Raw genomic sequence first — 1153433 nt, 5'->3', positions numbered from 1 at the left:
GTGGCTATATAGGCGTATGTTAAAAATCTCCTGGGCCGATAGAGTTACGAATGTGGAAGTACTTAATAGAATGGACAAAAAGTTAGGTTTGATCACGGTAAAAAGAAGGAAAATATCATATTTTGGACACATATACAGAAATGACAAATATAATATACTACAACTAATATTAGAAGGAAAAATTGATGGCAAGAGGGGAAGGGGAAGAAGGAGGGTCACCTGGCTTGACAACATAAAAAAATGGACGAACGTCGATAACGCAGCCATGCTGGCAGAAATGGCTACGAACAGGAGAGAGATGGCAAAGGTGGTCGCCGACGTCCGTTAGGGCATGGCAAACAAAGAAGAAGACCGTGATAATATACGTATAAAATTGCCGTAGGTAGTTCATGGCCAGTTGCAAACCCTGTATTCGAATGTGGTAAGTCTGTCATATTATATTACTTATGTAATCTGTCGCCGAAGCCTGCCAGCCCAGCCTGTAGTATTTTCTGCAACGGACTGCGTAATAAACGCTGACACTATTGTTACACTGTTGCTACGTGCTTTGCGGATTGAACAAAAGCTGATGGCAAAGTGTAACAATTAAATATGTATAATAGGTACCTTTACCTAGCTGAGGCACGGTAGTAACTGAATGACTTAGATGACACGACGATGATCAAAATTACTTAGATGTCATTCTGATATCAGTGTACATTCGAATGGGCCTGTATGTAAACGGTTTATAATAATTATATCGCGTATAATGAATTCAAAATACATTGAAACGTTGGGACGTTTCGTACCCTTTTTCGTGATCAACGGGTGACTGACGAAAAAAATATATATTCATTTCTGTCAAAATTACAATGTGCTATACGTATTATTTCGTATACAATAAAAATTTTAATAAAAAAGCGCTGGTGGCTAGCGGTAAAAGCGTGCGACTTTCAATTCGGAAGTCGCGGGTTCAAACCCCGGCTCGTACAAATGAGTTTTTCGGAACTTATGTACGAAATATCATTCGATATGTACCAGTTGCCTTTCGGTGAAGGAAAACATCGTGAGGAAACAGGACTAATCTCAATAAGGCCTAGTTTCCCCTCTGGGTTGGAAGGTCAGATGGCAGTCACTTTCGTAAAAACTAGTGCCTATGTCAATTCTTGGGATTAGTTGTCAAGCGGACCCCAGGATCCCATGAGCCGTGGCTAAAATGCCGGGATAACGCGAGTAAAAAGAAGAGAGACAATAACAATTTTAAGGCTAGTTATATATTACAACTATTTTAAGTAACACTATAGTAGAGTAAAATGTCCACACCATTCAAAACAGTCTTATTCTCAAAATCGCTTCTTATTTCATGTAAACATTAAAATTCTACTTTATAGCTTCTGTAGTTTCGGCTGCGTTGATCAGGCAGTTAGTCAGGATCAGAAGATATGTATTTATATATATAAATAGATATATGAAGGTTTGAAACGCGATATTCACTGACTGAAAACTACGCAAATCTTGTAATTAAGCTATAATTTTTCAAAATACACTAACTTATCAACACTTGAAATTTAATTACAGGGGAAGTCATTATTGGCATTATTGTCATTTAATTGCAAAGGCTAGGCCAGGATAAGCTAAGCGAATCGACCCCCAGCGAGTTTTGGCTTGTATTTTTTTTTTTTTGATGATGTTACTTTCTATTAAAAAGCATTTCAGCCCCCCAAAGTTTAGTTTTTTGTAAAAAAAAAGAAATGATCTTTTTTTCAATATTTTTTTAGCCAGCCGATTTTGACGTGCGTCACGTATATTGCGCATATAGTAAAGACAATTATATGACTTCAATTATAGGATATATTGCTGTAAAAAAAAAACATTTGTTTTTGTTAAGTACTTTCACGTTTCCGCTACCTAAAGGTCGTCTGTCACACACACACACACACACACATTGTCATTCTTATAAGTAGTAGTAGTAGTAAAACTCTTTATTGTACAAAAATAAACATAAAACAAGATAAAAACGTATCATTTGTACAAAGGCGAACTTATCCCTTCCAGGGATCTCTTCCAGTTAACCTTTGAGCAATTGAGGGAGAGTTGGAGAACGGTAGACATCAAAGCTGTACTAAACGGCATAAAAGAAAAAAAAAGTAAAGAAAGAAAAGTTTAAAAAGCAAAAAGAAAGTTTAGCTACTTACAGTTTTATTATACACGAGTGATATTGTTTTATTGTATTTTTTAACCGACTTCAAGATTACAAAAGGAGAAGGTTCTCAATTCGGTTGTGTTTTGTTTTTTTTTATGTTTGTTACTCCATAACTCCGTCATTTCTCGACCGATTTTGAATTTTATTTTTTTGATTGTAAGTATATACATACAGATTGGTTCCGTTTTTGTCAAAACGCAGTTCTGATAATGGGATCCATGAGGAATCGAAGGAACTCCTCAAATGTCAAAGGCATACATATAGTGATTTTAGTATTTTCAACAACAAATAAAGCATTTACATTTACAAATGTGACATTTGATGAAGTGGAACTGCTGATGATGATCAGAACGGAACTCTTCAATGACGCATAGTTCACGTTTGGCGATTTGTTCTCTTCGTTATGTTTGTTAAGCAAGTTAGGTTTTCAAAACATATTTTTGTCAAGCTCGAGTTCTGATGATGGGATCCATGAGGAATCGAGGGAACTCCTCAAATGTGAAAGGCATACATATAGTGATTTTTGTATTTTCATCAACAAATCCAGCATTTCCATTTAAAAAACTGACATTTGATGAAGTGGAACTGCTGATGATGATCAGAATGGAACTCTTCAATGACGCATAGTTCACGTTTGGCGATTTGTCCTCTTCGTTATGTTTGTTAAGCAACTTAAGTTTTCAAGACACATTTTTGTCAAGCTCGAGTTCTGATGATGGGATCCACGAGGAACTGAGGGAACTCCTCTAATGTGAAAGCCATACATATAGTGATTTTTGTATTTTCATCAACAAATCCAGCATTTACATTTAAAAAAGTGACATTTGATGAAGTGGAACTGCTGATGATGATCAGAATGGAACTCTTCAGTGACACATAGTTCACGTTTGGCGATTTGTTCTCTTCGTTATCGACCCAGACCCAAACTTGGACCCGGACTCGGACCCGGACCCGGGTCTGGACATGGACCCCAACTCGGACCCGGACCGAACTCGGACCCGGACTTGAACCCGGACCCCGACTCGGACCCGGACACAGACCGAACTTGGGCCCAAACTTGGACCCGGACAGCCGGACATGGACATTGAACCGCGATTCTCACAGAACAAAACTATCAGAAAAGTAGGTTAGGTTAGAACTGTGACCCTTACAGAAACGAAATGCTATCAGAAAAGTGGGTTAGGTTAGGTTAGAACTGCGACCCTAGAACCGAAATGCTACTAGGAAAGTGGGTGGTCTCCTTTTCTACATAATGAGGCAAAAGATGCTGTCTTTTTCATTTCATCGTCTGGAATCAGAATGCACCATCAACAATAAGTAATCTTTCAACGGCATCCCCCATTGAAATCTGTTTTTTTTTTCTTAAAAATTATGGAAAGAGTATTTGTATTGTATTATATACGTAATAAATATTTAAAACAAGAGAAAATTTTCAGTTATACTTTACATTTACAACAAAAACTAATTCATAAATATAAATACCTTTAAACAAAAAGTATATTTGAAACATAAATAATTATAATTAGGCACTACACAATATAATACTTAAACTACTGTATCTACTTAACTAGTACAAAAAATCTTAACCTAAATTAAACTAAATCCTAAACTAACCATATTCACGTACGCGGCTCTCCAGATGCAAAGGAGCCCATCACGCTCGCCGCGTTACCACGTTGAGCAGCGATGGACAACTTTTGCATAAGGAACAACCCGGAGCGAGGGTCATGACTACTCTCCCGCAACCATCTCCCCACTTCCCCTTTAAACGACTTGGCCTCGGTGCACCAACCAGCCAGTGGTTTCCACGGCAAGAGGGACAAATAAGTATTATATTGTATTGTATTGTATGTTAGATAAAATGTCCAATTCCATAGAGTAAGCAGACTGATCATATAACAGTTTCAGAACAAGAGATTCAAATCAACATCGGGTTCCGGGATTACTTAATTCAGAGAAAGGCTTTGAATTGTGTTATTGTAATGCACCACGCCTACTTACCTACTGTATATGCGTACGATTTTAAATGGAATTTTGTTTTTGAAAATACCTACGGCAAAATAAAGCACATCATTATGGTCCTTTCAATGGAATATTCTGTTTGTCGGAAATTCTGTACTTATTAAATTTCAAGTGAAATTAATTACATACGCAACGTATGAAATATGAAAATCACTATTCCAACGAACTGTTTCAAATACATATTATTATACATAAATTATTTTAAACCAAACACATGTATTACTTATAAATAAAAGAGATCGGAGTTATTATGGAGATTCCTGTATAAGGTATATAGGTGTAGAACAAATGGATATATTAAAATATTAAAAAGCTGGCCTAAACAATATATTAGAACATTATACTTTGTCAATCTACTTAATATATTGAGCAAAACAGATTCCGGGTTCCAGCGGACATATTATTTAATTGAGAAAATTGTGACATTATTATTAACTCATTATTGAAATAAAACTATGAAAACGGATTATATCGCGTATATTAAATTTATAATACATCCCGACGTTTCGAACTCTTTACAGCATTCGTGGTCAACGGGTGACTGAGGAAAAATTACAAAGTGCAAAAATACCCACATACTAAAATAATGAACAATCATAGACTACAAACTTTAAGGCTGGTTGTACATGCAAAATCGGTTCATAAGGCTAGTTATACACTACAATTATTTCCAAGTAAAGATATATATATATACGCGATAAAAACTACGCCGGCTCCAACCCTACACCACGGACCCGAGAAGATTTAATTCCCTCCTAAATTGTAGGAGGGTATCCCAATATGGGACCGGCAACAAACTCGACGGGACACATATTTTCAAAACATCAGAATGTCCAGCATCATCCAACACTAAGGTCTCACAGTCTATGTCTCGCTTGCTCCTTTATCAGATGGACTACAGGATCCCAAGCTGGTGGTAGAGAAAAGCCATTTTCCCTATTAAAGTTTGGATATTTCTTAATCTCAATGGCCTCGCGCAGCATTCTGCATTTTTTTTTCTCTACCACCAGCTTGGGATCCTGTAGTCCATCTGATAAAGGAGCAAGCGAGACATAGACTGTGAGACCTTAGTGTTGGATGATGCTGGACATTCTGATGTTTTGAAAAGATGTGTCCCGCCGAGTTTGTTGCCGGTCCCATATTGGGATACCCTCCTACAATTTAGGAGGGAATTAAATCTTCTCGGGTCCGTGGTGTAGGGTTGGAGCCGGCGTAGTTTTTATCATGTATATATATATATATATATATATCTTTACTTGGAAATAATTGCAGTGTATAACTAGCCTTATGAACCGATTTTGCATGTACAACCAGCCTTAAAGTTTGTAGTCTATGATTGTTCATTATTTTAGTATGTGGGTATTTTTGCACTTTGTAATTTTTCCTCAGTCACCCGTTGACCACGAACGCTGTAAAGAGTTCGAAACGTCGGGATGTATTGTAAATTCAATATACGCGATATAATCCGTTTTCATAGTTTTATTTCATGAGTAACTATCGCGGTAACCGAAGACAATATTATGTAACTCATTATTCCTAATTCTGTATACGGTTATGTATAATTTATTGATTCAATCTAATTTAATTTAAATTTATTTTATTTAGGGTAATTAACGGCCCTATTTGTCTTGCCAAATATTGTATTTTTTTCCTTCTATTTTAAAGTAATTAATGCATGTTAGATAATAAGTAATATAATACCAAATAGCACGTAAGGTTTATCTGTTAGTGCTGTCTGATTGATATAAGTAATAAACAATATTTTATGATGTTGATCAATATATTTACAAAATGTTCATGTAAAAAATGCGTAAATGGGTTCAGGCGTTACATAATCTCGCCGCGTTTACATTGTGTCACGCCCAATTTTAAACTAGAACTGAAACACAATCCGACAAGTATGCCGACGATCCGTAGCCTTTAATAAAATTTTGCGTCGACGCTGCCGCTGTTATGAACTTGCAAATTAATTTAGGCCGGTTTTGGAAACTCAATTTTCGGTTTATTTTATCCGTCAATATTTACTGAATATCAATTATCCGGTACGGCCGGCCCCGTCGGGGCTGGCCTACAACAGAACTGCTTTGTTGATTAACATTCAGAGCGCATACTCTATCGTTATTCCTAAAAGTCACGGATTTGTATATATACATTCTGCAAAAATATTAATCTTTTCCGCCAAGTCGAGCAAAACAAAGAGGCACGGCCGTACCATCATTTCCTCGAAGCCATTCAGGCCCTGAATTTTCAGTGACATATAGGGCATGATATGGCTTACATATATTCCGAAGAACATTGAATTTGAACTTGTAGTTTAAGAAATATTGCACGTCAAAGTTCCTTACTTTTGACACTGACACACTCACCGATCATCATAATTCTAAGGTACTTCTAGCCAACCCACAAGCTTCAAATTTTAAACATAAGTAATTTTTGCTTAACAAGCCATAAAAAACCTTAAAATATTGCAATATCAGTCACGTTTCAAAGATATAGGATCTGCATAAGTAAGTTTGTAGTCCCATATAAAAATATGCTATTACAAAGTTACTTTTGCGGTTCCAAGAAATACTAGGTAAAGTAAAGGTCTAAGATGTACGATGTGAGTATAAAGATGTGTATATGTAGTATGAGTATGATATGGCTATGAGTATGGTAAGGATATGAATATGGTATAGGTATGGTGTGGGATGGGTAGGTACTTGGGTATGAAAAATAAGCGGTGCCAAATTAAAAGTTTTATACTATTGGACGACCGGTCTGGCCTAGTGGGTAGTGACCCTGCCTGTAAAGCCGATGGTCCTGGGTTCGAATCCCGGTAAAGGGCATTTATTTGTGTGATGAGCACAGATATTTGTTCCTGAGTTAACGATATATATAATTTATAAATACTTGTCTGAGTACCCATAACACAAGCCTCCTTGGGCTTACCGTGGGACTTAGTCAATTTGTGTAAGAATGTCCTATAATATTTATTTATTTATTTATACTATCAGACCGACTAATTTTAAAATCCTTAGGTATCTTGCATAGAATTAGCCTGAAAATATCAAATTTTCTACAAGATTAAGTATCGTCATAAAAATTGACTTTCACACTAAAAGCGTCAATGATTTTTTTTTCCGCCTTGTATTACTTCTGGGTAGTGGTCTTCATTGGGCCCTGATTCAAAAATTGTTCCTGATTGTTTTCTAAAGAATATTTTACCTTTCTTGGTGTTCGCAAGAAATCACACCTCCGCGGATGCTGGCAGTATATTATATATAGATAAAAGTTAATGTAGCTTCTTTTGTGCTTTTGCATGTCAAACGTCACTTATTCAATTTTCAATAAGAAAGATAAAACACATATTTTTACACTTGGAGTTATTTCTAATATAAACCCATCAGACCCGTAAACATGGTCCACACGAACCGGGTGTAAATGAAGGAACCAGCATTTATTGACGGACCAAAGGGAAATACCTATAAAATACCAATTTAACACTGCGAGGATATTATGACTGCCGAGGCTGTGATGACGAAATTCACCAGGACATCGGAATCCGCCAGTGTTGAGTGTGTTAGGATTTATAATTAGGACCAGCACTCGTAAGGTAGTATAAATAGGTAGGGTTTATAGTGAACTCCAGGTTGGTGAACATTTTATTGTAAAGTGTACCTATTTGGTAGTTACATGGGTCAGATTCATTTGTAATTTAGTTCGTTAAAATTATTTAGAATTTGATTTTGTCAACGCAACCTCTGACCCATAATTTGCGATAATTTTGTGTATTGTGGATTAATTATATCTGTATTCATTTTAAACAGGATTTATATTTCTAGGGATTTTAAAATAATAATTGGATTATAAATTGTTTACATTCAAGGTTTACGTACACCAGCTTCCCAAAAATGGTTGAGGAAAAGGATTTAGTTCGCAAGAGAGGCAGTTACAAAGGTCAACTCACCTTATTTACCACATACCTAGGCAAAGTTAATGAAACGTCACTAACTCAAGCGGAAGCCAGTCAATTGCAGTTGCGTACAGGTAAGATTGAAGCATTGTATGCACTTTATGACGATGTACAGACACAGTTGGAGTGCAGCAGTGATAATTTGGATGCACACATTACGGACCGAGATGAGTTTCAAAACAACTACTTCTCTGTACTCTCGCGGGCCCAGAATATGCTCAGTAATTTTAATAAAAAACGTGATGAATTTGAGTCATGTAGCAATCGTGGGTCGCGAAGTGGTTCAAATAATCGTAAACTGGTTAAGCTGCCAACTATTCAGTTACCGAAATTTCAGGGTTCATACGAGAATTGGCTAGGTTTCAGAGATACTTTCACAAGTCTAATTCATTCGAACGATGACATCGATAACATTAATAAATTCCATTATTTAAGAGCATCGTTGGAAGGATCTGCGGCCTTGGTTATTAACTCTATAGAGTTTTCTGGGAGCAATTATGAGGTGGCATGGACACTCTTATGTGAGCGGTATGATAACAAGAGGTTGTTATTGCAGAACCATGTATCTGCGCTATTTAATATCGAGCCAATCACCACGGAGTCGTCCGTGCATTTAAAACGTATTATTGACCACGTAAACAAAAACTTGAGATGCTTAGAATCCCTAGGCGAGCCTGTCAAACATTGGGACACGCTCCTTATTCACATCATTAGCAACAAATTAGACACTACGACATTTCGTGAGTGGGAAGAACATAAAGGAAGCTTTGATAAGAATGTACCTATTTCATTTGATAATTTTATGACTTTTATGCGTAATCGTGCAGATTTGATTGAAACCTTAGAGTTATCGAGCGCCTCAGGCGCCGGTCAGTCTATTCAGCCGGCTAAAATCGCATCTAAACATAGGGTTTTGCTTTCTACTCAACCCACTGAATACTGTGTCACTTCTCAGTCTCAATTATGTCCGAAATGTAATGGTGAGCATAGCTTAAATAACTGCTCTCAGTTTCTCGCGTTAAGCAATATCGAGCGGCTTAATTTGCTGCCGAATTATAAAGTTTGTTTTAATTGCTTCCGACGCAATCACTATGCAAACCATTGCAAGAAGGCAGGCTGTCGAATATGTAAGCGTAGGCATAATTCACTCGTTCATGTCACAGAGCACACGCAAAAAACGGAATCGAGTTCGTGCGAGCGGCCCTCGTCGCCACCGCCGGCTACCGCCTCCGTCCCTGCATTATCGGCTCGCATACGAGTAGCAACTCCACACTTGAATGCATCTGAACCAAATGTCGGACTACTAACTACTGCATTAATTAAAGTATATGGGCATGACAATCGCGAGATCATAGCCAGAGCAGTTTTGGATAATGGTAGTGCGTCTTGTTTTATGACTGAGAAGATGTGTCAACAGTTAAATGTACATACTAATCCAGTAAATAAATCGATTACAGGCATAAACAAATTAAAGTCTCACGTAGGTAAAATGTGTCAGGTGCCAATTAAATCGTTAGATGACACCTACTCGACTTATTTAAGTTGTTCTGTTTTGCCCTCGATATCTGACGAGATGCCTTATCAACGGATGGACATATCACGAATGAATATTCCGTCTAACATCCGTTTAGCTGATCCTAACTTTCATAAACCTTCCGAGGTCGATTTTTTAATAGGGGCTGACCTATTTTGGAACTTGTTAGGGTCGCATAAAATTGAATTAAGCGATGGACAGACGATACTGTTTGAGACTAAACTAGGGTATATAGTCGCAGGCCCAACAAACGGCGGTCAAGTATCGGCCCCTTCGCATATTAATTGTTGTTTTACAAATGTCACTTCTTACGCCAGTAATGAAATGCTTGACGATGAGACTCGAACCCAACTGACGCGGTTCCAGCAGCCTGCAAAGGTCTGCACTAAACAATCTCATTATTCCTCGAACAGCAACGACTTAGATAGAAAGTATTTCACTAAGGTTTTCACTCGGCGTCATTCACGTTAAAATAAAATGTCTTCTGGAGATTTTACTTATTACATACTAATAATCTAACACAGCTATTATTAGTAACATTTTAAATATGTACTCATTAGTGTAGCTACTTTGGCTCTTATAAAAAAGCTTGTGAAAGTGTTATATCTTAGCCAATTTTCGTATGTTTTCGTACTAAGTACATCTACTGCTAGCAGTCGACTTTACTAGTTATATATTTACGAGTACTTGCTAGCATTACTCATTATTTCAGTTGTACTGTACATACAACGGGTGCATACAATGAGTCTTAGACTTATCTATAAGCGCAGCTATAATTCGCAAGCTAATGCTTCAGCTAGTGATTCGATTATTTTCTAATGTTAGTTCTGCGTGTCCTTCACATTGGAGTTTCATGGGAAGCTGGGGTAAAGTCAACCATATTTTATTTAATGAGTGCTGGGTATTGTAATATAATGTTTATCGTCAATGACCTCAACACTGGTTTGGTTGCCACATCCCACTGACTTTAATTTCGTCCCACCCAGAAGAATTGCTGCCATTTATTTCAATGATGCTGCAAGGTGACTGCTACCTACCTCTCCATCGCGCATCGGTGACCGTCCTCTTTCATCGGCATCGATTCACGACCTCGAGGAGTACACTACATTGGCCACTCACAGTCCGTCAGCATTGAGCAGTTGCGGCAGCAGTCAAATCATGCAAGAAGCTTTGGAACCTTCCACCAGAGCCTGAGTGATATACACACGCTCTGCAACTTAACGCCGTTGTGCTCGTAGAAGAGAAGATACCTCTTCACATTCAGTAACTTGGCGGCCCGCTGTTATGATGTACTTACTTCCTGGGTAGAGCAGTTTGGGTTGAAAGGCAAGCTTTCAACGCCCGGGGGCATGTTCGCAAGAAATCACACCTCCGCGGATGCTGGCAGTATATTATATATAGATAAAAGTTAATGTAGCTTCTTTTGTGCTTTTGCATGTCAAACGTCACTTATTCAATTTTCAATAAGAAAGATAAAACACATATTTTTACACTTGGAGTTATTTCTAATATAAACCCATCAGACCCGTAAACACTTGGACACACGAAATAGGACTAAATACCAGGAGGCGTACCTAAATATTCTGATTGTATTAGGTAACAGGTTTTGTAATAGATAATATAATCTCTCAGTCTCAAAAGTGATGTTTCTGGTTGAGAAACTACTGCTTTTATTTGTTGTTTTATCAACAGTATAACATGGTATGTAAAAGCATAACGTATTTTATTTGCACACGAATTTGATTGTTGAAAATTTTTAATCCAGCATTAATTTACTAACGGACGAAAGTTTTTAATTAAAAGCTCCGCCAAAAGCACGCAAGTTCAGTAACGTTACTCATTAACAAAGGTAATTATAACTACATGGAGATGAACTAGCAGCTGCTCGTAACAGGCTCTAATGAACACCAGCTCGCTGATAAAAATGTCTACCTTAACATACACTTTCATGAGTAATCACCGCATATCTAGGTTGGGTACTGGACTTAAGGTCAAGTACCATTCTAACTAACTATAGGTACAAGACTTATATTTTATGTAGTTATGTATTATCCTATTAATGCCACCGTGCTGTTACTGGTAACATGGCATATTTTTATACACGCTTTTGCTTAGTTTCATTTTGTATATTTGTTTGTATCTAAATGTGTAAGTACCTATACAAATTGCCTCAATATAATTCTATCACTTTCCTAATGATAATTCAAATTAAACGATAACACATCAACAGTATGTAATTTCTAATAACTAAGTTATTTACTTGAACGCGTCCTTAATATCAGTGGGATTTGCCCCAAGGCCCAGTAGGCCCGGGCCTAGGCCCTAGGGCGGCAAAACATTAGAGGCGGCAGTCTAGATGATCAGTGCAGTGGCGTAACTAGGGGGGGGGGGGGGGTCAGAGGAGGCAAGTGCCTCGGGCGCCATCCAAGGAGGGGCGCCAAAATGGGCAAAAGGCAGCAGCAGGGAAACTTTTGTCAGTCGTCAGGGGGCGCAAATTTGTAACTGCCCCGGGCGCCATATCCTCTAGCTACGCCCCTGGATAGTGCTGAGAAAGGGGTGGCTAGTAACAGGGCCTGGGGCCTAGGGCGGCCAAAAATGCAAATCCGCCACTGCTTAATGCTGGTCCATATTGTGGACAACAGGAGTGCTGTTGGGCTGAGTTAGTTATTTAAGTAGTAGTTATAGTTTCATTTAAGTTATTGTAATATACCTATACTGATGTTCGAAATAAATATTGTCTACTTACCTACCAGTCAAGCTTTCGGCCAAACAGAGAAATTGGTCAACTGAAATAGACAGAAATGAACAACTTTTACAAGTACTACATTTATTATTACTTTGTTTTGTAGGAAGAGTTTCATTAGTTAAATAAAAAAACCTAAGATCACTAAAAACTATTAGAAAATGAGGTTCTGCGCGTTGTATAAATGTAGACAAATAATACAATAACACATGATGTCTATATACTCAAGGAAAAAGCTGAGTGATTTCTGTAAGTAGTATAAACGAGCTTATAAGAAGTTGGTATGAATGCGTTGATGCGGAAGTGATAGGCAGTCGCTGGAAGAGTTTATTTCGTGATACGCGTATCGCGAAATAACGTAGGAAATGAGACGCGCGCGGTGTACTCGCGAATAAGCCCGCTGCCAATGAATATGCAATATTGTTGTAAAGTAATTTTGTCTGATCTTCATTTGTCACGCTTTCGAGTTATTTTTTATAAGGGTAACAAAAACTTGTTTGATGTGGCCGTGAATTCAAGATAAACATTACCAGACATGAGAAATGGCGCGATCTCTTCTGACGTCGCGTTGCTGCCAACATGAGCTGCTCAACTCCTGTTTTGTGATTTATTAAGATCACTCATTCAGGCAAACGGTTCCATACTTTCACTACGCGGTTAGACAGGAAGTTGCGTCTAGGGTTGCTACTACTCTGCGTCCGTGTCAGTTTCAAAGAGTGTCCTCTCAGTCTGTTATTTATGTTCCGAGTGAAAATATCGTTTAATCCGGGTACGTTGTAGTGTCCTGTAAGTATTTTATACGTTTCTATCATGTCACCTCGTTGCCTTCGCTGCGCCTAGGTTGTGAGACGCAATTCATTAAATCTGTGTTCGTATGGTTGGTTACGAAGAAATTGTACCAATTTCGTGGTTCTTCTTTTGACTTTTTCAATAAGATTCATATCCAATAAGATTAAAATACTTATATTTTCCAGTTAAAGTTACTATGGCAGCATTGTACCTACTGACGTGCCTTTAATGATACTTACAGAATATTATGCTTCTTCATGTGAGTCTTCATACTGCGCGGAGTTGAGAAACTATTTAAGCTGCATATAAGCGTGTATTACTGAGTAGCTCGATCTTGCCGAAATATATCGAGGTCCATTTCTCATCTACCTGTATACCTGTATGCACTTGTATGCAGAATTCAAACTTAAATGCATGTTAACCGACGTCTTCAATTGCATATAGGTACCTTAGGTACCTATACCTAAACAGCCTAGTACGCAAGTATTACTTTGTTTTATATCGGTTTATAGCATATGTCTATATTCTGCTTGGCTCCTCATATCACAGAGATTACAGGGTAAGAGTAAGCATTATGAGTAGGTACGTAGTCTACGTCGTTTACGTGTATCATATTTTGTGTCTTAGCTACCTACTGTAATCCGTAGGTTAGGTACCATTGTGAGTTGTTTTGTTATTATACTACGAGTAATATTTTTTTTCATTCTGCTTTAGTAGTCACTAATAAACTAATGCTAAGCTCATACAGTGTATTTGCGTGTAATCGTGTATCCTGCTAAGTTCCACCTGGAGCCTTAAAATTTTAGTAGTGCTCAAGGCGATTTTAATTTTGTTCACGACAACCATGTCCGATGACATTTTGCAAAAAATAGTGCGATTTGATTCCGCCAAAGGCACGTGGGAGGTACTAGAGCGCATCTATGGAGGTACCGGCTTATACAAGAGATAAGAGCTATGCCTGAAATTCTTCAGCTACAAGATGGGCCCGAATCATGACATAATATGTCATTAAAATTAACACATGAGTGATGATATTATTATACTCATGTGTTAATTTTTAAGAATTTCTGGAGCAAACTGTGTACGGAGCTAAAGAGCGTGGCGTGGCGATATTACCCGAAATTCTCCTAACGTGATATATTTATTTTTATTTATTTATTTATTTGGGAAACATACAGCACATAATAATACAATAAGGTAAAAGATATAGTAAGAACATAGGCCAAAAGAGTTTCCACTTATAGTTAATACAAAATTCCTTTGCTCCGAAAAAAAAGTACAATTACATTTATTAGGTATTTTGAATACCTAATTATACCTAATTATTGCAAAGAAAATGGATATATAGTCAGAAGCTGCAAGCGGTGGATTGCTTGTAGGTTTGTCATTTATTTCCTCATATCAGTTGTAAAATGTGTTGATTGCAAACCTTTTTTCATTATTTATCTTTCCTAGGGGGTAACTGAACAAAAGATCTATATGGGTCGAAGTGTATCCACAAGGGCCCCCGAAAACCATAAGATAAGATAAGATTCTTGGATTTACATTTTAACATCGACTCTACAGCTCACTTGTCTTAACGTGCTATAGAAACTTCGAAGCCTGCTTCTAAGAGTATACAATTGTCTGTTGGCGGAGACTGCGTTTAATCTCGTCGCGAATACGCGAATCCATTACTTCACCGTGTGACTTTTAGTAATCTATACCAATAACAGGAACAAGTGAGGTACATCCAGTGTATAACAAAATACTAACCTTGTTTTTACCTACTTGTGGTGTCGTGTCTGTTACTTTGAATGCCGTAAAACATATTTGTTATTTAATTCTTAAGCGATAAAATTGCCAGTGGTGTTACCAACCTACCTTTTCATTTAATATATGTAATGATTTGTACTGCTACCTTTTATCAAGGTGTGCAATAAAGAGTATTGGTAGAATACCAATACCTTTAAAGGTGCTTAACGAATTATTATAAGTGAACGACATACATCACAAGGAAAAATACGTTTCCTTTTGCAACGTATTGGATATATGTAATCTAGCTATTGTACGGAGTTACAATTTAGTTACTAGTTGTTTGTACAAATAGAGTGTTGATTCAAACTGGTTCACCAGTTTATTTCAACATTTATATTTCATTAAAAGTGAAGCATTTTCGTTCACCTCTTGTATTTTAATAACAGCAAATTATACCTAATTTCCATGAGCTTGCTTCGTATGTCGATTTACAAAGTTTTGCGCCAAAGTAGGTACCAAAACAACTTCAATCGATTACGAAAACTCCTCATGTTTTCCTTTAAGGAATATGGACACAATCAAACAGCCGTTATCCAGAAAATTTAGAGGGGAATATGGTTTTTTATTTATTAAGAAACAAACAGTCTTATAAAACAGATAAGTATATACTTAAAATAACATTTTTCTAGTAATAGACCTATAGTTTCCTATATGTAAACAAATATTAATAAAAACTTATTACTAAGTACAAATGAGTGCATATTGTACATTTAGTCCGACAAGAAATTGTAGAAAATTATTAAGGACGCCACTTCCTACGTAACTGTCACATTTTGACGTAAAATGCAACAATGGCAACAATTTAGTACGGATTTTTGATTTAGTTTAATTTTATATAATTCCTACTATTTCATGCCGCACCACATGTGTGACGAGATATATGATAAAATCTTAAATTTAGGTAGCTAATCGGGTATTTTTATCTCAAAGAAGAATAAGGGTCGGTTGCACCAACTGTTCGTGATCGTTAAAGAATTCGCTAAATTTTATTGTATGGAAAGTTTCATAGTAAACCCCCGCGGCGCGCCGGGTGACGTTGATCAGTCTGTCAATTGCGCATGGTGCAACTGGCACTAAGCTAATTTCTTAAACAATCTCAATGAGCTGCTAAATATGTCCACGTTTTGGCACTTTTCATTAATAACGTTATATCAAAATTTTGCTACCTACACTTTAAAAACCTTGAGTCCTCAAGTTCGGGTCAAGAGAGCTAAACGTTTAATGTTTCCCCCCTTATCGGGTGAGGGCGCGGGAGGGTAGTAGCTACCCGCCGCCTACTTATATATTCATGTTTAGACAAATCGACAAAGTTTGATTTTTATAGCACCGTACGATGAATAATTATAAAGTTGATAGCGAGGTACCAGTTATTAATATTGCTGCGTACATTAATAGTACAGTAGCGAAACAATGGTTGCCATCTTATCGTTTATATATCGTATCGTATTGTATGTGTATCGTTGGCGTCACTCTCGCACTTACATACATAGGTAACATTGAAAATTCTTACAATGGGTTACTTAGAGATCATATAACAAGAAGATCATATAAAAAAGTTATGAAAACATCTCTTTATAAATTTCAAAAAATTGAATTTGATAATTGTATGTTTCTGAGCGTTGTTTTACAAATCCATACACTAAGACCATGTTTGCCATACAAAAAGAGTTTTAGGAGGACTGCGACGATGACATGGTAAAAGCGCGTCCATCATAGTAATTACTATCAACGGGTATTAATTACAACATTTACTTTATCCTGTCTGATCTGTTCAATCAATTAGGAAGTAAAATAAGTTTTTGGTAAAAATTGCTTTTTTTGTTCAAGCTTTCATTGCTGACCTTTTCTTTCCACAAACTACTAATACTCATCTAGACAATTCTAAAAACTCCAAACACAATTAGGTTGCGTTGTCTTATCAAAGAGTTCCTATGGCCACCTTTTGTCTCCATTATCAGATCAGCTCCATGGTATTGCATTGTCATCCGACTTACACACGTATGCAAATTTTCAGCTTCATCGGAAACCGGGAAGTGGGTCAAATTAAACTAGCAAGATTTGACCCGTAACGTAATACATACGTACGTTACATAGGTGCACTGCAAGTTAATAAAAAGCTTGTAGTTATTTATTTAAATGCATAAACTGTCCAGGTATTGTACCCAGAACACACGAAGATTGAATCAAAAGAATAATTCACTAAAAATAAAATCATGTCAAAAGAGTAAAAGTTAGTTATACTAAAGACAACGACACGGCTCACTCGGCAACATATCCCAGGGTTTGGCATAGGCACTAGTCTTACGAAAGCCTTTTTGACCTTCCAACCCAGAAGGTAAACTAGGCCTATTAATGGCCCCATTCCGACATATCCGGTTTCCTCTCGATGTCTTTTTTGACTGAAAAGCGATTGGTAAAAATCAAATGGTGTATTATATTATTACGTACATTGGTTAAAGTCAGAGTTGTAACCTGCAACCTACCACCACCACCATCAACCACTACCACTAGGCCACTAGGCTACCAGCGCTTCCAAACAATACAATAAAATTGTACAATTTTATGAATTATCAAAGACAAATTGATGATATAAACTATAAATAAATAAATACATGAATTTAAATAAATAGCCTAAGAAAATCTTCCTCTGTCATAAATAATTTTAATAATTTACATTTATTTATACTAAATCAGCTGGATTATATCTGTACAATTATAGTCTAGTAACCAATTTCCGTCTGTAGAAAGGGAGACCGATTCTAAGTGGACAATTTGTTATAGTTTTTGACTTTGTTATGATACGACTCATACGACCTTGACACGGCTCGTAGTCCATTTCACGCGCAAAAATGCGAGTGAAGTGCCCAATGAGTCTATGACGCACGCGTGCGGGGCGTTGACCAATCAGCGTGAGTGATTATCAAGGTCATATCAAAACGCAACCAAAACCATAACAAATTGTTCGTATCAGAATTGGCCACAGGAGCGGCAATTTTAAGTAAAATAAAAACGTAGTAAGTATACTAAACGTAGTAGTATTTGTATTTTAGTATTAATACTTACTTGTTTGCTTTTCAACGTTTAAAAGAACAATAAGTAGTGGATCGTAAGTACGTATAATCCCAAATTGCATGTTTTCATAATAGAGTGAACAGGAAGAATATTTTATTACTGTTCAATTTAAAAAGCAATGATTTTCCTTATGATTTTGAGCCGAAATTGAAAAGTGTTTTTCCTTGTTTTCTTTCGAATGTTACTAAAATAGACTTACGTTTGACAGAGAGATACGCGGCGGCAAACAAAAAAGTATTCCAACGTAATTAATTATTTATAAGGTTTTCCTGTAATCCTCCTGTTCAGGCGCTTAGCATGGCATTGACCTGTCACGGCCTTAAGTGACAAATTATTACCAAGGAATTTTCTTTATTTCTAAACCTGGTACCGCATAACGCTTTAGCGTGCTGCAAATTAACTATGTACCTACATACACTATGCATGTTCAACCTAATATATACATAGTTAATTTGCAGCACCTAACAACTATGTATAAAATAAGAACCTATATAAAGTGATCGAATATTACCTCATTAAAAATGTTGCGTGCGTCAAACCAAGTACTAATCGCGGCTGCGTCTTTACTTATCACACAGTACGCTATCACTTATGTCTCTCATATATATAAGTAACCATACTTGATATTGCTTCAAATAAAGAATCACAATTCAAAACCAAATCGGTGTTTACTGTACTGTGTATTATGATCAACATTATTAGATCTACTTATATTGACCGGGATATGGACCGTCAATATAAGTCTAGTGAAACTAACCGTGAATCATTCAAAACTGTTATTATTAGATCTATTAACTTGACTACGGGACTGGACTATTGGATCCCAAGCTGGTGATCCAGAAAAGTCATCTTGCCTGTAAAGGGCATGAAACGTCGTGATGTATTTTAAATTCATTATACGCGATATAATCCCTTTAAAAAATTGTTTGATTCCATGTATAACTAACGCGACAACCGAAGACAATAGGTACTATTGACATATTTTAATATTTTTCCATTCTCAATGACCTACTTCTTCTTTCCGTCTGCAATATTGTATTACGCGCGTATCCATTCTGACAGCTGTTTTAGTCAATGTCAATGCCTAAGACACAGAGTCTTTTTACTTAGCTTTCCCTAACACAAAGGCCCTGATTGTATTGACAGAATAAATCTTATGTATAGGTACGGAATAATATCCGGTATGCTGTCTCAAAGTTATTGATACACGACTGTCTGCCAGGGCAATATCCGCCGGAACTCCATGCTTCCTAAAATAAGTAACAGCAGCCTGAACTTTACTTCCTCTTATTTAGCGTAAATTTAAGCGAGGTAAGCGAAGTATTTAACTAATACAATCGAATAATATATAACCTATATACATATATACTACGAGATATAAAGACATGTTACCCTTTTTTTGTACAATAGTGTGATTTACTACTACTACTACATGTAGATATAAAAATAGTCAATATACTTACGTTATCAATTCACGTACCTACTAATGGCTAAAGTTTCGTATCGAATGTATAACTGTATTATAGCAGATTGGCGAGTGGCGAGTATGTTTAATTTTTAACCTTATCAATTATCGATAATGTTTTGCAACTATTTTTCCCCCGGCCTACTTTCACAATTTTCATGTCCAAACTGCTTCGTCAGTTTCATATCCTTTGTCGGTCCCCGGTTTACCATTCCATTGAAAAGACGTTGTCATGTTTACGCCAAAGTTTCTTGGATCCTTTCCAGGGGCGCTAGGGATAAAAATCAGCTGTTGTGAACCGAGTGGCAGACAAAATCCTCTGTGTAATGTTACACGTGGCGTAAAAAGAATGAATAATGTAAAGTCTCATTTATACATTTGTAGTTTGTACAAACATTTTTATGAAGCTAATAAAGTGCAGAAAAAGGACGACAAATGCCTTAAAAGAAATTTATCAACTTACATTCACAAAAGCAAACAAGGTAAAACCGAGCCATGTTTATCAAGTTAAGATCTCCATTATTAAATATTCCAATGGCAACATTTGTAGAGCATTGTCGTCAACTAAATTTCGTCATTTGCCCGAGCACAAAGCAAAGATGCTGCATTTCGTTCGTATTTCTCAACACAAAAACCTTAAGCTCAGGCCTTTTCAAGCCTTGTAAAGGATAACTTCTGAACGTTTTTGATTGGATGTAAAATGCGAGACAGCTCTGAAACTTTATTTTTTCAATTCACGTTGGAAGGTCGCTTCGGTACAAGCTTTTTCATTGTAGGTATTTCTATTTTATGTGTTTGCAATTTTGCGTAAGGATTGTAAGATTTAGCATAAAGGTATTTTCTTAAAAAATTTACGTTTGACTAAACCTACCTATTAATATTTATAAAAGACAAAGTTAATAATCAGCGCTTTAGAAAGCCGCATGGAAATATTAAAAGAAAACATACTTTAAACGGCCTCTAGGTGGTTCTGGAGTTAAATCGCTAGCGCTTATGGCCGTTTTAATGGAGCAATTTAATAAGATGAATGCGGCCTGCGGGGGCAGGGCAAGCGTCGTCCGCTAAACCAACACCAGGCAGACCTGACATTTCTTAAGCCAGGTCTTTTCATTTATTAAAAAAATGGTGTGAGTCGCTATATACATATCTCTACTTTTTTTAATTGAGTTACAAGTCAATATTTGTGCAAATTTTATGACTTATGGACGTAAAGTATGTCAGATTTGGTGGCTTTTTTTTAAATTGCTACTTGACAAACTTGTAATTTTGCCAAATATTTCGGTTGCTGATTATTTCTTTAAATATGATCGTACAGTCAATATTGTTTAGTACGAGTATGAATTACTGTTGTCTGTTCTACATAGACGATTAAGATTGTTAAGAGAGAGAGAGAGAAATTAATAAGCTAAGATTGTTTTATTTTAATTTTATGTACAATTGAACTGAATTTAAGTATGAAGTTTAGACAATGAAGCAACTCTCGCTTAGACAATGTAACACAGACATCGCTTAAGTTGCCGAACGCTTCCAATCTTCGGACTAGCTGTGCATCCTAATAAGATGGAGACAGCCATTTGCACTAACTAACGTAACTTCGCCAGCTTTTGGCAGTTATTCAATACACAGCTGTGGCTGAAACTAACTACCTCGCTATAACCGCAATAACGTGGCGTACCTATTATCACTAAAATTAATTGCATTTTAATGTGTAACACTTATTTAATGTATAATAGATAACTACACTGCTAAATTATCTGCATTAAGTATCCGTAAATATATTTTTGTCTTTTTTTATACTTGCATATAATATAACTTCGAAAACTCGCATCTGTGTGCTGTGTCCATCTTTATAATCGCGCAATTTATAATGAAGAACAGGGCCCATTATGGCATGGCCGTTCGTGCTGCAAACATTTGTTTTTTTCGGTTTCGGAAAGTAAATCATTTGAAATTATAATGGCGGCTACACTTGATGGATATGATATCATCTTCCGGTCTTTGGCGACGGATAATAAATGGCTCTGCCAAAACCTTCCCGGAATATAAAATCAAGGTCAGCTAAAATGTTTTTAGTCACACGCCGATTTTTTTAAGGTGAGGGTGAGTCGTAATGGAAAGCCGCGCTGTCTATTGTTGTTTGTTTTTCGTTTATGTTTATAACTACCTATCTTGTCGATTTTCCTTGAAATTCAGATAAGGTCATTCTCGAACGATTAGACGTATAATAATAATACGAGTTAGATAGGACTTTTACGATCTAGTAGATCATAAAACTCAAATATATTTTTGAATATTTAAGTGCATACCTATACTTAACGCGCCTTAATCGTCGTTACTTAAATTGTACTTGATGTTTCTTGTTTAACATATAGCTCCTATGAATATGAAAACTTAAGTTAAGAATAAATTAAATCTAACAAAAAATAAACATAATGTAATACTAAGTTATTTTGTTTTTTTTTTTCAGGTAAGTTGGAACACCAAGATAAAAGCCAAAATTCTGGTGCCTGCTGGACATCTCTAAGTATGACTTTCGCATTTCTTTATAATTAATGATTAGTATTTAAAATTACTTAAAAATTACCTACCTATATGAAGTAGATAATTTTATGTAACAACAATGTAACTTATTCTTATTTATTTATTTTTTGCATGGACAAATAAAACTTTATAATTATTAACAAGTTTGGGAACAAATCAAATTATTTTATTAAATATTTTGATTTGTGTTTTTTAAAGTAGTCACACTACTATATATAAATTAAAAACTGTAATAGATGTCATATATTAAAGAAAAAGTGACGAAGCCCTCCAGTGGTGAAGGCCGGATTCGAACCGGCGTCTTTAGCTTATCGCGGCTAACGCCATGAACCCCTAGGCCACCCCGCCACGGCGGTGCCCGTCCGAATTTCTCGACTATATGCCATCTTAGTAAGACTAGGCGTCTTTGACCAGCTCTAAGGGCAAGCAGTGCGCGCTTGCACCTCCTAAACGAACTCCTTACGGATTTACGTTGTAGCGAGAGAGACTGGTGCTGCCATCTATGAACAAGTTTGGGAACAAATCAAATTATTTTATTAAATATTTTGATTTGTGTTTTTTAAAGTAGTCACACTACTATATATAAATTAAAAACTGTAATAGATGTCATATATTAAAGAAAAAGTGACGAAGCCCTCCAGTGGTGAAGGCCGGATTCGAACCGGCGTCTTTAGCTTATCGCGGCTAACGCCATGAACCCCTAGGCCACCCCGCCACGGCGGTGCCCGTCCGAATTTCTCGACTATATGCCATCTTAGTAAGACTAGGCGTCTTTGACCAGCTCTAAGGCTTTTTTTTTTCTTTAATATATGACATCTATTACAGTTTTTAATTTATATATAGTAGTGTGACTACTTTAAAAAACACAAATCAAAATATTTAATAAAATAATTTGATTTGTTCCCAAACTTGTTCATAGATGGCAGCACCAGTCTCTCTCGCTACAACGTAAATCCGTAAGGAGTTCGTTTAGGAGGTGCAAGCGCGCACTGCTTGCCCTTAGAGCTGGTCAAAGACGCCTAGTCTTACTAAGATGGCATATAGTCGAGAAATTCGGACGGGCACCGCCGTGGCGGGGTGGCCTAGGGGTTCATGGCGTTAGCCGCGATAAGCTAAAGACGCCGGTTCGAATCCGGCCTTCACCACTGGAGGGCTTCGTCACTTTTTCTTTAATATATGACATCTATTACAGTTTTTAATTTATAATTATTACCTACCTATAACTTCAAACAATCTTATATGTATATTTAAAGTTATTGGTACTTTGTTAAGTAATTTTAGATTATTTGTCATATTTTTATTGATGCTTTCTGACTAATATTTACTAATACGAGTTGGTGGTACAATACAAATTAATCTAAACCAAAAAAAACGTTTACAGTGTTAATTGCATGGTAACTACCAATTTCATTTGTCTTTACTAAAGTGATTATGCCCATTATTCTCCCTCACGAACCGCACGAACGCTGTAAAAGGTTCGAAAAGTCGGGATGTATTATAAATTAATTATACGCGATATAATCCGTTTTTATAGTTTTTTTAAATATTAATTAATAATAATATTAAATAATAATATTTTTTAATATTAATTTTAATAAAATCCATTTTACAAATATATAATACCTATAGTTGTTCAAAATGTTCAAGTCAATGTTCAAATCCTCAAATGTTAGTAACTAGCCCAAAGCAAAAATGCAACTTTTCAAATTTGGCAAACAGAATTAAATGTGTAGTAATATTTATTGTAGTAATACGCCCTCGAATAGGACATAGATCAACCAAACGAGACTTTACTGCCCTCCCCTAGCCCGTAAATTTAGGCTCACTATTCTTTTCCCGATAGTATTTCGTAAATTTATTCCATTTGAATTCAATGCTATTTTTAGAGCCATGCTAGCGTTAATAACTTATATAAGCGCCTGCTGCAAACAGAACTATAAAATAATAATAATAATAATTTAAAATTAAAATAAAATTATTAATTTATGTGGCAGCAACAGATGTTGAGAAATGGTGCATCTAGATTGCCTAGATTTTATTTATTTTATTTTTTATAATATTATTTTATGTGTGTGTTTTGTAAATTGTAATTGTATGTCACTAACCTTAATTAAATTTATGTTTTGTTGTACTTACTAACACTATATGGATCAAAATGATTCGAAATAAATAATTGAATTGAATTAAATTGAAAAACAGTTATAGTAGGAGGACGCCACTTGCTTTTAGTTAGACAGCCAGTAACAGAACGACCAAAATGCCACTTTTCACTACCTCTTTTCTGATTATGACTGTGAAGAGGTTTCCACCATAAACGTCACAAAGAAAGTCATTCGTAAATTATTTCTGGGCCTGAGAATAATGCTCACGGTTTAAGCTTTGAAATTTAACGTGTCAAAATAAGTGTCATGTTGAAATGCGATAAGTACACCATTTTTATAAAGTGCGTATACCAAACGTTTTGTAGGTGTTTATTTCTAAGCTTTTTCTTATATTTTTATTAAAGATAATTTTAAAATCATAAAAAAATGCAACAGAAACCAAAGTTATTTAACTTAAGTAACTTTAGTACACAACAATAGTTATTTACGATACAAGTGCGGAAAAGAGGAAATTCGAAACGAGTGGCGATAAATTAAAACACGACCGCAGGGAGTGTTTTAAATAGACACGAGTTGCGAATTACCTATTCGCACGTGTATCGTACAACGTTATACAGTACTTATGGCCCTTTAAACTTTCGACATATGCACGAAAAGTGCTATTTGACGCACTAGTGCGAGAAAGTAGCACCATATGTACTGTAATAATTATACTACACATCATCCTTGTGACACCCTCGAACAACCTTAATTTCATCCTTAATTTTTCTTATTTATTTAATCGTATGGCGTATATACTTGTACGTAGGTAACTATTATTTGATATTAAATAGACATTTGATTAGACCAAGACGACACGTTCATTTGCCGAGTTCATTGTCATACCGTTGATATATTTTGAATAAAAGAACAGATACTATAATAACATTAAGTAGTTGCGAGGTACACACGCTTAAACAAAACATACCGATCTCCGATGCCTTAGGCTTTTTCCTGTCAATGTTCAATGATTAATTAATTATTTATAAATCGTATTTCTAATCTCGTTATTTTACTAACGCAAGTAAGTTATACAACCACAAGATAATATATTATTTAATTTTAGAAGTTGTCACTAACAATTCTTATTATTTTAATAATTCCTTTAAGACAATAATGAGACTATTTCTGAGGCACATCGTCGACACTCCATCAAATGAGGCTTGGGTCAATCGAAGGTCAATAGCTGTCAGTTAGATACTGATACTGACCTGGGTAGGTAGTTAGGTATTAAAACTAAGAAATGACAATATCACCGATGCATGTCTTGTAATTTCTGTTTTTTTTCGAGCCATGTATAAAATAATAATTGTCACCGTGTAAAAAGTATACAGTGGACCAACGACTTTGACGTGTACCGAGTTACTAACAATGACGAATGTATGCTGTTCGGGTGCGTCGCACTCCGCACAATTGCCCTGTCTAGACGGCTTCGTCAAATGACTGTATTGTTTTATAGACTGTGGTTAGGTACTGTGCCCGTCAGCAGAATATTATGTCCTAGCTCCAATGTCAGTTTGACTAGTCTTATTACAGATTAGTCTTATTACAGTGGTGATATTGTAATACTACATTAAATTTTTAAACTACGGCGATGCAGGCACAAGAGATGAGATGAGGTTGTGGTCAAATCTTTAGCTTTTTCCAATAAAAAAAAGGAATCAGCGCGTGCACTAACTTATATCTGGTTATCACCACGCCACACGCTGATAATATTCTGCTGACCGGCACAGGTACCTTTTCTGAACTCAAAGCCCATCTCCGTAAAAGCGTAAAGTCGTTGTCAGTCCTTGTCGGCGATGTTAATTAAGACGAAGAATAAATTTAATGAACCCTAAATACATTAAGTAGGCCCTTCATTAACGGAGCGACTCAACTTTGGTCTCGCGGAGTATCAACGTATATTGGTGTTTTTATTTTGAATGCAAAACCTCGGAAAAATATGTCTCCCTTGACAAATATTCGTTAAAACGACGACCTTTTCCCGATGTACAGTCAACCAATTTAAATCCTAGGCGACTATAGAACCATGTCATAATGAATCGATTTATTTATCTTCTACGACAGTTATGGTAATACGTTGCGCGAGAAAGCTGCCAGCTCTTCGGTCGCCAGTGAAGTCGACTACTCTTTTTGATAGTTCTTTAAAAAGCTGTAGAGCATTAGGACCCCACGGGCCAAGGGTCTCAACCCCAAAGGGCATGAAAGTATATTCGGGGCTAAGACCCCTGTTGTTCTATTAAATTAAATATTGTTATAAAATTCAACGTGTCAATAAAATAAAATAAAAGTCAACAACCCTATTATATTAGGTACATAATTTATGTACCTATACCTACATTTTTGTAACATTTCATTCTGTATTTTTTTATAATTCATTGTGTATTTTATATGTCATTAGTATGTTTTTTCTCTTTTGTTGTTGTTGTATGTATAGATTTTTTGTGGTACTTACTTTTTTTTATGTCTGTTTTATGTGTGTCGTTGGCGTATGTGTCGCCACTAACTCATAGTTTTAATTCAGGTACTTACCCACTGAGAACCAGCGCCACGGATTACCGCGGCATTATGCTGAGTATCCTATTTTAGCGTCCAATGCTTTTTATTATTATTATTATTTATTTATTTAATAAATTACAGAGTATTCATACAATAATCATAGCCCCGCAAAACTCAATAATGAGTTTGACTGTGGGGTCATCAGTCTCTAGTTACATTTGTACTTAACTTAATTTTATAGTAGTGCAATTACTACAAAATATTGAGGTAGTGTATTTTTAACATAGATTTAAATTTAGACTTCTTATTTTCACATCTTATGGCTGTCTGTATGTCTCCTTTTCCTTCTATGATATTGTTGTTAAATAAATGAATTTCCTTTCTTTCTTCCTTTCTTTCTTTCTTTCTATTTCTTTCTAAATAAGTATTTTGTTGACAGTTTCTATTAGTATCTTATTTAATTTATCAGTGACAACTACATAAAGCTGGCCATACACGCTAGGGTACGCCTGCGCAGTTAAACTGCACAGGTAAACCCTAACTGGGTGGAGCACACACACGCCAACGGTAAACCTGCACAAACTCTCAGTTGTGTATTAGACATGGCACCTTCGTCAGCTGTGCTTGATATTGACGCAGCACTATCATGCACTATTAACGTCTTTAACAAACATTTTTTTTGAGTAAAGTTAATATTCTCGCGAATAGAAACTGAATATACTAATATGTTACACAGTACACGCTATGATACCATTGCACAGTAAGTGATACAAAATATTACAGTATGGAATATGTCAAAATAACAATGTAAAAAAAACAGAAACAAAAAAAAAAACAAATCATATATGAGCAAAGAGTGAGAACATCTCTGAATGTACAAAACAATTACAAATTTACACTGAAATACAAGTTAAAGTATGTTATTACCAGACAGGCTAAGTCTCCGATTGAAAGTAAGTTCTAAGGAAAAAATCATGGCCAATTAACTACGTCTTTTATTACTTTGCAAATTTGCCTTGTGTTTTTGGTTTCCTTGTATTCGATATGAAAAATACATTGTTTAAGTAGGGTGAAAGGCACCAAGCCAAATTTCAATCCCTTTATTAACAATCTTCTATACTAATAGCTCCAATTTAGCCTATTGTGACGGTAAGGTAACTACGGAACCCTACACTGAGCATGGCCCGACATGCTCTTGGCCAGTTTTTTTATTTATTTATATCGTGGTATTCTGCATTTTTAATATGCCAGAGGCAGGGCTCTGATTTATAAAATTAAATTAGCTCCACTAGCGTTACATTCCGCTTACGAGACATTTTTATGCAATCGCAATCTACTCGCGATCTACAATCTCCGCGATCAACTGAGGCCTGCGCAGGCGAACGCCATACACGCTCAGTTTTACCTGTACTGTTCAAGAGCCCACCAGTAAAAAGTATCTATTTTCATATTTGCGCAGGTCAACTGTGCAGTCGTAGAAAACTGCACAGTCGATTGCCACAGATGCTCCTTTTTAAGTTGAACTGTACAGGTAAAACTGGGCAGGCGTACCCTAGCATGTATGGCCAGCTTAATAGATAATTATATGGGTGTCAAGCCAAATAGTTACAATAGGTACTGATAAATAATACCCCTGATAACGTACCGTACAAGACTGATGCCTATGTCATTTGGCTAGGCCCCCTGATGTGAATGTTGTGACATGGCCGGGTCATTCTCTGAGAATACTTATATCTGCGGTTGCGTATAATTACCACGACTCTTTTCACACATTTTGTATGGGTCGCGGCGATTGGGCCGCAGACATATTTTTTGAGAACTACCCGGCCAAAGTTTACTGTAACTGTAAAACTTACAATTTTGGCATAGTTTACCTAAAAAATATATCTAAATGGGTGATTCTTAAATTGTGGCCAGAATTTTTTATTTATTAAAGTTAATTTTTCACATATTATTACATATATCAAAAGTACATACTAGAAGTAAATTATTGATGCATATGGTTAAGCTTTATACCCTCAGTAAAGGTAAATAAAATGAGTACATAAACACGGTTGTGACAAAGTGTCCCTCAGTCGTGACATTTCGGCATTTTGGCGGTCAATTCCATTATTTTGATTTATATTATAATTTTAACATAGCACAATCGGATTAAGTCTAACCTCGAAATCCTTCCAAAGATATGAAATTTGGTATATATGTTAATTAAAGATCTCTTTTTCATGTCCATACTATTTGACATTTGGGGACCTCGAGGAATCGCAGCCATCTTGGAAAATGTGTACCATCCTAGAGAAATTTGCGTTTTACTCTAAATATACGTTCTCTACGAAAATATGGTGTAGGGCAACATTAAAGCTTATTAAATTCTACACAAAATAGTCCTAGATATCTTTGCGGAAAAAATACATCTTGTTATAGAAAATTCAAAATTCAAAATTCGTTTATTTTTTAACAAGGTTTATCCTGGGTGTCGAATCCTCCTTTTAAGTTTGACACTTGTGTTATGAGGTATTCGCTCTTTCATACAAAGGTGAGAAGAAAATTAAAAAATAAGGTTGACTATATTATAAGTATTATAACTAAAACTAAACATTACAAGAATTGATAGTTCTAATGTTTTTTTCCTGTCGGTGTAGGTGCATTAAGCGTTCACGGTTGTAATTATAATATAATATATATACACATAATATTGTCTTCGGTTACCGCGATAGTTACTCATGAAATAAAACTTTTTCAGGGGGGTCACGGACAGGATCAGCCACATCTTGAAGCGTGCTTCTATAAAAACATATTTCAAGCCAATGAAGAAGATGTCACAATTCCTGAGGCATGTAAAATGCAATACCCCTCTACAGATTGCAGGAGTATACAGGCTGGACTGTGAGTGTGGCCTATCATATGTCGGGCAGACGAAACGGAGCATTTCCACTCGGGTGAAGGAACACATAGCTGATGTCAAGCACCGTCGACCTAGGTCTGCAGTCTGTGAGCATGTCATGGATAAAGCCAATCACTCAATCAAGTTTGATAAGCCTCTGGTTCTTGCCAAGGAGAAGCGTTACATACCCAGAATGCTGCGCGAGGCCATTGAGATTAAGAAATATCCAAACTTTAATAGGGAAGATGGCTTTTCTCTACCACCAGCTTGGGATCCTGTAGTCCATCTGATAAAGGAGCAAGCGAGACATAGACTGTGAGACCTTAGTGTTGGATGATGCTGGACATTCTGATGTTTTGAAAAGATGTGTCCCGCCGAGTTTGTTGCCGGTCCCATATTGGGATACCCTCCTACAATTTAGGAGGGAATTAAATCTTCTCGGGTCCGTGGTGTAGGGTTGGAGCCGGCGTAGTTTTTATCGCGTATATATATATATATATATATATATATATCTTTACTTGAAAATAATTGTAGTGTATAACTAGCCTTATGAACCGATTGTGCATGTACAACCAGCCTTAAAGTTTGTAGTCTATGATCGTCGTACGTAATACGTACGTCGGGATGTATTATAAATTCAATATACGCGATATAATCCGTTTTCATAGTTTTATTTCATATATACATATATACAATACATATATATATATATATATATATATATATATATATATATATATATATATATATATATATATATATATATATATATATATACATATATATATATATATACATATACACATATATACACTATATATGTATATGCATACATACACACATACATACATATATACATTTTGATTTTACATAAGGTGTGTAACCTTACATTTTAAATAAAGAGGGTAAAGATCTTAATTAGGTAGAATAGTAAGTGTGTAAGAGTGTATGTGTATGATTGCATGAGTCGTGCAAATCTCGGATCCGGTGCGATAAAGGTCAAGGTATCATTGTTTCGATTTCTTCGTATGTTTTACTTTTTAACCATATCGTAGTCTTTAATTTACACTCGTTATATGATTTATTGTAAATACTAATATTTCTGTTCGCTTTGTTGTAAAGATGAATAGATGTTGTATTAAATTGCCTTTTAGCAAAATAAGTCCTACCAATACTTAGTTGATTTATAACTGAGTAAGGGTTACGTTTTTTTTAATATGCCAACATCTGGTTTTATACTTTTATGAACTTTTAGAATACAATTTAAGATATATAACTGTCTCACAGTTAGAACATCAGCATCTTTATAGACATCAGTGGTGCTGTAACGTATATTTTTGCCTAGAAGTACTTTGAGGATTAATCGCTAGGCCCGTTCCAGAACTATGAGTTTATTTTTGTGGGTACCGCCCCAAACAGGCAGGCAATAAAGTACAATAGATTGCACAAGTGTTTTATAAATGTAAATTAATAGAACCCTATCGGATACTTGTCTAAGATATTTAAATAACCATATCAGTTTTCTAATTCGATTAGCGGTAATATCAATTTGTTTGTTCCATGAAAGAAGTTGGTCTATATGGATACCCAAGTATTTAGTGGAGTCAACATGAATTAGGCTAGAGCAGGAACACGTATTAGTTTCTTGGCTTATACATGTATGGCCAGTTAAATTAAATTTAGTTTTATCAGGTTGAGAAGAGTTTAAGATTGAGAATGTAATGTAATTCGTTTTGTTAATGTTTAATGTGAGTAAATTAGTTTGTAGCCATGTTATCACTCTAGTCAGTCCAGCCTCAGCACAGGTGTAAACCTCCTCCCAGCTATCTCCATGGAACAAGAGCGCAGTATCATCTGCGTAAGAGACCACTATTAAGTGGCCACCCACTAGCCCATTATTAAGTGGAATATTGGTCAGGTCATTGATGTAAGTCAGAAAAAGGGTTGGTCCTAAGACACCCCCTTGGGGGATGCCGTATTGGTAGGAGGGTTCATCAGCGCTATAAACATCGTTGTTGAGTTTAACTCGTTGCGTCCTGTCATTCAAGTAGCTAGAAATTAGATTTAAGAATTGTCCACGAATACCCATAATTTCTAGTTTTTGTATAAGGATGGGGATAGATATAGCGTCAAATGCTTTTTTTAGATCAAGAAATATGCCTAAAGTATTCTTTTTACTATCTAAGTGTTTCGTAATAGAATTTGTTAACTCTAATACTGCCATTTCAGTACTTTTCCCTTATCGAAAGCCAAATTGCCGGGGTGATAGGAGGTTAAATTTATTTAAATATTTGATTAACCTATTGTTTATTAACTTTTCCATTATTTTAGAAATTAAAGGTAGGACCGAGATCGGCCTAAAATTTCTGACATCCTTTCTATCCCCATCCTTATGTATAGAAAATAATAGCTGAATCCAGATTTAGCGCTTATACCCTTTCAGGGGATATTCTCTTAATATGAAACTTGGAGCAATATGAATTCCACTTTTGTCTATACATTTGTACACGTTCTACCCCAATATCAACATTTTACTCGACTGCGACTTAAACAGAAAGTAGGGTTATGGGTTTAAATACTGAATGTCAGTACATCCTGTAGCTCAGGATACTGGACGGATTTTATAAAATGACATATCGGTAGATTCTTTTTGACCTTCACAACCTGTTTACACTTGTTTTATTAAAGAAAAATCAATACAGCCGCCTTGAGAGGACGCCGAATATTAAATCATATTTTAATAACCTGAAACTGATACTTACTTTTAAAACTCAAACACGGCGGTGACGCGTTAAGGTTGACCATTTTTTAAATGAACACATAGAAACGATTTTCGATAAAACTTCTCCCTTCAGCCATTTGCAAATCTGACAACAACACAGTGTTGCTGTTCTAAAAAAACTTTAAAAAGGCTGCCAGGAGTAAAGATAATTTTCTACCGAGTACCGCATGTTTATATTGCCACGCGCGGCGGTGACACGAAAACTGAGCACAAAATGTATGTTGTTTTAAATTATATAAAGTCGTTATATGTATATCCATACAATTTTTAAACAGTGTTGTAGAACAGGGATTAGTGTTTTATATTTGATATTGCAATTATTGCAAAATCGCTTCATATTTTTTCAAAAAAAAATGAAATAGCACAAAATCCGGGGAAAGCACACTATACGGTCCGTGACATTTCGCAGTTGTAACTTTTTTAAATATCTTTTTAATAATCTTAGGACAATACATTTAGGTTGACCTAGAACTAGAGTGAAATTGCTAAGTTTATTGATATAGAGATTACTTATTTTCTTAAAAATATATGCTATTCTTACGTGTAACACAAAAAAAGCATAAGAATAAGAATTACCCAAATACAAAACCATCTATATTATTATTACAATCTCAGAAGTTGTTTAAAAAACAAACAAAGGCATGGAACTTCGTATTTGGAGCACAAAAATGCACTCCACCCCAAAATAAAAGTTATAACATACTTTGTCGTTATACCAGTAATATGTAGAAACAATTAAATTAAAAATTTACAGGGCATTCGCGACGGCTCGGTCGGATAAGAGAGGGCGATGCATAAATCCGGCGTTATCACCCAAACCCGTCAGGAGGGCAGTTTGATTCAATTCCTAGTTTGGATTTACAGCTGAAGGCCTTAGAAGTACCCGGAGGCTAATTCGAACTTATATGTCATAATTTTTAAGAAAAAAAAAACCTACTTCAATGGGGGATGCCGCTGAAAGCATTCTTAAATTCCAGACAATGAAATGAAAAAGACAGCATCTTTTGCCTAATTATGTAGAAAAGGAGGTAAACCGACCCACTTTTCTAGTAGCATTTCGTTTTTGTAAGGGTCGCAGTTCTAACCTTTGTTTTTTTTTTTTTTTTCGTTGGAAAAATGCTTTATGCATACCCACACCCTCGGGGGAGAAAGTGCGGGTTATGTGGGACTCGGCAAAAGGCGCCACTACCCACTAAAAAACCAACGGTATGCCTGCGCGCCGCCAATGGGGCGTGGCCACGGGTTCTCTTAAGTACGCAACCGTGACCACGCCGGCGCCGCCCGCCACATGCAGCGGGCCCTTCTCTGGGGGGGGGGGCTAGGGAGTAACTTCTAGCCCTGCCTCCTCAGAAGGCGCGTGGGCACACCACGCGCGCCTTCTCTGCGAGGCCTATGTAATGGGCAGCGACGCCCCGCGCCGCTGCCCAGACCTCGCTAGGTGGGGGGGAGGAGATGGGCATACGCCCTCCTCCGAGCCCCTGCGCGCTTGCGGCGGATCGGGTGCGAGGCTGGGTCGGCCTCCTGTTCCCTCTCCGCTGCCTCCTTCTGCGACATTACATCCTCGCAGAAGGAGAGGACCGCTTTCCACGACCTCTCGTCGGCGGCCATAGCCTTAACTACGGCCGGCAAGGAGAGGTCGTCCCCCACCACTGCCATGAGGTCACGGCGCTGCCCCGCCCAGGCTGGGCATTCCTCCACGGTATGCTGGGCCGTGTCCTCGCCCCAGCTGCACTGGTGACACTCGGCCGTCACCTTCCGTCTTGCGAACCGGTGCAGGTAGCTCCCGAAGCAGCCATGACCCGTGAGCACCTGCACCAACCGGAAGGTCAGCGAGCCCCGCTCTCTTTCCAGCCAGTCTTGTAGGACCGGCCGGACCGCCTCGACAGTCCTGTGTCCTCCCTCGCGCCCAGCTAGTTCTTCCTCCCATTGGAGGACGATGGACTGCCGGACGAGGAGCCTCTGCGCCTCTACTTCCCTGGGCGCAGGATGGTACTCCTGGAGCCGGAGGTCCCTGCGCCACTCGTACAGGGCCGCTTGGGCCTCCGCCTCCAGATCCCAAGGAGGCGTTCCCGCTAATAGGCACGCCGCATCATATGAGGTGGTGCGGTACCCGCGTACGAGGCTGATGGCCATCGCCCTCTGAGCCTTCCTCAGCAGGGCGACATTTCGGGCCACCAGAGTCACCGCCCAGATCGGCGCCCCGTACAGGGCCATCGATCGCACCACCCCCATATACAGACGGCGGCTCGCAACCTCCGGCCCCCCGATGTTGGGCATCAGCCTCTTCAGGGCGGCCGATGCTGCCATTAGTCGGGGGGTCAGGCCTGCAAAGTGCTCGCGGAAGCTCCAGCGGGAGTCGAGGACAAGTCCAAGATATTTCATGTTGGACTCTACCTCGATTCGAGTGCCACCAACGACGATGCTGGATCCTGCAGGCGGGGCCTTCCGGGCAGCGTGGAAGCAGAGCGCCTCGGACTTGTGCAGCGCCACCTCCAGACCCAGCATCGTTATGCGTCTCACCACCTGTGCTACCGTCACGGTGGCGAGGCGTGCTGCTTCCCGGTACGAGGTCCCCCGAGAGGTGACTAGCGTGTCGTCTGCGTAGCAAGTCACACTTGACCCCGGGAGGAGCTCCCCCCGCAGCACCCAGTCGTATCCAATGTTCCACAGGAGCAGTTCTAACCTAACCTAACCTACTTTTCTGGTAGCATTTCGTTTCTGTAAGGGTCACAGCTCTAACCTAACCTAACCTACTTTTCTGATAGCAGTTCTGTTCTGTGAGAATCGCAGTTCAAAAAACCCACTTTTCTAGTAGCATTTCCGGGTCCGGGTCTGGGTCCGGATCCGAGTCCGGGTCCGTCTCCGGCTGTCCGGGTCCAAGTTTGGGTCAGAGTTCGGTCCGGGTCCGGGTCCGAGTTGGGGTCCATCTTCAGACCCGGGTCCGGGTCCGAGTCCGGGTCCAAGTTTGGGTTTGGGTCCATAAGGAAGAGAACAAATCGCCAAACGTGAACTATGTGTCATTGAATAGTTCCATTCTGATCATCATCAGCAGTTCCACTTCATCAAATGTCACTTTTTTAAATGTAATGCTTGATTTGTTGATGAAAATACTAAAATCACTATATGTATGCCTTTAACATTTGAGGAGTTCCCTCGATTCCTCATGGATCCCATCATCAGAACTATTTTTTGACAAAAACGGGACCAATCTGTATGTATATGTATACTTACAATCAAAAAAAGAATTTTCAAAATCGGTCCAGAAATGACGGAGTTATGGAGTAACAAACATTAAAAAAAAAACTAAAAAAAAACATACAACCGAATTAAGAACCTCCTCCTTTGAAATCTTGAAGTCGGTTAAAAATGTCGCTCCAATACACGTACGAACAGGTACGAGCGAACTGCAAAATGCCATAATTTTGATATCAATATGTTAGTTCGAAATGGCCTCCCGGAGTATTCGTGTAAGTGCGATGTTATTATGTGTATATCTACGGCTAAATAAAACTATTTTGTCTAAATATCTCAGCATCTCTTATCAACTCATCTCATGGCGGAGAATATGTACAATGCAAGCATCGCACATTTCTCGCGTCAGCATTAAATATAATTGCCTTATAATAACTGCTGTATTTGCGATTACGCCATAGTAGATTTATGACTTAGTTTACGTTTATACGTGCTCCTAGCTAGTACTCATATACCTTGGTTATCAATAAATACATATACTTAAAACAATTTCCATCAAGATTGCAATCAACCATCAAGAATCACTTCAGTTAAGATGTACGACCCGTACATTTTATGGTAACAAACACACTTTGGAACATAAGGACAATAAGTATTTTTTGTATTTGAATATAGGTACCGATACTCTTTGTATCGGTACGTAAATACAATCAGATATATATTTTTTTGATTGTATTGTAGCCTTGTGCTAGAAAAACGAACTAGCTGAAATAGTCAACAAAAACAATATATAGGTACCTACCTATTTCAGATATATTTTAAAATAATCGTTGTCGGTTATAGCTATAGACCATAGTATTTATATTACTTTGGACTTAATAACCCATCGCGTCATAAACTTATGAGCTGCAGGAAAATATCAGCCATTAGAATGGGCACCTCGAGGAAAACATCATTTCGGCGGCGCGTGAATCACGGGAACAATGCCCGCGACAGTTATGGAGGCGTTTCTTTGAGTTATTGTGTTGCGTTCCACACTCAAATAATTTGCATGTACGTAGGTAATGTATGTACACGTGTACATACATACGTAAATAAAATGTAGATCTTGACTCGTTTCCTTAAGAATGCACCGATAACATTGAACAAAAATAAGACCAGAGTAACTAAATATGTTTTTTGTTTGAACTTTTCGTATATAGGGCTTGTTTTATTAATTGCATGTACCAAAAATTTTTTTTTTTTTTTTGTTGTCTTAAGGAAAAATCCTTGATCTAGACTAGGTAATCATTCTGATAGTCAGTGAAATAAACAAATAACACCATAAAAATAGATAATCGAGCAATTTAGCGCGAAATACCGTTCGCATGGGCCATTTAACCCAATTTTGAAACCATTATTGTGTCTAAAGCTCATTTCGTTATTATGGATCTCCTTCATATTAATATTTTCCATTATATATTTTTCGGCAAAGATGTATCTTTATAATACCTACGGCTAAGAAAATTGTCTTTTGGAAGACATTGTTGAAAGTAAACATTTAAGTTGACATGTTATTTTGTACCAGTATTGTTGGTATACAATCAGATCCTGGCCAATTTATTTACATTTATGCCTTAGAAAGGAATAAAGGTTATCTTAACAAAAATAAAATAATATACCTTCCTGTCGTATGAACATTATGGTATTTGAATAAATTAGCAACGCCTGCATCTATTATTGGGAAGCTCTAAAGCTTACTGTAATACAAAATCAATACAGTAAGCTTCAATTAATCGGCACGCAAAGCCACTGCGGGCGAAGCCGGCGGTTGGTCGCGTATGCTATGCTAGCTTAGATACATTTACTCATTGTGCGGTTCTTTGGTAAATGTAATCACTAATCATTGGTAGGTACGTACATTTTATTCGACTTATTTTATTAAGATCTCGCCCATTCAACTAGGTACATATTTCTCCGGGCTCCATCAAAAATACATGCCTGAAAATGAAGTAACGTACAATATTAACATCACACTACCGCAGTAATACAAAATCGATATTGTAGGCTTCCAATTAAACAGAAATACACGTTCAATTTTTTACGTTCTACTACAAGCTTTTACGCAGTAAATAATTCCGGATAGGTATTGTTGATTCAGATAGCTTTATGTATTTTGTGTTTTATGAACGAAATAGGTTTACTCGTCCATCGTTTATATTTAAAATTATATTATTGGAACTAAAGAGATTTGAAATGTAGTTTTATTTTAGTAAACTACGAGTACCTACTTGTTATAATATGAAATGTTAAGTATGTAGGTATGGAAAGAAACAATAAGATGTAACATCCAGTTTTAACGATTCATTGATACATACATACTGGTTTTTCTGCCAATTTTTGTCAATTTCACTTACTTAAACCTACATTTACTGTATCTAGTAGCACTGAGGCATTTCTAACATGGACAATACATAATGTACCTATATAAATATACTTATTGTACTCGTCTATTGTTATCTGTCATTTATACATTCATGAACACTAATATAATAACATACATAATAGGTTTGAAGAAAAGTCTATATTGTCTATTCCTCATAACAGCACTTGTGCTTTAAAATCGCTAAAACGATACTGCAATTAAAGGCAACCAACCTAACCAAATCAAAATTAGTAGTTTAATTCTTTTTTATTTACTCCGGAAAACACCCAATATGAGGGGGAGAGGGGGCGAAGTTTCAAAGTCTTAGGAACTAGTAAAGTGGGGAATAATTATTATTATTATGTATATCGACATTTTATAATCTCTTATGGCTATAGGACATTCTCTTTTATTCAAATTTGCCTATTAATTTTCATGAATTTTATTTATCGATGTAAATCAAATAAGACGTAATATTTGGGTGTACTTAAAAATGAAATTTTTGCGTCATTTTCCAGGTTTTTTTTTTCTTTATATTGTGACAAAAATAACTATGACAAAAGAAATACCTTCGAAATAGAATTTGAATGATACATAGCCTTATGTATCATCCAAATAGGTGCCTACCTATTTTAAGTGAATAGTTTAGAAACAATAATTAATTGAAATTAATTGGACCAGGAATATGACGCCTGTACCAGGAAAATGACGCCAGTATTGCCATTTTTTGGTTGTTTGTAACCACCAGTTATGAAATAAATTTGAGATAGACGTTGAAGGGTATAAAAGGCATCAGCTAAAAGTTAATAATTTATTATCAATGAGAGTGAAATAATATGGCCAGGAAAAGGACTCCTTTATGAAATATATACAGGTTGTCCTTAGCCATTGGACAAACCCTGAAATCCCACGTAGGGTTACTTCTCAGGAATGCTCTTAGGGTTCATCCATTAATTACGTCTCACGAATTGCGAGGTTTTTTGACCCCTCCCCCCTTCTGGTCACACTTGGTCACATTTGGCAAACCCCTCCCCCCCTGGTGTGACGTCACATTTTTTTAATGAAATCGCCAAATCGAATTAAGTATTATTAATATTTTATCAAAATATTTTTGACAAAAGAAATATTAGTAATTTTATAACCCAAAGCAGATTAGGAAAGAAAATTAAACGATTAAAAACGATTATCGTTCCAAAAACTTTTTATTTAACTGTACAGCGAATAAAATAATTTAAATAAGTTAAAATAACGTCACAAAGTTTGTGACTCCCCCTCCCCCTTGTCACAACATGTCACATTTTCTTGACCCCCTCCCCCCCCCCCTAAACATGTGATGTCATTAATGGATGACCCCTAACATGAATATTTTTTTAATTAGAACAAAACATAAAAAAATATTAAACTAAAGCTACTTTTAATAATCGACTATAAAAAGAAGCATACTGTATTAATCATTGGTAGTGCTTTTGACAATTTGTTCGAAAATGTGCGGCAATGATGACATTTGTCACAAGTCAGAATTTTATTAGTGTCATAAATAAAAAAGATAATCAAGAAGGTCGAAGAAGGTTTCATACTATTTATTACCTCAGGAGCTACTAACACATACAGGCTGCTCCAAAGTAAAAAATCGTAATTTGTTAATTTCTTCGTAACCGCTACACCGGTTGTTATGATACTTTGTATACTGGTTCTAAATACCCTAATGCATATGTTCATTTCAGCTGTGTCCAATGGCTAGGGTCACCCTGTATGAAATAGGCTAAAATTTTAATCCAATGTAATATTTGTAATTAAATGCATTAAGGATGCGCTTAAATCCCCAGTTTATACTTGTTTGAACCCTAAAAATATTTATTTTAGCTATATTCGTAATTTTCCTGGATAATAAAGCCAGGAAAATGACGCCAGGAAGGTGACGACAATTAATGTTTTTTAAGACTAGGGTTAAATGATATATATATATTGTACGTGTTATCTATACACGAAAATAAGGATGATAGGAGTTATTAACTGTTAAAAAATAATCTGAAATAAACTCGTTTAAATAACATAATAATAACGGGGTGGCCCGCCGGAAAATACAAAAAAAGGTTTTTTTGAACCACCCTAATTCATACCTAAGAATAATACAACTGACTGCACCACGATATCCACGATATCTAGATATACTCGGAAATGCACCCTGAGAGCTGTAAGCTGCGAGGGATACGCTCACTCGGCTTACAATTTCCAAATACACGTTTTACTGCCCATAAAAAATATCTGCGTGCTTTTTATGCCCAGATGAGGATTTTAACGATTCATTTTTCTCGCAGATCTATCTACGACGCGTAAACCCGGGAAAATAAATATAAGTTCATCCGTAAAAGTTTTCCTCAAATTCAATTTCAATTGGAAATTAACTTGAGACGAATTATTTTCTAAGGCTCCTTTGTAACCCGAACGTTCTTTACAGAAGGGTTTCATCCCACAGAAATTAGTTTTTAAAATTAAAGAAATTGCCTTAAATTAAATGTCAAATCGGTTACAGCTTGAAGACAATAGAAATATTGAAATATTACCCGAAACGAGTAAATATTTACCTAATGTGTTATCAACGTTATTTTATTAAAAAACAATTCACTTTATTCACGCAATGAAAATTCCTGTTACCTATATTTATAAATAGAAACAGAAAATGGACTATCTTACAAATAATTCCGGAGTAGTTTCCACGTCCACGTTCCTAATGGTGTAGAAGTAGCTTTGGGCTCCGCACTGTAATTAGGAAGTGAAGTGATGATTAGTGCACAATTACAGGCCTGTTCAGTCCCGCGGGCCTGATTACAGGCCGATTATCCCCGGCTGACCGTAAATAAACAGATACCGAAACGAATTGTGGCGTCAGAGCCGTAACGTGTCGGCCTTTTTGGACAAAGTCCGATTGCCATACCTATTCAAAATACTAAGGTATAGTTAATAATATTTAGTGCCTAAAAATGTATGTATGCGTCCCCGTTGTTGGTGCAGGATTGGTACTAGGAAGAGTATATGATAAATTTATCGTCAACAATGGTCTAAGTCACAAGATGATTGCTTAATAGATGCCATGATCTTTAAAATGTTATAAGTACTAAACTATTAACATTACTAGACTTATATTGACCGGGATATAGACCGTGACTGCGTCGAAATATCGGGAACTCATAAATAATACAAAAGGTAATCACGGTCTATATCCCGGTCAATATGATTCTAGTGAAACTAACCGTGAATCATTCAAAACTCTATTAACATTACTTTCATTAAAGTACAAGAGCTCATGAAAAAAAGATACCTACTTAATTTTCAGCAATTTATTTATATACTCTCATCTCCCTGTATAATTTTCCTTCAATTTTTTCTTCTTCACGTGCCATCTCCGTCCAGGAGGTCGGCGACCATATGTCTATATGTCTCTTTATGTTCAGCCATGCGAATTAGTCTACCTATGCTCTTCACTTTTAACAAGTCTCTTAAGATTACAAAAAAAAACGTTACCTACATCCTTACCGTACCATGTAGTCAACTCTGATTTCTTAGGTTTACACATTGACATGTGCTGATTAGGTCATTGGGTTTTTGAACTTATTTTTTTACATAAGTAAAGGGATTTACTTAAATAGATTAAGTAGTTTAGCCCTTGGAAAAGCATGAGGTAATCCTAATGATTTTGGTCTCACGAGGGCCGTGCTCTGCTGATTACTTATTGCGATCTCTGTAGTTAATAGAACGCGCTCCGCACTAGTCCCCGCAACTCTTGTTAGCTCCAATTTAACACTTTCACTGTTCACAACTCGCTAAGCGGGAAAGTGCCACGGAACGTAGGTATGTCTAAATGACAGTACAATGTCGACCCGGCATTCGAGTTAACTTTATCCTTTATAGTTTCTACACTATTTTCCGTAATTTCGCCTTAGAGCGATTGTTGAGAGGACTGTTAAATTTGGGTACTTGCCATAATGAAATTCCCATGGAAACTTAATGAAATTGTAATAAAAAGTAAATTTTGGAATTGGCTGTCTGTATATTGAGTACCTATACTTATTATCAGGCATCGTAAACTGCGAGCGAAATCCATTGAAGTACTAGGGTTGTTACTTAGTCAAGTCAAGTCAAAGTACGTCATTTCAATGGATTTCGCTCGCAGTTTACGATGCCTGCTTATTATACAGATACTTACGAGTGCCTTAACTAATTTAATATTGTTCGATTTTTAGCTTATCTTGTGAGATATTCCCACCGTGCACCGCTAATATTTCTGCCCCGTGACAGGTATATTGCCATGACGACACGCTCGCTTGCCTTCTTTAAACCAAAATGAGCCCTTATTGCAGTCCCTGCCGTGAGCGCGGATTGCCACTTGAAAGGGGAATATCATCGCCTACCCGAATGGGGTCAAGAACGCAAACTAATCTCTCTCGAGTCAGGCGATGTGCGGTCGTACGGTGCTCGTTTGTTCAAATCACGTGTTATGGCGGAGTATTCTGGAAGGTATTGCGTGACTGATTGTGATATAAGTCCTTTGTTGTTAGGCTCGCTGCAAACGTAAATTGAGCGTCCGGTGCTCGAAAACAGCTCGCGTAGTGTCAGTTGGCAGAGCGCTGGAGTATCGACCCAGCAGCCGTGAGTTCAAGTCTCACTCAAGGCAGTATTTTTCCTCTTTTAAATTTATTCTAAGCTTAATAACATCATTCGCAGACGTTTCTGCTTGTTAAAAAAATAATTTAGTATTGGTAGCACATCGTAACTGGTGAATTTCCAATTTGACTTGGAACTCCGGTAGCCGTTTATGAAGTGTAACGCTCTTACAGTAGATGTCGCTAGGGTCCCCTAGACCCATATGGTGGAAAGATTCGCTGGCTATGGATGAGGTCTTGGTGGCTCAGTTGGCAGAGCGCTGGAGTATTTATCCAGAGGCCTTGAGTTGAAGTCTCACCCAAGGCAGTAATTTTTCCACTTTTAAATTTATTCTAAGCTTCTGCTTGAATGCTGCAAGACGTTTCTGCTTGTTAAAAAATAATAATTTTGCTAGCGTAAAGTGGCAAACACTATATACCTAAATGCGAACCCCGTCTAAAACGTTTCTACTGATACCGACATAGCTCTCAGTCATCGTTGAATTTCTGGAATATGTGGCATTATTCCAAGGCTTAAAATATATCTACTTTACTATGAAATTCAGTTATTTGCATTTAAACTAGGAAAACGGGAATATTGTTAAACGTGCCACAAATGTATCTTTAAATACCTTTAAATACATTTTAATTGGAACTTAGGTCTATAATAATTACCTTCCTCATATTTCATCAAATGTAAAAATATTTAATAAAGAGCTCCATCCCGTGGGTCTCGGAACCGCGTGAGTGATTACGAGGCTGTATTGTTTAACACATTCAGCGCCAGCGCTTGCTACGCGCTACGAGCGTAGCCAATAACATGCAAAAACTCGTATGAAGCGACTACGGCCCACCTGGCGAGTAGTTGCTGGCAGCGAATGAGTTTAATGGCTGTCTTTCTCGTCACGCATCGCCACAGCCTAACCAGTTTAAATCACGTTTGTTGTATAGGAGCCCCCCTTAAATATTTATTTTATTCTGTTTTTAGTATTTGTTGTTATAGCAGCAACAGAAATACATCATCTTTGTAAATTTCAACTGTCTAAATAGCTATCACGGTTCATGACATACAGCCTGGTGACAGACGGACAGACAGACAGACAGCGGAGCCTTAGTAATAGGGTCCCGTTTTTAGCCTTTAGGTACGGAGCCCTAAAAACGATAGATTATGCAAAAAAGACGCACTTGATGCCATATGGCACTCTCCTGCAGCTGTTTTTCTCATAGGCGCTTTCCGACATCCGATATCGGAAAGGCGCTTCCAATAAATTCAGCCATGTCGGACCCCTCCGTTAGCTGTCGGACCGATAATATTTGTTTGTGTGCGTATGTGTAGTCATAATGTTTATTGTAGTGTGCGTTACCGCTAAAGACGGCACCCCGGAGTGCCCTCGAGTCCAGACTACAGAGATGTAGGATCCTACATCCGATATCTGATCGAACAATGTGAAAACGCTCTAACAATGCGTGCAGCCGTTGTCACGGTGAAGCGAGCAAAAACCCGCAATAGCCGCCTTATAGCGGGTCATCAAAGCGTGGTAACGAGCATTCGTGGCAGTGCGTGACGCGGGCATAACCGAGAGTAATGACTATCATGTTTGGGCTAAAGTGGCTAATGAGGGTAGGTTTTGATAACGCCAAGCCTTCGTTGCCAGATTAATCACTCTAGAAGGTAGTTTGATTTCTGAAAAATTTTCAGGCTTATTATTATCAAAGAATACATTAATTAACTAAGCTTATATGTATGTAGGATTGCGGGAGCAGAAATCAGAAGAACGTCTTCAATTAATTCTCTAGCCAGGACAGGATAAATTCATATATTTCCTTAAAATAAATCAAAAACTAAAATAACAATGTTTCTTACGTGAAGGCATAGATAAAAACAGGCCTAGAGCGAGTCGGACTCGCGCACCGAGGGTTCCGTACTTTTTAGGATTGTTATAGCGGCAACAGAAATACATCATCTGTGAAAATTTCAACTGTCTAGCTATCACGGTTCATGAGATATAGCCTGGTGACAAACAGACAGACGGACAGTAGGAAAGACGGACAGACGGACATCGGAGTCTTAGTAATAGGGTTCCGTTTTTACCCTTTGGGTACGGAACCCTAAAAAGTAAGGATAAAGTGCTAACTCCATATTATTTCGTATTCGACATCTAACGTCAAGTAGTGGATTTATCAGTACAGCTACTGACGAAAATTGTATTGCTAAAACAATTTACTACTAATATTACAAGCAGAAGGAGTAGAGTTTAGGTTAATCCGGTTATTATATTAGCTGAAAATTGTTGTGTATTAGACTTTTCGTTCGTCGCGACATCTATTGTCAAGTAGCAGTACTGATAATTAAATCCGCTACTTGACGTTAGATGTCGACTACGAAAATAACCCGCGTTTTGGTAAGAAAACTGATGTATGGAGTGAGCACTCTCTCTGCCATCTGAGTCCTGGGACTCGACAATACATTTCATTCACAAAAACATGCAATGTTAAAAATTTAAAAAAAGCTTTACAAAATCAGTGTCTTAACAATGTATAATTCAATAAACATATTCCACCGTTGCGTTGGTACAACATGACAGAATAATCCTTCGCTTCCAGTCGCCGGCTCTAATGAATCGGCTTATAACTACGACGTTCCTTGCAGCGCGCAGCGTCGGTTTCAGTTTACCTTTTCACATATCCGTTGTTTTGTTATAATTATACTTTTTAGTGAACAAGCAACAGTGCACGCGAAACACATCATATTTCTTTGCAGGAATTATTTTGTAACATACTTAGAAATCGTATTTTATTGCTTAGCAATATTAATAGTATTTTTAATACAGTTGCTCAAAAAGTGCTACTTTTCGTGGCTGTTTAGCGTGCGGAAAGTTGGTTTTCGCGAACTAGTGCTTTTTACTTTTCCAATTTTTTAAAATTTTTACTTGTTCCAATTCATGACTACTTATTGATGAGTGTTAATATTAGTTTCCTTTAAACGTCGTAATCAACATAAAAACCTACTGTTAATGTAAGAATACGAAAAATATGCATGTTTCATATTTTATTACTTACCTCTTCATCATTATAAGTATTATAACACGTTTATTTTTTAATGTTGAAAAACCGTTCTTAATAAGTTGTCTGAATGGAACGGAACGCCTGTCAAAGAAGAGGCGTATTTTCTTACTGCAAGAATGTTTTAAGTTTCCAAAGGCAACATTCGATATTGTTTGTATAAATATACGATACACAAATAATCGTAAATAACGATATTTAGGTAATAATAGTACAATGTTTTAATATTTACAATTGTTTCTGTCTTATAGAACATGCATTTGAAAAAAAAAAACTCATTGAAGTGGGTTCAATAATAATAACAAAATCTATTTTAGTCGAATAAAAGCTAGAAAAACACCTCTTCACAATGTCAATGCCAATGATGTCAGTGTCACAGAATTAATAATATAAAAGTTTCGAATTCCATTCCTTACTTGTTGCTTTTCTTATTTTTTCGCAACTGTATTAAAAAACGTCGTTCGATACACGTGCGGACTACGGCTCGTGGCAAGATATCTCGGTACTCGTGGAGTAATGACATACTTTTCGCACTAGCATCGAAATGTACTATTCCACTGTGGATTGCAGGCCTTAGATTTATTTCGACGCAGTGATTCACGTTGCATTAAATGTCTACTTCACATACCTTTGTGTGTGAGAATATGCTAATAATAAATTATTCATGCTTTTGTAGAGGTTGGCTACAAGTGCACCGATTCAAAAACTTTCCTAGTACTCATATTAGATGTGTTTAATTTGTACATGGAAATTTTGATTTAGTAATTATGCTGCATGTGCATTTGTAAATGGGTTGACTGCTTTCAACCCAGTTTACAGTGCAAGTTATTGTTGGTAATATTGCAAAGCGTTCTGGAAAGGATTTACAGCGAGCTGCAAAAGTTGCATGGAAACATTAGAAATGAATTCATACATAAAGTGGCCATGCAATTTTCCGATGCGATTTTTCGATGTAGGTACTTACAATAGTATACCGATTGACCGGCATTTAAAGAACATGAGTTTCTACCGACATATGAACATACCTATAGTAAATACATATTCTCTAACGTCACAAGATAATATATTAAAGGGGGCTTATATTTTCGGTTGTGATTACCTGATGACATTCGAAACCGAATGAGTTATTTATATTTAATTGACCTTATACTTCTAGTTCTACTAGTAGAAATGCGAATTTTATTTCTATTGTTATTGTACTAAATTGAAGCCTTAAGTAATGTTGGAACTATGCTTAATAATTTCACATAAAAAAAATTGCACTGCATTTTGTTTGAGATTCCTAAATATTTATGGCGTTATTCATAAACGCGTTACTGGCCTGAATTAGCTATGAATCGTTTGTCTTTATCTGTCATTTTGACTTCTGTATTTGTAAGAAAGGGATAAAACATAATTTAACTAAATCAGGCCCGAAAGGTTTATGAATAAGGGAGTAACACAATAGGGTAGGTAGTGTAAGTACTAATTAACCAATCAAATCAGCTACCTAGTTACTCTTAAGGTAACAAGTTTTTATTGATTTCATAGTAATTAAAAGCCATCATGACTTTGTTTTTCTATGTACATATTTATTTCCGTAAATTTTACAACAGTTGTGAAACAATTAAATAAATCTATAGGAAACAACCCTATTTTATCAGTCCCTATTTTGAGTGTTTTTAATCCCTATTTTGTGTGAATTTATATATAGGTCAAATATTTTAATCCTAATCCCTCAACTAATTAAAATTTTAATCCAATGTTAAGCAAAGTAGCAATTGGGCTGTAAATCTACCTGGCATTAGGGCCCGATCCCACCGGCCGGCAGGTAACGCAGCATTGATCACACAGCGATTATCCCTCGTTGACTGGTAATCACTGCTTGGAGGTCCAAGTCTTCAGTGTTATTAATGTGGTTACTTTGTTACTATGTATGACAATAAATACCTATAAACGAATGTTTTTTTTGTCGGTTGAAATGATACCTACAAATATTGCGTGGAAAAAAGCAAGTAGGCTGTATCATGAACGCAGTCGTAGTGAAGTACGTGAAATACTCATGCAGCTTGACTTTCGGGCCGCCCTCCGCCTAAAGTTCAGCCTTCGGCCTCCTCGGACTTAAAAAAATATAGTAATGTTACAATTTATTTGAAATACAGTGGCGGGTTAAAGATTTTGTTATTTCTACTCCTTAAAAAAAAGAACTTTGCCTGGTGAAATTTACAACATTTAAAAAGTTCTTTCAAATAAGAAGAAAATTGTTATAATGTGCCTACCATATCCTTTATCCAATCTTGTCATTGAACTCTACTGAAACCCTAAAGATGCTGCTGATTAGTCTAATATTTTACGAGTTCTAAAATCACATCTTGATTTTTTATATCAGTTAGAACTATTAAATTTAGTCATTTACTTTTAAAAATGAAATCCTTTTGCTTATTTAAAACCGCATAGACAAAAACATTATATATTTACCTAAGTATTTTAAATAGTACATAGCATGCGAAAAACTTACACACCATATAACACAACCCCAACTAAACAATAAACATTTGACTCAAACAATTTCAGCACAATCCAATCCATTATCGCTGCGCCTAACAATATTCCTTAATTGTAAGTACCATTACCGTGCTAACGTTGTGGCAAATAAATAGTTGCTTGCAAGTAATTATCGAAGGCTTTGTTGAGCGTCGAGCCTTCGACGTAGGTATATTATAACGCGATTAAATCAGCCCAGAGCGCTCCCTAATGGAATATTGTTAACTAGCGAACGATGACAGATTGCATCGTTTTTGTTCTAAGTATATTACATTATTTCTAAGATCTGAACGTAGATGCAGAAGCTAACTCGTTTAGTAAAAGCAATTAGTTTAGTTAAATGCATGATTTTTTATTTTTGCTTGCTTGAAATGAATATGTGTTACATAGTTATTGTTTACTGATTCTGGGTAAAATAATAAAAATAATAAAACATCGATTTTCACATCTAAATCAGTGTAATAATTTACAAGGGTAATCATAATTTATGTAAATAATGTAAATATACAATTGGTAAAAGATATATGAAAAATCATACTACCATTACACTATGTATTTGTAAAGACTGTATCGTTAAGTATAGAGACAGATAAAACCCGGTCTAACTGTTGATATGTATATTATTATGTATTACTATGTTCTAGGGGTTTGATCTGAGGGTATTTTTAAGCCGTATCTGATATAGGTTTTAGGAACAAAGCAAGTGTAGCAAACACTTACTTGTATCATTTTTAGGGTTCCGTACCCAAAGGGTAAAAACGGGACCCTATTAATAAGACTCCGCTGTCCGTCCGTCCGTCCATCTGTCCGGCTGTATCCTGTATCTCATGAACCGTGATAGCTAGACAGTTAAAATTTTCACAGATGATATATTTCTGTTGCCGCTATAACAACAAATACTAAAAACAGAATAGAATAAATATTTAATTGGGGCTCCCATACAACAAACGTGATTTTTTTGCCGTTTTTTGCGTAATGGTACGGAACCCTTCGTGCACGAGTCCGACTCGCACTTTGCCGGTCTAGAAGTCCTAGTGAAGTCAGAGGCGGCCCTCGTAACGAGATGGTACAATTTGTAGCGGTTAGAGATAGTCATGTCATGTTGGTTCACATGTTGGTCGAGATGTAGTTTAGAGTCTAAAGTTACTCCAAGATCCCGCACGAGGTGGACCTGTTGAAGATGTTCATTACATAATTTGTATTTATGCGCTATTATATTTCTGTTTTTTTAGTGAAAGTTATTGTATTGCACTTCATCATCATCATATATTTAAGAGTTAGACTCTTGTCGGTGGAGCGATTTCCATGTCGACACATATGTCCTCTGGCTTCTCCTTGACAGCCTGATGACACGACACGACGTTGAGTTTTTCCTTTGCTTGATCTATGTATGTTCTCCTTGGTATCCCCTTCCGTCTCCTTGCCTCAACTCTCTTTCAATTATGTTTTTGATAAATTCGTCGTGTCGTAGCAAGTATTGCACTTAGAGACACTTAATTCTAATTTGTTTAATGAGCAATATTCGGATAATCGGTCAAGGTCCCTTTGAAATAGTAAGCTATCGACAACTACGAATTTCACTAAAAACTCAGTCATAAGCATATAGTAGTGTGTTGTTGAAACCGGTTTTAAAGTCGTTGATGAATATGTTGAATAATAAAGGACCCAAGATTGACCGCTGCAGGACCCCACATGAAACTAGAACAACTTCGGATTGATATCCATTTATTACAACTCTCTGAGTTATTCTAGTGACATATATTATGACAGAAACAATCGAAGGAGGTAACCACATATAGGTATACCATTAAAAGCAATTTTGTCTAGAAGTAGTCTGGTCAACTCTATCAAATGCCTTTCAAAAATATGTGTATACCGCGTCTACCTGTATGGCCCGATCCATATCAAAGCATTCACAGTTTTAAAACAACTTTAAAAAAGTTTATGCTCTAACATCAATTGAACGAGGAATGTCTCAAACTTGAGACAAGCTACATTTAGATTTATTATAGATTTTTATATTTACATAAGTGTAGTAAGTCTGTACTTACTGCCTTTTTAGTCCCTTCCGCAACCGCCACTCACTGTAATTTTAATTATTTAACATAGTTTTATTATTATTTAACATGTCGTCATGGCGTTCACGATTGTAAATTTATCGCCACCTTTCTTTTAATGTATATATTATTATTTTTTATTTCGTTGCGAACTGTTAATTTTTTATTTTGCATCGTTTGTTATAACTAATCTTGACGTATTTTTTATTATTTGTTTTATATTGTGTTACTATTCTTAGTATTCTTACTGCACAAGTTCATGGCCCCGACGGAAGATCAGCGCTAGCCCAGCCAGGCTAGCACCATGCTGAGTTGGGACCATTTCGTGGCTTATATTATTTATGTTGTGTTACCTATGTACGTGTTTTCCTTTTTTTGCCACGAATAAACGCTATCTATCTATCTATCTATATGTTCAAAAAGAAATCCTGTAAATAACTTAAGATTGGTGATCGTTGATCTCTGTCGGGTAAACCCGTGTTGTTCAGGTATAATCTACTGGTTTAAATATAATGGGGCTAAAGGCTCCATGAACTAATTTCTCACAGACTTTTGTTAGTGCGCAGAGTATGGAAATAGGACGATAATTTTCGACATGTTGTTTTGCTCCGTTTATAAAGGCGGGTATAATATTTGCCCTTTTTCATATAGAAGGGAATGTGCCTTCTTGCATGCATTTCTCTAAAATTGAGTGCAGAGGCCTCGCTATGGACTTCGCGGTTTGTTTTAAAAAGATAGGAGGCAAGACAAATTGATGTTGGTATTTAGATCTCCAGGTTTATAATAAATAATAATATAATAAAAAATATATTTGCACGCCTCGAAGGCCCTGACAATAAGGTCGTGTAAATATATTTTTAGAACGATGGCTTGTAAAGATGTTTGTGAACTCGACCGGACAAGGAACGTGCACGTTGAAAGCTGACGCCCGACCGCGATACATTTGTTTTAACCAATGCATGGCGGTTGGCATCATCGTCAAGGAGAGTCCATGCTTGAAGCGTGCATTCCGTGGCCAAGGCGTAAGCTTTACCCTAAATGATTGTCTGCAGGTGGCAACCACGCGGCTGCCGCTGCCGACGTTCTCGCCGCGCGCGGTGCTGATGTACAGCGCCGCGGTGGGCGGCGAGGGCGCGGTGGCGCTGCAGCTGCGCGAGGCGGCCCCCGGCGAGCTGGAGGGCGCCCGGCTCAGCCTGCACGACGACCGGCTCGCCATAGCCTGCCACGAGCCGGAGCTGCTCGCCGACCTTCTGCATGCGGCTGGTACAGCTGATATAGGTAGGTTTTACAAGCCCATTTATGCGGCCATTTCTAATGGAAGTAATATCTTTTCCATCACACCAGCTGGTAAAGGCTTGTTTAAAAATTGTTTAAAAACTGATGAGAAAGTTGCATTTTATTTTATAAAAAGGATTGTTTAAAAACTGATGAGAAAGTTGCATTTTATCCACATGTGTGGCAAAGTAATCAAATGCAAATGGCTGGTAGAATTTACTTTTAAATGATGATTCTGAATGATAAATATTTAAAAACGTTAATTTTAAATTGCTATGGTTTGATTTTATTTGATATTTTACTGTTAGTATTTTCCTTGCGTTGGTGTGGTGAAAAATCCTTGAAACCCTCGCAACGCTCAAGATTCCTCTTTTCGAACCACTCGCTGCGCTCGTGGTTCAATTTTGGAGTCATCCGCTTCCTCATTGATATTAGCACGAGAGGTTAAACAACAACTTTGCCCCCTTGTATGACAAATAACAATTATAGTACACTTAAGAGAAATGGATCTGTCGATACAAAAGTGACACGTTTTTATTGGTCATAAGTGTAGTTTCAACACATAACCGATATTTCTTCAACCGTCCGATAAGTATGCCTCGTTTCAGTCTATATTTGCACAGCCATTGTAGATACAAAATAGATATTTTTGAAAATAATCTTTGTTATATTCATTTTTCCAATTCTCAAAAAGTACTTCACATTTATAATACAAGGTGTAACAAAAATCCGTTTAAGAGCATATTCGGTATCGCGTTCTGATTAGGAAAAAGTAGAAGAAGGGTTTTTTGATGCGAAAAGTTTTTGGCTTTTGTATGGAGGGTTAGACAACCTGCCCGATAGAAATGTTTTTTTCGCGTCCAAAAAAAAATCTGCTTTTTTTCCTAATCAGATCATGATACCGAATATGCCCTTTAACGGATCCCCACTATTTTTGTAACACATTGTGTAAATCAACCCAATACACAAAATGTCGATTTGAGATTTAAACCAAGATAAGTCTGCAGATATTTTGACAGCACACGCAGTGCAGGTGTTATTTTAAACGTCTAACTTCTATGAAATTAGGACATATAAATAACACTGGCACTGTGTTTGCTGTAAAATCTCTGCAGACTTTTCTTGGTCTAACTCTTGTTATTAATTACATTTCAGAATATTTTAATCCCGATAGGTAGTCGACAGTCATAGTTCACAAAACTACCTACTTAACTAACCTTTCACGTAACCAAAACAGAAACACTAATTTAGACAAGATTGAAAAGGTCTAGCAGACCTTTATAATGTAAACCTGATAATAAAAGTAAACATTGAAAGCCCAACAAAGGCTCCTGAGCCTGCTCCATTATATTTTTATCTTCGGAAGCCTACAACTGTGAAATTGCGCATAGTAGTTTCTTTTATGGCGAAGCGCGAAGGCGCGAGGCAGATAGGCAGTTCCTCCGGGGCCGGGCTAAATGGTGTATGAACGGTTTTAAACTCTTTGTATATTCGATAGAGATGGTATCTCTTGAGTAAGAGTAATTTAGGTAAAATTTGATTGTTCATGTGGGACAACACATTGGTATAAAAATATGCGCAGTAACAATGATTAGCATTCGTTCTAGAAAAAGTTATCATACTAAAGTAAGTAATGTAATAGCGTGGATTGATCAATTAGTGATCAAAATTTCGTATGCACAATAACTACGCTTTTTCTGATGTATTTAGATTTTTCTAAAGTGCATGCATTTAATATCAATGCCTTCTTATATGTACTTTATACATCGATTTCTATGTTACTGGAAATTGGTCATTATCGCTTATAAATATATGCCATACAAGATAAACTTATGGTCAGTCAATGTTTTGCTAACTTTATAATTATAAGTTACACGTGGCTTTTGAAACGTCTGTGTAAGAACTTTGATACCACAGTGAATTATATACGCTGAAAGAATAAGCACACAAAAGTGTTTCAGGCAAGTTTCAATTGCAGTATTCATGAAAAGTATAGCCAATAGTCGCACTCTGGCGATGGCGTCACTTCCGCGCTCTCCTTATTTTATTTGAATACCAGGACGAATCATAAGAGGTATTCTGCGATCTGCGACACGGTTGCCAGACAATAGACAAAATCGCAGTACGCCAGCAACTACGTGATTGCTTCTAATCTCCGGTGGCTCGTTATGGTAAAGAATAGAAATATTTTATTTGCTTTTGTATGATAAATATGGAATCTGTCCTTTATAAAATCATAGTCGACTAAAATGTATAGTTCCGTACTTATCCAAAAAGTGACAATTGGTATTACTAAGTTTATGCTGTCCGCCAGTATCTATAGTGATTAGACATTTTAACCTAAAACATGTTATGATAATAATAATAGGAGATACGTTATAAGGAATATCGACCCTCATCAGTTATTTATTTGTGATAATAATGATAATGATAGATAATAATATTCACAAAAGTTGGTCTAGTCCATGATTGCCTAGATTAAACTAGGCACCCTATTTGCAACGTGTCAATTTTAATATTGATCATCAATATTTAAAGGCTGTAATCGCCACTCGTCTCTTTGCTGGGCCAGTCTTTTAACTCCCTCGTACGACACGACAGAAACTATCTTTGTTACTATTATGTGAGCCTGGGCCTTCCTCTGCGTCTTTTCCCCTTAACCTTGCCCTCCAGGATGTTTAAAAAGAATTTGTCGTGCCGTATCAGGTGGTCAAACATCTTGCCCCTTCAGTTAGCTATTATGTCTAACATTATGGCATCTCTTCTCTCCTGCCACGCTCAGTTCATCTTCGTTTGTCTCCCTTCCTGTCCAGCTAATCCTAAGCATCCTCCGCCAACACTACATTTCAATGTGCTTAGTGATATGTACAGTCCGCAAATTTATTAGCTTAATAGCATCATTCCTTTCCTGTTCAGTAAATTTCAATAATTATTAAATTATTATTATTATTCACAACCCACTGTGTCCCACTGCTGGGCAAAGGCCTCCCCCCTCTTTTTCCACTCGTCTCTGTTTAATGCTATATCCGGCCAGCCTGTCAAGAAGGAGTCCAAGTTATCCCGCCATCGCCGACGAGGTCTGCCGGATCCCCGGTTAGACTCGTGGGGCTCCCACTCCGTGGTTAACTTAGCCCACAAGTCATCCGGCATTCGGCAGACATGACCAGCCCAGTCCCATTTCAACTTGGCCGCTTTTCGAGCTACGTCTATTATTTGAGTCTTAGAGCGCAGCGTGGTGTTTCGGACTCGATCTCTTAATTTTACTCCTAATATGCTGCGCTCCATAGCTCTCTGGCAAAGCCCGAGTTTGGACTTCTGAGCTTCCGTCAAGGACCAGGTCTGAGCACCGTAGGTGAGAACTGGAAGTACGCACATGTCCATAAGCCTACACTTGAGTGACAGAGGTAGGTCTCCCTTCATCAGGTGTTTCATTGACCAATAGCTCTTCCAGGCGTTTTTGGTGCGTCTTTGGACTTCTTTGTCCTGTCGCGCCTGGAAAGAGACTATTTGGCCAAGATAAAGGTATTCTTGGACATATGCGATGTGTTCTCCGTTTATCTCAATCTCAATTATTAAATACTTAATCTAAATTAACAGTGTCACTGAACTGTCACACTATAAGTATATGGCAAAAAAAAGAACACGCATCAGCCGAATAAAAGTTAGTCAATAAATAAAATGACGAGTATCGTAATAGTCCCACTGTAGTTTTTGCCGTAACAGCCCGGACGTTGTCGAGCATTTTGAAATTCAAATATCGAATTTTGCATTCGAAACTGCCTCCAAGCTTCGCTGGGGATGGACATCGCTATCGCAGACATTTAGATCTAGTGATTTCGCTTCTGCAAACTGGGTCTTCCATCAAACTTTATGCTTGGGTTCACAAAGTTGTCAACCCGAAATGTATCTATGCTGCTGTACTATATGTCTAAATTAACATATTACCAGTAACTATACGTTACTGCCTGCAACATAAATATGCGACGCACGGAATTGCATAAATACCATGTAAGCAATAATAGTCTATAAATAACTAATGTTTAGATTTACTTGCTCCCTCTTGATACTTGACTACCGATAATATAACACATCTACTCGTACGTTCACTTGAGTTCGTCGAATGATTGCGGTATCGCGTTAGCCTACTGAGTTGTGGCTGACATGATTACCCATCTAGGCCGTAAGATTTAATTACACCAAGTGAAACAGCGATTATTTTAATTATTTAACAATTATAATCAACCAATTACTTGAATACTTAATATAGGTTGTCACGTTTGAAAAGAATCTAGCGTAGCGACTCCTCACAAATTCAAACCTGTCGAGTTATTTATTTGCTGTCGTTTGTTGCATCGTCCCCACACGCTACGCCGTAGCTGGTATAACAGTTACACCGCGTAGCATACCTACTCCAGCTACGGTAGAAACAAGCAAATAATTGTGGCCCTAACATTGCAGTGTCGGGCTCTCGCGATATGATCGCTCTTGATATGAGAACGACATACTGAGATTGAAATTATATTGATATTATATTTTTGGATATCTACACCTTATTCTTGTGTATTTTGCCCCAACACGTATAACAACCGTAAGTGACATTATAAAACTTGTTTATGTTCTAGCTGTATCCTCGGGCAAGTTTCAAGTTCAAACTGATTTAAATGACACATAAGGTTAGCGTTAAGAAAAACACGTTGATTAGACTTGATCCCCTTTATTAATAATATTATTACTCTTCAGCCAGCTAAGGCCAATTCAGATAGTAATGTCTTTTTATAAAACGGTTATGTATATTATGATCTGCAAACTGTCAACAGACATTTCTTGAACCAGAAATTTCACCTGCTTCCATGTGTATGATCTCTGACTTAATGTTTAGGAATAGACATCTTTTTATAAGTAATTCTACGCCCTACGCCGAATAAAAATTATGAAATATGATCCCAACCCGAATTCTTTTAACAAATTTTTATCAATGAAATTCTGATCATGTTGATAATGTTTTAAAATTAGGCATTGAAATTGCCTTCTCAGAGAAAAAAATAAAATGTTACTAACAGCGCTTGGAGAATAACCCAAATATTTATTAAAAAACTAGTCAAGTGCGAGTCGGACTCCCGCACCGAGGGTTTAGTATTTTTTGTTATAGCGGCAACAGAAATACATCATCTGTGAAAATTTGAACTGTCTAGCTATCACGCATCGTGAGATACAGCCTGGTGACAGACAGACGGACAGACGGACAGACGGACAGACGGACAGCGGAGTCTTAGTAATAGGGTCCCGTTTTTACCCTTTGGGTACGGAACCCTAAAAATGCAGCTAGTATTTGAGTCGCAGTAGCGAGTCCAGTCAAATTGTTCTTCATTACAATTTGCCGCCCTCGGGTGCCGCTTGCACGGCGCGACGTCAACTTGTCAATATTCACTTGAAAAGCTCCTCAATCTCGCTTAAAAATGCAAACTCATGCAAACGAGCTTCGAAGGCTCCTTAATTGAATTATAGGTGCTTAAACAGACGATGTCAATGTCTCTTTTTAAATTTAAACTCATACTTAAATGATTTATACGTAAGTTAGGTAGGTATTAATATTCATTTATCTCAATCAAATGTTGCGTAATAGTTACTGACACGACGTACTAGAAAGCATCATTTCTTCTAAATTGTACATAATCTGTTAATGATTTCATTTAATATTGACATAATAATAATTCGGAGATGGCGGGACGAACTAGACACCTTCCTCAACAACTGGCCGGAAGAGGCACTAGATCGGGAGCCGTGGAGATCAAGGGGAGAGGACCTTTGCCCAGCAGTGAAACACCAGGATAGGCTAGTAGCTACAGTGCCAGTACAAAAAAAGTGCATGTCGTTCGCGCTTGTTTATTAGTAGAGTATATTATTACAGAGCGCGATGCCTAGAGTAATAAATAAGTATAACAGAACTTATAAAACTGAATGTTGTTCCAGTACCTACTTCTAAATATTATGCATAGGTATACCTAGTACTACTCCTAAATTATGCATATACTGACTTACTGTTTACATTGCATTTAATTGTATAAAACTTAAAAACTTACATACCTATCACAATCCGTTTCGGGGATGTAAATAAGCCAGAATTCCATTAGCGGTCCCTAAGTATTTAAATAACATACGGCAAACAAGTTCATTAGTTCGTGTACATTAGCTGGGATCATTTATATAAACTTTTCAGCTGATTTAACCGCACTCTGAGGATAAACATAATTTAACTTTTTTTTTTAAACATAGGAATTAGAGTCGGCCGGACAACATAATTTAACTCCTATTGGTTAGACTATTTGAAGCAATATTTTTCAGCTATAGTTATCTACACAGATTATCAAATTTGACAGAGGTATTGGTACGTAGGTATTAATTTCGAGTTACTAAGTAATTAAATCAAAAACCGTTAAGCCATCAATGCGGTTTTATTATTAAATGGAATAAATATAGTCTGTAGTTGGAATGTACATTTCTATAACGACACGTTTTCATTGTACTTAGGTAAATGAATAAATTCTGCATTCAACATTATTTGTTTTCTTGTTAGCATAAGTTTCATCAAAACGTATTTAAAAAATAACACAATCATTTTTCGGGCTTAAATATTCCATCATCGCGAACGTAATGAGTCCACGTTCCTGCCAGTCATTTCAACGCACGTTATGACTACGTAGATATGTTTAAATTAGTATAGTTATACGCGAGTCACGTAATCCAGGGGATTTTCAATCCGTTGGGAACTTTTGGGATCCACCACTGTCTCGAAAGTAGGGAAGTAACAAAAGCCGACTCAATGTTAATGAATGATTGAGGCATGTATAGAGCGAGCCTCCATTATTAGCCGACGGCGTTTATCTATTATGTAGCATCTAATGAGTTTGTTGCCAAAGGCAGTGCCAAAAATAGATGTAGGTAGGTGAGGTATGGGAGCAATGGGCACTTTTTTACTTGTCGTGATAAAAACGTACTATTTTAACATAATCCACTTTTTATTGCATATACATATAAGTAGCACATCAAACAAACAAATACAAATTTCTATAAGCAGTCCTAAAATTTCAAGAGATTTTTTAAACCATGTCAAAAGTGCCCAAACCGCCTGCCCTGTGATCGGGTAGTTTGGGCACCCTAATGGGAGGTTTGGGCACTGTGTTGAATGCGCCTTTTTATATTAAATTACTTGAATATTAGTACAGTGTGGAAAAAAATTATGGGCCCTGGAGGGAAAGTACCTTAAAACCTTAAGTTAGCTCATTTTACTTAAAGGAAACATTTTTATATATATAAAAAACTGCATTCAAACTTTTTTTAAGTCGCTTGTCTCGCCCGGGAATCGAACCGACTAAAAATTCCAAAAAAATAAACGCTATTTTATTGTACTAGTCGATACAGTTAATGTTAATGATAACATTTCTCCAAGAGACATAGGTCTTACACTCGTCTGTCGTACAAAATATCCATAAAATCGAATATTTAGTACTCAAGAATACTTTTAGACAAGCGAAATTGAAAAAAAAATGAAAAATCTTTTAAAGCAGTTTTGTTCCTTTTTAAAAATAAAAGAATGTTTCCTGTAAGTAAAATGAGCTAACTTAAGGTTTTAAGGCACTTTCCCTCCAGGGCCCATTAATTTTTTCCACCGTGTATAACTATAAAACTTACAATGAAATCGACCAGTAATTAACTGTTTTAAACTATAAGCACGGGAAAAAACCAGATACTAAAGATTTAGTAATAGTACTCAATACTCAGTAATCCTTTTTAAGTAATAAAATGGATCTAAGATTCGATGTTACCCAGATAGGCTTATCTAAAGTAGGTATACTAAGATCTTCCCCGTTTGCTCCATATTTTTGGGTTTGACAATTTGGTTTAAATGTCTGTCAATGGGATACCTTGATATATCTTTAAGCTCTGGAAACGTAATTTTTTTACGTATCTTACTCATACGCATGAATTTAATAGTAGCCATGTTTAATAGTCACGAACTTCTTCAATTTGGCCAACAAAGTGACAAACAGACGATTGCCAAAACAAACAGAATGGGTAGGAGCATTGGGCATGCCCAAACCTCCCTCTATAATTAGTGCTCAATGCTCCCCACACGCTCATTTCACTAATAAACTCAAAAATAAATTCAAGGATGTTTTTTGCAGTCAAATGAATTACCTTAATTTATACGTTAATATAGACTTTCGGAAACACTTAACTAGATATAAATTCAGAAACTTACGTTTTCTCATTCACATCATGTTGTTTTTTTCTTCGAAATCACAACAAAATACTTTATTTTGCAGTCACGAAACCGTCGACACCATGTGACGTTGACTAAACAATATCACGAATGAGATTAGCCTGAGCTTTCATGCCAGTAACTAGTCTTGAATACCACAGTATTCAATTTTAAGTATCTTCTACACGTCCCGCCTTACAAGGTGGTGCCCGAACCTCGCGACTGCCCAATGCTCCCCTACCTCCCCTAGGTGCTTGAACTCGTATAGTTTTACAAGGATTTAATTTGACTGCATTGTTTGTATGTTAGATGTTCGTTGCGTTCTCTCCTTCCTTTTGTAATTAAGTACACTGACTGACAAATCATGTTAATTTGACCTGAGCTTTTTTTTTTCATTTATTTAGTAACACAAAGTATATACATTTTACAAATTATGACAGCGAACAAAGCCCCCTAAGGCTTAACTGCCGCTGTGGACAGTAACCGGTACAAGTTATTTTAAAAATTACCTTGCTGAATAAATAGTCATATAATACGGTTATTTATTTTCTGTGCTTAAGAAGTATTTTTAATATTTTATCTTTACCTATATGAAAGTAGGCATTTTGATGCCTGGCATAGAGAAATAGAAAAATGTGTCAGTGTTATTTTCTATCTGGACTTTACAAAATGTATATGAGTAAAAGGTAGTTTCGCATATTTTATTCAGTATCGGGGAAACAGCACTTAGAAAGATGAATTGTCACTTAGGCGAATTGTTCTTCTCTGGGGCAAGGGTGAGCCTGGCGCCGTGGATTTTGTAGCTATTCTTTTAGATATTCATAATCTTGTTTGTTTTTCCCTATAGATAAATGAAATTGTTTCTCAGTGATCTTTAAATAAATTAATAAATATTACATTCTTACACGGATTGACTAAGTCCCACGGTAAGCCCAAGGAGCCTTGTGTTATGGGTACTCAGACAATAATATATATAATATATAAATACTTAAATACACAGAAAACACCCATGACTCAGGAACAAATATCTGTGCTCATCACACAAATAAATGCCCTTACCGGGATTCGAAGGCATGCAGGACATATGTAGGTATGCCACTTCGTCTACGAAAAGTCAATCCACCTTCTTTTAAGAGGAATGGTTACGCATGTGTATCGCACAGTAGCACGCGCCTTTTTCCTAAAAAAATACGCATACTAAAACAACATGTACCACAACAGCACGTGACTCTTAAATCATAAGTATTTAGCCAATGACATTAGCAAGCAGTCACAATCGGACCCGCATAAATTCGCTTGGGTCTGCTTTCGTGTATTAAATTTAACGACAAACATGAACCCTCATATAACTTTGTAATATGAACCCTAATATAATAAAGGTTGCAATATATTGGAGCCAGAGAGCCGGCCTGTTGTGACAAAGTGTGGAGGGCCGTGACCTCACTTAACCGATGTATACAGCCAAGGGGAGCCCTCCTTAGAACTCTCAATTGTTAAGCACTAGCCCACCTCGGTCTTCCTGGTTGAATTTACGCGTGCATAAAGTTGCGGATTAGCTATCTCGGAGCCCTGGCACGGAATAGGTACTTTATGAATATTGGATTCAAACTCAATTAAATTTGACAAATTTCTAAACAAGCAACGCACTCGTTTCAATGTAATCATAATATGATTTAGCAAAGGTAATAGCAGTTTAGCACAGTGTATCAGCTTGGTAAGGAAGACTTAATATTTTTAGGGTTCCGTACCTCAAAAGGAAAAAACAAAGCCCTTATAGGATCACTCGTGCGTCTCTCTGTCTGTCCGTCTGTCACAGCCTATTTTCTCCGAAACTACTAGACCAATTATTAAGTTGAAATTTGGTATACATACGCAAGTTTGTGACCCAAAGACGGACATGAAACGTAAAGCAATGAATTTTAAACATGGGGGTACACTTTAGGGGGTAAATGAGAAAATTAAAACATTAAGTTTTTCAAACTATCGTATCGTATCAAATTAAAGAGCTTTTTGTTAGAATCTCAAATATATATATTTTTTTATAATTTTAGGATAAACAGTTTAGAAGTTATTCAAGAAAATAGGCAAAAAATTACCATTCCTCCCCCTTTACTTATCTCCGAAACCACTGGGTCTAAAATTCCAAAAAAAATATACACAAAATATATCTTATTTACCTATAGATGACAGGAAAACCTATTAGAAATGTGCAGTCAAGCGTGAGTCGGACTTAATTAGGTACTTAGTTTCGACCCCTACGGATTATTTAAACAATGTAAAATGCCTTTAGCATTTCACTTACGTTTCACATAAAAAAATACATTGTTTAAATTGTGTAATGTACGGAACCCTTGGAACGCGAGTCTGACTCGCACTTGGCTGGTTTTTTTATTAATTTACGCCGCAAGGCCAATGCCGTAAAACTAACCGTATAGTATTACTTTGCCGTAGCCCGTAGCAAGCTTTCTTAGTAGCAGCTATTTAAAGTTGTACTTACCCCCAACTATAAATATATCGTTAAGATAACGTAAATTGGACGAAATTGAGAAACGCATAAAGAAAACATGGAGCGCTTACTAGTCATTAAAACACATATTCAAGTTAAATTTGGACATCAAACTAAAAAAGAAAGCGATGGATTCAGTCGTCACTCCAACTCTTATTTACGGATGTCAGATCTTGGCTATAACTAATGAACTAATAAGTAAAGTACGGGTATTCCAAAGAACCGTAGAACGCAGCATGCTTGGCATCAAATTATTGGATAAAATAAAGAGCGTCGACATCCGTAAGAAGACCAAAATTACTGATGCCGCCGAACTAATTTGCCGACTAAAATGGAGATGGACCGGGCACGTAGCACGAACAAAAGACGGCCGCTGGAGCGAACAAATGCTACATTGGTACCCGCGCGACGGTAAGAGATCACGGGGTCGCCCGTGGCGCCGCTGGCGGGACGACATCGAGGCCGTGGCTGGCGTAGCCTGGACAAGAATTGCCGCAGACAGAAAAATGGAGGAGGCCTATGTCCACAAATGAACATTTCAATAAATATTTATAAAATAAATAAATACAATAATTATTAAATTACTTATAGAATTAAATTATAAAAATGCATGGAACAATAATTTTAAAACGAAATTCAGTACTTATCTTTATAATTGTATAAATTTAAACTGCATAAATTATGAATATATTATAAATACTAAATCTATTTACAAAAACCACTGCATGTTTTGTAAACAAGTGTAATATTTATTGAAATAAATGGCTCTACTACTACTACTTACCCCCAACTTGCATTTTAGATTTTGGAATTAAAAAAATTTTTTCACTAAGAATCACGACCACTTTCGATCCTAATACGAGAAAAAAAGTGTCCCCAAGATTTCATACATTTTTTTTGTCCATTTTGTTAGGGTCATAGAAGGTTGTATTGAAAACCGTAACCAAAAGGACCAAAAATTTCGGGAACTTTTTTCTCAGGAAAAATGGAAAAGGCTCGTGATTCTGAAAGGGAAAGGTACCCAACTGTCCGGCTCCGATTTGAATTTTTATATATGTTGTGGAGTAGCCTAAAGCAACAGACACGTATTTTTTACACGTAAAGTTATCAGCCAACGACAACGGTCGGGTTATCGTTGGCTGATAACTTTGGCCGCTAACTATTGCACCCTAACATTATACCCGTAACATATACATGAAGGAAGGAATGGAAAAATTCACGCACTTCTGGTCGGCTTCTGTAGCTCATTTGGTTAAGAGCGATGCACAGATTGCACAGGTCGCAGAAGCGGTGAATTTTCCCATTTTTTTCTTTAAAATAAAAATTTGTCGGTAGCACGGTCGCATTTTTATAGCCTGCCACCATGGCTGTCACGTTCTAACAAGTATGTAAATGCGAAAGTAACAGGCATAGTGACAGGCGATAAAAATGCAACCACGTTGCCACGTTTTTTTCAGCCATTCTGATGCATTCGTGTTTCCGATCTAGAAAAAGTTTAGCTGAACTAGTAAGTCTTACCCCTCCAAAATACGTGAAATAGATAGGTATCAGTTTGTTTGAGCTGTGATAGTTTGTTCACACAAGTATTTCACTAAGTAAACACTGCCAGTAAGTTTACCCCGAAATTGGAGAAATCATTAGTAAGTGAAATACGAGAAGCCTTTGCGTTAAGCAAAATTGTAATATTCGTCAATCCTTAAAATTCCAATTCCTGTATGGTAGGGTAAACATAAACGCTAATTCCTCCAAAAATTCCAAGGCGTTGCCCCTTCAACCTTATAAAGACTGTATAGATAAGTATAAAGACAGTTAAAACTTGGTCTAACTGTTGATATGTGTATTGTATTATTTTGTATTACTATGTTCTAGGGGTTTGATCTTAGGGTATTTTTAGGCCATATCTGATATGGTTTTTTTTTTAGGTTTTTTTTAGGGACTATGATGCTTTCAATATCGTCTAGCAAATTCATTTCGGACAAGCCTATCGAGCTTAAGTTGAGACGATTTCACTGACTCCTTGGTATGATTTAAAGAAACAAAAGGTTAATAAGCTGCCTAAACATGTTATCTAAGTGTCCTCGACGAGGACTCCTCGTCGTGATTGCTCAATTGAGCAGCTGCGGAATAAATGTGGTGAATTTTTAATTTTTACGAGTCTTCACGTACGTTTTGGATTCCCTTCAATGTCTGATGCAAGCGAAATGAGGGAGACAGCTAAAATAATAAGCTAAAAACCAAAACCTAACGGACATTCATGGCATTGAACCATCACTAGAGTGGGTCGATAGAAACGCTCGTTAGTATTAGTTATATGTATTGGATGCCAAAGTCGGAGTTGTCGTAAGTAACATACCATATTCTCTAAAAGGCCACCATGCACAGATCCAAACCTTTTTTTTAACTAAAAGAAATGATTACACTGTGCCCAAATGTTTCGCTTTACGGAATCATGTGTAATTGCGGCTCGCATAGTATGATTTTTTTTGTGTAATATCTTTTGTTCGCACATCGTAAATTGTCTTGTAGTATTTGTACGAAATCGTTATTGTTACTCGGGACAATTGAGTAAATTTTGTCTAAACCATATGCTTTACGTCGAGCTCCCAGGACGAAATGTGTACCTTATTTAAAGCATTAACTAAACACATTTTTCATTTTTAAATAAAAATGTAATACCAAAAAAACGGCAAAGTAAAGTTGTCTTTATACTTAATTTTTCTACTTAAATTGGGTCGAACGATTGAACTTTAAAGTCAATCATTTTTGTAGTTTACATAACGTATAATAATAAACGGTAAACTTTAAATACCTCAACGTTACTATTAAATTATTTAATAACACTAGCTAGATAAATTATTATACATCGTATATTTAATAATATAAAAGGTTTACTTATAAGTAATTACAATTAATTAGTTATAGGTTAAAGTAATTTTGCCTTTTTTACATGGGATCCTGAAAAGCAAAGTTTAATGAAGGCGATAATTACTAAAGCTATCATTATAACCTCATTAAGATCCATAAAATAATTATCTCGTCTTATCACGTCAACTTACCTGGAGCAATTCTTAAAAAAAGTGTTTGGAGCGGTATCAGATGTCTTAATTGTCTGCCGCAGGTTCAGTAGCTTTAAAACTAAATGAGATGGGGCAACGAGGGTCAGAGAATTTATTTATGCGACACAGTAATTTCGCCGTTACTTTCATTCGCCGTTTAATATATGAAGCAGAAGGCTAGCCGTAGCCAGATAATTACATAAGAAGTTCATCAGCAATGAATACACGAAGTTGTACGACAACATGTGGTGTCTTCGGGATAATTTATAACAAGTGGGTTATACGTAATCATGTAATTATTTTGAGTTATAAGTAGCTGGTTCAATAGTTCAAATTAAACTTGCTAAGATTTCGTCTTAATATTAAACAATAAAGAAACATACTTTATATTTTGATAATAATTTGAGGTATTTGTTGCTACAAGTAACTTAGTATGTTTTATTACTTTTATGGGTCACTAATTTATTATTAATAGAACCATTCCATTTACAGTCGTTAAACAATGTAATCGGATTCTGCAACCCAAGTATTGAGAACCTATACAACAGGCTTTGCTGTAGTTTTGTCTCCATTGTACCTCGCTCTCATATTGAGGGCCAAAATCGCCTCTACATTTACACGCATTAAAACTACATCCCAACTTCTACTTTAGGCTTAAGGGGAATTTAAACTTGCTCCTGTTGTACTGTTTATTTACAAATATTATATTGTATTTGGTTATTGTGTGGTTGAAATTGAAAATTGGTTATGGAAAATTAACAAAGAGTATGGAGTATACATACCTACTGTCCGCGCGCCAATTCCGTGCATTTGGAGGTCGAGGAAGTGGGAGGGTGTGCGCCGCGCCCGTACGTACAAAGTGACACTACTCTGTCATGACGCCCAACACTCCTAACATTCCTCAGCCGTGCACGGAATTCGCGCGCGGACAGTAGTTGCTTAGAATGTAATATTTTACCCGATCAACTTAAAAAAAACCGGCCAAGTGCGAGTCGGACTCGACGTACTTTTTAGTATTTGTTGTTATAGCGGCAACAGAAATACATCATCTGTGAAAATTTCAACTGTCTAGCTATCACGGTTCATGAGATACAGCCTGGTGACAGACAGACGGACAGAAGGACAGCGGGGTCTTAGTATTAGGGTCCTGTTTTTACCCTTTGGGTACGGAACCCTAGAAAGTATTATGTGTGTATTTGTCTAGTAACATGTATCTTAAATGTTACATATTGATAAAATTGAAATATATAGGTATGTCAATTTGCTTATAAATAAAGTAGATAGAAGAGGGGAGATAAATGGGGACTTAAGGTTTGTTATAACAGAAGCCAATATTAGAAACTTCATCAGCCTTGCATTCTAATTGCAGTTTCAACACAAACTTGCATAAGAAGACATCAACCAGCATTTTAGTGCAACGCTTAACTTAAGTTAAAGCAGTGCTAAAACTTATAAAGAACTGCTCATAAAAGAAGTACCATTAATTTGAAATAGCTGACGTTTATATAAAGAGGCAAGTTTCAATGAAGTTGCTCGATGCAGCATGCAACTCCGTTAGACGTAAGACTGCGCCGTACAATTAGCAATTTTATGACCACCTCGCAGTTTTATCACCATTTTATAACTGACACAAAACAAAGATGTGAACGGACTTTATATTAAAGTCATCCGCTGAAAAATATGAACCTTTTAGCTTTTATTACCTACTTTTGTATATAAGTATGCAGTAATTTTATGTCCGCTTTAGAAATGTTATTATCTAGGATTATAGCATTTCATCCTACACTAATAATGAATTTTGCAACCGTATATCTATCTGCAATAGGCAAGCCTCCTCTCATAATATACGGGTCGAACAAACATTACATCCATTTTTTGCCATGTTTGGTGCTCGCGCCCTTCAAAGTTATTGCCAACAGTCTATCTGGAATAAAAATACGAACAAAACAGCATTGCTAATTAAATATATCGTAAACGTTGTATTTGACAAAAAGTATAACAAGAGCCACTTATTTTTGGTCTATTTTTTCTCACTATGTCTGGGACAAAGGACGGCAGCCTTCTTGAGATAATAATTTTAAATAAACTGCCTGAGAGTTTTTTCATAAAATAACCAAAAGAAGAAGCGGGGCATTCGCGCGACCGCCGAAGGGAAATGCGAGGTCATAAAGTTGCAAATGAAGTAATATCGCGCTCGGGCTGACTTACTGCCTAAAACTTGGGCAGCAAGTCGAACAGCTCTCGCAGTCGCCGCTTGCCGTACGCTCGGCGAACACAATACGGCACCACTTCCAATTTGAACCCGCTATTTACTTACTGTCATTTAATTAAGCTGAATAAATTGGCAGAGTGGCTTCACCAGCGCGGTGGGGTTTGTTGGCTCGTGTTGTAATTAATATTGGCCTTGTACAAAGTTGTACAGCCAACAATTGTACTAATCCGTGTCTTAAATAAGTAAATAAACAGATTCTGTAAGACTATTACTAGATAGGTACTCAATTTTTTTCGGTATCTTTTTGTAAATATTTGTACTAATTAACCGAAACTTACTGTTGTATTTAAAAAAGGGGATTCAATTAGAAATCGCCCTAATCGACAACTGAACAACTTCAAAGCTTCACTAATTTCTATCAATAGGTATATTCATTGAAAGGTCGTACGTTATTAACAATAAAAATATCGACTGTGTATAATCTAATTCCAGCAAGCTCCCACAGAGCCGTGAGCTATTCTATTTCTAAATTGAGCTTCCAATTAAGCAAATCCTGTAAAACTGGTATTACGTTAATAGGTAGTCAAGGATCACACCAAAGAGCTACTCGAGTCTTAAATAATTAGGAAGGAGCCACGGCAAGGAACAAGAGAATTGCTCAAATGTCATAAATAATTTATAGAGATTCAAAGTCGCAAGCTCTTTAGCAGTCGAGTAAGAAAGCTTTTTGTAACCACTCGCGGGCGGCGTTTCTCTGTTTTGATTATCCTCATAGATTTATAATTGTCTATGCCATGTACACTAAAGTATGTTCCTGTACACATTGACTATTCCATTCGGATCTAAATATATAAATAGGTAATAAATATTATCAGGTAAAAAAATACCTATTAGTTCTCAGACATGTAAGGCCCGTAAAATATTTATTGTATATTTTGCAGACTATAATAAATATAAATACCTACTATACTTAAAAATAACTAGAAACACTATCTTGGTTGCGGCGACACACCGATACTAGTTTGGCACAATCGCTACATGATTGCGAACATTGCGATTATATGGAACAATCAACAACAAATAGACATTGTAGCTCAATAAGTTTTGTGTTGTGGGAGCTAGACAAGGATATATAACAGTAACGAATATTCGTGATAAACACACAAATAAATGGCCTTACCGGGATTCAAACCCACGACATCCAGCTTCGTAGGCTGGGTCACTACTGATTAGGCTAGGAGGCAGTTATAATTACAATCTAAATTAATATTGTGACTTGTAAAAAGATACTATTCTTAAAACCTCACAATAAATATTTTTTACTACCAAATTTGCTACCAAACCTGAACGGTAAAAGAAATGAAACGAATATTCGTACCCTACTTTACTAAAGTAAAGCTTCCTACCCCTTGAAGCTCATTCATGCGATTAGTTACCACTCAAATAGAGCTGGTTCTTACGCTTGCCTCTATGAATTCACCTACATATACTTATGTATGTATAATCCAATCTCCTTACTATGAAACATGATTCTATGAATGCAATGGAGTATTCCCCATTTGCTTTGACGGAAACCATTTCAGGGGTAGACAAAGAGAATAACATCGTATATGCTGGATATATATGTGCGCAAACATAGATTGCCTGATGTACATAGCATAGATTAATTGTGATTAATTATGCGGATTAAAGGATGAGTTTGGTTTGCGTCGGTGAAATAGTTGTTTATAACAGAGCAATATTTAATGTGTAACCTGCCGGCCTATCCAAGGTGACAATTGCTATCGCTTCGACAACGAAACGCTTTGTGTCTCTCTATCACTCTTCCATATTAGTGCGACAGTGACAGTTGCGTTTCGATCGCTACGGAGCGTAAGCGATTGGCATGTTGGCTACGCGGCCTGCCTGCGGCCTTAGCACGGTCGCATTTTTATTACCTGTCACCATGCCTGTCACGTTCTAACAAGTATGTAAGTGCGAAAGTAACAGGCATAGTGATAGGCGATAAAAATGGAACCATGCTGCCACCGCTGATGGTAACTTTGCATACTTAAAGGAATATACGATATTAGCATAAATGTCAGTTTAACGCAACTCGAGTAGGAATGTGAGTAGCCAACATGCCAATCGCTGACGCTCCGCTGACTACTCGCTGACTTACAAATATCAGACTAGGTACATTCTGACAGAAATCCTCCTACTTCATTATAAAACAGTGTAACAACTGGGCCACACAATCGGTGAAACATCGCAATTCGCAGTATTCCATAGTACTTAAGTTAATAACAGCAGTGAATTATATTTTAATTTGGTCAGATGGGGATCACGACGAGCTAAGTGCCCTATTGGGAGCCGCCTCGCCGGAGCTCGGGCTCGCCTCCGACGCATCTGATAGCCTTCCTCTCCCAGATAATGGTAAGTTGGGTGAGGCTGTTGATACTAACTTCGAGTATCTGCATCTGCATCCAACCTGGCTTGCATTTTTTTCCTTGCTTGTTTGGAGTTCATGTTGTATAAAACTTTCTAATAATGTTTTGGTTGTGTGTATATACTAATTTTATACAGTAAAGTGCCTACCGCATTGAATAGTGTCCTATCTCTATCGCTATCTTCGTAATCAAGATTAACATTTTGTTGAGCGCTTAAGAGGAAAGGGGACGACAGGTTCGCCATACACACGTAGCCCTCATTTTCTTCTCTGGATATTGACATTATGGAAAATGAAACTGGATGTTTAGTAACTATGGCCTACCTTTATTTAGGCATTTGGGCTTAAACTTTCCGAGTTCTTTATCAAAAATTGGAAACTGTAGAGTGGATCTGTATCCAAAACAATCATTGTTAATAAATTGCATAGTATTCAAATGCAACACAAAGTTTGTAAATAAATCGGTTAGCTTATATTGCCGACTAATCCGAGCTTGGATTTCAATTAAAATTTGCGTTTATTAAGCAAGCAATAAATGTATTTATTACGCTTTGTCCAACGTAAATAATCACAGAAACCAAATATTGCCCAATTTGGCTTAATTTGGATGGTAACAAATTAATTAATATAAATATGTACAAAGTTAGTAAACCTTTGTTCCCGGGGCGGAATTATGAGTTGGCAACATTTAGCCCTAAAAGTCCCGCGGCGATGGCATCAGTTTGTTTAAATAGGTGACAGTCCCGCGAGCACTATTTGTCATCTGCATCTGCAATCTCGAGTTATTTAAAGCTTTACGCATGCGCGTGTCGGACGGGACATACAAAACTCGTGTTATGAAGCTTACTACAAAGTTGTTACACGAGTAACATTACGTGAGGTGTAAAGGTCAATCGTATTTAAATAAATTCCAAGCAAAAACCGTAGTCAGTATTAAGCAACTATGAGTGTGTCGTGTTAGGTTAACTGGAAGAAATCCCTTATAAGTTCGTCTTTGTACATTGTTTTTATTGTGTTTGTAATCTGTCTTATGTACAATAAAGTGTTTACATACATGCATACATAATTGCATGGCTACGTTATAACAAGTAATAACAACTCTCATAAACTTATGGCTTCGAACTACGAAACTCATTTTCATATTATTTACGCCAATAATAAAAGGGTACAAATATAATGACAACCAAAAATACTTTGTTACCCTAAATAAAAAATCTCTCTTACCAAAGAAATACTAAACACCAGAAATAATGTCTTAGATTAAAAAGGTACGACTGCACTTCAAATTGTATTCAACACCAAATATAATGAATGATCATATGCGATATTTTCACCTAAATAAACCACTATGATTACCAAAAAACGTATACACACTACCAAATAAAGTAAGATGATGCCAAAATTACTAGCCCCTCCCGGTCACTCCCCCGTACACCGCACCGCACGCGCCGCACTCGCCGCACTCGCCCGACCCAATCCTCAATTCTGTCACGCGCGACCTGTGGGTTCAGTTACGTTAGAACTGCGACCCTTACAGAAAAGAAATGCTACTATAAAACTTGGTTAGGTTAGGTTAAAACTGCGATCCTCACAGAAACGAAATGCTACTAGAAAATTGGATTAGGTTAGAACTGCGATCCTAACAGGAACGAAATGCTACTAGAAAAGTGGATTAGGTTTGGTTAGAACTGCGACCCTTAGAGAAAAAAAATGCTACTTTAAAAGTGAGTTAGGATAGGTTAGAACTGCGACCCTTACAGAAACGAAATGCTACTAGAAAAAGGTGACGAAGTGGATTAATTCACTTAATAGGATAACGAGATGTTAAATGTTTGCATGACATTTTTAATTCAAATGTGGTAAAATTTTGGTGGTTATTGACTATTTTTGGGTTAACTATGATTAGTTTGGAGTCATTTTCTTTCATAGGATAGCAAGATGTAAAAAATTTGGTTATCATTTCACATTAAAATGGAGTTTCAAATTTGGTGATCATTCATTATTTTTAGGTTAACCCTTATCTTGGCATCGTAACACCCGTGATACACGGAACATTAAAAAATCTAGCAGGTTCACTTTATTACTTAATAAAAAAAATGCTATAAATATGTCGATAAACCTTCCTTTATCATTACAAAAAATAATGCACACAACTGTCGTTGTAAATTAATTAATAATAATCAACATGGCGCCGCGGAAACTTCCGTTTCATTTCGTACTGTAAGTTTTGCACTTATTTCTTAGATAAGTATATTTTTTTGCATAATCTGCATTTTAATCCACTTACTATCTGATAGTGTATTAGGATTTACATAGTGGTCGTATTTAAAAAAAATAATAGAATATTTACATGAAACTGTTATGTATCATATTTGATACATTGCCAAGAACTCATATAAGTACATGTATGTGTAATCGTCAAAATAGGGGTTCATGATTTATTTTAATTTTGATATTTTTAAACATGTGGGGGTGTTGCAAAACATGTTTCAAATATGTCATATTAGCTATCATACTATTTAGTTAGTCAACTTTGATTTTTTAAAGTAATAGATATTATTTAAACTGTATATTCGTACGCTGTAGCCTTATTGCTACGCCGTAGATCGTAGCGTAGCATATTTTATTTATTGCAAAAAATGCCCCCTAAGTTAAAAAAAAAGGTTTTTTATACTATTATAGTTATTTGTTTACTTACCCTATTTTACATAACTTTTAGTTAACGTGTTTTTGGAATCTCTACGGGATAAAAAATGTCTACCATGTGATCAGGTTTTCGTAGATATTATTTATTTTTACAGGTGTAATAGTCATTTTCTGTATTATTATCATACAATGTCAATTAGTATCATACATTAAAAAATAATTGCCTAAGTATAACATGTAAACGGTAATGAATAATCCATACTAATCCATAATAATATTATAAATGCGAGTCTGTCTGTCTGTCTGTCTTTCTGTCTGTGTGTTCCCTCTTCACGCTTAAACCGCTGAATCGATTTAGATGAAATTTGGCATAGAGATAGGTTGTCCCTGAGAAGGACATAGGATAGTTTTTATCCCGAAAATCATCCCTTAAGAAAGTAAATAGCGGGGTGGAATTGAGATAATTAATGAAGTGCCTGCTAATTTGTGTGCATAATATGCTCAAATTGAATAATTGCTATGAGAATTTTTCCAGGCGCTATACTTACTTTAGCTGCTGTTACTAAATCCACGCAGACGAAGTCGCGGGCAAAAGCCAGTTTTAAATATTACACGCATGCCTCTCATCATACTGACCTAAATAATATATACTTCTATTCCAAAGTAAAAAATAGGTACATATTACCACAAGTATTCACATTTTTACTAGCTTTTTATTAACTTGCAATGTGCCTATGTAAGTAAGTATGTATGTAATATGTAACTATGTTTATACGGGTCAAATCTTGCAAGTTAAATTTGACCCACTTCCCGGTTTCTGATGAAGCTGAAAATTTACATACGTGTGTAAGTTGGGTGACAATACAATATTATGGTACCATCGAGGTGATCTGGTGATGGAGACAGGAGGCGGCCATAGGAAATCCGTGATAAAACAACGCAACCTCATTGTGTTTAGATTTTTTAGAATTGTCTCGATTGATTGATTGATTCATTGTTGCGTTTACCTTATATGATTTAAAATGCATGAAAATATACAATGCACTGTTACAGTGAAATAGAATACGTTATAACGCGTTTCGAGTCGCATCGCCAAAGGCTATCAATAAAGTACGTGCTTTGTTAAATTCAACCGTCGACCTACATCTGCCAACACCACTTCGCAGATAACCAGACACTCGACGCCCGAGGCCCGAGCCCGAATATCCTCGGCCCGAGGCTGGTATGAAACGCTAGTGTCTGCTGACTAATGTGCGCTGTCACACGCCGTCGGCTTGTTTCCTCCGAAAGGCTCGTGTGTGCCACAATGCTCTTTGTCAAGTCTGACTCCAGCAACATGAGCAAAATAAAACAAGTGGCACTGAGCCTCATTTTCGCGTTCCGTGCAAACGTGAAACCAAATGTCGAAGATCAAAGTTATTATTTTAGTATTTCAACCGCCTGAATTTCTTAGACGCCATTTTGATGCATTTACTGTGTGTAGAATTTGACTCCGGTCTTTTTAATAAAATTGGGAGATTTGAATCTATTTTGTGTATTTTATTTTCATAATTTTAGACCCAGTAGTTTCGAAGATAAAGGGAGGAATGGTAATTTTTTGGCTATTTTCTTAAATACCTTCTAAACTATTTATTTTAAGATTACAAAAAAATATTTTTGAGATTCTCACAATGAGCTCTTTCATTTGATATGTAACAAGATATAGTTTGAAAAACTTTGTGTTTAAATATTCTCATTCTACCCCATAAGTAGCCCCATGTTTAAAATTCATTTGTTTATGTTACAACATTTGTTTATGCCTTTGGGCCACAAACTTACATTATGTGTACCAAATTTCAACTTAATTGGTCCAGTTGTTTTGGAGAAAATAGGCTGTGACTGACGGACAGACAGACGCACGAATGATCCTATAAGGGTTCCGTTTTTTCCTTTTGAGGTACGGAACCCTAAAAATGAGCTGAAACAAATTTTAAGAACATACTGATCCATCCATATCCATCTTTTGTACCATATTTTATGCTAAATAAAGATATTTGATATTTGTAATTGTATTGCAAGTTTTTGTATATTACTTTACTTTTGAGTAAAAACTTGTTCAGTAATTTTAGCCCTGATGAAAAACAGCTTCAAACTTGTATTTTAGTCATAACTACAATATTGTCACTCTTCGAGTAGGTACCTATCACAGTGCCGCTCTCAGTATCAAATGGAAAACGGACGTTAGCAGATTAGACATTAACCAAGCGCAGGCGGGCGTCTGCATCCGGATTTCCAATACAATTAGTGTATCTCTGACTACATTCAATTGTTATGGATCATGAGGTCCTATTTACACTGGTTCATCGTAGGCGTAACTAGGAAGCGATGCAAATGACAACCCTGAAGATGGTAGATAGAAGCAATTCACCTCAGCACACCCGGCATATTTGTCACCTGCATCTCACACGTCCTGAGCAGGAAATATATTTATCCTTATTGGTGCTCAAAATGGCTTTGGAAGGCTGTGTCTGCAGCTTCACTGCTCCGTCATATGACGTCAGACGTCATACGTCGGTTCATATTTAAGTTCATACTTACGAGTCGTTTTCACATTTCAAAACCAAACTTTTTTGATCTGCCAGTTCGATCTCAGCCATTGTTTTAAACATAATCAGTTTCAGCGTTTTTCAGTTACCGCCGAAAGAGAAAGGTCAATTCGAACGTGCACCTGACATCAAAACGATATTTCGCTCGGACTTGTCCGTACATGTATTGACGCGAGCGAGACGCACGATAACTAAATAACATTATTCAGATATCATTCAGATGTCAGTGTTCGTTTGAATTGGCCTGAAAGAGACTTACGGTGTTAGTAACGATCGATCGTACGGTCTACGATGAAAATACGAGTATAGTAAGCATTCGTTGTGCATGGTAATGCTATACGATTTTATTTTTTTCATTCATATATACTACTACTGTTTATTATTATTATTTCTCTTTATTAATCTTTTTTCTTAAGTTAGGATTTTTATAATATGTATATAAAAGTAAAATATAAAACACTAACAAAACAATACAAAATACATATAAACACATTATAAAAAACCTAACCTAGGGTGCCGCCAGCAGCGAGGCAGGGCCCAAGCTGCCGGTGGTCAGGGCCGCAGAGAGAGGAACCGGCGGACTATCCGCGCCGTGTCCAAGATCACCGCCTTCTGCATCTGACCCTTGATCCAACCACCCAGCGAGAGTCTCTCTAGGTGTTGGTCGAGACTCTTCGCAATGAGACCGTTCGCTGACACGACTATAGGAACAATGATCGTCGAGTCAACATTCCACATGGCGGTTATCTCGTGAGCCAAGTCTAGGTACTTGCTGGACTTGTCCTTCTCGGCCTTCACGAGATTCTCATCATGGGGGATGGTGACGTCGACGAGTACTGCCCGGCGCTGCGTTCGATCTATCAGCACGATGTCAGGCTTATTGGCTACAATAGTCCTGTCAGTGATGATAGACCGATCCCAATAGAGCGTGGCACGACCATTCTCGAGAACTGGCACAGGTTATTATTATAATTATTATTTTTTTACATACATTGTAATATGATTGTGTTCCAGCATATGTTGTCTTAAATAAATGGATTTATTATAAATGAAAACTGAATATACATAATAGTAGTTTATGTGACTGCTACATAATGAAAGGCATTAAAACTCGAGTGTGGGTTTATGAAACGAACGTAGTGAGTTTCATAATAGAATCACACGAGTGTTTTAATGCCTAATTATGTACAGTTACATACACTGCTTTATCTACACACATATTGTAAACTTTCTATGATATATTCACTAACCTCATATTACAGCCGACATTGGGGCATAGTTGCTCTCTGGCGGAATTCGCGGATATGAGGTGGCGTCTCCGAAATATCTTAATCGCACATTTTACACGAAACTTTTGCTAGAGTTACTTTAAAAACAACAAAACAAATTATTTTTTACTTACAAACTAATTAAAAGATAAACTGCACGTCAAATGGCGGCAAAAAAAAACTTTTTTCTACTCGTCGAGTATAATCTGTGTATTACGACTTCACATGCAACACTACAACCTTACTCTTTTCAACGTTGGATAGTCTATGGCACTTCCGACTCAAGCATAAGAATTTTATCGATACGTTTTAGTCAATTATAAAAATTTTGAAAATAGAACTTCATACATGTCAGTAAAATATTTCTTGTTTAAGGAGACTCGATTCAATGCAAATTAGTCTACTTAAACACGCTGCTGCGTCGTATCTGCTTTGTGATTGGTTGGCCAACAATTGCTTCATAAGTCATAAACGCGCATGTGACACCCTTCATATAGCAACATCCATATCCTACGAAAACCGCTTAGCGTTGCTTGTTAGTCTCCATAAGCTACGGTGGCCAAAATCGAGAAAAAAACTGTCTTAAAATTGAATTTAGCGCGGAGCAGGTACCAGGGTCTCATGAGTTACGAGGAGGTGTCGTTGACCAACCCGCCGGGGGCGCCAGGCCCGGCGGCCGGTGCGCGTACGAGTATGAAGGTATCGCGGGCCGCGGCAGCTCGCGTATCTTAGCTGTATACTTTTGGTTTATTTACTTAAGTATATGATTCTACTAGTTGAAAGAGTTGAAAGTATTATTTTTTTGTCTCGTAGAAAAAGTATTGTATACAATAGTGATATAATCAAGCTTTTCAATCTCGTACCTTAACTTAAGCAACTCAGCAAGCTTCGTTGCTTAAACACGGTACTCGACTGAAAAGCTCTCTATTATATCACGATTGTATAAAATACTATTTCACGCATGTCACGCATCCGTAGTTTTTTTTTATTCAGAGACAAACTAGAGTGGGGGTCGATTGCCATATCGTTCGATACCAACTAACAAGCGAGATTTGTCAAATTTGTATGCAATTGACATTTCATTTCGAATATAACGTCATCTCGACTGATATTAGAATAGAGGTCAAATCAAATGTCTTTGTTTTTCAGAGATGTTCGAAATTTGAATAAAATAATATTATCGAAATCGATGTTATTATTTAGCAATAATAACATTTTCACAGATAAAAAATTTGCTGTAACAAAACAGTTTATCTTAATGTTGGCCATTATGTACGGATTTTGAAGGCATCATAGAGGGTTTATGATATGTGTGTAGATAAACTATTTTTAAACTACACTCCCCTCCACAGCATCTTAAGTGCCTAAACGTCAGTTCTTTTGCAGCATTCGTACCTATGCGTTGCGTCTTTAAAATTATTTTAAAATATTTGGATGAGGTCGTAGGTGCTTTGGAGATGGGCGCACTCTATCAACAAATGCCTGTTAGTATATTAATTCCAGCCCAGCATTAGGCATGAATTAAGCCACGAGCGACAATGATTAACGGTAGAATACTTACTGTGACAATCCATTACCTCTAATGGAGCTTGTCATTTTATTGAATCCTGCCCACAGAAACACACTCGCGTTATTATATATAGAGACTATTTAAACTTTTAATTAGCCTCTTATGACCTCTAAGCTGTTTAGACTTTCGTAACACCCAAAATTAAACTATGTTTTATTAGGGTTCCGTATCAAGAAGTATATAAAAGGGACCCTTATAGTGCTACTCCGTCCGTCTGTCTGTCCGCCCGTTTGTCACATAGCTAAATATCTCAAGAACTACTTAAGCTATCGATTTAAAATTTGGAATAGTCATGAACAATGCTAACTCACACACCGAATTTTTTTTTTATTAACTATGGAAAATGACCAATATTAAAAGGGGGCAAAATTTTTAAATCTAGATAGTGGAACATTCCAAAACATTTTTAATTTTTTTTTCTTAGTGAAAAAAATTGTTTTATGAAGGAAAATGTGTAAAAAAAATTCACATTTTTTTATATAAATCATTAATATAAATATTACAGGACAAATGTAATCACACCTTTATTATGATAACTTTTTTTTAAATATCAAACACATTTTCCAATTTAACTTGCAATTTAATCCCATTTATGAGTGTTTGTTATACTTGAAAATTTTCTGAAATTACCCTTAAAACACCTTCTTTCAAATAAAACAAAAATTGTTGAAATCGGTTCAGATGATAAAGAATTATCCTTGAAGAACCAACATACATACAGGTTGCGCAAATGCAAATTAGTAAGCCAATTTTCCGATAGATGGCGCTGTACACAATTATGCTTAGTATACTTCTGGTCAAAAGTCTTTTCTGTTTATAGTTAGGTACATGAGATAATTGAAAGTTTGTACGGACCCATCGGTGCGCGAATGAAGAAAGAAATGCTTGATTTTAAATGTAACGAATCGTTAAATTGGACCTACTCAGGCGCACATGTATACGAAGTGAATGTTACGTTAATTGAATGAGAGAACAAACGAAACACACTTGAGAGAGAATATACAAACGTAAATAAAATAATCGAAATACAAGGTGCATTAGCAGATGAGGCCCGAGGCGGAGACGCTCGTTATGTCAATTGCTTATGCACGATGCAGGCGAAGCACGCGTTTGAAGCTAATAATGTGTAGGTATACGTATTTGTGGTCTTAGACAGATAAACAATTTTAATCTTGAATTTTGGAGATATGTTAGAGTTAAATTGTTGAGAGCATTACTTATTAAGTATGAAAATAGTTGCTTCTTGGAGAGAAGTATGTACTTGTTAAGTATATACATACATACAGGTTGGCCGAAAAATACGTTGAATTTTTATTAGCAGGTTCGATGATTAAATAAATATATTTTTTATCGGTTCAGGTTTTGTTTTTGTTTTTCAGAATGGCGGAGTCCTACATTTATTCAATTGTAAGCTATGCTCGCGAGGTCTACAGCTCACAGAGCCACTAGTCTAATATGCGAATCAGTCGCAATTTTTTATTAATGGTATCAATCGATCAGGTTTGTTTTTGGGATCAAATGTCTATATGGGACCCACTGCATTAAATCAATACAAAATTCAGAAATGATAGTCAAAGTCCGTCAGTCGTACATCACTCGACACGCTCCTAACAAAACGATAAGTGAACGTGACGTCACGGTCACTGATAGCCCATCTTGAATATATGGGAAATAAGTAGACTTGCGATTTTGTCGGTGAAATATTGCGTTTATGCACATAGTTGCTGTACAATTTAAAATGTAAGGAATCGAATGGTACCTACCGAATTACGAACCTGAATTATGAAACTTAGATCCTGTAGTTCTTTATCATTTCAGAAGTTACATTATTTCAAGCATTTTAATGAACTTTAGTATGCATGAGAAGGCTTGCGCAAAGCTCAATGTCAAACATCTCGCAAATAAGGTACCCACTGGAAGCTTCGCCTTTCGTGAGCGCAAGTACCTGCTAGCAAGACATGCAGGTATTTACCTCCATAATTATTATATGGATAGTGTAAACGCACGTCTGTAACTTCTTTGAACACAATATTAATACGTCTTGAAAATTAATGCTTGAGAAGTTCCAAACAAAACAGTTTTGATGATCTGGGGGCCTAGCCAATATGACAACGTTGACAGAAAACGTCAATCGAAACTAAAATAATGTATGGAAATAGTCACGTGACTTTTCGTAGCATCTGTCATCCCGATAAATTTTTAATTTTCGTTGTTTGTCGATGGACGATTGTTATCTTGGCTATGCCCCCTGTTGTTTGAGAGTCAGGTCTCTGCCCCGCTATCTGGAATTTATTAAATGGTTAGTTTACGCCCTATAACCATACTCTAGTCGATATCTCCTTCTCCACGAATGTACCCGGAAAGCTGCAGTAAGCGACGAGTGGTGCCGTATTATACTCATCGTGATTCACAATGATGACCACGACCACTCTGGCAAGAGTATACCGAGTAAGAAGTCGATATCGCACAAACACGAATCCCATGCGTCGAAACAAGGATAAAACTTAACTACATATCATAATATAATTGTAGTATGCGCAAACATAGGAAGCTACTGCGATCCATCAGAAGACTGTCGCCAACTACCGAGCTACGGGCTCTTCATTATCTTACGAACACAAGGGATGGAAATATGTTTTTAGGTTTCTTACCTATAAACTACAGTAGAACTAGAGTGTAAAGATATTGAGTGAGATTTCCTCTATTGCCTGGTTACGAGTGCTTATTTTATATTATTTAGTTCCTTTTCGGGTTTTAATAATTATAAAACCGGTCAAGTGCGAGTTCGTTTAACTCGCGTACCGCGGGTTTCGTACAAATTTTAAATTTTCTCATGTAACTATAATGACGAAAGACTTGACCAGAAGCACAATTGTAATGGCTAAGCATAATTGTCTACACCGCCATCTATCGGCAAATTGGCTAACTGATTTGCGCGACCTGTATGTATGTTGGTTTTTCAGGGATAATTCTTTATCACGTGTACCGATTTCAACAATTTTTGATTTAAATTATTTTAAAACGGGTCACACACGTATTATTAAGTGGAATAGCTCACTAACTCACTCACTCACTTACTATGGAGCTATTTGACTTAATAATACGTGAGTGACCCGTTTTAAAATAATTTAATATGTTTGAGTTTTATAGTTAACATTTTTGATTTATTTGAAAGAAGGTGTTTATAGTGTAATCTCATAGAAATTTCAATTATAATAAATTCCCGCAAAGGGGCTTAAATTGTATATTAAATTAGTAAATGTTTTTTGATAAATAAATAAAAAGTCAAAAAAGTAAAGTTTCTCTGATCAGATCGGGGAAATCCTGAAAAAAGGCCAGGTCAAGAGCACCCTAAACCAGCGCGCGTGTATGAGGAATGTAATGAAAGTCAAAGAAGCGAAAGAGGTATGTCAGGATCGTAGCAAGTGGAAATCCGTGGTTTCTGCCTACCCCTCCGGAAAATAGACAAGACAAGACTTCTGAGACAAGGGGGGGAATGGTATTTTTTTTCACATTTTCCGTCATAACTACATTTTTTTTAATTAAAACGATATGGAGATGATACATAGTAATAAGGGATCATTGAACGCAAGGATTAGTAAAGAACGTCCGTATTTTCTGCGTTACAAATTACCTGAAATGACCGTTTTAAAACTGACCACCTGCATGGCTCTTAATCAAGCTACATACCTATATAAGCGACATCTTGCATATCCTTCACGTTACAACGAACTTTCTAAGTGCCGAAAGTGGTGTCTGCAAATTGCAGCCGTAAATTTTCAGGCACAGATGCTAGCGATTTATAAGAACGTAGGTGACGAGACAAAGGACTTAATACTTCTTCAAATGTTTGCTTTATTTATAATAATATGCAAAATTTTGCCAAGTTTCAAAACGAAACAGATATGTTCTTTCATTATCATTAGGCTCGTTCTGGTTTTTAGTTCAAATTACTGTTAGATTTAATACGAATTAATTACCACTATCACTAATTAAATCTGCAAAACGAACATTAACCTACTATTTAAGTGGAAACAATTTGATTTACTTAATAAAAGCGACACAAACTAAACCAATGTTCGTGTCACTCGTACGAGGTTTACCGCTTAGCGGGGTTAGGTTATTTATCAGGATTGTCACGTGTGTTGGTAAATTTATCGCGTTTCGCGAGAACTCTCGAGAACGACACGACAGCGCAGATTCTGTGGAATTAACCAGCCACGTTGCTTGCCCTGCAGATTTCAAAGTCGCACATCGAAAATCCAACGGCTTACGCGGCAATCTGAATTTATTTTATACTGTTTAATTGTTTATTTTGCTGCAATGCAATGTCTTAAACATTATGAGAGAAATAATGAAAATAATTATAAAATTCTAATATAAAATTTCCTATCAAAAAATAATTAATAATTTTTTATTGTTCGTTCGCTACTTCTTTCATTTCTAACTTCTTCATTTTGATGACGTTATTAAGCGCAAAAAAGCCTCATGTAGGCCTGTGTTATTTATTTATTATTATTTATTTATTTATCTTTGATTTTAAATACTTAATACTAAGATTATGCCAAAAATGATAATAGACATTAACAGAACTTTATTTCAGCTTATTCCAAATACTAAACAACAACAATACATACAAAAATAAACATACTTCCTTATTTTTCTATAGATATATGTTGCAATTTTCTAAGTCATTATATGAGTCGTGTTTGTCTTTATCGTCCTGAAACACCGAATCCATAGACAATTCAAGGAAGGCCCTTGAGAATAAACAAGTCTGAATAAATTTAACCAGTAAGATTGAAGCGAATATCAGCCACTAGAGTGTCACTCTTGATTTACTGACGCGGAATTGCCTTTTACTGTGGATAACCTGCAGAGCGCATTGACTTTATATATCACTTCGTAAAGACCACGGGCACCAAGAATGGGGCCAGCTCACTGGTGAGCATACGAATGCGAGCCAATCGTGCAGTCCAACGCAACTAGTTGCGACCAATCGCGCGCTTGATGCGAACTCATCAACGGATCGCGCGCGTGATGCGAACTCATCAACCAGGCTCGTTGGTGCCATTCCACTGGTGCTGACCAAACGAGAATGTTCGTTCGGAATTATATGGACGGGTTTACTTTTGAAATCGCTGGCAGAGCGACGTCACAAAATTTGCACAAAATTAACCTAAAAGAATTTTATTATTATCAAGTCTGGAATTCCTACGTACCTATATAATTATGTATTTGTATATGATGCGTATTTAAAATTTAATAATTCAGTTGCAGTATTCGCAACAGTGCGCCCTTTGCGACAGTAAGCCGTGCGTCAGCAGTGTGTTCGAGGAATAAAGCCTCCTACTCGTACTCGCAAGCATACGCGTGGAGCTAAGCCGACGGCGACGCGCACTGAATTCAATTAACTATTGTTGTTGTCGTGTACGTTGTTTTATGCTAATAACTGCGTGCGACAATTAAAAAATGACATCCGGGAATTCAAATATTTTGTGTTCGTGCTAAAAGGCATAGTCATGCCGGATGACTTTTACAGTCAGAGCAATCTTATTAGAATGAAAACTCCGTAACAATATTTTTGTGCAGATTTTTCATTACTAACTCTGAAGGCAATATAGCTTGTTGCAAAACTTTAACTATTTTAACTGTGCGAACGAAAGCAATAGTCATCGGTACAAATTATCCACCACCATTCCACTTTTCCCTCAGTTGTATTTGAAATAGGTGATTTAAAAGCAACTCGCGTCACATGCCATTCTGAACAACAAAGTCGAGATTAACTTAATTTATTCGGTGAATAAAACAGAACGTGTGCAAAAAATTCGTCTCACCTGAGAGGCGGTAGGCTAATATTGCACGCACACATATTGAGTTTGAATGTGTGCAAATTGCTGTGATATTATGCGCCGTAGACGTAAATACGCGGCAGAGCCTTCGCTTAATTGCGCTATTTTGCCAAGACTGTGGTAAGCTGGTGTTCCGCAGTTGAAGTTTCTCACTAACTTGCTTTTAAACACTAAAGACTCGTAAAAACTCACAATTCTGCGATCATAGTTTAGGTTTAAATCTTCTAGGTACACTTTGGTTTTACTTTGAGGACTTTTAGAAATTCATGTGAATAGCTATTAATGAAATATTTAATAAAGTATACTGGAATTTATATTCGCGTGTGCAACACAAGACGTGCGAGCGCGAAACTAAATGAAGCGAACAATTGTTTTATGCCGGTCCTTATTCCTTTGCCTCGATACACATCGTGTCTGGAGAAACGATTTAAACAACCTTTTCTTGTTTAATTTTTACGTGAAATAATATTAATCTACAAGCAGGTCTATCGTACTGTGGCAATTATATCTCATCGTTGAACTCAAAAGGACATCTCTAGGCTAATGAAAATTTACTTGCAATTTACCCTTAAATTTATTTGCGCAATTTAATATTGCTCTCATTTACAGCTACGTGTCACAGAATTGCCGATGGACGATTCTCACGATTAATTCGCATACATTCTTGAAGTTGCAAAAAAATCTTCTGGCTTAATACTTATAAAAAACCGGCCAAGTGCGAGTCGGACTCGCGCACCGAGGGTTCCGTACTTTTTAGTATTTGTTGTTATAGCGGCAACAGAAATACATCATCTGTGAAAATTTCAACTGTCTAGCTATCACGGTTCATGAGATACAGCCTGGTGACAGACAGACGGACAGACAGACAGATGGACAGACGAATAGACGGACAGCGGAGTCTTAATAATAGGGTCCCGTTTTTACCCTTTGGGTACGGAACCCTAAAAAAGACGCGAAGTAAGGCCTATAGCGAGAAAATAACGCAACCTTGCACTTGGCGGACGTTGTCGCAAAAGTTTGAGTACTCGAGGACATGTAAAACTTCCCGCAGCGCTTTTCTAATAAAACCACTCTTGTATTACGCATCAAAACTCCGTCAAAATATTTCGTGCACACATAAAAAGTTCAATCGTCAATGGTTAATACGAAACGAGTCGTTTAATAAGTTTGATACGTTAGCTGTAGGTATGTCCGTAGTAAGTAGGTACCTCTGCACGCCACGATATTTGCTTCAGTGACTTCAATCCCTTGTTGGTAAAATACACGCAAAAGTGGAAAAAAGTTTCAGATGTTCTGTAGGTTGATAAAACTTCACAAGAATCGTAAGTAGTACAAAATTAATACAATTAATTCTTTAAATAAACAGACATTGTATAAAACCACTTACTATTTAGGTATTTAGTCAAAGTAGGTACGTCACAGCGGGCACAACTTCAGGGTTCTTCACCTACCAAAAGACGCGAAATAAAGTACAAAATAGCACACATTGATGTCCCAGCCCAGTTATACGTTAGTATTAGTAGATGAATCCTGCGACATGTCACGCTCGTCGGAGTTACAATTTCGCACCAACTTACCACGGGCCCGGACCCCTGCCTGAACTTGCTACGACTGCTAATGTAATTAAATTCTACCATTCTGAAAACCGAGTTAACGAAACTCGTTCGTGATACTTATAATCTATATGTTGTTTATGTTATTGCAAATGTTATCATGATTCGGCTAACCATGTATTAAAAAAGTTGTAAAATAGTGTTATGGTAAAGTTGTGACCATTTTAACCTATCCGAAAACAAATTAGTATTAAACCTACGTATAGTGTAACGTAAAGTTGGGTTATTTTTTCAATTACTTACCTGTCTTATTATTAGTGTTACTTGAATGATTTTGTATGATACTTAAACAATATAATTTATTTATGTAAGACGTACCCTAAAAGTTAAAATGCATGCTCAAATAAATAATACAAGCTGTAGGTATATATAGTATAAGTAAAAAGTTACGCGGGAACATTGAATAATTAAATCCGACCGCGTAAGAATGCCTGCTGTTATACCTCTAAGTACTTACATTTATTTTGTTTATTCGTATGCCTATGTAGGTACTTATCTGTATTTAAACTGAGGAAGATGTGCATATAATCGTATTGTAATGTAAGCACAATCTTTGTAAGTTGAATCGATATTTGGGCCTACGAAGTACCTATAGGCGGCTCTCGCTATTAAAGCATATTTATTTAGTACGGGCTACGGTCGTAGCTCTAGAGGTAGAGCGGTATAGAGCGATACAAATCTCAATTGATTTGTTATTGATATGTTACCCCAAGATAAGGTGGAATACAGTTAAACGATTTATATTATACGAGGATCTAGTTGCGAGCGGAGGCTAGTTCAGAATAGAAATTCAAGAATGATGTAATATGATTATTAATGCGTCACGCGTGGTCACGCCATTAGGCTGCGTTTCCACCAGAGATGTTCGAGGATGTGTAGCGAGGGAAAAAATCACTTCATTTACATAACCTCGCTCAGCGCATCTCTAGTGGAATTTTTTTATTTCGCAGCCTTAACATATTTTTGATAATCGAAATGTAAATAATTCCCAAAATTTGACTACCTGAACAAATTTTAAACAGTGTTTATTTATTGGAAGCAACTATCGAGATCGTTTGTATTTCGTCAGTTTCCACTTTAGGTATTGTTTAGTATTCTGCCTTTGCGGCATGCATCAGTTTGCCGGCCGCGCCCGCGGCCCGATCCCGCATGCCGCTTGGGTCACGATTATGAATAATTTTCCAATCTCAACGTTTATTCACTTCTTTGTCGGCCATTTTTTGGGTCACATGCTATTTTATGACAAATTCTAAATGCTTTATTTGATGGAACTTTACAATAGATACCAACTGGACTACAAATCAGATTTAGGAAAGATAAGAAATACTCAATTGTGACAGTTGACAGTGAAAAATTAGATTTTACTACCTAACTAATAATATTTATCGAACGACGAAATCAATAAAATAATTATTATTCAAAAATATACTTTAATTTAATTAAGTTAGTGATTATTCCTTTTGTCTATAAATTTGCATAAAAATCACTAAAGTTGAAACTAAAGTCGTAGTTAAAATTTCAAACAAGACGGATCAAGTTGCTAAATTTCTTTTCTAAAGTCAAGTTTGTAAAACAAGACAATGAATCCAGATCGACCTCGACCTATACATATAAATCAATTACACTTAATAGGGTCAAACAAGATGCAAACACTTACGGTGGGCAGACGAGCCTTTCACCCCTCTAGAGTTAATTGTATAAGTACAAGTAAATGCAACCTCACTTATTAGCTAATTGAATAATACTAAAACGTTCACAAAGTAAAAAAAATGCATTTGCTTTAATGCAAACCTCTATGTTTATGCAACTGAAGTGTATTGCAAGCAATATTTTATAACAAGGGTTTTTATTAAGTTTGACTGCTTCTCTAGGTTAAAAAATCATGTTTTCGGGCATCATAAACAGTCAACCTCAATCAAAAGACCAGAATCGCGTTTAATAAAGCTTGTTGCGATGCTACCTAGATTCCTACTTAGATAGGAAACATGTCAGAACCTACCTAACATGAATGTCGTATTTTCGACAAAATAACATACTCCTGTGCCATGATACCTCGGTAGATTTATTACGTACCTTCTCAACTTTCGATCGATTACTATATTAGGCCTCCCAGCCGTACAATACGCAGCAATCACTAGCTCAAAGCAGCCGCATACTTTTAGCGAAGCTTAACCATACAAATTGTACCAAAACCACTGAACAGAATTTAACGACCCGCACATCAAAATATCCCTTGTGCTCACTGCAGCTGTTTAGATTGGTAACATTTCGAATAATTTAGTATTTTCAAAATTATATATGAGTTATGCTGGGGCACACTAACTGGAAACGGCGGGAAACGCCGTTGATTATCGCGATAATCCCAGTATTAACGCGATAGTTATCGCGTTTGCCGGCGTTTACTGTTAGTGTGGCCCCAGCATTAGGTTAGAGAACACAAATAACAAATTGGCCGGTAGGCCGAACACTGACGTTCAATCTGTCAGATTAAAAACCACCGTTTTGATTATACGCGGAGAGAGATGACATTGCAAATGAAACGAAGTAGAAAGTTGTATTAAAATTGTAATTATTAGTAAATATTTTAATATTAGCCTCTTAAAATACTGTAAATATTAACACAACCATTTTACTTAAACATCATTCGATTTAGAAATGGCTTGAGTTGATTTGACGTTTGTCAAGCTTACGCTCCCACAATCAACGTAAAAGGCTCGATGTTATGGTCGTGTTATATTCATATTTGGTAGAAAAAGACGCAAAAAGTGCACTTGTCACTTGTAGATTTATAAAACGCGACCTACACGGCTACCATGAGTTGACACTTGACGTTTACGCTAGTGACTGCGTAAACACAATCGCAGTTTATCTCGCTCGCACTGATGTAACGGTGCGATCGAGAGGAAATGCGATCGAGTTTACGCAGTCGCTAGCGTAAACGTCAAGTGTCAACTCATGGTAGCCGTACTGGGAATGTAGTAGCTCATTTTCAAATTATAACGCGTTTTCCTTAGTTTAATACAACCTCGAGCAGTTAACAATTTCGATTTATTACGATATAACGCAGACCCTTTGAGATAGGAAGGATACGAAGTAAGCAAATTCCAGAAGCCATGTATATTTATGTTGTGAGTTATCACAACTATGGTCTTTTGATATTTCTGGAGTACGTGTGCAACATTAAAACAAATAATATATCGTCCGATATTTCAAGCTTCCAGTAAAAACACATCGATAATGAACGTCAACGCAACATATCGGCGCCGGCGTCGCAACAAAAGCCCCACGGGAGCAGTCTCGCCGCTTCAGCCTCATAGTCTCCCGTAAAACTACCACGAATAACCCGCCTCACAACCCAGGAGGCGTGATTGTAATAACAGGTTATGAATTTGATCGGAACAACCTATCCGAAAGCGTTCACACTTTTAAACAATTTGTAAAATTATTAATGAAATTACCTATAATACCTACTTATTTAAAATATTTTTCACTAAATCTGTTAGCTAAAAGCAGAAAGATAACAGATTCTACCCTAATGTCTCTTTTAAAATACATATGTAGTTAAGGTAGACTAAGGTGGGTTGTGGCAGAGGGGAGTTGTGACATTGAAGATTTCTTGAAACTATGATAGTTAGCGAGCTGGAACCAGGGCTCTTAAGCCCCTTTAGAAATACACATTTTGATGTAGTACCTGCCAACGGCGCATAGGTATAAGGTGACTGTCCGTTTGTAACTGCCGCTGCACTGCAGTTGCGACGTTACGCGGTGCCGCATTACTGTAGCAGCACGACTGCGGCTGTTGCGGCGTGCAGTCGCGACAGCGTTCGTTGATGGCTTGTCAATGTCAAGTCATATAATGTCAGACGTACAAATAAAATACTAATTTACTTTTGTATTTTTACGTGAAGAAGCGAGTGACGATAATGCTACATGCTACATGAAAAAGAAGACCAGTTTGCCTTTCTACAATAGTCAGAGTCCGACGAAGGCAGCTACGCAATATTAATAAAAAATCTGATATTTAATGGTGATCCTTTATTCAGATAATATTGCCGATTAAATGAAAAGCAATTCAACATTGAATGAGACTTAATAATTGACGAAATACAATCAAATTACTCAAATAAAATTAATGCAGAGGAAAAATTATTCTTAACATTAAGGTAAGTTCACAATGTGAAATTTTCTTCCCCATCCTCTTGCCTAAATGCGTGACCACCGCACACAGCAATCCGACGGAAACGGGACTCATGAAGTTCGTGATATATACGGGGGAAGTGCGCACTTGATCCACCTGCATCACGTATAGGTACTCGGCCGTCAGAAAATTGCGGCTGGATTTAGAAGTCTGTAATAAACGTCCCCTCAAAACCATGCCAAGTAGGCTCTTTTAGCAGGCCTTTTATTGATTTCTGCAAAGTGATTCGTGGGTTCTGGAGATGACGATGCGACACGTAAGAATAAAATTATCCAATGGTGGGCAGGCAGTCGTTCGGTGTTAGCAAAATATTACAGATTTATCTTTCTAAGTACCATATTAAGCCAATTTTACTTTCCTTAGGTACCAAACAGTGAAGTATGATGAATAAAATAATTTATAATTTACACTTCATATTGTCCAGTTGCAGGTGTGAATGGGCGACGGCACTCTATGATATGACCGCACCATCCATATAAAACTTGACGGGCGAGACAAGAAATCCTTTATGATGAAAGATATTTCCCTCGCCTTGGCCGATAGAAAGAACTTTAAATAAATTAATTTGAATAATAAATGGTTTCCTCGTGTTGGTGTGAAGAATTACGTGTTGCACTGTAACACAGTTTGTTTAACCCTCATGCCTTGAGACCTCCGCAACTGTCAATATTCTAAATTTTAAACCATTCGCTTCTCTCGTGGTTCAATTTTGTATCGTTTCGTATGTTTGTATATCAATATGTTACCATGAGGTATTAAATAACATCTTTGCCCCTTGTAATAAAAATAAATGATTGCTTCTTTTATTTAGCTCAGGAATGGCTTTGCAATGACAAAATGAGAAATTGTCACCATAAACGACATTATATAATATGATATATTACAATACAATTACAGTTGCCAGGAATATTCGGCAACTATTCGGTATTTGGCCACTTTGCCGGATATTCGGTATTCTATTTGCCTCTCTATCGCTCGTGCCCTGTCGAGCTTATAGCTATCCTCGCAAAACTACGAAAAAATAAAAGAACAGTTTATTTAATGAATCTATAAATAATATCGTCGTATTATTTGAATCCCTAAATCAATAATCTCAAAATACGCTAAATTTGTGAAAGCTGATTCCACAAATCTGCCTTAAGTTATATACCTTAGTTTTATTGGATGTATATAATGTACAAATTTCTAGAGAAGGCGGAGAATGTAAAGTTATAGCAAGAATAGTGCCTGGGCGTGGGCATAGATTTAATAATAAACTATACAATTATTTTCTGGATCAACAAGAGTAGAACCTAAATCAACTTCAACTGAATGCTACTAAACAAAGCCCTCAATGTCAACCTTACGTGCAGAACATGTTGAACATATAATGTATACACTTTTTTGGGAAACAGGTTTTTCGTAAATTAATAAAAAAGTAAAAAATAAGACATGTTTTATTTTTCACAACTCTTTATTAACTTTAGTTTTGTCCGCCATGATCGTGATATCAGCAGCTTGAGCCTTGAACTGCAACTTGTAGGTACCTGGAAATTAGAAATATCTTTTCAGTTTCATGTTGTATTTTGAATATAACTATGTATTTTTGTATGTATATGATTTATTGCTTGCAAGATGGTTATAAGTTACATATATGTATGTCTGTTTGTTGAATTTAACTTCAAATCAGTAAAACGGAGCTAGTAGCGGACAAGCTGTGTTAAACGGTTTGTCTTTAGATATTCTGGCCACCTCATCACAGAAAATAAATAGGTAATAGTGACCCGACCACCAAAATGGACTTTTAAATATTCGTAGTAAAATAATATTAATTTTATACTTACATCGACGTGATCCTGACAGCAATATTGTGTGTAACACTTGAAGTATTTACTTCACGACAACACTGTCTTTCACGTAGGTCTTCGCGGACTATAATTTTTGTAAATCATTCCCACAAGTGGAAACAAGGTTTTTGATATATTAAGCAATCAAAATCTACTGTTTAGGTATTAAAAATTATAAATCAAATCGTAAGAAACTAGCGGTTTAACTGAATTTTTATATTATGACAATTGATGACAATGACATCTTTGACAATTACGTGAGTGACGGATTTATTTACTATGGTTCGATAACTTTTACTATACGATGACATTATTATATTCAGCCTCGCGAGAAGGTCAAACTAAGGTCATCAGTATATTTGTTGAAATATCTTCAATCCTCGATTATTATATCGCAGCAAATGTCGGAAACTGTTTAAAAACCTAATATCTCGAAATGGTTTTCGAAATAGAACATTAAAAAAAAATGAACAATCCTAATTAGAGATTGGATTTTGCAAGTAGTGAGTGAGAAGTGCGACTGTGTGCACGTTTTCCCCCGCAAAAAATGGCAGAACGATTTGTACGGTAAGATATCGCTTGGGCTCCTCCCTTCCGACGTGTCGGAAGCCGGTGTTGCTCGAAGGGTTTGCCAGACTATAGTTAACTTCCGAATTTGACACTCTCTTTTTCGGACCTATCATTCTAGTTTCCTAACTGGCTCTGTGATACTCGTATGGCTCAATATAGATTAGCAAAAAAGTTTACAGTAGTACTATAGTCGCCATCAGATATGTCGGAGCGACCGAGGTGCTAAATATATCTGAACATGTACTCTAGCGCCTTGACAATAAAGGCGTGTTCAGATATTTGTGAGCTCCTTGGCCGCCCCGATATATCTGCGATATATGGCGACGGTACCATCGGGGTTGTTTATCCGTGGGTGTAATAACTCCTTAGAACGTAGTGGTTATATCCTCTTTGCTTAAAACTACTAATATCTGTGATCAAAGACAATTCAGTGCAGGTGACAGATTCGACGTGCGGTCTGCAGCCGCAGTTGCAATAATACACCAAATACGCAAAAATGGCCATGCTACGTGCAGTCGGTCTTGTCATTCATTTTACTATGCAAATTGACAATAACACTGACGTGTCGGAGCAGTAGTGCAGCTGCGGTCGGGAAAACGTTAAAATCACCATATTACGTGCAGTCGATATCGTCATTCATTTTACTATGGAAATTGACAATAACACCGACGCGTTCAGGCCGCTGCAGTAGTGTCGGAGCAGTAACGCAGCTGCGGTTGAAAATGGACAGTCACCTATAAAGTGGTTTTGGGTCTACAACATTTACGTACAGGAAATCGCGAAACGTAACTTTTCCCCAAAAAATTTGATTGTAAATATCATTAAGTAACGTTTACGTTGTTGTGATATTTTTTCTTATATTCCTTGGTTTTTCAAGTTTCAAGATGTGACTTTGTTTTATAGAGTTTGCACATTGTTTGGCAATAATTAATTATTATTATAACGAGTTAGTGATTTTCTGTACCTAGGTGAGTTGTGACAGCTTGTTTAAGTTCATTTTGCTGATTAGGTGGTTTTTTGGTCTTTTAGTGTACTCTCGAGTTCGTAAACATAATTTCTTGTTTCTAATTATATACAACAAAAGAGACAAAATAACCAACCCAATTAATTACCAACGTGTTGAATTTGGTGTGATAGCCACAGAAAGACCTAACAAGGATAAAATTGCTGCCCTTAAGCCAATAGTTTAGATAGTCAAGAAATTCGTAAAGTTAGTTTTAAGCAAAGAAAAGTGGATAGCGACGAAAACAAAGCAGTTAATATCCGTTTTTGCTTGTGTTGCCTTGAATGGAAAAGAAGTGCGTTCAATTTTATGAACTCCAGGCCTAGTCTTCACTAAACTTGCACCGAAGGCATGATGGAATTGGTCACCCGTTGACCACGAACGCTGTAAAGAGTTCGAAACGTCGGGATGTATTATGGTCTTTAATAATTATTTTTTTGATTAGGATTAGATTTCAGACTATTTTTATTAAGGCTGGTCCTAAGATACCACAATTTCGTATTATTATCCGCTAGAGTACCTACTGTAATAACATATTGATTTTGTTGGTACAAATGATACAAATCTGCTATAAAATGATTGTAAGTAGTACTTTTTAGATTAATAAATATTAACTTGTAAAAAAAATGGTAAAATGGATTTTTTTTAATCAAATAGTCAAAAATAAAGGGTTGTCACAACCCTACCTCGGAAGCTGTCGCAACTTACCTCGGTGTTAGGAGAGTTTTGACACGGGGAGTTGTTCTGGTTTTCGTAGATTTTCTCAAAAACTATAAAACTGTTATTCATATTCGTAACAGATTTTGAAAAAGTATGAATTAAGCTATATATTATGATAAACTTCCCAGCGATGGTATGCTTTGTTGCTGAGATATGTTGGTTAAAGTAAAAATTGTCACAACTCACCTCGGTCCCCCCTACTTACATAGATAGTAAGCATTTGAAATGAAACTCTCTAAGGCCGACATAAATCGTCCGAGTGATGTTATCGTTGAGTGCCTCCGTTCGTGAAATCTTTTTTCTTCAACGACATTACCTATTCATCACGTGGAAGGCTCAAAATCGACTACTTTGTTACTTACTTTCCTCGACGGGCCGCCTCTAAGAGATCGGACATCATTTTTCTACGTTCCATTAGGAGTATCGGCCAGCTGAGACGGATGTGCGGTCTGCACAAAATAAACAAACTAATGGTTGCCGAGGAGTGACAAAGAACATCCCATCACGGCCCAAGGCCTTCGAATCAATGTTCCGATCAATACGGGCCGCTATACCCTTGTTTGATTTGTCGCTCCGAATGCGTCCCGCGTTATTGTACCCGATACATATCTAGGCCCTAAGGCTCCCTGGGCCTGGACTGTCTCGACACAGATCGTCCCTGACATGCTTACAATGATTAAGGCCAGGATATGACTTCCTTTGTGTCTTAGCTGCGGTGCAATCGACTATTGTCTTTAGCGTAGGGATAGGATTCGCAATCTGGACTTCTGATCGCCATTGTCGACAGTGTATTGAATTAACTCATCATTTTACTGATTTATACGTAGACATATTATACCTACCTAAAAGCGAATAATCGTCAAGATATAAGAATTTTTGTTTTGCAGTGTATTCAAGACAGATGACACGTGTTGTGGGTTATGGGAGATATTTATTTCGTAATATGCCATTTATTATTGCTAAAGCATTATTTTTTTAGGTTTCTCCGTCCAAGGAAAATGGAAAGTTTCATCATGTGCGTCTGTCCGTCCATTCAATATGTCACAACCATTTAACTCTGAACATGTTTATTAATAAAAGAAGGTGTATTTTGTGAGCCGCTACTTATTTATAGTATTTGCCAAACAGCTTGGGTACGGTGCTTGAGCACCTGACACCTTCAACATATCAACAGCTAACACAAACACAAAGGAGCCTCGTCTGCCAACAAAACACTGTGTGATTTGGCAGAAGAACATATGTATTTTCCCCTCACTAGCTCGGAAAGCCGTTTTTTATCCTTTAAAACAAGCGGGGAAAAACGCATTTTATCCACTAGTGGGGAAAGTAATTTGACCTTGGATGGAGCGTGTTTAAGTAGCTTTTGACAGATAACAAAACGTAAAACGCTCATAATAATGGTTCGTTCAATATTAATTATCATTAAATAAACGGTTTGAGAATTTAATAAAAATTCCCAAATTTGGCTTTATTTAATGATTTTAAGTCATAAACCTTAAATTCCATAAGAAACATTTGTTTTATTAAATGATGTTGAATGTAATTCTAAACGCACAAGTTGAGTCGATGCAATTTCAAAACGCATCGTCAGAAATCTCAACATTGTCAACAAAAATTTTCTCACCGGCTCCGACACGTAAAAATGCACAACTTCCAGAGTTTTCTGTTATAATATCGTATTATCGTAAAAAAAATAGTGATTCCAGTGATCAAGATGATCTAACGCCTGTGGATGTTGCACTTTCCTCGCTATAGTGAGGGGAAAAGTTTTGTGTTACACACGGGTGCAAATGTATTTTACTTCTCGTGTGTTGAAACACTCGCTACGCTCAGGATTCTATTTTAGAACCACTCGCTACGCTCGTGGTTCAACTATAGAATCCTTTCGCTTGCTCGTGTATCAATTCCACACTCGCGGGTAAAATACAACTTTGCACCCTTGTATAACAAATAACGTACATAGTACGTAAGATTTTTAAATAAACGTTTTTTTAAATACATTTTATTAAAACGCAAACCTTATAACGCAGTCGCAAAATTGTATTGAGATGACATCTGTCACTGTACCCAAGCTGTTTGAAAAATACTATAGTTTAGATGTTAAAATATGAGGAATACTCCGTACAAAACATGTATCTAAGTAATTATGATAAACTTTTCCCAGATAGGTGTTTAAAAATAATATGGCTTTAAAAGATTCTGTTTATTAAGAAATTTAATTAAAAAATGGCACAATACAGCATCTATAAATGGCACCTCGATCTCGCGACGCAGTTAGAAACTGGTAAACTGAATGTACCTACTACAGTACTTCTTTAGTTCCAAGAATAGTCAAAGTCAAAATATTCTTTATTCGAATAGGCCTAGCAACAAGCACTTTTAAATTGTCAAGTTTTACAAATATTACCTTAATCTAAATATCAGAGCAATTTATTGATGCAGTTTTTTTTTTTTTAAACATTGAATTATTATAGATATGTCAAACTTAAGGTATAAGAATTTCACAAAAGGATCGTCAAACACCAAAATTGTATAAAAAAATACTAGTCTAGAAATTCTAAAATAAAAATCTAAATGTCAAAAAATACGGATTTCCTAATATAGGTATTCATTGAATGATCAATTTCATCATTATTAACATAATAATAAATAATTAATTATTTTCAATCACAATCCCACGGTGTTTCATCATTCATGTAGTCTTGTGTGCTATAATAGGCTTTAGAGATAAGTTTACGTTTTACATATTTTTTAAATTTATTAACAGATAATTCAGTGATGATATTTGGAAGTTTATTATAAAATCTTACAAAATTACCCATAGTTGATTTTTTTAATTTTATGGAGCCGAGTGAAGGGCACTGCGAGCTTATGCTTATTTCTAGTATTAATCTATACATAAAACGTCACAGTTTTTCTTTAAACTGGCAATGTTTTTATGTACAAACAGAATATTCTCATAAATATATTGACAGTGCACTGTCATTATGTCAATTTCCTTAAATTTATCTCTAAGTGAGTATCTATGGTTCATTTTATATATTGCTCGAATAGCCCTCTTCTGCAGAACAAAAACGGTATTTATCTCTGAAGCACCACCCCACAGTAAAATACCATATGACATAACGCTATGGAATAACTAAAATATACTAATCGAGCTGTTTTCACATCAGTTAACTGACGGATTTTGCTCACTGCAAAAGCTGCAGAACTCAGTCTATTCGAAAGAGTATCAATATGGGGACCCCACTGGAGTTTAGAATCTAAACTTATACCAAGAAAAACTGTACCATCAACCAATTTCAATTCCTCGTCCTTCATAATGACACTTGTTTGCACATGCCTGACGTTACTACTAGTGACAAACTTAATACATTTAGTCTTTTTCTCATTTATCAATAAGTTATTAACATTGAACCAATTTCCTACTTCTGAAATAGCATCGTTTACATCATTGTAAGCTTGTTGCTGTCGTTTGACTTTGAAAATAAGTGAGTAATCGTCTGCAAACAATACTATATCATGGTGGGTCTTTACGAGGTATGGCAGGTCATTAATGTAGATAAGGAACAAGAACGGCCCCAATATTGATCCCTGCGGTACACCCATAGAGACCAATGACCCCGGTGATTGCTTTCCATTCACATCGACCCTTTGTATTCTACCGTGTAAGTAGGACTTAATTAAATTCAGTGCCGATCCTCTTACTCCATAAAAGTGCAGTTTCCTGATCAATGTTTCATGACAGACGCAATCGAAGGCCTTAGATAAATCACAGAAGATACCCAAAGCACCCTGCGACTCCTCCCAGGCATCGAAGATCTGTTTAATTAGCTCAACACCAGCGTCGGTTGTTGAGCGACCCCGTGTAAAACCAAATTGTTTGTTATGCATTAAATTATTGATGTTAAAATGTTTCAATAACTGAGACAATACTAATTTTTCAAAAAATTTACTGAATGTCGGTAACACTGATATCGGTCTAAAGTTAGTGGGGTCGGATGTGCTACCTGATTTAAATAAAGGAGTGAATAATAATATGACATGATTTGCTAAAGGTAAATTATACACTCGTTATTTTTTAAACCGACACTAAAAAAACTTATATTAAATAACATTTACAACCGGGTCTATCGGGGGTAGTATGGGTCAGGTTAAGAAACATAATTAAGTGTTGCTCTAATCGGTCGCACGCTAACGCAAACTATCTTTAATTTCGCCTTTGTAAGCAATTTTTTCCTTGGCTGTCTAAAACGAGAAGTAATTCTAAAATTTACCTGCGTACGTTTTAATCGCTCTGTTTGTATTTTCTCATCCTTTTGTTTCATGCTTTGTTTACATTCGGTCCTTTCTAAATTAATATCGAACGCCTAAAATTAAGGGCACAGAAATTATGTCTCAATAACGCTGATATCGGAGTAATAACTGTGGGTGCCGGGCTCGCAATATCATTGCCAAAGGGTTTATTTGCATAAGAGCCAATACTAGCGCATGCCACGAAGGCCGTGTATTACTCTTAATTAAGTCTAGTAAAACCATGTTTTTCCTTTTATCTTCCGATTCTCACACGTACGAGTAATCATGTCTACATGGTACGTGAGCGACAAGAGATCAAACGGTTTGATTTGATACATCAAGCTAACTTGAAGTGTATATATTTATCTAGACCGGCCGTAGTAGTTAGAGTTAGTGACAATTTAGATTTTTTAAAGATAAAAATAAGTTTGTTGCGCACAAAACAGATACAAAAAATACAACACAAAACTAGTGTGCCTAAACTTATATTGACCGGGATAGAGACCGTGATTGCCTGTTGTATTGTTTTTGAGCTCCCGATATTTCGACGCAGTTACATGCATCTTGTTCACGGGTAAACTAAAGATACAAAACAAAATACAAAAGGTAATCCCGGTCAATATAAGTCTAGTGAAATTAACCGTGAATAATTCGAAACTGTTAGTGTGCCTAACATCGATTGGATCCCCAACCCGTCAGGATTGGTGCAAATGGCATAGTTAAGTAAACACGCATGTTGCAAGCACTAGGCTAGGCAAGGCATACCAGGGGAGACTAAGACTTAGACTAAGACTTCAAGAAAAGAGCGTATTCCCATCTTAAAGGCCGGCAACGCACTTACAACCCCTCTGGTGTTGCGGGTGTCCATGGGCGGCGGTAATCGCTTACCATCAGGTGATCCGTCTGCTCGTTTGCCTCCTATTTCATAAAAAAAAAGTGTATGTCATGTGTTAAAGTTTAAAAATAGAAAAAATAAAACTTATTACATTAAACCAAAATATGTATACTGAATTAAAAATACATCCTAACATTTTGAACCCTTCACAGCATTCGTGGTCAACAAGAGACTGAGATAAATACGAGTATATATTCACCTAATTGTCAAAATTTATACACTAGAGGTGTACATTGGTTTTGTTATATACTAATTACATTGTTTTCGTTAAGTGTAATAAAATATATTAGGTGCATTGTAAAAAAAAACATTTATTTACATAATTAAATATACAGAGGTACTGAAATATAAATAATACATATACATATATGTAATAAACTACATAGTACATTGTTACATAATAACTACTTTCTTAATGGTGTAATCCAGTGACAATAACCATTTGAAAAGAAACCTTTTAGCCTCCGTTAACCTTCCAACGTATGAAGTATTTTGAAATTTGATAGTTACAAGGTATTTTGAAAGATTAAATTTTGAATTATTATTATTATTATTATTATTATAGCCTCTTTGTTTCCATACTCTTTTCCGTTATTTAGTTTTTTTTTTTTTTTTTAATTTGGTTAAAATATGTTTTTATGCTGTTGTTGTTTCTGTTATTTTTTCTTCTTTCTTGGGGTATGGATCCCGTTTGGGTAAAGGCCTCCTCCCATTTCTTCCGTTCCAAATTTTGAATTACATATACTTAATTCATTGACTTAGGCAAAGGTGAGAAGACCCCCACTCCGAAAGCGATAACGAACGGGTTTGACTAATTACTTCATGTAATTATATAATTATTTGTAAGAAATGTAATCTTAGAATTGTAAAATTTAAATAAAATAATAAGTTAATATACATATTACATATTATGTTGTAAATTAATCATTACCTATTGTAATTCTGTTAAAATTATATATTAAATAACCAATTTGTCTAAAATTCACTATTATAAGTATGTACATATTAAATGTAGCTTTAATAATATGTAGTTACTAGCTGTTGCCCGCGACTTCGTACGGGTGGATTTGTATGTTGGTGGTTATATATTCTACATGAGCATAATATAGAACATTTTGCAGCAAAAGATAGGTATCAGTAGGGACGGTTAATCATTTGTTAATAATTATACAACGCATGAAATTTGTCTTTCACAAACTACGAAGTTTCAAGACCCTAACTGAAAAAAATTGTTCCCGATATAATCCCTCTCGACCCTCTTAGAAGATTTACCAGTCCACTATTAAAAAAAAAGTTCGCTCCCGAAACTATTAATACAAACTTTGTAAGTAATCAGTTTTCGTCTATTTTAATATAATGCCCTTTTTACCAAGTTTCAAGTTCCTAGCTTAAAATAAAATTTGTACCACATATAAACTTACATCCCCTTTTTAACCCCTTTAGGGGTTGAATTTTTAAAAACGCTGAAATTACTTTCTTGTATTCTAATAATATGCTTTTATACAAAGATTCAAGTCCCACACTCACGAAAATATTTGATCTCCATACAAACCTTTAACCCCTTTTTCACCAAAAAAAAACAATTTTGAAAAACCCCTTCTTAGTGGATACTAACGTCATAAAAGCTACCTATTGTGAAAAATTCAGCTCTCTAGGTTCAACGGTTTGGGCTGGGCGTTGATTTAAGTGAGTCAGTCAGTCAGTTAGTCAGGACTTTTACGTTTATATATATAGATTTACATGAGTCACGAGCTGTTCCAGTTTGTATCTGATATTTTTATTTTATTTGTATTGTTTCAGAATGCACGACGTCGTCCTCGCCACCAGGCGTGACGAATAATGTCACAACAGTGTCGGTAGCGGTGGCGGGCCTGGAACGCTCGCCCACCGTCAAGAAAGTGCGCCCCAAGCCGTGCTCACCCAACCGTCAGGGCCCTCAGCAGTGCCAGGTAAAATCAAAGATCACGGCAACGTCAATCTGAAATGATTTGCAAATTTTAAAATGAAAGCAAATATAAAGCTACTGCAGGTTCCCTATTGGAAAAGACATTCTTAATTGTTTATCGTATTCGAGCGTACATTTTAAATTCAACCTGGGTTTTTAAAAACTTGATCTCAGATTGATATTGAACTGACATTACTCGCTAGGCAAATTGTATAACGAGTTGCTGTATGAAATCAAAAATAATAATACGGGTTATACAGGCCGCGTCAACGATACACGCGCCGGTGTTCCGGTTAGTTTCCGCCCATAGCGTCCGATGGACCGAGACGATTGTTCTATTTCTTCTAACATTACAAAGGAGAGCGAACTGCAAGTTCACTGGACGCTTAAGTGGTTTAATTCATTGCGACAACAAACGCCATCTTTACTTTCACTGCCAGTATATATTATATAAATTTATATTAATCCTTAACAAGTTACCGTCAAAAATATTTCCTTGATTCCATTTTATGCACAGTTTTGTGGTTAACTGTACATTCTGTCCTTTGCACGTCTATCAATTACTTCTAGAGACCTTTCTAGTTTTTATCGAGGAATTGAGCTAGTGTTAGCATTGCACTATCTATACCTATACCTATTATCATTAAAATTACTCAAGTACCTGCCTACACCAAATTCAAGTTCATTTTCAACTGTATTTTCCATCGGGAAGTGGTTTAAACTTTAGTTTCAACATTTGAATCAAATAAATATACAAACATACACAGTAAAATTTCGATAAGGCATGTAAAACATTTAGAAGTTTAGGTACAGCATTAAAGATAACAGGCAATAATGTCCAATATAATTGTTAATTCAGCTGTTTAAATGTGTAGAATTACCTGGTTACAATTCTTAAAAGGATAGCCGAATCATTCTCACGTAGTTAAAGGCTGCGTAAATATTTACCGATGTAGGCGGGCTTTTGTAAACTCCCCTAATTGCCACTTACAAACCAAGCAATAATGCGAACTCCCAACTACTCTTGACTTTACTTCAATAGATTAGGCAGTAGCCTATCAGACAACAACAGAAAAACATTTTGTATACTTTTATTACATTTATTCTATTTAGTGACATCATCTTAGTATTATTAATAAAAAGTTTACTTTATTACACCAAAATGATTAGTTAAAACTGAAAAAATATCATTGTGTAAATTTAAAGGTTTCATGATTTTTAATATGTATTATCGTGAACAAGACCTTTGAGTACTCGTAGAATAATTTTCATTTACAGTTACGTTTAATAATGCTGGGTGTATTTTTACCTTAAGCCAAACTCGGCGTAGATACTCGTATGCTTTCTCCATCTAAACCACGATTATTTATGTATAGGTTTTTTTTAACGTTACAGTCTACATGACTTAATTTTTTAGGTTAAACTTTACAACTTAAAAGCAACACAATTGTGTCTGTAAAGCTTGTAGGAACACTATCTAATCATTTGATCTTAACCAAAATAAAGGCCCTATTATCAATAGGGTGTTTTTCTTCCATCGTATGGTATTTAACCGATGCGGAGAAAGCGGTTGAAACGGCCTACCGGCCTACCTAAGAGGTAATACTGACACTAAAAGGCGATGAGTGTCTCATTTCCGATCCTCTCCCTATCGAGTCACGCGAGTAGTATCTATTATATTACCGACATTTGCTAAATAGTTCATATAGAATTTGTACTCACTAGAAAATTGTTTTTAGGGTTCCGTACCTCAAAAGGAAAAAACGGATAACGGAAAAAACTTATAGGATCACTCGTGCGTCTGTCTGTCTGTCTGTCTGTCCGTCTGTCACAGCCTATTTTCTCCGAAACTACTGGACCAATTAAGTTGAAATTTGGTACGCCTATGTAAGTTTGTGACCCAAAGACGGACATGTAACGTAAACAAATTAATTTTAAACATAGGGGCCACTTTTGGGGGGTAAATGAGAAAATTAAAAAAAATTGTTTTTCAAACTATATCGTGTTACATATCAAATGAAAGAGCTCATTGTGAGAATCTCAAATATATATTTTTAATAATTTTAGGATAAATAGCTTAGAAGTTATTCAAGAAAATAGGCAAAAAATGACCGTTCCCCCCTTTATCTCCGAAACTACTTGGTCTAAAATTTTGAAAAAAATACACTAAATAGATCTTTACCTATAGATTACAGGAAAACCTATTAGAAATGTGCAGTCAAGCGTGAGTCGGACTTAATTACCTAGTGTTTGATCCGACCCCTACGGGTTTTTTAAAGACATTTCACTCAAGTTTCGCATAAAAAATACATTGTTTAAATTGTGTAATGTACGGAACCCTTGGAACGCGAGTCCGACTCGCACTTGGCCGGTTTTTTTTTAGTAAACGATATAAGTTATAACAAAATTTGAATGGACCCCATCATCTTCTGAACAACACTTTTGTCGACATTCTTGACGTGTTGTTCCCATGTAGATCGCAACAAATTGATATCCTGGACAATTTGACTAGTCATGTTTAATTTTTAGCCACAAATATTTTTAACCACAACTAATTATGTACCAATTCTATATGAACTATACTTTATGTAATAAATATTATAGAGTTTGGTGAAAATATAAATACATATTAAAAAGTAACAAGTTGTTTTACGTCGATTTTTGTATGTAAATAAAGGTGTAAAATGTAATTGTACTGTGGATTTTACGATTTTATATATCGTTCGACATGTACACGTCAAAAAAAATTAAGTCATAGTGAGAGCACTTTGTTAATTGACTATAATATGAAGTATTTCGTCCATTGGAACGGTTTACTGGCCTGGCCAACGAAGTTGTTCTCCGGGCCAGCTATGATTTATTAAGCGGAATCCACATTTGGTATGGACGAAGTCTTTTTTGGCATACTCCCAATTTACTTGCGTTGCAAAAACTACCTGCCTATAACGATCAAAAATGCGATGTCCACGAACATGCTTGTGATATACGAGCCTAGAATAAAGAAAATAATACACAAAACCAATAATATAATAACTATAACAGAGACACACTGAAATATTCGTTCCACTTATGGACCTATTTGATTTGATTATGAATTAGAGTAACTCAATTGAAATTTATTTCAGCTACAATAAAACTTGTCGATATCAGAAAATATTTACCAATGGTAACGATATTGGCTAAAATTGATTAATTAAACAATATCAATTCGATTGATATTCGTTTATTTACATCCATATCTCTTATTTAAGGGTCCAATGAAGCGAAATCGGAAAGTGTGTTTTTAGGTCAGAGGGATCGACAAGATGGGAACGGCGGCGACGCGCCGGCACCGCGACCCTCCCTTTCCTATCCCTTATTTCTAATTCCTAAAAGCAAAGTGCACCACTGTAAATTTGGAACGTTGGTAAACTTGTACGAATCAACGCTGTTGGGTTTGCCTTAGATTTAAATTGTCAAAATGGAAAATAAAATAGGTAGTTTGTTTGTTGTTTGCTTCTGTTTATAGTGTTTTTCAAACGGGAAGGGTAGGGAGACATTTGTTTTTTTTTTTTTCATTCCATGCCATTGACGTTTCAGACCAATCCTTTTTTAACAAAAATAACTTGAATCCTAATAGGCCAAAAATATATATCTTCGTAGCTTGGAATATCTTATTATAATAGACACAATAAATCACCAAAATATATAATATTATGTGATAAAAATGAAAAGATATATTTTAATATAATTGAGTTTCATTATGTAAAACGGAACTCACTTGCAATAGAGTTTGACTACATATCGACCCAATCGATTCCGCTCGTGTCAAATCTTTACAGTCGCGTCCAATTGTGAAGGTATGTTTAAGTACTTAAAAATATAAATCATCACCAATATGTCACCAATAGAATCGATTATATGGCCTTTGCAGATTTAATCGAGAATCGAAAAAAATATTTTCTAATTTGCATTGTCACAACCCTATAATCACTTTTTGACATGTGTTATTCTACCCTTCCGGTTTGAGAAAGACTATAATTGATGTTAATTGTCTGCTTTAATTGTAGGGTCCCGTAGGTAACAAGGAACCCTTATGGTGACGAGACGATTAGTACTTACTATCTGAAACTTGACAAGGATGTAGATGTTTGTACTCAGCAGAACCATCTATCCGCCAACGACATTAAAAAAAAAACTCGCGACTTTATAATATATAATAATATAGTTTTATACCACGTCGGTGGAAAACAAGCATACGGTCCGCCTGATGGTAAGCAGTCACCGTAGCGCCTCCAGGCCGACCCTAAATAATATGCGTGAAAAATAGGAAAATAATTATCCTAAACAAAAAACCTTGTTGGGTCGACATTACTCGTTTAATATAATTGAATAAAATACCTAAATATATATTTATAATGTAAGCCAAATACCATTTACCTAACAATTATATAGTATTATTTAATTTATACTAGCGACCCGCGCCGGCTTCGCACGGGTGCAATGCTGATGTACATATTATACGTATAAACCTTCGTCTTGAATCACTATCTATTAAAAAAACCGCATAAAAATTCGTTGCGTAGTTTTAAAGATGTAAGCATACATAGGGACAGACATCCATCCAGACAGCAGGAAGCAACTTTGTTTTATACTATGTAGTAAAGAATAGATGTCTATATAACTAGATATTTATAATTCATTCATTGACGCGACTACTCTGGCAGTTTTGGCACTCGATTACAAGACACTTTTTCATTGATTGAGAGTACAATTAGAATTCGGTAGGAGATGGGAGGGAAGATCGAGTGATATGAGTAATTGGGGCGAGCTAATAGCCCTGATGGTTCTTGCCAATTACAGCTTATTGATGTCGTGCGCTGCGGATCTTCGAACGACCCTTGTCTCGTTTAAACCCCATCTCGCAGCCCTACTATGTAATAATTAATCAAGCAATTAAGAAGATCCGCAAAACTGCTACTTCAGATATTTTCATTATAATGCCCCATGTGGAAATTTGCACTGGCTAATGTCCACATTATACGCCTACTGGAGCGGGAAAAGATTAAAATTAATTAGTACCCGACCGAATAAATCCATTACACCGTGAATCTCTTACAGCCGTTAATAAAACTTCGTGCTCACTCTTATCTCGCCATTTTATCGGACAAATTATGACGGATTCTTATTTCATTTAACGATTCGTGACTCGAAAACTCAACGAGCCAAACGCTCTGCGAATGCCTAATGCTATTTTACTTGTTATAACTTTATTGTTTACGATGTACTTGGAACTAACTGTTTTGCTCACTGCTGCGAGGGAGTGATGATGAATTCCAAAAAGAGTTTTGGCTCTGCTCGTATCTCCGACTCCGACGCCGCTTTACATAAGTTAACTACTTATTACTTAATGCTTTGGGAGCACAAAGTAACGTAAATACCTGCTTTCTAACTTTTGTAAATGATAAACCCATTCGCATCAATTTTCACAAAAACGCGACTGTTTGTAACATAGTGACCATACTGGATCAAAGTGTACCTACAAATTACCTGCAAACGGCAAGTTTATGTATTTATAAAGTTAGCTGTGGATACATATGTGTTGTAGCCCGAGGCATTAAGTTAACCGGACTTGAGCCGTGGTCGAACGCAAAGCCAGACCTGAGCCTTGCCGGCGTTTGGGTGGCTGCCAGCCAGCGATAAGCTCCTACGTATACCTACCATTACATATTTCCACCTACTAAGTTTTACGAATAAAACTTATACTTGCTAGTAAAGTTTGCTCTTTCTTGAAGACGCTTTAGTGATAGAGATCTAACTTAGTGGATACATGCATTTCTGAGTGCTTTTAAGCTTTGTTTCTCGGAGTAAGTACATTAGATTATGAGCATAGAAAGCAAACTGAGCACCTCACTTAAGTGTTTTAGCAAAGAATTTCCAAAGCTGTTCTGATATAAATTCTTTATATTTACAATATTTTTAACTCCGGCCAGGAAACAAAACAAGATTAAGTAGTTGTACAAATTAGTGTAGTAAATGTGGAAATATATATTTATATCTGTGCGCGACATGTTATTAAGTAGGTAGTAGGGGAAGGCGGGGTAATGGGGTTGGCCGGTCGAAGTAAGTATTTAGCAGATGGCGCCAGCATAGCTTGTCCTGTCAATCCCTAGAATTGTGTAAATTCTCTGTTTGTTTTAATGGAATGTTATGCCCTGGGTGTAAACCAGTGACCAGTGAGTTACTGCTAAATACTGAAAGTGGCTAATTGCCATATTACACCAGCCCTTTAAGCCAAAACCCATAGAAAAAGGGGCTAGCTATGATGGCGCCATCTATGAAAACCTTTGACAGTTGCCAACCCCATTACGAACACCTAAGGGAGGTTTGGAATAAATCAAAAGAGTATTTGTAGGTTAACTGTAATAGCTTTTTCTAAAAGGTAAATTATCGTACTTTAAACTACTACAATCAACAGCATTAATATCTCTTTATTTAATCAACTTTTATAACAAAAACAAAACCTTTTAAGAGACACACGAACACTAAGTAGTGTTCGTGTTTACCCGACACTGGTTGGGTAATCACGAACACAGGATTGTGTGCACCTGTAACGCTCGCTAGTCGCTTGGCAGTAGTGATAGCGTGATTCTCTAACATAGCTGCGTTCGCGATTACCCAGCGTTCGTGATTACCCGGCCTTCCCCTACGTCTTAATATCATAAAACAAATGATTGAAAATGAGAACGATCAGAGCGTAATGGATAGAGGACCGTCGTCACATTAACAATGCCCGCTCGGCATCGGCGGGCTGACACAGATGAAATCACCTGTTAACTTAACCGAGCTTGTTTACGTGTGTGATTGATGACGGTACCATCGAATAAATCCCTCCAAAAAGGATCCTTTATAAAAAAGAAGGACATTCTAGGTAAAGTTTGTAGAGCAGAGCCGTTTTATTGTTAAGGATCGCGTTTATCCCGCAACAGAACTGGAATACGCACGTGAGCAAGAGGCCTGCGTAATCCCAGCCTCCCTCGGGACCCCCCTTGTTTTCCTAAAAAGGTAAACTTTATCCAATCCTCGAGGTGTTGGATTTTTTCCAACCAGATATATCAATCTCCTGACAAATTCACATTATATTTCGACGATTGTCCGAACGACCGTAAAAGAAAAAAGGTTAGTTTTATGTGCCATCGGAACGAAAACACGTTGAATGGTTAGTTAAACAAAGAAAATTGTTGTCTTTTATACGTAGTATAGGCACTCTACAGACAATAGGTATGGTAACTATCCCTATTTGGATTTTTGTAAGCAGGTAAGATCATCTTAATCATACACAATTGTGGCATTATGTCTTCATCATATTATAGTGCTTTTAAATAGGGGCGCTGACAATATTCTGCTGACCCCGGCATAGTGCTCATACATACCTTGTTAATAAGAATAATTCATAACTTAAACAATTTATAGCCATAAACAACTTAAATACTTTAAAAACAATTACCTTTATTCTGTCTCACTATATTCTGTTTTTTTTATTCCGTAGACTAAAATTACATTTAATGTGGTACTAAGAAATGTCATCTCATACACATGAAACGTCATTTTAGTCTACGGAATAAAAAACAGACCTTAGAGAAATTTTTCTAGAAACGAAAAGACAAAAGCCGAAGCGGCAGTGACAAATGTCAGAGCGCCGGTTTTGAAAAGCGTCTCCGCAAATGCTGGCAAATAGCAAAGACGCAACCCTTGCCGGGGACCGGGGACAGACACTCCAAGGATTCCCATTGTTATTCTTATTTGTAAATTACTCCTCCGTAAATGCCAACGCTATGGCGGTCCTGGAACTGCAATTGTAATGAGGTTCGTAATTCGCCAATGCAAATTCCTCTTTGTTTTGGAATGAACGTTCCACCGTTTGCCGTTAAACGGAATAGGTACCTAACCTAAAGTACATGCTTAACTTATAGTTAGACAGATAATCAATCAAATACTCGATTGTATACCTAATAACACAAGCAATTACCACTCCCGAGCACCTTCTTAAAATATTAACTTTCAGTGTAGTCACACCCGTGGTTATTGATTCAAAACTGAACAAATTTATTGCGTAGTAGTGCCCAAGCAAATCGTTTTGATTCATAATCTTCTGAAGCTTGGTTGACTAATGACTAACAACTTGTTTTTGTAACCATCCGCCAACCAGACAATGGGGACCCACAGAAAAATAACAAGGGAACACCGCGCCGTCGCATCAGAGAGACTACGAGATGGAAACAAAAGGAAATTCCGCCGACACCCAGATTTAGGTCAATGATTGGTCTGGGAGAATCTTTTTGTCCAATTTTCTTGATTAGTCATTGGATTTGACGTCGAACTGGTTCATTAGGGATGTAAATGTGGACAAAGCAGTCGTTACCTGTAACCAGTGTCATTTGAGATGTGTACATAATCTTACAAGTGACATTGTTAACAAAGTTATCATAAGTTTTTTTATTGAATATACCTATATGTATCTAGGTGTATTTAAATTAAATCTGTTAGCCCGGAGTGCTCCATAAAATTAAGTCGGTCGTCATAATTTTTAGTTATTATATTAGCAATTATTTATTTTGGTTTCGTAAATATCGCGCAGTTTCAGGTTCAATTTTATTAGGTAGGCCCTTCCTTGTCATGAACCGGTCAATTCAAACAACGTGATAAGTACTAGATACGAGAACAATACGAGATCTAATAGATACGTTATAGTTTAGTTCTCAATCTTTTGCAGTTCGATTCGAGAAACCAATTGTCATTTCACGCTACAATTATTGTGACGTTTTGAGATATCCATTAGATAATAGATATACATTGGATGTCTAAGTAATATCTTAAGAAAATCGTTCGAGAGGACATTCGGAATCGCGGAAATGTCAAATTTGACATGACTTTCTTAAATATCTTTTCTTTTCTAGTTCATATCTAGTGGATATCTAGATCATTGTTCGAATTGGGCCGTGAGTAATTAAAAAAAACCTACAATCTTCTAAATTAAAAACCAAACTGGATATGAATGGTCAATAGTTTCTGAAAATAAGCCGTCGCTGAAATAAACTAAGAACAAGATTTGAGCGAGAACTTTGAGCGACGTGACTGTGTTTCGTTCGGGGGCAGGCCGCTCCGGCGCTGTTTTCCCAACCATACTCAAAGAATTCTTCTAAAGCGAACCACTATAACTGTAATCTCCGACTCTGCATGCAGATCTCTGCCCTATTTATACTGGTTTTCTTAAAGCGAATACACGTCTGGACTTGATATACGAAGAGAATAACAGCCCTGCCCTGTTCGAATTAATCACATTGAGAGGTCTCATTCGCATTCCTCCAACGACGCGCCGCCAGCGCCGATCGCCCCTACTTATGAAATATTGATAAAATACAATAGCATTCAAATGTGAAGTCCTCTGAAGTAAGTAATAATAATTAGTGCATGCAGTGATTATTAAATGTGTGCTTCTTAGAGATTCTACTGAGAATTATTAAAGATTTGGACACTGGACCATTTTGGGAAAACTGTAGCTATCTTCGGAGCGGTTTCAAACCTATAATATAAGAATTTAATATTATAAACAGCCCGTAGTCGAAATAAAAAAAGAGAGCCGTATGCAGATTGATGACAAGTAAACAATAAATGGCCTTTATACAATAGTTATTTGTTATACAAGGGTGCAAAGTTGTATTTTACCCGCGAGTGTGGAATTGAAACATGAGCAAGCGAAAGGATTCTATAGTTGAACCACGAGCGAAGCGAGTGGTTCTAAAATAGAATCCTGAGCGTAGCGAGTGTTTTAACACACGAGAAGTAAAATACATTTGCACCCGTGTGTAACACAAAACTTTTCCCCTCACTATAGCGAGGAAAGTGCAACATCCACAGGCGTTAGATCATCTTCATCACTGGAATCACTAATTTTTTTACGATATTATAACAGAAAACACTAGAAATTCTGATTTTTACGTGAGTCGATGAGAAGAACAGTAAAAATTTTGTTGACAATGTTGACATTTCTGTTCTGATGTATAAAATGTCAACGATGCGTTTTGAAATTGCATCGACTCAACTTGTGCGTTCAGAATTATATTTAACATCATTATAAAAATCTAACGTTTCTTATGGAATTTTAAGGTTTATGACTTAAAATCATTAAATAAAGCTAAATTTGGTATTTTTTATTAGATTCTCAAACCATTTATTTAATGATAATTAATATCGAACGAACCATTATCATGAGCGTTCTACGTTTTGTTATCTGTCAAGCTACTTAAACACGCTCCATCCAAGGTCAAATTACTTTCCCCACTAGTGGATAAAACGCGTTTTTCCCCGCTTGTATTGAAGGATAAACGACAACTTTCCGAGCTAGTGAGGGGAAAAAACTATTTTTGTGTTTAAACTAATTGTTCACATATATTCCTGACTTGTCGCACTTGTTAGTAGTACAGATATTGTGTACATGATGTATATTTTAAATGTATCTATTACCATGTGTTGATGAATAAACTATTATCTATCTATCTATAACAGACTCGGTTGGTTACAATTATTTACTTGGCAAGAAATATATGCGAATACTAAATGAAACCAAGAACTAAGATGTCGAAACTCATACTGTGTAGGTATACTTATAAACATAATCCAGTACATATGTAGGCAATTTAGTGCTTCGCAAGTATATAGGTAAGGTATCACGTCAGCTTGTGGAGATGGCTCCAATTAGCCCTCGCGGCACTATGGAAACGCGAGCCCGGATTGCCTCGCTCAGACCTCGGATTCAATTCAAGCCTGCGAAAGCTGCCAAGGACACCCTTGCAGAACCAGTAATTAGCTTCATTTGTATTAGAAATATAAACTGAGTTTTATTTACCCCAGCGTTTCTGGCGCCAAATTTTATTTTAGTCCCGTTTCTTTTAAGTCTCAACTTCAATACGATAATAATGTATTGGAACGACTGAAGCGTATTGTTTGAACCTAATTATGAACGATTGTGATAGGTGTAGTGTATAGCAAATGACAGCGCACGCCATAACAATTACAAGCTTTTAACGGCTACTTGCGACGATGTCTTTCAATTAAACGTTTTTAGCGTTTAAAGGGCTAAATGTAAGGGTAGATTCCTTGTTACTTTGGTGGCCAACTTCAAAGAGAAAGAGCACTTCTTAAGTTTCTTTAAATTCACTGAAAATTAAAGGTGTTAAATAAATCAAATTTTAAAGTTACTGCTGTTATACTGCTAAACTTGCTCCAAAGATTAGGTAAAACGTTATTTCAAACGAACACTTAATTTTAAGCAATAATGTGGTTGTGATTGTGTCGGTTGTACATAATGACGACACAGGCTATTAAGGTAATTAATTTGTGGAAACTGAATTGACTGCTAGACCTAAGCCTGGTATACACAATTTCCATTAATATCATTCTAAGTAATTTATTTTCCATTTATTTAAAAATATAAAAACATAAATAATTAAATTAACTAAAAATATCTACATATATTTACAAGTAAAAAATGGGAGCTAGCTCGGCGCCGGATGGTAAGGTGCCCAGAAGGCTGGTAGCATTGCCGCGCTGAATTGCGATGCCAATTATTCTAAGTAATTAAAGCTACTTGATACGATAAACTACCTACCCATATTCCTCTTAATACACTTCACACGGGTTTAAATATTTTATATCTCATACCTGAACCTGGCAAGCTAAACGATCGATCATAAGTGTTACTTCAACATTTAATATATTATGTGTTACTTTTTTTTATGTAGAAGTAGCTCATTTATTCAGGTAAAAGTCAATACAAAAACAAAAACAATTCAATAAACTTAAGCCTAGTCAAAAAGTCCCCCACGAGTTGTCCCCGGCGCAAAAGTGCCCATCACACTAGCCGCGTTACCACGTTGAATTGCGATGGACAACCTTTGCACCAGGTACGAACCCGCGCGGGCGTCAGACCCCCTCTCCCTAATGCGACGTCCCACTTCCCTAATAATGTAAGTTTTTTTTTTATACCACGTCGGTGGCAATTAAGCATACGGCCCGCCTGATGGTAAGCAGTTACCGTAGCCTATGGACGCCTGCAACACCGGAGATATTACACGCGCGTTGCCGACCCTAACACTCCTCTCCCTCGTTGAGCTCTGGCAACCTTACTTACCGGCAGGAACACAACACTATGAGTAGGGTCTAGTGTTATTTGGCTGCGGTTTTCTGTAAGGTGGAGGTACTTCTAACTTATAACATTATGCAAACATATACCTAAGGTAAGCGTCAATTAACATTTATTGTAATGATCTTGTCACCTTAAGACGAAAGTGGAGGACCCGAGCGAAATCGCCTTTTCATACAAACGTAGTCCTCATTTTCGTCTCTGGATATTAACGTTATTGAAAATATTTTGACACAAATTGTTGTATATTAACCGCAGCTATGCCTCTACGTTTAATTTTTGTCGAATTTGTATGAAATCTGATTTTCGCTTCTAATTTTACAATAATCAAAAAATTAAAAAAATCTAAATTTCATATAAATTTAACGTTTAAAATAACACTTGCACTCCGTGTGCTATCAAAATCGTTGCAGCCTTATCTTGGTCTAACTCTAGCAAATATATAGTTGGTTAAGCAAATCTTGTCAGTAGAAAAAGGCACGAATTTCAAATTTTCTATGGGACGATATCCCTTCGCGCCTACATTTTTTAAATTTGCCGCCTTTTTCTACTGACAAGATTTGTTTGACCAACTAGGTACATCAAATTATGTAAAAATATTTTCCATAATGTCAATAGAGAGGAAAATAGGGATTACGTTTGTCTGGAGAAGCGGCCGTATCCTTTCCTCTTAAAGGGCCAAGTAAACATTTGGCAGTTCAAAATTAAATGAGTCGAATAAGTAACTTAATAAAAACTTATTTAGATTATACCTCTCGCGTCGAATGATAGTTCCTATTACTAGTTATAATATACTAGTTAGTTCAAGTGTTTTTTTATCATTGCAGCTTTGATGCTACAAACAGTTGTTTTTCTACCTACTGTACATGCGACTTGCATTATACGAGTAATTTTCGCCATTTTATCCGTGTATATCTGGCTTTGCCCGAAATAAAACAGATAATTAAATGGCAGCGTCAAACACATGTAAATGATGGCATAGTCCGGTCTCGATGTTTATTGTACTCTGTCCATCCATTGAAATAAATTATATTGTATCAGATTCGGCTAATTTATTTCACATTGATAGACAAAACCACAATCCTGAAATATATATGTTTGTAAAGGTTCACCCACCGAACGACCCTGAGTTTTTAATGTATTCTACATTAAAGTAGTTCTACACATTAGGTTGCCGTAAGTAGTCCCACTACAAACCTTGTTAAGTAATTAGAACTTTGTTTAAGGAATATTGGTAAGCAGAGATATTGTTTTTTGTTGTTCAGAAGAAACAGTGCAACAAAGGAACACAATTTTTAATGGAATTCATTAGAGACAGAGTGAAAGTTTTTTTTTTTTCTTTAACAAAAGCATCATAAATAAGTTGAAAGTGGAGTTAATAAATGCAATCAGGAAACTTGTTTCCGCTTTTAAATAGTTTCTGGTTTCTCTACGCTGCCGGAAATTAGCAGTGTTAAAAAGTAAGTGAAGTTCTTGCTTACTACTTACCTACAGCTGCTCCACGCCAATAAAATACCTACTATGTACCTATTTAAAGTAGGTATACACAAATCATCGGAAAATATTAAGAACCAACCAGAATGTGATTAAATAGTCACATTTCAAAAGTTTTGTTAGTTTCATAAACGAGCAACAGGATAAAATTCACACTGAAATCAACTAAAAATATTTAGTCGTTTAAATTCATACATTTGGTGCGTAGCAAAACTTCGATCGGTAGGTGATCATTGAATGTACCAATTACACTGTCCAATTTAATACGCTTGTCTATTTTATGATATACAGCTGTCTGTTTCGTCATGGCATATACATATATAAAAAAATGTGTCATTGAAAATTGGATGCGTGCACAATACTCGAGCGCGGGGCTTAGCTTCCGATCATCCTTGAGGCCCTCGAACCTCTCTGTCGATTCAAGCGAAGCTTAAAATATTGCCCTTTTGTTGGAAGTAAATGCGTTATATAAACAAAATATAACGTCTGTATACAGGGTGGAAAAAAGTTAGGGCCCTGGAGGGAAAGTGACTTAAAACGTTAAGTTAGCTCATTTTACTTAAAGGAAACATTCTTTTTTAGGGCTCCGTGCCCAAAGGATAAAAACGAGACCCTATTAATAAGACTCCGCTGTCTGTCTGTCTGTCTATCTATCTGTCTGTCCGCCTGTCACCAGGCTGTATCTCATCAACCGTGATAGCTAGACAGTTGAAATTTTCACAGATCATGTATTTCTGTTGCCGCTATTACAACAAATACTAAAAACAGAATAAAATACATATTTAAGTGGGGCTCCCATACAACACACGTGATTTTTTGCCGTTTTTTGCGTAATGGTACGGAACCCTTCGTGCGCGAGTCCGACTTGCACTTGGCCGTTTTTTTTTTAAAAGAGATAAAACTGTATTTAATTTTTTTTTTATTCGCTTGCCTCGCCCGGGAATCGTTTCGACTAAAAATACCAAAAAATTAACACTCGCTATTTTATTCTACTATTCGATACAGTTAATGTTAATGATAACATTTCTCCAAGAAACATTATTAGGTCTTACACTCGTCTGTCGTACAAAATATCCATAAAATCGAATATTTAGTACCTCTTCAAAAATATTATTAGACAAGCAAAATTAAAAATGTTTGAATGCAGTAATGTCTCCTTTAAGTAAAATGAGCAACAAGGTTTTAAGGCACTTTCCCTCCAGGGCCTATAATTTTTTCCACCCTGTATGTATTCGCAAGCTCTTTCTTCGGTGACACGTTTGCCTGAGCCAGACATTTTTTCACATACTTAATGTCACATTTAACCCGAAAAGTCAATGAGCGCAATAGAAATATGTTTACTCGTCAAACGCATATAAATGCAGAACGCTATGAGTGATGCCACTCGACCCGATTTTTGCGGCATTCCAGATGTGGGTCACGGCTTAAGAATTCAGGTCGCTGGTACTAAACTTATGAAAATGTGCACGAAAACCTGACGTAGAAAAAGCTTGTCTCTCTCCCTTTGTTCAACTAAGTTTAGAGTAAGCACTTAAGCCCAGTTTACTTGTCATTTTGTTAAAACATTTGATTATGACGTGCAATGAGTAGAGTACATTAAAGTAAAACATACAAGGTTTACATAATATATCATAGATACCATTTTATTTTAGAGTATCTTAACATGTATGTACATTTCATGAGTATTTTGTTCCTCTGTTTGGCAATAATACATTATAAGATAAAAGTAAATACGTATTTTACTATCTAGTACTATATGTATAATGTAGTATTAAATGAAAATGAATTGATCTATGTAGGTATAGAAATCACATTTGTCAAAAATATAAACAACCTTAAGAATGTCAACAAACATGAAAAGTAACCCGAAAAACTACTTTATAAATCGTAACAAGGAATTTGCCAAAATATTGATGTCCAAATCCGCCGATACTCAGGAAACCCATCGTTCTAAGTTTATTCGCTATAAAACCATGCCTTACCGTAAATATTGATCCGCCCGAGAGATAACTCAAGGGCTCCTTGGGAGAAAACCCGCGATATCTTTTTAGATGTCACTTACTTTCGATTGATACTGAACGACCAACCAACAGTTTACTAAATGCCTGTATATTTAGGGAGGCGAGTAAACTAGTAATTTCCAGTTTTATAAAACCTCGTGTAGTCTTATTAAGTACTACTTAGGTAGGCGTATAAGTATGTAGATATTATTTTATGGTTTATCACAGAATAAGACATTTTATCTTTTCATGTTGGTCATTATAATTATGTCCTTATTTCTTCGAATGAGCTTATACTAGGAGGCCAATTCGAAGGTATATTTCGATATCTTAATTATGTCATTTGCGTGCATTTCGTTCGTACTTGTTAGTACATGTATTAGCGTGAGCGAGATGCAGGGGTGAATGATAACAAATTACATAATTTATTATGTAATTATAAAAGATACAAAAGGTATGTATGTTAGAACATTATAATTGGCCTCCAGATTTGTCAATTATTGACGGGTAAAAACAAGTAAAATAATACTACCTATATATACTATTATTTTCATGCCTATTAAACAATGAGAATATTGATTTTAATAAATAAATAGTAAACTTTTTTTACATAAACTTGTTGACTTCATTCTATTACTAGTACTACTACCTACTACTACTAATATACTACGCATATAGAACATACTTACTACTAGAACTTATATAAATATGAGAAATACAATTTTAACATTGGTTCCTTGTAATAGAAAAAAACACTAATAATACCTAATTAGCGCAAGAATTCTGCACAAACATCAAGTAAAAGTAACCTAACGTAAACGAATATTTATTCACAATAGTTAATGTTATGTGACTTAAAAATAACTTTGAACTTATATTTATCCATTTACACGTCCCCTAGTCGTCTTTAACAATTGTCTGATAAATAGAAATAAAAAATTTTTTTTTAGGTACACTGAACATTTAAAATTAGCATATCGTTTCATGACGTTTGAGCGAACCCGTCTCAACCGTCTATGACGGAAAGCTAATTAAATTTCGTTTCGTAGATGTATATGTATTACAGTTATACTAGCAAGTTGTTCGTCTTCGCTCTTTGCTAAAATTTCTCTAGTTCTGTCCTTGTCTTCTTGTATGACTAAGTAATTTAATTCAATAAGACTCGTTATTCTGCATGCAATCTACAGTTTAATACCTATGGCATAGAAAGAGGTTAAACAGGAATCATCTGAAGCAGATTTGTACTTTTATTACTGAACTTAACGAAATGCAATAATAAATAAACATATACACTATACAAAACCAATAAATTTATCTTAATAATAAGTACTTACGTATAACGTGAGGTTATACTTTACTCTTATACCTATAGAGTACTAAGCTTACTTGAACTTTCGTTCCATATTTAAATGGAAGACCAAAAGTGCAAAAGAAATAACCGACAATTCCGACAAAGGACACGTTAGCGAAAAACTCTTGGGTCCCTAGTAAAATATTCAAATGTAGCGAATAATAACATTACGCAGATAATGGTGTCGCGTCGGCCTGACTCGGCCCGGATCAGAGTGCGCGCATAGCTACTTGACGTCCAACCCTTTCCATCAACTATTTTCGTACTCTACATATTTTTTACTTACTGTACATTCCAGATAACATTTACATTTGCCATTGCCTATTGTAAAAAGTATTTGGAAATGTAATTTTACCCACTGTATACTTAACTGAGATTCTAGATAGTGTAATTCAAGCTGAGTACAAACAACACAAAGGGCCTACAAAAACACAAATGGTAGTTTTTACTCTACATCACAGAAAAATGTTGCTATGAGCTACGGCGTAGCTCAAACTTGCGTAGCCGACACAAACTTTAAAGAATAGGCCAATTCATGTTTTAGTTATACTTAATACGGCCGTATTCGAACAATGCTCCTAAGAGATTGAAAAGTGACATTTCTTCAACCAAAAACATCGCTTTTGACACTGACAGATCGTTATCGTACCGCAGTGACCTCTTAGAAACATTGTTCGCACTGGGCCGTAACTCGAATTGGCCTGCAATTCACCTTAAGAGCCCATCAACGTGCTCACTAGCGCCATTGTTAAATAATTGTGATTATTTACGATTGATAGGTATTTAAAAAGGGGGACCGCTACGTATTTTATTTTGTATTTAAGTACCTTTTGAATACATTATAATAGTGTTTACGTTGCTGGATTCGTCAATCTATGCGTCTGAAGTTAAAACGGCCGTTTTTGTTTTGAGTTCATGTTGTTCATGAGCGGCCCCCTTTTTTAAATATCTATTGTTAAATTAAAATAATTACAATTATTTAGCAGTAGCTAAATAATGAACTAATGCTCAACTTGTTTTTTTTTTTAATTCTAATAAAAATCAACTTAATAACAAATTCAGTTTTGGATCATTATTTTCCAAAATTCTGCTGTTTTTTTTTTCACTCATCAATAAGTTAAATTGATACGTATTTTGGAACATTTGGACAGGGGGTGGGGGGAAATAGGGTGTAGGGGGTTAGTGTTACTTAGTTTGTAGTGAATTTACTGTCAATGTTTTTATTTGATAAGTAATAGTAATAATATACATATTTAAATCATAATTTTCTCTCCTTTGTTTGATGCATAAGGCTTTAATTAAAGTCAGCGATGTATTCCCTGGGCTGGGTTGTAATTAAATCAACTACTCATCTGATCATGTCGTGCTCGTAATCAGCTAATTACAGGGCGACACGTGTCGGCGGATATTTTTTACAATAATACATGTTAGTATACAGTGTGGAAAGATAAGTCGGGCCAAAATCATATAAAAATAATTAATGCAATTAAATAATCGTTTATCCATATTTAAATGCATTTTAACGTATTTTTATAAATGTTCATTTTTAGTTTTAAAGTATGTCGATAGATGGCAGTGAATTTACAGTGTTTACAAAATTTACTATGACAGTACCGCTCTATCTTATTATATCCTCTTTGATATAACTAACGTTATTTAGTCTTACTGTTACTAAGAGTACCCAATGAAATCATTGTGTTAAATTGTCTATTTCTTATTAAGTAGTCTCGTATAGCCAAACTTAAAAAACTTGATTTTTCATTAAGAAGTGATATTACTCGCAATGCATTACGCACAATGCTTGTGACATTCGGATTACAACTGCAGCAGGATTAAGGTGACATTCTGATGGAAACTGCTTTAATGACGCGGTGACTTAGCTGCTGCATTACTGACGCGGCATTGACTCGGCCTCTGTCACTGTCAATTTCTTAGTAGAATTAATGGCGGAGAGAACGTTCTAATCGCGGCAGTAATGCGGCAACGAACGTCACTAATTTTATGAAGGAAATCCGAATGTCAACTTTATTGGTACGTTTTGCGTTGCGAATATTGTCAAATCAATATTAAATTGAATTAAAAATTTTAAAGCTCAAATAAGCCTCTAGAGATTAATTACATCATTTTTTAGTTGTTATATTTAAATACATGTCTACTGATTGTTAAAGTGACTTTGACCTTTAAAACAAAAGGATAAGGTAAAACAGTGGTGAAATTGTTGACTTACATTTTATATCTAACCGAAAACAATGACGCCCAATAAAATAGAATGGCCCAGACTGTACGTACATATCAGTTTCACTGTATTATGTATATGAGGGTGGGACATTAAACAATGGGCCGGTCCCGCCATCGATAAGTACGCCCTAGAGAGGCCCCCGAGGTCCGAAATAAAAATAGGATTAGGAGACGAAAAGGCCCTCTAATTAGATGAGAAACAAACATGGGATTAGGGTCAACAACGAGCTCTGCGCACTCATTGTTGTAACGATATTATGAGTTTAGTATGTTTGCATCTATTTTTAGGCTTCATAGTGTGGGTATCGCCACCAGAGATGAGGTCACACACATTACGACATAATATATTGTGTAAAGTCTGTGGCATTTTGAAATTATTTTTTCGTATCGATTCAGGTCAAAAACCTAACTGCAATTAAATACACACAATTCTTCTTCTTCTTTCTCGCGTTATCCTGCCATTTTGCCACGGCTCATGGGAGCCTGGGGTCCACTTGACAACTAATCCAAGAATTGACATACTATACTTAAGAATTGACTACCTACTATACCATACACTAGTTTTTACGAAAGCGACTGCCATCTAACCTTCCAACCCAGAGGGGAAACTAGGCCTTATTAGGATTAGTCCGGTTTCCTCACGATGTTTTCCTTCACCGAAAAGTAACTGGTTAATATCAAATGATATTTCGTACATAAGTTTCGTACGAAAAACTCATTGGTACGAGCCGGGGTTTGAACCCTTGACCTCCGGATTGAAAGTCGCACGCTCTTACCGCTAGGCCACCAGCGCTCTTGACACATTATTATTAGTACACTTAAATCACATTCACTCATTCATTCACACTCCCGCCAACACCTACACCTAATAGTTCCTTTTCTTCGTTTTAGTCTGAAAATATTTGTATAAAAATATCATAACTATCAGTACAAAATACTATCAGTCCAGACAGCCTATTTTCAATTGTGGAACAATGTGAACTTTGTGACTACCTATGCAATGAGAAAGATCTCATACAACTCCACTATGACGGGACTCTATGTAATCTAGGTCCACACCACATAGGTTGATTACCCCAAATTAGTGCAGGACCGGGATAAGTGGCGTACTCGAAGAGAGGCCTATGCTCAGCAGTGGCCGATAAACGGCTGATATGATGATGATGATGATGAGTGCATCAAGACACATTGCGGGCTTCAATTTTTATCTGTCTCAATTTTGCAGGTATGCAACAAGATCTTCGGTAACGCATCGGCGCTCGCCAAGCACAAACTGACGCACAGCGATGAGCGCAAGTATGTGTGCATCACTTGCGCAAAGGCCTTTAAGCGGCAGGACCATCTGTAAGTATCCTCCCTTATTCCATCTCATTATGCTCACTTTTCTATTCTGCCCTTTTTTCTCTTACTTCTTCTGTATTTTTCTCGCTCACTCTATAATTATGGTTAAAAGGACAGTTATTTTTTTCTACATAGGTATATATATTTCTATGATGATCCCAAGATGCATCTGACATTTAGTTGATATTTATACACCCATTGTCAGAATGTACATTATTTGCATATAACAGTTCTACTGGAAACTGCCTAGAAACCACAAACACAAACAAGGGTACAAGGAGTTCCTCCACCAAAATTATTTGCGAGGCGTCTTATAAACACGGTGGTGAGAAATCCTGTTCCTACATACTAAATAGTTAAGAGTACTAACACAATATATATCCCGACGAGTACTTGTAGTTAAATAATAACTGTAACAAACATTAAACCGAATTGAGTAGGAACTTTTACTTTTTACTTTTTCAAACCGGTTAAAAAGGATGCAAGTAAAGACACTTCAAATAATTAAAAATTAATAGTGTAGTTAGTAAGATATTTCAGCGATTTACCGAGTGATTACTTGTTACTAATTAATAAAAATTGGGAAGTAAATCAATATTTCAAATTCATATGTTATTTTAAATAAATGACGCAACTAACTATAACAAGTGACGAATCAAAGAGTTAGGAATCGAGTAGAATTGTAAAGAAGGTTTAACATAAAAATACACTTTACAGTTTACATAGTAAAGTAATAACACTAATAACTGTTATTATAACAGACATAACTTTTCTCAAGAACGATACACAGAATCGATTTACTGATTAAGCTTTCACGATTTTTACACATTATTATTTACGCAAACGGGACTTAATAGCGTAAGTTATACGCGATAAGGCCCGTTTGCAATACAAATTAACTGTTTTAAAAATAAAAACACCATTAACATATCCAGCAGATAAGTACTAAATCAATCTTATGACTAGGCATCAGCGGCTCGTGGCATTTAGGTAGCATTTGACGTTTCTGACAGACTAGTGATGTAACCGTGTTTTTAAAAGTAAGTTCGAGTAAGGTTCAATTGATGAATTTTTTGACTATTTCAAATATGGCTAGATTCTGACAATTGTAATTAGATTAAGTATGACATCTGTTTTTAACGTTGTAATTATAAGAAGTGACATGTATAATATTTAGATTTATTAGCATTATTAATTCCATGTAGCATAGCTCGCGTTTGTGTTTTTTGCATGCCAGTTGCTGGTGAAGTATGCATGTGCTTCTTAGTTACTAAGTCCATCTTTTGTACCATATTTTAAGCAAAATAAAGATATTTGATTTTGAACAAAGGAAACCCATAAGAAAAAATATTTTCAATCATTTAATATATGACATTCGTGATATACAATTAATATTTGTTCTAAATTTTTACAAGTTATTCTACGTCTTCTCTGTGAAAATCCACTTGACGTCAGAAGTAGCGGAGATGTTACATGAAATTTATGTGTAATTTATTCAGTAACATTACTGTCAGAAACGTTTCGTGTCAATTATGTAATTTTCAAAAGTTGAAATATGTCAAAGTTAAGGTAATATGTGAGATGTCCCATCACTAGTGCTACCTAAATGCCACGAGCTGCCGATGTCTACTTGTGACTGTCTGTCGTCAGCATATACATACCTATATGTAAAAAGAAATTACAATCATCATTTACTTCTTATTCGTCATAGACCAGCCCTATAATTAGAGATGATAACATTGATCACTAGGTACATAAAGGAAACTATAATTAGTCGATTCGGCTCACGGTTCTCTTAATAATACTTCTATCACGAAGCTATCAAGTTCCCCTAAAAGTGTCCACGACAAACTTCCATAACATTGTGTTTGCCCCAAACATCTTAAAGCAAATAGGTCGGGAGCACATTATGTCAATAATACGCATGGCAGAGGTGCCCATTAATATTCATGTACGACGCTCGGGCGATTAAGTAGCCCTGTGCTCGGTAGATGTGTAGCATAATCAGTATCGTGATGTCGTGTAAGCAAGCAGCGTAACTGAATAAGCATGGCAAAAGCATTAACCGTTTTATATCGTATCGCAAGTATCGTATCGTATCGTATCGTAGGATTTAAAGACCACAAGGATGACAAAACAAACATTTAAAAAGAAATTAAGTTACTTTTTATTAAATAAAATAAAAGGTCAAATACATTACAATACACAACCCTTATAATACATGACATTTGTAAACTGTACGCTCAGATTAGAAAGTTAACCCCTTACTTCATGTCAAAAATAAAAAAATATTTGGTTAAAAGTAAACTTTAATAGCTAAAAACATAACAGCCATATAAGGCTGCGCATGCAGTAAAGGGTTAAGTAGGTAAGTTTAGGTTTAAGATAAAGTTAAGTTACATATCAACCGCTAACATAAACGCAAAGGAGCCTCGTCTGCCAACAAACCACTGTGTGGTTTGGCAGAAGAAAATATGTATTTAGTTGTAAGATCTTTGAATAAACGTTTTATTTATTTATTTATTTTTTAAGTACTGCTACATTGTCATGGTATACCTGAAACATATACCTAAGTTGAAGGTGTGCATCCATATATACTGTACGTAAGACAACGTAAGGGGAGGTCACTATTTTATATTGTAGCAACGATACTGTACAATACAGACCAAGCATCTACGAAAAGCGGCCCCTAGGTCCCTACCTACCTACTTACATCCTTAAGTGATGAGTTGATGACATTAAAACAAATCCATCGGTACTGTAGCTAGACTAGGAAATGTATTCCTTTTAAGGGGCCCACAGACTATCAGTTCGCCGGACGATATCGGCCTGTCATTTGTTCGGAACTGTCAAATTTTTGTTCTACGTGACAGGCCGATATCACAGAATAACTAATAGTACTACCGTACAGAAAATTCACTCCTTCACAAAAGCCAGATTTAGGTATAAAATTATACCTACACTCGCTGCCTGCAAGCAAAATTGAAACTTATAATCGCGCACGAACCGTGAATCTTCTTTGCGCGCCGCAGTTCTATGACCGAGCTGCGAGTGTCGGCACGGGGTTGTCACTTGACAAGTTTTTGTACCTATACCTACTGATTTATTATTTTTAAGATAAATATGTAGGAATTACAAACGTTGATACTGTAAACATATTTTTTTTATCCGGAGATAGTATGTCTGATTCTCACGGAAGTAGGTATGTCACAGAAGTACTTATTCCTTTGATAATATGTCTGTCAATATAGTCCGGAATTTAAAAAAAAATGTTATTTCTTCTTCCTTGTTCTTCCGTTTATTCAGACATCCGTAAACAGAACAATATCTATAGATTTAGGTTTCGAAGGCATTATGTATTTTCAATTTTGCGCGAGTCGAGCGGCAGCCCATTGCCATACGCCTGCCCGGGAGGCGCGCCGGCCAAATGTACCTTAACTGCGAAGTGACACCCCCCTGCCGATATCGTCCGGCGGACTGATAGTCAGTGGGCCCTTTTACATAGATTGCCCTTGGATGGTTTGAAACGGTCTCAATCCATTTCGAAACTAACATCATCTCTAATTTGTAACTAGTTGAAGATTTTATTAAACAAATAAATATAACAAACAAGTTTAATGGCACCATTAATCCCCAATATACATTGGCGTTGCGCAAGGAAGGACCATAGATAGTTCAAACCCTCTTGTGCATAAAATTTACTTTGTGCTTTTCTCATCGATATCTTATACCTTGACTTGTCTTCTCGTTATATCATTATAATTTAAACTGTTTGAACGAGATTAAACTATATGCCTAGGTAATGAAGAGAGAGAGAGAGTAGAGTCTAGACTCTAAGTTATATTTCATATCAATCAATTATTGTAATGTAAATGAAACTCATATCCGACGCTAAATTGGCAAATCGATAGTTTGGAGTTTTCTATATTTTCCATTGAGGAATCCTCAAAGAACTTTATTTAAAGTTTCGACACATTTAGCTTTCATGGCTTTTTTGTTTGCCGAGAACTCAATCGATAGAGCGCTTTGTCTTTCCCAAATATATACTTTATAAAAACTTTTGCAAAAGATTTATACCGGTGGTTCACGGGAATTTTGTAATCGGATTTATACCCACGACAATGACATGGGTCTATTTTAAATATGTTTGTGTAGGTATTACGAAACGATGGAATCGAACATAGTTTACTTATATCTGCCTTACATCGATACACGTATTTAAATAAAAACTCCAAGCGAATAGCGCGTGTAACTTATAGCACAAACATGGATATGAAAGAAGGGTCTAGCAAAAGTAGTGTGTACACCAAACGTATTGAATCTTATCACATGCCTTCTCATAAGTATTCAAGTTGTTGATTGTGTTTTCTAACTTTGTTTCAGTAACGGGCACATGCTAACACACCGTAACAAGAAGCCGTACGAGTGCAAAGCGGACGGGTGCGGTAAATCGTACTGCGATGCGAGATCCCTGCGCCGGCACACGGAGAACCACCACCAACCATCAGGCCCAAGTACGGTCTTTACTAAGAGACTATTAATTAATTAATTAACTTTTAAACCTACTTCCAATTGTCTTCCGTTAAGAGAGATTTTCATTTTTATTTATATCTAATATCCAACTACCCCGGGACGGTTGGTCTAGTGGTCAGGACGTCAGCCGCGTAAGCTAAAGACGCGGGTTCGATTCCCGCCTCGGCCACCGGTGGACTTGGTCACTTTTTCTTTCGTGTATGTTATATCTATTTCAGTTTATATCTAATATGTTAAGGTTACGAATTTAGCTGGGGTTTTATAAACTACACTAGCCGCCGGCACAGATTTAATCCACGCAGAAGATGTAAAAAACTTTGAACCCTATTATGGTTGAATATTTTAAAAAAACTTTCTTATTGGAGCTTTATAACATTTGAAGAATATATAAACGGGCCTACCTGTAGCTGTTTTTAAGAAGTTATGGTAAATAAATAGGGTCATTGCGCTTCTCGTCCAATTCGACGACCGGTCTGGCTTAGTGGGTAGTGACCCTGCCTGTGAAGCCGATGGTCCTGGGTTCGAATCCCGGAGAGAGCATTTATTTGTGTGTTGAATACAGATATTCGTTACTGATTCATGGGTGTTTTATATGTATTTAAGTATGTATTTATCGATCTAAGTATATATATCGTCGCCTATTAGCACCCATAGTACACAAGCTTACAACACACAAGCTTTTATACAAGCTTTGCTTAGTTTGGGGCTAGGTTGATCTGTGTGAGATGTCCCCTAATATTTATTTATTTTCATTTCATATTTATTTATTCAGTATAACAATAAACATTTAAATATGAGTTTCCAACTTTGTAATGCAAATAAATATTTTAGAGTACCTACCCTTCTTTAAATGTATTGTACTTGTTTTTATTGCTCCATACACTAATAAAAATCTATATTAATTGCGAGCATGATCATAAAATTTCTTATCTATGAACATTAGTATACGAGAATTAAATATTTACTTTTTACTAATAACATCAATTGGTTTTTGACAGAAACCTTACCATCCAGTGAATCATCACAATCAGTAGTAAAAAATCGTAAGTACTAACTATTTTTTTAATAAACATTACCACATAACATAAATAGATTTGTTTTGACACGATTTGTTTTAAAAAAGTTTTCTTATTTTGATAGTTGAGTATAATCTCGATGAGTAAGAAAATGCTTCTAAAGAAGAGACGCTTTCTACATAGATTTTCGTACATTGACCTCTCTGTTGCTATCTCTATTGCCTGCGCATAATTATATTGAACCGGTTAACCCCGGGTAGAGTTGTGCCGTTCCCCATTTTGTATGGGAAAATTTCCCACTCTAGGTTAGTGGGATGATGCAAGTGGGCCTTATAACGATAGTGCATTATTAAATACAATGTATCTCCTTACCCGAATCACAAACCTAGGACCCCAACCAACCAACAGCTTCGTATACCTACTCACTACTACACTCGTAATACATAGGTATGTGGTTTTTCGTACCTCCGACTAACTCGAATATTGATCAACCAACCGTAATTCGTAGCATATCGTAAGGTTAAGGTCAAATTGGACACATGGTTGTACAAGATTAATATTTGGAAGGCATACCTGTATTAATGCATGGATATTGTGTGCACAAGGCGCCAAGCAATCAAGGTGCAATCTCCCGGTGTGACTAACTGGATGTTGTGTAATCTACGCAAGTCTGATGACGTATGAATAATATGCTATTCTGTTCTGAACTGGAATAGCATGATTGCGTTGAAGTACAATTCCTTAGGTCAGCCCTTGCGTTGACTGACTCTTTATACAAATGAAAATTCTAAATATTTAGAACAAGTGAATAACCCAGAAACAAAATCAAGTGTTGTTTCTATAAGTATTTTTCAAACTGGAAGGGTACGATGATAGATGTCAATTCAATACAATTTTGCGACATTTGTCATTATTAGGTTAGTAATTGTATGGAGATGACATGTATCATCGTAATCGTACCCTTTCAGTTTGAAAAACACTAGAGGACCTACCGCGAACATAAACAATCGAAATTTTATTCATAAAACTTTACAAGCTTTACAATTAGTTAATTTATGTTTTATCCCTTTCTTACAAATACATAAGTCATAGCTATTTGAGGCTTGTATCGCGTTTATGAATAACGCCATAAATGTGTTACGTACTTTCTTTGTAAGACTGAAAATGGATTGCAGGTTCGAACAACACAGTCGCAAACGCACCGAGCGCCGAGCGCGAGTCTGCCTCCCAGCGGCTGGCGTCACCGGCGTCGCCACCGAGAAACTACCCGCTGCACTCGGATGTAAGTTACCTTAGCTAACAGTTTCACCCAAAGCTTGATTTAGAGTGTGCCAACACGGTTAAAAAATGGCAATGTTTTACGCAAGATGGATTTATAATTATTGAAATATAATTAAGTACTTATTCCAGCCTCAACGGCTTCACTATTTTTAAGGATTTTTTTAAGCCACTAAATTTGCCCCATTGTTACAAAGATGTCGATTCAGTATGCTCCTAGATACCAATTATGTAAATTAAGCGAATCTCACACTTACTGGAAACTTAAGTACCAAGATTAAAACGAAGTTACGATTTAAGTGCCCAAGTTTCGTACGTGAATTGTGTCGCTAAGCTAATCTCTAGCGCAGTATGAAACCATGCATCTGCTGCACCTGTTAAAACGTGAACGTCCGAGAACGTAAGTAGATTACTGCTGGCACACTTCCAGGGGCGATGTGTAAAAACTCTGCCACCCTTATTCATTAACCAATTACCCCAAATCCGTGTCATGAGCTCTTTTCATTTAACGAGGACGTTTTGCCAGGAAAGGTACATCCAATGAGTGGAATTAAAATGCTCATATCACCCTTCGCCGAGCTCAAATAAAGAGGACTCTCACAATGACAATTTTGGCTAAAAGTCGATGCCTTAATCAAAATAAAAGCGAGAAACTTGTATTTCAATAAGACTTAAAAATTAAATAGTTTTATTAGTTAAGAAATGTAGCAAAATGTATTTAAATTATAACTACAATATTTCGGCACTGTTGCAAATACAGAGTGCCTTATCACTTATCACGAGACCATATTAACTTTAAATCGTAAAAATATCTACTTATATTAAATACACTACGTACTGATTTATAAAAGTGATAATTTTTATTTGTGGGTGTGTGCTCAGTAAAAATGGTTGAAGATAAGTAAATAACTGAAATTTAGCATTCAGATAGTTTATAATCAGTAATATGACAAAGGAGACTTTTGAGAGAAATAGGTAAAGAAATATTTTTAAGGGGACCCTTATTATTTACCAATGTATGAGTAAACACTTAAACAGACTATGTCATTTATGTAATGGTGATTTGAATCTGAATCTGAATCTATATAATGGTGCTCCTACAGTGCAGTTACTTATATCACGTTATATGTTTAACATCGTGTGACAGGGACAACGTTTCTGTGTTATATTTTGTTGTCCATGTCACACGACGTTATATGACGGTATATAACTGCACCATAATCTTATTCAAACTCCATTACAATTATTATTACTTACAGACGAGCTAAATTCGAAAACATTAATGCTTTCGGTACTTTTAGAGTCCTTTGTAAATTTATTTTAGGCAAAGCAATGGATTAATTTTTAATTTTCAGAGCTTTAATAACCCGTAACTTTGTTTAGGAAAATTAATTAGAACAATCCAAGCCGGATGGATCAGATATTTTCATGTTTGGTTAGGTTCACGTAAAAATGGTTATGGTAATTGAAAACGTTAAAAATTATACCATGTCAGATAGTCAATTGTCAATTTAGGACAACAAAATTGCCACACAATTGGCATTAACGTGTACTCGTAGAACGTGGGTGCTATTTATTCACCCTTTATATCAGACTAGCTTTTGCCCGCGACTTCGTCTGCGTGGACTTAGTAACCGCAGCTAGAGTAAGAATAGCGCCTGGAAAATTTTTCCTAGCAATCTAAATTTGAGCATATTATGCACACAAATTATCAGGCACTTCGTTAATTATCTCAATTCCACCCCGCTTTTTACTTTCTTAAGGGATGATTTTCGGGATAAAAACTATCCTATGTCCTTCTCAGGGACTCAACCTATCTCTATGCCAAATTTCATCTAAATCGGGTCAGCGGTTTTAGCGTGAAGAGGGAACACACAGACAGACAGACTTTCGCATTTATAATATTAGTATGGATTAGTATGGATAGCTCGTGACAATGCACACATTTATATACTGTATATAGATACATCATGGACACCCGAGGTCAACTTTTAATGACCTTTATTAAGTACATGTCTATTTCAGCACACATTACAACAAACGACAGTGACATTCGGAAACTCAGTCAATTGTTTACCGTATTCTTGCATACCTAAGTACGTTTAAGTAAGTTTTAATAGATTTTCCAATTTAACTTACGGTTGTTATGCGCGTTGGGACAGATATGTTTGCCGCTAGTGTCGCTAACTTTAATTATAGCGGGATTTATGTTACGCCTTCCAGCGCCATCTCCTGCTTATGCCTGTAAACTCGGAACACGATTTATTCTCAGACTTTACACATCTTACATACACCAATGAATGTTTGATGTCAGTTGAAGATATAACTGTCATAGACCGCTTTTGTTCACAGTCAAGCAACTCCGGGTCCGAGAAGTCGACGAGCAGTCGGAGCGGCAGTCGCGGCGGCAGCGACAGCAGCCCGCCGGGCACGCCGCCCGCGCCGCCGACGCCACCCTCTCGGACCAAGCTGACCAAGCCTCCGACCAAACCTAAGACAACTACCGTAAGTTTAACTGTAGAAGACACGGAATTATATCACATTAAATTTAAATTCCACAACTGGCTATGGTATGGTATGTCTTAAAGAAAACTTCTGCGAAATAAGACTGTTTTCTTAAAAAGAACCGATAACGATGCGGTTTTTCCCACTAGGCACGCTCACATGGAGTTCAAAGTCAGCGGGGTGCAATTCCCGAAGTTTAAACAATCATATAAATTAGTATTGGAAGCAATTACTGCACATCGCATCTTAAATGTTACCGTACCCTTACGCTGCCAACACTGTGAATGTTCAATGTTCATAGATACCTACGTACATGTGACAACCATACAATTGCAACAAGTTTATAGCCTACGGTAATCACTTTCCACCAGGCCGTGCGCGCATTTGTCGTCATCTTGATGTAAATTAATTAAGAACTTGCAACCGGAAATGGCAAGATTTGAAGTTCGTCAAATATTCTGGAAGAGATCACTACTTAGCGTTGAGGCCGCCTGTTGTTTACCTCTGCCTTTATGTGTTATGTTTTTTCTTTTGTATATTTATGTTGTCGTTGTGCAAAAAATAACATTTGTATAGTATTGTATTGTATCAGATTTTGATTTGACAACACTGCAAATAAAATGTCAAAAAACCTGCTCCTGGAGCTCGATAAAAATAATTAACAAGCCAATTCGAGCGTACTGACATCAGAATAATATCTGAATGATGTAATTTAGTTACCGTGCGTCTCGCTCGCACCAATACATACAGTCAGCAGCAGAAGTTGCTAAGCGGGTGAGGTGTTCAAAATGATCTTGACGCGACTTTATTGTTAAGAGAATAACAGCGTGTCAAGGTAATTTTGAACACCTCGCCCGCTTAGCAACTTCTGCCGCTGACTGTACATGTACAGACAACAAGACAGTGTGCAAGCGAAATGCACGATAACTGAATGACATCATTTTAATTAGCCTGTTAGTCCGACGCTATTCAGGTATTATGTTGGTACTAGTAAATATCAGGTTGGCTTATTGCATTAGGATATAGAATTACAAAAGCAAACCCCAACGAACGGTTTTTCATCGGTAACACGACACTCACTTTGATCTGCCGAAACATGAAGGGCTTGCATTCAATTCCGCAGTAACCGACGCGGTGTAACGAGGAGGGTTTGATTGCTAAATATCAATGATATTTTAAAGCTTTGCTATCGAACTAACAATTTGCAGCTTCCAAGTTCATTTATTTATTTATAGACTTGTCTTTAACTAATGCGTAGTCACTTACCTACTTAATCACACTACGTACATACCTATCGCAAAAAAAATATTTCACCGATTCATTTCATAATGTAATTTGATTTGCGACAGTGCTGCGGAACACGTTTATTTTTTGAATTCCGCTTAGCTGACTCCGTATTTTCAAGGGCTCGACAATCTGTTTCAGTTATAAGTATTATTTAATACAATTCAAACAGCCTTAAGAAACATCGCCTGACCGATTTTCGATAAAATGAAGACATTATAGATAGGTAGTATAACTAATCTTACAAACGAACAATTCTCTGCAACATTTTCCCTGAATAATGTGAAATAAATTAGACGAAATGAATGTAGGTCAACTTTAGTGATAAGCGAATAACGGAAGAGGAAGTTTTTGGCAAAATTAGTGGCTTGCCCTGCAGCGTTACTCATTATTATATGTTTACAGAGGATTCTGACCTCATTATTCGTTTTCTTAAGAATTATGACTGCCGTAACTAAACCTTGTTTTCCCCGACTCCCAATAAAGAGGAGGCTATCAATTCTTTTGTACAGTCGCCATCAGATATATTACAGCTTTCAAGAAGATCAGAAATATCTGAACATGCACTTTATCACCTTGATAATAGAGGCTTTGTTCAGATATTCGTGAATACCCTGGGCGCTCCGATATATTTGATGGTTACTGTAGTTGTACCTACCTTATTCGTATAATAAGTGATACGCCACGTTTTAATCGTAATAATGAATGATGAATTATATGACAAAACTTCCGTGAGACACAGACATATTAAATATATTAATAACAGGTCACTCACGTGTTTTAAGGCGAAATGAATTATATGAATTAAAATGGAGCCATTTGGTAAAATATCTGAATGCAAATTAATCACTAGAAGCGAATCCTAATCTGAACTCAACTAATCAAGGTGCTAACAAACCAACTACTTAACATGCAGTTGTGTCACGAGTCGTGTCATAAGGCATCCTCGTTCGCACTAACTGGTGGTATCTACTCGTAAACGAGATGCCTCATCACCACAGCCGCTTATCGCAGTGCATTTCATACGCGCGATCGTATCATATACTACTTACTTACTTAGGTACTCCGTTTGCTCGGCGACCCAAAATGAGACTTGGCCTTTGACACAAGACAGCCCCACTTTTCTCGATCCTGTGCGACCTCTCGCCAGTTGGTGACTCGACGAATTGGTGAGATCGTATCATATCAATATCAAAAATGAAACAGATTTTAAAACCTGAATATCGCTTCTAGAAACACTACGGCATGCTAAAATATGCGTAAAATTTTACTTCACTACCTCGACTTAACATCTAAATTTCACTAATGGTCTAACTAATGCTACTATATATAACTACATAACAAAAGTATAGAAGCTGATAAGAGTTTGTAATCTGCGGCGCTCTGTGATTGAACTAACAAACGTAGCTTAGCTACGTAGGCTGAGCTGAAGCGTAGCGGCTGTGTAAACTTACACCCGTAGCGCCGTAGCGCCTGCCTACAAGTTAACTTGACGAAACTCGCGTTTTATCTACGCAACCGTCGTTATTACTCCAACGCAGCTTTTGGTCAGATGTTTCTCTAAACGCTATTTGAAATATCATTGACTTACTTTAATATATTATAACTATGGTGTGCGATAAAGGGCTGATATTATGATGATGATGATGATGATGTGCTTCATTATTATTATTTTTCATTTTGTCATTCAATAGATTCAGATTGAACCCTTATCTAACAACTATTCCATCTCCAACTACTCATTATCTATCAACCTGTAATAAGCCTGTACTTATATCAATGTAAAATAATAACACTGTAATAATAATGTAAATAATATTTCATCACACTTGCGCAGTAAGCGTGCTATTTCACGCATGTGTAGCGGGAGCTAAAGTCCGTCTTACTCCCACGGGAGTTATAGCTTTTTTTATTACATCACTAACTCATACGAATCAAGTAGGTTCTAAGTAAAATACTTGTTAAAAGTCAAGGTATAAAATGAGTTTTACTTTCAAAATACCTACTAACGTTTAATTATTTTGTTTATGTTTAAAAATATTTAATTGTATTAATTTAATACCCGTTTAATGTTTTACACAATTTTCAATCGTGACTGAATGCCGGACGGTTCCGTGCCTTCGATGCCTAACCAGTCAAAAAATGATAATATGGCGGACGAATGTCTGAAATGTCACCGTATTTAAGAAAAAATTGTTTCGCTTATTTAGCTTTCTCTTTGCAAGTGTGACGACAAACATTGTGTGCAATTCCAGTGGTCAAAATGTTGCAAACTCGAGTCTTTAATTCACTCCAATCTGCGGTTGTCGTGAACTTATATCTATAGACCTCGTTAGCAAACTTTTACTAACCCCCCCTCGTTGCACAATGTAGGTACTATTAAACACAGGAAACACGTTCTTTGTGATAATTTTTTTGTGTATGACCTATATGGGAATTTGTCGGACAGAAGATTTTCATTTACTTACGATATAAGTATTTCGCACCGTAAAGATAAATTCTCCTCCCTATTCTAAAACGATTCCCACATTCCGATCTTCAATAAGTTCTCCAGCGATAAACATAATTATCTATTCTAGTTTGATAGCTATTCAGCGACCGAACCAGACTCCCTTCTATTCGCAACACGTCTACGGGCCGGGACAGGTGCACGCACCGGCTCCCACGATGAGGCTCAGTTTCGCGACCCACCCCGTACCACAATCCCTCAGCGATAACATAATAAACCACTTTTATTTACAACCAGTGCTATTTGGGAGATACTCGAAGGGTAATTTGGAACGCGCAGTACGGGGGCCGTGCTCGGTTGAATTATTAAACCCTTACAAAGGCTGATGAATGGGCGATTTAATTCGGTGGACGTTTTGCGCTGCCCGATCCGCGATGTATCGGTATTAACATAAGAATCCGCAGGCCCGTTCCCACGGCCCATTCTATTGTTTTCTCTCAATGCTAGAGTATTAATAATTCTGCTCGCATTTTGCCCCTCGTTTTATAATAATGGACAATTATTTTCTAGTACTTAATGGCAGAACAGTTGCGAGTCTGGAAACATGCCTCGCTAATTGCAACGATGGTAAATATTTAAATATAAAAAGAGCAAGCGTCGCTTTAATTTATTTAGCTAATATTTGTATTTGAACGGTATAACGGTCAAACCCGATAAGTCTAGATATTTTGTCACTTAAATGAGAACTTTACGCACGTCACATACATATAGTTCTAATTTCGAAACCCCATTTGCACGACTTATCGGGTTTTACCGCTCACCCCTAGATATGAGAATGACTTTATTTTTAGTTGATAGGAAAGTCTCTCTAAGACTCATTCAAAGAGAGTGATTTGTCGCCAAGCTACTACCTATGTCCCTTCACTAGTTACTTTATGTGGCTTTGTGCAGTCAACCATGCATAACAAACTAACATTTAAAAAAAACATTTGTAAGAACTTTATTTCTGTTTGTCAATTTCATATAATTCTACCGTAGCCTAGAGTTTTAAATAACAGTGTTGCCTGTGAATGTATATTGTTTGTCTTTGACGCTAACATTTTCATGTCATCCCTATTTAATTAACACGCGCACAATATTAATTTAACATGCACATAACTACCGCCAGTCCATCGGTAGTCTATTTACACGGATTGCCAGCGTTACGAGAGCCCCGTTTTCGTTAACATGAATTAATAGCACTGGTGATTTCATTAGGGAAGAAATTTGCGGGGGATCAGTGGTAAATGGGTAGCGAAGCACGCCGGCTGGCTTTATTAAAAGCACTCAGTTTGATCGGACCCCGATTTGACGTCACCTGCAGGAAGCAATATAGCCCTAACAAACACAGGCTCATAATTACAACCTCCGAACAGGTTTTGTTCGCCATGTATTGACAGCGGAATTCCTTTGAAATCCGTTGTCGCTTTGTGCGACTTTATTATTGAATTCGATAAATATGTGGTGAATTTGTGTATCTCCGTCATTTGTTGTCATACGCCTTGGGGGATTAATACATGTGGCTGTGAACGCTCATTTCGTTTACAATCGCAATATGGCTGGATTTAACTTTGTTTGCTGGATTAAAATGTTAACGGTGTTTCAATTAACTTGCCCGTGAAGCACACATGTGCTTTATGGGCTAAGTATCTACCTTTTTCTTCTACCGGTTTGGAATAGGTTATAAATTTCATACAAAACCAAACATTAATTATAGTTTAACAAATTCAATTTCAAGCAATTTCTATTGTCCGATACGTTACGGGAAACAAATCGTAAATATCCGTAATTAAATATTTAATAATTGTTTGAGCACCACGTCACATTAACACTATACAGAATATAAGTTTCCTTTGCAACAGAAACAGAAATATACACGTGCATAGTTGATTAAAGTACATATCAGGTAAAATTTGTATTACAAATATTGCTTTAAATATGTTTCCGTACTCCATTTAGATTTATTTATTTAGATTACCTCATTGGCTCTATTTAAATAGGTATCGTACCCTACTTGTATTTCGTTAGATCTTACTCGAAAGCACTCAGTCAACTTTCAATACCCAGATATTGGAATATTCTTAATGAGAGCTTCTTGGTCAGTGTATAAGCAGGGATGGCCCCTGCAATTCTCGCCGCGCCCGCAAATTGTATTTGTCCTCCGCGGAGCGACTTTTCACCTCGTCCTGGCAGCGGTTGCTCGGAATGTAAGATTCGGTTCTTTATTATCTAGTGTTTTGCTTGGCCACTTGAGGAAATATAATTAAATTCGCTTTTAATATTGTTCCTTTAAAGAATTTCTACTTATTTAATTAGCGTGCTCATTCCTTTTTTTATGTATTTATTTAAACGGGAGAATGATTTAATGGCCATTATTTATTTAATTTACCTTAATTAATTACTGATTTTATTCTGTTTATCACCATTGCATAAATAAAACTTGACCAGTTATTACTTGAATCAACTCAGTATGCGAGAAACCTCAAACCTTTTTCATGTAAAACCTAACAGTTAGATTTTTTCTATGAACCTGACTAGTACCTACACAATTCGTTTAAAATTGCTAAATACTCGGAATTTTAATAAAGCCTCGAGTCAAAATATGTCCGTACCCACCCGTACCTGTAACAGCAGGCAGTATGACTGCATGCATGCATTTATTAAATACTCACGTCGCGCTTTATCCCTTTAGTCACCCTCTACACCTATCAAATCCATAAAACCTTATGAACATTTTTAGTTCCACAACTCCAGCGGACGATGCCACGCAAATATTTGTTAGTTTCGTGGTTCATAGCTAAAGAGATTCGCGTCTTGTTGTGTGCTGTCGCTCTGCAAAACTCATCTCTGCTTCAAATTCGATTCTTTTCAACTGCCACAGCCGTGAATATTTCGTACTTTTCAACAGACAGAAACAAGTTAAAAGTTCTTTGTGATTTAATATAATTCTGTTTTAATAAGAATAATATTTAGGTACGTATTAGAAACTGTTTGTTTTGTATAACACATTTTTTTATGTTTTGATATGTTACGAGTATTAATTTTGTACCTACATTCGTATTGCTTTTTTGTTGTTGTTTTTAGGGTTCCGTACCCAAAGGGTAAAACGGGACCCTATTACTAAGACTCCGCTGTCCGTCCGTCTGTCTGTCTGTCTGTCTGTCCGTCTGTCCGTCCGTCACCAGGCTGTATCTCATGAACCATGATAGTCAGACAGTTAAAATTTTCACAGATGATGTATTTCTGTTGCCGCTGATTTTTTTGCCGTTTTTATAGATTCTATAGGGGGGGATAGGGTACGGAACCCTTCGTGCGCGAGTCTCGCACTTGACCGGTTTTTTTATTCAATGATATCCATCTAATGGAAGGTGCGAATGTTACACGCACTTTATGGTTTATTTAAAGGTACGAAATTTGAATATAGGACTCGCGTCCTTTTCAGTCCTTATTTTAAAAAGCAAGAAGTAGAGAGAAGAAAAAAAGGACTCTAATTACAACCCAAAACACTGTGGTCAGAGCTCCACTATCCGTCGAACTTACAGTGATAAGTAAATTAACAAGAAAGTACAAACAACAGTTTGACTTTCACTCATAAAAAGTATTCAATTTATAATAATATATATCGATCTATTTCCTTTTTTCATTCTGAATATCAATGTCAATGTAAATATGTATTTTGTCCAAAAAAGAGGTAACGCGAAAATGTCAGGATCAGGTATCAATAGCATAAAAATTTAATGAGTAAATAAGGATTAATGTTTCTTAAACTAGTTCGGATCTTCACGCGAGGGGTGCCTAGGCCCATCCATTAATAATGTAGGGTGACAACGACGCAGGTGGCGCGTGAGCGGGTAAACGTCGCGATGCATAATTGAGGACGTGTTCCTACCGCCGTTACGTGACTCTCACACTCTCCGTCCATCATCTCAACTAAAATCTTCACTTACTAATACCAGACTAGCTATTTTATTAAAGTTATTAACGAACTAGTGAAAACATTAAAACGGAAATAAGCATATTTTAAATAAATGTTTAATTTCAATCTGATGTGATGTTGAATTTTTACCCGACTATGGAGAAGGTTATTTTATCAGTATGTACGTACCCACCGTAGCGTCAAAACTACTAAGCCGATTTTGTTGAATGAAGTGTCCATTGATTCGTTTTATGACTAAGGTAATATATATACATATATGCACTATTATAGCAAAATTTAAAAGAGAAAGAGGACTTTGTACGAAAATAACCGTAGGTTAAAGTTTTTCTAACGTTTCGCTTGTTGATTATTAGTAGATATGTATGTATATATGCAAAACTACTACTAATAATACTGTTTGAATACTATGAATAGCTTGTAAATAAGTTCACATTCTGTATTATTATTTATATTAATTTTTAAACTACAAATACTCGTAAAAACTCGCACTTAAAACAGTATTTTTAACTAAGGGCTCTGGAAAATTGATTATGTATTTGATACGATTAACCCTTCATGTATGTATGGCTTATAAAATAAATAAGATTAAAAAAAAAACCCTTCATGTATTAAGGATGTTCATCATCAATATCGGATGACTTATTTATAAGTCAAATGCTGACTACGTATGCACTGCATGCCAAACGCCCTATTTAAAATTCTAAACAGTTTGACCTTTTCTCTAACGCAGGCGACCTGTGACCTCCATAAGTCGCCACGTGGCTATGCATTATGCTGAAATCAAAAGAGCCTATGTATATTAGGAATATTAAGTTTTTAGCCCGTTTAAATCAACCGTCATTTCCCATCTTCAAATATCTAGCGTACATTTAATTTTATATTTAAAAGTTATCGCGATTCAATTCACACGTCAATAATAAATACTGTGTTCAATTTTAAGTTTAGGTATAAACTGCAACGGAAAATTTACATGATCACTTCCGTACTTCGTCCTAATTTATGAAATGTATTTATCCATTTTTAACTTGACACTATCCAACAGAAATTTATCTCATGGTCACATCCGTGCTTTGTTCCAATTTAAGATATTTCCCTCGGGCTGTAGAGCACTTGAAATTGTATGAGACTTGGTTTGTAAGGCTTGCGTTAATAAACAGTTGTGTCCAATGGGTTTCTTGTTTTATAGTAAATTTAAAGGTTGGTAAAAGTGCCTAGACAATTAATAATATCTGAAATAGTTATACTTGAATTTCTTAACAGATACTGTTGCAGGCAACTGTAACTACTCGCGTAGGTATATAAAGAAAATGGCTAAAAACTCGAAAACGGAGGACCAAAAAATCACTGTTCTTATACAGAATAGAATGAAAATGGATTGTTTATTGTAACAACGGAAAAATATACGGATACGCTCTATAAAACAAATTAAACATTTACCGTCACATTGCGGTTTATGAAATATAATCCACTGACAGACGTAGATACGAACAGCGGAGACTAAGTAATAGGATTTTGCGTTGACACCCTCCGGGTATGCAACTGCAAAAAAAAAACAATTCAATGTGATTTGACTGAAATCAGCGTCTGTTGCCAACCCCAAAGCTTTATTAACTTATGTAAATTTACGAAAATCATAATATTTTGCTGACGTTTTCATATTAGCACTTAATTTAGTTCTACCGAATTGTTAATATTGACATTTGTAATTAATGATTTTAACATTAGTTGCTGTTTGTATGTGCAATTATTTATTTTTATCTACCTAATACCTGTTTATTATATTTTAAGTACCGACCAATTAATAATAACTCGGTCAGCGTCGAATTAAATTATGCAAATGTTATTCTATAGTAGCGCAACGCTTTTGTTCGTCGACTGGTCACTTTATCTTATGATTCGCGAGGTCGCATATACCATTGGGGGGTCATCTCTTCGATATCTTTCCCATACTGGACCATATCATTCCATGGCCGAATACCGTGAGATAAACAACTCTGCCCTATTATGTAACTCCTGGTGTTTTAGTGCTGTTGAACTGAATAAAAGTGATACAATAACGGTGTGGTGTCGAGATGGACAATTGGATAACGCAGTTGTTTCAAACACATACATTTACGAAACCGCCCCCGAAGGTATGTCACTAAATAATATGTCCCATTTGCACACATGTTATAATCACAATCGATGTGTCACATCACAATGTTATTGGTTAGCCATTCCTTTAAAGAAAAAAGTGGGCCTATGCCCAGCAGTGGCACTATAGGCTCCCAATAATTATAATTATAGGTTGGTTTGGTCTCTCGTCTACTAACATATGTATACGTATTTTCCTACGATTCGAAGATACAATTAAACCGCAAATTTTCACCTTATGCTTACGGTATGCTTATTCAATTTAATCACTTTGAAGCATAAATCTCGCTAATTACATTTAATATAATAAATGCTCTTGTGTGCCTGTATTTACCTATAGATAACAATATTTTTATAGATTCAAATGTTTTTATTGCTTACAATAAGCAGATATCTGTTGTGTAATTATTTGTAATATAAAGTATTTTTTTGCTTGTATAGTTGTTACTACTTAATGTAATAGACAAAGGGGAATATAGGATCGACATTATACTATTGTTCATTCACATTAGGTAACGTCAAAATATACATTTAAATAAAAAAGTTAGATATTTAAAAAAAATTTGGAGACAAACTTTTACCTGCGCGCAACCAGAATATATCACTTTAAATTTATAGGCATCATAAATCGATTCATGCAAATCCATGTAGGTAGGTTTAACTGTTACTGGGGCAGGCCGCGGTCTTGCGGCGGACATTGCAAACTTTAAGCATGCAACTGTCGCATTCCGAACACACAGCTTAGATTTACAACTTGCATATGCAAGCAATCGCGCTAGCCACAACCATTTGTTAAAAGTTGCACCGAAACAAACCGGCACGAGTGCGGTACACGGATGATGTATGGGAAAAACGCTCCTGGTAGCGCTACCGAACAGCTGCTCACCTACCGCACATTAACCTAACGAGCAGCCCTAATAGCGCCGTTAGGGTTGGCGCGCTGAAAAAACCTTCAAATCAGATAAATTACGTGCCCGACCCAGTTTTAACATGTGTCCCCGGAAAGCGTATTAGTCAACTGGCAAAAACGCCTATCTAGCAGACAAGCCCTTATCGCGTATGCAGGGACATTATGTTGTTATGCTCGGGCGGCTCAGGGAGTTGTTGAGCATGCGTTTATCTACGTAAAAGTAACTTAACATGTAGCAATCATTATTTAGGATTACGACTGGTGTTACAAATCATAGAAGATACAATTACACCTTTGTTGGTTATTCTGTAACAAGGAGTTTGTTTTGTTAAGTTCGTAGTGTAGTTAAGCAGTACGCTGCAAGTTCCTTAGTAAAACATTATTTTTATAAAATATTGCGGAAATAGAAAGCCTAAAAATGTTAAAGCCTTCTTGTAATATTACAGTCGGTAAGTAAGTGTGCATATAAAGCTGTCCGCAGCACTGGTGCACACTTAAATCTACGAACGCGCGATCAAAGAGAATATTGATATTCCACTAAGCGAGTTACCGACTACTAAAAACATTCAAAGGCAATTTTAAAGTTACATAAAACTTATCCTATCGACTTCTGTTCGTATTTATCACTCGCCTACTTATTTATCTTCCTCTTTTAACTTTTCAAAGCCCTAATGGGTTTTAAGGGAATCAAGTAAAAGTCGTTTGGCAGTCGTTGTTGTTCACCTGCCAAGCTGCTTAAACTGTGCCGGAGGTATCGTTTGGAGGTTATTGTCTTCGTAGGTGTAAACTTTCGGTGCCAGCCCTGCGCTCTGTCCTTAAGCCTGTATTCTTCTGACTGTGAACTGTAATGCGCAGTAATATCGAGGAATATTTTATGAGATACTAACGATGGATTTTTGCCAGCGCCTCCACAATGGCGTTAAAGTTCTCACTGTGCGGCGGACGTGGCGGTGCGGTGCGACGGAAATCCGCAACTAATTAAAATTTTAGCTGAATGAATAACTGCACTGCGTCCGCCGCCGCCGCTTTGGTGAAAATATTACTAATAAATATAACCCTCACTTCATGCAAAAACAGATTTTACGAACAGAAAATTTACTTAACTTCACTCGAAATGCTGGAACCTATAATTACTAATTTTCTTTAAAACCGAAGGAGATTACGGGAGCAAAGTCCATCAAAATCCATTAATTAACTTAGAATATTTACGAGCTAGCTAAGTTTATACCTTGAAATTACAAAAGTACGTAATAAGTTGGGAAGTCTTTTGAACTTTTGTGAAGTCATCGTTAAATTGACAGGCGCAGCAGGGGAGTCAGAAATGTGGCAGCGCGGCGAGTGCAAGCGGGAGCGGCAGCGGGACGATGAGCGGAGCGGGCGCGGGCGCAGGCGGGGGTGCGGTGCGCGGCGAAGTCAAGCCTGTCGAATGCAACTTGTGCCATCGGAAGTTCAAAAATATACCCGCTCTCAATGGCCATATGAGGCTACATGGCGGATATTTTAAGAAGGTATGTCATTTATATCACACCAACTTCTGCCCGCGACTTCGTCTGCCTAGAATTGTGATTTTCGTGATTTTAACTGTTCTATGTCCTCTCCCGGAACTCAAACTATCACCATACAAAATTTCATCTATGTCTGTTTAGCTTAGCGGTTTAAGACGATTGTAGACGACTGCTTCTCTATACAAACGTAGTTCCCATTTTCCTTCCTGGATATTGCATTATAGAAAGTATTTTTAGGTGCACAATTAAATATTTATTGATCATTCATTAGAGTTTAACGATTTTGCAATTATTATTGGTTTAGTTTTTTTCATTTGTATGGAATTTGTTTCCGCTCCTCATTCTTATAATAACCAAAAAAATTGAGAAAAATCAAACATCTAATTTTATAAAAATAGTTTTCATTATGTCAATACCCAGAGAGGAAAATGGAGACTACGTTTGTATGGAGAACCGGACGTCCCCTTTTCTTTCAAAGCATGAAGTGGTAACAGACAGACAGACAGTTACTTTATCACATTTATTTAGTAAGGGATAGTAGGGATTCCTAATTTATTGTCAAAGAAAATATTTATTTATTGTTTAATTGTGGGATTTAACTTGTTTTTAGGACTCTGATAGTAAAAAAATGGATAAAAAGGAATCTACGGGACCTCCATTACAAACGGCGTCTGTATCCGTGCGAGCTCTTATAGAAGAGAAAATTATCAGCCGGCGAGGCGCAATAACAATGTCTCCAGGTAAAAATAAAATATATCGGTCCAATTTCAAAAGTAATCACTGCAAATATTGTTGCGACAACCGCAGCCAATTAAAAGTAACCACAGCTAATTGGCACGTCTGATTGTAGGTGTAGGCAATACGGATACGACGGCAGGGGGCGCGGGGTTCGCAACGCCCGCCCCGCCGCCGCTGGCTCCCGCGCGATCGTCGGCTTCGCCCGCCTCACCCGCCGCCAGCACGGCTCAGTTCGTACCGCCGCGCGCCCCACCCGCTACCACTATTGCCCCCAGCACTACCGCTGCAACCGCCACCGCCGCGCAGAGAGACTCCACCCTCATAGAGCTATTAAAAAGAGGCAACTCAAAGGTCCGTCGAACGTTATTCGATACGAAATTAGTTATTTATTTAGAAACCTTAATTCTGGAATATTAACGATAAATTATTTGCGTTTTAGGTTGTGAAACGTTCGACGTCAGATCCAGGGCAAACATCACCTCAGCAGGAGTTCACTTTTAGACCCGAACTTTTCGGAGTTTCTTTCAACTCTGACGATGGCTACTTCTCGCCCGCCCTAAACGAGGATACTTTCCAATTTACAACGACACCGGAACAGTTAGAAGAACTGGCGTCATTAGAGGACTATGCAACGGTAGCCGCGTCCATTAGAGAAAGATCTCCGGTTACTTTCCCGTCTAGTCGACGCCTTGCAGCCGTTTTGAACTCCCCACTCCCTGAATCATTAGCGGATTTTGGCGCTTGTCACGGCGGCTCGCCAGTACCGTCACCGGGTATTGGCTATACGGCAAACTCCCCGGGCCTATCCTACTCTACCGGAGATTCCCCTGGATTAGCCTACACGGCGACATCTCCTGGCGGGAGCTACTCGACGCAACCAGAACCGTCGCCTGGATTGGCGTATCCGACACCACCTGCTTCTCACGATGCTCATTCACCTGCGCATACAGTGCCTCGTGTATCATCGCCCTTATCTGCTGCCTTCTTTACGGCAACAATGTCAAGTCAAGAAGAGGTAATTTATTTAAAATTTAAAGTAGGTATAATAATAATAATACATACTCATTTAATTAATTATTTAGATTTAGCCCTTATTTTGATTTGTGTCATTCTTTTAGGTGGAAGAAGCTCTAGAGGAAGTATTACCCGAAGAATGTAGATCACTTGATGCGTACTCTTTGGAACCATCGCCTATGCCGCGCCGTATTATGCTCAATTCTGAAGACCCGCTCTTATCGAGCAGTCCGCGGGACTTCTCGAATCAAAGACCTCCGCGTCGATATAGTCGCCTGCCATCAACATCATCTTTAACAAACGCCGTACATCAATGGCAGCATGAAGCAAGTTCTCTTCAGGTACTTAATTAATATGTTTACAACATATCTGTTCACTCTTATCATGGACCTTTTTAAACAAACCTTCCGTCATCATTAACTAATCATTGTTATGGTTTTACAGCCGTGCATTGTTGTAGCATGGTTTTCTCGCTTTGTAACGAAACGATCATGTGTCGTGCTGATCGTTATCCGATGATGCACAGCGGTATTTCCCTTTTGTAGGTATTCTTATTTACAAAAGTAAATTATTATTCAGAACACTTGAGTGATTTCCTGTTTGAGTAATGACTATGTTATGTTGATTAAAAGAGATGCAATTACACAATCAACTTATATCCAGGTTTGCATAGAAGGCCAGACAGTGCCAGCCGTGTTCCTAAGCCCGAGCAGCGTGCCCGCGTCGCCGCAGCGTCGCAAGCGTCGCGCGTCACCCGCGGGCCCGTACCGCACCCGCATGCGGCGACATATCAGCCACTACACCCCGCAGCCACTCCTGCCGCCGGACAGAGAAGGGCCTGGCCTTTTTGTAGAACTTACAGCAGGTAAATTATCCATATTAACACATTAATTTTAGCACCACTGTGCACTAGTCTCAATGGTCACGCTCCAGCTTAACCGTAATTAAATTTGGATCTTGTATGTTCGGGAAGAAGAAGACTCAATTTATATTTATTTATGATTTCATTTTTAATTAGGCCTTTCATTTTTGAACTGCCTAAATGGAATCGAATTTAACATTCATTACTGTGCGTCGCTACGCGACCTACGCCGTAGCACGTAGCAGCCCACTGTCTAGAATTGTAGAGTTAAACTGAAAAATCAACATTGAACTCGCCAATTCAGTCAGTGTCCCTTCTCCGTTAATATTTTTTAGTCAAATATTGATAGTTTCAATCTGATCGGTTGAAATAGGTTTGGATGTTGGTGCATGAATATACAACTAAAGTGTAAGCTGGGTTATTCCGTAATTTCTAAAAATGTCCTACTATCATAAAACTGGCAACTTTAGTATAAACGCCATGTTTATGTTCATGTTTATTTAACCTCCCGCTGCCTTTTGCTACAGTCGCTAGCATTAAGAGTATATGGAGCTACTATCATATTTCCGAACCATCTGCTAGTTTAGTGTTTTACGTCCCATGTGTGATGTGTTTGTCTTTAATTCTTACAGCATAAGAATATGAATGGTCTTTTCCCGCCCTTTATGGTATTTCTACACGAGTATTTTCTAAATCCAGAGATATCTCAGAACTGTACTTTCATAGGTATAACGTTAAGGGTTCGTCATCCATTAATTACACGAATTTCGTGGTTTTGTGACCCCTCCTTGTCACACTTGGTCACATTTGGCAAACCCCTCCCCCCTGGTGTGACGTCACATTTTTTCATTGAAATCGGGAAATCTAATTAAGTATATTATTAATATTTTATCAAAATATTTTTGACAAAAGAAATATTAGTAATTTTATAACCCAAAACAGATTAGGAAAGAAAATTAAACGATTAAAAAGGATAATCGTTACAAAAACTTGTTATTTAACTGTACGGCGAATAATATAATTTAAATAAGTTAATGTGACGTCACAAAGTTTGTGACCCCCCTCCCCCTTGTCACAACATGTCACATTTTTTGACCCCCTCCCCGTGTGATGTAATTAATGGGTGAACCCTAATCAATATATCCAATTAAAAGCAGTAAAGGTATCAGTTGTAAAGATTTGTGACTTTTGAGACCACGAATATTACTTTTAACTCGCCCGAAACCCTGTCGGGATAAACCCAAAAACACCATAAATTTAAAATATCCTTCCACCAAAATAATTAATGGCTACTGCCTCTAGGGTCAGTGGCCAAGGTCAGCTCTGACAGATGAAGGGTACACGGAAAGAACATGCCTAGTCACTTTTTTTTGGAAAATGATATAAATGTAGAGCTCTTAATGAACCATTAGTTATACCTTTTGCTACCACTGTATAATATATGTATAATATATGTATGTACCGCGATTACTCAAAATGTTACTAAAGTGACTAGACATGTTCTTTCCGTGTACCCTTCAGATATTAGTCGCAACACTGTGTCATGAAGTACTGAAACAGCTAAGCATGGCTAAGCAGTAGAGTTTGATATTGTCGCAATAACAACCTGTACAGTCGAAGGCAAAAATATCGATCCAGACAAATGGCTCAAATATATATGTGAACACGGCATTATTGTCTAAGATGTAAGAGCGTACACATATTTTGGAAACTTTGGGAATGTATATATATTTATGCCATGCCCTTGACTGTACCACGCGACTAAAACGTCGTAAACGCTGTAAAATTCATGGCGCTTACGCGTTTAGGTCGCGAGATTCATGCTCCGCTTCTATGGTTTAATCCCAAAACGGCCGCAACTCATGGTACAAAATACTGGTTTTCTGTGCCGGTTCTATACGTTAGTAATAATAGTTGAAGGCATGTCACCCATGTTTTCAGGTCTTCCGAGTATGGAAACCGACATGCTAACGCAGCTAGAGGAGCCCCAACAGCCAATGATCAACATTGGACCGGAGCATCAAGCGGACATACCAGAGATGTGCAACGACAGGATAGACCTCCATCGAGCTTCGGAGCAACTGCTGTGGGATCCCGGCATCAATCACGCTCTTGATGACAATCAAGGTACATTCTCTCGTACTTTTGGTTGCACGGAGTTATTTATATTCTTATTTGTTTTTCTCGTTTAGGGGCTATCTTACAAAGATCGACCTAGCCCCAAACTAAGCAAAGCTTGTATTACGGTGGGTACTAGGCACTAGACGACATCCATAACTCAGAAACAAATATTCGTGATAAATAGACAAATTAATGCACTTACCAGGATTCGAATTAATTCGATAATTAATTACACTGACGTAATAAATGAACGGTATCTTTTCCAAGTCCTTTTGACTTATTTCTCTATAAAAACCAGCCCTTTTGAAAAGGCACTCCTCCAATATGTATAATTTTCATATATCTAACATTACTTCGACAGCGCTCTAAAATCAGGTATTTATATAGGAGCACTATCGTATGGCATAATTATATGCTGCCTAGATTACCTACCTGCTGCTGACAAGCCAATGCGTTTTTGAAATTATTGGTTGTGTATGAAAAGTGTAGTGGAGAAATAGCATCGATGAGCACACGATCAGTGGGATGAACTTGTTGGCTCAATAGGTGTCTACATATATGTTAAATGTCACATAGCTTATGTTGTCCTCAGCCACCAGGCGGTCGTGCAGATACAGCATAATAATTTACGATTACTAAACATTCCAGTCCGCATGTTCATGGAGCTGGCGATGTGCGCGGCCATGCCGGTGGGCGGGCACACGCGCGAGTTCGCGCTGCAAGTACTGGGCGAGTGCGGCGGCGACGTGCGCGCCGCCACGCTGCGTCTCATGTCGCGCCCCGCCGCGCCCGCGCAGCACGAGTCGCGCTGGGCGCCCGACGAGGTCGAGGCCTTCCTTGCCGGCCTGCGTCACTACGATAAAGACTTCTACAGGATTTCCCAGCTGGTGAGTCCGTCTAATGACGAGTCAGTCATGTTTATTCCACAAAGGTAATCACGCCTCACCAAATTCACAATGAAGTTGAAATTTAATTGATAACATAATTTATTACAAGCTTTTGCCTCCAATCCTCTCCGAAGAGACCGTAGCCTACATAACATAAAAATAACGGCTACGGCGTAGCATCTTAACACATTCACCGCTAAGCTACGGTCGTAGCGCTACGTGATAGCCGATAACATGGGTTTCCCGGAGCCCGATTCAGATTTAAAATTTGTTATGGTATTGGACTGGTTTTGATATGCATGCGAAATGAAGCATCGTGATTAGCGCTGAATGGGTTAACTTTTCTTTTATTTGATAAAACTTAAATGTTTTAGAAAGTACCTATTTTTAGTTCGAACTATTTTAGATTTTAGTACGTGTGAGGTATTTTTAGATCACGCATAAAGTCACAAATTTATCACTTTCAGATAAGAACCAAAGACTCGAAGCAGTGCGTACAGTTCTACTATTTCTGGAAGAAAGTTACCAAAGACTACAAGATGCTGTACTTGAGAAGCTGGAACATGGAACAGCAGTTGTCTACACAAGTAAGCAACGCCACAATAGCATCCCAATTAGTGTTCAAAGTCGGTGAGGAGTGAAGTTTGTGCTAACGTGCGAGTTGTCCGCGCAGGGTCAACCGCCGGCCGCGTGCGCCTCCGCCGCCGCCGCCGCCTCGCCCACGCCCTTCGAGGGCGAGGAGTTCCCGTGCAAGATCTGCGGGAAGTAAGTCCATGCCGGAGCCGATACCGCCACTGCTTCCATGCGACGTCGATACTGAATACGCGCAAACGCAATTTACGTGGAACGTAACCTCTACACTTTTCGCCTCGAACGTATTTAAGACGTTTTATAAAGTTTCGTACTCAAACGACTGAACCGACCTGTGCCCTATTCGATCGGTTCGAGACCTTTGTTTAGGTTTCACATAAATTGCCTTTTGTGCATGAGTTAAGAATTTAATCAATAGTTTTTACAACTGTGTAGTTAACTAACTTTGTGAATGAAGATGTTATGTTAGTTAAGTTATAGCCGAGCCCGGCGGACGTTGTTGGGACCCCCGGGCCGGCCTCTTGCGGTGATATCGATGTTGGTTGCATGCATGTCGAATTAATGTTTGCATAACTTCAACATTATACAAACATATAATTGTTTATTATACCTATAGTACTTTGAATTGTTTAGTCATACTTATATTCCGAAAGATATAACATCGATCTTTGTAAATATCAAATAATGAATGTATTTTTATTAAAGAATAAAAAAAATACCTACAGAATGTATGTCCGTCGCGTAGGAAACTATAGCACATAAATACATAATATTTTATTTATCTTAATAATGTTAGGTATATTTGAGAGGCTTTCGTGTATTAACAGTGTATGTATATAAGTTATTTTGTAAAACTAACGCTTCCGGCTTTGCTTTTCCGCACTAACGCTTCACGTTTTTGTTTTAATTTTTTTTCTCCCATTTTCTTTTGCCGTCTCTAATAGTGTACCCTGTTATGTTTCAGAGTTTTTAACAAAGTAAAAAGTCGTAGCGCACACATGAAGTCGCACCGGCCACTCGACGCCGAGCCGAAACGGCCCAAACTCGAAAAGCCTTATGAAAAGGTCGAGCGATCCGACGAGCGGTACGCGACTGCTGATTATCAATGCAAGCCGCCCGCGCACTCTCTGTAACCGACCCCTTGTCACTCCCGGCAACTAACTCGCGCTCGGCCTCGCTCAGTGTCTGTGCTCTACTCCGCCGATACCGATACCGATACCGGTGAGCAGGCCCCGGCCTGCGCGCTAGCGGCGCCGTATGCCGCGAGGCGGCCTCGCGCGCCCCGAGGACAAAATGCTGAATTGTTTAAGCATTTATTATAATTATTACAAATTAAATAGAATTATAGATAAATTAAAAAAGTGATCTAGTTGAGAGCGACGTAGTGGCTAGTAGCTAGAGAAGAAATAGCTTGGGTAAACTGAACGATTAACTTAATAAAACTACTAATTATTCGAAATTCTCGTATTGCTAAGCTTGAAGAGATCGCAGAAAGATATTTTGTATAACGATTGATACATAGATAGATATAGTTCTTCGTAAAGTTTTTTATAAGACACTACGACTTCTAAATGTGACTTTGCAAGTGTGATGTTGTACATAGAGATATAACAGCTCGGCGCGGACGCCGCTAGGACCGGCGCCGCCGAGCTCTATTTGAATGATAATGGAACTATAAAAGTATTACAACTTCGAGTGTGATACTAATAGTGTAGTAACTACACTACCTCGTCTTACTCGACCGTTTCATTTCATTGCGAGCTCAGCTCATTAAATTACGTTTGCTTGTTTGCTCATCTCGTTGTTATTTATTCTTAGTCATTTGTTTAAGTCTTGTTCTAGTCGCGTTAGACATCATTAAGCGCACTTAAGTCTCACGCCACTCAGGTTTAGACGCCGATAAGAGAACAGTATCAAATCAGCATCCGTGCTCCGTGCCGATACCCATCGCCCCAACTTGGACCCATATTTAGATTTGTAATATATTATATCAACTTAATTTGTAAAATAATGTTGATGATATTTTTAAAATGTGAATATGTGTATAGAACCGGGGCGATGCACTTGTAGTGGAGAGATCGCAGGCGCTCGGGCTCGTGGCCGCTCGGCCTCGCCGCGCGCTTCGCATCTCTGTTCATTCCACTTGCTCGTTCACAGAAAAAAACAAAATAGTGGAGGGATACTAGTATTTTTTTACACAAATATTATTAAAATGCTCAAATGTTCTATATTTTATGTTGATAACTTATTGAATAGTTCCTTATTAATTGTTCTAAATATGGTATTATTTAATATTTGAATAGTTAATTTTTGATTGTAGTAATATTTTCTATAAATTAATGTAATGTAATTCTATATTATACGTGTAGATCCGTGTTGTGATATGTATTGTTGTTTCAGAGATCTGTATACTGTATCGTTTGAAGGAATGTACAAATCGGGCAATAATGTCGTTGCTCAAGCCTACTCTATGTATGTACGGACTCGACGTGTGTCCACTCGTAGATCCGCGGCCCGCGACCCGCGACGGCTCCTCTTACTAAACTAATATTTTGCGGTTGTGACCTCCTCGATCGACTTACTGTTGTCTTCCGAAAGTACTTTTAACAACCGACTCAATATTAATTTTGGGGCAATATTCCTTATAAAAGACATGTTAATACCTTCGAATTATTTATTGATATTATTAACACTTCACTGTTTAGATTAACATTTAACATTATGGAGTAAATGAAAGGCGTATAACGCTGACAGTATTATGATTATAACTCGATTCTTGGAAATAATTTATTGTGGGATTAGTCCCGAAACGAACATTGAGATGTGAATTTATTCTTCTGAAAGTTTACTGGATATTCGTTTTCCTTCCATGAGTACCTGAAGTAGCCAGGGGGCGCCCCGAAGAGTTTCTTTATCTGCGCGGTGTGGTGTAGGTGTAACCGCTGCATTAGCTGAAATCGTCGCGAGCGACTCGCGCCCGCGTCTCGATATACTGTATTACATTATATTGCATCACATCTCATAATACTCGTGATCATTTGGTTGTGTAATGTAAACGAACAAGCTCGTAATTGGGCGGTTGTATGCTCTCACTTACGTTCTGTAATGTATGCCAAACATTTGCCATAACTATTTGTGACTAGACTAAATATGTATGCCAAATTTAGATTAATTATATACCTAGGACAGAGTGTTGAATGATCAACGTAGAATTGCATCAGAGAATTGTTGTTTTAGACACAGGCGAGGCTTTAAGTAAAACCCCAGATGTAAATGAATTGATATCGCTATGAATATATATACCTACCGGTTATTTTATAATAGCGAGAGGGTTCAATTATTCACGACTAGTGCTATCGGATAGAACAGAGTACGCTACGAAATATTATTTATTTGTCGGCATTCAGAGTATTATTTTCATAAAACAAATTAACTCATAAAACTTGCTATTATGTAAATAATTAATATTTTTTCAAATTAAATTTATCGTACCGGAGATAGGTCTACTACATAAAATAACAATTTATTGAAGACAAAGTCCCTCCAGAGATAATTTAATAATACTCTTAGCTATTAAGACTGAAAGGTACTCTCTAGTAAGAAGTCTATGCGTTAATTTCACAAAAATATAAGATTATATTTTATGTTCTACGTTTATTAAGTATGATTTGTTACTGTTAGTACATCATCGCCGAGTCACTAGCCCATTCCATGTGCAACTCGTCATACTAGTCAGGGTATAGCTTTACATTACGTATCCCGAGATAGATACGAGTACGCCGTCGCGGCCACGGTAGGAGCCGTGCGCTGTATTCTGTACCTAATGTACTCACTCAAGTATTCAAACAAACTTCGCTAAGTCTACTTTAGAATAAATTATAAGGACGACAATTGAACTATATTATTTCAACTTACATATAGAAGTGCCTTACGATTTTATTTTAGTATAATAATTATTTTTGTTTTCTGTTATTTTTGAACAGACACAAAGAATAAGCACTGGAAAATTGCATTTATTTGAAGTACGATCCACCTCCACCCTGCGCGCGCAGGGTGTCAGGCAGGTGGGTCGGTTTGGTTTCATCTTTACTAACAAATCGTTATCGGTTTATCGAAAATATATTTAATATAAAATTAAATTTAAATATTAATAAACACAGGCCTAGGAAGGAACGTTTGAAAGACATGCCAACGACCGCTTCCCTGTCTAGCGATTTCCACCGAGCCTCTTAGTATTAGCTGCATCAGGCATAGTAGCAATCAAGTAAAACAATAATGATGGCAAGTCAATTTTTGTGAAATATAGCTTAGATGAAGAAATAGGCACCTAATGATACAAGACTACTGCACAGCAACCGAACGGACAGACGAAACAGCGCTCTCGTTCAACTACCAAATGTTATAGTGTCACTAAATGCTTTCTTAGTTTAATGGACTCCTACAATGTATAATCGCTTAGTAATTGTTCTATCTGACTACTTGTTTTCTATGGTCCCGAATGCGGTACCGCATTGTAAATGTATTTCAGTATTTGTCAAAAGCAAAAAAAAGTGGAATGTTACTATAGTAAATACTTTATAAGTCTAAATGAATATATATTCTTCTAATTTTGTATCGAATAAAGAGTGTAAGGCTCGCGGCGGCGCGCATACCGGCACACCGGCGGCACGTCTCGCGATGATGCCTCTTCGTGTCGGCCGCGCCGCCGCGCCGTGCTCCATAATACGTACCCGTGTAACATATAATACCGTAGGGGAACCCACGTGCCAACTGCACGATAATTGATATTACACTCTGTGTTGTGATTTTGAACGTTCTGTAAATTACAAAAGTCTTTGAACTACTATTTAACATTTGTAGACACGTTTTTAGATTAGCACAATTCTTCGCGTAGTCACTTAGGTCGTTAACCTTTATTAAGCATTTAGATTAAATAGGTATTCGAGAAGATGTAAGTGTACTACGTATAACTAGATTCATTGTTATATTCAATCAATGTGATGATCGTAACGTAAAGGACAACGATGAGTAAGCTCCAGCCCTGTCCCTCCCTGCTGAGCGACTTTTCACAATTTCGCATATCCTTGAAACAATAAGTAATAAAATAAAATTCTATTATATATATTGATAAATTTATTAGGGTAACTAATTTTTTAAGACAATGAACTATTAAGTGATCTTTTAGATTGTCTTTATTAATAAATATATGGTGAAGGTTTTGTCAATTTGTTTTTATTCTTTATATCCCAGACATATTACCCATTTATTTGCCCGTAACAACGACGCAACATGCAAAGCTACGATTCATTCAGTTTAGGCTCTCCTTACTGGACAGTAAGGAATCGCTACATCGAGCACTAGGGCGTTTTACCTTACTCCCAACGAGTGTCTAAGAAATTCTGACGACAAAATTGATTGATTTATTAAAAAAGTGTCGTTTATAATAACGGTTTTAGAGAATATTACAGATCAGGGACGTATTGTATAATAAAATACAAACTCATACTTTCATATTATTAGTGATTCTTTTATTGATATAAAATACAGGGTTGGCCAGTGATAAATGCATTTAATTTTTTTTTTTATTAAATAATCAATTTTTATGTTTTTAAAATTATAATTAGAATTTGGGATAAAGAAATAAATTTTACCTTTTAAAAATTAAATCATCAAGATGTCGTCCGTAGCGGTTGCAGGACTCTTCCAGTCTTACTTGTAAATTTTGAAAGACTTTCGTGTTAAGAGATTTCCTGGCTCCGAAACTTCACGAATCGTATGGTTACAACAACAACACATGGTTTCAGCAAGACGGGGCCACCTGCCATACAAGTAACGTGACCCTGGAAGTTTTGCGTGAAATGTTTCCTCAAAAATTGATATCGAGGCGAGGTGAGATTGCTTGGCCTCCCAGGAGCCCTGACTTAATTTCAGCAGACTTCTTTTTGTGGGGTTTCTTGAAGAGTAACGTGTACTCCAATAATCCGACAACCAAAGCAGAATTAAAGAAGGAGAATATTCGTCAAGAAATCCAATCATTATCTCCGCAACTTCTAACGAAAGTCTTTCATAATTTACAAGCAAGACTTTTTAAAAAGTAAAATATATTTCTTTATCCCAAATTCTGAATATAATTTTTTATTTAAAAACATAAAAATTGATTATTTAATTAAAAAAAATTAAATGCATTTATCACTGGCCCACCCTGTACAAACTAATACTATTAGTGATTATTTAAGAATTCTTTCAAAGAACGCCTCCTGACATGACATAAATTTATTAATTTCCGCTACCTAAAGGTTGTCTGGAAGAGATCGCTTTTTAGCGATAAGACCGCCTGTTGTTTAACCTCTTCCTTTCTGTATACTTTGTATTTTCTATTGTATTGTATTGTATTGTGATTTTGTATGTAAAACCACTAATAGTATTTGCTTGTATTTTATTATGCAATAGGCCCCAGATATTAAATCATTTAAGCCAATTATTCAAAATCGGACATAATATAACTAGGAAAAAGAGTGCCAATGGCGGAGCTCTTTACAGGAAAATAAACAGTGAAACAAGAAATCGTCTCCATCAGTTTATTAAAAACATAGTAGACCACTAGATATCTCTCCTACAGATCGATAAAACTCTGTCACAATACGAAAACAATAGTGTCGTGCAACAAACAATACAATCAAAATAACACCTCTCACTTAAGGGCCCGAAAGCAACCGTCAAATAAATGATATAAGTAATACAGAAACCAGATTACAGAAACTTATTGATAACCATATTCATACTTTGGTAGACAACAAATAAGTATTAACAATAGTTTTTGAATTAGAAAGTGTCAAGTTTAGTGGATATAACCGCGACTTGATTAGTGAAGTAGTAAGGAGCAGCCTAGCAAAAAAAAGCATTGCAATTAGGAAACAAGTAGAACACTAATTATAATAAACACTAATTATAATGTAAACTATTTATCGATCAGTGTAAATATTACAAATGGACGTTCTTAGTAATGACAGATAAATACATAATTTATTTTAAACTGCTGACGTTCTCACTATAGATCGTTAAGTTTTCAAAGCGTCCGATGTAACGTCTCGCTCACACAGTATGTTTAAATAAGCGCTCCTAATATGTTTTAAATTTCAACTCAAAATAAAATTAATTCAAAGATTATCAAATAGCCGCGTACGATCAAAGGACGCCTTACGACAACGGTTTTTTTTTCTATTCAACTTGTAAAATGTGCGTAGGTAATACGAGCAATTCGTACCCCACTCGTATTAAACATCAGTGTATGAGCGAGCTCCCGCCCGCCGAGTCGAGTGCCTTCTGTAGTTTATTAGAACTACAGATAATACAACAAATAAGACTGATCTAAGGATATGTTCACACATGCACTCGTCGGTTATTGATAAGTTCGCAGATCGGACGCGACACGATGTGATTTAAAGGATAAAATAAAAACAACACCTCAAACATATTCATACAATACTCACTTAATAAATATACACACCATTGGCTAATTTAACGTGTAAGCTCAAAACATGGCAGTAGGCAAGTCGAGAGGGTCGTAGATAATACTTACAGAGTGAGTATACACATACGCGCTTCGTGGTTTATCTCATTTCTTTAAGATATCTGGATTCCTCTTTTACAAGCCATTGTACAATGAAATTGGAGAGAGGAAAAGAAAAGTTTATGTGAATTACACAAATTATTTTTGGTGTCCCACTCTAGTATGTAAATGCAGCTTTAGCACCAAATGCTTGAACCTCAAACACATTATACCCATTGTTACCACATCGTGCCCTGAAAACGCGACATACGCACCCAGTGCCGAAATATCAACGAAATATTTAAATATTAAGAAATATTTATCTAATGGACTAAGTAAATAGATAATTGGTGTCAGTCAAACATTAGCTACATCAGTGGTAAGGTCTCGTGGCGCACGTCGTAACCTGAATACGCCTTCACACGCGGTATCTTTAAGGCGTTTACTGCGCGAGCTAAACATGTGCAACCGAAAACACGCAGAAGCGCCCATCCAAATCTGTGCATGGTATATATTTTAAATTAGAGAAATGACAGCCTCTAATGCCTTTGCCAGAGTCGGTTAGAGTTAGAGAATGTCAACAAAATTAATTATACATTATTAGCAAGAAAACACTGTGTACTCCCTCTAAGGTGGGGACAGGGTGCCCCCACGGCAGAAGTCCCCCGTGTATGGTACCAGTCTGCACACCAAATGCTACATCAAGTATGACGCGAAATATTAATACATTGTCACTGCCAAGGTGTAAACAGGGGAAATTTCCCAGGAATATTCCTTGTTCCGGGAAAATTCCCACGGCCCATCACGAGGTGTTAACTTAGTCCTTGTTTTTTTTATATTCCATACTAAAATAACAGTCCACAACAATTCGTTCAGCTGATGTGTCATTTTAGTACAAAATTGGTACAAAAACAGGATGATTAGGTACTCGAACTGTCAATTTAGTATAGAAACCGTGCGCGTTGGAGGGTCTACCATCTTGTGGCCTGAATTGGAAACATAAACATGTACATTGCTCCGGAGCATGCATGAACTATAGGGGGCAGCACAGGAGTCGTCAGATTTTTGGCGCGCGGCGTAAATGTGAAGTTTATGCACAAGATGGCAGAACCTACTATGCACAATAAAACGTACGAGAACGGTAGATGGAAGCACTTGCTTTGGCAATGTACATGTTTGTTTCCGATTCGCGCCACAAAATGGCAGACCCTCCAACGCGCATGGTCCCTGATATAAAAATAGTTTAGCGTAGGACGGACTTTAGAAAAACCTCACGATGTAATTGGTAACGGCTTTTACTATAGAACCTACAGCGAAATCGCAAAACATCTGTTTCATACATGTCAGCGAATATATTTTAAAAGGTATGGTATTTTAATATGTTTTTGTGGGTATTAGTAACATATTTAACTCGCGTAGTATGGCCTCAAAAACACCCTAACTCGATTTAATAATGTCGCTCACGCAATCCGCATTACATAAGAAGGAACTATACTAACTAGCCCCGAATGATGAGTTAACATTAGTCTTAAATGTCTTTCCTTCTAATCTCAGTAACAAAATTATTGAATCTACCTATCTACAATACCATTCCTAAAATACAACTAGACCGTCGAACATTATACAATACATTACACGTTACATTATTGGTGAACATACTTATTGTCTTCGAAAACAAGGGAAGGTGGACAAAAATAATTATTACATGCATAATATTCAAACCGCTAAGAGACAAATGCGACGCAATTTAGTTATACCGACATATGATTTGAGATAGACTGATAATCAAACAGATGCTAAATCTATTAAAATATAAAACCGAGCAATTGAGAACTCCGTCATACATTAAGCCCCCTCCACACCCGTGCGCGAATCGCGGCGTGAAGCCGCGAACACGAGTGTGGAGTCTAGTTCCCTAATCAGCGAAATCGACTCCACACTCGCCTTCGCGGCTTCGCGCCACGATTCGCGCACGAGTGTGGGGCGTGCTTTACCTTGGAAATCTTACAATTATGGATTAAGAGGAGGCAACAGCAGTGGTCATTCCTCCATACAAACGTACTCGACTGTTTCCTCCGTGGTTTTTGAAGCTACAGCAATGATTTTTTTCAACAGATTATTATTATTAATCACACAAATAATTTCATGACCATTTAGATCTCAAAACTTCGTTACATTTGGTTAAGTTTTGGAGGAGGAAACAGTCGAGTACGAAACCTCGTTTTTTTAAGATTTTTACGCAGGATTTTTCACCTAAATAGGCGTTTTCCTTATCGCACTTGTTTTAGGAGCCACTTCCGTTAGCGAGACGGATATATTCACCTAAAATATTTTAATCTCAGCTCCCGTATCCTCTTAGAGCGTTAGTGACGTTTTAATAAAGGTGATTTCGGCATAAGGGCATTTCAAAGACCACTCGGTTCGTTCAGATACGTAAATATTGAAGTTAAAGGGATTGCGAGACGATATAGAGGTTGCAAGTTTACCACTGATGCGGAGTCACGGCCTCGTGTGGCAGCGAGCGCCGCGTCACTCCAGTCGGCCCATCTTCTTGCCCTTCACGACCGTGGGCTTATTCTTTAGGAGACCTTTTCTTCTTCGTGAAGTCTGTAAGAAACCAAATGTAAGTCTTAATAACGAATATGAATCAAACCCCTCCTACCCTTTGAATGCAACGTACAGAAAAAAGCTTCCAATGACCCATCATGCAATGCGTTCAAGTTTTTATTATGTACGTAGTAAGGCTTGTACATATGAATGCTTTACTACTTCTATACAATACATGGTATACTCTGAAAGGATTGACTGGATCGTATCTTATTTCATTGGAAAACCAAGGTGCAATTATAATTCTCTCGAAAATATCACATGAATAAACTGAACAACAGTGCATATAACATTGAAAATGAAGCGATGTGCAACGAATAGTGTGAATATCTAATTTAATCGTTCAACAAAAGAATGTCAAGATGATGATAGATGATGGCATTGATGGCACATTCCTAAATCTAACAATTTATACCGGTGTAGAACAGAAACTAAAATCTTTAAGAAAAACAACAACGATTAAAATAATACATGCACAATGGTACAATATCAGTAACAACACAACATGGACATCTAAAAAGTAGTACTATACGGTACCGTGTCAGACTCTCCTACTGATAGCGGTTGCTATAACAATGGAAATCGAGCTCAGAATACAAATTAACACTTGATAACAATTGCGAAAATTATAGCATAGCAAATTACTACAGGAAATATAAAATTATGTGCATTAACCTCGTAAGGCCCACCATATAGTTTCCCTATTTATAATTTGGACCTTGTTGTATAATAGATTAGGGTGACTTTCGTTTGTTTTACAAAACAATGAAACAAAAGAAATACTACTTTATGTAGTTTTTGAAAGGTTCAAATTAGATTGGAACAAAGTGTACATTATAATGCACATTGGGCCTTACGAGGTTAAAACTCAGTGTCACGGACTATAGGAGTCGTGTGTCCAGTCTAAGGTCTACGGACAAATTGTGATACACAGCAGAAACTAGTGCTAGACCGAAGTTTCGGTTTCGGCAGAATTGCCGAACCTTTCAGCCGCGTCGTAACTGTATTTTCGGTACGGTCCGGACAAAGTTTCGGTATACAAATCATGTGTCGGCCGAAGGTCTAGTTTTTGGCCGAAACTAGAGCAAAATCAGTTTCGGCTTCGGCAAAAAATTTCGGTCGGATTCTAGTAGAAACACACTGCTACAGGCTACGGCACACTATCGCTGATAGTCAATCAACGACTAAAGACTTCCACATCAAGTAATGGATAGGGACCTTAACGATTGACTGGCGTAAAATGGAGTTGTTCTAATGTGACAAAATCACGCATAGTTTTGTTACATCGGTTTAGCAATTGGTCCGGTATTCGATAAAATCCGGCTAAGTGCGAGTCGGACTCGCACACAGAGTTCCGTACCATTATCTATTGTTTTTAGTATTTGTTATTATAGCGCCAACAGAAATACGTCGTCTGTGAAAATTTCAACTGTCTGGTGACAGACAGACGGACAGTAGAGTCTTAGTAATAGGGTCCCGTTTTTACCCTTTGGGTACGGAACCCTAAAAACGACTTACCAATGCATGTCTTGCAAGACTGGAGGAATAGCCTCACTTAAAGTAAAAAAATTTGGCAATGTGGTTTGAGGATATCTGTTTGAAATGAGCCTACCTTTTTGGATAAACCACTGGATGTAGAAATTGTTCTCTTCGATAACGGCAGTCGCGGACGATTGAATTCGTCCGGTTTTTTAACCCTGGAGACAAATAGGTACATTTACTTAAAAATAATCATATCATTACCGCCAACATTATGATGAATACAATCAATGAATCTTTGATAATTAAGAAGTAGCGTCAACCGGCGTGACGAACGAGGGCGGGCGGGGGTGGGGCGGGGTGAATAGGGATAAAAACGGGGAATACAATTTACCTGATAATTTCTTAAAAACTAGTTAGATAAATGATATGACGCTATGTATATCTGTATATCCTCACTAGCCAGTGCTCGGTGGTGTAGGCCTCCTCTAGGTAGGTGAGGCGGAAGCCGCGGTGGCCGGGCAGCGCGCCGCGCGTCCTGTCGTAGCTATGTGTGTATATGTATACCTGTATATCCTCACTAGCCAGAGCTCGGTGGTGTAGGCCTCCTCTAGGTAGGTGAGGCGGAAGCCGCGGTGGCCGGGCAGCGCGCCGCGCGTCCTGTCGTAGCTATGTGTGTATATGTATACCTGTATATCCTCACTAGCCAGTGCTCGGTGGTGTAGGCCTCCTCTAGGTAGGTGAGGCGGAAGCCGCGGTGGCCGGGCAGCGCGCCGCGCGTCCTGTCGTAGCTATGTGTGTATATGTATACCTGTATATCCTCACTAGCCAGTGCTCGGTGGTGTAGGCCTCCTCTAGGTAGGTGAGGCGGAAGCCGCGGTGGCCGGGCAGCGCGCCGCGCGTCCTGTCGTAGCTATGTGTGTATATGTATACCTGTATATCCTCACTAGCCAGTGCTCGGTGGTGTAGGCCTCCTCTAGGTAGGTGAGGCGGAAGCCGCGGTGGCCGGGCAGCGCGCCGCGCGTCCTGTCGTAGCTATGTGTGTATATGTATACCTGTATATCCTCACTAGCCAGTGCTCGGTGGTGTAGGCCTCCTCTAGGTAGGTGAGGCGGAAGCCGCGGTGGCCGGGCAGCGCGCCGCGCGTCCTGTCGTAGCTATGTGTGTATATGTATACCTGTATATCCTCACTAGCCAGTGCTCGGTGGTGTAGGCCTCCTCTAGGTAGGTGAGGCGGAAGCCGCGGTGGCCGGGCAGCGCGCCGCGCGTCCTGTCGTAGCTATGTGTGTATATGTATACCTGTATATCCTCACTAGCCAGTGCTCGGTGGTGTAGGCCTCCTCTAGGTAGGTGAGGCGGAAGCCGCGGTGGCCGGGCAGCGCGCCGCGCGTCCTGTCGTAGCTATGTGTGTATATGTATACCTGTATATCCTCACTAGCCAGTGCTCGGTGGTGTAGGCCTCCTCTAGGTAGGTGAGGCGGAAGCCGCGGTGGCCGGGCAGCGCGCCGCGCGTCCTGTCGTAGCTATGTGTGTATATGTATACCTGTATATCCTCACTAGCCAGTGCTCGGTGGTGTAGGCCTCCTCTAGGTAGGTGAGGCGGAAGCCGCGGTGGCCGGGCAGCGCGCCGCGCGTCCTGTCGTAGCTATGTGTGTATATGTATACCTGTATATCCTCACTAGCCAGTGCTCGGTGGTGTAGGCCTCCTCTAGGTAGGTGAGGCGGAAGCCGCGGTGGCCGGGCAGCGCGCCGCGCGTCCTGTCGTAGCTATGTGTGTATATGTATACCTGTATATCCTCACTAGCCAGTGCTCGGTGGTGTAGGCCTCCTCTAGGTAGGTGAGGCGGAAGCCGCGGTGGCCGGGCAGCGCGCCGCGCGTCCTGTCGTAGCTATGTGTGTATATGTATACCTGTATATCCTCACTAGCCAGTGCTCGGTGGTGTAGGCCTCCTCTAGGTAGGTGAGGCGGAAGCCGCGGTGGCCGGGCAGCGCGCCGCGCGTCCTGTCGTAGCTATGTGTGTATATGTATACCTGTATATCCTCACTAGCCAGTGCTCGGTGGTGTAGGCCTCCTCTAGGTAGGTGAGGCGGAAGCCGCGGTGGCCGGGCAGCGCGCCGCGCGTCCTGTCGTAGCTATGTGTGTATATGTATACCTGTATATCCTCACTAGCCAGTGCTCGGTGGTGTAGGCCTCCTCTAGGTAGGTGAGGCGGAAGCCGCGGTGGCCGGGCAGCGCGCCGCGCGTCCTGTCGTAGCTATGTGTGTATATGTATACCTGTATATCCTCACTAGCCAGTGCTCGGTGGTGTAGGCCTCCTCTAGGTAGGTGAGGCGGAAGCCGCGGTGGCCGGGCAGCGCGCCGCGCGTCCTGTCGTAGCTATGTGTGTATATGTATACCTGTATATCCTCACTAGCCAGTGCTCGGTGGTGTAGGCCTCCTCTAGGTAGGTGAGGCGGAAGCCGCGGTGGCCGGGCAGCGCGCCGCGCGTCCTGTCGTAGCTATGTGTGTATATGTATACCTGTATATCCTCACTAGCCAGTGCTCGGTGGTGTAGGCCTCCTCTAGGTAGGTGAGGCGGAAGCCGCGGTGGCCGGGCAGCGCGCCGCGCGTCCTGTCGTAGCTATGTGTGTATATGTATACCTGTATATCCTCACTAGCCAGTGCTCGGTGGTGTAGGCCTCCTCTAGGTAGGTGAGGCGGAAGCCGCGGTGGCCGGGCAGCGCGCCGCGCGTCCTGTCGTAGCCCGGCGGACTTCCGCCGCTGTCGTATCTGACAAAAGACAACGCAAAAGGTTTAATACTTCTCATGCTCGTAAAGTTCGACTTTAAGTCGTGCGTAGACGACATAAAGTTGCTTATTATGTTCTTATGAGGGTCTTTAGTTTTTGACTACCACAATTATTTTATATAAAAATCAATAGTAAACTTTATTAGAATGTTTTAAGGTTCATTTTACGCGGTAACCTTTGTTAGTCTGCTATGGCCGATTGTGACATTCAAAGAGAGATTTTACTTTATGCACTAGAGCAGCATTTCCCAAACTATGGGTCGCGAGCGAAATTTCAGTGGGCCCTGAAACATAAAACGTCATGCCGACCTATCGGGTTAACAGCCGATACTAATAACATTTCATGCTGCTCATTTAAGACGGCCAAGAGGTGGGCCCCGAATTTCGCAGTTTTTGTTAGGTGGGTCGGAGCCCAGGCAACTTTGGGAACCACTGCACTAGAGCAAAAAAAAACATGTTGGCAGCATACACACGACATAAAAACGAAGTTTACGAGTATGAGAAGAAAAAATAAATGTTCTTATTCAGTTCCAAAAATAACGTTCCAAAATCGAAATCTTTCTGAAACTTAAAATCTGCTAAAACAGTTCAAACATCGGGGTCGACTAAAGTTCTCAGTTTAGGCAGATGATTAAAACCATGGAAAATTTTAAGAAAAAAACTCACCTATAATATGATAACTTGTACATCAAACAATTTAACATCGTTTTCGATGCTTCTGAATCTATTCGATATTCTCCTCTCTCTGTAAAATAGTCCGCTTCCTGAAACATTACAATCAAAATAAGAAACATTTTAAATACACCTCATGTATAAACAAATAAGGCTGAAATTTAAGAAAAGCATACATGAATATCCTTAGGATGCTCTCCTTCTGCGATCCTGACCATCCATATGAACTTATTGATGTCATCGCCGGAGTAGCCGATAGCGCCGCCAAATATCACGAGAACGTAGTCTACGTCCAACATAGTCATTATTTCATAAGCGGCGCTTTCATTACTCGCCATGGCCTTGCCGACTAGCGCGATGTGGGAATTATTCCACGTGTTATTATCGACTAAAGTTGTTCTATTTCCCATGCCCGCTATCTAAAAATAGAAAACATTATTATAAACCCTATCCTAAACAAATAAAGTTGTGTTTGAAGTGTAATTAAATCAAGTAACAAATACCTGGTAACCGTAATCCCACCAAGACATGACTCTGGCGTCTTCAGCAGTATTCTGTGATAGCCAACCGTAAGCTTCGCGGAAATCGTCCAGGATTTTGCGTGAACTAAAATAAAATAAAACAACTTAATAACAATGAATCGTTAAAAAAGGAGCAATTAAATATCGGAGACAATCAACGAAGCAACGGACTCTGTTTTAGGCGGGCAAAACGACTAAATGCATTTATTCTCATAATCAATTTTGATGCTCCGCCTATCTTAGTAATCGCTTGACTTCAACATTAGTTTATATATTTTTTTGTATCTTTACCCGTCGTTCCCGTAGCTGGCCAGCACGATGCTAGGGCTGGAGTAGGCGTTTGACGTGGCCCAGGTGCAGTGCACGGAGAACAGCATGAGCAGGATCATGAACGCGATCAGCGTGCCGGAGCGCACATTCATGCCGAGCCCGGTGTCGGCCGGGGGAGTCGGCTCCAGCGTCCGCTTCTTCAGCTTGCCCGCCTGTTCAGAGAATATTCAAATCTTTATTTCAGACAACTAATGGCCCATAAATTAATAACTTAAGACTAGGAAACATATTATTTAAAAAAATTACCATAACACCAAACAACTAATAAAACACGGTCGGGTGTCTTTTTTTAGTTTTTGCGGGACCGCCGGAACTTGACACCCTTCGGCCATAACTCCTTCTTGGTGAAGGTCGCTAACACCAAACTTCGCACAACCGCGCACGAACAGATAGACGGACATGCCAAAGCTATGAGAATTAACTAAGAAGTAAGAACTATATCACGCTAATTAAGAAGCTATAACAACTACCTTGTTAACTAAGAAACCTAAAGACGGTGTTAAATAAGATTCGAATCTGAAGCGTGTTTAACTGTTTATTTCAAGGGCCATCCTCCCTATGAGTTTGTACGAAAAAAAAAGAGTAGAATTCCTTTCTTAAAAGTATGAAAGTTAAAGCAAGCGCGTCATCATGAGCGCGCTTGCAGCACATATTTGCAATCACACACTATCGGAAAAACAAAAACATGATTGATATTGTAATAAAACACCGTAATGTACTGTGATATCAGGAAAACGATCTTTTAATTTGATTTACTCAATGACAATAAGTACTTAAACATGCTGATTCGTTTCTCATAACTAGGCCAGTTGACATGCATTTTCCAACAAACAGACCATGAATATTGAATTACTGCATTGTTGTATGTTAGAAATTTAAACCTTACTTCAATAAGAACATGGTGCACTTTTCAATATTTCATTATTTTTCATGCTCAATCTTTATTTATCGGTTGAGTATTTATTGGCAAATTAACATCATCTACCATGTCAAAAAATAATAAAAGTTATGTTAAATTATGTTATAAATACGAATACATGTGTCGTATATTAGAGTTACCTAGAATTACAAAACTTGCACATTCATTATTTGTGTTTTCACATTCCGTTCAAACCGTAGGGTCGAAATCATGAATTACAGTGTGTAATTATAATTACACCTGCTGCACACTTATGGACGCATTAGCAAAAAAAAATCTTTAATTAACATCAAACAAAAGTGTTTGCAACTTTGCATCCCTATAGCTCCAACTTCGACGTCGATTCGACGACTCACGACTCTTCCAAGCAGTAAGAACGTGCCATACTTTAACCCATTCAGCGCTAAAAACGACACGTAGTCGTTTTGCCTCTATGAAGCATTTTCGCTACATATCGGGAAACCCATGTTATTGCCTTCGAGTGGCTTCGACCGTAGCTCAGCGGTGAATGTGCGGGGGGAAAACATGTTTCACGATTTTCTACTGTCCATGACCTATTCTGCAACGGCGTTGTAAAGAGAAACATACCTTATCGTAGAGGTTCTTCTCATCCGAATCAGAGGGCGCGACGGGCAGCTCATCCTCGCGCAATACAAGGTCCAGTAGAATGGAGAACGCGATGCCGGCCAGCACGCACACGACGGGCGTCAGGGTCAACATCAGTCGCACCATGACACCGGCAAAGTATACAGCGCTAAGGGCGTACAGCGCCACTGGAAATTAAAAACAACTTTAATACATTGTATGATTGTATGTACCTAATGGAAAGGGTATTAAGTAGTTTTGATCACTGGAAAACTTATAAAAGTGATACCGATCTCAAAGTTAAAGAATGATGAGTAGCAAATCAACATTCCGGAGACGTGGAAAGATAAATGGGCCGCTGCAAATGCTGACTCTCGCTCCGGAATCGTGTACCCCACTCGCCAGCTTCCAGGGCTCGATCTTCCCCGAAAACTGTGGTGTCGCCTTAACAGACTTAGAACGGGCTATGGCCGCTGCAATTATTTCCTAAACATGTGGGGATGGAAATGTTCAGCCTTGTGTGAAGGCGGCGAAGAAATCCAAACCATAGAGCACATCATCGAACGCTGCCCTCTACAGTACCGTTTTATTATTTCGCGATAAAACTGTAACAATTTTACCAGCAATTACTTTAATTTTCATTGCTTTACCTTCCTTACGTCTTCTATACTTATTAGATGAATTAAATAACCCCCTTATCACATTAAAATGTATTGGTCATCAATGATATTGAAGTTATGAATATTCAGATTTTCACAACATTCAATTTGATTCCTATATAATGTTTGACATTTATGGTAGCACTTCCACATTCTATCAATTAAGGCTCCAGAATTAGCTTGGTCTGACTATCAACTTTTTACTTACCAAACACTCTTTCATCGTTGACATTCTTAATGCAATACCACAGGCCCACGGGGAAGGTGCACACCAGCACGTGCAGGTCGAAGAAGAATGAGGACCAAGTGGTTGGCTGGTGCTCGGACACGGACGCGATGATCGGGATGTGTATCTTGGCATAGCCCGTGTCCCATAGCGAGTAGAACCTACGTCACACATACATGTTACAAACATTAGGTTCTTATAAAAAATGTTTTAAAATTAATTACTAATTGGTTTAATATGAACACATATTCTGATCTCTACAAATCGCAATTGACGGACTCCCGTATAATAAATTTTTGCAAACGTTTAAACAGTGACTGACGGTACCGACCCTTACAGCGTTTTCACGTTGTCAGATCCGATAAATTCGTTATCGGTGCCCTATCCCTATCAAGTCCTTTGCATTAACGTTATATTTTGACCAATAGATTAGATTAGATTTAGATTTGATTATATTTATTTATTTCATAATATTAAATTACAATATATTGTAATAAATAATTTAATGTATTTAATTTATAAATTAAATTATTAAATTAAATTTCAAAAATAATCATTTAATTCTAAAATATAAAGGCACTTTTCTACATTTTACTTCTTTGAGGTCATATCCGATATCCGATACAGGATCGGATATTGTGAAAACGCTCTCAGACCTAACAACAACAGTTAGTACATAGCAGTAACAACTCAGTTGAGTAATAGGGTGGTACAAATCATGAAAATCTTACCGTCCACTCCACGGAGCGATAACGCCCATGTAGGTCAGCGCCACCACGGCCAAGAACACGAGCGCGGCGGCGACCAGTCCACCGACTATCAGTAGCTGCTTAAATTGTCCCTTGGGACTCAGTATATGCAGGTATTTGAGGGCGCCGACCGCCATCATGAGGGCGAACACGCCTACAAATTAACAGCTATATTGAATGAATGAATGAATAATATTTATTTCAGGACAAGTCCCATATTGTGCCATCAAATTACAAATATTAGACGCCGCTATAACGATTTTGTGAGCACGTTGTGAGGTGGCCTCATTTTGGACTGACATTTTCAATTACCTCCAATTGATCTAACTAAGATATTGATGCTCCCAATTTGTGGCACAGCCAAGAAAAAATAATAATTCTATTAAGGACAGTTTATCGTTCGTTTCGGTTATCTTAATCACTTTCACCAGTTTAACTAAACTGGGACTGGGAAGGCAGTGTTAAGGTCGGCAACGCGCATGTAACTCCTCTGGAGTTTCATGCGCAACTCCAGAGCGCATAAGGGCTTTTTTTATTATAGGCTACGGAAACTGCTTAACACGAGGCGGGCCGTATGCTTGCTTGCCACCGACGTAGTTTAAAAAAAACTATGGTCTCTGAAATAACTTTGTCCTCATAGAAGTGTAATATTCAACTTTTGACTGTGAATTCTTGTACGAAATGAAAATTAACAAGTTTTCGAAATCATTGGGTACCTACCCGGGAATGGCGTTATACAGGTGGTCAGGTAGTAAAAGGCTTAATTTCCCTGGAATTTCCGTCCATCCGTCCGTGATTCTAGACGGGAAAAAACCTATACTCATGTCATCTGATTATACAGATGAGCATATGAATGAACTTTAGCCTTCCTGACCGTTATTCTTTTTTTTATGAATAGTTTACGTAATATAACTTATTAAGAAAATGGGTTTATTTATACTCATACTTGTAATATAAATAATAATACTAAATTACTAATAATCATTTTATCTATTTGAAATCGGACCAATTTAACGCACTCATAGTAATTTCAGTTAGGTATTCAACAAGAATTTTACCGTTAAGATTATTATGTTTAATACTACACTACTCAAGGCCGTAAAACAATAAGCATGTTCAATAGTAAAACAGATGGTTGTGTATGTAACATATGTACATTGTGTACATAACGCACGTACAATTCTGTGATAAGGATAAAATGGTAGTTTGGACAACCATTAAATCTAAGGGACCTTATCATAACCGCAATATGTACATGCATGCTTTTCCTGTTAAAAAGCCATAAGAATAACTTCAAAACTCAGTTAGTTTTTGGTTTCACATGAGTAGAACTTGTAGCATTTGGAGACCTATACAAACCCTAGTTTAATTTATATTAAAAAAAAATCTGACCGTCATAATATTCTTACTTTCCAGGGCTCCTAGTAGCTAACTATTCAGTATGAAACAAGTACTTATGCAATGAGTGATACTTCTCGAAACCTTCATCACCTAGAGAAAACTTGCAGTGTAACACAAATATTGATATTGTTTGTTGCATATGGCAGCATTAGCTATGCTGAGTAACAGTCACTTCAGTGGCTTGAGGACTTCCAACAGTTCACTAACATGCTATTATCAATTTATCAGTACAGACCCTTACTTCAACAACGTCCAAAATACTGGAGATAACCCTTTTTTTGGTATTTTTTCCTAACCAGAACCATTACTACAATGCCCAGGACTGGAGTCAGTGGAGGAATATGATCCGAGCCCCACACCTCAACACAGGGTGAAACACACAGGGGGTAACAGGATGAAAAGAAGAATCAATACTATTATTTATTGATTGCCGATGAGGTTTGAACTCATGGCTTCCATGTATTCTGTTGATTTAAGGGTTAATAGAAGTCTTACCTGAAGCAGCCATATGTTCACTAGTCCGTATAGGCTGGAAACCAACAAATGGAATCTGCATAGACATCAGCAGGCCAACTATGTAGAAGACAGAGTAGCTCACAAACAGCCTCTGTGAGAACCGGCCCATGATTAACAGCACAAACACATGCAGGGGAATCAGGTTGATGATGAACACATAACCACCCCATGCTGATACCTGAAATAAAATGCTTAATGTATACTCATGTGACTTTCTTTTATTAATTAAGGGGGTCCGCTAGCTGGCGCGGGTGCATGGAGCGGTGAGCAGGTTAACGAAAAATAGTATGAGCAACGCTAAATGGCGAGGACGCGTGCGGCGGATGTTACCTACAATAGGGTAGTTGACACATGTTGAATTTTATGACTAGTTAAATAGATAGAAAATGTGCAATTTATCACAATAAATTGGAAACTTTTTTTTTTTTATCTGGTTTTTATGGAGGCTTTGGACACTCTAGGTGAACATGTCAGCCTCATGGGTGCTATCATGGTTCCCTACTCAAGGGAGAGGTCAATAAAGTGGTAAACACTGATTGCTTTGTCCGATATAGGCTCTGCCAACCAACAATTGATCTGTCCATTGTGCATGGAGCCCAGACTACCAAAAATTCTTTTTCTCAAGTCCGAATTCCGGACGCATTCCAACAACACGTGAGACAAGTCATCAGTCTTCTGACAGTTTGCACACAGTGGTGACGATTTAACACCCATCATGCACAGAAATTTGTTTGTAGGGATGTGTCCGGACCGGACTCGGAAAGCTGAGACTAACACTTTTCTAGAGAGGTTGGCAGAATCAAACCAGGGTATCCACAAGGGTCTATCTTGAATTGTTCTGTACCAGATTCCAACACCCCTTGATAAAGCTTGTTCTCCAAAATGGTATTCCCATTTCTGTAAACATCTTTTTTTAATTCTGGGAATTACTTCACTTGAATATGGTATAGATGCGAGTACAGAGCCATCCATTACAGCGGTTTTAGCAAGCTTATCTACTGCCTTGTTTAAAAAATATATGGGAATAATAAAAAAATACAAGACCTCAGTTTAGAAAAAAAAAATATTTTTACAAGCTTTTGGTTTTTATTAACTTGCAATGTACCTATGTAAGTAAGTATGTATGTAATATGTAACGGTTTTTTTATTAGTGTTAGTTGCTCCTTTTGTGAATTGAATGTGTAAAATACATATATTTAAATTATCATTCTAAGTGAATTGTACAAATTCTTATGAGAATAAAGAATCTTCAAACTGATAACATAACATGCAAAAATATCAAGTGTCATAAAAATTAATAGTAAGTACTCAGTTAAAATATAAAGTTATAGTGACATTAATATTTACTTCATAAAGTTCAGTTACCAATAAAATTGCAAGATTTAATCAAGATACCATGTAAACTACATGTGTCATCCCCAAGTTGCTCCAACACAAGTCTGCTCTATCTCAGAATTTGATAGGTTAATTGCTTCCTCTTCCATGTCTTTCAATTAACATGACTTAATTGGAGTATTGAGAATCAAATAGGTCATAACTCCCATTGGACTCTTGTAAGAAAGTCCAATATTATGAATTTAGTGGAAGTAGTATGTTGAGTTGATGCCCTTGTTGGTCTTGTTGATTAGACCAATTAGAAAAATAAATTAAATTAAAGGTTAATTAAGAATTATAATTAATTAATAAGTTAGTTAATAATACTACCATAAATTACATTTTTCATAAATTAATTTGACCCCACTTACCATGTAAAAGTAAGAAATAGCAGTGCAGATAGACCAGAAAATGGAACCACTCTTCACACTCTTCAGCCAAAGATAGTAAGTGAACTGCAGAGCAAAGATTGCAATTCCCTCATTGTCATAACTGCCAGCTACGGACCGGCTGCTGTAGCCGGGGATGATAGCAATGAAGCAGGCAGCAAACAGACCAGCTCCACGAGACCATAGCTCAGATGTTAGCAGATACGTTGCTATGGCTGTCAAACCACTGTTGAAAATAATTTACTGTATATTATTACAGCAATACATGGAATAAATGTTTTTGTTTGCTAAACAGCTATATAACATTACTAATAAGAAAACCATTTGAATTTTGTTTAACAAAAAATACAAGGAAATTAGGAAGGATTTAAGACTTTTTTTGCTAATGTAACAGAATAACATAAGTAAATAAGAAAACATACCTGAATACCGGAGCTAGAAACACACAAATATCTCTGATATGAATGGGGATATTCAATGTGTGCAGGATCCAGTGTATGGTCCCTGAAGTGATCATAAGGCCCGGGTACACGGTACCGCCGACAATACGCCCCAAGGGGTACCATGCTCGTTCGTCAAACCAATTCAAAAAGTTGTAAAACCCGTGCTGTACCATATAAGCGGTAGATCGGTAGTTGAACCTAGAACACGTACATCGTTTAGAACGATGGGAGGGGGCCATACACAGAATAGGTTACAAATCAAATTAACTATCTTACCATGGGTCAAACTCGTGTATAATACTCTCAAACCGTATAACAGCGAAAAGCCGAGAAGCAAACCCGGCCAACCAAGCTAATGTGAGAACCGTAACAGTGATAAGCGTACTGAAGCCGGTCGTGTTATTAAACAACCCCTTGTTGGGGCCGTTGGCCGGCTTCACGGAGCTTACAGCCGGCATCTTCTTATCGTAAAACACCGCAAACTATTATAGGAATGTTTTTTCATACATTAGTTCCAGCAATTCGATTTTGCGAAAAATTGACTTTCAGCCGACTGACACGACACGTCTCTCTTTAAAAGGTTGCCAGAATTAAAAAATCTATGGATGCGTTCAGAAGGCCAAGTTACAGTTGTAATATTATTGTGGCCAAGTTTTGTGGAAAACCGGTATGAAAAACGCCTAATAGAGCTATTAGAATTTATAGAAAGCTTTATTAAAAAAAACTGTGTGTGTCAACGAGGCTTAAATGAAATCGAGCCAAGAACGAAACTATTTTTGATTATGGGTTCTGTGCAAAATAAATCATACTAATTTACTTACATTATTTTAAGTTACAACGACATTTTTGTATGTTTATTTTATAGTATTGTAGTTAAATTATAATGTTAAATAATTTTTTATAATTTTCTTTCAAATATGTAAAATTTTCATTGTATCGTTTATGTATTTGTTACTAACTTCTTTGAACAAAATCTAAATACCTTACCAAACTATCTAATTTCATCTTGAACCTTTTTTTAAAATACAGAACCCTAATCAAGACGTATTTGACATGACGTTGACAGTTCATTTACCTATATTACTTTGATTGGGGTTTGTTTGTTGACGGGAGACCTGAAAATTATGATTCAGTTCATTTAGAAAGTTGGAATATTTATGTTTCCACGTATATAATACAAGACAGTGTGCTAAAATATTATTTAATCGATTTAAATGACAAATTATCAGGAAATAGTCAACTTGAACGTCGGCGGGACAAAGTAAGCTTTAATTTTATTTATTTGCACAGATTGGAATGTAACTATTTAATGTAGATTCGAGTACGTATTATGAATAATCTGTATTAGATGATGTTGTGGATATTATTTACATCTCGTTGAACTAAGGCTGTATCAATGTGAAACGATAAAAATGTCTGTACTGTTTCTAACGTGGATTTCACAAATACATTAGAAACATTTAATTAGTTACCCTTTTGTCGTGCCTCTCAGAGCCGGGTGGTAGAAAGATTGTGATTGTGATGTCAAATGTTTTATTAATTTATATAGTTGATTAAATCTTAATCATATATTTATGGTACTAATACTACTAATCCTTATTGCGCGGATACCAGGTTCCGCAAGGGCAGTGGAAAATAAACAGTCACTGTTCGCATATCAATTTGTTTTATTGTCTTGAATACACAAATATACTTGTAAAATAGGGAGCCACGTCCGATCATCAGCGTAGTCGATACCAAAGAGAATAGTAGATAAATTCATAGTGACATATACAGAAAGGAGGTTAGGTGTGATACACACATGCGTAGGTATTATAAGGGTGCTAATACAATATTTCTAACACTTCCCCTCATACTTATAAGACCAATGCATAAACACAACATGAGCACACAGAACATTATACAAAACAAGAATAAGTTATCAATGTGTATTGGCACATCCCTGATAAAAGGCTTGAACTCAATATAATATCAATTATATTAGTTTACATTTACAATAATGCTTGCCTTAAGTAGAGACTAACTCTATCCATATACACATTCGTATAATAACATGCTTTCACACGACACAAACATGGACAAAGTGAAGAGACAGTGCATGCTATTTTTACGATTGCACATGTACATTTGTAAGCAAAATAAACTATTATATAATGACCTTACTTTCACACATGCAAACATACCCAATTATCTAACTTTATGTTCATGCTCTGAATGAATTTAGAATGTTTACATAGACTCAGCGGTTTGGTAAGTACATCGGCTATCATTTCTTCGGTTGGTAAGTATTTTACTGTTAACACATTATTATGTACCAAGTCCTTTATGTGGTGATACCGTACATCTATGTGCTTAGTACGCTTATGTGAATATTCTTTACAAAGTAAAAGCTTGTGCGCGCTCTGATTGTCATTAAACACAGTGATGTAAGGTTTCACATGTAAAATTTCAAACAAAATATTCTTGATGAAACATAGGTCTTTACATACATCATTAATTGAAATGAATTCACTTTCTGTAGAACTAAGTGCAACACACCGCTGTTTGCGTGATTCCCAATGTATACAGTTCGAGCCTAACTTTATTACAAAACCAGTATAAGAACGTCTATCTACATCATTAGCCCAGTCGGCATCAGCATATGCGGTTAAATTCAATTCTCTACTCTTTATAAAATATAAGGAATAGTTAATTGTTCCCGCTAGATATCTCAAAATCCGTTTCGCTGCAAGCCAATGACTTTTATTAAACTTTGAATTATACTGACTCAAATGGCTACAAGCATATGCTATGTCTGGCCTGGTACAAACAGCTAAGTACATCAAGGAACCAATAAGTTCTCTATAATTATAGGTTTCATCAAATAAGTTTTCTCCATCAGTTTCAAATTTACATCCTACAGACATAGGTGTAGAAACAGGTTTACAATTTTCCATATTAAACCGCTTAAGTACTTTCATAATATAGTCACTTTGATCCAACTTCAATACATCTCCCTCCCTTACGACATTGATGCCTAGACAACTCTTCAAGTTTCCTAAGTTTTTACAATGAAACTTACTTTGTAGTATATTAAAAAGATTATATTTACAAGAGTCGTTATAAGATAAAATGTAAAAGTGGTCTACATAAAGTGCAACTATTACTAAGCTATTTTTATCTTTACTTATATAGATACAAGGTTCATGTCTACTTTGAATAAACCCATTTTCACACAGTATTCTATTTACTTTGTTATTCCAAATTCTACTAGGTTGTTTAAGACCATAGATCCCTTTTTGCAACAAACAAACTTTATTTTTATGGTTATGATTAAAGCCTGGTGGAAGTTCCATATAAATGGTTTCCTCAAGGTCTCCATTGAGAAAAGCTGTGGTCACATCAATGTGATCTATGCTTAAATTATACTCACAAGCTAAAGCAAACAATATTCTCATTGTACTATGTCTTACAACTGGTGAAAATGTGTCTTTATAGTCCACACCAGGGACTTGTGTATAACCCATGGCAACAAGGCGCGCTTTAAATTTATCAAAATTACCCGATGCATCTGTTTTAATTTTATATACCCATTTTGACTTTATTACATTAATGTTATGTGGCCTATCAACTAATCTCCAAACTTTATTAGCTATGAGAGAGTCATACTCACACTTCATTGCGGTAGACCATTCTGCACCAAGGGGACCAGTGACAGCATCCTTATACGATAGGGGTACATCTAGATTGCAGACAGACGCAGCGTTGTGCGCTACCATGGAGTAGTCTGACGTATAATCAGCATACCTTTTGGGTTTTTGTGACCTTGTAGTACGTACGGGACGTGAGGAATGTACAGCCGGCGCATCAGCTGGGGGCAGGGCTTCCCCTGAATGTGACGGTCGCGGCGACAGCACTATAGACTCGCTCAACGAGTCACCTGAGCCTGAAGTAGAGCAGCCTGGCTCCTCATTCTCGCTTCCGGTACAGAATTCCTCTGAATCTGAAAACGCCATGGAAGAATCATCAGTTTTTTGATTATACATATGTTCTTCACTTCTTGAGTTACAGATTGGAATTTGCTCATTTTGAATAGACATTGAATCCTCATCAGTTTGACTAGAAACTAAATTTTCATTACTATCACTAGGGATTTCAATTACATTATCCTGACTAGGAATTAAATTATCATTATTTTCAATATTATTATGAGTAGATTTAGCATTATCATTATAAGTAAATTCAAATTCATAAAATATATTCTCATTGTCAGATTGGTTAAAACTTAGTTTATCTAAGTAGTTGTAAAATGTATCTTCTAAAAACACAACATTTCGAGACAAAATTACTTTCTTAGGGTTCAGTGGGTCCAAAAGCCTAAAACCTTTTGTTGTTTCACTGTAACCAACAAAAATATAAGGTTTGCTTCTAGGATCAAGTTTGCGACGATTTTCTTTAGGTATTAAGGAATAGGCAATACAGCCAAAGACGTGAAGATGCCTGAGGTCTGGTGTAGTGCCTGTCCAGAGCTCTTTAGGAGTACGTCCCGACAATGCACTTGTTGGACTCCTATTCTTTAAGTATGCGGCAGTCATAACTGCTTCACCCCAAAAACGCTTGCTGAGACCAGCTTCATATAGCATACATCTAGCTTTGTCAAGAAGAGTCCTATTCAGTCTCTCAGCAACACCACACTGCTGATGGCAATAAGGTACACTCTTCTGATGAACAATACCCTCTTTTCTAAGAAAATCAGCAAAGCTTTTGTTACAATATTCAGACCCAAAATCTGTCCGAAGTGTTTTAATTGGCAATCCTAATTGTTTTTCTACCAAATTCTTATAAGTAATAAAATGTTCAATTACCTCGGATTTATGACGCATGAGGAAGATGTGTGACTTCCTGGTGTAGTCGTCAGTCATGGTTACCATGAACCTCGCACCGCCAATGCTGTCTTCTTGAAACGGACCTGCTACATCACTATGCACAAGTTGCAAAGGTTTGTTTGCACGTGTAGCCTCGCCCACGGGATACGGCAAGGAAACTTGCTTCCCAAGCAGACAGGTCTCACACTTTACACCAGAAGTTTCCTGAAATTTGATGCCGGTTGCAGGATCATCCCTTAGAGTACACATGCTTTTAAAGCTAAGGTGACCTAAACGGGAATGTAGAAGTTGAACTGGCAGAGAAGAAACAGCTACATTAGCACTCTGTGTATTTTGCCTATTATGCAAGAACATGGAAGAATGCACTTCTTGCGAAGTTCCTTTCCCTTGACTACACCCAACCCATTCATATAAACCATTCCTATTAAATGCCGAGGTAATAGGGTTGCCATGAATTTTACAACTATTATATATATTACATTTATCTTTGGTAAAAACTACAGTATAGCCTATATCACACAATTTACTCTCAGATAACAAATTAGCGGTCAAGTTAGGGACATATAATACCTTATTAAGTTTATCGATGACACCACCCACTAGTAGTTCCCCGACACCTTCAGCTGATATAGAGTCATCATTGGCCAGAGTCACTTTACTTCCTTCGCCCGGCAACTCCTTGTAGTCCTTCAGGATTGTCTTGTCATTGCAAAGATGATTGGAGCAACCAGAGTCCAGGTAAAAGGTTGACTTCTTAGCAAAGAATGCTTTCGATGACTCGGTAGCTAGAAGTGACCGATTCTTCACCTTGTCTTTCCTATATTTGAAGCATTTGCTTTTTACGTGGCCTCCTTTTCCGCAGTAGTGACAAATAACTTGCTTTTGTTGTCTCGGTGTTGCACTGACGGAATGATTTCTTGCCTTGGAAAACATAGCGGCTTCATCCACATAGGAAGATCCTTCCTTTTTCCGCGATTCTTCTTGGAGAAGGCGAGATCTCACCATGTCAGCGGTGAGGTTGTTGTCGGCAATATTCGCAGTCTCGAGGTTGCTTACCAGGGCGTCGTATTCATCTGGCAGTCCGCTAAGAAGTAGTTCCACCACTTCTTTGTCTTCAATATTTTTATCAATGTCCGCTAGTTGATGCACGAGGGACATCACCGCTTCCAGGTAACGGGACATGCAATTAAATTGCTTATATTCTATACGATGCAACTGCCGCAAGAGCAGCACGCGCCTGTACAGACCTTTATTCTCAAATACCGATTTGAGGTTATCCCATGCTTCCTTTGAAGTAGTAGCCTGTCGAATGTGTTGTAGGCACGCGGTCGACACGCTGAGACCGATGCGAGCCAATGCTCGTTTGACGTGCGACGGGTCCACGTCTGTCCCTTCCACAGTCTCCCACAAGCCGTCGAGGGTCAGCAGCATCCTGATCTGGTACTTCCACGTCTGGTAGTTTTCAGAGCCTCGCAGCTTTTCAATTGATTGATTTGATTGGCTGGAGTAGCTTGGAGAATGATTCAACTCGGCGGCCATGATAAATGCGCTTACCGGCGATCCGAAGTAGAACCCACGTGGAGACGGCGTGACAGTGAACAGCGAGTGTAAATCGTGACTGGGCCCATAACCTATTGCGCGGATACCAGGTTCCGCAAGGGCAGTGGAAAATAAACAGTCACTGTTCGCATATCAATTTGTTTTATTGTCTTGAATACACAAATATACTTGTAAAATAGGGAGCCACGTCCGATCATCAGCGTAGTCGATACCAAAGAGAATAGTAGATAAATTCATAGTGACATATACAGAAAGGAGGTTAGGTGTGATACACACATGCGTAGGTATTATAAGGGTGCTAATACAATATTTCTAACAATCCTTTGGTATTGAAGTCCCTTATAGAATAGAATTATTCAATGTTATACCTACTAATCCATCTAACACTATAGACACACCATTGTGATATGCAAACTTTTAGTACTGTGAAACTTAATAGCATGTTATTTACTTATCTACTTTTTAAGAGTTAAGGAGAAATATGTGTGTAATATTTATATTACAGCATAGTATTAACATAATATTATATTAATTTAATAAGGGAGGCACACAGCAACTAAAACCCAATTTTTTAAACCTATATATAAGATTAATTACATAATTTTCATAATATTTCAGATTTGCTACATCCTGGCACACACTGACATGGGTGCCAGACACATTTTTCACAGCTCTACTCAGTGGGCGCATACCTACAGTCAGAGATGAAACTGGTGCTATATTCATAGACCGAGATCCAAACTTGTTTGGGCTCATCTTAAATTTCCTCCGAACCAGAGACATAGACTTGAATAATGTCAACATTAGAGCACTCAGACACGAGTGTGACTACTTTGGCATCACTCCCCTTAGCAGGAGACTGGCTCTATGTGATGAGATGAATCATTCTTCATGTGGAGATGTGCTCTTCTATGGATACCTACCACCACCTTGTAAGTAAAGTAAACATTTTATTAATGTTAATCTATAAAAAAAAATATGCTCGAAAATAGCATAAAACTTTTCAGTTGAGTTAGGATTGATGGTAAAAAATAATATTATTTACAGGATTTTTAAATGGATTCCCAAACTGGTATACATGGGTTAAATTTCACATGAGAATTAGATATTTACCCCCATAACATCATGTAGAGATAATGGGCCTTATGACTTGATCCCCATCATTCATTTCATTCTTCCATTACTTTATTGCTGGGATTGAAAATCAACAATGAAAATGGCAAAATATTTATTTAAAATAAGTCGGTACAATAAACTAAAGACTTATTTACTAATTTATTATGTAAGAAACTTATCTTAACATGCAATGCAAACTCGGTATGAGTGGTCCCCGCACTAGGCAAGCCTGTATTGCACTTACGTATAGTACTTAGTGTGGTACAGATAAGGTAAGGTCGGTGGACACAACAGTCAAGTGAAGCCTGGGTAGCTTCTGCCTTTAGGCTATGCAGGCTTTTTGTGGGTTACGGCTATTATGGTACAGTCGCCATCAGATATATCGGAGTGGCCGAGGTGCTCAAAAATATCTGAACATGCACCTAGCGCCTTGACAATAGAGGCGTGTTCAGATATTTGTGATCACCTTGGCCGCTCCGATATATCTGATGGCGACTGTACTTAGAGTTTTTGGGTGGCCAGCACGGACGCACCTAAAATTTAAAAAAAAGTTTGGAACCCCTTCTCTAAGTACTGCTTGACTATTTTCATTAAATGTGCAGTAAAAGTTTTATCATACATTTATAATATGATATAATCTAAAACCTTGTTTTTTTTTTTATCTAAGCCATTATGGCTTAATGGCATATCTGTGTTATCTCTAATGTCAATTATGAGTGCTTTAGATTACCAAAATATATTTAGCTTGCATATCCATATCAGTTATATTATATGTAAACAAGGCATAATATATAGATAGATAGATAAAATGTTTATTTGTTTGCTGCAAATACACACAATTTAGAAATATCGGCAAACAGAAAAATAGACAATTAACAAAATACACAATCGATTAAAACAAAATACAAAATCTTATAAATATTAGAGACACAGGTATTAAATATAGTTATTTTTTTGGGTTTCTTGTAACTTATGCAGTCATATAAATAAAATATATTTTGAAATTTATCAGTAAATCTTTAGAGTAGTAAAATATGGAAAGAAATGTACACACTTCTGTGAATAAATTTAAAAATATGCGTCTTGTCCCCAATTCGTATTGAACTAAGAGTAGATAAACGGGATCCTAATTGATAGCCTAAACCGTCTTTTACAGTCTAGTTCTTATTGTCTTTGATTTATATAGACTTTTGTAAGGCTATCACCCACATATTCTTACAATCGTATTTTATACAATTGTGATATAATAGAGAGCTTTTCAGTCGAGTATCGTGTTTAAGCAACGAAGCTTGCTGAGTTGCTTAAGTTAAGGTACGAGATTGAAAATCTTGATTATGTCACTATTGTATACAATACTTTTTCTACGAGACAAAAAAATAATGCTTTCAACTAGTAGAATAATATAGGTAAACAAACCAAAAGTATACAGCTAAGTTACGCAAGCTGCCGCAGCCCGCGATACCTTCATACTCGTACGCGCCCCGGCCGCCGGGCCTAGTGCCCCCGGCGGGTTGGTCAACGACACCTCCTCGTCACTCATGAGGCCCTGGTACCTGCTCCTTGCTAAATTCAATTTTAAGACAGTTTTTTTCTCGATTTTGGCCACCGTAGCCTATGGAGACTAACAAGCAACGCTAAGCGGTTTTCGTAGGGTATGAATGTTGCTATATGAAGGGTGTCACATGCGCGTTTCTTACTTATGAAGCAATTGTTTCTACTCCAACATAAAATAAAATGTTTTTGTTGGCCAACCAATCACAAAGCAGATGCGACGCAGCGTGTTTAAGTAGGCTAATTTTCATTGAATCGAGTCTCCTTAAACAAGAAATATTTTATCGAAATGTATGAAGTTTTATTTTCAAAAATTTTATACTTGACTAAACCGTATCGATAAAATTCTTATGCGTGAGTCGGAAGTGCCGTAGACTAGTTAGTTAGTTAGTTTTGCTGGGCATTTTCCGCAACTCGACATCCAATGTGCCTATTTTGCGTGAAACGAGGTAGCGCTACTCTAACCACCCCAGCTCCTCCACGAAGCCTAGCAAGGTCTTCAGGTTGCTAGTTGCTTCCTTTAGTGTGCATGGATTCCCTAGGTATTTGCTCCTATATACTTCTACCTGTTTACAGTCTAGGAGAATATGTTTTGTTGTTTCTTCTTCTGCCATGCACGCTCTGCACATGGGGCTGTCCGTTTTACCCATAATATGTAGGTGTTTGTTTAGTGTGTTATGTCCTGTTATTAATCCTACTATTTTACGTAGTTGGCTTCTTGGTGTTTTCAGTAATATTTTGGTAAGTTTGTGGTTCAGTTCCGGTAGAATTTCTTTGGTTTGCCTGCATGTCTTCATTTCATTCCAGTACTTGTTGTGCAGTTGTCTGTGATGTTGTTCTAGCTGGTTGTGTATGTAGGATATTGGTAGGGGCATGATTGGCTCGGGTCCATATGCCGGTGTTTCTGAACCTTTCCTGGCCAGTTCATCCGCTGCATCGTTTCCTCTTGATCCACTATGCCCCTTTATCCATTGTACTGTTACTTTGTTGCCTTCTTTGCTCACTTCAGTGAGGCTTCGATGACATTCAAGTATAAGCTCTGAAGTAAGTTTGTCGCTGCATAGCGCTTGTAGTACCGATTTACTGTCTGACAGTATTAGTATGGTTTCGTGTTTCACTTGTCGTCTTGTAATAGCATTGCAAGCTTCTATTATTCCTAAACATTCAGCTTGGAATACCGTATTGTGTTCACCAAGGGACTTTGTGATGTGTATGTTCAGGTCCTCTGAGAAGACACCACATCCTGTCCCTTCGTTTGTCTTTGAGCCATCTGTGAATATTCTTAGGCCGTAGACTATCCAACGTTGAAAAGAGTAAGGTTGTAATACACAGATTATACTCGACGAGTAGAAAAAAGCTATTTAGTAAGTCTAGCAGTTTGTTTATTCTGTAGACTATAACACGTCCATACTAACTAATATTATAAATGCGAAGTGTGTCTGTCTGTCTGTTACCTCTTCACGCTTAAACTGCTGAACCGATCTAGTCGAAATTTGGTATAGAGATTGAGTCCCGGGGAAGGACTTTATGCTAGAAATCATCCTTTAAGGGGGTGAAAAGGAGGGTCCACTTTTGTATGAGAAATCGATAAAAAGCAGATTGGATAAAAAATAAGCTACCTACCCAAACTACTAACTACGCAGACGAAGTCGCGGGCAAAAGCTAGTTACAAATAAAGAAATAAAAAATATGAACTCTTTGCCTGGTGCATGACCACAAAAGTTACAATATGATTTCAACCTTAGCACTCCATTTTAAAGTTCAGATTAGATTGCATTCGATAAAAAAAAAGTCGTCTAATTAAATAACCAAAACGTAACAATAACATTTTGAATATACAATTATTATTTTTTGTACAAATATTGTAACTTGGAGCTTCCTGGGCTTTGGGGTTTATATAAAACTTAAACATGTAAGAATTAATGTAGTAGTCCTTAATTCATGAATGTATTTTGTTTGCAGTAAACACTCCATTACCAAGCAACAGCAGCAATAGAAATAGCAATGGATGTTCTAGAAAGAACTCCACCGCGTCAAATGCTGATGCACCATGTAATAGGACACACTCAAGGAACTCTTCCCTGGACCTGAGGACTGTGGGCAGGATACCTTCGCAGGACCAATTGAGGTCAGTTTCAATTTCCATATTTTCTTTCGGAAAATACTGTAAAACAACCCAACTAAAATATAGTCCATTATCTTCCAACTATAGCTATGGTCCAGAACTAACTCAAATATCTTCGTTTTGGGGTGAAACTATCGTCATAATTAAAAATATCACACAACCGATAAGAATATCCGGTATTGGCACAGATTATATAATAGTTCTTACGAAGTATTGGTACTAAATTACGTAATAAACTATTGGACCATTAAATAGTTGTCGTATTGGATTATAGTTAGGTGGTTTTATGGTACAACAAGTATCCTGAAAATTGTATAAAATAAAATTCAAAAGTAATTTAATACCGAAACCTGGATATTTATTTTGTAGAAAATTTTATATAGATTATTAACGAAAAAGACAATGGTTGTAATGTTAGAAATTAAATGTTGATATTGTTTTCAGTCGATGTGGCCGTGGACATTCCAGAGCCGCTTCTTTAGGCAATGCAGACTGTTATAAAGGGATACGCCCGCCGGAATGTAAGTTCCAATACAAATTATATACTTACTCTATTTCCAACCCTATTGCCTTCACAATTAAGTTTTTTTTCCAGTAAACGCGTGGGCAGACAGCATGAAAGTTCAAATTATAAAGGCACACCACAATTGGATCGCGGTTGCATACACACATTTCGTTACTGGATACAGGTATGTCTTAAAAGGCCCTAATAAACCATTTTTAGGGTTCCGTACCCAAAGGGTAAAAACGGGACCCTATTACTAAGACTCCGCTGTCAGTCTGTCCGTCTGTCTGTCACCAGGTTGTATCTCATGAACCGTGATAGCTAGACAGTTGAAATTTTCACAGATGATGTATTTCTGTTGCCGCTATAACAACAAATACTAAAAACAGAATAATATACTTATTTAAATGGGGCTCCCATACAACAAACGTGATTTTTTTCCTGATTTTTTTTCGTAATGGTACGGAACCCTTCGTGCGCGAGTCCGACTCGCACTTGGCCGGTTTTATATTTATTTTATTTGTTTTACTTAATTAAATTAGTCATCAATTAACCCTGCAAAGTATACCGCAGACTTTGATTTCGTATCGACAAATTTTATAAAATCGTAGCATATTTGGAACACTTAAGGAATAATCTAGTACTAACACGAATTTGATGGTGATTTTAGGTATAGGAGTTTCATTTTCTATAGGTAACAATGCGTAATCGATAAAAAATACGATAAATAGTTTCATGGGAAAGGTCCGTGGAACGTTGCATTTATTTTTATTAATCTGAACACCAATTGTCTTTTGTAACACTTGTTTCATCAGATTGACAGATTCATGCGGATGGTATGTCGTGTTCCAATCGCCCGTCCAAGACTCTGTGATAGAGAGGATAGCGTTGAACGCCAAGACGGGCGGCGGGGCAACGGCCAGCGGCACGAACACTACGGGGACTGATGTCATGTTGGGCATAGCGAGCGGGCCGCTGGTACGGTTGTGGGCGTTCTCTACGCATAGCGAGCCTGTCCGGAGGACATTAGTTGGTGAGATTCATTTGACACTATAATTAGACAGTGGTAGAGGGAATAGTTGAGTGACAATACGGGCGGCGGGGCGACGGCCATCGGCACGAACACTACGGGAACCGATGTCGTGTTGGGCATAGCGAGCGGGCCGCTGGTTTGGTTGTGGGCGTTCTCTACGCGTAGCGCCTGTCCGGAGGATATTACTAGGTGAGGTTCATTTGACACTGTATTCAGACAATTGTGGAAACGGCAAAACTGAATGAATAGGTGGATAGAAGAAGTAGCGACGGCCAGCGGCACGAACACTACGGGAACCGATGTCATGTTGGGCATAGCTATCGGGCCGCTGGTTCAGTTGTGGGTGGTCCCTACGCGTAGCGAGCCTGTCCGGAGGACATTCATAGGTGAGGTTCATTTGGCATTTTTTTTCGATCATATGAAACGACAAAATCGAATGAGTATCTACTCACCTCCTCTTCTACCCATCTGGGTAGAAGACGAAGTGACAGCTAGGGTCACGAATGTTACGGGGACCGATGTCATGTACATAGCGAGTGAGCCGCTGGGTCGATTGTGGGCGTTCTCTTCGCATAGCGAGTCCATAAGGAGAACATTAGTTGGTGAGATTCGCTTGTCAGTACATTCAGACTAAGGTAGAAACCGCAACATTTGAAAAAATTGGCAGTAGAGGTACGACGGCGGGGGCGAAATCTATGAATGAGAGGGAGTGATATTTTTTTCGAAATGTATAAATTAGACACATAATAAAATAATAACATACCTACTTCACATACTTATGAGCTAGGAAGCAATTCAAGTCTAGCACTAAAGAGATCTTGTATTTGTATTCTGCTAATGATAGTCTAGACCTTTTATGTTACTACGTGCATTACACATATATTGTAGATTTTCAGCATTATTTGACACATTAAACTTACAGGCACATTCAACTTGGGTGTTCGGGTGGAGCACCTGCTATTCGTCGGGCCACAACTGGTGGCCCTGAGCGGAGCGGGCGCGCGGAGCAAGGCGGGCGTGTGGCACACCAGCACGCAGCACTGGCAGACGCAGGACGTGGCGCATCTCAGCACACACGACACCGCCGGCTCGTTCCTGCTGCTGGGGACCAACACGGGCGCCATCAACTATATAGGTAACACAAACCATCTTATATCTCCTTTATTTTTGTAGCTGACCATAATCATGTTTAAGTCGAAGCGGCCGGTTATTCTTAAAACGTAGCAACCTCTTACAAACCTCTGTAAATTGAGAAACTAACAAAAGAAATGTGTCTTTATGCATAACTTCTTCTCAATGATTTTTCTTGGATAGGTCTTCTATTCTCACATTATATTTATGTAGGATAATTTTGTCCACAGATATGCAAAAATTCCCGCTCCGTATGAAGGACAATGATCTACTAGTCACTCAGTTGTATAAGGACCCCAATCAAGAACCCATCACATCCATATCAGTGTACCTCACCCCTAAGACCAGTAAGTAACAATAAAAGGAAAATAAAAGCCATAAAAATGTTTGTAATATAGCGCTTAATTAATTACCTACCTCATGTTCCTCTTTCCAAGTAAAAAAAAGATCAAGCTCTATTAAGGGTGCACCCCAGTTATCGACGCGGAATCGATTTAATTAAACGAGTCAATAAAGCTCCTATTTCCATGTTAATGGAGCGATAAAACATCGAACGTTGTCGCCTGCCGCTGGCTCTACATCGGCAGATGACTTATGCAGTTAATGCAGTTTGAAGTACCTACGTAACATCATCAGCTCAAACCTATTCGACGTCGATTACAATGGAGTGGGACCCTACTCATTTTCTTAGATGTATAATAATATCAATTAGGCACATCCATTGAAATTTTTAATGTGCCTAGGCGACTCTTTTTTTAATATTTGTTTATCTACCAAATAAACCTGAATTATTTGTGTAGATCTGTGCGGCAACTGGATAGAGATAGCATATGGTACTCGGTACGGCTCAGTACGGGTCATAGTGCAGCATCCAGAAACCGTGGGCCACGGGCCGCAACTCTTCCAGACCTTCACCGTCCACCAGAGCACTGTCACCAAGGTACTTACAATTTTTACTGACAATTACTACAAAAATATAATTCGGTCTTCGTGGTAGCCCAACACGGTGAACTGTTTAGTCGCCAAAGTAAATATTACGGTGCACGTTTGGACTCCTAACGAAATAAAGGAAGAATGAAAAAAATCATCGCCTTCGCCCATTTTTGTCATCGGCGGCTTTGCGATACCGCTATTGCACTAGCTACTGAACCATATCAAATTTTTGGTCCTTTGTCAGGATTGCGGGGGGACTTGGCGAGTGTTATGGTTTTTATAAACGTCAACTAACCACTAGAAGCTAGCTAAAGGTTTGCAGTTGGGCAGAGGAAAGGGAAGGTTATGCTGCAGCCACAGCATATGGTGGCCAGTTAGAGGCTAATGGCCCACTTGCAAATCGTCGGATATCGACAACAGTTGTGAGTTCACCACGTTGGAATACCGAAGGTTAAATTGGGGGTCCCTTTGTTTGACATAATTATTGAAAGTGATAATGTAATGATATTCAGATTATCATTAGAATTCTGAAACCGTTAACCTTTCAGGATTTTCGTAAGGTTATCCTATAGATAGGTTAGGTTTGTTTTATGGCAATCCTAAATTATGACTAACGAAAATGCGGACAAACAATACATTATGAAACTTTATGGGAAACAAAAGAGACCCGTTAAATTGCGTACGACTGCTAATACTACATGACGATGTCTCTTTCAGGTCTCTCTATCAGAAAACTACCTAATATCGGTATGCAGCGAATACAACCACGTCCGCTCCTGGCGAGTGACTCGCTTCCGAGGAATGATCTCCACCCAACCCGGCACCACGCCCAAGGCTGCCTTCAAAGTGCTCGCGCTAGAGGCCCCCACCGCCCAGCCACACAACGACTGCGGTACTTTCAACCTTAAGCATGTTACAATAAGCTTCAATTCGATTATGGAAGCTGTAGTTAGTTTCTTCAACCATGTGATATGGGGAGCGCCGAGTCGAGAACCTAAGCAAAGTGGAATTATGCCAGAAGCAAGCTTCATTGTGCTGGCTCTAGAAGGTCCTACAGTTCAACCGTGTAATGATATTGGTAATATTTTACATGTTATTGACATCATAATGTTTATTTAGAGCGTTAAATTAACCCTAAATTTGAAAGCGTCAGTCTACGGTTACGGACTCTATTGGCGCGATCGTAGCTAGAACGCTTCATTTTAAACAATTTTGGGGTCAAATTAACGACGAAACATGTATAAAAGTGGAAGAGAGTCCCTCTGCGCTCAGTCTGCACTATAGGTAGCTTCTCAGTGACAATGGGATGATTTCGCCTTAAGATTGTAGGGCCATTACCATCTGAGCGTCGGGGCAATAAATCATTTTTATCGGAGTCTGTCGCTCGCACTCGTGGGGCTTATGGCGAGCCCAAGTGATGCTTGTAGTAGCAGCGATATTTTGCTATCGATAGATTTGTGTAAGTAAAATTTGTTGTCAATATTACAAAATAAATATTTTTATACATGAAGGGAAAAAATAACAAATAAATTACGAAATATGCCAAGATATTAAGAGGCCGGTGTCGATTTTAGTCGCAAAAATGTAAAATTGATAGATTTAGTCTGTGAAATTGTACACCTTTTGTTACCTAATTGAAATAACAAGTACTGGTTTCTATTAGCACGTCTTCTTATCTTACCTTTTATCAGATCAATTTTTTGAAAACAGACTCACTAAATTAGTAATGTTTGCTTTTCTGATGGACGTTTAGGTAAACGCGCGTAAAGCACTGATTTTGTCGCTCTTATTTGTAAATTTCGTAAAGTTTGGACTGCTAAACATGGTAATTTTGTATTACACATATCCTATACTCGCGACCTCATTATTAAAAGGCAAGATGAGAAGACGTGCTAATAGAAATCAATACTTGTTATTTAGATATTACGTAACAAAACGTGTATAATTTCAACGACTAAATCTATCAATTTTACATTTTTGCTCCAAAATCGACTACGGCCTCTTAAATAAATATTAAAATGAAATTACCACTCCATTACTAACGCCTGACTGACTGACTTGACAAACAATGAAAAATCGACACTAATCCATTTACTAAAGTTCGTTTTTTTTAGCATTAGAAAAAAGGTAAACAATCTTGACGTGTCTCTTTCTTCTTCTCCTAAGCCTATATCCCATGTCTCTTGGGGTCGGCCCTCCTAGTCCGTAAACGCCACTCTGGGCGTTTTTGTGTCATTTCTGGTTAAAGTGTCTCTTTATTGAATCAAATTTAAAATTTAAAAACGCTTTTAAAAAATTAGTTTATATTTTTTATGAAAGCAAAAGAATGTAAAAGATCGTATATGATTTATAATTGTCACATATTTGCTGTAACTTATTTTACAAAAGTAATTTTTAATAAAATGACACGTCAAGATCGCTTACCATCTTTCTAATGCAAAAAAACTAACCATAATGAGTACTATTTTTATTATTATATATTTATTACGACTATTCAATAACAAGCGAAAATTCCTACGCAGGTAGCAAACTATCGATAAGCACGTGTACTTTTTGCACATCCTTGTTGATAGCGGGTTTTATTGCCCCGAAGCTCAGATGGTAATGGCCCTACAATAATAGTACTTACTTGTTTAATGTAGCTCTACCATGAACTACATACTTGTTTTCAGCAAAAAGGTGTGTATTAATGACTTACAATGTACTGGCCTTGCGCCGTGCTTATACTTCACGAAGCACTTGGCGTGCAGACTTAGTGTAGATGACTTAAGACTCGAGTTAAATTATACCAAAATCGAAACTTCGTTCGGACACTAAATTTACCAATGGTGCATTAAAAATTGGTTTCCTTATACGTTACGAGTACTTAGTTTTATATTTCGTGAGAATAGAAAGTCTTATGAAACATTTTTTTCGCAGGACCATACGGCGAGCAAGATGAGGAACAGATTTTCATTCAGAAAGTAGTGCCGGATACGGACACGTTATATGTGCGCTTAGCGTCGAATGGAAGAAGGTATGCCCTAACAAGAAAACGTTATTTGTGAAACTTTTATGTTATTTCGCTTTAGAATCACGAGTTCTGTTCCGAAACTTTTTCGTACCATCCATTCCGTTACCTTCACATAAACTGTTCGACTAAACTTCGAGTTGACACTTTAAACTCGCGTTTTGTACACATGATTAATATAATTAACGGGTTTAACGCGATTAAATATCATTAGTTTCACTACCACAGCTAAGTGGCGTGGTGTTTTTCCGTGACCACAACTAGTGCAACCTAGCTGAAACGTCGGGAAAAAGGTAAAATAATGAAATTTTATCACGTCAGACCCGTTAATGACATTAATTATGTAAACTTTGAGTTCATATTAAATCACATTAACAACCGAGTCTATCGCGAATTTATTTTGTTACCTTTATTTAATATGTGTTTAAAATGCGAAAGTTTAAAAATGTTATAATAGTACATTTTACAACTAGTGTAAAAAGACATTTCACACGTGTTGTAAACGACGTTTTTTAATACAATTGCGAAAAAATAATAAATTAATATATCATTAGTAGAATCATACCACCAAACCAAACCAAAACCAAAAGTACCTATACAGCTAAGATACGCGAGCTGCCGCAGCCCGCGATACCTTCATACTCGTGCGCGCCCCGGCCGCGGCCGCCGCGGGCCCGGCGCGGGTTGGTCAACGACACCTCCTCATAACTCATGAGGCCCTGGTACCTGCTCCGCGCTAAATTCAATTTTAACTGCGTTTCGAAAGTATAGTTTGGAACTAAAAAGTAAAAAGCACTAGTTCGAGAAATTGAGCTTCTCGCACGCTACGCAGCCACAAAAAGTACCACTTTTTAAGCAACTGTATTAAAAATTAAGTTCGAGCGTATCCTCAGGGTATGCACAATCCGCTCCGTGGACGGGTCGGCCGTGTCGTGCTTCGCGGTCGCGGAGTGCGAGGGCGCGCTGCGGCCGCGCCGCCTGCTGCTGTGCGGGCACCGCTCCGGCGCCGCGCAGATGTGGGACCTCAGCGCCGCCATCGACAAGGCGGCCAAGCCCGCGCTCTCCGTCGGCACCGGCACCAGCACCAGTAGCGGTGAGATTACTTCATTCTATATCCTACTCTTATTAGGCATCCTGTACAACCAGGTTTGTTTAGATTTGTGACCCTTCTGAAAATCCGACGGTTTTTAGGAAAACCTCGATCGATCAAATGAAAATTTGGCAAATGTAACATCGGACTAAAATATTTGGAGGTTGAGATAGGTAACCGCCGCGGGCAGAAGCTATATACGATTTTAAAAGTTAAAACTTTGCAGCGGAAGGCGACGAGTCCCCGATCCCCGACGGCGGGCCGACGGCCGACGAGCTGGTGCGTCTCCTGTCGGCGTGCGACCTGGACGCCACGCCGGCGCCGCCGCCGCTGCTGCCGGCGTCGCCGTCGCCCAACCGACCGATACCGTGAGCTTTCTGCGGAGCACTCGCCAGACTTAGGGACTTCTTGCTACCGAGTTAGGGCCAATATGCACTTGCGGCTTTGTTATTTCGATTTTAGGACCTGTATAATGTTATATATTATTAACCGCCAACGCCAACATTATAGGATGGCGGGGCGCCGCCGAGGTTGCCCGCAAGTGCGTATGGATTTGGTCTCCATTCGACGATAAACGAGAGTTTTCTAGATTAGCTATGGAAGTTATTTTTCGGTGCGATAGAATTAACAAAAAACCGGCCAAGTGCGAGTCTGACTCGCGCACCGAGGGTTCCGTACTTTTTAGTATTTGTTGTTATAGCGGCAACAGAAATACATCATCTGTGAATATTTCAACTGTCTAAACAACTGTAAAAACAGTTCATTTTTATTTTTATTTTTTTATTTTTTATTCATTACATTTCACAGCATAACAGTGATCCAAAGCACTGTGAAACCAATAGACATTTCATACACATAGTACACAAATCTAAACTAACATATAACAGAAGAAGGCCGTTCATTCCTCGTCTCGCAGAACCTCAAGCATTCATAACACACGTCCAACCATCCACTCGCAAACACATCACAGTTTGGTGCTGATTCGAGGAGTGAGTTTAGCAGGTGCAAGGCTTGAACAAGCGGTGATTTACGGCGGGACACAGTTCGTACTGGTGGCAGCGCTAACAAATGGCGACAACGCGGTCGAAACAGAACTCTAGTCGGTGAGGGAACATATAGACGCAGCAACTGAGCTACTAGTTCATGAGATACAGCCTGGTGACAGATAGACAGACGGACAACGGAGTCTCAGTAATAGGGTCCCGTTTTTACCCTTTGGGTACGTAACCCTAAAAATGCTTAGCTAAATGTGTAGTCATCTAAGAACGCAGAAAAAATAATAACCGAATAAATCATACGTTTGTACGCTCAATTGCAAAAGTGCATGACTATTTTATGAATGAATTCATTCTATTGTACAGACATCAAGATAAACTGTGAATAAAAAAGTCCTGTAAGCTTCTGGCTTGTGCTCGCGAACATACCGGTATAATCCGTTCCTTGCGGCTCCGTATTTAGGTAGGACTACTGATAAGCCGTCGGAAAGTTTCCAAAATTGCGAAATTTCCACATAGAAAATTTTCGGAAACTTCTCATATAGGAATCGAAATATTCGATTTCAAAAATGGAAGTTTCCCTTGTTTCCAATGAGATCTTCCGGAAACTTTCTAACTTTTTGAAAACTTTCCGCACCTTGCACATTTGCAGGAGTTTCACCTGCTTAAAGGCTGTTTGCTTACAAAATTTAATTTGCTAGTGTATGAGTGATCTGATCTTACTATAATTTCAAGCAAGTATGATACACGAGTAAATAATATGGGTGAAATATCAATACAACGCTGCGTTTGTTCGAAATAAGTAATTTAGTCTTAGGGCCACCCCTGCACACTGGCGTTTTTCTAGCCTCGGCGTCTAGTCAGCGCTATGGAAAATGGCGTCGCTGCGCAGTTGCGTCAAACGTTGCCATAGAGTTGACAATTTCCTGAAGGCTTGTGGCGCCCCCTAAACTCTTTCTTTCACTAAATATGGCGTTAAATTATTATTTAGAGCTATTACAGGAAAACTTTATATTTTGAAGGATCGCAGCGTTGTAGATATGAAAATGAACTGTCTATAATATTTACTTGTTTTTTGGTATACATATGTAAGGCCCGATTTAATTGATAAGATTGTGTGTGAGTTCATAGATTTGCTACTGAACGCAAGTTGTAAATGTCTCGCACAGCTCTAATTGCTCCTGTACACCGTGGCCCAGTGTAGGCCAGTCCAAGGGACGCATTTATGCGTTAGAGGGAGCAAGTGATATTGCTATTTCATTCCACCGCATAGCTGCGTCCGTTAGACTGGCCTACACTGGACCATGGTGTGCAGGAGCCATAATCAATGGATAAATCGGGCCTATTGGAAAGCTGGCTTGAATAATTTTAACCGATGCCAGATACGTGGTGTCATTGTCATCTAGATGGCATGTAAAGACTGATTTCATTTGTAAGCTCAACCATACAAAATCAAAATGTAAAAGAGAAAAATATATAATTATATAATTTTTGAATATTTATGTTTTAAATATTGTAAATATGTTAAAGTTGGGAGAGTAGTATGACAAAAATATATGATTATTTAAAATAATATGTAATGATTGTTTTAATATATGTTGTTTTATTTATGACTATTTTAGTATACATAGAATCATGTATAACTTTGTTAGGGAACATTTTAAATCAATAGGTTACTTGGGAGGCAGTACCTTATGTTGAGTGTTGCAATAACATACACAAACACACGAATTAAATTGAACTTTTTGGAAGTCAATATTAAAGATCAATTCCCAATTCATACATATAAGTAGGTATCAGGATCAGAATAATAGTGGATTATCCTGAGTAAAATGTATGCAACACTCAGCAGGAGGCGGGGCTACCGTGAACATCGCAAATTCAAAATAGTACATCAATGGGAAAGGCTGGTAAAACCTAAACGTAGATGGCGCTCTTGTCTATGGTACAGTCGCCATCAGATCTGATGGCGATTACATGTACATTGTTTTATTCCGTACCTGAAGGCATAACACTGTAAGTCCATTTTTTGTGATTTTCGGATTTTTACAGTATCATACATAATTACTGTTGCTCCATCGATCCATAAAACTATATTTATTGATAATACCACCAATTCCAAGTTTTTCAAATGCATTTAAAATGCTACTGGTGTTTAATATATTCATTTTAAGGTACTTATGTCCAAAGAATTCAGGGATCTAAGTGCACATACAATATAATGCTAGGCATATAGTAAGGCCTTTTTACTGTATGTCCGGACTAAAACTTAAAATTTCTAAATTATAATTATTTAAAGTTAATTACAATGGTTATTTACATTGAAAATATTGAAATGGACTTGTTAATGTTATAAAAATGATAAAACAGTATTGTTTTTCTACTCCAGCTTATTTGTCGAATAAATCACTCCCAGTGAGATCGAAATCAACTACATAAGAAGCGCGGCACGGTAGGCCCGCGCCCCTATGGGCTAATAAAAAAAACAACAGTTCATACAAATACTATGCAATTCTGTCTTCTTAGACAAAGATCTGCAAACCAATATTTACTTTGATTTTATTCATAATTTAAGTTTTCTGCTGTCTACTACTACCCCACATACAGTGTTCTGCTTCTAAGCAGTATTTTGTGCAACAGGTACATAATAATACTTAAGGGTTCTTAAAATTCTTGGGCCTGTCTTCACAAAACGCAACTTCGCGTCGTTTTGTAACTTCGGCCCTTGAATTTTAAGAACCCAAGGCTTGGCCAAACACAAGGCGCGCGGCGCGACCGCCGCCCATGCCAACAGGTTAGCGACGTCAAACAGACTGCGTCCCGCCGGCCCCTTGCGTCCACGCGGCGCGGACGCGGCGTCATGCCGTGTGTTTGGCCAAGCCTTTATTATGTACCTGTTGCACAAAATACTGTAATATTACTGTAACTCCTCGAGTTAGAAATGAGCTTAGGAGCAGCACACTGTATGTGGGGTAGTTTTTTAAGTTTTTTCGAAAATAATACCGTAGAAGTACAAAATGATATCTTGAAAAGTAACACATATATTAATGTCAAATATATAAACTGTTCATCAATAAATAAAACTGTGACTGAAACCTCTTGTGTATCATTTAATGTTGTTCGAAAATCCTTGTAAGACAAATGTTGACACAAAATCGCTTCTCCTGTAAAATTACTAAAATGGCACTTACAGTGTTTTGCCTCTCAGGTACGGTTATGGAATTGACAGCCAGCCAAAGCCAGCTGGCGCTTTCGACGATGGTACATTTTTGTATGGAATGCGACAATGCCATACGCAATCAAAGTAACACTTGCCTTTTATTCACCTTCGCGGCAGACCCCGAATGCCTTGGTCATGCCATTGAATCGCAGGTGCCAATACGCAGTTTTATCTCTTTAATTATTGTGTCTGACATTCTAATAATTTGTGTCGTTTTCAAGCAAGAGGTACCACATTATCGCTTGCCATAAGGACGCTCTGACAGGTTTTTCGTATAAAGACAAACAAGTTACACAACAATTTGTACAAGCAATTTTCGTCCTTATGTTAAGCGACAGTGTGGTACCTTTTGATTGAAAACGTCACATTTATTTGTATTTTTGTGGTACCGCACCCTGCGTTGGGGTAAGATTGAACGGGTTTTTCGTAAGATGAAAAGTCGGCCGTAATGCTTCACTTTACTCATGTAAAACCCGTTCAATCTTATCCCAACGCACCCTATCTCTATGGTCCAGCCGCATATACACGTAGTGTTTTAGGCGCGGACTGGACGCTCGCGACCAGCGGCGCCGGCGCGGAAAGCGGCAAATCAATCAAATAATTTATTCATTGCGATTTTCATGATTTTTTCCGAGGCTCGTTTTTTCCTTAGACCTTAGACTTTACTTATCTTATACGGATTTACATATATGTGTCGTTTTCAAACAAAAATGTACCACATTGTCGCTTGCCATAACGACGCTCTGACAGGTTATTTGTATAAAGTAAAGCGACAATGTGGTACCTTTTGCTTGAAAAAGTCACTTATCTTTGCTAGAACCCTGTTGGTTGGCAAAAGATTCTTTCAGCATAGGTAGTTACAACCATCATCAAACCAATGTTACGAAATAATACTCGGGGCTATAAAAGAGAAAAATTTATTTATTTTCAAAATGTACAGCGTAGTGTTTATAAATATAACAATAATTTGATCATGTAGCATATTAAAACTTAGTAATAAAACAACAACCATTTTGAGTTTGGGATCGATACCATCGGCTTCATGAGAACCCTGCTCTACAGTCTACAGTAATCTGACAATAGTTATTTATTTTACAACGGGGCAAAGATGTTGTTTAACCGCTCGTGCCAAAATTGATACCCGAGCAAGCGAAAGATTTCAAAATTGAACCTCAAGCGTTGCGAGGGTTTCAAGGCACGAGGGTTAAACAAATTTTGCCCCCAAGTGAAACACAACATTTTTCACCACACACCAACCTGAGGAAATTATTAACTTAACCTCGTAAGGCCCACCATACAAAGTTTCCCTGTTTTTAATTTGAACCTTGTTGCATAGTAGATTAGGGTGACTGTTGTTTGGTTTAGAAAACGATGAAACAAGAAATGCTACCCTCCTAATTTAGTTTTTAAAAGGTTCTAATTAGAAGGAAACAGTGTGTGCATTGTAATGCACATGGGGCCTTACGAGGTTAAGATAACAAACAGAATCAATTAAAATCAAATCCAAATAAACGTCATTAAATATTTATCATCCAAAATCATCATTTAAAAGTCAATTCTACCAACATAAGGAAACAACACAAAATTTGCATCAGTTTACTTTGCCCCCCATGTGGATAAAATGCAACTTTCTCATCAGTTTTTGAACAATCAAGAGAGCCTTTACCAGTTGGTGTGGTGAAAAATAATAACTGTAAAAATAAAACATTAGAAATAAATGAACGTTATTAAATATTTATCATTCAAAATCATCACTTAGAAGTCAGATAGTTCACAAATCTTCCAGTAGTTATAATTCTACCAGCCTACATGAGAAGACAACTTAAAATTTTAATTAGGTAGTTTGCTACTCTTGTGCATAATGGCTCCTCTACACGATGGCCTAGCGTAGGCCAGTCTAAGGGACGCAGCTATGCGGTGGAATGAGATAGCAATATCACTTGCTCCCTCTAACGCATAAATGCGTCCCTTGAACTGGCCTACGCTGGGCCATCGTGTAGAGGAGCCAAAAAATGCAACTTTCTCATCAGTGTTTTAGAAGTGTAAAGAGAGCCTTTACGAGCTGGTGTGGTGAAAATGGTATGAGTCTCATTACTCAATCTGAATTGTGCGATTTCTAGAAGTGTTAGCTAACTATATTTACATTCAGAAACATCAATAATATATTAGAATTGTTAATATCTACGTTTTAAAAATGACTAGTTAAATTACGTTAATTAACTCACTACATTAACACTCTTCTTCATTAGCTTTAGCCAAGATGTAAGTTATTAACTTAGAATTATTTATAATAAAAAAGTAAATTTGAGATAAAATCATGTCCCTGAGGCTGACTGACGAGCTAGATGGCGCTGTGTACCGCGGCCCGCGGCATATGTTTTGTAATAGTAATTACATTAATGGCAGTAGCCAGGCTAGCACATGATTGTCGCTACAGTATCTCGCCCGCGAGATAGACTACTCGCCCCTCTTTAATTAATACAATTAGAAAAAAATATGGGTAGTCCATTTCGCAGGCGAGATACTGTCGCACCAATCACGTGCTAGGCCTACTGGATTGTCAAACGTCAACTTTTGACAACCAAGGTTACCAAGGGCCTAACACTCTTTTATAGAGAAAGATAGTCTTTTTGCGATTCCTATAAGAGGAAAGAGAAAATAGTGCCATGCTTTGTCTTTATCACCGACCGGGCATTTTTTCATGGTCGGGTTATGGCATTATGTGGGCATTATAGCAAGGAGGTTATGGCAAAATACCGAAATTTATAAGAGTGAAAGAGAAAAGACATTGGACATGCAGACCGGATAAATTGCGTAGTATACATTTTATATTATAGTATTATTTCTCTTACCCCCGGTCGCTCAGTGGCGCGTCTATAACTACTTGTATATAATATGTCTATGAAGGTTACCGTCAATTATAAGGGCCCGTACCTACGGCGACATCTAATTCGAAGCACGAATTTTTTTAGACTTTACATCTCTTCTACTATTAATAACTCTTTGGTTATAACAAAACAATCATTCTTAATGGTAAAAGAAAATTAAAATATTTAGGTACCCTGCCAAGAAAAATATAGCTTAAGCTTAGATATGTTTTGGACTCTGTTTAGTCTATGAGGATATATGTATATGACTTTGTTAGTGTATTTTAAATTAATACAAACTCGGAAGCACAAAAAAGTAACGTTCTGTGGTCGGAAGAGTCCAAATTGATAAAAATGTTTGGCTAAGACTTACGAAGAATTGTGGAATTGACATATTTCGGTAACGCGCCTGGCATGTTACTTCTATATGTATTGGATGACATACAAAATAAAACCCTATACTAGTGGCATAAAGTTCAGTATCGAATGTACAACAAAATTCAGTTTCTTTAAGGTAAGTTGACACCATTGCGCTTTCGTGTATCATCTGCATTGCGCTTGTGTATGTGTATATATATCATCTTAACTTTTAATATTGCCATTGCAACTCCTCGCACGCAGTTTCAGGGCATGCGCTATATATGGCAATAAACGCAAGTAGAACAGTAAAGTGCACTGGTGTGGACATACCTTTACATAGAATCACGAGTTAGACTAGAACAAGTTAAATGTACTGGAACAATAACCTAAATAGAAACACTTCAAGTGACCCTGCAAAATTGTGGGCTATTCTATTCTATGGCACAATAAAACATCAAACTAAGTGCAGTGGGAGACTGAGATGAGCTACAGAAGAATGTTTTATTTACTTATTAGTTACCACTAATTTTTCACAGTCCCCCTACTCTAAATGGGGTTGGCCGGTCGAGTATTTAGCACATGGCGCCAGCATAGGGTTTTACCTGTCAATCGTACAAAATAGAATCAAATTTTAGTTTTTTAGGGTTCCGTACTTCAAAAAGGAAAAAACGGAATCCTTATCACAATCACTTCTTCTCACTCGTGCGTCTGCCTGTCTGTCACATCCCATTTTCTCCAATTAAGTTGAAATTTGGTACACATATTGTAAATTTGTGACCCAAAGATGGACATGTAACGTAAACAAATTAATTTCTAAAATTACCCAAAATAATTTCCATTACACCCCCCCCCCCCCTCGCCCTTTATCTCCGAAACAACTGGGTTTAAATTTTGAAAACACACAAAATAGTTCTTTGCCTAAGATAGATGACAAGCGTGAGTCAGACTTAATTACTTCGTTTTTGATCCGACCCCTACGGGTTTCTTAAAGTTGTTTCACTCACGTTTCACATAAAAAAATATATGGTTAAAAATTGTGTAAGTAATGTACGGAACCCTTGGAACGCGAGTGGGACTCGCACTTGGCCGGTTAGAAACCTATGCTGAAGCCATCTATACAAACCTTTGACAGTTGCCAACCCCATTTAAAACCTTTCTTAAAGCTAATGAGCACATAATCTTTTAAATCCCTTTTCATATAGGTCGATACAATTATAGGAAAGTGTTAGTGATGATAGAAGTTATAAAGTCTAAGAAAATTCGTACCTTGAATTTGACCGCCGTACTAGATGCCTCTTCTGTAGTTGGACCAAGAAAAGTCTGCAACGATTATTATAGCATACGCAGTGCAAGTGTTACTTATACGTCATAATTTCATAGAAGTTTGACGTTCAAAATAAAACTTTCACTGCGTGTGCTATCAAAATCGTTGCAGACTTTTCTTAGTCTAACTCTACATCCCGTACATTACGCGATAGTAGCTACTGAGAAAAATATGGGGTCGTATAACGCTATTTAATTCGGCTGTCAAACACCAGGGCACGATTTTCTTAGATTTTACACATCTTATAAAATAAATAAGCCTTTGGCTGTGCTCACGGGTCATTAATTCGTTGATCAAGTGATGTGATGCGAATAAAGGATAAAATGCTTGCTAGCATTACACTAAAGTATAAATAAAATACCCGCAACATCGTTGACAAAAGCTTAAATAACCGTACGGTTCACAAATATGCGATTTTATATGTCTTAAATTTATAATAACATCATGTCATGTGGGGTAACAGAAACATGCTTTATTTTGCTCAGGGCAAGAGAAACAAAATGAGGATTCCCCACAAGTGTTACTCTTGCCCCAATGTTTCTCTTACCCCATCTAACCTTACCGTGAACTTTGTAATGTTGAACTACTATTGGGAGTATTGGGGAATGATAGTGGGGTGATAGTGACAAGTCGCCCATCTTCCAATTATATTGTTTTGGTAGAGAAAAACTGTTTTTACAGTCCAGGAAATGGTTGACATGGTAGACAATGAATGATGAGCAAGTTTGCGGTACTTCTTTTGTATTTTAGGCATGAGTCTCGTACCATCTTAAAACTAAGTTTAACATGAAATTTAGAGCAATCTTTATAATCGTATAATGAACAATATTGTGAATGTATACATCTAGCTTGTTTTAATGCAATAGGTAATTCACATGTGATAGTAATAATTGTTTTTAACTAAATACTATGTATACAAACGGACAAGTTGTTACAAAATAATGTCAGAAGTAACTTTAACAAATAAAACAATACAAGGAAAACACATTTGGGAACATTTCTTCCCATTATAAAATTTAACATTACTTGCGTAGAACGCAATAGTTAAAAGTTAAGTCAAACATAAATAAGCACTAACAATACTTACCCGCCCACTTGCCGTATTGATTAGATTTATAAATCTTTAGTTAAATGTTATGCAACCGGGTTCCGATGCAACCGGGACAATGCTAATACCATGTCTTGTTACTTGTTGTTGCTTTGCTTGGTTATAGGACGTTTTCCTGTAACAACTTTATGTCGTTATCGCCTTATTGACAAAGGGTGAAATGCCCTTATATCAGCCACCTAAGCGTTGTTTTTGACTTCACAGTAAATATAATGTTTTTGTGTTGACAAAGATTATGATGGGACCGTGCACGACAACAGTGCCACACAGCAGTTGCAAGGTTGCAACTATAGGCCCGTATTTTGTCACACCTGTTAAGCGAGAAGTAAGTAAATCGTAATAATTTCAGTGAAAACTACTGAACGGATTTTTATGCGGTTTTTACCTATGAATAGAGTGATTCTTGAGGAAAGTTAGGTCGTATAATTTGTAAAGGTTTTGTGTATATTGGATGAAATATGACGATATTTGCTAATGAAGCCAGAAAAAAATCACGCTGGCTAAGAGCTTTAATAGAAAACGCTGCCCAATCCGTTAGAGATATAACAACACAATGTATGGTGGAATTGTCTTTCTTACATTGGTCTACAAAAAAGTCCGCGATGGTGTATGTCTCTCTTTTAAGGATAACTTACCCATTTTTATCTTCTACAAAAAGATTTCATTATATGGTGTATTTGCAAAGCTATTTACACGGATACGGTATTAATAATAATTATCAAATTAAATACGTTAGTTATATTAAGCATTTCATACAGATTACAATGGTCCCTTACACCATACAATTTAAATGAATATCTCAGGAGTAATCGAAACTTTAACTGGCTATCAAAGCATTTAATGAGAAATGTCGATTTTTTTTGCATTAATGGCTATTTTCTTGTGAGGTTCTTAACAGTTCTACACCTGGAACAACCTGTATAATGTCAAGGAATATTAAATCACATTTGCGTAAATTACTTTATAGTTTACTTTAAATGAATTATTCGGTTCCCTTTCAGTTATGGCAACCGTTCCTTTCACAATTTCTGTAGGTGGCCGATATTAGGAGGGGGGCCACTTATTAGGGCAGTTCACCCTATTATTAAGGTTTAAGCATGCGCACATTGATTGATGTATAACGCGGAACTATTTCAACTTAATTACACTTGTTCCGAAAATTATCCACCTCTTTGTAAACACGTATACTTATCCTACTAATACAGAAATTGAGAATGAACGATGACAACTTACGAATTACAACCTATTCACGTTTCAGAGTACAATCTATTGTCGTAGATATCGGGGCTGGTCATAGGCGTGAGGAGGTAGCACCATAAGCCGAAGCCTAAGAGGAAGTTGAAGATGATCGTGACTCGTTGTAGAGGGGGGAACTGGCCGATCTCGCCGAAGTTGGGGAAGCCCATGTGGTTGCAGAACATATGTGCGACCAGTGGAGCCATGAAATGGCCTGAAAACAATAAAAAAGAATTAAAACCCAGCTGGATAGGTACTTAAAGTCCAGTTAAGTTTATTTTCAAATGAAGGTTGTGAACAATTAAACATTAAATTGATTTGAAAAATCGATTTAAGTCAGTCGTTAAGGATTGACATAGCCTGTTGCGGATTACATCATTTGCTGGTAGGTGACGAAGCCTATAGCTGATTTCTGTTTGTGTCCACTTCACGAAGCCCGTGTCGCTGCTCACAAACTATATAATAATGATAGGTATCCAATAAAATTTATTTTATTAGAAAAAATATTTTTGAAATTTTTTTTTTTTGCCGTTAAACGCAAGTTTGGCGAACCTAGTATAAGTTTAAAATGTATTATACTTTTTCGAAAATAAAAAAAATAAAAAAATAGGTACCTACCTCACAATATATTGAACTATTTTTAAAGGTATTGTAAAACTACGAACTCACCACTTCTGACAAAAAGGTATGCAGAATATGCCCCAAACAAACTTGTATACATGAACTGGAAAGCTGGAAAAAGAAAAATCTAAATAAAATAAAAAATCTAAACAAAATATATTTATTTCAAGGAATCATAGAGAAATATCGAAATGTTGCGGCTCTTATTTTAACAAATCCAAATTATCTTTCAATATTAAGGACTCCCATGACTCGTGCTTACGAGACGCATGCAGGCAGTAGTTTAAACAGATAAAATTCAACCGAAAAAAAGCAGTTTACCAAAAAAAAAACTAACGACATTTCAGAAACTCCTTATAATTTTTGAAACTAATGATTTAAAAGGATTCTGAGCTTTAAGCATGCCTCTCGGCTATTGAAGATTGAAGGCACAAACCATGTAACAGTTTTTTATTAAATGTCATTAACCTCTTGCCCGTGTACGATAAGGATCCTGACCGAATTTTAGTTCTTTTTGCATATTTTCGAGGTATGAACCCACGATTTTTGACCACCATGTACAATATGAAATGTTAAACAGTAACTTGCAGTCTGCGCCGGTCCGTCACCGTCAACGCAAGCTCCTGATGACACTACTCACTACGGAGTGAAACATGTCGAGCGTTTTTCGACTTAAAATACGTGAGTGACCCGTTATTCAATATGTCTGTATCTTTGTGTAATTAAAATTTGCCTGCAATCACAACTAACTGTTGCCAGACACAGGACAATCCCTTGGCATTTGTTCATTGTCATCAGAGATTAGTATTCAATACATTATGAAGAATTAATCATAATTTAACAAATTACTCTTACAAGTCCTTAAGCAAATAAGTATTTATTTAGGGATTACAAATCTTAAACAAGAACGAAAGTTGTGGAATACATAACTAAACAAAGTGTATTTAATAAAAGTTGTTAAGAACTTTTTTCATCATAAATGGTATATAAATAATACTTACTTGAGATCATTAGTGCCGTTTTAAACTCAAACCCGGCCTTAAGCTGCTCAAACATGTGGTGGAAGTGAGCTGAAAATTATTATTCAAATGTAAACAATTCGCTTGGTTGCATCATTAGCATAACAATCTGATAACAATACACTAGTTGTTAATACTATAAAATATAGTAATTATATAGGAAGTATAGTAAAGTTTCAAATACTAATTATGGCAGAATCTACTTGCCGAAAATTTCTTTTTAACTGACTTCCAAATCTCAAAAGAAGGAGGTTATCAATTCGGTTGCTTTGTTATGTTTGTTACTCCATATCTCCGTCATTTCTGGACCGATTTTGAAAATTATTTTTTTGATTGTAAGTATATACATACAGTTTAGCCCGTTATTAGGGTTCCTTACCCAAAGGGTAAAAACGGGGCCCTATTATTTATTAAGACTCCGCTGGCTGTCTGTCTGTCCGTCTGCCGCTGTAACTCATGAACCGTGATAGACGTGAAATTTTCAACTAGACAGTTGAAAATTTCACAGATGATGTATTTCTGTTGCCGCTATAACAACAAATACTAAAAACAAAATAAAATAAATATTTAAGTGGGGCTCCCATATACAACCGTGTTTTTTTTTTGCTGTAAATTTGCGTAATGGTACGGAACCCTTCGTGCGCGATTTCGACTCGCACTTGGCCGGTTTTATTGTCAAAACGCAGTTCTGATGATGGGATCCATGAGGAATCGAGGGGACTCCTCAAACCTTAAAGGCATATGTATAGAGATTTTTGTATTTTCATCAGAAAATGAAGAATTTACATTAAAAACTGTTACATTTAATTAAGTGGAACTGCTGATGATGATCAGAATGGAACTCTTCAACGACACATAGTACACGTTTGGAGATTTCGATTACGACTTGGACTGGGACCTGGACTTGGACCCGGTTCGGACCCGGACACGGAGAGTTATAACTGCGACCCCTACAGAAACAATATGCTTTGTGTGATATGTTTTGTGTGTATTATTTTACTTTATTTTATACATGAAATAGGATTGTAAATACAGCATTGGTGGCATAGCAGTAAGAGCGTGCGACTTGCAATCCGGAGGTCGCGGGTTTAAACCCCGGCTCGTACCAATGAGTTTTTCAGAACTTATGTACGAAATATCATTTGATATTTTAAATAAATGTTTCTAACCAGCACTGCTAAAAGCAATTAGCACAAAGAACTTGTGTGTGTAATTTAGGCAGTTCACAACCCCATTACCGATAATGATGTAGATATAAAGCAACTCACCAACACCAAATAGCAATGGGCCTGTGAAAACTGCTGTCAATGGGTCCAAGCATTGTAGTAATAGTGGCATCATGCAGGCCCGGAAGACCCATTCTTCGCTGAGTGGTGCCATGAAGTGGTTCCTCACCCAAACCCAGTCCTGCCAACTGGATACCCAGTAAACAGGTTCTAAAAGTTGAAGGTCAATTTTATTTTGATGGTTTAAATTGTAGTTTTAACATAATTACTAAATAATATTGCAATACTTTACTAATTCTTTATAAAATTTATAGTGACAGATTATTTTGATGTTACTGCTAACTACATTGACCTCATAATAGCCTATTAGTAACATTACCATCAAGGTATATTTTTAGGAAACAATTGCTTTGTTTTAGAACTGCATAAAACAGAGTAATAAATATCTCAATATTTACCTGCATACAGTTTCCAGATGCCTGATAAAAACTGCATAGTCAGAGGTCCCAAAAATAAAATAGCTGTTAGAAGTAATGGCAAGATAGAGGCACTAATAAGCCCTGAAGTACGAAGCCCTAAGTGGGCGTAAACGTCCCCGCGCCTTGTAGTATCTTCAGTGAAAAAATATTGACTGAAGAAAGGGGCCAGAAGCATCATGCATGATACACTGAAAAACCTTCGTTTTATCGTCGAAGGATGGTCTCTGAAAGAAGAATAAAACCATATAAAGAGCCTTTCAAGAATGCATATGCACATTATACCCAGGTGGCCACTTACCTACTCAATTTGGTCTTCCAAACGTATAAACTAGCGACATATGAGAACGTTAGAAAAATGCAAGCCAGCACCGAAAACGTACATGAATTTTGTTCCAAAAATTCAATTGAAGACATGGTAAAGGTATATAATTTTCTTTTTAGTGTAATATAAAACTGATAAAAATAGCAAGAAAAGAAAAGGAAAACCTGTAAAAGGTGTTCTGTACTGTGTTGATTTTTCAACTTACGTTTTTTTTTTTCATTACTTGACAGTTGGATTGGAAGCACTCGTGAACTTCAAAAATTTAAGTAGGTACATGCATCTCCATCTCTGTCACTTTAATAGAGAGCGACAGAGGTAAAACATGATCTTGCATTCTCGTAGTTTGCGGTAGCCCCCTGGAATAGATCAAGTCAAGTGAATCAGTCATGTTTGTTCATACATTATTTTATGGAAACCTAAGTAATCCAGTACGTTATAGGCATTTCCGCTAGTATTTATCTAAAAATAAAAATTGTTTATTTATTTTGAACGCATAGTAAAAAAAAAAAAAAATTTACTATTGTCATTACAATGAAGATGGCGCTAGTGTAATCGCCGCCATCTTTAAATCCGCCATATTTTGCTCAGAGTCGAGAGGAGTCGAGTCGAGTTGCCCGTAGCTCGGCTAGGGTAGAGCTGATTTTTAGTATAATTCATTTAAATAATGATTTTTATGAGTTAACAGTTATCATTTTAGTATCAGTGATTAGTGTTTTGTTTGTAAATCGTAAATACATTAGTTTAGCAGTCACTGATGTGGTGTAATCTCTATTTCCCGTTTCGTTTTACCAATCTAATCTAAACAGAAAATGGCCGACGGTGTTGGTGCGGGTGTCTCCTTTGTTTAGTGCTGAATTCTAGTGAAAATAAGTATTAAAAGGAATAATGCCTAGTGCCTCGTTTTCCTCTTCGCGTTCTTACGTTCGCAGATCGCGAAGAAAAGGCGGACATCGAATACCCTTGCCTTCTAGGACACAATCGAGTAAGTAATCCGGGTCGGCCGATGTCGCCCCAATCCGTATGAACGGGTCATTATCGACATTTTCACAAATGAGCTAGGTTTAATTTCATTGTTACAACTATTAGTACTCAAGTGTTAATATTGTGCCACGATAGGTACCAAACAATTTCTGCTAGCGCAAGTAAATTTTCTATATTTTGCAATTGTGCGAAAATCTCTCACGGTGTCTCGCTGAAAATATTTAAATCGTTGGTCATTGTTCCCGTCTGTTGATTGGCATGCTAATTCTTAAGTTTTAATGTACGAATGTCTGTTGATAATATTGAATAGCGCATTTCAGTTCCATTTTGCGCAATATGAGTATTGATTTGGTAGACGAAACTTATTTTGCACACATGATGAAACAGCTGTTTTCTAAAACGAGCCTAAGTTGGACAAATTACGGAACTACATTTTTCTATTTGCATACTAAACGAAAACATACAAGGCTGTTTTCTGTCTGTATTCTGTCATCTAGATTGAGGCACATTGTATTTGCATATTGTATTTACTTTGTTGTATTTTCTTTGACCCAAGTAATAAGATACCGCAAATAGCGATAAGTATGTTTATATAGTTTTGTGTCAATGAAACCATTAACAATGTGTATAAAATAAAAAAGTGGTAGAATTGTTAAAACTTACAATTAGTCAAACTGAGATATTCAATTCTATATTGCACATGTGTACACTTACCATTTTAGGTTCCTATTTTGTTACCCCCTTAGAATTTTATTGTTATTTTATTTATAGGGGTAACTGTTATATAGGTATCTCTAGCTTGGAAACCAATGATCTATACTATATTCCAGGGTTTTCATCTGCAACCTCCTTTAACCCCTCCAATCCCTCTGGCCCATTGTTGGTCAGAAGGCTCTTTGGTGACAACCATGAGACAGTCTGTGGGAATTGAGGGATTGATATTGGCCCCCATAGATACTAGCATAAAAAGGTGTCAAATTTTAAGGGGCTACCTGAGGTTTTCATCGATTTTGGACAAGTTTTGAATTGTAATCTCCTACTTTTATACTACATATAGAATTATAAGACAAGTGGCTATCGGTTCTTCAATCTTTTATCACCATTTTTGTCTACCGGATTGTGAAAAAAATGAATACTTATTTATTTATGATTGTTTTAAACATTGTCTAAAAAAACACTTTTTTCGTATCTTGATTGCTGTAAAAGATCTTACTTATACGAAATCTACATATTTGGGTTCGTCTTAGACGTCTCTAAAAATTTGTCTAATGTTTTAATTTTAAACTAATTAACACAAAAGTTATGGCCAGAAAACCAGTTTTTTGGCCTAAAATTGTTCAACTTTGATGCCAAATATTTCGAAAACAATGAACTTTGAAGTAAATATGGGATACTATATTGCTAAAATCCGTTGCTGTTAATATGATAAGCTACAAAAACATTAGAAAACTAAGGGATTCAAATCGAAGGTCATTGGGGCATGGGATCCCCTTAAGAGCCAACAGGAGCCGAGACCAAACTCAATTTTGAGATTTGAAAGAGAATATCGTCGTCGCGCTGACGGGGGCGGTACCGCGTACCGAGGGACTATCCCAGTGTGTGTGGTGCACGCACACCGACGCGCACGTTATTTGCGCTCCTCGCCGGCCTCACGCCGCTCGCGTTTTTAGTAACTAAATTCAATATCCTTCTACAACCTGCAATCTAATTAACATTTCGAGTTACAGAATAGTAAAAAAACATAACATAACATGGACATACAAGAAAACATTGTTGTATAAAAACATACAAGATAACGGCTGTTAAATTAATCCAATTAAATATTTTTAAATATGATAAACAAAAATATTAAATTATAGTCGTGAGTATTTTAAAAGTAAAACTCCCTTATACCTTGATTTTAAACAAAGTATTTTACTTATAACTTACTTGGTTTGTATGAATTAGTGACATACCTAATTAAAAAAGAAAGCTATAACTCCCGCGGGAACAATATAGGCCTTTTCCCTTCAGTACACCTGCATGAAATAAGATCTTTTCGAGCAAGCGTCTTGAAAAACAAATTTGTCGCTCTCCGGCTCCGTTGAATAGAAAAAAAGAAAGCCTCAGGTTAGATAAAATTATCATAATAAAGAAACATGTGATATTTCTTACTTTGATGTAATTATACAGTTTTATTGATGGTCCGTTTTTTTATTTATGTGTCAGATTTTGATAAAAATAGGTATAAATTGAAGAGCTCCTAATTCTGATCGGAATAAATATGAAACCCAATAAATAAATAAATAATAATAAATATTAAATCAATATTATAGGACATTCTTACACAGATTGACTAAGTCCCACGGTAAGCCCAAGGAGGCTTGTGTTATGGGTACTCAGACAACGATATACATAATATATAAATACTTAAATACAAATAGAAAACACCCATGACTCAGGAACAAATATCTGTGCTCATCATATCATATCATCGAACCCAAGACCATCGGCTTCACAGGCAGGGTCACTACCTCCTAGGCCAGACGACCGGTCGTCGCCCAATATTTTGGGACAATAGTCTAGTCTACAAAAGGTTCAAGGTGGTGAAAAAAAATAGTGTAAGCTGTTCGCATAAAAAAACCGCAAATCGATGTACAGGTTAGCCGTTTGGTACACGTATATACTAGTCAAAACAAAAATTTTGACCCGCAGTTCCTAAAAAAAAGGGAGTGCTGAAACCTTTTTTTGTATAAAAAAAAACTTTTTTTTTAAACCTATCATATACTTCTCATCTATCATACGAAAGGGCTTTATGAAGCGATTCTGAAAATATACCACATCATTGCATTTTAGCCATTTTTAGGGTTCCGTAGCCAAATGGCAAAAAACGGAACCCTTATGGATTCGTCATGTCTGTCTGTCTGTCGTCCGTCCGTATGTCACAGCCACTTCTTTCCGAAACTATAAGAACTGTTGAAACTTGGTAAGTAGATGTATTCTGTGAACCGCATTAAGATTTTCACTCAAAAATAGGAAAAAAAAATTTTAGGGGTTCCCCATACTTAGAACTGAAACCCAAAAATTTTTTTTTTTTCATCAAACCCATACGTGTGTGGTATCTATGGATAGGTCTTCAAAAATGACATTGAGGTTTCTCATATATTTTTTTTCTAAACTGAATAGTTTGCGCGAGACCGAGAGACACTTCCAAAGTGGTAAAATGTGTAACCCCCCCTCTAACTTCTAAAATAAGAGAATGATAAAACTGAAAAAAATATATGATGTACATTACCTTGCCAACTTTTACCGAGAACTGGTTTGAACGAGATCTAGTTAGTAATTTTTTTTTAATACGTTATAAATCGTAAACCGCAATTTACCTTTCACTCACGTTTCACATAAAAATACATTGTTTAAATTGTGTAATGTACGGAATCCTCGGCGCCCGATTCCGATTCGCACTTGGCCGGTTTTTTCTTAAATTGAATGAAAAAGAATTTTCAAAACATACCAAGTTTGGGCTCCTCCAGATACGATATGGCTGATTTTTTTTGTACAAATGATACGTGATATCCTCATATGTAACCCCAAAAAAGCAATAAAAAATTTATTTAGTTTTTTTTTTTCAATACAAAGTGACACAGTTCTACTTAACCCTTTAACTTGACCCCAAACTTGGTGTGTTTTGAAAATTCTAATTGTTTTAATTTACAAAAAAATGGCTAAAATGTAATGATGTGGTATAATTTTAGAATCGCCTCAAAAAGCCCTTTCGTATGATACCACACACGATAGGTTTTTGGAAAAAAAATATGTTTTTTTTTTTTCATACAAAAAAAATGTTTCAGCATACCCCTCCTAAGGGATTTTTTTTAGAAACTGCGGGTCAAAAATTTTGTTTTGACCTCTTAGTATGCGTGTGCCAAACGGCTAACCTGTACATCGATTTGCGGTTTTTCTTTGAAATTGGGCTTGTACGGCTGCCACTAATAGAGATACTAACTCCTAAAAATACGTATGATACCTCATTGGATTCAGAATGATGTCTAGAAAAATGTATTCGAAGCGTTTATTCCCACATAAAAAAAGTTCAAAGCTATTAACAAAAAACGGCCAAGTGCGAGTCGGTTCCGTACCATTACGCAAAAAACGGCAAAAAATCCCGTTTATTGTTTGGGAGCCCCACTTAAAAAAATATTTTATTCTATTTTTAGTATTTGTTGTTATAGCGGCAACAGAAATACATCATCCGTAAATATTGCAACTTTTTAGCTATCACGGTTCACGAGATACAGCCTGGTGACAGACGGACAGGCAGATTGACAGACAGACAGACAGATATTATTTTAAAGGTATTAAATATTCTTTTAAAAATTAGGAAATAATATGGTGTGGTTAAAACATATCATGGAATATACTACGGTTATAAATTGATATTATGTAAAGTAATTTTTTCAACAAGTTAGGCAATTATTAAGTAACCACATATTTTTCGAACTTTCGTCTTTGTTGTAAATTAAAAAAAAAAGAAAATAATTGGCGTAAAAAGTATTTCGCCTCGTGGAGGTTTCATGAGATCACGTCACAAAAGTTTTAATAAAATTAATACTTTGTTTAAAATAAATTTTTGAATAATAGTGAAAATTGTAAAATATAAAGCAATATAATAATACGTACTTAGAACTGATACTTTTCTAAATAAAGAATGAATAAACTAAATTGTGTAATTAATTTTTAGTGCAAATCACCACAATTTGCTTCTAAAGAGCAAATCTGTGACCAAAAATTATATATAGTTTTAATTTTTCGTTCGTATATTCAGATTTGTGTATGAAAATGTGAAACTATTATTTCTAAAATAAATTATTCGTCCCTAATTTACACAAAATTTATACCAAATTTGATCTCATATCAAGAGATAGGTAGAAATAGAGGCAAACTGGACCGCAGAAGCCGAGTTTTCCCCTCCCTTTTTGGGGGGTAGCCAGGACTTAATCTCGTAGCTAGTGCGTCAGCTCAGCTTTGTATGAACCAAGGAATAATAAATAGTGTTAAACGATATCCCCTGAGGCCAAAGTGCATACTCACTTTACTTACTTCGCCTACTAAGAGGCAAATCGCGACTTTGTTATGGTTTATCGATAACTTATCACATCACTAGATTATCGACTTTCAATGTCGACTATTGCCCATCACTTTTCTGTCCGTGTACGTATTTAGAAACTTGACCCCGCCCCTAAAATTAGTGCGATAAGGACAACTGCAGCTTAGGCGAAAAATCCTGCGTAAAAAGCTCAAAAATAGAGGTTTCGTACTCGACTGTTTCCTCCTCCAAAACTTAAGCAATCGTAACCAAATTTGAAAATCTAAATGATTATGAAATTGTCTGTGTCGGACTGTTTTGATTTTTTGGCTAATTGATACCAGTTTTGAATACCACGCCTCTCATTGCGGCATAGTCAGTGAGGCCATTTTTGGCCATGTTTGAAGGGCTCTAGCGCCTTAAAAAACAAAAATATCAAAAAAAGCAAAACACACCGACACAGATATTGACAATATTAATCTGTGTTAAAAAAATCATTCCTCTAGCTTCAAAAACCAGGGAGGAAACAGTCGAGTACGTTTGTATGGAGAAATGACCACTCCTGTTGGCTCTTAAGGCAATTTACCAAATGAAATAGAGAAATTAGTGTATTAAGACTAAGTTTTAAATTAATGTAGTAATTACAAAGATAGAAACATTCAAGGTACATTAGATTGAGGTATGTCAGTTTTGTGTGATTTTTTTACAAATGGTTCACAACTGTCTGTTTCCGAAACATTTTAGATTGAACACCCTACCATATCTTACCTTTAGCTTATTTATATTTTATTAAAGGTTTGTCTGGAATGCCCTATTTGGATATATTATGTTTTGCAATGAAAACTTAACATGTATATAGTTAAAAACTAATCTACACAAAACAAGATTTAAAAAAAACTTGTTTAGATTTAAAACCCCTAGGGGCAATCTGGAGAGGGGGATTTTTATCAAGTTAATTTTAAGTTAAAGGGACGGCAACGCGCGTGTAATATCTCCGGTGTTGCAGGCGTCCATAGGCTACGGTAACTGCTTACCATCAGGCGGGCCGTATGCTTGATTGCCACCGACGTGGTATAAAAAAAAGACAAAAAATACATCTGGGTGTTTTATTGTTGTAAGTTCCCAGACACTTTTTTTAATCTCTAGTAGAATCAATAATACTCATGATTCTTAGAAATGTAAAATTTGTGGGAAAACCTAACAATGCACGATTTTTACAACAGCACAAAAAATGCCGATCTCCCACTGTTATTATTAAAAAAATTCCAAAGTAATGTGATTAGCCGGTTCCACAAATAGAGAGCATACGCGCGAGGCAATTTCCTCGCGCACTGAAACGGCTAGTGTAGACGTGCGTCGGACGAGGCGGTGCGCGCGAGGCACGTCTAAAAATGTCGATACTACACGCGCGCCTCGGCGTATGCTCGCACTGTGTGGCCCCGACTATTGGATAAAAATCACCAAGGGGTGAAGGGATTTATAGCTCTGTTGGTTATAATGACGACGAGTATTCTGAAATCTGAAAGGTTGCCGGTTCAAACTTTTCTTGACTATTTTTTTTTATTTTTTTTTTTAAGTAAGTAAATGAAAAAACAGTTTACCTATCAGAAGCTTCTACTTAGTTATTTACGATACAAGTGCGGAAAAGAGGAGATTCGAAACGAGTGGCGATAAATTAAAACACGACCGCAGGGAGTGTTTTAAATCGACACGAGTTGCGAATTACTTTTCGCACGTGTATCGTACAACGTTTTACAGTACATATGGCCCTTTAAACTTTCGACATATGCACGAAAAGTGCTCTTTACGCACTAGTGCGAGAAAGTAGCACCATATGTACTGTAAAATTAATTTAAACTAGATTTATTTTTATAACAATCATAATTTCATAAAAACATAATACAACAGGAACAAAACACTGAAAACATGTTTCCAGCCATTTTGCATTTGGTTTTATTGGTGAACAGGTTTCCAAGAAATAAAGCAAAAGTAAGTTGAATGTGTTCATTGTTTTGAAGTAAAGCAACAACATGTTTTTGCATATAAGTAAATTTTTTTTTTTTTTTACTAGCCTATTATGGTGTCCCACTGCTGGGCAAAGGCCTCTCCCCTTGTCTTCCACGACTCCCGATATAGTGCCTCCTCCGGCCAGTTGTTGAGAAAGGTGTCTAGGTCGTCCCGCCATCTCCGTCTGGGCCTGCCGGGTCCGCGCCCCTCTTCTGGCATCCATTTGGTAGCTATGCTAGCCCATCTGTCTGGATGCATCGGCAATATTAATACCTTTTGAAAAATATTTAAGTGATATATTGCAGCTTTATAGTTGCAGGCCATTTAGGAATATGCCAGCATCTAGCAATTGAAAATTTTCATACATTCATATGCAACCACAACTTTGGTAAATTGACATTTTCATATTACATATTCAATTCTGATTTGTGTTCAAATAAGTCTTGTTAGTCCATACTATGTGATGCATACTAAGTGATTGTTAAAAAAATATTATATTTTTCTGTTGTTTTTGGTTCAGAAATAGGTATTTGCTATTTTAGTAAATCTTAAAATTAGGTAAACACCCCAATAGAAAAAAATAGGATATATTATGATTGATGTGGTGGACTTGGTCACTTTTTCTATAGTGTATGATATCTATTTCAGGTTATATGATTCATATTAACAAGTATTTTCTACTAACTAAATTATAGTAATTGTATCTCATTGTAATTATCAAACATGAGCATCTATCAAAAAATCTAAAAACAATAATTTCCGCAATTTCTTTTGACTTGTATTTTACCTAAAACCATAATTATTAATATGTATTAACAAAAAATACCTAACACATTGCATCTTGATGTTTCCAAATGTCAGCTAATAAGACCATAATTCCCTCACATCTAAAACTGTCAAAGGTATAAACACCAACCTTTTTAATTTCCAGCGGAGCCATGTGAATCAGTCCCGTGCCCGAACAACGTGACTGGCAGTGCCATGGCCGCCACGGCTTGCGCGGGCCCCAGCGGCAGCGGCGGCGGCGGCTCACCGCCCGTGCCCGCAGCCGCGCCCGCTACCACCGCCGGCCACCACAGTCCCTACGACCTGCGCCGCAAGAGCCCGCCTGCCTACCACGAGCCCGGCCCTTCGGGTACTTGCTCACTGCCGGCCAGGAAGAGGCCTAGGACGTAAGTCTCTTTCATTATTACTCCTCCTTACTGTGTCTGGCTACAGCAATTTCAACTATTATAGAAAGTTGGGATTTATATGGCATAATAAAACTTTTTTTATGTTTATATGTAATCCAAGTATTTTTATATATATTTCAAAATAAAATATTTACTTTCTCTTGTAGAATTTAATGTGTGATACATTTTTTCATTAAAAATGTAATCTCAAACCTTTTAATCGATTTCTAGGAACTGTAAACATTGTGTTGTTTATAGGTATTTACAATGTTTGCAAAATGCAGTCTAGTCTAGTATCTTCGTTACTCTATTCTAGAGCAAGCTGTAGTCATCGTCAATACTAAGAAATAATGTAATTCATAGCTAGATCGTTAGTAAAGTAAATGTTCTAATATAATTTACGTCATTGACTTGTCACTGTCAAAATATGTACAAAAAGCATTTTTTGTAGGTCATTGTCACAAGGCGTAGACGTATGCAATGTATCTCAGTACCTCCAGTACGAATTGCCTGATGAGGTGCTTCTGTGTATCCTGTCGCACCTGACCGAGCGCGATCTGTGCCGCGTGGCGCAGGTCTGCAAGCGGTTCAACACCATCGCCAATGATACTGAGCTATGGTAAGTCCATCAACCTTTATAAATGTTTCTACAAGCAGTGGAAGTGACATTCCTTCCTTCCTTTGACCACCAAACACGTTAAATTACGCGCGAAGCCACGGCCCAATATCAACCTTCGTGCATTCTGCCAAGGTTTACGATGTCGCGTGGGGCGTGGTGTTCAAAGGGTTAATATATTGATTCATTTTCAGCACCAAGTCATACATTGATTCTCACGTATACCTCGTATTTAGTGTAGTTAAGGCATACGTGGCCATGTCTATAAAGAAATTTGTGTATCTGAAAAGGTTAATTTACGCCTTGACAAATAAAATTAGAAACATTCAACACAAACTGATATAAAAACTAATCATAAATATTTGACCACAGGAAAAGCTTATACCAATCGGTGTTTGAATACGACATGCCATTAATGCACACTGCACCGTGCCAGTTTGAGTTCATGACGGCGGACGAGTGCGACGCCGACAACCCCTGGAAGGAGAGCTTCAGGCAGCTATACTACGGCATTCACGTGCGACCCAACTTCCGTCCCAAGAAGGACTCGCGGATCAAGCATTTTAATACTATTAGAGTAAGTTTTGCACCTTCAGTGAGACATTAGCCGGGTCCACACATAGCGAGGAGCCTCGCGAGGAAATTTCCTCGCGCGGCAAACGCCCGGCCTCGCGCGGCCGCGTGCTCGTGTAACATTTGCCTCAGCACATTTGCCTCACCTGAGCCAATTTGCTCGGCAAGATGGCGTCATTCAGTCAGCTGTTCAAAATGGCGCTGCACGTACTGACTGCCGTGGCTTGCGTTTCTGTTATTTTACTTTTTAAAGCAATTCAAAAAAAAAGAAAGAATCATTGGAGTTTTTGGGGGTTTTTCCGTGTTTTGACAACTTTTGACGTGAGTAGTGTAGTGTAGAAGTTTGACGAACAAAATAATCACACGCATCAAACAAACACGTCTACACTGGCGCGCGGCAAACGTCTGAGGCGCTTTTGAGCATTCCGAAAAACCGCCGTCGCTCGGGCGAGAAAACCGCGCGCGCCGCCTCGGCCGAGGCACGTCTACACTTTGGAGGCCGTTTTGTACGCGAGGAAATTTCCTCGCGAGGCTGCTCGCTAGGCTATTAACATCAGCTCTGTTTTACTGCGAGGATCGTGACTTCCACGGAACTTATTTAGGTTTTCAGTTTGATGAAGATTGAATGGTTTGCATAATAGGATAATGTATTTAAAATGAATTATAACACACCATTCGCAAAATAAAGTACTAGAAAATTATTAGAAAAACTTAGCAGATATTTTTTGACACAATGTATATTTAGAAAATCTGATAGAAAACTGGCGCATACTGCACCAGCAAGAGCCATGCTCTTAAATTATGATGATGAAATAATTATTAAGAGTGTATCTAGTGCATAATTATTTTCCATAGTATTTTCACGGAAACGCACGAACATGTCTTGCTACTTCAGTCAGTCTCGGTACAAAAAGTACTTAGGTTGACTGATGTAGCATGACAAATACGAACGTTTCCGAGAAATACGATGGAAAACAATTATGCACTACATCTGTAACTTGACCGTGGTGTCATTTATTCTGTTTTTCATATTGATTCCATAGTGGCTAATCTTTATGACAGTTCGAAAAAAGAAACTGATTTGACTAGTCAGTCACATTAGTCACATATCTATTATGTAGTTATTTTGGACGCTTTAGGAGGTTAGATCAACTTTAGTGATTGACTCCAACAGGACAACATTGGTGACCTGCAACAGACATACAGTTTTATCTGATTGAAATAGTACATCATTGCCGAGACCGGGAAATGGCAATTCGTGGATGAGTATCGATTTTGTCAAAAAAGACGAATCCACGAATTGCTATTCCGGCCGAGGCATACATAGTCATTGATGTCCGAAATAAAGTCTTAAAGTGCTTTTCTCCAAACATGCGAGGAAATACCTAAGGTAAAATAATCATTATATAAGCGTCACGCAAATCGAACCTAATCAAAAAGAAAACCTCCTAATTATTTTTTAAAAGTTAAAGGCATAATTCAGTACCATTCAATATTCGTTCATTTGATTAATTTGTGCAATATAAGCTGTATACGCACGCCTGAGATCCTTAAAAAAAGATATGTAGTTTTAAGCAGTATTCGCACGATCATACACGACGGTCTTGTAAGAACGAGACATGTGAGTTGGTTTATCTTCCTATCTCACTCTATCCTATAGCTTGAAAGGACTGCTGACCCGTGTAGACGCGGCTATAATAATAATTGGCTGTTTGCATTGATTGTTCTTAGTGGGTACGCTGAAACAGGACAATAATAATTTGAATATTTTTAATTTGAGTTTGACCATAAAGAAAAACTTCCCGTACTATTTTTGCTACAATAAGATGAACATTTCCGAGCAAATTGGAGAAAAATTGCATTACGTCCAAAATGACGACGCTGATGTAGAATAATTCGTGTAGGCCGCTCTGGAGTACGTGGAGGAGCGCGGCGGGTGCGGCTCCACGGCGACCAGCAGCAGCGGCAGCTCGCCCTGCGCGGCGACGGCGACGGCGAGCGCGGGCGCGGGGGCGGCGTGCGCATGCGCGGGCGCGGGCGCGGGCGCGGGCGCCGGGCCGTGCGCGTGCCGCCGCGCCGCGCAGCCTGCGCCCGCGCTGGTGTTCGTGCACCAGGGGCTCTTCCAGGAGGAGTGCCTCGCCATCGACACCGACGTGCAGCTCATTGGTGAGCCTATACGACATTGGAGCCGGAAGCCGCAGCGGCCGGCTACACTTTTACTTCTCGACTACAGCTATAAAGAAAGATCGTGAATTTAGCGATTTAAGTATTGCTGTTTTACTATGTGGTATTACAATGTTAGGATCAAAACCCCGAAGTATTTTTTTTTGAGTTGTACATCTATTCGTTTTTATATGGTCGATTTTGTGATTGAATTACAATATTTTTGTCTAAACAAGAAGATTCAATTTGAGAACCGCAGGCATTGAAATAGAATGATAGCATTACATGTGTAGTGTACAATTGCACATTCAAGAGCTTACTTTTTTTAAATTCTTTCTTCTAATTGCAATTTTTTTTAATACAGTAGCGGCAAATAATCTATCAAATTTTTTCAGGTACATTTGCATATTTTTTAATAAATTTACAATACAGGGGCTTATGAAAACGATAATTTGATCTAACTAGGGTTCATTTTTAAAATAATTCGTTTGCCCGAGTTTTCGCGCGGTGCCCGGTGGGATTGTAATGATGCGATTTAATTTTCAAACCAGAGGCTCACGAGGGCGAATAATCGATCAATTTAGGTAGGTTTATTGTTCGATTCGCTTTGAGTGTTTTCAAATAAGAAACTCAATATTTATAACATACATTGATTGGGGTGAGTGAAGTCCTCAATCCGCATTGTGCGAACGTGGCTGCCCACTTTGCCACGTGTGGTGGGACTTAAGTATACATGATCGTGATGATTATACAATCATTGTTTACATGATATAAAGTCTAATTTCACGAATTTTCAAATGAAAATGCCTGCAAAAAATAGCAGTATGATAGATTTTTTGCCACTACTGTATCTTATCGAATGTTGGTTCTTATAAACCTAAAACTACTGCCCAGGCATCCTGATAACCCCAGCCACACAGTTACAGTACCTAGTAACAGTACCTGATAGAGTTCAGGTACTACTAGGTAGGTGTAAGTACTGTAACTGTGTGGCTATGTAAGTACAACTACCGTCTCCATCCCAGGTTGTGCCGCTGGCAACGTGGCCGAGTCAGTAGTACTGGAACGCGAGGCAGAGTCGACACTGACGTTCGCAGAGGGCGCCAGCCGCGCCTACGCCGGCCACATGACGTTGAAGTTCTCACCTGATGCCACCAGCACCATGCAGCACCACAAGCACTACTGCCTGGAGGTCTCCGATAACTGCTCTCCCACCGTTGATCATTGCATTATTCGGAGCGCCAGTGTGGGTAAGAATTCGTCCACTCTGGCTTGCATTTTATTTTGTGAGCGACGCTTATGCTAACTTAACACTACGAAAACTACTTCCAGTGGCGTAAATAGAGGGTGGTAAAAAAAAGCGGGTATAATGCCAAGGGCTCCCAACCTCAATTTGACCAAAAGACCGTGAGCACAGGTCCCCATTGCTGCCCCTATTTGATGAATTTGCTATGGGCCTCATTTGATATATAGTTACGCCACTGGCCATGTTGTCTCCAGGAACAGTATAGAATAGAAGAACCTTTGACCGCATGCCGCCGTCACAAGATGAAAGCGCGCGGACTTGCAGAATTGCACTAGTTAGATTTAAGTCCATATTTTCTGTATGTGGCCGATTTCTGGAATGGGCTAAAGTGGAAACCTATATCCCAAATTCTCTTGTATTTTAACGTTAAACTCCTTGAAATATGAATGTAAAAGTGGAATATGATAAGTACATATGTCTATGGGTGAGCACTCTTATATCTGGGGTGTATGATGCATGTCTAATAACGCGATTACCTTAGTGGGTGCGGCGGTGTGCGTGAGCGGAGCGGGAGCCAACCCGGTGATCAAGCACTGCGACATCAGCGACTGCGAGAACGTCGGTCTCTACGTCACGGACTACGCGCAGGGCGCCTACCAGGACAACGAGATCTCGCGCAACGCGCTCGCCGGCATCTGGGTCAAGAACTTCGCCAACCCCATCATGCGCCGCAACCACATACACCACGGCCGCGACGTCGGCATATTCACATTTGAGAATGGATTGGTGAGTGATGCAGCTATACAGAACCAGGGCCGGATTTTCGCCTAGGCTCACAAGTCCCGGGCCTACGGGGCCAGGCAACCTAGAAGTGCCCAGGGGCCCTAGGTCTCTGAATCCTGGCCTGTACCGAATAAACATTTGATTAAGTTACGCAAATTCGTGTCGTATCTAAATATTAAGTTTGTGCACTGCAGATTCAAAGGAGGGAAGCGGTAGGTCATAGCGCCCTTGGATCTCGGACGCGAATTTTTGATAGACGCTTATGAGCCCGGTAACGATTTTGGAGCAAAAATGTTAAATCGATAGATTTTGTCGTTGAAATTATACACGTTTTGTTACGTAATATCTAAATAACAAGTATTGGTTTCTATTAGCACGTCTTCTCATCTTGCCTTTTAATAATGAGGTCGCGAGCGTGCGTCACCGGTAATATATGAGAGCAGGGGCAGTTTTTTAAAATTCATCAAAAAATTATGGTAGTAAATTATACAAATTGATGTATAAGAACAGTTTCAGCAAATGTTGTAGAATGTTTAAGTATCATAATTACGTTGAAATTGAGTCGATTTTCAGAGAAATTGTCACTCGTTTTGAAGTAATTTCTGGAGAAAATTAACTTCGTCTTACTTTCATTTACACTACTTCAAAGTCATAATAATAAAAATGTAGTCTGTAAAAGGTGGAGTACAGGATATGTGTAATACAAAATTACAATTTTTAGCCATCCAAACTTTACGAAATTTACAAATAAGACCGACAAAATCAGTGCTTTACGCGCGTTTACCTAAACGTCCATCAGAAAAAAATCATTACTAATTTAGCGGGTCTGTTTAAAAAAAAAAAATATCTGTAAAATGGCGAGATGAGAAGACGTGCTAATAGAAACCAGTACTTGTTATTTCTATTACGTATCAAAAGGTGTACAATTTCAGCGACTAAATCTATCAATTTAACATTTTTGCAACTAAAATCGATAACGGGATCTTATAAGAATAACTCTTATGTAAGAATGTCCCTATAATATTTATTTATACAGCGGCAAACGCTACAGACAAATCATAATTAGTATTGTACTCCTGCAATAGGATGTTACTCGCATTCGTGCATAGCACCTTGACGCAGTATGTAAATCTGACTCATTATTGTTTTCTCACAAAATGCTAACAAGTATAAATTGTTTTCAGGGCTACTTCGAAGCAAATGATATTCACAACAACAGAATCGCCGGTTTCGAAGTGAAAGCCGGCGCCAACCCCACCGTAGTACACTGCGAGATCCACCACGGCCAGACGGGCGGCATCTACGTGCACGAGTCCGGCCTCGGACAGTTCATAGACAACAAGATACACTCTAACAACTTCGCGGGCGTGTGGATCACGTCCAACAGCAACCCGACCATTCGTCGCAACGAGATTTATAACGGCCATCAGGGCGGCGTGTATATATTCGGCGAGGGCCGCGGGCTGATTGAGCACAATAATATTTATGGAAATGCTTTGGCTGGAATTCAGGTTAGTTGCTTGTTTACTTTATACTTCTGCTTCTGATATTTTACTTGTTCTATAAAGGACTGATAAAGAATTCTATTTTATCCTTATTTTAATTTGAAATTTTCCAAGTTGAAGCGCAGTAACTCTCTACATTATTTTTTTGGTTGACAAAATTTTTCGTAGTGACGATATGCGGGTTGGCATTGGTATTCTGTTTTGTGCCAGCTTTTAATTGGCAATTAGAGATCTTTGAAGGTCGGCAAATTTTCAATGGGACTATACATATTTCCATCTTTTATCATTGTTTCAATTTAGTGACAATTATTGGAAACAATCAAGTATAGTATAGGCTGGAAAATACTATGTAAACTACAGTTACAACAATAAACAATAACTAAATAAATGTATAGATCCGCACAAACAGCGACCCCATAGTCCGGCATAACAAGATCCACCACGGCCAGCACGGCGGCATCTACGTTCACGAGAAGGGCCAGGGGCTCATCGAGGAGAACGAGGTGTACGCCAACACGCTCGCCGGCGTCTGGATCACCACCGGCTCCACGCCCGTGCTGCGCCGCAACCGCATACACTCGGGCAAGCAGGTACGGGGACTATAGCTACATCCACTAGTCCGGCACCACACCTGCACGTGCACGAGAAGGGCCAGGGGCTCATCGAGGAGAACGAGGTGTACGCCAACACGCTCGCCGGCGTCTGGATCACCACCGGCTCCACGCCCGTGCTGCGCCGCAACCGCATACACTCGGGCAAGCAGGTACGGGGACTATAGCTACATCCACTAGTCCGGCACCACACCTGCACGTGCACGAGAAGGGCCAGGGGCTCATCGAGGAGAACGAGGTGTACGCCAACACGCTCGCCGGCGTCTGGATCACCACCGGCTCCACGCCCGTGCTGCGCCGCAACCGCATACACTCGGGCAAGCAGGTACGGGGACTATAGCTACATCCACTAGTCCGGCACCACACCTGCACGTGCACGAGAAGGGCCAGGGGCTCATCGAGGAGAACGAGGTGTACGCCAACACGCTCGCCGGCGTCTGGATCACCACCGGCTCCACGCCCGTGCTGCGCCGCAACCGCATACACTCGGGCAAGCAGGTATTGGAACTGTCAGGATTATCACGCTGGTGCGAAGATGCCGCTTCGGTGTGTGAGCGAGACAGTGCTATTTGTGTGCCGTGCTTATTCACATTCAATATGAAGACAACCACAACTGCTGTCGCAAGCGTACGGTTTGAGGACTCGTACAAACTTGTTTCGATTATTGACTTGAAACCACCCATTGGGGTGGCAGCATGCAGCATGTTGAATATTAGGCGCAAAATACCTTTGCTATTGTTTCAGAGATTTGAAAGCATAATAAATATTTCTGCTAATAAAAAATAATTCGATTCAACCACTAAAAAGTATGTAGTGCCAAATATAGAATTGAACAGCCTGAAACAAACAACCATATAAATATCCATATTTCATAGTGTGATTGTGAATATTGCAATAGCCCTCTTACTTAACATTTGATCAGCTTAAAATACAAGTAAATCACTAACATCGTGTGCATAAGCAACTCTGCCTCAAATTTATATCTAAAGATTCTAAAGCCACTAAATAACAGAATTTGACACGTGAATAGAACATGACCTAATGTCCATATCTTTTCGCAGGTTGGCGTATATTTCTACGACAACGGCCACGGAAAGCTAGAAGATAACGACATCTTCAACCACCTATACTCTGGCGTTCAAATCCGAACCGGCAGCAACCCCGTCATCCGCGGCAACAAGATCTGGGGCGGGCAGAACGGGGGCGTGCTCGTCTACAACGGCGGCCTAGGGCTGCTCGAACAGAACGAGATCTTCGATAACGCCATGGCGGGTGTGTGGATTAAGACTGACTCCAACCCGACGCTCAAGAGAAATAAGATTTTTGATGGGCGCGATGGAGGAATTTGTATTTTTAATGGAGGAAAGGTAAGGCCCGTTTGTGCTTCCTAAATCAAACTAATCTAAGTGTGTCCTGGAAACACCCAAATATTCCGAAATATGTTTTCTCGATTTTTATAACCACGATTTTCATAATCCCTATTTTTTTATACGTCCAAAATATCAAAATTACGATTTTTAGAAACACGATTTAAGAAAATCACGACTGCTATTTCCGAATACTTAAAATCCGATTGTTATTTGAACGAAAGCTTAAAGTTCCCATTTTACACTTTTCCGAAAAAAAAATTCTCCGAATTCTTAATTTCCGAAAAATCATTGACCGATCGGAAATAAAGTAATTCGGTATTCAGAAATTCAGTCTTATGTAAGGTCGGAAAAATGAAATTCGTGATAATCAAATGAAGACTCACGTTTTAGTAATTCGATATTCAAAAATTCGGTCTTTTGTAAAGCTGCGTACGCATTTGAGGTGCTCGGCCCGAGGCATGCTCGCCCCGAGCGGCGAGATGCGCGTGCTGATGTGTTTATGTTTGGGTGAGGCAACGCGCTCGCTGCGAGCCGACTTTGTGCGCCGCACAAATTGGCGTCGGACGCGATACCAGCTGCTGCTGCGTTTATTATAATTCAAAGAAGAAAAACCGGCCAAGTGAGAGTCGGACTCGCGCACCGAGGGTTCCGTACATTACATAATTTAAACAATGTATTTTTTATTTGAAACGTGAGTGAAAGGTAAATTGCGGTTTACGATTTATGGCGTATTAATAAATAACTACTTACTAGATCTCGTTCAAACCAATTTTCGGTGAAAGTTTGCATGGTAAAGTACATCATATATCAGTTTTATCATTCTCTTATTTTAGAAGTTACAGGGGAGGGGGGGGGGGGGGGGGGGGGACACACACAGATTTTATCACTTTGGAAGTGTCTCTCGCGCAAACTATTCAGTTTAGAAAAAAATGATATTAGAAACCTCAATATCATTTTTGAAGACCTATCCATAGATACCCCACACGTATGGGTTTGATGAAAAGTTTTTTCGAGTTTCAGTTCCAAGTATGGGGAACCCCCAAAATTTATTGTTTTTTTTTTCTATTTTTGTATGAAAATCTTAATGCGGTTCACAGAATACATCTACTTACTAAGTTTCAACAGAATAGTTCTTATAGTTTCAGAGAAAAGTGGCTGTGACATACGGACTGACGGACAGACAGACATGACGAATCTATAAGGGTTCCTTTTTTGCCATTTGGCTACGGAACCCTAAAAATGTCATCCGTGGTGGATGAAACAGGTATATAAAGGCTCGGCCAAACACAAGGCGCGACGCAGAGCCGCGTACGCGCCGCGTGATGCCTGTTCAAACAGATCGCGCCGGCCTCGCGCTCTCAACACGCCCTCATCGCGCGCGCGATACAGCAGCATATGCGCGCGGAAGGTTTCTTATTCACGTCCGACTGATGTGTGACCCAGCGTGCCGCCGCGTCCGCGCCGGGACGCAGTCTGTTTGACGTCGCTAACCTGTTAGCATGGGCGGCGGTCGCGTCTTTGAGCACGGTCACAAGACCGACTCCGGCCGGCTCACTGCGAGCCAACAGGAGCCACTCGCTCGTTGGTCGCGCACGGCGCGTGAGGCACGTACGGATTTGAGCAATCCGGCGAACCGTGCGTGCCTCGACCCGAGGCTGTCTCAATGGCGTACCCACCTTAAGATCGGAAAAATGAAATTCGTGATATTCAAATGAAGACTCGTTTTAGTAATTATTACGGGTGTCTGTCGTGCCAATTATTCATGTTAAATTCGGCATTCTAACATACGGCATAATTTTTTTTGCATAAAAATTCGGCAGAACTACGAACCCCAAGATAACGAACTGTTGCCAGAAAAGTGGGTTAGGTTAGAACTGTGACCTCCAAGAAAACGAACTGTTGCAAGAAAAGTGGGTTAGGTTAGAACTGCGACGCCCAAGAAAACGAACTGTTGTCAGAAAGTGGGTTAGGTTAGAACTGCGACCCTCAAGAAAACTAACTGTCGCCAGAAAAGTAGTTAGGTTAGAACTAACTGTGACCGACCCCAAGAAAACGAACTCTTGCCAGAAGTGGAGTTTAGTAGCTACTTCCGAGCCTCGACAATAATGTACTATTTGTTAACAGGGAGTATTGGAGGAGAACGATATATTTCGCAACGCACAAGCGGGCGTGCTGATCTCAACTCAGAGCCACCCGGTGCTGCGGCGCAACCGCATCTTCGACGGGCTCGCGGCCGGCGTCGAGATCACCAACAACGCCACCGCCACGCTGGAGCACAACCAGATCTTTAACAACAGATTTGGAGGTAACATTTATTTACTTTCACATTTTTGTCTTTTACTTCTGACGACGTCTGACAGTAAAGAGCTTATTACAATATCCTAATTTAGTGACTAACAAGAGGGAAGACGCTATACGTGAGAAACGATAGGATGTATCTCTTATCGCGTCTCACGCATAGCGGCTTCCCTCTTGTTAGTCACTAAATTTAGCAAAGTGTAATAAGCCCTTAAAGCGGGATTTACATTACGAAATTAGTGGCGTGAATTTGATTTCGTGACAGTAGTTCCAACAGTTTCACGTGTAATTTAATATTTTCGTAATGCATGCATTCATCGTATAAAAGCAAATCAATTCCGTGCTCTGCACGATTTTTTGGTGAAATTGGTGTCATGCAACTAAATTCGTAGTGTAAATGCGACGTGAAAATATAATTTAATTTATTTATTGGAGAAAAAACAGAAGTATGCGACAGTATAATAGGTTACATTGTTAGGTACATATATGATTGAGATGAACACTTACTTCCTTCAAAGAGAATATAATATGATAGAGTGGTACTGTCATAGTAAATATTGTAACCACAGTAAATTCACTGCCATACTTTTAATTACTTTTAGTATTAAGATATGTATAATAATGTGGACATAATTGTCAATCACTCTCGCAGACTTCCAAGATACAGGATCAGCCTAGTTTGGAGTCTGACGGATATATCGATGCACATGTAAACAACTTTTATGATAATAAACTATTTGTATTTGTATCTATTGGCACACTATAAACTAAAAATGAAGATTTATAAAATAAGATAAAATGTATTTAAATATGGATAAATGATTTTTTTTATTTGCATTAATTTTTTTTATATGATTTTGACTGTATCCATCTATTACGGAGTTATATCTATCTTTGTTTCCTTTAACGCTCTCACTAAAACAATAATGTCGCGAAAGTGCCTGCGCTGTGCGGACGTGTAGCTTCGATGCTGAAGGGGCCGTGGTCACTGCGATACTGTGAATTTCACGAAATCGGCTTGACTCCTTGGCGCTGCGTAGAGATGTGGCTTCGCTCTGCCTTTTCTATCGCGTGTATAACGGGGAGTGCTCCGAGGAATTGTTCGGATTAATCCCTGCCGCTTCTTTTCGCCATCGCCCTACGCGACAACATTACCATCCTCACCACTTAGATGGTTGGCAGTCTTCAACTGTGCTTTCTCTAGAAACTTCCTGCCTCGCACAGCTAAACTGTGGAATGAACTGTCGCCTGCGGTATTTCCGGACCGATATAGAATAGAATAGAATAGAACATCTTTATTCAACATCACATGAAATGGCAGAGTTAACAGATAGCGTAGTACATTTTTTACAGATAAACCTTAAATTTAGACTTACAAAACTAAGAAATTGAGTTGCACATCAGAGAGAAATATTCATGCGTGTTAAATAGGAGCTTGCCTCAGCATAATGTTGCAGTGTATTTACTACAACGCTGGTTTTCAGGCAGACCCTTGATACATTATCCCTTACTCGCTGTTAGTCGAAAACTAAATGGCTTAGAATTATGTTAACATGTATGTATGAGTGTAAACTATGTTTTAGAAATTGGACAGAACAATTGCTGGTATAGTGTGTAAGCAGAATTTAATAGTTACATATGTATTAAAGGAAGTATATAAGCTTATGATAGATAGATATGAGTGCAAAAATACTTAATATAGATAAGAATAAATAAAGACATAAGGTGCATAGATATAATCATTTTAAATATGACGGCGTGGGTCTAGTACCAAGAGGTAGCGAGTTTTGTATTGCTAAAAGATATTGTTTAAACCGCAATTTAAAACTACTTATTGTATTTAAGTTTTTGAGGGGTGGAGGTATATTATTCCAGCATTTCGTTGCTGTATATTTGAAGCTACCTCGAAATGCAGCAGTATGGTGACGTGGTAATACCAACTCGTCACAAACCGATCTGATACCATACAAGCTCGACCTGCTTGCGCGCCAAGTGAACTTATCGAACAGATACTCTGGCTCTGATGTTTTAAAAACTCCAAACAACAAAGATGACAGGTGCAGTTCTCTGCGAAATGCCATTTTGAGAATACCTGCTGAGTTCAAATAAGGTGTCACATGCTCTCGTGGCGGAATTCCGAAGCAATAACGAGCACATGCATTCTGCACTCTCTGCACTATACGATCAGTGCGGGCTAGTAAACGTGGACCGTAGACTATGTCCGCATAATCAAATTTAGAAAGTACTAAAGAATTACAAAGTTTGATTCGCAGATCGACGCTGATAAAATTCCGAATTCGATATAGTATTGTGAGTCTATAAAATGCGTTTCTTGTAATTATATGACCTTCAAACCTTCAAGAAAAGAGCTTACTCCCATCTTAAAGGCCGGCAACACACTTAAACCCCTCTGGTGTTGCGGGTGTCCATGGGCGGCGGTAATCGCTTACCATCAGGTGATCCGTCTGCTCGTTTGCCTCCTATTTCATAAAAAGAAAAATACTTTCGCATATATCGGAACTACTTTCGTGAAACTGATTTCAACATGCGTGACACTAATTTCGTAATGTAAATCCCGCTTAAGGTTTTGTGCAGCCGTTTATTGTAACGATATAACGGGCTGGTTAAAAGTAATGAGATTTTTTTTTAAATAAATTCAAGTAGGAAATTTTAGCACCATTCACGATCTCTCTGATTAGAGTAGAGTAGAGAATGCCTTATGGCATTAAATCCGCCTTTTGTACTGTAAGGTTTTTTCTTTTGTGCAATAAATGCTAAATAAATAAATAGTAGTTTAAGGATATAAGGAAGGTCAAACTACACAGTAGAAAGTTGGGCTGCCCGTAATGCCCTTTGCATACCTTTTGCCATTTCGGACATAAGCAAGACAAACTCAGCAACATGATTTTAATTTTTAATATGATCCTTCCTGCCTTCCTTCATAATTCAATGAAAAAACGCAATTTGTGTTTGTTTTTTTTTTCAGGAGTGTGCTTCCACTTTGGGGTCACAATTTCAAAGTGGGAGCACACTTGGACTTGTGACTTTGTTATATCATTTTGTATAGGGACAGTGAACGTATTAACTTCTTTAATTGTTTCTAATAATGCCCCATTATTTCCAGGCCTTTGTCTAGCATCTGGCGTGTCGCCATTAATACGAGGCAACAAAATATTTAGCAATCAAGACGCTGTGGAGAAGGCGGTCGGCGGCGGCCAGTGCTTGTACAAGATATCGTCGTACACGTCGTTCCCCATGCACGATTTTTACAGGTAACTTTTTATAGCATTGTTTTATGCGTCCGCTAGCTGGCGCGGGTACACGGAGCGGGCACACGCACGCGTGTGTCATTGTAGGTAAAATCCGTCGCTCGCGTCCGCGTCATTTAGCGTTGCTCATACTATTTTTCCATAACCCGGTCACTCGCTCCGTGCAGCCGCGAAAGCTACTGTAGGCCGTTGATACAGTTAGTAATCACTCTTATTAAAAGATAAATTCTACAAATGTGTGTTTCGCTCATACAGGATGTAACCAGTAATGTTATTAATCCGTCAACTTTATTTTAGGTGCCAGACTTGCAACACGACAGACCGCAATGCCATTTGTGTCAATTGCATCAAAACGTGCCATCAGGGACATGACGTCGAATTCATACGCCATGACAGGTCAGTTTATTATGTTAATTTTGTCTTTTATTTAACTGGACAATGATACCCACACAATATACCAATATATAGTCAATAATAGGGACCTGTATGTAACATGGAATGGAATGGAGCACTGAAGCTTGTGTTGTGTTGTGTTGTATATCCAGATTTTTCTGCGACTGCGGCGCGGGCACGCTGTCGAACCAGTGCCAGCTGCAGGGCGAGCCCACGCAGGACACGGACACGCTGTACGACTCGGCCGCGCCCATGGAGTCGCACACGCTCATGGTCAACTGAGCGTTGGTGTCCAGCTGAACCGAGACGCCGTCACGCTGTACTCTATGTCGGACGAATTATTTTTATTACCTAAATCTTCACGTTGTACGTAATGTCATGTTGAGTCGCTAGTATTTGTAGGGCGCCGTTCGCGCCCCCGATTCGCATTCGTGTAATGTAAACCTGTTAAAATAATTAGGTACTAGTTGAACGATTGCTGGTATTTCGACGTTACGCTGTCTGTATATGTAGGGGCATTTTTTTAATCATCTGTACTTAATAATTATGTATTTTGTCGAGTAGTATCATGCATTCCCAAATTGTAATCGTACCATAATCTCAAAAATCACATTGATATATTAGAATAATGTTATTCGTTTTATAAGATGTACTGGTAGCAGTATTTACATTATAATGTCTACTATAGTTTCATAATCATGAGGAATATTATTTTTAGTGCTCCATCACTCTTAATTTTTGATTGCTTAATCAATATTTTATATTATTATTTGTGTTTAGCGCTTTGTTTTGAAGCTACAATTTTTTGTTTCACAACGAGTAATGGACGAGTTCAATAGCAGGGATGACAGTGTTTTTAAAATGCCATGTAAAATATTATACCTTCTGTATAGTCCAAAAGTGCTAGACGATAGGCAGATAAATTATCCTCGTATTATTATTTAGTACCTACTAAAATTTGGTTCTCGATCTGGCGACTGCGGACGTCAGGATAGCGTTTTGTAATATTTGCTGTCCACATTTTATTGAATTGACGACACTTATTATATTTGATTTGGGGGCATTTATACCTCGGCTCTCCTGGCCCGGTGCACGGTGGCGGGAGCTTTAGTTAATAAAGATATGTAAGTATTGTTTGGGGTACAGCCGCGGTCGCGGCCGGACAGTCGCGGACGCCAGGCGCGGCGCCATTTTAATCTCTCCATAAGGAGTCTGCCTCGCCTAACTATTTTGGCGCTCCTAAGGCGCTTTGTAAATATTTATGTCACACAATAATCGAAACGTAGTAATTAATGTATTTGTATCATTATATTTTTATTATTGATCACAACATGTATGTTTAATTATGGTTAGGTCGTCGTATGCTCAGAGCGGAGCCGCCGCGTTGCGGAGCGCGGGCCGGCCGGGCTCGCGCCCGCTAGTGTATAATTAGGATGAAAATTAAAAGAACGAATGTGCGTATTTAAATGGAAAAGATCTTAGGTACAATTGATATTTTATTATATTGTTAATTTAAATTTGGTATTGATATCGATCGAGAAGCAATGTTAGGAACTGGGAAAGGCCGAACGTGAGCGGCTAGAGTGCTGATAGTGATAAGTTAGCCGGTAAGCTATAATGAAAATCTAAATTACTCAGTAATCACTATTGCAAATTTCGAATTGTTAAATTGTCTCTCCATAGCACGGTATGTTCTGAATCTGCTTTTTTATAATCCTCAATCTGTGATCATCGCTAAATATGTAAGTGAAAATAATTTAGTTGGTCCCCACTACAGAACTATGACATTATTATTACCTATAACATCAAAATTATTGTGGCGCTGATGCTTTATATAATTGAATGTGAAAAATTGTTATTTATTGAATTGTCAGTATGATCTTAATTTATTGAATTAAAATCTGGATATTTTGTTTATACATGAAGATACCACTGTAAAAGCCGTGATATACATCATATAATATTATAAATTGGCATTTTATTTACTTTGTTTTTTCCCCTTGATTACAATAAAATTGATCCTACTAGTGCGACTGTACCACTCCATTAGAGATAATACGGCAAGGCTGCTGCTGCTCAAAAATGGTTGAGTATGGTCGTACAAGTGGTTACCACTGGTAACAGCTGGAAATAACCAAATACTGCTAGACTAGTGTGTACTCGTATGTAAGGAACAGTCTGCAGCAGATGCAGGCGAGGTGCTCAAAATAGCTGGGGAGCCGGTGATGCTAAATGGGGAGTTACTCGAGCGTCGCAGTCGACCAAATCGATAACAAGATCGAAGATTAGATAATGGGAGAAAAAAAGGTTGCATAAAGTTTTCTTTTCCAGCGAGCAGGAAAGCGTTCAGTTTTTTTTAAATTTCGTAGGGTTGGTTAAAGAATCGTTAAGTAGATTGTTGTTTTGGTCCAAGTTATAGTCACGTTATAGTACGACATAAATTAGTAGAAATGAAATAAAATGGAACTAAAAAAATTCCATACTAAATGGTTGCCATGTTTAAGCATTTTACGTCAAAAATGTGACAGTTACGTAGGAAGTGGCGCCCTCAATAATTTCCTACAATTTTCTGGCGGATAGTGTAACCCGTTCGCATTAAAAAACCGTAAATCGATGTACAGGTTAGCCGTTTAGCACACGCATACTAGAGGTCAAAACAAAATTTTTGACCCGCAGTTCCTAAAAAAAATCCCCGGGGGCGGGGGTGGTAAAACATTTTTTTTGTATGGAAAAAAAATCAAAACCTATCGTGTGTGGTATCATACGAAAGGGCTTTTTGAGGCGATTCTAAATATATATCCCATCATTACATTTCGGCCATTTTTTTTAAAACAAAAAGAATATTCGAAACATACCAAGTTTGGGCTCCTCCAGATACGATATGGCTGATTTTTTTTTGTACAATATACCACAAATGATACGTGATATCCTCATATCCAACCCCAAGAAAGAAATTTTGAAAATAATATCATTAACAATTTTTTTTAGTTTTTAAATTTTACAAAGTGACACAGTTCTACTTCAATACCTATTTAACGATAGTTATGGAACTGCACTGCAGATTATTTATGGTATATTGTACAAAAAAAATCAGTAAGGTACATGTATCGTATCTGAAGGATACAATCTTGATATTTTGTGTCAAAAACAAAACAAACTATATTAACTGATGAAAAGACGCAGTTAAAGGGTTAAAGAGGTGTTTCCCGTTCGATATATGGATATTACGTATCATTTTATGATTAATATGTACCGTATCTGCAGTACAGTTCCATAAGTTTCGTAAAATAGGTATTGAAGTAGAACTGTGTCAGTTTGTAAAAAAAAATGTAAAATTGAAAAATGAAAATAATATGTTAATGACATTATTTTCAGAATTGCTTTCTTGGGGTTGGATATGAGGATATCACGTATCATTTGTGGTATATTGTCCTGTTTTAGCGTACCTACAAATAATTGTCAGATTTAGTAATAGCACAATTATAGCATTAATTTGGACTGAAAGGACCAAATCCACAATCTGCTTAACGATTTGTTGAACACCCCCCCCCCCCCCCCCCCCCCCAACCAACGGCTAAAAGTGGTAAAGGTAAACTCCACGGGGTAGCAAGATATCACTCGTATATTAATCTGCCGCGCTCGAGTAACTACAGAAATTCCCTCTTGGGCTCCCCAACCAAAATGACTTAAACACAACTTCAATGTTATGTATTTTACAAAATCGATGGGTAGGGTGACAGGTGCCATCATCATATAATTTTAATTATAATCTAAAAACCCGAAATCTCGCAAAATTGTATTGAAATGACACCTGTCAGCGTACCCATCGAGTGGCGGATTAGCCACGTTGCAAAAGTAGCAAATGCCAAGGGCCCCGCGCACCTACGCATTGTGGCCGTAAAAAACTCAAGTTTCACATAGTTCACTTCGTCAAAATTAAAACAATCGATGGGCCCCACGATAGAATTTGCTACAGGCCCCGCGCTGGCTTAATCGGGCACTGCCCATCGAGTTTATTCGTATATTTGTACACCAACTTTGCTGACTGTAGGTACCTACGTATACATGTATAGGAGTCTGATTGAGCAGTCTTGAAATGCACCCTTGACTGTTCTTATATTATTCCGTCGACATAACTTTATGCACCCCTGCCGAAACACAATAAATAGGGTTCTATGAAATTGAGAAGCCTTTTAGCTGCCGTTGCAATGAAGTCAGTTCAAAAATACAGGGGGGGGGGGGGACAATGCAACAAGAACTCATCAAAACAAATTATCTTCATATTTAGACTTTTGTATATTTATTTACACATGGCCACTTGATTCATTTAATCATCATTTATATCCTAAAACTTATGATTATTAAGTACGATTCATTTTGTGGAAAATAAGAAGATTGATCGATTAATACTAAATTGATATAAAAATAAATGTGCAACTTGGATCAGTTAGCTTGTTGATTGTACGCTCGCAACAGTTTTTGACGCGGAGACCGTCTTCTAGGCGATACGTGTATCGCTTTGAGTGGGGTATTCGCTTTTTTGACATCGCTGGAACACGTAAGTGTCCTTAAACTTCGTGGTGTACAGAGAGGCTTCCTCAAGGCAGGGGTCATAAAAGGAGTAGTTTTTACAGAAGGTCGTGGGGATACTTTTCTAATAGGGGGTGAAGTCTTTCTACACAAATGAAAAGTATCAACTGTATCTTTACTTTGGGTCCCATATTGGCGGTGAGATTTCGGAGGCACGGTTGGAGGAACATCTACATTTCGGTGAGTTCGAACAGGTATGCCAGGAGCAGAGTTTTCAGTTACATTCGATTGAACTTTTGGTCTAACATGAGCTATTAACTTCGGCTGCTTATTCAATTGGTTAACATTGACCCGAGGTCTCCTTGCAAAGCCAGAATGCGAGCTTTTATCGCTCCGTCCTGATGACTTGTCAGATCCAGATTCAAAGAGTTTGGCCTTGGCCAAAACTGCACCCACATTCTGTTTCCTCAGTTTATTCACTGAAGGCCTCCCAGAAAGACCTGTGCTGTCCATCTCGCCTGTCTTGTCCATAAAGAAAGCTGCAGCACTTCGCCACTTCTGTTGCGAATTCGAAGGACTAGACTTGGTGATTTTTTTTAAATTTCGCATAGTAACATTTTGGTAAACGCCCGATTGATTCATTGAGGTATTCGATTTTTCAGTTGAATTCAGAGTGTTATTTGTAGAGTTGTCTGACGCTGTTGCGTCCCAGCTATTAATAGTAACGTTCAGAGATCTGCGCGTTGGACCTCTGTTAAATGATTTATCTAAATTATAATCAGAGTTAAGGCTGATTCGTTTACGCAACTGATACTTCTGACTAGAATCAGTGAGCGATTTATCTAATAGTGAGGCATTACTCTCATTAGACTTCGGTGTCTTTGGTGCAGCTAAGTCTGGTTTAGCCGTACTGGAACGATCCCGACGAATCAATCCCACGTAAGGATAAAATCTATCTGCGTTTTGACTAGCTTGTGACGCCACAGAAGCGTTCCACGACTTATGCCTAACAATTTTTGGAATGTTCTCTTTAGATCGGCGTCGTATAGAGCCGATTTTTCGGGCGCTCGGAGATCTTATTACCTTTGCCTGTTCATTGGGCCGTATTTTTAATTCCTTACTTAAACGTCTCGCTAAATGATCTGACGTTGGGCAGTTAAGCATCGCTACTTCCTCCAAAGTTTGCTCGTAGACACTCTGTACTTGTTGCAACGGCTCGACTCTTGGTATGGCATCAGTGAATTCTCTAGACAGTCTATTTTCTATGGCGGATACTCGACTTTTGATTTCTTCATATTCCTGTTTAGATATTCTGACATAGTCTTTGTCAGGTATCTGGTCTGGTGAAAGGTCGATAGTGTCGTGAGTACTGAACAAACGTTCAGAGGAAGTGAGCAGGTCTTCACTGCTGGCACTTGTTTCGGAATTTTTCATATCGGAATTAATTATTGGGGTGCTTCTTGCATCCATTAAACTCAGCCTTATTCTCTTCCTTTCGGTGATGCCCCTGTTAATCAAACAAGTAATTTAATAAAGTAAAGTAGTATCTCACAGACCACAGTAGGAAAAGTGATAATAGATGAATAATGTGTGTAAAGTACGGACGCTAAGGACGAATAATTTGGTACATTGACCCGCCTGTTCCTATCCCTATCGCACGCGTATAATTATATGGCTGTCCCGCTCGCACAGTGGCATTGACCGCCGTAATCATGGGCGGCACAGCAATATAATAATGTATTAGACTACTGGGTCAAATCGGTATCTTTTTTCGAACTGTCAAAACGATTTACCACTATGGAATTTATATGAGTGTGGGACCTGTCCAATTTCTTTGTCCAATGTGTATTTGATTTGCATCTCACATTTTGCTTAGTGAGAGAGTGTGACGCAATGCACATTGGACCAAGAAATTGGACTGGTGGGGAATAGCAACGTGAAACATTACACAATGACGTCACGGTCAAGTTACCTACTCTTTATAATTCTATACGATTTATAAAATAGAAATTGTGTCTAAAAATAACTTCAGTCTACGTTTCTCAATTAATGTTCTGGTGCTTTATTTGTGGTATTTTCTATAAAAAAGGGACCTTATGGCTATAGTTTTCCACTCATCTACTCGAAGGTTAGCTGGAAGAGATCCCTTATAGGGATAAGTTCGCCTTTGTACTTCCATTACTATAATTTATTTTTGTAAACCTGTGTCGTGTACAATAAAGTGATTACTACTACGTTACTACTACTACTTATTGTCGATGGCGCTTACGCCATTATTAACGATGCTCCGATATAAAAACAATGCCGCGCGACGCTGTGCGGCGTAAGCGCCATCGACAATAAGGTCCCTTTTCATAGAAAATGCCCCATTTTATGCATTTGTTTTACAAGGGGGCAAAGTTTTTGTTTAACCTTTCGTGCTAATATTGATACCACAGCAAGCGGATATTTCCAAATTTGAACCACGAGCGTAGCGAGGGGTTCGAAAAGTGGAATTTTGAGCGTTGCGAGGGTTTCAAGGCACGAGGATTAAACAAATTTTGCCACTCAAACACAAAAATGAATGTTATTACTTATATTTATCATTGAAAACCATAATTTAAAAGTAAATTCTACCACAAGGAAACAACACAAAATTTGAATTTGATTACTTTGCCACACATGAGTATGAAAAAAAAAGATTATGAGTATGAGTATGAAAAATGCAACTTTTTCATCAGTTTTTGAATAATCAAGTCTTTACAAAGCTGGTGTGTTGAAAAGTAATTTATAAATACAGTCAAAATCCCTTTCACGCGCTTGCGATAGAGATAGGAGCAGGTGTGAGGCAATGTAGCAAATTATTCGTGGTTGGCGTCCTTACTTTATTCCATTTAAGAATTACTGTTACTTACATTTTTATTGGAGTAAACGTTAGTTCTTTCTGAGGGAGATTCTTCTTTATCTCTTTTCTGTAACAGACATAAAGTTTATAAAAACTGTTGAACACTTTCGGTGAATTTAATATACAATCATAAAGGAAACTCACTTGGTTTTAGCTGAAAGTCCCTCATAGCTATCAAACTTCCGTTTGGACGCCGACTTGCTCAATATAGGAGTCTTTCCACTCTCGCACACAGTAGCTGGTGTATTCACTCCTCCGGACACCATCTTACGCAGTCCACTCAACATGCCTACAACAGAGAACATTTTAGAACATTGTTATAAATTGAGTTAACTTTTTAATTAATGTGCGAACTTACGATTAAGGGACCCACTTCGTCTTTTCTTTCTTCTTGCTAAATGCGCTTCTGTATCGTCATCTAACTGTGACATAAGGTCATCAGTCAAAAGACCAATATGTTGAGAATTTTCTATAAATATCTGAAAAAAAAAAAATTCAAAATATTTAAAAGGGGGCCTAAAGGAGCCCACTGACTATCAGTCCGCCAGACATTATCGGTCTATCAGTTGTTCGGAACTGTCAAATTTTTGTCCTAACTGACAGGCCGATATTGTCTGGCGGACTGATAGTCAGTGGGCCCCTTTAAACCATAAGGGGAGCTTGGGTTAAAAAAACAAAATGGAAAATCCTGGACAACAGGATTTAAGGATTTCATCTCTTCACTTCAAAAACTGTAATTAATAGCCGCATCAGTACAAAACAAGGACAATATCTTAAGACAACAGTATTAAGGTTCCTTTTATTTGTGCGGTAGCCTTGAGTTTGATATTCACCTTGACTAAAGCAACATGGTGCTCCAATCTCTGAGCAGACGAGGCAGCAGGTAACGGCATAATGCTAGGAGCCATCACTATTGCCAGGTTCGAAGAATCCATCAAGTTCTCTTTGTGCCTTGACGCAATATAGTTGAGCAGCTGAAACAATAGTCAACATCTTCAACACATTCACGGACACGAATGTTTTTTGTTTGGCCTATGACACATGACGTCACTAACGCGAACATGTTAACATTAAATCAGTGTTTTCCCACCTGTAGGTTTCATCCCCCTAGGGTGTCATAATGCCTCTATAGGGGGATCGCAGAGCCCGTGAATAAAAAACACAAAATCGGTGAAAGCCAGCTAAGGTCACAAAAAATTCATCATAGTAAAGGTTAAAAATCACTGCAGTGAAGTATAAGGAATATTGTAGGTAGTAAAGAAATTATATGATAAATTTAATAAAAAACCGGCCAAGTGCGAGTCGGACTCGCGTTCCAAGGGTTCCGTACATTACACAATTTTAACAATGTATTTTTTATGTGAAATGTAAGTGAAATGTCTTTAAAAAACCCGTAGGGGTCAGATCAGAAACTAAGTAATTAAGTCAGACTCACGCTTGACTACACATTTCTAATAGGTTTTCCTGTGATCTATAGGTAATGAACTATTTTGTGTATTTTTTTCAAAATTTTAGACCCAGTAGTTTCGGAGATAAGGGGGGGGGGGGGGGGGGGGATGGTCATTTTTTGTATATTTTCTTGAATAACTTCTAAACTGTTTATCCTAAAATTATAAAAAATATATTTAAGTTTCTCACAATGAGCTCTTTCATTTGATATGTAACACGATATAGTTTAAATACTTTATTTTTTAATTTTCTCATTTACCCCCCAAAAGTGGTACCCATGTTTAAATTTTATTTGTTTACGTTACATGTCCATCGTTGGGTAACAAACTTACATATGTATACCAAATTTCAACTTAATTGGTTCAGTAGTTTCAGAGAAAATAAGCTGTGACAGACGGACAGACAGGCAGACGCACAAGTGATCCTATAAGGGTTCCGTTTTTTCCTTTTGAGGTACGGAACCCTAAAAATAACAGCTACAAGAGATTGGTCTTGCTTTGACTGATTAAGTTCAATTTCATATATATTTCACCCTCTACTAAATAACAAGGAAAGGTAATATTTCAAGCAATACTGTAAAAATATACCTCCATAATGTAATGCAGCAGGTGAACATGCAATACAGGTAACAGCAGCAATGTGTGTAGGAGCGGTTTCAAGGCATCATCACCAGCAGTGACCCTACAGCGTAGGAGTAAGTCTTGCACTTCTGCACTAATCAGTGGTTCTGGTAAACATCGCAGGTAGAGCTTCAGTACACTCGCCACATCAACCGGATGATGTCCTTCTGATACACACCCACCAGCATCTAAGAGTCGCTGGAACGTCATAAACAATTTAAACACACACTTTAGGGATATAATATAATTAATTCTGATTGTTATACACTATTTACTCAAGTCAATGCGGTAAAAATTGCGTTAATGGCTACCTTTATATCCTTTTGGCGAGTTTGAGACCCCGCTTTACGAAATAGGCCCTCGATATGGGCGTTAGTACGAAGAACTGCTGACATTTCGTTAACCACTAGCGGTACACACAAATTACTCCCACAGCAAATAACACTGCCCGATGGCACTTTTGCCAAAGGAGCTCCGAATACCGTTTTGTGATCCTGTAAACAAATACATGTAAGTCAATAAAAAAAGACTCATTTCTTGCTATTACTATTGGACAACGACTGTTCATACCTTAACATTTTTCAATATGATTTTCTTTAGCCTATGCTTTAATCCAGCTTTCTTCAGTTCACCAACTATTATTGACTGTAATTTAGTATGATTAATCCCATCTGATATAATCATTTTGTTTATTTAAACAAATTAATCACAAATTTCAATGATTATTTCAAACGTTCATATTCGTTACTAAACGTTCCAATTCACGATGTTACGGAAATAGGTACAGATTGGTACATATGCATTTCAGAATAGATAAATGATTGTTTTTTGTATGTTTTATAAAAAATATGTTGAACTTTAACTGAAAAGTATTTAATTTACATGTTATTTGCTAAATATAATTCAAAATTCATAATTCGTTATTACATTAAACAAAAGATTAAATTTCATGCAGCGTAAAATGGATATTATTCGTTTAGAAATAGTGCATCGTGGACTCAGAATAATGACTAAAGCATAGAAGTCGGGCAAAAATGCTTCGCAAATATGTATATCCGTACTTTACTTCCTTACGAATTAGATAATGTGCCGAAAAGAGATGCATATATGCTTGTTATTTCTCATTTACGTACGGTGTCATAAGTTTGATAATTTGCTAGGGATGTAACTGTGTCGACTTTTTATATCGATAAAATATGCATAAGTTTATGTGCCGTGTAAAAGAATAATCACGAAATTGGCAAATTGATAATAGTCTGGCTAATGAAAGTTGAACCTGAAAAAACGCGGCAATTTCAAGAAATTTGTAGCAGGCGGCTCGTTGAATACAAGGATTGCATAACTTTTATACTTTTTATAATTTTCATATTCTAAAAATCATTAAAAAGTATAAAAATTATGCAATCCTTGGAATCAAAGAGCTGCCTGATATGAGGATTAATGCATGTACCTAATTATTTATTTATTGGAAACAATGTAAGTTTACAGTTTAAAACCAATTCACTTACATGCTAGGAGTACAGATATGAGTAGGAACTAATATAGCTTTTATCTCATTTGCAGTCTACCACTCAGAACCGTCTAACTATATCTCTCGTTTTTTTATCATTAGAAAGAAGGCGAGCGATCTTAACGTGTCGTTTTATCAAAAAACACTTTGAAAATAAGTCACAACAAATATAATATACGATCATTTACATAATTTTGCTTTCATAAGTAAAATATATTAATAATAAAACTTGTCAATAAAAAGACACGTGGAAATGGTTTACCGTTTTTTCTAATGCTAAAAGACTAAGTATAGTTTCTAGTCATGTACCAAATAGGAAATGAAAAAAAAAAAAAACGTTCGTGTAATATTTTTTTTTAATTTAATAATAGGGAACATTACGCGAAACTCGGCGTAGGTGGCGCCACTATCACAATCTGACGGTCTATCGCGAAACAAGAAAATCGAACTTTCGTTATCTAACATCTCTGTAATTCTTGCGTATTCGAGCGATAAAGAGGCAGCTAGATAACGAAATTTCGGATTCGAGTTTTCCGGTAGGTCCCCTGAAAACTTGTCAAAAACCTGTTAAAGGTACAGTATGAATAAGTTACTCTACGGTGCACTAAAAAAGCTAGTGCTGCACTCTGGTGGCAGAACATTGCAGTAATATCCCCTATTCCTCGTCCTTTGGAAATCTGAAATAAAAAGTTGAGTTTTGTGACCAACAATATTAATAAAAGGAACATTCATAAATGATCATTAATGTCTTTTTTATTAGGGTTCCGTACCCAAAGGGTAAAAACGGGACCCTATTACTACCCAGGTAGCAAAATGACGTCAGCGACGTCATAATGACGGCATTATTACATCATAATGACGTCACTGACGTCATAATGACGTATAAATGCTACTGGGGTAATACTTCGCTGTCCGTCTGTCTGTCACCAGGCTGTATCTCATGAACCGTGATAGCTAGACAGTTGAAATTTTCACAGATGATGTATTTCTGTTGCCGCTATAACAACAAATACTAAAAAGTACGGTCCCCTTGGTGCGCGCATCCGACCCGCACTTGACCGGTTTTTAGTATATACTATAGTCTGGCAAACACAATCTGTCAGTAAGTAAGAACAAAGAAAACTATAGGTACAGTCGAAGGCAAAAATATCGATCCAGACAAATGGCTTAAAAATAGGTGAACACGATTTTATTGTCTGAGCGTACATATATTTTTGGGACTTTGGGAATGTATATATATTTATGCCCTTGACTGTACTCATCAATTAAAATGAGACAGTCCTGGGCCAAACTATAAGAAAGCTGTAAACGTCGATAGGTTATTGATCTGAGGTCGATACATCACTATGCCAAAAATATAACCTTTCATACTTAGCAGAAAAGTTCGAAAATATATGCAAAAATCTATATAGACTTGAATGCAAGTAATAATTACACAAACAACATATCGATTTCTATGTTTAGGGTCAGGTCCTATAAATTAATTTCTTCAAAATTGAACAAAACTCACCGATTAAAGGTTATCGGTTAGTGCGTATTTTCTATTCTTCCTGTTTGCGATTTACAGCCCTCGATCACACAAGACATTATCACAAAGGGAACTTCAAACCATTACAAATAAAAACTCAGCACGTTTTCCAACAATCTTTCAGGAGTAGCAACAATATAATTAAAATAAACCAAGATGACCGCTGAAACATCCCGGAATATTTCAACTAAAATAATACGACTATGTCAAGTTGTTACAGTTGTCACCTACCTGTGAAATAACGAACATATATTTTATTTGGCTGGATTATATTATAGAACCACATAGGACCATTTGACATTTCCCTCAGTTTATCTTATGACAATACTGAAAAAAACGAAAGAACTTGCGGATTGTTGTCTCACTCACTCATAGACAAAAAGTAATAACGTGTTGTGAATACGATATCTTTTACCAAGCTTTTATTTTTGCCCGGCTTCTTTGCTTTAGTCATTATTCTGAGATCGTGGATTTGGTCATATTATTATGGATATAAGTTTGTCAAAGGACTGTCTCATTTAAAACATAGACTGAGAGAATCATACTATCTTTGTCTTACACTCGTACTAGCACCCAAAAGAAAAGGATGAGTATAGTTTTTTGTTCTTTTTACTGCCATTTTGGTTTGACCAACTATATTAAAGTAATATTTTTTGTTCATTTTTGAACGAACCGAATGTTACCACTTTTGACCATTTCCCATTAAAGTGGTAAAATATAATTCTTGCATTACATTATCGTATTTCAATTTTGCTCAAGCGCTTAGGCCCCCTTCGCACGAGCGCGATTTTGTTGGATTTTCGACTAAGCATTGGCCGTTAAAACGAATTTAGCGTGCGGTCGTTATATAAATAAAGTGTTTAACACAGAAATAAATATACCATTGAAGACGCAAATGCATCTACTTCGCGTGTCCGAACCCCGACTAAGCGTCGAGGTTGACCGTCGCTCTTTACAGTCCACGCCGCCGGTTGTTGCAGCCGGACGTCCGAGAAATCTTAAAAAATGCTTCGTTGCATGATAATTAACTGCAACAGCCCAAAAATTGCGAGCACCTAAAGGCAATAACATATTTCCTGTCATAGATAAGTAATTTTAAAATTATAGTATGCGTAAATTTTGTATAAAAAAGTCGGCACGTTTGGTTTCAATACAAATCGTGGTATTTGCGTCATCTAGCGTATATATTAAATTTGTGGTTATTAACTATATTTTTACACCTGTTTAATAATCTCTTGAAGAAGGAAAATACATAAACGTTATATGGTAACCCCTTTTTATTCATCCGTCAATGTAGGTTGTCAAAATTGCAATAAGAAACGTCAACGCTCAACGTCGTCTACTCAAAGTCAAACTGCTTCATTTCCTATTGGGGAGTATTGTATTTTGAATACAAACTATAATTATTTTATGAAATTTACGATATTAACAAGTACAAAACTAGTTTAAACGCAGAAAAACCTGAATCTTTTTTATTGGTTGTCATACTTAATAATGAAGATATAGTAATCCATGGAAATAGCTGACTAAACAAAAATGATTGAGCTTACAGCCAAGTTAACAACTGGCACCGTTTACTTAGCTGGTGAGGCCCTAGAGTGTTGTATCACATTTTGTCATACAACACAACCAGAACACAGAAATTCCCAAAGCCACAGGTAAGTTAAAATAAAAACAGTTTTCCATTGAAATCACCTCTCACTTTTGTTTTTTATCTCTAACATGAATTTTACAGTGATATTTTAGAGAACTTAGCATGGGGTTCCGCACAGATCCACTGTTTCTATTCCACATCTGGAAGCATGGCTGAAAAAACACCTACTGTTGAGAAGACTACATCTTTGGAGGTGACTTCATGTGACATTGGTGATGTGATATTTCATACTAAGCCAAAGATATTATTCTGCGATTTGACTATACCTCTTGGAGAGACTAAAACATGTAAGTAAAATATTTTAAAACCAAACACTATGGGGGGGGGGATGTCCTGAGCTAAAGAAACCCAGCATTACTAGATTCACTCACCTATCGAACATATTTATATTGTACTTTGCTTTAGACACCAAGCACCTTAAAATCTTATTGTTTTATGGCATTATTCATGACCGCACTACAAACCTCAATTAGCTATTGATGGTTTGTCTTAGTCTGTCATTTTGACTTATGTATTTGTAAGAAAAGGATGAAACATAAATTGAAAGGTACACGGATGGAACATGTCTAGTCACTTTAGTAACATTTTGAGTAATCGCGGTTTTAAAATTTGGCACCATGTCAGAATTGAATGGTAATTCCGTGACCAGGTCTTTTTTAACTAAAAAAAAAAGTTGTGTTACATATATTATAGTGGTAGCAAAAGATATAACTAATAGTTCATTGGGAACTCTACATTTTGAGATAAAAATCTCATTTTCCGAAAAAAGTGACTAGACATGTTCTTTCCGTGTACCCTTCAATTGTCTAATTGCTGGTTATAAAGTTTTATGAATAAGGGGGTTAATATTTTAAGTCTGATTACTAAAGTCTAATCTATAATAAAAAAATATGTTTCGTCTAGTTTGGTACAGAGAATCCTTACCAATTGAAGCACCACCGTCTTACCGTGGCACATCAGTGAAATACTCCTACAAAGTCACAATAGCCACTCAAAAAGTCGGCTCTCACATCAAAATGGTCCGGATACCTTTCCGAGTGCTGCCTATTAGTCCAATTATGAACATGCAAGACCTTGCCGCGCTGTGTGGGAATGAGACAACTGAGGAGCTGCAGCCAACAAACCCATTCTCTGAAGAGAGGAAGGTGGAAACACCACTGACTATGGCTTTGCAAGTGTTGCAGGTATACTTTATTTTTATAAACTTTTCCCAAACAAAAGACAGTGTTGCTTATGTAAATAAATATAAAGAACAGATTATAAAAGCAATAGGTATGAATCTCAAATCTTATGTAATAATCTATAAATTGTATATACAGATGTCAATCAAAATGAAAAAATCAACGATGATCAACTTTTTTATTGTGGTACGTCCCACAATAAAAAAGGAAAAATATATTAACATTTTTTATTATTATGTGTATCTCCGTTTTAAAACTCTCGGGTCTTTCGAGCCCGGTCATTTATAAGGCGTGCGTGGGGATATAGATCCAACACGTAGAGGCCGTTTGGAGAGATTTGATGTCATGTAGAACGCCTGGTGGAACCCATTCACGGGTACATCAATAGATATCCGTGAACCGGTTTCAGCAGGCATTGGAAACTATTGTAGAGAGTATGGACAGAGTACTGATCTATGGTTTAAGTTTGGGTGGTTAAAAGACTGGGCTATTACAAAGAAGTCCGGACACCTGCCATAACATTGCTTGCACAGGTTATCGAGGCAGGCGGTGACTCGCCACTCGTTAGATGGGCACCTGATGCGCCATCGTAAAGATGGCCAGACGCAACACCGGAGTGAGCGGCTCAGGGGTGTCGAGAGGTGTGCTGCGCTTTCTCCGAAGTTACTTGCGGCGTTATGCCCTTTAACACTTCCACCCCTGGAGCATATAACTCTTACGACTCCCCTCTGGACGGCCAATGAAGGCAAGCCAGAGCTGAGAGTCCTGCGGGTCCCCTTGGGGTCCACTCCGATCGACGAAGACACGCCGGAGACGGAGACCCTGACCGACTCTCTGGAGCACTCGGGTCCGTGGGGTCGTCACTCCCCAACAGCTCGCCACAAGCTGCCCTGCGGGCTATTATTATTATTATTTAGCTTTATCCCACATTAGTGGTCCCCAAGGGTATAAGCCTCCTCCATCTGTCTCCACCTCTCTTTGTCGGTGGCAACATCCATCCATTTTTTTCCCGCAGCCTGTACAATGTCATCTGCCCATCTTTTTCTTTGCCTTCCCGCTCTTCTCTTTCCAGCTGGGCCTGGCCATTTTGTTACAAGATTTGTCCACCTTTGATCCTGATATCTTGCTACATGACCTGCCCACCTCCACTTTTGTTTCAGACTAAACTGCAGGGCATCTGTTATCTTTGTTCTCTTGCGGATGTCTATATTTCTTGTTTTTTGTATTCTTCTTAAATTTAAAATACTTCTTTCCATTGCATGCTGGCAAGATAGAATTTTGTTCTTCGCTCTTTCCGTGTAAACCCATGTTTGGCATGCATATGTCAAGCTAGGAAGAATGCAGGAGTCCATTATGATCTTTTTCATGTTAAGATTGTAATTGCCTTTGAGAATTTCTTTTTGTGCCCAGTATTTCTTCCAGGTTGTGTTTATTCTTCTATCAATTTCATTTTCATTACTGGTTGTTGCGAAAGATACTAATTTTCCCAGATATACATAGTCTTCCACATAATCTATGGGTTTTTCCTCTATTTTGATAGTCTTCTTGTTGTAGTTTGACATGATTTTAGTTTTAGATGCATTCATGTGCAGGCCGATTTTTTTGCTTTCAAAGTCCAGTTCTTGTAGCATTTTTTCCATGTCTTTTGCTGATTCACTAAAGATGGCTATGTCATCAGCAAATCTTAAATGCGTTAGTTTTTTGTTCGATATCCATATTCCTTTTCGATTCCAGTCCATTTTCTTGAAAATATCCTCCAGAACCGCTATAAATAGTTTTGGAGAGAGTGGGTCGCCTTGTCTCACTCCTCTCCCAATTGTGAATGGTTCGCCTTGCCTTTCTAGTTTAACTCTGCTTGTGCTTTTTGAATAAATATTCTTTATTATGTCTATATATGTGTTGTTGATATTATTGTTTTTTTAGGGCAAGCAATATAGATGACTGTGTTATACTATCGAAAGCTTTCGAGTAGTCCACAAAAGCTATATATAGTGGCCTATTAAATTCTTTATATATATTTTTTTTTTTTATATTTTTATTATATTATTAACATTTAACTCTTATGTAATAATTTGTTTTTATTTAGCATTAGAAAAAAGAAGCGCGCTGGTGGCCTAGCGGTAAGAGCGTGTGACTTTCAATCCGGAGGTCGCAGGTTCAAACCCTGGCTCGTACCAATAAGTTTTTGGAACTTATGTACGAAATATTATTTAATATTTACCAGTCGCTTTTCGGTGAAGGAAACATCGTGAGGAAACCGGGCTAATCCTAACAAGGCCTAGTTCCCCTTCTGGGTTGGAAGGTCAGATGGCAGTCGCTTTCGTAAAAACTAGTGCCTCTGCCTACGTCAATTCTTAGGATTAGTTGTCAAGCGGACCCCAGGCTCCCACTCCCATGAGCCGTGGAAAAATGCCGGGATAACGCGAGGAAAATGATTTAGAAAAAAGCAAGATTGACATGTCTTTTTATAGAAAAATGCTTTAAAAAAATAGTTTGCTATATAATTGTTACATAGTTTTCAAGTGTTTTTCAATAAAAATACACCCTCTTTCTAATGTGTGTGTATGGATAATAAGGGTAGGTTTTGACATTTGTGTACAAAGTACAAAGGTAGTTATGAAAAGGCAGTCTGTCAACGCGAACCTGGACCAGTGACCACCCCTAAACAGAACTGCGATTTATATTTTAACACTAAACAAAACGAAGTATAGTACTATCACCCCCAGAAAGGTACCTATTAAGCCAGACTGCTTGGTCCTTTATCCAGAATATCATTTTAATTTATGTCATTATGTTATGTTATTTACTTGTAACTCTAGCTGGATACTACCAACTGTCATGCTCAATATGTATTTATTTTCTCCAGAATCTCACAGCGCGGAGAAGTCCTAATTCATACATGATAACCAACTCTAGAGGTAAAGTGGGAAGATTCTGCCTATTCAAGTCTGCCTACAAACTGGGTGAAGATATTGTTGGGACTTTCGATTTCTCAGTCGGAACTGTTACTTGTATGCAGGTAATTAGATAATTTATTAAGTTTAAGTCATTTCTTGACACTAGTTATTCAGAAAGAAGAAGAAGCCACTATTTTGTAAAGAGAGACAAGTTGCTTCCTTTTTAATTTTTGTTTTGAAACCATTACTATTTTTTTGACTTTATCATACTAAACTAGATGTTTTATGTCTGCTATCATAGTATTATTATGTATATATTAGATAGTAGTTCTGAAAAAAAAAGTTTCATTCAATCATAATTTAATTTATTTATTTTATATAGGGCATAGTGTTTAGTGTGTGATATTTTGTGTTATTCTAGGTATCAGTGTCTCTGCAGCCTGAAGAAATAGTTAAATTGTCACCAGCTAAAGCTAATAATAACAAAGAGACCAGCAGCAGGTCTATGACCGTGGCAAGATATCATGAAGTAACCTTAGGTCTCACCCATTCAGAGTTAATATTACCCATTCCGTTGCACATCACTCCTGCTTTCGAGGTTGATGAAGGTATGTGGTTACATTTTTTTTGAAGCTTAACCATTAACCATTCATATAACCAAATTCAGTATCAAGATCAATACAATCCACAAAAAACAACAATGACTTTGCACCACTAAACACTAAATGTTAGTGAGACGGACATAGAACCACACCAGTCTCACTAATATGTGTACCCTCACTTATTCTTATTATGTACCTAAATTTATAATTGAGTCTGGCTGCTTCTGGCATAACATCAATAACATCCCATAAGGTGCACATTTTAATTGAAAGCATCTCTTTCCTAAAGTATGCTAGATAAAAAATAAAATTAGTTTTACAATGATTTTTCATTTTTCAGTAACACTAAAATGGCGTCTCCACTTCGAGTTTGTAACCACAAATGAAAAGCTACTTCCCAATCCTGAAGACAAAGATTGGAATGCACCCTTGAATGTGCCCATTGAAACTATGGTCTGGAATCTCCCTGTCAAGATATATTCTACTTTGCCCAAGCAGATCACACAGCATGTGGTCGGCAATGATGCTTACACAATGTACATAAAATAATAAAAAAATAATTAATATAAATTAAAAGATAATACAGCTAAACACACAATTCCATTTTTTTATAAATAATTACTATTAGATTTTATCAAAATAAATTGTAATGTACATAATTATATAGAATGGTAATCAAATTAGACAATAAGAAATGATTTTATAAAGATTATTTATTAATTTACAATTAATGTAATAAAATCATTCATCTACTGACTCTTTGTCCCAGTCTTTCATCTTGGCTCCCATCATGAAGTCATCTCTGAAAAAAAGTAATATAGAAACATTGGTTTGGTATGTGATACTTCTCAATAGGGTATTTGACTGTATTAAAAATAAATTATTTTACACCATGCATAAAATAAAGCACCAAAAGATTAGAGAAACATAGACAGCAGGTATTTTAGACACAATGTCTATTTTAAAACCCATATAAAACTTTGTTTTGACAGTTCAAATAAATAAACTGATTTGACTAGTAGTCAAATACCCTATAACAACAAATTGTAAAATGGTCCAGGAGCGACCATTTGGTGGTGGTGAAGGAGGAAAAACGGATTAAAAAAATTGTTTCCTAAAGAAGTACTTTAACATACCTTAATGCATTCCATCTAGGTTTCTCTTCCTCAGGCTTCACTTCATTCTTTGGAGCTTTAGTCTCCTGATCCACAACTACCGATTTAGTCTGTCCCATGAGAGTATCTAAGAATGCTCTTTTGTCAAATTTCTTTAAGATTTTCTCCTTCTTAGCTTCAGATAGATCACTCCTGTCCATTTCCTTCTCCATTGTCTTCTGCTGGTTTCTGACTGCATTGAACAGCTGCACAACACCTTTTGTTGCAATCTTGTTTAATAACCTCTCTCTATCCTTTTCTAATATGTTGGGTTTTACTCTTATTGAGGGCTTTTCATTGTTCTGTAAGAAAACACCTTAATTATAATATTTCTGCTGAATAGTATTTTGCAGATATTGTTAAAATGTTGACAAAAAATAAATATTTAAGTCTGATGTTGACTGGTAAGTAATGCTTTGTGTACAATTCTCACCAAGAATAGGGGATATTACTGCAATGTTCTGCACCAGAGTGCAGAGTTTTTAGTAAACCATAGAGTAACTTATACATACAAGGTTTTTGACAAGTTTTCAGTGATAATAAAATATGACATTGATGCATCAAGGCAGTTTGTTCAGTTTGTTTGCAAACGCGAATCTGAAATTTTGCTATCTGCCTGTTTATCACTCGAATATGCAAGAGTGACAGATGGTAGATAACGAAATTCCGATTTGCTTGTTTCGCGATAGACCCTCAGATTGTGGTAGTGGCGCCCCCTTCGCAGAGTTACACATAATATTCCCTATTGATTTCAATAAATTTGTGAGTGCAATCTTGTTGCACTGTCAACTTGATACAACATGCCCTATGTTGGGGAGTTAATAGTCAACCTTAGAGAATAATTATGTTTTTAAATGAATATAAAATGGAAATAAATAACACTTTCGATATTTACTACATTAGTATTAAACTCAAAATATTTACTGTAAACTGATACATGTTATACCTCTCCTTAAGTTCTATCGAAAATCATGCCTCTTTGGCAATACCCTCAGATAAAATCATATTTCTATTCATACTCACTTTCTTTTTAGGTGCTGGTTCTGAAGTGTCTGGATCCTCTTTCTTTAGCAATGGCTTTTCTTCTTTAGTTTCCCCAATCACTTCAAATGCCGGTTTTTCTTCCTTTTCAACCTTTTCTGTTGCAGAGTACTTCTTAGCCCTCGATAATACCAATGTTTTCTTATTTTTGGGTTTAGTGGAGCTGAGAATCTTTGATATGGAATCGCCCCAGCCTTTGTTGGTTATTACAACATCTTCATCGTCACTGTTGTCTTCCCCTGAAGCAGAGTTCCCACTTTCTTCACCTGATGATTCAATTTCCATCCCCTCTTCATTCTCTGATCCTTCTGATGCTTGATCGTCACTTGAAGATTCATCGTCGGACACTAAAATATTAAGATTATCATAGTTTAATTGTTCCTTCTAAAACGTTTTTTATTATAAAAGGGTGTATTTAACAAGAAAATTACCTGAAACTTTTAGTATTGGCTTAGACATTTCTGGAGCTACCACCATTGTACAATGTACATTAAATGAGTATAAAGAATGGCTTATTTTTTTAGCACTAACTTAATTGTCTCTGCGTAAATGGGCTTTAAAAATGAAGAAATATATAAATATGACCCATTTCACGTGTCCTGCACCCAAGCAAACCAACACGCTGTTTTGACAGTTTTGACGTTTTTTTTTTTTTTTTTTTTTTTTTTTTCTTCTTGTTATGGCTTTTGTTAGGTTAGCCAATGTCAGGTTGTGGAGGAATTAAAAGTTAGGGAAACTAGGAATTAGGAAATACGGATAAGACGAAAATTTGGAAAGGAAAGGATTGGATTTAGTGTAATATATATAATTATATTCTATACTATATTTTTATATCATTCTTTTCTAAAAATACTGATATAATTTTATAAATATCATAGGAGTTACTAAATAACAAGCAAATTATGGATGTAGGAAATGGGATGCGTAATGATTCAAGGCTGGAAAGGAAATCAGACCGATCATAAAGAGGGCATGCAAAGAAAATATGGTTCAGATCCCCATAGTCTCCACAAGAACAATGAGGATCCGGCTTTTTATTTATTACGTGTAAATGCTCCGGGGAACAAACATGCCCCAGGCGCATTCTACACAAAATAGAAGTTACAGTTTTCGAAAAAGATATTTTGCTAAACCATGGTTTCCTTGGAATTGACGGCTGAATATGCCTATAATGTTTACCTTTTGAGGTTTCCTTATTCCAAATCCCATTCCAATCCTCATACAAATAAACTTTTGACAAATTTATTAAGTCAAGACAATAATTCTGGTATGGCACAATGTCTCCCACGTGAATAGCCTCATTCGCCAATTGGTCAGCTCTTTCATTCCCAGGAATGCCCACGTGGCTTGGTACCCAAGCCAGCACGACAGCACAACTCTTCTGTGAACATTTATACAAAAGATTCCTAATATTAAAGATAACTGGAGACTGTTTATGAGACTTAAATGGGAACCTCGTTATGGCTTCTAAAGCACTGCGAGAGTCTGAAAAAACTATGGTTTTAGGTATCTTCAACATAAGTATATATTCTATAGCTTTAAGTAAACCATAACATTCACCAGTGTAGACGGAAGTTTCAGGTGGCAGTTTGATAAGTTGTAATCCCTTGTATTGTGAATGGAAAATACCAACACCAACGCAACTCCTATCGCCATGTTTGGAGGCATCTGTGTATAAACAGTGCCAATTAGCCCATTCAATATTAAGAAGGTTAATAAATTCCAATTTTGGATTAATATCGTTTTTAGATAACCCTATGTTAAATTTAATATCTGGCTCTGTAATGAGACTGTTGTAGTCGTGTTGATATAAAGGAAGAATCGCGCTTCTGTAAGTGGGTGCTTCTAAACTTTGATATTTTTTATAACTTTTAACAAGACAAGGAGAATCCTTATGAGCCCAATAATTACAAGATCCGACCAGTTCAGCCAATTGCTTTACTTTTGAAATCAGTGGATGAGAATCTAGTTGCAGGGTACGGAAAAAGAATTTATCACAGAGAAACTGTCTTCTAAACGCAAGGGGTGGATCACAGCATTCTACTTGTAAGCAACTTATTGGACTCGATTTCATTGCACCTGTAACCAATCTTAAAGCCTTGGACTGAATAGAATCAATTTTTTTGATCGCTTTAACATTTCCAGGGTGTAAAAGGAAAGTGCCATAATCTAAAACACTTCTAATCAAAGCGTTGTATAGCAATCTCATAGTAAAAGGGTGAGCCCCCCACCAGACTCCTGTCAGACATCTTAAAATGTTCAGATTCCGTTCACATCTTAATTCAATATTTTCAAAATGAGGAAGTCCAGTAAGTTTACGGTCCAATATAACTCCCAAAAATTTTACATTATCTTTAATTACTAATGGACTACCATTATAATTTATGTTAACAGGTGGAATATTTTGCTTTCGTGAAAAAACTACAACCGAACTTTTAGACGGCGAAAGATCTAATCCATTATTATTCAACCAATTATTTAAGGCACTCAAAGATGATGATAATACTGTCGCGACGCTCTCATAATGAACACTATAGACAAGCAAATATACTAGACTACCATAATAGTCCAGAACTCCGCGACAATAGGAATAAATGGTATTGTATGTGAGTGTTGAGGAGTGGTTAGTCCTACCTCACAGTCCAGTTGTAGTCTTGATAATCTGCTTCGCTCATCTGCCTTATGCACCATCTGTGGTTAAAAGGGTTTATATGAAATGACGCATCACTAAGTGTCTACCACTAAGTATGAGAGTTTAAACCTCTATCTTTTATGTCTATATGTTTCTAAGGATGATGGCATCTTCCATCAATCATAAATAAGTGTCAAATGATATCTATTAGCTACTATAACATGTATGAGTACCATCTCACTAGACCGGATGAAGGCTACCAAGTGCCATAGCTGCACATTTACAATCATAAGGGGGGCGCCTGGCGGCCGAAGCCGCCACCCTTTCGTGCTGATAAAGGAATACATAGCGACCGTAGTCACCTCTGCACTCCTGCACAAGATAAAGGAGAACCTAGCAGCCAAAACCACAGAACTCCTAGAGCCGGCCACACTGACGAAGGAGACGCCAGCAGCCGAAGCCACCTCTCTCCTACATAATCTATAAATTACCTAGTCCGCCTTACCTAAGATGGGCTCCAAAGAACTTCCACGACCTTCATCGTGAACTCATAGGTACAAACTTACTGGATCCACGGATTACCGCGTGGCAACCAGCAAGATGGCTATTAAGTTATAAATCAAGATAATTGTACAATAGTATAAGACAATAGGTACAAAGCAGTAAACACTTAGCTTTCAGGTAAACCAGCCCATGTGGTCACCGACTCTGCGCGTCGCCTTTCTTGGCTTCTTGATAATAACACTTGATAGCACACATTATATCAGATCACATTATTAGATCTATCTTCTTCTTCTTCTAATGAGAGAATGGCCGGTTATTACCCAAATATGAACTTTTGTCTCATCGAAATGTTAAACCATAGACAATATCTTATTTAAATCTTCGCGACACTGTCGAACCGATCCGACTTGACTCGATCGGATCGACTGTCGCGACACTGCCGACTAGACAGGAAAAATGACGATTTATAGATAGATATTCAATTTTGATTACGTTCTTTCTCTCTATCCATTGTCTTAAGGTCTAGGATCTTTCCTCTTTAACTGACCTTAACTTTATCGTCATCAAGTTTCCATTTACTTGTAGCTTCCTCTAAGTGTAGTAAAGTTGGGATAATAAGTCTCAGTCAGCTTTATTAAGTATGCTTATTTACTTACTTACATATTCCGTAAAAATACTTAAAAATGTGGGTACTCTAATTCAATTAATACTTTCCTAGAACAAATACCCAACTTTGGTATCTGAACTATCTGACATTGTACTACGAACAACTCTGTTTAAAGTCAGTCCTTCATTAACTAACTAATAGTCGTTTCGTCTGTCAATTTAAATCTCTCAGATATTCGCTCAAGGAATTAAATCGCGACCTCTTCTAATATGTATGATTATTATAAACACTCATCATTACCAGGATAACCACCATATCATCCTCTAAGTTTAATGTTGCTAACAACTTAAGCAAACTCAGTTTCCTTTTCTTAGTCTTGAAATTGAATAATTATATGTTATTAATTTATTATGCACATAAAAGTCGTATTCATCTCTATTTATCCAAATAATAACTCTGTATTGTACTTCTAACCAAGTTAGAACGTCACTGTTATCTCATTTGTTAATATTATGAATCTAGACTATATTCTAAATCCACCCTTGGCTTTATACTCTGATACGAACCCACACTGTCACTGTGGGTCTTACTTGATTACAATCGTACTCGGATATCTTACGGGTCTTACACCCATTAATACAAACATCGATGCCACAGCGAGCCTTACACGATACAGAAATTGCATTCACCGCCTCATGCGTGAATAAAACCATCGATGCCATAGCGGGCCTTACACGATAGGTACAGATTTTACTTTCACCGCCTCATGCGTGAGTAAAAACATTGATGCCACAGCGGGCCTTACACGATGTCACAACAAAGTAGCTGCTGCTAAATCTAGCAGTAGCTGCAGGAATCTGTCTTCTGTCTTTCCTGCTGTCTGTCTTGGTCTGTCAACCTCATTCGTTACTATATGGACTTGTCCTGCTTGGCAGCCCTCCCCAATAAAAGGAAGAAGGCAAGTAAGTGCACTTTCAAGTCGTAATCGTTTAACATTAATAACGAAAATATCTGACAGTCTGTATACTAACAAGACTACTCATAAAGTGTTATTTGAACACCTAGATGTAAGTATCATATTTATGAGTTTTATCTCCAAGAGTATATTTTATATTAGACGTAAATACTGCCTTTAGGCATTTCATATAAGTACATGCACATGTACATGACAAACTAGAATTATTTAAATTCTGGCACAGATCGCTTTTGATCGAAAATAACAAGACTTCGTTGTAATTACTCGTATAATACTAAAATATTTAGCCCACATAATGTCCCACTGCTGGGCACAGGCCTCCTCTCCAGCGCGAGAAGGGCGTGGGTCCTCATACTCAAGTAAAAGCACAAATAAGTTAGATTAATAGCCAAAGCGAAACTTAAAATGGCTCAGAACCATACATCTTAATTGTCGATTACCTACGTAATTACTGTTGTTCTTAAATGTGCCATTAATTCAGTGCTTAATATAGCGATTCCAATGTAGTTTTAACATGTAGTCTAAAATAACTGTTTCACATAGTATAAACATCGCTTACTCTTACCCACGAGACTAAAAAACCCGTTATGTTATTCTGTGGCAACATCATTTGCCTGTAAGCATATATATAATAATTCAATTAAATTACTATCTCAAAATCTAATTTGATTACGAGAGTTTCCTTGATAGGTACATCAAACTTTAATTTACTTGTAACGATCTCCAATATTAATTCATTTTTATAATTGTTACTCCCGAAGTTGTATGCAAATTTCATACTTAATTTCAATTACATCATATAATGTCTGCACAAATTCTCTTAATTTGTTTACCGAATATATTATCGTTCTCTACACATAAAGGCAAACTATATCATTGTAATCCATTACTGTTAACCAACGTGTTAACCAACGTGTCTGAAGTTAAGAACTTTAATGACATATATATTATATATTCAATAATATTCATCTACTTTGCAAACTCTATTTTGCTAAAGTTCTTGTTGTAACACATTATATTGTTACATAACAAATATATCATCAAAGCGCGGCGTTTATAACCCAAACGGCCAAAATGTTAACTCTTTATTCGTTTCAATCAATCGATGTGAAACGCTTCCGTATGTCAACGTAGCTATTATAACATAGGTATCTCCTTTTCAAACTATATGACGAGAAAGTTCACGTGCATCTGAGATGTAAATACATAGGATGTAAACGGCAATTCAAGAAAGTTTATAAGCAATAAATATGAATGGGTCAACAAGTTATTGCACCTAATACTAGGTGAATTGCTAATTCCTCAATTTCGCGGCTCGCACTGCTCTTGTTACGGAACCCATTCTAATAGAAATACTATAGGTATCTAAGACCATAACATAACTAATAAGAATCACATCTTCCGTTTCTTTCATCATCATATTGATCCTTCATAAGGCATAAGGATGTCAGAAATTATGCAAAATTGAACTCTATCACTTTGAAACAAAGTTCTCAATCATGGGAGAAATATATTCCCTCTGTCTTACAAAGGCTCAATAATTCAACATATTTTTCTATGAATCGCTAGTAATCTTCAAGAGGACATCTTTCCCTTCTGGAACTTTAAAACCACAATATACTATAGCTTTGTTCTTCGAATACATTCGTTCTGAATCTGAATATACTATAGCTTAATTCTTCGACTTCATTCATTCTGAATCTGTATATACTATAGCTTATTTCTTCGACTACATTCGTTCTGAATAACATCACTTAATCGAATTTAATCTGTCGTGAGACATATTAACATCAAATAAATTTTACGGTAGGTACGCGATACACAGCCGTCGTGAACGCTGCTTGCACTGTTAGTGCTTGAGAAACGAAACTTATGCTCTCCGAAACATGTCGCACGAGTGACTAAAACAAGTGAGTCTAAACAGTATAGTATATTTAACATCATTTAAGTTGTTGCCATTGATTCTATTGCGATTGATTACTAAATATCACTGGCTAGTAAGTAAGTTTCAACCAGATAATGATTTTTCTTTTCATTTCATTTCATCTCTAAGTCAAATTTCTCATTAATTCTCCAAAGACTCTTTTAAATTCAAATTTTTACTCAATACATAGTTACTTAAATTTATCAACTTATTCTCATTATCCAAGTAACTAATAAAACGGATGAACATGATCTCCCTGCCACAGGTTGCTACCTGTGGCAAGGAGCTAAAATCCATCAGGGAGCTAACTTTACTGAAGTAATCAATCTGAATATTTAGGCAGAAGGAACATTTTCCATTCTTATTTTATTTATTTTTTCTACTTTCAAATTTGTGTCTTTTTTACATGCTCAGCAAAACATCTAACTTCTAGATTTTAGGCCAACTCTCTATTCAACAAATTTCATATCAGGATAAAAAAAAATTGTTAGTTGTATGATGATGATGATGATAATGATCTCAAATAATAGAAACATACTGAATGTTTCTACCTCTGCTGACTCGCCTTTACTTATAGCAAAGTACGCTGTGCATGAACTAATTTATCACAATTATACTAATTTGTCATCAGCTCACAGTTTGAGCTATGCAAGAATGAATAATTACCTAATTATTACGGTTAGGTACACTATAGTCATTTCACTTTCAACTTCCTTACTTCTGACTCAAGAATTACTAAGTAGGCATGTATTTATTTATACCTATAAGGTAAAATTTAAATTTATTAGGTATATATATATATATATATATATGCTCTCTATATCATAAAGAAAACATAGTGAAGAACTAATCTTCTGTTATTAATATGATACTAATATATCACTTTCAAACAACCAACTGTAACAAGAAACTAGTTACAATTTAAATTCATTACATTATAAGTTCATGTATAATGCTAAACTTGTCGGTTATTTTACGAAATTTATTACTAATTCTTATTCTTCCCACGGAAGTATTCTTACATACTCTACACAATTAAACTTAACTTGACCAATTACAAATTTTAAGGTTTGTCACAAGCATTTGCGTTTAGTGACTTGTAAAATTAGGAATTATTTTCATATCTTTCATGTCATCATGCTCATAAGAGCTTATTGAGCTTATACGCCCATGCTCCTTTGAGCGCTATACGAAGGCATAATATTCGGTGTCCCGAATAATTTCTTGCATATGTCTAACGACTCAAGAGACTAAAATTTCCAATTATTCAATTAATCGTAGGAATTAGGAAAACATATATCCATACTTATTTGAATTGAAGTCCTTTTGTAACATTTCATGTCACGGGCGCGGGGCGAGACTTCTAAAAACTAATAAAAACAAAATTCGAATCGCTAATGTTCAGGTCCTTTGCCAACAGCAAATTAATAAAAAGTAATAAATTTTTAGAATTTAAATTTTCAACTATACACCGGACTTATTACAACTTGTGTATAATACTTTCCTTTATACAACAACTATTTTGACCGGACTAGAAAATAATACCTTTAATTTTCAAGCAAAGCCCTAACGGCCGACGACGATAACAAAACAATTATTCCCCGTAGTATCCACAAATAAACGAGAGTTTCATTTTATCAACAATCGCAATTTTTATTCAAGCGTCAAAAACGGTTACTCAAACGAACCTCAAGTTGACATATTCGCGGGCGAAAATAGCGCGAAGTAAATTTGACAAATGTCAAGATTGTCAGTCTATGTCCATGTCAAGATGTCATTGACCTCCGGCGGCTCGGTTGATTCCAATCTTTCTTAGCCCTTTAAAACTAAGAATGATATACTAAAGGTGTACGTTACGTACTTATGGGACATGTGTGTATGATGTTCTAGCAGTGACCTTTGTGCTAAATTTCCTTAACTGCATATAAAACCAGTGGATGAATCATACGTGCAATTAGCTGTGTTACTTAGGGAACAACAGAAACTCCTCTCAAATCGACCTCAGATCTAAACGCACTCAAATGATTGATCTGTTGTTCAAACAATACGCGATACAAGCCCCTTTCTCGAACAGGCTACCATCCGTGTGCAAACGTAGTACGTGATACCTTTTGTACCTTGGACAAACGTCAAAACTTTAAAATTTAAAGTGACTATTTAAAGTTTAAATAATCACTTTATCAACAAAATTGTTCTTCCAAATTTAATTGCATATTCTGCTATAGACACTCAAAACAAAATGTTAACAGAACAATTTCTTTTCACAACATTACTGTAATATTGAATATTAAACTATATTTTCATGACTATGTTTTTGTTTCATTTGTACCTTCGAATATCACCTTTCATTCTTTACATCATGCTGAATTAAAGAAATATACTGGAACACCAGACTGGTGTCAAATAAAATTGTCATTCCGTATATAAACATCCGTCAGCCCTTTATTCTTTAAATAGCATTCTATTTATGGTTAAGGTATGTATACCTTCTGATAATAATTGTAGGTATTATTTGTTAATTACTATTAGATAAGAATACACAATGCTTTACAAAATTTCCTGCAAGCATTAAGTGTAGGCAACGACTCTAGAAATTTGAAACTGTATATAAATGGATAATTTGTCCAATAATGCATTTTTTACTCAATACTTTAAAACAAAGTGTAAGAATATGGGTCAACATTCTATTTCAACATAACCCAAGTCGAATTCAGGCTTTACTCAACTTCACAAGTGAAAATTTCTTAAGACACTGTATCGACAAGCACGCTAACAACTGATAGCTTTGTTATTTTTGTATTTAGCTACTCAGTGCAGCATATTGCTTTGTCACATTAGAATATGGTCTTACCCCTTTCTATAAACATTGTGAGAATTTAGAATGCAGTAACAATTTTTAAATGCTTATCTTATTATTCACTACAATCACAGCAAAGTACGACTTAGCTGTCCAAAGAAAAGTACATAGGGAATTCAAGAGTGTTATTCCCTGGGTCACCTTACTTACTTTCTTAAGGTACAATTCCCCTTAGCAACTTTATATTACATTCTAGTTATTATACTCTGACCAACATATACCAACTCTAGAGGCCCACAAGGAAAATTATAAAGGTTGAATATCCTTGCTACATGTAAATATTTTAGAACGAACTGAACAAGCTAGGCGCTACATTTATCTATTACATACTGCGGTAAATCTGTATACCTTTGACTACTTATAGGTAGGTATTTCATTTAATGTACATTTTCCTTCGCTTTATGTGTACAATCAAGAATATTTATTTCTTTACTTAATACTGTAGGTACTATGTACCATAGACCATGTATGGTCAGCAAAATACGTATGTTTAACACTTGAGTGTTTCTTGAAACTCCTGATGCTCAACTCTATAATTTAACTGAATTTATAGTAAATAAATTAACTGAATTTATAGTTTTGCAGGTATATCAAGGTAAGTTATGTATTATATAGTTTATCCGCCTACAGTCAAGCTGAAATCAAAGGACTACTTTGAACTCAAGAATCAGGAAAGAAGATGAGATACTCAAGCGTGTTGTGACACATAGAATAGAATAATCTTGACTTACTTACTGTCAGCATGTAATTTCAACAAGTACTAAAATGTTTTGTCTACTTCGGTAATAAAGTAGTTAGCTCAACTAGTTAGTTAGTAGGTAACCATCCTTATGTACGGACACATTTGTGCCGTCAACGGCTTACAACAATACTAAAGCGCAATAAAAAACAAATCTAGGCCCACTTCTCAGGTAGCATTTTCATTTAAATGTTACTGTCCAATTACTACAATCATGTAGGTATCTTAATGACTTGACATTACTATCTCATATATCATTGAAATTAAATTTATCTAGTGTGCTTCTCTGATACTTTGATTTATCTCTGTCCACTGTAATAAGTCAAGTTTGACTCTCCTTAGAAAGTTAGGTACACCTGGGACAAGAGAAATAAAATCAATTGATTTATTTGACACTAACAATCAGTACATGTAGGTATGCATAGCATAGCATGATGTGAATATCTACTTTCTAATTTATCAAGAAGTATTTTGACTATCATATTATTTTCAACAGAATTTAATAGGGTACATCTGTAGGTATGTAAAATTTCAATCCGTTTTGAGTCATACCTCATTAGTTAATTTGTGAATCTTATGTCGCTCTAGACAATTTCTTCACTATCAGTGTCTGTCGGGGTTCATAACATAGCTTTTTTGTCAGTCACTCAGTAATAAGTGCCATAGCAAGTGAACTTTAAGGCAATTTAGAAACTGATCATTTAGTACTTAAGTTTCATTACTTATTAATTTAGATCAAGCAATTGACTTAACAACAAAAATTCATTTAACTTTTGAATGTCACTACTTGTAATAGCCTCCCCGAAGCTACTCGTGAACTATCTAACCCATGAAGCAATGATAACAACACCAAACAGCCTCGGCCGCAGACTGAAAGATGCAGCGATTAATGCCTCATCCCTAAACTAATATTTCAAACAAATTATATTGAAACAAGCATTCAAATATTAGACTTTACAAATTTACTAGGTATTGACTTTTAGCACTTCCAGCCAAATGAGATTAAATTACATAGTCTATGAGTATCAATAATGAATTAACTCAATGTTACACTATACTACAAGTATCTACACTTGTTTATTAGTATTAACAGACTTGAAACTCAAGCAACTTTGCGACGCACAACTGTAAAGTAGTTAGAAAATCTGTCCGTCATCTCTCATAAAGTTTATAAACCACAAATGGTACTGGAAAGGTCCAAGGATCCAATCAATCCTAAATCTCAGCACACTTCACCATTTTGTCGCGACGCTCTCATAATGAACACTATAGACAAGCAAATATACTAGACTACCATAATAGTCCAGAACTCCGCGACAATAGGAATAAATGGTATTGTATGTGAGTGTTGAGGAGTGGTTAGTCCTACCTCACAGTCCAGTTGTAGTCTTGATAATCTGCTTCGCTCATCTGCCTTATGCACCATCTGTGGTTAAAAGGGTTTATATGAAATGACGCATCACTAAGTGTCTACCACTAAGTATGAGAGTTTAAACCTCTATCTTTTATGTCTATATGTTTCTAAGGATGATGGCATCTTCCATCAATCATAAATAAGTGTCAAATGATATCTATTAGCTACTATAACATGTATGAGTACCATCTCACTAGACCGGATGAAGGCTACCAAGTGCCATAGCTGCACATTTACAATCATAAGGGGGGCGCCTGGCGGCCGAAGCCGCCACCCTTTCGTGCTGATAAAGGAATACATAGCGACCGTAGTCACCTCTGCACTCCTGCACAAGATAAAGGAGAACCTAGCAGCCAAAACCACAGAACTCCTAGAGCCGGCCACACTGACGAAGGAGACGCCAGCAGCCGAAGCCACCTCTCTCCTACATAATCTATAAATTACCTAGTCCGCCTTACCTAAGATGGGCTCCAAAGAACTTCCACGACCTTCATCGTGAACTCATAGGTACAAACTTACTGGATCCACGGATTACCGCGTGGCAACCAGCAAGATGGCTATTAAGTTATAAATCAAGATAATTGTACAATAGTATAAGACAATAGGTACAAAGCAGTAAACACTTAGCTTTCAGGTAAACCAGCCCATGTGGTCACCGACTCTGCGCGTCGCCTTTCTTGGCTTCTTGATAATAACACTTGATAGCACACATTATATCAGATCACATTATTAGATCTATCTTCTTCTTCTTCTAATGAGAGAATGGCCGGTTATTACCCAAATATGAACTTTTGTCTCATCGAAATGTTAAACCATAGACAATATCTTATTTAAATCTTCGCGACACTGTCGAACCGATCCGACTTGACTCGATCGGATCGACTGTCGCGACAAATACATTACTAATGTTTTCTAAAGATCGCCCAGAAACATATAAGAGCAAATCATCGGCATATTGAAGAACATTTACCTGCCCTTTAACAGAAAGTTCCAAATCATAAGTATAAATGTTATATAGTAAAGGACTCAAGACAGATCCTTGTGGCAGGCCCTTCCAAACTGTTCTTTGAATGACTTCATTTCCAGACTGGTCTAGTGGATACTTTATGTACCTTTCATGCAACATATTTATTATAAAATTAATCAAAAAGTTAGGAACATCTAGTTGAATTAATTTATTTTTTAAGATTGAAATGTTGACGTTGTCGTACGCAGCATTTATATCTAGAAAAGCAGCAACTAAGAAGTCATTTCTAGAGAAACTTATTCGGATATCTGTGGTAAAAATGCTTAAACTGTCAAGAGTACATTTACCTTTCCTAAAACCAAATTGATTACAAGATAACAGTTTATTATGTTCTATAAACCATTCCAATCGGATTTTTACTAAGTGTTCGGCAATTTTAGACAGTACAGTTGATAAAGCTATCGGTCTATACGATGTGGGATCTGAATTGGGTTTATTCGGCTTCTGTATTAAAATTAATGTTTGAGTCCTCCATTCTTTAGGAACAGAGCCTGTTATCATAACATTGTTAATCAATGAAAGGAAGTAACAAAGACTGTTATCGTCAAGTTTTGACAAGAAAGAGTAAGGAATCCCGTCTTCACCGGGTGCAGAGTCTTTAGTTGACGAAAGTACTCCTTTTAGTTCAAAAAGTGAAAAGGGGGAATTTAAAACATCTTCAGCATTATTATTAGATAACATGAGTGGTCTGAGAATCATAGGATGCTCTGGGACGTAAGGTGGACCCAAACGATCCATGACTTGTTCTGCTAAAAGTGGAGGTATTTTACTCTGTGTGTCTTTAAATGCCGATCTAAACCGTCTAATGTTTTGCCAAACTATAGATGGTGAAACATTAGGACTTAATGATTTACAAAACCTATGCCACCCTTCAAACTTTTTTTTTCTAAGTAATTCTTTAGTGGATTTAGCAACTTCTAAGTAGTTATCAAAGTTATTATCAGTCATTTCTTGACAATACCTTTTCTCTGCCTCCTTTCTTTGTTTAACTGCAAGAGTGCAATCTGAATCCCACCAAGGTGGAGATGGAATGAATTCTGGACTACTACTTTTCAAAGGAAAGGTTTCATTTGCAGCGTCAAGCAAAGCTGTGGCAAATGCTTGTGAACTGTCTAATAAATTCAAATGGCTTATTTCTGGCAAATTATTAATTTTTTGTTCTACAGCCTCTCTATACTGATGCCATCTATCATCAATCAGCTTGTGTTTTATACGGGGCATTCTGACATGCCTTTGAGGTTTCTTAAACAAAGGAAAGGCAATGAGAATAGGAAAATGGTCGCTACCATAAGTGGAAACTGCAGTTGACCAAGATAGAGATGAAGCAAGATCTGGAGTACAAATGGACAGGTCTATTGCACTTGGATTTCGAGCAAGTCTAGTTGGAGATCCAGTATTTAATATGCATAAATTACGTGAGCTAATTAGTTCCAACAACTTTTCTCCATAATATAAAGTTTGAGCAGAGCCCCAGAACTCATGGTGAGCATTAAAATCCCCTAAGCATACAAATGGTTTAGGCAGGACCTTAAAAAGTTGTTCAATTTCTTTAAAAATATTATTATTAGGTTTATTATAATATAATGATACAAAACAAATACTATTTACAACCACTGCTATAACAGATAATTCATCACTATGTACAGGTAAAGTGATAAAATCATATGTTAATGAGTTTTTGACAAGTATGGCCACTCCACCATACCCATCAGGTCTGTCTTCTCTCAGACAGACATATCCTGGTATTTTAAACACTGAATCCCTTCTCAACCATGTCTCTTGAAGACAGATTAAAAAGGGATCATGTTTATTAATAATATGTATTAAATCTTGTTTTCTATTGATTAGACTGCGAACGTTCCACTGAACCACTAAGGCTCTCTGATCCATTATTGTTGTTATTTAGTTGGTATAAAGCATTAATAACTGCTGCAACGTTGGACGGTGATACTGTGTTAGATTGGGACATTAAATTCATAAGAGCTTTTACTATAGCATCAATACTAGGTGTTTCTTCTTGGTTACTATTAAAAACAGGTTTTTCCCTATGAATAACTGGTTGTCTTACTATTTCTGAATGAGCATTCCTATCATACCCTTTGCCTAACTTTACAGGAGCCCTAGGTTTAAGGAAAACAGTTTTTTTATAAGATTGGTTTTTCAACACTGGTATTATATCCTGATTACTTTGTGAATCATGCTGTGTTTGTGAGGAAGATGACAATGGTGTTGCAAGCAAGGCCTCCGCATATGAGACCCTAGACACAGGCGGGTGAATTTTGGAAGCTTCCATGTAAGAGATGCAACTTTTGCTCATAGTTTCTTTAATAGCTCTTTGTCGGTTAAATTCTAAACATTTTTTGCTAGTGGCTTGATGTGAACCTTTACACAAGCAACACTGATAGTCATCCTCCTCTACATCACAAGATTCACCAGAGTGACCTTGTCCACACTTGAAACACCTTGGTGTTGAGCGGCACTGATTTTTAACATGTCCATAACGGCAACATAGGAAACACTGAACCGTTGGATATATATATAGTTCTACTGGCAAGGCCATGTAGCACATGTACACCCGGGTTGGTAATACTTGCCCATCAAAAGTAAGTATAACGGTACCAGTATTCACAAATTGAGTAGTGTTATTGACAACAATTTTCCTTTTAATTCTTCTTATTTTTATAATTGGCCCACAGCCAATTGGTAAGTTAATAGAAGTCTGTACTTCATCATCAGTCAAGTCAAGTGGTACACCTTTAATCACTCCCATGCGTGTGACATTGAATGTTGGGATGAAAGCATTGTATTTGTTTTTTCCTAAGCTGTCATTACTTAAAAAATTGTTAGCATCAGTGAATGTAGCAAATGCAATGCTGACTCTATTTCTGCCTATTCTCTTTAGACTGCCGTTCACAACACCTTGGATGTTATTTTGTCGCATAAAACGACCAAACGTTATGGGATGTAGAGTTGTGCCATCACTGCTGGCTTCTCTTTGAACATGTACAACAAAAGGTGCAATGTCAGACTGTTGGTAGCGGTCACGACCAACGGGCACATGAGTAGGTGGGGTCGAGATATTATGAGTAATTGTATTTTCAGAATTCGAGTTTACAATGGGATTTGGTTTTTCTGTTAGCTGTGGTTGAATGGAATTCTCTTTTAATTTTGCTTCAGCAAAGCAAACACAATCGGTATTTTTATTCTTGCTTAACCCAGATTTGCGTTTTCTTTTATTACAGTTGGTACACATTCGTGAAAGAATTTTTCTTTTTAAAGTTACGTCCGCAGAATTTGATACTGACGCATCAGTATCCATCGAAGATTCTATCGCAGAAATGAGAATATCCATTGATGTTTTTGACCCTGAGGGAATCGTTCCCCCAGGGTCAGGGGGCTGACCATCCCCCATAAAAATTTACATATAACTAGCACTTACCGATCAATATATACACCTAACTACTAAATAAAATTAAAAACTAAAACTAAATCTACAAATATATACACTAAATACAGACTCCAACCCTTTTGAAATACAATCTCAAAAGTTTAATTACAAAAACCGCGTCCGCCGCGCCCGAAGTTTCCCGCCCTTTTTAGTTTTGACGTTTGAATTGACATTGCCATAACAAAATATACTTTCCGTTTCGAGACTGCGAATCTGTAACCATTTTATCCTTTATCTTGATCAATTTTGATGAAATCTTACATTTTCTTTAAAGTATTTTATTTAATATCTTGTGTTAAAATTATCTAAACTCAACCAAATAAATTTCGTTTAATAAAAGAAAATAATCATTATTGATTTGTTTCACGTGTAAAGAAACGTAAAAGATGTTTTTAAAAATATTCTACAGCTGACTGTCGACGCAGGACAGGACAAAGTTTTGATTTCTCGTGAATAATAAGAAAATGGTTGTTTAAAATCTCAGAATGGCGAATAAAGCTAACCCGTTACCATATATCAAGAAAAGGGAATATGGAATAGTGCACGATCTTAAGGCTACGTTGTTTGAAAACAGGTTGAGCGCAGCGAAGAACCTGTATCGAAAAGATTTAAAGTGCCATTTTGGATGTGTAAATGCTATCGAGTTTTCCAGTAATGGCGAAATACTTGTATCGGGTAAATATTTTTATTATCTTATGCAGTTCTTAATTAGTTTGTTGTAATGAAATTAATTAGTTTGCGGTTTTTATAAGTTTAAGCTTTTTGTACAATGGCGTCGCGACTACAAATAATCAAAAAATAAATAATCAGAACTGCTGGTGTAATGCAGAAATTATCTAATAAGGTGTCTAATGATTTATTTATAAAAACACATTTTTGTTGTATGTTGTTTACAAGTTTTGATTCACTTCTTCTCAAGATACCTACTTGTAAGATTGTTTACAAACACAGTTTGCAGCTAATGGCGCCTACTTCGCTATTTGTTGCGCGTATTTGCCCGAATACGCTTCTTAGTATTTTATTGTGCTTGCATTTCACTACATAGTATAAAACAAAGTCGCTTTCCATTGTCTGTTCGTCCTATGTATGCTTAGATCTTTAAAGCTACAACGGATTTAGATGTGTTTTTTTTAATAGATAGAATTATTCAATAGGAAGGTTTATGTATAATTTGTAATGGTTTTGTGTAAATTTGTTAAACTACCCGTGTGCAAAGCCGGGGCGGATCGCTAGTCATATGATATATTAAGAAGTAGTACTATGGATTTGGTAGACAACATGCTTGTGATATTTGTTGATAACAACTAATGCAATGGTCTACCAAACAAAAAAAAATCTACTACTAGGTATACCATAACAAATATTGTCTTGCCAGGTGGAGATGACAGGAGGGTGATGTTATGGCAATTCGGGCAGGCCATTGTGGATCGAGGCCAACCTGAGGCCATGAAGTCCACCCATCAGTCTAACATCTTTTGTCTTGGGATTACTGATGACTCAAAGAAGATTTACTCTGGAGGCAATGATGATATGGTATTAAAATAATTTTATGGTTTAGACTAACGTTTTAGTCGCTCGCACGACATGTTTCGGAGAGCCTAGGTCTCCTTTCTCAAGCACTAACAGTGCGAGCAGCGGTCACGACGACCGTGTTTTGTGTGGTATTCTCGTAAATTATTTTAATGTTAGTATGTCTCACAACAGTTTAAATTCGATGATATCATAAGATTATAATATATAAGAGAAACATTACGTCCCCTGGCCTTTTTATGCTGTCAACTAGGCCATCATTTAGACTAATTGGACTTAGTGGGACTTAATCACATGCACTTACTTTATTACTTGCCCTGATTTTTCAGTGCATGTGATTAAGTCTAATCCTGTTTCAGTTTAAATTATGAACGAAAATCGTGTTATGTTTAAATTACGTCAGTTATAGGGCCACCATTGTTTTGTTGTACCTATTTAATCTCTAAAGACCTCTATGTGTAGCAAGTGGAGCCTCTATGCATAACATTAAAGCATCATATACAAATGTTACAGGTGTATGCCAGAAACATTAATTAATAAATAAATAATTCTGACTTTTCGGGCAAATAATGCATTTCTCACCCATGCCCTTGTACAAGTCTTGCTTATTAAGTTATATCTGTTATTAAAAGGACAGTGTCCGCGGACGGAGTATCACGTCTTTTACCAGAATTCACATGTTTGCCAAGCAATGCAACATTTAATTGATCTGCTCATTTAATCTTATGATTTTTCAAGGTAATTGTACATGATGTGGCGAGCAAGCGCCCAGTAGAAGTGTTAAGCCATCAGCGCGCTGTGTGCTGCCTCAGCATCGACCCATATAACGACCGTGTGGTCTCCACGGCGGGCAACGATGGCAGACTTCTGCTCTTTGATACTAGGCAGTCTGTTCATGGTAAGGCTTAGAGCATGAACCCCAATTTCAACCAAATTTACTATATCAAGATACATGGAATGACACAGATGGAAATAGAGCCAGGCCACGCTTTTAGCTCGACCAGTTAGCACTTTCTTACTCACTTGGCCTGGTTGGCTTATACAACCCTGGTTGCTACAATAAATTGTACTACCTTCAATAAAGCTTTACTATGTCAAATTATGTTGTCTATTTTATTTCCATCAACTTATTTCATCCATGCGCATAACTTCTAAGTCATAATGATGGCAATAATATGTGTACATGAATATTATTATTGTAGAGTCCTTGGTGATATCGCGCAGCAGGAAAGCCTTCCACGGAGTGATGTTCCACCCCACGCAGAAGGACATACTCGTGTCGGCAAACGCTCGGGATGGAGTCGCACTATGGGATCTCAAGTCGCCAAAACGGTAAGTAGAATTGATGACGTTAACGAAAGTAAGATTTAATCGCGCACCTTACGATAATTTGTACTATAATTTTGTTACAGCCCGTTGATCCGCTACACTGGCACCAATGGCCCTTTCCAAAACAGCATGTCGGTCCGCTTTAACAAAGCCGGTACGCATGTACTCGCGCTGCGGCGGCGGCTCCCGCCAGTGCTGTACGCACTTTATGAGCAAGAGCCGCGTGCAGAGTTCTATCACCAGGTGTGTATAGTTTGGCAATCTCCACCCTTATTAACAGAACGGAGTGGAGCGTCGGTATGCACGTGCTGTACGCGCTCCATGAACAGGAACCCATACAGAGTTCTACCACCAGGTGACGTTTACTTGGTTATGTTACTACAACTACGACCCTTAACAGAACGTAATTTCGGAGAGGTTCAACGGCGCCGGCAAGCTTGTGTCGTACTCACGCGGCTCTCGCCCATGCTGTACGCGCTCTACGACCAAGAGAGGGGTGCAAAGCAAAGTTCTACCACCAGGGGCCTATTGCATAATAAAATACAAGCTAATACTATTAGTGATTTTAAAGATAAAGATAAGGAAGAAAGTGGAGGCAACAAACTCGGCGGGACACATCTTTTCAAAATATTACGTCTAATAATTAACACATTCAGTGCCAGTGACCCGATAGTCGGGTTCTCAATTTGTAAGCGTAATTTTTTATATACGAGATTTTGCACGTTATCGGCTACGCTCGTAGCGCGTAGTAGCACGCGCTGGCACTGAATGTGTTAACATGCATTACGAGTACGAGTAAGTTACTGTACTCGTTCCACGAATTAAAATAAGTTTACCTTTATATACAGGGTGTCCGGTGGCAGAATTAGGATTTCAAATTTAAATAATAAAAAAACTACAGAAGATATAAATTTATTTCAATATTTATTACAAAGAAGAGAAGTGCGGGTTTTCTTAAAAATTATTTCGTCTAAATGTTCGTCACGCTCTTGGAATCTGATCTCAGTATTTCGCGCCACTCGATGGAGAAGTGACGCCGGGATGCCATTAACTTCGCGAACGATATTTTCTTTTAGTGCTGAGATGGTCGCTGGGTTTGTTTCATAGACTACTTTTGAGGTACCCCCACAGAAAAAAGTCCATGGGGGTGAGGTCCGCCGACCTGGGTGGCCAGAGGATGTAACGAAACGGCTAATTAGTTTTTTAGGGAAGAAATCACGGAGAAGCGCCATGGTCTCTCTAGCAGTGTGAGGTGTGTCGCCATCTTGCTGAAACCATGTGTGTGAACTGTAGGCAGGATGTTCTCTTATTGTTGACAGAGAATAATCGTTAAGCATGAGCCGATAAGAAACACCGTTCACAGTAATGGCTTGTCCTCGATCATTTTCAAAAAAATAGGGCCCGATTATTCCTCCACTTGATAATGCACACCTAACTTTGGGACTGTGAAGTGGCTGTTGATGTTTTAAACGTGGATTCTGTCCTTTCGGTGACCAATAACGGCAATTTTGTTTGTTAACACAGCCATTTAAATGAAAATGGGCTTCATCGCTCCAAAAGATTGTGTTACTGTGCGAGACAATGTATGTTTACGCAAATTGTAATCGTTGGGCTTAAGCGGTTGCACAATTTGAATTTTGAAAGGGTGAAATTTAAGGTCCTTTTTCAATATTTCGTGTACAATCGTTTTAGGGAGCCCTAGCGCAGCCGCCCTCTTACGCACGGACTGACGCGGATTATCGCGCAAACTGTTCGCGACCAGTTCGATGTTGTCATCAGTCCTCGAAGATCGGCTGGGTCCCGGCCGCGGATTGTTTACTGCTGAACTTGTTGTCCTGAACCTCCGCACCCACAATCAAATCAAATCTTCGCTTGGCGCATCACGTAAACGTCGAATATTGTAATGCGAACAAAATCTTCGACGAGCAACAGCACAAGAATCGTTAGCTTGCTTTAAAATACGCTTCGATTGCGAACGCACGTTGTTCACCCGTCCACTGCGACATCGTGACTGTGTAACCCGCACGAATAACGAATCGAACGCGACCCCCCGCCCATCCCTCCGCTCAACGGTATTAGAATAATTCGAAATTTAAGTCCTAATTCTGCCACCGGACACCCTGTATATGCACTTAGATTAAGTCGTCATCCTCGACTCTATTGTAATAATATATCTATCTATAAGTATTGCAACTTTGGATTTTTCTACAGGACTACTACAACTCGTGCACCATGAAGAGCTGCAGTTTCGCAGGCGAGAGTGACAAATATGTGCTATCAGGGTCCGATGATTTTAACCTTTACTTGTGGAAAGTTCCTGAACCTGGATGTGAAGGTAAGGTGTTAAAAGAACTACCTAAAATCAGATCAACGGTACATTAATAAACCTCTTAAAAGTAGGCCTTGCAATTTCATTTAAATCAAATTAAATTGCTCATTCGGTCTTAGTTCTACCAGGGTGGCGAAACTGATCCTTTCGGGCATTCTGGGCTCCGTTCGGCTCAGCATTGCTCCGAGCAATCATTAGGGTTGGCACAACTTGACGTCCATTTGCGTGTACGAAACCCTAAATAGCCGAAAGGGACATAAGAGAGGGACAGCATGATTCGTCCCTGTCGCTGTCAAACATTGGTTTTGTAGGAAGTTTCTTTTCTGTACGGTAGTACTATTACTTATTCTGTGGTTCTACCCAAATGTCTCAAATAAATAAACAGTTTCAGTTGTTTTTACTAGAGCTTGCTTTATAACATTTAAAACTTTCGCGGTTTAAACACATATTAAATCACATTTAGAAACACAGAACGGAAAGACATCCAGAGGTCAACAGACAACCAGCGTTCTTACCATATGTGAAAGGGATAACGGACAAAGTAGGAGCAGTACTTAAGAAATTCTCCATCAAGGCTGTATACAAGCCGTTATTCAAAGTAGCAGATCTTTTACGCAGTCCAAAATATGTCATTCCGTACCAAAATCCGGGCGTTTACAAAATAGAGTGTAGTTGCGGAAGTGTGTACATTGGTCAAACCAAACGAAGTGTGCAAGAGAGAGTGAAAGAACACATAGCGGCAGTAAAAAATCGCCAAGTAAACAAGTCCGCGATCGCCGAACATCTACTTACATGCGGCGCAAATCACTGGATTGAGCTTCATAAACCAAAAGTTGTCTCCACTGAACGCCATTATTATCCTCGAGTTGTGCGAGAAGCGATTGAAATCAAGAAGCACCCCAGAAATTTTAATAGGGAAGATGGTTTTAACTTATCGGCAACTTGGGGACCAGTGATCCAGAAGTTAAAGCCAAGGGATCTATCTTCGGATGTGTGCGCGGATGTTGTGAGTGTTGTGTGTCGGACTATTGACAATAATTAACTTTTATGTGTAGTAGGTGGTTTGAAAATGTGATGTCTACCTCGAACTTTAAATGCACTTTTCGTGGGGTAGTCACACAAATCTCTGTTTTGACATTTTGCTGGGACGTCAGTTAGCCGCGACCACGACCAGTGAAACCTGTGTCGAAACGTCGGTAAATAAAGGTAACAAAATAAATTCGCGATAGACCCGTTTCTAAATGTGATTTAATAGAGCTTGCTTTGTTTTAGGTATTTTCAATGTAAGATGATGATCCACTAATTTGAACATTATCTTCTTGGTGAAATATATAAATATTTTGTACAGATGTGGTAGTGGAGAGCCCGCACATAGTGCTGTACGGGCACCGCTCGATCGTGAATCAAGTGCGTTTCAACCCGCAGTACTCTCTCATTGCCTCGTCCGGAGTCGAGAAAATCATCAAGGTATAAAAGTATTAACATTAAATAGGTAAATATTTATGAATTCTTTCACTTTAGCTCTGGAGATTCATAACTCAAAATATGTATTTATGAAAACTTGTAGTTTTTCAGAACTATCAATTCACGAAACTGAAACTTGAGTTTATTTTCTTAAAATGTAACCTTTTTTAAAGAAACAAATAGTTGTCAAAACGTAAAATTTCTCTCAATATCTACTCGGCAATAATTGTGAATACCTACACGGAATGCACATGACGTTTTTAAAATGACATGTTCTGTAGTTATTAGTTTGACTATTTGGTATCTTCTTGTAATAATGTTTCCTTGAACAAAAAGCCTGAATTTTACCCACCACCGTACCGTAATACACATACATATTTTTAACTAGCATACCATAGATTGAGCTATAGTTCGTTTTTTTAACATTAGAAATAAGGTAAACAGTCAAAATTATCTTTTTAATGAAAAATATTAAAAAAGCTTTTCTACAAATTAATTTATATTACTTATGAAAGATCGTATATGAATAATATGATTTATAATTGTAACATATTTGCTCTTATTTTTAAAAAGTGATTTTTAATAAATCGACACGTCAAGATCGCTTACCTTCTTTCTAATGCTAACAAAAACGAGCGAACGAACGAGAATTTCTTCCTAAATATGTTGTCATTCAGCTGTGGTCGACGATGGAGTACCCGGCGATGCGCGGCGACTTGCTAGAGAGCGCCACTGGCTCGGACAATCCGCGGGAGATCTACGGCCAAGACGACTATGTGACGCTCATGCACCACAATGGACAGGTAATGTTCTTATTACATATTAACTATACAACCTTGTAAAGGCAAAGCTCTTTTTTACCCAACTTTAAGGTCGATCTCATGTGAAGAAGAAGCTGAAAACGCTGGTTCGATTTCAGCCCTGGGCAGTGGGGCGACACTCCTCCTTTCGGGCATTCGCGTCTCCGTTCGGCTCAACATTGCTCCGAGTAATTATTAGGGTTGGCACAACTTGACGTCCCTTTGCCTGGTGCCTTTGGTGCACGACCAGAGATAAGATAATGACTTGAATTTTGACAACCCTAAATAGCGGAAAGGGATAGTGCCAAACATTAGAAAGGGACAGAATGATTCGTCCCGAATCGCTGTCAAACTTCGTTTTTGTAGGAGGTGTCCTCTGTACGGTAGTACTATTATTTATTCTGTGCCCTGGGCACAGGCACAGGCCGCGATTATTTTCTCTTTCGTTATATGCGTTGTATGATACATGTTAAGGTTATATTGAAGTTAGGCCAGGTGTCATGGGTCTAACGCCGTAATTTAAGGCGATGTACACAACTGTCGTATAGTCGTCACCATTTTGAAGTAAGAATGATCTTCATAAAACTAGTTTTAAATGTCCTTAGCAGGTATTAGTCTCAACTAGTGATGTGCCGTTACCAGTAAATTTTCTAAGGCAAATAAATTCCCAGTAACGTTCCCAGATATCAGTAAATTACGGTAAACCATATTTTTTCCATTATAAACCATGTTTTTTTATTTCATTAAAACATTAAACATACACTATAAATAAATAAACATATGTTTACTAATTAAAAAGTTTACCAAAATTACTGCGAAATTTCCCAAATTTCCTCTACTTCAAAATCCTCGACAGGTCGCATTTCTCAGAAATCAGAAACATTTATTGTTCAAACTGTGTAGGTACAAGAAGTAAGTTTACATGTACTATGATTATGTCTTGCAATTTTTACTTGAATCTGGATTTATGACTGAGACTACTATATTTGAAATGTTTATTGTATTGTTCCTTTATTTTAATTGTAATTAATTCCTAGCTTTTAAATGTAATTAATTCCTAGCTTTTACTTGAATGAAATTTTATGTTTATGTTTAATTATTTATTTATCTTAGTACCTAATTAGTTTTTAGAATTGTGTTGCTATGCCCTAACAGGGTAACCATGCATGCACTTAATACATGTTAACACCTTAATGTAACCATGGTTCTGCAATAAATGAAATGAAATGAAATAGTATAGCTAGGTACATTTTTTTATGGGTGTCAACAGTTTTACCCTTTTCGGGCATACAATTTAGGTATTTTATCTTAAACTAAATTTGAATATACATTTAGGTTTACAGATTTATAAATTTCAACCGTTTTTCGTGAAATTTTGCGAGATGAGTTGCGCGAGGTTCAGTAGTTAGATATATTTCTCGGTCGTATCGTTTTTTGGAACATGTTCATGTAGATATTAACAGAAAGGATTGTGCTATAAGTGCCAGTAGCGTCAATGGAACTTAAGACCATTGTGAGTTCTCTGTGATAATGACAACAATCAACAAAGCATATTTTTTTATTTTGACATCATTTAAGCTTGTGAAACTTATCGCGAGGTCCACAGCTCACAGAGCCACTAGTTTTATCATATATATTTTTCTCAAAGGTAACAAATATAATTAAATACTTAATAACAATCGAGGTAAAGATAAAATTACGATGTCTATTCGTATCTAACAAAAGTACAAAAATTGTATTTACCGATCTTTGGTAACGTTACTGGGAAAAATGGTAATTTACTGGTAAATTTCCCAAATGATAAATTACTGGTAAGGGTAATTTACTCCCGGCACAACACTGGTTTCAACGTAGATTGATATACCTGTGCATATAAATTCATAAATTTTTTCAACTTCCCAGTACATATCACACAACTACGCGGACCAATCCACGAGCGAAGACCCCCGAATGATGGCATTCTTCGACTCGCTAGTGCAACGCGAGCTTGAGTGCCTCGGTGAGAGTTCCGAGTCTTCAGAAGCGGCGCATCACACTGATTCCTGTGAGGAAGAGGCGCATCTACTAGCGGACTTTCTGCCGCTCGTACTGCCGCCCAAGATACGGAGTGAGTGTTAGCGTGTCGAATATGTGTTAGGCAAAGACGATCGCTGAGGTAGCGAGAGGGTGAGCCCTGCGTTCTTAGGCTTGGGCGTGGAGGGCTGGCAGGGGGTCGGTGGGAGTAGTTCTAATGGACATCTCGCTACTGACGAGAGACTTGTAGCACTGTTTTTTTTTTTTCAGTAAGTAACAGCGCAAACCGCAGTCAAAGGGGTCCAAATAGGCTGGCGCGGTTGGTTGCGTCGCGCTATCCAAAGAATTCACGTGAAGCCCAGAAAAGAGGCACAGTCAGGTAAGTGATTGAAGCGAAAATTCAATGTAACTCTATACAATAAGGTATTTTAACGGATTTAACCCATTGTAACTAACTTGATTTGTACGAAAAGCGGCTTTATACGCCATGTCAAACGCTAAATTAAGACTTTAATGTATATAGGTCGATATAGTAAGGCACGCAAGGAACCTGAAGCGATGATAACTATGCTACAGACGCAGCAAGCACCTGGACCGCCGGGCGTTGCTCAGCAAGTTCAAGATGCTACCGACGCGCGCGAGCGCCAAGGGCAAGCAGAGGTCGAGCGGGTCGTCTCGACGCGCTCCGCGGGGACTTGAGGTGGGTTAGTGAAGGGTGGATTGCAGGTGTCATAAACATATGTTACACACATGTACTGCCGACGCGCGTGAACGCCAAGGGCAAGTAGCGGTTAAGTGGGTTTTCGCCGCGTTCGCATTGAAGATTGATTAGGTAAATGAAACGTCGAGAGGCGCGTCGCCGCGAGCTCGGTGTATACTTCACTTGGACCGGGCTGAACTTCAAATATACAGGTGTTGGGTATATCTGGATACACGGAATACTAACGAGGTAGGATTAAAGTATTTATAGCGATTGAAGGTTTGCAGGACGTTTTTGATAGACGACACATGCTCATACCTCTTTCAGAACGGGCCGCGATCTCGCTTGGTGCGGTGCGCACGCGCGGGGGCGTCGGGGGCGGGGGCGGGGGCGGCGGGGGCGGGGGCGGCGCGGCGCGACCCGCCCTCCAGCGAGCGCGACGAGGACGAGCCGCGCCCGCTCTACCGCGCCACTGGACGGGTGAGACATCACACACTCACTAAGTCAGGGGGCCTACCGCGAACTACGCGTACTCGTACTCGTACGTAAGTGTGACAGGGATGCAACACGTCGAACGTGGTTCGAGGTAGGCCCTCAGGGGTCGGCCAACCGGGGTGAGCAGGCTGCACGCGACTCTTATGGCTCTTTCCCACTGAACATCCCGTTTCTGCGGGTACGGTTTTCTGCAGGATCCCGTTTTAGTAGTTTGCGTGTAGTATACCGCAAACAGAATGCTCGTGTGAATGTTACTATGTAAGCACGGTAGCACGTATACTTACGTAAAACGGAATCCTGCAGAAAACCATACACCATACCCGCAAAAAACGGGATGTTCAGTAGCAAAGAGCCCTTAGGACCTGCAGTTGCGGCTCTTTAGGATTCTCAAACGATTAAGGGCAGGTTACACCGACCCCTATGTCACCGTAAAAAAAATCGCAAATTTGTCCGCCGGATGCCCGTCCGCTGCCTATCTGTGTCTATTTCTCGCCACACATTGACGGATGTGTCCGCCAAACACATCTTTCAGGAAGATCCGACGGGCAAATCCGTGCGTGTATGGCTAGCTATTAGTATTAGAGCGTCGTCTAGTATTTATAACACAAGCCTTATTGAGTTTACTGTGAGACTGAATTGATTTGTGTAATAAGTAATAACATTGTCCCATAATAATAATAAAAATTACGAAATAACAACATAACAAAAAGTAGGCATATAACTTCCGTATTGCCGTTATGAATCAACTTTGTTTCAGAACCTCCGGCCGTTGCGCAGGCGAATGAATCTGTCCAGAGCATCGAAAAGGAAAACTAAAGCTACAAATACTAGTTACAGGAAGTCTGTTATGAATTTAAGAAGCAGTGGTAAGTTTACATGGTTAAGTATGACTGCTTTACCGATGGAGATGTGCTAACGCTTAAACTTTTTCCTGACTTGGTAAAAATAAATACGACAACTGTACTGCTACCTGATTGGCATAGATACGTCGATGTCGCGCCGAAAAGCCAGAGATATTCATACACTTATTCTTTATGTTTAAACTAGCGACCCGCCCCGATTTCACATGGGTTACACAAAACCTTAACAAATTATACACCTAAACCTTTCTCAATAATCACTATTGAAAATCCGTTCAGTTGTTTTTGAGTTTATTGCGAACATACATACAGACAGACGCAGCGGGAGACTTTGTGACACTTTAAATATGTGACACTGTTTTTAGGATTAACCCAGGATAATGCCGTCCCCCTTTCGAGTAGAGCTGACTATCTGGATCGCCTCGATTCGATGGCGTTACCAAGCACAAGCTCAGGTAAGCCGTAATAAAAAACAAATATCTTAGAATAATAACGCCTAGAATGTAAGGCCAGGCATTTTTCTTAGTTTGTTATCGCCCGCTGCTGATCAAAAGCGTCTCATGGAGTATGCTACTCCAGGTTCCGTGCTAATCTCATACAGAAAAACCCGCGATCTTTCGATTGTAGTCACTTCCCTAGTTCCTACACCTGAAAAACCTTAATATCCTCTGGTATTCTTCACAGGTTACAGGGGCGAAAACACGTCGGCGCTGTTCAGAGTAGCGGCCGATTCCGACGACCAGTCGGGCAGCGGGTCGTCGTCCCCCGCCAGCGTCTGCGACGGCCGCCCCGCGCACCGCGCACAAGGCTACCACCTCGCCTTCACCACACCGGGACCCTACAACAACGGATCGTACACGAGAATGGAGGAATACATGGCCCAATACAATGGAGACGAAACGCGCGACTCGCTAATAGTGGAGCCCCCGGAATCCGACTCCACCCCGCCACCTTCCGAAACCAGGCATAGGATCCGAAAAGGGAGGAGGACGGGAAGGAGTTTGAAAAGGATAGATTCCAGCGAATCGCCCCCGCCAAAAGACCAGGCGATCGTTCCCGATAGGTTATCCCCTAAAGAGTATAATAACAGGAGTGTAGCGCGGCTGATGAACGAGACGAACGAGAGTGAAGTAGAGAGCAGCTGCAGCACCGAAGGTAGCATGTGGCCCGGGCCCGGGGCCGGCTCGCTGCGGACGGCGGGGCCGACGACCCCGGACAGCGGCGTGGGCACGGCGGCCGGCAGCAGCGAGCGCCGCGCGCGGCGTGCCGGCGACGTGTCCGACGACCAGGACTGTGGCGTGCAGGCGCTTAAGCTGAGGCAGCGAGTCAAAAAGGCGAGGCGCAACTATAGGAAACATATGGAGTCTGATTCTAATTGATGTGAGAAACTTTACTATAAGATTCTATTGAGCGGCCAGAACGGAAATAGTGATAGCCCATTTAAAAAAAATACCTATTGAAGGTTTCAAAAGAGTCAAGAATTTTTAGGAACGAGTTCAGTTATGATTTTAAGCGCAGTTTTGGGACATTCGTTTGATTAAAAATAAGAATATGAAAGCAAAAATGTTCTTTTAAATCATAATTAAACATGGCCTTTTTATTCTGATTGATGTATGATTATATTAAATCTATGTTTTTATTCTAAATGATAGTTGAAAACTATGCTCTTTTTTCGGGCAGATGGGCAGATGAATATTTAAACTATTGTTTCAGTTCTTCTTGTTCAGTTGATTCAATGTATCCGATGTTAAGAGGTGAACGACTGAACATACCAGGTATACTATGTAACATTAATAAGTTGTGTAATCTCAAACCTAGAGGTTATTAACTTATAAAAAAATATTTGAAATGATCGAAGTCATCGTTGTACGATAAACAAGTGCCCAAGTCTGTTTTTAATTTTATTATGAGAACCAAAAACAATTTGGGAAACAGGGCTTTCACAGTTATCTCCCTGGACCCTTCAAGTGGATTATTGATTAACGTAACATAATTACTTGTTACAATAATAAGACACTACGCGACGACTTTTTTGCTGCTACTCAGTTTGAGTCATGAGTCTGACGCAATTCGGCGTTGATATACCCCATTACCTTTAGAGCACGTACGCTGAGGTTGAGGTTGGGTGCGGAGCACCTCACTTTCATACTATAAGTTGGCAGTTAAGTCACTGTGTGGATGCGGATTGATTCTAAGGCCTTGTTTTCCGGTTGACGCTTTTTTGACTTCCAAACAATATGACGCATGCAAATGCAGCGTGCGGCGTCAACTGGAGACCAAGCCCAAACTCGTAAGAACTTGAGTGCCACAAATGTGTATCTAATCAGTTTCCTTTTTGAATAGTTTGTTATTATTGTAAAGGTATTGTGATCACTATTATTATTATTACTTCAATAGTCGATAAGAGCCATCATGTTCTTTAAAATGGTTATTAGCGTTAGACCAATCTGGTAAATATATTATATTAACAAAAAATATTTTTGTTTATTATTGTTCTATTTGGTTTTCCATATTTTCATATAAAAATATACCGTCTTTCTGGATTCTAGCTTTACCATATTTCTAGTTTTTTTTTTCGATAATTGTTTTTGCCTTTTTCCCTTAACCCTTTGACCGCCAAAGACTTAGGATTTAACAAAACGGAGTAGCCATTAACAGGCGTTCCCGTCTGTCGAAAATAGGCGGCCAATGGTCATACATTGTGTATGACCATTGGCCGATTTGGCCGCCTATTTTATGACGTTTATCTGACATGGCTATTTTTACGCTACGTATACATTTGACGTGCCCCTCCCCGCAAAAGTCGGCAGACTGTTTTGTATAGAAAATTACAGACATGGCGTCTCCGTTTGGTTATATGGCGGTTCACAATAACGCGCCTTCCTTCCCCCCGTACTAGTCTGTTTACACTGGCCTATCCAAGGGCCTGACACTCTTTGATAGAGAAATATAGTCTTATTGCGATTCCTATAAGAGGAGAGAGAAAATAGTGCCATGCTTTGTCCTTATCACCACCGACCAGGTTTTTTTTCATGGTCGGGTTATGGCAGCATAGGTAGGAGGCGATGGCGAAATACCGAAATTTATAAGTGAAAGAGAAAAAGGATCATGCTGCCTTACATTAACCTGCCTTAATACATGAATATGCCTTTCTCTTACCCCTGGTCGCTCGGTTTCATGTCTATAACTATTATTATGCTATGTCTATGGGCCTATCTGAGAAATAGAACCCAAGACATAGTTTTGCTATTCTTACTTTACTCTTTGGTTTTGCTGTAGTCTAAACACATTTTCCGAACGCATCCGTGCCTTTTGACGTTGATTTTGTTTTGACACTGACACTGACACTTGACGTTAGGGGTAGCTGGGGTAGGGTTAGGGGATTGCCGTAAGAAGTAACCTAAAAAAATCAGTGCATTGAATATAATTTTCTCGTTCTTCGCTCGGGAGTAAAAAGTAAAAACTCCCTTCCAAAATGGACGGAGTATCAAAGTATAACACATTTATAGCAATGCACAAACCTCAATTGGTTTTGTCTGGCGTGCCTGAGCACTTTTGGCCCGTTCTTTGCAAGAAGTTATACGATCAGATATTTGACTCCGGGTCCACATTCCAATTAGTACAAATCGATTACGAGGACGCTGAGAAGAAAAGCTATGATCCGCTCTGGGCCGTTGTATCATTATGCGACATTGAACGTTCACATCCGGCTCATATTTACTTGATTGATCATGCCTGGACTTTTAAGGCAAACAATGTTCATAACTGTCTAAGAAACGTACCCGGACTTTTGGAAAGGATGTGTTTTCTTATGCAAATAAAGGGTAACTCAGATGAACAGAAGATTGAAAAAGTTTCAGAAAATGTCTGGAAATACGCTCACACATATGCTATTGGAGGGAATGAGTTCACGGTTGAGGAAAGGGTGCCTCTTTGGTATGTGTTAGACGAACTAGGATCTGGGATCACCCACTCGGACAACCCTAACTTTAGGGCTGTGCCATTTATATTTGTACCTGAGCAAATAACTTTCACTTTGCTCTTCCCTATTGAAAATGTGGAAGAAGGTGATTCTATTACAAGGAACCTTGTGGAGGGAGCATACTCTGATCACTTGCAGAGAGAGGCAATGCTGATTCCTTGGAAACATTATAACCACTTTCATGATGATTTTTCTCAGAAGGAGCCTGGGCAGAATTATTTTCTAGAAGGACATATTGTAGAGACTCTGCCTAATCTTGAATTATTAAAAAATATCCAGCATGGTGATAAATTGAAGGTATTTTCAGAATATACTTTTATAAATCAGTACTTGACAGACTCTGCATTTGAAATAGTTGACAATGAAGATGATGCTGATGTCCTGTGGTATACAACACATTTTAAAAGTTTCAAAGAATTAAGTGAATCATTTCCTTCAAAATTTGTTAATCAGTTTCCATTTGAATATGTTCTGACAGTTAAAGATCTTTTGGCTATTGTTTCAAGAAGAGCAGCCAAGAAAGATTCAGCATCTAAAGACAAGTTTGACACACAGCCTCCATGGTTGCCAACAACATTTAACATGAAGACAGAATTATCAAACTTGGTTGCATGCTATATGCAGAGAAAGATGGCAGAATTGGACAATCACTGGATTTGCAAACCATACAACCTTGCAAGAGGATTAGACACTTACATAACTGATAATTTAGATTTCCTGTGCCGTTTACCTTTGAGTGGACCAAAGATTGCTCAGAAATATTTAGAAAACCCAGTACTGTTTGAAAGACCTGAGATTGGTCAAGTAAAGTTTGATATCAGATATGTTGTACTGTTGAAATCTGTTAATCCTACAAGTGTCTACGTCTATAGCAACTTTTTCCTTAGATTTGCAAACAAGTCATTTGCTCTGAGCAACTTAGAGGATTATGAGCAACACTTTACTGTAATGAACTACAATGAGAATGCAACTTTGCACAGAATGCTCTGTGCAGAATTCAAGACTGCTTGGGCTAGTCAATATTGTGATTATAACTGGGATGAAGTTGAACAATCTATATTTAAGATGTTTGCAGAATTATTTGCTGCAGCAACTAGTAAAGAAGCACCTTGTGGTATTGCTGAGAGTCCCCAGTCTAGGGCTCTGTATGCAGCTGACATAATGCTAAGTTGGGAGACTATTGGCTCAGAAAAAGTCATACAACCCAAATTGTTGGAAATGAATTGGATGCCGGACTGTCGCCGCGCCTGCGAGTACTATCCAGATTTCTACAATGACATTTTCTCTGTTTTGTTCTTGAACAAAGAAGCAAGCACATGCATTAAAATAATGTAACACTTGAGGCCCATTTGCACTATACCACTAACCCGGGGTTAACCGGTTAAACCGTTAACCCAATGTCAAATTGTGTGGCCCTTAGTGCCCCTTGCACCATCCAACTAACCCGGGGTTAAGCGGTTAAACTGTTAACCCAGTGACAAATTGTACTGGTAACCATGGTAACTCCAGGTTTAAGCAGTTATCTCCGGGTTAGTAAATGGTGCAAGTGGCCCTTAGTAACTTAAGTTGTAATGGGCTCAAAGTATTTATTATCTGTATACAATTTGTTTTTATGTTTATAATAAAGTACTCATAAAGAACAAATCCGATTTCATTTCATAACGTTTTTTATTTAGGTAAAAGGTTCTGTAGAGCATCTCCAGATATTAAATTAGTATATGATTTATTTTATTAGTAATTATATATCACTATAAGATTGCTTCACTTTATACATAACATAAATAGTATAGCCAGCATTTTGCTATGTTACTTCAAAATTGTATTGCTTCTCTACTGTGTCAGTTTTTTTGAAGAATCCTGTGGTCCTCATCTTGAATGAACCCGAAGGGGTTTTCCTCGTCAACGTCTCTGTGGCTGAGCACTAGTAATACTATGACTACGGCAATTATTACGAACAGGAGGATCCAGTAGCGGCGATAAATGCCTCCGGCTCTTCGTACCCGCGATGATGGTAGAGTATTTCTGATAACAGAAATAGTAAATAGTATTAGTGTTATCATTTACAGCGCGTTCAAGATAAGTATGTACGTAATTAAGGAGTAGTTGCTACATGCAAAGCATGTGAAAGGTTTCTTCAATGTAATATGCTATGCAATGTAATACAAATTCACTTTGTTGTGTGTGTTTGCTGCGTAGTAGGTTTATGTCTAAACGTAACATTACGGTTGGCGATATATTAGAATCTAATACGTACTTCCACCACCGGCTGATCCAGGCGAAAGTCGATTTCTGTTTGTACTTGTTCTCGTCATGGTCGAACGTCGATGGTTTCGCATTATCCACGGCCTTAAATCCTTTTCTCGAAGCTTGACCACCTGTAATTAAATACGGGGATAGATAAAAAACTATAACAAATATTTTGCATGCATATTTCTTACTGCACTAAATCTCGAATTATTACACCATAGAGGTCTCTTCTAAGATCTTACTTTTGTTTTGATATTCTACATACAATAACAACTATATGGAGTTACAGTTACAATAATTATAGTACGAATTATCTCAAATGATTTTTTCGCCCAGACCCTAAGCTGTTACAAGGCATTGTTTCTTTTGTGCGCCGCGATGGCTACCTCATTTCTCATCAGTGAAAAGGATCACGCGTTTAAAAGGCAATTATAGCGTGTTGAGGGCTGAGGTAGCCACCGCGGTGCACAAACGAAACAATGTTTAACGGTGTAGGGTTTAGGCGAAATAATCATTTGTGATAATTCATACTCTAACCAATAATTATATTTAATCGTCGATAGCGTTGTAGGCTCTATGACTTGCAGACAGTCTTGACACACAGATATACCAACCCTTTGAAAGCCACGTCTATCGTGTGCGGCGCATCGTAGTGAACCTTGTCGTAATGCATTGTCGATATTGGGCTGTAGCCGCGCGGGTGAGGTGACGTCTTTGGTGGTCGAAGGGTTAATAAAACCGGAGAAGTGCGAGTCGGACTCGCTCACCGAGGGTTCCGTTACTTTTTAGTATTTGTTAGAACGGCAACAGAAATACATCATCTGTGAAAATTTCAACTGTCTAGCTATCATGGTTCATGAGATCTAGCCTGGTGACAGACAGACGGACAGTGGAGTTTTAGTAATAGGGTCCCGTTTTTACCCTTTGGGTACGGAACCCGAACAAAAGAAATGCATATGATAGCCTTTGTTCGCTGTCTATTCACACTGCAGGCAGTACTTTTTCAAAGTGAAAATACTTGTCCTTCGTTGCCTATTTACTTCTCGTTGATCGCCGCCGGTCAGACAGTTACCTTAGCAGAAATATTGTTTGCTGCGCTGTTTCAAATGCTCTAATTGTAATATCTCCATATAGTGATATTGTCCTCAAGCGTAATGGGAATACTTTGGCTTTTCACGTAGCAGCACAGAATAATGCCCACACTGACCGGCTAGCATGAGTTGCATTCTCGCGCGCGAGTCCATATTTGATGTCACGCTAGATGTATGGAGTTGCGCGAGAACAACTCATGCAAGCAGGTCTGGTGTAGGTTAGAACTGCCTAAATTGAAAAATAAAGGCTCACTGACCTTGTAAACTGTCGCTCCTCTTGACAGAAGTATGGTCATACATGTGTTCGTCAGGTATCTGTACTATGGAATGTTGGGCGCCATTGTTACGTGCAGACTCATCGTCGCTGGCTCCGACCGGCGTGCCGCGCTGGGAGTCTGCGCTGGCGTAGAACTCGGGCGACTGACTGCGTCGGACTGCGGCTTTTAGGTCTTGGTCCTCTGAAAGCTGTAAATAGTACTGATATACCTAGACTGCCATCTTAACCTCGTAAGACCCACCATATAAAGTTTTCGAATTTTTAGTTTGAACCTTGCTCTATAAGTAAATTGGAACGAATTAAACAATAGAAATGCTACTTTATTTGTTTCATGTTAGGTTAAAATTAGATTGCAACGAATATGTACATTTTAATGTACATTTAGACTCACGAGGATAATGTAATAAAACTTTTTAATAGGCCCACACAGTATTTCGGTCTGTGAAATCGTGCCTCGCCCGTGCCATTACGGCCGCACGTGACCTTGCCTCGGGCTAGGCACATCTTCACTGACAGACTGTTTGACTGAGCTGCTTCACACTGCAAATTTCTTTCTCGCTGGACCTTCAAAGCCTTCTGGTGTACTTACAGAATCCTGGATCTATTTAGACTTAGTAGGAATGAAAGACGGGGTCATTCATAAATTACTTCACATGTGTCAATTAGTGTGGTTGGACAGACCAAGGAGTGTGAACGCGACCAGACCAACGAGTGTGAATGTGAAAGGTGGTAACGTTGAAAGCGAATGCAGCCGACGCGCCCGAATGAGGGTACTACTTTGACACCCACCCGCTATCTTCGTGAACAAGATGCATGTAACTGCGTCAAAATATCTGGAGCTCGAGAACAATACAAAAGGTAATCACGGTCCATATCCCGGTCAATATAAGTCAAGTTACATAGTATCAGCCAATCCTTTCAAAATCCGGCTTACCAATGGTAGACCAAGCCCCGCTCGGGCCCAGTTGACTCCAGCCAGTTTTTCTCTCAGCACATCAGCTACCGGGGACACAAGATTCTGAGGTGGGAACACTGGAGTAGCACATGATGGACATTGGTAACCTGCTGGGGCCGTGGTTCGAGGGAGTGCCCGGTATCGGGCCTCGGTGCAAGCCCAGTGGAATACATCTGCACAAAATCCACTGTCATTAACAGGTATAGAAAGAGTGTTATAAATTAGAATTAGGCAGTGTTTTGGTTGGGGTATAGGAAAGGGGGCCCCGTTCTTGGTACAGAAAATTTCAGTGTCATTTCTTTTTTTAACATAACACCAACTTTTTATTACTTTATCATGTAACAAATATTAAAATAAGTGTCTTTTGTCATGTATAATTTTTCTCCAAGATCAACCATTATGGAGATAGGTGGGGTAGTAATCGACAATTTTTGAAGGCATTAGGAACTTAGTAGGTAAATTTAAGTAACAGAGGCAAGATAGGTGCGATGACGAAGCATTTTCTTTATAAGGAAAGAACTTAGTTTGTTTTTTGTTTTTGTTTCAGTCTAATCAGAAATAAGTAAGTCAAAAACAAGAAAGTCTAATCAAGCCATAAAATCAAACAATAAAATTTGAATTGTATTGTTTTTTTGTATTTCCTGCAAATTCACTTCTAACTATTGTTTACTGTTTAAGTTACTTTCTAATAATAAAAAATACTTACGGTAACAAGTGAGTCGGATACACTCTCCCTCACTTAAGCTATTTGTGCAAATTTCACAGATAGGATTGTAGTCACTGTCCTGTAGCCATTGCAGGTATGATTGAATTATACACTGAAATGGAAATTATTCTATAAATTAGTGAAGAAAACATGAATTTTATGTAAAGTTTCCGTTGGTTCTTTAATAATTTTGCGGTGAATAATAAGATAATGATTTCTAACACTACAGTTACTAAACTGATTTCGTTAAATAAGAAACGCTGCTGAACTGCATAAGTAGCAAATTATAATAACAAAATTACCTTCTATAGTAATCATTAAAAGAATATAGGTAGTAAATTACCTTAGGGTGATTCGTGACCATACAATATTCACAAACATTTACTCTATGTTCGAAACAAAACTGATTTGTAACTCGTCGCTTTGGACATTTGCAGAGACCCATGATTTACTTTGGCCTTTGATAAAGAGTATATTGATAATTTTCATAAGGTACAGCTGGTAATATTAAACACACACAAAAGTTATCTGTAAAATCCTTTTGAAGGGAAACAAAAAGCTGCACCTCAGCTGAAAGTAGCAGCCACGTAAAACAAATGTCAAAATAAGGTGCGTTCTATGTAAAAAAAATATAATAAATTGTATCTTGGCACAGACAACACTAGGACTTGGCTAAGATAGCGTCGTACCACAAATCCAAAACCGAACCCAATGGAAGTTACGGTTAAAAAAACGCCTTTAATACGTCAAAACGAATTGGCTTAAAGGACTCGCATCCAGGCCATAAAAGTTCAAAAACAAAAAAAAACGTCAAAACGAACTGTCAGTAGTGTCAGTTCTGTGTCTGTCAGCCGTCAGCCTGCTGATATGCAGGCTATGGCTTTTATTATATAAAATAAATAATATTGTGAAGTAAAACTGCAATCATGACTACTAGACTACTTAGTTTGGGAAATATTTTAAATAGGCCAATAAGCTTACTGTACAAACCAGCGCCTTTGTTAGTTAATAATGCCGCTGCTAACCTCAAAAGGAATCTTGGCACAACATCAGTTGCTTGTGTAAATTTCTTCAACAAATGTAAGTAAAACGGAGTTTTGTCTTAAATTGCTTTGTTTAGCAACTAGCATGAACGGAACTTACCAGGTTGTGATTTATGCTTACAGTACCTGCAGAGAAATTATGGAAGTCAGTAACTTCAGTAAGTAACCCTGGTGCCAAAAAGGGTCGTGGTAAGGGCACGGGGCGTATCAGGATTCGTGATCTCAACCGCGGTCAGATGATTGGTGTGGGCAAGATCAACATGTTGTGGCCTGGTCTGTCTGCCCCTGTCATTCGCGGCAGAGAGCTTCTGAAACAGCAACGCCTGCCAGATGACCCAGAAAGGTAAAGGAAAGGAAATCTTTAAAGTTAGCCTTGAATTGTCTAACAACTGAATGAATGCTTTGTGTTAAAATCCAATCACCATGTCATGGTTTTTCACATATTTTTTTTCAAAATGTTATTTTACCACATTAAAAATTGTTTCATATTCAGGATGGATAAACTCATTAAGCTTCGGGACTCTATGACTAAGTTCCGCCGCCTAAAGCTTAGCCCTATTGAGAGAGGTTGGTCCGGCACCCGCATGCCAGGCAGAAGTATTGGACCTCCGGACCCAATTGGAGAAGGTATGTTTTAACATCATTTTATCAGTCAATAATCTATACTTCATTCCAGATAAAAGATCATTATATCATATATTCTAAACCTGTAATAAATTGTAGACAGTGACAGAAATGACACCTGGCATCAAGCATTGTTGTCATTGTTGACCTCTGCCTCTTTAGGTGTTTTATGCGGTAACTTTCTCTATATATTGTAAACTACAATCATAGAATAAGTAATAATACCACTGTACAAATAGGAAACTTCCTACAAAACCAAAGTTTGACAGCAATTCAGGGACGAATCATCCTGTCCCTTTTTTATGTATGGTACTATCCTTTTCGGCTATTTAGAGTTGTCAACATTCAGGGTATTATCTTATCTGTTGTCATACACGCAAAAGTTGTGCCAAATGCTGAGCCGAACGAAGCCGAAAAAGCTAGAACGTATTAGTTTCCTACCCCTGCTACAATTAGAATATTGTATTATTTATAAATTATTATGTGTAAGTTGCATAAAATTATTAGTGAATAAATTTGGTGGAAATATTTTCATCTTCAGAAATTTTATAATATCAAAAGTAGTGGTAACTTATTTCCTTCAAAATGAAATCTGAGTAACTATGGACTGAATTATAGTGTCATTTACATATTATTATTGTACCACAATATTAGATATCATAGGAACGCTAGCATTTCGGAAGAAAAAGTTAATTACCACTACTTTTGATGAGGTTAGATAAATTCTAATCTAAAAAAAAAACAGTATAAGTCTGAAGCTAATAATTGAGAAGTGTTTGTTACTTTTGAATTATAAAAAAACATTTTTTGCTTTCTGTCTAATAACTATCTGGAACGGAGTATAAATGTATGTCTTAAGAGTACTATTAATAAACGTAAAACAAAATTTAAGAATTAAACTAACTTAGTCTTCAATTTTCACCTTTAATTTACTGAAAAAGATGAGAAGAGTATAGATGTTACACAATTACATACACATACGATTTATTTAAAAGATTGATTGATTCATTCTTGATATCAAAGCTGTATTTTTTTTAAGATTGCAAATTATTTTGAAATTACGGCTCTAATGTTATAATATTTATTCCAGATGAATTTGTTGGTTTTGACACCAAAGTGCTCCAGCTTCGCTCACTACTTATTATGAAAGGAAGTCTTGGCCGTACTAGGAACTACCAGGCAATGGTCTGTAAAACTTGTTAAATTTAAATCTTCTCGAGGCAGAGGTGTAGGGTTAGAGCAGGCGTAGCTTTATTTGGCGTTCATAAGCGCATTGTTATATGCCTACTTGAATAATAAACTATCTTTATCTTATCTTTATGGTGCCATTAAACTGGGTTAATGACCATTTTAACAATGCTATAATTTTAATTCTAATTTTTTTAATTGTATTTTAATTCTAATTTTCATTTTAATATTTTATATTTGTTATGTAAATTGTGATATATGGATTCCGAATTGTCCGAAATAAATGAATTTTATTTTATTTTTTTATTTCAGTTGCCAAATGCAAAGTATAAGGTTGTCAGGCACTGAACAACATAGTGTGACTGCACCATAATTCTAGTTTTTCTTTTAACTGATTGTATTATTAAAAACTCTTTATCATTTAGGTGGTAACTGGTAACAAACAAGGACTGGCTGGATTTGGTTTTGGACGATCAAAAGAGGCATCTGCCGCCATGAGGAAAGCCAGGAATCGAGCTGGACAGAAATTAATGCATTTTGAAATTTACAATGGACACACAAGTGAGATTTCATTGCAATAATATAACTATTTATTTATTTTTTTACGAACTTAATACATATTTTTTGTTTGATTTTTTAAATATTATTTGGTTCAGTATTTTAATGACAAATTAAATTAAATAACTGAAAAAAAAGCATGAAAAAACTTGTATATATTTTTCTATTTCAGTTTTCCACGATTTCTACACAGCATTTGGTAGGACAAAAATATTTGTACAGAAGAAAAATGAAGGCTACGGACTTAGTTGCCACAGAGCCATCAAGGAGATCTGTGAGGCTATTGGCATCAAAGACATCCGAGCAAAGGTTGAAGGCTCTAAAAACTTACAACACATTGTAAAGGCTTTCTTTATTGGACTACTTCAACAGGTTTGCTTTGGTTTTATTAGTTACCACTATTTTTTTATTAAAAAAAGGCAAGCATTTGACCGCAATCTCACCTGATGGTAAGTGCCGATGCAGTCTAGGGTGGATCATGCTTACCTAAAAAATGTCTATTCACTCTCGATTTAAAAAGATCCAAGTTATAGTGGACTGGGAATAGATTTGCAGGACATTATTAACTATACTTTGGCAATTCAGCTTTGTCATTAGAGAATTTCGCGCCTTTTTCTACTGACAAAGTTGGCTTGCCAGAGTACTAAATAGGAAAAAAGATTCAATTACCTCTCCAATATAGACAATGTTGCTGTCCAGAGTAAATACTCCGAAGGTGGAACCCCAGCCTTCTTTTTAGAGCCAAAATTCAGGGCTGCCAGTACATAAATTTTGATTATACGATCCAGTGCTTTCAACTATACGAAATTCGATTGCATTATACGAGTACACTAATTCTAAAAAAATGGGCTAATTTTAAATCAATATTTTTACAACTGACGCGTATTTAAGTAGGTATAGCCGGTCAAACAACTTTTGATAGAAAAAGGAGCGAAATTCAAATTTTCTATGGGACGATTACAGGGACAGAATATAGTTGCCGTTCCATTAAATTATTACGATTTTTGTTCATTCAATATAGTTGGTCAAACCAAATTGTCAGTAAATAAGAACAAAAAAAACTATACTCAGCCTTTTCTTTTGGGTGCAGCTAGTACTAGTGTAAGACAAAGATAGTATGATTCTCCCTGTCTATGTTTGAAATGAGACAGTCCTTTGACAAACTATAGCTGAGCTTGTCAAGACACTTTTACTATTATTGGGTCGTGTTTAAGCTCCAACTTCCCGCTTACCACCCAAAGCAAAACCAACCCTCCCCAAGTGTTTTATTAAGCGAAGCGGCGGGCCGAAGTCCCGATGCTGAGCTTCGAAACCCAGCGAAGGCCGAAGTCCCGATGCTAAGCTTCGAAACCCAGCGAAGGCCGAAGGCCGAGCTCCGCGTAGGACCGAAGGCCCGAAGCGTGCCTTACGATTTCCTAAGCACGCGAGGCCGAAGGCCGAGCTTCGGGAATGAAGTCCTCGCATGCGGATCTTTCCTTTCTACCAAAAGTACAACTTCATTACTTTTTCCCTTTGGAGCCACGCTACGCCACGATTCCCGTACTATTCCTTTGAAGTTTCAAAAAAACCGACAACTTCCTGATTGCCCGCCACGGCTGACAACTGACGGCCAGTCGTCCGCCATTGTATACCATTGCCCCCTGTATATGGCATGGCCCATCCTTCACCACTATGTACTGGGGCCTTAACAGTATTGGCACCCTGATTGTCAGTAGTTTGACATCCTTGTATTTTTTCGTATCCAATTATACCGATTGACCACCTATACGTGATAGATACGAAAACAATTTGATTATACGGATTTCGTATCCAATTATACGATCTGGCAGCCCTGAGCCAAATATAAATATACAAAAAATGAGTACAGTAAATAATAAGGCCGTAACACACCATCGCACCGCACCGCGACCTTGGAGCAGTTCTAGGAATAGGTAGTACTGGCGTGGGCTTCCGCACTATCGCAGCGATGCGGTGCAGATGCAGAGGTGAGAGACCCTAAGCTGTTACAAGGCATTGTTTCTTTTGTGCGCCGCGATGGCTACCTCATTTCTCATCAGTGAAAAGGATCACGCGTTTAAAAGGCAATTATAGCGTGTTGAGGGCTGAGGTAGCCACCGCGGTGCACAAACGAAACAATGTTTAACGGTGTAGGGTTTAGGCGAAATAATCATTTGTGATAATTCATACTCTAACCAATAATTATATTTAATCGTCGATAGCGTTGTAGGCTCTATGACTTGCAGACAGTCTTGACACACAGATATACCAACCCTTTGAAAGCCACGTCTATCGTGTGCGGCGCATCGTAGTGAACCTTGTCGTAATGCATTGTCGATATTGGGCTGTAGCCGCGCGGGTGAGGTGACGTCTTTGGTGGTCGAAGGGTTAATAAAACCGGAGAAGTGCGAGTCGGACTCGCTCACCGAGGGTTCCGTTACTTTTTAGTATTTGTTAGAACGGCAACAGAAATACATCATCTGTGAAAATTTCAACTGTCTAGCTATCATGGTTCATGAGATCTAGCCTGGTGACAGACAGACGGACAGTGGAGTTTTAGTAATAGGGTCCCGTTTTTACCCTTTGGGTACGGAACCCGAACAAAAGAAATGCATATGATAGCCTTTGTTCGCTGTCTATTCACACTGCAGGCAGTACTTTTTCAAAGTGAAAATACTTGTCCTTCGTTGCCTATTTACTTCTCGTTGATCGCCGCCGGTCAGACAGTTACCTTAGCAGAAATATTGTTTGCTGCGCTGTTTCAAATGCTCTAATTGTAATATCTCCATATAGTGATATTGTCCTCAAGCGTAATGGGAATACTTTGGCTTTTCACGTAGCAGCACAGAATAATGCCCACACTGACCGGCTAGCATGAGTTGCATTCTCGCGCGCGAGTCCATATTTGATGTCACGCTAGATGTATGGAGTTGCGCGAGAACAACTCATGCAAGCAGGTCTGGTGTAGGTTAGAACTGCCTAAATTGAAAAATAAAGGCTCACTGACCTTGTAAACTGTCGCTCCTCTTGACAGAAGTATGGTCATACATGTGTTCGTCAGGTATCTGTACTATGGAATGTTGGGCGCCATTGTTACGTGCAGACTCATCGTCGCTGGCTCCGACCGGCGTGCCGCGCTGGGAGTCTGCGCTGGCGTAGAACTCGGGCGACTGACTGCGTCGGACTGCGGCTTTTAGGTCTTGGTCCTCTGAAAGCTGTAAATAGTACTGATATACCTAGACTGCCATCTTAACCTCGTAAGACCCACCATATAAAGTTTTCGAATTTTTAGTTTGAACCTTGCTCTATAAGTAAATTGGAACGAATTAAACAATAGAAATGCTACTTTATTTGTTTCATGTTAGGTTAAAATTAGATTGCAACGAATATGTACATTTTAATGTACATTTAGACTCACGAGGATAATGTAATAAAACTTTTTAATAGGCCCACACAGTATTTCGGTCTGTGAAATCGTGCCTCGCCCGTGCCATTACGGCCGCACGTGACCTTGCCTCGGGCTAGGCACATCTTCACTGACAGACTGTTTGACTGAGCTGCTTCACACTGCAAATTTCTTTCTCGCTGGACCTTCAAAGCCTTCTGGTGTACTTACAGAATCCTGGATCTATTTAGACTTAGTAGGAATGAAAGACGGGGTCATTCATAAATTACTTCACATGTGTCAATTAGTGTGGTTGGACAGACCAAGGAGTGTGAACGCGACCAGACCAACGAGTGTGAATGTGAAAGGTGGTAACGTTGAAAGCGAATGCAGCCGACGCGCCCGAATGAGGGTACTACTTTGACACCCACCCGCTATCTTCGTGAACAAGATGCATGTAACTGCGTCAAAATATCTGGAGCTCGAGAACAATACAAAAGGTAATCACGGTCCATATCCCGGTCAATATAAGTCAAGTTACATAGTATCAGCCAATCCTTTCAAAATCCGGCTTACCAATGGTAGACCAAGCCCCGCTCGGGCCCAGTTGACTCCAGCCAGTTTTTCTCTCAGCACATCAGCTACCGGGGACACAAGATTCTGAGGTGGGAACACTGGAGTAGCACATGATGGACATTGGTAACCTGCTGGGGCCGTGGTTCGAGGGAGTGCCCGGTATCGGGCCTCGGTGCAAGCCCAGTGGAATACATCTGCACAAAATCCACTGTCATTAACAGGTATAGAAAGAGTGTTATAAATTAGAATTAGGCAGTGTTTTGGTTGGGGTATAGGAAAGGGGGCCCCGTTCTTGGTACAGAAAATTTCAGTGTCATTTCTTTTTTTAACATAACACCAACTTTTTATTACTTTATCATGTAACAAATATTAAAATAAGTGTCTTTTGTCATGTATAATTTTTCTCCAAGATCAACCATTATGGAGATAGGTGGGGTAGTAATCGACAATTTTTGAAGGCATTAGGAACTTAGTAGGTAAATTTAAGTAACAGAGGCAAGATAGGTGCGATGACGAAGCATTTTCTTTATAAGGAAAGAACTTAGTTTGTTTTTTGTTTTTGTTTCAGTCTAATCAGAAATAAGTAAGTCAAAAACAAGAAAGTCTAATCAAGCCATAAAATCAAACAATAAAATTTGAATTGTATTGTTTTTTTGTATTTCCTGCAAATTCACTTCTAACTATTGTTTACTGTTTAAGTTACTTTCTAATAATAAAAAATACTTACGGTAACAAGTGAGTCGGATACACTCTCCCTCACTTAAGCTATTTGTGCAAATTTCACAGATAGGATTGTAGTCACTGTCCTGTAGCCATTGCAGGTATGATTGAATTATACACTGAAATGGAAATTATTCTATAAATTAGTGAAGAAAACATGAATTTTATGTAAAGTTTCCGTTGGTTCTTTAATAATTTTGCGGTGAATAATAAGATAATGATTTCTAACACTACAGTTACTAAACTGATTTCGTTAAATAAGAAACGCTGCTGAACTGCATAAGTAGCAAATTATAATAACAAAATTACCTTCTATAGTAATCATTAAAAGAATATAGGTAGTAAATTACCTTAGGGTGATTCGTGACCATACAATATTCACAAACATTTACTCTATGTTCGAAACAAAACTGATTTGTAACTCGTCGCTTTGGACATTTGCAGAGACCCATGATTTACTTTGGCCTTTGATAAAGAGTATATTGATAATTTTCATAAGGTACAGCTGGTAATATTAAACACACACAAAAGTTATCTGTAAAATCCTTTTGAAGGGAAACAAAAAGCTGCACCTCAGCTGAAAGTAGCAGCCACGTAAAACAAATGTCAAAATAAGGTGCGTTCTATGTAAAAAAAATATAATAAATTGTATCTTGGCACAGACAACACTAGGACTTGGCTAAGATAGCGTCGTACCACAAATCCAAAACCGAACCCAATGGAAGTTACGGTTAAAAAAACGCCTTTAATACGTCAAAACGAATTGGCTTAAAGGACTCGCATCCAGGCCATAAAAGTTCAAAAACAAAAAAAAACGTCAAAACGAACTGTCAGTAGTGTCAGTTCTGTGTCTGTCAGCCGTCAGCCTGCTGATATGCAGGCTATGGCTTTTATTATATAAAATAAATAATATTGTGAAGTAAAACTGCAATCATGACTACTAGACTACTTAGTTTGGGAAATATTTTAAATAGGCCAATAAGCTTACTGTACAAACCAGCGCCTTTGTTAGTTAATAATGCCGCTGCTAACCTCAAAAGGAATCTTGGCACAACATCAGTTGCTTGTGTAAATTTCTTCAACAAATGTAAGTAAAACGGAGTTTTGTCTTAAATTGCTTTGTTTAGCAACTAGCATGAACGGAACTTACCAGGTTGTGATTTATGCTTACAGTACCTGCAGAGAAATTATGGAAGTCAGTAACTTCAGTAAGTAACCCTGGTGCCAAAAAGGGTCGTGGTAAGGGCACGGGGCGTATCAGGATTCGTGATCTCAACCGCGGTCAGATGATTGGTGTGGGCAAGATCAACATGTTGTGGCCTGGTCTGTCTGCCCCTGTCATTCGCGGCAGAGAGCTTCTGAAACAGCAACGCCTGCCAGATGACCCAGAAAGGTAAAGGAAAGGAAATCTTTAAAGTTAGCCTTGAATTGTCTAACAACTGAATGAATGCTTTGTGTTAAAATCCAATCACCATGTCATGGTTTTTCACATATTTTTTTTCAAAATGTTATTTTACCACATTAAAAATTGTTTCATATTCAGGATGGATAAACTCATTAAGCTTCGGGACTCTATGACTAAGTTCCGCCGCCTAAAGCTTAGCCCTATTGAGAGAGGTTGGTCCGGCACCCGCATGCCAGGCAGAAGTATTGGACCTCCGGACCCAATTGGAGAAGGTATGTTTTAACATCATTTTATCAGTCAATAATCTATACTTCATTCCAGATAAAAGATCATTATATCATATATTCTAAACCTGTAATAAATTGTAGACAGTGACAGAAATGACACCTGGCATCAAGCATTGTTGTCATTGTTGACCTCTGCCTCTTTAGGTGTTTTATGCGGTAACTTTCTCTATATATTGTAAACTACAATCATAGAATAAGTAATAATACCACTGTACAAATAGGAAACTTCCTACAAAACCAAAGTTTGACAGCAATTCAGGGACGAATCATCCTGTCCCTTTTTTATGTATGGTACTATCCTTTTCGGCTATTTAGAGTTGTCAACATTCAGGGTATTATCTTATCTGTTGTCATACACGCAAAAGTTGTGCCAAATGCTGAGCCGAACGAAGCCGAAAAAGCTAGAACGTATTAGTTTCCTACCCCTGCTACAATTAGAATATTGTATTATTTATAAATTATTATGTGTAAGTTGCATAAAATTATTAGTGAATAAATTTGGTGGAAATATTTTCATCTTCAGAAATTTTATAATATCAAAAGTAGTGGTAACTTATTTCCTTCAAAATGAAATCTGAGTAACTATGGACTGAATTATAGTGTCATTTACATATTATTATTGTACCACAATATTAGATATCATAGGAACGCTAGCATTTCGGAAGAAAAAGTTAATTACCACTACTTTTGATGAGGTTAGATAAATTCTAATCTAAAAAAAAAACAGTATAAGTCTGAAGCTAATAATTGAGAAGTGTTTGTTACTTTTGAATTATAAAAAAACATTTTTTGCTTTCTGTCTAATAACTATCTGGAACGGAGTATAAATGTATGTCTTAAGAGTACTATTAATAAACGTAAAACAAAATTTAAGAATTAAACTAACTTAGTCTTCAATTTTCACCTTTAATTTACTGAAAAAGATGAGAAGAGTATAGATGTTACACAATTACATACACATACGATTTATTTAAAAGATTGATTGATTCATTCTTGATATCAAAGCTGTATTTTTTTTAAGATTGCAAATTATTTTGAAATTACGGCTCTAATGTTATAATATTTATTCCAGATGAATTTGTTGGTTTTGACACCAAAGTGCTCCAGCTTCGCTCACTACTTATTATGAAAGGAAGTCTTGGCCGTACTAGGAACTACCAGGCAATGGTCTGTAAAACTTGTTAAATTTAAATCTTCTCGAGGCAGAGGTGTAGGGTTAGAGCAGGCGTAGCTTTATTTGGCGTTCATAAGCGCATTGTTATATGCCTACTTGAATAATAAACTATCTTTATCTTATCTTTATGGTGCCATTAAACTGGGTTAATGACCATTTTAACAATGCTATAATTTTAATTCTAATTTTTTTAATTGTATTTTAATTCTAATTTTCATTTTAATATTTTATATTTGTTATGTAAATTGTGATATATGGATTCCGAATTGTCCGAAATAAATGAATTTTATTTTATTTTTTTATTTCAGTTGCCAAATGCAAAGTATAAGGTTGTCAGGCACTGAACAACATAGTGTGACTGCACCATAATTCTAGTTTTTCTTTTAACTGATTGTATTATTAAAAACTCTTTATCATTTAGGTGGTAACTGGTAACAAACAAGGACTGGCTGGATTTGGTTTTGGACGATCAAAAGAGGCATCTGCCGCCATGAGGAAAGCCAGGAATCGAGCTGGACAGAAATTAATGCATTTTGAAATTTACAATGGACACACAAGTGAGATTTCATTGCAATAATATAACTATTTATTTATTTTTTTACGAACTTAATACATATTTTTTGTTTGATTTTTTAAATATTATTTGGTTCAGTATTTTAATGACAAATTAAATTAAATAACTGAAAAAAAAGCATGAAAAAACTTGTATATATTTTTCTATTTCAGTTTTCCACGATTTCTACACAGCATTTGGTAGGACAAAAATATTTGTACAGAAGAAAAATGAAGGCTACGGACTTAGTTGCCACAGAGCCATCAAGGAGATCTGTGAGGCTATTGGCATCAAAGACATCCGAGCAAAGGTTGAAGGCTCTAAAAACTTACAACACATTGTAAAGGCTTTCTTTATTGGACTACTTCAACAGGTTTGCTTTGGTTTTATTAGTTACCACTATTTTTTTATTAAAAAAAGGCAAGCATTTGACCGCAATCTCACCTGATGGTAAGTGCCGATGCAGTCTAGGGTGGATCATGCTTACCTAAAAAATGTCTATTCACTCTCGATTTAAAAAGATCCAAGTTATAGTGGACTGGGAATAGATTTGCAGGACATTATTAACTATACTTTGGCAATTCAGCTTTGTCATTAGAGAATTTCGCGCCTTTTTCTACTGACAAAGTTGGCTTGCCAGAGTACTAAATAGGAAAAAAGATTCAATTACCTCTCCAATATAGACAATGTTGCTGTCCAGAGTAAATACTCCGAAGGTGGAACCCCAGCCTTCTTTTTAGAGCCAAAATTCAGGGCTGCCAGTACATAAATTTTGATTATACGATCCAGTGCTTTCAACTATACGAAATTCGATTGCATTATACGAGTACACTAATTCTAAAAAAATGGGCTAATTTTAAATCAATATTTTTACAACTGACGCGTATTTAAGTAGGTATAGCCGGTCAAACAACTTTTGATAGAAAAAGGAGCGAAATTCAAATTTTCTATGGGACGATTACAGGGACAGAATATAGTTGCCGTTCCATTAAATTATTACGATTTTTGTTCATTCAATATAGTTGGTCAAACCAAATTGTCAGTAAATAAGAACAAAAAAAACTATACTCAGCCTTTTCTTTTGGGTGCAGCTAGTACTAGTGTAAGACAAAGATAGTATGATTCTCCCTGTCTATGTTTGAAATGAGACAGTCCTTTGACAAACTATAGCTGAGCTTGTCAAGACACTTTTACTATTATTGGGTCGTGTTTAAGCTCCAACTTCCCGCTTACCACCCAAAGCAAAACCAACCCTCCCCAAGTGTTTTATTAAGCGAAGCGGCGGGCCGAAGTCCCGATGCTGAGCTTCGAAACCCAGCGAAGGCCGAAGTCCCGATGCTAAGCTTCGAAACCCAGCGAAGGCCGAAGGCCGAGCTCCGCGTAGGACCGAAGGCCCGAAGCGTGCCTTACGATTTCCTAAGCACGCGAGGCCGAAGGCCGAGCTTCGGGAATGAAGTCCTCGCATGCGGATCTTTCCTTTCTACCAAAAGTACAACTTCATTACTTTTTCCCTTTGGAGCCACGCTACGCCACGATTCCCGTACTATTCCTTTGAAGTTTCAAAAAAACCGACAACTTCCTGATTGCCCGCCACGGCTGACAACTGACGGCCAGTCGTCCGCCATTGTATACCATTGCCCCCTGTATATGGCATGGCCCATCCTTCACCACTATGTACTGGGGCCTTAACAGTATTGGCACCCTGATTGTCAGTAGTTTGACATCCTTGTATTTTTTCGTATCCAATTATACCGATTGACCACCTATACGTGATAGATACGAAAACAATTTGATTATACGGATTTCGTATCCAATTATACGATCTGGCAGCCCTGAGCCAAATATAAATATACAAAAAATGAGTACAGTAAATAATAAGGCCGTAACACACCATCGCACCGCACCGCGACCTTGGAGCAGTTCTAGGAATAGGTAGTACTGGCGTGGGCTTCCGCACTATCGCAGCGATGCGGTGCAGATGCAGAGGTGCGATCCTACCTTACAGACTGTCGCACACGTGCGCCAGTGTTGACAAGTGTCCCATATTTCCATGAAAAACATGGAAACATGGTGTGTTACGGCTTATAACAATGTAACCAAAAATTAAATTGATTACTTCAACTGCTAAGTTCAAAACTATCATATCAACAAAATACACTTCATTTTCAGAGGACACATCAACAGCTGGCAGAGGAAAAGAAACTTCACCTAGTTGAGTATCGCCAAGAAAATGAATACTACCCTAGAGTGATAGCAAGTCCTAGTGAAGTGAGGACCAAAGAGGAAATACGTAAAGACGAAACCTTAGACTTCATCCAGTATGTCATGAATGACAAACTTATATTGAGGAAAAAGAAATTCCCTCGGTTTTACCAGACCATGCCTCACTACCAAATTTTCCTCAAGAAATATGAGAAGTTCAGGAATCATGAGAAGATCAGGAAAAACTTGAAGGTAGAATATGGAGAGGTAAAGAGTTTCCTCACTGACAAGTATCCGGAAGAAAAGACTGAGGAAGCAAATTAGTTTTAGGCCGTAATGTAATTTAGTGTTCAATAAATGTTTATAGTTCATTGTTCTCTTATTTATTCACATATATCTTGCTATGATAACAGTAGCGAACGTTGACTGTAAATTCTTATCCAAGTATCGCCTAAAATACGACTAACGCCTAATCTAATTCAATTTCAGGACAATATGTGCCCAAATGGATTAGGTTAGACAGTAAATAAATAATAGTACTACCAAAGATCGATATAACTCCGTAATAGATGGATACAGTCTAAGGAAAAAACGTGCCTCGAAAATCAAGAAAATTTGATTCACGAACAGATGGCGCCACTACCTTTGGCCTACTCTCGAATAGATGGCGTTGACGGTTTCGTTTGTTATTTAACAATTTTAACGCATATCGGAAAGAACATGGGTCAAAATCATATAAAAATAATTAACGCAAACAAAAAATCATTTATCCATGTCCATTTTATGGTATTTTTATAGATCTTCATTTGTAGTTTTAATCGTGTGTCGATAGATGGCAGTGAATTTACTGTGGCTACAAAATTTACTATGACAGTACCGCTCTATCCTGTTATATCCTCTTTGGTACTACCGTACAGGAAGAACACCTCCTACAAAACCGAAGTTTGACAGCGATTCAGGGAAGAATCATGCTGTCCCTTTCTAATGTATGACTTCTTTCGGCTATTTAGGGTTTTCAAAATTCAAGTCTTTAATGTCTTTATCTTATCTGTGGTCTTGCACGCAAAGGGACTTCAAGATGTGTCAACCCCACAGATTTTAGGTCAACCCTAATAATTGCTCGGAGCAATGCTGACCCGAACGGAGCTAAGAATGCCCGAAAGGAGGTGTCTCTCCACTGGTTAGACTGACTCTATCCTCCTAAGGCCCAGCCATACCAATAGCCAAAATTTACTACTGCAATTTGAACTTATTGCGTAGGGTAGGCAACAGAGTTGATTTAGTTTTATTTGAAAAGAAAATAAATGCAACTCTATTATAATTGAATATAATTTAAATTTCATTGAATTGAATAAGTACAAAAAATTGAATAGTTAGGACAAGAGCCTCAGGAGGCTAGTAATGCATACTAATTACCAAAATACTAAGTATCCCCCGTACTCATCCATCGTACACGTATCCATCGTACAGCGTCGGTTGAAGTTTCGAGGTTTGCAACTTAGGTATTATCGGATATAAGTATCGCAAATCCTTATCTCCTTCAAATAGAGTTAAAAGAGGTTTGTGACTAACATGTTACTTAAGTACTTAGGTAATTATTTTTAAATAAAACATCGAATAAAGTGTCAATTTTATTTATTATCTATAAAGACTGACTTTTGATGAATAATCTAACATAAAACTCAATCTGTTGCTACAAGATAAAAACAAAATAAAAAAAATCTATTGGAATAAAATCTTAGTTTACTGCTAGAGGATCACACGTTTATTAATGTCATCACAAGAACTAATGAAATCTATCGGTCCATTATTTATAAAATCTATAGAAACATGTCAAGCAGATCACCCCAAGAGGTACCTACACTCAGCGTTAAATACTTTGTAGCAACCAAAGTAGTCAAATAGTTCGGTACACCATATATTTAGTATGGTGTACCTAGGGTATTATACATATTGCACACAACTGTAGGTAAATGGCACCCGACTGAAAAGTTCAATTTATGCCACTGTGCGAGTGTGCGCTGATGCTGATTCACTCTAACACGCACATAGCCAAATTAGCCAATACTTTCAGTTCTTCCTATCATAGGGCAGTCTGCTCCACACCTTTAGGTAATTAAAATAAAATTACTAAGTTGTGACAATATTGAAAGTTGTTATTAGCTCTATGAACTACAAGTATTTGCAACAGTTTGTTAGAAATGAAACCGTCAGTTAGTGTTATACTATCCCGATAAACTACTTTTTACCCGGCTGCGCGACAGCAAAGACCGAATTATAAAATTGTTGGTGTGCAAAGGATACCGTTTAAAGGGATGTTACAACACAACGCAACGCAAAGTTATTTAAGGTGTGTAATACATTATATAATATAATATAATATTTTAATTATGTTTACTCCTCTTAACATTAAGCCAGTTGCATTTGATTGAGTCAATTGCAATTTTCGATAATTTTAGACGTTTTATATCACATTTCTAAGATACAATAATAAGTAATTTCTAGTTTTTTGTAAAATGCAAGCGCGTTACATTACTACTGCAATAGTGAACCTTATCTCTATGAGTACTAAGTTTAGAATATTGTAATCTTTCTCCTGGGTTGATTTTGAACGTTATTTTCGGCCCATGGGAACACTAAAATTACTGGGTGCCTAGCCAAGATGCCAATCGTTTGCTCCGTAGCGAACTATACGGTAATATCTCTCTATCATTCTTCCTAATATTAGTGCGACAGAGACGGTTGCGTTTCGTTCGCTATGGAGCGTAAACGATTGGCATCTTGGCTACGCACCCTGATGTAACGATACGTCTTAATGTTGGTCGCTACGCATATCAAATGTGCAAGTATATAAAAGTAGTTATAAGCTTCAAATATGGTCTGATCCGATAGAAAGACTAGCACTAGCTATAAAGCTACTACTACAAAAAAGAAATTGCAATGGAAACAAATCGTCAGATTGACATATATTCACCTTTATTTGAGTTAATAAAAACTGATAGATGGGACACAAAAACGGGAGCAAGGAAAAATCCATGTTCAACTTGTGTATCTGCCGGATCGGATCAATTTTAAAGTTTTTGAGCTAAGGAAGTATACTAAAGTGCAATTTATGATTATTATTTCTACGCGCTTGTATTTACAACAATATCATGTCATGGCACCAAACCCTGTCGTCATAAAGAAAATTATATTACCTATTAATGCCACATAATTTTCTTTATGGCGGTTGAAATGCTGTTCCATCAATTTCAAAAAATATTTACATCAACAAATTAAGAGGCCGGTGTCGATTTTAGTCGCATAAATGTAAAATTGATAGATTTAGTCCGTGAAATTGTACACCTTTTATTACCTAATTGAAATAACAAGTACTGGTTTCTATTAGCACGTCTTCTTATCTTACCTTTTATCAGATTTTTTTTTTTTTAAAACAGACACTAAATTAGTAGTGTTTGCTTTTCTGGTGGACGTTTAGGTAAACGCGCGTAAAGCACTGATTTTGTCGCTCTTATTTGTAAAGTTTGGACTGCTAAACATGGTAATTTTGTATTACACATATCCTGTACTTGACGTTTATCAGACTACATTTTTATTATTATGACTTAGAAGTAGTGTAAATGAAAGTTAGACGAAATCAATTTTCTCCAGAAATTACTTTAAAACAAGTGACAATTTCTCTGAAAATCGACTTAATTTCAACGTAATTTTGATACTTAAACAATCTACAACATTTGCTGAAACTATTCTTATACATCAATTTGTATAATTTACCACCATAATTTTTTGATGAATTTTTAAAAACTGCCCCTTCTCTTTATGCATTATCGGTGACAAACGCTCGCGACCTCATTATTAAAATGCAAGATGAGAAGACGTGCTAATAGAAATCAATACTTGTTATTTACGCAACAAAACGTGTATAATTTCAACGACTAAATCTTATCAATTTTACATTTTTGCTCCAAAATCGACTACGGCCTCTTAATATAAAAACGGAAACATAAAAGCAACTAAATGCTCTAAATGCTACTAAAATAAAGCACCATATATTTGAAAAAGTATAAATCTAAAAATTTGAAAACTAATGTATTAGTGCGAAATCCCTATCAATATAAACTTTCGTTTAAAATTAAAATTTTAAACGGGTCCTTGCATGAATATGCCAATTTTAGTCGCGCAAATGGTTGTTCCGCAAATACTAAGCTACGAATTTTAAGCGTTCCGAAAACGCGCGCGTTGCGCGTCGACGGCGCCTTAGCATCGCTGTAGGTGTGCAAAGGTCTACAAACTGCGTCTGACTTGCGTGCGAATCGCGTGTGTATCTATACAAACGCGCGTCGACGGCGCATTAAAAAGTCGCGGTGTGCAAGAGCCCCCCTTAGGCTGTGGTTTTGCTGTCACAGAGCGGAGAAGGGATGAACGAGAAAACAAGCTTTAATTCCTTCGAATCTCCTCTCATTTTGCAGTTCTTTGTGACGGTAGAACCGCAGCCTTAGACAGAACGTCGAAAACGCAAAAAGCAGTTTTCACGCAAGACCTAAGTAGAGGATAATATTTTGAATATAATTTAATATGAGAACGACAATAGCACAATGTATGGCTGTATTCTACACCAATCAGCTAGGCGATGTGCTAGCTGCCAGAATACATGTCTTTTATGGTTCTCTTTTACTTGAACGTGTTATTACGTTGTAATAATTGTATTTCCGTTGATCACAAACGAATGATAATGACTACAAAAATACATCGTATCAAAACTTTGTTTTTGGCGATTTTTTTTACAATAATTAATAATAGTAGTACCTTGAAATATTTAAAATTAATTTATCCACCCTTTTAAGAGTGCTTGAAACGTTACAAATAACATTATGAAAGGGGCGAATGGTAGGAACGTTTAGAATTTTGAACATAAGTGGATGTGATATTCTTTTGATCGTAAATTAAAATTATTAACACGTTTCTGTACTGTATACTCGTAATTGTTTACCAGTGTCAAGTTTTGTTGATTTTTTTTCTTCATTGAAGCTACTCATCGTGTGCGACATACTGGTCCTGTAAAAGAAAATAAAATTGACCATTAAGAGGAAAGGGGACGGCCGCTTCTCCATACAAAGGTAGTCCCCATTTTCCTCTCTGGTTATTGACATTATGGAAAATATTTTAGATAATTTGATGTATATTAATCATAGCTAAAAATTAGGAGCGAAAAACAGATGTCATACAAATTTTTAAGTGCTCCTTATCCTTATAATAATTTAAATTTGGAAAAAAAAACAAACGTAGTAGCTGTGGTTGATATACTCGTACAATAAAATAATTTGTGTCAAAAATTTTCCATGATGTTAATATCCAGAGAGGAAAATGAGGACTACGTTTGTATGAAAAGGCGATTTCGCACGCACTTTCGTCTTAATCTTAAAATAAATAAAGTACATGAAATAAAAATAGGAAAACGGATAAATCGCGTATATTGAATTTATAATACATCCCGACGTTTCGAACCCTTTACAGCGTTCGTGGTCAACGGGTGACTGGGTTTATCGCGCATATATATATATATATATCTTTACTTGAAAATAGTTGTATTGTATAACTAGCTTTATGAACCGATCTTGCATATACAACCAGCCAGAAAGTTCATAGTCTATGATGGTTCATTATTTTTAGTGTGTGGGTATTTTTGCACTTTGTAGTTTTTCCTCAGTCACCCGTTGTCCACGAACGCTGTAAAGGGTTCGAAACGTCGGGATGTATTCTAAATTCAATATACGAGATATAATCCGTTTTCATAGTTTTATTTCATGAGTAACTATCGCGGTAACCGAAGACAATATAAAATAAAGTACAATTTGAGAGTTTTCGATGGCATACGGTGTCTTGTATTTTATGGCGGTGGTTCCACCGCACGCGCCGCCAGTCTACTAGATACTCGGTGGCGGCAGCGGGCCCACTGTCCGCACCGTCGGCCGCGTGCGTCCGGTCCGCGGCTTAAGGATTAGTGGTTTAATGTAATTGTACATCAGTGTAGCGCTGTCCTTGTGGTGGTGCGGCGCGAGCGAGGCGCGCACGCCGCCCAGCACGGTATAATGTACTCACGCAGGGTCAGTGCGCGCGCCACTTGTCGGCGCTGTCCTTGTGGTGGTGCGGCGCGAGCGAGGCTCGCACGCCGCCCAGCACGGTATAATGTACTCACGCAGGGTCAGTGCGCGCGCCACTTGTCGGCGCTGTCCTTGCGGTGGTGCGGCGCGAGCGAGGCTCGCACGCCGCCCAGCACGGTATAATGTACTCACGCAGGGTCAGTGCGCGCGCCACTTGTCGGCGCTGTCCTTGCGGTGGTGCGGCGCGAGCGAGGCTCGCACGCCGCCCAGCACGGTATAATGTACTCACGCAGGGTCAGTGCGCGCGCCACTTGTCGGCGCTGTCCTTGTGGTGGTGCGGCGCGAGCGAGGCGCGCACGCCGCCCAGCACGGTATAATGTACTCACGCAGGGTCAGTGCGCGCGCCACTTGTCGGCGCTGTCCTTGTGGTGGTGCGGCGCGAGCGAGGCGCGCACGCCGCCCAGCACGGTATAATGTACTCACGCAGGGTCAGTGCGCGCGCCACTTGTCGGCGCTGTCCTTGTGGTGGTGCGGCGCGAGCGAGGCGCGCACGCCGCCCAGCACGGTATAATGTACTCACGCAGGGTCAGTGCGCGCGCCACTTGTCGGCGCTGTCCTTGTGGTGGTGCGGCGCGAGCGAGGCGCGCACGCCGCCCAGCACGGTATAATGTACTCACGCAGGGTCAGTGCGCGCGCCACTTGTCGGCGCTGTCCTTGTGGTGGTGCGGCGCGAGCGAGGCGCGCACGCCGCCCAGCACGGTATAATGTACTCACGCAGGGTCAGTGCGCGCGCCACTTGTCGGCGCTGTCCTTGCGGTGGTGCGGCGCGAGCGAGGCTCGCACGCCGCCCAGCACGGTATAATGTACTCACGCAGGGTCAGTGCGCGCGCCACTTGTCGGCGCTGTCCTTGTGGTGGTGCGGCGCGAGCGAGGCGCGCACGCCGCCCAGCACGGTATAATGTACTCACGCAGGGTCAGTGCGCGCGCCACTTGTCGGCGCTGTCCTTGTGGTGGTGCGGCGCGAGCGAGGCGCGCACGCCGCCCAGCACGGTATAATGTACTCACGCAGGGTCAGTGCGCGCGCCACTTGTCGGCGCTGTCCTTGTGGTGGTGCGGCGCGAGCGAGGCGCGCACGCCGCCCAGCACGGTATAATGTACTCACGCAGGGTCAGTGCGCGCGCCACTTGTCGGCGCTGTCCTTGTGGTGGTGCGGCGCGAGCGAGGCGCGCACGCCGCCCAGCACGGTATAATGTACTCACGCAGGGTCAGTGCGCGCGCCACTTGTCGGCGCTGTCCTTGCGGTGGTGCGGCGCGAGCGAGGCTCGCACGCCGCCCAGCACGGTATAATGTACTCACGCAGGGTCAGTGCGCGCGCCACTTGTCGGCGCTGTCCTTGTGGTGGTGCGGCGCGAGCGAGGCGCGCACGCCGCCCAGCACGGTATAATGTACTCACGCAGGGTCAGTGCGCGCGCCACTTGTCGGCGCTGTCCTTGTGGTGGTGCGGCGCGAGCGAGGCGCGCACGCCGCCCAGCACGGTATAATGTACTCACGCAGGGTCAGTGCGCGCGCCACTTGTCGGCGCTGTCCTTGTGGTGGTGCGGCGCGAGCGAGGCGCGCACGCCGCCCAGCACGGTATAATGTACTCACGCAGGGTCAGTGCGCGCGCCACTTGTCGGCGCTGTCCTTGCGGTGGTGCGGCGCGAGCGAGGCTCGCACGCCGCCCAGCACGGTATAATGTACTCACGCAGGGTCAGTGCGCGCGCCACTTGTCGGCGCTGTCCTTGTGGTGGTGCGGCGCGAGCGAGGCGCGCACGCCGCCCAGCACGGTATAATGTACTCACGCAGGGTCAGTGCGCGCGCCACTTGTCGGCGCTGTCCTTGTGGTGGTGCGGCGCGAGCGAGGCGCGCACGCCGCCCAGCACGGTATAATGTACTCACGCAGGGTCAGTGCGCGCGCCACTTGTCGGCGCTGTCCTTGTGGTGGTGCGGCGCGAGCGAGGCGCGCACGCCGCCCAGCACGGTATAATGTACTCACGCAGGGTCAGTGCGCGCGCCACTTGTCGGCGCTGTCCTTGTGGTGGTGCGGCGCGAGCGAGGCGCGCACGCCGCCCAGCACGTCGGCGGCGCCGCCCGCCGCTAGCGCCAGCGGCGCCACGGCGGCACCCGGCAGGTGCCGCAGCACGCCCACTCCGCTAGAGCAGCGCGCAGCTAGTGCCATGGTTGCCGCCGTTTCAGCGAAGCCCTGCATATCGATTACATTTTTGAAGGCATTTCGCTTGCAATGTTTTTTTTAGGTGTTTCCAACACAAAGTGGAACATTAACTTTTTTTCGAATACTGATAACTATTGTATAATTGATAGCTGTTGGTTCAAATAAACTTTTGGATTACTTATTTATATGTATTTAGCATTCCAACAAAAGTTCTATCGAAAACGATACATATCTACAGGTGCTCACCTCGTGCACAGCACGTATTTGTGAATCGCGTCGTGCACTTACCTCCTTGACGGTGTGGTAGGCGGTGGTGACGCCCTGGCGGATGTCCTGCGGCAGACGCGCGGGGTCGCGGCGGCGGCGGCGGCGACGCTCGCGGCGCTCGTACGCCGGCGCGAGTTGTAATGTCGGCGCGGGCGTTAGCATATCGAACGCCGTTTCTGCCGTCGCCTGCCACAACGAAACAATTTTTATGACGCTTTTATGATTAGAAACTTTAGTAGATCATACAGTACTTTTAAGAAAAGTTGTCAGTTGTCAGCAACTTAGCTAATAGCTACAAATTGATTTTTTATAGACCTATAGTTTCCTAATTTACATATCCAGGTACAATTAAAAAGTAATGATAAATAGTGCAAACTTGTAGTACCTAGTAGAGTCCCATTACTACTTGTAGTAGTAATGGGATTAGGTTGCCAAAAGCAAACTCCACGGATACAATCGGAAGATCGATATAGATGAGTACCTAGGAGTAACAGCTATAGTTATTGAATAACGCGAGTCCCAACTCTGAGTCTGGTTATGGAAAATGAATGTAGTTAGACCTGTATGAGCTGCAGCAGGCGCGTGGTGATGTCCAGCGCGGCGACGGCGGTGCGCGCGGTGAAGGAGGCGGCGCCGCGCCGCAGCCCGTGCACCAGGCGCCCGTCGCGCCGCCACTGCTCCACCGGCAGCCAGACCAGGTCGCGTATACCCGTTACTAGACCTGTATGAGCTGCAGCAGGCGCGTGGTGATGTCCAGCGCGGCGACGGCGGTGCGCGCGGTGAAGGAGGCGGCGCCGCGCCGCAGCCCGTGCACCAGGCGCCCGTCGCGCCGCCACTGCTCCACCGGCAGCCAGACCAGGTCGCGTATACCCGTTACTAGACCTGTATGAGCTGCAGCAGGCGCGTGGTGATGTCCAGCGCGGCGACGGCGGTGCGCGCGGTGAAGGAGGCGGCGCCGCGCCGCAGCCCGTGCACCAGGCGCCCGTCGCGCCGCCACTGCTCCACCGGCAGCCAGACCAGGTCGCGTATACCCGTTACTAGACCTGTATGAGCTGCAGCAGGCGCGTGGTGATGTCCAGCGCGGCGACGGCGGTGCGCGCGGTGAAGGAGGCGGCGCCGCGCCGCAGCCCGTGCACCAGGCGCCCGTCGCGCCGCCACTGCTCCACCGGCAGCCAGACCAGGTCGCGTATACCCGTTACTAGACCTGTATGAGCTGCAGCAGGCGCGTGGTGATGTCCAGCGCGGCGACGGCGGTGCGCGCGGTGAAGGAGGCGGCGCCGCGCCGCAGCCCGTGCACCAGGCGCCCGTCGCGCCGCCACTGCTCCACCGGCAGCCACACCAGGTCGCGTATACCCGTTACTAGACCTGTATGAGCTGCAGCAGGCGCGTGGTGATGTCCAGCGCGGCGACGGCGGTGCGCGCGGTGAAGGAGGCGGCGCCGCGCCGCAGCCCGTGCACCAGGCGCCCGTCGCGCCGCCACTGCTCCACCGGCAGCCAGACCAGGTCGCGTATACCCGTTACTAGACCTGTATGAGCTGCAGCAGGCGCGTGGTGATGTCCAGCGCGGCGACGGCGGTGCGCGCGGTGAAGGAGGCGGCGCCGCGCCGCAGCCCGTGCACCAGGCGCCCGTCGCGCCGCCACTGCTCCACCGGCAGCCAGACCAGGTCGCGTATACCCGTTACTAGACCTGTATGAGCTGCAGCAGGCGCGTGGTGATGTCCAGCGCGGCGACGGCGGTGCGCGCGGTGAAGGAGGCGGCGCCGCGCCGCAGCCCGTGCACCAGGCGCCTGTCGCGCCGCCACTGCTCCACCGGCAGCCAGACCAGGTCGCGTATACCCGTTACTAGACCTGTATGAGCTGCAGCAGGCGCGTGGTGATGTCCAGCGCGGCGACGGCGGTGCGCGCGGTGAAGGAGGCGGCGCCGCGCCGCAGCCCGTGCACCAGGCGCCCGTCGCGCCGCCACTGCTCCACCGGCAGCCAGACCAGGTCGCGTATACCCGTTACTAGACCTGTATGAGCTGCAGCAGGCGCGTGGTGATGTCCAGCGCGGCGACGGCGGTGCGCGCGGTGAAGGAGGCGGCGCCGCGCCGCAGCCCGTGCACCAGGCGCCCGTCGCGCCGCCACTGCTCCACCGGCAGCCAGACCAGGTCGCGTATACCCGTTACTAGACCTGTATGAGCTGCAGCAGGCGCGTGGTGATGTCCAGCGCGGCGACGGCGGTGCGCGCGGTGAAGGAGGCGGCGCCGCGCCGCAGCCCGTGCACCAGGCGCCCGTCGCGCCGCCACTGCTCCACCGGCAGCCAGACCAGGTCGCGTATACCCGTTACTAGACCTGTATGAGCTGCAGCAGGCGCGTGGTGATGTCCAGCGCGGCGACGGCGGTGCGCGCGGTGAAGGAGGCGGCGCCGCGCCGCAGCCCGTGCACCAGGCGCCCGTCGCGCCGCCACTGCTCCACCGGCAGCCAGACCAGGTCGCGTATACCCGTTACTAGACCTGTATGAGCTGCAGCAGGCGCGTGGTGATGTCCAGCGCGGCGACGGCGGTGCGCGCGGTGAAGGAGGCGGCGCCGCGCCGCAGCCCGTGCACCAGGCGCCTGTCGCGCCGCCACTGCTCCACCGGCAGCCAGACCAGGTCGCGTATACCCGTTACTAGACCTGTATGAGCTGCAGCAGGCGCGTGGTGATGTCCAGCGCGGCGACGGCGGTGCGCGCGGTGAAGGAGGCGGCGCCGCGCCGCAGCCCGTGCACCAGGCGCCCGTCGCGCCGCCACTGCTCCACCGGCAGCCAGACCAGGTCGCGTATACCCGTTACTAGACCTGTATGAGCTGCAGCAGGCGCGTGGTGATGTCCAGCGCGGCGACGGCGGTGCGCGCGGTGAAGGAGGCGGCGCCGCGCCGCAGCCCGTGCACCAGGCGCCCGTCGCGCCGCCACTGCTCCACCGGCAGCCAGACCAGGTCGCGTATACCCGTTACTAGACCTGTATGAGCTGCAGCAGGCGCGTGGTGATGTCCAGCGCGGCGACGGCGGTGCGCGCGGTGAAGGAGGCGGCGCCGCGCCGCAGCCCGTGCACCAGGCGCCCGTCGCGCCGCCACTGCTCCACCGGCAGCCACACCAGGTCGCGTATACCCGTTACTGACAACAAATACTTTTTCTCAAAAATGGACGGCAAAGTCGACGTTGCCGGTTAAAAAGTAGGTCGCGAAGTGCGTAGTTTATGGTCAGTCAAAAATTAAAAAGATAAAAACATTGCAGTCTCGATTTCGGGACTGCAATGTTGCATACAAATTCCATTATTTGTCGAGTTGCAAACTTTTTAAAAGTTGAAGTGACCATATCAAATGAAGGCATAGGTCCATTAAACAGCCAAACAGATGATCAATACTTATTATTATAATGTTGGTACCGCGACTATTTAGGTGCCTCAAATAGGTTGGCGTATTTTCAGCAGAAAAATACACTTCCATTTTTAATATAAAAAAAAACGGCGGCAAAGCAAATCTTTTTACTTTTTTCTGTGAAAGTATATACATAAGAACGTTGCTTCTGTAAAATATTTCTATTATATTTGCATTTATTGCGCCATTTTTAAGAAAAGCACTATATATGACTTGGCTGGAAGGCTACTTGCTGGCTTCGGATTCAATTAAACGGACTCCCAAGGTCGTCCGTTTAAAACGAATCCTCAGCCAGCAAGCAGCTACTTCCGAGCCTCGACAATAATGTACTATATCACGACAGGGTACGTGATTCGTTCCCCGCAAGGTTTTTTTTAATGTAATTAAGATACGGTCGCAGAACGTTCTCGAACATTGCAAGGAGAATACCAAAAAGTGGCTTCTATGTTCTAAGTGTAAAAGAGATAGAACATAGACGCTAGTTACGACATCTGTTGTGGAATTACCGAACTTCAGTGTGTGTGAATCAAAAATCAAAAGTAAAATGCGTAGTGTAATTTCGACAATATTCTATTTACTCATACTCTATTTCTATTTTGAAATAAGATAATAATGCCAATGATCCCTTGGCTTTGTGCTTGTGGGTAGTATACGTGTTGGCGACAACGGTTCTCATATTAATCCAGGATTATTACACTTCCACTCTATTTTATTTTCTGTGATGGAAAGCGAAGGGGTTAAATAAGAAAATATTATATTCTAGCCCGACTAATCTAAGATAAATTTTAGGATTTTTGCTACTTACTTAACTGCAGCAGCGAGTGCATAGGCCCGATGCCGCCGAGCAGGCCCGGGAGCTGGTGCCGCTTGATGTCCGACAACCATTCATGCAAGGCCCATTGTACCAGCTTCTCTAGGCCAAGTAGCCCAAGTCTGAAACAAAATATACCAAATTATCTCAAAATCAGTTTACAAGATGTCGCCATCATAATATACATGAGTAGATATATTAATTATTTGAACGATCCGCTGTTATAAAATTGATCTACATATATATTTCGGTCATGTTTCAGCAGACAAAATGCCGTAAAAGGACAAAATAAAGTGAAAATAGTATAAATTAGGATTGTAGGTATACTCACTTGTAGTCGAGCCTCTTGAGTGTGAGCTCCGAGCAGTTGAGCTGCCCCAGGCCCATGAGCAGGCCGGCCACCGGGCCCGCGGACAGGTCCACGCGCTTGCCGACGTAGTCTAACCGGATAGGGACCTCGGGTGAAAATACTACCCTCCTGTACGAACACATGTATAAACACAAATCAATTCATTTTTGTTACTCGTTCCTATAGTTACGTTTCCGAAGTCACCCTTTAAAACGATGGTTTCATCGATACTAAACCGAACATGGACTTTTTTTGTAGTTATTAACCCGTTTGGTTATAAGCCATCTAGTAAGCTTATACATAGAATAGAATAGAATAGGATTTTACTCGTAGGCACAAACAAACAAGACATTACATAATATCAAAGAAAACATAAAATAAGATTAAAGTGCCACGAAATGGCCTCATCTCAGCATGTTGCTGACAACATTAACACATAAAACATATTTGCACTGTACGCGCAAACAGGTTGGCGCTGGATTTGGACAAAGTTATAAACGTTCGTATATACCCAATATGGACACTTTTTGCTCCTGCTTTTTCTGAGATAAATATTTTATTACATTTAGCATGCAAAGATGTCATTCACACCATATCTCACACATAATGTTCTAAAACATACCTGAAGTAAATCGGCGAGTCGTCAACCGGCTCCAGATCAACCGCCACTTTAGTGGTGGGCTTCTCTTGACTAATGCCCAGTCGGTTGAAGTCCTCCTCCAGTTGTATGAGGTTCTCGGACACCAGGCGCTCGGCTTCGTAAGGCTCCATGAGAGGTTCGTCGTCTCGGATCACTGGAAATACAACCTTGTTTAGCACAACGTATGGTACGATTTACGTATCTCCTAATATTTTTAGTTTAAGAATTAATCCTAGTTCGAGTAAGACGCGCACCGTATAACGCATAATCGTAACAGTTTTATTTAGTCTCAAAGCAAGTGAAGTGTGTGTTGATGACAGGTTTTTCAAGTGACTAACTACGCTCGTCACCCAAAGTTCGACCTTGTGAGGACTGCCGTGGAAAATGACCTCTATTTTTACAGCCATAAAATATACAATCGTACCAGTTTCGTTGAGGCTCAAAGCATCAGCATCTCCTAGCGAAGTCGGTGTTGGTGGCGGGTCCTTCAAGTGGCTGGCTATGCTCATGACTGGAGGCCGGTGCGTTGGTGTGGTCTGGCGTGAGCTACTTGAGTCTGTTGACAGCCCGCTTATGCTTTTTGTGTCGTCATCTGTAGAGAAAATGATGTTATAAAAATTATTGGGAATCTAAAAACATCATTTGTATAGGCCGAGTTGATTGTTTCAATTTAAATCCGTTATTCATAATCATAACTCGTACCATCGTATCGTATTATATTCAATGTTCATAGTCATTTAAATTAGCTGTATTATTCTGTTATTAATGGAATTCGCAACTGTCAAAGGTTTGCATAGATGGCGCCATAATAGCTTGCCCCTATCTCTAGTTGTGTTATATGAAATATGGCTTACTTAGGGTCGGTTGCACCTTACCGTCTCGTCACCGCGTAAACCGTTCGATAAATTTTAAAGTAGATATGTGAAGTTTCATAGTTTACTGCTAAGTCGGTCAGTGATCAGTCCGCTAAATGTGCAACTGTCCCTGGCCCATAGGCTATCAGGTAACTTTACTATGCACGTTTTTGGAGGTAAAGTAATGCAAGGATCCGTATTTCTCAATTTTCCACATACCATTGTTCTCGTCCGTGCCAAGTTTGGAGAAGAATCCGACGAGGAAAGCCAGGGTGTCCTGGTCCAGGTTGAATCGTAGCGGTAATAGCGATACTTTGAGGCAGCACTCGTGTGCGGAGAGCGCTGGGTCAGGTCTCATGTGCACGGCCTTTATCACCAACTGGGAATAAATCGGGTGGTTAATCATCCTTCAGTTGAGTTGAAGGAGAAACTGGCATAGGGTGTCATTGTCACTGTCATTATAATACTGACTATACAAAGAACATATTAAGGAGTAAATACTAGATTGTACAATTATTTATTTTATTTACGAGCCCATAGTGTCCCCCTCCTGCTGGGCATAAGTCTCCCTCTTTCTCTTATCTCTATCCTGTGAAGTCTCCCAAAAGTATTTGTCAAAGGCGCCAAGTTCATCCCGCTATCTACGACGAGGTCTATCGTGATTCCTTACAATTTGTGATTGTACATTGAGAGCATAAAACAAACCTCGACAATTTACCGATCAGAGCGAGGCCGAGGTGAGGACTAATATCAATATATAAGTCGAGGATAAAATAGGTATTGATGTTATAGCATTTTGAAGTCTGTAGTCTTCAGTTTGCTGCAAATGCTCGGTACTTGGTACATGCCTGTTTTGGTACACTGGCATTGGCCCTGGCAATCGCTGCATTGCAGTTGGAGTTACAACTTCAAGAAGACACTGTGGTAGCTATTTGTAAAAAAATATGCCTCTCAGTACAGACATGTTTGTAAATATGAAGTTATCGAGTGACTCACCATGTGAGCATTGCTTCGTTCGGGCTCGTCCTTCAGCTTGTACTGGCTGAGCAGTTTGTTGATGTCGCTGCACACGAGGCGGTCGAGCACCTCGATCTTGCTCACGGCGAGCGTCTGCCGGGACGCGTGTGTGCCGCTGCTGGGGTATGTTTCGTGTTGAAATTTAACCTAAGACAAAATTTTACGTTGAAAAGTGCCATGTTTGTGATCATGCTCACACGCATAAACCGCAGCATAAAATTAACTATTAAGACTAAATTGTATTTTTAGCATTTGACTGGTGTATATAGCTCCAAATATTAAAGAAGAAAGTAATAACTAAGTCCGGCCAACTATTTTCTTTCGCTGACAAGAGACGGCCATGTTCATGGCCAGACTATGCAACACCTACCTTAGTAAGACACAGTTTGACACAAGTATGGTGGTCCCTATGTCGTCCGCCCCTCGACTTGTTCTTTTCGCCTCGGGTGTGGGTTCATGCTTGGTAAGACCTTTTCCGAACCGGATGACCAGCTGACTCCTTGGCTATGTTATGATTGAATCCCTCACTTCCTATAAATCGGTTCTTTAAAAAGACTATCGTCATAATCTACCTTAGTAAGACACAGCTTGACACAAGTATGATGGTCCCTATGTCGTCCGCCCCTCGACTTGAGTTCTTTCCGCTTGGGGTGTGTGTTCATGCGCGGTAGGACCCGCTCCGACCCGGACGACCAGCTGACTCCTTGGCGATAAGCGGCCGTTATTGCACGCCCGGCCTCGTATGGTTCGTAGTCCTTACTGCGTCTGTTGAGAAATAAACGCTGACTATAATCTGATGCATAATGTTGGTTTTTTTTTTTAACACAAAGCCGGTACATTTTTATATGAAAAATTAAGCTATGACACGTAACAAACCAGCATTCCATATTTGAGGCTACACCAAAATTTCTACTAGTTTGTGACTGACCAATGATATTAAAAAAAAAAAAACTTCATACCCGCGGTAACCTACTTTATTATCACACAATAATAAAATAGTAGCTAACTTGGACGGCGTAGGTGAGCCCTGTTTGGTGTCGTCAATGGTGACCGTCTTTTTGGAGGGCGGCGGATCGCCGGTAGTTTTGAAGTCGCTCCCGCCGAACATGTTCCACGTCACACTCATCTCGCACAACGTATATCTGTTAACAATTGCATTTTTTGTTAATATTTACTGCCGTAGAGTAATCGCCAATCCAGGTGACGATCGGCTCTTCGAGGTCGTTGTCCTCGCAGTAGGGCTGAGAGATTCTGTGCAAAATTCATCTTTAACCATATTGTAATAGGCTCTAGAATTGACAAACCTCAATACTGGTAGAGGGAAGCTCTTCGGAGCCTTGAGAACGTCGCTACGGGCCGCGGGTACAGTGAAGTGGTTCTCGAACATGTACACGGGTCCGGGGCCTATCCAGTTGACGACCGGCTCGTCGAGGTCATTGTCCTCGCAGTACGGCTGAGATTCGATAATGCAGTATTCGTCGTCAGTGTTGCTACCATCGCCACCGGATTTGACCTAAAGAACAAATTATTGCAAATCTATAAGCATTTCTTAATGTTTAGTTTGTTTATTTTCCATAAAGTATTACAGGCACTATCCTTCCTAAATGGCGTTGGGTATAGAATTCATTCCTCAACAAAGGACTAAGCAAAGTCCATAGTAAAATCCCATACCTTTTTCCGTTTAGGTTTCTTCGGCGTAGTCTTAGGGGTGGATGTCGGGTCGCCCAGATCCTTAGCCACCTGCACCATAGTCGGCTTAGCTTCGAGCGCCTCATCCACTGCACGGAAGTCCTCGGAGTCTAGAGACTTGGTCTCGCATTCTTCAAGTAAGTCCAGGGGCCGTTTGGAATTGGACTCGTCGGGGAAGAAGAATATCTCGACACCTTCTTTTTCGGTTGAACTGTGGAGGTCGTCCTCATCGACTGTAAAAACGTATTGGTTAGTTAAAAGCGGTTCGACCTAGTAATCCCAATAATATATAGGTAGACAAATACTTAAATATAGAGAAAACATCCATAACTCAAGAAGAGAATCTGTGACAAATACACCAACAAATCACTTCACAGGAATCGAACCGGCTTCCTGCTTGAACCTGTTTCAAGGCCACTACTTTAGCCACATTTAGCTTAGCATTTAGGTTTTAGCTGTTTGTTGTAGGGTCACTACTTTTGTTTAATTAAATCAGCAGTGTTGTATGTATGTATACAACATATAGTTGGTCAAACCAAATTGTCAGTAAATAAGAACAAATAAAACTTCACTCATCCTTTTCTTTTGGGTGCGAGTACTAGTGTAAGACAAAGATAGTATGATTCTCTCTGTCTATGTTTGAAATGAGACAGTCCTTTGACAAACTATAATTAAAGTTCGATAGAACGTGCCCTACTCGTAGCTGACAGCACGTTTGTCATCGGAACGAGCAATCAAGAGTGTTTCCCGCGCCAACATTAGCGCTGGTCTGAGCATTATCATGAATTCAACTCAAAAATAAAACATTTAATCAAGACCCAGTGCTTTATTAGAATTATTAGTGCAAGTTCAATACTTACGCGTATCGTTGGGACTTTCTTTCATCGCTTCTGCCATCATGTCGTTGACCTGTTGTATTTCGCTGGGCGACAGTTCACGTATTTCTTCTATTGGTCTGTCTTCTAGCCCTAAAACAAAATGGTTACGCGGTGAAACAGTTTGGTAAAATTCATGACAAACCGAAATATAACATGATACTGTTCAGACAGATATTGTGTATTGTAGTTCCAGAAGGTGTATAAAACAATAGTAATGTTTACCGTCAAACCCCTTTAGGTGTTTCGGTTGATCAAATAATTTAACATGCCAAAAACCGATCGGCTACTCGTATTTAATGAGATAGCCGAGTCCCAGCAAGTGTATAGGGTGACCAAGTCGTTTGACGCACAAAAAGTGTGGAAATAAAGGTTGGAAGTTCAGAGCGGAGGTCGAGCAGCAGGCAATGAGACTCACCGACTAGAGGCTCGGGCTGGTCGGAGCATATGCTGGTGTGGCGCGAGGAGCGGTCGAAGGGCGGCTGCGAGTCGCCGTCGGACGCCGCGTACGTCAGCAGCCGACACAGCGCCGAGGCCGAGTCCCAGCAGGTGTATAGGGTGACCATGTTGTTCGATGCGCTAAGGTCTACTTGAGGTTGTTCTTTGGACTGGAAACGAGGAATTTTATTCGAGGACTATCCAAGGAATTTATCAAAACACAATTGTGATATACAATCCACTTAGCACACAATAATCCATATCATATAGTATTATACACAATCAGCAGCAAAAGTTGCTAACCGGTCGAGGTGTTTAACATGATCTGCGCACGCTCTTATACGGCAAACAGTATAAGCAGTAAACAGTTGTGATAAGAACTTTTTGAGCGCCGTTCCCGCTTAAGGAATGGCTTCCGATGCTAATCCTTCAAGTTTCACTTTGACATGTGACGAGATTAAAGTGCTGTCCAAAACCAGCGAGCTTGGACTAAATGTAAATGTGTATGTGTGTGCTTTGGAAATAATTCAACTTGATAGATACCTACTCGTATAGTAGAAAAACGAAACAGTGCTTACGCTATTGACTTTATCCTCCATCCTCAACGACAGCTCAAACAACCCAACATCCACCACACAAACGTAATCCTTATGCACATCAGGCAGCTTGTCGTCATCTTGCGGTATATGAGTATTAGGTTTAACGTTCACGTGAGACAGGAACAGGGTGCATTCTTGAGCGAGGAAGCGTAGACTAGATGTGTTCGTTGCGGGGATTATGTTGCTTGAGATGCTGAAGTTGCCGAGGGTCACAACGGTGCGGATTGGTAGGTAGAGTGGTCTGAAAGATGAAAGTTTTAAGTGTTAATTAAAAGATCATTGATGTATCTTTAATTGGGATAATACATAGTTTTGCCCACGGGTTTTTAATTCAAAATGTTCACCTGTAGTCCACGGCGCAGTCGGATATGTGCACGTGCAGCTCGGACAGCACGGTGGCGGGCGTGTAGCCGGGCACGGGGTAGTCCAACACGTCGAGGACGTCCATCAGTTGGGACAGCCAAGCGATGCCCTTGTCGCCACGGTGTCGCAATGTCGCTTGTTCTAAGCCCAGAGCTATGCAGATCGTCTAAAACAAAACTCAATCAGTTCATTGGGGGCGGAGTGACGCTTTCTATTTCTAAAAATTGAGACCTTGTCCAATAATTTAAAGCATAGTCAAATTTTAAGAAAAAGAAATAACACAATTTTAAGAACTTAATCCTTAAAATTCCGTGTTAAGCGGATTACTATTTTATTAAAATATTTACTTATCTGATTATTGTCCTCTATTTCGTAACATAAAATGATATAGAATTTTGTTTTACCTTTAATCCAGGAGTTTCAGAATCAGGCTCCACCTTCAGAGCCATAGAGAACATGTCCTTATTTTGATGTCGCTCCTTGATGATCACTCCCTTGCCGGACGGATAGATCGTGCTCTTCAAATGTAGAGGCAGTGCCTTGCCGTATAACCTGAGGCCCGGCTTTTCGGACGGAATTGTCAGAAGAGCTAGAAAGGAAAAAATTTAATACTATAGTATTATAAAATACTAATGTGTATTATAAATATTATAATACTATAGTAACCAAATGATATTAAATGACATTTCTCCATAACAGCACTGTTTTAAGCCAACTGTTGAGTTTGTTTACTATGTACAAGACTTTTTTTAAATGTAAATTCGTGCATATCCTCAATCGTCTAATGGTGTGTCCAGATCAGGCGAATACATCACTAACGCACCATTAGCAAACCGCTCGCGCGCAGCAGCGTGTATTTCTGATTACGATGAGCAAGCACATCGTAATCGTAAGTAAACACATTAAGACAGCGCATTCACGGCGCGTTCGCCAAGTGTAGACGAAACCTTTAGCCAGAAAGCCCGTTGTGTTGAATTGTAAACCTTCTCACCTTCGTGATAGAGTGTAACTTTCCCTGCGCGCATACACAGTTGCGCAGTCTTGGGCTGCCCGTTGAGACCGCTCACTTCGCACATGGTCAGGTTGTGAGCTTCGAGTACCAATTCACCCATCTGACCGGGGACTACTCGTTTATTCGCATCCTGATAATACACAAAAATTGGGTAAATTGATTAGCCTCATGCATGAAGTTTATATTTGAACGAAGTATTTTTTATTCGGATGTTTGTTACCGTTGTATCGTGTTACAAATGCATTTCCGTTATTAAATTATCATTTAATAGCTTAAAATAGTACAAAAATTTGCCCGCGACAAGCTAGTGAGCGGAACGCGTTCGACAGATTAGTACACATAAGTGTAATTAGTAGCAAACGTCAGTTGGACCGTCCAACGTGTGACGTCATCACGCTGTCGAATTCGCGCCAAAAATTATGAGCGTTTCAACCGCTCAATTTTTTTTAACATTTTAAATATTTTTTATAAAATAATGTGAAGGCTTGCAAAAGTATTTTTATTTTTTCCGGTGTCCAAACGATATAAATTACGATCACTAAAATAAAATAAAAAAACATGCATGGAGCTAATTAATTTTGTATTAGGCAGAAACGTCTGTTAACGATACCACAAAGCTTAGCAATAAATGAAAAGTGGAAAAGTTCACTTTCACGGGCGATACTCGAACTCGCGACTGGGTCACTAGCGCATCGCTCTGCCAACAGAGGTACCGAAACTTCACTTGATGACAACGATTATTTCCACCATATCACTCATATGCGCCTCAGGGAGGCGCCTAGCGACATCTACCGTGAGAGTATTACACTTCTACCGGAATTTCAAGGCATATTGGAAATTCATCACTTTCATCAGTAACAATACACCACCCTATACTAAATTAACTTTAAAAATCCGGTAAGATGCCGTTTCAGAAGTCTTTGTTTAGATAAATGTATATATATATGAATATGTGGTTTATGAATTATGTATAAGACTAGTTATAAGAAACATGTACCGTTTGTGCCCAAATAAACATTAAAACATATAAAAATATATAGGACTTACCCGCACTGGTGCGTAAATAGTAAGCAATCCTTTTCCGACATTGAAAGTGAGACAAAAGTTGTGCGTCTCCTTCTTTTCGTACAGACTGGGCTTGTTAACGCCGAGTCCCTTTCTGAGTTTGTTATCGTATGTCGAATAGTACAAGTTTTCTTCTTCTTCCGAAGCTGAGCTTCCGGAGTCTGAATCTAAAAGGGAAACAAAATTAAAAAATATTTACTTGTACATTAATTTGCAGTATAATTGAATTGAAATTCTTTATTTCGAACTTGACGTCCATAGGGTTAGGTCATATAAGAGTCAGTAACCTAACCTATAAAGTAAAGATTGTATATTTATGTACATATTACGCATGTTTAAAATATTAACTAACCCAATCATCATAATTCAAACTTTTAAATATTTATTTGAAAAAGTCATTCGACTTTATATGAAATTTGATGAGAAGTTACGACAGAAGGCCGAGTAATCGAAAAATTAAAATTTTAGAAAAGAACTAATTTTAAAACCCAATTTTCTAAGCGTTAAAAATAACAAGAGCCCGTCTGAACCGACTCTGCACAGACATCGCAGTAACAAAGTGTGGAAATATCACTATAAACGTAATATTTTCACAGGAATTTGATTTAGAGTGGCACTTTAACATTCTCTCTCCTGAAATCTTTATTGTTTCTTTTGTGTTTATTTATTTATTATTTCTATTGATAAATGATAATGTGACAGTTACCATATCCAGATGCTTTGCACATCCCGAATGCCGGGTAGATGGTCCCGTACATGAGCGGGCTAATCTCAAACGGATCTATTATCTGAGGTTCCCACAGCAAAAGATCCGAGTTGATTCGGTTATAAATTATTTCGTACAGCTGCTTTGATCTGTGAAAAAGCATGTTATGTTACCATAAACTTATGATTTTGAAAAAAACCTTTAACCTCTCCTCGAGTCCTAGCCATAGACAATGTATAAAACCATTAAGTCTCAGGGTTTTTAGGGTCCGTGCCTCAAAGGAAAAAACGGAACCCTTATAGGATCATTTTGTTGTCCGTCCGTCTGTCTGTCAAGGCTCTTTATCTGGGGAACGCGTGGAGGTATCTAGTTGAAATTAAAACCATATAATCAGGTCTGTCCCTTGAAGATGTGAAAAAATCTAACTTCTAAATTAACGTAAAATAAAGATACGGTCGTTTATGCCGCAAAAAACGTATATTTCGACACTCAAGGGAATCAAAATTTATAGGGTACTTCCCGTTGACCTAGAACTATGAAATTTGGCAAGTATATCCTCTTACACTACAAGTACAGGAAAAAATCTCAAAACTATAAATTTGTAAAAAATAAAAATAAGTTAAATTTGTACGGAACCCTCGGTGGGTGAGTCCGACTCGCACTTGTCCGGTTTTATTTACTTTCCATACATTTTAGACCTAGACTTAGGTAAGGTAAGTTTTCTGCTGACGCGATATCGCATCTGCGGGACTCCAGGGATTAAGCGCCTGCATTATTGTAAGACTTGTAGCCGCTCTGTCTGTCGTTGCGGCTGCAGGAACATAACCATAGAATTGAAATCTTCACAACCGTTGGCTCGCGACAAAGTATTGCAAAATTTAAGGGACTGTTACGATTTAAATGTTGTTACGATGAAGACGATAGTTTTGTTGTTTGTCAATACTTACTCGAGTTGTAGACTAAGTATGGGCAGGTTAAAGTCCAGGTGGATAGAAGAGTGATCTATGGCACTGTTACTGAACTCCTTCATCTCCTCCTCATTTCCAGGAACTATTAATTCTTCATCTTGACCTGTTAAATACATATAATAATATTAAAATTGCATGTCTCTTTAATTAAATAAACAGATTAATTTTTTTTTAAACATAATATAGGTGACCGAAATTTCACTTTAATGATTACGTCGTCAGACTATCGAAATCGGCGAAATATAGATACGGTAGGCGTTTTTAGGCGCAACTCTCCTATTTTTTTATTATACGTTAGTGTTACGGGTTAATTTTTCGAACGCCACAATATGCAAGGAGAGGACAGACTTATTTGACATAGACTAAATAGTGTTTTCACAGGAAAAGAAATAGTAACTATTACTTATAAAGCCAAATTAATGTTAATGATCATATATGCTATATAATTGTTACATAGCTGTGACTTAATTTTCAAAAGTGTTTTTCAATAATCTACGTTAAGATTGTTTACCTTTTTCTAATGCTAAAAAAACGAAGTATAAGACTGGTAAAATTCTGGTTTCCCACTTGGTTGAAAGATACCACAACCATATGCGCTGGGCAACCCAAAGATAATTTGGCAGTACCCGTTTCATTACAATTATAATACAGTCAGAACACCATATGGTGTTCATCCTTAACTAGGCAAGTCAGTAGGAATTGAGTTATCTTTTTCACTAATGTGTAATACTTACCGTGCGGACTGCCCTCGTGTTTCGTAAAGCTTTGGTGTGCTGTTTTCTTGGCACTAAAGGGGCTAGGCTGGGAGCTGTGTAAGTTGTTCATTATGTACATTGAAGTGGTCATAGGGTTGGTGCTAACGGGCTCAAACGCTGCCTCTTCGTGGAGCGAGTCGAATGGGCCTTTGGACGTTTTGCTTGGCTTAAAAGTTAGTGTAATCCTGAAAAAAATATTTTTATTTTTTTACCATAACTTATAAGCGGAAACGCCTATCTTGAAATGTAAGATATAATAAAATTAACTTACATTGGCAACGGTGCTGTAATGTCACCTTTTAGGACATCCCCGGCAAATGCGTCATCCATAGTAGTTTTAGCTATGTGAGTACCTGAAGATGTTTCGTTTTCCTAAAAAAAGAAAATGAACAATGATAAACCAATCACAATTATACGACAAATGAGCCAAGTTGGTATCTAAATGAAGATGCTATTAGTTGACCATAAAACCTGATCTACAAATGATATAAATTCCTACTGTGGTGTAAGTTTTCGCTACGAGAATAGACATTATCGTTTCACGCTAACATTGAGAGCTCATATTTAAAAAAATCCGGATCCCGTCATCGTCATTATTACCTATTCTGTTCTGTTCTTTAGTTATTCACCAGTTAAGTTATGTATATTTGTATATATATATAAATTCGATGTATATATTTATATTAGTAGTACTTAATATTATTATGTCACGTCCACAACGTGTCCCGTCCCGCATTATGCTGTCCCGCACACTCCGCTGGCCCCACAGAAAACCAGCGCCGTTGACCACGCTTGCCGAGTGGAGACCATTTCGGCTTCACATCTCTATTTCTACTGTTTCGTTTATCTTTGTCTTGTATTTGCTATATATGTGTTGTATTGATGTGTTGTCTGAATAAATGATTTCTATTCTATTCTATTCTATTCTCATAGTGTAAGAACGTAACGTCTTCAATGTACCTTATGAAATGAAACTTTATTCACTAGAACATATGGTACAGTCGATATTATAAAGTGTACATTATGTTTATAAATACGATGATATTTTTCCCATACTCACATGATAATACAAATCTAGACTCGTAGCTTTAACAGTGACAGTGGTCGGCTGTGGGCGACAGCTGGGTGTCTGCTGCGAGTTGATGTTCACTTTCTGGAACTTGAATACGAGGAAGTCGGGTCGCACTCGCCGCACCTCACGGCTGATGCCTGGCCGAAGATCCACTATTGGGAACCTGAGGGAACAGCCAAGTGTGTTAAACATAGTGTTTAATATTAGCCATTTCGGTCATATACACGCAAAAAGACAAAAGTTTTCTCGTATGTTTTCAAAAGTTAAGGATAATTAACCTTAATTTATGGTTGTGTTTAATACTTATTCCTTTAAATTGGCAGTATTGGCAACAACAGAAAAATTTGAACCTGAATGTTTGTATTAATTGTGTGGAATCTCACTGCCACAATACGACCCGTACATAAGGTGCGTGCGAAGATTTATATTCGGTTCATTATATAATGTAGAAGTTAGTTCTTACTACGTAGCTTCATACCTTAATGTAGCGTTAAGGTCCGGGCAGTGCAGAGTGCAGTTGAACTGATTCTGTGCGTTGTTCGGCGGTGGCGAGGCTGTGCTGGACGGGCCGTTGAAGAACGTAGCGGACATTCGCTCTATTATTGTCAGTTCAACGTCTATGTAGCATGGAAGACATTTTATCCTGTAATGAAATAAAATTGTGTGTGAAGTCCCAAGTCCGCATTGGGCTCACGTGGAGGTAGCCACAGTCACCTGTATCTGGAAAATTGGCCATCTGTCTCTAAATAATTTATAGTGATTTTCTCAGATATCAAGTAAGAATTTATTTATACAAGCAAGTGTACTGTCCGAAATAAACGCCATTACAAACATAACGTTTGCGAGAGCTTTTCCTCTGAAAACGGTAACTAAATTGTAGTATAAATGAAATGGTGGACTTACACAACATCCGTTGTGGGATAGACGAGTTTCTTCTCTCCAGCAACCCGCATGTATTTGGAAGTTTGTTTGAGGTTGATCCTTATGTCGGGCCTCGGCGGCGCTTTGGACTCCTCATCACCTGCTCTCATCGCCATACACATATAAAGTGTTATTTACAAACATTTAGATTATTTCTCATTTGTTTTGCGACTAAAAGTATGGCTCGATTAGTACTTTTCTTTGTACTATTTATCAAGATTATTTTAAAGAGAAGAAACTTCAGTTCAGTTCAGTACAGAAAGAGAATTTCAGTTTAGTCAATTACAGGGTATGATAATAAACAGACATTGGCTGAATTAAGAACCGTGCTCGTCATCTTCCTCGCGTTATCCCGGCATTTTGCCACGGCTCATGGGAGCCTGGGGTCAGCTTGGCAACTAATCTCAAGAATTGGCGTAGGCACTAATAGTTTTTAGGGTTCCGTACCCAAAGGGTAAAAACGGGACCCTATTACTAAGACTCCGCTGTCCGTCCGTCTGTCTGTCTGTCACCAGGCTGTATCTCATGAACCGTGATAGCTAGACAGTTGAAATTTACACAGATAATGTATTTCTGTTGCCGCTATAACAACAAATACTAAAAACAGAATAATATAAATATTTAAATGGGGCTCCCATACAACAAACGTGATTTTTTTGCTGTTTTTTTCCGTAATGGTACGGAGCCCTTCGTGCGCGAGTCCGACTCGCACTTGGCCGGATTTTTTTTTAAATAAGGAACCTGCTGCTTGATTAGAAAACTTAACCCACCTTTCGCTTCGAACCTCAGCAGGTCAAAGCAGTCAGACTCCATAGTGCCACTATCGGATTGGTAGTACAAGCATTCCTGTATGAGTAGTTGTTGTATGGCTGCTTCGCACACGGTCTGACTGCCGCGCGTCGTGACCTTTTCGCTTCCGTCTAACGTCATCTCTGAGGCCATGAGCCTGGACAGGAAAACATTTAACAAGTAAGCTTTCAAAGTTTTGCGTTATATTGTTTGAAAAATATTTGCATTGGCTGTCTTATGAGAAATAGCCGACATAGATTTAGATACGTATTTACGTATGTTCGAAAATTATTTTACTTTACTCTTATTCCGTGTTATTTCTTTTTGGTTCCTTTATTATTCTCGCTTCTGAACACTAGTCCTTTACTTATATTGAGAATACCTATAACTATTGATCTCAGACTAAAAATTATGTTGCTAGCATTTTCAGAAGCATTAGGTAAAAGAAAAGCCTCCGTTAGTGGCACTTTCGTGAAATTATCCTACATTTGCTTGTTGATAGATCGATAAAAGAACTAATTTTACCTCAAATGGTTTCTACCGGCAGCATCTTGAATGGCCTTATTAGTAACGGGGATGTCTTGTAACGTCTCGAAGAACTTATTTGATATATCTTGCATTTTGCTAGCACTGACTGCTGATATGCAGTCGGAGCTTAGTGGAGCGGGGACTAGGATATCCTGAAAAAAAAAAATACAATTGTTTTATTATTATGTAAGTGTCAAACACTTTCCTCGAAATGTTGTTTGTTTTCATGAGGAGTAATAATAATAACTAAAAATGCGCTACTCTGACGTTCATACACTTTTTTTCCCAAAACGACAGTTTTTTCAAATATCGAAAATCACCATATCGTGATGTCCCTAGTTTATATTTTAGTAATCTGTACGTACCTTATGTAAAAGTACGCAGGACAGCGAGGCAACTCTAAAACTTATGTGAGATACTTCGGCTGTAGGATCGCCATCAATGTGCGGCACTGGAACAAGCAAAAGTAAACCTTAAACATAGCCGTTAAGTCCAATTCCACACGTTCGTCAATTTACTAGTCATAAAAATCGGATCAAATAAGGTGATCTTATTCTAAATGCCTTTAAGTTCAAAATCGATCAATTACCTTTTTTATTCCTTTTCATTCGTGGCTGCACCGTAGGGATGTTAACGCTGGACGTCATACTTGCGCTCATCGAGCTTACTGAAGACGAGAAACTCTCAGCCATTTGGCCGGGTGACGTCATGGGATGGAAGTTATCACCTCCTGGGTCACTTTCTTCTGTAACGGACAAGATAAGCAGATATTAGGTAAAATTTAAAAGTGATTTAGTCATCGAATTTTGATTGTGAAAGTAGCTACGCTTCAGTGGCGGGACGTTCCTCCAGTTAACTTAAATCTCTTCTGCTTGCCTATTTTTAGATGATTAGATTCAGCATCTTAAGGCTCTGTTTCATTGGTCGATGTTCAGCGTGCGGTGACTTCCCGTAGGCGGTAAGGCGGTAAAACGACTAGTGAAACTCAAAATGGCATGCGTTGTAGAAATCTCCCGCACACCGCATTAAGGCCCTATCGGCCAATGAAACTGCGCCTGTACCGTGTACGTTATTGACGAAAAAAAATCTGCCTCATCAATTATTTGACTTAATAATTAAACTGATTTGTTGTTTACAAGTCTTAGTAGTATACATCAGCTTGCCTACATATAATTTAGAATCATTGTATCACCCGCCATTGTTACCTTCAGTTGAAGGTATGGGTAGTTAATGAACTCATAAAGACGGCACTAACCGTAACAGTGATTTGTTTAAATTGCCATTTCATACCACGAACAATATATGTTTAAACTATTTTTTCTTACCGAAGCTAGGTCCGGACCAGCCATACATGGCAGTCCTAGGCTTCGCGTTGTCCTTCTCAAAGTTACCCAGCAGCTGAGCCTCTATCAATTGGAAGTCAGCCGGCCGCATCGGCTTGCACTGCAAGTTACTGCCGCTTGGACGAAGTGGTACATTACTGGAATAATACAAATTATATATTACTGTAATTCGATGGCCAATGAATTACGGCTAATGATTAAAACTTAAAACATACTTCATTGTACTAAATTCCCTTATTACAGATTAAGATATCATTTATATGTCCACATTGAAGCATACGGCATTAAATTCAGCATAGAAGTGTTAATGTTCTTTGCCTCGATAAAAATAGGTAATAGGACTAATAGGTACAAAGGCGACGCATGAACGAAACGCAATGGGCTATATGGTGTAGCGTAGCTGTGCGTGAGGAAGAAAACCAATAGGAAACTATCCTGTGATTTTTTTGTTGCACATGTCGATTTGTGTTAAAATGAATATTACCTTCTATCTTCTAAATCTGGTTGATTCAGTGCATTGACTAGTTCTATCAATGTATGCAACTGCCTAGGAGATATAAATACAATAAATGATCCTAATAACATCTTCAGTTCCACCATGGGCCCTTCAACTTCCTCCGAATGTTTCATTTTGAGAGACAATTCTTGTTGACCGGTCAATTTAGCAAATAGTATGGGCTCTGGTTGGCTGACCCTCTCTTCTGGTGTTGCTTCCCTAGACAGTTCTGGAGGAGATGTCACTTCTTCAATAAGTTCTTTGATAGGATCTGATTCTATGGTTGATATGACACTTCTAGTCTCATAGAAAACATCTGAGATCATGCTTTGGTTCGGGTCTGTAGCTTCTGCTTGGCTATTTTCAGCCTTATCTGCTTGCGATGAGACTGATTTTTCAAGAACAAGACTCCGGGCCATTGTCCGTAGTTTTGACGGAAACTCGTCCGTGTATAGAGTGACACCTTCAAATTTGATCTTTTTGTTCGAGTATGTGGCTACAATGTAGGTTTTAGTTTTTTCTGGGTCAGTGACTTCTGGAGTGGGCTCGTTTCCTGCTTCGTCGTAATAGTCAATCCTGGAATTTCATTTTGTCGTAAAAAAAAATAAGTGGTGTAAAAATCAATGTTATCATAACTAATTATTAGTTTGTATTGGGTAAAACAAGCGGCTTACTTAATGATTAAATATAATTATAATAAGACATGTTAAAAACTTGACATACATAACGCGCCATTGTAAACCTTATTGGGATTAGAGATGGGTCGCGGGTATTTACCCACCGAGGTAAATACCCATCCACCCGGTATTTATCCGTATCTACCCAAATGGACGGATAGATTAGTAGTTAACTTTTCATATTTCTTGGAATCTGTCATTAATATCGAAGTGTTGTATGTACCAACTAAAGTAGAGAAAATTTCCTACAAGACAGGTTATATACATTTTTGTCATAAAACTATTTGACTTATGAGCTTCCCAAGTTCTGATACTACATTTTTTTTTATCATCTTTCATCAGTAGTCTTTTTTTTCATCTTTTTAATGTATATTAAAAGCGTTTTAAAACATTTCCGGAAGCCAGGGAATGATTTTACACGATTTTCATAATTGGACTGATGTGTTGAAATCGAACTTCACCTCATAGCAACCTTTTCGTTATTAATTTGATCATACATTTTATGTAACATTACAAAAAATTACTGAAATTAATCTTTTTTATACTCACATACCATTTAACACATCAAATTAAGAAGAAAAACTAAAATATCCCGTATTTACCCGCGGGTAGGTAAGTATTGGGTATATACAGAGTAAATACCCCAGAGCGGGCCATCTCTAATTGGGATGCATGAAGGTCGATATTACACTGTAACAGTGCGTCTGTGGACGTGTTTGGCGGTCAAAGGATTAAGTGCTTATATTATATATATTTAAAAAATTGCGGATTTCGGCATAATATTATCATTGGAGTGACATAAATTACAAGGTTATCAGTTGATAGTCTAATAGGCACGCATGTTATAAATATATGCGTGAAGGTCACTACCTAAATATATGAGGAAGTTTGCAATAAAGAATATGAATGAATCAATGACAAATCGTAGGAACCAACACATTCAATATACTCACTTGTCTATGTGTATTTCTAAGGCAATTCCTTTATTTCCATTCTTGGGAACATGCTCTAATCTTATCTTCGTGTTGACAAAACGGATTTTTACCCGACTCAAAACTGCAAAAATAAAAATATATAATTAAACTATTTTTCTATGTTGCCAAACAGCCGAACACCCTGTCTAAAAGTACCATGATTAATTGCTTATCCTCTAGCGGCCCACCATACAAGAGAAGTCAAATTTGAAGCAATGGTATTAGAAACTAGAATTAAATTTGTTTCGTTTAAAAACCAAACGAACTGAAAAGCAACTCTGTACTAGTTTAGAACCGTGGGATGCTAGAGGTTATACGGGATTTTGCAAGTCTAGGGATTAAACATACATCATGCAATGCTATTTAAAAAAAAAACGGCTAAGTGCGAGTCGGACTTGCGCACGAAGGGTTCCGTACCATTACGCAAAAAACGGCTAAAATTACCTTTGGTTGTATGGGTGCCCGACTTAAATATTAATTATATTCTGTTTATAGTATTTAGCAACAGAAATACATCATCTGTGAGAATTTAAACTGTCTAGCTATCACGGTTCATGAGAGACAGCCTGGTGACAGACAGAAGGATAGACAGACAGACAGATGGACAGTGGGGTCTTAGTAATAGCAAAGATAGATATAACTCCGTAATAGATGGATACAGTCTAAGGAAAAAACGTGCCTCGAAAATCAAGAAAATTTGATTCTCGTTCAGAGGGCGCTACTAGTTTTGGCCTACAGTCGTATAGATGGCGTTGACGGTTTCGTTTGTTATTTAACAATTTTAACGCATATCAGTGAAAGAACATGGGTCAAAATCATAAAAATAATTAATGCAAATAAAAAAAATCATTTATCTATATTTAAATACATTCTATCGTATTTTTATAAATCTTCATTTTTAGTTTTAAAGTGTGTCGACAAATGGCAGTGAATTTACTGGGGTTACAAAATTTACTATGACAGTACCGCTCTAGTATAAGTCACTCTATGGTAATAGGGTCCCGTTTTTACCCTTTGGTTACGGAACCCTAAAAATTACTGATGTTATGTATCAACATACAAGTATTTTAAATTAGTCTTTGGCAATGTCTACTTTAATCCCTTTTGAGCAACATAGATGAACTTTGGATGGGACCCCCTTTTTCATGTTATTGTTTTGTTTCAGTTGGTAGGTGCTGTGAGTAAAATCACTTAAATAATTAAATTACCATCAACAGTGCACACAGTGTAAACACAAATAATTTACTTGTGATATTTATACATTGCAAAAAATCTGAAGAAAATACTTGATATAACCAACTGTGCAATAAAAAAAATTTTATAATGCATGTGCTCGAAAAGTACGTTTCCTACGGAGCCATATCATGCGGAAAGTACTACTTTTCCGCACTAGTGCTTTTTGTTTTCAATTTTTTTTTTACAGTACATATGGTGCTACTTTCTCGCACTAGTGCGGAAAACAGCACTTTTCGTGCATATGTCGAAAGTTTAAAGGGCCATATGTACTGTAAAACGTTGTACGATACACGTGCGAATAGGTAATTCGCAACTCGTGTCGTTTTAAAACACTCCTTCTAATAATCTATATATATATTACGCGAGGCCGATTTTTGTTTATCCCATCAGATCTACAGTTATGGTCCGATTTTAATAAATTATATGTCATTTGATTCGTCTCATGCTACAGATTTGCAATAAGCTCTTAGTTTTTTTATTTTTTCCCGAAAAAGTACTAAAAAGTTAATTTGAAAAAATGTACCACGTGACCTTTGTTCTGACTTGAGATTGAATTGAACTCAAACCTATATATGTGTATGTAAGGTATCCAATCCATTCAAATATTTGTTTTGAGACTGTAACATGCATACACCACACTAAAAATTATATTAAAACACCATAAAATTTTATTATTGTGTTTGACAACATGTCAGACATGTGTCATCCACATCGTACTCATCAAGATGACACATGTTTATTAACCGACTTCAAGATTTCAAAGGAGGAGGTTCTCAATTCGGTTGTGTTTTTTTTTTAATGTTTGATACTCCATAACTCCGTCATTTCTGGACCGATTTTGAAAATTATTTTTTTAATTGTAAGTATATACATACAGATTGGTCCCGTTTTTGTCAAAAAGCAGTTCTGATGATGGGATTCATGAGGAATCGAGGGAACTCCTCAGATGTTACAGGCATAATACATATAGTGATTTTAGTATTTTCATCAACAAATCAAGCACTTACATTTAAAAAAGTGACATTTGATGAAGTGGAACTGCTGATGATGATCAGAACGGAACTCTTCAATGACGCATAGTTCACGTTTGGCGATTTGTCCTCTTCGTTATGTTTGTTAAGCAAGTTAGGTTTTCAAGAAACATTTTTGTCAAGCTCGAGTTCTGATGATGGGATCCATGAGGAATCGAGGGAACTCCTCAAATGTGAAAGGTATACATATAATGATTTTTGTATTTTTATAAACAAATCCAGCACTTCCATTTAAAAAAGTGACATTTGATGAAATGAAACTGCTGATGATGATCAGAACGGAACTCTTCAATGACGCATAGTTCACGTTTGGCGATTTGTCCTCTTAGTTATGTTTGTTAAGCAAGTTAGGTTTTTAAGACATATTTTTGTCAAGCTCGAGTTCTGATGATGAAACCCACGAGAAACCGAGGGAACTCCTCAAATGTGAATATAGTGATTTTTGTATTTTCATCAACAAATTCAGCATTTACATTTAAAAAAGTGACATTTGATGAAGTGGAACTGCTGATGATGGAACTCTTCAATGACACACAGTTCACGTTTGGCGATTTGTTCTCTTCCTTATGGACCCAAACCCAAACTTGGATCCGGACTCGGACCCGGACCCGGGTCTGAACATGGACCCCAACTTGGACCCGGACCCGGACCGAACTGACCCAAACCTGGACCCGGACAGCCGGACACGGACCCGGACTCGGATCCGGACCCAGACCCGGACCCGGAAATGCTACTAGAAAAGTGGGTTAGGTGGGTGGTGGGTAGCTTTTGAACTGCGATTCTCACAGAACAGAACTGCTATCAGAAAAGTAGGTTAGGTTAGGTTTGAGCTGCGACCCTTACAAAAACGAAATGCTACTAGAAAAGTGGGTCGGTTTACCTCCTTTTCTACATAATTAGGCAAAAGATGCTGTCTTTTTCATTTCATTGTCTGGAATCTAAAAATGCTTTCAGCGGCATCCCCCATTGAAGTCGGTTTTTTTTTTCTTAAAAATTATTTTATTGTTGCTTTGGCACATAGAAGGTAGGATCCTATAGAAGTGGCTTACCGCGTGCGCCCGTGAGGGACAGAATTTATAGCCCACCAGCCCACCATAAACCATACAAAACGGTGGGGAAAAGCATCTATATTTACTTCAAAAAGCACGTATGGCGAGGTTTGTTCTTATGAGGATGTTAAATGATATCGGATCTTTAAGGTAAACGGTCAGCCAATGGGGTTGGCAACTGTCAAAGGTTTGCAGAGATGGCGCCATTATAGCTTGCCCCTTTTTCTATGAGATTTGGCTTAAAGGGCTGGCATCCAGCAAATTAAAAAAACAAAAATTTGACTCAATTGTAGGGATTGACAGGGCAAGCTATGCTGGCGCCCTCTGCTAATTATGTCGACCGGCCAACCCCATTTTCTGCATCGGTCCGCGCCCTTGGTGCGGTGCGGCGTATGTGCGATCGTATGTAAAATCGTAACAGACTACCGCACCGCACCGCGAGAAAGAGAATATCTCGAAAAGCCGTATTGGTGCGGTCAAAATCTCTTACTCGGTCTAACTTATAGCTGCGTCCTTAACGTATGTACAGTGACAACCTTGCACACTATCGATACGTGCGCCGCACCGCACCAAGGCCGCGGTGAGGTGTGGTAGTCTCTAACGGCTTTTACGATAGTCTGTTAAATACGGCTATAATATTCCTTTCTCGCTCTAACTTAAAGCTGCGTCCTTAACGTACGTACGGTGACCACCTTGCGTACTATCGATACGTGTCGCACCAAGGTCGCGGTGAGGTGTGGTAGTCTCTAACGGCTTTTACGATAGTCTATTAAATACGGCTATAAAGCGGCTAACACATTACCGCACCGCACCAAGGTCATTGTGTGACTTACTTTATGGGTAAGTAAGAGCGAGAAAGCAATATCTTTTTCTCGCTCTTACTTATAGGTGCATCGCACAATGACCGGTGCGGTGCGGTAATGTGTTAGGCGCTTAAGGTGGGGGCCGTACGCCGAGAGCGAGAAAGAGATATTTTGACGGTACCAAGGTCGCGGTCCAGTCGTTGTACAGACTTTCAAAAAAGTAAATTTAAAAAAAACTAAATTAGGTTCAAGGGCCTGACACTCTTTGATAGAGAAAGATAGTCTTATTGCGATTCCTGTAAGAGGAAAGAGAAAATAGTGCCATGCTTTATTTTTATCACCGACCGGGCAGTTTTTCATGGTCGGGTTTGCTATGATGGCATAACCCGACCATGAAAAAATGCCGAATGAAATGGAGGCGATGGCGAAATACCGAAATTTATAAGTGAAAGAGAAAAAACCGGCCAATTGCGAGTCGGACTCGCCCACCGAGGGTTCCGTACTTTTTAGTATTTGTTGTTGTAGCGGCAACATAAATACATCATCTGTGAAAATTTCAACTGTCTAGCTATCACGGTTCGTGAGATACAGCCTGGTGACAGACAGACGGACAGCGGAGTCTTAGTAATAGGGTCCCGATTTTACCCTTTGGGTACGGAATCCTAAAAAGGATTATGCTGCCATACATGAAACTGTCAATACATGAATATGTCTTTCTCTTAACCCTGGTTCATGGAGACTATATAAAGGAGCCAAATCTCAATGTACGAAAAGTGTCCATCAAAAAACAGTAATTAGGCGGCGCCACCATACACCGAAATACTACTAAAAACAACCTACGTAATTTGGTCGGGCTATTTGTTGCCTTATATGGTTCATGTTATACACATGTCCCAGAGCCTAACTAGCGCCACCGGAGAGATTAGGAACTATTATTTAAAGCTGAAAGCGGTCACTTTTGCAACAATTCTGCTTCTCCTTTCTATACCATCCATACCCTGGTCGCTCGGTTTCATGTCTATAACTACGTGTATATATACTATGTCTATTATTAGGTCAGAGGGTCTACCGCGAAAACCGAAATTCGCAAATTGCGGGGATCTTTCTCTTTTACTCCAATGAAGGCGTAATTAGAGTGACAGAGAAAGATGCCCGCAATTTTAACTTCGATTTTCGCGGTATAGTCCAGACACGGAATGTCACGGAATGTTTGTAAAATGTTTGTAAACTTCAGTCTCATGAATAATAGGAAAAAGAGAATTAAATATAAATTATACTCTAGCCCTATGAAATTTTAAGCATGAGAGCCAAATGACAAGAAGGAATCCTATCCACGAAATCTTGATTTACCGTATCATATCGCGGTCGCGTATCATGATTTTTAGTTTAGAAAGATGCGAAAAGATAGACAATAATTATGTCTTTTTTGCATCAAAACTAACGATCACAAAACATGCTGGTAGGTGCTACGCGACCGAAATATAATACGCTAAAATTATACAAACGTGTCGCCATTTTATAAGAAATAATTATGTGTAAGATTTCATATTCTGTGGGTATAGTCAGCATCAAATAGATAGTGACAGCCAGTGATTCATCTGAAGACGTCACATTTCCTGATTTCATTAAGCGTTCAGTCTTAGGCTTCCTGTCCACAGAAGCGGAGCGAGGTGGCGGAGCGATGAGCGAGGAAAAAATCCACCGACTGAATGGCATAAAATCTCCGCTCTGAAATTTTAATGAAATTCTATTGCTGGATATTTTCCCCGCTTACCGCTCCGCTTCAGTGGACAGGCAACCGAACTTTTAGAACCATACTCTAGCGGCGTTTTGACGCCGCAACAGGTCTCTAGTTAAACTTATTTGCCATGATATGTTTTTTTATTTACTCGTACAATGCATAGTAAAACATTGTATGATACACGTGCGTAATAGTTATTTACGATACAAGTGCGGAAAAGAGGAAATTCGAAACGAGTGGCGATAAATTAAAACACGACCGCAGGGAGTGTTTTAAATCGGCACGAGTTGCGAATTACCTATTCGCACGTGTATCGTACAACGTTTTACAGTACATATGGCCCTTTAAACTTTCGACATATGCACGAAAATTGATCTTTCACGCACTAGTGCGAGAAAGTAGCACCATATGTACTGTACATATGGCCCTTTAAACTTTCGACATATGCACGAAAATTGATCTTTCACGCACTAGTGCGAGAAAGTAGCACCATATGTACTGTAAAGATGATTTTAGACTCGTATTCCTTTATACACTCGTCGGAAATCATACATTTTATAAGGTTGAAACCGAAAAGTTACCTCCCTATTTGTGTAAAATGTGTGTGTCTAGTGTTATTACATTATTGTAAACAAATGTTAGTTTAAATGTGTCGTTTTCAAGCAAAAGGTACCACATTATCGCTTGTTATTCATATAAAGATGCAAGCAAATTTCGTCCTCATTGTAAGCAACAATGTGGTACCTTTTGCTTGAAAACGACACAAATGTCCTGGCAACATAAATGTATAAGGAGCAAAAAACTCAATCCCCTTTTTCATAATAACGATTTTTTCCTCATTGTTAAGAAACTCCATTAGCAATATGTCACGGTTAAAAAGCTTATTAAACTATCCTAATTTAGTGACTAACAAGAGAGACGACGCTATACGTGAGAAACGATAGGATGTATCTCTTATCGCGTCTCACGTATAGCGGCGTCCCTCTTGTTAGTCACTAAATTTAGCAAAGTGTAATAAGCCCTTAAGCTAGGCCAAACACTTGATTCTCTCTCAACTCTTTATAAGGCATAAGGGTGTCAAAAATTATGCAAAATTGAAAGAAAACCAGCAAGGACTAAAAGCAACTCATGGTAATTAAATATACATCTGATAACTTAAACTATGAAAGTAAAATTAGGTCTAATGTACTTACTTGAATCTATGGCATGAGCGAACATCTCTATTCCCTCAACAGGGTTGGTTTCCGTGGGAGCGGCCTCTTTCCGGAGACATTCTTCAGCCAGCTGCATGGATGAGGACATGGAGGACCACATGGACTCCAGCATTGTCGATGCTATGAGCACCAGGTTCAGTTAATAAAGAAAATGCAGATTAGATCAAATTACAATTAACATTAAGTCTCATGACTCCTTACAATGCCAAAATGAAAATTGTGTCAAATTTTGCATGCTAGTATTATTATACAAGCAACAAATTAATCGAATTTAAACTGTTGTAAGACATACTAACATCAAATAATTTTATGGTTAAGACTCACTTGTTTACTCGCGTGACATGTTTCGGAGAGCCTAGGTCTTCTTTCTCAAGCACTAACAGAAACATGTCTAGCGAGTGATTAAAACAAGTGAGTCTAAACCGTAAAATTATTTAAAGCAATAAATTGTCAGAATTACACATGTGGATACAAAATATGTACTTATTCTATGCAAATAAAGTTTCTAGTAAATTCTTATTCTTCTTAAGTATAAACTCTTGAATATATAAGATTACAGGATAACAATATTGTGTTTAACAAGCAGGAATAAAACCCTGTGTAACTATCATCATTAATAGCCTATTAGCCTATCATAGATAAAATTAACAGATAATTTGAGTATGTAATGTATGTATCATCTTGTATTTTTGACAAACCTAGTAGATGAAATTGGGATAGAATGACACTTACTAAAAACTCAGTAATATAAACTACTACTAGTTTTTAGACTAGTTGAATGATAAATAATTTAAGGGGCTTTAAGATATACATATATGTATGGCTTATAAAATAAATAAGATAAAAAAAAAGATACATATATGTACGGTACTCTATTTATTAAGGTGCTTGAGTCTTTATTTAGGTATCTAAAAATTTTATTAAAATGAATTATACAATACCTGGCTCCGTCGGCACTTTGGGTTGGACTGTGAGCGACAAGCCATTGACCTCAACAATGGAGTCATCGGTGAGTAAAGTGGACCATGGAATTGTCACGGTGATCTTTTGCATCTGTCCATCAACAATTTCAAGTGGCCAATTTTGTGAGTCCCCCAGCTCATTGATTGCCTACATTGTTTAAATAATATATATGAATGTGAGAATAATAGTTACAGCTTGGTTTAAGTTTTTAATACCCCACCTACACCTAAGGTATGACACCCTATATCTCATGACAGTAAATAATTTATGATTTAATTAAACAAAATTGCTCTTTGAATAACTTGAATTAACTGTGAAAGACTGTCAACATCATGTATTAATTTCAATCGTTTGTATTAAATGTGCCACTATCATCATTGAGATACTCCTGTACCAGATAAAATAGCTATCATATATTTTACAAGTACCTAAGATGTGTGATATCAGCATACAGACATAACAATCATAGATTTAATAAATAATCTCAAGGTTTGTGATAACTGGAAAAAAAATCTTATATAAATGTCAATTATGATTATAAAAATGTGTACTATCAACATTTATGGAACAAAGCAATTTTAGAGCATGTTATTTTTTTATTTCCTCAAATCAGTGCTAGTTCTTTGTTGAAATTCGAGCACGTGTTGATTTAGCTTATTGCGCACCAATATATTACGGGCTAGTAATATAAAAATAGATTTGGAGTAGTTTAAAAAACGGGGTTAAAAATAAATTTAGTTTGAGATAAAGGAAATATTTACCTCGCAGTCAAGGCTAACGTCGCACACGGTTCCTGTACCATTGTATAGATCGACACTCAGCTGATCAAGAGTTAGTTTTTCTTCCAGATAATTGCCTAAATACCGCTGGAGCAGATATCTGCAGGCCCTCTTTTTTATGCTCTCAGTCCCCGGCAGATACCACCGCATCTTTAGGGCATCGGTATGTACATCAGACTACAAATTTTCGCTCAATGAACTTCTGTGCGTAATGACTATTGTGATTTTGCGTGTGATTGTCTTGAGAACGTAAATAAACATAACGTTCCGATTCACTCTTGTAATATGCGTTTAACCTCGTTTAACAATGAATAAAATAACTATCTTTTACGCCGTTGCATTCTACTTTTATGATTACTGAATATAAACTAATTAGCGCGTAAAATTATGAACAATAAAACACCACTAAATACGACTAAACTCACTAAACTATAAAATGTATTTTTTTGGGTTTTGACAAATTGACACGACAATTTTTTATTCTACCGTTTGAGGCATTGAATAAAACGTAAGTTTAAACAGGAAAAAAAAAATTGCTTTTTTTATTATTTTGTTATACTATGGATGGTATAGAAAAGATCGCAATCTCTTATGACAGAATTGTTGTAAAAGTGACCGCGTTAAGCTTTAAATAATAGTTCCTAATCTCTCCGGTGGCGCTAGTTAGGCTCTGGGACATGAGTATAACATGAACCATATAAGGCAACAAATAACCCGACCAAATTACGTAGGTTGTTTTTGGTAGTATTTCGGTTTTTTGATGGACACTTTTCATACATAGAGATTTGGCTCCTTTATACAGTCTCCATGTTGAAAGCGGTCACTTTTGCAACAATTCTGATATAAGAGATTGCGATCCTTTCTATACCATCAATAATATGAACCTTGACTCGAACTTAGAACACCGAAATTACTGAAAATCAAGTCCATGCAGAGGGTTTACAACGAAAAGCGAAAATCGAAATTTCGCTATCTGCCTCTCCATTGCACGAATCCAGAAGACCGATAGAGAGGCAGATAACGAAATTCATATTTTCTTTTTTCGCGACAGAGCCTCCGGCTTTTTCTTGACGTAGAACGGCATTTTCGATAAGCTTTCTATATCTTCCAGTGTATCCAGCCCTTCGTCATTAACGTCTTTATATTTTTGTATTGAAGTGCACGTAAAAATTTCCAGATTATAAAACGTTGCACTGCCATGTATTGGAAATAAAATATTAGCGCTAAATTCTTCTGATCCTACATCATTGTAGGCTTCAGCTAAACATTCAGTATTGTTGACTATTAAACGTATTTCTACTCTGGAAACCAGAGAACCTGAAACATAAGAAACCTCGATATTAAGATAGAGATCTTTATTTGTATAGATATAGTTGGTCAAGCAAATCTTGTCAGTAGAAAAAGGCGCGAAATTCAAATTGGCTGTGCGGCTGTCCCAGAGTATAGTGCGACATAATAATTAAAATAGTTGCAATTAAAAAATCATTCATGGGTAATTGTGTAAAATTTTATAATAAACTTCCAAATATTATCATCAAATTATGTAAAACGTAAGCTTATCTCTAAAGCCTATTATAGCACACAAGACTACATGAATGTTGTAACACAGTAGGATTGTGATTGAAAATAATTAATTATTTATTATAATGTTAATAACGATGAAATTGATAATTCAATGAATACCTATATTTGGTAATCCGTATTTTTTTGACATTTAGATTTTTATTCTAGAAAGTTTCTAGACAAGTATTTTTTTATACAATTTTGGTTTGACGATCCTTTTGTGAAATCCTTATTATTAAGTTTGACATATCTATAATAATTCAATGTTTTTAAGAACAATAATAACTGCATCAATAAATTGCTCTGAATTGACAATTTAAAAGTACTTGTTGCTAGGCCTATTTGAATAAAGATTATTTTGACTTGACTCTTGACTCTTATAGTTGGTCAAGCAGATCTTGTCGGTAGGTAAAATTTAGGCGCGAAGGGATATCGTCCCATAGAAAATTTGAATTGCGCGCCTTTTTCTACTGACAAGATTTACTTGACCAACTGTATAGAAATTAAATAAAATGGAACTAAAAAAATTCCATACTAAATTGTTGCCATGTGTAAACATTATACGTCAAAAATATGTCAGTTGTAGTTGGTCAAGCAAATCTTGTCAGTAGAAAAAGGCGCGAAATTCAAGTTTTCTATGGGACGATATCCCTTCGCGCCTACATTTTTATGCCGCCTTTTTCTACTGACAAGATTTTCTTGACCAACTATACGTAGGAAGTGGCGCCCTTAATAATTTTCTACAATTTCTTGTCGGACTATATCGTACCTAAGTATACTCTGGCAAACTCACTATGTCAGTACAAAAAGGCGTGAAATTAAAAAAAAATGGGACGACCACACTACGCGACAGTTTTTTTTAAATTTGCTTTCTTTTATTACAGTTTCTACTTTTTGGATTTTTTGGACAGTACTTTCCCTTGAATAAAAAAATCTTTAGGCGCAAAATAGTGATGAGATGACGTTTGTCACCGTACCCATGCTGTCGGGCTATCAAACTTCTTGTTCGTTCCCCTTGCCGTGGAGACGTCTGGGTGCTGGTAACGCGTAAGCGAAAAAAATTCTCGAGAGCTGGGGCGTCGCTTGCAGGAGAGGGGTCTTGACCCCCGCCCCGGGTCGTTCCTGGCGCAGATGTTGTCCATCGCGGTTCAACGCGGAAACGCGGTTAGCGTGATGGGCACCTTTTCGCCGGGAACGATGCGGGGTGGGTTATTCGATTAGTTTTTAAAGATTAGTTTAGTTTTAGTTTTATTAATAGTACCTACATTTCTTAGTTCTTAGGATTTTTAGTGATTGTATTTTTATGTCTGTATAATTTTAGATACTGTTTACCTGAATAAAGGAATGAATTGTTATTTAAAAATATACCTATAGATCTGGCCGATAGTCTGGCAAGTCATATTAAATAAAATGAAGAATTGTAGAAAACTAGGTATTGACAAAGTGGGTGTCCTCGAGTTATACATATCTACGATATTTCTTTCTTAATGGGGTACTTACCTACAGTCTACTCATTCACTAATAATATTTGTTTATAGTATCATACCTACTTAATTAATAATTAAATTTTACTTACTGTCGTTACTTTTGTAGTATATATCCAAAACTCTGTTCAATTTGACAGTGGCCCAGATTTGTTGTTCCGAATAAAGTACTCGATCTATTTAACAAAAAGAGTAAGTCCATCAACGTGCTCACTAGCGCCACTGATAAATTAATTGTGATTATTAAAATTTAACAATATAAGGGATCCAGTTTTCTGTGGTATATATGCGTGCAGTATCCCGCAAACAGAATGCTCGTGTGAACGTTACTATATTAGCAGGTATACTACTAAAACGGAATCCTGCAGAAAACTGGACGTCAGTGGGCAAGAGGTGGGCAAGAGCCACAAAGCTCTAACGATATAGTTATTTGTGCAACAAGAGAGTAAAGTCGGTTTTTCTTGCGAGTGTTTATTTTGAGTCCCGAGAAAGCGAAAGATTCTATAATTGATTCTAAGTTAGGATCTTGAGCGTAGCGAGGGACTCTAAAAGACGAGATGTAAAATAACTTTACTTTCGTGTTGCACACACAATTTTTCACCTCAGTAGTTAGAACATATTAAAGGTTAAAATGTATTTCGAATTACACAGAATAATACAGAACAAAAAATTGTAATAAAAGTATAAAGTGGCAGTTCATGGACTTCACTACATTAAAAAGCTACTTTGTTTCACTCCCTGGAGTGAGGAAAGTGTAACGTAACGTTCACACGAGCATTCTGTTTGCGGGATACTGCACGCATACTACAGAAAACTGGATTCACATTGGACAGCGGCCTAATACTAGCGCAAGAATAGTTATTTGTTATACAAGGGTGCAAAGTTGTATTTTACCCGCGAGTGTAGAATTGCAACAAGAGCAAGCGAAAGGATTCTATAGTTGAACCACGAGCGAAGCGAGTGGTTCTAAAATAGAATCCTGAGTGTAGCGAGTGTTTCAACACACGAGAAGTAAAATACATTTGCACCCGTGTGTAACACAAAACTTTTCACCTCACTATAGCGAGGAAAGTGCAACATCCACAGGCGTTAGATCATCTTCACCACTGGAATCACTCATTTTTTAGGATATTATAACAGAAAACTGAAAGTTGTGTATTTTTACGCGAGTCGGTGAGAAGTTTTTAAGTAAAAAATTTGTTGACAAATTTGTTGACAAATGTTGACATTTCTGACGTACGAAATGTCAACGATGCGTTTTGAAATTGCATCGACTCAACTTGTGCGTTCAGTTATATTATAAAAAACAAACGTTTCTTATGGAATTTTAAGGTTTATGACTTAAAATCATTAAATAAAGCTAAATTTGGTATTTTTTATTAGATTCTCAAACCATTTATTTAATGATAATTAATATCGAACGAACCATTATCATGAGCGTTTTACGTTTTGTTATCTGTCAAGCTACTTAAACACGCTCCATCCAAGGTCAAATTACTTTCCCCACTAGTGGATAAAACGTGTTTTTCCCCGCTTGTTTTGAAGGATAAAAGACAACTTTCCGAGCTAGTGAGGGGAAAACATAATTATGTACGTAAGTAGTAGTAGTAGTAGTAGTAAATCACTTTATTGTACAAAACAAAAATTGATAACATGAAATTCATATAAATTTAGGTACAAAGGCGAGCTTATCCCTATAAGGGATTTCTTCCAGCTAACCTTAGAGTAAATGAGTGGAAAATTCGAATTAGATAGATAGACAAACTTACAGAACGTACAATAATATTTAAGAAGGAAAACTACAATATTAACGTCTACGAATAACTAAAATACATCAATTGCATTATGCAATAAAATAAATATGTACTAGCATACATAAATATATAGTACTAAATAAATATTAAATAAATATATATATATATATATATATATATATATATATATATATATATATATAATATATAAATAATATATATATATATATTAGCACTCAACCAAATCACAGTTCGTGGGAAAGCCAAAGCTTTTTCAGATTAACTTTGAGTGATGCTACAGACCGGGACCGTTTGAGCGACAGGGGCAACTCGTTCCACAACTTCACCGCGCGCACTGTGAATGAATTTGCGTACGTTCGAGACTTATTCGAAGGGATAGCAAGCGTAAGATTAGCACTAGAACGTAAGCGGTGATCACTTCCTTCAGCCAGATAGTTAAATCTCTCGGTTAGGTAAGATGGGGAACAGGGGTTGAAGAGTATGTTGAAAAGCAACGACAGAACATGCACATCCCTGCGCTGGCGGATCGGTAACCACCCGAGCTGCTTACGAAAATTAGAAATGTGGTCGTATTTACGGAGGCCATACACATACCTGATACAGACATTTTGTAAGCGCTCAAGTTTATTCAGCAATTCCTCATTAAGATCCAAGAACGCAATGTCACCATAGTCTAGTAGAGGGAGCAAGAGAGAGCGGGCAAGAGTCAGTTTGGTACGAAGAGGGAGGAAATTCTGAAGTCGTCGAAGAGAGTGTAGGGAACCAAAAATTTTTTTACTCACCTCAGCCACGTGGGGTTCCCAGGAAAGCGTCTGGTCCATGATGACACCCAAATTTCGGACAGTAGAGGAAAAGGGGATTTTAGTCCCATCAAAAAAAAATGTCAGGTATCACCATGTCTGAGAGCTTAGCTACATAGTAAGGGCCACCAATGACAATTGCCTGCGACTTCTGGGCATTAATCTTCAAACCGAATAGTAATTTAATTGTCTTATTAGCACTTCTCCAGCGACACGATTGGTTGGATTAAGTATTGTACATTATTATTATGTAATGTATTTTATGTATTACCTACTGAGAGTACTGAGTTAGTTTCGTTTACTGATACCTATACAATGTAATACTTACTTTTGCAATCTCCCAAGGACAGCAGAATTTTATAATGAGGAAAATGCACGGCTATGATTGTTTTATCAAAATTAATCTGCCACGTGATAGTAACTAAAACTAATAATACAATGGTTCTATGTACCATTTTAACACGTATAAGTTAGTATAATGCACACCGTCGAATGCATAACGTGATCAAGGAGAGCTAGTATTCGCAAACCCAACGCATCGCTTCGTCGGCCACATACCGCCATAGTTACTCGTTCTATACTTATACTATCGGGGACATTGGCGGTGAACCAGTTCAGTTCAGAAAAAAATTACCTCCATTAGCTAATTAGCTAAACTCCGCCTCCCATAGAGACAACCAATTACGATGCATTTAGGATTCTACATAATAATGAAAAGGGTAAAAGCAGGTAATGAGACAAACAATACATAAATTAATTTTTAACAAGCAGAAACGTCTGCGATCGATGCTATTAAGCTTATAATAAATTTAAAAGTGGAAAAATTACGCTCTTACGGTAGATGTCGCTAGGGTCCCCTAGACCCATATAGTGGGAAGATTTGCTGACTATGGATAAGGTCTTGGTGGCTCAGTTGGCAGAGCGCTGGAGTATCGATCCAGAGGCCGTGAGTTCAAGTCTCACCCAAGGCAGTAATTTTTCCACTTTTAAATTTATTCTAAGCTGAAACAATAGATAGTATAGGACAGTTTATTAGTTGTCTTTGTTTAGGCTAAGGACTGTATACTGTATCGTTTAATATAAATACAGATAAAACCTGGTCTAACTGTTGATATGTGTATTATTTTGTGTTACTATTTTTAAGCCATATCTGATATAAGAAGGTTTGTTTGTTTTTTTAGGGACTTTATGTTGCTTTCAATATCGTCTAGCAAATACATTTCGGACAAGCCTATCAAGCTTAATTTGAGACTATTTTCACTCTCCTTGGTACGATTTAAAGAAACAAAAGGTTAATATGCTGCCAAAACATTCTTCATGATTGCTCGATTGAATAGCTGTGGAATAAATTTGTTTTGGATTTTGGATTCCCTTCAATTTCTGATGCAAGCGAAATAAGGGCGAGGCGAGATAAAAAGAATCAGCTAAAAACCAAAGCCTAACGGACATTCATGGCGTTGAACCATCCAAAGTCGGAGTTATCGTTATCCCAGATGTTTCGCTTTACGAATCATGTGTAATTGTGGTTCGCATAGTACGTTTTTTTGTGTAATATCGTTTTGTTCGCACACCGTAAATTTTCTTGTAGTATTTGTCCGAAATCGTTAGTTAGGTACTCTGGACTACTCTGGAGAATTGAGTAATTTTTGTCTTAACCATATGCTTTACGTCGAGCTCCCAGGACGAAATGTCTACCTTATTAAAGAACTAAGCGGTTTACGGACGATAATTTTGCGTGATACGTGAACTACCTGAGCAAACCTTTTATTTTCCGACACCTACATTTTTTAAGTGTCATCGTATTGGTCATCACTTTTGTCATTTGTCTTATCGCCTGACTGCCCGCAAGACGTTCAAACGATTTTTGCCCTTAAGGTGGTTCACCGCGAATGTCCCCGATTGTTCATATACTTACCTAATTAAATCTCTATGACCCTTTAAAGAAAGGATAATCAGATCAGTAATTTTCAGCCATTTTCATGAAGCGACTTAAGCGATCACTTGGAAACGACAAAAATATTTTCGCAACCTTCGTAACTCCAGCTTTTGTAATCATGTAGGTATTGTTTTTTACTAAGGCTTTGCGAGTCCGAATGACCTTCCTATAGAGACTTCGCGACCCTTGTAACTTTATCTAAATAATCATTATCCTATGAAATAAAACTATGAAAACGGATTATATCGCGTATATTGAATTTATAATACATCCCGAGATCCCGACGTTTCGTGTCACCCGTTGACCACGAACGCTGTAAAGGGTTCGAAACGTCGGGATGTATTATAAATTCAATATACGCGATATAATCAGTTTTCATAGTTTTATTTCATGAGTAACTATCGCGGTACCCGAAGACAATATTATATCATTATCCTATTTAAGAACAATCTTGATCGCGCGATTTAGGAGTTATATACTACTCGGCGCCATCACGCATACAGTTGGGAACTAAAATAAAAACTAAACCTTTTTTTATTTAAAACTCAACTAAACGCTTTTGTTATCCTTTGGGCCTCCTCACTCTTTAATCCAGTAATCGAACCTGCTGATTTAAAAAATATAATTATATTTATGCTCTGACCTCATTAAGATCCTAAAAATAATACCCAAATTATAGCGCAACAAAGCATCGCGCAAAATTATCGCGCTAGGTCAAGTTATACTTTAAAATCGAACTCAGGCAAATGTTTTGTGATTAGGAGTTTGTAACTCAGTTTCTAACTAGGTGTTTCTATGGTCTATTGTTATTTGGATTACCTAGAAGACTGTTGTTACTTAGAACTAGAAGTGTGTTGTTTATGTTAGTTCCTTGTTTTGCAAGTTGCAGTGGCAACATAGGTAGTTCGATATGTGCATGTCGGTTTCAGAACATAATGAAACTGTAAATTAAGACTAGTTACAGCGAAAGTTTACGAGTAATTAAGAAGTTACTTATCTATTTTTATACTTGCGAATATAACTAACTGCATGAGATTTTGGTTTTATTACAAAGTTCTATGGCCAATACCTACGCCCACCATACGTCTCCATCATGATACATGGTCTTTATGGTTTGCTATCTTAAGTAGTACAGTAAAATGGGGTGAGTAGGAGCAAAACTGACATTCAAACCTCGATAACATTTTATTTTTATATATGCAAACTGAATGGTATATATAATAAGTGTTCCGGACGTTTGTATTTTAGTTTTTATTTTATTTTGGGTAGTTCCATTTTATAGCTTTGACAATGGGTTTTCATACAAAGGTGATTTTGGAAGATTGTTGGATCGTTTTTTTTATTATAAGTACTAGCTAACCCGGTGAACTTCGTTTCACCTAGGTACATTTATGCAATTTTTTTTGCATTTTAAATTGGAATACATTATTTTTGTAGCAGTAGCCTTAAAAACCCATCTCACCCCCCTTTCAATCCTTCTGTCCCCATTCATAACCCAACTCTCCCCGCGAACCCTATTCACCCCATTTTACGGTACTTACGCCACCAGAGGTTTTCAAATAAATTAAAAATTGTAAAAGAAAAATCAAACACTAAACTAGTTCATTTAAACGTGGGTGCCATCTACCCACGTTGAAATAGATAGATAGATAGAATCGTGATTAACCAAAGATCGTCCTGACGTAATGCGCTCCTGCCGCTATACTAGCCCAGGCTAAACGTACTGTGCAGGCACTTCAAACAAGTATTCGTAACCAGGCAGTTACAGAGTGTAGGTCAGAGGGACGCCCACCACCCAGGTAGCAGTGACGTTAGCGACGTCATAATGACGTAATTAAGACGTAATAAAGACGTAATTATGGCGTCATAATGACGTCGCTGATGTCATAATGACGTATAAATGCTGTTAGGGCACGGCACGGGTCTAGTCGCGCGATGTACCGGTCGTGAAGTATAGAACTTGGGCGCCGTTTCCTACCACTTGCTACTAGCGGGAAGCTTTGTCTGACGCTAAAGCATCTATGGCCGTTGCCATGGTCACACCGGCAAGATGGAGCGATAGGCCGTTGGAAGGAAGAGTACCTAAAAGTGATAAATATTAAAAAGGTGGATCGATGACCAATTGGAGGATGAGGGCGCGAACGACAGACCGGTCGGTATAGAGATATAACAACCGGGAAGGGGCGAGTGGAGAAATATAACTGTAGGGTACAAATAAAAACCGCCCAAGTGCGAGTCGGACTCGCGCACGAAGGGTTCCGTATCATTACGCAAAAAACGGTAAAAAAATCACGTTTGTCGTATGGGAGCCCCACATAAATATTTATTTTATTCTGTTTTTAGTATTTGTTGTTATAGCGGCAACAAAAATACATACATCATATGTGAAAATGTCAACTGTCTAGCTATCACGGTCCATGAGATACAGCCTCGTGACAGACGGACAGACGGACGGACGGACGGACGGACAGCGAAATCTTAGTAATAGGGTCCCGTTTTTACCCTTTGGGTACGGAACCCTAAAAATACATGTGAAATGTAACACCATCTTTTTGTAAATTTAATGTATTCCAACCTGTTTTTACAACAAAAAACCGAACAACTAAGGCATTTTTTTCTGCTATATAGTACTTTTATTACCCGCGCTAGATCAGTTGTTCTTGTACCTCGGCAGAGGGGAAATAGCGCGAAAGGCGCCTTCATTCCGTGTGTTGCTGGAAGATTATTATACAATATTTAAGATTGGCGTTTTCTATCAACGATTGATATCTTGGCTCAACCCCTAATATGATGGTTTTAAATGTCCTAACCTAAAGGTAAAGGTCCCAGTCCTCGATATGCCTTTTAAAAATGACGTGCTGGGATAGTGACGAGCACTTGGACTTCTAGTTTACCTACTACCTAATAAGACGTCACGTACCTACTTGGTAGTTTCGTCAAAGTTTGTTTTTCAAATGATTAAACATTACGTAAATAAACGATGGCTGGACGTGAGGCAGGTTTTATATGGATAGAAAAAACTTGCAAGGTCATGCTGACATTGTGATCTTACAATTAAAGCTTAGGGCAAAAGGTTAACTTATCAGATCTTACCTCATCATGAGTATACTCATAACGGTCAGGGTTAGCGAGCGGAATTATGACCCAGTCAATATCCTGGGTTAATTGGCTGTCTACGGCATCGACCACTAACTAGTTGATGATGAAGAGGGCCACTGGAGTAGTAACCCATTCCCTGGCATGGATCAGGGCGTCGATAATTAAAAAAAAAATACAAAAAAAATATATCTTTATTTCAGAACATTCAAGATTCCATACAATATTGTAATGATGACCGGTTTTCTCAGGTCCTCAAAGCGTGTGGTCGAGATCCTCACGTATTTTTATCTGTCGTCCTTCGTAACTGAGGGTTGGGTTGATTACGGTTACTAAATTGGGATACTGTGCTTTTAGCTCATCCACGTGCTCGCGCGTTGATCTAGAAACGAGTAAGTACCTACACAAGTAGCATTTAGCATAAACGCACAGATAAACGCAATAGTACATTGTGCAACACACTAAAAATCAACATAATTATATTACAAGTAAGAGTGGGAGATTTCTTAACTATGATTAAGATTCATTACAATGACAAACACGGGAATTACAGTACCCATCGAAACATTAAGGGTCGGTTGCACCAACTGTTTGTAATCGTTAAAGAGTTCGCTAAATTGTATTGTATGGAAAATTTCATAGTAAACCGCCGCGGCGCGCTGGGTGACGCTGATCAGTCTGCCAAGTGCGGATGGTGCAACTGGCACTAAGTCGGCCAATTATTTATTCGTTTTCGAATTTCTTTATTCGTCAGATTTGAATAAAATTTGGGGGATAGATAGAGTTCCCTATGTTGTACAAAATTAAGTGCAATTTCACCGTAGGTCCTGGTATAATCTAAGTAAAAAAATTTTTTAAGACACTGATATTTCGTACCTATTTATTCCTTCCAGAATGAAAAGCTCTTCAAACCTACTAAATTTTATTTAATTAACTAAACGAAAAAAAAAAACGATAAAAATAAAAGAACTGGCCCAAGTACCTAACGGTTTATAAAACCTTTCAAGATCTCTAAAGCAACAGCGGTTTAGTAGGATTCATACATTTCAGCACTTACTCGGCTAGATTATCAATCACTTTCTTATACGTGATCTGTCTTTCATAGTAGTAGTGCAGCCATTGTTGTTTTACTTCGGAGACAGTCGCACTAAAGCTTGAAGCTGGTCCGTTTCCAAGCGCACGGATGGTTTTGCAGAAAAGATAGAATATCCAACTTGGAGTCAAGTGACTCTATTTGCAGGACGGGCCCAGATATTTGGAACAGTTGGTGTCTGAAATCAAGTAGTCCATAGTTAATACAGTGAGAAGACTAAATATAGCAACATATTTTTAAATAAAATATTTCGTACCCTTCGTATTTTTCATGGCGTCCGTATGCCAAGGAAACAGATGACCGATCGCTCCATTCTACCCAAACTGACTACTGTCACACAAGGATTAGTAGTTTATTTTCAAGATATTTATTATGAGATTAAGTAACCCTATAATATTTATGATAACTTCTTTAACCAAAATAATTCCCATGTTAACAACATAACTGACATAATTAAGCCTTATTGTTATTGAACTTACTATGGAACTAGGTCGATCTGTGTAAAGTAAAATTGTCCTAAGAAAATATTTATTTATCTTCTATATATATATAAACGTAAAAGTCCTGACTGATTGACTCACTTAAATCAACGCCCAGCCCAAACCGTTGGACCTAGAGAGCTGATTTTTTTACAATAGGTAGCTTTTATGACGTTAGTATCCACTTAGAAGGGGTTTTTTAAAATTCATCCCCTAAGGTGGTGAAAAAGGGGTTGAAAGTTTGTATGGAGATCATACATCTTTTTGAGTGCGGGACTTGAAACTTCGTATAAAGGCATAATATTATTAAAATACAAGAAAAGTGATTTCAGCGTTTTTAAAAATTCATTCCCTAAATGGGTTAAAAAAGGGTTGAAAGTTTGAATCCATTACTAAATACTTTGAAACTTCCTAGAAAGCCGATTACAAAAATAAGTAATATTGACTTTTTGGAAATTCAACCCCTAAGGGGGTTAAAAAGGGGATGAAAGTTTGTCTTGGGGTACAAATTTTATAATATAAATGTTTATTAATTATAATAAGAAAACAAGAAAACTTATTTCAGCGTTTTTAAATATTCATCCCCTAAAAGGGTTAATCCACGCGTACGAAGTCGCGGGCAACAGCTAGTTTATATATATACATATATATATATATTTATATATATATATATATATATATATATATATATATATATATATATATATATATCATCGTCATCATCATCATGAAAGACTTCTTTTTACAATACAAAAGGAGGGTTACCTTGTAATGTTTTGACTTAATCTGAAGTCCATCGTTACGTTTAGTTGGCCCTTCCTATAACCTCGTCTCCTCAAAATGTGCCGTATCTAATTTTTCACAAGAAATGTTTAAACCATGGCCTACCTATATATATATATATATATTACACTAATTTTTATGCCGACAAACAAGTAAAACAAACATCAGTTTAGTAATAAGTTATTTATTGACCTATTTAAAGCACTCTGTGCATAGAAAGGGGTAGATATGCATAGATGTAGGTACCTAAAGTGCTTGTTACTAAATATTACTACTTACAGAATTAAGGATGACTGACGTTAGACCGGGCCGCTTCCGGCGCTTTGTTTTGTATGGAAAGCATCACGTGATCACCTGTCATGTCATAGAAAAGTAAGCGACGGAAGCTCCGGCCCGGACACGGCCCGGTCTAACGTGAGTCATCCTTTACACACGCTAAACATAGGCCCATTCAAAGATCTATCATCTGAATGTACCTTTATTTAAGACATCTTAATACATATTTCCAATACATATTTCTAAGGGTTTGTTTAAATCCAGAATGTCTCCACGCATAAATTAAAGGGTCTAATAGACAATTGCTAACTCCTAATAAATACAATGGTCCTAATGTTAACATTTCTAGGGGAACGCAGTCGTACCCGTTGGTCATAATATCACATTTAACATAAACAATTATTGATACATAATATGGAGCCCAAGTTCCAACAAAGCATGCTGTAACCAATAGCACAGTCTTGACAGCTTTCAACTTACTCGGATGCGAATCAACAGCTTTCGCTTTTCCGTAGTAACTAGAGATCGATTGAAATTTTTGTTTTAACTTATTTCCGACTCTCTTTTCTTCTACATTTTTCTTGCTTAGTGCATGCATTTCTATAGAGTTTCCAGCCTTTTCTGTTATAATTTCTTTAGATACTGTTATAGTGACCGTCGTTTTCGATATGTCGTCAACATTGCTGGAGCTGCTGTCTTCAGCTTCAATTGTTTCGAATGCTTTGTTGACAAACGCAATATTATAATTGTAGCTTTCTTTGATTTCTCTGATTCTGTCTACAGTTTTTACAGCACGATGTAGAATAAGAAAGTATAAAACGCAAACCATAATGATGACTGATAGTACAACGATAGAAAGTATGATCAGCAGGGCTCTCGGGAATAGTGCAACATACCAGCATCTATAGTTGGTGAAAGTCTGGCCTGTCCAACCCATAGCTGGTAAGCTTGCGACAAATATTCCTGTAAAATTTTGTTACATGTGTATGATAGTCTATACATGGACTTTATTTTAAATATCGTGTGTTAGACAAACAACAAAATAGTGCAATGAAGAAACTACCAGATCTTAGGTACAAAGTACCTAGTATTCGTAAAACTACGTTAACACCCAGGTATAATTAGTGAACACCCGTGAAATATAGTTTATTGTGTCGTGTAGGTAATCCCGATGATATAACTAGTATTCAGTCTACTTAGAGCCATGGTTGCCCTAGTGATAAAGAGAAGGTTTTGAGTTCGAATTCGTCTCGTATCAATGAGTTCCTTGAAACTTATATACCTACATAAGAAAAGACAAATTACGAAACATCACTTGTATTTTCCAGTTGCTCTTTGGTGAAGAAAAACATCGAGAGGTAACCAGATAAATCCCCAATAAGACTTATATTTCCCTTCCGGTTAGATGGCAGTTGCTTTTGTAAAAAACATAACTGCGCCGATTGTTAGGTTTTGGTACAAAAAACCGGGCCGCTGAGCATGACTTGAGTTGACACGCGCGACTCCATATGTTAAAACAAGTACGGAGTCGCTTGCAACAACGCAAGTTATGCTAAAGGGGTCGTCTCGGGCCTTGCAACCAACAAAGCGGTTGATAAGGAGGATACAATAAATCAAATATCAACGCTACGTAGCTTAGAGGAAAACAAAACGGGTTAACCACCGACGCATAAACTATATCTCTAAATAGGTAATCAACTCTACAGAGAGAACTCTCATTAAACAATATATTAAAATTAATACTCTGTAATATTATTCGTCATGGATATATAATATATGAGATTGACTGCCCTAATATGTCCTAACTATCGGCTTAACTCTAGCGGTCTACCGGCTCTTACCGCAGCTAGAAGCAGATAAGTAAGAAGTATTGGTACAATATTTCTTGAACATAGTTCGGACTGTCTTTTGGAAACCTTTATGCCACCATGCGTAAATAAGTGGATTTAATATGCTGTTTAAAAATGCTAAGGTAGGAATGCTACCTCCTAGCGCAATTCTATACTGCATACACCTAGGGTTTGTCAATTTGTCTTCACAGAGTACGAAACAAGTGACAGTAACGAAGAAGGGGAGCCAAGTGAATAGTAAACTGCCAGTAGTGAGCATTACTACTGTTATAGCTCTCCATTTGTTCGCTTCTTTTGGCTTCGGTGGGGGCTTTTCTTTACAAAACTTATTCAATATTGATTTATTTGCAAATCGTTTTGACTTTAAACTTGAGGATGTGATGCTTGCTATAGAATAGTTCGATTCAATAGTGAAAACGCTTAACTTGGAGTCTTCATATTGACTCCGAACGATTTCTTCGCTATTTTCTAAGTTATTATTATAAGAACTATCATCTGTGCCATTAAAACTATCATTATAAAGATCACCAATGCTTTTAGATTTTTCAGTTTTTCTTGCAAATGTCTTTTTCTTTGAGTTATCACATATAGCATTAAAAGACGCACACCGTCTTATTGATGCTTTTTGGGGTTTGGTCGGGAAAGTTTTATTGAAGTTAGTATTTCCTCGATATATTCTTAGTTTTGGTGTCTCATTTGTGTTTGAATTAAAATTAATTGATTTTTGAGCTGCTTTTATCTCCTTGACGTTCTTAAGAGCACGAATTAGTATTATAGAATAGAGTATAGTCACAAGTGTGATAGGTATTAAACTTAAGGAGGAGTTAAAAAGTATAAGTGCACCAGGGAAGAGTGCATGGTAGTAACATCTAGTGTATATGAGCTCGTTATTGACCCATCCGGTGACCGGCATGAATCCGAGGATTAGACCTGCAAAACGTTAGATACTCTGTGTTAAGTTAAGACACAACATTTACACAGCACAAATATGAAAAGCATTGATTACTTATAAATTATAATAGGACATAAGGTACAGTCGATGTACACTCAGTTACAAAAGTGCACGCCCACTTTATGAATGAATTCCATTTATAATGGGTCAATGCAATTGAGCAGCTCGTTGTACACACAGCTAAAAAAGTGTATACTTAGGTACCTACTTTATATTGAAATTCATTCAAAAAGTAGGTATGCAATTTTGCAGTTCGCTGTACCAACAATGAATACAATAACTTTAAGTAATTGACGGGTGCATTCAGTCCAAAAAATAAGTGATTTTAGTTTATATAAGCTTAAGCTTGGCTTTTTATTATTATTATTTTCTCGTAAAATACTTATTATTATTATTGGGGATATTGTGGACCTTGGAGTGCCACGTCGACCAAGCAGTGATCTATTGTGACGGCCCTTTAAAGTTCATTATCTACTAATGCCCGTTGAATACAGGAAATTCAAGATTCTTTGGGCCTTAATGCTCTGTACCTCATAGGGTTGCAATACGTGCCGCCCCAAGTAGGTAAAGTACTTCTTTTTGATATTAGTGTTCCACAGGAACAGAGAATGTGCATTGCAGTCTCCTCTGACTCCTGGCAGAACCTGCATGTCGCATCTTGATTCTTCTCAATTTGAAACATGTAAAATACTTTATAGGATAGGCAATATCTTTGCAAGTAAGGCCAGATACACTTGTAAGTTTTACTCACGTAAGTAGGGACAAAGCTAACATACATGTATTTTCTTACCAATCATCCAAATGATAACAATGGCAATTCTAACTCTTGTAGTGTTAAAGTATCTTTGGTAGTATAAGCCGTGTAGTATGTAGAAATAGCGGTCCACGGCTATCAGTCCCACGCTGAATATGGAGACAATCGCTGGGCACACGATCATACCTGGAGATGTAAATGACGTTGGTAAGTAAATTTTGCCAATACTAATATGTGGTGATGATGATTCTGTCCCTACTTATATATTTTGCGGCATAATATTTTATGCTCATGTAAAATATATAACCACCAACATACAAATCCACGCGTACGAAGTCGCGGGCAACAGCTAGTATATGCATATGTATTCAACTAGAAAATCGTCTTTATTGCCAACCAGTAAATTGACCTTTACCAGTTTCACCTTTGCATTTTTAAAGCGATTTAAACTAAAAGCATCGTCATATTATGCTAGCCTGGATCTTTGGTTAAAAAGGGTAGGTTGCACTGTGTACAGATGTGTAACCTACGCGAGAAATATCTATTCGAAACTACCATAGACTAGATAATATTTAATTACTTGCTCGGCTGGCCGACACTACATGAGGTTGAGTTTAGTTACTATAGTTGGTCAAGCAAATCTTGTCAGTAGAAAAAGGCGCGAAATTCAAATTTTCTATGGGACGATACCCCTTCGCACCTACATTTTTTAAATTTGCCGCCTTTTTCTACTGACAAGATTTGCTTGACCAACTTTAGTAACTAAATTCAACCTCATGTAGTGTCGGCCAGCCGAGCAAGTAATTAAATATTATCTAGTCTATGGTAGTTTCGAATAGATATTTCTCGCGTAGGTTACACAACTGTACACAGTGCAACCTACCCTTTTTAACCAAAGATCCAGGCTAGCATAATATGACCATCTAGGTTGGTATTTAAACAACCTATGCCATTGGGGCGCAAGCCGCGCAAGCGAATGCATACGAAAATCGACCTAGTTGTCTCGATCCAATTATGGATGCGATTGTACAACTGGCAATACAAAAGTGCTTTACTGATTATAAGTGTCTCAACTCAGTTGTTTGACTTACCAATTTGAAATATGCACAGTGGGTTGGAGGCCATGGAGTTGTCTATCACAGCCCCGAAGATGATGGCCGCGCCGATGATCGTGTCCGCCAGTGACACATTTCCTAGGAGGAGGTAGGTGCTCTTGGGCTGCTGGCCTGGAAACGTTTTAAGGTGTTTTTGAAGGTAAGCCACTTTCTATAAAGGAGGTCACTTTTAAGGAAAGTCGCTTTCTCGGAACATATCTGTTTCTTTCTAACGCGGATAAAGCCGCAGTTAAAAGCTAAAAAAAATGTTAAAACATAGTGACTTTTCTCAAAAATAACTATTCAAAAATAAATTAACAACCTAAAAAGTGATCTGTCTACCTAGAAAATTATGTCTTACAAAAGTATCATCGTCGGTCGTAACTTAAAAATAACGGGAAAGGGGAAAGGTTTCCTACATGCATGATAAAGCGAATAGTAGGTAATTAAATCAAGTTGCATCTGTACAATTATATACATACTTCTTAAACTATATCCTTAGCTAGCTTAGGCTAGCTTTCGTCTGTGATAAATGTGGTTTTCGATTATATATAATAAATTTAATTTAATTGTGTATGATTGACAGTGCAGTTAACTGACCAATTGCAGACCTGATTCTAACGACTTAGGGACGTGGGTTGGGTTGGTCACTTAACTGTGCTGTGCCTAGTGACTATAAGGTTACTAAACTATACAGTTGTATGCAAAAATGTAAGCATATATGTGCCATTTTACTGTTCAATAAATATTTTGTATTTGTATACAATACAACATAAATACCCTTTATTGCACACGCACACCACAATACAGAAAACAATATACATAGGTAGTAAAATCTTTAAAATACAAATTAATTAATATTAGTTAATTTAATTTTTTTTTCTTTTAACTTACTCGAAAATTACACCAAACTTAATACAGAAACCTAAACACTAAACAGGTGCTTTCATAAATGTGTGATTGTATGGCACTAATCACCCCCCACCCTTCCATCCAAACCGCACCAAAAATCTAGGTGGCTCCCCTTCCTAAAATGATCTGAGAGTTCTAATGACACTATGCTATAGGGTATCTCATCATCATCAAACGCCGTAATTCACATCGTTGTATGTATATTCTATTCAGTGAAGTTGTGTATACTTTTTATAACGAGGAATAATAGGGCTTTATTATTTTTTTATTTCTTGTGTGTATAAGAAAAAAATAGGCAACAAATTTATATTATTTATATGAAACCGTATAAATTAAATATCAGAAATCAATTTAGCATCCCTGAGTTATACGAAAATGATACCAATTTTTTTACAAATTTCGGGGGGGGGGGGGGGGGGGGGTACCAAAATTTTTCATCAAAAATTCGATAGGCTCCCCTTCCTAAATTCATCTGTGAGTCAAAAGGAGCAACTGTGCAAAAGGAAATTCCATCATCATCATTTGCCGTAAATCGAACTTTTTTAATGTGTGCACCGCGGACTAATTACACAGGTTTGTGACTAATGCTTGTGAAGACATGGTAAAAAAACCGGCCAAGTGCGAGTCGGGCTCGCGCACGAAGGGTTCCGTACCATTACAAAAAAAAAACGGCAAAAAAAATCACGTTTGTTGTATGGGAGCCCCACTTAAATATTTATTTTATTCTGTTTTTAGTATTTATTGTTAGGGTTCACCCATTAATTACGTCACACGAATTTCGAGATTTTTTGACTCCTCCCCCTCCTTGTCACACTTGGTCACATTTGGCAAACCCCTCCCCCCTGGTGTGACGTCAAATTTTTTCAATTAAATCGGCAAATAGAAATATTAGTAATTTTATAACCCAAAATCAATTAGGATAGAAAATTAAACGATTGAAAACGATTATCGTTCCAAAAACTTGTTATTGACCTGAACAGCGTATAAAATAATTTAAATAAGTTAAAGTGACGTCACAAAGTTTGTGACCCCTCCCCCTTGTCACATTTTCTTGACACCCTCCCCCCCTAAACGTGTGATGTAATTACAGTAGGTTGGTACATATGGTGCTACTTTACCGCACTAGTGCGGTAATTAGCACTTTACGTGCCTATGTCCAAAATTTAAAGGGCCACAAACACAACCGAAGGGAGAGTTTAAAATCGACACGAGTTCACCTCTCCTACACGTAAAGTGGGGATGACATTTTTTTCGCTTTAACCCTGTGGTGTGGGCGTGTCGTTGGATAGGTCTTTCAAAACGAATAAGTAGGGAGGACCATTTTTCAACTCATCTTCAAGGACCTAAAATTTGATAAATAAATTTTTTTGATAAAGTGAATATTTTCGGAAATAATCGCTCCAAACGAAAAAAAAAATCCCCCTAACTTTTGAACTTCCCTTTTGCTTGTTATGCACAGTAAGCTGCAGAGTTAAGTGACCCCCACCTGAATAGAAATTTGTTTGCAGGGGGGTCACTTGACTGCAGCTTGCTGTAATAGTACATTATGATACAATGTGCTAAGTTGGGCATTACACACGAGGCCATATTGTGCGCGCGAGCTGTAAGCGAGCGCGCAATAAGAAAGCCGATGTGTGTAATGACCAATGCACACGCGTTTCATACGACGTTTTTCAACACACGTTTGCGAGAAAAAAAAGAAACTTTCATATTAATCAAATTTTAATAGTTAAAACAGTTAGTATTGTGTGTTTCATCTGTCATACTCGTACTGCCGGCCGGCCCTTGCTCGCCCCACTCCGAACTGCAGTCCGACCAATTAAAGAAGGCTCCCTTTCCATGCATATTTTTAGCAATCAGTTAGCTTCTTAACTCAGTCGGATAATATAATGAAAAAGCACGAGTGGAATAATACACTGAAAGAGCACGCGTTCTAGGATTATGAGCCAAAAATCGGTGGAATAAAAACGTCGTTCGAGCAAGTGTGTTGAAAATGATATCGGACGGGTAACTACGGAGCGGAACCCTACACTCTTCTCCGGCCGTTCCATTCCACGGCCACTCTTCAATCTTGGCCGGTTTTTTTCCCAGTGACCACATACCAGAGTAGGTAATCATAGTTTAATTGAACCTTAAATAAATATACAAAGTTTAGCTGGATACCACTGATGTATTCTTTCCAATTACGTCACTTTCATACACATCTATGATTTATACAGCTAAGTATACATATACCTAAAGGATCCTGGTAAATGCGTCACTTCAAAAGAATTTCATTAAGTACAGTTGACCTAAACTATTAGTTCGATTAGCCTGAATGTGTGCTCATGATATAGTAAGCAAGAAAAGTAATATCTACACGTCACCTCGTTCGTACAGTTTATTTAACTAAAATATTAGAAACCGTTACCATGTCAAACTTGATCTTGGATCTAAAATTGTAAGTTGATATGAAATGTGTTGCTGGTTGACCTTGACTATTCTAAGTACTGAAACAGAAAGCATATTGAAGACGTACCTCGTCGTAGTATCAGGCCGCTGGATATAACAACAATTAAATTACTTAGAATTATCAATGTACCGACAACGTATGCCACAATTTTGTACGCTATCAACTGCTCCTTTTCCTTCGTCCTGTAGGCTTCGTACAAATCGAAGAGTGTCTCTTGCTGCACTACACTTTGGTTTGACACATTCGCTACACTAACGTTGAAGAAGTTAGCCACTTGCTTAATAAGAGTCTCATTAGTCACAAATTCCATAATAGGTGATGCTGTGTTGTTCTCCATAACTTGTATCTATGTAAACACTGTTGGCGCTTTACACTTATGAATCAGAATCACAAATACCGCTTCACAATTTATCTTTTTAAATTTTATAATGGCTCGCTGGACGCGCATGTCAATACCGGTAACTGGCTAACGAATGAGTGCATGCCAAATATTCCGCATCTTAAGAAACGAGGATAAAGCTTGCTGTTGGAGTTGTTTATTTTAATGAGATGATTTACATATTTGTGGATCCGTAGGCAGCGCAGGAGATTGTTATGATTTCTTCTGAGTTCGCATTACTTGACCATTAGCTACGAACAGCCATAGGAAAGGTCCTATGGCTGTTCGTAGCTAATGGTGACTCGTGCGTTTGAATAATATCGTCATTAGTATAATGATACGCGATTTCTTGAAATTATGGAAGGCCCTGTTCGCATCTTGGTAAAAACGACTTACGGGACCTTACAAAAAATGATTTTCTTTCTGATGGTAGTTTTTAGTTAGCGGTTTACCCACATAGGTACTAAAATAGTTGATGTTGCTTGTTATTTACCAATTACTGTAATGAGCGCGCTTTAGTGCCCTGCTTTGAATACAAATTTGATGCTATTGTGCAAATAAAATGTTGCCAAAGAATAGATATCTACTTAGGTAGGTACTTACTTCTACTTATTCGTTGTATAAAAATATAAATTAATGATGGAGAATTTGCAACAAAGGTTGGCCACCAAATAATAATATCAACTTGGCCTGAAATGAATCGATCTATATAGATTTATTTAATTTGATTATATTTGTGAGTAGGTTCTTACTGACACACCTACAAAGGTTGAGCTAAGCTTGCATCTTGCTGGAATGCAACGTTTTCAACGCAAAATTAAACTTAATAGGTAATATCATCACATGTATAGATGATTCTATACACTACATTTAGGTTTATAATATAAGTACTTATAACTATGTATAAAGCTGCATACAAAACATAACTAAATATGACTGTAGGAAGGTAAACTATATTATGTTCCGAATTGATATTAATCTTAATCAATTATTACCTACTCGTAAACAGCTTAGAAGTAGTAGGGTATTCCCTTGCTACTCTCTTAAATATTCATTTTAGGGTTCCGTAGTCAGCCAAGAACCCTTAGGCTTCGTTTCCACCAGAGATGTGAGAGGATTTGTAGCGAGGGACGTGTTGGTCATGTCATTAACCAATAGAAACACTTAATTTACCTATCTTCGCTCAGCGCAGCTCTAGTGGGTTTCCTAGTGGGTGGGCTTGGTTTGGCTTAGCGGAGCGAGGTTTTTGTGCATACAAGACAAGGGAAGGATGTGTGGGAGGAATGTTTCGAAAGGGAAGGATGTTGAATGTGTGTTGCGAGGTACGGACGAAAAACTATCACCGCACTTTGCTCGTCTTTTTGAAAAGAGCCCGCTAGACACCCTCGCTACTCATCCTTGCACCGTTCAGCTACCTCGCACATCTCTGGCGGAAACGCAGCCTTATAGTTTCGAGATATTCGTTGTCCTCCTGTCTGTCCGTCCGCGACATAGCTCCGTAATCGTTAGTGCTAGAAATTAACTGCAATTTGCAAGGATACATACACATACCTAAATCAGACACACCTACAGAGTGGTACCCTAAATAAAAACTAGAAAAAAACATACAGTACATATGTTGCTACTTTCTTGCACTAGTGTGTAAAAGAGCACATTTCGTGCATATGTCGAAAGTTTAAAGGGCCATATATACCTATGTACTGTAAAACGTTGTACGATACACGTGCGAATATAGGTAATTCGCCACTCGTTTCGAATTTCCTCTTTTCGGCACTTGTATCGTAAATAACTATTTATAGAGAACTTTCACGCCTTATTCATAATTGTGGTAAATTTTGGCCATCTTTGATTATTCATGTTAAACAATAGATATTGTACCTAGCTCAGACGGACAGACGGACAGCCGGACAGACGGCCAGACGGACAGTGGTCTTAGTAAAAAGTGCCAACTAATAAAATAAAAATGATTTTTTATTTTTTATTTTTTTTATACAAAATTAAACAGTTTGAAAAAATGCCACATTTAGACGTTAAAATACTTTTGTGTATATTGAAACGTATTGATTTTATAAAAATAAGCATAGAAGAATTTTGAGATCTGTTTTTCTGGACTTACATCTACAGTGGCGTCAACTGGTGAGCACAAAAACGGTAGCCCTCATTGCGTCCGCAATTCCTGATTTGATCGGTGACAATCACAATCGAATCAAGTGGGATCGGCAAGCCAATAGGGGGTATTACTGCAATGTTCTGCCGCCAGAGTGCAGCACTAGCACCTATCGTGAACCATGGAGTAGCTTATACAAACTGTGCCTTAAGCCCCCCATTCACACTCCTACATGGTAGTCCGCCTCGCCGTCCGCCTCATTATGTAGGATTGTGAATGTGGTCGCGGACTACATGGAGTCCTACAAAGCCCAGGTAGGATGCCTCTTGGGTCCTACAAGTCCTACAAGCCCCGCCCACCGCTTGCAGTCCGCCGCGCAGGATTGTCCGTGGTATGACGTCCTGCGTAGCAGGACTGTCATGTAGCGAATTGGACCGTGAATGTTAATGAAAAACACGGGCTTAGCAGGTTTTATTAAAATATATAAAGGAACTCGCTGTGTATGTGATCAAAAATCACCAAAATAGCTATATTTTTTTAAGAAATAGCACATAACGGTATCGCAAGAGCACCGACACGAGGGCCTACCGCGAAAAACGAAAAGCGGAAAATTGTTATCTGGCTCTCTCACTAGATATTCTAGTTTATCGCAAGTGCGATAGAGAGGCAGATAGCAAAATTTCGATTTTCGTCTTTCGTGGTATTAGGTCCTCTGGTACGTAGGACTGCAATGTAGGAAGTGTGTAAGCTATATCCTACTCCGCAGTCCTGGAGGCGGACTGCATTGTAGGAGTGTGAATGGGGGGCTTTAAACTAGCTGTTTGTTGAAAAGTTTTCACAGATAATAAAATATGACATTGATGCATCAAGGCGGTTTGTTTACTAAGGGCCTACCGGGAAACGCGATTATCGAAATATTCGAAATTTAGTTAGTTTGTCAAAGGACTACTCATTTCAAATATGGACAGAGAGTATCATGGGTACTATCATGGAGACTGTATAAAGGAGCCAAATCTCTATGTATGAAAAGTGTCCATCAAAAAACAGTAATTAGGCGGCGCCACCATACACCGAAATACTACCAAAAACAACCTACGTAATTTGGTCGGGTCATTTGTTGCCTTATATGGTTCATGTTATACTCATGTCCCAGAGCCTAACTAGCGTCACCGGAGAGATTAGGAACTATTATTTAAAGCTTAACGCGGTCACTTTTACAACAATTCTGCAATAAGAGATTGCGATCCTTTCTATACCATCCACATAGGTACTATCTTTGTCTTACATTAGTACTAGAACCCAAAAGAAAAGGATGAGTATAGTTTTTTTTGTTCTTATTTACTGACAATTTGGTTTGACCAACTATATTTGCCTCTTTATCGCTCGAATACGAAAGAGTGATAGAGAGGTTAGATAACGAAATTCCGATTTTCTTGTTTCGCGGTAAACCCTCAGATTGTGATGGATTGTGGTAGTGGCGCCCCCTACGCAGAGTTTTGCGTAATATTCCCTATTAGATTTTTTTCATCCACAACACACAATTAAATTGATAATTTAATAAGACTGCGATAAATTGTCCCGTCTGGACACTGCTCTACAGTTTGCTCTACATTATTCTGAGCTACAGCGTTTTCGTACTTATCTTGAACAGACTTCGTATCCTGTCAAATTGACATCTCTGACAGATCTAACATAACCTCTATTGCATTTGCAGTGTACTTTATTTAGATTAATTATAATAAAAACCACTAGTTCTTAGACTACCTGGAACTGTTATAAAAAATTAAAAATGTTTAATTTTTCTATTTTAAGACAATTCTCAAGGTGCAAATTTATTCATTGAGTTATAATTTATGATCAAGTGTTGTATACTGTAATATTTTACCCTGAGTTATTTTTCAGATTGTCGATATGCCCTGCGGCTAAGGTACAACTAACTCGAAATATTTACACGACAACAGCCATTCAATTCAAAGTAACTGATTATTTATGGTAAGTTCTCAGTAGTAAGTAAGTCTTGAGTACCTGTGTTGGCTGTATGAGTCCTTTCATATATCTACAATAATACTAAAATTTGTATCATATTTCTCAAGTGCGGAACCAATGAAGAAAAAGAAAAAAATCGATCCAGCCATAGTCAAGGCGCGTGAAGAACGTCGCCGTAAAAAAATTGAAAAGCAGATCCGGAGGCTTGAGAAGAATGCAAGACAGCTCAAACCAATAGACGAGTTGGAAGTGCCATTACATCTCATGGATCAGATAAAGTAAGTGATAAAATTAATGTTTCGTTTTTGGAGTATAATGGAAGTCCACTTTAATACATTTTTGTTTAACCCTTAGGGTCCCCGGCAAGCTCGGTTCTCCATACAAACATAGTTACACTCTCTTTTTTAAAACGAGTAGCTAGTTTGCTCTGAAACTTTGTACTTACAATAGGATAAGGTATATCTATGTCTGTAATTAGTTTATGTAGCTTTCAGATTTTTATTATTTATTTATTTAAGCCTTTATTTTTCCTTAAATTGTTTTACATAGTAAAAGTTTTCTAATATTATTGTTTTTAATTTTACTATATTAAGGACCCCTGTCGGGTATAGGCCTCCTCCATATCTTTCCACCTTTCTCGGTCTTGCCTTGATTAGCCAATTTTCTGCTGCTGTGGCTATAATATCCTTGGACCACCTTGTTATGGGTTTTCCCGCTTTCCTTTTGCCGTGGGGTCCTGGCCACTTTGTGACTTTGTTGGTCCATCTGTCATCTGTCAGTCTTCCTATGTGGCCGGCCCATCTCCATTTATGTTTCAGCACAAACTCGAGGGCATCTATGATGTTTGTTTTGGATTGTATGTACTTGCTGTTAACCTTGTCCTTTAGTTTCATACTGTGAATGCTCCTTTCCATGGCTCTTTGGCAGGTTCTTATCTTTAATTTGTTCTTGTTTGTGTGCACCCAAGTTTGAGAACCGAACAAGCTTTCAGATACCACAGTTAAAAAAAATACAGCGTATTTAAGTTTTTCATACATTACTTGCTTTTGCTCTATTTCGTTTGTTTTATAAACTGGAGCTAAATAAACTAATTACAGACCTAAATATACATACCTCATGTCATTGTATGTGCATCAACCCGTTAAAAAATGAGAATGAGACTGTTGCCGGGGACTCTTAACTTTGTGCTTTTTTACAACTTTGGGAACAAATCAAATTATTTTTTTAAATATTTTTCATTTGTGTTTTTTTTAAGTAGTTACACTACTATACATAAATTATAAACTGAAATAGATGTCATATATGTATTAAAGAAAAAGTGACGAAGCATATGAAGCTAATGGTTCTGTCTGAATCCTGGTAAGTACGTTTATTTGTGTGCTAAACATGGTTATTTGCAGTGATATTTTTGTTTAAAAAAATTGTTAGAAATAATCAATTTGAAAGTAAACAAATGCAACCCTGTTCAAATTGAGAATGACCTAGATTTCACTGATGTCGGGAAGGCCTAGAGCAAGCCTCAAATTGGGACTAAGTTAATTTTGTCTGAGATTGGAGCCTTGATATTTTCATTAATGGTAAGTGGACTTGTTACTTTACCAACTTTCTTGTTTTTTTTCAGAAAGAGAAAGCGCCCAGAGCCAAAATTATCAGCAGAAGAAATAGAAGCTCGAGCTCTGCTTCAAAAGGACTGGGCCAGGTACAAACGTGAGGAGTACATTGCCACAGTTGCTCAAATTGATAGGATCATGGCATCTCAACGGAGGGCCCTGGATAAGCTGTATGAAGTCTCTGAGGACTTGTATGATGAAGCAATTATGGTGAGAACTGCATTTAGGACTAGTAAAATAAAAAAAATATATACTATCAGTGATGTGTTTTTTGGGTGTTGTTGATTAATATAGGCAAAGCAAAGTAAATTATAACATCAATTTAGTGGCATTTTAAATGTAGGAAAAATAGTGCCATGTAAAAAATCATCTTCCAGGGGTTGGTAACCTTTTAGCAGCCAAAGGCCACATAGTAGTTAACAAAGTTGAAGCGAGCTGCATTTTGTTTTATCGAAGTTGAAGCGGGCCGCATTTTGTTAATATTTGTGACTTTATCAGACATTGTCGTTTGTCATTATTACATACAAAATAGCCAGGGGGGCTCGCGGGCCGCAAGTGAGGTTCGCGGGCCGCCTGTTGCTGACCGCTGCTCTATTCTATTATTCTACGAGTATTAAGCCCATTTACTCTGAATGATACCTCTCGCGTCCTATGATTGTCCCTATGACAGTTCCAGTGTCTTTTGCCTGAGCTTAATTTAAAAAATAATTGATGAAATATGTTTGTTCATTGGGTTCTGTTGTGGGCCACTTGCCTCCATTTCAGGCCCGCTGTCAGTTTATGTTAGTTCTCTCATCTGGCTCCTTTGTCATTGTAGTGTAGTGTAGTGTCATAGTATTTTTATTGGAGAAATCTATAGTAATAATAAAGAGCCTATCCAAATTAACATGCTGTGTGTGTTCCTACACACAAAAACAAGAATAATAACCCATTACTGTGGTTATAACAATGATGCGGACCCCTAAGCTGTTCCGGTGTGTAAGCGATACAGCGCTATACACGTAAATAGCGATGTCCCGCTTTCACACTGGATAAACGTGTCTATCTAATATGAAGACCGACTTAAGGCCATATACGCCTGGGGCCCATGTCTCGAACGATATTAGACTAATGTTGTTCCACGAACTTGTCATGACAACCCATACAATTTGACAGTTCGTGGACTAATAATATTAGACTAATATCGTTCGAGAAATTGGCCCCTGGTGCTGTTACACTTGTAGTTCTGTAAAGTGTAAAAGACGCGTACAATTAATTTTCATATTTTTTTTTCCAGCCTGATCTGCAGCTCATACCGTACTCAGTGAAGGGGCCCGTGGCGACCCCGCCTATCAAGGGATACGACTCTCCCGACGGCGAGTACATCGACGTGTCTAAAAAATGGGATAATTAGTGGAAATGTTGTAATTTATTGTTAGATGTTAATAAAAATGTTGTTATAGGCACTTAGTTTTTTTTGCGTAGCCATACACAGAAAAAAAATAGTTCTCCAGCCAAGTAAATCCTCTTGTGTCAAGATATTTTGTGTTTCCTATATAAGGAAACAATAAAATTCTTGCGTCAAGATATAAAAGGTTTCAAATTTTATTATTTAAGGTAAAAAAATCAATACTTTATCCGAGCTATAAAAAGTTTTTTTTTTAAAAAGCTCAATATTCCCACCAAGAGCGTTTGCGTTTTGTTTTATGTATTGTATTTTTTGAAATTGAACCTAAGTGTCTTAGTGCAATACTTAAAGAACTTGTGTCAAGAAACTTTGTTTCTTGGGGTATAGACTCATAATTTCAATCGAGAATTGCATTTCTCCACGAAAACAAGAAAACGCATTGGCTTAAGAGTATGTTACTCAATGTAATTTTTTTATTTTTTCACACGAAGAGCCGAAATTTCTTAGCGTATGAAACCGGTAACTTAAGTCAAATCATAGTATTTTCTGAATTGAATCTTAAGTGTCTCAGGGCAATACTTAAAGAACTTGTGCCAAGAAACTTTGTTTCTTGGGGTTAGATACTCATAATTGAATTGAGAATTATATTTCTCCATGAAAACAAGAAAAAGCATTGGTTCAAGAGTACGTTACTCAATGTAAAATATGATATTATTTATATCTAGAGTAGAAATTTCTTAGCGCAAAGTTTAGTATGTTTTGAATAAAGAATTAATTTTCTTAAACCAAGATGATTTTCGTGATTCGTTGAAGATGTAATGTTTGTAGTTCTAAACTTTTCCATATTTTGAAGCGAGATACTACTGTTGCTTATGACAATTCAAAAGTTACTTGAGGTTAATAATTAGAATGTTTTAAATCAAAAGTTGTCCTCTTCATCAAAGATATTAATATTATTTCATGTAAAAGCTTGAATATTTTAATTAAGATATGTTTAACTGATAAACAAAACAGCTTTGTTCGAAATAGGCCATTGTTTATGATTAGTTTTAATAAATACATCATAAGTACGCTTGTTTGTTATTTAGGCATATAATGTCGGTTTTCCTTCAAGTACGTAATCATATGGCGTATTTCGATACAATACTGTTTTGTTTATCAGTAAAACATCTTGATAAAAAAATTCAAGCTTTTACATAAAATAATTATCCTTGATTAAGACAATATGTGATTTAATTAATTATAAACATTTATTTCAAGTAACTTCTGAATTGACGTAAGCAATATTAGTATCTCGCTCTAAAACATAGAAACAGTAGACTACAAAGAGATGTATCCACTTTTGGACCTTATTACAACGCAAAAAGTGGTTACATCTCTTTGTATTCAAATAAACAACAAACATTACATCTTCAACGAATTACAATAGTCATGTTGGTTTATAAAAAATAATCCTTTACATCAAAAATCTTGTCTACGTTAACATGACTCAAGGGCACACAAGGACAAACAAAAAACCCAGATTATAATGTTAACGTACACAACCTCTACCTACTTTTTTATTATTTTATGTAGGAAAAGTGGGTAACCCTAATAAATAATATCCAAAATAATTAACATGTATTTATTTATTAAAAGTCATAATATTATTTTGCCTCTATCAAGGTTGTACCTATTGCAATTTAAAAATTCACAACATAAAATTAAACTTCTAAAGTAACCCCCTCATTCATAAGTCTCTCAGGTCTCAATTACTTAATTTATGCTTTGTGTCGTTTTAATAAAGACAACTGTCGAAGTGAGAGATAAGGACAAAACATAAATTAACTAATTGAGGCAGGAAAGAAGTTTATAAGGGGGTAAGTATATTCAAGTAGGTACCTATTTAAGGTGAACCGGAATAATTGCGCCAGTTGAGGTAAATGCGTCTTTTTACAATTACAAGAAAATGTTATTTAAGTGTAAAGGAAATTAATTATACTAAAAGCGGTCTTTCATCGGTGCCTGAAATGGCCTAATTGTCGCCTTGGTAAAATTTCGTCGAAACCTATCCATCTTCTTGTAATTCTAAAAAGACTCACTTACCTCAACTGACGCATTTGTCCCAGTCGACCTTAACCATAAACAGCTGACAGAGTGACGCCATTTTAGCGAGCAAACTGCCGCGCGAGGATGGGTCGTTTGCTTCGCGCGGCAATTTCCTCGCGAGGTTGCTCCCTCTGTGCAGAAACCCCTAATTTTATAACTACAAAGTGTCATATTTAATTTAAAGTAATTTACTGTACGTATACTTAAATATGTATAGGGTGTTAGGCACCTGCCATATTAGGTCATATACTTAATCATCTAATACAACTATGTATTTATACAATGAAATGTACAATTTATTTATTTATTAAAAGTCTCATGAATATACATTTATTTTGCCTCATTAAGTTTGTACTTATTACAATTTAAAAATTCACAACATAAAATTAAACTTACAAAGTAACCATAAACGTCTCTCAGGCCTCAAATACTTAATTTAAATACTTAATCAGTAATCACCTAAAGGTTCGACCACACCGCTGCTTAAAAAACGGTGAGGGTACGGAATCGCAGTGACGCGTCGTAAGCGTAACGATTTTATCGCATGCCCTTGCCCTCTCTAAAGTAAACCAAGAGTTTTGACTAATTGGCCATTAATAATATACAAAGCACTACATACCTAATTAAAATTTGTATTTATATACGTGTATATGTGTTTGATGATAATGTCCACCAGTATATTGCGCTTCTTTGCATTGAGTATCTTAAATGACTTATAATAATTAAGCACACTATTGCCATGGGCCGATGTTTGCAACAATGTGTGCATATCAAACTCAGGCAGCGGGGGTAGACATTTATATCTTCGAAAATATTAGTGATGTCATTGAGTAATGAAAGACTTAAATTTGAGTCGTCTAATCCTAAGTTACTCTTGGGAGAATTGGCATCCTTATTCATGTCCATAGTAGTGTCTGTTGTTTCTGTTTCAGCAAAAGAATTCAGCAACTCGTGGTTGTGGGTTTACTCAGTTTACAGCTCAATTTACGGTGCATCTGCGTCACTTAAGAAGCGGCATGGTCGAACCTTGATACAACTATTTATACAATGAAATGTACAATCTTTCGCCAACTGAGCGGAGTGTCATAGGCAATTGGCTATGACAATCGGTCAGGGACACTAACTTACAGTTATAATGATCATAGTCTCGTTCGACCTGATAAGCTTTAAAATGGTTGCTATAACCATAAACTTGTATTTTTTTTGCAAGAAAATAATACCGAGTTCAAATCATTGTTTTTCACAAAAATGTTATTAACCATTAAAAAATCCGGGTTATCGTCTACGCAGTCAAAGAGCAATACACTATTTGTGTTGTAAATAATGCCGTTGATTTCATAAGTTGGAACTGAAAGATAATCATCCTCTAATGCTTTTGGAATGTTAAGACGGCTCGTTTTACCAACATTGATAGCGTCGTTAAAGCCAATTTTCGTTATATATCTTGAGCTGGTTTTCAATTCACACCGCAACGCGATTGAATAACACAAATTTTTGCGACATGTTATAGACTGGGCCACTCGTTTCAAATCTTTATGTTTAGCTTCGAATTTGAATGCAGAGTAAAAAATAGGTGGACCGCATTTTTTGATTACTGAAGGATAATGTAACAAGAAGTGATATTTCGGCTTCAAGTGAGTCTGGAATAATTGACAATACATTTCGTGATGTTCTTTGATAACTTCTTTTAAATTTTGTAAATGTTCTAAGGAAATTACTTGACTTGTTAACACATCAGTTATTTCTAGCAACATCAAATAGTATTTCCATATCTCATCGTTATCAGCGATCAGGTCACCAATTATATACCGAAAATTTCTTACTAAACATAGCATTTCGGAAGCTGACATAATGATTGATCCATTAGTTAAATGTTTGTTATTAATTGGCGGTGGATGATTATCTTCCGAACTGCTGTAATTAAAATACTTAATTCTCGAATTTAGTTGTTCTAGTGAAAAACTTTATGAAATTTTTTCTGGAGAAAAACGAAGGAGTTCTGCTACTAAAATTGACACATTAACTGCGAGTGGAGAAGAATTAATTGAAACTGAATGTTTAGGTTTGTGATAAATTCTTATTCAATATATTCTACTTAGGTATCTCTCGGGAGACTCCAATTTATTATTTTATTACTTACATTAGTTAAGAAAAAAAAAATGCAATGACTACAATATTTTGTATTATTTGTATTGTAAGTATGACAGGTTGATTTATAAAATGTGGTGTTTGTTTTCAGATGACGATGACGTTTTATGGTTGAATAATAATAACGAGCCTTGGGAAGATGTCATTAGCAAATGGAAGAAAACATTCAGACTGAGAAGGAGGCACACCAATTCATCTACAGTCCATGATTTTCTTGAAAATTGGAGCATTTTAAAAAGTGATAGAGGACATGTCCTGGTAAGTCCTTTATGCATTTTGAACTCAAACAAAACTGTTATCAACTGACTTCAAAATTTCAAAAGGAGGAGGAAATGTTTTTTATGTTTGTTACCGATTAAAAAAAAATGGTTCCAGATTAGGCCCATTTTATTGTTGAGCGTACCTTACCTACTGTCATTGACACGCTGGGCTGGGCTGACATGTTGAAGTCGGTTTTTTTTTTCATAAAATTATTTTCTCTTCTTCCTCGGTCCCTCACTGCTGAGGATTGCGACCATGTTATGCTCCATCTCCATAGTGTGTGAATTGGTTCTGAAGTTACTTAATAGTTAATAATTTTTTTTTTTAGATTAATTCCGATTTTGAAGAACTGTTCAAAGAAAAGTCGTTGAATTTCCATAAGAATTGGCATGACTTTTTTCAGAAGCTTCTTATAGCAAAGAAGGGCCAAAAAAAAAATAAAAATGCACTCTCTCTAATCGAAACATTGAGTGCCATAACAGATGAAGGTATGCGGTTCCCTTTACCTTTTCGTGTAATATTATTAGGTACATTATTAATATAACATCAGGTATTATAATTCTGAAAGAGTTTAAAGTTTGTATTGTAAGATGTATGATGTAAAGCTGTATGATGTACGAATGTATTGCCACATATCAGCTCCTTTAATATTAATAGTTTTCTCCAAATTCTAATTCTATATTTTGTTAATAGATAAAAGGATTCCGGTACAAATAAGCTTATTGGCGTACTTAATCCCTCCAAAAGGCAGACTTTCCAGAACTGTCAAATACTCATCGACGGAAGCAACTGAAGGCAGTTACCTATGTGTATTATCAAAGATAGATATAACTCCGTAATAGATAGATACAGTCTAAGGAAAAAACGTGCCTCGAAAATCAAGAAAATTTGATTCTCGTCCAGAGGGCGCTACTAGTTTTGGCCTACAGTCGTATAGATGGCGTTGACGGTTTCGTTTGTTATTTAACAATTTGAATTTCTAGTAATTTATCGTCTGCATTGCTACTGACATTGTAAGTTGACTGTGTTTCTTTTATGTCAGAATTATCTTTGTCGTGTTGAGTCGACGAAGACGCGGCATCTGATTGGCTCTGCGTGCCTTGTGATCTTAAGGTCACTACTTCATTCGTTTCATTACTGTCGAGCTTACGCTCTTTAAATAATTTGTGAAAACCAAACAAATGATCTTTCAGATTATATTTTGTATCATAAGTCCGGTTACAATTTTCTATAGGACAAACAAAATAATTCGTGATGCTATGAATTAATTCCAAGTGTAAAATATACCTTTTGAAGTTTTGGATGTCTAGCTTACATTTAGGACACAACATAATGACAGGTTTGCACGATTCTCAGCAATACAATGTGCTTGCTTATATAATATATCAATTTTAAAGAAGAAATATTTTAAAGCAGACCTGCTATTTCATGTTTAAAATTTCTACAACATGTGGAGGAACCCTATCATACTTGGTTACTATTCCGTAAACTTTCCTTTGTATTGTTAAATATAAATATTCAGAAGCATTTGGGTATCGCACATGAAATACATGATACATTTTAAATAGTAGGTCAAATGCTTTGCTTGCGCAATCGAATACATACTTTATGTCATCAATGACCATGTACAAACAGGTGAAATTATGTAAGCTGCCCTGTAGTAAGACGTACGGCTGCACTGACAGTTTCCGCGCCAAGTTCTTAGATTTCTGTTCTTGTATCTTCTTGTCGATATCTCCGGCGGTCTGAAATCAAATACATTATAAGTGATATGCTAAGCAGACGACGTACAGTAGCGGCGATAGTAAGAATTATTAGTTAAACAATTCGTTTGAATAACAAGTTTGCTATAAAGTTCAAATTACCAGTAATACAACTCCCATGATATGATATAGAAGTAATTTTTTTAACTGATATTTCTATTATTGAGAGGTCTTTCTATAACATACCACATAAAAAAGTACTCAAATTAATACGCATAAATAGAAACAAACGCATTATGAGTGCCACTTGCACCATCCCACTAACCCGGGCTAACCGGTTAAACCGTTAACCCAGTGTCAAATTATACTAGAAACCATGGTAACTCCAGCCACTTCAGGTTTAACCGGCTAATCCCAAGTAAGTTGGCTTAAGAGTCTCCGGCAAGCTCGGCCGAATTTCACCTTCCCATACAAACGAAGTTCCGTTCTCATTTTAAAAATACAATACAATACTACAAATACTCTTTATTGTACACTTCATTACAGGAAACAATACAAAGAATACAGTAGAGAAGAGGTTACGTGTTGGATTGTAATGAAACTTTGCACATACAATGACATGAGGTCTGAAATTAGTTTTTCACCTCAGCAGCTCGAACAAGCCTACTTTCGTCACTCCCTGGAGTGAGGAAAGTGCGACTTTCCTCACTCCAGGGAGTGAAACAATGTAGCTTTTTAATTTAGTGAAGGCCATGAACTTCATACTACGGTACGGTACGGTACGGTTAAAAATTGTTAAATAACAAAACGAAACCGTCAACGCCATCTATACGACTGTAGGCCAAAACTAGTAGCGCCCTCTGAACGAGAATCAAATTTTCTTGATTTTCGAGGCACGTTTTTTCCTTAGACTGTATCTATCTATTACGGAGTTATATCTATCTTTGATAATACACATAGGTAACTTACGTCTGTTTGTACGATGATGCCTTCAGTTGCTTCCGTCGATGAGTATTTGACAGTTCTTGAAAGTCTGCCTTTTGGAGGGATTAAGTACGCCAATAAGCTTATTTGTACCGGAATCCTTTTATCTATTAACAAAATATAGAATTAGAATTTGGAGAAAACTATTAATATTAAAGGAGCTGATATGTGGCAATACATTCGTACATCATACAGCTTTACATCATACATCTTACAATACAAACTTTAAACTCTTTCAGAATTATAATACCTGATGTTATATTAATAATGTACCTAATAATATTACACGAAAAGGTAAAGGGAACCGCTTACCTTCATCTGTTATGGCACTCAATGTTTCGATTAGAGAGAGTGCATTTTTATTATTTATTTGGCCCTTCTTTGCTATAAGAAGCTTCTGAAAAAAGTCATGCCAATTCTTATGGAAATTCAACGACTTTTCTTTGAACAGTTCTTCAAAATCGGAATTAATCTAAAAAAAAATTTATTAACTATTAAGTAACTTCAGAACCAATTCACACACTATGGAGATGGAGCATACATGGTCGCAATCCTCAGCAGTGAGGGACCGAGGAAGAAGAGAAAATAATTTTATGAAAAAAAAAAAAACCGACTTCAACATGTCAGCCCAGCCCAGCGTGTCAATGACAGTAGGTAAGGTACGCTCAACAATAAAATGGGCCTAATCTGGAACCATTTTTTTTTAATCGGTAACAAACATAAAAAACATTTCCTCCTCCTCTTGAAATTTTGAAGTCAGTTGAAAACAGTTTTGTTTGAGTTCAAAATGCATAAAGGACTTACCAGGACATGTCCTCTATCACTTTTTAAAATGCTCCAATTTTCAAGAAAATCATGGACTGTAGATGAATTGGTGTGCCTCCTTCTCAGTCTGAATGTTTTCTTCCATTTGCTAATGACATCTTCCCAAGGCTCGTTATTATTATTCAACCATAAAACGTCATCGTCATCTGAAAACAAACACCACATTTTATAAATCAACCTGTCATACTTACAATACAAATAATACAAAATATTGTAGTCATTGCATTTTTTTTTTTCTTAACTAATGTAAGTAATAAAATAATAAATTGGAGTCTCCCGAGAGATACCTAAGTAGAATATATTGAATAAGAATTTATCACAAACCTAAACATTCAGTTTCAATTAATTCTTCTCCACTCGCAGTTAATGTGTCAATTTTAGTAGCAGAACTCCTTCGTTTTTCTCCAGAAATGAACAAAAGGTTTCGTACTTTATCAACTAGCTTTCCTTTTGCAGGAACGTATTTTCCTGTAAGCGACTTACAAGTGGGGATGGCTTTCACGTAGTAAGTTTCTAGAGTCTCACATGGAAAAAGTGATATTATTTTGGCACCGAGTATATTGTAGTCCTCGGGTTTCAATTTGCTGAAAGCAACATTTTTATATGTTTAAGTAAAACACAGTTAATAATGGCAAAACAAACAAAGGTAACATAATAATATTATTATTAAATAAATATGTATTTTGTACTGATTTAACATGCACAAAGGGGAACTTATCTCTTATACTATTTTAGACTAAGAGCTGGCTACGTCAGAAATGACATAACAATGAGAGCAACCAAACCCGTATAGTTAGATTACTATACTGTCCTTAATACTAGATTCGGAAACCTGGAAGCTTTTAATGGGTGGAGGTCAGAATAACAGACAAAAAAAAATAAGTTTGGAAAAAGTCTTATTTATATAGGACGGCCTATATTTTCCCATTGTAACAAAAAACATTGCATATTATTTCAGAATCCAATACAGGAGGTGAGCCATTTGGCACTACTTCCTCCCAACAGAAACTTCTGGAAATATATTAAAATGCACTGCCTTTTGCCCTTTGTCTCGTCTTGGCATTTTTACTTTTTATAAAATAAAATAAAAAGTAAAAATGACCCGCCCTAGTAGCCAGCTCTCCGGCTATATGCCATCCAGTTAAAGTAAAATGTGTTTTTTTTACAAAGATGGGCCAAAAATCGTAATATGCCAAATAACCCAGGAAAGATTGTTAGAAAGAGGCATCGGTTTGGGCATCAGAGGTTTAAATATTAAAAAGAATTGTTTGCTCTAAACTAAGACTTGACTACTAACTAAGCCTTTAATAATCTACAAAGCACTACATACATTCTAATTAAAATTTATATTTTTACTTGTTGTCAATTTATGTATATAATATACTAGGCATTCTCAAAATGTGCTCCGCGGAGCCCTAGCTTCTGTAGGGGCTCTGTGAGAAATTTACTTTTACTAAACCATTTTAATATACTATAGGTTTAATATACTAAACTATCTCTATAATAAATTTCACTATGATAAAAGATAGACAGACAGACACACTTTCGCATTTATAATATTATAATGAATGAATGAATGTTTATTTATTCTGGCAATAGACCCATTACATAATTTTACAATACAAATACAATAAATTTAAAAGACAAGAAGAAATACAGTAAAAATAAAATAAATAACCACTTAAAACTACTAAAATAATGATGTGTTTGATGATAATATTCACCAGTTTAGGTTGAAATATAAAAATCTTTTGTTTGCTCTAAAGTAAACCAAAAGTTTTGACTACTTGGCGATTAATGATCTACAAAGCACTACATACAAACTAATTAAAATTTGTATTTACTTGTTGACAATATATGTATATATGTGTTTGATGATAATGTCCACCAGTATATTGCGCTTCTTTGCATTGAGTATCTTGAATGACTTATAATAATTAAGCACGCTATTGCCATGGGCCGATGTTTGCAACAATGTGTGCATATCAAACTCAGGCAGCGGGGGTCTATTTGTATCTTCAAAAATATTAGTGATGTCATTGAGTAATGAAAGACTTAAATTTGAGTCGTCTAATCCTAAGTTACTCTTGGGAGAATTAGCATCCTTATTCATGTCCATAGTAGTATCTGTTGTTTCTGTTTCAGCAAAAGAATCCAGCAACTCGTGGATGTGGGTCTTTAATGTTATTCTTTGTCCAATATGAGGACACAGTTCTTTGAGATATGCATCAGTCAAGTCTTTAAATTTTTCGATTGAAAGATCATTATCTAAAATACAAAATAACATTAAGTAACGGCACCAGTGGTAGCACACGGCACACAAAGGGTTCCGTACCATTATCTATGAAAACGGTCACCCATCCAAGTAGTGACCTCGCCCGACGTTGCTAACTTCGGTGATTGGACGAGAACCTCGAGATTGGGAAATATGGGTCAGACTATACCAAAGGGGGGCCGGCTTGTCCAATATTTACAAAATAGGACAACAAGACACACAAGATTAAAGAAAAATATAGGTAATCTATCTTTGCTTAGGCTTTACCACGGAAATATCCACGCCGCCCACGCCATTGATAGTTGATAGGCACAACCTAAAACTTTCGTCCAAACAGATCGGGTGACATTTAGATATAATTATTTATAATAATACTTACTTACTACTACTCGTAAATGAATTTATAATTACTTGAATAACTGACTAGGTACTTACCAAGAAAACTTTTCACCACTTCGGGTGGCATGCCCCACGAATGAAGTAACACGCTCGTTTCTTCCATTATCTCTTGTAATGCACTCGAGTCCCCTGTGGCCACGTACAGCAGCAGATCACACACAAATAATAATAAACTACTATCGTGATAATCGTGATATCCATAAACAGATAAACGGTAAGCGGCGCAAGCGTTGAATATGTTCCGGAAGAGATTGGAGAGAAAAAAATAACGATAGGAAAGGATACTATCAGTTGAGTGTTGCCAATTTACAAATTTTATTTCCCGGTTCCCGGGAAGTCTTTTTATTAAGGGGCCTATTTTTTTGTCAAAATAAGAACTTTAAAGGCTCCTCTACACAATGGTCCAGCGTAGGCCAGTCTAAGTGACGCAGCTATGCGGTGGATTGAGATAGCAATATCACTTGCTCCCTCTAACGCATAAATGCGTCCCTTAGACTGGCCGACGCTGGGCCATTGTGTACTGGGGCCTTAAGGCCAAAGACATTCTATATTAAATAACAAGACAGTGTACTGAAGATTTTTGACTAACCATATTTCAATATAAGGCCTCATTAGCACGATCGCTTTTAAAAAAAAAAGCGTTTAAATGACACAAATGGATACATGTGAAAATGTGTGTGTGTGTGTGTGTGTGTGTGTAATGTGTGTGTAATGTGTGTGGAATGTGTATTTATTCACACCACAGATTATTAACTAGTATTCACACGATGGCGGTGGCGCTTTTTATTAAGCGTTGTTGGATTTTCGACTTTAAGCGCTGGTCGTTAAATCGAATTTAACGTGCGGACGGATTAAAGCGCTTTTTAACGCGCGTTGTCAAACGCAACTTGTCACTGTCAGTATGTAAGAACAATGAAAACTATACTGATCCCCTTCTTTAGGGTGCTAGTACTAGCGTAAGACAAAGACAGTATGATTCTCTCTGTCTATATGCTTGAAATGAGACAGCCTGGCTTGACCAAACTATATATATTATAGTCTGGCAAACACAAATTAGTTGGTCAAACCAAATTGTCAGTAAATAAAAACAAAAAAATCGGCCAAATGCGAGTCGGACTCGCACACGAAGGGTTCCGTACCATTATCTATAAAAACGGTCCAAATACTGACCCCGCTCGACGTTGCTTAACTTCGGTGATTGAACGTGAACCTCGAGATTTTAGTATTTGTAGTTATAGCCGAGCAGCAACAGAAATACATCATCTGTGAAAATTTCAACTGTCTAGCTATCACGGGTCATAAGATACAGCCTGATGACAGACGGACGGACAGACGGGCAGCGAAGTCTTAGTAATAGGTCCCTTTGGGTACGGACCCCTAAAAAGCCGGCCAGTGCGAGTCGGACTCGCACACGAAGGGTTCCGTATCATTATCTATGAAAACGGTCACCCATCTAAGTACAGACCTCGCCCGACGTTGCTTAACTTCGGTGATTGGACGAGAACCTCGAGATTGGAAAGAAATATTTATTTTATTTTGTTTTTAGTATTTGTTGTTATAGCGGCAACAGAAATAGGTACATCATCTGTGAAAATTTCAGCTGTCTAGCTATCACAGATCACGAGATACAGCCTGGTGACAGACGGACGGACGGACGGACAGACGGACGGACAGCGAAGTCTTAGTAATAGGGTCCCGTTTTTACCCTTTCGGTACGGAACCCTAAAATCTATACTCATCCTTTTCTTTTCGGTGCTTGTACTGGTGTAAGACTAAGATAGTATGATTCTCTCTGTCTATGTTTGAAATGAGACAGTCCTTTAACAAACTATACAAACTAAACGGATAATCACAATTACCAATTTAAAGACATTTTTTGTGCAGTGGCAACACCACGAAAAGTGTAAGAAACTCTAATGTTTTTAATATTCCGTTTAAGATATGACTTTTTTATATGGCGTATTATTCTTTTATTTAAATATCTTGAATCTTCAATGTAGTTTCAAGAATATCAAACCAAGAATTAGTAAAATCAAGCCAAGAACGTATTAACTCTTGACGCAAAACTTTGTTATTATTCGATTTTAACTTGTTGATTCTCGAGTGGAGATTGTAGACATTAAATCAAGAATATGGGATATGAAGCCAAGAATGTAATAAATCTTGACGTAAATCCGTGTTAATTTTTGATTTAAGAGCTCTTTGAATTTTAAAAGGAGTTTATAAGCATCAAACCAAAAGTTGTTAAAATCAAGCCAAGAATGTATTAGCTCTGGACGCAAAACTTTGTTATTATTCGATTTAAACGTGTTGATTTTCGAATGGATCTTGTAGACATTAAATCAAGAATTTGGGATATGAAGCCAAGAATCTAATAAATCTTGACGTAAACCTGTGTTAAGTTTTGATTTAAGAGCTACTTGAATTTTGAATAGAGTTTTTAAGCATCAAACCAAGAATTATTAAAATCAAGCCAAGAATTAACTAAATCTTGGCGTAAAACCGTGTATTTTTTTATTTGAACTTCTTATATCTCGACTGTAGAATGTATATGTCAAACCAAGAGTTAATCGCTCTTGCCTAAAAACTTAAAAGTCTCAAAGCAAAACTTTGGTGCTTCTTCTTTGAAATAGCTTTGGCTCTTGACTATAGGTTGAAAACATCAAATCAAGAATTAATCGCTCTTGCCTAAAAACTTAAAAGTCTCAAAGGAAAATTTTGGTGCTTCTTCTTTGGAATTGGGTAATATTTTTGGTTTGATGAAGAGTTACTCAAGCTAAAACCGTTTTTTAAGAGCGTGCAATATCTCTTGCTAAGACGTTTTTTTATTGCGGCGAATAATTAATATCTTAACTCAAATCACTACCTTTAGCTTCAAAAATGTGTAAAGATAAAACTAAATAATTTTTATTCTGCTTTAAAAAATCATGATGTTTTTAACTCGAGACATATTTATTGGACCAAGCAATTTATTATTTTCTTTAAGCAACCGTGCGCAAGAGAGTTTTGCGTTTTGAGTTAAGATATCTTTTTTATCTGTGTATCATGCCTCAGTCTTAATAGAAACATCGGAGAACGATTCCATATTTATTCAAGTGTAACTTTTATTCTATCGCCTCAAATTTTGTGGTCTGTCCTTAGTATGTCGCATTAGATAATTACAGCATTAGTAAAATTGTACTTTATTTCTAGGACCTTCATAGTCTTTAAGGATACTTACTTAATTCACGAAGGCTGATATTTGCTTGTAATTTCATACAAAATTTTAAGGACAGTAGACCTTATTAACCTTATACGGAATACGTCGAACTCTATCTGTTAAATTCTACGGTGAATGCTGAATGGCAAATAGACATATCATAATAGGAAGTTTACAGTCACATACTACTTTTTGTTTTCGAACGTCACGGACGTCCCGATTCCGTCAAATTCCCAACGGTTGGCTACTCGCAAGCGTGTAGACATCTCGAAAACCCCAGTGTAACGTGACCGTGAGATCCTTAATAACCTATGCGTAATCGGAGAGCTTACTTATACTGGTTTCTTTAGTCCTTGACTCGCGTATGATAAGTAAGCGATGATATTAATAATTAATTACAGCACCGTTCCGTGTTGAGTAGATGAAATACATTGGTGTTAGGCGAGCTTTTGCTAAATAAAGAGGATATTTATTAAGTTAAGATTAAAAACGCGTTTTTAATACCCTAAATAGAAAAAAAAAATCAGTTAAATGCCTGCAATTCGAAAAAAGTTTCACTTGCATCGTGGTTTCATAAAACCACTCAATTTTCCCTGTACCTCAAAAAATAGACAGTTATATTTTCAAACAATAAACAAATGCTTTCTCTAAGGGCCACTTGCACCATCCCACTAACCCGGGGTTAAGCGGTTTAACCGTCAACCAAGTGTCAAATTGTACTGGTAACCATGGTAACTCCAGGTTTAACCGTGTAACACCGGGTTAGTGAATGGTGCAAGTGGCTCATTATAGAAACTTGAATTGCCCATGTAATTGAAATAAAAATCACACCTAAACCCAAGATATTAAGAGGTAGTTTTGGCTCATTGTTGGGAGATTTTGGACTATATTTTGGGTGTTTTACTGTACCTATTACAACCTTTGTGTGTGCTAACTTCTCTGTAAGCACAAATTGAGGGATAATATTTTAATTTTGTCGTAAATTGTATATAAACGTACGTGTCGTAATTGTATATGCTACTGTTTCTATTATACTTTTTAAACGATATCAATATTAAATAATATATATTATATCAAACTCGCATTATGTTAAAGTCTCGCCCTCCTCGATACAACGATCAAAATCAAATTGCTCGCTAAAATCCCTTAACTTTTCCTACTTACCAAAGGACAAAAACAATTTCCTAAGATACTGGAACGTGCCATATTTTTATAGATTTGGAAAATGTGCCCCTTATATAACTTGAAAAGTATGGCGCAGGATGTACCCTCATCAGTCCACTGTTGTTTTGTTAATTAATCGTAGTAAAAATATTAATAGAACAGGAAGACAGAGGGAAAGCACATCAGCGCTAAAGCCATTAATTGCGGATGTCAAAGCTTTTTAAATCATAAAAGTCTTTCAAGGATTAAATCGATTTCTCTGCTTCAGTGACCACGAAATGTTTCAATAAATTCATCGGCATTTGACAACACAACGTTATTTATCAGTGTTTTGATTTAAGTTTGTAATGTTTTTCAGAAGCTAATATTCACTTAGGTATAGGTATAAAATGTACTTTTACACAACCATGACTCGTTTTACAAACTGCACTCGTTGTCAATTTATATAGTGATCGTGTGAATGTTCCTTTATAAATAACTTGACAGGAAGTAAGTAAATGCCTAAACTAAACTACAGTTTGTCTTTTGTCGATAGGAAAGTACCTAAAATCTTGAAAAATAATTTACGGAGTCACTTTCATAAAGTCTGGCACCCGAGTCAGCAAGAGAGAAACATTATGGTAATTTCCTTTTCAAGATTCAAATATACCTACTTTATTGATGTAGGCCTAGCAACAAGTTAGTTAGTTAAGTAGTTACCTAATTACCTAACGCAAAACGACAGCAAAATTACCCCGCTTTCGAAGTTAGCCCAATGTTACGGCTTGTCACAACTGTCCTAAATGTTTGAAAATTACATTGGTCGGCTGACGAAGCAATCAAGATAAGTAACCATAGTTATTTAATATTAAGCGAGGTTTACACTAGCAAGAACTTGCATGCAATTTTCATTACATTGCGGTATCTAATAAAAATTTGGAATGCAGTTTACCTTAGTAGTCAGCAATGTAACGTAAATTGCATGCAAGTTCTTGCTAGTCTAAACCTCGCTTTAGGTAAGTAGTAGGTACCTTCGTTGGTTAAATAAATATACGTATGTACGCTTTTCGGAGAAGGAAAACAGCGTAAGGAAACCGAACCAATCCCAATAAGGCTTAGTTTCCCCTTTTGGGTTTGAGTTTGAAGGTTAAATAGTAGTAGCTATCGTAAAAAACTAGTGCCTACGCCAATTCTTGGGATTGGTTACCAAGCGGACCCAGGCTCCCATGAGCTGTGGTAAAAAGCTGGGACAACGCTAGGAAGATGGCAAGTTGATTAAATAAATATGTATAAATATACACATTTTCTTAACACATTTCAGTGAAAATCTACATGACTCTTTTATATGCATGTTCGTTGTCATTGTACATTGAAGGGTCACAGTCAAATGTACTTGATGACTACTCTAATAATTCCATTAAAGAAGATACAGTTAGGAAATGGATTCTTAATACAGCGAAAAAGAAGCAGAAAAATATTGATGAAGCGGACATTACAGATTCAACGGATTCTACTCCGGATACTATGATCTTAACGATAAGAAACAAAATAATTGAAGAAAGACAGCAGACCGACCCTGAAGACGAGCGTGTTATGTATGTAGCTAATCCAGTAGAAGCCCAATTGCCTTGTCGCTGGATTAGACGTAGTTCATTAAGGGAATTAATAAAACAACGTGGAAAGGGAAACTTTATTTTAAAAAACCTAGAAGATCTAACAAAACATTGTATGAAACAAAGCGAAATGATCAACATCCGAGCCAAATTACATGAAACCACAAAAGAACCTATTGTAGTAGTCGAAAATCCTGTAGAAGCTAATATATGATGTCCATTTATTTCACGAAGTAAATTAAGGATGATAATCTTAAATCGTGCAAAGGATAACGTGAAAGGAATAGATAAAACCGAAGAAGATTCAATATTTTTTAGGATACCAATCGAATGTGCTAGACAACAAGAAGAAATTTCACAAATAAAAGGTAAAAGGGCATATTTTTTATACCTTTAGCGTATATACCTGTCGTACAACATGTTGTGTGTATAGTACATACAACAAATATTGTTAAAGAAAATATCCATTATGAATGCTGTTATTAAGCTTTAATAAATATAATACTTCAATAATATTAATTATATTTCTCAAGCTTCATTCTTCAGATATAAAAACCAGGTAGTAGTCCTTTAACCTACTAGGCAACTCATCGCATGTTTAAAGTAGGTAGCAAAAACTTTAACTCAAACAGGTCTATCCCTACTTTTTCAACTAGTCTTGATGGGGCGCGCGGCTTGCCGCCATTGCTCATTCTTTATTCTTGCGAGGCAACGAACGCACGTAAAATCATAATTTTGTTTCAAAGTCGTTTAAAATGCCTATACGTAGTGCACTTAGTGCAGACATTATACGATTTATACGAGAATACGAGATGTAAGCTGTGGGATTATTCGTTTCGTATTCGTTGTGCAATATAAAATATATTTGTTATTGAAATTGTTCATCATCCTGGAGGTTAGTCGAGAACTAACACGAAGGAATAAATCATCCTGGGGGTTGGTCGTGAATCAACACGAAGGAATAAATCATCCTGGGGGTTGGTCGTGAACCAACACGAAGGAAAAAATTATCTTGGGGGTTGGTCGTGAACCAACACGATGGAAAGTCTGTTCGTACTTCGAACACCGATTGCGCCCGGGGGTTGGTCGTGAACCAACCAAAGGTTTAATTAAGATCGGACAGCGCGCAACGAAACAAAGGGCCCTAAATAATCATATTGTGTTGTGTTAAAGAGACGAGGGAGGCTTTCTTTTCATTTGGTTTTAGATGGCCCAACAGAAAAAACTCAAGCAAAATTGCCGAGTGATAATAGATTCTTCAAATCCTGAAGAAAAATCAGATACTTAAGTGTAACTATTTTAACTATTTTTGTAAAAAACTTACACTTTGTGATCAAATACCTTGCATTTACTTAGTACCGCGCGGGCCGTGAGTCCACGACTGGTAATTATAAACCTGGGGGGCGGCCTAGAGTCGTCACGAAGATAGAACTTGCTTGGGGTTGGCCGTGAGTCAACACGATAGCAATGCATAACACAATTTAATAAATCTATAGCGGTTCTCGATCAAAACCACGCACATTTTAAAACACCAAGTTCAAGTTTTTCTATGTGCAATAAAGAATTATCTTTTAAGTTCAAGTTCAAATATACTTTATTCATGTAGGCCTATTTATGTAATCTAAAACCTTACGGGTTTTATTTTGAAAAACATTCGAAGTCTACCCTCGAATTAAAAATATTTCTTTTAAATTTTTTCACCAGCGCTCCGCGGTTCATTTTTGATTTGTGCGTGTCAGAGACACGTCGGTCTAGCTGCCGAAATGTTCGGCACAAGACTACATTGCCTTTTAAAATAAATCCTTACATTTAAAATATATTTGGATTTTTAATATCCAATTATAGGTGACAGAATAAATTTTACTCACACCTAACCCATAGTACGGTACTTTTATCCGCCCAGAGGTTGAATTTGAATAAACACGAGACTACCTCGTAAATTTATAATTGAAACAATATAATAGTACCTATATTGTTTTTATATTACCCACATAAGTATAACTTGTCTCTAAAAGTGGGAATTGCTAAATAGGTGTACCTACATCACGTCACGTGATGTGAATCTGATCGAAATTCCTAAACTTAAGCTGGATAAAATCTCTTTTACCACAAATGAAATGGAATAAACTAAGTGGTAATACCCTGCACAATGCATATATTTTGGTGACGATTTTTGAATGTTTATATATGCATATAACCATACAAATTATCGGGATACGTACGCCAATATTGTTATGGGATACATAAAAATATAAATATATTTATAATACCGTGATCGCTTAAAGGCATAGGCGATGTCAGTATCTAAGTACCTTGTGTCTGTTTAAAAATATGATTTTACTTTTTTAAGTGATATTGAATAATTAAATAATTTGAATCATCCAATTGTAACAAAGACACCTAACTGAATTGAATTACAGGAAAATGGGTTTCTTCATCGTTATCTATCTAATAAACCCAATGAAACAATTTGTAAGTACTGAATATGAAAGAAAGAAAGAAAGAAAGAAAGAAAATAACTTTATTTTGCACGAAATATGGTACAAAAGGTGGTCAGACAATATTATACATGAAATGTACGTAAAGGGCGATATAAAGAAACACTATGTTACTTCAATGGCGGTGTATTCTTAACTAAAAACATGGTCAAGCGCGAGCGGCCTACCCACATACTTATGTTTATAACTCATTGATTATGCTTACCTACATGTAGTATTGTGATATACTACACTACTTCCCCCCTTACCGATAGGTTAGATCTTGTGCGTACCTGATTCCCTATTGTATGTGGTTGCACGGGGGTAGGTACTTAGTTGAGCGTAACTAGGTCAGGCGAGCAACAGCTGTGAGATGACTCATATCGGACGCTATAAGTAAGAAGGAATGTGGTGTTTACATAATTAGGCGTTAATTCTTATTGACTAAAGTTATGACAAACGCAAAATTGTTTAGCGGTTAAATCTCAAAATTGCTAGGAGTAAGTAGTTAAAGTGAGCACTTGTACAGTACCTATTTACTCTCCTCTTAAACCTAAGTTGGTACAATAAAGAAAAAGAAAGTATGGTGACTTAAAACTAGTGCTTATTATTAACAATGGAAAGGTATCATTGTTTAACTCTTATGGGACACTGTTATACTTACATATAGTAGGTACTAACTGCTTTAATAAAATTTAAATTTAATTGTTTTAATTTTGATGATGCGAGTTGTAACACAAAACAAATTGTACTCTATTTGTTAGGCTATAGGTTCTAATTTCTCTGACAATTTTCTTGTAGTTAAGGTCAAGCTAGGATGTCCTTGCGGTATATACATAATATATCTGTTTATAATAAGGAACAACTAAAAAAAAGGTTATTGTTCGCATGTTTACGGATACACGTCTTCAAAACCGTAACGCGTAACAGGCATGTGAGCGCGCATCGGTCTGGGGCTGGTGGCGGGTGCGGGACTGCCAGTCGCCGCCAGGGGGGCTACGTGCACGTCTGGGGTCACGCCGTCGTTGCGTGCCTCGCGCCGGTGGCTAGGCTCGTCCGTCGGCGCCGTGCCATAATCGTGGCGTGCGCGCAATTGATTTGTGTGCCGAGATATCATGCCTTCCTCTGTCTGTGCTTTAAAATTGTTGTTACCTACTGCCTGTACAATTTTAGCCTCAATCCACTTATGGCCCTTACGGAAGTCTCTAGCCCACACTAAATCCCCGACTTCGAATGACCTTCTGTTCTGGGGTCCACGAGCTATTTTTGTTTGCTTATTTTTTTCTATGGTGTCAAACAAACCGGTTTTGAGTAAGTCAAGTCTTGTTTTTAATTGACGCCCTAGCAACAATGCAGCTGGTGAGTCGTCGGTGGTGCAATGTTTAGTGTTTCTGTAATCTAACAAAAAGCGTTGTAAAAATTGATTAGGGTTAGTGTTTTCCTTCGTTGCTTTTTTTAAACATTTTTTTATTGTGCGCACAGCTATTTCTGCCTCCCCATTAGACGGTGGGTGGTAAGGAGCTGACGTGACGTGTGTGATCCCATTTGACATTAAGAATCTTGCGAATTGTTCACTACTAAATGGGGGTCCATTGTCTGAGACTAATTTGGACGGAATCCCAAATCTAGCAAATAGCTCCCTTAACTTATCTGTAGTTGCTTCGGCCGTTGTGGAAGTCATTGGGAACACTTCTATCCATTTTGAATAACTATCTACGACTATTAGGTATGTTTTCGAATTGTATGACAAAAAATCTATGTGTATTCTATCGAATGCCTTTTTTGACGTAGTCCAAGGCACTATGGCTACTCGCGGGGGTGCATCTGCTGTCTCTGCACAGACGCGGCATGAGTTGCACAGCTGCTCGATGTCCAGGTCTATCCTAGGCCACCAGACATAGCTCCGCGCGATACTCTTACACTTGACAATGCCCAGGTGTCCGCCGTGCACCTCGGCTAGCACTGCTGCCTGCAGCGCCGCCGGCACCACAACGCGAGAACCCCATATGAGGCACCCACCTTCTATGTTGAGCTCATCTCGTCTTCTATAATAAGGGAGCAGGTCTGTTACCACTCCTGTCTTCGGCCAACCTGATTTGACGTACTGTAGCACTACATTGAGTGCTTTATCGGCGGCAGTTTCTCTTTTAACGTCGAGCGCGCGAATCGGGAAATTATTTTCTATAAACTGTACAAAGCTGCAATCATCGCTGGCGTCGCTTTGATCAACTAAGGGTAATGGTAAGCGAGATAGTCCATCTGCTATATTGTCTGCTGATTTTACGTACTCAATATCGTACTGGTAGCCCGACAACAGTAGCGCCCACCTGATGAGCCGCCCGGCGGCGGTGGCTGGAATGTCTGCTTTTGACCCAAAAATGCTTACCAGCGGACGATGATCTGTGCGCAGGGTGAACCGCCGACCATATAAGTATGTATGAAATTTTTTTATGCCAAAGACGATACTAAGTGCTTCGCGGTGAATCTGGCTATAATTACGCTCGGCCGCATTAAGCGCGCGCGATGCATATGCGATGGGCCGTTCACCCTCTGCCGTTCGGTGAAGTATGACGGCGCCAACCCCCGCCTGGCTCCCGTCACAACATAGAATCAGTGGCAACCGCTCACTGTAATGAGTTAATACTGGACTATTCGTTAGTGCGACTTTGATTTTGTTGAAGGCTTCTTTTTCCGTTTGGCCCCACTCCCACGTCTGTCCCTTTTTTAACAGTCGGTATAAGGGCGTCAAAATGTCTGTGAATCCTTTAATGAATTTTGCATAAAAATTGACCATGCCCAAGAAGGATTTTAGTGTAGACGTGTTTTCGGGTGCCGGAGCCTCCAATATGGGCTTAATTTTATCATTGTCCATTCTTACCCCATTTTCAGAAATAATGAAGCCCAAATACTTAACTTCTTTGGCGAAAAAGGTGCATTTCTCTTTACGCAATGTTAACCCCGCGGCTTCAAAGCGATTTAGGACACTTTTTAAATTTTTTTTGTGATCGGTTTCACTGTTTCCCGTAATCAAAACGTCATCCTGATAAACTGTCACATTGGGGATTCCGGCAACTACCTGTTCTATGACGCGCTGAAATATTGACGCTGCCGACGCTACCCCATATACTAGTCTGTTATACATGTACAAACCGCGATGTGTGTTTACTACCGTGTATTTTTTTGAATCTTCGCTGAGTTCAATTTGCATATATGCTTCCTTCAAATCCAATTTAGAAAATAGCTTTCCCCCATTAAGATTATTAAATAGCTGTTCGGCCCGCGGAAGTGGATATCTGTCTACTTCCAACACGGGATTGAGGGTGGACTTATAATCCCCGCAAATTCTGAGGCTACCATTGTTTTTGACAACAACAACTAAGCATGAAGCCCAGTCAGAGGAAGGAATCGGCGTAATTATACCTGCTCGCTCCATGCGTTCGAGTTCGGCGTCGACGGGCGCGCGCAGTGCTAGCGGTAGCGGGCGCGCGCGTCGGAACACGGGCTGCGCGTCCGGTCGCACGCGCAGCATCGCGCGCGCGCTCACATGCCTTCCCAGGGACTCGTTGAATACGCGGGGATGTTCGCGCATCAATGCTGACGTATCTAACACTTCACTGCACTTGTTATTACTTTTGTCGATTTTTAACACTGAGTCTGTGACGATGATGTTCATGCCTAACGGTTTGATCCACTCCCGACCTAGTAACGGCACCCCGCCGTTCACGATGATATGTAGGTTTAGTTCTTGTCTCGTATTTAAATACTCCACGTTTACACGTATGAAACCGAGAGACTGGATTAGTACACGATTGTATCCTCGTAATTTTGAATCGTCTTTATGTAATGTGTGGCGTCCGAACAATTTTTTGTACATATTTTCGTTAAGAGCCAACAGGAGCCGAGACCAAACTCAATTTTGAGATTTGAAAGAGAATATCGTCGTCGCGCTGACGGGGGCGGTACCGCGTACCGAGGGACTATCCCAGTGTGTGTGGTGCACGCACACCGACGCGCACGTTATTTGCGCTCCTCGCCGGCCTCACGCCGCTCGCGTTTTTAGTAACTAAATTCAATATCCTTCTACAACCTGCAATCTAATTAACATTTCGAGTTACAGAATAGTAAAAAAACATAACATAACATGGACATACAAGAAAACATTGTTGTATAAAAACATACAAGATAACGGCTGTTAAATTAGTCCAATTAAATATTTTTAAATATGATAAACAAAAATATTAAATTATAGTCGTGAGTATTTTAAAAGTAAAACTTCCTTATACCTTGATTTTAAACAAAGTATTTTACTTATAACTTACTTGGTTCGTATGAATTAGTGACATACCTAATTAAAAAAGAAAGCTATATCTCCCGCGGGAACAATATAGGCCTTTTCCCTTCAGTACACCTGCATGAAATAAGATCTTTTCGAGCAAGCGTCTTGAAAAACAAATTTGCGCTCTCCGGCTCCGTTGAATAGAAAAAAAGAAAGCCTCAGGTTAGATAAAATTATCATAATAAAGAAACATGTGACATGTGATATTTCTTACTTTGATGTAATTATACAGTTTTATTGATGGTCCGTTTTTTATTTATGTGTCAGATTTTGATAAAAATAGGAATAAATTGAAGAGCTCCTAATTCTGATCGGAATAAATATGAAACCCAATAAATAAATAAATAATAATAAATATTAAATCAATATTATAGGACATTCTTACACAGATTGACTAAGTCCCACGGTAAGCCCAAGGAGGCTTGTGTTATGGGTACTCAGACAACGATATACATAATATATAAATACTTAAATACAAATAGAAAACACCCATGACTCAGGAACAAATATCTGTGCTCATCATATCATATCATCGAACCCAGGACCATCGGCTTCACAGGCAGGGTCACTACCTCCTAGGCCAGACGACCGGTCGTCGCCCAATATTTTGGGACAATAGTCTAGTCTACAAAAGGTTCAAGGTGGTGAAAAAAATAGTGTAAGCTGTTCGCATAAAAAAACCGCAAATCGATGTACAGGTTAGCCGTTTGGTACACGTATATACTAGTCAAAACAAAAATTTTGACCCGCAGTTCCTAAAAAAAATTCCCTTAGGAGGGGAGTGCTGAAACCTTTTTTTGTATAAAAAAAAACTTTTTTTTTAAACCTATCGTATACTTCTCATCTATCATACGAAAGGGCTTTTTGAAGCGATTCTGAAAATATACCACATCATTGCATTTTAGCCATTTTTAGGGTTCCGTAGCCAAATGGCAAAAAACGGAACCCTTATGGATTCGTCATGTCTGTCTGTCTGTCGTCCGTCCGTATGTCACAGCCACTTCTTTCCGAAACTATAAGAACTGTTGAAACTTGGTAAGTAGATGTATTCTGTGAACCGCATTAAGATTTTCACTCAAAAATAGGAAAAAAAAATTTTAGGGGTTCCCCATACTTAGAACTGAAACCCAAATTTTTTTTTTTTCATCAAACCCATACGTGTGTGGTATCTATGGATAGGTCTTCAAAAATGATATTCAGGTTTCTCATATTTTTTTTTTCTAAACTGAATAGTTTGCGCGAGACCGAGAGACACTTCCAAAGTGGTAAAATGTGTAACCCCCCCCTCTAACTTCTAAAATAAGAGAATGATAAAACTGAAAAAATATATGATGTACATTACCTTGCCAACTTTTACCGAGAACTGGTTTGAACGAGATCTAGTTAGTAGTTTTTTTTTAATACGCTATAAATCGTAAACCGCAATTTACCTTTCACTCACGTTTCACATAAAAATACATTGTTTAAATTGTGTAATGTACGGAACCCTCGGCGCCCGATTCTGATTCGCACTTGGCCGGTTTTTTCTTAAATTGAAAGAAAAAGAATTTTCAAAACATACCAAGTTTGGGCTCCTCCAGATACGATATGGCTGATTTTTTTTGTACAAATGATACGTGATATCCTCATATGTAACCCCAAAAAAGCAATAAAAAATTTGAAATAAAACTATGAAAACGGATTATATCGCGTATATTGAATTTATAATACATCCCGACGTTTCGAACTCTTTACAGCGTTCGTGGTCAACGGGTCACCCAGTCACCCGTTGACCACGAACGCTGTAAAGAGTTCGAAACGTCGGGATGTATTATAAATTCAATATACGCGATATAATCCGTTTTCATAGTTTTATTTCATGAGTAACTATCGCGGTAACCGAAGTTCAATAAAAAATTTATTTAGTTTTTTTTTAAATACAAAGTGACACAGTTCTACTTAACCCTTTAACTTGACCCCAAACTTGGTGTGTTTTGAAAATTCTATTTGTTTTAATTTACAAAAAAATGGCAAAAATGTAATGATGTGGTATAATTTTAGAATCGCCTCAAAAAGCCCTTTCGTATGATACCACACACGATAGGTTTTTGGAAAAAAATATGTTTTTTTTTTCATACAAAAAAAATGTTTCAGCATACCCCTCCTAAGGGGTTTTTTTTAGAAACTGCGGGTCAAAAATTTTGTTTTGACCTCTTAGTATGCGTGTGCCAAACGGCTAACCTGTACATCGATTTGCGGTTTTTCTTTGAAATTGGGCTTGTACGGCTGCCACTAATAGAAATACTAACTCCTAAAAATACGTATGATACCTCATTGGATTCAGAATGATGTCTAGAAAAATGTATTCGAAGCGTTTATTCCCACATAAAAAAAGTTCAAAGCTATTAACAAAAAACGGCCAAGTGCGAGTCGGTTCCGTACCATTACGCAAAAAACGGCAAAAAATCCCGTTTGTTGTTTGGCAGCCCCACTTAAAAAAATATTTTATTCTGTTTTTAGTATTTGTTGTTATAGCGGCAACAGAAATACATCATCCGTAAATATTGCAACTTTTTAGCTATCACGGTTCACGAGATACAGCCTGGTGACAGACGGACAGGCAGATTGACAGACAGACAGACAGATATTATTTTAAAGGTATTAAATATTCTTTTAAAAATTAGGAAATAATATGCTGTATTTAAAACATATCATGGAATATACTACGGTTATAAATTGATATTATGTAAAGTAATTTTTTCAACAAGTTAGGCAATTATTAAGTAACCACATTTTTTTCGAACTTTCGTCTTTGTTGTAAATTTAAAAAAAAAGAAAATAATTGGCGTAAAAAGTATTTCGCCTCGTGGAGCCCCTTTCATGAGATCACGTCACAAAAGTTTTAATAAAATTAATACTTTGTTTAAAATAAATTTTTGAATAATAGTGAAAATTGTAAAATATAAAGCAATATAATAATACGTACTTAGAACTGATACTTTTCTAAATAAAGAATGAATAAACTAAATTGTGTAATTAATTTTTAGTGCAAATCACCACAATTTGCTTCTAAAGAGCAAATCTGTGACCAAAAATTATATATAGTTTTAATTTTTCGTTCGTATATTCAGATTTGTGTATGAAAATGTGAAACTATTATTTCTAAAATAAATTATTCGTCCCTAATTTACACAAAATTTATACCAAATTTGATCTCATATCAAGAGATATGAGATGGTCGTATCAGGCTGTCAAAGAGAAGGCAGAGGACCGCGAAACATGGAAATTGCTCCACCGACAAGAGACTTACTCTTAAGTATATGATGATGATGATGATCAAGAGATAGGTAGAAATAGAGGCAAACTGGACCGCAGAAGCCGACTTTTCCCCTCCCATTTTGGGGGGTAGCCAGGACTTAATCTCGTAGCTAGTGCGTCAGCTCAGCTTTGTATGAACCAAGGAATAATAAATAGTGTTAAACGATATCCCCTGAGGCCAAAGTGCATACTCACTTTACTTACTTCGCCTACTAAGAGGCAAATCGCGACTTTGTTATGGTTTATCGATAACTTATCACATCACTAGATTATCGACTTTCAATGTCGACTATTGCCCATCACTTTTCTGTCCGTGTACGTATTTAGAAACTTGACCCCGCCCCTAAAATTAGTGCGATAAGGACAACTGCAGCTTAGGCGAAAAATCCTGCGTAAAAATCTCAAAAATCGAGGTTTCGTACTCGACTGTTTCCTCCTCCAAAACTTAAGCAATCGTAACCAAATTTGGAAATCTAAATGATTATGAAATTGTCTGTGTCGGACTGTTTTGATTTTTTGGCTAATTGATACCAGTTTTGAATACCACGCCTCTCATTGCGGCATAGTCAGTGAGGCCATTTTTGGCCATGTTTGAAGGGCTCTAGCGCCTTAAAAAACAAAAATATCAAAAAAAGCAAAACACACCGACACAGATATTGACAATATTAATCTGTGTTGAAAAAATCATTCCTCTAGCTTCAAAAACCAGGGAGGAAACAGTCGAGTACGTTTGTATGGAGAAATGACCACTCCTGTTGGCTCTTAATACAAGCAACCGGCGAACCCGTGTCAACATGCATGTGCAGCTTCTTCCCGTCGACAATGACCTCGGCGATTACCGGCTCCCGTCCTGTCAGTTCCACATGGTACAGGCCCTCGAAGTCGCCAGTCTGGCCAGGCTCCCAGTCCTCATCTGGATTGCTATATGTGCCGTTATCTTGTCCCCAATCATTTGCTGTGTCGGTGTTCGTAGTATAATTCATCTCACGAATGTTGGGACACACTCTTTTTATATGGCCTTTTTTTAAACATATTTTACAAACGTACTCCTTGAACTTGCATATGGTTTGGTCGTGACCTTGGTCACCACAACAGCCACACTGTTGCCGTGGTTGTCGTGGGCCCCACGAGCTCCGGGTCGGCCGCGCCGCAGCGCCCGCAGCGCCCGCGCCGCGCCCCCGGCCGGCCGTGGCGGCCGCCGCGCCGCCCCGCCGAGCGAAGCGCGCGCCGCTGCTGGTGCCGCGCCCGTGTCCCGGCGCCGGCGCCGCATATACCGCATGAAGGTCGTGTTCTTTAAAGCTAGACGGTTTTTTGCCTACAACATTTGCGGCGTTTTTGGCAGCGGCCTCCAACGATACCGCCATTTTGTAGGCCTTTTTAAAGTCTAAGTCGTTTTCTTCACAAAACAAACGTTGACGAGTTGTTTCGTCTTTTAGGCCACATATGAACTGGTCCCTCAGGTTATCATCTAAAGTAGTTTTGAAATCGCACGTTGTTGCTAGGTGCTTTAACGAGGCGGCAAACTGGGCAACCGATTCACCTTCGGTTTGTTTTGTTATGCGAAACTTGTACCGCTCGGCGAGATAAGATGGCTTCGGCTGAATGTGCGACGCGACTACCGCGATCAAGTCGTTGAATTTAAGGTCCTTAGGTTTCTTTGGACTGCAAAGATCTACCATTAGTTCGTAGGTGGCAGTGCCTACACATGCTATCAGTGTAGGGACCTTCTTCGCGTCATCTACACCATTTGCTATAAAGTATTGTTCCACGATCTCACAATATGTTGACCACTTTCCTTCATTAATGTCGAATGCTTTTAATTTTCCCACAGACATAATCTTTCACTTGCACTATATATCCACTTCACAAAATGACTTGTAGGTTCGCGACTGCGCCAAATGAAATGTACGTAAAGGGCGATATAAAGAAACACTATGTTACTTCAATGGCGGTGTATTCTTAACTAAAAACATGGTCAAGCGCGAGCGGCCTACCCACATACTTATGTTTATAACTCATTGATTATGCTTACCTACATGTAGTATTGTGATATACTACAATACACACGAATATATTTGTTCGCATCTCTCACAGATATTTAATATTTATTTTTATGGTCGTAAATAATGAGTAACTAGGTAAATACCTATTAACCTGTAACAAAACGATTACCTTCCGATTATCTTTTAAAGGATTACCCTCAGATTATGCACATAAAAATATAAATACATAATTAAGAAGTTAACAGAAACCGTAAAAAATCAATAAATGACGAATGCACCTATGGTTCAACTCTCATGTGTCGGTCGCGATACACTTTCAGCCATCATCAATACGATGGTACCAAGCAATACGTTTTTGCCAAGTTTAAAATATATGTACCTTGATATTATAAGTTTAGTAACTGTAGTTGGTGGGGACCCACCACTTGCAATACCGCTATGTCATTAATATAGCACATTCATGACATAAGTCATGGATTAAAATATTAAGATGAATCCACTTAATATAATATTTGTTTTCTGAACTCTCAATACAATACAGCAAAGGCAATTTTTTTTTATTATTCCGGCTTTAATGTTTACATTTTAAAAATATACAACATTACGTCGCACAGTCTTTCGTTCCTTGCAGAGCGAATACTTGAATGGAGGGCATAAGTTTTTAGATTTGATGCTTAATATCTGAATTTCTGTGGATTGATATTCATTTCATTTCATTGATTACGTGGTTGATTGCTGTGCTGTCCCGTTCGCGCTGCGAGAATAGAAGCCGCTACACCAATATTTGTGAAAATATATGGTCAATCGCGCCTTGCGGTCAAAAAGGTTCATATCATTCATATATTCTATTTAAAGGGTCTCGTCACATGCAGCCATTTATAAATGTATACTAAATTAATTCCTAATGATGTTTGTTAAACGCTGATTTTACCTACTCAGGTTTAACTGGATATTATTATGAATTTTAATAGCTCGAATATATGTACATTAGGTACGTATATATAATTAAATGATAAATAAATATTCTGTTACCATTAATGGACCTTGGCCCATTCATTATATGTAATATGAGCGCAATAATAAACATTTGAGTTTGAGTAAATTACAATCTTATTTGAAAGATTACTTCGAAAGCTGAGTAGACTGCTAGTCTTATAAATTATTTTTGTTTAGAATACCTTTGGTGATGCCACACATATGACATGCTTTATGCTTAATAACTAAACAGAAAGCATAATTTATGCACGTTCATATATTTTTTAGATTTCAGGAACGTGGTGGATTTTTTAATTTGATAAAAATCAAAATATAATTCTTCTTGGGTAAATCAAAGGACTTTAAAACGACGTTAGACATGTTTCAAGCAAATTCGAGTTTTTTTGTTAAGTTGAAGCTCTCGAAAACGCGCTAGGCCGCGTGAGTCTTTGTCCATTGCACGTCGTGTCACTATTCGTTGATCAGGAGCTGCTGTAAGCCGATTTGCGCGTGCACGCGCCTAATAACTGAATTTTCTCATTGTCGTCGTCTGCTCAGAGATCATCGTAAACAGGATGAGTCGTCGTGAGACAGACATCACACGGCCTACGCATCATAAGCGTCAAGACGCGGGGAAGACATCACAGCCCCAGCGTACCCCACCCTGTCTGGAGGTAACGGCTGGGTTGTATCGTTAGCCTAAATTACGTCTTATCTTCGTAGATAATTACACTTTGACGAGCCTGAATCTTGTCATCAATAGTGTACTGTTCTGAGCCTTCAAAAATTCCGTATCGCGGACAAGCACTGCTAGTGAATTTTAATACATTTCACAAAAGGACATATGTCTTATGAGTTTACTCGTATTAAACTTTTTCAAATCGAATTATACTTAATGCAAAGTTGACCACAAATTGTATGGAATCTTAGTCAATTAGGTTTTATGAAGAACAAATTAGATTTTGTTTAAATATCCTAATACGTAAAAGTATATATTTATATACAACCTGGCTATACCTAATATATGTATACCTTTTTGAACCTGCATTGCTAAACTTTCCCGTGCTTCTTAACAATGCCTTTAACTCAATTGGAACAGTAAACTTGTGTATAACATACACATATGTACATGGTAGATAATTATTCCTACAAATATGTTTTCAGAAATAAATATGCTATGATAATATTGATAATGGGAAAGAATGCAGCAAAACTTTCAACTCTTAACATCTACCTGGTTTTTATATCTGAAGAATGAAGCTTGAGAAATATAATACATGATCAAACGAACTTCAAAGTGAAGTTCGATCAGTATTATATGAGTAAGCTTCATTCGAAGATATAACTACCCTCCCTCCCCTATACCCGGAAAGAAAGTTTTGCTTTAGAAAGTAAAGTCTCTAAAAATAATGAGCAATGGCGGCAAGCCGCGCGCCCCATCAAGACTAGTTGAAAAAGTAGGGATAGACCTGTTTGAGTTAAAGTTTTTGCTACCTACTTTAAACATGCGATGAGTTGCCTAGTAGGTTAAAGGACTACTACCTGGTTTTTATATCTTCGAATGAAGCTTACTCATATAATACTGATCGAACTTCACTTTGAAGTTCGTTTGATCATGTATAATACTCTCTTCTAGTTTAAGTACATAACTGTGTTGCATACGTGAGCATGCCTAACAAATTTTTTTGGTCTATAAAATATTTTTTGATTGGTATTTACTTTTATTAAACTGATGCAGATACTGTAGAGAAATTTTATTTAACGTCCTCTACTGTGTTTGCACTCACTAAACGTATGATTACAGGTACGAATACATACTTTACAAGACCATCAAGATATACTTGTATGCCTCCAACAACGCAAGCTAACTATTGTTACACAAGAACTACAAATACCGCAAGAAAATCTTTCGAATCTACTAAGACGAATGCCGCTGCTTTTATTATGATGATATCAACGATACCAAGAAATACCTTTGTACCTTCTACCACAAGAGCCACCACTTACATTACATCTTCAAGCAACGCAAAAATTATCTTAGGAGCTCCAACAATGGGTGCATCTGTTTCTGCTGTTATGCCTATTGTTATGAATGATAACAAAAAAACCCAAAAAAGTACGATCGAACCTATTACCAGTACCACTTATTTAATTATGTCTTCATTCAGTCCAAGAAATATCACTAAATCTACTACATTAACAGCCTCTGTTGATACTGAAGAGAGAGCCAAAACGACGCAATTTAATACGATTGAACCTACTGTTACGGGTACTACCTCCTATGCTACTAGGTATTCAATCAGTGCAAGAAATATTACGAAACCTACTACAAAAAGAGCCTCTATTGAATCTACTGTTACGAGTACCACCACTTATACTAGTAGGTCTTTAATCACTGCAAGGAATACCATTGAACCTAATACAATGATATCCTCTGTTGGTACTGATATAGCCAAAAGGACTCAAAGAAATACCTTTCAACCTACTGTGACGATTGTTACCGCTTATTCTAGTAGGTCTTCAATTACTCCAAGTGATACTATCGAACCTACTACAATGAAATACTATGTTAATACTGGTAGACCGAAAACAAATCATAAAAATACCTTTGAACCCACTGTAACAAATACCACTACTTTTAAACGTACTGAGACGAGTACTAACGATTCCACTATGACGTCTATTACCGTCCAAAAAAATAGTAATGTACTAATAGTAAATGAAATTATATTAAGTACTATTTGCTACATCGACTCAAAATAGAAGGATAAAACGAACTAGAAGTATGAGTAGAAGAAATAGAAGGTTAAAGACCAGTACAATACCACCGTTTTCATACGGAGATTTTGAATATTAAAATAAACTAGTAGTTCGCCCCGGACTGAGAACTCGCGGTTTACCAAAAAGATAGATCAATTGAATACACCTACTTAATAGTCGGCAAGGGATCAAAAACCGCGTGCGATTTATTGCAAGGTCTGTGGAGTCCTTAACTGGATTTAAGTCACCATAGAGATTCAAATAAACTGTATCTGTGGTAAGCCATTCTAAGGCCATCTTGTCAAATAAATGTCAAATACCTATATTATGTTTATTTTATTTCGTTATCTTGCTAATTGTTTTAAAATCGTCAGTTTAGTTAACAATATTACTAACTACTTATAAAACTAAGCACTTTCTTTTGATACCAAACTCGACCGTACTTTTTTCCATATAAGATGACCAGAATAGCAAGACCTCTAGACCGCACAAATAACTTTTGGGCCTTCCAGGCTCTTCTAGCTCCATTATTCTTTGATCGAGCCTGCTCATAATTTAAACTATTTAAAGTCCTCGGAAAGATGCCGGCAAGCTCGGTTCTCCATACAAAACAAACGTAGTTACGCTGTCATTTTAAAACGACTAGTTAGATTGCTCTGAAACTTATAAAAAAAAACTAATAAAAAAAAAACTAACTTATAAAACTTACAAATAGGATAAGGTGTATATCTATGTCTGTAATTCGTTTATGTAGGTTCAGATACAACAGTTAAAAAATTAACTGTTGTATCTGAAACTTGTTTTTGCTCTATTTCGTTTGTTTTATATACTAGAGCTATATAAACTAATTACAGACCTAGATATACCTCATGTCATTGTATGTGCACAATCCAACACGTAGTTTTAAAATGGGAACGAAACTCCGTTTGTAATGTTTGTATGGGAAGGTGAAATTCAGCCGAGCTTGCCGGAGACTCTTAATGACTAAAATATAACTACACGTTTACCCAATTTCATTTAAGTTAGAACAAATTTACTTAAGATATTGTCCATCAAACTATCCTCTGATAGTTCAGCTTAAAAACGTCGAAATGCCGGGATTTGCCCCTAGCCAGCTGTGTGTTCCAAGTTGAATGTAAGAACTTCACTTCGCTTCGCTCGCTCGTTCGATAAGGAACATATAAAATCAATACATACACCTACAGTAAGTACAGTATTAGCGACATGTTTAAAAGGATGGCTCATCATCGTGTCTAAATCAGAGGGCCTAGCCAAGATGCCAATCGTTTGCGCCGTAGCGAACAAAACGGTAATCTCGCTCAATCACTCTTCCATACAGGGATCGGATACCGGTATTTTTTGTATGGGAACGAAACCGGTATTTTTTCGTTTTTTGTTAATTATTTCATTTCTAATTGGGGAATCTAATAATAAGAAGTCGTTACCTAAAAACACAAAGTCCTACATTTGGAGTATAAAATAAAATATATGGTTATTTTGAAGTTTTTGCAAAAAACCGGTTTCGATCACTGCTTCCATATTAGTGGCATTGGTGCGACAGAGAGACATTAGCATTTCGTTCACTACTACGCAAACGATTGGCATCTTGACTAGGCACCCTGATTAGGTAAGTAGAGTTAGACTAAGATAAGTCTGCAACGATATTGCACGCTGTGCAAGTGTTATTTAATACGTCTTAATTTCATAGAAGTTTGACGTTTAATATAACACTTGCACTGCGTTTGCTATCAAAATCGTTTTCACTTATCTTGGTATAACTCTAGGTACCTATAGTAAAAACTGTTGTGATTTTGATTGACGATCAATTAAAAAAGTAATTCTTCATTGCTCCAAAATTTAAAGATTTATATGACCTGTCTGGGGGGCGATAGGAATAATAGGCTAATTAGTGAAGTGCGTAAGAGAATCTTTGTTAGCGTTAGCTGATACTCCATCGAAAATATAAAAAAATAGTAATTCCTTCCGGATTGAAAAATTTTCAGCTCCCGATCAGATCAGACTCAGACCAAACCCGGAGTTGGATCAGACCTTATAACGTAAGAATACATTTTCGATATAAGTTGATCTGCTACCTACTTTTTAACAAGTAAGTACGTAGATTTAAATCTGATTAAAATCTTTAAAAAAATGTGATAAGGGAAAGTGTGGACTGAACGAAGATGTAGTGACTAAAATTTATAAAGTTATGTATGTTAAGATGGTTAAGACACTTAGAAAGAATGAGTGAAAGAAGGTTAACAAAGAGAGTGTATAAGGGGGAAGTAGAAGCGGGAGTTGGAAGTTGGAAGGGGTAGACCTCGGCGGATTTTCTCTGATCAAATCGGGGAACTCCTGAAGAATGGTTCCCTAAACCGGCGAGCGTGTTGTTATAAAAGTGAAGGATGCGAATATATATATCAGGATCGTGACAAGTGGAAATCCATGGTCTCTGCCTACCCCTCCGGGAAAAAGGGAGTGAGTGGCGTGACTATACGTATGTATGTATGTGTATGTACCTTTAAAAAAGATTGCGCAAACTTATTGAAAAAACTAAGGACGTCCACAGAGTTACTAAGCTCAAAAATTCACTTCTTTTATACCACGTCAGTGGCAAACAAGCGTACGGGCCGCCTGATTTTAAGCAGCCGCCGCAGCTCTACAAAATACAAGGATTCATCCTTGGGAGCACTGGAAATCTTATATACGGTCAGGAACTCAAATCTCAATACTACAAAGTAGGTAGCAGTGCTATTGTGGATGTTGCTTTTTGTAATGTGTTGTGGAGGTATGTATGTATGTATGTAAACACTTTATTGTACATAAGACAGATTACAAACACAATAAAAGAACATAAATATATACAATGTACAAAGGCGGACTTATCCCTATAAGGTACTTCCCCAGTTGGGCTGCTCTTCCTTACTTAACATTGCATTTAAATATAAAGAGACTCATTCAATTAATTCAATGACAAATATTAAATGAAAGTTACATAATCAATCAAATCATTTATAAATCTAATTCCGGCGACCTTAATTTAAAGTATTCAAGGACTATTAAGGAGTGTCTTTTCAGAAGGGCTTATTTCTTTATGAAAACCATACCCAACGGTTGTCTGGAAGAGATCGCGATAAGACCGCCTGTTTGTATTTGCTTTGTAAACTGTGTGAAGTGTGCAATAAAGAGTATTGTATGGTATACAGCATGTATTGTATAAATAAGCCCTTTTTAACCTTTTGGACGCCAATGACGGATATATCGGCAGCGTAGGTCCAACGCTAAAGACCGATTAATCCGTCACAGACCACAGAGCAACAGAGACCTACGTTTTGACACTTCGGTGGCTTGGAGTCCGAGTGACAGCTTTTGTGTTTGATGGCGTCGAGAAGGTTAAAATACACTCCTCCATTGCTCTTTTCCGGGAAAAGTTCGAATGAATTCAGCCAGTGTCTATCCCGCACAAAAAGACCGGACTAAATTCACGTGTGATCAGACTTGCTTCCATTTATACAGGAAGCTTAATTTTATATTATATTCTAGCTGTTGCCCGCGACTTCGTACGCGTGGATTTGTATGTTGGTGGTTATTTTATTCTGCATGAGCATAAAACATTATGCAGCAAAAGATAGCAGTAGGGACGGTTAATCATTTGTTAATCATTATACAACGCATGAGATATGTCTGTAACAACTTACGAAGTTTCAAGGCCCTAAGTACTAACTGAAAAAAATTGTTCTCGATATAATCCCTCTCAACCCCCTTAGAAGATTTTCAAGTCCACTATTTAATAAAAATGTTCGCTCCCCTCCCGATACAAACTTTCAACCCATTTTAACTCCCTAGGGAATACATTTTTAAAAACGCTGAAATCGCTTTTCTTGTTTTCTATTTGTCTTTTTACCATATTTCGAGTTCAGTATTTACAAAAAAAAATCGTTCCCGATGTAAGCTTTCAACCCTTTTTTTTCCAACCTAGGGAATTAATTTAAAAAAACGGTGATTATCAGCTTTCGTTATATTTTAATATAATGCCCTAGTACCAAGTTTCAAGTTCCTAGCTCAAAAAAAATTGGACTACATAAAAACTTCTATCACCTTTTTAACCCCCTTAAGGGTTCAATTATCAAGAATGTTAAAATAACTTTTTTTGTAATCTTATAATATGCCTTTCTAAGTTTCTAAGAAGTTTTAAATCATTTGTAATGGATTCTAACTTTCAACCCCTATTTAACGCTTTTAGAGGATGAATTTTTAAAAACGCTGAAATAACTTTTCTTGTATTCTAATACAAAGATTCAAGTGCCCCACTCAAAAAAAGTTTGACCTCCATATAAACATTCAACCCCTCTTATTGTACCCGAAATAAAGGCATGCGTCTACTTGAAGGTGCAAATTGGCAAAAAATTTCAGGCGCACACGCACATTACAAAAAAGTTAAATGTGTGTAAAGGTGCAAGTAAATTTTTAATACATTTTTATCATATTGGGAGGACTTTGTAATCGTGGCCATAAAATCGTTAGCCTTAAATCGATTTTTCTGCTTCGCTGCCTGCAAATGTTCATATCAACTTATCGTCAGTATTTCACGAAACTTGTTTTACTGTATAATATTTTGGATATGTGAATTCGTCTATGATGGCAATGGAGAAGTGTTCTGCGAATGTCAAATTATTTGGATATCAAAAACAATAGTTGTTATGTTCACCTGCATAACTTGACAGTAAGTAACACAATTTTGGTTAAATACATGCATCATTAATGAATAATGAAAATTAATATTTGTACCTATTTAGTTTGATTTGCCCTTCAGTGTACGAAACTATCGAAACATAAATGTTTTATTAAGCCTACACCTTCTGTCCGTTACTCCGCAAGTATGCTTGTCCGTCCGACAGTGTACACCCATCCACAAAATTGCAATAAAGTGGCCACTTTATGAATGAATTTGTATAACAGTCTGCTAAATATCAGTCTCATAAAAAAGTACCTATATAACTTTTCCAGTGCTAATAACAATCCTGCTGATAACATGGAAATATCCATCAGCGTACGGTGAAGACACCAGACGGCTTAATGCCGCAGAGGATCCTATCATCTTTCTCAAAAATCCTATAGAAGCTGAAGTACCTAGCCATTGGCTTCCACTTGGAATTTTGAGACAAATAATGATTCAACGTGCAGAAGATAATGGCAGCCGTACTTCGAAAATTAGGGCTGCAACTGCTAAATTGTATTATAGTAGCAGTGAGCGGTTAGATATGACGGCACATATTATTCCGAAGACGTTGCCGTCTTACCAGAATAAAAACACCGAAACGACCACCACTCGAAATATTAAAAATGATTTTACTGTGAATACTCTAAGTACAAAAAGGACTAAAAACATTGTTCAAAACAGAGAAATATCTACTGTTAAAAGTAAAAATAATTTGCACCATACAATTACTCACCAGCAGCGTGATTCCATCCGTTCTAAACGTCCACATACAAATTTTACAATTGCGACTCAAGCAACCCCCTTTGCACTATTTACCAATTCTAAGGTAAACACTACCAATCCAATTACTATTCCCATGACCATGTCGATTTTAACAAAAACTAAGTCGAATCGGCTAATTAATAATACTGAATCTTTACCTGTTGTCTCTTTCACTACGACTTCCAATGATCATACTAGAAACTTTACTAATAACATTTTGCATACAACCAAAATAATTACCAAAGCCACTACAAAAAACACTGCTAAAACACTTATCACACACACTACCAAAGGTACTGTAAAACCCGATATCAACCGTTTTAAAAAAACATCTCAGTCATCTGCCACACCATCTATCAAAAAGACTACTCATCCCATTACTAAAGCTAAAGTAACTACGATTGACACTACTAAGGCTACTGTTACATCTGCTACCAAAACAACTGCCAGCACAACCACTACTAAAGTAACTCCTACTCACATTACCACCCCTACAACCAAAGCACGTACCAATCGCGATACCACTCCTATTACTATAACAGCTATAACTAGCACTATCACTTCTACCACTACCAAAGCAACAACTCCCAAACCTACAACTAAGACAATTGCCCCTCCTACCATTACAATGACTAACAAACCTACAACTAAGACAATCACCAATCCTATTACTACAACGACTAATAAACCTACAACTAAGACAATCACCACTCCTGCCACTACAACGACTAACAAACCTACAACTAAGACAATCACCACTCCTACCACTACAACGACTAACAAACCTACAACTAAGACAATCACCACTCCTACCACTACAACGACTACCAAACCTACAACTAAGACAACTGCCACTACTATCAAAACAACGACTAACACACCTACAAACAGGATAACTGCCACTCCTACCACAACAACGACTAACAAACCTACAACTAAGACAATCACCACTCCTACAACTACAGCGACTAACAAACCTACAACTAAGACAATCACCACTCCTACCACTACAACGGCTACCAAACCTACAACTAAGACAATCACCACTCCTACCACTACAACGCCTAACAAACCTACAACTAAGACAACTGCCACTACTACCACAACAACGACTAATAAACCTACAACTAAGACAATCACCACTCCTACCACTACAACGACTAACAAACCTACAACTAAGACAATCACCACTCCTACCACTACAACGACTAACAAACCTACAACTAAGACAATCACCACTCCTGCCACTACAACGACTAACAAACCTACAACTAAGACAATCACCACTCCTACCACTACAACGACTAACAAACCTACAACTAAGACAATCACCACTCCTATCACTACAACGACTAACAAACCTACAACTAAGACAATCACCACTCCTGCCACTACAACGACTAACAAACCTACAACTAAGACAATCACCACTCCTACCACTACAACGACTACCAAACCTACAACTAAGACAATCACCACTCCTACCACTACAACGACTAACAAACCTACAACTAAGACAATCACCACTCCTACCACTATAACGACTAACAAACCTACAACTAAGACAATCACCACTCCTACCACTACAACGACTAACAAACCTACAACTAAGACAATCACCACTCCTGCCACTACAACGACTAACAAACCTACAACTAAGACAATCACCACTCCTACCACTACAACGACTACCAAACCTACAACTAAGACAATCACCACTCCTACCACTACAACGACTACCAAACCTACAACTAAGACAATCATCACTCCTACCACTACAACGCCTAACAAACCTACAACTAAGACAACTGCCACTACTACCACAACAACGACTAATAAACCTACAAATAGGATAACAGCCACTCCTACCACAACAACGACTAACAAACCTACAACTAAGACAATCACCACTCCTACCCCTACAACGACTAACAAACCTACAACTAAGACAATCACCACTCCTACCACTACAACGACTAACAAACCTACAACTAAAACAATCACCACTCCTACCACTACAACGCCTTACAAACCTACAACTAAGACAACTGTCACTCCTACCACTACAACGACTAACAAACCTACAACTAAGTCAACTGCCACTCCTACTACTAAAATGACTGTCAAACCTACAACTAAGACAATCACCTCTCCAACCACTACAACGACTACCAAACCTACAACTAAGACAACTGCCACTAATACTACTACAACGACTACTAAACCTACAACTAAGACAACTCCCACTCCTACAACGACTCCCAAACCTACAACTAAAACAACAAAGAAGAAAAGGTCAAAGAAGCCTCACCGCCGGAGATCTACCACCACTGAAAACATTCCTTATTATTAGTTGTTATTATGAATAGTACTTAGATCTGCTTCTCTGTCCGCGTAGAAGTCGTTATATGAAATGAAATTAAAATTGTATTTTATAGACACTTTTTCAGTCAAGTACCGTAGTAGCACAGTATAAGGAAGGTGTCTTGGTAGTAGGACACGAAGCTTGCTGAGTTTCTATGAGTGAAGTAAAATAATTAACCAAAGTTATGTAAATATCTACTGAAAAAGATGTTGGCTCGTTGATATCTCTTGTAGAACAATTTGGTTTTGTCCTTTTGACCGCGGCGAGACGTGACTGGTCAGTTCATTATAGTTCACTAAAGTGTTTCGTAATAAAGTCATAAAAGCATGCGATTACAGTTTGGTTTACGAAGTCTTAATTCAACCATTAAATTCGACGACTAGAAAAGAATCTTTATTTTAGGCAACTAGTGGCTTTAAACTATCATGCCTACATATTATGAAATATATCTTTATCTAAAGTTCTACACCCATATCATAAAACCTCTATGATGCATTCTAAAGGGGCCCACCCATTACCAGTCCGCCGGACGATATAATAAGCCTGTCAGTTAGAACAAAAAATTTACAGTTCCGAACAACTGACAGGCCGATATCGTCCGGCGGACTGGTAATGGGTGGGCCCCTTATCTAACCCCGCAAATTAGAACCAACATAAAGATTATACTGATTTGTTAAAACATATTTATTATTTGAAATTTCGAACGACCCAAAAACAAAGCCAATTTGATAAAAAAATTAATTCGGCTTTATAGCCCTTAACACAGGAGCCAAATTGGAACAATGACCTAGATAATATATCAACTAGAAAATTTATATGAATTTCATGTTAACAATTTTTGTTTTGTACAATAAAGTGATTTACTACTTACTACTACTACTAGATATCCACTAGATATGAAACGAAAACGATAACGAGATATTTAAGAAAGTCATGTCAAATTTGACATTTCCGCGATTTCGAATGTCCTCTTGAACGATCTCTTTAAGATTTGCTTAAGATATTAATACTTAGATATATACAATGGATATCTAATGGATATCCCAAAACGTCACAATAATTGTAGCGTGAAATGACAATTGGTTTCTTAAATCGAACTGCAATAGATAACTAGTTGAGAACGAAACTATAACGTATCTATCTATTAGATCTCGTATTGTTCTCGTATCTAGAAATTATCACGTTGTTCGAATTGACCGGTAAGACTCTTTACTCCGATTTCAAACACTTCAATATTTAACCAAATTATTTATAATTAATTACCTATAAATGTTTAACTAAATTATACATATCATTATTTAGGTACTACTAATACATGTACATGTATTTTAAAGTAGAAATGCAGGCCCACTGCACTAGAGCCGTGTAACATGGTATTTAAAAAAATAATAGGTAATTATTTTATAATACTTATAGCTATGTAAGTTATTTGTATTTAAATATGAATTTATTTGATGTGATTATTATTTAACCAATTAAAGAAAACTAATGTCATTTATTAAATTATAAATGAGTAGCATAATCAATATAAAATACAATACAAAAGGTAATTTAACATATTATTTTGCTAAAGAAATAACAAAAAAGGCAATGATCCAGGACGACCAGGACATAATAACTACCTACGCTTTTATAAACATCATATTGTAGTGATTATTTATATTATTATCTATCAAATACAATTTAAAATTAAATAAATAACTACCTAAACATAGAGTATAAAAATTAAACTAACCTAAAACATAAAACCCAATCATAAAAAAAATGCCCCGTCCAACAAGTCGGCCTGCGGCATGGACCCCATTACGCCGGCGGCGTTACCTCTCTGTACCGCTAGGGCGATACGCTGAGAGAGGTACGCACCGGCCCTACGGTCCCCTGTGGAATCGACCAGCCGTGCCGACAAAGCTCTCATAAATGTCTTCATGTCGGATGACCAAGGACCCAGAGTCTCTATTGCGAGCGCCGCAAACTCATAGTCGTTAACTAAGGTCGAGTATTTGCGGCGCTTGAGAATCTGGGCCTGGTCAGCCGCAGCGCCAGCCTGGATGCGGGTCGCCCCGATGTGGGACTGTGCAAGGGTGTCAATGCACGTCGCGTCCCACACCAGGGCTCTTCCTAATTTCCACGGCACCAACGTGGCTCCGTCGGGACGCTTGCCGTCGTCTCTAGCCATGCCCACTGGTTCTAAAACTGCAGGCACAGAGACGGTGGCAAGCGCGCGACGGACCAAATCGTTGATAGTGCCATGGCGATACATGCGGCCGGCGCTTTTTGCGCAAGAGAGGCCATGACGGCCCAGCTGGTCCACACCTTTGCCGCAGGCACACGTGTGGGAAACACAAATTCTGGACCCAAGCCTCAAGCCTATTGCTATCCTTAAGCTACTTGGGTCGAGAACCGTGCCTATTGCCTTGGAAGGGAGAGCCTGTAACCAGTGGCCCGACTCGGGGGCCGAAACCGCCAGAATGCGAGCGCGTTCAAAGTCGTCCGGGCTATTTTCTACAACTGAGGCATGGACTACCTCTAGACGAGGGGAGTCCCACGCCCGTTGAATATGCTTGGCGTCTGGGATGTCCGCACTCGGGCACGACTGGCACCATGCTTCTCTGGCCTCCTTGAGGCTCGCTACCTGATCATCGAGTATCTGTGGAAGGTTTAGAATGACACCGATGAGAGACAGCGAGCCGTACACGGAAGACAGAAAAGCAGGTAAGGCCGAGCTGGCCGAAGTGCGAACTCCGAGCCCCCCAAACCTAATTGGGAGAACCGCCTGGGTCCATGATCTAGAATCAAAGTGTATATTTAAAATTTTCGATAGCGTTGTCTGAAGAGAGGAGTCAATGGATGAAAGAATTGAGGGAAATTTCCAAACTGGGCAGCTACGTAGCACATACATGAATTTTGGGGTAAATAGACAGAAACGGATGATGAAGAGAGCCATATGCGGGTTTATTTTGAAAAGTAACTCTGATGTAGTGTGAAATAAATTTAGCTTACAGTTAATAACAGGGGCAATAGCTTCGCCAAAGATTGGTGAGCCTAAAAGAGTGAGATCTGATTTTGATTGGACTGAAATATTTGGTAAAACTTCGTTAAAAATTTTCAAAATGTCAGCTTTCTTGTCAGAAGGAAGGTGTTCAGGGAAAAATATTTCACATTTGGTATAATTTAGTGAGAGTCCGATTTCTGTAAACTTTTCTATAATACATAATATATCTTCTAAAACCGTTACAGCGTCTCCTCCAAGAGATCCGTCGTCTAGATACCATATGTTGAATTTTGAATTTAAACTTGATATGATGGGGTGGATGACTAGACTAAAAATGGCTGGCCCAAGCGGGTCCCCTTGTTGGCAGCCCATGCACGATGAAATGATGTTATCTCCAAATAGCAATTTTGTCGGTGCTCCGTAACATTGCCAAATGTATTTGTAGATGTCTGGCAGTTCTTTTTTTACCGCTGCCAGCAATGCACCGCGATCGACCGAATTAAAAGCGTTTTTTACATCTATTTTTACAAAAATTTCGAAATCCGGACCACTTAAAAACGTGCGTGCAGCGTGAACTGCCGCCTCACATCCCCCTTTTACACCAAATCCCAGCTGCTTGGGCTTGAAGAGATGCGTCAGTTTATCATTAAATTTCTTACAACACAGCTTTGAAGCTAAACGCCTGAACGTGCATCCCACAGCAATCGGGCGAATACCACCATCCTTTTTTGCGAGAGCTACTAGGTTGGCGCCGTACAAAAGTGGGGCTATCTCGGCGTGCACGAGTCCTGAAAGCATTAGATTGATAAGTCCTGTTATTTCCTTTACCAGGGCAGAACTCGTGTCACCTAAAGGTGTAGTGGTTAGGTCCTTAAGGTGCTGGGGAGATAAACCGTCCATCCCGCCGGCAGATCCGTTGGGAAATGACAATATTGCCGACTGTACTACGTCCTCTGACACGACAACTGTGGGATCGTCGGCGGCGGGTGGATCTGGAAGGCTCGAAGAGGCAGCGGGGACTGGGTGTTTTTCCCTCAGGGCGGCGTAAGTCTCGGGAGAGTGCGTAGCTAAGTCGTCGCACGAGAAAAGAAGCCGGGCAGCTCCCCCCACGTCTCCATCCGAAAGTTTATTTTCGACGGACCTAACTTTAAAGGCTAGTGAACTTGCAGGAGTGCGAGTGTTAATATTACGACCTTGCGAGATGATAGGCGAGTCGGAAATAGAAAACGTATTACTTTTTATTTGAGAGGTGAGTGACGATTTCTTGGATCTATCTGCATGCAAAACTTTGTAAGGAAACGTGAGTAGACGCTCCCATGACTGAAATGAATTTTCAGCAACAACCTTAGCTACGCACTCGGTGAGGCTTCGTGCAACAGTAATGCGTGCACCACGAGGTATCCTTTTTATGACTGGGTTGTTGGTCTTCAAAAGCCCTAATTTATTGGCGAGAGATGATGCATCTGTAGGTGACGTTGATACTGTTGCTGTAGGGCCCCTAGCAAAGTCTGATGGTACGGGTTGAGACGCGCTGGGCAGCGGGGTGTCGACAACCATACGGTTGCCATGTCGGCGACCCGTATGGATGGCAAGCCCCCGCTGTCCTTTGTATTGTTTGTTATCAACACAAATGGGGCAATACAGCAAATCCGACGCCTTAATGCATGGTTGTGAAGACATTTAAAATCTCGGGATATAAAATAAAAACTACTTAATTCTAAACTTATAAATTTACATACAAACACAAGCGGTGAATTATAAAATAGGTAGGTCATAAAAACACAACAACATTTCACTAAAAATTCGACACATGGCACATTTCTTTCATATTCATTATTCAGGATAATTTTATTTATTTAGTGTTTATTTTTCCATCAAGTAAGTAGGTACTTGAGCGGTAACTGAGTTTGCTTCGGAGTAGCGAAATCAATGGCAGTGGCAGATAACTAGAGGCTCCAGGTAGCAACGCAGGATCGCGGCCGGCTCTCCGCTGCCACGCTCTTGCCGCCATGGCCGGCGCCGCCCGCGCCCGGTGCACGGAACCTGAACGGACCCATTATCACGCTGCACGGAGCAACGTTTGCTACGCTGCTGCTGCGTCCCGGTCCCGGGCTTGAAGTCGTCCTCGCTTAGATCACCACTCCTAACGCCACTCGTCGCTACTCATACGTGGATACAATTAATCGACGGCTTTTCAGGAGATTTTGAAATCTTTTCGAACACTGAAATCTTAAAATTTACGCAAGAAAATTTTTGTCAACCGCTTGACGTGACAGTTCGTGTCAAACAGGTATTAATAATAAATAACAATAATTAAAACTAATAATAAACTAAACGTCTAATATGCGCCTCCACCCTGCATCGTACCCGGTTCAAAAGTTCCCATGATGCCTGCAGCATTCCCTCGCTGCACTGCAATTGAGATCTGTTGAACCAGGTACGATCCAGAGCGGGGGTCGCAGCCCCTCTCCCGTAGACGTCTCCCTAGTTCACCAATCAGACGCCGAGCCTCAGAGCCCCAGGGCCCCGCGGTTTCTATTGCCACCGGCACGAAGTCATAGCTTGATTACAGGGCGGAGTATTTGGTGTGCTTTAGCTTGGTGGCGGGTTCCGCCGCCGAGCCAGCACACCGTGAGGTCTGCCTCAGGTGGAACGCGGCAAAGGTGCTTACACAAGTCGCGTCCCACAAGAGACAACGTCCCCTCCGCCATGGAATCAAGGTCAGTCCGTCCGGCCTTTTCCCGTCCGTACGGCTCAAGCCAGGGGGCTCCAATATGCAATACGCTAGCCACCATTGCCCTTCGTATTATCTCGTTGATGGATTGGTGCCTAGGAAATCGCCCCGCGCACCTTTGGCAGCTCAAACCATGGTGTCCGTTGGCTTCTACCATTGTTCCGCATCTGCAGCGATGAGCCTCGCACACACTGGCCCCCAATCGGAGTGCCACTGCTATAATGTACTAGCTTTTTCCGTGGGAAAAATTTAAACTCTAGCTAGAAAAAGCGGCACCCCCTTATTTTACTACACTTATTATGTTGATAAAATATGCCAAGTTTTGTAACCTTATCTCAACTACAAGGGGGTGCTCAACTACTAAAAATTTTCAACGTAGGAAACCAAAAAAATTTAATAATTATTTTTTAGATTTTTATTTAAGAATCTGTCTTCACATTATTTGATAATGTGATTTATAAGTTCTTAAGTAAAAAACATTTTTATTTCTATTTTTTATGATTCTTTTAGGTGAAATTAAAAAAAATCCAACTTGAAAAATTATAAAAAATAGAAATAATATTGTTTCTCTACTTCAAAACTTCAACATGTGATATGTTCAAATAGTGTAAAAAACAGATAGGTACTGAAAACAGGTAAATAAAAACTATTTTTTTTGGATTTCATACAACATATATTCAAAAATAAAATAATGGGTAGGAAATAATAATTAAATTAAATATAATAATTTAATATAATTTTAGCTATAATCAGTTTTCATAGTTTTATTTCATGTATAGTTTTAGGTTAAGTTTGATCTCACTGCGATGCTATAAGTCAATGTTATGTACACCATAATTGTCATATATATCAGTATTTATTACCTTTTAAAATGTTGTTAGTGTAAGTTATAATATGTATGATGTGGATGTTCTTTAATAAAAAAACAAACATTTTTAAAGTGGTTGAGCATCCCCTAGTAGTTGAGATAAAGTTACAAAACTTGAAAAAAAAAAAGGTTTTTTGAACCACCCTAATGGGTCGCTTATTTGTTATCCAATCTGTTTTTCAACAATGATAAAAGTCGAAACGTCGGTAAATAAAGGTAACGAAATAAATTCGCAATAGACCCGATTGTAAATGTGATTTAATATGTGTTGAAAACGCAAAAGTTTTAAATGTTTTAATGATAAAAGTCTTATATTTAGTTCTTTTTTAAGAAATTATTATTCCCCTTTACAAACTTCCACTCCCCCTTTTAACACCCTTGAGGGATGATTTCGGGGATAACTATTCTGTATCCTTCCCTTCAACTATCTCCATACCAAATTTCATCTAAGTAAATATGTTCAGCAGTTATTTATTCCTCATACAAACTTCCATCCCCCGTTTTAACCCTTAAAGGATTATTTTTGGGATAAAAACTATACTATTTCGTTTCCCAGGATCTACATCGGTTCAGGGGATTAAGCATGAAGAAGTAACAAACAGTCAGACATACTTTCGCATTTATAATATTTGTATCTGTTTCGCATTGTTTGTATTTGTTCCGCATTTATAATATGGCGAAGTTTATCCGTGTCATTGCTGTCAAAAAGGGACTGGCATCAAATAATAGGTAGTAAATAAAACTGTTTCGGCAGGTATGTACTATCATTATCGGTGCTCTAATACAGTCAATTTTAAACTATAAATACATGATACAGAGTCGAGTTTATATCGTCTATCAGAAGTGTTAGACAAAAGAATTTGTCAATAAATACATTTGTAAGTATAGGTAAATGTTAGTACAACGAGACAGTGATCGTATTATGTTAATGGTGATTACACACATGCCAAAGCGCGAGTGTTGTGTCCACACTACCTTACACTTCGTTTGTAACTAACTGTAGTTTGTGCCCTGCCCCACTATACAAGTTCCACTACCAAATGAAAGAATAACAGATAGGTACAACTAAAAAAACCTAAAACCTTCACTTTTACTGTACGAATAGGTAGATAGAAATATAATATATTATTCGGTCAAGATATACACTAGTTAAGGTTGACTGACGATTCCCTGTGTGCAAGCTTATGCTTAAGTAGTATGCCACGCTAAGGAAAATGGGGTTAGAGACTGCCAATTGGTTCAATGAAGTCTTTGGGGAAAAGGCTCTAAAGGGCGACAGGTGACGACAGATCGTTGTCTGTTTAAATATCTATATCAGCCTGTAGTCCTTAGTTTATCTTCCTCGCTATCTGTATACAGCTCGGTATTTCTTCTTTTTTAGGGTTCCGTACCCAAAGGGTATAAACGGGACCCCATTACTAAGACTACTCTGTCCGTCTGTCTATCTGTCTCTCACCAGGCTGTATCTCATGAACCGTGCTAGCTAACACAGTTGAAATTTTCACAGATGATGTATTTCTGTTGCCGCTATAACAAAAAATACTAAAAAGTACGGAACCCTCGGTGGGCGAGTCCGACTCGCACTTGTCCGGTTTTTTTATTGAAATCTGGCTTACAAATTCATAAAAACCTGCCACTATTGTAGCTACATCTGCGCCTAAGCATAGGAGCGATATCTAATTTTTTAATTTCATAACCCCTGCGTCAAAACAAATAAAAGGTATTTAAGTAGTAGGTCCAGTATATGAAAATGATGCTTATTGTATACATAATGTATAGTACTTCTACGTCATTGGTTTACATACATATCTATACATATTTTAATTGCGCCTTTAGTGCCAGCGCAAACTACGCGCTACTAGCGTAGCCGACAACATGAGAAAAACCGCATGTAGCGAAAAGCGCCTACGAGCAGAGAACCCGCCTATTAGCGGGTCGCTGGCAGTAGTGGCAGTGAATGTGTATCGAACCCGTTTAGCTTAGTTTAGTGTGCCCAGCGCGAAAAGCTAAAAAATATTTAAACGATTTAACAATCGCACAGGAATTGGAAAACATTCGAATTTAAATGAAACTTTAAAAAAGTGGAAAAAACGCGAAACAGAAGCCCGCGCGCAACACGAGAGCAGACCGGCTTTTTAATTTTAAAATACGCGGAAAAATGTCTCCTGGCATGATTCAAAGTACAGTCAGCACTTATTATACCAGAGCGGAGAGACCAGAAATATCTAAAATGAAAAACTACTTTATTTTCTACGGAGTAAGAAGATGTTAACTTGCGTAGTCAAGATATTTACTACTTTGTCAGTTCTGAAATATTGGGTGTCGACTGTACCTAAGAGCGTTATAATTAAAAAAAGTTTCACTGAGTCGCGAGCTCAGCCTACATCCGCAATTATGCCGTTTGAAATGATTTCATCGCGGTTTTTCTTTAAAAGATTCAACGCCAAATGTCCCAGGAAATGGGGTAACTCTTGAATTTAGGACAGGGATCCGTAGCTGCAAAACGGGGTTTACATATTCTTCATAATAAATTAAAAAAATATTTGGCCCTAATTGTCAATAAAATAATTCCACGAAAATGGATTGACAGAAGGGGGAACTCCTCTGAGTAATGGAGTTAGTTAACGTACTTTTACCACGACAATATAAACCATGTCGACTAGTAGTTAATGGTTAATTACTTAATAGTCGTATCATTCAACAAGGCATTGATCTGATTCAAGTTGAAATTCGATAACTACTCGTACTTACATTTAGTCTGTGTTCAGCGCGAACAACTTCAGCTTAAGATGCGTAGGGCCACTTGCATCATTCCACTAACCCGGGGTTAAGCGGTTAAACCGTTAACCCAGTGTCAAATTGTACTGGTAATCATGGTACCTCTAGGTTTAACCGGTTAACCCCGGATTAGTGTAATGGTGCAGGTGGGACTTAGCTTATCAAATTTCATCTCTTTCTGATAATGTTTATTCGTGCGTGTCTCTTGTACTTATATACGGTCGATATACTCGATATGCGCTACCTACCTACATAAAGGCTGCTTCTAATTTGAGGTTGTTTTTTGCATGCACCACTTTTCTATTAACTATATACTACGCTTACGATACAATAATGGTAGAGTCGGATCAAGCTAACTGCATGGTATTTGCAATGACAAATTGGGGCAATGTCATCAATGTAAAATTTCTATAAAAATTTGACGTTTTATGATAACACTCGCTCACTTTGTTCTATTGAAGTCGGTGCAAAGTGAGCTTGGACGGACTCTACCCGTAGTAACGAGTGTAACGACACGTCGACTGCATTCGACAATAAATGCAGAGCAAACTTAATAAAATACTAAAACACCTAATAGTCAGTTAACCATCAAAATAGTCTATAGGGAAATCTATAAAATGCTTCGTGAAGGTCTGCAATTAAACTGGTACTTGATACCTAACCCTACAGGTTAACCTACAGGTTTAACATCTGAAATAAGCAATTTGTATAAGTATTGTTAAGGAGGTACACAACTAAACATTGCATTACTAACTACCCAGTACTGAATTCAAACCACGCAGCGATAATAATTATAAGCTTCGTTTTAAGTGGGTAGGTAAATATTTGTTATTAAGTGAGCTTGTCAAGCGAAGATTATGTAGTATATATGACAAAAGGTGTATCAATACACTTCGTGCTAAACCAAAGGATTCATGTTCATTGGCTTGAGTCTCTTTAGCGTGGAATAGATGTCCCACTGCTTCCGCGGCGAGGAGTGTTTCAGTTTCATGAAACTTTTATGACGCGCCTTTGAGGTTAGGCTCGGGTATAAACGAGAAATGACGTGAATGTCCACGTTTACTGGGTCAAGTGAGTGCCATTGATGTCGCCGACGAGATGACATCAAGAGCTTTTTCATGAAAGGTTTACTGCGATTTGGGAGACCGTTTGGAAAGTAGGCAAGTGTAACTCGAGCCGCAGGCTGTTGGTCATAGACATTTTATCTAAATAGATTACCCAAATATTATAAATATAATATTTTGGTAATATATAATGGTAATATAAATATAATTGACATTCCATTCCTAATAAAACGTCACGTTCACGTCGTCTTATAGGGATAAGTACGCCTTTGTATATTTTATATATTCTGTTTCATTGTATTTTAACCTGTCTCATGTACAATAAAGTGTTTACATACATACATACATACACGTCACGTCACCTCGACTGATATTTATATTAAATTCCTTTCTTTTTCACGAAATCGGATTTGATGTTATTGTAACACAAAAATAACATCCCAGTAAAGAAATTTGTTTTAACAAAGCAGTTTATCTTTATGCTGGCCGTAATTTGCGGTTTTTGAAGCAACGGTTTATGATATGCGTGTAGATAAAGTCGATGTGGCCGATTACAAAAGCAAGAATAACTGCATGTCATCAGAAAATAAATAAATAATATCATTGTAACGTTAAATAAGACTTATAAACAGGCACGGTCTCGGCATCAACTGATCAGTGATCATGTCTGCGCGGCGAGCGCATTACTTCCTTGCTGCCTTGCTACCGTTACGTCATATAATCATATGCGTGTTTTAGTGTTATATCACTTTTTGATACTAGGAAGCAAGCACGGTCAAGTGCTACTATATCAGTGGTTAGTATTTTTTTACGTCTAGGATAAACTGGGACGTCAGTCTGAATGAAAAAGACCCTCTTTTTCATGCAAAAGGTCTCACAGTTCAGAGAGTAGCTACTATACGCATACTCTCTATAATATACCGTGTAATTATAGACACAAACGGAGACCAGTGTCTCAGTGTTAGTGTTAGTGCCTTTGTAAATTTAGGAATTCATTCCCAATGGAGAGTAGAAACATGATGGCCAAGTGTTGGTCTTTGTTCTCTAAATGAGTGAACCCGATAATGATGCCATCTGGATACTTTATCGCGATTGAATCATTGTGGTTTCGTATCCAATGACTATGCATCGCAACTGTATTGAAAAATGGTTCTAAAAACTTTTATTAGGGTAATGAGTACGGCTCTTGGAAGAGTCCACGTAAACTTTGCAAAACTAGTATTTCTAAAGCTAGCCGAGATGCTATACTAGCTGTATGTATATATAAGTAACAAATATCTTCGATTTTTTACGAGTCGGTACGTCGGCTCTGCTAAGCTACTTAATAAAATAGCCCGACGTTTTGCGCCCGATTTGTCCGTGGCCTCACTTATGTCATTTGCTATAAACCATTGTTCAAGGCGGCCCTTATATATAGCCACTCCTGTTCTTCGTGATTGAACACACTCAAAAATCCAACTGACATTTTAGCCATGATTGCGTAACACTGAATGAAACCAACACACGCGTAAAGTCCGTTAAATCGTCGCCACTGTTATTTTGGAGGGAAAAGGGTGCCGAGAAATGAGACACGGTCGTTTATCGTATGGCTATATTCCGACTGACAGGCCTGTTGCCGGGTGCAACCGGCTGAAGAGAAAATCTCATCTACCCCCAATATCTTAAACCTAACAACCTACTTACAGTAGTTGTCGAATAACAATATGTACAAGACATTATGTCGGCTGTACACACTCGTCGAGATACCCCAATACGCATATAATACGCAGCGAGGCAGAGCATGTACATCTTGAGTATCCACACACTCATTGTCAAAGCAGAGATTTGTGGAACTACCCGACAAGTCTATGAAAAAATTGGAGGTAGAGAGTTGAAAAAAAGCAGGATTCACTCATGGCTAGTACAGCAGCCATAAAAGCAAAATAAATTCATCACTGCAATCTGGAGCTAGTACAGAATCCATTTGTAAACCGATATGGTTTGAATTCATTCATTCAGTCATTTGAATTGATTTTAATATTTTTACAATATCGGACATGTAAATTACTATTAAGTGACTGATTATAATAGCAGCAAAAAGGCAAATCGCAGCAACAGTTTCTATGTCCATCGTGGCGGGGATCCGCTGTTTAAATGTTTCAACGAGTGTGTACATGGCAGTGTTGGCCGTAATTGTTAATTTTAATTAACCATTGATCAATTTTATTAACCATTAGTTCCGCCATTAACCAATTGCATTAAAGTTAATTCGGATTAAAGTTAATTCGGATTAAATTTTTGAGACGTTAATGGCCATTGAAGTTAATTCGGATTAACTTTAATTCGGATTAACTTCAATGGCCATTAAAGTTTCAAAAAATTAATTAGAATTACTCTCAATTGCATTAACGTCTAATAAAATTACATTCGTGATATTTTAAAATGAGACAGCAAAATGACCCTGACTGAACCCTGGCAGTAGTAGCAGTACCTACCTACTACCTAGTAGAATTCTGGTTTGGTGCAACACAGACATACGCGGTTTTGGTCATTTAAATCGTCTTGATGAGCACTTCGGAGAGCCGTACCCATGATAGAGCTGATGCTGAACCCTGGCAGTACCTAATGGATCTAAGGTTTGGTGCAACATAGGCACACGCTGTTTTAGTCATCCGACTCGTCTTGATGAGCACTTCGGAGAGCCATACCCATGATAGAGCTGATGCTGAACCCTGGCAGTACCTAATGGATCTAAGGTTTGGTGCAACATAGGCACACGCTGTTTTAGTCATCCGACTCGTCTTGATGAGCACTTAGGAGACCAGTACCCATGATAGAGCTGATGCTGAACCCTGGCAGTACCTAGTGGATCTAAGGTTTGGTGCAACATAGGCACACGCTGTTTTAGTCACCCGACTCGTCTTGATGAGCATTTAGGAGAGCAGTACCCATAATGGAGCTGATGCTGAACCCTGGCAGTACCTAGCGGAACTAAGGTTTGGTGCAACATAGGCACACGCTGTTTTAGTCATCCGACTCGTCTTGATGAGCACTTAGGAGAGCAGTACCCATGATAGAGCTGATGCTGAACCCTGGCACTACCTAGTGGATCTAAGGTTTGGTGCAACATAGGCACACGCTGTTTTAGTCACCCGACTCGTCTTGATGAGCACTTAGGAGAGCAGTACCCATAATGGAGCTGATGCTGAACCCTGGCAGTACCTAGCGGAACTAAGGTTTGGTGCAACATAGGCACACGCTGTTTTAGTCATCCGACTCGTCTTGATGAGCACTTAGGAGAGCAGTACCCATGATAGAGCTGATGCTGAACCCTGGCACTACCTAGTGGATCTAAGGTTTGGTGCAACATAGGCACACGCTGTTTTAGTCACCCGACTCGTCTTAATGAGCACTTAGGAGAGCGGTACCCATGATAGAGCTGATGCTGAACCCTGGCAGTACCTAGTGGATCTAAGGTTTGGTGCAACATAGGCACACGCTGTTTTAGTCACCCGACTCGTCTTGATGAGCACTTAGGAGAGCAGTACCCATAATGGAGCTGATGCTGAACCCTGGCAGTACCTAGCGGAACTAAGGTTTGGTGCAATATAGGCACACGCTGTTTTAGTCATCCGACTCGTCTTGATGAGCACTTAGGAGAGCGGTACCCATGATAGAGCTGATGCTGAACCCTGGCAATACCCAGTGGATCTAAGGTTTGGTGCAATATAGGCACGCGCTGTTTTGGGCATCCGACTCGTCTTGATGAGCACTTAGGAGAGCAGTACCCATGGTAGAGCTGATGCTGAACCCTGGCAGTACCTAGTGGATCTAAGGTTTGGTGCAACATTGGCACGCACTGTTTAGGTCGTCCGACACGTCTTGATGAGCACTTAGGAGAGCAGTACCCATGATAGAGCTGATGCTGAACCCTGGCAGTACCTAGTGGGTCTAAGGTTTGGTGCAACATAGGCACCCGCTGTTTTAGTCACCAGACTCGTAGTGATGAGCACTTAGGAGAGCGGTACCCACGATAGAGCTGATGCTGAACCCTGGCAGTACCTAGTGGATCTAAGGTTTGGTGCAACATAGGCACGCGCTGTTTTGTTCATCTGACTCGTCTTGATGAGCACTTAGGAGAGCAGTACCCATGATAGAGCTGATGCTGGACCCTGGCAGTACATAGTGGAACTAAGGTTTGGTACAACATAGGCACACGCTGTTATGGTCATCTCACTCGTTCTAATGAGCACTTGGGAGCGCAATATTTGAATATTATCTTGAGATACATAACTCATAAGATAGATAACATATACTTATGGCAGTAAGCAGTAGGTCTAGGTACTTACTAGGACTCAGGTATGGTCCAATCTATTCACGCGCTGTTTTGGTTCATCCTTTTTAATTAAGTTGATGGGAATAGTAACAAAAGTGCTGCCGAATCAATGTTTTGTAAATTTTTGTATTATTCAACACTTTCAGCGCCAAGCGCCCCATTTCAATAACAAAATGAACCCGACTATCGGGTTCTTGGCACTGAAAGTGTTAACTGATCATGATTACCAATGTCATGGTCATGAAATATTATGTAAGATATGAAAGAATATGTTTGTATTTATGAACTGAATTGGAATCCTTACAGGGATAAATCAAAATAACATATTTATTTATCATTATTTATTTATTTAAGAAAATATATTACAAATTATATACCACTAATTATTTTATCAATTATAAAAATTAAGTCTTCTTTTATACATAATGATACAGATGTAGTGCATAATTGTTTACCATCGTATTTTCGCGGAAACGCACGAACGTGTCTTGCTATTTCAGTCAGTCTCAGTACAAAAATACTGAGGTTGACAGAAGTAGCATGACAAATACGAACGTTTCCGTGAAAATACGACGACAAACACTTATGCACTACATCTGTATCATTATGTATAAAATAAGACTTAATTTTTATAATTGTTAAAATAATTAGTGGTATATAATTTGTAATACATTTTTTAAATAAATAAATAAATAAATAATGATAAATAAATATGTTATTTTAATTTATCCCTGTAAGGATTCCGATTCAGTTCATAAATACAAACATATTCTTTCATATCTTACATAATATTGCATGACCATGACATTGGTAATCATGATCAGTTAACACTTTCAGTGCCAAGAACCCGATAGTCGGGTTCATTTTGTTATTGAAATGGGGCGCTTGGCGCTGAAAGTGTTGAATAATACAAAAATTTACAAAACATTGATTAGGCAGCACTTTTGTTACTATTCCCATCAACTTAATAAAAAAAGATGAACCAAAACAGCGCGTGAATAGATTGGACCATACCTGAGTCCTAGTAAGTACTCTAGTACTGCTTACTGCCATAAGTATATGTCATCTATCTTATGAGTATCTCAAGATAATATTCAAATATTGCGCTCCCAAGTGCTCATTAGAACGAGTGAGATGACCATAACAGCGTGTGCCTATGTTGTACCAAACCTTAGTTCCACTATGTACTGCCAGGGTTCAGCATCAGCTCTATCATGGGTACTGCTCTCCCAAGTGCTCATTAGAACGAGTGAGATGACCATAACAGCGTGTGCCTATGTTGTACCAAACCTTAGTTCCACTATGTACTGCCAGGGTTCAGCATCAGCTCTATCATGGGTACTGCTCTCCTAAGTGCTCATCTAGACGAGTCGGGTAACTAAAACAGCGGGTGCCTATGTTGCACCAAACCTTAGATCCACTAGGTACTGCCAGGGTTCAGCATCAGCTCTATCATGGGTACTGCTCTCCTAAGTGCTCATCAAGACGAGTCGGACGACCTAAACAGCGCGTGCCTATGTTGCACCAAACCTTAGATCCACTAGGTACTGCCAGGGTTCAGCATCAGCTCTATCATGGGTACTGCTCTCCTAAGTGCTCATCAAGACGAGTCGGACGACCTAAACAGCGCGTGCCTATGTTGCACCAAACCTTAGATCCACTAGATACTGCCAGGGTTCAGCATCAGCTCTATCATGGGTACCGCTCTACTAAGTGCTCATCAAGACGAGTCGGGTGACTAAAACAGCGTGTGCCTATGTTGCACCAAACCTTAGATCCACTAGGTACTGCCAGGGTTCAGCATCAGCTCTATCATGGGTACTGCTCTCCTAAGTGCTCATCAAGACGAGTCGGATGACTAAAACAGCGTGTGCCTATGTTGCACCAAACCTTAGACCCACTAGGTACTGCCAGGGTTCAGCATCAGCTCTATCATGGGTACTGCTCTTCTAAGTGCTCATCAAGACGAGTCGGATGACCTAAACAGCGCGTGCCTATGTTGCACCAAACCTTAGATCCACTAGGTACTGCCAGGGTTCAGCATCAGCTCTATCATGGGTACTGCTCTCCTAAGTGCTCATCAAGACGAGTCGGATGACTAAAACAGCGTGTGCCTATGTTGCACCAAACCTTAGTTCCGCTAGGTACTGCCAGGGTTCAGCATCAGCTCCATTATGGGTACTGCTCTCCTAAGTGCTCATCAAGACGAGTCGGGTGACTAAAACAGCGTGTGCCTATGTTGCACCAAACCTTAGATCCACTAGGTACTGCCAGGGTTCAGCATCAGCTCTATCATGGGTACTGGTCTCCTAAGTGCTCATCAAGACGAGTCGGATGACTAAAACAGCGTGTGCCTATGTTGCACCAAACCTTAGATCCATTAGGTACTGCCAGGGTTCAGCATCAGCTCTATCATGGGTATGGCTCTCCGAAGTGCTCATCAAGACGAGTCGGATGACTAAAACAGCGTGTGCCTATGTTGCACCAAACCTTAGATCCATTAGGTACTGCCAGGGTTCAGCATCAGCTCTATCATGGGTACGGCTTTCCGAAGTGCTCATCAAGACGATTTAAATGACCAAAACCGCGTATGTCTGTGTTGCACCAAACCAGAATTCTACTAGGTAGTAGGTAGGTACTGCTACTACTGCCAGGGTTCAGTCAGGGTCATTTTGCTAATAATATGAGAATTTTAAAATATCACGAATGTAATTTTATTAGACGTTAATGCAATTGAGAGTAATTCTAATTAATTTTTTGAAACTTTAATGGCCATTGAAGTTAATCCGAATTAAAGTTAATCCGAATTAACTTCAATGGCCATTAACGTCTCAAAAATTTAATCCGAATTAACTTTAATCCGAATTAAATGGCTAATGGTTAATGGCCATTAACCTTTTTAATTGTTAATTTTTAATGGTTAATGGCATTAGCGTTCGGCCAACACTGGTACATGGTGTGCTTTCGTCGAGTGTGTACAGCCGGCATAAAACAGGTTCGCTTATAGGCATCGCTTATTTATAGGATCTACCCATTATTAACTGCTCACGTTACATGAAATGGCCGGGCATGTCACAAAAAAGTAAATCCTACGATACTTATTTGTAAACCTGATATTTCAATCACTTACTTACTAAATAAAATGACTGCAAGTAAGTGTCGACTGTCGACATCAAAACTACACTACTCTGGCATGAGTCGAATGCTCTTCTGTGATCAGTGCGCTTGTAATACAGGGCCAAGGCTCAGAGTTTTCTTCAAGTACTCTGGCGAAACTCCTTGCTGTGATTCTGGTTTGTAATCGAGAACGTGTCAGGAATGTTATCAGTGTTTACTTACTTTGCGAAGGATTCCCAATGTTCCTAACTACAAGAGGCATGCACGAGAGGAACTTGGCAATTTATATCAATCACAAGTAGTAAAAGCGATTTAAGGCGGTTCCCTGAGCCAGAAGGCGAAAAATCTCCTTACATGATCATGTTTTTCTAAGAGGCGTTGATATTTATTAATATTATTATAATTAAAAATTTATTATTATTATTTGTATCTCCTTCTGGATTTCACGGGCCTATAAATCCCGGTCTTTTGATAGGCTTGCGTGGGGATATAGATCCAACACGTAGAGGCCCCTTGGAAAGCTTTAATGTCATGTAAAATGCCTGCTGGAACCCGTTCACAGGTGCAACAATAGACACCCATGAACCGGTCGCAGCAGGCATTGGGACTATTGTAGAAAAAGTGAACAGTATACCGGTTTATGGATTGAAGTTTGGCTGGTCAAAAGATTGGGCTATTGCTGAGAGGTCCGGACACCTGCCATAACAATGTCTGTACACGTTATCGAGGCAGGCGGTGACTCGCCGCCGACTAGATGGGCCCCTGAAACTGCCGTCGTAAAGACGACCAGGAGCAACACCGGTGTGAGCGGCTCAGGGGTGTCGAGAGGTGTGCGCCGCTTTCTACCTATTTCTTTCTTTCTACTTTCTTTATTATTATTTGTATCTCCTTCTGGATATCACGGGCCTATAAATCCCGGTCTTTTGATAGGCTTGCGTGGGGATATAGATCCAACACGTAGAGGCCCCTTGGAGAGCTTTAATGTCATGTAGAATGCCTGCTGGAACCCGTTCACAGGTGCAACAATAGACACCCATGAACCGGTCGCAGCAGGCATTGGGACTATTGTAGAAAAAATTAACAGTATACCGGTTTATGGATTGAAGTTTGGCTGGTCAAAAGATTGGGCTATTGCTGAGAGGTCCGGACACCTGCCATTAAATATTTAATAATAATATAATTATATAAAAATAAATAAAAATAAAATAATAATAAATTTTATTAAGTAGTAATTAACATTAAAAATTTAAGAAATTAAGATTTATTAATATAAAAATTAATAACAAATTTTGTGCCAGCAGTTGCGGTTATACAAAAATTTAATTAAATTTAATTGGATATTAATTAATAATTTAAAGTAAATTAATTTAAATATTATATTATTAGGTGAAAATAATATTAATATAATAATATTAATAGGAGGAAATAATATTAATATATGTAGTTCATTATCTTTAATAACATAGCTTCCGATACACGAATTATGACACTTTGCTCGATACAATTAATTCCCAAAGTAACTTCTAACTCGGACTTTTAATACAACTTTACTCGGTTATTTATTGTGTATAAACAAAAAAAGAAGAAAAAACAATCTTAACTTAAATAGTAATTTCATAGCTTTCGAATTTCGATATTGTAAGGTAACGTTTTTAAAATAAATAGAAATCGTTAAAATTCGATCAAAATTGACACTTGGCGTGCATTATCTTTCCCGTTCTTTCTTGCGAAATGTGACAGTGACAGCGGCAAACCGATGGAACGGCCTTAATATGCATTATTATCAAGTAGGAAGAGCATTATTATCAAGATTTTAGTATATAGGAGCCAGAATTAAGACCCAGCTTTCTCTTGTGTTTAGTTTGAAATTCATTAAGCTGTGCTAAAATAGGCTAAAACATCTCCGTAGGTATATTAGAATTCACATTTATGGCGTTATAAGGGTTACCTATTTAATTGCCGCCGATGTCGGTCATTGAAACTGGTTGTTTGATTGTTGGATAGGTATGGGAATGAGAGGGGGAGGAGGTTGATTTATTTTATACCATATTATTATTCAAGCTGATGAAAAAATATTATAGGTTTTTTTCTTTCTGTAGTAAGAGCGTAAAATGAATGTTCATAAAAATCTAAGGTTGGGTTTTTTAACCCACTGGGGTTATCTTATCATCATACCCCGTAACCGAACCCGCAAATCTGTAGCATTTGACAGTTTGATGTCAGGGTTGGCGATTACGATGAATAATTTACCTACTCTACTGCACGTATAAGTACTTATTAATGATAAGTAAAAATAACCTTACTGACCTTCTTTAGATAAAACCTAGTTTGATTTTCTATCAAAGAAAATAGAGTAATAATTATGTCAATGTCATCAATGTTAAATGCGTTTTAATGTGTCTGTCATTTTATTCATAAAAGCACGTGTTTTGAATTAATATGGAATCTTTGTTACTTGAAAATATTGGTGTACTAGAAAAAAACGAACAAAATATTTTTTGTATCGTATGTGCAGCAAATATAAAATCAAAGAAAGACAACGTCGTTAAACATTTAGCTAGTAGAAGCCATCAAGAAAAGAAAGATGGTTACTCTTCACATTTAGATTTTCTTTTACAAGATAAACCAGGATTACAGGTAAAAGATAACAAAATTTACTGTATTTCATGTAATACTTACATTGTCCAAAGAAAACATAACATTGATCTTCATTTGACGACAGATAAACATCGTGATGTTTCAAAAAAATATCAGTTCGAATTCAACAAGGATCTAACAGCTTTTTTAGTCCATTCCAACATTCCGTGGAATCAGCTGCAAAATCCTAAATTCAGAGATTTTCTGACAAATTGTATCAATGGCAAATATTCAAAGGAAACTATTTTGCCTAGTGAATCAAATTTGAGGATTAATTACTTAAATAAAATATACGAAGAGAAAAAAGAATGTATAAGAGAAAAGTTGAAAGATTCTTTAATTTATCTAATGGTTGATGAAACACAATGGTATGGGAAAACACGTTGCTAATGTCCTTGTTGGCGAATTATCACAATCTGAGGAGTCGAAATCACACTTGATTGCATCAAAAGTTTTAAACACGACGAATCACGCTTCTATTGTAAATCTAGTGGAGGATACACTAAAAGACTTATGGGGAACAAATTATCAGAAAAATAAGGATAATTTTTTATGTTTTGTTACGGACGCTGGTTCTTACATGCTCAAAGCTGGAAAAATTCTCGGACAAATGTTTAGTAACTTAACACATGTGACATGTCTTGCACACGGATTAAACCGAGTAGCTGAAAAAGTGAGAAATTTATATCCAAAAATAAATACTTTAATTGATAACGTCAAAAAAATATTTAACAAAGCACCTAAAAGGATTGCAAAATTTAAGGAAACCCTGCCAAATATGCCCCTCCCGCCCAAACCAGTATTGAATAGATGGGGAACTTGGCTAGATGCTGTGGCCTATTATGACACGAACTTTGACCAAATTAAGGAAATAATTAATACATTTAATTCAAATGAAGCAGTGTCCATTCGAAAAGCACAAAAAGTATTCCGAGATCCCATTTTAAGAAATGATTTGGGGTTTGTTAATATTAACATAGGCAGTATTATTCGATCTTCCATAAAAAAATTGCAAAATCCGAAACTTACTGTCAGTGAAGCTTTGAATATTGTAAATGCCACAGAAAAAAAGCTTTCCAGATTGAGGCTTCATTTAACAGGAAAACTAGTTTATTACAAATTTAAAACGGTTTTAAAGAATAATCCAGGGTATGCTGCTGTTACAGCAATAAAGAAGCTTTTAAGAGGAGAAGAAACTGAGTTAACAACAAACATTAATAAAAATACATTACAAAAGTATACATATTTAAATTATTTACCATTGACGTCGGTAGATGTGGAACGCTCGTTTTCGAGTTTAAAATGGATTTACACAAGTAGGCGACGCAGTTTGACTGCAAAAAATTAAGAAAAAATTATGATAATTTATTTTGAAGATCGATAGAACATTGAACACGTCCTTAATTTCTGTCGACATTTTTCATCAGATGTATACAGACTTAGATTGCCTGCAAAAGTCCTGGCCGCAAATACAAAAAGAACAGTGTTCAAAAAATTAATTTGTCAAAGTCATATTTCATGTCACAAAGAAACTGATTTTTAAATAAATCCCAGATATAATAATTATTTAAAAAGATGTGTCGGGATTTAGTTCACCACTTATTTAAGAGAGAAACAGGTCAGCTATCTCATATGTGTAGCGGGCAGGCTAAAGTACCTAGCCATATGAATTGGAAACATCTAGTGACCATATACAATAGAGCAGAAGGTTCAGATGGATCACAACTTGCATATAATTCAAGATGGTGCCTTTCATACATTACATTTATGGATAAGGACGTAATTATACAGGAGCATAGTTTATTTCAAAATAATGTTGAGATAAATAAGATATTTAGTTGATAAAGATATTTTCAATAACATTGTGTTTTTTTATTAGTAGTACATAGGTAGTGACAACCCTGACGTACATTTGCTACGGATTTGCGGGTTCGATTACGGGGTTTGCTTATCATCAATTGATGATTAATTTACGCGCTTCATATTTACGTGTAACTGTAGGTAAATCAAGTTTTCATCGGTAAGTATATCTTTTCGGAGGCTTTTCTTTTTAAGAGGCAAAATGTAACATATTAAACACACACACTAATACTTATGCACTTACTTACTTACTTACTTACTGTAACACTTACATATTTATTTTAAATTGTTTTAGTCGATTTCATCAGTAAAATGTCTATGGTCGGGGAATGTACAGACTTCATTAGAATTTTTATAACCTCAAAAGTAGAGGTAATTAACTTTGTCTTCCGAAATACTAGCGTTCCTATGATATCTAATAATGCGGTCGAATAATATGTAAACAAGAACGACATTATTATTTAGTGCATAGTTACTTAGATTTAATTTTGGAGGAAAAATGTTAGGTACCACTATTTTTGAGGTTATAAAATTTCTAATCTAAAAACAACGGAATATAGTCAGTTAAGGGTGACCGGTTATTGCTGTATTAGGCCGTTTGATGTAAATATCCTGTATCATTCGCCAATAACCTCGCTAACGAGCATCTTTCGATTCGCTTCAGCGATTACTCCCCTCTGGGAATACTAATTGGGGGGAATATCTCTCAAATTGTTTGAGTAAATAAGGGGGCGTGTAAGTAAACACATAAGAAAGACTCGGAATTTACGAGTATTATTTGTTACCTATGCAATGGTTTAGTAGGACGTGTATATGTTGATGTTCATCACTTACTAATCTATTACGCTTAAATTGTTACTAAAATATACATAATTGTATAATTTTAAATTTGAAACCATGCTGTTTAAATTATAATTTTACTTGTCACTGACTGGGGTCCTCCTATGCGTTAAATTAAAATTATTATTGTTTTTCCCAGTTAAGTAAGAAACACACGTATTATAGTTATTTGTTATACAAGGGTGCAAAGTTGTATTTTACCCGCGAGTGTTTCAACACACGAGAAGTAAAAATACATTTGCACCCGTGTGTAACACAAAACTTTTCCCCTCACTATAGCGAGGAAAGTGCTACATCCACAGATGTTAGATCTTCATCACTGGAATCACTTATTTTTTTACGATATTATAACAGAAAACACTGGAAATTCTAATTTTTACGTGAGTCGGTGAGTTGTTTTTAAGTAAAAATTTTGTTGACAATGTTGACATTTCTGTTCTGACGTATGAAATGTCAACGATGCGTTTTGAAATTGCATCGACTCAACTTGTGCGTTCAGAATTATATTTAACATCATTATAAAAAATCTAACGTTTCTTATTGAATTAAGGTTTATGACTTAAAATTATTAAATAAAGCTAAATTTGGTATTTTTTATTAGATTCTCAAACCATTTATTTAATGATAGTTAATATCGAACGAACCATTATTATGAGCGTTTTACATTTTGTTATCTGTCAAGCTACTTAAACACGCTCCATCCAAGGTCAAATTACTTTCCCCACTAGTGGATAAAATGCGTTTTGCCCCGCTTGTTTTAAAGGATAAAAGACGGCTTTCCGAGCTAGTGAGGGGAAAAATATATTAACCAATCCAGTATGCTTACTTATATTAGTGGATATAGTTCCTAAACGCCTATGTTGTTATGTCAATTATGGCCCGAGTTTAAAGAAAACTATTCGAAGCCCGTTTACTCAATTACAAATGAAGTAAAAAAAATATTATTGCGGCTCGCGGTAGTGCTTCAGTTCTGCAATACAGCAAAATACCGTACAGCAAAAAAAAGAAACAAAACACGCTATGCGTAATCTACAGCAGGAATAAATCATTAAAACTCTTCATGCATTCAAAAGGGAAGTGCAAGTGTCACAAAAGTGCATCGCAGCAAGCCAGATACTTCACACAGGTTCGCAATTAGCGGGGGCGCTGGGGTAACTGGATCACGGCTCTATTCATTTTCATAGTAATTAGTATCCATACACAATGCTCCCAATTCGTTCCCGCATCTCACATCTAAACAATTAGGCAATCTACTTCGATTATTCATTATTACCTTTAAAATTCGACGTGATTCGCAGTTTTGCTCATGTTTTTATCGTTAAAGCAATTTACAACAAGCAATTTGCAAATTTCAAAAGAAAATGATACAATTTCCTTTTAACAATACCCTCCCAAATTTGAAGAATATACTCGTTATTAAATATGCATTCAATTTATTCTTACCACTAATAAAAGAAGGGCGATAGTCAATGCATCTTCTGTTGTAAAAAATAAAAGGGTGATCTTCTAGCACCTATAATTAATTTTGTTAACAATCAGACGATGACTAGATATTTTAGCAATTTTAATAAAACTGCCAAGTTATGATTTAATAGAATGCCACAAAAAAAGCTTGGTAACGTTCGTTGGTAGGTATCTACTTTTAGGATCAAGTAGGATGTTTGTTGGGTTATGTATGATGGGTAGCCCATAAGGGGTGAATATTAGATAAACTCGCCTGTATTTCGATCGGCAGCGATGTTCTCAGGTGGTGTTCATCATTTATTTAAGGCTATGATGAAACCGACAGATGTCTGAGATTTTTTATTTAATTAAGATTCATATCAGTGGATGCTGTAGTTATATTCATAGTACTTATCAGTAGGGGGAAACTGGAGCGTTCGGGCGTTCTTGGCTTCGTTCGGCGTAGTGTTGCTACGAGTAATTATTAGGGTGTGCAAAACTTGACGTTCCTTTGCGTGCACATTGCACAACCACAGATAAGATAATGACATGAAATTTGACAACCTATAGCCGAAAGGGATAGTTCCATACATTTAAAAGGATTCAACAAGGACAACATGATTCGTCCCTGAATCGCTGTCAAACTTCGGTTTTGTAGGAAGTTTCCTTTCTGTACGGTAGTACTATTATTTATTCTGTGGTAGTATTTAATAATAGGACTTAGGCAAGCAGTCGATCTTTATCATTTGTAATAGGAAATATAACTTTCCTTTTCCTTAACCTTTAAATAAATTTTCTCGCGTAAAACATGAAATAAATAGTGTTCGCAGATAAATTCGAGCAAACCGTAATACCAAAAATAATTTCCTTTTAAATTGGATCTCACGGAATCGTACTCGCCGGGCGAACAAGACATATCGTAGTAGATGCCAAGTAAATATTTTAATTAAAGTGTACACTGGCTAAAAGGCTCGGATTTATGGTCTAAGTGCAGCTCTTCCCAACTATCTCACAGCCAGAGCTAGAGGCGTGAGCAGTGCACTGAACATAGATTGGACTCGATATCGATACTACTACCCGTTCGCTTTAAGTTGGCCGACGGCGACCGTTATATGATAACGTCACAGGTACAAGTACAAGTACTTTATTTTTTAATAATTTTTGTGATTGTATTAAATGTAAGTAATAAAAGAAGTTGGAAAGCTGTGGTAGCCAAGTGGATAAGGCGTCAGAGGGGGTGGGGCGGGGAAGCGGGCCAGGAGGTAATGGCCAACTTGAAAAGAACGGGTAGTAAATAGTCTTAATGTTTACGCTGCTTGCTGGAAATACTTATAGGTATATTTTTTTAAGTAAGCGAATTTTACACCTTGGGATATGACATATTATCTTACAGTAAGATAGGTACAGGAGGCCGATTCTGATTCAGGAGAACAATTTGTTATAGACTTTCCGGGATGTATCCGTACCGATATCCAACCATCTTCAGCTACTTCATTGGCACGAGTATCTCGTCTAATCTGAGCTTTGGGGCGTATATTGAATCTCTGGCCAAATCTGCAGTTAGACGATTGGGCGTCCTCTCTAAGGTCAAGCGGTACTTCACACCGGGGCAGCTTCTTCAGCTTTACGTAGCTCAAGTCCGGTCGTGTATGGAGTACTGCAGCCACCTTTGGGGTGGATCCGCCAAATATCAGTTAGCCGCCTTAGATTCCATAGACAAACGCGCTAGGAAGCTTATTGGAGATGCGGGATTGGTAGAGGCTAGACTGCAGAGCCTTGAACACCGTAGAAAGGTAGCTTGTTTATCGGTATTCTACAGGATACATTTCGGGGAGTGTGGGATGGGATTACATAATCTAATCCCCCCATCTCCATTCTGCCACCGTGGGACTAGACGCGGAGTTGCGTTTCACCCTTGCGTCGTTACTCTGCCACTGATTCGTACTAAGCGCTATGCATCCAGCTTTATCATGCGAACGGCTGTGCGGCTGTGATCATGCGAAGGAGTGGAATTCACTTCCTGCAAATCTATTCCCAGTCCACTATAACTTGGATCTTTTTAAATCGAGAGTGAATAGACATCTTTTAGGTAAGCATGATCCCCCTAGACTGCATCGGCACTTACCATCAGGTGAGATTGCGGTCAAATACTTGCCTTTTTGTAATAAAAAAAAGTACATTAGGCAACTCACGCGCACCAATAAGAGCGAGCGAGATGCTATGATACTATTGTGATTGCATTAATAAATAAATAAACCTAAAATAAAAATGTTATTTATTTAGGTATCAACCCATTACATTAAAATAATTATTATTATAATTTGTACATGCTAATTTAACTATTCTAAACTAAACTAAAATTATATAATAATATTAAATAATCTATAACACTAATTAAATAGTTACAGCGGAGGCCTTGCATTACGTGTTCGTGTACACTAATCAGCGTGAGCGATTTTCAAGATCGTATCAAAAGGCGCGGTGTATAGTAAAATGCGCTATTTTGAAGCAATATTTACAGACTTTTACAAGGATTTCTAGCATTATTTTCTAGTATGTATAACTTCAGACTCTGAACTAGTTATTTGCTTGTCAGAAACACGATGGCTCATGATTTCCTCGATAGAATTCTCTTTTGAAAATATGCTTAAAATTGACTTTGTTCCCTTATTTTAGAAGTACTACGAGGAAAATTAATATGAGACTTACTTCATTCGATAGCTTTTAAGTAAATCTAAGTTTTTGCTTGACCTCTCATTTATACGTAAATTTTTTCATTCATAATTACAATATAATACTAAACATCACCCTGCTCAGCAACCACGCGGCAACACCGTGCGTCGATTCCTCACGCCAGTACGCCCGTGACCACTGTCAGCGTCGGACCTGTACTAGTTTAGCGGACGTTGGTGGTTGGCGGCAAAATGGGTAATCACAGCATTAAAAAAAACTAAACACAAAAGGGCACGGCTACGTGAACTGCGAGAGCATATTTCGGTCACATTTACGAAGCAAAAACTAAAATTTCAGCGAAATAATTCTTAAATACGCTGACATTTCAGACATTCGTCTGTCATATTATAATTTTTAGACAAGTTGGGCATCGAATATACTGAGGGCCTACCATAGAGTATATTGAATAGTGGGCCTACCGCGAACTACGTTCGACGTGTTGCCTGCCTGTCACACTTACGTACGAATTTACGAGTGCGACAGAGAGGCAACACGTCAAACGTGGTTCGCAGTAGGCCCTCTAAAATGATAATGATATTAGTTGCTTTTATTACGATTTGAATAAAGTTTTGTTCTAGTTTAGAATTCAGAAAGATTGTCATCTTGAAGACAATGGGACATTTTGTAATTATACTCAAACGGGAACAGAATCGAATAATGGCGATAGGTAAAGTATAATTACGAAGTATCGAAACAATGTACAGTCAGCTGCAGAGAAAAGGTACCACCCCTGCATACAAATTTCTATGCAGGGGTGGTACCTCGTCTCTGCAGCTGACCGTACAAGTTAAGTACTTTAATTTAGAAACAGAGGGCCTACCGCGAACCACTTTCGACGTGTTGCCTCCCTGTCACACTGACGTACGTATTCATGAGTGCGACAGAGAGGCAACAAGTTAAACGTAGTTCGTTCGCGGTAGGCCCTCAGATTTTATGATTCACGTGAATAAGTTGGGTATTTATTTTTCCAGTGTTATTCAGAAATCCGGAAATTATTTTCACAATTCCGGATAATATTTTTCGGTTTCCGGATTTTTCATAACAATATCATTGTTGGTGTTTTCAAGTAGGTGTAGCTAGTAGGTTTGTAAAATTTATGGAAATAATAGGGTAGGGTAGGGTAGGGAAATAATAGGTACTGAGGATCAAATGTCCCTAAAGGGACCCTTTGTCTTAAAGCAATACAAAACTCACAAGTCACAAATGATGGTCAAAGTCTGGCATTTTTACAACGCTCTAACACATCGTGACGTCACTGTGTCACTTTGCTTAGAAGCCGTTTCGATGTATGGAAAACAAGGAAATTGCGATTTTGTCGGTGAAATGTTGCGTTTATGTATATTGTTGCTATACAATATATTTTTTAAATAAAATGTAAGTAATCGAATGGTACCGTTATTTTTTTCCTGTGTGAAATTAAAAAAAAAGTTTTGTATTTTTTTTTTATTCCCGTATATTTTTTTATTTTCCAATTTATTGTGATAAATTGCTCATTTTCTATCTATTCAACTAGATTTAGTTGTATAATTCAACATGTGTCAACTACCCTATTTATATTGGAACACCTTCAGCTTTAGCACATGCAGGAGATATACCGGATTAAAATATTATTGATGGATGAGTATCATTTAGGTGCAGCTTGTAGGTATCAACAATTGACCGATCACATATCAATATTTTTTTCATACTTAACGTCGTTTAACTAGAGGAAAACCGAAAAATAAAGTTTTTTTAGGTTGAGACTAGATCTACCTACCTAATTTAATTATTACAATTTTAGAGCATTACAAGGCGATAACCAAGATGAAACAAATATCCACTACTTACAATTATATTTGGATATTTGGAATTATATGTGGATATTTGTTTATTTCTGCTCTTTATTATTCACAAAATTGTGAAAGTTTAAATCAGTGTATTTCTGCTCTTTCGAATAGGCTGTTCTTTGCAGTGAGCAAAATTCGTTAGTGAACTGATTTGAAAACAGCTCGATTAGTATATTTTAGTTATTTCTATAGCATAATGACCAAGCCTCGGATTTTTATCATATGGTAAGACGAAAGAAATATTCGATATTAAAACTAAAATTTAGCTCATATTCATAACCATACTCACTCGTGTTCTTAAGCTCGGCGTGCCCTTCACTTGGCTCCATAAAATTAAAAACCGACCAAGTGCGAGTCGGACTCGCGTTCCAATACACAATTTTTAACAATATTTTTTTTTATGTGAAACCTAAATTACTGTAAAAACCCATAGGCATCGGATCAAAACTAAGTAAATAAGTCCGACTGACGCGTGACTGCACATTTCTAATAGGTTTTCCTGTCATCTACACCTACAGGTAAAGAACTATTTTGTGTATTTTTTTTTATGTAGACCCAGTAGTTTCAGAGATAAAGGGGTGGAGGGGGGGGGAACTTCTTAACTGTTTATCCTAAAATTATAAAAAAAATTTAGATTCTCACAATAAGCTCTTTTTTTTTGATATGTAACACGATATAGTTTGAAAACTTAATTTTTTAATTTTCTCATTTACCAAAAGTGGCCCCTATGTTTAAAATTCATTTGTTCACGTTACATGTGTCTTTGGGTCACAAATTTACATATGTGTACCACACTTTAACTTTGGTCTAGTAGTTTCAAAGAAAATAGATTGTGACAGACGGACATTTTATAATAAAATTCCAAACAATAACTTTGATTAACTGTGATTAGAAATGATTGATTATTTGTTTTACTGCGGCATACTCTAGTATTGTATACATAGGTACAATTTATTTACCTACCATTTTAAATTTCATTAAATAGTCATGAAAATACGAATATGCCTATAATCAATTTAAAGTTCAATTAAATTTTTAACTTCAATTTTATTTATTACGTCAATGTATATAATGTATGTATCTTATTAAATATATTAAATTTCCGGAAAAAAATCCGTAACTAACAAATCAGAATATCCAGAATACGGATGGCGTCAGAATAAGGACGTAGCCGTGTTGCGCGGGAATCGTGCGGCGCGGCGCGCGGGGCGCCCGCCTGCCTATTCTACCACTACGTCTGCTTCACCCCCTCGAAAACCTAAAACTTGACTATAAGAGCGCCTTAACAAATTGTTAAGGCGCGGTGTATAGTAAAATGCGCTATTTTGAAGCAATATTTACAGACTTTTACAAGGATTTCTAGCATTATTTTCTAGTATGTATAACTTCAGACTCTGAACTAGTTATTTGCTTGTCAGAAACACGATGGCTCATGATTTCCTCGATAGAATTCTCTTTTGAAAATATGCTTAAAATTGACTTTGTTCCCTTATTTTAGAAGTACTACGAGGAAAATTAATATGAGACTTACTTCATTCGATAGCTTTTAAGTAAATCTAAGTTTTTGCTTGACCTCTCATTTATACGTAAATTTTTTCATTCATAATTACAATATAATACTAAACATCACCCTGCTCAGCAACCACGCGGCAACACCGTGCGTCGATTCCTCACGCCAGTACGCCCGTGACCACTGTCAGCGTCGGACCTGTACTAGTTTAGCGGACGTTGGTGGTTGGCGGCAAAATGGGTAATCACAGCATTAAAAAAAACTAAACACAAAAGGGCACGGCTACGTGAACTGCGAGAGCATATTTCGGTCACATTTACGAAGCAAAAACTAAAATTTCAGCGAAATAATTCTTAAATACGCTGACATTTCAGACATTCGTCTGTCATATTATAATTTTTAGACAAGTTGGGCATCGAATATACTGAGGGCCTACCATAGAGTATATTGAATAGTGGGCCTACCGCGAACTACGTTCGACGTGTTGCCTGCCTGTCACACTTACGTACGAATTTACGAGTGCGACAGAGAGGCAACACGTCAAACGTGGTTCGCAGTAGGCCCTCTAAAATGATAATGATATTAGTTGCTTTTATTACGATTTGAATAAAGTTTTGTTCTAGTTTAGAATTCAGAAAGATTGTCATCTTGAAGACAATGGGACATTTTGTAATTATACTCAAACGGGAACAGAATCGAATAATGGCGATAGGTAAAGTATAATTACGAAGTATCGAAACAATGTACAGTCAGCTGCAGAGAAAAGGTACCACCCCTGCATACAAATTTCTATGCAGGGGTGGTACCTCGTCTCTGCAGCTGACCGTACAAGTTAAGTACTTTAATTTAGAAACAGAGGGCCTACCGCGAACCACTTTCGACGTGTTGCCTCCCTGTCACACTGACGTACGTATTCATGAGTGCGACAGAGAGGCAACAAGTTAAACGTAGTTCGTTCGCGGTAGGCCCTCAGATTTTATGATTCACGTGAATAAGTTGGGTATTTATTTTTCCAGTGTTATTCAGAAATCCGGAAATTATTTTCACAATTCCGGATAATATTTTTCGGTTTCCGGATTTTTCATAACAATATCATTGTTGGTGTTTTCAAGTAGGTGTAGCTAGTAGGTTTGTAAAATTTATGGAAATAATAGGGTAGGGTAGGGTAGGGAAATAATAGGTACTGAGGATCAAATGTCCCTAAAGGGACCCTTTGTCTTAAAGCAATACAAAACTCACAAGTCACAAATGATGGTCAAAGTCTGGCATTTTTACAACGCTCTAACACATCGTGACGTCACTGTGTCACTTTGCTTAGAAGCCGTTTCGATGTATGGAAAACAAGGAAATTGCGATTTTGTCGGTGAAATGTTGCGTTTATGTATATTGTTGCTATACAATATATTTTTTAAATAAAATGTAAGTAATCGAATGGTACCGTTATTTTTTTCCTGTGTGAAATTAAAAAAAAAGTTTTGTATTTTTTTTTTATTCCCGTATATTTTTTTATTTTCCAATTTATTGTGATAAATTGCTCATTTTCTATCTATTCAACTAGATTTAGTTGTATAATTCAACATGTGTCAACTACCCTATTTATATTGGAACACCTTCAGCTTTAGCACATGCAGGAGATATACCGGATTAAAATATTATTGATGGATGAGTATCATTTAGGTGCAGCTTGTAGGTATCAACAATTGACCGATCACATATCAATATTTTTTTCATACTTAACGTCGTTTAACTAGAGGAAAACCGAAAAATAAAGTTTTTTTAGGTTGAGACTAGATCTACCTACCTAATTTAATTATTACAATTTTAGAGCATTACAAGGCGATAACCAAGATGAAACAAATATCCACTACTTACAATTATATTTGGATATTTGGAATTATATGTGGATATTTGTTTATTTCTGCTCTTTATTATTCACAAAATTGTGAAAGTTTAAATCAGTGTATTTCTGCTCTTTCGAATAGGCTGTTCTTTGCAGTGAGCAAAATTCGTTAGTGAACTGATTTGAAAACAGCTCGATTAGTATATTTTAGTTATTTCTATAGCATAATGACCAAGCCTCGGATTTTTATCATATGGTAAGACGAAAGAAATATTCGATATTAAAACTAAAATTTAGCTCATATTCATAACCATACTCACTCGTGTTCTTAAGCTCGGCGTGCCCTTCACTTGGCTCCATAAAATTAAAAACCGACCAAGTGCGAGTCGGACTCGCGTTCCAATACACAATTTTTAACAATATTTTTTTTTATGTGAAACCTAAATTACTGTAAAAACCCATAGGCATCGGATCAAAACTAAGTAAATAAGTCCGACTGACGCGTGACTGCACATTTCTAATAGGTTTTCCTGTCATCTACACCTACAGGTAAAGAACTATTTTGTGTATTTTTTTTTATGTAGACCCAGTAGTTTCAGAGATAAAGGGGTGGAGGGGGGGGGGAACTTCTTAACTGTTTATCCTAAAATTATAAAAAAAATTTAGATTCTCACAATAAGCTCTTTTTTTTTGATATGTAACACGATATAGTTTGAAAACTTAATTTTTTAATTTTCTCATTTACCAAAAGTGGCCCCTATGTTTAAAATTCATTTGTTCACGTTACATGTGTCTTTGGGTCACAAATTTACATATGTGTACCACACTTTAACTTTGGTCTAGTAGTTTCAAAGAAAATAGATTGTGACAGACGGACATTTTATAATAAAATTCCAAACAATAACTTTGATTAACTGTGATTAGAAATGATTGATTATTTGTTTTACTGCGGCATACTCTAGTATTGTATACATAGGTACAATTTATTTACCTACCATTTTAAATTTCATTAAATAGTCATGAAAATACGAATATGCCTATAATCAATTTAAAGTTCAATTAAATTTTTAACTTCAATTTTATTTATTACGTCAATGTATATAATGTATGTATCTTATTAAATATATTAAATTTCCGGAAAAAAATCCGTAACTAACAAATCAGAATATCCAGAATACGGATGGCGTCAGAATAAGGACGTAGCCGTGTTGCGCGGGAATCGTGCGGCGCGGCGCGCGGGGCGCCCGCCTGCCTATTCTACCACTACGTCTGCTTCACCCCCTCGAAAACCTAAAACTTGACTATAAGAGCGCCTTAAGGTTTTGATCTACATAAACACGTACATCCGAACTTAAAATTATACATATATGTATGTACATATTAAAGCCGTGTGATGGGTCTCGACATAAGCTTTAATCTTCCTAAGTCCCTTTATACCAAATGACAAATTATGAAATTATTATCATATTTAACCCTACAATACACTAAAGTGCCGGGCTCACAACTATTACTGATGTAGGCCGCAATACAGCGCTTGTAATGACTTAACTGTTTATGTATCTGTTAACGATATCGTGGTATATTTCGGCAACACTAGAACTGAGCTTCGTACATCCAACGAGTCAAACGAGCGAGTAATTACATACCAGCATGCATAACGAATGTCGCTGGCATTTATTAATAGTGCTGCGAGTGCTAATGCTTCTAATGCCTGCCCACCGTCGTTAAACTCTTCAAGTGGTTCTATGTTTAGTAGATAAATATGTACATTATAAAATATCTATACTCTAAAAACGTTTCCCATTTAAAGAGTGATGACAGTTTAAATAAAAAAAAGGACAAGTGCGAGTCGGACTCGCCCACATAGGGTTTCGTACAATTGTATGTATAGTTTTCAGATTTTTCCCTGTATTTGTATTGTAAGACGAGATTACTTGCAAAATTGCATAGTTCTAGGTCAACGGGAGTGATTCCCTTGAGAGTGTCGTAATTTACGTTTTTTGCGACATTCAATCAATCAATCAATCAATGTTTTTATTTGTTAAACATTAACACATAACATTAACTTTTTTATGTATCTTTTTTTTTACGTTATCTTAAGTGTTTTTTTTCACACCTTCAAGGGACTGTAGACCTGCCTGAGATTATGGTTCATTTCAACTAGATACCTCCACGCGTTCCCGAGATAAAGGGTCTTGACAGAGAGACGGACGGACGGACAACAAAGTGATCCTATAAGGGTTCCGTTTTTTCCTTTTGAGGTAAAGAACCGTAAAAACGCTTCAAACGAATTATTATGACGCCGACACTGATGATATTATGATCGTTGCTCACTAGCTTCAGCAATGTTTTTGTGGTCGAGACAGGAACACCTTAACTACACCAAAGGCACAACTAGGTAACCATAATAAAAGGTAACCATACCAACTAGGTAACCATAAACCTAATTAGAGACAGCGATAATATCATTATCGCTGTCTCTAGTTAGGTTTTTACGTAAGAAAGACCGGCTAGGCTAAGAATGTATAGTCCTCCACGTCGATTTCGATGACGGCGACCTCAACAATCAAGGTTTTTCCCTCTCATGAGCTCTTATGTGGCTGGCCAGGCCAAACTTGCTCTTAAAAACTCTTTTACACTCACGACAGTAGAGTTGACCGGCCGCATTGTACGTATACACGTAGGAGGGCTTAGGTCTTTCCTTGCGCAATTGCCGTTTTACATCTAAGTAAATGGTAAGTGCTCTTTAAAACTGTTAGATAATAAAAGAAACGATTGATATTGTAAATTTAAAGTACTTAGATTATTTTCCTTACATTAGTATTTTGAAGGCATGTCATACACTGAAAAAAAATTGCGTTTCGTAATATATGACACCCATGTCATTCACACACAAATTATTATTTTATGAATTTTAATTTTGACCATATTACATACATTTAATTTACTCTGTAAACATACATTTTCTATTGATCATGCGAGTAGACACTGACACACTGTTATACTATGGAGTCTAGTGAATGACAGTTACGTATTGATGTGTCATACATTGGGTCATAACTATTAGGTAGTGTCATATATTGGTTACAGGAATTTTTCAAAGAAAACATGCCCTCAAGATTTTCTATAGGTATTATCAAAATGACAAATGAAAGTATCGATGGGAAATAAGTACTTATTTACGTACCTATTTAGAATCTAATGTACAAGCTCATATTCTACACACAAGTACATATTAAAATATAGTTGCGATCGAGTTAGATTTGTTCTCTTGTTCTCTGAACGAATTCACAAGGGCTACGCTTTACGTATTGTGCTACTGTAATCTGTAAGCTAATGTATTGTACCTATTTTTGTGTCAATTTCCATACTGTCGAATTAGGATTTCCTGTAATTGATGGTTGTGTGTATGTAAATAAAATAAAAAAAACTTAGATTCTAAACAACATAAATACCTACTTATTAAAAATACTTGTTTTCTTTAAAGTTTGTCATGTCTAAGTAGGTATATGTAGATAACTGAATGATCATGTAAATTTGATGCAACTCCTTGTCAAACACTGAGACAGTGACTTTTTTTCTCATAGTCATACAATGGGACATTCGAAATTTCGTTACATACAGTTTCAGATGTCGAGGAAAACTGAAATAATTAATAAATGTTGTTACTGTTATACAATGTATTGTTCCGCTGATATTAAGGAAGGACTGCTTCATAAATCTGCATACACCAGTAGTCTGTATGTTAGATCGTTAAGTAGTTTTTTGACTAAATGTCTTAATTTCCTCCTAATAGTGTCATTTACAGGGACATTTACCTTACGCTTGTTGATTGGGAATGACAGAAAATCCTTGTCTTTACCTTCGTTAGGGTAAACATGAGAGGTAATCTGACAAAGGATCAACGAACTGACTGTAAGGTAGTCACGCGATAGCCGCTATCACTTCCATCGGGAAAACTTAGTTTTCGTACAAACCTACCTAATCGATCTTGCTCGAAGTTATTTTACAAACACAGGTACTAGATAAGCGTATAAGACTACGTTGACTATGTTGGGGTTGGACTATAAGGGTTTAATTCTTTTTCTATTTAGGTACGGAACCCTAATTGAGACGAAGAAGTCTGACTTTCATTCGTTTTATGAGGAAAGGGGACGATCGATTCTCCATACAAACGTAGTCCTCATTTTCCTCCCTGGACAATATGGAAAATATTTTTGTTTTATGTAGGTATTTTAGTCATAGCTATGCCCGACCGTTTATTTTTTTTCGTTTTTTAAATTAATTATTATAAAAGTTAGGATTGAAAAACAGGTTTCATACAAAATTTTAAATGCTCCTAACTCTTATAATAATTAAAGAGTCCAAAAAATCTAACGGTCGGGCATAGCTATGATTAAAATACATCAAATTGTGTAATTTTTTTTCAATAATGTTCATATCATATTGAAAATGACTACGTTTGTATGGAAAGGCGGTTTCGGGGCAGTCGTCCCCTTTCGTCTTAATTAAGGGCAAATGCCGCGAAAAGATTCACATGGAGACTAGACTGTATTAAATTTATTTGTAAAGGCATATTCCAAACATAATCTAAAAAAGCCAAAGTTGGCTCGATAGAAAAATCACGAAAACATGTCTCATTTTCATTTCTTTTCCGCTGTATATTGTTACCCTGCATACCGTAGCAATTTAATATTAGTACAAAATAGCTAGTGATATCGCCGAGGGATCTGACGAGCAAAATTTTTGTTTCCTAATTTCCTAGGTATAAGCCCACTCCTATCAATAATCATCATTCTATTTTCCAATAATGAAATAATATTTATATGAAATAGGTCAATGTTCGAGTGTCAAATGCCAAGACATTATTAAAACGTATTTACCGAAGCCTGTAATTATATTAGATTACGCCTGTGGAATCTGGCGTGCGACGCGACGCGTGACCAGCAAGCTGAATTCGTGACAACTACGCGTTAGCTTCCTTATTGATTCGCGTTAAGATGAAGAAGGTTCAGTCAGGTATATTAGGGGTTGAAAACGTTAACTTAAGTTCACTAAACCTACAAAAAATGAGATAGTTTGTTGTATTGTTAATTTGCCTTGATAGAAAATAATTGCGGTTAGTCCTGATCTGGCTTTTCCCCCTAAAAACCTATTTCATTATTACATAATATTTATTTTTGTATCCTAATGTTATATTTAATAATTGTATGGGTTAAGATGTTATCATTACTTACAAAATAATTAGGTAAAATACACACATAAAAAGCGCTCGGTTCAGTCGCAAATAAATCCCCACCGGTTCATAAATTTTTGCCCTTATGGGCATTATTAATGCCCCTGTGGCGCCTCCTCTGTGACTGACAGCGTCGTGCCACAAGATGTCAACAGATCTTGTGGCACGACGCTTCCACAATCGACTTCGACGCGCGACATTCACAATCGATATTTTTAGTTGAGATTAAGTGTCAGTAAACAAAATTCAAACATTGGATACTTTTGGCAATGTGAGACAAAGTATTTTTATAGTTAACAACGGTTAGAGAACGTAGTCGTTCTGTTATTTCGTGAAACGGAAATCTTGGTCGGATCGAAAATCGGAAACCCATGACACCGACCCCGGCCGGCCCGGCGACCAATTACTCAGTTATAATAAGGCCTAAAACGATTCGCTTGTATTCGATTCGTCAGCCTTTACGCTGAAAATTTGGTCTTGAATAGCGACGAGAACTTACCTGAATTATGGGCCGATTGTAATTTACCAATTCTAGATCTTTTCGTGATACGACCTAGCGACCTTGACGATCGCTCACGTTGATTAGTGCGCTCGAAATGCACCGAGACTTGCTCACACTTATAAAATGAAATGAAATGAAATGCGTTTATTTGCCATTATGTACAGATAAGATGGATGGTAGTCAATAGTATTATGTCCAGATAATGTCAATACCTTAATATAGTAGTAGGCATGCAAAATAACCTATTTACATTATATTACATTAATTACATATTTACATAACCAGTTACAATTATTGCAGCGCATGAACTGCACTGTTGGGTCGTCAAGGTCGCATCATAACAACATGAAAACTTAACAAATTTGTCGAGTCAGAATTGGCCTCTGGTAAGAGTACATACAACTTGAAGTCCTATGCAGGAAGCACCCATTGAATGATTGAACCCCTTAATATTTTTTATTTTATTTAATAATTTTAATCAGGCAACAAGGCCCATATTACGGCTACCTTACAGACTATATTATTACAATAACTTAAATAAATAAAACTACTACTTAAATAACTAACTTAGCCCAACAGCACTCCTGTTGTCCATGTGCATGGCATTCCATTTGTTTACTATTGGACAATCTAACCTGTCCAAAACAGTATTCAGAAGGCTGCTGGGGCTGTCCCTAACACGGCGCATCAGGGAGGCCACTCTCTTGCGCATTATGGCTTGGAAGCCGTCCACGCGAGCTTCGGCAAACATCCCCGACGCACTGCAAAATCGAGGCAACCCCAACAACATTCTGAAACCGTTATTATACTGAATGCGTAAAGCATTAAGGGATCTCTGCGTACACTTGACCCACAGGCTGCACGCATAAAAAGACTGACAAAATGCCCTAAAAAGAGTTATTTTGACACTCCCCGTATAACGTGCAAACCTGCGAGCCAACATGTTGCTTCTCACCGCTAATGCCCTACGCTCCCGCTCCACGTCAAGGTCATCAGAGAGGTCCTCAGTGACCCAGTGCCCCAGATACTTGAACTGAGTGACAGTTTTCAACTCAACTCCTCCAAGTTTTAGTGGTGGTATGTACATCGGCTTTTTTGTACCCGCCTTAAACAAGAGTAGCTCACTTTTCTTGGAGTTGTATCTGAGACCGTGGGCCTCCGCGTACCCTTCACAAATTCCGATCAGAATCTCGAGGGCCCCGATCGAAGGGCTCAGCAGAGCCATGTCGTCAGCGTAACTGATATTGTTCATTATTTTACCACCAACTGAGCACCCAATGCCGGCTCTGCTGAGCTCCTCGATCAGGTTGTTGACGTACAGATTGAAAAGCCGCGGAGACGTCAGACCACCCTGTCTCACGCCGCATTCCAACCTGTACTCCTTTGAGTATGATCCGGCCCATCTGACACTGTTGTTCTGGTTCTGGTACCAATATTTCATAAGGTAGACCATCTCTCTGGGTGCAGACGTCTCCCTCAAGAGCTTATCCCATAAGATATTGTACGAAACAAGGTCGAATGCCTTCGACAAGTCTAAAAAACACGCGTATATCGGCGTATTTCGCGTAGTATAGTATTGAACCGTGTGCTTGAGCCGCAAAATTGCCGTTTCCGTAGAGAGCCCTGGCCTAAAACCGAATTGCGCCTCGTTCAAGTGTATATGACGCGCAAATTGTAGATCAAGCAGACGGTCCAAAACCTTCGCCACTATGGTTGCCAACGAAATTGGCCGATAATTATTCTTGTCGGAGGCATCACCCGTCTTGTTTTTTGGTATCGGTACCACTATGGTCTTCATAAGCTCCTGAGGAAGGTAAATATGGCCAACACACAGGTTGAAAAACATCGCCAACACCCTAGGCAGATGCGCACCAGCGAAACGCAGGTGTTCAACACTGAGGCCGTCGTGACCAGGTGACTTTCCTCTACTCATGTCTCCAATCACTGTAGCAACTTGCTTGGCACTCACAAGTGTGTACGACGCACCCCCCACCACAGCCTCAGTGCTGGACGACTCTGATGGCATTACGCCCAATGGAGACTCCACCTTAAAATGCTCTTTAAAGAGCTCCGCTATACATTTAGGCTCACATTGCCCTTCCACACTTGCAGGCACGCAGGCCCCAGTTCCCAGCCTCTTTGTATGATTCCAGAAGCCCTTGAAGTCCTTAGTTGAGTGCCTAGTCGCTAAGATATCCATTTTTATTTGTTCTTCGTTATCCTGGCACCATTTCAACTTAGACTTAAAGAGCTTTCTGGTTTCACACATTTTGTCAAACACATTACCATTTCTAGGTCTTCCGTGTAATACCCATTCCTGAAAACTAAGTCGCGCCCGCCCGTGAGCCTCTTTTACATGTCTATTCCATCCTATTATTTTCCTACGCCCATGACGAGATTTTTTTGCATCATAGCTGATTTCAGCTGACCGGCTTAGGATTTTAATAATAGAATAGTACAGTCTATCAATGACTAATCTGTGCTTAGTATTGGTGCAAATCGCATCTGCACACTGCAAACACTCCGCTGGAAATTCAATACACCTTAGGTTCTCCTCACATTCCCTATGATAGGCGCTAATTTGAAAATCCATAACATAGTTCATCTTCACAGGGAACACTTCCGAGTTTCGACAACAATATAAGTCACTCGTACTCGTACATATGTAGATTGAGTCCGTACACAGTTACCGAATTTGGCACACGATTTAAAAATAATGTGATTATTCTCGTACGGTTTTTAGAGGTTAATACTTTTGTATCTCCATTTTTGATTTCACGGGCCTATAAATCCCGGTCGTTTGATAGGCTTGCGTGGGGATATAGATCCAACACGTAGAGCCCCTTTGGAGAGCTTTAGTGTCATCATGTAGAACGCCTGCTGGAACCCGTTCAACCCGTATTAAGGGGTAAATAATTAATTTTTCACCGCACCAGCTCGTACAACCTTTCTTTATTGTTTAAAAACTGATGAGAAAGTTGCATTTTATCTACAAAAGTGGCAAAGGAATTTGATGAAAAATTTGAGTTGTTTCCTGAAGTTGGATGGCCAAATTTGACTTTTAAGTTTTAAGTGATAATTTTGAATTACTATAAATATTTATTAGCGTTCATTCGAATTTGATTTGTAACGTATTACAGTTAGCATTTTTCTCGCGTTTGTGTGGTGAAAATTTTTGTGTTTCACTCGGTAGCAAAGTGTGTTCAACCCTCGCCTCGCCTTGAAACCCTCGAAACGCTCAAGATTCCACCTTTCTAACCATTCCCTACGATAGTGGTTCAATATTGGAATATTTCACCTGCCCCCCCCCTTGTAAAACACATAACTATTGCTTTTACATCATTCTAGCTTTCGCGCCTCATCACCTATAGTCAAGATACTGCATTACCTATTCAGGGTTGTGAACCTACTCAACTTCCGGTATCGGAGCGGTACAGAAACGATCTCTATGGCCGCATTGTCATGCCTCCTTAGTCTATAGTAATAAAGTAGATTTCTGATTTATGCGTTCAATGCGGTAAGCAGCACAATGCAGTCTACCCTCGTCCCAACGCTGGTTGTATTACTTTATTGATGACGGCATTGTATTGCCAAAAGCTGTATAGGTAATACATATACATACTCGTATGTACATTTAGTGAACTTTCAATTTGATTTCCGAATATCTAATAATTAAAATAGGTAGTTTTTAGGGTTCCGTATCCAAAGGGTAAAAACGGGACCCTATTACTAAGACCGCTGTCTGTCTGTCCGTCTGTCACCAGGTAAAGATACACTCATGAACCGTGATAGCTACAGAGTTGAAATTTTCACAGATGATGTATTTCTGTTGCCGCTATAACCACAAATACTAAAAACAGAATAAAATAAATATTTAAGTGGGGCTCCCATATAACAAACGTGATTTTTTTGCCGTTTTTTTGCGTAATGGTACGGAACAGTTCGTGCGCGAGTCCGACTCGCACTTAGCCGGTTTTTCTAGTCAGCGTAGGTCCCTGCCATTTTATCACTTGAAAAGTATTTATTTTATTTTTGATATCAATAAAGATATTTTAATGCCTATTTGTATGTACTGGACTAAGACATAGTCCATTAAGGCGTACGCGCCTGCCACGCTACGATCTCATTTTCCCGACTCACACATTACTATAATATATTTACCAGCATTGATTTCCGATAGCTCTATTGAATGGCAACCCTAAGCTAAGTGAGATTTCCACAGATAAGGCGACGATAGATTTTGTGATCGATGGGTAAGCAAATGCTTATCCATCATCAAATTAAAGGATTTCAGGTTACCGATGAAACGCCTTGAGATCTCGACCTATCTTAAAAATACGTTGACGAAAACGCTTACTCAGGCAATAAAAGCAGTAATGCGACACAAATTTGCCGCCTGAAAGGTTAAAGGTATTTGATATAGACAGAATTTCTGAATATTTATTTCATCCTTTATTAAATTTTAGTCGCAAACTTTATGAAGACGAAGTAATAAAATAAATATTTCGAGTCGACTTAAGGGAATGTAAATTTATGTGTAAATAAATGAGTACCCAAATGACTACAAGTTAAATAAATTATTCGCGAGAAGACAATAGACAATCAAGGCGTAGATTAAATTTTTTGGTGATTTTGATACAAGATCCTGTGCCGCTAGGTGCTAATAAATTAAAACTAACATAAGAAATATCACTACAAAATTTAATAACACAAAACCTTTATCTAAACTAAATTATGAGAACTATCTTACTACTTGAATAATCCACCCCGCATCATTCCCGACGCAAAGGTGCCCATCACGCTTGCTGCGCGTTGAACCGCGATACTGGGCCAGGAGCGACTGATCGAGGCCCCTATCCTGCAGACGACGACTCAGTTCCCAGACGAGGAACCAGAGAAGCAAGCTCTCCAGAGAAAGGAGGATGTATATACTCGTAAGTAGGTACATAGTTGGACAACCCCGAGTAGTACTTGTCCCTCTTTAGCGATGCCGCCTGTTCAGCGGCCGCGTCTGCCGAGCACACAGTGGGGCTAAGGTGTGTGGCGGCAAACGTACTCGCATGAACAATATACCCATTTACGAATATACCTAAATAAAAATAGCCTAACTAAATATTTAAAAAAATCCCCTCTATCGATTGTTATACAGTGTGGAAAAAAATTATGGGCCCTGGAGTAACCTTAAGTTAGCTAGAATGCAGTTTTGACTCTTTTAAAAAATTAATTAATGTTTCCTTTAAGTAAAATGAGCTAACTTAAGGTTTATAGCCACTTTCCCTCCAGGGCCCATTAATTTTTTCCTCCCTGCATATTGTTGTGTTGTAAATTCACTGTCTAGTACCTTCCTTCCTTTCCTTTTATAGTGAAATAATATAAATATTTGTGCTTACTGAGCACTGCTCAAGAAAGTAGATATTATAATTTTAATAAGCTTTTTGTCAAAAAATTCATTTTTGGACTGTACTTTTCCTTCAACAGGCAACTTATACTCATCGAGACAATTCTAACAAACCTGAACACAATTAGGTGGCGGTATTTTATCACAAGTCTACCTCCTGTGTATCAGATCAGCTCGCAAATACCATAATATTCCATCGTCACTCAATTTATGTAGGTACTCAGAGAACTCGATTTGACCCAAAAAGTACACGACACAAATATCTACGTCCTATATCTGACGATGATCCTAGAATTTTCAGTTTGCACGAAAAACACTAGTTCAGAAAATTGCTAAACTGTTTAGTTCATTATAATTATAAAGGTTCGTTAATAAAGTTATGAGTTAAAATAAACAATAGTACCTAGTTACGTTCTCTAATAAACACTTAGTGGTTATAAAATCAGTAAAATCACTACCTATATAAATATTATGGTGTAAATATATACCTACCTGCTTATAATAGGTAATTATGTTAGCTTATAGATGGCTAACTCGTTAACAAATAGGAAGGACCCTTTTAAATAGTGTCGAATATTGTAAAAGTTTAAATCACTAGACTTACAGTAGTTGTAGTCATTCAGTTTACCTATATAAACACTTTGAAACGATCCTGTTAGCGGATCCTATCATGAAACTGTATAACGCCTTAAATTATTGAATAACAACTCGACGGATAGCGGTATCGTTGATCGTTAAACCACAATCGCATCAAGTTATAAGTAATTTAATTTCGATGAAGGGAGATAATTCGCGCGTCAAGTGCGTCGAGGTGCAAGACCGTTAAGTGGTGGAAAAGGGATGGGATAGGCGATTTCGTTTTTTCCATTTTACGTACTTTGCGAACTGAACACTTCAGTACCCCGGCGTAGGTCGTAGGTGACGGTTGTCTCTGTGCCGGTCTATCTCGCGCTCGCGAGTGTATTCGTAATACGATGAGTGGTGTATTTTATTCGAAGTGTGATTTGTGAGTGTTAAAAGTGGTTCGTGTATCGGCTGGAGGTTAGCTGCTACACTGCGCTAAAATGTGAGTTTTATTTTAAACGAGGTATAAAATTGATTGATTTGCTAATGGTAGTGGTGGTACCTTAGTTATAGTTAGTCAGAAATTACCATTTATTATACAGGCTCATGGCATTAAGATCTAGGTGCCGTAAGTAAGTCTATATACATTTCTGAACGATAGACTATCAAAGATTGCATCTATTATGTCGTAAATTTTATTACTAAAATATAACATAGGTAGGCAATGACGCTTTTTATGTTAGGTTTATTAAACAATATTTTTACCTTAAAAAGCAATAATGAGTTCTTAGTTGTGAGATTATGCGTACAATGTAATATTACCTGCTTACTCGGCCAATAAGATGATTTTCTAGGAAATCTTCCATCTACGTCTTAACATAGCTCGGATGAATAGGTAAGTTTTATTTCTTCTGACTACCTACAGCAAGTGTCTGAACTACATATTCTCTTTGATATCACGTATAAATATGTATAGGTACCTACTCTTAAACTTCAGTAGATAGTTTTCATAACGTTTAACGTGAAGCAACAGACAAGTTTTGAATTGTAACGTGTGTATATAGTACAGGTAAAATAAGACCAAATATAGCCATTTGGCGGCAAAATATATACACCAATAAAAACTTGTTTATGACGTTTATCTTGGCACTAGAAATGAGGATCTGCCGAGTCCTATCAAAACTTAGGGGTCTGACCCCCTTTTCGGGGGATATGGCCAGGGGGTTCATTTTAAAATATGTACATTTTACAAACTAGGCGAGTGAGGTATAATTTTCGTGTAATTTTTTGCGCTGAATCGAATGAGACCATATTCATACTTATAGGGTCAATATTTTGCGAGATACGTATGGTTTTTGTTGCAAAAAAAAAAAGAAAAAAATATATTAATCATGTCAAAATCAGCAAAACCAATTGAAAAACTTATTTATTTATTTAATCTTTATTGTACAAAAGAAAATACAAACTGCTTTGCCCAAAGGTTGACTTGTAGAGAATGCCTTATAGCATTAAGTCCATCTTTTGTATGATTGTATTTTATTTTGTGCAATAAAGATTGAATAAATAAATAAATAAAAGTTTTCCAATTGTTTTTGCTGATTAAAACCTACTTTTGACTTGAAATTTTTTTTTTTTTTTTTTTTAACGAAAACCAGACATATCTCGCAAAATATTGACCCCATAAGTATGAATATGGTCTCATTCCATTCAGCGCAAAATTTTACACGAAAGTGACACCTAACGCCCAGTTTGTAAACTGTGCATTCTTAAAAATGAACCCCCTCGCCATATCCCCCGATAAGGGGATCAGACCCCTAAATTTTGATAGGACTCGGCAGATCCTCATTTCTAGTTCCAAGATAAAGATAAAAAACCAAGTTTCGTGGATGTACATATTTTGCCGCCAAAATATGCCATTTTTCCTGTACTAGTGATATACCAAAACTTTTTGATATTACGTAAAAGGAACCGTCTATTTTCGTTGGGTAATCTTTTGCTTATTACTTAGAAGGATTACTTATGAGTGGATAAATAAATAAATAAATTTAGGATTGTGTAGGGCTTAAAGAATAATATTAGAGATGGTACTTGAAACCCTCGAACTCAATGGTGCAAGCAAAATGTTTTTTAAATATAATATTTAATAATAATAAATTCAAAGCAGGACACATATATATGTAACAGATTTTATTCTACGACTTTGTCAGATTATTGATGTATATTTATATATCCATGCCAAATTGCAACTTTCTAACAATAACGATCAATGCCGCGGACGGACAGACGGACGGACATGGCGAAACTAGGTATTAGGGTTCCTACCCAAGAAGGTGTTTTTACGGTAGGGTAGGTTCCTACATGTAAATTAAAGGATCAATTTGCCGTGGACGGATAGACGGACGGACATGGCGAAACTATAAGGGTTCCTAGTGGACAACGGAACCCTAAAAACACCTCTTGGGTAAGGTACCTGTACATGTAAATTAAGGATCAATTTTTCTTCGCTCCAAAACTATAATGTGGGGTGTAGTTGGAAATAAACAGAATCAACTACTTACTGACGATTAAATCAGTCATTTGCGAATTTTATTATAATTGCTTCACTGGAAATAAAAGAATACTTCAAAACAAGTACCTTTGTACTACTAGGATACAACGTGGAAATTCCCGAGTGTATATAAACCTAAAAAATACTTAGATACTTACTTATTGCCAAACTTACGCTCTATGGAAGGTAATTCGTATGAATTTGCGTGAATGCATTTGTGACGTTTAATTTGTAGTACAAGTAAAAGCCTGATAACGGGGTGCAAGCATTGCTGCAAAACCGGTGTAATTTTATCCGTCGCGTGACTCGCGCAAACCTGCCGGCCGGAATCATCGACTTTATTGTGTCAAAGTTTGTCACACGCGCTATATTCAGAGATAAATACTCGTATTGTATACCTATACCAATACTAGCTTCTGTCCGCAACTTCGTTTGCGTGGGATATGATGATAATTATAAAAATGATTATTAGTAGGGATATGTATTAATAATCCATTTATTACGTTCGCATATACCTAGTCGTGAGTTCGTCATAAGGTACGTGCTTTCGTTTTGATATATTCTTCAAATGAACATTAAATTTACTTAATGAAAACTTTATTTGTAAATCTCAAAGTAAAATATTTTGGGGTAGGTAGTGCTTTTCTTCAACGTCAACTAGTCAAATTAGTTTTTTTTACGAAATGTTAAAAAGATCCGTTAGTATTAAGTTGATGTGAATGCCTTTGACATACATCGGTCTTAATATTGCAGTGAGCAAACTGTGGAGTGTTTCTGTTGTTGAACAATGTTTTTTTAACAATTAAAGTAATTTACTAGACTTAGTCTAGTGAAACTAACCGTGAATCATTCAAAACTCTTAAAGTAATTTACTCTGATCCCCTATTGAGATACGGTGTTGATTTAAATAGGAGTAGGTACAAAATTGGAAAAAAATACGATAATTCGAGATACTTATGTATATTTATTACTACAGATTTATATGCTATTATTTAAGTTAAGGGAATATTTAAGCATTATTATAGTAGGTAAAGGTAGGTCGGCTCCCTAACATAAGTATCCACTTTTCTATGCAATTAGTATGGCAACTTGAGTACTTAAGTTGGGGCACCGACCGTACTACGTTAACTAAGAAATAACATCATAACAGGCTGTGATGATTTATTGCTGAGTTATATGACCGTCTGCGGTCTCCGACATTAGACTAGCTTGAATATTGCAATGTCTATCTAGAAAAGAAGAAACATACGTTTGAGACGTATTCAGTGTCATCTTAAGAAAATTAAATTCGCTAACTAAGTAACGTACACGCATGCAAAGACAAATACTAAAAGAAACGAAGGGATCCCTATAATTAAACTGTGAACAGTGTGAACTAAAGATTGCGAGTGTCCCCGCCAGCAGCAGTGGGCGCGTAATAAGGAGTTATGAAAACCAGTATATGTATATTTTCGGTCAGTTATTCCGTATTCCCAGACACAATAATAAAATAAATAAATATTCGTTTATTTTAGGCCTGGGGCCCATAAAAATGTTGTTAGTAACAATGCCTTAGTCTATATTAGTATATACAACAAGTAATAACAATTAAATCCTTATTGATTAAAAGAAAATTCAAATAAATAATACAAAAATTAATATTTACAAAAAAATAAATAAAAAAAACAGGACTAGGTATACAATATTTTTGCCAAACTGAAGAAAGTTTGTTGGCGAATAGTGCGCTCTCAATATTATATGTACTTTCTTGTTATAACTACATATGTACAGAGTACCTACAGAACAAGTACCTCTAGGTATATACTTAAGTTTAAGACTAAATTTCTTAACAATAAGTAGCAATTAATTGTTTTTAGGGTTCCGTACCTCAAAAGGAAAAAACGGAACTCTTATAGGATCACTCGTGCGTCTGTCTGTCTGTCTGTCCGTCTGTCACAGCCTATTTTCTCCGAAATTACTCGACCAATTAAGTTGAAATTTGGTATACATATGTAAGTTTGTGACCCAAAGACGGAGATATAACGTAAACAAATGAATTTTAAAAATAGGGGCTACTTTTGGGGGGCATAAAGTTTTTCAAACTATATCGTGTTACATATCAAATGAAAGAGCTTATTATGAGAATCTCAAATGTATTTTTTTATAATTTTAGGATAAATAATTTAGAAGTTATTTAAGAAAATAGGCAAAAAATGACAATTCCCCCCCTTTATCTCCGAAACTACTGGGTCTAAAATTTTGAAAAAAATACACAAAATAGATCTTTACCTATAAATTACAGGAAAACCTATTAGAAATGTGCAGTCAAGCGTGAGTCGGACTTAATTACTTAGTTTTTGATCCGATCCCTACGGGTTTTTAAAGACATTTCACACACGTTTCACATAAAAATACATTGTTTAAATTGTGTAATGTACGGAACCCTTGGAACGCGAGTCCGACTCGCACTCGGCCGGTTTTTTAATACTTTATAGCTATCGTGTGTACTTACTTAATCTCACTATGTACACATAATACACATATTCAGTGTCGTTTGGTTATATGTGTAGTTTGGTTATATTCAGTTTGATTTATTATATTATTTTCTTTGCACCACCTATTGTATATTCTAATTTTATTGTCTCCGCTACCTAAAGGTTGTCTGGAAGAGATTGCTCTTGAGCGATAAGACCGCCTGTTGTTACATCTATCCAATTGTCTTGATTTGTTTCTGTACTTTGTAAACTGTGTGAGGTGTACAATAAAGAGTATTGTATTGTATGTTAATATCACAATGTGATACTTGTTTAGTTAGACGTAATTTCGCTTTGTGATGTATTCGAAAACATCTTCTGGGGTCCATAGTATAGTACCCAACTAGCCTTACCCTCTACCACTCTACCACGAGCACCAATTACCCGCCCGACCCGATTGATTGTTACGGTAATGATAACGGTTCATTCAAAATATATTAACGAGATACAATTACCTACACCGGTAACGATTCCTGATTTTAATTTGTAATTTGCACGTGTTATAATAGGTATAAAAACGTACTATGCTTGATGCTTGCGATGCCAACGAGGACCTACTCTATTGTTGGCATTCAATACGTCAAATACAGCATCAACAAGTGACGGTCCTGTTGTTATAGTGATTGGAAAACCAAATTAATTCCCGATAATTCACGATTATCCCCAACCAGGATACCAGACACCAGACCTATAGCAGTTTGCCGAGTTAATTTACATTGGGGCATAACCCATGTAGAACACAAGTTCCCATTTCGGCCGCCATTCATCTTGTTTATCCCTATTGCTGCACAATGAATGGCGAGCATTACACTGCAGTTGTATCAGAAGCGTGCATACGAACCTTGAATGCGCAATATCGTATCACTCAATTTACTTATTTACAGTAATAAAATATTTTCTTGACTTGCCGGTAGTACAATGCTTGTTTTTCATTAGAGTTATAATGTTATATTAGAAGAGTGACGGCAATGTAGGTTGGGTTATTATTTTGAGTCTACTAATCGAGATGGTAGTAGGTATTTTGATGGCGTTCTATTATTATGAGCAAGGTCTTGTTTATGTATGTAACGACGTCTCATTAATTTGCATTCTAAAAGTTAATGCAGTTAAATAAAAAACCGGCCAAGTGCGAGTCGGACTCGCGTTCCAAGGGTTCCGTACATTACACAATTTAAACAACTTATTTTTTATGTGAGATGTCTTTAAAAAACCCGTAGGGGTCGGATCAAAAACTAAGTAATTAAGTCCGACTCACGCTTGACTATACAATTCTAATAGGTTTTCCTGTGATCTATAGGTAAAGAACTATTTTGTGTATTTTTTTCAAAATTTTAGACCCTGTAGTTTCGGAGATAAAGGGAATGGTAATTTTTTGTATATTTTCTTGAATAAATTCTAAACTGTTTATCCTAAAATTATAAAGAAAATATATTAAAGTTTATACTATATGTAATACGATATAGTTTGAAATACTTTATTTTTTAATTATCTCATTTACCCCCAAAAGTAGTCCCCATGTTTAAATTTTATTTGTTTACGTTACATGTCCATCTTTGGGTCACAAACTTACATATGTATACCAAATTTCAACATAATTGGTTCAGTAGTTTCGGAGAAAATAGACTGTGACAGACAGACGGACAGACAGACAGACAGACGCACGAGTGATCCTATAAAGGGTTCCGTTTTTTTTCCTTTTGAGGTACGGAACCCTAAAAAGGACCTTTTTACAACGTTCTTCTCGCGTTTGTCATTCGCGAGTACCTAGCGATACTTTTTATAACGTCAAGTAGTGGATTTATCAGTACCACTACTTGACACTAGATGTTACGAGTGTCGCGACTGACGAAAAGTGTAATGCTCAACAATTTACAACTAATATTACAAGCAGAAGGAGTTGAAAATAGAGTTCCGGTTAATCCGGCTATAATATTAGCGGAAAATTGTTGAGCATTAGACTTTTCGTTCGTCGCGACATCTATTGTCAAGTAGCAGTACTGACAAATCCGCTACTTGACGCTAGATGTCGACTACGCAAATAATTTGCGTTTTGGTAAGAAAACTTATGTATGGAGTGAGCACTATGCTTATTTATTTCTCTATGTTACAATTCAGACGAAGTTTGAAAAGGAAAATTTAACTGAATTTTATGTGCATGACTGTTAACCTGTATGAGTATTTGAATAAGTAGGTAGGCATTAATTATATTATCAAATACTCTTTATTCTGCATTGCCATGGCACATTACTTTAAAAAACACTGTTCTCGCCCTCTTGCGACTGTCTGTAAGCACTTAAGCAGTCAAATTGAGATTGATACAGTATTGCTTTTGTTCTAATCAAAGAGAAGTTCTGATAAAATCGACCTGTCTTAACTGTCATTTTAGTTTAGTTTGCGTATCTGCCGCATGGCGCTAGTTATAATCTTAGGCATATGTACGGCCAAGCTGAGTTCGGCCGGATATAACAGCTACGTGGTGACAGAGTTTATTGTAATATGTATTTTTAACACATCTCTGTCTCTGTCTTTTGTATGTTATATTATATATTAATTTTGTTGTTTTTCTTGTTACCTATCGTGATTGTTTCACCGGATGGTCTCACCGGAAGATCAGTGCTGGAAGTCGCCAGCAACATGCTGAGGTGTGACCATTTCGTGGCACTTTTTCTTTTTATTTATATTTCTCTGTTTTGTATAATTTTCTATTTGTGTGTGCTAACGAATAAATTATTTCTATTATATTCTATTCTATTCTATTTATATTTAAGTTTAACTTACGTATATGCAAATGATATACTAGATCGTTTACATTCGTTGCTGGAATTAAAATATAATATGTTAATGAGTTATATTTATAAATAGGTAGTAGGTATATTTCTAGAAACTATTTAGGTAAGTGTCGCAAGATTAATTTAGTGAAAAGGAATCTTATTTAAAATTAAAATTAATTCATTGCTCTTCACTCCTTACCTGATAAATCATGTATGTATTAAGACACAAACATAAACAAACTAACGGTGGAGCTGTAAGTATATATAGCAGTGGAAGGAGCATTTATAACTAATTTAGCTAATATAATTTATAATACTATGATTCATTAAATTTAAAGCTACTTTGTATATAGGTTTGTTTGAACTTTAATATCTAAGTAAATATCTACTTACCCTATAAATAAGCCGATTTCAGTATCTTTGGGCTATTTGCACGAAATCTTTATCCGGAATCTTCATCTTCGGAAAATTAGGACCTTTTAAGAGACAACCTACCCTATAGCAAAACTTTTTCAATTTGTGCCGCGACATTTTCTGCGGCTCGAGTTGTGAAATGAATGATGGAATAAAGAAGTTTTGGCGTTACTTAATTATTTTTGTGGCAAGTTTAATAACCCACAAACGATTTGTCTAGGTAATTAATCTCCAACGTTGATTATGGTGAGCTCTTCATTCTTCTTCAAAGTATGATTTAATGAATGGTCATTCGCTGCCCTCAACCAACGGTTTCCCGCGACTTTAACCAGATTCTAGTCTGGTACCTTCCCACGCTGCGAATGACCGTTCGTTGTGGAGATCCTTGAGGGAGGCCTTTGTCCAGCAGTTAAGCAGACGTCTTTCGGCTGAGATGATGATGATGATGATGATTTAATGGAAGTGTTGTGGGGCGTTTGTTTTGAAAATAAAAGCGTTATTATGGCGCTACTGTATTGATGCTAAATCCAAATTAAACTAGTTTTGTATTAAGCGAAAACGTCTGCAAACGATCCGAGACTTTTCGATAGCTCAGTTGGCAGAGCAACGGGCTAGTATCCTACAGTCGCGAGTTCATGTATCGCCCGAGATAGTGAGTTTTTCCACTTTTCGCCGTTCATTTTGTCTAAGGTTTAAATCTTTGCATCATGTGGCTCACTAGTAAGTAATCCGACATATTGTTTTAATTATGGCTAATCGAGTGCACTCAGGAGATTACTAATTCCTATCATATTGCCCTTAGCCCCAAGGCCTATGAGACACCCATTACCGAAACTTGCTAACTATAATCTATTAGGCTAATTAAGATAACTTTCTAGAGCTCTTGCTTATTTAAGCAGTGAGGCAATCAATGTATTTGTAAAGTTAAGACAACATGTGTGTGATAATGATAAGTATAATCAGTCTAATAATTAAAGAAGCCTGATGATACAAAGCCGCGTGAATAGTCAATGTTGTAGAGATGACAATGACACTAAATATTATTTTTACATTTTAGTGATTAGCGTATGTAAACTGGCCGTCTACTGCTATTTATTATTCAAAACGTTAAATTGGATTTGTCTGGCCACGGTAAATAGTCACAAAACTAGATTCAAAGCATAAATAAACCATTTTGAGCCCATAGAAAAGGTTTAAATAAATAATTTAGAACTAAAACTATCTAAAAACTAAATTAAATAAGAATGCCTAATTGTTATTTTGCTTTAAAAATACTTTTGTATACATGACAGCGACCAAGAAAGACGAATTTTATGTCTAGGAGTCATTAAAGCAGTAGGTGACACATTTTATACGCATAAAGCTAAAATGGAAAAATGGTAAAAATGGTTACGAAGAACGCGGTGTTGTATAGAGGATGTTCGCCTTGAATATATTATTTACCAGCCTTTGGTATTATTTTATTAAAACAAATTGGCTTTTATTTTCTCTTAGAACTCAATCACATTTACGAAACAAAACACGAACAATATAAAATCGCAAGTTTCACTTTTCGAAAATTTGTCAAAATTTATGTTCGGGAACCCATTAATATGAATTTATATAGTATACATTCCATGAATACATACAATACTTACCACTAATGAGATACCACTAGTAAACAAAGATACCTATTCATAAACGTTACCTATTGATAGCTAATTATTTATATTTAAAACTTAAAATTTAATCTCTCTAGATTCTCACGGATCTAATTTATTTTGTTTATTCTCCCTATCTACTAGATACAAAATTACGTGGCTAGATTGTACAGTCACCATCAAGACTACTAACGGATCAGACTACACGTCATTTGTTTTGAAACATTCAACAAACATCTACCATTTTCTAATAGTTTAGGAAACGATATAATTATGTCTATATGTAAAACCATTAGAGCGTGGGTGCTTTGAACGGGAACTGGACATATTATATTTCTATATGTAAAATCTTTGTATAACTATTACAGGGTGGCAGTTATTTTGGGCATTGTTTTATCCACTACTATTGACCCTAATTGTAAACAAACCACATCGCTATCCGTAATATTTACTTCCGCGTCAAGTCTGGCCAGATGGCAGGCATGATAATAGATATGCAAGTGTGTCTGTGTAGATGCATTCACGCATACGCATCTTGTGTCATCTAATTGCGTCAAGGCAGTCAGCCAACCGGCAAAATACGTGATTCAGGTTAAAATAGTTATTCATACGTCCACGAAATATTTAACCTACTGGATAAAGCAATTCGAATAAAGTGATAAATGGCAATTTATTAATTATGGGACTCATAGAGTAACTTATACTAGAGCGGTACTGTCATAGTAAATTTTGTAACCCCAGTAAATTCACTGCCATCTGTCGACACACTTTAAAACTAAAATTGAAGATTTGTAAAAATACGATAAAATGTATTTAAATATAGATAAATGTTTTTTTTTATTTGCATTAATTATTTTGATGATTTTGACCCATGTTCTTTCACTGATATGCGTTAAAATTGTTAAATAACAAACGAAACCGTCAACGCCATCTATACGACTGTAGGCCAAAACTAGTAGCGCCCTCTGAACGAGAATGAAATTTTCTTGATTTTCGAGGCACGTTTTTTCCCTAGACTGTATCCATCTATTACGGCGTTATATCTATTTTTGTGGGACTTAATCCAAAACTAATAATTTAAATTGTCTTCATTTCACGCCAATTGTTGTACCAAAAATTACGAAAAAGGTGTATATGTTACGCTTATGGTGTTCCCACATTGGCTGTTATAAAATTTTATAAGTGTAACATTGTGTAACAGGGACTACATAATAATTATAAGAAAACACTATCAATACTGTCACACGATGTTATATAACATTTATAACAGCCAATGTGGGAGCACCATTACGCGTCATAAGGTAACAAAAAATCTCCGAACAGTCTCGTCAAATACCAAGAGCAACAGTAAATGAATCTGCCCGTTTACTACATACAGTTTTATGTCGTCTGGACTAAAATTTCGCCTCTATTCAGCCCTTAGCTAATCCGATAAAGAAAATAGGAAGGCAACATTATTCAACGTCACTAATGATAGCCAAACAAATGAAAACACAAATCTCCACTCAGCATAATGCCATGAACGGATATTTTCGGATCAGTATGGACGGGAGGGACTAACATAAAAATTTAATTTGGCTTGCGTTATGGAAAGCGTTCATTCAAGTGGTAATTAGACAAAAGCAGTCGTATTTTAAATAGGTATTTATTCATGAAATAAAACTATGAAAACGGATTATATCGCGTATATTGAATTTATAATACATCCCGACGTTTCGAACTCTTTACAGCGTTCGTGGTCAACGGGTGACTGAGGAAAAATTACAAAATGCAAAAATACCCACATACTAAAATAATGAACAATCATAGACTACAAACTTTAAGGCTGGTTGTACATGCAAAATCGGTTCATAAGGCTAGTTTTACACTATAATTATTTTTCAAGTAAAGATATATATATATACGCGATAAAAAAAAACTATGCCGGCTCCAACCCTACACCACGGACCCGAGAAGATTTAATTCCCTCCTAAATTGTAGGAGGGTATCCCAATATGGGACCGGCAACAAACTCGGCGGGACACATCTTTTCAAAACATCAGAATGTCCAGCATCATCCGACACTACGGTCTCACAGTCTATGTCTCGCTTGCTCCTTTATCAGGTGGACTACAGGATCCCAAGCTGGTGGTAGAGAAAAGCCATCTTCCCTATTAAAGTTTGGATATTTCTTAATCTCAATGGCCTCGCGCAGCATTCTGGGTATGTAACGCTTCTCCTTGGCAAGAACCAGAGGCTTATCAAACTTGATTGAGTGATTGGCTTTATCCATGACATGCTCACAGACAGCAGACCTAGGTCGACGGTGCTTGACATCAGCTATGTGTTCCTTCACCCGAGTGGAAATGCTCCGTTTCGTCTGCCCGACATATGATAGGCCACACTCACAGTCCAGCCTGTACACTCCTGCAGTCTGTAGAGGGGTATTGTATTTTACAGGCCTCAGGAATTGTGACATCTTCTTCATTGGCTTGAAATATGTTTTTATAGAAGCACGCTTCAAGATGTGGCTGATCGTGTCCGTGACCCCCCTGACAAAAGGCAGAATGGCAGGCCTGCGCTCAACTGTGGGGATCTTAATGTGGGACCTCTGGTTGACCCGCGGTATCCTGAGCTCGTTTGCCTGGAGCGCGCGCCTGGCATGCTGGAGCTCCGCGGCCATTTGCCAATCGCATCACCATCCCAGTCAACTTGTTACAGTAGGCAAATCTTTGTTTCAGAGAGCCCAGAGGATATGTGATGACCAGCATCTGGCCGCGGAGCTCCAGCATGCCAGGCGCGCGCTCCAGGCAAACGAGCTCAGGATACCGCGGGTCAACCAGAGGTCCCACATTAAGATCCCCACAGTTGAGCGCAGGCCTGCCATTCTGCCTTTTGTCAGGGGGGTCACGGACAGGATCAGCCACATCTTGAAGCGTGCTTCTATAAAAACATATTTCAAGCCAATGAAGAAGATGTCACAATTCCTGAGGCCTGTAAAATGCAATACCCCTCTACAGACTGCAGGAGTGTACAGGCTGGACTGTGAGTGTGGCCTATCATATGTCGGGCAGACGAAACGGAGCATTTCCACTCGGGTGAAGGAACACATAGCTGATGTCAAGCACCGTCGACCTAGGTCTGCTGTCTGTGAGCATGTCATGGATAAAGCCAATCACTCAATCAAGTTTGATAAGCCTCTGGTTCTTGCCAAGGAGAAGCGTTACATACCCAGAATGCTGCGCGAGGCCATTGAGATTAAGAAATATCCAAACTTTAATAGGGAAGATGGCTTTTCTCTACCACCAGCTTGGGATCCTGTAGTCCACCTGATAAAGGAGCAAGCGAGACATAGACTGTGAGACCGTAGTGTCGGATGATGCTGGACATTCTGATGTTTTGAAAAGATGTGTCCCGCCGAGTTTGTTGCCGGTCCCATATTGGGATACCCTCCTACAATTTAGGAGGGAATTAAATCTTCTCGGGTCCGTGGTGTAGGGTTGGAGCCGGCATAGTTTTTTTTATCGCGTATATATATATATCTTTACTTGAAAAATAATTATAGTGTAAAACTAGCCTTATGAACCGATTTTGCATGTACAACCAGCCTTAAAGTTTGTAGTCTATGATTGTTCATTATTTTAGTATGTGGGTATTTTTGCATTTTGTAATTTTTCCTCAGTCACCCGTTGACCACGAACGCTGTAAAGAGTTCGAAACGTCGGGATGTATTATAAATTCAATATACGCGATATAATCCGTTTTCATAGTTTTATTTCATGAGTAACTATCGCGGTAACCGAAGACAATATTAGGTATTTATTATTTATTTATTTTACTTTTTTGCACATAAAAAAGTACATAGGCCTCTAGGTATATATACATAAGTTATTTAGAATTTCACTACCTCTCGGTTTATACTTTACCTACGGACGGTCGAACATGGTAAGATTATTATGTAAGGTTCCGGTTGTTACTCATCGGGTATGGAATCCTAAAAACTGTGTGTGTTCATATTAATTTGCAAGTTATTATTAAACTTATACATGGTTTGACATTAAGTATTTGTTTGAATATTGGTTTAGTTCAGATCAGCATAAAAAATAAAAATACTTCAGTATAAATAAATAAATATGATTTTATGTAACGATGATAGTCTCAGTGTATTAGAATAATATTGGAATCATATCAGTTATTATTACGCGAATGACAGCTAACTGTTATGATTCCAATACTATTCTAATATCGGTTTGATATCAGGTGCACGTTCGAATTGGCCTGTAAGTTAGTGCATCTCTGTTGCAAATGTAGATTGGTTCTAGCGAGATAATATATCTATCTACCTACTAACACACAAAATTAGCATTTGTTACGTAACTTCGGTGACGATGCAATATACCATCTATAGCTGTCTAATAAAACAAAGCAACCTAATTTAATTATGTGATCGTTAAAATCATCCTATTGAGAACAGAATATTCGGAGATAAAAGCTTCGCTGCTATATTCTTTATATATTTGCTTTTATATTAGCTAGAATAGGTACCAAATTTTTCATAACAATACTTGGTAATAAACAGCACTGGACCTTGTTTTTATTGTTTCCAATTTTTATTGTTTTAAGAGATTAATGTTGTCACAACGAAAACAGGTAAATATATTATAAGTTACGTATAACACAATACCCAGACGGCTAAGGTGGAATATCCTGGACATCTTTTTTAACTACTAGCCGAACAGCGAAAGCACTAAACCGGGAGTCGTAAAAATCAAGAGGAGAGGTTTTTGCCCAGCAGTGGGACGCTTAAATCGGCTATTAAAAAAAGTATACGTCCTCCTCGATTCTTAAATCTTTTCTTGTCAATTGTTACGAGCAATTACCTACATAGCAAAGTATATATTGCCATTTTAACCCAACCGTTTTAATGTAAGTTTCCACTTACCTATATTTAAGGCGAATGGTTATGTTGCAAGTTGCAATACACGATAATCCAGTCGGGTTCCTGTAGAACATAAATCCCGAGGCGGTAAAGGGAACGAACTTTCTGTGCTGTAAAATTTGCTTTACGTTACATTGTGTTCAGCAACAAAACTTGGTAAATTAAATGCGTATTGTCCAGCCCGGCGGTTTCTGTCTCATTATTTTATGTGGTTGCGAGTGAGAGAGCGTATTTTACATGGGTTGAGGTGCAGAAAGTAATAAAGTTTAAAGCTAGTAAGTAATTCCTTGTGCGATGCTCAAAAGTCATAAAATTCCTTTTTCACCTTGGTTTTTTAGTTTAGATACACTGGATAATAAATCAAATCGCTATACAGCCCATGCAGTGGAATCGACTCAGTATCTGGGGGCACGGTAGTGCCCCCGCCAAGTCGAGCAAAACAAAGAGGCACGGCCGTACTATCCCTTTCTCGAAGCCATTCAGGCCATTTTCGACGTCCTGTAATTTTGTTGCTGTTGACTAGATGGGCCCCTTAAACTGCTGCCGTGAAGACGACCAGGAGCAACACCGGTGTGAGCGGCTCAAGGGTGTCGAGAGGTGTGCGCCGCTTTCTATCCAGTGGCCGTTGACAGCCACTGTGCCAACTCGCGTCTTATGCATCTTTCACTTCCACTTCCACCCCTGGAGCATATAGCTCTAACGACTCGTCTCTGGATGGCCAATGAAGGCAAGCCAGAGCCGAGAGTCCTGCGGGTTCCCTTGGGGTCCACTCCGACAGACGAAGACACGCCGGAGACTGAGACGCTGACCGACTCTCGGGAGCACTCGGGTCCGTGGGGTCGTTACTTTCCAACAGCTCGCCACAAGCTGCCCTGCGGACTTACTATTATTATTATTGTGAGCCTATTGTGTCCCACTGCTGGGCAAAGGCCTCCCCCTCTTCTTCCATACGTCCCGTTTTTGAGCTACATCTGGCCAGTCTCTCAAAAAGGAGTCCAAGTTATCCCGCCATCGCCGTCGTGGTCTGCCGGATCCCCGGTTTAACTCGTGGGGCACCCAATCCGTGGTTATCTTGGCCCACAAGTCATTCAGCATGCGGCTGATATGACCAGCCCAATCCCACTTTAAATGCCGCTTTTCGAGTTACATCTAGAATATATACCTATATAGGTACTTAGATATAGAATATGCATATCCATTAAAAAATAAAAATAAAACGAGACTTTTAATGAGCCATATGCATTATCACATTGCATTGCAATAAGGTTGAAATGGTCAGTTAAGCATCGTGTTGTATCGTCGATTGTATATACAATGCATTTGTGTGACGACAGAATCTGTTGACTTATCGAATCGGTTTGTTACTCGATCACGACACAGCCTGAATTTGTCGAGTATCCAGGAAGATGGATTAGCAGACTAACTAAGTTCGCTACGAGTAGGGAATGGTATCACTGCTGCACTTTTTAGGGTTCCGTAGCCAAATGGCAAAAAACGGAACCCTTATAGATTCGTCATGTCTGTCTGTCTGTCTGTCTGTCTGTCCGTCCGTATGTCACAGCCACTTTTCTCTGAAACTATAAGAACTATACTGTTGAAACTTGGTAAGTAAATGTATTCTGTGAACCGCATTAAGATTTTCACACAAAAATAAAATAAAATAAAAAAATTAAGGGCTCCCCATACTTGGAACTGAAACTTTAAAAAAAATTTTCATCAAACCCATACGTTTCGGGTATCTATGGATAGGTCTTCAAAAATGATATTGAGATATTTAGATCAGTACGGTTTTTACTCACTATTATTTTTAGCCGCTTTTGGCGACATGTTAATAATAGTGAGTAAAAACCGTACTGATCTAAATATTTTGAAATATGTCTCACGATAGTTTAAGTGCAATGATATTGAGGTTTCTAACATAATTTTGCGCTGAATAGTTTGCGCGAGAGACACTTTCAAAGTGGTAAAATGTGTGCCCCCCCCCTGTAACTTCTAAAATAAGAGAATGATAAAACTGAAAAAAATATATGATGTACATTACCATGCAAACTTCCACCGAAAATTGGTTTGAACGAGATCTGGTAAGTAGCTTTTTTTTAATACGTCATAAATCGTAAACCGCAATTTACCTTTCACTAACGTTTAGCATAAAAAATAAATTGTTAAAATTATGTAATGTACGGAAACCGTCGGTGCGCGAGTCCGACACGCACTTGGCCGGTTTTTATTATATTATTATATTATACTTTGTGCTGTACTATTGTTGTATAGGTATGTGACATACCTACCTATACGGCTCAGAACTGACTAAAGCTTACTGTCAGATGGTGATAATTTTAACAGGATATATTTTACGTAATTTACGTACAACAAACCCGTCCACGCAAGTTTTTACTACTACACCACTACCATAAAACCTAAGTCTAATAATTCGAACACTAAACCTAAACAATACTCATACTCATGTATATTCAAATGCATACTAAATATTTTTTATTACTCATAGAAATATTGAGTAACTATAATAACTTAAACCTTGTTTTTTTTTTATTTAAATGGCGTATGATGATGTCAAAGCCTCAAGTGCTCAACATTCTCTTTGGCAGATTGCATGGATCTAATCAACTTGTAAGTACTAAGGTTATATAAGTATGCTATGATATCACAAGAAGGTCAGTATCTACATGTAAAACCTGTTGCTATTCATAATAAAGGTACATTTATTGGCATGTCCTTGATATGACGTGAATGTACACGTGATAATTGAATAACTAGGGCCGCGCGCGACGCGACAGCCTGTTGAGACAACGCACGCGATTGATAGCATAATGCAGGGTCGAGGCCAAAATCAATTTTCTCTGTCATTTTTTGTCAGCCTGACAAAGCACTAGCACTTACCACAATGAAAAATGTCGGTGTGCCTATTTTTTGTGCGTGATTTTATTTATCAAAATGAACTATAAGTAATTGAATTGGTTTACAATTTTAAGGGTGAACATTTTATGGCATATTACAATTTTTCCCGTAATTTCATTTTTGCGAATCTTTAAACATGAACTTTCGAATGTATCGTTTCCAATTATTGTTTAGTAACTTTACCATATAACCATGAAATATTCGTGTATAATGAACTTAAAATACATCCCGATATTCTCGACGTTTCGAACCCTTTACAGTGTTCGTGTCACACGCAGATTTCGATTTCAGAAAAAAGACAATATTTTATTTCTTATTTAATCGAATTCTATGAAGCGTGTAAGTTCCGTGCGTAACCCGGAAGCTTCCTGAACACTGCCGAAAGGTCCACTTCATATTTCGCTTGACTTACTCTAGTGCTTCAACGAAATATACAAATAACTACATATAGTGTCTATATATGTATACTAGCTTTTGCCCGCGACTTCGTCTGCGTGGACTTAGTAACCGCAGCAAGAGTAAGAATAGCGCCTGGAAAAATTCTCATAGCAATCTAAATTTGAGCATATTATGCACACAAATTAGCAGGCACTTCGTTAATTATCTCAATTCCACCCCGCTTTTTACTTTCTTAAGGAATGATTTTCGGGATAAAAATTATCCTATGTCCTTCTCAGGGACTCAACCTATCTCTATGCCAAATTTCATCTAAATCGGTTCAGCGGTTTAAGCGTGAAGAGGTTACACACAGACAGAAAGACAGACAGACAGACTTTCGCATTTATAATATTAGTATGGATATGGAAATATGGATATAAATAGTTCCAAGGGTTTCTAAACAAAAGATTTTTCACTTTCTAAATCATGGCAAGTAAGACATAACACTATCAAATTAACTGTGAAACATATAAGATGGACTTTATAACCGACTGGGCTTTATAATCTTGGTGGGTTTATAGTTTGTTGGTGCCATAGGCTACACATACTTTGCATGATGAAAAACGCGAGGTCGAGAAGGCGAAAGTTTATATTTAAAAAGTTTTGAACAAATATTTCACAAAGCATAATTATGCGCTTCTGTATTGTGTAAACATTTGTAAATACTTAGTTAAAATCAATAACTTTATAATAATAAATATAAGTGATATCAGTCTTTATAGTGTTCTTCCGAAGATTTGGTTCAAAGGGGTAAGAGCTAATTTGTTACCAGAAAAATCTACAAAAATAATGTACTTGATTTTCATTGTATCATTATAGGTGTTTGCTAAACATGAAAAGATATTAGGTACATAATGAGCTGTAGGTACTTTTAATTTGTCACTACAGTCACGTCTGAAAATATCGATGCGGACAAAGTGCCAGAAGTATGTACCTATACTAAGGTCGTGTATACCTGTATACATATTTTTGGCACTTTGTCCGTGTCGATCTTTGCTTAAAATAATAATGTTTTGAAACCCAATATATGTACGTAATTTCCTCATAGGTGATCTGAAAAGCAGTATGTGTCACATGGTAGCAAAATTATTTTCACCTTGGGCGTTAACACTTGAATCCCTCACTCCGCTCAGGATTCTGTTAGAATCCCTCGTTCACCCCTCGTTCGTCCCTCGTTCGTTCGTTTAGGATTCAATTGTACGCCCTCGCCGTAAATATGTCATTTTGCTCCCTTGTGACACAATCTATTATTTTTATTTAGGTACATTTAAGTCACAATAATTAGTTTAATCGACATTCGCAATCAGAATGCCTTGCGGTGCGGTGCAGCTCTGCACAGTCTTGGTGTCCAGGCTTCTTAGCAGAAAGACTAAGATCCGAATTTACAAGACCGTAATCCGACCTATTTTAACATACGGATGTGAAGCCTGGACACTAACTTTGAAGGAGGAAAGTAAGCTGCTGGTGGCTGAGAGGAAGATTCTCCGCAAAATCCTCGGTCCAACGCAGAGACCCGATGGCAGTTGGAGAATCTGCAAAAGCGCCGAAATTGAACAATTAGTTGCTGTACCAAACATCATTGATGTGACAAAGGCGCTAAGGAGCGAATGGGACAATGGGAGGCGATCGGGCGGTGAAAAGAGCGTTTGACGGAAAACCGACAGCACGCCGCCCGGTCGGGCGACTCAGGTACCGATAGGCGGATATGGTGGACGATGATCTGCGCGAGCTCCAGGTCCAAGACTGGAGAGAAACGGCACAGGACCGGGATCAGTGGCGAACTGTCGAGTTGGAGGCCAAGACACACTTTGGGTCGCTGCGCCAGAGGAGTAAGTAAGTAAGTACATTTAAGTAGGTATATGTCGTTAACGTGAACGTAACTGTAAATGCGGTGGCGCTCCTATACTTACTAATTTGTACGGGAGCACCTAAGAGTGATTACCGCGAATTGGCTTATATTTATGCTCCATCTAATAGTTTAGGTAATCTCGCGATCTGTGATAGGCGCTGATATGAATACTACAATGTGGCGAAGTAGAAAGTTATCAATGGTCGTTTCAAATAGCAGCAAATACGGTCAGAGATATGAAATTAAAATGATAGTAGTTCTATAAACTCTATTTGCTAGTAACACTTTCCTTATTTTCATTTGAATTCTGTAGACAGCATTACAAAATAATAATTCAACACACAACTTTCATAAAATCTATTAATTTCTATTTGATCAATGATCGGACGATCAGGTATTTGACTCAACTCGAGATGATCTTTACGTCAAACCTACAGAAGATGTATTTAGGTTATATTCTGTAAGGACTAAACTGGTAAAAAACTAGTACGAGGCGTATTATCTATAATATCTATATCCATTGCTCGTTCAACTAGGGTACAAAAAGCCCTTAATTGGTACAATATTTGTATTCCATTTATTGCCAACAAAAAAAAAGTTTCCGCTATGAACCTCACTGAGAAATAATCCAATAAGTATCATTAAAATGAGGAATCAATTCCATTTTCCAGTAAATTACCAAAACACGAGGATAGGGTAGGCGAAACACAATTTTGCTGAAAATACCTCCCCCGGACCCGCGAAAGCAAAACGCTGACGAACGACGTAATTAAAGAGTTATAATATACTTTTTGAGAAAGGACGAGCTTCCGCCAGAACCTTCCGAGCTTTTCCAAATTCATTATAATGGTTGGGGAGCCCAAGAGGGGATTTTTGTAGTTACTCGTGCGCGTCAGATTAAGATATGAGTGATATCTTGCTACCCCGTGGAGTCTACCTTAACCACTTTTAGCCGTCTATGTTGAGCAGTTGGTTGGTGGGAGGTTGGTGGGGGGTTCAACAAATCGTTAAGCAATAATTGTGCTATTGCTAAATTGCATTTCCTTAATCTGACGGTTACAATGTGAAAATCGAACTTGTGGTCGTCAGATTAAGGCAATGCGTACAAATAAGTGTCAGTCATAGAAAAATTATAGCATTAACTTGCACCAAAATGACCAAATCCACAGTCTACTTAACAATTTTGTTAACCCTCCACCAACCCCCCAAAATTACAAAAAATCTGTAGACGCTGTCCTGCTCGCTGGAAAAGAAAACTTCATATAACCTTTTTTTTTCTTATCGTCTAATCTTTCGATTCCAATAGATCTCTACGACGCTCGAGTAACTACACATTTAGCATCGCCGGCTCCCCAGCTATAATGAGTATTTTAGCGATCCAAAGCACTTATTCTGAAAGTAAGACCTTGTATAAAAGCTAGACTAATTTTTACGTGGAATGTTTATTGCTAAACGAGTGTCTTTTGCGTGTTACTTTGTTTTGATATAGGTTGCCAGGACCTCAGATGTATACTTAATACCTATAGGTGGTAAAGTCGATCTTGTACGAACAAGACTTTCTAATAATAGGTTTTAAAAGTTAATAGATGTATGAGGGGAAAGCATACCTAAGATAATAAAGTAAGTAAGTTGATCTCGCACAGTTATCAATGGTTATCATAGTACCTACCTGTTACCGCTATTTAGATAATGCGTGATTTGGTATATTCTAGATAGTTTATTAAATGCATCTATTCATTAGGCTTTTACGTTTTGTTATTTTTTTACTTAAACCGTTTAAAGTCTATAGATAAACATGATATTTTACTGCGCATTACAAGTATAATAAATACAAAAACCGCCAAAAGACCCAACCATTGACATGCAAACTTTTCCGATAAACAAACTAATTACTTCTTCATCAACGAACATGTGCTTGGAACTTCGCTCCCTACAGAAATAAACAAAATACACGTATTGGACATATCACGTCGGTACCAAAGCTCGTTAACTTGGGATTATCTGATAAACTTGGATCAAACGCTTGCGTATAAGTACGGATTAACCTTTTGCGGAAATGACCGCAGTGAGCAAGCAGAGTACCTAAATACTGCTATCCCTTAACATTCATTGATAATAGTTTTCCAATTTCTATTTCTATTTATTTATTACAAAATATATAAGCATTACAGTCAACAGAAACCAAGTCGCTTATATACTAGGACAATTCATAATATATACATTTAGATAGAAATAATCACAAAAAATAATACAACTGTCATAACAACTAAAATAAAAATGCCTAATGGCTAATTTTATATGATATGGATACCAATTAGTTGAGAGAGAGAGAGAGAGTAGAAATAATAAATAATCTTTATGGCGTAATTCATAATCGCTTGTTAAGTCTATCAAACCTTTGATAATATTTTGTCCTTATCCGTCATTTTGACATTTGTGTTTGTTAGAAAGGGACAGAATTTAACAAAGGTTTGCTAAGTTTTATGAATACCTACGGGGACCTACAACCTACAACTACTAATTATTTAACTTTATTAGGTACCAAACAAGGAATTGGAAATATCGTTTTAAACATGCCTTTGAATTTAAAATTTTATGGTTTTAACTACTAAACTGAATAGCGGGTTAAATACACCCAGACCTATGTAGGTATATGAGAACTGTGATAACATCTTGTCATTTCCGACTAAACGGGCTGTTGCATACGAATAGTCTGATATGGCGAAACTATTTTAAATGTTCTGTGTTTGCCATGTTGGCTAATAAGGACCTTTTTTATTCTTAATTTTTATAGAGGCTTCCGTACACTCGTGGTGACGATGCCAGCCTCATAGGGGAGTTCACGTGTGTAACTAACCTTCAGACCTAAGTTCCAGATATTTTTTATAATATGTAAACATTTTCTCAGCACCTTCTTATAGCGGTTGAGAAAGCAAGCTATTCAAGGATAATGCGCTGTCCAAAATATTTCCTAAAATGTTTTTCCGCTCGATAGTTTGTTCGATTATTCTTATTTATCATTTCCCGCTACCCTAAGGTTGTCTGGAAGAGATCGCTTTTTAGCGATAAATCCGTCTGTCGTTACTTAGTTATGTTTTACTATTTTAATTTCTTTCTAATTTTACATGTCAAATTTTATGTATTTCGTGCAATAAAGAATATTTACTTACTTGAAAAACTGATAAAGTAAGATTTGTTTGGGGCGCAAAAAGAAATACTCATGCTATTGTTATGATTCTTTTCTGAAATAAAATTAATCGCACATCTAACATACACCCGCAACACCTGCACATGTACACATTGCACACTAACGCGACTTTGGTGAGTGCATGGGTGTATTTAATAAGCCACTAAAAATTAAATTAATTAATTCATCGAATCGTTCAATGTGAATTTTCATCTGAACAAACGATTGCGCGTGGCCGAATAATTTACGGCCAATATAGGCCGCGAGCCAGGAACAGATTTCCATGACCAATCGCCTCCCGGGCGATAACTCGTATAGTGGTTAACGGCTATGTAGTATGATGAACTCTCGTGGACGTCAGCTGCCGCTCCGTTGGTGGGTTGTGGCATGGCAGCCACCGAAACACGTAAAAAAAATTGTAATCGCCTCCCGTGTGATACTTTGTCAGATGATAGTTTACATGATATTGTGAATAAAAAAATCTTCAGCCGGTTGTACCGCGGTGGAAAGAACGTCAGCTGGTGGCCTGAACATGTAAAAAAAATGTGACAGATAGGCCGTTATTTAGAATTGTAGAGAGTGAAACCACTTGTACACCCCTTTTTTGGAGCACCCCATACTGTTCTGTGGCTCTGTACAATATGCGGGTTTGAGTTAACTATTTCAGTATATGTATGTATTTATGTAAAGCGAACTCGAATTTTAAAATTCTAACCTTAAGTAGTTAATCAAGGTTAGAATTTTGACTACATATTTACTTAGTTATTGCACTTGATTTGTTGATGCACCTATAAATAAATATGAGATTTTGATGACTAACCGCGCGAAACGTAGTGTAGTGGTAGATGGACGGGATATGCAGTATGTCGACTAGTTAGTTAGTTAGTTATGCTGGGCATTTTCCGCAAATCGACATCCAAATGTGCCTATTTTGCGTGAAACGAGGTAGCGCTACTCTAACCACCCCAGCTCCTCCACGAAGCCTAGCAAAGTCTTCAGGTTGCTAGTTGAGTATGTCGACTAATATATCTACTTGGGCCACTTAGTATCCTTCGACAGCAGGCAGTTCAAAGAAATTGATGGCCGTATCGCGAACGCCTGGAAGAGCTTCTAGTCCATGAAGACGCTAATGAAGGGCAACCTTCCACTGTCTTTAAAGCGCAAACTCCTCGACATATTGTGTATCCTGCCTATCCTCACCTACGGCGCCCAATCATGGTCTCAAACTGAAACTGAAAAGTCTTGAGTCTGGATCTCAAGGTTTGCCAGAGAGCAATGGAACGCAGCATACTGGGTGTTCGTAGAACCGACCGTATTAGACACACTTGGCATTGTGGATGTGGGCATGAAGGCCGCTAAGCTGAAATGGGACTGGGCAGGGCACATCTGCCGAATGCACCCAGAACGCTAGGCCAAATTACGAGTAGCCACGGACTGGATCCCACGGGATGGATCACGGGGCAGAGGAAGACCCAAATGGAGATGGCGGTACGACCTCGATACATTCTGTGTGGAGTGGCGGGGTGTGCATTGGACAGTCAAGTGGCGGGAAAGAGGGGAGGCCTTTGCCCAGCAGTGGGACACACTAATAGGCTAATAAAAATATATATATATGAGATTTTACCGTTTTATAAGCTTCCTTGAAGGTAAATTACTTTTTTATCCATTCTATAATGGATAGTTATTTCATGAAATGTAATCGTATACCTAAATAAATTATCGCTATAAATAAATAAATAGATACCTAGTGATATTCTAACAAATTACAGCATTATTCGCAAAACTAGGACCATAACGTACCTCAACGCGACAAGTATACACGTGGTGGCACGATCACAAGGTAAGCCGGTCGATGATTGGAGGCCAAACATACAAGTTGCCGGCTAGCGATGTCAGATTAGTAAAAATAGTCATGTAAACAAAAACTTCATTCATAACATTAATATTTTCTAAATTTAATTTTGAAAAATGCAACATAGTACCTAAGGCTAACATCTCACTTTTCTTTTGTGGAAAAACAAGCTAAGTATGTAATTATTTACCTACACCGTGCCTAATAAGTCCGAATACAGTACAAATCACTACAAAACAAAGTCGCTTCCTGCTGTCTGGATGGATGTCTGTCCCTATGTATGCTTAGATCTTTAAAACGCAACAGATTTGATGCTTTTTTTAGGGTTCCATACCCAAAGGGTAAAAACGGGACCCTATTACTAAGACTCCGCTGTCCGTCTGTCCGTCTGTCCATCCGTCTATCCGTCTGTCTGTCTGTCACCAGGCTGTATCTCATGAACCGTGATAGCTAGACAGTTGAAATTTTCACAGATGATGTATTTCTGTTGCCGCTAAAACAACAAATACTAAAAAGTACGGAACCCTCGGTGCGCGAGTCCGACTCGCACTTGGCCGGTTTTTTAATAAATAGTGATTCAAGAGGAAGGTTTATGTATAATACATTAACATTGCACCCGTGCGAAGCCGAGGCGGGTCGCTTAGTATTGAATAAAATAAATGTACGAATAATTACTACACTTTAAATTATATTTTATGAATGGCACACTTATATAATATATTTACAACAAATGTTTCGAAATAACCTTTCACTTTTTTTACCAGCCTCAAACGCTTCTCGAATGAATCACACGCAGCACGCACCATTTCCATTGGCATTTCATCCCAAATACGCTCGATAATCTTTTTGAAATGATCCAGGTTTATGGTTTTATAATCGTGTAGTTTTGAAAGCATTTACGACCATACAAAATAATCTAATACGTTCAAGTCTAGAGAACTAGGTGGCCATTCATGATTCGGCAAAAAATCTGTCAAATTAGCCTGACACCAAGCTTGAGCAGCATTTGTCGTGTGTGAAGGAGCTCCGTCTTATTGGAACACATAATATTCATTCCCAAACATACATTTAACATTTGGGGCAACAATCTTCTCCAAAACCTCGGTTTTATAGTAAAGTGCGTTAATTTTAACGCCTTTATCTATAAATACTAAAGGCAGTTTACCCCTCTTACATATTGCACCCCTCATCATGACCGATAGTGAGCTCTGGAACCTAGGAACATTTTTCTGGTTGTCCGGAATGTCTCCTATCAGTGGTACCAACAATCGATAATTTGGGGCATTATAAGGCTGTTCTAATACAAACAGATTGTCATCAGAAGTATTATCTTTGCACTCTCTTTTTCTTGGTTACTTTGGAAATGCCACGTACTTTGCGTTTTTTATAAGCATGACATCAAAAATCCACCCTCAAAATATTGTGCACCGATCCTCTTGATAACTACCTGACTGACTACCTACTGGGTAAGAATAATTATAATGTAAACTGCTACACCCTAGTAGGGTCCATGTTTGTACTTAATTAGACTTTTAACATCTTTGTAAAATACGATATGATAAGAATTTGATGGCCTGTAATCTGTATGTCTTTAGAGCTAAGATGTGTATTCGGACTTATTGGACACGGTGTATGTGCATGAATTTGACAGTAGAATACTTTATAGCTCGAATTGCATGTTTGTTTTAGATAATAATATTATTGTTGCAATCATGATATGGGAAAATAATATTACTTTTTCCGGGTTTGCGTAGGATGAATTACTACCTCTGTATAGGTAGGTATCTTTTAACGATAATTTTGGCCGAGGAAATAGAAACAGGAAAATAATTATCAAGTAAGTAATACTCATGAGAACATCTTTTCTAAGTAATTGCGCTTCAGGTGAAAACTAATTAAATATAAGAAAATCTCGTGTATTTTTCTTTACTTTTCCAGGTTTGACGTTACAAAGCGTAGGTATAATGTAATGTTAATACTTAATTCAAAGTGAACATTTATATGTTTTTGTGAAAAAATAAATTTTTAGTGGCGTTTGTCACTATTAATAATTAATATAGTATTTTATTAAACCACATTGCGAAAAAACAACGCGCAATATTTTTTTCTCATTTAGCTGTGTAAAACCAGTGGTGGTTCAGAGTTACGTGACATTGTTTTATTGTTATTTTAAAGGGGCCCACTGACTATCAGTCCGCCGGACGATATCGACCTGTCAGTTGTTCGGAACTGTCAAATTTTTGTTCTAACTGACAGGCCGATATCGTCCGGCGGACTGATAGTCAGTGGGCCCTTTAAGTAAGAGTAAATTTGTAAATATTGCATATAAGTGCTACTTCTTTGCTTACTGATTCGCAAATTTAAGTTTTAATTTACTTTTATCTAATATTTGTTAATCGTTCTCATTAGAACACTGTCTTAATGGCGCATTTGTAATACAATATATTTAATTAACAAGTTTGATGTATCAACAAATAGCATGACACTATTGAAATGTATCCGGGGCCGTCGCCGGTACGTAGGTACTTGATATCAATTATGAACACTGCACTTTGCATGTGGCTATAATGGCTATATAGTATATTCATGACTCAAAGTATGGCCGGCAGTAAATCAGTAATTTGAAGTACTTTGTTTACAGGCTAAATTGAAAATATGTTTCTTTACACGACAGAGCATCAACCTTTAGTGTGACAGACCTACAGTTAGAGGCGGCCTTGTGTATGGTGTCTACAGGAATCCACCGTGTCAGTATAATTTAGTAATGCAACATTGACAGCAATGCAATTTGTCATCATGCCAATTGGCAATGACATAGCCCATCTTCCGCTGCTGCAGCGCTGCACCAGTAACGCTGTTACGTCGCAATTCCCATGCAATCATTCTTACGCACGCCAGCGTTGTGGCGCCTATTTAATCGTATGGCATGCATAATTGGGCAATCAGAGTACAACTTTGAGGTTGTTAAGCCAGGTAACTACGTCGGGTGTCAGGACTGTCAGGGCATTCAGATCCTGGATAGAAGTGAAAAGGGCAGCGCCGAAATATGTGCTCAGAGGTACTTTGTGGCGCTAATATTCAACGAACGAGATGCATGTCATTGCAACTGGGCTCTGACCATTATGATGCAGATGTTCTATTACAAAATATATGAGTTTATATTAGATTAGTCAATTACGAGAATGTAGCAATATTTCCACCTACATCGCAGTCGCTGTAGTAGTTGCTAGAGTGTATTTAAACGAGTATGTAGATGTGAAAAAATTTATACATATCTGAATATTATGAACTCGACTATACCGCAAAATCTGCCGTCATGATTAAAATGGGCTAATATTAATTGATTACGTACCTACAACAAAATTTACGAATGATTTAACATTTAACATTAATGCATAGTTATATTACTTATAATTTAATATTTGCGGTTTGTGGTGACAATTTCGCTTTAAAAGTGTGCAAATCCAGCTTTGGATTGGATTAGCTTACTAGCTTTTGCCCGCGACTTCGTCTGCGTGGAATTAGTTCCAGCAGTTAGAGTAAGTAGTGCCTGGATAAAATATAAGGGCAATAATTTTTAGCATAATATGCTTAATTGCTAACACAGGCAATTCATTAATTTTCTCATTTCCACCCCACTTTTCACCCTCTATATTGATGACTTCCGACAGTTCCGACATAAAAACTATCCTATGTCCTTCCCCGGGACTAAAACTATCTCTATGCCATATTTAAACTAACAGACAGACGGACAGACAGAAAGACACAGACAGACAGACAATTTCGCATTTATAATATGCGTTTATTAGTATGGATGTGTATTAGGTAATTAATAAATTAATTAAATTATTGTTTAATTAGCAATATGATATGAAATGAAAATTAACAGATGAATTTCCAGGGATAACGAGCTCAGTATAACTACCCAAATATTTTTAAGTTCCTACTCTTCTATTCTACTTGTTTTTATATCCTCGTCTATCGTTGTGCAAACAAAACCCTTATATTCAAAGAAGCGATGTGTGTCAATATAGGTAATGTATTGTAAGGAAAACAGCTATTGTTTTATTTATACAAGGACACTCGTTTGTTGAACCAAGGGATAAACTTCGCATCTATGACGAAAGCGTTCCAAGGCTAAGAGGGCGTTTATCTGGAACCGGTCTGTTACGCCGCAGAATATGTAGTTACAGAAGGCGAAAGCGCACTTATACACGGTGTTTTTTTTAAGTTCGTTAATTTGAAGGGTGCATTCCTGAGCTTAAATTTTTTAATTTAAGTATAGCTTTGTCAAAGAAACCGGTATTCTAATTAACTCCATTTTGGGAATAATCATGATTATTTTTTATCTGACAAGGTCGCTACGCTTGCCTTAGGGCCTGTTTACATAATATTGATTAGTGTTTACTATGAGTTTTTAGTGTTTTTACATTTGCTACTAAACGCAAGTACTATCTCGGACAATCGATATTCGAAATGTCATTAATATGTCATAGTTTTCAATTGTTTGGATTGAAATATAATGTCCGTGTTACAGCAACGCTATTAATTACTTTTTACGAAAAACAACAAAAAATAGAATTAAAAAAAATTAACTGCCATTCAGTTTCCTTTAGGTAAATGTACTTAGCCATACCCCGAAGTTAACGGAGTTAAAAAAAAACACCGTGTATAAAAAATAAGAAACTATACTATATGTGTATCTTTAGGCTTAACGAATGAACGGAGATTGACGAAGTGGTTCGCGGTATGTCCTCTGTACTATGAGACAATTTGTCATTGAGTCTATCGTTTTGTACCCTATTCATTGCGGCGTAAACACTTGGCTATGCAATAATGTAACTTGTTCAGCAGCAATGTAATACAATATGTTGAATATTACTTATTGAAGTGAATCAAGTTGAAGTTTAGATATATGGGTGAAAGTCGGAATATTTATTAGGTTGAATTCATTGTTTTATTAGAAATAAATAGTATTTATCGTATTTACATGTGTAAACCCGGCACACGTACTTTCGGCCATTTGGGAGCTGACAGACGAGTATTTTCTGAACCTACATATAGATTGCTATATGCTGCCACCGGTCGCATCTTTGTATCAGATGACGTAAATTTCACCTTATTTTGTAACCGGAAGTGGTACTTTTTTTGTGCTTTCGGCCAATTCTATTTTTTTTAACTATTTTTTCCCAACTTAATTACTTAGCATCACTTTAATGAACGTGTACCATGGGGCTTATCCTTGTATCAGATGACGTATAGTAGAAGATCATACGGTCCCCGCCCGTACTATTTGTGTTTCTTGCCTACTGGGAAATACGTGGTGATTGAGGGCTGCTCAGTTCACCGGCGAGATAGATAGCTGCACTAGAATGAAACATTGTAGACAGAGGCAAGCAGTGTTCAACTTTGCAACAAAGATATGAAGTTTATGTGGACAAATGATAGTTAAAACATTATATTTAATTATACTGTTATATTTATGACACCTAATATTTTAACATTGATATAGTTTTGCTACTCTATATAGGTAAAATTATACCTATAGGTAATATATTTACACGTGGACAATGCATTTAAATTTTATTGCGTGAGAACCGGCTATAACTCCTTGGTAAACCACCATTTGTTGTTTTTCCCCTCACTAGCTCGGAAAGCCGTCTTTTATCCTTTAAAACAAGCGGGGAAAAACGTATTTTATCCACTAGTGGGGAAAGTAATTTGACCTTGGATGGAGCGTGTTTAAGTAGCTTTTGACAGATAACATAACGTAAAACGCTCATAATAATGGTTCGTTCGATATTAATTATCATTAAATAAATGGTTTGAGAATTTAATAAAAAATACCAAATTTAGCTTTATTTAATTATTTTAAGTCATAAACCTTAAATTCCATAAAAAACATTTATTTTTTTAAATGATGTTGAATGTAATTCTGAACGCACAAGTTGAGTCGATGCAATTTCAAAACGCATTGTCAGAAATGTCAACATTGTCAACAAAAATTTTCTCGCCGACTACCACACGTAAAAATACACAACTTCCAGAGTTTTCTGCTATAATCTCGTATTATCGTAAAAAAATTAGTGAGTCCATTGATGAAGATGATCTAACGCGTGTGGATGTTGCACTTTCCTCGCTATAGTGAGGGGAAAAGTTTTGTGTTACTCACGGGTGCAAATGTATTTTACTTCTCGTGTGTTGAAACCACTCGCTACGCTCAGGATTCTATTTAACAAATAACTATTGTTATACAAGGGTGCAAAGTTGTATTTTACCCGCGAGTGTGGAATTGAAACACGAGCAAGCGAAAGGACTCTATAGTTGAACCACGAGCGAAGCGAGTGGTTCTAAAATAGAATCCTGAGCGTAACGAGTGTTTCAACACACGAGAAGTAAAATATATTTGCACCCGTGTGTAACACAAAACTTTTCCCCTCACTATAGCGAGAAAAGTGCAACATCCACAGGCGTTAGATCATCTTCATCACTGGAATCACTAATTTTTTTACGATAATACGAAATTCTCAAACCATTTATTCATGATAATTAAAATCGAACGAACCATTATTATGAGCGTTTTACGTTTTGTTATCTGTCAAAAGCTACTTAAACACGCTCTATCCAAGGTCAAATTACTTTCTCCACTAGTGGATAAAATGCGTTTTTCCCCGCTTGTATTAAAGGATAAAAGACAGCTTTCCGAGCTAGTGAGGGGAAAATAACTATTGTACCGTTAAAGACATTACAGCTTTTATTATACGTAACAGTAGTTATAATAATAGTGTCCGTATTTATATGTATACGTGCCGTTGCAACGCGCCAGATTTACAACCACGTGTATGTTATTATTATTTCAATGTCACACATCAGCATCACACGTGTCAGTAGTGCATTAACATGTAAACAACTGCTGAGAGCAGCAGAGTGGATCAATGAGGACGATTTTCTCAAACATGCCCGGTAACTTATGCATTTTCTTTAAAAATCGAACAGGGATTATGCCCATTTCTCAATTTTTCAAAACAAAATATTCTACCACGTCACATGGTTGTTGACCAATGTTGAATTTTATAACTAAATCTAGATAAATAAATAGAAAATGAGCAATTTATCACAATAAATTGGAAACTTATATATGGAAATAAATAAAAATACGTTATAAAAAAATTACTTCCAAATAGGAAAAAAATAATGTTGGTACCACCAATCGATCCAATACATTTATTAAAAAAAAATTGTATTGCAATAATATACAACTAAAGTAGCGGAGGGTGGTGTTTTTAAACCGCAGGTTACTGATAGCGACTGGCAACTGGTTCATAGAAAGAAACTTAGAAACCAATTTATTGGGCAGCAGGGAAAAGCAATACTGACCTCTGATAATAAGTTTAAGGCGGCGGATATCAAAGTTCCTGTTTATATATAATGTTGCAAAAGAGACGGGCGCGGGTGATATCACCGAGTATATAAGGAGTAAAACTAATATTAGCGTGAGGTTGCATAAAATGACGATGAAAATTTAAAAAGATTATGATGCCTACAAAGTTTTTGTACCCAAACATAAATTACATTTATTTTAAGGGATGACTTCTGGCCAGATTTTTATTATTTTTAACTACAGCTTACGGCTTCTGACTAGTCAACATTATAGCAAAAGTTCAGTATAGTGGCAAGTTCACCGGAGGACTTTCAAGTGTAAATATTCAAAAGAGAGTCTGTTGAAGTTCACTCAAGGCAATATTGTCGTATCACGACCATTAGGTTTACCTTATCTGAACCATGTAGGTAAAATATCAAACTTAAAAACTTTCATCATTATAATTTTTGCCTCTATTGAACGGCATATAGGTACATAAGTAATAGTTTTTTGCTTTGTCTAACATGTTGCTCTTTCAAATTGGTGCTTTGCATGTTGGCCACATTTGTTTTGACTTTGTTTGTTGGTTACATTTTAACAGGACATATGTCATGCCATGCAAACGCGGAAAGACCCGTGCAGTGGCATTCATGTGTACCGCAGCGCTAAACGTTATCGTACCATATTTAATCCCTAATGAGAAATACGTGAATCTAAGTAAATAAAATTTATTGCCATAAGCATTAGCTTTGAAAGCGCTGGTGGCCTAGCAGTTAAGAGCGCGCGACTTTCAATCTGGAGGTCGCGGGTTCAAACCCCGGCTCGTACCAATGAGTTTTTCGGAACTTATGTACGAAATATCATTTCATATTTACCAGTTGCTTTTCGGTGAAGGAAAACATCGTGAGGAAACCGGACTAATCCCAATAAGGCCTAGTTTCCCCTTTGGGTTTGAAGGTTTGATGGCAATCGCTTTCGTAAAAACAAATGCTTAGGTACGTCAATTCTTGGGATTAGTTGTCAAGCGGACCCCAGGCTCCCATGAGCCGTAGCAAAATGCCGGGATAACGCGAGGAAGAAGAAGAAGCATTAGCTTTGAATTGAAAACATTCTGTAAACGCTATTTCCACTGAGCACATATCACTGTTACTATATGTATTATGTGTGGCGTGTATGTATATGTGTGTAAATTGTATGCTGCCTTTTCTTTTTTTGTCTCTTGTTATTGTTTGTGTCACAAAGCATGTAAGTTGTGGTTGAATAAAGTTTTATCATCTATCTATCTATGTGTGAAACTAAGTAGTTCACTGTCTAGCAAAATGTTGTTGCAAATCTATAGGGATAAATATGTGAAATTGAGTAATTTTCTTTTGTCTATATCGTTTCCTCCTTCGTTATGACTTTGACTAAAAATGGCCGACTTAAAGAACAGAACAAAAAGATAACGGCGCCCCTTAGCAAGCGACTGGTAAATATCAAATGATATTTCGTACATAAGTAAGTTCCGAAAAACTGATTGGTACGAGCTGGGGTTTGAACACTTTGAGCCCGCGACCTCCGGATTGCAAGTCGCACGCTCTTACCACTAGGCTACCAGCGCTTCAAGAAAAATCATATTGCGTCTTTGCATTCATTTGACACATTCATTCGTTCGACTTCATAAAATTATCAGTGAAAAGTGGAGAACGACCTTACATGCAGTAGCTTGTTTATAGTTTATGTAGGTATACAGTGATAGGTAAATAACCGATTTTTACAACACTTATTGTGACCAATTACTTACACGTGAAACAGAACGTTCGCTTGCCATGGCATCACGCTGAGTATGAAATGTTGTACCTACTCGTACGGTAAGCCATATCTGGTTTTCAGTGGGTGTATACAGTACAGCAAAAGATATAATAATTACATTCAAGAGAAAAGTTTGGAGTATTTTTTTTATAGTTCGCTCAAACCTGTTAATTTTCTACCGCTTTGCGCGTTAAAAGTTGAATGTCCTATTCATCTTTATATGTATTTTCGATATACTGCAATTAATTTCATCATAATAACAACTGAAAACTACGATTTTTAGGGTTCCGTACCACAAAAGGAAAAGACGGAATCCTTATAGGATCACTCGTGCGTCTGTCTGTCTGACTGACTGCTGGACCATTTAAGTTGAAATTTGTGACCCAAAGACGGACATGTAACGTGAGCAAATGAATTTTAAACATGGAGGCCACTTTTGGGGGTAAATGAGAAAATTAAAAGATTAAGTTTTTTAATCTATATCGTGTTACATATCAAATGAAAGAGTTCATTGTGAGAATTTGAAATATATTTTTTGTATAATTTGAGAACAAACAGTTTAGAAGTGATTCAGGAAAATAGGCAAAAAATTACTATTTATCTCCAAAATTAAAATAAATTAAATAAAAATTTTCAGTCAGTCAAAAAAATACACCAAATAGTTATTTACCTGTAGATCACAGGAAAACCTATTAGAAGTATGCAGTCAAGTTTGAGTCGTACTTAATTACTTAGTTTTTGATCCGACCCCTAGCTACGCGTTTTTAAAGACATTTCACTCATCTTTCGCATACAAAAATACATTGTTAAAAGTTGTGTTATGTACGGAACCCTTGGGACGCGAGTCCGACACGCACTTGACCGGATTTTTCTCTAGTCATGCATAGTATGGGCGCCATTCTTTTAAAACAGGCAAAAAATAATGAAACGTCAAACTTAATAAGTAGCTCTTTGATTCTTGTTCATGGTAAAATGTTTCCTGGGTTTAATAACTGATGTTAAATATTTACTTTAGAGGATTTATGGTTTACGTCTTGTTATTGGTGCCATTACAGGGGTGTTTATGTTTACTATAGGTACACAGGCGATGTATAAACATGGGTCGTTCTCACTTGTATGTACCTCTGATTGGCTAAGATCCTAGAGTTCGACCAAAAAAAGTCTGCAATGATTTTGATAGTATACGCAGTGCGAGTGTTATTTGTACGTCATAATTTCAGAAGTTTCACAAAAAGCGACGTCTAGGATGGCTCAAGGGCAACACCGGTGTGAGCGGCTAGGGCTCAGGGGTATCGAGAGGTGTGCGCTGCTTTCTACCCAGTAGTTGTTAACAGCCACTGTGCCAACTCGCGTCTTATGCATGTTTCACTTCCACCCCTGGAGCGTATAGCTCTAACGAGTCCACTCTGGCCGGCCGGTTAGGGCAAGCCAGAGGCAGCCCCACCCACCCTCCTTGCGGGTAACCAGAACTCCTCAGGAGCACTTGGGTACGTGGGGTCGCTACTCCCCAACAGCTCGCCACAAGCTGCCCTGCTTATTATTATTATTATTATATCTTTTGATTATCTGTTATTTATGTGTTAAAATGATTCGATCGCGGTTGAGGTGTGTCGCAAATACTGTCAGTCGCATGTAGTTTTATCTGATTACTGATGAATGAGATACCAATGCACGACGTGACATTATTTATTAATGGCTTACCGCCAAGCGGTTCAATTACTCTCCATAATAAATAGCATTTAATTATTCTTTTTGTTTGCTTGTAATCAACGTTGGTTTTATCAAGGTTCCGCCACGCGGTAGGTATCCTTAAAGTTGATCAAAATTCAAATATTTCCCCATTAGAGTAAAATAAAAACTGATTAAATTCATTGACACATAAATAAAATTTTAAAATTGAGATACATTTTGCAATAGTTTAAATTTGTGTGCACGCAACTATTTACAACATCAAGGCCCATATTCTATGTTTCTTAATCCAAATATAATGAGAATTTAATCGTGTAAGTGCGTCGCATTCGCACAAAATCAGTTCACGTTCACGAAAGCAGGGTGCCGGCATACCGATAGAATTTCAATGTTGTTTGTATAACCCTTAATTTCCAGTTTAGACTCGATGGCTTATTTATTTATTTTATTGACATATTTTATTTTAAACTTTATTGCACAATTAAAACACGTACAAATGGCGTACTTAATGCCTCAAGGCATTCTCTATCAGTCAACCATAGGGCAAAACAGAAATTCTCGAATGTGGGTGCAGTGTGAAAAATAATTAGGAAAACAATTTTTTAACAACTATACTCGTAACTAAGCTATTTTGCTTATCCTTTAGGGCAATCTCGCTCATTTCTAGTTTGAGCAATTAATTTCCAATTGAGATCTCATTACGCTGTAGTTCAGTTCCTAATTATTGCGATTAGGGAGAAACACGTACGATGCGCACCTACATAACAAGTGACTGGAATAAGTACGATTTCTGTGTTGTAGCCGTTTCTAGCTTGATCAAGTGTTTTACTTTGCCTTGTAACTTAAGTTTTGTTTTAATATACTCAATTACCTACTGACATTATTACAAAAAATAATCCAACTATGCTACGCATAATAAACACTGGCAGTTTCAGGTTCCAATAGACATCAATATTTTTATACTAGCTTTTACCCGTGACTTCGTCTGCGTGGAATAAGTAATTTGGGGTGTTTATTTTTATCTAATATGCTTTTTATTGATTCCCCATGTAAACTTTCACCTCCCTTTTCACCCCTTTATGGGGTGAGTTCTAGGCTAAAAACTATCCTAAGTAAGGACATAGGACGAGGAAGGCCTCGGGACTCAAACTATCTCGGGACTCAAACTATCTCTCTACCAAATTTCAACTAAATAGGTTTAGCGGTTTAAGCGTAAAAAGGTAACAGACAGACATACAGACAGACACACACTTTCGCATTAATAATATTATTAAAAATAGATTTCATGGTTAGGCCAATATTACGTTTAAAAAACCGGCCAAGCGCGAGTCGGACTCGAAACTGCAAAAAAATCACGTTTGTTGTATGGGAGCCGCCCCACTTAAATATTTATTTTATTCTGTTTTTAGTATTTGCGGCAACAAAAATACATCATTTGTGAAAATTTCAACTGTCTAGCTATCACGGACAGACAGACAGACGGACGGACAGCTAAGTCTTAGTAATAGGGTTCCGTTTTTACCCTTTGGGTACGGAACCCTACAGAAGCTATTTCGAAAGTAACACATTGAATGTTTAAGTCTGCCATCTGATTGAAATAAATCGAACTTATTTTCGTAAGACAGAACTAAATTTGGTAGTTAAAACTTCGCTCTGTCGATGTTTTTGTAGGAGACGAAAGCATTGGGAATTTCCAACAAATCGGCATCCGGCTTGAATAAACTTTTTGAAAAAAAGTCAAAATTAAATTGAGTTTCGCTTCAGCGGGCGCTAGGAAAGAAAGTTCCAGGAAAAACTACCCCTAATTGAGGGCGCCAGTAAATAAAGCAAACAACGTTTTGTAAAACTACTCGAAACTTAAGTTTGCATAATACAATGACCTTTCTTTTTATCTTTTTTTTCAAAGACATGGATGCTGATTGAATACTTACTTAAGAAACTTATTAAACCTGCCTCTAGGTACTGATTTTATTAATTTGTTACAAACTTATGACCGTTGTTAAAACTATTAAATAAATGACTATTAGTGTTATGGATCGAAAGAATTTATCAGCTTTATCAATTTGTCAACTTTAAAATAAATTCGTAGTTTACAAAATGCTCATAAGAACTGAAAATGCCAGTCTCCATGGCAGACCCTGATTGGACTTGATCTATTTGACTACCTTTATAGCTACCAACAGCTGCTCCATAAAGAAGACCGATAAGCAGATGTGGCTTCGGGATACGTGACATGAGTCTCAATCTTACGATTTTGTTAGCTGAGTTTGATATAATCCCCTGATAGAGTAGCCCACATTCACATGGAAGACAATGTAGTCGATGAGCGTTTCCTAAAATAAATATTGAAAACCTGATTCATTCAAATCTGGACATTCTTAGGCTCATTCTACTCAGAATCGACAGCATTCTCCATCCTGCCGTTAAAAAAAGATGTCCCAAAATGTCCATTACATTACGTCACGTTTTAGTGTGATTTTTTTTCACTTGTATGTGCGTAACGTAGTGGAATGTACAATTTTCATACAACATTTTGGGCTATTTTTTTATTATCAGGATTGAATATGCTAGTGATTCTGAATTGAAATAACCCAAAAACACCAGGGTTCAATATTTATTTTAGAAAACGCCCAGATGGAGTAACGTAACACACATTATCTTGGTGACAGTATGATTAGGGTTTGAATGATGAAGTAAAACGGTAGCATCTCGGCATAGTGCTGGCGGTACACCCCGAAATTCACTAAAATGCTGCAGATGGTGTTAAAAGCGTGAAAATCGGTATCGGACGGTGGCCATTGAATCAATTTGAAAATATATCACATAATTACATTTCACATTAGGGTTCCGTACCTAAAAAGGAAAAAACAGAACCCTTATAGGATCACTCGTGCGTCTGTCTGTCCGTCTGTCACAACCTATTTTCTCGGAAACTACTGGATCAATTAAGTTGAAGTTTGGTATACATAATATGTAAGTTTGTGACCCAAAGACGGACATGTAACGTAAATAAATGAACTTTAAACATGGGGGCCACTTTTGAAATGAGAAAATAAAAAAATAAAGTTTTTTCAAACTATACTATGTTACATATCAAATGAAAGAGCTAATTGTGAGAATCTCGAATATATTCTTTTTATAATTGTAAGATAAACAGTTTAGAAGTTATTCAAGAAAATAAGCAAAAAATGACCATTCCCCCTTTATCTCCGGAACTACTCTGTCTGGGTCTAAAATTTTGAAAAAAAAAAATACATTCAATATTTCTTTACATATAGATGACAGGAAAACCTATTAGAAGTATGCAGTCAAGCGTGAGTTTGCAGTCAAGAGTGAGCAGACCCCTACGGGTTTTTTACATTTCACTCACGTTTCACATCCATACTAATATTATAAATGCGAAAGTCTGTCTGTCTGTCTGTCTGTCTGTGTGTTCCCTCTTCATGCTTAAACCGCTGAATCGATTTAGATGAAATTTGGCATAGAGATAGGTTGAGTCCCTGAGAAGGACATAGGATAGTTTTTATCCCGAAAATCATCCCTTAAGAAAGTAAAAAACGGGGTGGAATTGAGATAATTAATGAAGTGTCTGCTAATTTGTGTGCATAATATGCTCAAATTGAATAATTGCTATAAGATTTACTCCAGGCGCTATTCTTACTCTAGCTGGGGTTACTAAGTCCACGCAGACGAAGTCGCGGGCAAAAGCTAGTAAAACATAAAAACATACATTGTTTAAATTGTGTAATCTACGGAATCCTTGGAACGCGAGTCCGACTAAAAACATACCAAGTTAATAATACCGTCCTCCAGATAACAATACCGTTCAAAAATGTTTTGTAAAATATACATCAAATAATACCTAATATCCTCATATCTAACCCCAAGAAAGCAATTTTGAAAATATTTACATTGTTTTATTTTTATTTTTCATTATTACAAAGTGTGATAATACCCCTGTCGAATTACTTAATACGAGTATAATGTCATTCGGGCAACGTCGCCGCATTCGGGTAAAACAAGAGTATTGAAACTTGGGGTTTACATGTTCCTTGGGTAATATCTAAGCTTTAAGTAAGAAAAAGTTCTGATGGGTGGGGAGCTGGAGAGTAAGCTCGAGGAAGGGGAAGGGGCGTTAAAGGTGAGTTGTTTCAGTTAATTCTTACATAGACAATTTTTGGGACTCTGGTCGCATAACAACTTTTGTCATAACACTTGTATTTTTCATGTCTCATGCTCTGAAAGTGGGTCGTTGTTGTTCTAAAAAGTGCGCAGAAAGTGATACGTTTCTGCTCTAGTGCAGAAAAGTGTTGTACTCCTCTTCGTCCCCGTCCCACGAGCATCACGAGAAACAAAATTGAAAAATAGTGTCTTTATTTCCCCGCCTGGAACAATTGGAAATTGTTCTAATTTTACTAATCCCGCATTGAATCGTTTTTTATCAAAAATGATGTAAGTAAATTGTTGAAATAAATTATTCTTGATTTCTTTTATTGAATTGTATTTACTCGATATCATAAGGCGGGAACCAAAAGGAATACACCAAAAATATTTTTTTAAACCATACACTTGCGTAAATGAGCAAAGGCAGTATCTTATACAGCCACAGTTAAACGTTTGTACGATATTAAATGGGTTTTTAAAGTCTTTTATCACTATATTCGTGAAAATAAAATTAATTATAAGATAAAATTTGCTTATTTTATTCATTAAATTGTTATTTAATATTGAAATTTCTTTATATACTTTTATTATGTTGGCTAAATGACTGGGATGCCATTAACTATTGGGAGTTTTACAACGAAAAAGTAAAAAATTAAAAAGTAAGAGGCAATCCCGCTGATTTTGATACTAAATTAACCAAATCATTTTAAAATTACTGCAGTTTGTTAAGATATGTGTGTTTCCGTAAATATTGCAATCTAAATATTTTTCGCTAGGGGTTATTTATCTTCACACGTGAAAAGTCTCCGATTGCAAGTTAATCCTTAGGAAAAAAATAATGGCCGCAGGTCTATTAGGTACTTTAGTTACTGATTTTGCAAAATTGCCTTGTCTTGTTTTGTTTCCTCGCATTCGATATGAAAAGTAGAGTGTTTAACTCGAGTGAAAGGCACTATTTCCATCTCGGACTATTGGCGCTTTCACTGCGTTCGAGCGCCAAACAACCTCGACGGAAATGGGTGCCTTTCAACTCTTGGTTAACAATCTACTATTTAATTGTCATAACACTTTATGCATGACATTGTAAGCATAAAAATCTTCAGAATTATTTCTGAGTATAACTGGGTTTTGTCATAAATTACGAGTAAGTTTTCTTTATTTCTCTAGATTCCTATTCCTAATTTACTTATTTAAGTATATTGAAAAAAGTCGAGATACGACGGAATGACGAATGGAATACTGGGTAACATCTAGAGTCTAGAGCTTAACACCGGTGTAGGTAGGTAACTATTGTTTCGTCCAGGCATTATTGTTGCGTGCTATCACATCACACGGACTAAAGCCCGGTTTACATTTGTCTGACGTATCATATGTTGTGTTGTGTCGTGACGCATATCGGTTTCATACATTTAATATGGTTGCGTTCACATTTGTCTGATACTCGCTGCGTGAGACAAAAGTGCACGCAATCATATTAAATGTATGAAACCGATATGCGCCATGACACAACACAACACGACACGACAGACAAATGTGAACCGGGTTTAATACGCCCGCTTAACACAAACGAGAGAACCCCACGTCAGTGCCGTTACATTAATGCTAATTAACCCATTTCTGTCTTCATCTCGATCTGTCCGAATACGATCTTGCAATAATTATTTCGATATATCATTCGAGTAAGCGTAAACGAAATAGTACTCTATACCTTTGGAATAAGGCCACTTTTATTTGTTGGCTACGGAACGTGGGGGTAAGTACACATATTTGCAGATATCTCAATGGCCTGAGTGGAATACGGCGCAGATATGGTAATGACACGGGATCCAAAGGAAACACCTCCACGTGTAGGTAACATGTGACAAATTCAGTAGGTAAATATTATAATAAGCTATTCGCGGGTCCGGTCACTGAGGGTCTTGCCGCATATAAATCGACACAATGAATATACAAGACAGGAATGTGATTCCACTACATCCAAGGGAAAGCTAATGAATGTCTAAGTACATGCAATCGGCGATAAAACAAATGATTATTTTATCGTCGAGAGTATGAGATAGCTCAGCCTCGACGGTGGCAATTCTACTGTACTATTGTAAGCACTATGAAATGTTGGTACATATAACTTGTGATTACAGGGTTATTTGAGTAGGTATGTAATTACTAAGTTACCTTTTGTGATTTGATATTGTAATATAGATTAGCACTTTTTTTGTATTCTTTGCGTTGTATAAAAGATGTAATACCTAACTGTGGTAGGTTCAGAGCATACATCGAATTCAAATTTTGAATACCGAAGTTAAATATGTCCAATCCTCTAGATTTAGTTTAATATAATATATAATATTTAATGTGATTTGTCTATGAACCTAATAAAGTGCTTCCATGTTACTGAAAATGGTAATTTCATGTAGCGTATGTACGTGTACTAAGTCTAACTCGGGGCACGAACACTAAACTAAACTGATGTTTATTACTAAAGTTTATTAATATTTACTCATTGAAAATTCTATATTACTGTAAAGAGGTTCGATATCTTGTCTAATATATATAGGTACATAGTATAAAACAAAGTCGCTTTCCGCTGTCTGTTCGCCTCTCCCTGTGTATGCGTAGATCTTTAAAACTACGCAACGGATTTAGATGCGTTTTTTTTAAATAGAGTGATTCAAGGGGAAGGTTTATATGTATAATTTGTAATGGTTTTGTGTAAATTAGTTAAACTACCCGTGCAAGGCGGGGCGGGTCGCTAGTTAATAATAAACGTCACTTTAGTATTCGTGGCCCGAGTACGCACACACATTACTTATTAAAGCGATTATAATTATAATATACTATAAGGTTTTTATATCATTTTTTTGTTTTTTTGTTCCAGGTAAATACAACTCTCGCAAGAAATCAAATAAATTGGAAAAACCAGCCAAGTGCAAGTCAGACTCGTGCCTCAAGGGTTCCGTACCATAACACCATCAAATTTTGTAGCTTATTTTAATAATATAGTATATTTTTAACACATTTTCCTTTACACCAACTTATGCTTGACCAGTTTATTATTTATTGTTATGCATATGTTAGCCGTTATACGTCTGTACAGTCGAAGGCAAAAATATCGATTCGTCAAATATCTCAAAAATATGTGAACACGACTTTATTGTATATGGTGTAAGAGCGTACACATATTTTTGAAACTTTGAGATTGTATATATATTTATGCCCTTGACTGTACATATCAACCCACATATCTTGATACAATGTATATAAAAAATTAAAATACATCTCTTGTACAGGCCCCATTCAATCTTTAATTTAAATTTAATGTAATAATTATGATTTATTGTTATAGTGGCAATATAAATACATATTCACACGCACATAATTTCCGCTGACCGACGGATAATAAAAACATCTAAATACTTTAGTTTCTCTCCCCTTTTTATAATCTTATGTTATTTATATTATTAGCGGTAGTAGAAAAACACACTGGCGAACTTTCAGCTGCAGTCTACCTATTTATTCCAGTTTTTGAGATAGAGCTCGCCAACAGACAGACGGACTAACCGACGGCCAAACAGCGTAGTACTTAATAGCTAGGGTTAATGGTTAGGGTTAAAGATGACAGAATTAAACATGTTTAAGTTTTTCAACATTCTCTCATACATAATTCGTAATAATTTATAATTTCAGTCTTTCAAGTCAACGCTTTGAAATTTGATTCGACAATGTAAATTTAATCAACCAAACCTACCTACAAATTTGGATTAAATAAAATTCGATTCTGACTTTTATTTTGGAATGCGCAGCCTTTCTGGCTGGACGTAAAATCTCGAGAAGATGGGAATAAATTAAAAATTCCGCCCTTGGAGGGCGGACGGTATAATAAAAGCCCAAAACCCGTACTTTACGAATTAATTGTGCTGTATTCAACATCCTTGCAAAGTTAATTGTCCCGAATATCTTTATGGCCGTGAGGCGTGATAGCGTCAGTAACGTCAGTAAGTGCAGCTTCCAACAACATTATTGTCGGTTCTGCAGTAGTTATCATTGCCAGTGTTACGTATATTTTAAGGGTAGAGGACAGGAGTAGAGTACCTACGAAGAGAGAATACTTAAAACAAAGCAAGAGCAATGTCTCAACTGTTTTACTTTAAGTAGCATAAAAAGCGTTGTCTTATACAAAAATATGATAAATTTAGGTACTAATAAGCAAATGTTTTGTCTAAAAATATGCTACTATAATAAATATAATAAGGATCAAAGAGCCGCGAGAAACAGAAGTCGACATTTCGTTATCTGCCTCTCTATCGCACGAATATGGAGAGGCATAATCAGAATCAGAATCAGAATTGTTTATTGCACTCATATTAGTATACAGTTCTTAAAACTATTAATACAGTTCCACATATACAAGTTGGTTAAAAAATAAGTGCATTCCCGTTGCCAGGGAGGTTTTGGGATTATACAGAGCAAGTTTTACTATGGGACCAACCACGAAATCGCGAAAACAAATTTTACCCTCCCATGGAAAATGGACCAGCCAAAATGTATGAAACAGCCAAATTTTTTTTAGCGATTTCATGGGTTGGTCCCATAGTAAAAGTTGCTCAGTATAATCCTAAAACCTCACTGGCAACGGGAATGCAAAAATTTTTTAGCCGCCGTGTATAACGAAGATTTTATTTTTGTTTTTCTCGGTAGGCCCTCGGTTGGGGTAGGGTAGGTAGTGTAACCGAGCAGAAAACATTGCAAATAATTTTACTATCTCATTTAAGTTAATCTTGTAATGGATAAAATAATCCACGCTTTTAAATTCGATTTAACGGAATTATGCAAATGTCCTACGTAACAGGAAAATTTACCTTTATTATCCAAATTTATGTTAATTTGCGAAATGGAGTATCTTACTATAGAGTAGCAAGTCTTATAGGCAATGTTTAATTCTATCACCGCAAATCCTGGTTTAGGAGTAATCTCTATGATACTACGCAAATTTACATTGTTTAAGGACCGGATTTCTAGGGATGCCACTGGATTATGCTTCTTGAGAACTTGTTATCCCAACAAAAACATTAATGGGAAATGAGAGCCACGTTCAATATTAAGAATATGTGTCGTTGTTGACTCGCCGACAAAAGTGCCAAGTTCTGTGCTGTGTAGAAAATCCTGAAATTATGAAGGATTTGACTTGGCTAGGGTAGTTTAACCACATTTACGCGGACGAAGTAGTAGGTAGTTATCGATAAACGAGTGAAGTAAGTACTCTAATCTAGGAAGTAATTCGTGAATAGATATTGGAAACATAATCATTAGTGTCTATAGTGAAGTATTAATGCCAGGCACTGATTGAACTGATGGATTGATTGTGGCTTCGCAGTCAATGGATGGCGTATCGTTTGTCGTAATTTCAGATGATAACAGGAATTTCTGTTTAAGCATTTCAATGTCTATATCGTTAGAATGAAGTCCGTTTAATGACATTAATGAACTTGGATGTGCAATATCATCATTAAAATATTACAATGAAAACATATGGTAAGTTGTGTCAATTAACCATCCGCTTCTATCCATAAACTCGGGCGATGCATCAAATTTATCGCACAACTTATCGCATTATCACCCCGTAACTAGTTAACGTCGTTAAAACGTTAATTCAAACTAGCATTAGCGTGGGGGTTTAACTCAAAATGTTTTAATGACAACTCACGACATAGAGAACATTTGTTGCGGTCACCGGCGATTTGAAAAGTCATAAATTGAATAATCTATAATATACATATATACACCGTGCAAAAACAGATTTTAACCATGCATTCCTAATGTCATAAGGAGCAAAAATATGTTTTGGTCAAAAAAAAATCTCGTTTTCTGCACACTACACATAAGTAAAAGTTTTTTTATTTACAGATAAACATTACGAATTCCCTTTAAAACTTTATAATGTCTGTTAGTAGGTATGTCTAAACCAAGTTACATAGTGGCAGCGTCGCAGCCAAAAAGGCGTTTATCGTTAAGTTCTTACAGAAACAATTTTTTTTCACAAGAATTGACATTATCTCTAAAACAAGACCGATCTCAGAAAACTTTGTATGACATTTTAATAGTCTCTAAATGCCGTCAATAATACACCTAAAAAATCTGTCGGGTTTTACCAGCCCACGGTGTATAAATGCGTATGACCTGACTGACTGACTACTTAACTCATCAACGTAAAGTTGAAATTTGCTCATATAGTTTTTAATGTGTAAGAGAAATAAGATGAGATTTTGTAAAATTTAACCTTTTATAAGGTCGATAAAACTTAAGTTGGAATCTGGATTTTTATGGATATGATCTGATAGTGTCAAAGTGACATTTCTTCAACCAACCATCATCGACCCCCTCGTCCTGGTATTAAAAAAAGTCATATAGTTATAAAAGGTATATAAAAATGCAACTTAAATTTAATCTCGATATTTGAATTCGTTGCAAATTAACCATATCAAGAACAAGTCGCACAAGAGGACACAACCTTAAACTAATAACAACAAAGCACAAAACAAATATCGGCAAAAACTTTATTGCAAACCGAATAGTAAAGGCTTGGAACAAATTACCCTCTAAAGTTGTGAACTCTGTAAGTGTTAATCAATTTAAAAATAGACTAGACAAACTATGCTAACTGTGCTAAGTGAACTATGATTTAGACGTACCAGCATCAGCTGCCTGTCCAAAATGAAATAATAATACTAATAATATATATATACCTAACGAGTGCCTATATATTCTTCACTTAGCGCAGAGGCCCGCTGTAAGGTAGGTACATTATATAGGTACGTATAAATCTTTGGTCCAACCAAGCTTGTTCTACAAATGGACAGACTGTTTCGTGGGACTGTCGTTAATATTAAAGGGAATGTACTCGATTCCGCGGGCGGGCAGAACGGCCCACAGGGGCGTGTTCGCTCATAAAGTAGAGCCCCTGAATTAAGCACTTGGACGTGTTTTGCATGGGCCTGATTTTAAATTCAGTCTGTGAACTGTTAAGAGCCACGGAGATAATTTATATTAGAGTTATAGGACATACGTTTTCTAGGCTAACTATATTGTACTAAGAGGCCCATTCGAATGTACACTGACATCAGAAAGATGTCATTTAGTTATCGTGCGTCTCGCTCGCGCCAATATATATGTACGGCCAAGTACAAGCGAAATACAAATGAAAACGATAACTAACTGACATCATTCAGATCAGATATCATTCTGATGTCAGTGTAGGTAAGTAGGTACGTCCGAATTGGCCTGTGAGAAGTTTTGTCCAATTGGGCATTTTTTTCTTATTTCATGGTAGAGTAAGACCAAGATAAGCCTGCACCGCAATAAATTGACAGCGAATTAAAAAACTATAGGTATATGGAAATGTTTTTTAGCAGTCACTAAACGTCATTCACATGGTATGTGTTTGTCAGAATCGTTTAAAGCAGACATATATTCCAATAGTCTGTGTGTTTACGAATAAAAAACACTATTATATTCTATTCTATTCTAGACATGTAACCTAGTAAATATTTTTAGAGATTATATCGTACATTTGAATCTAGGACACACTTATATTTCATGCAATTTAACAAAAGCCATTCTGAGTCATTCTGAGCGCCATTTCGAGCAATTTATAAGTTGTAAACAAGCATCGCTGCGGTTTGTTGACTTTATGATACATTCTACCACTCCTACCATTTATCTTCATCTAATCTTTTAGTAAAAAAATAAATAAAATACCTACGACTAAAATGTATCTGTCGACTGGTGGTACAGCTTTAAAGACAGTTAGTGCAATAAGTACAAACACACTTTTACCATACTTCACTGATCCTGATATACGAGGGGCGTTCAATAAATTCTCGGTATTTGAATGAAAACAAACAAATACGATAAGTTTGATATTTTTATTTTTCAATATACTCCCCCCCCTATGTTGATACACTTAAAAGATCGATCTATTATTTTTTAATCCCTCATAAAAATAATTTTTATCTTTGGTGTCAAAATGCTCCTCTACTGCCACCTTCAACGCTTCATCGTCAGAAAATCGATTTTAAGATAAGATTGGGGAACAAAAAGAAGTCACTGGGGGCTAAGTCCGGACTATACGGTGGATGAGTAATAGTTTCAAACCCAGATTCAAGAATAGTCGCCTTGGCAATATGAGCAGTATGCACAGGGGCGTTGTCATGCAGAAGCAGAACACCTTTGGTTAACTTTCCTCGCCTCTTCTCTCTGATTGCACCGCTTAATTGACGTAGAATGCTAGCGTAGTACTGTTGTTATCAAGCTCACTATACTTATTAACCTATCGAATGAGCTGATACCTTTACTGGATGAGCTGTGCCTTTACTGATACTGGAAAAACGATATGTAAACATACTACATACCTATACGAGGCCTAGACGTTAGTGAGATGACGATAATTCATTGCTGGTGTCCTACTTTGTTACCTAACGTATAACATGAGTTACACCTGATTATCCATCTGGTTACTTGGGCTTCATAGTCGCCTCCAACCTCCCCTTATAGCGACCCCTTTCCGCACACTAAGTTTACCTTAAGTTCATATGATGAGTGGTTACACTTTCTCGTAACTATAATGTGTTCTATAATTCTAAATTACTAATATCTTGGGACGAAACCCTTCGTATAATTATGATTGAACTTCACTTACATTAGCCATGAACAATTCCCTCGGATCACTGTTGACACTCTGAATACTGATATCACAATGAATGTTAGTCACAATCTACAAGAGACACCTCATTATTCTAATAACACCATAAGAAAGTTCTTGAATAGATCCTAAAGCAAATATCACTCTTCCCGTAGCTTTGTTCGCACACAACCTCATTTTCTTACTGTCGTTCGCGCGTAATACCCTCTTGTCTCACCCTCAAAAATCACAACAACCTAGAAGCGGTTATTTTACTACTACGAGCGCCATCTACTCCATGACGTTGGCAGCTATTAGCCGATTCGCGATATTCAAGACAACTGTATTGTGATATTTACACCCTTTTGTTTGTAATCGATCAGTAATATTCCTTCACAATCCCAAAATATTGTGGCCATGACCTTGCCAGCTGAAGGGATGACCTTGAACTTCTTGGGATGAGCTGTACCCTTAACGTGCCACTGCATGGACTCCTGTTTACTTTCTGGGTCATAATGATGAACCCAGGTTTCATCTCCAGTAACTATCTTTTGCAGCACCTCATCAGGATTTTTACCGCACAGGTCAATAAAATCGGAACAACAAGCTACTCGCATATCTTTTTGAACCGGTGTCAGCATTCGCGGAACCCATCTCGCACTTACTTTTGACATATTAAGATGGTAATGGATAATATCATGTATGGTACCAACAGAAAGACCGGTTATTTGAGCTATTGATTTTACCTTCACACGGCTGCTTCCAATATAAGTTTTTCCATTTTGATAATATTTTCTTGTGAAGTAGCTACTACAGGCCGGCCAGGTCTAGGATCATTTTCAATACTCTCTCATCCACGTTTAAATTCACTTGACCACTTTTGAATAGTAGATAAAGAAGAAGCAAACTCACGGTAAACACAATCCATTTCTTCTTTTATAGTTTTTTGATTTTTACCCTGTTTGGTCAAGAATTTTATTACGGCTCGATGCTCTAATATTAACATCGTTAAATCGCTCATGGTGCTCACGTTTGTTCGGCAATTGCAGAAAAACAAGAACATATCGGTTTGAATTTTACTTTTTTTTTTTAAAGTCTATCTATGACTCTTAGTGGCCAGTAACAAAAGAAATACTCAAAAAGGATGTAAGATATCAATATCGAGAATTTATTGAACGCCCCTCGTAGTTTAGAATAAGTACATATTTAGTGTTCATGCCAAGCTTTACTTTGCCTCGAATGGACTTACCATACCCCGAGGCGGCAGTTTGACTTAAAAATATCGTTGATAGGAAACGCCAGTCGAAACTATACTGTATGGAAATAATCACGTGACTTTTCGTCGCATCTGTCATCCCGATACATTTTTAATTTTCGTATGGCGTTTGTCGATTTACGATTGTCACCTTGGCTAGGCCCCCTGATTCTCAGTTGTATTTCCATCGCAATGATCCGTCATCACGTAAAATTCCTGGTATTGTGCGATTCTGCTTGGGTGGGTGGGAGCTTAGGGAGCTCAATAAATAACTATCTCTTACTTAAGTTAGTTTGCTTTCCGCGTATACCTACGTTTATCAAAATGTATATTAGGAAATACAAATAAACGAAGCATTAATATTGCGTAGTAGTTTGGGTATGCATATTTTACTTGTACAGTCGCCATTAGATATATCGGTGCGACCGAGGTGCTCAAAAATATCTGAACACTCACTCTAGCGCCCTGACAATAGAGGCGTGTTCAGATATATGTGAGCACCTCGGCCGCTCCGATATATCTGAAGGCGACTGTACAGTGAGGTTCGAAATTGCACCTCACTGTACTTTGTTACTACAACTGTACTGTGTTTGTAGTATTTTTACACAGCGACTGACTACCGTAAGCAACGTACACACACATATTTATTGTATGTGTATGTGCGTTTTTCGCAATAAAAATTTAATTAAATAAATAGATAGATTGGCCTAGAAATTTGCCCTGTCCCGGTATTAAGAAAACCGGCCAAGTGCGAGTCGGACTCGCGCACGTACCATTACGCAAAAACGGCAAAAAATCACGTTTGTAGTATGGGTGCCCCACTTAAATATTTATTTTATTTTGTTTTAGTATTTGTTGTTATAGCGGCAACAGAAATACATCATCTGTGAAAATTTCAACTGTCTAGCTACCACGGTTTATGAGATACAGCCTGGTGACGGACAGACGGACGGACGGACAGCGGAGTCTTAGTAATGGGGTCCGTTTTTTACTCTTAGAGTACGGAACCCTAAAAAGTACCCTTAGTTATAAAAAAATACCTTGTTGCGTATTGCACCTTGCGTATCTAAACACGCAACGTGGTCACTGCGTTTCTTACTGTTCAGCTTTTCAATCAAGTTATTTTATAAGTACGTTGAGGTTGTTACTTTGCTCGCTTCTTAAATATAAAACCTCTGCGTACGGCCAGTGGCGTGCGACTAGCGGCGCGTGCAGTTGCGCCGAGCGTAATGAGAACGAAACTCCGTTTGTATGGGAACGTGAATTTCGGCCGATTTGCCGGGGACTCTTAAATCCCTCCTCCATTGAAGTAGTAAACTGTGGAATGAACTGTCGCCTGCGGTATTTCCGGACCGATATGACCTTCAAACCTTCAAGAAAAGAGCGTATTCCCATCTTAAAGGCCGGCAACGCACTTACAACCCCTCTGGTGTTGCGGGTGTCCATGGGCGGCGGTAATCGCTTACCATCAGGTGATCCGTCTGCTCGTTTGCCTCCTATTTCATAAAAAAAAAAAAAAAGTAGTGTTTCCCAATATGGGACCGGCAAGAAACTCGGCAGGATACATCTTTTCAAAACATTACATCTTACAAAACATTACATGCATTCAATAAAAAAAATACAATTAGAATGACTGTAGAATGTTTAACATGGACGGCGCTGGTTGCCACCGCTTAGCGTCCACGTCCACTCAGTTTGCATCCTAATTGGTGAAGTTTTCATAGCCTAATGCAGTTCTGTTCTGTTCACCCGGAAATTTAAAATAAAATGTATCCAAACCGTGTAAATGTATTTATGCAAGAGGTGCCACGTGGCGCGGTAATTAGTACTAGTACTCCCGTTGGAACACTGAACAGCTGTGCGCTGTACAACTTTATCGCGCAAAGCACTATAAACACAGCCATCAATCATGACGGCTTGTTTGCATAGGAGACTACGCCTTAACTTGTTATAAGAAAAATGCGCCAGATTTCCTTGGATTATGCAAAAATCGTGTATGCCCGACTTTAAATTTTATGACATGAGACGGTAGTATTTTTCCTGTTTTATTTGTTTGTTGTAAGCCCGTTCTTGTATGCGTGGGGGGAATTATGCGATCGAATTTGTGAGATGACAGGTTTATTAGTTTAATACAGAAATAGAGTTTTGCATGATTCGCGGTTAGCTTCACTAGACTTATATTGACCTGGATATAGACCGTGATTACACAACTTTGTCACCCACCCGCTATCTTCAGTCACCCGTGAACATGATGCATGTAACTGCGTCGAAATATCAGGAGCTCATAAATAATACAAAAGGTAATCACGGTCTATATCCCGGTCAATATAAGTCTAGTGAATACAGAAATAGTAGATTGTTAACCAAGGGATGAAATGATGCCTTTCACCCGAGTTAAACACTACTTTACATTTCGAATACGAGGAAAGTAAAATACATGTGTTTTTTTAAAACATGACTAAGTATAATTTTTTATAGCATTTTATGAGGGGACTTTCAGTCGCGAAGTACACCTACCTACTGATATCGAAAATGATTTAATACCATATCTTATGTTTCATTCGTGTCTAAATTTAGAATTTACTGAACGTTAACTCCATATAAATTATTTTACGAACAAAGTATGCCTCTTTTTGACGTAGGTGTGTTTCAAGTAATAAAAAAAAACCGGTCAAGTGCGAGTTCGTTTAACTCGCGCACGGAAGGTTCCGTACAAATTTTCAATTATATCATGTAACTATAAAGGGCTTGTGCACAAATCACGAGTTTTTTTCGACTAGTTTTTGACCTCCCCTCCCCCTTGGTGATATTTGGTGAGGTTCCCTCATCATCTCTTGAATTTTCAAGATACTCGTAGAGGCGTGATTACATTTTTCCTGTAATATTTAGGATAATGTTAATCTCATGTGCAAATTTCATGATTTATTTATTGGTAAACTTCGAAGTTAAGGGGGAATGGCATTTTTTTACATTTTTCTTCAAAAACCAATTTTTTTCACTATAAAAAAAAAAAACAAAAATCGTTTTTAAATGTACAATTTCAGCTCTTTCAAACGATACCCCACTAGTAAATAGATTTTGAAATTTTGCCCCCTCATCGTATAGGGCCTTTTTCATATTTAATAAAAATAAAACAACATTTCAATGCGTTAGCGTTGTGAAGACTATTCCAAATTTCAAATCCATAGCTTAAATAAAAATAAAATAAAATATCTTTATTATCGGAACGTTCAAAATTCCATACAATATTGTTAGTAAATACGATTTTTATAGCTATTTGTTAGTAAATACATTAAAAATAAAAACAAAACTTTCAACAACTTGAGTAGTTCTCGAGATATTAAGCGATGTGACAGACAGACAGACGGACGGACAGAGGCGTATCATAAGGGTTCCTTTTGGACCTTTTTGGTACGGAACCCTAAAAACATGTTCGACACGCGAAACCTACCATTTACGGTTGCTTTTACCCATAAATTGTATAAACATGGCTGCATTTGTTTTGCTAGGCCAGCACTCGTGAATAGAGATGGGAAAAAACGTTTATGAGTTGAGTGAGTTAAAAAAAGTAGTTTCAAGTCGGTCAGTAGAATATGTGTGAGTGTAACGTAATACGGACATTACTAACTCTAAATTAATAATAAAGTAGACAAATGGATGTGTATTAACACGCTATTTACGTAAGCTTTTATTTTTAATGTTCAATAACTGAGACATTGAACACAGAGATTGAGACTAACAGTTAACGCATTAGTGGCTTTAACTACCTATATAGATAACATGGCCATACAAAGTCGCGGTTCCTCATAATCGTTCTTCGGAACGGTTTCCTAAGTACCTATTTAAATATATGGCGTTGTGGTTTTGTTACTGTATTACCGCTTTTATTGGGGCCATTTACAACAATGATGTACGAGTATAAGTAGGCGTCTGGGGGCTTAGCCAAGATGACGATCGTTCCGTGACAGATGCTACGAAAAGTCACGTGATTATTTCCATGTTCTTCCAGTTTCGATTTAGGTATTACTACTGGTAATCATGTGTTAGGTACTGTAATTGTAATACAGTTATGTTTTTTCAACGTTCGGTAAATATGTCGGTAATAGAGAGCAATTGTTCTCTAATACCAACATGCCGTACTATGCGATGTCTTACAATTCGGCAATTCTGATTAGATAAAGTTTTTAAGGAGCAGTATTTTTATTTACAATTTTAAGGTTGATCCCTTATCAAATTAAAGTCGATTAAAACATATTCAACTCGTAGTACTGAAGACGTTGAAAAAACGCTTTGTGTAAGTTGTGTAGGACTTGGCGTGACACTGTAAACTTACATAAAGATAAGGATAAAGATAAAGATAAAAAAGATAAAAAATGACATGGTAAATAGTGCTATGGTGTAATGCTGTAAATTGATGTGTAGTTAAATAAATAGGTACATATAAGATACATATATTTTTTTTAGCATATTTGAGTTTCCCACTGCTGGGAAAAGGCCTCTCCCCTGGTTCTACATAACTCCCGTTTTTGTGTTTCCTCCGGCCTGTTGTAAAGGAAGGTGTCAAAGTCGTCTCGCCATCTTCTCCTGGGCTATAACTGCGAAAATCAAAGTTCGCAAAATGCGGGAATTTTTCCCTGTCACTCTAATTACGCTTGCATTGGAGTAAAAGAGAAAGATCCCCGCAATTTGCGAATTTTTTTCACGGTAGTCCCTCTGGGCCTACCCCGCCCACACTTCTTTACATCCACTTGGTGTCTATGTTAGTCCACCTATCCGTAATCAGATGCATGCGATAGACGTGGCCGAACCAGTTTCGTTTGAGCTTGCCGGTTTTTTGTCAACGTCAGCAATGCGGGTTTTGGAGCGCAGCGTAGTACGTGGTCAGTCCTTTTAACACCTAAAATCCATATAATTAAAGAATATAATTTCGATTGAAAGCTCGAGTTGCTCATCTCTAGCACAGCCGTAGCCAGTAACAGATTCGGCTGATGGGCTGTGAGTTTTGCGTCGCGAATCTGCATATCGCGAAAAATACACGCACCGCTTTTTGTGCGAGGGTTCTCATGGGAGAGATTGTAATGTTTGATGATCCACGACTAAAGCTTTGAACACGCCATTAGCATTTTGATGTTTGTGTTTATATAAAAAGGTATATCTTAATCAGCTGCTTTGTGCTTCTTGTGCGTCACAAGATAACGGTACCGACATATATAAGAACTATGCTTCTGTTTTTAGATGTGAACAAAATGTGAATGATTGCTGAAACTTTTCGTTCATTGTTTAATCTATGAATTGTTCAAGAAAGCTTAAGATTTTACCATTTCTTAATTATCATTAAAGTACTAGTACTAGATGCTGTTTAGTTGATGTACCTATCAAACCTGTCTTTCTGGGTAAGATTGTTAGCTAATACTATTATTATATTATACTATTATTAATACTTAACATTATATGTATATATTGGAATTAATATGACTAATAGCAATATAAAACAAAAAATAATATTAGTTACAGTAATAAACAATTAGTTTTATTTTTTTAAAGTAACAACATAATGCCCAGCAAAACTAAGTAACTAAATTTACCGGAGCAATTTGTCCCTTATCACGTGTGATAAATATTTTCGAGTTACACGATTTGCATTAGATTTCCAATTGTGCACGCAACGGACCTACACACCTTAATGCCTTAATGACCGAAAATGTAAATGAGAAACTACAAATATTTAACTGCTAATGTCCTTAATTTCGACTACATTTTGTTCGGGGAAGCTAACGAGTGCGGACGCATCCTTTTAAATGTAAATTGCCAAACTTTCCACCTCACAGTTTCACTGTTTGCAGCATGTTATTTGACTTGTGTTGCTACAAATTTTAAGCTTTAATACCTTTATATGACATCGAAATAGGTACGCCTAGATCCCAATATCCTCGAATCATGTACACGTAGATTAAGCATTCAGAATTAAAGAATAAGTACGTTAAACTTTCGGTTTTTATTACACCATCCGAAAAAAGTCGAATTCTCAAAATAAGCAGCGCCTAGTCACGAACATATTGGTGTCACTGAAATAGGTTATAATTTCGGGCTGAAATAAATTTTATTCGTATTTTGCTGTATTTGTTCCATTTTGTTCATATTTAATTGGCCCTTCAATTTATTATTTATTTATTTAATAATTTTAATCAGGCAACAAGGCCCATATTACGAATACCTTACAGACTAACATATATTAAACTTATATATAACTTAAATTAAACAAAAACTACTACTTAAATAACTAACTTAGCCCAACAGCACTCCTGTTGTCCATGTGCATGGCATTCCATTTTTTTACTATTGGACAATCTAACCTGTCCATAACAGTATTCAGAAGGCTGCTGGGGCTGTCCCTAACACGGCGCATCAGGGAGGCCACTCTCTTGCGCATTATGGCTTGGAAGTCATCCACGCGAGCTTCGGCAAACATCCCCGACGCACTGCAAAATCGAGGCAACCCCAACAACAACAATTTAGTAGTAAACTAGGTATCTAAGCAATCTAGTTATCAAGATCACAAAACAACAATACTTTGTTACGCTACTGCGTATTATTCTTAATCATATCCCGAAGACGTTTTAATGATGGTTATCATTAGAACCCCGGCCTTTACTTTGATGATACGGCCGAGCCTTACTTTGTATAACTAATAAACACATACATAGTAACAGCACATGAGGGTTTATACCGCTCTGGTGCACAATATACCTTTAACTGCTAAGTACAATTTTTATATCCATAAACGTAATCTTTATTACTATTATGCTATCATTCCCTATTACTATATACTGTTATAATACTCCCTAATAGTCCTAATACTTGATTCTCTATAAGTAGGAAATGCAAAATTACGATGTTTTTTTGTTTGCCTAAAAGTTTTCTTTTCGTGACAATTGTTTGAAACTCTCCAGTACTCTCCACCCTTTTTACATACGTCGTCAAACATCGAACGATAGGTACTCGTAGGAACAGAAGACCTCTGTCGAAAACAGCAAAATCATAATGGAGCATATGGAATAACCCATAGACATACCTGCATTCTGTTTCATTTTCGTGGTTTCATTACGCGGATTACGAGAGAAGGTCGTTCCTTCTGAGGTATTTGGTTGCCAAAGAAAAGCAAACCAAAAATAAAAACCGGACAAGTGCGAGTCGGACTCGCCTAGCGAGGGTTCCGTACTTTTTAGAATTTGTTGTTATAGCGGCAACAGAAATACATCATCTGTGAAAATTTCAACTGTCTAGCTATCACGGTTGATGAGATACAGCCTGGTGACAGACAGACGGACAGACAGACGGACAGACAGACGGACAGACGGACAGGGGAGTCTTAGTAAAAGGGTAAAAACGGCCTTTGGGTACGGAACCTTAAAAAGAAAACACAATTAGACGATTTTGACATATATGTGTGATACGTAAGAAAATACATGAATTTTTTACGGTAAAAAGAAGTACCTACCGACAATAAGAAAATGTGGACACCGAATATTTTTACGCATCTCGTTTTCATTTTTAAGTGCTTCTAATTTTTTTGTATCTGCACTCAGAAATAAATGAATAACAAAGATTTTTCTTGGATCATGTTTAATGTTGATATATTTCCGATACAATTTTACTATGTATTTAACGTGGTGTAATTAATTTAATTTATAGAATTTCTGTTACGGCTCGGCTATTATGTGTGGTGTGACAATGCTTTCATTACAACAATGGGTTCAGGATGCTGTTGGACCTGCCTCGTTTTTGCAGCACGTCAGGTATGTTCGCGGAGGCGCACACTGACTGCTTCCCGAAGCTTCGGTGCGATAATACGCAATAGAACTGCCTCCGTGATGCGTCGCGTGCGTGCCAATTCCAACAGCCCCTTGCGCCTAGTGTTAGAGTCGCCTGCTTGCGCCTTCTGGAAACACTGGGACGATGTAGGTACATATATGGGATCCAGGCTTAGTTTTTAATTTATTATAATATAGTATAGGTTTAACTAACATAGGATTAAGGGAATGTACACTAACACTATGGACATGGTCTGAAAATAATTTTATTGTATTATTGCAATGCTATAGCTGGATCATACCTGCATAAATTTCAAAACAATAGTTGTCATTCCGTGGACACACATATATTAATAGCAAAGCAGGGTATATTGGAGTCTACCTCCAGAAAAGAGGCAAATCATTAAATACGTCTACGAATGAAGTCGGTAATTCCCCAAAGATGAAAAATCTTTATGCCAAGATGGTTTTGATCGATTACATTTGATCGCGTCGCGACATCCCTACAGCTCGCTTTCTCGGCCATGTTTTGTACTGACAATGACAGTTAGGTTTTTACGCGCGACAACGCCACGGGTTACGCTACCACATATCAAATAAAAGAAAATAAACATAGAGACATCTATATACAGGGTATCACGGTCAGTACGGATCAAATGAAAGATGCGAATAGATAACGATAAAGGACCTTAAATGCTAACGATTTGATCCCCTTGTGTGTTCAGCGAATCAAATAACACATGGCGCCCTACAGCGCCGACTACATAAGCTGTAAAATTGGCGGCAAAACAATTTTGCCCTACTCGTCTGAGAATCTATTTATCTAGGTCTTAAGGTAATCTTATGTCATGTATTTATTTGTAATGAAAAGGTTTAAGTTTCCTGGTACGCTCCTTTATTTGCGACACAAGGAATCCTATAAGTAATTTGCGAGGTGCGGCATGCAAATGATCAGTATTTGTAAATCCATTTTACGCCTCAAGGGTATTCCTTCCTTGACAGTCGATAAGATAAATGAAATGTTTTTATCAAATGTATATTCAAGTACTTAACAAATGTAAATAAATATTGTACCAGAGTGAATGTTGCGTCGAAAATATAAAGCTGACCACCAAATTGGGGAATCTATGTCTGAATCTATTTCTCGCAACGTTAAAACTGCATTTAATTTGACTACCTATGTAATATTTAGAATTTTTAAAATTGCATTTATTTTGACTACCTATGTATTATTTTGAATTTTGATTACACAACACTCAACGCGTAACTAACTGTACAAGGGTACCAATAAGTGCGAGTGAGATGACTACTTGACATGATTTAAGGTAGTTTTAAAACGAGATGAAAACCTTAATGAATTGTTAAATCAGAATCGCCTGTTACCATTTGCTTAAAACATTTTTTTAGTGTACAATGTATCAGTTCTCTAAAATATACTATGCCGTAGCTAACACAGTAATTATTAAATAATAAGGAATCCCTAGTATTTTTGGACCCGGGTACGTCCTTAAACTATATCCAAAAGAGAGGTATGGGCACTGTGAATGTCATCTCGCTTTGTGTGGTAGGGCACAGCACAGCGATTGTCATTCCAGATCTAGAGCAGACCTTAACTGGGGAAGGACCTCCACCTTACAGAAAACCGCAGCCAAATAACACTAGACCCTACACATAGTGTTGTGTTCCTGCCGGTGAGTAACGATGCCAGGACTCAACGAGGGTGCGGGGTGATAGGGTCAGCAACGCGTATGTAGCTCCTCCGGAGTTGCAAGCGTATAGGCTACGGAGACGCCTTTTTAGTATTTGTTGTTATAGCGGCAACAGAAATACATCATCTGTGAAAATTTCAACTGTCGCTGTCTAGCTATCACGGTTCGTGACAGACAAACGGACAGTCGGACAGCGGAGTCTTAGTAATAGGGTCCCGTTTTTACCCTTTGGGTACGGAACCCTAAAAAGAGCTCGTATGGATCATTCACGAAGGAGCACATATATTTTAATTCCTAAAGCTCGATGTAAAACGGGGCAGAAATCTTATCTAAATGAAGATCCCGATTAAAGGCAGTAAAGTTTTTTTACTTTGAACATCCTATCAGACTTCTAAATTAATTTGCTCAAAAAGTTCCCCAACAGAAACTGGAAACGTATTCACGTAAATACATTTAAAACCTTTTTTCAGAAAAGGGGCTTTTTAGAAAAGTTTATTGAAAACATTTTCCCGATCAGTTCCGAGTTCGAAACGATTGAATAGAACCGGTAACAATCTGATACCGATTCAGTAGTATTTCGAATTTAAAAACGGAATGCCTCGATTGAGAGATTTCATGAGAAAGATAATCTCAAAGGGAAGTTCGTTGTATTATTCAAGTTCTTATTCTTACTCGGCAATGATTCTTGTTATTGCATAAACAACAAGGACGTTTGGGTATAGATAATGGTTCTGAAATATAAAATTATAATGTACCTACCTACGTATTTGCGTCTACTTGTTGTATACGCTTAGAGTAGAGATAGGCACTGAATAAAAGGAAACTTAATTAATAATAAAAGAGGCTTAAGTTATTTTTTGCATACCACAATTACCAGTAAAGTGGAATCAAATTTTGGTTTTGAGTCTATTTTTTCCCTCGGAAAATAGAATACAGCTTGTTTTGAATTGATAATGCAATATCCAAAGATTTCGATTATAATATGTTCTTTACACTTTACGTGGTAAAAGTGTGATCGATAGTTGAAACTTGGCGCAATAAAACTGAAATATTCCACCGAAATAACAATTTATGGAACAACATCTGTTTTTTTTTAATTTTGTTAATATTCTCCTTGTTCGAATTTGGAGAATGCTTCACTCAATATTTGACAAGGTTCAAATATCATCCTCATGATGTTTCATAATTTGTATATATTTATGTATGTATATTTATTTATTTATGTATAATACATATTATTTATATGCGATGAAGCGATGAAGCGAAGAAAGCGGTGGTGGCCGGAGGTCGCGGATTCAAATACTGGCTCGTACCAATGGGTTTTTCCGAACTTATGTACGAAATATCATTTGATAAATATTTACCACTAGTTTTTCGGTGAAGGAAAACATCGTGAGGAAACCTGCATACAAATTCCTTTATTTTTTTCAAAAACTACGAATATTTACAATGGCTTTAAAACATACATTTGCGAAGAAATTCAAAGGTATAGGCTGAATTATTATTGTTATAATGTATCTTTCCCATCACGGATTAATGGCTTTCCGGACCTTTGGGAGGCGTGCGCGGAGCCGAAGCCAACGCGTCCGCCCTTTTGACACTGCCTTGCCCGTGTTATGGGACGCACGCAGAGGCAGCACCCGCCAGGGTGTAAGGACTATTGAGAGTTGATGGAATTTAAAATGAACTAGGTTATTGGGTGAAAGCGATGAACTTAGTACTGAACTATGGGATAAAAAACTGGACGCTGCCTAATAAAAAGGGTAGGTATGCAATTTTATTTCCGGCAGACGGCGACTCGCCCTCACAAGATGCGACATCTAGGATGGCTCAAGGGCAACACCGGTGTGAGCGGCTCAGGGGTGTCGAGAGGTGTGCGCCGCTTTCTACCCAGTGGCCATTGACACGTTGACAGCCACTGTGCCAACTCGCATTTTATGCATATTTCACTTCCACCCCTGGAGCTTGTTATTATTATTTATGTATGTATAATATTACATAGCTTTTTTTTGTCATTTTATTCTAACAGTATTCTGTCCCTGCACCAACTAGATCTTTCGGTTTAGCCCATGGTTGACTGTTAGAGAATGCCTTCTGGCATTAAGTGCGCCATTTGTACTCTTCATGTTATGTGCAATAAAGTTTAAATAAATAAATATTGGCTGGGAATTGTTTGACAAGCTACTTTCAAGGGCATTACATATTATTATACATGTACCTATATCAGAAAATTATAAAAATTATTTTATTACTCTCCTCTTAATTCTAATCTTGTTCCAGTCAAGGCAAACAAAGATAATCGGCCGATAATCCGCGGGTGGTATGCGGAATGCATTTTTCCCTCCTAAAAAAAATTAGAACTGCGACCCCCAAGAAAACGAACTATTGCCAGAAGTGGGTTAGGTTAGGTTAGAACTGCGACCCTCAAGAAAACGAATTTTAACAATATATTCGGAATATCGTTATTCGGAAATTAAAAAATTGGGATATTTAAAATAGGAATCACGTCAATTCGGAATAAGGGCAATTTAGAATTCGTGATTATGAAAATCGTAAATGTTTAATTCGGCGTTTGTCACTGTCGGAATTGTTATAATCGGAATTATGTGGTTCGGAATTTAAAATTTCGGAATAATGGCAATTCGGAATTCGTGATTTCAAAAATCGTAATTGTTAAATTCGGTGTATGTCACCATCGGAATTGTTATAATCGGAATTATGTGGTTCGGAATTTACAAAATTCGGCTTTTGGGTTTTCGGAAATATAAATCTTCGTAATTTTCATCATTCGTAATTACGACAGTCGGAATTTTGACGGGTTAAGAATTTAAAAATCGGAATGATAAAATTCGACATTCTAAAATTCGGAATAAATTTTTTCGGAATTATGTAGTGTATCCAATTTTCTCTGGTGATTGTATAAACATACGCCATCACATCAGAGGTTCAAGACCGTTTCGAATCATTCAAATTAACACCCAACTGCAGTGCAAGGCACGACGCCTTACACACATTGCTTTCGAACACAAATAATTAAGTACGTGTGTCTATTTAGGGCCGCTCGTATTGGGAACTCAGGGTTATGGGTTAAAAATAGTTGACATCGAAAGGCATGTCGTGGCTAAATGCTAATGTGACCGCATGACCACGGGTGCAGACAACCACATTTAAAGATAATGATGAAAAATGTTTGTTCAGTGTGCCCACACTTTTTGACTTTAGGTAGGTTGTAATCATTTCAATGAGTATCTGTGTGCTATGTACTATACAAGTCCCTACACAGTTTTAACAAATAAAATGATGGCTGCACAAAAAATCCTTTTAACTTTATTGAAGACAATATTATAAGTACAAACTAGGTGTGTATATTTGGCATGCGTGACTATGTACGAAATGTTTGGCTACATTCGCATTTAGAATGACTTTGCGAGAGTATTAATTAGGTATACTTATTTCTCATAATTCGAAAGCTGTATAAGTAATAGTTTACCTTCGAATATATTTTTTTTTTATTTTAACCTTTATTTAACCTTTATTTTAACCTTATTATAAGTAAGTAAATCTGATTATCAAATGGTCTAACGATATTTAGGTATAGGTACACGTTTTGTTTTGCAATTCAACAATTAATTTGAATTGACCTCTTAAAATTTAAATCCGAATTACTTATTTATATATTTTGTTTTTTTTTTATCTTGTTTTACAGTGACCTGATAAGTACATTCTTTTACAAGGATACTTGTGTATGTACAATGTAGCAGCACAATTAAAGAAATCATTACTTAAATTTGTCATTTGAAAACTGCCTGCGTTATGATATTATGAGTAGTTTGTATTTAATTATGTCTTTAACATCATGGTGATTCGCAGCAATATTAGTTACAACAATAGGGAGTGTTGTGCCACCAGAGTGCAGCACTCATTGCAAGTTTGGCGAAAAGTCGACCGTGCTGATCCCGCGACGGCCCCCCTCCGTTATGATTTCTCATTATTGGGCAGGCCAACACGCCTACAGTCAAGGTAAATCAACTGACTCAGCTCTCCACGCTGTAGTAAGCAACATAGAGAATGCGTTGGCGAGGAAAAACTCCTGTCTAGGCACCTTCATCGACATAGAGGGAGCCTTTGACAAGACCAATTTCAGCAGCATTCAACAAGCATTACATAGACATGGAACCAACCCGCTCATAATCGAATGGATAATGAACATGCTAAGACAGAGAATAATAAGACTAACAGAAAATCAAAATCACCAGGCACTAGTCATGAGAGGATGCCCCCAGGGAGGAGTACTCTCACCATTGCTTTGGAACCTGGTTGTAAACGATTTGATAACAAAACTAAACAACAAACATTTTATGACCATAGGGTACGCAGATGACTTAGTAATACTAATCAGCGGCCTAGTAATAAACACACTGTGCGATCTCACACAGACAGCACTGAAGATAGTAGAGAAATGGTGCAAGGAGAATGACCTATCGGTAAACCCAAAAAAGACCGACACAATTCTCTTCACCCATAAACGAAAACTGGGTACATACGAAATGCCAACACTTTTTGGCACAAAACTGACACTTTCAAAGGATGTAAAGTACCTAGGCATAATCCTGGACGATAAACTGAACTGGAACAAACACCTGGACAATAAACTGAACAAAGCAACAGTAGCCTTTTGGCAATGCCGGAGGATGGTAGGCAAAAGATGGGGACTTGCCCCTCACATTATACTATGGCTGTACAAAATGGTAATAATGCCAATGATCAGCTACGGCGCGGTTGTATGGTGGCCCCGCACCCAGCTAACCACAGTAATAGACAAACTAAATAAAACACAAAGACTAGCATGTGTGGCTGCAACGGGCTGCATGAGAACTACTCCGACTGCAGCTCTAGAAATAATGCTAGGACTCCTGCCACTACACATGTACATACAGAAAGAAGCGGCTGCCACAGCTCTTCGTTTGAAGAATCTAAACCTATGGACATCTTTCAGCTCATCGCACAAGAAGATCTATGAAAATACGATCTCAAAAATGCCCATGTTGGAAGCGCCTATCGACAAAATACCAAAAACTATGATCTTCTGGAAAGATTACGCCATATCCTTAACAGAAGATCCGAAAGAAGGACTAAACCAAACAAACCTAAGAATATTCACAGATGGCTCAAAAACAAACGAAGGGACAGGATGTGGTGTCTTCTCAGAGGACCTGAACATTCACATCACAAAACCCCTTGGTGAACACAATACGGTATTCCAAGCTGAATGTGTAGGAATAATAGAAGCTTGCAATGCTATTACAAGACGACAAGTGAAACACGAAACCATACTAATACTGTCAGACAGTAAATCGGTACTACAAGCGCTATGCAGCGACAAACTTACCTCAGAGCTTATACTTGAATGCCATCGGAGCCTCACTGAAGTGAGCAAAAAAGGCAACAAAGTAAGAGTACAATGGATAAAGGGGCATAGTGGATCAAGAGGAAACGATGCAGCGGATGAACTGGCCAGGAAAGGTTCAGAAACACCGGCATATGGACCCGAGCCAATTATGCCTCTACCAATATCCTACATACACAACCAGCTAGAACAACATCACAGACAACTGCACAACAAGTACTGGAATGAAATGAAGACATGCAGGCAAACCAAAGAAATTCTACCGGAACTGAACCACAAACTTACCAAAATATTACTGAAAACACCAAGAAGCCAATTACGTAAAATAGTAGGATTAATAACAGGACATAACACACTAAACAAACACCTACATATCATGGGTAAAACGGACAGCCCCATGTGCAGAGCGTGCATGGCAGAAGAAGAAACAACAAAACATATTCTCCTAGACTGTAAACAGGTAGAAGTATATAGGAGCAAATACCTAGGAAATCCATGCACACTAAAGGAAGCAACTAGCAACCTGAAGACCTTGCTAGGCTTCGTGGAGGAGCTGGGGTGGTTAGAGTAGCGCTACCTCGTTTCACGCAAAATAGGCACATTGGATGTCGAGTTGCGGAAAATGCCCAGCAAAACTAACTAACTAACTAGCACTCATTGCACATGCTAAACCATAGAGTAACATATACATATTATGCCATAAACAGTTTTTTGACAAGTTTTCACTATGACATTGATGCATCAAGGCGTCTTCTTTACAGGACGTGGCCTACCGCGAAACGCGAAAATCGAAATTTTGTCTGTCTCTGTCTCTCTAGGTATCGATCGAATATGCAAGTGATAGAGAGGCAGAAACCGAACTTTAGATATTCGTGTATCGCGGTAGGCCCTGTGATTGTGCTATAGACGTCCTCTACGCAGAGTTTTGCGTAATATTTCCTATTGAATTTACAACATATTTTATTAGTTACCGCAGTCGCCCTACATTAACCGAATTATTTCCGTCGCATTGGGTTAATCGCATGATGCCACCACATTTACAAATTGCATCTATTCAGTCGACTTGCGAATATGAAGCTCGGCCAATGAAATCTATTTATAATGAGCTTCAGGCACAGCACAGGCCGTTCAACCCGCTTTAGCAGTGTATGTTTTAACGGAACAGAAAAATTTGTTACTATTTTTTATCCTCACAAAGCAGTGGTAGGTGTATTTCGTAGGTAAATACAATAATAATAAAATGGTTAAAAACAAAAAGTACACATGTAAGAAGTTCATTATTGTACTAGATACTACATTGCATGAGAAGTTATCTTTAATGAGAATAATGAGAATATTGCATGGTCAAAAGTGAAATAATTGTTTGGAATTAGAAATAAATGCAGAAATATAAGCATATTTCTGAATCAGGTATATAATTAAATACACAATCTTAGGATTTAGCATAAAATCGCTTTTGTCAAATATGCTAATCACTTTGCCGGGAGAATATTTTGTACCTAATTAACGTTTTATAAAATTATGCATATAATTTTAAGCGGCTTCTCAACCAGTGATTACGCTGCAATATTTTAGCGCTGCGGAGTCGCGATTGTCACACGCGTAATATCGCGTAATATGCAAATTGCTGAATAAACTGGCAAACACACATATTGTACTGAATACGCACACCCGGGCCATCAAAATATTAAACGTACTCAATTTACAATAACTACAATAACAGAAGATGTGTGGTGATGAAGATTTAGAATTATGCAGGCTCATGTAGACTAACATAGTCTACATATATTGTAATAAACAAAAACATACCCTACTTAGTGGAGGACCTAGATCTAAGTGTCGTTATAATTCAATGGCAAGTAATTAGCTTATAGTTATAATATCAATAATATAATTTCCCCGTATTTATACGTGAATAAAGACCTATTTATAAATATTGACTGAGAAACGAACTCGCACTTGGCCGTTTTTTTTTAAATTCTCACGTACCTACTTGCAATCTTATGTTATGTTTAGGCATGCGTGCGCATTGCAGAGGCACATGAAATGTCTAGTTTGAAATTAAAGGTAAAACTATAATGTAAAAAGTAACTCAGACGATTGAAGTAGACAGATATTTATAGTATCTCAGGAAAAACACGAACAAGCCGGATTGTTATCGACATCGTCAAACAGATTTGCCGAAGAGGGCGAGAAATAGCCGAAGGCCGAACGAGGTGGCACAATCGTTGAGAGGACAAGGCCTTCGTTAAGTCCGCGATAATAAGAGATTCGGCTTAATGATAAAATCCTTTTCGTCGGTTCTCGATTGTCTACTTATGGCTTTGAAGCTTGAGAAAAACTGGTGCGAAATTGTAATATGTAAGTGAGCAAAATTGCAACGATAGGTAGATCAATTCGGTAAAATGTAAGAATAAATAAATAGATATAGTTTGTCAAAGGACTGTCTCATTTCAAACATAGACAGAGAGAATCATACTATCTTTGTCTTACACTAGTACCCAAAAGAAAGGATGAGTATAGTTTTTTTTGTTCTTATTTATTGACAATTTGGTTTGACGAACTATAGGCTATATAGTACAGTAGTCGAATAGTGTGTGCTACTTAATTAACAACTTGTTAATGTTAATAATATAATTATGTATCAACCTAATATTAAGTTAGATCAAAAAGATAGAATAGGATAGAGCGGTACTGTCATAGTAAATTTTGTAACCACAGTAAATTCACTGCCATCTATCGACACACTTTAAAACTAAAAATGAAGTTTTATAAAAATACGATAAAATGTAAAATATGGATAAATGATTTTTTTTATTTGCATTAATTATTTTTATAAATTTGTCACAGTTGACAGTTTTATAAATTTGCTCAAAAGAGCAAAAACAGCAGTAAAAACTGATATGCGTTAAAACTGTTAAATAATAAACGAAACCGTCAACGCCCTCTATACGAGAGTAGGCCAAAGGTAGTGGCGCCATCTGATCGAGAATCAAATTTTCGTGAATTTCGAGGCACAAACCCTTAGACTGTATCCATCTATTACGGAGTTATATCTATCTTTGGTTAGATTAAGGTACTAAAGGGTCTGCAGGCTAAGCGAACAAGAAGTGCCCCCAACGACGGATTAGGTCATTCTTTCAGGTGGTGTACTGGCAGGGCCTAAGAACACTGTGCTTAATATCAGTCCTCGATCTTCTTTTGTTTTCGAGTTATTCAGGATAATGTAAAATAATCAGCGTATCATTGAAAGTGTCATATTTTGTAAACTATTCAAGTTAGATGAACCAAACAAAATTATATTTGATAATAATAAAATAGACTACAAAATGCATATTTTTAACTTGCATCATGTCCTTATACTTCATTATAAAAAAAACATTATTTTTATCTTTTAATTTTTTTTTACTTTTCGCGGAGGGTACACCTACAAAAAAAATATGCATGAGTAGCCACTAATACCCACTATATACACATATAAAAATATTTGCATAAATCTTCGTGCGTCATGTCAAAAAAAAAAAACATTATCGAACAAGTAGTTACAAGCATATGCCTATAAATAAAGTACCAGTGCAGTGTAAAGATAAGTTAGTATATAGGTATACAATGTCTTCTAGTAAACCTATTTATAATGCATCGACGATGACATGATAAATGTACATCTCATTTACATGTCAAACAAAAATACAAAATATTCAAAGATAATTTTTAACATTAAATTATAAAGTTACATAATATTAAATTGCACATTACATTATTTTTATTTACAGGGTTTGATTGTAGTGTTAGGATCAATGATCTTTTTCCAGAAATTCGTTTACACTGTAGCACGCAAGGTCAATAAGGAGTGCTTTAAGTTTTTTTGTAAATGAGGCATTACTATCCTGTTTTTTTATTTGTTCAGGAACACAGTTATACAAATGGATCCCCGCAACGCTGAGAGCCGCGCGAGCCTTAGCTAGACGTATGCGCGGGGGCATCAACAGTCTCCTATACATTACAATTACTCTTTGATCAACAGGTGCCGACTGCGTGTAGGTCTTTGGGTAGATTACCCGTATGTTTTATAGTTATGTAGGTTGCCTCGAATGTATGTACAAGCAGTCAGTATGTAAGCACTTGATAAGGTAAGGATTTTGTGATGTCTGAATATGTCTTTAGCGGGATGGTCTACCGGTTTTCGATCTATGATGCGCAAAGCTCGCTTTTGAATTTTAAAAAAAGATACATAGTATGATTCTCTCTGTCTATGTTTGAAATGATTAAAAGCCACATTTGCGACAATAATATCGATTAGGTACCTACATAAGGCGAAATAAAATTTGCATTAGATACAAGTATTTAGATTACTAAAAAAAAAAACTACATTCCAATGGGGTTGGCAACTGTCAAAGGTTTGCATAGATGGCGCCATCAGAGCTTGCCCCTTTTTCTATGAGATAAAAAAAAGTTGTTTATTAAAAGAAAGAATTTAAAATTACACAACAGGCTCAGTGGTCCCACACTAGGCTAGGCCTGTATCGTGGTGACCGCTCTACAGATTTACTACATACAAATTTAGGGGTTTTGGCTTAAAGGGCTGGCATCCAGGGCATAAAATTCCTTAAAAAAATAAAAAAATGACACAATTCTAGGGATTGAAAGTATGGATGGTATAGAAAGGATGCCGACCTCTTATGGCAGAATTGTTGCAAAAGTGACCGCTATCAGCTTTAAAATAATAGTTCCTAATCTCTCCGGTGGCGCTAGCTCTGGGACATGAGTATAACATGAACCATATAAGGCAACAAATAACCCAACCAAATTACGTAGGTTGTTTTTGGTAGTATTTCGGTGTATGGTGGCGCCGCCTAATTACTGTTTTTGATGGACACTTTTCATACATACAGATTTGGCTCCTTTATATAGACTCCATGATTGAACAAGCTATGCTAGCACCATCTGCTAAACATTTCGACCGGCCAACCCCATTGTGAATGCCGTTCTAAGCCTGAATACGTTGTTTGCATAAAAACACTACTTGCTATTGTAAAAAGTATTTAATTGTATCAATAATTGTAGAATTGGAAGAGTCTAAAACGAAACTAATTTGAGAGTTCGAACGCGAACCAGCGCAAGCGTTGCGGGACTGTGCGGAATGCAAATGACCAAACTGAATTACTGCCGTATTGTTTTAGGTTTTTTGAGGCTTATATGTACTTGTAAATTAACATTTTAACTTTGCTTTTTTCATTTAATTAATTATTAACATCCGGCGCCGAGCTAGCTCCCGTTTTTAGGGTTCCGTACCCAAAGGGTAAAAACGGGACCCTATTACTATAACATTTTAACTTTGCTTTTTTCATTTAATTAATTATTAACATCCGGCGCCGAGCTAGCTCCCGTTTTTAGGGTTCCGTACCCAAAGGGTAAAAACGGGACCCTATTACTAAGACTCCGCTGTCCGTCTGTCTGTCTGTCACCAGGCTGTATGTCATGAACCGTGATAGACAGTTGAAATTTTCACAGATTATATATTTCTGTTGCCTCTATAACAACAAATACTAAAAAGTACGGAACCCTCGGTGGGCGAGTCCGACTCGCACTTGGCCGGTTTTTTATTTTACTTGTAAATATGTGTATAGGTCTTGGAGGATATTTAACCAACGGAGACGCCTTGTCTGTAATTTGCTGTACAAAAAAGTCTGTCAATTTTTGCGGGGGAGGGGAACGTCAAATGTAAGTATACGTAACGTCAAAATAGCCATGTCAGATAAACGTCAGTCCATACATTGTGCATGACCATTGGTCGACTATTTTCGACTGAGGGAACGCCTGTCAATGGCTACTCCGTTTGCTTTTATCCTCTAAGCTATATGAAGATATTTTTAGTTAATTTAGTTTAGTATTAATTTCTTGTTTGTGTGAAAATAAATAAAACTTCTATTATTAACATTGCCTGTTAGATTTTTTCGATTGCAATGATAATCAAAATGATAATCTATGCAAATACCTACCTACTTATTCCTCTGGCGCAGCGACCCAAAGTGTGTCTTGGTCTCCAACACGACTGCTCGCCACTGATCCCGGTTATGTGCAGTTTCTCGCTAATCATCAACCTGGAGCTTGCGCGGATCCGCGTCCACCACATCTGCCCATCGATATCTAGGCCGACCGGCCGGGCGGCGCCGGCGTGCTCAGCTGTCGCTGTTCCCTCACAGCTCACAGCCTCACAGGCTCTTATCACCTGTATTTTAATAACAAAACTGCCGTGAGACAGTTATAATATATTAAACATATTAATAACGGGTCACTCACGTATTTTAAGTCGAAAACGCTCGACATGTTTCACTTTGTACCGAGGAGCCGCCGCGCCGGTCCGTCACCGTCGACGCAAGCTCCTGATGAAGCTCCTCGGTACGGAGAGAAACATGTCGAGCGTTTTCGATTTAAAATACGTGAGTGACCCGTTATTAATATGTTTAATATGTACAGTGTATATATATATTTAGAAATATTCTTATTGTTTCTTTTCATAACAGCACCTTTAGCACAAGTGAGCTGCAACAGTAGCTCGCGCGCTAAATAGACAACAGGTTTTTCTAATCTAATTACTAGTAATTATATACACGGTGGCTAAAAAATAAGTACATTCCCGTTGCCAGGGAGGTTTAGGACCCCGAAATCGCGAAAAAAAATTTTGCTGTTTCATACTGGCTGGTCTATTTTCTATGGGAGGGTACATTTTTTTTCACGATTTCGTGGTTGGTCCCATATGAAAAGTTGCAGTATAATCCCAAAAACCTTCCTGGCAACGGGAATGCACTTATTTTTTAAGCCATCCTGTATATAGGCGGGTAATAATCAATCTCGCGCTCGAGATATTGCCGCGACGCACTTTTGCCAAGGCCGCAGCTGCTAAAAAAATATGAGAGTATATTACTAAAATACAAGCAATGAATGATTAAATGCTGGGTTATACGAGAATATAATCTTTTATTCCTTACATTGAGTAACAAACACGTAGTTTACTGTATGCGTGGTTTATAGCATAATTGAACTATGAATTCTGTGGGTTACAAAATAGTGTTTAATATTAATTTGTTACAATTATTGGGTAAGTAATAATTGTACCAAACTTGCCTCGAATATCACAACAGAATTACCACTTTCCTTGTTTCGTTTATTTCTGTATTTCTGCCAAGTACAAAATATAAAATGTTAGGTAGGTATTTTAAGTAGGCCGTAGACAAATCCGGAGCACACATTGCGAAAAGTTTTGCGACGCAATGAATGCAAATTCCGGGTAGGGGGTCACTGGGGGTGAGTATTAAGGCGACCCTGTTTTTTATAGGCTTGAGTATCTGGTACGGGTGGGAAATACCTACTTGGAAGTATGTAAATACTTGCTACGCCATGTTTGTGTATCTTAGGTATTATTTACATGATCAGGAAATTTTTTGACAACTGTTTTATATTGAAGAAGTTTTTGTAAAAACTAATACTTTTATATGTATAGAAAATATATAAAAATACCTGCTGAAAAATGTGCTGTAAAATTTTGAATCATCAATTGTGTTTTTTTACGAAGAAACAATCTACTTACATAATTAGGTATATAGATACTCAGTTACTTTTGTAGACCAAACTGTATACATACCTATATATTGCTATAAGCTAAAACTATTCTCAAATAAAATAAGTATCTGCAGTTAAAACTACATGGATTTGGATGGATGGATTTTATTGACATACATTTAAGCTCTAAATTTCAGGAGTGTTAATGGTAAATTATAAACATTCCTACTACAGCTTGCTTACATTTAAGAACAAAGTAGCTTGCGAAATTCAAATTCATATTTAAAGCGTCAAACTGTCAACCCCAGAAAGACTAACATGCGAAACAACTGCTTGCTTTCATGGACCAATCATGCTACAGGGTGGGCAACTTCGACGTATACAACTTTTTTTTGCCGCCATTTTGTTTTGGCGGCAAATTTGATAGTTGTTGCATGAATTTTGTATAAATACGGCAAATTCGTTATGGATCGCTTTTCGCTTGAACAACGTGTTTTAATTATCAAAATATTCTACTCAACCCAATTCTCTACTGCGAAAAAATATTGCGACCAATTCCAAAGATTTAAGAGTCCCCGGCAAGCTCAGCCGAATTGCGCCTTCCCATACAAACGAGTTCCGCTCTCATTTTAAAACTACGTGTTGGATTGTTATGAAACTGCACATACAATGACATGAGGTATATCTAGATCTGAAATTAGTTTATATAGCTCCAGTTTATAAAACAAACTAAATAGAGCAAAACCAAGTTTAGTGTGGAAACTTAAATTCGCTGTATTTTTTTAACTATGTTATCTGAAGCTACATAAACTAATTACATACCTAGATATACCGTATCCTATTGTGAGTACAGCGTTTCAGAGCAATCTAGCTAGTCGTTTTAAAATGAGAGCGGAACTACGTTTGTATGGAGAACCGAGCTTGCCGGAGACCCTTAACAGCTTTAAACTTTTTTCTGTTGGGCTATCTAAAATGAAGTGTCTATGCTAACGGGCCGATAAATCCTCAATAGTTAAAACAAAATATCTGTGACACAGTCACAGAATTAACGCCGAAAATGTGCGAAAATGTAAAGAAAGACGCGATGAAAAGAGTTCACATCTGCCATGCAGCTATCGAGGCGGATTATTTTCCATTTGTATTGCCAACCCTAAATTATATTTTTTACGGAAATACTTAATATTGTTCATATTTTATACAGTTAAAAATGAAAAATAACATTGTTCAAAATTGTGTAATGTACGGAACCCTTGGAACGCGTCCGACTAGCACTTGGACGGTTAAAAAATAAATATATAGGTAATTGAGATTCTCATAATAAGCTTCATTTCATATGTAACACGATATAATTTGAAAAACCATTATTTTTTAATTTTCTCATTTAACCCCCAAAAGTGGCCCAGTGGCCATATTTATAAAGTATGTTCCAGACGGCAGACAACCACAGTTTCTGTAACATGAACTTCGTAGAAGCGAGTGGTTTACACACAAGCGGCTAGACGATTTTAAACCACTGCTTCTGCGATTGGTTGGCAGAGCACGCCTGTCTACCAAGGGCGTTTAAAGGTAATGCAGAATTTGGTTTCAACCACTTGCTACATGGCTTAAAACCACTGTTTTTCTACCAAGGTCATGTTGCAGAAACTGTGGTTGTCTGCCGTCTGGCACATGCTTTACGTTACATGTCCGTCTTTGGGTCACAAACTTACATATGTGTACTAAATTTCAACTTAATTGGTTCAGTAGTTTCGGAGAAAATAGGCTGTGATAGACAGACAGACGCACGAGTGATCCTATAAGGGTTCCGTTTTTTCCTTTTGAGGTACGAAACCCTAAAAATTTCTGATCATTAGTTTCACGAAAACTACATTCATAAAAATTTAAATAAAATATATTTGGAGAAAATACTTGAAAGTACATATAATGAATGATATAAACATTCGACTTATTTTTTCGCTTTTGTTAAAATTGACTTTTCATTGCGATTAGTGTAATTTTAGCAATAAATAAAAGCCCTAGTACAATTAACAAATGTGAATCATCCCTACTGTGGGTTCCAGAAATGAGTGCGGGATTCGGATACCTATTTGACTTTGCGCCGCGGGAGTAGGTGGTGGGAGGGTTATAGGCGCTCGTCTTGGAGAATTTTAATTAACGCAAGATTTTCTTTTAATGCAACAATGCGTCGTACGTCGGTAAGCTTGTTACGAGGGGAGGTATAAACATTCGCGGAATGAAGTATTTGCAAATTAAATAAAACAATAGAAGTATATTTTTTTTCAATTACCCGCGAGTTTAGTGCATTTTTCAGATCGACAAATTAATTTATGTAGACCATTAAAAATATTTTTTTTAATACAGTTGCTCAAAAAGTGCCGCTTTACGTAGCTGTTTAGCGTGCGGAAAGTTGGTTTTCGAAAACTAGTGCTTTTTACTTTTCAAATTTTTTAAAATTTATTCTTGTTCCAGTTCATGACTACTTATTGATGAGTGCTGATATTAGTTTCCTTTAAACGTCGTAATCAACATAAAAACCTACTGTTAATGTAAGAATACACATATACATATATACATATTTCATGATGACATACTTTCCGCACTAGCATCGAAATGTACTATTATCTTTGCCCTCAAAATGAGCCGAAATAGCCTCCTTAACTTCTTCATCGTCACAGATTTTTTTCTTCGTAGTTCTTTTTTTAAATTTGGGAACAAATAATAATAGCTGGGGGCCCGATCCGGGCTGTAGGGTGGGGGGTGGGTGAACCAGCGATTCGAAGCCGCACCTGTTAAGAGCAGCAGTCGTAACATGGCTCTTGTGAACCGGTGCATTGTCGTGCAACAGTAACACACCCTTTGACAGTTTTCCCCGCCTTTTTTTTCTTTAATGGCTTCAAGTAGTCTTTCTAATAGCATTGCATAATATATCCCAGTTATGGTAACACCCTTATTCTTGTAGTCGATCATGCGAATTCCTTTTGAATCCCAAAAAATCGTAGCCCTTTCCGGCCGATTCTGATACCCAGAACTTCTTCGGAGGTGGTGCACCCTGCTTATGCCACTGCATAGACTCTTGTTTCGACTCCTGTTCGAAAGGATGAACCCAAGTCTCATCTCCAGTCACAATTCGTTCCAATATTTGGGTAGGATTGTCACCGGACAGATTCAAAAATTGCTTCGATGCTTCAACTTGTTGTTGCATATGCTGCGGTTTGAGCATTCTCGGTACCCACTTTCGTCATGCTGTGTTGTTGTTGTGCTCAAAATTGTTGATTAAATATACACCAACTAATGCAGCTAATTGTTTCTTTTTAAGTCGAGCATCATCTAGTATGAGTTTTTCAACTTTTTGAACAATATCCGACGATGAGACTTCAATCGGCCGTCCTGGGCCGAGTGTCGTCTTCAATTGCCTCTCTGCCATGTTTGAAGAGGACATGCCACTTGTAAATCATGGTTTTAGCAGGGCACTTGTCCCGTAGACGGCTTTCATTTCATTAATTATAAGTTGCGGAGGTTTTCCTTGCTTCGATATAAATTTTATCACGGCACGATATTCAATTTGCTCCATAGTCGCACGTTTATTCCGAAATAATTTGTTTGAAGGGCGATCTTTAAAACAAATAAAGGTTTTTTAATTGTATTTTTTTTTCTAAAGAGATCTCGTACCAGATAAGCAAAGAGGTTTTGTACCATTTTACCTCCTTCTACCTCATTCCGCGAATATTAAATTTGTACCTCCCCTCATAAGTCTGCTAAAAAGCTAAGGTCGCAGGTTACTTATGCCGCGCCGTTTTCTACAGATGTTTCTATTTTGTAACCAGATTTCGTAATTTTGCTCTTTGTCTTTTTTTTTGTTCTTGTGGATGGAGGTTAAATAATCTCCGGTTAGACGGAAGTTTAAACGATTTCTGAAAGGTGTTTTATTCTGTTCTGATTGTGTCTTAGAATTAATTTTGGCACCAAATACACGGTGTAACATGAGGATAACGAATAATTTTAACAGCGTATTCCTGATCATATTTAAAGACTAACATGTCCTATAAACTTTTCTGTAATTTGCCTAGTTTCAGAGTTAATACCAATTTAAAAAAAAAAACAAGTTTTTATTGTTACATAGTGCAAAACGCATTTTTGATGTCGATGTTGCCACTGTGGGACGTAGTCTAAGTAACCTTATTGATAGATGTCAAAAAGTAACAAGTAAGACTTGGTAAATACTACGTTTTACAAAAAAAAGTAAAAGTCCATTTTAAGTGACAAGTTTACCAATAATATTTACTTTTTATGCACAAATACATCTAAAAATCGAAAAAAAAACAAAAAATTTTTTTTTGTGCTAATTTGACCTAAACTTATTACATTTTTTCCTTCTTTTGGCCTCAGAAAAACGTGGTTAAAATCTTTCGGTTTCCTCGTGAACACCTTGTATAATGACCATCAAAAAATACTTTGGTACCCTAAATAAAGAAATCTTTCACCAAAAAAAAAATACTAAACTAAAAAAATAAGGTCTAAAATTACAAAACTATCACCTGCTTAAATCACGACTGCACTTCAAATTGTATTCAAACACCAAAAATCATGAATGATTACCAAATATAATGAATGACCACCAAATATAATGAATGACCACCAAATCTTGAAGAGCAAATTAATGCGATATTTTTACCTAAATAAACCGCTATGATTACAAAACAATGTATACATATTACCAAATAAAGTAAAATGATGCCAAAATTACTAGCCCCTCCCGCTCAACCCCCCGTACCCCACACCGTACGTTAGAACTGCGACCCTTACAGACACGAAATGGTACTATAAAAGTGGGTTAGGTTAGGTTAGAACTGAGACCCTTATAGAAACGAAATGCTACCAGAAAAGTGGGTTAGGTTAGAACTGCGACCCTTACAGAAACAAAATGCTACTATAAAAGTGGGTTAGGTTATGTTAGAACTGCGACCCTGACACAAACGAAATGCTACTATAAAAGTGGGTTAGCTTAGGTTAGAACTGCGAAAGAGGTCGCTTGGGAGGAGTGGCTCGAGACTCTTGATAGGGATCCTTGGGGCAGGCCGTATCGAGCTGTTAGGAATAAGCTCCGACCTTGGGCGCCTCCACTGACCAGCAGTCTCCAAACGGACCTTCTGAGGCGAGTCGTCAGTACTCTGTTTCCAGAGAGGGGCGAGTTTGTGCCGCCAGCTATGGCGCCCAACATAAGACCGCCGGTAATGGCGAGAGGTTCCGCCAGTAACGGAAGTCGAGCTCGATGCTGCCGCCCGAAAACTCCGGTCGAAAAAGACAGCTCCCGGACCAGACGGCATACCTGGTCGTGCATTGGTAGTAGCACTCGCCGAGCTGGAAGAAGGAGTCAGAGGCCTTTTCACCTCTTGCCTGACTCAAGGGCGGTTCCCCGACAGGTGGAAAACAGGCAAGCTGGTGCTCCTCCGGAAGGATGGGCGCCCACCTGATCAGCCATCGGCCTACCGCCCAATAGTGTTGCTCGACGAAATCAGTAAGCTCTTCGAGCGCATAATCGCAAGTCGTCTCGCCAGGAGCCTGCAGCCGGGTCTGAGTGACTGCCAATATGGCTTCCGCCCACTGCGCTCGACGCTGGACGCGATTGCCCGAGTTAGGGACTTAGCCGAGGAGGAGACCTCTCAGGGTGGGGTTGCGATGTGTGTGTCACTAGACATTTCCAACGCCTTCAACAACCTGCCCTGGGAAACAATTAAGGCGGCTCTAAAATACCATAACGTGCCCGAGTACTTGCAGAAAATAGTGGCGGATTATTTTGCAGGCCGCGTTGTGGTATTTCCCACAAAGGATGGCTGGGGGAGACGGGAGATGTCGTGTGGTGTTCCACAGGGTTCGGTGCTGGGGCCGCTCCTGTGGAACATTGGGTACGACTGGGTCCTACGCGGGGCCACTCTGCAGGGGGTCAGTATTACATGTTACGCTGATGACACTCTCGTGTCGGCCCGTGGCAGGACCCACAGGGAGGCCGCTTACCTAGCCACAGCAGGGGTGGCACTGGTGGTCCACAGGATCCGTGCTGTAGGCTTAGAAGTGGCCCTGCATAAATCAGAGGTTCTGGTTTTCCACGGGCCTCGAAATAAACCACCGGATGGGACACAGATAACTGTGGGAGGAACTTCCATCGCCGCCGGGTCGACGATGAAGTACCTGGGACTCGTTCTCGACGGCAGGTGGAAGTTTGAGGAGCACTTCCAGCGCCTGGCTCCAAAATTGCTGGCTGCAGCTGGAGCCCTTGGACGGATCCTCCCTAATCTAGGCGGACCAGGAGGAGCCTGCAGGAGGCTATACTTGAGTGTGGTGCGCTCAATGGCGCTCTACGGGGCGCCAATATGGGCGGGTACCCTGAGCTCTCGGGGTGCGGCCCTGTTGCGCCGTCCGCAGCGGGCCATAGCTCTCAGGGTGGCTCGAGCGTACCGCGACAACTCGCACGCAGCAGCTGGCCTCCTAGCCGGGAGCCCGCCATGGGACCTTGAAGCTAAGGTTCAGTCAGAGGAGAACTGGCCCGCCCCACGTGAGGTCCGCCAGTGGCGTGAAGAGGCGCGAGACGCCCTCTACCAGCAGTGGTCAGAGCGTCTGGAAATCCCGGGTGCTAGCCGGGACCTAGTGGCCGCTGTGCGGCCTGTTCTTAAGGAATGGGTCGAACGCAAGCACGGCGCACCCTCCTTCCATCTCTCACAGCTCCTAACGGGGCACGGCTGCTTCGGTTGGTACCTATGTGAGAGGTTAGGAAGAGAGCCGACGACGGCGTGCCACCACTGCAACGGAGGAGCCGTAGATACGGCCCAACACACGCGCGAAGAATGCCCTGCGTGGGCGGAGCCCCGCGCTATCCTGTCCGCAGCTGTGGGAGGAGACCTCTCATTGCCGGCGCTAATACGCCGCATGGTCAGCAGTGAGGTGGTATGGGCGGCAGTAGCCACCTTTAGTGTCACCGTCCTGACACAAAAGGAGGCTGCAGAAAGAGTGCGCGAGGACGATGCAAATTCGCTCCCTCAGCGCCGTAGGAGGCCAGGCCGGCGGCGAAGGGCCTACGCAGCCCGAATGATGCCGCCTTAACGGGGACCTGCGGGTGATGGGCCGGGAGTTCCATCACTCGCCTGAAGAGGTTCTGAGCTGGAAGGCCCTCAAGTGTTCCGAGGCGCCTTCAGCGGAGTAGGCTGCTGGAGCAGTCCCAAAAAACGAGCCCGCGAGGGCAACGCCGGCGGGGTATCGGAGGCCTAAAGTCACGTTCCCGAAACCCCGCCCACAAAGCGCGCGGCGGAACACCCCAGGGGGTTTAGTCCGTGGGAGTCGGACATACCCACCTTAGGCTTCTCCCGGGCCGGTGGGATCCATTACGGATTCCCCCTGGGTAAAAAAAAAAAAAAAAGGTTAGAACTGCGACCCTTACAGAAACGAAATGCTACAAGAAAAGTGGGTTAGGTTAGAACTGCGACCGTTACAGAAACGAAATGCTACTAAAAAGTGGGTCAGGTTAGGTTAGAACTGCTACCCTTCGAGAAACGACGTGCTACAAGAAAAGTGGGTTAGGTTGGGTTAGAACTGCGACCCTTACAGAAACGAAATGCTACTAGAAAAAGGTGACGAAGTGGATTAATTAATTTAATGAAATGATAAATATTTGCACATTTTTATTAAAATGTGGTTAAAATTTTGGTGGTATTTATTATTTTTGAGTTTACAATGATTAATTAAGTCATTTGCTTTAATAGGATAGCAAAATTAAAAAAATTGGCTACAATTTCACATTAAAATGAAGTTCTAATTTTGGTAATCATTAAGTATTTTTGGGTTTACAATGATTAGTTTGGAGTCGATTGCTTTAATAGGATAACAAAATTAAAAATGTTGGTTATAATTTCACATTAAAATGGAGTTTTAAGTTTGGTGATGATTTACTATTTTTGGATTAATAATGATTATTTTGGTGTTATTTGTTTTAAAAGGATAAAAAAATGGTACAAATTTGGTAATCATTTCTCATTAAATAGGAGTTCCTATTTTGGTGATCATTCATTATTTTTGGTGGTAAAAACGATTTTTTTGGTGTTAAATTTTACTAAATCTGTTAATCTGTTAAATACATGCCATTAATTTTCAATCAGTAGTTTAGGTACCTACTTATGTGTGCGATTGTTAATTTGAATAAGGTGCGTTGGGTTTTGATTGGACGGGTTTTTCATGCGGGATAAGACGAAGTCGCCCGTAATGCTTCGGCATACGGACGATTTTTAGTTCAATCTTACCCCAACGTACCTTAATTGATTCAGATAGGTAGGTAGGATCTCCAGGTTTTCATTATACCAAATCAGTTAATCGTCCTCACTTTTCACGCATGACACGGTAGTAATTATACAATATTAATAGATAATATATAAGCGATTAAGGTTTATCGCCTTGACCATACCCATTCCACTTCTTATAGGTACTAATAATTTAGGAGATTCCTGGCAGAGCCGCACAGATGTTATATTAACTATGTCTGGTGTTAGTTGAGAAAGCTGATTTTATTCAAATCCTTTCTAACTCGGATAATGAAGACTTTGTAGATTTTCCTTGGTCACAATATTTACTTTCATCTCAATTTATAATGTATTGTTTTTACTTACAAATAAATCTAATCAACCTATTAAAAATATCAAAATATACATAAAGATGTCTATTAATGTTGAATTATTTTATTTGTGCTGATTATTGCTGGTTGAGCAAAGTACTTATGAAAAATTGTTGATATCATAATAAAATATTATTCAATCAAATATAATATCTATTGTTAAATCTTAAAATTAATTCCGCCTTTTGTACGTTTTGCTTGATCATATGCAATAAAGTTTAAAATAAATAAATAATAAATAAATTATCACAATCTCAATCTTGTTTTAATCCTATATCCAATCTCCTCGTTATGGAGGGAAACATGTCGAGTATTCATCAACTTTATAAACGTGAGTGACCCGGTTTCATATATTTAATATATCAGTGTCTCATGAAAGTTTTTTTATTAAAATAACTTAATCTCCTTAGGAAAGGTACAAAAAATGCTAAAATCTTTTGAAGAACATTTTATAAAACTATTTGTCCCTTAAAATTTAGTGGTGGCTTCACGCCTCTGTATTTCATTTTTTATTAGATACCAGGCCACTACGGTGGTTACCTACTGACGACAGAAAATGCCCCTTTAATTAAAATACTTTGAGGGCCCCTACACCTCAAAAGAATGCGAGCCGAAATGAGGTCGGTAACTTAATATACCCACTAAGATATGTTAAGTATGGAAATATAATGGGATGGATATGAAATTCTTTAAGCCGTCCGCTTTAAGTTGTTTAGGTAGGTACATACAATATTAAGATTATTAAGGAACCGTAAAATACAGGAATATAATAGAATTTTTTTATTATATATTATTTAGGAACCAAGATATCAGTAATTTAGGTATTGATCAGTGTTATTTTATAGATAGCATCAATTCAAGCATAGTTTGGTATGCTACTTATACTTGTATTCAGATGAGAGGATGATTAAGAGAAATAAGATTTACTAATAACAGCACTATGTTTTATTTATGTATTTATCCACGACTTTAAGACTCTTATCGAATAATAGTTTTATCAATGTTTTATTTTGTCAAGCACTCTTATTGATGATCAAAAGTATATTTAGACCTATTTCCATCAGATTCACATTTCTTAGTGACATGAAGAGTCTCCGGCAAGCTCGGTTCTCCATACAAAGGTAGTTACGCTCCCATTTTAAAACGACTAGCTAGATTGCTCTGAAACTTTGTACTTACATTGTAAGGCTAGGTCTGTAGTTAGTTTATGTAGCGTCAGTTATAATAGCAAAAAATATACAGCAAATTTGTTTCTCAAACAAAACTTGTTTTTGCTCTATTTCGTTTGTTTTATATACTAGAGCTATATAAACTAATTACAGACCTAGATATACCTCATGCTCATGTCATTGTATGTGCAAAGTTTCATTACAATTTAATACGTAGTTTTAAAATGTTCGTTCTCATTTCCGTTTGTACGTGAAGGTGAAATTCGGCCGAGCTTGCCGGGAATTCTTAATAGTGGGAATTAGGCACAGACGCGTATTTATTGTGTCTGTCGGAGATCTGTCCGCAGACGCACCTGTGCCTATTCTCGCTAAATTGACAGATTTGTCCGCTAGATACATTTGACAGCCAGATCTGGTGAACACATGTGTACTTCACCGCCCACGTGTATCTCACATAGCATTGTACTGTACATACACACATAGGTTGAAAAATGCTGCGTCGTTGTTGCATAATATTAAAAATACTTACTTCGATTCCTCGTACTAATAGGTAAAGTAAAACTGCATGTAGGCACATGTGTTCCTTCAGAGTATTCCTATTTTAAGTTTTTGCATTCAGATTCAGATTCAGATCAATTATGAATCCTTTGCGGATTGAACCTGAACTCGCTAACGACAACGCATTTTATTTCCGTTTTTTGCACATTCCACCCGTTTTCTAGGTTTCGCTTTAGTCTCGTTAGAATTAATAGTAGCAATAAAAAGTTGTATTTTCAGTTGCATTACCCTATAAGGCCAATAGCGAGTTCCTGCTGTGTTTTTATATTTTAATCAATTAAATTCATTAGGTTATCGGTGTGTCGCAATCGCACATGTTTGATTTTGCGTTGTACTTAAGCATAGAGAAAAATAAGTAAGACCCTGAAGTTAAAAAACTGATCAAATCAACTATCAAAATATTTTGGAATAATTATTGAAAAAGTAGTAACTCAAGCGGTTTATCGCGTGTTAGAGAATCAGTTTTTGGAACCCCATCAATACCTTTCACGTGTAGAAGAGGTCGCTATTACTAGGTTAAGAATAGGACACACAAACTTAACCAATTGCTATCTTATCACTAAGACTAAAAAAAATCTGATATATGCGGTTTGGAGTTAACTGTTAGCCATATTTTAATTGAGTGTTTAGCATATAAGAATGAAAAAGAAAACTGTAAGTTGCCTAACACCTTAAATGACTGCTTAAATTGAAAATTGAAATGAAACAGTACACAATAAATGATGGATATTTACATGTACTTAGATTTATAAAACGAATTGATATATTAGGTATATATATATATATCAATTAAAAATAAAAATGTAATTCTCTTGTGGTCGCTAATGACCTCTGTTGTTAAAAAGCGACCTTAAATAAATAACAAAAAAAGAGTATTAAATTTTAACCATATTAATCATTAAGTTTAACCATAGCTCCCATACAACTTATTATTATTAAGTAAGAAAATCCATGTATGGACTGAGCTCTATGAATTAAGCAGGGGGATGCGCGGGATATGTATGATTTTAATAAATTTCAATGTTTTTCATAGAAAAACCGTATATTTATTTCATTCAAACTTCATAACAATCATAATAATGTAAGTAACACCACAATCCAACCTTTTCCTTTTTTATGAAACACTATGCAAGCCTTTTTGTGGGTCTCTTAGCCTCAGACACTCTGTAGTTAATTACTTATCTAGACTACTTACAGCAGGTCACAAAAAATGAGTGTTTATATTGGCTGGAAAGAACAAAGGATTCTTAACTAATGGAGACTAATGAACAGACCGCACGATCCAATGGTTAGGAGAATTTTTATATAGCAATTGGGACGTATTTTTACTTTGTATTTGTAAGGCCGTACTAAAACAATGTTACTAATAGTGGGACTCGCGTACGAAGGGTTCCGTACCATTTCGCAATGAAACGGCAAAAAAAATCACGTTTGATGTATGGGAGCCCCACTTAAATATTTATATTATCTTGTTTTTAGTATTTGTTGTTATAGTGGCAACAGAAATACATCATCTGTGAAAATTCGAACTGTCTAGCTATCACGGTTCATGAGATACAGCCTGGTGACAGACGAACAGACAAACAGACAGCGGAGTCTTAGTAATAGGGTCCCGTTTTTACCCTTTGGGTACGGAACCCTAAAAACGTGATATTATAATACATATATATGTATAATATGTATATATTATGTTACGGGTAATGTTAGAAGGTTAATTAAACTCAAGTTTACCCTGGTATAAATGAACTTGTATTACCCGCGCCTCTTGGGTAAAATTTAAACAACATTAATCTGTATTAAATCACATTTAGAAACGGGTCTATCGCGAATTTATTTTGTTACCTTTATTTACCGACAATAATTAACTTTTATGTGTAGTGGGTGGTTTGAAAATGTGATGTCTACCTCAAACTTTAAATGCACTTTTCGTGGGGTAGTCACACAAATCTCTGTTTTGACATTTTGCTGGGACGTCAGTTAGCCGCGACTACGACCAGTGAAACCTGTGTCGAAACGTCGGTAAATAAAGGTAACAAAATAAATTCGCGATAGACCCGTTTCTAAATGTAATTTAATATGTATTCAAACCGCGAAAGTATTAAATGTAACATTAATCTGTATTCGGCGTTTACCCGTACACATCTAGGTCTACCCAACACTGGCTGGGTAATTTTAGGTGTTGCATCATCACTTCTGTCATTACCGTCCCAGTGTTGGGTAGACGCCGGATGTGTACGGGTAAACGCCGAATACAAATTAAAGTTGATTTAATTTTCGAGCTTTACCCAAAAGGCTTGGGTAATACTAGGTATACCCAAGTATGTAAACTTAAGTAAGGTGCTCTTGTTAAGTATGTAGTAAGTTCATTTAGTTTTAAACAATGTTTAAGGTTTTCTCCATATATTTTTAAATAACAATTGACAAGTCAACAACTAAAAAAAAAACAAAGGCTTTAGGGTGGCTATGACAGGGCAAACGAACGTAACCCTCGAGGCCTCGGTTATTTCAAAGCCGACAAAACAGTAATATTTTTTCTGCAAAATTCTACCTCCCTCTTTAAAATGTAAACTAGTAAGCTTACCAAAGTGATTTATACTATCTAGACTATCTAGAGGTCCTTAGTCTGAGTTATAAATCCAAATGGATTAGTACCTAAATATATACCCTAAAAATATGTACCTGATATTGAATGCAACGCTAAAACTGCAACTATAATTTTTTCTAGCAGTGTTGAACAGTGTCATTACGTCGTCACTAGCGTATCGATCTTCTATCGAATGCATCTTGGAGAATGTGAATCATCATGCAGGAATCGTATAAATGAATTCCATCGTCCCTGTTCCAATTCCAACTCCGAACGTTCATGAGTGGGAAACGAAAACATCCTTACGCTTTCGGCATAACATTTAATCATATGAAACGATTTGCCTCGTCTTTTTGCAAAGGAACGAATTCGTTAGCGTCGTCTGCATTCCGTCACAAAAATAACCTAGGTATTTTCATAGAAAGAATGAGTCACATACCATAAAGTGACTAAGTTTGAATTACTTAAACTCAATATGGTTGAATAAATTATTATTTTGTCGATAATTATATATTGTTTTTATTTCGTTTTATTAGAAATACACGGCGTCGTTTTTAATATGGATCAAACGAAGGCTAATGATAGAGCGATTTGACTACTATGTATGTTCAGCAGAATTAACGGTTTCAGAAAAATCATCGATTTTCTGTTCTTCACTCGACAGAGGTCTTTAGTTTTCCAAATCGAGGGAACTTGGTGCTACCTTTTTACTGATTTTAGAAAAGAACGTCTTCCTTCCTAGATCCCCAAGGTCAAACTGTTAGATGCAGGATGCAAGGGTCTCACGTGTGGACCATTAGCAGTAATCCTTGCTCGTCGAAATCTGCTGTAATTGGAGTACAAGAATCTACTACATATTTACATGTTAACCTAATTTTACTGAAACATGTTTTGGGGGTTGATACATGGGGGTCACATCGGTATCTAGTTCTTAAGGTCCTGACCACTGACCTTCATTTCATACATATTGAAAGTAATATTTGTTATTATTAAACAATAGGTACGTAGATTATGTGACCGGTTTCTGTATTTATCGCTACAAGCAAATGCAATTAAAGCGGTGAGCTGGAGGCTAACAGAGTTAATAGAGAACAAGCAACGCACTTAATTGACCTCCGTTTGTCTTTGCGTCTGAAACGTTTTCGCAAATAGTTTCAGACGGGAAACGTGCGCGTAATGCATAAGTACCTTTGCTTGTTATATATTCGTGCCATTTTAAAGCGTCGTATATATATATATAGGTACCGTCAACTTAAAAAAATCTTAAAAAATACGCACACAAATTGTATCATTCGATTGAATATAATAAAAGATTTTGTATGATACAATTTGTGTGGGTATTTTTTTAAATAAATTGTCAGGTAAATCATATTTTAAGTTTCGTCCCTATTCACCCCAGCCATCTCTATCCACCCCGGGCATAAAAGAGGAACGTGATTAAAACAACAATAATTTTCATATTTCAGAAAAAAACCTAATCGTGGATGGCTATACTATTACTTATTTCTAGTACAGTCGCCATTAGATATATCGGCGCGGCCAAGGTGCTCACAAATATCTGAATACGCCTCTATTGTCAAGGTGTTATAGTCCGTGTTCAGATATTTTTGAGCACCTTGGCCGCTCCGATATATTGCTACGTCGTTACTTAATTTAGAGAAATTTTCTTCAAGTGGATACACAGCGCCTTAAAAACAAGTCTTAAAGTGGTAAAAACTACACTATTCAAAGTGTACTCGACTTGACAGCAAGATAAACGCAAATTCTCGTCTTCATTGAAAATAATGAGGTGTTCCAAGTCGTTCAGGAAATTTGTCGTGCAGCCGAAAGCCTCCTGTCCTTTGCTCGTTATTAATGGCTGAGAGATGTCCCGGATCGCTCAAGATAATAAAGAACTCTCCAAATGACTCTTTTTTGGGGTCCAATGCCGAATTGAAAAACCTCGGCCATTCTTCCAGTCACAGGTTATCAAAGGAAATCGGACCCATACGCACTTATAGACATAGGTATAAAAAAAACGAGAAAAATTCAGTTCATTTGGTAGACTTTTGTATACTTTGTAGAGGATCCTGGGGTGATTGATTAGGGTTTGTTATAACGCGCTTTACTCTTTAAATACCGCTCACGTTTTAACGCAAGTGATTTTTAAAGTTATAAGTAAATGCTTATTGTTTTTGTTTTTATTTTACAAAATAGGGTTGGTTTAAAATACACTGACTACTTTTTCACTTCATTATGTACATATGTATGCTTTGATTTGTTTATACTTGTTATCTTCATACGAGTAATAAAAATAACGAAAGCATGGAAACTACCATTAAAAAGTCGATAAGTATTTACTTACCTACTTATTATTTCGAAGCACAATTTTGTAGGTAGGTGCACATATGTAGTTAAATATATAGTATCTATTTTGAACTCATCATCAATATAAATATCCGCTTCCGTCTGCTAATTCAATTAGGTCATGCATACCAAAGACCAACTTTCCTACAAATCGGGGCCGCGGTATCTGAGATGGTGAGTTTAATTTAACCCTGTGTTAATGGTTAACTCCGAGTTAGTGGCTACCCTTAGAAGGTGCAAGTGGCCATAAAAAATATATTTCGGGACAATCTTACACAGATCAACATAGCCCCAAGCAAAGCCATGCTATGAGTACTAGGCTACGATATACGTAATTATATAAATAAATACATACTTAGATACATAGATGATAACATCCTCTATCTCGGGAACAAATATTTGTGATAATCGAGATGAACTTACAAATAAATTCTCTTACCAGGGTTTTAGTACTTTTAGTTAATTTTAATAATTTGTTAAGTTACACTGTACATTTATTAAATTGTACCTATAAATTAGAATAAACACGTTCAGTTTTCAGTACGTTATCATCATCACACGTAGTTAGAAACCTAATAACAAATTTTAATTGTTACGTAATTTAATTTATCCTGCAGTCAGTCCGACTGATATGTCAAACCCAAATTCTAGGTATATTGAATATAATATTAATTTATGCTGTAACGTCAGCGAAATGTTTTTACCCGTGTGTTATATTTACCCCACCTGACCCTAAAGGTGCCCTCGTATTTGACGCTGCGCTGTGTTATATGAATTGTGGTCACTTTATTGTCAAACGCTAACTTTGGAGAACCATAGGGCCTACCGCGAACCACGTTCGACGTGGTGCCTTTCTATCGCACTTGTAAATTCGTACGTAAGTGTGACAGGGTGGCAACACGTCGAACGTGGTTGGCAGTAGGCCCTCAAAAGTTACCGCACATAATGGCATAATGTATAGCGACATCTACATTAACTTAAGATCGAACCACGAATTTATCTTAGACTACAAAAATCATATAAAATCAATAAGCCTTTGCAGAAACTGATTAAAAAAAACTGTTGCGAATCAAATATCAATATACATATAGGTATTTAATATCAATACTTAAAGTAAGTATTAATTAGGTTTATTTTAATTTTATTTACATAAAAAGATTATACTGATTGGCAGTAATATAAGTCTGAAAAAACTTCTTGACAAGTTACTTCATTATTTCCTTACAAAGCGACTTAAAAGAGTGTGTACCTAGTACTTACTGATATACAAAAATTAGCTACATGTTTATTTTATAAGCACATGGAACGAAAATAATGAAATACTTCCATAAACTTATAGAAAGGGTGAAGTATTTTTATCATGTATCTTTTTGGTTGACCAAGCAGCCGTTGAGAGGGAGCAAGTGGTGCTGGGCGCAGTCTTGCGGGAAATGAAAATATCAAATATGTGGAGATAAAATCACGATTGAGAAAAGTTCGCTAAGTGGAAGGACGACGCGAATACAGAATGAAAAGAAACCGGCTAAGATGTTAGAACAAGATGCTTTTAGTAGCTTATAACACGTACGTGCTATTACTAACGCTCTTTCATTCATTCAATCTTTAAGAGGAAACATTAGTGGTAATTTTTCCATACAAACGTTCTCTAATACTGATACTTGAGGTAACTCCAGCTAGCAGATCCTGCAGCAAGGACTGGGAAGGGGAGACTACACGGGGGAGGCGATGTTAATACAAAATAGCACTGTAAGCTCGCATGACTGCTGATTCAATCTAAGCGGCAGCGAGTCGGTGGAGTATGTCAGCGTCACATCACACCGGCTAAGCCTCAAACGCGAAATCAAACAAAGTACGCAAACCGGCTCATTACGCAACAACCCCTACCACCCCGCCGTAGGCAGTTGCCTGCCCGAGACACCGGAGCACCCAGTAGATAGGACTGGAGTGTATGTTTTGCACAGGATAGTGGGAGAGACGAGAAAGTTTTAGCCGACCCGAATACAAGGCATCGTGAAGTCAGCATGGGGTAAATACAACACTATACTTTTGTGTGTAATAAATACTAGGTGTGTGGATGTGTCATGTGTGACTGCATTTCAGGCCCCCCCCTTCCCCTTTCGTTATTTCGTTATCTCGGGTGTTTAATCATCAAAGCGCTAGCCGTTCTCGCCTTAGTGTATTAGTGTAATTTTGAAGAGCTTTATCTCGGAAACTATTAAATCTGTTTCGTATTGTTATTGTAGCAAATTTAGTCAAAACCGAAATTTTCGAGGTTTTTTAGATTTTTGACTAAGTTGCGTTTGGCGCTCGAGGTCTCAAACGTGGATTATTCATTGGGCCAAGATCATAAACAAAAGTCTGCAAAAAATCAGAACTACCGGATTTGACGCAAAAGCAACTGTATAATGTTATTGTAAAAAAATAAATATATGCAATACGTGAAGAAAAGTACAAACCGAGACGCCTGAATATATAGTATTATTTTGGTCATAAGTGTAGAATGTCTCGACTATACATACAAATTATTGACTAATATTCAATCACAGATCTCCTTGGCAATTCAACGGGGCAACGCTGCCAGTGTCATGGGGACTTTTGGACCGGCTACGGTCCGAAGTGGAGACTTGGCCTAGTTTAATTTAGTGTTTAAGATTGACAAAGCCTGTTGCGGATTATATTATTTGTTAGTAGGTGACGAAGCCTGTAGCTGTAGCTTTATTGTTGTAAGCGCTTGACGAAGCCTGCGTTGCTGATCATGAACTATGTGTTGTATATAATAAATATTAATAAAAATATAAATAAAAAATATATTTATGTAATGTGTAGCATGTGTATATTGCTTAGCTACTTGTTTATCTAAGTTAATTTCTCTCCTGCAGAATCTCGATCCTTTGTAAACAAGTTGCAATCCTATATAAACACTGTACTTAGACGTTTTCGTAACTGAGGGCCTACCGCGAACCACGTTCGACGGGTTGCCACTTACGTACGAACTTACGAGTGCGAAAGAGAGGCAACACGTTGAACGTGGTTCGCTGTAGGCCCTCTGTTACCAGTTACCAGTACATAAGTGTGTTTATAATTCTCAAACATGTATAGTATACCGGTTGATACACGCTTTTTTGTATAATATATACAACAAACGTAAGTTTAATGTTTACTTGAAGTCGCGAGCAAAGTTTTAATTAACTGTGTATCTTGTTTCAGGTGAGAAATCATCATATTTTCCGGCTGACGACTTAAGTATAAGTACTTATTACACATGGTAATACCGGTACCCCAGTACGGTGAGTTGTTTGGATCGTTTACACATCAAGAGCCTCAGCGTACTGAGACTATTGAGTCTTGACTTGACTCTTGAATGTTACTCATAATATTGTAGTTATTAAAAGGTACGTAAGGATTCTTTTTCACAACTATTAGGTACACCGGAATTCGGGAATCAAAAAATTCTAAAATATATTCTGCAAGTAGGCTCTTTTGCAAATCAATATAACATTATCATGCTGGGGGGCGAACCCCTAAAGATAGTGAACCAGTTTAAGTATTTGGGCCACATGTTAACTGCGGAACTAAATGACGATCTGGATTTAGAGAGGGAAAGAAGGGCGATGGCAGTAAGGGGGAATATGCTTGCCCGCAGGTTTGCACGCTGTAACGATCAAGTAAAGTTGACGCTCTTTAAAGCATATTGTCAAACTTTTTACACGTGCAGCCTGTTGGTAAGCTTTACACAGAGATCCTATAACACCTTAAGGGTGCAGTACAACAACATCCTCAGGATGCTGCTGAAGCTGCCGAAGCACTGCAGTGCATCAGCCATGTTTGCCGAGCCGCGGGCGGATGACTTTTTCGCTATCAGGCGGAAAAGAATTGCCTCGATGCTAAGGCGGGTGCGCGGCAGCAGCAACAGTATGCTGAGGGTGTCAGCGGAGCGCCTGGACTGCCCGCTAACCAAGTACTGGGTGGAGGTTGTCATTGGCAGGGCCAGGTAGTGAATAAAAATATCTACTACTTGCCCCTGTCAGTGGAACACTTATTTTTATTTTATTTTTTAAATTATTTGTTGTTTTTTTTTTTTTTTGCTTTTATCTTTATTTATAATTAACATGTAACACTAACATAGCCTTTTAAGTTTGTACTACAAGTAACATTTTTTTATGGACACAATGTCTGAAATAAACAATTTTTAATTTTAATTTAATTTAATTATTTACCGTGACATAGTATGTTGACATTAAAAATACAGATGGAGTAACACATAATACTACACATAATATCAAACTTTATTGGGAGATTGGCGTTTTCATAGTTTTATTTCATGAGTAACTATCGCGATAACTGAAAAAAATACTTACTTTTCCTTTTGTCATAATTTGTGGACTGTAGTGTGACTACTTAAAGAGTTGGAGTCGCGCATCGAGGGTTCCGTACATTACACAATTTAAACAATGTATTTTTTATGTGAAACGCGAGTGAAAGGTAAATTGCGGTTTACGATTTATGACGTATTAAAAAAAACTACTTACTAGATCTCGTTCAAACCAATTTTCGGTGGAAGTTTGCATGGTAATGTACATCATATATTTTTTTTAGTTTTATCTTCTCTTATTTTAGATGTTACAGGAGGGGGGGGGGACACATTTTACCACTTTGGAAGTGTCTCTTGCGCAAACTATTCAGTAAAAAAAAAATGGTATTAGAAACCTTAATATCATTTTTGAAGACCTATCCATAGACCCCACACGTATGGGTTTGATGAAAAAAAAAATTTAGTTTCAGTACTTACCAAGTTTCAGTATAGTTCTTATAATTTCGGAAAAAAGTGGCTGTGACATACGGACGGACAGACAGACAGACAGACATGACGAATCCATAAGGGTTCCGTTTTTTTGCCATTTGGCTACGGAACCCTAAAATACACAAATCGAATACCCATACCAAACAGACCAAATAAAAAAGAAATAATATCTTTGATATTATATCTATTGATCAAATGTTGTAACCAAATTACCAAAGTTTAAGACAAGCCTTCAGGCGTGCTAAATTAACTTTTTTAACTATGACAGGTATGAAATAAAAGTATGAAAACGGATTATATCGCGTATATTGAATTTATAATACATCCCGACGTTTCGAACTCTTTACAGCGTTCGTGGTCAACGGGTGACTACGGGTGTCACCCGTTGACCACGAACGCTGTAAAGAGTTCGAAACGTCGGGATGTATTATAAATTCAATATACGCGATATAATCCGTTTTCATAGTTTTATTTCATGAGTAACTATCGCGGTAACCGAAGACAATATTATGACAGGTATTTTAATAACAAAACTTCCGTGAGACACAGACATATTAAACATATTAATAACGGGTCACTCACGTATTTTAAGTCGAAAACGCTCGACATGTTTCACTCCGTACCGAGGAGCGTCATCAGGAGCTTGCGTCGACGGTGACGGACCGGCGCAGACTGCGGGCCGCAGCCCTCCGCGCGCGCGCGCGCGGACGCCGGTGGCGGCAGGGGGGGGCGAGAAACTACTCTCGTTTACGGCATTATTGTCAAATGATGGGTGGGTGGGACAACACTCACTACATCATTCGCTAATGCTTCGTCCACACTGTCCACCGACGTAGTACCCAAAACAGTTTTCCAGCTCGGAGGCACTGACCAACCACAATCACGGTTAAAATTCGGATGACGACTAATTTCGATAGCCTCCCGTACTTTTCGCTGAATCACAAACTTTTCTTTCGCCAGCACGGTTAACTTATCGAAACGTATATAGTGAGTCGAATCCGAATCCAATACGTGTTCCGTCACCGCAGAACCCCGGCTATCCCTGTTTTTCATACTACGTATGTGCTCGGACAATCTGGTGGAAATGTTTCGGCCCGTCTCTCCTATGTAGTTTTCTCACAGGAGCAAGGAATCATGGATACACCCGTAATGTTTAAAGGCTCCCTATCCTTTGGCGAACGCAGCACCTGTCCTAGCTCATATGAGGACGGAAAATCGTCTTAATGCAGTACCTCCGGCCGTTCAAGGCCCGATTAAACAGTGTTCTGGGCACAGAAGATAAGTGGCACGGATGATGGTGCGAATCTGCCCTCAGATATCGATCTGTATGTGTTGGTTTACGATACACTGTGGTTTGTATCCGCCCACAAGGTTTACGCATAACCAAGACATCCAGAAACGGCAGCTTTCCTTCGTTTTCTTCCTCCACTGTGAACTGGATCTTATGATGCCTGGTATTGAGGTGCTCCGAATAGGCTGTTTTTCGAGACAATAGCGAAGACGTCATCAACATATCGCCACCAATATCTAGGTCTAACAGGCTCGCTATTCAAACCATTTTCTTCAAACCATTCCATAAATATATTGGCAGTCACAGGAGCTATCGGTGAGCCCATGGCCACCATCAACCTGAAGGTAATATTCCCCGTGCCACATTAAATATCCCGACTTCAGACATAACTCAATTGCGTTCATGTACACGGCAGGCAAACTAGTTTGACTTACGAGGTTAGAAATAATCCCAATAGTCTCATCCACCGGCACATTGGTGAACAGAGACGTGACGTCAAAACTTACCATGAGTTCGTCCTCCTTTAGTTTGATATCCTGTAGCAGGTTGACGAAATGCCTCGAATCCTTTACATAACTCGAAGATTTGCCTGTGAATATATGTTTGCTAAATAGTTCTAGCAAAGAGGATATTTGGTTCTAGGCATGCTAAGATTTTTAAGAACCATTTAGAATTGTAGACCTATAAATAGCAAGTTTTACAGCCAACGACAAAGGAAAATACCAAAGAGTCTAGCGTGCTAGACATTCTTAAATTAACTATGATACTGGGTCAGGCTGGTTCTATATTTTCCTAAATACGTGGCTAAGTTACAAAGAGCTTTCTAAGATACGCGCGACCGCACTTTCATAAAACAGATTCCGTGTCATTTTGGGTTGTATTTTAAATTTTGACAACTTTACGAAGGGAACTGCTTGGCAGCCGATATGGGGGTCTACTGGACCCACTCCAAAACTCGTAAACTTAAACACTCCGTTGTTTAGGGTTAAATGTTATTTTAAATAAAATTGGTCGAGTATACTCCTTAATAACCAGATTTTAACTGTTATATGCTTTTTTAAAGGCTAAACCGTCAGCTTAAATGCGGGTTTGTTTCCTGCTATTCATTAAAATAGTCGGATTCGGTTTTGTAAAAAGAAACGATCCTAATAGATTAGAAATAATCGTTGTGATAAAAAGCGTTGCTGTAGCTAATAGTTAATCGAGGAAGCATAAGTGCCCTGATTAACCGCTTCTGGTAATAATAAAATCTTTCATTTATCAGGTATGTTTGATGTTTTTTTTTTCATTTCCTCATTTTTTAACATTACGCAAATTAAGGCAGCAAGCCAAGATAACATTAAAAACTTTCGCGCTTTGAATAGGGATGTTCCCTGTACCTATTTAAAATAAATTATTTCACACCAACAACGCCGACAACAACGACAACAACGAGGGTGCGGAGTGTTAGGGTCGGCAACGCGTATGTCACTCCTCTGGAGTTGCAGGCGTACATAGGCTACGGAGGCTGCTTAACATCAGGCGGCCCGTATGTTTGTTTGTCACCGACATAGTATAAAAAAATTGCACGAAATAAAGCACCAGATAATTACCAGAAAAACATGTAAATTTTGACACAATTTCAATTTAATAATAAATCGGATAGAACTAAAAAAAAGAAGGTAATTTGACCGTGACATCACTATAGCAGTTTTCATATAAATTCCATATTGGCAAATCGTTTTGACAGTTCTAAAAAAGAAACTGATTTGACTATTAGCAGAATACCCTATTGAACGTCAAAGACTTTTTCAAGTGATTAGTTTTATAAGAAGCATGGTAAAATCTTACGACGCACTTAGTGGCTGCCAGTGGCGTCTGGCCTCCATCCAGAATTCAGAGCAGATAGCGACCATCGACTCGAAAAGCCCGCAAACCAATCACTCCCGCACCAGTGCGAAAGACTTTGGCTATAAGTATTGTGGTTCTTTTTAATAGACAGTTTTTATGGAAACAATCGGTGTAACTATTATTTGGTACGAAATTTCGTTGATTTAGATTATTCAGTTCAGTTTTACGAATATAGATGTACCTACAGTTTGTGTCCAAAAGCATTTGCCACAGTCTAGCATAGCATAGTACCTAAAACACTTTTAACGCGTATCCATCATCCGCAATAATAAATGCTAACTGAGTCATTATATTGTAATTATTATATTAGTTATAAAAAAATATCTTTACCTAAGTACTTAGTTCCTAGTTATACCTAAGGTTCATTTATTAGGTTTTGGTTTCTTCGTCTTATAAACTCTAGAATCGGTATCAGAATATGTTTTAATTTATTTTTTAATGCAGTAATTAAGCCGTTGTTATTGTACTACCTACTTGTTAACTATGGCTTCTTAAAAATTACATTAAATAAAGAAGAAAAATAAAACTCTTTCTTGTTTATTACAGTTTTGATTAAAGCCTGCTATGTAATTACATCAATAGGGAATATTACGCGAAACTCTGCGTAGGGGGCGCCACTACCACAATCTTTGGGTCTATCGTGAAACATTTATTTATTTATTTTTTATTTATTTTATTGATAAGAATGTTTACATGACATTACAGTTGAACCAATGCGTCACGAAACTTAAAACTAACAGCAATAATAATATATAAAACAGCAACAATTATAACAACAATAATATCACATAACATTAGTATAGACAGACAGACAAATTATGTTGGAACAGTTGAGCACCTAGCATCCATCGCCTCACAGAATCTTAGGCATTCATTATACACTGCCGTCCATCGCCACGCAAATAGGTCGCACTCAGGCGTCGATGCCAGGAGCGCATAGAGCAGTGAAAGGGCGCGGGGCAGCGGCGAGTTCCTGCGCGATACGGTGCGCACCGGCGGCACGGCCAATAGATCGCGTTGTCGTGGTCTAAGGGCCATTCTCGGGACGTCCGGGATAAACAGACGCACGAGACCAGAGACAATTTCGGGACAGTCCGACTCACCACGCAAGGCTCGGCATGCCGTGACTAGGAGTTGGTAATGCCGCCTGATATCCAAGGAATTGACATGAACATGAAAATTTCTTTATCTAACATCTCTGTCACTCTTGTATATTCGAGCGATAAAGAGGCAGATAGAGAATTTTCGGATTCGCGTTTCCCGATAGGTCCTCTGTAAGCAAACCGCCTTGATGCATCAATGTCATATTTTATTATCACTGAAAACTTGTCAAGAACCTGATAAAGGTACAGTATGTATAAGTTACGCTATGGTTTACTAAAAAGGCTAGTCCTGCACCGGTGGCAGAACATTGCAGTAATATCCCCTATTGTCACGCGATGATTGAAAACGTTTTAAATCAGTACATACGCGTGTCGTCAATTTGACGAGAAACAAATTCTCCTTTGTGACTTACTTCACAAAGAATAAAATGAATCAAATATATTCCTGCGTTATTTATCGTATGGCCTGATTCAGACAATGGAGTTTCTTTAGCATTGTTTTCAGAATTACTTCTTTAGCGACTTAAATTGCAATTTTGGTACATTTTGTGAATTATTATTTCGCTGAATTTTAAAGCAGGTATTTAGAAATTATAGTTAGGTACACCTCTCTCTATGTACAACAGCAATCAAAGTTTTTCGTAATTTGGTATTATTGCCGGAAGTGGACAAACAGGACAATTTTATTATCCATTCATCAATTTTGCCTTGATTTGGTGTTGTTGGAACAATTAGTATTATTAGGTTAAATCATATTTATTTATTTAAGCTTTATGGCACAAAATACAAAAAATATACAAATGGCGGAAGGCATTCCCTACCAGTCAACCATAGGGCTAAACGGAGATGTAATAAAAATGGTGCAAGAAGAAAAGTAAGAGAATTTATAACATTTAAAACTTTCGCGTTTTGAACACATATTAAATCAAATTTTTAATAATTGCAAACAACTGAAAAACATAACAAACTACATATATAATACACAAATAACACTACACTTAAACTAGAACTTTTGTATTGTATTGTTGTATTGCTATTTTTTGTACTATCATGTTTTTGCAATAAAGTGATTTGAATTTTGAATTTGAAATAAAATTAAAATATACAGTGTGGAAAGAATGAATGGGCCCTGGCCCCCCTTTGAATACAGTTTTGTTTCTTTTTAAAAATAAAAGAATATTGACTTTGATCAAAATGAGCTAACTTAAGGTTTTAAGGCACTTTCCCTCCAGGGCCCATTCATTCTTTCCACACTGTATACAATTAATATACTACTACATACTTCACATATACTTACATATTATTAAATTACGATGGATAATACTCCTGTTTCAGCAGATGTTTATGCAGCAACCTCTTGAAAGCAAATTTGCTCGGGGCTTGTCTTATGTTGAGAGGGAGCTAATTCCAGAGGCGACTCGACTGGACAGCGAAGGAATTTAGTCATGAAAGCAGTATGGTGAGAACTGCCTGGACACGATCTGACAAACAGGCGGAAACCCATTTTGAAACCAAACCAAATGTAACTGTTAATACGAGATATAACTTTGCGTGACTATGTAGGTACAGTTCAAATTGATCATTTTACACTGTCGGTGTTTTATTTCGTTATTTTCATATTTATTTAAATGTAATCACTAACTCACATGTAGTTTGTGGGCATGCATCGCGTTTGTATATATGTACATTTTATCAAATTATATACATATATACCCTATTAGTTGAGTCAAAACAACTGTACGCTTCAACAGCTATCCGTGTTTAGTTTTTTATACATAAGGTGAAAGCACCTTTCGGGATGCATTGGTGCGTAAAAATGCTCTAAACGTAATTTTGCTGATATTTGTTCCAAACCATTTCATGCCAGCTTACATCATAATTATGGTTTAAATTACGTTTTTCAAATACAATATGATACAGTTGCTCCATAGATTTTACGTTTCAGTGGACATATTCACTGTAGATATTTGTACCCAATCTGAAACAGATTTTTAAGGTATTTAACGATTGTTAATTGGAAATATTGACCCTTTGAGTAAATACCTTTTTTACCTACACTAAGAGTTTTAAACCTACCTTATGAAGATCAAAGTATAACGGAAAAAAAAGGATATTTTACTTTTATACAAAAATTTAAACTATCCTTCAAACTTGTCTTACTATAAAATATGTGTGACAGATACTGCAAATATTCAATAAACGATGGTATAAATTTAGTTGGGCAACTCTAAATTGTCCCATGTGATATATAGCGGGGAACATTTTTCCAGCTTGCCAGTCGGAGGACCGAATACTTCGTATGAGGGTACTTTAAGTCCTAATGAAATATGGCCAATTGGCCAGGCTTGTTTATGGACGGACATGTTTGGTAACCAGTGCTTAGTGGAATTAGGTTGAATTTGAATCAAATAAACTAGGTACGACTGCTTGTAGCTATGTTAAAGTGGTGTCTAGGTATTTTTCTTTAGAACCTTGCTTCGATACTATAAAAGTAATTAATCCATTCAGTTAATACGTTTCCAAGGATTAATATTTTAACATAATGGTACCAGTAGTCAATAGCTACAGGTGATCAGCAGGTTTCTAGATGGTTGTAAGAAGTTGGGCTGTATAGTGGCACAGTGTCACCTTACTAATAAATCGGGTTTTTACTCTTACGGTTTTTACGGATATATTGCTACGTAATAAATCAGTTGTTTCTACAATTGAATCATACTGGGTGAAATTTTACTAATTGCTTGGAGCCAAAATACTAATTGCTTGGATTATGGAAATGAATAGAGTGTTCTCAAGGCAGTTGTGTTTACGCTTATAGCTCCTAAACGAGGGAGGGGTACGGTTGCTGTTTAAATTAAATTGATGACAAAATTTAGTATTATTATTTTAATTAGGCAAAGATGTTACCTCTAAACGATTAAATTGGTAAATCTATTTTAATTTCATAGTCCAATAACAAAGTCTTGAACTATATGTACATGTTTTATTATTATTTATTTTATTATATTTACATGTTAGGTATTTATAATGTCGAATTCATTAAAACTTTGTTGAAATCCGTTTGTTTAGCTAAATAACTGAGCATTAACTAAAATCATCACTAATCACTGGAATGCAAAAGTGAAGATAAATTTTAATGTAAAATAAACAAAAACTGGCAGTTTTGCGTATTTATTTTCAGATTATAATTTAGCATTTTCTTTATACTATTCGACATTTACAAATTTAACTTTAACATAATAACAATAACAAAAAATAAATATCAAACGATTATCTTTAACACTGTTGTATTGAAACACCTTTCGCTAAACAAATAAGGGCTTTACCAATACTGCCCATACTTTGCTTCAAGTTGTGTCATCTAAAGCCGATCAAATTCAATGTATGTTTATTGCTACACACATCCTATTTACCAACACCAAGCGAATATTTGTGTATCTCAAGATTTGGTAACCCAAAGGCAGAACGTCGGTAATTCAACTCCCGCGGGTCCCATCTGTGCTTGAAGATATTTTTCATCGTTAAACTGAATACAATATGAGTAGGTACGACGAAAATTTTGTATCTAATAATAACATTTTGTAACCCCGTAAAACTTAATTAATTTTTGGAACAGGTATGCTTGAGTTTATTTTCATTCGGGCATAATTTTGCTACTGGTATTAATTCATAAACAATCCATGTGCTCGGCGCGGTCTGTCTAAGATATTAAAATATTATCTGCTGTGTATTGAAGGGAAATATTTACTGTAATTTAATATACGGTAAATTTTATTTATGCGTTACACGATACATCGTACCAAAAATGCATATGTATTTAAATGTATTATAGATTTTTTTCCTCTAAATTAATAATTTTATCTAGTGTCCAACAAACAAATACTTATAAATAGTGTTAATTTAGTACTACTACAAATCTAAGAACTAATTACAATAGTAGTAGGTACCTACTACTACTACTACTCCGTTGGCTCAGCGACCCAAAATGAGACTTGACCTCCGACACAAGACAGTGCCACTTTTCTCGGTCCTGTGCCACCTCTCGCCAATTGGTGAGTCGAAGTTCGCGCAGATCCGCCTCCACCATGTCGCATCAGCGATACCTGGGGCGTCCGATAGGACATCTTCCTGCTGGGCGGCCCGGGTATGCTCTTTTCACGTTCCGATCTTCATCCATTCTCTCAAGATGACCCAACCAACGGGGTCTGTGAGATTTAGTCTCCCCCATGATGTTAGGAAGAACAAATTACAATGGAGCTAATTTACAGTGTAACAAAGCTAAACATGTAAATTAATTAACTGAACGCATTGTTTTCAGAATGCGGTTTTACACAATAACTCAGTTTGGCCTCGTGAGCTTGGTTTACGAGACCATAAACGCAAGTTATATGCTGTTGACATGCTATATGGACTATGAGATTGAGAATCAGCAATTCATATGAGTAATGTTGCTACTAAATAACGGAATTACGAACGGACACTAGTCGTCACTTGCTAAAATATCGACAAATAAATTAATGATTATTTAATCATCAGAGCTGATGATCAATGCACCAAGACATATAGTCATTGTTGAGGGGCAGGTCATTTGTCTACTAGTAAGTTTTCTTTCGGAACAAGCAGTCTATCTTATCTATATTATTAATGATTGTTGTATCAATAACGTCTGGATAAGTCAATGAATGCGCTTCTGAAGGGTACCTAACCCTAATTTCTTTGTGTCTAAAGCGTATATTATAAACTTAATTTTTCTATCCATACTTTTAACCTTAGGAGCTCTTTGATAGTTAACTAAAGCTCAAAATTATAAATTTAAGGTTTTAATAACCTATTAGGTACCTACAATAGAAGTTTTAAAAAAATGTGATAAATTATGTATGCAAACTTAGGTATAGGTTACGTTATGTGATGCTAATTACATTTTAGGTTTGATGCTTGGATAACAAATGTAACGGGCATATTGAATAAACATATTTACTGATTTTTACTATGTATCTCTATCTGTGCGAGCTACATCAAATCCGGCTTATAAATCGATAGTGCTTGCCGATCAGCTTATAACCTCATGGCAATGTTAACAATTATAACCTTGAGTCGTATTATTAAGGTTAGTTTTGGCTCATTTAATAAAGTGGGATACGAGTTTTTGCAAGTAAATAGCCAATTCCGCCGTTCGGCCGCGACTTCCAGCCGTCTGACCCGGTTCCACCGCCACAACCAGCGTCGGCGTTTTTCCACTGCAAACTTTTACCTTTGATGTTTTATTACGTTTCCTTGCTTGTGTAATATCTTCACTCACAGTAAACGAGACACGACATTATGGAAGCGTGCAAATTTCGGAGTAATCGGATTTTTTTATCGCAAAGAAAAATAATTATAATATATACTCGTAGTTGTCAGTATTTAGAATTCAGATCTTAGTGATTTGTTTTGCGTTGGATAAAAATATGACACCACCGTACAAACCTGTACAAATAAAGCTGACAACATTGTCAACCTTTTAAATTTGTTGAAACGTTTTCAGAGGGACTTAGTGGAGCTAACTAATAAATTACCCTATTTTCTTTTCTTTCAAGGACAGTGTTCAGCTGATAAAGACGTTGGCAAAGAATTTATTTCATAATAATTATTAAAAGCACCCTTGCTTCTACGATTGATTGCCATTTGGTAGCCGAAAATGTAAACAGATACTTCTCCTTTACCGTTCCATTGATTTGCTGCGAGTGCGACAGAGATAGAGTTTTATGAAGATATTTATGATTGCATGGAAAATAAGGGCTTAGTAAGAGCTTCTGAGACAATATTTGCTTTAATACCCGGGGTACTCAGAGACTGTCGTTTCGATTGCCTTTTGTTATTATGTTTTAATCATAAAATTAAATAATAATATTTACACAACAATTGAGTTCTGAGTATATTTAACAGATTCCAGGAACCAGGGAATCGTAGGAATAATAACGATATGAGCCAGGCATTATGACAATTGAAGGATCAATTGTAGCTACAAACTATTATTAATAGATATGGAGGAGATATTATTAATAGGTATTCTGATTATGGATATGATCAGTTGATCACGCACAGAGCGCCATGTGCGTAACATGTTATGGATATGATCTGTTAGTGTTAAAAGTGACATTTCTTAAACCACAAACGCCATATATCAGAATACGTTTCCTTGTTTTGGCAGGTATCAACAATCTTAAGTGACTATTGATAGAAAATTAGTTTGATTTTGGAATTTATATTTAGAAAATACTTAATAGAATGATCCATTTAAAAAATAATGTGTGTCATGAATGTCACTTACGGACACATGGTGCGCAGTGAATAATATCAGTCCTTACATAAATCCTATAATTTATTTAATTTACTGTATAATGATATTATAATATTTTATAATTATTTATTTAATCATATATCGTATGGCATAGTATGATAAACAGAAAACAAACAGTTACCTATAAATACAAATAATTCATAATTATTTTAGCTATTTGTGAATCTGTAGGAAGTCACTTTAGTACAATTATTTAATTGTGTATAATATGTCGTATTTAAATTTCAAGGTTAGATGAAAGTGATCCCCTACCTATAGGTATTATTTATATTTATTTATATGAGCCTAGTGTCCCACTGCTGGGCAAGGCCTCCCTCCTCCCTTTTCATGTGTACAATAAAGTATGTTCTACTACTATTAATACTATTACTACAAAGGCCGTGAAATAAATCAGCTCTGTGACAGCAAAGCGTGATTTTGATATTTTTATCTGAAATTTTTACTTAGTAGTTTATACGTAGATATTACTTTGAAGAAGTCTTCCTTCCAATTATCAACTTTCTTCCTATGACGGGAAGAGACCTGATGGCTGCACGCTAGTGCCCTGGAGCCTGGGTCGCCCTTTGGCGTGGGACGCCACCTGCGTGGACACGCTGGCTCCGTCCCGCGTGGAAGGGTCGGCTCGGAAGCCTGGGACTGCCGCGGAACAGGCCCAAACTATCAAGCGCCGCAAATACGCGTTCTTGTCGAATGGGGACGAGTTTGCGGCGCTTGCAATAGAGACATTGGGCCCGTGGTCGACCGACCAAGAATTTTGTAAAGGAAGTGTCGGTCCGGTTGATAGGCGTCTCAGGCGATCATAGGGCGGGCGCTTTCTTTGTCCAGAGGCTAAGTCTGGCGGTGCAGAGGGGTAATGCCGCTAGCTTACTTGCGACCATGCCGGAAGGGGGTGATTTGGGGGAAGTCTTTTATATTTAAGGTTTAGTTTTAGGTTTTGTTAGCATAAGTTTAAATTGTACATGTTAAATGTTAATGTATAAAGTGTCAAATGTTATAATTGTTGAACAATTGTCTTATCTTTAAATTATTATTATGAAATAAAGGAAGGTTTATCCTAATTACAAAAAAAAAACTTTCTTTCTGTAATGTATATACCTGTAAGTATACAGGGTGGTTCCTCCGCCTTACGCAAAATTTGCCTAACTAGCTAATTCGACTTAAGCCTATTTAGGCAGACAAGCGTAGATAATTAGTGAATTACAAACATTAAGTTACCAGTGACAGATGCTCAGAGAGATCATTCATGGATGGCTTCCCCCGTACAAGTTTCTTCAATTATGTACTTAGTCTGAACTCTGAATCCATTACTTTTGTAACAAATGACATTTATCGAAAGCTAAAATAAAGAGAACTTTGATGTGTAATTCATTTGACTTTCGTGTTAAACTCGAGTTTAAATTAAATCAAATTAAACAAACTGTAAAGGAATTGAATTACCTAATGAAATAACTTAATCGTCGTTAGCAGAATTAATGTTGCCATCAAAATGAAATCTGTTATTAAATAAAACTATAAACAAGTTTGTATAATATGCATTGTCTAGCTACTGAATTTCTGTTACATGCATTAAGTTATTATTACTATAGAGAAGCCATACCAAACAATTAAACTGTCGCAATCGCAACCTGTACCACGTGACCAAAACGTCGTAAGCGCCGTAAAATTGATGGCGCTTACGCGTTTAGGTTGCGATTCTATGGTTTGTTGTCAAAACAACAACAACTTATGGCGCAAAATCCTGGTTCTCTGTGCCGGTTCTATACGCAGTAATAATAGTTCAATGGTTACATGTAAAAGTATATCGTCACTTGTAATTTGAATTAACGTAACCGCCAGATGATGATTTGTCAGGAGAAGCCAAAAACCAATTTGCAAATTAGAAAAAGTGCTGTAACTTTTTATTTACAAATCTTATTGAAATCGTGTTTATATCAATTATTTCGAATTTATGAGCTCTTTAAGTTAAATAAGGTATTAATAAGGCAACTGTTATAGTTTAGAAAATAGCATGGCGCTTACGTTATTTTTTTTTTCAAAATTTAGGGATTACATTAAGATTTAGTTAAAAAAATTAAGAACAGTTTAAGGTATGTCACAAAACGTTTAATATTATCTGCGTCACGTAAAAAAACATTCAAGCGTATTATACTGAACATACTAGTAGTTATCGCAGAAATTTCGGATACTTCATTTTGTTTCGCAATCGTAAAACGTCCAGGCAACCGATTTCCGATTCGACGCGAGAATACGAACACGGTATAACGTTACCATCGTCTGCATACCAATGCTCCTTTGCCAGACACCATTCCGGTTAATGTGAAAAATAACACTAAGAAAGCGTATATCCATACTCTCAGTCATACGATCATGTCTTGCTGGTTATTGGAAATAGGTCAATCCTGATTCTTCGTCAATTCTGATTGTGCTATGGGTACAGGGCCTCGGCAGGACGTAAGGTACAATTATGTACAATAGCATTAGCTATTGGGTGCAATGATGTTTGCCTGACTTGTTCTAACTAAAGCGACCACGCGAGAACGCACGGGATTACTCGACCGCAGCCCATACATTTTGACAAACAGATTACGTAACGCTATAGTGTTGACAGCTGTCTTTTCATACGGGTGCTGTCGCGGTCGAGTTGTCGTGTAGTTATATCGCGTCAGTGGTCTAAGCGCAACGCTTTGAGACCATTGAAGCACAATAATGTTATTTATAGTTGGGTAGGAATAAACACTTCACATTTACAACTTAGGGATTGAAATGATTCTAAATAAACTTTACTGACAATATAATTAAGTATAAGTAGCAGGACTGGACTGCCGTGTCAGACGTATCTCTGCTATCTTTAGATAACTCAAGTTAGAATAATTATGCGTAACTCTTCGCAGTTTTTATTACGGCGTCTGGATATCTACTATCTCGAGTTATCATAGTTTCGCGTAACCACACGCAGGTAGTACGGCGATAGGCCCGACTCGCGGTGAGGCGGGGCGCGGAGGCAGTATTGTTTTTTTTTTATACCACGTCGGTGGCAATCAAGTATACGGCCCGCCTAGTGGTAAGCAGTTACCGTAGCCTATGGACGCCTGCAACACCGGAGATATTACACGCGCGTTGCCGACCCTTTAAAAACCTGTTAAAGGATGAAGGTGCGAATGGGTACGACAGGCTACGGTGTCCGCTTACCTTAAGGCGGGCCGAACGCCCGAACGGTCGTTTAATAGTCATAACATTAAAAGTTAAAATGTAATAAAATAAAAAATATAATTTTACGAAGTATCTTCTCAATACCTACCAACAATAAAAAAATTGTAGTAACTGACCTTAATATTTTTACTAGGTATCTTCTAATACCCACAATAAATTTACACCAAACCCGAGTTCCAGCCAGCGTTCAGCATCAGCTCTATCTTGGATACTGCTCTCCAAAGTGCTCATCAAGGCGTGTCGGATGACCAAAACAGCGTTTGCCTATGTTGCACCAAACCTGAGTTCCACTAGGTACAGCCAGGGTTCAGCATCAGCTCTATCTTGGATACTGCTCTCCCAGATGCTCATCAAGGCGTGTCGGATGACCAAAACAGCGTTTGCCTATGTTGTCCAAAACCTGAGTTCCACTAGGTACAGCCAGAGGGTTGAGCATCAGCTCTATCTTGGGTCCTGCTCTCCCAAGTGCTCATCAAGGCGTGTCGGATGACCAAAACAGCATTTGCCTATGTTGCCCAAAACCTAAGTTCCACTAGGTACAGCCAGAGTTCAGTATCAGCTCTATCTTGGGTACTGCTCTCCCAAGTGCTCATCAAGGCGTGTCGGATGACCAAAACAGCGTTTGCCTATGTTGCCCAAAACCTGAATTCCACTAGGTACAGCCAGGGTTCAGCATCAGCTCTATCTTGGGTACTGCTCTCCCAAATGCTCATCAAGGCGTGTCGGATGACCAAAACAGCGTTTGCCTATGTTGTCCAAAATCTGAGTTCTACTAGGTACAGCCAGGGGTCCGCATCAGCTCTATCTTGGATACTGCTCTCCCAAGTGCTCATCAAGGCGTGTCGGATGACCAAAACAGCGTTTGCCTATGTTGCACCAAACCTGAGTTCCACTAGGTACAGCCAGGGTTCAGCATTAGCTTTATCTTGGGTACTGCTCTCCCAAGTGCTCATTAAGAGGCCGGTGTCGATTTTAGTCGCAAAAATGTAAAATTGATAGATTTAGTCGGTGAAATTGTACACCTTTTGTTACGTAATAAAAAAAACAAGTACTGGTTTCTATTAGCACGTCTTCTTATCTTGCCTTTTGTCAGATCAGTTTTTTGAAAACAGACTCACTAAATTAGTAATGATTTTTTTTCTAATGGACGTTTAGGTAAACACGCGTAAAGAACTGATTTTGTCGCTCTCATTTGTAAATTTCGTAAAGTTTGGACAGCTACAAATGGTAAATTTGTATTACACATATTCTGTACTTGACCTTTATCAGATTACATTTTTGTGATATGACTAAGAGTTCGAGGAAATTAAAGTTAAACGAATTCAATTTTCTCCAGAAATTACTTCAAAACAAGTGACAATTTCTCTGAAAATCGACTTAATTTCAACGTAATTTTGATACTTAAACAATCTACAACATTTGCTGAAATTATTCTTATACATCAATTTGTATAATTTACCACCATAATTTTTTAATGAATTTTTAAAAACTGCCCCTTCTCTTCATATATTACCGGTGACGCACGCTCGCGACCTCATTATTAAAAGGCAAAATGAGAAGACGTGCTAATAGAAACCAATACTTGTTATTTAGATATTACGTAACAAAATGTGTATAATTTCAACGACTAAATCTATCAATTTTACATTTTTGCTCCAAAATCGACTACGGCCTCTTAAGACGTGTTGGATGACCAAAACAGCGTGTGCCTAAATTGCACCAAACCTGAGTTCCACTAGGTACAGCCAGGGTTTAGTATCAGCTTAGCTCTATGTACACTAAAACCTTCTCCAGAATGTAACAAAGACTTTTCTTGAAACTGCAGTCCGCATCAAAATAGGTTCAGCCAAACGCGAGATAATCGCAGACCACACGGGTGAAACTAAGAACCTTTTTTTAGGGCGGTCATGTATTTTTAAGCTACTTTTCAGGAGACAAAAAAACTGTTTATTGCCCTGTTTGTAATGTATTTTTTAAACTAGTATTTTTTTTACTACTAGTATTTTTAGATCAATGGTTTTAACATGATACTCATGAAGAAAGTATACAGTTTTTCTCGTAAAATTTTACAATATAAATTAATAACCAGAATTTTGCTACACAGCGACTTTAATTTGGTTGACTTAAAATCGTCATGTGTGAAGTTTACACATAGCGATTTGTTGCCTATGTAGCAAAACACGACAGATAATACATAGCGGAATTTGAAAAGAGTTAAATAAGAGTGTTATTTAGAAAACACCGCATGAATTTATGACCTTCACTGAATAAATCAGACTTATAATATATTATTGGTAATGTAATGTCAACAAAGTTTACCTAATATTAATTGATTAAAATACATATTAAGATTATCGTATAAGTGATGATGATCATTTTTGTGCATTTTTAATGATTGCAGGCTACTATACCTACTCCGCTGGATCAATTTTTACGAGTATTATTATAATGGTACGGGTTCATTAGCTTGATTTTGTTCAGGTCTTCGTAGTGGTCAAGGTTGAACGTGTCAGTGTATAGGTTTCTTAGGCTGAGTCAGTGCTCAACCGTTGGTCTGGTGATGAAACAGTTTCATCAGCAGACCATTTGCCAGGCCTGGCCGCTTAGCCAACACGCCAATCGCTAACGCTTCGTAGCGATCGAGATTCGAGACGCAACTGTCACTGTCGCACTAATATGGAAGAGTGATAGAGAGTGATCATTTTCTAACCCTACTGTGCAAACATCTTAAATATTCTCAGATTTTGTTTGTCGCGGGACTAACGAGACCGCGTTAATGGGTAGGGTGGGCAGCCCATATCGTAAATAACTGAATAACACTTAGTGTGGTGTAATTCACAACATTTTAGGATCTCTCTGCGGCCTATACGAGCAATTAAGGAAGTAATGCCGGTCACGTGGTCGACTAGTTTAGTTTTATAGTTGTCTTGGAGACGTTATTGTTCATGCGAGTGACCGCAACATTATTTAATAATAATTTATTCATAGAGATGATTTGTAAGTCGCTTTTGAGGCTTGACAACATTTGAATATTTTATGGCCTTTATAGGTAAGTCGTTATTTTTTCTCTTGTTTATTTTTGTGAAGCAAAAGAAAGTAAATAACTTATCCAAGACCAGTTTTGTAACTAGCATTACACTATCAATGATGTCGAAAATCTAAATCAAAGATGGCTTTGTTTCAACCGAAATTGCTTCCCAGCAGGCGTCGCCTGCGACTTACCTCGCCGGGACTGAATGATAATGTCTATCTGGATCATACGGTCTTTACTATCGCTGTGGCTTTACATTGTTTGGTAGCAAACTGTACTTTCAACTATAATGATACGTTATCTGAGTCCCTGTACTGTAATCTGGGGTGTAGCCAGAGGCCGTAAAATTCTCAAACGGAATTATAGCGAACAATAATGTTATACATTTGCCACTCGTAAAACAAACTTCCCCGATAAAATTGTTTTGGCGTTGTGACGTCAGCAACGTTCGATTTAGATCGTACGATTTAGATCGTACGATTTACTATTATGTTACTTAATTACAAACATACATTATAATAATTAATGAACGCTAAAATAAGTTTTATCACAGAAAAGTGGACACATGTTTTATTAGAAGCGCACATAAAATCGTACATTAAAATCCAGAAGGAGGTACGTTGCACACAGTTCATAGAACTTAGAATTGAACATGTTTTAGTCCAATTTAGGATGAGCACGTCGTATCGGTATGACTAATAATTGAACAAGGTTCATAAAATCGTACATTAAAATCCAGAAGGAGGTACGTTGCACACAGTTCATAGAACTTAGAATTGAACATGTTTTAGTCCAATTTAGGATGAGCTCGTCGTATCGGTATGACTAATAATTGAACAAGGTTCATGTGTAAGATGTGATAACTGACATATGTCTTACAAACTCCGCCAGGAGATGTAAGCCTGCATTAGACGCAGGCTTACCTCTATTAAATCAAAACACAATTTAAGCTACTATAAAATCAAAAATGCCCGTAGCAAAGTTTATGATGATGAGTCAGAGGAGTGTGATGTGCGAGCGACATCCGGTTCAATTAAGATTAACACTCTGATATGTTTTCATGTCGCCGCAGTATCGACAGCAAAATAATGGAGCGAATGAAATATGAGGTATATGGAGCTAACAGGGTATCTGGATTGCAATCCGGCTGCACAAAATACAGTGGCACTGAAAGTTATCGTCTATTATTTAGTTACTTTGGCTTATAAGAGATTTGATCAGAAACTCGCTTTAGAGCAAAGCATTTCATGTGCGAGTTCGATACACTGATTAAGATGATTAATCTGTATTTATGTAAAACTTAGTCGGGTCAGTTATACCATAATAACTCAAGAACGGCTGGACTAATTTTAATGATGTCTGTATTCGGATTAGCAGAATAGTTAATAATACGAAAAAGTAATGATGAAGAGAATTAGTTTTATAATAAACAAAGAAATGGCTATTGATTTTGCCATTATTGACTCCGCCACCTGAGCCAAGAAAAACATTTTTTTTTTAATGTTAATGTTCCTACTGCCGCTTTGATTTTGTTCACAAAATTATGAAATTTGGCAGTTGCAACAGGTCGCAGATACATAAATAAATAAATTAATAAATAAATATTATAGGACAATTTTACTCAGACCGACCTAGTCCCACAGTAAGCTTAAAGGCTTGTGTTGTGGGTACTAGAAGACGATATATAAAACATCCATAACTCAGGAATAAATATTTGTGATAAACGCACAAATAAATGCCCTGACCAGGATTCGAAACCGGAAACTCCTGCTTCGTAGGCAGGGTCACTACCGACTATTTAGGCTAGGAGGCCGTTAAAACATGATACTCGTAACTTGATAATAATACCAGTTTATATATAATATAATTTCGACTAATCATTTCCGCAATGAGACGACTTCCGGTTTTTTACCAATTTTTGATTCCCGGCCGGATATTAGGGAATCCGGAAATTTTTCATATCTCAACAACAGGCCTCGTGTTCGCTTAGGTACCTACCAAGCTAAATGCAATGTTTTTAGGGTTCCGTACCGAAAGGGTAAAAACGGGACCCTATTACTAAGACTTTTTAAATGGTAAACACATGTATTTACTTTACGACTACCAGCGTTTTATAATATTTACTCAATAATATTATAATTTAAATAATTTTAGAATCATTCAGCGAAATATTTACGCTTGTCAAAATACGTCATATTCATAAATCTTATACGATTAACTAACTAAACGCGCCATACGCAATACTATAAACAGGAAGCAAATAAAAATGATTTACACGCTTTTATATTGGCTGCAAAATCATTCGCTTGCAATTATTTTGTTGACGCTACACTGTATTGGATCGACACTGTTAATGAACTATCACTTCGGGCTTTGTATTCCTATCTTTAAACGAGTATTAGCTTCAGATGAGTTAAATTAGGTTGATCTCGAGAGTCCTGAAAACTAATCATGACCGGAGATCATACTTGTAGTGGTTCACGGGACACTATTGGGACACAAGCAAAGTGAATATAAATCCTGGATGTTCGATAAAGCAAATGATATTCGACGGTTAATTGGAATTCTTTACGTTATTATGAACTATCATACGGTCGGCGACATATTCAGACGAGTGTCAGATCTAGCAAATACCTACATTTTGATGCATAATTTTTACATTTTTGGTCTGATTTTGATTTTTTTGGTAGTGTATGGCTTGAGACATCGTCTTTAATGTTGTAGTACATTGCTTTAACGTCCGACTTTTGGTTTGGTTATAAAACCCAAATAATCGAATATTTTTTACATCATTTTGATTTCTTTGTAAATTGCTAGTGGTGGTCACGGCTTTTATTAGCATACAATTTGATTTCGGGTACAACCATAAAAATGCTTAGAGCCTCTTAGGCCCTAGCACAACAAAACATTTATGTAAGTCGATTTTCGATCTAACTACCTACCTAAAAACTCATGCTCGTACCGTTTTTCCTTCGAACCGCATCTTCTGCCTAGATTTGAACTCTTTCCGACTTTGCCCGGTATTCCTAAACTCAACTACTCCAATGAAAGATTCTGTTTACACAATCTGTAAGAACCTCAAGAAAGACTCGAGAGAATGCGCTAAAACTTACATAGTTGGGAACTTAAGTTCCGAGCCGGTGGGTGTTGGATAACTTACAATGAGCAAAGTTGATTAAAAATGCAGTTTCTCCGTTGCGTTGTTTTAAGTAGCAATTGCTTTAATCGCAAATTTCTTGTACTTAGGCCCACTTGCAACATTCCACTATCCTGGGGTTAACCGGTTAAACCTGGAGTTATCATGGTTCTCATTGCCCACCCAAACTTCAATCCATAAACCGGTATACGGTTCACTTTTTCTGCAATAGTCCCAATGCCTGCTGCGACCGGTTCATGGGTGTTCATTGTTGCGCCTGTGAGCGGGTTCCAGCAGGCGTTTTACATGACATTTAAGCTCTCCAGAGGGACTCTACGTGTTGGATCTATATCCCCACGCAAGCCTATCAAAAACCGGGATTTATAGGCCCGTGAAATCCAAAATGGATATACAATAATCTTTCATAAGATCATTAAATACCACAACTTATTTTATTATTACATTGTTTTCTTTCCCCTATGGAAGCAGATAGATAAACTAGATAAAGACCATTATGTCCATTATCGTTAAGCGGTAAGACATTTCCTGAAGTCAATATAAATCGTTGGACAGAAATACCATTATTTAGAAATTACTCTGCTTTATGTCCATATTGTGTCAACTTTTGTTCTAAAAATCTAGGTACGACATGACCCGAGTATCAGAGATTGTGGTGTTTATTATATTTACCTATTCTAACACAATTATCATTCCGGTGTCGACGAAATTTGTAAAAACTATGCTTATGACATATCTTTTGTATATAATAATATTAATAATGTAAATTACGCATCTATGACAATGTATATTTGATCAATACAAATAAAGAATATGAATATGAATATGGTATTTAGATTAACACCATTGCGGGAGATGTACGATGTACCCATATGATCCATAAGGATATTGATCTGTAAGAACAAATTAAATTTAAATTACTATCTTATGAAAATATTTTAATTTGTGTTTTTACAAGTTGTCACAGCACAATCGCTATCGCTTCGACAGCGAAACGCTTTGTGTCTCTCTATCACTCTTCCATATTTGTGCGACAGTGACAGTTGCGTTTCAATCGCTACGGAGCGTTAGCGATTGGCGGCCAGGGGGCGCCACAAGCCTTCGGAAATTGTCATATGTCATATACTTGGAAACTTCGACCCATGCCACCGAGCTTGGGTGGCCGAGCGGTTCAGGGTATCTGCCGCGTAAACGGAGGACGCTGGTTCGATTCCAGCCCCGGGCACTGGAGGCCTTGGTATTTTTTTCTTTGTATATGATATTTATTTCGGTAATTTGAAAACAAATAGGGTCTTATGAACTGTAATTTAGATGTAATATTTAATTATTAAAAAAAACCGATCTTAAGTGTTATAATATCAGGTTAATTCAATTCTGGTATCCCGCTATATTAAGTAAGTACAACACTCCACGCATTTTAAACGGATAGCAATAGCACAAGTGGACTAACATAAGCTGTGCTCACCTTTTCATGAATTTCATTCAAAACCGCTGATATTTACGATGCAATCGAAAAAAAAGCATCCGGCATGGTGAGCAAAAAGCCAAAGGAAAAAACCAATTTGGCTTTGCATACGGCTCCGTACCGGCGCGGACGTATCGCGAGGGAATTTATAATATCACAGAATTTGGTCGAACGGCACAAACCAATTGCTTAAATCCGGTGCTACCTATAATTTTTTTTGGCTGTGGCTTTATTCAGATTTTTAATAAACGTAGCCTGAAAACCATCAAAGAAAGCAGAAAAAGGGCTTTTTATCAAAGGCCTTGTTAATAAAATTATACAGTCTCGTGTTGAGAAAATGTTACGTAAAAGTAAAGTGTGATTTAGCTTGTTTAATATAATTCATACTCACGTGTATCTTATACCTTATTTCCTATAAATTACTTATTTAATCAACAATGACCCTTATACGCCTACCAGCCTGAACAGTCTATTTATAAAACAAGGGCACATTTCCATTCATAGGCAGCCATTGTATGAGTTTACAATTACATGTATCTTATTGAGTATCGCAAACGCCGGATATCGGTCTCGACCTTTCTGAAAAGGGTTTGCGATCAACGCTCTTGTTCACAATAATTAACTTTAATTCATTTACCCACAGTAAACGCACCGCGGGCGAGTGGACCGCGTTGTTCAATTACCACTCATGTTTACATAATACCTAAATCCTACATCCCTGGATCCCTCAAGCTCTCGTATCCCTCAATTGTCGTGCGAATCCGATCCCGCATTTTACGACTCCGGGAACTTCTCGGCAATTACTGCGCCGGAAATTAAACAAAGGCTTGACCGCGGCAAAGGAAGTTTTATTATACGGAACGTAGCTCGCCGTAAGGCGGGGTTAATTGAATGCAATCGTGTATGGAGATTTATCAATGCTGATAATCTTGACCGCCTGAATTTAGGAAAAAATATTTGGGTTTGAATTTACGCTTCATTTTTAAGTATACAATATAATCGTGGTCTGTAACACAGTTTTTTCATATGTTGTAGGTAAAAACCAATGCACCGGTATATACCTACTCATACTCGTAAGTGGAGCTTCCACGGGCTGTCCCGTACAAACGTATTTTATTTCCTGTTGCGATTTTTTTTCTGCGTTTAAAGTATATGATTATTTTTCTGTGCATATTTTTGACCATTTGTCACAGAAAAGGAAACTCTTATACCTGCAAATCTTGAGAAAATTCGCGTTCGTACGGGACAACGGTAGACAATTTCGTGGAATGCTCCAAGTAGTTTCGCTAACTCAAACCTCTAAGGCCAAGAATAATAACGTGAGTGACACGGAAAATATACTCGTAAGTAAAGGAAAGGGTAACGGAATAAGGAGAGAAGGAGTTGATATTATATGCCATGTATTTTATATCGGCCTTCGATAAGTCAACCTTTAGAATGGACAGGTAAACCCAAAACGTGAAACAAGCAAGTCGGGATTTGACCAGTTAGTTGATGTAAAAGTTGAAAAAGTTCCGCTTGGCAGAGCTTAATCTTAGCTTTAGCAGCCTGTCAGTTAGAATAAAAATTTGACAGTTCTGAACAATATCGTCCGACGAACTGGTAATGGGTGGGCCCCTTAAGAAGCACAACGACACTAGCAAAGCACAGCAGTAACTAAACTACAAATGTAGCGCTAGTTTCATAGTAACTAAAAAGAGGATGTAGGGTTCAAAGAAATTTGAAATCTACTCTTCGCTCGACACCAGCAATACGAGCATCTGCTTTGCCTTAACATCGTGTTATAGTAAAAAAAAAATAAGATCACATATTTTACAGTTATGTGAGTCAGTCAATTTGTAAGGATGGGACCCAGGACAGTAGTAAAACACAGGACTGACGATTAAATACTGAATTTTATTTATTAAAAATTGTATATTTAAATAAACTTAGGAATTTAGGTCACACGTGTTTAGGTGGGGAGGCTTACACGTGGAAGGTGTCAAATGGTTGTTTACCTAAATTCCATTCCTTATATAGAGGAGTCATCTTATATGACTCTCCGTCTCCGTATATGGATTACATTTCTAACCTAATATGGGGGAGAGTCATCTTACATGACTCTCCTTATCCGCTAAGCTATATGATCCTTATGATCTAAAAAAAAATCTAATTACATGTTATCGAATCCTATAAATACCTAATATTCTATCGCTACACTTCAAATTGACCCATACATATGATGCTAAGACCTACGGTTTAACTGATAGCCTTAAGTGCCTTAACGTCATATATTATCCGTACTAATATTATAAATGCGAAAGTATGTGTCTGTCTGTCTGTTACCTCTTCACGCTTAAACCGCTGAACGGATTTAGTTTAAATTTGACATTTGACGGAGTCCCGGGAAGGACATAGGATAGTTTTTATGTCGGAAGTTATCTCTAAACAAGGTGAAAAGGGGGGTGGAAATGAGAAAAATTATGAATTGCCTGTTAATTGGTGTAAGCATATTACGCTTAAACTTATTACTTACTTACTTACTCCTCTGGCGCAGCGACCCAAAGTGTGTCTTGGCCTCCAACACGACAGTTCGCCACTGATCCCGGTCCTGTGCCGTTTCTCGCCAGTCTTGGACCTGGAGCTCGCGCAGATCAGCGTCCACCACATCCTCCCATCGGTACCTAGGTCGCCCGGCCGGGCGGCGTGCTGTCTTTTCTCTCTCAAACGCTCTTTTCACCGCCCGATCGCCTCCCATTCGCTCCAGGAGATGGCCGAGCGACCGAAGCCTCTGCGCCTTTGTCACACCAATGTTATTGATGCGTTAAGAGCTCAAAAAATGAGCGCTCTAGGCATTAAGTACTAATCCATGAGCCTCGTGAAAAATTTACGAATACTCTCTCCGACAAATTGCTTACGCTTATTTCCTGTTGGAAAATCAGAATCAAAATTTATTACTGTACTCTGTGTAATGAATTGTATTTGTCAAGCGGAGATACAATTATTTATTAAGCGACACAAGCGCAGTATAACCACAATCTGCCTATCTTACATAAACATAATATACGCACCTACTAGTTCTTGTTTTTTTTTTTCAATTAACCATTAAACCTAAGATCCTAAGTTGGTCGAAATAAATGAATTTATTTATTTATTTATCTATTTATTACGTTACGTTACGGTTTACGGTTCAATTTGTACTGGTTAATGGTTAATTGAAATTAACGTTCGGCCAACACTGGCTGCAGGGTAGCGGGTCTAAATCAACCTTATATTTAAAAAAAAAAATATTTTTTTGGGCACAAAAAGTGTTCTTGACGCAATCTGTAATTTTTGCAGGTTAAAGTTAAGTATCTAAATATCATTAAGAAATTAGCCAGACGATTAGGTCGGGTTTTTAACCTTGCCAGACGCTTATGTATTTAGCTTCGGACGTGCTTGTGGTTGTCACGAATAAATGTCCTCTCCTACTCTCCTCCTACCCTCCTACCTACCACTATCAAGTAGCCTATTAATCCCACACGAGTAGGTGAACTTAATTTGTATTATATTAGGTACAAAGATTAGGTAGCATTTACCTTAAGTAGCTGTTTGTGCACACCAAGTGACTGCTTATTTCTAAAAGCGAAGAAAATCAATTCTAACACTTTTACTGTCCCTCGCTTTCAACAATGACATGAGTCGATACGTCTGCGCATTATATGTGATGCATAAGTTTACAGAGCTATCCATTTCTATCGTCACGTAGACGTGACAGAGTTAATTGGACGGTGCATTACATTTACAGTAATAACATATACTAATCTCAAATTCAAATTCAAATTCAAAATGTTTATTCTGTAAATAGGCTTAAGCTAGCTCTTTTACATGTCAACTTATAACTATATATACATAATTATTCTATTTTAACATAAATGCATCCTTATCTTCTACGAATTCCTTAACCGTATAATAAGCTTTTTGTAAAAGCTGTCGTTTTACAATTGACTTGAATTTATTCATTGACAATTTCGTTAAATTAGATGGTAACTTATTATAAAAGCGCACACTGTTCCCCATAAATGACATATTATTTACTCTATTTAAACGGAATTTCGGAATCGCCAATTTATTTTTATTTCTAGTGTTAAAATTGTGTATGTCACTATTCAATTTATACATGTCGATATTTTTTCTTACATACATTATATTTTCGTAAATATATTGACAAGCAACAGTGAGAATATTGATTTCTTTAAATTTATCTTTAAGAGACATTCGCGTTCCTAAATTATATATGTTACGAACAGCACGCTTCTGTAAAACAAAAATTGAATTAATGTCAGCGGCTTTGCCCCACAATAAAATGCCGTAAGACATGACGCTGTGTAAATATCCAAAATACACCAGCCGTGCTGTCTCAACATCTGCAAGTTGACGGATTCTTTTAACTGCGTATGCTGCTGAACTTAGTCTACCGGCCAGTGTAGAAATGTGCGTACCCCACTGTAATTTTGAATCTGAAAAACAGCTTTATGATCAAAATCTAAAATTTCGTCTTTTAAAACAACCTGAGCGTCACTCGCATGCTGTACATTAGGCAAAGAGAATTTTACACATTTAGTTTTCTTGGCATTGAGAAGTAAATTATTAGTAGTAAACCAATGAACTACAGAGGACAATACATCATTTATTTCATTTAAATCACTCTGTTTCCTTTTTACTTTAAATATAATAGATGTATCATCAGCAAAGAGAACCAACTTATGCTTTTCATTAACTATATAAGGCAAATCGTTTATATAGACGAGAAACAAGAATGGGCCAAGAATAGATCCTTGGGGGACGCCCATTGAAGTACTAGACCCCGACGATTTAGTTTTATTTATATCCACTTTCTGAATTCTATTTATAAGATAGGACCAGATGAGGTTAAGAGCCTTATACTTCACGCCGTAGTGGTTTAGCTTGCGAATAAGAGTGTCATGATCGACACAGTCAAAGGCCTTCGACAGATCGCAGAACACGCCTATTGCATCTAGTTGTTGTTCCCAAGCTTCAAATATGTGTTTGATTAAGGTCGTGCCTGCATCCATCGTTGACCTTCCCCGTGTAAATCCAAACTGTTCTTTATAGAGTAGTTTATTAACGTTAAAATGTGATAATAACAGATCCAGCATTATTCGTTCAAAGATTTTACTTATTGCCGGTAGAATAGAAACGGGTCTAAAATTTGTAGGCTCTTTTTTGATCCGGATTTAAATAATGGAACGACTCGACTGTGCTTCATAAGATCGGGGAAAACTCCTATATCAACACATTTATTAAAAATCATAGCCAAGTGCGGTGCAATAGCATCCACTATCGATACTAAAACTTTTACCGATAGGCCCCAAATATCTTCGGTCTTTTTTAGATTTAATGTCCTAAACGCTTTTACGACTGTTTGCGGTGTGACGTATTTAAACCAGAACATCGTTGGGCATTCCGGCACATTTGCTTTTAGCATATTTTCGGCCATAGAGGAGGACGAGTTAAGCGGTCTAGTCGTTTCAATAGGGATATTTGTGAAAAAACGTTCAAATTCATTTGCGACATCTATATCTGATTTTACTAATTTATCACCTACTAGTAGGGCAAAATTTGGATCACGCGATTTCGTTTTACCAGTCTCACTACTGATAATTCTCCACACGGTTTTGACCTTGTCGTTTGAGTTTTTTTACTTTACGTGCAAAATATTTGGATTTAGCCATAATACATATATTTTTAAATAATTTACTATATGATTTAACATATTCATTGAAATTGGGGTCACTATTTGATACTCTTAATGCATATAGTTCATACAGTCTATTTCTAGATTTGTGGATTCCAGGAGTAGCCCACTCATCAAAACTTACTCTATCCTTGCGCTTAACTTTTTTAACTTTAAAACATGTATTAAATTCAGTTTCTATACAGTTAAATAATTTAGAATAATACAAATTAGGGTCTTCTTTACATGGTTCTAGAAATTCAAGTAGAGACTTAATGTTACTACCAAAAGTTACCAACCTCTTTTCTGTGACCGGTCTGTACAAAATCTCTAAGGGTAGTTCATCCACCTTACCACTGAAACATGCTAGTTGACCAAAGTGATCAGAGCCTAACTTGTTAAAAACCAGCTTATCAGTCGGGTCCTTTGTACAAAAATACAGGTTGCAGTGGTTTCCGTAACTCTCGTGGGTTTACAAAATCTATGATGCACGGACAGTAAAAGTGTTATTACTACCGGCGAGCGTGATAGGTGCCTTGGCTTCTGTAAGGGCGAAGGACGAGTAGTTTGACAAAGGATTTTATTTGTAACTTTGTTTACTTTTGTTTTATGATTTATTGTAAAGTTATTTATTTAATTACTTAGATTAAGTATAAATTGAATATTTTATTTGGATATATGTATGTATATGTATTTTAGTATGATGAATCTTTATACATATGTAAATAAATTTATTTGACGTTTTAATAGTTTACGATAACGATATCGAAATCGAAGGATTATCATAAGACAATTTGTGAGTAGGTAAATTTGATGATCAACAGCATAATGGTAGTAAACAAATAAAGGATAAGATAATGATTTGAAAAACTACAGCAAGCAGCTGTAAAGTTCTGATGAACACACAAGTTTTCTCTCATGTGGACAATAGTTAACAGCTTGTGGGCATGTAACAGGTAGGTAATTATTTTATTACTATGCTTATCCAAATAAAAGGAGTACCTTTTCATGTGGATAAGGGTTAAATAAGAAAATTTACCTTCATAGCCCCTAACTTTTGGGTATGTCTACAGGAAAGACGTGAACACAGTTTCGGGTTTGACCCAACTCTACGAAATTTGTACATGACAGGATCCAAGCCTTTATTTTGATTCTCCACGGAGGACCCAATACATTTCTTATCAAATTGATTCGCCAAGAATCCACAAAGCCATTTTTAAAACCAGGGCCGCAAGCTCGAGTCTCATTAGCAATAGTGACCCGCCGGGAATTCGGTAATCGTCAGGGGAACGGCTTAGCAATCTTAGCATTCGATCCACCCGTTCTCAGAATAATTGAGCTCAACGTGTCAGTGGCTTTCCGGGTGTTTGGACGGAGCAATGGGGCGTCTCCTCGTGTTTTTTCCTAACTGGCGTAAATATAAATAACCTACAAAATGGCCATTGTGTATTTCATATTTATTTTAAATATTTCGAGGTGTTATAATAAAGCCAGTGTTGATTATAGAAGTTTGAATTTATAAAATATATCTATAATTTTTTTTATAACGTGTACTCGAAGTATTAAATGGATTAGGTTTTGGCGCTACTGAGGACAGAGTACCTATAATACGGAATACAAATCTTTATTGGTCACAAAAAAAATATCCAATATTTCATTTCATTTATTTGCATAATCAAGTACATTACAATACACAGGTGTTATTTGTAAAGTAGGAGGCACATACCCTGTCAGGGCATTGCAAGTTTTTAATGAGTAACAGCAAAGATAGATATAACTCCGTAATAGATGGATACAGTCTAAGGAAAAAACGTGCCTCGAAAATCACGAAAATTTGATTCTCGATCAGATGGCGCCACTAGTTTTGGCCTACACTCGTATAGAGGGCGTTGACTGTTTCGTTTGTTATTTATAATTTTAACGCATACCATTGAAAGAACATGGGTCAAAATCATATAAAAATAATTAATGCAAATAAAAAAATAATTTATCCATATTTAAATACATTTTAACGTATTTTTTAAATCTTCATTTTTAGTTTTAAAGTGTGTCGATAGATGGCAGTGAATTTACAGTGGTTACAAAATTTACTATGACAGTACCGCTCTCTTATTATATCCTCATTGGTAACAGTATTACAATGTCAATAATGTCATACATCATGCATAAGGTATTTTTTTCTTTACTAAAATAATAAAAATAACAATAATAACAATAATTACACTAATAAGTATCTATAATACAAAAGTATAATATCATGCAATGGCAGACATATATTTTTCAATTGAGTAATATGAATGAGGCTTTATGAATAAGAAATGTCTTTAGCTTGTTACTGAACATGCATAGTTTGTTTTACGCCTTTATATATTCTGGTATTTTATTGTAAATTGTTATTGATTGGCCCTTGCTTGTAGATGTTCAGTTTCGATTCTGGGGGAGCTAACTTATACTGGCATCATGCGCTTTTTTGAAATTCAGACATATATATGTGCTTCCTTACAATCATATTAATTCCATATATATATATGCATGGTAGAGTCTAGAAATTCAATTGCATAAAATGGTCTCTACAACTTTCTCGCAGGTGATCATTCATAATAATACGCAGGCATTTTTTTGTTTACCAAACATTTCGTGAGCGTTTACGCTATATCCCCAAAGGATCACTCCATACCGAAGCCAGGCGTAGGCATAGGCGTAATATGCGGTGCCAGCGCATTCGATATTTGTGCTTCTTTTTGTTACGCTTAGTGCGTAGACGAAACGGGAAAATTTTCATTTTAACTTTTGAACATGTCCATTCCAATTTAAGCTTGTGTCAAGTTGTAGTCCTAAAAGGTTTCCTTCTTTTATTTCTTCTATTCCGATTTCTTCTTATCAGGACAATAAATAACATATTTATCAATACAATCGATTTTTCATTAATTCGGTTAAGTAACGACCCCAACTCTAAGTCAAGGTATCGATCGTGACTAAATAGATTTAAATTTTACACCAAATAATTTGTGCTAAGTAAGTATATGTGTCCTCTACGCTATACACGATTGTGATATACTTAGAGAACAAAAAAGTTGCTATTGGAATCACAAAGCGAGCCTTTGAAGTAGCTTAATTAATTTGCTTGCTTTAGGGATTAATGAAGTCCTGTCATTTACAATAAAGCAATTACCTGCTGAAGGTAGTAAATATAGTTGCGTCAACCTTTGTGGTTACCAATTATCATTAATATGTGAGCCTTAAGGGTCCCCGGCAAGCTCGGTTCTCCATACAAACGTAGTTACGCTCTTATTTTAAAACGAGTAGCTAGTTTGCTCTGAACCTTTGTACTTACAATATGATAAGGTATATCTATGTCTGTAATTAGTTTATGTAGCTTCATATAGCATACGTAAGAAAATACAGTGAATTTAAGTTTTTCATACAAAACTTGTTTTTGCTCTATTTCGTTTGTTTTATAAACTGGAGCTATATAAACTAATTACAAGACTAGATGTCACTGTGTGTGCAAAGTATCATTACAATCCAACAGGTAGTTTTAAAATTAGAACGAAACTCCGTTTGTCTGGGAAGGTGAAATTCGGCCGAGCTAGCCGTTAAGAAAAGAAAGACTCTTAAATCAGCATTGTATAATGAATGATATAATTGTTTCGATTACCTAGCACCTGTCATAAAAAAATTATGTGACTTATGTAATTTACTAAATTTTATGAAGTTCTACCTCTTGGATTTAATAACTTTAATGGGTGAACCCTGAGTTTAATAAATTTCTTGACAAAATAATTAGTGTAAGTAATTTTCGAAACATTTAAATGAGTAGGAAACAAAATTCAAAGCTACGTGAGACATTTTTGTAAATTATTATTTCTTTAACAGAATCATAATATGTAATAAATATTTTTCTCCTAAATTTGTATATTTATAATATATAAAATTAATAAATATATTGAAAATATTTCACATAGATCAAGCTAGCCCCAAACTAAGCAAGGCTTTATTAGTGCATTTACTAAACGGGTTAGTGTGGTTATAAGTAATTTCTGTTGTTGGTTTTCCCCTCTATAAAAACACCATCAGCAGCAGCAGGTACGTACTCTTTTTTTAATTTATAAAGCTACAATTACCGTGATAATTGCATAAAATATGCATTTTAATGAAAGATTATTAATGTCTCAAACTGTTTTTGACAAAATTTTAGTACTTCAGTCTAAATTATCCACAAAAAAATCACGGCAGGTTGAATAATTCAAAAGTTTCTTATCGGAAATTGAATTAGTTTTACTCTGCATTTAATAGGAAAGAAATCAGTGTGTTTAGAATCAATTAAAAGCATATTGTCTTCTTTTAATCGAAAAAAAATTATATAGCTTTAGATTTTTAAATAAAAAATATTTTCTACTAAAACTCCGTAATTATTCCATTGGGTCAACTTTGTGATTTTTTTTATTATTATTTTTACTATAAAAACATATAACTATAGTAATACAATAACTATTAAGATATTCGGTTTGTTACCTTTACAAAACCAAAAAAAATATAGCAAATGCTTCAGTAGAAGAAAAGTTATCGATTTTTTTAAATAACATGATACTGTCCCGTCGTATCTGCAAAATGTCCGAGCAATTCAGGACACATTTTTTGAAATCGGAATCATGTGTGGGTAGATAAGTAACTTATTAAGTTTATTATCTAGAGTTATTCCTTAATGGGTAATCTAATTAAATCAACAGATAAAAATTATATTGTAGCCGGCTAACTAGAGCGGTAGTAGTAAAATGAAAACTAGGTTCCTATAGTAAAACAATATAATAGTAAAAATATGTACAATAAATTGAACTAATTACCATTAGTACGCGAGTCAAAACCAATAAAATGTCGTCACTGGCCTACGTTTTCGAGTTCCAATTTTCGTCGAGCCGAACGATGAATTCCGGCAGCGGGTGCTACTGCGGGCTACGCGGGCTCACCAGGCAAGCAGATAAAAACTTCAGAAGCGAATATCCAGAAAATAAGTAGTTTCAATCATGCGTCTTTAGTTTTAAAAAGAAAGGGCGGCAGCAATCGTGCGTTCTTAATTTTCGGGTTGGAACCTGCATTAGACGCAGCCCTCGTATTACTATCGTATTATACTTTTAACACAAATCAGAAGCATGGAGTCACATTAAATAAATATAAGTAATCAGAGTTGTCGGTTATTTGCAACAAAATTCTAAGAGAAAATTTATCAGAAAAAACAAACGACAGGCGAATGGCCTAGTTTTTTTAGGGTTCCGTACCCAAAGGGTAAAAACGGGACCTTATTACTTATTACTTATTACTATGACTCCGCTGTCCGTCTGTCCGTCTGTCTGTCACCAGGCTGTATCTCATGAACCGTAATAGCTAGGCAGTTGAAATTTTCACAGATGATGTATTTCTGTTGCCGCTACAACAATAACTAAAAAAACCGGCCAAGTGCGAGTCGGACTCGCGTTCCAAGGGTTCTGTATATTACACAATTTAAACAATGTATTTTTTATGTGAAACGTGAGTGTGAAATGTCTTTAAAAAACCCGTAGGGGTCGGATCAAAAACTAAGTAATTAAGTCCGACTCACGCTCGAATGCAATTTCTAATAGGTTTTCCTGTAATCTATAGGTAAAGATCTATTTTGTTTATTTTTTTCAAAATTGTATACCCAGTAGTTTCGGAGTTAAAAGGAGGAATGGTAATTTTTTGCCTATTTTCTTGAATAACTTCTAAATTGTTTATCCTAAAATTATAAAAAAAATATATTTGAGATTCTCACAATGAGCTCTTTCATTTGATATATAACACGATATAGTTTGAAAAACTTTATTTTTTAATTTTCTCATTTACCCCCCAAAAGTGGCCCCCATGTTTAAAATTCATTTGTTTGCGTTACATGTCCGTCATGGGTCACAAACTTACATATGTATACCAAATTTCAACTTAATAGTTCCAGTAGTTTCGGAGAAAATAGGCTGTGACAGACGGACAGACAGACAGACAGACGCACGAGTGATCCTATAAGGGTTCCGTTTTTCCTTTTGAAGTACGGAACCCTAAAAGTAACCCTCGGTGCGCGAGTCAGACTCACACTTGTCCGGTTTTTTTACAACCGGCCACACTACGGTGGCTACACTATGCAGGTTTGCCATGTTACAATATTTAAACAATTGCAGTTGAATGGGTATATTAGACGCACAAAAGAATTATCCCAGCTCACACTAGATTCCATATAAAACAATAATAAACTTTCTTTGACGCAAATATTTGCGCTATTAATTTTAAATCAAAACAAGGATGCTCCTAAACGTCCTAGTAATGGAAATTATTCAAATAAGGGTCGGACCTCACTTCTATTAGCAGGGAGGGAGTCAACTAAAATATCGGCAAATTGGTTGCGGTAGTGATCGGATGTGGATGTCCGCACAGAGCGTGTGCGCATAGTAGGGCTTCGAGCGGAAAATTGGACTTAATTATGATTTGAAATTAACTGGCGTGCGTTAAGTAAGGTTATTGCGTTACGTACATTGGTAATTTAGGTGAGTTACGAGTAAAATGTTATTGTTTAGACATGGGTTAGACGACAAAGTAACTTAGCGTTCATAGTTCTGTGAATGTTTTAATATGTTGTTAAGAATGACGAATCTAAAGTACCTAAATAGATATTCGGTGAAATGTAAGCTATTAAGACCATTGCTTGATATTATTTAAATAATATGTAAGTATTTTTTTATTGAACAAATCTACGACTCAAAAATTGAATGATGAGCGTTGCGAGGAATTCAAGGCACAAGGTTAAGTAGACATTTTTTTTCACTTCAACATCGCAAATATTTTTTTTGTATAGTAAATGGTGTGAAAAAGTTTGAATCAATTCCTTTTTAGGGTTTAGCCAAATGGCAAAAAACGGAATCCTTATGGATTCGTCATGTCTGTCTGTTTGTCTGTCCGTCCGTATGTCACAGCCACTTTTTTACGAAACTATAAGAACTATGTATTCTGTGAACAGTATTAAGATTTTTACACAAAAATAGAAAAAAAAATACGTGTGGGGTAAGTAAGTAAGTAAGTAATCGTTTATTGCAAACCATGTGTGACTAGCCATATGCTCTATCCATAAATATAAAGCATTTAAATAGTAAGAAGCCTTAGATTCAAAATAAAATTAGTTTTTTTTATAATATTCATATGATCTTATGTCGATTTATTTGATTTTCTCTCTTTCTAGGGTTTTGACAAAACATTACAATATAAATACAATTGTATTAAATTATAAACAATAAGAAAACTATTAGACAAAAACTTAGAAAATAACAACAACTTTTGAAAACAACGCCATCTGTGGGCCGCGTGAGAAATTCAGTGCATTATGATGTACGTATAAAAGTATTGACTATCGAAACATTATCAACGAGCTGTTTAATGTTCAAGTGGTTGCATGAGAGGGATCATAGATGGCTCTGATTAAGGTATTACATCGTGGTCAATCAAAAACATATCTTATGTATGAGGAATAAGGATTACACGAAAGACATGTTGTTACGACTTTTTGTTCTGAGAAATCGAATGTCCACACAGGTGCGTGTCCGACTTATGTTATCAAATAAAAATGAGACTTAATTTAAGGATGTAAGAGCTATATTATGAAAATTGCAATCTTAAATTTGATAGGTAAGTTTTATTGTAGACATAATGTGGACAGAGATTCTGAGAACCATGTCGACATTGCGCAGGTGCATCGCAGGTGTTATTGTAATGTCGACATAATGTGGACAGAGATTCCGAGAACCATGTCGACATTACGCAGGTGCATCGCAGGTGTTATTGTAATGTCGACAAACGAAATCATATAAAAGGGAGTAGGCAAGGGTCAGAATTCAGTTTTACTTTGTGCTTCGGACCGGCAATTGACTCTGGTTTAATAGTGATTGAAAAAAATTACTGGTGAGTGGAAAATCTCTGTTCATTTTTCTAAGTGTTTGACTTTATATAGGACAAAGACTTAGTCTTTGACCTGATAAAGTTAGCCTTTGGAAATTGTGTCTTTGTTTGGCTTTGCGGAAACTATGTTTGTTTTCGTAATGGATAAACTTTGATACTATCGAGCAGAGTGCCTCCACGTTTGCTATTAATTTTTAACAGGAGTATTGTAACGAAGGTTTAACGTTTAGTGAATACTCTGCCCACAATATCTATTATTTGGTTTTACTGAGGGCAAACGTCTTCGACAAGACTAAGTTTAGAAGATGTGTTATTTTTCGGACGAATGGGGTCTATGAACTCATATCGTTTGGACTTAATGCATCCGGGCTGAGTATTTCATTATCATTTTATGCCTTCATAAAATAATAATCTAATTAAATTGTTTTGATTAAATATTTGCGTTATGATTGTTTGTTTTAAATGTAAAATATAATGTCTATATGACATAATTTATAAAGTAATAAAAATTATTTGTTTAAGAATAATATCAGAAAACTCCTACTTGTTTTTCTTATGATTCAAAGCCAGATCAGTGTCTAGACAAACAGTAGTCTAGCCTTTCACTTGCTATCCAAAACGGTGACAAACGGCAAATGGAAGGAGGTCTTTCTTTTACCAAGATGAGGGTGTACTTGGCGCTTTCTCTTTACCAACATAGAAAGCGAAATATCTCTCCCTCCCTGGTCTCCAATGCCCAACTGTTAGACTAAAGCGAGGGCATCACGTGCGTGCCATTGAGTGTAAACTCTGCTCGTTTGAAACCTACAGTATTTGGAGGTCTTGTATTTTAAATATATTTATATGTGCCATTTATAGACATAATAGGGACCTAATCTATCCAAGTGCTGTCCCTGCCTCTGTGCAACCCGCCTTGGAGGGGATTAAAAACACAGGCCGATTAGCTTTGTTATATCAACTTGGCCGGTTGAACGATTAGCTCTCTAATTAGGGAAATCACTTGCGTGTTTTTCAAAGTACTAGGTCTATGGTAAGTACGATCTGTGCTTTGATTACACTAGAATAGGCCAGTGTATTAGGAGTAGGGTAGATTCACACTCACCATTTGTTAGGAGTTAGGGTCTCTTTTAATGCTTGATCTAAAAATCTGATATATGGTTGATATATATATTTTTCTTCATTATCCTGAAAAGCGTACGTGTAATAGGCAAGGGGTTTAATTGCCTAGATATTCCTATTTTATAATGAATCTGCGTAAAAAGGTATTGTTGTATATAAAATCTTATACTATTTGTTTTATTTTGCTAAAATTTCCAGTGTTTTGATGCGGGAGCGAGGTACTGAATATTTCATTCTGGTTTCCAAGGTATATACAAAATAAATTCCTAAAATATCAAGCTGGGTTTAGGTATACATACCGTTCTGGAATAGAAGAATGGTTTGTTTTAGGGATCCCTTGGCAGGCAAGAGCAGTCCAATGGGAGGAGTCAAGAGTGGAATAATGCTCGACTTGATATTTCTGTTTCATAAAATAGTTAACAAATAAATTTGGTACTTCGTTTGTGCGTCTGAAGACTGGAAATGCAGTCTATTCTTTTAGTTTTGGGGATTGGGGAAAAGGGATCAGTATCCCTAGCTTCTGAACATAAAAAAGAAGTAATTTTGATTGACTGATGATACTTGGCGCTTCTTTCATCAGATCATCTAGGAATGCATAGGATTGCGAAGCGTTGGTCATAGCCCATCTGGCTACAATGTTAGGATAGGTGACCCGATTGATGTTTTGAATCGGGATAAGGCCTTCTGACCCGCATCGAGCATGCGAAACAGTACGTGTGAACTCACACATCGTTTAGAAGGTGATAGTATAATTATAACTTTCCCTAAAAAGCTAGGGTGTAAATGGGCTTATCCTGGGAGTGCTGCTTCGTATGTTATCCCGAAGGCTTAATAGGCGTAGCGGGACTTCACCAAAAACATTTTTAAACTCATTTTACCAACTTCATTTTTTAACCTCATACTAACCATGTATGCTACAATTACCTAAATAACATTATATGTAGTAAGCCTTTAACAGCATTTACATTACACGAATAGATTTAACAAAATTGTAATATTATTTTCATCGCTACGTTCGGGATTCTATTTTGGAATACCTCGGTGCGCTCAGCATTCAATTATGAAGATATTCGCTTAGTTTAAGATTCGATGTACGCCCTCGCCGTAAGTGCGTCGTTTTGCTCCCTTGTGACTCGTTTTACTATTTCTACTCTTGTAACTATTAAAATATTCCTGAAAAATTATTCCTTAGTGTCATAATAAAATATATCTTCAGTACCATAAATATTTATTCCTTAAAATAAGGGTCCAAAATATAGTTGTTACTCATTAAAGAATCTAGGGTTCCGCGGTTCACTTCGAGGGGTTCTAACGCTAGACTAGACGATCACATGGCCAAATTTTAGGGGTAAATTCTTAAGAGGTGTTTAGCATAAGAATAGTTTTAAATAGTAATATTTGGGGGGGGTGACATTTTGGAAGCCGTGACCAGTATTTAAAGTGTACCTTTGGGTACATTTTGGTGTAACATGACGCAGGATTTATTTTACCTGGGTTACTATGGTTTTTCAAATTATATAAAAAAGTAGCCATCGGCTACATTTTGTTGACGTGAAACGGAGTGTGTACACTATATTTTGGACTTTAAAGAGAAAATAACTGACCTTTTGGAGATAAAAAGACAAATATTGACTTCATTATTAAATAACTAAGGCTTTAAATACATTTCTTCGGCTTTCAGTCTTAGTTCAGGGTAATGTTCTTAAAGATACTGCTGCCTGGAAGGTACCCATTTTTCATCTTCCATATTCTTTCATCACAGTCATGTTAGGGACTTTTAGGAGCAATCTTCATTTTTGTAACTGCTAGTGTATCTTGTATCTGAGAAATAAAAATAGACACATTAGTTAAATAACATTACCTTATTAAATAAGAAATTTACTAGTAGGTTAACATTTAAGATGAGACGAGACAGGATAGCTTATAATAATGTCATGTAAGAGTACTTCAGTTTAGATAATGGGGGGGTGAACCTTATTACATTAGCCACAAAACCGTAGTGTATTAGACTGATGATGATGAGCAGTGGGGTATAAAACACTTCAAAATTACAAGTAGTCTAAAGGAATGGGGGTGAAGTCTAACTTTTTTATTAATAACAATGCAAATGTGACACTACATTTGGCAAATAGATAGCTAGTAGTGTGCAGCAGTTAAAATGAAATTAGCTAGGGGTACAGGGGAGACATTCACATTGGGTTCCTTATCGTTAGGCGACTTATAGGTATTTCACTTTCATAGGCATAGGTATTTTATGAATGTACAGTATTTATATATGATCGAGTAGGTTTAGACTTTAAGGTACCTGACGTTAGGCGATGCAACATATAAAGCCATCTTTCTTGTTGTATCCAGTATAAAAAGCAGTCTTCAAATACGGGCATTTTTTCTTGATTTTCTGCTTTATAATCATTTTTAACCTCTTAACACTGCATATTCCAATAATTATTGTTGTATTTCATCCATAATTCGCGGCAAAATCCTTTTGTAGATTCATGTGAGTGATATTTCAATCTGTAAACAAGAATTTTCATTGAAAGATTGACACTACGTACATAATTTTCACAAGATTGTTCATGCGGCATTACTGGAACAAAACAATATTTAAGGGCTAAAGTATAATACTAACTTTTTCTTTGAAATTAGTTACATTCCAAACATTTGTTTTATTTGACTTGGAATCACATATCGCCAGTTCACATTTTATGCGAACTTCCATGTTTTGTTTTGAAAGAAAACGTTTTGCGGATGGTTGGTACCATTGGTACATATCACAGATATACTTTGACACGGCGACTTTTTCAGTAGAGGAAGGCGGCTGATTTGAAAAATATAGGCGCAAGATTGACTAGTTAGGTTCGTTTTACTATAGCAAGGCATCAAAATGACATTTATGCGTTTATCTCGTTACGTTGGTAGTATGAATTTAGTAAAACTAGATATGAGACTTAGAGGGAGAGGGGAGATGACCGAGCGGGGTGGTCTTGCGTCTTTTGATAGGAGTAGCAGGGATAGCGCAATCATTGCGTATATTCTGTAAATGGGTTGAGTTTATCTCGTTAACTTGGTAGTTAGATGATTTTTACAAATGCGATTTTTTAGGGTTCCGTACCAGGGGGGTGCAAAGGGAGCCTTTGTGGTGCGACTCTGTCAGTCTGTCACATTGCTAAATATCTCGAGAACTAATTAAGCTATTGATTTTTTTATTTTATTGCTATTTAAGTAGGGTGGTATGAAGGAATTGGTAAAATATAAGGACGAAATGGAAGAAGGAGGGTTTTGTGGTTTAAAAAATAAAACAAACATCATTTGTGTACCTACATTCATTAACAACTTAAATTTTTTATATGGACAATATTCATTGGAGTACCTGAAACAAAAAGAAAACTTATTAACGGTTACATTTAAATCATCCATTTGAGGGGGTACAGCATCATTTTGAATACTATTTTAATCTAGGAAATTATTAAACAGATCCACAGGAAATATTAAGTTTCATCTAGAACAAAACTATTCTTCAAAACTTTAGAGAAGTTTAAGAACCTTTGCTTTACAGGTTGTATTTACATAAGTTTAGATCATGAATAAGCTAGAGTTTAAGTTAAGTTAGTAAACAAATTTAGAATAGGGAGGATATGTAAGCCTAGACATTTTCATCTTTTCACTCTTCCATCGGGAACTCTCCGTTTAGGCTTTTTGAAATATTTGTGTCAGATGTAAGCCATAAGTTTTTAAGCATAAAATAAGTTTTGTATTTACGTAGTAAGATAAAATACCTGTCTTAAATGGGAATAGTCAGTAGATGTACAGTGAAGGCGGATATGTTGACACTGCGGGGGAATGTCAGTTCTCCAGGAAATGCTGGAAACAGAAAGAAAAAGAGTTAGCTAATAGGGTATATTTAAGAAAACCTATTTATAAGCTTCATCTAAAGTATTTAATATTTACTATAAGTACTTAGGGTCTTCACAGTAAGAGAAAAAGGAAAATTAGGATATTTTTGCTTTACGGGGCAAATTTCTATAAATTAGGACACAAATAGGTTAGATTTCGATTAACAGGATTAAAACTAGGTTAGTTAACATAATTAAAATAATATGTATAACGCTAGGAATGTTCTTACTAGGGAACCTCTTCACTTATTCCTTGGGGTTTTGAAATAAATGTCGGTCTTTGAAAACATTTTTTTTTTGTCAAACCTAAGAGTAACTGTCAACTAGTAGTATGGGGTTGTACTTACTTTATATATTTATTTATTATTCTTTTATTCAAGACAATAAATGGTCCAATGAGTGAATGTTCTTCAAAATACATTTGTCATGGTATCTTCATAATATAGAGCCAATTTATTTTGTTCCGGTAAACAGTTTATGCTTATCGGGTACCCGGGGATCATGGGGGGCTTGCTGTAAAAAAAAAAAAAAAGATCAGGTAAGCTTAATTTTCTTTATTTCTTTTATATTAGATAGACAACTAAAAACAAACAAAAAAATGTTTTAAATACTCATCTTAACTGATTATTTTCTGTTTTGAAACATACAACAGTAGAGGGGAGCATTATATATAGAATTTTAACAACCGGGCACAGTAGGTACTTATTATTTAACAAGAAACCTTAGTGCAAGTCAGTAAGGGACAAGAATCATTAGACAGTAGATTTCATGATAGATAGTTCAATTTGTGATCAATTATTTTGTGCTAAAGTAGGTTTCATCTTTTAAAAAACATTTTTATCTAACAAAGAAATATATTAATAGAACCTTACCTTGCTTGTGCAATAAATTTTCCAAGTTTAAAACTCAGTTCATGCACAATAACGATGTGTAGGCCTGTTAAACATCCTTTATAGACTGATCGTACACTGGATCGTAGTAAAAAAGCACTAGATTCATCCATAAGTTGACGAGAAAAGAGGGAACATTGGCCATATAATATTTCTGAGTTCCACGTCATTTTATTTTCTACCGATTTTACGATAGGCTATATTACGAAAATCACACGAGCGCTCTCAGAGGCAATCTTTGCTTTGCTTTCTGGTTTTCAAATTAGGTCCATCGGACAATTTTGTTGTCGCAAATCACTTATGAAACAATGTCACATCGTAGATAGACACGACTCCCATTACAAGAATGGCGTCTTCAGTTTTGTTCCCAGCGTTTATCGGATGTTTAGGTATTTGAAAAGTATAACGCCGGTAACTGATAACTGGAATAGGTAACTGTCCTGAATAATAAATAAGAAAAAATGAACGTCGTTTCAAGAAGAAAATAAATAGGTATTTAAACAATTGACAGTAGCGAAGGTTGCCATAGACAAATCAAGTTAAGCAGGTGTTAAACATTTCGATGCAGTCTAGAGGTTTGGTTGTGGTTTTGAAGCTATTAAATTGATTAGTTAAATTTTCCCATTGTATAATGCATATTTATCTTTAAATTAATATGACGTGCAATTTTAAGGCCTAAATAATAATTTATTTTGCTACGCCATCTATTAGAAACTTACTTAACTAAGTCCGATACACTACATTCATAGACAAACAAACTATACCCGACCCAATTGCGTGGGTTGTGTTCGGTGTGTTGCAGGGGATGTTAGAGCATGTTTTGATTTCGTCACATTATACTCACGGGCGCTCGCGCACCTCTATAAAAGAATATTGTCTATGCGGAAAAGCGGGCTTACACTGTCGTTTTCATACAGTATTGAAATTAATTAATGAATCGATTGCTAATTATTTCTTCATAAAAAACAGATTAGATTGATCTTTAGAAAAAATATATGACCAATTAAAAATCATTTCGATAAAATTATTTCTTTCTGATATTTTGATCTGTCGTTAATAGTCTTGGGTGGTCTTGGGTTTTGGCAATAACCTGGCGGTAAGTTTATTTGGTTTCAATTTTGACAGTTCAGTTTGATATTTAATTTGCAAAATAAACAAAGTGAATTTACGAATAAATTATTGTTTTAGTGGAAAAGTGAAGAAAGTGTAGTGGTATTTGATTCAAATTATGTTAAAATGAGTATAATTTGTGATTATTGTTGTGCGCGAGTGACAAAAATTAGTGAATTTTACAATTAATTCTACTCGACTTTCAAAATCATGGCAGAGGCTTTATTCATCAACAACATTGAAATCTGTGGAATTGCCGAAAGTGACACAAAGACGTGCTAGTGCTACAGCTGATTAAGGCGTTCACGCAGCTGCTGGACTTGAACCAGGCACCCTTCAGATTAGACTGCGTGTTAGGATCAACGCTTCAATCACGGTTTCCCTGCGCGACAGTAAACACGACGAATGATGTGCAGTTGCTTCATTAAAAGCTCGAGACTTAAATGGAGAAGGAGAGAGCAAGGTGTTCTTTAGATAATCATTGGCACTCACAACATCATAACTACTATGGATGATTAATAAAACAATCAAGGAAACCTCTTTGCAAGTATGTTTAAAGTCAAAATAAACAGGTGATTGCACGGGCCCAGGAGGGAGACTAAAGAATCTTCAAGGTGCACTGGAGGTGATTTGGAAAACTTAGTATGTATTCTTTTCTTCTTTTGCCTCCTTTGTTTTTTTTTTTGAATTATGGAATAAACCATTTATATGTATGAAATTATCTATATACAGTGGATTTCATTTATTACAACCTTGGTTGTAGCGATTATTCGGCTATAGCAACGTAAATTCCAAGTCCCATGAATTAAAAGCATACTTTAGTGCTGGATTTATGTGGATATAGCAACTTCGAGAATAGCAAAAGTATCTTTAATAAACCATATTTGTAACAAGTTCCTACAAATCCCATGCAGATATTGCGACCAGAGTTGATTAACAAAGGACAGAGTTTTACTTTCTTAACTTTCATTTACCCACATCGACAGATGACTAGCAACTGTGGTGACCTTTTGTTTATAGGTGGATAGTTCAGAACATACTCACGTATTTGTATTTATTTCTTTAGATTTGCCTATAATACGTGAATACAAATTTTGACAAGTCCAAAACAATTTCCAGTATATGTTAGTATATAATATATTATCACTTGTCCACATAATATAAAATATAATACTAAGTTGGCGTTTAGATCTCTGAAGCATTCGAATAGTTTTATAATTACATGCTTTCTTGATTTTTCTAATTGATATTCGGTAGGTAACACATTTTCAAGAGATATAATTTGTACATAGGTATATGCATAGGTATTTGCGTTATATTGTGTGGATTACAGAATAATTTTTAAGTAATTATTTTAAAAAGCAATTGAAAAATAAAACAACAGTATGTACAGTTAGCAGTATTATCCGTTTGTAGGAATGCAAGGTGGGTCATTTTCTCTGCAACTAACTGTACAGTTCCAACGTTGATTCGCTGTGTAGTGGGTTGTTAGTGTTGCGTTTTGATAATATAGCGTAGTTGCGTTTTGATAATATAGCATTCATTTTAGAATAAACACAAAGCCTAGTAGATCAAAAAGAAAAAGGGGCTAAATTGGTGCATTTTTCTTTCTTTCGTATGATGAGTCAATTAATTATATTAATTATTTAGTCAAAATATTTGCAGATAATGATGAATAAATAAGAAATAAAATTAAAATGATTAAAGGGTATACTCGGGATGAATGCCAATAGATTTTGTTTCATGTAGGGCTAGAAATAATGGGTTATTTATTGGGATAGGACAAGATAGGTGATTTTTATTTTTTTACTAAATATGTAATTGTGACTTTAATTTCTATTATTTCATTTTGATTACATAACGGAGCCTTGGCTGTCTGTAAAGATCGTGTGAAAGCGTAACTGAGGAGGAATGATTGTGTGTGTGTGATTGAGTGTTTATACTTAGTTATGAGTCTGTGATGATTTATGTGAGGGATGTATGATTATGAGATGATGAATGAAAAGTGGACGAATGAACCTTTATTGGAAAAAATGGATTGATACGGATAGACAAGGGCTTGAGTGTAATCAAACTAGAATTGTCGGTATTTGCAATGGGAACAAAACGGGGGGGAAAATGGGACATCTGGCTGGAAAAATCTTATCAGTAGGTTAAAGTCCATTGGACTAGACCCATTTAAAGGGTAGATTTTTGTAGCCAGAACTACACATGGTAATAAGCCCAATACGAAACTCTACACACCTTGGCTTGGATGGGATATATCCGACATTCGACATATTTTGATGGGCCGTGAGCGTCTAGAAAGCGCGAGGCTCTTTTCAAGAGGTTAAAGAAGTACAATTATGTTTTCATGAAAGTGAGGTATATTATTGAGCAAACAATTTTAATGTTATTTATTTTGGTTAAGCAATGCTTTAGTTTAGACGAAAAGGTTTTTATCATACCATGATGGGGTATTTATTTGTGTCAAACTTAAGTTTGTTTTATATAAAAAAAAAAAACACCCAAACAAACTTAAGTCGGTATATTTTATTCAAGTACAAGACATGCGCCAAGAAAGCGTGACTGAGGGTGATAAGGCAGTGAAAATTGGTTCGAATTTTGGCAATGGAGTTTGAAAGCTTCGTACTTATAAGAATTAAAGGTCTCTTCGTTTCGTGTGGGGAGTTCTTGCTGTTTCATTAGATGCTCTTCTACGGAAGTGTGCGGCTCACAGGGGGAAGGAATACCCGACGATGCCGGAATGAACTGGCAAGGATGAGTTATTAGAACTTATCAGACTCACAACCTGGTATCTCATAGCGGAGCGAGGATTCTGGGGAAAGAGTTATCATGGTTCATTGACAGAATTCTGATGAACTTGTTTCAGAGCTGAGTCATTTACAGTCACTTAGTAATGGAAATCACACTACACGTTTAAACAGGGGGGAAAAGCACCGACAAGTCTAGAAAAATAGATTAAAGTTTCCATAGCACACATTGTGAGCCATTACAAAACTTGAATCCATTTTGGGGGTGAGATGTGACTAGCCATATGCTCTATCCATAAATATAAAGCATTTAAATAGTAAGAAGCCTTAGATTCAAAATAAAATTAGTTTTTTTTATAATATTCATATGATCTTATGTCGATTTATTTGATTTTCTCTCTTTCTAGGGTTTTGACAAAACATTACAATATAAATACAATTGTATTAAATTATAAACAATAAGAAAACTATTAGACAAAAACTTAGAAAATAACAACAACTTTTGAAAACAACGCCATCTGTGGGCCGCGTGAGAAATTCAGTGCATTATGATGTACGTATAAAAGTATTGACTATCGAAACATTATCAACGAGCTGTTTAATGTTCAAGTGGTTGCATGAGAGGGATCATAGATGGCTCTGATTAAGGTATTACATCGTGGTCAATCAAAAACATATCTTATGTATGAGGAATAAGGATTACACGAAAGACATGTTGTTACGACTTTTTGTTCTGAGAAATCGAATGTCCACACAGGTGCGTGTCCGACTTATGTTATCAAATAAAAATGAGACTTAATTTAAGGATGTAAGAGCTATATTATGAAAATTGCAATCTTAAATTTGATAGGTAAGTTTTATTGTAGACATAATGTGGACAGAGATTCTGAGAACCATGTCGACATTGCGCAGGTGCATCGCAGGTGTTATTGTAATGTCGACATAATGTGGACAGAGATTCCGAGAACCATGTCGACATTACGCAGGTGCATCGCAGGTGTTATTGTAATGTCGACAAACGAAATCATATAAAAGGGAGTAGGCAAGGGTCAGAATTCAGTTTTACTTTGTGCTTCGGACCGGCAATTGACTCTGGTTTAATAGTGATTGAAAAAAATTACTGGTGAGTGGAAAATCTCTGTTCATTTTTCTAAGTGTTTGACTTTATATAGGACAAAGACTTAGTCTTTGACCTGATAAAGTTAGCCTTTGGAAATTGTGTCTTTGTTTGGCTTTGCGGAAACTATGTTTGTTTTCGTAATGGATAAACTTTGATACTATCGAGCAGAGTGCCTCCACGTTTGCTATTAATTTTTAACAGGAGTATTGTAACGAAGGTTTAACGTTTAGTGAATACTCTGCCCACAATATCTATTATTTGGTTTTACTGAGGGCAAACGTCTTCGACAAGACTAAGTTTAGAAGATGTGTTATTTTTCGGACGAATGGGGTCTATGAACTCATATCGTTTGGACTTAATGCATCCGGGCTGAGTATTTCATTATCATTTTATGCCTTCATAAAATAATAATCTAATTAAATTGTTTTGATTAAATATTTGCGTTATGATTGTTTGTTTTAAATGTAAAATATAATGTCTATATGACATAATTTATAAAGTAATAAAAATTATTTGTTTAAGAATAATATCAGAAAACTCCTACTTGTTTTTCTTATGATTCAAAGCCAGATCAGTGTCTAGACAAACAGTAGTCTAGCCTTTCACTTGCTATCCAAAACGGTGACAAACGGCAAATGGAAGGAGGTCTTTCTTTTACCAAGATGAGGGTGTACTTGGCGCTTTCTCTTTACCAACATAGAAAGCGAAATATCTCTCCCTCCCTGGTCTCCAATGCCCAACTGTTAGACTAAAGCGAGGGCATCACGTGCGTGCCATTGAGTGTAAACTCTGCTCGTTTGAAACCTACAGTATTTGGAGGTCTTGTATTTTAAATATATTTATATGTGCCATTTATAGACATAATAGGGACCTAATCTATCCAAGTGCTGTCCCTGCCTCTGTGCAACCCGCCTTGGAGGGGATTAAAAACACAGGCCGATTAGCTTTGTTATATCAACTTGGCCGGTTGAACGATTAGCTCTCTAATTAGGGAAATCACTTGCGTGTTTTTCAAAGTACTAGGTCTATGGTAAGTACGATCTGTGCTTTGATTACACTAGAATAGGCCAGTGTATTAGGAGTAGGGTAGATTCACACTCACCATTTGTTAGGAGTTAGGGTCTCTTTTAATGCTTGATCTAAAAATCTGATATATGGTTGATATATATATTTTTCTTCATTATCCTGAAAAGCGTACGTGTAATAGGCAAGGGGTTTAATTGCCTAGATATTCCTATTTTATAATGAATCTGCGTAAAAAGGTATTGTTGTATATAAAATCTTATACTATTTGTTTTATTTTGCTAAAATTTCCAGTGTTTTGATGCGGGAGCGAGGTACTGAATATTTCATTCTGGTTTCCAAGGTATATACAAAATAAATTCCTAAAATATCAAGCTGGGTTTAGGTATACATACCGTTCTGGAATAGAAGAATGGTTTGTTTTAGGGATCCCTTGGCAGGCAAGAGCAGTCCAATGGGAGGAGTCAAGAGTGGAATAATGCTCGACTTGATATTTCTGTTTCATAAAATAGTTAACAAATAAATTTGGTACTTCGTTTGTGCGTCTGAAGACTGGAAATGCAGTCTATTCTTTTAGTTTTGGGGATTGGGGAAAAGGGATCAGTATCCCTAGCTTCTGAACATAAAAAAGAAGTAATTTTGATTGACTGATGATACTTGGCGCTTCTTTCATCAGATCATCTAGGAATGCATAGGATTGCGAAGCGTTGGTCATAGCCCATCTGGCTACAATGTTAGGATAGGTGACCCGATTGATGTTTTGAATCGGGATAAGGCCTTCTGACCCGCATCGAGCATGCGAAACAGTACGTGTGAACTCACACATCGTTTAGAAGGTGATAGTATAATTATAACTTTCCCTAAAAAGCTAGGGTGTAAATGGGCTTATCCTGGGAGTGCTGCTTCGTATGTTATCCCGAAGGCTTAATAGGCGTAGCGGGACTTCACCAAAAACATTTTTAAACTCATTTTACCAACTTCATTTTTTAACCTCATACTAACCATGTATGCTACAATTACCTAAATAACATTATATGTAGTAAGCCTTTAACAGCATTTACATTACACGAATAGATTTAACAAAATTGTAATATTATTTTCATCGCTACGTTCGGGATTCTATTTTGGAATACCTCGGTGCGCTCAGCATTCAATTATGAAGATATTCGCTTAGTTTAAGATTCGATGTACGCCCTCGCCGTAAGTGCGTCGTTTTGCTCCCTTGTGACTCGTTTTACTATTTCTACTCTTGTAACTATTAAAATATTCCTGAAAAATTATTCCTTAGTGTCATAATAAAATATATCTTCAGTACCATAAATATTTATTCCTTAAAATAAGGGTCCAAAATATAGTTGTTACTCATTAAAGAATCTAGGGTTCCGCGGTTCACTTCGAGGGGTTCTAACGCTAGACTAGACGATCACATGGCCAAATTTTAGGGGTAAATTCTTAAGAGGTGTTTAGCATAAGAATAGTTTTAAATAGTAATATTTGGGGGGGGTGACACATGGTACAATACAATAGATGTATCTATGGATAAGTCTTCAAAAATTATATTGAGGTTTCTAATATCATTTTTTTCTAAACTGAATAGTTACTTCCAAAGTGGTAAAATGTGTCCCCCCTGTAATTTCTAACATAAGAGAATAGTAAAACTAAAAAAAATATATGATGTACATTAATTACCATGGAAACTTCCACCGAAAATTGGTTTGAACGAGATCTAGTAAGTAGTTTTTTCTACAACTAACGTGATTTTATGCCGTTTTTTGTGTAATGGTACGGAACCCTTAGTGCGCGAGTCCGACTCGCACTTGGCCTGTTTTTTTGCATTAACTATATAATTTAAATTGCTGTATTCTTTGTATTTTCGTCTTTAAATTGTGTGTGTGCAATAAAGCGTATTTGCATAAAGAGAGCGTTTTCGGTGTGGTAAACATTACTTTATAGTTTGTAATTAGCAAACTCGCCCATAATATGTAACAGTAGGTATTTACTAATAGTTTGATTAAATTTGGTAATCTAATACTCAGTTTCATAATTAGAGGCAGTTTTGCTTGGTTTCAGTCTGTAAAAAGGGATGTAATAGTACATTACGATACAAGTGCGAAAAGTAGAAAATTCTTAACGAGTGGCGATAAATTAAAACACGACCGAATGGAGTGTTTTAAATCGACACGAGTTGCGAACTACCTTTTCGCACGTGTATTTTACAACGTTTTACAGTACATACGGCTCTTTAAATTTTCCACATACGCACGTATAGTGCTCTAGTTACCGCTGCGCACTAGCGCGGTAAATTAGCACCATATGTACTGCAAAAAATATGGGATGGATTAAGGGTATACTATGAATATTTTAACGTAATTATAGTTGGTAAAGCAAATCTTAATTTTTTTTACATGCAGATACGTCTGCGAGCGATACTCCAAATTTTATATTAAAGGAAAAAATGGAAAAAGTTAAACTTCCGGCAGGAATCCAAGTGTAACTTTTTCCATTTTTTTCTTATATATAATTTAAAGCAAATCTTGTCAGTAGAAAAAGGCGGCAAATTTAAAAAATTTAGGCGCGAAGGGTTATCGTCCCATAGAAAATTTGAATTTGGCGCCTTTTTCTACTGACAATATTTACTTGATCAACTATATAATAGTGTATCCTTTATTAAGTCGGCGAGTTGCACATATACGAGCATGTGAGTACCTAACGTAAATAAGTTAGCCATCCCAAAAGCAAGCGGTGTGGTTGTTCCACGCCTTATATTTATTATAAGGGGTAGCACATACACATTTCTCCTGTAACTTGAAACTCGTGACGTGTATTCTCATACGGCTACCATGACATTTGACACTGCGCTAGCGACTACGTGAACTTGATCGCAGTCCATCTCGCTCGGACTGATGGATTGGTGCGATCAAGAGGGACGATGGACGGAGATGCAGGTAAGGACACGCCGATGTTGTCGCAGTGAACTAAACTGAAGCCACTGTGCGAGTGGGACAGCAATATAATTATACGTGTGCGATATAGTAACAGGTGGGTCAATGTACGAATTATTCGAGATTAGCATAGCACTTTAACAACAGTTTCTTTTGAAATACTCGCTGCCGCTTGCTAATAAAATATAGTTCATGCTCAAGCACTCTCAAATACTTGAGTGGAATAGCGTTTCTGATGGGTACTACATACCTATATATGTATGTAAGTGTAAGGCCTGAGTGGACGCTCGAGTTAGGCGTGCAACGGGGTGTGGCGTGCGGCGTGCATGTTAAACAAATGCTCCTTAGTGCACGCTAACGCTACTCAAATCACTTGTTGTGAGCCCTAATACACCACGCTGCACGCTGCACGCCCCGCCGAACGCTCCGCTTCGAGGAAAAGTAATTTAAGAATTATTATTCATAATTACTAATTAGAATAAGTATACATATATAATATTTTAACACTACCTACAATATAAACATACGAATAAATAGTCATTAAAATCTATCATGAAAGATATACATAGTACAGTACTTACATACATAGAACCTTAAATACTAATTAGTTTAAAATTGTTTTGTTATTGACATACCATGTAATGCTTATGTTACTTTATGGCAAATAAACTGAAACTGAAACTATTTTCAATTGTAGGTATGTAAATACCAACATTCATAGCTTGAATAAATAATTCCCTTTTTTAGGGTTTTTTTGGGCCGTAACGGGACCGTTACAATTTCGTTGTCCATCTGTCCATCCGTTCATCTATTTGTATGTCACAGCTATTTTATTTGCAAACTATCAGGTTGTATTGTATAAGCACTTTGGAGTGCTCACCAAGACGAGTTGGATGGCCAAAACAGCGTGTGCCTATATTGCACCAAACCTGAGTTCCACTAGGTACTGCCAAGGTTTAGCATCAGCTCTATCTTAGGTATTGCTGCTCTCCCAGGTGCTCATCAAGCGTGTCGGATGGCCAAAACAGCGTGTGCCTTTGTCGCACCACACCTGAGTTCCACTAGATACTGCCAAGGCTCAGCATCAGCTCTATCTTGGGTACTGCTATTCCAAGTGCTCAAAGCACCGAGAAAAAAATTACAAGTACATTCTTGAGTGTGGAGACGTTACTACATATGTACTTAAATACGCGAAAGTACATTTAAAATTTCAATAATAAACGCTTCTGTGTCCATGTCGCTCGCAAAAAAAACAATATGTTTTGTTTCGCATGGCACCGCTCGATCTGTCTCGCCCGCCCCGCCTAGTAGTGGAAGCCGCTCGACCCCAATTTCAAAGAAAAACCGCTAATCGATGTACAGGTTAGCCGTTTGGCACACGCATACTAAAGGTCAAAACAAAATTTTTGACCCACAGTTCCTAAAAAAATTTTCCTTAGGAGGGGAGTGCTGAAACATTTTTTTGTATGGAAAAAAAAGATTTTTTTCAAAAACCAATCGTATGTGGTATCATACGAAAGGGTTTTTTTAAGCGATTCTAAAAATACACCATAATTATCATTACATTTCAGCCATTTTTTTTTATAAAAGAAAAGAATTTTCAAAACATATCGAGTTTGGGCTCCTCCAGATACGATATGGGTGATTTTTTTTGTACAATATACCACAAATGATACGTGATATCGTCATATCTAACCCCAAGAAAGCAATTTTTTTTTTACAAAGTGACAGTTCTTCTTCAATACCTATTTTACGAGACTTATGGAACTGTACTGCAGATACGGTACATATTAATCATAAAAAGATACGTAATATCCGTATATCCAACGGGAAATACCTCTTTAACCCTTTAACTGCGCCTTTTCATCAGCTGGTATAGTTTGTTTAGTTTTTGACACAAAATATCAAGGTTGTATCCTTCAGATACGATATACCTTACTGATTTTTTTTGTACAATATACCACAAATGATACGTAATACCTTTATTTCTAACCCCAAGAAATAAATTTTAAAAATAATTTAATTTTGTTTTTAATTTTTCAATATTACAAAGTGACGCAGTTCCACTTCAATACAAATTTGTATGAGAATTATTTAACTGTACTGCAGATACGGTACATATTATTTTAATTTATTTTGTATTTTTTAGTATGTAATGTTTGACGATCATGATAAGAAGATAAGCATAATTTTGACATTGATGCAAATTTATAGTGTAATTTTTATCCTGAAATAAATAAATCTAAATCTAAATCTATTAATCATAAAATGATACGTAATAATGTAGCCAACGGGGAATACCTCTTTAACCCCTTAACTGCGTCGTTTTATCAGTTGGTATACTTTGTTTAGTTTTTGTGGATAATACTGACAAATAAAAAAGTGGCCGTTAGTTGAATGAAAGATGTTTATTCCTGTTGTTTTTGTCTAGTAATTATACTGATTTTATATAGCGTGTCGGCCTACGAGGCATCGTCAGGAGATGCTGGAGATGTTGACGGTCTGACTTCTGGTTTGTTATATTTATTTGCGTATTTATTTTTGCGGCGGGAGGGTTAACATTAATTGCACGTAGAAAATACGCAAGTAAGTATAACGGGTTAGCACTAACTGTCTAGCATGTTATCTTTTCGCAGATTAGCAGTCATAATTTTTATTAATTAATATGGATTTCCCCAAAGTAACGCCTGATTCAATTCATTATTTGATTTCAGCGAAATAGCATTACCCTGGAAAACATTCATTGTGACAGATTGAACTCCATTGTTAATTAATTGGATTAATTATGAAGTTCCTACAATTAATCACGAGGCTCTCCTGAGGGGCTTCTGATTCAGGCCGAATCCGAAATTCAGAACAAAAATCCATTTTAATCCATTTTTGCATTTTTATTCCCATGTGACCAAATTGTATTTTAAAGTATATATTAAACCTTGCAGATATGTGTATCTGTTATAATTTATTTGCTAGAATTACTATCTTCTTACCTAGTTATTCAATTTTATCCCTCGCTAAAGACTATTTCCCACGGAAAATTTTCATTAGAAAATTGTTAGCGGCTATCCGGCGCATTGGAGCGTTTAGGCTCCAAGTTAGTGGCTGGAGAGACGCCAACGCGCTATCTGAGGCGCTGGGCGCGGAGACAGACTATTTGGCAACTGCGAGACTGGAATTAACTAATCGTCTGGATACATCGATAAACTTATTTATTGTAGCCGCTGATAAAGATTGCGATGATTTTATTTTTATTCTTGCAACATAAGTACCTAATTATTAAGCGGGATTCACATTACGAAATTAGTGTCATGCATGTTGAAATCAGTTTCATGAAAGTAGCTTCGATATATGCGAAAGTAATTTCGTGTGTGTAATTGGTATCGTGAAATTCACAGTATCGCAGTGACCATGGCCCCATCAGAATCGAAGCTACACTTCCGCACAACGCAGGCACTTTCGCGACACTAGTTTTTCACGTCGCATTTACACGACGAAATTAGTTGCACGACACTAATTTCAACAAAAAATCGCACAGCGCACCAAATTGATTTGCTTTTAGGAAATTAATGCATGCATAACCAAACCAAAACAAACCAAAGAAAACCTTACATTTAAGTATCTTTGTGCTCATCCGGTTGTGTCTGTGTTTGTAACTTAGTTCTGTATTACTTATTAATTACTAACTTAGTCTAACCTAGTCTTGTAAGTTGTGCTTTGTACATGTACCTAATACTAACACTTTTATGGGCTTTGCCTGAAATAAATGGTTTAATAATAATAATAAATAACGAAATTATTTATTATTCCTAGCGAGAAAATGGTAATGTACCAGAGGTTTAATACAAAAATGCAGATATATTCACTCAATGAATTGCCAAATAAAGTAAAAAAAATCGTTATAAACTATTTCTTTCAATTATTCCAGACTGTTACACTCTGACCCGAGGGCTAAATAGTTATCAATAAATCATTAACGTTCGCGCTTATCGAAGGGACGGCCTTGTAACCACGTGAGCAAATTCCTATCTGTTAAGATTAGAATTGACCGCATCCCTGGGGCCGCTTTAGACCATTGGCGGAATTATATTTCATTGTGAACTATTCATACGCCACAGACGAAACAATTGACAGTGGCCCAGTCGAAAATAAAAATATCGATGCGTGCGACTAATCTGCCATAAGATCTATACGTTTGTCAAGTTGGTCACAGGCTCACAGCGCTGTTTTATACAGGACTGAACAGTTATCTTTAAGGGAGCATTGGGCACGTTTTTACCCAAGTCCTGATAAAAACGTAATATTTTAACATAATCCACTTTTTATTGCATAGGTATATTAGTAGCACATCTATTTGGCTTCAATTATTACTAAGAACACTTGTCTTATATGTATTTATAAACAGTCCTAAAATTGCAAGATGTTTTAAACAATGTGTGGTTTGGGCACTGTGTTAAATGCGCCTTTTTATAATAAATTACTTGAATATAAAGTAATATTTATTTAAACTTTATTGCACGAAATATATACAACAATGTACAAATGGCGCGGAGTCGGCAGTCGGAGTCGGAGTCGGAGTCGGAATGGGAGTATCTAGGCAAACTAAATCTTAGTTACAATAATGCGATACGACGAATCATAATATACCTATATATACCTAAGTACATTTACAAATCGTTTAGCAACAAAACGTCAAAGTTTCGTCGCGAATATCATCGAGGTTGGCCATCATCAACACTAGTACAGTCGAGGTCAAAGATATCTTTACAATTGAGTGTTACAAAAATATCTTTACATTTAAATAAGTTTACACACGGCGTGACAAACCACGCTTACAACGCACATGACAGTTTTATCTTTTCAGTTAAGGCTGGAATCAATCAAATTTCCAGTCAATGTGTTATAAAACATGTTTACCTTACTAGTGACAGTTGAAACTTTATGCTCAAGTCTACATTATTTAAATTACATCTATTGCTACATAAATATATTTATAGGTTGATTCATCCGTTCCAAATTTGTTTAAATTCCGCCGCTAACAATTTGGTTTGGCTAGCGCTGGTGGCCTAGCGGTAAGAGCGTGCGACTTTCAATATGGAGGTCGCGGATTCAAACCCTGGCTCTTTCAAAGCGGCGGCTTTAATAAAGAAATGAAAAAATTAAGTTATTTTGGTTTTGTTTTTTAATCTGTAACGTTACATATTTATTATAATTATTCTTTAAATATTTGTAAATGCAACATTTAGTACGTAAAGAAACTAAACTAAAGATTGTCGTGCTAATTGTCTACGTTACGCTAATATTACGCCCGTTAGTACGAGTAGATGTGTATCTATATAGATATATCGCACTTCTATTTATATTGTTAACACTAATTGTAATTAAAGTCTATCTAAATTACAAAACCAAAGTGCATAGGTAAGTACCTCTAAAAGTAGTACAGTCAGGTACAGTAAAGTTTTAATTGTTGAAAACAAATAATGTAAAAATCTCTACTCGTAGTTAGTATTTGTTTTTTTAACTAACTGGGTAAACAAAATCAAGGCACGTGCGAATTTGTAACTTTTTCAAAGGCGAAACCATAAAAGGAAGAAGACAGTTTTCAAGATGAGACGTCTGAAAATTAACTAGAGACATTGCTACTTAAAATTTAAATACCTAGCGCTTGTTTATTACTAGGCACGACAAATATATCTAACATGAACATAAATAATTCTCCGCAATTAAGCGCGTATTGTGTTGTACGTGCCTACATAAGCGAGTCAAATATTTCCTATTCTACCAACATTTCAAAGTGATTTAAATTTATAACGAGCCTCTCGGTTTCAATTCCTAATTGGCCCTCTTTGCTATTCAAACAATTAATCGAATACATTATAACTTATAGTGCTTTGAATGTTATTGCTTACAACCAGTTTTGTAAGGGCAGATTTTCTTTATTAGTTTGCAAAGGGCCCAAATAATATTGTGAATGTTAAATTTTGTATATTGTAAAAGCGTAGAAGGCTTTATGCAATAAATTGTACTTATATTGTTATTTTGATGTGTTTATTTTAATGTGAGCTAAAAAGCAGAATATATTTATCTAAAATATTTATTTCATTTCACTCTTTTCCATTTACCTGCATTTCTTTATAAGGCTGATTTATGATCTCTTATGAAAATCTTAGTCCTTATCGATATCTAAAGCCTGACCAGGAATATATGATCACGCGCCATATTGCGGAATTTCACTGGAACATTTTTTTTCATGCTATACTGGACTGTCACCCTATACATGAGAATAACAGCGCCCTCTTGACAATGATCATATATTACTGGTCAGGCTATCGAATTATCGTGCAATAATAAAATAAAGCAAAATGATTATGATTATGCCGTATATGTAAAGATTAGGTAGTTTAGTTTCGTTAAGGCCTTGTAAAATACTTCTAAAAAGAATAAAAATAACAAAAGGACCGCATCTGAATTGCAGGGCCTTCACATGTCTGACCATTCAGCAATTCGTTTCACATCGTGAAATTCTTCCCGAGTTTTTTCACTCTTTCCTAGACTGATTTATGCTCTTGTGGTGGGCTAAATTCGAATATTGCTCTTGTATTGTTGCGCTTTGTATCACAGGACGGTTTTTCATGTAATGTGTTCGGATTTAGCAGTTGTACATCTTGGGCTGACGTTTTTATTGAAACAAGAAGGCTTTACCTTGAAACATTATAAGTATACCTACCTGAAACTTGAACACGTTTATACAAAATTGAATTTTAAAATAGGAAGCAAAACATTAAAGAATCAATATGTCTATTCCCCTTTAAAGATCATTTCAATGATACTCCACAACTAGGTACGAACATGACGAAAATATTGGTCATGTAACTAAAATTGAAATTGAAAAACTTTATTTCAGACACATTAGGTATCCATAAACATTGGTTAGTACTTAACAAATAACAAAACAAAAACAAAACAAGGATAATGTTAGTATTACTTAAGGCTAAAACAAAAAACCAAAACTAAAAATCCTAACCTATCAGCCGGTAAAAGTACGTACGGTGACTGCTATAGTTATTGGCCAGTACATAGTAATAAAATCGGCCACTCCTAACAAATCAAGAAGAAACAAGCCAAAAGAAGTCTTATTGTTAAGAGTGGCCAATTACTATGTAGTGGCCAATAACTAAAGCAGTCACCCTACGTGACCCTAAAAAAGTGACACGTTGATATTGCTCATAAAGTAGTTAGTTGATAGCACAACATAATTATTTGTACGTGTCCGCATGCAGCTTTCAGGTAGTTTCGGATAGGAAGTTCTCTTTGAAATTAAGAGCTGCAAAGAGATTAACAGACTACGCTCATGTGAACGTCTCGAGTCATTTCTGCAGTTTTGTTTATGTGCCTAAGTGTGTATGTTTATGTTTGCTCCGCTTGCATATACATTAAAACTCGCGTAAGCAGTAAACTGAGAAACTAAAAGCTTCAAATCTTCATCCATCCAGTATAAAACAAAGCATGTTCTGCAGTCAGTGCCTGGTTGAGTACATTATACATGTGACTATTTTAACGATATATTGGGCGTAATGTATAAACAAATAAAATCTAGGGTGCTCTGACTTTTTATAAATGTAACAACGATTGCGTAATGACGTATATTTCTACATACATTAAGGATGCAGAAAACCTAGCTTTTAGTTGGTTTTGTTGCATGAAAAAGCGTTATCGTTAGTAATAATATTTATGTTGAAAACTTACTTAGGTGCTTAAAATTAATATTTAACATTACATTTGTATATTCGAGCTCTCGACACAAGTACCGTCAGCGTTCCCGCAGCGTAAAAACCAACGGCCTAATAAAAACTTTTACGTGCCACTGTAGTATTAACTCAAACGGAATAATTAAAAAGTTTATGCTAAGTATTTCTACCTAAAGTTTTTTTTATTTACATTCAAATGAACCTTGGAATAATATTTTGTTTAAAAGGCAAAATAATAAACAGAAGCGTTGGTAGCCTAGTGGTATGAGCGTGCGACCTTCAACTTGAAGGGCGGGCTTAAACCGCACGCAGCTCGGAACTTATGTGCGATATACATATATTTATATAATTTCGGTGAAGGTAAATATATATATCTTTAGGAGACTGGACAATGAAAGTGCCTACGCGGATTCTTGAAATGAGTTGCCTATTGCCCATTCTGGCCATTCTTAAATCCTGGACCAATAGCGCTCGAGCGCGCGAGCAACTTCCGGCTCGCACTTGTTCGGTTTTTTTTCTCTCAAAATAATACATGCTTTGTGAAAAAGGGAGTGAGAGTGATTTTATTATGATCATAATTATTGAAACAATCATTTTTGTATGAAACACAATTAAGTATGTATTTCTACTAAAATTCCTTATCGTCATATCTTCTTGTTGCACTAAAACACGTTTGATTAATTTTATTATCTATAAGGTAATCACAACAAAGATGTCTATATGTCTTACAATTTTTTTTGTATCCCTTTCTTTGATCTTCAGACGTAGATAAATCGTGAAATGTTTGTAATTTCTTTGCGAATTTTAGTTGATCTCATTGAATACCGTGATAGTAATTTAAAAAAGATTAGAAATAACAAAATTATTATTATTTTGTATTTTGCCGCATATATTGAGGTGTGTTAAATGTCCACACATAGTGTTTAACTTAATATGGGGTCAATGAGGGCTACCGTTTCTGTACTCACCAGTTGGCGCCACTGTAGGTCCAGAAAAACAGATCTCAAAATTCTTCTATGCTTATTTTTATAAAATCAATACGTTCTAATACACAAAGGTATTTTAACGTCTAAATGTGCCATTTTTTCCACCTGTTTAATTATGCGTACCTATATTTTAGTAGGCACTTTTTTTAAACCACTAACATTTATTGAGTTATATGAGATATATCTATTGTTTACAATGATTAATCAAAGATGGACAAAAATATACCACAATTATGAAAACGGAGTGAAAATTCCCGATAAAAAAAGCTTGTAACCCCCAAAACTATGCATTTGAAATTTTGAAAGACCTCCATCTACACTAGCGCCCCTAGCGGCGCAATTAAACGCGGTAGCCCTCATTGAACCACTGTTCCACGTTATCTTTAATTCTCAATCATTACGTAATCACGGACGATCATTACGTAAACACATTTTATTTAAAAACTAAATAAATAACCTTCATTAATACATTCGCATAGCCTTCTAACTGTAAAATTAAAATAGTTACTGGAGGTTAAACATAGAGTGTTTCAAACGTCCCCGTCCTACTCAGTAGATTCCCATTATAAAAATGGCTCTAAACTACCACAAAAATGCACGTTTTGCTTTATTTGAATACCATACAATCACGGCTTTAAGGGTGACCTAGGAAAACAAGTGACAATTTGATTCGCCCATTTTAGAATAGAATAGAATAGAATAATGTTTATTCAGGCAACACATTTTCTATAAAAATCATTGGTTCAAATCGAATACATGCATATTCTTTCAGCAATTAATAAATATTAGATAGGCAAACAATTTAGATCCAACAACAAACCAAATTCGTAAAATTTTCTTTGCTCAAAGATTTTGGTAATCGTTTTTATTAGGGTTCCGTACACAAAGGGTAAAAACGGGACCCTATTACTAAGACTCCGCTGTCCGTCTGTCTGTCTGTCACCAGGCTGTATCTCATCAACCGTGATAGCTAGAGAGTTGAAATTTTCACAGATGATGTATTTCTGTTGCCGCTATAACAACAAATACTAAAAAGTACGGAACCCTCGGTGGGCGAGTCCGACTCGCACTTGGCCGGTTTTTTTAATCAATTAAGTTTGCATTATTAATTTATGCCCCTTAAAATAAGGTTAATTACTCCGTGTTTTCGCATTTCAATAGGTACTTAAAATTTAAATTTCAGAAGAAACATTTATGTGCCTGTACAAGTTAGAAGATTATAAGTCTTATTAAATATAATAAGTCTTAATAAATATTATAATATTGTAATTTAATATTATGAAATAAATAAATCTAAATCTAAATCTATAGTAATTTTTTTTTCAGTACGTTATCATGCCATATAAAAGTGCAAAATCTAACTACATTTTAAAAATAAATTTTATCGAATCATCTAGGTAACTTACAGACTATACTAAACTAAAGGATAGGGCTTGTTTCTCTGCTACACCCTAGTCAGACAATAGTGTAGCAAAAACACAAGCCATGTTCAAAACTAGGAGGATGTAACCAAACGGAGTAGCCATTAACAGGCTTTCCCCTCTGTCTAAAATAGTAGGCCATACACAATGTATGGACTGACGTTTATCTGACATGGCTATTCTGACATATACATTTGACGTTCCTCTCCCCCGCAGGAATTGGCAGACTTTTTTGTACAGCAAATTACAGACGTGGTGGCTCCGTTTGGTTATACCTATCCTCCCAGGTTCAAAACGTTAAGACGGTTGTTTAGCTCCATACAAACTTAGTTCCCACTTTCTCCCTAGATATTGACTTTATGGAAAATATTTTAACACCATTTATTATTGTATGTTAACCATATATGTTAACATGTGTAGGAAACTATAGGTCTACATTGTAATAAATTCTAGCTGTCAGCTTATTCACCTACATGTTTTATAAGACTGTTTGTTTCTAAATAAAAAATAAATAAAAATAAAAAATATGTTGTGTATTGTATGTGTCGGTGTTTGACGACCGGTCTGGCCTAGTGAGTAGTGACCCTGCCTGTAAAGCCGATGGTCCTGGGTTCGAATCCCGGTAAGGGCATTTATTTGTGTATTTGTTCCTGAGTCATGGATGTTTTCTATGTATTTAAGTATTTGTATAAGTATTATATGTATATATCGTTGTCTGAGTACCCACAGCACAAGCCTTCTTGAGCTTACCGTGGGACAGTCAATTTGTGTAAGAATGTCCCTATAATATTTTTTTATTTAACCTTAACAACTATGCCCGATAGTTTGGATTTTATTATTTTTTTATTATTATGAAGGTGCCCACTGATTATCAGTCCGCCGGACGATATCAGCCTGTCAGTTAGAACAAAAATTTTACAGTTCCGAACAACTGACAGGCCGATATTGTCCGGCGGACTGGTAATCAGTGGGCCCCTTTAGAGTTAGGAGCGAAAAAGTAAAAGCTTCTAACTTTTGTAATAATTAAATACCTATTCAAAAAAAAAAACAACAAACAACGAACAGCATAGCTGCGGTTAATATAAATCAAATTAGGTAAAAATATTTTGTATTAATATTTTGTAAAATCCAGAGGACTACGTTTGTACGGAGAAGCGGTCACGGGACAGGGACACCCCTATCTTCTGTTCGGTTAGTTTTTATAAAAATATCCTAGCATAACGTTTTCTTCTTCTTCTTCCTTCGTTTCCTCATGACTAAGGGTTACGACTACATGAGGTCATTGCTTTGTGCACCAAGGCTCTACATTCTGCATGATTTCCCCCCGTCCTAATAATAGGCGCCTGTGTGATCCCGGCAGGCCTGTTATACAATATCTACCCAGCGGATCCGGGGATGTGCATAATATTTTAAACTTAACTAAATTAATCAGCACGGAAGCGTTACATGACGGTGGCTCTGCATATCGTGCAGAGCGCTTGCTTTCTAAGAGACTCATTACTGTCCCGACCTCTGCCCTCGCTAGCTCCCGAGTCTTAGAGCCTTTCCTAAAATCTATTTAGAGGTTAAAGCAAGTTTGTGAAGCGTGGTCATTAATTACGCTCAGAAGGAACTCAAACATAAAGTCAATTAAATAGACGCGGCATCTGGGTCTCAACTTCTTAAATGCGAACCCTTCCCCGAACTTATCAAAGGCCCAACATTATTTACCACTTACATTTTAATTACCATTTCATTTGCATATCGGAGTTATGATATTTATTATTTTCTGTTTTGTTCCAGGTAAATGGGCTAACTCGTGTTCAAGCTACTTTTATCTTGAGCTTTTGTTGATACTATGGCGGCTATGGAAAGGGAAAGAAAGCTAGGCGCAAAGGGATGGTCACCATAGAAAATTTGAATCTCGCTCATTTATCTCTTGACAAAGTGGGTTTGCCAGAGTATAGTACATTTTGCGTTTAGGGCAAATTAAAATATATTTTTCCATTAATATTTACAATCAGTTTACAAAACATCATTAAAATTAAGTAATTTACAAGGTAGACGAATTCAAATCCGCAACGTAGGCTTCGTCAGGTGGGTACAACTTTAAATCAGCAACAGGCGACTTCATTACACAGCAACAGGCTTCGTCATTTTAATTATTATTATTGTAAAGTCATTTTAAAGGACCGCCCCAAATCGCATCCGGCCCAAAAGTTCCTATCACGCTAGCAGTGTTTCCATCCAAGCTGTATAGCCAACGAAATCCCCTGCACCAAATACGACCCGGAGCGTGGATCGCAGCCCCTATCCCTAAGCCGGCGACCAAGTTCCTTAATAAATGCTTTAGCCTCCGATTCCCAGGGACCCGCAGTCTCCACCGCAATCGGCACAAACTCGTACATTGATCCCGGGGCATTATACTTAACATGTTTGAGTTTTGCCGCATATTCAGCGGCTAACCCAACAGACCTAAGCATAAGACTAAGGTGGGACGGTATAAACGTACTGACACACGTGGCGTCCCACAAGAGGCACCGACCCTTCTGCCATGGAATCAATGTGAGACCGTCTGGCCTTTTGCCATCCCGTATGAGACAACCCCGAAAGCTCTAAAACACAAGGTATATTGGCTGTTATCAGAGCCCGGCGGACCGCATCATTGATTGAATGATGCCTCGAAAAACGCTCTGCGCATCTCAGGCAACAAAGTCCATGGTGACCGTCCTCCTCGATCATGGCTCCACAATGGTGCGGCTCGCAGATTAACTTCACTTCGTATTTCACTTTTGCAAAAAAAACATATATTCGGCATTAAGTATACCGATGAATGGCAGCAACATAAATAATATATTAAAAATAGAACTTTGAACAAATCCTTACTTTGTTAAATCATATTTTGAGGTGTAGGTATGTGTTAAAAGTCCAAAGCGGGACATGTAAATAAATAATACAATAGTATATTACTCCAGAGGCCGTAGTAGCTATAATTTTAATGATAGGGATACGAGGCCGGCAATTCTTTATTTACGCCGAGATATGTATATAGTTCTCATCTTAACAAATGCAAGGAAATATTCGCTAATAAGCGAAAATTTATAACCAAAAAGTCTCAGGTATGACTAGAAGGATTTCTAAAGCTAGTGTAGTGTGGATCAGCACTACTGCTCAGCTGGGTGGTTGTCCGCGCGGAAAGCATCAGCCGCGCCTCATGCAAGCCACCGTACTGCGGAATATGTTACGTGTGGCGAGGCTGGTAATGTTATGTGAAAATCCATTGCCAGAGCGTTTTATTAAAGCTCTTACACACATAACGAGCCTATTATCGTCATGTATGCACCCTTCATGTTTGAAAAAGTACAATTGTTTGTCAAACTGACAAACTATAACGTTGCTAAATGGAGCAATAAATTGTAGTTCGTTTAGTGTAACTAACCGGTACTAACCGATAACCGATTTCCACAGACGCTACCGACTGTGTAATTGCCAAGCTTTTATTGCTCTCCGATTCGGACGTTTTGTTTCATTTTATCGTATTGCGGATTAACAATCGCAAAACAAGATAAATTTTTTGTAACTAGTCAAATTTGATTTATTCTCGGCTATTACAAAAGACAGCAAAAGTATGAATATATAACCTTTAACTATTCGTTTAATACTTTAAACTAAATGATGAGTACGCAAAGTAAAATACAATTTTTAATGGGAGTATTAAAAAACAAACAGCATTTATAAATTAACATGAGTTGTCTTAAGTATACCTGTATACATTTTATTAGGATGAACGCATAACAAACAGGTACGCTTAAGGAAAACGGGTTGCAGGATATTTATTTTAATGAGACTGGATTCCTGATGAATTTAGATAATATTTGATTCCATATTTTATGATGAGGCGCTTGGCTTGTTTCAAATATAATATAGAACCCTTTAATTACGCGACCTTTTTCCTTGGCAACCTAAAATTACGGAAATCTGAGACTGTCATTTGATCAAAGCATTTTTTGCTGGAAAATTTAATGGTTCTGTTCGAATTAATCGAGTGTAGTTATCACTCACTCTCACTACTTGGTGGCTCCTAAACTAAATATATAGACAAAAACCCTGCAGTAGACTATTAAGGCTTTGCAAGCAAATTCATTCCGACAGATTGTAACATTTCTTATTCAAAATTATATTTAACTACAATTTTCTTAAAAACCCCTTTGCTTCCACCCCTTAACCCTTATTTATCGCGTTTTTATGGCGCCAAACTCCGTCATATGGATTTAATAATAATGTTAATGTTTCCTACGTCACAAAAAAAGGGCTGGTGGCCTAGCGGTAAGAGCGTGAGATTTTCAATCCGAAGGCCGCGGGTTTAAACTTCGGCTCGTAGCAATGAGTTTTTCGGAACTTATGTACGAAATATTATTTGATATTTACTATCCCAATAAGGCCTAGTTTCCCCTCTGGGTTGGAAGGTCAGATGATAGTCGCTTTCGTTAAAACTAGTGCCAACGCCAATTCTTGGGATTAGTTGTCAAGCGGACCCCAGGCTCCCATGAGCCGTGGTAAAATGCCGGGATAAAGAATAAGTAGGAAAATAATTATAGATTATATACAAATGTCAAGCAATACGAAATTAAAACAAACCGGCCAAGTGCGAGTCGGACTCGCGTTCCAAGGGTTCCGTATATTACACAATTTAAACAATGTATTTTTTATGTGAAACGTGAGTGTGAAATATCTTTAAAAAACCCGTAGGGGTCGGATCAAAAACTAAGTAATTAAGTCCGACTCACGCTTGACTGCAATTTCTAATAGGTTTTACTGTAATCTATAGGTAAAGATCTATTTTGTTCATTTTTTTCAAAATTGTATACCCAGTAGTTTCGGAGATAAAGGGGGGAATGGTCATTTTTTGCCTATTTTCTTGAATAACTTCTAAATTGTTTATCCTAAAACTATAAAAAAAATATATTTGAGATTCTCACAATGAGCTCTTTCATTTGATATATAACACGATATAGTTTGAAAAACTTTATTTTTTAATTTTCTCATTTACCCCCAAAAAGTGGCCCCCATGTTTAAAATTCATTTGTTTGCGTTACATGTCCATCTTTGGGTCACAAACTTACATATGTATACCAAATTTCAACTTAATCGGTCCAGTAGTTTCGGAGAAAATAGGCTGTGACAGACGGACAGACAGACAGACAGACGCACGAGTGATCCTATAAGGGTTCCGTTTTTTCCTTTTGAGGTACGGAACCCTAAAAAGACCATAATTACCAATCTATTAATTAACTAAATTAGGTATTAACAATGTCAAATAATATAAAATGAAAAACAATATAAATTATGGCTAAACTTGTCAATTATCTCATAATGATCGTCAAAGTCAAAAAAACATGGATTACCTACAGTCAATCTATAGGTAATGTAAAATGTTACATACATGTCATTTCCATATAATTTATTTATTCATTTATGTAAAAAAATAAACGATATCGTTTACTTTTTTAATGTGGCCATACTTTGCTTTGACCTGTCACTTTTGTCTGTGTCACACGTCATACGTCAAAATTGTGAAGTGAGGTTATGTACGTAGATTGCAATGCCGCTTTAAATTATCGCCGTTATAATTTTGTAATTTGTTATTGAGAAAGGAGTGACTGAAGCAGGAATAAACTTTAAATGTCGTTTCTTTGTTTACAGGTCGGTATTGTTAGTATTAGTACATACAGTGTGGGTTAAAATTAAACCGTGTATTATAAAATAATAAATCTTTGTTTACAGAGCAACACATGAAGTTATTCTTTGTTCCAATCCATATCAACAAGTGAAATCATCTTATAAAACGACATTTCTAGTTACAAGATTCAAGGAAAGATGACGAAACTTCGTTTTGAATTCACAATACTACCTGGTAGTGACGAAAAAACAAACGTCTGTTGTGTGACGTCAATAACCACCGAAGACAACAAGAGTTATGTATTACCGGACGGACTGCAGTCGGTTGGTCATCACAAAGAATTAACAAAGACAGCGGCATATAGTAAAGTGAAAAATAGTTTATCAAAAAGATACCAGACCAGGAGAATTTGGATCTCGCTAACCGAGGAACTGAAGCAAATTTATATAGATGGGGATGGCAATGTGCAGTTTGCAGACAGATATCTGGAAGAAATAAATCAGGACCATAGTGCTTCTAATGCATCCGCTGCGGCCGGTACAAAAGGGACCAATACTTTAGAAAAATTGTTAGAAAAGTTAATAGAAAGTACACAGGAAAGTAAACAACAGAGCTTGAAGAATATTGCGGAGAAGTTTGTGATCGAGAAGTTTACTAGCAAACATTCCAATGCAGCTCAATGGATGGACATTTTTGAAAAGGAATGTGAGCGTTTCCAGATATCGGATGAAAAGAAAATTGAGGTTCTTAGGCTCTTTATGGATAAAAGTTGTGCTGATTGGTACAGTTCCATGGTTATAAAACTGACTATGAATGCAGAATGGTCTGAGTGGAGGAAAAAATTTTGTGAATCATTTGTCAACAAAGGGTGGAGTCCAGTTACATATGCATTACTGTATAAATATAAGGATGGCTCACTGTTAGATTATGCTATAAAAAAAGAAAAGCTTTTACTCGATATGAGGAAGTCGATAGATTCCGGTACATTGGTGGACCTTATTGCAGTTGGTTTGCCGGAATACATATTAAACAAAATTGACAGAGAAGCGTTGGAGGACACAGTCGAGTTGTTTAATGAAGTAAGCAAGTATGAGCATATGGTTAACAAAAAAAGTTATGTATTTAAGAAGAAATATGGACCCTCAAAAACAAGTTTCAAGAGTGAAGATCTGAAGCCGTGTAAAATTTGTGAAGATTTAAACAAAGGCACCCGTTATCACTCTGAGACGGTATGTTGGTTTCGTCCAAAAGAAAATGACAATGTGAAGAAGAACTTCATTAAACATGTAAATAACGCGGTGATAGAGGCAGTGTTAAATGAATCCGTTCCAAAAAACGAATAATAACACCACTGATAAAGGTCAAATTACTAATTAATGATAAACATCAGATAAATGCAGTTTATGACCCAGGTTCAGTTGTTTCCATTATAAATTCTAAGCTGTTAAGACTAAAAGGGAAAGGAAACGAATTGAATGAAGAAAATTTAGTAACAGTTGGTGGTGTTAAAAAAACGGATGGTTTGACCAACCTAAAAATAAAAATTTTTGATATAGAGGAAAATGTTGATCTATCCATCGTGGATGAACAATATTTCAAGCATGATTTTCTGATTGGCTTGGACCTGATAAAAATATTCCGATTAACTCAAGATGAGAATTTGGAGATACATCAGGTACTGGGTACAAACATAAAAGATAATGAGAAAGTGAAAGTTTCAAATGAAGAAATAATTCATAATCAATCACAAGTTTCTGAGAATGACGTGAACATAACAAAAGAATATTATGTCAATTTTAATGAACATATCAAGGAGGAGGATTTTAAGATAAAGATTGATCATTTGGACAAGGAGCAACAGTCTGAAATAAATACATTGATCAATAAATATAACTCAGTTTTTGCAAGGCATAAATATGATGTTGGGACGGTCAATGGGTATGAAGCCAGAATAGACTTGTTAGTGGACAAATATTGCAGCAAGAGGCCGTACAGATGTACTATACAGGATAAAAAAGAAATAGAAGAGCAAATTGGGAGGTTACTCGATAATAAGTTAATAGAAGAATCCTATAGTCCATTTGCTGCACCGGTCACATTGGCATTTAAAAGAGAGGAGAATAAAAAATCTAGATTATGTATCGACTTTAGGGACTTAAATAAAATAGTCGTACCTCAAGCACAGCCCTTTCCGTTGATTGAAGATCTTATGATGAAGACTAGGAATTGTAAATTTTTTTCGACGCTTGATATCAACTCAGCGTTTTGGTCGATTCCTTTACGGATCGAGGACAGAAAGAAAACAGGATTTGTAACTCAGGATGGACACTTTCAATGGACATGCCTCCCTTTTGGGTTAAAGACTTCGCCGGCAATCTTCCAAAGAATTTTAAGTAATATATTGAGAAAATATAAGCTTACGGACTTTGCAGTTAATTACATCGATGATATCCTTATATTTTCCAGAACGTTCACCGAACACATTGAACATTTAAAAAAGTTGCTGGACGCAATCAAAACGGAGGGTTTCCGATTAAAATTCACAAAATGCACATTTGCATCAGACTTAGTAAAATATTTGGGTCATATAATACAAAACAATTCAGTTAAGCCATTGAAAGATAACTTGACCTCAATAAAGGATTTTCCTATCCCAAGAACACAGAAAAATATAAGACAGTTCCTAGGGAAAATTAACTTTTACCATGAGTATATTCCGAAGAGTGCAATAATACTAGACCCATTGCATAATCTATTAAGAAAGAACCAGAAATTTATATGGACCACTGAATGCCAAAATGCATTTGAAAAGATAAAAGATCTCCTATGTTCACAACCAGTTTTGGAAATATTCGATGAAAATTTGCCAATAAATATCTACACTGATGCCTCGTTAGAAGGGGTCGGAGCAATTTTAAAACAGATACAGCCTGATGGTAAAGAAAAACCCGTAGCCTATTTTTCGAAGAAACTAAATGAAGCTCAAAAGAAAAAAAAAGCAATATATTTAGAATGTTTAGCCATCAGGGAAGCGGTACGATACTGGCAGTACTGGTTAATAGGAAAATCGTTTACAGTATATTCAGACCACAAACCACTAGAAAACATGAATTTGAAATCAAGAACTGACGAGGAATTAGGTGATTTAACTTATTACCTATCACAATATGACTTTAAAATAAAATATTCTCCAGGAAAGGAAAACTTAGAAGCCGACTGCTTAAGCAGAAATCCTGTATTAGAACCTAATGAAAATACAGCGGAACAATTAAAAATAGTTAATTTGATAACTCTCAAAGACATTTTAAGGGATCAGAAGGAAAATCCAGAAATACAAAGTAAAAAAGGAACATTAATTGAAAGACACAATGTATACTTAAAAAAGGGTAGAACAAGAGGAAAAATTATTTTGTCAGAGGAATTTAGTATAAAACTGATGAAATCTATACATGGTGACCTAGGTCATATTGGAATCGGACAAATGCAGAAGACGATTAGCCCATTTTATGCAGCCAAAAACTTGATACAAAATATAAAGTCGGTGTGCACCAACTGTGAAGTTTGCATTAAAAATAAGTCGAGAGGACAGGATAAATATGGATTTATGTCACACCTGGGCCCAGCTACTAAACCATATGAAATCATGTCTCTAGACACTATTGGAGGTTTTGGTGGCTCAAGATCTTCGAAGAAATATCTGCACCTGTTAGTGGACCATTTCTCTAGATACGCATTCATTTCTACTTCAAAGACCCAAAATGCAAATGATTTTATAAAACTAATTAAAACGGTATCAGACACTGAGGGTATTGGTATGATTCTTACAGACCAGTACCCAGGAATCAATTCGAGGGAATTTAAGGATTTCTTAAGAAGCAACAGTATACCTTTGGTATTTACAGCAGTAGACTCACCTTTTTCCAATGGATTGAACGAGAGACTGAACCAGACTTTGGTGAATAAAATAAGGTGTAGAATGAATGAGGAAGGCAATAAAAGAGCTTGGACAACAGTAGCCCACGAATGTGTGAAGAACTATAATGAGATCAACCATTCAGTGACCCGTTACTCTCCTAGTTATCTTCTAAACGGTACAAAATAATAATAACGGTATAAAATAAATAATAACGGTATAAAATAATAAATCTTTGTTTACAGAGCAACACATGAAGTTATTCTTTGTTCCAATCCATATCAACAAGTGAAATCATCTTATATTTATTTAAATTAGGGCGTGCCAAATGATTATACAAACCATATAACAAAGTATGTAGATAAAACAATACAGGGTTATTTATTGAGCGTAAGTTGTGTAAAAAACCAGCATCACACACGTCAAGATATTCGTGAACTTTGACTTGTTAAGCGCAACAATTAGCATTCTTCGCAAATAACCAAACAGAATTCATGCGACGATAATCCGAATTTACAGAGTATCACCTGGCAACACGTGCTATTAATTACCGTATAATTGTGCCTCAGCACGCATAAAAACAGTAAATGACATTCGAAAACTCATTCAATTGTTTACTGTATTCTCATGTAATAAATTCCAAGTTCAAATGAATTTTCTGATGTACATATGTTGCGGTTTGCTTGGTGGGGCAGAATTGCTGACCGCGCCCATAAGCTTTATTAACATCAATTACCGGCAGATTTGCAATACAATTCTTGAATAGGCTCCGAGATTTGTTTGAAGTATCATGTAAAATTTTCAGGCATTTTCAGGCGAAATTGAGCAATCTTGGTAACAAAACTTCCGCTAGACACAGACATGTTAAATATATTAAAACGGGGCACTCATGTCTATTTTAAGTAGAAAATTGCTCAACATGTTTCACTCCGTACAGAGGAGCATAGAAATAGAAAATGAGTTTCGCTAACCTTGATATGAAATGACTCGAATTTGGGTCCATTTTTTTGTTGCCGCTCAGAGAGTGCTGTTTTTGCTGTGGACCCTTGATATCATCAATCACAAGCATAATATATAAGCTTTAGTTTGTTATGTATTATGTGAAGTTATTTTATGATTTGGATCTAGCGTGTATATATATTTATTGTGTAACTAAATTGAGGAAAAGGTTTGATTATCGATATCTGTATAAACTCAATATACTCATGCCACATTATGTAGGTCTTTCGAGTAAGTACTTAAGGGGTTCCCATGCCCCAATGACCTTAGATCTGAATCCCTTAGTTTTCTAATGTTTTTTTGTAGCTTATTATATTAACAGAAACGGCAATAAGCAATATAGTAGGTATTCCATATTTACTTTAAATTTCATTGTTTTCGAGATATTTGGCATCAAAGTTGAACAATTTTAGGCCAAAAAACTGGTGTTAATTAGTTGAAAATTAAAACCTTGGACAAATTTTTAGAGACGTCAAAGACGAACCCAAATATGTAGATTTCGTATATGTAAGATCTTTCACAGCAATCGATATACGAAAAAAGTGTTGTTTTTAGACAATGTTTAAAAAAATCATAAATAAATAAGTATTCATTTCTTTCAAAATCCGGTAGACAAAAATGGAGATAAAAGATTGAAGAACTAAAAGCCGTTTGACTTATAATTCTATATGTAGTGCAAAAGTAGGAGATACGATTTAAAACTTGTCAAAAATCGATGAAAACCTCGGGTAGCCCCTTAACTGATTTAAACCGAAAAAGGACAGACATAGACAGACGGGCATGGTAAAACTTAAAGTGTTCCTTGATAAGTCAAGAGTCAAGAGTGAAAATATTCTTTATTCAAATGGGCCAAGCAAGAAGCACTTTTAAAATAGACTAGAGAATCTTAAAAACGAGTGCTACCATATGTAATGTATTTGTGTAGGGTATTTGAGTGAGGCTGTTACAAATGAAGAGTACACGGAAAGAACATGTCTAGTCACTCTGACAACGGTTTGAAAGGAACGATGTACATAATTATACCGCATTATTTTCGTGTATATAGTTATTAAGTGAAAAAAAAGGAGATATTTATGATGACAGAGGTAACAGAAGCTGTAACTAATAGTTCATGGAAAGCTCTACATTTTGAGATTAAAATCTCATTTCGCTTTTTCTTTTAGTTTGTACTTACCCTTCAAATAGTGGTAATAAGTTTTGAAACTCAAGCAAAACATAATTTAGAGTCATGCGTTTGACTTGGCGCAGTAGGTAGATTTATATGTTAAAATTTTATTAATCAGAAAGTATTTTGTAGGCTCACCTTTATTAGTGCTAGACGACCAAACAAGTACCATTGTGCAACAAACTAACAAATATTTTTTATGTATACTTAGGTACGAGACTTACAATAAGTACAATTATGGAACTTATTATACTTTAGTGTTTCAAGGGCTACCACTATATTAATTTAAACTGAAATAAATGTCATATACTAAGAAAAAGTGACAAAGGCCTCCAGTTCCCCAGGCTGGAATCGAACCAAAGTCCTCTGCTATCTGCTCTGACATTTATTTGAGTTTATAATTTATATAGTAGTGTTTTTACTTGAAATAAAAACAAATTAAAATATTTCCTGAAAATAATTTATTCTAATACTTTAAATACATTAATTAATTAAGGTAGGTAAGTGAAGATTTTAACCTTTTAATGTATTTATAGAAATAAAGACTCGCATTGAAAGAATACGTGTACTATTTAGTAAAAAGAAATATATTAAAATTTACTACAAATTTGAGAATAAGATCACTTGCGTGACATAATTAGGTTGTGCCTGATATCGTATGAACCTCCTTAAACCTTTGCGGTGCAAATGAAAGGATTAATGCCTTGAAAACCAGCTTAAACCAATCCATATTCATATAAAAAGATTACCATTGCAAAGCGCCAGCCGGACAAAACCAAAGAAGCACTGAAAAAACCCGTCACAGCACAGAACAGTTACTGAGGCTCCTTTGATGCGAGCTATGCTACAGAATAATAATGTCAAGCAATTCACTCTTATATTCAAAATTACAATACAGTTGTGTATGGTATATATGTTACTACCCTATTGAATTTTTCTTAACTATAATTCTTTAAGGCTTAATTGCATACTATGCAAATATGATTTTGAGATTGGTATGCGCTCAATTATACTATAACATAATCCAGTTTGTGACACGCCACTTCGATAAACAGGCTAAATAAGTTTAGGGGCCTTTAGCATAATAAAATACAAGCTAATACTATTAGTGATTTTACATACAAAATCACTAATACTATAAGCTTGTATTTTATTATGCAATAGGCCCCTGGTTTAGTTTATTAGTCAATTAATTTTGAAAAACGTGTGCAAGAAATAAAATAGTGAAACTTCTTTGTCTTATTAAGCTAAGCGACTCATTCGCTGTGATTGCGCTCGCAAAGCGTTTGAGGCTCGGCGATTTAAATCACTTAAGACATTAAGTGCTGCCAATTTACTGTCACAGGAATCAGATTTTTGTGTTAAACTGAAATTGGTTGCAAGCACTTGGTTACCCGCAGTGTCATGCCTTACATTAAATCATTACACCTTTATTTTTATTTTCTTACACTTGTGATATTTATATATATTATAATATATATTTAGTATTGTATGTATGTATGCTAGTATGTATTTTAATGTATAGTGTTATTTCTTTTTAAATATTAATTTGTACATCCTGTATGTTTGTCTATCTGACCTGGAGGTTTAGCTAGAAGAGATCCCTTATAGGGATAAGTTCGCCTTTGTACTTCCATTACTGTAATTTATTTTTGTAAACCTGTGTTGTGTACAATAAAGTGATTACTACTACTACTGCTACTACTACATCTATAAATTTTATGTATAATTTTTGAATAATAAATCTGTCTATCTATCTATCTATTTTATTAATTATAATGACTTAGGTTTTTTTAGTTTATATTATAATCGTAATTTTTTATCTACGGTATACGCAACTAACGTAACATACAGACTATAAAACAGCACCTTTTTTATTAATTTTGGACGCAAAGTAATTTGCAACGCCCCATTACTCACAAGCCAGTCATACTAAATAATACATCAATAAAACAGGTTAGTTAGGAATGTCAATCTACACACATTACACACATGTCATAAACCCTCTACTTATAATGCGTTTAAAAACTGCTAATTACGGCCAGAATAAAGATAAACTGTTTTGTTTCAGCAAAATTTATTTTCTGTTGTTATTTCCTATTGTGTAATAATAACGTTAAATTCGATTTTATTATTGTACATTCAAATTTCGAACATATTTGAAAAACAAAGGAGTTTGATTTGACCTCATTTCTAGTATCAGTCGAGATGACATTCACTTGAGTGTGGATCAAATGCAATAATGGCGGTCATGACATGCGGTTCCTGAACACAATATCACAGAGAACTAATAATAATTATGTGTATAGATAAACATGTGTATGTAACTGTTCCTACATAATTAGGTATTCAAACACTCGTATTTTAATACTTTTCATTATGTAGTAATTACATAAACGACTATTCTTTGATCATTCTTAAATGACAAACTATTTTGTGGTTTTTATTTAGTACTGTTATTTCTACCTATTACATCTATGAACTTTATTATCTATCTTAGATTTTTCATCGAAATAGTTATGATATTGTATTCCTATGAAATCGCAAGTCATCACTCATTAGTTATACTGATAATTTTATCACTTATTGAACTAAACTGGATTTTTCAATCAAGTGTATACATTGTGAAGACTTTATTTTTAGGCTTGTAAATGGTAAAGAAGATATAAACTGAAATAGATGTCATACACTAAAGAAAAAGTGACCAATCGAACCAGCGCCAGCGCCTTCAGCTTACGCGGCTATTAACGTACTAATAAAAACACAAATAAAAATAATATTTAATAAAATAATTTGATTTATTCCTTATTTAGCGGTAGTGTTATAAGTAGAGTGCATGTGTGCTTATACTAATTTTAATAAAATCTTTATCATTATGTATAATATATGTCATTTATAGTTTAAATAAAAGGATTTTTTCACATTTTATGGCTTATAACGACGTAAGAGCGATAAACTTGACATTCGATAGAAAATAAAAATACTTAACTCCTCAGGCCAGCAATAACGCATACATGGATCATTTTAATCGTTCCTGGGAAAGACCCCTGTCCCGACCCACATAAATAAAATATCTCACTAATGTAGCTAGATAAAAGACGTAGCAAAGATTAACCTGACGTACTTGTCAATTTTAGGAAATACAAATCTTAAATAAAACCGGCCAAGTGCGAGTCGGACTCGCGCACGAAGGGTTCCGTACCATTACGAAAAAACAGCAAAAAAATCACGTTTGTTGTATGGGAGCCCCATTTAAATATTTATTATATTCTGTTTTTAGTATTTGTTGTTATAGCGGCAACAGAAATACATCATCTGTGAAAATTTCAGCTGTCTAGCTATCACGGTTCATGAGATACAGCCTGGTGACAGACAGACGGACAGACGGACAGACGGACAGACGGACAGCGGAGTCTTAGTAATAGAGTCCCGTTTTTACCCTTTGGGTACGGAACCCTAAAAACCTACATAATATATTATACATATTTCAGCACTTATTTGTAGATATTTTTTTCAAAATTACTAGTGGATTGTATTTAATAATTTTAAAATAGTAACAACAACAACAACAATTTTAAAATAGTGTGCTCACCCACATAGGTATGTATTCAAATTGAATCGATATTTATTGATAAATAGCACATTTTTAGGGAACCCTTATACGATCACTTTGTTGTCCGTCCGTCTGTCTGTCAAACCCTTTATCTCGGGAACGCGTATAGGGTACTTCCCGTTGACCTAGAACTATGAAATTTGGCAAGTAATGTCTTACACTACAAATACAGAGAACAATTTGAAAATTAAAATTTTGGAAAAAAACCTTAAATTTGTACGGAACCCTCGGTGGGCGAGTCCGACTCGCACCTGGCCGGGTTTTCTTTCTAGGCTACCTTGGAATTCAGTTGGAGAAGTATGCGATTTTCATATTATTTGTTGTAAAAATATTTTCTGCGCGTAGGAAAACGTTTGAATAAAATCTGGTAACTGAGTAGGTTGCATTTTATGAGAAGCCTTCCGAGGCTTACAATACAATGATTTCCTTTAGAAAGCGTATTTCTGCAAAGAATTGTGGATGAAAGAGGAACCGCGTGGGGTTGCTTAGGCTTTTTCAACATTAGGATTGGGTAATCTTACCTACCATTATCTCGGCGATGCAGGTAGGACGAGTTTTTTTTCATCAATGAAAACTAAATTGACTCCATTCTTGTTAATTTAAACATTAGAATATCAAGCATGTTTTCTTTTTAAAAATGGACCGTTATTTCCATTGCTGATTACATTTCCTGTATTTGTACGAAAATTTTCAATGAAAGAATCCCTCGAAAGATTAATTTACAATTGCAATATTACATGGTACCTAGGTACATGCGGCTGTATGTTGGTAAATAAGTTATCGGATTTTATTATTTAAAAACGATTCAAGAATCTGTGTTTACTCGATATACTCGTATCGTCTATATTTTCATTTACTGCTTAAAGCATGTAAGTATATAATATAATCATCAAATACGACCGTTTACCGGATTACGTGGCCAAAAGCCAGATTACGTGGCCAATGTTTACGTTTCTAATAGAAGGGTAACTTTGCGGTGGGTTGAAGCATTTACGGTTAAACTTGACCATTGGCATTAGGTATACTGCTAGGTATAAAGCCCGCAAAAGATCGACCCAAAAACACGAATATTAAAAACAAATCATGGGAAATTGACCGGTTTTTTAGTTTCCCTAACGAATATATCCGGATTTTAGAATAGTATATATAGGTAGATTTTTTTAAAATAAATAATTTAAAATTACCTAAATGGCTAGAAAATGATGTGTAGCGCTTTTGTCAGTGGATTATTTAGGAGATAAGTAAGCCGTTAAGTAACATTTGAGTAAACTAAATGAGAGCAACTTATGTAACTTCGGCAAGGTTAAAATCGTTAGATTGTTTGTCCTCGCTACCTAACCCTATTAATTATTTAATCTGTTGTTTTTAACGTTAGCTGCCTTTTAAATTCGACGTACATATATAGATTTCTTTGTTTAGTTTAATTTAGAAATAATTGAGTCATATAAAAGCAAAGTCAGTAACATTAATGTGTTGGGTTATTACCGGGTTGATGATGAAAACTATACTTGTACCAATATTTTAACTTTGTTCATTTGTTACAAATATAATAACAATAAATATTCCAAGATGTCTTCACAATAACTTGTCCGTACTTGAACTGGCCACCTGCCAATTCTATACCCGTCTATAACTATTCAAAATGGCGGGAATCAGTGACAAGTAGGAACCAATTGATACTCTTTTATAAGCTAATCATAAATAAAAGTAAGAATGATCAAAATATAAGCTATTAATAAATAATGATCCTTACAAATGGATACCTACTTACAAAATATTCCATATAAGCAATATATTTTATTGAACAGCGAAGAGTTACTTATTAATTTAAATGATGAGCAAATTGATAATAAATAGAGATCAAATTTATAACCTGTTGTTACAGTTAGAATAAGACTCATTTTCTCAGAAGTCTAAGAACTTTCCAGTTGTAAGTAGTTAAGGCAATGTAATTGGTTCCTGTCTTAATCATACGAGATCTCACTCCAAGACGTATCTACTCTTACGTTCCTTAAGCGTTCAAGGCAGTGCAGCGTGATTTCTCGATGGCTGCACTTCATGGAATGCAATTATTGCTTGAGTACTCCGGAGTACGCCGCAATCGCGTGCGACGTGTTTATCCATACACATGTCATTAGGTACATATATTATGTGCTTTGCTTTTGATAACATTAATTCGACTATTAATATAGCCTATCCTACTAAATATACATCTGTTTATTTATTACTGGCAAGCTCCAATTTAGGCAATCCAAACAAGTAATCTATTCTATTTGTACATAATTGAGAAGCGCTAACAATGGCTCAAAAGGATACACCCAAATCCCATTTGGCCCTTTTTGATCCCTCCTATATGGTCAATATTCTCTTAATTGCCATATCGCATAAGCCTCCATTACCGAAACAATGCAACAGTCTCATATATGATACAGAAACCAGTCGATCCCGGCTTTTCGTGGGCTTTAAATGACGCAAACGTAAAATGATGTTATTGCATTCGAATACTGCGTGATGCACTCAACTCGAGATCTACGTGCAAGTACAGGATGGAACATAAATACGTTTTTTTTAATTTAGGTTCATATCAAACATAAGAAAAATTAAAAATAAAAATAACGCCATGAGCTTCTTTTGCGCAGGTACCTTGTAAGTATGAAAAAGATTATAAACTGAAATAGATATTTAACACAAATCTAAACACAAATCAAAATATTTCATAAAATAATTTGATTTGTTTCCTACTTACTTGGGAAGAAAAAGATTCCTAAAACTTTTTTGTCAATGTATTTTTGGCCACCCTGTAAAATTTAATTTAATCTTGAGGTTACCATTATACCGTTAATACTTATAGTAGGGCGGCGTAACAGGTTTTAGGTTACTTTTAGTTCATGTCATCTAGGATATGGGTGAATATAATAATCCATTCAGTAGTTTTCAATCTAGAGCAGTTCAAAATCAAATGCATTGTGAAATTTTTTGACGTTTTTTTATAATTTATTAGACCAAGTAGTGAAAATGTTATAGTATGTTACATATTTGTAATCTACTCACAAAGCCCTTTCATTTGGTACCCCACATGGTATGTTTAAAAGAAAAAAGTAAAGAACTTTGTACTGCCGACTTTATGACGTCCCAGTAACTACCCCCACCATTTTCGTGCTTGTCATCTCACATATTCGTGTTCATAACATCATACTAAATGCATTGATATTGAATATACCCATATCCGAGATGACACGAGCGAAAATCGATTTCTAGAAGACTTCTAGACAAAATATCGACTCACTATTAGTTAGAAATGGGAATAAGAGAACTAGCCTGTTTGCAACTTACAGACAAGTTCTCGCTACCGAGAATACCGAGATAATGTTGATGAATGACTTTCGACTCCCATTGTGTATCTTCTGCGTCTTGGCGAGAGAATTGTGGCTTAAATAAAAACTTTGAGTCGGCTAAATTTAGTCAAGTAATTAAATTTTCTTTGCTGAAATTGCTGGAAATGGGGTTTCGAAGTAAAAATAATACTGTTTGTGAAGGAACAGTGAAGTTAATTTATTTATTTGAGTAACTTTCTGCACGATACTATAACATAAAAATAATGACTGTAATAGTTGCATAAAATGTTATAAACCAATAATAGCCTTTGCCCGCGACTTTATCCAGCTTAGTAGGTAGCTGTTAAGGTGCAATGGGTTCAGCCAGCAGTTTTTGAAAAATCGTAGCGATTTTTTAGATCATACTTAATCAGTGGCGTAACTGGGCGGGGGGGGGGGTCAGAGGGGGCAAGTGCCCCGGGCGCCATCCAAGGGGGGGCGCCAAAATTGGTAAAAGGCAGCAGAAGGGAAACTTTTGTCAGTCGTCAGGGGGCCCAATTTGGTGACTGCCCCGGGCGCCATATCCTCTAGCTACGCCCCTGTGCTTAATACTGTTGCCAATAATAAATTAGCAATTTTGAGGCCTTTCTCTTGTACCGGTTTAAACAACTTCCGCTCAATAAAAAAATAAACGAACCGGTTTAAAACGCACCATTAAAAATTTGTAACTATGCACACTAGCTTTTAACATGAGAAAATTGTTTCTAAAAATACGAAAATTTAATTTTTCAATTTAGACATTAACATAATGCACCTATTTTGACCGAACTAATTCATTACTTTTTTGTTAAAACTAACTAAATATAACAATTCAAAACAATGATATCCGCGATCCCGGACATGCACGGCCGTCCTCTCAGTGCTCAGCGAGCTGCGGGAGAATGATCCCGAACTCACAGCTTAATCTGCCCAAAAAATCCCCTTCAGTGCTACCTTACTACGTGGGAGAAAAAGTATCCTATATATCTGTCTTATTAAAAGGTATCCGTGTGTTCAATTTCATAGATATCCGTTTATAACAATACGACATGAATAAGTAATTTTGTTTCAACTACATTATTATTATACAAACAAAAAAAATCCTAATAGTCTGACACGACCTTTTTACCCGACTGCGTCAGAGGGAGGGTAATGTTTTTGTTCTCCGATATTGACACTCTGCTATAGTTATTCTGCAAACTAGGAACTTTATAAAACAATTGGTTGGGTTAGGTAGGGTCGGTCCAAAAATCAAAGCCCGTTATTTGTTTATTAATTTCGTTACTAACTCGAACAAACCTTATTTGCAGAAACACATCGTCACTGCTATTTGTAACAGTTGGTGCCAACTGTGCTATGAAACCAATCACATTCTTGACCCTCATTATTATACCCTTATTCGGCGTCAGAATGTTCGGACAAACTACATCTGCCTAGTCCAATACGCACATAATATTGAAACTGCTCACATAATTTTTAACGCTTCTAGTTAGTCCTAATGGCTATTGTTAAATTCATATTGAACCAGCTGTTATATTTTCAATGTACGATTATTAATTAGGTATTATAAATATTTGTTATTTTTAGAGTTCCGTCCCTCAAATGGAAAAAACGGAACTCTTATAGGGTCACTCGTGCGTCTGGCTGTCCGTCTGTCACAGCCTATTTGCTCCGAAACTACTGAACCAATTAAGTTGAAATTTAATCTATATACAGGGTGATCAATCCAGTTGCCATACGATAAAAAAAAAAAGTATGGAGAAGTCAGAAACCATGAGAGATAGCGAAATCTGTTCTTAGGAACCATGGCGTCGTTTTTAGATTTAATACTCGTAATAATGGCATTCAAACTTTTTTTTAAGCTCATACATAACCGGAAATCGAACCTGGTTCGAATTCTTTATGTGTGGAAATCGAATTCTTTATGTAATCGCGTGTAGTATTTGTTCGTATAATTGATCCTGAAATTTAAATAAAAAAATTGAAAATTGAATGCCAATATCATTTTCCTCGCGTTGTCCCGGCATTTGGCTCGGCTCATGGGAGCCTGGGGTCCGCTTGGCAACGAATCCCAAGAATTGACGTGGGCACTAGTTTTTACGAAAGCGATTGCCATCTGACCTTCCAACCCAGAGGGGAAACTAGGCCTTATAGGCGAGTCCGACTCGCAGTTGGCCGGTTTTTTTTGTAAAGTACTATAGAATAAAAAAATTCAAGTTATAGTCTGTGTTGTTATTGTTTAATATGTCATGAATACATAGATATAGGGCTGTACACGACGTCATTTTTCCCGTATACCGAATACGAGATTTTATCGAATGTAGTAGTGATAAACGAATTTGTATGTTCGGTGCGAGAAATTTTACGCTTATTTCTTCAAAATACAAATGATGATTTTATAATGCAACACGTGTACATTTAGTAAAACACAATCCACACAGTCCTGGTTATAATTAACTGCAAAATCACAAGGCACTATGTCTAATAAACACAGCTAAATTTCAAACGGGAAGGGCTGAAATAGAAGGAAAATTAATTAACTTCACATTCATTGCACCTGCTAAGAAATTAGTTCAAGGTATTTTGAGCTAATTGGTTAGTGAAATTGGGTAAATTAGCGCGATCCACCGGGTGTGGCTAGATTGAGTTAGGTATTTAATAATTAAAGCACGGTAACGGAAGCGAAAAAGGAAAATGCCACTGGTCTGTGAATGTTTTTTGTAAAAAATGTTGTTGGAAGTACACATAATGTTAAATTTAATAAATACATTATACATTCTCTTATTCATTTGAATAAATGAACAAAAGGCTGTATAAGTAAGTTTGAAGTTGCAAGTCAGTAGCCTTGCAGTTGTATTCTGAATGTGAAGATAACTGATTGCATTAAAAATACAATACTACGCTCCAAAACTCGATTAACTAACGTAGCTGAAACTGTCGCCAAGCTTAAATTGGTCCCATTGAGGGCATTGGGGGCAGGACACGACCTTCTGTTGATACGACCGCCTATTGTGTATGCTGGATGACCTGCGGGCCTAGACCCGGTCTCACAAAAATCGGGTCACGGATCACGGATATGACGTCCTCGTTGGATATGACGGGTAGAGCTTGACGCCTCTAATAAAGACTGGTGGGAATCTTTAGATCCTTTGCCCAGTAGTAGGACACGTACCTATAAATAAATAAAAAATTAAAGCGTATCGCTAAGGTAAACCGGCAAATTTAATACCTGGTGGTTGAGTATTCATTTTGGCAGGAAAAATCATCACTGCTGAAAATAAGGTTGAAGGTGCCAAACATCGATGAGAATCATCCGTGATGTTCGCTATTGCCATATTTTATAATAGAGCGTTTTTAGTGCGCTGCGTTGTGAGAAATATACAACTCTCATTTTTAGCTTTTGTGTAGCTTCGATGTAGAGACATTTAAACCTTATAAAAAAGACTGCACAGTTGATTGCAATGATTATTAAATTTTAAGCTCTTACGACAATTATTTTCAAGCCTTTTAAATTTTGCTAATTGTGTTTGTATTATGTAGGGATGACGTAGTTTCGGGTTCACGGATGGTGGGGCGACAGTCACATGAGAGCCGTTGGTGAGAGCGGACGTGTCTATCCCAGCTACTGGCGACGTAATGAGCCTTATACTTGTCCCCCTGTGTGTGTGAGTACTACACTTACTATGTACCTAGCGAGAAATGAAAAATGTGACGACAAAGAAGATTTAATTTTCTTTGAAACTAGACCATGAAGCTTGACTCGACGGCTAATTAATTCTGAGTAGAAAAGTTGGTTCTACTTTAGCAGTAATTCGAAGAGGTTTAGTCTATAACACCTGTAAGGAAAACCGACTGGCCGTGGCAGTCCGCGGTCAGGGGGCGGGATCTCGAGTTAAGGAGTTTTGATCCCCTGGGATCGAAAACTTGGTCGTCAGTTGAATTTCGTTCTCAACGGTGTTAAATGTTCCATCTCAACCTAAGTTTACCGATGCCTTAGATTTAACGCTATGTTATTTGATACAGACTCGCTTAAAGACTTATGACTTATTACATATATAATACCCAAAACATATAAGACTCCTGTTTTTAATAGGAAACAGTACTTTGGCATGATCAATAGAATCGCAGATTACAAAATTGAACAAATAGCGAAAAATATCAAAAATATGTAAATGACTTAAAAAGTACAATAATTCTAACAATATTCATTTGTTCATAAGCTGTAAAGCGAGGTTTAGACTAGCAAGAACTTGCATGCAATTTTCATTACATTGCGGTATCTGATAAACATTTTGAATGAACCTTAGTAGTCAGCAATGTAACGTCAATTGCATGCAAGTTCTTGCTAGTCTAAACCTCGCTTAAGAGATATAAATGAGCTTATAGGTAACTATGCACCGGAAATAGTAGGGGCTTCGGGACTTTTATCGTGGGATATATTTAAAAATTACAACTTTCGTAATAATTTTCTGTAACAACATAATATCTTCTTGTTATTTCCTAGAAATAAAGTAAAGTGAATCTTGTTCATTTAAGCCAGCAAACAGGGCACGGCATGGGTCTCCAGTGAATTGTTCAGTGACTCCAATGCACTTCAGTTGCATTGTGGGCCTTGTTTATGTTTGTGTTGCTTTTGTTATGTCGTGATACAGTTTCTGATCTTTGAGTTCTATTTTGTATATTATCCCGACGCTCCACTCCAGCTGTTCGGTGGGAATCGTACTTACATAACCAGAAAAGTGGCCAATACCTAATCAATTTTCTTGTTATTTCATTACATGTAAATAATTTTCACTTATGATTTCCATTACTTGTGGGTAAAATAGTTAAACAACTATTCTTCAAAATAAAAATTCAAAATACTTAATCGATGCAATAATCTATCATATTACTAAAAAACCTCTATGAAAAAACCATTACATGAAACCAATGTTTCTCATGGCCCGTACAAAGGAATACTACTAGACTACCTAAAGCAGTGAGTCACACAAATAAAAATAAAAAGTTATACCGTAAAAACATGGTGATATATTATAGGCCGGTACTCTCTGTAGTACACATTTATCTTCGTCAAAACGCTCTATTTTCTCCTAACTGCTTTAAGTTTAATTTCTCTCAAGTAAAATAATTGGCCTTCATAGAGTTTGTTTGAGCGCCCTACTTAAAGCAAATTTGTGTGAAGTGAAGCAAAAGTAAAAAGTAATTTTCTCTTTGGAATCAAAAGGAGCTTGTTTGAACAAAGGACTCAGTTGGACAATAGCTAAATGGGGCATCGAAGATGTTCCGGGTATGGAGGTAAGAGCCACCGCTAAATAGTGAGACGCCGGGTGAGAATACGTTTGTACCATACGCCACTTACATTGGTTTGCAGGAGAGCGAAAAGAAGCAAAAATAAATAAATAAATAAGTACAACAACAAGTAAAACTATTAAGAAGTTTATGATTTTTCTAAACACGATCCTAGTAAATCCATAATTTTGAACATAGACAAGTTTTGGACAGGGGTGCGAAACTCCTCGCTTCGGGCAAACTCGGCTCCGTTCGGCTCAGCATTGCTCCGAGCAATTATTAGGGTTGGCACAACTTGACGTCCCTTTGCGTGCACGACCACAGATAAGATAATAATGACTTAAATTTTGACAACTCTAAATAGCCGAAAGGGATAGTGCCATACATTAGAAAGGGATAGCATGATTCGACCCTGAACCGCTGTCAAACTTCGGTTTTGTACGAAGTTTCATTTCTGTACGGTAGTACTATTATTTATTCTGTGCTTTGGATCCAACCAAAGATGTATGGGTATAATAATGTAAATAATTATAGTATGAATTGGGCTAAAAGCACCGCCGCCGCCTGAATCTATTGTAGCTTGCTTGCGGGTAACATGACACGTTATTAAAGACCGACAAACATGCTTAACGCTCTTTAGAAAATGGCCGTAGTATAGAAGCGGCGATCAGAAGTGCTACGCCGTAGCACGCTGTAGTACCGTAGTACTTATTCGTGAGGCGATTCCGGAATTGGAAAATATACTCATTTGATTTCAATATTAATGTGTCCCTCTTACACCAACACAATTGAGTGCAAGCGTATATCGAAAAGCTCTTTTTCATAGGTTTCTGGTAAAATTACGTTAAGCCGGATTTTTTATTAGATTTAATACAGATGTGTATGCAGGGGTGTTAAGCTAACAGCTTTACTGACAGTACCTGCAATAGGTAAGTAATATTGTACATTGTTGTTTATGTAAAAAATAGAGTGGTGGAACGATATTGTAAAGCAACTAAAAATTGTACTCGTGGGCCATAAGTAATGGAGTGGGTTTCTTAGATGTTCTTTGCACCTTTACACATACCGGAGAGATCCGTGCGCAAATAAAGGGAAGTGTATATTAAGTCCGCCTGTCGGTACCAATGCTGGAGGTAATGTGTTTATTTAGGTATCCGAATACTTGAATTATGTAAATGTTACGGAGAGCGAGGCCTACTAGATAAACATATTCCAGGTTATTATGTAACTCTCATCCTTGAGAATTATGTTTTAATGCTGCAGACAAATACTTAAAGTGAGATTGATATCGAGCAAGAGTTACAATACTTATAAGTATAACTTAGTCAAATGAAGGTTATCACCTCGGAATGAGATATACGAGTAATAAGCTTGAATGAGATAAAAATAGATATAATTTGTTTCTCTCTCCTGGAAATTAGTTCATATTATATATGGTAGAATCTCCATCTTTCGCTTTCAAGAACGAATACTACAAAGATTCTTTGATTTAAAGAAACAGTGTAACAATTAGTCGAAGAGCGTATTTGAACATTTATGTATGAATCCCGCTAAGCGCGGGGATGTGACGTCGCAAAAGGCGGGTCTGCGAAGAATGGTATCAAGACGTCTAGTTAATGGATCTTTGAGGCGAGCTGTGTTACAGAGAGCTTGGCCAGACGCTTTTTGTGACAATCTAGTACTGTGTAGGTACTTTAAAATAATTTTATCTACACACATAACATAAACCCTCTACGATGCGTTCAACCGCAAAATACGGTCAGCATAAAAATAAACTGATTTTTTAGAACAAATGTGTTATCCTTTGTAATGATAACGTCAAATCCGATTTTATTATTAAGATCCAACTGTCGAACATCTCTGACAAACAAAGGAATTTGATTTGATTTCAATTCTAATATCAGTCGAGATGACGTTTTATTCGAAATGAAATGGGGCATTTTCTATGAAAAGGGGCCTTATTGTCGATGACGCTTAAGCCGTATAGCGCGGCATTATATTTATATCGGAGCATCGTTTATAATGGCGTAAGCGCCATCGACAATAAGGTCCCTTTTTATAGAAAATACCACAAATGCCAATTGCAAACCGTGTGATCAATGCCGCAATGGCGGTCGTAAAATACGGTTCCAGAACACATTATTGAGAGTTTATAATACGTGTGTAGATAAAACAGTGTTAGTGTTATACATAATTAGGCATCGAAATACGATTGTGGGTTTATGAAACAAACCTAGACTCAAATTGTTACGCCACACTGCTTTTTTGACCCCTCTCATAAAACTAAAGGATATAACTAAGGATAAGGTAGGATGTGCTAAATAACCTTATAATACTTACCGTTTTATAAGTAAAACGAGAAGATACTTATTTATTTTAAAATAAAAACAAGAATGTTAATAAAAGTAAGTAATTCATTAACATATTAAAGGTACATCAATATGCAGGTACACAAAAGTACACAAAATAATAAAGTAATACGTTCGTGCATTATATGTGAATTGTGATCCATTTAAGCTTACAGCTATCCATTTCTGACGCCACGTAGACGTGACAGAGTTAATTGGACGGTGCATTACATAAACTGAAATAAATATCATATACGAAGGAAAAAATGACCAAAGCCTCCAGTACGGGGTACGCTGGTTCGATTCCAGCTCTGGACACTGGAGGCTTTGGTCATTTTTTCCTTCGTATATGATATTTATTTCAGTTTATAGTTTAAATAGTAGTGTGTCTACTTGAAAAACCACAAACTAAAATATTTTCATAGAAAATAATTTAATTTGTTCTTAGGGTGCATTACATGTAAGTGTAAGTGTTAAAAACTCGAAATCAAACAAAGGGGCATAGCTCTGTTTAATATCAGACACTTGTCAATAATACAGTTATAATTAAAGGACTAATATTTATCGTTGCATGATTAGAAGCATGTCATTAAAGCAAATAGAGCAAACAGAAGACATAATATTCAATTTTTCAATACATAATTGTAGGAGAATCGGTTCGATAGGAAATAATTACGAAGTTAGTTATTAAAATCATCTTTTAAAAGTTTTGTTTCTTTATTATTTTTTGTCTGTTATTTAGAAAATAATATTCCAACATATGGTATGTACTTACTAAATCCGTGATTGTTTAAAATAACACATTACACAAGAAGACTGCATTTTTAGGGTTCCGTACCCAAAGGGTAAATACGAGACCCTATTACTAAGACTCCGCTGTCTGTCTGACTGTCTGTCTGTCTTTCCGTCTGTCCGTCTGTCACCAGGCTGCATCTCATGAACCGTAATAGCTAGACAGTTACAATTTTCACAGATGATGTATATCTGTTGCCGCTATAACAACAAATATTAAAAACAGAATAAAATAAATATTTAAATGGGGCTTCCATACAACAAACGCGAATTTTCTAGCCGTTTTTCCGTAATGGTACGGAACCCTTTGTGCGCGAGTCCGACTCGCACTTGGCCGGTTTTCATTTCTACCCGGTCGCCCACTAATCCCGTTCAAAAAGACAGTGAGCAAATTGTAAGCCTCTTAATACATACGCCCGTATTTACTTGAATGTTGTGCTTGACGCATCACTTGCCGACGACTGGACCATTAATTTGGACAATTTACGGTGAGAAGTGTAACATGCTAAATAGGTATATTATGTATTACACTTAGCTTTGCTCAAACGGAATAAAAAAAAGAGTTATAAGGCGGCTATTAATAATTAGTGGACGTAATAATTGTTCTTATTACCACGTTTTCGTGGGACTCATCATAACTCATAAATCACTCCGATAAACTAAGAAATTCACTAATGGAAGCCTATTTATAGCGGTTCCAGAAATAAAATTATGCCACCTTAAATATTTCATTTTAAACTTTTTCGCTATAATAGGTAAAATATTATGCGTATAGGGCGATGTTAAAATTTAGAAGATTTTACGCTATAATAATTTCGTGGAAAGCATATGACCTTACCGATACTCCAAGATCGTAATAACTCTGGGTTCGTGCGAACAAGTCTCTAAGGAAATGAAATTCAACGCTCAATCAAAATTGGTATGAGCTGTGTCTTTCTCAAAGCTCGACGTGACGAAAATGGTCAACAAACAAATGATATAACATAACTACTTGTCATCTAAAGGTAAATCTAACACCTATATCTAACAAGTACTAAGAATTATTTCTTTTAAGTAGGTTACTTAATACACAACTTTGGGAACAAATCAAATTATTTTATTAAATATTTTTGATTTATGTTTTTTAAGTATTCATTGGTGAAGGTCGCGGGAATTCGGTGGATGCGAGCGGCACAGGATCGGTCGGAGTGGCGAGCCTTAGGGGAGGCCTATGTCCAGCAGTGGACGTCTTTCGGCTGACATGGTGATGGTGATGAAGTAGTCACTCCACTATATATAAATTATAAACTGAAATAGATGTCATATACATATTAAAGAAATAGTGACGAAGCCCTCCAGTGGTCAGGCCTTCACCACAATATATGACATCTATTACAGTTTCCAGGTTAATTAATATTAATGAATAATATGATTTTTGTTATGGGCCCATCTTGTGAGCGCGAGTCACCGTCTGCCGGAAATAAAATTGCATACCGTTTTATTAGACAGGCGTCCGGTTTTTTTTATACCATAGCTCAGTACTTAGTCCATCGCTTTCACCCAATAACCTAGTTCATTTTAGATTCCATCAACTCTCAATAGTCCTTACATCCGCGCTGCTGCTGGCGGGTGCTGCCTCTGCGTGCGTCCCATGACACGGGCAAGGGCAGCATCCGCTCGGTGTACCCCTTACATTTCATTAATGTCATTGTGTCAAAAGGGAATCTACGTGTTGGATTCGGATCCGCGCCCGCCTCCCAAAGGTCCGGAACACCATTGTTCCGTGATGGGAGACATATGAATAATATTAATATTAGATGTATTATTGCTTTTGTTAAAATGTAGACTAGGCACGTACTTGTATGTTAACTAGAATATAAAAATAAGTAGTTATAACGCTACATTTGAACACACGAATCAAAAATACTTTCCACATACTTTTAGCCTGCTAAAAATATTGATTTTCTTTTGGATTTGCCGTACTTGGTTAAAAATAAGAGATACTCTAACGAGCACGTTCTAAGACGCTGCTCACGCGAAATGCCACAGAGTGAAGAATATTTTAGATATCACAACCAAAGTAATTCATTTTTTATTCATAGTTTGTCCCAGTTTTACAAGCTCGGATGTTAGTACTCGTACTGCGTAATAAACTGAATTCTTTTGGGTAAACTATTTTTTTTTGAGGCAAGACGAGATGCTATGTCACCTATTTACTCGTGCTGTATAGTACAATCGCACCCGCATTGTTCTATTTAAAACTAGTTACAACTTAGTTGCATTAAAGTCAGTTAAATCAACTACTGAATCCAATAAAGTTAGACAAAAGTTGAATCAACTTTTGTCTAAGACGATATTGTAAAGAAGTTTCGCGGTGGATTTCTAGTAGAGGGTAGCTGAGTTTTGGGCCTGCATAAATGTGGTTTATGTATATATTACCTAATACTATGCACTGTACTTTGTAACAATTCAAAACGTTATTTCTAACACTTGCATTCCAAATAGCACAATAATCCCAAGCTAGGTATAAACTGCGATAAAAATCCTATCGATATATAACGCTATTCCACGAATAAGCGACACGACACATCGGCAATTTGTCTCCCAATGGGATCGGGCTGGCTCTTAGCTGATGGATCGTTGCTCGATACATTGCGGGGCTTGCATGCATCGTTAGCACATAGTGTATTACGCACAGCGCAATGTACCGATGCAGATTAATTGCACGGGAAATCAGGGACTGATCTAAATTAGCTAGCTTGTAAGCAATTATGTTAAAGCGGAATATTTGCTAGTTGAGAACAAAGTTAAAAGGGGACCTAGTGCGGTAATAAGAAAGTTTGATTGGAAATGTTCGATTTATCGTCGTTTTGGTTAAGTTATCAAGTACAACTAAATTTTTAAAGGTACCTAAAATTTATTTAAATCCAACATTTGTATATTGTCCTGTCAAAACTAGATTTAACCAATCTAGTTTAAACAAGTGTAATCGCCTTGACAAAGGCATGTGGGAAAATGATTTTTATTGAGTTAAACACATTGTAACCTAAAACAAGTACGATATATTTGATGATATAAATTATAATCAAATCAAATAATAACTGCATATAACGATTTGACCTTAAAATTTACTGTAATTTTGTTGTAACAAATTCACCTACCATCACGAGCTACGCCCTACGAGTGTAGCCGATAATTGCCGACGACTACACTACGCTACGACGCTACGAGCGTAGCCGATAATACGTATTAAATAAGTTGATGCAAAGACGTTCGTCAATGTTCCTAAAGTTGTCAACTTCGTCATTATTACGTGACGTCACATAATTATATAAATAAAAATATACCATTTGATTTTGTATATTTTAAATTATTATAAGAGCTGGAAACTTTTAAAATGTAGTAGGTATTTGTTTTTTTTTTTGCTTTTTGCTTTTGTTTTTTGCTCCTCACTCTCATAGTAATTAAATAGTCTAGGATAACTGTGGTCAATAAATATATAGACATGAAAATGAGGATTATTTTTTTTTGGAGAAGTGGTTTTTACGGTAGCATAATTATGCACAGCTAATAATAATCTAATCAATCAGCTTATAATCTAATCTAATTCATAATCTGATATTTATGTAATGAGATGGCTGCCAATGCCACGCATCTTTGAAATACCATACAACCTATATTTATACGTTCTAGGTACCCATTCAACCAAATACATCGAACTGATAAGCTTTGAGGCTCGGAATAAATCACGTTGTAACTGCATGGTCCCGTTTATATAGGTACCGAACAATTGGTCCAGGCCCGCATCAATCAGTGCCTAGAGATAGTGTAATAACATTCCGTTGTTAGGGACATAATGCGAGTGCTCGCTAATAAACGTTGCTAGGAACCGTCGTGTGGTTAAGAAAAAATATCTGTCCATTATTACATTACCTACCTGTTTATTATGTGTCTGTAGCGTCGCATATTCTTCAAATGATCTAGAACGTCACTAAGAATGGAACTTTTGACTTTTGAACGTATGACAATGGATTTAAAAGTTTTAATGCCTTTTACGCAGACGAAGTCGAAGGCAGAATCAAGTTTTTAACTTATCTAGGTAGGTATACCAGTGGCGGCGCATCAAACATACAACTCACAACACACATCTACAAGGCTAATTTGGCTTGCTTTTTCCTCATACACACGTATGATAAGATAAGATATAATCGAGTTATATAAACGTCTATAATCTATCTATAATATTTAAAGCAGGGCCCAACTGGGGAAGTACCTCCACCTTACAGAAAACCGCAGCCAAGTAACAGTAGTTAAGCATTGAGCTCAGGCAACCTTACTCAACGGCAGGAACACAACACTGAGTATGATCTACCCACTCATAGTGCCGTTCGTGCCGTCTTTCTCTACAAGGCGATAATAAGCAATTTATTTTTCTAAGAACTGAAAAGTATAAAAGAACTTTCACTGCGTCGGCCCGGATATTGCTGAACGGGAACTACGTTCCAAGAAAATTAATGCCGACATTTTAATATTTGAATCAATTAGAATTTTTAGAAAATGTGCAATATTTTTTCCATTTAGTGTAATGGATGAAGTAGTTCCTAAATTATTATTTTATTCAAAATAAATGTGTTCCTTTATTACTTGTGTGGGTACTGGTTCTGATTTTAGGACAGATAGATTAAAACTGTTAAGTAAATTAACACATTCACACACTGGTCGTGGGTTCTCTGTTCGTAGGCGTTTTTCGCTACAAGGCGAAAATACGTATTATCGGCTACGCTCGTAGCGCGTAGCTCGTGATGGCAGTCAATGTGTTACACGGGTCTACCCTACTCATTGTATTGCGTTCCTGCCGTTGAGTAAGGTTGCCAGAGCTCAATGAGGGCGCGGGGAGTTAGGGTCGATAACGCACATGTAACACCTCTGGAGTTGCAGGCGTCCATAGGCTACGAAGACCGCTTACCATCAGGCGGGCGGTGTGCTTGTTTGCCACTGACGTAGTACAAAATAAAACGTACCGTAACTTACCTACTATGATGCCCAAAGTTTGTAAACGTGATATGGATTTACCTAACTAAAAAGGGAATAATTGAAAAAATTCCGCCTTTTTTCTTTTAGGTATTGCAGGGATTGAGATTTTTTTAGCAGACGGGTCTGCCAAAATGAATTTCATACTCGTTGGATTTCAGACGGCAAAACCAAGTATATATAGCATACGTAGGTATTATAAGGTAAAGAAGAACAATAACACCCGTAAAGCGGTACTCAACTGACCACGGGTCACGTACTGTCTGATTGGCGAAACGTGCTCTTCTTACACTCGCTACTTTTCAAGCGAAAAGTTCGACTTTAATATAGTAATTTTATGAAAAAAAAAAAAATTATGCTTAAGGTACCATCAGCCGTAAAAGTGCATGGCGATTTTACCAATGAATTCATTCATAATTTCTCCATGCATTTTCGCAGCTCACTGTACATTAGAAGTCACAGAACTGGTTTCTTAATATTAGTGTAGTTTTTAATATCCAGCAGTGCCATCTACAGTGTTTGTTTAAATATGGAACTGTGATGTTCCAAATATGTTTTTGATATGAATCGCTGTCATGTCATTCTGTCACACAATAAATAGTCTTCGGTTAACATGCACGTATTTCAATTATAGGTTATGGGCTTTTTAAATTGATAAATACGGGGGGTTTAGTCAAGTATTAGATTGCTAGTTTATAGTGTATCGTGTGTGATATATTGTGAGTGCGATCTGTGACAGAAATCCGAAGATGTCGTCACCAAACTATGTGGCGAATGTGCCCAAGTTACGTGGCCGAGAGAACTATTGTGAATGGGTTTTCGCGGCAGAGAATTTTCTTATCCTAGACGGCACGCAGAAGTTCTGGGCAGAAGCATGTAGTTGTGCAGTTTACCTAAGGAACAGGACAATCGCTTCGGGATTGAACAACAAAACTCCTTTTGAAATGTGGACAGGGACCAAGCCAGACCTAAGTCACCTAAGAATCTTCGGCAGTACTGTCATGGTCCACATTCCCAAAGAGAAAAGGTTGAAATGGCAGAAAAAGTCTAAGGAAGCTATCCTAATGGGTTACCCAGAAGGGGTCAAAGGATACAGACTATTCGATCCTGAAAAGAAAACTTTTTTCACAGCAAGAGATGTAAAGATTATTGAAAAATCAGAGAAATATTGTCAAATTGAAGTTCAAGAACAGAATATACAGAAAGCTGATATAGGCTGTCAAAGTTCAGTGGGGGATGAGAGTCCAGATACATGCAGAACTTTGACCGATAGTGAGTATGAGAATCCAGATACCACAACTGAGAATGTTTCAGCTCCTGAGAATGTTCCTGCTCCTGAGAGGATCGGACCAATTCTAAGAACAGCTGAACAAAGAAAACCGCCTGAAAGGTATGGCATTTCAAATCTATGTTCAGATGCTAGTAAGATGGATGATGCCAGTGGTCTTTCACTATCAGAGGCTTTGCGCGGACCAGAGAAAGAGCAATGGAGACAGGCTATGGCAGAAGAGTTAAAAAGTTTTGAAGAAAACCAGGCCTGGGAGCTTGTCAGCGTTCCAAAAGACTCTAGTGTCGTAAAGTGCAAGTGGGTACTTAAGAAGAAGTACGATAGTGAGGGCAATGTGCGGTTCCGAGCCAGGTTAGTAGCCAAGGGCTATACTCAGAAGTACGGAGTGGACTATGAGGAAACCTTCGCGCCAGTGGTAAGGCATACAACTCTCAGACTTTTATTTGCTTTATCTGTGCAATTAAATTTAGATATTTCTCATTTAGATGTGACTACTGCTTTCCTGAACGGCTATCTTGAGGAGGATATTTATATGGAGAAGCCAGAAGGCTTTCCTTCATCTGAAGGTAAAGGGCAGGTGCTTAAGTTGAAGCGAGCCATATATGGTCTTAAACAATCCTCAAGGGCGTGGTACAGGAGGGTAGATGATTGCTTAACCGAGTATGGTTATACTAGGTCTAAACTTGAACCTTGCTTATATGTGAAAAATGATAATGGTTTGACTGTAGTAGCTTTATATGTTGACGATTTCTTTGTGTTTTCTAATAATGAAGAGGAAACCAAAAGTTTGAAACAGGTACTGTCTTCACATTTTAAATTAAAAGATCTTGGTCAGGTCAAACAGTGTTTAGGTATGAATGTGTGTGTTGATAAAGAAAATAATGTAATAACTTTAGATCAGGAGGATTATGTTGACAAGTTGTTGCATAAGTTCAATATGACAGACTGTAACACTGCTCAAACTCCTATGGAGGAAAGATTGAACTTAGATAAAGGTGAGAGCTGTGATACTGAATTACCTTATCAACAACTCATTGGTAGTCTCATGTATCTAGCGGTTTTGACGCGGCCTGACATTGCGTTTAGTGTAGGGTATCTAAGCCAGTTTAATAACTGTCATGGTAGAGAACACTGGGCTCATGCCAAACGTGTTTTGCGTTATCTCAAGAAAACAAAACACTATTGCCTCAGGTATAGTAGTGAGTCTGATTCAAAGCTTACCGGGTTTGTTGATGCTGACTGGGGCAGTAATGTTCTTGATAGGAGGTCCTATTCAGGATTTTGTTTCACTTTGTCTGGTAGTGTAGTTTCATGGTGCAGTAAGAAACAGAATAGCGTGTCCTTGAGCAGTTGTGAATCAGAATATATTAGTATTTCTGAATGTATTAAAGAAGCTATGTACTTAAGGTCATTGTACCATGAAATTACAAATAAGATGTCATTAATTACAATTTATAATGACAACCAAAGTGCCCTGAAGTTATTGGCCAACCCTGTGTTTCACAATAGGTCGAAACACGTTGACATACGTTACCACTTTAGTAGGGATATAATTGCTAAAGGTGTGGTAGAAGCAAAATACTTAGCAACAGCTGAGATGCCAGCTGACTTATTAACAAAGAGTCTAGGATTTGTCAAGCACTTTAGATTTCTTGAGAAGTTAGGACTTGTGCCTAAGTAGTAGGTATGTTTAGTTCTTTTTAAAGCTGTTTTTTTAATGCTGATGGCTATGCTTAGATATAGTGGGGGTGTAGTTTTTAATATCCAGCAGTGCCATCTACAGTGTTTGTTTAAATATGGAACTGTGATGTTCCAAATATGTTTTTGATATGAATCGCTGTCATGTCATTCTGTCACACAATAAATAGTCTTCGGTTAACATGCACGTATTTCAATTATAATTAGTAAAGATGATGACATCACATTTTTATGCCTAGACGTGTGTTTAAATACCAAAAAAATAAATATTTGATAAAAAAAACCCTTATCATAATATATTAGAATATAATTATAAGAACCTCGTAATGCTCATAGCTTAATGACAGTATGAGTCAGGTATTTTCGATTAGCTCTTAAAAAAACAGAGAAAAACCCATATAGGTGCTGCAATATCTTTTTTATTTACCTTCCATATTTCATTCCATTTGGTCAAAATATTCTATAAAAGCCTCAATTTGTCTGTTTCAACGTGATACGGGTCCGTCATGTTTCAGGAAAATGCCGAGCGCATGTTGAGGGCGCCGCGTGAAATTGAAGACATGTTTATGTAAGTAGGCACTTAACGCAACTGACTATTTCAACTTGTGGACATAATAATAAAAACATACAAGAAAACTTTTAATAAAACCCTGTAAAATCTATCTTTTTAGAAGAATTAGTAAGGTGTCGAATAAACCTACAATTATTGTTTCTGTTGGTTAATAAGTATATTTATTTATGAACAACATTTTTTAAAGATTCCAGCTTTAGGGCTGCGGTTTTCATCGACTTTTGACAAATTTTGAGTCGTTATTCCTATATTTGCACTACAGGTAGAATTAATTATAAGGCAAACGGCTATCAGTTCTTCAATCTTTTATATCCATTCTTGGTTAGCCGGATTTTGATAGAAATGAATACTCATTTTTTTTTATAAACATTGCCTAAAAAACACTTTTTTCGATAATCGATTGCTTTGAAGGATCTTACATATATAAAAAAACCACATATTTGGGTTCGTCTGTGACGTCTCTAAAAACTGGTCAGAGATTTTAATTTAAAACTAATTAACACAAAAGTTATGGCCAGAAAACCAGTTTTTGGCCTAAAATTGTTCAACTTTAATGCCCAATAAGTATCTTGAAGACAATGAAATTTAAAGTAAATAATATGTGATAATGGCTTATTGCTTATATTGCTTATAAAACCGTTGCTGTTAATATGATAGCGTACAAAAAAACATTAGAAAACTTGGATGGGATTCAGATCTAAGGCCATTGGCGCCAGGGAGCTGGTTTCGCATTCAAGTCGCCTGCGCTTGGTAAGCGATAGCGATAGGAATGAAACCCTAGCAGCCGAAACAATCGCGGTGGCAGCACCGTCGCGGCACGCGCGGACGCAAACTTCGCATCACGCCACGCCATCACCGGCGCCCAATCAGCGCCGAAGTGATTTTCCGCACTAGACTCGAAGCGTTGCAGCGCAGTGGCTTGTAACGGAACCGTAACGTATGGTCATAGTGACGAACCGCATGTTTAATTTGAAATGCCAATAAAGACGCTGATCTTCATTAATAAACGAAAATACAACCAGCCAGCACTTAATTATTATGACTAACGCAGATCAAAAATATATCAATGTTGGCAACTTACTTACACGAAAGTGGGGAGTAAATAACCCTGAACTAGAGGGATGATGGGAATTAATAAAGTGTCAATTAAAGACATGTAATGGGATTCGGTATTCACGCGGGTAAATCGTTTGAATAGGGAAAGCGCGTTTCATCACCGGCAATGGGACGGAATTTGCTGTGTGGATGACGGATCGCCCAGGGGTACTAATGTCGATCAACATCCTTGAAGCCATTAGGATGGTTATACAAGACGATTTTATCTTATTTTAAAGGCACACTAAGCAGACAACATTCAATATTGTTACAGAAAGTACTTAAGTGCTACATATTACGTAAGAATGCCATCCAAAGCGAGCATGCACAGCGAGAAAATACTAACGAGTAAAAACTATCCTAAAATTATAAAAATATCCTACACTACACTAAATTACAAATTACAAAATGTCATAAATAATTATTAGATGTTAAATTGCTTAATGTTATTGGGAAGTGTGAGAGTGCGTTTGGGGGGGCCGAGAACCCTAACAACCTGCCTCCTAAATACTGCCAGCCGTGAGTCGAGAATGTCAATTTCTCTGAAGGGCGAAAGTCTTAGGAGCACGGGATCTGAATCGAGATGTTTTGGTCGTACCATACCTAACCTAAATATTGACTGCAATTTTAGAGAAGTCACATCACCTATAGGTATTATGCGCTATATAGGATCGCGTAACCGATGCAAAAAAAAGGTCTCTTGACGACAATTTTCTGCCATTAGAGTTGATATATAGCCAATAGAAAAGACTGCATGAACGAGCAAATACTTACCTAACGGAAAAAACATACATACGGTTTAATAAATGGAACCATTGAAATAAACATTTTACTACAAATATCATAATATATTTATCTAGGTAAACTATCATAAATACCGCAAGAAAATCTGAGTTATTCCTAGCCAAAGCAGGTATTCTGTTTTAAAATTCATGGATATAGAGTGGGCGCTTATGTAAATATTATGTTTTCACGATAGCTGAATGATATTTTGCCTTGTCCGATAAATTGATCTGACTGGATAACCGGCTAGTATATCTAAATGTAAAATATTAATAAATAATTATTATAGGACGTTATTACACAAATTGACTCTCCCACAGTAAGCTCAATAATGCTTCTGTTTTCCTCGATTTGTGGTTTTTTAGCCATAAATTTTTTTTTGGTCCCATACAAGCTTTTGATCCTGGATGTAATGGGATCGATTGGCATAAAAAAAAATTAGTCAAAAATGATATTTTTCTCGCACTCTGTATGTTTTTTCCAAAATCTGTAAACGCCAATCTTCTTTCATTTGAAATCGAGGGAAGGTCTTCTCCGTGTTTGCGTAGCAGCACGGGATCTGGTAGCTGCCCTCATTGACCCAATACGAAAATCCACCCTGTATAATGCTTAAGTACACCGGAAAGCATAACACAGTCATGCATGGTAAGTAACAGGAACAAGTAAAATTTCGAATATTAGAAATTTTTCCCGAGAATATATTTAATTCGAAAATATACGATACGACGAGGAAAGAAGACTAATAGGAAAGTTTTATATTGGTAAATCTTATACCTATACCATTATTTGTGTACAAACGAGAATTATCAAAATAAAAACGTTCGTAAATTTTTATACAAGAAAAAAAAATACCGAAAATTTAACAATCCATATTATAGAGAGTTTAGGTAAATTTACCTACTTACAGGCTATCATAGCCTTGAATATCACTATCACATAGAAAAGTACCTACATAAATTTCCTAAATTACGCCCATCACTCATTATCAGTAAGAACAAGACCTGGCCATTTAACTGTGAGGAGACGGTTTACTGTTTTGTCATTTCCTACTAAACTAATTTCACATTAAAATTTAATTTATAGTTGTTTGCTTTCTAAAGGCAATGGTGGAGTTTAATGCAGGGCCATAATAATAACTTTATTGATAGGTATTTTTATGGTTTTATATTACCAACTCGTAAATGTATTTTGTTAGTTTTCTATTTGATGATTTTGTTACCAATAAAAGTGTAGGTAGCTTCGTATCAGTTAAATTGGATAGAGCAAATTTGAAATATTCATTATATTATGTACCAGTTATGTCCTATAAATAAAAGTATAAAACTATGAAAACGGATTATATCACGTATATTGTAATCCTCCTATTGCGTGTATTGTGTGCTCCTGATTGTATTTACTGATGCACCTTATCTATGTACATTTCATATTCATTCATATTCATATTTATTTATTGCATCCATGGTACACAGGTGTTACATATATAATAGTTTCACATGGGCCCTGGTAGGGCAAGGCAATTATCTTAAATCTAAAGATTAATTTATATATGTATTTGACAGTGTCTTATTTAACTTTTAATAATTTCATAGTTGTATTATATAATATATAGTTATTTCTAAAGTCAATAACTGATTTTATTTTACCAAAATTTATAAAATTAAATATACAATAATAATTTACCTCGTCGAGGAGAGGAAATTATGTTTGTCTCCATCTAATTCTAAATAAAATGTTATCATTAGTTTGGCGTACACCTTCATGATATATAGGTACTAGTACGTATAAATAATTTCAATGGTTTTAAAATACATTTAAAGTTAATGTTTACGAAATTATCTTACGTAAATTAGCCAATATCCTAGTGAAATATAGCCAAATATATTGTCTAATATTTGCCTAATTTCAGCTCAGGGTGCAAGTCACGACGGCAATACGACACATCTGTCGGCACCAGACACTTATTTAATCTTACGGTGATTTATAGTATAAATTATACCGTATTATACGACGCGCTGTTGTTCTCTAATAATAGTAGCGCAGATTGCTTATTAGATTATATTTCTTATTGCTGAGGTTGCATATTCATCAATGGAACGAATATGCTCTTTTATCTATGATAATAAAAGGCAGAATTGGTATGTTCTTAATATTATATTATGTTAGCAAATATGGGTTGTTACTTCGTTTTAAAAGTTTTTAACTCTCGATACAATTGACATTTATGACATAGAATCTTTAAAGAGTATAAAATAAATGGAGCCGTGAGTTGTTTATGCTGCGCGATCTAGATCAGGAACCTTCTTATTTTATGCGTTGGTTCGTCTCCTTTATAGTTAAGGACACAAATCGATTTTGCGAAGAAAGCTTTTACGATTACTATTGAAATTCGATTCACAGGTTTGTGTGAGGCTGATATAAGACATTTTTAGACTTTTAGCCTCCTTAAGAAGTAAAAGGAATCGACGCTTTGTTGCGTAAAAGCCACTATTACTGATGCACGTGCCAGCTCTGAGCTTTCAAACCATAGCGTAGCGACCCATTTCATTCTCTAAGGGACGGTTATCCCAAATGTGATCATATTTTTTTTAATGTTTTGACTGCTATGAGATATAACTAAATAAAACTTTTCGGTTGTATAAATACCCTATTTAATGCTGTGCCACATTTTGTGTGATGCTACCTGGCACGACCACGAAAGATTGTGTAATTTCTTTTGCGGTACAAATTCATGAAATTAAATGTACTATTTTGTACTCCTGTTAAAAAACTTGTACTTATACGGTTTGAGCACTGTGACATAGAGGCCGTGGTCGTGGTGGGTAGGTAGTACCTTCCTGGCATGACCACGCTTTCATAGGTGGTTTATTCAACAGTCAAAATACTACTAAGTAAATGTACTTTTTTGTACTGTTATTTAAAAAAATGTACTCGTACGGTTTAGACAAGGTGACAGAGGTCAGCATCATGCTGCGTAAGGTAGGGTCGCCTAAGATCGCGATGGGCACTGCAACGCTCGGCACGTACGTGTGCACCAGGAGCTTCAAAAAAGCCTTGTCTTGTGCCTTTTTTCGAATTTTTATGGTGATTCGATCTTCCCTCCCCGATTTTGTTTCTACGTTATGGTAAATATTTATCATTTAATTGCTTTTTAAGTTAATTATTGCGTAGTTTTAGCAAATTCTCTATAGATTGTGGCAGTGGTATAAAGTCCAAAAAAATATGTACCTATCGAATATGTGTACGGAACTATACATTATACGCCTAGTATGAGTTAGTTCTGGTTTTCAAAACTTGAAGTTTAACAATTCAGTTAACACAAAATATTGACGACCTATAGCGCCATCGAAGGTGGCTTTTTAAAGAGGCACAATTTGGTCTTAGAAGTTACAAATTATATTTTGTAAGTTCTAACACTAGTTAGTAGTAGTAGTTAGTTTAGTTAGTAGTTAGTTAGTTCTAGTTTGTTGATTCTAACTTACAAAATATAATTTACGAAATATGATTAGATGCATAGTGAACGACTTAATGCATGGTACGTAATGTAAGTACGTATTTTAATATATATTACGTATACAAATAACTTCTTACAAGGCGGATATGCTTTGCTCCAAGACTTATTTATTCGAAGCAGTCTGAAAGTCATGTTGACCGATTTCTAGCACATCAACGCTGTAACGAGTTAGGAAATCTAATTCCCGCCAGCGAGTCAGCCATTTGCAATTTATCAAATAATTTATCGACAGCAAATAGCATTTTAACACGATCTCGTTTAGGTAAATCATTTCGATATAGATTTGCATACAAATCGGGCTCAGATCCAGTTAACTTTACTGAAGCGTGCTACTTTTAAGCCATATAATTGAGCTAGATCAATCAAATAGAAGAGAAAATAAGGCCATTTAGTTCATCGAATGTTTTGTTGTTAAGGCAAAAAGATTAACTTACTGATGATTACCTTAACTTACTGGTTTTGGAAACGTATGAGACAAAATGTAAAAATGTATTAACGATTTTATCCTAACATAAATCATATTGTTATACAGGGCTCGGGCTCCTGCCTAAAAGGGAATTGTCACATAATCAGAGACAATCTTTTATGTTTTCTTAGGGTTCCGTACCTCAAAAGGAAAACACGGAACCCTTATAGAATCACTCGTGCGTCTGTCTGTCTGTCTGTCACAGCCTATTTTCTCCGAAACTACTGGACCAATTAAGTTGAAATTTGGTATACATATGTAAGTTTGTGACCCCAAGACGGACAAGTAACTTAAACAAATGAATTTTAAACATGGGGGCCACTGAGATAAAGAGAAAATTAAAAAATAAAGTTTTCCAAACTATATCGTGTTACATATATTATCAAAGGAAAGAGCTTATTGTGGGAATCTCAAATATATACTTTTTATAATTTTAGGATAAACAGTTTAGAAGTTATTCAAGAAAATAGGCAAAAAATGACCATTCCCCCCTCTTTATCTCCAAAACTATCGGGTCTGAAAATTAAAAAAAAAAAAAAATAGTTTTTTACCTATAGATGACAAGAAAACCTATTAGAAATGTGCAGTCAAGCATGAGTCGGACTTAATTACTTAGTTTTTGATCCGACCCCTACGGGTTTTTTAAAGACAATTCACTCGCGTTTCACATAAAATAATGCATTGTTAAAAATAGTGTAATGTACGGAACCCATGGAACTCGAGTCCGACTCGCACTTGGCCGGTTTTTAAATAAATAAATGTTTTCCATAACTATTATGGAAGTAGCTCCGCTAAATGGCTGAAGTACCAATATGATTGATGTATGGGACTTAGGGCCACTTGCACCATTCACCAACCCGGGGTTAACCGGTTAAACCTAGAGTTACCATGGTTACCAGTACAATTTGACACTGGGTTTACAGTTTAACCGCTTAACCCCGGGTTAGTGGGATGGTGCAAGTGGGCCTTAATGTGATGTCATCTGTCCTTCGTAAGTCCATTTTCACGGAAATGTGCTACTAGTATAGGGACTAGAAGCTTCCTATCATCAAATATTTATGAAGTGTATAACATAAATAAAGTCTAAGAAAAAAACGTGCCTCGGAAAATCAAGAAAAATTTATGCTCGAAAAGATGGCGCCATACCTATGGCCTATACTCGTGTAGATGGCGGCACCGTTTGATATTTAACAATTTTAACACATATCAGTGAAAGAACACTAGTCAAAGTCATATGGCGTGCTAAAAGTTTTAATTCTGTGTCGAAAGATGGCAATTTACTGTGACTACAAAATTTGCTTTGACAATAAGCCTCTATACATTAAATTCTCTTTACTGTCATAAACGTATGATAACTTAGATCAGTCTGGCTCTCATGTACAAAACAGACACGACAAAAAAAATACACCCTTATAATAATACTAGCTTTTGCTCGCGACTTCGTCTGCGTGGTTAGTAATTTGGGTAAGTAGCTACTTTTTTACTGACGCCCCCTTTTTCCACTCCCTTAAAGGATGATTTCTGGGATAAAAACTATCAATCAATCAATCAATGTTTTTATTTGTTAAACATAGGTACATAGGTGTTACAATATCCTATGTAGTCTCCCGGTACACAAACTATCTCTATACCAAATTAGGTAACAGACAGCCAGACACACTTTCGCATTTATAATATTAGTATGGGTTCTAAACACAGCTCCAGTGACTTGCAGTCTAGGCGAGATAAGTCATCCAAAATAGCTTAATTATGTTATCGTTGTTTTGTGCAGAACGCAGACTACGCCGAGCCTTATAAATTATCACAAAACCCTGCCCATGCTCCGTGTAGTTCGTCTTGCTATCTGTAGCCATGAGCATTAAAAGGTTTTTGCTAATTAACTCTGTAGCGCCTCACGACGACACCAAATTAATGAAATCGTATATTTCGTTTTCATACGAGTTGAAAATAAACTTAAAATAGCAGCCAGCACGGTCGATTTCGCGAAGTAACTACGTACTGTAATAAGAGGGTATGATAGTAATCGTTAAGGTCAGTGAACTTCAACCAGCTATCATTAATTACCATTGGGATTAATTTCTCATTATGCCGCCATGAGAATGTAAGGCAACAATAAATTTGGACGACGCCTGCTTATTAGCGACTTAAGTAGTAAATAATTTCGATACTGGTTATCCCTTAGATACATAGGTATATAAAGAGTCTTGATAATCATGTAAGCTTAGGCAAGTACATGCCTATCCCATAATTTTAGATCAGCACAATCAGAAGTTTTTATTTTACTGATTATACTTTGCATGCTTCTGGGATAGTTGCCTGGCAATTTCTGTAAATAGCAGTTTTAGCAGGTTGATTTTACTCACCGAATTTAGTTAAAAACTCTCGTAGTCCATAGTTGGGCCATTTTATTCAAAAATGAGTGTACACCCCGAAAAAAGTTGGCTTGAAAATAAATCGCATAGGAAATGAATTTAAGCCAGTTTTATGGATTCATTTATTAATCAGTCGCAAACAATTTAAGAACAAATTAAAGTGGTGTCAGGATAACGAGGATAGGATTAAACTAGACATTTTAGCAACACATAAGAAAAATAAAAATTTTGTAAAATTCTGGGGCGCGGTTAAAAAGCTAAATCCGAAAACTAATTTGCTTAATAATATAGAAAATTGTCATAATTCTTTTGAAATAGCCAATTTATTTGCTCAACATTTTAAAACCGACCCCTTGCCCACGGTATCTGATGTGCACCACACTGCAGACCAACCCCATGGGAGCTCGGAATTGACGTTCACCCCAAAACAGATCCTAAAGACCGTAAGATCAATGAAGCGTGGTAAATCACCGGGTTTTGATGGCCTCAGTGTGGAGCACATTATATATCTACGCGGGGGACGAAATTTTTAATGTACTCTCTGTATTTTTTAATCTTTGCCTTAAGTATAACTACTTGCCCAGTGACTTCATGCGTACTGTTGTGACGCCAGTGCCTAAAAACAAGACTGGTGATTTATCCAGCCTTAAAAACTATAGGCCAATATCTCTTGGTACCGTAGTCGGTAAGATCTTGGAGAGATTGTTGCAGCCCGAACTGATGAGGAATGTTAAAGTAAGTGATGCACAATTTGGTTTTCGGCCCCAACTCTCGACAGATTCCGCCATATTTTCGCTTAAACACTGTGTAAACTATTACACCCAAAGAGGCACATCGGTGTACGCGTGCTTCCTGGACCTAAGCAGGGCTTTCGACCTGGTTAATTATAACCTACTTTGGAAGAAACTGCTTGGGTCTGGGGTAGCGTCGGATGTCGTGAGTCTGTTGAGATTTTGGTACGAGAACCAAACAAACAATGTAAGATGGGGAGACGTACTTTCTAATGATTATAGGTTAGAATGTGGCGTGCGCCAAGGAGGGCTAACCTCTCCGGACCTGTTCAACATCTATGTCAATGGCCTGATCGAGGAGCTGAGAAGTACCAGAATAGGCTGTCACATAGGTAATGTTTGCTTAAATAACCTTAGCTATGCAGACGATATGGTGCTTCTAAGCCCCTCGATCCATGGTATCAGTGACCTACTAGCGATTTGTGAGCGATATGCAGCTAATCACGGATTGGTATATAACGTGAACAAATCTGACCTGCTGGTTTTTAGGTGTGGAAAGGGTCCGGACAGGGTCCCACGAGTGTTCTTGAATGGACAACCAGTTCGGATTGCAACGTCGGTCAAATATCTTGGTCATATTGTGACGGAGACCTTACACGATGACGCAGATATTGAAAGAGAGAGAAGGGCTCTGTCCGTTCGTTGCAATATGCTGGCACGTAAATTCGGTCGTTGCTCAGACGAGGTCAAAATCACGCTATTTAAAGCATATTGCCAAAGCTTTTACACGTGCCAGTTATGGACTAGGTACACGAGGCGGGCGTATAGTAGCATCAGGGTACAAATCAGGGTACATCAGGGTCTAATATCCTTACTAAATTGCGCTGTTGTATCTATTAATAATTTCATTTCTTTATCAGTTTCTGAGTACAATTTTATATCATCCATGTAGATTAAGTGTGATATGTTTGTTTCATTATTGTTATGTTTCAGGATATATCCGGCCTGTTGGTTACGCAGTAGATGAGAAGATCGGGTTGAGTGCAAGACAGAACCACAGGGGACTCAAGGAGTCACCTTGATAAATACCTTTGTTAATGTTGATTTCTCTATTAATAAATTTATATAAAAAGTAAGTGGTTTATTTGATTTTTAAGTAATCAATGACGAAAATAGGTTCTTCTTGAGTAGGGGGTTAGTATTGTGTTCGTGAGTTCGCTCCTCCGTATCGGTAAATGCTACTACTGCGAATTTCTGATCTTCTGATTCAAAATTATAATTTAGCGCAGCATTCCTTGGACCCATAGTATCAAAGATTGGAATTAATCAAGTGGTATATTATTCATCTGCCAGGGTAGGGGTGGCTAGCATGAATTTACTTTGGGAGTCAAAAGTAAATACGAGGGTTCTTCTTAACAGTTGAGATGTTTATGGAAGGACGGAATTCCAATAATTTATGTTATCTAGTTACTTGGCTATTATAACAATTAGGTACTCCTGAGCTTCGAGCTTCACAACCGACTTTTTTAATTTAGGGACCATCTTAATATACCATAGCTTAGGCACATACTAGGTGATTATAATTTAGGCTCATAACTTTTAAGGGGTCTTTTTTTTAAATTAAAGCATTCGTAGTCGCTGTAAAATTGTTTTGTTCTACAATTGTTAGAGCCGCAATTCTTTTGAGCTAGCAATCGTTTGTATTCGTAGCAAGCGATTGTAGTGAATCGTTGGCTTATGTATTCACCAATCAGCTGGGAGGTAGTAACCAGCAATGTCAATTTACTAGTACACAAACACGCTGTAGCCCTGTAATATTGAAGATAATTATATATTGTATGATTGTGTTTGTTTGAAACTTTTGTGTGTCTACTTTGCAGGTACTAAATTAACGTTTAGTTTCAGTAGTACAATCGGTCCTTGAATATGAAGATCACAACGAATATAGATATAGAATGCAAACATCAACAAGGTATTTGTCACAACTAAATAAGTAAAGTGCGAGTATAATGAACGTTGAAAAGTTTATTTACACACATTACTAGTATTAAGCTTAATCAATGTGTTGCTGACATGTATTGCTAAACTTCTAGTTAGGAGTAACTTGGCAATTAATTGCGTTACAACAATGTGTCTAGACTTATTGATCTATTTTAGATTTATCGCCTTAGGGGTTAACTTAAGCTATTAGAAATCAGGGTATCTATCATTAAGTGGAAGTTATACAAACCTAGTCCCCATTTTCCTCTCTGGATATTTTTATACGAGGGTTAAAGTTTAATTTAAGTTATTTATGAAGCATTGATACCATCATCATGTCATTAATATAACGCACATGTTGATACTAAATACTAGCAGTGTAGGTACATCACCGTTTAATCCATGAATAGACCACGCTTGACACGTACATATTACAGGACAACCACCATTGTGGTTGCCACATTGAATGTGTTCAGACACAGAGTACACCAACAAATAATGTAGGTACTAATTAATATTATAAAATAAATTACCATCTAAATCTTTCCACCAAATTGTCTAAAGGTCAGATTAAATCTCAAATAAATTTAAGAAGTGATGCTGATGTCGACTCCTACTCTATAAAATGCAAATCAATTTAAAATGCACGTTATTAAATATACATTATTTTTTTAATAGCCTGTTCGTGTGTCCCACTGCTGGGCATAGGCCTCCCCTCTTTCCCGCCACTTGGCTCTATCTAAAGCACATATATCACAAATACATATATCAATCAAAAATTTTAAAACCAGCCAACATGAGGAAACAACTCAAAATTTGCGTCACATTTGCATCAGTTTTTAAAGTATGAAAATAGCCTTTACGAGCTGGTGTGGCGAAAATAATATTTTAGCCCTAGCTGTTATAAATGCATCGCACAGTTCCCAAATTATATGTAAGCTACGTGGTCTCTCTGTTCACCTACCTGAACAATCAGAGGCCAATGCGGTGAGTAGCTGCAGATCATAATTGCCGTTTGTCTTAAATGATCACACAGTAATAGGTAAGCTGAAACGATTATAAACTGAAAAAGATGTCAATACACTAAAGAAAAAGTGACCAAGTCCACCAGTGGCGGAGGCCGGGTTCCTAGCTTGAAACGATTATACACGAAATCTACGTTTTTAATATTTCAACACATGAATTTTCATTATTCCTGTATTATATATATAACACATTATGTATTAGGTTAGTAAGTCTTTCTCTAATAAGTCCCTTTAAATATTAGATGGGCCTTGTACCGATTTGCTACTTTACGCGCCTACATCTACTGCTAACTATCGTTATTGAAAAAAAAATTTACTACTACCTCTCACGTCGAATGATGGTCCCTATAACTAGTTAATAATCTGTAGTCCCTATGACAATTCCATCGAGTCTCTTTAGGGTGGGCTTAATTAAAAAATAATTGAATAAATGTTTATAAATAACGTATTTTTATTACTGATATATATGTGTGAAACAATCTTAAATAAATTAATATGCTAAACTTCCAAAAATGTCTGTCAAACATTTTCCGTGACAGCTAACCCATATAAAAAGCAGTGACGTTTGACGCAAAAGGCATAGTGCAGGTTCTATAGAACAGAGTCGTATGCGTAACTATTATACCGCAGTTGAGACCCTGCGCTATAGTTCGTTACCAAATTTTTTTTTGCTTAAAATATTTTATTCTCTTACTTTGGTGGATTTTAAAAGTTGTTTTAATTCATGCAACGATGCATTAGTAATGTTTTATCTAGAAATATTGATTAGATACTTTTGCGTTTCGGCTCGTTTTTATAAATGTATGCATCTCATAGAATTTGTGGATTTCTGCAAAATATGTATAATTAGTTTTTGCAATGCGTGAAAATAGTTTTAGCCTCCTAATAAGTCCTGCGGTACCAAATTTTGTACATAATAAAAGTCACCCTTCAGTCACAGCATTAAGTAAATTACTATAGTAATAAACACCGATAGTACATATTTCGGTACAAAATTTTTAGATGCCCCCCGCTTTCAAATTTGAATGTTCGTTTGGAGTATTGTGACAATCCACATGGTCTATTCAGTCTATAGTCTATTCAGGACTGACAGCAAATATTTATTATGTGCAAAAAAATTAACAAGAGGCCTGTAGGACTATGACGTTTAAAAAAAGCTGGGGCTGGGTTAGGTTAGAATAAAACGATAATAAACCGATTTCTTGTTCCTTTTCTTATTTTTTATAATATTAGCTTTCGCATTCGCGGCTTTAGTAGGCCCTTAATAAGTTGACTCGTTTTCAAGAATCTAGGATTCGTCTATATTGATCTTGCCTGTAGATAGATAGATAGATAGATAGATAGCGTTTATTCGTGGCAAAAAAGAGGAAAACACGTACATAGGAAACACAACATAAATAATATAAGCCACGAAATGGTCCCGACTCAGCATGGTGCTAGCCTGGCTGGGCTAGCGCTGATCTTCCGTCGGGGCCATGAACTAGTGCAGTTCTAAGAATACTAACACAATATAAAACAAACAATAAAAGACACGTCAAGATTAATTAAAACAAACAAGATGCAAAAATAAAAATAAACAACAATTCGTTAAATAATAAAAATGAGAGTGAGTGGCGGTTGCGGAAGGGACAAAAAAGGCAGTAAGTACATACTTAATACACTTATGTAAATATAATAATCTATAATGAATCTAAATGTAGCTTGTCTCAAGTTTGAGGCATTCCTCGTTAAATTGATGTTTAGGCATAAACTTTTTTAAAGTTGTTTTAAAACTATGAATGCTATGCAGGTTTCTGATAGGAGGTGGGATGTTGTTCCAACACCTAGTAGCTGCGTAACGAAAACTGCCTCTGAAAGCTGCTGATGTGTGTCTAGGAGTTAGAAGTTGAGTCGCAGTTATTTGTATGGTAGTTTTATACGAATATATTGCTGATTATTTGCCTTCCGCCGTTAGAGTTGCTGTTCGATAAGAGGTGAAGAACGTGTGACTCCAATTTTATAGATACTTAATGTTAAGTAAACATTGTTTACTTTGTAAAACCATATTTGTATATTTACAGTATTTAAGTACTATTAAATTGTATTATAATTATTATAATTTTGGATATTTTTAAATGAAATAAATATTATCTTCTTATAGGTATAATCTTAAGGACTTCTTAAGTCATAATATAAATTAATATTCAGAAACCATAACGCTTGTCAGAATCATTTTGTCAGATTATCAATCTGAGAAACTCACCAGGCTGAAATAATTCGGATGTATGTGGAGAATTGTTAAATTATTTGCGTTTCCGTGCGTCTGGAATTCAGATTATGTATTCAGATTCGTATTCAGACTGTGTAAGGCCAGACTAAGTGACCATAGCCAAAAAGGAATTTTAGTAATTTGACTTTATTTCGATTTAATTTGATTAAAACTCATAAATAAAGGTTACACTAAAATAAACCTTAAAAATTACTAGAAAGTTTGGCCCCCGTGGTACTTATAGTCCCGAAGTATTGCAATCGCTGAAGAATTGCTGCCTTGCTAATTTATTTCTGGTTGTTTCATATCAAAATTAACGCCAATACAAAATAACTATTTATATTATTATATTACCAAGAAAATAATTGCATTCCAACTGTTTTCTACCATTTGAACTTAATATGTAGGTACATAGTTATTGTTATGCTTGGAAAACAACTTATTCTCGGAACATTTTTCGGAATCGATTCAGGTAGAGCCCGGGGCGTCAGCGTCTAATAAGGCTTTGTGAAACTGAATATAAAAGAAGAAACGGAATACTGATCTACTATGAACTATTGCCAGGGATCTCCAAGCTGTCATGGTTACCGCACCGCCCTTCACCATAAGGTCGCGTTTAGAAAATAAATAAAAATGATCCCATTAGTTTATACGAGTAGGTACAAAAAGTCTTAAATAGTAAATAAGCTACTCGTATTTAATTACTTTGTCAAATCTTACAAAAAAATCTCCTAAAAACAAATCAATGCGTGATGTAGTTCTGTATTTTTTGTGTTGTTTGGAGTCCTTGGAGGAATATGAAACTATAAAACATATTATATAATACTGGTAGCTAGCTATAGGACAAACAGATGCCTAGAGTGGGCAACGGAGGATGATTCTGATTTATCAATTTGTTATCGTTTTGATCTTGTCGTAATCTTGTATTGACACGACTCACAGTACACTCAAGGGCACCAAAAAGCGCGAGCTAAGATATTTAATGACACGACTTCTAGTAATTCCAGTGCGGTTCGCCAGCACCGCGCCAATCAGCGTGAACTATCGTGTCTACCATCAAGGTCGTATCAAAACAAGATCAAAACCATAATAAATTGTTAAATCAGAATCGGAATCATGGACTACAATCAATGGCTACGACCAAGAAGTGGGGCCGAAAAACAAGCAAAACTACAGATTGTATCTTGATTTCATTACTGAATGAATGAAGTGCTTAAGAGTGGAGTGCATTTTAAAAATGGTTCATCTCTAACGGCGCTCTGCTGCAGTGCTATCGGGGAAGGCCGGTAAAAGCTAATCGTAGGGTACTGCTTTTGTAGGGATTTTAACAATGCCTTAAACAATACATTAGTTGCCTTCCCCGTTATAGCAATTTCATTTTTTTTACGATAACAAGAGAAATGTAGGACTTACTGACCCTTTCTTGCACTTAAATGAAAGGTAATTAAATTTGCTACAACAACAATCATTCATTGCAATTTATCTTATAGCATGAGCGGGTGAGCCAATATTTGTATTAAAATATAGGCAAACGAAAAATTTCATTAAAAAAGAAAAAAAAAATTTTTTTAACAACTGTTTGACATACGGCGCTGTAAATAGACTTAAATTGTTCGAAATTTATTGTACTTTCAACATTACATAACAAGTTGTGACCAAAAATTCATAGTTTTATAATAAAACTGCAAAAACTGAAAAAAGTCCGAAATTTTCGCAGTTTTTCGCAAATTATGCAGGGAGCACAATTTTTTTTTCTTGCAAAACATAGTTTCACATTTTTCCAAGGACTGCAAACAACAAGCAAAAAATACAGAACTACATCACGCATTGTTTTTTTATTGTAAGATTTGACATTGACGACGTACTTAATCAAAAACGTGGTACCGTGGTAATTTTCGTGGGTGGAGATAAACGAGATAAGATAACTCTATGTACTCTAGTAGGACTACTTATATTTTATACGTATAACTTAGGTATATGTGTTATGTTACTCGTACTATTATTGCCTCAGTCGTTCTTCAGTAACGTAGATTTTATTTCAGGATTCAGGATGATTCAGGAGACGTGAGCAGGACCAACCCGATGCATTCAGTAAATTTTATTTTTTGATCGTTCACTATTTAATTGGGTAGGTAAAGTTTTTTGAAGATAGGCAAATTATATTTTTATCCGATAGTATTCGTCATAGCGATCACGGAAATGCAGCTCTTTTATTTTTATTTCGTATTATTTATTAAATATATATTTTTAAGTGACCGAGATGACGTTTGTGAAATTTAACAGCAGATCGCACTAATGCCTGTGCACGTGATTTAATTGATGAGATAGAAAAAAAAACGATGACAACTGTCAGTGTCAGTGTCATTGCCGAAAAAATAAAAATAACGGCCCAACCTTTCTGTTACCTTGCGTTGTGCGATTTACTGTTATCATTGAGATTTTTGACGACCTCAGCACGACCCAAGGACTTCTGATTCACCACGACATCTGCGAGTATTTGGACAAAGATTGAATCTACTTTCGACAACTTGGCACTGCTTATTGGACGTTTTCTTCCCTTACGACGACCCGACCCCTGCGCTGACCCTTGGACTGATAAATTAGTAAATTAAGATCACAGACACCATGGAACCAGAATCTGAAAACGCACGAATGGATCTACAATATTACAGGGATGAACTTCAGTGTTTTGTGCCGTCGTGTAAGAAGCGCAGACGAGACTTTACCACGTCGGCTTATTTAAGCATACCTAAGTCTTTACAAGCGATTTGGTGCCAAGCATTGGAGATATATTGCCCAAAACGCAACTTATATGTATGTAAGGACCATATCAATGTAAGTATTGTTTATAATAATCTACATATGTGGTTTTTTCTATAAAAAAGGACCTTATTATCGATGGCGCTTACGCCATTATAAACGATGCTCCGATATAAATACAATGCCGCGCGACGCTGTGCGGCGTAAGCGCCATCGACAATAAGGTCCCTTTTCATAGAAAATGTCCCATATTAAGATTGTAGTCTTTAATGTAGGTCCTTTTTGGCTACAAAGTTGCCGTGTTCTTTCGTTAACATCATTATTCTTCATTTGTCAAATATTACATATTTTTTACACATTGCTACTGTAGGTATTACTGTCTAAAATCATAACCCTCTAGCTGCAGTTTAAGGAATGCTGTTTAAAAACTTAAAATCACTAAACAAGTTCTTTAAGGCTTGTGTAATTAATTTACTCACAACCACCTTGGATCATTTTGTGTTAGTGACAGTATTGATCTTAAGGCTAATAAGTAAACATTTTTAAATGTTTTAAATGTTATTGAACAAAAGTTTTATCGTTTCAGGAAACTGCTTGCAACTGTTTCTTCGAAAGAGACACCTTCCAAAGCCGAGGTAATACAAACCAAAGTCATTGCCAGCTTGCGGGTACACATGGAACATGTCATACGGCGGTTGAGGGAATCCGCATTCTTGGAACCTCACTCGACTGTAAACCATAATCATGTCCAGTATGTAGATGAAGCCGTTTTGATAGCATGTGCTCTAGTAAACTTGCAAAGCAGTATAAATAAATAAATAAATAAAGCCTTTATTACTGACTTATTTTTAACAATAAAAAAACATCTTTATATATATATTTCACTTATTCTAATTTGTGTTTCTGACATCCGGGACGTTTTCATTGTCAGTCTGCCCTTTGGCAAAGGCCTCCCCTAGAATTTGCCATAACTCCCTGTTCATGGCTTTCCTTCTCCATAATGGTCCAGCTATTCCTCTAATTTCGTCCTCCCATCTTTTCTTGTCTTCCTTTTCTCCTTTTCCCATCACGGGGGTACCAGACAGTGATATCTTTGGACCATTTGTCTTTCCGGCTACGAATCGTGTGCCCAATCCATTTCCATTTTAATTTCTTTATTGTATATGTGACATCAACTACTCCTGTTAATTTTCTGATATGTGTTAGTTTAACTTTGTCTTTCAGTTTGATGTTCAGCATACTTCTCTCCATTCTATTTTGGCACACTTTCAGAGCTTTCCTTTGTTTTTCCGTTAGGGCCCACGTTTGGCACCCGTACGTAAGGCATGGCAATATACACGTATTAAAAACCTTTTTTTTATCTTCCATAGTGAATTTTGGGTTCTTCATTACTTCTTTAAGCGACCAGTACCTTTTCCACGAGTTACTTATTCTTGTATCTATTTCCTTTTGGATTTGATCTTCTGGTGAAATTATTTGTCCTAAGTATGTGTATTGATCTACATATTCTATTGTGTTGTTGTTAAGTTGTATAGGTTTTTGTAATCCATTAGTCATTAATTTGGTCTTTCCAGAGTTCATTGTGAGGCCCACTTGTTCACTTGCCTCTGCTAACTGCTGAACCATAACTTGTAGGATTTCTGGTGTTTCACTCAATAGGATCAAGTCATCTGCAAATCTCAAGTGGTTTAGTTTTTCACCATTTATGTTTAAACCATAAGCATCCCAGTCCAACTTCCTAAATATGTGCTCCAACACAGCCGAGAACAACTTGGGCGAAAGTGGGTCTCCTTGCCTGACGCCTTTCTTTATGTTGAATTCCTTTCCTACCATTTCTGTTTTTATCTTAGCTGTGGAGTTCTTATAAATTTCTTTAATTATCCTTATGTATTTTGGTGAAACACCTTGACATCTCAGGGCTTCCCAAATGTGCTTATGTTTTAGGGAATCGAAGGCTTTATTATAATCTATGTACGCCAAATAGTATGTCTTGCCATATTCATTGCTTTTCTCTATAGTTTGCCTAATGGTATGAATATGGTCAATGGTAGAGTAGTCGCTTCGAAATCCCGCCTGCTCTTTCGGTTGGTTCTCTTCTAGTGTGTTGCCGATTCTGTTAAGGATAATCTTCGAGAATACTTTATACAGATTAGACGTTAAACATATTGGTCTGTAATTATTTATATCATCTTTGTCACCTTTTTTGTGAAGCAGTACAATTGTTGATGTTGACCACTGTTTAGGTATTATCTCCTTTTCTAGAAATTCATTAAATATGCTCGTTATGATTTTAGCGATGGCCTCTAAACTTCCTTTAATGATTTCATTCAGTATATTATCTTCGCCTGGGGCTTTGCAATTTTTCTGGGACAGGATTGCTTTTTCTACTTCACTTACTAATATAACCGGGATTATTCCTTCTTCTTTTGAGAAGCCTTGTCGCTCATCGTTGCTTTCTGTGTCATTGTATAGGTCTTTATAAAATTGTGTTGCTCGTTCAGTAATGTGACTTCTATTTGTTATTCTTTTCCCTGTTGCCTGGCTTTTAATATTAGGTATCCACGGAGTGGTTTCTCTCAGCTCTTTCAGGGCTTTTTTGATTCCTCCGGTTTTTTCTACATGATGTTGGATTATTCTCCTTCTTAGTTCTTTCCTATGATTTCGAATTTTTCCAGATATTTGTTTGCTAATTTCCTGTATGTGTTTCCTATTTCCTTTCTTGTTTTCTAAGAGTAATTTTCTGTCTTCAATTAGTTTTCTTGCTTCCTTTCCTATTTTATCCTTTTGTGTTTTCGAGCAAATAATTTTTTCCGATATGTTTTTGAGCTCTTCCTCTACTAAATTATATTTTTGCTGGGTATCCATTGAGTTGTTTATTTTTGAAGAGAGGTTTTCTTTTAATGTGGTGAGTAGTTCCTCTGGCAGTGGCATAGGAATTAGGTTTGGTCTCTTGTTCTTCTTAATATGTTTTCGATTGTTTTTAGGTTGCTCTTTATAGATTTTACTTCTTACCATGCGGTGGTTGGTATTAAAATTTAGTTGGTTGATTGTATCAACGTCGGCAACGTGTTGAGGTTTGTTTGTAAGTATGAAATCTATTTCATTTCTAACTTCTCCATTAGGAGATATCCACGTCCATTTTTTATTTTTAGATTTTTTGAAGAAGCTATTCATTATTTTAAGATTATTTGCTTGAGCTAGGTCTACTAGTCGTTGTCCATTGTTGTTTCTCTTTCCTGTGCCGAAGAGCCCAAGCACGTTCCCATCACTTACTCTTCTTTCTCCTATTTGGCTGTTGAAATCTCCCATTAGGAATATTGTTTTGTAAGTTTTTTCTAGTGTTAATTCCAGTTGGTCATAAAATGAATTTTTTGCTTCTTCTGTGTCAACTTCTGTAGGAGCATATATTTGTATAATTGATAGTGGATCCATACCAGGTATGTGTATATTAAGTTGTGCGATTCTGTCTGACACTCCGAATAATAAAAATCAAAGCAGTATAATAAAAATCAAATAATTTTTGTCTCGTTTTATTATATAAATCCACAAATGAATATCCTTTTATCATAAACAAACACTTATCAAATAAATCATATAATAAGTATTAGGGGACATCCTACACGAAGATCGACCTAGCCCCAAACTAAGAAAAGTTTGTAAGTACAGTCGCCATCAGATATATCAGACCGGCTAAAGTTCTCACAAATATCTGAGCACATCTTTATTGTCAAGGCGTGAGGGTATGTGTTCAGATATTTTTGAGCACATCGGCCGCTCCGATATATCTGATGGCGACTGTACTAAGGGTACTAGGAGACGATATACAACATACCAATATAGATAAGTACATACTCATATACATAGAAAACACCCATAAGTCAGGAACAATATCTCTCTTGATTATTCAAAAACTGATGAGAAAGTTGTATTTTATCCACATGTGGGGCAAAGTAATCAGATGCAAATTTTGAGTTGTTTCCTTAGGTTAGCTGGTGGAATTGACTTTTAAATGATGATTTTGAATGATCATTTGGATTTGATCTTGTTTGATAGTTAATATTTTCTTCGGGTTGGTGTGGTGAAAATTTTTGTGTTTCACTCGGGGGCAAAATTTGTTTAATCCTCGTGCTTTGAAACCCTTGCAACGCTCAAAATTCCACTTTAAACAACAACTTTGCCCCCCTGTAAAACAAATAATGATTGCTCAACACACAAATACCAGGGGCCCATTTCTCGAACGGTAAGGTACATACCTGCGTCAAACAAGGGCCATTTTAATACAAATCTAAATATTTTGTAGAAATGAAGAACAAGAATAAAACGTAGGTTATTATAGTACTTAATATTCACTTTATTGACCGTCTGAAAAAGTAATTCACTGTGACCCACTCTCCCCTAATTTGAGATTTAGGTACACTACAATGATTTGAAGTTTGAAAAAAAAAAATACATTCTGAGATTCAGGCATTTAGGCACTATGTATTCCGTTATAAGATCTAGGAATTTTGGTAAATGGGTAAAATTAAATAAACATTTATAGCGCCCCGGCTTCGCACGGGTTACACAAAACCTTAATGTGGGCTGTACACACTCGTTCTCTGCCTGTCTCGGGGTGTCTCGATAACCGATTCTGTGTGCCTTTGGGCACTTATTATAAGACTTTATTTACCAGCTGATGCAGGGCAATCCTCACTATCACATGATGCATCATTGACATTATTATTATTTTTTGTCCAAGTGGTCACAATATATATATTTTTTTTTTATTTGGTCTCCGGTACAACTTCAGCCCGAAGAATACATTCTGTGTTGCTTCTTTTTATTTCGACATAGCCTACATTATTTTCCACATATCCGTTCCTTGATGCCCTAAAACAATAAAAAATGAATGAAGTTAAGGTTTAAGGTCTATATGTAGACTAAACATTGCAGGTAAAATGTAAATAACAAAATGTTTAATGTATGTATTTCACTGATACGTACAGGAGGGCCTTCGCTCCTCTAATTTCGGCGGCATTCCTGTGCTTATCACTGTTATGATAATAATTTAAAATCATAACTAGGTCCATGTGGGGCAAGTTTGTACAATCTGCTCGCATAAACTCGCTCATCCTTCTTGCAAAACTCAGTCCAGGGTCTGCGCAAGGGTCGGGTCGTCGTGAAGGCATGAAAACGTCCAATATGCAGTGCCAAGTTGTCGAAAGTAGATTTAATCTTTGTCCAAATACTCGTAGATGTCGTGGGGAATCAGAAGTCCGTGGCTCGTGCTGAGGTCGTCGAAAATCTCAATTATAACCATATGATAACACTAAATCGCATCAGAATATGCTTTAGTTATTATTCTGAGGTTATTTTTCGGCAATGACAGCTAAGTGACACTGACAGTTGACTTGACATCGTTTTTTTTTTCTATCTCATCAATTAAATCACGTGCACAGGCATTGCAGTGCCTGATCTGCTATTAAATTTCACAAACGTCATCTCGGTCACTTAAAAAAATATATTTAATAAATAATACGAAATAAAAATGAAAGAGCTGCATTTCCGTGATCGTTATGACGAATACTATCGGATAAAAATATAATTTGCCTATCTTCAAAAAACTTTACCTACCCAATTGTATTTAAGGAATACAGTCAAACTTTCGTTTTTCACTTTATCTAATAGGTGGCCTATCCATCTGTATTAACGTAGGCCATGTAAAAATGTAACACCTAGTACCTAACTAAATCAATTACGGAAACCCTATGATTTTTATACATACCTGTATGGAGGAGTAACAATAACGAAGTGTAGTACATATGCGGTGATCAAGTTGTATTTTTATCTGTCTGGGAACAATAAGAAAAATAATAATTCATTTCGGGAATATAAATCCTAGATATGTTTTCATTAAATTTCTTTTATCATATGTTGGTACTTGTGGTTAATACGTCTCGGATTTCAGGTAAATCCACTGAAATGTATCTTTCTTATAACGCACCTTAAGCCATAGATATGATTATTATACTATTCTCAGTCGTCTACATGACTATATGCAGGTTTAAGAGATTTAGAACATTGTGACAAAGGGAATAACAGTGTAGTCTACATTTTGACAGCTGCACGAGCTACTTGCACGTTAGTTAGGTATTGTAGTTTGTATTCACCAAATGTCCAGTTTATTATGCAGCCGAGTGCTAAATTGTTAAAATATTAAATTAAAGCCGTCTAAGCACAGCACTTGCCAGGCAATGTTATGCTAAAGCGTACAGCGAAGTTCAGGCTCCCATTTCTACTAAAGCATTTTCGTGCCATTAATTTTAAGGAGGCAAAGGAATCTAACGGTCCTGGCGAATGGGCGGAGGCAAAGTGAAAAGTTGATACTGTGTTTGCTGCCTCCGGAGAGTGCCCTATACGGAGGAAGAATGGATCACTTTTGACGCCCCAAGGGAAACCTCCTCGGCGACTTTACACAACTAAAGATGGATGGTACAATGCCATCGATTTCTTAGAGTTCTTGTACCAACTGTATAGGCCAAGGGTTCCCTATTTTTTAAAATTGCTTCCGCTGTCTGTTCGAACGTCTGCTTGTAAGCAGGCTTTATCTCTCACATTTTAAAAGGGTCATCACATACATTTTAAATAGTAGATTGTTAACCAAGGGTTGAATGGCACCTTGTTAATGTTAATACCTTTCACCCGAGTTAAACACTCTACTTTTCATATCGAATGCGAGTAAACCAAACAAGGCAAGGCAATTTTGCAAAATCAGTAATTAAAGTACTTAATAGACCTACGGCCATGATTTTTTTTCCTTAGGACTTACTTGCAATCGGAGACTTTTCATGTGTGAAGATAAATAAACCCTAGCGAAAAATATTTAGATTGCAATATTTACGAAAACACACATATTTTAACAAACTGCAGTAATTTTAAAATGATTTGTTCATTATAACATGAAAATCAGCGGGATTGCCTCTTACTTTTTAATTTTTTACTTTTTCGTTCTAAAACTCACAAATAGTCAATGGCATCCCAGTTATTTAGCCAACATAACAAAAGTATATAAATATTAAATTATATATTATGGGAATAAAATAAGCAATTTATCTTATATTTTATTTCATTTTTATAAATATAGTGCTAAATAACTTTAAAACCCATTTAATATCGTACAAACGTTTAACTGTGGCTGTATAAGATTCTGTCTGTGCTCATTTACGCAAGTGTAAGGTATAAAAAAATATTTTTGTTGTATTCCTTTTGGTTCCCTCCTTATAGAATCGAGTAAATACAATTCAACAAAAGAAATAAAGAATAATTTTATTTTAAGAATTTACTTATATCATTTTTGATAAAGAACGATTCAATACAGGATTAGTAAAATAAGAACATTCACCAATTGTTCCAGTCGGGGAAATAAAGACACTATTTTTCAATTTTGTTTCCACCCAGTTGCTCGTGGGACGGGGACGCAGAAGAGTACACCACTTTTCTGCACTAGAGCAGAAACGTATCACTTTCTGCGCAATTTTTAGAACAACAACGACCCACTTTCAGAGCATGAGATATGAAAAGGTATATTAACATTTGTTTTTTTTTAGGGTTCCGTACCCAAAGGGTAAAAACGGGACCCTATTACTAAGACTCCGCTGTCCGTCTGTTCGTCCGTCTGTCCGTCTGTCTGTCTGTCACCAGGCTGTATCTCATGAACCGTGATAGCTAGACAGTTGAAATTTTCACAGATGATGTATTTCTGTTGCCGCTATAACAACAAATACTAAAAACAGAATAATATAAATATTAAAATGGGGCTCCCATACAACAAACGTGATTTTTTTGCTGTTTTTTTTCCGTAACGGTACGGAACCCTTCGTGCGCGAGTCCGACTCGCACTTGGCCGGTTTTTTACAAATTGTGTGTTTATTATGCGCTTACAGCTTGGAGTGCTCACATTACTTAATAAACAGGTAATAAGTTGTATGGAAGGTATGGTAAAACCTATAATTATTAATAGATAAGTTTTAAACTTGCTTAAAACTGAATACTAATGAAGCTTAAATTTTATTATAAATAATGTTTTGCAATGCTCGCTTACATTGCATTATTTTTTCTTGTGTTTTGTTACTTTTTATTAAGTAATCTACAATTCTTTGTAATAGTTTTCTAGTAATGTATGAAACATCAGGCCTATTTTAAGTTCATTTTTGTAACTTATGCCACAATTGTATTTATATTTTCATAAGCTGTTTATGCTCATTAGAATGTCATTTTACTAAAAACATAACAAACATTTTAGAAACTCTTTTCTACTTGAAGAAGGCAGGAAAACTTTCTACTGCAAGCGCTGAAAGTTGTTTTTATATGGGAAGCTTTTTTTTTTAAGTCAAATTCACCAAATTTGAAATACCTCAGAACTATCTCAATCTGAACACAATCAGAAAAATGTTAAGTATTGTAAAAAGAGAATGTAATAAGGTATAATTTGGTTTATATAATTAAAAATAATAAAATATTTTTAAATGGAAAATTTGGTAACGACAATTACCAAAGACACGTACTGTGGAATATAATAACGCTCAAAGTCACAATCTAACTTTATATTATGTTTCTAATTTTATTATGTATTTATTTACTTTTATTTTATTTATTTAGAATTACCAACCGATAATACATCTTACATGCTCTTAAATCTATATAACAATTATGACTGATGCTTATCTAATTATAGGTAACCACAACTTATATAAGTGTCTTGTACCTGTGAACAATGGTGAACATGCAGCAAACTTATGGTTACATGAAATTAGTATGTATGTAGTTTGATAACCACAAATTATTAAGGTAAAAGCAGAGACCGAACAACCCTTTCCGCGATAAAAGCTTTTCAATGGGCGTCCCTTAAACACGCCTAACACATTGAAAGACTTTCCAGTTTGAACTGCAAGCCCATTCATTCCCTTAATAAGGGTTACTCTTATCATTAAGCGCTTTTTATAAAGCTTTCCCTTTAGTAATGTCGTAGCTTAGCCTTGCGTGAAAGAGACAGGATTAGTATATATCTATCAAAGAACGCCGCCGCCGACGATCGCTCGGATTCGAAGTAATGTGTGCTTTATGAATGAGGTACTCGAGGTAGACGATTTACATTAGCACGCTTATAGCACGGACACGGATTAACAAGCTTAAAATGTATTGCTCGATGAAGGCTTATTACACAGTAAACGAGTTCTTTGATGAATGAAAATACCCAAAAAAAACCGGCCAAGTGCGAGTCGGACTCGCGCACCGAGGGTTCCGTACTTTTTTTAGTATTCGTTGTTATAGCGGCATCAGAAATACATCATCTGTGAAAATTTCAACTGTCTAGCTATCACGGTTCATGAGATACAGCCTGGTGACAGACGGATAGACGGACAGACGGACAGCGGAGTCTTAGTAATAGGGTCCCGTTTTTACCCTTTGGGTACGGAACCCTAAAAAACTGACATTGACATAATTGTATAGCTTTTTATTTATTATTATTGTTTTTAACTGTAGTTTCTTGTAATTTTTAATTGCACTGATTAATCATTCCTGACTTGATAATTGTAAATTTATATACCTAATCTATCTATCTATCTATGCTAAAAGGAAGCCATTTATAAGGCTAACCCTTATAAGCGATATGCGAGGTGGGTGAGCGGATGATAAAGGTTTTGTAAGGAATTACTCAAATGGGTTAGCTTTATATAAGGGCTTTAAAAGCAAAATGAAAGGGTTTCGTCTGGCAAAGGGTATGGTGAGTTAAGCCGTATGCAAAACCCTTACAAAACCCTCTGTAAGGGATAGCGGGCCGGTCCCTGGGTAAAAGTGCTGCTAGAAAATGTACCTCCATTTAAAAGATTTACCACATCATGCGTGGCCGGGTTTTATCGTGTACAGTCTTTATCATAAATGTTTTTATCTACATTTATGTATAGAGTGTTGGTTTTTTTCTATGGCTTTGACAATTAACCCCACCAAAAAACATATTTCCCTGCCTTTTAGGTGAAGTATGGTAATGTTATTGGACCCTTTGTGTATGTGCTCGGCTTAATCTGGCTGATTTATCTACTTACTCGTGTCTACCGGCAGCCTGTATAATCCGATATTCTGTTGGTATAATGCATTCCATAGAACAACTAAAACGTTAAGGCAATGAACGAAGCACAATGTATTCCTTACTGTGTCCACGCATTGTTGAGTTTAGCCAGCTGTATTCTTATTTATAAATTGTATAATCGTTCATCGGATCGTGGCATAAGTTTTACAAATCTTAATAAGTACCTACTCGATGTAAATAATTTCAAACATACAAATTCTGGAGAGAAAATATCAACGTGGGCTGTGTATTATTTGGCTACCTTTGACAACATGATACAATCGGTCTGAATGGATGATCAGGTTAGCTGACAGTAATGTATGGAGGAGCGGAGAAATGAATTCCCACTTCCAATATTCAATGGCAAGAAATAAAATACATATGGCAACCGGTATGAATTATCTGTTATTACCTACTACGAGTACACTCAGTTATAAGCTTAGGTACTGGTATTTCTTAAAACTTTAAAACAACGTACTCGTACGCAACTAACTAATGTTCCTCGTCTTCCTAATTGACTCATTAGAACAGATTAGTGATTAGTGGTCGTGGTCGTCACTGAAATATTTTTTTATGAAACAACACTTTTAATATTATTAGGTATTTCATTCTCAGTTTCAGGTAAATTATACGAAAAAGTAGGCATCGAGTAACCTTATCATATTTGTCACCGTGGTTAGGTTATTAGACCCAGTACACACGTTTGGCTAATGTAAGTGTAACATTTCCGGCTTAAGAATACAAGAAAAAACCGGACAAGTGCGAGTAGGACTAACCCACCGAGGGTTCCGTACTTTTTAGTATTTGTTGTTATAGCGGCAACAGAAATAGATCATATGTGAAAATGTCAACTGTCTAGCTATCACGGTTCATGAGATACAGCCTGGTGACAGACAGATGGACAGAGGGACAGAGGGGTCTTAGTAATAGGGTCCCGTTTTTACCCTTTGGGTACGGAACCCTAAAAACGAGATTGTTGCATACCAAAATTGAATTTAGACTATTATGATGTTTTTTGCCGCCGTTTTTTGATGCCGTTGATGGAAAAATGACGTCACGCTACATAGAGTATGAATCCAATTAGTATTAGTATTTTCGTAATAATTAACAATTTGTCAACCTCCTTCATATCAGATTCTTGACAAACAGTACAGAAACGTCTCACTTCCATCTTATTGTCACTCAACTAAATACCTAATAGATTGTTAGTTTATTAAATACATATATTTTTTTTAAAGTGTAAGTATTTTAAGCAACAAGTATTTATTTTTCTACGCATCAACAGACTTATCTAAATTTGTAGTGTTCTTATAAAAACTCCCTGTATGTTAAATTACGTCATTTTAGCGTCAACGGCATGCAAAGTACGGGCCCTGATTATTACACTTTTTTTTATAAATATCTCCAAATGGAATTATTAATTCTCTATTTTTTTCCTCATTATTTATGATTATAGCCGGAAGTGACGCATTTGTTCTTTCACCTTGTATTTTATATAAGAGAACGTTTTCACTTTTGTTTATAAAGCTATACGGGAACGCGCGCCAAAAATAAGTTAATATTTTCCCCAAAAAGTGTATATGGTCTTGGTCACTGATTTATTGTCTTGCAGACGCCGATATTTCAAATGCTTTTTCTTATAGCAGACCTTATTTTCTGGACCGGGGTTTGACATCGCTGACGCCCGCTGCATTTTTTAGCTTTATCCCCGCAATCTTCAGAAAAACACGGTTATGCGAGACAATATGAATGAATGTTTTAGTATAAAGCATAAAAGTATCAATAAAAGTGCATGAAGAGTATTAATGCAATGACTGGCATAAATAAAATATACTAAACAAATGACATCTATTATCTCGTGAGCGGGATTTTGTCACAGGATTTTGTACAAGGACCTTTTATTCAAGCTGGATGTTCCATCTAGAGTATTTCGTTGAGTTGCGATAATGAAATCTTGAGTCACGTCATACTCATTTTGCATTTCTTTCTGCGAGGTCCTGTTGAAAGTAGCTCAACAGCACATCAAGGAAGGAGAAGGAATTTAAGGAAGTACAAAGCAACCACTAATACTTTTCAAAGAATCAACAGAAATAGAAGACAATTCATCCGTGACATCATTCAAGGCCATAGTTTTCGCCTCAACAAAATGACTTACAAGGAATATCCACCTTTGTACAAAATAGAATACAACGCGACAACTTTTGGTGAAGTTACTATCTACTTAACAATTTTGGGAGGTGTCGGATATAACACGTAGGTATGTCTACTACATACATATTGGTTAATTCCAATAAACTTTCGTACAACTTGACGAACGGAACCCCAATAATTGTACGATGTCGTTGATTGATGTCGGAACTTTTTCACGGATCGCATGATGGATGGATCGCTTGTCCAAAACAAATTGACCAATTCCCTGTTAATTGACCATATCAGTGTTATTGGCCTTCGTAAAATAGGATATTTAATCAATTCTTCGCTGCATTGTGTTGGTTTTTCAGTTGTACTTGTTGTACAACTTACAGTAAAAATATTATTAAAGTGTGGCTTGATTATAAAAAAAACTGTGCTATGAATGTATCCTGCTAATACTGTGCGGTTTTCCAGAAACTTCCTGCCTTGCACAGCTAAACTGTGAAATGTCGCCTGCGGTATTCCCGGACCGATACGACCTTCAAAAAAAGAGCATACCTACTCCCATATTAGAGGCCGGCAACGTACTCACAACCCCTCTGGTGTTGCGGGAGTCTATGGGCCATCGCTCGCCATCAGGCGGTTCGCCTATTCGTTTGCCTCGTATATCATAAAACAATCTATATGTAAGCAATTTGACAAAAACTACCACTGTTATGTACTGTACTTTTTATTCAATTTCGTATGGTACACGTAGAAGTTTCTGAAACTTGCAACATTTCTATGTCGTGTTCTACATTATTCTCCGGGTCTGCATATTGTTATCCCAAGAGAGTAATAGAGTTAAGATTTATGCCGGTGTATGTCGACATACATTTTACGTTTTCCACATTTCTGAGATAGCGACAGTGCGCTGAAGTAATATTAAACTACAGTGTAATAGAAAAACTTACATATGCTAAAGATGTTTCCTGCATTTTGATGCATCTTTTTTTTATATACTACGTCGGTGGCAAACAAGCATACGGCCCGCCTGATGTTAAGCAGTCTCCGTAGCCCATGTACGCCTGCAACTCCAGAGGAGTTACATGCGCGTTGCCGACCCTAACACTCCTCTCCCTCGAGCTCTGGCAACCTTACTCACCGGCAGGAACACAACACTATTAGTAGGGTCTAGTGTTATTTGGCTGCGGTTTTCTGTAAGGTGGAGGTACCTCCCCAGTTGGGCTCTGCTCTAGATCTGGAATGACATCCGCTGTCCTGTGCCCTACCACACAAAGCGAGATGTCATTCACAGTGCCCATACCTCTTTTTTGGACGTAGTTTAAGGACATACCCGGGTCCAGAAATCTGGATAGTAAGCACCGGGTCCACTGTGAACAACCTGCTGAATAAACATTGCCTAAATTATTATAACACGTACTATACCTAGTTGTGCGACTACAATGTTTTTTGCGGTTCATGACAATTAAATAAATAGATAGTTTTGTTCCTTGACGTTTTAGCCGTTTTATTTGGTACCATTTGAAAACATTTCGCATTTTGTTTCATAAAGGTTGTTTCGATCCGTCCGTGAAAATTTGTTGAATCTCTGGCTCTAACATAACAGAAACATCCTATGCTTCCCAATAATGTGATATGAATATTCATCGTGTCGGTCTTAAAAAATAAATGGTGATTATTTCTTTGCCTGTAATAACAATGTATCATTTCAATGTGCCCCCACTGGCAAATAACTTGTTTTATTATTGTTGTCTACAATTCCTTGCTGTAACAACATAAAGTTCGGGATGAATGAAATATCCAACGGTAATATAACATTTTGTAAGAATACGAGTAAAAGCTCCGAACATATTTATCGCATTTTGTTTTGCTTCGACTGGAAAACTGCGGTATAACGATTTTTTTTTTCTTGTTATTGCTTAAATTATTTTCACTAAACAGCAAGCTATTGAACAAGCAGTAGACTAGACAAGACACTAAAAGGAATTTACAGAGCTACGCGTAGCTATAAGTACATAGTAATTTATTCACAAAGAAATTCATCATATGTGAAAATTTCAACAGTCTAGCTATCACGGTTCGTTCAGACAGACGGACAGCGGAGTCTTAGTAATAGGGTCTCGTTTTTACCCTTTGGGTACGGAGCCCTATAATGTGTCAGGCCTGTTTAAGGGTTTAAATATTTATCAACCCAACCCCTCCCCTGCTAGGTCCTACTGTGATACATCTTTGATTTTTATAATTGACCAATTCAAGTTAATCTATTTAAATTAAAGGGAATAAGTAATTGTAACGGTGCTTGTAACGGAGCGTTACACTACCAACTTTTGTATTATTTCTGGCACAGACTAATTCTAAATTCTCTATTGGAATTAAAACCTTTCTTGGAATCCCTTTCGTTGGTTTTATTTTTCAGTTCGATCCAAGACTTCGATCTATTAACATCACGTAAACACCTTAATATTCTAAACGTACCCTAAGCCTACGTTTACACCTTCATAAGGCCAAAATGTGCTTATCTGATAGATAGATAGATAGATAGATAGATAGATAAAACGTTTATTTGGATGCTGCAAAACACACAATTTTAGTGTAAAGTATAAGTAGGTACATTGCAGTCAGAACAAAACTTATGTACTAAATTAAATTAACAATTTTTTTTTACTTAAACACGAAAAATTAGTTTTTAGTGGTTAGCTGCACGCTGTGTGCATTGCAGCAACAACAAAAGGGTTCCGACTCAGCTATACGCTCCACTCTATTGAGCGGAGCACTGATATTCTGCCGGAACCCAGATCACGTTACAGTTAGGTAAATATGACGGTGATAAGTATACGGTACTGTAAAAAGTGTGTAGTTGAGTGGTGTTAGAAAGTTCTGAAATAAAATACATAAATAAAACAGAAAATAAGCATAAACATAGAAATAAAAATAGAAGTGGCCATAAAATAAGAGTGAGAAAGCGCGAAAGGTTCGGTACAAGATCTCATAGCAATACCGATTAGATCCTGAAATCAGCAACCAAAAAGCCGTATGGTATCCCTGTTTTTTGTTTTTCAAGCAGTATCTTTTTAAACTGGTGTTTAAAAGTTTGCTTATTTTTGAGCCGTCTTACAGGTGGAGGGATATCATTCCAGCATTTGGTCGCGAGATACCGGAAACAACCGGTAAATGCAATCGTTCTATGAGGGTACATTTCTAAGAGACAACGCCGAGTTGACCTAGTGTCATGACGGTTGTGAAATTTTGAAATGTTAATCTTGGAAAAGAGATATTCCGGAGATTTATTGTTTAAGACGCCAAAGAGGAGACATGCAAGATGTAGGTGTCGCCGAGAAGACATATTCAGCATGGACGATTTGTTCAAATACGGGGTGATATGGCTTCTAGGGGGTATAGAGTAACAAAATCTATAACACGCATTTTGTACTCTTTGTATTAAGCGACGAGTTTTATGTTGCAGGCGTGGTCCATAAAGTATATCACCATAATTCAACTTTGAAAGAATCAGCGATTCACATAAAATCATGCGGAAGTTCTCACTCAAAAGGTTGCGGATCTGGTATAAGACCTTTAAGCGAAAGAAACATGACCTCACCAGTTCACCTACGTGTTTCTCAAACCTCAACTGGCCATCAATCACTATACCTAGGTTTCTTGCTTCTTCTACGCGATCGATTGCAGAGCCTTTGATGTGTACTTGAGGATCACAGTGCAAAATACGAGATATCTGTGTTTTGGTGCCCATAATCATGTACTTCGACTTAAGAGGGTTTAATAACAAACAGTTTCTTTCAGCCCAGGATGAGATGTTTTCAAGATCTTCGTTGATTTTAAAGATTGAATTGGCGAAGTCATTACAGCGATCTGAGTAATACAATTGAACGTCATCTGCATATAAATGATATTTACAGTGCCTAATAACATTAGTTATATCGGCACTATATAGTATATATAATGAACAGTAAAGGACCCAGTATCGAGCCTTGAGGGACACCACGAGTTATCGGTCTAGCATCAGATACCAAAAAAGTGCCGTCATCTTTACATATTTTGACTGACTGGGTACGCTCATCAAGGTAACTTTTGAACCACAAAAGAGACTTTGTATCTACACCATAATACTTTAGTTTTGAAAGCAGTAAGTCAATATGTATGCAGTCAAAAGCACGAGAAAAGTCCAATAGCACTAAACAAGTCCCTTTGCCAGAGTCTTGTTCTGTAATAATATTGTCCACAACATCTATCAGGGCAGTCACAGTCCCCATACCCTTGCGAAAACCTGACTGTAATTGAGGCAGAATATTGTTATCCTCTACATATTTATATAACTGGTCATAGACTGCTTTTTCCAGAATCTTTGAGAGGAAGGGCAATATACTTATAGGTCTAAGGTCTTTTAGTTCTCGCGCGTTATCCACCTTAGGTAAAGGTGTAACCAAGGCAGATTTCCACAGAGCAGGCACCTCGCCAGTCAATATAGACCGATTGATGATTGCCGTAATCACCTGCAGGGTGCGCGCAAGGGTGAGTAGCACCATTTCTCGGCAAACTGCATCTACCCCAACTAAATTGGTAGTAATGGACAGTATATATTTACATACTTCGTTCTCGTCCACTGGCTTCAAGCTGAACAAAGTATGACCATAACGGCGGGTTTCAAAGAATGACTGGGTATAATACGCAACCTTACCATTGCCAGGCACATTCAAAAAATTGTCATTAATCAAATTTGGGTCATTGAAATGACAAGGAAGACTATCTCGACTGTTAAAATCTGTCAAAACAGTTTTTTTAAGGTTTTTCCAGTGTCTTGAAATTTTTGGAATTAGAATTGATATGGTGATTGTAATAAGCTTGTTTTTCATTAAATATACTTTGAGTTACAAGTTTTTTCAATTCACTATAGTATTGCTTATGGATTTCCGATTTAGACTTACGGTATGCAAGATGAGCCTCATTACGCTTTTCTATCATGATTTTTGATAGTGTCAGTGATCCACGGTAAATTGGTGTTGCGCCTGATTGTGATATATTTATTTGGAGCATATATGTCAAATAAAGTCAATAACAACAAATTAAAAGTCTCCACCATGCCTTCTACGGAATCAATTTGTAACACCATTTCCCAATCTATGGTCTGCAGGTCCCTATCAAACTTAACCTGGTCAATATCCTTGATTGGCCTATAAGTAATTGTTTTCGGCACCATTTTGGGTCGTTTTATTGGCAAGGTAATTGTTATCATGGCATGACCGAGAGAACCTGTTATATTTGAGACGCATACATCGGTCACAGGCGCGTTGGTACAAATAACATCGAGGAGTGTCTCGTTGTCCACAGAAAAGTGAGTACCGATACCACCTGCTCCAACCCTAAGTAGTTAAGAAAGCACGTAAACTGACGTGTTACTGTTCGTCGCATCTAGTACATTAATATTAAAATCCCCAAGCAAAACAACAAAGTCGTGCTTAGAGAAGTATGTTACAGATTCGGTGAGGGCATCAAAAAACATGTCAGCGTTAATTCGGTTAGGACGATAAGCTGTACCTATTATATAACTACGGCGATTAAGAGAAACAGATAACCAGAGTTGTTCTATATTTGCAACAGGGTGGGTAGATCGGCGCACGCGCACGGTACTTTTGACATAGAAACCTACCCCGCCACCGCGACCACCGCGCATCGAAGTGGGTCGCGGAGCATTTATAAATTTATATCCAGGGACACGCGGTGCGCGTTGATTTTGTCCCTGCCTGATCCATGTCTCGCAAATCGCAACTATATCGGCATCAAATTTGTTCATCGCGACTAGAAAATCATCTTGTCCTGTTGCCAACGAACCCGGGTTATAAAGGGCTAATTTAAGTAATTTAGTTTTAGAAGTGAATGGAGTGATTAATAAATAGGTGCTTATGTGCACACACAATACATAACAAAATGCTAAGTATTTCTAAGGCATCACGAACCGGTTTCGTTGCATATGTACTACCTATGAATGAAAATAATGCGGTGAAATATTTTCTTTTGAGGTTATAAGACTTATAAGTGTGTTCCGTTGAGTGAAAAGTGTTTGTGAGTGTAACGTACAAATAATTTACATGCAAGTGCAAGGACTATAATATTTGTTGTTGTTGCAACAACAAATATTATGCCAGTGAACAGCAGAGTAAAAGGTTGCAGAACAAAAAATAGTGTACAAGGATTTGTTGAATTTGAAAACAAAATACAGATATTAATACTTGCAAGACAAATTCGATTGACTCGACTGTTATTTTTATAACATTATGAGAACCCAAACTACATTTATACCTGAGAACAAACATCAAGTGAGCCAAAAACACATAGTGAATTGTGATCAAATATTAAGATAATACAAATTAGTGTTGTGCAGTGTATAAGTACACATCTAGTTGCCCAGTGCACCTTCAGACTACACTACATCGTAAAGGCACATATTGTAAGTTTTAGTAATTTTTAAGTAATCTGCGATTTTATAACTGTTACAGAGCTAACTCTCACCTGTAGTTACAGGTGCTTTTATATCTCAATTAATAAATACCTTGATCGTCCTGGATCCTGCCTTTCATACTACACCCTGTTGAGTGAGGCCTACCTACTTTGCCCCCTCACACTGGCGCCCAACGTGGGGCCAGGGAGGTATATAAGATGCTTGTACTGAGAAAGCCGTCTTTGAGAATGATTGCATTAGGTACGAAATATAGATCATCTTAATCATGTTGAATCCGAAATTATGCGAACCTTTACGCGAAATGTTATAGTAGTAATGTTATTAAGACGCTATTCTTGTTTAAGAAATAGAAATTTCATAAGGTTACATCGTAATACTCCCTAAGATTTAAACAAATAAACATTAGACTCATCATTTAAAGTTTCTTCACATGCTAAAAGTAATGATATATCTTCCTAGTTCCAACTGTTACTACATAATATACCTATACTTGTTAGTTTGAACAATAAGACATTTGTAAATCAGTCATGCCTTTATGGAGTGAGAACAGCACAAGGGAGTATTGATTTTCGAACAGATTTCTAGTTCAATTTAACTCGAAACTCTTCGTGGATTGGTAGGAAGATAAATGGGATCCACAAAGTTGCAGCCTGAAACTATTTCAGCTTTTAATAGTTCAAGATTGTACTTTCTGCCGAGTTAGTTTAAACCTTGCTTTAGAAAATATGAGCTGACGTGCATTTTTAACTACTATGTAAGATTTTTTTACAATGCTAATAACTTTGTAATGTAAAATCAATTGGTATGCTATAAAATGAATACATACATATAAGAGATAAAGATTATGAACAGTTAAAATTGTGTAGTTACCTACTTAATAGATCATTGTTAAAATAAAGCCAATGTAGCTTTCACGACTCGAAATTTAAAGTTCGTACGCTCCATCATGAATTCCTACTACAAAACAAATTTAGATGTATTGCTTGAAAGGTCCAACATACCCAAGTAGCACGGTGACGTCAGCGACGTCATAATGACGTAACACTGACGTCATTATGACGCAATAAAGAAGTCCCTGACGTCATAATGACGTATAAATGCTACCTGGGTAGCAGAGTACAAACCAGTCAAATTGCAATTTTTATTATACGGAAGCTAACTGCTGTTTATGCAAACCTGCCAAACCGCATATTCTCGAAAACAATCGCCGTATCAAAACAACGATCCTAAACAGTCAGTCGGATATCAACAGTCGCACGGGTGAACAGGTACGGACTACAGATATCGAAATGAGCGTGCAATTGAGTAATTTTATGCCAGCAACGCAGGAACCGGATTCAGATTTAACAACTTGTTATGGTTACAAAACCTTGGCGCGTATGTCACGCACAACTTTTACTACATTTCGCATGCTCCAATCACCGTGCGCGATCTTCAAGATCGGTTCAAAATAAGATCATGTTGTTAAATCTGAATCGGCTCCAGGTGGCTATTCAGAATTTTGATCTCATTTTAAAATCTCATACTGCATTTCGCTTGTATTAAGTAGGTATACGTTGAAGCGAGACGCGATACGAATGATGCCAAAATGCGAGCAAATTGGGGTGAATTTACAAAATTTGAGTTCCGTTTCTGCGCAACCAATACTTCAATGTATTTTATGTATTTACCCACAACTGGGTTGTATTTAACAAATAAGAATACAACTACATACATCCATTAGGAATAGTGAGTTCTGCTAAATCACATTGCATTTCTTATGTGTGCAAGCGAAGGCATCTATAAAATGAGGTTCTTTGGTGAAAAGACGGAGGGTGATAACTGCGGACAGATGTCTTTTATATACATTTCACGTTCCTGCTTATATAATAAGGTAGGTGAGGTATATAAGGCCCGTCGTGTAATAAGGAGAATTCAAAAATAGCAGTTACACAAGTATTATTTGTTCAACACATCACGCACACAGAAGTAGCAGACATAACGAGCTGGGGCCTATTTCTCGACCGGTATTAGGCTAATATTATCAGTCCACAAACTGACAAATCGTATTGGTTTCTATGACAACACACTAATAACATTAGCCTAATATAGGTCTAGAAATGGGCCCCTGGCAACAACACTTGTCTTCACACGCGTCTCTGTAGCACCCATACAATCAGAAAGGGAGGTTGCGGTTGCGTTGCAGTGGTAGAGAAAAGCCATCTTCCCTATTAAAGTCCTTGCATATTGGGATACCCTTCTACAATTTAGGAGAGAATTAAATCTTCTCCGGCCAGAGGTGTAGGGTTGGAACCGGCGTAGCTTTATCGCGTATATATATAATATATCTTTACTTGAAAATAGTTGTATTGTATAACTAGCCTTATGAACTGATTTTGCATGTACAAATAGCCTTAACGTTTATAGTCTATGATGGTTCATTATTTTTGTATGTGGGTATTTTTGCACTTTGTAGCTTTTCCTCAGTCACCCGTTGACCACGAATGCTATATAGGGTTCGAAACGTCGGAATGTATTATAAATTCAATATACGCGATATAATCCGTCCGTATGCAGTTTTATTTCATTTTTATATTTCTTTTTAAATTAAGGTGGGCCCTTATATGCCTCACTTACCTTAAATAATGAATACATATATTCCCTACCAGTGACCTCTACCAAATTTCACAACTGCTCTCAGTTAGAAAGTTATATGTAATTAATGCAGTTTTACGAAGGCATAAAGAAACCATATACAAACCTGAAACAGACGATAATAAATCTAAAAGAAGAAAACCCGATGTAATATCCGGTCCTGTACCAAAATCTGTATTTGCAAAAAGACAGTACGTAGCTCAGTCGGTAAAATTATATAATTATATAAATAAGTTGTTAAATATTTACCCCGCAAGCTCTAAATAATGTCTAAGTAAACAAAAATATGGATTAACACTAAAAGCTATAATGATGTTGAAAACGTATTAGTTGGAGTCTCATCGTAATCGTTAACTATGTACTCGTAATAGTGAGAACAGTTTCTCCGACGTTTTTATAGCATTCATATACGATACAATTTCACCTAACTAATAGGTTATAGGTTTTAACTATAAAACTCCCGTGAGACTCAAACATGATTTTAAAACGGGTACGGTTTTGGGGTACTGCGTCTGTGGTCAGTGTGGACCGGCCTTTAGCATGTGACTCAGTGAGTGTTGTGTGCGATCCGACATTTGACTTTCAAATATAATAGGTTTATTTAATAAAGGACTTCTGTTACCTGTCGGTAATAGAAATAGAGAAGCAATTATTAGTTAAAACTATTACTAGTATTTACACTATTACCATAACACCGACCTAAAAAATAGTAGCAAATAAAAGCTCGAAAATATTATCTCTCAAAATGAAAATGTACGCAATATACTAACGTGAAATATATTTTATTTTATTCTCCGGCCCGCTATGAAGTGCAATATAGCGGGAACGTGAGATTTCGTTGCAGGCTGCACATTTTTCCGGCCCGCGTATCTGCTTAAATTATCCACATTGTTCTACAGACAAATGGGCCTAGGGCGGGCTTCAGTTTTGTTGTGAAGTTAGGCGCATTTGAGGGTGCAGTGGGTTGAGGAATGAGTAATGACTGACATAATTGTTCATGACATAGTGTAGTGTACTTGAATAAAATAATACAAATAAACTGATGAGGTAGGTGGGTCGTTTTATTTAAAGTTGTACACTAAGCGCCACTTGTACCATTCCACTAACCCGGAGTTAACCGGTTAAACCTGAAGTTACCATGATGGTTACCAGTACAATTTGACACTGGGTTACCGGTTTTACCGCTTAACCCCGGGTTAGTGGTACCCGGGTATCCTATTTTTTTATTTGTGTTAATTCTACCCAGAATCACAAGCTCTTTATTCTGATTACCATTTTTCAGACTTAGTACGCAGAAACAAAAATATAAGAATTTTTTTGTCGAATAGGATTTTAATTAGTGTCGAAAGAGCTCGTGATTCTGAGTAGAAACAACATAAAAATTCCCAAATTGGATGAAAAAGTGTAGGTATTGTACAACTTTTAATAACATAGCTCATATATGGCTGGCCACGGCATTACAGCGTATTCAACCACAATTAAGTTTACATTTGCCGTCCTAGTTAAGCACCGAATACTTATAGATGCCGAATATCGCCGTCATTAACTTACATATTAACAAAACATACTATTTTATAATGATAATGTGTATATTACTTTATTAATAAAATTGTATTAAACACCAGGTAATCCCGCTGACTCGATATAAAGAACTAAAAACACCCCAATAAAAAATGCACCCTTACCGGACTCATTTTGCAAAATCCTGTTACATAGAACAAATAACTTTAGAAAAATATTTCCTTTGAGAAAGACCGCCCAAGCAAAAATGAAACTAAAGCTGTTTACACACGAGGAAGCCAGTAGGTATTATTGCAGGGAATTTGGGTCTGCCACCACGGACAAACATACTAGTAATCTTGGCCTTATTGTCAAATGTGGATTTCATGTATCAAAATAATACTAAAAACTCATTTTTCGCGTGCGGACAATTTCGGTGGGAGGTTGCACGGTTGTGTCAAATTGTTAAAGAATAATAAATACGAATGTGTATTTTCTTATTTGAAAATAAACTGCAGCATAGGATTTTTTATTTATTTATTACGGTTTGCCAACAGGTGTAATACAAATAATACAATACTAGACTTAATAATAGATACAATAATCATAATGGAGTATTCACCCAATTATAGGGAAACACAACTTGCTACTGTTACGCGTTTACATTTTGTACTTAGTGCCATTTGCACCATCCCACTAACGCGGGGTTAACCGGTTAAACCGTTAACTCAGTTTCAAATTATACTGGTAACCATGGGAACTCCAGGTTTAACCGGCTATTTATGTGTGCGAGTGCGAAGCATGGAAAATGGAAAAAAAAATGTAATACTTAGTAATATTATATTTTAATTTCATTTCTGAATATGCCACTGTGAAAAAACAAACGATTTTCTACATGTTGAAATTCCAATCACACGCCATGAGATTGTAAAAAAGGGTCCCAAACAATAAGTTCCAGAATTTGGTTCACTTTACGTGCTTACATAGGCCGAGAAATATTGAAAAGATACTTATTGCAATGAAAATTTGCTACCAGTCGTCACGTCCACCCTCATCACTTATATTGACATACGCATTCTCCTATTTATAATATTTTCTCTTTCTTTGAATGACAGAAGTTACAGGCAAACTTTTTGACCGGTGTTAAAACTTCAACAATAAGTATGTTCTTGCTCACTTAATTAAGTCTTAACTCAACATAGGATGTGGTGCTATGATTAAATAACTGGCCAAGACCATGTCGAGCCATGCTCAGCGTAGTTACCCTTCTGTCACAATATTGAGGACAGCCATTAGTAAATATCATGTACATTTCAAGTGCTTTGTATGTCTTTTTACTAAGGGGAGGATTTCTTGCTATAGATAACTCAAAAACGGCCTAACCCATCATGCTCGAAATCATGTTCATTGAAAATATTTATTAAGCTCTACAATATAAAATACATTCCACCATTATTGGGGTAATCGAGTAATTAGACGCATACCCGACAAAGATAATCGTCGCTATAATATTATATCGAGACAAACATACATTTTAAACACATTGTACTGGTACTCATTTGTCCGCATCCAAGTAAGCTTACTGTGGACAAACAGTTCATAACATGGTATCAACTCTCTACGTCCAATATGAAAACGCCTTCAGGGCGTTGTTAGGGTTTCCCACGATTTTGCAGTAACAAGTTTGTTGAAACGCCGCGCAGCAGGCTAAACTATGTAATGTGATTTCAACTGATTTCTGACGTTGAAGTTGGATAACAACTTTCAGAATTACATCATTAGACCGTGGTTTGAAAGCAGATTCGAACTAGTAAATTGAAGCCAATATTGGTGTGTTTTTGACATCACACGCCGGTGCAACTCGCTTGTACTACTGTGCTATAAATATAGTGCAAACTAGACCAGAGCTATCTTTTACCCCTCCCTTTTTGGATATGAACAGGAGTTAAAATCGTGGCTAGGGAATCAGTCTAGCTTACGAATAGTATGGTCCAATATTACAATCGTGTCAAGCAGCGTCGCTTGAGACGAAAGTGCAGACTCACTGCCACCGGATATTCGCCTGTTTCTTAAAATATCGAGAATAGCAGAAATTGCTAGAGCCCGTTATTCTTTACAGTACGACTAAAAAAAGAACGCTATTTGACAATAAGGCAATGTTATCGCGCTTTTTTCAATTTTATTGTTTTTATTTATTATTGAAGTGCGTATCGTGCTGCATTGTTACTATAGCATACAACTACTAAAGGTGTACTCACAACCATACATTATCGTTGCCACTGCTCTGATGGTGTAGGTACACCTATAGATAGACAACCGCGAGCGCTAATGAAACCACACCACAGCGGTTCACCGCACCAAGGTAATCAGGAAGAGGCTCGAACGAAACTACCAATTTATTTGCTTAGATTACGTAGAACTTCTGGCCGACTGTTATTTGTTTTACACAGGTTTGGAAACCGGTTGTGTGTTTTCAGCTCTTTCCTTGTAAACTGTATTGCTGAAAAGTTTTTGTGTGACAAGTTTTTGTGTGTGTGTGTATGAAGTTGGGACTTGGGAGTTAACTTACCTAACTAACAAAAATTATGCTGCCTAGACGGCACTTGGCTCTTGTTCGTAGAATTGCCGGCTGGAATCAATTTTCAATTATTTTATATAGTCCAGTCATTTTACGGCAAATTAAAGGACGTTCCATATTTACAAAATCAGCTCTGCCCTGCGCTGCGTGGAACTGCGTCGCCTGCGTCTCAGCATACGCGTAGCCTTACTTGACATCTGAGAGATCAAATCCATAACAGTTTCAAAACAAGAAATTAAAATCATAATCGGACTCCAGGGCCAAAATTTAAAATTGTTATTAAGTTAATTGTATTTTTTACATATAGTTAATAGTTTAGTATATATAATTTATGTATATCTATCTTTGTTATATTCAAATTTAGAATATGTTGTATAAGTATGGATGTATGCACCTTTAACAAACAAGTCACATTATAGTCAAACTGTTAGTGCACGTATTCAGTCTAAACATTGATTAAATTTGTAACAATTAGGCAACGGATCGCAGGGCTGTCTAGCGTTTAGTAAAATATGGGTCGTTAGGCTTAAAGTTTCTATCGACTAGTTCTCTTGACGTACAGATATAATACTACTTACGGGAGATTGTCTACACATAATCCGAGGTACTTAGGTACGCAATGTAGGCAATTTGTAAATAGTTATGTGATATTTTGGACTAATCTAGTGCGGTACTTGATCCAATCGGTATGACTAATAAATAAATAATAATAATAAAACACCTACTCGTAAATACCAGTGCTTGATACTGTCTTACTACATAGTTGCCACTTTCAATCTTACTTTTTATAGGGATGGCAAAGGTGACAATTAAATTAAATACTTAGACGTTTATCTCATTTCTAAGTGATTTGATCATCATCATCTTCCTCGCGTTGTCCCGGTATTTTGCCACGGCTCACGGGAGCCTGGGGTCCGCTTGGCAACTAATCCGTAGGCACCTGACCTAACCCAGAGGGTAAACTAGGCCTTATTGGGATTAGTCCGGTTTCCTCACGATGTTTTCCTTCACCGAAAAGCGACTGGTAAATATCTAATGATATTTCGTACATTAGTTCCAAAAAACTCATTGGTACGAGACGGGGTTTGAACCCGCGACCTCCGGATTGCAAATCGCACGCCACGCTTATACCGCTAGGCTACCAGCGCTTCCTATATATGCAGAGAGCCCCTTGGGCGTTTAAATATTAACGTAGAACAGATGTAATCAGGAAATGATTCCGCTGCGGGTTTGAATTAGTAAAAACGAAATAAGCAGAGCAGTTGGCGTTTTTGTAAAACTTTTAATAGTGAACTGTGTAGAGACTATGCTGAACCAGCCAGGAAACTCATATTCGTGTTTTTCTTGTTTCAGGCTAACCATGAACCGACTAATTAGCATCACACTCATCACCTCTATAGCGCCCACCGTCTACTCCGAAAAAGACCGAGAACACCAGGGTCCCCAAACATGTGGGGGCCACTTTAAAGGCTCAATAGGCTCCTTTGGCGTTATTCATACTCCTAATTTCCCTAACGCCTTCACGACGCCAATTAAGTGCAAGTGGGTGATCGAGCGTTTAAACGACACGGGAACTATATCGATATACTTCACGCAGCAGTATACCACTACTGGGTTAACGTTTACGGAGTACCTGTACTACGATGAAACGTACAAGGCGGGGGAGAGGCGCGCGTTTACGGTGACGGAGGAGAACATCACTAGGGTGAAATGGCTTCAGGTACGTTCTGTTTTACCCTTTTTTCTAGATAACATGAAATGAAGTAAGATACTTACTTTACCTATGTCCTTGCGCATGATCAGCATAATATCTCTTGTGAATAACCTGTTTGAAAACTGGTGTATTAAATTACAGTAATAAAATCCAGGACAAATATGGTTTCACGCCAAGTACGAAGACATTGATCTTTATTATGAGGCGGAGAAATAACGGCGTCTTGTGTTTAAAGGCCCGTGAAAAGGGGAGTTAATATAGTACCACATTAGTGTAATTTTTCAACGTAACGAGTTTGTCGTCGACTGTACGGCCGCAATGAGAATATATATCGCGAGATTATTTACTCTGAGACGAGTGTCTAGGTACAGCAGTGTAAGAAAACGAGATAATGTTAATGGTAAATTATATTTGTGTAAGTACAAGTATGTATATTGTAGGCACTCTTATCGCCTGAACATTGCAGTGATAAACATCAAACAAACAGTGCTAAAAATATATAATATAACATGTAGCTTAAAAGCTTAAATCAGTCAAGCCTTAACAATAAGGACACAGGCCTTGAAAGGTACTTGTCAATCTTTGCACAAAAAGGTTTATTGACTCTGTCTACTCTATTGACGAAGGTGCGACAGTAAAGAGTTACTAAAAATCCCCAAAAGAACTCTCGCGTGGGTTGAGTTATAAAACTTAGTAAAAAACTTTTCATCCAGTGAACATGAGAATAAAAATGTAATCGACGTTATAATTACAATAGTTATTTGTTTTGCAAAGGGGCAAAGTTGTTGTTTAACCTGTGTGCTAATATTGATACCCGAGCAAGCGAACGAGCGTAGCGAGTGGTTCGAAAAATGAAATCTTGAGCGTTGCGAGGGTTTCAAGGCACGAGGGTTAAACAAATTTTGCCACCAAGTGAAAAACTAAATTTTTCACCACACCAACACAAGGAAAATACTAACTGTAAAATATCAAACAAAATCAAAGCAAATCGATTTAAAATTAATGTTATTAAATATTTATCATTCAAAATCATCATTTAAAAGTCAATTCTATCAGCAAACATAAGACCACAACTCAAAATTTGCATTTGATTACTTTGCCTCACATGTGAATAAAATGAAACTTTCTTATTAGTTTTTGAACAATCAAGAGAGCCCAGGTGGTGTGGTAAAAAAACTTTACCAACATGTAGGCCATTTTTTTGTAGATTTTATTTTTATGTCTGATTTTGATAAAATTGGTAGGTTTAAAAAGCTCCTTATTCTGGTCGGAATAAACAACGAAATTAATTTGGGACAATAGAATTTTTGAAAATTCCCATTGAGTTTGGGAAAACTCCATACGTATTCCGTAACTCAGTGGAAGATTTTGAATGACATACAGTGAAATTGCGCTTATGTTGTACAGAATAAGGAACTGTATCTTTCCACCAAATTTTATTAAAATCTAAGAAAAATTTAAAAATGACATCAAAATAAAAAATTACCCATGTTTGTACCCTTAAATTTATTTCACGTTCCGTTTTTTTTTGTTATAATACAATTGTTACATTACATAAAGATGTATTCGGGTAAGAGTAAGACTATTTATTTCAAAATGTCGGCTAGTTACGAAAACCACCCATAAATTCCATCATATTTTTACCTAAGATACAAGTATTAAGTTACTTAGTTTAGGTATTGATGTAAAATATGTTAGAGCAGGTAACAATTATTGCTGACAAGATTTTGTAAGCAATGTTAACTACATATTTGTATATTTACAGTATTTACGTACTATTTAAGTGTATTATGATTGTTATAATTTTGGATATTTTTAAATGAAATAAAATATTATCTTATCTTATATTAGTCTAAATATTACCGGACATTCTGAAATTTTTGGAATCCAGGATGTATCTTACCTACTGAAGTCTATAGATGTATTATATACAAGAAAAATAAGTTGATTTGTTATCTAGTTGAAAATAAAATATTAGTTACTTATATTTGTTGATGTAATAATACAAGGAGTCATCTATTCTTGTCCTTTTGTTTTTTTTTTTATTTAGGTAGATAATTTCAATACTTAGTGCAATGAAATATAATGACATAACTTAAGTTAGCTATCCTCGAGGCATGTTTATAACTTATAAATAGGCTACTTAACCATAATGTATTAACTACAGTTGACTTTAACAGGGATTTTGTATAAATCACACCCGCTGTGCTTTATCTTCCGTCACAATTTTCTTTGTATATAAATTCTTCCCTGCACCAACTTTTGTAATATTTTTCCATGCATTTATAATGCAACATCGTGAAATATGATATTGTGGAACTATGCAACAAAAATCCAAGTACAATATTCAGAACTGTGTTTTTTTCACTGAATTGGATAAAATAGTACATTACGATACAAGCGCGAAAAATAGAAAATTCGCAACGAGTGGCGTTAAATCGACAAGAGTTACGAATTACCTATACGCACATGTATCGTACAAAGTTTTACAGTACATATGACCCTTTAAATTTTCAACATAGTTACGTAATGTGTTTATTATCGCACTAGTGCGGTAAAGTAGTACCATTTGTAATATAAATTCTCTTAAAAGATAAAAGTTCTCAATTAAGAATTTTTTGTGATTTTACTGCAGAATCGCTTATAAAAACCACACAGTTTTGTACTAGATTTTTACATGGGGAAAAATTAAAATTGCCTGGGTTGGGTGTTTTAAAGACAGCAAAAACGGAGTCTTAATGAATAACATCAAGGCTTTCATAAACCCGGATGTGAAGGCATAATTAACAGTACGTATACAAGGTCCTAGGAAATGCTTTCAACCCACATTTCAGCTGAAATAATTTTCTTTGCCGAAAGCCAGAACAAAATTTAAAATTTTAATTAAGTTCCTAAATTCATTATTAAATTTTCCTACAACTTGTGACCCCATCTTGTAACCGACTAAACCAACATATCTTATAAACAAATGATATTTTCTGGAAAATTCTATAAACAATGTTACATATAAAAGTGTCTGCACGAGTAAACAAACACTATGGTTTTACACAATCTTAATAGTTCAATTGTAGGCCAAATTCAATACGTAGCTATTTAACTCACGATGCCGTAAAACACTTGTCGATCGATACCTAAACCATCCGCGGCTTACTTTTTTCCTCAAAACCCCTTTTTTATTTGTCTTTTTAGATTTCAACAAATACCTCATGACTTATTTAACCTAGAGCCCTTTTTATTTAACCACAACAGCAAGAGATATACCAAATGCCCAGTACAACAAGAAATACAATGATAAGTGAACATGGTGAAGATGGATTTAAAAGAAAAGCTCTTTTATAAATTGAACTGGGAACAGGCGGGAACACTGAATCCATATCAATATCGCAGGACTTCGGCAGGAAAACAAGGCTATTACAAAAATAATTGAGAAATGCACAGAGCAATGGTAATTTCCCACAACGAGGGCGTTCTGGGAAAAGGGGAGGTAATTCGCCCGGAACCGGGACAGCATCACATCGGTCGAATAGGATATTAATGCCGGAATGTAGGCTCGTAGGAGTTCTACGGCTTGAATGGCTCTTGGATGGTCACCGCTTTCCTTTTGCACTAGCAAATTTTACTGGGACCCAAGTGTATTATTTTAATTTTCAGTGTAGGTACATAGTTTTTTCGCAAGATTTCAGTTGGGGTAAATATTTATTACTTGCTGTTTCTTTAAAATGCTTCGCGTAATACTCAATGCTTAATTTTCCCAAGCAGAAACGCTTAGTGAAGAATTATTTTTGTTACCGACGTATTTCAAATATCATATGAGATTAGATCCGCCCACAAACCTACATTTTCACATTAATCTTGAGAAAAATAAATATACTCGTTACTTGATATATGCTTAGCACCGCCTAGTATTTTTAGGGTTCCGTACCTCAAAAGGAAAACACGGAACCCTTATAGGATCACTCGTGCGTCTGTCTGTCTATCTGTCTGTCTGTCCGTCTGTCACAGCCTATTTTCTCCAAAACTACTGGACCAATTAAGTTGAAATTTGGTACACATATGTAAGTTTGTGACCCAAAGATGGACATATAACGTAAACAAATTAATTTTAAACACGGGGGCCACTTTTGGGGGGTAAATGAGAAAATTAAAAAATAAAGTTTGTCAAACTATATCGTGTTACATATCAAATGAAAGAGCTCATTGTGAGAATCTCAAATATATTTTTATATAATTTTAGAAAAAACTGTTTAGAAGTTATTCAAGAAAATATGCAAAACATGACCATTCCCCCCCCCCCCCTTTATCTCCGAAACTACTGGGCCAAAAAATTTGAAAAAAATACACAAAATAGATCTTTACCTTTAGATCACCGGAAAACCTAGTTAGTTAGTTATGCTGAGCATTTTCCGCAAATCGACATCCAATGTGCCTATTTTGCGTGAAAAGAGGTAGCGCTACTCTAACCACCCCAGCTCCTCCACGAAACCTAGCAAAGTCTTCAGGTTGCTAGTTGCCTCTTTTAGTGTGCATGGATTACCTAGGTATTTGCTCCTATACCGGAAAACCTATTAGAAATGTGCAGTCAAGCGTGAGTCTGACTTAATTACTTAGTTTTTGATCCGACCCCTACGGGTTTTTTAAAGACATTTCGTATAAAAAATACATTGTTTAAATTGTGTAATGTACGGAACCCTTGGAACGCGAGTCCGATTCGCACTTGGCCGGTTTTAGTTAGCGAATTTATAAAGGGTCAGCAACGCGCATGTTTACAGTAGTAATAATTTCAAACCTGCGGGCCGCAACTACATTTATAGGCCAAGCAATAAGAAGGTATGTTTGAATTAGTTGAAAATGATACCAAACATGAACAAAAGCTGAATTCACCTCACACCAAATTTCACACCTTCAAAGTATGATTTTTGAGATAAAAACTATATTATATCCTGTCTCGGGACTTAAAACATCTATTTACCAAATTTCAACTAAATCGGTTCAGCGGTTTAAGCGTAAAGAGGAGTTTAAAAAAAAAGTTATGTTTAAAGTTTATATGTTTTTACTTAAGAATGGTGTCAATGTTGATACCATAAATGAATTCAGCACCCCCGATTTATACGAAAACGATACCAAACCCGGCCTAGCAACTTCACTAATGTAGATATTCAAGATAAAAATGAGAGTCCTTAATAAACCTTCAAGAGCGGATATCTCAAAAACTATACAAGATATCGAAAAATTTGACTTAATAAAACTTGTAACAAATTAAATCTCTTTTCATTTTGAATAAGTGGCCAAGTCGCTCAGACCCATAGTTTTCGAGATATAATCGAAAAACCGAAAAATGGAACCTTCAAACCCCCCTCTCTCCCCCCCCCCCAGCACCAGGGTTACGGCCGGGGACTTTTGATATGTTCACCTCCTAACTAGTCCAAACAAAGCTACGAATACAAAAATTGTGTTCCAAGCATTTCCCTCTGTAACTTTTTTTGGGCATTTTCCTGGCCTATTAGCAAAGAGGATATAATAAGATAGAGCGGTACTGTCATAGTAAATTTTGTAACCCCAGTAAATTCACTGCCATCTATCGACACACCTTAAAACTAAAAATGAAGATTTATAAAAATACGATAAAATGTATTTAAATATGGATAAATGATTTTTTTTTATTGCATTAATTATTTTTATGATTTCGACCCATGTTCTTTCACTGATATGCGTTAAAATTGTTAAATAACAAACGAAACAGTCAACGCCATCTATACGACAGTAGGCCAAAGATAGTAGCGCCCTCTGATCGAGAATCAAGTTTTATTGATTTTCGAGGCACGTTTTTTCCTTAGACTGTATCCATCTATTACAGAGTTATATCTATCTTTGCTATTAGTAACCACGGATCATGATATATTGCATTCCTATTCTCATAGGAACAACTTATCCGCGGCAATTTTAGCCCCGCTCTCCCCAACACCTAAAATATGTTTTATACAAAACATTTTAGATATCACCCAAATAACTAATAAAACAAATACGGAAACTCTATTGATTTTCCAATTGTTATTCAAGCGACAAAACAAAAATACGTCGGAAAAGAACCGATTCAATTATTTCAAATGTCATCCAGTTGAACTGTGTTTTATTCAATTGGGATAGCTAGTGGATATTTCGCATAGGTATGCACCGTCAATATTTGAGTTCTGTGATGTCTAGCGTTTTTTACGCCCGGACGTTTATCAATAGAGTTGTCTGTTGTAGCATGGGTAGGTGGGTACGGCGCGGCGCCAAACGTTCAAAAGGACTGATAGGATTGAGCTCCAACTACGAAAGCCAGCTTTGAACAACGCTGTTAGGCAACAGTGATTGCGAATTGATAGACGAATTTCAATGCTTAACCTTTTAGTCTCACTGACCTGCAACTAAGCTTAAGTTTAAGCTTAAGCTTTTTCACACCGTAAATCTTAAAAGAGAGAATAAATTTATATAACAAAAATAGAAAGGAGACAGCTTGAGAGCTAGCGGAGAGGCCGATAATTATGTTATATAACGAATGTAAATAAAAAATGGAAGCGAATTAATTTAAATTTTATTTAAAATTAAAATACGAAATAATTAAATCATTTATACTAGTTCCAATGGACGTGAAAGAATAATATATGATTACCAATTCAATTAAAATAGTTTCATTCAATTCAGTGTATTAATAGTAATATTAATTATGAAAATTCCAATACTAATCAATTAGCACAAATCCATATTCTAGTACCGCTAATACTTGACGACAGTATCGCGTGCCTATTCGGAAACTTCGCCCCAGTATTATACATTCCTTCGGCATTTTGCGGGGCGGTCTTTTTGCCTCAGTTAGGGCTCGTGGTCCCCGTAAAACGTGCTCAGAATCCCAATCACCTTTCACGATAATAATAAGATGTTTTTTAAAGACATCCGACAAGTTTTATAATAAATATAGATACTCACAGTATTCTGTTCTGAACTTGATAGTATGACTTTTTTTACTTCGATAAATAATATAAATACACAATGTAGATGTTTTAAGTATGTAAACTTACTAATTACTAAAAGATTATAATATTAACTATAAACTTGTTGGCATTTTAAGCGTAGGTAATTGAACCCAAAATAACTGATTATTAACTATATGCAAATTCTCATTGCGAAAACATTTGCATTTTAGTGCTTGAAAATGTTTTCTGAAGTGTCTAAAACAGTTTCACAATGAATCACTTAAGGGAGATTCTGAGCGCAGACTCGTCACTAGAGTAATAAAATATAAAATTGTTATTTGGTAACATCTGAGCCCTGAGACAGCAAACTGGCGTACCTAAATACATACATTTTTATTTTCCTTTTTGTTGATAAACGAGAGCCCATTGAATTACGAAGGTATAGTAAAGATTCAGAACACAAAATTGTGTATTCCGAACTGCTTTTTCTTGTTTACGTAGAGTACCTACGTACTTATTACCATATACTATCAAAGATAGATTAATGCTTTATATACGTGTGTACCTGAAAAAATGTATAGCGGTTGTGTTTTCTATAGCGTGAACAATTATATCATTTTGGGAAAATTACACAACAATTTTAACAATTAACGCAGACTCAGACAGACAAACGCTGTATATTATTTAATACCTATTTTGTTTAATTTCAACTGTCTTCTCGGTTCATTACGGTTCCTGAGGTACAGTCTGCTGTCAGACGGACGACCGAAGTACCGAACAGATAGACGCACAAACGACCCAATTAATGGACAAACGGACAGACAAAATAGGGTTCCGTTTGTTACCCTTCGAGTACAGCATTAAAAAAAGTGTTTAAATAAATATTTTTTAATTATATATTTATTTAAACTTTATTGCACAAACAAAGAGAAATGTACAAATGGCGGACATAATTCCAAAAGGCATTCTCTACCAGTCAACTATTAGGTCAAACAGAGACATAAATGTTGGTGCAGGAGAGATTCATAAATTATAACGAGACATTAAACCAAAAAAGTAAAATAAAGTTGGTATACCTTATTCAATAATAACCACCATATAATCAAAGAAAATACAATACTGTGGTCAGTACTTTTATATTCTTTTTGATTTGTTCATGGAGACATTGAACCACTAACCGCATATTTCGCTTACCCATCACTCCGGTCCGGGCTGACATGTAGGTACGCCATTGAAGTAAACACGCTAAACAGTGTGAATTGAAAGGGGTTCGACCTTTTTGGTGATACGATATAGTAAAAACGTTTACTTCTCGTACATTTTCGATCATCATTTCTTATCCTTTTCAATTTTCGTAAATTTTGAAAGAGGTTATTATTGTGAAAAGCAATTTTGTACTTATATTAATTATATATTTTGTCAGTGAATTACTTAAAACTAACAATTATTATAGAAAATAATTTAAAAATATTTTGCGAAATAATTTTGATTTAAAGGAACAATAACAGATTTGATAATTTTGTTAACTAATTGTATAAAGATGAGTAAAGAAAGACAAGAAAATGACGAGGCTCCAGGGCTTAACACTGAGGGTTTAGGGCCACCCCACACTAGCGTCTTTTGAGCGTCGGCGTCTAGTCAGTGCTATGGAAAATGACGTCGCTGCGCAGTTGTTGACGCAACGTGGAGCGTCGACCAGCAGCCACAAACATCAAACATGTATTCAGCAAAAATAGGCCACAAGGGCACTTTTACATGTCAAATTTTTAAAAATAACCAAAAATTACTAAATAAAATTACAAATAAATATGTGCCTTTCCATGAAGAAGGGTCCTTATGCTCATTTCTAGTTACGGTCAAAATTATATTTTTTTCTTTTCTGCGTAATAATAAAATGTAGGAATGTCTATGTCTTTCTAGCTTAGTTTTACTCGTAAACGTAAAGTATTTCTATGTTAAAACTGGTTTCAAAGTTTAGTTAAAAAGGGTCCTTATGCGAGTGCGCTCAAAAATCATAAATCTATTATTTTGGGACGTTTTTATGTGAGGTATTTTGGGACAAGTGCGGACTATTTTTCGACAAGTTGCTGAGCTCTCACGGTTTATTTTATTAAGCAATGATATAAATAGCTTTTTGACAGCAAGTCGAAATATTAAGTTGTATTCATTGTTTTATTAGAAATAAATAGTACTTATCGTATTTTCATGTGAAAAGTGATTCCATTGAAATGGAAATTAATCAAATCACTACGATGTTTGCAGGTAACTATTTCACAACTCGGCATTTCGGATAAAAACGGTATTTTCTTAGTGTGTTGGCATTCGTGCACACTCGGTAACAACTGACGGACCTAGCGGCAGTGTATGCTCATCATTGAGCTAACAACTGCGACGCGGCCACCGGCGGCTTGCCCCCTCTAGTATTTTATGCTCTGAGATAAAGATAATGAAAAATAATGAAAATGAAAATATATTTAATAGTCTTCGGTTACCGCGATAGTTACTCATGAAATAAAACTATGAAAACGGATTATATCGCGTATATTGAAAATATATTACAAAGCATCGATCCTAATTATTTATGAGATATAAATCCAAAGGAAACAACAACAAAACGCTTTGCAGATAGAATCCGTAATCGTATTCAAGTCTAGTTGTCGATCGCCCCCGAGTAGAAGTGCACAGCGAGGTTCAAGATAACACCCGGCACCCGGCTAAGTGATGCTTTACGGTGGGCTAAGAATAGAAAACAGTGAGCAGAAGTGATTTTTAAAGCGATCGCCCTAACGTTTGTTGCTGTAAGTAGTTTAGATTGGATGCAACAGTATATTTGTGCCTATGTTATAAGTAAGTATAGAATAGAGAGCTGATCTGGAACATTAACTACTCAGATTTAAACGCTGATCCTAATCCCATTTCGCCTAAACATCTGCTTCAACTTTACTTAGCTTGCGCATAATTTAGGGACTGATTACAAAGTGTGGAGCAAGCCTTATCGAGTACTCTGTAAATATGGCTAAAGTTATAAAGTTTATCCGTCTGTCTTTGCTCATGGCATAGCTTAAATCTGAAAGCGGAATGGTATAGCTAGTGTTTAGAAACTTCCACTTTATGAGCACATGATCAACATTTTGTACTCTGTCGTTTTACAAAGCTGGAGTTTACAAGTTTAAAGCACGGTTTTGGAGCGAGAGCTAATTTGTTGTGTAGATGTTAGTTTCTTATCGAAACTGTTCAGGAGTTCGTTGTGGATAGAGGGGATTCGGCTCTAACAGATGAGTTTGCATTTACAAACATACCAAATGTAAGTTCATTCTGAGGAAGCCAGTCAGTGATTTATTTCAGTGCACTTACTCTTAAGGATGTTACTAGATCCAATGCGCCCCGAGTAAGCAAACTTAGTTGCTATACATATACTGTACATATACTTAGGAAGCAGACTACACCAGTATTACTGCTGCAGTATTGCAGCGCGACATTATTGCCGCCTACATAATTGCTGTAAATGTCTAAAATCCGGGCAGCAACATCGATTCAAATTTGAAATGTGTGAAACGGACTCGTGAGTATAAATATTTTTTGCATAAATCAAAACGCAAGCATCTTATTTACTAAACAGGTCACAATGGTACTTTTACACGTCAAAGCCTGTAGGAGCCACGCATCATTTGCGCTGCTTGCGCCGCTCGTCAAATTGTACTGGTAACCAAGGTAACTCCAGGTTTAACTGATTAACTCCAGGTTAGTGGGATGGTGCAAGTGACCCTTAGAGATGTAAATGTATCTAATACTATGTATGTAAGTAATAATAAAATAAAATAATTCAGCCTATATGTGCCTATGTGGAGCACAGGCCTGCTTGCGACTTGCGCGAGAGGGCACGCTGGCCTAATGCGGGTTTTGGATTTCACATACACCTTTGAATTTCTTCGCGGATGTATACAGGTTTCCTAACGATGTTTTCCTTCACCGAAAAGCTAGTGATAGTGACCAAATGATATTCTGCATATATTAAGTTCCGAAAAACTCATTGGTACGAGACAGGATTTGAAACGGCGACCTCCGGATTGAAAGTCGGACGTCACTTCCACTCGGCCACCATCGCTTTTTTATGCGCGCGTCAGAACTAAAAAAAATTGTTTATTAAGAGTTGAAGCTCTATATAATTATAATATTAATTTTCTGTGGCAAGAAACCACGCAATCACGACTCACGATTATGCTTGATGAAAATATTCTATTGCCGGGATTGAGATTCATAAGGTTTATAGTGGAAAAAGCTAGGCATTTTTAAATAAAGCAATATTCTCCATTACTCCACCGCTTTTCCACCTGCACATATTTTCTTTAACATTTTGTTGTATAAGGTTATAATAGTAGAGATTTTATTATAACTATTATAAGTGCTTGTTTTTCTTGCGCTGTTGAAATCTAAACGAGTAGCTGGTTCTAGAGTCGGGCCGCCAAACGCCGCGAGCAAGCCAACATCAAAGACCTCTTTAATACGTACGAGTAGCTACACAATGAGTGCTTCCAAATAAACCCTTTATATGAAAATAAACGAAACTTAATGGTTTCGTTTATGAATCACAAGATTGTTGTTTTCTGCTACATCCGTTTTATATTTGAACGCGAGCAACAGTATAAAACGAGTTGACTAACAGGAGCCCGTTTCATTATTTATAATACAAACGAAAGCCTGCCTGTCTTTGTTAGGGAATTTCTAAATATTCTTCTTAGCTATTAAAAATATCACTGATTTAAACTTTCACGATTTTTACGCATTATTATTTAGCAGAACGGGAATTAATCAGGACGTATAATTAAGTTTTTAAACTTTCATCAAAAATATCGTTGTAATAATTTGGAATTATAAGATAAGATAAAGATAAAAGACATTTATTCGTGACGATCACAACACAAGTACGAACATGTACAGACAACAACAGCAAGAAAAGAAGAGATCATCAAGTGTGCATCACGAAATGGACCCAACTCAGCATAATGCTAGCTATAAAGCCAGCGCTGAAAATGTAAATGAAATGTAATTATGAAATGTAATATGTTTTACCAAAACAAAAATGTGAAAATAGAGCCAGTTTTCATATATGTATCGCCAAAAGTAGTGGCAACTGAATAGATGCCAAGTCTGAAACAAGTTTGTTGACATTCACAAAAATTTATCGTCGCATAACTCGAACTTGAAAAATTACTTAAGGTGCAAACATTATCGTACTCGAATTTAGTATTTAATTTATATGGCAAGGGGCCTTGACACGCGCTCTATGGTCATTCCTGGTGCAAAAGCTGTCCATTACAATTCAACATTACCATGTTACCACGCAGCGAATGTAATGGGCACCTTTGCGCCGGGGATCGCGCGGGGAGGCCCCTTTCAGTAGTTTTATATTATATGTTTAATTTTAGATTTATTTGGGGTTGTACATTTAATTATTGTACAAGTATACAGGCCTTAATATTTCGAGTTCGTTGCATAATAGAGGGGGATTAACCTAAATTTAGTTTTTTCGTATCAAATAACTTAATTAAAACTAAGTGAAGATATTTACTTATTATTATTTTTATTTATTTATTTGTTTATTTAGTGTGAGTGGGCTTTGGCCCGCAGTACACGCCGCGCCCTCGACCAGTGAAGACATGTCGTGTCTCCGTGAAGACGGTCCTCGTAAATTGGACCGAAACATGTCGAGCTATTCGACTTAATAATACGTGTGACCCGGTTTAAAATAATCTAATAAGTGAAGATATATTCAATATATCATGTATAATATATATATACATTTTGTTTATATATGAGTGGCATTTCAATGAGAATTACTTTGTTAAAGTAACTCCTTTCGTTTACATTGAAAGTTTAACGACGCAAATGGTGAATAAAACACCCGTTATTAAAAAGATTTTCATTAAAATAATAGTATGTATGAATAAACACACCTAGCTGTATTGTTATGCTTTCAAGACAAGTGGCATACGTCATTTTTGAGTTGAACGAATTTCGATTTTATTTTAATTAATCAAATTCTTAAATGACGTTAATTTTCCGCGAGGCGGTTCCTGCCACTTCAAGGGTTAATTTACTTACCTACTACTACAGATAAATATTGACAACCAAACCATTCCCAAACACTAAAGGCGTAAAATGGAAGTTAAAGCGAGTAACAGCAAGTCATGCACCCACTTTGTATTCAGTCAGGCCCGACTTCCAGCTACTGGAGTCTAGTGACTGGCAAGTCCATGTGTGCATAATGTATGCGCCGTAATGCCTTGGTCTGCTCGCATTAAAAATGCAAACTCTGGCGACATTTGGTGACTTTTAGGATGCTTTTACACGACAGAGATGCTTTTCTATCAAGGGTAGGGTAACAATAGTTACCTAATGCAAATCAAGGAAATGTAAAGTAATAATGAAGCGTATATTTTAACCAGCTGCCGTTGGTGGGAGAGTAATGTTTAACCTGTACCTGTGTACTTATGTCATGAACTTGTCAATTTTTTAGCGTAGAAACACTACTTTGTCTAACATAAAGTCAATGCTGCGGCCAAATCCATCTGCAAGACTTTCCGCACGTGATCTCGTTTTATTAACTTTGTTAACTTCATCCATAAAGCAACGAATTTTTAGTTACAGCAGTCAAAATCAAATGGTATCTACGCGGTAACCTGCGGTTGAAAAAGAAAAAATAGCTCAACAGATTTGGCCGCAGTTACTTTAGGTAGGTACTATGTTTTTGTGCTTAATATTGGTTATTATTTTTGTATTGGTTATGTAAACTTGTACGGATTTTATAGTGGTCCGAAATAAATGATTTCTATTTTATTGTAATAAACGTCTACATAAACAAAATACAATAAGATTACCAACAATTCGTTATACTGTTACAAATATTAAAGCATATATTTAATATATACTTACACTACTTACCAAATTATTCGACAGTTTTAAAATGAAATTATTTTGTTTCCTCCTAAGTAACTGCAACGAATCCCATTCGGCGTGTTTCGGTAGGTATAGTTACTATTTCAGCGGACCGTTATTACTAACTCACTTAAAACTCTTATTTCTAGATATCCATGATAAAACTGTTTATTAACCCTGAACTACCTACGTCCGATTTCTATAGCATAACCACCTACGAGAGGTCATTCTGACCACTATTTGAAATGGGTCTAAAATATTTATAAGAATTATGTTAGAGGAACAATTAAATAATATTTACTTATCTAATGGTTTAAAGCATTTATTAACAAATATCGATACAAGATTATTCAATAACATATAACTTGAACTTAACATATAACATTTTTCTTACTTTTAACAAAAAAACATTGTAAATCTTTTGGGACAAGGGATCACAAAATATTATTTGCATGATATATTTTTTTATTAATAAATCTTAAAGAACAATAATCAGTCTAGCTACTCAGCTATAATTTTTATATAAAAACGTATTATTATTATTATAAAATTGCAAGCTATTCAAATAGCCATTTTTCGCGGCAGCCAATGCACAGCCAATAAATACAATACTTACACATTTCATTCAATACTTCATGATATCTGTCCTAGAAAGCTGAACTTTCCCATGTAGTCTAGGTTTTAGATACCTACATAGAACAGTAAAACTAATAAATCTGTAACTTTCACCCTCCCACCTCTAAAAAAGGGGGTAGAGTTCTGAATATATTACAAGTAAAACTAGGACACTTCTCGATGTCCTGATGAGCCTAGGGTTTACATAAAACGCTGTACTGTAACCCCCCCCCCCCCGCTTGCTATCCAAAAACTGCACCCCGTTATAAAGGGGGTGCAGTTCTAAATACTTATACAGAACTAGTGTACCCAGGGCACTTCGCGAAGTCCTAGAGAGTTCAAATATTTGGTATGAAGCCTATATGATTTCTATACAAAGATCATAAAAATGAAAAAAATTGTAACTTTTACCCTCCACCCCCTATTAGTGAAGTGCAGGCATAACAATTTTACAATGAAAAAACATAAAATGCGTTAAAATATTAAAAACTACAAGCCCATAAAAAGTAACCTCCTAGGCAAGGTCTCAGAGACCAGCGAGATATAGTATATAACCACCTAGGCAAGGTCGCTGAGACCACCGACGACAGTCTTTTGCTCACCAAATTCACAAAGACACACGTCCGAAGGCGTCGATCACATGGCCGGCACTGAGAGTGAGACGGCTGCAGGGAAAGGTACAAGGTCACAAAGGTCCGTGCAATGAACACGCGTTGAGTTATTCACTGGTCACAAGGTCTGAGACCTTGCGTAGGTGATTAAGGGTTAAAGTCCCTTGAATGAAAATTTCAAAATAACTAGCTTAATACGAGGGAGCAAGAGCAGTGTTTAGAGCATAGTCCTCTAATATTACGCGGATTGCAATTGTTTTTTAAGGCACGTCGACCAACTTATGGTGTAAAATTGTAGTAACAGAATTTTTATTTAACTTTTAGTAATATTTGATACTACGAAGTGATAACATTTTGAAATAGCAGTTGAAATAAATGCTGCCACGTACCTCATTCGTTTATCGTCGACAGTTGTTCATATTGGCATATAAATAGATAATACTTTTTAGGGTTCCGTACCCAAAGGGTAAAAACGGAACCCTATTACTAAGACTCCGCTGTCCGTCTGTCCGTCTGTCCATCTGTCTGTCTGTCACTAAGCTGTATCTCATGAACCGTGATAGCTAGACTGTTGAAATTTTCACAGATGATGTATTTCTGTTGCCGCTATAACAACAAATACTAAAATGTACTCGGTGCGCGAGTCCGAGTCGCACTTGGCCGGTTTTTTAAGGTTACGTACCCAAAGACGACAATCAGAATCCTATTACTGAGCTAACGTTAACAGTCCGTTTGTCTGTGAACCCAACCCACACTCGCTGGCTTTTATCTATAATATTTACCATATATCCTATGTAACTAAAAATAAAACGTTCTGAATATGTATAGGAAATAAAGTAAGTTTGAATTTGGAAAACTCAAGCTCAAGAATATCAAGCTGGAGCAGCATTCGTATTTTAAAAAGCTGTTATTGATTTTACCACACGCAGCGCATCTCGCTCGCACTAATATTAAGTAAATTAGATCAAATCCACATCAATTTGTAAGTTCGAATATGCCTCTGGCGTTTGTCATCGCCACGCGATCGTTTGAAGTCACTGCAAAGGGCGCGCTACGCATTGACATGGAAATTCCTATCACTTCTAGCATTCATACGTCCCAATGATGCTTCCAACAATTATGGAAATATCCTGAGGGCTTTTGAGCTGCGCAGTTATCAATTTATGATAGTGTTCAGATAAGTATGTTGGGGTGCTCTGGATGAAAATAGCGACGCGTTTTTCGGATGTCCGATAAGTAAATTTCGGACGATGAGTGAGTACCTCCGCGTACAAAAAGTGACTTCTTACAAACAAACAAGTCTTTTTTCTTCGATGGTCTCATAAATATTAATAAATACAATACAATTATTTTGATTAAAAAATATATTAAAATTGGCAGTTCGTTTTAGTACGTCGTCCGGTAAGTACGACGTAATAATAATATCAGCGGTCCCTTAAGCGTCGTTATAACCAGACTACAATAAAAAATAAAAAATTGCGGACTACGGGCTGCAGCTCTCCGCGACCGATTGCTTAGCATGGGCGATGGCGGCGTTGGCAGGGAAACCGAATGCGAAACTACCCTTTTTTTCGGCATTATTGTCAAATGACGGGTTGCACACTACACTAACTACTTCATTAGCTAAAGGGTCGTCCACAGTGATCACCGCCGTAGTAATCCATGCAGGAAGCACTGACCAATAACAGTCACGATTAAAGTTCGAATGTTTAGGTTGGTACTAATTACCGGTGATAAAATAGTCAAACATACTGAATACTTATTAATAGCCCCCATTTAGCCTATTCTGACAGAATGGTAACTACGGAACCCTACACTGAGCATGGCCCGACATGCTCTTGGCAGATTTATAAAATTGAGAGAGGAGTCGCATAAACGCCTTAGTTCCGGGTACTCTCCCGTAGTAGAGGTAGAATGCCCCATTTATGTTAATAATTACTTAAGGCAAAGTCTGGCTGCGAGTATTTCTTTTAATTAAAGTAGTAAGTGGGAGTGAAGGTTTCTCACTTTCGGCACTCCTTTAAACTTATTTTACCTTTAAACATCATACAAGAAAACCTTTTCGTCGTTTATGACGTTAGTGTAAAAATAATACTTCCTTCAAATAAAAATACATTTTACCGGCACTCGTGAGAAAGAGTTGAAGAAATTATTTTTGGAGAGTCGTACGAGTCCTCGGACAGTACGAAAGTAAATAAACTGTTAGACAAAGTTACTTAACGCGGAAGCAAAATTTGCAGGCAAGAAACTCGGAAACTGAGGGAGTTTTATGAATTCCGGGAAACAATTTACAGGCCTTTGTTACGTCGTAAGAAAAACAGTAGTTAGTTTAGGCCAAGTAAAACTAGGAACTTTTTTAATAGACTACTATTTGGGTACCAAACGCTAAATAAGGTATCAGCAACGCTCGTCTCATTCATCATCGCTCATCATTCGTCACTCGTTCTTTACTTGTTTTATTCGCTCTTTGTCACTATCTTCTTTGGCAATATTATTTAATCTGTCTTTTTCTTAATATGTCTTATTCGTTTTTCGTCATGGTCTTCTTTAGTCTCTTTCGTCATTGGTCGGTTTCATAAAAATCTTATTGACGCTTTCACCGAAAATAATTGGACAAGTTCGGTTATAGACACATTTGTAATTAGTTTCTTTTGTTTTTGATCGCATTCTGAGTTCGTCACATTAGTTTTTCGCCTCAATCGCTATTTGTGAGTTTTGTGACTATTGTTTCATTTGAAACATAAATTATTATTGCAAATATCGTTTTCAGTACCTATTTATTACATTATAATACCTAGAAAGGTCTCAAAAACGAATAGAATAATGACTTACGTAAAAATGCACGACCGAGACCAGGACGGGTAGAAATGCACCCAAAAAAGACCGAAACGAATTTCCAATGAGAGCAAAAAAGAGAGTGACTAAAAACAAATGTGACTAAATATAACTTGCGAATGATACGAAAAACGAGGAAGGCAAAAAAAAACGAATGAGACCTAGACAGACCGTGACGAAAAACGAATATTAATCAAAGTAAATATTGAACTCAGTGGCTAATAATATTAAGTAGTTATAAGTAGATACCTCATACCTCTAACCTGTACTAGCGTCGTTTTCTTGTCGTTGCTCATTTCTGTTTTTTATTTTATTTTATAAATTTACATTTTTGTTCAATAAATGTAACTAAAAGTTATAAGTAGAACATATGTTATATGTTTATATTACCATCCTCTTAAAATAAAATGCGTACACCTCATGGAATGATAACTAAAATCACAGAAACTACTCAAGAAAAGAAATAACCCTCTAAAACAAGATTACATTTAGATGCCCGTAAAAGTTGTAACGCACAACAGAGTAAGTTAATTTTTCGCCTCGTCCAACTACAGACGAACTAGGGTTCTACAGGCTGCAACGTTACAAACACGCTCTGAGGATGTGGTAAAAGTTCTTAAGCTTATTTGCTCATTAGTGTTGATCCTAAATAAGTAAACATAAAGCGAAATAGACAGCGTGGGAGACACATATAGGTACTCGTATAAGTGGACAGCACACATCGAGCTCAAGAAGATCCCGACAGAGTAAGTACCTACTATAATATTGATAAACATATTTGGTTATGGTAATACCTACTGCAATCTTTATACATATAATTAGTAACCGGTTTTAAAATGACAAACGGCACCTTACTTAGAATAACTTTAGCTACTTATTCCCTGTATGGTTTAATTGAGGATTCTCACAGAAATATTTAGTAATTTTAACGCGGATTCGAACAAAGAATTGTCGTCGTCGCGGCTACGGCTCCTGTGACTCAAACAAAATAAATACCTAATAAATACGTAAATAAAACAAATATTCGTATGGAAAATTATTATTTGGGTCAGCTCCCACGTCTATTGCTATAATTTCATCGTAACATTCCTAAGTTTGGAATTGAACTTTTATTGACTGAACAAGGGCTTATAACTTGATTGTCACGTTCGTGTTGCCAATACAAACAAAACTATTAAATCCTGCGACAGCTATTTGTTATATATCCATTGTTTTTATTTGTGTTGTCGTTTCCGTTGTTATTAACATTAAAATATTTGTTATATTTGTGACATGTTGTGTTCTTGTAATATAGAACGTATGATTGTTTTAGTGTTGAACGGATAAAAAACAAAACGCAATTTTGTTGGACTTTAGTCTTAGGTATTAAACTATTTACCACGTCTTAATTAATAGTTGATATGCGTCAAATAGTATGAAAAAAGATTTAGCAAATTACAATAAGTTTTTAGGTTTTATTTAAGTTATAGTTTTCCAATTGTACGCGCAAGGTTTTCTCTTAATTATGTTGTAAATATTTGTCCGATTAACTTCTTGTTTTATAAGAGCCACATGAAGAAAGTTCCGCCCCTAATGGGTTGCCGTGGAACAAGAAAAACTATGATGATTTATCTTGTTTCCCAAACAAGGAAAAACAATTTTGGTTCCTTTCCGGCGGAATTGTATGCCAATAGGTGCTTGGTTATAAAATAACTTTTTTTTTTTTCAATATTAATGATATAAATTTATTAACAACTTTGGGAACTACCACTGGAGAGCTTTGTTCCTTTTTCTTTAATATATTACATCTATTACAGTTTATGATATAAATTTATATTATATTTTAAGCATGTTTTTAGGTATGAAGGTAATTATTTAATGCAGGTATTAAAAAAACAATCACGAATGACTGGTTGGTAACTGGCTGCATTTTCACAATTTTTTAACTTTGTTTTCTTATATTCTTGTTTACATCATCAGTGAGCGACTGTTGTCATTCGTTTGTGAGGTCATTTTAAATTTACCGATCTCTATGCCTAAGTTTCAACAAAATCAATAGAAAATTTGTTAATGATTCGTATCTTAAAACTATTCTGTGTTATTTACTTACACATAAATTATTCGGCCTAAGTTATCGTTATCTATTCTAATACCCTTTTGGAAACTTCTACCCACTAAGTATATAACTTTCAGCAAAACGGAATCAGAAATACTTTACTTTATAAAGTGAAATCAAGTGAAAACTACATCAGAATCTGTTACGACGTTGAGTTACAAAACTTCTAAGAAGTTCACCTTTCATACGGTTGGTTTTGAAGTAATTTGTATTTCTTACATTTATTTTAATTAATACTCGTAACGAAATGAATAGACATCTTTAAGGTAAGCATGTTCCATCCTAGACTGCACCGGCACTTACCATCAGGTGAGATTGTGGTCAAATGCTTACCTTTCTCCAATAAATAAAAAAGTGCACTGGGTAGTAACCAGCAGTACCAGCGGCTTCTTTATGTAAACAAACGTTTAAAATAATGCTCACACACGTATATTATTTATATACTACTGTGTAATTGTCAAACATTCTCATTTGTTATAAACTGAAATATATACCATATATATATATATTAAAGACATAGTGACGAAGCCCTCCAGTAGTGAAGGCCGGATTCGACCCGGATTTGAAGAATTTCCTACACAGGCAGTGAGGCTTCAAAGGGCCAATCGTTGGATAGAAGAGTAGTTTTAGTGTTAAATAGTAAATTATTGCGACATTTGGTTTTGCTTTAACAGAATTGGAGGCATTTATACCGCATTTGAATTTTATTTTAAAAAGCTTATAACTTAATACTAAAAAACGTTTGGTATATAATTTTTTCCGAATTAAAAATTCGAAACAAATGGCTGTGGTTGATATACGACATTAAATCGTGTCAAAACATTTTCAATTGTATTAATATCCAGAGAGGAAAATGGGGACAACGTTTGTATGGAAAGGCGGTTTCGAAGCGGTCGTCCACTTACGTCTTAACCGCTTAAGTCGCGGGCCGAAGCTCGAAGCAAATGTTAATATAAAATGAAAATATGTATATCCGCTACGCATACAGCCAGAAGTTGCTTGAAACTATGAGAGTATCCATTACTTATTGTTGGAAAGTTTCCGATTGCCGTATTTAAGTTTTCCATTTAAAATTCAACATCCGCGGCCCCAGGGGATCCGGCCAGAACCGACGACGGTTTAAAAGAGTGGCAATAGCGGGAAATGATTTAGTTACTTTAAATTGTTAGTTCAAAGATTTTTCATTGGTTTACTTTTTTTCGAACTGTTGATCACAAATGATCTAATGATAAGTGACAACACGGCCAAAGATTACTAGTTCAGTAATGGCCTATATATAGGTATCTATAATACACTTTGGTTTTCCTAATCTTTAGAGCAAAGAAAAAGGGTGAGCTTTTTATTGTCCATAAACATTACATTGTTCTGCTCTTGACTCTCTTGACTGTAAATCATGTTTGTAAGAGAATATGGGCAGGACATTACCAACTTGAACCCAACATCGTTAATGTTTAAACTTAGGTGCGTTTGTTGTATTTTTAACGTATCGGGAAAAAAGACACAGGCAAACAAACATCTGGGGGCACAGCAGTGCCCCCTCAAGACGAGCAAAGCGAAGCGCAAGGGCACTACCTACCTTTTCTCGAGGCGCTTCGTCGTTGTTTTGAACCCTTATAACTTGGGTTTGGATTAAACCAGATAAACAAAATTCCCGGGATAATGTCAATAGTGGACTTATTACAGGGTACGTATTTCAGGATTTTTAATAGTAAATTAAACCAACTCTTTAAATAAGGAGATGAAAGATTGTCATATGCAACTTACAAAAAGAAGTGAAATCCCACCAAAAACATTTTCATGTAAAATGTTGCCAAGACGAAACCAAGGCTCGCACTGTCAAAAAGTTATCAGATTTTTTGTAGAGCCAAGCTTCTAACTCTACAAGCCCTAACTTCACAAACCCTGCACCTCAGTCAAAATATGTGGCTTGGGCTTTTCGTTACTACAAGAACTATTGTATAATAAAATACAAAAAAATACAAAAAAATACAAAAAAAATACAAAAATCTTTATTTGTTTTAAACACAAATTGCCATGATTTAGGTGATGGAGCCGCCCGGTAAGCAAAAAATTGCCTGTGTCGGGAGGCACCGCTCTTCCCTAGGTTAAAGCAAACTATTTGTACAAATAAAAATTTAAAATCTAAAGATTAATTTCTAAAACTAAAACAACAAAAATGACCATTTAACTTACACTAAATTTTAACAAACTTACGATATTGTATAGGTAAAAAATAATAAATAGTGAATAAATGTTTCACCTTACGACCATGTGACGGTAGCGATGTTATACGAAGGTTCTGTTACGCTTTTTATCACTTTTCCAGTCTCAATCTCATTATATCACATCTAAAGGTTTTCATAATAAAACCCTCCAACTTAATGAGCCATGGTGCGTACCTACATGTCCAAGTGTGGGTAGGCAAATTCTTGAGATACTTTAAAACAATATGCGTAGTATCCGAGCCGCCCTAACTCTTGCCAATTGCACCAACACATAGCAATAGGGGATATGAAAAAGTTATACTTGCCGGGACTTGGACGCAGCTTGGGTGTATTAACATAAATATGACAATGTAATGCCTCGGCCAAGCACGATAAGTATCCCATTATAGCAAAAGTACGACGCTGCACTTATATAAAAATGCCGTAAAAATGCTCTTTATGAGAAACTTAATCAGAAGGCATAATAAATCCTGTAGATTACTACTGTAACCACGATACGACGAACAAAAGTAAATTTAGCGCAATTTTAATAAAACTATTTTATATTTTAGAAGTCCATATGATGATAAAGTCATATCAGATTCAGTATTGGAGATAATCTATCTATAGTTGGTCAAACCAATTTGTCAGTCAGTAACAACCAGGAAAATTATACTTATCCCTTTCTTTTGGGTGCTAGTACTAGTGTAAGACAAAGATAGTATGATTCTCTCTGTTTATGTTTGAAATGAGACAGTCCTTTGACAAACTATATATATACATATAAATGCATGTGTCCTGTCCTGATTGACTAACTGACTGACTGATGAAATTCATCAACGCAGAGCCGAAACTACAAAAGATAAGAAGTTGAAATTTTCCCACAAAGTTGCATTTATGATGTGTAGAAGAGATAAGAAGCTATTTTCAGAAATTCAACCCCTAAGGGGGTTTAAAAGGGGATGAAGGTTTGTACGGGGTTCAAGTTTTATTTTAAGCTAGGAATTTAAAACTTTGTAAAAAGGTATTTTATTAAAACACAAGAAAACATATTTCAGCGTTTTTGAAAATTCATCCCCTAAGGTGGTGAAAAAGGGGTTGAAAGTTTGTATGGAGCTCATACATATTTTTTTAGCGCAGGACTTGAGTCTGTGTATTAAGGCATATTATTAGAATACAAGAAAAGTAATTTCAGAGTTTTTAAAAATTCATCCCCTAAAAAAAAACCCACGTTGCCCCACGCACTTACACTTAACTTTAAAAAGGGGTTGATAGTTTGTATGGGTTTCAAGTTTTATTTTGAGCTAGGAACTTGAAACTTAGTAAAAACGTATGTTATGAAAAGAAAAGAAGATTTATTACAGTGTTCTTGAAAATTCATTTCCTAAGTTGGTGAAAACGGTATAAAAAAATTATATAGAGATCAAACATTTTTTTGAGTGCGGGACTTAAATCATTGGAAAATAATGGCATATTATAAGAACACAAGAAAAAAAATTTCAGCGTTTTTAAAAATTCATTCCCTAAGGGGTTGAAAGTTCTTATAGGGTTCAAATTTTATTTAAAGCTAGGAACTAGAAATGATGTGCATGTAACTGCGTCGAAATATCGGGAGCTCACAAATAATACAAAAGGTAATCACGGTCTATATCCCGGTCAATATAAGTCTAGGAACTAGAAACTTCGAAAACAGGTTTATTATGAGAGGTTAATTTCAATTTTTGAAAATTCATCCCCCAAAATTGAAGGGGTTGAAAGTTTGTATGGAGATGAAAATTTTTTGAGAGCGGGACTTGAATTTATGTATATGTAGGCATATTATTAAAAAGGAATGTTATGAAAAGAGAAGAAAACGCTTTACAGTGTTTTTTAAAATTCATCCCCCAAGGTGATTAAAAAAGGGATTGAAAGTTTGTATTAAGATTAAACATTTTTGTGAGTGCGGGACTTGAATCTTTGTATAAAGGTTAGAATAAAAGAAAAGTAATTCCAAAGATCTTAAAAATTCATCCCCTAAAAGGGTTAAAAAGGGGTTGAAACTGTTGAAAGTTTGTATGGAGGTCAATCATTTTTGTGAATGCGGGACTTAATTTTTTTTATACTTATAGGCAAATTATAAGAATACAAGAAAAATTATTACAGTTTAAAAAATCATCTCCTGAAAGGGTTAAAAAGGGATTAAATGTTTGAATCCATTACAAATGCTTTAAAACTTCTTTCATTTCTTGCATTTTTTTTAAAAAGTGAACTTGAAAATCTTTTAAGGGAGTTAAGAGGGATTATACCGTGAACTATTTTTTTCAGTTACGTGTAGGGGCTTGAATCTTCGTACTTTGTGACAGACAAATCTCATGTTTTGTATTATTATATTAACAAATGATTACCCGTCCCTATTGCTTTCTATTGCTGCATAATGTTCTATTCTCATGTAGAATATATAACCACCAACATACAAATTCAAGTCGGGGGCAACAGCTAGTTAAGTAATAAACCTTATCCCAATCATTTTGGGTCTTTCAATATTTGCAAGCGTTGAACTAAATTAGCTTTAACCTTGTGCCTACGTTTGTCCTACTCAAAGGACATAGACCGCCGTTATATATGTGGTATATAGTTCAAATTAAAATTACGAGTAGGCAGGAGGTTAAAATATCTTTAGGTACTTAATCATTTTAAATAATTTAGGTACTTTATCTAACTTTAGGTACTTACTTACTTAATTTTTAAAATAATTATGTCTGTCAATAATATATTTAATATTGTTATTCAATATATTGTAATAATAACATACTATTCAAACCATCTGTCGACAAACTTGGCATCATTAATTGTCATGTACTTACCCTTAACAATTTTCAATTTACAAACTAGATGAGCTGTGCGACAATGTCTTCTTTATAATAGGGTTAAGAAATATGTAAAGAGAAAGTTTTATTCTTGCTTATTATATAACTAAGAACTGGGCAAGCGCATCAAACAAACTTCACTGTTGATAGAAACTTCAAATTGTCTTAGCAAATAGATGCGAAGATTCCTTTGTTTCCGAGGGAAAATAAAGTAAGCAAAAAATAAAGCCACCGTGACGATAGTCAGGTTAATAATAAACTTGTTAACCGGCCCGCCTTGCTCGGACGGTAATGACATTTTGCCGCAGGCTAAGTAAAATGCCAGTAGGATGGTTAAGGTCTCGAATTATTACAGTAGCTAGCTTAGAAAAAGTTTCATAATACTCGAATACTTATATGGCAACCCGGCAACCAGATTATCAAAAATAGTCCATGAATATGCTGTACTCCTAATATGGCATCGACCAGTTGCTCTTTTCTCGCACAAAAATTTGCGTGTAGGTAATATGTAGTTTCCGTTTTCATACACGCTATAATTTAATCGTGTTTACACTGCCAGCCAATCAGAAAAAAAACCGGTCAAGTGCGAGTCGGACTCGCGCACGAAGGGTTCCGTACCATTACGGAAAAAAACAGCAAAAAAATCACGTTTGTTGTATGGGAGCTGTTGGTTGGTTGGCTCATGGGAGGATGTTGTTATAGCGGCAACAGAAATACATCAATGTGAAAATTTCAACTGTCTAGCTATCACGGTTCATGAGATACAGCCTGGTGACAGACAGACAGACGGACAGATGGACAGACGGACAGCGGAGTCTTAGTAATAGGGTCCCGTTTTTACCCTTTGGGTACGGAACCCTAAAAACTGTCATTACCAGTCCTCTTTTAGCTAATTGTCGGCGATGAAACGGCTACCTTAGGACCTAGGTTAGATTAAGTAGGTGGGTATATCATTTACGTAACGTCACAAATCTATGTTGTAATTGAATAAAGAAAACACTATTAGGATACAGTAACTTATTTTGATTACCTGCTTATAAATCATCTAGAATATTATCCCAAATTTTCGAGAATCAGATCTCCTTAGAGTCTTTATCCCGAATAATGCATCACCGGCATCACCAAAACGGTTTCCACTTTTTACTTCAAATTTATGGTGATGCATATCATTTACTATAACAGCCTCTTTTGGCCATAATATTATATCACAATTTGGAGTAACTCCAAATAGTTGTTCTATGATATTGATTTTAAACTTGCTTCTTTTGTGTTTCAGATGGGTACTATAATCAAATGTTTCGAATTATTTAGCTAGTTTCACCACAATTACGGTAAAGATAATTATAATAGAATTTCTGCTCCTTAACGACAAGATAGTCACAAAGTAGGCAGGTCCCAACGAGCTCTTGACGCATGGGAAAATGCTGTTGGTAGGAGTTTTATGACACGCTCAAGTGGCACCTTCCGTGCATGAAACGACCGTTCTGAAAGAAATCTCAGCGAATACCGCTTTATGAGTATGTTTGACTATTTTATTCACGAATCATTTAACAATTTGCCAGTCGTGTGTAATAAAACACGTTTTATGGGTTCAGAGGCTAGATATTGAAAGAAATTTGTTATAAATATAGTGAAACGATTGAATAATAATAAATTGCAAACTACGTTAATTTATAGCTTCTTAAATTTTATTAAAGTACAGCTTATAGTTGTCGATTAAAATGACTGAGAGACAACGGATGGACATACGGACGAGCGGTCAAACGAAGATGACAAAATTATTAGAGCGTTTTCGCTGTATAAAATATTTATTTAGTATTTATTTATTCATTTAATAAATCATTCTTACTAAAAACGATAGATAACGCAAAAAAAGCGGACTTGATGCCACATGGCACTCTCCTGCAGCTGTTTTTCTCATAAGCGCCTTCCGAAATCCGATATCGATAATTTTAGCCATGTCAGATTCCCCCGTCAGCTGTCGGACCGATAATATTTGCTTATATACGTATGTGTATGCATAATGTTTGTTGTAGTGTGCGTGACCACTAAAGCCGGCGCCCGCGCCCCCGCGGCCTGACTACCTACGCGGATGTAGGATCCTACAATGATATCGGATCGGACAATGTAAAAACGCTTTTAGGGTTCCGTTTTTGCCATTTTGGCTACGGACCCTTAAAAATTGTATTTTTACACAAATATATTAAATTTACGAAAAAACACATTTTGGACCAAACATTTTTGGTAAAATTATACAGTACATAATATTGTCTTCGGTTACCGCGATAGTTACTCATGAAATAAAACTATGAAAACGGATTATATCGCGTATATTGAATTTATAATACATCCCAACGTTTCGAACCCTTTACAGCGTTCGTGGTCAACGGGTGACTACACGGCGTACGGGTTATACAGTACAGTTTAATATAAAAACATGTTGTTTATTGGCCTAATGAAAATAACTTTCTGGTACATACTCGTATCTGGCTGTACCAAATTGTTTACGATATTATTTTACCCAGCGCCCAACAATCAGGTGGAGTAGGTACCTACTCGTAGTTTCATCGTTTAAGTTTTTTCATAAAACAAATTTAAGTGCCCAATTTCTAAATTGTACCTTCTCTGCTGCAGCCACTTGCTCCTTGGTTGCAGCTCATTTAAATAATTATCATTAGGTTGTACCCAAACCTTTAATTGTTTTATTTGAGTATGTTTTTACATATTTAATCTATTCTCTGCTTTATCAACAATATAAGCTGGCCACATCCAATCAAAAAGTGAGCCGGCGGTGTTAAATAGGAAAATAATATTGTATATGAACAAGAATAATCTGACATTACTTAATCTGTGTCGTTTTCAATCAAAAGGTACCACATTGTCGCTTGCCATTAGATTAGAACACTGACGGGTTACTCGTATAAAGATACAATCCAATTTCACCCTTATGGTAAGCGACAATGTGGTATCTTTTGATTGAAAACGTCACATTTAATCTTTTTAGTAACAAGGCCCACTTGCACCATCCCACTAACGCGAGGTTAAGTCGTTAAAGCTGGTTAAAGCGTTAAAGCGGTTAACACAGTGTCAAAATATACTGGTAACCATGGTAACTCCAGGTTTAACCGGTTAATCCCGGGTTAATAGAATGGTGCAAGAGGCCTTAACAGACTTAGTTAGACAAATTAAATGGCTGGCAAGAGGAATGGTAATAGTATTTCAAACTGGAACTTTCATCGAGAAAACTTGACCATGCTCATTAATCTCATTATGAGTGTTCGAATAACTAAGTTTATTCTAGGACTACAAATACGTCCTGGCTTTAAATGGAATAAAGACTCTTTCAAGCTGAAGCAACGTTAAGTTTTTAATACTTGTTATATAGTAAAGTTCTGAAGTTAATTTATTCGCGATTTTGTCCGCGTATTTTTCGTATTAATAAGCAATTTATTTTATTTTATTCGTATAATAAAAATAAAAAAATATAATAAAAATAATAAGCAACTATTATAGCACGACAAGGAATTATAGGAAATAAATGAGGGCGCCACTTCCTACGTAACTGTCACATTTTTGACGTAAAATGCTTACACATAGCAACAATTTAGTGTGTAATTTTTTTTTAGTTCCATTTTATTTAATTTCTACTATATGTCACACTATACATACGTATACTTTATTATGTCAGAGTGCAATACAATATGAAACGATTATTACTATCGGTACTTATATGAGTAGGTATGTCAGGACATGTTGGACTATATTTTAAGACCTGTTATATGGAATTTAATATAAAACATCATTCATCAATATAACGCATAATATAGGGATTGAATCATATAAAATAGCGCAAACCATATTAATTAGTTAGCGTTAGTAAGATACTGAAAGCGTTCAGCATCTTACTAACGCTAACTAATACAACTTGTACAGATTACTACACTTGAGTTACATCTACGAAGTTTACGCCTCAGTAAATGATAGCCAGTGGAGTAAAGCAATGTTATGCAAGCAGAGATAAGGTTCTCACTAACGAACTCGACTAAATGACTTTCGTCTCACTAGTTGCCAGTGTTTTAGCAGCTACTTATTAAGTAGGTAAGGTAAATACAATGTAACATTACATTTTTTACACTATAGATTAGTTAGTAAATCTGAAACAATAGGTACCTATTTTTAATAAGTAGTTAATAACCTAATAAGTATTCTATGGCATAGTGAATTAGACATACCTATAACACATACATACACATAATAGTGGTGGCTATGTTACGAACCCATACGAGTATTAAAAGGTAAAATATCTGTTGATTCTGTTGCCTTGAGCATACCTAATTTTGATATTTTAATAAGACAAATCAAAAACGTAAATAAATAGTAAATGTAAATAAGTACCTAGTTGAAATAAATTCCTACGTATTAATTGATACATCATTGATGAAATTATGAAAATATTAGCAGGTGCCTACAAAGCACAAGGTTGGTGGTATACTCCCCCCGGTGCTTTGGTTTAGGTTCATAAGAGTGTCAGACACATACCTACTATATTGCTTGCTAACTACTAATTTAAACTTACAGGTGCCTTGATAAACCTCTGCAATATATATTTATATCTAGCAAGCGCTCATCCTTACCAGCCGGAAGTTAAAAGCAACAATAAATAAATGATAGAACATGCTTGTACTGAAACTAACTAAAGAAGATAAAAGAAAAGTTTCATAGCTGGCGGCAAACTTGAGCGCGACTTGTTTAGGGTTCTGTGGCTTCAACATACTCGTAATATTAATAGAATTTTGTTTTTTACATCACCTCTAGTATTATAATTGTTGTTACTCATTGAGCCCACGACTTGATTCTTGTATAATAGAGTTGAAGCTTTTGACTTGAGATCTATACCTGCTGCTGTCTATAATCGTATTCATCATTTTCGAATAAAGATATAAACGTGAAAGTGACCAATGGCATGCCAAGCTATGAAAGGTAGTAGTAATTATCCGTACTGGCGTACTTTTCGATTCATTCAGGGAAGCCGCAACTTTAACATACATTACACAAAAGTAGCCATATTTAATTTTCATAAAAATATAACTCAAATGCCAGCACCGCCTTCGAGCTTTGTCATTTAATGTAGCCTCTAAACTTAAGCCAGTAAAACCACTGAAGACATAAGCCAGTTTTATAACAATCCGCTCATCAATTTTGCGGGTCACAGCTTAAATCCCGGAGTAAATTTAAACGGGACAATCGAACTGGATGTCGAAGAGCAGCCCATAAATTACTATTCCGAACTGTCTTACTTTGTAAGTTGGCTCAACGTCCATGTCCGACCTCATATTTAACAACTTCGACTGCTATAAATTTATATAGCCAGCAATAATTTGCATGATCAAACGTCAGCCAAAGTAACCCTGAAAAGTTTCTCGCGGACTAAACCTCGAAAAGCAAATACGGAGCTGAATGTTGAGAAAAAACCTAATAAAGAAAGTAGCAGCATTAGGTAAGCAGCAAAATTATTAAACCAAAGTTAAGGAAGCTAAGCAATAAATAAGTTATCATGGTACTTATCTGGATAAGTTATCAAGTACTTGCGTCAGGTAATGCCAATACCTGCTATACACAAACACAGTACCTAATACGCAACGGCTGTTATACGTATGTTTTTATTTAATCATTAAATTGAAGAGTCGAAGTTTATAATGTAATTGAAGAGATGTTTTGCAACATCACATTAAATTTGTAAACAACATATTGTAAACTTGTCCATAAAGAGAATCATTTCACACGTATGTGCAACATATAAATATCCGAAACACAATTGTGTTTTCAATCTCCTGAGAATGTTTCCCGAAAAAGGGGAATAGGATACGAAAGGCATTTTCACAGAACGTCCGAGTAAAATCGAGACATCCGTCGCATAGGAGGGTTAAGCTCCGGGCCAATACAAACGAAATACCTACTGTTTGCAAAGAAGGATCTAACTGACGTCTATTTTCTACTACAGTGCGTCCTCTTGGATAAAGAAAGTAGAAGTATTAAGGCTGGACCGGCTTTGTATCTGCAAAGAGATTTCACTAATACCGCTCGCCTGATGTATTTTAAACTATATCCTGAAGTTTCACCTCCTGTATTTTAAAAGCTTTATAAGAATGAAACTTATGATTTCAATTGCAACTCATCCTGCAATACGTCTTATTGCGAAATGTGCAACGACTAATTTGTAACACCATCTAGTAACAATAGGTACTAAATAATTAAACCACGCTCCAAATTTTGCACACCACCATTTTGGAAACAAGTCTTTAGACTAGAAAGTTCATAGATCAAGAAATACTAAGGACTCGGAAAAAAAAGTGAGCTGGAGAAGTAGATTATAAAATACAAATAATGCAACGCAAATATGCATTTTTTGTTAAATCTGCTAACAATATAGCTGGCTTTATAATCTACCATGTTTTGTTTAAATTATTTGCTTTTATAATTTAAAAACCTTACAACTAAAATCAAAATAATCCTTAGTTCAAATATGCCAAACACAATACCTATTTGTTTTGGGTTTCTAATAAAAATAGATTAGACATCGAGCTATAACAAAATATGAAACAGAAACGGAGTAAAACCTTCCGTTTGAATTAAAATTAACTTCCGTCAAGTGATTCGATTCTGCTTTTACAGAGTAAAGCCTTCGGAGTCGAAAGGAAACATTTTTTTTCAATTTCTCACTTTGATTGAAAAAAAACCGCAGTTACTCCAATTGTGTGGTCTGATTGAATACAAGCAAATATTAAACGCATTTAGTTTATTGTGGTTTTTATCGTGGTCACCAGTAAATCTTAAATATATTTCCGCCCTTGTACGACTTATAACACATATAACAGTATAGGTATTATAATAACCGAAAACATAATTAATTAATAACAAAATTAGAATAAAATGTGCCTATCCTAAAATTCAAAGTGTCGGTAAAATCTATACTCATGGACAAATTTAGAGGAACAAAAAAAAGGTTTAATTACTGAATTACAGCACCAAAAGTAATTTCAAGATTAGTAATGAAACTTTTTTTTTACATTCCTCTAAATTTGTCCATGAGTGAATTAAAATTCTCGGTAACAGTTAATCCGTCTCATGTCAGGGTTTATATTATTGTCATGATTTTTAACCGACTTCAATTTCATAGAAGGAGGAGGTTCTGTATTCGGTTGTGGCTATTTTTTTTATGCTTGTTAAGCATATATGAAACGGTTATGGATATGGTCTGTCAGCTATCAACAGTGACATTTCTGGTTGAAGAAATGATATGACAGATATCTATAACAGTTTCATGAGAAGATTATATGTAATAATTATTACATAGTTCAAATCGCCCTCCCGTTCAAAACGGGTATTTTGATTTCCATTTTAATATGAACCCTTTCACATAGATGCTATTGCTTCCACTATCATTATCTTTATTTATCCTTTATCTTAGGTAAGGTTTTATAAAATACGTTTATAAAAGTTAAATATAAAAACAGTAAAAAATAATAAACAAAAATAAAAAACAATAAACACATAAAAAAACCTAATCTAGGGTGCCGCCAGCAGCGGGATAGTGGGGCCCAAGCTGCCTGTGGTCATAGTCATAGTTACTCGAGCGCGTCAGATTAATAAAGTTATGAGTGATATAGTGATATCTTGCTACCCCGTGGAGTTTACCTTAATCACTTTTAGCCGTCTATGTTGAGCCGTTGGTTGGTGGGGGATCCAACAAATCATAATCAGACTGTGGATTTGGTCATTTTATTCTAAACTGATGCTATAATTTGTGCTATTACTAAATCTGACAATTATTTGTACGCATTTCCTTAATCTTACGGTTTCTGTGAAAATCGGGCGTCGAACTGAGGAAATGCGTACAAATAATTGTCAGATTAAGTTATAGAAAAATTATAGCATTAACTTAGACCAAACTGACCAATTCCAGAATATACTTAACGATTTTTTTAACCCTCCACCAACACCCCGAAATTTAAAAAATCTGTAGACGCTCTCCTGCTCACTAGAAAAGAAAACTTTATATAACCTTTTTTTTCTTCCAATCATCTAATCTTTCGATTCCAATAGGTCGATGCTCGAGTAACTACACATTTAGCATCGCCGGTTCCCCAGCTATCAGGGCCGCAGAATGAGGAACCGACGTACCTACTATACGCGTCGTGTTCAGGATTACCACTATCATTATTATTAAAACAAAAAAAATACACAGACTTTTGAAATTATAGTTACATTGCGATTTAAAAATAAACTTCATTCGAAAGTTTCAGACCGCGGAAAAGAAAACGTACGAAATCTCTCTGCTTTGCCCTAAGGTTGACTGGTAGAGAATGCTTTTGGCATTAAGTCCACCTTTTGTACGATAAGTATTTTTTTGTGCAATAAAGATTAAATAAATAAATAAAATTCAGTTTTATGGCGCTCCCGTGAGCGTGAAGCCAATTTGACCACTTACATTTTGATGTAAAAATGTTTTAGATATCATTCGCCCATACGAGTACGTCTCAGTGGCCTTAATAATTATATGTACGAACAAGTACGAGCAAAATTCACGCGCAAATAATAATAATGACATTATGTTGGAATTTGAGTTTGAAATAGTGAGCCTCAGCACCGCTAGAATATGTATAATTAGTTTTCCAGTAAATTTCCTTTGAAGTCATGTGACTTGGCAAATATAGTTCATTCCAATTAAACTTGAAGCCGCTCGTGCCACACTCGACGAGCGGAGAAAATAACAGTACATAGTTTTATTTTAGTTATCCTTCAGACCGTGACAAAATTGTTACAGCGTCTACTGGACAAGATATTTTTCTAAACGTATTTATATTGCTTACTTATATACTTACAAAGATACACATTGGAAATAATATGCAGACGTATTCAAAACCTGATAAAATAAAAACTCGTCCGTTATGTCAGATTTGTTTCTTTTCTCATTTGCCGTTCCCTCCATGTTCCACACTGTTATAAAACTTTATAAAAATGGTGGCATAAATATAATTATAGACTGAAATAGATATCACACACTACAGAAAAAGTGACTAAGTCCACCTAAGTGACCAAGTTCCCTAGTTGGATAAATATAATTTCTTTATAACTTTAACTTAGATCAGCGGGCTTAGCACGGTAGCATTTTTATCGCCTGTCACCTTGCCTGTCACGTTCTAATAAGTATGTGACAGGCATAGTGACAGGTGATAAAAATGCAACCATATGCTGACACCGCTGCTTGTAGTAACAGCAGCTCAGAAGGACATTACTTCTTATAACCTCCAGCTTAAAACAAATATACATTTGATACATTTTCTAGGCAGAGTACTATCAATATTAATTACCAAACATTTGAATGTATATGCTGCCTGCATTTACCTTTTTTAAATGCCATTATACGCATGCTACGTTTTCATAGTTTAATATGCTCGCCCACTGGCTTTAGATCATTTATATTGCCCCGTATCAAAGATAGATATAACTCCGTAATAGATGGATACAGTCTAAGGAAAAAACGTGCCTCGAAAATCACGAAAATTTGATTCTCGATCAGATGGCGCCACTAGTTTTGGCCTACTCTCGTATAGAGGGCGTTGACTGTTTCGTTTGTTATTTATAATTTTAACGCATACCAGTGAAAGAACATGGGTCAAAATCATATAAAAATAATTAATGCAAATAAAAAAATCATTTATCTATATTTAAATACATTTTAACGTATTTTTATAAATCTTCATTTTTAGTTTTAAAGTATGTCGATAGATGGCAGTGAATTTACAGTGGTTACAAAATTTACTATGACAGTACCGCTCTATCTTATTATATCCTCATTGCCCGTATTAAGGACTGTATCGTTTATTATAAATACAAATTTACTTATCCGTTTTTTTGTATTACATTTTTATTTAAAAATTACACATGTGTTTAATTAGTGCTTTAATAAGGTACACATTTCGTCCTGGGAGCTCGACGTAAAGCATTTGGTACCCCACATGGTATGTTTAAAAAAAAACCAAAAGATTGTACTGCCGACTTTATGACGTCACAGTAAACCCCTATCATTTTCGTGCTTGTCATCTCATATATATTTATGTTCAGGACATTATACTGAATGCATTGATACCATATTCACCCATATCCGAGATGATATTAACGAAAAGTAACCTAAAGCCTGTTCGGCCACCCTACTAAGTAATTCAGTACACGGAAAAATATCTTGACACCTTGTAGCCTTTTAATAGCACATTATTTATTTAATCTTCCAGAAACATGTACGCACGAAAAGCTTCAAATACAATATTAGAAATTATGTACATACAAAGCTAATTTGCTAGAAGTAATGTTTCAGACAATCTTTTTGAAGTATTTATTCTGAATTTTTTACCTTCACTTATAACACGCAATTTATTTTGAATCTTTTCGTTTACGTATAAATCCCGGTGCGATACCAGGTATTGTGCTTAGTTCCATTGTTCCGTACAAAAGAGAGGAGGTGAGCCTTTGGTCTGCTTTTAAAAAAAGCGTTCTAATATTTTACCAGCGGAGTAAAAAGTTGGCGGCTGATTCGCTAGCAATTGGACCTAGCTGGCACTTGCCCGGCACGTCGTTGATGGAAAGCGTTGGGGCGTGCGGACTGCTCTTTTAATGAACTGACACTATTGTTAACTGTCGCTGCCTTTTGGGGCTGCATGAATAGTCTGTTGTTTGGGCGGGTCACTTTTGGTTATTTTTTGTGACAAAGAATGCTACTAAAACAAACTAAAATAGAAACCTACAAATAAATATGTATTCTTAATGGTATGCTTGTAGTAACTATGGTGAAAATAAACTGGAAGTTTATTTGAGAAGCCAACACAATCTATGTTCAAGAAATTCTTAAATTTTCATTCCTTTACACTGCTTTCTATTGGTAACCCCATAATAATAACCATGTCAATGTTTTCCAAAACTATATGATTGAAATACCGCAACGTACGGAAGAGCTTGAAATTTCCGTAACATATCTTCACTTATCTAGAATATTTTTGAAGATAGCTAGGATAATAAATATAATAATGGAGCATTGGAAGTTCCTACGCAAGGCGTTCCACTAAATATATAACCGCCTTAAATCCTGTTTGATACTTTCAATTATTTTTTAGGGTTCCGTACCTCAAAAGGAAAAAACGGAACCCTTATAGGATCACTCGTGCGTCTGTCTGTCTCTCTGTCCATCTGTCACAGCCTATTTTTTCCGAAACTTCTGGACCAATTAAGTTGAAATTTGGTACACATATGTAAGTTTGTGCCCCAAAGATGGACATGTAACGTAAACAAATGAATTTTAAACATGGGGGCCACTATTGGGTGGTAAATGAGAAAATTAAAAAAACCGGCCAAGTGCGAGTCGGACTCGCGCACCGAGGGTTCCGTACTTTTTAGTATTTGTTGTTATAGCGGCAACAGAAATACATCATCTGTGAAAATTTCAACTATCTAGCTACCGCGGTTCATGAGATACAGCCTGGTGACAGACGGACAGACGGACAGACAGACGGACAGACGGACAGACAGACGGACAGACGGACAGCGGAGTCTTAGTAATAGGGTCCCGTTTTTACCCTTTGGGTACGGAACCCTAAAAATAAAGTTTTTCAAACTATATCGTGTTACATATCACATTAAAGATCTTATTATGATTATCTCCAATATATTTTTTTTTTATAATTTTAGGATAAATAGTTTAGAAGTTATTTAAGGAAATAGGAAAAAAATGACAATTCCCCCCCCCCCTTTATCTCCGAAACTACTAGGTCTACAATTTTGAAAAAAGACACAAAATATTTATTTACCTATAGATGACAGGAAAACCTATTAGAAATGTGCAGTCAAGCGTGAGTTGGACTTAATTACTTAGTTTTTGATCCGACCGCTACGGGTTTTTTAAAGACAATTCAGTAACGTTTCACATAAAAAAATGCATTGTTAAAAATTGTGTAATGTACGGAACCCTTGGAACGCGAGTCCGACTCGCACTTGGCGGGTTTTCTTCGTACCTATAGTTCAGTCATCCTTAGGTTATTAGGGCCTTAGCTTAGGTCTTTGTATTACGAACATTTATATATATATCCTATATTTTAAGTAAATATTCTTTATTGTGCACCATAAAGTTTAAAAAAATACACAAAGAGAGAAGCTTAAGACTAGGTAACAACAGGCGGTCTTATCGCTAAAAAGCGATCTCTTCCAGACAACCTTTGGGTAGCATTTTAGTGTTTCAGGTCAACGTATAATAATAAAATATAGGCATACCTATACGTGTTGTAGTCCATGACCGCAGGGCACGAAACGCCGAACAACTTTTGCCGCGCAAACTCCACAAAACAAGAAAAGTTTGAATTGGTGGCATTTAGGTAGCCCGTACAGCTCATTCGCTACCGGCCTCACTGTCGCACATGGACGTTTAATATGCTAGCTTTTATTGTAGATTATGCAACTTATAAAATATAAACATTAATCTCTATTATTCTTTATTCCACTTAAGGCCGATATACCGTAACAAATAGGCAAAACTAAGGAGTCTTTCTTAGTTTGTTCTATTCCCAGACAAATCCTTACTTGTATGGGAATATAGCGTTGACTGCTCGCTGGCCAAAATCACAGTTTAAATACAAGCTGCATTCGGTATGGAGTTCGTCTGTACCAGCACCGGCCATCGAAACGTATTCTAATTATATAACAGGTTTATGAATTTGACCTGGATTTATTATGTTATGGATAATATGATCTGTCAATGTCAAAAGTTAGATACATTTATCCAACCAGAAGCGTCACTATGCCATTTTTTCATAGGTTTTCTACATTCTCCGGAGGTTTCCCGTAATATGATTTTATATGTATGAATCCACTGGCTAAGTAGCCAGGCAACGGCTTCATAAACTGGAGGGCAATAAAATAAATAAGCAGATCGAGTTCGAAGCTTTTCTACTAGCAGTATTGTTACGTCACATACTATTTTGTTTGTTGAAATTATCAGCTACCCGCTGGGAATGAAGTACAAACCCACCGATTGAGAAGTTATTGCCGATAAAACCGGCACTAACTGCGCTGAGCAAGACTTATTTACTCGTTGAAATAATACCTGTAGAGAAAACAAAAGGTAAAAAGACTGTGTAAATGTAATTCACTCCACCATTGTAGAAAGAGGCAGTCATTTTATTTTTGTGCGCTATTTCATTAGTATTGGTTACGTAAGCATCATCACTACATAGTATAATAAAACAAAGTCGCTTTCCGCTGTCTGTCTGGGCTTATGTATGCTTAGATCTTTAAAACTACGCAACGGATTTTGATGCGGTTTTCACCTATCAATAGAGTAATTCTTGAGGAAGGATTAAGTGTATAACTTGTAAAGGTGTTGTGTAACCCATGCGAATCCGGGGCGGGTCGCTAGTATTGTAATAAGCAGCTCCTTCTTATTCTCTCAGTGAACATACGCAATTAATATAGTATGTAAAGAGACTTAGAAAAATGTAATGCGTGATCTCAACTAAGAATTTAATTCACATAATCTGAATCTAAATATGAAAAGATTGAGTTTTATTTGTAATCATTGTCAGATCGCTGTATAAAATAGTATAAATTTTAATTGTAACATTTTAAAGCGACTATTAAATAGCTCATCTTAGTAAGTTTCTAAACTATGTAGGTACGAAGAGTATCTACTCACAGTGGCATTTAATTTCTCACCATTTAGGCCAACGAAATGAGGAACTTTTAATTGGTGCTAAATGTAATAATAACGAAGCTACGATCAAAAAATATTATTTTTCATTAATGATTAGCATCACTTTGCGGAAATCCATATTAATTAATACCAAAAATATTACTTTGTTATTCCGCGAAAAGATAATAACTATGCTAGTGAATCAGTGCTAACCCGTTAATACTTACTTGCGTATTTTTAACATGCAGTTAATGTTCCCGCCCTCCCACCGCAAAAATAAAAACGCAAATAAATATAACAAACCACCACCAAAAAAATAATACACGTGTTTTGCCTTTCTGAAGTGTGGAACGTCCAGGGGTATAATGACAACACTGGAGTTGAGTATAGAATGAATCTTTATTGCAAATTGTTGGCCTTATATACTAGTCAAATGTACAGATGTTTCTTTGTTCTGGTTAATTGTTGCGTAATACAGTAGATTTCTTTTGTTTGTCAGGAATGCTAACATATGAGAGTGTGACGTATCAAATCAGCTTAGAGATAGGTATTAGTTGTACAGGGTTATATTCGGCTGTGGCCTACATCACAGCGTCCCCGTTTTTTTTGAGACAAAAAAAAATACTTATGGCTATGGTGTACATATGGTTTCTTAGAATTCTATTTTGGAATATGATGAAATGGTAATTAGTAAATAACATTTTTTTTTGTTTTAGTAATCCTATTTTATTTATGTCTATGGGTTACATATGGTTTCTTACAATTCTATGTTGGAATATAATTAGAAGGAAAAATAGTCTGTGTTATCTGAGTATACAATTTGCTTATGCTACATGTTCCTTATATGGCTATGGAATGCATTGTTGCACCAACATGTGTTTATTTATATCTAATCGGTTAATATTATATTTATTTGTTTTGTTTATTCTCTGTGTTATGGAGATAGTAGTTACTTATATGGATGGTAAGACTTAATTGTCATAAATACTACATATTAAGCAAGCATTTAGTATAGTTTAGTATTATAGTTACTAAGTTACATTGTTAAGTTATCCATAATAGGTAAATAAAATAAAATATTTTTTTCTAGAACCTCACGGCATCCTCAGATGGTCGTTTTTTTATATTTATTTGCGTATTTATTTTTGCGGTGGGAGGGCGGGAACATTAACTGCATGTTAAAAATACGCAAGTAAGTATAAACATTAAATGCATGTAAAAAATACGCAAGTAAGTATAGCGAGTTAGCACTGATTGACTAGCACGATCTTTTCGCGGATTAGCAATTATTTTTTAGTATTCATTTATCCTTCTTCACTTGAAAAAAAAAGATAAAACATATAAAATACGGTGTTAAGATGAAAGTGGAAGACCCGCGCGAAATCGCCTTTTCATACAAACGTAGTCCTCATTTACTCTCTGGATATTGAGATTACTGAAAATTTTGATTGAAAACGTTTGATTTTTGGGATTCCGTACCTCAAAAGGAAAAAACGGAACCCTTATAGGATAGGATTAGGAGGATATAATCACTCGCGCGTCTGTCTGTCTATCCGTCTGTCACAGCCTATTTTCTCCAAAACTACTGGACCAATTAAGTTGAAATTTGGTACACATATGTATGTTTGTAACCCAAAGATGGACATGTAACGTAAACAAATTAATTTTAAACACGGGGGCCACTTTTGGGGGGTAAATGAGAAAATTAAAAAATAATGTTTGTCAAACTATATCGTGATACATATCAAATGAAAGAGCTCATTGTGAGAATTTCAAATATATTTTTATAGAACAGACTTCATAGTTGTTAGTAACAAATTAAAACAAAACAAATAAACTTAAAGCTAAAGGTAATTAATGCAAAAAAGTTAAACTAAATTATAACAAATACAATATGGGTAACACTCTGATTATCCCCCGGACCAAATGTGCCAAAAATACTGGCGGCATTACCTCGCTGAATGGCCAGGGATATCTTTTGGACGAGGAAAGAACCAGAGCGAGGGTCGCCGCCCCTTTCTCTTAAGCGTCGCCCTATATCCTTAATAAAGGCTTTGGCCTCGGCACACCAAGGTCCAGCCGTCTCGACGGCAACCGGGACAAAATCATACACCTGTTCAAGGTTCGCGTACTTGCTATGCTTGAACCTAGCAGCACTTTCAGCCGCTGCACCTGCCTTGTTCACCGTGCGCGCGAGATGAGTGGGAGCAAAAGTACTCACACACGTGGCATCCCAAAGTAAGCTGCGGCCCTTCGCCCAAGGAACAAGCGTAAGGCCGTCCGGTCTCTTACCGTCCAAACGACTTAGACCCTGGGGCTCCATGATGCATGGGACGTTCGCCGACACCAAAGCTCGCCTTATTAAATCGTTAATGGCACAGTGCCTGGGTATCCTACCCACACACCGCAAGCAGCTGAGCCCGTGGTGTCCATCCGCCTCCACCATTACCCCACACTTACACTGATGTGGCACACACACCTTGCCCCCAATTCTTAGTACAATCGCCATCCGTAATGTGTCATTATCAAGTAAGGTTCCCAAGTGTGGTGTCGGCAAGGCATATAACCATGCCCCGGACTCAGGTTCCCTAACAGCCTTTAGCCTGGCAACGTCTTTCCCCACGGCACCCTCCAACAGGCCCTTATGCCACTCACGGCACAAAATATCATCCCATAGTCTTTGTGATGAGGGGTTCTCTGGTCGTTCAACTCCTGCAAAGCGGAACGACCACTCGGAAAGAGCCTCCTGAAGAAATGTAATACAGATATTGCCACCATCGAAGGAAAGGATTCTAGTGGCAAGACCTGATGCCGCATGAGATGATGCTAGGAAAGCTACCAAACCGACGTCACGCATGCAACGTACCCCCAAACCCCAATATCGAACAGGAAGTGATGCCTGGCGCCACTGTGGTTCATTAAAGCTGACATTCAAAACACCCTCTAAGCCTTGCCGAAGCACACGATCAAAAACCTGTACCTGTATTTTTATATAATTTTAGGATAAATAGTTTAGAAGTTAGTCAAGAAAATAGGCAAAAAATGACCATCCCCCCCCCCCCTTTATCTCCGAAACTACTGGGTCAAAAAATTTGAAAAAATACACAAAATAGATCTTTGCCTATAGACCCCGGAAAACCTATTAGAAATGTGCAGTCAAGCGTGAGTCGGATTTAATTACTTAGTTTTTGATCCGACCCCTACGGGTTTTTTAAAGAAATTTCGCATAAAAAATACATTGTTTAAATTGTGTAATGTACGGAACCCTTGGAACACGGGTCCGACTCGCACTTGGCCGGTTTTTTTTATCGAAAGATTTAATTACCTATTATAAAAGTAAGGAGCATTTAAAAATTTGTATGAAATCTGTTTTTCGCTCCTAATTTTTACAATTATAAAAAAAATCGAAAAAAGTCAAACGTAGGGGCACAGCTATGCTAAATATACACCAAATTATGTAAAAATATTTTCCCTAGTGTCCAGAGAGAAAAATGGGGACTACGTTTGTATGGAGAAGCGGCCGTCCCCTTTCCTGTTAAATTTTTGCATAAAATGCATTACATATTACATGAAATATTAACTTAAAAGTTGACTTATCTATAGTTGAAATCCTTGTACCTTTGCCAATTATGTTACGAGTATATATATCTACCGATTGTAGTAATATATTTATATTTAAGTAAGTACTCAATTCTTGAACAAGACCGTAACATTAACAAATTAGTCCTCAGAGTCCTCACCATTAAGGTGACGGTATTCATAGTAATACAGAGTAAAATATGGAATAATATTTCAAAATGGTTTGCATACCTACTCGTAGTGGACTTGGCCACGACGATACGAGTATGTAATTGCTTTTGAAACCTCACCTTTTAGTCGACAATGTATCCTATAGAGATTTGCAGCGGCACGATACATTCTGTGTCGTGCGTGTGACGCGGGTCAGCGGTTGTCAGGGGTCCACTCCGTCCCAAACCATAAGAAACATGATTCTAAGCGTAAACTACTTATTTCATTTAAATCTTATTCAAGTTGGATTCTTAAGCCAGTTTAAGTACGTAAATACCTACCAAAATTTTGTAATTATTCATATTAAAGGAAAAATTGAAATTTCTTCGGTTCGGATAACACTCACACTTGCGACCTTTCGTAACACCACCGGTCCGATCGCTGAACTGAGCTACCGAAGCTTACCATAAGCGTGCGAATCTTTCTATAACACATAAGGTTAATAGGTCCAAACTTTGCAGACTAATAGAAGAAAACATAGTAGACTATATCAGTCTGAAAAGAATAAATTCGCCGCATCTCTTGACTTGAGATAAGCGTGCTTAGAACACAGCACATTTTAGGCTATTTCTTATGGCGCACACGTCTTTCGACCATTTTCAATTAGAGTCGGGACTAAAACGTTCTCGTTTAATAGGAAACTGCCATTCCCCTGTAGATAAATCTTACTAAACGTCGTTCAGTTCTTTTGACATATTATAAAGATATCCTTTTCAAATTTTTTGAGAATGTACTTAACATTCTGCTTCGCAGGTATTATTAATATTGTATATTTTTCTATTTGTTAATTGGTTTCAATGGTTGCGATCTTAAACAAATATTATGGATTTCGTCTGATTTCGTCAATTGGTGACTAATGAATAAATTGTTTTTAAGTATTTTTATAAACACTAATCAATATGTAAACAGGCCCTAAGGCAAGTGTACACGCTCGTAGGAGCCTTATCAAGAAAAAAAATTGTTGATTATCTCCGAAATGTATTTATAATACCGATGTCTGAGAAAGTTACTTGATTTAAGCTCAGGAATGCCCGCTCGAAATTAACGGTAAAAAAAACACAGTGTATAGAAAATATTGTCTTCGGTTACCACGATAGTTACTCATGAAATAAAACTATAAAAAAATTGATTATATCCCGTATATATCGCGTATATATCGTGTCACCCGTTGACCACGAACGCTGTAAAGCGTTCGAAACGTCGGGATGTGTTATAAATTCAATATACGCGATATAATCCGTTTTCATAGTTTTATTTCACGGTGTATAGACTTTGAATAACCCAGCTAAGCAATACTGTACTTGTTGAGTTCCCAAATCGATCTGACCCGTATTTTTCTTCGGAAATTTCGACGCAATAAATCCCGTGACCCTAAATCGGATATAAAAATGGGTCGTTTTTTATAAGGCACTACAGCACTATTCCATTGCACTCGCACACCGGGGGCATAAATTCTACATTTTATTCAATAGTCGGATAGCCAGCATTTAGTCGTTGAACGTTAGAGACCAAAATGGGACAATTTGCGATCGCATAAAATTTTACAACCCGACTCGTCGACACTTTCCCAGAATATTCAACCGCACACAAAAAAGATTTTATTCTAGATAAAAAATGGTAGGACTTTTTTTGTGGAACATTGCAATGAACGGCATTAACAAACATGAAAATATTTCCCAAATACACAATATTAGTAATTGGAATTCGAGAAATAAATCTTTACATACAAATTGTATATCACCAGGATACGTATTCTGTTCGTATAAAAGGTTCTTACATTACTTCAATCAGAAACGTCACTTTTGACACTTAATCATATCTGTAAGGCCTCATTTCAACGCGCGTTAAAAAAGCGTTTGAATGAAACAAATGGAAATTTGTGTATTTGTTCACACGATGGCGGTAGCGCTTTTTATCAAGCGTTGTTGGATTTTCAACTTTAAGCCTTGGTCTTTAAATCGAATTTAGTGTGCGGGCATATTCAAGCGCTTTTTAACGCATGTTGAAAAAACGCTCGTGTGTAGGGTCACTAACAAATCCAGATCAAAACCATAACCTGTTTGTACAATCTGTATACGCTTCCTTTTATCTACATGTTTACTGTTACCGGTCAATTCGAACAACGTGATCATTACTAGATACGAGAACAATACGAGATCTAATAGATACGTTATAGTTTAGTTCTCAACTAGTTATCTTTTGCAGTTCGATTCGAGAAACCAATTGTCATTTCACACTACAAGTATTGTAACGTTTTGGTTTATCCATTAGATATCCATTAGATGTCTAAGTAATATCTTAAGCAAATCTTAAGAGATCGTTTAAGAGGACATTCGGAATCGCGGAAATGTAAAATTTGACATGACTTTCTTAAATATTTCGTTATCGTTTCTGTTTCATATCTATTTGATATCTAGATCATTGTTCGAATTGGCCCGTTAGTAAAGTACTACGACGCGCGTAGCGCTTCTACGCGCGTAGAACTGCCACGCAGTCAAACAGCGTAGCGAACATAATAGAGTATTGAATAATTTATTTCAGAACAGTTAACAGTGCGTGGCGTGGGTAGTTGAGTAGGTTGCGTCAATCACAACTTGTACGGATATTAGGCCTGTCTATTTTAGTATTTAGTATTAGTATAGTATAGTAGTATTTACATATGACCGCAGTTTTGAGGTTTGTATTTCACAGACAATTTCAGATAACTCAAACTAGCTAAGTTTTGTTTCATATAATAAAAAGCTAAGTTTCCAAACCTTGCTTCTCTACTGTATACTCATTTTCAAACATTTGGCTATCCGGTACATCCATTAATTACACCCCTCGTTGAAAAGAAGCCTTGCGTGTTTGCGACTTGATCATTGTACTGTTCATGAACCAAGCAACCATAAATAATTAAAACAAATACTCATTCATTCACCACATTCCGTCAAAATCACCGTCTGACACAATCGGTGGCTGAAATAGCAAGCACTCGCGTGAAACCGCGGCGCCATTGTTATCGCAATTGGATGTGCTATAAAAACGTCCGTCAACGCGTCGCTCACAGTCACCCTGATATTAAATTCAGCGACGGTGATAGCACTACACAGATTTCAAACAGTATTAACGAATTTAAAAATGAAATATGTCACAAAATTTTGTTTTATGCAATTGATAGGTAAAGTATTATACTACTGCTACTACTATGTACTATAAAATAAATAAATAAATAAAATTCGTTTATTTTCAGACAACTCATAGGTCCATAGCATTGTTAGTAAGTTCTTAACTAAACATTAAAACTAAAATTATTAATACTAAATACTAAAAAACTAAGATACTACAACTAAAATGAGTTAGTATTACTTAATAACATTTTAATTTGGACAATTCTAAAATTCAAAATTAAAATTAGCATTTCTATATCTCTATATCACTATATCTCCCTCTCTATTCTTATTTTTTGAACTTATGGTGTACCTACATTTGTTTTAAAACTTTAACTAAAAGTTAGTGGAAGAGTACCCTCTCTGCATCTATTTGCCACAGGGGCAAGAGATATGAAATGTAGATCAGCATTTGGGTATTAACAAAATATTTTTGCACAAGTTATTGAAGTGTATGGGTATTAATTATTTTACTTGTTGTTAAAATCCAGCGATATCTTTGTAAAGGTATAAGAAAATACATTTATTTCAGCATACTTCATGCTGTTTAACAGCATCCACTGTGACTCAACCAGAAGTAGCTGTTAGCGGGATTAGCGGACGACGTATTAATTTATGACCTCTCCGAATTACGCTTACCAAGCGGAAACGAAAATTTGCTCTATTATTTAAAAAATCTAAGGACTCTTATAGGCGAACATGAATTACATTGATTAGGTACGTATTGTAAATTGCTTATATACATTTATAAGTTTTTTGTAATGAATGATCTATTCTTCTGAAAATAAGACATCGTGGTCTATCGCACTTGCAAATTTAAAACCTACCGTTTTGTTAATAAATATTTCATTAATAATATTTATAAAACGTATTTTTATCATTATTACTAAGCTAGCTATATGAATAGTTTCGGTATGTACAGTACGCAGAGTAGTTTTAAATCCCACTTTAAGCTTACCGCAATAACATAACGGGACGAATAACCACGATTTTCTATAGGCTTTTAGGAAAACGACCACTCGGCTTATTGCGACCGCTGACATACGCGCCGGGCCGCGTCCGCCATGCACAATCGAATTATAATACTAGGCCGGTCAACAACGCAGGCAAATCGACACTAAAATCAAGATATATTACGATTTATATTATTACAAATTGAAATGAAAAGGAAATATCCAATACTAAAAACAAATTGAATGTACGTAGAGTGAAGTTTGGACTAAGTTCAATAACATATTAAATAAAAACAAAACGTATTCTATCATAATTTTATCGGGTTTGAAAAGATTCAAAGAATCACATTGATTAACAGATCTATAGACATTGAAAAATAGGTATTTGTCCTAAATTTATTTCGCAAACATTAATATAAAACTATTTGTGCTCATCATTGAACCAGTAGGCCGAGCACATGATTGGCGTGACAGTATCTCGCCGCGAGATAGACTACTCGTCTTTTTCTATGTATATGAATTAAAGAGGGACGGGTAGTCTATGTCGCGGCGAAATACTCTCGCGCCAATCGTGTGCTAGCCCGGCTGACGTACAATTTTCGTAGTCCTGTTACACTACAACCGCGAATCTAATTAAAACTGCTAGTTTAAAATTCCTCCATGCACTAAAAGGCATTTTAATGAAACTAATTTATTCATTAGGTAGGTATTTTGTACACTCATACAGTCATATTGCATAGTATTGTTTTGAGTGATTTTACGTAGATGTATATTAACTAATACAAATTTTTTAAACGAATTCTTAGATCGAAAGAGGTCTCATGACCGCCGCCTGTCTAGAAACTACTGTTCAGATTGATTGGTGTACGTGGTACTTGTAGCATATAATGTGAATCTCCAGATAGTCCGGCAACAAGGGCAGAATTGCGCCCGAAATAAGAAAATGCGTTTATTCCGCGGCATGAATGTTTCCCGTCCTAATTCCATTAGACGTTTCATAAGCAGAAATGAAAAAATCTTCCCGTCTATAGTTTCATTGCAGAAATGACAATATATGCGATTAGTGTGGCTTTATTCAATCAGCATTATTGCATTCTAAATGCGACGTAATGCTCTAATTATTATGCAATAGATCATCAATATACAATACAATAACCAGATAATATTATGTTAATGAAACTGGAATATAATATGTTACCTACCTACCCCTACCTGTTTGTAGTTTTCATGTTAATTCGAATGAGATTCACACAACTACCTACCTATACTTATTTTAGTATCTTGTGTGTCGATAAAGGAACATAATTTAAATAATCTTACAGGTAGTATATTAAAATTATTTTAAACGGTTTACTTTACTCACGTATTATTTTTAAGTCGAATAAACGCTCAACATGCTTCGATCCAATTTTCGAGGTCTTCGTCTAGGAGCAATTACTGCACCGCCATTACTGATCGAACTGAGTACACGATGCGATCGAAACATGTCGAGCGTTTATTTAATTATTTCGATTTAATAATATGTAAGTAACCCGTTTAAAATAATTTTGATATGTTCGAGTCTCACGGGAGTTTTATAGTTAGAATATTACAAGGAAAAAAAGAGTGTAGTTGGCTGTTAAAAAATCTGTTCATCCCATCGAATGAAAAATGTCCTAATTTATATCTTCAAGTGACAAATTGATATCAAAATATGAGCTGTCGTCGGTTCAGCTGGTAAGGAATAGTGGATGAGTGGATAAAATATGTGGATTTGTTACTCGCGGTGAAAACTTTTTGTATGGATTCAAATCAAGGTTGTATAATGATCAAATAGGGCTGCAGAGAGTACCTATTTTTAAATAAATAAATATTACAGGATATTATTACATGTATGTGATTTTTATACACCATTAATAGATAAGTGCAGATATAGAATATGTAAGTTGTCGATGGAACAAAAAATAGAGGCCTTCCGAACTCATAAGGGCCGTACCGCCACATATGTACTACTTAATGACATTTTTTACTTTAAGAGGTATCATGTTTTGTTTCTACCTCCAGCACTAACAATGACTATAAATATGTACCTACGTACGTGTATCAAACGTAAATACTTTATCAAAGTAAGTTTTATGTATTTAATGGAAAGTAAGGTATTTTTGGGTTTTTGCCATAACATAATGAATGGTGTTGAAAAATTAAGGATGTTAATTAAATATCAAAATTACGGAACTTAGTGGGTATCAAAAGCTTACGAATGATGCTGGTTATGTGATGGCATCCTATTAGCATCCATTAAATATGGAATCGTGAAAAATTTTAGTATCTAATCGGACCTACCCGTATCAGGCAAATCCTAGCACCTACGTATAATTACCTATATCATGACTTATATTAATCAATGCTTAGAAAGTTTGAGTCCGTTCCGTGTAATAACCAAGTTTGAGTAGCGCTCTTCGTGTACAAGATAAGTTATTTCATATAAAGTTTAATGGCATACCTAACCCCGTAATAAACATGTACTTATGAGCCGAGTACTCGATCAAAAGTTTAACAAGTTAGCTTACAGACTAACTAGTTGGTCTTTCTGCATTGTGAGATAGGTAATTGGTACTAGTAGTTTACATTAATTTTGATAGCATCATATCTGAACCTAGCGTGTTTAGATTATAACTTCCTTATATAATCGAAGGCAGATGTGTAAATATTCATTACACATTTTTCTAATATTTAAGTATAATTTATCAATAAGAAACTCATAGTTTTCGTTTATTTCTTATTTCATATAATTTTGTATTCGTCCTACGTTCTTTATTCGTGTTCTTCGTTTTTGTCATTACCTTCTACGGTCAAATTTTGTAACTTGTCTACCCTTATTGTGTCTTATTCGTTTTTCATCACGGTCTTTCTTGGTCTCATTCGTTATTCATCTTTCTCATTTTTTGTTCGTCCGTTCCTCAGGTTATATTTAGTAGTTAAGAAATAAACGAAAAACCGAAAAACTAATGAGCCGAGCGTTGATGTTACCAAAAAACACAATCAGCTAAAATCATAATGTTAGAAATTATGAGATGAACGATTTTTCAATGATAATTAATTTCTCAATTAATTTGGAACTTTTTGTAATAATGGGAAAGTAACGTTTATGCCACAAAACGGTGCCACAAGCCGCTTAACAGTTTACTCTATAGTAACGCAAGATACGCCGTTAAAAGGCTGTTAATCCCTTACAGGACATGAATAATGAATCTCATGCAGGGAAATTCGTTTGCAGGGTCAGTATTTAATAAAGATTACCTGATACGGCAACCAACGTTACTAACTTAAAACGACTTATGTTCATTACAAGCGAGTTGGACTTACTTCATATTAGCTTTATAAAGCTGCCGAGGTCTGCCCTGGCTTATTTCCGGGTCCGGGCTTCCACAATTTTTAGTGACAAAACCATTTTCGACCCATTTCAGAAATATTTCTTTGTATTAGTATATACATATATGTTAGAGAAAATGACTATTTTTTGTTGGAAAATAAGCACCAAACTTCAACACACACTAACAATCTCGTTTACTATGGGACGGTGAATGTAATTTAGTTATTAATTTTTTTTGTAGATACTAAGCGGAGATGTCTGCAAGCGATTTTACATTTTGTTAGTATTAATAAATACAATGTATACGAGTAGGTACCTATTTTTAATTTACTACATGTATGTTTTTGAAAGTTTCCAATTAAAATTTGTATTTATTGCGCCAAAAGACACAAGTAAAAACATGACAACACTTACACAGATAAAAATGTTATAAAATTAAATCAAGTTTTTGGATATCTTACGAACGTCAGAAGTAAGAAGTAGCAGAAAAGAAACACGTGTTGTATTATAACAAGTAGCAATATGAATATAAGAGAAATATGTCAGTAAAAACATGTTTAACTTATTATGTACGAAACTTTCAATAGCTAAACTATATCACAGTTAAGAAATAGGTACATAATATATATATTTTTCGAAAATTATATGGATAGTTACTACTTACAATATCTATCCTTTAGCATAGGGGGCATTCTAGCACTGATAAAATCTTAAGGTAATTGAATATTGATTAGTCTTGCTTGTCTCCTTATTTTTCCATCAATTTCTAGACTTGCCACTTTACTTACCTATGTTAATGGAAGTCTACCAATTTATTACTTCAACTTTCTGGACATCGTGAATGTTTCCAAACACCAGCCTTACTAATAAGTATTACATAATTATTACATGGATATGTTGGAGTATTAGGGAGAAATCCGGTTGTACTCTCATTTACTTCAACTTCTCTATCAGTCTTTGTTGAATGTATGTCGTGCGACTCATGCGTTACAAAAGTAAATCAAACTTGGTTTACCAAAGTTAATCAAACTTTTAGTAGATTGTGGGGGTATTTCCATTACAATGTTTTATTGTCGAAATGAATCAAATTAAGTCCCAGATTTGTAAAAAAATCTGGAAGTAACATAAAATACAGAAACATATGATATGAAGTAGATATTATATCCCCATTGGTGGACTTTTTACTCCTCTTTAATTTATTATGGATAACTTATTAAAAAAATATTGTAGTAACCGATTTTATCTCCAGGTAAACACAAAACCACGGTTTTAATAATATGCATTGAAATATATGAAACTCGCAAGCAGCAGGCTAAGCCTGTAAAAGCAGTCACTGTGAAGTTTAAGTGCGCACAATTCTGGAGTCCACTACTTCCGGCGGCTGGTGCCAAGACACTCGTGCTCCTGTCACTTGGGTATAAACACTGCTTTATGATTATGCAAACAATTGGATATTCCTTTTTAAAGCAGTTTTATGAAGATTGGAAAAAAAATATGACGGCTGGATAGCAGAATGGCACTTAACAATGTACTCAAGGTAGGTAGGCTTTTAGTACTCGTATTGCATTAGACTAAAGGTAACTTTGGTTAATCTAGTTATGTCGTAGGTACGCTATTTACGAATTAGGAAAAAGTATATATATTAACAACTTTGGGAACAAATCAAAATATTTTATTAAATATTTTTGATTTGTGTTTTTAAGTAATCACACTACTATATATAAATTATAAACTGTAATAGATATTAAAGAAAAAGTGACGAAGCCCTCCAGTGGTGAAAGCCGGATTCGAACCGCCTAGTCTTACTAAGATGGCATATAGTCGAGAAATGGGACGGGTACCGCCGTGGCGAGGTGGCCTAGGGGTTCATGGCGTTAGCCGCGATAGCTAAAGACGCCGGTTCGAATCCGAGTTTCACCACTGGAGGGCTTCGTCACTTTTTCTTTAATATATGACATCTATTACAGTTTATAAGTATATATTATTATATTGTTTTATTTTAAGTACTTAAGTAAAAAAGGCGAAACTTAGGCTTTTAGTAACTGCGCTTTATAATTTTTCATAAAGCATAAGTCTTCTGTGTGTAAAAAAAACCGGCCAAGTGCGAGTCGGACTCGCGTTCCAACATCGCGTTCGTACATTACAAAATTTAAACAATGTATTTTTTATCTTTAAAAAACCCGTAGGGGTCGGATCAAAAACTAAGTAATTAAGTCCGATTCACGCTTGACTGCAATTTCTAATAGGTTTTCCTGTAATCTATAGGTAAAGATCTATTTTGTGTATTTTTTTCAAAATATTAGACCCAGTAGTTTCGGAGATAAAGGGGGGGGGGGGGGATGGTCATTTTTGCCTATTTTCTTGAATAACTTCTGAATTGTTTATCCTAAAATTATGAAAAAATATATTTGAGATTCCCACAATGAGCTCTTTTATTTGATATATAACACGATATAGTTTGAAAAACTTTATTTTTCATTTTCTCATTTACCCCCCAAAAGTGGCCCCCATGTTTAAAATTCCTTTCTTTACGTTACATGTCCGTCTTTGGGTCACAAACTTACATATGTATACCAAATTTCAACTTAATTGGTCCAGTCGTTTCGGAGAAAATAGGCTGTGAGAGACGGACAGACGGACAGACAGACAGACAGACAGAAAGACGCACGAGTGATCCTATAAGGGTTCCGTTTTTTCCTTTTGAGGTACGGAACCCTAAAAATAATATTTAATGCGTATTTACTAAATATTCGTTCAAGTTTCATAACTTAGTTATTATTTGATTATTCATATTAAGCAATTGAATCATGCCTGATACAAATATAATTATGTCAAATATAAAATACACTAAACATAAAATAAATCTTATTAAAACAATTTGTAATATCTTCTGTATTTCTGTTCTATTCTATATAATAAGTCATACAATGCGACCCGGTATAAACTGTCGAATGCTCGCCTCCTACAAAGTGGGCCCCGTAATATTCCACTTGAAAAAATGTAAGGTAAACGTTCGAGTGTTCGACGCGATACTAGTATATGGCATGGGCACTCTATGTCAAAGTGACATGTCTTAAATTCGAACTAAGAGGATTTTTCTTCATTCAAATTTAACCCATGACACTGACATACCTATACTAGTACCGCGTCGAGCACTCGGACGTTTACCTTATTTTCAACTTTCACTTTTCAATTTTCCTCCAAAAACTGACTTTTAAATTAGTTGGAGAGACCAGATGACGCACTTCGTCAGATGTTTAACCAAAAACTTTGTACTACTAAATTCCAATCAAAAATCAGGAAATTGCTTTGGAGTTCAAACTGGAAAGTTACTTAATGCGATCTATCCATTGCAATTTGTAATGTTCAAAGTCAAAATAAGGGTACAAGTACTTAGCGTAAGTTTATAAATATTAAGTACGACCTTAAACCTTATTGTTAGGCACAGAGTAATTTTTAATACACAATGAGGAAAGAAATATGTGTTTATCTAGGAAAACTATACTGATCACCAATAAGACACGGAGGACCTCAATTATATTTACTAAAGAGTACTTTTGAAGCGCACTTACTCCTCTGTAGGTAAACCCGTAAACGGCTGTCCTGGACATTTTATGCGAAAAAAAATTATACTCGAAATAAAAAAATACAGAACAAAAGCAGAACCAACAATATTCCTATTTGAAGCACTTGTTATTAAAAATAAATTATATATATTTTTGAATTCTTAAACTACCTAAAGCAGAATCACATTTAGAAACGGGTCTATCGCGAATTTATTTTGTTACCTTTATTTACCGACGTTTCGACACAGGTTTCACTGGTCGTAGTCGCGGCTAACTGACGTCCCAGCAAAATGTCAAAACAGAGATTTGTGTGACCAGTGAAACCTGTGTCGAAACGTCGGTAAATAAAGGTAACAAAATAAATTCGCGATAGACCCGTTTCTAAATGTGATTTAATATGTGTTCAAACCGCGAAAGTTTTAAATGTTATACCTAAAAAATAAAATAAAATTTTTATATAGATTATTTAAATACAAGACTATGTTTTGCTATGGGCTACCGTTTACGAGTTATTTATGAAAAACTAAAAAACGACAACCTTAGAACAAATTGTAAGATTACTTAATATGTAGAAGAACATTCCCTACTATAGGTACATTTAAAACAGCTCAAAGTCTCTACACACTTAGTACTTAGGTCAAAAGTCCGTTATAAGGTCCGTAGTACGTTATAAGTCATTCAAACGGCACATTCCGTTGAGTGGCCGGAGACAAAAGCGCGGTTCAGAGAGCCATCCGGTCACACGTTATCCGGACCTTCATTCATTACGGAACTCAAATTTAACTATAAACTCAATTTCTGAAGTCACAAAAGTTAAAGGGTGGAACTGATGTTTTGGCAAACTTTTACAGGGAGAGTAAATTTGGCTATTATCGCTTAATCTCTCTTGCTTAGCCTAATTTATCTTCTTAGTCTTCCCCGGATTAATTTAAACGGCCTTTCATTATTTCATTGTAACGCGTTTGAGAATAATTTAATTAAAACATAAGGAAATAGAACTATGGATTTTCCGTTTAGCTGAGACGGTTGGTAAGAAGTTATAATCAGCTAGGGACTGGTTCATGGTTTAGCTGTATGAAGTTGGCTTGTTTTATTTTATGTAAGTAAAATAATTGTAAATTATAGTTTTTGTCTCAAATCTCAGCTACTAGTTGTTATCTCCCAGAAAACCACCGCCCAAATTCTTCATCAAGCGACTAAGAAATAAACCGAGAAAAATACGAGTAACACACCTAAATACGAAGGATCAAACATGGCCTTACATGCCTATTGTAAACACTCACTGCTCTTGCTACTCCCTCCTGTGACGCTAGTAGGTCGCAGTCCGTTGACTACCTTTAAAAAAAATTATAGCTTGTTTATTATCAACTAGTGAGATTGCTGAGTCGTTAAATATATTGAAACAATCCGAAAGGATGCCAAGTTATTGTTGAAGTGAGCTTTCTATGCATTTGAGCAAAGCAAATGCCTAGTTGTAGAAAATATTAAAATCGAGAAAACATACGCAAAGTACATTGGGACTTGCCAAAGTTGTCAAATAGACACCCGGAAGGAAAACTTTTTTATAGTGGCAATATCCCGTCACCACGGGCTCTGACGACAAATTTTATTTCAACTGTCTACGTATTTTTACTTGAAAATAAGATTCCCAAAATATACTATTTTATTAGTTATATGTGTGTTTGTCTTAATGGTTTTCGATTCTAGGCAAATAAAAAATTTAATAGCATGTCATAATTATAATTTTATTTGGGAAAAATACCTTCTAATAATATTTAGTTAGTCCAACGAATTTCATAGTTAAATATTTATTCTAATAGAAACCTGTAATAAAGTAGGTAAGTTGTAATTTGAGTCTTAAATTTTGCTCGTATTTTACATTGTATTTAATCCTAGTTTACATTTCAATAATAACTTAAGTCCCCGGCAAACTTGGTTCTCTATACAAACGTAGTTACGCTCTCATTTTAAAACAACTTGCTAGATTGCCTTGAAACTTAGTACTTACAATAGGATAAGGTCTAGGTCTGAAATTAGTTTATATAGCTTCAGATACCATAGTAAAAAAATACAGTGAATTTAAGTTTTTTATACAAGCCTTGTTTTAGCTTTATTTCGATTGTTTTATATACTTATATAAACTAATATCAGACCCAGATATACCTCATGTCATTGTATGTGCAAAGTTTTATTACAATCCAACACGTAGTTTTAAGATGAGAACGGAACTCCGTTTGTATGGGAAGGTGAAACTCGGCCGAGCTTGCCGGAGACTCATAATACATCTAGATCAAAGTCTGGGCTTTGTATTAAAATTGAAGCAAGAGCTCCTCTGGTTCACATATTTCAATAACGACTGTCGCTCAAGCGGGGATGTGTATGCCTTCTCTTAATAAAACTTTTCCGATACACTGGTAGTACGACGTTTCTATCGTTTTTTCTCTCATCTACATAATCCACAAAATCCGTCCATGGATTTATCCATAGATGGATACATGATTCTGTGCCAATCTCCATATAGACAGATAGTTGGCCCCGGAAAATCGCTCCTCCAGCGATGAACAGCTGCCAACGCCCGGATATAATAATAATAGTATAGAAAACTAACTAGAATTTTGTTACTCCCATTAAGACATACTATTTTCTGGGGCTAACTCTAATATTTTTTATTCATTCATTTCATTTTCATTTATTAATTTCTTTAACAATAATGCATTGAAATAATATAATAATATATTAATATTGCAATATTGCATTTATTGATTGGTTTAAGGCGTATGCTGCCATTAATTAATTATTTTTGGAGTTTGGATCTTTATTAAAATAATAATGAAAACTATCCTCATACTAATTGTACTTAACGTATCGAAGGATATTTCTTTTGTAAATCTTAATTGATTCCATGCCTAAATAATTATTTGGAGGCTATATTGTAGTTAATAGGTATATTGAAATAAGATTCTTGTTTAGATACTTATACAGTGCGCTTCAGAGATAGTTGACCCCTCAAACTCAAACCCAAACAAATCTTTCAGCAATGTGTGAATGTACCAACTTAAAAAAAGTTACATCAGCAATTTAAAGGTTGTCTTTATCTATGTCTATGTCGGTGCATTACAGTTTGATTGAACTTGTCCACCCGTAGGAGTTTGTTAGTTGTTTTTTTGACATCTGTCTCAAAGTTGTAATTAATTTAAAACAACCAGCCTGTTTTCAAAATGCTTAGTCATTATCTGTTGTCCGGTTTTAACCTAACGATCAAATTAACTTACATTGCTTATCCATGCAATTCATATTATTGAATATTCCAGCAAGTTAGATCCGCTCGTTTGTCAGAGTGATCTGCGAGGTTACTCCGACCGCTCAGTAAACGACCAGCATTAATGTAATGATCCAATAACGCATGGTTGTTTAGAATCTCCAGGTGGCTAAACATAATAATATATTGGTTCACTTAAACCGAATGCTTTCCAGCGCTCGGTATACGATGGGAATAACAAGCCGGGCGGATGAGTGACGTCACATGACGAGGGTACATTCGGCTTCATATCGCGGTGTCAACTTGAGCCATCTTTGTCACAGTTGCCACGATTTCTGCGTAATTAGTTTGTGACAAAGAATGGGTTCTGCGTTTGACAGATGTGATGTGATAACAGCTGCATTAATTTACGAGTTTATTGCCGTCGATGACTTAATGTTTTTTATTTCATTTTCATTACACTTGCTCGAAAAAGATCTTATTTCATGCAGGTGTACTGAAGGGTAAAGGCCTATATTGTTCCCGCGGGAATTATGAATTGAGAGAAAAAAAAGCTTATAACTTCCTAGGGAGTTATAGCTTTTAGGCGCGGAGGTTTCGGATTACGAAACCCAGGCTTTGAAACGAACTCTTGACAATAGAAAAAATATGTTCGTGAAAAGTTAGCCGTGCATCGAACTCAACGCCCAGATCCTTGACGGAAAAGACACGATTTATGGGCTTTGACCCCCGTATATAATGCTCACACATAGCGGAACGAGAGCAGCTAATTGTACACACACAACTCATGACTAGGTTAAAATGAAGTTTATTCTGAATATTCCACCGAAACACCGAGTCAATGTCCTCTTGTAACGTCTAGCAATCAACTCTTTGCTCTATCCTGTATACCAGCTTCAGATCATCAGCATACAAAAGACACTGAGCCGCCCGAAGAACCGATTTGACATCGTTAATCATGATATTCATGATGCCGAAAAACAAGGGCCCCAAGATGGATGCCTTGACTGACGCCAGTACTTCTGTCAAGATGCTGAGCAAGGTTGTCAGTTAGTATCAAAAGATTCATGTTGACCGAACGACTAGGCCGAAAGCCATGCTGCGAGTCACACAAAAAGAGCCGAACCTGTGAAGATAGAATCCGGTGAAGTATATGGGCTCTAACAGCTTGCCAAGGGTGGGAAGAACGGCAATGGATCTGTAATTCTTAACGACAGAAGTGTCACTCGCCTTCGGGATCGGCCTCAGTCTAGACACCTTCCAACTTCGGGGATATGACCCAGAAGAGAGCGCCAGGTAAAAAATATATTGTATCGGAATCTTTAGAAACTCCACACAACCCTTTACAATATACGCCGGTAAGTCAACGGAGCTATTGGCGTTTAGGCGTTTTATCCCAGCTACAACCTCCTGCAACGTTAATGATTTGATTTCAATGCAGTTGGCGTTAGGTTTCCGATCGGCATGTTCTATAATCGGCATGTTAACAAGTTCGAATCAAGAAGTGGAATATCAGGTAGAAAAACGTCTGAGAAATAGTTTGCAAACGCGCTCGCCACTTCCTTACCAACAAATTCTTAATTTTTACACTTGACTCGGGAAACAAAACCACCATTTGTCTTGAGACTGCCTATTACGTGCTGCCAGAAAGCGCGAGGATTGACTTTAAAAGTACTTTGATTTGGATATATGATATGATACATATTATAGATTTACATTTAAATTTTGGAGTTTCTTTATTAAGTCATTGATATTCCATTGAAATTGAAAAAAAAAGCATTAGCTGGTGGATGATAGGTACCTGGAAATTGCTCAACCATATAACCACTCACCACTCTAGCTTCTATCACATTGGTTGGTTGCGCTGATAGATTGCTGCGGGTTCACAGACGGTTCGCTTGGCATATCCTGATGCTAAATGCGCCTTAGAAACTGAATGTTAGATTTTTTTATCTCTTCTGAAAGCGATGTGATTCATAAAATTAATGACGTACTCGTAACAAAATATTTGCTATTAATACCTACTGCCACTTAACCTGTCATGCCTTGCTGTTACTTCAGCTAACTTTATTCAGTTTAAGTGTACTCTCGCCGCGCATATCCAACCTAACGTCTATTTAGGCGATGTAACAATTTTAAACTGTTTTTTTTTTTTGTTTCATTTACCACCAACAAATACACCCAATAATGTTTCCAGGTCGAAAATCAACTCTAAATTTAACACAAGAAAGTCGTAAATCACACAACACTCACTGTAAAAGGGTCCACTCCATAAATAACATGGGCCTTTCAGAGGACAATGTAGATTGTAGCTATTGCTCCCCTGGGGTACAGTTTTTAAGAATGCGTCATTGTTGCGTGAAATGACGCTGTTGGGATCTTGGGTCAGTTAATGCAGAGACTGAACGATGTCCAGCGCAGTCCAGGTGCCTTCGATGCTTTTAAAATCTTTGGATACGGTTTTTTAATCCTTTGATTATGTATGACGTGACATCGCAGTTGAATGCTATGGTGAATTATCACGACTATTTACCTACCTATTTGACTTATTAAAGCAGTTAGACAAGTCCTCGTGCTTTAAATAGATAATGAATAGTACTGGGAAAGTTAATTTAGTTAAGAAGGAGCTAACTTAAAATTGTAGCTATTATATTGAATTGTTACCTACATCGTTTTTAAAACGCAAATGCTATAAAAAAATCACACGAAAACTAAATTATTACTTATTTGCAAGGGTCTGCCCTGCGTCCGACCAAAACCTTACTAGGTTAAATTTGACTCGATAGAAAAAAACACGAAAACATGTCGTTTTTGTTAATTTAAATTTTATATCATTACCCGCGAAATGGTCATATCTTCCGTCATCAGTTTCGCACTGCGTGCCATATTTTTTGTTCCCTCCTAATTTATTAGCTTTCCTTCTCCTTCCCTTCTTACTCGTAACCGGGATATCTCAGTCTAAAGTAGTTTTCGCAAAGTGCCTTGGTGAAAACTAGTTTTGACTGATTGTTAAAAATTATAATTTCAGTAGTTTTAACTAGTGAACCAGCGTTTTCCCTACTAAAGAACGCGAGTCCTACTGGCACTTGGCCGGTTTTATAAGTATTATTATTGATGTTAGTCTAGGTTTCGTGACGCATTGGTGTAACTGTAATGTCATGTAAACATTTTTATCAAAAAAAATAAAATAAAAATATCGGTTGATGAATTGTTTTAAATTGATCTAAGTAATTACCGACATCTAGACCCCGCGCTAAAAGGTGCCCCACCTTCGAGTTTTAACTAACTGGGCTCTTTTGAGATAAAGGACGATTCACGAGTGAGCCGTTTTTACGTCCACAAAGACCTTTTTTAGAGAGTCCATTCCTTCGGATGGTACCTATATGTGGTTAACACATTTCCCTCAGATCTCGTTATGGATATGACCGAGAAACGAATTTATGATTTTTTTTCGTACCGGCCCTCTTTACTCGCTTATTTATACAAAGCGATGAACCTTCATGTTTGAATGGTACTACTATAATGACGCATGCCGTTATGGACTCTCTTGGGTACTGTGTAATAACTAGATTTGTATGTGAAAGAAGAGGGCTCGCTGCAGGATGTGGTCATAATAATAAAAATGTAGCTGGATGGGGGTTTGAGCTGGGTCACGGTTCACATCTGCGAGCCATGGCCGTCTGTTTTAATAACTCAAACCAAAGAGATCATTCACATAACATTTAGTAGGAATACTTTCTATAAGGCACCCTAAGGTTCTATCTGCCGTAATTATTAGCGCCAGAGGTACATGAGTGCTTTATTATTGCATTAAATGCTTTATAGAGGCGCGCATATATTTATTTAGCATAATGTAATAAATTACAGCTCAACACTAATTTTACAGGCCAATATCGATACTGTCGATGATTTCGCCAACGTCAAAGTGGGATCCACGTGGGATCGAATTAATATTTCTTGATTAAAACATATCGGCCATCGGCCATAGCCAGTGTACGGTAAACAATAAAATTATGGGCCTCTAGGGCTCTAGCCAGACACGGTTAGAGTTAGAAATACCAAATGCTCTTAGAGCACGACGTTGTTCGGTGGTTGTTGTAGTTGTCTCGTAAAACCGATAACTGGATTTTACGAGAAGCACGTGGACTACCGGCCGTTGACTCCAGAATGGTGGTTAAACACGCTTTGAGATTAATTCTCCATTCACTGCACACTACCACATTAGATTACTGTATAATAAAGCTATCGATATTACACATTAAACAATATTAATGAGCAGAGATGTATGGAAGAAAAAGACATGCTGCGCCGACCCCAAGTGAATGGGACAAGGGCAAGCGAATGATGAATGAGCAAAAAACAAAGAAATTAATCACGAGGCTACTATCAAGATGGCGATCGAACCGGAAGTCCCTAGTTTTAGTTATTAGATCTGATTCCAATATGATACTTTTGACACTGACAGATCAGTATCATATTGGAATGATCTATAATAACTAAGGTACCTGAGGGTAATAAGGCCTAGCTAACTTCAAATCGCTTTAAATAGTTATTTTATTAAATATAGATTTTATTTAAACTCAGAGAATGTAGCTCCTTGTAGATTTAGACCAATATACAAATAAAATACACGTGTTCATGCGTCAGAATTTTTACTACAATTAAAGGAAAAATCGCGTACCAAGGTAGCATAATAAGGCCTGGTGGGTAATTAAGGCCTGGTCCATCTTTATGATTTCAAAAAAGTGTTTAATCATGAAAAATGTTTCAGTAATGGGGAATATTACGCAAAACTCTGCGCCGGGCGCAGGGCCACTCTTGCTTATTCGAGCGATAAAGAGGCAGATAGCAAAATTTCGGATTCGCCCTGTAGGTTCTCTGTAAACAAACCGCCTTGGTGCATCAATGTCATATTTTATTATCTCTGACAACTTGTCATAAAACTTGTTACGCTATGGTTTACTAAACGGGCTAGTGGTGCACTCTGGTGGCAGAACATTGCAGTAATACCCCCTATTACCTTTATTACATATTTTAGGACCGAGGTACAACATTTAGTAGATCACCCAAAAACGACCAGGCAAGTTGAAGTTAATGTATTGCTCTGCATTTTGATAATTTTGTTAAATAAATTGATGATTCAAAATATCTGCCAAGTTAAACCAGTTTGACAGCACTGGCTTCCCTCCAATGCGGCCGAACCTGAGTTACAAATCGCATGCTAAAGAAACCGCAACTTAAAAACTTTTATGGGCGAAGAATATCGGATATATATTACCAGATCTCATAAATAAACTCTCAACTGAATGCAAGGCACAAATCTCTTCTAATAATATATCAAGGTACCTCAAAAGAGAGATGCTGAAACAGTTGCAAGAAAATTTGTGATCATTGTTTTTCCTTGTAGAAGTGGTACTTTCATGTTGCACTCTCATAGTAATGTAACATTGATGCCTACATTGTAATATTATTAAATAATTTTAAAACGTTGCACTAGGTAAACGCCTATTAAGTATAAGACAATTTAATTCTTGTACTAGTAAATACATAGTTGGAGCATCCTGTACTAGGGTGAATAGACCGGTTCGGTCAAGCAAGACGGCCGGCCGGCACAACAATAGCAAAACAAAACGCTGTTTAGGCGCTCGGTGTAATAATGTCGATTTTAATAAATTAGAAACTGCTGATAAATAGTTTAAGTATAGTTATTATGTACAATTTAACAATTTGTTATGTTTTTGTATAAGATGTCATGTTTTGGAATGCGGTATCGAGACAAACCCTACGGGTTTAACGATACTTTGTAAATTACTTAGATATTGTTGTTGTAATTACTTAAATAAATAAATAAATAAAATAAAATAAATATTTAGAAAGCATTCACCGTTGTATACGTATAGGTATATTAGGTGTGATAATTCTGTACGGGACATAATTTTCAGAATATTCGTTACTTTAAATGGTATAGGTTTTATTGCGTGATGCACATATTAGGCCTTACTAACAAAAACTTTTATAAAACTAATTCATAAGAAGTACATAATATCTATTAGCTTTTTTATAATCTATATACAGGTGGCTAAAAAATAAGTGCATTCCCGTTGCCAGGGAGGTTTTAGGATTATATACTGAGCAACTTTTACTATGGGACCAAACACGAAATCGCGAAAAAAAAAATTACCCTCCCATAGAAAATGGATCAGCCAAAGTGTATGAAACAGTCAAATTTTTTTTCGCGATTTCGGCGTTGGTCCCATTGTAAAAGTTGCTCGGTATCCTAAAACCTCCCTGGCAACGGGAATGAACTTATTTTTTAGCCACCGTGTATATTATAAATGCGTGTTTACTGACTGACTGACTCATCAACGCAGAGCCGAAACTACAAAAGCTAGAGAGTTGGAATTTACACACCACGTTACATTTATATACAGGGTTAAAAAGGGATGATACTTTGGATGGGGTTCAAGTTTTATTCTAAGTTAGGAATTTGAAACTTCGTTAAAAGCTATTTTATTAAAATACAAGAAAACTAATTTCAGCGTTTTCGAAAATTCAACCCCTAAAATAGATAAAAGGGGATGAAAGTTTGTATGGGGTAAAAGTTTTATTTTAAGCTAGGAACTTGAAACTACGAAAAAAGGTATTTTATTAAAATATAAGATATTTATTTTCAGTGTTTTTATAAATTCTTTCCCTAAGGGGGTTAAAAGTTAGTAACGGGGACGATTTGAGTAGGGACTTGAAATTCGTAGGAAGGAAAAATATTAGAAAGTACGAAATATAATTTCAGAGCTTTTGAAAATTCATCCCCTAATAGGGTTAAAAGGGGGTTGAAAATTTGCATCAGGAAATAAATCCACGCGAACAAAGTCGTAGACAACAGCTAATTAATAATATTTATTTATTTATAAAAAACTATATTATCATATGTTATATTAAAATAACCAAGACGGTTACACTGTTGTTGTAAGTACATTATTTTTCAGGTAGGCCTCATTATACTATAGGCTTTATTACCTCCAAGTACCTTAAAACTCGCATTGGCCTGTTATAAAGTAATAAAATTAACGGCAATTAATTAATGCTGTGCAATGAAAACCTAATCCATACTCTATAATAACATGATTAGTTAGTTACTTTCGGGACAAATTTTATAAAAAAAAAGTTCCTAATGAAAGTTACTTAAAAAGTGAAAAAGTGACTTCTGGCAACAAACATACCAGGTGACACCTTGCAATGTATAGTATTTTACATGTTTATACGTATATGGGCACAAATTCCCAGGCTAGGCGAACTTTCTCGTCGACTTGAAGGTTTTTTGATATAACATGGACTAATTTATTCATGGAAAACCAATGACCTGAACTATTGCATGTCGCATCTTAGAGTGAACTTTTGTCATTTAGTTTAGATTAGATAATAAGATAATTTTTTCGTACACTACACTTAGTGGCTATAAAAGGAAGTAGAGAAATCGATTAATAATTGACAAAGCATTGAAAAAACGACATTCTGATACAAACCGACAGTAGAATAGGGATGATGACACAATATGTTGAATTTTATAACAAAAACTAGTAAAATAGCAAATGAGCAATTTATCACAATAATGTGGATATTAAAATAGTATATGAAAATAATACAAAAATACAGGATCTGAAAGTTTCAAAATTTGTCTTTTTTTTTACTTCCAAAAAGGAAAAAAGTTAGAGTACCATTCGATTCCTTACATTTTATCCAAAAAAATATTGTACAGTAACTATACACATACAACTATATACATAAACGTAATATTTCACCGACAAAAATGCAATTTTCTTATTTTGTCCATACTCTCAGTCACCTTGACGTCACGTTCACTTGTCGTTTTGTTAGGAGCGTTTCGCGAGTGAAGTACGACTGTCGGACTTTGACTATGGCCAGGATTACACTCGTAAGTTTTACTTACGTAAGTAGGGACACAGCTCTGCTATACTACAGAATGAGATATGAATATCGTTATCTCATTCTAGCAAATAGCTTTGTCCCTACTTACGTAAGTAAAACTTACGAGTGTAATCCTGGTCTATTTGTGACTTTTGTATTGCTTTAATGCAATGGGTCCCATATAGACACTTGATCCTAAAAACAAACCTGATCAATTGATACCATAAATGGATGCTGATAAGCAAATAATATGTTAACCCACATAAGCACCATTTTGAGAAAATGGCGTCTAAAGATTTCTTCGTGGTTTTTAAGTGTTTGTTCTAAAAAATTAAGATTTTGTTCAAACTGTTGTATTTGTCGGTTTAAATTCGACGAATACTAGTGATTTATAATTGTATTATTCGAAATAAATTTAAATTTATCGTAATAATCCGCTTTTTGTTTATTGCTAATTGCATTATGATGTGAAACTTTCTCAAGAACCTGTCATTATACTTAACACAGTTCTGCTAATTGTGTAAATCTGCGTTTGTACTTATAATCCACATGTTAAAGCACATAACTTGTTGTTGTTAAATACTAACTTAATATAAATTTCGTTTTGCAATAATCAATCAAGCCTCATAATGCATTGATATGATATGTTTTTCGAATTGCAAGAATGATTCAAGTCTAGCAAGTAATTTAAATTTATTATAATTATTAAAATAACATTATTTTACGAATGTGCGTATATTCAAATGGTTGAACTTGGCGTTTAAAATGAATTGCTAAGAAAAACTACAGCATTTAGCGGTTTTGTTTAATTTATTTCGGCAAACTTACCTAAAAAATAAAACCCTTAAAATCTAGTGTGATTACGCTTTATAAATACCTTATTTCGATTAGCATTAGTATTTATCTCTTGAAAATTGCAACAATTAATAGATTTGCGCACAAAATTCGTAAAATTACTTATTATAAACACAATTTTTTGCAACACTTATCTTCAGAGCACTTCTGGTAAAACAGAACTAATGGAATGGGATTTCCGCAATAATGAGTTAACCTCTCTTAAGACATTATTGACATTTTAGTATGCGTTCTGCCCATTACTGCAATAAGTTAAGGTACTAGACGCATTAATGCAAAACAGACAACACGTGTTAACGGATTTGTGTTAACCTTTTTTCCTTCTTTTGGAATAGTTATAAATTTCAAATCACTAAGGTCATTTGTGCAAAATAAAGTAGAGCGGACCAGCTACAATATGGCATTAAAATCTCATTTTTGAAGTTTTGTGGGTTGACACATTATTGCTTATCAGCATCCAAATGAAAATTTGTCATCTAGCCTATTAGAACATCGGCCTTTTTTGAGTCGTTTAAAAATTGGTAAAATTTTACAATAGTTTTCTAACTGTTCTTGTTACTGGCTGGCTCTAAAAGCCTAACGGGATAAAACTCTGTCCTATAAAAAAGAATAAAACTAGCTTCTAACTATCCTTCAGGCCAGAAACGAAGCGTGTTACTTCCAAATTCTGAATGAGCCGAAAGTTGGAACAAACTAGTTTCATTCACTGCGATCCCACCATTTCATTGTTAGTGTGAGCTTTTGTATAATGTTCTTTACTTTTGTAATAAAAAGAGACGAATGTGCTATTGACAGCGCCACGAACATATATAAGCTCTTTTTTAGGGTTCCGTATCCAAAGGGTAAAAACGAGACCCCATTACTAAGACTCCGATGTCCGTCTGTCCGTCTGTCTGTCACCAGCCTGTATCTCATGAACCGTGATAGGTATTTCTGTTGCCGCTATAACAACAAATACTAAGAAGTACGGAACCCTCGGTGCGCGAGTCCGACTCACACTTGGCCTGTTTTTTTACTCTATCACGCCAGTAGCTTAAGGCGGTTCCCAGAGCCAGAAGGCGAAAAATCTCCTTATATGATCATGTTTTTCTAAGAGGCGTTGATATTCGTAGACGTGGAAAAAATATATGTAGTTCTTGACTATATTATGTTTATAAAAAGAAGAAAAAACAATCTTAACTTAAATAGTAATTTCATAGCTTTCGAATTTCGATATTGTAGGGTAACGTTTTTAAAATAAATAAAAATCGACAAAATTCGATCAAAATGGACACTTGGCGCGCATGCTCTTTCCCGTTCTTTCTTGCGAAATGTGACAAAGACAGCGGCAAACCGATGGAACGGCCTTAACGTTATTTAGAAAGTAACACGCTTGATGATTTCCACTCAATTTCAGTACCTACATGCTGTCTATTTGAATATTTGTCGAGAAACGTTAATTCTTTTTAGTGATAGACAAAAGACGAGCTACATACGTCTAAACTGATCTTTTTATTTTATGCCGTAAATGTAACATACCTACATATATTATTTACACTACAGATAACAGATAATGTAAGATTTTAAAAACTTATTTTTAGAGTTCCGTACCCAAAGGGTAAAAACGGGACCCTATTACTAAGACTCCGCTGTCCGTCTGTCCGTCTGTCTGTCACCAGGCTGTATCTTATGATCCGTGATAGCTAGACAGTTAATTTTTTTACAGATGATGTATTTCTGTTGCCGCTATAACAACAAATACTAAAAAGTACGGAACCCTCGGTGCGCGAGTCCGACTCGCACTTGGCCGGTTTTTTATAAAGAACGTTTGTTAGAGACTACAGTTTGGATGATCTACTTGGAAATACGTGCATATTTTGCCAGTTGCCCCCGGCTACCCAAAAGGTGACCTATTTCGGCCGCGAGCCGGATATTGGGTCTCCAGGTTATCTCAAAGGTTGCTAACAGAAAATTTCCCCTAACTAAATTTAATTTATCTTTTCAGGTACTTTGATGCAGACTTGACATCGTCATTCAGTACTTTGGTAGCACTCCAACAAACAGTACCTATTTATACTCATACCATACCACTTAAGTGGCGCTACTCATTTAATATTTCGTGGTTGTTAAAGTTTTAAGTGAAGCGATTAAAATCTTCAGACCCAAAAATAGGTTTGTGCCATTTTTAATAGAACTAAATGAAGAGCGTTAAAAAGGGACACTGTAATATTAAATGATAATTCGAACGGATTAAATAATCTTTTAATTACGATATATTAACACGCACATAGCATACATGATGATAACAGTATTGACAATGACAGAATAGATGGAACGCGGGAGACCTCCAGCCGGCGGCGGCGGCGGGGGCCAGTTAAGGATGCATTCCATGTCGTCCTTCCTTTTCAGCGGTATCTAGCAGGCGTGATCACTAGCCGCCCCCACTGCGAGTACTTCGAGATTGAGGAACTGTCAGCAGCGGCTGTGTGACTGTGTTTCTGGACTCGGCACAGTCAGTGTGGGTTTTGCTGGTGATAGTGGTGATATAGGTGACGGCTGCCCTACATGGACTGGTGACCGGTCTATAGGTGACGTATTGGTCTAAAAGGATTTAGACCAGGGCGTTCATGTGCGGCAGGAGCCTGTTCTTTTCTGAGCTGGCTGTCAATCACTTTTGCTATCCTCGAGAGTAAAATCTTGCACAGCACTTTTGAGCAAATGGGTAACAGATTTATACCCCTTCAGTTAGTTAGAGCATTGGGATAGGTCTCCTTTTTTGGGTAGTTTTATAAGCTTCCATGATGTTTGTTTGTTTAGTTAGAACAAATTTATTATCTGTGAAAATGTTATTGCATAGTTATAGATATGACATCATATCGATTTTATGGTTACATTCAAATTTCGTACAACTGAAAAACAAAGCTATTTGATTTGACCTTTATTCTAATATTCAGTTGAGATGACTTATTATTGTTCGAATCGAAATGTAGTGACAATAAGCAGTTTATGTGACTGTCTACATACCTAATGAAAGGCATTAAAATACGTGTGGGTTTATAGTGGAGTTCAATTTTCTATCTAGTAGCATTGATTGCGTGATTTGAATGTCAAAACAGCTGTACCTAATGGTTCGTTTGCACTCCAGTGAGCTAGATTTGCCGACAATAAAACAGCTTTACTGAGTCAACTGGATCCATTCGAATCAGCTTTATCCGTGCCGCAGTGGATTTAGTATTTACTGAATGAAAAGGATTGTGTCATTTGAGCTAAATCTTGCAAGTGATTTTTTTTAATATTTAAGTAAGGGGTGGCAGAAGTCCGAGCACAGCACCTCGAATCACCATGGTCTCTTCCAAAGTCCTCGGTAACATTAACTTAAGGGTCTCCTAGGCTTCTTGGTTAAGTTAAATAGTTAGGTTGGCAAGAGTCGTGCCGGCATCATTTCGCGCATTAAAGGCACAATTTATGAGGTCGAGCTGCGGATATACAGCATGCAAAAACCTGTAAGCTATAATATACAATAAGGCAAATAAGTTAGCTAAACTTATAATGGCTCCTCTACACCATGGGCAATGATGGTCCATTACGGAATGGGCGACGATTTTATCGTGTGGGCAGGGCACGCGCACAATCATGGCCGCCACTTCCTTGATGTTTGCTTGAAAACCGACAAAATGGCGATTACGCTCCATCATCGCCAATCATGAGCCCCTGTAGGCCATTAAGCCCTCCACAGGATCAGGATCACCTACAATTACCCATCATGGCTCAACGGTATAGAGGAGCCATAATACATGCCTCTGTGACATGCCTACATGGTCGATGTATATAAGCAAGAGGCTTTGGCGACCTAAACTAACTTGTGTTAGTTTAGGTCCTCATAATAACACATGTCATTACCATGAACACCTTACTCGCTGTTTACTCTTCAACATGCATATATTGTGCGACGAAGAGATATCAACCTCAAGAGATCATAATGAGAAATGTGGTAGGTGAAACTTGTGGTGTAAAGGTCGCCATTGTCGGCATTGTCGGACACGACATGGAGGACTAAATATATTTCTAGAGAGGCGGAATGCCTCCAGCCAGAATAATGATAAGAGCTACAAGTTGAATAATGTAATGCATTTAATAGAATCCTATATAAGTAACCTAAGTTGCCGCCGCTGATCCGTACGAAATGATTTTCTTCTAGCTTCCTTAAACGAACTGAAAACCTTTCCCCAGAATATTATAAATTGGCATTTCTCAAATCGAGAGTCGACAGACACCTAGGTAAGGACATCCTCGAACTCACCGTCACTAGTCATCAGGTGAGATTGTGGTCAAATGCTTATCATTTTCATAAAATAAAACTAGTATTTGAGAGCAAGTTCAGTAAATAACTCATCCGTAGAATACAAATATACCAAATATTCTTTTTATATGCAGAATTTTAAAGAGTACATCTGACACGCATTTGAATATAAGACGCAAAGCATCACACACTCCGAGTGAAACATATCTTCATTTAGATTGAAATCAACCCATGTTGTTTGAAGTTTACACGAGCGAATAAGTAGTCTCAGAAGAAGAAAATATTCAGAGTTTCATTAATAACAATTTCTGACGAGATATAAAATGGCACTAAACGTACGTTGTTGTGTGTGTGTAGGCTAATTTAAGACATTATTCAAATTTATACGATGGAGGTCGTAGATCGTTAAATATTTAGCTTGAATAGGTAGTCGAAGCCATTTAAAATAATTATTAGTACCTACTATTTCAAAATGCGCAAGTAAGCGGTGGTGGCCGAGTGGATCTGATGTCCGACTTTCAATCCGGAGGTCGCGGGTTCAAATCCTGGCTCATACCAATGAGTTTTTCGGAACTTACGTACGGAATATCATTTGATATTAACCACTAGCTTTTCGGTGAAGGAAAACATCGTGAGGAAACCTGCATACATCCGCGAAGAAATTCAATGGTGTATGTGAAGTCCCCAACCCGCATTGGGCTAGTCTGGGGACTATAACCCAATCCCTCTCGTCCATGAGAGGAGGCCTGTGCCCAGCAGTGGCAGTGTAGGCTGAATATATTGTACAGATTGGATTTATTAAATGCGGCACTTAAGGGCCGAAGTTTTTTTAACTCGATAAGATATATCTAAGATAATATATTTTTTTCTCTCATTTTATCTGCAACCGGCCATTCTAGCCATAATCAGATGTTCTGTCTTTTTAAGGGTTTTGGGAGGTCTTCCATTAAATACTCTCTCTTGACTTTTATAGAATAATGCCTCTGGTCTAGCCGCAGTATTTGCCACCTTTTCAGCCTACTCGGATCGTCATTGGTGTTAACCAAGTCCCTTGCAAGTTCGTTTGTATGTTTTTTTAGTCGTTCTTTGTACTCTAAGATAATATAATACTATAGCAAACTGTCGGCATATGTCATCGCCACATAATCCGTACCTATTTATAACATCATGAAAAGAGTCGGAGTGACTGATGGCGCATCAGTATTCTGTCACCGCAAAGCGTTTCGACCACTATCACTGCATAATGATCAATAGATACATTTATTGAATAGCATTGATAACGATAACTATCCAATACAAATAATTGTATAAAACAGCTGTGTTAGCTGTGTGTATTTAAAATAATAGTGGTTTTAGGATGTCACAATTGTCACAAATATACTATTACGTAATTATTTGATGACCTGTCAGGCCTAGTGGTTAGTGACCCTGCCTGTAAAGCAGATGGTCCTGGGTTCAAATCCTGGTAAGGGCATTAATTGGTGTAATAAGCCCGGATATTTTTTCCTGAGTCTGAGTTTTCTATGTATTTAAGTATTTATAAATATTGATGTATTATACTATATATCTTTTTCTAAGTACCCACAACACAAGCTTTTTTAAGCTTACCGCTGGACTTAGTCAATTTGTGTAATAATGTCCTATAATATTTATTTATTTGTTATAATCATTAAATAATATAATCGCTTTAACAATAAAATTACTTGCCTTAATTTTTATTGGATGTGACATTTATTATTGTCACAATGATTATTTAATAATTCAATGGCCACCATAAAAACTATGTCGATGTATTAACCGCTAGTTCAGACGACTTGATACTAAATAATAAAAGTTCTGTGGCCGACAGCCAACTCAATAGCATAGATCTTGAAAAACCGAATAAGTTGGTAGTCGGTACTATTCAATTATTCATATCCGCCAGACACTGCTATCAGAAGAAGTTTGGGTCAGAGATAATCAGCATTCAGTGTCCTAATGCCTTTGTCTACATTATACTAGGCCTTGTTGAAAACAGTAGACTCAATATCCCTACTGAAACATTTATTAGGTACATATGTTCATCCTAAACAATATCAAAAGGACTAAACGTAAAACCTTATTGTCCTACTTTAGCTAAAGATGAGAATTGGGTCGCTATATAGGTTACAAATACATAAATGTGCCTTTTTCAACCAAAAGGGTACTTATTGTCGCTTGTCAGTAAGGCGCTATTTCCATATAGCTTCAATTAGAAATCAACCTCATCGACAAGCGACAATGTGGTACCTTTTGGTTTGAAAACGTCACAAATATTCTTTATTTCTTACGAAAACTTAAATGGTAAAAGGCATGTTCTTTTTTAAGAAATTATTGATCCCCTCTACATTACCACCCCATTTAAGGGTTTAAGGGATGGTTTTGGGATAAAAACTATTCTATATCCTCCCTATAACTCAGACTATCACCATACTAAATTTCATTTAAATCGGTTCTGCGGTTACTGATTGGCCATACAAATTCCCAACCCCCTTTTCACCCCCTTAAGGGGTGAGCTCTGGGATAAAAAGTATCCTCTGTCCTCGGGACACAAACTACCCTCATACCAAATTTCAACTAAATCAATACAGTGGTTTAAGCGTGAAGAGGTAAGACACAGACAGACAGACACGCTTTCGCATTTATAATATTAGTATGGATGATTATTAGAAACAACTGTACATTAACGTTTTAATATAGGTAAGACGTAAAAAACTAATTCAGTATTTAGTTTTATTTTGTAGGTTCAAAGGGAATTTGAAATTCCACAACTATGTACATTAAAGATTTAATTCGCATAAAACACATACACAGTTATAGTACTTACCTACTTTACAGTATTATCAGCATTAAGTGGCTCATGGCACTCTGTAAGCAGGCCCAATCGCGATAATACACAGTGAAGCTAGACTCGGGATAAACAGAAGGCTTGACGATCTGACGATACGCCAGTCACATCACGTCCGACGCAACTTCTGTATCTATTATGACCGGGCAACTTTGCGCCAAGTCTCCGTAACTTTGCCATTGTGATGGGATGCGATTGCGAGTGGTTGGCAAACTTGGCTCGGAAACGGCGTTTCGTTGCGTAATGTGATCCTGTCACAGGAAGTTGACGAGAGATTTTAATTAAATTGGTGTTTATGTTTACACGGAATAGGAATTTAGATGTTTATTCGCTGATACCAAATTCTGTTGGGGAAGGAAGGTAAATAAACTTTTAATAATTTGTGGTAGGTGCTTAATATTAAGACTATATTAATCTCCAACTAGGCAACTACGTACAGCCTTCTAAAATCACGAGTCAGTGTGAGCTCGAGGTGAAACCACAACATTTCAGCTCGGTAACACACCGGCACACACATATGAACACGATGATTCCAGCTACAATCTAACGGTTTTTGAAAGCCGCCTAATGTGAAGTCAAAACACCTATCCTTAGAGTCATGTCACGTTAAGTGATTACCTGGATCATGACCCAGAACGCTAGTGAGCCATTCAAATTTATCCTTATATCATAGGTACCTATAGCTACTTTATCTAACTTCGATGAGCTTTAGTTTTACATGCCAATATTGATGCAGTAGGTATACTTACAGTTAAAACAAATGTAAGTTACTTACCAAGCCTGATTCTTCAGCACACTAAAACGCATCCTAGAAAAGAAATGTGAAAATCAATAATAAAACCCGGCCAAGAGCATGTCGGGCGATGCTCAGTGTAGGGTTCCTTGGTTACCCTTCCGTGACAATAGGCTAAATTGGAGTTAGTATAGAAGATTGTTAACAAAGGGATTAAATGAAGGTTGGTTGGTTGGAAGGTTGGATTTCCAGTAAAAAAATAGTATAAAATGGTATTTTTACCCGACTGCATCAGAAGGAGGGTAATATATTTCGAGCGTGGGTATGTATATATGTCCATTTCTTTGGCACGCCCTACAGCCCAAACGTCTGGACAGTTTTTGACATATGAGGTGGGGTTGAATTCGTCAGAATTATGGTAATAACAAAGGCTATATACAAAATGGCGCCCGCTAAAAAAAAAGGGAGGGGGGGATTGTTTTTTTTTCTTCCTATAGCAATATGGGTACCAAATGAAAGCTAGCGAAAAGACCATTTGAAAAATATATGTAAACAGTCAGGTTTTTTATTTGTTTTAATAATAGTTGCAGTTCATTGGAACCGAAAATTATACTGTTATTCAACTTGATGATTTTTTTTTGGTTTTTGGTATATCTGGTTAATGGTTTTTAACATTATAAAGAGGATATTCAGTCACTTGGTATGTATTTTGGAACAATTTAGAGCAGTTCAAAGTCAACTCTGGATTGTGAAATTTTTAACGTTTTTCGAATAATGTGTTAGACCAAGTAGTGACAATGTTACAGTATGTTATATATTTGTAATCTACTCACAAAGCCCTTTGATTTGGTACCCCACATGGTATGTTTAAAAGAAAAAAGTAAAAAACTTTGTACTGCCGAATTTATGACGTCACAGCAGCTGTAGCTACCCCCACTACTTTCGCGCTTGTCATCTCATATATTTGTGTTCAGGACATTATACTGAATGCACCGATACCAAATATACCCATATCCGAGACAACATGAACGAAAATCGATTTCTAGAAGACTTGTAGACCAAAAACCAACCCTGTAGAACCCTAAAATTACAACTGGTGTTTTTCTATATGGTCATTTCTGCGTTAAAATGAAAAATATCGTGTTACTAACGAAACAAATAATGTAACCTAACGAAATTAGTTTTTACTTGAACTTTGAATTTCATAATAATCTGGGGGCACGGCAGTGCGCCCGCCAAGACGAGTAAAGCGTAGCGCAAGGGCAACGTACCTTTTCTCGAAGCGCTTCGTCGTTTTTATGACCCCTCATAACTTGGGTTTGGATTATACCAGATAAACAAAATTCTCGGTATATGATGTCATTAGTGGACTTATTAAGCATAACATTTTTCAATTACATAGCTCTAGATTTTATATTTCATACTTTAGATTTTATTCATAAAAAAAACCGATTTTGTCACTCACTCACTGATGATCAAAACCTTTAGGATTCTTCCTGAAATCCTAGGAAGCTGAAGTTTGGTATGTAAGATAGTGTTAAGTACACAAACAACAGAAAAATTCAATTACTCGCTAAACTAAATTAGTTACATTCGAACTAAATTAGTTAAATTCGAAAACGATCCTTATAATCATATAGTTGACAGTTCAAAGTTGCGGTGCAGTATTGTTTGTTGTGCATATTTACGTTATCGCTTTGCCACAGACCTAGCAACGAACAGACAGGATGAGTAATGAAAGACTAACTGGTTCGGCTCCTGATCTTTCTTTAGACAACCCAGCACACGAAGAAAGAATATTCGCCAATCGCCGCAAGCGCGGCCATAACGACGAATTTACGGATTCTTGTAGAGCCAAGCTTCTAACTCTACAAGCCCTTACTTCACAAACTCTACACCTTAGTCAAATTATGTGGCTTGGCCGTTATGTTACTACAAGAACTGTTGTATAATAAAACTAATGATTAGTGAATCACTTTTTCACCTTACGTCCATGTGACGGTAGCGAAACGGCCAAGCCACATATTTTAGCTAAGGTGTAGAGTTTATGAAGTAAGGGCTTGTAGAGTTAGAAGCTTGGCTCTATAAGAGATCTGATAACTTTTTGACAGTTTTTTGACTTTCGTCTTGGCAACATTTTACATGAAAATGTTTTTGGTGGGATTTTCATTTCTAAATTGGTTTTTGGAATTGTTGGCATGAACTATCCGCCTTACCCTATTTAAAACTAAAGTTTGAATACTTGGAACTGTACTTTGTTGAGGTAGCAGCAGGGTGTTCTTAGTGAGATCAAATTAGGAGATGTAATAAATATTTATTTATAGAGTATATCATAATAAAATGCACACATGAAACCAACATATTTAACGCCTACGTCACATGCTTTATCGTAGATTTTTTCATGATGATTTCCTCTGGAAAGACTCTTTGATTTTTCCTTTTCGAAAGTTAGTTCTTTTTGGAGATTTAATTTTGGTAGAGTAGGTTAGGTAGTTTTCGATAAACACCTTGTCCTTCTAATACACGCAAAAAATCTTATTTCAGATATTGTTGCGATAAAATCTCGGTCGTTTTACTAACAATATAACCTATGACAAAAGAAACAATATTCATACGCCACAGGCTATATCGAGGGTTTTTATATAGTTATTCCCCAAAACGACCAACACCGACGAAGGGAACCTTTCGACAAATCATGGAAGGTAATCCGATAGAAAGACGTCATCTTAAAACACGCTGCTATTGCTCGCAGATATTTCCTTCAATAACATTTTACAGAGACTTACGAAGCTTAGCTCTGTTTTAACATAAGCAACCTTAATATAACGGATTTAAGTTGAAATTGCAATCGATGTAAATTCATGGTAAGAACTTCGGTAAGCAATATTATACGGCGGCTTTAGTATTTCTCTGACAAATCATTTTGGGTGCCACGGTATGGCTTAGCAAATTAAATTAGCAAAAAGCTTCCATTATTTTCATATTTATTATTATGTGGGTACCTTAATAAATTATGGACTAATTATATAGATGTATGAAACTGTCTCAAATAGGAGTCTGAAAATATTTTCTGAAATCCCGAAAATAAATGCTGTATGGTATTAAAATGATAAAAAAACTGGCCAAGTGCGAGTCGGACTCGCCCACCGAGGGTTCCGTATTTTTTAGTATTTGTTGTTATAGCGGCAACAGAAATACATCATGTATGAAAATTTCAACTTTCTATCTATCACGGTTCATGAGATACAGCCTTGTGACAGACAGACGGACAGACGGGCAGACGCACAGTGGAGTCTTAGTAATAGGGTCCCGTTTTTACTCTTTGGGTACGGAACCCTAAAAAAACTTTTATTTGTTTATTTTGGTGATTTACAACAAAATTAAAGTATTCAACCAACTAGATATTTATGTACAAGTACCTTTGTGTACAAGCTAGTTAGTTTTCCTAAGAATTTTCTTGTATAAAATGTTCTTTAAAAGATTTAAAGATTTATTCTTTTATTTATTTATTTTATTCTTGGTTGCTTTATAAGTAATTCTAGAGAAATGTTGTATTAAAAATAAAAGGGTAACATTTAAAATTAAAAACGAAGCTGGAGGCGGTGAAAAACAAATTGTACCGCCCAGGTCCATAACTCACAGCGCACTAATTGAAAACGAGAACGTATCCTGCGTGGAAGTGAAAAATTATAAGCTATTCTGAGATGTAAGTATTTGTTGTTCTAGCGAGTGAAAGTCGCATCGCCGTGTACTTTATAATTTTTGATCTGCTTTTAACCAGCAAGTAAATTAATAAAATTAGAGATTCAAACCTAAACCATGATTTAGATTTAGATTTAGATATTTATTCTCATAATATAAAATTACAATATAAATTATCTTAGACTAATCTACACGAATTTATATTATGATCGTCAGTACATACAACTTACATGATTCAAATAAACAAGGTCTACCATTCTATGGTGTGACACAAGCTACGTCACAATCCACTGTCGATAGTGACGTAGCCTGGACGTAGCGTTATATATCGAGTAAATGAAGCAAAGATTTTTAATCTATGTAAAAGATACAATTTAGTGTGTAAGCAAAGAAAACCAACCAAAACCAAAAATATCCTTATTCGAAAAAAATACGTGGATCACCCACCAAGATTTGCTTAAACCTTATTAAGGATAATAGGCTAGGCTTAATTTAAGAGTCTCCGGCAAGCTCGGTTCTCCATACAAACGTAGTTACGCTTTCATTTGATAACGACTAGCTAGATTGCTCTGAAACTTTGTACTTACAATAAGATAAGGTATATTAAGGAGATGTAGTCTGAAATTAGTTTATGTAGCTTCAGATACCATAGTAAAAAAAATACAGCGAATTTAAGTTTTTCATACAAAACCTGTTTTTGCTCTATTTCGATTGTTTTTAGTGTTCCATACCTAAAAAGGAAAAATCGGAACCCTTATAGGATCACTCGTGCGTCTGTCTGTCCGTCTGTCACAGCCCATTTTCTCCAAAACTACTGAACCAATTAAGTTGAAATTTGGTACACATATTATGTAAATTTGTGCCCGTCTTTGACGGACATGTAACGTAAATAAATGAATTTTAAACATGGGGGCCACTTTTGGGGGAAAAAGAGAAAATTAAAAAATAAAGTTCTTCAAACTATATCGTGTTACATATCAAATGAGAGACCTTATTTTATGAATCTCGAATATAATTTTTTTGTAATTTTAAAATAAATAGTTTAGAAATTATTAAAGGAAATAGACAAAAATTACCATTCCCCCTTTATCTCCGAAACTACTGGGTCTAAAGTTTTGCGTGAGTCGGAATTAATTACTTCGTTTTTGATCCTAACCCTACGGATTTTTAAAGACATTTCACTCACGTTTCACATAAAAAATACATTGCTAAAAATTGTGTAATGTACGGAACCCTTGGAACGCGAGTCCGACTCGCACTTGGCCGGTTTTATATACTAGAGCTATAAACTAATTACAGACCTAGATATACCTCATGTCATTGTATGTGCAAAGTTTTTTTTACAATCCAACACGTAGTTTTACAATGAGAACGGAACTCCGTTTGTATGGAAATGTGAAATTCGGCCGAGCTTGCCGCAGACTCTTAATCCCTGAAAGTTCTCACCGATCGAAATAGGCTTACTTGTTCTGAAAAAAAATAGGGTTACCACAACATTTAAAAGAAGGAGAAAGAAAATACATTTATTTAACGCCACAACATATTACATATAGAAAAGTAAACATACAGACATTAAAAAAACATTGGACGCTAAAATAGGACCCCACTCAGCATAATGCCGCGGTAATCCGTGGCGCTGGTTTTCAGTGTCACGACTTTATTGGGGTTGTTACTAGCTGGTTTTACAAATTAGGTGGAAATGCTGTTTGATGCTTCGACCATTGAAGAAGTGAGATAGACCTTAGCAGAGTATGATAGTTAAGCTAAAAACTAATTTTACACTGAGCTGTGTACTGTCTGCATCAATAGTAGCGGATGAGACAACTGTCTATCTATCTATCGCTAGGTATCTGCCAACCTGGAATACTCTTCCAGATAGATATATAATTATTTCTACGGTTTGTGTTCAAAAGTACCTGTCACCGTCTAATAATTCTACATACAATACAGTGACATGCCTTTTTATCAAGTTATAAGATAATGTTATAGATACTTTTGACGCGTAGTTTGATCCGTTAATTTTCATGCTGATTGTATATTCAGCTCAGTGTAAAATCAGTAACGTGAAATACTTCAAAAAGGTCCTTGGATGCTATAAGTCTAAAAAAAACTGTGCTTTTTCTTGCAAAAAAGTGCAATCTAGAAATGGGTCATCATCCTTAACTAAAGTTATTTTCTCGTCGGAGGAGGTGGATCTAGTAATGGGTAGGTGCTCCGAAATGGCTTGGTCATTTAGAAAAAAGCTCGCGAAATATACAATACAGGAACAAAGCCCAAATTCTTACGCAAAGGAGGCCATGCCCATACAAATGTCCATATAACGGGTAGGAGCCCCTTTCGAATAAGAATGGGCGATTTACAGCGATGCTGCATGTGGGAATGGAAACAAATGGTAACGCTTGTGAGAGATGGTGGGCGATGGCGACCGCCCCTTGACGGATAGCGGTTTTTAAATATTCGCAGGAGTTTCGAGTACATTTTGTGCAAGTTTGGAAAACTTCGAGAAGTTTATCTAGTTAAACTTGTACTGCGGGCCAAAGCCCGACTCGCACGGCCGCTCATGACAGGCGGCGTCGTCGGCGGCGGCGGTGTGCCGACGACGTCACTGTTGCGAGGACGGCTCTACCCTCCGTTTTGCATTTGTCAAAATGTACACTCACTGAGTCACTTTTTTTTCGAATTTGTGACATAATATTTATCAGAGGTATTATACACGGTGGCTAAAAAATAAATGCATTCCCGTTGCCAGAGGTTTTGGGATTATACTTTTATTACGGGACCAACCTCGAAATCGCGAAAAAAAATTGTCTGTTTAATATACCAATAAACCATTGTTGTGTTTAATATAAACGTTGTGTTAAATAGAAACCATTAATTTTTGGCGCAAAATTATGCTAACGTAAACTCTGTTTAGCCTTCCGTAACCAAAATGGCACAAACGGAACCCTTTTATAGTTTCGTCATCTCAGTCTGTCCGTCTGTTTGTCCGTCCACCCTTAATAAATTTACTCCCAAAAAACTTCTTTTCTTACGTTACCTACGCCCTTTTGCTATATGATCTCAACTAAGATAATTATTATGAAACTAATCGTAATATTTGTTGTTAACTGTAGTCTGTGACAAAACAAAACAAACAGTTCAAGATAAATTCTAAAAAAAAATCAGGCAAACATCAGATACGTTGGTAAATATGCTAAGTAATGTCTCATTTATAGACTGACAAGAATCGCGATAGGATAGACGCACCCACCTCGTTATACAAGGCTTGTACTGCTGATAATTCAGAAGGGACACTATAATTTACTTTATTTATCGCGTTTCGGGAGTGAGAATTGTTCTCTCCTGTCATTTGAAATAGCCTTTGAAGGACGTTCATGTAGGTATATAGTTAGTTTGAGGGCTTTTAGAATACTGGAATCTATTTTATTTGTTACGCAATAAGCAACCTTTGTGCATAGTTATAACTATGGATAAAATATACGAAGCTTTGCGTCTCTTACGGTAACTACGTTCACAAATAACGTTTAGTATTTTCAGAACATAATGAATACCAGTTTTCACAATAATTTAGTGCACGTACCTAGTCAATGCCCTTTATTTAAAATTTGCCTGTATTAAAATGTTTTTTTGGTCTATTAGTTTATCTTTTCTACTAATTTATCTACGGCTGTCAAAACTTAAACATATTTTACAAATACGATGTAGTAAAAAAACGCTAGAAGCTGACAGTCTTGCTGATACTACCATAATGTGTTAAAATATCAAAATATTTAGTACTCAACCTTACAGTGGTTACCTACGATTAATAATATTAATATAATATGTATAATTATTACTTCTAGTAAGAGATTTATTCACAATTTAATTACAATGTCCATAATGCATTACAATACAATACAATACAATTAAATAAAAAACTAAATACAAACTAACCTAATGAAAATTTAACTAAGCTACGTAAAAAATCCCTTAGCTCGTATTAAATATTCCTAATTAGGAATACCGTGGTTATTTTATTTTATCTTCGGTACTTTAATATAAATTGGGCATTGAATAGGTAATTAAATAATTAAAATTTTGCTAACTGGATAAATAAAGTTAATGCTGATATTGCTGATTTAAGCTTATTATATCTAAATTAAATGTTTTACCGATTACGATTGAATTTATTTTTTTAAATGAGAAGAGACGCGCTGGAATCATAAAGTACTACCTATATGTATATAAATGTGTACATTGAGCTGGTTAACAGACATCAAATAACCGAGCTTGAAGCTTCGAGCGTCGGGCACTGATTAATTGAGTCTATTATTCACCTCAGCAGCTCGAAAGAGTTTACATTGTTGCACGAAAAGTCATAATACGATGATTGAATATTCCGCTTGCTCGGGATTCCAACGCAGCTCTTGAAGCAATAACAAACTTTGCTCTCTAATTGCCTCATGGTACCCATTTAAGATTATTGCGAAGAAGTTGTTTATCAGACTCTACTCATACTTAAATAATAGACAAAGAAAAATTAGAATTTCAGTGATAAATGTCATCTATCTCATTATTTCATTAACTATGTATGTATATTGGTTTAGTAAAAAATATTCTAAAAGCACGACTCCATCATAAAGACTGTAATTTATTCCACAAAAACTCCTTTGCTGTTTACTTATTCCTCAGGAATTACGATTGTCCGAATTTTCTGCAATAAATTTTAACCGTATCCGCATGACGAGGGTGCCGTCACACTGGCAGGCCGAATGTTTAGTGTCACAAGTGTAACAACATAACTACATATATTATTAAACAAGTTACAACTATTATATATATATATATAAAACTACTTGTATTATAAAACAAAAACCTTTACTAGTCGTGTGGAGGTAAATAAATAACTAAAACGATATATACGAAAATAAAAAAATCGTGTATTGTATTTACAGTCAAATTAGTATGTGATGTTTTATGACATTTTTTCGACTTCAGTGTTATATCTGCATATTTTAAGCTTAAGAGAAAGCCAGTTTAAAGAAAATATTAATTATGAGCTATAATTTCGGAGGTAGGTATCTCATCAAATGCAAGTGCTCAATATAGAGCGAATGACACTTAGTTTCTAGTAACTTTACTCTACGATGCTTTTGGCTGAGGTTTTGCATTTGATACGTGGTGATATTTAATTCATATAAATCTGAATATTTTGAGCTAAGTATAAAATTGCTATCTCATTGTATTCATAAGACAAGATACATAATATATACGAGCAATTCAGGTGGGTATATTAATGGTGATAATAGTACATATATAACTGATCGAACAGCATTTTTTAAACATAGTAACGAGTAATCCCATTGAGGCAACCAAATGTATTTTGCGTCACTAACTAAACTACTCCTCCGTAATTTATATTCTATAGGCGCATTCTCATATTCTCATGCATAGTATTCCCGCATCAGATGCGTTTCCGGCTCTGGCGGGTAATTAAGAAGCTTGTAATACAACATGCACGCGGAATAATCCGGCACCGGCACGTTAACCCATCAGTTTCACGCGTGGCTACGGCTGTGAATTATGGCAACACAATGAACACCCTAGCCAACGTGCTCTTTTGTTTAGGTATGTGACAATCATTTCCTTGGTCTTGACACTATTGGTAGGAAGAGTCTGGCCTAATGAAGCTGTCATATCCAAAGCTCATTTCGATCATTAACGCAGCCAATCTATAGCGAATGGGCACAGCTCATATTAACACATTCACTGCCAGGGCGAGGTACGCACTTACGAGAGTAGCTGATAACTTTTCCCGTTTGTAGCGAAAAAAACTGACTTATTGCAAATTTCATCAAAATGATTGAAACCGATTTCTTTTTATTAAGCATAGAACATAAAATATACGATTTTATATTTATAATTGCCTTAATAGTAATTGAATACTACGATTATAATTAGCATAAATTAAGTTGACTTTTGCTAAGACATATAACTTATTTTTAGGGTTCCGTAGCCAAATGGCAAAAAACGGAACCCTTATAGATTCGTCATGTCTGTCTGTCCGTCCGTATTTCCGTATGTCACAGCCACTTTTCTCTGAAACTATAAGAACTATACTGTTGAAACTTGGTAAGTAGATGTATTCTGTGAACCGCATTAAGATTTTTACACAAAAAAAAAACAATAAATTTTGGGGGCTCCCCATACTTGGAACTGAAACTCAAAAATGGTTTTTCATCAAACCCATACATGTGGGGTATCTATGGATAGATCTTCAGAAATGATATTGAGGTTTCTAATATCATTTTTTTCTAAACTGAATTGTTTGCGCGAGAGACACTTCCAAAGTGGTAAAATATGTGTGTGTCCCCCCCCCCCCCCTGTAACTTCTTCCTCCGAAGGTCTCGATCGTAAACAAATGTCTACAAATATTTTAAGTGACAGCTACACCATATAAACTACAAATGAAATGTCATACGATACGGACCATATTTTGACGCGAGAGGTATAGTAAAATTATCTACCACACTTTACATATCAAGCTAAAGTTCTAATCGAATCGATCGCGGTCCACCACAGTCTTTTCAATGGACGGAATGAACGGAAAATAAGAGAATGATAAAACTGAAAAAAAAAAATGATGTACAATTACCATGCAAACTTCTACCGAAAATTGGTTTGAACGAGATCTGGTGAGTAGTAATCATTCATTCTGTAAGTAGTTTTTTTTATACGTCATAAATCGTAAACCGCAATTTACCTATAACTCACGCATCGCATAAAAAATACATTGTTAAAATGATGTAATGTACGGAACCCTCGGTGCGCGAGTCCGACTCGCACTTGGCCGGTTTTTTTGTTAGTTAAAAGTAAGTTAGCTAGAATTGATGCCTTTCAAAGGCACCTTCCATTAGGTAATTAACATAATACAGTGTGTAAAAAAATTATGGGCCCTGGAGGGAAAGGGCCTTAAATCCTTAAGTAATTCATAAATTCGAATATTTAGAATTTTTAGTCGGTTCGATCTCGGACGAAGGAAGCGAATTTAAAAAAATCTTTGAATGCAGTTTTATTTCTTTTTAAAAATAAAAGAATGTTTCCTTTAAGTAAACTGAGCTAACTTTAGGTTTTAAGGTACTTTACCCTCCGGGACCCATTAATTTTTTCCACACTGTATAACAAATCCAACAATTGAATTATGCTTCGAAAATATTATCACGCCCAGATTGTCCTACATATGATGATTACATCAAACAATCTGTTACTGATGACGAATTTAATTTTCACCCAGGTTTACATCCACCCTTTAAAATTAGAGTAGCAAGATACCTAAAAGAATTAAATCTCACTATTCCAGCATTATACCCAATAAAATTACTTACTGTCCCACCTTGGGAACTGCTTCAAATGCCGATTAATCTTGAATTAGCTGAAAATAAAAGGAGTGACACGGCACAGTATATTTACAAAAATTTATTCAATGAACTTAATGATGGCCTTGAACACTGTAAAACTTATTATACCGATGGATCAGTTATAAATGACAAATCTGGATGCGCAGTTGTATCTAATAACAATCACTACAATTATAGACTCCATGATTTTAGCTCTATTTTTACCTGTGAAGCGATAGCAATTCTTAAAACTATAGAATTAATTGAAAAAGATTCTAACCTGGTGAAACATGTAATTTACACTGATGCTAAATCATGTTTAATGGCCCTCCAGAATCCCAAGAACTCCCATCCACTTATTTTACATATTAAACAAAAAACTATCGACCTATTAGAAAATCATTTCAGAATTGAATTAATCTGGATTCCAGGACATCAAGGGATTCTTGGAAATGAAAAAGCTGATATCGAAGCTAAAAATGCTACTAAAAATCAACAGATAGATTATTCAATTAAATCCAGCTACCCTGAAATTAAAAAACTGATCAAATCAACTATCAAAATATTTTGGAATAATTATTGGAAAAGTAGTAACTCAAGCGGCTTATCGCGTGTTAGAGAATCAGTTTTTGGAACCCCTCCAATACCTTTCACGTGTAGAAGAGATCAGATCGCTATTACTAGGTTAAGAATAGGACACACAAACCTAACCCATTGCTATCTTATCACTAAGACTGAAAAAAATAAATGTGATAAATGCGGTTTGGAGTTAACTGTTAGCCATATTTTAATTGAGTGTTTAGCATATAAGAATGAAAAAGAAATCTGTAAGTTGCCTAACACCTTAAATGACTGTTTAAATGATGGATATTTACATGTACTTAGATTTATAAAACTAATTGATATATATAAAAAATTCCCTTGTGGTCGCTAATGACCTTTGTTGTTAAAAGCGACTTTAAATAAACCAAAAAAAAAAAAAAAAATCCAACAATTTAAAGTCATAACAACTTGTTTTGATTTCATAATTGAGTGTTTTCATCACGAATAGATTATAGTAGGAGATACGTTATATATGGTCGACCTTCACCTGCCGTCAGACGTATGGGTGAAGGTCGACGAATTTTATGATAGAAAATATGTTCCTGGACATAAATAAATAGGGTTGCCTAAAGAAATATGGTCAAGGCTATTTTTAATAAATTTTTGATAATAATTTTTTTTCTTCAAATTTCACCGATTTGTCTGACGAACGGAATAAGTTAAAATCGATAATTGCACCCATCTGTCTGACGTTTGAATTATATATCAAAATAATGGTAATTTTATTGCGAATACAATGGTATAGGGTTGCCTGCAAAAATCCGGTCACAAATAAGGGTTGCCAGGGTTTTAAAGAAAATAAGAATGAAAGACTTTTAGCGATAACTCAAAAACGACTTAACTGATCACGATTGTTTTTACTATATTCGAATGTGTTTATTAATCACTATTTTTGTGATTTTTTTCATAATTTTTGTATCAATGGTTCAAAAGTTAGAAGGAAAAACCCTTTTTTTTTTTCTAAATAATTATTTCCGATATGATTCACTTTCTCAAAAAATGTTGTTCAACGACCCCTATTTATTTTGAAAGACCTATCCAACAACACTCAACACCATAGGGTTGAAACGATAAAAAAAAGTCACACACATTTTGTTTCTTTCAAAGCGATTATTTCCGAAAATATTCATTTTATCAAAAAATGTTTTTTATAACCCCTATTTATTTTAAAAGACCTATCCAACGTCATCCCACATCATAGGGTTGAAACGAAACAAAAAATCCTTACATACATTTTGTTTCTTTCGAGGCGAATATTTCCGAAAATATTTACTTAATATTTAGTCAAGTCAAGTCAAAGTCAAAAATTATACGTCATTTTAATGGATTTCGCTCGCAGTTTACGATGACTAGTTATAATATAATAAGTCCGTAAGTCCGTTTTAACTGCACTCCAAACTGTGTAAAGCTACCTACGTTAACTTATACTAATTACCTATATGTATACACTTATCCAGAGTGATGCATTTCGCTGCGTCGGCATGCAGATAGCGCTGCCCCGGGCCCGTGATCGACGACCGGCTAAAAATTGCATTTCACACTGCAGGAACAACGCCACAAATGCCCGCATACTTCACGGACACATTCAAACTTTTTTCAGCATTCTGTAATTGTTAACAAGAATTGTTAAACCTACTTAAGTGAAAAAACGTGGTTTAAAACATACAAATATTTTGTATGGTCCCATGTGGCGATAAAATTATCTACTTACTCATCTGTTTGAATATACAATACGCGATAAGCTCTGGCTATTGGCTAATGCTCTATTTTCTATGTGGCCGACAATAATATTACAAATAAAGCATGCAGATTCATAACAAAACAATAGAAAAGAAATATTATAGGACATTATTACACAAAATTATGTTTTAAAAAGACATCGGGAAAAGGAAATTGTTATTATGTTATTATATTGTAATTGTAGTTATAAATATTAATTCAGATCACCAGATTTAGTTAAATATTAATTGATAATTACAATTAATAATCCTATGCAGTCAAAGATATATTTTCTGTTCTATAGATATCATCATCATATCAGCATTTTATGGCTGAGCATTCGCCTCTCTTCGAGTAAATACTATATACGTACGCCACTTGTCCCTGTTCTGACCCAATCTCATCCAGAAGTTAAAAATAAACATGTTTTATTTACATACGTTATAATTAATATTTTATAACTATAATTCTAACATCAAAGAGATTTTATACAATAAAACCGACCAAGTGCGAGTCCAAAGGTTCCATACCATTCCGTAACGGCAAAAAAATCACGATTGTTGTATGGGAGTCTCACTTAAATATTTATTCTATTCTGTTTTTAGTATTTGTTGTTATGACGGCAACAGAAATACATCATCTTTAAAAATTTCAACTGTCACGGTTCATGAGATACAGCCTAGTGATAGACAGACAGACAAACGGACGGACAGTGGAGTCTTAGTAATAGGGTCCCGTTTTACCCTTTGGGTACGGAACCCTAAAAAGGTATCCTGAGTGACCGTACAAAGAAGCTAAGGATATGTATTCATTCCTGTATATTTATCCCGTCGGCCTTGCGTTCGAAAGGAAAGGCTGGAAGATTCCAACTAACATATACTCCAACTAATAACGAAACAAGTCGAAACATAGACCCTACTCATAGTATTGTGTTCCTGCCGGTGAGTAAGGTTGCCAGAGCTCAAGTTAGGGTCGGCAACGCGCATGTAACTCCTCTGGAGTTGCAGGCATACATAGGCTACGGAGACTGCTTAACATCAGGCGGGCCGTATGCTTGTTTGCCACCGACATAGTATTAAAAAAACGAAAACTTACGCAATAACTCATTCATGATACGAAACGATTGCTTTATATCCCCGGATCATCACGGCCAAGTTGAGGAGATCACGCACACTTGACAGGATTTCCTTTTTGATACTAATCGAAGATGTCAACTACATAAGATATTATAATTATAAATAGCGCCATCATAAATCAAATTTTTTTTTTCGACCTTCATAAATCAGTAAAAGTAATTTTACCCATAGGTATGTGGGAACACGCATAAATAGAATACATATACATCGACTGACGTCGCTTGCAGCATCCCACCGTTCTGGCGAGTACTGAGTACCGGCTGGTCTCGCCAGAACGGTGGGACGTTGTGTATTTCAATTATAATGTATGTAAAAAAAACTTGTTAGGTTTTTATTTTACCAATTCTGTCTACTAATCTATTTCAAATTCCAGATTTTTTTAAGGGATTTTGAAGGGATAAGTTCGCCTTTGTACTAATGACCTAAGCTTTTTTCCCTGTATTGATTTTATTTTTGTACAATAGTGTTTTATTATTACTACTACTAATATGTACTACTTTTAACCCTCTAGGTAATAGGAAGCCATAATTATATGGCAGTTTTATATTATATTGAATATTGAACTCTATTGTCATCTATTAAAGTTCAAATTTAAACATTTTTTATGTCATGCACTAGAGGGTTAATTAGTTTAATTTTTTTTGCATTACCTATTCATTAAAACGCCCTACCATTCAGCTGCTACATAAGTTAATAATTAAAAAAAAATAAACAATAATCTGTTACTCTTACGGCATGTAATACTTATTAATTACACACTTGCAAAAACTAGTTACTTTACGTTTTATAATTCACTCAGTAAAATTAATGATTTAACTTTAAACACAGATTTTCGCTCGTTACCGTCACTCATTACTTAACGTTAAATATATGTAATTTTTTTAACCATACCACGTTTTATGAAGCGCAGACAGGATAACGAGTTTCCTGTGAAAACTTTGCGGCGTCGTCGCTATAAACCCAATTAAAATTTCACGCTATTGTTCGTCCAACCACGTGACAGCAACAAAAGAATCTTCGTCAATGTATTGCAGTAAAATAAAACTTCGCAAAATACCTACATATTAATGAATATCAACGGTTTCATAATGATGAAATGAACGCCACATTTTCACGGAATTATACAGATCTGTTTATCTGTTTACTTAAATCCATTTAATTCGCGGATGATTGATAACGCGGCTTGAGTACATAGATATCTTGATAGGTTACAGAATAATTAGGCCATTTCGTGGCACTTTAATCTTACACTGTTTTTTTTATATTATGTAATGTCGCGTTCGTTTGTGCTTAGGAGTAAAATAATTCTAATTCTACCTATAATTATCAACCATTTTTTTTTAAATTATTCTTCTGAGAAGAAAAAGAACTTTAGCACCCACTGATTGATGTTTCCTGGGAAATGAAAAGGTAACACCGATCACAAGAAACCTATAATTTAAAGAAACCTATTTCTTGTATTCAATAATAATAATTCTCATATTTATTAATTAATAAATTTAATTAAGATATAACCTATCAATAAAAAGAAGATTTAATTTCCACAATAACAATTACATCACATACAAATTACATTTAAAATACAATAACTAATCTTAAATTAAAATAAAACTAAAACCTTATAAAATAAATTACAACTAAATTAGAACTAACTAAAAAAGTCCCCCAGATCTGATCCCTGCGGAAGGGTGCCCATAATGCTGGCTACATTCCCCCGCTGAATGGCAATTCCGATCCTTTGGCCAAGGAATGAGCCAGCTCTAGGATCTCTGGTGGTGTCTAGGAGCATCTTCTTCAAATCTTTAAATAAACTTAATGCTTCCTGACCCCAAGGTCCCAGAGTCTCCAACGCAAACGCCGCAAATAAGTGATTCTGATATTTTATATTTATGCACCATTTTTGAGAAAAGGAAAATTATATTAAAAATCGGTCGGAAACTCATGTGCAGGCTTCGTGCTAAATTAAACGGACTTCAAAGTCGTACGTTTAAACTTAACACTCGCTCTTGCAAATGCGAATATTATTTTCCTCGAAAATGATGTACTTTTAATATTTTATGGATTAAAAATACTGAAATAGGTATTTTATATGCCATTCCATATCCAATGGCCGAGGCCGGATTTAAACTGGCGCGGCTCTCTCTGCCAACGTGATGCATAAACATAACTTATTTGATATGTTTCCTAGTTCAATTGAAAATATGTGGAATTGAAGTGGTAGAAACCCAAATTTTTAAACCTTAAGCGTGTCATTAATTTTTATTTTATGGGTTTTAGATTAAGTACCTACTCAAACTGAGTAACAGTTTTCTAGCTTAAAGTAAATTCTTAGCATAAACAAGGAATTCAAAGCATTCAGAAGAAGAAGAAGAAGGAAGACACTTTCAGTCTAGTCCACCTCGCGATCTACCGCAAAGGCGAATGTAATTTATTCCTCTTAGAGCCTTTTAATTAATCTATTATTATGGAGCAATGTGTAATAACTTTGTATTTTTATATTACTATACCCTTTTTTAGGGTTCCGTACCCAAAGGGTAAAAACGGAAAATAGAAAGTGGATTATCCCTTGTTCTCTAGACGTTTAACATTTAATACAGGTCTAGAAGATCTGCCGATACCACACGTACAATATACTTAATCCATACTAATCCATACTATACTATATACTATATGCTATATATACTATCCATCCATATTCCATACTAATATTATAAATGCGAAAGTCTGTCTGTCTGTCTGTCTGTCTGTGTGTTCCCTCTTCACGCTTAAACCGCTTAATCGATTTAGATGAAATTTGGCATAGAGATAGGTTGAGTCCCTGAGAAGGACATAGGATAGTTTTTATCCCGAGAATCATCCCTTAGGAAAGTAAAAAGCGGGGTGGAATTGAGATAATTAACGAAGTGCCTGCTAATTTGTGTGCATAATATGCTTAAATTTAGATTGCTATGAGAATTTCTCCAGGCGCTGCTATTCTTACTCTAGCTGCGGTTACTAAGTCCACGCAGACGAAGTCGCGGGCAAAAGCTAGTAATATTATAAATGCGAAAGTCTGTCTGTCTGTCTTTCTGGCTGTGTGTTCCCTCTTCACGCTAAAACCGCTGAACCGATTTAGATGAAATTTGGCATAGAGATAGGTTGAGTCCCTGAGAAGGACATAGGATAGTTTTTATCCCGAAAATCATCCCTTAGGAAAGTAAAAAGCGGGGTGGAATTGAGATAATTAACGAAATGCCTGCTAGTTTGTGTGCATAATATGCTGAAATTTAGATTGCTATGAGAATTTTCCAGGCGCTATTCTTACTCTAGCTGCGGTTACTAAGTCCACGCAGACGAAGTCGCGGGCAAAAGCTAGTATTTTATAAATAGGAAACGTACGGCTGCGATCGTGGCCCTGACTTTCGGGTCAGGATTACGCTGAGGCGAGACCATTTAGTGTTTACTCTTACCTATTTTATGAATGTTAGTAGTTTTAGTTATACTTTTGTATGTAATTTTAGTTTTAAGTTTATCACGAATAAAACATTTGATTCTGATTCTGATAACTATGCCGAAGATTCGTTACATTATAAGTGCATAAACATCGATAAAAGATTATTAATATTGCGTTTATAATATGTGCCAGAGTAGGTACCTACTAAGATAAGTAATAAATATTGCTTTTTCAACATAACAAGTTCTCAGAATCGCATGTAGGCTCAGGCTGTTTATACTGACGAAATTTCATCCTTTCTTCCAATATACAAATACACCGGATCATCTATGAAAAATATTTTATAGTGCAATCCGTTTCTAATATGCATGTAATCGAAAAGGAGGCACATTCAGATTTAAAATACACATTATACCAACGCCTTACCAATTTTTCTGCGCCAAATCGCAATAATATATTGAAGCGATAATGGATGGACCGAGTTTGATATCACGTTGGTAAATAATTTTGAAAATCTAACGGTTCTAGGTTCTTGAGTTCAAGATATTGCTTGTTAATCTGAAGCATCCAGCAGATGGCACAAAGAGTTAAAAGTTTTCCTAACAATTTCTGTAACTGAATATGTAGGAAATAGGTGTAGTAAACCTTAGAACTATTTGTTACTAGCTTTTGCCCGCGACTTCGTCTGCGTGGAGTTAGTAATTTGGGTAGCTTATTTTTTATCTATCTGCTTTTTATCGATTTCCCATACAAACTTCCACCCCCCTTTTCACCCCCTTAAATGATGATTTCTGGGATAAAAACTATCCAATGTCCTTCCCCGGGACTCAAACTTTCTTTATATACGAAATTTCAACTAAATCGGTTCAGCGGTTTAAGCGTGAAGAGGTAACAGCCAGACAGACATATTAGTATGGATTTAGTATGTATTAATATGAGAAATTCAGAAAGTGCCGTCACAATAAGTCCATTTTTCTTTGTTTACGAAACTGGGGTATTATTATTATTAAAAGTTCTTTATTTAGATAACCAGGATCCACATATTGTTAGTTACATATTTTGTTTTACTTATAACTAAGGTTAGTAGGTTTATAATACAATAAAATAACAATTAAAATTAAATTGAAAATTAAATTACATTACATTATATTATTATTGTCCGTTCATGGATCACCGCTGAACACCTCCACTTGCGACTGTGCAGCACCGATTCATGTACGGACAGTCCAGTCTGCTCGAGATCATTTTCAGGATACTGTTGGTGCTGGCCCTCACCCTGCGCACCAGGGAGGCACATCTTTTACGCATTGTTGCATAAAAACAATCTACGTGTGCTTCTGCAAACATCCCTGATGCACTACAGTGTCGAGGCAGCCCCAACAGTACCCTAAATGCGTTGTTGTATTGTACTCGGAGGGCATTGTAACCAGTCTTGGTGAATCTAGCCCACAGGCTGCACGTGTAAAAACTTGTACAGTACGCTCTAAAAAGTGTAAGTTTTACGTCACGTGAACATCGTGCAAACCTGCGGGCAATCATGTTTGCTCTTCGTGACAATGCCCTCCTTTCCCTTTCAACGTCCTCATTATCCCTGAGGTCGGCCGTTACCAGATGCCCTAGGTATTTCAACTGATTTACTCTCTGTAGAGGTGTACCATTCAATGTAACTGGGGGCATGTGATCTGGGATCTTACAGCCGGCCCCAAAGACCATGACCTCGCTTTTTTTACTATTGTATAGTAACCCGTGATCCTTCGCATACCTTTCACAAATACTGACGAGTTTCCTCAGGCCACAGTATTACCAAGTATTACTTACTTTTAGGGTTCCGTACCTCAAAAGGAAAAAACGGAACCCTTATAGGATCACTCCTGCGTCTGTCTGTCTGTCTGTCTGTCCGTCTGTCACAGCCTATTTTCTCCGAAACTACTGGATCAATTAAATTTAAATTTGGTACACATATGTAAGTTTGTGACCCAACGATGGACATGTAACGTAAACATATTAATTTTAAACACTGGGGCCACTTTTGGGAGGTAAATGAGAAAATTAAAAATAAAGTTTATCAAACTATATCGTGTTACATATCAAATGAAAGATCTCGTTGTGAGAATCTCAAATATATTTTTTTTATAATTTTAAGATTAGATTAGAAATAGTTTAGAAGTTATTCAAGAAAATAGGCAAAAAATGACCATTCCCCCCTTTATCTCCGAAACTACTAGGTCAAAAATTTTGAAAAAAATACACAAAATAGATCTTTACCTATAGGTCACCAGAAAACCTATTAGAAATATGTAGTCAAGCGTGAGTCGGACTTAATTACTTAGTTTTTGATCCGACCCCTACGGGTTTTTAAGACATTTCACATAAAAAATACATTGTTTAAATTGTGTAATGTACGGAACCCTTGGAACGCGAGTCCGACTCGCACTTGGCCGGTTTTTTTAGAGTTCTGTGGCCAAAATGACAAAACAGAACGTAGTAGTAGGTATAGTTGGTCAAACCAAATTATCAGTAAATAAGAACAAAAAAAAACTATACTCATCCTTTTTCTTTTGGGTGCTAGTACTAGTGTAAGTCAAAGATAGTAGTATGATTCTCTCTGTCTATGTTTGAAATGAAACAGTCCTTTGACAAACTATAGTTTAGTTTGTTTTACAAATTTCTCCGCGAAAAATAAGATGATTAATTAAATAATAATAAGTAGGTAGTCAGACTAACACGATTATACTACAACGGGATGGGAGTGTAAAATGTGTACATAAACAAACAATCATAATGAAAGAAACATTTCTCTTACAAAGTCACGTGGACGGCAATAAATTTGACGGATGCCACAAACATAATAAGGGCAGGAATTCTATTCAGAGGCACGAATCTGACATAAAACAACTGATTTATTTGACTTGTCAAAATTAATTCAGCGCAATTTAGAGTCGTCACAAAACAATGAATTCGTACCCGAATAAGTTTCAACTCACTATGGTATAACCAAGTAACAATTATTTTTCATATTTCATGGTACGTAGTGCAGGAGCCGTTTGACATCACGCTGCATATGAATTTAATTTATCTAAGATAATCATTATTCGTTTATTTACATAATCGCCTTTTTTAATTACGGCGGAGTTGTGAATTCTATCCTAGTGAAATTCACACAATTCGTGGTTTGGATATTTGTATGGATTGATAATATAACTGAATACGAAATTCAAAAAAAAACTATAGTCGGCTCAAATTTGCATAAACATTTTACTTATACTTCAACGGAACGACACGACGACTAAGGACACCCATAAACACCCACGCTGGCACAGACTAATAAGATCACAAAACATTAATTTCTGACTTACTAAGTTTTATCTCATGCCATGGCGCCAAAGTTTCACTTTCAACCGTAGGTAGCAGAACGCGGGCTAAATAAATGCTAAATTTATTCCTCTCCCGGGCTGCGATGCAACTAACTTTACCAATAAAATTTATCACTGTACTGAATACGTGTACGTATTATCTTTGAAAATATTTATGGGGTAAATCTTGTTTAAAGCTGGAGCGTGCTGCGTGACTTCACTTCATTATGAGCATGTCTTCCGGAACAACATCAATGAGGGCTAACGCGTATGAATTCGCCGCTAGGGGCGCTAGTGTAGATGGTGGTCTTTTCCATAGTTCGAAATGTCAAATGTCACTTGTCACTTCAATGACTGACAGCTGTTCTTTAGTCTTTTGGACCACCATCAACAGAGGCGCCAACTGGTGAGCAAAAAAACGATAGCCCTCATTGAAAATAGAATGTATCTACAGATTCATATGCAAGCTGAGAAATATTAACCTACCTTAATTTGTGTGCGTTTTATCACGAGATACAATCTAGGATGGATGCTACGTTATACGCCTGTAATAACAATAACTAAATCAAGTACCTAAAAAGTGTTATGCATACTGCATACGGATGTTGGTTTCCACTTTTATGATAATAATTAGGTTAAATATGAAATGACAACCAATTTACTGAATAGTTATTTATGAATGCAATTTTCTACTGATCCGACCATAATACCCGCATGTTGCAGGCACTTTCTATAGTGCTCGTATACTCGTTTCGATTGTACGTACTGTATTGTACAATCAATGTATACATTTCTAAACTCAGATCGAAACAGAAGTAACACTGTGATGAATGAGTCCTATAATCTGGCTGCATGAATCAAAAGGATAGACATCAACAGAAACCCATTTAATTAGCAGCGTGTATCGCAGCAATGCCCAATTTCCCGGCAGTCTCCATTTAGGAATCACTGTTTATTTTTTACACTGTTATACGTGATTCTATGAAAAGCTTATATTTTGTCAATGTGAATAGCAATATTACATCTGTATTATGCATGTAAATGCATAGAATGGAGTTCAGTAGAAAAGATAAATAGTGTAAACAAATATGTCAGTGATTTTTTAGCATTAAAAAAAAAAAACAGTAGTAGGTACAATAAGCTTAAATTACAGCAGTATACAAGTACGTATTAGGAACTAACTACTCCGGCGCCATCAGGGAGGCTCTGGGACCATACTGAGCAACCTTCACTTCACTATGGGACCAACCACGACTACCATTATTATGGGACCATTTGACGCAGGTATAACCTAAAAGTTTCACGGTGGTTATTTTCATTGAAATATTAATAATTAACATATATTTTAACCAGTAATCACTACATAGTATAAAACAAAGTCGCTTCCTGCTGTCTGTCTGATCCATATGTATGCTTAGATCTTTAAAACTACGCAACGGATTTTGATGCGTTTTTTTTAATAGATAACTATCTATTAAAAATGATGCTTTATATGTATAATACATGAGCATTGCACCCATGTGAAGCCGGGGCGGGTCGCTAGTTGATATAAATAAAACGTTTAAGAATAAAATCATGGTTGTCCACAAAACGTGCGAGATTATGAAGAAATAAATTAAATAAATAAATATTATAGGACATTCTAACACCCACAGTAAGCCAAAGGAGACTTGTGTTATTGGTACTCAGACAACGATATATATAATATATAAATACTTAAATACATAGAAAATACCCATGACTCAGGAACAAATATATATCTGTGCACACAAATAAATGCCCTTACAGGGATTCGAACCCAGGACCATCAGCTTCACAGGCGGAGTCACTACCCACTAGGCCAAACCGGTCGAAAACAAAATGTGATGAAGAAATGAAGGCAAATTGGTTTGTTTACATTATTTGTATTTTCTATTGAACTCCACTTTACTATGAATATGACGTATTCTACACGCAAACAAACTTGCAGCAGTAGATAAAAGCTAATAAATTAATGGCGTTTTAAATGTAACAAGTGTCCGACCGAAGCTACGACTTCGGTTTCAGGTTCGACATAAAAATCATGCTTGGGCTGAAGGTTCGCTCTCGGCCAATAAACTGCCGAATCTTTACGCTACGCCAAAATTGTATTTTCAGTAGTGTTCGATCGAAGTTTCGGTTTCGGTTTAGTCAAAAAATCCGGCACTAATTAAATGCCCACATATCATTATCATTAACATGTCGATAAGGTAAAATAGTACATTTCGATGCTAGTGCGGAAAGTATGTCATTACTTCACGAGTACCGAGATATCTTGCCACGAGCCGTAGGCGACGAAAAGTAGCACTTTTTGAGCAACTGTATTAAAAAAAATATTACCTAAGCTCGAAAATTATACCGGAGGAGGCGAACGTTTTATTTAAACACAATTTTTGTAACTAAATTTACCGGTTCGGCATGTTCGACAAGGAAGGAAATGGAAGGCAGACGGGTAGATTAAATTTGATAAGAGCTTTTCAGTCTATCTCGGATACCTTTCGCAGCAGCAAAGCGGTTTGTGTTTTTAGGGTTCCATACCTAAAGGGTAAAAACGGGACCCTATTACTAAGACTCCTGTCAACAGGCTGTATCTCATCAACACTTGAAATTTTCACAGATGATGTATTTCTGTTGCCGCTATAACAAGAAATACTAAAAAGTACGGTGGGGTACGGAGGGTAAAAACCCTCGGTGGGCGAGTCCGACTCGCACTTTTTTATATATAAAACGCTTAAGTTTTGTAACGAATTCGAATTTGTACGCCAAATACTTGGCAGGGGTTTGAAAATTTAAACGGTATCCGAGATCACTAGCTCCCGAAGCAGTTGATCTGACGTAATTCAACTAACATTGGAATATTATTGAAGCATCATGTCAGTTATTAGATTGACATGATGCTTCAATAAAACTCAGAATTACTGATGTGCCATCGGCAAGTTTCCAAAATTGAGAAATTTCCAGTTGGAAAAATTTCAGACACCTATCATAATTTTGTATAGGAATCGAAATTTTACATTTCTAAAATGAAAGTTTCCTTTGTTTCCTATGAAATTTCCGAGAACTATTCCAACTTTATGAATGATTTCCGCAACTTGCACATCTGTAATCAGAAGAGCTTGTACACATTTAATATTTGCAAGTCAGTTTGTGAAAGGAGTTTCATTTTACTCGCGCACTGATAATAATATGTACTTGAATTTATAAAATAAGCTAGTGCCGACGCTATTTTGCTAAACATATTATTTATGTGGAAATCTCCCAATAAAATACCTACATAACAATGTTCCGACAAATGAAACAACAGGGCCTTAAGGACGTGTTTACCGTTTCCCTTGCGCCGTGTCTTTTAATTCTCTCTTTATATTGTCATCTGACAATCATTTAGTGGGCAGTGACGGGCTGTCCTCTTCGGCAGTAAACTCGTTTTATCATCCTGAATTTAGCAAAAATAAAACTGCTACACATTTATGCCATTCTACACTTTAATCCGACTGAACAAGGCGTAAAAGAAACTGGAGTTTCTTTGTGCGATAGCGTTCACGTCGTTACGTGTGAAATTGCTACCGCGGATATTGGCAATATAGTCCAATGATTTTACTGTGTCACTAAGTTAAAGCTGTCCTGTTTTGGAACTTTATTTGATATACCTTTTGAATAAAATGGGGTTATTCCTATGTAAGAAAATTATTGTTTAGATAAATCGACGACAAATTTAAGATATTGTAAAACACCCATAATGTACCTACATAATGACCTAAAATACTAAAATAAACAATGGTCTGTTAATGAGTTTGTATACGCACAATATAATGGATTTAAAACCGGAACAATTGCCAACAAACCTACAAATTAAAAATAAAAGTATTCTGAAGCATAAAAATTAGTTTTTATGAGATATGTAAATTCTAATTATATATCTCATAGAAATACTCTTATCACTTTATTACATAATAATTTCCAATATTATATCGCGTATATTGAATTTATAATACATCCCGACGATTCGAACCCTTTACAGCCTCCGCCATCAATGGGTGACTGAGGAAAATACGTCGGGATGTACTATAAATTCAATATACGCGATATAATCCGTTTTTATAGTTTTATTTCTTAATCATTTAGTTCAAAATTTAAAACTTACTGATAAGATTAATATAAAATAAATGTATGTATATTTAGAATTAGCATAGCGAAGACCTAATACGGCTTGAATAGCGATACAGCGGCCGTGTCATCCTTGAGTTAGTTATGGCGCCGTAAATTTGCCGCATGTCGCGACACCATGAACGCTGTGCGTACCAATCAAAAAATCAACTAACTAGGCTTTAGTATGCCTATGCCTACAGCCAGAAATGACGTAGAAAGCCCACAACCGTGTATATATTATATAATAAATATGTATTATAGAATATTATTACACAAATTGGCTAAGTTCCACTATAAGCTCAAAAAGGCTTATGTTGTGTGTACTTTAGAAAAGGCAACAATATACCTATATATAATATACATAGAAAACACCCATGACTCAGGAACAAATATCCGTGCTCATAACACAATCAAATAAATGCCCTTACTAGGAATTGAACCCGGGACCATCGGCTTCTTAGGCAGGATCAGTACCTACTAGGCCACACAGGTCGTATATGACGACCTATAGATACGGTCGTATAGATAATGACTGTGTAAACTACTATCAAATATCAATGCATACCCAACGTTCTTCATTCTTTGAGCTAAAGACCTAATTGAAAGCCGTGTCTAGGCAATAAAATGATATAAATATATGTACGAGTAATAAGATTAATTTCTGATTAAAATATTTATCAAACCATTAAATTCGTGTACATGAATCATTTGATAAAACAAATCCATTTTCCCACATGTTGCAATTTCCTAAAACTGGATTTTCCTTTGCTAGACATTATGGATACTTTATTTTAAACCTTTATTTTTTTCTTCTATTGGAAGTTCAAAACTTAGTTTAGTAACATATAAAATGCCTGGATTTTTAACGCTAAACCGGATTTTTACAATACATTCGGTTTCGTAACAGGCAGAAAATTTCTCATGGCATATCGGAATTGATCGCTGGAATTTGAATAAAACAAAAGACCATTGATCAATATAACACCAACGCCTGAAAATATTCTCTATTAATGGAAGAAAAATGGACTATCATCGTTTTTACGTTTATTGTAGTAACCAGGTCGTTTTAAGGCGACCAAGCCGATTAGTAGTTAATACTACAGTACAGTACTAGTACAGTGAGGTTAAAAGGTTTCCGAGTAGCATCATTGCATTGACAAATTTATAACATCAGCAACTACATTTCAATATACTTAATAATCCATGAAAACAGCTAAACTGTGGAATGAACTGTCGCCTGCGGTATTTCCGGACAGATATGACCTTCAAACCTTCAAGAAAAGAGCGTATTCCCATCTTAAAAGCCGGCAACGCACTTACAACCCCTCTGGTGTTGCGGGTGTCCATGGGCGGCGGTAATCGCTTACCATCGGGTGATCCGTGTGCTCGTTTGCCTCCTATTTCAGAAAAAAAAAAACTGATAACCACATATTTATATAGCCGCAGCAAAAAGCTACTACTTACTTAAAAAACTGTCAAAAGAATATAACTTAAACAATCAATGTGAAAGGTCTTAAAAGAGCTTTCTAATTACAAGTCAGAAATTTGCACAGTAAAAGTTAAGTGGTCTAATCGTTAATTTAATACTTTTTCGACAGAGCTAAAACGATTTTATTCGAAAATCTATTTTAAGTTCAATGTCAGAATGAGGGAGGTGTTGAGGGTTAAACGACTATATCTATAATATAATATGTGCGGGGGCGTCTTTTTCACGAATAGGCATGAAGTTGTAACAATTACAACCGCAGACATGTTCTGAACATAACAATGAATCGTTCAATGTACCTATAGTTGGTCAAACCAAATTGTCACTAAATAAGAACAAAAAGCTATACTCATCCTTTTCTTTTAGGTGCTAGTACTAGTGTAAGACAAAGATAGTATGATTCTCTCTGTCTATGTTTGAAATGAGGCAGTCCTTTGACAAACTATATGTGCTTTGTTCTAAAACAAAACTTAAACTATCCCGGGACTTTTGAATATGAGTCACGTTTACATTAACTTTTCAATACTATACGAATTAGCTCTTACCTATCGTCTAAGGAGATACAAGGTTCAATTCTAATCAACGATAATTCTATGGCGTTTAGGGCATGTTGGATATCGACACTATACATCAGTTGGATGGCTTTGCCCCGCTAACTATGTGCCGACGGATACTGAATTGAAATTGAAATTGTTATAGATCTGTGACCCCGTTCATACGATAGAAAGTTGGATTTCAATGCACTTGGCGCGACATTGTTTGAATTTCCCTGTGTAAACTTAATCTGAACACTAGTAAAATGTTAGTCACCTGTGTGATCAATCTTTTTAGGGTACCGTACCCAAAGGGTAAAAACGGGACCCTATTATAAGACTCCGCTGTCCGTCTGTCTGTCCGTCTGTCTGTCACCAGGCTGTATCTCATGAACCGTGACAGCTAGACAGTTGAAATTTTCACAGATGTTGTATTTATGTTGCCGCTATAACAACAAATACTAAAAAGTACGGAACCTTCGGTGGGCGAGTCCGACTCGCACTTGTCCGGTTTTTATATTGTACTTATTATTTTGTTATGGAAACTAGTAAATAAGGTTGTAATAAATATGACGAACGACAAACCATGGTTGAGAGATTATTAGAAGTTAACCGGCCTTTACCAGACTAATAATCGATTTCGGATTAGAGGCCGATGTTTGTGTTCTAGTCAGGAACCAAACTTCGCTTCCTGTGTACAATACGTGTGCAGGAACTTGCCCGAAGGACTCTCACACATTGTCTACGAGGATAGGAAACTATTATGTAATGTATGTACAATGTGTACTTCTACCTACTAAAGTCACATTAATGTATATTTACAGTAGACCAGGCTGCAGGTCTATTCTTCATGCTTTCTGCGGCAATTGACAACATTTATACTGTTACTTTGTTATAAAAAGCGTACTGTAAACTGTAACAAACTAACACAAAGTAACGGTATAAAAAAAAATTGTTTAAAAGAAAACTGTAGTATTAGTAAAACATTTCATCATACAAAAAGAAACATAAAACAGGAAAAAACATAATTTGTACAAAAGCGAACTTATTCCTTTCACTCTTCCAGTTAACATTTGAGCAATTGAGGGAGAATTGGAGAATGGTAGACATCAAACCTGTACTACTATACTAAACGGCATAAAAAGAAAATATTTAATTTCCTAAAAGATAGGTAAACCTACAATATATAGTATGGGATGTAAAATAAAACAAACTGTTACTTTGTTATAAAAAGCGTATTTACTGTAACAAACGTCTAGTATTTATATCAGCGAAATAACGTCACATGATCTGTATGATGCGTACAAAAAAACGCAGAAAACATTTAAAAAAGTTGGTACGTCCGTTAATATACGTAAATAAGCAGGGCATCCAAACACTAACGCAGTTACTGGTTTATTTTAAATTATTCCGTATTTTATCCAAAATAATTTTGAAAAGTAATTTAGTCTGACTCGTAAGATCAAAGTACCTACAGTAAAGAAGAAACTTGGCATGCATGACGCTTATGTAATGTAGGCTTACTGGGTGTTGTCTTATGACTGCTCTAAAATATAATATACAGTACATAAGGCATTAGTAGAAAATAGTTTTCCAATTATCCATTGGAATGAGGGAACCGGCCGCGTAGCCAACATGCCAATCGCTTACGCTCCGTAGCGATCGAAACGCAACTGTCACTGTCGCACTAATATGGAAGAGAGACACAAAGCGTTTCGTTGTCGAAGCGATAGCGATTGTCACCTTGGCTAGGCCGGCATCGGCAGCTCACTAGAATACACGGCAATATGGCACGCGTACACAAGTGCTAACGCTCGCCGCCGGAACTCCCAATATTCACTCGCCCCCATTGTGGTTCCGCACTAAAATACATCGCATATTGTTGAACCTTCCATTCCAAATTTATCCGCGCGAAAATTCCGACCATATCTTTCAAATTTATTGTTGTTTTGTGCAGTCTCCTTGCACTGGAGCGGATATTGGTTTATAATTTATCTGTCTCTATTTGCGTTAACGGCGTCGCTCAATGTTACCTGAACTAGCCGTGAGGCGTATTCTGATTTATAAAACATATTATGAATTTGATCTAGATTTGTTATGTTATCATATGATCAGTGTCAAAAGTGAAATATTTTCAACCAGAAATGTCATATGCATAACCAATCCAGATAAAATTCAAGTTCAAGTCCGTCTGTCCGTCTGTCTGTTACCAGGCTGTATCTCATGAACCGTGATAGCTAGACAGTTGAAATTTTCACAAATGATGTATTTCTGTTGCCCATATAGCTGTTGCCCATTTGACGACCGGTCTGGCCTAGTGGGTAGTGACCCTGCCTGTGAAGCCGATGGTCCTGGGTTCGAATCCCAGTAAGGGCATTTATTTGTGTGATGAACACAGATATTTGTTCCTGAGTCTTGGGTGTTTTATATATATTTATGTATTTGTATATTATATATATCGTTTTCTGAGTACCCATAACACAAGCTTTCTTGAGCTTACTGTGGGACTTAGTCAATATATGTAAGAATGTCCTATAATAATATTTATTTATATTTATTTATATAACCAAATACTAAAAAGTATGGAACCCTCGGTGGGCGAGTCCGACTCGCACTTGGCCGGTTTTTTTTTTAATTCCATATAAGTCAAGAGATAGATAGCCTACTGGTCTAAACCTACCTATAAAAATTCAGTTCGGTGTAATACAAAAATAGAACTAAACAGCCTAGTTAGGTGTAACCTCTATGTTAATGTATTAGGGCAGTAATTCTTATCCTGTTAATAGCAAGGAACTTCTTAACAAAATATTTTTAAATTTTAAAGTTAGCAAAAGTTCAACAACAATTTGTTCTGCTTATAAATTCGAGGACCATTAATTAAGAACCTAAGAATAAAATACGCTGAATCGCATGCTTGAATAAATTTCCACATTGAAGTCGAATTTGAATTTAACAAAAACACATCACAAAACACGCTTCCGAATAACAATAATTGCCATTCATTCAGTCAAACTTTTTCCATTACAAATTTAAAAACGAGTGTTTTTTTTTTATTTCAATGAAAGCAAAATAAAACGAGTGGGACTTTTTGTTATCAGTATAAAAACGGACCATATATCTAATTGTGTAGTCAGTATCAGATAGATTATAGCAAACAAAGTTAATATATAAATACGTGTTAGTCGCTACTATTTGATGCCGATGGTATTAAAAGAGTTTTATAAAATAAATCATAAATAATATGTTTAATTGTATAAGAAACGAGTAACTATTTTGAGTTTGTGCATATTGTGATCATGTTGAATAACATTTCGAAATAAATTATCATTACCGCAGACCGCGGGCCGCTCAACGTCGATTATCATCCTAAACAGAGACCTGTAAGAGCGATAAAAATTCTAATTTCAACAAAAACAAGTACGATATTTCAATATTGCTCAATAGATGTTTGAAAACAACGTCTTTTGTCATGCTACGGTAATAACAATTGACAGCCGACAGCCGAACGGCGTATAACATTTGATTGATTAGATAAGGATGTTACTTGACTTCAGGAATAGGTACATATAGGTGTATAATAATAATTGTCGTATTACATTGCTTTTACTTTTTCTAGGCACCGGAATCTCGGGTACTCTATGGTATGGTCATTCGGGACCACCCTGTATTGTATAGGCTCCTGAATAGTAAACAATTATGTAAAATGCTTTTTAATTATTATTCCCACAGGCGTTGGAATGTATTCCGCATAGTACATTCGCGTTTAAAATAGCTCACATATTTTTAAGTAGATCACAATGTATGCAAAGTGCACCTGAGCAATGTAATAAATCAGCCCTGGCCTTAGAACTATTATTCTCAATGCTTTCCAAGTATTCGTCTCAGGCAAACAATACCGTATTATACAATTATTACTCACACAAAGGGAAACCGCTCAAAAATATCTATGACTAGGAGAACAAAAAATATTAGATTTTTTTACTTATTACCGTTTTACTACGGAAACACTTGGTTTTTTTCTTTTAATATTTTGTGTGTTACGTGCACTGTGAGTAAACTATATAAAAAAAATTAAGTCAAAATATCTCAAGGGCAGATGTTGTTCCCTTATCCAACTACGGACTTTTCATAAAATGTATTTATGTACAATACATGTGCGCCAATACACGTAGTTACGAACTGTCGAACAAGTGCGTAGGTAATGCGAAATGCACGCGCGAATGATAACAATTAATATGACATCATTTTGATATCAGAATGTATCTTTGCTCGAATTCGCCACTGGTACGTCTGGTACGTATACTAAAAGTCGAGTGCTCGGTGTTCAAAGGGAACTCAAAGCCAGGTAGTCGAGTCAGCTGCAGCACACGATACGGAACCTTAAGTCTTATTTATTTAGCCCCTATTCAATTCACATTTGAGTGCAATTTTCGCCGCGTCTCGAGGTCTCGACTGGCAACTGAAATTTTATTACAGCTTAGATGGATTTTGGACTAGATTCGTTAACGTTGTTGCAAATTTCATGCTTATGTAGGTTACAAAGTAAGTTATTAATAGCTGGTGCATAAAGTACTAGAGAAGGTATGTTTCCAATTTACAAAGCAAACAAGCGGTAGCAGTGTTGCGGGAAATGTCCCGCCGCTCTGTAACTTTTCCTATTTAAAATTTTGCCCCTAGTTACTTTTTGCTTTACATAAAGTTTATTATTATATAAAAAACGAACACAATGCCAGCCGAAGCCCTCACGACGCAAAAATACAGGGCTCTCGAAAATAATCTAAGAAAATGCTGCCAGAATCCGAGGCACCATGCCACACTTTAGTTTTATACGATTTTAAATTAAGTTAATTTAATTACAAATAGTTGTTAGTTATTAAGTTTAGTAGTAGTAGTAGTAGTAATCACTTTATTATACACAACACAGGTTTATAAGTGTATTTTACAGTACATCTGGTGCCTACCACCACTCTCCACTCTGGTGGTGGTGGTGGGGTGGGTGGTACGACACCCTGTGCTATAAAAAGCACAATACGTAACTACGTCGAAAATTTAAAGGGCCATGTGTAACCATCTGATAACATAAAAAGTAGAAAGTTTTGGCAAGCCGGAATTCTTGTGAGTTACTTACAACGATTAGAACGATGCATTTTTAAAATAAAAATTGTATGAGACAATTTTTAACTTTTTAAAATTTTAACACCTAGGGCGGTAACTTAGCACCATTTGTACTGTCAATAACTATTAAATGGTCTGTATGTTTATTATATGAATATTAAATAAGTTACTTATCTTTAAAAAATGCTACACTGCAAGCATTTAACTCATCTATCGTATTCTTATGCCTACTCGTTGAAGATTGAAAATTGCGAGCGTGACATTCCCTTCATGTATCATAATCATAACTCATAATAATGATGATGGATTCAGGGTATTGTTTCAAAGGGTAGAATATAATAGGCAGATATATGTCTTCTGAATAAAGTACCGTCTCGCGATATTATGTCCTCGAGCCGTTACATTACCCACTATACCCACGCAAAAGTATTCTTTACTTCGGCAATATAATGACTGATGACTGTAAATGTAGATGTTACCACTTTTAAAATGTATATTTTGATATTTTTATTACAGAAAATATCTTAAAATTTTGTTTGTTTACATGTTTTGCATTATGAAATAAGTAAGTATGCCTCAAGATCGAGGTTCTAGGTGGAGGTGGATCAAACTTTTCAAGCCGAGCATTTTGCATTATTAGGGTTCCGTACCTCAAAAGGAAAATACGGAACCCTTATAGGATCACTCATGCGTCTGTCTGTCTGTCACAGCCTATTTTCTCCGAAACTACTGGACCAATTAAGCTGAAATTTGGTATGCATATGTAAGTTTGTGACCCAAAGACGGACATGTAACGTAAACAAATGAATTTTAAACACGGGGGCCACTTTTAGGGGGTAAATGAGAAAATTAAAAAATAAAGTTTTTCAAACTATATCGTGTTACATATCAAATGAAACACCTCATTATGAAAATCTCAAATATTTTTTTTTGTAATTTTAGGATAAACAGTTTAGAAGTTATTTAAGAAAATAAGCAAAAAATTACCATTCCCCCCCCCCCCCTTTATCTCCAAAAGAACTGGGTCTAAAATTTTGAAAAAAATACACAAAATAGATCTTTACCTATAGATCACAGGAAAATCTATTAGAAATGCGCAGTCAAGCGTGAGTCGGACTTAATTACTTAGTTTTTGATCCGAGGGTATTTTAAAGACATTTCACTCAAGTTTCACATAAAAAATACATTGTTTAAATTGTGTAATATACGGAACCCTTGGAACGCGATTCCGACTCGCACTTGGCCGGTTTTTTATTTTTTATACTGTAACTTAGGGCTCACTTAGACAGTGTGCGAGAACTCCCATGCGAGTTTCATTACGTTGCGATATTTGATCGGTCGGCTGATTTAGATGTATTAACTTCATTGAGTCCGCAATGTACCTAAACAAAATCGAATGCGAGTTCGCGCGTCATCTAAATGAGCCCTTCGTCTAATTCTTATCAGTATCACGTTTATTTAGTAAGTAGTTTGGTCTTGTATAACAAATTGGTACATAACAATAAATGACTGCTTATTACGTGCGTTTGTGTATAAGTAATTGATTCTGACGGCGAACAATGTGCCCTCTCTATTACAAAGAAATTGTATGGGCGTCGGGCCGAATTATTGCCATTATAGTATAGACGTACCCGGGCGGAGAGCTTTTGTTGCCATCAAATTAAGTACTACCTACCCACTCGAATCGAAAAATATATTATAATGTTTATGTATATGTGCTTTCTGATGTGCCATTGGAAAATTTCCAAATTAACGAAATATTAACATGGAAAAAAGGGTCGAATTTTTCCATTTATGAATGTTTCCTTTATTTCCACGGGAAATTGGGGAATAAGTAAGACAACAACATTAAAATACTGATTCATACCTACAGAAATTGATTGGTTTATTAGAAAACACAATTCCCCCTAATGAGGGGCGCCTTTGAAAGGTCGACCCAGTCTTAAGATATTTTCATCCTTGCACGAACATTTTTTTTTAATGTGATATTCAGCAAACGAGCAGACGAGCCGCCTGATGGGAAGCAGTCATCGTCGTCCATGGACGTAAGCAACATCACAGGAGCCACTTAAGCATTGCCGACCCTTGAGAACCCTAAATACCCGCTTCTTGAAGAATCCCATGTCGTAGCACAAAGGAAATACCTCAGGAGGCAACTCATTCCACATTCTGCACGTTCTGGGAAGAAACGAGCGGGATGCCCGCTTATTCATGGTGTGCCATGTGTCTAAGAAGTGAGGATGAGCTTTGCTCTTTTGGCGGGAGGTGCGGTGATAGAAACGAGACGATGGCACCAGATCAAAAAGTTCTTCGGAACATTCCCCATTGTACAGACGGTAGAACATGCAAAGAGAGCCAACGTCTCTCCGAAGACTAAGAGGTTCTAAGCCGTCAGTAAGTTCGGGATTGCCGACAATACGAACTGCCCGACGTTGAATGGAGTCAAGGGGACGGAGCTGGTATTGTGGAGCGCCAGACCAGAGATGAGAACAGTACTCCATATGGGGTCGAACCTGCGCTTTATATAACAAAAGTCGGTGACCCGGTGTGAAGTACTGTTTGGCTCTGTTAAGCACCCCAAGCTTTTTGGAGGCCAGTTTGGCTTTTTGTTCCAGATGACTACGAAACTGGACTTCGTTCGTAATGTCGACACCAAGTATCCCGATACTTTTAGCGGTGGTAAGGGGAATGCCCTGAAACTTTGGCGCCGTGACAAATGGGGTTTTCACTCACGTTCACACTCACATTCACGTTGTGCTCTTACAAACAATAAGAATAGTACCCTTACCATGAATTCAAGCGGCTATAATCACTAGTAGACATAGAGATTTTTCTAGCACGAAGGAAGCAATGCTAGTGACTTCCTTCCGAGATTTATAGTTCATCGATGTCTTATATTATCGATATCTTATACCTAACTGTCATAACAATGTTATTAAACAAATGTGGCATGTTTGGAAATAAATGAACAAGAATAACGAAACTATCAATTTATTAATACTTTACCCACATAGTTCATATAATTAATTTAAAAAAACCATGACACACACACACCAAGATTGTTTACCAAATTGCCATCGCCAATAAAACCATCACACAGGTTTTGTTGCATACTTCTCGAGGTAAAACTACCATTTTTTCCCATATTTTCGGGTGTCAAACTTCTTAGCCTTTTTGAAAAAAAATCCGCATAAATTGAATAAAAGATTTTTCAACTTCCACTGATGTAATGTAATGAGTGCATAGCAGAAATATGGAAAATGATTAACGTTGAAGGGGTACTTATCGATAACAGTTTTGCCGATGTTTTTATTTTGTCAAGCACTAAAAACATGACGTTCGTGCTAGAGAAAATTTCTATGTCTGTGGGCCTACCGCATACTACGTTCGGCTTGTTGCCTCTCTGTCGCACTTGTATATTCGTACGTAAGTGTGACAGGGAGGCAACACGTCGAAAGTGGTTCGCGGTAGGCACCCTGATCACTAGCGACAGCATAAATTCACTCGCAGTGCCACTCACTACCAATATATCAGTACGGGGTTAGTTAGATGTCAAACGTTTTCCATAACGATTCTCTTCAACCATATCAGTCGCGTCGCGACGGTGACAGCTAGAGACAGTCCGAGAGAGTTCACTGGTCAAGGCCACACACTGCACAAATTTTACGGGTACAACGCAAGTGTGCCTCAATATCGAGCGTGGCAAATCCATACTAATACTATTATACTAATCCATACTTAATATTATAAATGCGAAAGTCTGTCTGTCTGTCTGTCTGTGTGTTACCTCTTCACGCTTAAACCGCTGAACCGATTTAGTTTAAATTTGGCGTAGAGATAGTTTGAGTCCCGGGGAAAAACATAGGATAGTTTTTATCCCGAAAATCATCCCTTAAGAGGGTGAAAAGCGGGGTGGAATCATGGTGGAATTGAGATAATGAGTTGCCTAATATTTGTGTGCATATTATGCTCAAATTGAATGATTGCTATAAGCGCTCCAGGCGCTATTCTTACTCTTACTCTTACTGGGGTTACTAAGTCCACGCAGACGAAGTCGCGGGCAAAAGCTAGTAATATTATAAATGCGAAAGTGTGTCTGTCTGTCTGTCTGTCTGTCTGTTACCTCTTTACGCATAAACCGCTGAACCGATTTAGTTGAAATTTGGTATATAGTTTAAGTCCTAGGGAATGACATAGGTAGTTTTTATCCCAGAAGGCATCCTTTAAGGGGGTGAAAAGGGGGGTGGAAGTTTGTATGGGGAATCGATAAAAAGCAGATTGGATTAAGCTACCCAAATCACTAATTCCACGCAGACGAAGTCGCGGGCAAAAGCTAGTATTTAATAACGTGCATTATGATATTTAAGCGTGCATGAGGATAGTTTTCATTATTATTTTTAATTAATAAGATCCAAACTCGTAAAATAATTAATTTTGAGATACTGCCGTACAGCAGGCAGCATACGCCTTAAACCAATCAATATTAGAGTTAGTCCCAGAAAATAGTATGTGTTAATGGGAGCAACAAAATTCTAGTTAGTTTTCTATAGTATTATTACTATATCCGGGCGTTGGCAGCTGTTCATCGCTGGAGGACCGATTTTCCGGGGCCAACTATCTGTCTATATGGAGATTGTCACAGAATCATGTATCCATCTATGGATAAATCCAGGGACGGATTTTGTGGATTATGTAGATGTAGTGCAGAGATAAGGTATAAAAAACGATAGAAACGTAATACCGGTGTATCGGAAAAGTTTTATTAAGAGAAGGCATACACGTTCCCGCTTGAGCGACAGTCGTTATTGAAATATGTGAAACAGAGGAGCACACAAGCTCGTATTTCAATTTTAATACAAAGCCCAGACTTTGATCTAGATGTATTATGAGTCCCCGGCAAGCTCGGCCGAATTTCACCTTCCCATACAAACGACTTTCGTTCTCATTTTAAAACTACGTGTTGGATTTTAATAAAACTTTGCACATACAATGACATGAGGTATATCTAGTCCTGTCAATAGTTTATATATCTGAGTTTATTAAACAAACGAAATAAAGCAAAAACAAGTTTTGTGTGAAAAACTTAAATTCGCTGTATTTTTAACTATGGTATCTGAATAAAAACCAGTATTGTAACTATTTGGCTTTTGGCACCGATTTCAAACGTATCAGTTGCTAGCGCTTATAAAAAGGGTTAATATATTATTTATTCCTTTTTGAAGTCGGTTTTACTTTTTTTTAGATTAATTTTTCGTATTGATAACTCTCTCGTCCTGCACCCCTGGCAGGTCAGCCAGTTGCACTCGCATTTTTTCGAAATTCGGGTCACAGTTTATAGGCATAAGCTTTTAATCACATTCCGCGATCAATGCTCGGATCCGCTTACCGGTACTGACTTTATCGCTTCCTGGATTGCCGGACGAGTAAAAATACTTGCTAATATAAACACTATACTCGCATGAAATACAAGGATAAATCAGGAGTCTATCTCTAATACAGATGTAGTGCATAATCCTTTACCATCGTGTTTTCTCAGACACGTTCGTATTTGTCATGCTACTTCAGTCAACCTTAGTACATTTTTTTGTACTGAGACTGACTAAAATAGCACGACACGTTATTACGTTTCCGTGAAAATACGATGGTAAAGGATTGTGTAACATCTGTACTTTTTACCCGTCTACGGGAAGAGTTATGATATGATCTTATGATTTCAGCAATCTGTGCATGTCTTTATTTTATGGTGTGTTCCGCCATAGTAGCAAAACTATTGAGCCGATTTTGGTGAATAATGTGTCAATCGATTTGTTTCCATGATGCAAAGCACATAGGCTACATTTTTGGAACCAACTTTATAAGAAGTAAATTTTTTTACGAAAAAACCTGTATTAGGGTTAAGGTTTATAAACAGTTTACTTAATTTCATACAGCCCCATTGGTATTTGATTTAAGTACCTCTTTTTCTATGCCAATGCATTTTATTCATTCGATATCCTTACCTAAACATTAACCTATCTCTTTTGAATTTAATAAAAAAAAACAGATATATTGGAACAAGTACAAATACTGGTTTCCGACATCCCAAACTTTGATTGAAAAATTGCCGTTCTGAATTCTGTTGCGTAGCTAATAACAGCTCTGAATGGCTTGGCAAAATAAAGCCGGATTAATTCCGCTGCAAGGAAGATGTGACAGAACTTCGCACAAAAGATCAACGTTCATGAATCTTAAGACTCGATAGTCAAATAAGACGTTATTCTTTAAGCGTATTCTTGCTCGAAATATAGAAGTTTCAAGGGTTTCTAAGGATTATTGTCTGAAATATTTAAATAGGTTAAGATGACAGAAAAAATCTAATTAGATTTGAAATAAACGTTTTTTTACGGTTTAAGTAGATACCCACTTTGTAATTTCTGGTATACCTGTGTGTACGCCACCGTTTTTGTAAAAATATGTTAGGTATACATATTTTACTGTGGAAACACACAGTAAATATATTTTACTCGTACTAATGACGTTTATTTGCTAAAATTATGTGACATTCAATTTGTGTGAATTTAGGTAAGTGTAATACTTAACACAAATGACTTAAATCCACGGGAAATTTGATAAACGACAATGAACTAGGGATTTATCCAAATTCAATTCGTATTACGTAGTTTGGTAAACATTAAACACAAACTAGGGTAATTAATACTCTCATTTGCTTTTGCGTATTGAAATATTTGAAGCATATTCAAGCTTGTGTACACATCGACGAAGCAAACACATTAGGTTTCGGTAACTTGATTTCTAATATTTATTTATCCTATTAAATATTAGAAAGTTGATGGATATGAAATTATAAATAGATAAAAGGTAGATAGAAAATAATTTCATTGCTGAATAAAAGTTTTTTTTAATAAAATATTTTACTTAAAGTACTGCAAATAAGTAGTCTTAGTTCAAATAGATTTGACTTAGCCCAAGAGATGTAATATAGAACATATATAGGGATGAAAGACAACATGATATAGTCTTATTTGCAGTTCTAATATAAACCTTCATTCGAGAAAATCAATTAAATATAAATAAACAAACAATAACTTCAGTTAGCGTGGACAAGTGAAAACGCAATTATAATCAAATCAAAAGCTAAATGTAATCAAATAAATACTTATTTTACGTTTCATGTTGTCAAAACAAAACACGTTAAGATGAACGCTTGAAATGTAATTACTTTAAGGGCATCGGATCCAAGCTTATCTTGTAATGAATTCAAACGCTACCCTTCATTCCCATTAAGACGGCGTCTGTTTATTACTGGGCTTCTTAAGGTGCAGTAGCCTCGGGGAACGATTTTTTGAAAAGTCGTAGCGCTTTTTTAGATCACAATACGGTTGCCAAAAATGTTATTAGCAATCTTGAGGCCTTTATGTAGGGACTTCAGCGAACATGGGTCTAAAATGCACTTTAAAGAATTATAATAAATTTTGTTAAAAAACTAAAAATTTATATGAAAATTATTTCTAAACATGAACATTATTATGCTTGAGGGAACTCAGCGATAACTTTTTTTAAATATTAAAACACCCTGTGGTGTAACCACTATACTTCTATTAAATGCATGTATATAATAATAAATAATATCATAATATTTACTTATATACATAACTAGCATGTAATACTAATACCAAATATTTATAACACTAAACATAAATAATAAAGCTACACATACAATAAATGTAAATAAATAAATACGATACATATAAGTATAAATACATAAATAAATATATAAAAACGTTCACTTTCACTAAAGTAACTTACATGCAATATATACATAAATAAACACCTTAAAATCAACATCAATACAAACAAATTATCCTAGCTACTGTGTCGGTCGATCTCCGGCCGCGATGGACGGGCAGCCGTGACGTCACACCAACAAACCGGCTCGACCAGGCGCGCGCCCGCGCCGGCCGAGCCGCATGCCACGCCAGTCGGACACCTAACTTGACGGCGAATGCTTGCCGCTCCGCGCTGCGCTCGCGCTTGCTAACGCTTACGATTTACGCATTGTTTACCTTATATTCCTTCCGCTTGTGCTTGAGACTGTGTACCGCTTAGCAACAATACAGCTGTGAAAGTGATTTAGTTGTTTCATTTGGAGTCAGATCCCGCTACCACAACTACAACCCCTATCCATCTCGCTCACGCTTACGCTCAGTGAGAGTGAGAGAAGAACACGAACCTAATGGGTCTTAAGACGGATGATCACTGGTCAGGAGGTTGCCTAGATTAACTACCAACGGTCCGCACAGTGTTTATATAAATTGTACTGCATAAGTACATATCTGAATTAAAAAATTAAATTAAATATTTTCTTAATTAATATTATTTTGTGATGTTAATAAATGCTGTGTATGATGTTTACATATTTAATTAAACTGCTTCCCACTTTTATGCTTTATAAAGTTAGAAATATTTTTTACAATTTTCACGGCACGTGTCCCAAAGTGTATGTTCTGGGGATTTGTTTCTGCGACAGAAGGACTCGAGTCTAAGCTAAGTCCTTTGCCGGCGCATATCACGAATGTAATAGAAATATCCGCGTACATTTGTAAAATATATTATAACCACCACCTTTCATTTCGTATTCCTTAGCGAGTGCTACGCCGCAGCTCGTAGCAGGGTCAATTTTCAAATGCTAAATTGCCCAATAATGCCCAAGGCTATAATTCCAAATACATTGAACGAACAGTATCGTTATGAGTATATTTTCATCAAATATGTTATAAACTAATCAAAAAATATATTTATGTTCCTTAAGTATGTATTGTTTTTGATAAAATCGAATTTTAAACCCTAAAAACGGCGAAATCTACAGCTATTTCGCGTGTCTCACGTGCGGTTTGGCTCCGAAAAATAATCATAAGTTTGGATGTAGGCATCGTATTATCAAATACTTGATATTTTTATATAGAGAATCGATTTACTTATTTATAGATAATAATGTGTTATTTATTAAAACCAGGAAAGCCTTTTTGTGGTGCGCGGCACTGTTTTTGTATGACTCAAGGATACCTTCCTAAATCTGGTTTGTCTATAGATCTACCATTACATTTTAATTAACGATACGGTACTACATTACTTGGGCTTCTATCTTCAACGGTACTAGACACAGAAACAGTATTTTTGACCGAAGAAGAGTTAATCTTTTCGAACGACGAATTTTGGTACGACCACTACGACATTTGTATGTGTCCTTATTTATTGATATACAATTGAAATAAAAATATGTTTCATTATAATACAAGTTAGCAATATGTTGTAAGAATGTTGTGTTTAATAAATGCATGAATCGGGTACATAATCTACGTAAAATGCTCAAAAAACATTATTGTCGGCATTTGTATAGCAACATTTGTACGGCTACTTTGACCATACAAATGTCGAATGTGACATACAAATGTCGACACAGTGCCATACAAATATCGGAAAGGTGCCATACAAATGTCGTCAGGGTCTTACAAATGCCACAAAAATAATAAATAGTGCCATACAAATTTTGGTGCTGCCATAAAATTACGAAAAAATGTTACATACATGTCAAACGCGCCTTACAAATAGCTGAATAGTGCCACACAAATGTCGATATTTAAACGTCCATATGTAGCTAACTATAAAAAGTAGTGGTGCCTCCTACAGTATATTTTTGTTGTTAAAAACCCTTCCTAAAACGATGATTATAAATCTGATTTTCCAAAAATATAAAAATGCCATACAAATGTAGAAAAAACACCCTCTTTAAAAATTGACCCAGCATTGTTTCCCGCTTTTATCTTTGCCACGATTTCGTTTCATGTTTAATAAAGTCGTATTTCACGCGTAAGACATTTTATTAGTGCGGCGTATTAAAACGAATATCAATGTTGGCATCATATATGACGAGCGGTCTGGCCTAGTGGGAGTGACCCTGCCTGTGAAGCCGATGGTCCTAGATCCCGGTATGTTGTGATGAACACAAATATTTGTTCCTGAGTCATAGGTATTTTCTATGTATATAAGTATGTATTTATCTATATAAGTATGTATATCGTCGCATTGCACCCATAGTACAAGCTTTGCTTAGTTTGGGGCTAAGTTGATCTGTGTAAGATGTCCTCTAATATTTATTTATTTAATATATCTTAAATTAAATATGCCTTAAGTTTGCTTTGTTTGCCCAGTTCTATTATTTTCTACTGTTCATCGTCTTACATGTGAACTATTCCAACTAGTCTGAGCTTAGACGTAATGAATATTAATGTCCATGCATATCTGGACGGGGCGGGCTGAGTGCTGGAATCAATTCAAACTCGTATCTACCTGCTCGCACTGGGAACTGTGTGGTATCTTCCGAGACCCTTAACCACGTAACTTTCATTATCGTAATGCATACTAGTGTGGCTTAGGAATTACATTATAGTACTTAGTAAAATAAATTAGAACAACATTCACCGCTTCATATCTAGTGGACAGTTTACAAGTATTTTCGTGCTTAACTGAAGCTAATTCGCTTTTCAAATGTTGACAGAAGACATTTCAAATGTTGTCATCGTGACATAGTAATATTATAAGCACCACTTATCATACTTTTCATATAAGCGACAACTTAATAATATATATATTATTAAGGGATCCCTTTTGGGTTTCTTTTATATTCTTATTATTTTGCCTGCAACATCGCGATCGTGGTCGATGAATTTTCTTTATTGACATGCATCACACTTCTTTTTATATATTTGAATACCCGACAAGGAGGTCAGAATTACAGAGTCAGAGTCAGAACAATGAGATTTATTAGTAGGTATGTTGTGTAATAGACCGGGCTCTCAATGAAGTTCCGTTTGCAAAAATAGCGGACCGCAGTTTGACTTCTGATACTAGGTATGTTGTGTAAGGTATTCGGAATTAAATTTTTTCCGTTCCTTGTTAGTATTTGTCGATTTTGATATTATTTTAAATCTTATAATAGTGAGAAAGATACACTTATAGGTTAACTGGAAGAGATCCCTCATAGGGATAAGTTCGCCTTTGTACATCTTATTATTTGTACCATGTAATTTTTAATGTGTATATTTGTACAATAAAGAGTTTACTACTACTACTACTACTTATTTACTGAAATTCACATACCATCTTTCCAAATATCTTAAAGCAGAATCTAAATCAATTTAAGCAGACAAATGTAACATCCATTCATAAGAGTTACGAAGCGCAAGAATAGTTGAAAAATAAGTTACCATGTAAAAAAGAGTAATTCTTTCTCTGGTAAATCGAATTCTCGTTTGTCTAGCGCGTCAACTCGCGTAACCCGCTTTTTAACGGATATCATTTCTGCGAGGATATATCCTACAAATAGGGTTGTATCTAAACAGCAATAATATTGTTGTGTATATATAAAGGTACCAAACTTACTTTAATCCTGGCAAAATGGTAATGGATTATGATTTCAGTTATTCCAAAACGGAACGGACGTCAAAGTGGCGTTCAAGATTTTGAGGACAAAGCCTGATACGTGCCGGTAAACCTACTTTTATGAAATTTAAGAATTCGTAATTTAAAGTATTAAAAAAACGTTGTTATTATGACATATGACGCAACTCCAGAACACTAAAATGATTTTCTTTCTTGAACACCAAATAAACAATTTTCTCCGAAACCATTAAATTACGCTGGACATACACGAGGGTCTATTCGGCAGCTCTTATGATCCTCTATCTCTGGCCTCCCTTTTAACGGTTCTACACGCGACATCATCTGTGTAATATATTCGCCACTATTGCACTTACAAACTTGTTAGAACGTGACAGACAAAATTCGTGGGTAAGCGATAAAAGCATTGTTATTAATGGTATTATATAGGTATGCGTGTCAGCGGCAAACCGATAACGGATCAACAACTGCCGGGCTAGCACATGATTGGCGCGAGAGTATCTCGCCGCGACATAGACTACCCGTCCCCCTTTAATTCATACAGTTAGTAAGAGACGGGTAGTCTATCTCGCGGCGAGATACTGTCGCGTCAATCATGTGCTCGGCCTACTGAATAATGTAGCCGTACAGTTCACGATGTGGTAAAGAGCGCCCACAGCGTTGATATTTACTGCAGTTTATTGATATATGATATACCTATTGAGTTTTTAATTATGTAAAGTTGTAAATTTCACGTACTCTATTAATAAATCAGCCGCGTGGCATCCCTAGCGATGGTGGACGTGGCATTATTTATGTGAGTGCAAGAGCGAGCTGTCAGTGGTTGTATGCAAGTTTAATGCATGTCTCCAGTTGGCCGCTCTCCAAATCCACCGCGACTTATATTTGAAAATAAAAAAGATTTCTGTAACTTCACTGATTTCTTTGTTTTGCCATATAGGCTTTATAAAGTGTATGATTTAGAAGTTATTCTGCCTGTAAGTTACAACATCGCTTGATTGTATAAATAAAGGTTTTTCCACTTACTCGTTGTAGCTCGTATTGTCACATGTAGAGTCTAGAAATGTTCACATTCACTCACTATTTATGTACCATTATGCACACCATGTATACACAAAAAACGGTGTGTGATGTGTCAACTGTTGGTTTTCGTCTATAACTAAACCAGTACGAACATTAATATTTTATGTGGCGCGTATTACAATATAAAAAAACATAACTGATTCCAGTGCACTTTGTGTTCAATCTGCCACCAAAATTATCCGATCATTATAAATTAGTTTATTATGGCTGATAGATCTAACATGCTAGGTTGGTACTACACCAAACTCCTACTTTCGTTATCATCAGCTTTCTGAACTGTCTTTGACTTTCAATATTTAAAAGATGTATTTTTATATATTAAAATATAGTGTCACAAACTAACGAAACGATTACACTATTGTTGACATGACATGACAGTCAACAAATTTAATTTATTTAAGTTTATGCCAAGCATTTCTAATGTTTTCTCTAATACCATAGAGTCTCTTATACGAGCTAGGAGGATATAACCAAGCGGAGACGCCACGTCTGTAATTTTCTGTAGAGTGTAGAAGTAAAAGGAGGAAACTCTCTATATATGAAGTGTCCATCAAAAAACAGCAAATAGGCCGCGCCACCATACACTGAAGTATCTAGGTTATATACCTAGTATTTTATATAGATCTGCGCCCGTGCGACCGTGAGGGCAGAACATACGCAACGCGACAAAATTAAAAACACGTTTTAACATTCCTGACAACCTACCAAAAACAACCTACGTAATTTGGTCGGGTTATTTGTTGCCCCTCCCCCATTTTATCTCTACATTATTATACCTCTATGGTTCATGTCATAGGGTCTCCAACTTATAAAACTTAAAAACTAAAACTAAAAATAAATAAAACTAATCTTAAAATAAATAATAGAGTCTCCTATATATTACAATACTCTTTGGTCCCAGAGCCAACCTAGCGCCACCGGAGAGATTAGGAACTATTATTTACAGCTGAAAGCTGGTCACTTTTGCAACAGTTCTGCCATAAGAGATTGTCGTCTTTTCTATACCGTCCATACAAGAAAGTCTGTCGATTGTTGCGGGGGGGGGGGGAACGTCTAATGTAAACGTAACGTAAAAATAGTCATGTCAGATAAACGTCAATCCATACATTGTGTATGACCATTGGCCGACTATTTTCGACAGAGGGGAACGCCTGTTAATGGCTACTCCGTTTGGTTATATCCTCCTAGTATACGAGCCTTAGGTCTCATACTCACGAGCGCTTTTTCAACGCGCGTTAAAAAAGCGTTTGAATGACACAAATGGAAACATGTGTATTTATTCACATTCACACGATGGCGGTAGCGCTTTTTATCAAGCCTTGTTGAATTTTCAACTTTAAGCCTTGGTCTTTAAATGGAATTTAGCGTGCGGGCAGATTCAAGCGCTTTATTAACGCGCGTTTAAAAAGCGCTCGTGATGAGGCCTTAAAAGTAGTACAATAAAAAGTCTAATGCCAAAAAGTAATCATCTGCATGTAAAAAGAATCAAATGTGGGCATAGACTGCGACCACGCTAAGTTTTCACCGACTTCGCAGTGACAATCTGGTGACAATGCATTCATAACCCATGGGGGCGCCACAATTGACGCCGTAGCATTTTAGAAGGAAAACTTAGCGTGTTCTTTATTTTATTTTTCTTTTGCTCGGCGTTGTAAATACAAACAATAAAGATGGTCAGATAATTTTGATCATCTCACCTGCTTAACTTATTCTGCTAATATGTACTTGGTTGAAAACTCTACTAAAATCACTTTTTTCCTACATATTGCATGTGTGTATAGTTGCAAAATTATCTAATATGTACCTAACGAAATAATTTAATACCAAAGGACTTATAAAAAGAAATCTTATCGTAAAAGAATGATTTATCGTAAATATGAATATTTCCATAAGCCGCTTTGATGTCTTCCGAATATGGCAGTCGAGCCTGAATTTCCCTGTGAAAACAGAGCCTAGATCTATGATGTAAGTAAAGGGAGGCTAGATATTATAACGCAAAGCACGAATAAAACATGACGATGTTATTTTAAAATTATTTTTCAAGCACTAATATTTCAAGCTAAGTACTTATCTTGTTTTAATACAAAACATAAATAGCTACCTAAAATAATATATTTTCATAAGTAAGCTTTGAACTTAAGACTTTATTATTTAAATATATATATAAATAGGCAACAAGCATGAACCATTCGGATATTAAAGAAGAAAAAACGTTTTATGGTGGTCCTACACTGGTTGTTATATAACGTTATATAACACTGTGTGACAGGGAAAACATAATAAAACACTATTAATACGATCGTTTTGTCCCTGTCACACGAAGTAATATAATAGCCAGTGTGGGACCACGATTAGTAAAGCATTTTGTGTAAAACTATGTTCAGCTACCTGTAACTGTAACATATGACATGTAAAATTGCAGTTGTTGAATATATAGAGATATTCAACTGCAATAGGGTTGTTTCCACATGTTGAATTTTATAACTAAATCTAGTTAAATAGATAGAAAATGAGCAATTTATCACAGTAAATTGGAAACTTAAAAAACATATGGAAATAATAAATAATTACAAGACAAAAATTAAATTCAAAAAAATTTACTTCAAAGTAGGAAAAAAATAATGGTACCATTCGATTTCTTACATTTTATTAAGAAATATATTGTACAGCAACAATATGCATAAACACGATATTTCACCGACAAAATCGCAATTTCCTTGTTTTCCACGGCTACTAAGCAATTAGCGACGTTACATGCTGACGTCACGAATGTAATGCCAATTTGTTAGAAGCGTTCCGTCAGTAAGGTGCGGGTGCCAGACTTTGACCATCATTAATCATTTGTGACTTCTGTATTGCTTTAAGACAATGGATCCCATACAGACATTTGATCCTCAAAATAAACCTGATCGACTGATACCATTAATAAAAATTTAGGCAATACCTACCCTATTGCAACTATTGCAAGTTCCTTGTTTATAGGGAAAAATAGGAAATTAACAATGTATACGTACAGTCGCCATCAGATATAGCAGAGCGGTTAAGGTGCTCAAAAATATCTGAACACGGCGTTATTGTCGAGGTTCAGATATTATTGAGCACCTCGACCGCTCCGATATATATGTGATTGGCGGCTGTACATAAAATGAAGCCGGTTTCCTAGATGGACCAGTATTGCAGATTTCCACACAAATATCGTGTTAACGATTATGTTTTTATTAATTAATATTTTACAGTCGCTTACAGTGCTACCTACAATCGATTATGATATATAATTATAATTTATTAAATTGTAAAACGGGACTTAAACGCATATTTAAGTTTTAAGATTTACCTCCGAGACCACGGGGACAACGCCGTCCTCGAAACATCGGAGTAAATCTTAAAACTTAAATACGCGATTAAGTCCGGTTTTACAATGTAATAATGTGTAGAAATCGTAAAAGTTTAAATCAGAAATTATTATAATTTATCTTTTATACTTTTTCATAAAATTCATAAGCCACTCTGATCGTGATATGGTGAGAATTTCTCCCATCACTCCACAAACGTCTAATTCTTGGCAGATGTAAGTTTTTTGTCCTACGTGTTGGTCTTGCATAGGTCGGTAGCATAATGGTTGCGGAAGGGTTGGACTTTTAAGACTTATTCATTTGCGTTTATTAGGCGTATTCTATATGAATATGACCAAGCCGAATGGTTAGCGATTTGCTAATTTAAACAACCCTAAGCTCTAGTACTATACGTAAAGTATTAATCATAGGTAATGTAACAATTACATAGAATTTTTTATGGAGCAGAAACGTCTGAGTGCGTCTGGTAGGCCTCCGTGGCTCAGTTGGCAGAAGCGATTAGACCGGTGTTCCAATGGTCGCAGGTTCGAATCCTGCCGGAGGTGTACATTTTTAAATTTTCCCTTACATTTAAAAATTTTGGAATTACGTAGTAATCTAAATTGATGTTTTTAATGCAATATGTAATATGTCCTTACATGCAGGTATTAATGTTTCAATATAAACATATGAAAAAGAAGGGTCTCTATTGTTTCCCATATAGTTTTAAGTCATTGGTTAGTTATGTTTGTCCACATTTTCGTTAGTCATAATTTGTTTTTTCTCAGAAACCGGTAACTTTTCAGGATTGCCATAAAACAAACCTAACCTAACCTATCTATTAGATAACGTGAGGAAAATCCTGAAAAGTTAACGGTTTCAGAATTATGACTAATGATAATAATAATATGACAATCATTACATTATGACTTTCAATAATGATGTCAAACAAAGGGACCCCGAAAAGGGTACGTAGTTAATTAAATAATTGGTAGAGCTGCGTGTAAGAGCAAATGGAGCGGACTCGATCCGATCTCACGCAAACAGTTTGAAGGTAGTACAGTTACTGTACTTACCTTCAAACTTTTTACATTATCAAATTATGGGGTTCGCGTTGGGTAAATGGTAATGTCCAATTTAAGAGTCATTATTGAGAGCCAAATTGAGTTTAAAAAGTAATTACTGTCGTTCATAAACAGACTAAGAGCGTTTTCACATTGTCCGATCGGATGTCGGATGTAGAATCAAGATTCAAGCATTTATTCATAAAACCAAAGATAGATATAACTCCGTAATAGATGGATACAGTCTAAGGAAAAAACGTGCCTCGAAAATCACGAAAATTTGATTCTCGATTACATGGCGCCACTAGTTTTGGCCTACTCTCGTATAGAGGGCGTTGATGGTTTCGTTTGTTATTTATAATTTTAACGCATATCAGTGAAAGAACATGGGTCAAAATCATTTAAAAATAATTAATGCAAATAAAAAAATCATTTATCCATATTTAAATACATTTTAACGTATTTTTATAAATCTTCATTTTTAGTTTCAAAGTATGTCGATAGATGGCAGTGAATTTACAGTGGTTACAAAATTTACTATGACAGTACCGCTCTATATTATTATATCCTCATTGATAAAACATAGTATTTTACATGTCAAGTTTCATAAGTATATACAATTTGATACAATTCATTCACAAAATTGGGTAGGTACATAATAGGCATAATCCTAAATGCATAAATAAATACAGAGAAACACATACTTATATCTTATACTTTATTTCCTTCCGACATCCGATATCGGATAGGACAATGTGAAAATGCTAAGAGTAGGGTTTTTACAAGAAGTTTAAGAAGAACGTACCCAGCTGCAAAAGTACTTGGACACTTTATGAATAAATTTTATCATAAAGGTTTAAGGGTAATTTCAATTTCATTCATAAATTGTCCATGCATTTTTGCAGCTTACTGTACAATCTGTACTGTGCAACTAATAAAAAAGAATTTATCACACTGTCAAAGAAAAGTTTAAAAAGAGAGAGAGATAAATTGCCTCACTGACAAGTGCTGTACTTATGTGTGATAATAAGTATAAAACATCAGCGATAAGTTTTAACTTTAACACAAATAATTTATTGCATATATCATAACATACAGAAACATGTTACAAAAAAATATAACTTTAACACATAGTCGATTTTTCCCTGCGGCGCTGTCATGCAATCTCAAGAATCTTTTAGATTGGGGAGTAAAGATATCTAGCAGGCCGTCCATAATGGCCTGGCAGGAGGGCAGGATGCGACCTGGCGGCAGGGCGTAGCCGTGGGCCCCCGTGTCGGGGAGCTCAATTGTAAAAACATAACTGAAAAACAATATAAATATTACGAACTGTTTTATACCAGTTCCTATAGTATTTTTCAAACTCGATGGGTACGCTGACAGGTGTTATTTCAATACACTTTTGCTAGATTTGGCGTTATTAGGTTATAAATTATATGCAGATGACACTTGTCACCCTACCCACCGAGTTTGAAAAATACTATAGCCAGGAGTAAAACAAGAGCTGCAATTGGGTCATTTTATATAAAGATGTACACAGGGTACACTTTTTTTTTACAATTGGGAATGTTTATGTTTATTATATAGGGTGGGCCAATGATAAATACATTTAAACGAAAGACGTCGATACGAAAAGAGAATTTATCACTGGCCCACCCTATACTTAAAGTTATAATTTACTAGCTGTCCCGCGACTCCATACTCGTTGATTTGTATGTTGGTGGTTATCATATTCTACATAAGCATCTCCTTCTCCTTGCATCGGTTTCCTTATCACTGAGGGTCGTGGTCACTTCTAGGGAGCAGCTTCTCTTGAACAATTTGCCGCCACCTCTTTCTGTCTGTCGCCGACTATAGGGCACCGTGGAGCGTTACATCAAGGGCTGAGCGGATTAGGTCTGTCCACCGCATTGGGCTCCTGCGTCTCGGCCTATCGCCTTCGATTTTACCAGTGATTACCAGCTTTTCCAGGTTATCACTGTCCTTCGTGGCAATGTGGCCAAAATACACAAGCACTTTGCGTAAGCAGACAGTGGACAGCCTGGTTGTGATGTTCAGTTCATCAAGGATCGATGCATTAGTGCGGCGCGCTGTCCAGTGTATGTTCAGCATCCTCCTCCAACACCACATCTCGAAGGCATCAATTCTGTAAGGGTCAGCTTTCCTAAGGGTCCATGTCTCTGCGCCATATGTGAAAATGGAGAAAACTAGAGTCCGAACTAAAGTACTCTTGGTGTTGGTAGAGATGTTTCTGTCCTTCCATACTTTCTCAAGCTGCGCCATGGCTCCCTTGGCCATTCCGATTCTTCTGCGGATTTCCGTCTCACAGGACCCGTTGTTACTTATGGTAAAGCTAAAGTATATGAAGTTGTCTACATAAGCATCTACAACATTATGCAGCAAAAGATAGCAGTAGGGACGGTTAATCATTATAAGTACAACGCATGAGATTTGTTTGTCACAAACTACGAAGTTTCAAGCCCCGAATTCAATATTTTTTTCGCTTGTCTAATAAATATTCTTGAGTACAAATTATTCGATTTTATGGGTATTTTGTACGACAAACGAGTGAAAGACCTACTTAATGTTTCTTGAAGCTTCAAAATCGCTTATATTTCTTGTACACATTATAAGTGCAAATTATAACTTCAACTTTCTAGCTTTTGTAGTTTCAGCTCTGTGTTGATGAGTCAGTCAGGATACACGTATTTATATTCTATATCTATCTCTTAGGGTCATTGTCCACGTTTCACTTCCATAAAGGGCTGTCTGAAGTCTGGAGTAGAATATTTAAAACCTTCAACTTGCTGAATTGGGATGTTATTGAGAACTATTGGAGGATGATTAGTTTTGCGTTTTGAAGTTGTAAGAGTCTTAGTAAAGTTTTCTTATCACCTTGCAGATCACCTATTTTTATTTCTAAGACCATCATACACTCAAAACAATATCATACCAGTTGTGTATAATATGAACTAGCACACTTACGAAACATTTAAGGCTCTCTTCACCCAGTCACTACTCGTTCCAGACGCCAAGTATCCTGAAAAAAATGAGCTTTAATGTTTACTTTGACAATCTTTTAATTTGAAATAAAACTATGAAAACGGATTATATCGCGTATATTGAATTTATAATACATCCCGACGTTTCGAACCCTTTACAGCGTTCGTGGTCAACGGGTGGCTACGGGTAGTTTTATTTCATGAGTAACTATCGCGGTAACCGAAGACAATACAATCTTTTAATTTGTTCAAAATTTTCTCTGAAAGATAGTCTGTAGGTATTGTTAAATGACAAAACTATTAAGTGACTTTAAAATACCTACAGTCGAGGATTGGTATTTAACCATGACTATAGTTCGTTTTTTTAGCATTATAAAGAAGGTAAGCGATCTTGACGTGTCTTTTTATTAAAGATCACTTTTGAAAAATAAGTCACAGCAAATATGTTACAATTATAAATCGTATACGATCTTTTACATTCCATTGCTTTCATAAGTAATATAAACAATTTTTTTTAAAGCGTTTTTTTAATATTTTTCATAAAAAGACGTCAAGATTCGGGATTCGATCCCATGGCCACCAGTGCTGAGAAGGCAGAATCACTACCAGTTAAAACAAAGTGACTGTTAAAATTTTATTGTATTACTTACCCACTGTTTCGTAAGCAGTGCCTGATTTGTATGTAATCCCGTGATTTACTTTCATTCGTTCAGCCGCCTTATCGGCCATTTTTTTCTGAAATTAGTAACAATGTTGTGTTGAATCAGACTTTTTATGCAAAAACAAAGACTTTAGTTTAAAAAACAAGGGTAGCCTACCACTTTGTCATAGTTATCCTCATGTTCTATCAAATGTGCGTAAGGTATGATTAAAAACTGGCCATAAGAGTGAAACGAAATGTAGTATTCTAATTTGTGTCTATGTTCCCTTGCCATAGTTGCCATTGAATATGTCTCCGGTTCGGAAAAAGCACTGTCACCACAATATTGGATGCTGGTTGGATATGTACTTGCACCGTGACCTAGGTTGGAGGGTTTTTATTAGTATTGTTGTTGGAAAGTTACACAGGAATTAGGTTCTTCAACTAGTTAAGAAGATAATGTAAATGGAGATATTTAGAGCTATGTTGCCTCTTACTTCCAACGTACGTGAATGACACTTACTTCCAAATGCAATACCGTAGTTTCGATTTAAATCTACACCACCGCCAGGACGACGATTTTTTCTCCATAAGCGATCCTAAAATGCAATATGAAATAGTTATTTTCACCACACCAGCTCGTAAAGGCTCTCAATGCTCTCATCAAAAACTAATAGAAAGTTGCATTTTGTTCAAAAGAGTGGCAAAGTAGTTTTATGCAAAATTTTAGTTGTGTTCTCATGTTGGCTGGTAGAATTGACTTTTAAATGATGATTTGAATTCAATGATAAATAGCAAAGTTTGTTTAACCCTCGTGCCTTGAATCCCTCGAAACGCTCAAGCTTTTACTTTACGAACCGCTTCACTACGCTTTAAGTTCTATATTAGAATCTTTCGCTTGCGCGTATCAATATTAGCACGAGGAGTTAAACAATAACTTTGCTCCCATGTAAAACAAATAAAGGAAACAACGTAAAATTTGCATCATAATTTTTTAACACTTGTGGATAAAATGCACCTTTCTCATCCGTTTTTGAAGAATAAAAAGAGCATTTAAGAGCTGGTGTAGTCAAAAAGTGTTTTATGCTTCAAAAAATAGGTCTGCTTTATTTTAGTTTTTTTTTACCCTAGGAGGAAAATCAGAAAATCTTCATAGCGAGTCTGATACCGAGTAAAAAGCCCAGAAAGAAACATGAATTTTAAACAATTCAGTGAGGATTTTTGCCGTTTAAATTTTACTTATATTTTGAATACGCAATGAGGTTGGCCGGCCGAAATATTTAGCAGATGGCATCAGCACCCTGTCAATCCCTAGAATTGTGTCAAATTGTTGTTTTTTTTTAAAGGAATTTTATGCCCTGGATGCCACCCCTTTAAGCCAAATCTCATAGAAAAAGGGGCAAGCTATGGTGGCGCCATCTATGCAAACCTTTGACAGTTGCCAACCCCATTAATCAGGCATTAGAATTTACCGTTGTATGGCTATATTCATATCCGTCTGGGTTCATGACAGGTATAAAAACCCAAGTGTACGTGTACGCGATGCGCTCCAGCTCTTGGTCTTTATACTTATTAGCATTTAATAATGTATATAACATGTAAGTTACAACCGCTGGAGACAACCACTCCCGCGCATGGCAACCTCCTTCCACTATCACTTTGGATCTGTAAAGACAAATATTGAGTAAAGGACTCAACCTTTAAAAATAAATTGTAAAATATACCTTGTATTTTACAATTTATTTTTAAATGAGGACATTAGGCAATGTGATAATATTATTGACTTTTCCAAGAAATTAAAATCATTTCTACTAATAAGACCATTTTATAATCTGAATGAATATTTTGATAACCTGACATTTTAATTGTAATATTTAAGGAATTTTTATTGAAATACAATTTAAAATTAAATAAATAACTACCTAAACATAGAGTATAAAAATTAAACTAACCTAAAACATTGTAATTAGATTATTTAGATTATTATTTTAAGTTAGTCTAAGATTTTGCATGCCATATTGTGGTAGACCATACATGCATGTAACACTTAATAGCTACACTATGTACCTATAACATCCCAATGACATGTAACCATAACAACTGTGTATGTTCAAGCGAAATAAATAAATTGAAATTGAAATTCTTGAATAAGACCTGGTCAAAAAACTTTATCAAAGTCTTACTGACAACTACTACACAAGTCAACAACACAAGTCTTACTGGGAACTAAGTATTGCTGACAGTATGACATATAACTAAAACAATCTTTCTTAGTATGAAATGCAACTATTTCTTCGTCATTTTTATATTTTATAATAAATTTTATATTGCCGTTTATTTTTACCTATTTCATTCATTATGTAACGAAAACAAATTCAAATAAGTTTTTTGTCAAAAATTTCATTTTTATACAAGATTTGTAGCTGACTGTACTTTTCTTTCAACAGGCAACTAGTACTCATCAAGTCATCAAGACAATACTAAATGGGCCGACTGATAATCAGTGGGCCCCTTTAGAATTGTCTTGATGACTGTCTGTCTGTCACCAGGATGTATCTCATGAACCGAGATAGCTAGACAGTTGAAATTTTTACAGATGATGTATTTCTGTTGCCGCTATAACAGCAAATACTAAAAACAGAATAAAATAAATATTTAAGTGGGGCTCCCATACAAGAAACGTGATTTTTTGCTGTTTTTGCGGTAATGGTACGGAACCCTTCGTGCGCGAGTCCGACTCGCACTTGGCCGGTTTTTTTACGTACAAAGCTCCTTATAATTTGCATTCTTTTAACCTGTTTATGGATCCTTTCAATGACAGTCTTGCAGATATAATTGTTCTGTTTTCGTGAGTTTTGCCAACCCTTCGAAGCTGCACCTCCTGTGGGTATTGAGCGCTAACATCTTTGAGCCAGTCATAAATGTCGTCTAAGCGATAGTAGCTGTGCCAGTTGAAGGATTCCATGTTACGCCTGAAGTAGGGACTGGCTTTTTGTTTATCGAAGGCACTGAAAAACACAAATACAAATTTAAACATAATCTGCACGTACTGTTCTATTTATTTGTATTTATTCATTATTAGTACCTCTACTTCTTAGCTACGTTATAAGCAATTCAAATGTATTTGCATTATTGAACTAGGAACTGGAAAGGATCAAAAATCCTTTTTAAATTAATCAGGTAGCTAACTAATACTATCCAGTGACACTATAAGAAGGCCACATTATGCAAAGTTGATAAACCGAAGGAATTATTTAGATATTCATAATATCTGTATCCGTGTACACACTTTCATTAGCGTACCCCTGTAAATTCCTGATCACAATAATGAAGCGAACGCTCATCTTCTCCGTATCCCTATAGAGTTCTGCTAAGTTACGAGGACTAATGCTGAATTCCACTGGTTTTTGAACTAAAGTTGGTTCCTTCCACCACATTACATTGTAGGCCTTGTCCAGTGTTTTGAAGAATATCAACTCCGTTTCATCATACGGAACGCCACGGAGCAACGCATGATTTTTATAAGATGTACTGTCACATCCCGTTATTAATAAGAAAATAAAAAAGCCAGCAGTTATGAAATACATTACTGATTATTATTACACATGAGACATAAAGAAAACAAATATAATTTTAAAACCAACTTTCAAAACTTTAAATAACTTAAGTAACAAGTCACGATGACACCGTCACGGCATCATGAGTAAATTTTTGACATATTTCTTTATTGAAAGAGGTTGAAAGTATAGCCGAGTTTTTTATAACCCATTTCCTATGGTTGAACTAGTTTTCTAAATTAAGTACTAGAAATTGAAACTAGTAATAGTAATATACTGAAACCAAAAACTAGTTTTCGCGCCTGCTAAAATCAAAAGGTAGACAAGTTTTCACAGATAATTTGTTGCGAATAAATATGATATTGATGCATCATGGCGGTTTGTTTACAGGGACCTACCGCGAAACGCAAAAATTTAAATTTCGTTGTCTGCTTCTCTATCATTCTAATATGCAAGAGTGATAGAGAGGCGCAGATAACGAAATTTCGATCTTCATATTTCGTAGTAGACCCTCTGATCTGAATGTGCTAGTGGCTCCCCCTACGCAGAGTTGTGCGTAATACTCCCTATTCCCCTTGAAAGTATGACACCGAGTAGGTACGGCAAAAATGTAGGAGTATTCTAATTGCAAGAACAGGTTATTAATTTAATCTGGACTAGCTATATATATAGAAAAATGCCTTCCAAAAATTACAGATCATATCCATAACAAAAACACCAACGTTTTACTAAAATTTTAATAAAACAAAAGTACCGTGAGATACATACATAGGTATTAGATATATTGAAACGGGTCAGTCACGTATTTTTCGACTTAAAATACGTGAGTAACCCGCTTTAATGTATTAATTACTTTATGATTTAATACATTTTACTTACTATAAATAATTCGTTATTTACATATTCTATGTAATAATTGAATAGCTGTGCATAATTTATTACGTGGTGTGCAAGTAAAATGAATGCACTCTATAAAAAAAAACAAAGAGCCACGTTACAAAGTAGGATAACTGTAGCATGGATACGATTTTCTTGTGTATTTTTATCGCCACTTCTTAAGAATTTAGCTATGTCCGGATCGAAAAAAAGCAGCAGTCCGTCCATTGTTGCCTGGCAAGCGGGCAAAATTCGCTCCGGGGGCAATGCGTATCCGTGGACACCCGTATCGGGAAGCTGAAAGGTCGCCACGTAACTGAAATAAATATTTGTATTTATAAGACTGTTGTACAGCGCATAGCAAAAATGCAAATTATGAATTAAGTCATTCATAAAGTGCCCATGCAAATTGAATTCAAATACATAATAAGAATTCTAGCGACGGTGGTGAAATAAAATAAAACATTTAAAGTAGAAACTCCTTCAGTATATACTTACCTAGTTTTTTTACGACTATAGTTAAGTAAATATATAGCCGTGTTGCTTTAGAAAATCTGTCTGTTTGTTAACTTTACGTGCTGTTCTTATGTAAAATATTGACTTAACACTCACGGTACTTGCAAAGCTTTCTTTACCCAGTCACTGCTTGTTCCTGATGCCAGGTATCCTAGAGAACAGATTTCAATTTAAGGTAATTAATAACTAACGCGTTTAGATATAGCAGTCAATTTAATGTTTATTTATTCCATAGCCCAGTACTTAGTCCATCGCTTTCACCCAATTAGCCCAGTTCATTTTACATTATCATCGACTTCCAATAGTCTTTACACCCTGGCGGGTGCTGTCTCTACGTGCGTCCCATGACACGGGCAAGGACAGCATCCGCTCGATGTTCCCCTCACATTTCATTAATGTGTCAAAAATGACTTGACGTGTTGGCTTCGGCTCCGCGCACTCCTCCCAAAGGTCCGGAACACCATTGTTCCGTGATGGTAAAGACAATTTAATGATATAACAAGAAAACTAATTTATATAAATAATATCAGAAGTTCAGAACTCACATGTGTGTAATAAATAAATAAATATTCGTCACTATTTTATACAGGTACCTATACAGTGCCTGTATACTTTTAAGTATTTCTACGTACCCTCAATATCGTAAGTGTTGCCAACAGTATACTCTATACCATGTTTTTCCAGTATTCGACTTGCAATCTTATCAGCCTTCTTTTTCTAAAAGAATCAAATATTTCTAGTAAAACCATAGTTTCCCTGCATTATATCTATCTCTGCTATCTTCAATTCCCAAATTGAGACGCAGACAGCAGGGGACTTGAATAGTTTTGTTTTGGTTCCCTTATCTAAATTCATATATTTATATTTACATTTGGCTTCAGCGCAGAGTTACATAATATTGTGGGAATTTATTTCAGGTTTGAATTGATACAATTCTTAGTTCAATGTTCAAATATCAAATAAAGATTTAACCTTTTCGACGCCGTGTCAAACACAAACACGCCACGTCACCGAAGTGTCAAAACTGAAATTGAACTTTATACACATCATTGTTGCTCTGTAGTCTTTGACCGATTAATCCGTCTTTGGCGTTGGACCTGCGGTGCCGATATATCCGTCATTGGCGTCCAAAAGGTTAAGTATCCCAGCATATATAGCAATAGCATAGCTTTATTTGACGTTCATAAGCGCATTGTAATATGCCTATTTGAATAATAAACTATCTTTATCTTTATAAAGTTTCTGTTCATCTATAATCTCGTATAATATTCTTAGGAACGAAATACTTGCTATACCTATAACTAAGGGCCACTTGCACCATCCCACTAACCCGTGATTAAGCGGTAAAACCATTAACCCAGTGTCAAATTGTACTGATCATGGTAACTCCATGTTTAACCGGTTAACCCCGGGTTAGTGAATGGTGCAAGTGGCCCTGTGTTCATTTTTTAGGGTTCCGTACCAAAAGGCTAAAAACGGGACCCTATTACTAAGACTCCTCTGTCCGTCTGTCTGTCTGTCAGCAGGCTGTATCTCATGAACCGTGATAGTTAGAGAGTTGAATTGCGATTGCCAAGTCATTATAATTATTAAAATAATAAAGGTATCTAATATTCTTACGAGTGACTAAAACAAGTGAGTCTAAACCGTGAAATTATTTAATATTCTTACGGTTTTAACACCCCCTGGCACTAACTAAACTAACCGACTTGGTTTCACATTACATTTCAAAACTTTTTTTGTAGTAGTAGAACAGCGTTGCGAGACTTGCATCTTTTTACATGTAATGTTTTTGATGGGATACCTTATATATCATGAAAGTTAAGCTCCAATAAGATTTACGTAGGTATATTTTCACGTTATCTCATAAAAACTTACCGCTACATTGTAGTTATCTTTATGCTCCATAGTTAAAGAGTAAGGTAAAATAATGTGCTGTCCGAAGGAATGGAAGGACAGGTAGTACTCCAAGTTATCGCTGTTTTCTTTTGTAAATAGTGACATGGCTTCGGATTCTGGCTCGGAGAACGGTCTATCACCGCAATATTCACGACTTTCGGTCTTAGATTTGTCTGGACAGTGAGCTGTTAGTAAGTAGAAGGAAGACATATATAATAACTTCAAATCATAAAATAATTTAAAATAACAAAACTTCAATATTAAGATAGGGCGGCGGATTTTACCTACAATTTCACCCGCCGTGTGCGCCCGCTCCGTGCACACGCGCGACGTTGCGGAGGCCCTTAAAAAAGTTAGGGTTAGGTCAAGTTAGACTACACTTACCCCCAAAAGCGATTCCATAATTTCGATTTAGATCAACGCCATAACCACCACGGCGATTCTTTCTCCATAACCGATCCTAAAATCAAATAGTCATTGATTATGGAAGACGTGTAAAGTCTTGAAGGTTCTGATAGATTTGAACTCGAGCACAACATCGAGCATTCGCAGTTTTTTAGAAGATTCGGCGAATTGTTCGACGAACGGCTGGTACATTCTTCTGTTCGCGAGTTAGTGAGGTACAAGTGAATGCTCAAGTCTACCAGCACCAAAATAAATATGGTACTGCGTTTGACAGCCATGCAAGATTTGAGTCGCCTAACTTCAAACTCGGGTAAATCCATCTGTCAGATTATGCGATTTTGGTATTAGGAAAAGGTAATAGGGTAGATATTTGCTGAGAGGATCGAATGTATTGGATAGGTGAAGTTAAGCGACACATTTGTGTATTGAATTGTTAAACAAAAAAGTTTGATAACCAGGTGAAAACCTGGTTATCAAACTTTGTTGTTTAACAATTCACCCGTAACCCGGTCCGTATAAAACGGGACTGTGCGACAGCGACATCTACTTCAGCTGTCAAATTCGAGGCACGATATTTTTTCCACTTCTACTATTAATCACTCTTTGTTAAAATACAAACATGTTTGATGTCGGAAATAGTAAACGGTATTACGGTGTATTCAGCGCTGTTATATATTTTACTTGCTTAATCTTAATAAAAGTAATTTCCTTTTTCTTTCGAAAAACGAAAAAGTATGTCATTGTTTTCAAAATATTAAGAGATTTCAGTAGTATAAATATATTGCTACGCTCTAGGTTCCATGATTATACTTACTTACTATTTGCAGAACATTTGTAACATCATAGTTGCAACGAATAAATGATTTGTTAAATATACAGACTCACTGTCATATGAGCGTACTCATATCCGTCTGGGTTCATTACAGGAACGAAAACCCAAGAATACATGAGGGCAATAGTCTCCAATTCTTCGTTTTCATACTTTTTGAAATTTAGTAATGTATGTAACATGTAGGTTACAAACGCTGGAGATATCCATTCATTTCCATGACAACCCCCTTCGACTATAATCTTGGATCTGTAACAAGGTAAATGTTTTCACATAGTAAATAAATGAATAATATCAAGATTAAGTATATTATATTTTTAACATAAAAAAATGTTTACTCAAGATTTGCTAAATTTAACAAGTAACGAATGTTACGCATCACGCGTCGCGAGTCGCGAGACACTCTGTTCCCAAGTTACTTCGAGGTTTTACCGTTGCCGAATACGGTACAGGAAATAACCGCTTATTATAAATATAATAAAGCTATGTAGAGAGTAAATGTAGCTACCTCCTTATAGATCCCTTTAACGTAAGCTTCACTGCCATTATTGTCCGGTTTTCATAACTCTTTCCAATAGTACGCAATCGGACTTCATCCGGGTATGTGTCGCTAAGGTCTTTGAGCCAGTCGTAAATGTCGTCAAGGCGGTAGTAACTGTGCCAATTAAATGACTGCATAGTTCCTCTAGTATACGGCCGAACGTTTTGTTTGTCAAAGGCACTGAAATACCAATTTCAATTATGAGAATCGGATAACATTGTTAAATTAGCGGGTCAACGACGTGTATCATAATATAAAACTGAGTAAAAACTTATAGGTACATTTTTGCGTAAGTAAATACCTTTGTATATTCTTCGTCAAAGTCGTAAGATGAATAGGCTGTCTCCCATTATCCCTATAGAGTTCAGCTAAGTTCTCAGGACTTATACTAAACTCCACTGCATTATGAACCAAAGTAGGTTTTTTCCAAAGTGTGACATTGTACAAACTTTCTAGTTTCTTGAAGAACTCTAAATCTTCGAAATCGTTAGGGACACCACGGATCAAAGCATGGTTTCTGTACGATTTGCCTTTCAGTGAATGAAGATACTTGTGTACATACAGTTCCTGCTTGGCGTCACCGTCACATAACGAAAATATCAGCAATAATACGAGTATAGCAACCGTTCTGGAACACATAATTAATTTGTCAAAAATTACATTACAGCAGTAATATACCCGAACTGCATATTTAAACACATATCACATTTATTGACTAGAATGACAGACTTAAGACATTAATCGCGCTTCGAAATAATCACAGATCTACAATGTACGTACAAGAGTAAATGTCATTCTAGATCTGTAAAAATGATGAAAAAAAATACATTAAATGACACCGGTGACACGATAGCACATCATTGGCATTTACTGGTCTGTTGGTTGCATTTTAAATATTATAAAACCCCAGATCATAATCGTAACGTTCTACAGCGAATAATACCAAAACTTCAAGTAATTGCATTCATTTTTATTGCATACAAACGTCAGGTAGGTAAATACATCAATTGCAAAATTCCCAGCCATTAGCAAGCTGCGGTTCTGTGCTCATCACTGCAGGTGTTTGTTTTCAGAGTGCGGTACCTAAAGGCGGACAGCACTACAGACAATACAAACAAAGCTGCCAGTGCCTCAGTAAGGGACAATGGTCCTTAATGGAAACGGCCAGGTCCATAATGGCTCGATAGTGCTGGAAAACTGGAGACTTCACTTATTATAGTGTTTAGGTACGAGTAAAACAGATACGAGAACGTGCGGTGAGGTTAGACTCAGCAAGTCAATTAACAAAGGCGGCTAGATACCATTAGTATAGTGAGCGCCGAGCTAACTACTTTCAAATGTAGGTTTTTACATAAAAAACCGGCCAAGTGCGAATCGGACTCGCGTTCCAAGGGTTCCGTACATTACACAATTTAAACAATGTATTTTTTATGTGAACCGTGAGCGAAATGTCTTTAAAAAAACCGGCCAAGAGCGAGTCGGACTCGCGTTCCAAGGGTTCCGTACATTACACGATTTAAACAATGTATTTTTTATGTGAACGGTGAGCCAAATGTCTTTAAAAAACCCGTAGGGGTCGGATCAAAAACTAAGTAATTAAGTCCGACTCACGCTTGACTGCACATTTCTAATAGATTTTCCTGTAATCTATAGATAAAGATCTATTTTGTGTATTTTTTTTGAAAATTTTAGACCCAGTACTTTCGGAGATAAAGGGGGGGAATAGTAATTTTTTTGCCTAATTTCTTGAATAACTTTTAAATTGTTTATCCTAAAATATAAAAAAAATATTTGAGATTCTCACAAGGAGCTCTTTCATTTGATATGTAACACAATATAGTTTGAAAAACTTTATTTTTAAATTTTCTCATTTACCCCCCAAAAGTGGCCCCCTTGTTTAAAATTCATTTGTTTTCGTTACATGACCGTCTTTGAGTCACAAGCTTACATATTTATACCAAATTTCAACTTAATTGGTAAAGTAGTTTTGGAGAAAATAGGCTGTGACAGACGGACAGACAGACAGATGCACGAGTGATCCTATAAGGGTTGCGTTTTTTTCTTTTGAGGTACGAAACCCTAAAAAGTATTATTAAAAAAATCTCAAGAAACGTGAAAAATAGAAACAGTTTTTGTAGATTTTTTACTTATTTTATTACATCTCTTACGTGCACTACATGTCTTGCGTTGGTTACTAAATAGATATAGTTTGTCAAAGGAGTGTCTCATTTCAAACATAGACAGAGAGAATCATACTATCTTTGTCTGACACTAGTACTAGCACCCAAAAGAAATGGATGAGTATTGTTTTTTTTTATCTTATTTACTGACAATTTGGTTTGACCAACTATAGCTTGTAATCACACTTGCAGAAAATAAATATTTCGGTGCATATGATTCTCTAGGTCTCTAGCCCAATATCTTGCTTGGAATTTGATTTCTAAAATAGCTATTATTGAAGCACGGAGCATATTATTTGCAACGGATCTCTACGCCATAATCACTGTACTAGTATTTCGTATTTCACAGTCTTATCTTACCATAACCTGCGTATTCCGGTGCCGCACTTACCTACCGTAGTCATTACAATCACTAAAGAAAATTTCACTGTATCAAATCGAGACGCCGTACAAAAATTAAGTCATGACATCTTCGGATCGAATAACATAACCATATCGAATTGAACTGCATCGAATTGCTTATATAAAAAGAAACTAGTAACCTGACTCGGCAAAATAACAGTAACCATGTCTTGTTTAACTCCATTTTATTTCCCACGCCTATACAAATTCACTCATCATCTTCCTCGCGTTATCCCGGCATTTTTCCACAGCTCATGGCGTCCGCTTGGCAACTAATTCCAAGAATTGGCGTAGGCACTAGTTTTCCGAAAGCGATTGCCATCTGACCTACCAACCCAGAGGGTAAACTAGACCTTAATGGGAATGGCTGGTATCCTCACGATCTTTTCCTTCACCGAAAAGCGACTGGTAATGAAACTCGGCCACGCATGATGTGGTAAATTTTTTAAATGATTGTACATTTTCAAGCAGCACTTCCCTTAATAATTTTTGGTTATCAAACTACAAAATAAAATTGGAAACATAATATAAAGTTAGGTTGTCTGTGACTTTGAGCGTTATATATTCCACAGTAGGTACCTATATTTTTTTGTCCACAGTTTTCTGACAGTCTTTACCAAATATTCCATTTAAAAAGATTTTATTATATAAACCAAACTACTACTTACATTCTCTTTTCACAATACCTAACATTTTTCTGATTGTGTGAGTTTGAATCCGCGACCTCCGGATTGAAAGTTGCACGCCCTTACCGCTGGCCACCAGCGCTGCACTATGCAAATTCACTAGCCAAAAATAATGTTATAATCAATAAAACAACAGATAACTAAATTATATATTCAGAAGAAGCTAAATTGAAATAAAGAAAAACTTAAAGCGCGTAAGAATCAACGAGTTTTTGAAAGATACAGAAACTGCGCACTTCTGCGCATTTCTCCGTTGGGTACCAGTCTTGCTGAGTCAACAGATCGCATTACTCACCGGCCAAATCCTTTACCTTTCATCACGCAGTCATCTCGATGACAACTCTATCAAACGCTGTTTGCTTGATCTCAGGGTTATTGATGATCCCTCGTAGAGATGGGACGAACAAGATAGTCGTGCAGTGGGTTTGATTCGAGATTTGACTACCGTTAAAACTCGAGCTGTCCGAGTTGTAAGTGATAACATGAATGAAAGATTGAAACAGCCACACTGTGTCCAAGGTTTCTAGTCCAAGCTTATTCTCGATTTAGGTACAAATAACTAAAGTACTTTTTGCACTTGCTCGTTATAAAACACATCTATAAGTACACGTGTGCTAGCGCCCCGCTGATTTTCAAATTGTTCTGATATTGCATTTTTTTTATTACAGCCCCTAGCGTTTATTAGCTATCGACTTTCTCTTTCTCACTCAAAAAAAAAGTAAATGAAATGCGATGTGAGTATAAAAAACGTACAATTCTTTGTTTGATTTATATTTTCTGAAGGACCTGCCCAGCCTCCCGTGTAACCAGTAAAAAAAACACAAATATATATTATTGTATCACAACAAGAAAGCTCGAGTTTTAAACATGGCTCGAGAAACTCGAACGTAGCTGCTCGCACTTTAAATGTTATCATAACGCGGACCCGCCGGACAATCAATCACCAAACGCCAAAACCGAGATAACCCTGAATTTTATTGCGATTCCGTTTGCTTTGCCAAATAAATTTGCAGATAACATACATATCAGTACAGTGAGCTGCAAAATTGCATGGACACATTATAAAGCGGCCAAGGACTTTCGCAGCTGCAGCAGTAAAGAAAGTAGGCGTTATTGTATTATAAATCCACAAATTATACATAAAGACAATGCATTTCAAAATTGTTTGTGAAAAAAATTTTGTGTTCTCTGAAAAGGACTCAAGTCTCTACAAAAGACTAGTCTGTATGAAGTTAAAAAGAACGGGATATGGGATTCGGCCTAGTGTACGGTCTACATACTGCACATTGCCATCTCAGCGAAATTACTTACAATTGCGCAAAGCAATAAAATACGAGTCACTACACGTTCATCATTAGAACCTATCACGCGTGTCCTCATTAGCATTATCATTCACAATGTCGCGCTTTTATAGTTAAAAGTATTTTAGTAGCAATAAAGTGTTTATTTTCGGCAATATTGTGAGTTATCATTATGTCAAACAACCAGCAGAATACAATTGCATTGGTGTATGTGACACTAGCAGCCGATACACCAACACTAGGCCGAATCCAAGCCGAATCCCATTTACCGGTTTTTAGGGTTCCGTACCCAAAGGGTAAAAACGGGACCCAATTACTAAGACTCCGCTGTCCGTCTGTCCGTCTGTCCGTCTGGCCGTCTGTCCGTCTGTCCATCTGTCTGTCACCAGGCTGTATCTCATGAACCGTGATAGCTAGACAGTTGAAATTTTAACATATGATGTATTTCTGTTGCCGCTATAACAACAAATACTAAAAAGTACGGAACTCTCGGTGCGCGAGTCCGACTCGCACTTGGCCGGTTTTTAACTTTAAGCTCCTATCGCATGTAGCTGCTACAAAATACTACGCTGTAACCTGTAGTAGGTAAATCACGTACCCTGTGCTACGTATGCATTCGCTACGCGTAGCATCGCATGTTATGCACTAATTAAATGATATTAGTTTTGAGTAATTAGAGAAAACTCACTTTTCACCAAGGCACTTTGCGAAAGCTAGTATTAACTAGTGTAAACGCGTTTTTACCAAGGCGACAAGCACGGAAAACGCGTTTTCACTTAAAATGGGTTTCTACGGCAACATATATACTCGTACAAACTTACAACAGTTTAAGAACCTTAATTATTTGATACGAGTATTAGTGCACGAACGTTAGTTTAAGAAAATAGCTTCAGAACCACTACCCTAACTTTTCTGGCTTTGCTTAAGGGGCCCACTGGTTATCAGTCTGTCGGACGATATCGGCCTGTCAGTTAGAACAAAAATTTGACAGTTTCGAACAACTAACAGGCCGATATCGTCCGGCGGAATGGTAATGGGTGGGCCCCTTAACTGACAGGCTGATATCGTCCGGCGGACTGATAATCAGTGGGCCCCTTTAGCCTCGCATTGAAAAAACGAATTTAGAGACAGTAGTGAGGTTTAAAGCAAATAGTTTTTAAACGTTTTTAATTTGTTTATCTTCCCCATACATTGGAAACATAATACAACCGAATAACACCCTCTAGCTGCCATGCGTATTTTCACTTATGTATTTTGGGATAAATATTGTCTAAAATTAGTTATATTTGTAATTCGTATGTTAATTCTAGTCGGGTCATATTTGCATAAGCGTACCGTACCACGTTGAGCCCGGCGGTGCTATTCTAATTAATTAGTGTACGCGTTTATATGTCATTTTAGTACCATTATCTATTTTCCATGTTATTATCCGACCCGATATGGGTGAGTAGAGGAAATGCTCGGAATGAAAATTAATGTACACTTAAAGTTCACTACAATAATTTGAATAAGTCTATTGTATACCCTAAACCGGTTGATTGTGACACTTACTATTATAAGATACTATTGTAACATCTGTATACTGACATGCACAATCTGACAATAAATGATTACTTACTTACTTACTTACATTTTATTATTCAAATATCAGTTTATTATTCAACATGCACATATTATGCTGCATACCATGGTTTCTTAATACTTATACGAGAATTTCCCTTCATTCTAAAGATGAGGTAATAAATTACTTTTAACTCTAGCTTAGCTCAATTTTATTGAACATACAGTCGAAGGCAAAAAAATCGATCCAGACAAATGGGTCGAAAATATGTGAACACGACTTTATTGTCTAAGGTGTAAGAGCGTACCTATTTGTGAAACTTTGGGAATGTATATATATTTATGCCCGTGACCACCCCCAACTGGTTGTCTCCTCGCGCGCCCTCGCTGCGCGGCGAGCGACAGTAGGTACTCGGCATGCGGCTTTCGTGACCGCTGCTCATGCACGGTTAGTACTTGAAAATGGAAACCTATTAGGCTCTCCGAAACCAGTAGCGCGAGTGACTAAAAATACGTGAGTTAAACTATAAAATTAGCTAAAATTATTTATTTATTTACTCGTATATTGCACAAAAGAAAAAACCTTACAGTAAAAAAGGCGTAAATTAATATATTCTTATGTATGAAGCTTAGAATAAATTTCAAAGTGGAAAAATTACTGCCTTGGGTGGGACCTGAACTCACGGCCTCTGGATGGATGCTCCAGCGCTCTGCCAACTGAGCCACCAAGACCTCATCCATAGTCACCTAAATAGTGTTTAGTTTTTAAGTCTATAAAATGCATATATAATTATATACGTTAGTCTGTAATGTATTTGTAATATGGGCCTTGTTGCCTGATTAAATTTTTTAAATAAAATAAATAAATAGCAAATCTTCCCACTATATGGGTCGAGGGGACCCTAGCGACATCTACCGTAAGAGCGTTACACTTCATCATCATCATCATTGCTTATATATCATCAAAGTAGATCAATAAAATAATAATTGCCTTTTCTAATTTGTTCCACAGTCATCTTTTAACTTCTTCCCAGTATAGTGTGGCTACCACCAGTTTGGCACTGCCATAAACGCTATCGAGGACGTAACTTACTTTCTATGCATCTCGATCGTACTCGCATATTAATGCAAGCGAGATGTGTAGAAAGTAAATTACGTAGACGTTAGCGCATGTCAGTTTTGCCACTGTCAGTGACTCATGGCACGGGTAGTATGGATGGTATAGAAAGGATGCCAATCTCTTATGGCAGAATTGTTGCAAAAGTGACCGCTTTCAGCTTTAAATAATAGTTCCTAATCTCTCCGGTGGCGCTAGTTAGGCTCTGGGACATGAGTATAACATGAACCATATAAGGCGACAAATAACCCGACCAAATTACGTAGGTTGTTTTTGGTAGTATTTTGGTGTATGGTGGCGCCGCCTAATTACTGTTTTTTGATGGACACTTTTCATATATAGAGATTTGGCTCCTTTATATAGTCTCCATGACGGGTAGGTACTCTAGATAGTACTATGTATCCATCGATTATTATGTCACATGTCTTAATTCTATCTTTCATTCGGGTTTCGTACAGTGAAATATGAAGCTTTATTCTATTTTATTTTTTATTTTATTTACTTAATTACAATTATAAGCTTACAGTAATACCAAAGCGCCTATAATGCTAACAACAGTATTTAACAATACATAATGAAACAGTAGATTTATATCATATATTATGTAACAGTAAATCTGATGTACATTTAAGTTTAAATGAAACGCGACCATTTATGAAACGCGACTTTCATTGCAAATTTCCGTTGCAGTTGAGTTTTATGAATAAGCCTTTGGATATTGTCGCACAAGCCTGTCTCAGGTAGATACCGTAAATTGAGCGAAAACTTCCACTGCCTCGATATTGCTGAGACAACAACTAACAACTTGGTCTAATGACCTGCATATGTAAAATAAACTAAACATTATAGTCCGACAAGAAATTGTAGAAAATTATTAAAGGGAATGGGACAGTCTGACGGGTCTAAAGCACTCAAAGCTCTTTATACAAGGGGTAGACTCTGGTTGGAGCAAAAAGCTTTGGAAACTTAGCAAACGGCAACTCCAAATAATAACGGGGGTGTTTACTGGCCATTACGGGGTCAAGGGATTCCTGGCCAAGATGAGGCACGCTGACAACACCGATTGTCGTATGTGTGGCGAAGAGGAAGAGACAATAGAACACCTTATGTGTGAATGTCACGCCCTCGCCAGACAAAGAATGAAGGACTTTGGAACAGGCTATCTGGAACCAAAGGAATTCAAAACGCTACCCATAAGGTCCATCATCCGGCATATGGAGATGGTGGGGAAAGCTCTTGAGTAGCGGACGGATCTTTCCTAGGGGGTAACTGCACAAAAGATCCCTATGGGTCGAAGTGTATCCGTAAGGGCCCCCGAAATTATAAGATAAGATAAGAAGATAAGGGCGCCACATCCTACGTAACTGTCACATTTTTGACGTAAAATGCTTATACATGGCAACAATTTAGTATGGAGTTTTTTAGTTCCATTTTATTTAATTTCTACTATTTTATGTCGCACTATACGTGAAAACTCATCATCATCACGTCCTTAGATCAAATCACTCACTTTTAACGCATATTTTGTCGCAGCAAACTCAAAATAAGTGTTTCCGGAAAATAACAGTTATTCTTTCTTGTTGCAAAAATAATAACAAGAAAAATGTTTATAATCTTTAACCGGATTTTGGGTTTTTGTGTAATAACACTTCCCCTTATTTCTATGTTGACCAATCACCTCATTCGATAAAATTTGCTTAGTAGTTTGGCCCTATGGTAGAGCACACGATACAAACATACATACCTACATACACATGTATATCGAATACAAAAATCGAGTTTTATTGAAAAAGAGAATTATACGAGCATTCCCAAACTCTCGTAAACTGACACTTGCCTTTTCCTCTTCCATGGCTAACACGCTGCCTTTGTCAATTTTATACTCGTGTGCTATAAAATCATAGCACACGGGAAGTCCCTGCTTAGGTTCCCTTGTAATTAATATTTTAAAAACAGAGATGTATATTAATTGAAAAGTACCTGAACGTCGCGACCTCGACCAGTAAATGCAAGTCGTTGCTCCGAGAAGAAGATCCTCGAAAATTGGATCGAGCGTTTATTCGACTTAATAATACGTTAGTACTTTAGTTCCCGTCCTAAATGTAAACAAGGAGTGTACAGGTTTTTAAAGGGTCGGCAACGCGCGTGTAATATCTCTGGTGTTGCAGGCGTTCATAGGCTACGGTAACTGCTTACATCAGGCGGGCCGTATGCTTGATTGCCACCGACGTGGTATAAAAAAAAAAAAAAAAAAAAAAAAAAAAAAAAAAAAAAAAAAAAAAAAAACAAAGTTGTTTTTAAAAACCTATCGAATGATGTATTCACACGTTGATTTTACTGAATTCGTTTTTAGAGTGGAGTGCCCACTTTTTTTTTACAGTTTATATCTTTTATCGAAATTTGATTAAAATATAAAATTACTGTGACATACGGACAGACAGACAGATAGGCTAACGGCAGATAAACTATAAGGGTTCCGTTTTTGCCATTTTGGCTAAGGAACTCTAAAAAAACATAATAGTGTAGTATTTAATTAGCCCTGCTCGTATAAATTAATGAGGTACGAGTCATTATTAGTAAAGTTTCATGATTTTAAGCATCGAAGTGGCGCTCGTAATTCTAATTTGTCGCCAACAGAATAGGTACTCCCATTGGTGACATTTTATATGTTCCAAGATTCCGCCGATTTCCCACGTGACCGTTGTAATTGGGCTTCGCGAAAGTTTCTTCTCTAACCAAGCCTTTTCTACTTCGTAACTTTTCAAAACATCACAATGTCAAAATACCTGTATCAAACACAGTTTGTTGAGTTAATATTGACGGAAATATATACTTGATACGGTTAGAACAAGGCCGTATTTCCTTTGGCAGCAAATGGGGTAGAAATTAGGAAATTTTATCAACGTATTGGGCTGTTGCCTGGCGCTTATCGAGCAAGAGATAAGAGGATTTTAATCCTTATTAAATTGAGCTTTATTATGCGAGTGCGCGGATTTTAGTCAACGGATAGGTTCTTAAGCTATTAGCAGATGCACGAAATTGTTATTTGTTACCGCTCCCCTGTTAACTATCAATAAAACAAGACTGTAAAATACATATTGTTTAGTACCTATTCTGTAAATGCAATAATAACTATGTTGTAGTTTCGTTTTTACCACGTATTTAATACATACGTACTTACGTATATCACATCAAAAAAAGTCATAAAGAAGTATTACGTGTGTATTGACGACGTTATTTTTGGTGCTGACTTTTTTTCAGACGTAGTCGTGCTCGTAGAAAATCTAGAAAAGTGAGCTTTTAGCGCCCCATGATGGAAAATGCCCGCCGCGTCGTTGAAGCTTTCATCCTCATGTGGTACTTAGGTATTATTTCAAACACTGGCCGAAAAAAGACAAGGTACAAACATTATTATTTATTACTTTTATTAGTAATTAACGTGGTATAAATTCAGACGATTTCCGAAATGTTAGTTATTAAGTTTACAGTTAATTACCGGCATTCTTCAAACTAGCGCTTTGCTTGAACAGAGGAATTTGAGGCGGGAGACGGGAGATGTACACATACCTACTAACAAATAATACAGAAAACAAGGTACAGAAAATCACGTCATTGACCGAGCGTTAGCGAAGCAAATGCTTTTGTGAGCAGGTTCGATTATTAAATAGATTTTTAACATTGAAAATGTTTATCAGATCATTTTAGTGGGAGAGTGTAATTCGGCTATATTTCCAAAAGTTATAAAGTGGTGTTAAAAGATGCAGGAGCTTGCGGAGCATCGTAGGAGTGAGTATTATATTCTTTGATCGTAGGGTACTAAATTTTTCTAAAATCGGTTAGTAACTTTTTTCGTAAAATTGAAAATGATGGAAAAAGAAGACATTATTTCCTGTTTTGTCGGACAGAGAGTAAAGAAGAGAGAGTGCCCTTATTAGATTAGTTACCCCGAAGAATGAGATTCGGCTATATTTCCAAAAGTTGTTAAGATGGATAAAAGGCATTGATGTCAAAAGATGCAGGAGCATACGGGGTATCGTATCTTAGCAATATTTTGAAAATCGATATGTAATTATTTTTTTTGGATAACAAAAATGGTGGGAAAAAACGACAAAATTTTCCGTATTTTCGGACAAAAAGTTGAGTCGAGTCGGGTCTATATTCTAGGGTCTAGGGTCTAGGATCCAGGATCCAGGATCCAGGGTCAAGGGCTCAGGGTCTAGGGTGCAGGGTCTATAGGGTCCATGGTCTAGGGTCCAGGGTCTAGGGTCTAGGGTCCATGGTCTAGGGTCCATGGTTTAGGGTCCATGATCTAGGGTCCAGGGTCTAGGTCACTCTTCGGGGTAACTAATCTTATATTCATTCAAAGGACACCTGCCCAGTCCACGGTTTACAACTGATTGCAAAATTTCTTTTTCGAAACGATAGACAATCTGCCACGGAAGTTTTTTTTTATTTTTTCAATATCGGCTTTTGTTTTAAGAAGAATCTACTTTCTGCCCGAAAAAACAGGAAATTTTGTCTTTTGTTCCCACCATTTTCAATTTTCCAAAAAACGTAACAAACCGATTTTCAAAATTTTTGTATCTACCCTTGAATGCTCCGTAAGCTCCTGTATCTTTAAATATTTTCCTTTCGTATATATTTGTAACTTGTAGAAATTTAACAACATTATACATTTATTCAGTTTTAAATTATGCTTGCGAGGTCTACAGCTCACAGAGCCACTAGTTTAACATTTTTTTCACCACACCAGCTCGTAAAGTCTCTCTTTAGTCTTCAAAATCTGATGACAAAGCTGCAGTATATCCACAAAAGTGGAAAAGTAAATTGATGCAAATTTTGAGTTGTTTCTTTATGTTGGCTTTCAGAATTGACTTTTAAGTGATGATTTTGAACGATTAATGTTTAGTAGCGTTAATTTGGATTTGATTTGTAATGTTTTACGGTTAGTATTTTCCTTGCGTTTGTATGGTGAAACATTTAGTCTCTTTCGGTAGCAAAGTTTGTTTCCACGCTCAAAATTCCACTTTTCGAACCACTCGCTACGCGCGTGGATCAATTTTGGAATATTTCGCTAGCACGAGAGGTTAAACAACAACTTTGCTTTTCTTTTTAGGTGATTGTAGGAATGATTAAAATGCATAGTTGAAAATATTTTGAAGTTTATAGCTACGAGCAGGCTAAAAAACTTGCAAAAGCACAATTGGACTATAATTGGATACTGTTCAGTTTTCGATTTATTTCCAATGACTTTTGTTCATCAATCGATATACCTACGATACGAGTATCATATAGTGTACATACGATATTCAAGTTTCGAGTTGTTTAATAAGAACAGAATTAGATGACAATATATTTGACAAATATTAAATAAAAGTGTGTTCTGATATGTTTTGTGTCTGTGTATTCTGAAAATGACTGTACGTACTTTTATCTAGGGTTCAAAATGAAACGAAAATCACGAGACGAACACTAAATTTTACCTTCAAGTATACACTTGTTGCGGCTGCCTGCGGGCACAATCCCGAGTCTAATACCGGTCTAACGCGGACTTACTGCCGGCTTCACTTGGCCTTCCAATTTATTTCCTGCAGCCAAATTGACGGAAGAGACTTTGTAGTGGCAGCCTGTCTTTTATTGCAGCAGGTATTGGATTTTAAACTAGTCGCCAGGCCACTCTTGATATTTAGAATAGAATAGAATAGAATTTCTTTATTTGCTAGAGTACGTGCATAAGATGACAACAGAAAAGGTTTACATGTTTCAGTATTCAGTCGAGGACACGACATGCAAATAATTGAAAATTTAATAATTTTAACATAAAATAAAAGTACAATATAGAAAATATTACGACAGAAATGAAAATAGTGGGTAAATTTTCCTGTTAAAAAAACTAATAATAAGTTGGTAACCATTTGAATATTAAATAATAAAATGTCCATGAATAAATAAAACTAATATCGATAAGTTAATTTTTTTATATAAAAAGTCAAATTTCTTAGTTTGGTGTTAATAGAAATACTCGTATCATAATAAACCAGTTATGGCTATGTATCTGGGCACAGTACGAATAGATCTACCTATAGATAAAACATTTGTGACAATGTTAACAATCGGGAATCGATTCAATTCTTCCCATCAGTCAAAAACGTAGGTTCCTCGCAAAATCGTATGTTTATGTTTCCCGGTTAATATCTGGTTTAAGCATCTAATGTACACAACCTAGAATGGTTTTTCATTAAATATATGTATAATAATTATGTACAACGCTATCCTTGTTACAAACATTATCGAAAACAGTCCGTGTTACGTCTTTAAGGTAAATAAAGTACACTAACATCTCACTCTGGCATAATCCGTGCTACCTGGTTCCTGAGAGGCCAGTCCGAGTAAGCTTAGACCCACTTAAGTCTTAAATACTTAAACACTCGCTGTAGTGGCTCAAAGTGGCGCAACAACTAGTCTTGTCCCTTTCACGGTTAAGGAGTGAATAGTCATTGTGAGCGAGACAAAAAAGTTTTCAAAGTTTTAGGCGAGTTAACTGGCTTTTTGAATTTGGTTTGCATTGCTCTAGGATTATTAAAAACGCGAGAACGGTTGGGTAAATATTCATAATGGCTGCCGAGGACGGCCGATTTCTTTGCTAAATATTTGTCAGGTATGAAGTGTTTCACGGCTTTTGTTTGATCCTTCTAAGGCTAGGTTCACACGGCGTTAATTTTTCCCGTATACCGTATACGGGATTTTATCTAATATCGTTAGTGGCAGCAAAATTTGTATGGCAACTTTCAAAATCATTTTCACGGCGTCTATGCGAGAAAGCCGTCTAGCCGTGAAAAATTAGCGCCGTGTGAACCTAGCCGAACTCTTAAAATATTGTGTTTCATATTACTTACTCATGTTTTTATGTGAGATATAATTAAACTTAAAAATAAAGTAAAACCGACTTCAAACGAGAAAAAATAAAATATTATCTCGTTTTATATGCGCTAGCAAACTGATACGTTTGAAGTCGGTGCCAAGCCAAATCTTAAAAGCGCCAAGTTGCCGTCAAACCGAATGCCAACCCTGGTATAGTTTGATAAGAACAAAAGAACCAGTATTTAGTCGTTTGAAATGCCATATAAATTATTGGCTGGTATTTCGTTGATCACCAGATATAGTATAATTAATCCATTTCGTCACCTTTTTCTAGTAGCATTTCGTTTCTATAATAATGGGTCGCGGTTCTTACCTAACCTAACCCACTTCTCTGATAGCAGTTCGGTTCTTTGAAGACCGCAGTTCAAATCTAACCTAACCCACTTAGGTATCCACTTAGGTATAGCATTTCGTTTCTGTAAGGGTCGCAGTTCTAACTCTACGGGTCCGAGTCCAGGTCCGGGTTCGGAACCGGATCCCAGTCCAAGTCGAAATCGAAATCAACAAACGTTTACTATGCGTCGTTGAAGAGTTCCGTTCTGATCATCATCAGTAGTTCCACTTCATCAAATGCGACCGTTTTTAATGTAAATGCTTCATTTTCTGGTAAAAAATCAAAAAAAGCCAGGATGCCGACGTGTTCGCCGATAGCTGGCACACTTTGATTTGTAAAATACGCTCATTATGTAATGAATTCATTTAAACTTAAATGTACATCAGATTTACTGTTATAAATCTACTGATATGAAATAAATCTACTGTTTCATTATGTATTGTTAAATACTGTTGTTAGCATTATAGGCGCTTTGGTATTACTGTAAGCTTATAATTGTAATTAAATAAATACAATAAAAAAAAACTGTATACATATGCCTTTTTTTATGCATTTAAAATTTGAGGAGTTCTGTCGATTCCTCATGGATCGCATCATCAGAACTCGAGCTTGACAAAAATGTGCCTTAAAAACTTAACTTGCTTAACAAACATAACGAAGAGGACACATCGCCAAACGTGAACTATGCGTCGTTGAAGAGTTCCATTCTGATCATCATCAGCAGTTCCACTTCATCAAATCTTAAATAAAAAAAACTGAAATCACTATATGTATGCCTTTAAAGTTTGAGGAGTTCCCTCGATTCCTCATGGATCCCATCATCAGAACTGCGTTTTGACATAAACGGGACCAATCTGTATGTATAATATACAATCGAGCCCATAATAGGCGTAATCCATAATTTCTGAGGTCGCCGTCATCGAAATCGATGAGGAGGACTGTATTGTATATATATATATATATATATATATATATATATATAATCAATCAAAAAAAGAATTTCAAAATCGGTCTAGAATTGGCGGAGATAACTGTAAAAAACATTTTAAAAAACCGAATTGATAACCTCCCCGTTTTGAGATTTGGAAGTCGGTTAAAAATATCCTGGATAAAGTCGAACCTCCTATTTCCTAAAGACGATTTCCTTTGTTTTCTAAAGACGATTGAAACACGCGCACGCAAATAGCGAATTGAGTAAGCATCATAAAATCCACTTGCGCGCCCTGACATGAAAGTCGATTTACTATGGTCACTTAACGAATCGAGTACTTTTGAAGAGATTATTCTTGTACCTGAAGAGGCAGCGAGTTGAGTACAGCTCAAATATTTACTTAGAGGGAAAAGACTTAATTGGTTTACACCGAACCTGTCCTGAAATATAAACACAAATAACCTCTCCATCTCTGAGGGAACATACACGGGTACGTTCAACATTGTTTAAGCAGTAAGCACTTCGCGTTTTACTGTTTTAATTTTAGTTATGTTTTAGTATATTGCATTTGGACAATATATTAGGAACTAGCGACCCGCCCCAGCTTCGCACGGGTTACACAAAACTTTAACAAATTAAATATATACCTAAACCTTCCTCAATAATCAACTCTATTGGATAAGTGAAAACCACATGAAAATACGTTCAGTAGATTTGAGTTTATCGCGAACATACATACACACAAAGAGACAGACGCGGCCGGCGGGGACTTTGTTTTATAAGGTATAGTGATAAAGATAACTAAATGATATCATTCTGTTATCAGTGTAAGTTCGAATTGGCCTGTCAATCTCGTGTGGGTGGGTGTAACTCCGAGCAAAGCTAATAGCAAAAAAATTAACTAAGTAAACTTACTAAGCGCCACTTGCACCATTCGACTAGCCCGGCGTTAACCGGTTAAACCTGGAGTTACCATGGTTGCCAATACAATTTGACACTAGGTTAACGGTTTAACCGCTTAACCCCGGGTTAGTGGGATGGTGCAAGTGGGCCTAAGCGGCCCAAAACGATTCTTGGCCTCCTGACAAACTGAATACCTATACCATGAATTATGAGGATTACCTATCGATATCACACACTACACATTTTTCATAATACCTACAAAATGACAAGCCAGTCAATTCGAATAACGTGATAATTACTAGATACGAGAACAATTCGAGATCTAATAGATACGTTATAGTTTAGTCCTCAACTAGTAATCTTTTGCAGTTCGATTCGAGAAACCAATTGTCATTTTACGCCACAATTATTGTGACGTTTTGGGATATACATTAGATATCCATTGGATAGTAATATCTAAAGTAAATCTTAAAGAGATCGTTCAAGAGGACATTCGGAATCGCGGAAATGTCAAATTTGACATTTGATATCTCGTTATCGTTTCTGTTTCAGATCTAGTGGATACCTAGTTGGGAGTTGCTTGTCGACCGCCATCTTGGCGACATCGAGTCGGGATTAATTTTTTGTTTTTGCTCATTAACGTTGTTTGAAGTGTAATACTGATAGCTTATTATGCAGTAAACTAATGAAGACGTGTGCGGATAATGAAGAATTAATCTAGATACGAGTTTATCCACCGTACAACGCCAAGTAGCTCCACGTGGCCCTTGTATAGTCCTGCTAACGCTAATAATAACACAACTACCGAACAACGTCGTGCTCTAAGAGCATTTGGTATTTCTACCTCTAACCGTATCTGGATAGAGCCCTAGAGGCCATAATTGTATTATTTATACTTTTACCGTACACTGGCTGATTTACATCAAGATTGGAGAAATATAATTCGATCCCACGTGGATCCCACTTTGACGTTGGCGAAATCATCGACAGTATCGATTGAGCCATTCTACATAAAGATTGATTGATTGATATCTAGTTGATATCTAGATCATTGTTCGAATTGGTCCGTAAGTCTATGTAGGACACATATTCATGATTCAGCGTTACCTTGTAATAAAATAATAAATGTTCACACCTCAATGTAAATACAATTGCAAGTTCGAACTAGTACGAACGCATGACCGATTTATAAACAACTCTCTTTGGCAGTACCTTCGTATCGAAGTTCACGTCAAGTTAACTTCGCAGCTCCAATAAAACACCTATGTATTATTGAAAGGTTGCACCGAGAAATGCTTCATTCATTGGCAACTGCCAACTCTCTAGGGTGCCTTGCGGATTGAAAGTGAAATGGTTTGCAGCCATTCGGTTGAGAAATACATTTCTGAGACCTAATTGAATAAATCGTGGTATAAAAAAACAAATATGATTACAGAAATTTAAATTATAATTTTCAGAGGTAACAAGTTAAAACGATGTTTTATCGAGATTTTTAAAAGACTGTCAACGTCGTTCTTTCTATTTCGCATTACTTTGTTATGAAACGGCGACAAAGACAAATACCCTAAGCTTGTTTTTCCTTGACGTGTTGTTTTAGGTGGCTGAGTATGTTAACAGGTCAGAGCCTTGGCGGAGGACAACAGGTAATTGCTTTATTTATTGATTACAAAAAAGCATTTGACACGCTGGACCACGAGCAGCTATTGCAGGCAATGGATGAATGTGGCATCAGAGGACCCACGAATCAATGGTTCCGCGAATACCTAAACAATAGGACCCTGCGCACTGCCATCAATGGTGAGTCGGGATCCGACGCGCACGTCACTCTCGGTGTGCCGACCGGCTCGGTGTATGGGCCGGTTGGGTACATCATGCATGTGAACAGCGTGTCGAATGTAGTCCAAAACTGCACAGTCTACATGTATGCGGATGATATGTGCCTGTTGTTCGCTGGCAAGGACGTCACGGACATGGTGAGCAAGGTGCAGGTGGATTTTGAGAATGTCACTAAATGGGCCCATGACAATGGAATAATTTTGAATTTAAATAAAACTAAATGTCGTGTCTTACAGGGACCTAAAGAACCTGGCCGAGGACCGAGAAAACTGGCGCATACTCCACCGACAAGAGCCATGCTCTTAAATTATGAATGAAAAAATGAAAATGTATGCATATATTTTCTCCGTACAACAAAATAGCAAAAAATGTAATGGCATGTGATATTAATGTCATAGGACATTCATATGAATGTTTACATAAAAATAAAGATAATTGCACCTGTAATAAATTAGAAGTAGTAGAGGAGTTTAAGTATCTGGGATTATTAATAGATAAACATTTCAATTTCAAACTTCACATAAATCAATTATGCAATAGGCTTAGGTCTATTTTGGGACAATTTTACTACCTAAATCGAATTGTTAACAAACGCACCTTGCGCATTGTTTACTATGCACTTGCTGACGCATTATTAAGCTATGGACTAAGCTGTTACGGACTTACCTTTCAAACTTATTTAGATAAAATAAAGTTACTTCAGATTAGATTAATGAAATATTTAGTCGGTTATAATAGTAGGAAAAAACACAAACATAATTATGATACACTTTTCTCAACCTGCAAGATACTTTCTGTGCATTGTAAGGCTGTATATTTAAATGTATTACATAGTTACTACACTGATGATTGTAAAATACCGAGAATAAGTAAGCGTAATACTAGGTCTGCTAAGAAAATAAGATTGACACAAGCGTCAGCAAAAAACTATTATGGACGAAGAACAAAAGAATACTTGATCCCTAAAATATATAATGATTATCCTTTCCTACTCGAAACACCTAAATTAAACATAGGTAGTTTGAAATCAAAATTTAAACAGATTTTACTACACAAATATGAAAACATAACCTAGGTACTTACTTTCTTACCTATTTTCGGTTGCTAAATAAGTAAATAAAGTTTTATATAATTGTTACTGAACGTGGACCTTATCTCAACGAGATAGGATCTACGCATGGACAGTTGATACCGTCTCGCATGATAGATTTAAGATACCTACGTATAAGTATGTTCCTAATGCTATACCTAACTACTTAACTGATTACTTAATTTTAGTGTACCTATTTAGTTTAAGATTATTTTAGAGCGCACCGCCAACAAACTGTTTCACAGTTTGGCGAACATTAGATTAAGGTACTTATAATGTTATAATTTTTGTTAAATTTTCAATAAAAAAAAAGGTATATTAGCTTAATTCCGAATGTCGAAAACTGTCGAATAATTCAGAAAAGAGATTCTTATTATGATGGAATTTGGGGGGTTTTTATCTGATTTTCGAAATTATCCGATACACGAAATTATCCGAATACACCTCACCCAAAAATATCAAGGTCATTAAGATTTGAAATCATTCTAGAAAAAGCTCTTACGTTTAAGCATAAGAAAATGGACATGATATAGGGTAGAAATTATGAAATACAAAAAATATGGTATACTTAATGATATTCAAACTTTGCACGAAATGAAAAGAAATTTACATAAACAGAGAAGAGAGGTTAAAGAAGCTATATCTGATTAATTAATTTGCCAATATTTCTATTGTATAGTTGCTTTATATTTTTCTACTTCTTTCCAATTTTTAGCGTAGTTTCCCCATTCCTTTTTGTGTAATATATGTTTATCCAATTAATTTTGTATGTATTTATATCCTTTGTCTTTCTGGTACCTTGTTGTACATTTCCTACTTTTGTCACACTCTTTTCACTCTCTCCTCTCATCTACCCAAAGGTTAACTGGAAGAGATCCCTCAAAGGGATAAGTTCGCCTTTATACATCTTATTATTTGTATGTTGTTTTTAATATGTATTTTTGTACAATAAAGAGTTTGATACTACTACTACTAATTTCAAATCAGATTTTTTTATGTTCTGCGTTTTCCGAAACAGAGGAGATAATAAAAAAAGAAGCCATAAGACGTTTGTAAACAAGAGGCCTATTCAGATAGTTAATTTCTCATTATCAATTTGTACTTAACAAATAAATAAATAGAGGCAGTGGAGGCCTTGGTAATTTTTTCCTTTGTATATGATATTTATTTCGTTAAAATGAAAAAATATATATACTTGTAAATTAATTACAAATTAATAACATGAAATTACTATCTGAATACACATCCTAATCTCCTACAAAAAGGCAAGTGAAAATATATTTAGCGCAACAAATTTGAGCAGATCACCGAGAAACATTTTAAGCTGGGGATTAAGACCGATGGCCGCAGTTTTAAGATGGCACCCGCAAGCCAGCAGCGGCTTTACGACCAAGTTCCCGATGTCTTGAGTCCCCGTTTGACTTTTTTAAAATTAAATGGGAGCCAGTTTCTAAATTATATGAAAATGATATATAATATAACTTGCCCTAGTTGCTAAGAGTAGGAAGAAATATAGCATAGATTGGACCTGAGGACCCGACCCTTTCCCCTCCCCCCTTTTTGGGGGGTAGGCACGGTACGAACTCGTGTCACCGGGCCAAATCAGCTTTGCATGACCTTAGGAACAATCGTGCCAAGCGGTATCGCCTGTGCAGCATACTCACTGCACTCACTTAGCCTACGAGTTCAAGTTCGAAAAAATTATAAATTTTGAAAGGCTTTATCTCGAAAACTATTAGATCTACAGAGACAATTCTAGTCTGACATTGTAGCAAATTTAGTTTTCTCTAAAAACGCTCTGAGTAGGTGGGTACTATCAAAAACTATAACCTTATAACCGCCCAAATCTAATAAAATCCAAAATTTTCGCTCGAGGTCTCAAACTTGGATTATTCATTGAGCCAACATCATAAACAAGTCTGCAAAAAATCAGAACTACCGGAGTTGACCCAAACGAAGCCCGTTACAAAAGTCGACAAAGTTACTGGATTATAAATCTTGAGATTAACTTCGTAACTTTGAAAGAACAAACTCGAACGCTATGAAATTAATTTTACATTACATATGGTGCTACTTTTCTGCACTAGTGCGTAAATTAGCACATTTCGTAACTATGTCAAAAAATTTAACTGCCATATGTACTGTAAAACGTTGTACGATACACGTGCGAATAGGTAATTCGCAACTCGTGTCCATTTAAAACACTCCCTTCGGTCGTGTTTTAATTTATCGCCACTCGTTTCGAATTTCCTCTTCTTCGCACTTATATCGCAAATAACTATTACAGTACATATGGTGCTACTTTCTCACACTAGTGCGTCAAAGAGCACTTTTCGTGCATATCTCGAAAGTTTAAAGGGCCATATGTAAAACGTTGTACGATACACGTGCAAATAGGTAATTCGCAACTCGTGTCGATTTAAAACACTCCCTGCGGTCGTGTTTTAATTTATCGCCACTCCTTTCGAATTTCCTCTTTTCCGCACTTTTATCGTAAATAACTATTTTAATACAGTTGTTCAAACAGTGCTACTTTATTTTATGTAGTTGTTTAGCGTTCGCAAAGTTGGTTTTTGCGAACTACTTAGTGCTTTTTCCTTTTCCAACTTTCTTAAATTTAATTCCGACTTTCGGTCGCTCAACTAGTCCGTTTGTGGATACAATGCATTGTCCAGAAATGGGTTCAAGTTTACTTGAGTCCCAAGAAATTATTGATTAGACAATATATCATTTCATTTATTTCATTCACAAGCAATATTTACATCGCATTGGAAATTATACATTAAAATAGGCTAACACAAAAAAATACACAATAACATACAAGGAATAAACGTTACCTTGCTCAAATATAACAAAAATAATTTACTAATAAAAAAAACAATTACAATTATATAATTATTATAGTCTACAATAGATTATTTTTGATCCCCCCGCGCAATACGAAAAGTGATACATACATATATTTAAAAGTACTTATGTAACATATAAAATGGGTGAGCTAAACCAAATCCTATTACACAGGTCGTTTTTCATTAGGTATTAGGTATCACATAAACACTGGGTATACTTAGCGGTTAAATTAAACAAACAGACAATTCCATTCACGGATTTTAATCAGTACCTAATGCCACCTCCCTTACTGCTTTTTATCTGTTTTCCTTTATATCGTTATTCACCGAGAAATGAACGAATTGATTGCTTAATTCAATATTGGGGGCTACTTTGGCCGCCTTGATTTTTCCAATTCCATTTGGCCAACTACTTAGGTACTTTGTCGAAAGCCAACGATTATTCCCCGATGTAAATGTAAAGCTGTTTATGTTGAGAGATTGGAAGTGTTTTTTTGAGATATGCACCGTAAGTATTTTCTAGTTGTTGTCGATTCCTCCATGCGTCTTTTTGTCGTATCTTCAATTACTTAAATATCTTAAACCTATGTACAGTCGCCATCAGATATATCTGAGCGGCCGAGGTGCTCAAAATCTAAACACGCACTCTAGCGCCTTGACAATAGAGGCGTGTTTAGATATTTGTGGGCACCTTGGGCACTCCAATATATCTGATGGTGACTGTAACTCAGTGTTAAATATTTTTGTTTTATATATTTTACACAATAACTACAATTTACGAAGCATTAAAATATTATATATTGTTCTTCTAATATAAATACATCAATAGATCTTAAATCTAAGCAACGATAGAAAAGAGGAGCATTTATCGCTCATAAGCAATATCCGCCACACGACCTTCGGACAGTGAAGACTGCCCATAATTTATTCAAAATAAAAACCAACATAATACGTTTCATGACCCTCCATGGAGTTTACCATAAATTATCTAACCGTATTTACCCTATGACATTCGTAAATTGTTTAATTCTTTGCTTACCACGGATTCAATCTACGCAAGTGTCAAAGGGGAAACGCTTCGTCCCGAAACACGTTAAAACGTAATTAGCTAATTTGTTAGCGGCAGCGACATATGTTGGCCACGTCTATACGATGGAAACACACGCAAATACAGTATTTTAGCGCAATTCTACTATATTCGACATTTTTATAGCTCAAAGTAATTAATTAGCTGATCAATTTTCTAATAATAATTTCTGTAACAAATTTGTCAAAGACATTACAGTTTACAATAAATTTGTGACATAAATATACTAAAAACAATAAAAATAACCTTATACTTCAGCAATGTTTGTTATCTCCAAGACCAATTCTCAACATTTAAGCTCTCGAAAGATTGCGTAATCACAAAACTATTGTGAAATAAACCAGTACGATATGCTGTAAATGCTTTAGCCTATTCACGATATTGATATAATGTTTATTAGGTATATTTTATAATATGTCATTGTCTGTTACTTGGGCGTACACAGTACACAATTACATAAATCACTAAGTATTCAATAATACCAAAGCTTTAGACCTACAAAGACGTACTTAGCTAGCTTTTACATTATGATCGGCCGCTCTTCATTAGCAGCCCGTAAAATTGAGATTTAAAACTACTTTAGAGATAGAAAGATAGGAATCCTGTATAGAATTAATGTGCAAATCAATGAAATGAAAATAAAACAGTGTTCGAATTAATTTATGCTAAGTTTGTACCAACTTTGAAGTGATACTGTGAGAGCGCTATACTTGAAGTAGCGCTGGCGTGAAAACTTGCTACGAACTGGTTTTTTTTTTTTTGATAAAGATTCAGTATCAATGTCAAATGTCCGGCGAGCGTGTATGAGGAATGTTATGAAAGTGAAGGAAGCGAAAGAGGTATGTCAGGATCGTAGCAAGTGGAAATCCGTGGTCTCTGCCTACCCCTCCGGGAAACAGGCGTGATTATATATGTATGTATGTATGTATGTATGTATGTATATATCTATGTCAAAGTGATTTCACTAAATGCGTTTTTTTATAAACTGTATACAATGGCCTGCGAGTGAAGCTTTAGCTAAGTTTTTTTTAAATTATATAACTACATACTCAATTTGTTTAGAAACTCATCAATAAATTTGTATCCAATAACAACCAACGAAATCGTTTTTAATCAACTGATTTACTCTAAATCAGATTATCACACTTCGCCTCATCGTGTTCCCGTTTATTCATTCCTTCAGTTAAATAATTTGGGGTCAATTTGCTGAATTATTAAGCGAGAGAAGAGACAATAAAAAGCACCTTTTAAAGCCCGCAGCTCCGAATGATTGTGATGTCGATTGGGACGTAAATTACTGAAATTTTCAGCCGGCTTCAACCTGATGAAATAAAAGATAAGTTCTTTGAAAAAGGAACGTTCTAGGGTGGTATCATTTAAAGTTAATTGAAATACGGGGTGTTTTTATCGCTAGCTATTTCGCCTGAGTTAATAAATAATAATAATAAGGAAAGGTCATTTCAAGCTCTGTTTTTCCCACAAATGTCATGTATGAAAAATTACCCAGAATATCGGCCTGATTCAAACCAGGCCGTATGTTTTTAGGTTATTATTACCACATTTATTTATAGCACCTGAAAGTATATTAAATACTGAGAGTATTTTGGCTAAATGATGCCAAAATATATACCTACAAAAAATGTTTTCATTGAAACAAAAAAGTTTATAAATATGTAGAAAACGTATCTAGGTAAATCATATTTTATTGCTATTTCTAATACTCTTCGACCGAAGTTTCGATTTCGGCAGGTTTCGGCATAAACATCATGTTTCGGCCGAAGGTTCGGTTTCAGCCAAAAAACTGCCGAAGTTTCGGCTACACCGAATCTTATTTTCAGTAATGCCCGATCAAAGTTTCGGTTTCCGCAGACTTCAGCATAAAAATCATGTTTCGTCCAAAGGTTCGGTTTCGGTCAAAACTAGAGCGAAACCAAAACTTCGGTATCGGTTTCGTCATAAAATCCGGTTTGGGCAGACACTAATTCCTAGGCACTAATAGGGTGACTGCTACTGCTATAGTTATTGGCCACTCTTAACAATAAGGCTTCTATTGGCTTGTTTCTTTCTGATTTGTTAGTAGTGGCCAATAACTATAGTAGTCATAGTCACATAACAAAACTTCCGTGAGACACAGATACATGAGTGACCCGTTATTAAGGTGGTTCGATTTTCATACAAAATTCAATCTGCTTTAATTAAGGCACTACACACTATTACTACACAAATATTTGCTCATTTATCTACTTTCGAATATTCGTTTGCGCTAAATTAATAGAAAAACTTTGTTTCATACAGAAATCATACATAAATCAACGTAATTTTTTCATCAATTTTACGTATGTGTGTGTCACAAATGTCGTGTACAAATACGTTGCGTGCGGCGTTGCCACTCTATGACGTTGGCGACGTTGCCTGGCCGACCTGGCAGGATTTGCAGTGCCGTCATGTTTAGTGCATTTTTATTTGACAGTGTTGACACTGACACATAGGGTCATGTTTATTGTGACATCAATTTGTTTGTATAAACTGAAAATGATAGCAACGTCTAAATCAAGTTACAAAAATCATCGGTGTTCTGGTCCGCGAAAATCCAGAAAAATTCAGACTCAATTGAAGCGGAATTCATGATGGTGAAGTTTCGTAAGGTAGGTACAGTTTCATTCCTTCATTGTACATTGTAATTTTCTCGTGCCGATCTTTTTAGAAAATAATTCTCACTTCTTCCGTAATATAAGCAGTGAACAATACCTATATAATGTAATTATTACTGTTTTGGTTGCCGAATAGTCAATGTGTCACTAACTCTAGGTTTTTTTAGGTATTGTGCAAAATGAAGAGGCATTCTTGGAAATAAAATGTTTTCCTTCATTAGCCAGAAAAAATCAGGACATCCTCACTGCAATAAAGTAAAATAAAACATTTCCTGGGGATGACAATTATGGAATTTTGTCTATGAATGAAAAACACAATTATTACTAGGTAAGTAAATGATAACTTTATTAGAATCCATATTGTTGCATCATCTTTCTTCCTATAACATTAGAGATTTTGTGCTATCATGATATTATTTTTCTTTCAGGTACAGGGACAACTACGGATAACAAATATGAAAAAATGTTATTTCATTTGTTGTGTGAATCCATCTACACCAACAAGACATCCACTGCTGGACATAGGCCTCCCCAGGGATCTCCACAACGACTGGTCTTGCAAGACCGGCCAAAATATCGAGAAATAAATAATATAAATAAACATGATAAATATCCCGTTTTCTATAATAGTCATAATTAGAAGGCCATGCAATGTTGTTACTCACTGTACCTACTTGAATCCAAAAAAAAAATATATAAAAAAAGTTTTAATTTTATTTTACAATTACTACTTTATTATTAGTACATTACGATACAAGTGCGAAAAGTAGGAAATTGGCAACGAGTGGCGATAAATTGAAACACGACCGAAGGAAACATTAATAGGTTATAAATTGTATGGAGATGAAATCTATCATCGTACCCTTCTAGTTTGAAAAATACTATAGAGGTTGGGCAGTAAGGGATTGCTTTACTTGTAGAACTATATTTAGCGCTTTAAAAAAAACTGATACCTGACACTTACAAACCTGGACTTCCTTGGGCTAGTGCTACTAAGAATCGTCAGTATTCTCCATCCTTTCTGAGTTGGAAGAACCCAAAAAGGTGAGATTTGTGAAAGTCAGGTTTTCAATATATGTGGCGTTTTCAACCAAACGGGTACCTACTTATTGTTGTCATATTTCCATAAAGCTTCAAAATGAAATCAACCTAATCGACAACCGACAATGTGCTTTTAGTTCAAAACGTCACATATTTTTATAAAACGTTATAAACTAATTTATTAATAATACTGAATATCTGGGAGAAAAAGAAAACATAAGTAAAAACTCAAAAATGCTCGTTTTCCCAGAGATAAGACCTAGCTAGATCGAACCCCTTACAGCAAATTTCATCGAAATCGTTAGAGCCGTTTCCGATATCACTGAAATATATTTCGGTTATATCGGAATCGGACAAGAATTCGAAGAATAAAAGGTATAAGAAACATAAGATAACACGAAAAGGACAAAAAAAGTACTCCTGACGTACCAGTCTCGAACCCGAATCCTCTTGCACGTATTTCCACGAACATACCGCAACGCCATTGCAGCATACTTACACTGCATGAAATTGTCTACTACAAGCATCACGGAAACACTGTTTGCATGTGTGAGTAATAGTAGGAAATAGCATGACAGAAACACTCTGTCGACTTTAAAAGTGTTTTTTGCACTAATGAAGTATTCAATGTTTATTATAATAGTTCAATATTTATGTAAAGAGTGCGCTAAACATACTTTTAAGTATACAGATACCAACACTATTCCACAAAAAAATAAAACCTTAAAATTTGCAAAAGTGACGCCATCTAGCGGGGTTTAAGCTTTGGGTAACCTAGTCGAACCACCTTATACTAGAGCGGTACTGTCATAGTAAATTTTGTAACCCCAGTAAATTTACTGCCATCTGTCGACACACTTTAAAACTAAAAATGAAGATTTATAAAAATACGATAGAATGTATTTAAATATAGATAAATGTTTTTTTTTTATTTGCATTAATAATTTTTATGATTTTGGCCCATGTTCTTTCACTGATATGCGTTAAAATTGTTAAATAACAAACGAAACCGTCAACGCCATCTACACGACTGTAGGCCAAAACTAGTAGCGCCCTCTGAACGAGAATCAAATTTTCTTGTTTTTCGAGGCACGTTTTTTCCTTAGACTGTATCTATCTATTACGGAGTTATATCTATCTTTGTTAATATATTTAATAGTAGTCACATACATAGAAAAACCGGCCAAGTGCGAGTCGGACTCGCGCACCGAGGCTTCGCACTTTTTAGTATTTGTTATTATAGCGGATACAGAAATACATCATCTGTGAAAATTTGAACTGTCTACCTATCACGGTTCATGAGATACAGCCTGGTGACAGACAGACAGACGGACAGACGGAGTCTTAGTAATAGGGTCCCGTTTTTACCCTTTGGGTACGGAACCCTAAAATAGGATGTTTATCGGGTGATATATATTTGCATAAATATCTCGTGTAGATATTAGGTGCCGTAGAGGGGGTCGACCGTGTCTTTTTTTTCTTACAGGGGGGTGAGAAGGATTCTTGAGAGTTCTTACGTGTAAGATCACAAAAATGCGCAAGTAAAGATTATACTTCAAAAAAGCGCGTGCATCCGTGCGAGTGCCGACAAAGAAAAACTATAAAATTAAGCCAAAGTTGATTATTGCCAAAAAAAAATCTTTTTTTGTACTTTTTTGCGTACAAAATAAAAGTTCCTATAAAATTGTGTTTTGTAAATCGAAATAAAAACAAACCCGATGTGTAATCATTTTTCCTTCAGATTATTACGTGATAATTATTAATCGGGTCGTCTATTCTAATTTTTTCTTACATAATAGGGGAGGTAGGGGGTCAAAATCTGGCAAAAATCGTCGTTACGTAATAAAGGAATGGCGCCTTATGTAAAGAACAGGGTTATCCTTAAATCATATAAAATGTCCTTAAACTTACAAAACTTCGTCCGACTATCTATTGCCCATGTTACATATTTCTGTGGCCCTAGTGAAAAAGGGTACAAGTCTCGCGCAGCTTAGGTGTAAAAGGGCATAAGTGTTACGTGGAACTTACACCTGCGCTGCCCGAGACTTCTACCCTTTTTCATTAGGGCCACAGATTTATACTAAATAAAAGAGAACTTCTTTACTATGAGTAAATTACCATTTATAATAAAATTCTCCAAATATGTTTATCATTTCTCAAATCGAAGCGGCTAGTGACTCATAGCATAGTCTAGGATTACATTCGACATACATGCCTCAACACGAGTTTAAATGTGAGGCAGCGACGCATAGATTACTTAACCAGCCTGTTATTCCTTTCAGTGTTTCACGCTAACCAGAATAAATGCGATCTCTGACTATTTACACTTGTAACAGGCGTCGTGGTTACACTTATATTGGTTGTAATCGACGACGCGTTCAGTGAACCATGGAAATAACAACCAGTTTTTGGCGTCGGGCCAGCAACCGTCAGTTTCATAGAATCAGCATTTTGCCAGTGCACTTACATAAAATAGTAGAAATTAAATAAAATGGAACTAAAAAAATTCCATACTAAATTGTTGCCATGTTTAAGCATTTTACGTCAAAAATGTGACAGTTACGTAGGAAGTGGCACTCTCATACTTTATTTTTTACAATTTCTTGTCGGCTATAGTAAGCGGCATTCGAATTTTAAAAATCGGCCATTGAATTGCTAACACTTGCGACTCATCTTACTCGTGCCAATCTATGTGTAATAGTGAGATGCACGAGCTATAATCGAACGAGCGAGCGAAGCGAAGTAAAGTTCTTACATTCAACTTGGAACACAATAATGTTGGCTACACGTTCCGGCATTTCGATGTTTTTAAGACGATAGTCGCTGATGTGTCCTTGAGCGTCTCAGCGTCCCTTACCCGCACCCCGCTCGATCGTACGTGAATTTACCACAACGAGGTTCAATGCTTTTTTTTGTGTACTTTTCGCAGCAAATTAGGATGTTGCCGGACACGGTGTCTAATTTTATCAAATGCTTGAATTATCCGTGCTTGTAATTCTTCGCGAGTTTGTGATTCCCTTTTAAACACTAATTTTAGGAGCCCAATGGTGGACACATCTCCGGTTCCACATTCCGTTTCTAGCAAACGTGCTCTCGTCACTCCAAATAACTTTTTTCTAAATCTTGTCTTATTTTTTGCAAAGCCCAATCTGCATACTCAGTTCGTTTGTCATAATCGTCGGCTTGTAACGCATGAACTTTTTTAATAGAGAAAGGGTGTTGTCGATCCCGTTTTCGACGGAGGAGTGACTCATGCCTAAAATGCGTCCTGCACGTCTCGTACTAGATCCTCTCTCACGTGTAATTGTGGAGCCTCTCCTCAGTTGATCAGCACCGGCGGGTTGTTATTTCGCAGTCGGATAAGCGTATTGACGATCACACGGCCATGGTTGGGTTGCCTTCGTGCGGGAAACCTCTCCGCGTACAGACGAAGAGCGGCATTCCAGTTTCCCCTACACTCTCCGTAAAGAAGGATCATATCCACAAGTTCCTCCGCAGAAAAATTTAAAGGCATTACTAGTAATTTTTAATTTAAATTTCTATTTGTTAGATTTTCTTGGCAGACGAATGTCAAACTCTGACTTGAAGTTTAAATTTAAAGGAAAAAGTCCAATTAATTGATTTAACCTGACCTCTTTCAAAATAAAAATAACAAGATGACAAATCTAATGGAATGTCATAATTAATGTCAAAGTGAACTACAATGATATGCAAAATCCCTGTTGTAAATAATAATGAAATAATAACAAAAAATAGTCCTTAAATGATAATTTCAAGAAGTGTTTAGTGTTTCTTATGTATTAGGCTTATCAATATCTGGTGATAGTTGAAATTGCAGTAATCTGATATGATCTGGATTGGTTTTAATTAGTTTGTTTACGCTTATAAACTGACGTCTTACTGTTTCTACAGGCTGTTACAAGAATTTTTAACCGACTGCAAATAAGAGTACTCAAAGTCATGTTGAGATTGAGCAAAGTTAAAAAAAGCAAATAAAAGTTATTAGTAAGTATTCTATTAGAACATACTCCACTTTACTATCAACCAGGCTTCAGCTTGGCCTTTCGTTCTGATACATACTGTATTACAAGCGCGCCGCAACCAAATCAGCGCTCTGCAGTTATTTATTTTTTGGCCACAATAACTCCGATATAGTGGTTAACGGCTATGTATAATGAACCTCCGTGGACGTCAACTGCCGCTCCGTTGGTGGGTTGAGGAATGGCAGCCAGTAAAACACGTAAAAAAAATGGTCAGCCGGTTGTATCTCGGTGGACCGTCAGCTGGTCACATGAACATGTAAAAAAAATCTTTTTAGTTATCGCATCCCGTTTCATTATAGTTTGTCAGATGGTAGTTGAGAATTTAGATGATATTGTTATTAAAACAAATCGTCGCCCGGTTGTATCGCGGCGGAAAGACCGTCAGCTGTTAAAACATTATTGTTAGTTTAATAACAATATTAATTGATTTAGCCGTTAAGTAGAAAAATAACCAAAGTTAGCCGCAAAATGGCCTGTTGTATTATTTTTATTACGGTGAAACTATAAATTTCAAGAAAAAAATTAAATGTTATAATTGTTGGACAATAAATAGAATCATATTTTTTTCTATAATTTTTTTGTTCACCCATTTACAAGAAATACGCTCTAGACCGTAACAGTAAGTAAGTATATAGTTTCTGAATTAAAGAGGTATTATTTACCATTATAATAATTTACCACCTCCACGAAATGTAAGGTCTATTCGTATCTGAACAAGAAAACATTTGTAAAATACGAACTAAGTATTACGTTATAGCATAGGTACTCGTATTATCGTTGCGGTGGTAAGTAGTACGTTTGATTTTTTCCTTTCGCCTTAATTTATAGTTTCGCCAAAAAAAAATACGATATTATGTGTCTATGTCTATGTCCTGTAGCCTAGTCGGTAGTGACCCCACAGTGACCCTGCCTACGAAGCAGGAGGTCCCGGGTTCGAATCCTGGTAAGGGCATTTACTTGTACGTTTATCACAAATATTTGTTTCTGATTATGGATGTTTTCTATGTATATAAGTATTTATATATACCTATGTATATACATATATCGTCGTCTTGTGCCCACGACACAAGCCTTTTTGAGCTTACTGTGGGACTAGGTCGATCTGTGTAAAATTGTGCTATGATATTATTATATTAATATTATATATACATGATATAGACATGAAACCGAGCGACCTGTAGGCCGTATCTCGCCGCGAGATAGACTACCCGTCTTTTACTAACTGTATGAATTAAAGGGGGACGGGTAGTCTATGTCGCGGCGATATACTCTCGCGCCAATCATGTGCTAGCCCGGCAGGAGTAAGAGAAAGACATATTCATATATTGACAGGTTAATGTATGGCAGCATAATCCTTTTTCTCTTTCACTCTTATAAATTTCGGTATTTCGCCATCGCCTCCTACCTATGCTGCCATGAACCATGAAAAAAACCCGGTCGGTGATAAGGACAAATAATGGCACTATTTTCTCTTTCCTCTTATAGGAATCGCAATAATATCTTTCTCTATTAAAGACAAACACACACACACATGACATGTAAAACTATGTTTTATAAATGAATAAATGAATGAAAGAGTGTCAGGCCCTTGCTACAGGAGGATAGGAGGCGGTTAGACCCGTCTAGGCTAGCTAGGAGGCCATCTATGACGATTGTTTATGGTTAAAATATTGTCAGTGTTAAAAAACTGATGTTACCTAATTACTTATTTTACAGGAATACGGATTTGTGGTTTACATCTCATTATGTAGTGCCACATCCGTTATAGGGGTGTTTACTATAATTTGCTATTTGATTAGGATTTTAGTTCCAGGAGTATGTATAAATAGTAATTTAAGGCCATATTTAAATAAAATTCTATTTTGTGTTTTAATTTTTAATCACAGCTCAGAACTTGGCAGTGAATCAAATTAGATCTAGACTCTTACGCTTATCTCAGAGTAAATAAGTATAAGCATTTTCTAATAACAGAGAAAGCTTGTTTGCTGTTTAATTCAATTTGGGTAATCCCTTAGTGTACTCTGTACAAAGCTTTGTCACAGGCCGAAGTCTGTCTAATCTCGGCTCAGACATTTGTTTACCTCAGGCCTCGTTCGGTTGTACTTTAAATAAGTTTGGTCACCAGTACACACAGTCCGACATAATGGGCGTGATAAACGGCATCTAATGAACAATACGGTAATAGGTGACTTTAGGAAAAATGGAGTTACTTTGATAGTTTTAAAACGGTTACAAAGTTCGCATTATTCTGTTTATAATAAAATTGTTCATGTAACTAAATAGTTACATTATTAAGAGGCCGGTGTCGATTTTAGTCGCAAAAATGTAAAATTAATAGATTTTGTCCGTGAAATTTTACACCTTTTGTTACCTAATTGAAATAACAAGTACTGGTTTCTATTAGCACGTCTTTTTATCTTACCTTTTATCAGATCAGTTTTTTGAAAACAGACTCACTAAATTAGTAATGTTTGCTTTTCTGATGGACGTTTAGGTAAACGCGCGTAAAGCACTGATTTTGTCGCTCTTATTTGTAAATTTTGTAAAGTTTGGACTGCTAAACATGGTAATTTTGTATTACACATATCCTGTACTTGACGTTTATCAGACTACATTTTTATTATTATGACTTTGAAGTAGTGTAAATGAAAGTTAGACGAAATCAATTTTCTCCAGAAATTACTTCAAAACAAGTGACAATTTCTCTGAAAATCGACTTAATTTTAACGTAATTTTGATACTTAAACAATCTACAACATTTGCTGAAACTATTCTTATACATAAATTTGTATAATTTACCGCCATGATTTTTTGATGATTTTTTAAAAACTGCCCCTTCTCTTCATGCATTACCGGTGACGCACGCTCGCGACCTCATTATTAATAGGCAAGATGAGAAATCGTGCTAATATAAACCAATACTTGTTATTTAGATATTACGTAACAAAACGTGTATAATTTCAACGACTAAATCTATCAATTTTACATTTTTGCTCCAAAATCGACTACGGCCTCTTAATAGCGTCATATTAACCTACTACCAAAAATCCTGTGATTATTGTTATCATGGCTCAAAACTGGAATTTCAAAGTCACCCCGTTTTACACATCTAAAAAGGCGACGCTTACGCAGTATTAATAGGAAAAAGCATACTAGCCTATGATTCCTAAGAAAGCAACTAATTTAAAAAGCTAATTATCAACAGTAATAAGGCAATACAATAGAAAAAAGTCTGCAGATATTTTGACAGCACACACGCAGTGCAGGTGTTATTAACCGACTTCAAGATTTCAAAGGAGGAGGTTCTCAATTCGGTTGTATGTTTTTTTTTTTTTTTTTTTAAATGTTTGTTACTCCATAACTCCGTCATTTCTGGACCGATTTTGAAAATTCTTTTTTTGATTGTAAGTATATACATACAGATTGGTCCCGTTTTCGTCAAAAAGCAGTTCTGATGATGGGATCCATGAGGAATCGAGGGAACTCCTCAAATGTTAAAGGCATACATATAGTGATTTTAGTATTTTCATCAACAAATCAAGCACTTACATTTAAAAAAGTGACATTTGATGAAGTGGAACTGCTGATGATGATCAGAACGGAACTCTTCAATGATGCATAGTTCACGTTTGGCGATTTGTCCTCTTCGTTATGTTTGTTAAGCAAGTTAGGTTTTCAAGAAACATTTTTGTCAAGCTCGAGTTCTGATGATGGGATCCATGTGGAATCGAGGGAACTCCTCAAATATGAAAGGCATACATATAGTGATTTTTGCATTTTTATAAACAAATCCACCACTTCCATTTTAAAAAGTGACATTTGATGAAGTGGAACTGCTGATGATGATCAGAACGGAACTCTTCAATGACGCATAGTTCACGTTTGGCGATTTGTCCTCTTCGTTATGTTTGTAAAGCAAGTTAGGTTTCAAGAAACATTTTTGTCAAGCTCGAGTTCTGATGATGGGATCCATGAGGAATCCAGGGAACTCCTTAAATGTGAAAGGCATACATATAGTGATTTTTGTATTTTTATAAACAAATCCAGCACTTCCATTTTAAAAAGTGACATTTGATGAAGTGGAACTGCTGATGATGATCAGAACGGAACTCTTCAATGACGCATAGTTCACGTTTGGCGATTTGTCCTCTTTGTTATGTTTGTTAAGCAAGTTAGGTTTTCAAGAAACATTTTTGTTAAGCTCGAGTTCTGATGATGGTATCCATGAGGAATCGAGGGAACTCCTCAAATGTGAAAGGCATACATATAGTGATTTTTGTATTTTTATAAACAAATCCAGCACTTCCATTTTAAAAAGTGACATTTGATGAAGTGGAACTGCTGATGATGATCAGAACGGAACTCTTCAATGACGCATAGTTCACGTTTGGCGATTTGTCCTCTTTGTTATGTTTGTTAAGCAAGTTAGGTTTTCAAGAAACATTTTTGTCAAGCTCGAGTTCTGATGATGGTATCCATGAGGAATCGAGGGAACTCCTCAAATGTGACAGGCAAACATATAGTGATTTTTGTAATTTTATAAACAAATCCAGCACTTTCATTTTCAAAAGTGACATTTGATGAAGTGGAACTACTGATGATGATCAGAATGGAACTCTTTAATGACGCATAGTTTACGTTTTGCGATTTGTCCTCTTCTTTATGTTTGTTAAGCAACTTAAGTTTTTAAGACATATTTTTGTCAAGCTCGAGTTCTGATGATGAGACCCACGAGGAACCGAGGGAACTCCTCAAATGTGAAAGGCAGACATATAGTGATTTTTGTTTTTTTATCAACAAATCCAGCATTTACATTTAAAAAAGTGGCATTTGATGAAATGGAAACTGCTGATAATGATCAGAATGGAACTCTTCAATGACACATAGTTCACGTTTGGCGATTTGTTCTCTTCCTTATGGACCCAGACCTAAACTTGGACCCGGACTCGGACCCGGACCCGGGTCTGAACATGGACCCCAACTCGGACCCGGACCCGGACCGAACTCTGACCCAATTATGGACCCGGACAGCCGGACACGGACCCGGACTCTGATCCGGACCCGGAAATGCTACTAGAAAAGTGGGTTAAGTGGGTGGTTGGGTTTTGAACTGCGATTCTCACAGAATAGAACTGCTATCAGAAAAGTAGGTTAGGTTAGAGCTGTGACCCTTACAAAAACGAAATGCTATCAGAAAAGTAGGTTAGGTTAGAACTGCGACCCCTACAGAAACGAAATGCTACTAGAAAAGTGGGTGGTTTTACCTCCTTTTCTACATTATTAGGCAAAAGATGCTGTCTTTTTCATTTCATTGTCTGGAATCTAAGAGTGCACCATCAACAATAAGTGAACTTTCAGCGGCATCCCCAATTGAAGTCGGTTTTTTTTTTCTTAAAAATTATTTTAAACGTCAAACTTCTATGAAATTAGGACGTATAAATAACTCCTGCACTGCGTGTGCTGTCAAAATCTCTGCAGACTTTTCTTGGTCTCTGTATCTATCTTCGAAGTTGACGGCCAATTGTTGTCTTAAAAAGCTGCGGGTCCGGTAAAACGTCTTGATTTAGTCTTAGTATAAAGCCTTGCCTTATATAGGGCATGTTTAAAGAAACGTAGTGTAGTTAGCAATAAATCCATTAAAAATGAATTACCTATTTGACAACAAGTAATTTTGCCGATCCGTGTTAGTATTGCTGAACATGCCTTCTTCATTTATTTACTTACATGAGCCCCAAGGTTCTTACCATCTTATTTGTAACAATAATTTGTGAAATATGGTTACGATAAATTCTTTCTACATAAGTTCTTTACTTAACCCGGCCCAACTTAGTAAAATGTTACTTTCTTCGAAGTGAATGCTTTAATTTAGAAGTTGCACGGTTTTAAAGAGTTTTATTGTCAGTAAAATGTCAATAAACTTAATTTCGTGGAGCGCTGGAGTTTAGACACCCTCTAAAATTGTTTGTTACACATAAAAATTTGCAAAACAATTGTTTATTTTTGTCACAATCGTGTTCGATTAAATTTTGGTTTTATTCTGTAGATAAAAAATAAAACAATAAGATAGCAAGTAGTATTAAACGAGAAATATATTTATGTATGTTTTAAAATTGCATAACTTTAACTCAGACCTACTCATCATAATGTGCCGCCCAAAAAAATTTAAAGGCCCGGTACGCCAGCGAGATAGACAACCCGCCTTTTTCGAACTGTATTAATTATAGAGGGACGGGTAGTCTATCTCGCAGCTAGATAGATAGATAAACTGTTTATTTGTTTGCCACAATACACACAAAATATTCAAATACAGAAATGACATAGGTACACAGAACAATCCAGAAAAAAAATAAAAATTACAACAACAAATAAGTCACACCGATTTTTACATAATATGTAGAGAAAAAGGAAAAAATATATAAAAAAAACTGTCGCGCAACTCCTGTGCTAGCCCAGCTGAATAAGATAAAATTAGGTTATTAAACTCCGCCATGGAGGTCGTTAGTACAGCCTGGTTATCGCAGTCTCATCCGAAAACTCAGCTGAAGCATTTTAATTCTCTATGAAAATGAAGCGTTTCGTATTTGTGCACGCTCGTTAACATCCGCAAAGCGAGCGCTGTAAATGAATGGCCATTACAAAGTGCACACAAAAACTGCCGCGATACAATTTCGTGCAATAACCACGTTATGCAAAATAATGTGGCAAAACAAATGTGTAAAGTATACCGTATCAAAATTGGTTCTAGTACCCGTACGATGAGTCACTGACAGTGTCAAAACTGACATATACTCTAACGTCTACGTAATTTACTTTCTATACATCTCGCTCACACTAATATGTCAGTACGAGCGAGATGCATAGAAAGTAAGTTACGTTTACGCTCGCGTTTATGTCAGTGCCGAACTGATGGTAGCCGTAATGATCATGAAACTTGAATTGAAAACTTCGGTGTCCGTCTATCGAATACGCTTATGGATTGATTGGGATAATGTAACAGTCTAACAGAATAGCTATAAATAACTGACATCTAAGATCTTATTAGAATAGATCAGGTAGGATCACGGTGACTACTTCTCTTGTCAATTACCTATAGTGATCATGGTAGAGATCCGTCCTATGCTTTTGCTATCAGCTTGGTCCAATAAGTATGATAATCTTTTTAAAACGGTACTGTCAGGCCTTGTGTTAGAAATGTTACTTAGAATGAATAGCATGAAATTAACAAACTTTTGTAACCCGGGACTCGTAGTTCCAGAAAAGGTTAGTAATGTTTCACCTCTTACATCTACTGGTATTCATTAAGGTTGTATTTAATTAACAAGCGTCCGCTCTCCGGCGACTGCCATGCTAACTTCCTGACCCTTGGCTAAATTCAGAAACAGTATTTCGACTCAAATCCAACAATACCAGTTTCAATGCATTTGGTCCGTTGCTGATGTGTTTTAATTTAAAAAACATGGTTTTTTACAAATTACAAGATGTCACAATCCTGAATAATCTTCCAGGGCGACTGTCTAGTTTCCGCTCCAATTATCCAGCGTCCAAATTGATCACTTCGTGACAGAAATGAATACTCACTACTCACTACCATTGAGGTAATATGTATACACACAGGCGGCTTCTCGAAGAAAATGTATTCGCACCTCAATGAAGTGCATGCACTTCATTGCTACTGGCTAGCTGCGCTTATTCTTTAGCTTAGTAACTGACGTCAAACGCAAAAAATGACGGACACCTGGCGGACACAATTTGTTCTCGACAGCTTGTCTACTTATTGATTTTGAAATTATAATAGGTATAATCTTCAGAATAAATATTGAAATTCCAGTAAACTAAATAGGATGACATTTTATTTTTGAACATACATATATCAATATAAATAACACCTGTTGCCCTAGAAAGGTTATACCAGTACAAATATCTAGGTCATAATAAAATAGTAACTACCGACCTCAAAGACGATAGAACTAACATAGAACGGGAACGTAGGGTCTTATCGATCAGAGCTATTATGATTGCACGCAGATTTACTCGGTGCTCAAAGGTGTTCAGAGCTTTTTGCACAACATTTTACACCTGCAGTCTGTGGCGAAAGTTCACCTTGAAGTCGTATAAGAACCTACAAGTACAGTACTGCCACAGTATTACAATTATTCTTCCCTACAGTAGCGCAACGCCTTTGATGTCGCGCGATGCCGCCGCCAGTGTAGGTACTTACGCTGTCACATGCAAATATGCTAGGGTTGCCACAAAATGGGAAATAAAACAATTGTGATTATTACTATTTTGATGTAATCATTTATTCATAAGTACATTCAAAATACCTCCTGCTACATAATTTTGATAAATAAAATAAATAGTATAGCACATTCTTACATAGATTGACTAAGTCCCACGGTAAGCCTCAGGAGGCTTGTGTTATGGGTACTCAGGCGACGATATATACAATATATAAATACTTAAATACATAGAAAACACCCATGATTCAGGAACAAATATCTGTGCTCATCACAAAAATAAATGCCCTTACCGGGATTCGAACCCAGGACCATCGGCTTCACAGGCAGGGTCACTACCCACTAGGCTAAACCATCATCTTCCTCGCGTTGTCCCGGCATTTTTGCCACGGCTAATGGGAGCCTGGGGTCCGCTTGACAACTAATCCCAAGAATTGGCGTAGGCACTAGTTTTTACGAAAGCGACTGCCATCTGACCTTCCAACCCAAAGGGAGGGGAACACCGAAGATAGATTTGGGATGTTTGCGGAGGCGCATGTGGTGTGTTTTAAAGCTTCCATGCGCCTGCGAGCCGCGTCCCTGGTGCGGCGCGTGCGCGCCAGCTCCAACAGCGTCCTAGAAATGATTGCGGACAAGTTTTGCCCTTAGGCCAGGATTACACTTGTAAGTTTTACTTACGTAACACAGCTATACTACAAAATGAGATATAAATATCGTTATCTCATTCTAGCAAATAGCTTTGTCCCTACTTACGTAAGAAAAACTTACAAGTGTAATTCTGGCCTAATGTCACACTTCGTACGCGTGGATTTGTATGTTGGTGGTTATATATTCTACATTCGCTTAGAACATTATGCAGCAAAAGATAGCAGTAGGTACGGTTAATCATTTAATTTTGTTAATTATTAATATTATTATACAACGCATGAGATTTGTCTGTCACAAGTCACAACCTATGAAGTTTCAAGCCCCTGAACTGAAAAAAAATGTTCTCGAGATAATCCCTCTAAACCCCCTTAGACCACTATTTAGTAAAAGTAAGTTGTTTTAGTTTCAAGTCCACTATTTAATAAAAGTGTTCGCTCCCGATACAAACATTCAACCCATTTTAAATGCCTTAGGGAATAAATTTCTAAAAACGCTGAAAACACTTTTCTTGTTTTCTATTATTGTATCTTTTTACGACATTGCAAGTTCACTATTTACAAAAAAATTCGTTTCCGATGCAAACTTTCAACCCTTTTTCTCACCAACTTAGGGAATGAATTTTTATAAACGGTGATTTTAGTTTTCGTCTATTTTAATATAATGCTCTTTTACCAAGTTTAAAGTTCCTAGCTTAAAAAAAAGTGGACCACATATATATATTTCTATCCCCTTTTTTCCCTTAGGGGTTGAATTGTCAATAATGTTGAAGTTACTTTTTGTGTAATCTTATATTATGCCTTTCTAAGAAGTCAAAGCATTTGTAATGTATTCAAAATTTCAACCCCTGTTTAACACTTTTAGGGGACGAATTTTTAAAAACGCTTAAATTATTTTTCTTGTATTCTTATAACATGCCATTATACAAAGATTCAAGCCCCGCACACAAAAATGTTTAATCTCCATACAAAATTTCAACCCCTTTTTCTCTTTTAATAAAGTACCCATTTACAAAGTTTGAAATTCTTAGCTTAAATAAAATTATAACCTCATTTTATCAACCCTTTTTAACCCTTTTAGGGGATGAATTTTTAAAAACGCTGTAATTACTTTTCTTGTACATATTCTAATAATATGCCTTTATACAACGATTCAACTCCTGCAACCCAATCACGTCGACAAATTGGTAAAATGGTAAAATATTTTTAGGGTACCTCCTCTACACGAAAAGTGGAGATGTTTTTTTTTTCTATTCAACCCTAACCAACAACCATGGGGTGTTGTTGGATAAGTCTTTTAAAACAAAGTTTTGCACAGAACACTAAAAATGTCCTTACAATGTGGATTAAGAATGTCACGTCACTTTGACAGTAAAGTTGCAAGGTTGGTCAGGTTTCCATTTTCAAGTGTTTTTAACGGTATGAATATACAAGACAAAACTGAAAACTTAAACAGAAGTTGTTTTAGAAATGCTGTTCCAATTTAATAACGGCATTGAACCTGAAACCTAATAACTCCAGAAGTCAGACTTCACAAAGCTGACTTCCGGGTATTCCCACCTTTTATTTTTCATTCACGATCTTTCATTTTCGGTGCTATAAATGCAAAGAGGAGCCGCAATTTCGCGTCAGACCGCTTTCGGCCATTATCGTGCCGGCGCTTCATTTGGTTTCGAATATAATTCACATTTGAAGCACCGGAGTTGCTTGTGCGGTGCTAATCTTTTTTTTTTCAGGATAATGTTGATTATTTTTGACCGTGCTTTCTTCGGTTGAAACCACCTGGATTTTTTGAAGTTTAAGTATTAGAATTCCTGTTTTAAACGAAAAAGTGTAGGTAGAACCTATTTCTACAATAACATTAGAAATAGCTAGGAACAAGAAAACTGTTTTTTTTATTTTATTTAATTAGATATACCTACATTATGAGCCATGGTGAAAAGCTGGGACAACGCGAGGAAGATGATTTGATGATACATTATTATTAAGATATGATTTCAGTAGGTACTGAATCCGCTTAATTACTCTGCACTACGTTGGCAATCGTGTGTTTATTTGCGGTTTCACATGTGATTTTTTTTCCATGTCGTAAGACTATCTATGTACATTTTCAGTCACGAACACTGGCCATTCTTCATCAAAGTATCTGTTTTATCAAGTCCATCATGCTAGTAATGCAGCTACAAATGAGTTTATATTAATGTACGTACTACGTACCTAATGAAGCCAAATGCGTGCAGAAAGACAAACGACAGTATACAATTTCAAAGCAACCTACATACTATGTTGTAGAATATGTTTTTTACAAACTTGTTACGAAAATAATCAGAAGCATCTAAGGGCTTTCAGCCTTATCCTCTCTTGCCTCATACAGAATACAGACTCACTGTTAGGAAAAAATAAAAAATAACTCATATTCATACGACTACAACACCACTCAGCTTGCTGCATATGCTGATGACATTGTCGAGGTCGAGAAACAGAATGGCCGATCACTGCCTAAACCTACAGACAGAAGCCGCTACGTTTGGATTACGTGTAAACGTATCCAAGACTGAGTACCTTGCGACATCAAGGCGGACTGGACTGCCAACAAACATCTCTATCGTCAAAGGCATCAAGACATCAAAGGTGTGAGCAGCTTCAAGTATCTAGGGTCGACGATTAACTCTCAGAACAGAACTGACGAAGAGATAAAGGCCCGCATTGCTGCTGGGCACAAATGTTTCTACGCATGTAGCAAACTTTTGAGCTCTAAACTGCTTAGCATACGATCTAAACTTATTATCTATCGTACCATTATCAGACCTGTCGTGACTTACGCCTGCGAAACATGGACCTTAACTCAGAAACACGAACTAAAACTTGCAGTGTTCGAAAGAAAAGTGCTCAGAAAGATCTATGGTCCTGTAAAAGAACATGATATTTACCGTCAACGCATAAATAAACCACGAGTTGGATTTACTCACAGAGCACGAGAACATCGTCAGGTTCTGTAAGTCGCAGCGGCTGAGATGGGCGGGTCACCTTGAAAGGACAAGAGGGCAGCAAAAGTAATGACAAGGTGGACGCCGCAACAAAAAAGACCGCATGGCAGGCCTAAGAAGCGTTGGATGGATTGTGTAGAGGAAGATTTAAGGAAGATGGGAAAGTTTACCAACTGGCAGCGCGACAACTGGAGGAAGATTGTGGAGGAGGCCAAGACCCACAAAGGGTTGTAGCGCCAACGGAAGTAAAGTAAGTAAGTCATACTTATAAATTTCTTCTAGACTAAGGCTATTCTCAACCACCACAACGTCCCTTAAATAGGCTGAACGTACCTATACATATACATAAGGATGTAACCTGATATTTATGATTGATATACAAAAAGAATGACTCCTCGCAGCCAACTGCGGCTAGTAATACTATAAATCACGCTAAGCCCAGCTTACCGGTACATTTCCAGGTGCGGAATGTTAATCGTCGGCAGCTTAAGCCCAACCATTTTTGCACAATATTATCTTAATTCTTACCCTGGACTTAGCTTCAACATGAAGCTTTTGTACCTACAGGTTCAATATCGGTTATCCAATACATCTAAAATTTGTGGTGAGCCTACATGTGATTTTTAGTATAATTTCCTGCTAGAGACTGATAGAGAGGAAACAATGTCCGGTAATATAGAATAGGCAGGTAAGTCAGTTGCACTCAGTATTAAATATGTATAATACTTATTATTATTCACAACGACGGGACTGAATCGCGTAAAATATAATATTTATGATGAAGTTGGTGGTCGATTAATTGTCTACAAAGAAAACGGTCCGTTTTGACAGTCTTTTTTGATTAAATTCTGTAATAAAATGATAGTACGTACAATCGGTGTACAGTTTAGGTTGCAAAAGTTATTTAATAGTACATATCACCTGTGTTCGTAACTTAGTTGAATCACGTTTCTTTACAAAATCAAAAATGAATGAACAAAGGAATATGAATACCACGGTGTAATTATTTCAATACTAATTTGGATTAATACATTTTCTGTCGTTAAGCATAAACTCGTAAGCCTCGAGTTTACCAGCGTGAACCAAATCGGATAATTTCGTGTGGGTACGCAGCAAAGAAAAACCAGACTTACGCAATATGCACACCAGAGGATAATTTGTATAAATTGTTTCGGGTTCTTGCATGAGCGTAACTCATCGCGAGCGACTTGAGGTAACTTTTGTAATTATACCAATTAGGGACTCGACGATATGCGAACACGGCACATGCAGCGTATGTAATTTGTTACTCTTGCTTTACTTTTTTGAGTAATTTAAGAGCTCTCATTATCCCTGTTGCAAAAGTATAGATGCACAGCATTGCAAAATGCTGCATGTTGCGGGAAACAGACGATGTCACTGTCAAATTCCTTGATAAATTAAGCTGCTGTCGTTGCCACTGTGCTGTCGCGATTGGAAACAATATCAAGTACCATATCCTCGGGTAGCATTTATGTAGGGTAGGACGGGGACGTTTGAAACACTTTATGTTTAACCGCCTGTAACTATTTTATTTTTACATTAGAATAGTATGTGCCTGTATTATTAAAGATTACTTATTTAGAAAGCCTATCGCTCATGGTAACGTAATGATAGGGAATTAAAGAGAATGAGGAAGAGCGGTTCAATTGACCCCATAGGTATGTTAATTGAAACACTATGTGGGGACGTTTGAAACAACTGAAACGGCAAAATGAAAGATAATGTGTTATTTCTAATCTTTTTTAAATAACTATCACGGTATTCAATGCGATCAACTAAAGTTCGCAAAGAAATTACAAACATTTCACAATTTATCTGCGTCTGAAAATCTTGATCAAAGAAAAGGATGCAAAAACTAATTGTAAGACATCTAGACTTCTTTGTTGTGATTTCCTTATACGTATAATCAAACATGTTCTAATGCAACAATAAGATATGACGATAAGGAATTTTAGTAGAAATACATAATTGTGTTTCATACAAAAGTCAAAAGTTTCAATTATAACAATGTTTCAATCATGACTATAATAGAATCACTGTCACTTCCTTTTTACAAAGCATGTATTATTTTGAAAAAAAAGAAGACTCCTGAAAAACGCGGGGACATTTGAAATGATTCAATCGTCCCCAATTACGTTGTTTCAACCGTCTCCACGTCACATGTTTTACTTCGAGGACCAATATTCTTTACAAACAACACTCCATCGCTGTTTAATGGCAGTTAAAATATTCCATAATTCCCATCCAAAACACCAAAAGAATTCAAGTAGTCAAAATACATAAGTAAAAAAAAATTAACGAAAAAGTATGTGAGCACAGGCTGCACAGGTCCTTCACTTTATACCGCGAAATTTTTGAACGGCTCCTCAAGACTACTGCGTTGCTCGCGCGCTTGAGCACTTGGTCCAGGATTTAAGAATGACTGACCGCATAGCCTGAGTATTTCGTCACATGCATAGGTATTGTAATTTTCAAAAACCGGCCAAGTGCGAGTCGGACTCGAGTTCCAAAGGTTTCGTACATTACACAATTGAAAAAATGTATTTTTTATGTGAAACGTGAGTGAAATGTCTTTAAAAAACCCGTAGGGTTCGGATCAAAAACTAAGTAATTAAGTCCGACTCACGCTTGACTGCAAATTTCTAATAGGTTTTCCTGTAATCTATAGGTTAAGATCTATTTTATGTATTTTTTTCAACATTTAGACCCAGAAGTTTCGGAGATAAAGGGGGGAATGGTCATTTTTTGCCTATTTTCTTGAATAACTTCTAAATTGTTTATCCTAAAATTATTCAAAAAATATATTTGAGATTCAAACAATGAGCTCTTTCATTTGATATGTAACATGATATAGTTTGAAAAACTTTATTTTTTAATTTTCTTATTTACCCCCCAAAAGTGGCCCCCATGTTTAAAATTCATTTCTTTACGTTACATGTCCGCCTTTGGGTCACAAACTTACATATGTATACCAAATTTCAACTTAATTGGTCCATGAAATAAAACTATGAAAACCCGTGACCCGTTGACCACGAACGCTGTAAAGAGTTCGAAATGTCGGGATGTATTATAAATTCAATATACGCGATATAATCCGTTTTCATAGTTTTATTTCATGAGTAACTATCGCGGTAACCGGAGACAATATTAATTGGTCCAGTAGTTTCGGAGATAATAGGCTGTGACAGACAGACGGACAGACAGAGAGACAGACAGACGCACGAGTGATCCTATAAGGGTTCCGTTTTTTCCTTTTGAGGTACGGAACCCTAAAAAATTGGCTTGTTTCAATCATAACGTGTTTCAATTGTCCCCGTTCTACCATACTTACCCATATCCAGTGGTTATTTATATTAATAAATAATTATTCATAAAGTTTGCAAAAAAGTAATCAAAAAATAATGGAATCAGGGATAGTTCATGAATTAAACAATAAATTCATAAAAAGGGGTTTTACTAGCAGGAAGATAGCTATAATGCCAAAACCATAGATCGAATACAAATGAAATATTGTTCGTATATATGTTGTATACATATCAAAATGAAATTTCTTTGATGGTTATGACTATGACTTACTTATAGAACATAAAATTTCTAAGAGTTTTGAACGATTCACCCCGGTCAATACCCCATCACGGTCACGGTCTATATCCCGGTCAATATAAGTCTAATAAAATTTCTAAACCCAATAGCAATTGTTTTTACATATAACTTCAGGCAATCTGCTTACATATTTGTAGATACTTGTACCTACAAATTAATAATATCTATGTCGAAAGAGTTTCAAACAAGGACTGGGCAAAAATCGAAAGCTCAATATTTTCTAAGCTTTTTATCAAATATTTACTCATAAAAACCTACCTTAACCGAACCCTCGGAAAATTTCATTTAGGTTAGTTAGTTATTAGTTTTAAGGCAACAATCCTAATCACTTAATATTTTTTACGAAGTGTTTCACGCAGTTAGGGAGGGCTAGTAAACGTTTACTTACACGTAGAAAGTTACATATTTACGTATAAATATATATAATGAAAGGTCATGGTAATGTCACTCATGTCAGTAACTCTCTTAATCTTAGTCCAAAGATGTAAAAGTCACCCTTTTTAGGGCTTACTGTACGACCTTTTACACAAGCAACCTGTGGGCTTATTATACACATAAACGGTACAGCGCTCTGCGTTTTCAATATAACAACGCTTTCAGAGTGCTGATTGGGGCTGCCCAAATTCTGTAGTGCATCGGGGATGTTCGCGGAGGCGCGAGTAGACTGTTTCTACACCACCATGCGCAAGCGAGCTACATCCCTTGTGCGCAGAGTGAGGGCCAGCTCCAACAGCATTCTGAGAATGTTAGCAGACAGAATTGATTGCCTGTATCTGAATAACTGCTGCTTCATACACGCACGCAATAATAAATAAATAAATAAATGTATAGTTATAGGATAGTTATAGTTATTAAGCAGTTATGTATATCGTTCTAACACTTAGATAAGATTATTTAAATTTAAGGTAATTACTAACCCAATGATCCCCGATGGTCTCAAATAAAGAATTTTATTATTATTTAATCATTGTAAACAATAAAGTGCAAGTATCGCTTAATTGATTAGCCTAAACTTGGTCTTAACGAGTTACTTATGAGTTATGAGTAAGTAGAGACTCGTACCTGAAGGCCGCCAATAGTTTTGAAAGAAACTAATTTAAAAGGCCTAAATTTTGTACTGTGTTGTAATATTAAATAAATAAAATAGTCTTCATTTTTACAACGAAGATTCTTTTACCTCAATTCCTTCCTAATAAAAAAATAAACGGAAAAATGGGAACATTTCCCATTTTATTTTCCTCGAATGGGATAAAATGACAGTCGCTCTCTTACAATCACAAGAAAAAACCTAAAAGCGAAACAGTGTCGACAGAAGTAACGTAAATGATAACTCGTTACGTCACATTATTCCACTAACGAAGCTACTTATACAGCACGCCGTACAGCTAAAGGAGGGGAAGAAAAAACAATAATTCGTGTTTTTGGAAGACGGCCAAATCCCATTTACTTCGAAGTCCGTAATTCTTAGCTGAGAAGTCGCCAGGAGACAGCTGAAGGAATAACTTCATAAATAATTCGACAGCACATTTCTTCGAGTCCGACGCGGACTTATGTTCCGTTAGATACTTACTTGCCTAGTGCTGAAGCTTACCGAAAAGCTTTAATTTGAATAAGGATAGAAAGGAAAACTTTTATGTCACACGTGTATTTATACGATAGTGTGTTTTGTTAAAGAGATTGACTAAGGCAACTAATTTTTTTTATTAAACAAGTTAAACAGTATGACAGTAAAATACCAAACTATGTTGTTATTAATCTAGTTAGTATTTGATAATCATATTATCTATTCTATAATGTCATAATTTTAAAAGAGATCTGCGGCGGTAGGATGGTCGCATTTTTATCGCTTAATACAATACAATTGTCACCATGCCATGCCTGTTACGTTCTAACAAGTACGTAAGTGCGAAAGTGACGGGCATAGTGACAGGCGATAAAAATGGAACCATTGTGCGCCCGCTGCTAAGTGAAAACAAATATTGTATAAGTTGTTGTACAAGGCAGGTGCAGCGGCTGAAAGTGCTGCTAGGTTCAAGCACAGCAAGTACGCGAACCTTGAACAGGTGTACGATTTGGTCCCGGTTGCCGTCAAGACGGCTGGGCCTTGGTGTGCCGAGGCCAAAGCCTTTATTAAGGATATAGGGCGACGCTTAAGGGAAAGGGGCGGCGACCCTCGCTCTGGTTCTTTCCTCGTCCAAAAGATATCCCTGGCCATTCAGCGAGGTAATGCCGCCAGTATTTTTGGCACATTTGGTCCGGGGGATAGTCAGAGTGGGGGGTAATATTGTATTTGTTGTAATTTAGTTTTACTTTTTTGCATTAATTATTTTTATTAAAGTTTGTTTATGTAAAAAAAAAAAGTTGTTGTATATGTTTTATAAACATACAGTTCAGGCAGGTCTAATTAAAGAAATAAACAAATTTATGCACACATAAAACATCATCCTTTAAATCTTCCACTAGTTTTCGAAAACAATAAGTAGTAGAAGTTTTCAGACCTCTTCTTCACTTATATAGGTAATTACGTAAAAAACCAATGATAATAAAAAGTAATCTTGTTCCAGATCAACAGCCCAGTCCTCGTAGTGGAGCTTAAGTTGAACAGGCTGGAGGGCACGCAGCTGCGGGCTCTGGGGCTGCTCTCGGTGTTCGGGTTCAACATGACGTACTCCGTGCGTGGCCCCGCCGAGCCGCCGGGCCCGCACTCCTGCAGCGCCATCGAGTGCCGGTTGCTGGGGCACTGCTACGCGAGTCACGACTACAGGTGAGCTAGTTACAACTATTTGTCGGTGTTCGGGTTCAACATGACGTACTCCGTGCGCGGCCCCGCCGAGCCGCCTGACTAGAAGCTAGGTCTGACCCCAGTTTCTTAAAATGAGAGATGCCGCTTAATTCCAAGATATCGCCTAACCGCAACATTATTAAGATATAAGGAGCGGTTTAATTCTGCTATCTGGATCATCATTGTAATTATTAGTTAAATAGTTGTTCTTCTTTACGTGGAAAACTTTTGTTCGTGGAAAAGATTAAAAGAAAAGTTTTACTTTAACATTTTAAATCCAGCAAACTAATATATACAAATATTTAACTTATTAAAAAAATTTGGCTGTTTCGTACATTTTGGCTGGTGGAGGGTAATTTTTTTTTACCTCAGCAGCTCGAACAAGCCTACTTTCGTCACTCCCCGTCGTCGCTGCAAGTCGCACTTTCCTCACTCCAGGGAGTGAAACAATGTAGCTTTTTAATTTAGTGAAGGCCATGAACTTCATACTACGGTACGGTACGGTCCGGTCCGGTCCGGTCCGGTCTGGTCCGGTCCGGTCCGATCCGGTCTCGTCTCGTATCGTATCGTATCGTATCTTATCGTATCGTACATATTATAATACTTTGTTTTTCTGTTTATTCTGTGTAATTCGAAATACATTTTAACCTTTAATATGTTCTCACTACTGAGGTGAAAAATTATGTGTGCAACACGAGAGCAAAGTTATTTTACATCTCGTGTTTTTGAGTCCCTCGCCACGCTCAAGATTCTACCTTAGAATCACTCGCTTCACTTGTGATTCAATTATAGAATCTTTCACTTTCTCGGGACTCAAAATAAACACTCGCAAGAAAAACCAACTTTCCTCTCTTGTTGCACAAATAACTATTTCGCGATTTCGTGGTTGATCCCATAGTAAAACTTGCTCAGTATAATCCCAAAACCTCCGTATCAACGGGAATTCACTTATTTTTTAGCCAACCTGTATATTACATTGTTGTACTTATATCTGGGTAAATAAGTTACGATAATTAAATCAATGAAAATAGGTTTTAAATACGATCTACGCCTTCACTACAACTATTGCCTACATACCTAGGTAATTCGAATACCAGAGATAGAAATAGGTCTACATTTTCCGCAGTAAAAAACACTAGGAATTTAAGAGATACAAATATTTCAGCAAAATTCCCACTCGAAAGCCTATTATCGTGATCAATAGAGCGTGAAAATTTAGTGCGAAGCTGAACAAAACGGCCGCGAATCGATGACACGCACCATGATCCAGTGGCGGGAATATAGTGGCATCATTCACTGTTTACAAATTCGTGCACGGTTAAAATGTGCCCTCTCATATCGCGTCACAGCGGGCATTTCAACGCGGGTATTTTACGAAATTTATTGCTCAGCTCGCAATATTTTCCGCTCGGCAGGGAGTTTTTCTGCGCGTGTTTCGAGGGCTACTCCGGTGCGGACTGCGGCGTTGGCCCACTCTGCCCGCGGACAAACATGTGCAAAAACGGCGGGACCTGCAGGTAACTCAGCTATTTAATAACTACTGTCGGGTGGTGCCCTGAATTATATATTTCCGTTTTCTCACTGCATTCATTTAAACGAGAAACGGTCGCTCGTTTCCTTTAATGTTGTGCAATTTCCTCAGTATAACGAATTCCGCGCGGACCGCGGTGCTATTTCGCGGGAACCTCGATATTTGTTGAGAAACTTACGCTCGTTACAAGTTAAATGCATATTATTCTGAAGTGGTTCCGTCCTATTTAGACTACATTTTATGCTGCGTCTCGCGGGCGTCAACGCTGGAGAAGTTCATCGCGATGTCTCCGAGCGTTGCTTGAGTTTTGCCAATTGTTGAACTGACACTGAATTGAGTTGGAATGTTATTAAACGTAGCGAGTCGAGAGCAATCGAACTATAGAACTTGTCAGGCGGATGTCGTTTGTCGTTTGTTTGTCAGGACACGATACCTACACGAGCATCTTCGCAAACTTGATCATATTATATTGTAGGTACCTGATGTAAACTTGGACCACAGTTATTTTTCCCAGTCGAGTAATAGGTACACGACATATTTATTTTAACATCTGTTGCTATTACCGAAATGAGAATGGAATTACAAAACACAACATTACCTACTAATAATTATCACATCGAAAACAGTTTATTAAATCTGGACATACATTTTCAATATTAAACGAAACGTTACGAATGTTACGATACATGCGCATCATAAGGACTGAAGCTCAACACATTATACTTACGCGTTCGCCTTTAAAGTAGTTCTTTGTCGTTATATAAATAATATTTTCCTGTATAAAAATGAATCAAAATTTGTTATAATCATAATTTCGACTCGTAATTATTAATTAAGTGCACACATATCATTAATTTCGATATTTTATGCAAATAATTGTACACATATTGCAATTTGCGGCTTGAGAAATTATCGAATTATCTGGACCTGATTGGTTTTTAATTCAGATTACTACTTTGTGTTTCGATGTAGGTATACTGTCTTTTTACACACTTTTATTTAGTTATTTAGCTTTACCGCGTAGGTAAGTATATTGGTATATATTATATGTTTATGTGCTTCAAATCTTGTAACAAATTTTAACCACTTCCCGGTGTCTGCTTGAACTGAAATTTGGCATACTTCCGTATTTCCGATGACAATAATATGCTAACATGGAGCTGATCTGATGATGCAGAAGGTAACCAAAGGAACACTTCGATGGGAAAACGTAAACACATTGAGTTTAGGCTCATTTGAAAGGTCTCGAGAAGTACTTGATAGGCATACAAAGGAAGGAAAGTACAGTACGCAATAAAACTGTGTATCAAAAAATATTTTTAAGGGTTACCTTTTTTTTCTTCCATATATGTTTCTTCAATATATGTACATTATTATATACGTCCACAGTCAGATGGGCCCCGCGGCAGTGAGCTGCGCGTGCACGCCCGGTTTCACTGGCGATGTTTGCGAATCGCAAAATTCCGCACCAGGTATGTACCATTAGCCGTAAAAGTGCATGGCGACTTTATCCATGAATTCATTCATCATTTCTCCATGCAATTTCGCAGCTCAATGTACCTACAAGTACATGTCGGCAGTATTTCTGGTTTCTCTAACCCGCCTTTTCTGAAGGGTTGTCACAAGTATCTGCGTCTACACTTCTCACTAGGCATTTCAATAAACATGAATGTACTTTTGCGCATTAGTGTAAACATTTATAATTTCACCCCCTCCAATGATTGACTCACTCAGCTTGTTTTTAAAAACAACACCATTTTTTAGAACCATAGTGGCACTACACAAAATTAAATCGAACAACGTCACTATCTTTCAAAAGTTGAATTTTGAAGCACAAATTATTTTGTATTAACGACAACTATGGTTTTCTTTTCAAGGCGCGCGTAATCAAATCACTTTCCTACAAAAGTAGGGGACAATTACTGTACTTTAAAAAAACCATCTAATATACCCTACATGTATTGCCTTAAGAGGCCGGTGTCGATTTTAGTCGCAAAAATGTAAAATTGATAGATTTAGTCGGTGAAATTGTACACCTTTTGTTACCTAATTGAAATAACAAGTACTGGTTTCTATTAGCGCATCTTCTTATCTTACCTTTCATCAGATCAATCTGTTGAAAACAGACTCACTAAATTAGTAATGTTTGCTTTTCTGATGGACGTTTAGGTAAACGCGCGTAAAGCACTGATTTTGTCGCTCTTATTTGTAAATTTCGTAAAGTTTGGACGGCTAAACATGGTAATTTTGTTTTACACATATCCTGTACTTGACGTTTATCAGACTACATTTTTATTATTATGACTTTGAAGTAGTGTAAATGAAAGTTAGACGAAATCAATTTTCTCCATAAATTACTTAAAAACAAGTGACAATTTCTCTGAAAATCGACTTAATTTCAACGTAATTTTGATACTTAAACAATCTACAACATTTGTTGAAACTATTTTTATACATCAATTTGTATAATTTACCACCATACATTTTTGATGAATTTTTAAAAACTGCCCCTTCTTTTTATATATTACCGGTGACGCACGCTTGTGACCTCATTATTAAAAGGCAAGATGAGAAGACGTGCTAATAAAAACCAAAACTTGTTATTTAGATATTACGTAACAAAACGTTTATAATTTCAACGACTAAATCTATCTATTTAAAATTTTTGGTCCAAAATCGACTACGGCCTCTTAATAATCATTGTATGATCTGTAACATCAGTTTAAGGATTTTACGTTTAATATTTTATTAATAATGAAATTAATAAAATCGTTCTACATGACATTAAAGCTCTCCAAGGAGCCTCTACGTGTAAGATCTATATCTTCACGCAAGCCTATCAAACGACCTGGATTTATAGGACCGTGAAATCCAAGGAGATACAAATTAATAAAGCTTGACTTGTTACTGGATTAGGTGGAAACATTATGTTCCTACTTATTATTATACCATACTTGTACTGTAATTCTTTCAGTTTTTTTTTTTGTTTGTACTACCTAATGCATAAGACAAATAAATAAACTACCTATTTATAAAACACATACATTTTTTCTAAATCACGTACAATGTAATAGGATTTTAGAGCTCGTAAAGGTAGAAAGACAATTATTGTACCAACCCTACTATATCCCCTCTTCTCGTTTTATAGGTAAACAAAGCTTACAGGCTTACAGCTATAAAACAATTTGTTCTCGTTAACCGTTACACTTGTGTGGTTTCTAACTCTGTGTACTTTTTGCCCGAGTGCCGCTCAAAAATAACCGCACGACCCTTAATAAATTACTGAGATCGCAGCTGGGGTTGTTTCACATTCGTAAAACAAAACATTGTTAATATAAAGCTGCTATTAAACTATCTTTCTCACTGCTATTTTCATTTGAAGTTGTTTAATGGTCAGTAAATGGTAGGGCATTGGTGACTATAATTTGACCATGGATCGCTGCCACTGTAGTATAGATAGAGTGAATAATTCTATCTTATTTTCTTTTGACGAAGCCAAGATAGGTATAGTTTATTCTATTGTTACTCGTAGGCCTACCAGACTAAAGCCGAAAATGTTCTTGTGTAGGTACGTGTGACTATAGTAGATTTTTTCTAAAAATCACATACTATTAGGCACACTAACCAATATCGTGGGCATCAAATCAACAAACCTTATTATTTATTTTTTAGATATGTATTACAACAAGAAGTTATAATTTTTGTTATAGACAAACCTCCATAAAACTACATTTAGTTTGACTGTGGAGTTAGGTATCAGTCTCACTATTTTATACATAAATTAATATTATAATAAGCTTAAGTTGAAAGTTTAAGTAAGTAGGTATGCCATAATTACTCTTAATTCTGGAATACTGCTTACTCTTTCTTCCTGGTGCTAAGAAACAAAAATCCAGCGTGAACTGCATCCCCAATAAAGCAAGCAGGCATTGTTCGTGCTAAAATAATGAACTTCTGCACGAGTTGAAACTGCGATATCATAAAACTCTTAGCTAGGTGCTCCAGCCAACAGGTGCGCAATGCTGGTATTTAGTTTCTGCAATGACGACAAACCATTTAAACACTTCGTTAATTACTATCTTGTACGTGGCGCTGTGTTTGAAACGGTTTAATAGTGCCTGGATCTCATATAACTGTCATAATTTCAACGAAATAACCATACTAAAGAAGAGACGCTTTGCTATCTCTATATATTGCTCACGCATAATCTCAGGGCGGGTACGAAAATCTATGTGGAAAGCGTCTCTTCTTTAGGCGGATACAGTTTGCTTCAACTTCGTACGTACGTATTTTGTCCGAAGTTCAAGCAATTCTGAGATACATTATTTACAACGTACAGCTAAAATTAGTTAAAAAATAAAAGACGCAATCACAAAATCGTTAAGCGTATTTATATTTAAGCATGTTGTTTCGTTATAAGGGATTAATGTAAGAACCAACTCCCGGCGTGGGTTTTTACAATTATCTCCGTAGTATTCACCTTTCTTCAACCTGAAATTGCTTTTTTACAGTGTGCGGAATAGAAGAATGTTCAGAGAGTTGTAAGGAAGGTCGAAACTGTGATTGCGATCCCAAGGACTCGGATTCCAGTAAGAGACATTTTCTCAGTTTTTTCAGTTTAGGTTGCTTAAGTTATAAGTATTACTGAAATGGGCCTTCATTCCAGATTTGGCGAGATTTGAAACAAAATTGCAAATTGTGGACCAAACGGAAAGCGACATATCTCAAGAAATAGTGAAACAGGTATTATTTTTAATCATTGCGATATTGAAATAAAAAGTCTAGTTTCAACTACAATTCCAACAGACTTAGGTACACTATCTGCACATTTCCTAGTTATTTGTATTGATAGCGTTTCATGGATTATGAGGCGTCGTAAAGCCAGGAAATAAGAAGCTAAAAAAATATATGGCGCTTCACGTGAAACTTGCGACGGATGAAATGGCCATTGAACGGGTTTTCTTACCTTTTATCTCAATTACTCTGAAAATATGTATATTCTTGTTTGACATTTTGCTCGCCCTCGGCTTTATCACTAGCTATTTTACTCTAAGATTGCACTGCTGTGGTATGCAGGGTAACGATATAGGTACAACTGAAAATATATTAAAATTACACGTGATTTTACCTATCGAGCTAACTTAGTATACCTCTAGTCAACAGTCTCCCGTTTTTATAGTTACATGAGATTATTGAAAGTTTGTACGGAACTCTCGGTGCGCGAGTTAAATAAACTCGCACTTGACTGGTTTATCCAAATAAATACGAACGTAAAACCCACATCGACGAGTCTGTTATGAATAACAATATGAACACAAAATGATTCTAGTATTAAAATGAAACGCTTTTAAATGACATATAAATTATCAGTTACTCAGTTATTGACCATTTGCACTCTTTATTCGTATCCAATGCTTTTCAATTAAAGTGGCACTCAACTTTAGATGAGAAAAAATAAATTAATGGGATATTTAAAGCACTCTTTCACACACACATGTCGAGCGTTTTTCGACTTAAAATACGTGAGTGACCCGTTATTAATATGTTTAGTATGTCTGTGTCTCACGGAAGTTTTGTTATTAAAACACTCCTTCACAATTACATTTATATAATACAATACAATACAATACAATGTTTTATAGTGCGATTCGATTTAATGTCACATTACGAGTATTTAGTGTAATCGTATATTCTGGATGTGATTGGCTCAGAACCGGGATAAGTGGCGTACCTGAAGAGAGGCCTATGCTCAGCAGTGGGCGATAAAAGGCTGATATGATGATGAAGATGATAAATCTTATGTTCAGCTATGGCTACTTATTAATAAATCAGTTTGATATTTTAAATTCGAATATGGCTCCTACGAGTATTTTTGTCTGGGATTAAGGCAAACTGTTTTTTTTTTTATAGTTTGGATATTTTATCTAAAACCAATCTTAAGACGAAAGGGGACGACCGCCTCGAAACCGGTTTTCCATACAAACGTATTTCCCTATTTGCCTCTCTGGATATTAACATGAATGCAAATATTTCTACACAGTTTCATGTATTTTATTCGAAGCTATGCCCGAACGTTTGATTTTTTTGATTTTTTAATAATAATTAAGCATAACCATAGCATTTTTTGCAATAACAAGAATTAGGAGCGAAAAACTGGTTTCATACAAAATTTTAAAAGCTCCTAACGCTTATAATAAAGTAAAAATCGAAAAAAAATGAAACGGTCGGGCATAACTAATGATTAAAATACATCAAAATATTTTCGATAATGTCAATATCCAGGGAGGAAAATGAGGACTACGCTTGTATGGAGAATCGATAGTAAGGTGCAGTAATGCTCTACCTACACAATCAAAAATATCTTAGTTGACCGTATTTGATATAAATATAGTGTAGTAGGCCAAGCAATAAGAAGGTATAGAGGGAAATGCTAGGAACACAATTTTTGACTTCATAGCTTTGTTTTGACTAGTTAGGAGATGAACATATCAAAAGTCCCCGACCGTAACCCTGGTGCTGGGGGGGAGAGGGGGGTTTGAAGGTACAATTTTTCGGTTTTTCGATTATATCTCGGAAACTATGCGTCTGAGCGACTTGGCCACTTATTCAAAATGAAAAGAGATTTAATTTGTTACAAGTTTTATTCAGTCAAGTTTTTCGATATCTTGTATAGTTTTTGAGATATCCGCTCTTGAAGGTTTATGTAGGGCTCTCATTTTTATCTTGATTATCTACATCAGTGAAGCTGCTAGGCCGGGTTTGGTAACGTTTTCGTATAAATCGGGGGTGCTGAATTCATTTATGGTATCAACATTGACACCTTTCCAAAGTAAAAACATAAACTTTAAACAAATAACTTTTTTTTAACTCCTCTTCACGCTTAAACCGCTAAACCGATTTAGTTGAAATTTGGTAAATAGATGTTTTAAGTCCCGAGACAGGATATAATATAGTCTTTATCTCAAAAATCATACTTTGAAGGTGTGAAATTTGGTGTGAGGGGAATTCAGCTTCTTCGCCGAAGTTGAATTCCTGAGGTTAATACTGTTTAAATTTAGGTTTGAAGTCATGTATGGTATCATTTTCAACTAATTCAAACATGTAGACCATCCCAAATATTATTTAAATAGGTTCAGCGGTTATCGATTCCCCATACAAATTTCCACCCCACTTTTCACACCCTTAAAATTCGATTTTGGTTATAAAAACTATCCTATGTACTGTTCCGGAACTCAAACCATCTCAGTACCAAATTTCAACGAAATCTACACAATTATGAATAAATAATCCTACCAAAACATTTTCATGTTAAATTTTGACAAGACGTTAAGGCTCGCACTGTCAAAAAGTTATCAGATCTCATGTAGAGCCAAGCGTCTAACTCTACAAGCCCCAACTTCACAAACTCCACACCTTAGTCAAAATATGTGGCTTGGCCGTTTCGTTACTACTTACAAGAACTATAATATTGTATAACAGAAAAGTGATGAATAGTGAATGCATTTTTCACTTTACTACTTACGCCCATGTGACGGTAGCGAAACCGCCAATCACATATTTTGAGTAAGGTATAGAGTGCCGTGTAGAGTGCCCTCATGAAATCGTAAAGTCAGCTTGCAAATCACTCCGCATTGACCGGACGCATTTCGTTCTCGCCCCTGAATTTCACAAGTAATTTGTTCGAAGAATTCCCCTTGCCCTTGAACGGTTTTATGGCCCATGCAAATGAGCCGCATTGTTATTTTGTTTCCCATTTGGCTGTTCTTCAGAAAACTTTTCTGGTTCAGTCAACAATTGGTTCATTCCATGTTCATTTCATTCATTCATTATGCTCTTTGAAAATATGTTGTGTTTATTACGCTCCAATACACATTCGCTCAAGCTATGTATTTTTATAAACCAGTTCCCATTAAATAAAATTGGTTATGTTATGTTTTCGTTATACAATCTACTGTTACATCCTAAAAATAAAGTTCATAACAATTCCTCCTATGAAAAGACATGTGGATAGTATATTTAACTTTCATGTAGGCTAGACCTGCGAATACAGCAAACGCTTCTCAGGAATCCGGATAAAATCCTTATTTTATTAGTCTGTGTTTTGAATCAATTAAGAAAATGACACTACCTCTATTTATTTTCAGATAACGAGCCATTTAAAAATATCAAATATCACGTTAGAAGCTGAAATTGAGATTTTAAATATAAGGTAAGTGCTATTCTGTTACAAAGATTCAATGTTAATGAAATTTCGAGCACAGAGCTGCTTAATTTGAATTACAAATTTTAATTAAATGCAAAGGACATGTTCAAACACAAATACTTGGCAGGATTCCATTCCTGGTTCAATCGAGAATGAAACCATCTTAAGGTCCTTCCATGTTATTGAGAACTTACATTTACGAACAAACGTCTTTTCCTGTCCACTTAACCCATTCAGCGCTAATCACGACACTTTCGGTTGTCGTTTTGTTTCTACGAAGCATTTTCGCTACATACCGGGAAATCTATGTTATCGGCTACGACCGTAGTTCAGCGGTGAATGTGTTAAATGCGGAAGTTTCTACTAGGGGAAATTTTATTCAAGAATATTAAATTGGGTTCTTTATAGGTCCTATTAATCACAGGTATAATGAAAGCTAATTGTGTGGTTTTATGAAATCACGATGCAAGTGTAACGGAAAATTTTCGGAAAATTACTTAATAAATATCTTCTTAATTATTAATTATCTCACAAAAGCTCGCCCAACGCCAATGTAATTCAGCTACTCTACACGGAATGGCGCTGTAATTAATTATTACTATCGCCTACTATCATACGCGAGTCAAAGTCGAATTGAGTATTGTAACCTTAGTCCGTTAATGAAGCTTCTTTTAAACACTATGAACTCTAAGTATTAGAAATAAAGTAGAATTTTACTAATGCTGTTATTCTGTAATGCGACATGCTAAAGACAGACCAAAACATTTGAGTCGATAGAATAAAATTTTCACTTTGAGTGTGTACTCTCTCTTCCGAAAATCGTTTTTTCCAGATCGCGATTTTTGCCATTCGCAATTTTCACCATTTTATTTTTTCTCAATAGCTTCCTTTCCCGAATGCATTTCTAACCATTTGGATATTTTCCCATTAATTTTATTTTCCAGTAGCTTATTTGCCTGTTACGTTTTCTAACTAGTCGCATATTTTCCCATTTTTTTTTATTCTCCAATATCTTATTTTTCTGTTAGGTTTTCTAACCATTCGCATAATTTCCCAGTATATATTTCATTTTTTCACAATCACGGAAGACAGAAAATGGATAGGTGTGGTGTTAGGTGAACTGCGAGCAAAACAGTAGCAGTAGCGGCCGGCGAGTGCCAGAACAGACTTATTTTATTGTACGATACTGATTTACAAACAGAAGTTATATTTTAATTAGTGCCTCGTATATTATAATAAGAATACATATCTAAATTATGCGAATGGTTAGAAAACGTAACTAGAAAATAAAATAAAATGGGATAATATGCGACTGGTTAGAAAACGTAACCGGAAAATAAGCTACTGGAAAATAAAATTAATGGGAAAATATGCGAATGGTTAGAAATGCTTTCGGGAAAGGAAGCTATTGAGAAAAAATAAAATGGTAAAAATTGCGAACGCCAAATATCGCGATCTGGAAAAAAACGATTTTCGGAAGAGAGAGTACAACACTCCAGATCGGTCGTCGCTTTTTCGATAAAAAATATAATTCTAATTTTAAAATTGATTTTGTTTTTACTCAGTGCATCTGTTGCCACTATATAGTCTCATCTTTGTATCAGATGATGTAAATTTCGCTCTTTTTGGTGCCCTTAAAGTCCCCGGCAGACGTATTTTCGGCAAGCTGGGAGCTGGCAAACGAGTGGTTTCTGAACCTACATATAAATTCCTATCTGTTGCCACTAGTCACATCTTTGTATCAGGTGACGTAAATTTCACATTTTTTTGCAACCGGAAGTGGCCCTTTTTCTCGTGCTTTCGGCAAATTCTAATTTTTTTTACTATTTTTTTCAAACTTTGCATCTCGTTTATGACCGTGTGCCTTGGGGCTTATTCTTGTATCAGATGACGTAGTGGATCATACGGTCACCGCCCGTACTATTATGATACTATGATTTCCATATGATTTCAGTTCCGCGGACTCAAATGGCGCACGCACCGTGTGGTTGCGCGTGTGGGGCGCGCGGCGCGAGGCGGGCGCGGTGAAGGCGGCGCTGGCGGGGCTCGCGGGCTCGCGGTCGCGTGCCGCCCGGCTCCGCCTGCTCAACTTCGACATGCAGCCGGCGTTAACGCTACACGTGAGTTCTAATTATGGTTTAACAGTTTGTTATTGGTCATTAGCCATCTTACGCGCACCAATAAAGTGCTATCTGAGCTGTCTAATTACACGGCTCTGATTGAAGCAACCACATGGTGTAAAAAAAATCGTATTTCTTGATTTCGTAGTTTTAAATTCTTATTTATGAAATCGAATAAAATTTACAATGCTAAATTCTTTAAACAGAATTGTAAATTTCGTAATACGGTTTTAGATCAAAAGCATTTGATTCGATTCTTTAAGAGCCCGGTAACGATTTTAGAGCAAAAATGTAAAATTAATAGATTTAGTCGTTGAAATTGTACATACACGTCTTGTTACATAATATCTAAAAATAACAAGTATTTGTTGGTTTATGTTTAACACGTCTTCTTATCTTGCCTTTTAATAATGAGGTCACGAACTTGCGTCACCGAAAATATATGACGAGAAGGGGCAGTTTTTAAAAATTCATCAAAAAATTATGGTGGTAAATTATACAAAACGTAATGTATAAGAACAGTTTCAGCAAATGTTGTTGATTGTTTAAGTATCAAAATTACGTTGAAATTAAGTCGATTTTCAGAGAAATTGTCACTTGTTTTGAAGTCATTTCTGGAGAAATTTGATTTCGTCTAACTTTCATTTACACTACTTCAAAGTCATAATCCATGAGAAAAATGTAGTCTACTAAAGGTAGTACAGGATATATGTAATATAAAATTACCATTTTTGCGGCTAAAATCGATACCGGGCTCTTAATACGTGGTGTATTTGGGTATGCCCGAGGATGATTAAAATTATATCGTTTTACAATAATTGAACAACTCAATTTTATCATCATCTAAAGATTTTATCCGTCAGTTTTCTAATCGAATCCCACTGATTCCAATTCAATCTGTCTATTGCTCGTATCGTAGGTAGGTAGGTAGGTACCTGCATATTTGGTTTTTCATTAGCGGAAGCATGGGAAATGCAATGTCAGGCCGTGATTGCCAATTCGAAATCTGGCCTAAAGTGCTCGCCAGGTGTAACTTTGCATGCATTCAGTATTGCTCTGCTGCATTATTTTTACTTACTTAGTTACTTAATAGATGCGACGACACTAGTTTCACCGGTACCATTAGTAAAATAGAAAAAAAATTGAAATAGAAACAAGAACAGTCAATCCCTAAACCTGTCAACCTAAGTATTAAAACTTTCTTAAGTCAGTCGGATTATCATTGATTACTATCTGTGTATGTATATTACCTAACAAGTTCTATAATGTAAAGTAATTATGAAAAATGAATAATGAAATGATGAAAAAGCACGCGTGTTTAATATCTAGGATTATGAGCCTAAAAGCGGTTTAATAACTTGCATGTTATGAGCAAGTGTGTTGAAAAATGTCGTATGAAACGCGTGTGCATTGGGCATTACACACATCGGCTTTCTTATTGCACAATATCGCCTCGTACCTACGTAGCACACTTGTACTATTATGCTTAAAAGGTCGCGCGGTCGGCAGCGCAGGTGTAAATGTAAATCCACTAGAGTTGCAATCGCCCATTAGGCTGCGGTGACCGCTTAACATCAGTCTGGCCGCATCCTTATTTACCATCGCCGTGGTACCTATGCAAAAAACATATTAGTAAACCAGCGGCCGTAGCACGGTCGCATTTTTATCACCTGTCAACATACCTGTCACGTTCTAACAAGTAATGTAAGTGCGAAAGTGACAGGTATGGTGACAGGCGATAAAAATGTAACCATGCTGCCATCGCAGGTGGATAGAATCTTTTATCTTTATCAATCAATGTGATCACCGATCACCCTTCATAGAAAACGATTGGCTGGACGCCACGCCTCGGACCCGGAACGTTCTAGCGTCATTCATCCTTAAAGTTATTTTCTGGGATTCAGTACAGTAACTGTATAGTGTATTGGTAGGTACACCTAAAAAGCTTTCTAAACTATACCAATCCACTTACCCGAAAATCCCTAGGAGGATATAACCAAACAGAGCCGCCACGTCTGTAATTTGCTGTACAAAAAAGTCTCCCAATTTTTGCGGGGAAGGGGAACATCAAATGTATACGTAACGTCAAAATAGCCATGTCAGATAAACGTCAGTCTATACATTGTGTATGACCATTGGCCGACTATTTTCGACAGAGGGGAATACCTGTTAATGGCTACTCCGTTTGGTTATATCCTCCTAGGAAAATCCATACTATCAAGCAGCCACGTTGCCTCACTAAAGTAAAACCTGTCTTAATTGATGGCCCAAACTTTGCTGCAAATGAAGCTACCAACAGTTCTGTGCTACCAACACAAGAAATGGTCCAACTTTTCGTCGGAAATAGTCTTCCGGGCAACTTTGATCGTTTCAAATGTGATCTTTTACGAGGTGCCATTTTGTAAATGGGTACTTTTGACACTGGGAATGCTACGCAGTGTGACACGTTGCGGCTGTAAAAAACATACTGGACGCAAATCGCTAAATCAAGTCCTTTTAATAACAGCTTCCTATATGGTGACCATAAGCCCCGTTTTGAGAAAAGCGGCAGTCACAGTCAAACTATAGAATTATATAATTTGAAAGTATTACGGTATGAGTACACCTATAATATTTTCCGAAGTGGTGGGGAGACATTACTTTTGCATAATATGTGGGAGAGAAACTGATTTATTACTTTGTGTAAAGTGTAGCCCATGAATAAAATTGTACCTACTACTACTATTACTTTTTTTTTACCCTCCGGCCGTGTACGTAACCGATTCGTAACTGGTAACGAAGGAAGACTTCTATCGCAGAAAAATATTTTGCTTTATAATATATTTTATAGTTAAACTCTCCAAATAGAAGAAAATAAAATGACAGTAGGTACCTGCGAAAACGAACGAGCGATTTATTTTACCTAAGATAGCATACGCTGCCCTCTCTCCAGTCAGTTAAAACTTCCTCAAGTTAATTTTCTCCGAATCCAAATGTTTATTATACCTACTTAAAATTTAATAATACCTACCAAATTACCAATGAATCATAATGAACTAGTTAGTAACTTAGTAAGTACTGATAACTAGTAACTTATTAGTTAGTTAAGTATGTGGGGTTTACAAATCTTTGACTAAATAAACTAATATTTTTTATATTCTGAGACTACTGTTGTAACTAAACACTGTCGGATAACATTGTGTTCATCATCTCCGCCAATGTCCGGGAGGTGTTCACACCAGCCTCAGATTATGGAGAGACATAATTATATACGATAGGTACATTTGGACAGCTCGTATAACAAACTAATCCGAATCAATGACAATCCATTGATAGACCGTTACCTACAGTACATCTATTTAGTGTATACCCTACCTACCTACCTACTAGTGTCCGACCGAAGTTTTGGTTTCGGTTCGGCATAAAAATTATAGTTCGGCCGAAGGTTCCGTTTCGGTCTAAATTAGAGCAAAACCGAACCTTCGGTGTCGGCTTCGGTAAAAAAATCCGGTTTCGGTAGGACACAACTCTTGTGTATACCAGTATCCAGAATTAAAAAGAGTAAACTAAACTGACAGATGCGGGCGTTGGTATATTTGATGAGATTATCTCTTTATCATTTAAATCATAAGGTTTTATGACTTAAAGACAGATTAAAGTGTTCTTTTATTGACATGGTTCCATGCCTATTTTTCCAGTCATATTTTTTACATAAACTTGCTTGAACCAAAATAGTACATTTCGATGCTAGTGCGGAAAGTATGTTGTTAGTGTCCACGAGTACCGAGACTACCGAGATATCGGGACGAGTGAACGGAGTGAAGGATGACATTTCCGCACGTGTATCGAACGACGTTTTTTAATACAGTTGCGAAAAAATAATAACATATTGCCTCTGGAGACTTAGCTTGCAGTAAGAAAAAAAACGCCTCGTCTTTGACAGGCGTTTTGGCAGCTATTCCTACATTTCCTACCTCTACCTTCCATAGCTATTCCGTTCCATTCAGACAACTTATTAAGAATGGTTTTTCAATCTTCAATATTAAAAAATAAACGTGTTATAATGATGGAGAGGTAAGTAATAAAATATAAAACATGTATATTTTTCGTATTCTTACATTAACAGTAGGTTTTTATGTTGAATACGACGTTTAAAGGAAACTAATATTAACACTCATTAATAAGTAGTCATGAATTGGAACAAGTATAAATAAAAAAAATTGGAAAGAGTAAAAAGCACTAGTTCGCGAATACCAACTTTCCTACGTGCGGAAAGTTGGTTTTCGAGAACTAGTGTTTTTTAATAATGGCATACTTTCCGCACTAGCATCGAAATGTACTATTTCTAACTGCCGTCAGTTTACCGTTCCTAATTTTGGATATCAGTAATTAGGTATAGTACATTTGTTAATGTGGATTACTCATGAATTTGCGGTACGAGTAATGAACGGAGAACAAATAAAATAATTTTCAACAAAAAGGAATCTTGACGCAATATTTAGATGGTATCCAAGCCGTAATTAATTATAATTAATCAAACAAATAGTTTAGCGACTTGTGCTTGCTAGCTAGTAGAGAGTCCACAACATCTTGAATTAAAACTATGTAAGCCGGGAGGGCGTATACCGCCAACATCGAAAAAATATGAAAAAATTATCTGCATCTTTATCACTCTTGCATATTCGAGCGACAAAGAGGCAGATAACGTTTTTCGATTTTTCTATGTTGGCGGTAGGCCGTCTGTACGTTTGTGCCCATTGTTATGAACTGAGTAATATCTCCTCTTCGTGTACTTATCAATATAAGTACACAAAGAGGAGATATTACTCGAAGATACAATGTATCGGTGTCACTAATTTTCTGCACACATACTCCTATTAATTTTCAGTACGTGTGTGACATTACATTAGTGATGTAAGGCCCGTTCTCAGTAATATATGTTGCTAGAGTAATTACATTTGTCTTCAACGCGAGGCTGGGCGCATTACCAGAGTAGATTCTGTTAGTCTTCAAACAAAAGTTTAAAATGCGCAAACCGAGCGCAGTACAACTATTTTAGCGATATACGCTACAAGGGCGCCGTTAGCTTGATTAACCTGCATGGGAGAACATCAAAAGTGACGAAGATAAGTTACTTTATTTAGTTCTTTTAACAGTGGCATTACTGGGTCCCCCTATCACCTACTTCCATTCTTCTCTAATGGATAATACAGTTACGAGGAAATACATAGTACATACATTTTATTATTTTAATGAGCTCTTAGTCTCTTTTGTACATAGTAGACCTTTTGATTAAAAGTTAAAACATTAATATGTGCTCTCGAGCTTCATTCAACACTTTTGTAATATAATATAATACGAGGGGAGGTACAAGTATTCGCGGAATGAAGTAGAAGGAGGTAAAATGGTCCAAAACCTCTTTGCTTATCTGGTATGAGAACTCTTTAGAAAAAAAAATATTAATGTCAATTCAAAGCCGTCATTTGTTTTATAGATACGCCCTTAAAACTAATTATTCCGGAATAAACGTGTGACTATGGAGCAAATTGAATATCGTGCCGTGATAAAATTTATATTGAAGCAAGGAAAACCACCGCAACTTATAATTAATGAAATGAAAACCACGGGGACCAGTGCCCTGCTAAAACCATGATTTTCAAGTGGCATGGCCTCTTATGGCAGAGAGTCAATTGAAGACGACCCTGGCCCAGGACGGCCGATTGAAGTCACATCGTCGTATATCGTTCAAAAAGTTGAAAAACTCGTACTTAGAAGATGCTCGACTTAAAAGAAACAATTAGCTGCATTAGCTGGTGTACCATCAACAATTTTGAAGATCCTACATGACCATCTTGGCATGACGAAAGTGAGTGCTATGTGGGTACCGAATCGCAGCAGATGCAACAACGAGTTGAAGCATTCAAATAGATTCAAAAGGAATTCTCATGATCGACTACAAGGACAAAGGTGTTACCATAACTGGGACATATTATGCAATGCTATTAGAAAGACTACTTGAAGCCATTAAAGAAAAAAAGGCGGGGAAAACTGTCAAAGGGTGTTGCTGTTGCACGACAATGCATCGGTTCACAAGAGCCATGTTGCGACTGCTGCCAGGTGCGGCTTCGAATCGCTGGTTCACCCACCCTATACAGCCCGCCCAGCTATTATTATTTGTTCCCAAATTAAAAAAAAGGAACTACGAGGATTTTTTTTGTGACAAAGAAGTGAAGGAGGCTACTACGGCTCATTTTCAGGGCAAAGTTAAAAAAAATTGTTCTGATGGTGTACATAAATTAGTCGATCTGAAAAAAAGCCAGATTATGATAAAATAAGGAATGATAATGAAAACTTTGTTTACCACCTGTTTTGTACCCTTATTTATACAAATAAATATATTTGATTGATTGATTGATTGACTTGCATTTAACTCGACAGTGGGCAGACGGTTGCGGGAGAGTGGTCATGACCCTCGCTCCGGGTCGTTCCTTTTGCAAAGGTTGTCCATCGCTGTTCAACGTGGCAACGCGGCGAGCGTGATGGGCTCCTTTGCATCTGGAGGGGCGCGGGGCGCATTTTGTGAATAGTTTTTGTGTTTGTGAGGTTCTAGTTTAGGTTAAGATTTTTGTAATGTTTTATTTTGTATGACATGTGTGTTATAAATTGTTTTTCCATAATATATTAATTACGTATTAAACTCGATATTGTATAACTCTTAATATTGAAAAAGAAAAATACTTCTATTGTTCTATTTAATTTGCAAATACTTAATTCCGCGAACCTGTCCCCATCCTCTTAAATAGCTTCCAACAAGAAGTAAAGGAATTCGTACATAACAGTGTCCCTGGTTTAGTATTTCAAAGCGAAATCTTTAGAACAAAGCTCATTCGAAATAATAAGATATTACTCTCAGTGTGTACTGTGTACTCAAATCAATATCAAATCTTAAGATTTTAAATGAATGATGCACTTCTTAATGCTTGTCAGAACACGTTGGTAACAATGGGTTGAACAATGTTACCTAAGCATAGCACATCTGTAATCAGCAGGAACTAATCTCGACATTGCGTGCTCATCAATAGAAAATCACTGGGCCGATTAACTAAACCGATATTTCTTTTGATCCCAGCGATAGCGATCCGTATAAACATTAAAAAGTCTGAAGCCTAATTAAAAATCTAGTCGCTGACTTAGGCCATAACGTCGAAGGGCAAAGTTTAATTATTTGAAATGTGCATTTTCTAGCGATAGTTGGCGCGCCGCCAGCCAGCCATTCTTAGCAGCGGCTACTTCTCGTTAACCTGACTTAGCACCTTCTTTATTATACTAATAGTGGAGGAACATCTTCCTGCTCTAACCTTTTAAATGGCACGTAAATTCACGCTTTCTCGGCGAACATTATTATTACGAGCTTGTTTTGTACGAAATGTAAATGAGGAATAATGTAAGCATCTGTGTGGGAGCGCGAGATGCCTTATTATTTAAATTATGATTAAGAAAATAAACTGAGAGTAACATAATATTATTTCGAGGCTCAAGTGTTACGTATCTACAAAATATTTCCATACAGAAACTTTTTTTAGATTTAAACTCACTGTGAGGTAAACATGTAATCATAATCATTTATTCAATGCAACCAATGGTATTTTACAAAGATGTTAAAAGTCTAATCAAGTACAATCATGGACCCTACTAAACTACTAGTGTAGGCTATATTAAACAACTTTTTGTAGTTTTACTATGGGATTCAACCCGAAATCGCGAATAAAGCTTCCATAGACAACATTGACATCCAGCATCCAGGGGCCCACTGATGTGCCGCTGCACTGGAAAGTATCCAAAATTCAGAAATTTCTGTAGAGGCAAATTTCGAAAAGTTCTCATATTTTGTATGAAGATTGAAACTCTCCGTTTCCAAAATAAAAAATATTAGGACATTTTCCAGTAATTTCTGAGAAAATTTTAGGAATTGTTCCGCAATTTTCTTATTTGTACGAGGCCTAACCTAACCAAGGACAATATTTTAAAATAGAAAACTCAAATGAAAACTTAAATAATGTAAATTGTAAGTAAATGACTTGGTAACTTATCGTTTGCATCTGTCATCGTAATAAATTTATACTTTTCGATTTGCGTTTGTCGATAAATGATTGTCATTTTGGCTAATACGGTTGACTATGGCGTCCGATCGAACGTTTATGAAACAGGCAATTGCTTATCCCGATTTTGTACTTAGTCTCAAAGCAAAGTAAAAGTTATATTAAATATTTATCATGTAATTAATATTTTAATGTAATGGGTTAATACCTGAATAAATATATATATATTTAGGGTTCCGTACCGTACCGTACCGTACCGTGGGGTAAAAACGGGACCCTATTACTAAGACTCCGCTGTCCGTCTGCCCGTCTGTCCGTCTTTCTGTCTGTCACCAGGCTGTATCTCATGAACCGTGATAGCTAGACAGTTGAAATTTTCACAGATGATATTTTCTGTTGCCGCTATAACAACAAATACTAAAAAATACGGAACCCTTGGTGCGCGAGTCCGACTCGCACTTGGCCTGTTTTTTATTATTATTATAAGACCACATATTCATCTCAACGAGTACCTAGCATTAAAAATAATATGATACTAATTAATTGTATAAGAAATAACACGACTTTATTAATCAGTGACAAAGTATCTAATATTATTTTTATTGATTCCATATTTGTAATTGTTTTTTTGTAAATTTTGGTTATTTTGGTTTTGTATTGCTTGTAAAAATTGACATGTAAAAGTGCCCCTGTGTCCTATTTGTTTTGATGAGAAAAATTGTCCGATGTTGTTGCAGGCTTTGATAATGAACCAGCGGCCCGAAGTGTGGGAGGGCTCAGAGTTCATCCTCAGCTGTATGGCCTACGGCTCCCCTGACATTGCTTTCACCTGGTACAAAGACGGTGTCAAAGTCAACTTCAATGGAACTACCAGGTAAACTGACATTTACGAAATCCTACAATAAAATGGGTAAGTACGTAGTATTATAAACTACCTCTATAATAAGATTATTCGATAAATAATGTCTTCTTCGACCGAACAAAGTGAAATCTTATGGTTCAACTCGTAAGCTCAAAGTACAATCTACCATAAGAAAGCATGGGTACAACTTGGCATGCATACTGTGGATAGCTTGTGCAGTGAATTTATATAATAAAAATACCACATTATTAGTGAAACTTTTATTCTATCGCCCCAAATTTTTTGGGCTGTCTTTAGCATGTCGCGTGATGCATTACAGCATTAGTAAAATTCTACTTTATTCCTAATACTTACAGTTCATAGTCTTTAAATAAAAAAACAAAAAACCCGACTGCACACTAAAAAGAGGAAAACAAGCCCCACAAGAATATTGTTTATTCAAATGCTAAAACCAAGCTATGGAATACCGTTTAAACAATATAATAATGCACTATGAAATGTGTTCGTAATCGACAGTTAAATAAATAAAAACTTATTCTAAATACTAACTAAATATAATTTATAAATGTTGATGGTAAGTATCGCAGGCGGGGACCAACCGAGGGTTACTTATAGCCATTTTGGTTGTTGGTTGTTAAGTTCACTATTTATCAGAATGTTACTTAGGTAGGTATTTTCGTTGGTGGCGGTCAAGTTGGTCCCCGCCTGCGATACTTACCATCAACATTTATAAATTATATTTAGTTATTTAGAATAAGTTTTTATTTATTTAACTATCCATTACGAACACATTTCATAGTGCATTTTATATTGTTTAAACGGTATTCTATAGCTTGGTTTTAGCATTTGATTAATATTCTTGTGGGGCTTGTTTTCCTCTTTTTAGTGTGCAGTCGGGTTTTTTGTTTTTTTATAATAATTATTTTTTTATTTATAACTTTTTAGCTATTTTTATTTAACGAAATTTTTTATCCGTACCGCATCGCGCGCCACAAGGCAGGCCACGCCCTCTTTGCCCGCTACCAGACCGCTACGCGAGAGGTGCGCGGGAGTTGCAGAACAAGTTATTTGCTCATTGCTTGCTGACGCGTGGGTGGCTTGAGTTTACGAAGAATTAACATGTTTTCGGGGAATTTCGGGGTAAAATGTATCCTATGATACTCCCGTGATCAAGGCGAATCTAATGATACCTCATACATCAATTTTTTTCAAAGTGAAAGTAAAGAAAATATTATCTCTGTATCCCGTAGGACTTACATCAGACAGTACATCAAAATCCATCAAGCCGTTTAGGCTACAGGAGGCCACGAAGAAACAGACATACATACATACTTACATACACTCGAAAAACATTACCCTCCTCCTTTGGCAGTCGGGTAATAAAATAAGCATACTTTTTGTTTTTGAACATCACCGATAAAATATTTAATTCATTATGGCTGAGAGTTGCTTATAATTTCATACCAAATTTTAAGGACAGTAGACTTAATTAACCTTAAATACGGTGGGCTTCTGTCAAATTCAAATAGAATCAGTCAAAATACATGAGGAATAATGGTACGTTAGTAAAATTCTACTAATTCTAGTACTTAGAGTTCATAGTCTTTTCATTATTTTTTATCTAGAATATCCGATATTCTAAATGTGAAAGAACATTCGCTACTTAGATTCTATTGTACATACTATTCTTTTTTATCTTTGTATAACAAATTGAAAGCAATAATAATACTTACTTTACTATATATGTTTTGTTATTTTCATTCCACCCTTTAAATTTCAGTTAAATGCCTACAATCCGAAAAAAAGTTTCACTTACGTCGTGGTTTCCTAAAACCACACAATTAATTTTTATTTATCTCAGAAAATAGCGTGCCCGCAATATTTCTTTTGTTTTGTGATGTGTCTCATAAACAAACCAGTAGGCCGAGCACATGATTGACGCGACAGTATCTCGCCGCGAGTAGGACTACCCGTCTTTTACTAACTAACTGTATGAATTAAAGAGGGACGGGTAGTCTATGTCGCGGCGAGATACTCTTGCGACAATCATGTGCTAGCCCGGCTGGGATAACTCGGGGCACTTATACTAAAGTGACGTAGCAAAATATTTTATCGACAATTAAATATATCGATGTTCCTGTCAACATCTAAATGTTCTACAAAATAAATATAATCGCTTTGTATGCTGCTTCTTAAATTCTAAAAAGGTGTTTTTTCGAAGAATTTATTTTATTTTTAAGCCAGGTCAGTATTTCCACATTGGCACTAAATGTTTTATTCTAATAATTTTATATCGTTATTTATTATTTCTTAAACATTACTCCATCTTTATTTATTGCTAAAATTACATAAAAAGTTAAATTTACCTTAAGTCATAAAAATACCATTAGGTACATAAACCATTTCGAGACAAACCTTATTTATTTTTTAAAATATGCCTGAAAAGAACTCTTTATTAAAATTATTTTGACAATATAATGATTAATGGGCGGCTGATGGATGCAAAATATATATCGACATTTTTTTTATCGATATCAAATCCCAGAATGTGCCCCGAGTTATCACAGGTTTGCTCATAAACTTAGTGTTGTTATCTCTACGACTTATTCACGAAACTTTGTTAGCAAATGTAAAAGTGAGAATTTGAATTACATATGAAAATTGTCTACCTACAGCTATTTCTTATGGTAAGTGCTTACATAGAATAGAATAGACACAGGCAGAATAAGTGTTTTTGTCTAGTAGACATTATAAAATAATTACCAGCTCTTCATTAATGCTTTTATAGAGTGCCATTCAGTTTAAAAATCACTATGTTTTTAATTTGGCGTATATTGTATTGATATTTGCTGCGAACAAAATGCGCTGGCAACAATACATATATTGCTGCGAGAGGTAATAAATCCCGATCAAATTCATAACCTGTTATTACATTCAGAACAAAATACATCAGAATACTTCGTTTGCTACGACGTAGCCCGTAGCATCAAGATTCCGTGTCATAGCAAACATCGTTTGTAATATTTATACTCACGATAAATGCATTTGCGAAACGACGATTAATGAGTAATTAAATAAATTTTACCTTAAGTAGTTTCCTCCTATAGTTTCATCGACTTTTATTTGTGGAACAACAGTAAAATTTTGCGCAATGTAATTTGCCATATCTATAATTTTATATTGCTGTCATTCTTCCTTTTGACGGCAATAAAATTTGTAAAGCCTATAAAATTTCCCAGGGATATTTGGACCAGGACTGTGGCAGAGGACGCGTTAGGGCGTCGAATGTCGGTACTAGGCATAACGGAGGCAAAGACGCCCGACAGCGGGCGCTGGTCGTGCTCGGCGGACGACGCCGACCGCAGGCGGTGCCGCGCGCTGGAACTGCACGTGCTCAAGCCGCCTGACATCAGGCTACTGCCTACTGCGCTCACTGTCAATAAGGTATATTTTAGGTAACATTTAGATTAGAAGGATAGCGATAGGTCGTCAGTTGTCGATGCTAAACATAACGGAGGCGAAGATGACCGACAGCGGGCGCTGGTCGTGCTTGGCTGACGACGCCGACCGCAGGCAGTGCCGCGCGCTGGAACTCTGCACGTGCTCAAGCCACCTGACATCAGGCTACTGCCAGGTACTCACAGTCAATAAGGTAGACTTTGTGATGTTTAGTTAGTACGGTAGCGATTGATCGTCAATCGTCAGTGCTTCCCACTCATATATAATACTCATAATTGGGATTAGTCAGGTTAAGCAGCTCAATAAGTTCCGAAAAACGCATTGGTACTAGACGGGGGTTGAACCCGCGACCTCCTAATTAAAAGTTGCACGCCCTTACCGCTAGGCTACCAACGCTTCTACATGTACGAGGTATAATATAAATGTTTAATTCTCTGTGAAATATACATCCTAACCACGCCGTGCTATTTTATTCATAAACATTAGGTACCTATATTATATGAAACTTGTACTGTAATGTAACTAAGGTCATAAAGTTATGAATACATTCATGTGAATGTTGCCAACGGCTGGGGAATAAATAAATAAATTCTAATCATCTAATGGACTCCAAGTCGCCAAAACAACTCTTTTGTTAGATTTTTGCCTGGACTTCGTCCTTTGACTTTGAACTGACTACTTCTTTTTTTCCAACTTTGTAGAAATGTAATGGTCAAATGGATATCCAATTTTCCTTTTAAGGGTGATAACGTGAGCATAACGTGCCTGGCCGTAGCAGGGCGAATGCACGGTATTCTTGGCTTCAGTTGGGCTCTGGGCAAGAATCTGCTGCCCATGGTGCCCGGCCGCGAAGTCTGGGAAGACCTTTACCCTGCTGGCAGCGTGCTCAAACTTTTCGATGTTCAGGTGAGCTGCTAAACCTTCAGGCTTGTTGGTACTATTAAAACTGATTTTTAGGGTTCCGTAGCCAAATGGCAAAAAACGGAACCCTTATAGATTCGTCATGTCTGTCTGTCTGTCTGTCTGTCCGTCCGTCCGTATGTCACAGCCACTTTTCTCTGAAACTATAAGAACTATACTGTTGAAACTTGGTAAGTAGATGTATTCTGTGAACCGCATTAAGATTTTCACACAAAAATGGAAAAAAAAACCAATAAATTTTGGGGGCTCCCCATACTTGGAACTGAAACTCAAAAATTTTTTTTTTCATCAAACCCATACGTGTGGGGTATATATGGATAGGTCTTCAAAAATGATATTAAGGTTTCTAATATATTTTTTTACTAAACTGAATAGTTTGCGCGAGAGACACTTCCAAAGTGGTAAAATGTGTCCCCCCCCTGTAACTTCTAAAATAAGAGAATGATAAAACTGAAAAAAATATATGATGTACATTATCATGCAAACTTCCACCGAAAATTGGTTTGAACGAGATCTAGTAAGTAGTTTTTTTTTAATACGTCATAAATCGTAAACCGCAATTTACCTTTCACTCACGGTTCACATAAAAAGTACATTGTTAAAATTATGTCATGTACGGAACCCTCGGTGCGCGAGTCCGACTCGCACTTGGCCGGTTTTTTATATTTAGTATGTAATATCTTAGGAACTCGTAAAATGCGATATGGTAAATTGTTAATGCACTGTACTAATATGACATATTACATTGTAATAGAATTTTTTCCGGGAAATTTTCCGATCTCTAATTAATAAACATATACTCGTTAATAATGACACGATTTACACGAATTTCATTTAAGAGATGTTTTCCAATTTGCTTAGAAAGCTATAAATAAAGTAACATTTTTTTAGAGAAGAATTTAAAACATTATCCTGTAAATATTACAAAAACTACTTTTCAGCTTATTCCACGTGGAAAAAACGAGTAAAAATTAATTTTGAACACTTTCAATCTTAGAAATGTGTCTGTCTGCAGTTACTCGTGCGTTATTTGTTCTTACCACAAGTTACTATATACCTTTTCAGAAATCGGGCCTATATAATTGCCAAGTATCATCGGTAGCAGGGACCAATTCCAAAGAAGTCACTATGTGGGTGCTGAGTCCAAATGACGAGGCCTGCGAGGCCGAGGCTTCGCACGGGCTGCGATGGCCGAGGACCGCTCCAGGGGCACATGCCTCAGCTGTATGCCCTCCTGGACACAGCGGAGAAACCACTAGGTAAGCAATGAACCAATAGTAGGTAAATATGAACACTAAAGACTCATATGAACCAGAACGACCAAGGCCGTGAAGTCCCAGAGACTGCGCTGGCCAAAGAACACTTCGATCACGCAAATTTCCCCCGCCCAGACAATGTCTAGAAGACACATGATAACTGCTAGGTAGGCTAAGTACATATCAACACTAAGGGACTCGCTAAGCACTAGTAAAACTAAGAACTAGTCGCTTGTTCGCTTTGAATCTGGAGCTCAACATGTTTTGTAGCAACACACCATTTGGCTACTTTTGTCTGTGTTTTAAGTTTGAATTTTTGTGCGATTTCATATTAACCTGGCTTGTTTCCAACTGAACGAAAACATTGTTGTTTATTAGCTTGTGCTAATTGTCGCGAGAATTTTGTATACAACTTTTTAAAGAAGCTGTTTCAGTTTGCACTTTTGTTTTACTTAAACGTTTTAAGCGACAGGCTCAAAAAAAATTGCCTGATTCTAATGTTATTTTTTAATACCATTTAGTACTGCACTGGATTAACTTTCTTGTAGGTGTACTTCAATTATGTCTTGATTGTTACAGGTTTTGTGAGCCAAAGACGGGTCAGCATGGAGTAAAGTGGCGATTACCCGACTTCTCTGGGTGTATTGCAGATTCATTGAAAAACATTTATGAACAGGTATACAATCTTGATAGATGCTTTCATAATAAAATTTACAAAAACTGTAATAGTTAACATAGTACTTGCAATAGATATTTGTCTTATCACCTGATAAAACTATTATTTTTATTTCCTTGGTTACGGTAAAACGTATGACGCCGCGAGCAGCGCCTTCTTGTGCCACTGTTAAACAGTTCCACGATTTATTCTTCGTCTGCTGCATACTAAAATAAATCTATAATAATGACAATCCGTACATCCATTTCAGTTCAACCGAATATACCACGGCTACTCCTGGGGTAACGTGTCCGACATAGCTCGCCAATACGGGGCGGTGCTGCGCTCCCTTCCCTCGCATCCCGGCGAGGGCACCCTGCCCTTACAGCATTCCCGACAAATGCTGTACTACCTGCTCTCCGCCGCCGGAAAGCCAAGGGACCGGACTGAGAGCGTACCGCATCTGCTTAAGATATACGACACACTTTTAAAGCATCCAGATACCTTCTTAGATGAAGAGGTAGGTTCAACGCATTTCGCCCGGCATGTAACGATAATGAAGGTTTTTTTAAGTACATTTCATTTTCAATTCTAAAATCAAGGTTCCTCGGGTCCCCTGTCAAAGGTACATGTCTTCATCGGACCTACATAAAAAACCGGTAGAGAAAAATAAAAATAATGACAAAAAAAAATTAGTTTGTCTGACAATGTCATTCAACAAACATGCGTCCTAACATTATTAATATGGTTAATATATAGGTAGGCCTAATTAAACCACAGCCTCTTCAGCAAAGTAAGCACTGAAACCAAATGGTCAGGCTTACCTCTGTCCATCTATCTGCCTATGTAAATGTTAACCTCATGATATGTCTGTGTAAATTCCTAGATTTAAACCGTCTTATAGTAGATTGTACACCAAGGGGATAAAGCACTGTTTTATGTCACGGGCGCGACATTGAATCCTGAACGTAACGAAGGACTCCCAGTTATGAGTTAATTCCCGAGCGAAGCGAGGGAATTAAGACTGAGTCCTGAGTGCAGTGAAGGATTCAAGCGCCCAGGACAAAAACAGTTTTATTCCCGAGGTATATACTCTACTTTTCTCACCTTATGCGAGACAATAAAAAACAGGCTTACAGCAACTTGTTTCTGCCGGCGTGGCCTTCTTGATTTAACAAATGAAGATCGTGCGAATCTAGTAGGCCGCGGCTTCGGTTTTCGAAAATCGAGTTGGCCATGACCGCTAATTACCTGGCCGCAGGCGGATGCAACACATTTTGCTTAACGAAATTAGACTTTATCGTCATAACAATAAGGATTATGAAATTCCATACAACATTATAACCCGGCTAAAGCCAAGGGATATAATGTCTTGCTTTCGGTGAGGTTTATATGATATATAATCCGGCTTTGTCGAGCATGTGGTGTGAAAAATATTGTATTCCAGAAAATATACGAGCTACAAAACGCCATCGCAGACGCCGCAGGCATGCGAGACAATCACGACCTCCATCTGCACCATTTTGACCATTTCTCCGTGAAAACCAGCCCCGTCTTGGAAGATAACGCTGCACATTTCAAGATGCATGCGGAGCGCACCGGTACGGAGGAATGGCTACTCGCCTCAGGTACGGTACACTACTATTTTCTCAGTAGGTACACAATGTATTTTTTCTACTCGTCGAGTATAATCTGTGTATTACGACTTCATATGCAACACTAGAGATAGAGGGCGCTAGTGTGCTCGTATACACATCAGCTGATACGTATTTACTTTATTAAAATTATTTAAACACAAATAAAGTGCAAGGAAAGTGAATATACCTAAAGAAGAGGTGTCGAAACAACGGTGTAATTGCTCGTTAATCAAAATTCGGCAGGATAATGAAGTAAATAGCAAAAATGTAATTACGCCAACGGACAAAAAATTCAAGTGAACTAGTGAGAAAAAACCTACACTGAGAACCTATTCGGCAGCATCACAGGTCAGTCAGTGCAAACAAGAAGAAAAACAGTGTTTTAAGTGAGAAGTGAACGACCTAAATATCATTGCGAGGTTATATTAAATGATATAAGCAACAAACACAGGTCACCTTGAAGAAATTTTGACAACAGCGCCATCTAGGGACGAGTAGCGGAGTAGACATACGTAACGACGTAACATTCTGAGCGCAACTACTCCACGCTAGAGGGCACATTCGTCAATTATGGAGAATCACATTATGGATATGTTAAAACAAATACAAAAAGATCTGGCCGAACAAAAGAAAAGTATTGAAAACATGGAAGAAAATATTACAACCTCAATCAACCAAAACATTAACGAAAAATTCAATTTTATGGAATCAAAAACAACGGAATTAAGCAAAAAAATTGAACAACAAGAAAATACGATCGAGCACCTAGAAAAACAAATCAAGAAGAAAAACATCATATTATTCGGCGTCCCAGAAACAGAACACAATTACTGGAGCCTGCAAAAACTTATTTTGGATATCTTCAACAACACTATGAAAAGCGGATGTCTATCGGGAGAGATAGAAGACGCAAGAAGAATGGGAAGAAAGAACGAAAAAATTAGGCCCATCGTGGTCACTTTAACAACAATCGGCCGAAAACTTGAAATTCTTAAGGGAAGAAAATCGCTACAAAATACTGGTATATATATCAAAGAAGACTACACAAAAAAAGTACTGCAAAAACGTAAGGAGCTTCAAGAAGAGCTACAAAAACAGCGAGAACAAGGGCAAAAGGTGATACTGAGACACGACAAAATTATCGCACTTAAACATAACAACTCTACAGCTGCCTACAAGAAGAAACCGGCCAAAAGAATTTTGTCGGAATCCCCGGAAGGTCCCAGAAACAATGCGACAAACGAAAAAACATGTAGAGTCAACAACCGATCTACTAAGAAAAACAAAACATACGATATTACATCTTACATGCAAAAACCTACAATGTCAAATTCTGATACTTCGAGCTCTACTTTGGGGAGAGACAAAATACAATTTGAAACACTACAAAGTAGAGCTGATAGGGACACCGATTCCGAATAGCAATTAAAAGGCCTCTCTCACAAATCCTTTACATTCCAAAACGAACAACACAAAAAAGAAACATTAAAGTTCCCCAAGCCGGCTGGTCACCGTGGGGACAGCGACCACAACCCTCCAATCAAAAATAAAAGTTACGAACAGTATTTAAAAATTGCAACATATAACGTCAGATCACTACTATCTACAGAAAAAATGATCGAACTTACTCATGCCTTACAGAAGATACAATTTGATATTCTAGGCCTAGCAGAGGTGAGAAGAAAGGGCTGCTGTATAGAAGAAATGGATAATTATATATTTTGCTACAAAGGCGAAACACAGGGATCGCATGGCGTCGGTTTCCTAATAAACAAAAAACATAAAAACAGTATCTTCAACTTTACGGGCTTCTCAGACAGAGTAGCACTTCTGCAATTGAACTATCAAAACGAAATACTCTCTATAATACAAGTATATGCCCCCACGGAAAGCTCGACAGACGAAGAAATCAGCAGCTTTTACGAAACGCTAGAACAGGCACACGAGATCGCTAGTGAAAAACTGATCGTCATCGGAGACTTTAACGCAAAGATCGGTCTACCAAAAGAAAATGAAGATACCATTATGGGCAAATATGGCTACGGGAAAAGGAATGCAAGAGGAGAAATATTAATACAATACGCAAACGAATACAAGCTAAAGATCATGAACACATATTTCAAGAAGAAAGACAAAAGAAAATGGACGTGGATTTCCCCTGATTTGAAAACGAAAAACGAAATTGATTATATTTTAACAAACAAACCAAAAAACGTAATAAATATAGAAGTTCTAAACAACGTGGCATTTCCGTCGGATCATCGTCTAGTACGAGCTACCTGGAAAATCAACAACGCTATGAAAAAGAGCAGAACTAACTACAAATCTACAAGTAACAGACCTAAAACGGATAAAGAGATCGAATTATATCTGCAAAACTTAGAAAACAACTTACAAGAACTCTATACCTGTCCAAAAAGCTCACAACTACAAACATTCTACGACGCAATAGAAACTGCCATCAAAAATAGCTTACAAATAAATAATAAAAATAATTTAACAAGAGAAAATCGAATCATAAGTCAAAAAACTAAAGAACTAATTAAAAGAAGATCGGAATTAATTAAAATGCAACAAAAGTCAAAAGAAGCTAAACAAGAACTCAGTCAAATATTTAAAATGACTAGTAAAGCGTTAAGGAAAGATTACCAGCTCTACAGAAAAAATGTTATAACGAAAAACTTAAAATGCTATAGAAGCACAAAAAGAGCTTTTAAAGAGCTGAATACTCAAAAAACTTGGATACAAAGCTTAAAATCTAACGACAAAGAGACAAAAACAAGAAAAGACATAATAAACAACGCAACTCAATTTTATAGAGAGCTATACAGCCAAAAAAATAAAAGCTTTCAAGAAATCGAACCATCTAGAGCGACAAACCAATACGAAACCATTAAGCCCATAGAGTCAATAGAGTTACTATCTCACATTAAAAAACTAAAAATGGACAAGAGCCCGGGGCCGGACGGTATTACAAACGAAGCTCTAAAACTTGGAAAATCCCAACTTACCCCGTTTTTGGCAAAGCTCTTCAATATGGTCCTAGACACAGGCGAAGCGCCAGCACAATGGAAAAGCTCTGAAATAGTTTTATTGTATAAAAAAGGCGACTCCAAAGATATTGCTAACTATCGCCCGATCAGCCTCTTATCCACTATATATAAACTGTTCACATCAATTTTACTAAGTAGAATAAACGCTAAAATAGAAACCATTCAACCTATAGAGCAAGCTGGTTTCCGCTCTGGCTTTTCAACAACGGATCATCTTCATGTGATGCAACAAATAATAGAAAAACATAGAGAATTTAAGCAACCTTTATACGTGGCTTTCATCGACTACGCGAAAGCTTTCGATACCATCTCCCACGACTCTATCTGGGAAGCGCTCTACCAAGCCGAAATAAATATCCAATACATTAATGTCCTAAAACACTTGTATAATAATAGCACTAGTAGAGTAAAACTGGAAGCGAGAGGAGATATTATTTCGATATGCAGAGGCGTGAGACAGGGGGATCCCCTCTCACCGAAGCTTTTTATTGCCGTATTAGAGACCATATTCACAAAGCTAAAATGGCAACAGGAGGGAATAAAAGTAAATGGCAGATACCTAAGCCACCTCAGGTTCGCGGATGATATCGTTCTACTCGCCTCCACCAGCAAAAAATTAGAAATAATGATTAACTCCCTCAGAGAAGAAAGCGAGAAAATAGGATTGAAGATGAATGAGAGCAAAACAAAGATTATGACAAATAGCTTCCAACAACCAATTAATCTGGGACATACGACTCTAGAATACGTGGAGCGCTACATATACCTCGGAAAAGAAGTTTCTTTTAGCAATGACAATACACAAGACGAAATAGAACGACGTATAGCCTTAAGCTGGAAAAAGTACTGGTCTTTAAAAGAGATTCTTAAAGGAGACTACCCATTACACATGAAAAAAATAGTGATGGATACCAATATTTTGCCGGCGTTAACATATGGCTGCCAAACCTGGAGTCACACGGTAAAGACGAAAGCCAGAATAACCACTACCCAACGAGCGATGGAAAGGAGCATGCTAAAGCTAAGGAAAATACATAAAGTCAGAAGTGAACGCATAAGAAACAAAACGAAAATCACAGATGCACTAAAATATGCACTTAAAATAAAATGGCGATGGGCCGGCCATGTAGCAAGATACACAGATGAACGGTGGACAAAAGAAGCGACTCTATGGAAAGGTCCCGACGTAAAAAGAAAGGCAGGACGACCACGAAAGCGATGGAGCGACGACATAGTAGCTACGGCCGGTCTAAGATGGCTAAATAAGGCAAAAAACAGAGACGAGTGGAACAAATTGGAGGAGGCCTTTACCCAATAAAGTGGGGTTTCTATCAACTTTTAGTTTTAAATACATAAACATAAAAATAAGTAAAATAATTATACTAACCGAGTAAAATAAGTTTTAAAAAGTAAACATATATATATTAATTAAAATAAATTAACAATATCAAGTGTTACCAAGTTTGTAAGTAGTTGATAAGAAAATAAAAAGGCTTTTTATTTATATTTATTATTATGCAACACTACAACCTTACTCTTTTCAACGTTGAATAGTCTATGGCACTTCCGACTCAAGCATAAGAATTTTATCGATACGGTTTAGTCAATTATAAAAATTTTGAAAATAGAACTTCATACATTTCAGTAAAATATTTCTTGTTTAAGGAGACTCTATTCAAGTCTATTCAATGCAAATTAGCCTACTTAAACACGCTGCTGCGTCGCATCTGCTTTGTGATTGGGTGGCCAACAATTGCTTCATATTTCATAAACGCGCATGTGACACCCTTCATATAGCAACATCCATATCCTACGAAAACCGCTTAGCGTTGCTTGTTAATCTCCATAGGCTACGGTGGCCAAAATCGAGAAAAAAACTGTTTTAAAATTGAATTTAGCGCGGAGCAGGTACCAGGGCCTCATGAGTTACGAGGAGGTGTCGTTGACCAACCCGCCGGGGGCGCCGGGCCCGCGGCGGCCGCGGCCGGGGCGCGTACGAGTATGAAGGTATCGCGGGCCGCGGCAGCTCGCGTATCTTAATTAGCTGTATACTTTTGGTTTGTTTACCTAAGTATATGATTCTACTAGTTGAAACTATAATTTTTTTGTCTCGTAGAAAAAGTATTGTATACAATAGTGATATAATCAAGCTTTTCAATCTCGTACCTTAACTTAAGCAACTCAGCAAGCTTCGTTGCTTAAACACGGTACTCGACTGAAAAGCTCTCTATTATATCACGATTGTATAAAATACTGGTAAGGCGTGATGACCGGCTCCGACAACCACAGGTTGGACGCAGGGAAGAAGTGTTAGGTTAGAAGGAAGTCTTTTAACTAGTGTTTAAGTGCGCACTTGGTTAATAACTACTGAAAGGCTTAAACTATTTAATCGCTGAAAAATTCGAAGTAATTTTTTTTTCTACTCGTCGACTATTACCCATTGAACGCCAAGAACCCCTAAAGGTGTCGTTACTAGTCGTGCCCACAGCGCCAAGGACAACTATAGGTGTTATGGCGGACGCTGTCAAAGTAACCTTCACACTTTCCAGTAAGGTTTACATTAATTAGCCCCCTTCCACCCGGGAGCTTGGCGTTTGAGTAATGTTTGTGTTTATGACATAAAGCGTTCAAAAGGTTAATGGTTGGATTAAGACTTCGTATACCAAACTATAATCGCATTTTCACTATGACTTCGTTACGAAATGCTTTAGTGCACTATAATAAATTTGACCAATCACGTTTCGCCGCGGTCAAGAGAACAAAGCCAAAGGAAAGAACAAAATCTTCTATTCTTTTATCTATTGAGATACTTACCTAATTTAGGTCTAATTATTTAGGTACATAGTAGAAAAAGTACTTATGTATTATTTTAGTTGACTCATAGAAAAAGTGTGGTATACAATAGTGAAATAATCATATAAAATTGTGTCGTTGTTTTCTCCCAAATTTGTAGCGTGTAGGTGCTAATAACAATTCATTATATTTCAGTGGGCGTAGAGCTGGTGAGAAGGAACGGGAATGCGTCAGTTATAGCCATTCAATATTACAACCTTGGCACTCGGCTGCCTTCGCTGGGCAGGTCTATTGAGTTCAAGTAAGTTGTAGTTATTTCTAACATTATTTACCGATCTAAGTATACGTAAATACGAATGGTTTATTAATTGTAGAAGTTTGTACATTCTAAGAAAAAAAAACCCGGCTCGAGTTTGTCAACTGAAGTAGATGGCGCTGAACACTGGCATATATTTTGTTGTCACTGAATTGTCTAACACAGGGGTTCCTAAACTGTGCGACGCGGCGCCCAGTGCGCCGTAGACAGTAGATAGGGGCGCCGTGAGGCAATCCTCTTCACCATGTACCTTTGTACCTATCTATTTCGAATAGCCTAACAAAATTAGGACGCCGAGGTAAAAAAATTTTTTTGATAACCAGACTTACTGCTAACTCTTTGGTAAATTAACCACATAGATTCCTAAATTTTAAAAGGAGCTAGGTTACGTTTTCTTGATGCCTATCTTAATTATTTTCAAAGTATATGTTATTTTGTCATTCATTTGCATTAAATTAACCACTGCATTAATTTTGTATGATTTATTAGTAATAATGAGGCGATATCCGGGCGCAGTTGTAGCGGATCTACTTGTAGGAGCGGACGCGAGATGGAGTTCCTGGAGGCGTCGCCGCAGACGCAGCTGTGGGGCGCCGGCGCCGGCGTCGACCGCGCGCTGCCGCACACCGTCACGCTGCTCTTCACGCACGTGCATAACTACAGCGCCGTCGGTGAGTCACTCAATATTCATTATCGACATATTCTAATAATTTTCCTAATCTTCATTTATTTAACCATTAATTTGACGTTTCGTAGATCAAACTATAATGGCACAATTTATAATGATGGGACAATATTCGTTATATAACGATTTAGAGGACTATAATATTCATCATGCGACAATTTAGTGAGCTGCAATAATTATTAGATAACACTTACTACATAAGGTCGTCTGAAAGAGATCGCTCTTTAGCGATAAGGCCGCCTGTTGTTTACCTTTGTCTTCATGTATTATTTGTGTTTTCATGTACATTTATTCTGAGGTTGTGCAATAAAGAGGATTTGTATTGTATTGTACATATATTTTAATTATAAATAGGTATTAATTTATTATAACAGCAATTAGGGTTACATATATACAAATACAAATAGGCTTAAAAATAATAATACAAACTAGGTATAAATAAACTTAAAATAAAGGCCCTATAAATAAAACACGGCCTCCAAGTGACTGCCGATGGACAGTGACTTGACTTGTTTGTACATATATTGGCTATGTATGATTCATAGAAAAACTATTGTATGCATAAACATAAACTACTATTGTTCCACAATCTTCAAACCAGAGAAATTACCGACCGTTTTTTTTTCTTTATCAGCATCGAAGCTGGCCTGCGGCGTACGCACGGTGGAGGAGCCGCGCGCGTGGAGCACAAAGGCTTGCGAAGTGCGAGTCACCGAGCCTACGCATGTGACGTGCCGCTGCCGAGGGTTGGGCACTTATGCGTTGTTCACCATAGCTAGGTCCACTCTAGTAAGTTTTGACGTCAACTTTTTAAAAGGTGGATTTTTTTAAATTCTGTAAGAACATGTTCCAATTCGGAATGTACAGCGGCTCACTGCTCAAGAAGGTCTCGGATTATTTGGACTTACTGGGGATGGCCATTGTGTGGCGCTTGTGATAAAAATAAGCCGGCTAATCTTACGAGTAGCTATTCTCTGGAAGACTCTTTAAAAGTTTCTTCTGATAGCACAAGACAAGCAAAGCTTTGCATGTCTTGTGTCCCCCACGGCAAATCTTCTAGACGTAACAGCAGAGTCCAAGTTACTGTCGGGCAAAAAAGAGTAGAAATTAAAACGTGACAACACCAGTGTCGTCCCGTTTTTCTTAGATTTATTTGAAAGGGACGACACTACAGTGTTGCCACTTTTTAATTTCTACTCTTTTTTACTACTATAACTCTTATAACTTTTGGATAGACTACTCAGCTGTAAAGTTTTGAGCTTACTAAGTAAGCTTAATAAGTGTATTATTTCTATCCATTTCAGACTGATGTGGAAAAAGATCTCCGTGGAATAGTGAAGATCACAGTCGGCCTCGGTGGCGCCATGTGCTTGGCGGCAGCAGCGCTACAGGTGCTGGGGCTAGCGTCGGGGAGGAAGGCGCGGCTACCCGTGCTACTGAAGGCGGCCACAGCAGGAACACATTCCGCAGCGCTCTTTGCGTTACTCGAGTGCGATACTGGAGAGGTTTGTATTAAATCCGTGACATTACTTTGTAGCGGTTTTAGCACTGTTGGAAATGATATTGGGCCGGGCAGATTATTGGATATATGGGAAACTAAAAAAATCACAGTCTTAAGATATGGAGTTAGCTTCGAGCGAGATGGCGTTGTTATCCGTTTTGTTGAATGCTATCCGCTCTGCTAAGACCATAGAGAAAAATATTCCGCAGCGTAATTTATGCTACAGAAGCAGTTTTAAGCAGTTTTGGAGTTTTATGTCTAGCTACGCAGCGCCACTATCCTAAGTTCTACACGGACCTAACTTTGGACAGTTATCGCGCTACAATCCTACTTCAAAAACACTACTTATCAACCTGCTTACCGTAAGTAATCAAACACGAGACAGGCTAATTAAGTTTTTTGCAGGATGAAGCATGCCCGGGCGCACTGGGCTGGGTGTGCGCGGCGTGCTGGTGCGCCGGCTGCGCGGCGTTGTGCGCACAGCCGCTGCTGCTGCAAGCCGAGTTGGCCGGCCGTCAGCAACGGGCGCCGTCCGTGGGGCTCCTAGCAGGTATGGACAGGCTTCTTAAACATGCGGGTTGATCGGTGTGGACAATATAATTCAAATAACTAAAACAAATTGTGAAGAATGCTTCCTAAAGGATTATTGCCAAAATTTAAGTTAGTAGTTTTTTTTTTAATTTATTAGCCTACTTTGGTGTCCCACTGCTGGGCAAAGGCCTCCCCTCGTTTTCTCCACTCGACCCTGTCATCGGCATTTTCCCACCATTTGGGGTAGAATGCGTCCAAGTCGTCCCGCCATCTCCTTTTTGGTCTGCCTGCGTGTGTGTAGTTTTTTTACTAAGTAAAAAAGTTACTATCAAAATATTTTAATATACGCTTTTTTTCTGACTACTGTCTGCATTTGTTTGCGTTTTCCTATTATGACCAACAAGTTCCTGTGAACACCATCCGACTGCATCATCAGATCAGCTCACTGTCACCGAAATGACCAAAGTATACCGAATTCTAGCTCAAACGTCTTTGAATAACTTGGCAATAAGTTACCAGCTTTAAATCTAATGGAAACACTATACTTATACCTACTATAAAGTTACCTGACTACCGGTTATTTTTAGGGTTCCGTAAGCAAAGGGTAAAAACGGGACCCTATTACTAAGACTCCGCTGTCCGTCTGTCCGTTTGTCTGTCACTAGGCTGTATCTCATGAATCGGGATAGCTAGACAGTTGAAATTTTCACAGATGATGTATTTCTGTTGCCGCTACAACAACAAATACTAAAAAGTACGGAACCCTCGTTGGGCGAGTCCGACTCGCACTTGTCCGGTTTTTTGTTTTATTCCAGGCGTGTGCACTCTGGCGTGGCTGACGGCGCGGTTATGGGGCGGTGCGCCTCTACAACTCGGCGCAGCGGCGCAAGCTGTGTGCGCGGCCGGCTGCGCGCTGCTAGCTTTGCTGTGCCTCGCGCTTGCTGTGTGCGCTGCGTTGCGATTACGCACTATCACACATAAGGTTCCTGCCGAACGTCGGAGCTACCTCGCTGACCGGTTAGTACATATTTCATCACATAGAAAATATAAACATAGACTACATCAGATAATCTATCGCTTTTACTGATGAATAATTAGGGGCAGTCACTTCAGCTGAAACCAAACGATAAAGCAATTAACAGCTTTCAGTTTCATCCAAACTGTTCTAATAGAAAATCAAGTTTTGAATAGTTATGGCACGTCTACTACCATAAGACTGAGACTATCTTATTTTACCTGTTCCACATGAAATGCTGCCAGCACAGGTTGAGGCATAGGTATCGTAACTCCAAAAACATGCGTATCCTGCTACGCCATACGTCTTCATGTGATTTTTCACGATGCGGTGACATTTTATCGCATCGTATCACGACAACACTATGTCGTGTTATGTAATATAGTGCTTTAAACCATAAAGTAAAACAGAATCCAAATCAGTATCAGGTTAGAAGGACAATTTTTTTAATTAATTAATGTTTATGTATAATTCAGAATGTAATTTATGTAATGCAGGACGCGCGTGGTTCGACACACGCTAGCGTTGCTGCTAACTACTTCAGCAGCGCAAGCGGCGGGCGTGGCGTACGCGCAGCCGGGCGAGCGGCGCATTTCGCACGTCGCTGCGCTTTCCGCCGCGGCTCTTGCCAACGTACGTACCGATTCTCCTCAGTCATTGACCACTTTCATGTCATTACAATAAGATTTATGATTCGGAACAGTTTTTTTTATTATTAGGCTCTGATGCTAAACAAAAACTGCGTAGAGTTCTTGTCAAGAACTAAAGGATCTAAACCACCGTGCACCATAGAATAGTACATTGCCTAAGCGCAACTTTACTCTAATATTGTTAAGATGAAAACCCCTAGACAAAACTTTACTTCACTGCCACATATTATGATGTATAAAGTGGTGTGTAATAACACTAATAACGTAAAAATGACGGTGACGCCGACGACTCCCAGGCCAGTGCTGAAAAATGTAAAACCGGTGTCCTGAGAATAAACTGAAATTGCTTTAAACTCGTACGTTGATGGTTTTATAAATTGTATATGCAGATGCCTATCACAATAAAAAAATCAACGATGATCAACTCTGGCTAACGTGGGACTCGAATCTACATCTTTGGATTGCCGGTCCAACGCATTACCAATTTTGCCAGCGAACCATCCGTCGTTCACCGAGAATTTATTTATTGCAAGTGACACTGCGTCACTAGCGACCTCTGCACTTCAAGGTTTACAACCTTAACCACCTCTGAGGACATGCGTTGGCGCATGACTAACCTCCTGACCACACAACCATAGTTGTGTTAAGCCGGCTCGACTCTGTTTTCATTGTGATTGACATCTGCATATACAGGTTATAAATTGTAATGTGGTACGTTCCACAATAAAAAAGGAAAAATTCAATGTTTGTTAAAAACGTATTGATATATTAACAGTAACTTCAATGTTTTTGTTTAGGGCGTCGCTATGTTAATATGCTACGTAATTCGCGACGAGGAGTGCCTGCGATCAGCCAGGCGCGCACTGTCTATGGGCGAGCCTAGGGAATGGCAAGACTCGCCTGCTGGCGATACGTCGCTTAGTTGTAAGTAATCAAAGACAATCTACTTTTCTAGTTTAGTAATATGAGTTTATGATAATCATTCGTAGACCGCTGGCACCTTTGGATATCGATTCCAAATACAGTTGGCCCATTAATATACAAGTTCAAAACGGCAGCCATTTAAGTGGGTATTAAAGAGCTATTGTTTTTTTTTAAGTTTAAGAAGAAAAATCTTGCCCTCGGACTTACCAGCTTAAGTAGCTGGTAAGTCCGCTGTACCACTGTGTATTTGTGGTCACCATAATTACCAATCTTAATCTTTTCGCCGTCAATGAAAAAAGCTACGTGGCACCCCCACGCCACGCAAGTTTTATGTCGTACTCCTTCAATTTCGTATGCTGGCAGGTGGGGTTCGAGTTGTTGGCGGCGGAAGGGTTCAACTTTTAACAACCAGAGCTAAAGCATAATGTATGAAGTCGTACAGTGCAATCTACATTAGCTGTCAATTTCAAAGACTATTCCTACGGAACTGTTTGCCTTTCCAGTGTACATAAAGCAAGGTGGTGAGGTGGAGAGCCGCGGTGGCGTGGGGACCTTGGAGTCTTCCCCGACGCCCTCGTCGCCCGGCGGCTACTGGCGCGCGCCCGCGCCGGGGCTCGGGACGCCCACTCGACTGCACAGGTACCTACTCTCATCTCTACACGACCTATCAATCATGACTCTAAGAATCTTGTCGGAAAACAATGTCTGTTAAAAGAGTTGCTAAGAGTGACTAAGTGGTATCTTTGTACTAGTCTCGATCATGAATGTCTGTCATCATCCTCCTCATCCCCCTAGCGTTATCCCGGCATTTTTGCCACGGCTCTCCTGGGGAGCCTGGGGTCTATTCGGCAACCTAATTCAAAGAACTGACATAGGCGCTAGTGTTTAAAAAGCGACTGCCATCTTACTTTCCAACCCAGATGTGAACTAAGGTTTACTGGGACCTGTCAGGTTTCTTCACGACGTTTTCCATTACCGAAAAACAATTGGTAGATAGATATCAAATGATACTTATTTCGTATGCAACAATCTCATTGGTACTCTTTGAATGTGAAAAGCGTGTGTGCCTTACCACTAGACCACCAACGCTTCCATGAATTAACTTTGGAACTAGTAACTTGTATTGTAGTTTTAATGTGACCAAGGATGAATTTATTGAAGATAAACTAATCTTATAAGTTACTAGCGACCCGCCCCGGCTTCGCACGGGTGCAATGCTGATGCACACGTATTATAAACCTTCCTCTTGAATCACTATCTATTGAAAAAACCGCATCAAAACCCGTTGCGTAGTTTTAAAAATCTAAGCATACGAGTACATATATCCAGACAGCAGGAAGCGACTTTGTTTTATACTATGTAGTGATATAGTTATTTGTGCAACAAGAGAGAAAAGTTGATTTTTCTTGCGAGGGACTCAAAAACACGAGATGTAAAATAACTTTGCTCTCGTGTTGCACACATAATTTTTCACCTCAGTAGTGAGAACATATTAAAGGTTATGTATTTCGAATTACACAGAATAAACAGAAAAAAAAGTATTATAATATGTACGATACGATACGAGACGAAAGTAGGCTTGTTCGAGCTGCTGAGGTGAAAAAACAATAGTGCTACTGCTAAGTTACTTATTTATGTTTATTTTTTTTAAACTTTTTTGCACATAAAAAAATAAATGATTATGATTATTAAAAGAGTACAACAGGCGGACTTAATGCCATTATAGGCATTATTTATCATTCAAGTTATATTTTTGAACATCATGTTTTATTTTTTTAGTATTGATTTTAACCATAATTACTAGTGGTTTTTGTTGAAATTATTTTATTTTGTTTACTTAGCCTGCGCCATCTTACCGCTGAGCAAAGACCTCCCTCTAAGAGTTCCACATCCCGATATCTCATGCAACCGGCCCGTCGTTAAGAAATGATTTTATCTGCGACTGGGCGTTGCAGCGATCGTCTTGTCTAGTGAGTAGCTTAACCTAATCCACCTTCGAACCAATTATAGTCTGATGGCATTCCATGCTGTATTGTCTCCATGCTTTTGTGTCTTTAAACAATAACAAAGTCCCGCTCTGCTATTAAATAATAATACTGATGTATCAGTATCACCCACGTATATACGCAGATCCTGCAGTTTTCCTAACTCATGCTTACCTCCGCACACTTTTTAGCACCTTCATTATGTTCATTGCGTTCGGTCACCCTTTATTTACGAATAAGTTTGCAGATTTAAATGATTTCGTATATTTTTAGTTGACTTGACTCAAGTGATATGTGCATGTAACAGGCGGCAGTCGACGCCGGACAGCCGTGCGGACATCGTGCGCTGCGTGGAGTACAAGGAGACAGTGCTGAGCCCGCATCGCTACGAGCGCCACTCGCGCGCCGTGTGCGACCTCATCCCGCGCGCCGCTCACCTGGCGCGTGTCGCACACCCCGCACACGCCGCACACCCCGCACACCTCGCACACCCCGCGCAGCCCGAGTACCTGGCGCGCGTGTGCCTCGAGCTCGACGCCACCCCCGTCTCGCCCCAGGACCCGCCCGCTCCTCTCCTCACCTGCTCCGTCGACTTCGAACCCTACACCGAAAAACGATTCGATACCGCCAAAGAAAACTGCACACTCTGTGTTCAGTCCAACCCGGACGTCTCCAAAATACCCTCGCCGCCCATCAAGAGCTGCCTAAAAAAATCTAGCAAAAATCAAGAATTCACGTCCAGTATATCCCTCCCCTCCATGGAAATATTGAATGACGAGTCCAAGTCTAAGTCCGACATCGAGCAGGTGAACAGGGAGTGGAACAAGGCCTACGAATCGCCCGAGACCGACCGGATGTTAAACAAGATATCCAACGATCTGGATTTTCTATTAAATAGAACTCAGGACGCTAGCGTTAATGTAATACTTGACCAAATCGAGGAGGCCCCCACGTAGGATACGGAGTGAAACATTAGAGACGGTAGACTTTAGCCATGTAAGTAAACGAATAACATGGAAACAGGGGTGCAACATGCCACTAGGATAATATGTACATATTAAAAGTGTTTTATAGATAATTAAAAAAAATGTATCATTGTGCATGCGATTTATATGAATTATTCCTTTTTGTAAACTTTAATAATGTTATTTGGAGATATAAATTAAAACAAGTCTAGGTATCTACACATATAAAACCGGGAGCATAGACGCGGCATAATAGGAACGCCCAAAGCTGAGAAAAATATCGTTGGTGTGGGATTGACAGCTGAATTAGATTGCGCTGTACGAGTGAATGTGCAACCTCGAAAAATACGCAATACCTATACATTGTAAAGCGATAAGGTTTGACAATACCCTTAACGTATGGCTCAATGTAGTGCTAGATGGTATTACATGGAGCCATACGTTAATTCAGCCTTCGAACCTATATACTTACTTTACTCTTTGCTTCGAACCCAGCTTAAGATATCTCGGAGCGCTCTGTGTGTCTTATTATCCCCGTGTCGGCTCGGTACGATTAAGCGATCAAGTTTGAAACTAGTCAAATTCTAAAGTGTGCGATAAATAAGGTTGTTAGCATAATTTAAACACATTGTGATCAGTAATCTTAAATGGGTTATTTATACAATTTAGCTTTATAAAAGAACATATTTAATAATTTTCCGTGTCAGTATTTAATTTACGTTAATATACCTATTTATATGAGTAGATATATCATCATAACAAATGTGATAAATTTATGATAATTTAAGATGTACTTACGCGAATTTATCGTTTTGATACGGAATCACACAAGAAGAATGAGGATATATTTTTTTAGGTTGTAGGTACTACGTAGGTATATAACACTAATTGTTTTAATTTATCGAACATTTTACTTATAAAATTTTTCGTTATTCATATCTCCCTGGCGATGTGCTTAAGAAAGGTGTAAAATAAAGGTGTACCTAGTGAACGTCAGCTACGTTGGTAGATCGAATAAAACAGAAAAAAATGTAGTATTTCATTCCCGACTGAATTTTTATAAACGGTCAGAACTTGGACTTTTGGCAGAGAAGAAAGAATATGTAAGGCGTCTCCTGTCAAAATGTTCTAAACTTGACCCATGCTTGAACCTCAGCCTAACTGAAATAATTTCTTTCAATATCCAAATACGCAAACGTGTCGAATTTTAATAAGATTGAACATATGAATTTCGTATCAAAGACATAAAAGTATTAGCTTAATTTACAGACATGTAATTGTATGTGTCTAATGTAGTTAGTATAATTGTAAACCAAATGTCATGCTGTCACTCATTTTATTAATTTACTTTTTACCTTTTTGTAATAAAACTTTTTATAAAGTGGTTTTCACGCACAGCACTAATCATAAATTAGTTATTACATTTAAGTTATTATTGATCACCCACCTTAATTATATGTGATGATATTATAAATTACTTAATTCTTAATAGGTCTTATACAATTTAACAGTGGTACCTTATCTCTTCGTTGTAAATATAGATACGTAAATCAATTACTTATTAAATGTGTTTAAAGTAGAATAGGTAATTTAAGATATCTAAACGAATTATATTTTATGTTAAATCGGGTACATACAATATATTTTTATTTACAATAAATTTTTTACAATTGAATTTTGTTGTTTCATTGGAAGGTCTTTTGTCCAGACTTATTTGCTTGTGGCAATAAAACTCTTATAAAACGTGTAATAAAATATGTTTTATTTAAAGCTCAACTAGCATAAATTAACATAAGCAGATACAATTTACAAAACAATAGCTAAAACCAGGCAAATAAATTTATAACATTGTTCTTCATTAATACATCGATATTATACTTCGGATTGTGCATTAACAAAATTTTGTGAATAAATTACTTGGACACTAATTTTATACAAGTAGGAATATAAACATGACTATTTGTTGTTAAGACCATCTGATTTCATTACATTAGCGTGTTGACCATGCTCGGTACACAAGTAGCCTTAATGTGGGTTAGTAACTTAGTATCTGTTGGATAAGAATTAACGTAACTGTTCCTATTAACCACCAATTCGCGAAATAATCCAAAACCCACAGTGAAAATTTTGACGATTAGATAAACAACTGATACTAAATTAATAAACTCTGAAACGATCGTATTTGTCGTGCTACTTCAGTCAACCTCTGTACTTTTTGTACTGAGACTGACTCAAATAGCATAACACGTCCGTGCGTTTCCGTGAAAATGCGGTCTGTACGGTAAGTAAATCTGTACGGGGCCGCACAGCTACATCTGCATTAGGCGTCAAATTCGAAGCCCGAATTGTCTTAAACTGTACATATCTCATACAATCAATGAAACTTTATGTACGTTAACTGAAATGGTAGTACAGTTTAGTTTACAAACATCTTTACAAGCCAAAAATATATTTACGCCTAAGACACTGACAATAAGGTTGTATAATTAGTTATTTACAATACAAGTGCGGAAAAGAGGAAATTCGAAACGAGTGGCGATAAATTAAAACACGACCGCAGGGAGTTTTACAGTACATATGGCCCTTTAAACTTTCGATATATGCACGAAAAGTGCTCTTTTACGCACTAGTGCGAGAAAGTAGCACCATATGTACTGTAAATATATTTACACATTACGTAACTATGTTGAAAATTTAAAGGGCCATATGTACTGAAAAACGTTGTACGATACACGTGCGAATAGGACGACCGATAATACGACCGAAGGGAGTGTTTTAAATCGACACGAGTTGCGAATTACCTATTTGCATTTGCACATGTATCGCCAACTTGTATTTGCAATTCATCGCCACTCATTGCGAATTTCCTATTTTTCACACTTGTATCGTGTACTATTTTGGAACGTTAGCCTGTAAATATGTTTGTGCACTCGGCCGTACACACAGTACATATATCATGTGTAGCTCCACAGAATATCATTACTTTTCGTAGTTAATTAAGTTTCGGAAAACATATAGGTAGTTTGTATTAGTGTTTGTCTTTCCCGTACACGGCACATTGGTGTCTCGGATATTTAGGAGGCGTGCGCAGAGGAGAAGCTAACACGAGGCCAAATATGAGGAGTAGGTACAACAATCCAGGGGTCATAACCGGTATTTACAGTTTTTTCAATCTTTTTTTTTTTCATTCATAATTTAAGAGCATGGCTCTTGTCGGTGGAGTATGCGCCAGTTTTCTCGGTCCTCGGCCAGGTTCTTTAGGTCCCTGTAAGACACGACATTTGCTTTCGCTTTCAGTTGTTGTGTGTAGCTTGCTCGTGGTTTTCCGCGGCCTCTTCTCGCTTCTATCTTGCCTTCTAATATAGTGTTAAAGAAAGTGTCGTGTCTTATCAAGTGACCTATCAATCTTTTTATTCTTCCTTAAATACATTCTATTTTTATTTTACCATGGGTGTTTATTAGCCTCAATCTATCAAAAATAATCTATTAAATTAAGGATTTAAAGAACAAAAAACGTCACGGTTTACGATTAACCGAAATCATTAACCGGTTAATTTTATAAAGGAAATACAATTATTACGATCCACCTTTAATCATTACGGGTAACTAATCATTACGCTCGGAATTTACAGCTGTATTTACTCGTATAGAAATAATTCCAAATAATTGAGAGCGAATTCGTAGACCATAATGTACTTTAGTAAACTAAATTCCATCGTTTATAGTTTATAATTAGCTGCTACACGCTACAATAAGCTGGAAGTTATTACTACCACAAGGCACTGAAATTTTAAGACTTGCACACATATCGAAACACACAATGCTCAAACAGCGGGAGTGATTACAAAAATAAGAAAAAGAGTATAAGTAGTAAATATTGGCTGTGTGCGTAATTGTGGCGATTTTTATATGACACTTTTTTACAAAAGTTCGGTTATGGTGACAAAGGTTTTCGGATCACGCACGTTACTACGAATATATTTACCTATTCTTCGGACACTCTGTTATCTTGATGCCAAGAGGGATAGGGAAACAACATAATTATAACATTATCTGTCCCATTCTCCCATTCAATAGAGAATGTCCTGAAAAAGGATAAATGCAATAATCCCTTTAACCAATATGTACAAAATAGGGTAGTTAGTACGGATTATATGTATTGAACTCAGTGACAGGTAAAGTGAAAGCTCAATCTCAGTTATAATTCTACTCGCTATAAAAACGCCAAAGGGTGATACCATAACAAATCAAATCCTTGGTACACGTAATATAATACAATACAAAAGACAAGAATTTAAAAGTTTCAAAACATTGCCTTTCGATTATTTTAATACTAGATTTGTAGCTTGTGACAAGGAGTTAAAGGATCAGGTAGTTCTGGTATAACTAGGTACAGTCGCCATCAGATAAGTCGAAGCGGCCGATGTGCTCAAAAATATCTGAACACGCACTCTAGCGCCATGACAATACAAGTGTGTTCAGATATTTGTGAGCACATTGGCCGCTCCGATATATCTGATGGCGACTCTACAAGTTGATTATCTAGTACTAGGTACGATTACGATTATAGATTATTTTGCTGCCACAATTTAGCTAACTAGGGAAATATATATTATCTTTGGCTGGAATAACTTTGTTAACAAATGTTATCCTCGCTGCTTCATATGCGTATTTTTAAGCTTTTGATTAAAATCGGTTTATATTGTCAATTTTTTTAAGTAAGATTCTACTTAGACTTATTTTCTAGATAAGTATTATACTGATTGACGGGTAGAACACGCGAAACGGTCTTGGGATCATGTAAATGTTTTATTTGACAACAAACATATTTCGAAGAATATTCTACCATCTCACGTAGGTACTATGGTGTGGCGAAGTGTCAATATATTTTCATAAAATCTGTGTTATCTCTATGTCTTAGTGCCATTGCAGTACTGTACTCATCAGATATTTGTAAAGGACTAAATATGAAGGCGCTCAAGGCTCGCAAGGTTCAAGGCAAGGGGCTCAACGTAGCTCGTTACACTACATTTATGCACGGATATTTTTGATCGTCTATACAGGTTAACACAAATGGAATGAACGAAGCTTTCATTGTATGAGTGACATCTGTATCGGTATACCGTCAGAGACATCATTTTATTGGTTAATGTGATACACACACATATATATAAATATTTTCATTCACTCATTTATTCATTCGTGCCAGTTCTTGTGAATCGACCTGTACACTTTGCCACTGCCACGTCTGTTATAACAAATTATGCTATTTACAATAAAAAAAATTGTTAGGAACTAGATAATAAATAAATAAATACATTTAGCAATTTAAAGGGTTAATAAATAGTGATATGCAGGAAATATAATTAAATAATATATTACATAGTTAACATAATATTACATATTTTATTAACATATATAGCCACAACATCATATATACAAACATTCATACGTACAATGACTTTGACTAAGACATCTAATTTAAATAACACCAAAATCAGTGCCTTATTGCATACAACATGATACAACATGTATAATATATTTATGTATATATGTAGCTACATTTCTATCTAATATGTAATTGTTACACGGATGAATAAAATAAGCTGCAACTAAATATTGAATTATCATCACTTTATGTATGTCACAAGTTAATTGTATTTTATTGGTAGTTTGTCACAGAACACAGTAGAGACAAGACAGTGCTATTTGTCAATTTTTATGTGTGGAAGATTAATAAGAGTTATACAATTAGTGTTCTAGGCACTCAAAATGACCAGTTTTGTATGTAAATTGAACATAATATAACGAAATATTTTAGGGTAATTTTCTACTGAATCTGATAGTATAACATGACAATATTACCCTTTTGGAAATACCATGCTCTCTAACAAATAAGTTATATGGTTTTGACAATGAGCTGTGAATGCTTTGATATTTGGAGTTTTGTTAATACGTTCAATGGAATTAGAGTGTTAATAAACAGTCAATTAAGAGGTGGTATTACAGTTCAGTTTTATTGTTTTGTCTACGTCGTTGTAGTGGGTCTTAAAATGTTATAATCCGTTTTAATTTTAAGCCGTTTTATCATTTTACCATATTATTAAAAGGTTTTCAAGAACTGTTTGAGCTTCTCGTAGTCTCGTAGTCGTTGTATATGTACAACGTGAAAAACTTGAAAAGAAAAAAGAAAATCGCCTCCTGCGAGTAAACTCTTTTAAGTTTTCTCTAATTTAATTATTTACAGTATATTTAACAGTATTATACAATAATTATTAAATAAAATGTGTTGTGAACTTGTAGTTGAGATACATTAATTGTAGTTGTATAAGACCACACAGTAATTGGTATAATCCTATTAATATTAGCTCGGAGCTCGTAGGCTTATAATATTACGTAGGTATTTTTTTAAATTGTTGTATACCACCTTTGCAAATAAACTGGTATATTATTAGTTTTCTGCCATAAATAAGAGGCGCTCAACATTTTCGTTATATATTTCAAATATAAATAATAAAAACTACGTAAAAAACACTATTTATGCTTCAACCTAGGATAAAATAGGTTATAATATTATCTCATAGTACATATATAATCAACTATTGAAAGTAGCTAAATAGAACATTGACTTGACGTTTTAATCAAGACTGCATCACTATACATTTAATTTTAATTGATAGTGTAATCTATTCTACATTTATAATTTCACACTGCGCGTTGGCCTAGAAATGATAAAGAAAATGGGACCCTGTCGACTTAGGAATAAAATATAATGATGAATTACATTTGAACCCGATAAGATAGACATATTTATATTTTTGTTGGTCGTGGTCGTTAAGTTCATATTTTTTAATGAATCTAAGAGCATAAAATAATATTTGTTAACCTACTCTAGATATTTGTATGATCTTAAGTCATAAGAGCAAACAAACAAACAAACGGGCCTCATAATACGATTTATGCCACTGTTTACTGTAACTAGGTGACACATTTATATGCATAATCTCAACTTTTATTCAGTGCCCATAAAAAATCGTACTGTAGCTAGGTACCATTCTGTATTATGTAACAATACATGAATCACACCTACTTTGAAATAGTTTTAATAGTTCAATACAATAGAAATAATGTTTTGATTTACGACAAGCGTAAACCACGCAACTAGCATTCATTATTGAATAACATAATAAAAAATTTAAAAAGACGTAATCAACTGGGTGCAGAAAGTTTAGTTAATAACCATTTGGTTCCTGCATAGATTTAGAGTTCACATTAAGTTAATGCCTGCTACAGTGCAACATCAGTAAGAAAACTCCAATATCTTTACAATCAACGTATGAGTTACATCGCTGTAGTACCTAATGTGAACGTACCTTTAAAAACTTGAAAAGTACGATCATGTAACGACATTACAATAGTCCATAATTTTACACAATTTGTTTATTATGTAACAGATCATAAATTTGATATTATTAATCGTTATATCTAATATCACTCGACGTTGACACGTGCAACTCACCGAGCTTGTTCGTGACGCTCAACGATGACATCACGTGACGCCACGGGGACGGCGTGACGCGGGCTCATTGGAAACGCGCATATCTGGAAAACACAAAAAGATATACTTTATGGGTGCAACTGTGGATAATCGTGAGAGGTTTCTTTAATGGCGTAGAATAATTGTGATACCGGGTTCGTATAAATTCGAATATCCACAGCAAGTCCTTTCGAAAACAAGAACCTCTTGCACTGCTGAAAGGGAAGGGATGGTACAATTGATTACAAAAGAACAGTAGTGTGTTTACAATTGTCTAATAACAGTTATGAGTATGAGACATGATATACGTCACAAATAAATGACTCATCGCTTAGACACCAGCTTCAACTAAGTTGTTGTGAGGAGAAATGATGACGTCACCAACGTGACCGCGTCTAACAATCGATGGAAAAGTTGAGACCTGTCAGCTAATATTGTTTTAGGTTATTGCGGATATTTTTGAAGTGAAACCAGGAATTTATGAAACAAAGCATTATATCGTGTACAATGAATTTGAAATAATTTAATCCCATAAACTATCTCAACATCGACTACCATGCCCGACATTGTGTGGGTTAAAAATACGGTGATTCTTTAAAAAACAGCTGTCTATATCTAATTACCAATAATGGAAGATTCGCGACCATTATTAGTAATTAGAAAAAAACAACTACATATTCTGACAATCAATGTACTAACAAAACTTTGGAATTTTTTTTTGGCATCACAACTGGAATGAATATCTAATAAAACGTAAAAGTGCAAGCATTACTGCTTGGTAGCAAGCGTGTTTCTAATAACGCGGTATGACGTAAGCTAAAAATAAAAAAATTCACGACACCAGCTCGCAATGGCGCTGTTTATTCTTCAAAAAACTGATGAGAAAGTTACATTTTATCCATAAGAGTGGCAAAGTAAATTTAAGTGATGATTTTGAATGATAAATATTTAATAGAATTCATTGGGATTTAATTTGTACAATTACTATTTTCCTCGCATTGGTGTGCTGAATGTTTCACTCGGTAGCAAAGTTTGTTTAAGCCTCGTGCCTTGAAACCCTCGCAACGCACAAGATTACACTCGGGATCAATATTAACACAAGAACTTTGTCCATTTGTTAAACAAATGACTATTTCTACACGATGTAATCAATGTCAGAACCGCCGACGTGCCCACCTGCGCTGTCTCGACCGCTACAACTGGAACAGGTCGTCGTGCGTCCGCTCCAGCCTCTTGATCGACGTGTCGACCCGGCGGCCCTGCGTCAGCATGGACGGCGGCGGCGGCAGCGGCGGCGGGATGATCTCGTTGTACGAGCTCGACGCGCCGAGCGACGCCGACTGTCGCAGTCGCGCCGTCGGTCGATGCCTCACGAAACCATCTTCAAGCTCCTTCACGAATCTGAAAAGTGATAGGTGTCACATTCAGCAACTATAGTTATATTAGACTGGTGAGCTGATTGAGTGCAGGGCAACGTCACTTTACCGAGGCACTTCTAACTGAAACGTACACAAGAACAGCGGCGGCTGGTGATTCTATATTATGGGTGTTCACTATCACAGTAAAAAACTACACATTGAATTAACCGACACAAAATACGGTCATTGAACTCTCTTATAGAATTTCGCTATTACGAATATCTTGACGACCGATAGACGCTAACTGCAGTTCATTTTACAAATGGATTCTAGGTTGTGAATGTTGTTTTCAAATTTTATGGAAATATGTGCTAAATTGTTAACACATCGGTTTCGGTCCAAGCAAACTCACCGCACAGCCGTCGCCCGGCCCGCCCGCGCCCGCTCCAAACAAGACATATACTTAGGTACATACATGTACTTAGGTAGGTAACACGATAAACTAAAACACCTAGTTACTTTTATCACAGCGACATAACACAACCACGGTGTTTTTTCATATTGATCTTATTTAATGACATATAAGTTTTTGTTTTTGACGAACATTGTTACGAAAGTTCAAGGTTTTCCTTTTATATTGAACTCGAGTCGATTTTGTAAACTTTTTTCACATTCTCCCGTTAAATTCATTCATTTTAAACACCTCACAACAAACAAATTATGTGCACTTACTGCTTAAACTCTTGGTTAATTATTTATAATAAAAAAATTCCAAAATTCCATTCACGCGCGTACTTTAAAATTGACTACTAACTAAGGTCTGTTTACAAACAAGTGACAATAAAATATGGCGCACACAATGCGCGCGCATTCGACGAGAGGGCGCAAGGTCAAACGGGCTACGGAGCGCCGCTCCAATTTTACCTCTTTCTTCATAGAAAATCTTCTGTTTCACGTGCGGAACTGTAGCGAAACTTCTCTTTCGCTCTCATTGAATTTCCTATTGATTTTATGTACTAAATCTTTTTCATAGGAGCGCAATCCAAAGCGCTCCGCTTCGCGCGTTACCTATGATTCCTATGAAATTATAGGAGTAGGCCGAGTAGTATAGGCCGTCTATAAACTTATAATGAATAAAGGTAATTATTTAATTGGTATTGACTTTTGTACGATAGATCTTAAAGAGTAATATATTAATTAGGCACTATAATTTTATGGGAGTGCACTGCACAAGCGCTCCTTAGAGGAAGCCGCGCCTGCACAAGAATATCGGAACATGTCTAAAATGAGTCTAGTGAGTTTTAAAAGTCTTTAACCCAAGAAAATTAAAGAAATCTGCGGAAATAACTCATGTAGTTTTGAAAATTGGTATAGTTGTACCTTGTGGTGTCCAGATGAACATACTAAAAGTCCTCGGGGTGGGGGGTGAGCTGGGGGTGTAGGGAGGGGGGGAGGGGGTTGAAGGTATATTTTTTCAGATTTTTGCTCTTATCTCGAATATCTGTACGAATAGCATTATAATTACTTCGAACAAAAGTTTATACATAAAATTTTCTACAAATTAGGTTATATTTATTTTTACTCTACGATCAATACTTTACTTACGGGGGTGGGGACCCCCGAGGACTTTCAGTATATTCATCTGTACACCACAAGGTATAACTGTACCAATTTTCAAAACTACACGAATTATTTCCGCAGATCGCCCATTTTCGGCTTAATTTGACGTAGCTACTTGTCCTGTGTAAACTGTCTTTGTCTTGCACTGGTGCTGGCGCCCAGAAGAACGGGATGAGTGTAGTTTTTTTTTGTTCTTATTTACTGACAAGATTTGCTTGACCAACTATACCAAAATAGTGCATTCGGTCGGTGAAGGGAACTACCTAATTGTTCCGGCAGACGCTCGACCCCGGGAGTTAATTTACCCTTTAATAAACCCCGCTTACTTGAATTTGCGCGTTCTGATATTAAATGCGATATATATATTTTTTGGAAAACTAATGCGTATATAATATAAATTTTAAATAAACATCCTCAACAGTATTATTAAGTATTAATTTTTACCTAATTTTATAGGTATAGTACATATAGCCAAAGTTACATTCCGTTCTTGTTTTATTTTATATTGCAGAGTAACCGGTCAATTCGAACATCGTGATAATTACTAGATACGAGAACAATACGAGATCGATACGTTATAGTTTAGTTATTAACTAGTTATCTTTTGCAGTTCGATTCGAAAATAGTTATTTGTTATACAAGGGTGCAAAGTTGTATATTTTACCCGCGAGTGTGGAATTGAAACACGAGCAAGCGAAAGGATTCTATAGTTGAACCACGAGCGAAGCGAGTGGTTCTAAAATAGAATCCTGAGCGTAGCAAGTATTTCAACACACGAGAAGTAAAATACATTTGCACCCGTGTGTAACACAAAACTTTTCACCTCACTATAGCGAGGAGAGTGCAACATCCACAGGCGTTAGATCATCTTCATCACTGAAATCACTCATTTTTTTACAATATTATAACAAAAAACTCTGGAAATTCTGTATTTTACGTGAGAAGTTTTTAAGTAAAAATTTTGTTGACAATGTTGACATTTCTGACGTATGAAATGTCAATGATGCGTTTTGAAATTGCATCGACTCAACTTGTGCGTTCAGAATTATATTTAACATCATTATTGAAAAACAAACGTTTCTTATGGAACTTTAAGGTTTATGACATAAAATCATTAAATAAAGCTAAATTTGGTATTTTTTATTAGATTCTCAAACCATTTGTTTAATGCTAATTAATATCAAACGAATCATTATTATAAGCGTTTTACGTTTTGTTATCTGTCAAGCTACTTAAACACGCTCCATCCAAGGTCAAATTATATTCCCCACTAGTGGATAAAATGCGTTTTCCCGCTTGTTTTAAAGGATAAAAGACAACTTTCCGAGCTAGTGAGGGGAAAACCAATTGTCATTTCACGCTACAATTATTGTGACGTTTTGGGATATCCATTAGATATCCATTGGATGTCTAAGTAATATCTTAAGAAAATCTTAAAGAGATCGTTCAAGAGGACATTCGGCATCGCGGAAATGTCAAATTTGACATGAATTTCTTAAATATCTCGTTATCGTTTCTGTTTCATATCTAGTGGATATCTAGTTGATATCTAGATCATTGTTCGAATTGGCCCGTAAGTAACAGCGGCGAGACTAAGCCCATATCATTAACAAATGTATATCCCGCAAGTCACCTAACGCATGAATCATGCTTAATAGCTCACTTAATAGCTTAGTATACGCGTATATAAGCACCAACATCTTCGCTTAGGTACGATGTGTTATAAATGAAATAATTACATATGTATTTCATACATATTCTAATGTTATTGCTTGTGAAGCTGTATCTTTCCAGGTTAAACTTCCTTCGGAAAAGAAAATTTTGTTTCATTCACGAGAAGGGTCTACAGAAGCAATATATTAAAGTGGCGGACAAATAAAGTATTTTTAGCGAACTGAACGAACCCTATACAAATGGCAAATAGTCCATTCACGACGTCCGCTAGACAGATATTATAGACTAATTTCAACTCTACGTAATAAAGAAATAAGGTTGGAGTCTGAACTGCTTAAGGTAAACGATTATTTCCTGTCGATATATATCATCGTCATCATCGATAATACCTTTTCTTTCCTTTATTTAAACTGCGATGGCATATTAACAATTAATGATATACGTCAATATGTCAAATTAAGTTTGTTTGCTCGCGAACGCTTTGTATTTCAGCTGAATTACGATCGTGTGACGTCAAGACCTCGTGATTTCGTTTGCTTACAACTACAGGCGGCTTGTTAGATGTTACATATAAACGGAAGTATTTGTTTATAGCTCGTTATGACGAAGAAGCAAACGAAATATGTGTGTGAAATGTTATTCATACTTAAATGTTTTTGAGTCAGCAGTGCAGTTTATTAAAAGGTATCAGCAATATACCAATAATAAAGACATAACTAATGGTCTGGGTTCGCTATCTTGTTTGATGTTTTACTTCCCCATAAACCAAAAGAAAAGTGTTATAGAATTCATTAGATAAAATGTAGACTACTCGCATACGTATTTTTCGTCCGATTTTTCCCATATAATTTTGAAAAAAAATCCAACCCTAAGGGTGGGAAAATAGGGGTGAGTAGATTATAGCCACAAAAAATCATAAAATAAAAACTTTTTAACAAAAAAATTAAACCGCCGAAAAACCTGAGAAGCAAAAAATAATAAACCTTTTCATTTAACCTTAATAACTAAGTTCTTAAACTAATGTAAGTATACTCAGCCCTTCGCCCAGCTCAGCCCTTCAATCAAGGGAATGAGGAGGCTACTTTCGGTCTGTGAGCATTATGGTAATGCGCATGGACTGAAATATAATGTTTCCAAGACGGAGATGATGGTATTCGCGTCGGATTCTGGGCCGGACAGCGTACCTGCGGTGTATCTAAATGGGTCGAAAATTAATGTTGTTAAGCGGTTCAAGTATTTAGGACATTTGTTGACGGAACGGCTGCAGGACGACGATGATATTGAGCGCGAGCGGAGGGCCCTCGCCGTCAGAGGCAACATGCTCGCTCGACGGTTTTCTAAGTGCAGCAAGGATGTAAAGACCACTCTTCAAGGCGTGCTGCTTAGGCATGTACACCTCCCAGCTGTGGATAACGTTCACGCAGAAGGCAATGAGCAGAACAAGAGTTCAGTACAATGACGCGTTCCGAGCTCTTATGCGGCTGCCGCGGTGCTGCAGCGCGTCGGGCATGTTCGCGGACGCGGCGGTCCCCGACTTTTTCGCGATAATTAGATCCCGCGTTGCCTCGTTCTGGAGGAGACTGTGCTGTTCCGACAACAAAATACTTGTGGCTGTTTCTGACGATATAAGGAGTCCGGTGTTTAAGCGATGAAGCGGTATTTCTGTTCACATGGATCAGAACAGAAAATGACTGAACTAGATTTAGATTTATTTTAAGGGTTCCGTACCTTAAAAGGAAAAAACGGAATCGTCTGTCGGTACGGTGCGTCTGTCTGTCTGTCCGTCTGTCACAGCCTATTTTCTCCGAAACTACTGGACTAATTAAGTTGAAATTTGGTATACATATGTAAGTTTGTGACCCAAAGACGGACATGTAACGTAAACAAATGAATATATATTTTTTTATTTTTATGAATGTATATTTTAAGCAAATAAAGAATATTTATTCACTCAATTTCAGGAATCATCGGAATGTTATTTAAAGTTCCCTAAAGTGAGCTCCAGAAATATTTCATGAGCTTTCCGGCAAGGTTGAGAGCTCTTCGCTGTTTACAATCAAAATCCGAGTGTTTACTTATCAATCAGTGTCGGGGAACATCCTGTTGATATCACACTGAACGCGTATTAAAAACCCGTGAGTCAAATTATTAATAATTGCAGAACTTTACGTCAGATACCTTTTAAAAAAATACATGAAACATCTTTGGTGCATAATGGGCATAATGGCGCACCGATCGGCGCATTGATTTCGATATTTGCCAATCTTTTTTAACCATTTCCAATAGGTGAATTCATTTGAAAATTGGTATATCCAACAAGTAGGTATGTAAATGTAAATCTAAATGTATTTAAGGTGGTTCGATTTTCATACAAAATTCAATCTGCTTTAATTAAGGCACTACACGCTATTACTACACAAATATTTGCTCATTTATCTACTTTCGAATATTCGTTTGCGCTAAATTAATAGAAAAACTTTGTTTCATACAGAAATCATACATAAATCAACGTAATTTTTTCATCAATTTTACGTATGTGTGTGTCACAAATGTCGTGTACAAATACGTTGCGTGCGGCGTTGCCACTCTATGACGTTGGCGACGTTGCCTGGCCGACCTGGCAGGATTTGCAGTGCCGTCATGTTTAGTGCATTTTTATTTGACAGTGTTGACACTGACACATAGGGTCATGTTTATTGTGACATCAATTTGTTTGTATAAATTGAAAATGATAGCAACGTCTAAATCAAGTTACAAAAATCATCGGTGTTCTGGTCCGCGAAAATCCAGAAAAATTCAGACTCAATTGAAGCGGAATTCATGATGGTGAAGTTTCGTAAGGTAGGTACAGTTTCATTCCTTCATTGTACATTGTAATTTTCTCGTGCCGATCTTTTTAGAAAATAATTCTCACTTCTTCCGTAATGGTGGTGGTAGATATAAGCAGTGAACAATACCTATATAATGTAATTATTACTGTTTTGGTTGCCGAATAGTCAATGTGTCACTAACTCTAGGTTTTTTTTAGGTATTGTGCAAAATGAAGAGGCATTCTTGGAAATAAAATGTTTTCCTTCATTAGCCAGAAAAAATCAGGACATCCTCACTGCAATAAAGTAAAATAAAACATTTCCTGGGGATGAAAATTATGGAATTTTGTCTATGAATGAAAAACACAATTATTACTAGGTAAGTAAATGATAACTTTATTAGAATCCATATTGTTGCATCATCTTTCTTCCTATAACATTAGAGATTTTGTGCTATCATGATATTATTTTTCTTTCAGGTACAGGGACAACTACGGATAACAAATATGAAAAAATGTTATTTCATTTGTTGTGTGAATCCATCTACACCAACAAGACATCCACTGCTGGATATAGGCCTCCCCAGGGATCTCCACAACGACTGGTCTTGCAAGACCGGCCAAAATATCGAGAAATAAATAATATAAATAAACATGATAAATATCCCGTTTTCTATAATAGTTATAATTAGAAGGCCATGCAATGTTGTTACTTACTGTACCTACTTGAATAAAAAAAAAAATATAAAAAAAGTTTTAATTTTATTTTACAATTACTACTTTATTATTAGTACATTACGATACAAGTGCGAAAAGTAGGAAATTGGCAACGAGTGGCGATAAATTGAAACACGACCGAAGGAAGTGTTTTAATCGACACGAGTTGCGAATTTTCTCTTTTCCGCACTTGTATCGTAAATAACTATTTCAAACTGCAAGGGTACGATGATAGATCTCAATTCAATATAATTTTGCAACATTTGGCATTATTAGGTTATAAATTGTATGGAGATGAAATCTATCATCGTACCCTTCCAGTTTGAAAAATACTATAGAGGCTGGGCAGTAAGGGATTGCTTTACTTGTAGAACTATATTTAGCCCTTTAAAAAAAAAACTGATACCTAACACTTACAAACCTGGACTTCCTTGGGCTAGTGCTACTAAGAATCGTCAGTATTCTCCATCCTTTCTGAGTTGGAAGAACCCAAAAAGGTGAGATTTGTGAAAGTCAGGTTTTCAATATATGTGGCGTTTTCAACCAAACGGGTACCTACTTATTGTTGTCATATTTCCATAAAGCTTCAAAATGAAATCAACCTAATCGACAACCGACAATGTGGTACCTTTTAGTTCAAAACGTCACATATTTTTATAAAACGTTATAAACTAATTTATTAATAATACTGAATATCTGGGAGAAAAAGAAAACATAAGTAAAAACTCAAAAATGCTCGTTTTCCCAGAGATAGGACCTAGCTAGATCGAACCCCTTACAGCAAATTTCATCGAAATCGTTAGAGCCGTTTCCGATATCACTGAAATATATTTCGGTTATATCGGAATCGGACAAGAATTCGAAGAATAAAAGGTAAGAAACATAAGATAACACAAAAAGGACAAAAAAAAGTACCCCTGTCGTACCAGTCTCGAACCCGAATCCTCTTGCACGTATTTCCACGAACATACCGCAACGCCATTGCAGCATACTTACACTGCATGAAATTGTCTACTACAAGCATCACGGAAACACTGTTTGCATGTGTGAGTAATAGTAGGAAATAGCATGACAGAAACACTCTGTCGACTTTAAAAGTGTTTTTTGCACTAATGAAGTATACAATGTTTATTATAATAGTTCAATATTTATGTAAAGAGTGCGCTAAACATACTTTTAAGTATACAGATACCAACACTATTCCACAAAAAAATAAAACCTGAAAATTTGCGAAAGTGACGCCATCTAGCGGGGTTTAAGCTTTGGGTAACCTAGTCGAACCACCTTAAATAATATCGATATCGCTCGGACAAAAGCATTTGTTTCTTAAAGCTTTTGTTTATTAAATATTTTATAAATAAACGCATTACGTTCAGTTGTTTGCGCGTGAATTTCGTATTTGAGATGCCCTTTAACCTAACTTATCTCTAACAATTATCGTACCTACCTACAATATAACACACGAGCTTGGAGCGATAAAATCCAAATATTAATACGCATTTCCATAATGAAATTAAATTATCACCCCAACTTTTACCCGTGGCAGATTTTGAGGCACGTGTATGTAACTTATTATAGGTAAATACATGGAATATAAGGTGTGCGGAATGTTCGGGTAAAACACCGGGTATCCTAAAACAGTGCGATTTTAAAAATAACTTCTCTACTAAATAGCACTAACATATAAGGTGTTCTTAACAAAGCATAAACTACTTCTTATTGCTATGCGTAAGCATAGGCATAGGCATTTTCATGTTCAATAGTTATTCAGCATATTCAAATTATATTAAAATTATTTAGTTTTTTGGCATTATAAAAAAAAATATCTATGATCTGAATGCACCGAACTCAGTGTTGGCCGAAACGTTAATGCAATTAACCATTAACCAGTCCAAATTGAACCGTAAACTGTAACCGTGCGTTACGGTTTACGGTTCAATTTGGACTGGTTAATGGTTAATTGCAATTAACTTTCGGCCAACACTGACCGAACTGAACTTTTGGTACTTTAATAAACGTCATATGACATTTGAACCTAATCGCATCGGTTGGCACGGACGACAATATGCGACGCCCCCTCGCCTGACCTACATTTACATTAGTAGTGTCTCAGCCATTAATTTGGCTAGATAATACAGCACGCTGCAGTCAAAATGCCTGTCTGAATGCCTAGATGTCAGAATGGCGTGACGAACGTCGCTAGTCAAATTTGTTTTGGAGTAAAAGGAGGCCCACTGGACCTTTTCCCTTAGAACGACACACAATTAGGTAATAGTATATCCCACCCATTACCCATTGGGAGAACATACGTATTTGGAGTAAAAGGAGGCCCACTGGACCTTTTCCCTTAGAACGACACACAATTAGGTCCCACCCATTACCCATTGGGAGAACATATGTATATGTATAAAGCCCAAATATGTTTGACGAGTCTATAGGAAACCGTGTGGTCAAGATAATGAAGTGGATGAAACTTTTCTAGCATGACTGGCAATATTAAAATACTCGTAAATACCTATTTAGGTACTTACCTACCTCCAGTTTCAATTACATAAACGCATGTAAACTGTAAAACACGAACACGCATATTGAGCCTCATTGTGAATTTCATTTGTTTAAAAAAACTTTTCGCTAAAAACTGTAATAGATGTCATATATTAAAGAAAAAGTGACGAAGCCCGAAATATTTAATAAAATAATTTGATTTGTTCCCAAACTTGTTCAACTTTTCGCTAGTCAACAGGTTATTGCCTTTAAAAAAAATTTATACCATGTCGAAGGCAAACAAGCATACGGCCCGCTTTATGGTAAGCGAGCACCGTAGCCTATGGACGCCTGCAACTCCAGGAGTGTTCCATGCGCGGTGCCGGCCCTTAAAAAACCAGTACACTCCTTTTTTGAAGAATCCCATACGGAAAAAAAGAAAGAAAGGAAAAAAGAAACATCCCTATAAAAACCTCAGTTCTTCAAAATCGACAAAAATATGTAAAATACTTTGCCTTACATCATTCCAGTTCATAGACGCCGTGACTTTCTTAATACATAAACATAATTTAAATAATATTACAGACTCATTATCACAAGAAGTAAAAAGATAAACCCTTATCAAAAGTGTATGAGAATTTTCATTTGTGTAATGTGACGAGGTGACGATCTAATGATAAATTAACGTGCACTACATCACGATCGTGATAACAGACAGATAATATAATAGAACCGACTTGATTAACTACTATTACACACCCTTTGTCATAATTTTATGCGAGTTATAAATATGACAATGTGACAATACAACCACAATTAACTACTGGTAATTTGATGAGCTATAAAAATATAAGAGGTAGAGCGTGAAAAGCTTTACTCGTATTTGAATCACGTAAAACAATAGTATTTCGATGACATACCTACTAGTTGTTCGAGCTCTATTTTATGTTAATATCAAGTTCTCGTCGATCTGCCATGTTATTGTGATATTCCTGGGCAAATCTATATTAGGCATATGTAGAATTTTATGGTATGGGGGCGTTTTATGATATGCCTAAGAATTTCATGATCTGGCGGATTTTACGATCGTCCGCCAGCGTCAATAAGTAATGTTCATTTCTACTTTCATGACTTATCACTACATAATATACACACTACAAAGTCACATTCCGCTGTCTGTATGTCTGTCCCTATGTATGCTTAGATCTTTAAAACTACGCATCGGATTTTGATGCGGTTCTTTTTAATAGATAGAGTGATTCAAGAGGAAGGTTTATATGTATAATTTGTAAAGGTTTTGTGTAAATTAGTTGAACTACCCGTGCGAAGCCGAAGCGGGTCGCTATTATATATTATTTGAATGCGATTATCCATGATCCAGAAGTAATATAACAAATAATACCAATAGACCAGCAAACCATATAATCGAAGTGCCTGTCTGTACTTATAAACTATTAAGAAAACCACCCGATAATGGTTGGCTGAATATATGAAACTAAGCCATAATTCATTTAAAAAAACCTTTAGTCACTCACAGGCCACATCATCGAATAATATTTCAGGAACGGAGAGCTTCGGTCTATTTCTCACAAGAGATTTAAAAAGAGCTGGCCAGCATTGAAAGCACGTGAGACGGGTTCAACAAACTTTAACTAAGACCAGTGGCGTTTCGCAAACAGTTTTTATGATAACCGCATCCCGTGGTCGAGTAGAATGTTATTGTGTTTTTATCGCAATCGATTTATGATACGATAGCTATGGAAGTATTTATTATTAAAATAGTTTTGAGACTGCTTGACAGTAAAGCAAACGTCGAAAATACCGTCACCAAAAATGGATTTTTAGCGCGTGGAGCTCTTTAACTAGCTTTAATGGTATGTTTGCAAGCAAAAGATGATCTATTGGAATATTGACTGGCCCGTTCAATGCACTTGATAAGGCGCCAACTGAGTGAAGTAAACTTGGCGCAGTTTATCGGCACCGGTTATCAGTGCTATATTGCAGTCTCGGAAAAGAAATACCTACTTACTCTATCATTAAGAAAAACTGCCAACCATCTAAGTGGTGAAGATGGAAATGTTGTCGCGTACAGCGATGGCGGAAAGAAGCGGCAGAGATGAATCCGAACAATTCTTCGGAGCACTCCCCGTTATAGGTACATGCAATATAATTCATGCGTTATGCATGTTATATGTTAGTATTCAAGATCTAACTACAAGACTTTAGTTAAAAGAATAATAAGAGGGGGAGCGAATCATTATGAATAGTCGGCGAGCCAAGCAGAGAAAGTTTTGTTCCTCTAAAATCGTGTAATAAAACAATTTCGAAGAACAAAGTGTAAGAGCCTATTTATTACACATTGATTACGATTAGTGTTTAGTGCGAGATTATACATACATACATACATACATAAACATATACATATTATACATATATAGTGGAATCCGTTTATTATGACCGCTCGTATATTACCAACCGGTTATTATGGCGTAATTACAGGGCGAAGTTTGGTTTTCAATTAAAACTCTTTATAATAATGTCATGATGTGAGAACAATCTGTGTTAAATCACGTATCCTTTAGATACCAAACCCGCAACCAAATCGTCTAAGCCGTTATGGAGACAAATGCGGAAATTCAATCATGTACCGTAAAATCAGGTAACTTTAGTCCACAACTTACAACTATGGTCCAAATTCAAGTTCCAGTAAAATATGTATCAGTATTTTTCAAATTATGTTGAGTATTTATATACTCTTATCTTATGATAGAAAGAGCATTAGTGTATCTAAGCTCCAAAATAAATGTAACGAGTACAAATCATAAAGGCTCGTTAAAAACTGGACCATAGTTGTACTTAAGGACCATAGTTACCTGATTTTACGGTACACAAACAAACAGTGTCTCACCCTGAATGCATAAAGTCGTAAAAGCCTTATAATCCTTGTTGTTATAAATAAGTATTAAGTCATGTGACCCGTAGAAAGTTACGATACTACGTAACAATGCGGTGCAGGCACGACCTTGGCACTTGGCAGTCACGAGATCGCAAAAACAGTCCTCCTACAGAGCACACTAAGATACAGCCTTCTATATAAGTTACCTACGGCCTTCTAGCAGAAAAAAAGAAAGATTAGTAGTTAGCTGAGAGAAAAACGAACGTAAGCGAGATATCAGCGTGTTCCTTAGGATGGTATTCCATCAGTCTAATATCTTGGTCCAATGTGTATTTACGTCTCAAATTTTGCTTAATGAGAGAGTGAGACGCAATACACATTGAACAAAGAAATTGTACAGGTGGAATAGCATCCTTAGTATTTACAAACTGTTTAAAAATATCTAAACACAAAACTTTAAGTGCTTGCTCTCACTTGGGACTTGGTAACATTGTTACAACATCAAGTGTTTTAAACCATATTTTACTCAAGGAAAAACAAGGCTGCGTAAAGACTATAATAATTATTAACGGGAATTTTCTGATAAATGGTGGCACTTTTTTAACCAGTACTATGCTGATGAAAAAAATTAGACCACTATCAATATTCTTGACAAATTCCACCTTACGATAATGTAAACTGACTGTATCGTAACCACATCGTAACTAATATCTCTTTCCTTAATTGCTGGCAAATTAAATAAATAAAAAAAGATACTAGAGACTGAGGTGCAATATACATACAGGGTGATATAATTTGATGTACGTTTGGATTAAACATACCTAACGATGCAAATAGGTTGTTAATTATAATTAGCCTCGGCATGTCAATTTATATTAACCAAATATTATTTCTGCAAACAAAGGCCAACTCTTAGCTAATAGTTCACAATGCGATTGATAAGATAATAAGCTCAATTATTCTATAACATACATGATATCAAAATAAAATAATGTAATGAACCAATTAACATTTTACTTGATTTTTTTGTGTCCTAACATGTTGTTCTAAGTGTACATTAACATAATTTGTTCTAATAATGTGTTTGGAAATACTCTCTTCTTCCTAGGTTCCTCATGGCTGAGGGTCGCGACCACATGAGGTCGTTGTGCAACAAGGCTCTCCATTCTGCACGATTTTCCGCCTTCCTGATAATACTAGACAGTTAGATAAAATTATCTTGCAATGTAAATAGCCGCCAAAAGTCAAATAAAGCTGTTATCAGCACCTACACACATTGCCGTATCAGAGCGGTTCTGAATTATGTACACAGGCACTACATAATACATTGCAGAGTTAAGCAAGTTCAAGTAGAAACCAGCATGTTTTCTAAAATACGTTTCGCTATTCGGTACTAATTCGGACTAGTCGGCCAATTCTATAAATCATTTTCTCTCTTCATAGTTTGCACTCGGATAGTCACTGCAGCAGCTTTGTCTAAGTTCGGATGCTTTGAAAAACATTTGTTTTGCTCCTTGCGTCGCTTTAGCTTTGCGCGCGTAATTTTTGTACATTTGACTTAAAAAAGGAAATGCACAATATATGTAACATGATATTACGGCAACAAATATTCAAATAAAAAATATTTCGTTAAAATACAGACTTCATGCATGAAGCCTTTTGAGCATTTTGAGCAAAATAGACTTTCCTTAATTGTCCCGCGTTTTGTGAGGTAAATCCTCTTGTAGTAACTTAAATACAGACTGAGACTTCAAAAAATTGAAATAAAAAGAAAACAAGGTGCTGTACATAATAAAACGTTTGCAATTGTAACCAACTACATAATATTATACGGACTGTGACAACATACATATTTTTTAGATACTTCGACAATACCTAGCCTAGGTTTGCCCTAGCTATGTATACATAAATATTGTTTTTTAGTGTGACATTGTTCATTTGTTGTGTATTGTAGTTCAGGCGATTTTCCACAAGCGTTCATTTATTTATTACTATTTTTCTTTTAAAATTTTACTTCATAAATTGCTGTTTCATACAATCTTTTAATAAAAGCATTTTGTTTTATCCTTTTGTGTAAAGTACTATGTCTTTTCCTTTGAAACAAATGAATATTTTCATATATCTATGGAATCTATCTATCTACTCCCTACAGACAAATATAACAATATGAACAAAAATATTCGTATTCACCCTCAATAGGTATAAAGTATAATTTTATTAATTTGAGTAAACTGGGTTTTGATCAATATTTGCTGTTTATTTCGTTTCTTGACCTTACTAACCTTACTTTTCTTGACCTAAGTACGAAACTTGGCAGAGTTGTTCCTTATGCCAAAATAAGCCGATGAAGATTGGAAAGTGCCAGGGGCACAGAGATGCCTCAAATTTAAAAAAGGAGTCACTGTCACAACTAAGAAATGTCCAAAAGTTGGCGTCTTTTATTTTATATTCAAACCATATTTGTTTTTGCAGAAAATTGTCCAAGCAATGATTATTAGCTACTCCACAGGTGGTTTAATAAAAGGCTATGCGTAACAGCACATTAGCATTGCAACAGTAAACAGTGCATTATGAAAGTAACAGTATTTTGAAAAATATTAAGGAATAATCATACTGAACAACTTTATATTAAGACATTTCATTGGAGTGGCCAATTCAGAATTTTTTTAAAAATAATAATAATTTGAATATGAAATAAAATTGTATGACAAAGAAGGCCAGAGGTCACTATTCTTCAATAGCAAGAATATGAAGCATATATTTATTTTTCCAAATGGTGGCTAGTAACTTATGTAAAGTAATCAAAAAGAAATCCAGCTGGATCAACTGCTAAAATTGTACGATGTAAAAATTGATCCACTCAATTTCTAAATTGCATAATTTACCTATTCACTTCTAAATGGAATGTCTAAGATCGCTTGAAGGTTGCATTTTTTCTGCTGTAAGCAATGACATTTTGGTTTTGTAAACAATGTTCAAATAGGTACTTACTCACTATTTTCCTTAGTCTTCTCAACATGTTTCTTGATATCAGCCAGTGATGAATCCACCCTGTTCAGAAACTCGTCGAAACTCTTCTTCTCGTCTGGACTGCCCGGTGAGAAATCTCTCGTTGGCATGCCCGCGATCGAGGCGCGGTGATTCGGCGGCGCGGGCTCGGTGACCCGCTCACCACTCTCGTAGAAAGGCGAATCTTTGGTCACAGGAATCAACAGATATTCCCTCAAAAATAAACTGTCCGACGCGAACAAACGGTTCGCTCTCCTTATCTTCTCCGTCTGAAACCAACCGAGAACACAATCACTTAATTATCCATTCAAGACCTCAAATACAAACTAGATAATAACACTTTATTGAGATCGTTCCGCACTTACAGTTACACCATATTTTAGAGCTATCCCTTGCAACGTATCACCCTTGGCCATAACATGTTTGATATATTCTTCGTGCCTTTTCATGTGGTTGCAGGTGCTACCGTATTTTTTTAGGGGTCGAGCTGATTCCCTTATTGAAACCCTTTCATCGAAAAGACGTTCCTCCTCCATTTTTTGACCTATTCTAAATTGTTATAAGTTATAAATGACAGCTCCTCTGACAAGACATGGACAGACAAGACAACACAACTTTGATGAAGTTAGCAATAATCGGAAGTGTTTTGATCAACAAATAAATTAGACCAATGTGTGTGTCATCCACATTAACCAGCAATGTGATTGGTTAATGTTCATACTAATGAAGTTAGGTAGCCGCATTGCTACCAATATACACAACGTTAATTTTTTTTTCTCAAAAATGGACGGCAAAGTCGACGTTGCCGGTTAAAAAGTAGGTCGCGAAGGGCGTAGTTTATGGTCCGTCAAAAAATTAAAAAGTTAAAAACATTGCAGTCTCGATTTCGGGACTGCAATGTTGCATACAAATTCCATTATTTGTCGAGTTCCAAACTTTTTAAAAGTTGAAGTGGCCATATCAAATGAAGGCATAGGTCCATTTAACTGCCAAACAGATGATCAGTACTTATTATTATAATGTTGGTACCGCGACTATTTAGGTGTCTCAAATAGGTTGGCGTATTTTCAGCAGAAAAATACACTTCCATTTTTAATTAAAAAAAATAAAAAGGCGGCAAAGCAAATCTTTTTACTTTTTTCTGTGAAAATATATACATAAGAGCGTTGCTTCTGTAAAATATTTATATTATATTTGTTATTATTGCGCCATTTTTAAGAAAAGCACTATATATGACTCGGCTGGAAGGCTACTTGCTGGCTTCAGATTCAATTAAACGGACTCCCAAGGTCGTCCGTTTAAAACGAATCCTCAGCCAGCAAGTAGCTACTTCCGAGCCTCGACAATAATGTACTATTGTTGCCAGACTTACTTATTTTTTACCCGTAAATTACATTTTACCTCCATCCATATAGGGACGATGCAGAGGCCCTACAGCGAAAAACGAAACGAAATTTCGTTATTTGCCTATCTATCGCTCTTGCACATTCGAGCGGTAGAGAAGCAGATAAAGAAGTTTCGATTTACGTTTTTTGTTGTAGACCCTTAGATTCTCTCGTTCTTTGTTTCGTGATTTCGTCTATTGTACTGACTATAAAGAAATAGTCAGTACAATAGACGAAATCGCCACAAGCTGCCCTGCATTGACTGATTGCACTGCAAATAAAATTCATCTTTATATTTTAACACATTCTATGCCACACAGCCACACAAGACATCCGCGCCAGGCCACAAAAATTTAGTCATATAAAGTTGTAGTACAACGATCCCGACTATCGGGTCGTCCGGCCTGGGAACGAAACCATAAAGTCGGGTTTCCGGCATTGAATGTGATAAAAATATTAATTTATCTTAATTAAGGAGCTTAGCGTATTCAGAGGTTGCTGTTAAAGATCTGGCGTTTCACTTCTTCCGCGCGGAGGGACTCCACGCACTGTTTTTATTAAGATAAAGAACTGAATACTGAATATTTATTAACTAGCCTTTGCCCGCGACTTCGTCTGCGTGGAGTAAGTATAAATTTGGGTAGCTTATTTTTTATCCCATCTGCTTTTTATCGATTCCCCATACAAACTTCCACACCCCCCCCCCCCCCCTTTTCACCCCCTTAAAGGATGACTTCTGGAATAAAAACTACCCTATGTCCTTCCCCGGGGCTCAAATTATCTATACCAAATATCAACTGTCTGTTACAAGAGGTAACAGACAGACATATACACTTTCGCGTTTATAGTATTAGTATAATATAGATAGCACAGTTCTTTGTGTTGGAGTTATTTAAATACGTTTTTTAATTTCCACTTTAACCACGAACATCACCAAAAAACTGCAATTTTCATTTGACTGGTAGCACTGACGCAGACGACGCAGTTTATCGCTTAAAGAACAAGATGGCAGTTATGATTTTGATTATAGCGCCCTCTATCACTTAACATCGTAACCACGTCGAAATTCATTCTATCGCTACACTTTATAATACTGGCAACTAACAACCATTCATTCACCCCAGTTTTTCATTCGGTCACTGCGATTTGAATTTCGTTTCGATTCGATCTGTCAGTCTTCGGCCGGGCGTTGTTGTGTTGTTTGTGTCAGATCTGTCAGGATTAAAATTAAAAATCTTGACGATCAAATATTTTTTGTGGTTTCTGATAATTGTGTTTAGTGTTTTGGACGCAGTTCTATTTTATAAGAATATTTTAGGTATTGTGTTTAGTTATTATCGATGTATTGGATTTTTTGAAACTATTTGTGTACACATGTGATCAAATCAATACAATAATTTGCGAGTTTATCTGCATTTCTGAGGGTAAGTATGAATGAAAGGTGCTTTAAGTTAGTGTCCTTAGTGATATTTAAGAAAACAGCGATTTATTACGTGCAAGGATCGTGTTTTCCCTGGTGGGTCGTTCCGAGTACACCCGCCCCGCAGCGAAAAATACAATAAAATTGCGAGGGTTGTCGGTCGAACTGCAAGACGATATTTTTATTACCGTGGGGCACTTTTTGTTATTGTTACAACCAAATGAATCAGATTTCTGGCTATTGCAGTGGGACGGTACGAATATTTTTGTAGATTTAGTTGCTATCATGCAAATCGCAAACAGTAAATTGCGCAGAGACTGATCCGTCAAAAACGATTGAGTTACCTTTAAAATTATTAGGAAAAAGTATCAGGAAACATTTCAACACATATAAATGGTATACCTAGGTACCTGTGTTTTATTGTCTACTTATCCTGTTCGCGGTCTCAGCCGGGAGTTTTCCAGTGCTTTATTTTTAAATAAGGGAAAATTAATCGGTTACTAACATTTTAATAACAAAACTTCCGTGAGACACAGACATATTAAATAGGTATATTAAACCAGGGTCATTCACGTATTTTAAGTCGAAATATGTCGAGCGATTTTCGACTTAAAATACATTAGTGACCCAGTTCAATATAGGTACATATTTAATAGGATACCAACATTATGTATAAATAATAATTGGTAACATTGTATTCTTGGTTACCCGTCCGTCAGGTTGTAAAGTCAAAAGATTTAAAAAAATCGAGCATTCCAAGAATTGTTACCTAATTGTCGCTAGACCCAAGGTAATGGGCTAATGGGTCATTGAATTCTAGATGTAACGTGCTCCCTTACCAACTTTTGGCCTATAGATTAGGCATCGTGCAAAATTTTATTAGGGGCGTTGGTATGTGCCTACCTTAATTGCTAGAAATTAAGGTTAAATGCGACTACTGGGGCACTCAAAAAAATATCCTGCAAGCGATCTAGAGGGATTTTCCACTGTTTAGCAAAGGGAAAATTAATAACGTTATCAAAAGGATCAAAAACCTTAATTTACGCAATTACATACATGTATGGAGTTCAACCTACTTACGTAGGTACGCGTAAGCCAGAAAGTGCCTAATTAGGTAGGAAGCTAGTTAAAGCTATAACTAACATTTTCTGTCGATTAAATGCGGCATCGTGATCTATTTTGTCTGATAACCACAATATAAAGCTAGATTCTAATTAAATCGTGACTGATCGACGGTAGATACCATCAACGACCATACAAATTAAATCACAGGTACAATCTGACCGGTGAAACAGTCAAAAACGTATTTTCACTGATGATGAAATTACCTACGACAAGCTTAGTTCGTCATTATCGTTTCGTAAAAAAATAAGCATAACGTCATAATCAAGCCATTCAGCCCTTTAGCCATCAACAAAGGATCCTGTTATGCACGACAACAAAAAGGAAGAAAAATGCCCCTGACCTGACTCACTAAACAAAACAAAAACTAAACCAACGCTCATTGTTGTGATAAATTGCCCAGGGTCATTCTGTCATTCGTAATCCAGATAGAAATTACGCGACGCGACTCATAAGGTCATCAAAATTCTCCGTTTCGCGTCTCGTCCGAAGACTACCTATAAAAAAACTATAGTAGCCTTACTACGGTCATGGCCGTGATAAATGACCAGAGTCATGTCATAATCTAGTTAGAAATTCATAATGACGTGACTCATAAGAATTCTCGGTTTCGTTGACTTCCGAGGAATTTCTCACCTATCTATAATCTGTCGGCTCAAGTGAACATGAATTGTAATGTCCATTATGGTATGGATGGTGTTTGTTTTCAAAATTACTATTGTGAGCACGAATGACAAGAATAGTATAATTTTTTGAAATGTTTAGCAAATCAATCTACCCTATGTAATATCTTCCATTCCTACCGAGGGAACCAAAACACACATTAATATATGTATTTATGTATGTATGTATATGTATACTACTAGTAGAAAATCAATCTGTTGCTACAGAAGGTCTACCGCGAACACCGAAGTTCAAAAATTGTCACTCTATTTACGCCTTAATTGGAGTAAAAGAGAAAGAAAGATGCATGCAATTCGCGAATTACGGTGTTCGCGGTAGGCCCACGGAATCAGTAAAATCATACATAATTTTATGTTTACCTACAATGCTGTTAGCTTACATTAACTATGATTACAGAGTTAAAGACCTCGTTAATGAATAAATAATAATGCTCATTATATACCTTACACCATCTTACATTAAACCAAGCGATAACCGACATCTTAAACTTAAAAGTCTCGAGAAATGCATCCACGGCGCATTAGGCATAGCGAGCCATTTAAAACATTCGATGACGTCATCTCCAACCGGTACAGGAACCAGGCCAATATTACTTAACAAGAAGTGGGACAGGTGATGCATCGTCACACGGATCCGTGGTTCCGAGAACATTGATATGACTTGCTGACTTTTGTCTCTACTGTAACGTCTGTGACCTCGTCCCAGTCATCCCTACGTCCCTTAATAGTGTCACTGGACGCCCAGATCTGTAACTATTGTAATGTATAATGGTTCGTTTGAAGCGATGCACTCAGTTTACTGAATGACATTTCTGGTTTTACACGTTACCACCCATTTAATTAGTAATTACGCATTGGAGACTCGATTCAAAGACGCACCTAACGTGCATCTAACCTAATGGAGCCACATGAGAATTAGATTTCATTCAGGTTTTGCCCCGGCCTCCAAATGAAGAAAAAGGGTTCTGTATTTTACTGTATTTGCATTTGCTTCTCAGACCCGATATTAACCGATTTCCGGAAAATTATATGATGAATCCATCCTATGGATAGCCTCCCTTTGAAATCGACCAAACCACAAATATTTTGGATTGACACACCTCACATTCAAAGATTTTTTGTGGCCCTAAATACTGTATGTATGTATATTTAAAATGTACCCTAAATATTTCAAGCTGAAGTTCCTAACCCTGATAGCTGACAACAGTGACAACTCTTGTGATCTCGCTACGCTACGTCGAGTTTCCTCTGCTTTGCTTTATGTGTTTCCGAGTGCTTTGCTTCTGAGTAAAATATGTTGTGCCGGAAGTCACTCTCTAGACTAGCTACTTTTTGCCTAATTTTGGATATGGAGACGAAACCCAGTCAGTGGTCAATAGAGACTGATTTCGTCTTTCTATTGACCCGCAAAGTGCATAATAATATAACAGGGTTAGCCGCTCGTATAGAAAGCAAATTAACAAAGATAAATAAGAATCTGACCTACATAGCTCATGTTTTCCATAAAGGTTAATTAATGCAAAGGTAACCCCATACGGGTGCAACTGTAAAGGTATGATGGTTATCTATGCAACGCCTCCAGGTATACGCTGTCAAAAGCATGTTTAATAACGCACGTGAAAGCCTCAATACGAGTACCGTGCATTGGGCACAACATTGTTGATAAAATCGCAGCCATAATGGCATGGGACGGCGAGTTGACACGACGTGACCCGCCCTGAGGCGGTTGCCCTTACTATCACGACTTGGAAGTGACTTTGTGACAGTCATGTTATTGTGCTTTAAACAGTTATCTCGCGTGTGAACCCGTTTTGGCTCCATATTTTTCGCGAATTTAGAGGTGTGCTACAGCATTAACCTAGTCGTGATCTGTACGCTGACACGGGATTAATTGTGCTGATTACGGCAATTCGTTGTTATCAAAGCGTAAAAACGAGATCTAGCATATGGAAGTCGGCATTTTCAAAAGTAAAAAACCATCCACTACGAAAAATTAAATACTATACGTTTTATGCGGGTACGAGTGTGAAGACATAACATTTTCACCATTTTTACAATTTACTGCTTAGCTCAACGCTATGCCAGCGTATCCTTTAACTCTTGTTAAAAATGTAAGAAAACATCACTAAATTGGCAATCGCAAGTATCGCAACAGTTCTGGCATCGACACCCAATTAACTAAATATGTACAATGAATCAAAGTTTATACGAACAAGTTATTTTCACGCATATATGACTCGAAGCGATATTTTTATCCATCAGACGTGGAAGCTATCGGCCTATAATTTACTGGTATCAAATTGCCAAATAAAGAGGCAGCTGCTTCGCCTTCGGAACAGGTGTGCACGCGCCGTATTCTTTTAAAATCTTCTCTCTCACTTGCACTTACGATAACAACAATAGATATTAGGGACGTGGGACGTGGGGAACAATGGACGTCAAACGATTTTTTTAAGTGAGAAAAGACGCTTTTTTTTTTGTCGACACGTTTTGGTCGAACCTCTAATGAAAAGTTAGTCACGCGTTATGATAAATCACCGTTTGGAATTTGATTTTGATGGGGATTTCTTGGAGTTTATTTGTTTGTTCAATACTCTCAAGTCTCAAGTCAGAAAAAAGTATAAATTTTTTGAATTAAGTATTTTTTGGGATGTACAGTCGCCATCTGATATATGGGAGCGGCCAAGATGCTCACAAATATCTGAACACGACTCTATTATCAAGGCGTTAGAGTGCGTGTTCAGATAATTGTGAGCACCTTGGCCGCTCCGATATATCTGATGGCGACTGTATCTCATGTACGGTTTGGGATGTACTTAAAACAATACATGATTTTGCCGATACGATACCGATACCGATTTTTTATTTAAATAATCGGCGATACTGATATCGATGGCTTGGTATACCTAGTTAGTTAATAAATTTAATCAAATAAATAAAGAAATAGCTACCTACGTATGTACTTAATATGCATAAAACGTATGTTAAATAGACACTCGATTTCTTGAAGTGTAAAAACTGAAAAACAAAAATAAAGAAAAATGCCTAATCAAAATCAAAGAAAACATTTATTTAGGAACCCATCAAGCAATCAAAGCCAAAGTAAATTAAAATCTTAAATCAGTAATAAAAGTTCACTTTAGGTAAGTTTTGTGAAGAAAACAGTTTATTCAATTTATTAGCAAATATTTAATCTGGTGTGCAAATAATTTTGTATTTGCGCGTTTCAAACTGTGATCCGGTGAATTTAAATCGGCGATGCCGATATATTGGCCTGCCGATTATATCAGCCGATATATCGGTGGCGTTATCGTTACATCGCTATATTTTTTATTGAGTGTTTTTTCATTCGTTTGTGCATTGCCTCTAAGTGTACTTACAGTGTACTTCGAAACAATACCTCAAGGTGCCGGTATCACTAGGGATTGGTATCTTGACATCTGGATAAACGAGTAACGACCTTACCTACAAGTAAATATCAGATGTCGTCCAATAACTTGCAAAAAACCTGCAGAAATATGATGTCAATTGCTACAAGGTGCAAACCGTATCTTTATGTATAAATTTCATCGACGTTCGATAAATGGCTATCGATGTAATTATGCGAAAGGTGCACGTCCCACTCCACTCGTTGGCTCAGCAGCTGTGACAGATTCCTATTTTTTGCACGATCTCCAGACATCGATTTGCAATATATTTTAATCGTAAGACAAGCGACCTTTACTTCGCTTCCTACCTGCTTTGAGGGCATAATAGCCCGCTGTTTTAGACAATCCACTCCATCGACGTCGCGTTTCTAACGCAGACCGCTAATCGATTTTTTAAGAACTTCCAATGTTGCTCTTTTAAGCACTCCAAAAACAGCATCGCATTTCCAAGTCATGCAGCTATTAATTTATGCTGAAATGTTTAATATGGTAGACTGCGGAAAAGGACTTAAATTATCACCATTAACATCTTTTATATTTCTACCTGTGGTCTGACAATAAATGTTTTCATTTCATTTTTAACAGGCGATGAAACAAGAAGCCGAACATGTATAAATGTAGTTTCAACGATTCCACTTGACTTGTAGATTGCGTGAAGCGTAACATCTGGTGGCCATCTTCAATGTCGGCTGAATTCCGAAAACCGTCGCGTCTTAGGGCATCAAAGGACCGAGTACGGGGGCCCGAAATAGCCGGAGCCTCTTAATAGCTTGTGGCTGCCGGCAAACGCGATAAAGATACAAATTGCCGTTTAAAGGAAACTCGAGACGAAGAAAGTCCAGCAATTAAGATTTTTCACAAATTAACGCATTTAAAAAGAACACCACTCTACTACAGCTTTTATTCAGAACGTACAAATACCTAAATGCACATAAAAAATGCAATTCATTTCAAAATTCATTCAAGAATATTAATTATATTATAGAATATAAATTCATTTAAGAATTCATTTCGATGCTAGTGCGGAAAGTATGTCATTATTTCACGAGTACCGAGACCGGAGACTCGGGACGAGTGAAGAATGACATTTCCGCACGTGTATCGAACGACGTTTTTTTTTATACAGTTGCGAAAAAATAAGAAAAACAACAAGTAAGGAATTCGAAACTTATATTATTCATTCTGTGACATCATGGACATTGACATTATGAAGAGGTGTTTTTTAGCTGGGTGTTATTATTATTGAACCCACTTCAATAAAAAAAAAAATGCATGTTCTATAAGACAGAAACAATTGTAAATATAAAGCACTGTACTATTATCACCCAAATATCGTTAATTACGATTATTTGTGTATCGTACATTTATAAAAACAATATTGAATGTTGCCTTTGGAAACTTAAAGCAGAAAGAAAAAAACGCCTCTTCTTTGACAGGCGTTCCGTTCCATTCAGACAACTTATTAAGAACGGTTTTTCAATATTCAATATATAAAAAATAGACGTGTTATAATGATGAAGAGGTAAGTAATAAAATACGAAATATGTATATTTTTCGTATTCTTACATTAACAGTAGGTTTTTATGTTGATTACGACGTTTAAAGGAAACTAATATTAACACTCATCAATAAGTAGTCATAAGTAGTCAATAAGTAGTCATGAATTGGAACAATAAATTTTTTTTAAAAATTGGAAAATTAAAAAGCACTAGTTCGCGAAAACCAACTTTCCGCACGCTAAACAGCTACGTAAAGTAGCACTTTTTGAGCAACTGTATTAAAAATTCACTTTTGGATTAAAAAATAAAGTTTTTTAAACTATATCGTGTTACATATCAAATGAAAGAGCTCATTATGAGAATCTCAAATTTTTTTTTTTATAATTTTAGGATAAACAGTTTAGGAGTTATTCAAGAAAATGACTATTCCCCCCCTTTATCTCCGAAACTACTGGGTCTAAAATTTTGAAAAAAATACACAAAATAGATCTTTACCTATAGATCACAGGAAAACCTATTAGAAATGTGCAGTCAAGCGTGAGTCGGACTTAATTACTTAGTTTTTGATCCGACCCCTACGGGTTTTTTAAAGACATTTCACTCATGTTTCACATAAAATATACATTGTTTAAATTGTGTAATGTATGAAACGCGAGTCCGACTCGCACGTGGCCGGTTTTTTTTATAATAATATACTCCAGACAAGTGCTATCTTCGGACTAGATCTAAATAACATCAAGACCGCAACATGTAGCGTGGGATTTGGTTTTAGACTTAATACAAATTACGACTTACTACAATATTGGTAGCCTAGCTAAAGCAACCCCCAATTTCTAAACCATACTGAATGCCGTCGGAGAATTCGAAACGCCTTGACAACACAAATTGCTCTTTACGCCGAATTTATTAACCTTTATAACCCGAACAGTATTTACCGATACCCATGAAGTCTGAGTAAACAGCCATTGTGATGTCTAATAGAGTGACCGTCCGTCCGTGTCTCCTGACTTTCCCTTTGGTAATTTGCCTCGAGCGTGGCCGGTGACATTGCCCATCAATCATAAACCTCTTTGTTGAAAATGCATGGAAATCAACCGCAACCCGCTCTGCATGCCTATCTAGTGCTTCCTTCCTCAAGCTTATATCTGTATTTTCCTATTTAAAATTTCCAACCTTATTTGGACGTTATAAAGCAACTTTTCCTATTATACAGCGGTGAATATTATGATGTTGCTAATAAGCAGTTTCCATATACAGAATACATATAAACTTATGTTTATGTTTTGTTTTATGGTTATTTTTATAGTTAAGGATATTGCTAACCTGACCCGACTGAACTGTTTAATAATGTCATTATCATTTTAACCAGAGTAGGGACATAATAGGTAGTTGGTTCTCTAGGCTCTAGTCTAGTACACTAGTATGTTTTGCTTTGAACGTTATTCTTAGTAGTCAAATAGAGATATTTACGATTATTTTCTCAGGACTAGGTTTGTCTGTAGAACGGACGGATTAAAGGTTTAATTCCAGTTTCATTATCTGAGCTTAGCTGTCGAGGAAGATAACAAAATACTCGTTAGTAAATCTATAAATAAAATTTAAATTCAGTTTGTAATAAGATCCTTATCCTCCTTAACGAGATTCCTAATAAATTTTAAAAGCGAAAATATATCATTCGTTTTATTTTTCAAACCTTCCTTCTTGTATCAAATACTGCGTAATCTAATGTTTATTAAGCACACGGGGTTTAAGCTAAGAATCTAAATCCAGGATTCCCTTAGAAACGGAAGGCTCAACTGGAAGACGGAAGCATTAAATCTCACAAGAACTGCCAACATGAAACTGTCAGTACCCGGGATGTTTGTGCAGTCACGGCGTTTAAAATATCCTCTGGTCATTAACCGGACACCAACCAGTCTCTTATCAGTGGCACCGCACTGACGACCTTATCAGCCCTGACCAGGGTACCTTTATTATTGCAGTTGTCTTTGTTAAATCAAAGATAGATATAACTCCGTAATAGATGGATACAGTCTAAGGAAAAAACGTGCCTCGAAAATCAAGAAAATTTGATTCTCGAACAGAGGGCGCTACTAGCTTTGGCCTACTGTCGTATAGATGGCGTTGACGGTTTCGTTTTTTATTTAACAATTCGCATATCAGTGAAAGAACATGGGTCAAAATCATAAAAATAATTAATGCAAATAAAAAAAATCATTTATCCATTTTTAAATACATTTTATCGTAATATTGTCTTCGGTTACCGCGATAGTTACATAGTTACTCATGAAATAAAACTATGAAAACGGATTATATCGCGTATATTGAATTTATAATACATCCCGACGTTTCGAACCCTTTACAGCGTTCGTGGTCAACGGGTGACTGAGGAAAAATTACAAAGTGCAAAAATACCCACATACTAAAATAATGAACAATCATAGACTACAAACTTTAAGGCTGGTTGTACATGCAAAATCGGTTCATAAGGCTAGTTATACATGCTACAATTATTTTCAAGTAAAGATATATATATACGCGATAAAAACTACGCCGGCTCCAACCCTACACCACGGACCCGAGAAGATTTAATTCCCTCCTAAATTGTAGGAGGGTATCCCAATATACAATTTACAATTTAGGAGGGAATTAAATCTTCTCGGGTCCGTGGTGTAGGGTTGGAGCCGGCGTAGTTTTTATCGCGTATATATATATATCTTTACTTGAAAATAATTGTAGTGTATAACTAGCCTTATGAACCGATTTTGCATGTACAACCAGCCTTAAAGTTTGTAGTCTATGATTGTTCATTATTTTAGTATGTGGGTATTTTTGCACTTTGTAATTTTTCCTCAGTCACCCGTTGACCACGAACCCTGTAAAGGGTTCGAAACGTCGGGATGTATTATAAATTCAATATACGCGATATAATCCGTTTTCATACTTTTATTTTACATTTTATCGTATTTTTATAAATCTTAATTTTTAGTTTTAAGGTGTGTCGATAGATGGCAGTGAATTTACTGGGGTTACAAAATTTACTATGACAGTACCGCTCTATCTTATTATAGCCTCTTTGGTTAAATCTATTAATAGTAATTGAATGGAGCATAGATTTATATCTGAAGCTTTTTATTTTTAAAAGTATGATACCGAACTGTTGATACCAATTTTGTCATACACAGATAAATTTAATTGACAACATTTAAAATTTATTTACTTTTTATTGTCTTTAATACGCGTAAGGTCCAATTAGAAGTCGTCGTTATCGACAACGGACATGGTGCCTTTACCTGAAAAACTCTCTTTTATTTTTGGCCTTTTCCACACAACATTTACGAGCAGCAAAATTCAAAATATTAATATTTTCCAAATTTTCATTTCAAACCGAGATTGTTTAATTTGTTGTGATCTTGGCACAATTTCCAAACTTTATCCAACTGCATATATTGATTGACTAACACGATTTTCACTCATAATTTTAAACTAACACGGTACTTAATGGCGTAAAAAACTTACGTTTATTTATGGCCTGACGTTTCGAACGTGACGTTACGTTCGTGGTCACAGGCAGACTCCCTGCCTCCCTGTCCTGCCTGCCTCCTGCCTGTGACCACGAACGTAACGTCACGTTTGAAACGTCGGGCCATAAATAAACGTAAGTTTTTTATCCAACTGCGTTTGACTTCAACAAACTGCGACAGTTCCCGTCACTGTGAGGAAGGTATCCCAATTTACTTAACTTTTTATTTCGTTTCTCAAAACGAATTGTAGTAGGTACTAAAGTTCAATAACAAGGAATAAGGCCGCTACGTTTTTGTTTCTTGGTATACCTACCACCGCATTGCGTTAGCCGAAAACAATAAAATTTGACCTGTATCATTGTTGTAACAAGTATTCATACATTAACATTCTTCGTTCACGCCATAAACGTATGTTTACATTTGACGGCATGGTCTGCTGAGGCCACAACGCTCAGTTGGTACCGGCTTTATATCGAACTAGCGACCCGCCCTGGCTTCGCACGGGTTACACAAAACCTTTACAAATTATTAACTAAAACCTTCCTCAAGAATTACTCTGTTGATAGGTAAAAACCGCATCAAAATCCGTTGCGTAGTTACATAGGGACAGACAGACAGCGGAAATCAACTTTGTTTTATACTATGTAGTGAAGATAACTTGTTTTCCACCGTTCCGCCCTAGTCGACAGAAATATATTATCTAATAAAATAAAAGAATCTTCGTGTACCATTTTACGTTTCTGCCTTTAAACGGTAATTTTATTAGTATAGTACATGTCAACACTATATAGTTTCTGCTTTTCCCTGACCCCGCCCCGTTTGAGTTGACACGCGTTATAAATAATTTTAATTTACGCTATACCTACCTATTTATAGTTCTTATAAAACAATCTGCAAATTCTGCAACATTTTTCAACAAAACTAACTCCTACTAAGTACTTTTCATTCATCTGTTTCATTATAATAACAAATTACATTTCTATCGATTTACATGTATTACGGCATAAATATTTACTTTCTCGAAGCGATGACCCAAAAATTGTTCGGCACTTAAGACTAAACAATGAAACCAGAAGGGTAATAAAGAGTAAGCACGTGGTCAGGTCGTTGGCCCCATGGCCAAAACCCCCCCGCTGGCCCGCACGTGCGTTTGTTTAACTGTTTGCTCGAAAAAATTAGATCCCTGGTAATAGGTATGGGAAATATGGGAAAAATAGGTCAGTGCGTTGAGAGATCTTATTTTGAATCTTATGGCCTACACATTACGATACCATCAAGACATTTGTAGCAAAAGTTTATGTGGGTGCTCGTTTTCAAATATGTACTTTTCTAGTCTACACGTGGAAACGACATCGACAATTATTAATAAAGAGATTTAGCTAATTTAAAATTCGTCGCAAGTGAAGCTTAGGAAACTTTTTTTCTTCTAATTTTGATTACACTAAAATTAAATAAAACTATGAAAACGGATTATATCGCGTATATTGAATTTATAATTCATCCCGACGTTTCGAACTCTTTACAGCGTTCGTGGTCAACGGGTGACTGAGGAAAAATTACAAAATGCAAAAAATACCCACATACTAAAATAATGAACAATCATAGACTACAAACTTTAAGGCTGGTTGTACATGCAAAATCGGTTCATATGGCTAGTTATACACTATAATTATTTTTCAAGTAAAGATATATATTATTTACGCGATAATAAAAAAAAAAAAAAAAAAAAAAAAACTATGCCGGCTCCAACCCTACACCACGGACCCGAGAAGATTTAATTCCCTCCTAAATTGTAGGAGGGTATCCCAATATGGGACCGGCAACAAACTCGGCGGGACACATCTTTTCAAAACATCAGAATGTCCAGCATCATCCAACACTACGGTCTCACAGTCTATGTCTCGCTTGCTCCTTTATCAGGTGGACTACAGGATCCCAAGCTGGTGGGTTTTTTTTTTTTTTTTTTTTTTTTTTTTTTTTTTTTTTTTTTTTTTTTTTTTTTTATCGCGTAAATAATATATATCTTTACTTGAAAAATAATTATAGTGTATAACTAGCCATATGAACCGATTTTGCATGTACAACCAGCCTTAAAGTTTGTAGTCTATGATTGTTCATTATTTTAGTATGTGGGTATTTTTTGCATTTTGTAATTTTTCCTCAGTCACCCGTTGACCACGAACGCTGTAAAGAGTTCGAAACGTCGGGATGAATTATAAATTCAATATACGCGATATAATCCGTTTTCATAGTTTTATTTCATGAGTAACTATCGCGGTAACCGAAGACAATATTATACACTAAAATTATTTGACCAAATTGTACTTGGTTGTGCTATTAGCCTATCCACAGCAGGGCCGCATCGCACGCATCGGACGCACGGTGCGGATCAGTGGGCGCACTTGTGTGACATTCTATACAAAGAATACTAAAATCCGTTGCGTGCGATGCGGCCGATGCGGCCCTGTGGAAGTGTGAACGTCTACCTTTAAGCGACATGTTTTTTGTTATGCCTCGTTAATGTCACGGTCCAAAGCTAGCATGGGTGAGGAGAAATAAAAACAAAAGGGATACCCTTTAGTATTTTCACAGAGCAATGACGCTGTCGCAAACGATTCAGATATTTAATTCGATGGCTCGTCAATTCATTTTCAACAGATATGTACTAAGACATGTAAAATCTGAATTTACACATACATTTGGCCAGTTTTCTGTAGTTACAAATTACAACTCCACTACACAATATGAAAAGCCTTCTTTATCAAGTCAACACTTAAATCAGACATTTAGCAGTGACCCTAAAGCCATTTCAATACAACACGAGTCACGTAAACAAAAGCGCTTGAACCATGTTAGCTGAAGGGTCCTCTGATCGAAGCAAACAGGGCTGCCCTTCCGACTGCTATCTACGAAAAGCGTTCAACTTAAACTATTAGTAGATCTACGATTGCGAACAATTTTATCGGCTGCCGGTGTCACAGTTCTACTGGTTCGCTTGCTGGGTAAGCAAAGGAATACAGATCCAGGCCGAATGTCCGACGCAGGGCCTTTTGTCCGCCCGCCTGTTTGCCCCCATCCACTCGCAATCAACTCAGAAAATACCATTTGGCTCATTTATTCAATTTAAGCTTGCTTGTGATACAACAAAGGCATTTTCATTACATCCTTAGCACAATTCTCACCTCCTTAGATTTCCTGATAATAAAAAAGTTAAAGTATAATAAGAGTTATCTTGTCACATCCATATCTACACTCATCATGTAATTAATTATATGAAACGTTTCGTCCTCCCTTTGACTTTCCGTGCCACCCGTTGATTTAATATTTATAAGACATGATATACACTGTCGATATCCGTTTAATAACAGTTTCAACTAAAATTAATCATGCGGGAGTAATTGCGTAAGTAAACTGTTGACTCAATGTAATTAAGCTTGTTTTTGCTCACGGCGATCGGGTATCAAACGAACCGCCTGTACGCTTTTCCATGGTTACAGCAACCGCATGCTACAGATGACTTTCCTCACGTTAGATCGCAATCGTAACCTTAGATTGTTAACTGCAAATTTTAGTTTCGAACAGCCAAACCCCCCCGCCGCCGCGTGCCGCGTGTTCGCCAACTCAAACGTGTGCCTATCTACTATGAATGTGTTATAACTTACTACATAGGCCACTCTTAGGGTGTCCTATACCTCCAGTGTCAGTTTGTTGTGGTATTTTTGCGACAACCTGTATATCTATTTTGTAGGAAATTTTATATAGATTATTAACGTATCAGACTATTTTTTGCTATGGGTTTACGAGTTATTTAGGAAAAACTAAAAAAAACGACCTTAGAACAAATTGTAAGTAACTTTCCGACTAATATATTTTGAAATATTGATCCTAGCGAAAAAGTGTACAGAACCTTTTTTTGTAGTTTTTTTATATCACTTATGTAATAGAACATTTTTGCTACGGGCCACCGTTTAAGAATTATTTACGAAAAACTATAAAAAGGGACCTTTAAACCCCTCTTACCCGTTAGCTTCACCCCCACCCTCGGGTACTTTTAGTATCTTGTTTAATACACCAGTCCCTGTCCCTACAACTATGCCAAAATTGGCTTATACACGAATTATTTCCCCCGATTAGCAATGTTTGGTCTTCGTTTGGTGGCCTAACAGTAATTTTTTTTGAAAGTCTGTGGTCTTTTTTGATTTTTACATATTGATACTACTTTTTCTGGATTGTTAATGCTATCAATCACATGGTCTCCAACAAGCGCATAAATAATCATCACAGCTACAAAAACGCATATGTCTCCTAGCTTTGAAACAGACTAAAGTTAAATCCTAGAACTTAATTTATAATGGACTTGTAAGTCAATGTAAAGAACAGCCAAAATAGCGTGTTATTGCAGTATACGGGTGTTCTACTCACCTGAAGACAAAAAGTCGTATTTCTATACGAGCTTCATAGTTTCGAATGGTTTTTTAGGCTACGGTTTCAACACAACGACGCGACGCGTTTGTACGATCATGAAACAATGGAACCGATTTTAAAGGGGTATCTAACAATAGATATAATAGGTTAACTAATAAGCGAGGTAACACTAAATCGTCAAAAAACGTCATTTTGAAAGTGTTTAAAATAATTAATTAATAGTCATCATGAGTTAATTAATAGTCCTATTCGTATTATCCCAGCGTTCAAGCAGAATTAGCATAGACAAGGAGGACGCTTATGAGTCGTGTAATTGAAGAACTTACTCATAACATAAAAGCAGGTGACACAGGAAGTATGCAATAAGCATTTAACGCTTAAATGAACGGTACACGGAAAGAACATGTGTAGTCACTTTAGTAACATTTTGAGTAATCGCGGTTTTAAAATTTGGAACCATGTCAAAATGTATGGTAATTCCGTGACCAGGTCTTTTTTAACTAAAAAAAAAGTTGTTTTACATATACAGTGGTAGCAAAAGATATAGCTTATGGTTCATTAAGAACTCTACATTTTGAAATTAAAATATCATTTTCCGAAAAAAGTGACTAGACATGTTCTTTCCGTTTTCCGTGTACCCTTCAAATGTGATCACATAACGATTAACAATAAACGGTAAATCTTAAATATCTCACATGAGTTATAGGAATAAAACATTAACAAATTATGTAGTTATAATCTAGCCAAATGTTTAGTGAATGGTCTATATTGAAATGATGTTACGCTTAATTAGCAAAGAGTATATGCAACGCAGTTCGCGTGACGATGTTATATGCAAACGATGTTCACAAGTTCACATAATATGGTCCTAATCATGATAGCATATATCTTGCTGGAGGCAAAAACTTATTTAGACACACAATTATAAGCTCAACAACTTGGTAATAAGAACATTAATTGATAATATTTCTATACAATCGGCACCCACAAAAAGGAGCGGTTTTTCACACTTCCACGCCTATCTGCGATATGTAGATATAACGGTTTTTTGTAGAACGCTTGTTAAGTTTTCTTTGTATGAATTGTTGTAACACTTGTAACCGTCAATTATCTTGCACTAAAAAAGCTCCCAGTGCACGGTAACGAACGGTTTATTATTACTACGTGCCTGCATCAGAATTGTATCTACAGAGGTTTTCAAATTTAAAGTAATTCTGCTCTATAAATTTCAGTCAAAATTAAGAACTTTGTTGTGAAACGACTTCCAATCGCATCAAATGCCAGATGTGCCTTATCAACAGACAACCGACAGTCGGCTTTTCGCTTATGTACCTACGAAGTTTTTTTTAATACAGTATTGTGTTTTTTTTTACTATAGGATTTTCGCGAATATCCTATTTACATTTCGCTGGCATATCGAGTAAATATTTTTGATCTTATTTCATAGGACCAATATTATTTCCTCAGCACAAAGTAAACTGTCGCGTATACTTATCGGAAATATGCCGCCAGCTGTTAGCGATATTAAACGCAAATACACTGCTCATTTGTATACACGATTTATACACTACAAGTAATATATCCTTGTATGATAAAAGTATACCGTATACCGTATACCTATATCGTACGGTGCAACTTGGGAGTGATTCTAATTAAGATTGACATTAATAGGACAAACATTGTCAAGATTTATTAGCTCTACAACTTGGTCGAAGTACACTCGACAACAATGTTTCAAAGTCTTGCCAAAAGTTTTATAATACTAATGTTCGCGCCCCTTTTCTTAATTATCATTAACATTCATCCATTTCGCTCACTCTTTCTTTCATAAATATATTCGACCTCATTTTCATATCACCCGCCTTTTTGCCGACCTACTTAAAACGCAAATAAAAAAAAGCAGAATTTAAATATCTGTCATCAATGACTATATTGGTATAAAAAAATGTCAACTAAATTGAAATATCAATAGAGTTAGACCAAGTAAAGTTTGCAGAGATGTTGACAGCAAACGCAGTGCCAATGTTATTTATACGTCATAATTTCATAGAAGTTTGGCGTTTAAAATAACACACGCAGTGCTTGTGCTGTCAAAATCTCTGCAGACTTTTCTTGGTTTAACTCTACGCATTTCCATATAATAATTATTTATATTTAATTATAAGAGAGTGAGAAAACAGCTAGTGAGTGTGAAGGAGAGAGATGACAGAAAAATCGCACCACCAAATTAAAATACGTAACTCGGCGGCCGCCAGAAACCAACAGAATTATTTATACCCAGGTAAGGTCGGCCACATCAATTCAATTCATAGGTACACAGCCACAGCCCCTTTACCTTCCGGGCTGCGCTTACCGCCTGGTCCTTCAGTCTCGCATCTTCAACTAAATTAGATACGCCACTCTCATACATTAACTGAAAATTCCTTTAACCCTTTATCGGGCACACTTAAATATTATATGGCAAAAATGACCAACTTATAACATCATCTTATTGTATTTTTTCTTGTGTAGAATTATTAGGACTTAAAATGAGGCAATTTGGCTTGAATCGTGTATTTTTTTTTTCTTGACCGTCATACGGCATCTTGCTTTGGGGTAATGCTGCTGATATCAATGCTATTTTTGTACTACAGAAGCGCGCCGTTCGTTCAATTTATAAAATTAAAATTCGTTCAATTTATAAAATTAAAGTTAGAGATTCGCTTAGATATATGTTCTAATAATTTATAAATTGTTACCAATTGTATTAATTGTTTAAAATTCAATGAATGTTGGTAATATTTTATTGTAGACTGATATGTGACTTGCTTGCTTGCTGACTGATGTGCTTATTTTCAAGCCTTCCTACTTGAATAAATGATTTTTGAAGTTTGAAGTTGAAGTTGATAGGGTTATAGTAAATTATATATTTTCTAACAGTTCTATGTCGAAAGTTAGCTTTTGTTCACTTGAAAACACGCGTTTTGGGTCGTAAGCGGCCGCGCGGTATGTAATAAAAATAAATAATAATTCGGGTATGTGTTCTTCCGATATTAGCGTATCTGCTATAGTATAACTCTGTGATGATGCTAGTGACACTGGTAAATTATCCGCCGGTGTCCGGTACATGTTCTTGCCGGCATTATCGTACACAGACCTCCTTCGTATAAAGATCGCCTTGATTGCACTTTTTACGTGTAGATCATAGTCAATTTAGTGTTTTTTACAACAACGTCCATGTTTGATTTTGATAACCATTTACCAGACCGCGATTTTATGGTAGATTGCGATTACGGCGAACACGGCGTATAAATCACTTATTATGTGCTTGAATTTCGACCTACGTCGTAAATCAGAGCTTAATAACGACTTTGGGCTGCGTACAAAACCTAACATCTGCCTGATCCTTTTAAATTCGCATAAACTCCATTTTAAACTGAAAGAGACGAAGCTCAAATATTCGAAATACCTAAACGGGTTCAAGCGAGATGGCTGTGGGTATTTCCATTTGAATTTGTATAAATACGCCTAAGACACTTCACTTTAGTTTAATCCAAATTGGATTAATGGGTCAGTTTTGCGACAAAACGTATGCAAATTACTCTTCAATAATACCATTGAAACAAAAATCTCAAAATAAATGACAAAACGTAAACCATATAAAAGCACGTCGGCAGCCCATATGCTTTCGCCCTTCATACACAAATTACACACTCAACTGTAATTTGCCAATTTAACACTTTTCTGTATAACTCTGGTCTAAAAAAAAATATGGCAGCATTTGCCTAACCGCTAAATGACTCCATCTTTGTTAAGCTAAGAAATTAAAGTTTAAAAGTTTTTAAGTTTAAGTTTAATTTGGTTAATTAAAGTTTAAGTTTGCCTTTTAGTCTTCATTATATTGCTAAGTTAATTTGTATTTTAGTTACTTAGTCCCTTATTAGTTATCATTTGTATACGCTCTGTTCACATATGTGGCTGCGATAGTGCGCAACCTTAGTACAGTACCTATAAGTTTAGTATCATGTCACTACCTGTGAGTTCCTATAATTGGTTTCCTGTATCTACTATAATTAGGGTTCCGTACCCAAAGGGTAAAAACGGGACCCTATTACTAAGACTCCTCTGTCCGTCTGTCCGTCTGTCCGTCTGTCTGTCTGTCTGTCACCAGGCTGTATCTCATGAACCGTGATAGCTAGACAGTTGAAATTTTCACAGATGTCGTATTTCTGTTGCCGCTATAACAACAAATACTAAAAACAGAATAATATAAATATTTAAATGGGGCTCCCATACAACAATAGTAGATTGTGTCACAAGGGAGCAAAATGACATATTTACGGCGAGGGCGTACAATTGAATCCTAAACGAAGCGAAGGATTCTAACATAGAATCCTGAGCGTAGTGAGGGATTCAAGTGTTAACGCCCAAGGTGAAAATAATTTTGCTACTATGTGACACATACTGCTTTTCACATCACCTATGAGGAAATTACATACATATATTAGGTTTCAAAACATTATTATTTTAAGCAAAGATCGATACGGACAAAGTGCCAAAAATATGTATACACGACCTTAGTATAGGTAGGTACATACTTCTGGCACTTTGTCCGTATCGATATTTTCAGACGTGACTGTACTGACAAATTGAAAGTACCTACAGCTCATAATTATGTACCTAATATCTTTTCAAAGACAGCAGCAAACACCTGAAAATGATACAATGAAAATCAAGTGCATTATTTTTGTAGATTTTTCTGGTAACAAATTAGCTCTTAAGCACCCTTTTGAACCAAATCTTCGGAAGAACACTATGAAGACTGATATCACTTATATTTATTATTATAAAGTTATTGATTTAAACTAAGTATTTACAAATTTATACACAATACAGAATTGCATAATTATGCTTCGTGAAATATTTGTACAAAACTTTTTAAATATAAACTTTCTAAATTGCATAGACAAGTATGGTTGCGTTTAAGGAGACCTAAAATGTCAAAATAAAAATTAAATTATTTAACTAATGTTCTTTACGTTTCTTTGTAAATATTACGCTAATTAATTAATTTACTTAATTAAAATATGCTATTAATTAATTTAAAATACGCTAATTACATTTATTGTTTACAATTACAACAAAATATTATCTAAGTTATAAAATTGTATGCACGTAATCGATTATAATGAAATTGTAATCGATTATATGCATACTAATTGCATATGTCTTTGTGTCAATATTTCATACTGGCAACAAAATGTCCTTGAACAGAAAAGTGCCACTTTGATCCCTCCTAGCAGGGAAGAAAAGTTCCCTTTTCGAATAGGTGATGTGAAAACCTGTTTTTTTGCTGTTTTTTTTTTTCGTAATGGTACGGAACCCTTCGTGCGCGAGTCCGACTCGCACTTGGCCGGTTTTTTTTATGTTAATGTCACAGCCGTTGGATCTCCAAATTAATAAAATAAATAAATAATACAATAACCAAATGACTACCACTACAAAATTAAGACGAATTACATCAATCCGATAATCATAACGATTTCATCGTCACTCCGGTAAACCGTCGATAACGCTTTTATTGTAGTAGCTCGTATTATCCACAAACGCTACAACAGCTAAACATGTACAATATCCAGTTACATCATTTGTCTTCCACATTTCCTCACATATTTAGTTTAGATAAACGTTATCCGAAACGGCTGGAAACCTCGTAAATCTGCAGCATGCAGTGTTCCGCTGCAGGCGCCTGATCTATTCACAATATATTGTATATTTAGTCTTCAGCTCCAACCAGCTCCTTATATAACTTGATCCCTAGACACGTAACAACTGTGCACAATTAGATGTCAGACTTATGTTGGTCTGTGCAATGTTGTCGGTGTTTTGAACAACAGTCTGGTCTGTATCGAACCGGGACCAACGGAAATTGCTCATTGCGCACACACTTTTTAATAGTTTTTAATGACCATTTCCTTAATGAAAGCTTAATGGGCGAATATGTTGTGTGAATTGTGTGATAATATGGGGAAGTTTAAATATTTTACGGTGAATAGTGCAGCAGTTATGGTTTCCCTATTATAAATCATACTTTTGTTTGTTTTCCTGCTACTCCAAGAATTCTATGGCTATTTACACTTGATACTGAACTGAACTGGATATTTTTCTTAGCAACCAAACAACTTCGATGTTCAATGTGCGGCGCGGCACATGACGTGCGGTTCAAACTCATTTTGCCATCAGCCTCAGCCAATAGTGACGTATGGGGATCCATTGCCGGCCGCTAAAATGGCCTTCTCGCTAAAAAATGCCAGCAAAGTGAGGTTTGGCAGTCTCAAAATGATTATTCATACCCGGTTTATACCCGGTAACAATATCTGTCGATAAAAACCTGGCCTGCAAGGCATTTTTATTTTTAAAGACATATTTTTCTTAATCCTGCCAAAGAAATAATGGCCGCCATCGTGGGCCCCCTGGAAAGCTCCCGCGATAAATCCTAATTCACTCACTCACGCGACCTGCAGTTCGGCAGTTCCTTGCATTTATCCTTCGTTAATGCTTAATAGGCTGGCGTGCTTTAAACTGAGAAATCAATTGTAGTTGGGTGCAGTTTGTTTCTTGGTTAGTATGGTATTTGATTTTAGTAATATTCTATAGTTGATATTTGTGAAGATCCGGTGGAAATTATTTTTCTATTTATTATATTGCCTTATTTCTTCCTATTTTTGCGTGTTGTGTCACCCCGAACAATCTTAACAAATTTTATTTAGGGAACTACACAATTTCGTCACTTTTAGTAGCCCGGATAGAATCATCCATATAAACGCATGACCGGATTCGCCGGCAGTGATCCAAGCACCGCCGCTTCCGCGCCATCTGTTTTAAATTTAAATCAAACTATTTAGTATGACAATCACGCGCATCGTGAAGTTCATAAACCTCGATCTTTTACTGAAAATATCTGTCACAAACTATTTATACAGAAAGTCTCAGTTTTTTCACTTTCACCTATATACAAATCGTATATTATTATATTCATTAGAATAGAGCTAATACTGTACAAATGCCAAACCTGCATGAACTCCGATACTTCTAAAAGTTTTGATACACCGGTAGTATTTCAACAAATTTTAAGCCATATTATACATATATATACATATGTAATTGTACAGAAATGATAGTCTGAAATTGCCTCGAAGTTTTTAAGTCGCTACATTGCCATCGCATGCTATATATGCAGTGCACTTTCTGCTCGTGCCGATTTCGTGAAAAAGTTATGATGGTATAATGTGTCGATATAAATTCGAACGGTACCCGTCATTTTCCGGTGCACGCTCCAGCTAGGAGACTGATGTAATGTATTTTTAATCGCAATTTCGTGATTTATGATCGCACTATTATATACGTAGAGTACTGAATTAATAGTCATACAAAAAACACGAACGCGCTCAACAATATTTTTAGCGTATTTTGAGTGCAACAAATAGTCAAAAACATATTTTTGAGAGCGTTCATGTCATAATAGTCGTTTTTGACTAGCTCTACATATTTAACTGTTTCCAGGTAAAATAAGTTTAAATTATAAGTTTGTGAAGAATGGGGATGTTGGGGATAAATACATGTACTTCCCTATGTATAATTATATTATAAGTACTAACAGCTAATTTTAGCTTTTCAGTTAGGTACTTACACGGCGTACACGTACATTTCCTACGTGTTACAAAGGAATAATCTGTTTTAATTTGTATTGTTACCTGTCCAATTATTATAGTATCATTGTACACCGACCCGCATAAGCCTTTATCTATCATCATATTATCCGAGTATCTATTGTACCATATTACCATCATCAGATTACATCACACATGCACAGTTAGTAAAAAAAGTTTGCATGTAGTATTATTTACTACAGGGACTTTTGTGAAATTCAGCCTTTTTTAAAGCAGCATTCGAGATATAATTGGTATAATAAATAGCCGATCTGGTCCCGTTTAGTTAAAATAATGTGAATTGATTACAAAACCTTTGAGAACATTTTACAATTTTGTATTTTCTTTTATTTTTGTCTGCTAAGCATTTTAATTATATCAGAATAAAATCTTTCTTGTTCGTTCTTCAAACTACGTACAGCTAAAATGTTATCTAAAATTTGCTTGAAACCCAAATATTATGCCTCAGCTCATATAACATCCAAACTTCCGAATGATCTCGGAAATGGGAAATCCAATATTCTGGTATAAACGGTAAGTATAACACATTGCATTTCGCAAATATTTCCTACCGCTGACCTAGATATGACGGGAGGGGAAAATCGAAATTTCAATTTGCACCTCCAATACCTAACCGCCCTGAAAATCAGGCGTTGGTATAAGGTTTAAAATGTTATGCCATTTGGTGTGCTTTATTTCAAAGAAGTTCAATTATATGTGTAGCTGTAGACAACCAATCATTTAAATATCGTAATCGATAGACTACGTCAACACTTGATATATCTTATGCATTCTATTTTTGTCAAATAATACCTATCCTGTGTAAAAAAATATTGTTTTATTTTATTCTTAAACATTGTTTCAAAAATCACATTAAATACAATTTATTAATAACAATAATAATAAACCATTTTAACTAATACTAAATAACAATTATAAATACCTTAAATTAGCGACCTATCAAATAATTCCTCAATACTATCTAGTCAATAAGAACGACTTCAACTTACGCTTAAATAAAATCCGTAATCCGACTTTTAGGTCAGTAGGGAGCTTATTAAATAGTGACTGTCTGATATCTTGCGAAATGTTTAGCTACCTGAAGTTTTGTAAGGAAGCTGCGCTTTATGTTGTTCGTCCTTGTGGCTAGGCGAGACTCCTGTTCTTCAACTGTACAATCTTTAGCAATATCTTTCACAAACTGGGTAAGGACGTTCAAGCTGGGACTCGTGAGAATATCCAATTTTTCATCATCATCATACTCTCTACATGAACCCAGAGGAGGGAGGAATGTACACATTTGGTACACCATTGCTCGAATTGCTCTTTTCTGGGCAATTAAGGCTCCGTTTATATTATATAAAAAACTATTTCCCCAAAACCTTATGCTATTTTGACTCTACTAGGGCATAATAAACAATTTTGAGTTGATGTAGATCTAAAACATTTTTGAGGCTTCTAAGGGCATAACAAGCAGAATGAATCGAATTTACTATAGCCTCCAGCTCTCGCTTCCAATTTAGATGCGAGTCAATGTAGACTCCCAGAAATTTAACGTGGTCAGCAGTATTCAAACAAACTTGGTCCGCAAAGTAACATCAAGTTTGTCAGTTTTCTTGGCGTTTTGTTAATTTAAATAGCAAAACTTGGGTCTTGTCTGAATTCAGGTGTAAGTTATTACACGAGAACCAATGAGTAAAGGCTGAAATACCACTGTTGGTGATACTATTGAGCTCAGCCTTGCTATTCGCAGATATGACTGCGTTTGTGTCATCAGCAAGAACAATCCAGGAGCAGCTCGGCACTTTCTAAATTATACAGGTGTCCCGAGCCATGTACTAGTACATTTCGGATGTGTCCCATAGCTAGGGACACCCTGTATAAATTGGAAATTGGTGGTGAAACTTGAAAGGAGTTGATATTCCTGTTAAATCAAAGTTAGAGTAAACAGAAATGATATAATACAACATTTTAAAATTAATAACCTTTAGATATATAATTTAGTTAAGTACCTAATTTGACATTGATACATAATATCATAGAGTAACTTATACTAGAGCGTTACTGTCATAGTACATTTTGTAACCCCAGTAAATTCACTGCCATCTGTCGACACACTTTAAAACTAAAAATAAATATTTATAAAAATACGATAAAATGTATTTAAATATGGATAAATGATTTTTTTATTTGCATTAATTATTTTTATATGATTTTGACCCATGTTCTTTCACTGGTATGCGTTAAAATTATAAATAACAAACGAAACAGTCAACGCCCTCTATACGAGTGTAGGCCAAAACTAGTGGCGCCATCTGATCGAGAATCAAATTTTCGTGATTTTCGAGGCACGTTTTTTCCTTAGACTGTATCCATATATTACGGAGTTATATTTATCTTTGATAATATTAACATTTGATTCTTTTTTTTTACATTATTCTGTCATGCTGCTATTACCTGTAATTTTTGTGCTTAATATAACGCTGAAGCCAGACATGTGAAGAACTGTACAGTTTACTGTTGGAAAATTGTTTTATGACATTAATAATTTAATATAACTATTTAAAATTAATAATTTTTAGAAAATTTAGTTTAGTAATTTGACATTGACACACATTGACATTTTTTCAACATTTTTCGGTACTTCTTATTTAATATTTGTAATTATTTTTGTGTTAAATATTTGAATGCTAAAATTCCGGCCAGACATGTAAAGAGCTGAATTTGTATATATTAACATCTTATAAGTAACTCGTGTTTTATCAAATAAACGATTATCTTATCTTATCTTAATCAGGTTTTCGAAGATCTTTGAGACAACTGGCAGAAGTGCTATAGGCCGGTAGTTTTTCGGGTCACTTTTTACACCTTGTGAAGAGGGAGAACTCTAGCCACCTTTTAGTTGGTCAGGGAAAACAGCACGATCGAAGCAATTGTTAAAGAAACATGCAAGTGGATTAGCTAATATATCTATGTAATTTTTAATTACTAAAATTGGCATTTCGTCATGCCCGCAAGATTTTTTATTTTTCATGTGTTGTTCTGCCTTTGTTATCTCTGAGGGCGTAAGTGGTTTCCACGAAATATCTTTATAGTGCCTACTATTAACTATTATTATTATTACTTCGATGCAGACCATGACCACAGAATAAGTAATAGTTCCATGACTTGCGGCATTCAAATCACCAGGACTTCGAGATTTAGTATAACGCTATAACGCGGATGAAAAATGATTGTGATTTGCGGAATGCAAATACTTTTACCCCAATGCAATGTAGTAAGCTCTACCGGATGAACGGGGACATCGCTTGCCTAATTATAATGTTGTGATATTTTGTTAGCCTTGCTTTTTAATTATGTTTATAGCACTAACAGATATTATTTTAATTTTTTCAGATTTTTGAACGATGAATCAGCCGTAACTTGCCGGAGCAGTACCTCCAAACAGGTGAGCGTTTGACAAGGGTTTCACAATAACACTGAGTGACGTTACATGTCTATTCTATCCGCCTTCATTGATAACAATCCTGCAGCCGAGCCTTCAAAGCGAATGTTTATGGTTGGCTATTTTATAAATTTTTGGTCGTATTATAGCTACATATTTAGAATTTAAGGTGTATATAAAGAAACGGGTACCAAAAAGAGTGTTCCTTTCCTTCTTAGTACAGTCAGCAGCAGAAGTTGCTAAGCGGACGAGGTGTTCAGAATTACCTTGACACGCTCTTATTCTCTTAACAATAAAGTCGCGTCAAGATCATTTTGAATGCCTGGCCCGCTTAGCAACTTCTGCTGCTGACTGTATATTCTTTATGAGTGTTATACAGGCTTTAATATCGTGAGTTAGAGTATTTTAAGTGGATTTAAAGCGGTTAATGATATAAAGCTAGGCTTTATTCTTATTTCTAGGGGCTCAAATAATTTATTATTCGAATAGGTAATTCATCTATGTATGTACCATTAATTACCAACACATTACCATCGTCATCATCTATATCCACATCTCGAACCAAAGAAAGTAAGTAAAAACTATTTATCAATAGATGCCTGCGGTATTACGTTGGCTATACAATCATCAGATAATTGTTGCCATATTTTTTTTTTAAATCAAATATAACAAACTGTGCCTTGGGCACGTTGCGCTAGAGTCCATCTTTCTCAAGATACGCTTTTTAGGGTTCAAAAGCATCCCATATTCCACTGACAATAGACAATAGCTGTTTGTCATTCCGGTTGCCCGCCAGTAAAGGAAACACATACGTGTCGAACGGTGCCAAAGGAATACATCAGCCTTAATTATGGTACACCTGACGCATGCTGCTTCTCTTTCCAACTTTAAAATTCTACACAAGGATAACAGAGAAGAAAAAAACTTGACTTATTAGTATACAATACACTTAGCCTAAATACATTATGCGCCGTGGATCTCAATATAAACTTGTGACGTTTTTCTTTTGTACGAATCTAGGTATCTGGTACTAATGACGTGGGTGGGAATTAGGCGCCTTAAGATCAGTTTATAGATGTTAATGTATTCATTCATTACATATTAAACACAGGGGTTAATTGTGCCCATTGAGTAGACAAGTAGCACAAGTACGAAGCGATACGTACAAATTGGACTCATGCATAATTCATACTATATAATCTTTGATATTTGCACCACCTTCTTAGGGTGGAATAGGTAATATTACTAATTAGGTAATATTTATCAAGGGTCAGTTTTCGGCAGTACGAGGGGCGACTGAAAAGTTCAAAGCCTAAGGTACTTCGAGGTTGCATATGCGTTAATAGCACCTGGCCACTAAAAATACCATTTAAGAAGTAAATTATTAAAGAAAACAAATGTCATATTTCTTTTATTATGTCTCGAGATATTCAACGATATAGTTTATCATGTGTGTTTTCAACGCATATTACAAAAATTGAGCACCATGTTGTAAAGTTCCTTGCCGCAAAGTATTTTTGAGAAAATGGCTATTGTGTTGAGTAGTTGCAAATGCGCTTGCTCTGAAGGAAACCGGCTTCGAAAAAATTGACCACCCACCCTACAGTCCAGATCTGGTCCCTAGCGATTATTTTCTATTCAGTAATTTGAAGAAAGACTTAAGAGGGAAACGATTTGGAAGTGATGAAGAAATGAAGACGGCTGTACAAGAACATTTTGACAGCCAAAATAAAAATTATTTTCTGAGCTGTCTAATTTGGTTGGCTGAGGTTAAAAGCATTGTATAAAAAATGTAATAAATGCATGCTATCGTTTTTTTCTATCTTAGGCTTAGAAATTTTTAGTCGCCCCTCGTATAATGAAACATAAAACGCCATCGTTTGCTTCCGTGGTTGTAACTTGGCTTGGCTGTGGCGTGTTTGCTGGCTTGGCTGTACTAGAAATTTATGTACGTGTAGTATAGGTACTTATTATATTTGCTGCCACAGAATCATCTACTAGCAAAACGCCTATTAAAAACCAAACCATGTTTACACTGGCCTAAAGCGATCCCATAAATGAAGCTTAAAACGTAATTCACCCACTGTGCGACACTCGGGTTCGTTAACCCTAAACTGCTGGACGGGCATAATGGGCCGGAGAGCTGTCCTATCATTCACAAAACATTTTCTCTTCACTGAGCTCGTCCCAAGTATACATTGGCCTCGAGATTCTTAATAACTGTGCGTAACAAAGGTATAACCTATACTGGTTCACTTGGAGCAATTTGCTTGTGGTCATAGTGAATAAAGGCCCAGCTCTGGTGCTGAAGTGTGGCCTAGTTTCTTTTACAGACGAAGCCACAGATTCAATCTTGGTTCTAAGCTTGTAGTGTTCAGAACTATTGTCTTGTGCTTAGTTGTCGTGAAGGAGAATGCTACAGACTAACCCCCTTATTCATAAACATTTACAAGTATTAGGCCAGGATTACACTTGTAAGTTTTACTTACGTAAGTAGGGACACAGCTATACTACAGAATGAGATATGAATATCGTTATCTCATTCTAGCAAATAGCTTTGTCCCTCCTTACGTAAGTAAAACTTACGAGTGTAATCCTGGCCTTAATCGTTACGTATTAATACGTTAGTCAAAATGACAGATGAAACAAACGATTTTATAAACAACGTTTTAACTATGTATCTGCGTTTTCTTCGCAATTGTCCATTAGGACTAACCCTATACTAGTCACTATAGTAACGTATGCGGAGTGAAATCTGGAGATCTAAACAAAGTTTTGAACATGTAAAAAGTAAAAAAATAAATTAAACTGAAATTCTGTCAATTAATCCAGTAAGTTTCATGGGCATTGGATTATTTCTCTTGAAATTATGGTCAATCTAAAAGAACACGGTCGCGAAACTGTATGTAATTAATTTCTCCAGTAGGTTCTATTTCCCTATGGCCGAAAGCGAAGTTAGTAGAACATTTTGTGGAAGCGGGTTAGAGCTGAAGGTCTGTTTATAATATTATTGCGTCCTTTTTCTTTACGAAAACCACCGCTAGAAAGTCTGGTTCAGGGAGACATTCCAGCATTAGCCAGTTTTCTGGGAGAGATCGATTAAGGGCCTACACACAATTAGAAATTACGACGACGTGCCGTGGCACGTTGCGGCGTCGTGTAACTTTGCGACGTCGTGACGTGCAAATCTACGGCGTGTAACGTAAAAAATCACGTCACGGCGTCGTGCCGTGGCACGTCGCGATGTCGTGACGTTAAAACTAACGTTATCATTCTGCGCCGCACTATACTTTCTCTTCAAGTGATTTCATGATAGAAAGAAATGGATGGACCCAGTATTTTCTGTGTTTCTGTGTCTTCTTTAGGCGACTTCTTAATAGCAGCAGGATGAAGACAAGTCTGGTGCGGTCCATGGCTCTTGATCAACTGCGGCATATTTTCAAAATTCGACGTCAACGTATCGACGGCCTGCGACACGACGTCGTGACGTCGCACGTTGTGGCAACGTGCCACGGCACGACGCCGTGACGTGATTTTTTACGTTACACGTCGTAGATTTGCACGTCACGACGTCGCAAAGTTACACGACGCCGCAACGTGCCACGGTACGTCGTCGTAACGTCTAATTGTGTGTAGGCCCAGGCTCGCTGAGGGCGCTGAGTCACAAAATCTTACAGAAAGGTCACGAGAACATTCAAATGTGGCAGTAAAACTGTATAAAATATCATGAAGATATGGGCATCGGCAAACGTTCAAAAAAAGTTAAGCCCACCGTCTCCGAAACTGAAAATAATAACTGAAAATGCGGGTACGTAATTTTATCAAAAAAGGACCACGACTGACGACCTGATTATAATTTAACTTCCTTTGTTGGAAGAAAACATTAAATAACAGCTGAATCCGTGTTCCTGTCAGTCCAAATTTTTTTATCCAGCGCGTGCTGATGTCATTCTCGTCCTGCGTGGTGCGTGGGGTGTTAAACGGATCATTACGTATTTGCTTTGTGTTGCGTGACGATTATTTTATAGGGCGGATACTCTACTCACCTTCCCCACATATTAACTAACATCTCCTTTTTTTTTTTTTCAATTTGACCCGTTTTTTTTTTTTAGGGTATAGTTTCATTTTTTTAACACTTAAAAATATGACATAAAGAAGCAAGGAGTTGTGATAGTTTTTTAAACCCCGGGATTTATTTTTATCAATTTAACCACCATAAGAGAATTTAGTCGCAGCTAAGCTTTAAAATACACACACACGACAATATACACGCAGATTTTACGTACGTTAGTCAGTTAGTGTATTGTAATATGTACCACCTATTACTTAGCAAGTGACTGAGTTTACATATATCTCAGATGTACTATTTTGGTTTCGTCATTGACCGTCCAGAATTAAGTTTGTTTCAACATTCGACTATACAAATTAGAATAGTGAAATTAACAAGATGTGTTAACTTAGTTTATCAGTTTGAGACTTCTTTAATAGGCACGGCTAATGGCTTTTATAGAAAAAAATGTTGAATGTTCTTTCTTAAAAATATTTTTTACTTGCTCCAGCTCTTGAACGACTCGACCCAATTCGCTCACAAGTGGCCTGGCCTGACGCAGCACTATTGCGTAAAATAGTTTCTCGATTAACTAATTAAGTCAAACTAATTTAAGTATACACCCCAAGTATCCCAACTTCAATAAAAAGTTTTAAATTAAACAAAATTGTACAATTCGGACAGAAGTGACGTCCCGCTATTCGAAGAACCATTAGGGTAAAAACTAAAACCTTTATGTTTAACCATTGTTTACCTAAACCGTATATGCGGCTTAAGAGGTACTCTCTAACTTTGTAATGTTCTAAACTTGTTAATGGTACTTAAATAATCATTGTCAGCAAATCTTTACAATGTTTATTTAAACAACAAATTTCCAACTCTAATGTTAAGTTATGGTAATACTAAAATCATAAATAATTAGGACTTTACGAACCTGTATGATGTAAAAATACATTGGATACATTTTTATATTAATAAAGAAAAATATTGTCAATGCAACAAATATTGTCGGGTGTAACGCCCTACACCGCCTACATGCGATGCGCTGCACATTTCAGCGCTTTGAGAGCGAAAAATGCACGCAGACTCATCCATTGCGGATACCGCGACACTCTCTTTGTAACGTAACAGCCCTGCAACTATTATGTGGGTATTAGCTTATAAAACTGTTTTGTAAATATTTGTTGTAATGGTTCGATTCACAGCAAGCAAGAAATTAAACATATATAGGCCAGGCAATAGTTGTTGTTTTGTTATTATTTGAATGTATTTGTAATCAGAAATATTTATTTGCTTAGATACAGTAATGGGATGTTACATATTTATAAATGTACCGTGTATCTTGCCTGCATGCAAGCGTGCAAATCAAATCAATCTTAAAAATAATAAAAATAAATAACATATCAATGAAGCTTGTACATTAAAAGTAAATGTTATTGGTAAAACTGTTACTTAAAAATAATTTTTGCTTTTTTTTTCGTAAAACCGATTTTTTGCAAATCGTGAGCACCGTGAATATTATTGAAGGAAATTTAATGCAATATTTATTACAGACTTTCAAGAACAGATATCTATACAATAATATCAAAAAACTTGACTAAGTAATACTTGTAGCAAATTTAATCAACTTTCATTTTGTGTAATGATCATGTCGCTAGGACGTATATTTTCCGAGAATTCCGAGATATAAGCGAAAAATGGGACATTCAAACCCCCCTCTTTCGTTGCCTGACCTAATAAGGGTGTATGTAGAATAAAATGAAAATCCGCAAATAAGTAAGCCATGTGCTGAGAAGAACTACAATAAAAACTATATTAATATATGTAATGTTTGAATCCGAATTATCTTACCGTATGTTCTTCCAATTCTCACACACGACATCAAGAAAACAACAAATAGACAACACTGTTGGGATCATGGGGAGGGTTTTGTGGGTTACGAGTATATCTTAACTTAAACGTTCAATTTAAATACAACTGTTACAATGCAGCATTCGCAAGGGGCCTTTGTCCCAATACCAAATAGATAAAAGGAATAGACTACTAGATAATATATTTATACATAATATATACCGTTGCTTGAGTTAGGTGTTCTGATACTGACACGGAAGGAGGCGACGCGAACACAATGCTGAATCAAGTGGAAGAAGTGAATTTTCAGGCTACAATCAGGCTGTTAAAGTTAAAAGCCTAGAGTCTGTAGAGTATGTACTCTATTACGCCTGATATTTGATAAAATAATTATTTCACACTAATTTCGCCGAGTTAATGGATGATATAGTTTTTATCCGAGATTTATTTTCTAAATAATTGTCTTTTTCTTTCCCAAATTTTTCTTTATCCAACCGGCACCCCCTAACGTTTAACTTTCATCTTTGTGTCTGATTGAAAACATAATGTTCTGTAATAAATTCAAAGCGACACATTCACCATGATCCCTAATGTATTTACGTAATCGCTGACGGCTAAACTTTCGTGCATAAAGAGGGTGTGGTGCATAAGTAATATAGCTCTTTAACTTAATTAATATTTTTCTAACACTTTTTTTGCGCATAATCGTGAACATGCTCAACTACAAATTCGCTGCGCATAAACCTTTATAGGTAAAGAGTTATGACTGTTGTTAGTCAAAACATGTGGTCACAAGGGACATTTCAATTGTACATACATTGTAATGGAATTATATTTTGTAAGCTGCGTAGGTAGCCCAGCAGCCTGTTTGCTTTTAATATGAGGGAATTAGGTATCATACCGCTTCAAGTCTTGCAAATGCTATATGATGTGTGTAACCACACCACGGGCTTTGGCGTACGTAGGTCACCGGGTTACCAGGACATCAAACCCACTTTTAGTTTTGACCCAATTTAACGCTGGAGGACTGCAGTATTCACAGCTGTGAAATAAGCTGCTTTGAATGAGAACTCAATTATTTCTTCGCTTTGTGTACTCTGCGGTTTTTAATGGATTCACATTTTCCTAAAGGCGGCTTATTTTTATGTAGGACATAATGGCTCCTCTACACGATGGGCCATCATACTGGCCCACTAAGATGGGCCAGCCTGTAGAGAGGAGAGGGGGTAGTGGTGTCGGATGGCTTATGGCACAGCGGGATGGCGATGGGATGGCCACGGTGTGGGTTTTTCGTCCGCACATCAAAGGAAGTGGGAAGTTCACTTATCTATATCCAAAAATGATATGGTGCCAATAATTTACCAATCTCTCATAGGTTACAAAGGTTTAATAGCAAAGTAATATATGCGTTGGTTGCAATATTGAAGTTATGAAGTCTGGAGTCGCTATAAGTACGAGTGATTAGGTATATAATAAAATCAATCAAATTCCAGTGCCCCAACATAAACTAGCAACAAGTGCACAGTGGTACGTTTTGCGAGACAAAATAAACTGCATATTTTGCCAAGATTAAGCCGAGGAAAACGGCAACCGTCTCGTAATATTCCAACCAGCATATTCTTTAAAAAGCGGTACTGTCTCAGACTTACATTGTCTCCAGCTCAGACATTCCCAATGAGGTGGCCAGACTATCCGCTAACTATCTCCCTACCCCTACCACCCTCTATTCTGCCTCTAGCTTAAATACTGTTTTTAAGTTAGTATAATGGAGGTTAATATTTGCCGCGGTAAACATCAGAGGCTGGTTAAATGTATTTACATTTTGTTTAAAGAACAAGAACGGCTTTTGAGTAGGCCAGGTTGAATTGCTGACCACAAAATTTTACATTGTCCCTAGACTGTAAGCGTCGTTTTAATGCTTATACTCTTTGAAACAATCTTAAGATCTAAATGGTTAGGTAATGTCAGCAGTACCTACAGTTCTGTATAATAGAAATATTGTGCCTTGACCAATAAATGCAATAAATTATAGGTAATTTAAAACCCAGTACCTATCAGTAATCACCCTCGCAACATTCACAACTCTGTCATAGTCTCGTAGTCGTGGGCCTGTAATGACAGTGCAAGCAATCACGAATATTCACGAATAGCAAAAAAAACTCGGCATGAATAGAGTCGCGATTGGAACACAAAGGTTTTGCAAGCTCCGGCGAATATTACTTAGTGCTGTAGAGTAGCTAACACTATATAGTCATGGTAAAATATGTTTGAAACAAGCTTTTTATAAGACATTGCATAGTTTTGTTTTGATTTATTATTTGATCGCAATATCAATATTATCAATTATTAATAAACAATTGTCTTATTTGACGCAAAAGTAAAATTAAGTAAATTAGTGTTTTAGAAGTAAGTATGTATTTTCCAGTGCGTGTCAATTATAAACAAATGTACGAAGTGTACAGAAACGAATGAAAAGCCAATATTCCCGCGGGATATGTAGGTACAAGGCAGGTTCGTACCAAACCAAATGACGCTGCAAAGCTAATAACAAATTTATGGGCCTTACGAAATATAATACGACAAGAGTTAAATGTTTTATCTAATTTGCGGACGCCGGCGCAATTGTTTCATTTGTTACGCAATATTAACCTTACAGTTACATCGACCCAATCTATGCCGTAGCACAAAGGAAAAAGCAGCAAAATAGACGTAAACCTTACTTTGGGCTACAAGTTGAATCGGGATTTGCATTCGTGCAGTATCTAAAGATTTTATGGAAGCATTGCATTGATATTTTTTACAAATTTCTATATCATCCTTTACAAATAAACTTGTTATTTTGCTGGAGACTAATCTTAAATATACCCTTCATCTATCCATGCGAACCAAACTGGTATACTGATTAGGATATTGATATAATTGCGACTGTTGTTAGATTGCGAGTTCATCTATTTAAATAAAATAGATATAAATAAATAAGTATTGGTACAATAACACTGTAGTTATTACTAATGGTACATATTAAATATTATCTCAACGTATTGGTATATTGATATATTCGAAGAAAATCAAATAACCTCCCCAATTGGACGCGTAGCGGCAAATTAAATACGACTTGGTACCTAAAACAGATAGAAAATGTAATCTTACACGTGGATAAGTTAATAAGAATCCCAAGAACACAACGAGCTTGTTTGTGTGGCCTATTATATTTTTCTAGGTCAAACGGCAATGTTCTAGATTAGGAAAATTAGAATGGATTACATGAGCGTAATGTGAGTGGAATGTGTTAGACACTATGACATGTCTTGCCTTCTACAATAATTTCATATTTGAGTGTCTAGTCCCCTGGAGAACCCCTGTCTAGGTAAAGTAACGTTTTTATTTTACTATGTATCTGGTAAATTATTGTTATTTGTAAGCCCCGTAAGGCCCAACGTGCATTGTACACTCTGTTTCAATCTAATTAGAACCTTTCATAAACCAAAATAAAATAGCATTTCTTTTGTTACATTGTGTTCTCGAACAAACGAAATTCATCCCAATTCATCATTTTGGGGTTCAATGTTCAAATTGAAAATTTTGTATAGTGGGTATTACGGGGAATGGAAAAGATAGAGGTATGCAAATTTTGTATGTTAATGTGACGGATGAATTTCAAAATTTACCTGTTTACTAAGTGTAACGTGAGGTCTCTACATGAAAGAAAATAAATTGTATTTAAATAAATACTCAAAAACAATAATTCTTCAACCAGATCCCTTGCAAATAGACAAATGATGTCAGAATTGAAAATTGACATGACGTAATGTATCGTAATGTATAATAATTTTTCGTTGTCTGAAGACGCCTGGCACAGGACTAAATGTCAGATCGGACAACTTGACGGAAACACCAGAATACATTAATTACATCAAACTGAACCGATTGATTCCAGTCGTCTTATTTTTTAGCAGCTCTGTATAATTCCTTATAAATATCTTCCAGCATTTTGAAAGGTAGGTAATGATTTAAAATGGCCGACTTTTATGTAATCATTCGACTTGTAAAGCAATAGCAGTCGTAAATTGAGTACTATTCATTAATTTAACGAGCAATTTCTTCTAAACATAACATACATAAATCGAAATGTTCGGTTCAGACGTAGACTTTAAAAAGTCAAGAACAGACACAACAATTTAGCACTCAGTTGAGCCAAAGCTAGGAATAGGAACCTAATTCTAAATACGCATTGATTTTTCGAGAATTGTCCTCCTATTATGCTTTAGTTTTCAGGTGATTACAATACGTCAACCATTATATGGACTGAAAGTTCAAAAAATACAATGCGGATTCGGCGCGCATTTCACATTTTTTGTAACGGCCACAAGCCGGTCAGCTCCTCGCGGACGCGACCGGCTCCGGATCCGGACGGACTCCACCTCTTCTGCCATACATAATGTATAGTCACATTGAAAATGCGCTTCGACCCGGCCCGAATCCAGCCAGCCGGTGGGAATCGTACATTACTCAATGAATATAAAACACATGTTTGTAGTGCCCCCCCATGTGGTTGCTCAATGGCCTCTGCCTTGATAAGGGTTAAAAGCGTGGTTAAAACAAAACAAGAATATTAAATTAGTGGTTTAAAATCTTATTACTTGAACCGCAACCCCTAACCATGGAGCGTAGTGTAGTGAGACATAGCTCTATGGTATCTATTTCCGACGGCACGCGCCGCTTTTTGTTCAGCCAATTAGATAACAGGAGATTTACGGCGCACGCGCAGCCGCTTCTACAGCGCCACAGCCACAGCGCAGGGGACAGCGCACTCACTACAACATCTTATACAGGATGGTCCCATAGTACGGTGAAGGAATTTGATTTCTTTGCCAGTTATACCTTGCCACAGTGATAATTATATGAGATCCCTAAAAGTGGCTTGCGAAAAGGAATTGGAAACATGCAATCAGCCAATGATATGTTCCAAAACATTATTGTCTGAAAAATCATTAAATATTATACATATATATTTAGTTTAGTCAGTCAGTATTCTTTAGTCGGCACTTCTCACCACTCATCTGTTGGTACAGGATTTGATGCAAGTATTTATATAGACGAAAATTCTCAACTATATATAGTTGTTCGTAGTAGAATAATAGATAATTCGTCGTCAGAATGCGAAAATGTAGGCTTATTATTTATTATTTTCTACTTGCTGTTACGCAATATTAAAACAGAGGTAAAGAAACCAAAATCACGGTCCCGGCAAAGTTATGACACAAGTCCGTTACGCTATTGTTATTAATTATCTTATAAGCATAATAATATTGATAATACTCGCTGTTCAGTTGCGGTTTTTATAGACCTGCTGGAGTTGCCTTCTTTAATCTGACAAGTTACAGCAATATCTTGGGACTAGCACTGATTAAAAGCTTGTTTTTTTTTATTAGCTGCAAATTACATTACGCTACGTTGATGAAACAACGGCTCGGCCATAATAGAAAATAAACAGTGTAAATTTGATCTTCCGTTATTTTTCATACAATTACCTCTTAACAACTTCGCTGTTTCAAATATAATTCATATTAGGTGTACACTTTAGTTGCATTTTTTAGCTTTTTACTCAAGAAACATGCCAAATATGTTTTGGTTATCATTGCAGTGGCTATGTTTAGTTTTAAAGAAACTATGTCGATTCCTTGGATTATTAAATTAATATACTTGAATGTATGTACTATTAAACTTTATGTGACTTATTATAAAAAAAAATATGTGACTTGCATGTTATATTAATCATTTTAATAAATTTGTTTTTCAATATTAATTTTGAAATTGTAATAAAAATTCTTATTTAGTTTTAAATTTGCATGCCATTTTTTGGCTTAACATGTGACACTAAATCAATTAATTTATAACATCTGTATGTAATTACCATGTTTAAGCAAATAAATATTTCATTTCATTTCATTTCCGAAGTTATACCAATGTACCTTCCTTCGAATTACCTTTCAACATATTTATCGTACAGAATCCGAGACAGCGAAAATGTGAAGATATCCTACTTCATCGAACAGGTGTTCTCAGACATGTTAGGAACAAGGGTTTCAGTAGGTGGCGGTGCGGTAACCCAAAATAACAAAGTTTATTGCATGTACTTACAAACTATCAAAAATATAAATTCTAGAAACTAATATGAAAGTATTTAATAGTTGCCTTCCAACCATGCAGAGTCACAAATACGGTTTCACAACATTTACAAAATCCCAAGTATCCCAACTATAGTGGGCGAACCCAACGGAACCAGCACTGATTTATAGTCACGCCCAAGTATCGAAAACTTCAAAAAACTCAATGGTATTTTTGGTTAGAAAAATGTACTTTAGATTCGTGTTGTAAAGTTCGTTTTTAAACCAAAATTTGAATCTTCTGAAAGAACGGTTAGTAAAGTTATTTCTAGACGGTGTAGTCTTCCGAGGCACGTACCTAGTTATTCGACAGTGAGGCGCAATATAGCAGCCGAGTCGACAAGCGAATGTAATGAGCCGCTATTGTATTGGCCGTCTATAGTAAAATATTGTGGGAAAAGCTTATTCAGGGCTTGCTTGTTATTTTCTGTATTTACGGTATTTGGTTTAATATTCCTAGCCTGACTAGGTTGGATTGTTTACGGCCAACTAGAAAACAATATCTAAGAAACTAAGCAAAAGCGACGTTGAGTAGGCGTTGTAGGTTTTCAGTTAACCTCTTGGTTTCAGGTTAAATTGGTTCTATAAAGTCGAGTACGATTTATTAAATAAGTACTATCCTCTGCCCGCGACATACTCTATGTAGAAGACGTCAAATTGCACCGGTTTTGTACTTCCGTTATAATCTTCAATGATAGGAAAATATATTTTAACTTTTCTTTCATGTAGATAAAAGGCTGGCTAGACAAAAACAAATCTAAAACCAAAACCGTGTTTTCCACTATCAGAAGCCGTAATGAGTGCGCTAAGTGACGTTCTGCAATTCTGCATCCTCTGGGGGTGGGGAACTGGAGCAACGGCCGTGTAGCCTGCACGGAAGCGATGTTTATTTCACGCCACGACCGATGGAGCAGGAGGGATGCATGTGGGGCTGTGCGCTTTTATTTCCACCCTGTGGCCCGAGATGCATATTTTTTGCGTTGCAACTTGTTTTTTGTAAATTTTGGTTTTGTATTGCTTGTAAAAATTGACATGTAAAAGTGCCCCTGTGGCCTATTTGCTGAGTAAATGTTTGATGTATTTGTATAAAATCTAAATTCTATTCATAATGCAGTAGGTAAACGCAGCCGTCGGGTTCGGCTAGTATTCGGAAGCTTTTTCTAAAGCACTCATAGGAGCGCACATATTTTGTATCGCGGCCAATTAGAGGCACTTAAATTTAAACCACCTTTTTGTACTGATCAAATATTGCAAATCACTTTTTCATCAGCCTTCATACAATAACCACCACTTCTGCATTTAAGCGTTTTCGCAAGAACCCTTATAAACCAGTACCTTTTGGAAGATTATTATCAGGTTACTTCAAATCGAAGCTTCTTATTTGAGTCGTCGTGATCCTGACCTGCACGGCGGCGGCTACAGTTTCTGTGGCAATGTTTCGCATGTCCATATCTATTATCTATACATACAGTACTTGATTCAATTTTTGTTTCTTTGTCATATATATGTATATCAAAACATAATAATTATGTATTATAATTTATAAAGTACCACATGATTAGATAATACAAATTAATTCCATTATTCCTCTAACTTTTTGCGTACATTTACATTATAACCTATTACGCTATCGCAAAAAGATTAGTAATGACAGGATGGTGACACATTTATTAAAAACTGAAAATAGCAGGTCTTTGAGTTTTCGAAAACTGGTGATTTCTACTCAGTTGGCTCGGATCTTCTCAAAAGTTTGCGGACCCCTTGTCTAACGCAATGTTTACTTATTTAAAAAACACACATCAATATCTCAAGAACCATCTGAATTTCCCTACTACTACTACTACTACTACTACTACTACGAATGTCCGTGGAAACCTCAGTTTAAAAAAACCGGACTAGTGCGAGTCGGACTCGCCCACCGAGGGTTCCGTACAAATTTAACTTATTTTTTTATGTTTTACAAATTTATAGTTTTGAGATTTTTCCCTGTAGATATTTGTGGTGTAAGGCGATATTACTTGCCAAGTTTGCCCTACTAGTTTGCAATCCGGATCCGAAATGTATGAAATTGTCCGAATCTGAATCCGGATCCGCGGATCTTCCCATACATTTCGGATCCGTCGTGCAAACCCTACCTACTACTACTACTAGTTCAACGAAAAGTACCCTATAAATTTTGATTCCCCTGAGAGTGTCGAATTATACTTTTTTTTTATTTATTTTTTTATTGATAATAGGGAAACAAACAGCGAAAAATGACACATACAGATAATTACACTTAAATACATACATACGCCAAAACAGTTTCCACTACTGAAATTAGATAATTATGGTTGCTCAGACAAGACTTGTTTGTACAATTCAATTAAACTATCTCTAGATCTAGTGCTAAAGAACTAAACAATGCGAATTTGAAACTACAAACGTGACATGCATTAATTTAACTTAATTTTACAATAGTAAACTATCAATTTGCCCTATTAGTAGCAGAGAATATATTATATTATTTGTTCATTTGCTCTTAATTGCAGAAACAATTTTTTTTACTGACGGAATGAAAAACAAGTCAACATGAGAATATTTGTCATTGTCATTTTTACACGCTCTTACGATAAATCTGTTCCTTGCGTAAGTGGTTCGATGGAAAGGGACAGCGAATAATTTAGAGGAGCGCAGCGCAGAGGCATAAGCGGCCGTATTTTTTTTTTGTACGTTGTTTGATTTTTTTCACAGCTGCAAGGGACTGTAGAACTTGATACTTCCACGCGTTCCCGAGATAAAGGGTCTTGACAGACAGACAGACGGATGGACGGACAACAATGTGGTCCTATAAAAAATTACATCGTGAGCCCTCTTACAACGTCGTTTCGTTGAAAAAAAGTCAAACGTCAACACTCAACAGTGTAAACCCTCATAAATTACTTAATCCGTTTCATAGCGGATAATAATGTCTTGAGGTAATCGTTAGGCTCGGGTGGCTATGTCGGTACACCTCATTATCTACAGTCATACTGTTCTAATTGATTATTAAAAAGCGATTTATGTTCTTCTTTAAAATATATGATCTAGCGGTTTTTAGTTAAATTAAAACCACTCGAGCGGTACCAATTTCGATTTTCTACATAAAATTGCAATGATTAATTATCGTCTTTAAAAGCACTTGTCAAGTTATAATGTTGAATCAATTAAAATACTGTCTTATACAAAGTCACAAAGAAACCCGTGGTATCCAGTCCTCCCAAAATAACTTTCACATGGTCCTTGAGGGCCGGCATTGTCTTCCACATTAGGTAAGGAATGAGGACCCCCCCTCCCCCACTGAGCCTCATCTTGCGGACTCACGCTCCGTTCCTGCACTCGGTAAACAACTTATGGACGCTATAAAGAAAATTACGATGCAGACTTAATTTTGTGAAATTGTATGTCGTAAAAAGCGGAATTTGAGCATTATGCCCCCTATTGTGAAGGCAATGCACGTCGCTACCTACACTCGCTACTGACTACCTACATTAACTTGTTTAAACTTTTACGATTTTTACTCATTATTGTTCACAACGACGGGACTTAATCGCGTAAAATAAGTTTTAAATTTACCTCCGACGTTTCGAGGACGGCGTTGTCCCCGTGGTCTCGGAGAAGACTGGCACAAGTTGAAAGTTGAAAAATCGAATATTGTGAGTGTTGTGTGTCGACCCGGTGACATCCCTAGTGCGCAAAACGTTCAAGTTAATAAACAAGACCAAGTGCGGGTAGTTCGAAAAACTCGCGCGCCTAAAAGATGTTGATGTCAACTTGAGCCAGTCTTCTCCGAGACAACGCCGTCCTCGAAACGTCGGAGGTAAATTTAAAACTTATTTTACGCGATTAAGTCCCGTCGTTGTGAATAATAATGCCTACATTTATTTGCTCAAAGGTAACTAAAACAGGTAGCTCATTATCTTTATGCTTACTAACAAGTTTAAAAATATAGCCGGTCAAACAAGTTTGTCAGTAGCAAAAGACGCAAAATTGTAATTTTCTATGGGACGATTGTGTGCAATATAATAGCAGTCAATGGGAAAATCTAATTACAGCTGCGTTTTTATAAATTCTTGAATTTATCAACCTGAAAGTTAAGTTATGAAGGAAAATACATGGTACACTTACTTATTTCCCAGGAGAGTTAAGTCATAAAATTACTAGGGAATTTCTTTGCCAGATTGTTTTGATCATGTTACGTTTCGCGTCGGTAATAGAGCCCACTTCCCAATGAACGGCGCCCGTCAATTTGTCGCGTAACAGGTCGTCTTTGATCGCGATACCATTTTCTTACTTTCTCAACCTATCAACTCCCTTTGGGTTTGTATTTAAATCTGAACGTTGTGACGCACAGAGTAAGGTTGTATTCATAATCTTGCAATAAAGTAAGATACGAGGTTGATAAGGCAAATGTTGAATATCTTTGTTTTGCGTCGGCTTTGATCGAAAGTCATGATTTAAGTAGTCGGTTCTCAAGGGAGCGAGCGTTGTGGGACGCTTAGTTACGCTCAGTGGAGACCGTGTGAATCTTGCCATCTACTTGCACTACCTACATATTTAAATTATTAACTACATCGCAAGCTTAGGGGCTTTGGAATGCAACAGTTGTATTCAAATTCACAACTCGTTTATTGTCTTTAAGAAATGTTAATGGCGCTAAAAGAGATTTGCGTTGTGGTTAGCGCTTGCTGATCGCCTAACCCTGTAAGTATAAGATAACTATATTTCTGTTAACAACGTCACCTACGCTACGTTAGCTACGTACGAATTTGTGTGATATATTATTAATATAAGACCATACATACAATAACCAATAATATAAATATAAGATTTAAAAGTATTATACGAGTAACAGACGGTCTGTAAACAAAGCTTTCTTATTCTATTAGGTCCTCAAATCCCCTTGATTCTCTTCACATAATTTCAATCTGTGTCTGTTTCTGTTTACGAATGCCGGGGTAAAGGAGCCCACTGACTATCAGTCCGCCGGACGATATCGGCCTGTCAGTTGTTCGGAACTGTCAAATTTTTGTTCTAACTGACAGGCCGATATCGTCCGGCGGACTGATAGTCAGTGGGCCCCTTAACATTATTAAATTACTTAACAGATTATATCTCAAAAGTCCTTGTTAATAACTTAAGTCCCTGAGCAGTCAAGCCAGTTTTAACTTTCGTTCATTACGGATTACATCGATGATCTTCAACCGATGAGAAATTCTGAAATGAGTATTGACTTATTGGAATCAGTGTGGCTACCACCAGTTTGGCACTGACATAAACGCTGTCGAAAACGTAACTTACTTTCTATCCATCTCACTCGTACTCGCATATTAGTGCGAGCGAGATATATAGAAAGTAAATTACGTAAACGTTAGCGTATATTTCATTTATTTAATATGTAATATATATATATATGTGTGTGTGTGTGTGTGTGTGTTATATATATATGTCAGTTTTGACACTGTCATGGTACGGGTACAGGTTGGAAAATTAATTCGTGCTTTTCTAATAAACAAGATCCATTGCGACGAACATATTAAACATGAATAATGTAGCCGAAGTAAGGCCGAAATGTAAATAAACGTGAGAGCTTATTAATTCACAAAATTGAAGAGGCCCTATGAAGAAGATCCTGAGATTATTACGTACAATCCTACAAGAACGTTGCCGGGCCCTGCGTGTAAAGTATTCGTTTTTGCAGTGTCATCAATTTGTCGCATACCAGCCATCCTTTATACGATATTACTAATTTCGAATGTAAATGCTGCAAGTACATATTTCCAAATTTTTACAGCAGTGTTTTCCAAACTATTTCATGACATCATGACATAACCCTTTGGATATGAAACAAAAACCATAATATGTTTGTTTTAGCCGAACCCCTGACACAGGGATTCGCTAACACTGCTTTGCAATTTCAGTTTTCGCGAGATATTTTCACACTTCGTTCGCTATAATCCCCCTCCACAAGTAGCAATTAACTTGCCAAAGGCTTCGCGATTAAGCAGGCTTAAATTACATCCACGGATCTAGCCCTTATTAGTTATTTTGCTTGCGACCTTTACATGCTTAGCTTATGTAAACAAGGAAAACTTGCACAACTTTCAGCGTATTGTTGAATAACTTTTAACTTCGGAAACTTAATTACGCACAAGGCATTTGCCCACTGGCTTCTGGTATTAAAGTTTTCCACAGAACTTAATATGTTTTCCTTGAAATGCAGCCTTCAGTTGTGAAGTTCTTGAAGAAGAAAGTTACCATAGATTTTTTTATTAATGTGGGCTGGTTTGGTAATTCCATAATTACATTTTTTTTTGCATCAGCTAGTTTCATTAAAATCGTACCAAATCTAAAAGAAAAGACGCCCCGTGAGCTGGAAGTAAATATCGAAACGAAACGAATTACAAGCAAAGACTTATTTTCCTTGATTCCAGCTCGATGCGTTTATCATACACCCACGCTGAACCTGAGCTCACAGCCATACAGGTTCTAGAAATTTCTTTTTACCCTAGGCAATGTCATCAGTCTAGTCCGCCCACGACGATCCATTTTTTTTTGTACTCAAGTAAAGTTTATGTTATGACACAGTTTATTTTTTATATGATTCAATACTCCACACGCTGCTTCGACCGTTTCACAACTTTATTAATGTTAAATAGTCTATTGACGCCCACAGATTAATTTTATTTTTATCTTTAAAAGGGCTTTTTGTATCGTAAACTAAATATTACTGTCTCGACGGTCTTTTTAAACTGACCAGAAACTGGCGAAAATGCAAAAACCAACCGGCCAGGTACATTCGTGTCGGACTACGCATAATGGAGGTTTCCAATAGTGTACATTGATTCAAAAAAATCTCTTAGCAACCTTAATTTTATTTTTAAAGAACCAAATATCGAATGATTTTTATTCACTTTCATTACATCTGTAAACATACTTATTTTTATAAAATTTAACTTCTTAACTAAGTAGCTGCTCGCAAAATACACGTACGTTCCAAATTTCATTAAAATATATAAATAGTTTTCGTGTAAACTGGCTGTGACATACGGACAGACGGGACGGACATGACGAAACTACAAGGGTTCCGTTCTGTTACCGAGGCCTGACAAACTTGAGTTCCAAACAAATTGAATCCGTCTTGGTTTGACTCTACCTCGCTGCTTCAGAAATTTTACAGATTTTCCCTTCTAAATGAGTTAGTATAATCGGATGATAGTTGTAAGTGTAATCAGATAAGAAACGGGCGGCGTGACGACCCATTTAAATGTAAAGGGAAAGGTGGTCTCGGAGGTTACGAGTACAAAGTTGCTAGGGACCGTGGGCGACGGCGCCCGGCGCCTCCCTCCTACACCTAGCGAAGGGGGTTAAGCTACAGGAAACTTCCTGTTTTATTTATTTGAATAACGTTATTATATCGGATTAATTCAATTAAGTATTAAAATTAATAAATTGTATAGGACATTCTTAAATCAATCCCACAGGAAACTTATTGAGTTTTCTGTGGGATTGAGCTTGTGACGCGGGATCTTAGAAGACGATAATATGTAATGAGAAAACTTGTTGAATTCGCTGGCAGAATCCCTTGAAAATGAATAGTTTGGAAACAAAACTAGACCTTTCAGGGTTTGTGCTTAAGTAGCTTTTGTTAACTATGAGTTATCTAGGGAAAAAAACAAGCAAAATGTGCAAAAGTGAATAATTATCGATGCAATTAGCGATTCTTCGAGGAATTTGTCACGCATTATATCCTAAAAATTGAAACAAAGTTAAACCTAATCTAAATTTTGATTTCGCTTATCGTTTACTCGTATCACTTGAACCACAGTACGAACTCTACGGGACTCTTTTGAACGTCGCGTCAGGACGACAGTATTGTAAACCGTCCAACGCTACTGTGTCCTGATGAATGACATTAACTTGACACGCGCTGCACCCCAAAACTAGCGATTATCGACCGGCTTTTATTTCAATTTGCTCCATAATGACTTAGCGTCAACAACGATGACTGTCATGATGACAATTTACTATGATTGTTATTACTAGGGGTCCGTTCGTTAAAATGGATTAGGTTTCTTCTTTTCGTGTCCCCGTTTTTCTGAGATGAATCATAAACACACTACTCTACTTTCGAAAGTAAAAAACACTGAAAATTAGTTTCTAGTTATGAATATAGCAGGATAAAACAACCCGCCATATTTGGGGCTTGCATCGAGATTGTGGGTAAGTGTTAAAAAAAGCCCCAATATATCTGTTTGAACCTTTGATAAGTTGTAGCAGACGTCTGACTCTCTGCCCTGCATTATCACCCCCAGCAACGTCAAACTGACAAATGACAGAAATTATAAACGGCCCACCAAGAAAGCAGTGCGTATCCAATCCCCTTAGGGCCATAGGAGCTTGAATTGAATAAGCTCCTATTCATTTGTTTACCATAAACATAATCGATAAATACGGCGCCGCTTCAATTGAATGAGGGTACGCATTTGATTTAATTCAATTACTATTATTTGTAAATCGATTTGAGACTGCCAGGTGTGTTTTGTAATAAAGATACACGTTCAAGATCCCTTTGTCATGAAGAACAATTAACTGCATGCCTGCGACAAGATAAGGCGCAATGTTATTTACATATATAACAAATACATACGTATAGTAATCACTAATGGATATGCTCTAGAGGCAACGTGCTACATTTTATGTTGCTTCATTTGTGTAGTGTTGTAATGTTGGTACGAATCCGAGCTTTTAGATTTTAGAAGCGTAATTTAATTATAACACATTAATTGCGGTTTTTGAAGTAGGTAATAAAATAACAGGGCTTAAGTTCGAGGCATTGAGTTCACAGAGGTTTTCTTTAAATGTTGAAACAAGACATGTTAGGTGTCCGATATAGGTTTCTTAAGTCGACTCGTTTTATTACAATATAAGTCATACTTGTATAAATATATAATGTACTTTCTTGGTACTTATAAAGGGGCCCACTGACTATCAGTCCGCCGGACGATATCGGCCTGTCAGTTGTTCGGAACTGTCAAATTTTTGTTCTGACAGGCCGATATCGTCCGGCGGACTGATAGTCAGTGGGCCCCTTAAGATCCTTAAAAAAAGGGCGCACGAAGGGTTTCGTACCATTACGCAAAAAACGATGAAAAAATCACGTTTGTTGTATGGGAGCACCACTTAAATATTTATTTTATTCTGTTTTTAGTATTTTTTGTTATGGCGGCAACATAAATACATCATCTGTGAAAATTTTAACTGTCTAGCTATCACGGTTCATGAGATACAGCCTTGTGACAGACAGACAGACAGACCGACGGACAGCGGAGTCTTAGTAATAGGGTCCCGTTTTTACCCTTTGGGTACGGAAACCGCCAAAGACTTGCATGGTATATATAGAATTCATTATCTTCATGGAATATAAATAATTTTCTTGTCTTGTTTTTCTTTCAAGTATTCATCCTTATTGTGCTCAACGATGCATACTATATTCGTACGTGGAAATAGATCAACGTGTTACAGAAATAAAGTAGCTTTCCTTTTTACGTACGGGAAGTTGTGACAGACGATATTAATTATATCCAGTTTTGCCTTTTTGGGCTTCACCTCGCCGGAGTGCCAATTATAGGCAGTCTAGGTAACATCGGTACAGTTATCGTCGTAAATATCACTTGATTGCTAGAACAAATAGGTACTGTACGTATTGCAGTCTCTTGGCCGGTTAGATATTGTGTGTACTAAGATTACAAAAGGATTCATTTAATTACAGGACCTAAACGTAGTAAACGTTATTGACTGATTACAGGATACTATGACAAATCATTTAAATTTTTATAGCCTTTGTAAAATGAGTTTTACGAATGTTTTCACAAATCCGAAGAACTCACGCTCCTCACACACACGCGCGCGCGCACGCGGGTGATGACGCTCCTCGGTACGGAGTGAAACATGTCGAGCGTTTTCGACTTAAAATACGTGAGTGATCCGTTATTAATATGTTTAATATGTCTGTGTCTCACGAAAGTTTTGTTATTAAAATAGAAGGATCGAAGGAATGAAATCTAGCTTTGTATAAAAATAGTTTAAAAATTCCACTAACCCGAGGTTAACTCGTCAAACCGTTAACCCAGTGGCAAATTGCACGTAACCATGGTAACTCCAGGTTTAACCGGTTAACCCTGGGTTAGTTGGATGGTGCAAGTGGCGCTAAGGGAAATAAGCCCGTTGGTTTTATTCCCAAGAAAGCTTTTCCACTCATAATTAATGGATGGTTTGTTTTTTCTTTAATTAGAAATACGATTTCACAAAGGAGTACTTCTCTCTAAATTTTAATTTATTGTGGTTAAAGCTAAAATAAGTTTCGAATACAAATTATAAAACAACTAGACAATGTTGTTTTGTAAATTTATGTACAGTCGCCATCAGATATATCGGAGCGGCCGAGGCGCTCACAAATATCTAAACACGCCTCTATTGTCAAGGCGTTAGAGTGCGTGTTCAGATATTGTGAACACCTTGGCCGCTCCTATATATTTGATGGCGACTGTACCTAATGTTTAAATGTCACGATTCTTCGACGGTAAATATTCTTCGTCATCAACAAGGGAGTAGTGACATAAGGTGCTATTTCTAAATTGACAATTTCAAATATGGAAAACTTATAATCATCAACATACCTACTAATATAATTTACTATATTAAATTAATTGTGATAAATCATTCCTGATACTGAATCGAACCGCGAGGGCGCGAAGTGACGTAGCTCCACGTCAGCCCAAGTGACATTTCCGCCCGATAACTTGACCGGGAACGTCCTGCCTCAAGGCTGTATTCTCATTGCTTACGAAAGTCGAACGATTAGGTTAACCCGTGTAACTGGAACCTCAAAATCCCTAACATCTAGAGAACGCATTTATACTGGTTTATTTTGCGTAAGCTTTACTAATGTCAGCTGAGTCCGCTCCAAAAGCAAGTGGAATAACATCCAAGGACTATTTTACTCTCATCACTTGCGAATATTATGCCTTTAATAGTACAGTTTATGCAAGGGACAGCGCCTGTGTGAAGCGAATCTGATTGTACTAACGAGTGGGAGTGGGAAACATCCGTCTCGTAGCTCTTAGTACTCGTTAAGACGTTTTATCTATTTGATTATCTCAGGGGCGGTGAACTGTGGAGTAAAGGTGAAATAGTGGGATCAAATGGGAAGATCTAGGATTTACTTCTAAGGATCTAGGGGTTTACCTGGGTTTTACTTGTGTAAGTAACGTGTAAGGTAGCTGCACATATTTTTTTTAAATCAATAAATACATTTTTAACACAGTTTTTGGACTTGTCAAAACAACAAACTAATTAAAAAAGAATGAAGCACATGCAATGATTAGGGTGTTATTCCATAATAAAATTATGGTCCTTATTCTCCTAGGCTCCCTTTTTAAGTTTTGATACATCATTGGTCAAGTCAGAACTTAGTTCATTGTGTTAAGAGGAAAGGGGCCGGCCGCTTCTCCATACAAACGTAGTCCCCGTTTTCTTCCCAACTTTATAATAATTAAAAAATCGAAAAAAATCAAACGTTTGATAATGGCTGTGGTTGATAGAACAAATTGTGTCAAAATATTTTCAATAATGTCAATATCCAGAGAGAAGAATGAGGACTACGTTTGTATGAAAAGGCGATTTCGCGCGCGTCCTCCACTTTCGTCTTAACAGGGAAAATTAGGCAAAAATCGGGCGCTGATTTCTGGTATTACAGGAACCAAAGATAGATATAACTCCGTAATAGATAGATACAGTCTAAGGAAAAAACGTGCCTCGAAAATCAAGAAAATTTGATTCTCGTTCAGAGGGCGCTACTAGTTTTGGCCTACAGTCGAATAGATGGCGTTGACGGTTTCGTTTGTTATTTAACAATTTTAACGCATATCAGTGAAAGAACATGGGTCAAAATCATAAAAATAATTAATGCAAATAAAAAAAAATCATTTATCTATATTTAAATACATTCTATCGTATTTTTATAAATCTTCATTTTTAGTTTTAAAGTGTGTCGACAAATGGCAGTGAATTTACTTGGGTTACAAAATTTACTATGACAGTACCGCTCTAGTATAAGTTACTCTATGCAGGAACTAATCACCATTCAGACACATTTTGAAAGGTCATGTCTGAGATTACCAATCGCCGATTAGCGTTTTGAAATTTTGGGTGCAATGTAATGCCTAATCGTTTTAAAAGACAAATGCGAAATGGACTATTATTAATTAAAGTAAATATAATAGTAATAAAAAAGAAGTGAATTCGTGAACATATCTCAAACTGAAGATAAAATCTCAATTAATTACTAAATGACGTCATAAGGTAACGTCAGTATTGCGTGTCCAAATATTCATAACAGCTGTACGAATATGATTTAAAAACAGGCGTCAGTCGAGCGTGCGTAAATGCGGCAAGAGGGTGCGGTACCGTCCGAATTCACTGGGTTTCCACCCATGCGAAGCTCTATTCTATAGGAATCGCTTAGACGCACAACATACTTTCGGAAAACAGTTTAACTATTTTAGTTAAGATGCTAATTCTAGTCGAGCTCATTCTAATTGAATATCATTGTCTCCCCGAAGTTTAATACTACTCGATTACTAAACACAAAACTAAACGACCTAACTAAATTTCAACCATTGTGGTCAACCGCGACACGGCCTGTTATGGACAATTAGTGCCTATAAGCCCTTGGACCACATTTCATGTTAACCATTTAACGACCACAGTTAAAAACCTGCGTGATTTAATCCGATTAGATGCTTTTTTATAATGTTTATTTTTGTGTTGTCATCTTTGCTTCATAAACAGACCCTAATGGATTTTCACTAAACTTCTAAATGGCGATGGCGTTTTCTTCGTAATATAAATAAAACATTGTCAAACAATATTTAACTGTCCCGCTTGATTTTGCATTTAAAATGATAAATGAACCTGTGAAAGGGAGTGAGAAAAACCACTTCAAATTCGTGTTAGCGAGACTATTTGGGCGATGATGGGCACGCGATATAAATATAATAAAATCGTCGATCAGCGGTATAAAATCATATCTCCCCAGTGCAAGGGCGTCGGAGGGCGAGAAGTCAGCCAAGATCGATGTAAATTGAGCCCTGATACTTGCCCGGGAATTACATTTCGAACATCTTGTTTGTTTATTTCCGTGCTAGGGGTGATCTTGAGTACCTATTTCAATCGTTATTCAATACATCTTCACTGCGACGTTTCTTATTCCAATTCTAAGAAGGAAGTCAATGACATCTCTCAAATTACATTCGCATTCGCTTTGAGCAGAACGCTTTAAAATAAATGCTTAATTAGCGACAATTATCATCAGAGCGAGTATACGTGTTGACAAAAAGAGATTTTGTACGATAATTACATGTTTCACGGTCACGGTTTCTACAATTAATTATTATTAATTATTTATTGTGCATGAAGTCTGTAAAAATAATAATTTGTTTGTGCATGCATGGTTAGACTCGAGTCCCCGGCAAGCTCGGCCGAATTTCACTTTCCCATACAAACGGAGTTTCGTTCTCATTTTAAAACTACGTGTTGGATTGTAATGAAACTTTGCACATACAATGACATGAGCTATATCTAATAATTACTAGTCTGTAATTAGTTTCCATAGCTCCAGTTTATAAAACAAACGAAATAGAGCAAAAACAAGTTTTGTATGAAAAACTTATATTCGCTGTATTTTTTTAACTATGGTATCTGAAGCTACATAAACTTATTACAGACCTAGATATACCTTATCTTATTGTAAGTACAAAGTTTCAGACTAATCTAGCGAGTCGTTTTAAAATGAGAGTGTAAATACGTTTGTATGGAGAACCGAGCTTGCCGGGGACTCTTAAGTCGTATATACATTTACACTCAAGAGCAATGGTAAGCAGTTGCATTGTAGGAAGTTATGAACCGTACATAAGTCACTTTATTCATGCACATCAGTCAATAGCTATAAAAACATTCAACTAATATGTGAATGCTAAACTTTTGAGTGAATCTTTCGGTCTCCCTTGTGTGTAAAATTATTCGTGTGGCCATTTTCTTCCGTCTATATTTGCCTGAGGGTATACTTACCCTTTTTGAAGACTAAACCCATCTGTCATCTTTGCTATGGGGTGCGCGTTACGTGAATTATTTATAATCCATCAATCACACCGTGCCGAATCGATGCTCGATATTTGCTTTTTAGGGTTCCGTACCCAAAGGGTAAAAACGGGACCCTATTACTAAGACTCCGCTGTCCGTCTGTCCGTCCGACCGTCTGTCTGTCTGTCACCAGGCTGTATCTCATGAACCGTGATAGCTAGACAGTTGAAATTTTCACAGATGATGTATTTCTGTTGCCGCTATAACAACAAATACTAAAAACAGAATAATATAAATATTTAAATGGGGCTCCCATAAAACAAACGTGATTTTTTTTTGCTGTTTTTTGCGTAATGGTACGGAACCCTTAGTGCGCGAGTCGGACTCGCACTTGGCCGGTTTTTATTTTTAAACCTGTAGCTAAATATATATATTAAATATTAAACTCAAATGAGTTGCACTAGAGTTGCAGATGTAGGCGTCAAGACCGCTAAGCTTAAGTGGGACTGGGCGGGACATGTCTGTCGCATGCACCCGGAAAGGTGGGCCAAAATGGTTACTGAGTGGGACCCACGGAGCACCATAGACGATGCAGGCCGGGGTTCAGGCAGACCAAAAAGGAGATGGCGGGACGACTTGGACGCATTCTACCCCAAATGGTGGGAAAGTGCCGATGACAGGGTCGAGTGGAGAAAACGAGGGGAGGCCTTTGCCCAGCAGTGGGACACCAAAGTAGGCTAATAAAAAAAATAAAAAAATACTCAAATGATTTATTTTCATACCTCTGAATATTGTTGCACTCGAAATTAATGCGCGAAATATAATTTTATATAGTAAAGATAAAGATAATATGGCTAGATGGGGAGGAAGAGGAACAAGTTTAGTTCAGTAGGAGACATAATCGTCAAATAATATAATATAACACTAAATCAATTTTTCTTCATATAATCTTTTATACCTGTTAAAAATTCACTAAGCTTTATAAAATCCGGCCGGCGTTGAGAGTGAACGTACAGTGCCGCAACCCGTTTGCGTGCTCTGAGCTTTGAGGCATTTATTTATTTTGCTAAAGCTAAAACACGGCTAAAAGTCTGTTTTACATTTGTATGTTTAAGTCCCATAATATTCAAGCTACTCCAAGTTCAAAAATTAAAAATTCTCGTCGTATTTCGACTACCATTGTATGCCAAACGTTTTTAGTGTTCCGTGCAAAACTTTGTTTTGACAAACGGAACACTTATTTATAGTGACATTATTTATATAAATGTGTTTGTTTGTGTTGTTGCAGCCATCATGGAGGAGCGGGAGGCGAAGGGTCCGGGCGTGCCCGACATGACGATGATGCCCCAGATCACCGAAGACGCCATCAACGACAACCTCAAACGCCGCTACAAACACGACCTTGTATATGTATCCTTTAACTTCCTACATTTCTAACGAATAATTTACAGAGATTGAGGTACAAAGGCGATCTTATCCCTATATCAAACCTGTAACATGCTTACGTTTAGACTGTAAGAATTAAGAAATGTACCTAGCCTATATACGTCATCGAAATCGATGTGGAGGACTACGAGCCCCAATGCAAATGAGCTCGTCTAGTAGGAAAAAAAGTATTAACCTAACTTCAACCTAAAATTTCAGGATGACTTTAATGTTTAGTAGAACAGGTTACTTAAAAACAATACAGATTTATAAATCATATTTTATTTATAAAATAAAATAAAAATACAACTTTCCTCAGAGATAAAAAAAAAACATTATTTTACCAAATGTAATATGCGCAGAAAAGTCCGTCTTCAGTGTATCAGATGCAGAATAGAACGTCTACCACTTAGTGGCGTCACCTTTTGCATCTAAAACGGCTTTAAATCTGAGCGGCATTGTATCTACCAACTCTCTACACTCTTCAGGTGTTACTTCATTCCAGACACTGGTAAGTTTCTCTTTAAGATCAGCTTTTGATCTAGAAGGATCTTTTCGCAACTTTTACTTCATTTTCCACCACAATGTTTCTATGGGAGACAAGTCCGGGCTGCTGGACGGCCATGACATGGTAGGAATTTTTTTAGACTTCAGCCACGCCATTGTTGTCTTTGCAGTATGGCATGAGGCACCATCTTGTTGAAAAGTAAATGCATTTCTATGCTTTAACTTCCGTATAGACGGCAGGAAACTCTCCTCCAAGATGCTTTTGTATTTTTTAGCATTGACGGTTCCATCTATAAATTGCAGACAGCCCACACCTTGTGCCGACATACAGCCCCAAATCATTAATGATGCTGGAAACTTCACCTTGCGTTTAAGACAGTCTTTATGAAATGCCTCTCCTTTTTCTCGAATGACTTTACTTCGTTCATCGCCAACTGTGACATCAAATTTAGATTCATCACTCCATATTATTTTTCGCCACTGATCAGCAGTCCAGTTTCTGTACTTTTGTGCGAATTTCAACCTGTTAATTTTATGCTTTTGAGTAAGTAACGGTTTCTCTTTAGCAGTGTAAAAACCATAGCCCATTCTTTTCATTACTCTCTTGCAGGTATCGACTGAAATGTTTTTTTTAATCGGGTCACGCCATAGTACGGTAAGTTCTCCTGCTCTTGCACGACGATTTTTCTTGATGATCCTGCTCAGAATCCTGTTTTCTGCTTTGGTGGTTATTCGTCGACAGCCAGATTTTTTTAAACAGGAGACTGTTCCGTGTTTTCGGTGATGCTCGATGATCGTTTGAATTGTAGATCTTGGCAAAGAAAGGTCCTTGGATATTTGGTACTTTGGTGATATTTTGCCGTTATTGTTACTTGAAATTATAATTTTCCGCTCTGCTTCAGCCACTGGCTTACCTCGTACCATCTCGATAGAAAATTTAGTACGGAGTAATGTAAATTTACTCTGAATTTGCCTTTTTATATTATAGCCATCTGTCATTTTAGATGACATCGCATATTCTATATTCAATCTAAAATATTATTTCATATTACAATCCTTAAAAAATAGTTTTTATTTTAAATAGACGGCCAATTTTGCGTTAAAAACTAGATGTAATTTTTTGCTTGCGGGATGTTATTTTCATGATATAAATATATTAAAACAAATAACATTATTAATCTTTGTTCAAGCGCACGATTAAACTGTTTTTTATGACTTTGTGTATAGCGTATTCCATTAATCATCCAAATCAATCTGGGTTGAAATAAAAGTCCTTAAAATTAATATCGTATGTTGAAGTGGGTCTAGACGAAGTCATGTGCATTGGGGCTCATATATATATACGTAGTTATATTTTTTTCAGAAATAACGTTTGATTTGATAATTTGAACTGGATTTAGTCTCCACGGCTATTTTATAAACAATCCCTAAAATTAGAGTTTTGAATGATTCACGGTTAGTTTCACTAGACCTATATTGACCGGGATATAGACCGTGATTACCTTTTGTATTCCCGTGAACATGATGCATGTAACTGCGTCGAAATATCGGGAGCTCACAAAAAATACAAAAGGTAATCACGGTCTATAACCCGGTCAATATAAGTCTAATCCCTAAAATGATTATTTTAGTTGTGTAAACTAAACCGTAGTGATTATTTTGATGTAATATTAAAAAGTAATGGATATTCATGCCTTTAACCAAATCTATTACACGCCGTATTTTTTTTAATTGTAGCGTAACGTATTTGTTCTTACACTTCATGCGCGAATACCCAAGATGACTTTGTGTTATTTTCGACAGACTGCGAAGTATTTTTATGACTGCCGCTGGAATAACATATACATTTTCAATTTGCAATGGTTCATCCTTGCATGTTTTATGCAATAGTAAACACGAGTTATTTTTAAATAAGATTACATATACTATACTATACTATACTAGCAATATATACACTACAATATATATATTATATTATACTAGCATATTTCCTTAAGTAATATTACAGACATACACAGGTTCAATCCTAGTCGCAGTGAATCCCTACAAGGAGCTGGGATGTTACACAACGGTGAGCACCTATATTACACCTATTTTCGATCAATGGTATCAAAGCAATCTTACCCATAAGTAAAATCCGTTAATCGAAAGGGTGTGTCATCGTCGTGAGTAATACAATTTTTATTTATTTTATTTTATTGAAAACACATTTACATGACATTACAGTATAAAACTAATGCGCCATGAAAGTTAATTACATTTAAATTACAACTAGTACTATGGTATATTTACAACACTAAATTACTACAGTTGAGCACCTATCATCCATCCTCTCACAAAACCTCAGACATTCACTGCACACAGCCGTCCATCGCCACGCAAACATATCGCAGTCAGTAGCTGATGTCAGGAGCGCATTCAAAAGTGTGAGAGCACGAAGAAGTGGCGAGTTCTTACGCGACACAGTGCGAGCCGCCGGCACTGCCAACAAGTCGCGTCGGCGGGGCCTGAGAGCCATCCTGGGAACGTCAGGGACAAAAAGTCGTACCAGGCGGCACACCAGCTCTGGGCAGTCTGACTCGCCACGCAGGACCCGTAAAGCCGTAGTCAATAAAGAAAAGTTTCGCCTGACCTCTAACGAGTTGTAACCGAGGGTCCCTAACAAGAATTTGGTTGGGTACAGAAACGGGTAATACCCGTACATTTTCTTGTACAAGGATCTTAAAAAGGCTTTTTGAACTTTCTCGAGTAACAAGGCATACGTTGACTCGTGTGGGTGCCACACGACCGACGAGGCCTCCAACTTACTTCTAACCAAGGCGTTATAGACCAGTTTCAGTGCGAATGGCTCTTTAAAGTCACGCATGTTGCGAATAAGAAAGCCCAGTCTTCGGTAGCAGTCCTTAGCAAGTGATGACAGGTGCTCGTGAAACGTGAGGCGCGTATCGAAGACAACTCCGAGATCCTTAACAGAGAAGACACGAGTTATGGGCTCGGGTCCCAGCTCGTAATTCGCAATTATTGGATCACGCGCACGGCTAAATGATAACAGGAAGCTTCTGCACATAAACATACGATATTTGTTAGGGAGACTGACATCTTTATTGCAACAAAACCCATTTACAAGTTGCCTATTGCCAAAAGATAAAACGCCGAGCATTTATTTAACTTAGATCATATGGACTAGCTAGCTGTCTTACCGATACACATCTCGCCAATATTTTATCTAGATTCAGTAGTCGGATTTAGTTGAAATCTGATATGCTTCTGTAAATGCCGGTGACTATCGTATCACTTTGTTTACCGCATATATCCAATCCTATTTATTTTGTCATACGTACGAATGATATATGTATATTAAGTATCAGATAGACTTACGAGACTTTTCTGATGTGATAATTATAATTGTTTGCATTCTAAGGCTTAAAACATCCAACAGGGTATAGAATATATACAGAAATAAATGAAAGGAGACTAAATAGATAACCAATATAGGTCCACCATTTTCATACAATCATGTTAAAGATAAAACTTCCTGTTTTCATAGAAACATTTGCAAACAATCGTTCACTTTCTAGGAAGTGACGCGCTGTGGTCGGAAACAATGAAGTTCTTCATAAAAAAGTGATAAATTAGACGTCACACCGTAATCAATCAGAGGAAATCATTCATGAAGACGCTCATTCAATAAGCGAGTTACGCTAAGCCATGTCATTCATTCCTTCCGTTTATGTATATGACATTAAAAAGTACCTTATACGGTCACGCTTTTTCTCCCACATATCACACTTTTTCTGCTTAAGAGTTGACACATTTTAATTTCTTACGTTGACATTCGTGAAAAAGTGAACGTTGTTTTCTCGAAAGATTTTGCACGCTTACCACATTACTGAAAAATATACTCTAACGGTAAAATCATAATCATTAATCATTTATTTAAAATGACTTTTTAAAATGTTTTTTTTTTAAATGACTTGAATATTACAGGAGCACATGCAAGAATTTCGAGGCAAAGCCTTTGGGAACCTGCCGCCGCACGTATTTGCTTTAGCGGAGTCCGCCTATAGCTCGCTACGGGTAAGCAAACTAACTTTATATAAGAAACACTTCCATTCCTAACCCCCTAGTTACATATTTACTCATAAAGTTTCACGAGTAAGCGCAAAATTAAATCGCTGGCATTATCATATGACCTACTTATCAAGTACAAAAAATATAATTATATGTTGGCTCATTTATACTTCCGTAGTGACTCGCTGTTGCCAGTTTCATCATCAACCAGATACAAATATCTCATCCTGCTTAAGACCGATAATCGATCCAGCGGTCTCGGGAAACGGCTGTCAACTGCCAATCAACATTAAACCCTTTTAATCTGCAAGTAATACTTAGAATTAATCTCTCTTTTTAGAATGGTGAGAAAAATCAGTCCGTAGTGATATCGGGGGAAAGCGGTGCTGGCAAGACGGAGACGACGAAATTGATATTACAGTACCTTTGCGCTGCTGGCGGCCAGGCCACATGGGCGGAACAACAGATTCTTGAAGCCAACACGGTTTTGGAAGCGTTTGGTAACTTTATAACTATCATATACGACCAGCTACTTACTTCATGTTTAATGAAATCCTATCGTGTGAACCCGTGTGAACTTGAATGTTTTTGGAACTATTACTATAAAAAAAATGTAGATCTTTCACGTCTTTTAGAGTTAAAAATTGTGGTCCTTCCATCTGCCTATCCAAAATGTAATGGCCGATTCCAAGGAAAACTGGCGCGGTACGAATGTACGAATATCTCGTAACCAGATTTCACGCAGACGATTATAAGTTGTATAAATCTGATGATTATTAGGTAATTATCAGGTCTTATTGCTTGACCGTGTATATGTACGTACAAAATAACTTTACGCTTAGTTTTTCAGGGTTCCGTACCCAAAGGGTAAAACGGGACCCGATTACTAAGACTCCTCTGTCCGTCTGTCTGTACTTCTGTCTGTCTGTCGCCAGGCTGTATATCATGAACCGTGATAGCTAGACAGTTGCAATTTTAACAGATGATGTTTTTCTGTTGGCGTAAGTTGGCGCTATAACAACAAATACTAAAAACTACGAAACCCTCTGTGGGCGAGTCCGACTCGCACTTGTCTGGTTTTCTTGTATTGTACTTAACACTATATTGTTCTTATACTTCAGGCAATGCAAAAACAGTCCGCAATGACAATTCCTCTCGTTTCGGAAAATTCGTGGAGGTGCGGCTTGACAACCGCGGAGGGATCCGCGGCGCTGTGCTCCGTGATTTCCTCTTGGAGCGGGCTAGGATCACGGGCCCTTCGCCAAGGGAGACCAACTACCATGTGTTCTATCAGCTGGTTGAGGGCGCTAAGGTACGTTCCAATGTGAATTAAACAAACAGTGGCAAATAGTCCCTAATCTCAAACTTGTCTGCTTCGGCAAAGTGACGCTATATACTCAATCCCTGCGGTACTTGCCGTAGGATTCAAGACGCTCCCCTCCTTGCTCTTAAAGCGGGCCAGAATTACCCGGCCTTCGCTCAAAAGAGACTACCAATTGTTCTTGAAGCTGGTTGCGGGCATAGTGTCAATAATATTGTCTTCAATTACCGCCCTAGTTACTCATGGAGTAAAACTATCTTAACGGGTTATATATCGCGTATAATCAATTTGAAGTACATCCCGACATTTTGAACTTTTTTACAGCGTTCAATATCAACGGGAGACTGAGGAAAAATATACCTAATTCCACCCTCGTACTTTTATGCCCCTCATTATGTATCAGTTGCATAAACTACTATCATAGTATATTTTCTTTTATTCTAGCATAACGCTGAACTACGCACAGCCCTCCGTCTCCGCGACGGAGTTCAGTTCAAATACCTTCGCCCGGAAGACGAGGACGCTCGCAAAGGGCTAGGCGGCGAGCAGGGCAAGCTGGAGGCCCTGCAACTAGCCTTGACAGTTCTACAAGTGCCGCTGCAGATGTGCGAAGGACTGTTCAAAGTGTTAGCAGCGGTGCTGTGGCTTGGGAATATACAGTTTCAGGTGAAGGCTTGGTTGCCGTGCTACATAATATACCTACTAGGTACTAGTCGGATAAAGAAATTGTTTAGGTCGTTTTAGATTTAAACTGTGACTGTGAGTTTTAAACTGGAAGTGAGCCCCAGATTGTGTTTCAAGTGCATTAGAGCGAAAGCATCGCAACAGTATCTCGCGCGCGAGATAAACCTCCCATCTCTTTGTAATTAATACCGTTAGAAAACGGAAAGACGGGTAGTCTATCCCGCCCGCGAGATAGTGTCGCGGCCCTTTCCTGCTAAGCCAACAGCTACAGATATCTTATAGGGACTGTTCAATATAACTATTCGCTATTGAAAATTATGATAATAACCATTCAGTCGTGTAACTTTTGTATTTTGTAACTTTTAGGATGTGGACGGAGAACGCAGCGCCCTAGCACCGGAAGATGCAGAAGCGGTGAACGCTGTCGCGAACCTATTGGGCCTGGCGCAACCTACCGCCCACAAGGTGCTCCTCGAGCGACAGATCAACGTACGGGGCAACGTCACCGACATTCCGCTCAGGTTACATGAGGTATGGATGGAACCGTTGAGGTTTCTTATATGTAGGTAGTTGTATGGAAACGCCACTATGTAAACGTCATATTTACAAAGAAGTTTGGCATTAATAATGGGTTGACACTACCACAATTTGTCATTGCAAATGAAATGCAGATTAGCTTGGTCAAACTGTAAACCTAATTTTTCCAAAATAGAAAATCAAGTTGATCTAACATTTACTTAGTTTACGTTTTTAAAGCCACATCAATAAGGTTCACTTTACTTTAGCATCGCTCTTTTGTACCCTTTTCACAAGTCATTCCTTAATATTTGTGCGGGAACCGCCGCATCATGACATCTGCTGTCTATACGCGTACACCTTCGTGAAATACTACTTAGATGTTTAGAAATAAGGGTATACTTTTGAATGATATCATCATGCCTACAATTTAAATTTGAAATAGTGAAGGAAATATGGTTGAATTTCTTTCGTTTTGAAATCGAACGAAACAAGAGAAATGCAACTCTGTTCCCATTGAAAATGGTTTAAATTACTTTGAAGTAATTAGTAGCTACTATGAGTAGGACCGTGGGCCTTAGGAGGTTATGAAATAAACGTTGTCCACAGGCCCGAGAAAACCGGCACGCAATGGCGCGAGCGCTGTACTCGCGAACATTCGCGTGGCTGGTCCGACACGTAAACAGCTGCTCGGCGCCTGGCCGCGAGGCGCCGCGCTCGCTCGGCGTGCTCGACATATTCGGCTTCGAGAACTTCGCCTCCAACTCGCTCGAACAGCTCTGCATCAACTACGCCAATGAGAAGCTGCATATGTTCTTTAATAATTACGTGTTCGCGTTGGAGCAAGAAATTGTAAGTTTATTGTTTGCTTAATTCTTAAAACGTTATTGTAAATAAGCTTGAGCACAAAGTACTCATTTCACAGCGGTATCGATGAGCAAAAAGTTATTTACACATGACTTTATTATTAACAGGTTAATGTTGGTGCATAAATTTTGCAGAAACATATCTTCCTGTAGCGTGGTGTTTTAACGAATCTGTTTCTTTCAGTACCGTCAAGAAGGCATAGTGTACAACCAAATCCAGTTCACGGACAACGCGGCGTGCCTCGAGTTGCTGGAGAAGCCGCCGCGAAGCTTGCTCAAACTGCTAAGTGAACAGTGTCATATGCCCAAAGTAAGATCTTGTTCAACTACTAAAAAAATAAAAAAAATAAATAAGCCCATTTATTCCATAACCAAAGATTAAACTAAACTTGAAAAATGTTCAGCTACTACTCTGCCTAAAAGATAAAGCTTAAAGAAAAACAATTGATTTAAAGATAGAGGCAGACAACATGCGGTCTTAAGTTGATTTTGCTTTTGAAAATAACACGAGCAGCTGATGACCTGTCGGATTTCAGTCGCGAATTGTCATTATGGTCAGTTAATCAGTCCATTTGTTCTTGCTTCTACATCTGCTCACAAAATAACTGCTAAGTACATTATATGTACCTAATAATAAACATCTCACTGTTTCGCCACTTGTTGCACTGCAAGCTCGAGAGCGATGAAAATGGGTCTTTTCTTACAAAAACTGTACAAAATTTCGGTCCGTTTACATTACGATGGATAAACAATACAACCGAGTAAACATATCATTGCTACTCTAATTGTTCCAGGGCTCAGATGGCGCGTACCTGACGAATATCCAGGGTGAATTCGGCGAGCATCAGAGCTTTGTAAAGGGTTCTAGACGGAAATGGGAAGAAGAGTTTGGTGTTCAGCATTATGCGGGCACGGTGAGTAGTAGAACAGAGTAAGAGAGACCCTACAATATTGTCTCCCGAGCTTCGCCATCTAGCCAACTCTATTGCTGCTCCTCGACGCAACGTTGCCGCAACTGCGCAGCGACACCATTGTCCACAGCTCGGACTAGACGCCGACGCTCAAAAGACGCTAGTGCGATCTCTAAAGAGTCGTACTAGTACTAAAGCTTTATACATTTATCTTTTCGGAATAAAATGCCTTATAAAAATGTGATTACGTGCTATAATCGTATGTAACTTTGTGCAGGTATGCTACAGCGTGCAAGGTTTCGTGGACAAGAACAGAGACACGCAACAGGACGCGTTTATAGACCACCTGAGCAGATCGGCAAACCCCTTCGTCAGAGAATTGGCCGATTACGTTCAGGATTTGGCGCCTCCTGGACAGGTTTGTTCGATAATTCCATACCTAGTCTAGCTTAGTTTCATGGTTGTAAAGAATAAATAGCTGAAGAGAATATATACTAAATCTGATAACGACATATTTAACTTGAGTACAATATGGTCAATAAACAATAAACGAGCGGCTGACTAAGACGCAAGAGCCTGAGACACACTATTTACCGGAATGTTTATAATAATAGTACCCTGTTAAAATTAAATGTACCTACTTGCGTCACTCTCTGACTCACCTTTAAGACGTTACTATATTCTTATAATATTTGACAGGACCTATCGCTTTCAAGTCCAAGTTCAATGGGCACTACGCAGCGAGGGACATCCAAAGGTCGGCCGACCGTCGTGGACACGTTCAGAGCACAGCTGCAGTCGCTGGTTGATATGCTACAAGCCACCGACGTGTGGTTAGCACTTACAATATCATTACATAGCTGTATACACATAATTTCCGGTAATAACGAGACTAATTCCAGGTTTATGTATATGGACTGCCCGGCTGCCGGGCTAGCACATGATAGTTATCTCGCGGCGAGATAGACCCGTCCTTTTCTAACTAACTATGTTAATTAAAGAGGGACGGATAGTCGTATCTCCACTCACGTGGTAGGCCTATAGAAGCTTTATTTTTGTGATGCCAATAGATTTGGTATAACAAAGTTTTCGAGTTGTCTTAGGCAACTTTCGCTTCACAGTAGCTGTTTGTATCCAATAACAAGGAAATTGATTATTTATTAAACTTTCCATTTCCTCGTAGAACCTCACTTCATTCTTCCGATTGTACAAGATTTTTCACCTTTATAAATAGTGTCACTGCCACACGATCTGTATATTAATCATGACCTTCGCTCGTTTTAGGTACGCCCGCTGCATAAAACCGAACGAGAACAAGGAGGCGGGCACGTACAACGACCAGCTCGTGCTAGAGCAGCTGCGCTACCTGGGCATGAACGAGATCGTGCGCATCCGCCGCGACGGGTACCCGGTGCACCTGCCCACGGCCGCCTTCCAGGCGCGCTACCGCTGCCTGCTGCCGCATCCGCGCCGCCAGCCCGACGTGGCGTGAGTATCCAGAACCCGATTTATTCAGTGAAAGCGGATTTATTAATTAACTATGATCATAGAGTAACTTATACTAGAGCGGTACTGTCATAGTAAATTTTGTAACCCCATTAAATTCATTGCCATCTGTCGACACACTAAAACTAAAAATAAAAATTTATAAAAATACGATAAAATGTATTTAAATATGGATAAATGATTTTTTTATTTGCATTAATTATTTTTATGATTTTGACCCATGTTCTTTCACTGATATGCGTTAAAATTGTTAAATAACAAACGAAACCGTCAACGCCATCTATACGACAGTAAGCCAAAGCTAGTAGCGCCCTCTGAACGAGAATCAAATTTTCTTGATTTTCGAGGCACGTTTTTTCCTTAGACTGTATACATCTATTACGGAGTTATATCTATCTTGGCTATGATACTTCCCGTAGTATAAAATTTATCGAACGTTTTGACTATGACAAACACGGTTTGGTGCAACCAACCTTAACACTCGGTCGTCGAAGTCTACAAGATTCAAGTACAGCAAGTATCTATTATGGGTTAGGAGATACAGCTCGGTTTATAGATACATTATCATCTGTGGTCTGAATCGACGAAATATAGCGCTTTATTATATAAAAATATCATATGGATATTATTTTGCTTTCAGAACTGTAATGTCAATTGTGAACGCGCCGCAAGGCGACTGGCAGATCGGTCACACGAAAATATTCATGAGAAGTTCGGTCCATATGCCTCTCGAAGCCAAACGGACACATTTACTTCAGTCTTCAGCGTTACGGTTACAAAGAGTGAGTGGCAATTTTCATTTTATTTAGAAATACGACTGATGTGATTACTTCTTTAAAGATTGCGCAAAGTGGGACATGATTGCCTTTCATATCGACCACCGAGACCGGGAGAGGCTCGCAGAACAACAGACGGAGTGGCGCAAAGGCGTTGTGGAGGGTCGCAACTGTCGCAAGTTTTGTGATGAGTCCTGGTTCGCAGCACGTCAAGGCGTTTCAGTACCGTTTTCCGCAAACTTCTCTTGTCTGGCCTGCGGTAGACCATGTCGGTCTCGCAACGGTCTTTTTAGCCATCAAAAACGGTCTCTACGGTGTTACACCATAAATCGCCTGCATAAGACGATAAGGTCAATGAGATTACTTCTCATTAAGTCCGGCCGCCGACTCGTACCCCTCGTTCGTTCGCCTCGCTGAAAAGAAATACATTTTCAATAGGCTTTCTGGCTTTTATTATAATTATGATCTTACCGTAACATAATAATTCGCAGTGGTACAAGGGCTCCGTGAAGCGCCGCCAATACGTGCAATGGCGCAACGCCGTGATCGTCCTCCAGGCGGCATGGCGCGGTTGGAAGGAGCGAGCCGCGTTCCTCCGACTACGCCGCGCTACTTTAACACTGCAGCGGCACTTGCGAGGCGCCTTCGCGAGGGAAGTCGCGGCTGCGCTGAGAGAGATGAAGCGAGTGAACCAGGAGATCAAACTGAGAGAGGAGAGGAACAGGTTAGTGAAGCGTAGAATAGCAATAGACAACGGTAAGTGGTGTCATTTAATCCCAATAAATAATCTAAATCTTTGCACTCCTTAACACGGATTTTGTTCCTAATGACTCCGTTATTTTTCAGCCTCGCGGAGAAAGCGAACCAGGAGCGAGTCGAGCTCGAAAACATGGCCGACCAGCTCCGCGGGCTGGCCAACCCGAGCGGACGCGTCGACTCCGTGAACCTGGACAACCTGTTCGACTTCCTGGCCGACGTGCCGGCGCAGCGCGGCGCGCCCGACGGCCAGCCCGCGCACCAGCCCAGCATCGCCGAGATCGGCGACTCCATGGAGCGGCTGGCCGAGGACCTGCACCATGAGGTACGTGACCACTACGCCTGCTTGGACAATAGGGGATTTGACTGTATTTAAAATAATTTATTTCACACCATGCATGAAATAAAAAAGCACTAGAAAATTGTTAGAAAAACACAGATAGCAGTTATTTTTAAACACAAGTTCTATTTAATAAATCGGATAGAACTATAAAAAGTAGGTGAGTTGACCGTGACGTCATTGTGTAATGTTTTATTTATAAATTCCATATAAGCAAATCGTTTTGACAGTTTAAAAAAAGAAACTGATTTGACTAGTAGGAGAATACCCTATTGGGGCGGCACTTCCATCCGAAATCCTCGACAAAACTGACTGCCCTGACAAAAGAGGATTTGCTATATTTATCCGCCTTTGTTTGTCGAACGTATACTGTCTTTGGAAAGTTTAAACAGTAACGGTGACGTTTACTTTTTAGTGAATTGTAGTGTTAATAATTTGGTTTCTATAAAAACCTAAGCAAAATACTGATGACGCTATAATTGGAATCGCTCCTGGTAAATTTTACTTACATTTATTCCTCTAGCTGGAACACGTACTGGCTGCCGAGATGAACGAGCTAAGCAAATCCACGACCGAAGCCCAACGCAAACCAGACGGCGCGCCATCAGACGCTATACCACCCCCACCGCCCTCCTCCCTTCCCCTCACATCCATCCTCCAACCATCCACTCCCGTATCTAGTTCACTATCCACACCTATGAACGGCACCAACTTCATGACTGCCTCTATGAACGGCACATCTAACGCGATGACGTCATCGATGAACGGGCTCATGTCGACGTCGATAAACGGCGTGATGACGTCATCGAGCGGGAGCGACGTGTTGTCGGCGAGCCTGCCGCCGCCGCCGCCGCCGGCCGAGCCGATGCCGGAGTCGCCGGTGTTCCCGCCGCCGCCGCCGCCGCCGCCGCCGCCGGTGTGCACGCTGCCCGAGCCGGCTGGACCGCCGCCGCCGCCGCCGCCGCCACCGCCGCCACCGCCAGGTAAAGGTATGTGGACTTATAGACTTCAAGGCGAGCAAAATCTCCATTCATTACCATTCGCTTTTCCTTTTCTCAGCATTTGGGGTCGGCCGCAGCATGTCTTTTTCCTCCGTACCTCATAGTCATTTATTTATAATATTTTAAATATTACATGTCAATTTAATTAGGCATTACGTATTCAGTTGTTATATAACCTCCTCTGTCGTTCGTCATCTCATCATTCACCTGCCTTCTTGTCATATCATCTCTCGCACAGTCCATCCACTCTCCCACATCCCTCCACATTTATTCCTAATACCTTTCGCGTCACATGACTTTTATCTCTCCGAAAACCTGGAAATAGCAATTGTCTGACATTTTTAACGGTGTGTGTTTGAAAGTATTTTTTATCGTCTATTAATCTTTCAATTTGTTCTAGACACAACTCCGCCGGAACTCACAAACGGCGTAATACCGAACGGAAAACTATCGGTATTGAACGGCAAAGAACCAATATACGAGGCGGTCATACCACGGCCGAACGCAGAGCTCGAGCCAGCGCCGCCGCCACCTATGCTACCACCAGAGAATGGGTAAGTAACTAAGCATTTATTTATTATTATAGCTGTATAATGGTGCTGTAAGCTAATAATCAAAATAGGCTTGAGCAGTCTATTGATACGAAGAAAAACCATCGCAGAGAACACCGGCATCTCTCTTCAGATGTGCGTCACTTACGGCTAGAAGGATTCCAATGTCTTCTACTCGTACTATGCCAAGAGCCTTTGAATACGACAAGTTACATTGTCTCACAGAGCATGGAAGTAAAGATGTTAGGGTCGGCACGAATACCTACTTTTTTTAAGAGCCCTTATTCCCTGGAGCGTTCATCGATTTCACGAAATAACACTCAATAGATGGCGTTGACGCGCGGTACGCGAGCACCGGCAACTATAACGCGTTTTGAACGCAGAGAAGAATAATCTTGATCTTTGTCGATTTCAACAGCAAGTAACATTATTTTTATTGTTATAGCCACTCTTTTATTTTATTTTATATGCATGGTAGTAGTAATTTCAGTTTATTATGTTAAGAACATATACATACTTGTACCCAGAGATGACCAGGATGCCTAGCCAAGATGCCAACCGTTTAGGTACTTATAGTTTACATTAAAACCAAATCTGCAGCTGGCCTCTGAAATGGGTAATAGAAACGCGATCCGTATCTCTTTCATTTTCCAAATGACCAGGGTGCCAAGCCAAGATGCCAACCGTTTATGCTCCGTAGCAAACGAAACGTAACTGTCTCTGCCGCACTAATATTGAAGAGTGATAGAGAGAGATTACGCTATTGTTCGCTTCGGAACGAACGACTGGAATCTTGGCTAGGCACTCGGGTTAGGTACCTACAGTTTACGTTAAAACCACTTAAAACCAAATTTGTAGCTGGCCACTGAAATGGGTAATAGAAACGCGTTCCGCATGTGTTTTGCTTTCCAGATAATCAGAGTACCTAGCCAAGATGCCAGTCGTTCGTTCCGTAGCGAACGATAGGGTAATTTCTCTCTATCCCTCTTCCATATTAGTGCGACAGAGACGGTTGCGATTCGTTCGCTACGGAGCGTAAACGGTTGGCATCTTGGCTAGGCACCCTGGTCATCTGCAAAACGAAACACATACGGAACGCGTTTCTATTACCCATTACAGTGGCCAGCTATAGATTTGGTTTTAACGTAAACTATAATAGGTACCTAAACCTGGGTGCCTAGCCAAGATGCCAGTCGTTCGTTCCGCAGCGAACGATAGGGTAATCTCTCTCTATCACTCTTCCATATTAGTGCGACAGAGACGGTTGCGTTTCGTTCGCTACGGAGCGTAAACAGTTGGCATCTTGGCTAGGCACCCTGGTCATCTGCAAAGCGAAACACATACAGAACGCGTTTCTTTTACCCATTACAGTGGCCAGCTATAGATTTGGTTTTAATGTAAACTATAGGTACCTTAACCTGGGTGCCTAGCCAAGATGCCAGTCGTTCGTTCCGCAGCGAACGATAGGGTAATCGCTCTCTATCACTCTTGCATATTAGTGCGACAGAGACGGTTGCGTTTCGTTCGCTACGGAGCGTAAACAGTTGGCATCTTGGCTAGGCACCCTGGTCATCTGCAAAGCGAAACACATACGGAACGCGTTTCTACTACCCATTCAGAGGCCAGCTACAGATTTGGTTTTAATGTAAACTATAGGTACCTAAACGGTTGGCATCTTGGCTAGGCACCTTGGTCATCTGGAAAGGGAAAGACATACGGAACCCGTTTCTACTACCCATCCAGAGGCCAGCTACAGATTAGGTTTTAATGTAAACTATAGGTACCTAAACGGTTGGCATCTTGGCTAGGCACCTTGGTCATCTGGAAAGGGAAAGACATACGGAACCCGTTTCTACTACCCATCCAGAGGCCAGCTACAGATTTGGTTTTAATGTAAACTATAGGTACCTAAACGGTTGGCATCTTGGCTAGGCACCCTGGTCATCTAGAAAGCGAAAGATACAAGGAACGCGTTTCTACGACCCATTTTAGAGGCCAGCTACAGATTTGGTTTTAATGTAAATTATATTCTAGGTACCTAAACGGTTGGCATCTTGGCTAGGCACCTTGGTCATCTGGAAAGGGAAACACATACGGAACCCGTTTCTACTACCCATTCAGAGGCCAGCTACAGATTTGGTTTTAATGTAAACTATAGGTACCTAAACGGTTGGCATCTTGGCTAGGCACCCTGGTCATCTAGAAAGCGAAAGATACAAGGAACGCGTTTCTACGACCCATTTTAGAGGCCAGCTACAGATTTGGTTTTAATGTAAACTATATTCTAGGTACCTAAACGGTTGGCATCTTGGCTAGGCACCTTGGTCATCTGGAAAGGGAAACACATACGGAACCCGTTTCTACTACCCATTCAGAGGCCAGCTACAGATTTGGTTTTAATGTAAACTATAGGTACCTAAACGGTTGGCATCTTGGCTAGGCACCCTGAACAGACCCGATCACCTAGGCGAAAAAATTTAATATTTGTGCTATAAAATGTACCTATGATTACATTGATCACCTAAGGATCAAGATTTTCTAATCGCAGTATACACCACTTCTCGGAACTAGCTCGTTGATTACGAACGAAACAAACGCCTGACGATCGAGCACAGGTCCGTCCCCTAAGCGCGCCCGGCGGAGACTGAGCGCGCAGTGTCGGTGCAGCGTGATTTATACGTCTTTTAAAAATATTTAAATTTACGGTAAAATAGGTCCTATAGTTATGATTATTTTTTTATGGGTTCACATAAAGTTAGAGTTTGCTATAATATTATTCTGAGGGCAAAATATAAGTACAATTTGCGATAAAAAAATATAATGCGTGCTGTTTTCACCGAAAAAATTAAGAAAACTCGGAAGGTATTTTATCAATTTTTTTAAATGAATCTTTGATTTTCAATCATTTTAGCCCCTCGTCCAAGATATGGTGTATTGAATTGTAATCATTCATGTACCAAATGATTCTTGTTTACTGCAAAATTGGCAACCGAAACGACACCTTTCACTGCAAATTTTGAAAAATACTCCCAGGAAAACTCATTTATTTTAGGTTTAAAAAGAGAAAATGCAAACTTTAATTATTTCAGCCGCTAGTTTAGGTAATGATTATTTAAGAACGTTAACAGTTTTTGAATAAATACTAATAGTTACGTCGTAATGTTGAATGAAAAAGGAAGCATTTTGCAAAATACGCTCGTTTGTAGGAATAAGGCCTCTTAAGACAGGTTGCATGTAAGCAAGCCTTTGACTTCATAAAAGCACGGGAGTTAATTCAGGCGTGCATGTCCTCAGAACCTATTGGGTTGGCTTTGATGACTTCAACACTAAGTAGCGTTTGCGTAAGTACCTTTTTGTGGGTAAAAAAGAAATAAGACGTAGATGTCGTGCCAGGTGGTGCTGCAGGTGTCGCGCTGCCAGCGCTGAGGCACGAAGAAAACTCGAAAAGACTGGCAAATAAAAAATTTTGGTAAATAGTTTGCTGTTCTCTTCTGAGTTGTGAGTCGGCAATTCAGGTTTTAGCAGTAGAGAAAATAATGGATCGCTGAACGCCTCAACTGATTTATCTTGGGAACAAAACATTTTACTAACCGAAAGGTACGAAACCAGTTGGCTCTTAACTCAACAACACATCAGTGAAATTGGTCTAATACACTGAAGTCATGTTAATTTTAATGTTTTACTGAAATCACGCTCTGTACAAAGACACTAATACTTTTCCGTAGTTTCTCAACGCGAGACTCTGAACCTGAACCTGCGGCTCCACTACCGCCGCTACCCGTTCAGAAGACGCCCCAGCCCAAACCGCCGAACATTATGACGAGCAGCGTGACGTCACAGAAGCTCCCGCCCTCGATGACGAGCAGTATGACGTCACGCAAGTCGGCCACGCCGCCGCCCGTGCCCATGGACACCTGCATTAGCCCGCCGAACATGATGAACGGGGACGCTAATGTAAGTTTGTGCGGTCTTAATAAATAATTCAATTATGAGTGGTGTAGGCCAAGCTTAGTAAAAGTAATTACTAATATTAAAAACGTAAATTTCATAGTTGAATTTGTCAGTCAACGTAAATTTTTAATTACTAATTACAAAATATTGTCTTCGGTTACCGCGATAGTTACTCATGAAATAAAACTATGAAAACGGATTATATCGCGTATATTGAATTTATAATACATCCCGACGTTTCGAACTCTTTACAGCGTTCGTGGTCAACGGGTGACTGAGGAAAAATTACAGTGCAAAAATACCCACATACTAAAATAATGAACAATCATAGACTACAAACTTTAAGGCTGGTTGTACATGCAAAATCGGTTCATAAGGCTAGTTATACACTATAATTATTTTTCAAGTAAAGATATATATATATATACGCGATAAAAACATTCGGATGTTTTGAAAAGATGTGTCCCGCCGAGTTTGTTGCCGGTCCCATATTGGGATACCCTCCTACAATTTAGGAGGGAATTAAATTTTCTCGGGTCCGTGGTGTAGGGTTGGAGCCGGCATAGTTTTTATCGCGTATATATATATATCTTTACTTGAAAAATAATTATAGTGTATAACTAGCCTTATGAACCGATTTTGCATGTACAACCAGCCTTAAAGTTTGTAGTCTATGATTGTTCATTATTTTAGTATGTGGGTATTTTTGCACTTTGTAATTTTTCCTCAGTCACCCGTTGACCACGAACGCTGTAAAGAGTTCGAAACGTCGGGATGTATTATAAATTCAATATACGCGATATAATCCGTTTTCATAGTTTTATTTCATACTAATTACAAAGTTAAAAGGAAGTTATTTAGAATATATTTGTATTCTTATGAATTATGTAGGTAGCAACGAAGCCTGAGAATAATGAGCTAATTTTGACGAATGAGGTGTCATCGATTAGCTTTTATTATCTTGGTGCCATATACATTTTTTACCATATTTCAAAAAGGTCTAGAATTTACCAAAAATAGCCGTAGTCAGTTTTTGTACTTCTTATTCCCATGTGTACAGAGCACAGAACGCAACGCGCGTCGCAAAGAGCGCGTCGAGCGCCGCCTCCACCAAATGGAGGCAGCCGCCAGCCCGCCCGCCTCCGCGGTGCCCCCCACCACCCCGCCCGCTGACGCCACCAACGACCTCAGCGAGTTCGCTAAGCTGTACTTCAATGATCACCCCAGGTCGCCTGAAGGTAAGAATAGTTTCATGTTGACGAGTAAGTAGGTTCTTACCCCATTGGTGCATCCTATGCTGGGTCCCTTACGGCTATTCAAACAATAAACAATTAACAGACTCACCCCATAATATTTTTCTAGATTTCCCACTGTTTAAGAACCACTCAAACAACTAGCAGTGAATAAATAGAAACCTAGGGTACCACGAATTTAGTTTTGAGACTAATATGCGTTTCTATTCAGGTACAATAATAGCAACGCTCACACGCAAGAGCAAATCCATGGAGCTGTTAACCAAAGAGGAAATGATAACGTATCATAAAGGAAACAACATTCCCACCTCACACATACAACTGCACGACCCGGACAGCGTCACGGCTGCCGTCAATATATTCCGCGTAAGTATTCCGTGCATTGCAATTTGAATGTTGTTTTTGTGACATACGGTCTAAATATCGTTACTCGAAGGATGTGTTGTACTTACTTCATAAAGTCACTTTCATTGTAAATTAAAACGTATGAGTATAAGGTTGAAAAATCCAATTACTAATAAATTGTTGTCTTTCAGGATTTGTGTCGGTATATGAGAGGAGAGCTGACCGCGGATAAGGAGACACAAGTGATCCAAGCTTTGATCGGCAAGGGGTTAGAACGGGAAGAGTTGAGGGACGAAATATTGGTGCAATGTGTGAGACAGGTAAGATCGTCAAATGGAAACCTTAAATTAAATATTGCGGATATCACTTTGTAACTGTAAATACGATTAAAAGCATACAAGTGACTTTGATTTTCTCAACCAGATCACGGAATGCCCCGTCGAAGAATGGGCCGAGCGAGTATGGCTGATCCTCTGCCTGTGCGCCGTTGCCTGGCAACCATCTCGCGGTCTCTCGCGTTACTACTGCGCGTGGTTGCGACAGCGAGCGCGAGTGTCCCCGTCTGCGCCCGCGGCCCGGGCGGCGCATTGTGCGCAGTGGTGCCTCGATAACTGTCGAGGCGCCGCGCCGAGGTTGCTACCGCCTAGCACTGTCGAAATTGCGGTAAATACTACAACTAACTCTTACTAGCCGGGCCTCTTCGAACATTGCGTAGTAAACCGTTTCTCTTATCATCCGACACCTCACATATTTTTTTAGTACAATATATAATTGACACGCAACAAGACTGATCTGATATTTATCTTGTATCCAGGCGATGCGACGGCTCGGCACGATAGTCTGCCGCTTCTTCTTCCTCGACGGGCGCACTAAAGCCATCGACGTTCACCCGGCCGACACCGCAGCGGCGGCGGCCGCTCGACTCGCCGACAAACTGGGCCTAGCGCCGCATTCGAGGGCTGGCTGGGCCGTGTACCAACAGCGAGGGAATCGGGAGGAGCACGTGCGCGCCACGCACTACCTATACGACGTCATCGCTGCTTGGGAAATGTGAGTACAAGTGCGATTAACCATATAAAATGCATATAGATATAGACTTTTGAGTAGGTAGTTCTGGACACAGACCACGCTATGTTTGCACTATCCCATACTTGACTTAGCACTTGACATAAAAACATATCGTAGCGGTCAGACGCTATCATTGTCCAGTTTGCTATCCAACAAATTCTTTGCTTCGATGGTGGAGTTTACTTGAATTCCTATAATATAATACTACTATTTGTCCTGTACCTTAATGATATCACTGAATGTATCAAGAACTCAAACATGCTCTTATACGCCGACGACACGAAAATTTTTAGAATCATACGAAATCCAGACGATTGTAAGTTACTGCAAAATGATCTACATAATTTCCAGACTTTTTGTAACGCAAATAATCTATTCTTAAATCCAGCAAAATGTTTTGTTATTAGCTTTAGTAGAAAAAGGACAACTATTAATTTCAAGTATGATCTTTGCGATAAAGAGTTAACCCGTGTGAACCAGATCCGTGACCTCGGCGTAATCATGGACTCAAAGCTTACCTTTGTGCCCCACATTGACAATATCTTAAAAAAATCTTTTAAACAGTTGGGATTCATATTGCGCGTAGGTAAGGATTTCAGGAGACCTTCGACGTATAAGATATTATTTAATAGCTATGTCCGTAGTCGATTGGAATTTGCTAGCGCAGTGTGGAACCCGCTATATAAAATTCATAGCGATAGAATAGAAAAAGTGCAAAAAAAGTTTGTAAAAGCAATTGATTACCGCACTGGTAATAAATACATAGATTACACTACCGCTATAAAAAGACATAATATTTCTCCCTTGAGCTTGCGTCGCGAACGCACTGATGTTATTATTCTGTATAAGGTCATTAACAACATTATCGACGCCCCTGAGTTATTAAAATCTAGATCATCTTTAGAGTACCCCGTCGTTGTGAGCGAGAATGTAGAAAGAAGAACCTCTTTTATATTCCCCGTAGTCGAACTTCATACGCGAGAAACGGTTTCATTAGAAGAGCTTGCAGGATGTATGATAATAAATTTCAAAATTTAGATATTTTCAATAACAAGTTTTGTACCTTCAAACGCCTGACCTTGAAGTGTATTAATAGGCTTTAACAGGCTTTAATTAGAAAATTAACTTTAATTGCACTTTTGTTTTGTTTACAATTTATCCATTTTTTATCCATTTTTGTTTTATTTTTCCATTCTTGTTTTATTTTTGTTAAAATGAAAGAGTATTGTTGTAACATTGTTTTGACAACTTGGAATTTATATTTCTAGTTTAATTTAGTATTTATATAAGTCACATGGTTTTCATACTATTTTTTAGGAAACTGTAGGTCTATAAGTCTATTACCCTACATTGTAACAAGTTATTAATATAAGAGACTGTTTGTTTCTAAATAAATTAAATAAAAAAAATATCAATATTGTTTTGTGTCCTAGGCAACAAGGCCCAGGCGGCGGTTCTGCAGATAACCGCTTCGTGTTCAAGCGACGGTTGTTCCGCGGCGGACGCGAGCTGCCGCACGACCCCGTCGAGGTGGCCCTGCTTTACGCTCAGGCCGTGCATAGTGTCGTCAAGGTAAACGTCAATTTCCAGTTTTTTTTGAACTTGCAATCATATATTTTTTGTCTACTGAAGTCAATTGAAATTATAGTGAGTGATCATAGTTGTGCGCACTCAATGCCGACCTTTTTATACATATTTTGTGCGATAGGTAAGTATGTGCGAGAAGTACTTAACTATCAAAGGTAATTCCTAGAAAGGCCTTAAATGCTAACAGTCCTTGAAAACATTTATTTGCAGATGGACGAGTTTCCAGTATCGGAGAAGGTGGCCCTGCAGCTAGCAGGGCTGCAGGCGCAGGTGTCGCTGGGCGAGCCGCCGCCGAGCCCGCCGCCGCCGCACACGCGCGCCTACTACGCGCACCCCGACCAGTTCCTGCCGCAGCGGGTAGCGCGCGCCCGCCCGCAGCACCAGTGGGTGAGTGTCGCAGCGATCGAAGATACTGCCTCCGTCCGCTGGATGCCAAGCTTACAGCTCGTAGCCTGTGAATCTTTATCACACGCTGCGTGACTCTAGAAAAAATATGCACATACATATTGAAGACGTGCCTTGAGCTAAATTATGATCGGAAGTACAATCTAAAGTAAACTGTTATTTAATAATCTTATTATATGACTTATTGCCCAACAGGCCACAATTCTGGCTCAAGCGCACCGACAGTTCGGCGCCGGACGCGCGGAGCTGACAGCCAAGGCTCTGTACTTGTCCTGCGTTATGCAGTATCCACTCTACGGGGTGACTCTCTTCCCTGTAACGTACAAAGGATACTGGGCGCATGGTAAGTCCGATAATAAAATGATCCTGTCATGTATAAAAACCTGTAAAAAGTATTGACAGTATTACATACATTTTTGATCATGTTTTGTCTATATAAATTCACGCTTACGTTCCAGTAGAAATCCCATTGAAACACCCTCAAAGAAATTCCTACAGTATCTAAAATTATCATTTGATAATTAACTTATTTAACATACTAACAAGATCATCTAATTACTCAGGTCCCAACGTACTCCTCGGAGTGGGCGCCGAAGGCGTCGTCCTAGTTCGTCCGTCGGATAAAGTAGCGCTCGCCGAGTACCCGTACAGCAACATCGCGGCCCTCGTCATGGACCCCGTCGACAACGGGCTCACCATCAGCCTCACGCACCACGGCCAGCACGACGGACACCGGTACCCATGCCGCTACATGTTTTGTAACATACGGTGTCTATGAAATGGTTCATGCCGATGTCGATCGTCTTAAAAGTTTACCGTATAAGGGTGGTATTCCATTTTGTCCAATGTCGCGTCTCACATTTTGCTTAAAAAATACTAAGTCGTTCTCAGAAGATAAGTCGAGATTCCTTCTCGCGTCGTTGGTCGTCACACCATTCCACTCGAGATAAAACAATCCTCACGGCTCGCTCTTTTCAACTGAAATCTATATTCATATTCATATCACTTATATTTTCAGGTGCATAGTCCTCGAGTCCGGGCAGAAGAACGAGGCGGCCTGGCTGATGGCGGCGTACAGCCCGGTGCTGGGCAACGGGCTGGCCGCGGAGCCGCCGCGCCGCGCCGCGCCGGCGCCCGAGCGCGCGCGCCTCGCCGCCGCGCTGCGCAGCGCGCGCCGGGCGCTCGTCGACTCCGGCACGCTCCGCCGCCCTACTGACCTCTCCGCCGGGAACTTCCTCAGAAATACGCTTAGAAGGTCACCGACCAAAACTATAACACTCGATTGTTCGTCACATTGCCATAGCCGACGATCGTATCAATTTTATGGTCGTGAAAGACAGTTTTCATAGAGTTTCTCTTCATATCATTTTCTATACATATCAATATTTATTATATTGCTTGCAGGCTGAGCAAGCACCGACTGGAGCGGGTGCGGCTCGACATGGCCGCGGAGACGCAGGGAGAGTCCTACAAGAGTTTCCCGGCCGCTTACTGGTGCTGGTCGCGCACCCTCCCGCACAGCCTCACCAAGCTCAACGAGGCCGAGGAGGTGGCCGCCATGCAGATATTCAAGGTGACTCACTTGAGAGCTCCGATTAAAATACTAAGCGAGCATCGGATGGCTTCTAACGAGAACTTGCCAAACAAACCGTAGTCAGCCCGACCAATGCACGAGTGATGCGAGCGAGACGCAACCGGCTAGACCTCTCGTCGTGCACAAATATTACGTAAAGTTACGATATCGTGTGTCCCATCTAGAAGTACGTAGGAAGTCAAATTAGATTTACACAATGCATTGAATATTTCAGCATTAATGAGCGAGTAATTTGAATTGTTGACAGGATATAATGAGCCACGCAGGCCTGAACACCAACGAGGGTAGCACCACCAACCTAGCCAACAACAACAGCGTGAGCAGCCAAGAGAGCGACAGCGACGACCGCGTAGCGCTAGCTCAGTCGCTTCTGCAGCGCTGCTTGCAGAAGGACACGCTGCTCAGCGAGCTGTATGTGCAGCTCATCAAGCAGGTATGGTTTATGGAAAATTTTGTTTCACATAAAGCAAGGCTTTGGCATCTGTGTGCCACCGATTGATCCCAATTTGACCAGCTTTTTCATTTGATATCACACTGTTGTAAAAGTTACATATCCAGACCTGGCGAATGTGTCGCTAACGCACCATTTGCTAATCCCACTCGCATTACATATGCCATCTCGCTACGAAACGCAACCATATAGCGATCTCTAATGTGTTGTACAGACGACCGACCACCCCGAGCCTATGTCGCGCGTGTCGGCGCGGCACTGGGCGCTGCTGTGCGCGGCAGTGGGCGCCGCGCTGCCGCCCAGCAAGCCGGTGCGGCGCCTGCTGCTCGCGCACCTGCGCTACCGCGGCACCGCGCTGCACGCCGGCGAGGAGGGCAAGTTCGCGCGCCGCGCCGAACAGGTGGGTGTGCCTGTTCCACAGGTCTGCTCGACCTGAGCCCGAGTCACAAGTGACGACTGACGACCCGCCATTAAGCGCACGCATATGCCTAGACACAGAAAGTGCGACTTTACTGGCATGCGTGCGTCTCTACTTCACGCATGCCTCATCGCGTGGTCGAGCGTCATGACGACTCGACAGAGGTGGAACCGGACGTAATATCGCACTGTCGAGGGCTAGGAGGCCGTTTATCACACTTTTATTTATTTATTTATTTACGTTGTAAACCGTGTGAATATACGTTTTTTAGAACACAAACAGTCATAATATACATGTTACATATGTTGTACACAATGTACAAAAATTGAGAAGCGATACAAACAGACCTGGAGGTTCATAAAAACAATATTAGTAAAATAAAAAGGTAGGTAAGAACAACGTAGTACTTTAAGAATACATGTATAACTAAGCATACGATCAAGGAACAATGAAAATGGGCCACGCTGTGTAGTAATTGCCACAATACGTTACACGCGGAAAGAAAATTCGCATTCGCTTGTTTTATCGCCACTCGTTTTGAATTACTTAATCTCCACATTTGTATACCATAACTTTTTTATAGGTGGCGCTAAGCATAGCGCAAGTGCCTCGTCGCGCGGCCGCACCATCCAAAGAAGAGTTACTGTGCGCGGCGGCGCGAAGGCCACTACACGTGCGGGTATTATTGCTGGATGGGAAGCAGCTGGGACTCGTGTTCGGGCCGGCCGCCACCGCCGACCACCTCGTGACCATGCTGCGCGATAAGATCGGCCTCAGTGAAGCAGCTACAGGTCGGTTTTCTTCTTATGAGTAATATGCCCGTTGAGCTTTTATTTCAAAAAAATATTTTCATTTTTCATTTTCATTTCATTTTCATGTTTGTTTACAAAACGATGTTGTATTACACAGGTTACGCGCTATACGAAGTGTGCGCCAACTCGACGCCGGCGGGCGCGGGCGAGCGCGCGCTGGGCGGCAGCGAGCGCGTGGGGGATGTTCTAGCGCGGTGGGAGAAGGCCGGCGCCACCGCCGCCGCCTGCAGGTCCGTTTCTTATTAACTCTTTGATAAAATGTGTCTCCCTTTTCTACAGGAAAATAAGTTTGGCACTTTTGAGAACTCTCACTATTTAAATTGTATTTTAGACTAATTCATCTCAACGGATCATTTTGTTTCGGATTTTAAATACATATAAATGCGTGCCAGTTTATTCTAAATATATAATTTGTTAAACAGGCTAGTGTTCAAGAAACGGCTATTCCTCGGCGAGCGACCGCTTCACACGGCGTGTGCGGCCGAAATGGAGCTGCTCTACTACCAAGTGTTGCACTCTATACGACACGATCGCCTGCCTATAGAGACCGACGAAGCGGTAAGTGGAGATCGAGGTTTTTTTCTTTTTGCGCTCTCTTATTTTTCGATTCTAGTTATATCACAGAATCATGTAAAGTGCAAAATGTTATTCCGCTTAATTTTTACGTTTATCTTCTCAAATTAGTCGTTATGTCATTATTTCTTGCGCTTACAATACGTTTGTCAATTGTACTTAAAATACGATGTAACACGTAAAATGCGGAGATACACCAGTGCATATAGCCCGAAAATCGGGATTTTATTATTTGCATCTCTACCGCCTACCGCTCTTGCATATTCGATTTATACAGACGCAAATAGTTGACCAAACGAAGTGGTTCGCGGTAGGTCTTCCGGTCACAAGTCAAACGGCACTCTAATAACGGCACTCTTGTATCTTGTATCTTGTATGTATAGGTGATGGTAGCGGCTCTCCACGCGCAAGTAGTCGGCGGCGAGTGCGCGGGCGGCGGCGAGGAGTGCGCGGCGGCGGCGGCGGCCGTGCTGCCGGCGAGGCTCGCGCTGCCCGCGCCGGCCGTCCGCCTGCACCACCTGGCGCTGCGCGGCACCCCGCCGCACGCCGCCATGCAGCGCGCGCTCACGCTCGCCAGCTCCTGGCCGCTCACCAGGGCCACCATCTTTGACGTTATGGTGAGTAGTGTGCTGACGAGGCGCTGAATCTTTGTGTACATATCTTGACAAAACAAAAAAATTACCTATTTTCTCGCGGACGGTTTGTTGGTTGGTCCGACGCGGCGCGATACGGTGCCGACTTCGATTATATTTCGACAAAATTCCTTACGATCGAACTGCTTTGTATAAAAGTCCGTCAAACTTAAATTTCCAGTTCCTATCATTCTTCTTCGTCGTCTGTCGTCCTACACAAAGTACTTCCGGGTCGTTAGAACCTGGACATTAATATATAATGTAATATCCAGCAATCGTTCACATCGAACTGGCCCCGCGCGCTGTGGCTGGCGGTGGACGCGCGCGGGCTGACGCTGCTGCGGCGCGGCTCGCGCGCGGCGCTGGTGTCGCACGACCACGACCAGCTGCTGGCCGTGTCGCCCGCGCCGCGCGCGCTGCTGCTCGTCACGCGCGCCGAGCGCAAGCACGCCAAGCTCGTGCTCTCCACCGACCAGGTACCTATTGCACTTTGTTCCATTATTACGCTTCATACAAACATACGTTTCTACTTCACACACACTTACTATAGTAATGATACTTCATTGTTCATTTAGTTTAGATACACACATTTTTGTTTAAATTTATTATCGTTTGCCATTAAAACATGACCTTACAAAGGTATTAATTACGCACAAATGTATGATAGTAATTCCCGTCTCATAGCAGTTACATTGTACGAGTAAGAGGCTGAATTCCAAGCAAAGATTAATTTTCCTTTCATATTCTTTAAGATAAACTTACCTAGTCGATGGATGACATACTGTACGTGTATTTTCCCTCCAGGCGTACCAGATAGCGACGCTAATAAAGGACTACATCGAGGCCGTGCGCGGGCCCGTGTCGCCGGCCGTGGCGCCGCCCGCCGACCCGTGCGGCGCCGCGGCCGCGCGCGCGCCCGCCGCCTCGTGACACCCGGCCACATAGTGCCAGTGCTTCCACGTCCGACAGTGAACGATCAGTTGCCAGTACGGCACTCACTGACCGAAACTAAACCTTACATCGTTGCGATAAGGTTTACTGACGATCAGTTATTGCCGACGGTTGAGAAGCGGCGACTTCGCTGACCGATTGTGGACCTTATCCTGCTGCGATAAAGTTTTCGAACGGTCAGCTAGTGTCGACGTCGGTAGGGGCGGGTTGCGGTTTGGCTGACCGTTGATACAGTATTATCGCTCATATAACTATACAATGATGTTCCTTCGTCTTGTTGATGAACCTTCGGCTAACAATTTAATTGAACGAGGGTCTAGATTGAGACCTAAAATGGCACACACTCCTAACAATTATAGCCCATTTTAATAAAATAAAAAACATTGGCGTGTCACACACGCCGCGTGTGTGATGGATTTCATGTGTATTTTAATAGGGTCCTCGAGAGACTAATAAGACCGAGGAATATCCTCGATGTAATTTATATCTGTGGTTCTACTATGCACGATCATTTAAAAGACATTGAAGCTAATCTTGTTTTCGAAAATTAAATTATGAGCTTCCGATTTGCTTCATAATCATAATGTCTTCCGTTAGTTACCGTGTTATTCGAATATCTATTTTAGATTCGGCAGCCAAACCTTACAAACCCCAACTTAGCACTAGATTTTATGTAAAGTAGCTAAGTTGGTAACTACTCCTCGTTTAATAGTCATTAGTTAGTACGAAAGATTAGACCAAACTAGGAGTAGTTTCGCTCGTCAGTTCCAGAAATGTTAAGCCAAGACGGTGAAGTAAATGTCGAACTCACACCTAATCGATAAAGAAAATTAAACCTTATTGCTGTAATAGAGGGTTTAAATTACGACAAGTATGATGCTGAAAAAAGTTTCATAGGTTGGCATAATGCAAAGGTTTATTTTAATATTTATCTAAAAGCATATCAACGAGACAGTGTAAAATCCGCATTTACTTCAGATTACAGCAGGCAGGTACAGTGGTGTTTGGTTTAGAGTGTCAGGATGGACGATTTCAGTTACCAGAAGACGAGGAAGCAATCAAAATTAATCATAGTATACAGTAATCTAAAACAGTACATAACTGTAAATTTACCCTCATTTACATTTAAGATGACATATTAACTAACGTAGGAGTCTGACAAAGAGTGTGGGTAAATTAACAGTTATCTTAAATAGCTCAGGAAATTCAATCCGCTAAATAAAATAGAAGTAATATTCCACTTTTATCCATTACCTAACATAAAACTGCCAGTGTTAGTGCTGTTAAAATTAAAGGTGTTACTAATTTAATGATGCAGTTTAGACTTATTGAGTGTTAAAAATTATATTCAAAAGTTAATAGATAGCGTAAAGTTAATCTAATCTATCCCTTATCCTGTGGTTAACTGTAAGCAGCTCGTATCGACATTTTACCCTTTAGCTAAGAAACTTATATTGTGCATTTTGTGACCTAGTAAAATATACATTTAAATGAATTAAATTACTCATTGATATAGTTGCTCACGTAACGATAACGGCGCTACGATTTTACTCAATTTTCTAATCGTTTTGCGCCTCTCAATAGTATATAAGATTAGATGTTATGTGGCCACGAAATGTACTCCATAAGTAAATGTATTCACCGACATTGGTTAGCGAAATAACAAGCAAATAGGTGTTATTAACTTAAAATTCCAAATGGAATGAAATGTATAGCTATATAACCATTAGCTTAATTTCTAGCTAATCAATGGTGTTTTAAATAAACGTAACATCGTCTAAGAGAAGATAAGTAAATGTTGATGCTAGCTAGTGTAACCTTCCTAATGTAATCCAGCCCACAGAATCCTCATATATGAAGTATCTAAAGGTATTTTTAAAATATAAAATAAGGTAGTTTCTCACCTTCTCATATCATCACTCGTAATATGATTGCATACTTCTTTAGATCGACCTAGATAGTTATAGTAGATACTAGGTATCCAATCTAACTTGCCACAACAAATGCAATTTTGGTTTGACAAAATGAAGATTAAAATTACAATGGAATGAGAAACCTTTTTATAGGCCTCTGGACGGCTAGAGAATCACATTAATTTCTGAATTTATACGAACGCCTAACATTCTTCTGCACTTGATAATGATAACTGAAATCTTTTCTATTTCTGCATTTAAAAATCTATGTGAATATATCTTATGTATTTGTGCGTCGGTATGATCAAATCCCGCCCACAATTGATTCAGCCCATTGTGTCCACAATGCCCATGTTTGAAATTCAATACGAATTTCCGCCACATAGTAGTGGCTCCAATATCACGCTTTTCATATGGATCTAATGTTTTATTGTATAATTTGCGGCCCAACTATTGATAGCGTTAAAATTTCTTGACTTTGATTTACAATGTAAAAATTGGGTATAATATATATTTGCATAAATGTCTTGATGTCTTGTGTTGTGCCTTGAACTAGCAAGAGTAATGATGCTAATATCAACCTAGATTCTGACATCTGAGGTTTGTCAGTAGCCATTATTCTTAGCCTCTTATATTCAGTGAGCGACTTGTGCAAATTTATTGTGACTGCGAGATAATTACTTATTGTTTACAAATTATATAGCATCATCTATTATATACTATACTAATATGCACAATGTTATAAATCAATATTTTATGGTTATACATAATATAGATCTAATTATGCATTTCATGCTAATGTCCTTAAGGTAACATAAACTAGGCCCTATACTCCCCTTAGTTGAGTCCTACAATGTGACTCAATGCTTGCACCTATGTCGACTGTTTGTCAGTTTTGTGCTGGTTTGCTTACTTGTGTTTCTGATCTCATAATGAGTATTATTTATTTAGAGGCCATATTGCGTTGTAATTAATAGTTTTTTTATTTTATTTATTTATTGAGATTAATGTACATATTTACGAGAAACAAGTAAACCAAAGATTTTGAATCATCCCTTTGGATATTTTTATTTTTGACAAATTTAATTACATTTTATAATTTAATATTAACATTTTGTATATAAAGGTATCATTAGAACGATAATCTTTATGTTATGAGTTATGACGTAAAGTTCTCTTTACATAATAGGAGATATTTAAAGCACTAGGGCTAATGCAACATTTGGCATTCAACAAAATATAGTTAACTTCAGCTTGTAATATTCATTAGAATCGTTTCTGCATGCATCAGTTTCATGCTTTGCATTTATTTGATATATTAAGGTACTACATTGTAATGTTGAGTGCTGTTAGTGATGACAATATTTCGTAACAGACTTGTTTTTTTATAGGTTTAAGATTCTAAGTATAGAACTATCGTGACCCATAGGTTTTGCGTGACTACCGCACTGTACTGCCCAAATAGACTGAAGTGTCCAAATATTTCCTTTTTTGATATTTGATAAATTGTTTTGTTACATTATGTATGGTATTTTACCCCATGATTTGAATGCCAAATAAAGAATAATTGATACTTGTTGAGTTTTATTTTAAAATTCATAATAATTAAAATAGTAAATCTTCACTGTGTTACTAATCCTAAATAGTCATCCATCAATGTTCCAATAGCAAACTGAAACAAAGGAAAGTAATATTTAACAAAACATTATTTCAAGTAAGGCTTATATTAGCAAAGGCTTATTGATTACAGAAAATGTGTCAAAAAAGAAAAAAATCAAGCCCCTGAACTTGCCAATATAGAAAGTGCTATTTTGTGGTAACTAAATTGTATAGCAGTATCAGCATTAAATATCAAACTTGTCTTTGATATTACACAATAATTATCAATGTATCAAATATTGATGCAAATTCTCACGCCATGTAAATGGGGCTCACTCTTAATTCAAGTCAGTCCGTACTTGGACTAGTCTAAAACTATATATATATATATATAAATTATAGACTAAGATCTAAAGGAGGCCAAAATTTCTAATTGCAATAGTTAAAAATCTATTAATAAAATAATTACTTGTTGTCTATTAGATAAATAAGTCTCTTATTTCAATTTGATCAAATTGGGTCTTAAAAACTCAGCTCAATTAATAAGTAAAATTGTGAACTTGAAAGAAACTTACAATACCAGTGGCATCAACCCTGGTGCCCACGATCTTCAGTCTAATGACATCTTCCTCCTGAATCACATTGTCTTCCTGCTTGCTCTTATAACAGGGTGGGTTTACATTTGGGCAGAACTCCATATCTGCTGGAATGGACTGCAAACACCAAAATATAAATACTCAGTTTTCATATGCTACCTAATTTATGGGCATTAAAATGAGCTTTCAAAATACTTACATGATGAGATATAAAACAACTAAGAGGTCCAATTTGAGCAAACATTCCAACCTGGAAACAAAACGACAATTTATATGACAGGGTAATAAATTAGGATATTGTAAGCTGTCTCTAAAGCTCTGGCTTTTTAGCCGTATTATTTTGTATGGAGGCAGCCGCTATATAACTGCACCACTATCCTAGGAAAACAGAGCTTAAGACAACAGTAAGTTAATTACCTTGTTAACTTGTGTGACAATAGCATCAAGCACTTCACCCTTGAATGGTCGGAAAACTATGGCCTTGTATTTGATTGGATATACTACAAAGCCTTGCCCTGGCTGTATGAGGCCTGCGCCTATATTATCTATTGTGGTGACAGCTATCACAAAACCGTACCTGGAACAGATCAGTCAATATAAAGTCAAGATTCAAGAGTAACAAAATATAACCTAAACCTTCCTAACAAAATTTACTTACTTTCCCGTGCATGTTCCCTCGACTTCAGTGTATAGTTTTTGTTTTACCGTATCCAACAATTGTGGTCCAAAATACCGCGGATGAAGCAAAATTTCATGTTCCAAGGATATCTGTATAATAATTTAAGATGTAACAATAACATATAACGATAAAATGTAACCCTTATAACTTACAATAAATAATACATCCAAATATTGACTATACTCACATGATAAAACATTGTGCTTTTAAATATTTTATCTTAGTAAAAAAACATTATTATTATTTCTTGTCGTAAATCTAAATCTCCACTTATAATAGTAAATACCGCGTAGCGTCCGCGTCCGAGCGAACCATTGACATTTGACATTGAGTCATTGACGTTTTCCTCGTGAATGTTGCCATACCTTGCTAAAAACTACAACCAGTTTTACACTAGGCTCGAACATTATAAATTCGGCGTAGTGTTGTTTACCGGTTTTTGTAATGTGAAAGTGAACGACTAACAATGTTATCTTATCTATAGCAAATTGACACATCACTAGCTATTACTCAAAAATGCTAATGAATGGATATGTTGTTCTATACTAACACTAACTTTATAACATTTAAAACTTTCGCGGTTTAAACACATATTAAATCACATTTAGAAACGGTTCTATCGCGAATTTATTTTGTTACCTTTATTTACCGACGTTTCGACACAGGTTTCACTGGTCGTGGTCGCGGCTAACCGCGTGTGTTAGCCGCGACCACGACCAGTGAAACCTGTGTCGAAACGTCGGTAAATAAAGGTAACAAAATAAATTCGCGATAGACCCGTTTCTAAATGTGATTTAATAAACACTAACTTTGTTGTAAAAATGGCAAAAACTTACGATTATTTATTTAAATTGCTTTTGATTGGTGACTCGAACATTATAAATTCGGCGTAGTGTTGTTTACCGGTTTTTGTAATGTGGAAGTGAACGACTAACAATGTTATCTTATCTATAGCAAATTGACACATCACTAGCTATTACTCAAAAATGCTAATGAATGGATATGTTGTTCTATACTAACTTTGTTGTAAAAATGGCAAAAACTTACGATTATTTATTTAAATTGCTTTTGATTGGTGACTCGAACATTATAAATTCGGCGTAGTGTTGTTTACCGGTTTTTGTAATGTGGAAGTGAACGACTAACAATGTTATCTTATCTATAGCAAATTGACACATCACTAGCTATTACTCAAAAATGCTAATGAATGGATATGTCTGTTCTATACTAACTTTGTTGTAAAAATGGCAAAAACTTACGATTATTTATTTAAATTGCTTTTGATTGGTGACTCGGGAGTCGGTAAAACATCTATATTATTCAGATTTTCGGAAGATGCTTTCAATATCTCATTCATATCGACGATTGGTAAGTGCTCAGTGTAGACACCAAAGGTTATTGTCAGATAACTTGTACCTTTTTTTCATATAATTTGTCATTGGAGAGGCCTTTTTGTTTTCCTGGTCTTTGTGATTTTTTGTACCCGTCCGAACAGAGCAGTGCTGCGAAAGGGTGCGGCTCCATGTTTAACTGAACCCTTATCGAATTAATGAAGTAACTGTTCATGACATCATACACACTAACTTTAATTATTAGAAGGTTCTAATTTATCAACTGCTGGCTACTTTCAGGTATCGACTTTAAAATTCGGACAATAGACCTTGATGGAAAGAAAGTAAAGTTACAAATATGGTTGGTATTATACATTTAAATATTTTTAAAATCATGAATGATATCTGTGTTAAAATATTTTTTAATTATAGGGACACAGCAGGCCAAGAGAGATTCCGTACAATTACTACTGCCTACTACCGTGGTTCAATGGGCATAATGCTTGTTTATGATGTTACAAATGAGAAGAGCTTTGAAAATATTAAGAATTGGATAAGAAACATAGAAGAGAATGCCAGTGCGGATGTGGAAAAGATGATCCTGGGCAACAAGTGTGATCTAGATGCAAAGAGACAGGTAAAACTTTTCAATAAAACTACCTACATAATTAGTTATGTTTCCTGCCTCTGCTTCAATGGTGTCCCATGCTCATAATTAATTTTAATTGCTAATTTCCCTGACACAATTCTTAAACTGACCTCTTTTTGTGACATTGGTGCATCACATGAATGTTCTTGTTAATTCACAAATATTGAAAGAGTATTTTGATATATTAGTAACCATTTTTCCAAATTGAGTAAAAAATCTTGTTTCATTATGCTTATTTTAAATATGGATGCTTTCATAAAAAAAAATGTTTTAAATTAATTTTAACAAGCAGAAATGTCTGTGATCGATGCTATTAAGCTTAGAATAAATTTAAAAGTGGAAAAATTACTGCCTTGGGTGAGACTTGAACTCACGGCCTCTGGATCGATACTCCAGCGCTCTGCCAACTGACCCACCAAGACCTCATCCATAGTCAGCAAATCTTCCCACTATATGGGTCTAGGGGACCCTAGCGAAATCTACCGTAAGAGTTTTACACTTCTTAAACGGCCACCGGAGTTCCAAGTCATATTGGAGTTCAAGTCCCACCCAAGGCAGTAATTTTTCCACTTAATTTTTTTTTTATAATATATAATTTTTACTCACTTTCTATTAATGTGACTTCCTCATAACTTGTAATATTAAAACAGGAAACTAAAAATGTATTGTTTGATTGTTTCATTAATGAATGAATCATATACCACATTACTTCCTTTTGTGTTGTATGTTTCTGAATTATTATTATTGCATGCCTTACTAGGCAGTATTTTACTAGTAGTATTTTTATATTTGTTTGTAAACACATTTCTAAAATAGTAACTTTTGTTCAACACAGGTTTCAAAGGAGAGAGGGGAACAGTTAGCTGTAGAATATCAGATAAAATTTGTAGAGACATCAGCAAAAGATTCATTAAATGTGGAATCTGCATTTTACACCTTAGCGAGGGATATTAAAGCAAAGATGGAAAAGAAACAGGTGTGTACCTTTTGTAATATAATAGTTTAAACATACACTTTGTGTATTTTCTTTTTGGGATAATGTTTTTGTACTATGTGGTGGCAGGTTGAAGTATTAATATCTCTACAATGATAATTTTGTCTTATTAATGGGTTCTTATCATTGTTATCAATGATGTATGAATAATGATGATGTACATAAACTTTCTCAACATTAGTCAAAAAAATATCATAGTCTGGTATCTCAAAGTCAAAGTCAATATAATCTTTATTCAAATAGGCCTAGCAACAAACACTTTTAAATTGTCAAGTTTTAAATATTACCTTAATCTAAATATCAGAGCAATTTATTCATGCAGTTATTATTATTCTTAAAATCATTGAATTATTATAGATATGTCAAACTTAAATATCATCTGCAAACCTGTATTTTATAGAAGTTGGGGCAAGGTATCATATGTGTGTTAGTTAATTATAATGGTCCACTGCACATAGTAAAATTAAAGTTTCCAAGAAGCTCAGGAAATTATACATCAGGAAACCTATCCAGGATATCACCAGCTTAACAAGTATCCTACTTCTACTTTCACTGTAGTATGTTTATAGTGATAGTATGTTCTAGGTAAAAACCGGACAAGTGTGAATCAGACTCGCCCACTGAGGGTTCTGTACTTTTCAGTATTTGTTGTTATAGTGGCAACAGAAATACATCATCTGATTCATCTGTGAAAATTTCAGCTGTCTAGCTATCACGGTTCATGAGATACAGCCCGGTGACAGACAGACGTACAGCGGAATCTTGGTAATAGGGTCCCGTTTTTACCCTTTGGGTACAGAACCCTAAGAAAAGACAGAAAAGTAACCTAGCTAATAAAAACTTTTTTGTTTCATGGCTGTCTTTGAAAACAGAAGGTAAAGGTCCCAGAATAGTGTTTGTTTTCATTTTAGAGTATCAGTGTTGCCTTTTATGTTGCTGCCAGTGGGACCAAAGAAGGAGAGCACTGGTTGCTTTATTGTTCTTTGCTCTGCTTTCAGGATGCTCTCCAGCATTGGTCAATCTGTGTTAGTGCTAGCACAAACTGTTTCATAAATATAGTTATTTGTTCAACAAGAGAGGAAAGTTGGTTTTTCTTGCGAGTGTTTATTTTGAGTCCCGAGAAAGCGAATGATTCTATAATTAAATCACGAGCGAAGCGAGTGATTCTAAATTAGAATCTTGAGCGTAGCGAGGGACTCGAAAACACGAGTTGTAAAATAACTTTACTCTCGTGTTGCATACATAATTTTTCACCTCAGTAGTGAGAACATATTAAAGGTTAAAATGTATTTCAAATTACACAGAATAATTCAGAGAAAAAAAAATTGTAATGAAAGTATGAAGTGGCAGTTCATGGCTTTCACTAAATTAAAAAGCTACTTTGTTTCACTCCCTGGAGTGAGGAGTCGCACTTCCTTCACTGCCTGGAGTGAGGAAAGTCGCACTTTCCTCGCCCCAGGGAGTGATGAAAGTAGGCTTGTTCGAGCTGCTGAGATGAAAAGAATATTACTTCATCAGTTAAATAGGTGTAAAACTGGGCAAGGTGTCTCAGGAAATTTGTTGTGAACAGTTGTGCTAGACTTATAACTGTTGTTGCTATTTATGCATGCAATTAAATCAACTGTCACAAATTAAAACCTATCAAGATCAATATTTTGAGTGTCCATGACTTTCATTGTAAATGTAATGTCAAAATTTAGTAGGTCTTGGTTTGAGACAGCCGAAAAGCTTGTCCATCACACGCACACCCGGCACACCCCATCTTTGAGAGTTATCTTACCAATCGTAAGGCTTATTGCAAATAAATAAGGGTGGGTCGACTTTTTTGTTGTTATTCGGTTCCAACAGCCAGGAGACAATAGGACCATAGTTTGTTAGAAGAAATGTTATACTACATTGAACTACTTATAATATATACTAAGTAGATGATCGATTATGGAAAGGGCTTATAATTGCTATAAAAATGTGTGTTTGAATATTTTAAATACCTAGCATAAAACCAGGGGGTTTTTTGTACAATAAAGAGTTTTACTACTACTACTACCAGGGTTTAAGAGTGACCCAGGAGAACGTAACCATGGCAACGAGTGACAATAAAAAGTTGATTCATCCATATGGTCTACTATTGCTCAGTAAAGTATTGCTTTATCAGATGCAAGTAGTGTATGCTTCAATAGTTTGTGCCCAACATTTTCATTGCTATTCATGAATGTTTTTATAGAGTTTTAGTTGTTTCTTGTACTTGACGTTATCTTATCGATCATTAATCATATCGTGACGCTGCACGGTTTGCAGTTCGATAGAATCACAAGATCTTATGGGTTTAGGTTGCGTAATCATATGAACTGGTAGTATGCAGTTTGTACCTCAGCATTCCATAATTAGACATACATCTCCACATACTATTATACCTTTTAAACTAGAAGCTCGTAGGTACTGCAAGGTTTTCATACTATTGATTGAGGATGCTTGCGGCATCTATAGACTGTGCACACATCCTTCCTCATTTTCCTTTTTATAATCCCTATTGCTAGTAGGTACTAATCAATACAAGTAAAAGCAATTCGTTACCAAAGGGGATTATGTATAGTATACATATAAAAGTTCAAGGGAACCTGTATTGAGTTTGAAAGTATATTCAGCTATTGACTTAAACAAACAAAACACACAAATTAAGGCTCTAAATTACTAAGCTTTTTCGGTCAGAAAGAATGAGTAACAGGATATAAATGATTATTACTGCATTGTATTGTAACCCAATGATAACGAGGTGATAAGAATGGGTTGACTTGGCCCATAGCCTCTAAGTCCCCTATAAGTAATTAGTCAGCCAGCTAAAGTTTGTTTTGTGTGGCAGGAGGCGAGCAACCCGCCGGCGCGCGGCGACCAGCGCCAGATCAAGGCCAGCGACCAGCAGCGCAAGCCCGTGTCCTGGCTGTCGCGCTGCTCCATCCTCTGACGACCCCGCGCCGCCGCCGCCCCACCACTCCAGTGTTTTTCAGTTCTCACCGCCAAGGCGATAGCAAACATCCTCGGTCCATACACTGAACCCTCATTTAACTTTGCATGCTAACACATTCCCAAATTAACTCAATTCACGAACGCTCGACGACCTTCGGGGTTTGTTAGCGTGCTCCGTGTTTACTACTCGCTGAGCGTTCTGCAATAATAATGTAGACTGACTGTTTGCTGCTGAAAAACCGAATTTACATCATTGTGACCGTGTACGAAACCCACCTCGGCTATATTTTTCGACCTTCACTTTATTAAAACTGGTGCGATAACTTCACACGGGACAGACTTGCTTTTTGTATTTTTATATCCAGGATTTATTACAATTCTTAGTTGAAAAAAAAACAGTATTTTGGAAATTAGCTGTAAATTTTGTTTACTTCTGATGTGACAAGTTTATTTTTATAGGGCAAAATTTAAGGGTGTTGTTTATATTGAAAGAAAAAAAGTGTTTTAAAGATATTATTTCAATAGTTTTATTTAGTTGTACTTTTCCATTTGCTATTTTAATTAAGATATATATTTTAATGTAATATATACTATTTAATTTGAATAAACAGTGCTTTTTTACACAACATGTTTTAATGTTATTACTTTATATTATAGTAAACACCCCACCAATAATAAGACGTAAGCCGCAAACCCTGTAAAATAAGTATTTAACCTCAGTTTAAAAAAATGAAATTTTTAACGTGCAAAGCCGTAGACTGTAAAATACAAGTATCAGTGAAATATCAAAAATACTCCAATTTTTCTCTTAAATGTCTTATGATTGATGCCATTACCATACTTACCATAAAAATAAAAAAATGATATTTTTACATTAAAATCTTTATTGCCAACAATATATACAAAAGACATAACATTTTTATTTGTTTTTGTCAAACAATTGGAAGAGCTTGTTAACAGTGACCATAAAATCCCAATTGGTTTTCAATGGTTCTACAATTTAAGTAACAAAGTGGTAAATGCTTCATGATGCCTGTATCTGCTTAGGCGATGGTCTCAGTGGTCTTAGTACCAGGTTCTTAACTCTGTTAAAGGCTGCACTAGTGATAAAACCTAAAAACTTTATGGAGTTCTTAGCTGATAGGATAACTAAATCACCAACTAACTGCAATCCATTTCTCCAATATACAGTGTATATTGGGATAGGAGGCAGTTTTTCGGACCACACACCATTGCGGTACTTTTTGGCATGTTTTTCTGCTGACAATATGGCAGGTGCTAGTTGGAACTCAATGGAATTCTTCCCAATACTTTGTGGTACAGAGGCTTTAGCAAAACCAAGTTCAACCAGCTTTTGGCCAAGATCTAGAGTTTCCACTTCCTTTGTCTGAAAGCAAGAAAAATATCAGTTTATTGACATGATACTTGAGGAGTCTTTTTAAAAGGGCTTATTTCTCTATGAACATCATACAAAGATAAGCCCTTTTGAAAAGACACTCCTTACTTATGAAAAAACCAGCCAAGTGTGAGTCTGACTCGCCCACGAAGGGTTCCGTACAATTACGCAAAAAATCACGTTTGTTGTATGGGAGCCCCAGTTAAATTTTTATTTTGTTTTTAGTATTTGTTGTTATAGCGGCAACAGAAATACATCATCTGTGAAAATTTCAACTGTCTAGCTATCACGGTTCATGAGATTCAGCCTGGTGACAGACAGACGGACAGTGGAGTCTTAGTAATGGGGTCCCGTTTTTACCCTTTGGGTATGGAACCCTAATAACGAATTACAAGGAATATATTAATTAATTCTACTTGCTTTTCAATCACTTTCAGTTTGATGGGTGATTGCCATTTATGGTTATTTTGTAGAATGCCTACAGGGAAATTGTCACTAATGTACCCAGGAAAATTGAGTAGAAATATGAATATTAAATTGTACATGAATAAAAGGATACCGGCCCCAGGTTTGTAGAAATAGTTTTTGGTAGTGACAGTCCAAAAGGTCTATAATTTATATTAAATCACATAAAAACATAGATTATAAATGACATAAAGGTAGATGCTAATAGACTTAAGCAGAACATTGAGCATTTGCAGTTTATAAGCAGATTCGGTGAATTGATTAACAAACGCTAGTACATTTTTCTGTTTGTAAGAATGCTCATTACAAGTGTATCAGCATCTTAAGAAGCCTAAGCCATGGTAGTAGTATTGATATTCAGAAGATACAATAACACTAATTAAAATAGATATGGCAAAAAACAATGAAGTGTATTTATAGTTTACATAGGTCAAAGCTGCACACTTTGATCCATCCTGCCTTAAATTAAAACAAAAGATTACCTTGGATTGTTCTAAATGCAACTGAACAGTGGAAACCAGGCTGTCCTTGTCCCTGGCTATGGGCTTCAGAGTGACCTTCTGACCTCGCGCCACACACTCTAACCAGTTGACAGCATTCCCACTCACTATGTCAACACCCCACAACTGCAAAAATGTGAAATTATTCAATTTTTTGTAATCTTGGCAGTTTCTCAAATGTGTCAAGCTCATTCAAAATTCTAGAGCATTGATACACAACCTTGACTGGCAGCGGCGGTTTACTGGAATGCCATAGCGGTAAGTAGATCGGCGCGCGGTGATCCACCAGAACCCTCAGGGGGGAGTGTTGTATACCGGCGTAGCGCCCTCGAAGCAGCTCATGCTGCTTGATGAAGTGGTTCGGGACTTGACTTGCTTTAGAAAACTTGCTAACCTGATTAAAAAACATAATTCCAGTTATGTAACGTCGTTATAAATAAACAATAAAATTAATGTTGAAGATCTATATTTACCGGACGGATCTTATGCAGCGAGACAGCGAGGCCTGCAGTGGCTAGTGCGTAAACCGCTATCTGTAGATAGTACAGGTTTTGAATTAGTAGTTAAAAACAAGTCGTTTATTGTGATGATTTTGTGACCTATTTACATACATTCACCCCGCGGTAATCCTGTTGTAACAAATTATTTAAACTGTGTAAATACCCGCGGTCGGCTGCAGACATTTTGTTACTCAATAGTAGAACGAACTTTCATAGTTTAACAAGAATTAGCTCATTTATATTTTAAGAAAAATCTAAGACAAGATCCGATTCTCTAACTTGAACTTGACAATCAACTGACATTTGGGCCAGTATTGTAGATTGAGAAAAAAGGAATGCCACGTTTACCGATTTATACCCTCGAAAACTTTTTTAATTTTGGCTGTAAAGCTTGGAGGTAAAATAAATAAATAAATAAATATTAGGGGACATCACGGAAATAAATTTATATTTTTGGAACGATAATCGTTTAATTTTCTTTCCTAATCTGTTTTAGGTTATATCATGGTTATATAGTTTGTCAAAGGACTCTCATTTCAAACATAGACAGTGAGAATCATACTATCTTTGTCTTACACTAGTACTAGCACCCAAAAGAACGGTTATACGTTACTCATGAAATAAAACTATGAAAACGGATTATATCGCGTATATTGAATTTATAATAAATCCCGGCGTTTCGAACTCTTTAGGGCGTTCGTGGACAACCAACAACCAATGTGTAATGAAATGAACCATACTGACTACAAAAAAAAAGCTTTTAGGAATAATTAAAGCTTTGTTATCGGTTTTTGTCCGTCTCAATTATTCAGTTTTTGTATAGCAACATTACATTCCACGTCAACTATTTGACAGCTTGCTCGCAGATCTGCTGTTTGTACCTTAAATTCGTATTAATTTTAGAAAGAATAACAATCGAAATGATTACTGTGTTAAATACAATTGATACCGGCCACGAGGATATGATACACGACGCAGAGCTGGACTACTATGGGTTGAGACTAGCCACATGTTCATCGGATAACTCTGTGAAGATTTATGACATCAAAAGCGGCGCCCAAACACTTGCAGCTGACTTGAAAGGACACTTCGGTCCCGTGTGGCAGGTGGCCTGGGCTCACCCGAAGTTCGGAAATCTGTTAGCGTCATGTTCCTATGATAGAAAAGTGATAATATGGAAGGAGACCGGGGAGTGGACAAAGTTGTACGAGTATACAGGTCACGAGAGTTCGGTCAACTCGGTGGCGTGGGCGCCTGCGGAATATGGGCTCGTGCTGGCGTGCTGCAGCTCCGACGGCTCCATCTCCGTGCTGACGTACAACCAGGACGGAAACTGGGATGTGAAGAAGATATCCGGCGCGCATGCCATTGGCGTTAATTCCATAAGTTGGTGTCCTGCTATCTCTGCGGAACTTAACTTGGACCCACTTAATAACAAGGATGCACCCAAGAGAATTGTTTCTGGTGGATGTGATAATTTAATCAAGGTTGGTTCTCTCTCTTTACTCTTACACCGTGTTTTTTTTTATTTACGTTAAATTCGACACGTTGCTTGGTACATTAATAGAAGCTACCTATCGCTTTTTGTAAAATTCGAAAAAAAATTTTTTTTTCCTTTTTCATACAAAATAAATGAATATTGCATCGTAAAAGGTCCTTTAAGAGGCCCACTGACTATCAGTCCGCCGGACGATATCGGCCTGTCAGTTGTTCGGAACTGTCAAATTTTTGTTCCAACTGACAGGCCGATATCGTCCGGCGGACTGATAGTCAGTGGGCCCCTTTAGAGTTACGTAAAAGTTAGTGTGACACATAATGACAGAAAAGTAGGTAATGTCGGAACTGTCAAACTAACTCACCTCAGTAACCTTCTTGTAGTGAATAGCTATCAATGGAAAACTCTTTACTGACGAAAGTTTAAAAATAAATAAAATTTGGAGGCAATGAAGAATTGTTTACACAGGTTAAGCAATTAAATTTATTTATTTAATATCTCAAAAACCGTAAGAGTTAAAACACTAGTTTCTTAGAGAAATTAACTTTATTTAACCTGAAGAATCTCCCCTTAAAATTAACGGAAGTCAAAAATAACACAGTGTATTTATATTTATAATATAATTATTATCATCTCACGATAGAATACTCATAATTTGGAAGCTTTTCTAATGCAACAATAACAATTAAAAATTCTACAATAAAAATTATTGTGACATTATTATTTACACGACAACTAATTTTGAGCATGTGTTACATAGATACTCCTTTGTTGCTAGTATCTTAGAAACATCACTATTAATAAGCTTATTAATTTGTAGATTTGGAGAGAGCAAGGAGACCAATGGGTTGAAGAGAATCGCTTGGAAATGCACATGGACTGGGTGAGAGATGTTGCATGGGCACCTTCACTGGGGCTACAGCGGTCCATGATCGCCAGCTGCTCACAGGATAAGAGAGTTGTCATCTGGACCAGCGACGATAATGTCTCCTGGACACCCACCATTCTGAATACATTTGATGATGTTGTGTGGAGCGTGAGCTGGTCTCTAACAGGCAACATCCTGGCTATCTCGGGAGGTGATAACAAAGTAAGTCTCTGGAGGGAGGGCAGCGATGGCCAGTGGGTGTGCATCAGTGAGGTAGCTAAGGGATTGGGACAAACACCAAATGATGAGAGGAGTACACTTTAATTTTATAAACTAATTGTATTACTAAATCTTGTTAAATATGTAATGATTTGCTAATAGTAATAATGATTGTACTGTATAAAAGTTGTCTTTTTCACTGGAACCTCTTAAAAGTAAGGATAATGTTGCTTGATATTATTGAAACATGTTGTTCCATTCAACATTCCCAAAGCAAAGTTAAATATTGTAAATAATTAAACAAAAATTAAAGTCAGCTATATGAAGTACTTGCAATCTCTTTCTGAGAATCATGAGAAAGTGTTCAATGTATTCAGGAATAATGGTACAGCATTAAAACTCAGTTTAAAAAACTTAAAACAATTTTATTTAACCTTAAAATATTAATTATTTAAATATCACATGTTGTTTAGGTGGAAATCTATCAGTTCTAGCAGCAACGGCATCTTGTAGTACTCTGCTATGGACTTGAAGGTCTCCAGCTGAGAGTGCACCTCCTTGACAGGCACAAGTGGCCCGAACTCGCCCGCACAGTCACACACTGTTGATAGGTTCTCGCGTTTCACCTGAACAAACAATTATATTGCTAGTTGTACTAATTAGGAATGATACAATTAAAAGATTGTTACTTGTTAAAAAGACTTCCTTTGAAGCGTTTCATGGGTTCTACTGTACAAACACATTTTATTTTGTATTACGCTTTATGAGGATGTATACATATTCTGTGTCATGCTTTAATGATATAAATTGTTAAGCATGCCTATTTTTTTAACTTAAGTTGTGCCCTATAAAAAAAATGAGATTCAAATAAATGGAAATACCGTTATAAAATTGCTTGTCTAGGAAAGTGAATTATAAAGTTGCATGTTTAGGAAAGTGAATTATAAAGTTGCATGTTTAGGAAAGTGATTTATTTTTTCATAAACATGTATATAATATATGTATATATGTTTTATAACTGTCAATTGTGGTTAATCAACTCCAATTGAGAATAATTGTATATATGCCAATGGCCTATTTTATAATCAGCTTAAATGCAGCTGGGCACCAAAAGATAATAATATTGAATACACGGTCAGGAAGTATGTAAAATACAACTGATAAAAACCGGCCAAATGCGTGTCGGACCACGTAGAATGGAGGGTTCCGTACCTTAATATAATAGCTTCAAAAAGCTATACAAGAAAAAGGGCGTATTTTAGCAGCACATTGTTATAATAAGAAGATAAGTTTTACAGACACTTTTTGTTATATTTTTTGCACCCTCGGTCCCTTTATTAATATCTTTGTACACAGTTAAACAATAAACGTATCTTATCTTACCGTTGGTCAGTTAAGAATATTGGTGTTTAGTTACCTGGTGGCAGCGGCTGCAGATGAGGTCCTGCAGCGTGTAGGCGAGCGCGCGGCGTTCCATGGCCTCGATGAGGCGCCACTCTAGCTCTTGGTTGTCGTAGGCGGCTCCACACGTCGGGCACAGGCACACGGGGCTGTCAATGAAAAGGCAATTATGTAATGTCAGGGGTAATTTTGAAACAATATATTTTAATCTGGAAATGGCGACAGTGTTGTGTTTTGTTTCTAGGTTAGTCAGATGCACATGGGGTCGCACACTCGGCGGTCGCTGTACACTTACACGTCGTCCACGGTGGCGATGTCGGTCTCGCGGCACAAGTCCAGGTCGCGGCAGTGGTTGCACACCTTGCAGATGAGCTCGGTGAGCACGCAGCTGGCGCAGGGGTCGCGCCACTCGGCAGCGGCGCTGAACTCGCCGACCCCGATTAGCCGAAGCAGGTTGCGACGAACCAGCGTTATCTATAATAAAAGCATGTAAGTTAGGCGGATCCGAGTGAATAATTTTCTCAGTGAAGTCGTTCGTTCAGTCGCAGAGAAAAGAAAACTTGTTCAATAAAGGGCTTCACCTGTTCGTCCAGCTTGGGGTCGAGCGAGATGACCTTGCAGAGCGCGTTGACGAACTGCAGCGCGGCCGAGTGCTGCGCGCCGCGCCGCCCCGGCCGCGCCTCCACGTCGCCCGGCTTCAGGACCGGCATGCGCGTGTGGATCTTTTCAGTCATCCTGAGGAGATTATTGTTCATAATATGACAATTTTCTTCTGTTTACTTTATTTCTGCAGCTGACGCTAGTAGTGTATTTTTAAGGAGTCTGGACCACTGTCGCTTAAGTCGTTTTTAGCGGCGTACCCATACTAATATGGTTATAAACGACCTAAGCGCCAATTTAAATGGGTGTTCATTTTTTTAACAGTAGGTATAAATGTTTTATAAGGGGTTTGGACCATTATAGGTATAAATGTTTTGTAGGCACTTCTGCGGTTGTTCATATCAGTCCTAACCGCAGCGTAGTTCGACATTGTGAAATATTTGTTATCTAATGGGACCGTTTGTTGTTCTATTTGTAACGAATATGTTTTAATAAATTATTAATTGTCTTCACAATTTCATAGACCAGCAACGAGTGTCAACGTTTATATTAAATTCAATATAAAAATGGATTACGCAATTGCGCTTTGCATAAAGTTGTGGTTTAACAATGAGGGAATTACATACAATTTTAAATGTAGCGGAGATAAGAGTGAAGATAATCTTCTATTCATCTCAAGCGTTGAGGCGCTCGCTCCTGACATTGATATTAATAAATGGGGTGCTGCGCGAAAGGAGCTGAAAAAGGTCCTTAAGGAGCAGCTGACGGAACATTCGACGGTGGCGTTACATTCGGATTTCCATGCGGAGGGGATCCTGCAGGAGATTCTAACCAGGCACAAAATTAGAACATTCCTCGCTGTTCCATGCAAACAAAGGATGATAATATGGAAAGATGGCACTAGTTGGTTCATGGAGTTGAAGAATCCCTTGATAGGCAAGAAGTTGTATGTGTTTATAGATTTGTAATGTGCGCGTGTCTATGTAAATAAAATAAAAGAGTAAGAGTTTTTAGCATTTATTTATTTTATAATGCCCCCATGCTAGGGTTTTGACACCATCATCTAAGATAAATCGCTTTTCATCTCTACCGCAGAGAATTTTTTTCCTTTTAATTTGGGTGAACATGTTATGCTTATCACTAATTAAGTTATACAAATTATCATAAAGTGGTTTTTGACTTAAATCTAAGCATTTGTAGTATTTATTAAAATTTAATCTTCTAACAGCAGCTGCGTTGACGCCTTTATTCTTTTTTATACACTTTCTGCTATTGTTCTTGGTGTATTCGTCTAATATATAAGCATACATTTTCGATCTTAATGCTACAAATTCTCTCACAATTATACCTTTGTTTTCATCTTTCATCATGCCTACAACTTTTTTATTCACCTGTGGTAAACCATATACATTATTTTCTGAAAGGTCCGAAGTGTCAAATCTACTATGTAAGTCTGGCTTAATGTCTTCGTAAAAGTTGCATGTTTTTATATCATAAACAAAAGAATCAGTGTCTGTGTATAACAGCCTCACGTTTTCACTATACTTAGGTAGCATATAATCATAGTGAAAATTATACATTAATGTTTTACTTAATTCTAGCACGGTAAAACCAACGTAAATGGGTTTGTTATAGACAATTTTAGGTTTCTTTAACTGCACCGCCACTAACTCTTCAGAGAAAATAGAAGCGCTGTGGAAGTTTGGTTTTGAAATATAACGTTCAAGGCCATATTTACATTTTTTACCTGTTTTTACACTGTTCCAACGGTTACACAACCTAACATCAACCCTTTTCTCAACATTTTCAATTGTCTTTCCAAATATAGAGTTATTCATAAGTTTGAAAAAATCCTTTTCAAAAGTGTTTTTCGCTTCGATTCTCATTTGCGAATTCAAATCAATGTATGACTTTAACCAAGGTGATTGCTTGAAAGTGAGTATTCTGTGAATTTTCTTACATATCAAACCTTTTTCAATACACTGTTTGAGGTTGGCATAGTGTATGACGTAGTTGGTTTTGTTATCTAAAGTAAGTAATAACTTTTTAATTCTGCCCCCAAATGGTATTTTTGTTTCAGCACAAAAAGGGTAATCATTGTGATAATTATGTAGGATGGGTGGATACTCTAAGTCGACTTCTAATATATATCCAATATCAGAATCTATCTGTTGCGATGATATATCAAACCGGTCAATCTCTTCATCACCCATCCACCTGAAGTTATTGATTGGAAGCGGGCGTCGCATGGCATCACCATAAAGATTATTTATATCTAAATAGATGATAAAACTACTATCCTGATTGGTGTCATAGTCTTCCATAAATATATTATTGGCTTTACCGTAACGATTTGAGGCTTGGCTAACGCCACCTCTAATACCTTTCTTTATGAATTGGATCATTTCATAGTCGGTAAGTAATTCAAGACATACATTAGTATGCTTTAACATTGCGTCCCAACTCAAACCTGGAGCTGTGACATACTGGCATGGATCTAGTTCGTAAGTATCTAAGCACACTTGACGAAAATTTTCAAAGACTTCTGCTAACAGCAAAACATCTGTTTTGAGGTATAGATCACCATACTCTCCGAGAGACTTTATGTTGAATTCACGCCATACATTCTGCGCGTGTTGATAGTCTTCAATGGATACGTGTGAGTCGGTAAGCTTATTATAGAATGCGGAACTCTCGGGTAGTGACGTTTCTTCTAACTTACTCCAATCGCTTACATACTCATAAGGGAAAACCCCTTTACGTGTTAGCAGTTTCATATGTTTGTCTCGTTCGCTTTGATCGTGAGACGGTAAGAAATTTGGCAGTATTTTGAACTGTTCACATGAAAGGTTTTTAACTAATTTTTCCAAACTACTAGACATAAATTTGTACGAGTCTATAAATCTTAGAGCGAATTCACCAATTTTCTTATCGAATGAGATGTATTTTTCCTTGTTGATGGGGATGCATTCCAAGTTTCCTTCGGGCTTGGCTAATTCTTTAATGAAAAGATGGCAATCGTAACCACTCAAATTATGAAAGATGACTGGTATAAACTTTGCTGTTTTAAAATTTAAATTACATGAGTTATGTGCTTTTCCCCTAATCTCACCGGTTAAGTGGCAATGATCAATCACATGAATTTCATCTTTTTTAATTGTTTTACTGCAGATGTGACAAATGTTGGAAGCATCCCCATCATCATCATCATCATCACCTTTATAGGTGTCATTCTTTATGGGTATGACTTTTTGCAAAACTTGTATAATCCTCTCTGCATCTTCATAAATGCATTGTATGAATCTCTGTACACAGTCTTCACCGCGATAAATAACAAATTTTGATAGGTTCTTATCAAAATCGCAATGGATGTAATAAGAAAAACTACACGGCACATGTTTGTGGGTGTTATAAGTAGAAGTACTACCACCGTTTCTATCTAAGGGTACTAAAATTGACTCAAAGTCAGCATAAATTACGAATGGTACTTTCATCTTATTTTTAAAGTTTTGAAAGTGTAGGAGTTCATCACCTTCCTTAGGTAACTCTATTAGTGAATGTCCACAACCAATTGTCCGGTGAAGTTCAAGTTTGTTTTCACTCGGGAAGTGTTGTAGACATCCACGGCATAACCAAATTTTACTTTTACATTGAGTTATTTGCGAGCGCACCAAGCGAGGTAAGTTCTTAATCCAACAATAATGAGACAATGTCCCCTTCTCATAATACAATAAATCCACATAACGTTCGTAAGACACATCCGAAATTCGTAAGGGTACAATTATCAAATCTTCATCGTTCTTTTTAGCCTTCTTTTTCTTAGAGTCGATACCGTACACATTCACACTGATTTTATTCAATTTTTCAAACTTTTTAATACCTAAATGGCAAACCGGGAGTTCTATACCGTTAGTTTGAAAAACATCATCATAACACGGGTACGAGGAGGGCCGATCACAATGTTCGTTTACAGGACAGAGGGCGCTAACAACAGCCCAAAAAAAGCACTTATTGTCACTATTTTTCACATTAACACACGCCTTCTTCGATTGCACTGCTTTCGGGAGGGGTATGTATGAAGATCCTTTGAGCGGTTGGTATTTGTTGATGTTGACTTCAATAAACTCAATTTTCTCAAGCGCCCATCCACTATCACGCTCTTGAAAGTCTTCGCACTTTTTTAAAATGCATAAACTGGTATGTTCAAAGAATGATGGGAAATCTACAGCATCTTTATGTAGACATACATTTTTGGTATTAAACGACTTCAAATCGTGTATTATTTCCCCTTCGGGGTCGGTTTTCACAAAAGTACAAAACAATTCGACGTTAACTTTTATATGTTTGTGAATGTTTAATTCGATATCAATCACTTTCTCAATCTTATTTCCAATATGTAACAAGTAAATTTTAGGATCCAATATTTTTGAGCTCCCATTAATTCGATAACTCACAATTCTACATCTGAAGGCACTATTCACAATGTACACGGCGCAATCGTTGGATTTTTCTTGAGTACACAGTAACTTGTGACGTTTAGTTCTCGAATGTGCTACGAGATGGTTTAATAAAACATCTTCATTACAAAAGTCACAACGACGGTGTGGAGATGACATGACGTGTGCAATGTAAGATTCAAACGAAGGTTTGTTTACATCTAAGCATGAGCGTATAAATCACTTCGCTTTTATAACTCGAATTAAAATAATAATAATGTATATTTATATATATATATACCTAACTACACCACTCTAACCGCAGGTTAGAGCTGATAAGGGTTTTTATGCTAAAATAACAAGGTCATTTTTTTCTTGCGCAATAATTTATTTTAAAAAACCACAACCATTTCCTCACTGGAAAAAGTAGGTATTACATAGAACGTTAGCAGCATAACACTTTATTTCTGAGTCAACAATATCATTAATATTGCACAATCCATGTATAATGTTGCGTGCCTCTTGAACGTTGGTGGGATGATGTGCCTTGAAATGCTTCTTAAAGAAGTTGAGGCGGTTCTCATAGGTCGACTTTAGCTTGTTCAAGTATTCAATTCTAGCGTTAATACACTCCATAACGCATTCAATATGACGCCATTCCACATTATTTATTACCAGAGGGTTGTGTGAGTTAAATGCTGTTTCCACATCAACGAGGAAAAGTACTGGTGGAGAGACGCATACTTGAAGACGATGACACTGAAGCAGCTGCGGTGACACACTTAATGGGTTTTGATAAAACTCTCCAATGAGGGCAGCTTTCTTCGCAAACATCGCTTTCCATTCTTCACATGTGAGTTCGTGTTCTCCATTTAAACTCACGTAGGTTTGTAAGCTGATTTTAGCTTCAATAAATTGCAGCTTTAAATACACATGGATGTTTTTAATTAGAGTAGGATAGCTTTTCACCGCTAGATTGTAAACACTCTTACTCAGCTCACACTGACCGCCGCCGCCGTTCTCATTGTCGGTGAAATCAATCGATGGTGTGTAAGAAGGTAAATTAATATTAGAATTATTCATCATTATTATTATTATTTTTTATTTTTCAAATTTCAAACACGTTTACATTTGAGGATGGTTAGCGGTGGAGTGCAATGTATGTATGTGTGTATGTGAGTGTATATGTGTTTTTTTTTTACTGTATAATTTTACGTGTGGTACTTGTGAGAGCGTTGTACTCAAATAGCGCATCGTTTATAATAAGACAGTATGCTGTGGTGTTGGCGGGAATGTTCTCTTTAAACTCCATTTCCAATTTAATATCAATGGCTCCCGAGTTGAAGCTGTCACACTGTCTTGACGTGTCAATGACTATTAATGGAGATTGCGTCTTGTAATGAGGATAATTTACTTGAGGGCTGGTATGATCACGGTTGTAGTATGATCGTTGGAAATTGGTAAATGCATCATATAAGAGTGCATAGTTATTGGTTTTAAATTCAGCTGAAAAGGGATCGTATGGATAATACTGAGCGTTCAAATACGCCCTGCAATTGATAAGATTACAATGGTCGAATATGCTCATATCTTCGGTCTTGTTGTTCCTACGTGCCGTTTGGAAACCGACAATGAGATAGCGAGGCTTCTCCAGCTGAGTGCTAGTCTTGATGCACCAAATATGACGTTCTGAGGCAGGTAGTATGGGATATTCATACAGTTCCCACGTGCGGAACGCTATCTGAACTGGTATGCTCCTCTCGGCGTACGACATTAAGCGCAGTTTCTCTTTATCGGACACTTTTATGACTGGCATCCTCCATACAATACGAGTGATTTCAATGGTGCCATTTGGAACCGGCGGTTTCGGTACCTTATCGGGATCAACGGGTGCTAAATCTAAACAGTTTACATCTGTACTGGCGCGGTTTAATATCAACTCGTGTTTCCCATTCATTATAACCTTCTTATAATCCTCGGCGAAGCCCAAGAAATGAGATAGCGGTATAGTTAAAGTAAACTTATCATGTATCTTTTTGGCACCAACTTCCCATCCCGCTGTCTGAAGACTATGCTCCATTTCCTTGGTGTACGAGACTAGTCCCTTAATAGTGGATGTGATACCGCAGTTTTTCGCTCGATCAATCTCTACACCATTTAATTCATAACGGATGTCTTGAAATAAAAATGCAACACCATTGTTGGTCAGTAGACACCCTTTCTCCACTGTGCCTTCCACCAATATTTGACTCTGACTCGGTAGTAGGATTAGATCTTGACGGTTGATACATATGTGGATGTTATCATTATTTTTGAAAGAGTCATTATACGGAGTGTAGGGGTGAAATTCTATACTTTCTATGGAGTCATCAAATGACACCCGCTCACCAATGTCTAAGATAGATGACGAGGACATACTTTAAAACCGATACTCTGTAAAAATGTGCTGTTTTCTCTAGTCAATTTCTTTGGTTGTTGTTGTATTAGTGACGGCTGCTGCTGTCTTAGAGGAGGAGTAGTAGTAGTAGTACTTTTCACGTCGAGAGCAAGACCTCGACTGATAGTGTAGGGGTTGTAACCTGTGATTTTATTATTATTATTATGAATAATCATTTTACTTTTTACGAATATGCAAACGAAGTGAGATGTTTTCACCTCGGAAATTCACTGTATCACCAGACTCGTTTACTATGCGCACTTCAATGTTTTGCAGGTTGGCGTTACTCTTCTTGACAGGTAAATAGATAATATTAGATGGTTGTTCAATTATTTGATAACCGGGCGGGACGTCAGGTGAAAACTCATGTATTACATGCGAGGGCTTGTTGTTTACGAATGAGCCCTCCACAATATTACACTCTATTCTTATAGTGTTTGTTATGAGTATGTTGATCGATTCGTCTGACCAATGCACTGTTTTAGCTTTCAGCGTTTTTTGTGAATAACCAAAGAGTGATCCGATAGTGTTTGGTTTGTTAAAGTGAATATCCAACTTTGGTGAGTACATCATACACTTGGAGGTGTTGCTGTTTACAGAGATATCAATCAATTTTTCAGCGTCACCATTAGCCAGCTTAATCATTTCACGATTCAAGTGATTTATTATATCATTGAGCTCATACGAACCTTCTGGAATTGTAATAATTTTATCTCCATAATGAAACAGGTTATTAGTCTGATCAACATTTGGAATAGAGTTGAAAGTCTTAAAGTACACTAGCGCGCACTCATAAAAACCATCACTGTCCAATTCTAGAGCCGGTTGAAAGTCTACATTCAAAATGGACTCATTACCGTTTAGACTTATTGTGAATGAGGTTAATGATGTCATAGCGATAAGGGTGATGATGATGATAATAATGATTGTGTGTCGATGGTGGTGGTGGTGGTGGTGGTGGTGGTGGTGGTGGTAATGGTGGTTTACGGGCAACGATCTTAGTAAGAATGAAACCACACGTGTAATGCTTTTGTTATTTATTTAAAACAAACGTTTAGCGTTCTTATATAGGAATTCCAAGCATAAATGTCCACAGTTTACAGTATTAAATTTCTGTAATCGATTGTAATTATACTCTACTTGCATGTTGAGAGCAGCGGTAGAATTGTTAATATAATCAATAAACTCCCTAGGAGGTCTCAAATCACCGAAGCTGTCAAAATACAAGCAATAACCACCCTTCTTGACATAAGCACACCAATGTGTACCCTCTCCCCGTTCTGTGTCTAAATTAATAATACCAGTTTCATAGTAGTGTGGTTTCGTTGGAAGATTATCTCGCATGAAAACACCTCTAAAGTATGGGATTTTCTCTCTATGAACGCATCTTACTATATCCAGGTCGGTGAGGGCTTTACCTATTGGCGGTAAATTTAATTTCTTGTTTTTTTTTTTTTTTTTGCTGCTGCTGTTGCTGCTGCTGGTGGTGGTGGTGTGATGTAGAGTCCCATACCGCGTTTATAAGGTGCTAAATATAAACCTTTGCCAATAATCTTACTGCCGCCACCGCCGCCGCCGCCGTCGCTATTATTATTATTTTTATTCTTCTTCACCATTTCGTAGATATTTTTAGCAGCGGTGGTGACTCCACCGGCTAAAGTTCCCGCGGCTGCTAAAGCGCTCAGTAGCGGTATCAAAGGTAGGAAGCCACCACGCTTTGGTATTGGGATGATTCGCTGTTTACGTTGTTGTTTTACAATTTTCCCTTTAATGCATTGTTTTGCAGCTTTCACGCCCACTTTGAACAGTGTAGTAGTAGTAGGAGTGGTAGTTGGTTTCTTTTTTGCAATTTGTCTTTTAACCGCATCGCGGCTTGCCTTTATAACTTTCGAAATTGGAACCACACCACCACCACCACCCATTCCGCGTTTAACTTTAAATCTCATAATCTTATCTACCGCCAAAGAAGCTATTCGTTCACCTATAGAGCCGTTAGTAGCGCTCAAGCGGTGTCTAGCAGCTTCAGCCAATCGCAGATCTGCTCGATGGCGTCCCTCCAATGTTTTATCACGTGAGTAGGCAATATCATGTAATTTACAAGCTTCGTCGAGCGGGTTCACGCCCGGAACGTTGTGAGCCAATCTCTCCTTCAATCTTGTACCGGGACCACAATAATTGTAACCGGGTATGTGAGCTTCGAATGGTAGATTATTAATTAAACTATTAATAATACCACCACCACTGCTGTTGTTGTTGTGACGAGATATTGTTGCAGCTCGATGGCTCGGCGTCCGTCTTCGCTGTTTGAAATTATGATTAACACTAACCCCACCGGTGTGTGTTATCATATTAAGTATCTATAATCGACTGTGTGTGCATGCGATATGTTCTCACATATATTTTAATTACAGCATTCACAATAAAAAAAATTAAAAAAAAAAACACTCACAGATCACTCTCATTGCATCTATAATACTCGTGTCCATCTCCGTCTCCGTCTCTAGCTCCATCTCTAGCTCCGTCTCCGTCTCCGTCTCCGTCTCTAGATCTATCTCTAGCTCCGGCACCGTCTCCGTCTCCGTCTCTAGATCTATCTCTAGCTCCGGCACCGTCTCCGTCTCCGTCTCTAGCTCTATCTCTAGCTCCGGCACCGTCTCCGTCTCTAGCTCCGGCTCCCGCTTCGACTCCCACTCCGACTGCTGATGCCGCTGCTTATGTCCCTCATTTCTCGATTCTCGATGATGATTGATATCAGCAGGTGGTGGTGGTGGTGGTGGTGGTGGTGGTGGTGGTGGTGGTGGTGGTGGTTCAATCATCACCATCATGTTGAACATCTCATACAAAGATTCTTGTGATGGGGATGATGATGATGATGATGTTGACATATTTGTAAGTATATATATAAATACGCGTCCTAACGATTCAATAGATCACAATAAAATGAAACTTAAAAAACAAAACACGTCGCTTACGGTTAAAGATTGGACTACATCAGACGATTATGTCAAACTATGTAGAAATCAATCTACAACAGCAGCTTTAACTCGCGTCTTCAAACACGGATCATTGTTGGCGAACAATATTAGATGTCTCATCTGTGGACCCTCCAACTGTGGTAAGACTAATGTCCTGTTGTCTCTACTTTTAGATCCGAACGGTATAAAGTTTCATAATGTTTATCTTTATTCGAAATCATTAAACCAACCGAAATACAAGTTTCTGAGTAAAGTTTTAAAGCGAGCTGGTGACATACCGTTTCACACGTACAACGATAAGAGTCAGGTTGTCCCACCGGCGGATGCCTCAGAAGACAGCGTCATTGTGTTTGATGATGTAGCTTTGGAAGATCAAGATGCAATCCGTCAGTACTTCGCCATGGGACGTCATCGTTGGTTAGATTGTTTCTACTTATGCCAAACATATAGTAGGATACCTAAACAATTGGTACGTGATAATGCCAATCTTATATTGCTATTCAAACAGGACGAGTTGAATTTAAAACATGCCTATGATGATCACGTGAACACTGATATGAGTTGGGAAAAGTTTAAGGAAGTTTGCCGTGAGTGTTGGGAGAAAAAGTACACTTTTTTAACAATCGACAAGGAGAGAGACATTAATAAGGGTAGATATCGTAAAGGATTTGACGTTTTCATTATTGTATAAAGTTAAGTACCATCTGCGGTTTATTATCAGTTTTATGTTGTCAGCTACTGAGGAACAACCTCTTTTTTTTATTATTATTACTATTATTTACATACCTATCAACATAGTACAATAACAACAACAACAACAACAACAGCAGCAACAACAGCACATGCACTAAATAGAAAATATGTTTGGTAATAAAAAGTTGAAACGGAAACTCGTAGATTCCATTGAGAGTGTAAAGAAAAAAGTAAAGGCATTGCGAGCAGATAAGTCATCTCTCGACACATCACTGGCACAAACCTTTGAACCAATTACAAAACCGCTCAATGTTTTAATGACTAAAGCGTTAGAATCTAAAGGAGACAATGAGAATGCTAAACCAGCGGTATTCATGAATAACTCTCCTCCCCCTAGTCCTCCCTTGATCAAAATTAAAAAAAATAAAAATAACACCTCTACACCATTACCAACGTCACAATCGCGTAAAAGGAAATATTGGACTAAAACAGAAGAAGAAGAACCCCATAGTAAACAGATTAAGCGGAATGAAAATCTTCAAACAAAAATACAACAGTTGGATTATGATGATGATGACGATGATGATGATGATGATGATAATGACGAGGAAACTATGAAGTCGGCTCTTGGGAGTAATGATGATGATGATGATGATGATGATGATGAGATTAATCATAGCAGTGTATTAAATCAAAGCGATTATCAAAAATATCTCAAACACTTTTCTAAAACATTGAAAATACCATTCGGTGTTTATCTCGAAGGAAACAAAATGTATATTGGAGATAGTCAAATTAAAATAATCAATGATTCGATACATATCAAAGATTCAACCTTTAAACTGACGCCTGGTCTAAGTGAACTCATCTTTCAAAAAATACCAAACAGGGATATCATTTCGAAAGACGATGTAAAGGATTATAATGAGATTTTAGACATCACAAACGCTCACCGTAGAGGATTCACACCAAGCGGTCAACTGAGCGGTGATAAAAGTTTAAAGTATAAACTTTTCATTAAACATTCGCAAGAATCTAAGCGACACAAAGAAGGTGGATGTTTGAACCCTCGTAGAAGAGATACATTGACTACTAAAACGTTTTATCCAAAAACTGATTATGTCTATTGGGATGATCCGAACGAACTGGTTAGCCGTTTACAGCTTTTGATTGCATCACAGAGTGCCGGTAACACCTCCCACGCTAACGAGATAAATGCAATAGTTGAGGAACTGACTGAGGGTGGTATAATATTAAAGTAAGAAACAATATCCGGGGGAAACAGACCCTCTTATTGTCCCGTTAGGAAACCTGTTCATCGGATCGGTTATCTGATTTAAGTACATCAGTTATCTGTTCATATAGATTAGGTACTCTATCTGATCTGTATAAATGCGTTGACGGTTTCCTCCATTATTCACTTACACAATGCCTCTTAACAAGTTTGGACAACACTTGGGCAGCAGCAGCAGCAGCAGCAGCAGTGCAACTCGCGACAAATTTAAAGTGGAAAAGGATTTAGTAATTTTTGAAAACAGACGGTTGGGTGGAGTCCAAAAAGCAATATATAAAACGGATGCTATTAACAAAGCTCAGTTTGATGAACAAATAATACTATTACTTGGAAAGATAAAGGGCCACAGCGCTGATATAAGAGATTTACGAGCAAAGCTTGAAAAGTTATCAGCTAGAATTTCTACACCTGCAAAACCAACGTCATCATCATCATCATCATCATCATCAACCATACCAACAAAACTTATTACGCCTAAAAAGGATGAGTAAAGCTCAAGTTGTGAATGAGATACACAAGTATGCGAGAAAAACATTTCCACGTCGCCGTTTCATTCAGAGAGGGCTCGATGATACATGGCAGATTGACTTGATTGATATGCAAAAGTACTCGAAATCTAATAACAACTACAAATACATTTTAGTGTGTATTGATACCTTCTCAAAATATGCTTGGTTGCAACCGCTTAAATCCAAGAGCGCTGAAGATGTTACAAAGGCAATGCGTAAAATTTTAAGTGGAAATGAGAGAAATCCTAAAAATATTCAATCCGATGATGGAAAAGAATTTTTCAATGTCAAGTTTCAATCGCTTATGACGCATTATAATATTAATCACTACTCTACATTTAGCGTTATGAAAGCTTCCATAGTGGAGAGACTAATTAGAACCTTAAAACATTGGATTTGGAAACAGTTTAGCTTGAATGGTTCGTACAAATGGATACAACTGATAAAGGACGTCGAACATTTTTACAATAATAAACCGCATCGCACTATCAGCATGGCGCCAGCAAGCGTGAATAAAAATAACTCTTATCAGTTGTTACATAACGCGTACAATAACATTAAAATAAAACCAAAGGCCAAGTTTAAGGTCAATGACTCCGTGAGAATTAGTAAATATAAATCAACTTTCGCTAAAGGCTACACCGGTAACTGGACTACGGAAATATTTAAAGTAATCAAAGTGCAAAATACTAACCCAGTGACGTATTTACTTAAAGACGCTCATAGTCAACCTATTTCTGGATGTTTTTATGAGCAAGAATTGCAAAAAACTAAACATAGCGATATTTATCTAGTGGAAAAAGTTTTGAAACGACGTGGGAATAGAGTGTATGTAAAATGGCTTGGATTAAATGAAAAAAGTTGGATAGCTAAAGATAATATTGTTTAACTATTTTTTTTTTTTTTTTTTTTTTAATTAATAAACTCACATGATGGGAATTAATTTGGTTTTATTCATTAAAACATCCCTTTTTTATTCTGTAAATATAAGATTTATTATATAAGAGACAAGAGAGAATACATAAATGATTACAATTACAAAGGTACACTCGCAAAGGCAGCATCAGCAATTATCTAGAATGTTAATCAACATCATCAAGATCATCATCATCATCATCATCACCATCGGGTGATGCTATAATGTGTGGTCCAATCACACAAAATATCACATTGAGTAAACAATTCAACGATTTCATATTATACACCACGCGCGAAAACAGTTCCGCTTCTACGCAACTCAATAACAGAATCCAATCTTTATAATTTATATTCGGATCTCCCACCATCCCTCCCAATGCCTCATTTATATCATCCCACATAACGGATATCAGGTAAACGTGAGTATCATCATGGTATCCATCAATATATAGCCGCTTCAATAATCTCGATACATCTGATGCAAAAGTACTGAACGGCATCCGTAGGCGCCATCTGCATATCACCATATTTTTACGGAATGCATGTAACCATTTTTCTTTATTCTTTTGTTCGTATGATCTCTTCTGTAAGGGGGTATCGCTCTCATAAGCAGGTTCATTACAGTAGAGCGGGTACATTTCGGGCGGGGGAACATTTTCCCGGTTCTCGACATTTTCTTGCGGAGGTGCTGGTGCTGCTGCTGCTGCTGCTGATGTTGATGCTGCCGATTGTGGATGTTGCTGCTGCTGCTGCTGCTCTGGAGAGATGTGACTCTGAGAGCTACGTTCGTTGCCGGTGGCACCCACGTTAACTGTTGGAAGGGGAAAATAAAATATTATTATTTTTATTATATTTTGCTATACCTACTTTCCAAAAAAAACTCTTCATTTAAAACTGAAAATACTCTTAAAATGTTGACATAGAACAAGGTTAAAAAGTAGGTAAACAGACATTTTAATGTTTTCTTTTTTTTCTGTTTAAGGTTCATACTATTAAAAAAAAAAATTATATATAAAGAAACAAAAATCTTACATATAAGATAATAAGATGATGATGATGGCGAGGAATCCATTTTCTATATTAATATGATTATGTTAACTCGAGCAATCTGAAAAAAAATAAAAAAATAAAGGACAAATTACTTACAAATTAATTCTCACTGCAAAACTCGATCAACCATGTCTTATTTTTAGGACCCATGCACACTACTGACATATACCCCTTCTTCAACTCTTGGATGGCATCATCCTGTAAGTCGTTGAACCTACAAGGTAGAGTTAAATGCCCTGATTCTAACACCACTATTGTCTGCATTTTCTTGGCGTCAAAATGCGATGATTTTTTGTAACAATCTAACACACGGTAGGGTTGTTTTACCACCAAATTTTGGGGTTTAATCCAAGTCGTGATATCACTGCCGCGTTCGTTCAAAAGATTTAAATAATTATTAGACATAATTAAAGAAGAAGTTAATTTTTATGTGCTCACCAATGTGTCAGTAGGGGTATAACCAATTGAATGTGTTTTTACTATGAGCGAATGTGCTTTATATAGTAAAAAATGATGGGAACCAGGATATATGCGGTTTAAGACCGGAAACCCTCCTCAAGTGTAAGATAAAGAGCTGTTATCGAAACATATGCGGTCTACAATTCTATCAAAAATATTAATATAACATTTTAAGTAGAAACAAAATATGATTAATGTACCTTGGTGTGAATTTCATTATTCTCTTCGTGCAGCAGGTTTAGATGGTAGGCGATCTTTACAGTAGAGATCTGCATTAGGATCCGATGTTAAAATAGACATTTCTTCATCAGCCCACCTTCGCATGTGCTCTAACATATACTCATACTGCCGACAGTCTTCACTTAATACTATAGGCTTGCTTGTGGTTGCGGCCGTTGTTGTTGTTGTTGTTGTTGTAGGCGATGACTTAGGTCTTGTCGGGGTTTTATTGTTAGTGCTGGCTGTGGTAGCAGCCATTAGTTTAGGCGTGGTAACGCTTAAAAAAGTGCTTGAACCCGTTTTCTTTTTCATTACTCGAACAGTCATCTCTATTCCATCACCATCTTGAATTACTTGATAGTATTCGTTTTCTGTCCATGATTGTTTAACGCTAGTTTCACGTCTTACTCGTCTCTTATGTGCAATAGAAGATGAAGTATTCTCTATCGGCTCTTTTATAACCTCCATTTTAAATATTATCATATTACCATCATTACATAATGGTATGTCTACAATTTGATTATGTCGCACAATTTTTGACTCGGTTTTTGATGTAATTGTTGTTCCCCTTTCTCCCATAAAAAACTTTACATACCATTCAAACGAAGCCGCATTGGAAGATGTATTTTCTTCGAACACAATAGCCCTTTTGATATTCCACGCGCCCGCAGCACATGATGGGAAGTAAAAATCTTCCTTGTACGGTGATAAAGTAACATTTCTATCGTGATTATCATATACTGCATGTAATTGCAGCATAACGGTTACGTGTAAAAAATTGGAAATGAACATTATGTAATCCGTATTGTATTGAAATAGTGCATCTCTTCAGAGCTCCTAATTCAAACTGAGCTTTGGTTATTTTATTAAAACCTAGATCAAATTGCATATAACAGTCATAAACCTTGATCTACCGGATACACCCACATTTAACTGTAATGCAGTAGATGCAGTAAACAATTTAGATGGGTATTGATGGTTTTTACGAATAACATTACCGAGTCTACCATTTCACACATCAAACAGCAACAATGTAGTCCAGGAACTGATAAGAGAATAGGCCAAAAAATCATTCCCACGCTTTATTTCATTAAAACAACTATTTATTTAAGTAACCATTATTTACTACACCGCAAAGATAAAATAATATCGAAACATGAACTGATATGAGCAACCGCAGGAGTGCCTGCAAAACATTTATACCTATAATGGTCCAAACCCCGTATAAAACATTTATACCTACTGTTATAAAAATGAACACCCATTTAAATTGGCGCTTAGGTCGTTTAGAACCATATTAGTATGGGTACGCCGCTAAAAACGACTTAAGCGACAGTGGTCCAGACTCCTTAAAAATACACTACTGACGCTACTATCTCACTAAAGGATTCAGAAAAGGGTGATGGATGGACAGCATGAAACTCGATAATGAAGCTCACGTAGTATTTACAAGTGCGCCAATACATGGAGAAAAGTGTTCGTAAACGCCTCACACATAAGGCAAAGTCTGTGAAAGATAGTCCACGTTTAGAACTCACTGGAAGAGTTTCTGCGCGATCTCGCCGGCCAGCAGGTTGGCGAGGCCGGCGGGCTCGGCGGCGGCGGCGGCGGCGGCGGCGCCCACGAAGCCGCCGACGGCCGCCGCGAACGGCTCGCGCACGCCGCGCGGCAGGAACAGCGCCAGGTTCCACTTCATCACGATCATGCCCTCCTGATGCACAGAATACCACTTTATTATACCTTTGGAACGTAAGCGAAACTTCACATACATATTGTAAGGCCGGAAGTGGAGCGATCGTTCATAAAAGGTCCAGAGAGGTTACTATCCTCAGCTATGAAACAGATGGGTAAGTAGACCCTTTTGGTGATTACAAAAAAGTTATACACATTAATTATAATTAAAGAAATTAATTCAGAGAATGATGTTTAAATTCGTTTGTTATGGTATAAATAGCAAACTTTGTTATAGAATAAAATTTCGCTGACCCCCTTGGGTGATTCTAACTAAAATGTTAAATATGTTCCATAGTCATTACACCTGCAATTAATCAATCGTATCATTGCCTCTCTAGACTACATACCTCATCTTCTGCATTCTCTTCCGCTGGCGGCAGCTGCGATGAACCAACTTCAACGAGACCCTCTGGTAATTTACCCTGGCAAGTAAAAGAAAAAGAAATGATTTATTTATACTTTATCCAATACAACAAGGCATTTAGGGTGCTATTGCGGCTACCACGATACTGCAGCGCGTCGGCCATGTTTGCTGAGGCGCGCACAGATAGCTTCGACGCTAACTGACGCAAGAAATTAGTAAACGGCCTCGCTTCTAAGCAGGGTTCGTGGGAGCTGCAATTTGGCATGGATGCATTAGGCTACGCGCGCACTGCGGATTTCTGCCGTCCGTTTTTTTTCCGCAAAATCTGTGAAGTATGCAACCTCCTTGAGGTGCGCGCACTGCAGAAAATAATCTGTATGCGGATTAAAATCTGTGGTTTGCTGCAGATTGGTTGCGGTGCGGCGCTGCACGAATTTTCTGCATCTTATGGACTATTGAATAAATCCGCGCACTGCGGAATAAAATCCGTGCGGACACCAGCGCGCAGCCATCCAGTGACGGAGTTGTTCTCGCGGCACGGTGCTGCGCGGTCATGTCGTCGCCTAGCGCGTCTCCGAATTTTCAACGTCGGTTCTTAACTTGAGTTGGGACTAGAATGGCAAAACGTGCGGATATGTCACCGCTGTGTGCGTACTGGACACACACGGTTTTTTTCCTTTGCGTTTTTAAAAACGCACCGCAACTCGCCGCACCGCAGTGCGCGCGTAGCCTAAATCATGCATAGCGACACAACGGTAAGCTTGATTGTCCTTTGATGTGAAAACTTAGCCATATGACCAAATCTATATTTATTATTAAGTATTGACGTAGGCTAAGACGAACTGACCCATTGTTGTCTTAAATAAATATGTATAAATTAATTAATAATTTAGTTTTTAGTCTAAAACTAATAACAGAACTAGACTCACAGGAACATACATAATTGGCCTTATCTGGTTGCTATAAGATTTGACGTGAATGGTATTCTAGTAGAGTATTATATGGTGAGATACCTGCACGCCGGCATGGTTGGCGGGGTCCAGCCACAGCAGGTAGCTCCAGCACTGCTTGTAGCGGATGTCCACGCCGTGGAACAGCTCCTTGTTCCGGATGCTCTGCACCACGAATTCTACGTAACCTAGAGGAAAACATCAAAACATCAAACATTTATTCAGCAAATAGGCCACAGGGGACTTTTACATGTCAATTTTTACAAACAACAAAATTAATCCAAAATTCCAAAAAACAATTACATAAATATAAAGAAGGAAGGAAGATTTTAAATTAAACTTTATTGCACACAACAATAAATTCAACTATAGGGCTAAACAGAGACAGGTACAATAGAACGGTAATGTGTTTCCACATACCAAAGGTATTCAAAAGGCCTTGACCTCGAGTTGACGAATCGCGATGACTCTATAGGACATGACGCTGAACATAGCGTAAAGTGTCAACTGAAAGCCAAATTCTAAGAGAAAGTAAAGGGGATCCAACATATGTGTTATGTATAATGCCAGTTGCGGAAAGAAAAACCTAAGCCCTCCTACGTGTACACGTTCAACGCAGCTGGCCAACTTTATTGTCACGCGTGCAATAGAACATTTAAGAACAAGTTCGGCCTGGCCAGCCACATTAGGGCTCACGCTAGACAACGTCCATAATGTTTATTTGGGGTCGCCGTCATCGAAAACGATGAGGAGGACTATATATATATATATATATATATATACTGTATATATATATATATATATATATGTATAATATTGTCTGACGACCTTTTGTACCATAATTCATGCAAAATAAAGTTATTTGTATAGCGTTGTATAGCGATCCTGCCATTAGATGTTATGGAATCTTTAGCAAAGGGATAAAACAACTAGAGATCACGAAATATGTAACTTTCTGGACTTACCTATGCCATCCATAACAGATTTCTTCTTAGTGCATAGCAGTATCTTGTTGAAGTCCGCGTACACTATAACAGACCCTAATCGCTTGAACTCTGCTACCAACATAAGGAACAGTTTCTTCATCAGCCCGTATAGCGTGCGTCGTAATGCTGGGTCGTAGAGAAGCGACGTCGGGGTTTTTAACCATCTGTAATAGTTATTAGTGATATGGTATGTGGTGTGGAAAGTAAGCAACTCCCAAATAAGTATAAATCATATTTTTCAACACTTTATAGTAAGGTCAGCACTTTACAGTCAGCAAAATCATTAGTTTAGCACATCTGCATACATATTTGTATGCAGAGATTATAAGAAAGAGAGAGTTTTATATATCCTTATTTTGTAGTTTCATTGCGGTTGGCTACCTACTCCTAAGAGTCCTAAGTTATTAACGTACACTACGGCTCATAACTATTTAGGCACTCGTAATTTTTCCCTACAATTGTATACAAAATAGACTTTCAGAATTATACCGCTAAGTCGCAGTCGGGTAACAGTTTTTTGTGCAGTTTACATTTTTAATTTACCAGACATATCGAGCTTCAAAATGATGTGCAGAATATTCGTGTACAAAAATCCATACATCGTTTTCCAGTACAAAATCGTTTTATTGTGTATGAACTAGTACATAAGAGTTTTTTAAATCGAATCGAGAAAAACAAACCTGTAGAAGTGTGTAATCTGGTAGTCAGCGAACACGTTTTTATACACCGTGACGTCCCTAAGCCAGGATGCTATCATCGTTCGTAGTACTCGGAAGGCGGCGCTACATTGTGCCGTTTCGTCGTAGGCTACCGAGGCGTTCAGGCCTGTGAATAAAGGCTGTGAGTAAAGGATGGCGAACAAGGGTAGAAGCTCGAAGCAGATGTTTATCGCTAGTGATAGACACAACTTTGCTGACCAACCTTTTGAAGCATTGCAAAGGTATTAAGTGTGAACGAAATGGCACGGCGTAAAATTTTACGTGCAATGAGATAGACCTTGAAAATGTAAAAATTTGTATACAATTTTAAGAATAAGTGAAACAGTATATATTAACTAACTAGTATACATTTAATTAAAATCTCACCCACAGGATCGTTAGGCCGTGGCTACACTGGTGCCCTCCTGCTGTAGAATATGGTGCGCCTGCAGTAACGCGCACACACACAGCGCGTAGCTCTTTCCACGCACACAGTCGTAGACACCTAACGCGTCGTGTTGTGTATACATATATGTATAGGTAATACATTAAATAAACTAACCCATAGGATCGTTAGGCTGTGTCCGACTGAAGGCCGTGGCTACACTGGTGCCCTCCTGCTGTAGAATATGGTGCGCCTGCAGTAACGCACACACACACAGCGCGTCGCTCTCCAGCTCCACGCAAACGGAGTCGTATGCACCCGACGCGTTGTGTGTGCAGCCGGACATCTCTTCCACTTCGCTTACTAGTCTGCAAAAGATAGACAAGAAGTGGGTAAAATTCTCACCAAGAATATTCCTTCTGTCGGTGCTAAAACGTTCCTGTCGGCCTTGACTGAAATATAAACCTCGGGCTCTCATACTCAATGGCGGCTCAAGGTTATTTTCAGGTCGTCTGAGCCCCTCCACTCGCGCCCCTTTTGGAGTAATTTCAGTACCCATTCCACCGCGATGGTGTGACGCATCCGCACCGCTTTAGGGCCGGCCATGCTTTCACTAGTTTTTTAGATAAAAGTTCAAGGGTGGAGAGACGTTACGTTAAGGAGATAATGGAAGGTTCAATTGAACTGTATGTAACCTGTTGTCGTCGGTCTCGCGGCCCCCCAGGTCGGGCCGCTCCAGGTTGGAGGCCCACAGCACGAAGTTGTGCTTGATGAGGTGCCGCGCGTAGAACAGGTCCGCGCCGAACAGCGTCGGGTCCGAGGGCAGGTTGCCTAGTGGCACGTGGAAGTATCTGCGAGACAATTCGGATATCAGAAAGCAGAAATTCTGGGGAACTGAATATTTATTCGAAAAATGTATACGAATGTAAACGAATACTTTGTGACTGGTTACATAAACTAGACTACAGTAGGACTGAAAATTTGATTCATAAATAATATATAAATAAGTAAATGAATAATATTAAAAGTAGGATCTTAATTCATGCAAATTAAGGATAAAACCTCTATCACCTAATAATAGTATTGGAATATTGAATTTTAATAACCCAACTACCTACTAAAATGAGCACACACACACACACACGCACACACACTCTTAACTTGTAATCTTGTTCTTTAGTTCTTATGATACTCAATGTAACATAGTTTAATATTACAATGTTCTAATTAAGTAGTTACCAATTTTATTGGAAGAGCGAGGCTTTCTGATACAGGTGTACACTACACCTACTAGAAGGTCTCAACACCCTGTATTATGTATTACTTTAGATTGATTGAAATAAACAATTTATTATTATTATATTATTATTCTCTTTATTTATTCTTTTTCTTATGTTAGGTTTTTTATAATATGCATATAAAAGTAAAATATAAAAACACTTACAAAACAATACAAAATACATATAAACAAATTATAAAAAACCTAACCTAGGGTGCCGCCAGCAGCGGGGCAGGGCCCAAGCTGCCGGTGGTCAGGGCCGCAGAGAGAGGAACCGGCGGACTATCCGCGCCGTGTCCAAGATCACCGCCTTCTGCATCTGACCCTTGATCCAACCACCTAGCGAGAGTCTCTCAAGGTGTTGGTCGAGACTCTTCGCTATGAGACCGTTCGCTGAAACGACTATCGGGACAATGATCGTCGAATCAACATCCCACATGGCGGTTATCTCGTGAGCCAAGTCTAGGTACTTACTGGACTTGTCCTTCTCGGCTTTCACGAGATTCTCATCATGGGGGATGGTGATGTCGACGAGCACGGCCCGGCGCTGCGATCGATCTATTATCACAATGTCAGGCTTATTGGCTACAATAGTCCTGTCAGTGATGATAGATCGATCCCAATAGAGCGTGGCACGACCATTCTCGAGAACTGGCACAGGTAAATACTTGTAGTACGGTACTTCGCAGTCCACAAGGCCGTATAGAAGAGCAAGCTGCTGGTGAATAATCCTGGCTACGAGATTATGTCTGTGCAAGTACTCGCCGTTAGCAAGATGAGAACAACCGGAAATGATATGCCTGAGTGACTCTCCGGGACGGCGGCATGCCCGACAAATGTCGACCGTACCGTCCTTCAGGATATATTTCCGATAGTTGTTCGTCATCATAACTTCGTCCGCAATTGCACAGGCAAAACCCTCGGTTTCTCCGAAGAGGTCCCCGAATCGTAAACAGTTCACCGACGCGAGCAGGTCTACATCGGGTCCCGTGAGGGCCTTGTAGAACCGCCCATGTAGCACCTTACTCTCCCATACCGCCTTGCGGCCCACAGCACTTTGTACCACAGGTTTGTGCCAGTTCTCGTTTGCCAAGGAGAGCGGCGTGAAGTTCCTGTCCACTGCCACCACATCACGATGCATCCCACACTCGTTGTTAAGGAAATAATTCCTGAGATTGCACACCTCGCGGTTGTGGAGATCTTTGGCGTTAAGGAAGCCTCGACCTCCACACTTCCGTGAGATGTACAATCTCATAACTGACGAGCGTGGGTGTAGCATACGGTGTGTGGTGAGTAGTAGACGGACCCTCCGATCCAGGGCGTCCAGCTCGGTCTGAGTCCACCTTAGTATGCCAAAGGAGTATATGAGTATGGGCATTACCCAGGCGTTGAAGGCGCGCACTTTATTGCCTCCTGACAAAAGACTGTTAAGGACTTTTGTGAGCCGACTGAAAAAGCGCTCCTTCACCGACCGTCTAATACCCTCGCCCTCAATACCCAACGACTGTGACATACCAAGGTATTTATAGGTTTCTGATTCAGAGATAGATCTGAAAGACATTGTCTCAGAAAGTTGTAAATTTGTTGAATTTACAACCTCCCCCAGCTGTACATGCATAACCGCACACTTATCGACACCAAACTCCATTCTGATGGCGGTACTGAAAACTTCTGTGGTTTTCAATAGCACCATCAAGTCTTGGTTATTTGGCGCAAATAGCTTGAGGTCATCCATGTACAGAAGGTGAGAAATGACTTCACCCTCTCTCCGAAGCTGGCAACCTAACCCTGAATCCTTCAGCAGGGTGCTGAGGGGATTCAGAGCTAGGCAGAACCACAGGGGACTCAGACTGTCACCCTGAAATATTCCTCGCTCGATCCTTATAAAGTCCTGCGGGCCAGGGCGGTCATCTCCACCTCCTGGTTGACGAAGGACTGTGGTCCACTGCCTCATACACGCACTTAGGAAGGATATTAAAGCTGCATCAAGTTTATACAGCTCCAATACCCTTCTCAGCCATGAGTGAGGCACCGAATCATAGGCCTTCAGTCAATCCAGGCGGCCGAGAGGGCCCCCCTGTTCCGCCGAACTTGCTGGCATATGGTCATGTCTATGAGGAGGAGCTCTTTAGTACCACGGGACCCAACCCTACATCCATTTTGAGCGGAGGCCAAAATGTTGTTAGCGACAATGTGCGCGTTAATTTTTGCTCTCAAAATGGATGTAAGGAGCTTGTAAAGTGTAGGCAAGCACGTGATGGGTCTGTAGTTCTTTGCTTCCGTGGTACTACCGGACTTGTGGAGCAGGAAGGTTACACCAGTTGTTAGGGAAGGTGGGAGGGAACCGAGCTCTAGGGCTTGTTGGAACTGCGTTGCCAACCGTGCGTGCGAGCATCGAAACCATTTTAGCCAGAAGTTGTGCAATCCGTCCGGTCCAGGACTTTTCCAGTTCTGGGTCGTACGGATGGCACAACTTACGTCATCGGGGCTGATGGTGATAGCCCCCATAGGTTCGATGTTTTCGCTCTCACGTTCGACAACGTCTATCCAACCGCCCTCCGTGTGTTCTACAGGCACTGACCAGATGCTACGCCAGAAATCAGTCATGGCAGTAGCATCCGGTAGCCGCACGTCGGACACACGAGAGTCGGCTTCCTCCCACCTTCGGTACACCTTCCTTTGGTCACTTTGAAAAAGACGATTCTGCTGGAATCGATCCACACGCTTTCTGTAGCGGCGAATACGGTTTGCCCATGCATAGACTTTCTGCTTTAGAAAGTCGATGCGCTCTGTGACATTGGCCATGTAGTCGCGGGGCCTGACATCCGTCCCCGCGAACGCCTGGTTCACAAAGCGCATTACTCGTGGGCGGTTGTTGCCCCCCCTAAAACAGATCAGCTTTGCAATGAGAGTCCTAAACGAGCTGATACGTCGCTCGATCCGCGCTTGCCATGCATTATTATTAATAATAAAGGTGACTAAACGTTCTGCGCCTTTCCAAATCTAATATAAAACTAACGGATTAGCGGATTACGACATTAGGATTTTAATAACATTTGTTTGTTAGTTATGGTTAAGCCTGTAAAGAACGTCCTGTTCCTCTAGCGTGACATTTTACGCTAGCATCTGCGCGTTCTTCCCCGTTCGTCTCCGTGGAAGTACGAGTAGTGCCAAGAGTTAACTTACACAGTATGACAATCAATGAAACAGGATGATTAATAAGTGATGACCTGCACTGCTCCGCGGTGAGGGTGAGCACGGACTCCAGGTTGAGGTAGTGGCGCACGATGGTGCGCGCGCCCACGCGCTGCCACTCGAGTGTGTTGTACAGTGTCTCCACGTCGCGCACGTGCAGCGGAACCAGGGGGAACTCCGATAGACCTGTTTTATTAAATTTCTTTAATTGTGATGTTTCTACGTCATTTCTGTGGCAAGAGGAGTCATTCTTCGCATCATTATACTTTTAATTTTTAATTTCGGTCGATACCCGTGCACTACCTATAATATCAGCAGTTGAAAAACGACCGGAGCTGTGCTTGGCGACGCTGAACGAAGCGTTGAAAGTGGCGCGCGTTTGAACAAAGACCCAGGCGTGGGCCTAGGACCCGCGGTACCGCTGAGGCCAACAGTGCCGGCGGTGAAGAGTCTGTAAAGATACTAGCGTGGGCCCGGGGTGTCCCTCGCGATATTGCTGCAGCGCCTCCTATTCTTCGGTATACTGCGCGAGGCTGTCTCCACAGCTCACAGGTCAAGTCAGTGCTCGGGACGGCGCTCTCCTGTGTGAGTTTAACCCGAAACCCAGGCTTACCAGGTACTAAGGCGAGCAGTGCCGGCACGCTATGAAGAGTCTGTAAAGCTAGTAGCGTGGGCCCAGAGTGTTCCTCGCGGTAACGCTGCAGCGCCCGTCCTAATCTTCGGTACACTGCGCGAGGCTCCGTCTCCACAGCCACCTCCCAGGTCAGATCGGTGTTCGGGAGGGTACTCTCGTCTGTGCCCAGATTGATTCTGCGGAAATGATTATATTGTGATGTGTATTGTGATGTAGAGTAAGGCCGCTTCCCCACTTGGCGGCGCGGTAGCGGTGCAGTACGCAGTATTTCTTCCTGATTGACTGAGTCGCGGTCGCGCCAATCAGGACGAAATACTGCGTACTGCACCGCTACCGCGCCGCCAAGTGGGGAAGCGGCCTTAGCGTGGGTAATGGCACGCCTCGTAATAGGCTATTTGACTAATTTTTGAAAATGGTTTTAATTTATTGTTCATGACTTAATAATTACACTACATTGATATTTCCGTGAAATTTCCTGTATTAAATATGAAAAAAACAATGTTAAATTTTATTTATTTTGAACGCGCCTTAAACGCTGTTTTTGTAAAGAGGCTAATCACGTGACACGTGTGACGTCACTCACAAGTAAACTCAGTCAATGACCTTAGTTAATCTTATGGTTTATGTGCCTTGAGTTCATTATTTCACTGTAAAATTGTATATAAATAGTGTATAGTGCCGCAATGTTCAAGTACGACTAAAAAAAATCCAGACAAATCGTTTGTTTCCATTCCAACGAATCCCAAAAAAAGAAAAATGTGGTTAAAACTAGCGCGAAGAGACCCAAAGAGCATTTTAGCGCATACAAATGTTTTTATGTGTGAAGACCACTTCGATGTAAGTAATAATATTTAACTGTAAATAAATATGGTAATTAAAGCAGCGGATTTTGTTGTATTTAACGAAACAAGATCTAGGTATTTAATGTATTACTACTACATAACCTCATAACATAGCTCTTTCAGCATTAGTAGTTAGTAGCATACTTTTTCTTTCAAACTAAAGTGCAGTATAGAGATACTATTCTCGTCATCGTATTCTATATATATATCGTCGTTGTATTCGTATCATCGAAATCGAAATGTTCGTAAATAAACAATTTCTACGTATACTCACACAGCTGTTTTTACATTTCTAAGTTCCGCAGCATAGTAATCCGGATTATCTTTAAAGAAAAGTGCAACCATCAATGCGTCTGTCTGGTAGGTTGCCGCTATCAGCTTTCACATATTTCGGCTCCATTTTGAGATTCTTATGAATATTGTGCCTGAAGATCTTGTGAGCTGAATTCGCTAATAAAACTTAGAAATCTTGCAAAATAACGTGTAATTTTATTGAATAGACATAAGTGACAAAATAGAGAAAAATTGTGACAGATAAAAATAGAAAAAGTATACAAATAGGAATCCAAAAGAGGCCGTCATCTACACTCCCCACCCTAGTGCGCAAAGTAGCACTAATCAGCTAAGGGTACAGGAGCCACGCGCGCCACAGACCGGCGCAGCACGCCGGTAGCGGTGCTGATGTCGACTACTCTGATGCGGCCGTCTTTTCCAGGCAGCACACTTTTTATTAGGCCTCGTGGCCATACATTTCGTGGTGAATCAGGGTCAACGACAAGCACTAGATCACCAACACTTAGTGGCTTCTGCTCCTGTTGCCACTTCTTTCTCGGTAACAGAAGTGGGAGGAACTCCTTCATCCAACGTTTCCAGTACATGTCGGACAAACGCTGCGCTATTCGCCATTGCTTCCTTAAGGCTAAGTTCGAGTCGTCAAATACGCCATGTACTGGCAACCTGGACGAAGAGCCTATAAGAAAGTGGTTGGGGGTAAGCGCTTCAGAGGAGCCCGGCTCTACCGACACATGAGTTAGTGGTCGACCGTTGACAATACCTTCTACTTCCGCTAGTAGACTGCTTAAAGTCTCGTCTCTGGGCGCTCGTTCTTTTAAGATGACACGAAGAGATCGCTTTACGGTCCGAATCAAGCGCTCCCACGCCCCACCCCAATGGGGGCTGGCGGGCGGAATAAAAGTCCAGCGAACTTGATTGTTAAGAGCTGCGGCTCTTAGGGATTCTTCGTCGAGCTCCTGTATGGATCTTCGCAATTCGACGTCTGCTCCGCGTAGGTTCGTGCCGTTATCGGAATAAATATGCGACGGCCACCCACGTCGAGACGCCATTCGTCGAAGCGCCATGATCAGTGAGTCGGTAGTAAGTGAGTGAACGACTTCTATGTGAACTGCACGGACGGTTAGGCAAGTAAACAAAACGCCGTAACGTTTTTCTCGACGTCTGCCTACTGTGACTTCCATGGGCCCAAACAGATCGATCCCGCAAAAGGTGAAGGCACGTTGATGATGCGCCATGCGCGCTTGAGGTAAGTCACCCATCCGAGGCACCTGTGGCGTAGCCTTTCTTAACCTGCAGAGCATGCAACGAGACGCAACATTTTTGACGGTAGGTCGCAACTGGATTATCCAAAATTCTTGTTTTAAATCGTTTACTACCGCTTCTTGGTGTCCGTGCGCAGCCTTCACATGATAGTGCTTGACCAAAAGCTTGGTAGTAGGATGCCGTCCGTCAAGAATAATGGGCCTTTTCGCTTCCTGGGGTACGTCAGAAGCAGCATCAATGCGGCCGCTCACACGCAAAACATTGTTTTCGTCCAAATATGGAGATAGATTTCTCAGCCGACTATCGCGTGGCAAGTCTTTTGCTGCCTTTACTACTTATATATCACTGGCAAAGGAATCTTCTTGACCTTGCCGCAAGATTAACTGCTTTGCTTGCTCCATCAGGGCGTAGTCGTCAAGTGTGATACCTCTGCATTTATTTACAAACTTGAGAACACAAGCGGTAGATCGCAGAAATCGTAGCCACGAGGAGAAGCGCTCAGGGTCAGGAACCGGGAAACATGTAGGCGAGTTTTGTACTACGGTCATGCAAGCTTCAGCGCTGACTTCATTTTCGGGTTCCAGGACGTTCGCTGGCCAGCAAGTCTCATCGCTGTACAAAAACTCGGGTCCCTTGAACCACTCATTAAGAAAAGACTGATTCGAAAGTCTTGTATCGACGAGTGTTGTTGCCAATCCAGTGTAGCACCGTACTTGAATCGCACCAAAAATATCGCCGTGTGGCGTGCAAACGATGTGCCTTCGCTATTGAGTCAGCGACTCGAGCTGCTAGCAACGCAGCTTGTAGTTCCAATCGTGGCACAGTTTGAGGTTTCACCGAAGATACTCGGCTTTTGCTGGCAACAAACGCGACAAATATCTGATCGTTACTCTTCCAACGCCAGTACGCAACCGCTGACATTGCCTTAAGTGAGGCGTCACTGAATAAATGCACTTCTAAATCACTGTAGCATTGCTCGGTCACGACATGAAAAGAAGAGCCCGGTAAAGTCGTAGTCAACTCATCTCCCATCTTACACCTGGTAGCGCATGACTGTAACCATCGTGGCAGGCGAATTTCTCCAATAACCTTCAGCAATTCCAACCAACTGCACCACTTCTTATATAATTCGTCTGGAATAATATCGTCCCAGTCGATATGGAGACGCCAAGTGTCCTGCAGCATAACTTTGCCTTGTGTAGTAAAAGGTGACAAGAACCCAAAAATGTCAAAAATTGACATAATGACACGTAACATAACCCTCTTCGTAGGTCTCTGTTCGCCTTTGATGACGCTGTCGGGAATACGCTTGAATGATACATCGAACCCTAGTTCATCCTTGGCAGGGTACCAAATCAGTCCAAGAGTGCGCTCACCTTCGTCATGTTCGTCCAGTCCAAACCTCACAGCAGTCACAGCTGTATTGCCTAAAATATCCTTAGGTATAGTGTCGAGCACAGTTGCGCTATTACACGTCCAGTTGCGGATTTCGAAACCTCCCGCACTGTGAATATCACGAATATTCTTTACCATACTGATGGCGGTAGCTTCATCCGGCAAACTATCAATATAGTCATCCATATAGTGCTGGCGGTGTATAGCAGCGACGGCAGCTGGTAGCGTAGACTCGAACCTACTAGCGTTCTTATTCTTAATGTACTGGGCAATGAAGGGCCAGCAGTTCGCGCCGAAAATCAGCGACGTCATCGCGTACGTCTTCACTGGGCCTGTGGGGTTCCTACCTCTCCACAGGAATCTGATGGCGTTCTGATCTACGGGATTAATCTTAATTCTCAAAAACATCTTTTATGTCACCGGTTACGGCTACCCTATCCTCTCGAAAACGAACCATAATGCCGAACAAGGAAGCGAGTAAATCCGGACCCGTGAGAAGAAAGTCATTTAGAGACTTGCCTTGACTTTTAGCTGCTGCGTCATAGACCAAACGCAGCTTCTTCTTGTTCGGATTGTCAACTCCGAAATGTGGTAAGTACCACGTGTTAGGCGTGAGTGATGTGTCGGCCATTTCTCGAGCGAAATCCTTTTCAAACAAATGGTTGACACGTTCCTCGTACCGGAGTCCATAAGCTTTATCAGCTAGCATCTTCTTTTCTACACCCTGTAGCCGCTTAAATGCGCTAGGGTAACTATTGGGCAAGCTGGCGTGCGGATCTTTCCACGGTAGACCCACTGACCACCTGCCGTTGGTGAGCACTGCAGACTTCTCTAACATGTCCTGCACTTTCACATCGTCAGCATTCTCTCTAGGCTTACCTGCAACTCCCAAAGAGTCGATCGCAAACGAGCGGCGTACCTCGTCGTGTAGCTCACGCAGTGCGTGCGCGACGGCGTCCTCCTCAGGCACCACGCACAGGTTGAGCGTGGCGTGCGCTGTACGCGCGGAGCGTTCGGCACGTGACGCGCATGGCACATGTACCGGCCCGTGTATACACCAACCTAAGGGGGTACGTGTAGCTGACGGCTCGTTATCCTGTCCTAAACATAATTCTAAAGGCACAAGTAAATTATAATTGTCCTGACCTATTAACAACTCTGGCTTAGAAATCTTAGCAAAAGGAAGAAGAGTTTTAAGTTTTTTCAAATGCTGGTACTTATCGCAATCTACTAATTTAACATGTTGTACAGGTATACCTAATTGTTGAACGCTACGTACATTTACATTATGTGTACTACCATTAGCACTAGAAATACGTAAATTCAATACAGTTGCTTCGTGCACAAGCTCGTCGTCTTTCCAGGCGCCGCACACGCGCATGGTCTCGCTGCGGCCAGAGAGGCCGGCGCGCAATGCTAGTTCGGCGCTGAGTAACGAAACTGAAGACCCGTCGTCCAAAAATGCAGTCGTACTAAACACGCCGTTCGGTCCGTGAATGTTGACAGGAACTACTTTCAATAGTACGCGCTTTTCAGTGTCTATAGAGCACGTTGCAGCTTCTGTTACATGCGATGACTGTATTGTAGAGCTCGGTGGTGTAGATTTCGTGACTGAGGTTGACTCTGGCTGCGGCATGGCGCTGACGTTAACGTCGACCGGGCGCGAAGTTGAAGCTTTGCCTTTTTTGCCGATGTGTTCGTAGTGCAGTAGACTGTAGTGTGCACCTCCGCATTCATCCTTGTCGCACACAGGCGCAGCACAGGTCTCACGGTCGTGGCGCTGCGATATGCATTTGTAGCAAAGCCCATACTTCTTAACGTGGCGCCATCTGTCTTTACGCAAAGCGCGTTTAAATTTCTTACAATCAGGCAACTTATGACATTGAGTGCGGCAAAAGAGGCACTTATCGTTCTTTCCTTCGTCGTTGCGTTGGTCAGTTTGCAGTAAAATTGCTTGCGCTTTTGGTGCAACTTTAGTAGTATCGTGTTGCTTTTGTTTATTCTGTTCAGGGCGATAACTTTGCAGATAAACGTTGGCGGTCGTGGTAATCTTGAGAGCTTCCATGTTGAGAAAGTCGGTCATAATATTCAAACGCGACTTTGCTCCGTCCTTGATTAGTGGAAAGCTATAGTCCGACCACTTTGAAACGAGTACTGGAGGTAGCTTCGATATTAGCAATGGGACAATGCTAAGCCCTTGCACGTACTCCTCGCGCCCCACTGCCTTCACAGACTCCACGAAGTTTTGAACTTTGACAGAAAAATTGACTATATCCTTCTGGTACTCTTGGGACATGGTCTGAAGCTTCTTAATGTCATGAATGAGTCTGCTTATAATATTCTCGGGATCGCCGTGACGAAGTTCAAGTGTCGCCATAATACGCTCAGGAGAAGCGGCGGTCATAAGCAAAGCTGACACGGATAGCTTGTCCATGTAGACATTTACGTAATCTCCATAAGTTTTCCTTCGGGGTAAATTTACAAACGTCAGTTGACTCCTCAAACGCTTGTTTAAATTGCACCCATTCAAGCGGATCGCCGGAATATTTCGGTAAATCTCGCGGCGTACATATGCGGCTCAAAATGTTGGCGTGTGACTTATTTTTAGTGGAGGCGATCGTCAATTTTTTTACTGCGGCTGCGAGTAGCTTGATCGTACCATTAGAGTCGGCGAGGGGAGGTGCCGGCTGGTTGCGTTCGCCCAAGTTATCATCATCCTCGGGGGCGGGCTGCAACGGATCAATTTCTCGCGCGCTTCGCTCCATCCAGTCTTCAACATTTTGACGACTGATGCTCTTACTGGCGTCGTTAATGCGGGAACTAAGACGTGAGCTTTTACCACTTTGGTGTGAACTGTATTTTTCTGACTGAAGGTTGGCTAGTTCAGCCTCATACTTCAAATCTAACAAATGCTTGTCAATCTTAGCCATTTCTTTAGCGCGCTCAAATTCTAACCTTTTCCGTATGGCAGACGAGGATTTTGATACCATGCTGTGCGCTGGCAGCGGGTGCGACACATTGCTGTGCGTCGAGGCTTCCATGTGGCTGCTACCGGCGACGAAAGTCGTGTCTGCTGGTCGAATAGTCGTTGAGTACGAGGGCGAAGACTTGGACACTCTCATTACCTCGGTTTTTGCATTGCGCTCTGCGCGAGTGAGACTTCTTGTCTTTATAGGAGTGCGAATCATTTTGTATAAGAATAAGAATAAGAATAAGAATAAGAATAAGAAATATTTAATATTGTAGCTCGAAACTTACTTAGTGCGCGGTTCAAATATAACACTAGGACCGGCTCGAAGACCAATGAAGATCTTGTGAGCTGAATTCGCTAATAAAACTTAGAAATCTTGCAAAATAACGTGTAATTTTATTGAATAGACATAAGTGACAAAATAGAGAAAAATTGTGACAGATAAAAATAGAAAAAGTATACAAATAGGAATCCAAAAGAGGCCGTCATCTACAGTGCCACTAGATATACGGATAAATCGGAATATATCAGAAAACTGTGGAACAATAACTAAAATTAACTAAATACAAATAAAACAGTTATAACACTCAAGACAATCAAGAATGTTTACCCGCGTCTGACGTCATCCGAGCGTTGACCAATCACAGAGCGTTCACGTCCCTCATGAAATTTCAAAAAATATTAAGTTTATTTTCCAAAAAATAAACATAATTTACATTCAAATATAGTGAAATATACTTTATTAGTTTATTATCTTTCAGGATGACAGCAATTCGTTATATATTTTTAATGTTGTCAAATACCCTATAGTGTTTTTAGACGAAGTTGTTAATCTCAAATTCACAAACTACGTACTTGGATTATGGTCGCTTCTGAAGTTTATGTGCGAGGGGTTTAGCTGAGGTAGATGGCGCGGTACGGCGCCAATTGTGGTAATTGAATTGTTAAACGTCATCATTTTCCAATAGTTTGGAATCAGAAAGAGTAGTATAAATACTTGTTTAATTTTAAAGTTACTTTTATTTTCACGCATAAATCGCAGTTTTTTCGGTCGCAAACTACCGCCATTTAGATCTTTCTAGTTCCATGAGCTGAGTTGAAGCAGTACTGACTTGGCGGTGGTCTCGGTGGCGAGCAGCGTGTGCATGTTGGGCAGCTGGTTGGTCTTGACGGAGTCCTGCACCACCACCAGCGCCTTCTTGGTGGGCCCGAGCACCAGCGCCCACATGCTGCGCGTAGAGTTCAAGGCCGAGTGTTGGTATAGGTAGATATGCTTTAGTGGTGCTACGCCGTTCTGTAAGATAATGAAGCTTAGAAAAAAACAACGCAAAAGGCGTTTGGATCCACCATACACAATTGTTTATTACCACAGCAATCGGTAAATACTGAAAAAATGACTAGTCCTTGAGGAATTATTCCTTTAATTCGTCAATCGTTTGCTTGATGTGTGATTATACTGCAAAACCTATACAAGGCAAGAGATAATAGATTTTCTTATTTTCTTACTTGTTTCTGAAGATATGGTTGATGGGCGACGCTTTTGAACTGCAGTTGGCTCAGTGTGAACGAATCAGAGTTCGATCCTTGCTGGATAAGTCTGCCAACATTCAAAAATAACAATTATTATTACTTTTAATGATTATGATTTTTAAAATTGTAGTGTAATATTTCAGCGATAGTAATATAAAGTATCATAACAAACTTGAACGGAAATTACTTTAAACACAAATTAGTTCCTTTTAGTTTAAAAAATAATCAGTCATTAGGATCTATCGTGAATATGGCGCTTGCATGAGTTCTTAAATCAATTAGATAGCTGGAGTTAAGAGGCCCAAAAATAGTAAGCCCCCTTGCACCTACTTGTTTTACTGGTCAATTGCGAGATCTGTTCGGGGCAATCTTCTAGTTTAGAATAATACAGGATAATCGTAAGTTAGAAAGTGTAAGGGCGTACCGCCTCGCCTCGTCCGGGTCGACAGTGCAGATGCAGCCCAACTGCACCAGCACGCGGAACTCCAGGCTCATCTGCGTCTCGTAGATGCCTTCGATCTCGGGCGCCGACAGCTCCGCTATCAGCTCCCTGTAACAAGTAGGTAGGTATGTAGGATTTCACCGTCAAACGAATTTCAACTTTATCGCCATTGATAGAACTTACAAAATTAATGGCATCTTGTGACATGCTGCTTAACGCCTATATTTTCCCAGCTAGATTGCCGCTCGTTCCTCATTGTTACCTTGTTAACTAATTCGTGAATCATATCTTAAAGACAAAGGATCCAATGATGGTCAGATAATATGACTGAGATGTGATTTGAAAAAAAAATAAAGTGCTTGCACAGACCTCTAGTAAAAATAAAAATAAAGTTATAATAGGTAGGGTTATTATGTTATCATGTTTGATTTACTGTAATTGACTGCGCAAGTTTATTGCAACTGTATCGGGTGAGCTACTCGAACGTTCTTACTCCTGGTGACGTGGTCAAGCTGACTTACTTCTGGTGTTCTTAGTAGAGCCGCTCGCTATCTAGCACAGGATGTGCTTGCGGCAGTACGCGGCAGCACTTGCGCCAGTACTGGCAGCTGGTGGGCGAGCTTTTCAACTGTCCACTTACTCCTGGTGTTCCCTGTAGAGCTGCTCACTGACGCTGTACTGGTACAAGTGTAATACAGGATGTGCTCGCGGCAGTACGCGGCAGCACTTGCGCCAGTACTGGCCCGTGTCGGTCGAGCGAGCTACTCGACTGTTCACGTAGAAGATGCGCGGGACTGTCAGCTTGATCTGGTGGAGGTCCGAGCCGACTAGGGCCCAGAGGCGGAAGAGACCGGGTTCCGATGTTTCGAGAACCTGAGCAAACAAATTAGTTTTACTAAATAAATCATGGGAAAAAAGACGAGTATTATTATAAAGGAAATTGACATTTCCCGCGGTAATGCAGACGATAGCAATGCGGTGCAACTATGCTGCCGGCGGCATGGCCAATATCAATTTTACGTGGTAATGCAGCTGGGAACAATGAGGCGGGGCAATTCGCAATGGAATTTAACTTTTAACCTCTTTTTATGTTTAGGTACCAATAGTTCAAGTCGATCGCACCGGTGATTTCGGGTCTCTATTGTTTCCCATATAGTTTTAAGTCATAACGTATGTTTGTCCACATTTTCGTTAGTCATAATTTGGTTTTTCTCAGAAACGCGTAACTGTTCAGGATTGCCATAAAACAAACCTAACCTAAACTATCTATAGGATAACCTGAGGAAAATCCTGAAAAGTTAACGGTTTCAGAATTATGACTAATGATAATATGACAATCATTACATTATGACTTTCAATAATTATGTCAAACAAAGGGACCCCGGTGATACCGCAGCGCCGTTCACGTACCTGAATGATCTGCCACGGCGTGTTGAGCAGGGTCCGCTGCGCGCGCTTGATGAAGCTGCCGAGCGTGGCGGCCGGGCCCAGGCTGCGCGGCGCCGCCGTGGAGCTCGACGTAGCCATTCTACCTGTTCACGTACCTGAATGATCTGCCACGGCGTGTTGAGCAGGGTCCGCTGCGCGCGCTTGATGAAGCTGCCGAGCGTGGCGGCCGGGCCCAGGCTGCGCGGCGCCGCCGTGGAGCTCGACGTAGCCATTCTACCTGTTCACGTACCTGAATGATCTGCCACGGCGTGTTGAGCAGGGTCCGCTGCGCGCGCTTGATGAAGCTGCCGAGCGTGGCGGCCGGGCCCAGGCTGCGCGGCGCCGCCGTGGAGCTCGACGTAGCCATTCTACCTGTTCACGTACCTGAATGATCTGCCACGGCGTGTTGAGCAGGGTCCGCTGCGCGCGCTTGATGAAGCTGCCGAGCGTGGCGGCCGGGCCCAGGCTGCGCGGCGCCGCCGTGGAGCTCGACGTAGCCATTCTACCTGTTCACGTACCTGAATGATCTGCCACGGCGTGTTGAGCAGGGTCCGCTGCGCGCGCTTGATGAAGCTGCCGAGCGTGGCGGCCGGGCCCAGGCTGCGCGGCGCCGCCGTGGAGCTCGACGTAGCCATTCTACCTGTTCACGTACCTGAATGATCTGCCACGGCGTGTTGAGCAGGGTCCGCTGCGCGCGCTTGATGAAGCTGCCGAGCGTGGCGGCCGGGCCCAGGCTGCGCGGCGCCGCCGTGGAGCTCGACGTAGCCATTCTACCTGTTCACGTACCTGAATGATCTGCCACGGCGTGTTGAGCAGGGTCCGCTGCGCGCGCTTGATGAAGCTGCCGAGCGTGGCGGCCGGGCCCAGGCTGCGCGGCGCCGCCGTGGAGCTCGACGTAGCCATTCTACCTGTTCACGTACCTGAATGATCTGCCACGGCGTGTTGAGCAGGGTCCGCTGCGCGCGCTTGATGAAGCTGCCGAGCGTGGCGGCCGGGCCCAGGCTGCGCGGCGCCGCCGTGGAGCTCGACGTAGCCATTCTACCTGTTCACGTACCTGAATGATCTGCCACGGCGTGTTGAGCAGGGTCCGCTGCGCGCGCTTGATGAAGCTGCCGAGCGTGGCGGCCGGGCCCAGGCTGCGCGGCGCCGCCGTGGAGCTCGACGTAGCCATTCTACCTGTTCACGTACCTGAATGATCTGCCACGGCGTGTTGAGCAGGGTCCGCTGCGCGCGCTTGATGAAGCTGCCGAGCGTGGCGGCCGGGCCCAGGCTGCGCGGCGCCGCCGTGGAGCTCGACGTAGCCATTCTACCTGTTCACGTACCTGAATGATCTGCCACGGCGTGTTGAGCAGGGTCCGCTGCGCGCGCTTGATGAAGCTGCCGAGCGTGGCGGCCGGGCCCAGGCTGCGCGGCGCCGCCGTGGAGCTCGACGTAGCCATTCTACCTGTTCACGTACCTGAATGATCTGCCACGGCGTGTTGAGCAGGGTCCGCTGCGCGCGCTTGATGAAGCTGCCGAGCGTGGCGGCCGGGCCCAGGCTGCGCGGCGCCGCCGTGGAGCTCGACGTAGCCATTCTACCTGTTCACGTACCTGAATGATCTGCCACGGCGTGTTGAGCAGGGTCCGCTGCGCGCGCTTGATGAAGCTGCCGAGCGTGGCGGCCGGGCCCAGGCTGCGCGGCGCCGCCGTGGAGCTCGACGTAGCCATTCTACCTGTTCACGTACCTGAATGATCTGCCACGGCGTGTTGAGCAGGGTCCGCTGCGCGCGCTTGATGAAGCTGCCGAGCGTGGCGGCCGGGCCCAGGCTGCGCGGCGCCGCCGTGGAGCTCGACGTAGCCATTCTTCCTGTTCACCCATTACTGTTACTGTTAGGGCCCATACTAGCCCACTAGGGGTGCCAATACAACAATAAAAGTACGGATAAAACTGTAAAAGTCAGTCTTAGTTCGTGGTGTCGAATACCCTAAGTCTCGTCACACATTTTATTTTATACCTACTTATTTTTTATGGCAGCTTGATCGCTACGGGGTACCTGCGTCCGATTCGCACGTCGGATGTCGCTAAAATACGCGCATAGCGTTGTCTCGCTCAAACTTCGGAGCGACGCGCGAATCGGACGCAGGGTGCCGTGCGCCTTAAATTTTAAAGGTATTACGCATTTGAGGCAGCCTCGGGTCGAGGCACGCACGGCTCGCCTGATTGCTCAAATCCGTACGCGCCTCACGCGCCGTGCGCGACCAACGAGCGAGTGGCTCGCAGTGAGCCGGCCGGAGTCGGTCTTGTGACCGTGATCAAAGGCGCCTCGGTGTGCGTGCCTCACAGAACTATATCAAGATAGAAGAAAAGAGTGTATGTACCTCGCGTGGCGAAACTACGACCCGGTGGCTCAATTGCTCGCCGCGAATTTTAGTCTGCTCCCGATCGATGTCTGCTTGCGACGTCAGGTTTTAAAAACAAAATGGTTTCTTGCGCAATAATTAAATGTTCAAACACTACTAATAAAGTTGGAGCTGTTAATGGAGGTATTTCCTTTCATTGGTAAGTACAATTTGTCCTTTAATATCTGTTATTGATTAAAAAAACTATTTATTTTATTATTTTCATCAAAACAGTAGCGGGCGATTGTGTGCCAACGCTAGCTTTCCATTGCGGCTTAAATTAGACGAGCCAGACTTGGCGTGCGTTCAAAACCAGCGATGTAAAAATAAGCTATTCAAACTGTCGAGCACTGTCGAGTCACGTTCAAGGTCGATTTCTCATTTTTTCTGTCAAAAGTAAGAATAGTGCTTGTACTGCGGTTTTCTTACTCGATTATTAAAATCGATTTTGAAAACAGACGATATGATAATTACGTTCTTATATTATTATGCAGCTATAATGTACGTAGTGCAAAGCAAATATTATTAACAAACAGGTTATGGTTACTTCTATATTGCAATTTTTTTTTAGTTTTCCGAATGAGCCTAATATTAAAAATAAATGGATTGAAGCAACTGGTCGTAAAAAATGGTTTCCTACGCAAAATGTTACACGCTCGGTCTCTCTATAAATTGCTGAACTCTTTCCTTCTATCTTGATATAGTTCTGTGATTTTTATTTTAAAATTCAATTCAGGCAACAAGGCCCATATTACATATACCTTATAGACTAACATACATATAAATTTCATAAACTTAAAAACTAAACACTATTTTGGCAATAGAACGTCGTGGCTCCGTTGAATCGTCAACGTGAATTATCATTTCCTCTGTCGAAAATAATTATCATTTCTTCTGTCGGTTCTTATCGACATTTTAGAATCGATGCCGTGTTCTAATCGATCTGTAAATCGATGCTTTTGAATCGTTTCGCGCGACTTATGCTTCTCATCACTAAATTACGCTCGTGACGTCAAAGTACCTACGCAAAATGTTACACGCTCGGTCTCCCTACAATTTGCCGAGCTCTTTACTTCTATCTTGATATAGTTCTGTGGCGTGCCTCAACTAATTTGGACGTATATCCGAGAGGTGCCTGTGTGCGGCTCGCGCGCACGGTGACAAGTTCAGACTTGTCATTGCTCACGGCGCGTAGGACCACATGAATACGATTTTTATATAACTGTTTCATCCACCACCGATGACATTTTTCTTCTTTTTATTAATTATTTGATGAATTATAATTAACGCAGCAGCAGCTGTTATCGCGTCCGACGCCACTTTGAGCGGCGCACAAAGTCGGCTCGCCGCGAGCGCGTTGCCTCACCCAAACATAAACACATCAGCACGCGCATCTCGCCGCTCGGGGCGAGCATGCCTCGGGCCGAGCACCTCAAATGCGTACGCAGCTTAAGACCTTATAAAATTCAAAATGTGGTTATGATAACAACCCCATTCTGACTATAGGTAACCGAAAAAACATTACGTAAGTAATAAGTTAATTACCTCGTTTGCTCCTGTTGGACATCTTCCGCTGCTCTATCTGCCATTTCCATTTCTTCTTTTGGAACAAAATCCAAGCTCTTCGTTCTTCCTGTAAATAAATGATTACACTCCAAATATTTTGTGCGAATGGATTGAATCTATTACGGACTATGCAAGGTGTAAGTTCAGGTCAGAGCGAATATTAAGGGTGTTAAAAATTAAACCTTGTTTATATCTAAATAGGTCATTCACAATGTTTTCTTCCTGTTGCTCCAATGACCGCTGTGTCCTACAGACGTATAATTAGAAAATATATAAGCATTATAAGCCTTCGCTTACCCGCGTGGTGCCAAAAATGCGGTGGCGGGTTAACGGCCTCCCGTCATGCGTCTCGACGTAGCTTCCTTCACAGACAACTTCTCGCGTTTCCGCTACCGTTACGGTCGGGACGGGCGCGGTGTGTGCCAATATCCATGCCAACCTCCGTGTCCAATAAAAATGACACGAAGAGACACGAGATAGCCATGTACTATAGGTACATACTTATGAGCCTATTTTATCTTACCCGCGTGGCTCCAAAAGGGGGTGGCGGCCCGAAGGCCTCCCGCCAAGTAGCGGCTTCCTTCTCAGGCGACTCTTCGCGTTTTCGCTTCACTGTCACCATAGGTCGGGACGGGCGAGGCGTGTCATCTTTACCGATATCCTCCATATCCACTTCGGTGTCCTGTATAATAAGTTCAAAGTTACATAGATTTTTTTAATTTATGAGATAAAGTAATGAAATTACAAAACCGCCTCAAGTGATTCGTATAACGACTCCGGGACGCCGCTCTGGCAATTCAGTTACCAAAACTTGCCGATTTCGACCAATACTTCCATCACATCCTTCAGTATTACATGCGGGAGTATAAGAGAGGCACCAAGCGGCATCTTCTACCCTAATAGTACTACTGTACTAGAATATCTTAACGCCTTTGACATCTCAAATTGTCATCAGTCAATATCAGTAAAATGCGCTACCCCATACTAAAATAACTTTTAAACTAAGCCGAGCCACGACATGGAACGAGAGGCACCTAATACAAATAATCCATCACTTTAGTTTTCTAGTTAGTAAAAGAGATGGTTGAATTGGTTGGGCCATCGGTATTCTCACCACATTTCCATCGTTATTTTCATCAATGGCATCGGGCCGCTTCTCCTTGGGTTGCGCGGTGAACATGTCCGTGATCTTCCTGGTCTTGAACTTGTCGGTCTTGGCCAGCATCTTTTTGTGCAGCCAGTCGGGGTACTGCACGCGCGGGACCGGGTTGTCCAACTAGTTACGTGAGAAAAGTATCCTTAGTTTATTGTAAATAAGGTTGGTATTCCAACTGTCCAATATCTTGGTTCAATATGTATTTGCGTCTCACGTTTTGCTTAATGAGAGAGTGAGACGCAATGACATTGGACAGGTGGTACCATCCTAAGGCAATGGATAAGGGTTGTGCTTTTTTGTTAGGTATATAATAAATAAATAAATAATGTTAGGTATATATAATCTAGTAAAGAAGTCTGTTCAGGCGCTTTTCCGTGTCATCGGTGCGTCAAGACCCTACATGTAGCTTGCGGGAAATTATGAATATGAAGGTTGAGTAATAGTACATTACGATACAAGTGCGAAAAGTAGGAAATTCGCAACGAGTTGCGAATTACCTTTTCGCACGTGTATTGTACAAAGTTACGTATTGTGCTAATTATCGCACTAGTGCGGTAAAGTAGTACCATATGTACTGTAGAACTATTTATGAAGCGAAGAAAAATCGGACCAGGACGGATACACCCCGATTTTCTCTCTAGATTGGAAGGTTGGTGGCATTCGCTTTCGTAAAAACCAGTGCCGAGATCAAATCTAAGGATAGGATTCCCAAAAGCGGACGCTGGCCCCTTCAGGATGAAAGCGAAAAAGCGCTAAGATGAGAGGGAGAATACTATTCGTACCTATGGACTTTTGCCTTTTTTGTCAGGCACAAGATCCAATCAAGAAATTAATGAGTTGTCTTATGATATCAAGCTTGCATGTTACTCTTCAAAACATCAACGTTTCAAACACTTGTTAATATAAGTTAAGAGGTGTGACGTACCCCCTGCATGGCGGCCGGGATGGTGATGATCTTCTGTATGGCCCCGCTGAGCCGCTCGATGTAGTAGGCCCAGTCGAGCACGTCCCTGATGTCGATGTGTTCGCTGACGCTGCTGTCCTTGAGCCAGCGCCGCAGATGGTGCCGCTTGACCCCGGCCGGGGACTGGAAGATGGCGAGCGGGATCGCGCGCTCCGTCACCGGCGCGCCTTCTGGCTTGCGCGATATTATGAATCTGACGGTTATATCAACTTTGTAAAGTAAACATATTTTTAATGTTTTTAAATCTTTATTGACTTTAAACTTTAACTCAGTGTAGCGTTTATACATTAAGGTCGGGTTGCACCAAATCGTCTGTCACCGTTTTAGCGTTCGCAAAATTTTATTGTATGGGAAGTTTCATAGTTCTCTGCTGCTTAACGTTGATCAGTCTGTTAATTGCGGTTGGTGCAACTGGCCCTAAGTGTACGAAATACAAGATAGCTTACATTAGGCTTGTAACTTTCGCTAGGATTGAACCTCTGTCTCCAAACCGGCCTACAAAGCCTGTCAGAAGCCAGCGATGCCTCAGTGGAAGGTGGTTACAGACCAGTGATATAAAATGAAAGAGAAAAATAATACCTACCTATTAAAAAAAAAGAGGAAATTGATAAAAGAGGTCTCGGTACAGTATTCTAATAAGTTTAAAAAATAAATCTATTTTTTTTTTGTTCATATGCTAGTTTTGTTCTATGGTTGAAGAGAGATCAACAACACAGCTTGCATAATCAATCAATGTAAGCGGCTACCGAAACCTATGGACGCTTACCTGCAAGCCAACCCAGCATCCTTCACCATCTGATCTCCCAAGAACTCTGCGAGCCGTTTCGCAGTGGATATGGACGTAGATTTCTGCCCCCCATAGTCTTCCAGCTTCTTAGACATGGAGCGGTTCTCGGAGATCAGCTCGAATAACTCGGAATCCGGCATGTTGGAGCCCTTGCTGTACAGCACGTCTAGCCAGTAGTCCGCCACCTATCGACATCTAAATTCATAATTTACGTCTTCCTGATTCGTCGGTATAGGCCGATGATGAATGCAGTTCGTCCTGATTGGCGCGGAGGCGTAGGGGCGGAGCGCACTTCGCATCCGCGCCAATACGTTAGCAGTTCGCACCGATACATTGCCTTTCCACCGACATCTTAGGGCCTTATTTTGATAACATTTCCGCTAGCCTTATTCTTAGTACCACTTCGGAAATTATGATATTTGATGCGTAGAATGCCGCAAGTAGTTACGGCAAAAGAATGTTTTTTTACAGATTCATATGGCAACATCATACGTTTACATAGCGATTTATAGTAACATTATAACACAATGTACCTTGGCGACGGACGCGTAGCAGGACTTCAAATCGTTTCCTTTGAGGAACGCTTCGAATACGGACGATTGGAAGATCTTGATTAGCTGCAGTTCTCCACGCCTTTTTACTTCGAAACCTGAAGATATTGATAATGTTCAAGTTGTACATTTCTTCATAATAGGCTTTCAATAATGCTAAGTGGAAAGTTAAGCGTACTGAATTTTAATAAAATGCCTGTCCTACAAATAGAAAGGAACCTGATAAGTAACATTTTTCTAAAGCTATAGCTAAAATTCAAGCTAAGTAAATGCATTCACATTTTTACCATAAATTCAGCCGAAAATCCGTGAATGAAAGACAGCGTTTCGTACAAGCTGGTAACACAATCGCCAGGTATGGCCCGTCCACTTTGAATAGATAAAAGTTCTCCGCCCATTGCGCATACCTCCAAATGAAACCCACCACCTTGAAGTATAGCTCATATGTATAATTAAAAACAACAAACCCTTTAACTCCGCCAAAGAACCGTCAAAATCAAATTAACGTTTCTTGAGCCTCTTGCCCTCCTACTTAGAAGCCACCACCTAGCTACACCACCACCATCGCCAGGTACGGCCCGTCCAGTTCTCAGCGCGCTACTCATACTTCTAACTTCGAAACCCACCACCTTGAAGCACAGCTCCTACGTGTAAATAAAAATAACAAACCTTTTAACTCAGCCAAAGAGCCGTCAAAGTTAAAGACAGCGTATCGCTTCTTGAGCCTCTTGCCCTCCTCCTTGGAGGCCGGCAGCACCATGGCCAGGTAGGGCCCGTCCACCTCGAAGAAGATGGAGTTCTCGGCGCGCTGCTCGTACTTCTTGGTCACGGGGTCCACCAGCTCGAAGTATTGGTCGTTTGTGAAGTTGTCCTGAATAGAAAGATTATTTCACACTGGTTCTTAGTAAACTGCATACAAATTGTAATAATTTCAGCGTTTACTTTTCCCAAATAACCGGTGTAAATGTTTATGAAAATTCAATTTTGTACAAGCTCAAAGATCTGTTTAATTAAAGCAGTTACAGAGAAGCTTCTGCTTATAAAAATTACAAGGTAGTTTTCATGGAACGGGGAATTGGTAAAATAATAATAATTGGTGTTTTTGTAAGAAGTTGAATGGATGTCTGTCAATGAAGAAAATACATCATGAAGACTACATAAAAAATTATATCAATTACGTGACAGAGTTTCGCGAACACAAGTTTTATTTTTTTGAAAAAAAAAAATAGAAACATGAATATACCTTAACCATGGCGTTTAAAACTGCATTAGGATAGGACACGTTAATCTTCTTCTTCTTCTGATGTGTGGTGAGAACCGTCACGGTTTCAGGGAAGGACGCCGGCAGGACACACCAGATACCTAAAAATTAAATTCCTGAGTTTAAAACATTGCCGTATTTGTCCAATCTTTACATCTTATTCTTTCTTTCAATCTTAATATAGAAGACGAAAGTGAAGTGAGAAAAACCCACGAAGTGAACTCGTAGAAACGCATCCTAATCGGTTAGCGCCAGGTTACAAAGGGTCAGGAAAGGACGGGTTCCGTTTTGAGCAAACTCTATACCTTCATTGATCTCTAGTGTAGTGTATGTGTGAAAAGTACCATCAGTGTCCAATTCCAAGGGCCTGCCGACTTGCTCGATGATCTCCCTAGCCTTCATAATGATGTTGGCACCCGTGTAGCACACGATCCCCGCCATTTCCATACTGTGCCAACGAGCGCTGTAATACAGAGTAAATATATATGTAAAAGGCAATATCAGCATAATACTCATTATACACTATGCTATACTCATAATGTTGCCACAAATCATGCCGCCCTTTGCGTATGATAAAGCTGCTGCCGATCTGTATTCCGAGTCCGAACATGCCGCTGTGACCAAAGTGTACGTGTAAACACAGCTCATGACTCTGTCGGCACTCACGACCCGGCCGCGACATTGCGCCGCCGGCGGCGGCGACAACCATAGGTGGGAACGAAAGCTCCGATCGCTGTATCTTGCTCTAACCTATGGTTGCCGCCGCCGATCGCGCAATGTCGCGGCCGGGCCGTTAGACTGCTGTCCGAAAAATCGCTTCCGACGGAAACCTTGGAAAGGCGATCTTGCTCCCTGCCTACAGCGGCATGGTGTAAATGGGAAATAATATAAAAGAAATTGGCCCGAGCGAATTGAGGTCTTAGGCTCGACCGGGAGGGCACTTTCATATTAGTATGTTCCATTTCTTAGACGATTAAATGAGTATTTTTGTCCCATGTCCGACAAATTTGGTAGAAACGTAGTGAGGAGAATCGGCGTGGAGCTTAACAAGTTATAACAAAATATAAATGTTACCCTCGTCGCATGACGTATCCGTAGAAGGAGTTGAGGATACACTTGTGGGCCAGCTGCAGCGAGTCGTAGAGCACCTCCCTGCTCTTGGCGGACTTGATCTCGGCCGCGTCGCCGCTCGCCACCGCCTCGCCCACCTTGGCTTTGGCCTGCTTGTTCAGAGCTTTGTATTCGTAACGGCGGTCTCTGTAATGGGAAGACAACTTTATGATAGGTTAGGTGGGGCCATTGAGGGGGTAATTGTGCGTATCTAGAAATAGTAAGGTTAACAATTTCACTGTAGCTGCAATCCCCTGATAGTATGAGATAGGTACACGTGCCCTTATGCTTTCTACTGATTTACTTGCTAACTAGTCGGGTCCCTAGAGTTAATTTGAAAGAAAGAAAGAAAATACATTTATTTAACGCCACAACAGATTACATATATGAAAAAAAAAAGGAAACATACAGACAAAAAATATTGGACGCTAAAATAGGACCCCACTCAGCATAATGCCGCGGTAATCCGCGGCGCTGGTTTTCAGTGGGGACCTGACTTAAATCTATGAGTTGGTGGCGACACATACGCCAACGACACTAACAAAAAACACAGACAAAAAAAAGTAAGTAAGTAACCACCACAAACAAAAAAAAAATACAATTGCAATTGCAATTTATCCCACATGCATTTTTTTCCGTGACTGAAGAAGTGTAGCCGAAATTGTTCTTACCTTGCTTACTTCTATCTGAGGCATGTTAATGAGGAAACCATTTTTTAATTGATAATTACTGAGGGTTGAGTTTTTTTGGTTACATCTTACTGAGGGTAATTACATCAAATATTATTGTGAGTTAAACCATGACAGTCTCGAAAACTGGAGAAAATAAACTTTCCTCTTCTTAAGTCTTTAAGAACTGAACTATTAGGTAACACTTAACTCCTAATCCCAACACTATGTCCCCCTAAAAATAGTGTACCAGAAAGTTCCATAAACACTGACCTGAAGGCCCGCACAGTGTCCACGTAGAAGGAGTTTTCCTTCTGGCAGATGGTGGTGGTCCGCACCTCTGTCTTGGTCACCTTGGTTTTCTTATACGCGACCTTGCAGTAGTCCGCTAAACGCTTTTTCTCGTACGCAGCCTACAGGGTACAAATTTGTCTATATTTAACTACTACACGCAAACAATTGTAAAAATAAAGCATTTTATAACTTACGAGTTGAAATATATCAGGTATCAAATTCTATTTTATGAAAATATGGAGAAAGAAAATATGACCTAGAATAACGTCACTCTCTATGTATTTGCTGTACCGAGGGTGGCTATTTCTATTTCGCGCTAAACGAATTTTTTATCGGGATTGTATATAAGGATTGGGGATTATTTATAATACATTGGCTTTAATTGTGACTGGTTGTTCTTTTTCATAATCATTCCTTCACTTGTAACAAAGATAGATATAACTCCGTAATAGATGGATACAGTCTAAGGAAAAAACGTGCCTCGAAAATTAAGAAAATTTGATTCTCGATCAGAGGGCGCTACTAGCTTTGGCCTACTGTCGTATAGATGGCTTTGACGGTTTCGTTTGTTATTTAACAATTTTAACGCATATCAGTGATAGAACATGGGTCAAAATCATAAAAATAATTAATGCAAATAAAAAAATCATTTATCCATATTTAAATACATTTAATCGTTTTTTTATAAATCTTCTTTTTTAGTTTTAAAGTGTGTCGATAGATGGCAGTGAATTTACTGTGGTTACAAAATCTACTATGACAGTACCGCTCTATCTTATTATATCCTCTTTGCTTGTAATTAAGGAGCGCCCTTTTTGAAGGTATTATGGGGGTACAAATAGTGACCTGGTCTTCTTTAGGCAAGTTGTGGAAAGCCCTGGGCAGGCCGCCGGGGTGCAGCGGCGGGAACCGCTCCGTCTCCAGCTGCTGCTGGATGCGCTGGTACTCACTGCGAGTCGCCGGCACTAAAGTGTTAACAAATATTGTTGGAATTTGAACTTTGCGTGTGACGATTTAAGGTCTAATATTGCGATTTGCTATAGCTCTAGTGTTTTACAGAAGTCCAGTCCATGTGCCGCTGGCAGCAAGTTGTAGGTTTTCACGCAATTGTGAGCTCTGTTACCACACCGTAAGGTTCAAGTTTACTAACAGAAGTCCCCCCTTCCCATCCAGTACGGGTGCCGCTGGCAGCAGGTTGTAGGTTTGCACGCAATTGTGAGCTCTGTTACCACACCGTAAGGTTCAAGTTTACTAACAGAAGTCCCCCCCCTTCCCGTCCAGTACGGGAGCCGCTGGCAGCAGGTTGTAGGTTTTCACGCAATTGTGAGCTCTGTTACCACACCGTAAGGTTCAAGTTTACTAACAGAAGTCCCCCCTTCCCATCCAGTACGGGTGCCGCTGGCAGCAGGTTGTAGGTTTTCACGCAATTGTGAGCTCTGTTACCACACCGTAAGGTTCAAGTTTACTAACAGAAGTCCCCCCCCTTCCCGTCCAGTACGGGTGCCGCTGGCAGCAGGTTGTAGGTTTTCACGCAATTGTGAGCTCTGTTACCACACCGTAAGGTTCAAGTTTACTTACAGAAGTCCCCCCTCCACATCCAGTCCATGTGCCGCTGGCAGGAGGCTCCGGGCCGGTTGTAGTCGCACACGGCACAGATACTTGCGTTCACCATTGCAGATGGTTGCAACCTGAATTAAACCCAATTATTTGTAGGTGTAATGAAAATTATGGGTTTTTACAGGATTTTTTACTATTGAAAATTTGTTGTTTTTATATAGAGCTAAAGTGAGGCGTATTTAGATCAGTCAGTCAGCCGCAAAAACTTAAATTTTGCAATATTTTTTCGTGCTATTGAATTCCATTACTATCAATGATAAAATAAATAGTATAGGACAATTTTACACAGATTGACGTAGTCCCACAGTAAGCTTAATAAGGCTTGTGTTGTGGGTACTAGACGACGATATACATAATATATAATTATATATAACTTATATACGTAGGAAACCTCCATAACTCTGGAACAAATATTTGTGATAAAGAGACACAAATAAATGGCCGTACCAGGATCAAAAACTTCTTAGAGATAAGCCTAGGGTAGAGCAATAGAAAAGACACCATAACACCATTTTAGCATGATTTTAGCGAATCTGCACGGGATCTAGTAGCTACCCTCCCTGACACATCTAATTATTTTTTATCTGCACAGTGCATAAGAATTAGAAACGTGAACATTCTAAATAGTTGTGTTTACTGACATTTAATGAAATGATAATAAGCAAACATTACCTGTTCGTCAAAATAATATTAGGATACATGGCCCCCACATCCAAATGGTAAATGAGCGGGTTCTCATCCCTCCTCGGATGGTCCCTCATGTGCTGCAGCTTCTCGCGGATCTCCGCGCACACCTCGTCCAGGTTGGTGACCATCGCCAGGGGAATCCCCTCCTCCACCTCGATGGCGTGCCTCATGGTCTTGTCTATGGTGTCGATCAGCTTATCCACGGCCGTTGGCTCGATACGGAACTTGCATTTTATGTCGGCGCGGAATACGCCTGTAATGTTTGAAAGAAAGTGGTCGGTTGAAGGATCGATTCTCACTGTATGGCATACAAACTAAAATACATACATGTAGGAATGGAACGTAAGAGGATAGCGTGAAACGGAACGTAAGGGAGACAGAAGGCTGACAAGAGATGCGAAAGGGGCGGGGAGAACGATGCGAATGGTGAGCGAGCGAACGTGCATTGAGTTGTTGAAAATTATATAAAATAATTAATTTTTGCTATTTAAATTAAGTAAAGTATTATTTTGGTTTTTATTCAAATGTAGTAGTAGTAGTAGTAGTAGTAATCACTTTATTGTACACAACACAGGTTTACAAAAATAAATTATAGTAATGGAAGTACAAAGGCGAACTTATCCCTATAAGGGATCTCTTCCAGCTAACCTTCGAGTAGATGAGTGGAAAACTATAGCCAGGTCAGATAGACAAACTTACAGGATGTACAAATTAATATTAAAAAAAAAGAAATAACACTAAAGATTAAAATACATAAAATACATACTAGCATACATACATACAATACTAAATATATATTATAATATATATAAATATCACAAGTGTAAGAAAATAAAAATAAAGGTTAGTACTTAACCAGATCACGCTGATTGGAAAGCCAAAACTTCTTCAGATTAGCCTTGAGTGACGCTACAGACTGGGACTGTTTGAGCGACAGGGGCAACTCGTTCCACAACTTCACAGCGCGAACCGTGAAAGAATTTGCATACGGTCGCGTCTTATTAGGAGGAATAGCAAGCATGAGATTAGAACTCGATCGTAAGCGGTGATCACTGCCTTCAGCCAGATAGTTAAATGTCTAACATAATCCCACATACATGTCATATACTAAAAAAAAGTGATGAAGCCTAACGCGCGTTACGCGCGACGCGCTATAGCTAAAGATGTCGGTTCGAATCCGGTCTTCACCACTGGAGGGCTTCGTCACTTTTTCTTTAGTAAATATATGACATCTATTTCAGTTTATAATTTATATATAGTAGTGTAATTACTTTTACAATGCATGTGCTCGAAAAGTGCGTTTCCTACGGAGCCATATCATGCAGAAAGTACTACTTTTCCGCACTAGTGCTTTTTGTTTTCAATTTTTTAATAATTAAACTTATTTGCCATTATGTTTTTTTATTTACTCGCACAATGCATAGTAAAGCGTTGTATAATACACGTGCGTAAAGATGATTTCCGCACGTGTTACATAAATAGCTATAGAAACACAAATCATTGATTTGTTCCCTTTAAAAAAAAATTGTTTGGCACACAATGGATTCAGCTTAACCAAGACTTCGTGGTTATTCATTAAATTCATCAGCCTTAAATTAATTGATAAAACATAAAACTGAAAAAAGTAGCCACTTTCGTGTTAAAGTGCCTCCAGATCTGGCAAATGCGCAAGTAGCGCACAATTCGCGCATTTGTCGCGATCTGGCAAGCGAATAAGCGCAAGCGAACCCTCACCCCCCCCGGAGATTAAATATTATTAGAGATTGTATGCCCCTACTCCCCTAGACCATCGGCAATATCTATATCAAATCCTCCACTTGCTGTCAGTCAGACAACATGTTGGCAGGGCTCCAATAAGTGGATCACGTCTGACCTGACTCGAGCGCCTCCACGTGGCCGCCGACGTAGGTCTCGGCGTCCAGCAGATGCCCGTCGGCCGTGAACTTGTTCACTCCGTTACTTGCTGTAAGGGAACATGTCAGGACTCCAGTAGAAGGGTCATGTCTGACCTGACTCGAGCGCCTCCACGTGGCCGCTGTCGTAGATCTTGGCGTCCAGCAGGTGCCCGTCGGCCGTGAACTTGTTCACTCCGCTACTTGCTGTAAGGGAACATGTCAGGACTCCAGTAGAAGGATCAAATCTGACCTGACTCGAGCGCCTCCACGTGGCCGCCGACGTAGATCTTGGCGTCCAGCAGGTGCCCGTCGGCCGTGAACTTGTTCACTCTGCTACTTGCTGTAAGGGAACATGTCAGGACTCCAGTAGAAGGATCATGTCTGACCTGACTCGAGCGCCTCCACGTGGCCGCCGACGTAGGTCTCGGCGTCCAGCAGGTGCCCGTCGGCCGTGAACTTGTTCACTCTGCTACTTGCTGTAAGGGAACATGTCAGGACTCCAGTAGAAGGATCAAATCTGACCTGACTCGAGCGCCTCCACGTGGCCGCCGACGTAGATCTTGGCGTCCAGCAGGTGCCCGTCGGCCGTGAACTTGTTCACTCTGCTACTTGCTGTAAGGGAACATGTCAGGACTCCAGTAGAAGGATCATGTCTGACCTGACTCGAGCGCCTCCACGTGGCCGCCGACGTAGGTCTCGGCGTCCAGCAGGTGCCCGTCGGCCGTGAACTTGTTCACTCTGCTACTTGCTGTAAGGGAACATGTCAGGACTCCAGTAGAAGGATCATGTCTGACCTGACTCGAGCGCCTCCACGTGGCCGCCGACGTAGGTCTCGGCGTCCAGCAGGTGCCCGTCGGCCGTGAACTTGTTCACTCCGCTACTTGCTGTAAGGGAACATGTCAGGACTCCAGTAGAAGGATCATGTCTGACCTGACTCGAGCGCCTCCACGTGGCCGCCGACGTAGGTCTCGGCGTCCAGCAGGTGCCCGTCGGCCGTGAACTTGTTCAGTTCCTCCACTTGCTTGTTGGGGAACACGATGTTGGCGTGGAAGGCTTCCACCATGAGCAGGGATTCACACAGCGTGCCGGAGCCTTTACGGAGTACCTGAATAGTTGGACACAAACCATTCTTATATTTAGTCCTCTTTTATGGTTTTGTTGCTCTGAATGTTTAATGGAGCATTATTCAGATCAAAGGGCAATCTAAGAAATTCGAAGTCTCCATCAGGCGTACTAAATTCAGTTGTTATTCCCTTTAGTTAATTTTTTTTTTGTCTGGGTAGTAATCTTGTGGGATTTAATGATGCTTTATTCTTTCATCTGAAGTCAAATTTAAGCCGTCATTACCGAGAAATAACGCATTTATTTTAACAGAGATGTAATTAATCAGAAATGCTATGCTAAAACTCGGCAACAACAACAAATCGGAAACATTTAACAAATTACCTAAAAATAAGCTACAGCCTGGTAAAGTGAGTGGCTATCTATGCATATGGATGGGCTTACCTCGTCTGGCTCCAGGGGGATAATGGTACACAGGGCGAATATGAAGGGGTGCACGTACTTCATGTACAAGTAATACGTGGCCACGGCGTCCGACACCGAGTAGTTTGACAGTACCTGTCAACAATACCAAAATATAAACAATCAATGGAGACATGCTTAGTATGGTTGACCACAAATATGTTTATTTACAAGGAATACAAAAATATAAAAAAAAAAAATACATAGGTCTTTCCAGGGTCCAGTTGAATGCATTCTGTAAATATGTTACGTTTGCTATAGTAATATTCTGTAAACATACCTGAGGCTGTTCAGCAGCCATGCGGCACATGTCCTCCGGGTCGAGCTCCACGGGATCGTAGCGCAGCTTGGCCTTGGCGACGGCCTTTAGGCCCTGAGAGCCCACCGGCAGGTACGAGTCGCGCTTCACCCAGCTGAAACATAACAAGTACGGATTAAGCAAGTTAGCCTCAAGAACATGCATGCATGAGAGAAAGTCGTATGTATAGCAACGGAGCTATTAAATAACATATACGCAGTTTAACGTTTATAAAGTTTATTAAGGGTTAAACACAGTCCACAGAAGATAGTCAGTACAGTACGGAAGAAAGAAAATAGCACAGGACACCATAGAAGAAGAAATACAGAAAAGTACATGTAAAACGTATATAAAACATAAGCGAGAGCGATTGGCCTGCGCGCGGCCTTCCGGCGTCGTGTAGCGGATTCGACTGATCTGGCAAGAAAAACCGGGAGCGCACGAATGCGCCCGAAGATGTGCCGTTACTTTTAAGTACATCGCTCGGCCGCGGGAGCGCGGCGCGCGGGCAACTAATATTAACAATAAAATTATTTGAAACATAATATAATATGTGTTGCTACATCAGCCCCTTCGGAGACCTTTAGGTCGATTACAAGTAACTAGGGAAACGTACAACACGTCCTGAGCGAGTTCTGCGTTCGGCCTTTGCTGGCTGTGGCGCTGCGAGCTGCTGATCAGGAGCCGGACTAAGATCGGGTTCGCCTAGCATGTACGCGGGCTTGAGCCGATCGATGGAGACACTATTTGGCTTACCTTTAATAAGGATCTTGAAAAACTTGTCTCCCCGTTCAATCACCTGATAAGGCCCAGTATACGTAGGTTGCAGGGGCTTCCGTACGGCATCATTGCGTAGAAATACATGCGTCGACGTAGCCAAGTCTTTATGATAAGATAAGATAAGATAAGATAAGATAAGATATCTTTATTTCATTATAAAATACATTATAAATTTGCCTTCAATCAAACCTAAAACGCATAACTATAATGATCGTCAGAGATTATGTTCATAGGAATACAATTTTGTATTATTATTATTATAGTACAATTAGTACAATATATAGTATAGTATTATTAGTACTAGTAGTATGTACGAACACTTTATGCGTACCATGGCGAGCCACTGGTGAAGGCTGTAACTTGCGCATTATAAGCTGCAAGCGAGTGAGGAAGTCTGTGTAATCAGCTGGCGCATCTTGACCCGAGGATTCAAAGAAATCCCCTGGCAAGCGCAGTTGCTGACCGTACACATATTCCGCGGTGGAAGCGGCCAAGTCGTCTTTCCATGCCGTCCTGATTCCTAAAAGAACCAGGGGCAGGACTTCAACCCAATCCTCGCTCGCATGGCATTTAATGGCAGCCTTCATCTGTCTGTGAAAGCGCTCGCACATTCCATTCGCTGCGGGGTGGTAGGCAGTCGTCTGTATGTGCTCAGCTCCGATAGACTTCGCCAAGCGCCGGAAAGTCTCGGAAATAAACTGCCTCCCCCTATCTGTTGTTATACGCTTGGGGCATCCGAATCGCGATACCCAACCGGAGAAAAATGCTTGAGTGACGGTTTCTGCTTTAATGTCAGAAATTGGTATCACTTCAGGCCACCTTGTAAAGCGGTCCAATGCTGTCAGGCAGTACTGGAAACCCTGCGAAAATGGCAGTGGACCAACCAGGTCAATATGAACGTGTGCAAAACGCTCTGTGTCAGTCGCGAATGACATTACAGGCGAGTGCACATGCCTTGACACTTTGCATCGCTGGCAGTGTTGACAAGCTCTAGACCAATTGCGACAGTCTCTATTTACTCCAGGCCAGACATATCGCTGAGTTACAAGCTTTGTCGTAGCCTTAGGGCTGGGATGACTAAGTCCATGTATCGAGTCGAAAGCTTGTCGACGAAACTCGGGAGTCAGATACGGACGAGCCATTGGTCCAGACGTGTCACAATAAACTGCAGCGTCACCAGCTGTACCAGGAACAACTAACCTTTTGAGCTGCAATGACGATCCGGTCTTTAGCAACTGCTGGAACTCAGCATCGCGTTCCTGAGCAGAAGCTAACGCGTTGTAGTCAATGGCATTGCCGCTGACTGCATCGACAGGACGAGAGAGCGCGTCGGCGACCACGTTTTCCTCACCTGCTATGTGGCGGATGTCGGTGGAAAACTGCGCAAGGAAATCCAAGTACCGAAACTGGCGAGGCGAGCACTTGTCCAAGGGTTTAGTAAAGGCATACACGATAGGTTTGTGATCGGTGTAAATTCTGAACGGCTTCAGCTCCAGCATATGCCGAAAGTACTTGACAGACTCGTAAATTGCGAGCAACTCGCGGTCGTACGGGCTATACTTGCGCTGGGCTGGGTTCAGCTTACGTGAGAAAAAACCCAGTGGTTCCCACGTGTTACCTACCATTTGCTGTACCACACCACCGATCGCCACATCCGAGGCGTCACTGACCAGAGCCAAATCCGCATTCGGACGTGGATGAACAAGAAGTGTAGCCTCACCTAGACTCGCCTTGCAAGCCTCAAAACATGCGTTGAGGTCTGCGTTCCACTCGATCTTAGCAGAGCTCTTGCAATGATGACCTACTAACAAACCGTTTAGCGGTGCCTGTTTCTGGGCTGCGTGTGGAAGGAAACGCCGATAAAAATTCAGCATACCCAAGAAACGACGGAGTGCCTTGATGTTGGTGGGGCGAGGGAAGTCCATGATGGCCTTCACCTTCTCAGGTAAGGGTGACGTGCCTGAGCTGGAGATGCGATGGCCAAGGAATGTAACCTCAGCCTCACCGAATACGCACTTCGCGGTGTTTATTAGGACACCATGCTCACGCAGTCGCTCGAATACTTGCCTAAGGTGCTTCTCATGCTCGGTCGCGCATGAAGATGCCACCAGAATGTCGTCTAAATACGGGAAACAGAACTCCAGGTCACCGAGGATTTCGTCAATGAATCTCTGGAATGTCTGCGCGGCATTGCGCAACCCGAACCCCATAAAGCTGAACTCGAACAACCCAAACGGCGTCGTGATGGCCGTTTTAGCAATATCATCTTTAAACACCGGAATCTGGTTGTAGGCACGAACCAGGTCCAATGTGCTAAAAATCTGACAGCCGTGTAAGTTGTGTGAGAAATCGGCAAGATGCCTGACAGGGTACCTATCTGGTATGGTGCGGGCGTTCAACGCGCGATAGTCGCCGCAAGGTCGCCAGCCGTTGTTCTTTTTCGGGACCATGTGAAGGGGCGACGACCAGGGGCTATCGGAGCGACGTGCTATACCTGTACGCACCATTTCGTCGAACTCCTGCTTGGCTATTTTGAGCCGCTCTGCATCCAACCGTCTAGGACGACAGTACACCGGCGGGCCAGGGGTGGTACGGATGTAGTGAACCGTATTGTGCTTCACGGCTCGCTCCGTCGGGTCACCCGCAGGCCTCGTGATTTCAGGAAACTGTTGCAATAATTCGTGATACGCCGTTGTACCTGCAATCGACTTAATACTGCTCACAGAGCAAGAAGAGGCTGAATAAGCACGAGCGGTTAGCATAGTACAATAATCTATAAGCCGTTTATGCCTAACATCTATTAACAGGTTATAGAAAGCTAAAAAATCTACGCCAATAATAGGCTTTGTTACTTCGGCTAAGATAAAACGCCAATGAAAAGCGCGGCGTAAACCAAAATCAAGCGTAAGACTAATTGCGCCATAAGTAGGTATAGGAGTACCATTAGCGGCAAACAATTGATATTTATCTTTAGTGCGGCACTGAGGATTTACAGAAGTAAAGGGAAAAACACAAAGATCGGAACCACTATCTATTAAAAATGTCAGTTTAGTGTTCTTGTCGGTGACGAAAAGACGACCAGGGGAAACTTGGCAATCACTCGTCGTCATTAGTGACCGCCGCTGGCATTTCCCTCGGTCCAGCTGCACGGCGCGCGACACTTGGTTGCACGGGGGCCGAATCTGTCGTGGTACCAGCATCGTCCGTTGCTCCCCGCACGGCTCCTTGAGCGAGAGCTGTGACGTCCCCGGGAGCGCGAGCGCGATGTAGCTCGCCCACGGAAATTTCCAGTCGTTAAGGCGGCTACTTGCCGCACAAGGTCATCTATACGGCGGTTGAGACGCTCCTCCATTGTGCTAGGTACAGATGACAACGCGAGAACAGGAACAGCTGACCCAGAAGCTTCCGCAACATGAGGTGTGTGTACCACAATATCATTCACTCGGTCGGCCAGCGCAGCAACCTTATCCAAACTGGCATCTGACATCGTAGCAATAACAGTCTGCACATGCGGCGGTAAACGTTTAGCCCATATGCTGCGCAGAAAGTCGTCCGACAAGTCGGTATCGGCCAGGTCGCGAAGGTGTCGTAAAAACTGCGAGGGCTTACGATTACCCAGCTCGGCTTGAGACACCAACTCCTCCACTCGCTTGTCCTTGGACACGGATAATCGGTAAACTAGCTCAGATTTTAGTTTGTCGTATTTTCCCGTCGCCGGGGGCTTTGTTATTATGTCCTTTACCTCCGCTGCATATTTATGCTCGAGATTGCTTACGACATGGTAAAACTTGGTCGAGTCGGCCACAATATTCGCCAAACTAAACTGTCCCTCCAACTGGGCAAACCATAAAGCCGGTTCCTCGGGCCAAAATGGCGGAACTTTAACGGCAACCGCACTAATGGTCGAATCTACTGTCCTCGGTACACTAACAACCGGCGGAGTAGGTGTGGTAGCACTTGGAGCAGTCGTTTCTACCATGATTATCTATTCCGCACTTTATTATAGCGATACAAGTTTACACGGACGCTATAACACTGCACTGCACTCAGTTTTAACGTCGGAAAGTCACCAAATTTATAGCAACGGAGCTATTAAATAACATATACGCAGTTTAACGTTTATAAAGTTTATTAAGGGTTAAACACAGTCCACAGAAGATAGTCAGTACAGTACGGAAGAAAGAAAATAGCACAGGACACCATAGAAGAAGAAATACAGAAAAGTACATGTAAAACGTATTTAAAACATAAGCGAGAGCGATTGGCCTGCGCGCGGCCTTCCGGCGTCGTGTAGCGGATTCGACTGATCTGGCAAGAAAAACCGGGAGCGCACGAATGCGCCCGAAGATGTGCCGTTACTTTTAAGTACATCGCTCGGCCGCGGGAGCGCGGCGCGCGGGCAACTAATATTAACAATAAAATTATTTGAAACATAATATAATATGTGTTGCTACATATGTATGTCATTTTATTGCACATAAACAAGTTTACATAAATTAACATAACAAAGTAAAAGATGTAAATATATGTACAAAGGCGAACTTAACCCTAATAGAGGTCTCTTCCAGCTAACCTTTGAGAAAATGAGAAAGGAACAAACACAAAACAAAAAAATAAAATATGAAAGACAACTTGAAATGAGCATACTTATAACAATATTACAATTTTGGACAGACATAAAGTAGGACGAGAACAGAAAAAAAAAGAAAAAGGAAATATAAGCCAGTAATATAAATACGACCAGGACCTAATTCTCATATACTTCGGACACATCTCACGTCGCTCCCCGATAGCCTGGAGCCAGTTATTATGACGCCGTTCTCCTGTACAAGTCGCATTTTTGGACCGACTCTCGTGAAAAACGTTCGACGTGTTGCCTCTCTGTTGTACTTGTAAATTCGTACGTAAGTGTGACAGGGAGGCAACACGTCGAACGTGGTGCGTGGTAGGCCCTCAGGTTCGATAATTATACGGGGCGATTTTTCAACACTTAGCCAAATTTTGAGAGCTAGGTGAATGTATAGGTATACATTTTAGCCCTCTAATAGAAAACATCGAAACCTAATCCTCCATAGCAAAAGTTGCTCAGTAATACCTATATATTCACCTCGCAGAATATGGATAAGGGTTGAAATCCACCCTGTAAAGAAACTATTAGCGATTCATTTTTTTTGTATTTTTATTTAAATGGCCGAGTCATAGGGGTTCATGAGACCCACAACTCCAGTCTTTAACGTCAGAATACTCCATATTTTGTATGTCCCATATGGGTATATTTACCAAAGACAGTCCATGTGCATGGCGGGTCGGCAGGCGTAGGTGCCGTCGCGGGCCGCGAGCTTGCTGAAGCCGATCTCCTGCCTCATGTCCAGCCCCAGTATGGCCGCGCGAGCCTCCACGAACGGCCAGTCGAAGAAATCACCTGTAACATACACCCATGAATATACACCATACAATCAAATAAATGAATTCCTTGTATTTTTATATAAAAAAAGTAAACTATCGATATTTGGCAACGAGTAAAATTTACCTTTATCTTTAATTTTTTTTTTGTAACGTTTATATACTCACATTGCGAGTTATATAAAATATTGAGGTAGTTTATTTAATTTCAAACTAAATTAAATCCGTAAGTACTGTCCGATCGCTAAAGCTATGTGTAGATCCAGAAAAATGCTTACCGTTATAAGTGACAAAAATATGTGGTTTTACGTCCATAATGTGATCGAAAAACTTCTGAATCAAAGCCATTTCGTTTGCTTCATTGAATACTATGAATTGCCTGTAAAAAATAAGATTATTATAGAATTTTAATGTGGTTTTTAGTGTTTTCTTTTTATTTCTAGTATTTGAATAAGAAATATGATCGTGCCACACAAGAAAGATCTTGTAGTCACTATAGCACTACCTGTTTTACTTAGAGTAAAATTAACTAAGGTAAACTACCCCATTGTCCCACCCCACCGATGGTTGCCACCTTGTAACTTATTTTAAGCCAGCAGGTTTCCTAGGAAAATAAGTGGCAAAAATTGGCAATAAATTTTATCTAACCTGTAAAGACAAGCAACACTTACCCTTCAAACTCAGGTTTAGGCGTGTATTCAAAGTCCTCAACATCAACCGATATGATCTCCCTATTGGTTATCAAATATCCTTGTCCATCTATCATGTAAGAGATCATCATGATCTGGTCGGTCTGCGAGTCGGGGAACTTGAGGGGCAGCTTGGTGGTCTCGATGTCGAAGGCGAGCACGATGGGGTCGGGCCGCTCGAGGATGTCGTCGCGCTTGGCGAGCAGCGGGGGCTCCGTGCCGCGACTCCTCACGGTGTACCACGAGCCGCAGAATATCTTCATGTCGATTGACACTCGGGCGTGGTATGGGACGTCGTGTTCTCTGATAGAGGGGATAGATTAATTTTTTACTTAAAGAGGACCAGAAGTAAAAAAATGATCATTTATATTACGAATAGGATCATTTTTGTTAGCGCTTTGATTGATTATACTGGAAGAAATAAATGAATTCATTAATTTTCTAAGCTCGAAAAAAAATGTCAAGCAGTGGCTTCCAAACCATAGGTTGTGGGATCAAACCATTTGTAATTCACTGAACAACTGAAAATTGTAAAAAAAAGATCTCATAAGGAAACTTAAATACATTGGTGAAGAAATTTGTGTGAAATCTCCAATCCGCTTTGGGCTGTCGCGGGGACTACAACCTCCAGCTTTGTGTACATTGAAAGGGGGTTTGTGCCCGGAGGCAGTGGGATAGGTTAAATGGTTAATATTTATCGTAATAAATAGACGAGTTTACACACAATAAGTAGTCGCATCGCGCGAATATTTGCTCTCAAAGCGGCCATCACACCTGAAACACTTCCTCAAATGTACCTGATAAATAAATAAAATAAAAAAGCCCTTTATTTATTGGAAAACGGTTTCATATAAATTTAAAAATAAAACTAAAACCTTAAATTTGTGTCTTAATTAATAAATCCCTAGTGGGTAAAGGCCTCCTCCAGAGCTGCCCATTTGTCCCTGTCCCTATCCTGTGCTACTGTCATCCAGTCTGTGCCGGCTGTTCCTTTTATATCATCCTCCCAATGTGGTCTGCCATGGCCTCTTTTGTCAAGTGGGCCTCTTCATTTTGTGACTTTCAGTGTCCATCTCTTGTCTGTTAATTTTGCTGTATGGCCTGCCCAGTTCCACTTTAGTTTCTTTGCATAACTCAAGCCATCTGTTGCTCCTGTTTTTTTTTCTTATTAATCTTAACATACCTGATATCTAATATATTTTCCATGTGGTCTGTGGTCTTCTTGGCGTGTTCTATGGCCGCGGCGCTGGTGAGCGCGTTGGTCAACATTTCGGCGTAAATAGCGTCTTTCTTCTCTCGTTCCTGGAATGCCCATCAAGGATTAATAGATACTTATGAAATAAAACTATGAAAACGGATTATATCACGTATATTGAATTTATAATACATCCCGACGTTTCGAACCCTTTACAGCGTTCGTGGTCAACGGGTGGCTGAAGAAAAACTACAAAATGCAAAAATACCCACATACTAAAAATAATGAACCACCATAGACTATAACCTTTAAAGCTGGTTGTACATGCAAAATCGGTTCATAAGGCTAGTTATACACTACAATTATTTTCAAGTAAAGATATATATATACGCGATATAATCCGTTTTCATAGTTTTATTTCATGAGTAACTATCGCGGTAACCGAAGACAATATTAATAGATACTTATTCAAATACATACCTTTCCTGAAAACATATGCCAAATCATAGTTGATTGATATTCAAACTAATATAACCACTTTTTGGATACCCTCACAAGAGGCATTGGGCAAAATATAATAATAAGTTATGATAACTTACAAGAATTATAAGACAGTCTGAAGTAATGTCTAGTAACATACTCATAGACAATGGAGCACTGTTTCACCTTGTTTTTGTTGACGGCCGTCAGCACCTCGCGCCGCACTTTCATCATCTCATTTTGCGACATGAAAGAAAGCTTCAGGTAACGCTGCTTCAGCCCCGAGAGGTGATTTAACTGCAATAGGACACTATTACTAATTATTTTGTCTAGAAAAACATTTGGCCTTGTAAGGGGAAAGGTCAAGGGTTCCTTGTTGGTTTGTCACGGACATAGCATACTTTATGCTGTCAGCTAGTATAATCCAGCAAAATGGCTGAATGAAAATAAATATTAAAGGACATTCATGTTAAAACCTAAACAGTATTTTTTTGTCAAATAGCTTTTATCAAAATAGTGGCATTACAATTGAGCCAAAGCCACAACATCTCAACAAGTCATGGGGGGTCATAAAATCCTCACAAACGACTTACATCTCAAGTAATGGATATTCTTTTTCCTTCCTCGCGTTTTCCCAGCAATTTGCCACGGCTCATGGGAGCCTGGGGTCCGCTTGACAACCAATCCCGAGAATTGATGTAGGCACTAGTTTTTACGAAAGCGGAGGGGAAACTAGGCCTTATTGAGATTAGTTCGGTTTCCTCACGATGTTTTCCCTCACCGAAAAGCGACTGGTTAATATCAAATGATATTTCGTACATAAGTTCTGAAAAACTCATTGGTACGAGTCGGGGTTTGAACCCGCGACCTTCGGATTGAAAGTTGTACGCTCTTACGGCTAGGTCATCAGCGCTTCTTACAATGGATATTCTCTACAGTTAATAATTTCATGTCACATACCAAATCCAAATTTTCCTTCTCAATAACCTCTATTTTATGAATAGTGCCAGCATACTTCTTGGACAAGTACTGTATGACCTCCTGCTCACACTCCTTGCGGGCAAGCAGTAGGAAGTAAGGCTGGAAGGTCAGTGAGATCTTGAACCGGCTACCATCCATCTCCATGAAGTAGTAATCCATGGCTGCTACCAGGCGCTTGTCTTCATCTAGAACTTCAGCCTGAAATAATAATACACATGATTGTTTAGGGTTCCGTACCCAAAGGGTAAAAACGGGACCCTATTACTAAGACTGTCCATCTGTCTATCTGTCACTAGGCTGTATCTCATGAACCGTGATGTCTAGACAGTTGAAATTTTCACAGATTATTATATCGCGAAATTATCACCGAAATTCGGGAGTGCACATGTGCTTACGTACCTGACAAATCCAGACTGGTTTTGTTAGAGTATCCATATATTTCAATATACTACAAGGATGATGTATTTCTGTTGCCACTATAACAACAAATACTATAATTTTATTTCAGCTAGTACCGCGTTAGTTACTATTGATAACTATCGCGGTAACCGAAGACAATATTATACTTTCAGATATTTTGAATTTACATGTAAGTAGCGTACAAAGTATTTAAAATTAATATTTACCGTGTGCATGTTGATCAGGTAACCTGTTCTCTCTTTGGCATCGCGTACTCTGTCGAAGCCGTACTTGGAATCGATCCTATCATTCTCCAGCGCCACACGTATCCTTGACTCGGAGGATTCCTCGCTATGGAACCAAATATAATTTTACATTACAGAGACAGACAGAACATTGGAGTTGCAGAATATGGGTAAATAAAATGATATAAACGAAGTACCGTGAGCCAGAAGATGTGCCAGCATCTCGCTTATTAGGCTCTTCTTTATCAGCTCGATATTTCCCAGTATTTCGGAGGACCATTTGTTAGGATTTCCTTAAAAATGTTAATTGTTTTCTTTCCAATTTACTCCACACAAGGCGATCTCGATTCAAAACTGTCACCTACACCTATGTCAATGTCAATTTTCGCGCCAACAGCGCGACCTCATGCAAAGGAGTATTCTATGAATCCATGAATCCGTTGATTTTTATGGTTTTTAACAATAACCGAAACAGCGTCGAGTAAACGAATCGAAATCGTCTGTAGCGCCCTCAAAACGTAAAAGACTACCGCACCGGACATTGTCCTTGGTGCGGTCAAAATATCTCTTTCTCGCTCTAATTAGTAGTCTGACAAATTCATGCGCGCGATGAGTTGTTCGGCTATAGAACATTTAAATTGCGCGCCCTTTATACTGACAAAACGGAATGAAACATTATTAGCATGCGCACTAACGATTCCGTTACATTATAATGCTCAGTTTCTCTCGGTGTAAAGCCTGACCAGGAATATATATGATCACGCGCCATGTTGCGGAATTTCACTGGAACTACTATTTTCATACTATACTGAACTGTCACCCTATACATGAAAATAACAGCGCCCTCTTGACAATGATCATATAGTTTGTCAAAGGACTGTCTCATTTCAAACATAGACAGAGAGAATCATACTATCTTTGTCTTACACTAGTACTAGCACCCAAAAGAAAAGGATGAGTATAGTTTTTTTTGTTCTTATTTACTGTCAAGATTTGCTTGACCAACTATATATTCCTGGTCAGGCTTTACTACTATACTAGAATTACTAGATGAACTAAAAGACCGAACTAGTACAGTTGTGAGATTGTACTAGTTCGGAGCGATCTTTTCAGTTCAGTGAACGAGCATGCCCAACTCTACTTAACGCACGTACGACGACACCTTACTTGCACCTTGCACCTTACACACCATCGATACGTGCACCGTACCGCACCAAAGTGCTGCTGCAAGGTGGTGCTGGTGCGGTGCGGTCGTCTGTAGACACTATTAAAGAAGTCATTGTCACTGTCAGTGTAAAATTGAAAATATTGAAATATAATTTTGTAATTAACAGTACGCTTCACATCACATTGTGCTGTTGTTCTCAATTATTTCGAGTGTACGACAATTTAATAACACAAGTTATGCAAAAAATGATAAGCAAATAAACTAAAGTTGATTCCGCATCATGGGTGATATATATAAAACAGCTGACGACTATAAGACCAAAAGTAAATATTTGGATCAAGGTATTTCCGATCAACTCGTTGATTTTGAAAGATTACGCATTTCAGCACTTACCAAAGCCGCTGAAATAAGCCCAGCCGTCAGAAAAGTGACCATAGGACCAAGAAGTCCTGAAAAGAAAGAACTGCAATATGAAGAAAATTTTGAGGTTACCCCGAAGCTGAGAATTGTCGAAGAAGACTTGGTTGAGGATAGAGTTAGCGACGATCTGAGGTATGACCTCATCACTAAGCAATATGAAAAGAACCTGCGAGATACTTCCGACGAATTGTTTAAAAATCTTATAGATAGCATGTTAGCCCGACGAGCCGAGAGTATGCGTAATTATTGGGCGAAGCAAACTGAGGAGTGCGAGCGGCGCGCGCGCGAACTCCGGGAAAAGAAGTTGCAGATGCTTAAACACTTACATGATAATGACAATCTTACAGTCTTAGAGCAAGCCAAGCTGGACGAGAAAAACTCACAGATAATTAATAAACAGACCATAGAGAATATGAACCGAATTCTGGAAGAACAAAACCAAGCTACAGCACGCTTCGCCGCCGTAACAGACAGCCACACAAAAATATGTATATGCTACAATGAAATCACTAATATTTTACAAAAAGATCAGAAAGGAAAGGCAGTATGCGAGAAACACATTCCATCAATTAATTCTGTGATAGGGAACATCAGTGCTATAATGGATCTATGCAAAACAGGGGCCCTCACCGACAAGAATGTGAAGCAGGCTGAAGTTTTAGCTCTAAATATAGACAATATTAGGAAGAAAATGTTAGCTGAATTAGAAGAAATTAAAAAACAGGAGTTAGTCAAGAAGCAACAGGAAGAGGCAAAGCAGCAAGAAATGTTACGGCAGAAGCAGGCGGAAGAAAAAAGAGAACAAGAAGCTAGGGCAGCAGAGGTGGCTCAAATTGAGAACAGTTTAACAGAGCAACCCAAACAATCACAACCAATGTTTTATTCTCAAACCAACTACAACTACTTCCAAGAATTAAAAAGCTTTTTAGATCAATATGAAAACCAATATAAAGATTTACTTGAAAATGTACATATGAAAAAGTTCAGATTTGACTGCCAGAAAGCTGTAAACACTCCAGTCAACGCCATATCTTCTGTAAGTGGAATGCACATGAAAGATAAATATGACAAACTTGCTAAGCTTCTGAGAGGCGAGCAAGTGCAAGTTTTAGATACTTATGTCACAGCAACGCAGCATCCTCAGGGACTTTATTACTGTACTGCTTTGTTGGCAAAAAAGATAGTGAGACAGGGAGACTTGCTAGTTTCTAGTAATCCAGAGGCAGCCTTCCCTTTGGCCGCAGTCACTGCAGCCCTCTGGTCACAGTTTCCAGAGTTTGGCAAGCTCTTAGAAGCCTACTTCCATAGGTTATGTCCATACTTAGTGCCTATGTTTTTACCCCAAAAGGAAGGACAAACAGACAAAGATTTCTACCTGTCTAGAGGCTACACATATAATGACGAAGGTGTAGTAGAGAAACAAGACAAGTTTTTAAAGAGGATGTCGGGCATATTTAGGCTGAGATGTGCAATTTGGATTGCTAAAACACCTAGATTTGTAAATGCTCCCAATCCTCATGGCCCTCGGTTTGGGTGGCAATGGCTGGCTTCTTTTGTCAACCTAAAACCTGAACCAGACATAAGTGCAACTTTAATCCATGACTTCTTCAATGTTTGCGGTGCTGAATTTCATAAGCTGTATGGAAAGCAATTTGTGAAAGTAATAAGACTGATAAGTTCAGAATATCTGGCAATATTAGAGAATATAGATGAAGGAGGACCAAAGACCAGATTAGAAGTGTTTTTGCAAGAAGTATTAAAGACAGGAGTCATGCAGCCCCCTACTGGTGTACTGCCACCCAATACCTGGTAGCTAGCTCATAAGAATTAATTATTAGTGATTATTTATTTTCGTAATTAACTTTGCCATTATAATAAAAATGTGACATCCCTTTGTTGGTAAAAATAAGATTCTGGATTGGATTGTTAAGCGAGGCCTGGACTGGCGAGAACTTGCATGCAATTTATGTTACATTGCAGACTACTAAGGTAAACTGCATTCAAAAGTTTGATCAGATACTGCAATGTAATGAAAATTGCATGCAAGTTCTTGCTAGTCTAAACTAAACCTCGCTTTATATACATGCTTCATGGACAAAAATGATTTGTTTTTTATCTGTGTAAAGTGTTCTAAAGAATTAGTAGTATGTAGTGTAATATAGGACAATGCAAGGCAGTTTTGGGTTACCATTTTTGGCTTACTATATTACTCATCCTCTTCTCTGTATACTTATACAAGTGTACATTGATACCATGTTTGAAAGATGGATTTTGTGTCAGATACTTTTTAATGAAAAAAATGTCTTATTTATAGGTACGCAAATTATTTAAAGTTCAATTAATGACAAATGAAATGTATAAATTAAGTCATGCTATATATTGTAGTCATAGTCATGCAATATATTAGTTTTGTTTTAATCAGTTAAAAGTCAAGAATAATAATATGTATATGGTTAAGTGTATATTTTTGTAAGTTTAAAAGCCTTGGCCCCAAAGTCTGTTGTTGTTGTGTCATCCATGTAGGCCGAATTATGCATTAACAAGTTAGCAATGCAAAACGGACTGCGTGCCTTAGGTATCGCATCACATATCTATATCTATCCTGTTCCGCTTAGGGCAGTGGCTGCGCCCGCGCATGTGCACTACCTTACATGTACTGCTATACTGAACATACGTTGAGATTGTTGAGAATCTACTTGGATCTTAACGCTTCCCGTTCATTAATTTATGTTGTCAAGCAATCTAACCGAGTCATTACTCATTAGCTCATAACTGTCTACAGTAAAATATGCCTAAACATGAAAATGACATCTTGTATATGATTTTAATAAATTTTATGTTTCAAGTATATCTGCTCAGTTTCAATTACATAAGTTACCTATTACCTAAAGACTAAAGGTGTAATCGGTGTAATAAAGTATACTGAAACACACCAAACTTGTACTGACAAGAAAAAGGCGTGAAATTCAAAGTTTCTATGGGAAGTCACAACTAGAATACGCCGTGTCGATATGGAATCCTTTCTACGATAAGTACAAAGGCTCAATAGAGACTGTTCAAAAGAAATTCTTACGTGCAATGCACTTCCGATGTTGCCGTTCGCGATCAAGTTACCAACAGCTTCTCGATAAGTACAATTTGCTCAACTTACAAAACCGACGCCTCCTTCTGGACGCGATGGTCCTATATAACCTTTGCCATAACAAATTCGACTGTCCCAGCCTGAGCGGGGCTATTAGCTACCGCGTACCGACGCGGGCGCGGCAGCGCGCTGCGCGCAAGCACCAGCTGTTTGCGGACTCGCGCTGCCGCACCCACGCTGGAGAACGTGATCCCCTATACAGGCTGGTTAAATGTTACAACATGTATTTTAATGAAATTGACATTTTCGTGATGTCTGACAATGTGTATAAAAAGAATGTGATTCAGTTGCTTCAAACAAAACATAATTAAAAGTCGCTCCGGTGAGCCATGCTGTTTTTTATTACTGTTTTTACTCGCTCATTAAATTGTACGACTATGTATAAAAGTATGTACTTTTGCTGCCAGAAATATGAATTTGTTATTGTATCCACAAATTTATTTCGTAATCGTAGCTTTGTTAATTTTAGCTTTTTATCAGATATATTGTTACCTAGCGCTATATGTATACTGTAGATCTAATAATCTGTGGACGATGTGGTTGGTCTCACACTATAGTATTCTTTGTACTCTATTTCTGTGCCTAAACCCTGTGTGTTACTGTTTTTTGTCCCAAATAAATTGAAAAAAAAAAAAAAAAAAAAAAAAAGTCAACTCTTCGCGCGTACATCTTTTAAATATCCCGCCTTTTTCTACTGACAACGCTGTGTCAGAGTATAGTTGCAAACTAATATTTACTAGCTTGAAAGAGTGATTATTATATTATTTGCTGGTAAACATATATTATACTACTCTTTGCAATATTTCCCCCGATACTCGAAAATGAAATTTCGTTATCTGCCTCTCGCTCTTGCATATTTGAGAGACAGACAACGCCGCGCGGCGGGCGGTGAGAAGTCGAGAACGCGAGTGTGGAGTCGATTCCGCTAATGGGGTTGGCCGGTCAAAATAATTAGCAGATGGCGCCAGTATAGCTTGCCCTCTCAAACCCTAGAATGAGGGCTAACGCGTATGAATTTGCCGCTAGGGGCGCTAGTGTAGATGGTGGTCTTTTCCATAGTTCGAAATGTCACTTGTCACTTAAATGACTGACAGCTGTTCTTTAGTCTTTTGGACCACCATCAACAGAGGCGCCAACTGGTGAGCAAAAAAACGGTTTTTTTATTGCCCTGGATGCCAGCCCTTTAAGCCAAATCTCATAGAAAAAGGAGCAAGCTATGATGGCGCCATCTCTGCAAATCTTTGACAGTTGCCAACCCCATTAGCGAACTAGACCCCATACTCGAGTTCGCGGCTTCGCGCATGAGTGTGGAGGGCTTTTACGTTTGTTGTCTATGGTGAACAGTGTTGCCAGATCGTCCCAAATAGGACGATTTTCCGTCCTTTTTAATGCCACACCGTCCCTTCCGAACTATCGTCCCTTTTGGGCATCAAGCGTCCAGTATAAAAGATTTTGAAAATCTTTAACGAAATACCGTCCATCGAAGGTAAATATCGAGTACCTAAGTAGCATTTGCCTATGTATTTGTCTATACATCGATCTGATCGATCATTTGCCTGTTTTGAAGAAGCCTGATGTACTAAAGACACACTAACATCGTTAGTTTATTAATAGTTTTGACTATTAGCATTGATCGCAGGTACACAAATTATGATAAAAATGTTCCAACTTTGTTTTCGTCCCATTGTGATAAAAACCGCCCCTTTTTAGATTACACATCGTCCGAAACTGGGGATAAGGGCTGGTAACACTGATGGTGAACCACTTTTCCTCTTTTCGAGCCATGAATCTAGTATAACTGGATCGGTCATGAGGAGTGGGGGAAAATGACCGAACGGGAGTCTTATGTATCTTTCAGTAGGAGAAGCAGAGAAAGCGCTGTTATTGTTTGTCCTTGTCATAGTTTCACTTTTCCACCGCTGCCACAACCGAGGTTGTGGCAAACAAATAAGTACGTGACATGTCATGTTTGTTCGTTGCTTGTTTAATTATCGTTGTTTTGTATGAATTTTTTTTTTTTTTTTTTTTTTTTTTTTTTATGAAATAGGAGGCAAACGAGCAGACGGATCACCTGATGGTAAGCGATTATCGCCGCCCATGGACACCCGCACCACCAGAGGGGTTGTAAGTGCGTTGCCGGCCTTTAAGATGGGAGTACGCTCTTTTCTTGAAGGTTTGAAGGTCATATCGGTCCGGAAATACCGCAGGCGACAGTTCATTCCACAGTTTAGCTGTGCGAGGCAGGAAGTTTCTAGAGAAACGCACAGTTGAGGACTGCCAACCATCTAAGTGGTAAGGATGGTAATGTTGTCGCGTAGGGCGATGGCGAAAAGAAGCGGCAGGGATTAATCCGAACAATTCCTCGGAGCACTCCCCGTTATACACGCGATAGAAAATGCAGAGCGAGGCCACATCTCTACGCAGCGCCAAGGAGTCAAGCCGTTCCGAAATACGCTGGCAGTCGACATTGTGCTTTCTCTTATGAAATATAGTGATGGTTAGCGTTTTGAATGCTTGAACTTTGATAAAATACTGGTGAATTGTTCTGTAATCGGCTGTAATAGGCGCTCTGAGCAAAAATATGAGATCATAACCTTTCACACGTAAGTACGGTATTTTACACCTTTCCCTTAACGCAATATGTGAGAATAACATCGTAAAATTACGTTACACTCAAAGCAATGTAGAATCAAACGATTTCAATAAAAATATCACAATTATTTACGCATATTAACAAAACACATGAATCTAGTATAACTGGATCGGTCATGAGGAGTGGGGGAAAATGACCGAACGGGATAGTCTTATGTATCTTTCAGTAGGAGTAGCAGAGAAAGCGCTGTTATTGTTTGTCCTTGTCATAGTTTCACTTTTCCACCGCTGCCACAACCGAGGTTGTGGCAAACAAATAAGTACGTGACATGTCATGTTTGTTCGTTGCTTGTTTAATTATCGTTGTTTTGTATGAAATTGTGCTTTCTCTTATGAAATATAGTGATGGTTAGCGTTTTGAATGCTTGAACTTTGATAAAATACTGGTGAATTGTTCTGTAATCGGCTGTAATAGCCGCTCTGAGCAAAAATATGAGATCATAACCTTTCACACGTAAGTACGGTATTTTACACCTTCCTCTTAACGCAATATGTGAGAATAACATCGTAAAATTACGTTACACTCAAAGCAATGTAGAATCAAACGATTTCAATAAAAATATCACAATTATTTACGCAAATTAACAAAACATTATTTGTAAAATTATCCGCCCAAATTACGTAGGTAGGTAGAAGTCTGAGGTCAGCCATTTTTAAACTTCTTCTTAATTTAGCTGCATAACAATCATGTTAGGGATACCAGATGAAAATATCATAATTTTATGGGTAATTTTGACCTCGAAGTTTTTTCGTACTTCTAATTCCAAAAAATAAATAAACAAATGTTGTGAAGATTAAATGTGGTGTACATTAATTGGTGTGATTGCGATTTGTGATTTCTTTAAATTAAAACCCATAATACATTTTATTTTACGTTTTATTTACTAAACATGTTTAGTTTTGTACCACCTGCGCGAATTATAGGAGGTATTTCATTGTTTATACGCCTAAAAAGAACGGCCCATTGACATTTTATTTAACAATTTTTTAATACCGTCAAACAAGCTAACTTTGCCTCCAGAATCGCCCCAACGTGATATCAAATATTGGGGTAATTTTTACCAATATGGTATCCCCACGTTTATGACGTCATCTATGTCTATCCCTTACGGGCGCACGCGTATAGCTGGTCTATGTAATGCTAGGTCTATGACAAAACATTATTTGTAAAATTATCCGCCCAAATTACGTAGGTAGGTAAGAGTCTGAGGTCAGCCATATTTAAACTTCTTCTTAATTTAGCTGCATAACAATCATGTTAGGGATACCAGATGAAAATATCATAATTTTATGGGTAATTTTGACCTCGAAGTTTTTTCTTACTTCTAAATCCAAAAAATAAATAAACAAATGTTGTGAAGATTAAATGTGGTGTACATTAATTTGTGTGATTGCGATTTGTGATTTATTTAAATTAAAACCCATAATACATTTTATTTTACGTTTTATTTACTAAACATGTTTAGTTTTGTACCACCTGCGCGAATTATAGGAGGTATTTTATTGTTTATACGCCTAAAAAGAACGGCCCATTGACATTTTATTTAACAATTTTTTAATACCGTCAAACAAGCTAACTTTGCCTCCAGGGTAATCGCCCCAACGTGATATCAAATATTGGGGTAATTTTTACCAATATGGTATCCCCACGTTTATGACGTCATCTATGTCTATCCCTTACGGGCGCACGCGTATAGCTGGTCTATGTAATGCTAGGTCTATGTTTCGACTCAGAATAATGACTAAAGCATAGAAGTCGGGCAAAAATGCTTCGCAAATATGTATACCCGTACTTTACTTCCTTACGAATTAGATAATGTGCCGAAAAGAGATGCATATATGCTTGTTATTTCTCATTTACGTACGGTGTCATAAGTTTGATAATTTGCTAGGGATGTAACTGTGTCGACTTTTTGTATCGATAAATTATGCATAAGTTTATGTGCCGTGTAAAAGAATAATCACGAAATTGGCAAATTGATAATAGTCTGGCTAATGAAAGATGAACCTGAAAAAACGCGGCAATTTCAAGAAATCTGTAGCAGGCGGCTCGTTGAAATGAAATGAAGTAATTTAAATAATTTTCATATTCTAAAAATCATTAAAAAGTATAAAAATTATGCAATCCTTGGAATCAAAGAGCCGCCTGATATGAGGATTAATGCATGTATCTAATATAGCTTTTATCTCATTTGCAGTCTACCACTCAGAACCGTCTAACTATACCTCTCGTTTTTTTATCATTAGAAAGAAGGCGAGCGATCTTAACGTGTCGTTTTATCGAAAAACACTTTGAAAATAAGTCACAACAAATATAATAAACGATCATTTACATACTTTTGCTTTCATAAGTAAAATATTGCTATATTTATAAAAACTTGTCAATAAAAAGACACGTGGAAATGGTTTACCGTTTTTTCTAATGCTAAAAGACTAAGTATAGTTTCTAGTCATGTACAGTCAGCTGCAGAGATAAGGCACCCCCCCTGCATACAAAGTTCTGTAAATTAGTATGGACGTGGGGTACCTTTTCTCTGCAGCTGACTGTACCAAATAGGAAATGAAAAAAAAAAAAACGTTCGTGTAATATTTTTTTAATTTAATAATAGGGAATATTACGCGAAACTCGGCGTAGGTGGCGCCACTATCACAATCTGAGGGTCTATCGCGAAACAAGAAAATCGAACTTTAGTTATCTAACATCTCTGTCACTCTTGCGTATTCGAGCGATAAAGAGGCAGCTAGATAACGAAATTTCGGATTCAAGTTTTCCGGTAGGTCCCCTGAAAACTTGTCAAAAACCTGTTAAAGGTACAGTATATATAAGTTACTCTACGGTGCACTAAAAAAGCTAGTGCTGCACTCTGGTGGCAGAACATTGCAGTAATATCCCCTATTCCTCGTCCTTTGGAAATCTGAAATAAAAAGTTGAGTTTTGTGACCAACAATATTAATAAAAGGAACATTCATCAATGATCATTAATGTCTTTTTTATTAGGGTTCCGTACCCAAAGGGTAAAAACGGGACCCTATTACTAATACTTCGCTGTCCGTCTGTCTGTCACCAGGCTGTATCTCATGAACCGTGATAGCTAGACAATTGAAATTTTCACAGATGATGTATTTCTGTTGCCGCTATAACAAAAAATACTAAAAAGTACGGTCCCCTTGATGCGCGCGTCCGACCCGCACTTGACCGGTTTTTAGTATTAAACTATAGTCTGGCAAACACAATCTGTCAGTAAGTAAGAACAAAGAAAACTATAGGTACAGTCGAAGGCAAAAATATCGATCCAGACAAATGGCTTAAAAATATGTGAACACGATTTTATTGTCTGAGCGTACACATATCTATAGGTACAGTCGAAGGCAAAAATATCGATCCAGACAAATGGCTTAAAAATATGTGAACACGATTTTATTGTCTGAGCGTACACATATTTTTGAGACTGGGAATGTATATATATTTATGCCCTTGACTGTACTCATCAATTAAAATGAGACAGTCCTGGGCCAAACTATAAGAAAGCTGTAAATGTCGATAGGTTATTGATCTGAGGTCGATACATCACTATGCCAAAAATATAACCTTTCATACTTAGCAGAAAAGTTCGAAAATATATGCAAAAATCTATATAGACTTGAATGCAAGTAATAATTACATAAACAACATATCGATTTCTATGTTTAGGGTCAGGTCCTATAAATTAATTTCTTCAAAATTAAACAAAACTCACCGATTAAAGGTTATCGGTTCGTGCGTATTTTCTTTTCTTCCTGTATGCGATTTACAGCCCTCGATCACACAAGACATTATCACAAACGGAACTTCAAACCATTACAAATAAAAACTCGGCACGTTTTCCAACAATCTTTCAGGAATAGCAACAATATAATTAAAATAAACCAAGATGACCGCTGAAACATCCCGAAATATTTCAACTAAAATAATACGACTATGTCAAGTTGTTACAGTTGACACCTACCTGTGAAATAACGAACATATATTTTATTTGGCTGGATTATATTATAGAACCACATAGGACCATTTGACATTTCCCTCAGTTCATCTTATGACAATACTGAAAAAAACGAAAGAACTTGCGGATTGTTGTCTCACTCACTCATAGACAAAAAGTAATAACGTGTTGTGAATACGATATCTTTTACCAAGCTTTTATTTTTGCCCGGCTTCTTTGCTTTAGTCATTATTCTGAGTGTTTCGAGCTCAGAATAATGACTAAAGCAAAGAAGCCGGGCAAAAATAAAAGCTTGGTAAAAGATATCGTATTCACAACACGTTATTACTTTTTGTCTATGAGTGAGTGAGACAACAATCCGCAAGTTCTTTCGTTTTTTTCAGTATTGTCATAAGATGAACTGAGGGAAATGTCAAATGGTCCTATGTGGTTCTATAATATAATCCAGCCAAATAAAATATATGTTCGTTATTTCACAGGTAGGTGTCAACTGTAACAACTTGACATAGTCGTATTATTTTAGTTGAAATATTTCGGGATGTTTCAGCGGTCATCTTGGTTTATTTTAATTATATTGTTGCTATTCCTGAAAGATTGTTGGAAAACGTGCCGAGTTTTTATTTGTAATGGTTTGAAGTTCCGTTTGTGATAATGTCTTGTGTGATCGAGGGCTGTAAATCGCATACAGGAAGAAAAGAAAATACGCACGAACCGATAACCTTTAATCGGTGAGTTTTGTTTAATTTTGAAGAAATTAATTTATAGGACCTGACCCTAAACATAGAAATCGATATGTTGTTTATGTAATTATTACTTGCATTCAAGTCTATATAGATTTTTGCATATATTTTCGAACTTTTCTGCTAAGTATGAAAGGTTATATTTTTGGCATAGTGATGTATCGACCTCAGATCAATAACCTATCGACATTTACAGCTTTCTTATAGTTTGGCCCAGGACTGTCTCATTTTAATTGATGAGTACAGTCAAGGGCATAAATATATATACATTCCCAGTCTCAAAAATATGTGTACGCTCAGACAATAAAATCGTGTTCACATATTTTTAAGCCATTTGTCTGGATCGATATTTTTGCCTTCGACTGTACCTATAGATATGTGTACGCTCAGACAATAAAATCGTGTTCACATATTTTTAAGCCATTTGTCTGGATCGATATTTTTGCCTTCGACTGTACCTATAGTTTTCTTTGTTCTTACTTACTGACAGATTGTGTTTGCCAGACTATAGTTTAATACTAAAAACCGGTCAAGTGCGGGTCGGACGCGCGCATCAAGGGGACCGTACTTTTTAGTATTTTTTGTTATAGCGGCAACAGAAATACATCATCTGTGAAAATTTCAATTGTCTAGCTATCACGGTTCATGAGATACAGCCTGGTGACAGACAGACGGACAGCGAAGTATTAGTAATAGGGTCCCGTTTTTACCCTTTGGGTACGGAACCCTAATAAAAAAGACATTAATGATCATTGATGAATGTTCCTTTTATTAATATTGTTGGTCACAAAACTCAACTTTTTATTTCAGATTTCCAAAGGACGAGGAATAGGGGATATTACTGCAATGTTCTGCCACCAGAGTGCAGCACTAGCTTTTTTAGTGCACCGTAGAGTAACTTATATATACTGTACCTTTAACAGGTTTTTGACAAGTTTTCAGGGGACCTACCGGAAAACTTGAATCCGAAATTTCGTTATCTAGCTGCCTCTTTATCGCTCGAATACGCAAGAGTGACAGAGATGTTAGATAACTAAAGTTCGATTTTCTTGTTTCGCGATAGACCCTCAGATTGTGATAGTGGCGCCACCTACGCCGAGTTTCGCGTAATATTCCCTATTATTAAATTAAAAAAATATTACACGAACGTTTTTTTTTTTTTCATTTCCTATTTGGTACAGTCAGCTGCAGAGAAAAGGTACCCCACGTCCATACTAATTTACAGAACTTTGTATGCAGGGGGGGTGCCTTATCTCTGCAGCTGACTGTACATGACTAGAAACTATACTTAGTCTTTTAGCATTAGAAAAAACGGTAAACCATTTCCACGTGTCTTTTTATTGACAAGTTTTTATAAATATAGCAATATTTTACTTATGAAAGCAAAAGTATGTAAATGATCGTTTATTATATTTGTTGTGACTTATTTTCAAAGTGTTTTTCGATAAAACGACACGTTAAGATCGCTCGCCTTCTTTCTAATGATAAAAAAAACGAGAGGTATAGTTAGACGGTTCTGAGTGGTAGACTGCAAATGAGATAAAAGCTATATTAGATACATGCATTAATCCTCATATCAGGCGGCTCTTTGATTCCAAGGATTGCATAATTTTTATACTTTTTAATGATTTTTAGAATATGAAAATTATTTAAATTACTTCATTTCATTTCAACGAGCCGCCTGCTACAGATTTCTTGAAATTGCCGCGTTTTTTCAGGTTCATCTTTCATTAGCCAGACTATTATCAATTTGCCAATTTCGTGATTATTCTTTTACACGGCACATAAACTTATGCATAATTTATCGATACAAAAAGTCGACACAGTTACATCCCTAGCAAATTATCAAACTTATGACACCGTACGTAAATGAGAAATAACAAGCATATATGCATCTCTTTTCGGCACATTATCTAATTCGTAAGGAAGTAAAGTACGGGTATACATATTTGCGAAGCATTTTTGCCCGACTTCTATGCTTTAGTCATTATTCTGAGGTTTCGAGCACTTTTCAACAAACGTCAAAAGTCGATTATAGTTGGTCAAACCAAATTGTCAGTAAATAAGAACAAAAAAACTATACTCGTCCTTTTCCTTTGGGTGCTAGTACTAGTCACAGACTACAAAGGTACTAGTGTAAGACAAAGATAGTCCTTTGACAAACTATATTGACCATCGGACATACCACAGATTCTCACAAGCCACTGCCCACTGCAACTACTGCGAGTGCGAGTACTTTATTAAGAGCTATGGATAATTAAAGTATCTATCCATAAGTCAATTATCACTTAAAATTATGTAGTTTCTTAAATGTTGCGTTCCAGATTAGTTGCATTTACTGCTATGTATTGTACTTAATAAAGTAACGTGTTTTGATTCCGCCCTAGTCTCGCGTAGTGTAGTGTTTCACGATGGGTAATAAAGACGATAGTGTGTTCCTGGCGAAGTATTCAGCCTTCAGCCCATACCGATTGTTCCGACGTGAGGTGGGGTTCGCGCCGCCGCTGGGTGCCGGTGACGCGCTGGCCCGCAGCCTCTACTGCGGCATGAAACCCATCGCCTCTTGGAGCTCCGAAGACGCGAATGCCCTTCCCACAGGAGGCGTGTTCAACCTTGAATTTTCACCGGACGGGTAATAAAATGCTACTGGATTCATAGGTATATCATAGGCATATACTTAAGACTCATTTCCTTGTGAGGTAGCCTTGACTTTGCACCTCTCTAGTTGGCACAAAAAATAAGTCTGAAGCTTCCTGATTGAGACACTTCCCTGCATCTGTTGTCTTTGAAATCTAAAATTTTGGGAGAAATTGCATACAATGTTCAAGTAACAAATATTTGTTGTAATTTGTAAACAACTGTTTTGTTTATAACCTGGGATCAGCTGATTTCCTTAAATGTGTCACTGCTATTATACATATATGTTTATGTTGCCCAGCAATAAGCAAATTTTTAATAGTTAAAGGGCGCAAAGTCACTGTTGAAAATTCTTTTATAAACTGGAGAAATCTTTAATATTTCTATAATTTTAAATATGTTTGTTTGTCAAATATGTATATTAGATTGTATTGTATGTGTCTAACTAAACAAAAACAAGTACTGGGTTAACTGGGTAGCCATATTTCAATTAGCTTGCTACTATGATACCATTTACAATAGGATAGAAAAAGGACACAAAATTATTCTAAGGTATCGTGAAAACATTGTAATAATGAAAGGATTGTTTTCAGGTCCCTATTGGTGGCAGCATGTGAGAAGAAATCTATACAGATATTTGACTCACTCACTCACCGGCGGATACACACAGTCAACGGAGCCCACTCTGATTGTGTTAATTGTGTTAAGTAAGTCTTAATTCTCACTTGTTCCAAATATTGGTTTTGTAGTTACACAATAATTTTATTATTTTATTTAAAAAATCACTAGTTGGCGCTTGAAATGATGGCCTGTTCATTTGGATATTATTAAGAACATATAAAGACAATAAACCATGTAATGTGGTAATTGAGATAATACCATACCATAGAATTGGCAGCTTTTTTGCCAGGGTTTTCCATTGGCTAAAATGGTTAAAAGACCATGCAAGTTAATACAATGGTATTTTATATTTTATTTTAATTTTTGTTGCCTAACAAGATAAAGTCCATACTTTATTCCTAACAAAAAATGTTCTGTTAGGCAACAAAAAATGTTTATAAAATACAAAATACCAAGATGGCATCTAGACTAATCTAAAGTATTAAAACTTTTGATTTTTATTTCGTATCTTAATCATAAGTTTTAATCAAAGTACTTTTTTCTAATAAGTGAAATTAATAACAAACATAATATTATAGTTATATATATATAATAATTTGTATATTTTGCTAATTGTAGTTGAGTTTTAACCATATTTTGTTTCCCTTAAGATGATAATAATGTCTAGGTCAATGTAAATATTTGCCAAACAGTATTACCTATTATCTTGGGACACAACACAAACAGCAATTTCTTAATGGCTATAAATTATATGCTTACTGGACTTATTTTAGATTTAGTCGTGCTGTAAAGAAATAATTATTCTTAAAATCATCATCATTCACTTGCCCTTGTCCCATTCACTTGGGGTCGGCGCAGCATGTCTTTTTCTTCCATACCTCTCTGCCGCCCGTCATCTCATCATTTGATGAAATAATCATTCTTAAAATAAATACAGAAATTAAAAAGTGTGTGCAGAATTTTAAAAAACTTAGACAAAAGGTTAACTAGAAATATAAAAAAAAACAGTGCAATTGTTTTTATTTTTTCTCTTTTCTTGTTTAGTATGTATAGTTTTTTTTTGTGGTAGTTACTTTTTTGTCTGTGTTTTTTGTTTGTGTCATTGGCGTATGTGTCGCCACCAACTCATAGTTTTAAGTCAGGTCCCCACTGAAAACCAGCTCCGCGGATTACCGCGCCCGCGGCATTATGCTGAGTGGGGTCCTATTTTAGCGTCCAATGTTTTTTGTCTGTATGTTTCCTTTTCTTCATATATGTAATCTGTTGTGGCATTAAATAAATGTATTTTCTTTCTTTCAATAATAATATAATCATGTTTTATCAAAGATAAGTGTGAAGATAATGAGGGCTATCGTTTTTTTGCTCACCAGTTGGCGCCTGTGTTGATGGTGGTCCAAACGACTATAGAACAGCTGTCAGTCATTGAAGTGACAAATGATATTTGACATTTCGAACTATGGAAAAGACCACCATCTACACTAGCGCCCCTAGCGGCGAATTCATACGCGTTAGCCCTCAAATTGAAAACACAGTTTAAGGGCTATTGTAGACCTTAATTCCATGCATTAAGATTTGAAGTAGTCTGTTACTATAACAGGCTTTCCTATATTCAAAGTATTTGAGAGATGGTGGTGGTTTACCTAGGTTGTTATTGTTAATACTGAGTGTTTTAATGAGATATCATAAAATTCTACGTATTAAATAGTTTAAATACTCATGTATAATGAACTCATTTGCGAACTGTTTATTTAGATACCACACTTTATTGATTACATTATGTAGTCAACAACAACCTTGTTTCCAAATATAGGAAGTCAACTCACTTAAGAGCTATTTAAGTTAGACATTCAATCAATACTTGTGGTTTTCTAATGCCTAGTTCAATTAATGATCACCTGTTATGCCAGTACTCAATCGAACGGGAGGGTACTACATGTATATATAATTATTTAGATGTCCTTGCATAAAATGACATTCACATTGCAACTTTGAGTAAATTTGTAGATATAATATCTTTATCTTGACTGTCTTGCGACAAATCAATTTATGCTCCTTCTTGTTTGTATCCTCACGTCAGTGTGCGTCAGAGATAATTTTTGGGTAGGTATATGTATATTATGGATGTTTTTTCGTATTAGGTATGGTGTGAGACCATACCTAATACGAACTACGAGATCGAGTACGAGATGGTACTTCTGATTCTGACTTCCATTTTTGTTCCAGATTCCTTGACGGGCGAATGTTTGCCACTTGCTCGGACGACACAACCATAGCACTCTGGGACGTCCGGAACCTAAAAAAGAAGATTTGCTCACTACTTGGCCACAGCAACTGGGTCAAAAATATAGAGTTCTCAATGAAGGACAAGCTGCTTGTCACTTCGGGTTTAGACGGGAGTATATACACTTGGGATATTAATTCGTATTCGGAGTGTAACCTAGTGTACCAAAGAGTGTTCCACGCGAGCGGGCTGATGCGGTGCCGGCTGTCGCCGGACGCGCGGCAGATGGTCATGTGCACGACGCGCGGCCTGCTGGTTATTGTCCATGATCTCAACTTGACTACGTTGGCGCAGGATCTACATGGGTTCAAGGTAATGATATGATAATGATACTTTTTGACTTAAAGCTTTTGATGAAACGGTTACGGTTACATCAACCTATATGGACGCTTGCAACTCCAAGGATATATTCGTGTTTCCAAATCTACTTAAATACAAAATTTCACATTAAGTTGATTGAGTTGGACAACTATTAGACTTAAGAATTGACACATAGATTAGATTAACGATATAGAGAATATTAGGCTCTATTTAAACAGATGCTCGCATGCCATCACCAATGAAGGTATGTTACACAGTATATAACCTCCACTCACCTTTTTTATTGAACTTTATTGCTTAGCTACTAAGTGTGGGTGACGCCCGATATTAAGATGTGCGTCCAAGTAGCATGAAAAAAGAAAAGGAGCCTGCTAATATTATGCGTGCCTATACATGACGCAAGTATATTATCTCATTATTTCACAATTTACACTTCTTAGTATGTATATCAATTCCTTGTTCCAGCCCAACATGTACAGACTAATGCAAACGAGCAACCAGCTGATCCCAATAGCGGCCCAGTACGATCACCTGTTTGACTCCAAGCGCAGCCAGAACCGTATCGAGTTCATATGTGACTTCCCAGAGGGCAACGACGCGGAGGTTGTTAGTGCCTTACAGGTAACTCTAGGCCTGTTTTTATAAGTAGGAGTTTTAGGAGGTGTGGATTATATAATATACCGTTGACTACTTGCCACAGTCAATTTCATTTCGAACTGTCCACCAATATACCGGATCTATTCTGCCTGTCTAGGTGTCTATTGGTTGTAGATTTTGAATTTGTTATTTAGAATGTTAATTTTATTTTCAGATACATCCTCTAGGATGGAGCGCATTAAGTAGAAATATAAGCCACGACGATAGATCAGAGGTAATATTGACGTTAATAATATTTAGTCAATATATGATTATGATATTGTGGTTTTCTTCAAGCCACTGACATTCGTACTGAGATTCATAACTTATTCGAAGGTTTGCATGCATGTGAAGGGCTGATATTCGTTCGCGAATGCGGGTCGTGAGTAGGTTCAAGGGACACATTTTGATAGTAGAAATATCATAGCAGTAATTTGTACTGAAAATACACATTCATGCAACTGCAATCATTATCGTTCGCGTCTTTTGATTTGGGCTAAAAAATCTACACGACTTGGAAAAGCACGAGTGTCATAAAATAATCACATAACCATTCGCAAGTGTTGTCATTGACGCGCGTCTCATAAAAATATATGGTGTCGAACAGTGGTCGTGCATCCACGACATCCAGCCGGTGGAGTGCGCTCGGGACAAGTCGGTGCGCGACCCCCTGCCGGTGGCGGCCGCGCTGCCGGCCCGGCGCGTGCGGCGCCCGCCGCGCCGCCCGCGCCCGCGCCCCTACCGCCAGCCGCGCCCGCAAGCCTCCGTCACGCCCGCGCTGCCTGAGCAACCGTGAGTACTACATGTACACCCGGCCCCGTGCCAGCCCGCCGCCCGCGCCCGCGCCCCTACCGCCAGCCGCGCCCGCAAGCCTCCGTCACGCCCGCGCTGCCTGAGCAACCGTGAGTACTACATGTACACCCGGCCCCGTGCCAGCCCGCCGCCCGCGCCCGCGCCCCTACCGCCAGCCGCGCCCGCAAGCCTCCGTCACGCCCGCGCTGCCTGAGCAACCGTGAGTACTACATGTACACCCGGCCCCGTGCCAGCCCGCCGCCCGCGCCCGCGCCCGCGCCCCTACCGCCAGCCGCGCCCGCAAGCCTCCGTCACGCCCGCGCTGCCTGAGCAACCGTGAGTACTACATGTACACCCGGCCCCGTGCCAGCCCGCCGCCCGCGCCCGCGCCCCTACCGCCAGCCGCGCCCGCAAGCCTCCGTCACGCCCGCGCTGCCTGAGCAACCGTGAGTACTACATGTACACCCGGCCCCGTGCCAGCCCGCCGCCCGCGCCCGCGCCCGCGCCCCTACCGCCAGCCGCGCCCGCAAGCCTCCGTCACGCCCGCGCTGCCTGAGCAACCGTGAGTACTACATGTACACCCGGCCCCGTGCCAGCCCGCCGCCCGCGCCCGCGCCCCTACCGCCAGCCGCGCCCGCAAGCCTCCGTCACGCCCGCGCTGCCCGAGCAACCGTGAGTACTACATGTACACCCGGCCCCGTGCCAGCCCGCCGCCCGCGCCCGCACCGCGAGTCACACTAAGCCGGGTCCAGACGGCTGCAACGTGTAATGTAAGATTACGTGTAATATAGAATTAACGTGTGGACGCGCTCTATGAACCGACATTTGATAGATCCGGCACGAGCGTTACATGTAATGCTCGTAGTGCCGTCCACACGCAGAATTCGTGTTACATTACACATTATAGCCGTCTGGACCCGGCTCTAAATGTTGACCATTTTTACCAAGTTTTAGAGTTAAGCCGGGCCCAGACGGGATCCATCGGCTGTCGGTTTTTAGCGCGAACACAAAGAGGCTCGCAGTGCCGTCCATACGTTGACGCTATATTACACCACGATACACCCCTGGACCCGGCTTTAGAATTTGCCCCCGCGCGTAGGCTGTTTGCGTGCAATGCATCTTTGCTACCTCTTTTGCAGCATTCTTTATAACAGTAGCAATTTTTAACATTCTACAGACGCATAACTATCTTATAGGTAGGCTTTACATAATAAGTGGACAGTCATTAGCATACTTAAAATTAAGTTGTTTTTATTAATTAAGAACATTTCAAATGTGAGTGACCTTGGCGACGTACATGCAGACTTGCGTGGTTGCACCACGGATCGCACCGATTTCAAACTGTAACTTGGCCCTTAAATGCGTATGAAACATATAAAAAACAAAGTACGACGTTCGATTGTATGGGCCCTTAATCCGGCTTATGCCACGTACACACTAAGCCAACGAACGCGAACGGAGGGCCTTCGCTTCACTGGCCTTTGGTCCTGTCTGAGTGTCTGGGCGGATTAGCATTTGTTAGCTGACGATCCGAAGCGTGGCTGTATCGTCGAAAGGAATCGAATCATTCGGCAAAATTCAGTGTGGACGGTTCGCCGAACGAATATTCCGATTTATAAAAATAGTTTTTTTTATACAGGGTGGATTTTCTTAGTGGGTCAGTGAGGGCAGCTACCAGATGTACCGTGCTGCTACGCGAAAATGGTCTCATGAATTATCCAGGATCAAAAGCTAGTATGGGACCAAAAAAATGAATGGGTAGAAGTCACAAATTGAGGAAAACTTATCCCATACAATTTGTATGAAAATGAAAACAAATTTTCACATTATTAAATTGTAAAACGGGACTTAATCGCGTATTCAAGTTTGATTTACCTGATTGGCTGATTTGTGAAATGTGAATAAAATTTCACGTTTTCTCCGTAGTAAATGTATGGAAAACAGTTTTCTTTCATTTGTGGATTTTTAGTACATTACCTTAAGTTGACCCCTGGGAAACTATTGATACTGGATAGGAATGGAATCGATTGGCATAAAAAAAAAGCATGTGAAAAAAAGATATTCTCATTTTCAAGTTTCAGGTTTTCCTCGATTTGTGGCTTTTCTAACTTTTTTTTGGTCCTATACAAGCTTTTGAACCCTGGATAGGAAAAGGATCGATTGGCATCAAAAAATAAAGTTGGGCAAAAATGCCCTTTTTCTCGCAACCTGTATGTTTTTTTTCCAAAAACTAAACGCCAATCTTCATTAATTTAAAATTAAGGGAAGGTCTTCTAAGACGGTTTTCGCGTAGCAGCACGGGATCTGGTAGCTGCCCTCATTGAGCCACTAAGAAAATCCACCCTGTACGTGACGTACTCTATCTCCGCTTTCGTTTAATTTTTCTTTTTCTTGCTAAATGGTTACGTTAAATAAAACTTAGCAATAATAATAATTTCGTCATCACCCATTATCATGTGATTTTGAGCCGGAACGGGCGCCAACGATCCTTTAATTGCCATTATCCGTTGGCGTTCGTTCGGTCGGTGTGCGGAAGTATCTCCGAAGGCTAACGAGCGAAGGCAGACTCTGAATATCGTTCGCGTTTGTCGGTTTGGTCTGTATGCGTCATAACTTGAGACTCGAATGGACAAAGGCATGGTTAATAACAGTGATGATAATGTGTCAGCGGCACGTCGGCGCTATCGCGGCGCGCTTGGGCCGAGCACCGCGCCGCCGCGGCGCCGCGCGCGCCCGCCGCCGTGCCGCCCGCCGCGCGCGCGGCCGAGCCGAGACTCGGCGGGGTAAGTCATCTGCTTTATTTCAACAATTTAGTTTACATGGAGGCCAATTAGAACTTACATTTTGATGTGATGTAATTTTTTTACCGTTCGCCTATGCGTATCGCTCGCGCCGATACATGCACCAGCAAAATGCACGCGTGAATGGTTACATAACGACATCATTTTGATATCGGAATGTCAGTTCGAATTGACCTCATGTTGTGTGACTAATAGAACGTATAGTTGCCGGAAGCATGCCACGATTACGTTAGTAGACCTGATTTTTAACATTTTTAGTGTAAACCAAAATAAATGTCATATACAAAGGAAAAAATTACCGAGGCCTCCAGTGTCCAGTGCTGGAATCGAACCAGCGTATCTTAGAGTATTTTTAGTGTAACACGTCATTATATATACTTTGCATGGGGTCTTATATACACGGTGCCAAAAAAAAGTGCATTCCCGTTGCCAGGGAGGTTTTGGGATTATACTGAGCAACTTTTACTATGGGACCAACCCCGAAATAGCGAAAACAAATTTAAATTTTATTTTCGCCATTTCGTGGTTTGTCCCATAGTAAAAGTTGCTCAGTATAATTCCGAAACCTCCCCGGCAACGGGAATGCACTTATTTTAGCCATCCTGTATATATTATCTGTAAGTTCTGAAAAACACTTTGCTGAAACCCAAAACATCTTATTTCAGAATGTTATTTTAAAATGAGAGCGTAACTTCGATTGTATGGCGGCGGCCAGGTTCATGTCACTTAAGGTAGTCAAACATAGGTATGAGTTATGAAACCTAAGCTAAATACTTACCAAAAATAATCGTGGTGTAAGAAAACAGCTTTCGTTTAGAGTTTAGACAATATTTTTTTTGTTTATTTTAATCACTACGACCTAGTCCAATTTGGCGTTTTTAGCTAAACCTAAATATATCACCTTTATGCTTTATGTTTGATCAAAACAAACTATTTTTTTTTTAATTCAAAAGCATACATATTGTTATGTTAACACAGTCGAACTTGTCCTTAATTTTTTGCAGAAAGTAGCAAAATAGCGTGAATAATCATGTAAAGCGGATATTTTTAATACCAGGACTTATCCTCTATTCAGAACGATGTCTGGGAGGCGTCCATCACGATCAAACAACACAGAATGCTGCAAGAGTTGGCTGGCAGGTGAGCAGTACCTACTCGTACACTACCACTTAGTACCTACTACCAAAAAGTTATTGATTATCTCTCTCACGGTATATATTTCTCAATAAATAACTCTGGTAGTGCCGTATACTGAGTTACTGAGGCCGTGAACTGGACGCACGCGATCGGCGTCGCGGCAAACGTGGCGGCGGGCAGCGAACGCGTCCAAAACAGATTCAACACCTCCGGTCGTATGCGTCATGCGTCCAGTCCGCGGCCTTAGAGGTGTCCAAATCGTAAATTTCATTTTCTGACACGTTATGATAAAGTGTAGAAAACTTATAGAAAAGAAAATGATCCGACGCAAGTCTCGCTGGTGCCGAGCGGCTCAGATAGACCAAACATTCAATCGACCGATCAAATACAGCAATTTAGCGAAACTTGCATCACAGATGTAGAAATAACACAGTGGTATATTTGCAGAGGGCAGGGGCACCGCAACTTCAACATGCAGCGCATCATGGGCATCAACACCGGCATCGCGCCGCCCGCCGCGCGCGCGCGCCCCCTGCCCCGCGCCGACGACGACGAGGAGAGGTATTCACTCATTTGCTAATGTCTCTCGGCTGTTTCGTTGTTGCAGTAATCATGTCCAACGATTCGTTTCACCACCACCTTTTAGTAGGTCGTTAAACGATGTACTAGAAGGTGGTGATGGTTACCATGCCCTCGCCTCGCCCTTACAACCCAAGGCCGTGAGTCCACCCGTGAGATTATCGAGGCACTTTTACTAGGTATGGGGTCGTGTTTAATCTCCAGCTTCCCCGGAAGCGCCGCTCAGGTGACGCTCCGGTCCTTCGGCAATACGCGGAGCTCGGCCTTCGGCCTTGTCTGGGTTTCGGAGCTCAGCCTAATGAGCCAGACTTACCTAATTCTAATATTTGACGTATGAGGCAACATCATCAGTGCGATGTATTTCGTCATTTACCAAATTTACAATATGACCGAATCATCCCACGCCGTTGCACCGATTTAATGTTCGAATTCCATATTAACTCGACCGTGAAGGACAAGTAGGCTAATTGGTGATATGTGACGTCGGTTCCGTTCTAAAAGTTTTATGCTTGCGTTAGATGTCGCTGAAAAGAAGCCATTAAAAGATTTAGTTGTGATAATTGGCTCCGGTGAAGCCAAGGTTGCGGGTTAAAGTCCCGTCCCGGACATAGTTTTTCAATTTTAATTATAAAACTAAAAAATCCTTTTATTCCTTTCCGCTCAGCACATCACCATCAACGTCCGGGCAGACGCCGGAGAGCGAGGCCACCAAGCACTACATCCGGCAGAACCGCGACCGCCTGCTCTACTACATCGAGGAGACCAATGAGGGGAAAGGGTTTATCAAAGTTAGTAATAGATAGTCCTTTTATTTCGCTCAGCTCATCGCCATCGACGTCCGGGCAGACGCCGGAGAGTGAGACCACCAAGCACTACATCCGGCAGAACCGCGATAGCCCTTTTATTCGATTATAACACATACTCGTACAACGGATCCTGATTATTACGGAAATCACGACATCAGATGGTAACTGGTGTAAGTGAGACACAGTCCTCTGGTTTGATGCTCTCTTTCGGGTTATTTTCTCTAGTGATACTGTCTTGTTCGGTAATAAGGTTCAATTTAGTTTGACAAAAAAGTAATTTTGGGTAGAAATCTATGCCCACTATGGGTATAAGTGAAATTGCGGTATCAGGGAGAAGTCTAAATCTAACAAAGACATATTTGCAGGAATTGTGTTATTCGGCGGACGGGCGGTTGGTGTGTTCCCCGTTCGGCTGCGGCATGCGACTGCTCGCGCTCGACGACCGGTGCGGCGAGCTGTCGCACTGCGTCGAGAACTTCACCGGCCCCAGACCCATGGTCAGTGTCCTCTCCTCTACGCATTATATTAGTATTGATAGACCACAGCGAAGCTTAACAGGCTGTCAATACCTAAAGCGCGCACACTGTCTATTTGTATCGGAGTAAATGAGATAGCACTGTCGCTGTTACTGGGCCTGGCCAAGGGAATAATAAAGAAAACAATTGAAATAAAAAAAATGTGGATAATTTGTGTAATATTACTCGTAAGCGGTTTAGGTATAAATGTTTTGAAATTGAGATTTTAATTGCAGACCTATAAGTCAAAAAAATAAAGACCGTTTAATGTTGATTTTAAGACCAATCTTTGCAATTATTTTCTATCGAGCCGATTTCGTTCAATCATGTATCGAGTACGGCCACGGTCTTTGAAATATAATTAAATATTAACATTTTTTTTTCTTTACTTAACATCAATTTCAAGGTCATTGGGTGTTGACAGCCCCTTAATGCGCTGACTGCTATTACTCACTACTGCTCCGAACAGTCATTAAGGCATGGTATTACGAGTCAAAAAGAGAATGCTTGATGCGACTCATGCATTAGAGAAGGACAAAGAGATCTCGTGTTAAGCATTGGTGAGAACTTAGTACTTTTTATTACTAGGAGGATATAACCAAACGGAGCCGCCACGTCTGTAATTTGCTGTACAAAAAAGTCTGCCGATTTTTGCGGGGGAGGGGAACGTCAAATGTATACGTAACGTCAAAATAGCCATGTCAGATAAACGTCAGTCCATACATTGTGTATGACTATTGGCCGACTATTTTCGACAGAGGGGAATGGCTGTTAATGGCTACTCCGTTTGGTTATATTCTCCTAGATTTATTATCTACTGCACCGTTAGTTATATACAGCACTATGGGTATGGTGTATATCGTCAGGTGACAACCAATACTCACTAGTTCAGATAATAATACGGTTCACTATGGCTATGAACTTGTGGTGGTAATTAGTGAGTTTTGGTTGTCGCAAACAGTAATTCAATAAATATTTTGTTTGCAGGTTGACGTGGGCCAAAGTCTAGGACACCATCAAGACCTAGTGGTGAGCTGCAAGTTCAGCCCGCGCTACCACTTGCTCGTGACCGGCTGCCTCGAGGGCAAGATCGTGTGGTACGAGCCCTTCAGTGGCGAGACAATGTATTAGATACTTAATTATATTAGACATATCAAATATCATATCTTGTTTTATTTATATCTTTCTTATACACAGTCGGGCTAACACATGATTGGCGCGAGATTATCTCGCCGCGACATAGACTACCCGTCCCTCTTTAATTCATACAGTTAGTAAAAGACGGGTAGTCTATTTCGCGCCCAGATACTGTCGCGCCAATCATGTACTCGGCCTACAAATGTCCAATGATCATCGAGAAGCGATTCGAGAATTGTTCTCATAGAAAATGTAGTCGCCGGCACTGTTAACCTTTCGGACGCCAATGACGGATATATCGCCAGCGCAGATCCAACGCCAAAGACCGATTAATCAATCTGTCATAGACAACAGAGCAACATAGACCTACGTGCATTCGCATAAAGTTCAATTTCAGTTTTGACACTTCGGTGGCGTGGCGTCAGAGTGATAGCTTTTGTGTTTGACACGGCGTCGAGAAGGTTAACAAGCGTTGATCACCGATCAATATATGCATCTTTTATTCACACGAGATTAAGTGTACACTTTATCCCGCCGTTGTGATAGCTTCCCAAAGACCTGATCCCACACCCTGTTTCATTTGTATTTTAACGCTTGAATGAGAAAGTCCACTCGAGATTAGATTCAAAGAAAATTACTGTTGGACTACACCAATGAATCTAGTTTAGATCATTACCGAAAATAAAATAAAATAAACATGGGAAAATATTTATTTAACAATTTACACTAAATTCCATGATTGACATTGCATTACAAAATATATAAACCGAATTAACACTATACAACATGCATACAACATTTTCAACCTCAATCCACGACACCGCAAAATCGCACTTCAGGCGTTTTCTCCCATGTTCATTGTGATGCAGTAACAGCTACCCACGCGAGCGCATTGAACATTATAACGTAATACCGTACTTGCGTCTCTTAATATCATTCAGTACGTGAGACCGATGCAACATCGCAATGTACTATTTGCTTCGCGCCGAATTAGGTATATTCTTATTTGGTACGATTGAGGTGCAACGTTAGTACTGGTTAGATGTGTCCGCCCTCCTTGAGCTTGGCGACGAGGGTGTCCACGTCGGGCAGCACGGAGCCGGCCTGTCTGACGGGCGGGTCCTCCACAGACACCACCTTGATCCTGGGCGCGATGTCGACACCCAAGTCCTTGGGCGTTACTTTCTTGAGGGGCTTCTTTTTGGCTTTCTGAAAGAATAAACTCGGATTAATACGCAGTGTAGGTGTTACGATCATTTTTAACATTAATAAATTGTGACAATCAAAGAATCAAGTGAGTATAATAGGTAATTATTGTGATTTTTATTCGGCAACGGGCGCTGTTATAATTTAATTAGTTTTTTTAATTGAAGTTACTTTGGCGTGACTTAAGATCCATCTTTCAGTGTTGGATTAAATGTCTAGCACTCCCCTCCAGGTGCCCCCCCCCCCCAGGTTGGACCCCTCAGGTGGTCTATACAACCATTATCCTAGTTATTGTAATGTATTTTTAACTTATTACTATCTTTGCCTTTTGTATGTTTTATATTAATTACCTATGTTGTTATTCTTGTTACCTGTCGTGATTGTTTCACCGGATGGTCTCATCGGAAGATCAGCGCTGGAAGTCGCCACCAACATTTGACCATTTCGTGGCACTTTCTCCTTTTTATGTTTCTCTGTTTTGTATAATTTTCCATTTTATGTTTGTGCTAACACTGCTAACGAATAAATTATTTCTATTCTATTTAGGCGTGTCGAACCAGACACCCTTAGTACTCGAATCTCATACTTCTAGGAGGCCTAGGCAAGCCTAGTATGCCTTAGTTAAGCCGCGGACTCGCCTCACGCGACCGATGGTACAATTGTCGCTGCCCGCCGTCGCCGGTGCCGGTGCTGTCGTCCAGAACAGTGTACGTAGGTACATTATGCTCGAGCCGCTTGGTGCCGCGCTACTCGAGACCTCGCACTGGTTTCTTTCGTCATCAATTTATTCAACCAATATCAAACCTGTAACGACTTACCATGATATTAGGCAGCGTGGCGTATCTGGGCTCGTTGAGTCGCAGGTCCGCACTGATGACGGCCGGCAGCTTCGTCTTGATCACCTCCAAGCCACCGTCAATTTCGCGCGTCACCGTCAGGCCCGCGTCGGTTTTCTCCACCTAAGAATAGATTATTAGTTTGTCAAAGGACTCTCTCATTTAAACAGAGATAATCATACTATCTTTGTCTTACATTAGTACTAGCACCCAAAAGACAAGGATGAGTATAGTTTTTTTTGTTCTTATTTACTGACAATTTGGTTTGACCAACTATATTTCTGACAGTTTCTCCCATACTTAAAGTTGGCTAGGATCCTTGCGAGTTTTCTTGCCAATAACGCCAGTCCTCTTATTTATACTGCCACTTAGTGAGAATGAGTATAAAAGAGATTTTCTACAGGTTGACTGTATACCTCAGACGGTTACTCATATTGTCCTTATTTCTCTTGATCAGAAAAGATAGATTGACACACTGTTTTCAACCTGATTCGCGATCCGCTAGCTAGAAAGAGCCTGATTTGGGCCGTCACAATAGATCACTGCTTGGTCGACGTGGCACTCAAAGGCCCGCAACACCCCCAGTAATAATAATAAATAGGGTCGCGATAATAGGGTATTTGACAACATTAAAAATATATTATAACGAATTGCTGTCATCCTGAAAGATAATAAACTAATAAAGTATATTTCACTATATTTGAATGTAAATTATGTTTATTTTTTGGAAAATAAACGAAAGAAAATTTAATATTTTTTGAAATTTCATCAGAGACGTGAACGCTCTGTGATTGGTCAACGCTCGGATGACGTCACACGCGGGTAAACATTCTTGATTGCCTTGAGTGTTTTAACTGTTTTATTTGTATTTAGTTAATTTTAGTTATTGTTCCACAGTTTTCTGATATATTCCGATTTATCCGTATATCTAGTAGCACAATATTCATAAGAATCTCAAAATGGAGCCGAAATATGTGAAAGCTGATAGCGGCAACCTACCAGACATAGACGCATTAATAGTTGCACTTTTCTTTAAAGATAATCCGGATTACTATGCTGCGGAACTTAGAAATGTAAAAACAGCTGTATGAGTATACGTAGAAATTGTTTATTTACGAACATTTCGATTTCGATGATACGAATACGACGACGATTGATATATAGAATACGATGACGAGAATAGTATCTCCATACTGCACTTTAGTTTGAAAGAAAAAGTATGCTACTAACTACCTACTAATGCTAAAAGAGCTATGTTATGAGATTATGTAGTAATACATTAAATACCTAGATTTTGTTTCGTTAAATAACAAAATCCGCTGCTTTAATTGCCATATTTATTTACAGTTAAATATTACTTACATCGAAGTGGTCTTCACACATAAAAACATTTATATGCGCTAAAATGCTCTTTGGGTCTCTTCGCGCTAGTTTTAAACACATTTTTCTTTTTTTGGGATTCGTTGGAATGGAAACAAACGATTTGTCGGGATTTTTTATAGTCGTACTTGAATATTGCGGCACTATACACCATTTATATACCATTTTACAGTGAAATAATGAATTCAATGCACATAAACCATAAGATTAACTAAGGTCATTGACTGAGTTTACTTGCGCGTGACGTCACACGTGTCACGTGATTAGCCCCTTTGCAAAAACAGCGTTTAAGGCGCGTTCAAAATAAATAAACTTTAACATTGTTTTTTTATATTTAATACAGGAAATTTCACGGAAATATCAATGTAGTGTAATTATTAAGTCATAAACAATAAATTAAAACCATTTTCAAAAATTAGTCAAATAGCCTATTATGTAAATGCCAAGGGTGATCCCTATCCTTAATAACACTAAATAAATACAAAACAAAGTATCAACCTTTTATAGGTGTTCTTTAGTTACCTTTGAAGCGAATGTGCCCTGGGGCCAATCCAAAAGGGCAGCCGTCATTTGGGCAGTCTGATTTGAATCATCATCAATAGCCTGTAAAAAAATAAAAATACTAAACTAAGAACCTTAAACCCAAACCTGGGTAGGTACATACAGGGTGTAATGTAATCGGTAAGTATTTATTCCGTAAATATACTAAAATTTGTATCAAAAAACTTCAAACTGATATGAAAGTATGTTACCTATGAGTAAAATTACATTAATTACTTTTTTAAATAAAACTTGAAATATCAAAAAATTTTAGTTTAAACCCCCCCTCCCCATTAAGTACGATGTTCACTAAGAGGTTTAATTTGTCTACAGTAAGAGATATAAATATGATTGTTTACATGATTATTCTATAATAAAGTAATAAAACTATTTTTTTAGTGGTAAATGTTTTCCATCAAACTAACCTGTTTTCCAACTATGACAATGTCAGCCTTCTCATCCTGGGTCAGTTTGGCGAGAATCTTGGCCACATGCAGGGGCTGCAGAGTCTCGTACTGAGCACCGGCCACCTCCACATGGATGGCGCGGTCAGCGCCCATAGCCAAGGCTGTCCTTAAGGTTTCCTGAATAAGATTATATTTCAATTTTTGTGACAAATAATATTGAAATACAACAATTTAACTTGATTATATCGCATATAAGTAATGAAAAATATGGTTAAATTGGTTTATTTCATGAATAGCTATCATGGTAACTGAAGAAAATATGACAAATAGTAATTTAAATATTTATAAAGTCCTCTATGGGCCCATCATCAACTTTTCATTGTCACCTATAGCCATGGTTATATTCTACTGGTTCATGCTTTCCATCTTTATGTTTCACAAAATATGCACTTTTGAGGTTGTTACATACCCAACTAAGAAACCATGTTACAACACTTCTACTACCAAACTGCTACAGTTGTCTCCTGGCTGATGGGACAGAGTATCAACAGAGTAATTAAGTGTAGCACTAAATCCTGGATTAGGCTTGTGTCGGTCATGAACTAAGAAATCTGTTAAGAATGAAATCCTGTGAAGGACCGAAAGGAACTAAATCTTAATCGGTTTTTAGGTCCTTTTTCAGTGGGATTGGAGAGCGCTTCACTGAGTGAAACGGACAATGGACAGAACAAAACGGTTCACAATGTCGCAGGCACAAGTGTGAATGAGATGAAAGAACAATATGACATGCCAAAGTCAAAAAGTATAAAGGAAAATCAAATATTTTTCTATATATTGAATTTTTTTTATTGTGTTATGGTGTTTTCGACATATCATATTATACAACTTGAATTATATTCAGTTACCAAAGGTTGGACAAAAATCGAGTGTAAAACAGATTCCTATTCATTCCCTGCTCTCAACAAGTTCAACAACCGAACTGAACTAAATGGAACTTTTAGACCGAACTAGTTTGTTTGACCGATTGACCGAGAGTGGAGCGCTCTCTGTAGTGAACGAGCAGGCACAAGCCTATCCTGGATTTAATTAGAGGCTGTATAAAATGTAGTCTGGAGTTAGCCGTTTATTGATTTGGTTGAATATTGTTGAAATCTGTTGTTACCTGGGCTTGTGTGGGTCCGCAGGAGACGGCAATAACCTCACTGGCTAGCTTCTTCTCCTTCATGCGGACTGCCTCCTCCACCGCGATCTCATCGAACGGGTTCATGGAGTGCTTCACTCCATCTGTCACCACGCCAGACTTGTCAGGCTTCACACGGACCTGAAACACAGACACTTTTCTATAGAGTTGCGAGGCAAACAGGTGGAGTCACAGAGGTTTTTAAAACTCAAGGACTTTTTTTAGGCCAAACGATAATTAAATGTACTTCGTAATATAAATGTAAGTGCTAATTAATGGTATTTTTATTGAGATGATAGAAAAAGTATATTGTTTACAGGACGTTATAATTTGTTTAGACTAAATTATTTGGTTACCAAAAGTAAAAATGTGTAACATAATGAGATGAGATATTAAGACGGTACACAATTTTCTATAATCACTCTTTTTATCAATGAGTAGATATTAGATCGACCCCCGAACTTGATTACCTCTAGTAACCTAAAATATTTTAATTAACTTACCTTGACAGCATAGTCGATAACTCTCTTAACTCCGACCAAAACGCGAGACATATTTAAATATTAGAGAATTTCAATTACTTTTAGCAAAAACAAAATAAAATCTAACGAGTTCGAAGTCCAAAATAAAATGAATAGTGATGTGTTGTGAGCAGTGAGCTGCCGCCCTACGTCAAAAGATGTTTCCGGCTGTCATCGTAATCGATATCGATTATTCGGTCATATCATCGGCATCATCGCTAGGTGTAATTACTTTAAAAAGAGATAAAAATGTGAGATCGGTTACTTAACTATGTATATAAGGGTGGTATTCCATCTGTCAAATTTCTTGGCCAATGTGTATTGCGTCTCACATTTTGCTTAATGAGAGAGTCAAACGCAATGACATTGGACAAGTGGAACACCACCCTAAGATAGGAAGATTTATAAATTCGCTAGTATTATTTAAAGGGTTTCTAATAAGTCCTTGTAAGATTCCATCCCATTTGTCATCGCTTCATGACATGACATTGTTTGAACCAACTTAGCTATGTAGAAATAAATTATTTTTTTTTATTTTATAACTCCAGTTTTTCAACGGTTTCCTTCTTTCAAACATGCTGACGCTGGCCTTAACAACGGCAACCTGCGTTTCCGTTTCCAAATAGCCGCACTCAGCATTCAATCCCCGATTTTCGAGGTCTCTGATTTAGTCGGATTAAAAAGTCTTTGGAACCTACTTATTTATATGCAAAGGAGAGCCTACCCCAAAAGTAATAAAAATTCGCTTATAGTAAAATCACTTTATTTCTTCGAAATGAACCCAAGCGCCGCGCGTTGGGCGACTGAAAAGAAAAGTTCTCGGGTTGATGTCCAGGGGGTAGGTCGTTTTGGCACTCGGCTTCAGTATAAAGTGCTCCAGGATGCTCATTACAGCCACCTTAACTTGCAGGGTAGCGATGCGCATACCTGTAAATTCATACGCGAAGTATTATTTCACTGCCTTTGATTTAGTAAAGAATTATACCTATCGGAAGAAGTCTAAGAGAATGTGCTTTGAATTTGACAGCTGAAGTAGATGTCGCTATATTATGGTCGTCATAGTGGTTAGTGGAAGTTTAACAATTGGGTCACCACAAAACAAATGGCGCTATACAGCGCTCATAATCTACAACTAAACCTAAAAAAGACAAATTTAATTCAATTTCGACCCCATCAACGAACCCCATTAAATTTTGATTTCACTTACCTAGATACCCAAATTCAACCAATAAAGCACTGCAATCTCCTCGGCATAGTCATTGACGAGAATATCAATTGGAAAATGCATATAGATAAAATTAGCTTGAAAATATCATGCTTTGCTTATGCCCTCAGAAATATTAAAAAAACCACAGGGTTAAAAACGGCTCTTAGTGCTTATCATGCATTTACCCAGACATGGCTCCAATACGGGATCAATTTGTGGGGTAATAGCACAAATAGTGCAGATTTGTTCATATTACAAAAAAGGTGTATTAGAATATTAAGTAATATAAAAAACCAAGAAAGCTGCCGACCGTACTTTAAAAAATTTAATATTTTAACTCTACCATCCCTCTATATATTAGAAACATGTAAATTTGTAAGAAAACATCCTGACCTATATTTAAAAGCTAAAGATCGTCATAATACTTGTACCTTAAATTTAAGACACCAAAATAAAATAGCCCTTCCCGCCAGTAACTTACAAGCCCCTATAATATGTCAATAAGAATTTTCAATAGTCTCCCAAAGGAAATAGCGGGAGAGCAAAAATATGATAAATTTGTTAACTGCTTGAAAAATTATTTAACGAGTAATTGTTTTTATTCTATACAAGAATATTTTGATATTATTATTATTATTATTATAGCCCTTTATTCCATAAGAAGTTTTATATGGTTTTTGTATTTGTAATTTAGATGTTATCTTCTATATGGATCCCTCTTTGGGTGTAGGCCTCCTCCAATTTTATCCAATCATCTCTCTGCTTCGCTTTCTCCATCCATTGTTTTCCAGCTGTATGGACTATGTCATCTGTCCACCGTTTTTTTGGTCTTCCTATGGACCGTTTGCCTGCTGGTGCTTTCCATTTAGTGGTTATGTTGGTCCACCTTTTGTCAGTCATTCGGGCTACATGTCCTGCCCAGCCCCATTTAAGTTTTAAAGCACTTGTGAGGGCATCAGCAACCTTTGTTTTTTCTCTTATTGTTGTGTGTTTTATTTTTTGTATCTTCCTGAGTCCCATCATACTCCTTTCCATGGCTCTCTGTGTTGATCTTATTTTTTCTTTTACTTTATTTGTGTACACCCATGTTTGTGAACCATAGATCAGGCATGGCAGAAGACATGTGTCACTCACTACTTTCTTTAGGTTCAGGCTGTAGTCACCCTTAAGAATTTCTTTTAGTGACCAGTACTTATTCCAGGTAATATTCGCCCTTCTCGTAACCTCTTCTTCGTTGCTTGATTTTGAGAATGATACCTGCTTTCCTAGGTATATGTAGCTATTTACATACTCAATTGTTTTATTTTCCACAGTTATAGGTTTTTCATAGCTATTGGTCATTACTTTAGTTTTACTAGTATTCATCTCGAGTCCAACTTTACAGCTTTGTTCGGTTAGTGACCTTACCATGTTTTCTAGGCTTGTGGCGGATTCTGAGAATAGCACTATGTCGTCCGCAAATCGTAAGTGGTTTAGGTAACGACCATTTATCCTTATTCCGGTGTTTCTCCAGTCCAGATTCCTGAATACTTCTTCTAACACAGCGATGAAAAGTTTGGGTGAGAGAGGGTCACCTTGCCTCACCCCACGTTCTATTTTTATTTCTTCTCCTCTTCTATCAAGTTTCACTGTGCTAGTGCAGTTTTTGTATACATTTTTGAGTATGTTGATGTATTTAGTGTTGACCTGAGCTGATTCCAGTGCATTCCATATAGAGTTGTGGCTTATAGTGTCGAAGGCCTTGCTGTAATCTATGAAGCATATATAAATTGGTACATTAAACTCTTTGTATTTTTCCAATATTTGTTCCAACGTGTGTATGTGATCCACAGTGCTAAACCCAGAGCGGAAGCCTGCTTGTTCTACCGCTTGCATATTGTCGATTGCTTTGGTTATTCTCCTTAGAATGATCGAAGTAAATAGCTTGTATGTGCTAGTTAGAAGGCTAATTGGCCTATAATTCCCTATATTCAAGGGGTCACCTTTTTTGTATATAAGGATTATGTCTGAGTTTCCCCACTGCTTAGGTATCTCGCCTGTGTCTAATATTAGATTAAACAGTCTTGTTAGGTAGTTAAGGAGTATCGGTCCTCCTATTTTTATTGCTTCGTTAGTTATGGAGTCAGGGCCTGGACTTTTTTCATTCTTTAGGAGTTTTATGTGGTTATACACTTCTTTCTCCTGTATACAGAGATCTTCTCTGAAAGTTGTGTTGTCGTAGCTGGTTTGTTTTGATTATATATCAAATAGATATCAAATAGATTATATATCAATAGTTATTTGATATATATTATATATCAAATAACTATTGTGTAATACAATATATAACTTTTGTGTAATGTTATCTCTGTGTTTAATTTACATATGTATTAGTTTAGAGTAGATAGATAAAATTGCAATACCCTTACAGGGTGTCATGTTGTGATACATTATCGATTAAGAACATCTGTAATTTTACCAATGTGAAAGCAATAAATATATTATTATTATTATTCTCTTTATTTATTATTCTTCTTACGTTAGGTTTTTTATAATATGCATATAAAAGTAAAATATAAAAACACTTACAAAACAATACAAAATACATATAAACAAATTATAAAAAACCTAACCTAGGGTGCCGCCAGCAGCGGGGCAGGGCCCAAGCTGCCGGTGGTCAGGGCCGCAGAGAGAGGAACCGGCGGACTATCCGCGCCGTGTCCAAGATCACCGCCTTCTGCATCTGACCCTTGATCCAACCACCTAGCGAGAGTCTCTCAAGGTGTTGGTCGAGACTCTTCGCTATGAGACCGTTCGCTGAAACGACTATCGGGACAATGATCGTCGAATCAACATCCCACATGGCGGTTATCTCGTGAGCCAAGTCTAGGTACTTACTGGACTTGTCCTTCTCGGCTTTCACGAGATTCTCATCATGGGGGATGGTGATGTCGACGAGCACGGCCCGGCGCTGCGATCGATCTATTATCACAATGTCAGGCTTATTGGCTACAATAGTCCTGTCAGTGATAATAGATCGATCCCAATAGAGCGTGGCACGACCATTCTCGAGAACTGGCACAGGTAAATACTTGTAGTACGGTACTTCGCAGTCCACAAGGCCGTATAGAAGAGCAAGCTGCTGGTGAATAATCCTGGCTACGAGATTATGTCTGTGCAAGTACTCGCCGTTAGCAAGATGAGAACAACCGGAAATGATATGCCTGAGTGACTCTCCGGGACGGCGGCATGCCCGACAAATGTCGACCGTACCGTCCTTCAGGATATATTTCCGATAGTTGTTCGTCATCATAACTTCGTCCGCAATTGCACAGGCAAAACCCTCGGTTTCTCCGAAGAGGTCCCCGAATCGTAACCAGTTCACCGACGCGAGCAGGTCTACATCGGGTCCCATGAGGGCCTTGTAGAACCGCCCGTGTAGCACCTTACTCTCCCATACCGCCTTGCGGTCCGCAGCACTTTGTACCACAGGTTTGTGCCAGTTCTCGTTTGCCAAGGAGAGCGGCGTGAAGTGCCTGTCCACTGCCACCACATCACGATGCATCCCACACTCGTTGTTAAGGAAATAATTCCTGAGATTGCACACCTCGCGGTTGTGGAGATCTTTGGCGTTAAGGAAGCCTCGACCTCCACACTTCCGTGAGATGTACAATCTCATAACTGACGAGCGTGGGTGTAGCATACGGTGTGTGGTGAGTAGTAGACGGACCCTCCGATCCAGGGCGTCCAGCTCGGTCTGAGTCCACCTTAGTATGCCAAAGGAGTATATGAGTATGGGCATTACCCAGGCGTTGAAGGCGCGCACTTTATTGCCTCCTGACAAAAGACTGTTAAGGACTTTTGTGAGCCGACTGAAAAAGCGCTCCTTCACCGACCGTCTAATACCCTCGCCCTCAATACCCAACGACTGTGACATACCAAGGTATTTATAGGTTTCTGATTCAGAGATAGATCTGAAAGACATTGTCTCAGAAAGTTGTAAATTTGTTGAATTTACAACCTCCCCCAGCTGTACATGCATAACCGCACACTTATCGACACCAAACTCCATTCTGATGGCGGTACTGAAAACTTCTGTGGTTTTTAATAGCACCATCAAGTCTTGGTTATTTGGCGCAAATAGCTTGAGGTCATCCATGTACAGAAGGTGAGAAATGACTTCACCCTCTCTCCGAAGCTGGCAACCTAACCCTGAATCCTTCAGCAGGGTGCTGAGGGGATTCAGAGCTAGGCAGAACCACAGGGGACTCAGACTGTCACCCTGAAATATTCCTCGCTCGATCCTTATAAAGTCCTGCGGGCCAGGGCGGTCATCTCCACCTCCTGGTTGACGAAGGACTGTGATCCACTGCCTCATACACGCACTTAGGAAGGATATTAAAGCTGCATCAAGTTTATACAGCTCCAATACTCTTCTCAGCCATGAGTGAGGCACCGAATCATAGGCCTTCTTATAGTCAATCCAGGCGGCCGAGAGGGCCCCCTTGTTCCGTCGAACTTGCTGGCATATGGTCATGTCTATGAGGAGGAGCTCTTTAGTACCACGGGACCCAACCCTACATCCATTTTGAGCGGAGGCCAAAATGTTGTTAGCGACAATGTGCGCGTTAATTTTTGCTCTCAAAATGGATGTAAGGAGCTTGTAAAGTGTAGGCAAGCACGTGATGGGTCTGTAGTTCTTTGCTTCCGTGGTACTACCGGACTTGTAGAGCAGGAAGGTTACACCAGTTGTTAGGGAAGGTGGGAGGGAACCGAGCTCTAGGGCTTGTTGGAACTGCGTTGCCAACCGTGCGTGCGAGCATCGAAACCATTTTAGCCAGAAGTTGTGCAATCCGTCCGGTCCAGGACTTTTCCAGTTCTGGGTCGTACGAATGGCACAACTTATGTCATCGGGGCTGATGGTGATAGCCCCCATAGGTTCGATGTTCTCGCACTCACGTTCGACAACGTCTATCCAACCGCCCTCCGTGTGTTCCACAGGCACTGACCAGATGCTACGCCAGAAATCAGTCATGGCAGTAGCATCCGGTAGCCGCACGTCGGACACACGAGAGTCGGCTTCCTCCCACCTTCGGTACACCTTCCTTTGGTCACTTTGAAAAAGACGATTCTGCTGGAATCGATCCACACGCTTTCTGTAGCGGCGAATACGGTTTGCCCATGCATAGACTTTCTGCTTTAGAAAGTCGATGCGCTCTGTGACATTGGCCATGTAGTCGCGGGGCCTGACATCCGTCCCCGCGAACGCCTGGTTCACAAAGCGCATTACTCGGGGGCGGTTGTTGCCCCCCCTAAAGCAGATCAGCTTTGCAATGAGAGTCCTAAACGAGCTGATACGTCGCTCAATCCGCGCTTGCCATGCAGGGACACCTCCGGCGGTCCTAGGTGCACGTTCAGCGTCCGGAAACTTGACTCGAGCAACACGGCACGCCGCGATGGCTCCGCAGTACATGATCGAGTGCGTATCATCTAAATCTTTACTAGTCCGTAAATGTGGCTCTAGTAAAGCGTTTAGGGCTCCCACTAGCGCTAGATTGCGTCTATTTATAGGCAGACGTGGTAATCGTGGCCTAGAGTTGGTTGTGGCGCGATACTGCGTAATTGTCTCTTCCAAAGTCCTCCTCAGTTGCTCATTGGCAGATGTACTCACGCTCTGACTCGCAAAATCTCCCTCGTCGGTACTAAAATCAACCCGCGGCGCCCCCGGTGCCAGGTCGGGTGCGGGCACCGGATCCGGCGACGTGGCGGGCAGATCTCGCACCGAGGCGGAGGTTGCGCGAGCAGAGAGAGCCTCCAGGCGAAGCCGATCAAGTGTCGCATCATCCAAACGCTTTAGCCGCTGAATGACGCGCACCTGATCCGATAATCGTTGCTCCGACACGGTGATGGTGGGTTCAAGAACCTGAAACAGTGGCAATCAGGAACGATACGCGGATAGCTGTGTTCCCCCCTCTGTAGCCCCATAATAGGCGCGCATGACATTCTCATTAATGGATTGAGACCATCTCATGCGACGCACTATACCACCGGCAGCGGGAGCCGTGGGCGGGGCAGGATGTCCCGCAGGCCCCAAGCGTGCCGGCAGCGGTGGCCGCCCTCGTCGCGCAGGTGGTCGTGGCGGCGGCGGCGGCGGCGGCCCGCTCTCGTCACTGGACCCGTCTGTGTCAGGCGCCGTTGCAAACTCGTCGCCTGACGACGATGTGGACGAGGAACTGGACGAGGCGGGCGGGGGTGGTGGTCGTGCGCTTGATGTTACCGCTTTAGTTCGACTCCTTGTTATCATTTCTAATAATTTTGTAGTTTTGCCGGTGAAGTATGACAAATGTCAACACGGTTGTAATGCGACTGCGACCCATGGTCGCGGTGTCTACAATGAAAAATATCAATTGTCCGCATGGTTTAGTAATAACTCGGTTCACACATGAGTATTTATCACTATTTTAGGGCAAAAACCACATTTAAAATATATTTTATCAAAAGAAATGTAAAAGGACGTCTGTCAGTGTCAGCGGATGTTTTTTTTTTTTTTTTTTTTTTTTTTTTTTTTTTTTTTTTTTATTATTATTATTATTATTATTATAAATAATGGTACTACCCTGCCGTGTAGTACTTATAGTGCCCATCTAAGTATATAGTTCGGCTGTCAAACTCGGGGACACGATATCTCCTCTAAATTCTTCACCCTTCCGGATCCGGTACTTTTAGGTAGCTACCGGCACCGGTAAAACTCAAAAAAGCCCTGACACGACATAATTGTACAGAAGTTGTGATTTTTAAATACACTCATTAATATGGTGACCCTTCCCTCTCCACGCCAACAACGAACGTCGGTAATATAAGTTGTCGCGACATATCGCGAATCACCTACTATAAAAAACCTTCCTTCCGTTTCACACTGTCTATGGTAAGACTTCCTTCTGTTATATTATCTATGATAAAGGACGCTTTTTCCTGTTGCAACTGGTGTACAACTACTTGCTGTTATGAAAAGTATTTCTTTGAGTGTGTCAATAAATATATAGTAAAGTACAAGACGCTACACTGCAAATTGAGAGCTAAGTATAATTAGTAAAAAAGATAATAATATAAGTCACAAGGGAAATAAAACAAATATGATTCCCTATGAAAGATTTGACGTTGATATACAAGTACATTATAGTTTCAATAAAATCGAATGATAAAGCCATGTACTAGCATAAGACGCCTTATCTGCGGGAAGGCTGTCATGATAATCTTGCTTATATCAAATAAAGGAGTCTGGTTGTGGACAGACTCAAGTCAATATTTTACTGATTTCCTCTGGGTCGGGCGCTGTTGCGGTCGGAGGAAAAGCATGCCGGCCATAAGAACGCTCGACCAGAGATGCTGTTGCTAGCGCTGTCGGGGTCGAAGACATAAAGATTCGGTCGGTCTTGACAGCGTTAGATCAGAGATGCCTTGCGAGGTTTTGTCGGGTAAGGGGCATAGAAGTCCGCCGACTATAAGAAAGTTAATTCAATGGTGGTAACCTGCTCTGAGGAGAGGTTAATGATAATAGTTTCTGTTAGGAGCTAGCGCTACTCCTCATGGCTGACGAGCTATGAACAGACGATGTGTGGAGTCCAGCACAATAAATGGGACATTGTAACAAACAAGTTACTGTGTATATTACAATAATCAAATACATGAATGGGTCACGCACTACTAAGGTGCCTGATTGAGTCATGTACATACATAAACTGTTAATACATGTGCTTTGGTATAATAATAAATTCTGAGACATCTATAAATATAAAATCGTGATGTACTTAGTGACTATTGAGGAGTCAATGTGTACCTTTTACAATACAGGCCCAGCTGTTCTACTAATATGGTCATCACAAAGTACAAAGAGGAGCGCACATGGAGATTGCAGCCGTGGAAGTAAAATTATCAGGTATGAGTCATGTCCTTTTGCTACTGAACTGACACATATCGGAATAATAATAGAAGTAAATAGATTCCTTATTAGTGATGTTAAGATAGTTGAGTTACATCAGATGAATCTAGGCAAGATATACATTTTGTGGCTATCGTACTTTCCCCAGCGATGGGCACAAATTGGTGTGAGGATGCAGGGATCTTGGCAGCACTTTGGGGAAGGTGTTGTCAGGATTGCTGGTTGTAAAATTAAACTCAAAAATATAGTTTGATCATACTAAATACCATAATTTACTTAAAACCGTGTTTGAACAAAGGTGTCAGGTTCGGAGTCAGGGAGACGTGATTCATACGGCTGTTTTTATATAAGCTGTTAACTATTATTAACTCTTGTCTGTGCAAATAATAAAAATAAATATTATAGAAATTTTTCATGATTTAATAGGATGGTGGCACCATCTGTTGGCGGTAAGTGGAATCACAGGTGTCAGATCGATACAGTTGTGATCTTTTAATGATATATAGTACTTGTATTTGAAAATCAACTTCATAAAAAACAATATAACTAAAATAAAATTTCTCTGTTATGATTTTAAGTGTTACTTATGACTAAATAAAGTTAATTAAATTAAAAGGAAGCGAAATGGTGAACGGAAATAGGTAAGGAAGTGTTGGTGATCAAATGAAGTCTTGGTCACTCCTATCTGTTATAAAATGTTCTCGAATGTGTTCATGTGATGAATAAATATATAACTTAATATTTTATACTACATGGTAATCGTTTAAAAGCTAATGATCATGTTCAAAACAATTGCAAAAGACACGGAACAAACGTAATGGTCTAAAGTCTCCTCCACACTCGGGAGCGTAGTCTGGAGAGGACTTACGACATTCACAATAAATCGCATACGATTTTGTTGAAATTGTGTCGTGCGTACAACCTTTACATAGAGAATGGACTCGTTCATTTGATCGATTGGTTCGATGGCGGTCGATTATTTGTTACGGCTATAAGAAATCTGACATCTCATACTAGCATTTCGGTGAGAGTAAGACGTTCAAGGAAAGAGTGAGACGACGCTCACAGCGAGCTTTAGCTCCATCCATCCATCGTAATTATATATCTATTGTCGTAAGTCGTCATGTCGTCAAGTTCAAGGAACGGAAAATTAAAATATAAGCAAGCTTCTTTATTAGTAAACGGATTTAATTAATTCTTAAGGAAAATTATGGTGGAAGGCAAGAGTATCCAGAAATAAGTGAATAGCGGTTCTGGTAAGAGATTGTGAAATATATTCAATTGTACATGTGAGTAAAATTCACAAAGATTATTGTTGGAATAATGGCGGATGTTTATTTACGCTTTATAAGAGTTTCCAAGTTACTAACCTAGTAAGTGGGTTGTATTATACCCATTTACACTCTTTATGTATACTTCTAACATTAAAACAAGGAATTTATTTATTCATAATCCTAAAAGGAACTTATACGACAAACTGGACTTGTAGTCGATGGTTTACATAAATATTATGCCAGTATGGGTTTAACATTGAAATCATTAACCAATATCATGCAATTATGAATGAAATTGTACATTAGGGAATTTCTTTGTTGTTTCTTAGGAATCAGCAAGATTGGTCGTTGTATTTCTTAGCAACAAGAAAGCTAACTTTAAAAACGAGGAATTTCATCTTTACATAATTCCAGGTATGTGACGACTAATGTAAATGACTTAATAGTGATGAGTATGCATTTATAAAAAAAAGAGAGAAGTAAATAATGCTTAAATAAGTACTTACAATACTTACATACATTTGATAGAAGAGTGATGTTGTAAAGTTCATTTTCTTTCTTTAACGTTTAAATACTGCTATACTTACATAGCACAGTTATGTTGCAGGTATGAGTATCATGAAATAACATTGAAAGGCTAGTTAAATTTTAAACTTTATGCTATTGATAACAAACGCTTACTAATTCCTATACCTAGAGTAAATTTTGTCATGACTTACTATGAACAATGAACTCATGATAATACCTCATCAAAATTACTTACAATTATGATCAAAATTAAAATATAATGGTTCATTTATGAATGTTGTTAACGTTAACCATGAAACTGTTTTATGAGTACCCTTATTTAAATACTCACAATTCTTGTTAAGTAATAACAACATGTATTGGTAAAATTTTCAGAATAGTCTCTAAAATGGAAGAGATTTTACTTATAAGATTAACCAAATTTGCCAACAATGTTGAAAGGTTGACAAAAAATGCCCAAGCTCTGTGTGAGCAACGTCCATGGACCAGTGTCGAATTAGAAGAAAGTAATGTTGTTGCTTCAAAGTTACAATCCATTATTAATAGATTTAGCTCTGACTTATATCAGTATTTTAACATATCACAAGATCCTAATGCCGATGAAATATCCAATTTGACCACATCCCAGTTAGAGGGAGAGGAGATCTTAGCAGAAATCAATGCACGCATTGCACAATTTAATAAAGAGAATAAAGGCGGTGAAATAAATATTCCAGCAAAGCGAAGCAAATTGCCCGAACTCAATTTACAAATTTTCAAAGGAGACGTATTGAGCTGGTTCCCATTTTGGGACCAATTTCAATCGACCATAGGTCGTCGTGACTTATGTAATGTGGACAAATTATTATATTTGAAAGCTTCCTTGGAAGGGGAGCCCAAAGTTATGATTGACGGTTTGGAAACAACCAATAATAGTTATCAAATTGCTGTCGACATTCTTAAGGAAAGATATGGTAAACAGGAGCAAATAGTAGACGCTCACTATGCAACACTTAATAAAATTAAGCCAGCGCTTAAATTCGAAGACTGCCGTAAGACTCTAGATGAGATTGAAAGACATCTCAGAGTGCTGCAATCCTTCGGAGAAGATATTAACCATAATCATTTAAGATTTTCAATAATGGAGAAATTTCCAGAAGACATTGTGTATGAAGTTAAATTAAAAGGAGCTACAGAATCCATTCAAGACTTGAGAAGTCAGCTTAAGGTAGTCATATCAGCAAGGGAAGAAGCAAAGGGTTATAAAGAAAAGGATAAAACAGAAGAAAATAAATATACCACAGAAGTTTTACATGTCAGAGATATGAAAAAGAAAAGGACTTTCAATAAACTCAAATTTCAACACAATAAGAACTTTAAGAAATTTAATAAGAACCAATCTAGTACGGTAGCATTTACTGGAAGTACAGGAACGTTTACCCCAAAGAAGAGACCCTATGAGACTAAGAAAGAAGACGATGAAACCCAATCAGATCTAAAGAAAAGAAAGTTACAATGTATCTTTTGTCAAAATAGTCATTATAATGACCAGTGTACTGAATATAAAACTGTTGAAGACAGAAAGAAACGATTAAAGGGTCACTGTTTCTGTTGTTTATGGAAAGGACATAAACAAGCTAATTGTCGAAAAGGAAATCTCATCTGTGTTCACTGTAAAACAAGAGGAAAACATAATAGAGCATTATGCCCCAAGATGTTCTCATCACATACTAACATTAAACCAGTTAACACATTACATGTACATGGAGAAGGTTCAACTGTTTTACAAACAGCAGTCATTGATGCTGTCGGAAGAAACAGAGTTATTAAAAAATGTCGTCTACTATTAGACTGTGGATCACAAAGAAGCTATGTAACAAAGAAAGTTGCCAAGGAATTAGAATTGGCTGTGGAAGAAGAGGATCATCTCTTCGTGTTTACCTTTGGATCAGACAAACCGAAAGAAATAAAAAGCGACCTAGTTAGGATATGTTTAAAAACAAAGGATGACAAATTAAAAATACTCTTTGCAAATGTTGTACCGGTGATTACACAAGGCGTTTCTTATCCAAGAAAAGAATTATTAAAACATGTTAACAGATATGATCAAAATATCGTCTTGGCCGATGACAATTCTTTGTCCGAACGGGTAGACATTTTAATTGGGAATGATTACTATTATTCACTTATGCGTACTGAGAAAATAGAACTCGAAGAAAACTTGTATCTTGTGGACTCTGTATTCGGATGGATCCTCTCTGGCAAACCGAATGAAGGAAAGAATGATGAGCTGACGGTTCTCACATATTTCCAAACTTCCTATGGAAATAAACTGAATAAGCCCGATCCACCTTTAGATATGGGTAGTGTTAAGAATTTATGGGAATTGGAATCTATTGGAATAACAGATTCGCCAAATTCTAATAGGGATGAAGAAGCTATAAAAACATTTAATGAAACGACAGTGGTCGAAGATAATAGGTATGTAGTAAGTTGGCCATGGAATGAATATCCTCCAGACTTACCTTCAAACTTCGGTTTAGCTTACGGTCGTTTGGTAAGTCTATTGAATAGAATGGATAAGGAAACATTAGTGGTTTACGAACAAACACTAAAGGATCAGGTAGATAAAGGTGTGATAGAAATTGTCCCTAACAATGTTGAAGTGGATCATCCAGTACATTTTCTGGCCCATCATGGAATTTCGGCACCCGGGAAAGCTCTTAGGATCGTATACGATGCTTCTGCAAAAGTAAAAGACAATAAAAGCTTAAATGAATGTCTATATAGAGGTCCAATAATGTTAGAAGATCTAACAGGACTTTTAATCAAATTTAGATGTCACAAGATTGGAATGACAGCAGATGTCGAAAAGGCATTTTTACAGGTGGGACTGCATGACAAAGATAGGGATGTTACTCGATTCCTGTGGATTAAGGACATATCTAAACCAGCCACAAAGGAAAATCTAATAATTTATAGGTTCACACGAGTACCTTTTGGCATAATTTCTTCACCGTACTTACTGAATGCGACGATACGACATCATTTAATGAATTCCGATTCAGAACACATGAGAAAATTAGCAAACGACATCTATGTTGACAATTTGCTTACCGGAGCAAATAACATTCAGGAAGCTACACAAATATACGAGGATTGTAAATCAACATTTAAGCAAATCTCAATGAACATTCGTGAATGGAATTCAAACTGCAAGGATCTGAAAAATATCATCACCGACTGTAATAAAGATGATACAGTAAAAACATTAGGATTAGACTGGAATCTGAATAAAGATACACTGCAGATGAAAGTAAAGCTCAAGAATAATGCATTTACCAAAAGAGGATTGTTGAAGACAATAGCGTCAATTTATGACCCATGCGGATTTGCAGCACCCATAGTCTTACCGGCAAAGCTGCTTTTACAATCTTTGTGGAAAGAAAATAAGAAATGGGATTCACCTGTGTCAAATGAAGTAACGGAAAAATGGGAAATTATCTTGAAAGATCTTGACACAGTGAAAGATATATGTCTACCAAGACTTATGTCGAACAACAAAGATTGTGAACGTCATTGTTTCACAGACGCTTCAGTCGTGGCATATTCAGCAGTGGTTTATTTATTACAAGAAAACAATTTAAAGTTTGTAATTGGAAAATCCAGACTAACTCCTATAAAAGATCAAGAAAACTTGAAAATAGCACGATTGGAATTACTAGGAGTTGTCATTGGAAATAGATTACTACAATATGTGGCGAAATATCTCCCAATAAAGGTAACTAAGCAAGTGCTATGGTGTGACAGTCAAATCGTATTAAGCTGGTACAAATCGAATAAGCTGTTAGTACCGTTTGTAGCACGAAGGATAGAAGAAATCAAACGTAATAAAGATTTGGATATGAGGTACATTCCATCTACATTAAATCCAGCGGATGTGGCAACGAGGCCTCTCAAGTCAAAAGAAGAATTAACCAAATGGCTAAACGGTCCAGCATTTTTGTTACAAGATCCAACTACGTGGCCAAGTTCACCCGTAGTAGAGAATACTCTTTTGACGCGGGAGGGTCTCTCGAATCATAACACACAAGCATCTGAAGAGAAGATTACAGAATTAGCAAGTGAAAAGGAAATAGTTACATCAAATAAAGAAGACATAATGACAGAAATATCAGATAAAGATCATCTTGCACAAACGAATATAAATAATAAAATAAAGTCAGAAGTACAAGAGATAATAAAAGTCCAAAAACAATACTTCCCGGAGGAAAGTGGTGGCAAAAGAACACACCTCACTAGAAACTTAGGACTATTTACCGACATAGATGGAGTACTTAGATCTGAAGGACGTTTGACACATTCAGACTTGTCATATGAAACAAAACATCCAATCTTATTACCTAAAAATTGTGAATTTACCAATAAGGTCATAAAAAGAATACATGAAGAAAATTATCATGTAGGAGTACCACATACATTAAGTAAAGTGAGACAACGGTTTTGGATTCCACAAGGTAGAGCACAAGTTCAGAAAATCATAAATAAATGTCCACAATGTGTAAAACACGGAGGAGGAGCTTACACTTTACCCAACACACCTGCTTTACCTCCAGAGAGAGTAAAATATGAGACACCTTTTACTTATGTTGGAATGGATTACTTCGGACCTATGGTAGTCAAATCAGATAAAAGTCAAGAAAAACGTTGGGTCTGTTTATTCACTTGTTTAGTGGTACGTGCCATTCACCTTGAGATAGTAAAAGATATGTCTACGGATGAATGTTCTTTGGCGTTTCGAAGATTTGTTGCAGCTAGAGGAACTCCTTCAATAATAGTGTCGGATAATGCACTTCAATTTAAACTACTGTCGGAAGTAGTGACTGGAATTAATTCATCATCAAAAGGAGTACAATGGAAATTTATTCCTCAATTAGCACCCTGGCATGGGGGAGTGTATGAACGCTTAGTAGCGATAGTGAAACATTGTCTTAAGCGAACCCTTGAAAAACATTTACTAGGAGACAATCAGCTGTTAACAATCATCAAAGAAGTACAGGCCATAGTAAATACTAGACCTTTGACTTATGTAGGAAATGAGCAAGGACATATTTTAAAACCGGCGGATTTTCTGACACCTGGAAGGTGTATTAATATTGACAATTTAGAAGAAAGGATCTCATCTTCAAGTACCTCTACTAAGCAACAACTGTTAGAAGGTTGGAAGAGAGGTGAAATGATTATGAATGAATATAAAGACATGTTTATAAATCAATACCTACTGAGTTTAAGAGAACGATATAATCATTCACCAAAACAAGCTAGAGTAAAAGCAAAAATTGCGCCATGCATTGGTGACATTGTACAGATCAAAGGAGAAAGTAAAAACAGGGGAAATTGGAAAGTGGGTCGTATAACAGAGCTACTTAAAGGAATAGACGGATTATGTAGAGTAGCAAAAGTAAAAGTGGGTGAGGCAATATTCACAAGGTCTATTGCACATTTGTATCCCCTAGAAGCAGAAGAGTCTCTGTTATCTGAAGACCTCATGAAAGATCAATCGTGTATCAAACAATCGTTAAACTCACCATATGGTAGCAATAACCTAGATCAAGAATTGTCATTAAAAATAAGAGAACCTATGATTTCATCAGAGAATGAAATAGATAGAGCTATAATTAACGAAATGGATGTAACGAAGCATAAAGAAGTAATGGACGATACAGAGAGGCATGAGGACATAGATATGTTAAATGATGATGAAATAATGGATGGTTCAGATGAGATAAGCCACATGGACATCTCAGATGAAATGATAGAAAGTCCAACAGAAGTAAACGAAGTGATGGAAGACCATGAGCAAAAGGAAATACAGGAAGAGTCGATGACTGGAAAGGGAAACCATAAGAGGGCAGCGGCGGTTCAAGCAATGAAAAGAATAAAAGATTGGACGCGCCACTTAATGCTCACCTTAACTCAACATTAATTTTCCTCGACGGGTGTGTCGCGACATATCGCGAATCA

At 37.5% G+C, this 1153433-nt stretch overlaps 33 protein-coding genes, 2 long non-coding RNA genes and 1 other non-coding gene across 48 annotated transcripts in view; 18 read left to right on the top strand and 18 right to left on the bottom strand.

Moving 5' to 3' along the window:
* Positions 1-154638, top strand: part of LOC134748444 (zinc finger protein 541) — a 346807-nt gene extending 192169 nt beyond the window's left edge. The window contains exons 3-21 of one of the 3 annotated variants that reach the window (XM_063683234.1): positions 51335-51560; positions 69908-70006; positions 100862-101010; positions 121496-121614; positions 125995-126125; positions 127143-127187; positions 128336-128442; positions 130791-130943; positions 142997-143203; positions 143811-143940; positions 144051-144289; positions 144378-144953; positions 145057-145293; positions 145616-145817; positions 147756-147941; positions 148584-148822; positions 149290-149409; positions 149496-149587; positions 150378-154638. In XM_063683234.1, coding sequence (XP_063539304.1) covers positions 51335-51560; positions 69908-70006; positions 100862-101010; positions 121496-121614; positions 125995-126125; positions 127143-127187; positions 128336-128442; positions 130791-130943; positions 142997-143203; positions 143811-143940; positions 144051-144289; positions 144378-144953; positions 145057-145293; positions 145616-145817; positions 147756-147941; positions 148584-148822; positions 149290-149409; positions 149496-149587; positions 150378-150546 — 3426 coding nt within the window. In that variant the 3' untranslated portion in view covers positions 150547-154638. The remainder of the gene's footprint in view (positions 1-51334; positions 51561-69907; positions 70007-100861; positions 101011-121495; positions 121615-125994; positions 126126-127142; positions 127188-128335; positions 128443-130790; positions 130944-142996; positions 143204-143810; positions 143941-144050; positions 144290-144377; positions 144954-145056; positions 145294-145615; positions 145818-147755; positions 147942-148583; positions 148823-149289; positions 149410-149495; positions 149588-150377) is intronic. The other 2 variants (XM_063683236.1, XM_063683235.1) reach the window with 2 other exon arrangements.
* On the bottom strand, positions 97230-206521 carry LOC134748452 (CAAX prenyl protease 2). Of its 2 annotated transcripts, XR_010128411.1 has the most exons (7): positions 206293-206521; positions 205974-206218; positions 205558-205725; positions 204272-204340; positions 203319-203381; positions 202115-202863; positions 97230-97385 (listed from the first exon to the last, which is right to left on the bottom strand). XR_010128411.1 is itself a non-coding variant. In XM_063683248.1 (6 exons), the coding sequence occupies exons 1-6, from the start codon at positions 206406-206408 to the stop codon at positions 202661-202663; spliced, it is 864 nt and encodes a 287-aa protein (XP_063539318.1). In that variant the 5' UTR covers positions 206409-206521; the 3' UTR covers positions 199855-202660. The 2 variants fall into 2 exon arrangements, 1 of the variants encoding a protein (XP_063539318.1); XM_063683248.1 differs by lacking the exon at positions 97230-97385 and having other exon boundaries at positions 199855-202863.
* Positions 158941-173199, bottom strand: LOC134748411 (dolichyl-diphosphooligosaccharide--protein glycosyltransferase subunit STT3B). Of its 2 annotated transcripts, XM_063683195.1 has the most exons (15): positions 172897-173199; positions 172600-172818; positions 172160-172403; positions 170394-170592; positions 168480-168651; positions 167731-167909; positions 166867-167051; positions 165321-165511; positions 165012-165114; positions 164685-164927; positions 164503-164600; positions 163690-163818; positions 161182-161266; positions 160107-160136; positions 158941-159569 (listed from the first exon to the last, which is right to left on the bottom strand). In XM_063683195.1, the coding sequence occupies exons 1-15, from the start codon at positions 173076-173078 to the stop codon at positions 159492-159494; spliced, it is 2337 nt and encodes a 778-aa protein (XP_063539265.1). In that variant the 5' UTR covers positions 173079-173199; the 3' UTR covers positions 158941-159491. The 2 variants fall into 2 exon arrangements, with proteins under 2 accessions (XP_063539265.1, XP_063539266.1); XM_063683196.1 differs by lacking the exon at positions 160107-160136 and having other exon boundaries at positions 158942-159569; positions 172897-173198.
* Positions 173691-192586, top strand: LOC134748448 (BTB/POZ domain-containing protein KCTD3). Its single transcript, XM_063683242.1, has 13 exons — positions 173691-173881; positions 179664-179977; positions 183675-183840; positions 184282-184358; positions 184433-184526; positions 185158-185375; positions 186298-186510; positions 186737-186853; positions 187307-187446; positions 188157-188331; positions 190359-190455; positions 191343-191542; positions 191766-192586. Exons 1-13 carry the CDS (start codon positions 173835-173837, stop codon positions 191909-191911), a joined length of 2004 nt encoding a protein of 667 aa, XP_063539312.1. The 5' UTR covers positions 173691-173834; the 3' UTR covers positions 191912-192586.
* A 386-nt stretch (positions 206522-206907) lies between the features above and the next one.
* Positions 206908-232338, top strand: LOC134748457 (F-box only protein 11). The gene is made up of 14 exons (XM_063683254.1): positions 206908-207298; positions 215301-215541; positions 215993-216160; positions 216530-216734; positions 218635-218896; positions 219919-220143; positions 220681-220925; positions 222107-222433; positions 222823-223017; positions 224100-224405; positions 226533-226713; positions 229831-229978; positions 230273-230371; positions 230521-232338. Exons 1-14 carry the CDS (start codon positions 207202-207204, stop codon positions 230648-230650), a joined length of 2829 nt encoding a protein of 942 aa, XP_063539324.1. The 5' UTR covers positions 206908-207201; the 3' UTR covers positions 230651-232338.
* A 2333-nt stretch (positions 232339-234671) lies between these two features.
* On the bottom strand, positions 234672-240598 carry LOC134748461 (uncharacterized). 2 transcript variants are annotated; one of them, XM_063683259.1, is made up of 8 exons: positions 240422-240598; positions 240163-240345; positions 239819-240049; positions 238616-238756; positions 238156-238261; positions 237927-238071; positions 237793-237849; positions 234672-236405 (listed from the first exon to the last, which is right to left on the bottom strand). In XM_063683259.1, the coding sequence occupies exons 1-8, from the start codon at positions 240533-240535 to the stop codon at positions 234812-234814; spliced, it is 2571 nt and encodes an 856-aa protein (XP_063539329.1). In that variant the 5' UTR covers positions 240536-240598; the 3' UTR covers positions 234672-234811. The 2 variants fall into 2 exon arrangements, with proteins under 2 accessions (XP_063539329.1, XP_063539328.1); XM_063683258.1 differs by having other exon boundaries at positions 238141-238261; positions 240422-240597.
* Positions 240599-244231: 3633 nt separating this feature from the next.
* LOC134748421 (RAB6A-GEF complex partner protein 2) lies at positions 244232-249985 on the top strand. Its single transcript, XM_063683206.1, has 6 exons — positions 244232-244547; positions 244625-244830; positions 245447-245727; positions 248591-248743; positions 249043-249229; positions 249564-249985. Exons 1-6 carry the CDS (start codon positions 244426-244428, stop codon positions 249770-249772), a joined length of 1158 nt encoding a protein of 385 aa, XP_063539276.1. The 5' UTR covers positions 244232-244425; the 3' UTR covers positions 249773-249985.
* LOC134748422 (RRP15-like protein) lies at positions 249919-252046 on the bottom strand. Its single transcript, XM_063683207.1, has 4 exons — positions 251850-252046; positions 251401-251765; positions 250360-250679; positions 249919-250025 (listed from the first exon to the last, which is right to left on the bottom strand). The coding sequence occupies exons 1-4, from the start codon at positions 251893-251895 to the stop codon at positions 249965-249967; spliced, it is 792 nt and encodes a 263-aa protein (XP_063539277.1). The 5' UTR covers positions 251896-252046; the 3' UTR covers positions 249919-249964.
* A 15833-nt stretch (positions 252047-267879) lies between these two features.
* LOC134748471 (DDB1- and CUL4-associated factor 5) lies at positions 267880-281609 on the top strand. Its single transcript, XM_063683272.1, has 15 exons — positions 267880-268221; positions 268922-269079; positions 269815-269974; positions 270279-270408; positions 270489-270648; positions 272617-272740; positions 274083-274201; positions 274876-275001; positions 276901-277105; positions 277282-277390; positions 277588-277711; positions 278039-278191; positions 278964-279072; positions 279432-279521; positions 279751-281609. The coding sequence occupies exons 1-15, from the start codon at positions 268032-268034 to the stop codon at positions 280443-280445; spliced, it is 2652 nt and encodes an 883-aa protein (XP_063539342.1). The 5' UTR covers positions 267880-268031; the 3' UTR covers positions 280446-281609.
* An 841-nt stretch (positions 281610-282450) lies between these two features.
* On the top strand, positions 282451-284683 carry LOC134748432 (tubulin--tyrosine ligase-like protein 12). The gene has a single exon (XM_063683216.1). The coding sequence runs from the start codon at positions 282542-282544 to the stop codon at positions 284381-284383; it is 1842 nt and encodes a 613-aa protein (XP_063539286.1). The 5' UTR covers positions 282451-282541; the 3' UTR covers positions 284384-284683.
* Positions 284684-284697: 14 nt separating this feature from the next.
* On the bottom strand, positions 284698-288906 carry LOC134748433 (zinc finger protein-like 1 homolog). The gene is made up of 6 exons (XM_063683217.1): positions 288668-288906; positions 288325-288436; positions 287598-287791; positions 286644-286851; positions 285303-285423; positions 284698-285070 (listed from the first exon to the last, which is right to left on the bottom strand). Exons 1-6 carry the CDS (start codon positions 288767-288769, stop codon positions 284887-284889), a joined length of 921 nt encoding a protein of 306 aa, XP_063539287.1. The 5' UTR covers positions 288770-288906; the 3' UTR covers positions 284698-284886.
* Positions 288907-289161: 255 nt separating this feature from the next.
* On the top strand, positions 289162-292441 carry LOC134748526 (small ribosomal subunit protein uS5m-like). The gene is made up of 7 exons (XM_063683318.1): positions 289162-289404; positions 289491-289710; positions 289861-289994; positions 291082-291176; positions 291605-291740; positions 291910-292128; positions 292437-292441. The coding sequence occupies exons 1-7, from the start codon at positions 289251-289253 to the stop codon at positions 292439-292441; spliced, it is 963 nt and encodes a 320-aa protein (XP_063539388.1). The 5' UTR covers positions 289162-289250.
* Positions 292442-294717: 2276 nt separating this feature from the next.
* LOC134748570 (zinc finger protein-like 1) lies at positions 294718-297006 on the bottom strand. Its single transcript, XM_063683361.1, has 4 exons — positions 296766-297006; positions 296423-296534; positions 295696-295889; positions 294718-294949 (listed from the first exon to the last, which is right to left on the bottom strand). The coding sequence occupies exons 1-4, from the start codon at positions 296865-296867 to the stop codon at positions 294734-294736; spliced, it is 624 nt and encodes a 207-aa protein (XP_063539431.1). The 5' UTR covers positions 296868-297006; the 3' UTR covers positions 294718-294733.
* A 253-nt stretch (positions 297007-297259) lies between these two features.
* On the top strand, positions 297260-302405 carry LOC134748654 (small ribosomal subunit protein uS5m-like). The gene is made up of 7 exons (XM_063683449.1): positions 297260-297502; positions 297589-297808; positions 297959-298092; positions 299180-299274; positions 299703-299838; positions 300008-300207; positions 302004-302405. Exons 1-7 carry the CDS (start codon positions 297349-297351, stop codon positions 302358-302360), a joined length of 1296 nt encoding a protein of 431 aa, XP_063539519.1. The 5' UTR covers positions 297260-297348; the 3' UTR covers positions 302361-302405.
* A 1249-nt stretch (positions 302406-303654) lies between these two features.
* LOC134748456 (autophagy-related protein 2 homolog A) lies at positions 303655-342076 on the bottom strand. The gene is made up of 38 exons (XM_063683253.1): positions 341749-342076; positions 340966-341134; positions 340004-340144; positions 332930-333032; positions 331288-331875; positions 330786-330940; positions 330050-330205; positions 329826-329911; positions 329458-329612; positions 328914-329089; positions 328126-328243; positions 327701-327865; positions 327211-327385; positions 326422-326522; positions 326130-326335; positions 325375-325498; positions 324428-324576; positions 323704-323888; positions 322636-322786; positions 322049-322233; positions 321626-321810; positions 321261-321522; positions 320663-320852; positions 320230-320337; positions 319352-319602; positions 318985-319193; positions 318688-318822; positions 318253-318445; positions 317660-317827; positions 316883-317042; positions 316234-316401; positions 315792-315963; positions 315152-315298; positions 314815-314942; positions 313592-313746; positions 310638-310802; positions 310173-310379; positions 303655-307091 (listed from the first exon to the last, which is right to left on the bottom strand). The coding sequence occupies exons 1-37, from the start codon at positions 341914-341916 to the stop codon at positions 310179-310181; spliced, it is 6453 nt and encodes a 2150-aa protein (XP_063539323.1). The 5' UTR covers positions 341917-342076; the 3' UTR covers positions 303655-307091; positions 310173-310178.
* Positions 342077-342751: 675 nt separating this feature from the next.
* Positions 342752-347943, bottom strand: LOC134748429 (uncharacterized). Its single transcript, XM_063683213.1, has 3 exons — positions 347717-347943; positions 344906-344989; positions 342752-343083 (listed from the first exon to the last, which is right to left on the bottom strand). The coding sequence occupies exons 1-3, from the start codon at positions 347841-347843 to the stop codon at positions 342794-342796; spliced, it is 501 nt and encodes a 166-aa protein (XP_063539283.1). The 5' UTR covers positions 347844-347943; the 3' UTR covers positions 342752-342793.
* A 6999-nt stretch (positions 347944-354942) lies between these two features.
* Positions 354943-363897, bottom strand: LOC134748449 (glucose-dependent insulinotropic receptor-like). The gene is made up of 4 exons (XM_063683243.1): positions 363132-363897; positions 359699-359833; positions 358644-358793; positions 354943-357831 (listed from the first exon to the last, which is right to left on the bottom strand). The coding sequence occupies exons 1-4, from the start codon at positions 363400-363402 to the stop codon at positions 356879-356881; spliced, it is 1509 nt and encodes a 502-aa protein (XP_063539313.1). The 5' UTR covers positions 363403-363897; the 3' UTR covers positions 354943-356878.
* A 3344-nt stretch (positions 363898-367241) lies between these two features.
* Positions 367242-370579, top strand: LOC134748455 (large ribosomal subunit protein mL40). Its single transcript, XM_063683252.1, has 5 exons — positions 367242-367375; positions 367454-367543; positions 367645-367815; positions 369159-369357; positions 370424-370579. Exons 1-5 carry the CDS (start codon positions 367341-367343, stop codon positions 370538-370540), a joined length of 612 nt encoding a protein of 203 aa, XP_063539322.1. The 5' UTR covers positions 367242-367340; the 3' UTR covers positions 370541-370579.
* A 4022-nt stretch (positions 370580-374601) lies between these two features.
* On the top strand, positions 374602-375460 carry LOC134748193 (uncharacterized). The gene is made up of 3 exons (XR_010128396.1): positions 374602-374684; positions 374862-375028; positions 375360-375460. It is a non-coding gene; the product is annotated as an uncharacterized LOC134748193 (long non-coding RNA).
* A 15081-nt stretch (positions 375461-390541) lies between these two features.
* Positions 390542-393322, bottom strand: LOC134748525 (uncharacterized). The gene is made up of 3 exons (XM_063683317.1): positions 393070-393322; positions 391460-392010; positions 390542-390778 (listed from the first exon to the last, which is right to left on the bottom strand). Exons 1-3 carry the CDS (start codon positions 393320-393322, stop codon positions 390542-390544), a joined length of 1041 nt encoding a protein of 346 aa, XP_063539387.1.
* A 16441-nt stretch (positions 393323-409763) lies between these two features.
* LOC134748158 (uncharacterized) lies at positions 409764-410691 on the bottom strand. Its single transcript, XR_010128394.1, has 3 exons — positions 410677-410691; positions 409909-410340; positions 409764-409842 (listed from the first exon to the last, which is right to left on the bottom strand). It is a non-coding gene; the product is annotated as an uncharacterized LOC134748158 (long non-coding RNA).
* Positions 410692-455412: 44721 nt separating this feature from the next.
* LOC134748443 (uncharacterized) lies at positions 455413-917048 on the top strand. Of its 4 annotated transcripts, none has more exons than XM_063683232.1 (27): positions 455413-455623; positions 687292-687658; positions 872016-872215; positions 873649-873750; positions 875154-875236; positions 878276-878353; positions 878431-878507; positions 881909-881973; positions 883922-884087; positions 892903-893039; positions 896267-896471; positions 897228-897392; positions 898473-898666; positions 899243-899339; positions 899590-899838; positions 900766-900946; positions 906997-907102; positions 907655-907788; positions 908437-908591; positions 909107-909307; positions 909709-909853; positions 910650-910851; positions 911347-911482; positions 912297-912423; positions 912927-913062; positions 914265-914393; positions 914716-914855. In XM_063683232.1, coding segments are annotated over exons 1-26 (3792 nt in total). In that variant the 5' UTR covers positions 455413-455621; the 3' UTR covers positions 914347-914393; positions 914716-914855. The 4 variants fall into 4 exon arrangements, with proteins under 4 accessions (XP_063539302.1, XP_063539300.1, XP_063539301.1 ...); XM_063683230.1 differs by having other exon boundaries at positions 907607-907788; XM_063683231.1 differs by having other exon boundaries at positions 455414-455623; positions 907634-907788.
* LOC134748428 (uncharacterized) lies at positions 613442-615859 on the top strand. The gene is made up of 2 exons (XM_063683212.1): positions 613442-613526; positions 613608-615859. Exon 2 carries the CDS (start codon positions 613701-613703, stop codon positions 614844-614846), a length of 1146 nt encoding a protein of 381 aa, XP_063539282.1. The 5' UTR covers positions 613442-613526; positions 613608-613700; the 3' UTR covers positions 614847-615859.
* Positions 810190-810264, top strand: Trnat-ggu (transfer RNA threonine (anticodon GGU)). Its single transcript has one exon. It is a non-coding gene; the product is annotated as a tRNA-Thr (tRNA).
* On the bottom strand, positions 811814-818050 carry LOC134748451 (zinc carboxypeptidase). 3 transcript variants are annotated; one of them, XM_063683247.1, is made up of 8 exons: positions 817694-818050; positions 817200-817412; positions 815877-816069; positions 814928-815003; positions 814583-814785; positions 814415-814499; positions 813748-813802; positions 811814-812065 (listed from the first exon to the last, which is right to left on the bottom strand). In XM_063683247.1, the coding sequence occupies exons 2-8, from the start codon at positions 817367-817369 to the stop codon at positions 811822-811824; spliced, it is 1026 nt and encodes a 341-aa protein (XP_063539317.1). In that variant the 5' UTR covers positions 817370-817412; positions 817694-818050; the 3' UTR covers positions 811814-811821. The 3 variants fall into 3 exon arrangements, with proteins under 3 accessions (XP_063539317.1, XP_063539315.1, XP_063539316.1); XM_063683245.1 differs by having other exon boundaries at positions 817708-818050; XM_063683246.1 differs by having other exon boundaries at positions 811938-812065; positions 814411-814499; positions 817708-818050.
* Positions 917049-919124: 2076 nt separating the features above from the next.
* Positions 919125-940088, bottom strand: LOC134748454 (lysM and putative peptidoglycan-binding domain-containing protein 2). Its single transcript, XM_063683251.1, has 4 exons — positions 939843-940088; positions 939460-939746; positions 924087-924311; positions 919125-922975 (listed from the first exon to the last, which is right to left on the bottom strand). The coding sequence occupies exons 1-3, from the start codon at positions 940011-940013 to the stop codon at positions 924104-924106; spliced, it is 666 nt and encodes a 221-aa protein (XP_063539321.1). The 5' UTR covers positions 940014-940088; the 3' UTR covers positions 919125-922975; positions 924087-924103.
* Positions 940089-942027: 1939 nt separating this feature from the next.
* Positions 942028-1027079, top strand: LOC134748175 (myosin-I heavy chain). The gene is made up of 40 exons (XM_063682888.1): positions 942028-942286; positions 968048-968099; positions 995611-995732; positions 998263-998325; positions 1000242-1000331; positions 1000666-1000825; positions 1001447-1001637; positions 1002091-1002312; positions 1002697-1002861; positions 1003456-1003698; positions 1003897-1004022; positions 1004507-1004626; positions 1004901-1005041; positions 1005323-1005456; positions 1005908-1006111; positions 1006770-1006911; positions 1007397-1007629; positions 1007752-1007986; positions 1008525-1008990; positions 1009403-1009556; positions 1013279-1013507; positions 1014565-1014742; positions 1014969-1015123; positions 1015294-1015422; positions 1015526-1015765; positions 1015917-1016152; positions 1017604-1017742; positions 1017968-1018144; positions 1018358-1018505; positions 1018726-1018897; positions 1019181-1019417; positions 1019567-1019735; positions 1020004-1020189; positions 1020422-1020607; positions 1021209-1021416; positions 1021535-1021667; positions 1021860-1021995; positions 1022394-1022627; positions 1022915-1023118; positions 1023447-1027079. Exons 3-40 carry the CDS (start codon positions 995616-995618, stop codon positions 1023570-1023572), a joined length of 6828 nt encoding a protein of 2275 aa, XP_063538958.1. The 5' UTR covers positions 942028-942286; positions 968048-968099; positions 995611-995615; the 3' UTR covers positions 1023573-1027079.
* Positions 1027080-1027083: 4 nt separating this feature from the next.
* On the bottom strand, positions 1027084-1028705 carry LOC134748174 (DNA-directed RNA polymerase II subunit RPB7). The gene is made up of 6 exons (XM_063682887.1): positions 1028568-1028705; positions 1028360-1028469; positions 1028119-1028278; positions 1027901-1027951; positions 1027681-1027818; positions 1027084-1027178 (listed from the first exon to the last, which is right to left on the bottom strand). The coding sequence occupies exons 1-6, from the start codon at positions 1028577-1028579 to the stop codon at positions 1027128-1027130; spliced, it is 522 nt and encodes a 173-aa protein (XP_063538957.1). The 5' UTR covers positions 1028580-1028705; the 3' UTR covers positions 1027084-1027127.
* An 857-nt stretch (positions 1028706-1029562) lies between these two features.
* On the top strand, positions 1029563-1034941 carry LOC134748272 (ras-related protein Rab-8A). The gene is made up of 5 exons (XM_063683005.1): positions 1029563-1029748; positions 1030012-1030072; positions 1030144-1030348; positions 1031196-1031336; positions 1034212-1034941. Exons 1-5 carry the CDS (start codon positions 1029625-1029627, stop codon positions 1034311-1034313), a joined length of 633 nt encoding a protein of 210 aa, XP_063539075.1. The 5' UTR covers positions 1029563-1029624; the 3' UTR covers positions 1034314-1034941.
* A 240-nt stretch (positions 1034942-1035181) lies between these two features.
* Positions 1035182-1037476, bottom strand: LOC134748259 (uncharacterized). Its single transcript, XM_063682993.1, has 5 exons — positions 1037288-1037476; positions 1037150-1037209; positions 1036897-1037070; positions 1036659-1036802; positions 1035182-1035702 (listed from the first exon to the last, which is right to left on the bottom strand). The coding sequence occupies exons 1-5, from the start codon at positions 1037357-1037359 to the stop codon at positions 1035340-1035342; spliced, it is 813 nt and encodes a 270-aa protein (XP_063539063.1). The 5' UTR covers positions 1037360-1037476; the 3' UTR covers positions 1035182-1035339.
* A 528-nt stretch (positions 1037477-1038004) lies between these two features.
* LOC134748256 (protein SEC13 homolog) lies at positions 1038005-1040121 on the top strand. Its single transcript, XM_063682991.1, has 2 exons — positions 1038005-1038663; positions 1039492-1040121. Exons 1-2 carry the CDS (start codon positions 1038097-1038099, stop codon positions 1039861-1039863), a joined length of 939 nt encoding a protein of 312 aa, XP_063539061.1. The 5' UTR covers positions 1038005-1038096; the 3' UTR covers positions 1039864-1040121.
* A 41-nt stretch (positions 1040122-1040162) lies between these two features.
* LOC134748277 (DNA polymerase epsilon catalytic subunit 1) lies at positions 1040163-1104417 on the bottom strand. Its single transcript, XM_063683011.1, has 43 exons — positions 1104266-1104417; positions 1104051-1104174; positions 1103404-1103622; positions 1102630-1102740; positions 1101952-1102070; positions 1100751-1101071; positions 1100358-1100458; positions 1099957-1100098; positions 1093879-1094011; positions 1093581-1093694; positions 1093005-1093179; positions 1090165-1090432; positions 1089454-1089563; positions 1088722-1088840; positions 1087855-1087994; positions 1086878-1087060; positions 1086148-1086266; positions 1085786-1085904; positions 1085212-1085413; positions 1084525-1084640; positions 1083971-1084176; positions 1083166-1083397; positions 1082199-1082360; positions 1081608-1081766; positions 1081064-1081151; positions 1078864-1078985; positions 1076352-1076584; positions 1075694-1075819; positions 1075246-1075336; positions 1074852-1075033; positions 1066954-1067150; positions 1066376-1066526; positions 1062562-1062717; positions 1062044-1062234; positions 1061464-1061608; positions 1060763-1060947; positions 1059861-1059985; positions 1058831-1058905; positions 1058288-1058460; positions 1041741-1041894; positions 1041455-1041633; positions 1041176-1041308; positions 1040163-1040384 (listed from the first exon to the last, which is right to left on the bottom strand). Exons 1-43 carry the CDS (start codon positions 1104346-1104348, stop codon positions 1040217-1040219), a joined length of 6651 nt encoding a protein of 2216 aa, XP_063539081.1. The 5' UTR covers positions 1104349-1104417; the 3' UTR covers positions 1040163-1040216.
* On the bottom strand, positions 1070018-1071048 carry LOC134748257 (uncharacterized). Its single transcript, XM_063682992.1, has one exon. The coding sequence runs from the start codon at positions 1070952-1070954 to the stop codon at positions 1070019-1070021; it is 936 nt and encodes a 311-aa protein (XP_063539062.1). The 5' UTR covers positions 1070955-1071048; the 3' UTR covers position 1070018.
* A 970-nt stretch (positions 1104418-1105387) lies between the features above and the next one.
* LOC134748465 (mRNA export factor Gle1) lies at positions 1105388-1108506 on the top strand. Its single transcript, XM_063683263.1, has one exon. The coding sequence runs from the start codon at positions 1105517-1105519 to the stop codon at positions 1107467-1107469; it is 1953 nt and encodes a 650-aa protein (XP_063539333.1). The 5' UTR covers positions 1105388-1105516; the 3' UTR covers positions 1107470-1108506.
* Positions 1108507-1118355: 9849 nt separating this feature from the next.
* Positions 1118356-1130457, top strand: LOC134748574 (DDB1- and CUL4-associated factor 10). Of its 3 annotated transcripts, none has more exons than XM_063683367.1 (12): positions 1118356-1118802; positions 1119401-1119514; positions 1121652-1122021; positions 1122496-1122651; positions 1122842-1122901; positions 1123274-1123458; positions 1126127-1126241; positions 1127317-1127399; positions 1127830-1127957; positions 1128640-1128763; positions 1129147-1129278; positions 1130284-1130457. In XM_063683367.1, the coding sequence occupies exons 1-12, from the start codon at positions 1118582-1118584 to the stop codon at positions 1130303-1130305; spliced, it is 1710 nt and encodes a 569-aa protein (XP_063539437.1). In that variant the 5' UTR covers positions 1118356-1118581; the 3' UTR covers positions 1130306-1130457. The 3 variants fall into 3 exon arrangements, with proteins under 3 accessions (XP_063539437.1, XP_063539435.1, XP_063539436.1); XM_063683365.1 differs by having other exon boundaries at positions 1118360-1118802; positions 1127844-1127957; XM_063683366.1 differs by having other exon boundaries at positions 1118361-1118802; positions 1127335-1127399; positions 1127844-1127957.
* Positions 1130458-1131127: 670 nt separating this feature from the next.
* Positions 1131128-1136643, bottom strand: LOC134748583 (electron transfer flavoprotein subunit beta). Its single transcript, XM_063683374.1, has 6 exons — positions 1136486-1136643; positions 1135965-1136123; positions 1134821-1134979; positions 1134378-1134458; positions 1132458-1132598; positions 1131128-1131642 (listed from the first exon to the last, which is right to left on the bottom strand). Exons 1-6 carry the CDS (start codon positions 1136534-1136536, stop codon positions 1131472-1131474), a joined length of 762 nt encoding a protein of 253 aa, XP_063539444.1. The 5' UTR covers positions 1136537-1136643; the 3' UTR covers positions 1131128-1131471.
* Positions 1136644-1153433: the final 16790 nt, after the last annotated feature.

Source organism: Cydia strobilella, chromosome 16, assembly GCF_947568885.1.
Source record: "Cydia strobilella chromosome 16, ilCydStro3.1, whole genome shotgun sequence".
Classification (NCBI taxonomy): Eukaryota; Metazoa; Arthropoda; class Insecta; order Lepidoptera; family Tortricidae; genus Cydia; species Cydia strobilella.
Note: the sequence above shows the minus strand (reverse complement) of the source record. Positions and strands in the feature narration are given on the sequence as shown.

Bases quoted from the DNA above. Each gene is read 5' to 3' on its own strand.
- LOC134748411 (XM_063683195.1), bottom strand. From the start codon at position 173,078: ATGCCGGCTGTAAGCTCCGTGAAGCCGGCCAACGGCCCCAACAAGGGG. The intron at 167,910-168,479 runs GTAAGATTTTCA...TGTGTGACGTAG, and splicing joins ATCGCTCCGTGGAGTGGACG to GTTCTACTCGCTATGGGACA. The intron at 159,570-160,106 runs GTACCGTATAGT...GGTTTCTTACAG, and splicing joins CAGTAGGAGAGTCTGACACG to ACTTCACGAAGAAGAAAAGG.
- LOC134748448 (XM_063683242.1), top strand. From the start codon at position 173,835: ATGACAAATTATCAGGAAATAGTCAACTTGAACGTCGGCGGGACAAA. The intron at 179,978-183,674 runs GTAAGTAAAGTA...TTTTGTTTGCAG, and splicing joins TGGATACCTACCACCACCTT to TAAACACTCCATTACCAAGC. The intron at 191,543-191,765 runs GTGAGATTACTT...AAAACTTTGCAG, and splicing joins CGGCACCAGCACCAGTAGCG to CGGAAGGCGACGAGTCCCCG.
- LOC134748452 (XM_063683248.1), bottom strand. From the start codon at position 206,408: ATGTCTTCAATTGAATTTTTGGAACAAAATTCATGTACGTTTTCGGTG. The intron at 203,382-204,271 runs GTAAGTATTATT...TTCTTTTTCCAG, and splicing joins AACGGCACTAATGATCTCAA to CTTTCCAGTTCATGTATACA. The intron at 202,864-203,318 runs GTGAGTTCGTAG...TATTGTTTTCAG, and splicing joins ATACCTTTTTGTCAGAAGTG to GCCATTTCATGGCTCCACTG.
- LOC134748457 (XM_063683254.1), top strand. From the start codon at position 207,202: ATGCCTAGTGCCTCGTTTTCCTCTTCGCGTTCTTACGTTCGCAGATCG. The intron at 216,735-218,634 runs GTAAGTTTTGCA...TAATTCGTGTAG, and splicing joins AGCATTTTAATACTATTAGA to GCCGCTCTGGAGTACGTGGA. The intron at 220,144-220,680 runs GTAAGAATTCGT...CGATTACCTTAG, and splicing joins TATTCGGAGCGCCAGTGTGG to TGGGTGCGGCGGTGTGCGTG.
- LOC134748461 (XM_063683258.1), bottom strand. From the start codon at position 240,535: ATGATTATATCAGATGGGATTAATCATACTAAATTACAGTCAATAATA. The intron at 238,262-238,615 runs GTGAATATCAAA...TTTTTTTTTCAG, and splicing joins ACCATGTTGCTTTAGTCAAG to ATATTTATAGAAAATTCTCA. The intron at 237,850-237,926 runs GTGAGTTTCCTT...TGTCTGTTACAG, and splicing joins GGACTTTCAGCTAAAACCAA to AAAAGAGATAAAGAAGAATC.
- LOC134748421 (XM_063683206.1), top strand. From the start codon at position 244,426: ATGATTGAGCTTACAGCCAAGTTAACAACTGGCACCGTTTACTTAGCT. The intron at 245,728-248,590 runs GTATACTTTATT...TATTTTCTCCAG, and splicing joins TGGCTTTGCAAGTGTTGCAG to AATCTCACAGCGCGGAGAAG. The intron at 249,230-249,563 runs GTATGTGGTTAC...TTCATTTTTCAG, and splicing joins TGCTTTCGAGGTTGATGAAG to TAACACTAAAATGGCGTCTC.
- LOC134748422 (XM_063683207.1), bottom strand. From the start codon at position 251,895: ATGGTGGTAGCTCCAGAAATGTCTAAGCCAATACTAAAAGTTTCAG. The intron at 250,680-251,400 runs GTGAGTATGAAT...GTTTTCTTACAG, and splicing joins AACCAGCACCTAAAAAGAAA to AACAATGAAAAGCCCTCAAT. The intron at 250,026-250,359 runs GTATGTTAAAGT...ACTTTTTTTCAG, and splicing joins CCTAGATGGAATGCATTAAG to AGATGACTTCATGATGGGAG.
- LOC134748471 (XM_063683272.1), top strand. From the start codon at position 268,032: ATGGCGAATAAAGCTAACCCGTTACCATATATCAAGAAAAGGGAATAT. The intron at 277,391-277,587 runs GTAAGTGATTGA...ACTATGCTACAG, and splicing joins CAGAAAAGAGGCACAGTCAG to ACGCAGCAAGCACCTGGACC. The intron at 279,522-279,750 runs GTAAGCCGTAAT...TATTCTTCACAG, and splicing joins GTTACCAAGCACAAGCTCAG to GTTACAGGGGCGAAAACACG.
- LOC134748432 (XM_063683216.1), top strand. From the start codon at position 282,542: ATGGACGGAGTATCAAAGTATAACACATTTATAGCAATGCACAAACCT.
- LOC134748433 (XM_063683217.1), bottom strand. From the start codon at position 288,769: ATGGGTCTCTGCAAATGTCCAAAGCGACGAGTTACAAATCAGTTTTGT. The intron at 288,437-288,667 runs GTAATTTACTAC...TTTCCATTTCAG, and splicing joins TGGTCACGAATCACCCTAAG to TGTATAATTCAATCATACCT. The intron at 285,424-286,643 runs GTCAGTGAGCCT...ATTTAATTACAG, and splicing joins GAGGAGCGACAGTTTACAAG to GTGGTCAAGCTTCGAGAAAA.
- LOC134748526 (XM_063683318.1), top strand. From the start codon at position 289,251: ATGACTACTAGACTACTTAGTTTGGGAAATATTTTAAATAGGCCAATA. The intron at 289,711-289,860 runs GTAAAGGAAAGG...TTTCATATTCAG, and splicing joins CTGCCAGATGACCCAGAAAG to GATGGATAAACTCATTAAGC. The intron at 291,177-291,604 runs GTCTGTAAAACT...TTTATCATTTAG, and splicing joins CTAGGAACTACCAGGCAATG to GTGGTAACTGGTAACAAACA.
- LOC134748570 (XM_063683361.1), bottom strand. From the start codon at position 296,867: ATGGGTCTCTGCAAATGTCCAAAGCGACGAGTTACAAATCAGTTTTGT. The intron at 295,890-296,422 runs GTAAGTATTTTT...GATTTTGTGCAG, and splicing joins TATCCGACTCACTTGTTACC to ATGTATTCCACTGGGCTTGC. The intron at 294,950-295,695 runs GTAAGCCGGATT...TACTATTTACAG, and splicing joins CGGGGCTTGGTCTACCATTG to CTTTCAGAGGACCAAGACCT.
- LOC134748654 (XM_063683449.1), top strand. From the start codon at position 297,349: ATGACTACTAGACTACTTAGTTTGGGAAATATTTTAAATAGGCCAATA. The intron at 297,503-297,588 runs GTAAGTAAAACG...TTATGCTTACAG, and splicing joins TGTAAATTTCTTCAACAAAT to TACCTGCAGAGAAATTATGG. The intron at 299,839-300,007 runs GTGAGATTTCAT...TTTCTATTTCAG, and splicing joins AATTTACAATGGACACACAA to TTTTCCACGATTTCTACACA.
- LOC134748456 (XM_063683253.1), bottom strand. From the start codon at position 341,916: ATGCGGTGGTATCTGCCGGGGACTGAGAGCATAAAAAAGAGGGCCTGC. The intron at 330,941-331,287 runs GTAATATTCATT...GTATTATTCCAG, and splicing joins CCAGATTTAGAAGATAGAAG to TAATGTACCACTTCGTCCAA. The intron at 320,853-321,260 runs GTAAGCACTGTT...CCTCGTTTCCAG, and splicing joins TGGAGGATAAAGTCAATAGC to TCCAAAGAACAACCTCAAGT.
- LOC134748429 (XM_063683213.1), bottom strand. From the start codon at position 347,843: ATGGTACATAGAACCATTGTATTATTAGTTTTAGTTACTATCACGTGG. The intron at 344,990-347,716 runs GTAAGTATTACA...TTTGTTAAATAG, and splicing joins GTCCTTGGGAGATTGCAAAA to ATCGAGTACTTTATTCGGAA. The intron at 343,084-344,905 runs GTAAGTAAAATT...CTTATGTTTCAG, and splicing joins ATACTACAAAAGTAACGACA to GTTCTCTGGTTTCCAGAGTA.
- LOC134748449 (XM_063683243.1), bottom strand. From the start codon at position 363,402: ATGGAGAACAACACAGCATCACCTATTATGGAATTTGTGACTAATGAG. The intron at 358,794-359,698 runs GTAAGTCAAACA...TTACATCTCCAG, and splicing joins ACTGTGCATATTTCAAATTG to GTATGATCGTGTGCCCAGCG. The intron at 357,832-358,643 runs GTAAGAAAATAC...AACGTTTTGCAG, and splicing joins TGTTATCATTTGGATGATTG to GTCTAATCCTCGGATTCATG.
- LOC134748455 (XM_063683252.1), top strand. From the start codon at position 367,341: ATGTTTAATTTTTCTATTTTAAGACAATTCTCAAG. The intron at 367,376-367,453 runs GTGCAAATTTAT...GTTATTTTTCAG, and splicing joins ATTTTAAGACAATTCTCAAG to ATTGTCGATATGCCCTGCGG. The intron at 367,544-367,644 runs GTAAGTTCTCAG...ATATTTCTCAAG, and splicing joins AAAGTAACTGATTATTTATG to TGCGGAACCAATGAAGAAAA.
- LOC134748525 (XM_063683317.1), bottom strand. From the start codon at position 393,322: ATGAACATCATCGTCACAGACTCAGTGTTAAAAATCGACAAAAGTAAT. The intron at 392,011-393,069 runs GTATAATTACGC...GGTCAAAAGCAG, and splicing joins CGAACGCATGGAGCGAGCAG to ACATTCCAGCCACCGCCGCC. The intron at 390,779-391,459 runs GTAGCCATAGTG...TTTAAAGCACAG, and splicing joins CAGCAGATGCACCCCCGCGA to ACAGAGGAAGGCATGATATC.
- LOC134748443 (XM_063683233.1), top strand. The intron at 899,340-899,589 runs GTATACAATCTT...CATCCATTTCAG, and splicing joins TGAAAAACATTTATGAACAG to TTCAACCGAATATACCACGG. The intron at 909,854-910,649 runs GTATGGACAGGC...GTTTTATTCCAG, and splicing joins GTCCGTGGGGCTCCTAGCAG to GCGTGTGCACTCTGGCGTGG.
- LOC134748428 (XM_063683212.1), top strand. From the start codon at position 613,701: ATGACGAAACTTCGTTTTGAATTCACAATACTACCTGGTAGTGACGAA.
- LOC134748451 (XM_063683245.1), bottom strand. From the start codon at position 817,991: ATGTATTTCATAACTGCTGGCTTTTTTATTTTCTTATTAATAACGGGA. The intron at 814,786-814,927 runs GTAAGTGTCATT...CCTCCAACCTAG, and splicing joins CTACGGTATTGCATTTGGAA to GTCACGGTGCAAGTACATAT. The intron at 814,500-814,582 runs GTAGGCTACCCT...TACTAATTTCAG, and splicing joins AGGATAACTATGACAAAGTG to AAAAAAATGGCCGATAAGGC.
- LOC134748454 (XM_063683251.1), bottom strand. From the start codon at position 940,013: ATGGAGGAGGAACGTCTTTTCGATGAAAGGGTTTCAATAAGGGAATCA. The intron at 939,747-939,842 runs GTAAGTGCGGAA...GGTTGGTTTCAG, and splicing joins CTCTAAAATATGGTGTAACT to ACGGAGAAGATAAGGAGAGC. The intron at 924,312-939,459 runs GTAAGTACCTAT...ATCACTTTTCAG, and splicing joins AAGACTAAGGAAAATAGTGA to ATTCGTGAAGGAGCTTGAAG.
- LOC134748175 (XM_063682888.1), top strand. From the start codon at position 995,616: ATGGAGGAGCGGGAGGCGAAGGGTCCGGGCGTGCCCGACATGACGATG. The intron at 995,733-998,262 runs GTATCCTTTAAC...GTAATATTACAG, and splicing joins ACAAACACGACCTTGTATAT to ACATACACAGGTTCAATCCT. The intron at 1,001,638-1,002,090 runs GTACGTTCCAAT...CTTTTATTCTAG, and splicing joins AGCTGGTTGAGGGCGCTAAG to CATAACGCTGAACTACGCAC.
- LOC134748174 (XM_063682887.1), bottom strand. The intron at 1,027,952-1,028,118 runs GTAATTAACTTA...TTTTGTTTCCAG, and splicing joins TTGTCACACAAGTTAACAAG to GTTGGAATGTTTGCTCAAAT. The intron at 1,027,819-1,027,900 runs GTAAGTATTTTG...TGGTGTTTGCAG, and splicing joins GTTGTTTTATATCTCATCAT to TCCATTCCAGCAGATATGGA.
- LOC134748272 (XM_063683005.1), top strand. From the start codon at position 1,029,625: ATGGCAAAAACTTACGATTATTTATTTAAATTGCTTTTGATTGGTGAC. The intron at 1,029,749-1,030,011 runs GTAAGTGCTCAG...GGCTACTTTCAG, and splicing joins CTCATTCATATCGACGATTG to GTATCGACTTTAAAATTCGG. The intron at 1,030,073-1,030,143 runs GTTGGTATTATA...TTTTAATTATAG, and splicing joins AAAGTAAAGTTACAAATATG to GGACACAGCAGGCCAAGAGA.
- LOC134748259 (XM_063682993.1), bottom strand. From the start codon at position 1,037,359: ATGTCTGCAGCCGACCGCGGGTATTTACACAGTTTAAATAATTTGTTA. The intron at 1,037,210-1,037,287 runs GTATGTAAATAG...TACTATCTACAG, and splicing joins AGGATTACCGCGGGGTGAAT to ATAGCGGTTTACGCACTAGC. The intron at 1,037,071-1,037,149 runs GTAAATATAGAT...TTTTTTAATCAG, and splicing joins CGCTGCATAAGATCCGTCCG to GTTAGCAAGTTTTCTAAAGC.
- LOC134748256 (XM_063682991.1), top strand. From the start codon at position 1,038,097: ATGATTACTGTGTTAAATACAATTGATACCGGCCACGAGGATATGATA. The intron at 1,038,664-1,039,491 runs GTTGGTTCTCTC...ATTAATTTGTAG, and splicing joins GATGTGATAATTTAATCAAG to ATTTGGAGAGAGCAAGGAGA.
- LOC134748257 (XM_063682992.1), bottom strand. From the start codon at position 1,070,954: ATGGATGACTATATTGATAGTTTGCCGGATGAAGCTACCGCCATCAGT.
- LOC134748277 (XM_063683011.1), bottom strand. From the start codon at position 1,104,348: ATGGTCCTCCGAAATACTGGGAAATATCGAGCTGATAAAGAAGAGCCT. The intron at 1,104,175-1,104,265 runs GTACTTCGTTTA...TTGGTTCCATAG, and splicing joins GGCACATCTTCTGGCTCACG to CGAGGAATCCTCCGAGTCAA. The intron at 1,059,986-1,060,762 runs GTAAGTCCAGAA...GTTTTCCTCTAG, and splicing joins ATCTGTTATGGATGGCATAG to GTTACGTAGAATTCGTGGTG.
- LOC134748465 (XM_063683263.1), top strand. From the start codon at position 1,105,517: ATGGGTGATATATATAAAACAGCTGACGACTATAAGACCAAAAGTAAA.
- LOC134748574 (XM_063683365.1), top strand. From the start codon at position 1,118,582: ATGGGTAATAAAGACGATAGTGTGTTCCTGGCGAAGTATTCAGCCTTC. The intron at 1,122,902-1,123,273 runs GTAATATTGACG...GGTGTCGAACAG, and splicing joins GCCACGACGATAGATCAGAG to TGGTCGTGCATCCACGACAT. The intron at 1,127,958-1,128,639 runs GTATTCACTCAT...CTTTCCGCTCAG, and splicing joins GCCGACGACGACGAGGAGAG to CACATCACCATCAACGTCCG.
- LOC134748583 (XM_063683374.1), bottom strand. From the start codon at position 1,136,536: ATGTCTCGCGTTTTGGTCGGAGTTAAGAGAGTTATCGACTATGCTGTC. The intron at 1,136,124-1,136,485 runs GTAAGTTAATTA...TCTGTGTTTCAG, and splicing joins TTATCGACTATGCTGTCAAG to GTCCGTGTGAAGCCTGACAA. The intron at 1,132,599-1,134,377 runs GTAACTAAAGAA...ATCTATTCTTAG, and splicing joins AGGGCACATTCGCTTCAAAG to GTGGAGAAAACCGACGCGGG.